Genomic DNA, 1,149,141 nt, shown 5'->3' with positions numbered 1-1,149,141 from the left:
TGGAGAAGAACTGGTTTGAGTTCAGCACCTGAGGACCCTAAGTATGAGCTGCTCAATCACATTAGGATTTTGAAGACTCCCTTATGGGAAGCCTACAAATAGTTCAGAAAGGAGCCCTGTAGGAAGTCATCACCTGCCCAAAAGCCAAATTCTCCCAGGTGATGCATTACTCCACAATTTCACCTAATGGGACTCTCAGGAGCTTCTCTGGGGGTGATGTGGCAAGACAGCACCAGACAGTCTTTCTCCTACACTGCCTCAGCAGTTTTGGGGAGCCACTCTGTTCCTGGGTTTGTTAAGTGTGTGCTCACACTCTTGGGGGGCTGGTGTGAACTGCATTGCCTGCACTGCTACATCCAGGTTAAGATGAATAAATACAGGTTTATTCTCCCATGGCCACTGACCTTTTTCATGGGCAGTGGTTTTAAAGAATGCAGGTAATGTAGAATCTATTCTGCTACTGAGTTATTTCATTGAACTTCACTATTAAAGAAATGCAATACTCCATGAGCATTTCTCACTTCAAGACTTAGGTATGATCTACCCCAAAACAGTGGGCAGATAGGGAAATATCACAGAGATTGGGGAAATATCACAGAGAATGGGGAAATATCACAGAGAATGGGGATTTTTGGTTTGTTTTAGAGGAGAAAAAACCAGAAATAGAATCTATAACACCATGTTTGTAAGCCTTACAGCTTAAAAAAAAAAATAAAGTTAAGCACACACATTTTTAATGCTAACTATTAGGGCAAGAAAAATAATTGCAGCAGTGGTACCCAAACTTCTACAAATTACATGTGACCGGTTTTCTTCTTGCTCAGAATGCTGAAACGCAGCAGGACAACGGCAGGAAAGAAAGGCAGGCACACATGTGCTGCCTTCTAGAAAAGTGTTCCCAGGGAAATCCGCAGAGTTAGAGATGCTTGCAAAGTCCGAGTTCAGAATAAAGTAGGAAGACTGTGCTCATCAGAACAACAATTTGTATTCGTGCAAATCATAAGCCGGGGGTGAGGTGGGGCGAAGATAAATAGGTTAATCTGTTGTAAACTGATTTTGACCCTGAAGGTGATCACAGGTACGCAGCATTACTGCACTTTAAACTGTTTTATGCAAAGCTTAAAAAAGACCCAGCAACAAGCAAAGCTTTTTTTGTGTTTGCTAAACAAAGCATGAAAGAATAGTGACAAAAGTAGGAGGAGCCGAGTTTGTCCGGACAAAGCCGGGAGGAGGAGCCCTGATGCAATGGAAATGCAGTTCAGTGGTCCTGGATTGATATGCTCATCCTTTAAACCCCCAGGGCTGGGAGATCACAGGGCCTGAAAGTCCATCAAAGAGCACTTCTCTGCATTGATCCAGGCTGGGGCGGAAGGCTGCTGGGGGTCTGCTCTTCTCTAGAAGACTGCCTCCGAAGATAATCAGCTTTTCTCCTTGGAAATTGGGGGATCCCAAACGTCAGTAAAGTGTTATTTCAAGTAAAACATCAGTCTAAACCTGTGGAGGCCTGAACATGTGTGTGCCACTTTTGTAGTGTTGCGCTGCTGTGTTGGTTTTGTTTTGTTTTGTTTTTAAGAGGAAAATAAATAAATAAACAAAACCCCGAATGTGTAACATCACTTGAGGGAAAATATTTTACCTTGAAAGCATAATCTTAATGCCTGGGCTGTTCTTTCCAACTTATCAACAGCAGAATCTCCTGTGGAGGTCTTTAAAGCAGCCTCACAATTTTTCCCTGAGCTCCCTCTCACTGCTCTGCTTTGTTAAATCACAGGTACAACATCCATGTTTTAAAGGGCTGAACATGCATAAAGCAGGAGTGGGAGGGAGATCAGGCAATCCAGCACTCTCTGATGTAACCAGAGCCTGATTAATCAGCCATTGGTTTGACACTGGGAACTGTTAGGATATTTCATTTATTAAAGGGGAGGTGTTAATACAAGCTTTTCCATCCCAGCACCTGATAAAATTTAGGAATATTTCAATACCATTAAACAGCTGCATTTGAGTAACATAAATCAGTTGGCTGAACAGACCTCAGTGCCCTGGAGATCCTGGTAATTACAAAATCTATGATATCCTGGTGCTTGAAACTATTTCAGGTGACCACAACCATTGCAGAGAAATGTGATGAGAATTCCCTTGGAGCACTGTCTGTGAGTAGAACAGAGAGGAGGAAGGGCAGCAACTCAGTTGCACACAAATGGTCCATTTCAGCATTTTTGGGATGAGAAAGGCTGGCAAAGGATGTGATGTCTTCCAAAACACTTGGCTCTGGTGTAGGGATGGTGTCACTGGGATTAGCAGGCCATCAATCTCAGGGCTTTGGCAATCAGGCACACACAAAGTACTTGTTATAAATGAAAATTTGTCCAGCCAAATTAATATGAAAAAAAAAAATAGAATATTTATTTTGCAATCAAATTCTATCTAGCCAGCCACAAGGAAAGGACAGGGCCGAGCCCGGGGTCGGCCCTGGGTGTGCAACAAGGAGTCAGCCTCAGCAGAGGTTTTCCTCTGTGCCCACACACCTCCATCCTGGCACAAGCGGTTTTTATAGGGAAAATTCTGCTTGTTTCAACCAAATTCTGTGTGAGCTAACAAATCCCTGCTATGCTAGAGTTCTAAAAAATTAATAGTACAGATCAGAGTAATCTCTTGCCCTCAAAACACAGTTGACCATTTCCCTTTCATTTAACTCCTCTCCTTCCCTACAAAAAATTACATTTCTGAGAATTAGCAGAATTTCTGTTATGTACACACAGCCTAGCTCTTAAGTGCTTTTTAAGAATATTATTTGTTGAAGATTTTCTTCTCCTGCACAGGTAGAGAGTAGATTAGGCAACAGTATTAATTATCTTTACGACTTTGATATTGACAGAAAATTTACAGATCTAATCATTGTGTATAGAGTAGAAAATAGCTTCTGCCTCAAGAGACTGGCAGTCCATCCTTTCTTTTGCAGAGGGAATTTTAAAAGTAGAATTTTGCCATACAAATTATACTGATTTTCATGGTGAGGACACCATCACTGAGCAGTGGCAAACTACACTGGAAAATTTTTTTTTTAAATATATATTCTTTTTGTGGTGTAAACATATCCAAGCAGAAGATCATGCTCTACATGACAATTTTATGGAAAAGGCTCCTGCTCATCAGCCTGCCCCCGAGCATCTCTGCAACACCATCTGCCAAAGGTCACCACCCCTCAGCCCCAGCAGCACCACTCGCACGTTTGCCTCCCAAGATGCTCCAGCCAGAACAAACCAGGTTCCCTGGAAGGGATTAAACACTTGGTTAACCTGAAGCTAAGCTGGGGGTGCTCCTGTGAACAGCTCTGCTGGTGAAGCAGGGCAGTGGTGATCTCTGCAAAGTTATAAAAGCCTGGGAGCACCTCTGACTGGGGACACTGAACCCTAAGGAAAGCTGGAGAGATGTGGGTGGGTTTCCCTAAAACACAGACACCTGCAGAGCCAGGTGAGGCTGTGGGGAAGCCAAGGCAGGGAAACATCAGTGATTTCCCTCTGGAACAGTTTTCTTCTGGCAATTTTGGAGCCATAGGTGCAGGACAGGTGAGCACCGAGATGGTTCTGCAGCCCCTGTGGGGAGGGCATTGCATACCCAAGGACAATGACAATAGCAGAGCTTGGGACAAGCTGAGCTTGCAGGGGGTGAGAAAAGGCAGGGGGTCAGCTGCTTACAGGGGAGGGTGTGGAAAAGGCTCTGATGAAAGTGGTTAAAGAAGGCAAAGCTGAGACAAGATTTTTGACTTCCCAACAGCCAGTGCAGAAAATTAAAGCAAGGTGTGTTACAGGGTGAAAGCAGGAACAGAAACTGCTCTCCAAGGGCTTGAAACAGAAAGAAATGCTGAAGAAACTGCAAAAAAGCCAATGACTACTCTGAAGGACTTGCAGTGTCCAAGGCAGTGATCTCAGTCTGGCAGAGAGCTCGGTGTGAATTAATGTGCTCATAGGCAGAAGTGCTTACAGGTGTCAGGAGGCAGCAATAAACACGGAGATATTCCATAGTCCTGCACAGAAAGAAACTTCCTCGATGGGACAGCCCAAATCAAGGCACAGGAAAGATGGTTCCAACTAAAACAGCTGCCTGAGCTTTTCCTGGGCAGCTATCACCAGCAGATTTATTTGGAGCAGCAGCATGGCAGGCAGCACACTGCTCTCCTTTTGTTTAGCACTGGAGTTGGGATTCCTGCAGGAATTCCCCCTCTTGTCTAAGGCTGCAAAGGAAACCTGCCTCTTCTGTAATCATAAAAAAAGCCCTCAGCAGAGGCCATCCCTCCCAGGAGTGTATGTGGCTCATTACACCTTTGCACTGTTTACAGAACACAACCAGGGCTTGTTTGTGTTTAGCTCTTCAGACAAGCAATCCTCTCCAAGTCTGGCAGCAACGCTCTGAAAAGAGAGAGGAGCCACATCTGGGAGGTTTGCAGCAATTTTCCAATTTTCTGACTCACTGTGGCAGTAAGTGGGGGCTCTGAGACTCCACGGAGGGCAGGAGCTCAGCACTTCTCAAAGCAGGCTTGGCAGGCTCAGGCTGCCACAAAAACCTGGCTGCACTGAGCTCTCCATCAGGCTGCTGCCATCCTGCCCCACATTTTCTGCGAGGGAGCAATTCCCAGCTGTGGGCAACACAAAGATACCAAGAATACCCAGTAGCTACAGGGAAGGAAAAAATGAAGGGGTTTGTCCATTTAAATGCAAGTAAAAGTGAAAGCACCACGTATTATTCCAAAGAAAAACTGTATTTTAGGCAGCCAAATCAAAGCTGCCGAGGCCACAACAGAATAGAAACGGGTGCACTGCTGAACTTTTATTACTTCAAATGACATGACAGGGTTTAGTTATAGCCAAGGACAGGCCCAAACTTTGGAAGTTTAACCTCTGGCTGAGCTCGCAGCCAGCATCCCCTCTCCTCTGCACCACTTTGGATATTCATGAAGCCTGCGGTGTGAAGTACTTTTCATTTTTGCCATGCTTGGTAAATTAGCCAGCAGGCAGGGAGCAGACAATAATAGCAGATTCCTCTTCGATTGCTGGGTTTGATTTGCTGCATCTCTCAGTGTTTTGATCATTTGCACTGGAGATAAGTCGCACACAATTTGGGGGCTGGCAAAGTGGGATTTAATAAGTCTCCTGTAAAACACAGCGTGTATGCAAACAGCCCAGAGGATTAGACCCCGCTTGCTTAGTTTAGAACTTGGTGCAGCCAACCTGAATAATCAAATGGAGGAACAAAAGTTGTGAATCCCCTCAATGCTCTGCTTCATTAGGATCTCCTTACAAAAAAAGAAAATGGGGCTCATCTGATCAGCCAGATTTTATGGCATCTGATTAGACCACCATTTTCTCAGCAGGTCCCCTTTCTTTAAACTGTTGACTATGGATGGCCTGCTGAATAGGATGAACTTTGGACCGCTAAATTGCAGCATTATGGTTATTTAGTGTAATTTATGAAAAAGAGAGAAGTCATGATCACCTACTTCATATTGCTAATGATATCTCCATTTATCGGAACAGCTATGAGTTTGGATCATCATTTTTGCCTCACAGTCACAGAACACTGGCCAATTAGATAAAAAAAATTGCAAATGTGGGCTGTATGAATACTAAATTAAGATTTAATAATCCTTACATAGTCATTTATTACTGTTGACTCTTTGCTGCTTTGCATTAAGTTCCACATAATCTCAGTGGGTTTGCTTCAAAGTTTCCTATTCATTCCATATTTCTTATTTGCATCTTACAGTGGGTAATCTAAGAAGAAAAATAAAGGGGGAAAAAAAATCTGAACTTGATTTTTCTCCTCTGCAATGTTTCATCTAAACAGCAATTAAACCCGTAACAAATTACAAAGATGCTGTGAGAATTAAATGACAGTGATTTTGGTGTGAAAGTGCCCTTACCCTGGATGAAAAGAGATTTCCAATTAGAGAAATTATCATTTTGTCTTTCTTTCCCCCCAACAAACAAGACAGCCAAACACTTTCCTTAGAGGCAAATTTCTAAATTGCTGATTATTACAGGTAATGATCTATTCACTGTGTCATCTTCCCAGACTTCCTTAGGAGCTGGAGTTATGCAAGGTAACAATGAGCCATCAGAGAAGGGAGGAACAGAGGGAGGAACATCACCCACCGGTGATGCTGCTGGGCAGAAGCCAATTCTCAGGCTTCAGACACAAGGACTGACTGTCTGTGCTGCCTCACATCCACACCAACCCCTGGATGATCTCCTCACCTGCAGCCCACTCGCAGATAATGATGGATTTCCAGCTGAGAACTCTGTCCTGCTGGCTGAGCCCTGCCCTGCTGCTGCCAGCGGGAGGTTGTGTGGTCACTTCCAGCAGCCCCATGGCTCAGGTGGGCACAAGCCCTGCAGACACCCAGCCCTCAGCCCAGCCAGGTGGTTCAGGTGGGCACAAGCCCTGCAGACACCCAGCCCTCAGCCCAGCCAGCTCCTTAGACAGCAAGAATTTTGGGCAGGCCAAGCTCAGGCAGGCTGCACACCCCCCTGGGCAGAGCAGAGGGGTGGCAGCTCACAGCAGAGCATCTGTGAGATCATCCCAGCTCAGCCTGGAACAGCTCTGCCCAGAGCCCAGCTCCCAGCCCAGCCTCAGGAAACACTTTTCTCTGACACTGCTCAATAAATGGGAAGGTTGTTCTGGAAGGCCTAGGAGCTACATGCACAATAATTATTCCAGCACCACTTCTGGGCTGACAGTGCAAACACTTCTGGTTTGAGTCCACTTAGGAACTGCGAATCCACTCATGCAGTTCTTCAAAAATAAAGATTTTTCAGCTTTAACCTGCATGGCTGGGGTGGTGCCTGCTCTGCAGAATTTTCAGCTGTCCCAGTTCAGATTCAGCATCCTCCACCAAGTGAAGTTTTTACATGGGTGCTCCCCAAGAGCCAGCAGGAGCTCTTTGCTCTCTAGAATACTTTATTAGCATGCCGACCATTTCTGCAAGAGACTAGTGGGATATTCCTGTGGGAAAGAGTTCACACTTGCTGTCACTTGAAATCACTGTAGACCAATAAATGCTTTAAATTTCTGGATTTTGATTATTAGAATCAAACTGTAGCAAATATTGGAAAAGATGAAGAGAAAAGGCAGCATCAAGTGAGGCAATGTCTCTCTACCCTACCCCACAACACAACCCCTCAGAGATGATTTATGGCAGTGAACCAAGACCTCGAATATCAGAGAATCTCTGCTTATTTCCTATCCACAACTGCAACTTCTCAGCCATCCAAGGAAAGCTCACTGCAGCTTTACTTCCAGGAAAAAAAACTCCTCTTAGATTTGTTACACTTTGGCTCCATGAAGCCACTAGTTGTTAACCAACTGTAAAATTATCAGCACAGCTCCAGCTACACAAAATAGTCTTGGGTTTAGTACCCAAGAGAGGCTTGAACTCATCCTCCTCCTTCCAGCAGGTAAATAGACAGAAATCAGGGACAGCTCTTGGGCAAGGTGAGCAGGCAGCACCCAGACCTTCACATCTTCTGCACATGGCAGGAAGCAGGGCTCTGAAAAACTCTCCCTGCCCCCTGACTTCCCATTATTTGTGTGTTGTTGTTAAACATCAGCATTGCCCTGGGTACAGCATAGAGAAAATGAGGAGAAAGATTTATAGAAGCCTTCTGTTGAACCTTCTCTTGAGGTTAGTGGAATAAACCTTCCCTGTCTTTAATTACCTGCTTGTGCTGCACTGTTGGAGCCCACATCAAGCCCCTCCAAGGAATCTCTGCACAGGCAGGATGGTGCTGGTGGTACAGCACAGCACAGATCTGAGGCTGAGAAGCAAGGTTTGGGCTGGTTCATTCCCTGGGTGTGCTGGTTTTGGTTGGGGTATTAGTTTTCCTCACAGCAGCTGGGTTTGGTTCTGTGCTGGAAACAGGGCTGATACCCCAGGGATGTCTGAGTTATCCCTGAGCAGGGACTGCACACAGCCAGGGCCTGTCCTGCTCCTCACCCTCACCAGGGAGGAGCTGGGGGGACACAGCCAGGACAGCTGATCCCAGCTGACCCCAGGGGCACCCCACACCTTGTGGCATCACCCTCAGCACACACAGCTGGGGGAGAAGGAGGAAGGGGCGACATCCTGAGTTTGTCCTCCCAGGTCACTGGTACAGAGATGGAGCCCTGCCTCCCTGGAACTCCTGCCTGCCAAGGGAGGCAGTGCATCAATTCCCTGTTTAGCTTTGCTTGCATACACGACTAGTTATTATTTAGTTATTATTTGCTTTAGGTTAGTCTTTATCTCAAGCCCTGAGTTTTTTCACCTTCACTCTTCCAATCCTCTCCCCATCCCACCAGGGGACAGAGACTGACCAGTGGGGCTGAGTGACCAGCTGGGGTTAAACCACACCAGCAGGGCTGGCTTTTCCAGGAGCCAGTAAAATAAGAGTGTGATTGTTCCTGAGTGACTTCTGCTGCTGGAGGAGTCCCAACAAGCAAACAAAAATAAGCAGCACTTTTGGGCAGCTCTCACCTCCACACACACAGAATTTCCCACAGAACACAGAAAGAGGAGTCCAAGTACTTTGAGGTGATCCTTGCTCCTGAAATAAATTTAGAGAATATCATTTTTATGGTGTTGGTAAATACGTGATTGTCTTTTAAAAAGCAGCTTTTCAAAAATGGTTCAGATACATTTTAGCGAGATTTCTTTTTGCCCCTGTGGAAAAATGCAATGTGTGTTCTAACAATTATTACACCTTTATTCTGTGCATCAACTCTGTTTCTAAATGTCTGAACTGACAGCATGTCTGGTCACATGAGTCCAGTTGACAAATTTGGCTAACGGTAACGCTTTAGGACAAAATTATGAAAAAAATGACAAATTAGCAATGGCACCTAATCAATAAATGACACAATATGGAATCCATGAAGCTGATAATGCAACCTCACAATTCTCTCATTTCATAAAAGAAACGACCAGAGCTAAACATGTACTGGATGATGTCTCATTTCCAGTTAGATTTCCCCCAACCAATAATAAATTTATCTGTAATTATGTAGATTATAGTCCCAAAATGATCAACAACACACACATTTCAGAACCTGGCTGCTTTTAACCCTGAAGCAGCCATGAATAAGTGGTTTCCTCAGTGCTGTTGCCTTGAGACACCCTTTGTCACAATACAGTGTGCTTCAGAAGAAGTTCCCAGCTGGAATAGCACCACTACACTGAGTAAAAACCAGGAAACAGAGCAACAAATCAGTTTGCCTTTGCTAGAGGAATTCATCACTTCCCCACTTCATCTAGAAAAATACAACCACAGCACTGTCGCTCTTGGAAGAACTCTCAAAATATTTCAAGATTTAACTATTTTCCAGATAAATATTCTGTCATTGCAATCGTTATTTTACTTTAGCATGGCACAGTAATACTGTAGGGTCTGAAATTTACATTTATTCTTACAAGTAGCCTTGTTGACTTATCTAACTTTTGCAGGCTGGCATTTCCCATGATGTGGTTTTGCACCAAAAAAAAAAAACCAATTCCTCAAAAAATCCCAAAGAAAATCTGTTTTGTGCTTTTGAAATTATCACAGAGCAAGCTGAGTTCATCAAAGCAGAGAAATTGCATTCAGACATCCCTTTTCTGCTATTTTCTGGTAATTCAGAGCAAATCTAGATACAAGGAGCTCAAATCACACACTGAAGGAAAGGTGCTCTGTCCATTTTCTTATCTGGAGAGGTGCTGAACCAGCTCCAGCAGGGTGGCAGCAACTGGAGAGCTCCAAAATAAACTCCTTAAATAGTTTTAAAAAGCAGATTGCAAAAATCAAGCAGCCCAGTGGCAATGCCCAGCACAGCAGGCCAGAGGCACAGATAAAGCAGATTTTAAAGGTGCAAAGGCCAGGCTGGACTGGGCTCTCAGACTCCTGGTGTGGTGGAGGGATGGATTTATTGTCTCTTCCAACCCAACCATTCTCTGACTCCCTGAGAATGGAGCTAAGAGCTCCTGTACCTCACACCTTTCATTCTTTCCAAGAAATATGGGGATTTGTCTCTGATTTGTCCCCTCCCAGGCTGTTCTCCTCCTTTGGAGAGTGCAGCCATCACCCCCAGTCTTTGGAAGAAGAAACCAGGAGCAAAGTTTTCAGCTCTCACAGCAATTCAGAGCTGCCCGTGACCGTATTTTCTTGTGGGAATCAGCCCAACCTTTTGCATGGAAGTTCACCCAGATGAATGAAAAACTGTGACAAAAGCAGATTCCTATATTGCCAACAAACATCAGGGCTGGCTTTGGTGAAGAATTTAAAACTTCTCTGTTCTTAATACAGCAGCAATGAATACAAGTCTAATTTTCCAAGTATTTAAAGGGGGAGAAGAAGCCTTATATTTGAGGAAAATAGTATATTTTATTGTGGGAAAAAGACCTGGCAAAATAAAAAAATAGAATTTATTTCTTCAAAAGCTCTTTAAACCCTGGGAGGCCTTGAAAATTGAACGGTCTGCTAAAAACTACTTTTTTAATATCGTGAAAAAGTAAAAAAAAATTATGTTAACTCACATAGCCAAGATAGACCTGTTTGTAGCAAGGTCTACAAACCTTTAAAACCTATGCTTAACCCCAATAGCAAAACTCTGTATGCATATTCCTGTCTTTACTGTACTCATCCCAAAGCAACAGAAAAAAGCAGAGAAAATAAAGAGGTGAATGAAAAATACTCTGCTGGTCTGGAAAAACTGGCCAACACAGACATTGATATATTATTATTTAAATCCCTTTTTTCTCTTACATATGCCCCTGAAGCAGAGTATCACAAATTCCCCTGCCACGCCTACAGACAGCATTTCACTGCTTTAAATCTCCTCTACACCTTGGAAACACTTTACGCCACATTCCTTGCTCACAACCACTCTGCTCTTGCCCTGGCAACTTGGAGGAGTTAATCCAGCTGAAAAAAAAATTATTCTGGAAGAAAAATCATAGTCAGCCGCATCAGATTCTTAATCCAGGCAACAAAAAGTGCTTCAGCCCGGGTCCACAACAGAAGGCAGCACCTCTGGCTGCAGATGTAGCAGGACACTGTACCCCAAGGTCTCTGGGCACTGCCATGGCATGAGCATTAAGCCTATAAAATAGCATATATAATTAAGAAAATGCCAGCCAAGCACTTGGCAGGAAGATCTCATTCCTTCATGCTTGGGCTCACACTGCCCAACATGTGCAATGATCTCCAAGTTTAGTAGCTGTCCTGTGTTTTGGGTCAATTTACACACATCTCTGCACAGGACCTAAAAAAAAAAAAAAAAATCATCAAACTTCTTTCAAGTTACTACCACCTGAAAGAAAAAAAAAAAAAAAAAAAAAATTAAGTCTGTTGCAAAAATGCCAATTCAGTATGTGCCAATCTAAATGCAAAGATCTTTGTAAAAACTGAGCCTAAAGTCACCATGAGAATTGAGGTGCTACAAATACCTCAGTGCTAAATACTCTGCAGAATATTTCAGTTTTGTCCATATGCTCTTCTTCCAATAATGCAAATTGTTACTCTCCAAACAGTTACGTGTTTGTGTATGACTGGGGGAACGCAGATTTTACATGTGATCCCAGATCCTTTGGAAATGGAAATTCTCAAAGCAGTTCTTTTCCCAGCCTCTGGAGCAGGCATCTCCAGCCCAGCATCCAGAACAATGGGAGGTGCGAACATGCCCTAATCTGTATTCATTGCAGTGAAACGTGTCTCTATCACCTCCCGTCGCCTTAATGAAGGGTTAATTTAACCATCTAATTGGGAGCGAACGGTGCTGGTGATATGAAGTGTTCTGACTGGAAGTCAGCCTGCGCAGAGGCAAAATAACTGCTAAAAGTGATGGGCTGAGTCCTCACCTCCTGATGGTGCTCAGTGATTTAGAGCTCTGCTAAAATAAGGTCACCTACACCCTGTTTTCCACCCATAAATACTTCGCCAGTATTGTCACAGAACTCCAAAGATAAGAAATTACGGCAAAAAATGGGGGAGCGTGGGGAGGGAAGCCAAATGTTATTTGAATCAGATACAACTGATCCTCTAGAAATGGATTAAAGTGTTTTTGAGAAGACCTAAACATACTGCGGGTATCAGGCAGGGCAACCACACTGATCAAAAAGTTGACCACATATTTTAACAGGTTCAAATTTTCAGTTGATCTTTAAAAAGCTCTTTTCTCGCCTTTAGTATCATTTGCACACACTAATTCTTTGCTCACCTGTCTAGTGCCACGCTGCAATCCAAGTTACAGCCTTTGCTCCTAGACAGCCCCATCATCCTTTTCCACATCACTTTTAGAAATTTTGCTTCTTATAATTTTTTACTGTTTGTCTTACAGCTTGACCAGTTTTGTCAGCCGCATAATTTTTGAGAGGTTCGGTCCTGTTTTTCTCGTGCCTGTGAGAAATTTCATTTTTAAAGTGTGGCACAGCAGGAGGCATCTCTATGTTGAGACAATGTCCCTACTCCAAGGAAAGGAGCAGCACTTGGCAAAAGTCTGAGCTGCCATGAGATGCATTTCAGGGCAAAAATAACCCCGATCAGCACTACGAGAACCCTCAGCATCTCTTTTTTTTCTGTATACCCAGTCATACGTTTATTCATCCCGGGCAGAGGGTGAATATGACTTTTTTTTCCCCTCTTTCCCAGAGGGAAAGTTGTTGGAGGGTTGCCTGGCTGCTTCTCAGCGGGGCGGATGAAAGCGCGCAGCCCGAGCTCCACCCGGGGTGGAAGGAGCGCAGGAATGCAGCCGCGCCGGGATGGCTGCAGCTCCTTCAGGGCGACTTCACAGCTCGGGGAGCCAGCACCCCCCGCTGCCGATGGCCCCGATAGCATCGATGCCAAGCTGCCGAGATGGCTTTAGGGCTCGCTGATGGGTTTGTCACACCTGGAGCTCCCGGGTTTGACACCTCGCCCGGGCTGCTGCTGTGGCACAGCGCCCAGGCGGGTCTGCCTCTGCCCCCTGGGCTTGGCTCCCGCTGGCATTGCTCAATCAGGGGGGCTCCTAAATGTGCAATTCATATGGAATCATTTTCAAAACCGGAGTTTCCCCTGCCACTTCCAGAAATTAATTATTCCGCTTGCTAATTAGTAGCCCCTGGGACTCTCCAGTGCGACCCTCGGGGGTCTTAAACCCTGGATCTCGTGGAGAGAGATCCTCTTCAGAGAGGCAGTTCGTTTGGTAACTCCAACTTTAAAGAATTTAGATTTTAAATTAAAATATAAAGGTAAACAAGAATTTTAATTTCTAGTTGAAGGAACTAGGAGATTTGGGCCGGAGGAGCTTCTGGAAATTCCCGAGGGCACTGAGGAGCAGCAGGGCCGGTGCCTTGTCCCCTTGTCCCCCACCGTGTCACCGGGGCAGCCCCGGGGCAGGCAGAGCAGAGGATTTTTCGGGCTGCCGTGCCGGTGATGGCCGTGCAGGAAGGTGCTAAAATCTCACCCTGATATTTATGCACAAGTGCAAATGAGGCTTAGTCACGATGCGGAGCTGAATGTGCCCGCGGGAGGGATGTGGGGCACGGATGTGGGGCAGGATGCGGGTGAATGGGCCCGGGGCTCGCTGCCGGGTATTCCAGGAGGGATTCAGCGGGATCCACGGCTGCAGGGCAGCGCTCCATCGTCCCACAGCCCCGCGCCCTGCCCGGGCTGCCGGAGGGAAAAGGGCCCATGGAAGTTGCCAGAAAAGCTCCTGGCTGGGGTACCCATTTCCCACCCAGAGCCCCCGAGGTGCCCCGAGGTGCTCCACTGACAAGGGGACAAGGCACCGGCCCTGCTGCTCCTCAGTGCCCTCGGGAATTTCCAGAAGTTCCTTGGGCTCCTCCGGCCCAAATCTCCTAGTTCCTTTTAGTGGAAATTTAAATTCCTATTTAAATTTTTATTTTAATTTAAAAATCTAAATTCCTTAAAGTTGGAGTTACCGAATGAACTGCCTCCCTGAAAAGCACTCCACGAGATCTAGGGTTTACGAGCACAAAGGTTGTGTCCCGTGGCACTCAAGATGACAATTTTGTGTTCTTGTGGCTTTGCAACAAGGAGGAATTAAATCAGATCTTCACCCAACTTTTTTTTTTTTTTTTGCAGCAGCAGCAGCAGCTCCCGGGCAGAGGGGCAGGAAAGCAGCCCGTTCCTCGTGTGGCCAAGGAGGGGCTCCCAAAGCACTCGTGCCCCCAAAAGAGCCGAGTGAGCCGCCAGTGAGGGTCATGAGCTGGGTCTATTGCTTGGCATCACAAAGAATCAGCAGTATTTATACTGTAATTGCAATTATTCCTCTCCTAAACTGTCACGACGTTATTAAAAGGTCTAAATCATCATTAAATCTAACACATCATTAAATCTAAACATCCATAAAATAAAATCAAAAACATCATTAAAAGATTTAAATTTCACTTCCTGCAGGAATGTCATTGTATAGAGGACGTGAAAATGGGGGAAAAATACAAACCAAACTTTAACGATTTTTTGAAGCCGAGCAGGGTTAATTTATTGTACAACATCATAAACAATTCTGCTCCAGTTCAGCCTTGTGGTTCAAGGTAAAGATTTTTTTTAAGATGAACTTTTAAATTACATAAATCAGCCATCAGCCCTGGGGTACCTCAAAAAAAAAAAAAAAAAAACAACCCCAAAACAAAAGTTTGTAGAAAGAGAAAGCAATTTAATTACTATCTTCTTTGGGGGGGTGATGGGGGTAAACAAAACCATCCCAAAAAGATAGTCTGTCACAGAATATGAATAAAATGAAATTTATCAGAAGTTGTTCAGTGAAGTCCTAAGCTAAGTCACCTCCTGTGCATTAAGCCACCCTCTCTGCGCAGTCGGGCTCCGAATTTCTGTCTGCAGCTCTGTAATTCTATGCAGAATCACCCATTTCTAATCACCGGGGATCTCGGCTCGTTGCCCAGGTATGCAGCAGGACCGCAATGACCCTGGGCACCCGGGGGGACGGGGATGGTGGCTGGGCTGGCCGAACTTTGGGGTCATTCCCGGGACTTTGGGGTCATTCCCGGCTGGAATGCGAGTGGGCAAGCAGAGCCTGTTAAGATCTGAATGCAGATGCAGGATGCCACCCCCTGCCCTGCCACTGCTGGGGCATCCCCGAGCTCCGAGGGTGATCATCGATCATCGCAGCCTTGTGCCTTGGCTGGGAGTTGCCATTTTACCTCAAAAATGCAGAAAATTCACCCAAGGGGGTGAAATCCAGCGAGCCCATGAGCTCTGTTCTGAGCCTGCCTCATACTGCAGCTGAGCTTTCCTATGCCATGGACCGGGTGGGTCCAGGATCCAGATCCACCCAGGATGTCCAGAGCTATTACAGGCTTGAGAAAATGTTTGAAAAGAAAAAAAAAAAACAAACAAACAAACAAACAAACAAAACTGTGGTCTCAATTTTCTCAAACAAAAAAAAAGCAAAGCTCTTTCTTGCCACTCTTCATTCCCCTACCACGTATCCCTCATTGCTCACCGGGACACTGGCAAGGCTTCTTTATCTAAATAACTGCCAAAAACTCTTTTTACCCCTTTCAAATATCAGTCAACAACTGGTATAGCATGAGTTTTACTGCTCCGGGAAAAAATAAAAAAAAATCTGTTTAAGAGAAAAAACCCTCACTGAAACAAGATATTTTTATTCAATTAATTTTTTTTAATAACAGCATATTTTAAGGCACTCTTTCCCACTTCTTTCCTGAAACAACCTGCAGTAATTCTCAGATGGAAGAGGTGCTTTTGGTGACTTTGCAGAGTTATCCCGGGTGACACTGCAGCTCTAATCCTGCCGCATCGGCGGCCCTTGGAAGTGAAACCTACAGTAAATTTTGATTTCAGCCACACCTTTGTAGAACTAGTTTTTCCATGCCAAAATATATAACAAGAGATCAAAATCTTCACCATTAGTGCCAGAAGCAACAAGTGATAACCTCTGGGTAGGCTCCCCGTGTGACCCAGGTAAAGCTGTCACAGTAAACATCACCCGTGTGAAAATACCGCGTTTGTGTGCCACCACGCGGGCTTAGCACCAATCTAAACAACGCAAAAACTCCATTCCCCACCAATGCCTATCGGTGTAGCAGCTGACCTTCCCCTGGCAACCTTTCCCAGGCAAATCCCCCGTCCAAAGCAGCTCGGGACGAGAGGATGGAGAGATAAGCACCGAGCCCGCATTCCTCCCACGCCCACAGCTCCCAGGCAGAGGGCGGATGAAGGGAGGCAGCCGGAGGGATGCTCAAAGCGCCCAGCACTGCTGCTAACTCCTTCAATCCGTTTCCGAGAAGTGCCGGAGTTCTTCAGGATGGAGGCTGAGGAGGTGCTTGGCTGTTTGTCTCTCTGGGCTCCGCCTGCTCCTGATGGCCCATCTAGGAACCGGCTTGCAGAATTATCTGATTGCCTCCAAAGCAGGCACCGAGAACGAATCCAGCGCCCCGTGCTCACAAAGGCCCAGCTCGCTACATTTTACTGTCATTTTTGCACACTCTCAGCTTCAGCAGCGATGCCAACAAGCAGGCAGCCATCAATATGATATTTTATCTCGCTGTATATGCAAGGAAAATGGGTTTGGAACTGTGAGCTGTTCACTCAGAGTGCACAACAGAAAGGCACAGAATTTAACCAGGAGGGTTTTGGTAGGATGCTGTAGGGAAGGGTCACAGAATGAAAAGGCTGAATAAATCCCATGGCCAATTACATGGTCACTGAATCATGAAAAGGCCAGGCTCCTGGAATTTTGCAGCTGCTAGTAAATTCAACGGATGCATCAAACTAGCAGCAAACTCAGCTACAAACTACCCCACCACAGAATTGATTTGAAACAAAATTAACTTAAAGCAAACCCCTATAATTCAGAAATTTTTGAGGGAACACTGATAAACTTTAATTCCCATTATCTTTCCTTGTCTTCAGTATGCTTTACTACAAAACACATAGCCTTTTCTGTTTGATGAAAATTATGAAAAACTTTGTAGGGGTTTTATTTTTAGTGAAATTAAGCCAAATATCTAGGTGTAGTTATTTACTGGGGGCAGGAAAAGTATCTTTAAATTAAGTTTGACTCTCCTTGGATAAGCTGTGCCAGCCTGCACTGCGAAAAATGAAAAACAATGAAAAATGAAAACCAAAACATGACTGTTTAGTGTCCCTCTGCCAGAGTGACAAAGCCATATGAAGCAGGAGGATTGCCGGCCCTCGAGCAGAAGTAGCCCAGAGTATGTGAAAGCATGATTTCTTTAAGCCAGGATGCAGTGACTGAGGAGCTGGCATGGAAACTCTTCCCTTCCTAAGGCCAGGAACCCTTAGCAGAGGTGTAAGGGGAAAATTGGGAGGAATTCCCTCCAGGGCTGCTGGAGCTCCACCATCAGCATAAGGAAATGCTGCAGACAGGGCCCATTTGGAAAATTCCATTCCAAACTGTGGGCAGAGCATCAGTGTGAGGTGAGGGATCACCCCTGGCTCGGCCCCTGCCTCACTGGGGGCCCCTGGACCTTTTTCTTTATGTAACTGAGTTGCACTGATTCCTTTGCAAAGTGTTTTGAGATCTCACAGGGAAAAAAAAAAAACAAAAAAACAAAAAAACAAAGTTGAGAACCATCATCAAACTACAAGTTCTCTCCTAGTATAGCACTTCCAAGACATTGAGGAACACACCAGATCAGGGATGTTTCAGTCAGAGAAAATAAATTCTTTTACAAATGAACATGAAGGACAGCCAGGAAACACTGATCTCCCCTTCTTCCAACACAAGATTCTCCTCTAGAGCTCCCAGATGTTTTATCCAGCCCTGCTTAAACATCTGAAAACTCCTGGAGAGAACATTGCACATCTGCCTTTTATTTTATTGGCATTAAATCCTCCCAGTTTGCCTGGTTGTGTCACAGGCCACCACCCAGCAGAATGAGCTTTTCTTTCTGCTTCTTTCAGGTATTATTCAGACTTCTGACTCCCTTCAGTGGTCATCCCACAGTCCTTCATATACCCACCTCTTTATATGTTTCTTGAGAATGTCTTTTAGACATCTTAAGTGATTTTTTGAACTGAGTCTCAGTTTTCTCCACCTGCTCTCTGTGGGTGACAAGCTGGTCCAGACACACGTGGGGAAACTGCATCAACATCCTGCTCACCTTCCCTTTCCCTGATTAATTTTCCTTCACTAAAAAGCACAGACCCATCCTGTACATCTGCACAGTGCCTCTGCCACAGCCAGGACATTTGAGAGAGTCTTTAAGAGTAAATGCCAAGTGGCTGATGGATTGTTAAATCTGCCATCTTCTCTACCTGACAGCAAGGACAGGAACCCACAGGTCCCAGTGATCCCAGATGTGCATAGGCATTTCTACATGGTCTAAATTTTCATGATAAAAACAATTTTCTTGCCTGCTGGCTCTAAAGTTGTTGGAATCTGAGCTATTGATGATTCTGAGATTGTAGAAAGTCTCTGTCTGTCAGCCCCACTGCCAAAGCAGAAGCCATAATTGGTCTGTGCTGGTTTCCAGGTTGTTTATTCTGTTTATCTCTCACATGTTCTGCTGCCCTGCCCAGCTCTGTCCTGCAGGGCAGCGTGTGGGGCTCTGCCCTCAGTGGGATGTGACAAACATTAAATACCAGAAACTCCCTGGGCTGGATTTACAAGAACGTGCCAATATCTGTCACCTACGTTGGACAGTGTGTCCCCAGCCTGAACCAACAGAAAAATGCCAGCACCACAGTGAGACATGGAGGGCATGAAGAAGGAGAAAAAGGACAAGGCACACCCAATTTCCTCCAGCTTGTCCTCTTTGAACCCCTAATCTAGAATCCTAAAATTTTACTTTTGCACCCGTGCCACGCTTAATTATTACTAATATCAAACACTCAGAGCTTGTAATTGATCCTGTAAGATTGAAAACTCTTTTCCATGGCCAGAGATCACAGCCAGTGTCTCTGGGGGCTCTGTCCAGGGGGTTCCTGAGCCCTGCCAGGGTCCCAGACCTGCCAGGGCAGCCAGAGGGAAGCTCTGGATTCCCACATAAAGTGGCTTCAGCTATTCTGCAATACTCAGTCACCAGCATCCTCAGCACCAGGGAGTTTTCTCTTTTTTCTCTTTCCCTCTCAGCTCAGGAGCCTCTCAGTGTTGAGCGTGCTTAAGGCCACTGAAACAGAAATGCTGTCAAACATTTAACAGCTGCTCCTACCCACAAATATCCAGCCTGGAGATGACTTCACTGGGCCCAGGGAAGGAGAATTTGCTCCTTGACAGGTGTCTCAGGTGAAAATGTTGCTATTTTAGGATTAGTCAAATTTTACCTGAAAGCTATTACTAAATTCCCTCTTCAGACTCAGTTTAACAGTGAATATGAACAATGCTATTAAATACTGAGGCCATGGCAGCACCATCTGTGGGATAACATGCAGACCGGATGGTATGCTATTTTTTTTCCTCTATTACTTGATCCAACAATTATTAAACTAGTTTTTATACCCTAAATTCAGGAAAAGTTATTGCAGGGATACAAGGGAATGTAGGAGGAATTCATTGACTGCACCTTGGATACAATCCTGGTAAACACCTGGATATTTTTAAATACTTCTGTACTTTAAGGTCAAAGGGAACCATTATGATCCTTTACCCTAAACTGAGACACAGCCAAGATTATTAAATTTTACCCAGCAGTTCCTGGAGAGGAGAGAATTATTCTCTCCTCCTGCATAAGTGAACTCTGCCGAGCCCAACAGCTTTGTTATTCAGACTCCAAGGCAAGCAGCACCTACCACAATTTGAGTGATGAGATAAATAATAATGCAGCCAACCAGAATGGGAGACAAACTAGAAAAATCCTCATCGAAATTCAGCAGATCTGGGCTAGCTCCCTCTCAAAGCTCCCCCATCCATCCTCCCCTTCACACAGAGATTTTAGGGACAAATGCCAGTAGATCTCTATTGTTCCTGCTCATTCATTAGCTACAACTCCTTTTTCTGGTGCGCTCACACTCCAAGGTAAGGATAAGATTCTGGCTACATTGTGCATTTTGAAAAAGTAACAATGAGACACAGAAAATGTTGGTTATTTTAAATACAAAATAACATTGCATTGTTTCCTTCACAGTTTTAAGGAATCCTCAGAAGTGAAACATACATGTTTCAAGGTGATAAACTCCTTTGCTTTGGACTTTCTCCTTCCATCTCCATTAGCTGCATCATTCCCCTTTTTTTACATCTTGCCCCTTTCACTAAACAGAATCAGAAAAACCTCTCTTGGTGTTTTTTGTCACCATGCCGTTTTCTACACCTGTAATTCCCATGCCTGCAGCTAGCCCAGATTTGTGATTGAACCATAAAAGGCTGATTTTAAGCTGCTGCCCTGTCTCTAGTGCCCCTTTGCACGTGCAGCAGTGCAGCTCATGAGCTGCCTTCAAAGGGGAGCAGAGGGTCTCGGTTTGGCTGGAACAATGCATTTCACAGAGCCCCAGCTTGCACTAACCTCCCATGCTGGGCGTTGCTATTTGCTTTCCCACACTTCCCTTTGGGCTGCTCCAGCCTTTGGAGCTGGAATTAGGGCAGCCACAAACTGTGGTTAAACCTGCTTGGATAAATGAATGTGATCATCCAAATCACACCTAAAACTTCCGAAGCTGAGGGAAACCAGTCCTGTTCCCCTGGAAAGCTCCCAGCCTAAAGCACATCAAAATTTAAAGTGCTCAAGGGTTATGTTTATAACAAATTTTGGGATGCAGTTCATTGAAGCCACCTTCCCCCCCATTTACAAGTGGGGTTTTTCTCATTGAGTGGGCAAGGTAAACCCAAATCCTCTTCCTCACACCTGAGCTGCTCAGGCCTCTGCTTAGAACCTTGACTTTTTTACCTTCCTGACAATAAAGGTCTGTTCTGCTTGCTTTTTTTCCTCCCCAGTCCCTCTGTGGACAAGCCAGCCCTAAAACCTATGGCTGACTGAGGTTCTTATTAGAGCAATTCAGGGAATTCTCCCATGGGTTGACAAGCTCAGGCATCACATTTTGGAAACCCACCAAGTAGGAGACCCCGTGGCTGCTTCCATCCATATTCAGCCACTTCCTTGTCACTAATCAAACAGAGAATTTGGTGCTGGAATCACACAGCATTTTAGTTAATTTGTGTTTATTTCAACATCACACTGTCCTTCCTCTGCTCCCACCCTGATGCAGAACCTCTGGCTTCACTGAACAATGTGTGCTATTGTGAATGCAGGTGAACCCAATGGGAAGAAATTACAATGTTTGACTCAATTCAGAAGGCTGAATTATTTCTTTATTATAACTATGCTGAAATACATCAATATACTATATAAAAGGGGGATACTAAAACTGCATACTACTTTGACTCTAACTCAACTCGTGCCCCTCTCTGAGAGCCCAGTCCCAAGTGGGTTGGATTGGATTGGATTGGATTGGATTGGGTTGGATTGACCATCAGGCTCAAACAATCCTCACCAGAATCCAACCAAGCAACACCCCGGGTAAACAATTCTCCAAACACATTCCACATGGGAAAAACAAGGAGCAGAAATAGAAATTGTTTTCTCTTTCATTTCTCTCTGTGCACCTCTATGAAAATCCTGAGAGGGAGAGAAATGTGCTTGCCACTGTGTGTCTGTAAATGGATACAGACAAAAGCACATTTGCTACACATCTGCTTGCTTTGCACTGAAGATGAAGCAGATCAAGCACCAAAAGTCTGCCAGTGCCTTTGTAACCTCACTGCTGCAGAGTATTTCTCCTTGTTCCTCCTTCCTTTCCTTGCAGTCCTACCTGAGCAAGGCACAGCACCCAACTCTGGCAATACCCTCATACCTTGTCAGCAACAACAAAATTCTGGTGTGAAGCTGTGAGAAACTCTAATTTGAAGCTCTAATAGAACATCTAATAGAAGCTAGAGATAAGTAGTTCTGCTTGGAAAGAAGGGGTGAGGAGAAATGACCTTTCTTGAGGTGGTGTATCAAAACATACCCTGGGCTCTTTCTCCAGGCTGGCATTCTGACAGTCCAGTGAAAATGATTTCACCCAAAAAAAAAAAAAAAAAAAAAAAGGTAGGACTGACTGGTTGGAACTCCCCTGGGTGTGGAGGCTGTGCTCACAGGCAGTTTCTGAGCCTTGGCAGGATGGAGGAGGGAGGTGCAGCCAAGCAGAACCCGAGCCCAGGCACAGGACTGCAAAACCTCATCAAATACTTGTTCAGTTCAGTTTAGGCTGGCCTAAATTCTAGTTCTGTCTTGAATAATTGAAAAGGAAACGATGGTGGGAAAAGCTTCATGTAACAGGAAGTCCAAAGGATGTGCCAGATTTTGGCAGCTCCATGCTTCTCTGTGCAGCTCACAAGCCTGGTCCTGTCATTAACTGGCCTGTCAGTCACTGAGAACAAAATAACTCCAGGGCACAGATGGACAGCCCTGTGCTAGAGGCCAAAACAGTCCTGTTTCCTACTGCAGAACCTTCAATGATCTGCCTCCAGAACTTCCAAAGATATTGCCAATGCCACCGCAGTTGAAACTTTCCAATGATATTTTTGTTTTACTGCTGTCTAAACAACAACAAGGAAAAAAAAAAAAACAAAAAAAAAAACAAAAAAACCAAAAGATTCCTCCTATTTGTCTGTAACAAATAATCCAAAGTTATTCACCCCTGCTTACACAAGACTTTCAAACCAAAGCATTTGTTCTTGGCTAGAATTTATACAAGTAAATTCTGAAATCTTGAGAGAAGACCAGAAGAGTTATTGCAGAAGGAAACAAAGTACTTTCAAGGAGTTGATCTCTTTACTTTGGTATAGTTTTAAAAAAGTTTATTATAATATTCCATTCTCTGCACAAAATCATCCAAGGCAGGAAAACTTCAGTAGTTCTTAGGACAGAGAACACAGGCAGAGCTAATCCTTCCTGCAGCCACTCACAGAGCCCTGCTGAATGCCTGGAAAACTGCACAGAATTACCTTGGTTCAAATGTTTGCCAGTCTGTATATTCAGCTCCTTTACTTCCTTTAACTTTAGGGCCATGACACTTAATTCAGTTACTATCCCAGCTCTGGTATGCTCATAAAAAATTCACACCTGTTTCACAAATGTTCACCTGTTTAACAGACTCAGGCTTAAAGGAAAGGAAGTTTTTTGCTTAATTATGAAAGTATAACTTGCTTTTTTTAAAGGAATTCCTACTATGACATTTGCTGTTTACGGGCTGTAAAAGCAAAACTGCCCAGTGAATCAAAAGGGACAAAAAAGGGAGGGGGAGGGAAAAATAAAGAGAGAGAAAAGAATTACTTGGATTAAAATATCTTTCCTTAACCTTGTGGAAGAGAAGCTTCTCTGACTTGGCAGCACAGTACAATGAAAATGAAATCAATGCCAAGTGTCTTATCCTGAACTCTGAATGGGCAAAGTTCCCATTGACTTTCAAGATTTCTCCCCTGTAAATGGCATTTGGGAGCATTACCTGCACCTAGGGCACGTCCAGCACTATGTTCTGTCTCTCCCCTTTGTGTCTCTCCCCTTTGAGTGGATGTATAGAATTTTTGAAATCAGCACAGCAAGCTGTGAATGATGCATGAAATGAATAAGCTGAGTCTTGTACAAAGGGGAAATCCTGAAGGCTTGGTGCAATCACTGCTCTACTATTTCCTATGGCCTGCATAGAAAAGATGCATAATATTCTCCACAGAGACAAAGGGAAAAGCTCACCGAGGCCAGAATCTCAATCAGAAGCCACAGAAGAGATAAATGACAGCAGCTCACAAGTTTTGAACGTTGCTTAATTTCCCTCTTCTTGCTAAGCTGCTCCCCACGGGTGCCTGGCTCTCAGCCCTGGGTGCACGTGGAAAATACACACGGGCATGGGGCTCTGAGCCCCCCTCGCTCTGCATTTCTTTGGAGCCAGCCCAGTTTATGCAGGAGTTTGTGTTTCACACCTCACCCCATCAGCCAGGGGAGTTTGCACCAATCCCCCAGCATGGGATGGCCAAAGCATGGAAAAAGGTGCAGATTTTTCCACAAGATCAACGGGATGTGTTGAAACCCCACAACTTCTTCCTCATGTGGACTTGAATTGGAGGCTTCACTGGTATCAGCACAAATATTTTCAAACCAGGCCAAACCACGCTCAGATTGATTGGTCTTAATTTGATGTATTCCTGAATAAATAGAAATATATTTTAGTTGAACTTAGCAACAGCAATAAAGATGAGCATCCTGAGCACAACACTGTGGTACATTTTTTTTTCATCATGGAGAAGGTATGAATACATCTTTTTGTGGATGTTCTGTGACCTCTCCCAATTCTCTTGCTCTCTCTCATGTTTGCTCACATGCTTTGCAATCTCTCCTGCTGCACTAAGGAAGTTGAGATATTTTAGAAACTGGAAAACTGAGGTTTAATACAGATACTGAGCTTCTGAGGATGCCTTTGGAAGAAGAAAATCTAAAATCCTGTCTGCCTGACTTGCAACACAAAGAAGTTGGCTGTGAATGGTATTCGCAGCAAAGAATAATTAATTCCTCATCCTGAGGACATTCTGTTGGGAAAAAGTCACTGTTGCATTGATTGCTGCATCCAGTGGCATCAATTAAAAGTTGTCATAGGGAAGTATGCGGAAAACTAATTTGGAAATCTGCATTAACCACTAAATTATCTCATGCAAACTTCTGCAATGATGGCTATCCACACCTTCCTTGAGAAATATTAAAGGAATGGATTAAAATTTTCTCTCTTTGTTATTTCAGAGTTTTGTCAGAATTTAGTGATGGAATTTACCATAGAAATAATCTGAATCTGCAACATGTGAATAAACTGGATATGACTACAGGAAATCTGGGATCAAGTCTGTGGTAGTGGTAAAGAAACCATTTGGAGCTTCTTACTTTTGCAGGCACTGAGAACAGCAGCAACATTCCAGTCCTGAACATCACCCAGCTTCAGGTTTCAGGTGTACTCATTCCTGAGAAATCATCCTTTCCCTTAGCACTGCACTGGAGGATAGTTACACAAGTTCCTATCTTCCTAATAATGCTCCTGAGAAGTATCTTTTTAGTCCCTTGTTTGATATGGGGCAACTAAAAAGATAATTTATGAATGTTTTCACAAAGTGTCTATGCTAATGGTTTTTCTGAATTTAGTCTTCATCTCTTCTTGTAGCAAAGAAACAGCAGAAATACAAAAACATGCAGTTTAATATGTATTCTTAAAATATTATTAAAATACTCACCATAAGTTTCCTCTGCTAGTTATTATATTTTACTCACTGTTTCAAAAATTTAACTTTTAACTATATTAACTTACCAACTTTTTTGCAATAAATTACCTCTGAAGTTCTTTGGCATAGGAAGGAACCATGAAAATGTAACCCAATGCATGGGATTTTGACAAACCAACAGCACCAAGTGTTATCTTCCCCTCAAAAACAGGTTAAAACAAAAGCCTAAATATTGCCATTGCACTTTAATGCCAGCATTAACCTCTCCAGAGCCAGTGCTCTATCATTCTAAAGGGTGCACTTGCATTTATGCTGGATGTTGTAGAATAAGGCTGGAGTTGTATTAGGTGGGCAACAACCCAGCGCTTCCTAGTTTGGAACTTTACCTGTGAATGGTAATGGCTCCACTCTGAGCTCTCCCACACCAGCAGGGGAAGGAGATCCTGCCTGGGCAGTGCTAAAAAGGCATTTAGATTTAATGCCTGCATGCATGCAGGAGGGATGTCAAGGGCCAGATACCCTGCAAAGGTAAAAATGGAGCTCAGCACAAGTAAAACAAACCTTCATCAGGTCTAAAGAGAACATATATCTGTATTTGTTCAGGAGGAAAATCTCCTGGGCCCAAGAAAAGGCTGTTAACTGCTCTTTGGGGGAAAAAAAGTTGCCTTTTAGGCAATGTCTCCTTCCATGCTGTTAGCTCTGTAATTAAAAACACTCCCGTTGAGGGAAGAAGAGGCTGTATCTCTGTTTGTACCTAATGTACAAGGCTGGGCTCCAAGGGCCTGTCCAGTCCAGTGTGTGCAGTTTTCAGAACCCTTCCCACAGCTCTGAACACAGCTTATGAACTTTGGGATAAAGTTTACCCCAGGAAGCTGAGAACTGCATTGGGAATTTTACCCGGACATCTCAAAACCAGTATATCAGGAAAAGCAGCCCTAAGCCAAACCACTGATAGGACCTTCCAGAGAGAGCAAGGCACAGACATTTATAGAGACATTTCTCTGTGACCCCTCAGGAACTCGCTCACAGACCCTCCTTGGGCCCTGACTTAGGCCAAACAAGAATAACTTGTGCTTAAAAATACTACAAACTCTGAAAAAGGTGTTTCTCCTCTTTCATGGCAGAGAATCCACTTCCACAAAACCAGAGGTAAAGAACAAATATTTATAATGATGCAGCTGCAGTTTGAAGACACCAAGTACAATTCCAGTGCTGGCAGCTGCTCACCTGCTCAGGAGCCCTGGCTTTTGTCAGACCTGCACCTGCAAACCTGCCTGGGAAGGTGGAGGGAGAATTGTTTCAGAAAATGGGAATTTCACTCTTCCTTACTGAGAGCTGTCCTGGTACTGCCGGTTCTGGAGAGCACAGGGCAACAGTTTGAGATGAAATCGGTCCTGCTGCTACCCTGTACTCTGCTAATTCCACAGATGCTACCACCTTCCCTCAGACCTCCAGGTTATTTATGGATCTGCTTCTCCTCAAGGTACCAGCTAAGTCATGGTACCAGCTACTCTACTCTCCTGCTCCTACCTGTGGGACAGCAGCACAAACAGGCAGAAGAAGCAGCGCCACGGCTTCGCCAGATTTCACCAGAAATCTCATGGATGAATTAAGCCGCGGGTAGGAAACACGGGGGCTCTCATTAGAGGGGATCCCCGGCCGTGCCGGGGGCGGCGTGCGGGGCCGGGGCTGGCCCGCTGCGGGACCGCGCCGGGAGCCGCCAGCCAGCGGGACTCTCGGGGAGGTTTGCAGAGCATCCTCACCCCGTGGAGAGCCCGAGGAAAGCCCTGCCCGGTCCTGCTTCCCGGCGGAGAAGGCAGGAGCCTTCAGGGACGCCCTCGCTGCCGGGGCATCCCCGCTGCGGGCCCGGGGGGAAGCGGCGGGGAAGGAGCGCGGATGCGGCCGCCCCGCGCAGCCAAGGGGCACCGGCTGTGCCCGAAGCCGCCGTCGGAACGGGGTGGCAGGGCAGGCCCCCGAACCCAAACCCAAACCCCAGCAGCGCCCTGGCGTCCCCTCTGCTCCTGTGCCTGCGGGAGCAGGCCGGCGGCGAAGCTCGAAGCGGGGATGCGCTGCGGAGCGGCCGGCTCGGAGCTGCCCAGGAGCGGGGACACACGCGGGGACCGGCCGGAACAGGGCTCGGGGCGGGGGAGAAGCGATGCTCAGCTCCGCTGGCCGCCCCGGGGGCTGTTCCGCAGCGCAGCACGAGTAACGCACATCCCTAAAAATAAAAAACACTAAAAAAAAAAAAAAAAAAAATCAAACGGGCTGGGAAAGGAAGGAAAAGTCGTCCAGACTCCAAGCACTCGTCAAACATACTTTAAATTATTTATTTCCTCTGGGGACTCCCGTAACCATTCATTTTTAATGGTGTCTAATTAAGAGTTCCCCAACGGGTTTTGCTTTTGTAAATATTTTAGATGACTTGGCGTATCTAGGCAAATCCTCCGGATTTAAAAAAAAAAAAAGGGAAATGCACAACAAGGCGAGGCGGAGCCGTAATCCCTTCGCTCCCGTCGGCCGAGACAACGCAGCCGGGCGGGGAGGCAACAAGTGGCCGCGGCTCGCAGAGCGGCAGCGCCGGCCCGGCTCCCGCTTCACTTGAAAAGAAAACCAAATCCAAGGAGCGCATTCTCCCTCGCCCGCCCCCCAAAACACAGCCCGGCTCGGCAGGCCGAGGAACGCAGCCGGAGAGCGGCGGCAGCTCCCGGAGCGGGCGGCGGGGCCGCGATGCTGCGGGAGCCCCGCGATGGGCCCGGCCCCGCTCCGCGCTCCCGCGGGGGATCCGCACAAACCGCCCGGACACCGCCGACGTGCCTGATAGAAAATTTATTGATCTCTCTTCGTTCGGAAGAAGGAAGCAAACGAGGACTAGGAACAGGGAAGAAGTATTTCGGTAACTTTTTTTTTTTTTTGGAAGGAATCCGGTAACAAAACTAAAACGTTGTTGTTTTTTTTTATCCGATATGTCAAAACATGGTTCACAGTAAAATTCACAAACCCATTTACATAAGTTTACAGCTTAAGAAAAACCAAGACATACAACTTACTATAAATAAAAGAAACGCGTTTGCGACCCGCACAGCTCTGCTCTCTCCCACCTCCCCCTTTTCAAGGACTAAAACCTCAAAATTAAAAAAGTCGTGGAAGCTACAGATTGCTGATAGAAACCAAGCGAGGGTCGGTAACAAAACACTTAATAAACCACAGCGATTATGTGAACAACCGAGTTTAAAAACAAAAGCCCGCGGTTTTTGTTTATGTCATTGCAACGCTAGAAATCAAACTGGAAGATGCAAGATTTTTAAAAAAAAACTTTCAAGCGAATAAAACAATACCCAACCTAGCCGAAACCAGGAAAGGAGTTGCCGTGGTTTGAAAACTTCACAGCGGCTTCTAGGAGGCAGGAGTTGTGCTCTATTAAAATAACAACTTGCTCAAATATTATTTCTTGTACAAAAAAAAAAAAAAAAAAAAAAAAAAAGTACACAACTAACGGATTTCCTTTTTAAAATTTCTCCAGAGTTAGTATTAAGTCTGCTAAGCCGAGCAACACTGCCGTACGTCCCGGTGTAGTCTAGAGCGGTGGTGGGTTAGGGATTAAGCCGGGGAGCCGTCCGGAGCAGCCAAGTTTATATGTGAGTTAGTGGTACGGTACCATTGACGGCAGTCCCGGCACTCTGGTAGTGCTGGTGCACGCTGTGTAACCTGCTGCCCTGCAGGGCGGAAGGGTCTGTGGCATCCCCGCCGGGGGGCAGGTACATGCTGATCATATCCCGCAGGTCTCCCAGGCAGGCCCTCTGCGAGTGGGAAGTGATGGCCGGAGGCGGCGAGCTGGGCTCGGATTTCACCACGGAGCCCATGGAGCCCAGGCTCATGGCCGTGGAGGGCTGCTGGCCGTAGGCGGCGGGGGACATGCTGTAGGTGGAGGCGGCGTTCATGTAGGTCTGGGCCGTGGACATCATGGGGCTGTACTGCAGGCCCGGCATGTCGTAGCGGTGCATCTGCTGCAGCTGCGGGCTGTTCATGCCCGGGTGCTGGCTGTAGCCCAGCTGCTCTTGCATCAGCGAGTAAGCCCCGTTGGTCCAGCCGTTCATGTGGGCATAAGTGTCAATCCTCTGCCCCACCCCGACGGGGCTGCTCACCGCGTTGCCCCCCCCCGGAGCCAGCAGGTTACCGGGCAGCGAGTATTTGTCCTTCTTCAGCAAGGTCTTGGTCTTCCTCCGGGGCCGGTATTTGTAATCCGGATACTCCTTCATGTGCACGGCCCGCAGCCGCTTGGCCTCGTCGATGAAGGGCCGCTTCTCGGCGTCGCTCAGCAGCTTCCAGTCGGCGCCGAGGCGCTTGCTGATCTCCGAGTTGTGCATTTTGGGGTTCTCCTGGGCCATCTTCCGCCGCTGCCCGCGCGACCACACCATGAAGGCGTTCATGGGGCGCTTCACCCGGTCCTGGTCCGAGCCCGCTCCCGCTCCGTTGCCGGCCCCGCCGCCTCCGCCGCCTTTGCCGGCGCTCCCCGGAGCGGAGTTGCCCCCGGTGCTGCCCGGCGTGGGCTGCGGCGCCTTGATCTCCGTCTCCAGCATGCTGTACATGGCCGGGGCCGGTAAAAGGTGCGCCAGGGCGGCGGGCAGGCGGGCACCGAGCGAGGAGAGGAAGTTCAAAAAACAGAAAAAAAACCAAACAAACAAACAAAAAAGAAAGAAACAAAAAAAACCTGCCTGGGCGGCTGCCACGAGAGAAAGAGGAAGTTTGGGTGCCGGGCAGAAGCGCCGCTCCCCGAGGTGCCGGCGGTGGCGGAGCCGCTGCTGTGCGGAGCGCTCCCGCGGGCGGCAGCGGCGATGCGCGCTCGGATCGCGGGGGTCCGTGATTGACGGGCTATAAATGAGGGGGCGGCGGCCAATCAGCGAGCGGTTCCCGGCAGCCCCGGGCCGGGGTCTGCCCGGCCGGGGGGCGGGCGGAGGGACCCGGGCCCGGGGATGCCGCGGCCGCGGCTGCCGGGCCCCTCCCGCCCCGGCCCTGCACCTGCCCCGGGGCAGAGCGGCTCCAGCAGCCGCGGCACGGACGGGGGAAGGAGCGGCTCCCGGGAAGGAGCGGCCCCCGGGGAAAGGAGCGGCCCGGGGGTGCCCTCGGGGCCGCGGGGAGGAGGAGCGGGGCGGAGCGCAGCGCTGCGAGCGGGAGCTGCGCGGTTGCCGGGCACAAAGAGGTTTGGGGCTCCCGGGCTGATGCACAGACCCGGGCCAAGCTCGGAGAGACTGCCCGGAGACCGAGGGAGCCCGCACTGCACGGACGCACCCCCGGAGCGGATAAAGGGGCGGGGGAGGGATGGACGGGCTAAACTCTCCCACTCCTCAGCTGTGGCCTGGGGGAGAATCTACACTGCCGTGCCAGGATCGGGCACGGCTGTCGCTGGGAGAGGGGCTGCCCCGCGGGGCCGGCATGGGTGGCTACTGACCGGGCGCTCCCGGCCGTCCCCACCCACACCCACCCCGCTGCCACTTGAGCTTTTCCACTCGGCTGCCCCAAAACGGGAGGGAGGGGTGGGGTAGAGGGGACGGCGCTTGCGAATCCCCCGAGTTTCATGGCAACAGAAAGTTCTCTCCGTGTGAAAGAAAACTTTGGCGGCGGATAAGCGAGTGGAGCGGCGCCCACTGGAGCTGTCAATCAGCGGCTTCCCTGTCCGTCCCTCCCCTCCCCTTACCCCTCCTTCCCTTCCTTCGCCAGAGGCACGGACACCGCACCTGCACGGACGGGGCAGGCGGGCTGGGCTGCCCCATCCCTGCTCTTCCTCATCCCCCTGCGGCCCCGCTCCAGCTGCGCCTGGAGAAGCCGGGCGGCTCTGCGGGCCGGGGAGCGCTGGGGCAGGAGAGGCGAAGCGAGCCGCAGGCTGCTCGGGGAAAGCCTCGCTGCCGGAGGATGCGGGCAGCATCGCCGCTGTAGCTATGAGCAAACTGCCCCAGGGGCGTGTGGGCCGCCGGGGAGGGTCGGGGGCCCTGAGGTGCGGACGGGTCTGAGCCTCCCGTCCCGTCCTGGGCGGCCCGGCGAGGAGCGATGCTGCCGCCGCAGCTCCCGGCTTGGCGGGCACCGGGGTCACCCCAAAGACAAGACCGCGAGTGTGAGGACGGTAATCGGCACGGGGAGGAGGAAACCTCCGGGGCAGGGCGGGGATGAGGAGCTCCCGGCCCTGCTGCAGCCCGCACGGGAGCGGACGGGCGCTGCGGGGACTGGAAACAGCGCGGTGGCGTGGAGGGGGTGCAGTGAGCCGATCTGAACACTGCTGGGATTTAGCACTCGAACGTTTCGCTCGTTTTGTACGGATTTCTTTTTTTTGACAAAATGATCTATTGAACAACGTCGAAGGGGAAATAAATCCCGCTCGCGACCGGCTATGGGGTAGTCAGCACTTTGGTTTTTGCTTGGTTTGCTGCTGGTGTATTGAGCAAAGTCAAAATTTGGCAGCCCGAGGGGACAGGGTGACAGCGGGAGGCGGGAGTGGTTCGCTTGTACTTTTGTAATATTTTGGGAAAGCTTCAGACAGTCGTAATTAACTTCTAACCCTCAATATATTTTTGGCCCCTCCAGTCGAGGTTTAAGACCTGCCAGACTGGCAGGAAGTCGGACTGGTATGTCCGACAGTACTTTGATATTTCTTTAGATGAGCGTTTGTTGGAGGGACTGGACACGCTGGCATGCAACGAAAAATTAGGCTGAATAGAGAATCAGAGGACGTGCTGAAATCCCCCTGAATAGTATTTCCGTCAATGTTTGAATAAATATTACAACGTTAAGTTTCGGACTCTTACTTGTCTTTCAATTCGACTATGAACTGCTTGAGTATCAAATTAGAGGGTTTTTTTCCTCTAAAAGCCAAGCTCTTAAGCACGCTTAAGGTCCATATTATTTCTAACCAAGACAACATTTCTCTTGAACGCTAATCTTTTAAAAGAACTGAATACAAATGTAAGTACAGACTCATGGATTTCCAGACTTCACAGTTCCCTGTAATGCTCCCGCCGCTCTTGGCTTCCCACGCCGCACATGTTGTTCGGAAAACTCCCAAATCCGGCTGATTGCTATTTCCAGAAGAGGTGAGCAGGACCCTGTGCTCCAATCCCTCCGCCCGGCCGGGGTTTCGGCAGCGGAGCGCGGAGCCGCCTTCCCTCCCTCGGGGCTGTCCCGGGACCGCTCGCAGGTGGCCACCAGCAGCCCTTCCCCTGGCCACCCCGCACCTGCGGTCGGCTGTCGCTCTGTCCCTCCTTGTCCCTGCCCTGAAAACGCCGGGGAGGCGGCGTGCGGAGCAGGAGAACGAGGCGAGCCGGCTGGAGCAGCTGCCGCTCCCCAAAGTTACCTGCAGCGCGCTTTGAGACCCCAGTCCACCCCCTCGGCAGCAAATCCGAGCCTCCGCCTCGCCCGGGAACGGGGACGGAGCCTGCGGAGCTGCCGGGAAGGGGCCGAGGGCAGGAGGGACCCAGCCCGGCACAACAAACCTGATGCCTGGAGCCATTTTCTTAAATTCACTCCGAGGGAAGCCCCGTGTGTCTGGTGGGGGTCGGAGAACACTTGAGGTCGTGTAAATACAGTTGTCAAAGGCTGAGGAGCCTTTTATTATTGTTATTTATTTATTTGGGTGACAAAGGAGCGTGAGGCGAGATAAGGAGTTTACAGCACGACCCAACTTGAACGCGAGAGAGACGCGGCGCTTGAAAAGGGCCATTTAAAAGAGTCTGGCTGGAGTTTCTGAGAGATCCACGCTTAATAAGAAAGAACCATTAATATATGTTAATTGCGGCTCCAGAAGAGCTCGGGGGAATCTTGGAACTGCGTCAGGGAGGATCGCTGGCTTTTCAAGAATATACGAACCCGGCCACGTCTAATCCCGTTATTAAAACGTCCCCATGGTCACCAGCCTAATTTCCGACCAAGATCCACGAGGGTTCGTTCTCGAAATTTGCCCAGACAAGGGAGCTGGGCGCCTCTTTCGTTTGAACCCTGCTGACCCTCGCCAGGCTGATCCTCCGAAAACGCCCAGCCTTTTAGCGATGCTTAAGATAAAACTTCACGTGATCCCCGTTTCAGGGTAGCATTCACGTCCTCCCGCAGAAGTTTTCAGCGTGGTGATGTGGCTGCTAAATGGGCCATTTAAGGCTGATTCTACAGCTAAAGGTCGTTAGGAGATTCTTATTTTGTTTTATTCTCCATTTAATTGTCACGCCAAAAGGCAGCTCGAGATTGCTGCTGCCTCTCTCGCCGCGGGGCTGACAGGGCTGGAGCGACCTCCCAGCCTGGCCAGGGGGACAACAAAATCATTAGTTCCGACAAACGAACTCCAACTCCTCGCCGTGGCTGCCCCAGCGCCTCGCCGCGTGGAGATCGCAGCTGCACACAGCCCCCAGCTGTCCCTGCTGCTCGCCGATCCGGGGAAGCAAGGGTTACTTCTGATGACATCATTAAAAATCGCAACATTTAGGAACAAAAAATCTGAAGTGCGTGGGTAAACCCGGCCAGCGTCGTTTGGTCTTAGCTCGATCCCTTTGAACTGAGCCTCCCAGCGCGTTCAGGAGGCAGCGGTGAATGTTTTTTTGGGTTTTTTGTTGTTGTTGTTTTTTTTTTTTTAATCACTTCCCTCCCCCGCCCCCCCCAGCTGAACTTTTATTTGGCTTCTGACAACAATAGAGGGCTGCAAACAGACCTCTCGGAGCGCCCTCTGAATAGACCCTTTTCGAGTCCGGATTGTTTCCACCGCCACAAAAAAACAACCAGTAGCTCCCGTTTTTTAATTGGGCTGTTCCTGGCCCTGGCTCATTCAGGTGTTCGCGAGGAATTTGTTTATTAGCCTTTGACAAACAGCCCTTCCTGGCAATCGCCTCCCGGAGCTGTGTTCAGCGGGAGGGGAGGGATGCGGAGGGGGCAGTTTGCTAATAAGGACTCTCTCCATCCCCGAGTTACCAATTAACAGAGTTGTAGAGGGGACCACCAGCACAGGATAACTCGCCAGGGCTCGCTGCGGAGCCCCGAGGAAACCACAGATTTAGCTCATGTGTTTTCACGCAAAACCACCGAGGGAAAAACCAGCCCGAGAATAGATGCTAAAGAGACCACCCCCGCTGCCCAACGCCTGGCAGAAATCTCATTCCCGGTGGATGAGGGGAACAGGCACTTTCTGCAACTTCCCCTCGCTGTTACAGCAATGAGCCAGCCCCAGCAGGGCTCGCCCGGGGCGCTGCTGCGGCCCCCATCCCTCACAAGCCGGGGGGATGTGGCGCTTGGGGACACGGCTCGCTGATGGGCTGGCAGTGCCAGCTTTACCCGCTGATCTCCAGAAGGATTCTCCAACAGGAACGATCCCATCGTTCTCAATCGTTCCCACCCCTCAGCTCCGTTTGCGGCCCCCGGGCAGGGCAAGGGCAGCCCCGGTGCGGGTGGCCCTGGAGACAGCGGGGACACGGAGCGGGCGAGCCCGGGCCGGGGGCTCCGGGGACAGCCGCCCCTTCCCCCGGGCCGCTCCCCCAGGGGCAGGGACAGGGAATTCCCGGCTGGGAATCCCCCCCATCCCCGGTACTTGTTGTGGGGCTTTAGCGGAGACACAAAAAAAACCAAAAAACCCAAACCAACAAAGCAAACAAACCCCACAAACTCAAATAATCTCTGTTTTTCCCCGTTTAAAACTTCGCGATTCTTTCCTCCGGCGTTTTCCGGACAGATGCAATAACCACCTTATTTACTGGTAATCATGGCCGTGCTCCTTTTTAGCGGCTGGATTAGAAATCGGACATTAATTGTAAAACTCTAACTTGCTAATTAGCTGCAAATAAACTATTCATTAGTGGCAAATTAAAATCAAAACACACCTTATTCCTACACTCTGACACGCAGTTTTGAAGGCACATATTGTTTCAAACTACAGCCTGTATCACTGGCACAGCAAATTGAGATCCTGAAAGGTTTCTCTCCAGGATATATAATTAAAATATATTCTACTTTAATTGACATTATAGAGGACACAAATGAGATTTTCCTTTTAGAAAGAAATAGCAGTTTCTAAATAAAGCTTTGCAGGCTGCAGAATGGAGGTTTCAAGCGAATGAATAGTCATTACTACCTTTTCAATGATGTGGGCCTTTTGATCAGAAAAGAAATTAGCTCTAAAGGACAGACAATAGGAAGCCTGCCCTGCAATAGGAAGAAAATTAGATGGCTAAGGCTCTTAACAACACCTATTTCTATAAACCATGGAGCTTCTTGCTTTTCAATTACAGCTGTTCATTTCAAATAAGGAAAGTGGAAAAACACAGAGGGGAATATAAACTCTGTTGCACAAAAAAAGGAGCCCAAGACAAGGCAGGCAGGCAGCTTTCCCATTTTCCTTTTGTTTTTATTATAATCAGTTAACTAATATTACATATTTTATAATACTCAGACAGCCCAGGATAGCATTCTCCAGGTCAATCAGGATGGATTATATTCAGTAAAGGAACTGGTGTAACATGAGAAACTTCTTGTTAGGTAGCTGGATGTTTCCACTGCACATCAAATAATTACATTTTGCACGTGCATTTCATACTTGTGTGCATTCTGCAGAGAAAACAAAACAGGGCTGAAGAACCTGAGGAAAATGAAGAGTGAATAACACTCTGCTGTCTTTTGATTGTAGTCAAAAACTAACCCTAGTTGTTCTGAACTAAATTGAGTTTTTTCATTACACTCGGGACCGAGAGATTACTTCAGGCATGTTCTCCCCACATGACTTTCAACCCATTATTATTTTAGAAATAATACTTATACTCTCAAAGTATAAAATTAATTTGCTGCATAATAGCTTCTAACTATGAGCTGTTTCAAGTTATTTAGTTTGAAATTTATTTTTGAACATTATTCTCCTGCACATAAAAATAATACAAGTCTTCTTGTGAATCTGAGATGCAATCATAGAAATAGTTCTTTCTTCCTCTACCATTTCTCTCTAGCCACACTTGTATGATTGGGTGCAACAAGTAAATTATAATTTGCTATTGTCCAATCAATATGTTGTAATTGAAATAACCTTTCAGTAATGATTTAAACATTATAACCACAAAGCTTTATTGTAAACAAGTTCTGTTCTCGTGTTAACTCAGCTGGACTACAGACATTTCTTTAAAAAACCCCCATAAAATCACAAAGATTACACACACATTGTTTTTCATCCTTCCTGTTAATCTATTTCTGACTTTCATACTTTCTCATTTCCCTCTCCCCACTCCTCTGTCTTTTTTTTTTTCTTTCTGTCTCCTTCCCTGCTGTATAATTGGTTTAGAAATCAGGTTAGATATTTAATTCAAAGAGTTGATCAAATAAATATGAATTGGTTTTGCTCTGATAAGGTGTCTTTAAATTCTTTTCATCTCCGAAAAAGTGAGTGTTCAAGAAAAATTCTTTTTCCCTGTCAAAGAACCTAAATCATATTTGTCTTCCACCTAGAAGTGATTTTAATATGAAATACAAACGACAGCTTTCTATTTGGTGTCTGCATCTCCCTTCACTCCTGCCTGGCCCTGAGACAGAGAATAAAAGAAATAGTTTAATCTGGTAAAGAATGATCTCCTAACTCCCAGAGTGGAGTCACTCATGGCAGTATTTGAAGTAATCTCCCTGCTTGAGAACAGTTAGAAAATTATGAATAATGCAAACTTCTGCCTCCGTTTTTACTGGAACAAACTTTTTTTTTTTTTTTTAAGTATCTTAATTACAACGTTATTTGATTTGAAATTATTTCGTCTCAGTAAAGTCACCCGAACTAACCAGTGGGAAAAACTTCCCTCCATGCAAATGAGGGCTCAAGTGTCGTTGAGGCTGCGATTTACAATACAAAACCCACATAAAGATCTGCATCCCTGGGGAGATTAAGAACTTGGGAAAACCCAGTCCTGCTGCTCCAGCTCTCAGTCCTGATCGTGTCTCCAGCCCCTGGAAACGAGCTGAGGGTAAGAGGCTGACTGCAGGAGAACAGAATCTAACCTGAGCTCGCATCCGAATCTGCACGTTTCACCTGAAATCCTTCCAGCTACCACAGCCACGAGATCCTCGAGCAGAGAAAAACAGAGAAACAGGGCACCTAAAGAGCTGTGCAGAGCAGAGAAAAACAGAGAAACAGGGCACCTAAAGAGCTGTGCAGAGCAGAGAAAAACAGAGAAACAGGGCACCTAAAGAGCTGTGCAGAGCAGAGAAAAACAGATAAATAGGGAACCTAAAGAGCTTTGCAAAGCAGAGAAAAACAGATAAATAGGGAACCTAAAGAGCTGTGCAGAGCAGAGAAAAACAGAGAAACAGGGCACCTAAAGAGCTGTGCAGAGCAGAGGAAAACAGAGAAACAGGGCACCTAAAGATCTTTGCAGAGCAGAGAAAAACAGATAAATAGGGAACCTAAAGAGCTTTGCAAAGCAGAGTGGGCAGTTTGTGAGCAGGGCTGTGCTGGAGGGGTCGGACCTGTTTAATCTACACGATGCCAGCACATCTCACCCTTAGCAGGGACAGGACTCAACTCCTTGGCCACTCATCAGAGAACTCCACTAGCCCTGAAAATCCTTCCTGCTCTTTTTTTCCCCCCTAACACACTGATAAATGAGGGTGATACGTGCTCCCCAGCCTTCTGTAAAGCAAATATATACATCAATGCATACAATAGATATGAAATAGCGATAGATATCTATAACAGATATAAAATAACTGACATGGAACTCACAGAAGAAACAGTTATTATACCACACAGGCTGTTTCCGTGGGACAAACCCATTTCTGACCTCAACATGGTCACAAATAGCTGCACCATTTAAATTGATATTCATCACTCATCCTTTATCTCTGTAATAGCTCAAATCAATTACCTGATTTTCAAGGTATCCCAAGAACTACCCAAGAACTATTCCAGTTCCTGTCTTGCAGTGGTGCAGCTCTTGTCTCTGTAGACAATTCCTCTCCTAGTAGGACAAGTGCAGCAGGCACTTGCAGGGGAAGAACTTATGCAATGATACCTAAATTAAGGACTTGTCAAATAGGTATTTCCAGGCCATTTTTGAAATTAGAAGTATCAATTGCACAAAGGGCATCTAGAGGGACACAGTGGATCTTGCTGCTGGTGTAAAGCTGTCAAAAAGGATTTTTTTGACCAGTCCACATCCTCTGTGCCACTGTGTCCTTTCTTGCTACCTGAAAAATCCTGTTAGGAAGTGAGGAAGGGAATGCAGGAGGACCAACAGGGGGAAAAAGCTTCAAAAGGAACCATTTAGTGATGGCCTGGGGAAGCCAGGAAAGGGACACCCCACAGTTTATGGTTTATTTCCCTTTTCCTGTTTTCTGTTGCCTCTGTCCTGGCTCACCCCATTCCCGCTTTTACAAAACTGCCCACCAATAACAAGTTCAGTTTCTTTTTTAAAAGAACTCCACAACCCCCTGGAAAATGGTGTAATTTCACAATACTCTCATAATCCACTTTGATTTAACTTGATTTGAAGACCTCACAAACAAGGTATGTCTAAACTATGTCCAGTGAAGTGCTGGGATTAGCTTGCAGAAATATACTGTACAGAGCTTGTTTCATCCATAGATTGATTTGGACTGTGGCTGTAAAACCATTGCAGGTTGTTAAGAAAATAGGTGGTATTTATAATTTTGTAATTTTAATCTGTGCAAATGCAGATATTTCTGTATTTGCTTTCCAATTTCTATACACAAAGTCCATAAAAACCCAAGCCTGCTCTATTTGCACACCAATGGCTCCCAGGAAAGCAGATGGAAAATTAGAGGGAGGCACTTGTGCCTTCCTTTTGCATGAAAAAACAAACTCTCCTAATCAACAGTATTGCTACTTCTCATTTCAGGTCGAGTCAAGCTCAACTGCACAAAAAATTGCAGCAAACCCACACAAAGCACTGCAACATTCATAGACAGTCTTTAAATAAAAAGGAGGACCTTGTTCTTCTGTTCTCCAGATTCCACTAAAAAATGAACCACAAATTCCACTTGATGCTTTTATGGCCCTTCCTATCACAATATTTGAATATATTGCAATAAATGCAGTTTTTATGAACACAGTTCCATGTGAGGGAAGGAAGCCCTGGGTCTATTTACAGAGGTTCAGAAAATGGGCAAAATAGTAATGTGGGAGAAGTCTCTGAAGTAAATAGGAGATATAAAATAAATGGGAAATAAGTAGGAGATCTGCTCTCTTGGACTAAATCAGATTAGCAGGGGGCTTGAACCATCTTGTATTTCTGTAATGCATCCTGCCTGTAAATATCACAAGCTGGAAAGTACTCAGAATCAACATGGACCAAGAGGGAACAGTCAGAGCTACATTTTGTAACTCCCTGGGAACACTCCAAACCAAACACCAGGACAAAAGAATGCAGAAAGGAGAACTGTTAGCAATCCCAGCTAAAGCTCCACTTCCTTGTAACTTGGTTCAGGAATATGTGAAGGATGTGGTTTGAATGAGCTGGGGACCAACTGCAGTGACATGGGAAATACCCTACTGCAGTATTTTTAGCAGGAAAATTAAAAAAGAACTTCCTAAAGAGAGTTTAAAAATACAAAGCACAAGGAATTAGTCTGAAAAAAAACCCCCAAATTATTTATTTCAAGCTCATGCAAGACACTTAAGAGAGATGCAGACAGCTAGGATGTCTCCCAAAAAAGAAAGCCTACACCTTGGTGTGCCAGCAAAAATGGGAATAATCATCTCATGTCCCGCTGTCCTTAGGGAATGTGCCACAGCTCCTGCAGAAATAAACGGGATAATTCCCTACCCCAGGAGAGGGCACCCTGTGCCTCCTGCAGGTGCTTCTCAGTGCTGCCACAGTGCCAGGGAAAACTCTGTTACTCTTTACTCCAAACTAACCCCGAGCCATAGAACACATTTAAATTTACAGTGTTATTATTCCTTTAATTACAAGTGCCTGAGGAAATGAGAGCAGCAGAGAAAAGTTGCCTGTGCTGCTGTATGAAAATACTTCCAACACTGATCATTTTCCATTGATAGCTTTACACCAGGGCTGGAGATTAACCAAGATTTGAGCTTGAACCAGCTGCACATTTGTAAGGTTTGCAGAGCTGCACACTTCCAGGTTAAAGGGGGGTGTGAGACCGGCTGTGCTGACACAGGATTGAGATTTATGCTGTTATATTTTACTTAAAACCTTTGCTGGAAGATGAAGAGCAAAGAGAGTTCCACTGTTTGCTGATAACTTTCTGCTCAAGAAAGGACAGAGGATGTGGACTGGTCAAAAAAATCCTTTTTTCTCCAGGTTTTTGGGGCTGATCACAGATGGTTACAAAAGAAAATTGCCAGTTTGTTAAGTGCTGCTGCCTTATGTACACTGAGCTGGAAATCCTTGGTTCTCTGTACTCGTTTGTGCATCATTAACTCTTTAATAAGTTGCAATTATGACATAGTGAGTGTGAACTGAGTGTTCTAAGAGAAATGTGTGTAGTGCTCCTGCACACAAAGAGCCCTCCGGGTTAAATTGCCAGGAAAGTGTGGATGAACAGGTCTCCTTTCTGCTCATGCCATTGCACTCGAGATGAAAAGAGAGGATTTTTTGATTTCAAATAATTGCTAATCAGATCTTTCTCCTTGTTCCTGCGTTCATATTGCACATAGTAAAAGAGCAACTTTTCCACATTCAGATTTCAATCAGAAAAACTGTTTTTACAATTTAAAGGAGCATTTGAATTTTCCTTGTCATTTATCAGCTTCTGGACTTGCTACTACTACTAATTTCATGCATTTTGCTTTGGGCTAATTAAACAGCCAGCAACATTTTTACAAACTTGAAGAAATATCTGTTTTGTTGCCTTATTGCCTCGAGCAGAGCCAAAATCATTATAATAATCACACACTTCCCATTTTTGTCAGTCACGTGTTTGCAAAATGAGAGGGATTTTTAAATTACGTTTTTTACTTCTGATGCTCATGGCATCAGGCAGATCATGCATGTTTGCTCAGTAAGAACCACCACAATTACACCCCAGATACCTGCAGGTAACATAATATCTCAAGGATGATGATAAATACTTCTAACACGTTGAACAAACATAGGCTCTGATTACACTGGCTCTTAGAGGGATCAATACTGTTTAGCTTTTCATGCTATGCTCCCCAAATTCTGGTGTTTTACAGATTGATATAAATGTTGCAGATAGGACAAATACATGTGTGTACACACACATAGTGGCAGACACAATCACTGAGCAATTTAAAGCATGAACAACATGAAAGTGAAAAAATCTCCTTGTTTTGTTTTTGTGGTCATTGTGTGAGACTGAATCTGTATTTCCACTTAAATACCAGTGGAGTTGCAGGCAGGAATTAGATATAAAAGAGCCCAACTTGTTCTATTTATTCAGCAGCAAGGTAGCATCACACAATTATGAGTCTTTGCCAGAAATTTGTTCTGCACACAAGGTGGCTTATGAAGGCTCATTTCTGAAGTTTGAGGTGTAGGAGCAGGACATATGTGAGAAGACTCTGTTTTGAATTAATCCCCGCTGTCTTCCCACTTTAATAGTAGCTAATGACAACATGATTGAATTATAGATAATAAAGCATAGAGAATCCACAATCAATAACTATTGATGCAAATTTTACAATGTTCTTATACCATTGACTTTGATTATTGTTGATCATTGATGGACCTGCATCATGCTAAAATACATCCTACTGCTTTTTCTTTGGTGTTTTTTTGGGAAACAGATAAGCAGTCCTTTTAGTCCATCTTTAGAAAATGGGTAGAAAAATGATAATAAAACTCACTGAGGTAACATTGCTGGGATGATTTTACAAGTGGCTTCAAGTGACTGATTCAAACTAGTTAAATTCACGGATGTTTCCACCTGCATATTCCCTGTGAGGAATAGGAGTCCAAAACATGAAAATTAAAATAATTAATAAATAGAGGTTGTGCATGACATATTTTTATTTGTTTGGTGCGAATTCTGTGTCACAGGAGTGTGCCTAGGGATGTTACTAATGGTGATGTGCTTCTTTCTAGAAACCCAGGTAAAAACAGGGATGGCTGAACAAGAACAGAACGATACAGAATGAGGTAAAACCATTTTAGCAAAAATACCAGGGTGATTTTAAGCGTGACTTTTCAGTCTTCAGGACATGCAATAGAATTTATAATCTGCATCAGAAGCTGTATGTGCATATGGGCCCTGAGCAGGTGCGAATGGCCACCAGGACAGCTCCAATTTGCATGTGAGGCAGTGGCAAACACGAATTTACCTTCCTGCATATTCATTAGGTGGCCAGGGCAGGTTTAAGGTCTGAGCACCAGAACTGCAAGGTCCAGCTGTGAGCGCCTGAAGCAATCTGAAATTCGGAGCTGGGTGTAAACACAACTGTCACCAGGCTGCCAAAATGCAAACTGGGTTTTTTCATATTGAAGTCGAGCTACAGCTCCGTGACAGCTTCCAGACTATTGAGGAACAAACAGGGGTGATATACATCTGCAAAGTTTGATATCAAACTCCACACTCATTCTGCCAGGTGAAGGATTTAATCTTGCTTCTTGAACAAATTATCTCTTCTTGTTCGCATGATTCCCAAATGGAAAATATTCTGGTTTAGGCACTTGCCATGCAGTCAAAATCCATTGCATCAGAATAATTTTGTTGTCTTCTAGTTTTGTAGGAAAACATGATTAGAACAGAAGCTTCTTGATAAAAAAAAGATTTTAGAGCAATAATTGATATCAAGTAGCAAACAATCACTAACCTGGAATCTGGCAATGCTTGTGTGTGCTCTGTAGTTAAAACTAATAAACTATAAAACTATAAACTAATAAATTAAAACTATATACAAGTGAAGTTAAAATGCCAGAAGTGTTTCAGGGGAATTTGACATGCAGCTTGCAGGAACTCAAGGCAATGTGGGGAGGTGGGAAGCTCAGGATATTTTATTGTAGCAGCCAACTGAGCTCAGGATGGGTGGGATTATACACACTCAGTTCTGAAAAAGAGAATAAATTGCCATTTGAATTCTTACTGCTTTTCAGCTGCTTACTGCTTTCTAATTGATTTCACCCTTGAACTCAACATCTTTTTTACATTTTGTGGTTTTCAGCTAATCCAGCTCAGGGTCCTGCTCTGCTCTTCTGAGACTTAAATTTTACCAAGTACCTCAATGCCAGTTATGTTTTTATTGTAGGTGTCATATTACCAGTAGCTTGATAAGCAGTCATCCTTATTTTTATGATTTTTTATAATTTAGAGGCTTCCTCTTGTCTCTACTCACACTGTCTGCAGTATATTCCTATTGCTCTGTCACATGTGCATTTAACCTTCCTGGCTTTACAGCATCTGTTTTCTTAAAAATATTTACAGATTTTTATTTCTGGTAATAGGACACCAAGTGGCAGATAAAGAGTATTCTGATCTGAGTGTAAATCCAATGCCACAAGTGGGATTGATGCTGAGTTCACCTACAGTCATCTCTGAAATCCAACCAGAAACTGGAATCTCTCTTCTCTTTAAATTGGATCCTGATTTTCACTAAGAATATTTATAAAAACTGTAGGATTTAAGTCAGGAATTTTTAGATAGGAGTTAGAATCAACAGCAAATTTTCAAGCAGGATTTTTCAGACTTATTACTTAAGGAAATCTAACCCAGGCAATGCAGGTGTGTGAGCTCTTCCCCAGATTTACCCTGCAGAGACAGAGAGAGCTCTCCAGACAGACTCAAGCTCTGGTAATATAAATACAAGATGTGTCACTGAAGGATCAGACCTTTAGATCTGTTATTATGAGTTGATAAAAAAAAATTGCCTTTAAGGAAAAAGAAACATCCTCAATCATCCTTTCTACACCAAGCTGCAAACAATAAAATTTGATTAGAAAAGGAAAGTTGTACTTTGTTTTCCTCAGCTGCTCTTTTAAAGACAGTTCACTCCCTAAAGTCACTGTTATCTATATCAAAAGAGTAACTAAATTGTAGGTGTTTCTTTATTCCACCATAAATTGACATGTTCTAACAAGACAGTCTGTTTGCTTTTATTGTTCAAAAGCCCCTAAGTCTTTACTGTCTGCTTCTCCACTTGTCTTAAATGTTTGATTAAGCACTGTGAGAATTGTCAGTATTGATAAACTTCTTTCCAGTACATTAAGCACTCTAATCCTTTACATTCCTACTCTATCTCTATTGCCAAATCACTTAGCATTTGATTTTAGGCCAATATTTGCATTAGAAATAGCCTATAAATAAAAATTACTGTAAGAACAGGAAAAACTGTTTTTCTGCATCTGAAGATTTCTGACAGAAACAGTCTGTGAAAGGCTCTGCTTGTTCCTCTGTAATCACAGCAACTAAAGAGCTGTCTAGTGAGCTAATTAAAAGGGTAATTAAGCTCAGCACTTTTTTCCCAGTTTTCTAAAAATCTTAATTTTGAGGAGTGACAATGCTATTTATCTTTCCTTCAGGAGCCTGAATGAAGCAGGAGAGTTTTGATGTCCATGCTGTATTTCAGATTAAACTGCTGTTTACTGGGATAATTCCATATTAGTGCTGTTCATAACTCAGGATGAACTCTGCCAATTTTTGGCACTGCTAGGGTCAGCATTTTGGGTTTATTTTTTATTGCATTCTTTTCTCCATACCACTCCAAGACTGAAATTCCTGTGTCAAATACAGAACGTGTCCAAATCTATTTCTCAGCGCCTAAGATTTCAGATTTAGAATGCAATATTGTATAATTTGGTTATTTTTACTTTATCTTGGCTTTCTCTCTATGAATTTCACTCAGGTGAGCTCTGGATATAGAAAGGGTAGTCCAGGGCAGCAGGGACATGCTGGAAATGATGTACATCCCTATCAAAATCACACAAACATTACCCTGGCAGAAAACTTTAATATCCCCTTTTCCATATTTTGTGAAAGGAAAACTGTAAACTCAGATAATTTGGATGCCAGAATTATTTGGTATTTCAACACTAACACCAATCTGTTAGAAAATATGTTGCCAGGAGCCTAGGGGATACAGAGCTCTGCTATTTCCAGATGAAACCCAGCGTGACCCACACTTGTTCTTACCAAAATCTGGCCAAGTTGAGTGCAGTATTTGGGTATTTCCCTCTTTAAAAGATGATTTGGGCATGCCACATACAGCACAGAGCAAATATCAATGATAAAAGTGCATTTCCCAGGTCCTAACCCTGTGATCTCGACACAGACTTTGTTTCAAGGCACAGCAATAAGTATTTTGTCTGAGTAAAGGCAAGGAGGATCAGGCTCCACAGTGCAATTTCATATGAAAATGAAGTGGATGAGATACTGCTACCAGGCTCATTTGAAATAAAATAGGAGGGCTGCCTTTTTGTCTGTGCTGCTAATAAGAAAAATATGCTAGAATAGAAGGTAATTGTAATGAGGTATGTCCCCATTTTTCTCAATTTTGTCCAGTTTTCTTTGATATTATTATGGATGTCATATATAAATGGTATTCCTTCAGGGTGGATTCATTAATTTTGGAGATGTACATTCTTCTAGTACATATATAAGAATTGACCATTTATACACAGGGGAGGAGAAAGGGTAGAAGATCCACAGGAAACAGGGTGTAGCAGAGAGCACTGTGTCTGCAGCTTTCTTCATAAATAATATGAATCACACAGAATTGCCAGACATTATTTTAATAGCTCGACCCTTATGCTGTTATGGTAATTACTGAGAGAGTTTGAAGCCCTTCCACCAGGGAAATTTTGCATCAAAATAGTACATTTTTCTAATGAGCTTCAACTGTTATTCAAAATTCTTTATCAGCACTTCTGGTATTAATAGTTGTACTGCTTCTTTCTCCTTCTGGACAACCATAAACAGAGCTTTAAAAAGGCAACAGAAAACATGCAGGACATCTAAAATTGATGCAACTCCTGTTGGTTTCAGTGACTTCCCCTGAATGAATTCCTGGCTAATCTCTTCTAGATGTGGGAGAGAACAACTTGGATGAGAGGCTCCTGCATAGGCAGGGATGTACATGGACACTTCAATCCACTTAAACCTAAAGTTCTCCTGCTGGCTTAGGGAACCAGGTAAGTTTGGATACGTGCAGAGTTTCTCAGTCCAGCCTTTCTCTCCCTGTGGAAATCTGCCCAGGGAGAATCTGTGGGATCATCCTTTTTGTCTCTGATTTCTGCCCAGCATCAGGTCAGAGAGGCAGCAGGAGGGTTTTGGTGTCCGTGCTGTATTTCAGATTAAACTGCTGTTTAATGCACCCTGTGCCTGAGCACTGACCCCTGCCAGGGAATCATGGACAGATCTTTGGCACTGCTGATTCATAAAGCCACTGGGAATTTTCTGGTTCAGAGTGAGGCACTGAGCAACAGGTTTCCAGTATTATTTTGACCTTCTTATCTCCTGTCACAGGGCTGAAGGAGCAGAAACAGTGACTGCTGCCTCTGGTGTTGCTCCATCAGCACAGAGCTCACCCTCACTGCCACAGGCTGAGCTCATTGAGACTCTTTTTCATCCATTAGTAACTCACTGCAGTGCATCCCATTCATCCCAACACAAAACCTCAGTGCTGTGAGTCAGGGGGGTGATGCCTCAGGTTTTAGCTCTTATGCTTTTCACATTCTGTGCTGCTTTAGCGTGCACTTCTGGGATTCATATTATGGGATGGTGAGCTCTCTGCACAGAGCAGGGAGACAAAACAATTCCTGCTCCAGCTGGGCACCAAGGACAAATGATCCAAATCTCAGCCCAGGAGCACAAACACCGTGGGCTGGAGAGAGAAAAACAAGATGGGACTGCCTGGGCTGGAGCTGGAATGGGACAATGAACTCCAAGGTGCCAATGGAGCAGAACTGATCCCAGGGAGAGCCCCGGGAGCGCTCGTGCATTTTGGGACCATTTTGGTTCATCTTGGGTGCAGCCCTGGCTGGGCTCTGGTGCTGCCCAAGGTGGATCCATGGAGGAGATCCTTTTAATAAATCCCTGCTTTATTCTTTAGCTCTGTCCACCTTCTGTTCTGGGTCAGCCTTCTCAAGGCATCAGAGGGACAGGATCTGGCTCTGCAGAGCTGAACACAAAGAATTGCAAGGTCTGTTTGCAGAGCAGGTGAGCTACAAGCAAGGGGCTCTCTGTGGGCTGACTGGAGGTGCAGATTTTCCAGGAGACAAGAAGGCATTGCCTACTTGGATTGATATTGCAGCTTAATGCTCTCTTGCTGCCCTTCTAGACAAGCCCCAGATAATTGTTTATATTAAAAAAGCTGTTATTTCTTTAGCAGGAATCTCCTCTCTCTCTATATTTAGAGAGAGATTAAAGGGAAACCCTCAAAATCTGCTCATCAGATGTAAACAAACCCACTAAGGTTATTAGACCCAAGAAAATAATGATACAAGAGTTTTCCAAGCACGATAACATCACTCTTTGTATCACACTAAATTAATAACATCTCTCAAGCACCTGCCTAAACCAGAAGTCTTTCCAAGAGACTAAGCACAACCACTCTCATTAAATCAGCATTCAGGGAGCTAACTAGCAGATGCTGCTGACATGAACCCAAATGTAATCTCTTTAACCTTGTCCTGTGGGGAGCAGACAAGTCATGACCGAGTAATTCCAACTAAATTAGATTTTACGTGAAAGTGTATAATCTAAATTAAATTTGATTAAAATGATTCACTGATTTGTGTTTGCTTTTAAAGGTCCTAATGTAGCCAAGGTGACCAGTTTTCAGTAATCTGTGTAATCAGATTAATCTGTTTTTACATGGTTGGATCAAGATTCTTTTATCCCATAGATTTTTCTATATTAATCATATTGCTTGAATATCCATGGATAGATTAGGTGTTTTCCATTCAGAGGCTCGCCATAATTCAATTTTCACCCTGTTAATGAAATCTAACTGTGGTGACTATAAAGATGTGTGATGTAAAATATCTCAGACTACCTGCAAGGAGACAATGATCAGGCCACTGAACCCAAATGTAAAATGTGAAACAATCCTGTCCCCTGCATTTCCTTCAGGGCAGCCTTTGCTCAGCCCAGACTCAGAACTAGGACTGGAATTGTGCAGCTGCCTGTTTGTGCAGTGATAAATTTCCTGGGCTTAACCCCTTCACATCCTCTTCCCCTACTGGGAATTGGTGCAAGTGGGATGAATCTTGGGCACTGCCTTAATTACATCTTGAAATCTTAATTGAATACCCCTGGTGATGATGAGTGGCTGCATTCTCAACACTAATCACAGTCTGCAATCAGCAAACAACATAGAGCTACTAATTAAGACTTATTAAGTTAAAATGACAATTTTATCCAATATATGAAGTCAGGGGTTGCTGTGTGCTGGATGTGGTTGATTTAATGGCAAAAAAATTGCCATTTCTTTAATGGCAAAAGAAAGAAGATTTGGGCTCCAGGCAAGGATTTCTGTCATTTTTTGTAAGATGGTGGTGTCACTTTTTCACATACAGTTTCTCTGTTTCTTTCTGACATCTGATGGGAGTTATTTGGTTTGGATTTTTTTTATTTCCTCTTTTAGGCAGCATGTATTTCACAGTGTGACAGGCCTGCTGGAAATCCACAGTTCTGCAGAGAAGAGGATTTAGGGGAGAAGGTTGCAGGTAATCTCTGGAGCTTTAACAGATCTGAAGCAGTGCCTGGTTCTGTCAGCAGGACAAGGCTCAGGGTTACAGGAGGAAAGGAAGGTGCATTGCTGGTGGTGTCACCCAGGTGATTGTGCTGCAAATCCTCTGGTTAAATTTTGGGTTACACATGGGAAAAAACTGCCAACTGCTTGATGTACTATGGCAGAATTTTAGAATAAATCAAAGGGATGAGGTTTACCTGGCTCTTTGTTGCTTTGGGCTGCTCTTCTCTCACCCTTAATTACCACAACTTCAGCTCCTTGCTTGTGTTTCCTTATCACATCAACAAATCCTCTGCAGATCAGCCCGTTCCCTAAGCCTGTTCCTGCCTGTGGAACAAAACCCTTCAGCTCTTGTTTAATTTTAGCTGTAGGAATATCTTCAGAGGCCTACATAGGATTCTTCAGAGGCTTAAATTCCATGAGCTTCTGTTCCTTTCTGAAGGGGAGCAGAGGAAACTTCCTTCATCCTCAAAGACTGTGCCTGAAATCTCCTCTGGAGTGTTCAGCAGTTTGTTTAATATGTTCTTCCTCATGACAATATCTCTGGTGTTAGAACCCTTATGAAGAGAATAAAAGCATGAGGAGTGAGCTGCTCCCTTCTCCTCATTCTCCACTGGGAGCAAAGCAAAGATATTCCACCTCAGCATCTGCACAGGTTCTGAGCCAAGAGTCAGCTTTGTCCTGCTCCTTCTTATTGAGTGGGAGAACAGAAAACAACAGAAATTGTTTCCCTGTTCTAGAGGATCACTCCTCAATTTCTTCTTTATTAAAATAACAAAAAGTGCACCGTGCTTCACTTCTACTTTTCAAGCTTTGTGTTGTCTTTCCAAACACAAATTTACCCCACTGAATGGAACTTAAACAGGAGTGAAGGCACTGGAGCAGTTCTGTTGAAGGTGAGATAGAAAAGCTCTTGGTGAGTGAGGAAACAAGATCAGCTGAGTGCTGCTCCAAGGAAGGCTGTAAAATCCCTTCAATCACTCCCTTTCTCTACATTTTGCCTATGACAAATGCTCCTTCACTGGATCTTGATAACTGCCCCAGAAAAGAGTGAAGAAGAGAGAACCTGTAGCTCCTGAAAACAAGTATAGGCCAACCTAATAATCTCACTTATGTTCATTCATATTTAAACTGCAGTTTCATGTTTGGAAAGTTTGTGACCAGAAAAGTGAAGTGCTTTGCAAGATTGTCTTAAATTAAAAAAAAAATTACCAGTCATTGTTGCTGTAAAGAATAGCTCCTTATTTTTCATATCTTAAAGATTGAACCCTTCACAATGATTAATAAAGTCTGGTTGTTATCTACTTTTGTCATAAAAAATGATACACAAAAGAAACAGTCTGAAAAAACACAAAGGTAAAGAGCCAGCATGAACATTTGTACCGACACTGCTAATTAAAAGACTTAACTTATTAGTCTTTAAGTAGCAAAAAAAGAGAGAAACAAACAAGTGTAATTTGGCAGATTAATTTTATGTTCTGTTCTATTTAATCAAACTATACCTATAGTGAAAATGACAAATCTGAGTTGTCAGACTACGGATGATAAGAAAGATAAAGGTCATATATTTTAATGTCATAGAAGGTCTTATTAAAGGAACCCTAATTACATTAGGTGTCCATGAAACATTAATTAAATACTGTCTGAAATAATTGGGTCCAAGTTACTGATGATTTAATTAAACTCAGTTTTTTATTTTATAAGAAAACTACAGGTCCAGTATCAGTCTGTTGGCAGGGTAATTGATAATGTGTCAGAAGAGCAAAACAGTAACCTTGACCAGCTGCATGGGAAGGACATTTTGGGGAGCAGGACACCTGGGCAGGAGCACAAGGGCTGTGCTTGGGGTGTCCCAGGGCGTGAAAATCTAGAAAGAGAAAGGTCTGGGCTCACATCTTCAACTTGACCTCAGGCCAAGGCTTGGTCAAGCCCTTTGCCTTACCAAGCAGCTGGACTTCTCCAGCACAAGGCAGATGCACACCCAAAATTCTGGATTTATATTGTCCACCACACACCCCCACAAAGTTCCAAACCCTTCTTCTCTTCCTCTTTACAAAGGGACAGTGATGGAGTAAAAATTCCTCTGCATGCAGGAGGCTGAGCCAGCTCCGTGGTTATGGATGGATAAAGACAGTGGGACTGGAGCTGTGCTGGCAAAGTGCTGCCCTGATCTTTCAGGATGAGGGAAATATTGCAGGAGTGAAGCATCATCCCCTGCTGGAAACTGTCACAGAATATATGTGAAATTATCCAGGGGAAAAAAAAAAAAAAAGAGAGAGAGAATTGGAAAGGTGAGAAATATGCATTTGTATGTGGAGTGAGGCAATGAAGGAATTTTGAGGGGCAAAGAGCATTTTCCTCCCTATTCCAGGAGAGGGAATGCTGGTCATTGAAACAAAATGTAAAATGTGAAACAATGCTATCCCCAAAGTTTCATTTGTGGCACTCCAGGGATGGACTCTGTGAGTGGGTTCTGACACCCCACCTCCACTGGCAAGATTTAAATCTTCCTCTTCTCCCAGGCTGCCAGGCTGATCTCAGACTAACAAACCTCACACTTCCAGCTCTTGTAAAATGAAAAGGAGCATCTTTATTCCATCATAATGATGAGTCCTGCCTGACGCCTGTGAGGGATAACTCTGCAGAGCAATGCTATTGAAATGCAAAATATTGACCTGAGAGCTGTAAAAACCTGAGGCAGCCTGGTGGCTGCGATGAGAGCCAGCCTGCCCTGAGATCAGCACCACCAATGTCACACAGGCAGCCCCACACCATCCCTGCCACACATGGACCTTTCCTAACAAGGAAAAAGATCCAGGACATCCTCTGGACACCCAGCACTGCTCACACAGAGGGTTCTGCGTGAAGAGAACAGCAGAATCGATTTGCAATTAAAACCTCTGTGCCTCCTAAACATCCATTTCCACAGAGAGCCTTCTGGTTTTGAAATGGAATTAACTTGTTGCTATACAACCAAAAAGTTTTAAAATTAAAAAAACAGACTAGAAACTTGCCACAGTTTGTATTGTACAGAGTAAAGCAGATTCCACAAAGGAACACCTATTTTATCCTCTTGATAAAGCTCTATGAGTTCAGGAATCCACTGATATAAAAAGATCACTGAGCAGCCTAGTATTTCACTATGGCAAAGTAATAAATTCTTAAAACCAGAGAAGTTCATCACAATTATCATTGGCAGGATGTTCTGGGGTTTAAAACCAGAGCTGTCACTATGACACTTAACAAATACCTGTATTTCACAAGGGATATGTGAACAATTCCAAAGGGCTAAGGAAATGTTCAAGTATTGACTCAGTACCTGGTAAAATCTCTTAATTAGATCCAGAAAGATGATTTTGCAATAAATGTAACAATTGGCTGATGAGTTGGGCACTGCTGGGGACATGGGATGTGTTCTATTTGGGTATGTAAAATATCCCAGCTGCACTGGGCACAAATATTCAAATATAAAACACAAAGTACCTCTTTGCTTGCTGCTGCTTCCCCATCTTCCTCCAGAGGTTCATCAAACTTTTCTCTCAGGGTTTTCCAGATGTGAATCTCCTCTCATTAAAGATGAGGACTGAAATAGAAAGTGATTTTAAAGAGTAATGGAATTTTGTTTGTTTTTAAAGAAAGCTTTCTTTGACTAATTCAAAAGACAAAACCAAATAAAGTTTTGTTCTTTTTCTCTGCAGCCTCTGCATGACATCAGTTCCTAATTTATGACATAAAATAGTCCTACATTTTACCCTGCCTGAATCCTTGTGCCATCTGTGTAGTGCTGCCTACACAAAAACGCTTAACTCCTTCAGGCAAAAATAAAATTTTATTATTAAATTTGTCACCAAATCCCCTTACTTTATCTGTAATCAGTGTAACAACAGCATGAATTAACATGTGTACAATGTTTCAAAACTAGTAAAACTATAAATGCATGAGGCATCAATGAGCAATTAAGCAAGAAAACCTTTATTATTTGTGTGCTGTCCCCAAATAATCTGTTGCCACTGTTTATGGCAGAGTACCTGTATAAGAATGGCATTTTTTAACCTGAAGTTTGAATTTCCACTGAAACAAATTGCCTTTTAAGCTGTTTGTGATGCACTTTTCAAAAGACAGAAACCTTCCATGCATTTGACAAGGATATAATGGAGTAAATATTGCTAAATAAGGAAGGATTTATACATCTGCTGCTGCTTATTTTGGTGAGGCACACAAACACAGAGTGCAAGGTACTGGAGGGCGATTGTGTGCCTGCAGACAGGACACAGACAAAGCAGAGCCAGCCCTGAAAGGAGTCGGGGCTCTGGCACAAAGGGACCAGCAGATGAATTAATGGGAAACTGATAACAGGGTGTCAAACAGGACCCTGCTCAATATCTACAAATTCCACCCAGCAGGGATCTCCCCAGCCCAGCTTTAGGTGCTTTGGGAGGTAACTCCAGCCCTGCTGCAGCAACAGCCCCTGCAGGGGGATATTCCAGATATTCTCCAATTCAGGAGCATCAGTTTGTTCATGACCCGTCAGAGTCAGAACTGGTGGAGCCCTTACTGATATTTTTTGCCTTTGGGAATTTGTCTTTTCCTTTTCTTTAGTGCAAAACCCGAAAAGATCTAAGTAAATACTATTAAATATGATATGTGGTGAAGACATTAATTAATTTTTTATATACAAGAGGATGAGCTGGATGCTGCTCTTCTAACCTGAGCAAAACACAAACTGCAAAGGAAATTCTGCTTCATTTATTTAACAAGATCAAGTCCTGTACAGCAGGATCCCTTTATGTCACTGTAGCAATCAAATAATTTAGAAAAACAACCCCAGAAATGAATTCCTTCCAAAGTGACATTAACTTTCAGCAAAAGAGGTGGAGAAGGAAAGGAAAATAGCTGCTTGTGTTTTACCTGTTTGGCCACCTGTTAACTGAAATGAATGAATAAACTGAGCACTGCTAGGGAATCCTTGGATTTCCTAAAGAGTGTCCAGAAAATCAGCTCCCATTCAGAGACACATCGGTGACTGATTTTTATAAGTTAAATTACAATTATATTCTATGCAAAATAAAAATATAACAGACTGTGAAGGCTAAGAACCAGTTTAAAAAGTAAAAAAATTTAAGCAGTGTTAGTACCCCAAATTCTAGACAGAACAAGCTTGAACATTGACAATAACATTAGCAAAACCTGTTTACAAAACTGATAAGCTGTGCACACGTTTGCAACATTTCCCCCCCATAAGATATATCTAAATATTGCCTTCAGACTTTAACAGCAGTGCAGATCAAGTACAAATTCCTTTGAGTGAGAAAAGGGGTTCTGCTAGAGATGTGCCACAGCACACAGCTCCCCACAAAATCACCCAAAACAACGTGGCAGAAGCAGATCTACAATTAACAAACCAAATTTGACAAGGCAGTTGCTGGATCTGGACTTATTTTTACGCTACAAGCACTTACCTGATGTCTTGTGCAACGTGTTATAAAGATATTTCCTAAAAGATTTTGGCAAATGAATTATGTAGCTGAAATGTAATAACGAAGGTAGAAATTTGTCCTGTTATCAGTCACACACATTCAAGCAGAAAGGCAGTGCAGCACAGTAGATAGAACTATAAGCTCTGGGATCTTCTCATTCAACCAAGATTGCTTCATACAAAAGTTGACAATACACTAGTGAAAGCCATTGTTGATATTCAACATTTTTTAAATAGCTGAACAGAATAGACAATAAGGCATGAAGGAAAACTTGGATAGGAGGCTGGCCTGGAGTCGGGGTTCAGAAAGGGAAAAAAAAGCATTAAAAATGGACAATAAATATGTGATTCTCATTTTTTGCCCTGAATGCATCAATTAACTGATCTTTACTGTGCTGAAATTCTGCTGGTTTTAAAGTGAGAATAAAATATAAACCATTTTTTTTTAATTTCATCTGTATAAGTCTAGGTGCAGTTGGAAACACTGGCAATGAGACAGACAAATGTTTTTGTGGCTCACATACCAACTAATGTAAATTAAGGACTTTGCAAAATCACTAAAAGATCCTCCCATGAGTTGTTAGACCCACCTGCCCAGGCTGAGGAGATCACACATTTCAGTCCTTCTATCAGAAAAAGAATTCCTGTGACATACTTTTTTAAACTGTGAAAAATCCACTATTTATAGTTCCTGTTATTGTGCCTGAACTCCTAATTTCCTCAATAAAAAGATATCAGATCATTTTATCCAGTCTTTGAAGGAGTTCATAACATTTCAGAGATCTTGCACATGGCAGATAATGGCATATTTTAACAACTGCTTGTATTTGCTTTGTTTAGCCTAACATTTTAGTGCCAAGAGAGGAAAATTCCACCTTGTCCAACTCTGAAAAATTGCATCAGCAAAAACATATGTTATTTTTTCTACTGGCACACCTGAAATGCCTTGTGTAGACCACAGTAAAACCAGCAAAGATGACTTTAAACAATTTTATTTCTTGACAATTTAGATATGACAGCAAAGATTTCTGCTTTACCCTTACTCAGAACTGTGCTATTTCTCCAGCTCTGCCTTGGTGTGCTGCTTCACCCATACAGCATAAATTCAGTATTGCTCTCTCCAATTTTTAAATTTTTAATTTCTTTTACAAGAGAACATGTTATTTCAAGCTACTCCAAGCAGTTTATGATGAATGTTGGTAGAGTAATTTAACATGGGAGGATTTTTGTTTGTTTGTAAACCCTCTTGATCACCCACTAATTGTGCTCCTGAGTTCAGGACATGGAATGTAACTGCATTTCATAGTGCATTTTCCCCTCTTATTTTCAGTCCTATTAGGTATGTGACTCAAATTTAGACATCACCTACATTTTTTAGCCTTCCTTGAAGAAAGGACATTGCTTGGTTTGTATGCTCTGTGTGCTGCTCTCCCAGTGATTATCTGGAAGTCCAGGTGTGTCCAAAACTTGGCATCAAGGTCACTCATTTTTGTCAAAACCAGATTTGCCACTGATGTGATGAATGCAAGAATTGATCAGCAGATGACTCTAAGCAGAGTGTCAGGGAAGGGGTTCTGAGCAGGGAAGGGTGGTCTTGATTACATCCTCCTAAAAGGCTGTTACCTGAGTCCCCCTAAAAAATATTTCCCCTAAAGGCAAGGACTGAAACCAGCTGAGCATCCTTTGTACTGCTGCAAAGCACAGTGGCTGCAACCATTTCCATTTCCACTTCCATTTCCATTTCCATTTCCATTTCCACTTCCATTTCCACTTCCATTTCCACTTCCATTTCCATTTCCATTTCCACTTCCACTTCCATTTCCATTTCCATTTCCATTTCCATTTCCATTTCCATTTCCACTTCCATTTCCACTTCCATTTCCATTTCCATTTCCATTTCCATTTCCATTTCCATTTCCACTTCCATTTCCATTTCCATTTCCATTTCCACTTCCACTTCCACTTCCATTTCCATTTCCATTTCCATTTCCATTTCCATTTCCACTTCCACTTCCATTTCCACTTCCACTTCCACTTCCATTTCCACTTCTTCAATTTCAATTTCCACTTCCACTTCCACTTCCACTTCCACTTCCACTTCCACTTCCACTTCCACTTCCACTTCCACTTCCACTTCTTTCATTTCCATTTCCATTTCCATTTCCATTTCCATTTCCATTTCCATTTCCATTTCCATTTCCATTTCCATTTCCATGTTCAGAGGCCCCTCTAGGTCAATCCCAGGAGCCATTGCCCATTTTAGTTGTATTTGCCAATCCTGACTTTAGCTAGGAGTCACCCTCGGGCAGCAGAGTGCAAATTGAACTGGAGCCACTTTGGTCAGAGTCCATTACAGGCATCACCACAACCCAAATTTTCTCTGACTTTGGGAACAGAAGCTGTGAGCAGAAGTGGTCAAATCACCCAAGCCAGGAGAGCTGGAGGGAAAACCCCTGGTCCTTCCATCCCTGCAGCTGCAAGTGTCTCACAGCAGCTCATCCATGACCTTGGATGCTGGAATTTACACAGAACTGGTAGAGTTGCACTCATATTTGTAAAGCTGACTCTTGCCAGAGTCAAACCCTGCCAATTGTCCAGCCCATTGTGAAATACATTTTCCAAGCTAAAGAGAAGCAGATTTCATGCCTCCATTGATATCAGGAAGAAATCAAGCAAGCACAGAGCATTTTGCTTTGAAGAGGCCTTCGAGTCTAACTGACACGACCTCCAGCTCTTTCATTGCAATTATTTGCATTGATTTCCAATCAATTCATTGATGTTGGTGAACATTTTCACGTGCCAGAGGATTGGGGGTAAACTAGCTAGGGACATGGCATCTATATTGAGCCCTTTTCTCTTGCTCCTATGACATTACAAAACAACTTTCCACAAGAAATCTAGACATCAAATATCAGTGTAATTTGCAATACCTTTTTATGTCTTTCTTCCTTCTTGACTTAGATGGAATCATTTTCACTATGATTTGCAATCTAAACAATTACATAAACTTCTGGGTTTCATCAGGGCAGGAAATCTCCTAAATAGCTGTGCAAGATTTTTTATGCAGCAGTGGAAAAATCTGGTTCTAAATGTATTATTGACTGTACTCCAAAGCTATGTGAGAAGAAATCAGAATGTGAACCTGAGCTCTTTTTACATGTTATCCAAAGCTATGAGTCACAGAGCACCTCAGCTTTCAAACAGGCAGAAAATTTAAATAAGGAGAGGATTCCACCACTGGTTTTCTGGGTCAGGTTCCTCCTGTGTTATTACACAGATGCTATAGACACACCGTCTGATTAAAATTTGCCTCTTCTTAAAAGGATGAGAAATTTTGTTCTCAAGCCCCCAGTGTTTCACCCAGTGGAATTCTAAAATTATCAGTAATAATTCTGTAAATTATGTCTACAAGAAAATTGCAGTTCTGCCCCTCTGAAGGAGAGGATTATTTTACCACACAGCTCAGTGTTCATCTCTGAAAATCACTTATTAGGCTGCCCTTGGCAAATTAACAAACTGCAGTTGTCAGGACCATCATAAAGTTGTATGCAACATCAATTTAACGATAACATTACACTGGTTTTCTCTCCAGCCTTGCATGGAGCCTGTGAATTTGTGGGAAAGAGATATTCAATACCAATGTATCCCTGAACAATGCAGCAAATGACAGATCTGTGTTCTGAGGACATAACATACACCTTGTCCACATTTCACTTGGGTCCTTTCAAACAGCTGCCAATCCTGCTTCCAGATAAGTACAGAACATTACATGTATTCAGAAACTGTTTAAATTATTTTAAAGTTTTAGGTTACTACTTTAATTGCAAAGTCTGAATTTTCCTCTCTGCCTAAAGCCACGATATGAATTCTCCTCTCATTGTTGTAATGTTCTGTGATATAAGCCTGCTATAATTTAGCACTCAACTGCACTGAATCCCATTATGAAGTCTCATCTTATATCACAGAGAGTATATCTGAGTATAAAACATAAAATGCTTAGCTTGGAAGGATAGGGAGCTTGTCATCTCTTTAATTTGATCACTAAAGTGGAATTTTGGATTAAAAAAGAAGTTGGACTATAATGGCAAGATAATGCTAGATATCCAGATTTTTAGAATGACTGACACGCTGTGCATTGCAGAGATAGAGATATGTGTGACCTTCACAGAAGTTAATTAAAATATGGAGAAAAAAAAATTCAAACTGCTTTTTTTTTTTCCCCTAGGAAGTGTGTATTTCAAATGTCCCTGGCCCTAAGCAATATATGGGGTAGTCCAGCCTGTCTTCTATTTGCCATACAAGGTCCCCTTGAATAACTTCCTTCTAGAGATTGTCACAGGGAGAGTGCCTCTGCCACTGATATTTACATGCTTAACAGAAATCCTCTTTTGCTGGCCCACATTTGACATTTAGGTTTTGAACATTCACTCTGTTCTCAAGAAATCCTGGAACATTTGTGTTGACCTTGCAATAGAATCATAGATATGTTTAGGTTGGAAAAGACCTTTAAGATAATTGAGTCTAATTGTTGTAGCTATCTAATGATTTCTTTCCTTAGTATAATTATCTTAAATTTGCAGTAATAAGGATATTGCAGTGATAAGTATACAGACTTTCTGATTTACTGAGTTCTTTTACAGCAGTAAGAAAAAAGTGTAGTTTGTAGTTAGAAATAATGTAACACAAATAAAAAAAAATTATTTGCTTGATGAAATATCAGTCTGAAAATTCAATGAGTGTCTTCAAGTAATATTTGAGCAACAGTCATGAAGAAGCTTAATAAATCAATGTTTGCTTACAGTGGCTTTTCAAATTTGAAGCAAATTAAGTTTTGTACTTTCACTGCTCACTGACTGCTCAACAGCTGCAATAAGTCACTTGAAAATGCCCAGACCTCAGTGATACAAGGACTGCTGAGACCTGAACAGGGAAATAATGTTCTGTGTTCCACAAAGAGTGTCCAGGGCTGCCCCAGATTTGCATTCTGGGTTGGGGTGGAACAAACCTCAATTTTTTTTCCTCCATCCCCCAATCCCAGAGCTGTGAATCCATGGCAAAAGCTCTTACCTATGGTATAGAAGATCTAATCCAAGCCTTTGGTTTCCTACTCTGAGAACACCTTTTTTGCCATCAGGACCAAGCAGTTTAAGCGATGGAATGCTGTTCCATTTCTTATTGGAGCAGTTCTAGGTTGCAAATTAATTCCATATTGTTTCCACAGGAACCAAAACCCACCTAGGTCTGCTACAGCTCAAGAGAATGATCCAAGCATGGCACGAGGCCATGGAGCATTTTGTACTCTCCCAAATCTCATCCTCAGCTGGGCTCTTTCCACACTTTTCATCCACAGCTATCTAATTTATGTGGATTATAAAAGTTTCCCACCCTCAGCAGGGCTGGATAAAGGAAATTTATGGCACAACCAGCACCAGCTTCGTGGTCAGGTTGTGATGGTCCAGGTGGTGGAAGGGCAGTGCTACAAGAGGGTCAGGTTGTAAATGAAAATAATCCAACAGTCTGGTGCTCATGGAAAGTCACCTTAAACCTGAGAAGCCTTTCCCCTGAAAGTCTTTCCAAGGTGCTCTGATCATGTCAAAAAGTTTTCATGTCAGTGAACTGACATTTTCTGACAAAAAACCCCTTTGTCTAAACAACCCTTGATAGCACTGATGGTAAATATGGGGCTGAAATAAAAGATTTGCCGCTGCTGGAAATAATATTTATAAAAATGGTTGCAACCACACATTTCCACTGAGGAAAGGAAAAAGTGCTAACAATGAGTGGCTAAATACTTGCTGCTCACATAAAGACACTTTTTTTTTTCCTAGCATAAGACATGGAGGTGGGCTTGGGGGAAAAGATGCAATAAACAGTGGAGTCCTTTTTTTTTACAATAAATTTTCATAAAAATATCTACAAAAAGGCCAAGTTAGCAGTGTTGGATATTACAATGTATTTGATTAATTTTTTTCTTTTTTAATATAAAATTGTCAGATAATCTTGTCCTGTAAAAATACTACATTTTAAAATTCACCGTGGAGCTGTCAGGCTCCCACAGCCTCTTAGAGCTGGAGCTGGTACTGAGCTTGTGCTCCTTGTCAAAATTTAATGAGACGACCAGTTCTAAAATAATTGAATTTTCATATCAGAGCGAACCAGGATTACTCAGACAATAAAAATGCTGAGTCCTGTACTGTTACTGGCAAATACCTTTTGCTTTGCTCATGGAATCAGTATGTAAATGTTCAGGGTTTGTATTTAAGGCATCTTATGCATTTAGAGTTGTACTACTGGCAATAATTTCAAATGGTGCTGTTGATAAGTAGCTGGGATTTTTTTTTTTTTTAATAATGTTCAAACTGTAATTTGTTTGGTGAATCGGGATAAGCATTTGGTTTATATTTTATATAAATGTTAATGCACTTGCAGTTTAATTATATTTCTTAACTTTCAGCATTTCAAAAGTAGAATTTGAAGGCCACTCCATCAGATTGTCTTGCTTCCGTGGAATACTTATGGGTACAGTCCCACTGACTTTTGGCTTCAAAAAGTGGAACTGTCCCCAAAGTTAATGCCAGCTCCAGAGGGCGAACAAGTGTGCTGAGGCATGAAGAGAAGGACAATGCTGGATGTATTCCTCAGCTTGCAGGTTGAAAAGTCAGAGACAAAAGGTCCCCATCAGAAGTACAAAAGGAATAAAAACCAAAGCAAAACCAGAACCCCACCCCTGACTGGGTTTATTTACATAAATGCTCCAAGGAACACTAAACAGCAATTCAGGGGTTGGTGCTGCAGCTCATGGAAATAAATAAAGGCGTTCTCAAGAAATTATTACATTACCAACACCTTTATTTCCTTTTCTTGTTTTCTAGAGATTATTATGAGGTCTAAAACTGCAGAAAAAAGGATTTCTTAATTTTTTCAGCTGCCCAAATGTCTGGGACTGGCTTGGCATCGGAATTTTTCTTGACTGTGTGAAGCTGCATTGAGTTTCCAACACGTGGCAAGAACATCTTTGACTATAATTCACAGGGAAGGAGAGTTCCTAAACAACTCCCAGCACACAAAAGGCCTTTAATCCATTTTTTCATTATGCTTTTCCTAGCCCATCTTCCCCCAAAACACCCCAACAGTCTCAGCATTAACACTTAAGGCAGAATTAATTAGCCACATATAATTTTGTTTCCTTGCCCAGCTCACCGAATTTAACAGATATTCATGTGTAGCTGCTTCAGACATGCTACAGAAAATCCAGAGAAGAGAGGGGAATTTGAAAAATACATTTCTGACCCTAAAAAGAGTCTGTGAGACAAACTCCAAACACTGACAGCAGATGAACTGAAAAAGTCTCTGCTGTGGCTGCTTTTTGTCCTGCACCCTTTGGGAAGGCAGGGAGGAGCCTGCGCTGCTCCATGGGAGATGTAGTTTAACCCTGAACACTGAATTTAAAAAAGGACAAAATGCAGGAAAGAGGCAATCTGCAAAGAAATTAATGCAGCTCCTGTGTGTTGTCGGAACTCAGAATGTCCCTCAGACATTTTTGGAGGTTCCAGGCCCTGGTCAGAAGCATTTGAGACCCTGGCAGGCAGCTGGAAACAGCTGTGATTTTGGGTTTGAACCATGGAATGATTTACCAATCTTGAAGGGAGAACAAGAAGTCACAAAAGTTTAGATATTAGAGTAGAAATAGCCACAAAGTAAAGGGAAGAATTTTTTAGTGCTGTACAGGGGGGTTTTAACATCTGTACAGGGGGGGTTTTGGTTTTGTACAGGGGGGTTTTGGTTTTGTACATGGGGTTCAGAAGTTTTAAAATGGAGGGATTTGGGCCTGTCCTCCCTCTTTCTCCTTCCTCACCTCCATGTTCCTGGTGATGTTGGCACTCACAGATTGGTTTAGAGTAGAAAAGCACCATTTAATATAGGTAATAGGCATTGGGAAAAACTGTAACCATGTCACACGTAATGTACCATATAAAAGATAGAAAATCCCCATTTAATATAGGTAATAGGCATTGGTAAAAACTGTAACCATGTAACACGTAATGTACCATATAAAAGATAGAAAAGCACCATTTAATATAGGTAATAGGCATTGGGAAAAACTGTAACCATGTAACACGTAATGTCCCATATAAAAGACAGCAGCAGCCCTGGCGGGGAGAGAAGAAGCCGTCGGGGTCAGAGAGGATGTCAGGGTGTGTGTGTGCCTCTGCCTGAGCTGTGAGCAAACCACAGCAGCCCCAGGAGAAAATCTTTTAGATAACCTGCAATAAACTGCCTTGAGACCGAACAACAGAAACTGCTGAGCCTTTCTTTGGAAGCTCGGGTTGGAGGAGAGACTTTTCCACCACATGGAGCCACCCCCAACCCGAGCTTCCAAAGAAAGGAACCAGGGTGGTCTTTGGCATGTGTCACCTTGGCTGATGGTAGTGCTGTGGTGGAGATCTTGTAAGACATGTAGGGCCAAGTGAACATCTGGATTTGTTGCCTGTTATTACAGCAGTATTGCTTGTGAAAGTTATTATTCATAAAGGCATTAAATGGAATTGGGTGGCCAAGTGTATTTGTTTTTCCAGTCTGCAGTCTTAACCACCTCATAGTTACCTAATTGATATTTCTAATTTTTTCCTGCATATGAAGATAATCTGAAAAAAAATGTAATCTCTCTCAGATTAGGCTTCTTTACATCTAAAGGTGAGGTCAATTAATATGGATATTGTCCCATGTTACTACAAAATAAGCAGTCATAAAATCACAGAATCACAGAATATTTAGGCTTGGAAAGGACCTAGAAGTCAACCTGGGCAAATTCAGACTGTCTCTGTCTTTTCTCATTGGCTTCACAATGTCATTTTCTCAGACTTTAAATTCAGGGTTGTTTCTGATATCATGGCACGTGAGTTCCCATATCCCATTGATCCTTAAGACAGAATATCTTATTTACCAGGAATTATATCCACTTTTTTTCACTCTGTTGCTCCTGAAAGCTTTCCTACTCAAGTATGACTTTAACAATACCTCTCATATTCCTCTCCCTCAATTATGAACAGATTTTACATGCTGAAAATTGCTGCTGGCAGGAGCTGTGTATCAGCAATTAGGTGTCACCTCTGTGCCCTGCAAAATGCTCTTAAAGAAAGCAACACTGAGCAGTGGACAACTGCATCAGGTGACTCAAGAAATCAGCAGCCTATTATTTCCTAAAATCAACTGAAAGATGTTAGTTGTAAGAGACAAATAAGAACTAAAATCCTGTGACACTTTCATAAATCCTGCAAAATAGAGAAATATTGCACAGTGAAATCAAATTTTGACTATCAAAACATGATTTTCTGCCCAATAATCACTTGCAAGAAAGTAAAATTGAAATACAGGTACAAGACTGAAACTTTTCATGCAGACACAAAACAGAATAACTTGGAAAGGCCTCAGAGTGAACAACTGAAAACTGCAGGTTCCAGAGCAAGAAGTATTTCCCATTTTAGCTAAAGGATATTGCCTTGTGTCAGAAACAGTTTGTTTCTCATTTTTTTTGGATGGCCCTTTCCCAAATTTCCAGCAGGAAAAGCTACAGCAATAATGATGTTTCTGCAACTGACTTGTTGGGAGGATTTTTTTTGCCTTTTTTTTTCTTTCTTTTTTATTTGTTTGTTGGGAAGGGTTGTTGCTGTTATTGGGGTTTTTTTGAGTTTTTGTTTGTTTTTTTTGGGTTTTGGGGATTTTTTGAGATGAGCAATGGAATTTAAAGACAAGTTGATTTTGTGTTAAAACCCTAAGTGGAAGCAGCCAGCTGGTTTCAGTGGCTCAGCTGCTCTTCTGGCTGTCCTGGACCTTGCCAGCACTGCAGCAGAGCCAGTTCTGAGTTAACATTTATTGCAATTGCACAGGATGAGTCACTTCTGCAAAAATACTGAGTTCTATTCATGTACAAGAAAGCATTTAGTGCACTGGCTTTTCAAAGCTTGCCTAAATTGTGATGCAGCAGTTGAGAAAAAGCAGGTAAAGTTCACTAATCTCATTAAAGTTTTAAATTCTCTGCAGGTGAAGACTTTTCAGCCTGAACCTGAAACTCAGCATTGCTGCTGTTAGGAATGGTGCATCCCTACACCTTCCCCTCCTTTTGCATTTACACTGGAGCAACTTCTCCTCAGGCCAGCTGTGTACTGAAACATCATTTGTGGTGACCTCCTGAAGGGTTTGGTGTCAGAATGTTAATTTGTATGTAATCAGCCCCAAAATGCATTTTCTCCCACCACTGTAAAAAAGGTAAAAGAGTCACTAATGTGGTCCTTTAGCCCAAACAGACTTTAATAATTCTGTATCTGAGATCAACTTTATTATTATTATTATTATTATTATTATTATTATTATTGTTATTGTTGTTGTTGTTGTTGTTGTTGTTGTTGTTGTTGTTGTTGTTGTTGCTATTATTATTGATATTATTCTTCCTGTTATAATTGCTGTTATTATTATTATTATTCTACAATAATTACATAGGGGGAATAAAAAGTGATGGCAATCTGTCAGGCACATTTAACCTCCTTGGTGTCCCATGGTTCTCAGCACTCTGAGGGCTCAAGGAAAGGCCTTCCCTGACTTCCTGACAAGTGGATGAGTGATTATCCCCCTGGTTAATGGGCAAAGATAGAGCAAAGTCCTCCATACGGGCAGAATATTCATGAGGGGGCTGCACCAGCAGAGATAAGGATGGGAGATGCCACAAGCAATGACTTATGAGAACACCAGGGAAGAAACATTCACACTGGGGGACACTGAGGCAGCCTTGGGGGTTCTGGGTGAGGCTGGCAGCAGGACAGACCCACGGGTGGCATTTGGGGGTTCTGGGTGAGGCTGGCAGCAGGACAGACCCACGGGTGGCATTTGGGACAGGCACAGAGCCCAGGGCTGGGCTTTACCAGCGAGGGCACCACGTTCTTCTGGTGGAAGGTGGCCCTGCCCACCAGGCAGGGACTGGGGGATCTTTAAGGTCCCCTCCAACCCAAACCATTCCATGATCCCGTGACAATTTCAGCTGCCATCTGTCAGGCTGGGATTTACCCCCAGCCCCAAATGTGTGCAAGCAAGGCAAAGCTCAGGCACCTGTGGAGGTCCAAGTGTGCTGCAGTGGCTTTCCTTGGGAGAAGAATTGTCCCCACACCTGAAGGGCTGCCCTTTATCAGACAATCACAGACTCTTTAGGTCAAGGTTTTCAAGAGAGGAATGCCATTACTCTCATTTTTCATCCTATTTCTACATTTTTTTTCCCAAATGAGATGGAAACACTGACATTTGTAAGTATTGCCACATCAATAATCTGAAAAATACAAAATTTGCAAGTCGAATGTTCTGATGATTTGGAGATGTGCTATTTAATTTTTTTCTTGTTGGCATTTCTCAATATTTAAAAAAAAATTACTTCCTAAGGAGAAGTAAGTTATTGTAGAAAGAAAAAGTCATATTGATAACTGTGAAATTTCTTGACTAAATCCATATGTTTGAGGCACTCTGATTTTACAAATTGATGTCTTCTTTGGAAGACACTTTGGAAAATAAACTTATGATCATGGTTCTTATAAAGCAGCTCTTCTGACCACACAGAACAAGACTCCAGGCCACTAAACTTTTCAAAAAAGTAGTGAATTATGGTGATGGGAGATGTGATATTCCATGTCATGGTTAATGGCTCCTCCATTCTCTGCTGTGGTTCCTTCCATTCAAAGTCCTCTTGAATGGCAATATTACGCACTGAAATAACTTGTGTAATGTGGTCAGCTCAGCCAGGACCAGCCATGATCCACATTGCTTTGACAAAAATCTCACTTCCTTGACACTGCTTTTAACTGAAAAATGAGTTTCTTATTACACAGACTTCTGTTGGTTAAAAAACCCAAAAAAAACCAAAAAACAAACTTTTTTTTCAATGATAGATTTTTTCTTTCATTAAAAAAAAAATATTTACCATAAACCCTTCCCAACAAATAGATATATCTGAGGGGGCAAAAACCCAAACCCACCAAACACTGACCTCCCACTTTCCTTTCTAATCCTCTTCCACTAAAATAAAGCACCAAACCTGAATGCTTTTCTCCCAGCCTGGAAAATACCAAAGCTGAGAGGGTTTCATCCTAACATGAAACTAAATCTGAACTGACTGACCTGCAGTTCTGCTGAACTCCTACCAGCCTTCATCAAAACAACTTCAGTCATCACCAAACCTGAAAGGATTTGTGTTCAAGCAGGGACAAATTGATGGAAATTCATGAGGTAACTCACATGGGCAGGCAAAGAAACAGATTCTCACAGTGCCAGGCTGAAACCCAGATTAAAAAAATTGTGTGGTCACTGAATTGGAAGGTTTTTGTGTTTTTCTCCAAGAGGAAAATGCCTGCCTGGTGTAGAGGCAGCAGGAAGGGGTGGCTCCACCTGCACACCTCCTGTGCTCTGCTCTGCTGGCACTGCCACCAAAAGCAGGACAAAAATCAGGACAAAAGCCTTGCCCAACCCATTTCTGTGCATCCTACAGACCCACTGGAGGAGTAATGGTTGGGATGCACACACAGGTGGGTCGTGGGAGAGGCTGGAAGATTTCTCCGGTGCCAAAGACCACCCTGTGTCGGGGGTGGCTCCATGTGGTGGAAAAGTCTCTCCTCCAACCCGAGCTTCCAAAGAAAGGCTCAGCAGTCTCTGTTGTTTGGTCTCAAGGCAGTTTATTGCAAGTTATCTAAAAGATTTTCTCCTGGGGCTGCTGTGGTTTGCTCAGAGCTCAGGCAGAGGCACACACACACCCTGACATCCTCTCTGACCCCGACTGCTTCTTCTCTCCCTGCCAGGGCTGCTGCTGTCTTTTATATGGTACATTACGTGTTACATGGTTACAGTTTTTCCCAATGCCTATTACCTATATTAAATGGTGATTTTCTATCTTTTATATGGTACATTATGTGTTTCATGGTTACAGTTTTTCCCAATGCCTATTACCTATATTAAATGGGGATTTTCTATCTTTTATATGGTACATTACGTGTTACATTTTTACAGTTTTTCCCAGTGCCTATTACCTATATTAAATGGTGATTTTCTACTCTAAACCAATCTGGGAGTGCCAACATCACCAAGAACATGGAGGTAAGGAAGGAGAAAGAGGGAGAACAGGACCAGCCTACATTCCTCTATCTTAAAACCTCTGACCCCCATGTACAAAACAGAAACCCTCCTGTACAGGACTCAAAAATTCTTTCCTTTACTGTGTAACTACTTCTACTCTAATATCTAAAATTTTGTGACTTCTTGTTCTTCCTGCAAAGTTGGTAAATCATTCCATGGCTCAAATCCAAAATCACAGCTGTTTCCAGCTGCCTGCCAGGGTCTCAAATGCTTCTGACCTGGACACGGAACCTCCAAAAATGTTTGAGGGACATTTTGAGTTCTGACACTCAGGGTGCCAAGTCCTGAGCACTGGAGGGCTGGGCTGAATGTGGACACTCTGTGACAGCATTTCCAGCATTTCAGCCCCACAGCTCAGGTGAGGCTGAGGGCTGTGCACATCTACCTGCAGCTACAAACAATATTTAACCTTTCTTTACACACAGCAAATATATTATATTCTTTTTCTTTTTTTTTCCCTCTATCAATAGAAACAAAATTTTTGTTATTTCTTTAAAAAAAGTACTAGATTTGAAAACTATTTCTGCAGAAATCCTTTATCTGCCTCCCTTCAGAAGTGCAGCAAATCCTAATATGATTTATCGAAAGTCCTTGCTTCCAAAAGGCATTGTGGCCACTGAAATAATGAACTACTTGAAAGTCACATTTAATTTACTTCCAAAGAAACAAGCTAGCATTGCTCAAGGTTGCTGGGGAAACAGGAAAGCTGCTTTAGATCAGTTTGCAGCAGAGAAGACTTGCTGATATTTTGCAATTTGTACATGTTCGCCATAACTTTAACAATCTCTTATTTTTAGAAACCCATTTCTGATTTCGTGCTAAATATTCGTCTTCATTCCCACAGCATGGCCTTTGGCCTTGTTTTCAGTTGTGGATTCAGATTCATAAATCTGACTTTAAAATAAACTGCTTTATCACAGCTGTGTGCATGTTTCTTCTTTGGAGCCCCATTTATCAAAGAATGCATCCAATTTCAGCCCAAGAGAAGGCCACAGTAGGCAGAAAAATCTCATTTCTTGGGAATCTACAGTACCAACCTTGTTTGCAATTGCAGGTGATCAGACCCTTCCCAAAATCTTTTATTGTCTGGCCTTAGACTTTCCTGCTTTAAAGAAACGTTCTAATAATTCCCAGAGTTATAAAATTCAGTTAGTGCATTCACTTAGTTCTCTGCCATAAAGAAAAAGAAAATCCCATTTGAAAGCCACATGAACAAGTCGAGTTCTGCTAATCCTTCTCCTGGAGACAAAGCAGGAGCAGCAGCTTCCAGCAGCTGCAGTGCACAGATGTGATTTAACAGGTACATATCCAATTTTATCCCAATTTACTCCAAGTTGCAGTGCTGGAATGAATGGACCAAGAGAGAAATGGGGAAGCCTGGCCTTGGCAGTGAGGGAAGATAAAACAGGCTGGCATTGCTCCTCTCACAATATCCAGTTTCACCCAAGAGATCAAGTTCCTAAAATCATGTCACATGACTTTCATGTGTAGGGATAAAAGAATTATCTGTGCATCGCTGTTTAATTACGACATCATTTCTCTTTCAGAGTCCCAGGATTACAGCAAGCACAAATTAAGTGCAAAATTAACAAAGTAAAATATTAACCAAAATGGAATTGTTGGCATTGAGTTCAGATTGCTCTCGTTCTCACAGAAGCACAATTTAGAAAATAGCCTAAAACAAGAGCTCCAGAATATCTCTGGTGCAGTTGTACCTCATGGCTTGGTTTTTTACAGATCCTTAGGCAGTGGGGGATGTATTTGGAAATACCTACCAGGAAACCCCCAGTTTTTCTACCAACACATTTCAGCCCTGATCTTGGACATAACATTTCAGCTCGACACACTTCACAGGGTTTCATTCACTAATTTTCCCCCATACATCTCATCAAAGTGCTTTTATTTTTTTTTTCTTCCTTTTTCTTTGCCTAATTACATATTTTGAGACTTTTGGTGGCATTTCACCAAGCACTCAGTGAATTTTGCTCTGGTTTAAAATCACTGTATTCTTTAAGGTACCAGACTGACGTTTTTGACTAAACACTACAATTTTTATTATATATAAATATATATAAATAATTTTTTAAAATTGTATAAAAATATTAAAATTTTTTTTATTAAAATTTATATTTTATTATATATAAATTACATTATAATATAATATAATATAATATAATATAATATAATATAATATAATATAATATAATATAATATAATATAATATAATATAATATAATATAATATATTAATTTTCATTATATGTGTATTATATAATGTTCTGTCATAAATATCACCCCAGTACCTTAAAAATACGGTGATTTTTAACCAGAGAAAAATTATATATCTATAATAATTTTATTTATATACTTTTTAATTATTTTTAATTTTTTTTTTTTTTTTAAATCATGTTGCTTTTACCCAGTAGCAGGAACTGAAGAAAGAAGAAAGCAGAGGGATGCCAGAGGTAACTGGAAGTAAGAGTGGAGGTTTGGACCAGGTCAGCTTTGAACGGACAATGAAGAACAGAAAAGAGTTGTGGGAGGAAAAGTCTCTGAGAAACTGAAGATGAGGTAAGAAAGGCTCGTTGAATAGAGGCTTTTTGCTTTTGCAGCAAAAAAAGCAACTCATTTTTTGCATTACCCTTTTTAATAAGGCTTTAAGTTGTTATTCAGAGTGGGCACTACCTCACACATCAGATAAAATCACAATCAATATAAAAGAAAGCCCGGCTTCCCCAGGCTGTGCCCGGGGGCTGTGGGCAGGAAAAGCGCTCCTGCCCCGGCCGTGCGAGCCCGCCCTGCCTGGGGACTGCTGGGGCGGCTGGGGCCGCTCCGGGCCCCTGCCCATCCCTCCCCTTGGAATTGCCGGGATGGAGGATTGCGGGAGTCCAGAGCATCCCTCTGGGACCCGGGGACCCCGGCAGGGGTCAGGAACCCCCTGGACAGAGCCCCCAGAGACACTGGCTGTGATCTCTGTCCATGGAAAAGAGTTTTCAATCTTACAGGATCAATTACAAGCTCTGAGTGTTTGATATAAGGAATAATTAAGTGTGGCACGGGTGCAAAAGTAAAATTTGAGGATTCTAGATGAGGGGTCCAAAGGGCACAAGATGGAGGAAATTGGGTGTGCCTTGTCCTTTTTCTCCTTCTTCATGCCCTCCATGTTTCACTGTGGTGTTGGCATTTTTCTGTTGGTTCAGGCTGGGGACACACTGTCCAACGTAGGTGACAGATATTGGCACGTTCTTGTAAATCCAGCCCAGGGAGTTTCTGGTATTTAATGTTTGTCACATCCCACTGAGGGCAGAGCCCCACACGCTGCCCTGCAGGACAGAGCTGGGCAGGGCAGCAGAACATGGTAGAGATAAACAGAATAAACAACCTGGAAACCAGCACAGATCAATTATGGCTTCTGCTTTGGCAGCGGGGCTGACAGAAGAGACTTTCTACTCAGGATCATTTAAATATCACAGATTCTGACAGGATAACAGAGCCACAAAAACAATAAGGCAGGAGTGGGGACCTGGGAGGGACGGTGAACGGGTCAGTGCTGCACCATCTGATAATACTTTTTATATTCCGAAGAGTTTTCACCTAAAACTTTCCCAGCTGGGAATGTCCTTTCCAGATTTTCATCTACAGGAAGAGACATAGAACAGAGAGAGATCTAGGAAGAAGAAGAAAAATGGAGATGCAAAGTGATGTTTTAGAACAAAAAACAAACAAACAAACAAAGACAAAACAAAAACAAAAGGGGGGAAATAAAAAGGAAGTTAATAAAAGAGAAAAAGATCAGGAGCTAGTTAAGTCCAATCAGTCCCCAGGTTGACTCACTGAGGATCAGTGCTGCCGTACTTAGGTTTACAATACACTAAAATCACTGTATTTTATATTGATTGTGATTTTATCTGATGTGTGAGGTAGTGCCCACTCTGAACAACAACTTAAAGTCTTATTAAAAAGGGTAATGCAAAAAATGAGTTGCTTTTTTGGCCACAAAAGGAAGCAGTTCCACCAAGAAAAGTACTGCCCTGTAATCTTTAGAGATCATTCATCAACTATCTGTATGTTAACCTTGTTTTCTTGAGGGAAAAACCTCTCACAGCTGCATTGCTCAGAAAGCACCACCTGATAATACTTTTTATATTCTGAATAATTTTCACCTAAAATTTTCCAAGCTGGGAATGTCCTTTCCAGATTTTCATTTACAGGAAGAGACATAGAACAGAGAGAGCTCTAGGAAGGAGAATTAAAATGGAGATGAAAAAGGATGGTTTAGGACCAAAAAAAATCAAAGTAAACACATTAGCACAAACATTACCTGCTGGAATAAATACAGGTATTTACAACAGCATTAAGAGACTCTATTAAGAGAGTTCTGAGAAATCTAAGTTTTATACCAGGAAAACTCCACTTATCTACTGTTAAAACAAATTTGTGGAGTGCAGACTCCTTCGTGCTTGTAGCCTTAAGAATTATACAACTTGAATAATGACACTCAGAACAGGGCAAAAATGGGTAATTACTATCTCCATATTGTGTTATTGTACAAATTAGTATATCCTGCGTCTCTTTGGAAGGAAAATGAGGCATATGTTTTTGTGCTGTGTTGTAGACCCAGCAGACAATAAACTGATCCCTCATGAGAACACAGCAATGCCAAGTGTTGCCTTGTGTCAACAGGAAAAAAAAAAGAAAGAAAAAAGGAAGAAGAAAGAAGAAGGAAAAGAACAAAATGACCGGGGAAAGCATGAAATTCAATGGAGAAAGTGATTTAATTGTACGGAAAAGAAAAAATGTTAATATGAGGGAAAAAAGCTCTTCTGTGAAATTGAGGGTGTATAACAGATAACAGATTTAAAGAAAAAAGAAAAAGCCATAAATTCTACTTGGTAATGTCAATTTAATTGAAAATGCTGCTAAATCTCCCTGTATTACATTAGTGTGCACGTTAAGATTGGTGTGTCCATAAAGGCACTCCAAGAGGAGCACACAATGCCATGCTAATAGGGTTAGGTGCTCAGAATATAAGGTAACACAAGTGCCATTTGATGCAAGAGTTGCTAGGGAAGGCTATTTCTTTTTTTCCCCCTGCCTGTTAATGAAGTGAATTTAGTGCTTTTGAAAGGTGCCAGATTGACAATGGCAGGACTGGAGCTCCCCATGGAGGGGCAGGCAGAGCCCGGGCGGAGCTGCCCCAGCCTTGACCCGCGGGGCTCACCGGGGCTGCCCCGCTGCCCTCCCCGCTGATGAACTTTGCTAATTAGGGCCCATCGGCTGCGGGTTTGCGCCCGGACACCTGGCCACGAGCAACCGGACCGGCTTTTCTAGCCAGTTAAATCAGAGCAAAATGTTCTATATACATGTACATGTACATATACGTATACACATACACATACACATACATAATGTATCTATAGCAATATTTAATATATAAATCAATTATACATATACATATACATATACATATACACATACATATACATATACACATACACATACACATACACATACACATACACATACACATACACATACACATACATATACATAATGTATCTATAGCAATATTTAATATATAAATCAATTATACATATACATATACATACACATACACATACACATATACATATACATATACATATACATATACATATACATATACATATACACATACACATACACATATACACATAGACATAGACACATAGACATAGACACATATACATATACATAATGTATCTATAGAAATATTTAATATATATACCCATTTTACATATACATATACACATACACATACACATACACATACACATACATAATGTATCTATAGCAATATTTAATAAATAGACCAATTTAACATATACATATACATCTACATATACATACACATATATATGTACATATACATATACACACACACATACACATACACATACACATACACATATATATACACATAATGTATCTGTAGCAATATTTAATACATATACCAATTTTATAATTTTATTTTTTTTAATTTTTTTAAAAATTCTTTGTATTATGGTGCTTCTACCCAGTAGGATGAACTGAAGAGAGAAGGAAGCAGAGGGATGCTGAGGGAGGGGATTTTCCAGAGCTGCTGACCCAGGGTGGTGGCAATAGGGACAGGAAAGGCAGCTCAAGGATTGCACTGGGTCTCACCCAAATTTGTTTTTAAGGGAGTAAATGGGAAAAATTATTTTTAAAAAATATGGTGTCCATCCAGCTGCCTTGGTGAGTCCTTTTCCAGAACTCTCCTTCTTGACTTCTGCTGTTGAAAGGGGAATTCTTTCATGGCTGTTGTTTCGTTTGAAGAGGACATGGAAGGCTCAGGGCAGAAGCAGAGGAAGGCAATAACTATTCCAGCAAAGCAGCTGCTGCTGCCTGAGCTGCTATAAACCTGGAGGAGGAGAGAGCTGGCACTGCCCTCTGCCATGAAGAAAGGGTATCCTGACATTTGAGCAGTGGGAAGGGGCTGCTGCTGAATAAAACGTTCCAAAGGACCAAAGCTGACTTCTCCTTCTTTTATGGGTTGTTTGAGGGCAGAGCTTACAGCACTGGTTTTGCCAGAACCACTCACAGCCCCTAAGTTTTTGGATGATTGGATGCACAAAGTGACATGTCAGATAATTTCTTTTAATTGTGGCTTTGATGCAACTTCTATTCCCTGGTGATGATAACCATTATCAGTCTAGAAGCAAAACCTCCCTGAAACCCTGAGCCTTTTGTAAATCCTTGCCTTTACTTGATTTAGCAGAAGCAAGTCAAATAAAAATCCCCCTTTAAATAGGTGAAGAGCTGAGCTGATGAATCTACACTGACTAATATAGCACAGTTCACTTTGAAATAAAAGATTCTTTAAATGTGTATGTTTTGGGTTGGGTTTTTTTTATCAGAAAGGACTGACTCCAAAGGGCTGACTCCAAGCCTTTATTCTTTTTCACCTCTGTAAAGGTGCAATAGAGATACAGAAGCTCAGTGTTCTTGACATCAGCAAACAGGCTGAAAAAACATTATCAGGAGAGAGCCAATCTCCTGTAGCAGCTGAATAGTACTAGCCCTGGTGATAAAGGTTTGGGTGAATGATGAAATGAAAAATGTGTCTATAGCTGCTTGCAGCAAAACCTGCATTTCTGGAGCACTTTTGCCCCCTGTCTTGAGTGTTCTATTGAAGGAATAGTGGGTGCTTTGTGTCACGTTGTGGCTGAATGGAGCAGTCTACTTAGCATGAACTTTTGGATGGCCCTACCTTCTGAAATGGTGTGCAGAGGTTTCATGGATTATGCATTAGTCCCATTTAACTTTCCACTTGAAGATAACATGGGCAGCAGCAGGTCTAATAAAGACTGAGCAGAGAGAGGCAAGCCAGCACCAAAACCCTGAAATTTCTGCTCACAGAAATAATTTCAAGTGTCCCCTGCATTAAAGGGCCTCACCTAAGTGTGATATATGGCATCACATCTGATGGGGCAGGTGTCTGGTGATATTTCTTCAATTTTTCTCACCCTGATTTGACAACTGGGAAATCTCCTCTTGGTTACTCCCCAGTGTTTTAAATCTGCAACAACTCCTGTACCTAAACATTTCCCTTCAAATAGTGAAAATCCTGCACTAGGTTCACTCGCTCTCTTAGCTGATGTTTCAAAAGATGGGTGTGAGTTAAGAATCCCTTTAAAACTGACAGCCACATAAAAATTGTTTTAAAATATGCCCAGCCTCCCCCAAGAAGTATTAACTCTTGTTTCCCTTCAGTCTTTTACATTAAAGTCATGCTGGGGCATCATTCCAGGTTTTTGTTTATTTTCACTGAGCAAATCTTAAAGTATTTTAATTTTAAAAAACCCTGCAAAAACAAACAAACAAAAAGACCCCAAACCAAAGAAAAAAAAAATCCCAACAAATGGTGGGACAGAAAGCCAAGAAAACATCAGTATTTTCCAGAATGTAAAACTCAGGATTTGAATACTGAAATAAAATATTCATCTTTCCATTGCACAAAACTCATCCTAGGAATCATCTCATGGCATTTCCCCCCTGATAATGCCCTGGGCATTATATGGACGTTCCTGGATCAGGGGTTAAATTTTAGAATAAACTGACACAGAATTTTTAGGATGGTGCTGGAAAATAATGAAGTGTTCATCAGAGTAAATGATCTTCCAACACAGAGCTGAGTAGCCTGGTGACAATTAAGAGCCATAGTGAAAATTAAGAGAGGCATTAAAGGATACCAGTCCTATGAACACTGACATGGATTTTCTGCTGTCAGCTGACAAAAACAAAGTAATTAATTGTTATAGTAAATAAGGTTATGAAGACACGCACACACAGATCCTGGAATGAAAAAGCAACACATGCAGGATAAGTTCTCTCTTTAAAGAGTCATTCTCAATGCTAAAGATGATTTGATGAGGACAAAAGGAATAGCACAGATGAATCAAGGTCAGAAAGGTGAGTAAAAATAAGACAGTTATTATGTCTTTTCTGAAAGCAGAAGCAGATTAGAAAATAGGTCAGGGAGTGCAAGGAAAATGTTATTTGTATTCTGTCAATTTGCAAAGGACATGCATAACTGAATACTGTGAATTTGTAGTCTTATTCTAGTCCTGGGGAGTGATGTATTCCATACTATTTCTTTTTATTACTAGTACTACATTACATTTTAAAAAGATTTTCCTGCCAAAATCAAAATCCTCCGGTGATGAATGCTGCACAGCCAAGCAGTAGGAGAAAGTTCCTCTTGTGAAGACTGTGGGACACAAACAAAAAGGAGCACTGGCAGGAGGAGGGAATATGGTTTGTGGCAAAGCAGGAAATAAAGCTTTTCTCCATTTCCCAAAGCAGTGCCATACCCAGGAAAGACACAGGCACTTAACAGAGCTGCTAAATATTGCTCCTCTGATGTGTCAGAATGGTTGTCTCATAACAGACATTTCTTTAGCTGTTTGGAAATTGGTAATTCATTATTGTATCTACTTCCTGCTGCTTGGGTTTAGCCTGCATTCCTCAATAAATAAATCTAAAGTGCACTGAGGGAGCTGTTTAGCCTAGAAAAGAGAAGATTGAGGCAGGATCCCATTAATACACGTAAATATCTCCAAGGAGTGTCAGGGGATGGTGCCAGACTCTTTTCAGTGGTGCCCAGCAACAGAATGAGGTGTAAGGTTATAAATAAAACACAAGAAGTTGCACCTCAGCACGGGGATGGGGGATGAGCTTCTCTCCATGGAGGGTGGCAGAGCACTGGAACAGCTGCCCAGGGAGTCGTGGCATCTCTGGATTCATCCAAATCCCACCTGGATGTGGCCCTGTGTCACGGGGGTCAGGCTGGACCATCTGCAGAGGTCCCTTCCAGCCCCAGCTGTTCTGGGATTCTGGCTGCCTGGGGAGGTGGAGAGGGCCAGGGAAAAGCACTCAGGTCACTCCCTGCTCCCAAAACTCAGACAGGCCTCCCAACAGTGGCAGAATTCTCAGATGTTCCACCTGTTCAGACTTTCATTGAGGAGTACAACCGATGTTCATGCCTTGTGCAGGGTGACCTAGAACAGACATTAGACAGAGCTAAAGAATAAAGCAGGGATTTATTCAAAGCATCTCCTCAATAAATCCACCTTGGGCAGCACCAGAGCCCAGCCAGGGCTGCACCCAAATAAACCAAAATGGTCCCAAATGCACGAGTGCTCCCGGGGGCTCTCCCTGGGATCAGTTCTGCTCCATTGGCACCTTGGAGTTCATTGTCCCATTCCAGCTCCAGCCCAGGCAGTCCCATCCTGCTTGTTTTTCTCTCTCCAGCCCACGGTGTTTGTGCTCCTGGGCTGAGATTTGGATCATTTGTCCTTGGTGCCCAGCTGGAGCAGGAATTGTTTTGTCTCCCTGCTCTGTGAAGAGAGCTCACCATCCCATAATATGAAGCTCAGAAGTGCACACTAAATCAGCACAGAATGTGAAAAAATATAAAAGCTGAAACCCAAGGCATCAATGTAAAAAGCTCACACCTTCTTCCTCTCCAAGAGCCCAGCCATCATTTCTATCTCCCACCATCACTCCCACCTTTTACAGACATCCAGGATTTCCCACCTTTCACACTGGTAATGTCAGCAGGACTTTGTTCCAATAATTATTGCAACCTGTGCACAGAAACAGCTGATTTACAGCTCATAAAGAAGCCTTAAATACAAGTGTCCATTTAATCCAGGAGGAGGTGGCTGGGGAGAATCAGCTGCAGTTTCCAATATTCTTCCATACTGATGTGGAGGGCTGGGTAAATCCTAAAATCACTGCTGCCCTTCCACACTGTGCATTGAGGGAGGAGCTCCCAGAGCACTGCTGGCTCTGCTCTACTTCTGGAAACATTTATGCAGAAAAAGGATGGACAGACAAACCCAAAACCTGCTGTTAACAAGTGGGTGCTGTAGCAAAGCTCTCAAAATTGTACCCATAAATATATTTTTAGTGCAAAAACACCTCTTATATAAAAAGGCTTGATTAAAAAAAAAAACAAAACCTGCTAATTTTAATTGTTTTAAATGACACCCCCCCCCCCAAGATATTTTTCTTAAAATGAAGTAACATATTTTAGGTAAACATGTAAAAAAAAAAAGAAAAATGTGTTTCAAGTAATTTTTTCTCAAGAAATACTCATAGTAAATACATTTTAACCTGCTTTGAATATCTATGCATTGGTTTTAGAAAGCAGAGCATTTCCACAGAGAGACATTATCATGACCTGATTTTGAAAACAATGCGAGGTTGCCTCAAGATTGTATTTTTCTTCAATTATATCAAGAAAAAGAAAATTATATCAGGAAAAGATAAATGCAACTAATTTTTTACATTCATACAAAAATGCACTAAAAGCCATTGGAATTGCGTTGTTTTGCTTTCAAAGACATTTAAAATTAGTTTTGCTTTTGAGAGCTTATTGCCTTTCCCACAGACTTCCTCCAAATTCCTGCAGCATGTTCGGGAAATGCTCCCTAGAATGCAGATTTCCTGGTGGATGTGTGGATTATTCTTCCTTAATCTCAAGTATCAATGACTGGAATCTTATCCTAAATAAGGAGCTGACATGTGTAACTAATTTTCAAAAGAACTTTCTTTAAGCTTATTACCAAAGCAACTGCTTTCATTCTTAGGATTTGGGCAATATAAATAAAGGTAATTCCTTTATCACCCTGCATAAAATCCTTTATTATGCTGTGTACTAGCCAAAAAAATAGTAAATTCTGATATATTCACAAAAATTAATTAAAAAAAATTGATCACATAAGTGATAAATATATTTATCACTTTATTTCCAGTCAGTATTTATTGAGGAATAATGCAGAAAAGGTTTCCAGTGTGTTGCATTTGCCATTAGAACATATTCAAATGAACTGTTTCTATTCTCAAAATATTCAGCCACTGTCTAAGATGCAATAAAATATTAACATAGTTAAAAACTAAAATTCTTTTGGCTGTGTAGATTTTGTGTGTTTTAATTTTTATTGCTATCTTTGGCTTCTAACATCTTCATGTGAACTTTCAAAGGAGAAAACCAAGGCAGAAGGGAACAAATCAAGATTGGAACAGAACAAGAGCAGGAGCACAGTGTTTAGAATTTAATGAGCCCAGTTATTAAAAGCTTCTGATCATACATCAATGATTTGTTCCATGGGAAATATAGTTCTCAGGATAATTTTTAACAACATAATTTATAATACTTCACATCATTTTGAAATTCATTTTTCTCCCCTCAATACCTGTTAGTGTTTAAAAAGAAATAAAGGAGGATTTTATTGAGCTGAGTCACGACAATGACACTTGAGGAACTTTAAGGTGGCTTTCTCTGCCCTGGTTCGCCCATAAATGCTGCAGAGAAATGGAAATAGGAAGTCCTCTAAAATACAAACTGTTCCAGTAGAGTGAAGTTATTAAAATTGTAGATACAGCCCCCAGTTAAGCTGCTCCACAGTATCAGGATCTGTATTCAGCAGCTACAGAGGGACTGCATAATTTTTTTTGGAGGCAAAGACATTCCTGGGTGGAAATGAGTGCAGGAAAATTCTCTGCTATTAATTTTTTTACTATTCCTTCATTGGTATAAAATGGGTGGAATTTTGTACAAACATTCTTCATTTGGTTTATCCTTTCAGCCACCTGGCAGTAGTTCTGGCTGCTTCTGGAAGGAGCTAAGGTGAGGCCTGAGCATTACACAACAGTTTAGGAAAAAAGGAGATAATTTACCTTCTACTCTTCCTGCAACAGTTTAATTAGAGTTGTGCACGATATCAGGTCAAAATATGAAAATATTCACAGTGAGTTGAGCTTCTGGAATCTTAATTAATCAAGTACATTGTTTATGAAAGTTCTGTAAATGTTTCTTGCAAGGAGAGCCAGTGAAATTCTCACTGCCATTTAGAAGGTTTTCGAGGTAATTTAACTTTTGGTTCACAGGAAGAAGCAGCTGGAAGCTCTGGATGTAGGAACGCACATGACCAGACAAAACCCGAGGGTTTATCCACTGCTCTCACTCAAGGCTGAGGGATGTGAGACAGGCATTGACCTGGAAACCCTCAGCGGTCAGGGAGCTCAGGACACTGAATTACTGAGAAAGGGTAAAATTCACTGGGAGTGGTAAAATTCAAGAGATTCACTGGGCAAGCGGCTGAGCAGTGAGAAACAGGACCTTCAGCAGTATTATTGCCGACTGTTTCCCCAACCTAAATATATTTATGCAAACATGCTCAAGGCTGAAGCCTCTCTTTTGTTGCTGGGCCACAGATCAGCCCGCTCCTGATTTAAAATGCATGGCTAAGTTTAAAACTTTAGTAAGGGCCAATCTCTGAATAATCCTTTAAGGATTATTGTAATTAAGGGACTAATCCTTAGATGCTTCTTAATTTGTGTCCGTTTTAAAATGGAGTGCCACTTCTTTCATCACAAAAGAGAGAAGAAGAGGTGAAACTCACGGAGGTTTAAACATGAACAGCCTTTCCTGCCACCTCCTGCAGCTGAGCCGCACAAACAGGTAGAATATGTAAAAGCAGGTCATTCAAACCAAACCGAGCACAGAACCCCACCCCACCCCACAAAAAAAAAAAAAAAAAAAAAAAAAAAAAAAAAAAAAGCACAGCCGAAAAGCAGGAGAAGTTTTAAACCTGGAGATGGGTTGATGGTGAGAAATATTCTGTGTGCAGATAAGGCAAATACAGTTTAAGGACAGACATTTCAACTTGTGAACTGCTCTGTGCACGAACCCTCAAAGGCTTGTTTGCATCAACCCTTCCCTCCGGCGTTTTTAAATTTTTTTTTCCTTATCAGGATCGGGAGGAAAGCGCTAGAGACGGTGTTTCAGGCTCAAATGTTCATCATTTCTTATCTATATTACAGTCTTAGAAGTTGTGAGTTCTACAACATTCTACTAACAAGCTACAAAATGGCTAACTATCTTTCTCTACAAAGTCTTTTAAGGCTAAATTGTCCAATTAAGAAATGATATCTAAATTGTTTTTACTTTTAACCTAGTAACTAATCACCCAAATTCCTCAATACAGATTTTTCTGTCCAGTTACACAAAACCACCCAAACCATGAAGAAGGTGAAGAAAAAGGACCAGCCACCATCCTAAAACCTCCATCTTGCCTGATATATATTACTATATTCTAAATCCTCAAACTCTAAGTTTTCCACCATGTGATATTACACATTTATATTCAAACTACACATCTGTAATCCTAGTTCTGTCTTTCAATTTTGGAAGTCTTCTCCATGGCCTCAGGTCAAATGCAGTGTTCTCTTGTGGGTCTGTGCCTTTCAGCATAGAAAGTTTAAAATTCTCAGCATCCAGGGTTCCAACACTCCCCTTCCCCCCAGCAGAAGCCTCTTTGAAGAATACATCAGTGACAGCAGTTTTTCTAATCACCCCAGCATTTATATCTATTGTTTATCATTGAAAGAGTGAATTGGGCAACCTAAGCTTGAAAATTTAGCAGAGAGGAGGATGTTAAAGTAATTCAATTCTTGATGCACATGAGGGAAGCTTCATGGTCTAATCTGAGGAATGTTGAGGCTGAAGACAATCAGCAAAAGGAAGCCATGGGATGGCACTGCTGGGTAAAAGCCCTGCCAGCAGGGCACTGCTGTTCCTGGGGATCAGCTGCCATCGCTGAAAGGTGCTCCTGGTCTCTGCTTGCAGCAATCCTCTGCTCAGCAGTGAAAAAAAGGAGGCAGGAACACCTAACAGTGCTACAAGGCTTGGAAACAGCCTCTCTTCCCAGTTCCAGTCTAGATCTGGAAGACACTGACCTGGATGCCTCTGTTCCTGTAGCTGTAAAATGAGGATGTTTATAAATATTTACAAAGGAAAAAAAAATAAAAATGTCTTAGGGATTTTTGTTATGAGCAGAAAGAGGGTGAGAAACAAGCAGTTGATGCATCTCATGGTGTGCTACCTTTGTGTGGATGTGCAGCACTGGGAGCTGTGTGAGCTGGAACAGGGGTCTCATTAGGAGACATGGGAAAAGGCTCACTCTTGTTTATACCCCTTGGAAATAGCATAGCTTATTTTTATTTCTCCCTGAAACATGTAAGTATTACAAAGATTCCATGCTGGAATTTTGGCACCTGCAGGGGCAGGTGTTCAACATTCTACAGGTGCCATAAGGATGATTGCTCCATGATACACATTTATCTTTAATATAGTTTACAGAGTTGGGAGTTTTATTGTTGTTGTTGTTATTTTTGGTGGGGTTTTTTCCCCTTTTCTCTGTGACAAATTACATTGTGCTTTATGGAAATGTAACATTTTGTATGAATGGCTGGCAGCAGCCATGTTGCATAGCAATGAGCAAGACAAAGTAGTTCCACTCTTATTTGCAACTGGCTCAGACCTTTCCATTAGCAAATTAAAATCTGTTCAAATTTATTTACTAATATATTAGGAGAAGCTTCATGCTAACCCCTGTTGACCTGTATTGTATAGCAAACAACTGTAGCAGTGAAAATAATTAATAGAATGTATTGCACCTCCTGCTTGTTTCTCCATCACAGCCCAGGGTCAGCTGCAGAGTGGGTTTTCCATCTGCATTTTGTTACAAGGCCACATTTACTTAAAAATTATCAATTATATTCTGAAATTACTTCCTTTAATCGAACTCTCTCTATTCAAGGCATCCCCTGTTTTTAAAGCTTCTGAAAGCATGTACATGAAAATGTTCTCCTTTTCAAAACTTAAGGGGAACGTGCTGAATTACCTGTGGATGCAAAAGGAGCAAATATGCAACAACAATTCCTTGTTACATCAGTTATTCATTATCATTATTATATCATACTTCTGTCATTCAGGTGGAAAGTATTGCAAGACATTTTTTTTAATTTTGTATTTGCTATTATAATGTTTCCCAGAGAAGCTGTGGCTGCCCCATCCCTGGAATTGTCCAAGGCTGGGTTGGATGGAGCTTGGAGCCACCTGAGATAGTGAAGGTGGAACTGGATGAGCTTTCATGTCCTTTCCCAAACCATTGGGGTGTTACCCTCATTCAGCTTTTTCACCCTGGAGAAGAGCTGATTCTGAGGTCTTCATCTGATTGATAAAGGATAAAGTGATTATGAGACACAGAAGGATAAAAAAGGGGAGTGTGAGTAAAAAATGCAGTTTCCAGCTGCACAGACTGAGGTTTAGGTGCTAGTAAATGCTGGGGATGTGTAAATGCTTCCTTTCTATCACCACAAACAGCTACAATACAAGATGTCAGAGGGTCATCAGCTGCTAAGTCTTTGCCCTACAACACATATTCAAGATTTAAGAAGGAAGTCAATGTGCCACTTTAACATCTCAGTGAAATATATTTTTTATTGTCTATAGATATAGAAATAAATGTACAATTAATGGCCATGGTGACAAATTTCACACAGTGAATTTTGGCCTATTTTTTTATTATATGAACAAAACCACTCATGATCTCTGGAAAACATACAATTTTAGGTAATTTACTTAGTTTTTGATAACTTCCTTTCTGTATAAAGGCAAACATTAATGAATGCTAGATCATCACCCTTCAAATGTCTTTAGAAAAAGAGATTGTTAACCATCTTAAAATTATTTCTGTAAACAATAGAAGATCTTCTCTAAAATAAGTAGAAAATCTAGTCTGATTAGGTGTTTTTATTCTAATGTATTTAATATATAGAAAGAAGGGGTATTAGCCATTACAGGTCGCTGTTGACCTCTTGTGGTCCCATTCTGTGGTTACAGGAGAACTCTAAGGCCAGCCAGGAGTTGGACATCGATGCTCCTTGTGGGTCCCTTCCAACTCAGGATAGTCTATAATTCTGTAGTTCTCTGATAGCCAGGAGATCCCTGGAATTCTCCCCTAAACCTTAAAAAGAACAAACCCAATATTATAGCTGCAGCATAAGAGTGGCGTATAAATCAAATTATTATTTAGAACAGCTTCTTTCCTGTGGAGGGGCCTAAATGCTGATTTAGCAATTATTAATTATCAATTCATTTATAAATTTATCAATTCTTAACAATTGTGTTTAAATTCATTCAATACTAAATAAAAAAAGGTCTCTCACTGCCAGCAGCCAGCTGTTTCTTTCCCAAAATGGAAAAGAACAAAAACTATTAAAAAAAAATTGAAAAGGATACAATACAACACGATGTTCTTCTTCTCTATTAAGTATTCAGCTAACTAAGGAGTAACAATTAGCAGCAGGAGAAAAGGCAATCAGTGATGTGCTGGGTAATTACTGTGGCCCAGGTCTCATCTGGAGAGCAGGGAGCCCAACAAGGATTGGTGCACTGCTTCCAGAAATCTGACTGGAGTTCTGCTGGGTCAACTTCACCCCAGCAGCCAGGCAAACACAGACAATCCATTATTTACTTATCACTGGTATTAATATGTGTTTGAATGTGTTCATCTCTTGGAACAAAGCTTGTGAGGGTCAGTGCTTTGTTTTGGAAAGGAATGAGGAGAGGAGGAAGATGAAAAATAAAAGAATGAAGATACAGATTACTTTCAGCACTGATAAATCAGAATTTAGGCCATTCCACAGGAAAGAAGTTGTTCTGAACAATTGCTCCCTCTGGAAGCTCTACAAGTTCTTAAGTTTCTGTGTTAGTGAAAGATTATCTGATAAAAATTCAATCTCTATATTCAAGTGAAAAAAATTGTTCAGAAACTCACCCTGGCATATTGCCTCACAAAGAAAACCAAACCCAGATATGCTAATAAACATCTGAAAGAAAGCAGCACAGTTCTCATTGTTACTAAGAAAAATAAACAGAGCAGAAGCCCCCTCCATCTCAGTAAAAGCAATTGGAATATTAGTGAGAAAGCAAAATTCTATTGAGCTACACATATTTGTGAAGAAGATTTAAACTTGCACTTTTATGCTAAGCATGAACAAGGAAAACTGTAGGTGATCCCATGGGGTTTTTCCTCCCTGCAATTTCATGTTCCTGCTACCTATAAAGATGTAGCAATCCAACATATATGAAAACATAGGTGTTCCTCTAAAAGCAAAGGAATATTCACTTCAATTGTGAAAATAAGAAATTAAAAATGAATAGATGCTGTTGTGTCTGATATCCCTGTTTTATCTTCTGGCATGTGTCACATTTCCTTTGGTCCACCAGAATTTCAGCAGCCACACAGCACCGGGTTCAACCAGCTGTGCCCTCTCTGCCACTCCAGGCTGCAGAGCAGCCCCCAGCCGGTTTTCCCTGGCAGGGAGGGTCAATGGGCAAACAGGAACCCTCTCCTTAGGAAATGAACATAACCCTAACCCGACTCCAGAAAATCGAGCTGTGCTAATTCACAGAAATGCCACGAGGTGGCAAGTTAGGATTGTGTTAAGCCCTTTTACTCTCACAACCAACGGCAGCGAGGGAAAAACTCAAACTGCAATCACTGGGATGGGAAAGGTGAGTTCATAAGAAGCATTTATGCCTTCTAAAGTTCATATCAAAACCAAAAAGAGTTTTGAGTAATAACTATCATTTTGGAATTATTGTCTTTCTGTCTTTAAACTCAGCAGGATCCTCTCACACACTTCTCCATGGAAAGGGTTGTCAAGCCCTGGAACAGGCTTCCAGGAAGGTGGTGAAGTCTCCATCCCTGGAAGTGTTCAAAAACCGTGTGGATCTGGCAGCTGAGGACATGGTTCAGTGGTGAGCATGGTGACAGTGCTGATGGTTGGTGATCCCAGAGGTCTTTTCCAACCTTAATGATTCTGTAATTCTGTTTTCCTCGGTAGCTTCTGTTTTGTTTTAAATAATAGCAAAAAATAAAGAACCTCATATCACAATTTTTAAATATGTAATTTATATATATATATATATATATATATATATATATATATATATATATATATATATATATATATATATATATATATATATGTGGGAATCCAGGGCTTCCCTGTGGCTGCCCTGGCAGGTCTGGGACCCTGGCAGGGGTCAGGAACCCCCTGGACAGAGCCCCCAGAGACACTGGCTGTGATCTCTGTCCATGGAAAAGAGTTTTCAATCTTAAAGGATGGATTACAAGCTCTCAGTGTTTGATATAAGTAATAATTAAGTGTGGCACGGGTACAAAAGTAAAATTTTAGGATTCTAGATGAGGGGTTCAAAGGGGACAAGATGGAGGAAATTGGGTGTGCCTTGTCCTTTTTCTCCTTCTTCATGCCCTCCATGTTTCACTGTGGTGTTGGCATTTTTCTGTTGCTTCAGGCTGGGGACACTCTGTCCAACGTAGGTGACAGATATTGGCACGTTCTTGTAAATGCAGCCCAGGGAGTTTCTGGTATTGAATGTTTGTAACATCCCACTGAGGGCAGAGCCCCACACGCTGCCCTGCAGGACAGAGCTGGGCAGGGCAGCAGAACATGTGAGAGATAAACAGAATAAACAACCTGGAAACCAGCACAGACCAATTATGGCTTCTGCTTTGGCAGCGGGGCTGACAGACAGAGACTTTCTACAATCTCAGAATCATTAATACCACAGATTCTGACATATATATGACCATTCACTGTCAGTGCAATGGACCCAAAACTACATGATTGAAATTCAAGTAAATGTTTTTTTTTCTTGGTGACCAGGCCAGGGTAGCTGTGGGAATACGTGCCAGGAAATGTTCAGTATCAGCATGCACATATTTGTACCTGAGGGTATGGAGGATGCCCACCCTACACCACAATTGCTCAAGTGCCAGAAATCCAAACTTTCACAGTGCTCTGCATTTTGCACACAATGTTTGTGCCTTTAATTGATGAAGGGAAGCACAGGAGCACTCCCAGCTCCTCAGTGGGAGCAGGACTGCTCCTCAGTGCTACTCCACCACCAGCAGCCCGTGATTTATTGTTAAATGTGAATACATTCCTTAACAGCATGGTTAATGGAATTAACAGATAATGGTCACTTGGAAATTGTCTTCTTGAAAAAATGGAAGAGAACAAAACTGCTCTTCCAAGCTCTATTCCCTTTGTCCTGCCATGAAGATTCCTCTTCTGGTATTTTTCCTGTTTTCCAGTCAAGTGATGCTCTGAAGCCCCTGGTGCAGGTGAGCTTTGGGCGCGAGGAGTGACCCATGTCTCCTCCCCATCCCAGTCTCCCCCCATCCCAGTCTCCCCCCATCCCAGTGTTCCAGTCTCATCCAATTCCTAGTCTCCGCCCAGTCCCAATCTCCGCCCAGTCCCAATCTCCCCCATTTCCAGTCTTCTCTCATTCCCAGTCTCTCCCCAGTCCCAGTCTCCCCCAATGCCAGTATCCTCCTTATCACAGTCTTTCTCCATTCCCAATTTCCCCCCATTCCCAGTTTCTCTGTTACCAGTTTATCCCTGTTCCCAGTACCCACTCAATCCGTCTCCCCATTTCCAGATTCTCCCCATTCCCAGTATTCCCCCATTCCCAGTTTCCCATTCCCAGTTTTTTTCCCCATTCCCAGTTCCCTTTCCCATTCCCCCACTCCCATTCCCAGTTCCCATTCCCAGTCCCCATTCCCATTTCCATTCCCATTTCCATTCCCAGTTCCCCCATTCCCAGTTCCCCCATTCCCAGTTCTCCCATTCCCATTCCCAGTTTCCATTCCCAGTTTCCCATTCCCAGTTTGTTTCCCCATTCCCAGTCCCCATTCCCAGTTCCCCATTCCCCATTTCCATTCCCAGTCCCCATTCCCAGTTCCCCCATTACCAGTTCCCCCATTCCCAGTTCTCCCATTCCCATTCCCAGTTTCCCATTCCCAGTTTGTTTCCCCATTCCCAGGTCCCATTCCCAGGTCCCATTCCCAGTTCCCCCATTCCCATTCCCAGTCCCCATTCCCATTCCCAGTTCCCATTCCTATTCCCATTCCTAGTTCCCATTCCCATTCCCATTCCCATTTCCCATTCCCGTTCCCCACTCCCATTCCCATTCCCATTCCCATTCCCATTCCCATTCCCATTCCCATTCCCATCCCCATTCCCATTCCCAGTTCCCATTCCCAGTTCCCCCATTCCCATTCCCAGTTCCCATTCCCAGTTCCCCCATTCCCATTCCCATTCCCATCCCCATTCCCCATTCCCATTCCCATCTCCATTCCCCATTCCCATTCCCATTCCCATTCCCCATTCCCATTCCCCATTCCCATTCCCATTCCCATTCCCAGTTCCCATTCCCAGTTCCCCCATTCCCATTCCCATTCCCATTCCCGGGCTCTCCCCGCCTCAGTCCCGGCCGGCAGCGCCCCCTGGCGGCCGGCGGCTCACAGCCCCGCCCAGCCCCGCCCCCTCAGCCCCGCCGCCGTCGCCGATTGGCGGGAGCGGCCGCGGCCGCGCCTCCCGGGTCACTGAGGGGCGGGCGGGGCCGCGCCAAGGCGGCGGCCGGGCGGAGCACCGGGACCGGGGCCGGGGGTCCCGCGCACCTCGGCCTCTCCTGCTCAGCCCTGGGGGAGGCGGGCAGCTCCGGCATCCTGCCCCTCACCGGGATGCAGCTGCGCGACAGCGCGGCAGCAGGTGAGGGGCTCGGGCGGTGTCGGGGCCCGGGCGGTGTCGGGGCCCGGGCGGTGTCGGGGCCCGGGCGGTGTCGGGGCCCGGGCGGTGTCGGGCCCGGGCGGTGTCGGGGCCCGGGCGGTGTCGGGGCCCGGGCGGTGTCGGGGCCCGGGCGGTGTCGGGGCCCGGGCGGTGTCGGGGCCGTGCGGGGCGGACGGGCCCGGGCGGGGCGGTGCTGCAGGGCAGCGGGGCAGGGCAGCTCGGGCCCCGCGCCGTCCGGGCACAGCCTTGGGGCTCTCCCTGCCGGCAGCGGCTCCGCAGCCGTCGGGCTCCCTTCTCCGAGTGCAGGGATGGGCACGGGCGCTGTGCCCGGAGCGGTGTGCGGCTGAGGGAGCTCCTGAGCCGGGAATCAGAGCTGAGGTCGGGCTGGGCCGGCAGGGTGTGCGGTCCCTTGCGGTGAAGCGGTCCCGGGAGGATGAGAGGGATGTGTGGTGGTGAGATTAACTTTGGACAGCTGCACAAGCAGGGTAAAGAAAAGCCACCCCATACAGATGTTAGCGTTCAGGAACACACATAATCACGGGGTTTGATTATATGCAGGTGCTTTTATTGAGAGCTCTGGGAATCAGGGGTACAGACCCAAATCTGACTCCGACATGGCTTTCAGGCTGAACGTATTTTATATTCTATCGTTATATAACTTACATATTAATTATTAAACTTATATTGTTCTATTGTATACATTGACCTTATTCAAACATGAGTTTCTCCTGATCTTTCTTAGGCCCCTGACCACAGTTTCTCATGATTATTTTTACAATTAAACAGTAATTGTATTTAATTACTAAAGAATCATCACATCTAACATTTATATCATTTATCATATGTTATCTACACAAGTGCAGTTCTAGCAAGGTACAAGGCCTTCATGTACCTAGGGTATTTATTTTTTTCTCAGGGTCTACTAAGCTTAATTTTTCTTTGAACCCTAAATCCCCATGATTTTAAAACCCTTTTACTATCACAGATCACTCTGCTAGTGGGAAAGCCCAAATGAGCAAATTTCTTTATAATATGCACAGAAAGAACTCTTCACATAACACCAAATAAAATTCTGGAAAAAGGAATCGTTCCTGAATGCTAGTTATTTAAGTGACTTTTTCTTTTTCCAAATATATTTCCCAACAGATGGATGCTTGTGGAGAAGGGAAACTGCTAGGGATGAGAAGATCACTGTTGAAGCAGGGCACACTGCAAACGTGACGTGCTTTTTCATGCTTGAAGCTGGATAAATCTCCCTGCCTCAGCAGGTGGAAAGTGAAACCCAGGCCTGGAGCAATTCTGGTGGTTTCTGTGGTTATCCCCAGGCAGTGCTCTCCACTCCTCAGAAACTCACAGCACTTCTGGGCTTTGCTCTCTTGGTTTTGGTGATCTCAGTACCATGTTTTATGCTGAAGTGTAAAAGAGCCCTGGAGCAGCTCAGAATCCTGCTCCACGTTCATTGCTGGCATTTCTTGTCTGGACAGTTTGGTTTTACTTGATGCCTTGTGCTCAGATGCCATTCCTTACTCCTGCTCTTGCTGAGGACACTCAGTGGGTTTGGGGTGGGCCCTGCTTGGAGCAGAGAAGGATGGGATTGCAAGGAGCTTCCTTCCAAACTGGGAAAACACAAGGACCCTGATGAGACAGGCACTGAGACTGTGCCCAGTGCCTGGCAGTCTGCCTTTGTCACAGCTCCAGGGGCACAGTCTGCTCCTGCAGCCCCTCCTTCTCTGCCTGTCTCCTGCTCCTGGGATCTGTATTTTCTGAAAATAAATAGAATTTCACCCTTCAAAAGTTTGCTTCAAAGTGACAGAGGAAAAGCGTAATAAAAATTGCCAAGATCACATTTTCTTTGCCTCCTAAAATAATACGACAGATCCAGTATCTGCATTATTAACTATGAGTGTGAGCTTGTTTTCTTTTTAGGGGCTTTCTAATTTACCTGGGGTCTTTTTCTTGTGCTGTACAAGCACATGGCAGCAGCTCTCTGGGACCAGTAGTTATTTATTATCTTGGCTAAAGATGCCCTCTCACTGCAGAAACAGCTGTGTGACTGCTTCTCTCTTGGCAAACATTGTATTCTGACAAAAGCCTCAGTGTTTTGCAGAAAAATCCCTTTGCAAAGGACATTTATTGTTCTGGTTTGAAGGAGCAATCCTCAGGCTGAGCAGAGACAAGCAAGATTTCTCCAACAACTCCACTGTCCTCACCTGCCATTGGCAGTCCAAGATAAGGCTGCAAAATGTCACTAAAATCTTCCAGGAACTGATTTAGCAGAAATAATTTTTTAAGAGCAGATTTTGATGGAGATGGCATTTCATGCAGATCACTTTGGTTTGTAGGTAAGAGCTAGTGGAACAGAGCGTGTGATTTCTTAGTATTAGAAAAAAACCTCAAAAATAGCATGTTTGGCAAAAGTGACAAATTAGCTGCAATAACTGAAGTATCAAAGACAGTTACTGATGGGATAATTTGGGTTATTTAAGTCTGTTCTGGGAAAATGAGGATTAGGAAGAGGCATAATTAAAATATGCAAAGCCGAAGGGGAATAGAGAATAGATATTAAGTCACTTTAAACTAGTAATTCATGAGGGGGTGGAAGGGAGAGAAATGGATGAAATGATGCTCTGAAAGGGCCCTGATATTCCATTGTTGCAGAGAGAAAAGCTATTCAGAGCCTGAGTACCTCTTCTGTGCACACAGAAATTGGAGAGGAGAAGGATTGAAGGGAGCTGATCCTGCAGGGTTCCCTCACACCTACAGGAATATGTTTTTGTAGGGACATCAGGAGTCTTCCAAGCTCTGTTTTCTGTACACTGACAGCAGAGCTCCAGGAGCTCAACCAGGAGAGTCCTTAGCACGTCAGTGTAGGACTGTGAGAATGCTGAAAATGAATTCCAGCAGGGTGGGGTTTACCCTCTAATCAGACAGCAGAGACCATTTCAGCAAGGTGTTTTTGTTCCTCAGCCTCATAAGTCCAGTGCAAAGCTCCTGAAGGCACTGTTTTGTCTACCAACAGAAAGGAGTTTTGTAATGGAACCACCAGGGAAACGAGTTTAGCCTTAAATCCTTACTCCCTGGAAGTTCAGTGTTGATTTCCAGGCGAGTTCCACGCAGAAATAGGAGCTTTGCATCAGGAAGAAGGCTGACATCTCACTGCCTTGAAGGGATGTCAGGCTCCAGAAGGAGCAAAAGCTGCTCGGGAGGCACCCGGAGCCATTCCAGAGAGTGTGACCCTACAGCGCTGCCACTGTGATGTCAGGGGCCCGCTGGGGTGTCACTGAAACGTTGGCAAGTCCCCGCAGCACCAACAGGACACTGCCACTCCTGCAATCCAGAGCTCCTGAATCCTCCTGCTGGCATTCCAGCAACATCTTCTCCTCCAGGAGCTCTCCGTGAGCTGCCTGCAAGCCAGCCAGGGTTTTATCTGGCTTTTGGGCTATGCTGCTCTGCAAGTTCTAACACAGATCTGCAGAAATGATCCGGCAAATCACTGCCACAGCGTGTGATTTTCTGTCTACCACATCTGCAATCTATTTTTATCCAGAAAAACCCTGGCTGGTGATAGCTCATCTGAGGAGTAAGTAGTGCTTTTCCCAAGGTGCAGCATATCTGGCTTTGGGATCACTGTGTTCTTTCTGCTCTTCCTTAGGAAATGAGCTGATTTTGGAACAGAAATGCCAGTGGGATGCCATTGGTTTGGTAGACCTCCTGTCAACAGCTTCTGCTAAAAGGCGTGTCTCAATGGGGACAGCATTTGGAATGTGGGGAGCCCTGTGGGGGTTCCATTCCCTATGCTCAACAGTCTGGAGAGTCTGTAATTCCCTCACCTTGCTGCTTCAGCCAATTTCCAAAATGCAGACTGGAAGAGCTTGTCAGAAGTGCTTCTAAAAATGGTGCAATTATCTTCAGAACTGAGGGAAAACATCTTTTTTTCCCCATAATTGGGGGATTTGACTAACAACCTGTTCTAAAATAGAGATGACCTTCATGAGGAAATGTAACTTCCCAACAGTGTGTGTTCCTGAACCCAGGAGCTGTTCCTGTGCAGTGTCAGAAGAGAATTCTCACTGCTAAGGGGATTTTGGGAAAGCTTTTCTAGGGAAGCACTTTCAGCAAGCTAAAAAGAACCAACATAGGCAATTTAATAATAGGAAAAACAAAAAAGGAAAACTTTAGCTCTTGGGCAGAGCAGAATCATTGACTATTAATGAGCAATTTACATTTTCCTGACTGAGTTTCTATTTATTTACTGGTGAAACAGCACAAAAATTAGAAAAATATAGAAAAGAAATTCTGGTATTTTGTCCTGTTCTGTTGCTCACTGTGGAAAAGAGCTGTTGCTCCTAGAGGGATGTTATGAAATAAAAATGCTCTCTTATTTGGGCTGACTTATTCCATGGGGGATGCCCTACAAGGGACAGTTTTCTAACAGCATCTGGTTCATCTTCTCTTGCCCACTGCAGATCTCATCACCCAATTATCCAGAGGCAGATACAAAGCAGTCCATCCTTTGGTGAGTGGGAAAGGAACCTTTGACATTCCTAGAGTTTAAGAACTGTGGAGCAAGCTGTCAGTGAGCTTTGCCTGCTCCAACAGTGTGTCAGCCTGAAAAAGTGTCCATGTCTGGTTTTGCAGCAGCAGCAGTGGGATCCCTCGCTGTTTCCTCCATGTCTGTTCAAAGTTTTTAAACAGATTAAAGTTGCAGGGAGAAGATTGTGGTTTTAGCCATGGTGGAATATCTAAATCACAGCAATTTTCAATACTGTATAATTGCCTCATTTTAATTTAATTTTAACAACTTAGAATTCCCTTTCTATCAAGTTTAATGCTTTATCTTTAGTACAGGTAGATATACAGCTGAGCATAAATAAGGTTAAAATTGATAATGTGACTCACTGGAGTAATTGAAAGAAAGTTTTAAATAACAATCCACACATTAATGTTGAGTTGCAATAATAATCCTGGAGAGAGGCATGACATCCACATTAATATTGGCCAAATTTATTAGGGTTAATATTAAACATTTTAAATAGAGCACCAGTGAGATGTGAAGTGTAAAATGATGCCTTTGATTTGCTTCAGTTCTCTAAGTGGTCTTTGTGACAGCTTCAAAGCAGTTGGGAAACAGCAAATTTGGGGCAATGATATAATGCTCTGCCCCTGCAGAGCAGCAGCTGGGGCTGTTTCAGCCCCCCATAATTTACAGATATTTAAATTGTGACACGTGCAAGAGAGAACTGAGGCTCTAGTGCATGTCTAGATCAGTTTCTGATGTCAAAGCAGCAGAAAGTTGTGCGTAACTATCAAACCTCCCAAGTGGCAGAAGGGAGATTCTCACTCCTGTTACTGACTGTCCCCAGGCCAGAACACTGCCACCAGGACCTCGACCTCTTTCCCTTCCTGCACAAGAGGATACTGAGAGGGAGAGGGAATTTGCAGCTGTTGCCTCAGCAGAAGCAGTAAGTGCCAGCTTTGGTTACCATTGGTGCAATTTGTAGTTTCCGGTCAGACAGCAGCTGCCATTCACAGCTGGAGGTGCTGAGGGCCGGAGTCCTGCCATGACATTGTGCTTCACCCCAGCCACTGGCACCTGGAAAATTGGTTTTGAACTTCCCTTTTAGACATCAGTTTCTCTTGCAGGATACAGGAGAAATTGTCTCCTGGATGTACCTGCCCCTCTGCACAGATTATTTGAGAAAATCCATGAAAATTGAACATGAAACTGGCCGTGAACTTGTTTTGTTTTCGTTCATTCAGTTTGTGATGTGGACAGCAAAAAACAGATTAAGTGCACTGGATGTGGCTGACAGGCATCTTCCTGAGGGTTTGCATTTGGAATATGAGCTCAGGAGGTCCCTGCAAGCTCCCTTCCTGACATTAATTTCTCATCACAGATCCACACGAGCTCTCTGCTGGGAGCTGAAGATGCGGATGATGAGACGTTTCTCATGTCTGACACCCTCAGCAGTAGCGCGGGCGCTCTGGACAAACCCAGGGTCTGGCTGCAGAAGAAATGCCAGCTGACAGCAGAACTGCTGCAGCAGCTGAGTATGTGTGCTGTGCCTCGAGTCTGGTGTGTGTGTCCCCACTTCAGCTGCACCAAAGGGACAGGGGAAGCAGGAATTCTCTCTGGCCATTCCTGAGGGCAGCTCAGACTGGGTTCAGTTTCTCTGCGCTTCCATCTGCGCTGAAGGCAAAAGCAGGGATGGTTTCTTATTCAGCAGAAAGTGCTTGGACCTAGTGAATGAACTTCTGAACTCCTGAGTGCTGATGGCCAAATCAAGCAGGATATTTGGGCTCCTAAATTCTCTTTAGTCCCCTGACAAGTCATTGGAGGAAAAGCACTTCATAGCAATTAGATTGATAACAAGTAGTGTGGTCCTTCAAATGGCACAGGCAAGGTTATCATCAGAATTTAGCCTGGTAACGTTTGATGAAGGTCCTGGATCCTAAAGCCCCATCATTATTGATTACTACATGAGATGCTGTTCTTTAAAATCATAAAGACTGTCTTTTGGCAAACTGCTGAAAGTTGGGAAGCTCCTCTCCTCTCCTGGAAACACTTTGCACCATTTCTTAAAAATTAATCCCAGAGCCCAAAGTGTATTTAATCTTCAGAAATATTAAACCTTTTGTTGACTCACACAAAGGGTTTACTCCCAGGAAAATAAAGGCCATATTGTTTTAGCTCTCCTAAATGTTTGTAGAAAACAAATTCTTGCTTTAGTACCTGGTCTTTCCTGATTTCTGTCTTCTGTGGATATTTCTCCTGGTGCTTTGTTTCCTGTCAAGTAACTCTTCAAAGCACTGCAGAAAATCAGGCGAATCTGCGCTTTAGCGCTACCTCTGTTGTTGTTGTTGCCCACAGAGGGCTCACAGCCAGACAGTGGGGCTGCATTTTTAATCTGCTGGAGGGTGGTGTCTGTTTGAAGTGAGCATCCTACATTTCATTTCTTTCAGGGGGCATTGTGAATGAGGGGGACCCTAAGACCAAATACACTGAATTTGTTCACATTGGCCAAGGGTAAGTCCAGTTCAGTTACTCCTACAAAGCCACGGGTTGGGCGTTTTGCTGCTGTAATAGCAAATGTGAATCCAGGCAAGCTCCAAACATGATGTGGGTTTAGATCTTCCCATCTCAGTACAGGTCAGAATTAATAATTTTGGTCAAAAGGTGTTGTCAAAGAAAACTCAATACTGGCAGTGTCTTGCCTGCAGCATGAATTGGGACCTGAAAAATCTCCCATCCCTCAAACCTTTTTCCCTAAAAGAGCACCTTACCACCCCACTGTCAGATAAAATTTCTTAATAACATTTATTTCAAATATTTTAGTTAAAAAATATTTGGTAATCCAGAATACAACCATGTAGTTTAACAATTGAAACCAGAGGTGAAATAATAAACTCTCACACTGTCATAGGAAATCCCACCCTGTGTAGTCTTGCAGCACACATTCCCTGGGAAAAAAATACACAGACACAAAAAGAAGGAAAAAACCCAACATAACAAGGCAAAATGGAAAAAAAAATAAATTAAATATTTCTCAGTTTTTATAGGCACACTCTCCCCTGCTCTCAGGTTTTGAAGCTCTGTGCTCTAGCTCTTTTTCTTCAGTTTTCTTCTCTGTTTTCCCTTGGACACCTTGCATGACAGAGGGCTGCTGTGCTGCTGTCTGAAGAACAGGTGAACCAAGGGCTTTTAAAACACTTCATGCAGCAGAGATCTCCAGTATGCCCTGGTTTTCACTCCCAGCACCTAACCTGCTTCTCCTTTTTCCACTGCTCTTTCATTTCCAGGGGTTTCGGGACTGTTTACAAAGCCATCAACCCAGCTACAGGAGATGTGGTGAGTGCCAACACCCCCAGCTCTTCAGGGCTTTCCCATTTTTGTGCAGCTCTTCAGGGCTTTCCCCTCTGCTGTGAGCTCTGCTGGAGCTTTGGCCAGTAGAGCTTTCCTGGGCAGGCTGTTCCTCAAGCACAGAGCAGTGGCAGCCTGCAAAACACATTTTGGACAGACTTTGTTCTTACTCAGCTCCAGAAGGAATGCAAGAGGGACAGTGGTATCTTTCAGAGAAGGACATAATTAAGGCTTAAAGTACCAGAAAATGGGTTATATCTTTAGAAACCCAGAAAATGATTGCAAATCTGAACTGTGGAGTTCAGATTGCTCATGGAGTAGCAAAATTGAAGTTCAAGATGTCAGAAACGTTGTGGGATTGTAATTTTTTTGTGTGTGTATAAGTGCTATGATGTTTTAGGCTGGGATTTTGTCCATCATGTATGAACATGCTTTTTTTTGCAACCAGGACCAGCAGCAGTTGCTGAAATAGTGGCCAAACTCCATAGAAATGCTGAAGGATTCACAGCTGCTTTGATATATTTTCACAATCACAAAATCTGTGTGAATAATAACAGAGGTGATAAACTGAGGCCATCAGGGAAGAATGTGGGTGCAGAGTGTAGTCAGAGATTTGTGGGTGATAGTTTAGGGAAATTTTTGCAGAGTTTAGAAGGCAAAATTTCTCTGGCAAGTGTCATGTAAGTGGCAACAAAGCAAGTGGAGAAATCAGCTGTTGTCCTGTCACTTCTTGAGCCCTGGTGTCTGATCACAAGGTTTCAGGGCAGGTGGCACAGTCCAGCCCCAGCATTCCAAAAACTCTCTCTCCATGGCCATTGTGCTCTCCTGCAGCAGAACTGCTGGAGCCCAGTGGTCTCCAATTTCATTTCAGGTGGCCCTAAAGAAGATGCCTCTCCGCAAACGGAGCAGAAAGGAACTCGTTGTCAACGAGATTCAGGTCATGAAGGAAAACAGACATCCCAATATTGTCAATTACATAGACAGGTGAGTGGTTCTGGTGTTAGCATGGGAATGTTAACAGCAAGATAAAGGTTAAATAACCCCTTTGGGCACTGGCAGAACTGGAGCTCTTTCTTAATTCTCTATTCATCTCCAGTGGATGGCAGGAGATGGCCTTGGGTCTCCATTAATCTTTTCTGGTGTATGTTGTTGGAAACCTCTTTTCAAAAACCTGGATGTGCCACATCTTGCTAAAAAAACAGCCTGTCAGTTCATTACCTCTGTGTTGTTTTGGGGATTTGGTTTTTTCAGGTTGATCCTATTTTCTATGCCTTAACAATAAGTGCTGATAAACCATCATAGAAATTATCTCCCTTGGGCTGTTCCCACCATTTTCCATTGCTGTTGAAGCCAGGAAGACTAAATTCTTATTTGCATAACCACATAATTTGCCAGATTTTACATAGTTTTTCCTGTTTCTGACTGTACTTTGTTCATGTTTTCTAAATGGTTGGCCAACGTCTGTCCTCAGTGGTGCAGAGCCTCCTCCCATGGGTAACTTGGGAGTTGTGTTGCCTTGTTCCTGGAATGAATGGTGGAACTGATAAATTAAGATAATGACTCAGCTGATGGCAAGTGTCCTGGTTCCAGATTGATCTCTGCTGTTACTAAACTGCATTATTCTTGTTTGCCATCTAAGGCATCTCCTTTTTCATGGATTTCATGCCTTTCTCATTTAGACTGCGCAGGTTCCAAATACTCTGTAGCCTACAAGGAATGTCTCTCCATTTCATTCTGCCTCCATTTAAAAGTGACCTGGAAACAAAACTCCTGTGCAATCTTTTCCACAAGGTCATTTAGCTGTGCACATTCACCTCCATGCCTTTTTTTCTTCTCTCAGCTACCTTGTGAATGAAGACCTGTGGCTTGTGATGGAATATGTGGATGGAGGCACTTTAACCAGCGTTCTTGTCCAAGTCTTTATGGAGGAAAGAATGATAGCTGCTATCAGCAGGGAGGTGAGGGACCCTGCTTGTCCTTCCAATGCCTTGGACAGGGTGGGACAGGAGTGACTTTGTGTTAAGAGCTTTGCTTCAGTGCTGCTGTGATGAAATGTAAAATAAAGAAGTGTCTTGGTTTGAAAAGGCAGGTGTCTAATAAGGAAGGCAGGAGCTTCTCTTGAAATGGAAAATGTAAACCCCTTCTCTCTGAATTATTATAACTTTGAATTAAGAGGCTCTCAGGTAAAGATATGCGTATAGGAATAAGTTCTTTGCAAGAAAAATTAAAAATATGAATGCAATAGTACACTGCCAACAGAACCACAGGCAGTGGAGGACAGGCAAAGTCTTGGAAAAGATGGGGTCACTCACAAAGATGCATTCTGTAAGAAATGGACTTAAGGAAACCCCAAAAAGCCGTGCCACAAAATCACAAAGTGTACCTAGATCCACACCTCTATTCTCTATGGCTCTTCTCCCTTAACAGAATTCCCTTTTGTCAGAAGATTTGGCTAGGAAAAAATTCCATTTTTGTGAGGTGTTGTGAACTGTTTTTACTACTTGTAATAACCATCCTGGGTCTGAGTATTCTTGTAATGCAATGCCATGCAGCAGAGAACAGGTCCACTTTATAGCTTTGCCCTCAATATTTGTTACTCATTGTTTTATCATCTAAATATACATTTGCAAGATGTATGTCAACCTAAGACAAAATGCATCTAAGTGAGCCTTCTACCAATACAACTGCATTTCTTATATTCTGTTATACACTTTTGTCATAGTCTCTTTTTAAATTTATTTAACATTCTAAACTTTGCCTCATTAAACTGGAGCATGTCTGCACTGCATTCTTGGCCTGTAAAAGCAAACATGCTCGTGGCAGAATTTTAAACTAACAGCAGATTAAAACAGAGCCTCATTTCTCACAGTCCTCAGCTTAAAAGGAGAGCACTGCATCCCAAATGGTGTTTGCTTCTGAAAAATTACTAATGTGCTACTCCCAACTCTGCTGTTGAGGCCAACATAAAACCTCTGTCATGCCGTCTCCCACACAAAAGTAATCTACTTCATAAAGGAGGGAGAGATATTTTCCTTTTTGACAAACCCTCCTTTTTCACCTGGATGGAGAGAGCAGAACCACTGCAGCCATTCTGGCTGGGTTAGGAATGGACAGTCTATGTCAACAATTGGTGTTTCACCTAGAAATTAAATCTTTTAGGGCCATTTCCTTTTCTTGAGTGATGAAATGAGGTTAATTAACTTCTACCCTCATGGGTTTTGTCTCAGTGCCTCAAAGCCCTGGATTTCCTTCATTCAAAGAATGTGATCCATAGAGATGTCAAAAGTGACAATATTCTTCTTGGGATGGATGGATCTGTGAAACTGAGTAGGTATTCTTGGTCAGGCACAGCATCCCTGTGTTCTCAGACGTAGAGTGGAGAATTCTTGTGCTTGGTTTCATGGTTCAAGCTGGTTTTGACAGTATTTTTGCTTTCCTCCTCAGCTGATTTTGGCCTGTGTGCTCAGCTGACCCCGGAGCGGAGCACACGGTGCACAGTGCTTGGCACTCCTTACTGGGTAGCACCAGAAATCCTGAAAAGAAAGGAATATAACACCCAAGTGGACATCTGGGCCCTTGGGATCGTGGCCATTGAAATGCTGGAGGGGGAGCCTCCGTACTTTAAAGAAAGCCCTGTCCAGGTAAGGTGCAAGCACTGTCATTTTCCACTGTCTTGCCAGTCAGTGCCATGTTTTGTCTCCCATGAACCAAAATCCCACTCAAATCAGCCTGAAATACTTCTACCAAGGCCCACTTCTAGAAATGTCCCTGCAGAACATCTCATCAGAGGAGAAGTGACCTGTGCCAGTGCAAAAATGTGCCTTTTTGGCCTTCAGCATTGCTTGAGTTCCTCCTGCTGTGCTTGATGTCTCCCTGAGTTGGAGCTGGGAATGACAGCAGCAAGTTTCTTCAACTGGGAAATTATTATGAAAAGCATTACAAGTGTATCTGCAGGCCCAGAAGTCTTTTCAAATTCTGACCAGTGCCTTTCAGGGAGGGTCACTGGTTCTAGTGATGCCATAATTATGTATTACCCCAAAAATTTCTAAAAGTATGTTTTAGCAAAGCTACTTGTAGTAAACATATTTTGAAGTTTTCAGTTTTAGATCCTAATTCTTTAAAATTAAATGATGAGTTCTCATACCAAACGACAAAGGAATAGTGGAGGAACGTGTATGAGGATAACATCTCATGACTATTAGCTGAAACCAGGTTAAATGCTGCACAGTTAGTTCTTGAGGAAAACAAAATTTCTGGAGATTTCAGTCTTCCACTGTTTTTGGAAAAGCTCAGTAACTTTTCTTGGAATACCACTTTTGGATTGGTTTTGCCTTTTATAAGGCAGCAAACACAGATTAAGAGAGTTATTTCCAGATCCCGAAATACTCTGAGTTGGGAGGGATCACCAAGTCCAGCTCCTGAGTGAATGGCCCATCTGGGGATGGATGTTACCAGAGCCATGCTCTGACCAGCTGAGCTACACTCAGGGTCATTATCATCACTGCTCTGGAGTGACACTTCCCTGCTTCCTTACCCTCAAATGCTGAGAAGCCCTTGTGCTGCTATTGGACACGATATGAGTATACAGAAGTTTGGTAAGTTCAAAAGGGAAAAAGCCAATTTTATTTCTGACTTCACAATATATAGGATTCCAAAAGTGACAGTGGATTGGAGGACTGCTAATTCTCCAACCCCACTGGTCAAACCATCAATTCTCTCCTCCCACAAAGAAGAATGTAAAACAAAGCGTGAGAACTCCAGTAAAATTATGTAACCATCAGAAGGCATAGAAAACTTTCAAAAGAACTATAAAAGAAAACACTTTTTAAAATCAGGGCAACACCCCTGAGCCCCTTGAGAAGCGCCAGGAGCTCTCAGAAAGCCAGGAGGGGCTGCGGTGGAGCTGTCACCCCAGGGATGGTCAGTGGCTGTCCCTCTGTCCCCAGGCTCAGCGCCTGATCGCCCGGAACAGGTACCCCCCGCTGAAGATGCCCAGCAAGATGTCAGTTCTGTTCCACGCCTTCCTGCACTCCTGCCTGGACACCGACCCCAGCACGCGCTGGACAGCCAGGGAGCTGCTGCAGGTAAAGGCCCAGCGGAGCAGGGGACTCCCCTCACCAGCTGCCCTCCTCTCCTGTACATCCACACTCTGCGTGCTTTGCAAAGTAGAATCATAGAAGAATTTGGCTTGGAAGGGACCTTTGAAGTCCAGCTGGTCCAACCTCCCTGCCATGAGTGGGGACACTGGGGGCATCTTCCACTTGATCAGGTTGCACGGAGCTCTGTCTGACCTGACTTTGGATGTTTTCAGGGATGGGGCATCCAACACTCCTCTGGGCAACCTGTGCCAGTGTTTCACCACCCCTAGCATAAACAATTTCTTCCTTAGGCCTGAATCTCTCCTGTTTTCATTTAAAACCATTATCCTTTGTCCCTTTACAACAGGCCCTACTAAAAATGGTTCCCCCTGAAGTTTGAAAGGCTGCAGTAAGGTCTCCCTGGGGCCTTATCTTCTCCAGGCTGAACTATCCCAGTTGTCTTGGCCTTTCCTCAGAGGAAAGGTGTTTCATCTACCCTCTGACCATGTCTGTGCTGTATTTTGGGAGTGCATTCAGTTTTAGCTGGTGGCAAGAGAGCTGCAGTAGAATGGTGCCAGGTACAGAGGCCCAAAATGGTGTTGGTGGAAAAGGAACCCAGTCCCAGCCCAGCAGTGTGGGAGATTTGGTTGTTCTTGTCTTGGTGCTGAAAACCTGCACCTCAGTGTTCTTCAGAACAGCACAGGCCTAAATCCTAATGGGACCAACATTTCTTGGAGGTGCTGGAGTTCCCTGTGGAACAGCTTGCCCTCATCTTTTCTGACAACTAAAGCAGCCCCTACCTTTAGAAAAAAGGAACCTAAGTGAGTCCTTTGAGTTTCCTGAAATGAAAAAAGTCCCGAGGCAGCAAGTGGCATTCCCAGAGTGCTGGCAGGGCCAAAATCCCAGCAAGCTGAAGACACCTTGATAAATTGATTAATGGGATTACTGGGCCATGTTTGCCTCTGACAGCAAGGTCCTGAATATTAAGATTGAGATGGAGATGGTCCCCTCAGTCCTATTTATGTGTATTTCTGGTAAACAGAGGAATCATGCTTCCTCTTGTGATAAACTGGGTTTGGAAAGTAACAGTTCCTTTCTTTTTTTTCCCTTTGGGCAGCACCCATTTTTACGAACAGCCGTGAGTCTCTCTGTCCTGCCTGACATGATCTGTATCGCCAGGAAAATCTGTCAGGCCATGGAAGCACTTCATGCCAGCAGTGCCAGCCTAGAGGAAAGGAAGGAATAAAATTTTCACTCCTGTGGGAGATTTGCTCCCTTCTCACCCAACGGTTACATTCACTTCTGAATTATTGGTTACTTCTTAAACATGGAAAGTCACAATTATGGGAGTTTTGGTATGGTTTGGAAATGGGGAAGGGTCTCCTTCATTCATCAGCTCCAGACCACGCTGCCTCTGGAATGCCCATGGGCTGGGCTTTGCCCACTTGTGGACTTCTGGTTGAGGAAATAAGTGCAATTGCATTTCCAGACAAAAACAGGTGAAGAATGGGGCAGCCAAAGCATCCTGTTGGATACACACAGTCAGCTGGGACTGTGGAGTGTTTGGAGAATTCCCTGTCCTCCCTCCACCTGGCAGAACATGTGGACACAAAAAAATATATAACATATAGAGATTACAGAGAAAGATATGTATATAACATAGACAGCTAAATGGGGGGTGTGCAAATGTACATAGAGACATAATATACTGGATAGTTACTATATGTATAAATATTTATAGAATATATTATTATAGTACTATATATATAAAGTTTTTATATAATTATATGTATAGATAGTGTGTTACAGAGCTGTGGAAATACATTTATCTTGTACCTTATATTATCCCCTATTCACACCCCCCCAGTAATTCTCCTGCATTGTAGCTCCTTATAGATATAAAATGCATATATTATTATATTATATTATTATATTATATTATATTAATTATATTATGTTATGTTATGTTATGTTATATTATGTTATGTTATATTATATTATGTTATATTACGTTACGTTACGTTAATTATCTCCTTATATATATAAAATGCATATATAAAATATAGCTGTATACATTTTATTTATCTGTAAATATTTTATATTTTATAAAAATATATCATTCTCCTTATATATATAAAATATATCTGTATACACATATACATACATATACATGGGGTGTGTGTGTATCCACATTGTGCATATATATCTATATATATATATATATATATAGATATAGATATAGATATAGATATATATGTAATATTTTTATGTACACTCCGAGGCGCTCCTGTAGCTGTTCCAGAGCGCACAGAAGCGGTACCAGCCGCAGAGGACACGGCGTGCTCCTCTCTCTATAGATAAAAGGCCGCTGTCACCGGCCGTGCCCCGGCCGCGCTCACCCCTGTGCGGCCGGGCACCGACCGCCCTCTCGCGGCCGCCGCCGGCGCAGAAAGCGCTAAAATCGCGTTTTTTGGTAAAATTTTATTTAGCTCACTTCGTATTGAAAAGTTACAAAAAGTTGCAATGAAACATTTTACACCCGTTTCCACCTGTTTTCGTTTTTGAGGCGGCTCGAGTGTGTACATAAATGCAGCCCTTCTCCCCTCGCAAAAAACCAAAAAAACCCAAGATGTTTTCCCACATGTCGATATTGTTAAAAAATTAACAAATTTAACTACCAATGTTAGGAGCAGGCAGCAGCACAAGCCCCTGGCAGCCTGCCCTTGCCTGGCTTCACCTGGGAAGGCAGAAGCATCTGTAAGCCAGCAGAGCCAGCTGTGTGCCCAGGCTGGATCAGCTCCTCCTGATGGGAAAACAAAACAGTTCCCCAAAATAATCAATGCAGAGGTCCAGGCATCCTGCTGAGCCTCCCAGCACTGCCAGTCCCTCAGGGCAGCACTGGCCAGCAGTGCCTGTCCCCATGCCGTGGGGGCAAACTGAGGGGATTGTCTGGAGCTGGCACAATGCTCAAGACTTAAAAGTCACACATCTGTGCTCCCCACCCCACTGACTTCCCACTTTTCCAGGCTGTACTTGCCCAAGAACTGCTGGTCACACTCCCTGTGTCCCACTGATGCTGGGGACAACCCAATACAGAAGCTGAAACAGGGTGGTGGTGCTGGGACTGGGGGCCAGGGCTGTGTGGCTGCAGGGAAAGAGCCAAGGGACGCCCCTCCAGCTTGGGGCTGAGGTGGCTTTGTGCCCTCAGGAGATTCCTCAACCAAATCGTGAGGCAGGGAGGCACAACCCTCTGATGCCATCTCGGTGTGGATCTTTTTTCAGGCTAAACACTGACCCTTGGCCAAGCCAAGCCCTGGGAATGGCCCCCATCCCACGGGAAAACTGCGGGAAGCAGCTCCCACAACCTGGAGCAGAGTGTGAGGAAAAGCAAAGCAATCAGCTCTTGGTGCAGGACTAGGGCAGCCCTGACATCTGCAGTTCCCCTCGTCCCAGCTCTGGTCTGCATGAGACTATGCTTTTAAAAGGAGAAATCTCAGTTTACAAACATTTGTGAGAGTAAGCAGCTCTGAAGCCATGAGTTTACAGAGAATGTCATTTGCCTGTGGGGCTTGTAGTTCACACCTCTGACAAGATCTCTGCTGTGCCAGAGGTCTGAGCCCAAACTGTCTGAAAGAGCTGGATTTAAGTCCTCGGTATGTGCAAGCTGATGGCACTGCAGCATCATTCACAGCCCCACAGAACAACTCTGGAATGTCAGAGAAAGCATTTTCCTACCACAGCAATGATCCTTTCGGAGCCCTGAGGAGACTTCAAAACCTTCTGGGAAAACATTAGCTCTGTCAAGGGCCATTTAATAAATCGCAGAAATGGCATAGCGTGGCTGAAGTGGCTATGAGGCACATAGAATCCAAATTTTCTGGCAGTAAAAAAAAAGCAGTACAGTCCTTCAGCTTCACTTTCCCACCCAGAATCTGCAGCTGTGTAAAATCCATTTCCAAGTGTCTGGCACAGAGCCCTGTGCACTGCCAGGGTCACTGCCCAGCGTGCCCACCCCAGAGAGCTGCTGAGGGAACCCTGCTGAGGCTGCAGGGGAAGGGAAGAGCTGGCACTAGACCCCTGCTGTGAGGGAAATGTGAAAGAACCCATCCTCCGTGCTACTCAAGTGAAACTCCATCAAACATCAGCCGTGCCAGCAATAAATGACAGCAAAATTTTGAGAGCGAGACCTGACAACTGCCAGGGAACAGCGCCCTGGTTTTACAAACCCACCCTTCTCATCAGCTCATTTTCTCCTCCTTCAGGCTGGTGCTACATCTACCAAAACAAGAGGGCCGTTATCCCATTTTTAGCATTATGTGGCTTAAACAAAGCAAGGAGGTTTCCATTACTGAATCTGTGCTCTGAGCAAAGCCACAGCTGAACTGTGATTCAGCTTGGACAGAGATACCAAACTGAGAGTCACCAGCTCGAGGTGGAGAAGAGAACAATCAGAAGGTCAATCTAAGAGCCTTTGGGTGGACAAAGCTCTTATTTGCTGTGGTGTTCAAACAGGCACTGCAAGATTTGCCCCTCTAATGTGGTCCTGGCGAGACTGGTCTTAAGGCCACGAGCTATGACTGAGCTCCTCGAGTAGTGACATTTTCACCAAGGAACAGAAACACCTAATCTGTAGTGAAATTCATCAAGAAATTTATATCCTTCTATGGGAAGGATATGGAAAAAAAAATCCCCACGAATCCCCTTTGTATTTGCCAGTCCCCAAGCTGCTGGTGGGTGCTCGATGGAGCTGCAGCCATTCCTGCCTGCATCCTCAACGATGCTGCTGGGAAGACGCTCCCATCCTCACGAACTTACCTTCCATCATTCCATTTCTCCATGAGCCGGATCACGAGCATAGATATGTATAAATGCGCATTTCCCCCTCTCCCAGCGCCTCTCCGCCCATTACCAGCGCTAACGCGGAGAGTCGGAGGGCTTTCCCCCCCTTTAAAGCGATTATGCGATGATGCCGAGAGGCGGCAGCTCCGTCTGCCTCTGCGGGGCCGCGGCGCTCAGAGCTCGGCGAGGTCATCGCTGCACAGCACCGTGACGCTGATGTGCCCCGGCACCTCGGCGGCCGCCCCGCCGGGCCTGCCCCGCAGCCGCAGCCGCCGCTGCTGCCGGGGCTGCCCGGGCCGCGCTGCCAGCACCGCCTGCCCCAGCAGCCGGTCGCGCAGGAGGCTGCTGCTCCACACCTGCCGGAGGGAGGACACGAGGGTGCTGTCACGCTCCGCCGGCAAGGGGCATCCCCGATAACCCCTTGGAAAAGCAGCGAGGAGGGGGTGTACGCCTAAATTTAGCTAATTGTCTAGAGAGCATGAGGGAGACTCTGGATTTGCATGCTCATTTACATAGACTATGCAAATAAGAAAGAAATGCAGCTTTTCGCTTTCTAGGTCATAGCCTGCCTAGAAGAGGAATAAAAATGACCTTTTTTAGCTCATCAGCAGCAAAACCTACCTACAGTAGCCTGTCTGCTGTTCTTCCTGCCTGTGCCCACCTCTGCACCTCCTCAGTGCTAGAGTTTTAGAGCCTGGCCCACAGACTAGACTGATCATCATCTCAATGCCAAATTCTATTTCTCCAGCTACTGCTGAGGTAAACAGTGCGGTCTAGTTCCCACAGGACTAAAATTCAGGCTAGAAAACTTCTTAGTAACAGCCTGAGCTTTGGTTTTGTTTCAAACGCTGACTCTGGACAACACTTGGCTTTTCTTTGTCTCTGCTTCATCAGGTACCACATGGGGCAAAAGGAATTCTGTAAATTCCATCAAAGCCTTGGAATGAAACATTCCTTGGAATGAAATATGCCTTGTGATCCCAGAGTGCCATCAGCTGGTGTTTGTGGAGGAGAAGCAGCAGCAGAGCTGCAGGCAGAGCCCAGTAAGGGGAGCAGAGGTTCTCCCTCTTCTCTCCTGGATATCAGGCACACAAAGGAACAGCTGGCCCAGCGAAGGCCAGGGCTGCTGCTGTGCTGCCCTCCCTGCCCCGAGCAGCTGCCCTGTGCCTGTCTCACCTGGATGGTGACAGGACTGTCGATGTCCTTCCTGTAGAAGATCACCTGGGTGTTGAAGACGGGGCTGGTGGTGTTGTGCTGCACCGGGGAGCGCCAGCTTTGCTTCTCACACTTGATGAGCACGTAGGGATCTGCTCCTGGAACACAATCAGCAGCACAGCTCTGGGCACACAGAATGGCAGCTGAGCTACCCAGAAACCCAACAGAGACAACCCCCTCCTGTGCCTGGCAGCGCCACAGGACAGGGCACCAGGGCACTCACAGCCACTGCTCCTGTCCAGGTGCAAACACAGAACCATGGAGTGGTTTGGGTTGGCAGGGACCTTAAAGCCCATCCCATCCCACGCCCTGCCATGGCAGGGACACCTCCCACTGTCCCAGGCTGCTCCAGCCCCAGTGTCCAGCCTGGCCTTGGGCACTGCCAGGGATCCAGGGACAGCCACAGCTGCTCTGGGCACCTGTGCCAGGGCTTGCCCACCCTCACAGGCAACAATTTTTCCCTAATATTCAATCTAACCCTCACATGTGACCCCCTGCAATTGTTCAACATTCTAGAAATGCTTTGTTTTTACACTGAGCATTTTTATTTCTTATTAAGGTTGATATTCTCTTTCCTTTACAATAAGGAGCAAGAACCATTTTGGAAACACCAAAAACATTCAAAGAGAATGGGTCATTCAATTTTCTAATTAACTTTTAATTATACAAAGGCAATACCATGTTTTGTATTTCAAAACAACTCTGCCCATTTTTGTTGTTAATGACAGAATACCTTTTTTTTCCACACCTTGCTACTTCTTAGATACAGATTTTAAATAAACCCAGGGTATCTGTAAGTCAGGCTCCTGAGAGTTTCTAACACACTTTTTTCACCATCTACTTGAAAATACCACCACAGCCATAAGGCAGCACAATTTTAGGCAACTTTATCTTTTTAACAAACCATACCCAGATTATTTTCCTCAAACACATCACTCGTTTACAAGATCAGGTACAACACCTCACATGGGCAAACTACACAACAGCTGCATCCAAGGCAGACACAGATTTTGACATGTGTGGCTCTGTGGTTACACCTGGCCAGAGCTGTTTCCCTGACAACGCCTCACACTTCCATGGCAGTAGCAGGATATTGGCTTTTCTGCTGGGCAACTGCCTTCCATGTCACTGAACTGTGAATTCAGCTCTGGGGCAGGGGGTGGCACCAGGCTGTGCCACCAGGGCTGGAAAAGCTGCCCTCTTTGCAAAGCAACTTGGATCTGGATCAAATGGGGTCTTGCCCATCATCCCAATGGTGTTAACAACTTTGTGGGAGGTCAAACAGCAGAGCAACACCCCATCATTAACAGTAATTAAGAGATAAAGAGCATAAGGAGGGCTGGGAAAAGGGCACAGAGCTGAAGAGGTGACAGGCACATCTGCTGGATGGATGAGGGAGCAGTTAATGAGAGGACTGGCTAAGTGAAGGGAAAAGGAAAGAAAATATTTGAAGGAAACATTCAAATTCTCAGCAAGACCTCACTGAGGGAGGTAGAAGGGGGACACAAAATGTTCCTGTACTCATGATGCTCCAAAATGTTCTGACCCCATGATGGCAGTGCTGGATGGGTCAGTTGTTTTAGGAAAACTGGCTCCAATTCCACAACAAAAGCAAGCAGTGGGAGACCACACTGGGGATCAGATGCTCTCAGCTATGGATGGCCCAGTTCTGTGCCTGGTTTATTTACAGGACAAATTAAAAACACTGAGGTCTGCTAGAGCGGAAAAGCAATGTCCTGGTATTGGCCATGGGCTGGGAATGAAACTGCAGCTCTGGCAGGGGAAGGAGGGCTGGGTTCAGCTCTGGGGCACACAGACAGCTCCAGCTCTGCCCTGAACCCATAACAGCTCTCTGCCCTCAGTCCTGGCCGTGCTGTGCTTTGGGAAGTTGTACAAAAGAACAGTGCAAAGGAAAAAGCTGGAATCTGTAAAAGCCAGAAACACCTGAACAGTAATGGCATTTCTAAGGCTTAAAGAAATCTGTTCTCAGTAGTCTAAGGCTTAATTTTTGGGTTTTTGAGAACTGCTCCAAGGATCTATCACCCACATCCTGCAGCACTGCACCAAAGCAAAAGGCTTTCTGGAAAACTTTCCTGAGGGAATTTTGCCAGCTGCATTCCCACTCCTCTCTACTGCTCTTCCCAGAAGCTGGAGAGCTCTGACAGCCTCAGCCACTGGAAAAGGGCATGGCACAATCAGCAGGCACCATGCTGAGACACAAGCACTGCCCTGGCAACCACAGCAGCTTGCTTTGCCTCTTGCAGGTGAATCTCTGCTTCTCCTTCCTTCTGCTTTCTCAGGCTGCTCCCAAGGCAGCTTCCACTAAAGATTCTCTGCTTCCAGGGCCATCACACACCACAGATCTCAACACTCACTTGATATTCTAAGTGGTGAAAAACAATTCAGTGTGCAAATCCAACATGGAACATCAGCAGGAAGACTTAAAGGTGCAAAAGGTGATTTGTTCTCTAAGAGAAACTTGGGGAAAAGGCCTGACAGACAGTAGTGAGAGCCATTTTTAAAACAGGCTTGGGAATGGGTGACAGAAAATCCTCTAGCACAAACAGTTCCTTCATCATCCTGCAGGCCACTGTGCCTGTCTCACAGACAGCTGGATCCACTTCAGAGCATGCTGACTTGGAGAGAGGCACTTCCACAAGGAGCATCCAGGAGAGTCTGGGCCATTGCATTCATCCACTACTCCTAACAACAACAAACCAGCCATTATTTTGTCCAGACAGAGCAATGGATCAAAGACAGCACCAAGGAGGAGCTTTCCAATAAACATTTAAAATAAAAATTAAACACATTTCCTCTGGCCACAAACAGGGCTCTGATAATAACCAGCATTGAGCTGTGAAAAATGAAGACTATGAGAGAGCAGGAGTAGAAAATGAAAAAGCAAATGACAACTGGTCAGATTTCCTAATTAGCTCAACATCAGAAGCTCTAAAGCCATTTTGGTTTCCTTCAGGACACATCCTCTGACAGACACAGTCATGTACAAAGCATTTAACCCCTGTTCTACTTTACCCAGATGAAAATGATTGTTTGAAAACCATGAAGTCCTCCCTGAAGTGCTCTAATAGGTAAATGTAACACACCACATGAGTCTGTGCCATTCAGCTGCCTCCTGGATATTTTCCATTTAGAAAATACACAACCCTGACAGAAGACCCTTACTAATCTCCACAATTAGCTCCTCAGGAGGGTCTGGCTACTCTTGCCCATAACTTGCTGTTGTGCATTCCCATATTCATCTGATCTCTCCACTAAAGCAGGTTTTACAGCAAGATGGAAAAACAAATCCCATAAATCCTCTGTTTGGATAATTTCTGATTGCTTACATATCAACCCAAATCATCTTTAGAGGACTGAAAAGCCAATTCTACTCCTCCAGACTCTCTTTCCACTTACCTCCTGATCTGTCTTGTTTCTGCAAACCCTCTGCAGAGTGGACTTTGATTTGGGTGACTCTGCGTGGGTAGCCACAAAGGAGACTCCAACATGTCATTTTAGGCCTATCTGCTTTCAGCTCCCTGAAAAATCATGGAAAAAGCAACCTAAGCAAAGAATGTCAAGCAAATAATCAATGGTTGTGGAAATCTGGCATTTTTAGAACATGAGATTTGTAGTTTTTCCCTCATCTGCAGTGTTTGAATTCTGTGGTGCAGAAATGACAGATGTAAGAGATAAAAATAGAGCAAAGAAAAGTAAAACAAAATTGTGATATCTTTCGTGTGGAAGCAAAAGTGGTGAAAAAAAAACCAATTTTAAATAGTGGAAAATACTGTCAAAGCAAGAAATAAATGCAGTGGGCCTGATTCATGAAGCACTGGTTCTACTCTTGCAGCAACCACTGCTTTCAGAGGAGGTGGTCACAGAAACAAGTCCCAGCTGTAGCCACAAGCACCAGTGCTCAGTGTCCTGACCCACAACTGGGGGCCACTACAAGAACTGAACTAAAAAAGCCAAAAGTCTCAAAGTGAATCATCCAAGATGTCCCTGACTAAACATTTCCTGACCATGCACAAACCTGGAGATTCTCAGAGGTGCTCCTGATGTCTCCAGGGCCCAGTTCTGGAGCCACATGAGCCAGTGAGTTGGAGAACAACCCTGCAACCCCTTCCACAGAGCTGCAGCCTGTGGGCTAAGGAGGATCTCCTGCAGCTGTGAGTGGAACTCACCTGAGTTTTGAGGGCACATCTGTGTAGAGCCTGAGGATGAATTTTGTGGGGACACCTGGGATGAAGGTGGTTGGGACGAGGACGTAGCGGCCTTGCTGGAGGCTCCTCCTCAGGAACACGCTGCGTGTGTTGGAGTAGGGGGACGTGGCCACTCTCTCCTGCACCGTGAGCTTGTGCAGCCTGTACCTTCTGTTGTCCTCCACCTGCAGCAGGAGAGGGGTTAGTGCCAGCAGGGACAACAGGGCAAACGGGCAGGGCTCTCCCTGAGCTCCACACAGCTTTTCACACAATGTGCAAGAAAGGCAAATCATTTGGCAAGTGTTTTCTTGTCTGCTTAAGCTGTGGCAGGTAGAAGTTTGGGGCTGGAAAAGACAGGAACCCACTGAAAGAGATGATGTGATGCTACTGCAGAGCTTGGAACACTTCCAGAGATGGACACACACCTCAAGGACTGCACCTGTCCAGACAAGGCTGAGATCCTGTGGGAGAGGTTTTACAGCAAAAACTTCTGTGAGCCAGAGAGAAGTTTGATAAGAGGATCCATGTTTACCCCTGAAAGAATTTCCTACCAAGATTGTTGACACAGAAACCAAGAAAGAAAGAAGAGAAACCTGCAACTGCCTATTCCAATAAACATTTTGTTTGTCTCTCGTGAACAATGAGTAAAGTGTAAACTGATGAGATTTGTAAGAATGTATAAAAAGCATCCATGCTATCATAAAAACAGTTTGAAGCCTTCTGAAAATGCAATGTGTTGCTTTGTATTGTGACATCTCAACTATGACAAGATCCCTCTGCCTCTCTTCTCTAGCCTTTCACAGCAGGCTCCCAATCCAGATGCACACAGCTGGATTTTCCTTGCCCTTCCTGAATACAAAAACCACAGAATAACCATGCATGTTTTGTTCTAAGCCCTGAAGTTGTGCTTAACTCTTCAACATCCTCTCCAGGGCACTGGCATTGCCAGAGCACAGTTTAAATCTGAATCTTTCTCTCAAGCAGCTCCTGGGGCAAAGGCAGCCCTTCATTCTTTCCTGGCAGCTCTCTTCCCAAGGCCTTCAGTCATGCTAATGAGCCTGGTGTGTTAGAATATATCTAAAATAGAAAAATTATTGATCAGAAATAAAAATAGAGCACTGAAGCTTTTCACTGAAGGTGTGATTTTCTTTTTCAAGCCTTTCCAAATGCATGAACAAGGGAAATTATTCTGCTTTCTGCAACAACAGTTTTCAATATATGTGGTTAACAGGTGATTGGCAAATCAGTAGGTGTGATGCAGATGTCAGCAGATCTAACCAACTGTGAAAAATTGACTTGTTATTTTAGAGTAGGACCATAGATTTCATGTAGTCCCAGGAGGTGCAGCAACAGATGACAGAATTACCCCAGTCCTCAGTGAAAGAGCAGAAAAATTGCTGTTTCTTTGCTTCCCTCCTCCTCTGAGTTTGAGTGTTTTCATTTGACTCAATTTGCCTTGAGAGTGCAATTGAATTACCTTTTGGGATCCCTGTCGTTCCTTTTCCCATATATTTATTTCCTGCTCACCAGTCCAGCTTTTGACAACACTATTTTTCTAAGTGGCAACAGGAAAACTGCAGACTTTTCAACCTAATTCTCCTGATTGTATTTGCTGGTGAAATGGAGGCAGAAGAAAGACAAAAAACCCTCCAATTTAAGTATTAATATAATTTTTCCTTTCTCTAGAAGTTTGGGGATAGGAAAAACACTTAAAATTATTTTGCAAGGGGCAGAAATTATTTATCTCAAATAAATTAAATGTATTCAAACAGAGTTTGAGCTGAACTAAATTTAGTTGAGTTCCCAGTTTGAGTGCAGTGTCCACACAAAGTCTGAGCACAGTGCCAGACCCCAGGATAATCCTGGTATATTATCTGAAAGATCCAGTTTCCAGAGTAAGTGCCCAGAGCCCACAGGCAGTAAGAGAAATCTATGCCTGAATTTGCACGTGATGGGAGAGAGAAGGGCAGGAAGGTGGGAAAGGGAGTAGGAATGGATGAGCAGATAAAAAGATTATCTAGATTTATCTATCTAGAGACAAATCTCTATCTGGTGAAGATCTCACTGTCAGGGTGAAGCAGGACTGAGCAAACTGAACAGCCTTGCACCAGGAGCACAGCTGGCTGCCTACCTTGAGGATTTCAAAGCCAATTGTGATGTTGTCTCCTTTCCCTTCCTTCTTGTACCTGCGGCGATCCTCCTGCTGCAATGACACCAACACTTTGTCCTGGGCCTTCTTAACATCAAAGAGGTACTGGGAGGAGAGAGGGGAGAGAAGAGCTGTTGGAATTACCTCAGGAGGCTGAGGGTAAAGCCATCACCAAAGAAATATGTTGGTTTAGGTTGGAAATGGGGGTGTGTGTTCTATTCCCACCTGTCAGATCTGGGGCAGCTCTCTGCTGTTCTTTGGGCAGTTTTCTTTATCTCTCCCACAGCCAATCCTCCCTCCAGGAGATCTCTGCTGTTCATGGGCCATTAATTATTAATTATTTCCTGTTCATGGCCAGTGAGTGTCCCTGCATGGCTGAGAAAATTCCATCATCCCATGGAGAGATGCTCTGCCCAGGGGAGGAGCCGAGCATTCCTACCTGGATACAATCTGAGTTTTGGAACACCACAAGCAGCCTTATCCACTGAATTCCCAAAGGACAAGATCTCCATAACCACCACTGGAGCTCCAGAGGAAAGCTCCCCCCTTGTGCAGATCCTGCTCCAGCAGAAGCACAGCTGGCACTGCAGGAGGGCTGAGCCCCCCTGGGATGGGGCTGAGCCACCTCCCTGACCCACAGGGGACAGGGCTGCTCTGACTCTGGCAGTGTTTGGTGGTTTTGTATTATTGCATTTTTATTTTTATTTTTCCTAATAATGAACTGTTATTCCTGCTCCCATATCTTTGCCTGAGAGCCTCTTAATTTCAAAATTATAATAACTCGAAGGAGGGGCTTTACATTTTCCATTTCAGGGGAGGCTCCTGCCCTCCTTAGCAGACACCTGTCTGTTCAAACCAAGACATATGTGCATACGAAGGAGGAAAATGGGAATACATTTGAGGGAGGAAGGAGAGTTCTCCATGGAACAGATTTTCCCAGCAATTCACAGCTGGAAAATGAATGTTAATCAAAGGGATCTTACAATCAAAAGTATCAGATAAACAAAAGGAATTGATGAAAATGGCAATCTTAGTGACAGGACATAAGGAATGACCTTCAGGTGAAGCAAGGTAGGTTTAGACTGGATGTTAGGAAATATTCTCCCTTTTGAGGGCGGGCAGGCCCTGGCACAGGTACCCAGAGCTGCTGTGGCTGCCCCTGGAGCCCTGGCAGTGCCCAAGGCCAGGTTGGACAGGGCTGGGAGCACCTGGAACAGTGGGAGGTGTCCCTGCCATGGCATGGCATGGCATGGCATGGCATGGCATGGCATGGCATGGGCTTTAAGGTCCCTGCCAACCCAAACCATTCCATGACTCTCTGAGTCTATGAACTCACATAAAAGACAGCCTGGGACAAAGCTACAAAATAACTGGAATCAGCAGGAGGACACCTCACTTGAAAGCAAAAGGCAAAAGATTAAGTTTTATTTAGCTATAAATCAGGAATGAGATTAAAAAAAACAAACCAACAGACTCCACATGGGGTCTTAGATAATTTTTTATTCTCCTTTTAACTAAACAGTGCCTGTAATTTTCAAACATCTTTATACAGGGCCTGCAAATGAAGGAAACTTTGAAATCTTATTTAAAAGGCACTTTGTTTTGCATCTACAGTTCCTATTTCATGAGAGAATGCCAGGAATACTAATTTTGTACTTCTCAGTTTTCCCGAATACCCAGTAAAAACAGCTGAGAAAGACTCCTGCACCTCTAACATACAAATATTTTAGCCAAACTGTTTACAGTAAACTTGAGTCAACTTGGGTTTAAGACAAATCAAAGGAATTTATCTCAAGTTTAAGCAGCAGTTCCCATCTTACTAAATCCAACTTGAACAGTTACATCACTAAAAATCACTACCAGACCAGTTCAGAAGTATGAACAAAGGAAGGTCAGATGGGTGTTTCTTTATATGACAAGGAATTTAATTAATTTGTTCACTATTAGAGAGTCCTTTAAATTTTTCATTGTGCATGCAGAGGGCAAACCTGAGTTGTCAGGACCAGAGGAGGGAAGAGAACACTATTTACCCCAAGTTTGGACAGATGCTGTACTCCCCCATCCTCAAAGACATTTAAATGTGAAGAAGATAAATAGAAACATAAACCTGCAGCAGTGCACAGCTGGGCACCACGTGCACCACATGGTCTGATCTAAGCAGAAATTCCCTGGCAGCATGGAGAAGAATATCATTGGCTCAATTCCCTCATCCCTTTTCCTTCAACTGCTGCTAAAAAACAAATTATTGAGCTTTGCTCTGAGGTGGATATTGAGATTGCCTTGGCTACAGAACCATCCACATCCCTCTGCCTTGGAGCTCTGCTGAGCAAGGCCCCATCCCAAGCTCTGATTTGTGTTTTATATCACCTACTGCAGCAGAGAAAGCACAGGGCTCTGGGAGAGTCCCAGGGGTTGTAAGGGAACCTAAAAAGTGAGATATAAAGATGTAGCAACACCCAGTCAGGCACATTTTAATTCCTGCCCCTGTTGAACCATACACAGGTCACCCCCTCAGGCAGCCCAGGGTGCTCCAGGGCCATGGAGGGGTGGAAGGGAACAAGGGGAACAGGAAAGTTCTCCTGGGCTGGTGACAGCTCTGCAGTGGGACCTGCTTCTGATGACATTTGGGCTCTCCCAATGGGCAATGATCTAGGAGTCAGCAGGTGACTGTAGAATACACAAATACTTAGCTGAAACTGCCTTATCAAAGGAGCTGGAAGTGTCACAATCCCTCTCTGCACAGATAAACCTCACAGGAGGCCTCAGTGCCAGGAGAACAGAAAGATTATCTATAGATTATGGTGGGGTGTGCCACAGTAACCTGTAACAGCCCTAAAATAACACAATTGTGTTCCAGCACTGCTGCTAGGAGCCTTTTAATCAACTGGCCCTGAGATAACACTGGAATACAGAGGCCTTCCACTGCATCAGGCATTGCACTCAGCTGGAACCTGTGCATTTTGTTCTCTGTGACAGCTAAACACTTACAAATGAGAGCAGACAAGCTCTGGGAACACAGCCAGAATCTCACAGGGCAATACCTGAATTACATCACCCCCTGGAAATGAGGCACTGCCAGAAGGCAGAGCAGCGAAGAACTGCAGGATGAGCTGGGAATCCGGGATCTGATGTGAGCAGCAGAGGCTGCACTGCCCCAGTGCTCCACCCTGCTCTGCAAACAGGCTGCAGGCAGAAACCTCCCTTGCAAGTGCAGAGAAGCAGATCCAAAAATATCCTTAATTAATCTGGACAGAAATATCATTTTTCAGAGTAGGAACTCACAGAGTAAGTGCCCAGAGCCCACAGGCAGTAACAGAAGTCTCTGTCTGATTTTGCATGTGCTGGGAGAGAGAAGGGCAGGAAGGTGGGAAAGGGAGTAGGAATGGATGAAGAGATAAACTGAATAGCTTGAAATGACTAGGTAGGATGGGACAAGGGAAATTCTGTAATGCTGATGAGAGGGTGAGCTTGGGAAAGAGATCAAGTACTTCCAGAATCTTACATTAATGCCAAGGGATACTAACTTAATACAGTGGATCAAATCCCCAAGTTGTTTAAGGGGGTTAAGTGAGTTTTGTATTTAGAAAATCAGACTTGCTGCCTTTCTATGACTGGGAAAATGAAAGAAGTCCAGGCAGGATGTCAGTAATTCTGTTGTGTGTGTGAATCACCAGCCCCAAGCAAGATCAGTCCTAAATAAATATCCATGCCCTTTTGAGAAATTGCACCAAAATCATGAAACATGCAGTACACAGCACACTCCCAGGGCAATGAGATTTTTGCCTAGTAGAAACTGCCGACTCCTAAACAGGGTGGGTATTTCAGGAGCCCCAGCTAAAGTGGGTACACTTCCATACCTCCCAAAACTTCCCACCTGGGGGTTCTGCAGTGTCCTGGCTTGTATAGTCTTAAGTGAGAACTGGGTGTAGGATTTCATTGTGATGCAGATGGAAATAGAAAAAGGGGTGGATAATGTCCTGGCTTGTAAGATCAGCATGTATTCTATTGCCATCTGTTGGAGGTTGGGCAGTTTTCTTATCTCTCCCAAGAACAATGTCTCCCTCTGGGGAGATATCTTCTGTTAATGGGCTATTGAATGTCTCACTGCATGACTGGTAAAGTTCCATCATCCCACGGTGAGATGCTTCACCCACAGGGAGGAGCCAAGCAGCCCTACCTGCATAAAATCAGCATTTTTTGGGACACCAGGGCAGTCCCTTTGCTGGATCCCCAGAGGGAGACCAGGCCCATCTACTCCATCACCAGACCTTCAGAGAAAACTCCACCCTTCTCCAGATCCCCACTCCAGCAGCATTTCATCTGCCCCTCCATGAGGAGCAGCCACCATTGAACTGGACTATTACCAGCACCCTGACTCCACAGGGTGTCAGGTTTCTGACTCTATCACTAGTTTTGTTTGTACTAATTACATTTAGTATTATTATTATTTTAATTTAGTTTTTCTCCTAGTAAAGAACTGTTATTCCCATTCTCATATCTTTGCCTGAGAGCCTTTTTTAAAATTGTGGTAATTCGTAGGGAGGGGTTTTACCTTTTCCATTTCACAGGAGGCTCTTGCCTTCCTTGACAGACTCCTGTCTTTTCAAACCAAGACATGCAGGAAGGTCTCTGTTCTCAAATACTCACAAAACACGGGTTCCCACCTGGGGGTTCTGCAGGAAGGTCTCTCTGTTATCAAAGCAGCCCCCAGATCGGTTCAGCAGGGGTTCTGGATGCTTTGCCCAAGCCCCATACATCATTTCCTTCTCCCAGGTCTTGTGGAGGCTGAAGCAGGAGGTGTTCACAGTCCTGCAGATGTCCACATCTGTGAAATTCTTACACCAGTCCTCAAATGTCATCCTGCTCCACAGAACATCAGGGAAATAATGGTTTGTTTAAAAATAAACAGTGATATTCACACAAAGAGCCAAAACAAAACCCAAAATATTGCAGTAATTTGAAGAGGAAGCGTTGCTCAGCTGTCCAGGGGACAAACTGATTCACTGGAGAGCTTTCCATGTGGAAGTACTTGTGAGGCCACAGTCACAGAGTTTTAGAGCTTAATTCAGAGCAGCATCACTCAGTGTGTTTGGTCAGATCAGGATCTGTCCTGTCGCATCTCCTAAGCTTAAAGGACTGCTTGAAGCTCCCAGGCTGGATTTGGTAACACATTTTACAAAGGCCAAGGAGATCACCTGCAATTAAAGCAGGATCCACTGCTCATTATTACAGCCCTTATTGTCACATCTGTCCCTGAGCACCACTCAAAGCTCTGCACTCTGGACAGAGCTTTTATTTAAACCCATCTCACCAGTGCCTGCTAAAGGAATGGGCTGGACTGCAGAGCAACAGAAAAACAGCCTGGCTCTTTGAATTACCACCATGGCCTGGCTTATTCATGGCCCAGAGCCAAACCCTGCAGCTGCCAGTCCTGGCAAAGCCAACAGAATTATTTTCACACTGAACCCTGCCAGCTCACTTGATGCAATATTGATCATCTCCTGAAGGACCTGCTGGGCTAAGGATCTAAGCTTTAAGCAAGGTCAAAATTAACAGAGCTCTAGACATTGTATAGAGAATGAATACTTCTCATTCCCATGCTGGAAAACACCAACAAATATCAAAATTCACTAGATGCAATTCTGTTTTTAGATGCCTCAGCCATGGCTGACCTACAGACAGGGACAGTATTCAGTAAACAGGGTGTGAAATGCACATGGGACTTCCCCAGACATTTTTACCCATTTCAAAATTTAACTGGTCTAACTGGTCTAATTGGGCACTGTGTCATGTAAACCAGCATGTGCTCTCCTGATTTCTGAGATATGATCCTAAATATAAACAATAGATTCTGAGAGCTACTAATTTTGTTCTACTAGTTTTAAATCCACTTTTATTATTCTTCCCTGTCATCCTTTGGGAGTTTGTAGGAAAGAGACCTTGGGATAATTTTATCCATCTGGTTTTGAAGCTGTTAAATGGCAGATTAATGACAATTACTCCGTGTAGCCATTGTCTCCAAATCCTTCACATCCCTCCCACTCACCAGAACTCTCCATCGTTCTCAACAGTGAGCCCCAAATTCTTGCGCTCAGAATCGCTGACTTTCTTCCATTCTTCAGAACTAGAAGGAGATAATTTAAAAAAAAGAGGAAAAAATCAAGACAATAAAGGTGATTAATAACTTAAAAACTCTCACTGGAAAAAAAAAATGGAAGTAAAAATATCTCCTGGTCCATGGTTTTAAAAAGAATATTAGAGTACTGAAAGAGCAGATGATACTGATGAAAGTGTGAGGCTTTCAGGAGGAGTTTTAAAACATAAATTGATTTGAAAGCTACTAAAAAAGAAAGATTAATAGGAAATAGGCTCAGCTAGAGCAGAACTTTATTGATTTCCTTTGTCACACCCTCCATTAGGACTCTTAAACACTTAAACAGCTGGTTTCCAAGGTCACAGGAGATTGACTCCATTCCCAAAAGGCCCCTCAAATGAAACCTGCTTTTCCTCCTCGGGAGATTATTGAAAGCTTCACTTAGACCAGAGTATTCTCTTTGTCTTTTAATCACCTTAATAAAACAGCCCTGAGGTCTGAGATTTCCCTGGGGGGCCTTTGAGAAGAAGCTGCTGGAGCCTGAGCACGGTGTCCAGTTTGCAGGGGAATCTTGCAGTGCCCAGAGCCTTCAGGCACACAGCCCCTGCTGCTGCAGGGCAGCACAGACCCCAGATTCCAGCAGCCTCCTGCTGAAACCCAAACAGCCCCTGCTCCTGCTGGGTCACACCAGACAAACACAGCCACAGCTGCCCCTCCAAAAGCACCTGGAGGCTAAAGCTGAAGGTGGCTGGAAGGAGGGAAGGGAGGCTGCTCACACTAACAGATATTTTCTTAACCTTTTTGGAAATTGTCAATTTGATTCTGCTAGACCAAAAGCCATGGGCCGCTGTCAGAGTCCTCAGTGCTGGCATCAGTGGCAGCTGTGCCAGGCCCAGGCTACTGGAGAACCCCAAGGGCTTCAGTGGAACAAGACACAGCAGCTCTTTTGTGCATTCTCTGCATCTCACCCAGACCAATCTCTGAAAGTAGTAGATGTTTGCTAGCTAAAGCATGGATTATAAGAAATTAATATGCTGACAATAAGGACACTGCATTGCTAAATACTAAATGCTAGCTGGTGAGCCCAGTGCTGAGCTGTCACATATTTTTCATGTATAAATCACCCATGATGGGAGACATCCCTCCAGCAATAATTTCTCTTACTGAGGAGGTACCTGCTAAGCCCATGGCCCAGAACAAAATTCATTAGAAAATTAATTAGAAAGAAATCACAAATATGGCACTTTTAAAGCATTTTTCACCAGTCACTTAAATTATCTACAAGACTTTTACTATACCCAGTGTTATGGACAGGCTTACAAAGAAAACTTTAATAAAAAAGGAGGATAGTTGATTAAAAACAAGTAAACCTGTTTATTACAAACTGAACAACTGGAAGTAAAAGCCTCTGTCTAGTCTGGAGACTGTTTCAACAACTTAGTAATTGTAACCTAGGTGTGGCAAGCACATTTCTCTCCCTCTCAGGATTTTTCATAGAGGTGCACAAAGAGAAATGAAAGAGAAAACAATTTCTATTTCTGCTCCTTGTTTTTCCCATGTGGAATGTGTTTGGAGAATTGTTTACCTGGAGTGATGGCTTGATTGAATTCTGGTGAGGATTGTTTGAGCCTGATGGCCAACCCAACCCACCTGGGGCTGGGATCTCAGAGAGGGTCACGAGTTGTGGGAGAGGCAGAGAAAGTAGTATGCAGTTTTAGTATCCTCCTTTTATATAGTATATTGATGTATTTTAGCATAGTTATAATAAAGAAATAATTCAGCCTTCTGAATTGAGTCAGACATTGTCATTTCTTCCCATTGGGTTCGCTTGCATTTACAATAACCTAGTAACACCAGCAGCTGGAAATGACAGAAGAGAAACTGAGTCACAGACACAGTGGTGAAGCTGGGAACGAGCCTCATGCTCTTGACTCATGAGCTATTTCTCTTCCCATGTTCCAGTGGGCCAGAAGAATCATGTAAACAATAAATAAGGTCCAGGGAGCCATAGACTCTTCCAGGACATGCTCATTTTCTCAGAGAAAAATGGGCAGATGTGGGAATCCAGAGCTTCCCTCTGGCTGCCCTGGGACCCTGGCAGGGCTCAGGAAGCCCCCTGGACAGAGCCCCCAGAGACACTGGCTGTGATCTCTGGCCATGGAAAAGAGTTTTCACTCTTACAGGATCAATTACAAGCTCTGAGTGTTTGATATCAGTAATAATTAAGTGTGGCACATGTGCAAAAGTAAAATTTTAGGATTCTAGATAAGGGGTCCAAAGGGCACAAGATGGAGGAAATTGGGTGTGCCTTGTCCTTTTTCTCCTTCTTCATGCCCTCCATGTCTCACTGTGGTGTTGGCATTTTTCTGTTGGTTCAGGCTGGGGACACACTGTCCAACGTAGGTGACAGATATTGGCACGTTATTGTAAATCCAGCCCAGGGAGTTTCTGGTATTTAATGTTTGTCACATCCCACTGAGGGCAGAGCCCCACACGCTGCCCTGCAGGACAGAGCTGGGCAGGGCAGCAGAACATGTGAGAGATAAACAGAATAAACAACCTGGAAACCAGCACAGACCAATTATGGCTTCTGCTTTGGCAGGGGGGCTGACAGACAGAGACTTTCTACAATCTCAGAATCATCAATACCTCAGATTCTGACAGGCAGAGATGCACAGAGGTCCAGCCATCTCTGAGTATGCGTGTGTACCACCAGTGTTTACCCAGGAATTGCAGTCCCCAGCACAGCTTCACCCTTTGACACTGGCTTTGCAGCTCTTACCTGTCACTCCAAGCACCGTGCCATTCTTTTTTGCCCCAGGGGTTCCTCAGCCTGATCATGAAGAGCTTTTCTGCCTTGAAGGAGAACAGGAGGCTCTCCCCGAGGCGCAGCTTCCTGATGGCAGTCACGGAGTAGGCATGGCCCACGATCAGCCCCATCCCTGTCTCTGCTTCGCTGGGCTGGCCAGGGGACTCCTGGGCACGGAGAATGACAATTACACAAAAAGAACTTGTCACTGTTGAGGTAGGATGGGAATGGGAAGATTGACTCAGAAGGCTGTGAGAGTAAAACTCCGATTTATTCAAATTCAATTCCATTGGTCCTGAAGTGAAAACAAGCCACACCACTGGTGCACAGTGCATTACGCACAGTGGTAGAACTTAACTATAAACAATGTGAACAACAAGAGAGATAAAGAATTCTTTACATTCTTTTCCAACTCTTTCCCAGGCTTCTGCCTGGATAGAAACTCTCAGTTTCTCTCTTTGGCTGAATCTGAGACCCACAAGAACTCACGTCTCTGAGGAGCCTGACAGCTCCACGTGCAAGAAAAATCTGTTTTTTGTTCTCTTCCTGAGTGATTTTACTATGCATAATAAGAACAGCACTGGCAATCAGAACTAGGGGCTCACCAGTGTGGTGTTGGCAGTGCCAGACAATTCCAGTGCCAGACAATCCCAGAACACAGGGGAACTCTGCCTGCTGCAGCCAGTCTGTCTCCTCCTGGCCTCAGAGGTAGAGACAGGGCTGATGGAAAATCAGCCCTTCCAAAATCTTGGCATCTCTACCAAATGGCTCTTCTGGACACTGATGGCTGTGCCCAGACTGGTGTCCTCACCTGGGCACTTGTGAATTTAGCTGCTGATCCAATGGTTGTTCTTGTGTTAGAATAAATATGATACCCAGGAAGAACTGCTGGCAGTGAGTAAAAATGAGAGAGCACAGGCACAAGTAAAAAAACTTCCAAGCCATTTGTGTCCTGTACCTCACTCACTCCTGTCAGGGCTCTCTTACATGGCAAAAGGAAGGTCTGCAGGGTGCTTTAGGAATTGGGTTTGCTTATCATAAATTCCACATAAGAGTTCCAGTTTCAGCAGTGATCATGGTGTCCCTAAACTGTCCCTAAACTGTCCCTAAATTGTCCTGTTTGACCTAGGCCTGATCAGATGCTGATCTAAGAATACAGAAAAGTAGTCAAGCTCTGAAAAAGAACAATATTTAATTTAATGCACCCAAATCCTGATCTAAACCCAGAAAAGCAGCACCATACAAAATTGTTGGAGTTGTTTTGATGGTCCTGGATCCAGATTCTTCACACCTTCCCTCAATCCAGCCAAGCCACCCTTGAGTCTCTCTCACCTATCACCCACAGGGCCTGGAAACACATTCCCTTGGACATCAAGGAAGGAAGATTTGACTCAGTGCAGATCCTTGTGTGTAACCTTGTAATTACCTAATTAATGCTCAATCAAGCCTTGGCTGTGGTGGAGAGAGCAAGAGGTATGGCCTCTTGGTGTTACTAATGCAAATATTTAAATATAAATATATTTTAATCATTACATTAATATATTAGTACTAATATAGTAATACTTAAATAAAATATTTTCCACAGGTATGAAATGTACATAGTATTTCCTCAGATATTTTTACCCATTTCAAAATTTAACTGGTATAAACAGACAAGGTCCTTTTCCTAAGGCAAATGTTGCACTGATATAACAGTGCTCAGTCCCCAAAGGTAGGAAATCACATTTAAAAAAAAAAAAAAAAAGATGGGGGGAAGGAGAAATTCCTATCAAATTGGAACTGACAGATGGGCTGGCAACTGTGAGTGTCACCAAGCCCTCTGTGCCTCTCGCTGACAACAGCTCCCAGAGCCTCAGCCGGGTGTTCCCCAGCCTGGCTGACATCCCCCGTGTAACACTCTCCCTGCATTTTCACAGCTAAAAGCAAACAAGGAGTCCCTGACAGCACGGCAGTCTGTAACTTCTCCTGCTGCCTTTATCACCCCCCAGGCTCTGCTCACTGCTGGCCTTTCCCACCTCATTCTGAAGATATTTATTTCTTTATTCAAATGAGCTATTGAAGCATCTCCTGTCAGTTCAGATTTCCAAATGGTGATGCTCAGGGCCATTCTGTAATCCAAGGCAAGTGATGACATGTTTGTAAGGCAGCAATGAAGCCACTTGGGTATTAAATATTCTACACCTGTGTGTGTGTATTACATCAAAAAGTGACAAATGAAGGCAAACTTAGGAACAGCCTCTCTGTAATGTTTAGAAGCATTTGTGTTTAATTTGGAAGGCAGAAACGTAATGCCAGGAATCAGTGAAAGCTTTACAACTTCCTAATGATTTGCTTTTTAAAATACAGTTCCCTGTACGGAGTCAATCACCTCACCAAAATCTTGTTTAGAAACAGAACTGCTCTAGCATTTGGGAAAAACTTATCATTCTGGAAACAATGTCTGCAGTACCAATTCACACCAGGCAGTCACTCTGCCAGCCTGCTCTGAGCAAATCAGATGGAATTCTTGCAAATAAAAATTCAGGCCTTATGAAAAAAGGGTAAAAGAAAACCCAAAGACCTTGAAGCTTTTGTTTCTGAGCTGTTTCCTGATGTTGCTGGAAGGGACAGTCCCTGTTGTATCTCAGGTTAAAGTTTGTGTCCCAGAAGGTACCAGGTGATCCTCTTGGGTGCCAGGCTCTGGTAACATTCTCAGGAACCTCCAAAACCAGCTGATTTTCTGCTGCTCTTTACAATTCCACAACTCTCTTCATACTCACAAGATTTATGAATGAATCCTCTTCATTCACAAATAAGGAAATTAAAGCAAAATGTTTAAGTGATTTAACTAAGATCAGCCTTAGCTAAGGCCTTAAACTGAAGCAGGGGCATGGGAGGAAGATGCTGAAGTGCATTTAAATGCCAACCCTGCAGCTCCTAGAAAATGATCCCTTTTCTGTGGGCTGCTGGATTAATGGTTTGCAATAAGTGATTTTAAAAATAATTTAAAAGTGATTTCTTAGGAAATATTCAGGCACCACTGCAGTTTGTTAGCAGTTTTTTAGCCCTTCAGGTGAGGATTTCAGCAGCATCCAGCCAGGGCCTGACACTGCAGACCTACACAGAGGGGATTTCAGTCCAGCTGTCAGTGTTTCCTCCTGTGGCCAGGGGCAGGGCCAGAGGTGCTTTGTGAAGCACAAAGCATCCTTTGGGAGCTGTTACCCATCCACCCTCTAGCACGGGACTGAGAGGGGTAAATCTTCCTCAGAAACCATCCCCTCTCTACTGACTAAGGGAACTTCAGGGCCATGGCCTCCTAATGTGGGCACCGAGGTACCTGAGCCTCACCTCAGCCAGCACAGGCAAGTTCTGCAGGTTAATTCCAGTGGGGAGATTATTCAGTGTATTCAATATCAAACAGTATTACCTGAATAACCAGGTGAGCTCAGCCTTGCAGCTCAGCTCCACTGCTACCCTGGCTGCACTGGCACAACCAAAGTCAAGAAGTCTCAGCAGCTCTGTGCCAGAACTGTTTTCTCTGAAGAGATTTCTCTGAGAAATAAAGCAGTTGAATGCTGCTATCCGCTCAGTAAATTAGGGTGGATTTACCTCAGGTCAATTCACAACTGTGACCATTCAGAAAAAAAAGAATTTCAGACACACAGTGAAGTGGCAGCACAAGCAGTTGTGATTGTATTTAGTGGCTTCTGGAGCTGGGAGCACTTGCTAGATTTCCCCATAGAAAGCTTTTCCAAACATGCAAAGGAAGGACATACTCAATATCCTAATAATGGTATTTCTTCCAGAATATTTTCATTGAAATAAATGCTTAAAATCCAGCTCTCTGTACTCACCGAAATGGAGCAGCTGATGAACCCTCCTCTTTTATGCACTTTCATCAAGTCTTCAAACAGCTTCATCTGCTCAGAAATAACCTCACCATATTTGCCCTCTTCCAAATTAATGGATTCTGCCACTGCTCCAGTGAAATCCACCAGGGCTTCTGCAGCACAGCCTCCATCCAGGGCTTGGTAGGATCCAGCCAGCCTGGGGGCAACACAGAACATTCCCAGTTTACAGGGGCCTGGAACAAGTGCTCTAATTTGGCTTGAGTGTAGGGAACATGTTTGTGTCTCACTAAGGACAAAACAGAAGAGAACAAAAAAGCCTGAGCAGACTGCAGACAAATCTTCCCTGGTTTCTAGGAACCTTAAGGATTTGGGCTGCTGGAGTAGACTGCATTGCACTCCTTTATGATTTACATCCTTAACAGAGATTAAAGGAGTTCTCAGTCTTTTAAGTTCTCTACCAGCAGCAAAACTAAAACCTATGGAAAGTCTGAGAGAATTGAAAGACAAAACAGACAAAGGGACAACACTGAGGACTCATGAACCAGCTCATACTTAGCATAAGCTTTCTCCAGCAAAGCACTCCAGAATTCATTCCTCACGTTGGAATGGCAGTAGATGAGCTCCCCATTCTCTGTTGGCAGCAGATCATCCACCACCACCTCTGTCCACTCTCCAAAGCGCCAGAAACGGAAACGGAAAATCCCAGCGTATTTCCTTGGGTTTTTGGGGTCCCATTCCTGCTCCTTACAGTCTGGAATCACCTGAGAAACCATGGAAGAGAAGTTCAGCACTGTGCTGAGGTTTATTCCCAGGGCAGAATTCACTGCTGAATTCACCGTGCACGGCTGAGGTTTATTCTGAGTTTATGCCCTGGAACATGTTAAAGAGAGGGAAGATTTGGATCTACAAAAATTCACCCCTTGTTAGTCCTAGGGAGAAAAACAGCCAAGTTTAGCCTGGTTTATTAGCTTCACTTCCTGCACCACACACCCCCATCACCCACCTGCTGCCAGAGGCTTTTCCTCAAAGCCAGGCAGGAGCACGCAGCCACAAACCAGCAGTTCCCCAGCTTGCCCTGGTGGAAGTCGTGGGAGCTCATTCCATCCACAAGTAGGTGGGGGTCTTCACAGAGGTCCTGGCAAAGCAAACCAGAGATTGCTGGAGATTGCTGCATTCCACTCCCAAACTGATCACAGCATCCTTCCAGTCAAGAAGAGCAGCAGGAATTGATGCTGCTGACACCTGAGCTCTGAGCTTCTCCTTGTCAAGCCTCTAAAGGGGGGGATGCTGCCTTAAGATTTTAGCCTTTATATTCTTCAAATCCTGTGCTGCAATAGTGCATAACTCTACACTTCATATAAAGTGTTAACTACTGTCTTCCCACTTTGGTGAGACAAAACAATTCCTCTGGGCCTGGAACCCAAGGACACCGTAACGGCCTCAGACCCCAAAAAGTATCAACAAAAGTAAATTGGGGGGGAAGAAAACTGAGGCAATGTGACTTCATTACCTGAAGCTGTAAATGGAGAATGAACCTCTGTTGTGCAAGTAGACAAACTTATATCTGCCAAAAAAACTCCTGCTCATTGTGCACCTTGAGTGTGGCCTCTGCCAGGCTCCTGCACTGCCCAAGGTGAATCTGTTAAAGGCCTTTAATAAATACTCACTTTATGACTTTAACTTTGTCCAGCCTCTGTTCTAGGTAGCCATTCTAGGCATCATCTTCACTGCCACTCCCTTGGCTGACACTCTGAAACCCCCCTTCACCAACAGCTGGGTCACTGCAGGGACCCCAACCCCTCAGCACCACAGCAGGAAGAGAACAGCTCTTTGTGAAGCACACCTTTTATTCTCTGGGTCTCATAACTCTCATGGCTCTGGCTCCTGTTAGAATTATTTGTCCCTCCTTTCCTGGCTCCAGCTCTCTCCACATGCAGATTCCCACCAGAGCATGGCTGGATCTTCCTGGGATGTCTCCCTGCTCTTCCCTGGATTTCCCCTGGCACTGGAGGGAGAACCTCTCTGTTTTGGACCATGGGAAAGCCACAGGGGTGCACTTTGCAGCAGTGATGTGTTTGTCCCTACAAAAGTCCTTGGCAGAGGTGTCCTGCTGAATGGAGAGGGAACCTCCCACCAACACTTCAGCAAAAAGGAATGGGACCATCCCTAACTGCAGGGCTCAACCCAGTGACTGCTCCTGACACTCTCCTGCCAGTCACTGCTCTTCCTGGCTGGCTGAGAAGATGGCAGAGCAGGCAGTGGCAGGAAATTCTGCTTTTTCAAAGTTTAATAACGCTAAATTTCAACACTGTGGAAATGATCCTATATCCAAACATTAGAAATGCAGAATAAATAACTTAATCTCATCTCAAAATGGCAGGAGACCCCAGATTTCCTGCAGTCAGTCCTGTCTGCCATCAGCAGCAGTGGAAGGAGCTGTGCTCCTTACCTCTGGATTCTCTCTGCCTTTTGGTAATTAAAGATGATGATCCCAAAATAGCAGGACTGCAACCCAAACGTGGCTACAGACCACAGGCTGTGACTCTGACAAATCAGTGCCAGATGAACTCCAGAGAAAAGAACCACCTCAGTGCTCAGCTGATGGTTTTAAAACCTGGGCTGGTTTAGCCAATGGCACCTGAAATCAGCTCACAGCGTGGAATTCACAGAGCTGCAGCCGTTCTCCTTAAGGAAATTATACTTTTGGCATGGGACTTTTCTCATTCAATAACAACTGACATTTTCAATGCCTTTTGGAAAACAAGCAACTGATCATTGCATGACACTGCTCTCCTGTCAGGAATTCTCATGTGTCTGCACTTAGAGAAAATTCAAAGCATATTAAGAGACCTTAACAAAAATCTGAGTAAGAGAATGGTGCCTCTGAGGAAAACTGAGCATGTACAAGATGCTCATCAGTATCATTCAGCCTCCCTGGAAGCTCTGCCATGGAATGGCAGCAGCACCTCCAGGCTGGCACTTCAGAGGTGTAAATCCACCCAGCTGCAGGGGTGAACATCAGTTGGCCACTTGGCTTTCGTGGTGGTAGCACACATCCCACATCCACGTGGGCTAGATTCAGTTTTATATCTCATTTCCTGGCATCTCTGGCATTAATAATTTCTAGTTTGTTTTTCCTTTCAAAATGTTATTTTGTTAGAATAATAAATGAGGATAAATGGAGCCATTGGGGTTAAAACTGTCCAAACTTTTCTGTCGCTAGTGGAAGCCAAAACTTTAATTAGTTTTAGAAAGAAATCAAGCACTGCTGTGTATTACAAAGATCTTATTTGGTTTGTTTTGATAAAAATAACCACATTAAGCTGCCATTTTTTAAATTGAAGTATGTCTTGCATCTCACAAAGTCCTCAGAGGAAAAACAGAGCAGCATGTGCCAACTGCCAAAAGTTATGGATGAGATCAGCTTTTGCTGGGTGCTGGGGTCCAAAGCAAACATGGAACAGCAGAGCTCAGAAGCATCACCTCCCTGCCTCCACCAGAGCCACCAAATTCTCCATGATCCTTCTCATTAAACCACCTAAGAGCTCCAGAGTTCAGGGCTAAAGAACAATGTAAGAAAGTGTCAGTAATTCTGTTTCTTTTGTCATTAATTCTCTTGTCATCGTAACAGCTTCTATGGTGACCGTCACTGTGGCAAGCACATTTCTCTCCCTCTCAAGATTCTTCATAGAGGTGCACAGAGAGAAATGAAAGAGAAAACAATTTCTATTTCTGCTCCTTGTTCTTCCTATGTGGAATGTGTTTGGAGAATTGTTTACCTGGGGTGATGGCTTGATTGAATTCTGGTGAGGATTGTTTGAGCCTGGTGGCCAATCCAATCCAATCCAATCCAATCCAATCCAATCCAATCCAATCCAATCCAACCCACCTGGGGCTGGGCTCTCAGAGAGGGTCACAAGTTGTGTGAGAGTCAGAGAAAGTAGTATGTAGTTTTAGTATCCTGCTTTTACATAGTATATTAATGTATTTGAGTATAGTTATAATAAAGAAATAATTCAGACTTCTGAATTGAGTCAGACATTGTCATTTCTTCCCATTGGGTTTGCCTGCATTTACAATATGTCACTGTGTGGCTCAGATGAGACACAATAACACTGAGGCACAGTGCCTAGAGCTCAGTTCAACTCTTTGCTTTGCGATTTTCACCACTTATGCTATATAGTAAATTATTAGGAATACTTTTATCTATCTAAGCCACAATTCCCCCAACACAGGTTAGAAATGTGCTATTTCAGTATATTATTCTGCAGTCCTTGTGAGGATCTTTAAGTGTTTTTGGTTGCCCCAAGCATGTAAAAAATAGAAATTAAAAAGAATATATATATATATATATACATATAAATATATATATAATTAAGAAAATGTATTTTTCTATAATGCTGCCAGCAGTTAAGATATATAATGTTCCCAATTTAGGATAGTTGGGGACCAAGCCAGTTACTATCAGAGGAATTAAAAGGAGGAGACACTGACATGAGATGTGCTACAGGCACTCCAGTCCCTTCTCTCTCTTGCTGCCTAAGCACCAAGCACTGGGGCTGTGAGTTCCACCAGAACCTCCTCCTTTGCAAACACAATGGTTTAACCCAAATCCTTTTTCTCAGGATCATATTGCATAAGATGTGCTGTGAAGGAGAGAAATATCTTCCCATTTCCAAGGAAACTTTTAAAGGCAGGTACAGGATCCTACTACACATCACTAGTGCCTGACAGCCACCCTGTTTCTGATGCCCCACCACAATAAATGCAGTTGTTGCAGTATTTGTGCCTGCAGGGAGCATCCCAAATGCAGAGCTCTCCCAGTTCTCCCTCTCACATGCACACAATGAAATAATAAACAGCATCTGCAGAGCTCTAATTGGGCTGGGCACAGCCTGGAGGTGAGGGTGGAGGTTTCAGGGCCTCATGGTTCTGCTGAAAGCCCTGGTGCCCTCTTTGTCCTGCCAGGCTTTCATTTGCATGCCAGAAGTCTGGCTGTGTCACCTCCCATCCTTGCTGTGCAGGCTTGAAATATCTGACATTCAGACACTGAATAAAGTGGTTCACAAACCCCTTTTTTCCTGATTTTAAGTGGTCCCTTTATTTGTAACAGAGCAACCTGGTCAACTGGCTTGCAATCCCATCTCAGTCTGGATCCTACAGAATTCCCATACGTGCCTTCCCAGCCCCTGATCCAATCAGCAATGAAAATTCTGATGGGGAAGATTCCTGTAGGACTCCAGGAACACAGCTTGAGACTGCTCCCAGTAATTTATTTCACCAGCTATGCATCCCCACGACAGAAGATTTGCTAAATAGTGTGAACCATGGGAGACAACAGACACAGACACCTATTTCACTGGAGCCATGAAATGGTTTGTGTGTTGTTCTGCCACAATTCCCTAAAATTAAAAAAAAAAAAATTAAAAAGAAAAGATGGGGTTTTTTTTGAGACAAGATGCACCACTGAAAGTACATCAGGTAACTGTGCACTGATACAAGCATTGACTCTTGGAGTAATTTAGCTAAAGGAGAAAACTTCCCTTAGCTCTGAACAGGCATTTCCTGGTGTGAGTATTACCAATATTCGTGAACCAGAAATTATGCAGTATTGGTTGTAAATAGGGAGAAAGACATTCAGAGGGTTAATTAATTAGCTGTGTGTCTTCACAGGCATTAGCTGAAGCTGCAGTGTAAAAAACATTAACTGTAAAACATTAAAAGGGATCTCAGGTGTCCAAGAAAAGGGAAAGATGATTTTTTTTTTTTTAACAGATTAGAGTCTGTCAACTGTCTCAGAGAAAAACAGAGATGCAGTCAAGGGAAGAAGAAAGAAGAGCAATAGTTGTTTGCAACTAAGATTTTCAAAGGTTTCTGTAGCATTTGGAGCTTACTTTCTCCAGCACCCTTTAGAGAACCCAGCCCTAGCATGACAAATACTCCACCTTTGCTTGCACACGAGACCTACAGAGGCAGGCACTACCAGCCTGATCTACTTAGGCCCTTAAATTCTTTAAAGCAGGTTGATTCACCATTCCCTTAAATTCTTTAAAGCAGGTTGATTTCTGTCAGGGCTCAGAATTGTTTCCATTTTCTTCCCTTCTCCCACCCTCACATCATCCTGTAGAGGCAGTGTAGGGAAGCAGGGGGAAAGGCAATTCTTTCTGAGCACGGATGGAAAAATTCAGCTTTGGCTGCAGCTGACACAGAACCAACCTCATCCAAAGGAAGGCAGCAAAGACAGCACCCTGTGGTCGTGGAGCTGAAGAGGTAAATGGGGTTATCCATCCTATAATAAACCCCAGCTGTGCTGGCATGGCCACAGAAGCCCTCCCCAGAGCAGGATGTGTGCGAAGGCATTTGCAGTTAGCCCCAAGAAGCAAAAGGACCAAGGCCAACTGCACTGGATACTCCAGTGCATGCAAAAGACTTTTACAACCTTGTTGTGGCTGAAAAAAATCTGCCTGTGGAGGGAAAAAAAGAGAAGTGACCCCACAGGGGGCAGTTCTCAGAGAAATCTCCATCAAAAAAACCCAGGGTTGGATGTGACCTGACTGAAACAGCCCTTGCTGAGATCAGGAGGGGACTTTTGGCAGTGCTGTTACACCCTGCAAACCCACAAAAAGGCAGGTTTAGCTCCAGCTTTCTGTCTGTACACCCTGAGCTCAGGATGTGCAAGTCCTCTGAAAACTCTGTGCCCAGCATCCAGCAGCATCAGCTCCTGAAAGTGAAATAATGCTCAGTGCTGCCTCAAGAGAAACTGAGCAGCACAGGAGCAAGGGGAAGGGCATGCCAGAGCTCCAGCCCAGTGTAAAAGAAAACTCAGCTCTTTGGGATTGAGAAATGCTTCTTCTCCCTCCTCCCTCTCTGCTAAATCCTGTTACAAAACCAAATGCATCACAGACATTTTTATAGTGTTTTTTCCTTTTTCAGCTTGGGGCTAGCGGTGACTAATATTAAGCCCATGCCTATGGGACACGTGTGTTTGGGGAAGATCTGAATCAATGTTTTGGAAGAAAAAGCCCAAAAAATTGGAATTGGGTGTCGTGGTGTGTCTCTTGGCTGTCTGTGGGTTTCCCCTGACCCCTGGAGCAGTGCAGCTGCTCTCTCCAGAATGCTGACAGGGCTGGGCAGGGCTCAGTGATGGGCCAGGGCTGACCTCTTCCTGAACCTCCTAACAAAGGGTTTGCTGAAGCTCTGCCAGTCCTCTGCCCCTGCGGCCCAGAAATCAGCCCAGGCTGCAATGAAAGATTTGCTGCTCTCCCAGGACCCTCAGAAAGGACAAACCACCTCAGATCACCTCTTGCTGCACCGTCTGAGTTTGTGATGCTACAGAACTGCAGCACGTCCATAACACCTCTAGAGAAAAGCTGTCTTGTTTGAGAAGAGCACTTTGTTTCTCACTGAATTTACCAGAACACAGCTTTGGCTCCTGCCTTCTTCCCCTATTCCCTTCTCTGAACTTGGTACCACAATCTGTATGACTTTTCCTCAGCAATCAGAGATGCCATTCGTAGGACAGGATTCACCTCAGGCAACATCAAATTCCCTCAGCCAGATGTCCAAACTCCCCTGGAAGCAGAGCTCAGGTCCTTTCAAAGGGCAGTGCACAGACATTACCCTGCCCCTGCCATGGTGCTGTGACACTGGAGAGAGCCCTGTGTCTCTACTGATCATATAAACCAATACTTCAGAGCAATTCCAACCCCTATGAAACTTGATTTTTCAGCTATTCCAAAGCTACAGCAACTGTGACATAACATGGGGAAAAAAACATTAATCAAAGTCCCAATTTAATTAGTTAAAAATGTATATGTTTAAACTTCCTGGGAAAAAGTGATAGTTTTCCATCCTAAAGGGACCATTTTGGGTTCACTAATCTGAAGTTTTCTTGCAAAATGCTTTTACAAGGATTTACTGTTGTTTTTAGGTGGTAATGCTCCATGAAAAACAGAGTAGATGTAGTAGCAGCATTTGAAAGAAAATCTGAATGTAGCCATGCACCAAAGCAGGGGAAATGTTTTTGCATTAAATGCAATAAAAGACGATGGCCAGGGGCAAAGCCAGTTCTTAGAGCAACTCCCTGGCACAATTTCCAGAAACACCCTAACGTGGCTGAGCTCAGACTCATGTAAGGCCACTCATCAGACTCAAAGGCCACCCACTGTTCAGCTCCAGCTTTTTGTTGCTTCCTCAAAACATGTTTGTCTATCAAATTCTTGGACAAGTTTCCTCAGATGGGGAATAAAAACAATAAGAAAAGGAGGTTGGAACAAGTCACACACATTTTTTCACAGCACTGACATATTCAGCACTGGACCAATGTGGAATAAACTATTCCAGGTCAGTATTCCTGACTGTCCAGCTCTGGCTGGGGAGGAAAATATTTGTTTGCCTGATAATGAGCATCATTTTGGCTCAGGGGCTGTGATCTTGTCCAGTCTGACCTTCTGCTGTGTCTCAGGGGGCTGGTAACTGATGCAGATGGAATTCTCCATCACTGCCTTTTCTGAGGAAGGGAATTTGCTGTTTACAAAAGAGTATCAGGCAGATTTCAGCAAAGTCACATTTATTTTTTTTTATTTTGTTGAGTATTTTGTGGCAAAACTAAAGTCAAGTCATCTAAATATTATCTGGAGAGACAATTCAGATTAATCTGGGAGATTATTTGTTTTTCCTGCAAGGAGATATTTCTCCCTTGCCCAGCGACAGTGCATAGACTACAAAGATTAAAAAGCATAAGTCTAAACACCACCTTAAAGAGCATAAACCTCTTTAGCAACAAATTCCTCCTTTCCACATGCCTTTTTCAGCAGGGTTTGCTTTCAGCCTAGATTCCACTATCTACCAGTCATGGCATTTATCTCAGACACTTTCTTAAGGATAAAAATCCTTTATCCTCTTCTCCCAGCCTCCTCATCTTATTCAGATTGTACCTTGAGCTGTTCTCCCAATTATTTGCTTCAAGCAAAAATATGCCTGGGATAACAGCTCAAGGCATATCCAGTGACACCTTGCACAGAAACCTTTGGAATTGTGATCCACCCCACACCATTCTGGACTAGAAGCTCGCTTCATAACGTAAAAAGAGGAACTGTAAAACAATATAAAGCCCTGAGCATAAGACACAAGCTTCTTAGACTATGAGCTGTATAAAATTTTGGATTTTGAATGAGTTTTTAATATAAATTTAGTTCTAGCCAGCACAACACAACATTGCTGAGCCTATGAAGGTCAGAGTCTATGGAGGGGCTCTGTCCCAGCATGACACATATCAGACTTTAAATTCCAGTCTGGACATCCTTTTTGGCAAAGATCAGCCTTAGAACATATAAGCCAGAGTATTTTTCTTTTAGGAAGATTGAGAATTCTAATTCTAAGCTATAAAAATATTGCCTCAAAAGTGACACAGTAGCATTGATTTTACTCCTGAATGCTGAAAGCACTTTTATGACTCAGCCAAATCAGTGTGTCATAGAATCATAAATTCAAGTAACTACCAGGAAGGCTTTTATTTGCACATCTTGAAAACAAACAGCAGCTTCTATCTCTAGAACAACTTTTTAAACTTTGTCTTGGAAAGATTTTCATTTAGCAATAAAGTTATCAGCATGTGAGATAAGTTTATTCAGTTTTGAGTGATGACACTGAAAAACCCACATCAGTGACTTCCAAAGAAAGATTAAGCAAAATCACAGTTGCTGTATCTGCCAGGCAGTCAAGCCCATGCTTTTCCCTCTATGTAGATGATTTTGTCTTGCACAGATGGCTATTAGAGTACTAAAATGAATAAAATATGTTTGGATAACATGCTGTTATACAAAGTGATCTTGAGGATTTCTTCTTTCCAACCTCAAGAGAATTTCCAGGATAAACCAGTCTGAATGTGCTTTAATGTTTTTATAAACTCTGCATACCACTTTGGATATTATTGTGCAACTTAAATGCCCAAACCATTGAAAAGCCAGAGGAACCCGGATGCTTTAATCACTTAAGGACTTGTGAAAATGTGGAGCTCTAGCACTGTTTGAATAGTCAGTAAGTTTCTTAGCACCATTAATGAGAATTAATTTTGGATTCTCTTCTGCTTCAACACAAAACAAAGAGTAGAGCAGATTCAGTCAAACAGATGCATGGACAAGAGCCTTTGGCTGGCTGGGAGGACTCAGCCTCTCAGGGTGTAGTCGGAATATTCACTTGGCCATGATTCCATGATTTTATCCCAGTTGAAGCACAGTGAGTTTCATCTTTGTGATTAAATTGTTCAGACCTTTTAGAGACTTCTTGCTTGCAAAGACAGAGTAGTAAACTTTTTTCCTTATTTATATCAAGCTGTTTCTTTCCATAGCTCTTTTACTGCTTGAGCTAATTTTTGATTTTCCAATGTGATATAAATACACTGAGTTGAATTCACCACTTAATTTCAGACAATTTTCTCTGCTAAACACTAACACCAGTGCCATCACTGAGAAATTACCCTCCTGATTTACCAGCCTAGAAATCTTTGGAATCCCAATAATCTCCCTCCTATCTTTTGCAATGACTACTGGCAGCCATAGGAATATTCACAGTGCCCAACCTCACAGCACTTCCCAGAGAACACAAGGTGTTTGGTTTGGAATTCTGGATTTAAAACCACATTCTGGGTAAAACTAAAGGAATCCAGACCTCCAGTTCCTGTTGTGTTCAAAGCACCACAAAATTTCCTCTAAAGATGAAGATTCTCTCCGCATATCTAGGAATTGCTGTGAGAACTTCATCATCCTTATTTAATCAGGGACTAAGAGAAAAGTGAAGTCAGTGAAAAACCTGGGGAAACATTTCTTAACTCTCAAAAGGCAGGAGAAGGGCCTGTTTCTAATAATGTTGAGGTTTGTCAGTGTTGCTTTTCTCTTGTCTTACAACATAAGTATTTACAGCTCAGCCATTATGTTCATTGGGGGTGACGTTGGTTTTTAATTTTTTGCACATTTTGGAATATCTGCACAAGCAGCTTAACCTGGCATCCCTGTGTCTTCCAAGCACACCCTCCCCCTCAGGGAATGCAGTTTTCACTCCACCCAAATGCAGAGCTGCAGGGCAGATTCTCAGCTGTAAATCATCACCACTTCAGCTATGGTGATGGCTGATAGTGATCGCATGTCCCCTCAATCCACCTCTGTCCACAGACAGCTACAGCTTTGGTTTGGTTCATGTGACATTGATCATTTTACGGAAATAAATGTGCTCGTTAAGACTAGGAAGGAGAAATGCCATGGTTGGATTACATCTGAAATATTTGGATTAAATTGGAGTTATTCCACTTACAGTGCAGACACCAGCTCTTTGACCAGTTAGATCATGTGCCCAAGTGTGAAAAGCAGCTTTTAGGCAACTGTCACTTGTGAGGAGTTTTATTGGTGAAGAGCAGAGTCAGGGAGTGAGGGAGGAGGGAGGTGCTGCAGTCACATTTCCATTTCGGGAGGAAAATCAGATGTCCAAGGCTTAAATGCCCTTATCTGAAGGGAGGAGGAAACAGATAGCAGTGGTCATGCACAGCAAATGCAGCTCTGCACAAAAATGGATTATCTATAGGGTTATCCTACTGACCCAGGGAGAGAAAATTCCTGGTTTTTTGTCTTTTATCAGTCCCACAAGTGCTTCCTTAAAACTCTTGTGGTAAACCTGTAGCAGCAATAAAATTCCAAATGTGCACACCAAAGCTCAGGCCATAGGTGGATCACTGCTAAATGAGATTTAATTTTTCACTCACCATCACAGGACTGAAGATTTAGTATGGTCTTAGGCAAAAAAAACAATCTATTTTGCTAATTATTCACTGTACCAGACTAGAAAGTGCTGTTCCCAGACAAAAATCAGAGCTCAGTGTGCTTTATACAGCACAAACACTCTTTATTAAGCAGACCTTGGGGAGCCACTTGTCCACCTCCCAAGCTCAGGAAGGGTCACCTGGAGCAGGAGTGCCCAGATGGCTCCTGGACAGCTCCAGACTCAGATTCCATTTCCTGATGCACACCAGGAGCTCAAGGTGGCCCCTGCCACCTCCAACACAGGCCAAAGTTCAGTGTAATAACTGAATAATTGTAAGATAATTGTAAGACAGCACCTGCTCTTAACAACAAGTGTATTTTTCCCGAGGAACAACATTTTATTTCCTGAAAGCTGGGAAGAAATGCAAATTCAAAATGGTTTAGCCTTTGTGATTAAGTTAGAAACATTGCCACATACAGGCAACAAAGCAGTTCTAAAAGGTTCTTTCAGCTGTGAAGGATTTTTTGAAGCTTTTTTTTAGCCCAGAAAACATACATATTTATTTAATCTTTAAATAGAATTAATCTTGAAGGAAACATACATTTGGTTCACAGGAACACAGCATGAAATTCAAACAAATTACTCTGCAAATCAGAGGCAGAATGGCTTACTAAACCTCAAATTCCAGCTCATCCCAAATACCCTTTTAAATATGGAAATAATATGACAAAAACATGAAGCTTGTCACACAGAAAGCATTTTTTGGATGTGGATGCTTTCCACTCTTACTGAAGAGTGTTGACAGAACAATACCTCAATTTCCTTTGCAACTGGCATGTTTGGGCTGTAATTTTCGCTTCAGAGAAGTCAGACATTTAATTCTTTTCGAAAACTAAATCAATGAACTAACAATTACTGTAAGAAGACTTATGCTAGCAGGGGATAAGATCCTCAGGCTTTTTGTTTTACAGTCTCAAAATTAATTTTACCATGTCATTCTTACCATCACCACATTGCCTCAGGACAAACAGCAACTGCTTGAGAAACCAATTTTCATCTAATGACAACTGAACCAACTAAATAAAACCTGACATTTTAAAGAAACATTCAGAGCCTTGGAGTTGTACTGTTTGTTCTCTAGAAATGACATTGAGGTCGTTTAATATTTTTTTTCTGCAGAGGAAATAACCACAACAACATAAGAAAGCCTTCATCCAATCTGAGGGAGGGAAATACAAACTGGAAAAAGTGCCAAGAGAGAAGATAACAGAAAACTGGCATCTGGAGAGCTGTCTGCTTGGCAAGCATGCATGTCATTTACAAATGTTTGCCTTTAATTATAGTCCTGGAAGACTTGGGTGAATAATACCACTGAGCAAGCTGCCACTTTCCAAACGTTGCCACTTCATCCTATGGAAATAAAGGGTGGCCACTGTGGGGTTTTTGCTTCCAGCAATAAAGGGCACAACTAAAACCAAAGAATTTTCTGATGTGACATCAGGAGTGGGATTGAGCCATCAAATTGATGTCATATGGGGTCCACTCAGTCACCAGGCTGCACTGGAGAGGTCAGACCTGGAGGTTTTATGGTGCCTTGCTCATCTCTTCTTCTGGGCAAGCCCCATCTTAGCAAGATTTTCCAGGCAAAATAAAAAGAAAATTATGGATTTCATAGAATAAGGGTGAGCAACAGCTCGATTCTGGGAACATTTCGGCAATTCCAAGAAGAAACATGTCACAACTTCCCCAGCTGAAAACATTAAGGACAAAATATTATGGGAGGAATGTTTTATCCAGGCAGAAACCAAGATGGAAACATGCCAAACAATGTTTTCATGATGCCTCCCATACTCAGCCTGCTGGGGGACAGACAAGGTGACAAACAGAACACAGTGAGGTTCCCAAAACTCTGAAAGTAGCCAGGGACCAAAAACCCTGATATTAATGTTGAGGGATACCAGCAGAAATCACTGGTGAGACTAAAAGTGAATTAAACTATGTTTATAAGTTTCTATTGTTTAGAAAAGGACACTTTCTTAAAATAACATCCCCAAGAGAAAAAAATAGTATCTGTTTCAGTCTCAATAGATCTTCTTAAATTAAACATTCATCTCAAAAAAAGTGAGGCTCCCTCCCTGGAGCACTGTGGGCACCCATATTTTCATTTTACAAATTAACACACAAGATCTCTTCAGGGTGAAGCACACTCTGCCAGAGCTGGGCATCACCAGCCTGCTGCAGAAAGCTGTTCCTAGAACAGTGTGGAATTTTATCCTGTTCCTGGTGGACCTTCACAGACACAGGAATGGAATTTTATCAGGTTCTGAGGGTTTCTGGTCTAGAGCCACAGCACACTGCACTGGATGTGGCCTGCAGAGCCTGGCCTGGGGAAATGGGACCTGGACAAGGCTCACACGGCCCCCGAGGGTGGAATCCCAGCCCCTGCCAGCAATAACTGCTGGGAGGGACTCAGGGAATGAAGAGATCCCTCCCTGTTTGTTTGGCTGTGTGAGAGGAGTCCTGGGGGCAGCACACACTGCTCTGCTCCACTTTCTGCCTCCAGGAACCAACAGCTGGGAAAGAAAGTGCTTAACAACACATACAACACATCTGCAACAACCCTTTGTGTCTGGTGACTGATCAGCCCAGTCGCTTCTCCTTGGACCCATCCTCTTTCCCATCACTACCCTTAGTACAAAAAAAAAAAAAAAAAAAAAAAAAAAAAAAAAATTGTATAAAGCTACCACCATTCAAGCTCTCCAGCACAGATTGTGGCTCTGCCTGCCTTCCAAATGCCTCATATTTGCACTGGGGTGGCAAAGCAAGTCCAAAGCACTGCTTCACCCTTCAGCATCATGCTTGCCAAGCCCCTGCCCCATTCACGTGCACACACCCATGTGCACATACCCATAATAAACACTGCCCTGCCTGCCTGCTCTGGGTTCATGCCCTCACAGCCCACCATCCAGGCTTTACTTTCATGTTAGAAATTGGGTTGGTCTTGTCACAGACAGAAATGCTGTTGCAAATGAATCAAGATTTCACCTTGCTAGGGGGTTACTATGTGAAATGGATAATTGCTTGTGAAGTTTATACTGTTAAATTTAAAATTCTCTTTAGCAAAATGCAATCCAATATTAAATATTTGCTGTTCACAGGATTTTCTCAGAGTCCAATGCCCATCAGATTTCCAGAGACAAGCCTGTTAATTATTAATTTGAGGCTTTGGTTACAAAGGTTACTTTAGAATAATAATAGGCCAAACCTGCAGACAAAGTCAACACACATTTTTCAGTTTGCCTGGTGATAGCAGAACACCTGCAGAAGCTGAGGCAGGGCTTGCAGCAGAGATGTCAGAGCCACTGACAAAGGACCAGGGTCACGTTGAACATGAATTTGCACAGTGGCCACAGTGTGGGCATTTCAACCCTCCCATCCCCTTTTCCTGGGGCCAGCATAATATTTCCTCAACTGACTATTAAGTATTTTTATTATATTCAACAAGGTATATTTTGTGGCAGCTCTTCTGCTGTGGCAATAAAAGCCCTTCCCTTTGCACTACAGGTCAGCTCCAGAAAAGATTAGCTAATAAATTAATAAATAATAATATCAGCCTGGAACACAGGAGACTCCTTTGGCTGCTCTCAGATTTTGTGAGTTGTCAAGGACATTTTACATGCCGGATGTAACAAAAATCCTCCTGTTTGGTTCTTCCTTTTCCATTCAGCTGTGAAAAAAAAAATCCCAGATGAACCTCCCAGTTGTGAAACACACAAACACACTCCCAAAAAAAAATCCACCTTTGCTAGTTCTCATCCAAGAAAGGGCAGTGGACTGTAGGAAAGAGCTGCTTGGAGCTCCCTACCTTCACCTGTCAGGGTGCTAGTAGGTGCCACATTTCCTCTTCAGAACATGTTCAGTGAAAAAAAATGAAAAAACCCAACATCAAAACCCTAGGAGAAAACAATAATGGAAGAAGGGAAAAAACAAAACAAAGCCCACGATGTTTTCAGTGAATTGTTTGGCTGGACACTCTCAGAACATGCTGTTCTAAGTACCTTAAAAGACCAACACAGGAAAGCCCTTCAGGGCTAAAAAATGTTTCCTTGCCTCCAAATAAAAAAAAAAAAAAAAAAAAAAAATCCAATAAATACTTCAGCTTTATCAGCACATTTGGGGAAAAGTTACAACATTTAAATTAAAACCAAAAAGTATTTTAACCCAGTATTTCCCCCCCACAAAAAAAGCCACTATATTTCTCCCTTCCATTTTAACAAAGTGTGTGCTCCTCAGAAAGATCAATTACTTGGAACGTCTGAGACTGTTCTTACCTTCAAAATGATTACAGGATTGTATTAGGGTAGCACAAATAATCACAATGTTATTCTGTCATGATATGCTCTATGAAAACTTCCATTCTTGGTTGGCAAAATGAGAATTCCAGTTCCAAGGGATTCCAGTTACCTTTTTGATCTCTGTAGATCAGTGCATTCTGTATGTATTTGAGTTATTAGAACTTGTATTTAAATTACATTTTGATTTCAACATTCCCTCCAAAATCCTGGCTGCTAAATGCTATAGAAAGTTTTGAATTTCAGTGAATTCCCATGTATCTTAAGCACCAAATCACAATTTGGTGAAATCACTCCCTGGCAAAACCAGGTGAGTTTTCCTCTTGAAAATTATTTTATATTTCCAGCTGCTGGTGAAAATTATCCAAACCAACTGGTTTCACCAAATAAAACAAGAAAGCAGATTCTGAACCCAGCTGATCCAGAACTGCAGCCATACAGGAAGGGTAAGGCTTGTTTTGAGCTGGATTTGAAAGAGCTTGTCCTCCACTTTTGGACACCTCCTCTTAGGAACCCAATTCCCTGGGATCTTAGTAAACCCTGCATTTCCAGTCTGTGGATCACCAGGATGCAAGAACATCAATAGCTGCACAGAAGATCACTCACTCCACCAAATCCAGCCTCATTAAACAAATAAAGCTCCCGAGGCAGATTTTCAGTCGCTCCAACAAAACCCCAATGTTCAGAAGCCAAGTGCCAGCACTAATTTTACCCCTAAAGAAACCCAGAGCACGATGAAGCCCTGCCCACCCCGGCATCTCAGAGGGGTGGCAGCCCATCATTCTACCCCCAACACGCACCCACCACCCCTCCCCTTCCCTCCCAGCTCAAAATGAATTCTTAACAACGTGAAGACAATTCGACTTAATTGCAACTGCATCATCTCCTGCAGGATCCCGCTGCCAATCCTGTTTGAATGCGCAGTTGCCAGGGCAACGGGTGAGAAGAGGATGCTTTTGTGCTGCCACTTGCATCCTCGGGAGCCGTGCCAACCTCGGAGCTGCCCAGCTGGGATGGGGTCACCGCCTTCCTCGCCAGCCCTGGGCACGCAGCTCCTCCCGCTCTGCACATTGCCACCTGCGCCACAGGGACAGATGGCTGCAGCTCAGCCCACAGCTCCGAGCACCCAGGCTGCTGGGACAGCTCCCCTCAAACGTGCAGCACTGCCAGACTCGGGCTGCAGGAGCTTTGGGTGACACGGTTTGTCCTTAATGAGGAAAGAAAAGATACTTCACCAGCATTTAGGCATTATTTTCTTCTGGTGGTTTCCCATCTGCTTGTTGTTGACCCCTCACCCACCCCCTCTACACTAACAGAAGACTGCACCATGTCTGGAGGACTACACGGTCCCTGCCTCCACAATTTTAACCTAAAAACTATGATTAATGTGTACAGAAACCTCCCCCTCAATCTGTGATTATCTTCCAGGGCAGACTGCTTCCCAAGGCTTAGCTCCTAATAGCTTTCCTATTTCTTTAAGATGAAGGGTTTAAACTCAGGTCAGAGCCTACTTTGCCTATGACCTTTTATACCACTTTTGAGTCTGCAAGGCTTAAGCCCTTCTATAAAAATTAAGGTGCACTGCAATCATTCTCTTTATATACACTCACATGCAGTTAACTAAGAAATATCTGACTTTAAACTTTTCCATAGATAATGAGCTGTAGCTGAAGATCACAAGCTAAATCTGCTTTTAATTACAAGGAAAACTATTTGCTACAGTGGCAAACAGAGTGTTTAGTTGTTAGTGCACTCACAACTAATTACAGCACACAAGGTGCCTGTTGAAATGACCACCAGTGTCATCTAGAAAGTCCTAAAATCCTCCAGTAGCCCTGTACAGCTGCACTCAAGGAGTGAATGTCTGAAGGTCACCCAGTGAAGAATGCTGGACTGTCTGTGAAGGACAACATCCACGGTGTTGAGATCCAGATTGTGACAGACACATAAGGAAAAGAAGCCAGTTCAGGATTGATTTAATCTTTGTGCAAAGCTGAGTCTTTCACAGCCCTTTTCTGCTACAAACAGGTCCCAGAGAAGCCTAGCAAACAAGCAAACCACAAGACACTGGCTCACACAGCCTCCAACCCAAAACCACCTTTGTGTCCCCAGCTGTGCCTGAGGCACATGACAGGATCTGTGAGCTCCCTCAAAGCTCAGCACCTTTTGAAACACATTTCCTCACCTCCCAGATGCCACATGTGCCATTATTTCCAGTGCAAACATGAATGTCAGCACACAGAGCTCTGCAACATGTTTACCTACACTTGAATAAGAGTCAATAACCACCAACAGCAGAGAAAAGCAGACAATTCTGAGATAGGCAGGGAAACAGAAGCCTAAACTTCAGCTGTTTCAGTACATGTAGGCTTTGCAGAATAAGTAATTTCTTCAGGAAAATAATAATTATATCATGCAAATCTTTAGGGGTGAGGAGGAAGGGTGGGGAGGGACCCCTATTCTAATTAAGCAAGATGATTACTGTTGCTCCATATTTTTAAGTGGGAAAAAAAGGGGGCTGAAGGAATTAAAAAGGCACATTCAGATGTGAAAAAGTGATCATTTAACCACGAGCCACACTCCAGTAGGGTGTTGGGGCATGGAGAGGGGATCTGGCAGACCAGGTAAGTGTCACTGCTCACGGGGGCTGTTACAAGCCCATCACTTTGTCACACAGAAGGCAGCAGTGCAGCTGCTCTGAGAGGAGTGCACATCACTGCCATGCCAGCTGATGGCATTCCCCTTTAATATCCACTCTCCAGCTCTGGATTCCCCCCAGGCCCCATCCTGGCAGATGTCCCAGGGTATGATGAGCTGTCACTCCACTCCATGCCCTGAAACTGCTCTTGCAGTGGACATGGAACTGCTCAAAGCCTGAGGCAGTGCCAGGACACCTCCCTCTCCTGCAGGCACCATGGGTTCCACAGAGTGCCAAATGTAAGCAGATGTCTCTGGTCTTCTTCAAGCTGGAAAACAGGGTCAGACTGCAGTGACACAGCTACAGAGGAGACAGAGGAATGAAATGATGAGGAGCATTACATCTGAGGGACATTTAACCCAGGCCTGCTCACACCTGACAGCCAAATCTTGCATGATCCCCATTCCATGAAATTTATGACAACTGGGTTACTGTTGAATATTCTGGAGGACGCTGAGACCACAAATCCTGTCACTGTGGAATAAAGAACATTAATGTAAAATCTGTAAAGTTCACCCAGACTAAGTGCCCACACAGGGATTTGCCCCAAGTTTCCTCTGCCTTCCAAATGAGAGCAAAATCTTAAACAGGTAACAAGGTAGGGGACGGTTCAGGGTTTAAGTCAGCACTTGTAAATATAAAGATGTTTCAGCTCCTGAGACAAGGGATACTTTTCCACCAGTTAGAAACAAACAAAAGCTGGTGCTGCCTCCTGTAAACATGTGAAGGTGCAGAATTCTCTGGGACCAGAGAATAAAGGATGGATAAATCACAAACCTGCTCATCTTACACACCCCAATTTGGGAATTGAGGAGACACTTGTTCCATCTATTCTTATCACTGTATCATTCCAGAACATAGTACTGCCTTATCTCCTGGACTTTTATCTTGCATGGTGATAACCACCCCTGAAAAGGTTGGAAAACTGGTGAGAAGAGTGGAGAATGGGGCCCATGGCATGCAGTGTTTCCAGGAAAAAGGGCACTGGGCTGTGCAGATACAACTCTCCACCTTCAGCTAGGCATCTGACCTTTGGAGTTAATGGGAATTAAATAAACAGAGCAGTGTCCCTCTGTGGGCTGGACACAGGAGGGGTTTCTAGGGAAGCAGATCAGCAGCCCTGTCTCATGGTGTCTTTCTGTGCTGTTTGCCTGGACACAGACCAGCTCTGTCTTCCCAGAACATCAGGGTGCAATCACATCCCTCTCATAAAGAGAAGATGCAGATGAAAGCAGAATCAGGGCTTAAAAAACACGGGGTCAAGCGGGGAAACCAGGAAAGCACATGATAAGAGTCTCATTCTGTAGGATCAGACTATTTTCCTTTGTGAATAACTAAAGAACACAGTTTATCTCTGAAGCAAGCTTACCCACTCTTTCCTCACATGCCTGCCTGCCCTGCTTGGGAGATCACTGCTGTTTGTTTAACACTGACAAAGATGTCCTTGAGATTCCATCCTTTCTGCGGGGTCAGTGAAAAAGTTCACACAAACCCGAGGTTTAGTGAAAAATAAGACAAAGCATCCATTCAGCAGTGACAGGAATTCCTGGGTATTTTCAGCCCATGCTGAGCAGGACCACCACACAGAGGCAGTGTTAACTTGACAGGTGGCCAAGGACATCCCCTCTTGGCAGGACACAGCTGCCCCCAGCCCCACTTCAGCCTGGCACAGGGGGAAAACTCCAGGGAAATCACAGAAAAGGGCAAGATAATGCTAATATCAGTGAGCAAAAAGAATGCCCACTAACCAGAGGGAATGTTTCTTACTCTTTTTCCAGCAAACCAGCAGGTTTTCCCCACAGAGAATCTTCCCAGGAGGCTTCCTGCATGAACTGAAGGACTCTGGAAGATGCTGCACCTTCAAAATGGTCATGCTCAGCTCAGTTGTTATTTCCCAGGTTTATCTCAGAGGAACTGTTGTATTAGCAGAGCCCAGTGTTCTGAAACACCAGCAAAGGATTCACATACTGGGAGAGGTTTAGATTAGATATAAGGAGGAATTTCTTTACCAAAATGGTTGTCAAGCACTAGAACTGACGGCAGTTGGAAGTGGTTTTTAGAGACCTGGTGCTAAGGACATAGCTTAGAAATGGAGTCAGTAGTGTCAGGGTAAGTGTTGGATTCAATGATCTTAGAAATCTTTTGCAACCTAGAAGATTCCATGGTTCTGTGGTTTTGGCATCAACACCAGAATTCACAGAGGCCAGGGACTGGTGGGATATGGTTCAACACCTCAGGAGTGTCAGGTCAATCTGTGCGTGGTTTTATGATAAATGATAATAAAATTTATGTAAACAGAACATCAATTAATATGTGAGGTTTCCTACATTAATGTCATGTTTAATGGGTAATAACTGAATGCAAAGCTAATCACTGACCTACAATTAGACTTCAAACCACTGACCACCACCTTGAACAAACTCATATCCACAAGAATGGCCCAAAATGGCATCCTTGGCTAGAGTTTAGCTCTTGCTTCACCTCTTTTATGAAGAACAAACACTCTTCCTGACCTCACTGAGAATAGTTGCATAGTATTTCCTCTTCTAGGAGGGGATGAAAGACTTCAATAAACGGAAGAGTGTTCAGAAATAAAAATAAACCCATAGACTTTGGAATGTCTTGTTGTTCTTTCCCAAATTTATTCTCCCCATTCTTCAGTCTCATGTCTTACTTGGAAAAATGAAATGAGAAGCAGGAAAGCAACCCTTGGACTGCTTACTAAAATTCCAGTAGAGAAGCTACTGTGAGGAATGAGCACCACCAGGAAAGAAGAAGAGAAGCAGCCTCAGGCCATCCTGGCAAAGAGAGTCCAGCCTTGGTCAGCCTCGTCTGTTGTCCCCTGTCACAGGACAGCACCAGCTGCACATGAAGGATATCACATAGGCATTGTGTTTTCTAAGGAAACACACCCAAGTCCGTGCTTCCAGAAGGTTAATTCTAATCCCTAAAGTGGACATAGGTGAACTAAAGGAGTGATTCATCATGCTTAAGGGCAAAAATACTGCGTGCATCTGGCTGGAGGCTTCCACTGTCCTCTCCATTACACTTGTCACTGTAAGACAACAGATGACACTGATGGAAAGCCGGACTGGGAATGGGTTTGTGTTCTTCTGAATTGTTTGCTTATGGCTGTGATCTGATTTAAAAATACATGTGAAGCATAAAACCTCAGAGCAAACCAACTAACAGGCCCCGAATATAGATGGTATTAATGATTTGAAATGCCTACTACATTAGTTACAATTCAAAGCAAATGACATATTTGTCTTCCTGTTAAGATGCCAGTAAAAGTGGCAAATAGACACAAGCATTCTTGGTTGCTTAGAGATAATAGCTGATCATTTGGCACAGAAAATCACTGGTGGGTAATTAAGGTTTTACACAAGTCAGAGACAAAATCCATTGTGAATTCAGCATAGCCATGCAGAGACCAGAGCTGGAATCAACCAATAAAGGAAAACTCTCCACTCTCTCTGGGTAGAACTTGCTGCTAAGCCTTGACCAGAAAGAGCTGAGTGCAAGGGTGGCAATTCACAAGAGAACACAGCTTTGCTCAGACACCTCTTGGTGAAGTGTCTGTGCTGGAGGAGACAGCAGGAGTGAAAACAGATCCATCCATTACCTTTGGCCGCTTCCATTCCACTTTCCCTTTTGCTGCTGAGTCGTAGTAAAGGGATTCATCCGAGGCTGGGAACTCGGGATCCTCAAAGAGCCGGCCCTGCTGGAGGCACTGCCCCTTCAGCTCGTGGTACCTCTGATCTCTGAAGAGCTGCACTGATGGAGACATCTTCCTGTCTACATAAGATCAATATTGGACAAACCATGAAGGCTCTTGAAAGTCCATAGCTGATATCATTCCCTGGTCTTTAACAAGAGAGCATGTAACTTGTTCTAAATGAGGTCACTGATTTATTTAAAATTAAACAAAAAAACTAGAGATTATAAATCAGATTATGTTAAAGACTAGGAACGTATAAGCCTGAGACGATCTTATAGATAAGGATCATACTTTTGTTTGAACTGAAGACTTACCAGGAAAGAGCCCAGGCCAGGCAGAAACCAAACATTTTGCTTTATCTAATTGATTGGAAAGGTAGCAGAGTGAGGCTTGGCTCTCAGTCTGCACCATGTGAGAAGGGCTGGGCTGTTTTTGTCCTACATTCTTCTTTTGGCCACTAAAGCTCAAATTATCTACTCCAAATCTTATGCCTAAAAAAAACAAAACCAGATTTCCACATTTCTCCATCTTAATTTAAGTGACAATACTTCAGCTTGTACTATTGTCTTTGAACTTTATGTTACATTTCAGGGAACTGTATTCCCAGAATGAGAAAATATTTGCAAATAACTCATGAGGACTAAAAGTATTTTTAAAAAGCACAACAATGGCAAAAAAACCAAACAATGTGTTCTCAGACCTTAATTCCCAGAATTCTGACTATCAAACTTGGCAGGTTTATGGTTACACCCACAGAGCTCAAATAAATTGCTTTAAAACATTTTACAAATGAGAAATCAATTATAGAAATCACTCAGGGTGATTTGAAATTTGGAGGACATGAGGGATGCTACCTCTACTTCTAGAGAAGGAGTGGTGAGAGCATCTGAACTTACCCAGTTTGGAAAGGTCCTGTGTATCAGTTCCTTTTCCCTCTGGACACAGGTTGGAATTAGAGATGTATCTCCCCTTCCTCGCCTACAGCAATAAAGACAAATGCAGGTTAATTAACCAACATCCTGCTCTGGAGCATGGCACCACATGGTCCTGGCAGCCACTGGCTGTGTCCAGCTGCAGAGAGCTCAGCTGGTGCTCCTTGGGCACCTGCAGCACAAATTGGATGAGATTCCACAAATCTGCAGGAAACCAAACCAAGCTTTTGCAGGTGTGCAAATGAGCACAGCAAGAGAAATACAGAAGAGTAAGGAGGAACACTTGGAAATGTCAAATTTATCGTGGTCTTTGTTCTTGTGAGTGAAAGGTGTTTGTGAAGTGTCCAAGGCCAGGATGGATGGAGCTTGGAGTAACCTGGGATAGTGGAAGGTGTCCCTGCCCATGGCAGGGGGTGGGACTGCATGGGCTTTAAATCCCTCCCCACCAAAGCCATTTTGGGATTCTTTTACTTTCTGGTTACTTATCTTCCTCAAAAGAAAAAAAAAAAAAAGTCTCAAGGTCTCTCACTTGCCAGGTGGCCTCCCAAGACAGGGCAAATAGATTTGCTCCCCCCAGAAACCAGTTGTTCAAATGTTGAACAACTTCTCAATTTTACAGAGGTACCTCAGGGACCACAACAAAATAATCTGACTAATTTTGGGTGGGATAAAGATTATTTCATGATAACTGGCATTCTTAATCATAAAATCCCCCATGAGCTATCTAACATTCTAAACCAAGTCTATTTGTTTTAAAAATAGCCCCTGGGTGATGAGGTTTCTGTCATTGCCTGATTCATTGAGACAGGTCTTTCATGACCTCATTCCCCTGCCCTTTCTCCCCACCTATCTACCAGACAGGAACGTGAGTCCTTCCAGGATTAACACTCCATTCCACAACAGCCTGGAATGTTCTTTGGCAATGCACAGAAGGTGGTGATGAAGCACTGCCTGCCTCACCCTGGGCTGCACAGGCAGTGCACAACAAGGGAAACACCAACAAGGAGGGGGCCTCTCCTGCCAGTCTCTTATCCTGCCCCTCTCCAGACTCCCTGTGACATCTGCAGTGTGTTTTAGGGGCTCAGGCTCCCAGGGCTGCTTCACCCCACCCAGGAGGCACTGAACTGAAGTCCCACCACCACCTGGAGAACCAGGAAGAACTCACTTTCACAGGAACCCAAAGCTGCCCATTTTAAACTCAATAAAATATCTCTTTCTCGTTGGAAAGCCCTCCATCAAGAATGTCAGTGCAGTTTCTATACAACAGGTTGAGTGCTGAGGATGGAGGAGCAGAGCTGAGCCCACCTCTCCTGGAGTGTTCACCTACGAGGACATGGCCTGAGGCAGACCTGGCTCCCATTCCAAGGTTTATTTTTGAAGCAGCTCCCAGTTTTTGACCCTCAGTTGATGACTGAAGCTCCCAAACTAAGAAGCACACTCCTTCCTCCCTCCTCCAGCTGAGGCACATGGCAGCAGAGCATCCCCTGCTCCACACCCACAGCTTTACCCTGGCCCAGCTGGCACTCCAACCTGGCAGTGCTGAGGAAACACTGCAGGGCTTGGCAGCTGCTCTGCCAGGGCTCCCTGCTCTGCCATGTGATACAGAATCAGCTGTGCACAGTGGACTAAGAAATACAGTCCTAAAAATACTGCACCCCAGATCAGAGACACTCTTGTTCTGCAGGGAGAAGGGACCACTCCCAGGGAGGGACAGAGGAGAAAAGAAGGGGGTAAAAATGCTGAAGAGCTCTACAGGTCACCCAATCCCCCGTGGTGTCAGCAGAAGTACAGAAGGTCTCATGTCACTGAGCTTTTGGCCTCTCAGCTTTTTTCTCTGGCCCCTCTGTTTTTCGAGAGTTTCCCATTCTGATTAGAAAAAGGGTTTCAGCAGAAGAGTGAAGTGGAGCTGGTGCAGAATCCCCTCTTCAGCCTAACCACAGAACAATCTCAGTTTTACTTACAGTTTATTCTCAGAGATGATTCCTCTGCCAGAGCCAGCCAGAGCACAGCTAAATCACATTCAGCACTGGGCAAATAGCAGCTCCTGGCCTTAGGAGCAGCCATAAATTAAAGGGACATTCACTTGAAATCCAGGTATTCACCAGAGCATTAAGGTAAGCTTTGAGTGCTAAACTACCCAACAGTGTCTCTTTACACTCACAGTTCCTTGTCTTAACCTTCCTCTCCCCCAGCTGCTACACAAGAGATCCACAACAAACAGCACTGACTGTCCAGACAGGCGTGCGAGGGATAACTACAGCCTCCTTATCCTTGAATTCATGCAATAAATACACAAACCTGAACAGAATTCACCTGCTCTCATCCCAGTTTTGGTACTCTTTGTGACCAAGTGACATGCAGGGTAAAAGCTCAGGCAGAGCAGTTATTGCAGCTGCTAAGCCCAGCCATCCCTCCCACTCCCACCCCAGCCCGAGGGGTGCAGGGACAGCAGGGCTGGGTTTTTCCTAACCAAACCCAGCACTTCCAGCCCCAGAGGCCAAGCAGCTGCAGAGGGGCCTCGGTGCCAGATGAAACTCCTCTGCAAGGAGGAGGCTTGATGTGTTCTAACACATAAATTCTATCACACACCCTACTTTACTGTTCCAGCTGTAGGACTCCAAAGAATTTCCATGCACAGCACCAGGACTAAAAGGGCAAAGTGCATTTCCAGGCAGGATTTAAGGCCACAGCTGGACACAATTTTGAAAATGAAACTGCTTCTTCCAGAAGTGAAACCTGAGTTCAGGCCCACATTCCTGCTGGTTCAGGAGCCCTTGTCTGGGAAGGCCATGGAGGGATGGCAGAAATGATGCACACAGCATATTCCATGCTCTGGGGTACCCTCCCAGGCTGAGGGAGCTGGGGTGCCTCAGCCTGCAGAAGAGAAGGTTCCAGGGAAACCTTAGAGCAGCCTTTCAGTTCCTAAAGGGATTTTATACAAAAGAGGGAGAGCAACTTTGTACATGGGCAGACAGTGATAGGACAAGGGGAAGTTGTTTTAAATTGAAAAAGGGGAGGTTTAGATTAGGATACCAGGAAGAAATTCTTTCCTGAGAACTGGCACAGGTTGCCCAGAGAAGCTGTGGACTCCCTACCCCAGGAAGTTTTCAAGGCCAGGTTGGATTGGACTTTGAGCAGCCTGGAAGAATTCTCTGCCCAGGGTGGTGGAATGAGATGAGCTTTCCAACCCAAACCATTCTGTTATTGTATGAACCCAGTTTGAAGATTATTGTCCATTTGCAGGTACCAAGTTGTCACCTTAGCAGCAGTAACAGCCACACCTGGTTCTCAGGTTTCTCTTTTGTACCTGCAGTTGTGTGCCTGTCTTAACAGCACACAAAAACCTCCCAGCTCCAAACTCTGCTCCTTGAACACTGACTCCTCACCAGACCTCAAAGCCACTGTTTGGACTATGAGAGCAAAACAGGGACTCAAGTATTTCACTGTTTGCAAACAGAGTCTTGTATTTTTCCAAACATCTCTGTCTCCACAATTTGTTTCAGAACAATCAAACCAATGAATGTCTCCAAAACAGGAGCCCTGCAGCCAAAAGCTTTAAATTACTCTGAACTGGTTTTCTGTAAAACTAATTAAAGGAACTTCCAGATCTCCAGCTGGAAAAGGTTATTGCTCTTTCTTGCTGTGCAAAGTGATCACAGGTCCTTACAACATAATGACTTTGCAAATCTGTATTAAGTGCAGGGGAACTTAAAGCAGTTGAAAATCTTCCACTTCATAAACACTCTGGTTTCATGATCTTGGCTGTTCCACTGCTACTGCTGCAGTAGAAGCATCTCTTCTGGAGAAATTTACTCATTCCAATTCTTTAAACAGCTCAAGACATTAACTGAGAGGCTTTATGCTAGACTGGATCTCCTCTCTTCCTCTGCATAAGCCAATAAAAATGTAAAACGTCAGTGTTAAATCCATGCTGTGTGGAGGTGCAATTGCATTAGTAAGAATCTGATAAATTTTGATCAAATTTGCTGCACGGGATAATTTAATAGCATGCTGTCCAGTATTAATGCCTGTGCTCCAGGGTTCTCAGTAGTTTTGGATGGCAGTGCTCTTCCTGACTGGGTGAAGCACTAAGTTATTGTGTGCTCTGGGGATGCCATGAGTGTGCAGCATTAGCCCTTCTTTCATCCAGTATTTGGATTTTCCAACAAAATAAGGTTAATTTGATTATTTTATGGCCTCTATATAATAAAAAAAACCTCAGGACTTTTACAGGCATATAAGGGTCACTCTGTTAGCTCAGCTGAAGAATAACCTACAGGAAGGTGACACAAACATTTGCCTTCTTGCAGAAACAGGACCATGCCAACCTTGTTATACTGTGCAGTTTTGCACTTCAAATCAAGAAAGGAAACCACATATTTTCATCTGGGAGTATCTGCCCATATCCTATCACTTCTGGGCAGGAATGTGGGGGAGACTAACTGGACATCAGGAGCCCACAAGCTGTTTTCTTTCAAAGACAGCATCACGGCCTGACAGAATCAACAGACTATAAACCAAAGGGGTTTTTTCCATAAAATTAATTACAACACTTGTACTGCAACAGCACCGTGCTTAACCAGGTTTTTCTTTCAGGTCTCACTGGGATAGGAGAGGCTCTGTGGTACTCCAACTGAGAGTCAGAATTCAAATTGCACTGCAGAGAGTGGGTGCTGGGTCAGGACCAAGCCTGAGATTTCCTCAGCCCAGGAGTGGAGCAGGAGCTCTGCCAAGAACCTGTCGCTGATTTTCACAGCTTGTTCTCTCTCCATCTCTCTATCTCACCAGTTCCTGGTGAGATAAAGTGCAAACTCATTCTGACCCTTCAGGATGGGAGTACAGAAGCAAACAGCTGCTGAGAAAAGCTGCCCTTGCAGGTGACTGCCCAAGGGGGAACAGCTGCATCTGGCATAAGCAGAAACACCCCAGATTTGTAGGGCTGGCTGAGAGTCAGAGTTGTGTGGGATCTTTTCAGCTTGAGAACTGAGTGAAATCAATACACACCTGTGTTTGTTCAGCAGTACGATGCTGATTTCATGGTCAAAACCACTCAAAGTCCTGGCAGAACACACTCAGAGAGGATGAACTCTGGCTGGACTCCCTCTCTCCCCTCCTTGCCTTTCCCATGGGAGTTTATCCCCAGTGGCTGCCCGTGAAATACTTTTAACTGTTCTCTCTCTCCCCTCAGGCAAGGGCAAAGTTTTAAAAAGCAATGGCATTAGCAGCAGGCAGATTTTTGCCTCCACCTGATTTCCAGGTGAAACCTTCAACAAAATCCTGAAGTTCTTTAAGATCATTGCAAACAGAAACAAAACCCTTGGCTCCTTTCAGGATTTTCCAAAGTGCACGGGTGTCCTCATGTTTCAAGAAACCTTGTCCTTCAGTGGCTTCCAGTATAGCCTCAAAATCAGACACATTTTCAGTTAACATCACAGAGGTTAACATTAAACCAGTCAAATGATCTATAAAAAGCTCTGAAGAAATGCAAACAGCATTGTCATTTAATTCATTCAATCCAAGGCTTTGTGCTGAAACCACAGGAAACAGCTTTCTTCAGAATTCCAGTACCTCTCCATGCTGCCTTTTCATAAAAGTTAGTTTAAATAAAAGGATTGCAAATTAATCAGTAACTCCTTATCAGGTCACTCCATTATTTTATATATCCACTTATCAATTATTTGAGATACAAAAATCTCTCCTGCACAAGAACAATGAAATAAAGTTTTAAAAAACAAACAAACAAACAAAAAAACCCAAAAAACAAAACTTGAATTTCACAGGGAAAGAATCCATGGTGAGAACTGACAATATTTTGGAAGATCAGAGACAGGATGGCAAATGGAATTATATGAGCAGAGATGAAATCACACTTTCTCAGTCTGGCCCCTTTCTTTAGAATAACTGTAAAGGATGCCTGTAGAGAGAAGAGTGGTTATCTGAGAAGAAAGGAGAGCACCCAAGCTTTGGTAATAAATCCTGCAATAAAGTTTGGCTCAGGGTTAGCACAGAGCTATGACTTTCTGAAAGAACTATATATTAAACAATTTAAGTAATCCAAAACATTTTCTCATTTGGCTCATTAGGGTTCACAGAGTTTTCATTCCTGGTGCCAGAGGTGTTAATCAGTGAACATTAGTCAGCACTCACCTGGCTGGGGTCAGACGCTGCCGGGGCACATCGAACTCCAGCGTGGCTCCTGCAAACACTGATCCCTCGGCTTCTCAACGTGCAGCTCTCCGGGCTGCACCACGATCACATCTCCAGGGGTGTGTTGGGATAACTCTTCCAGGGATGTCCCAGGACACCAGGGACTCCGAGCTGACCAAAAGTGCACAGCCTCGTGTGCTCCTGACTCACAGAGCATCAGCTGCGGCTGTGCTGGAGCTGTGAATGAACTCTTGAAGGAGGAGATAAGGTCAGGCTGTTTGGCAAGAGTTGCAGAGTTTATTTGGGATTTTTTCTTTTTTTTTTTTTTAAGGATTAATGTGCACCATTAAAAAAAAAAAAACCAAACTTACATTCCTTATTAGGCTGCACAGCATTCATCCTTTTCTCCCTGTCCTAGTAAAGAAATTGGTATCACTTTATGGGGGTAACAAAGTTTAGAAACGAGAAAATAATACATTTCTCTGTGCTGTAGCAAAATAAAAAGTAGGATACAAATTCTCAACAAGACGTGGTTTTGGAAAAACAAGATCTTCTCCATACTTTGCTCAGCTTCAATTTCCTTTTGGGTAAATCCTAAACATCTGGGTTAATTTGACTTAATTTTTTTTTTTTTTCCGATTTGAGGACAATAACACCTTTATTTCCATTATGTGGGTTTTATTTGTATTTTAGTAAAAGCAGTCCCATTTTTGAACAAGTGCCACTTCAAAATGCATTACAAAATTTCATCTGTACTATAGCTTTATATATTCTCCCCAGTTTTCTTCCTCCATTTAATCCTCATTTTAGCATAACTGGTCTAAGTTTACAAATAGGTTCATTCCTTCTCCTCAACATTATTACTCATAAGTCTCCTAGAGGAGATTGGATCTCAGGGGGTGAGTTACATCCACAAAATACTCTGAAGATGAATAAAAAATATCACAAATTTCTGTACTGCAAGGTTCACTGCAGGACTATTTCCTCTTTTACCCCAATTCCTTTTGAATGCATGCTGAAATTTGGACTGAAAGTCCCTGGAAGCTGCCACTACAGTTTTACTATTTCATGAGTTAAAAAGCCTTACATACTAAAGCCATGTGTTTCCAATTCCTGATTGAGTAAGTAGCCCAGAGTTTAAATCAAAATAAAAAGCTGATGGTTGTATATTACACACACAATATGATTCATCTGCACAGCTGAGGGAAAAATATGAAAACTCCCACAAGAGCACAACAGAATTCCACTCTGTGAGCTGATAATAATATTCACAGCTTATAAGATGTGTTCTCACAGTAGCTGTCTTTGCTTTGATCTGCTGCAGAACAAAACCATGAGAACTTTTTGATGTGAGTGGTGTAATCCAAGAACTGGATGGGATTTGTCTGGGCTGAGGAGGAGCTCTTGCTGGAAATCTCATCAGAAACAGAAATTCCTTTGGACAGACAGCAAGATGAGCTACATAGATGACAAGTAATGGAAAAAAAAACCAACCTGGAAAAGAGGTTTCACTTACTGTGAACCATTTAACCTTACAACATTGTACCTGAAATCCTTGAATGAGCCCTGCAGCCTTTAGTTTCCTTGGTGGATGTGTCCCCTCCTCTGGATGAACTGGCTTCCATTAATGACTGTGCTGCATCTCCTGGTGTCCTGAATTTCCTCACTGCTCTCCTGCAGAGCCTGCAGGCACCCCCTGAGGTGCTCCACTACACTTTTCTTGCTCCAGCCCTGCTGCTTTCCAAAGCTGACTCCTCCTGCATCCTGCAGCAAACCAGAGCCCAGAGCCAGCCTGTTGTGTAGAGACACCACAGCACAAGGAACCACCAGAACTTGCTCTTTCACAAGATCTTCTATACCCCACATCTGTATGTTCAGCACCTTGGGCTCAGAGCCCATCATATCTTCAGAAATTCCTGCCCATCACCTTGCACACACACTCCACTGCCAGGTTCTTGGGTCCCACCAGAGATATGTTCATGGGGCAATTTATTAATACACCATGAGATGGTTTCCAGCAGAGATTCAACTTAAATCCTACATGTTTATTCTACTCTTTCTAATTTAAGCAGTTTGAACAAAGAAGAGCCCAAGAAATCTGAAAACTAAGCAAGATTCACTGAAAATTTTCAGAGTTGTGTACCCAGTTGGGCCTGATTTTGCTCAACAACACCATTTTGGACCTGGATCACTCATCCTTCACATTGTGGAATTTTGATATCAGGTTCCTTCCTACTTTCTCCCAAAGCATAAATGACAAGAGGGGTTGGATTAAGGGTCAGTCCCAGACTGATGTTTTGCTAGCACTGAACCTTCTGCACAGCACTGAGTTAAAGGAAGACAATCCCTAAAACAGAAGGCACAGAAGGGGCTGTGCTTTGCCCTGTCTACAGTTGTCACAGAAGCTGAAGTGTACAGAGCAGGTTTTATCCCCCAACTACCTTAACCACAATCAGAAGAAAAATTTCTAAAAAGACAAGACAGGATTAGAAGTGGGCATTTGGAGTTATTTTTCAGGCAGGCTGGTCACGGGGGGAAGGAGGAGCAGGGGAACAGCCCTGCGAGGGAAGGGCGCCAGGATTTATTTCCCTGCAGGACACAAATTAAATCCAGCCTGGTTCCCTCCTGCGAGTCCGGGGACGGGGGGACGGGCCCGGCGGCCGCGCGGTGGCGGCATCGCCCAGGGATGGGAGAGTGGGAAAGGCAGGGGAGAGCTGGGAAAGGCAAGGGATGGGAGAGTGGGAAGGGCAAGGGATGGGAGAGTGGGAAGGGCAAGGGAGAGCTGGGAAAGGCAAGGGAGAGTGGGAAAGGTAGGGGAGAGGTGGGAAAGGCAAGGGATGGGAGAGTGGGAAAGGCAATGAATGTATGTGAAAGACAAAGATGGGTGGGAAAGGCAAGGAATGGGTGGGAAAGGCAAGGAAGAGGTGGGAAAGGCAAGAGATGGGTGGGGAAGGCAAGGGATAGGTGGGGAAGGCAAGAGATGGGTGGGAAAGGCAAGGGTGGGATAGAAAAAATAAGGCAAGGCAAGGGAGTGGTAGGCAAGGCAAGCCTAGGGAAGGGTTAAAAAGGCAAGGGAAGGGAGGAGTAGCTAAGGTATGCTAGCTCCCTTGCCTAGCCCTGCATATTCCTCCCTTGCTTTGAGTTCCCTTCCCTTCCCTCCCCTCCCCTCCCCTCCCCTTGTCTTGCCTCCCCTCGTCTTGCCTTGCCTGCTGCTCCCTTGCCTTCCCTGCCCCTCTTGCCTTTCTTTGTCAAGTCCTGCCTTGTCTTGCCCTTCCCTTGCCTTTTCTAGTCCTTCATTGCCTTGCCTTGCCACCCCTCCCTGTTCTGCCCACATTGCCTGGCCCTCCCGTGCCCTGTGGCCAGTGGGAGCTCCCCGAGGGGCCCTGGGGCTCGGGCAGGGTCTCTGGGGTTCCTGGGGCAGGGAAGGGGTGGTGAGGAGTGGCTGGAGTCCCTGCGGTGCCGGGATAGCAACTGTAGGGCTGCGATAGGAATGGAGCTGAGATCCCTGTAGGGCTGGAACGGCGAATGGCTGAACTGGAGCAAAACTGTGAGGCTGAGGTTGGAATGTGCATCCTGGAGCTGGAGATGAAACCTCAGAGAGCTGCAACCCGAAAGATCCTGACGTGAGAACCAGGAGCAGTTTCACCTGGTGGCAGGGGAAGTGGAGATGTGGAGCTGGAGCTGAAACGGCAGAACTGGCAGTGAAATAAAGCTTGTGGGGCTGGAGCTGAAATCCCTGTTGGGATGGCAGAGCCACTGTTGGGATGTGATAGTGGCATTTGGGATGGAGTAGGTGCTGTCAGGATGGGATAGGGACTATCAGGATGGGATTGGGACTGTTGGGATGCAATAGGGCCTGTTGGTATGCGATAGGGACTATTGGGGATGGGATAAGGACTATCAGGATGCCATGGGGACCGTTGGGATGGGATAAGGACTATCGGGATGCTGTGGGAACTGTTGGTATGCAATGGGGACTGTTGGGCTGTGATGGATGTGTCAGGATGCGATGGGGATTATCAGGATGTGATGGTGACTATCGGGATGCCATGGGGACTATTGGGATGCCATGGAGACTGTTGGGATATGATTTGGACTGTTGGGATGCCATGGGGACTGTCAGGCTGTGATGGATGTGTCAGGATGTGATGGGGACTGTTGGGATGGGATGGATGTGTCAGGCTGTGATTGGGACTGTCGGGACACCATGGGGACTGTCGGGATGTGATGGGGACTGTCGGAATGCCAATGGGACTGTCAGTTCGCCATGGGGACTGTCGGGATGTGATGGGGACTGTCAGTTCGCCATGGGGACTCCAAGTCCCTGCAGTCCCAGCCGCCCTTTCACGCGGCCCGGTCCCGCCAGGCTCTGCCCGCGCAGTCCGGCCCGGCCCCTCAGGCGGCTGTCCTGAGGCGCAATCTACACGGCCGCGCTTCGCGACCCGGCGGAGCCGCGGCCCGGTACCGCAGCCCCCGCAGGTGCTGCTGGGGCCGGGAAGTCCCGGTCGGGCCGGGAGCGGGGCCGGGAAGGGCCGGCGGGGCCGTGCGGTCCCGGTCGGGCCGGGAGCGGGGCCGGGAAGGGCCGGCGGGGCCGTGCGGTCCCGGTCGGGCCGGGAGCGGGGCCGGGCACAGCGTGGAGCGGGCGGGAGCGGCGGGAGCGGGCCCTGAGGGCACTGCGGGACCGCGGGGCGGGCTGCGATTGGCTGGGCGGGCCGGGCGGGGCTATAAATGGCGTGCGCGGGCAGCGTGGGCGGCAGTCTGTGCGGAGCTGCGATCGCTGAGGTGGCTGGCCCCTCACCTCTCTGTGGGCCGGGGACAGCCGGGACCCGACCCGGCTCTCTCGAACAGCCGGCGTCCCACGGTGCTGTCGATGCTCGGCCCGACCCCCTCAGTGCCCGCCGTGCCCCGTGCGGGTCGGACAGCGGCGCCGCTGGAGGCTGGTGCGGAGCTGTGGGGACAAAGCCGTCCCCGAGTGAGGAGTGGGCAGAATTCGGCCCCGTGGAGCTTGAAGTAATATAAAAAATATAGGCAATAGAGTTGGTTTATTCCATTGTTATGTTGCTCTTATGTTCCACTAATGTTTTGCGTTAGAGTTTTTTATTCTTTTACTAGACAAGTAGTGTTTATTAAAGGAAGGTTGTAGGATTGGGGCCGCTAGAACATAAAGCCCTGGGACTGGAGGCAGACCCAAACCCACGTGGAGCTGACATAAATCCCACAGGGAAGGGGATGGAGCTGCAGGAACTGCCCAGGGGCTTCCAGCCCAGCCAGGGGGATTCTCTGAGGGGTTCCTGGGGCTCAGAACCAGCCCAAGGGCACGTTTTGGGATGGGGAACCCGGGGCTCAGTGCCTGTTCTTGCCCCTATTGCTGGCTGGGGTGGGATTGTGGAAAGGTGTGTGTTAGGGGTCAGGTCTCAGCAGCAGCACTCATTTGGGATGGTGTGACAGCTCCTGGAGATACTGAAGTGATGATGGCAGTGGCTGATTTGTGTCCTTGTCAACAGTCCTGAGCTTCAGTGAGAACAAGGAGCAGCCTTTAGCTGGAGGCACAGGGAAGCTGAGGAGCTGGAGATGAGGCAGCACAGCTGGCAAGACATAAACATGGTATGGCTGGGGTTGAAACTCCTGTGGGACAAGGACAGGGTAGGGACTGAAGGGTTGGAGACAAAATGAAGATCCTGCTGACAACCTGGAGCAGCTTCACCTGTTGGCAGCAGGGAGATGGAGAGCTGGAGTGGAAACGGAGCTGGCAGTGAAATAAAGCCTGTGGAACTGGAGCTGAAATAACTGTGGGTTTGGGGTGGGAGAGCAGCTGTAGTGGTGGGGCTGGGCTGGAGCTATAGCAAAGATCCTGCTGTGAGAACCTGGAGCAGCTTCTCCTGATGGCAGTGGGAAGAAGTGGAACGAGCTGAATGGGCAGAGCTGGCAGTGACATAGAGCTTGGACTGGCATGGGGACTAAAGGAGCTGAAATCACCATTTCTTCCCTGCTTCTCTGGCAGCGAGGGCCCTGTGCAGTGGAGCAGGATGGGTGTTTTTGGGGCACACAGGACACATCCCCTGCTGCCATTTGTCATCTGTATGGGCGGGCATCAATCCAGCTGAAAAACACACATGAAAACTCCCTGAGGGGCTCACAGAGACAGGAGTTCCCTTCTCTTTGAATTGCCATTTGTATTCCGAGTGTTGTGTAAACATTAAATATTTAAAACATTGCCTGTAGCACTCTTGTTTCTCAGTGGAATTTGGATAAAGCCATTCCTGTCTCAGGGTCATGAGAAATGTGCTCAGGCTTAGTGTGTTCCCCTTCTCCATCAGAGATTCCAAGGCCTCCAGGAGCCCTGCTCCTCTCCCACAGCCTGAAATCAGAGCCGTGTTTAAAGCTGGCAGGAGTTGGATGGGTTTGGCTCACATTTGCCCTGTCCTTCCTGCTCTGTGGGATGCTGCTGCTGCTGCATAGTGCAAACTTCCCCCAGCATAGGAGCAGCTCTGCACTCACAGACAGAACCCACTGCACGAAGCTTTAGGGTTTTTTTGCAGTGCCCAGGCCATGCTCACTGCAGTTCACATCTGTTTTGGGGCTTAGAATGTTTCACTTTGGGCACTTGATCATGTAATGCCATTTTTTTATTTAGCAAAGGTTTGTCTTCTTGCAGTCTCCGATGCCAGCTCTGCTCTCACAGTGCTGGTGATTTCTTGCACTGGTAACTCTTAGCAGGTGTTGTAGTTTCCCAGGTGAACCTCTTCACATGGAGTCTGAAGGTGATTATCCCCATCCTTCTGGTACCTGGAGACCAAAGAAATTCTAAGCTCACTTTGGCACCTGCTGTATTTTTAGTGTGGTCCCAGGTGATTCCCCAGGTGACACAGAAACCTGTGGCCACATCTAGAGCTGAAAGTCTCCATGAGTTGTAGGCTTCTGCTCTAAATATTCTTTTCCTAGTTCTGGCGCCTGGCATTTAGAGTCACAGCCGATCTACTTTTCTGGCCAGAAAAGCAGAATATGGTGAGTCATTTAAAGATTTAAGGATATTAAGGGCAGGCTTGGTTTTATGTACTAAATCTGTGTCAAGGGGACAGAAAGGTGTTTTTTACTTTCTGTTTTAATGGGGTAAGCCTTGTGGGGAGGCTGCATTGGCCTGTGTGCCTGGAGCCTGTTCCAGGGTACTTTGTCACGAGACACAGGAATAAGGGAATTGTCCTTTGAGAGGAGAGCACGGGAGGACACGTCTGCCCTTGTCCCCAAGTTCTCCAGCACGTAACTGCATTACTCCCCCTCGTGCCCCCTCCCCACCCAAAGTGTGACCTATTTATTTGCAGAGCTACAAAAGTTTGGCCTCATCTCCCCGCACTTGGCTCCTGCTCCTGCTGCGTGTGCACAAGCAGTGCATGGGTGGGCGACCTCATTTGAGAACTGATTTCATTATAGATCAACTCTGTTCCTCCCCTCATGGATCTCATAGTTATCTTCCTCCCTGATGAGGAATTCTTAATTAAAGCATGGACAATTTGTGACAGAATGGCATTTTCCAAAGATTTTCTTTCCTGCTTGCACAAATGTGTCACTCTCCAGAGGCCAGGCTAGTCATGTGTTAATTTAAAATGAAGGTTTTATTGCTCCACCTTGCTCTAGGTGCTGCTCACCTTTCTAGGCAGCACTGGAAAAAACACCATTTACAGATTGATGACAGATTTGGCTGCAGGTTATTCCAGCCAGGCTTCTGTCGTGTGCTAATTCAACCTTATGTTGGTATTGGTGCCTTATTTTTCAGCAAAACTGAAGCCATGTCAGAGTGGCATCTTTGTCCCCCTGCTGTCCCCAAGAAGAGTAATTGAGTTCTCCTGTCCCACCAACCCTGGAGGCTGGAGCAGACCCCAGTGGCTCTGGAAGATCTTTCTGCTTCCACTGGTGTTCTCTTCCGTGGGCTGTGGCACTCACAGGGACCCTGCCCTGTCCCCAAAGACAGCAAGGCCACATCAGAGGGTGAGGGAGCTGTGCTGCCTCCAGGGCCCCAGCAGTGTCACACGGGGGGATGATCTCAGGTGGCCTGGTTTAACCCCAACCCCAACCCCACACAGCCACTGGCTCACTGCCTTCCCAGGGCAAGGGAGAGGAAGGGTGACAGTGAGAGAACTCGTGGGTTGAGATAAAGACAGTTCAATGCATCAGAAAGGAAGAAACTAATCATCATTGTGATAATAAAAGAGAATTACAATGTCCAAAGCAAGGGATGCACAATGCAGTTGTCCAGCCCATGGATGGCTTTCCCTCAGTTTATTTGATAAGCATGACTCCAGATGGTCTGGAATATCCTTGGGTCAGCTGGGGTCAGCTGTCCTGACTGTGACCCCTCCCAGCTCCTTGTGCCCCAAATTTCCTCACTGGCAGGGCATGAGAAGCTGAGAAGTCTGAGCACAGACCCTGCTTAGCCATGACTGAAAACAAGTGTGTTATCAACATCATCCTCACACTACTCCAAATACAACACCTGGAGTTGGTGCTACTGGGAAGAAAATTAACTGTCTCCCAGCCAAAACCAGGCCAGGGAATTCTTAGTCATGTCTCTTATGTTCAGAATATATGAATATTAAAAGCTTATGAATAAGCTTTTAAAGATGCAGGTCAGCCTGACGAGGCTGACAAAGCACTGATACAATTAAAGCAGTGCCTCTGGGCTGTTCATCCCACTCGGGTTTTCACAGCTCCCTGGGGAATCTCCCCATGGTTATGGTCACTCCCATCCTTTGGGACACCTCTTCTTTAGAATGTGGACCAGCATTGCGTGGTGCGTTGTCTGGAGCAGAGCACAGAGCCAGCCTGGGGTGACAACCTGAAAAAAGCTTTTAAAATCACAAGATTTGATGGCAGATGGTGAAAGGGAGCAGCAGAGAGCAGGGTCAAACTCCAGATTTGATACCCCAGGCTCAAGAAGCCCAAAATCTGAACACAGATGCTGAGCGTAATTTCCAGGGGTCTAAAATCCTCCTGTGTTGTCTTCACAAACCAGGAAAAGCAGAAGACAGCAGCCAAGGGGTTTTGCACCAGGCCAGAAGTTACTTCAGTCTAAGCAACTGATAGCACACAGGGCTAGCATACTTGGACTGAGACTTTTCAGGGAAACACTTCTGCTGATGAGATGTACCAACATATTCCAGGATCCCTGAAGTGAATTTCTGTCTAGGTCCAGGCTGATGCAGCAGAAAGGCCAAGCTGTGGAAGCTGAATTTTACTCTCACTGACACAACAGTAAATCTGGAGTGATTCCATATGTGCCAGAGGAATTCCTGCTAAGACAGCAGCATCATTTCCAATGGTTTGCAGTGCTGCCTGGCGGTGCCACACTACCAGCATTTAGATTTCCTTTTAACTCTCTCTGGAGTCCCTGGAATAGCTGCGATAGATGCACACAGCAGCTTTTAAATCTGCCATTTTCGGAACATTTTGCATGGGCAGGAGCACTTCCTCCAGGATTTTATTGTCCTGATCCAACACACAGCCCCTGGAAAAGACACCAGGGCTTTGTTGCTGCTCCTCAAGTGCACAGGGACACAAGCAGAGAGTTTTCTAAAGCACTCATTCTGCTTTTCTGATAACATTTCCTTCAGTTTCAGCCCATAAAGGCTGCCCTGAATGTGGTTTTCTCCTGGTTTCATGATGGGAACTGCATTTTTTCCATGTGGCCTTTCCCTGCAAACAGAACTGCACTGTTTGTTCTGCTCTGGCCTGTCCAGGCACAAGTGGGTGCCAGCACTTTGCCAAGAGGGGCGATGGGTTGGTAGCCTAAGCTTTATTGTCATTTCTCAGAGCTCACAGGGAAGAAAGATTTTGTCCTCACTGTGGTTCTGACCGAGATGCTGGGAAAGGAAAACTTGGAGTTTTTTCAGGCCTGTGTGGGAAGGCAGGACAAATATAGTGCAGCTCTCAATCTCACCAAACTTCCCCAAATTCATGTGGGACTGCACAGGCTTTGCCCAGGCTCTGGATGCCAGGGCAGAGTTCAGATGGGGGCGACATTTGCTGCTCTGAATCCACAGTGCTCACACTGGGAAAGAGCTGCCCTGATTTTCCCCTTTTCTCCCAGAGTGGGACCCACAAGGAGCTCATTCCTTTAGGCAAAAGGATCCTGCACAGGTTGGGCTGTTTCAGTCAGGCAGATTTGTATCTTAATTAATTCAGGGGCATCAGATTCCCTCCCCAGCCTATTTCTTTCTTTTTTTTTTTTCTGCATTTATACAAGTGAGGCAGATTTGGGAAAGCTGAGGTATCAAAATGCACGACTCTTCTATAATTCACAAGTCAAAGTCAACACACACTCGACAAATAAAAGCCTCAGAAAGGTTTTTATCGGCCTAAATATTGAAACCAAATTTTATTTTTTGAAAATGACATTACACACATCTTGCAAATGTACATTTAGATGAGAAAACAATGAGTAACAAATATTGAGAGCAAAGCTATAAAGTGGACAGGTTCTCTGCTGCATGGCATTGCATTACAAGAATACTCAGACCCGGGATGGTTATTACAAGTAGTAAAAACAGTTCACAACACCTCACAAAAATGGAATTTTTTCCTAGTCAAATCTTCTGACAAAAGGAAATTCTGTTAAGGGAGAAGAGCCATAGGGAATAGAGGTGTGGATCTAGGTACACTTTGTGATTTTGTGGCACGGCTTTTTGGGGTTTCTTTAAGTCCATTTCTTACAAAATGCGTCTTTGTGAGTGACCCCATCTTTTCCAAGACTTTGCCCATTTTCTGTCCTCCACTGCCAACAGAACCACAGCTAATAAACAAGAAGCCCCTTCTACTCAACTCAGAGCCTGGGAGCGTGGAGAAGGAGTTGTCTACAGACCCCCCAACAACATAATTCCCATCTCCCATCCCCACCCCCTCACTGTGTATCCAGGAAAATCAAAAGTGTGTGCAAACTCTGCAAATCAGGGGTCGTGGGATGAGTCCCGGGGACAGCTCCACCACCACCAGGAGTGGAGGCCACGGCCGACGCCGCTCGTGCCTCTTGCCTCAGCTGCAGTGGCCCAGCAGCTCCTCACCCTCCACCAGAGCCAAACTTCCAAGGGCTGGCCTCGCTCCCCAGCTCGAGCAGAGGCACTGGGGACTGATCTCCACCTGCTGTGTCCTGCAAGCTGGATCTGATCAACGTGCCAAGGCAAGGCACTGCGAGAAATACGTTCCCCGAGAGAACCTGTTGAGAACTGCTTTTCAAACCTGGTCATTTATCATTTTATTTATGCCCAAATTTGTACTTTACAACCACGAGAGAGAGAGAGAGAGAGAGAGAGAGAGAGACAAAGAGTAAGAGAGAGGGAGAGAGAGAGAGAGTCTTTCCAGGAGGAAAGGAAGAGCTAATTAAGAAAAGAGAGGAACAGGACCATGCATTTACTCTCAAGAGCTTGTTCACGAGCAAGCCAACGTTTCTAACACTACAACCACTCATCTACATCTGTTTGCTAAGTAACTGAGTTCTACCTACAACTAGAGAGCAGAAGGGGTCTTTTTATTTTCTTCCCCTTCCCTTTAAAACGTCAATAAAAATGTTTTCTGTACAAGTTGAATGGCACAAAAGGTGGTTAAAATGCTAAATAACTCACCACAAATGGAGAATGCAAAATTAGTTCAAAACATGCATGGACTGTGTACAGGTAAGCAAGGAATCATTGGCATAAAGCTGCAATATATTACAAGATGATACAGTTGAGATCTTTTGGAATAACCTCTGCTTGTTCTGTCCCTTTGAAGAGACCTTCACATAAAAATTCAGCATAAGGGGAATTCAAGGTATGTATCCAAGCAGAAAGTTAACTATGGGCAACGTTATTTGTCTGAAGAGAAAAGCATTTCCCCTCCCCTTCTACACACTTCCCCAAGGTACAAAAGTCAACGTGATCAGCATTGCTGCAGGCTTGCCAAAAAGAAAAGTTAGACAGGTCTGGGGTAGGAGAACAAAAGCACTATTTAAATTAATAGCTCTTTGTACAATGTCATTAATTAAATACCTTACTCTTTAAACAAAAACATCCTGAAGTTTACCAATCCCACCAAAATAACCACAGACCCCTTCCCACCCCTGTGTTCTCCAAGGTTATGTACACAGAGTTTAAAGTATACCAGCTAAACTTTAAACCCAGCTGCCCCTCCAACCCCACCCTCTGAACGACAAGAGAAAATACAAAAATCGTGGCCTCTCAGTTCTGTTATATTATATTGCAGCTTTGTCATTAATGAGGAAATCATAGCAACTCAATGAATGACCTAAGACAGGGATCCACCATCAGGTTCCAGCTCAGCTGCACCTCTCCCTCCTCAGCACTGCTGGGTGCTGCCTCTGCAGCTCTGGGTCCTGAGCAGAGGCAGCTCCTGCTCTCCAGAGCAGTGTCAGGAGCTCAGGCTGAGCCATGGCAGCTCTCACCTCACCTTGGGACAGGATTTGTAACTGAGAAAGCAGACAAAGGCTAGTGACAGCAAGGCCAGCAGGCTGATCCTCCTCTCCTGTGCTTCCAGACTAGATAATGTCACAAAATCTAGAGAATTATGGAGGGGAATGTGTCATTTCAGAGAACAGAAGAGATTGGGCTAGACAGGTTTCCTCTTTCCAAAAGACCCTGGGTGTCTTCTAATTGTTAATCACAGCTGTTCTTGGACTGCCACGGTGCTAAAGCTGCTTGGATCACCCATCATTTAAATAAGAAGCAAACTAACAACAATTTCACATGTCAGAATTCAGCATGTAATTATAACTCACAGGCTTCCTTGTTCTTACATTCAATACTCCTGCTTCACCATATCTAAAAACACCAATTAGCAGTGCAATTAATTCCCTACACGTTCTTCTTTTTAGGCAGATGCATCATTAGCCATCACACTAAATCTGGAAAAAGCTCCTCTGTCTTAAAGAGAAGGAAAGAAAGGGGAAAAAACTGTGTATTCTGCAACCCCCCTGTCACTGTATAGTCAGCATGAGAAGGAAACAGAATATCATAGGATTTCACCTGCCACCTGCTAAGGAAAGTGAATTACAAGTTTATCCATACATGCTCTGCAGTGGTTGGAAGCAGATAAAAGCAGCCATGCTGTAATTAAAAAAAAAAAAAAAAAAAAAAAAAAAAGACAAAATACTCCCCCAGCATAAACCCCAAAACCCAAACAACAAAAATAACCCCCACAAAATGTTTCTCAGGGATTCTCTGAAAGTAATTTGTTAAGAACTGGGCCTGGACCCAAGGTTGGGATTCATTTGGTCCCTTAGTGCCCTTACAGGTATTTCCCAAGTCTGGCCCTGTGCATGGAGTCCCAGAACTCAGGGATTCAGACAGGGTTTGGTTGTGGCTCTCCCTGACCAGGTGCCACCACTGTGTTCCATCCCAACTGCACGTGCCAGGTGAGTCCCTGTGTTCTGCAACAACCCCCTGTGCAAATCTGACTCCAATTTAGCTCCATTTCCTACACATAACTCTTGAAAAGAGAGATGGAAGAACCAGCTTGGATAAAATTCAAAAGCAGCCTTGAGTTTAGATGAGTCACCTAAAATGAACCAGACCTTCCTTTTTTTTTCCGAGACATTTGGCAGTGCTTTTCTCTAAAAACCAAGCCAACCATAAATCTCTATTCTGCTTGGTACTAGCTGGGACTAGAGTAGAAAAATACTGATAGAAATAGAAATGCTACTTCTAGTTCCATAAACCTGCTGGGCTCAGGGCATGTCTATTGGCAGATTGAGTGAGAGTGAAATAAAGTTAACACTTTTTAGAAGCAAAAAATATGGAGGAGGCCCTGATTTGCTGAAGTTCCTTGTTTAATTTTCAATTCTGAAACTTATAAGGTATTTCAGCAAACTATTTCAGCTTTATCAGTAACTATAATTAAACTATACAAAACATCTCCCATCTATAACTTGCTATTTGAGGTCCACACAAGATCACTTTGTAACTGGGGTTAGTGAGGTTTTCTCTGCAAAGGCTGCAGTTGTCATCCAGGAAACTGAATCTGCACTCAAATAATCAGTCACACAAGAATTATCAACAGTAATCAATCTTTGAAATAGGACACCAACCTTGGACCAAATAGATTCATAAATTAATTACAGAGGAGCTTCTGCCTGGTTAAAGCAGCAGAAAATTAGGTATATTGGGTTCCATTTGCATTATACTGAGTGTCTGAGAATTTATGGAAATAAAGGGATGCAATCTTTATGCAACAACAAAAAATAATCTGAGACTGTACAGCAAAAAAAGTGTTTGGACAAATCAGTTATTTAGTGGTTTAGGATTAAATCCACAAACACTATAACCCAACTGAATTTAGGAAAAAGAACTCATGAGAAAACCAGGGCTAAACACAGGTGCCCTTGTTCAGTCCCACTGAGCTCTCACACAGGGGCTGGGCATTTCCTGGGCAAGATCAGCATCACCTCTGTGCCCCCACAGCAAACTCAGGAAGCCTCGAGGAGTTTCTCCTGCCTTTTCACCCTGGTTGCCACTTTCCCAGTTTGCTGAGCCCTGTGGGAGGGGGTGGGAAGTTCTGAGGTGCCCTCATTTTTCCCTTACACTCCCCAGAGTGCCAGCTCTGTCCTGCCCAGGCCCAGCTGTGCTGATCAGCTATTTCTGATCTGACACCGGGGAGTGTAAATAAACCCAACCCACAGCTTGGTGCTGTCCTCCAGCACAGGGCTGGATCTGCCTTCTCCCTCTGAGGGATGGCACATGCTGGCAGGAGAGGTAAACAGCAGCAGGGAAGGAGCTTCACACCAAGTTCTCCTGCCTGCAGCCAGGTTTGGCCTTATTTCTGCCAGGGGGAGAGGGACAGACACTGCTGTGGACAGACACCACCCCTGGCCTGGGTACCTGCAGGGACATGACTCTAACACACAGCCAGGAGCTGCTGCTGCTCTTCTGGCCAAACCAAGCCACAGAGCCTCAGTGAGCCCCAGCCTGCTCCTTTTTTTGTCCCCAGAATGTCTTGGCTTTTGTCTTTCATTATTCCCACACATCAGTGGCACTGGCATGTCCAGTGTTGTGCATCATGCTCTCCCTGCCACTGGATTTTCTCTGAAGCTCCAGCTCATGACTCAGTATCTACCTCCTAACAAACATCCCCCACCATTCCTCTAAGGAACAGGCTCTTCCCTTCATTCCCTGTGTTTTCCATCATGGCATCTTTCCCTGATGATGCTTTCTCTTTTTCAGCTGACAGATTAATTACTGCCAAGAGTTGTTAATTCCCTTTGGGCATCCTCCTTTTTCTTCAGTTTGAATGACAAACTGTCACACCTAGGGAACCTCCAAACTGGTTCCAGAGTCCTGAGTTCAGGGAGATAAATGGCAAGAGTCACAAGAGGTGAGTTCAGGTGCACTAATCAAGGACACTGCTCTCTCCCAAGTAGACATCTGGCCACAAACACTTTCTAAACAAGAAGGTTTTCAACACCTGGCCCACTGTTTTCTTGGTAGTAAGCCACTGAAATAATTAGATTTACTCACAGTTTGTAAACACAAGGCCCATATTTTGATTACTAGCCCCTGATATGTGCACGTACATTTAATTAAAAAAAAGGGGCAGTGAGGCCTGTATTCAAGAAGGAGAGAAATGGGCTGCTGGATGAGGGTATCTCCTTCCTCCCAGGGATGTTGCTGGTTTCCCCATGGTGCTGGTTTTGATGGGGAGCTAAAAATGAGGTGTCTGTCTTTCCCCATGACTGAAATATTGAAGCATTTTTACAGCAGAGTTTTGAGAGAGCCAGAGTTCTGTGAGAGACTTGCCACTTTCCTTCTGTAACGTGTTCAGAGTAGCTGAGCAATGAACACATTTTAAAATCAAGCTCTTTGTATCTGCTTATCTCAAAGCACCCTACAGGTGGAGGGAAGTATTGGGACCAGCCCTCTGTGTACCATGGCACGAGGAGAAGTGATCTGTCCAGAGCTATGCCACACCCCAACACCTCTGAAACCCCAATGGCTCCAAAATCCCACTGCTGAATCCAGTAGGTTTGATTCCCATGTGCTCAGAAGCTCATCTGTTGGCCAAAAAGAGGTGTTGGTGTATTTAACCTTCTCTAAGCAGTGTCCCGAGGGATGGACAGTGGTCTGTGACCCCAAAACTCCACATTTTCCTCTGCAGCTGTAGTACTTACACCAGACCCTGCAGCTGGGATCCTGTCAGAGCAGCTGTGCAATGGCATTACTGGAAAAAGCCTTTCCACCCACCTACTTAAAAACCCTGAAAATCTCCCCTCTCTGTGTTAAAACGTGGGTTTGTCAGCTTGGCCTCAGACCTCCAGTCATCACTGACTAGAGCTGTTCCAGAGGTAACAAAACAAAGCAAAGAGGGGTCTACACATTGCTGCTCCCACCTTTCACTGCAGGCACCAGGAGAAACCAGCTCTCGAGCCAGGAGCAGAGGAGGAGGATGAAGGAATCTGAACAGCACAATCAACAACCACTGCAGCAGAACCCAGCCCTGTTCACCCCACAGTGAGGAGCAGCTGTGAGACACAAGACTCAGCTTTAACATTTCCTGAGATATTGTGGAGAGGCTCAGATTCGTGCAGATGGGACAGAGGCATCAGCCAGAAGAATTCTGTGGTTCTGGAGACAACAATTTTCAGGAGATGGGCTAAATACCTTGAGAATTGAAGTGTGCCCTGTCTCCTTTGGTCAAGGCCATGGAACCTTAGGCCTTGCTGGGCACATGCAGTCCTGCTTCTGAAGCCCAAGGGATGTTAGAAGGCACTTACAGTCTTGACCTTCCTGCTCTCATCACACCAAGGTGGGGTTCAGCTGGATCCCTTCCAGATGTCTTGCGTACAGCACTCCTCCTGACTCTTTAGATACACAGAAAAAAGATCCTCCTCTCATGCCATCCATTTGCTTCTACAAAGAACCTCACCAGTACCAAACACTGTCCCAGCCTGCTTCCATCAGCAACCAGAAAATTGACCTGAAGCCTGAGTCACCACATGGGAAAAGAATGTTCCATCATGGTCGTGATCAGCACCTGGCATGTGGCAAACACACCTCTACAGAGCTTTTCTCTGGTTATGGATTGTCTTAGCTTGAGGAGACACTTTCTAGACTAATTTTATATCTACTTTACTTGGCTATTTTTTATCCCTTTCTCTAAGAATGATTCTGCCTCTACTACAATGGAAGAGAACTCTTGTTTGCTTTGCATGGCTGTGGGGCACCACGGAGGTCAGCGACAAAATCACTCCGGTGCACCCAGCACACTGGGGAAGGCTCAGGCTGCAAAATCCACGCTGGGCCCCTGCAGAGAAGATGTCACTTCCAGGGATGGCTGTCCCTGGAGCAGTGTCTGGGTAGGGATTCAGCCTGGAATCCCAGAGCACTCCCACAGGGTGTGCTGGGAAGCAGCAGGAAGAGCAGCACTGACCCCAAAGGCATTAAAAAGCAAAGACAAGGCATCCTAGAAAATGTCATCCATCTGGGTAAGGAGAAACTAACACTTTAATGCCCTTGGAAATGCCTGGGTGTAACACTGCTTTGCTGTTGGCCACAATTTTTGGTTCTACCTTTTTTCCCCTTCAGAAGTACTGAACAAGCAAATGAGAGAGAAATAGCAGCTCGACCAAGTGTGTCGGTTCTTTGTATGCCTACATGGGTGTTAGCTGAGGATGGGATGTGGAAGTTGTTTTCTAAGCAGGATTCTTCTACTGACTATGGAAATAACACAATTAGGGTTTCTAGCTCCTGAGAAGACAATAAATAATGTGCAGATATTGGAAACACAGACAGTGGTAGGGAAAAGCTGCTTCCAACTCCCACCACAAAGCACAATCCCATTATCAAACTCCTTCCAAATCACTTCAAGATATTTAGCGGGTGGAACAGAACTAGCTCCAAATCATATACCAGATGAGGCTTTAAACCAGAAACTTCAGGATTATAAATGCTTTACATGTGATAAAAATCCCAAGGCTGAAGGTTTTGCTGCATTGCTCTCATCTACAGTCAAGACCATCACCTGAGTGTAAAAATTCTAAACTTTTCTCTCTGTACTGTTCCTTCCTAAGGACTATGACAGGGATCTTACTATGCAAATTTGCTAAATTATTTGGAATAAAGACAGATTTCAAAGAAACTAAGCCCTGCTACTTTAAGAGTTTCTCCAGTTTGTTTTTAAATACTGTATTGTTTTAAAACAATGTAGTCTCGGTGATTCAATTAGTCTCTGAAAGCACTAAAGGCAGCCTCATGAGGCAAATTAGACAGAGTTTTTATAGCAGAATTAATATGGCAAATCCTCATATCATGTAGAGCTTTATGTGCTTGTAAATGTAAAAAAAAAATTTATGAAAGGTGAACTCTGGAGGATATAGTGGAATTACTATCATCTGCTCCAGGATCTCACAGGGTCTGGAATTGCTATAGTAAATTGAAGTAATAACTAATTCACGGCAGTTCAGGAAAGCCTTCTGACCAAACCCAAGCTTAATCTCGTGAAAAGTCAACAGGAGTAAAGCACGTGCTAAAATTTAAGCTTTTAAGTTATTTCCTGAATCAGGGCTGTCCTTCTGTTTAAGTAACAAAGCTCTGATGCCTGTGCACTGTTTCTCTTTGTATTCAAATGTAGATAAGGGATCCTACAAAGCCAAAGATAACTAGTTTTGAATGTATGTAACATTCCACATGCATTTCTGTACAAGAATTCATGCAATATTGGCATTAATACAGACTTCACTCTATGCTATAGCTGAAATGCTCACTGACTTCTACTGCCCAGGCATTTCTACCTAGAAAATTGCTTCTTAAAACTTGGGATTCTGACCTCATACCCTGTTTTCTTTGTGGCTTCTGCTGGTTTGAATGGCTATTTTTCCCACTGAACAATTAACTTTAATTCTTTTAGGCCTTTTCAAGGTCCCCCTAATTCCCTGAAGGAATTGTTGGGCTCAGCCCCACCACAGGATGATCCTCTTGCAAACAAAGCTGCATTCCCAAGGGAGAGCTGGCAGGAGGAGGTTTGAGATGTGCCACCAGGTGCAGCTCAGGAGGAAGAGTTCAGTGATTCCTCAGTGATGCTTCCCCAGGAAAAGCATCTCCAAATAACCAAACATCCAAACAAAGGATCATTCCTCCCTCGGGATCCTGCTTTCTCTTACACAAACTGCACTCACAGACACGGGCTGAGAGCATCTCCCAGATTCCTCTCCTCCCACCAGCAGCTCCAGCAGCTCAGGCTGCAGAGAGCAGCCAGGATTTGGGTTTCCTGGTGGATCTGTGGCGAGTGTCCTGCACTGAGCAGCACGAGAACCTGGGTGGGACTGCGTGGCTGGTCTCCTGTTCATCTGAGGAAAGGTGGCAGGACAGGCTCACCCTGACTGTGACAGGAATGGCCTCTGTCACTGTGTGACAGCAGTTCCGTCCATGGCTATTGCTCAGGGTCCCTGGAGGGGCAGAGACTCAGGGAGGGACTCTGAGATTTCCACCAGCAGAACAGAGAGGGTAAAAGCATGTCAAGTTATCTGTCTCACTACAGCTTTCCCTAAGACAAAAGCTCTGATGAATAATATTGTTATTAGCATAACCAAGGCCTTTGATATCCTTATGCTTAAAAAAGGATTTTCCTCATGACCAGTGTCTACAGTAGCACTCACAGGATTAAACAGCCAAAAAATTAGCACCCATAACCAAATCTGCACCCAGAATATTTCAGCACCTTCTGTTAGAGGATCTGAAAGCACTTGACAAATGTTTACCAACATTTGGCCTCACAACCCCCAGTGAGGTAGAACAGAGCTGTCCCTGCAGGGACAGACAGACAGATTGAGGCACAGGGTTACTCAGAGACCTGCTCCCATTCAGACACGAAATTCAGCAATGCCAAGGGCTTAGAGGTGTGCTGACTGCTGCACCCAACTTTGTCCACAGCACCATCCTTCCCCTCACAAACCCTCAACGAGCCCTTTGCCTGTGAACTAACCCCAGGATTCTATTTACAGTATTTAAAAATGACCATTTAGCAGTTGTGCAGTCAGAGAGTTATTCAATCAAATGAAGCTATCCGTGAGAACAAATGGTTCCTTGTGCAAAACTCTGGGTGTAAATGATCATGCACTAAGACTACTGGGTGCAAATCTGGTGCATGATAACTCTGACCCCTTGACAATTCCCAATCCTGGCCTCTCTCTGATAAATCTCTTTTAAAAAGTTGCATTATAAGTATCATCACATGAGCCTCGAAAGATGCAGCCTGCACAGATTGTTTCATCCCAGCAATGCAAGCAAACAAAATGTGGAGTGGCTTTGGGAACAACCCAGCATTCATGGAGCATCAAACATCACAAGGATAAAATCCATCCTAATCACAAGGGGTTGCAAGGCAACAGGGAGTAGGTGTCTATGTTGGGAAAAGGAAGAAAAAAAGCAAATAGAGCAACAAAGAAAGACTTGATTGCACAGATTTCATTTAGGTAAAGTTCTGCAAGAATCAGTTTCATCAAAGCTTATTCCATGAGGGAGGGAGGCAATGGCAGCTGGCCTAGGACGAAGCTTTGGCGCGGTAAAAACCACCAGCCCTGCGTGAGGAGATGAACTTTGCATTCTTGAGGAGGCATTACTGATTAATAAAAGCAAAAGCTTTCTCTAAATACAGCGAGTTTGTTTTTCTCAGATAGAAGAGTTTCTTAAAATACAGGTTTTTAGAACACCACAAAACTTCATTTGTTATATAAGTAGAGAATCTGGCCATAGTTAGGAATACTGAAGTGTAAAAAAACCAAATACGTAGTCTTAAACATTACAAAAACTATCAAAACATTCAATATTTTGAATTGACCATTTTTCCCCCCCACATGTGTCTGTTTTGGCAGTGATGACAAGATTTCTAAACTGAGTTGCTGTTATTGTTCTGCAGTTGTGGTTGGTTTTTTTTGTACTTTTTTTTTTTCTGAACGTGTTTTTTAAACAAAAGAAAATTACCAGCTTTTATAAAAAAGAAGGAGCTTGAATCCTTACTCCCAAAACACAGATACAAGGTTTTCCTTTATAAAAAGTGTATTGATTTTTTTTGCTATAAAAAGTGACCTATAGGGTGTCAAACCTGAAAACAAATTCTCACAGTGTTTTCAGTGTTGGCTGTTCACAAGGCATTACTGTTACAAACAGAGATAGAGAGATACCATAGGGGAGGTATAAATATTTGTTACCAGCTAGCAGCATGGCATGTGGAAGGTGTTCTACTCCAGATAACTCAGCTGATTTATGGTTTTTTTTTTGCTTAATTATTAAAAAAAAACAAACCCAAACAATATTTGAATAATTTGAATAATTGTACTAACCTTACTTAGCATCTGACACAATCATTCCTAATCTCATCCAAGTATCTGCTGGGATATTAAATATCAAACTAGAAATTCCCTTCCTGCCTTCCACAATAAAATTCTTTAGATTGCAGGTGCCAAAACTGGGGCTGTGAATGAGGAGCAGGTGAGCTGGCAGAGGCTGGCAGTTTGCCCAGGTGGAGAACATCATCTGCCCTGCTCCAGCTTGCAAACTGCTCAGCAAGGGGTTCACTTGCACACCTCCAGGGGAACTACTTTACTAACACCAGGAAAACCACATGGTTGCAGCAGCAGAAGAACAATAGAAGAAAATGGGAAATGCACAGAGTCGTTGGCACATCGGCCCCAAACTTCTCACAATGCCCATTTTGCACCCCTGTGACTTAGAAGAATGGTATCCCTCTATCTCTATAGACTGACAGGTGTTGGTTTGTGGCACAGAGAGGAGAAATCACAGAACAAAAATGACATTTAACCGTGTGTCCTTTGACTTGAAAGCACCAGTCAGCAATCTGCATGTTGTGGCAGAGGAGCTTTGCTGTATCCCAAACGCAGGGTGGACATCCCGCTCTACATGGAGTCTCCCAGGGAGTCCGAGTCATCCAAAGACAGAGGCAGGTACAAGTCCTGTAGGGAGAAAGGAGAAAATGTGAACCCTCACCATCAGCTCCCACCCTTGGCCACGCAAAGGGAAGCAGCCGAGTGGCTCTGGGCAGCCCAGAGGCTAAAATTCACATTGCAGAGGGTGGGATGTGCTGGTGGCTGGGCTAGGCTCACCAGATCCAGGGAGTTCCAGGTTGAAATCAAGGCAGGCTCCTTGCCCAGAGGAGCAAGAGCATCTCTGTTCCTGCTGACTGTTCAGGGATAAGTTTCAGAAGTGTTTTTTGATTGTTTTGGATCAATGTGTCTGTGGCAAGCACATTTCTCTCCCTCTCAGAATTCTTCATAGAGGTGCACAGAGAGAAATGAAAGAGAAAACAATTTCTATTTCTGATCCTTGTTTTTCCTGTGTGGAATGTGTTTGGAGAATTGTTTACCTGGGCTGATGGCTTGGTTGGATTCTGGTGAGGATTGTTTGAGCCTGATGGCCAATCCAATCCAATCCAATCCAATCCAATCCAATCCAATCCAATCCAATCCAATCCAATCCAATCCAACCCAACCCAACCCAATCCAATCCAATCCAATCCAATCCAATCCAATCCAATCCAATCCAATCCAATCCAATCCAATCCAATCCAACCCAACCCAACCCAATCCAATCCAATCCAATCCAATCCAACCCACTGGGGGCCGGGCTCTCAGAGAGGGTCACGAGTTGTGTGAGAGTCAGAGAAAGCAGTATGTAGTTTGAGTATCCTCCTTTTATATAGCATATTGATTTATTTTAGCATAGTTATAATAAAGAAATAATTCAGCCTTCTGAATTGAGTCAGACATCCTCATTTCTTCCCATTGCGTTCACCTACATTTACAATAAGTGTCCATTCCAGCAAGTGCATCTCTGTTCCTGCTGACTGTTCAGGGATAAGTTTCAGAAGTGTTTTTTGATTGTTTTGGATCAATGTGTCCATTCCAGCAAAAAGCATCTCTGTTCCTGCTGACTGTTCAGGGATAATTTTATTGTTCTGGATCAATCTGGCCATTCCAGCACGTGCATGAAAGAGCAGCACTGTGCCTTAAACACATCTCTTTAAACCTGAGTCCAAAATAAAGAGTCTTACCTTGGTTTGTCAGCTGCCCTCAGGACAAATATCCAGGAAAATCACATGTTCCATGGTGTATTCTTTATTTTAAGTAACTTCTAATCAGTTGGAAAGGTTAAGAAAATAATCCCAAGTTTATAATTTGTATCAAATGCTTAATGTGAAGCTTTTCTAATGTCCCTTTCTGGGCTAACCATTTTATTTCACTTGTTTAAAGTCCAGTGTGGGACAAGGTGCAGGAACCAGCTCAAGAGCTAAAGCTCTCCTGGGACCTTTTTGAACTCTGACCCACACACAGGTAATAACTGTGAGCAAAATTAAGAAAAACCCAAATATTCAGGAAGGAAATTCACAGAAATCTTGATATAAGAAGTGGTAAAATAGGATTTTGTGGTGAACTCAACCTAAGCATTTATCACTTGAGCTTTAAGGGGAGAAAAGAAAAGCGATTTCATCATGAGCAGGAAACTGGTACTGGGAGAAAAGAGAATGATGCATGAATATTCTGGTAACCTAAAATGCTGCATTTGTGTTTGCTGATTGGCTTAATTTAGTGGAGAAAATCATAGCTGGGCTGGCTTTGCCCTCAGGAATCACCATCTATTACAAATGGTCTCAGGGCTGCACTGGAAAGGTGATGAATCAGCCAGCTGCAAACATACATAAAACATTAAAAAGGTGATTTTACTTCTCTTGACCGAGAAACAAATCCTCCCCTCAAAGTTCTCAGTGAGGTGGAAAGTTTAGAAAATATTTTGTGTCCCTGATGCTGAAGCAAAGGATGCAGTTTGCAGCATCACTTCTGCTCAACTGATGAACTGAGACCATGGGCCAGATTCTGTCCTCAATTATAAATTAATAATAAACCTGGACACATTGTGTTAAATTTGGTGTGCTTTCTTAAACTTAGACTGAGCAGTTGAAAACAGAGTGAGGTCCCAAGGAAAACAGTTTTCATTTGGATTCAGCGATGCCTTTGTTAAACAGAATTAGTTCAACTCCTGCAACGTGGCCCACAGTGGGTTCTACATTGACTGAAAAACCACCAGAATTTTTAAATTACTCTTCAAAAACTTGGAGTCAATGCTTTCAAAGTCAGGCTGAGAGGTACATTCTGTTTACTAAGGAGAAACCCCCCGACTTCCTCTCATACCTACATTTGTGTCCAAGCTCCAGTTCCCCTATCAAGTGAAAACTGTTGGAAGCAGCATTGTGGCTATCCCAGAAATGGAAATGGAAGTCAGAACTCAGCACAGAGTGGCCCTGAATAACAGGAACTGAAAAAGCTGTGACAGCTGCTGTACCTTTTAAATAAATCAATACATGAATTATCCATGAGCCAGCACAGGTTTCCTGATCTCTGCCAGGATGCTGTGCTACCTGTTGGCCTGTTCCACAACACAATTACCACACCAGCTGCAAGAATCACCTGCTTCCTGTAAAACAGAGCAAGGCCTTAAATAATTCAAGAAATTAAATTCTTCAGGAGCATCATTAAAGTGATGTCTCAGAGCTGCAGTAACATTTGTGTTGCTTCTAGTCTTTGATGGGCCTGATTTGGCAAGACTGGAGGCTTTTCAGGCCAGGAGAGTTGACATGAAACCACATCCATCAATGATTTTTTTCAAACAGTGATACAAGCTCATGGGTAAGTTGTCTCCTGTGATCCCTTTGTATGTCTCCAGCACACACTAACAACTCCAGGTGAGGAGTCAGGCCAGTGCTTCACTCACCACCTTGCCCAAAAGGACAACTTTTATAGGTAAAGGGCCAAAATCCCCTGTTTGAATGTTGGAACTCAAAATGTCCCTCAGACATTTTTGGAGGTTCCGGGCCCCAGTCAGAAGCATTTGAGACCCTGGCAGGCAGCTGGAAACAGCTGTGATTTTGGGTTTGAGCCATGGAATGATTTACCAACCTTGCAGGAAGAACAAGAAGTCACAAAAGTTTAGATATTAGAGTAGAAGTAGTCACAAAGTAGAGGGAAGAATTTTTGAGTGCTGTACAGGGGAGTTTTGGTTTTGTACATGGGGGTCAGAGGTTTTAAGATGGAGGGATCTGGGCCTGCCCTGTCCTCCCTCTTCCTTCTTCCTTCCCTCCATGTTCTTGGTGATGTTGGCACTCCCAGATTGGTTTAGAGCAGAAAATCCCCATTTAATATTGGTAATAGGTATTGGGGGAAAACTGTAACCATGTAACACGTAATGTACCATATAAAAGATAGAAAATCACCATTTAATATGGGTAATAGGCATTGGGAAAAACTGTACCCATGTAACACATAATGTACCATATAAAAGACAGCAGCAGCCCTGGGTGGGAGAGAAGAAGCAGTCGGGGTCAGAGAGGATGTCAGGGTGTGTGTGTGCCTCTGCCTGAGCTGTGAGCAAACCACAGCAGCCCCAGGAGAAAATCTTTTAGATAACTTGCAATAAACTGCCTTGAGACTGAACAACAGAGACTGCTGAGCCTTTCTTTGGAAGCTCGGGTTGGAGGAGAGACTTTTCCAGCACACAGAGCCACCCTGACCCAGGGTGAGCTCCGGCATTTGAACATCAGGAGTTGTTGTTACTCTGCCAGAGGATATGGCCATGACTTCAGTGTCACGCAGACCTGAGGGGCTGGGGCAGAAGGAGCTGTAGTAAGGTATAAGAAGGAGCTGTAGTAAGGTATAAGAAACGTAATACCTTGTGCTTCCGGAGGCTCCCGGGGCTGGTGGGCGTGGAGATCGGGGACTGCTTGGATTTGGGAGTGGACAGCTGGCTGCTGGAGGTCCCGTTGGCTGGCAGAAAACAAGATACAAGCTGCAAATCAGGCAAGCAACGGGAAGATTTTTCTCCTTTGAGGAGATGGAAGGTCTCCAAACATTTAACACCATGGTTTATTCATATTAGGCAGGAGGAAATAAAACAAGTGAACAGCATAGCTATAAACATAAGGATTTCAGCTGCTCAGGGTGGCTGCAAAATACAGTGAGATACAAAACAAATTCAGGGAGCAATATTTCACACAACAAATATTCACCAAGTCGATCCAAGGCATATATCACCAGACAAACAGAAAGACAATTTCTGTGTTCTTAAACTGTTTAGGGGCATGACTGGAAACCAGAGGCTGAAGATATCCTGAATCCTACCCAAGCAATGTCAGATGTCGATTATACACATTAAAAATTAGACAAACAGCATCCTGGAATGCCCTGGCTGTAGTTTGCTGTGGGTGGGATTAAGTGACCAAAGAGCCTTATGGAATTGTGGTTTCAACTGTAACAGCTGAATCTACAAATCAGTAACTTAGAATTCATCAAGTACTTGAGTGTCTGGAGGAGACTGAAGAAGTGTATAAAGTATCATAAAGTTTGAATGCTGTATTTGTAAGAGTAAAACCAGCACAGCTCTTGCTTTAATGCCTGAGAAAGCCTCACTCCTCTTCTCTGTTGCCTCCTTGTGAGGAGCAGGGGCAGCTCAGGTTTGCAGCAAAGGCAGAGGTCAAACAGGAGTGAACAGAAACGTGCTCAAAGCCCCGGGACAAAGCTGCCAGCACCTTGAGGCAACAAATTCATGGTGATGTGGCTCCTCTGCCTTCACATCCATCATTTCCATGCACTAACCCCTCTGTTGGAAGAGGAGGTCATTCATCACACACAGCTTTTCTCCTATTACAAATGCACCTAACTGAGGAAATGGTTCTTTTTTAAAGGTGGTAAAAATAATGATTTATAGATAATTGGGGAACAGAGTGACACTTCAGCTCCCTATCTCATTCAATCCATTCTTTATTGATAGCGGGGGAAAACTTGCTCTGGAAAGGCAGGAGCTGTTTCCTGCTGGCCCCTGCACTGGGCTGTGCCAATCTACAAAATGAGCTGCCTTCCACGCTGGTGGGAAAAAAAGGAGGATTCTCTAACTATATGCCAAATAATGAAGGCAATTCAGTAAAAAATAACTTGGATCTCTTTTATGTTTTATTTCACTGAGTGATTTCGTGTTTCCTATTAAAGAAAATGTGGGGAACAAGAGGACTGATAGAATCTCCATTAGCCAGAATCCATTTCCAATTTCTAAAATTACTCTTTATTTACCTCTAGTTGTCACCGATCTTTCCTAAGCTGAAGAATGCCCCCTAACAACTCTGCAAGAATCCCCAATTTCCTTTCCACAAACAAGAGTGGAACAACAGCAGAGGCAGTGTGCAGCAAAATGGATGCAATTGCTGCAGGGCAGAACAGAAATTCCCTAATACAATGAGAGTTTTAAGTGCTACAGCAGGCGTGTAAATATTTTATGAGCATCAACAGAAAAACAGATGTGACATCCACATCAGAAATGGAACGAGATGGATGGATATCATTACAAATACAGCAGAATTTTGCAGCAGGAGCAACAATGAAGAAGCCCAGTTTAATTTTCTCTGCCTGCTAATGAAGAATAGTGTTAATAAGCAAACTTGCCTGCATTTCCTTTGAACTGAAATGCAAGAAAATAACAGGAGGCAAAGAGCATGTCCCAGGTGGTGCGTAACACTGCTGCTCCACTAAAATCTGCTGATGATTTAGGGTAGCTCAGGATCTCACCTACACTCAGCTGTTTGGAACTGTTCTTTAGAACCAGGTTTCATTTTGATTCTTTGGGGTTTTTTCCACCATTTTAGTCTTTGTGCATTATGGCTTATTCATGGCATTGTATTTGTTTTGCAACATCAATTTACCTTAAAGTGCATATATCATATCCTTTAATTGCAGGAGCAGTGCACCTTTTTCCACAGGATCCTCACCTCCCCCTGTGCAGTTTGTACTCAGGAGAGAAATCAGGCTTGTCCAGCACAGGAGAGGGAGCATGGAGAATATTCCTGTCATGTTTGAGAGGAGAGATCCAGGTAAACTGAATTCTCTCTCTGCTTCCTTCACAGATATTTCAGAATCACAGAACGGTTTGGGTTGGAAGGGATTTAAAGCTCATCCCATCCCACCTCTGCCATGGCAGGGACACCTTCCACCATCCCAGGCTGCTCCAAGCTCTGTCCACCCTGTCCTTGGACACTTCCAGGGATCCAGGGGCAGCCACAGCTTCTCTGGCATCCTGTGCCACAGCAAAGAATTTCTTGTTAATATCTAAACCTGCCCTCCTTTAGCTTAAATCCATTCTCCCTTTGTCCTATCACTCTATGCCCTTGTCAAAAGTCCCTCTTCAGCCTTTTTTGAGATGCTTTTTAGGCATGTTTCTCACATGGAGCTGTTCCCTGAGTGTTGCTTAGGTCTGCTGGGATGGCCTGGGCTCTGGATCCAAATTCCCAGTGGTGATAAGCACCAAGACCTGCAAATGAGGTTAGTGAGATCCATCTTCTGAACTCACATTGCTGTCCACAAACAGAAATGGAAAAAGCAGGGTCCAAGGCTCACAGTGAGTGCTTAAAATGTGTGGAGATATCTATTTTTACTGATTTGTTAAATAAGGTTAATAACCTGTGCTTGATTGGGGTTCCCAGGATTCTGCAAATGAGATCCCAGTCTGAGGAGCCTGTACACCACAAGAGTGAGAGGAAGGAACATGAAATACAGGGTTTGAAGTGCCCCCAAGAAAATAAAGAAAGGGAACAAGCAGAACAAGGACAGCAGGAAGCAAATGTAGGAACAGCAGCATGTTCAGAGAGCATGAGCCATCCTGCCCTTCAGGACAGAAAAATAAACCCTCAGGAATGGAAGAACTCAGACTGCACAGACATCCTTTGCTCAGGCACCTCCAAACTTCCAGGCACTCAGCTCTGCAGTGCTGGCACCCTTTTCCCCGTGTTTGGTGAGGAGATCTCTCCTGGGTGTGCCCTGTGGGCTGGAAGTGAGCAGGACAAGCAGGGGACAAACAGGGGACAAGCTGCTCTGTCCCATGTGGCTTTGAGAAAGCTGACCTGGAACAGAGGCTGGACAGAGCTAAAGAATAAAGCAGGGATTTATTAAAAGGTTCTCCTCCATGGATCCACCTTGGGCAGCACCAGAGCCCAGCCAGGGCTGCACCCAAATGACCCAAAATGGTCCCAAAATGCACGAGCGCTCCCGGGGCTCTCCCTGGGATCAGTTCTGCTCCATTGGCACTTGGAGTTCATTGTCCCATTCCAGCTCCAGCCCAGGCAGCCCCACCCTGCTTGTTTTTCTCTCTCCAGCCCACGCTGTTTGTGCTCCTGGGCTGAGATTTGGATCATTTGTCCTTGGTGCCCAGCTGGAGCAGGAATTGTTTTGTGTCCCTGCTCTGTGCAGAGAGCTCAGCATCCCATAATATGAAGCCCAGACCCACACACTAAAGCAGCACAGAATCTGAAAAATATAAAAGCCAAAACCTGAGACATCGTGGCACTCCCTGGACATCTGCTGCCTTTGGACACACTCATCCATAATGACCCCTGGGAGCAGCCCTGCAGCCAGGACAGACAGACACTCTGGGTCTGTTTGCTAATTGTGCTGCCTGCTGAATGTGCTTTTGTCCCTCTGTCCATTAGTGGACTAAGACATTAAGGTCCTGCAGCAGCCTCAGAGCCCTGCTCGTATTTTCCCCAAGTCAAATCAAGGCAAAGACATTTTCAGATTTCAGTTCAGCTACCTGTGATTATTATGTTTTAACAATCATAAGCTCTCCCATCACAGCACATGTTTTTATACAACTGAACCCTTGTTGGGCATGTCAGTTAATGTAAGATAAATTCAAGTTTTTATAACAAAGAAAGAATGGCAAATGACATCATTATTTTCTCTCCTGTATTTCTCCCCTGAGATTTAGCTCTGGCTTTTGCTTAGCCTGACTCCTTGTTGGAGCAGTCTGTTAAAGAAATTCTGCCAAACTTCATGCTGACCCTAGTCCATTTAAATCTCATGGATCAGAGCAGAAGCACAGAGGCTTCTCCCCTTATGCCCAGCTTTCCTCTGCCATGTTAGGAGAAGGAATTGGCTGGTGCCCTGCAGGTGTGGTTTAGTATGGATTTCACTGCTCTGAGCTGTGTCTTTTGGCAAAGCTGACTCCCCAGGAAGAAAAAATGAGGTTAGAAATACATAGAAGCTTTGTAACTCCAATTTTGCCAGAAATCCACTGGCATTGCTTAGGAAGTACCAATACGGGTTAGGTGCCAGTGAGGGAAGGGAGGAAGGATTTCCCTTGGGAATACAAGGATTGGGGTGAGCTTCCATTTCCTTAGAGCAAGGAGCCACTTCTTTGTTCTGCATTAATTAATTTAATTTTCATTCATTCATTTAAACAACTGCATGGTAAGAGAAAAGCACCGTGCCAAGAAAACAATGTTTAAATTGCTTCTGTGGAGGGTTCAGATTCCTCTCACACAAAGATTTCCCTCCAAACCTGCACAGGCATCAGTGACCACAGATGTCACAATGGCCTTGGAGCCCTTGGTGGGAAAAAAGGGATACAGAAACCTACACAGAAAAGAACTGGAAAGAACAGAAACAACACAAAACCAAAGAAACACCCGTGAGTTTACACATGACAACCACAGCAGAGTGAAAGACAACAAAGACAAAAGGTACAAATGGGTAAGAGAGCAAACACACAGCAGAAATATTATATATATTTGAAGTAAAACTGCTTTTAAATAGTTTCACGCATTAAATGGGTGAGATTCTGGGGAGAAAAAAATAGGTCAGATCATCTTTTATTAATCAGACTTCATTCAGTTTTCTTTGCTTTTTGAATGTGATAGCTCCAAATCTCATCTAAATGTAAATATTGATTCTTAAAAGATGTGTAAATCCACTTAATTTATTACCAATTCAATACAAGAATACAAAATGGTATTTTTTTCTCTCTGTCCTGAGAGAACAAGAGTCTTCTACTAAAAGAGCTCAGTCTTTTTTATTCTCATTAAGCAGGACAAGGGGCACTTTTTCCTTTATTGAAATTACAGGAAAGCACGAAAGACTCTTGTCTGGACTGATTAAAGAAACCTGATTTGCTCTTCATTATTGACTTTAACTCCAGGAACTGGTTATTGTTCAGCCTTTGTGGTTGTTTTAATCTCCCCCTGAAAAGCTCTGCTAAGTGTGTTCATTAAAGTTCATCAGATGAGTCACCATCCTGGGCCTGGAGTCGCTCAGTCAGTTAAAATCAGGCACACAATAATTGCCATTTCATATTAAACTCTATGCTCATGCAGTAAACTCTAATTCTGGTGGGAATCAGCACCTGATGCTTGTGGAGAAAGTTTAAAGCTGCTCATGCATGAGCTGACTCCCCCATCACTGAGTGTTACTTTGGGGTTTTTGTAAATCAACATCACGTTTCCCATCGTGCCTTCAGTGTGCCCACACAGCTTCAGCAGGCATTTGGGGTTGTGAAAGTGGTTAAACTCAGGCAAGCCTGACTTTGAGAGTAGCCAACAATGGAATCTTGAAGAAAAACTTTATGAATCCACTTAGAGATAAATATTTTTTAAAAAAAATACAGAGTCTTGGCATTTGCCAACCAATCTCACACTATCTTTTTAGGTAGCTGAAGAACACTCACAGAACTTAAACAAATAAACTGCTTTCTGGGGGAAATCCTTCTGACTACTGCCAAGAGAATTTTCTGTCTAAGAATCCCATTTCTACTGACGGTCAGCTGTTGTGTGATGCTGCCATGCAATATGCAGCATGTTAGCATGATGGTGAAAAGGAATTTCTGTTTTCTGTCACCTGTGTGGATGCTGTGGGACACCTGAACTCAAGCTGTGAAGCTCTCCTGGAATTGTGACATGTTTAATGATGATTTGGCCATTTTATTGAGAGACCATGTCTGGTTCTTTTTTGGAACGGAACAGGCAGGCAGGTGAGAGATCAGTCATAACCCCAGAAACTCCCCATGACTCTAAGAACTATCAGTTACCAGAATTACTGCAATAGGCAGCCCAGCCTTGGCCTGGCAGCCCTGCAGCTCTCCACGTGTGCTGCCAACCCAGGTGCTACTGAAGGAGGAGGGAGGCATTTCAAACAGTGCAAGCTGCTGCAGCAAATTAAGATTCCCATTTTCCCTCTCTTCCATTACTGAATGAGTGTCTCAGTGTCACATCAATAAACCCATCAGCAGTTCTGCAATTGCAAGGTCACTGGTCTCCTTTAAGTAATGATTGCGAGGAGCCACTCCTGACCTGTGCAATAATCACTATTTGTTTGCACAGGAGGCTACCCTAAATTTCTATCTGCAGGGATCATCTGGGAGCACTGTGGGCCTTGATTTCCTGCCTGGGGAATAGAAACTTCTTTTAAAATAGTTTTGAGGAAGGAGTCTGTGTGACTGTGGCTGGAACAACCTCAAGCTACAACCGCATTTCACCAACCAGGAGATTCCTTCCCAATCTTCATTTAGCACCCCTGTAGTTTCTGGTTTCCAAAAGACACCCGAGTTTCCTTTGCAAACAGAGAGAGTTTGTGCCTTTCCAGTGGCACAAACTGGAACAGTGAAAGCCCAGTGGAAGCCAGACACAAGAAGAATCACTCACCATCTTGGTGGTTACCTGAATCGGCCGGGGACTTGCTGCGGCGCATGGGCGCGGGGCTCTTGGCCGAGCTCTTCTGAGGGGTGGGGGAGGATTTGCTGCCCGTGGCACCTGCTGGGCTCCCCTTCATCACCCGGCACTCTGGGGAAACACAGACCCACCTGGTTATGGCCCTGCTGCTCCCTGCTGTGAAACAGCCACGGCAGCTCAGTGCCTGGTCCCCAGAGAGATGCAGGAAACACCGAGGGCAAGGGAAAAGCTGATACCATCCCTTGTTCTCCAGGGCTGAAAGGAGACTCTTCAAGGGCAGGGCAAAGAGAACAGCTCTGTCACCCTGATTCTTAAGATTTTCTAAAGCCTTCTGAGTTCACATTCTGTTAGAAAACCTTCCCACACAATTTCTATAAACAACATATTGTTTTGCATTTCTTCATGGGGGTGGAGAAACTTGATGTACTGGTGGTTTGTCCAATGTCTTTGGAGAGGTGGCCCATTCACTCTCCAATCCATTGTCACCTTTGGAAAAGTTGGGGTCAGAGAATAAACCTTCTTCTTTACCTTGCAAATAGCAGTGGCTCACGTTGTGCTTCCACGTGTCCTGTAGTGACACAGCTCTGCTCCTCTAGAGGAGGTGCTGAGACTCTGTGAGTGTCAGGCTGGCTCCTACCTGTGTCCTACCTAACATTTTCTGCCCTTCCCCTTCCCTGGGCTCTCATGAGCAAAATGAAAACGTGCTCTGACTAAGGGAACACTCGGGCCAAGAAAATCCAGTTAATTTGCTGTCACCCTTCCATGAAGACCCAGTACCAGGAATGGTGAGTGCCCTTTCTGCAGGTGCAGAAAGCCAGCAAACAGCTTATGGTGTGCTGTAAATAAAGTCTCCAAGTGGCAGATGGGGCAGCTGCCCCAGGAGGCTTTCACCCAGCTGGAACCAGCCTCTCCTGCCCTCAACAAGCTGCAACTTTTCAGATGCACAAAGCAAAGGAGACAAAATGGTTTTACAAAGCACATCCTCTGTCCTGGCCACTCGACCCTTTCAGCAAGGTTTGTATAAACAAGCCCAGCAGATTTATGTACTGGAAGATGTGAACAGATGAGGACCCCTGTTGTGCTTTCCTAAAAAATAAATAGGCCAGGAAGAGTGGAAAATGTAAACATGATCTACAGAGTCCTGCAGAGGGGAAGTGAAATGCTAACAAACCTCCACGTGTCCAGGATTTCAGGCATGCCTGATCTTCAGAACCAGGCTTTATTTACATTGAGAGCTAACAGAAAAGGAACTTTCCACCCCTCAAGTTATTAACTTAACCCAGTTAAAAAGAAGGCAATAAAAAAGGGATTTCCTTTTTGTCAAATGTTAGCTGGTTCCACCTCATCTTCTCCAACAGCTTGTCTTCACCAAGATGTGAAAAATGTGTCTTTTTACAGATGTGAATTACATGTTCCACAGGCAGGCAGTTTTTTATGGAAAGTTCAGCTCAGCCCCACATGCTCCACACTGGGGACCCCCTGGAATGGAGCCCCCAAAAGAATTAAGGCAGCACAGAGCAGATAAATAATTGGTCAACCAAAAGCAAACTGTCTGACCTAAATGTATGTGTTATTTAATTATATATCAGTGTATCTACGAAAATGTAATTGCCTTAAATTTTCCCCCAGGCTTTCCTCATTCTCAGCCAGCCAAGGCTCCACCTCTGCTCCTTCCGGATGGTTTGAGAAAGAGTTTTGCTGTTGGGCCATGCAGCAAAAGAATGTCAGGAGAGGAGGCCTTGTGCTCCAGGGATGCTGCATGGCAAGAATTAAACCTACAGTCAGCTTATTTTCTCTCCTGCTAAATTAATTTTGGAAATTGTAAATCAGAGGTAGAAAAAGTTGTGGGGTTTTGTCCTTCAAAAATACTTGAATTCTCACAGATAATGTCACAGAAAGGCTTGTAGAGGTCCAGCCCCAATATAGCCCCATTTTTTTATACATGAAGAGCAGTTCTGATCTTGTGGGGGGACTCAAAGGGTGTCAGGCAGCTGTGTTTAGTCACCTGAATTACTTACCAAAAAAACCCCAAAATTGAAAAGTAAAAATACTTCATATTAGGTCTTTGCAAGAGCTTCCAAATTTATGTTCTTCCCAAGGGAGTAATTCCTTGGAAGGAAACCTGGCTTTTTATTTTCCAGCACAGAAAGGCTGACTGAGGAATTCCTCCAGCTCAGCCCTTGGCAAGTGTCAGCACACCAGAGGCAATCCCTGAGCTTTTGCAGGAGGTGGAAACCTGGCTGTGCTGAGGTTGGTGTGAAAAGGCCTCTAAAATGTCACCAAAATGTGACATTTCCATCATGCTGAAACCAGTGGGTACAAAAGGGACAGAGCAATGTCATCTGGAAGGTGCTCAGCAGCAGAATTAGAGGGTGGAAGCTGTGGTGGGCAGCCAGGAGGAAAAAGATGACATAATCCTCTCTTGTGCTGTTTCTCTTTTTGTTTCCTGACGTCCTGCCAGAGTGAACATAATAACCAGCAATCCTGGTGTGTGTCATCCAAACAGGCAAGAGGAATTTGCCCATGACAGAGGAGATTTTATTAAGTGACACTCATCTGCAAAACCTCAGGATTTACAGCTCTCCTGGCAGCATCTGCCTGGGAACGAGGAAGGGTGGTGGGTGTGCAGGGGGAAGCCTGCTGAGGCTCCCTGAGAGCTGCCAGGCTCCCCTAAACACCTCTGGAGCAGCTCACTGCCTTCCCAGCAGCAACTCGGCTGCTTCCTGCCAGAGAAAGCCAAGCTGCAGAAGTGAGCAGTGCCCACAAGAGCTGGGTTTTCCATCCAGTTGTTCTGCCAGGACTGCATCCAAGCTGTTTTCCAGCCTGGAGCTCCCTGTGGAGCTGACTCAAGTGCTGAGTGGTGAAAAACAACGTGAAGCTCAGCTTACAGATCACTTCCCCAGCCTGACACAGGCTTAATTCTCTGCCTGCAAAGTCTCAGCTGAACCTTGGAAACTTCCTTTGAGTTATCCCAAGACCATCAAATGGGTTCATCTGGAGTACACAGGTCAGAAGGACCAGCACTAAAATAAAATCAGGCTTGCAAAGGAGTAATAAAAAACTCCGTGTTTGGAGATTAGAGGCTGCTTGGCTTCCTGGCATCCAGCAAAAATCCTCTTTGGTCCTCAAACCTGAGCCAGTTTGCAGCACACAGGACAGGATGGGCCTTGTCTTCCTTACACAGCACACCTAGAGCTTTGGGAAGTGTGCCTAGATGGTTGGAGACCACATTTTTTTAGTTTAAATGGTTAAAATGACATCAATTTCCTCTTGCTGCACTCACTGGCACCTGCAGACAGGTGGATACAGTTGCCAGGTGGGGTGGGTGGTAAGTCCTACAAGCAAGCCCTGTATATTCTGTAAAATCAAAGATTTCATGGCGTAATTGATCACAGAGACTCACATTATTACAGACTTCTGCTGGCAATGGTGACAAGGAAAAATAACAGTGCTGTCCCAGTCATGCCCCCAAAAAGGGAATTATTGCTCTGCTTTTTGAATCAGCTGAAGTAAGCAGTGGAAATGTGATCTTTTTTTTCAACTTGTTGCTTGCTTCCATTTTTAATATGCATGTGTCTACATAAGGATGATTAGTTCTCAAGAAAAATGCATCTATCTGAATGTGATTGGAGAAAATTGAAAGTATAAACACTCCCAGATTTTGCACTAAATGTCAAAATGCTGCAGGAATTAATTTATTCTGAATATACCTCAGTCAGTAGTTGCCCGATTATAGTACTGCTGACTGGATAAGTATCCCAAAAGGACGTAAAATTCCATGTAGTGGGTCTTAAAAGCCAGAAGAGAAGCATGCAGCATGGTGATCAGATAGGAAATGGGGATGCAATGCAGCAAGAGCGCAGTGTGAGTTTGATGTTACCGCTCTCATCCAGGGAAAAGTCGTCCTGTGCGTAGCGGAACTTTTCTGGGCCACAGGCGATGAACACATCGTCATCCCCGAAGAAATCGTGCAGACAGGTCACCTGCAGAGAGAGCAGAGGTGTTCATGGCAGGGTCAACTGAGGGGCTCAGCTTTGCTGAAGCAGAAAGGGGCTCTGCCTCCCTGCCTCCCCCAGCCCAAGTGAACGTGCTCCTGCTTCCCCTAGGGCTGCTGCTCATCACACACTCCCCGGAGTCATTAAAAAAAAAAAACAAAAAAAAACCAAAAAACAGAGATCAAAACCCCAAACAAATCACTTGCAAGTTCTTGGAGGTTTGGCATTTCCCACCCAGCTGACAGGATATATCAGTCACCCGAAGGAATGGCACAGACACATCTAAAATAAGAGCAGAGGTGACCCCGTGCCACGCTGGCAGTGGCACCACTGCCTGTGCTAGGGGATGCCTTGGTACCCACAGAGCCTAAAACATCAAAGAATCACTGGGTATGAGCACAGATGTAGAGCTGTGACTCCTAAGCAATCCTGATGACAAATTTTAAAGGCAAAATGTTTATCTGTGCTATTGGGACAGACCCAAAGCCCAACAGGACAACATTCTCACCCCGGCACCATTTAAATCCAGATTTACTGCAAGTGTTGTGCCAGCCTCTGCCTCACTGAGTGCCTTGCTCCCCATTTTTGCCATCCTCAACAGGAGGAAGTTTTACCTTGCAGCACCTGGAGCTCCAAACTCTGCCTTTCATTGCAGCATCAAACAGAAACAAAGCACGAGATGTGGGAGCCCCTGATCCACAGATTTAATCAGAGAACTTGTACTTGGGAGTTTGGAAATGTGAAAATGCTTTCAGGTTGCTGAGAGAAAAATTTAAAATCCCGTCAGGCTGGGAGCTCCTCCCCATATCCAGCTGGCAGAGATCTGCAGATGATGGACTTGCTTTAACAGTTCCTGACAATATCCTGATATCCTGATATCTCAGGTATATCCTGAACAAATATTGTGTCAGGAGCAGCAAAAACGTTAATCTGCAATCACCCCAGCGTGGAACAGCTCCAGCAGAGCCAGCCTGGGGCACCCAGCAGAGCCCAGGGTGGCTTCCTAAAGCTCCCCTTTCCCAGAAACCATCCCAAGCAGCACAGGGTGTTTGGGAGGGAGGCTGAGAGCTGCTGCTGCTGACCAGGGTTTTCCCCTGCCTGGGCACTGGGAGGGACTGGGGAGAGCCCTGGAGAGAACCATGGGCAGCTCGCTGCAGGCAGAGCTGAACTTCAGCATCTACAGATCTCTTGGAGCTGGACTGTGAAAAGTTAATTTCAAGCTCTAATAAATCAACTCTAAAGAAGGCTTTTGGCTATCTTAATAATGCTCAGTATTTCACACTGGTTAGTATAATGTATAATTAAAGCACTGCCCGTGAGTGCCAGCACTGGTTACAATGCCAAACCTTAGTGAAAAGCCTGGTTTTCACATTGCCATCACTTTCAAAATGGAGCAGGCTGAAATCTGCTGTGGCTTTGATGATCAGAGTTAGAATTTTCTCTGCTAACTCCAGTGAATTCCTATTTCTGTTTGTCTAAAATTAGATTGAAAATAGCTAACTTCATCTATAGAGAATTCTCCCAAAGAAAAGATGACATTTCAAACCAGCACTTGGTATTACAGCCCTCCCCCTGAGGATGTGTGGCACTGGTTCATTTGCAAATAATTGGGTTTGGCTCAGCACACGAGTTCCCATCTGAATGCTAAGTACTACACTTGTGCCACTGAAAAGACCCGTGGGTTGCTCTGCTCCACTGTGCAGTTAAATTTGTGATCTAAACTTGGCTCAAAAGGCTTCAAAAATTTCCCAACCTTTTGCATGAAATCAGAAAGAACCCACAGATGCTTTTTGTCTGCTTTTGTTGTTTTCAGATCAGAAGTCCAAGTGTGGATTTTGTGCTCGACTGCCCACAACCACCCCAAGCAAAAAGAAAGTCCAGGCAATCAAGAAAATCTCCAGATCCAAGGGTCCAAATGCCATGGAGAAGTCCCAGCGTGTCCAAGGAACCTGAGTGCATTTCAGAGATCCTTGCAATTCACTTTTCTGCACTGCTGTCCCTCCAGAGAGCAGTCATTATGTGTATTTTATGAACAGCTGGCTGAGCACTGGAGGCGGACAGAGAATTCCATAATTTACTTGCTGAGCTCCAAATATTCAGAAAACAATCACTTCTGTCTTTGCCTTATTTGTTCCTTTTTGGTTTCCTGTTGTAACTTCTACTACTAAGAGCTCACCACAACACAGTAGAAAGGACAACCAAAACCCAACCCCACTCTCCTTAAACAGTACAAAACATTGCAAAATTCAGGAAATAACTGGGCTCCTGCACTGTGGGGCCTCTAGCTCTTTAGCTTATGTTCACCACGTGTGTGGTATTTTCTATTTACCTTTTGTTTATTCAACCCCAGCCCTCGATCACTGCTCTGAGTCCCTGAACATGTCCCAGATGGGTTCCTGCCCACAGGATGTCACTGGAGTAAACTTCCTTTGGGAAAAAAAGTGACTTCTCTGCTGGATGTGAGAGCACCAGAGCCAGCTTGTCTGAGGGGTGCATGGAAAGAAGAATCCCACCAGGATAAATCCCTGGATTTGCTCATCCCTGAAGGACATGAAGCTGGGGCCATGCTGGGATAACTGGTTTGAGAGCCCATTAACCAGTGTGGAATGTTTAAAGGTTGTTCTTGACAGGCAAGGCCAAACCTCTACCTGCAGCAATGCTGTAAAGACTTTTAGTGACTCCCAAATAACATTATTGGACTTCTCTCCATTCCTCAGATGTCTTTTTTCTGATGTTTTCTCCATATAAATAAATAAATAAATAAATAAATAAATGTAGTAGGAGTCTCCCCTCAAGCAGTGTGGACTTTTTGAAACAATATTTTCTGCTTTTGCTTACTCTATCACTCTAATTATATCCAATAATTCCCCTGGAAAACCATGAAAAAAACCCAAAAAACCAAACAAACCCTGAAAGAAGGATCATAGCAACAAAAAATTTACCCCAGACAATAACCTGAAAATATTTTTTTTAAATGCTCTGTTTTGCTTTAAGTTATAAATTTATTAAAGCACAAGACAAAACCCAATAGCAGCCAGATAGTGCAAGGAGCAATGCTGCCACTTGAAAATGGTGATTTTGTTGGTGGCTGTTGTCATGCACCCTCAGCAATGACACCAGGAACCAGCAAAACAGGAAGAATTTGTCTTTCTGCTGTTTTCAGTCCACGAGCATTTTTCATCTATAACAAAATTTAAACTATGTTTATAGCTACAGTAGACAAGATAAATAGCATTGATTTCCAAGCATGCCTTTGTTTAAGGGAGGATAATATTGAATTTGAAATTCAGGATTGAAAGGACAATATTGACTTGGGAAAGGATCATACTGCGTGAATGTTTACTCTCCAATTCCTGTAGCTTAAGCAATTCCAAGGAAGGAAATCATATCTTCACACCCCAGTCGATGAGGCACAAATTTATTTCTTACAAAGTCATTATTTCTGATAGATCTGATGGTAGCATTTTTCTTTGAGCCAAAGTCTGACCTTTAAAAGCCCTTATAATATATATTGTGGAAGAAATAGAAGGTTGTAGAGATTAGTTTGAAATTCCTTAGGTTTTGTTTGTTAAATTAAATCCCTCTCTGCTTATATGAGAAGAAGCTTCCCTGAGAGGACAGCCTGGCTGGGATTGCTGCAGTGACACTCCATCCGTGGCTGCTGCAGCAATTTTAATTGCAGAGAGGAAAAACTGCAGCCTTGTGAGAGCTGCTGAGCCCCTGCCTCATTTTAATACAGCACGTGTAGAACTAAGCATTTTTCAGGATTTTGACAGAATGGAGCTGGCCTCACACACATCCCTGGATGTGAGCTCCCAGTTTGCTGAAATGCTGTGCTGGCACAGGCAGAAATTCTGAGTTCCCCTGGAAAAGCAGCAGTAAAACCACAGGACCTGCAGTGGCACTGCCTGTTCCCAGCCTCCTCCAGGAGGCAGCAGCACTACTTAGACATGGTAATTTATTAATAAATAAAGCAATTAAAAAGAATTAGAAATAAAAAGTTTGCAGACCTCAGCCTTAGCCTGAATCACCCAGCAGTGCAGGGCCTGGGGTGCTTTGAAGGGTTGGGATTTTCCAGCTCCTTTTGCCCCTCTCAGCCCCTGGCTGTCCCTCACAGGGACGGACACTGTCCCTCACTGTCCCTCTGTCACTGCAGGACAAACGTGGGCACAGCAGTGACAGAGGGTGAACTGAACTGCCCTTTCACCCTTCAGAGAAGTGTCCTTTTCAGTCAGAAAATGTTCTTATTTTCAGCTCTCTCCCCTCAGTCACAACGATTTTGTAAACCATTCTCTCTGCAATCTCCCATTTAGGAATTTAGGCAGCAGAACAGTGATAAGCACATAAGTAGCTTCAAAGTGCCTAAGTTTCTCCACTTGCTTTCTATAAATCAGCACAGTTCTTCAGCTTGTAGGCTTCCAGAGGTCAGAAGAGGGGGGAAACTGTCTGCAGAAAAATGCAAAAAAGGGCCAGAAAGACCACAGAACACAACTGCATGCCATACACACGTACAGCCTGTAAGAGCAGAGCTGAATTAAGACTCACTCTTCTTTTCTAGGCTGCTTTGATAAGTGCTGTAAAATTGAACATGTCCAATCATCAGAAAAATAAAATTCATGTGCTTTAGATGCCTGCTCCTATCCTTTCCCTCTCAACACTAAACTGAGCAAGTCAGACCAGCAGCCAGACAGGCAGCAAGAGTTAACTGAGCTGAAAATGTCACTAAAACCTCTTTAAACTCTGTTTTAACTCACAGCAGCAAGCTCAGGGGTTATTTACACCCCATCAGCTGTACTCCAGGTCAGGTTGGCAGTGGCCTGTTTGTTCCAGGTCTGAGGAACCAAAGTCCTAAACCACAAAGAAAATTGTGCTTTATGATGTGTCACTGGGGTGTCTGCACTCAGCAAAGCCCAGCACAGAAACCAAACTCAGATTGACCCACAGAAGGATTCAGAAGGGGTATGGGAATTGATGATCATGGGCAGTAAGCCCTTCACCACACACCCACAAAGAAAAATATTTCAGAAGACTGAAGGGTTAAGGCAATGCAATGGAAAATAAAGATGTTGGTATTGGAATGCACAGCACTTAATACATTTTTCTTTTTAACAGTCTGAGGACTGCAAGCCCAAAGCAGACACTGAATTGATTTACATTTTATTAGATTCTGGTTTCCTGCATTTAAAAATAAGAGATGTTTGGATTCAATTATTTCTTTAAAGTATGCACACACCCACTCAATAGATTCCACATTTGCATTCACAGAAAGAGAATTACGTATCCTCTTTCCTGAAAAAAATACTGCTTAAAATTGATAGGCAATAAGAAGAGGAGCAGGAAAACCACAAATATGAACATTCCAAAGTGGACTCGGAGCACTCCTGCATGCCCAGCCCGTGCCACACAAATATTTTACTTTGGGGAGCCCTTTTCTGAGCTGCCCAGCAGTGAGGGAAGGGGCTCTGTCACCTGTCCTTCCATCTCTGCCCCCTGGGCCACCAAATGTCCTCGTGGAGACCTGGCCAGACCGTGGCCACGCTGTCCCTCTCCTGTGGAGCACCATGAGGGGCAGGAAAAGTCACCTCGGCCATCTGGGTTTCTCTGTGACCTCTCAATAGAAACACAGAGATTTTTCCATTCCTTCATGCATTATTCAGAGATCTCAATTTGTTCTTGAGTTCACAGAGACCATTCAGCCCCTACCTACACAGCTTGATTGAAACAATCAAACTCCACTCTCCTGTAGAGGCTTTTTCCTTCCTTTCTCACCTACAAAAGAGAAAGTTCTGGGCCACTCAAGATGATCAAATGTTTTCTTTGATGTCAGAAAGAATCTCTACACCTTTTTGTTGCTGAAAAATGCAGATCCTCTTAATGAGGCTGCATAACTCCAGCAGGTTGATCATGAGTGCTTACACCCACTTTGTGAGGCAGCTGAACCAGAGCAGGGGCACCAGCTCCTGACCAATGTGCATTATTTCTAGGATAAGCATTTGTGATGTTTATTTAAGTGGAATAAGAAATATTCATGCATGTATGTCCACAGCAGCTTGTAAGACTTCATGCATGAAGAAATGCAGCTCTCAAGGGGCTGCAGCACACAGTGCCTGTTTATTTAAGTACTGGAAATGGGTAAGTTTGAAACAGAATGGAACAAAAAGCAGGAGGGAGGGAGGTCAATAGCCAAGCTACCCAGTAGGAATGTTAAAGCTGAATTTTAATATCTCTGATGAATTAGTGGTGCTTCCAAACTGTGTGAAATCAAATTAGCCTCTGGGAGAAAGGTTAGTTTGTTATCCCCATTCCCTATACATATGGAGGAGATTGTGAAACAGATATTCAGGCTGTTGATTCTTTTTAAGCAGAAGAAAGACTTGCTCTTGCATTCATGAGGGTATTATGCCGAGGATAAACGTGCTGTGAAGTTTGGGGGAACAAAGAGCACAGCCATGCAAAGCAATATACAAAACATTACCATTTCTCCATTGGAAAACCATAAAATAAGGGATTCTGGGTGACAGATTGACTTTGAAAGGAGAGATTGCCAGCACAAATAGCCCCAGAACAGGTAGCACATAGGAATTCAGAAAACTGCATCCTAATCAGCATCCCCACATCCCTCTGGAGACGAAGCTGCAGTTTTGGATGACAGAAGAGCAGCAGAGACTTTGGAAGTAGCACAAGTACATGGCCAAGGTCAAACAAGATTAATAGAAATGGGAGTGTTGGAAGTAAGGACACAGGGAGCCAGTAAAGGTGAGGCTGGAATATCCATTAGTGGGATTTCCAACTCCAAAAATCCCTAAAATCTACAGCTATTGCTGATCCTGTTGTGCAGTTTCACAGAAGGGAAAGGCTTTGGGTCTCGAATGAGGCACTGACAGTGATGAGGAGATCTTGGGAAATAGATCCTCACCTGCTTGCAGCACAAACCCAACCTCCGTGCCAGGATGGAGTGGTTTGGATAAAACTGATGCATCCCTGCATTTCCATCTCCAGGAGTGAACCCACTGTCTTTCAGCCCACCCTTTCTTCCAGCTGCTGCCCATGGGAGGACAGGGCAGCATCCCAGCACCAATCAAGGTCTGGGGAAATGGAAATTACACAAAATAGCTGAATTTGTTCCTATATCCTCTGTGATGTGGTGTAAAGAGACACGACAGAAAATTCTGTCTTCAGTAGCCGCCCAGAGTGACAAAGAAAATGGCATTGACTACGATTTCATTTCCCTGGAACACGTGGATGTTTTTTACTCACTGAGGCAGCCTCTCTGAGAAATGGGGTTATGTGAGGTTGTCCCACGTCCTGCTGGCATCAGTAACTCCCTTCCAAACAGATGCTGGGGAGAAATGGAGTCAGACTTGCTGTTTTGATCAGGGCATCAGGAGAGTTCGGGGACATTTCAGTTCAAGTCAGGCTCCAGCACTCCTCTGGAGGAGCAAATTCTGCACTGGCTGTGTCTCTCCTGGCCCAGCAGCACACTGACACGCTTCCTAAGGGACACCCTCGTCCTCCCTGGCACTTGTATGGACAGAATATGTTGGTTAGGATTGAGGAAGTCACAAAAGCCCCACAAATCTCACTCTAAAAGACACTGCAGCCTGGCCTCGTTTGGCCTGCATCACCTTCTTTTCAAGAGTGGCAATAAAAAATAAAAAACCAAACAAAACTAAACAAACAAAAACCAAACAAGCAAAAAAAAAAAACCACAACAAAACACAGTAAATCAAGAAAGCAACAGGATAAATGCTTTCCCTCCATCTTATTTGGCACTTGTAGTAGAGAGAATATGTTGGTTAGGATTTAGTAAGTCAGAAAAGCCCCACAAATCTCACTCTAAAAGACACAGCAGCCTGGCCTCATTTGGCCTGCATCACCTTTTCAGGAGTGGCAATAAAAAAAATTTAAAAAAAACCACCACCAACAACAACAAAAAAAACCAAACCAAAAAAACAAACAAACAAAAAAAAAACCCCAAAAAACCCAAACCAACCAAACAAACAAAAAACCCACAGTAAATCAAGACAGCAACAGGATAAATGCTTTCCTTCCATCTTATTTGGCACTTTGGCAAATGTTTTTGGACTCCCCTGTGCCCTGCTGGGTTTCCCAGCCCAGGGCAGACACAGGTACAGGGTGTGTGCCCCAATCCTTTGTGGGCACAGGTACAGGGCTTGTCCCTCTGTTTTGTACATCTCTAAAATCCTGCACACGTCCCCATCGAGGGACATGATAAGGAGTTGATATTTTTACTTGCTGCTATCAACCTTCATGGAAAAAAGACAGCAGTGTGAAGTATTCAACCTCCAAGTAGCTTTTCCTTACACATCTCCAAACCTGGTGAGGGACAGATGTCACATCCTCCAGCAGTATAAATTCATTTACAGCCTATGGATCCAAGTCAGCCAAATTCTTGAATTACATTGGAAGATGCAACTGGTCTGTGTCTAATTAACACTGGTTTTCATTTCATCTCACTCAAAGCATCAGTGCTGCTGCTCGATTCCTTAAATATTCTGTAAAGGCTCCTAGAGGCATTTTGACTCGTTAAATTTCAATGTTTGCCAGGATCTTTATCACACTGTAATTCTGGAGATTAATGGGAATTAAAAATGGCAGCCTTTAAAAATTAAATTGTAAGAGATGCTACATGAAATCTAAAGGAAAGTAACAATTGTTATCAAGCTGTTCTTCCAGGGAGCTAAATTTTCTTCCTTAATTATAATTCTGAACCTGTTCTTTGTGTTTTGGGAGATATCCTGAATTTACAGTGAGTGCATGTCCCCTCCCTATCAGAAGAGTTTTGTTTTCACCCTAATTTCTGTTAATCTTTGAATAAAGCTATTATTTTTTTTTTCTAATTAACAGTTCTTTTCAACTCAGCTGACAGCAAACAAAGTAGTTGAAAAATGCAGCTTTATGTCCTGAACTAAACCATATTAGGGTAGAAATTAACAGTGGGAGGCAGGCTGGGAGATAAAAATACTTTGTATAGCACATGTTGAGAGGCTGCTGAAATGGATGTCCCAAAGCCTTTCACATGAAAATACCTATTTTTGCCTTTTTTTGCAAAGAATTTCATCCCTTCCACGTCTGCAGAACCAGTGACAGGTTCTAGCTCAGTGTGCAGCAACGTTAATGGAATAATTGATGCAGGAATAGTGAAATAGATGATGTGTAAAATGGCAGGCTGCATAATTGTCTGGAGCGAGTTCAAGTATTTCTGCAGTGAAAAATTGTCCTGTTTTACACTCCCATCACGTCTCCTCGCTGCTGCGTGGCAAGCAAATTTCATTTGGAGATGATCCCAAGATGCAGTTGATTTACTGGCGGGATTCCAGGAGGCAGGAGGTTAAAACCTCCCTACCCCAACTAAACAGCACCTGGGAGAGGCATTACAGGGCTCACACTGGTCTGGGGAGCAGCACTCAAATTACAGCTCGGTCATAAACACAGAGCACATCAGGCTGGATCTGTGCCACTGAGCAGTGGCAGCAGAGCACCTGATTAGAGAAACAAAAATACAGCTTTGTAATATTTGACCTTTCTTTTTGCAATATAAAATATTATGTGATGGAAGAAGGAGGAATAGAAAGAACACGAGTTTCTTAAATTATGATGCAATTAATTTCTGCTCCTGTGAAACATGCAAGAATCATTACATTTGCATGGCATTTCTCATCAAATCAGTTGTAGACTACTGAAGCAATTAGAAACTAATTGCTGTGATATTCCCTCAAGAGATATAGGATGGAAACAGGAGGTGGCAAGAGACTTACAAGCAGAAGTGGATCTGTTTCTTTGCCAATCTCTAGGAAACAGCACATTCCAGCTCTGGAATGGTGCAGAGGTGGCTGCAGGGCTCCCAGATCAGCCTGCTGCAGATGGCTGCACTCACTGACATTCCCTCTGTGCACTCTCTGGGATAATTGGGTGTTGCTTTGCTTGTTTGAACCACAGGAAGGATGCATCAGGATTTTTAACTCCTCTGCCCGCTGCTGCATGAATTCATCAGCTCTTCACCCATCCTTCACTCTGCAGCTCTTCCCAGCCCTCACCCCAGAGACTGAGTGTCATTGCCAGGATGAAAGGATCCCTTCTGCTGGTGTGCAGGACGCCAGCCTGGCACCTGCCATGCAGTGCCACAGGAACGGGCTGAGCTGGTCATCCCCAGCACTCTGGTGTGAGGCAGGAATGAACACAGGGAGCACCTCACAGTGGTCTTCACCTTTCCACGGGTGAGATATTTTAGCTTCTTTCCTCCCCTGTCAGAACTCAAAATGTCCCTCAGACATTTTTGGATGTTCCAGGCCCTGGTCAGAAGCATTTGAGACCCTGGCAGGCAGCTGGAAACAGCTGTGATTTTGGGTTTGAGCCATGGAATGATTTACCAACCTTGCAGGAAGAACAAGAAGTCACAGAAGTTTAGCTATTACAGTAGAATTACTCAAAAGTAGAGGGAAGAATTTTTTAGTATTGTACAGGGGGGTTTTGGCACCTGTACAGGGGGGTTTTTACTTTGTACATGGGGGTCAGAGGTTTTAAGATGGAGGAATGTAGGCCGGTCCCGTTCCTCCTCTTCCTTCTTCCTTACCTCCATGCTCTTGGTGTTGTTGGCACTCCCAGATTGGTTTAGAGTAGAAAAGCACCATTTAATATTGGCAATAGGCATTGGGGAAAAACTGTAACCATGTAACACGTAATGTACCATATAAAAGATAGAAAAGCACCATTTAATATAGGTAATAGGCATTGGGGAAAACTGTAACCATGTAACACGTAATGTACCATATAAAAGATAGAAAATCCCCATTTAATATAGGTAATAGGCATTGGGAAAACTGTAACCATGTCACACGTAATGTGCCATATAAAAGACAGCAGCAGCCCTGGGCGGGGAGAGAAGAAGCAGTCGGGGTCAGAGAGGATGTCAGGGTGTGTGTGTGCCTCTGCCTGAGCTGTGAGCAAACCACAGCAGCCCCAGAAGAAAATCTTTTAGATAACTTGCAATAAACTGCCTTGAGACCCAACAACAGAGACTGCTGAGCCTTTCTTTGGAAGCTCGGGTTGGAGGAGAGACTTTTCCACCACAGGGAACCCCTGCACCAGGCCAGGGTTCCGACACTCCCCTGACCCTTCCTGCTGATCCTCACCCCTGTACAAAAGAGTTTCTTGTTCCTTGGCAGGTTTTGAGCCAGCTTCTGATCCCAGTTATGTGCCCACCAGCCCTGGGTCAAAGCATTCTGAGTCCTCTTTGTGACTGTGATCAGTAACTCTGCAACTACAGTTAAACAAAAGGATGTTAAATAACCCTTTGTTAGGTTCAGCAAAGCTGACACATTAAAAATACCCATTAAAAGTGCAGGTGTTTTGTTTGGTTGCCTTGTCATTGTGGGGGTTTGTTTGTTTGTTTGTTTGTTTGCTTGTTTGTTTGTTTCAGGGTTTAATTTTGTTGTGGATGCCAAGAAAGAAAAAAGGTTTTCTGTCTGCTCACGTTGTGAATGCTGCTCATACATCAACAGATATGTAGATATTGCATAGGGACTGAGGATGCAGGCATGAACAAGAATGACAATAGAAGGGCCAAAGCCACACTGACACAGGAGCCCCTTGGTGCAAATCCCCGGGAGAATTCCACGGAGCATCACTCGGGCTTTACTCCCTGATTAGACTGACAGCACTGCTGAAACTTTGTATTTTTAGTTTTTCCCCCTCAAATGTTTCACGGCCTCCCTTTGCTGCCTTCCCCTTTCATCTCAGAGCCAGATCATTTCTGACAGGTAATCCAGCAGCATCAGCCTCTCCCTCCCCTCAGTGCTGTGCTTTCACTTTGCTCCAGCACTCCTAAACATCCAGCACAGACAGCCAGGGCTGAGCTTTTTTCAGAAACACTGAGTGTCTGCAATTCCAGTTGGGCTCAAGAACTGCAGAAAAAAAACAGCATTTCTGAGGCTTGGGATAGCAGGGATATGTGCAGAGAGGTAATTGTAACAAAACCAGTGTTTGGCTTCCCTTGGTGTCTCTGAAGAAATCTTGTTCAGAGTATACATTTCCACCTGGAATATGGTGCTGGAGTTCACTAAAATGTCACTGTGCTAAAACAACTTTCTCTTATTTCCCCCTGTGTGCCCAAGCAGTGAAACATCTGTAACCAAATAAGGCAACACACGAGCATCCTTATAAAAGAATTAGGGACTCATGTCCTGACAATTAACATGCTGGTGCAGTCAATTCCTGGAACATCAACTCAGCCATGGTGCTTGCACACTACAGCAGCTTAACAAGCATTTTGCTTTTGCTGCCTTGAACTCAAGCATGCTGGAGTAATTTTAAAAACCTGACACTCTTCTCCCTTTGTAGTCCAGGCTAAATATTTTGTTTCTTTCCCCAAGAGAATACATAATCTACACTATTGTCTTGTTTTAGTTCCAAGGCAGTCTTTTTAGACAAAAGAAAAATACTGGCTGCCTAGAAAATCAGCCTTAGATAATGAATGGTACATTTTCTTTGCAGCTCCTTTTCACTTCTTTGTAACAGCAAGGCAAGTATTAAATTCACTTATCCAGCTGACTTATATTTCAGTTTTTACTGAGAACTCTGCTGTCCCTTTCCTCTGGTTATCTGATCTGGTCCTGTAGATGCACCCATTGTCCCTGGGTGTGCTTGATTAAGTCACAGTTTTATGCAGCAGGGCTCTGACCATGTGTGCAAACCAAACTCTCCTGGTTACTCAGTGAGATGCTGTTTTGCAGCCAGATCTCCTTCACTGGGAGCAAACCCAGACCATAGAAATAAATATACATTTATGTAAGGCCCATCAGGTGGTCACAGAACTAAACATTACACCACAATAACGTACTGACTCAAAACAAAAGAGTGCTATTCTGGCCACTGCATGTAAGATTTAGGCCAGTGAGTGGCAGAGAAAGTTCCCAGTCTTTTCCAGAACAGATTGTTTTCTTCTCTTCAGAATGCAAATGGAAATCTGGGAAGTCTTATCTTATGACCTGAGCCTTTGCCTTTGTAATGCCATTTAAAGAGCCCATTTAATCCCATTTCAACTCACATATATTGAATTAGAAATAAAGTCTCACTTTTGTAAGCTCTGCCACTGTGCTACAGTCATCCACTCCAATTCTGCATTAAAGGATATCTCTGAAGAGCCCTGGGGTGCTTTTATTCCATCCTTTGCAGCTCCCCTAATGCTGATGAGGGGTGTCCCAGAATTTGGGGGAAATTTGGGCTTACCCTGGTGAGCAACACACCCAGAGAACAACTCCGAGCCCTTGTCATGAGATGAAGGCTTGAGAGTTGCTCCTGGAGCTGTGTGTGGGGCAGAGCTGGAACAAGGTGAATCAGGTACTTTGAAACAAATAATGGGGTACAAACAGCAGCTGTGTCCCATCTGGTGGTGCCTTGGGTACACGTGAGAAATAGTGCCATTCAATGTAAAATTTCCTCCTACTAGATTGAATTTTGAATGTGCCGATGAGAACTGGGTTTTGGTTTGGTTTGTTTTGTTTTTTTTTATCAGCTTGTAGCATCACAGAAACACACAAGAAGAGGGATCCCATTTGAATTGTGCATATATTCATCATGCTGTAATTTCCCACTCGTGGCTACAGCCCCTAATGAGATGATGCTGCTCTCTTGTTTGTGCACACAGCCCAGCCTGCAGTTTGGGGGTTAATGAATGATGGCAAGTGAAAGCATGAAAATAAAATTAGCAATGCCCAGAGCAACCCACTTTATCAAACTCCCCAGTTTATAGGATTAGCAGTGGATTCTGTGCAAATCTCTGCTATGGGTATTACGGGCAATGTTTATGCCAATTAGCAGTAACAGTGCAGATTATTTGGGAAGAGCATTGACAGGAGTTAAAAACTCCCTCTACTTTCTAACTATGTTGTTGGGACCTTCATTTCAAGCATTCATCTCCACTTACAAGATTATTTTTACTCATCTCCCATGTGCTATTTGATTTCTTACACGTATCCACAGCATTGTTTCCCAAGGCAGTGAAGAAGGCTGGATTGTTCCTTTCCTGAGATAAATCTTGCACTCTTTCTCTCACGTTTTTGGGTTCAGGTCAGGCTGCCCTCAGCAGAGCCCCACGCGTGTTTTGTTCTGCACTGCTCTGCAGCAGATGTGATTCTGACCACACAGACCCCACTGGGGAAATTCTCTGCTGAATTCCAGAGGGATCAGACCCAAATCCCCATGGCAATCAAGGACCTGAGGGAAAGAATTCCAGAAATGGGTTGGTAGGTGCCACTTGAGCAGCAGCAGAGCTCAGCCTGTCTCCAGCAGAGGAACACTGCTGATGGAACACAGCTCCTAAAGCCTGCAGCATGTCCTGTGGGCATCAGGACAGAAAATCCACCTACAGATTTCATTGATAATCAGATTAGAAAAGGAAAACTTCATGGAAAGTGGACTTTTCCCATATACTACAAGTCATGGACAAGCCTGAAGCTGGTGCCATTCAAGATAAAACATCCCTTGGAAAGCCAAGTTTTTTTGGGGAGGACCATTTGTTCTGCTTCTCTACAACCAAGTTTTAATAAATTAATGAACTTCCAAGACAGCATCCTCTCATCTCTGCACAGTGGATTATTTGGAGCCCCGGGGGATGTGTGAGCTGGTCCCACTCTGAAAGGACAAAGATGCTGAGTTTGGTCTAATTCCACACACACACACATGCCACACATACACTAATGGGTTTTTGCTCTAAAACAGTTGATAATCTCCCAGCCAGTTTATCCTGAAGAAAAGCTGGTTAATAGAACTAGATATTTACAACTGTGACAATTACATTGAAGCAATTTGTGTGTGAACATAATTATGTTTCTAATGAAGATTAACTTAAATTAAATGCTTTTAATTACAATTTGCAGTGCCTTTGGCTATTGTGCAGACCATATTCTGACACTCATGCCTCACCAGACATGAGATTTATACTTTGCTGTGCCAAAGCTGACCATGATTATTGGCTGGATATCTGATGTCAGGTGCTGCTGACATTGCAAAAGGGCTCAGTGCTGGAAACCACGGTGTGGAAGGATCAGAGATTGAACCTTTCAAGAGCTGTTTGCTCAAACTCCTCTGATATCACCCTGTCTGCCCTTGTGATTGCAATTCTTCTACCTGTCTGCTCCAGCTTTCTCCAGAAGGAGAGGGAATGTTGCTTTTCATTTCAGTAGGAGCATGTGGAAGCCTCCGTATCTGTATAATTTGCTGGAGTCCCTTCTTCTTGACAACTATGGGAGCTCAGCTTATATATTAGAGCCAAATTTGAAAAAATTAATTCCAAAGTGTCCTTAGAGGCAGCATCTTCATTAGTCAGAAAATCTTGGCATGTAAACTCCACCTACCAGCATTCAAAAGGAATGAGTGATCAAAGCCAGATTACAGATTCATTAGTGATTAATCTGTTCAGGAAAACCTTCCCTGGTGCTTTGCAGGAATATGATAGGAATATGATTAATAGTAATAGTTACAATAGGATCCTGGCCAAACCCATAAACAGCTACTAAGAAACATAACCACAGGAGCCTTGGAGTTTCCTTCCTGAAGAGATCTTGTTTGGTGGAGACGTACTCAGAGCTCTGTGTCCTTCCACTGTGACTGGACACCTTTACAAACCTTCACATCCCTGGGAAGAGTTGGTAATAAGAGACCCCAGTTGTGTTTCACTGCCAGAATTGCAGTGCCTTGCCTCTGTTGTGCCCTGTCCAACTCTCATGTCTTCAGGAAAATTGAAGATGACATAAGGCAGGGCAGAACTTAGCCCAGGGCTTCTCCTCTTGGGGTTTGCCTCATTCTTTCTCTCCATGTGTTGGAATGGGGATGAGTTACAGAAAATATTTAATCTGTCCCTTCTCTCTGTAAAGATTCTCACAAAACAACTCTCACTGTGGGCACACGTGGCACCTCACCTCCAGCACAGCACATTGCCCTTGCCCAGGGGGCTGTGACAGCCCTCCTTGAGAAGGGGAAACCAGGAGGTGCTAAATTCCCCTTTAAAGCACAGTCCCAGCATAGAGAAAGAGCGTTTTGTGCAGTAAGAAACATCAAAAAATCTCCAGCAAATGTTACAGCCTGCCTGACTTGCCTCACAGAAAAGAATCACAGAATGGTTTATGTTGGGAGAGAGCCTTAAGCTCATTGAGTCCAGCCACTAACCCAGCACTGCCAAGGCCACCACTCAGCTGAGAATAATGCTCATCCCACTTAGTGTTCATTCCGATACATATTTCATCATGTTGATGCATATTTTATTGTACTTTTTGTACCAATTCCTCCAGCATTTTGCTTTTGCAATGGTGCCTAATAACCCATGATTGCACGGAGCCCTGTGTGTTTGTGGCTGCTGTGATTCCCTCCTGTCCTGAGGAGGGAATGATCTTTCCAGGCTCCTGTTTTCCCTGTGTATTGCTTCCAGTTTAGTTCTCCCTCCCTGGGGTTCTCAGCCCATATTTTATAAGAATAATCCCATTCCGAGCTCCACTCGGGCCATTCCTGCAAACTTTCACCATCCACCTTTTTAGATGCAGCATCCATGGCCACTCTACCCACATAAACAAAAACAACTTGGAACTTTTACTTTCACCCACAATCACCCTAATTGGACTAAGTTTTATTCATAGAAACACAAATTATTATTTGGTAAAATACTAAGAATAATGCATATTTGCACAAAAGATAAGCCAATGCTCACCATGTTTTTAATTTTTATCTGAGCTGAGATTTCTGAGTTCAGAGTCAGGCTTGTGGATGGCCAGTGCAGTGCACTACACTCTGCAAGATCAGGCAATGGAAACCATGAACATTTGTGCAGTACATTATTTCCAACAGGTTATTTCACCCACCAAAGGAGTCCCCAGCCTTTAAGAGCTCAGCAAGAAGGATTAGAGCAGTCTGATGATTCAGTTCACTCCACAGCCCAAGCCAACCCTATAAAGAGCCACCTGAAAATGCATAAAAGATCATATCTGCAGAGCTGAACATGTGTGCTCATGTTTATATATTTTATGTATATTTATATCCTTACGTGCAAGTACACAAAGATGATTTCACATCTTGAAAGAACACACAATATAATATTTTACAGAATCCCAGAGGAAATGAGGACATGGTTTCACCATCAGATCCTCAGGGACAAAATGTCAAAGCAGCTATTGAAGGTCCTACATCAAATTAGTTCCTATAAAGAAATAGATTCCTATCTACAGAAATCACCAGTGGCTTTAATGACCCATGTTAGAACTTGGAGCATACGAATAAAGCTCCATGAATGTATCAAAATAATTTAAATCAGTACACTTGCAGAGTGATGTCTTTTTAATCATATGCCATATGTGTTTTTGCACTCAAATTTAACACATGAATCTTTAGGCCATTTCCCTAAGAGAAATCGAATAAACAAATTTCATATGTATTTATTTCTAGCAGTACAAAATACATCCCCTTCCCAACACACATCAGGGAAGATTTACAGAAACTAATTAAAAAAACATACACGTACCCATGCATATATGTGTGTATATATATAGATATATATAGATAGATGGAAAATTTGTAATATAGATTAAAAAATATATAACTATATATAAAATAATAAAATTATTTTTAGAATTATAATTATTTCATTTTTATAATTATAATTATTGTTATAAAGTTATTTAAATTATTTTACCAATTAATTATTAAATCAATTTAATTATTTAATTTATTATTATTGTTTGTATATTATAAAATATAGAAAAATTATATATACAAATATATATATTTGTATATTTATTTATATTTAAATATAAATAAATATTTATTTATTTATATTTAAATATAAATAACTAAAATTTACCATCTTTGTGGACCCCCATCAATGCCCAGAGAAACACAAGAGTGAGGAGCACCACTGATATTTTTTCACTGTGTCTCAGGCCACTGGGAAGGCAGTGTCCAAGTGTGAGGACCTTCAAGGTAAGGTTACCCCTGAGGTATTGGATTTTGGGTTTGGAAGCCCTCAGAGCACCCACTTTGCTGGTGCCACAGCACTCAAGGTAAGAAAAGCCCTCTCAAGAACTCACCTCCCAAACTATCTGCAGTTTTGAAAATCCAAGTCATTGCCCTGATTTTGTAACAGAGCAGCAGGAAAACAAAAAGAGAAAGGAAAAGGTGTTTTAGCAGATGAGAGCCTTGGTGGTTTTCCCCTCTTTTGACGTTCTGTGGGCAGGGAGCAGAGGGCAGAGCCAGGCTGGCAGGTTCCAGGGCTGGGTTAGCACAGTGGGACGCAGCTCCCAGAACAGATGGGCACAGAGCCCCTGGCACAGGATCTCAGTGACACAAATCCTGCTCCCTGCAACAACCAGCATCCCTTCCACAGCTGCAGCCACAATCCTGCCTGGGCAGGCTTCACAGTTTGCTCTTTGGCCAGTAAAGCACAGGCACTAAACTGGCTGAATTGAGCTAAATTCAGTCATTCTCCTCACTCCCTGAAGGTGACATCACCCAGCCTGTTGCCACCATCCCCCATCCACACAGCCCTAAGGGGTGCTGCCACAAACCAAGCCCCAGAGATGTGTCCTGGCAATGCAAAGAGCTCCACCAGTGCCACCCCTGCAGGTGACAGGCAGTCCCTCAGGTGGCCCTTGCTAGATGTTTACCCAAGTTTTGAAAAATCCCCCACCCAAAGCTTTCAGGGTGGTTTATCCCAGTCCATTGTACCTCTCCACTGTGCCTGCAGGTGCGTGGCAGGGGATGTGGTACACCCACTCAATGTTTTTCTGTGCAGGGGGCAGGGGGGCAGGATTGCTGTGGTGGAGGGCAGGATTCCTTTCCTGCACCTGGAATCAGGAGGGCCAAGACATTCCCTGTGCATCCAGGTGCTCCAGGAACAGGTAAAGCCATTTATCTAACCAGCAAATCAGCTTGAAAAGCATCTTCTACTAAACAGCAAGCTTCAGTGTTTGCAAAGGATGCTGGAAAAGCACTGCTGACTCTGTTTGAGCTAATTCCCTTCTCCTGCTCTTTCAAATCATTCCCTATGGCAGATTAATGATAAAGAGGTTCTTCCACCAGCCACACATGGGGCAAGTAATGTTCCCAAGATTCAGGTCACCAGCCTGTTTGGTGCCCTCTCATTTCATCCTGTACTCTCCATGCACACCTCCCCCACAAGGAATTCTTTGCTCATTTTAGAGCTGTGAAAAAAATCAAGTTATTTCAGCTGCTCACACCTACAGGCCCCATTTCCACCTGGAGGTCCTCCAGGGATAAGTGGAGATTAATTGTGCTCTCCCAAAGTCCTTACTTTGATAAATGGAATTTGCCTACGTGCTTTGTCCAGGAAGAGCAATTTGGAGCAGGTATGGAGTGCACACAGTGCAGCAATTCTGCACAATGCAGTTGGGAGCCTGGTTAATTGACAAGGAAAAATAGAAATAAACCTTCCAAGGACTGTAGGGAGCCAGGCTACCTTAGTGGGGGAAGGGGGGAGGTGTGGAAAGGATCACTGAGCTGGGCAGGAGAGGAAGGAAATGCTGAAACCTCTCCACTCTGGTACCTGCTGGGTGACCCGGACCAGCCAAGAGGGCCGAGGGTGTAAAATAAAAAGAGATCAGTGAGGGAAGGGGTCTTGGCTGCTTTTAGGACCAGTGTGACATCTCCTACCCACAAAATGAGATGTAACACACCTGAGCTGCACTGTCCTTCCTGAGGACACAGCATCACCTCCCACATCCAACACCAAGTCTCTTTATTCTCCTGATGTACTTGATTTCCCTGGATTTTGGTCTGACTCACCGTTGAATAATTTAATCAAGCATGAGGTGCCTGGGGTATTCTTATGCTTGACTGACTGCTTGTTTTGGAAGGTGCTCTTTTCCCCCCAAATTAAAAGGTGTGCTCAGCCAAAGTAATCCTGTTTTGCTGAGGCATAAATCCATTTTCTGGAAGTTACCAAAGTTAACACAGCTTTTGAGGGCTGGAGAACTTAAAGAGTGTCCTATATTGAACTGAATCACATGTACTTCTCCATTTCATCACTATTCCCTGAACTTCCCACTCTGAATTCCTGCAGGAGAAAGTGCCTCTCCCTATCACTGTCCTTACACTAAAATTTTTAATCTTTCATGCCGCCTGCTGGGACCGTCTGAAAACAGGAACCCAGAATAACCACAGTAATCACAACAATTCTAAACTTTGAACTTAAATTCAGCCATTTGGCACCTGTGATTGCTGAATTTGAGCCCACTTTGACACCACCCTTATTTTGATGTAGATTTGCCACAACGTTTCTTTTGCCATGTGCCACTTCAATTACAAATACTCTGTCTCCACACTGCTGCCTTCCAGATGCACTGAACTTGCCTCCTGCAGACTACAAGAAAATGACTTGGCTCCCTTTCCACTGCTTTCTTTTTATTCTGTTACATCAGGCAAGTAAACAAGACTAGTTCGCACTAACTTAGTACATCATTTAAAATTTCCTGCACTATTTTTTTTTTCTTCTGAAGAGATACCAAAAAACCACAAAGTATCCAAGCCCCATTGGTAACCTGTATACTAAAATAACCATATTCTTTCTTATTCTAGGGAGAAAGAGAAGAATAGAAAGCAAGAGGAATTATTGACATCTTCCCAGGAGGTAAATGTTTATTCTTGCTTATAATTGAATTTTATTACTGGTGTTCAAGGGCCAAATCCTGTTTGAGCTTAATTTTCAGTCCACTTATTTTATGAAAATGCTGGAATAAAATGGAGAAGAATCTGGTCAAATTCACTATAGTAGGTTAAAAAGGCACTGGATACTTGCCTTCTACGTTTTTTTTGTTGTTGTTGTTGTTGTTGTTGATGTTTTTTGTTTTCTTTGGGGTTTTTTTGGGGGGGGTTGTTTGTTTGTTTGTTTGTTGGTTTGGGGGGTTTTTTTTTGTTTGTTTGTTGTTGTTGTTGTTGTTGTTGTTTTTCTTTTTTTTGTGACTTCCAAGATCTGGTCTCTTGGTGGTAATTCATTCAGTGACATCTCTCAGAGCAGCACTGATCCTCTGACAGAGATGCCAAGCAAATGGCTCTGCTCACTGTCCTTATCCCCAGTGACAAACCCCTGACAGAACAGAGCTCACCTTTACCCAAGGCCCTTCAGACTTGAGATCTGCTCCAGCAAGCAAATGTAGGTGACCTATTTGATAAGGCTGAAATAATCATCAGACTGGATACCTCTTATAATGAAGGAAATGAACTTTGGGACCTCATGATGCCCCTCCTGAGCTCCACAAGAAGATGAATGTTTCCAGCCATGCTGGATTCAGAGCACCCGAGCATTCGGCCTTCTACAACAATTTCATTTCTTTTTGCAAGAAGGAGGCAGCACATCCCAGGGGCACCCTTCCATTCACCTGTGCAGACATATGTTTTAATCCTCTGCCCATTGGGGTGTGCAGCAATGTCTCTTTCCTCACGTGCCTGCCTCCACGGCCGCTGCTGCCCTGCCAGCCAAGCGCACGGGTGGGAATGCTGCAGCCCCTTCCCTTGACCCAGCTGAAGCAGGGCTGTCTCCACAGCAAGGCACAGCATCCCTGGATTCGCTCCACTTCTGATCTGCTCTGCCTTTGGGGACCTCACGCCACCAGAGCTCTCCTCAGACCCCACCGCCAGCAGCCCCAGGCTTTGTTCCATTTACACCAACATAAAGTGAGAGCAGACTGCAAAGGAAGGCAGAAAATCAGGGGCTCTGTGGCCAGCTGGGCAATAAACAAGCACCTGCACTAACAGGATTAAACTCCTGCTAGATTACCAGTGTGTCAGGTTTCCAAACAATCAGACTGGGGCCGTGCCCTCAATTTGCAGCGCTTGACGCTACAGGTGGCAGCTCTGGGGCAGGCACACCGAGCCCATTGGTACACACATTATATTTGGAAGTTCACTATAATGCCCTCCTCCTCTCCACTCAGACACTTTCCTATTTTCCTTTCAGCACATTAAGTGGTTCCCTACCTCAGTGCCTCTGTCCGGGTTCATCTCCCTGTCACTTGCTGCCACACCAACTCGTGCCTGCTAATGGCCCCTGCACACTGGAGAAGCCAAGGGCAAGCTGGAGCAGATGTCTGCTCAGTGAGTAAAAGAAAAATCTGAGATTTACCTCCATAGAAGTGGAGGAAACCTGGAACTGGGAGATGGTTTTGTGTTCTGCAAGTAAACAGACAAGTGGTTGGATTAATGAAGTCCAGTTCTGCTTACAGATTGTCAGATGAGACCTGAACCACTGCTCCAGTCTGCCTGTTCTGTACATCCCTGTAAATTAATGAGCCAGAGCAGCAGCTCAGAAGGTGCTGTCTTACCCTCCAGTGATGCAGCAGAGGGAAAGGGGCCACATCCTGCAGCTTGGGTGGCTGACAGTCCAGCTCTGACCATGCCAGTGACATGAATAGAATGAAAACAAGGTAATTAGGGGAGCACCTCTGGGGAAAATATCCCTTCTGAGGCAGGCAGGAGAAGTTATTTCTTGGAGCTCTCTCCTGTGCAATGCAGCTCCTCTGCCACAGCCTGAGCAGCTCAGCTTTTCCACGGGCTGAGGCAATTCCTCAGACAAAGGATGTGAGGTTACATCCCTGCTGCTGGGGAGATGTGTGAGCCCAGCTGCTCCGAGATGCTCAGCCCCACTGCTCACCTCCCCTCTGCTGAGAGAACTCTGCTACAAGGATGCAGAAGTTACCCTGAGCTGCTCGCATTGCATAAATTAGGAGAGACTTTTTTTCTCTGCACATTTTGTTTTTCCTCTGCAGCCATGAAGAGGACAAACGCTGAACCTCCTGCCTGGAGCTGCCTCAGATGCTGGCAGGGAGAAAACAGTAAAGGTCGTTTTGTCTGGTGCCTAAGTGGATAAAATGGCAGATTTGCCCTAGGAGAAAACCGGGTAATTTCTGAGACTGGCAGAACAATGCTCCTGCTAAGAGTATCATGCTCAAACTCCTCTGTACACCCTTTCCAAATGCATTTTTAAGTTGTTAGCACTTAAACAAGGGACAGAAGTAACACTGCGAGGAAGGACAAGGGAAAGCAATATGAACTACATTACTTCGGTTTTAAAAGCAGCTTCAGGAACAGATTATCAGCCAGTGTAAGTCAATAAATCTGCACAGTTTTTAATAGAGTGGACCAGGCTTATGTGAGTTCTTCCTCTGCAAATAGCACCTCAGACCTTCCATTTACAGCGGCTCAAATTCATGCTTTGGGGATATTCCATTGTCAAGAAGGATCTATTTTTCTAACAGTTCTCTTGCAAATACATCCCCAAATGTGACAGCCAGACAACTCCCATACCAGCCCTGCTAATGGATTTCTGCAAAGTCTAGACCTGCATGCACTGTGCTTTGGGAATATGTTTGTTTTGAGTGCTACCAGAAATAGTATCTCCACCACTGTGCCATCAATTACATGGGTGCTACCCACAGGTAATTCTTCCACAGCTCTCCACTGAGTGTTCAGCATCTTGCTCCCAGCCAGAAGGAAGAAAAGGGTGGAAGCCTCCAGTGTCATGCCAAGTTATTACAAATACACTGTGGCACAGGGCATGCTCCCAGGCTGGGGCCAAGGTCCCCATCTGCAGAGTGTCACAGAGCTTCATCTCTCCCTAAGCTTGGATATTGTCCCTCTTACAGGAATTATTTAAAATCTGAAATAACACTGAGGCAGCTCCAGCTATGTCCATTCCTGTATTCAACAAGATGCACTGTTTTTATGGGAGAACAAGCAGAAAGTGCTGAAACAGCACTGGGCAACACAGAACAGGCTCTGCTTAGGCACCTTTAGTCCAAGAAAATGCTGATGCAGGGCATCAAGACCAAAAAATATCAGAATTGCTTTAGTCAGACTGAAAAAATGACATGCAATTATCAAAACCATTAGAAAAGGCTGCATTTGCAGGGGACCCACCCAGAGATTACTGCCACAGCTGCCTCTGCCATTCTCAGGGGTTCCTTAAAACCACAAACTGAGCCCAGCCAGGGCAGAGATATATGCAGGAGGGGACAGACCTGCACACAGCTCACTAACTCCATGCTAGACACGAGTAAAACAATACAAAATAAAAGTAGCTCTTGGGGATGCTGTGACCTTTGTCACTGATGGGTTTATTCCCAATGACAGAAGCATTTAAATGACTGGGTAATGGTTTCCCCTCCAAAATTGCATTTCTTGCTACATCAGACATTGCTGATTCCTAAATTATAGTTTGTCTTTAAGTAGGTTTTTCCAGTCATTGTTCCACAGGAGCTGACTGGGACAGTGATATCATTCCTAAGGAGAAGCCACAAACTTTAAGTGAGCTACAGTCAAATCCAATTAAAAACAACACAAGCATTTAGAGTTTCTAAAGAACAAAACTTTCTACAGCCAGCTGGCCTGGGGGGGGGCAGGAAAAAAACATAAAATCAAGGCTTATGTTGTGTAGCAGCAGATTTGAGTCAGTGTGGTGGCATTTTAGATGCAAATGCTGCAAGGGGAGAATGGACTCTGCTGAGAATGGGGATGAAGGGGGGGCTGTTGAAGAGCCTCATTTGTGCACTGGTGAAAAGCAAGTCCAGAGTGCAGCATGGAGTAACAATGGGGCAGACAAAGAGCAGCCCAGAGGAGCTGGAGCCACAACAAGGGAGCAGGCAGAGAGTAACAAGCTTCTGCAGTGAGGAATGAAGTAAAACAAAAGGCTGGTCTGGAAAAGCTTTGGCAGTGCAAAAAACAGGACAGATTTACACAGGTTTCTTCCAAACCTGCTAACCTGCTGCTTGTACCATGCTGTGATCCCAGGTGAGACCCACCCTGCTCAGGGTGTGAGGAGGCACAGCAAGCAGCATGGGGGAGGGATGCTCCACAGCAGCACATCCAGGTGCTTAGCTGGCACCCAAAATTATCTCCACAACCAGGGGCACAAGAGAGACAAACGTGGCCCCTGTGAGGCGGAGGAAACTCTGTGTGAGAGGGGAAACCAGAGCATCCTTATTGTCAGAGGCGACAATTCAGGAGAAGTGCTGGTTTTCCCCTTGTCGTGGAAGGCACTGGACCATCAGACTGAGGTCATGGCCTGTGGAAGTGTTCTGTAGACTTCAGTGAGCTTTGGACAAGGCTCTGCAGCTGGGCAAGAAATAAATCTCCATGCCTGAGAGATTCATGCACATCTATATAGAGAAAGATGAGTGCAAGGCACTGCCCAGTCCCCGCCATGTGCTGTGCTCAGCCTTTTTAGTGTGACCTTCTTCGAGGTCACATAATAATGTCAATTCCAGGTTAATTCAGAATGACACCACCTGCACTGAGGGACACTTCCTCCAACCTGAGCAGTGGCAGCCCAGCACTGGGGGAGCTGCAGGGCAGAACTCAGGAGGGGATCCTGTTCCTCCCACTCCTGCAGACCCTACTGTGCTGCCCAGAGAGCAGTTCCAGCTAAAGCAAAGAGTCAGCCAGGGGCAAAATGAAGGACTTGGAAGGTTAATGGTCTCATTTGGTGTGGCAAATCCTCTGAAATCCACTGACAATTTAGGAACATAATCCCCTCTCTTTTATTAGTGACATGCTTCAGTCTTCCCTACAAATGGCAGACTAGACTTCACAAACTTATACCCAGTGATTTCCCTCAAAAAGGGTGGACTCCTCAAACTGCCTGGCAGGAATGTCTTTGCCCCTGAACACAGTAGGGATTAAGGTGTGAAATTCCTATTAGGGCGGGGGGATTAGGCTGTTGCATTTACATAAGGATTTGACACAGAGGATCAGTTCCTGCTGGCTGATGCACAGCCTCTGTCAGGGGCTAAGAGCTGACGTCTCAGCAGACAGGGAAGCTCCTCCTTCACAAATGTACTTATATCTTTCTGCATGATGCAGCCTGGACAGGCCAATTCCTTCCTGATCCCTTCAGTGATCGCTGTAAACCCCAAAGCACGAGCTAGAGGATTGCCCTGATTATTGTCTCCATACATCCAAAAGTAATCGGTGAGGAAAACTGCTGGATTTAGAATGAGCAAAATCCATGCAAATACCACGCATGCAAAAAGTATCTGGGAAGCACCAGCTCAGGGATGAAAACTGTGCCGTAAGTGCCTGTATTAGAGTGACAAAATGTTTTCAGATCAAGAAAGAGATTATGGCTTAAGTATGTGTTTTTTAAGAAAGAAATTCCACGGCAGCTGCTGTTTCTTCACTGAAATGGTTCGTGTAATAATGCCCTGTGTAGGCATGTGGGCATAAATAAAAGGTCCAAAGCCCCCAGGTGTCCACTACAACACCTGCTATGACAGCTCATGAGTGTGAGGCACTAAAATTCAGAGTCCTCACTCCTACAATCAGATCAGATCACACAAATATAACCCTTTCCTTCAGCAGCTCTGCATGCTACGTTTAGCACCGAGTTAAGCAGGTATGTTTCCACTTCAGTTCATGTTCCTCAATCTTTCTTGACTTTCGCCCTGGGAGCAGAGCTGCCCAAACTCTCAAAAGGTAATTTTACTTCTTGGTACCTCAGGGCTTTTGATCTGGGAGGAAAATGCCAGAAACCAACCACACTTCCTGGTCTGGAGTTTAGCAGCAGACCCTTGGTGCATTCATACATCCGTTTATCCATGTTAGTGTGCATTTCATCAGTGAACTGCAAACATTTAGGGTTTATTTGTTACCACCTAGCACCTTGCATAAATAAAGCCATTAACACCTGACTAGAATCAACATATTATTCATTGTTTTACCATTCACAAAATCTGAGGATCAGTGTGGTGCAGCATTTCTGAGAGAGAGAGGGCATGATTTATGTTTGGAATGAGATTTGAGCTACTCCAGTCTGGGCCTCAGATTTGGGTCTTGTGAGGCCTTCCAGCCTCTGACACAGAAATTAAGAGTTTGTGGCGCAGTTAGAAATTGTATTAAGGTGTGATGGGGAGCACTGGGCTGTCTGGGTGTGAAGTAGCACAGGTTTATAGTGTGAGGTTTAGGCCACCTTAAGACAAAGATAAACAATGTTAGCTGCCAATGAGAGTGCCTTTGTAAACTGTAAACTATATAGAGGTGTATAAAAACTGTCATATTCTCTGGAATAAAGGGAGAACGTTGCATTAATCATATTGCTTGGATGTGAGTTCTGTCCTGTCCAGCTTTCCCGTTTTATGAGGTCCCTGGCTCTGGCAATGTCCTTTTTTGAGGCAGAGGAGGAGCCATTCATAGCTATTTCACAGATATGACCTGCACAGCGCAGGATTATTACAAAGAATGAACAGGCAGGCAGTCACACACTGGATTAAGGAACAATGATTCATAAATCCAAATCCCTGTCTCACATGTTGCTTTTATATAGAACCTGTAAAAGCCTGCTTGAACCAGCAGTGGAAATCACAGCTTTTCATTCCTGCATTTCTGAAATAACAAGCCACTTCTAGCACACGCTGTCACCTCCCTGACTCGGGAAGAAAAAGGTGCATGCTAAAGAAGCCATAAATAGTATCTGCTGGTGCTCCCTTTTCTATTATGTCGACTTTGATTCAGGTCCTCGCAATTACTGGGAACAAGAGGAAGATAAATAAAATTCTCCCAGCTGCTTGCGGCGGACAGCCGCGGCCTCCCAGCTGAGAGCTCTTTGTGCTGCTGAGAGCGTCACCAAGCAACCAGCCCTCGCAGCTGCCAGGCTGCAGAGAAGGGAAAGCATGACTTATGGAAAGGAGACACACGTGAAGGCTGCCACTGAATCAATCTCAGCTTTGTCTCCTGCCCAAATATGGCACCAAAGATCGCCCTCGGTGGATCCCACCCGCTGAGGGGGCAGAACCCGGATGCTTACTTTGTTTTAGAAGCCAGACCCTTGAAGAATTAAGACCAGGTATTCTGTAAGCTGTGCAATGAAAAAGAAGGGGGGTTCAGTCTGCTGTGATGCTGTTGAGACTTCTCTCCATCAGTCTTAGCTGGTGGTCCAAAAAGCAGCAGAAGGTGGCCCACTACGCAGCTGCCAGAATGACTGCATTGTCCCAGCTGTAAGTCATACCCACGTGTAAGTTAAGTGGAGGTGAAAAAAGATTGTGTGCTAATTGGAACAATATGGCAAGGAAAGCAAAGCAAACGGGCAAATCCCCATGCACGCAGGCAGGGAGTGAATAAAATGGGAGGAGGGGAAAAGGAGAGATTAATGACCATTCAAAGTGTGCTCTGCTCGTTCCTGGTTGTACAGCACTGTTCAGAGAGGGGCAATAGACATTCTTCCTGCAGAATTTAGGCAGGGCAGAGAAACCCTGGCTGGCACCTTCCCTGAGCCACAGCATTCCCCAGCTCTCAGCAGTCTGACAAATGAGTCCTGTTTCACCTAAAGGCAGCTAAGACAGGGACGCGTGAAAACTCTTCCAACCCGGACATTAAAGACAAATTGACAAACTCATTTCAGCTCCCCGTGAGTTTAAATGTCATAGCAGACCAGTCTGAAAACAGCAAATTAATTGCCTTGCTCGTGGTCACACAGTGCATTTGGATCCACGCCAGGAGCCCCAGAGCCACTCCTGAATACCTGCAGCACACTGCCACTCATCTGTGACATCAGATATTTCCTGGGGCAATTACCTTCTTCTGCTTTTGAGAGAAAGAAGGTCTTTGTGAGCTATGCTGGGAAGAAAAAAAAAGAAGAAAACAAGTTGGTTTTCACTCATTATGAGATCTGTAAAACAGTGCTCAGTGTACTTTTGGCCCAACTTTATTTTTCCTTGTCTGCTGTCCATTTTACACTACACTGAACACATGCAACTGGGAAACAACCCAAACCACGAATGTCAGGATCAGACAGCATTTTCTCCAGCATCTCCTTTTGGAAGAAAGGGCCTTCTGGAGAAACAGTGTAAAAGGGAGCACTTGTGCACTGTTGGCACTAAATTGCTACCTGCTGCCAAGATCAGTGCAAAAACTTTAGGAAGAACCTCATGATATGGGTGAAAATTCAAGGAAAAGCAGACATTTCAAGAGCTGTTCTCCATTTTAAAACTGCAAGGTATGCCAAGACTGTAAAGACTGTTGCTCTACAGTGCTAAAAATAACATTTGCCAACAACTCTATCGAGTGTCTTTTACAAAATTCAGCCTTATGGCTTTCATTTTGATTGTGAAATGAGCACATCGTTTTGCAAACCTCTGTGGCTGGGGTTGTCTAAAATGAAGGAAATCCCCAATACCATTTATTCTCAAAATATTAAAATTCAGTAGAAGCAAAAAAAGATGCTTTAAATTTCAGCTGGTATTAAGAGATGCAAGTTCTTGTTTCTAATCCATTATGAAGGGCTTTCAAGTAGGCAAGAATAACCTTCTTAGATCCTAATGTTGGCTACCTAACTTGCTCTTTCATACACTTCATTTACATGTAATCCTGCAGCCTGCCAGCAGTTGATAAGGTTCCTGATATCTGCACATTTGAGAGAGAGAAGTTTAGTTCATGATGGGCTAAAGCTGAGCTCCATGGTGGAAGGCTGCTCAGGTTTAGGGTTTCACACAGATTTTTTTGCTCACCTGCAAATGGTTCTCAGCATTTCTCCCCAAGTAATTTATCTGCCAAGTTTAAAATTCTTGACCAAGTTGAAATGGCTGCAATGGATTTTTGCTTTTTTCCATTACTTAAATATTTTTTGTGTTCCTGTTAACACTGGGTGGTGGGGAGGAAAGTGAGAGGTGTATTTTTCTCTCCACTCCATTTATGCTATCTCATAGTTAAAAGGAGAGCAAAAGTTACAGAAGAGAAGCTACAAATGCTGAGTTAGTGGCTCTACAGCACATCTGACTGAAGGATGGACAGGTCCATATCTATCAAGACCAAGACATTTACAAACACCGAATTTTATGTCCCTCATGTAAAGAGCAGAGTCATTCTATGCAGTTTTGACAAATTCATTTCAAAGGTTCCACCAGAGAATCATAGAACAGTTTGTGTTGGAGGGGGCCTTTGAAGGGAATCTCATCCAAGCCCTCTGCAATGAGCAGGGACACCTCCCACTGTCCCAGGCTGCTCCCAGCCCTGTCCAAACTGGCTTTGGGCACTTCCAGGGATCCAGCCACAGCTGCTCTGGGCATCCTGTGTCAGGGCCTGCCCACCCTCATTGTAAAAAACTCCTTCATTTCATCTAATCTAAATCTACCCTCTTTTAGTTTAAACCCATTACACCTTGCCCCAGGCTAAGAATGTGCCCCCATCTTTATTAAAAGACCCTTTTATTTACAGAAAGGCTGCACCATGCCATGCCATGCAGGGGGATAAGATGTGTCACCTGGCTGTAGAAATTCAGGATATTCTCTATCTGCAGAGCTACAGCTGGAGCTTCTCTCAATATCTTTGCATAACTGATCTCCTTGTCTCCCAAAAGAAGGGACCCTGGCCAGGTCACCTCCACAGCCCAGCCACAGCCAAACTCCCAGGTTCAGAGGCACAAAACTACAGCAAGGCTGGGCAGCAGGGGCTGATCCAGCGCTCAGCCCTCCAGAGAAAACAGGCTCTGAGCATCTGTAATCCCCTTGGTGTCTCACCATGTGGGAGTCCAGAGCTTCCCTCTGGCTGCCCTGGCAGGTCTGGGACCCTGGCAGGGGTCAGGAACCCCCCTGGACAGAGCCCCCAGAGACACTGGCTGTGATCTCTGTCCATGGAAAAGAGTTTTCAATCTTACAGGATCAATTACAAGCTCTGAGTGTTTGATATCAGTAATAATTAAGTGTGGCATGGGTGCAAAAGTAAAATTTTAGGATTCTAGATTAGGGGTCCAAAGGGGACAAGATGGAGGAAATTGGGTGTGCCTTGTCCTTTTTCTCCTTCTTCATGCCCTCCATGTCTCACTGTGGTGTTGGCATTTTTCTGTTGCTTCAGGCTGGGGACACACTGTCCAACGTAGGTGACAGATATTGGCACATTATTGTAAATGCAGCCCAGGGAGTTTCTGGTATTTAATGTTTGTCACATCCCACTGAGGGCAGAGCCCCACACGCTGCCCTGCAGGACAGAGCTGGGCAGGGCAGCAGAACATGTGAGAGATAAACAGAATAAACAACCTGGAAACCAGCACAGACCAATTCTGGCTTCTGCTTTGGCAGCGGGGCTGACAGACAGAGACTTTCTACAATCTCAGAATCATCAATAGCTCAGATTCCAACATCACCAAAGCCCCAGCTCCAAAGCACTGCATGAACACGAGTTCCCAAACACCTGCAGGAGCCAGCCCAGCCCTCCTGGGTGCTTCAGAAGGTGGGAGCACAGCACAGCCACTGGAGCAGCTCTTTATTTCCTTCCACACTCTGAGACACATCTGAGAATGTGGAGAGGTGGAATGGAAAGATAAATGGAATACAGCAATATTTTAAGAAGCTGCTCCTTTCTGCATCAATTTTGAATGGATACCATATGCTTTAGCATGCTGCTTTGATTCTCTGCTGAGATATTATTTACTAGCCTGGCCCAGCAAGTCAATCCTCTCTCCAGAATAGTTATTTTTAGTTTAAAAAGACAAATATAAGAGTAATTTCTACCAGCACTGCTTTCAACTTATGATCATCCATTACACTGCCTGTTTATCTCAATCTCCCAAATTCTTTATTACAACAGTCCTTTCATCATCTTCACCAAGAGCTTCCACCTCCAGATCACTCAAGAAGATAGTAAACACCACTTGTTTACTGATTTATTTATTTTTTTTTTTACTCTGATAAGAAGTTATTTCCACCCTGGTTTAATCTTCTAAACCTGTTTCAAATCTGTGATAAAATTTTCCTTCTTGTCACTACCTCAGGATCCTTCACAGGTTCCTGAAGGAGTCTTCCCTTCCTCATGAATTTTGAAGCCCAAATGTTTATTGGCTCTCCCCCACCCGTGGTTTTATTATTTTATACTAATAAAACATCAAGGTGAAAGGGGTTTTTGCATGTTGTAGCACCTTTTTTCCCAGTTTTGTCTTTCACTTGATTTATCTAGCACAGAAGCTGAGTTTCCTGGTGTATTTTCACTGTATTTTCACACAGAGGAGAGCAAGTACCATTAGTCCCACTCTGCTCCTCTTCCTGCATTATTCTGGGCATGAGGGAGTGAGGAAGGGCACAAGAGATGATGCCCAGAGTGCAGGGGCACAGCAATAACTTGAGGAAAAGCTTCTTTCACAGAAGACTGCACACACCAGGAGATGTTTGCCTAAACCCATTTCTGTTCCCTGCTCAGAGAACCTGAATAAAGACAGAAAAAACAACAACCTGCAGCCATGAATTGTTCTGCCGGGGGGGCTTGGACTGCTCTGCCATGGCCAGGAACTGCTGCCCACAGCCAGGGATTGATGCCCATGGAGAGGAATTGATGCCCACAGACAGGAATTGATGCCCATAGACAGAGATGGATGCCCACAGGCAGGGACTGATGCCCACAGCCAGGTATTGATGCCCACAGACAGGAATGGATGCCCACAGACAGGAATTGATGCCCACAGCCAGGTATTGATGCCCACAGCCAGGAACTGATGCCCACAGCCAGGTATTGATGCCCACAGGCAGGAACTGATGCCCACAGACAGGAATTGATGCCCATAGACAGAGATGGATGCCCACAGACAGGAATTGATGCCCACAGCCAGGTATTGATGCCCACAGGCAGGAACTGATGCCCACAGCCCAGAACTGATGCCCACAGCCAGGGATGGATGCCCACAGGCAGGGATGGATGCCCACAGACAGGAATGGATGCCCACAGACAGGAACAGAAAGGGACTGATGCCAACAGACAGAAACTGATGCCCACAGCCAGGTGTTGATGCCCACAGCCAGGAACTGATGCCCACAGGCAGGAACTGATGCCCACAGGCAGGGATTGATCTCCACAGACAGGAACTGATGCCCACAGCCCAGAACTTATGCCCACAGGACTGAGCTGTGGGTCCTGCAGCCGCAGGGGATGCAGCAGCAGATCAGCAGCGTGGGGCAGATGGCAAGGGCAGGGCAGGCAGGGCAGGGCAGGGCAGGGAGGGCAGGCAGGGCAGGGCAGGGCAGGCAGGGCAGGGCAGGGCAGGGAGGGCAGGCAGGGCAGGGCAGGGCAGGGAGGGCAGGCAGGGCAGGGCAGGGCAGGGCAGGGCAGGGCAGGCAGGGCAGGCAGGGCAGGGCAGGGCAGGGAGGGCAGGGCAGGGAGGGCAGGGAGGGCAGGGCAGGGCAGGGCAGGGCAGGGAGGGCAGGCAGGGCAGGCAGGGCAGGGCAGGGCAGGGAGGGCAGGGCAGGGCAGGGCAGGCAGGGCAGGGCAGGGCAGGCAGGGCAGGGCAGGGCAGGGCAGGCAGGGCAGGGCAGGGCAGGCAGGGCAGGGCAGGCAGGGGGGAAGCAGCCCCAGCCCTGCTCTCCCCGCTGCCCCCAGGCTCAGGGGCTGCACAGTGGTTCCTGTGGAGCCCATCAAAGCTCCTCGGGCTCATTGTCCTGCAGATAACAGAGCTCAGGCCAGCCAGGACTGGCAGGACTGACCTCTCATGCCAGTTCTGACGGAGCAAAATCCCCTGGAAAATCCCTGCTAATGAATGGGGCATATTATCTCATCTTCCTCATGCTGGGTTTTTGTTCTTAAGTAAATCCCCCATTTGAGGGGGGAAAAAGAAAAATGAAACAGTAAAAGGCAGGATAGACCTTACACCCACTCCAGCTGAAAAATCCTACTTCTGAGGTATTTTTCAAGATTAAAAAACACAAAATCGCCATGGGCTAATACACGTTAATTTCCTATTTATTTTAAATTACATGGATAATTTAGAAACTGTTAATAACACTGAGATTTACATTTATGTCAAAGAATCATGTAAAAATAAACAAACATTTTCAAAGTGCAGTTAAAGACTGCACTTTGTTTTTGATTTTTTTGGGTTAGAGAACAAAAACAATAACATGGCTTGAGGATATCAGAGCACAATAGTCCCTGGGATTCTTTAACTATAGCAAGAGTTAAGATTGCTTAGACAGCAAATTGGGCTGCAGAGCTGTGTTGTACAACACTTAGTGAAATTTATTTATACAGATAAAAATGTGTTTACTCACACACACAGTGCTTGCAGCTAACCAGGGAACTAGAACTGGGTTTAATAGTGTAAATTATTATTATATATCCACTGTATAACATCCAGCAAGGCCTGGCTGCACATTCACAGGGGGCAGGGTGTGCCTGTGGCTTGGAGCAGTGAATGCTCTGGTTATTAGCCCTGCTTATTCCTCCCTATTCAGCCTGAGCAAATCTCCAGGAGCAGGCCTGCAGTTCCGGCTCTATTTTAATCGATTTGCTGCAGCCTGAGGAGCACTGGGACAGCCCTCAGCTCTCCCAGCTCCTCTCTGCACCTCCCCACATGTGCACGTCTACCTTAGCCAGCTCGGAAAAGCTCCAAAAAAAGAGCTCCAAAAAGAGATTCCATCCAACTTTTTTTTTTTTCTCCTCAACTCCTTTAGACACACTGTTATGACACATTTCTGCGTGTCTTTTGTCACTTCTGGCAGAGCTGAGGGTGGATGGAGGCTGCATCCTCTGCCAGGCTATCACTCCTTCCCTTTCTGACCCATAAAAACACCTTTGTGAGCACTGGTATCATGGTCAAAAGACCACATGGGTGAGGGGGTTTTGACAGCCTCTCACACTCACAGGGCCCTTTGCAGCACACATTAACTTCCTTCATATTCAAGCTCCATCAAGATACAGGTACTAGACACAAAAGTGAATAATCACTGTTTCCGCCCATGCACAGTGTCAGAGGCAGGAAAGAAGGAAATGCTGTTGTGCTCTACCACAGCATTTCTCCCAGCCTCTGTTACCTGGTTGTTTGCCTTTATTCACACCTAGAGCAGGTTTTTCCTGGAGAAAAGTGTGGACTGTGCCATAACTTGCCTGCCACGGAGTGAAACCAGCTTTTTGGTTGGAGGCCAGTAAGAATTGGTCTTTGGTTGAAGGCCAAAGGGAAGGGAAAAGAAGAAGTGGCTTCAGGTAGCCAAGAAAAAGAGGTGAACTTGCAACAAGATGTGGAAGCACCAGGACATCCCCAAGGTGTGTCCCCCTGAGGGAATTCAGGGGTGTTTGCTCAATCTTTGAGCTACTGCAGGTAAGGGGAGGTGAGCAAAAGTCATGTGTGATGTCACTCACAGCCTAACACTCAGGACCCTGACACACCAGAATAAGCAAAGTATTTCACCATTACACACAGGGAAATTCACATATTTGATTATTCCAGGTGATCAAAATAAGACATTTACAAGAATCCACACCCTTGCTCAGGATATTTTAAGTGTAGCCTTCTCCCTCTCAGAAAAGGAGGGACTCATTCATATTGGTAAGATTGCTGCTGAAGCATCAAAAAGGAACCAGAAATTTAAGTTTGACATAATGACACAAAGTCACAATGGAAAAAGCAACAAGGCTTTCTTGGCCTGTCCACAGATCCAGCTATTCAGCTGTATTTCCCTTGCTCATTTTCAGCCCATTTATTCCAAGATAGACCCTCTGGCACTACAGTGAATAATCCTCTTCTCTCTTGGGATTCAGAGTGAAAAGGGAACATGTTGCTCTGTATGACAGAGAGAACTGCTAAAATAAAGATGCCACTGAGGATCGAATTTTTAGCATACGTCTCTTTTGGGGTGTGAATAGCACCAGGATGCAGTACCAGGGGCCATGTACTGCCAGGTCACCAGGTCAGCTCTGACTACATCTTTCAATAATTTTGACAGCCTGCCATCTGTGGCACAAGGAGCAGGTGTTCATGTGGAGTGTGGTCAGTGCATGGCTCTAAAATCAACCATTTCCAGCAAACAGCAACTCTGGAGCCTGCCTCTGGACTGGGAGCCTCACTGCCTTGAGAGAAAAAACAAATTTACCAGAGATTTTTACCCCAGCCAGGATCTGCAATGTGCCAGTGAGTACACAAAGCCCTGTGCATGGCAGGCAGGAGGATGGCACCTCCTCCAGAACCTGAGAGTGAGGCAAAGCAATGGCAAAACATCCAGCAAAGTCTGCAAGATGATGTTGTTCTCCACTGTCTCTCCTTGCTCTACACACAGAATTCTAGAATGGTTTGGGTTGAAAGGGACCTTAAAGCTCATTTAGTGCCACCTGAACATTGTGAGGGATGGAGAAGCCACAGCTTCTCTGGGCAACCTGTGCCCAGGGCCTCACCACCCTCACAGGGAAGAACTATTTGTTCCCAATATCTAATTTAAATTTGCCCTGTGACAAAAAATCCATTTTCCCATGTTTCCATCACTACCTGTCCTGCAGAGTGGTTGGACACCACACCAGTGGTAACCAGGTCAGTACAATGCTCCCAAGAGAACAGGTCTGGGGTGTTCAGTGAATGAACAGGTCTGATTGAGAGCTGAGCTGCTGAGATCAGCCTGTGCCTGCTTAAAGAAGCACAGGAATTGGGATTCAGAGTGCTCCAGACAGGCCCCTCTTCACCCAGATGCTCTGGCCCACAGACCCAGAGGAAACAGAAATTAATAAGCATAAGGTTTCTAAATAACATCTTAGAAAGTCTTCTGAATATTTTATCCTAAGCACTTAGATACACACTCATGGAAGCTGTGCTTATTCATTCTAGTGAGTGCTAAAATCCTTGTGGGATACCTGTGGACTAATTGGTTCTGTCTGTGTTAGTGTCTAGTCACTGCATGAATCAGGCAGTGCTGAGCCTGCAGCTCAGAGCCCCCTGAGGAGGAGGACGAGGCTGTGCTGTCTGGCTCTGTGAGTGACTGGGTTCAGGAGTTCTCCAGCCCATACATTATTCCTAATCCCCCTGGCATGACACACGGCTGCTGCGGAGCAGTGATCTCACTCACGCAAGCACCCTGAGCCAGAGCATCTGCAGCAGCCCTGGGGAGGAGCCGGGCTGGGATTAATTAATCCTGAGAGATGTGAGCAGGGATCCTGCCTGCTCAGCTCCTCTGCCCAGCCAGAGCCATCCCCTGCTGTCAAAATGGGAGATTCACACGAGGCCTGGCAAATCTCAGGAGGAGCTGCGAGAGGAACGGGCCGAGGAACAGATGCAAAGCAGATCTGGGATTGTTGTTCCAGCTTTGTGCAGCAGGGAGGGAAGGTGGGGCTGCCCTTGGCACTGGCTGCTGCAGGAGCTTTAGCAGAAGGTGGGATACAGCACACACTGCACCCTCTCCTGCTCTGCCCTCCGATTTCCTCCTCCAGCTGTACACCAGTGCATGGAACTGCATCTTCTGGGGTCACTCCAGTGCAGTGCTCCAGCATCCTCAAGGGCAGCCAAAACTTAGAAGGAGGAGTTGTTCTGACATCCTTCTCCTCAACGTGTTCGATAACACAAAGCAATTTGCTCCCTGTGTAACCCTGAACCTGGTGCCTCAGGGTGTGAGTTAACTCCTGCCATGGCTCTGGGGGAATAGGCTCCCTGTGATCTCCCAGCAGGGCAGGGTACAGTCACACAGGTGTCACCTCCCTCCTGAGCACCAATTACAGATTGCAGCTGTTGGAGGCCTTTTTCTATTTCAGTACAAACCTTGTTCCATGTCTCGTTGATACAATTTCATTAACACAATCAATAGATCGCCATTATCCTGGAAGAATTTGGTTCAACTGCTGTTATCAACACTTGAGTGATTCATTTTTTACTACTTTTTTTTCAAAATATCAGCTTAAAATCAGTGCAGCAACTCCAAAGTTTGGTTTCCCCAGTGCAACTTGTAGGGATGCCTTAGTATGTAGGAGATGCAGTATTTAGAAAACCCTTTATCAACTAATTTACTGACTTTGATTACGAAGTCCCAACCTTAAACTTGCTGTAAGCTTTGTCATCTGCTTCTGTCTCTGTGGCTGCTGCCCTTCCTCAGTGGAGGAAATCTAAAATGAAATGGCAACTTCTTGCCTGGCCAGGAGAGGTGGGCTGGCATCACTTTGCAAACACAGAATGAACTCCCCTCATCACCTGCCACTTGATATCCTTATCAAAGCTCAGACTGCTAGAGGAGACCCTTTTAATAAGACTGGAAATTCTATTGGGAGTGCAGTCACAAGTGCCCTGACATATGGAAATGGATGTAATTTCATCTGACGAGACAGCTAACACTCAGATGGAGCAGCAGCACTGGGTCTGGGCAAGGGAACAGCCAATGAGCAGAGCGTGGGTGACTTCTCCCCAAGTTTGAAGATTTCAAAGGCCAGAGGAGATCACTGCATGTTATCATGGCTAAAACCACAATCTGTTCTCTGCCTGTGGACCAGAATATCTCTGTTTATGTGCAGCTGGCATACAAGCTCTCCTTGCTCTGAACAGCACCTATTCTGCTTATTTTTTGGTGATGATAATTGTTGGGTCACACAGTGGGGTGTTCAGTTAATGAAGGCATGGCAATAAAACAGCTGGAGAAAAAGAAAAAATTCTACACCACAAAAGAGTATCTTAATGCTAAAGTACAACTGGACATGCCTGATGAGTTTCAGAGTATCACCAAACTCAGACAATGACCGAAAAAAAAAAGGGATTATTTGTCACTGCATCTCTTCAGGCACTTGACTGAACAACTCATAGACCTTGGAATAAAATACAGGGCAGGAAAAGAGAAGTTCAGGGTGCACAAAAGACATCAGCTTGCACAGGTCACTGGGAAGCAGGAAGGAATGCAGGCAGAGCTCACCTGCAAAGCAGGCAGCCCCCTCTGCCCCAGAGAACACCAACCCATCGTGCCCCACGATGAGGAAGGAGCTCAGGCAGGAGCAGAACAGGGAATCTACACAACCTTTGCAAAGTCTAGCTCAGCCTACTGCATTCAAACTATCCCAGTGCCACTCCATCCACGCTCTCCAATTCTGCTCTCTAATTTGGTCTGTTAACGACGCGAGGCAGGAGCTGTCATCGTGTGTCTGAAGTGGCCAGTGCTCCCAGGAACCCAGACTTATTTGGGACATTGGGTGGAGCTAAGAGTTTAAAAAAGGAGGAAGAATCGACCAAAATAACTGTTTTCCAGCATGATCCACAGGCCTGACCAAATTAAACCCTGAATGTGTGTATTTTAATTGTCTGCATTGCACATCTCAACACTACAGCAGTTGTAGTCACGGAACCAAGGACTGAATTTGGCCCATTATAGCATCTGTTAAATGCATGGAATTCTTTGACCCACACCATTTCCTGGACAGCCATGGAAGTTCCAAAGTTAAATCTCTGTTGTGATCCCCTGTCATGACTCATTTTTGGTCAAGTATTTGTAAAACCTTTTGAGCTCAGGGATGTGCATCAAGAGGTACTGCTTTGCTCCAGGGAGGAAAGGAGCTTGACTACTGACATTAGAAATATATTCAAGTTAAATAAACTACTTAAACACAAGATGCTAATTTAGCAGCTTCAAGGGCCATATTTCTCCAGCCAACCCAAGACATAAAAAGACACAATTTCATTAAAATAACCTAACCCCATGTTGTTTCAAGTGCTCCATTTATTCATACACAGCCCACCAGCTCTCAATTAGCTGCTTTCACACTCCAACTGCAGCAGGTCTGCAGTGCACAGAAATGTAATTATTCACACACCACCCTGTCACTGCCACCACTGTCTGTACTTCTAAAGCATCTTGATTACTGCACTGATGAGCACGATGGAAATGCCTATAAATAAAATAATCATCTCCCCTCATTAAGTTCCAGCTCGTGGACTGAGGAAGGATGATTTCCCTTTGTATGTTCCTTTTGTAAATTTTATCATTTCACAACAGAGGGAGCAGCGTGCCTCTGATGGCACTCAAAGAGACAGACTGTCAAGATTCTTGTCAGTATTTCAGCTTTGAGCAGCTTGCATTTTTGCATGAATATTTCCTCCTGAAAATAAAGCGCTGTTTGTCAGAACCACGCATGCAGTAATCTCTTTCTAATGTCAGCATCAGACATGCAAAACCCCCTAATGTCATGTCAGGAGGTCAGATTTTATGGAGCACTATGTCATGGAAACCCTAAGAGCCAGCATAAGCTTCTAGCTCTGACTTCCACACTAAGAAAACACATCTATAATAAAGAACAAGCATTGAAGGAAACCATCCACTAAAAACAAAGCCTTGGTGAACCAGGTTTGCTCCTCAGGAAGCTTCAGTAGCAATTGGTGCTGCAAACAAACATCAAACATCCCATCAAATATCCCATTATTACCAAATCACAGTCTCACTGCTTTCAGTATGCACACAGTGAAACTCCCTGTGGCACCTCCAACATGCAATCAAATATCTCATTTCATAAAATGGTGAATTATAAAGTCAGAGAAACAAGTTAAGTGTTGTATCAGGGCTGATCCTGGCTTGCTCTCCAGCCAGAGGTGGAAGGGAATCACCACTTGCTGCTGTAAACAGCTAAAAGGGGGAGAAGTGAACATTCTGATGGAAGCTCCTGGAGCATCCCTATTTCTGCACCATCCAAAGCAACATCTCACCCCCAAGCTGCCAGCAGCTCTCGAAGAACTGAGGCCACTCACAGGGGCAGACTAAGATCCTCCTTCCCAGCTGGGAGAACAGCAGGACCCTGTGCCAGCATGAGCAGGGAGCTGCTCTCAGGCCAGATTCAGCTATGGAACCCTCTGCAAAGCTGCTGGCACCCAAAGGGCACGGTCCTGTGCCCAGATGTGATCACTCAGGGAGCACAGGTCATTTGAGAATCTCCTTCCTCTTTCCCTGGTCTCTCCCAAGGTTTCCAGTGCATCTCTCCTGGTATCACTGCTCATTTCCAGCAGGTTACTGTGCCTATGGACACAGCCACCCTCTCATGTTCAAACTGTGCATCTGAGGAAGCAAAAATGCTGTGTTGAGACAGGTGGAAAGGAAAACTTTGGCAGACAGATGGGATTTTTTGTGTATCTGAAGCTGGAACCAGACAGTAGCTAATGTGCAGGACACAGGATGGGACAAAGCAAGAATCAGAGCATAGTTTGGGTGGGAAGGGACCTTACAGATCACTTAGTTCCAGCCCCTTGCCATGGGCAGGGACACCAGACTATCAGATCAGAGTGACATGCTGCTGTCAGCTCCCAGGCACTACACTACACTCCTGGATTGCACATGACATTGTAGGAACCTGTATTTGGGATGAACATTTTTATTTGTAAAATCTGTATTTCCTTGGACAGAGCCAGTCCTTGAATCATTTTCTCCAGGGTCAGGACAGAGTTAATTTAATGCAAAACCATCAATCCCTAGACTAGCCAGCACCCAAACCCACACAGGAGGTGTGCTGCCTGACTCCAGAATCTAGAGCAGGAAAAGGAGTGACAAAAATAAGATCATTCCTCAATTACAATAAACAAAATGTTAAATCAAGCTCAAATTGCCCTTGAAGAATCTAGCTGTTCCCAGCTCTAAAAATGATCCCCCACATTCCTTTAAGGCTTTTCATAGATACAGCAATATGAAATGGCTCGTTGCTGTGTAGCTGCTAACAAGAGACAGATGTTTCCCTCAGTTCCAGCAACATGTAGACATGAAGCACATTTTGATGACCTGCTAAATATTTCTGACTCTTTCTGCACGTTACCATTACATTTAGCCAAGGAAATGCTCCACAGTTCCACACTTTCCCTGCTCACTCTGGAGCTGCATAGAAGAGCTGCTTGGATCAATCACTTTATCTTAGCAAGCCTTCACCAGAGAGCAAGGAAAGTCAAGCAACATGTTTTCACTGAGTGGAGCCAAAGCTGGAGAGTTCTTCCAGCGAGCCCAGAGCCAGATCAGCTGGTGGCCAGGAGCCCAAGTCCCCCTGTTATTTCTTCACCTAGCCCAGAAGACACGCACCGCACGCCGGCGTGCAGGGCGAGCATCTGTTCCACCCAGACCCACGGCTACATTCTTCACTTGGTATTAATATCAGGGAAAATTTAGTAACCTAACCACTGGCATGAGAAGCCATACTTCTAAGGGAACAGATGGCAGCAATCATCTCAGCTTAATTTTAGGCTTCAAGAATTGCTCTGAGTCAGCAAAAGCCGCATGACAAGAGGAAGAAAAAGACACAACATCTGTAAAACCTCCTACCTGCTTCCCATCCAAGGTGTACAGCTTTTTGACCACTCCTGTCTCCAGTTTGATGGCTTCAGTGATGTCAGTGAGGACCTGCTCGAAGGAGTGGGCAGTCTTCTTGTTGAGGAGCACGCGCACGGCCTTGCGGGGCTTGACCCCGCTGCGGATGATGGTCACCAGCTTGGGGCGCACGAAATCCTTGTTCTCCTTGGCCTGGGCACTGTTGCTGCTGGCCAGGGACTGAGGTGCTTTCTGGTTGGCAGAGGTCTTCACGTTGACAGACCAGTTGGGGTTGACGTTCTTGGTGTATTCCACCTTCTTGAAGAAGTTGTCGGACGAGCAGACGTAACTCTCCCCTTGAGGAAGAAAGGAGATTCTGTAGTAAGCACCAGCTCTGTGCTCTTCCCCCACAAATCGTGCAAACCACTGATAATTGTTTCCATTAGCACTCCCACGACAGCTTGTTCTTAAAACATTCTGCCTTGTTTTCATGTTATATTTATGGTTATTTTAAATATTGCTGGTATTCCACAAAGTAAGCGAGTCAGCCAGCAGCAAATACAATCACATGAACCAGGGGTTGAGAGAGGTTGAGGTATAAAGGTATCTAGGTACTTGAAGATGCAGCTAAGCTTTCCAAAACCTTCAGAACACCAAATTCATTTGACCACCTCGATTATTTTATAAATTTGCCAGTTTTGCCTTTATCTTTACAGACCTAGGTACTACTTCAGTGTGTCATTCCCTGCTGAGAGCACATCAGCATTCATCCACAAAGTGCCTTCTGCATCATGCCTGAAAAATAAGCAAAATCTTGTCCTGAACAGTCTCCACTAAAAGTAGCCTAGATAAATCTAGCAGGCATAACAAATATGCACGGTTGGAGCATCAGTGTTTTATTAGGGAGCAGACCTAGTGGCAGCTGAGATTAAACACTGCACCAAATACCACTCCTTGATTTACACGGCTGATACCAACCAAAAATACTTTAAATCCAAATTTAGACATGGCAGAGAAGAGTTACGGGGACTTTTTAGTAATTCCCAAAAAGCCCTTCCCTATCCCACCCAAAATTAGTTTTAGGCTTTGTCTGTAATTTACAGGATCCTATTTATCCAAGGTTTTAAAAGCACCTTAAAGGATTTGTAGGAGCTTCTTTTTGGCCTGCAAATCTGATGGATGCTGGGAGAGTTATTACTAGAATGAGACTGTAAACCAGTATCCCTAAGGGAATGTAGCTGTCTGGTCTGAAATGACTCAGGCTGCACTGAAAAAAAGTCACTCACTGCTGGAGGAAGAAGCTTTCGTCTCGCCATGAGATAAAATTTTAATAGGAACTGAAGGCATGACCTGTAGGATTTTAGTCTCTTCTGGTGGTTTCTTTGTCTGGTCTTACAGAATTAAGTTTTTCATGTACTACAATACATTTGAAAGCAAAATACAGATTTAACTATTTTGAAAGACAAATTTAAAAAAAAAATAAATTCCTTCTTTACAAAAAACAGATTGGCTGCACTTCCTTGTCTGTCCCTGACTGCAAACTCCAAGGCTCAGACATCTTTGAAAAGCCTATCCCACAGCCAAGTCTGGCTTCCCACCCAGGGATCTCTAGGACAGGATTTGACATCCAGTTGGCAAAATATGGATTTCCAAACACCTCACTGTTTTTTCCCCACTGGTGGCAGTGATTTTCACATGGTCCAGGCAGGTAACGTGCCCAGGATAAAATTCATACTAAAACTCCTTCTGCTGACTAAACTGCACTTCTGATGGAGGCACCAGAACCCATGGTGAGACCACAACAGACGCACAACAAACAGATTTTAACAGGCTTATAAGAGTACTCTGTGTATTTCTGTCCCTATTACTGACCAGGGTGTGATGTCACAAGCAGCCATAGAAAAGATGTAGGATCCTTACTTATTTTAACCCCACCTCTGTACCCATGATTTTTTGCCATGAGGTTGCCACCATGATGCCCACTTGTGGTGTTTACATCACCAACTGCAGCTCTTCTCCCATCAGTTGTATAAAAATGACCAAAATCCTTGATCAGCAGGAAGCAGATATTCTGTTTCCCCTGCTAAAGATGGAATACAAAAAAGGAAGAGAGAAGAGAGGTTTGTGATGAACACTCAGTTGGACATTTTGACAACTGGTGTATCCCAGACTAACGATAATCCCACCAGCAGGTTCTGTTAGCCTGAACAAACAGTAAAAATCTCTATTTGCTGACAGCAACATCCCTCAATAAACCAACCATGCAGCCCTGCCCATAGCTGGAGCTCCTTAATCCCCAACATTTTGTGAATCTGACTCAATAGAAACTCAAATACACCCCCTAGAGTACCACACGTTATACCAAATTCCCTCTGGGGATATCTTTTTCCAGGAGCTTTGAATACTTCAAATCTTTCTGATTAATAAGTGATAAGTTGTGGTTTATTTATCTGCTCCAGCCAAGTAACACCTGGTGCAGATGGGCCCAGGCTTCTCTCCAGTTTCGTGACTGAGAGAAGGGCAGCAAGGAGTCTGGAATGCCCCCAGGAATTAACCATCCTAAGAAGCTGAGCCCTCCCCAGCCATAATCCCTGGGCAGCAGAGCCCTCCTAAGTGTGCTCAGCAGAACTGTGCATTATCCTCTGAGAAAAGGGATTTCTCTGTTTAAACGCAGCACTAAGAATAAGTGATTTGAATGCTGCTGTCACCCCAGCTTCCCTGTGCCAGCTCCTGACCTCACATCCACCTCTGCTTCCCCACCTAAAACAGAAATAAACTATCAGCCACTGAAGTGTGGCAAGGCTTGACTTTCATCTGCATTCGACCTTCATGTGTATTATTTCCACAGTGAAAGCAAGTACACATTTGCACTGTGTTCTGTAGACACCTGAGGTGCTGGAGCATATTTTCTATTAAAAAGTTGCATATTTTAGAGTAAGCTGAAGAGATTCTTGATCTGTGTGGTACAGTACCATTACTCTTGGTTCCAGCTGTGTCCTTTTGAACTCCTCACTGCACACCACAGCTGTTTGTGTATTTACACCACTGTACACCAAAGGCAACAGTGGCATGAAGGCAGAACCAGAACCCTTGTAGAGTTTGCTCCACAGATGGGATCTTAGGCAGTTGTGCCGATCCTCTCAAGCTGTGCTCACACTCACAAGTGGAAAATGGAATCTGCCCTTTCTCCCTTTGTCTCATTTAACCCAGACCCCAGCAAATAAAATCCATACTGTACTCGATTCTAAAACTGGAGAGGAATCTCCTTGGAGAGACACTCCAGAACAGCAGCTCAGGGCAGCAGCTCTTCTCAGCATCATTCCTGCAGTCACAGCAGCACAGCTCCAGGGAAGAGGAGCTTTTCTTTCCTTCCTTCCTGACCTAAGGATGTGACCTGAAGCTTTAACTTCATTTAAAAACCACTTCAACTAATGTCTTCCTTAACTCAGTTTATGACCCTCAAATAGCAGCAAAATCATCATTCAAGTTCCTCAGTGAGGCACATGCACTTGCCAGCCAGGAACATACTTTCCACAGTGTATTACACTTCCCACAGTGGAGTTTTACCCAAACCTTACCATGGTGGTAGGAGGATTGAGCAAGCATGGGCTGAAGACCTGTGAACTTTGCAGCTTTTAACTGCACAAAGTGGCCAGGAGATGATAAAGAGGAGAAATCTTATGGGGAATAGAGCTGCCATGGAGAGAGGAGTGGATTCTCTGTGGGTTTCTGTGCCACATCTGCCTGTGCTAAGCCTATAATGAGAAGTCAAGGTGCACAACTGTGCCAGCCACAGAAATGTGACTGACAGGCACAGTGTGATAGCAGAAGATGTGCTCAGCATAACAGAAGGAATGGGAAGAGGATGTGAGATCTTGTCATGAGCAAAAGGAACGACTCCAAGAAGAACATTGCTCCCCAGCCCTAAGCACAAAAATCTGTGCGCAAATATTTTCAGGAGCACATGTCTCAAGCCAGCAAGCAGCTGTGCACACGTGCAGAAACCCCACTGCAAACCATGAGAAGGTACAATGGACAGCCACATCATCAATTCAAACAAACCCCAAAAAGGGAGGCCCAAAGAGAAACCCTCCTGCACTGGGGCTGGGGAGCATCATCCTGACAAAACCCCTGTGGTGCCAAGGACAGTGTTGGTTTAGTGCAGGCCAGCTGAGAGCACAATGCCCTTTTTACCCTGCAGAGCCAGAGCCCACAGGGGGGGAGCGTTGTCACCATGCCAGGCTGCTCCAGACGTGTCACAATTCCTATCGTGCCACCAAACCAGCCCAAGGCATTTCCTCACTGCTCCTGCCTGCCCTCAGCAATGGCTGGGCTGACTGCAGACCCCAGACCTGCTGGCATGACCATCATATTTGCCATTTGTATCACACAGAATTACCCCAGCTTCAAGTGAATTACACATCCATCCCAGTGTTACCGATTTGATGGAAGCACAAGGAGATTATTCAGCTCCTAAAGAAGGGATGATCTCAGCAAAGATAAGGTTTGCCTTGGAGAAGGTTCCTTAGAAAAACCTAAGCTCCAGATGACTGCTAATCCTCCAACCCTCTTACAGCAGCTCCCTGTGACAATACCAAAAATTACAGGCTGTGCTTTCAGGAAAAGTTATCCTTCTTCAGCATGCACCATCAACTTTCCAAGGATAATGAACTGCGGGCAGAAGTCTTTTGAGAAAAATCAGGAAAGCTGGATTGAGGCCATTTTGAATGTCTAAGTGTTAACAGTTATTCCAGGAACAGTCTCTGTGGGCAGAAGTCAATTATTTTGGCTGTTGCCTCTGCAGTTACAAAGTTGAGAATGAGCTACTGTGCCCAGCTTTTGTGTTTAGTGGAATTTACCAGGGCTGCAGCAGGAATTAAGTGGACTTAACACCTTGCAGAGCTCATTCCATATGGTGTTAGAGCAGGGCATGAGATTCAAATGCTTGAACTTGCTGCTGCTTCATGAGTTAAAAAGACCTGCTCCAGTTAAAAAAACTTGCCCCAGCATGGCAAAAGGAACCCTGGAAGAGCTCCCTTCCCTTGGCTCCTCCATGAACAGAAGCACCTCTTGTTCTGCTGAAGAATGCCTGATGAGAAATCACCTTCAATGATGCCCATAAAGAATTTTGGACCACACCAGTGCTAGCATGACAGCCAGGATGAGCAAGCAAATAAAACAGAGCCCCATGGGCAAATTTTGTTATGTAGGATGTAATTAGCTGAGCAATCACGGCAACAGAAAACAATTCCACAGGTTACCAAGGTTTCAGTATGGACCTACAGGAACTTCACTTTTCCAGGCAAACTGGAACACACACACTGGGTGGAGATCCCAGGATGTTTCCTATAAACCCCTCAGCCCCAGCACACACCAGACTCTGCACAGTTCCAGGGTGGAGCCCCTCCTATGATTACTCTAAATACTCCTGGACAAGATTTTGGAAAATATTCCCAAGGGCATGACAGGAAACAAAAAGCTTGGAATCGTTTTGTGGAATATCTCACACAGCCCAAGAACATTTTCAATGAAACCACACCAAGCAAAACAAATTCTACTCAGCTTTTCTTGAGTTTGATTTGAAACAAGGGCAAATTTCAAACAAGCAGCCCAGGACAAGGCATAAAATCCACCTTTGGATGTGCCTTGCCTTCACTCCCAGGTTGTGCCTCACTCTCCATGTCTTTATGTCAAGAAGCTGAATATGGGAAAGTAGCAAAACTGTGGAGAGAGCTAAAAAAACCCCTTTTGTCCCACAGAGAACAAATGGGGACTGGAACAAGTGGCCAAGAGCAGCATTTCTTAAGCCATCTTTTCTGCTGAAGTCAATGCACAACATCAGCTTCCACCTCTACCCAGTCCTCCATTCAAGGACAAAAAATAATCAGAGCTGAGGTGGGACAACTCGTCACATGAAGTCGACGAGAAGAGGCTCAAAACTAACCAAGGACCAAACCACACATCCAGAATTAAATTTTAGCTGAAATTTGGATGCAATGTGAGCTGCTCTACCACCATCATGAGAAAGGCTGGAAAGGATGGCACATGATTATTTTAGCATCTTTCATATGCAAGTTTTATCACAGCACAAGGCACAGAATTATCAGTTACAAGTGACTCACCAGTAAATGCAGCTACATAAATCAACTCCCCAAAGCCCTGATCACTGGAACCAATTCTGTGTGAAGGGGAATAAAGCCCACCTGGTGTTCCTTTCCAAAAGATTCATCTGCCATGATGAAGAGCAGCACCCTGGGCAACATCCACTCCTGACCCAGCCAAGGCAGTGGAACACAAGTGGAAGGATGAGCTGGAGCAGGATGCTGCCCTGCACTTAACCAGCACAGAGGTTAAGGAGGAATGCAGTCCTCTGCAACATCAGCAGGTGCATTATTTATTTATATTAAAGCTAATGACTATTATATTATTATTAATAATATTATTTATTTATATTAAAGCTGAATGCTGAAAAGAGGAAGTCAGGATTGAGACAATGACTACAGTGATGGAAGGTGGCTGCTAGGACTGAAAAGGGGAAGAAAAAATTATCAGATGGGTGGATTTTGTGAGAAGGTCACTGGGAGAATGAGACAGCTCCCTGGAAAAGAATGGGAAAAGCAACCTGTGAGCAGTGAGGGAGAACTCAGCTGGCAGCAAAAGGCACCTTATGACAGAGCTCTGGGGGCTTCCAAAATGTGAGATGTTAGGGGGCAGTACAGGAAAGGACCAAGAGGCTCAGCCCAACAGATGGAAGGAATGTGGAAAAAAGAGCATGAAAAACTTCACTTGTTCTCATTATGGGAGCAACCTTGAGTGCCAGGGAAGAACTCTGGGTCTGGAGAACAAAAGATTCCAGGCCCCACTTAATTAGCAGCACACCATGTGGTTTTTGTTCACCTGAAATGTCTGTCTCTAGGATATTGGTGCTGTGCAATATCATTCTCTATCCTCCAGAACTACACTCAGGCTACACTATGTAAGTACATTTTTCAATCAGAAGTAATCAAGCACTTAGAATGTGAAATATTGTCAGTAATTCACAAGTTTTTGCCATCAAACCACTGAGAAGGGGCTCTTTGATGACTTTTCCTAGATTCTACTTGTTTATTGAAATTGCAACGATAAAATAGTCCCATTATAGCAACAAGAACTGCTTTGGTTACCCACAGTCTCCAAGCAGAAAGCAGATTTATAAGAGACATGCCCTGGTTGTGTGTGCCACAGCAGAATTACTCCCAAATTCTGGGTTTCATGCAGGTACCTGTTTGCACCTGTGCAAACACCCAAGCTAAGGGCAGAGTTCACCACAAGGGCTGGTTATAACCACGGTGCTGTAAATTGCTTTTCTACAACAGAAGCGTAGGTCACCCCTAGAAATATGGGATCAATCGCAGACCTACCCTGGCATGGTCAAAAACTGGATTCCTTTGTCTTCACTCTCCTCAGGTATTATTTTCCTAGCTGATGCTCTACTGAGGACACAGCCACACAGACAATCCCATTCTGGTTTTAGTGTCTCTTCAGTGTTGTTTCCAGATGCCATTTTGTCAGAACAAAGCCAGAACCCAAATGCCAGAATCTCCTGTCTGTACCTTAACCAGCAAAATGTATTTTCATGAACTAGGTACCTCCTTACCTGCAGTAAAACCCATTTAAAGCAGGCGTAACAACTAATGCTTTCTTAACTTCACTGACCAGAAGCAGGAAGAGTCTAACAGGAGAAAGAGTGTAAAAAGGGAATAATGATCTCCCACCTGATCATTTTCTCCTGGAGTTATTTCTGAAGATTTGCTTAAAAACCTAGGACAAGCAGGACTGAGAGCTGCCATTAGAGATAAGGCTGTGGCCATATTAAGAGACCAGAATGAAACATGGCAGAATCTCTAAAATTAAGGGAGGCCACACCTCCATTCGACAGCTGAAATTGGGCTGAGAATAACTCTACCAGGAAGAATCACAGCTCTGAATGGCAGCAGATTCTTCCCAGGAAAACTCCTCTATGGAAAACAAGATTTATTCCACGTCCTTGTCCCCTTAAAGTATTTTGAGGAGATGAGTATCCTGCCTGACAGAGAAGGAATTCTAGGGAGAGCTGCTTTAGTCAAGGTCACACAATGACTCTCAGCCGAGGCTGCCCCTGCAGTTCGTGCCTCACGTACTCACACCCATTGTCTTCCACCAAAGGCAAAAGCCTCGTGGATTTTTGGTAGTCACCAAACTGGACTGGCCAGGACGTCTGCTTGGAGAAAAACACCAAGGAAAAGGGAAGAGCACCCCCCCCTCCTGCAACAGGACATTCCAGGTCGGAACAAAGAATGAATTGCTGGGGGAAGAGAAAAGCAGCGTGGCTGTGGGTGCTCTTTTTGCACCGCACTCCGGCTCTGCTGCCTCGGGCAAGGAGGCAGGACTGGCCATGGCAGCAACTCCATCCCGGGGCTGTGCTGGCACTGCCGGCAAAGGCAGCGAGCAGGGGCAGCGCCCCGGGCTCGGGCACGGCTGGCAGCGGAGCTCCCCGGGAGCAAACCTTCCCGCAGGGCATCCCTTCCCAGCAGCAGCAGGGATGTTTGGCTCGTCCCTCACCCCGCAGTGACACGGAGGGGCGCAGCCACACCCCCTGGGGACACGGGGACACGCTGCACCCCCAGACCCCGGAGCCCCCGAGGCGCTGCTGTCCCCCAGCCCTTCGTGAGCAGCGCAGGAGCTGCCCGTGCCCGCTCTGCGACACCCCCAGACCCCGTACAGCCAGCCCAGCACACCGCCACACCTCCTGAGCACCAGCCCCAGCGCGCAGAAACCCCGCAGCTCTCTGTCATCAACCCTCCTCACCCCACCCTCCACACCGACGCACGCATAAACCCCAAATTTCACCGAGTGCAACCTGTCCAAAACGCCCTTCTCTATTCACACGCCTTGCGCATTAAATCCCGTCTCTAATCAGGCTGTGTGAATTCCCAACGCATCCCTGCACACGCTCCCCAAACGGAGACCCCCCAGCACCCCACCCTCCATCGCACCCCAGCACCCTTCTCCGCACCCCTAGGTGCCCGCCCGGCCCTGACCACACCCCTCTGCACACACATGGCGTGCACCGTACCCCAAAATTCACACCCAGAGCGCACACACGCTTCCCACGCCCGCCACACACTCGCTACACGGGTGCCTCAAGCCCTGCTCCCGTCCCATTCATCCCCACCCACCGCGCTGGGAAACCCGGCCGGGCTCAACCCGGCCCGGACAGCCGGGGGACACCCTGACGCACGGCCAGGGCCGGGAGCGGACACACGGACACGGCTGGGAGCGGACACACGGACACGGCCACGAGCTGGACACACGGACACGGCCGGGAGTGGACACACGGACACGGCCGGGAGCTGGACACAGAAACGCAGCTGGACACACGGACACAGCCAGGAGCGGACACAGGGACACAGCCGGACAGATGGACACAGCCAGGAGCGGACACAGCCAGGAGCGGACACAGCCGGACAGACGGACACAGCCGGACAGACGGACACAGCCGGGAGCGGACACAGGGACACAGCCGGACAGACGGACACAGCCGGACAGACGGACACAGCCGGGAGCGGACACACGGACACAGCCGGACAGACGGACACAGCCAGGAGCGGACACAGGGACACAGCCGGACAGACGGACACAGCCGGACAGACGGACACAGCCAGGAGCGGACACAGCCGGACAGACGGACACAGCCGGGAGCGGACACAGCCGGGAGCGGACACAGCCGGACAGACGGACACAGCCGGACAGACGGACACAGCCAGGAGCGGACAAAGCCGGACAGACGGACACAGCCGGACACACGGACACAGCCAGGAGCGGACACAGGGACACAGCCGGACAGACGGACACAGCCAGGAGCGGACACACAGACACAGCCGGACACACGGACACAGCCGGACACACGGACACAGCCAGGAGCGGACACAGGGACACAGCCGGACAGACGGACACAGCCAGGAGCGGACACAGCCGGACACACGGACACAGCCAGGAGCGGACACAGCCAGGAGCGGACACAGCCAGGAGCGGACACACCCGGACAGACGGACACAGCCGGGAGCGGACACAGCCCTCCGGCCCCACGCCCGCACCGCGCGGGGACCCGGCGGGCGCGGCAGCCGCCCCGCCACCCTCCCGGCGGGGCACAGCGGGGCTCGGCACCCCCAGAGCCGGGGCAAGGGGACCCTGGGGGCACCGAGCGGTGCAGCCCCCTCCTGCCCATCCCTCTCCTCACCTTCCTCCAGCTCGTCCATGCTGCCGATCTTCCGCGAGCCGTCGATGGTGTAAATGTAGCGCACTCCCTGAGGCAGGTTAATGTTGTCGGACAGGGACCGGGTCAGGTCCGCCAGGAGGGCGTCAAAACTTCGGAAGCGGTCGGAGGACACGGCGTATACAATCCCCTTGAAGTAGCGGTCCCCGTTGCGATAGAAACGAACCTTCTTGGCTTTCTTCTCGTTGCTCAGCGCCTGTAAGGTCCGGGTTCTGTAGAAGCTACAGTGAGCGCTGTGAGTGGGGCTGGGCAAGCCGTTCATCCGTGTGCCTCGCATGTTTCTGGACGCCTTGTCTCTTTCGTCAAAGTGTCCAAAATCAAGTTCCATAGTTTGGTGAACCCTAAAGATCTGAAGCTGGGCAGGAAGGAGATGGGGAGAGAAGGGGGGCAAAGGGATGGGTTAGAGCCCAGCAGAGCCACAATCCGGAGAGCAGAACGACGCTAAGGCTGTGTCTGGAGCAGGACGGATGCATTTGGGAAGCGCCCCCTCCCCTGACCCAGATTTGTATCGATTCTGGGGACCGAGAGTAGGAGGGGTCCTCGCATTTTGAAAGGGATCCAACTACTGGGGGCAGGGAACACGTTTCTAGAGAGCTGCCTGCTCCTGCACCTGGGAGTTTTCAAAGTGCAGCAAATTGGGACTTGGGGCCAAAGGCATGCATGGCAATCACAACTCAGCCCCCAAAAAACCTCATCCAAACACCAGTTGGCAATGAATTAAACCTCTGAGCCCTATGAGGTTTCCTTTGGCAACAGAAAACAAGGAGATCCCAGTAAGTCAGCCCTTCAATCTGTCGAATCACGGAAGGACCCAGAGCATCTGAATGTTTAACATTAGAATAAACTGGCATTTATGAAAGAATGGTCACAGGGGAATAAGCAGTTTCTTTGTGACAGCCTGTTCAATAAGGGTTAGCAATGAGATCCAGCCCACCCTTCCCCCTATCCGCAGCCCCCTCCTAGCCCATCAATCAATTCCCAGGACCAGCCTACATCTCTAAGAAGAAATGACTGCAAAGAAAAATCTGTCATTGAAACGCAGCTTCGGTAAGCTCTTTTCAGCCCGAGCCTCCTCTGAATTGCATTTTTGCTCCCGTTTAATGAGGAGGAGAAAATAAAGGGGCTATTTCCACCCCCCGCTTCCAGCCCTAAGTGATTTAATAGCTGGAAGTGCCCGTGCCCCAGGGACACGCCGCCCCTGCTCCTCACCTTTCATTGTTCTGAGCGCGGGGGCTTCCAGCACAGAAAAGCCGAGGCTGGAGCTGACACCCAGCGAGCAGGAATTTTGCACTGTCTCTAGTTTATGCTCGAGAACAACCTTTCCCCTGCACCAAACCCCAACACAAAAGGAGAAGGAACCCCCCCAACTCTGCAGTCGAGACCCTTCCACTCCCCCGGCTCCACCAGGCACATGCACCTCATGTATGTGGTTCTCATGTTAGCACAGGGCTGAAAGGGGATTTACAGCACTTGGCAGCCAGGTATAAATCCAGGAAAAGCTGTTGCTATCGCATCCCCGCCCTTTACACTCGGCAGAATGAAGCTCCTTCCCTGTATTTTACAATGTCAGCGTGACCCATGCAAGAAAAAATCATTGTCCCCAGGCTGCAGCGAGGCAGATGACAATGCAGGCATTCCACACAGAAACCCCAAGTTGGGAACGTTCCCCCCACGATGCCAGCTGGGGTAGATTCAGTCTGGTGTCATGCACTGAACAATGAAACATCCAAGCAACTTCGGGAATGAATCAGAGGATGCAGGGGTTTTGATTTTAAAATGAACTGCAGATGCTGTAAGGCACCAAGAAAAGATTCCTCCTGTTACTTTTCTGCATGCAAGTCATTCAGGAAAGCTCTACTCACCGGTTTTCAGCGTGCAGGGTGGAGATGCTCAGAGAAAGAAAACCAGGCTCACTCTGCCTTTGTTGTCTGAGCTCCAAGCAAGAAATTCCTGCCAGGGTGGATGAGACGCCTCCTAGGTCCTAGTGCCTTGTTCCATCCCTTCACGGTAACTTTGCCTCAGTGATTTTCACTCTCACCATCAGCTGCCTGCTCACAGGCTGTGTTTGAGGGGGAAACAGGGGGCTGATTCCAGCTCTGGATATGTCAACAAATCAGTAAACAAAAGGTTAGAGGGGCAGGTTTGGGGGTGGTGTTTGGAAGGATGCAAATTTTCCCTTGAATCCAGTTGTACCAAGAAATCGTCTGATCCAAATGAAAAATACAGAATTAGGAAAAAAACACTGGATAATTGCCCCAATTCTACAGGGGGGTCGCAGTCACAATCCCACAGTGTGGCACAGAGCTGGCACAAGACTCCTGGGTATTAGGAAGGCAACTGAAAAAATCTCTGACCAGTGGAACTGGGCACAGTCCTGCTCCTGTGCTGGTTTTACACAGCATCTGTGGTTTACACTGGCAAGCAGAAAGGGAGAATTCACTTGGTGGTTCTGCATGAGGTGCCCCTGAATATTTTTTCTCTGTTAACATTGGACACAAGCCAAAGCCAGAGCGCTGAATCCCAGTTCATTCAAATCCCCAGGGGCTTTGGGATGGAGTCATCCAGCACAAGCCAAACCCTGCAGATCCAGCATTGCTCATATCCCACAGTAAGAGGAGTTTATCTTCTGATTCCATTACAGGAGGAGCCAGCTGTTAAAAAATTGTACTGAGCTCTTTCACTTTGACAGCAAAATCTTTCACCTGCTTTCTGGGTGGAGATTTCTATGCTGCAGCACCACTAACCCTGCTCCTAACCCCACTGATACTGGCCTCATCTTTACGTTAGAAAATAATGGGATTTGGAAATGGGAGAGTTTTCCCATCTGTAGAAGGAAATCTTTCCTAACAACACTGCGTCTGTTTCGAGTGAAAACATCAGATGTTGTCATTTTGGCACATCACAGCAGTATCACATTTAAACAGAAGGAGTTAGTATTTATTCCAGCTTTGTCTGCCCTGTGCATGATAGTCCAGGCAACACTGACACAAACCCACTGAGAGTTGGTCTCTGATTGCCAGCAACTTTCACACATGACATTTGTAAAAAGTTTCTTATTCCCTGAAACTAGCTTTTTATTCAAAGGCTCCCACGCATCCTCTGCTGGAGCTTTTGGCTGCTCCCTTGTGTGCGTGGTCAGATCACTGCAGAGGAGACAGAGCTGCTCTCCCCCCTCAGGAATTAGCCCTGGAGAGGAAGAACAGGGTCTGTCCTCTCCAGGGTATCTTTCAGTGGGTCTCTGGATGCAGTTGCAAGGGGTTATGTGGGACTTCAAACCTTGTCCTTCCCATTTGGTCCTATATTCTTAATTAGATAATTCCTGGCTGTTCATCACTAGGAGCTTAATCTGTCCAGAATTAACAATTCTTTCCTTTAACACAACACTTCTGTAAATATAAATCTGCCAGTGCTTTAAAATTTTGCCAAAAATATAAATCATTCAGCATGTGCCAAGTACAGCAGCAGCAAGAATAGAGAAAAGGAGAGTCTTCATTCAGCCTTCAGTGGCACAAGAGCTTTGACAGAGAAGAGGAAATTTTTGGGATGATGGCTCAGGATCCAGGTACTACACCAATGTAACCAGGCAGGATGATGTAGACACAGGTAGAATTGTACCACAATGTGTCAGTCTCCCAAATTTGACTTGTATGGGAAGTTTTGAGGACAACAAAGGGTGTCAAGCATCATTAACACATGGCTCTTCTTTCTGCATCCCAGCCCAGAGCTGCTGTGAGAGGAGCGTGTCTGTGTCTGCTCAGGACAGGGACAGGAGCTTTCTGAAGCACAGGCACTTCCTTTGCAAGGCACTTTAACAGAATTACTCCAACAAGAGAACTGGAATTTGTCCCTGGCTGAAGGATAAGGTTTCTACAGCAAATCATGGTAAGGTTCCTCTTGGGTGAAACCTTGAGTTCCTCCCAAACCATGCCCAAAACACCTCCAGTGTGTCCTCCTTTAATCCTCCACAAGATCAGGAGGATCTCACAAGCCAGAGCACCACCAGAGGTGAAGAGCCCTGGAGCCAGACTGATTTCAAATGTCCTCAGTGAAATCACACCATATTTGCTTCTCTCCAAGTGAGAACAGAATCACCTCAGACCACAGACATCAGCACAGAAATAAGCAGCACCTCCTTGAGGAAAGCAAGGGTCTGCTCCTGACTTCAGTTCTTCCTCAGAGCTTCTTCCTTGGCCTTAAGCAGTTAATGCCAGTCAAAACATATTTATATCAGAAGAGACTCACCCTCTGAGACATCATAGTCTAAACAATTTTAGGCAGTGTGAGGGATTGAGAATTGGTAAGGAAATTCCACTTCCCATCAATAATTTCATCTGGCTGCAAAGGAAAGATAAATTTAGCTCTTCAGATTAAATTATCTACTTTAAATCAGGTGAATCATCTTTCCTCCAGGAAGGTAATATTTAGACTTTTTCCTGTGTAAATAAATCCGTATAAATACATGTTTGTTGACATTGCTGAGCAACTGTGACACTTTGGAAAGGGACAGACTGCAGGTGACAGGGGTTGTGTGAATGCTGTGTGCTAATTTCTTCACATACACCTAGAAAATCCAGTTCCTAGCATCACTAGGAGCTGCAGTCTCAGATACTCTATGTCAGTGCCCTGTTGCTTTGCTATGCAACTTCCTGACTTCTGTAAAAATTGCCTCTGATAGCACAGCACATTTTCTGAAGAAGATAAAAGTTGGGGTGATAAGCAGCCAAGGTCTGGCTGTACCACAGGATCACAGAAAAATCAAGGGATCACTGGGTTAGAAGGAAGCCTTGGATCAACATCTCCAAGTCAGTCTATTTAGAAGCACGTGTTTAGTTACATTTCTTACTTTAACCTCTGTGGTTCTGGACAATTTGGAAATTGTCATCCCTGACCACTGCTGTCAGAGCTCTGCTCAATGTAACTTAAACACCAAAACTCTCTGAAACCACAAGTTGTTATTGCAGGGGTCTGACAAGTGTGTCAAGGCACTCACAGCTGAAATCCCATCAAGTCAATGGCTCAGTCTTGACCCTATAGAGCAACATCCTTTAAATCTGAACCTTCAAAAGAGTGAGAGTTCATCAAAGAGTTACCCTACATCAGGCTATGGAGCTAAGTTCCTCCTACAGAATACTACGAGCTAATAAGCAATGGGGACTTGGCAGACTTTCACCACATAACATTTGTCTCCTTTGGAGATTTATTTTTATAGGGACCACACACATCTGAAAGTCTTTTAAATACCAAAGCTGGAGAGCCAAAGTCAGCCCAGCCACTGGGGAGAGAAGGGTGGAGGGTCACCTGCAGAGCAGTTCCCCCTCTGCAAGCCCAGGAAACATCTGCAGGGGCTGCTCAGACCTTGAGGCTGAAGGACTGAGCACCACTGGAACCTCCAGGGAGGAGCAGGGAAAGAATTTTCAGTGTGAGGAAGGAGGAGAAGGGTGGAAGAAGCTGCTGAGCTCTGAGGCCACCTCAGTGTGGGACTGCTCAGGAGTGGCCACAGCAGCAGTGTCCCCCGGGTGGGACCTGCCACTGCTCCACACCCCACAGGCTGTGCTGAGCCAGGGCATGGCAGCCCCACAGCGTGGCAGATGCCCTCAGCCTCAGCAGGTGACTTTAGCTTTGGGTATTTCTGAAATCTGGGAGCCAGGGGCCTTTGCATCCTCTGAGGGACCATCAGGAAGCAGGCTGAAAGGGAAAAGGCCATTTTCTGTGCTGAGTATCTGGCAACTCTGCAGCTCAATGAACTCAAGACATTCCAAACACATCCAGATACAGCAAAGCATTAAACCCCACAAAAGTCATCCAAGAGAAAAATACCTTCAGCACTAGATCTCTTCTGGCTCAATCCCCTCCCTTCTACAACAAGCCACCACAATTAATAAATCTTTCCCAGCTGAAAATAAATTCCCTGACAGCAGGAAGTGAAGCACCCCACCCCAGCACACCCCCTGTGTATTTTGAATGAACTCTGCCAGAGCTAGCAAGTTCCACAATCCAGCTTCTCAGTGGCAACGTTTTGCCTTAAAATCAAAGTGCAAATCTTGCAGAAATCCATGGCTATGCCTGTACCCAGGAGTGTGCAGAACCCCTCTGAGCTTGTCAGTACATTAGTGCTGACCAAATTACGTATTATGCATGGTCTGTGAGCCCCAGCCAAGGTCATGACAAATGGATCAGCAAAACATCCAAAAAACATCCAAATTCTCCTTTTTCCAAGGTGGTCCAAGGGCTGCATCATAGTAGTTAGGAGACTTGTGACCAAGAATTTAATAATTTCTTGATAATTTCATTTTATAGAGTAATTGTAACTGAACACCTGATTGCCAGCCTCTCTCAAAATGTCTGCTGAGTGTAAAACTGGCTTGAAGGACTTTCCTGATGGAATTCTAAGTGATAGAAAGGAAAATCCCATCAAAGCCATCACAGAGGATCATGTCACATTCAAGCTGGAAGTGCAAGATGTTTCCTCTCAAACACAGATCCTTTCTGTCACTCTGCAGGCAGTGACAGTGAAGTCAGGTGACACTGGGGAAGCATTTGTAAAAGATACCTGAACAGCTCATCTTAAAAGCACAACGACAGACCATTTCAGAAACTGTTTTCCATGAGACTTCCACTCAGTGCACTCGGTAAATGTCATCCCAGACCAAGCCCAGCAGGGGCTGCAGGATTAGCTGTATTAATGTCCTAGGAGTAGGGTAGCAGAGTAGGAATGAAGAGGTAGGAGAGCAGGTAAAGAAAGCTTTTGTGCCTGTTTTACTCTTTCCAGAAGATTATTCCAATCTGTTTTATCCTAAAAATACAAACAGCACTAATGAATGGTGATTTTTTTTTTCACGGCAGCAAATATTCCCCAGCTATTTTGCTATTGTTCCTCGGGCATACATATCATGTACCTACAATAAACCATTGATAATCGGTGCTTTGCATCTGTACTGGCATTTAGAGGTAGATACAGCAATGAGAAAACTCATTTAGCTACATCAAAAGAAAAGCTTATCTGCCCGAAGTCTCATGCAAATTGGGAGCACACTGAAAGACCATTGTTTAAACATCAATGAACTGGGGTCTCCTGTCTGCAGAGCTGCTGTCCCTCACTCCAGAGAGACACGGAATCTCAGTCTGACAGGATGGAGGAACAATTAAACACGGCAGGTACAAGGTCAGCATCTTCAGCTCCCGTTCCCCAGCAAGGAGAGCCAGCTCTGCAAACTCTGCCTCAAACTGAACCAATTCTGGTTTTCTCCTCCCGTAATTCCTGGGTCTGGCACACAGCAAACAGCAACACCCTGTTATTTACAGCCCAGGAAGGAAGCAGGTTCTAAACACAGCCTGACATGCAAAGCCCTGAGCCAAACAGCTCCTGAGGCACCCAGGGGTTTCTAAAACACCTCCTGAAGACCTGCACAGGTGGATCCCTGGGTGGTTTTAATCTTTAAAGCAAAGGTTATGTTATGGAAACATTGTGGGATGCTTTGGCTTCTAAAAAGCTTCAAGTACTGAAACTCTGAGCTGAACTTCTGCAGCTCTTCCCCTGCTCCCTGCACACACCCCAGAGCTGTGCTGAGATGGCTGCAGGCTGAAGTTCTTCCTGTCTACAGTGAGGCCATCAAGAGATGAGCACTGAGCATCATTAATGTCCCTGGACAGATCACTGGAGAGAAGCATCATCCAGCAGGGAGACAATGACTTTGGCACTCACCTTTTTAGGAAAAGAAGTAGTACTCTTTTACCTTGTGAACTTCTGCAGCTTGCTGGAAAAGTCCTTTTTAACATTGCAGGGGAGTAGGAGATGATTGTAGGAGCTACTGGACAAAAAGCCAACACCAGAAACTCCACAGAGATGGTTCAGGTTGTTTTATCTTCAGGTTAGGCAGGTTCTGTTCATTGGGAAACCCTGCCAGAGGGGCACACACTACTCACAGATTATTTGATCGAATTCCCAGCCTGGTAAGCTTTGTGAACCACAGAATAACTGAACAGGGGAATGAGAACCATATCAGAACATCAGGATTGGTATCCCAAAGTTTGGATGAAGAGCCAGGTCAAGAAGAAACTCCTGCTCTTGTCTGGAGGTGCTGTCAAGCACATTTCTGATTCCACGAGCTCTCCTAAGGTCACCCAACATCAGCTATGTAAATATTCACATTGACCAAGGGCAGAGCTGCTCAGACACCAAAAAAAAAAAAGAAAAAAGAAGGTTTCCAGTTAAAATCCATTCTGAACAGTTATCAGGCACCACAGAGGTGGAGCCAAAGAGCAGCTACCTGCAAGGAATCACAAGGAAATATGGAAATGTGGCCCCAAACTCCAGGGAAACAAGCCCTAGAACCGCTGACTCTGCAGTGTGTAAATTCACTCAGTGTGAGTTTGAGCACTGTCTCTACAGGGGATGCATGGGGCAAGAGGCTCAAGCCAGAAAATCAACTGATGAAATTCTGTGGCAGTGAAAAAAAAAAAAAATATGAAGATGAGTTTCAATCCTGGCTAGCTGCCAGAATATTGTATCAGCAGCAGCCTGACTTTACCCATGGGCTGTAACCACAGTCTTCTCTCTCATTAGGGCAGCCAAACTGCAAGGCCAAGGCTCTCCTGCAGCAGCTGGCCTCAGTTCCCAGTGCTGTGTGTACATTAAATCCCAGCAGAATGTGCCCATCCCACCTTTGTACCGTGGAATAATGGTGTATTATTATATAATTGCTACAGCCACTACTTTTGCCCAGCTCCTGCTTTGCTCTGACCTCCAGAGGAAGGCAGCTGAGCTGACTGCAGCCCCAGTGCAGAAACAGTGAGCCACAAACACTGACTGCCCATTGTTTTGTTCTTTGTATCCATGAAGTGCTCTGCTGCTCTGAGCCCAAGTTTTATTCTGTTTCCAATTAGAAACCCAAACTGCCTGTTGGATTAGGTGACTTCCACTCTCTAGGCAACCCAACAAATATTTTCCATTTGGTCCTTACGTTTCTGAGCCCTGAAAGCACAGGGAGCACCCTGCCCAGAGAGCCCAAACCCAGCTCAGCTGCAGGCCTGTGGGAACCCAGGGCATCCCTCTGGCTGCCCTGGGACCCTGGCAGGGGTCAGGAACCCCCTGGACAGAGCCCCCAGAGACACTGGCTGTGATCTCTGTCCATGGAAAAGAGTTTTCAATCTTACAGCTCTGAGTGTTTGATATAAGTCATAATTAAGTGTGGCATGGGTGCAAAAGTAAAATTTTAGGATTCTAGATGAGGGGCCCAAAGGGGACAAGATGGAGGAAATTGGGTGTGCCTTGTCCTTTTTCTCCTTCTTCATGCCCTCCGTGTTTCACTGTGGTGTTGGCATTTTTCTGTTGGTTCAGGCTGGGGACACACTGTCCAACGTAGGTGACAGATATTGGCACGTTCTTGTAAATGCAGCCCAGGGAGTTTCTGGTATTTAATGTTTGTCACATCCCACTGAGGGCAGAGCCCCACACGCTGCCCTGCAGGACAGAGCTGGGCAGGGCAGCAGAACATGTGAGAGATAAACAGAATAAACAACCTGGAAACCAGCACAGACCAATTCTGGCTTCTGCTTTGGCAGCGGGGCTGACAGACAGAGACATTCTACAATCTCAGAATCATCAATAGCTCAGATTCTGACACAGGCCCACCCAGCAAGAACAGCCCTGGCCATGAGTGGTCCCACTGTGCTCACCTTGCAGCCTCAGCTCTCCTGAGCAGCCCAAATCTCCAGCCTGTGGGCTCAGGCTGTGGCCAGAACCCTGGCAGAGAGCTGTGAAAGGCAGGGCTTGGCTCATTTTTAGTCTCCAGCAGAGATGCTTTCATTTTCTTCCTTATAGCACTTTTCCCTCACTTCACTGTGGGACAGGACACCATTCCTCCTCCATTCCAGGCCTCCTTCCTTGCCTCTTTCACGGAGAGAAGACCTGCAGGGAGGTCTGGTTGTGCTCCCTGCAGTGCTAATTATTATCTTTTAATAATGATTAATCAAATAATTATATATGGTAATCATAATTACCTAATCACATCACACACCCCAGCTAAGGAGAACACCTGGGTGTTTGAGCCTCTAGCCAAGCGCTCACAGCAGAGACACTTTGTGGAGCTCCCCAAAAACCTCATTTCAATGAGCCTTTACCCATCCCGCTCACAGCCAGTGACACTGGCACCGCTGTGTCCCTGTGAGGACGGGCAGGGATGTGCGTGTGGCACCGGCACGGCGAGCTCAGTGCCCGGGCTTGGACCCCGCGGGGACAGCGGTGCTACCCTGGGTGACAGCAGTGCCACCCTGGGGGACAGCGGTGCCACCCTGGGAGACAGCAGTGCCACCCTGGGGGACAGCAGTGCCACCCTGCAGGGACAGCAGTGCCACCCTGGGAGACAGCGGTGCCACCCTGGGGTGACAGCAGTGCCACCCTGCAGGGACAGCGGTGCCACCCTGGGGGACAGCGAGCGGCGCACAGGGACACCAGCCCGGCTCGGGCTGCCACTGCTGCTGCTCCCCCAGCGTCGGGAGCAAGGAGAGAAGCTGTGCCCAGGAAGAAGGGAGGGGTAGGGGGAAGGTGTTTCGTTATTTGCTTTTATTTCTCTCTGCCCTGCTCTGATTTATTACTATTATTATTATTATTATTATTATTATTATTATTATTATTATTATTATTATTATTATTGCTGTTGTTGATGTTGTTGTTGTTGTTTTATATTATTATATTAATATAAAATGACATAACATAACATAACATAACATAACATAACATAACATAACATAAATATAACATAACATAACATAACATAACATAACATAAATATAACATAACATAACATAATATAACATAACATAATATAATATAATTTAATATAACATAATATAAATATAACATAACATAATATAATACGATATGATATAAAATAATAGCAATTATTAATATAAAACGAATATAAAATTAATATAAAATATAAAATTGACTAATATAAAATAAGTCAATATAAATGTGATATTATATAATAATATAATATCATATAATATCATCATATCACATCATATATAATATAATATCAGTATTAATAATGTATTATATATTATTAATAATATTAATTATTATATTATATATAATGAATCATAATAATGAATAGTGATTACTAATAATAAATGATAAGAAATAATAATCAATTTCCCCAAGACCAATCTGTTTTGCCCATGACAGTAATTTGCTGAGCGATCTCCCTGGCCTTATCTCCAGCCACGAGCCTTTCATCACATCTTTCTCCCCCTGTTCAGCTCTCTGAAATAATTCTGAATGGTTACCGAGGCCTGGACTGCCTGACAGGATCAGAAGCAGAACAGCCCTTCCTTAGGCTATCCCAGTTTAGAATCTGAGCTATTTCAGGGGAAAAACACCTCCCTAGATGGAGTTTTAGCTTAGTCAATATTGCATTGATATTTCAATTGATATATTGCAATTGATATTCAAGTGCTCTAATGCACTTTATGGGGTCAGACCAAGCGAGCCGTTGGATCAGAGGAGTTCGGGAGGTTTCAGCGATTGTCCCGCTCTGTCCGTGTCCCCTCTGCACTGAGGTGCGGTGCCAGCAGATGGCAATGCAAGGAGGGTTTGCGGTGCCAGCAGATGGAAATCCAAGGAGAAAATCCAAGGAGAAAATCCAAGGAAGGTTTGCAGTGCCAGCAGATGGAAATCCAAGGAGAAAATCCAAGGAGGGCTTGCAGTGCCAGCAGATGGAAATCCAAGGAGAAAATCTAAGGAGGGTTTGCGGTGCCAGCAGCTGCTACAGCCACAGGCTGGCACAGCCCCGGGTCCAGCTGCCCTCCCTGCCCCAGTGGGGCCAGTTCTGTGCTGCTGGGAATTCCAGACTTTCTCTGCTGACAGGCACTGACGCCCAAGAGAACACTGCATCGACCTGAGGCTCTGGAGAAGCTTCCAGAATGGAATGACAGAACTGGGATTGTGGGTGTGGAGTTTGGATAGAAGTGTGTGACATCACAGGTGAAAATTTAAAGTTTAAGATTTTAGAATACAGTAAAATATATAAAGAATGATGGAGGGTTTTTTTGGGCAGAGGCTGGCCCTTCTTCTTCACCTTCTTCTCCATGGGTTTGGGTGGTTTTGTGTAATTGGATGAAAAAGTCTGCACTGCGGGCACAGATGGATGGTTATTGGGTTAAAAGTAAAAATAATTCAGATGTCATTTCTTAATTGGACACTTTATCCCTAAAAGCCCTTGTAGAGAGAGACAGGGCTCCATTTTCAGTTTGTTAGAGTGAAGTGCTGCAGAGCTCAGGGTTTGTGAGACTGTGACAGAGATAAGAACTAATAAACATCTAAATCCAAACAAGAAATGATATCTCACACTGGGCTTTTAATCCTGGCCCTGGCAGAAAAGAAGCAAGGACTCCACAGTATGCTACTGCAGCCAGACCTCTGAAGGAGCTCAGAGGCTGAAGAGAACACCTGGGTGTTTTAGACTGGCCAGCCACGCTGCAGCAGAGACACCTTCCTGGTACTCCCCAAAATACCCATCTCAACAATGGGTGTTTAACTCCTTCCATGGAATTCTCACCCATTTCAATAGCTTTTAACTCATCCCATGGAACTCTTGCTGACCTCCCAGTGCTAGCACATGGAAGTTCACCCCACTGCCATGTGCTCACTGATCACTGGGATTCAGCAGTTTGTTCTAGTTTAGGGCAAATTTGGGGAAAACCCTCTGGAAGGAGCCCCCAGAAAACAAACCCCCATGGCCCCTCCCCACCCACCTGGTTCGGGAAAAAATTTTCTCTGAGAGACGTGGAAAAGAACCTGTTTATTTAACAAACAAAGCACTCCCCAGCACCAAAGAAAATAACAACACCAGATGACAACAAAACTCTTTCACCACTCTGAAGAGATGAACAAATCCAGAAAGTCTCTCCTGGGGGTGGTCACTGGGGATTGCTCTGGGCACTGGGGATGGCTGCTGCAGATCACAGAGCGCAGGCCCTGGATGTTCCTCGGTGTTTCCAGGTCCCACTCCAGAAAAGGGTGGATGGTATTCAGGAAAAGGAAAGGAAAGCAAACAGTCCAGGGAAAGAATTGGACTGTTTAGCTAAACTAACTAGGAAGCAAAGGCCAGCACTGGCCTCTTCTGACAGCAGACCATGGGGGGAGGTGAACAGGCTGATAACAAGACAAAAACCTTCACTTTCAGAGTCAGTTCTGAAAGCACAGAACAGAATATCAAACATAACCAGAACACACGATTGGGGATACAAACACCATAACATCACCCCATGGCACAGTGCCAGTGTCCCTCTCCACCCCCAGCCCTGCAGGCTGGGTGCAGGTGGCTTCCTTTGGGCCGTGCTGTCCAAAGCACAGCGCTGAACTCACACACTGGCATTGCAGGCACCATAAATCCATCTGCACTCAGCCCATCTTCCACATCCCCATGCCCAGCAACTCATTTCAGCCAGCTCTGGAAGAGCTCCTACTTTATGCAGTGAATTACTGTTCACATTTCCCTCTTCCTCCAACAGCTTCTGATTAGGGTTTAGATGCAGAAACATTTCCAGTAGTGCTTTCAGCTGATTCTCCTGGACTCTCAGAGGCTGTCAGGGAGCAGGTCTGATGGTCCCTGCAGATTTGCTGTGCTGCCTGTTTTGAAGATGCAATTCTCACCCACAGCCACAGGACCAGGGTGCCCAGGGACACAGGAACACCCAGGGGCTGAAACTAGAGCAGGAATTCAGACAAGCCACAGCCCACATGCTTTTCCCTCATGTTTCTGTCAGTGGCTCAGCTCTGTGCTGAGAAAGAGCCCACCTGGAGGTGCCTGTCTGGTGACTGTGTCATGAGAGAGATCTGCTCAGATGAGAGTCCAGACTGTTCTTAAACATGTGCTTCTGCATCTACCAAGTGGAGAATTTAGACATGAAATGGGGAAGGCTGCTCAGGCTTTCCAGCACTTGAACAAACTCCAAACCCAGGCATATCTTCACCAACGTGAGTTTTCTTGAGAAGAGACAAACTATTGACTATCCCTCCACAGGGCAAAGGAACTGCTGTGACAAACATGTCTAGAAGGACTTGTAGTGACCACTTGGAGTCATTAAAGGGGATAGGAGTGATCTGTCTGGTGAGGGAGGAGATTACAGCAACATCCAGCTAATTAATAGACAGGAGGTCCCATCCACTGAACTACTGATTGAGCTGATGCTTTTAATTAGACTCTGAGTTGCTGTGCTGCAGGGATGCTTTCCAACCCCTCACCCAGGACAGAGATTAGCAGTAGTTTTATGCTAATTTATGTTGGCTGAAAAGCTGGTGATTTTAGGAGACATTTAGATTTCAGGGAGGAACTACTTATTAATATTCATATCAGCTCCTATAAATACATTTCTAATCCACTGCAGGATTTAGAAGGCTGTGGATGGCAGCTGTGTCACTGCACACATTGGGTTTGTTGCAGAGCAGGGGTCGTGTTGGGTCAGAGGGTGTTGGAGCAGAGCTGTGACAGGGTGGGCACAGCTCACAGCTGTGGGATGTGGTAGGTGGCATTTCTGTGTTTCTGCCACAGTGACAGGAGCTGGAAAAATCCCAGGATGAGCACACAAAATCTCTTGGGCTTTTCCTAATTCTGACTTCTCAAAACTAACTTCAAGTTACAGAGGAGGTAAAGCTCAGCTTTATCTTATGATTCTTCAGGGGCTCTCTGAGCCCCTCCTTTGCATAATAATTGTTCTCTGTCTTGCATTTCCCAAACATCTTCATGCATCCCTTTGCCCCAAAGGAATGGAGAGCTCAAACCCAAATTATACTTGCTAATATGAAGCAGTCACTCATCACACTTTCAACCTGGCTACTCCCAACCTGAACTCCTCTGTCACGTTTAGCCACAGGCCAGCTGGATGTGGGCATCCCAGAAAGTGGCACCATTTTCTAGGCTCTGCACACACATGCCCATGCACTGACCTTTCCACATGCCTCCATTTACTTTCCCATCAATAAGAACTGGTTCCAGTGCTGCAGCATATATCACAGTCAAGAGAGCCACAATACACAGAAGGCTGCGAGCATCCACCCTTCTTTGTTCTTCAGCCCAACCTTTTATACCCTCATGTGTGGCAAGCACATTTCTCTCCCTCTCAGGATTTTTCATAGAGGTGCACAGAGAGAAATCAAAGAGAAAACAATTTCTATTTCTGCTCCTTGTTTTTCCTATGTGGAATGTATTTGGAGAATTGTTTACCTGGGGTGATGGCTTGGTTGGATTCTGGTGAGGATTGTTTGAGCCTGGTGGCCAATCCAATCCAATCCAATCCAATCCAACCCAATCCAATCCAATCCAATCCAATCCAATCCAATCCAATCCAATCCAATCCAATCCAATCCAATCCAATCCAATCCAATCCAACCCAACCCAATCCAACCCAACCCAACCCAACCCAACCCAACCCAATCCAATCCAATCCAATCCAATCCAATCCAATCCACTCCAATCCAACCCACCTGGGGCTGGGCTCTCCAAGAGGGTCACGAGTTGTGGGAGAGTTAGAGAAAGTAGTGTGTAGTTTTAGTATCCTCCTTTTATATAGTATATTGATATATTTTAGCATAATTATAATAAAGAAATAATTCATCCTTCTGAATTGAGTCAGACATTGTCATTTCTTCCCTTTGGGTTCGCCTGCATTTGCAATACTCCTGTTCATGCACTGCCCTGTGTGCCCCTGCTCCCTTTGGGGGTTGCTCAGTGCCCCTGGGCACTCCGTGGCTCAGTGCTGTCAGTGCTGCTCCCCTGCTTTTCACAGCTGGAGCCACGGGGCTGAGGCTGGGCCACAGCCCCATCCCAGTGCCCACAAACTCTGTGCCTACATTCCAGGATAACTTTTTGCTGTGGCCAGCCCATACTTGTTTCAGCCACAGCAAGAGATAACTATTCATTGGTTTGGCTGCCCTACTGCAGAATCTCTGGTGCTGTGAGGTCTCCAGAGGGTACAATGGGACCCATAAGCAAAATCACAACATACAAGACCTAAAGCCCTAAATCCACATTTCTAGAGCACCGAAACAAAGAACACAACGTGAGTGGAGCAATTCCATTCCAAAAAAAGCACCAGAAAGCTGCTCAAAAGCTGGGAGAAGCTGCATCACACCAGCTGGCAAAAGAGCTTTTGGTTCCTTTATGTTTGCCACACCAACTGGAAAAAATCCACAAACCATGGGATGGATAAAACCAAGAATAACCAGCCCCAAAGTGACAGTCATCACCAGAAGAGCAGCTGCAAGAAGGAGAGGTGCTTCTACACCTCTGTTAGCAGCAGCCTGCTCCATGCCTCAGCCAGAGAAGACTCCAATGATGCTAAACAAAGAGGTCTTCAGCAGTGGTGAACACATCCTTCAGGAGGGAAGCAGGCAGCGCCTCCTCCTCCTCCTGTAGCCATTCCCTGACGTGAGCAGTGTTGGATTTGTGTCTGGGATAAGGAGCTGGTCGCCTGAGCCCCTGGCAGGAGCAGCAAGTGGCAGCCATCTGGAGTGTGAGGTGGCCCCGTGCCAGCATCGCTGGGGTGCCCGCGAGGCTCGGAGCAGGGTGGCACAGCCTGGAGAGAAGGGAGAGCAAGGGAAGGAGCAAACTGAGGGGGAGCTGCTCTTAAAAAGCCTGGAATTGATGTCTTGCTAAAAGCAAGCACAGTTGGAAGCTGTAGGAAATATTTTCAGTCTGTTTGCTTGCATGAAGACAGGGAAAGGAGAGTTAACCTGAGAGCAACATTGCGGGGGGAAATAAGAGACACAGTCATTCAGGGATGTTCTTAACCTCACTGCACTGAGTCAGGAAATCCCTCAGCAATGAAAATAGCAGATGTGAGCACCAAAATGACAGCAGGGACATCACAACACACTGTTCTCTGCCATGCTTGCAGAAACAAAGATTGTCTCACTTGCTAAGGGAGTTCTGTAGAACTGCCTGGCATCTTTGGCACAAGTCATCACACAGATTTCCCTTGCCTTATTCTGATACTACAGCACAAAAAGCACTCAAGTGAAACCAGGCCTTTTTTACAGTCCAAAGCACATTTTTCCTTTTCGGGTAAAAAATCCAGTACAATGGTGGTATTCAGTTAAAGGTTGGACTGGATGAATATGAAGGTCTTGTCCAACTTCAGTGATGCTTAAACAAAGGCCAGATCTGGCCATTCAGAGTACTTTAAATCAAAGAGATGATTTCCTTGTTCTTTTCCTAGTGTTTGCTGATACTGGTAGGGTGTGGTAGAGAAATTGTAACACTTAAAAAGTATGTAAGCTTTGTAGTACTCTGCTGTACAATGTGTTTATTCCTCTCTTCAGTCATTACAGGCTCCTAAAGTCTAAGGCCTTTGTGTTTCAGTAGGTTACAGGCAAAATCTGCATAGAGAAGCTGGGAAAGCTGGGTTTGCCTTCTCTTGGTGTGAGGATATCAGTCAGCCTGTGGTACTCTCTGTAGGATGAACTCCTGTTTTTATAACTCTCCTCTTCAGAAGTCAAGGCTTGCAATGGATGCTTCCCCCATTTCTCCTTCCTGACTCCCTCAGGCTCCCTAAAGAAAATTGTTCCAGTGTGAAGCCACACGTGAGGGTCATGCCTGCAGAGAGAGATGATGCTGCAGTGCTGTGCTGCTGAGCTGGGGGCCCTTGCCCTGGAAGCACGGGACAACAAAGCCTTCCCTGTAAATGATAGGCAAGCTGGAGTTTTAGGTTAAACACAGCAAAGAGATCTGCCTTTCCTCCCAAATTAAAATGTGATCGTTTGGGCTGATGCTAGGGGGAAATGTATCACCAGATGATTAGGAGGCCAGCAGCTAACACTGATTTAGCCAGCCACGAGCTAGAAGCTGGATCAGATCAGGGTTCATCTGGTTTTGTTGGTCAGGGGCAAAGCATGACAGCTGCTTCTGAAGCTGCTGTAAAGTCTGAGCAGTGAGGCTGGGACAGCAGCTCATCCTTGGGCTGTTTGTCAGCCCCAGGTGGGTGCTGGCTGCCCATGCTGTCAGGTTCTGGCAGTGCTGATGCTGCAGCAGGACCCTTTTATGGCACCTACAGCTTTTGGGGTGTTGATTTTCAGTTGCCCCTTTCTTCTGGAGTCCCCATGAACCTGCACTGTGAGCTACAAGCAGTTCCTATCCCAGCCCATTCCCTGCTTGGCTCCTGCTCTCCACTCCTCTCTCGCTGCCATCCTCAGCCACTTCTGCCATGACTTGCATCTCCTGGGTTTTAACTGGCTGGCCATTACCTATCAAACATATTAATTACAGAGAGGATTGCTTTTATCTCTGCAGTCCCAGAGAGGTTTGGGGATTCGTGGTTGGAGAACACAGTTTGATACCACGTGCCCTGGGGGAAGGGTGTAGAGCCAAAGACCATTACACCCCCCTGATTTCTGATGGATTTCTGACACCCATCCCTGGACAGCAACAACAGAAAGCATATCCATGGGGTTTGATTCAAGTGGAACCCTCCCTGCAGGTGCTGCATCCCTCTGGAGCAGTTGGACTGGGATGAAAAGGGAAAAAAGTGTCTGCTGGCTCTTCCAGAGCTGCTCTTCCAGCTACCTGGGAGAAGGCTGTGCTCTCCAGGCCAAATCTGGCTGCTGCTCTTCTTCAAAAAGGTATTTGTCAAAAAGTCTGTGCTCTCCAGGCCAAACCTGGCTGCTGCTCTTCTTCAAAAAGGTATTTGTCAAAAAGTCTGGGCTCTCCAGGCCAAACCTGGATGCTGTTCTTCTTCTCCAAATAAGGATTTATAAAAACTTCATTCAGTTCTTAGAAACACACACTAAAGAAAAGGAAGCATAGCTGAGTGATGGGAGAAAATGAGTAAGAAATCAGAAATTAATCTCTCCCTCTCCTTTACATCGGGGTCTCCAGGACCTCTCCTGCGAAAAGCACCTTTTTGGTTTCCCTGTGCTGGGAAGAAAGCCATGCTTTGCTGGTATCAGCCATCTAATTAGGAAAGGGATTGTGTGAGTGAGCAGGTAGCTCAGGAGCAGATCTTTTGTGAGCAGAGCTAATTTTGTTTGTGCAAAGAGAAATGTAGAGCTTAAGCTGAATTATCAAAGGAATTATACCAACAGATCATTTTCCTTCACAGTGATTTAATTATCAAAGATTTTGCAAGTGAAGGGAGGGGGACCCAGATGAGGGACAGAGCATTTCCTGAGGGAAATGTCAGCTTGGCAGCTGCATCCCTCACCTGGCTACGTCAGGCCAAGGTTATCAAGGGAAGGTGACATGGTGCAATCATTTGTGATGGAATTCTTCTGTACATCTGCTCTCCCTTCAGCTGTAGCTCTGTGGCAAGCACATTTCTCTTCCTCTCAGGATTTTTCATAGAGGTGCACAGAGAGAAATGAAAGAGAAAACAATTTCTATTTCTGCTCCTTGTTTTTCCCATGTGGAATGTGTTTGGAGAATTGTTTACCTGGGGTGATGGCTTGGTTGGATTCCGGTGAGGATTGTTTGAGCCTGATGGCCAATCCAATCCAACCCGATCCAATCCAACCCAATCCAATCCAATCCAATCCAATCCAATCCAATCCAATCCAATCCAATCCAATCCCATCCAGTCCAACCCACCGGGGGCTGGGCTCTCAGAGAGGGTCACGAGTTGTGTGAGAGTCAGAGAAAGTATTATGTAGTTTTAGTATCCTCCTTTTATATAGTATATTGATGTATTTTAGCATAGTTATAATAAAGAAATAATTCAGCCTTCTGAATTGAGTCAGACATCCTCATTTCATCCCATTGGGTTCACCTGCATTTACAATATAGCTCTTTCCAGCAGACAAGCATTTTCCCTGTGCAAGGACCCCACTCTCTTTCTCAGATGAATTGTCCCAAGCACCTCAGACACTTCAACATCTCCTGTCAGGCTCATAAACCAAATCTTACCTCAGCTGGTAATGAACCTGATGTGCTGTGACAGCCACAAGCAGGGCAACAAAGAGAATCCTCACATGTCAGCAGATCTGAGCAAGACCTCAATCTCCCACCACCAGAAAGAACAGGATGTGTCTCTGAAAGTGACAGTCATGATTTCCTCACACAGGAACGTGTGAATGCAGAGACTGACGTGCCAGTTCTATTAACACAGTATTCCTTTGAAAATACTTATTCATTTGTGGACCTTGTCTTGGATTCCTTTGAAAATACTCTTTTGTGGACCTTGTCTTACCATCAGGTCTGATACTGTGCTTTCCTGGGACAAAGAGCAGGAAAGAATTCCAGATTGTCTTATTTTCTTCTAAAAAGTATTTTCCTGCCTACAGGAAATATTTGATGGGAGAAGGCAGCTTCTATACCACAGGTTATGCACGGCAAAGTGTCTGTGTATTTTACACAGCATGAAGGTACCTTGTGGAATTATAGGCACTGAAAATTAAATATCTCAAAATGTGAAAGGGCAAGAGGCATTTTATGAGTAGAAAAAGTAGTGGTACAAATCTTCTTCTTGAAAGGACATCAGCTGGTTCAGTAAGATTCAGAGATTTAAATTCCCTTCAGAGGACTTATATTTAAATCAGCAGAGTTGATTACACTGCAGGGTGTTGTAAAGTTCTTCAGTGACTGGACTTTACTGATCCCCAGTGGAATTTAAGCTACAGTTATCTGTATGATTAATTCAACTGTTTGCATTAAACCAGGCAGGCCACTCCTGCAGTCTGGTGGGGTCCACACATGGAAATTTCTACAGAAATTTCTGCAGAAATCTCATAGCTGCTGGTCTTGAGTCTGCTCCAAGCGATTTCCTCATTCTGAAGCAGTGGCCCTCAGAGATCTATTCTCTTACATTCTGATCCCATTTTAATGCATATATTTATTCCCAGGATAATCTTTGCAGGACTGGCCTCTGCTGAGAGCAGAACATCACGCACGCAGTTCAGCACATCATTCCTGCACTTGCTACTCTTTTTCTTCATTATTTTGAGCCTGTCATCAGAAGCAGAGCTGAAGCAGGAAGAAATGTTGATAATAAATTGTATGCAAAAGCAGATAATGTGCCTTGTCCTCCCTGTGGCACAGGACTACAATCCTTGGGAATGGGAACAGGGATTTTGCTGGCATTAGTGGGTAAGACAGAAAGCGCCTCTCCCTTCCAGAAGTGGAGAAGAGTATTTGAAAGCTTTACAGAGAACTGAGTAGACACTGACACAAGCCTCACATTCCCCAGAGCCATTGCCAGAGAAGGGTAGAATGCCTTTACAATTCCAGAGGCAGCCAGTGTGGAGAGCTGACCTGGGATGTTGAAATGTCCCTTAGCCTGGGCACATGGAGCTGCTGGTTAAACACCAGAGGGACAAAAGCCCATCTCCAGCAGTAGCCTGGCAGCCACATCCTGTCCCTTTCCAGGGTCCTGCCTGCAGCCAGGGACACCTCAGCTGGCCCCTGCTGCCCAGCAGGGAGCACAAAAGCCCCTCTCTCCTCCCCAGAGCATCCCAAATCCAGCACACATGTGGCAGAATGGCCAGAGGCTGGAGCTGATACCCAGGCACTGGACAAGATTTAGAAGTTTAGGAGTTTTCTGGGGCTTTAGAAGCTCCAGTCTAAACTCCAGTCTCACTGCAGCAAGTCAATCTGGAGCAGGGGAGTTGCTGCAAAGTCAATCTGGAGCATGGATAAAACCTGCTCCAGTGAGAACTCACTGGGGTGTGGAGCAAGGCAGAGTAAAAGGACCAAGTGGCCCTGCAGAGCCATGTGGTGAATCTTTCTGGGTAGAGACCTTTGTCCAAATTGAAAACATGTCTTCATCTGTGAAAAGTGAGGCAATAAAGCAACATTTGTTGTTAATAGGCTAAAAATAAAAAGAGAGATCAGTCTTCTGTTCAAAAGGAAGGGTTGTTCAATAAGCTTTTTGTCCAGTGTTTTCACAGAAAAGTTTCTTCCCAGACTGCTTGATGCTGGGGACAGAAGGTAAATGTATTTTGTGGCATGTAGGCGAGAAGGGGGACCAAAACTGGCTATTAAAAACCAGGCACATCACTTAAGCAGAATCACACATGGATGTTTATTCTTTTCTTCACCAAAAATGAACAATAATTAAGTGGAACTGGACAGTGAGATTGTTCTGCTACTGACCCAGAAAGAACTTGTGACTGCTATTAGACAAACAAAGGCATCAAAAGGAAACATCCCCCCATTTATATTTAGCAGAAATTTATAGGAATTACTGCCACAGCTCAGACTGAGGGGCTGTCTGGGCTGACATCCTGTCTCCACTCTCACGTGAAAACAGCACAAGTTAAAAATTGTTGTATAAAGATGCCCCATGTGAAACAAAAAGGGAACTGTGCAGTTGTCATTCACATCTTCATCCTGCCTGCTCTGCTCTTCAGCACTCCCCAAGCACCAGCTGTGTGCAAGAGGTTTCACAGCAACTTCTGTGAGCCAGAGAGAAATTTGAAAAGAGGATCCATGTTTACCCCTGAAAGACTTTCCTACCAAGGTTGTTGGCATAGAATTCAAGAAAGAAAGAAATAAGAGCAACCTGCAACTGCCTATTCCAAATAAGCACTTTGTTTGTCTCTTCTAACCAATATGTAAACTTATGAGTTTTGTAAGAATGTATAAAAAGCATGCATGCTATAATAAAGCAGGTTTTGAAGCCTTCTGAAAATGGAGTGATGCTTTGTATTGTGACCATTTCAAGTACAACACAACTGGGCTCCCCATGAATCAGAAAGGATTTCAGGATTGGTTTATGTGATTTAACTCTCTGCTCCTTGCCTCAGTGCAGCAGAATAAAGTGGAATAATATTGCACAGGGCAACACACGGGCTCTGTGTCAGCAGTGGCAGACACTGAGGTACAAATGCATTGGGGTGGAAGCCAGAGCAGTGCTTAGGGAGCCCTGGCAAGAGAGGGATCCCTGCTGTTCAGAAGGGATTATAGAGAAACACCTGAATGGCTTTTGTATCACTTGCAAGATTATTTTTATTATTTTTTTTAAGCTTAAACTACGATAACCCTTTCAGTACAACTGGCAGCAGCTGAGGATTCCTGTGCTGTGCTTTCCTGTACAGAACAGATGCATCCAAACAGAGGATTTTCTCAGAAATGCAGTGGAAATGGGTGGTAGAGCAGAGATGGCAGTGTTTGCATCTATCACTGTTTTTCACTCATCTTCTGTGAAGATTTCAAGCATGTTTCCTCCAGACAGGTTTAGAAAGAGTTCATCCAGTCCTGCATAGAAATGCTGATATCTGAAATGTTAAAGTGTGTGGGTGGGCACAGCTCTCTCAGCTGCATATTCTGTAAATGAGGACTGAAAAAAGAGACTTTCTTCCCTGAGACTGGAATTAAAACAAACAAACCAAGGAAACAAAAATTGGTGTAATGGGGTCATCACAAAATTATTTTCCTTTCAGTATAAACGGTCATGATTATTATTTAATGATGGCAATTGAAGAACTGGTCCCCCCTCAGTATAGGCAGAAGCCCATCTGTTAACTGTGAATCATGCAAATAATGTGGCATCAGAGGCTTCAGAGAAGGGTTTAACTGTTTTGCAGCTCCCATTCCCCATGCTCTTCCCACCCTGCACTCAGCTTCATGGCCTGGCTGGGAGGATTTGGTCACAATCCAGGAATCATCTGTTCATATTTTAAAGATTTGCCTCGTGGGTCCCTTGGCAGAAGTGAGTTGGTCAATACCTGAGTCTGTGAGCACTGGGCTCAGCCCAAAATGCCATCCTGCTCAACAGGGAGCTCCAGCTTAGGCATGGCTCTGCTCAGGAATTCCTGATCAACCCTGTGCTCACAAGTACTGCCTGGCAAGCTCAGGGGGTGCCTTTGTTTTAACATGTGTGACCTTATCTGAGACCTTCCTGACACCTCCTGTGCTGTGAAAAGCACCTTCCAGGGAATCCTACCTGAGCATTAACCCTCCAGGCTGTTCCTGCAGGCAGAAACTGGGGAGGAGCCCACAGGGCTCCAAGGGCTCCCAGCACAGCTCTGGGTGGGCTGGGAGGGACTCTGTGGTGACAAAGGTGTCCAATGCCTCAGGAGTCACCATGGGCTGATGTCGGAACTCAAAATGTCCCTCAGACATTATTGGAGGTTCTGGGTCCAGGTCAGAAGCATTTGAGACCCTGGCAGGCAGCTGGAAACAGCTGTGATTTTGGGTTTGAGCCATGGAATGAGTTACCAACCTTGCAGGAAGAACATGAAGTCACAAAAGTTTAGATATTAGAGTAGAAGTAGTGAAAAAGTAGAGGGAAGAATTTTTGAGTGCTGTACAGGGGGTTTTGGTTTTGTACATGGGGGTCAGAGGTTTTAAGATGATCTGGGCCTGCCCTGTCCTCCCTCTTTCTGCTTCCTCACCTCCATGTTCTTGGTGATGTTGGCACTCACAGATTGGTTTAGAGTAGAAAAGCACCATTTAATATAGGTAATAGGCACTGGGGAAAAACTGTAAGCATGTAACACGTAATGTACCATATAAAAGATAGAAAATCCCCATTTAATATAGGTAATAGGCATTGGGAAAAACTGTAAACATGTAACATGTAATATACCATATAAAAGATAGAAAATCCCCATTTAATATAGGTAATAGGCATTGGGGAAAACTGTAACCATGTAACACGTAATGTACCATATAAAAGACAGCAGCAGCCCTGGGTGGGGAGAGAAGAAGCCGTCGGGGTCAGAGAGGATGTCAGGGTGTGTGTGTGCCTCTGCCTGAGCTGTGAGCAAACCACAGCAGCCCCAGGAGAAAATATTTTAGATAACTTGCAATAAACTGCCTTGAGACCAAACAACAGAGACTGCTGAGCCTTTCTTTGGAAGCTCGGGTTGGAGGAGAGACTTTTCCAGCAAACAGAGCCACCCTGACCCAGGGTGGGCTCTGGCAGACTGACACCCAGGGAAATGCTGTCCTCAGGCAGAGCATGGAGCTGGCAGGGGGAACTGAGCTGGGAATACAAAATACATTTCCAGGCTCCATCCAGAATGTCAGAGGAAAGCAGATAGCACAAAACCTGCAGATTTCACACACTTACACACCTCAGGTGTTGGTTTGATGCTGAGGCCCATGCCAAGTGTCCCCTGGGGCACCAGCCCTGCCATTAAGATGGGAAGGAGAAAATTCCACGAGTGACTCAAGAAATGCTGCACTGTCCTCATGGATGATTTGTCCATCATGCAGGGACACAACCTCATCTGCTGGAGGCTTTCCTGTGGCCACAGCCAGACCCAGGTGTTGTGTTTGCTGTGCAGCCTTGGTGAGCTCTGGGACACGCTGGGCTGGGAGGGTGAGAAACGAGAGCCCATTCTCAGGGACTGGAGCACCATGGCTCACTGCTGTACCTTAGCAACTGGCCAGCCAAAACCAAAGTTTCAGCACATCTCAAAGTTTCTCCAGACCTGCCTGAAGCTCCTGGGTCTAGAATTTGTGCTGAACTCCCTTAAAAATAGGCACAGCTGCAAGTACCCTACTTCAGGAGAAATAATAATATTCCAGACTATGGGCTGGAGAACACATGATCTGTTTATTTTTCAGTAAATTTTTGCTAAGGCCCACATGATTCATGTGGGATCTTGATGGAAGGTGGCTGACATGAACTTGTGGTTTGGATCCTGGTGGAATCTGCTTCCAAATGCCCCCTGCTTCAAAGGTTTCTCACTGGACCCTGCTCACTGCCAGCTGGCCCTGCTGGCCCTCCTGGCTTATCTCGAGCACTGCCAGTCCCTTCTGCAGGTGGTGCTAATGCCATTTTGGGGACATGCTGTGCCTTCCCCACAAGCTCACTCACAAAAATGAAGCTCAGGGCTGTCCCAGACAGAATTCTGTGCAGAACAATGTAGCCCTTTACTGACAACTGTAAATCACATTAGAAATGTTCCTAAAAATTAGCAGCAACATGAGACAACACTGAATTTCTTCAGTCATCTGTGGGAGACTAAGTTTCTATAAATAAACTGAAGCATTGCCATGATGAAGTTCCAAACAAAGCCAAATTGTCAAAACAGCCCCAGAGCCTTTCAAAGCAACAAAACTCTTTCAGCCCAGACTCATGAGCATTTTCAGATGGGGTGTGCTAGAGAAAAGGAGATTGTGTGGGAATGCACAGAGGGAAAGACGCCGGATGCTGCTGGAGCAGGGGACACATGACCACTGCATTTGCGTAGCACGTGGTGGGGAGGGACCAATAATTTTTCCTTTTTCATGAAAAAGAAATGAGACAGAGAGAAGTCAGAGCATTTGGTTGGGGCCTAAGCAAGGAACCAGCCTGAGGCAACTCTTTGCTTCCAAGGTTGCCACCCCTTGCACTGTGGGGTTTCTCCCTCAAAGCTGGTGGCAGCTGGATCCATTTCACATGAACCTGAATATTTATCACATTTTAAATTCCATCCATTAGAGACCCCTGACTCAAAGTCTACCAAAACATGTCTTTTTACATGTTCTACAAGCCTGTTTGTGGTACAGATCAAAACATATTAGAACAAAAACGTATTTACAACAGATCTCAGTCTGCCAAGACAAACAGCTACCCCTTGCTTCAGAATCTCTCCATTCACTGCAGCTGCACTGCAAGGAAATTTTCAAGACCCAAATTATGCATTTGCTATGTTCAGAGGATTCATGAGTTAGGGTAACACAAGAATCCCTATAGGAACACACAGACTATACTCACTAACAATCATGCAGAGATCTTGTTTGCTTCTTAAATCCAAATTTCACTCTAAGACTAGTGGGGATCAGCATGAGAAAGATGTGTAAAGTGACTTGATTAAAAGCTTCAGACACTGGCCAAATAATGCAAAGGAAAGAGTCTAACAAGCTCCCTGGGTTTTTGCCCCCAAATTCTCAAAGTCTTTTTAAAAATATACATTCACTGGGATCATATCTCTGTGCATCTCCAAGGGAATTTGTACACTTTTACTTTATGTAACACAAATTTGTCAATGATTGTCCCAAAAATTTACATTCTTCTCAACAATTTGGGAATTCAGCAATCATTCAGTCAAGTATTCATCAGCCTGGTATAAATGGTGGCAGTATTTAAAATTCATCTGTCATTATCATGCCCTGCTACAAAGCAAACAAGAAATACAAGTGCAACCACCCAGCAAGCAGCAGCTTGGTCCTACAAAAGGGAGAGATAATTTACTGCAAAATCAACAAAGGGGGAAAAAAGCTGAGCAGAGAATCTGGATGGCATGGACAGGGAGAGAGCCTTTCATTTCAGCACTGCTCGTTAGCATTGTATAGCAAGCAAGGATGCAATGTTTCAACATATCTGTCTCTTCTGGGTCTCATAAATTCAACCAGCAACATAATTCCTGCTTAAACAGAGCTCTCACTTGTTTTTTCTTAAATACAAGGGTGTGTACCAAGGGTTTGGAGGTGCTGTCAGGTGGTTTGTTGGTAAAGCAGCAATTGCAGCAATTCCAGGGGGGAAATACACGATCTTCCTTCTGCTTTATCACTGTACTTTCATTCCTATGTGCCTAGCAGGGGATGGTGGCATAGACTGCAATATTTGGGACAGCATTTGATATTGCAACAAAAAAAATACTAACTAAAATCAGCAGTCAAAGCTGCCTTTTATGTCTTAGTTTACAGAGTTCATCCCTGCACAGAAGCATGGAGGAACTGGGGTTTCTTTTAAGGGACTATGCTTTATTTATCTAAAGAGTGCTGCATTGTAATAATACACTGTGCTTGTGAGCTCCAGAGACTGAGGAGCCTTTAGAGAGATGGATTTATAATGCATCCCAGGAGGATGAAAGAGCTGTGCAGCTCTGGCTTTCATTACCCTTTGGCCCCTCTGCTCAGGCTGTGGCCATGGGGAACCAGAGATAGAAAGCTATTCTAGGAGACAGTTTGGAGATTAAATGTCTCTATTTCATCACACAGAAAACTGCAGAGAGAGAGAATTAACAAGTTTTTCCCAAACCCCTGTGTGGGACCTACTTTTCAGAGGGGAAGCTTGTTTCCAGTGCCCCAAACAGAGGCCATGAACGACAATCTGGGAACTTCCACAAGCCCAGAGGTCAGAGTGGGGCTGTGGATGAGGTTCACCCCTCGGAGGTGCCTCCAGCCCTTGCTGGGGCACAGGGACACAGGCACACTAAACACAGCTGCACACAGCTGCCCAAGCTCAGTGCTCAGAGCTGCAAGGTGCATCTCGTGTGCTGCTCAGCTCCTCTGCTGCTGACACCTTGGGGACAGCTGCAGCACATCCCAGACTGGCATCTGGCACAAACAGGCCCACTCTGTCAGCCTGGGAGGGTGCAGAAATGCAGGTCAAGAGGTCTGGCAGTCAGAGGGATCCACATGCTTTGGGTTCTCACCCAGCCCTGGCTCCTTCTGCCTCATTTCCCTGGCATCTCATCTGTAAATTTGTGCTACACACATTCGTAAATCGTCAAAAATCATTCTTCCCTACAACACTGCCGAGCTGGGGTTATGCTTATTCTTGCCGTTTCAAGCTACTCAAGGGAGGCAGGACTTGTAAACTCAACACAGCTCTTCCCAAACCACCAACCAGCGGGCACAGGGACAAAAAGGCACCAAAAACTCCACAGCCAAAGGGCAGTGAATGCCTGGGGACTGTCCTGAGGGCTGGAAGGTGACACGTGTCCGTGCTCCAGACAGGATCCCAGCTAGGAGCCTTCACAAAAAAAAAAAAAAAACAAAAAAAAAAAAACACCTTGCATCCCCCAGAAAATGAGAGGAAGTGCTAAGCTGCCCTCCAGGGGGATGTCTCTGCTCAACCAGCAAGCACGAAAGAGTTAAGGCGAGCCTCGCACAAACTTTGCAGCGAGCTGAGCTCAGAGCGTCCCTCCCTTCGCTCGGAGCCGGAGCTCGGCTCGTCCCTCCCGGAGCTGCCGAGGGAGGGAAGCGGGGAGGGAAGCGGGGAGGGAGGGATCTGCCTCCTCCATCCCACAGGGCTGCTCAGCCAGGGAAGCTCCTCGCCCCTTCCCTGCCGCCTGCAGGGAGCCAGCGGTGCCCTGGTGGCATCCCGGGCAAAGCCATCCCTGCCCGCCGCGGAGCTCGGCAGCAGAGCAGGAGAAGCGCACTTGCTGGAAGGACTGTCCTGACTCCAGCAGATCTTTCTGCACGATCCCACCGCAGGGAGATGTTCCCAGGGGCATCACCAAGCTCGTGGTCTGAAGCAGAGACTCTGGGGTCTCGTCCCAGCGCTGCTGCCTGCTCTGAAAGGTAACTCTGCTTTATTCTCTTCTCTCCCGGCGCACTCTCACACGTGTTCAGCGTGAGAACAAAATCGCTTCTCTGCCACTAAAAGAGGAGATGCACCCTCCTGCCTCTCTTCTCCCCCCCAGACCCTCCCTGGATCTGAGGGAGACAATGCAAGCCATGGATGGAATTGATAGCTTTGATGTTGTCTTTGCGTTTCTTCAGTGCTGACATTTTTCTGTAAAGGTGACCTGGACAGAACACACCCGGTGCTGTGTGTCCAAACCCAAACCATCCTGTACTTGCCAGCCAGTTGGGTGCACTTGTAGAAGCTCCACAAGTAATTGTTCTATTTTGTCCCGCTTACCTGTTTGTGAGAGCCAGAGTGGGAGGAGAAGCCAGGGGGAACTCAGGAAAGTTCCTGCACTTCCAGAGATGCTGTGCTGGCAAGTGGTGCTCACACTGAGCACGGGAGTAGAAGCAAGCAGGTGGGCAAGGCAAAAATATTTACTGCAGCTGCAGGATCAGTTTGTGCTGCCTGTGTGCACTGTTTGAGGAAAATCTTTCTTTCTGCTCCCCTGTGACCTCCAAACGTGCAGAGTAGAGCAATGCAGGCTTCATGGACACTGCCCAGACTGGAGCTCCCCACACCCTGATAGCTGCAGTGGGAGGCTGCTAATGTCAGTGCCCATGAAGTTTTAGCTGATGAATTTCCTGGCTCAGCGACACACTCTGGGGAAAAACCCTTCTCCTGTTATATATGAAGGCTTCTATTTTCATTGCAGATTTTTATTAAATGAAATGTGTTAGGTTTGGGTTTGGGTTTTTTTTAATCCCTGTTTTAAAAAAGCCACAAACTGATAAAAAAATCCCCAAGCGTCTGCTTGGCATCAGTCTGCACCCACTGAGCACCAGTGATCAACCAGAATTGGAGCATTGTTCAGCCAGAGAATGACTAAATCTTGGAAACTGAGATCACAGGGAATGCTCCTGTGTCCATGAATTGGCTCCTCATGGTAGCCAGTGAGGTTCTGCCTCCTCTAACCTGAGTCATGCACAGTTATAGTCTGACCTGCTCTACACACGAAATTGTTGTCTACCACTTATTTTCACATCATGTTGGTCTCTACAGTCATTCAGCTTCTCTTCCTTACAGGGAAGTGTACAAAATCTAAATCTACTGGTATGCAAAGATATGTGCTCAATGGGATAATTGGTAGACTGAAAAGCAAAAAATCTTTGGGGTTGCCTGGAGCTATTGAATTATTTCTGGCTCATTTCTGGAGAAGATGCAGCTAATGTTGCAGCTTTCAATAGTCTGAATAGTTGATTGCTCCTGACAAATCTACAGTTGAGCCTAAAAAAACCCAAACAGTGCCAGCTCCCCATTGCTAATACTTCTTACTATTAATCTGATCCTTTTATCAATAAATACCCAGCTGAGCTTTTTCAGCATCTTGGTTTGTAGTTAATTATTGAACTTCAGACTAATGTCCTTAGCATTCTGCAGTCTAATTTTATGAAGGATATAAAGCCATTAGGCTCTCTGCTCGTTAAGGAGAGAAACCAGCTCTGGCTTTTTCTCTCAGTAACAGAGCAGATGGGGTGGCAAAGACATTGCTCTGTACTTTAACTCACACAAGTGTCAGATTCCAGTCTGTTTGCACTTCATTATCAGCAGAGAAATCACATTGTAAGAACAGAATTTAATACAATTACCTTCACACCCTCTATTTCCCACCTGCTCTGCAACATGAGAATATTTTTCACGGGGGAAGAATTTCCATTTATAGATTCCAAGTGTGAAAATCGCGGTTATTGCCCTGTAATTGAGAGCAAAAGAGCCTGGCTGCCCTGCCCATACCTCTGCATCAGCACCAAACCCTCTGCCAGAGTAAATGGCTCCAGAGGGGTTGGTCAGCCTCTGGAAAAACACGGAGCTTGCCCACAGCCTCCCTCACACTGCACAGCTCAGAGTCCCCTGCCCACACAGCAGAAGTGAAATCCCCAGGTCATTTCTGCCATCAGCAATTTGGGCCAGTTTATCACTGAGCAGGATCTGGTCCAGTATTCCCTGAACTGGATAGCTGCTATCTCAAATGCTTTGGTACTGAAGAAGGAGCTGGGAAGCAAAGTGTATCCAAGCCCTCATGCCCCTTCTCTAAAAATTCAGCAAATCAGGTGTTTCCTCATCCCATGAGCCAAAGCAGGTCTTGCTTGTAGTGAAAGTCTGAGTCCCTTGGAAGTCAAAATGTTCTGCAGCAATATGTTATTTGGTAAACTGTCACATGTCAGAGCTCTTATATCATATTGACTCAATGTTTCATTTATTCTGATTATTTTGTATTATATTATCATATATATTATCATATATATTAGCATATATATTAGCATAGTATATTACTATCTTAATTATCTTAATATTACTCTATCTTGTGTAGGTCTATAGGCAGTGGACATTATAAATTATTGACTCAGTTTGTTTGGGGCTTTCATTTTTGTTTCAGCTAAAACCAAAGTTTTGGTCTTATCAGAGCAGAACATTATGTTTTTGAATGTAAAATTTACAGTGAAATTCCAGAATTTTCATTTCTATTTCCAGCTGGAAGAACTGAAACTGCAAAAATGTTAAGATTCCCCAATTTTTAGTAAGTTCTGTTGCCAGGAGGTGAGGGAAGTGTCACATCCTGCAGCAGAGTTGCTCCAGGGGGACAGGTAGGGCTCTGGACAGCTGCCAGGTGCATCCAGCCTCAGAAAATGAGGGTGCTGATATGCAATAAGTGAGACACATGGTGAAAAACAATGACTGGATTCACATCTCCCCTTCCTCTCTGACATCTGATTCCACAGCTTGTAGGGCCTTCTTGTACCCTTAAGTAATGTGTTACCAGAGAGGACATCAACAATTAGATTTGCTCAGTGTTCTCTAAAATTAAATACTCAGTGCTTCTCCTCATCTTAAGGTGTCTCACAGGAGCATGACTGGGGTTTTCTTATCTATCTGCTCTAAAGATACCACATGCAGGCTAGGATATTTTGGTACCTGGTGTCATTTCTCTCTCTCACACTTTTTTCCCTTTAGAAAGCTGACTTTTTGACCATTCCTAACGAGAAACTCGAAACTCCATACTCCTTAAGCTCTGAATTAGAAGAGATCCCCCAGACGTTTGGCACGGCAGAAAACAACCTTCCCCAGCTCACCCAAGGATAAACCACCTGCTGTGGGAGAGAGAAGCTGGCAGGAAGCTGATTGCTCAGTCAGTCTGGGAAAACAACACTTGCAAAGACCAAAGCTGTGCAAACCTTCACAGCTCAGCTTGAGAGAAGGACCAAAGCTTTTCACCATCCAAAGGAGGTGACCTACCAAAAGGGAGCCCAAAGTATTTTTAGGATGAAATAAAAGCCAGAAGGAAGTGTAAAGCACAAGTGTGATGCTCGTTGTCATTATGACAGCAACGTGCAAAATGGTCTGTGCAGGCCTGTCCCTCACAGTTTGCTCAGTTGTGTGAGCAGCAGCCTCGACACCGAGGGGATGGAGCTTCTCTTGCAGAAACCATCATGCCATCTGTGCTAAGTTTCCTCTCCTGACCTCCTTTCTGAGTCTGGTGAGGAGAGACAGGAGATCTGAAGGTACGCACGGAAAATGGACCAAAGCTGACAGAGAGCAATGACTGAGATTTATTTCAAGTTCCGCGGAAACCTGACCGGCCGTGTCCACCTCCCGACCCTGGCTACTGAAGTAGACACAACAGCAGACAAATATTCCGGCCTCTACGTCTATGTGGGGTTGTTCCTAACCCTCCTGGCTCTCCTGCTGATCCTGCTGTTCTCCATGCTCCTGCGCCTGAAGCACGTTGTGTCCCCCATCACCTCCCCAGAGAGCACTGAGAACGTGCAGCAGTTCACCGACGTGGAGATGCACAGCAGGATCCCCACCACGTAAGGAGCCCACAGCAACGAGGGCTCCGTGCTTGGGAAAGGTGTTTTGCTCAGCAAAGGTGGTGGAAAGAAGCTCTGGCTGCCTGTTGAGCCCCACGACTTCTTGCAGGAGCCTCAGCAGCATCTGGAGAATGTCTCTGGCTGCTGGCACCATGGGCAGCATGTGTGCAGCAGCCTCCAGAAAATCGACATCACAGAAACCTGCTGCTGTCAGGGAAGGCTCACACCCCTCTAAAAACCTTGAAGAAAATGGGAAAAGTCACATTCATGACAGCCAAAAACCCAGAGAAACATAGCAGAATGTGTCCTGGAGCCTATGTTTGCTGAACTCTCTCTCTGAATCAACAAAGTTTAAGTGGTGTAAGTGGGAAGAGCCCACGGGACACACAGAGAAATTGTTGGTGGCTTGAAAATTCTCAGGCATTTATCCCATTCAAGAAGGAAAATTGTTTTCTTTCACTTGAATGGCAATTAAACAATGGAGTTTCACAAATATAGAAATGTTGGAACCATGTCTTTCTGACATTAGAACCCATTTAGTGAATAGTTGCACACCAGATATCAAAAAGAGACAGAATTTTAAAGAGGAAAGAGAATAAACCCAAAATTTAAGCAAGGTTTAAAATAAAAAGAAGCAGCAGGAAATGAGATTAAAAAACTTATAAGACACTCTACCTCTTCCTTTGTCCTCTTTTATATTAACTGAGCTGCATACAAACATTTTATGCTCCATGCTTTTAGGCTCCCCATTATCACGCAGTAATTAAAATGCAGTGTAAGTTTTGGGAGCCCAATTGACATTGCTCTCCTAACAGACTCATAATAACATGTTCTCTCATGTCCATACTGGGTTTTCTTCCTCAAAAGACAGATGAGGTCTTCCAAAGTTTTTTCATTTGTTTTCCAGGCCTGGCACTGCAACAAGGAATAGTGGGAACAGCTTTGGACACAGACTAACAGGGAACATGCAGATGGAAAATAAACTCACTGAGCACTGAAAGATATGATTGGATTCAAATATCCTGATGGAATCTCATGGGGGAAAAGAAATGTTTATTTGAATTTATGGAACAACAATTTGACCCAGTCCTATGAGTGACATACAGAGATAGTCTTTGCTTCTGTGGATGGAAAAGATGGAACCAAATATGGCAAAGCACTCCTGGGAGAGCCACTGCCTCTCACAGGAAAACCTTCAGTGAATTGTTTCAGCCACATCTCTAAAGGGCAGGTATTTTACACAGCTTATCCACTTTACTACAGTCTAACTCCAGTTCAGCAATAAAATCCCCTGGATGTTTTCCACATGTACATACACTCTTATTTGCCAATTCTCCCCTCTCCAAGGGCTTGGAAAGTGTAAAGTCCTCACACAAACTCAGTGCAAAATTAGAGAAGACACTGTCACGTGGACCTGTGATAGTAGCACAAAATTTTTCTTCAGTTGCTCTTTGTACAACAGGTTTTTTGCTTACCTTTGGGTGAGCTGTTTGGACTGGAACTACCTGGGCTTTTACAGATGGTTGGCAGGGGGGAAGCAGAATGACCAGTAACATCCCCACTGGATACACTGGATCCAAGGGCAGGACTAGTGCTACTTCTCACTGATGAGTACAAGACCTTTGTAATGTTGCTTCCTTATAATTCCTTTTGAATTAGTCCTTGAATAATTCCTTTTTACTTCATTAACCCCTATGAATCCCAGAATGGTTTGGGTTAGAAAGAACCTTAAAGATCACTTTGTTCCACCCCCTGCCATGGGCAGGGACACCTTCCACTATCCCAAGTTGCTCCAAGCCCCTGTCCCACTGGCTTGGGACAGTGAACCAGAACAGTGATTGTGTGAGGGAATACTGCAAAAAATTCACTCTCAGCAGTGTCTCTCCATGCCATGTTTGGCTGTGTTTCCCTGAAAAAATGGCAGGATGCAGGATGTCCTCTATGGGGACAACACCAGGCAGGATGGTGGCTTCACACCGTGTCTGAAGATTGGCTCCTCGACTCTCAGTACTGCACAACAGCCAAAATGTTGTGTGATGATCAAGATATTAATCCAGCTAAGACAGATGGCTACTGAGTTAGTCAATGACATTTAAAATAAACAAAAATCTATGCTGCTCAAATTGGTTTGTTATGTGTCATTCATTGAGCCATCATGAGGCAGCCTCGCCCGGGCTCAGCATCTGACTTACCCTGGAAAACTCCTCCATTCAAATGCTACCACTTACCTAGACCTGTTCTAACTTACAAAATCAGCAACTAAACCATACTAGCTTCCCAGCACAACTATCTGCAGAAAAGCCTTGTATCCAAGAGTCTGCAGGACAGACTCAGCTTTTATTGACATCAAATATCAGACCTACTGATGGAAAATGACAGTATCAAATTGTGAGTGCTCTGATCTCAGCCAAAATAGACCCTGAGGTACAGGTCAGGATTGAGCTTCTTTCCATCACACTAAGGAATGTTCATTCACAAGAGTCTCACAACACTTTAAAACTTATTCAGTAACCATCCTTTAAATAAATGAGTAATCTCTTTATATATCAGATGGTATCTTTGGGCAGACTGGGTATTTTTATAGAGTACTCTTATGGAAGGCTGCCCTATCTTCTCACAGGAAAATGACAAGTTTTCCTTTCCAAAGCTTCATTTCACATAAAGTCTCTGTCCCACTTGACACATCTACAGTGGCACTCAGGGTGCCTCATTTGTCTGTAAAATGCCAGTATATTTTAAAACCTTTCTCACTGAGAAATAGAAGAATGCCTTTCCCCTCTTCTCATTATCATTTGCAGTGTCCCAGACCTGAGGGATGTATCTGGGAAAGGAGATTGTTGGGATGTGTTGGCCTGTGTTGGGTGAGTGGCCTCTAGTGGAGTCTGGCATTCTTTGGCTTTAAGAAGTAGTTATTGGACTTTTGCACAGTTTTGCTGCATCTTGGAGCCATCCCCTTCCTCTCCTGCAGGCTGTTCCCTTCCCACTTGTCCATGTGCAATAGAAAATGGTTTTTTTACAAAAATAAAGAGGCACAGTGCTACCAATGGGGAGTCACTGACTGCTCTGTACATTCCCATCTGTGGATCTGAAGGACCAGCTCACAAAAAGGCTCAGGTGGTGCCACTATTCCAAACCAGCTGCTGGCCACAGGGAGTGTCTGAGCAAGAAAACCCTCTACCAGTCTGTGTGAGTATTACTTGAACCAGCACAGTTTGCCCCCATCCTTACTCCCATCAGACACTGGAAATAAATTGAGTATTGAGTAAATTCCTCGCCTCCTCCATGCCCTGCCTGCGGGGGTAGACAGCCACCTGTTGTTGTGAAGGAGCAGAAAACACCCCCGAGCATCACCACTCCCCAATCTCCCAGGGTTCTTAGTCTGGGAGTTCTCAGAGTATGGTGTGACTCCCCAAACCATCCAGGATTAATCCTTGGGTCATCTCACCCACGTGGTTTCCATCCACAAACATGAATTTGCCATATTAACAGACTCTTAAGTATCAAGCAGAAAGGGTGGATATGTAGAATATCCCCGTGTCAGAATAAACATAAATATTTTCATATCCTCTCTGTGCTGCAGAGAAAAACTTGATTTTGCAAACAACATAACTCAGCAGAGGACCAGCCCTCATCCTCAATCCTTCCCAAAGGACCTTTTTGGATTTTACTTGAAAAATAAATTTAAAAATGTTAAAAACCCCAAAAATTAGGCGAAATGACCCATCGATTTAACTGACAGCATTAATGGAAACTTAGATATATCACCTATCCTCACTAGGAATTGATGTATCCTTACATACCCTTCCTTGAAGTCACTCATGAGGCAACTGCTGAGGAGGGAAGTGCAGACAGCCAGCTCCAGCTTTAGGGCAGGCTGGAGAGCAGGACACATGCAGACAGCTCCCTGTGCTAATGCCACAAGTCTCCTGCTTTGCCATGGGTTAGGCAGCAAGTGAGAAGAAACCGTGGAATTGCTGCACTTTTTTTCCAAAGAAGATGCATCTACGTTGAGCATTGAGTCTACGCTTCAGCTTAATTCTGGTATGGAAAGAAAGTTTGTTCACAGTCTATTCATGTGCCCTGCAAAAAATTGGCAGTGACATTCGTGACTAAATATTCAGATGCAGATATATATGGAAAGGGGAAATCCCAAACAGTATTTTGTTGGTACATAAGCTGCAGACTTAAATGTTGACATTTTGGTAGAAAAATAAAGCTGGAGATGGTGAAGTCAGCCGGAGCTTTGCAGTGGGTTCAAAAACATCTACACAGAATGTTAAGGAAAAAAGATAAATACTTGTGGATTGGGGAAGGTATTTTCAGTTATGGCTCCTGACACAGATTTCACATTTGTTCACAAAAAGGAACTGCATGTTATGCATTCCATCTTAAAAAACCTTACCCCATAAAGCCCTCTCAGATCTTCACCTTCCTCAGGCTTTTCCAGAAGGTTGTGAAGTTCCAGCAAGGGTAAGAGCAGTCTTCAATTCCTAGTGTTCATTCTGGGGGCACAGATATCAAAATAAAGCCTAAAAACCCCACAATGATAATTTGGTTTCTTGTACACTTGCTCTCCAGAATGTGATATATGAACATTTCCTCCTCAATCCTTCAATTATCAAGAACAGTTGAAGTATCATCTAAGATGACTGATGTTAAGAGTGAAAAAATAAACTGGGCTTGAATTTTGATGGGTTGGATTTTTCAAAGGTACTTAGAATTTCTTCAGCTGAAGGCAAAAACAATTTGGCCAGCTGTAGTCAAAGCTAAGTTGTGAAAGCAGATCTGCTGCAAGAGGGAAAGGTCTGTGCAATTCATATGTAATTAATAAATAACCCACTCCCTTACTCCCACCTGCATTTCGTGGCTATGTAAACTTGTCAAATAAATGATGAATAATTCAAAATACCTTCTCCTCCCTCCCTTCTCCTCTAGATTTATTAACCCATTTTCAAAGTATAATTTGATCAAGCTAATAGCCACAGACTTCCTAATCTGACTCTCTCTGCATTAATTCTCTCTGCATGGCCATAGTCCTACTCCCACAGTACCATCTAATAAAAATCAATTACGAGACAACAAAAGGCACCTGAAAACCAAATGAGAGCTCAGCAACATTCTTTGGTGCTTGAAATCTGTTCTTCTCTGCAAGCACAAAATTTATCTTATTTAAGCTGAGCTGTTGTCCTGAAGCCAGTTCCTCTTCAAGTCCTCAAACACTTAGCTACTGGATGAAGTTTACTTATGTAGTTTTATTAAAAACAAAACCAAACAAACAAAAAATTCAAAAAACCCCAGAAGAGACCCAAAGCACATCCTTCCAAGAATACTGAAGGATCAAGTAGGACCTGCCTGGGATATTTCTGTGTGCCCCACATGTGTGAGCATACAACAGGCAGAGAAGCTCTTCCTGGCAATGCAGGGGAGATTTGGAAGCAAACTGGCCCTGGGCTGCCCTTTGAACTGTGTGGGCAAGCAAGTGCTGCACTGGGAAACTCAAAACTCTACAGGACAGCACAGAGCCAGGAGCTGGATTTGAGTGTACCACAGGCTTTGGCATCCTCCAGCTCCCCATTCTTCTTCCCATGCCAGAATTCTGTCTTTGGCCCACAGCTCACAAGTGAGTGTTTCCAGTTTATTCCTTATGCCTTAGCCATCCTAATTCAAACTAATTCATGCTCACAGCAGTGGACATGTTGCTCCATAATCTTTAGGTGACAAGGACCTGCCCAAGTTTGTGTTGGCAGGATCAGCACATAATGCCCCAGGAAGCTCAAATCTGGGCTGGGGTGAGGTTTCTGCAGTGGATTCAGTGGCAAATCTTACAGCCTGTCACTGCAGAATCAAACTGATGTGGGTTTGCTGTTGTTCACAAATTTTTCATGCTTTCACACCCTGGGAAAGCTCCCAACAGCCCTTTCAGCACTGACTCTGTCAGGATGGGAACACCACACCAGTTTGCACTTCATGTTGGCACCTAGAGGGGAAGAAATGTGACTTCTTCTTCTTGCTTGTGTCCAACAAAACAGACAAAAGCGGGAAGCACCCTGAATGCACCTGGTTTGGGCTAATGCTGGGCTGAATTCCCAAGCTGTTTATTGTTTCAGAGCGTGACCAACACTGAAGGGATGGGTAACAGATAACCACAGCATAGCAGTATTCTCCACATGCACTTCTGCAAGCTTCTCAGGAAGAAAGAAACCCCCGGGATCAGAGTGCTGAGGTTGCTTTTCCTTTGTTTGACTTTGGCTGGTAACTATCCATCAATTTACTGTAGATACATCATTGTTCTGCTGACCTGCTTCCCTCCACTCACACTTCTCAAATGAATAATAATTTGCTGCAAAGCAATTTGGAAAATAAATGCTGACAGAGTAAGTGTATACTTAGCCTAGGTGAGACTGTTCTATTTCTACTTTTTAAATGAATTTTCCTGGCTTTGAATTCTTACAACATCCCCAAAAGAAAACTGCTTTTGTGGAAATTCAGTGCCTTCAAGACCCATGCTGGGCAACAGCAATTGCAAAGAGATTAGGAATAGTTCATCACACTTTGAGGTAGTAGGATGTCTTGAAGGCCTTTCTCTAGAAAGCTGTTTTCCATAGCCATGAGCAAGGCCAAACATAAAGATTGTAGCCAACACCTTTGCATTTGGTGTCATTTCTGCCACTTAAAAGCTCAGGTAAGCTTTCCATCTTATGAATACTGATTGGTTCAGCATTGTTGCCTCATTTTTTTTTTTTTTTTAATCCTCCTGAAGAAACTTGAGAACACAAGAATTATTCACACCTCAAGAGCAGGGGTCAGAGCAAGATACTTACCATGAAAACTTTAGGTCAGAATGTTCAGTTTATGCAGGCACACAAGTACCCATGACACAGAGAATATTAATATTAATCCATGTAAGAGGTGTGCAAGGCCAAGGAAGGTCTGTTGTGGGTGGATGTGTGACTGTAGCTTTCTCCTATTGTTTTACTCATGATCCAGCTGAATCCAAACGCAACTGCCACACAGTAAATCACAGGCACAAATCACAGCAGAGTGCCAGCGATGTTCATAGAAAGTAAAAATATGTGCTAGGATTCATCAGACAAAAAGACCAGTCATTTCTCACTTTAGAGCAATGTGACCTCCCTCTCAGCAGGCAGCAGATGCCAAGAAACCAGAAACAGCCAAACCAAATGCAGGAGTCCAAGCTGCAGTGCCAGCCGAGGACTTGGGAATGCAGACAGACCATGAGTCTGCTTTTTCTAGCTGTGCCCTGCTTTGAAAATCTTTTTGGACAAGTAGCCCCTTCCACTGAGGTCAGGTTCAGCAGATGCTGCTTGCTGTGCCCAGTTTGCCCCTGTGTAATTCCATGAGCTGCTCTTTCCATTAACCTTGGCACATCACTGTGACAACCACTCACAGAAGAGCACAGGAAACTGAGAGCAAGGAATTATCTACATAAAAATCTTTGAATGTAATTTAAAGGTAAAACAAGGAGAAAAAAACAGCTCTCCCTGGACTGCTCCTACATGGTTTGAGTTCAGTGTTACTGAAGCAGGAAGATCTGAGAGTTGCAAGGTTTTGTCTTTCTGGGTGTATAAATTCTCTCAATGGTTTCCTTGAAGGAAAGACAAACATGACAAACATCCCTACAGCCAGGAAGCCATGAGAGCTGTTGTCACTCCCTCATGTGATTAGATCCAGCTGTACCAGGTTTTCACTTCCCAAGGTATCATCTCTCAGCAATAATCATCATTTGGTTTAGGGCTTTTTTTAGCAGACCAGTCTGTAAATAAATGCAGTCTTGCTCTGGGGAAGGCTGTTTATTCTTTCTTGTAAATGAGTCAGTGAAGTATGAACATATATTGCATTCTACTGAAGGAAAATAAGAGTTTGGATTCAATTTTATCAGACAGCTGGGGAAGGCAATTTCAATATTAAACATTGCCTCTTTATTTAATATTGCTGGTTCTAAACTCATAAGAGAACATCAGGGAAAATAAAATATGTGTGTGTAGAGTTTTCATCCCCAAGTAACCACAGCCTAATCCTTGTCACTTCCATCCTCTGTTGTGCCAAAGAAGCTTTGCAGCTCTTCTCTCTCTGACTCTTTTGTCACTCAGCAGTTTTTTGAACAACCCTCAGCAGAGTTTGCAGCTTAGTGAACCACCTCAGATCTGCAGAAATCCAATCAAATAAATGCTGGGACTTAGGCTGAAGGATAGGGGTGCGAGTGAGGAAATGAGAGTTTTTTCCCTTCTTGTCCACAGGCAAACCATTAACATGCCTGGTGACAGAACCACTTATCTCATTGTCTCAGAATTTCTTACTGGTGTAGAACATGTTTTCAGCCATTTTCTTCCCAAATTACTCTAATCCAGCAATACTCCTTGATTGTAGGTCAATAAATCCATCAGCAATAAATTGACAGTAACATTTCATAGATCAGTAATTTTTAGTACAAGCCTAGATAAAGTATGAAAGAAGTTTATACAAACCATTACACATTCCTTCTTTGTCTCCAGGCCAGCTCTTCCTGGTTTTCTGGGTGGTTTTTTTGTTTTGTTTCTTTTTTTTTTTTTCTTGTGGCTGGCACAGGCTCTCTTTATCTATTGCAAAATTCATTATAATTGGAGTTCTTTATGACTTTTAGCATTTCTAGGAGGAATTAGTTCCTTACAGAAGAAGAGTTTATCCATTGTGGGATTCATACCATAATTAGACAAAATGATAGGCTAAGTCCCAGTGGAAAAAATGTACTGTAATTGGTGTTCATTTTTGTTACATAAACCCATGGAGATCATGCTGGTTCCTCCTCCTGCAGCCACTTCTGAAGCACAGAGCTCAATTTAAAACTGATGTATCATTATTATCTAGAACCCACAAATATCTTCAAGACTTTCATCTGAGTCTGACATGAACCTTCTTCCTCTGAGCAAAATAAAACTTAAAATCAGTTTAAGGCATCTGCAGTTCCTAATCTCAGAAGCCACAGATTACAACCAGCCTTGCTTTGCCTCGTGTTTGTTGAGGCATCCATGAAGTCAGAACACAAACACCCGGCATGGCACAAATGAGATTTGTTTGTCAAAGTAAGGCACACAGAAGAATTTCTTCCAGCCTGTACAGCACCTGGGACAAGAAAATAGCTGATGACAATCAGAGAACTAAGGTACCAACCCCCAAGAACAGATCTCACTGAGTGCAAACAAGATGCAGCCAGATTTTGTGGAAGATAAAGAAAAATATTTAAATGTGTTTATTGCATCTAACAAACTCTTATTGAGGATAGCTGTTATTAAGAATTAACCAAATATTTGTAAGTTGGTTTTAGGTGAAAAATACCAGTCTCACAGATTTTTGGTATTACCTTGCTGATTTCAGGAAATACAGGATGTTCACAATTAACCAAGTCACATCAACCCCAAATGTGTTTTTACAGAGGAACAAACCGTGCTCTGTGTACATGTAACTCCTCCAGCTAATTAGCACCTTGGGGTAGGCTGTTCATAAACAGAAAACAGTAAGGGACAATATCCCTGGTACTATATCCCAGCAGTACCTTGTGTAATACCAGTCTCAGAATCAATGAAGATTTTACCTGAATCCTCACCAAGTCACTGCCTCAGAAAATAAAAAATAAAATTCCAGGTTCAGAGAAACCAAAGGGAATGATTTTGCCTATGATGACAGAAATCTAAGGCCCTGGAGAGACATGGGACACTCCTTCAGAAGACATTTCCTTTTGATCTTAGGGATGAATCATTTATTTAATATCAAGCTCATTACCTTTGGAAAAATTAATTTATTTTACTAGTTGTTCCACAAGTGTCAACATGTAAGTGTGGGGTGCTGCCAGGCAATTCTATCCCCTTGTTCAGGGACAGAAAAGGAACATCATTTACTTCATGGCAAAGGCATTGGGTCAAGTTCAGCACTGTCTGACAGCAACTTGATGCTGTTCTACACAACAGTGGCCCAGCAGCCTGCAGGGGTCCAATTTCTGATGGGCAGCTGCCCATACCCACACTGAAACCTCAGAGCCATTTCCAAGAGGATTAAACATGGACCGTGCTGCGAAGGGTGAAGAATTGTTCAGCTTTAATAGTTCCACCCTCCAAGCCAGGTATATAAGCTGACCTGTCTGTACATCTGCCATGCTTCTCCCCACTTTTGAACAGATTTAGGGCTTCAGTCTACCCTCAGCCATCAGCCCATTCAGTGATACACTTACAAATCAAATAAAACAAAACCAAGGCCCTTCTTTTGGACAGATTTAACCATGAATCACCATTTTAAGATGGCACAGGAAACCTTGGTACACAAAGCCCCATTTAATGGACACAAACATTCAGCAGCTGAACAGCTCTTGCTTTCAGCAGGGAAAAGGAAAAGGAAAAGGAAAAGGAAAAGGAAAAGGAAAAGGAAAAGGAAAAGGAAAAGGAAAAGGAAAAGGAAAAGGAAAAGGAAAAGGAAAAGGAAAAGGAAAAGGAAAAGGAAAAGGAAAAGGAAAAGGAAAAAGGAAAAAGGAAAAAGAGGATAACTGCATGGAAGTACAGGCCATGCATAAGTGTGCTCAAGGGTGGAGCAAACAGAACTAATTTGGGTTCAGAAGTTTTCACTAGAGGCAAGATAATGAAAAATATTCTTGTTTTGACATTAGTGCATGCAGTAATAATGGCTCTCCCAAATGTAACATTGAGCTCTGATTTTTATCTAAGCCAGTTCAGTCATACCTGGAATGAATCTTTTTATTGGAATGGGTCCAATATTTCCCAGTGAGTTGTAGAATGATGATTTATTTTAAACAGCTTAATGTTATCCTGGAATTATGACACAAGAAATCCTGAATGAAGATTCTCCAATATATGTTGATACCTAAATAAGAGGATTTATTTGTAAAGTACACATGCACACACACTCAAAACAGTTTTCCAGGTGTAAATATTACTTTAGTTCTCTCTTACGTGTCTCTCTGCATATATCCTTAGAACATTAAAAATTAAAAGCCACAATTTTTCATCTTTGTGAAATTCACTGCATACCATTAAACTCCTGGTTTGCCTTTGCATAAAACATTTCTAGCATTTCTGGTGATAAAAAGAATGCCATAAACAGGAAATGCATGCAAAGATGTTTCTGGTATTGATTCTTCTCAGTATATGCTGTATATCAGGCACACAAAAAAACTGGTGGCCCAGAGCTGTTAAAGAATCTCCAAATTGACCTCAGTGGTTTTGCTGAGTATCTTGTGGCTGCTGTGATCCTTAATGTCTAATGGAAACTAGACTGCTTGTAAATAATAACCTATCATCTTGTTAGCACAAACAAACAGCAGAGAGAAATTAATAGTGTCTGTCACTGGTTTTAGCACCCCTACTGCTGTTGCAAAGCAGCAGGGGATGATGCAGAGGGCACAGATCCTCTGAACAGGACTGGCTGCAAACAGGCACCTTCAGTCCATGAAACATCACTGGATTTGCAGACCTTGAGCAGATCTGTGTTGGCTGTGGCTGTTGGTCAGCTGGGAAGTGAACCTCAAATGCTTCCACTGTTTCTCTTTGGTTCTGAGAGGCAGCTTGGCACTTAAAAACAGGCTTTGCAAATGGGAAGATACTAATGAAGTGCAGGAAAGATGGAGCAAAATGGAGCCTGCAGGCTGGGTGCCCTCACTGCAGCGAAGGCAGGCAGCCCTCTCCTGGTGTAAACACCACTACTCACAGCCCTTTGCTTTTCTGGCAGAATTAGAGCAGCTTCTTATTAATTGTAGGGCATTTTCAGCAAATCTACATATTTCCAAAATCCATTTACTTCATCAATGGACTGACTTAGGAGTCCCTGGATACTTCTGGAGAACAATTCAAACTGTCTACATAAATTGCTGCTGTCTCAAGCCAGCTTCTGGAGAACAGCAGGCAAATGGACAGAAGTGAAATTTAGTCTGAGTTCACACTAGGTTCACTTCCTTACCTGTTTTTATGCTGCATGGCAAACAGAGATATTTGTATGTACTTGCATAATTTGGACTGTCTGGGAAAAGGAATTCGGCTCACTTGGAGTTCCTTCCTAAACATCTAAAACCATTGGTTTACTTGAGCATAATATTCTAATTTCCTTTAAAAATGCACATCAAAAAGAATAATTGAAACATAAATTCCATCTCAGTGCTTGTAAAAATGCATGCAAGGCACCTCAGGATTTGATTATATTTGCACCAGCACAAGCTGCCCTCAGAGAACAAAGCTCAATTGATTTCAGGGAATCTGATTTGCCTGGATGAAAATGAATGTTTAATAGATTTGGTTGTCAGAGGGATTATGCAGGAATACGAAGCGGCAGGGTGTTCACACAGTGGGCTGCTGTGGAGGTGTGTGCTGGTGGCCAGAGCAGGCAGGAATGGTGGTGAGCATTTTCCACACACAGCAAGCAGCAGGATCCCAGGGGAGCTGAGGGGACCAGTTGCCAGGAGACATCACAACACTGAGTGCTCCTTGCAACAGACCTCAGACTCCCTCCTACCTCTGCACACCAGCCTGGTTTGCCACCGCTCTTCAAATTATTTTCTTTCATCTCCCAATAACCCAAACACTACTGAAAACTGCCAGCTTTGAGAAATGTTATTTATTTGATATGAAGCCCTTTTGGTTCTTTAAGGTGAGCATTTCGTTTATGACAGAAAACTAGCAGAGGCCTCGAGCATCAGGAAGGATCCAGCTCCAGGGCTGGTACAAATCAGCCGAGCCACAGTCCCTGTAACAAGGATTGAAACTCAACATGTGCTGTGTCCCAGTGTAGAGATGCCCTCCTGCTCCATGGGAAAGCAAAGGCCAGCAGTGCTTTACTTTCAAAAACGAGTAAACACCCAGATTCCTGAAGCTCAGGTCTCCATCAATCATTACATTGTTTAAATACGAAGCAGAACAGGAGTCACAAACAGATACATAGTTATAGATCTCTAACAAATATTGTTTGTGTCTTCAAGGCCTTAAGAGTCACTGAGTGGTTTTCTGTCTCTTCTTCAAAAACATAAGGCCTTAAAAACTATGATTCCCTAATTCCAGAACCTTGTGGGCTTCAAGGTATACCACAAAATGTGGCAAAATTCAGAAAAAATCCATGAGAGTTGGCAGATGGTGGACGTTCATTCCAGCTAAGCCACAGCCTCCTCTTCCATTCCACATGTGAGACATTTAGTCAGAAGAGTTCCTCCATGTGTGTCTGTGTGTCTGTCTGGTGTCTGTCAGGTGTCTGTCTTCTGCCAGTCAGCCCCAAGGAGGAGGTGATCCAACACCTCCCTGTCTCCAGCCAGCCTGAGCCTTTGTGTCAATCCATCTGCTAAATAACAAGCCCACAAAGACACAATTCAAAGGATGTAGAAATATTATTAAATATTTCAAATAGACATTTGCCTGACAAATGCTACTCTGTTATTTTCCCAGGCCAAGCATCTCTGAATCACAGTAATATGAAGGAATTATCCCCCAAAAGATCCTCCATCTGATTTTCAAAGCTCCCTACAGTAACAAAAATATCATCCCTCAAAGATACTACATCTCAATGAGAGAGGAAAAGGAATAAAATATTTTTTCAGTTCAGATTTATATAAGGCAAATTGGAAAGAGGAGTAAGACTACCTTTACTCTTTTTGCACATTTATAAACATATTTAAAGTACTGAAATATAACATAAATTCAGTGTGGAGAAGTCTAATTGCTCTCCTGTGCTTCATGTCATCCACTGCAGCATTATATCACAAGCCATATGGAGAATCAATCTGTCTACAAAATACAAGGGAAAGGAAAGTCAATAACTAGCCAGTCATTGGCTTTTTTTTTCCTTCAAAGAAAATCAAAGTTTGTAGATTCATACAGGTTTCCTGCCTTCCTGATGGTGTATATTTCTTAATGGTTCATTATTTGATACACTGTGACCCATGCATTTCAAGGATCATCAGAGTTTTATCTCCACAGTTGTGGGTCAGCCTTTAGACTTCAAGGGCAAACTAAAGGCAAGATGTAGCTTTCAGAAACAAAGATGTGAGCTGACTAGTTTATTTTCATTCACTTTCTTACCCCTGAATAATATAATTATAGCGCTTTCTGGGCAAATTGTGGCAAGCTGAAGTGAATACAAAGCGACAGTGCTCAAAACTGAGACATCCAGAAACATTTCAAATACCAGCTAAGGAGAAGAGGGGAGGGATATGTCATTCCTCTCTCAACAAAAAAACAGCTTGCACTCACAACATCTTCACTTTCTTGCCCAGTTGTTGTCACAGGAAGAAAATATCAGAATATAAATTAAGCCCTATATAGCACAGATGGGAGCAAGCTCTGAGGAGAACCTATTTTTCATTTCAGCCCTGTCCTAGCCGCTCCCTGGGGTCCAGGACCACATTATGTCAGCTTGAGCTCCTGTTTCTGGACTGTCCCTGAAAATATCACACACATACACATTGCAGAGAGACAACTGGCACTGCAAAGAGAGAATGCCCAGCCCAAGCAGGGCTAGGCTCATACAAGGTTTGCCCCAAAAGCTACAGGCACTCAGCTGCCCGAGCCACGTAAGCCTGCAGCTTATGACAACAAAAGGGTGAATGGAGGTGCAATCCCCCAGTGTTTAAAACAGACTAAATCCAATGTACCATAGCTCTGCCACCTCTCTTGTGCTGGTAGTGCTGCTTTGCAGCACAGTGAGCTGATCTAACTGCAAACAAGTCACTGTCAGGTCAGTTCTGTGACCACTGTGTGGTTTATCTATAGGAACACAGGGCAGAGGCAGCAATGAAACAAGGCACAGCACCAAGCCTGGATTACATGACCTCTATCTGCCTTAAAACTGCACAGGATCAGCTCTAAGTACCTAATTTTTAGACTGATCTGTAGTTCTCACAGACCACAGCATAAGCACTCATGGGCAAAATTCTACTTATGCCCTACACAACTTCTAATTAAAACAGCAGGTACAAATTACCATGAAATTGAATCCCTTAATGGATGGCTTTCCCTTTTCTCTTCCATTTAAAATCACCCTAACAAGCCTGATTCAATGTGAAAGTGGAATGTATCCTCCAGTGAAAACTCCAACACAAATTTAAGTCACTGCAATTTTACATGTGAATATTTTTTTCTTCTAGCCCCTATACAGCATGAAGCTGCAAGTGCTAGCTGCAGAGGACCCTGACTTTCAGTGACACACACAAAAAAAAACCCAACCAGAACCTCTAACATCTAATTATCCTGTCCTTTACCAGATGCTGAACCTCATCTCCAACACCTGAAAAATTTAGCATTTTCCTTTTCATCCCAAATCTACCTTCTTGTCCAACAGCTGTCAGGGCCCTGACTGCACTAATAGGTCCTAATTGCCCTGACCAGTTCTCAGCTGGGGCTTCCAGTCACACTTAGACAGGGGACTCTATTTAACCTTGCAGTTTAAATAGAACCATAGAATGGCTTAGGTTTGCAAGGACCTTAAAGTTCACCCAGTTTTAACTCTCTGCCATGGGCAGGGACACCTTCCACTATCCCAGGCTGCTCCAAATCCCATCCATCCTGGCCTTGGATGCTTCCAGGGATCCAGGGACAGCCACAGCCTCTCTGGGCACCCTATGCCAGGGCCTGCCCACCCTCAGAGGGAAGAATTCATTCTCAATATCCAGTCTAAATCTGCCCTTTTTCAGTTTAAAGCCATTCCCCTTTGTCCTGTCACTCCAGGGCCTTGTTCAAGGTCCAGCTCTCTCTTGGAGCCCCTTTAAGCACTGGAAGGGATTCCAAGGACTCCCTGGAGCCTTCTCTTCTCCAGGCTGAACACACTGAGCTCTCCCAGCCTGTCTGCCCAGGAGAGGTGTTCCAGCCCCTGAGCCTCTTTGTGGCCCTCCTCTGAACCTACCTAACCATGTCCTTCTCATGCTGGGGTGACAGAGGTGACTTGTGGGTGTCTCTGCTGCTAATTCTCTTCCTGAACTGCTGCTTGGGTTTCTTGGGCTGACATCGTGTCCATGTCTTTGCTGGATGGTCACTGGAGCTGTTACTGCCCTGTCAGTGAGGTCTTTACCTGGCTTGTGTTGTGGCCACCCTCAGCTCCCACGTTCCTTTTCCTGAGGGACAACAGCAAGAGCTGGATGAGCCTGGGCAGAGCCACTATGTCACTGTGCATTCAGGACACCAATATTGTTTTGTTCCACTGCATTTTTCCATCAGACAGTGTCTGCTGTCAGCACTACTTGCTTTAATAAAAAAATAAATACATTTCAGCGTGGCTCATTATGCTAAATGAAAACAACAGGGGGCTAATTACGAACAAGGCATTAACATGGCAATCAGAGGTTTCCTCAAGAAAGCTGCATCCTTCTTCGAACACCCTGTATACACAACTGTGTATACAGTTGTGACCTCATCTGTTGAATTTAATTCAGGGAATAAACAGATTTAGCTGTCTAATTTTGGTTTATCTTTGTAGCAAATTATGCAATGTGTTACATTTACTATTAAGAAACAAAACTGCCACCTCGGTTTGTGCAACTGTTCAGGGGTGACTCTTACTCTTCAGTGAACACATTTAACAAATGTAATATTCATAAGTGTGTTAACACATTTAATATTCATAATTTTGGACTAGAGGTTGAAGTGTTATTCCATCAGTAAGTGTTGTGGGAGGCTTGGGCCAGCATCATTCTGTGGGCCTGCTCTGGCAGTTCTGAACACACCCAGACAGGCTGTCCATGAGTTATGTCGGTCCCCAGTGCTGAAATAACACATGGACACCAAAACTTTCCAAATCCCTTTTCCAATTTTATTTTTTACCTCTTCTTGAAAATCTAAAAACCTGAAACAGCCTCTAAACGCTGCCGGACAGTGGGCTCCGGGTTAGAGCGGCCACCATCGCTGCTGGTGTGGCACCGTGTGGGAAGATCACACAGCGCAGAGACACCAGCCTCCCGAAACGGGCGGGGAAAACACGCGAAGAGAAGTCATGGAATGGGAAATGGAATGGGAAATGGAATGGACACGGAGGGACAGGGTGGGCCAGGGAGGGCCGGGCCCGTGAGGGCAGGGGGCGTTCCCGCCCGCCCCGTCCCTCCCCTCAGCCCGGCCGCCATTTCGGGAGCTGTGCGCGGGCGCGCGGCGCCCCCTGGCGGCCCCGGCCCGGCCCGGCCCGGCCCGGCCCGGCCGCCATGAAGTCCGTGTTCGTCACCGTGGGCACCACCAGCTTCGAGGAGCTGATCGCCACCGCCCGCTCCCCGCCCGCGCTGCAGGTCAGCCGGCCGAGACACCGACACCGACACCGGCCCCGGGCTGGGCCGGGCCTGCCCTCCGGGGCTGGCGCCTGCGCGCCACGAGCTGCCCGCCCTGCCTGCCGCGGCCGGCCCGGGTGCCTGAGGGGCCCGGAGTGGTTCGGGGTACCCGGGGGACGATTGTGGAGTGTTGGTGGAGGAAGGGGAAGGACGGGGACGGGCCAGCGGCAGCCGGGCCGGGGTAGTCGGGAGCTGGGTACACCCCTCACACACCCTCTCTATGCCCGCCTCCTCCCCTTCCTCCACCTCCGTCATCCCCTCAGTCATCCCCCTCTTCCCCATCTCCCCATCATCCCACCGCCGTTGTCCCCGCGCTATCCGCTCCGTTCTCCCGCAGGCGCTGCAGAGCCGCGGGTACCAGAAGCTGGTGCTGCAGGTGGGCCGGGGCTCGCTGCCGCAGCCCAGCCGCAGCTCGGCCCTGGCCGTGGAAGCGTTCCGCTTCAAGGACTCGCTGGATGAGGACCTGCGGAGCGCAGACCTGGTTATCAGCCACGCAGGTACAGCCCGGCTGCTTCCTGGGGCTGCGGGACGGTGGGCATGAAGTCTGTCCGGCCCAAGGGTGGGCTGCTTGGGAGTGCTGAGCTCCGCAGCTAGAGCTGGGCTGTTGGAGAATTTTAACAGCAAGTAGGGGGGTATTTCGCCTCTCACCCTGTTTCAGCAGCAAGTAAGGGGGTATTTCACCTCTCACCATGTTTTAACAGCAAGTAAGGGGGTATTTCATCTCTCACCCTGTTTTAACAGCAAGTGGGGGGGGGGTATTTCATCTCTCAACCTGTTTCAGCAGCAAGTAGGGGGGTATTTCACCTCTCATCATGTTTTCTGTTTCTCTCGTAGGTGCTGGTAGCTGCCTGGAGACTCTAGAGAAAGGAAAGCCACTAATAGTAGTAATAAATGACAAGCTGATGGACAACCATCAGCTTGAGCTGGCCAAACAGCTGCACAGAGATGGCTATGTCCTGTACTGTGACTGCAGGTACGGAGCTGCTGCAGCTGTTCCCACTGGGCAAGAACATTCAGTCCTCGTGACTGCAAAACTGAGAATGTAACAAGGAAGTGTACATCCTTCTCTGTAATCTCCATCTGGATATTAGATTTTGCAGAGTGAATAGACTAACACTAGGTAGTAATTAACCACACTTAGCAAGCCTTTTGACCATGAACTCTTCTAATTATTTTTTTTTCCATTTGAGGTAACATGAGGTAGATTAAAAAAAGAAAAACACTTGGATTCAGGGGATAAATAGATCAGATAGTATCTGGTTAGAAATTTTAAGTACCCTTATTTTTCAAGTACTTATTCAGGCTGCCCTTTTAACGAAACTTTCTGGATCCACCATACCCTCTGACAAGGGAGTTTCACAGATCTATTGCCTGTCACTTCAGGAGAAAAACCCAAACCAACCAACCAAAAAACACACCAAAAAAACCCCACCCCACAAAGAAACAACACATAAAAAAATCCACCATCACCAAAATCCCTAGCTCCTCTTTTTAGACTTCATCCTGACTCCTGTTGGGTTTATTTCTTCTCCTGGTTTTGACTGTGTCTTACTGTTTTCTCTTTGCTTGTGGTTGACTCCAGTCTAAAAATAAAAGATGACTTTTAAAATGAAGGCAGAAAAAACGTAACTCCCATAACTTAGTCTTGTTCCTTTGCCTGCAAGCGGAGTTTTGTATGTTTCAGAAGAGCTTTCTGAACAGACCAGGCCTGGCATTCATTGAAATTGAGCACGTTTCTTAAACTCATTATCTTGGTGCTCCTGTCAGCTTTGGGATTTTTATTTCTTTGTGTTGGGCAGTGCCAAGCATTTGAGCCTTATTTGCAGTCTGATAATAGCAAGTAACAGATTGATGTAGCTGTTCTTTCTGGCTCTGTGATCAGGGCAGAACTCTGCCATGTGTTCAGATAAGATGGATTTCCTCCTGTGGTTTATGGAGCAGAGCCTCAGATCTTGTACAGTCGCCCAGCATTGCAACCACAGAAGATTAAAACATTTAAAAGTTGAGTTTGTCTCTGAAAACTGATGGAAGTGTGTTTTCAGCAATGCTCCCTATGAGCCAGTCCTGCCTGAGGCCTGCTGCCCTGTGCATTCTCTTCCTTTCCATACATACCCTTATTTAATATTTCCATGCTAAAGAATTCCATATGGATACATAGAAAGAAAACTGTATTAAATAATTTCCTATGGGATAGCTCTTTCTTCTTTAATTTTTGCTTTTGGTCTGTTTTTACAGCACTCTTGTGGAGACGCTGGAGTCGATGGACTTGTCAGCTTTGAAACCTTTTCCTCCTGGACAGCCAGAAAAGTTTGCTTCATTTTTGGATAAAGTTTTGGGGTTACAATAAACAGAGTGGAGAAATAAAAAAGTTGGAATAAAATGTCTCATCTCCTACACTTAAGATCTGGCAACTGGGCCAAACACACAAAGAAAATATCATTTACTATTAACTGATACTAAGTGGCTTCCAATTTAGTGCCCAACTCATTCAGTTTTATGCACAAGAGTACAATGTCAATAAGGAGGGAATATGAGCTGTGTAGTTGCGTAGACAGACATATTTATATCATAAAAGCTGCACTGGGATGGTAATTCCAGTGATGAGGACAAGCTAAACTACTTCTTTACAGGCATGGCAAATGCATTGTGGTCTCTTGACCTTTTTTGCCAAGTACAGGTAGAAATAAATTGTCTTTGTTGATGTTCCTGTGATGTTCTGCAGATGCCTTCAGCTCTTGTTTCATGTGTTTACAGAAGCACTGAAAAGAGGGCTAAAACGTGAGAGACTTAGGCCTCAAAAGGGAAAAAGGCATGTGGTGAATCTGGGTGAAAAAAGTCACAAGCTGCAAACATGCTGCCAAACTGCTGCCCTTTGGGTGATTTACCACAAAGTACAACATAGGACAGGGATGGCAGTACAATCCTTTGTTTGCATGGTGTTACCCCGTTATAACCCATCAGTCTGGACTTCTGCACAGCCAGTGTTTCCTACTTAGGTTATATGTAAGGAAGAAATCCTCCCCTGTTTAAGTGGTGACGCCCTGGCACAGGTTCCCAGAGAAGCTGTGGCTGCCCCTGGATCCCTGGGAGTGTCCGAGGCCAGGCTGGCTGGGGCTTGGAGCAGCCTGGGATAGCAGAAGCTGTCCCTGCCCATGGCAGGGGGGTTGAAACGGGATGACCTTTAGGGTCCCTGCAAACCCAAGCCATTCTGGGATTCTTTGATGCTGATCAGAGCTTCCCATTTAGAGTATCAAATTTGACAATTATGTGTTACATCAATTTCTTCATGTAAATATTTTGAAAATCAAAGCGGTCTTAAACTTTAAAATGTTCATGCATATTCTTAGGCTTCTAATGCTCTCAAACTTTAGAACTGCATAACTGGTGCTAATTGCCCTTCCTACAGGACACTGTTCGGTTGAGGGGGAGGAGTTGTGTTGCTTTTGTTTAAAACGAGAAAATTAAACTCCTGAATTGGCCCATCTAAGTACAATTTTCATTAGGAAGTTAAATGTACATAGAAGCTTCAAATCAAGCACAAAAGGGCTACAGGTGGAATGAATCAGGTCGCACAGTTGTGCAAGGCTCAATTTCACCAATCCCCCAGAGTTTGCCCCAAATATTTGATTAGGAGCAAGTAAGACTTTTCCCTCCCTTCATGATTTCTATGGAGTTATTTCAAACCCACTGCTAGCAACTCGCCTCCAGCCCGGAGCGCAGGGGGAATTCTGGATAACCCCTGCGCGGATGTCCGCGAGCGATGAAGCTGAAGGGGCGAGCTTAGCCAAGGCAGGTGCAGGAGGAGCCGCCGCCCGCGGCTCGGGATGCGCACGCCCGCCTGGCGCCGGGCACCCCAAAAACCGGCCTGGAAGAAGCTCGAGTGGCCGCGGCGGGATGCGAGGGGCCGGGCCGGCTCGGGCCGGGCCGGGCCGGGCCGGGCGCTCTCGCAGGTGGGCGCGCTGCCTCATTAGCGGCGCCTCATTAGCGGCGGCCGCGCGCCCGGAGCCTCGCGCCTTGCCCGCGTCTCCGCGCTCGCCTCAGCCGCCCCGGCCGGGAAGATGCACAAAGGCTCCAAGAAGTACTTCGGGCAGAAGTCCTTCAGCGAGGTGGCCATGGACGAGTACCTGGGCAGCCTGGGGCTGTACCGCAAGATGACGGCCAAGGACGCCTCCTGCCTCTTCCGAGCCGTGTCGGAGCAGGTGCGCAGCCGGCCGGGCCGGGGGCAGCCGGCGGCCTCAGGCCCGGGGCGGGCCGGGGGCTCCTGGAGACCCGCCCGGGTGCCCAGAGCGAGGTGGGGATGGGTGGGAATGGCTGTGGGGATGTCTATGGGGATGTGTGGAAATGCCTGTGGGGATGGGTGCGACCGGCTCCGGGCGCTTGGGCTCCCCTCAGCTCCAGGTGTCCTCAGGTGCCCCGGCTCTGCGCTGCCTCCTCTTGTGGCGGCGTTAGTCCGGAGAACTCGTGCCTAACGCGAAATCTAAGATAAACTCTTGACGTTTTCTCCCCTATTACCGTTATTTTTCCAGCTGTTCACATCTCAAATTCATCACGCAGAAGTTAGGAAAGCTTGCGTCTCGTTTATGAGGCAGCACCAATCGAGGTTTGAATCCGTAAGTGCTGGGTGTTCCGTGTAAAACCCCACCAACGTGTGGTTGGGAAATGCTGTGGGAGGGGGTCGCTGGTTTAGCACGGACAGCACGATGGTTTGTCGTGTTTGAAAGACAGGAGCAATGACGGGCTGACTGCTTCCTTATGTTGAGTTGCAGTTGCCTCAGTTTTATTTGACTTCGGTTCTGAAGTTCCTGAAAAGAAGTTACTAAAACCTCAGTAGTGAGTGTAGTGAGTTATTTGTGTAGTATATTCTCTGTGGAGTCACCATTGCAGAATTTAGTAGGTGGGAAATGTGTAGATTTTTGGAGCAATAAATCAATATCAAAAGATGCTGGGAAATGCTGGAATAATTACATAAAGTCACTGAGCTTTGAGGTGTGGTTTTTGGTTGTTTTTGTCTGTGGCAGTTAGAGTGTATGCAGTGTGGGTTCGTAGGGTAGTGATGTGTTTTGGGGTTTTTCTTTGTCTTCCCAGTAATCACATTAAAGTGCTTCATCTAATCAAGGAGGAACTTGAATGTTACTTACACTTATATCCTTAATATTTTTTAGGATCTCTGGGTATTCTCATTTGGATACCTCAGATCATTCTTATGTTCTACATGCTTTTCCCCCTCCAAATCAACAGCTGCTAGCTGTTAAGTAGTGTTTAGGTTTAATTTTAACTTTGCTTTCTAACTGCCTAAGTCTTTATATCTGTTTTCTTCTTTCTTTTGTTAAAAGTATGTGGAAGGCTCGTTTGAGAAATATCTAGAACGACTTGGAGATCCAAAGGTAAGCCTGATCTAAGACTTATTAAGAGATTTAAATTTGAAGAGACTAGAACAGGAAGGTGTTTAGGTAGTTATTTAAAAGGTAATTATTTGAGCTTGTGGAGTTTTTTTTTTTAGATAGACCCAAATCATGGGAAAGCAATTGCATAAGTAATACTAAGGGTTGTACTGATAAATGTGAACAAACTGTACATATATAAACAATACCAGGTTTAGTAGGGAATTTGTATGGGTTCAAAGGAGCAGTCTCTGCAGGCTGGACAGTAAAAGCGTATTCATAACTGTAGTTATTTAAGAAGGAAAAAAGCAAAATACATTGAGTGTACCTTAAATGTCTGTCAGGCTTTACAATCCCCCGCTTCTACTTTACTGGTCAAATTTCTATTTCTTTAGTCTTTAACCAGTAACCTTGGTGAATGCAGCCGTTTCTGAAACAAATATGGGTTTAAAAAAATGTATCTGAAGTGATGTGTTGGAGCAACTCTGGCAGCAATTCAGTCTTACTAATTTTGGTGGTTGTGGCCACCCCATGTAGCAGACTCCTTTTGCCTCGCTCTCCCCCAAATCCTTGCATCTCAGCTTTCAGTGCATTATTGCTTTAACAAAGTGATGGTTTTGAACAGGTATTTTAATGGTACAGAATTTTAACACAACAGAAATGTAGCATATGGTTGTTGCTGTTTAGATGCTTCTGCTATCTCACATAATCTCATAATATTGCGTAGGAAAGTGCTGGCCAGCTGGAAATAAGTGCTTTATCAATGATGTACAAGTAAGTATCTCTTTCTTAAGGTTTGCTTCGTTTTACACTTGGTGTGGGGATTCTGGCCCGAGAACTTTCTGTGTGTTTGCCACTGAGAGGTAAAGTGTGAAACGGGATGAGAAATGCTTCCCTAAAACCTTTCTTAACTGATGTGTAAATGGTGCCATCACAGACCCTGTTCTAATGGGGATTAAGGGCAGGGTCATTTTCCAGAGATGCTTATTTGTTATTTTTTTTACTAAACTTGAATGTCAAGTGTTTGCTTCAAGAGTCTGAAGACTGGAGAATGGGGGAAAACAAGGAGCTGTGTGTAGTGGAAACACTGTGTGGTAGTTACAAGCATGACTAAAACTCATGTAGGTGTTCTTGAAAGCTCCAGGAGTGAGAAGTACCTGCCCTACCTCGTGTGTAAACACTGCTGTTTATTTCAGAGGTAACACAGAACTGTGCAGGTGCTGCTGTCTTGCTGAATTAAGCTAATTAAATGTTGCCACCTGTAAAAAGCAGTCTGGCTCTCTAGTGGTAGGAAATGAAGCCTCCTTTTGCAGGCTCGCTCTGTCCCAGTACTAAAGGATCACCTGAACTTTTTCAGGAATTACTAGCTCCCTGCACTGAGGTTCTAGTCCATTTGCAGGATGCCTAAATCACTTGGACTGAATAGTCTCAGTGTCTGAGAACCCTTCTGTAAGTATAAGTACTTGACTTAATCTGTGAGTTAACATCATGGTCACAGATAATTTTTGTTTTCCCCTCAAGATAGGTTTGCTCATTTGGCTATTGCTTGATGGTAGCATTCATTTATTGGGGAGATTAATGCTTGATTTTTCTGTAAACCAACAGCTCTAAGCTGCTCCCTGTAAATTTCTTCACAACGTGGTTCTAGTGAAAGTGTTCTCTTGCAAGTCTTGTTTTCCCTCTGCTTACCTAGGCGAGACTTCATTGTGTACCGGTACCCCGGGAAGCCACCCACACGTGCTACAGACAATGGCTTTGAAGACAAGGTTAGTCGAAGTGAGGGCAATTTCCTTCTGTTCCCCTGCCAGTCTGTTTCCTTACTTTTCCTGAAGCTGGATGTGTTGTGCAATTTTTTACCTGAAAAGGGGAAGTTAATGGGAAGAGATGACTGTAACAAGGCTGGTTTTTGTGACCTACAAACTGGTCTCAGTTCAAAATGGGAGTTACTGGAACAGCTTAGCTACATCAGAACTACTGCTGGGGGCAAAAGGAAGGAGCATAAAGGACAAATACTGTGTATTAACTTGCATCTGACCTCTCTGGTGCTTTCTGGAGCTGTGTAGATGTGGGTGCACAATTATGTGGCTGCTTCAGGCATGATGCTGGTGAAGCTGCTGTGGTGTGGATTTCAGTGTGGGCAGTTAGATTTGCCAGTCTGCTCTGAACCCATGCTGCTGCAGCTGTTACTGATCTGTTGATGAGCATTGCTGTCTTCATTACATCTGCTTCTTTCTTCATCTACACTGTTTCCTGTGTAGCCTAATTTAATTCCAAAATTAGCTGAGTTTAAAAATCAAACAGCGTGGTCTAAATGCTCAAGGCTTTCCCACCAGAACTCTCATTAAGTGTTGGCAGCTGTCTGGCATTACACTGTGAGTTTGGGCAGCAGTTCCTTCTGGTGTTGCTCCTCCTCACCACAAGAGGAGAGCTTGTGTTGGCAGAATCCACAGAGCACCCAGAATTAAGAATCCTGGCATCTGGGCTCCTTCTGGGAGCTGGTTTTTTGGGAAGCATTGTTGCTGACAGCTGCTTCAACACTTCTGCCCGTTGTAGTTGGCTGTGGTTGTATTCCCAGAAGTTTGGTGGCATGTATTTACATGATATGTCAATGCATGTGTTGCAGAAAGCATCTCTTCTGCTTCTTAAAAGCAAGGTTTTAAGGGCTAGAGAAGTAAATGCTCTTCTAGTCTTGCAGGCAAAGAAGGATGAAATGTGCCTTTGACACTGGGGATAGTGTGTCTCGGGGTGCTGCATTCAATGGGTCACATTTATTTTGCCTTCTGAGTAAATGGTGGTCTTGGAAACAAACTCTTTATTTCATGTTCAATGCAGCAGGATGTACAGATGGTTTTTTTCTTTGTATGATATAAAGTTACTTAGAGACTTTACCTAAATTTCAGTTTTGAGCTGATGCTACAGCTTTTTCATGTTTATCTTGAGACTATTTACTGTTTTCTTGGTGAATTGATGTCAAGCATAGAATGAAAGGATATCAGAATTTACTGACTTCATCATAATTGATGGGATTACATCATTCCAGCCTTAAAACTTTTTTTTTTTTAATTTCCCCAGATTTTACTGTGTTGTTCCGGTAACGGCCATTATGACTCTGTGTATACAAAACAATTTCAGGAAAATGCTGCCATTTGCCAGGGTAAACTTGAAATAATTTTTCTGTGGAAAAGAATTGTATGTTTTCATGTTTAGAGGCAGGGTTTGTTTCATTTTTCAGGGGTGGGGAGAAGAGAGATGGAAGCTCACTTCTGGCATATTTTTATGCATAGACTCATTTTTTAACCTGTTAAGTGGGTTTTGGTCCAATTTACTTCTAGAGGTCCCTTATTCCCAACTGAGTTACTTTATGATCCTGTCCTTAACTGCATTTGATGTTACTACTGCCTTGTAACAATAGATAATATCTGAAGATTTGCTTGCCTTGAAAACTGCAGTTCTTACAGATCTCATATTACTGAGCTTTGTGTTGGTTTGTTCAGCTGTATTATATGAGATCCTCTACAAAGATGTGTTTGGCATGGATGAGGAAGAATTAAGGTCTGCAGTTGAGGTGTTTCGAAGTGGATCCAAGAAGAACAGAAATAGTGCTCCTGTAGGAAGCGAGGATGCAAACTTTGGTTGTCTCCATGAAAAAGTGCCCAGAAATCCATCAGAAAAGAGGTAGTATGCTGGGCAGGGGATCTGGTAAGAGGGAAGCAAAAAAAAAAAAAAACCTTGCAGAGGACAACTTTTCCAAGTTTCTATGAATTTTTATGTAATGTTAACTATTATTTTCCTGTTATGACAAGCACAAAGCTCAAGTGTATCGTTGAAGAGCGTGCTTTCCTTGGAGCTGGGAAGTGCCACATAATAGACTGTCCTCTGCTGCAGGCTGTGTTATAGTTGTGTGTTACCCTGTAAAATGACACCTTATTTGTAAGTAAAGTTGCTCCTTATTTATTAGAGCTTTCTTACTATTCTTTTAATGAGGGACTTGAGAGCTGCCTATGAATGCTTGCAGACAGCATTGGTTTGATGGTACCTGGCACAGAGTGTCTTTTTGTCCTTGACAGTGCAAGAATTTAGTCAGTGAGATCACCTGCATCCTTTCCTAATGCAAGCAGTAGCCCTCATTAGGGATGGGTATTGGAACAAGCAAAGGTCAAGTTCTTAAAGCTTGGAAAAGGCTGGTCCTGCACTGCATTGCACCTTGCTGGTGTTTATGGCAAAATGTGCCACTTGATGGCACCATGGTGCTTTTACAGGTTGTCTGAAAGTTGGTGATATTAATCCTGGCTAGAGATTGTGTGTTGTAGCTTTTGTAATTTTATTTTCAATTTTTTAGACTGGGCGACTGGGAAGGCAACGATACTGACAATCCACAGGAAACCAAGTTCAAACAAGGCATTGAAGAGCAAAAGGTTTGGCAGTTCAGGGAAAGTTTCTTATGGTTTGCTTTTGGGGGTTTTTTTCTGTTGTATGATGTAACCCTTGTTAGGGCTAAATCCTCTTTACCACTTTCTAAAAATGTATTTTTGGTTAGTGTGGGTGGCTTATTTCTTCTACCTGTCTTTTGGTTCTGCCCTTGAGTTTCTCTTAAGCTGGAAATGGCTCTTTTACTTTCTGAAATTCTCTAGTCCTTCTCTAGCTGATTTTTATTTCCCCCGAAAGATAGAGCTTAGCAGATGTTTCCCAATTTGTTTTTTTTTCCAGAATGTGGCTTAAATTAGTTCTCTTTTGTCTTGACCATAGTATAAATTGCTTCAGAGTACTTCTAGAAACTGTGCAGAGTTTTCAGATACGATAACTGAAATTTTTACTTAGTTTTGAAGCTGTGGTATCATTGGTCTGGTTGGCTTCCTTTGATTCATTTTGAGTACAGAGCAATGCCAAGTGTTGCTCTTGAGCCTGTTCTGCTTTCCAGAGTCTATCTGCTTAGCACCTGAGTGCCTGGATCTGTTTTCATACTCTTGAGTTTCAGTGTTTAGGGAAATATAGTGGAAGTGAAAATTTTGGAAAATAGCATCTGTGCTTTTTTAAATGGTGCACAGATGCTGGCAGAATAGAGACTGTGCTGAACAAGTTAAATGTGCTTGTTAATGCTCCATTCCCATTTTGTTTTTAGCCTCCAGAAAATCCTCCAAAGATGCCTGTTCCTTATAAAGTGCTAAAGGCACTGGACTCTACCATCTATCGAAATGTGGAGTTTGATGTTTGGCTGGACAGTAGAAAAGGTATCTTTTGGAAAGGGAAAAGCCAAAAAACTCTTCCTGTAGTATGGTTATCATTAAATTTATGAATCTTGAGTCCTGTCAACTGTTTCTTCACAGCTGCAATGTGAAGGACCCAGGTGAACCCAGCAAATAACTGTAGGTAGAATATGTTCTTGGTTTCCTGTCTGGCTTCAAAGTACAAAATACCCAGCTTCTGATACTCTATAATGGTACAAGGTTGCTAAAAATCTGATCTCTGCAACTCATTGACTATACGCAGGAAATAGGAGGATTCAAAGCAGAGCACAGAACTCTGTTGCCATTCTGTTGTATTGGAAAGCATTCAAATGTGAGTTTTTTGTTGCAGCATGTGTGCAAAGACTTCTTTTTAGAGCACGATTTTGGCCTCAGGATTGTATAAAAATGAAGTTCTCAAATTTAGCATTTGAGATCTGTCAGATGAGTTTTTCTCCTGCCTCCCAGCCCTCCTGGGCTTGAACATTCTGCAGGAATTTCATGGTTCTCATGGCTTGGGAAAGGTTGGCTGCTTTTTGGCATTCACTGCAGCTGATCTGTAAAGCAAGAATTTACCAAGAAAGATAAGTTTTTAAGTGATACTTGATGTCTGACCCAAAGTGCTTTGCATGCTGAAGAACTCCAGCATTTCACCACGGCATAATCAGTAATGAGGATCATTAAAATTCTTGGAACAGAGTGTGGTAACCAATTATCTGTGTAGAATACTGACGTGCAGAGAAGCCAGGCAAGGAACAGACGTAAAAAAAGCTGAAATCTAACAGCAAGAATACTTTAGGCAATGTTAGCTTTTCCTGGATGACATTTCATGTTTGCCAAGTGCCATTGGGACTCTGGTAAGATAAGAGATGTCCAACATTCTTAATTTTAGGGTTTGTATTAGATGCAGGATTAGCTCTGGGCCATCACAGAAGCTGCAGTGTTGTAGCAGTTGTGCTTGCTGCATTATCTGGCTGTTGCTGGTCTCATGTGACTTAGCCTGGTTATGGTCTGTTGTAAGAGCACCTTGAATTACTCCACTGCTACTATGGGGAGTATTCAGGTATGCACAGGATGTATTTAACTCAATTGGCCTATAAATTGTAGTTGGCTGCTATCATGAAGTACTTGCAGGATATGTGAAGAAAGAACAGGAGCTGAAAGGCTTTTTTCCCCCCTGTTTATTCATTTATTCATTTCTTTTTAGAGCTTCAAAAAACTGACTACATGGTGTTTGCTGGGAGACAGTACTATTTAGGAGATAAGTGTCAGGTTAGTACTCAAAGGAGACTCAGTCACGATAAACTGTTAAAACTACTTTAAATGGACTCTGATAAACAATGAAGTTATTTGACTTCATAGTATTTTTCTAAGGCTTTTCTCATTCTCTTCCCTGTAGATGTTCTTTTAAATGTAATTTCTTTCTGAAATCTACCTTTAAACTTGGTAGTCTGACAGAAGAGCAGTTTTGGGGATTCCATGTAAGCCAGTCATCCACATTCCCTGACTGTGGAAGTTCCAGGCAGAGCTCAAAATGCACAGGGGGTGCTTTTGTTGTAGTTGTCTTTGGATTTTTCACTTGTGCTAAGTAACAATTCTGGATAGTCTTATCTTTCTCAACGGTGAAGTAGCAAAATATTTTTATAAAATGAAAAGGGAGGAGCTAAAAATGGAGGAGTAGAATAATCTGGACAGGCGATGCTGAAAGTAAGATAAATTTTCTTTGTAGTGATGGTGTATCTTTTTTTATCAATCTTGAGGGTAGTGCTATTGATTCTCTCAGTGACTTGTTTTTCACTGAGCAGAGCTTTCCTTTTCCTACTTTATCTTCTGTTCTCCTCAAGTTCTTAAGCAGCAGTCTTCCTTGGCTCTTATCTGCTGGGCACAGGGGACAAAAATAAGTTAGGGAGCTGGTATCTTGCCTCTCAGTTGCACACAAGACTGATTTTATTTCTTCTTATCCTTTCTGAAGTTAGTACAGCGCTCTTTATTTTGGTTGCCGTTTTGAAGAAGTATTTGAGACTCCTGGGCAGGCTCAGTAACACAGGACTGGCTGGGAGCAGCCTTTGCTATTAGTGGTTTGTAGACAATATTCTGATGCAGTTGAAGTTTTTTCAGAGCTTCCCTTGTTCTCTCTCCAGGTGCGTCTGGAATCAGGAGAGAAGTATTACAATGCTCACATCCAGGAAGTTGGACAGGATAGCAACACATTGACTGTATTTGTTGAGGAGCTGGCAGAAAAGTAAGCAGTCTGGTGGTGACTTCATGTTTAAACTCTTTCTGGTTGAGGGTTTTAGTTTTATTCTTGGATTTCTAATGACCAAAATCGTTGTTGTAATGCTTTCTGTGAAATCTTGCTGCTCTTCCTTCACTGGAATATAAAAGTGATCTTTAGAGTTTGGGCTTAATTCACAGAGAGCAAATTGCCTTCTGCTGTTGGGTTTCTCTGGAGTTTTTGTGTTGTACCCAAGCAACAAAATAATTGGCACTTCTGGTAAATCTAATCCCTTTCTCCCCCTTGCTGTTCAATCATTCCTCCTCCTCCAAATCTGGGATTGACAACATCCTGCAAAAATTCAGTGTTGTCCCCTGCTTTTAGATGTAGTTCTGGAGGCACACAAATACAGGCAGGGGAGAGAGACTTGACCTGCAAAGTAAATAGTATTTAAACTAAAGCCTAGCTTGTATTTTCTTATTAAACAAGTAGCAGTTATGTGTGCTTGGTGCCAGAGAAACAGATTTTTTTATTTTCACAAGCTATTTCCTACGTCTTGGTGTTGCTTCAGCTTATGTTGTTGTGCAGAGTGTATCCCTGGGGCACTGCTAACATGAGTGTCCTTCCTGCAGGCACACAGTTCCTTTGGCAAACTTAAAGCCAGTGTCGCAAGTGGCTCCTGTCCTTGCTTGGAGTATGGCTCACAACAGAAGAGGAGGAGCTTATCAGAAATTAACAGGTGGACACTTCTCAGGAATAGGTTTGTACAAGGCTTCCAGAAGCTTTTCTTCCCTGGGGAAGTAGGGGAGTTGCTCACGAGAGTTGTAACTGTAGCAGGTTTTGGATATTGGAATGGACTCAATTCACCCTGTGATGTAAAACTTGGTCACTGCAGGGGTTTGATGGAAAGCTATCTTCCAGGCAGGGATGAATTTGACTTTGAAAGAGAGCAAATCTATTGAATTACAGAGGAATTTTGGTATTGCTCAAAATTGCTGGGAACAGCTTTACCACTTGAGAACCATCTAAAAGACATGTCAGTGAACCAGAGAGCTTGTCTGACCTGGCATTAGCAGAGATGCATGGATGGACCAGACACTCGCTTAAATGTGTGTTCAGTTTAATTTAGAGGAGTTGTGAGGGCTTTTGCTATTGTGAATAAATGCATAGAGAGGTTTTAACACTGAATGCTGGTTGGATCAGCTGAAGCTGGGAAGGTACGCCCTATGTCAGATGCTTGTATCACGTAGAATTCCTACTTGATTCTTTTAAAGAAGGGTCTGTACTTTCCATATTTACAATGCACTTTTTCTGAATAGGCCACTGGCTTTCTTCTCTGTGGGCTTGGATATTAGTTATTCTCTTTATCATTTGAGACCATAGCTCAGGTTTAAGGTGTAAATCTCTTTTCTGTCCTCAATGGAAACTGCAGAAATGGATATAAAAACACGGAAGAGGATGCTCAAGAAAGTCCGTGGGAAGGAAGTGTTCATGGCTGTGACTTACAGCAGGGGACAGCCGGTGCTGCCACCCCGGCTGCAGCATGGTGCTCCCTCGGGGCGCTTCCCTCCCATCCACTGCTCCCAGGGAGGGGCAGGCATGGCACCCTACAAACCCTACCACCAGCAGAACCCTCCCAGGCAGCACCGGGACTCCGGGATGCCGAGGTAGGAAGCTTTGAAAACCTGAGCTGACCACTTGTTTCCTGTAAACATTTGCTGTAGACTGGTTAGGAGAGAGTTTCACCTCTTAGGCAAAACTACAGCTGAGAGGCCCTTCTGGTAGTTGCACTTTCCCCCCTTTAAACTCAGGGGATCTGCCTGATTTATAGAGAGGCAAAACATGCTTGTCCCTCAGATAGCATTCTACCCCAGCCCAGGGAAGAGAGGCTGTCAGAGTTACCACAACTTGACCTGGTGAGTGACAGCAAACCTTTTCCACCAAAAATTGCTCCAGCAGGCACTGGGTGGTAGGATGCTGGGCATGACTTGCCTGTTTGCAGCAGAGTGTGAAAGAGCACGTTTCTTGGTGGCTCTGCAGAAAGAACCGAGTTAAAACTGAGCAGCAGTGCAGGTGGTGGTGGTGCTCACCTCCTCTTTGCTCACCTCCTCCCTTGCTCCCCAGCTCGTACAGCCGCAGCCGCCGCCCGCTGCCCTGTGTGAACAAGGAGTGCCAGTACGGCTTCGTGGCAGGGGCTGCAGAGGAGCCCCAGGGCCCAGAAGAAACTGTAACCCTCTGTGAAATTGAAGCAGATGACACTGCTTTTCCTGCTCTGCCTGTGAGTTATGAACCAAGGGTAAGCTGAAGCCTCTCAGAGAGAGAGGAAGAGGGGGAAACTAAATGCACAGTGATTCTTAACCAAAAGAACCTGCTGTATGTTTAGGTATTCTTGGAGTAAGGTTTAGCAGTGAATGCATTTTTGACAAAGGAACACTGAAATTTGTCCAGTTCCTGTAAAACCTGCTGGAAGCCTCAGTTTTCCTAGATATTCCCTTCTTTGTATCCTCAGTAGCAACACTTGTTTTCTTTTAAGCATATTTTCATAAACATAATCATGTTTCTCCTTTCTATTGCAGTTTGAAAACAAAAGTTTTTTCCTCCTGTGCTCTGTCTGCCTAGCTCTAAATATTGGGGGGAAAAAGCTTTTCACTTGTTTGCCACGCTATAATTTATCATTTAGGTAGCAAGATTCAGAAACTGGATAGTGATAGCCTGGGTTTGTTTTTTTTTTTTTTTTTTTCCTATGAATTTGTAGTTGTGATGTTTTGGATTAACGTGTTCTTGACACAGTTTGTTCTGCTACAGAAACAGGAAAAAATTGCAAACCTAGACTTAAAGCAGTCTTTTTGTAGAGTTGTAAAGTGGCAAAGTGTATTCCTAAACTTAAAAATGCCTTTTTTTTTTTTTTTTATCTGTAGTCTAAACCTAGTCCAAAGCTGAGAGTGATAAAAAAAATCAATTTATACACAGGTATCTGAACAGGAAAACAGATTAAACAAACCCCAAAAGCAACCAGGTATATTTGAATTTTTTGCTGTGCTGAAGCAGTGAACTGAACTATTGTTAGACTCATATTTAAATGAGGGAGCAAGAATATGCTTAGGGCTGTTTCAGCACCAGTTGTTTTTTCTTTGCTCTGATGTACTAGATCTTTGCTCTGATTTTTCCTCCAAGAATGCCAAGGATTAAGGACACGTTATCCTGCAATTTCTTTTTTCCAACATGAAATCAATACAGCTCGGTGGCTTTTTCTCCCCCTTTGCTAGACTTGCCTGTAGCTCCTAATGAATAGGTTTTCATGTTCATTCAGTGACTTTGTTATTGTCAATGCCAAAGCTTTTTCTCTGTCTCTTCCTTGTTTAGTAAAGGAATGTGACATTTCCTGGGGAAAGATGCATCTCACAGAGGACTCTGCCATGCTGCTAGAGGCCTGGTGGGAGAATCTTCTGACTTACCACCTCTGCTTCAACCTTGGAAATCTTTCAAGCTTCTCTGAGCACTTTATCGATCTCATGGTCACCATTGTCTTCTGAGGAGAGTTTTTGAGTGTCACCTTAGCCATCACAAGAGTGAATCAACTTTTTACTTGAGCATCTCAATCCTATATTCCTCCTTCAGAGAACTAATCTTTTAAATTGGGGTGCAGCCAAAGATTGTTTTCAGTGCAGCAGCAAAGGGCATGTAAAAAACTGAAGGAGTGCTGTGGGCAACCTGGGGGTATGCTGCTCTCTGAAACAGCCAGGGCTGCATGTGTGGGTCAGCCTAATGCAGACACTGCTGTCTGTGCCAGCAGTGTTGTCTGGTTCCACTGGTTGTGACTGAAGATGATCTTTCTCCATGAGTGATCAGTGTTTGGATGAACTGATCTGCTGCTGGTGTGGGGGGAATGCTCTAGAATGAGCATTGATGCATGCTGGGGGTAGCAGCCTTGTTGGGATCTGCTCCCTCCTTTGCAGCTTTGACGGAGCTTGGGATTAAAGCTGGCTGAGTTCTGGGAGGGAGCAGCTTGACTGTGTGACATAGGACAGTGGTGAAGCATCTGAATTGCCTTAAGTGTGCAAGGCAGAACAGCAGGAAAAGGAAGGGAATGTTTGTTGCATTGGAATGGGCACACATGATGCTTCTAGTAAGCTTTGGTTGCAGCAAGCTGGGTCTGCCAGCCTGTTTCTGTGTTTCTGTCTCTAGAGTGTAGAAAGATTTTAAATTAGTTTTAAATGTCTGTCTCTGACTTTGCTTTTCAGAGCAACCATAGCCCTGCTCCCATTGTCCATGGTCCAGGAGCATTTTGGGTAGCAAGAAGTCCAAACCCTGTTCCATCTAACAAGCAGACCCTGAGTGCCGAAGAGGAAGAAGCAAGTGAAAATGGTGAGTTCCTAAAGGATTAATAGGCAAAAAAAAATGTTTAAGAGATTGTCAATGTGCTTTTCATTGTCAAAAGTAGGTTCCTTAGATGTCCTAAAAACCACAAAGTGAGATAATACTGAAAGCAGGTCATTAATGGATGCACTGAAATGTAATTGAAGTAACTCCAGCTTTAAGCTTTTTTGCCTTCCCCTTTTTTTTCCCCCTGAATCAAAACTTCTGTTCTCTTTCCCTTTTAGGGAAATTTCATGAGGAATATATTTATGTGCCTTCAGGTAGGTAAAAGTTTAAGTCTTTACTGATACAATATTTGGTGAATGTAATACACTCAATTATGAGCTTTTTGTTTCTGAAGGATTAGATTTAATGCAGCTCTTTTCAATTAATTTTGCCTATTCCTCCAGATCCCAGCTGTGAAACTGCAACAGTGTTTAGTTCAGCAGAACCTACAGCAAACTTGGTAAGTTTTACTCACAGACTGTTCAGATTTGAGATCTTTGAGGTGTGTGGCATTCATGGAAACTGTCCTTAGGTGCATGGTTGGCTAGAGACTTAATAAAAGAAATGAAATCAGCATTGCTTTATATATTCAGTATCCTTTTCCTGCCTGAATGGTGAGGTTTTAATCTGAGTCTGCAAGTACAGTCTGAATTGTGCTGGATACATTAATGAGTTTCCACCTTTCCCTCTGCAAAGGGAGTGTGTGTATTTGAGTGCTGTTCACTTTTCCTTCTCTGCTTCAGACAACACTTGCTTTTATAAGGCCACTCTTCAGGTTATATTCCAGTTAATCTTAGCCCTCCTTGTTGGGACTGGAGAGATCTCATCTGTGGTAGAACTTAGATTGGAATTTTTATTTTTTTGAATTTGAAACTAAATACTTAGTCACCTGCTGCTCCACAGTGGGTGTGAAAGCAATCCCGAGCATGCCACAATAAAACTGTGTTTAATTGAGCTACTGCTACTGGGTGTGCAGTAAATAAATTGAAAAATAAAAATAGGGGCATGGTGTATATGCCTTGTGGCTTTTTTGCCACTGAAATGGACCATGCTTTGCTTTGGAATCCCTTCAGGAGGAAGGGCCAGTCCCGGTGTCACATCAAGATGAAGTGACTTCCTACAGCTATCCCCAGAAGGTAGTGTCTGGTACTCTGAACTGTATCTCACGTTTCATTGTGGTGGCCCTGTAGAGAGATAACCACTCTGACAGTTTCTGGGGACCCCTCACAGCCTCTGGCAGCAGAGAATGCAATTCCCTGCAAATACAAGCAAAACAGAAGATGCCTTGCAGGTGTCTGCAACTCTAAACTGGAATTTTCAAGCCAATTTTTAGAGTTTGGATAGTTAGTGCCTTTACAGCTAGGATTTACAAGATGGATTTGTGTGAAGTGAGAATTTTTGAAGTATGTGGTATTTTTCATAGTCTTTGTCAAAGCCAATTGCAGAGGCAGACTCTTGACTCTCTTCCAGGTGTTGGTGAACTCTGCAACAGTTTCCACCTCCACAGATGTTTACACTGCTCCAGCTACAGGTCTCTCTTCAAATTCTGCTGCCTCCACTCCAGCCAGTGTCATAACAGCGCCTCCCCCACAAACAGCAGTGCAGCCTGTCATAGTATCTCCCTTTTCTGTGGGGAGGCCAGGTAGAGTGCACAGACTGCAGCTGTGGACTTGGGTTTCCAAGTTTGCAGTTACATTTTCCCCTCCCTTTCTCTCCCTCATCCAAAACAAGTGTTTATAGGCTTTTAAAAAAACTGTCACTTGCTTTGGTTTAAAGTTACATAGTTGTAACTTGGCTGCTGGCTTCTTGTTTTGAAGGGGCTGTTGCCCCTGAATTTTTGTGGGAATTGGAGGTCTCTGCTTCGGGCTCCCCCCTTGCCACCTTTAACTATTAATGCCAAGTGTTTGCTAGAAAATTCTTTTCAGAAGACAGAACTTGAGTGTGGCTCCCTTCACCTCCCCTTTCCTATAGCTAATTTTCCTCTTGACTTGAGGAAAAGCCTCTAGAACACTATCACTTCCAGGAAAGTCACTGGCTGGGGTGTTCCAGTTTATTTTTGTGACCCTTGGTTTCCTCTGTAAGGAGATCGGATCTGTGGGCAGTTACAGGGTGCACTCTCCACCTTAGATGCTCTACCCGCTTTGCTCTTGGAAAATGGCAGTTAGGAAAAAATCTGTTTTCCTTCTTGCAAAGAGCATTTCTCTTGTCTTCTATAACTTTTTATTTAGCATCTAAAAAATCTCCACCTTCCATTCTGCTCAGTTTTGTCTCACTTTTATCTTTTTTTTTCTGCTCTGCATGAGAGTTTAGTCAGCACGGTTCTCAAAGCTGTCTGCTCACTGGTGCCAACCTGCTGCTGTGTTAGAGCTGTGGGCCACCTAAAAGGATAATTAACAGTTGAATGCCCAGAATACTTTTGTCCTGATGTGTTTCAAATCTTCCCTTGTTTTTGTGGGCTTACTGTCACACTTTTGAGAACTTTAACTTATTAATCTGATCCCTTTTGTTTTCTTACATAACTGTCCTAGAAGTCTGGCCTGCCTTTTAATATGAAGAAGTTATTGAAAAATACTTTTTTTCCCTTTAACTGGGATATACTGCTTGCAGATAAAAGTGCAGTTAAGGCTTGAGAGATTGAAACCTTCCCATCTAGTTTTAAAATTTCTTCTGTACTAGTGATTTCTTCTTTCAAAGTGACTGCTGGATAGAATTTTGTTAGAGCCTTAATAATGCCTTATTAATACCTTACACATTTGATGTACCATGGCAAAGTTGACTTTTTGGGTGACAATTGTTTCCTTTCAATTGTAGCAGTTTCTTCAGTGCCATTCCCAATCTATCCAGCTCCTCTTCCCCCTGTGAGTGAGGTGGGAGAAGCCAGTGCTGTTCTTCCAGCTTACTCTTGTGATCCCAGCGGCAGTGATTTACCTCGAGGTAATGATTGTGTTTTGTATTTTTACTCCTGCTGCTCTCCAGCACACTTCTGACTTGTGCTCTCCTTGGGAGCTTAACAGAGCACCAAGTGAGAATACACAGTGAAAAGTAATGGCTCTCTGCCACTTGCAGGGAATGAGAAATAATATTATAGATACTTATGCTAAAACATTTTCATTCCCAGCTTTGAACAGAAATTTTGTGTCTGACTCAAATATACGATTATTGCAGCTCTAGACAGGACCTTAAATAAATGAAAGCCTAGGGAGAGGGTGCTTGGCCTGTATCATGCTTGTGTGTGGCAGAGTAATCACTTTTCTGATAACTGATTAAAATAAGAGTTGTGTATTTATAAGTTATGCTGTTGCACAGTTCACTGGTATATTTTGGTAGTTTTCCTTTATGGTTCCAAGCTGTAATTATGTGGTATTGCAAACCAGGGCTGAAGTGTAGGGTCAGCTTGTTCCTTGGTGTGTAGCTTTGTCACACACTGCCATCAGCTGGGACAGTGTCCAAGGTCCACATTGAGCAGTGAGTGCACAGACCAGGCCTGCTGCTTTCACACTGCTGTGCTCTGCAGTTACTCTGCTGGCTCACCTGGTCCCTCAAATCCAAGATTTGTTAATCTTGGCTGTTCTGGTTCCCTTCCCTGCTGTAGTGCATCACTGATCCCATGCACAGAGTTGCTGCTTTCCAGCTTTAGTTGAATACCCTTAACTGTGGCTTTCCCCACTTGGAAGAATGGACTGTGAAGTGTGCTGACAAGAATCTGGAGTAGATGTGGATTAATAACCTCTCCAGACCTTGCCTTGAGCTCTACAGCTGAGTCAATCCACATCAAATTGGTCCTGTCCTTCTTGGCACAGGCTGTAGGAATTTTAAAGGCTGCCAGTTAACAATAGTGCATGTAGCATTTATGTTACACTGCTGGAGTATAATCTATATGGCCTTTAAATTAAGAAAACCAGCAGGTTTGGAATTTGGCAGGGTGAAGAATGTGGGTGTGCTTGATCTGGAGTTCTGTGTGCTTTGCTAAAGACAGTAGATGGGGAGCAGAACTTGTCAGCAGACTGAAGTCCTGGACCTGGGAGGAAATCCAGCTGTGGGCTCTAGCATTACTTGTATCTACGTTTATTCCAGTTTTCATAGCATCTTGTATCTTGTTTTAATGGCATTTAGGACTTGTTAAGTGTATTTATTAAGCTCAGGTGTCCTGCCCTTGCCTGATGCCTTGTATTTGAAGGAGCTGTTGATAAAAGCCTGATTGAAATTGCTGTGTTCCAGAAAGACCGTGTTGAGCACTGGCCAGAGCTTCCCAACAGCACAGTAAAAACTCTACCACAAGATGAGATTTTTACCAGGCACCAATGTGGTCTTTATATTTTCAGATCAGAATGAATAACTTTTTTTGGCTTAGCTGTTGCTTTATAAGCAACAAGTTTTATTGAAGATGGACTTGATTTCCTAACATCTAAAAGAGCACTCTAAACAAAAACTGGTCTCCTACTGTACTGGCTTCTTTTCCATCGTTCCACAGGTGTCAGTGTTTCCAGTGTTGGTTTGTTGCTTCAGTTCTTTGTACTGTTCCTGCTGCTATGGAAGCAGCTGTTTCATTCAGCTCTTATGCTTGCTTTGCATAGATTTGCATAAACAATTGAAGAACAAAATTGGGTTTTTAAAAAGACACCCAACCTTTTCCAGATGTAGATTGAATTTCAGCTAGTCACTAAAAAGTTTGTACTTGAGTAAGCCTTTGAGTTATTTTTACTTTCACTGACTGTGGTCAGTGTTACAGCCAGACCACCAATACTCCCAGAACTAAGTAAGGATGGATCTGTGTGCATTTCCTAAAACAGCTGCATAGATTGTTGCCCTGGTAGATGGGCTGAGCAGTAAAAGAATTGAGAATTGGCAGCAGTGACAGAGGAATAAATCCATGTGCATTTTAAAATTGGTGTGGTTTGCTGATGCTTTTGACTTCCTGCAGCAAAATGCAACACAAAAGTGCCACAGAGGGCAGGGCTGGGGAAGTGTGGGAGATGGGTGGGCAGGGAAGCACTCTGGAGCCTGGTCTAGGGCAGGGTGGGTGCTTGTGAAGATGGAACACGGTAGCTCTGCAGGTGTTACTGAGTTGAATCCCTAGACAATTCCTTTTGAGTTGTCTCCCTGCTTTCCCTTGGCTTTAGTACAGCTGGGAGCTCAAAGTTTGTGCTGTGGAATAGGTCACTTGCTCTTCCTTCAAAGCAAATCTGTATTGAAATCTAAGAAATCAGCTTTTCTCATGCTCAGTTCCAGAACTGCATCATGGGATTAAACACCGTCTTTTTTTTTTTTTCCCCCGCCCCCCTTTGAGTGGTTCATCTTTAAAGGTTTAAAGCTGTTTCACAGCTTTTGGCCAGTTGGAAATGTGTTTCTGAGTTCAAAACCCTGTTGCTTTTGGAGAGAGGTTTCAAAGTCCCTTCACACACCTGGGACTGTTTCTCAGCATATCACTTATTTGGCTGGGGACAAATCATTCAGTACAGGGAAGACAGATGTAAAAGACTCCACAAGAAAGCAGGGAACTGAGTACCCTTGTGATATAGGAATATATTCCTTATTCCTGACTCCACTGAGCTTAATATAACAGCTTGGGGACCCAAAAATGTGGTGAGAAGCTCTGTGTTAAGTCCTAGCTGCTTAGATATTTTTTTTTATCATTTTGTAAAAAAACTGAGTTATCACTTGAGTAATCGGATGAATAAACCAAAATTAAAGCTAAGGTAGTAATTTAATTAAATAATTCATTGGCCAGATGAATGCTCTGCCATTGCACAAACATCTAACTGGATTTAATTTAAAAGATAAAAGTAGTTTAACAACTATTTATATTCAAGATACATTCTTTACCCTTGAAATTTTAAAGACAAGGTAGTGCTGAAATACTGTTATTCATTAAGTAAGAATAACTTCAAATAAAATATTCTTAATGTAAGTTGCTTTTTCTTCTTGGTGTTTATTCCTCTGCTCTTTAATGTCCTATCCTTTAATTTCAGATACAAAGGTCTTGCGGTATTATTTTAATATGGGATTGCAAGTAAGTGCTTTTAAAATGAGTATAGTAAATTGCCTGTAAAAACTGCTGGTTTTCCTGACAAATGTACTGATGTATTCAAGCCTTTCAAGTGTCCTAAGTGTGTATTCTGTGTACTGGACTATTAATATGGATAGAGTTTCTTGGTGGAGAATAAAGTCTAGCTCAGGAAGTGAAGATCTACCTCAAAATGTGAAGTACACCATATTAAATGTTTTACTGTGGGTTGTAGTGGTGGTATTTTAGTTTTACTTTCAGGTTTCTTTGGTTTGGGGGGTTTTTTCTTTGTATTTTGATGGTGGATAAATATCCTTTCCATGAAGATAAGAACTTGAGCCATTCTTAAGAGAATTTGTGTACTTGGGTAAGACATCAAAGACCACTTAGAGATGTTTGGATGGAGTCTCCTAGGACTTGTGCAGCTGAGCTCAGACTGCTTAGTACCATTTCTCTGTGTTCTGGAAATCTGCTCTGCTGAAGCATTCTCTGTAGCAGTTAAGTACAGTGTCAGTGCTGCTGCTCAGGGAGGTAGAAAGAGCAATGTGAGCTGCTTCAACTGAAGAAATGGGGAAAATCTCTGAGTATGACAAAGATAAGTCGGAATCTTCTTTCTTTGTAAAGACTTTGACACAACAGCAGTGTGGCTGCTGCTGCAGATATCTTTCCTTGTAGGCTGTGTTGGTTTGATGGGTTTTTTTGTTTGCTTTTAATGTCTTAAAGGGCTAGAGAGGAAAAAAAATTCACTTTTTCCTAACTTTAGATCTGAAGGTAGCAGTGGTTTGGAGGAGGGCTGGAGAGGGTGTGGCTGTGACCATGTTTTTCCTTTCCTGCAAGTATTGCCATCAGAGCTGCTGGCCTTCCATGATGTACGTGCAGCCAGTGCTGCCTCCATCTCCAGTGGAAGTTTACCCAGCATATGCTGAGCCAGCTCCTGTCCTGGATCAGTCAGTGCCTCAGCTCTTCCCTGATGCTGGGCAAGCTGAGGTCCACCAGGTTCCCTTGGAGGCATCAGCGAATGGTTTGTATTTGAGCAATGCTGTGCTCGTGCTCACGAAAGCATGCATCAAAAGGCCATCAGTGTGGCTGAAGTGTGAATGTGCTTTTTGTTCTGTTTTTTTTAAGGTAACTTCCAAAACACAGAGCCTCCACCCCTGTCCTATGGGCCGGTGTATTACCCAGTGGTGTCAGACCCCTTCAGCCAGCAGCCTCTGCCTGGCTTTGACTCTGTGGTTCCTGCCTACCGCTACATTGGGACCTGGCATCCAGTAAATCCTCCCCATGGAAACTCCCCACCTGTGGCTAAGGCTGGGAGCTCAGGAGCACCGCCCCAGGTGGGCTACATAGCCTCCCCTAACCCTGCACCTCCTGATGCACCTCAGGGAATGTAAATCTGGGAGCTGGAGGCTCCTTCTTGGCTTCTCATTTCTTGTTTGCCAGCTCTTGTTAGTACTGTTCTGTGTTATCCTCTCTCGGAGAGTTGAGTCAGTTGCTCAAACTGTTCAAATTTCATGTTTCTCTTTAGGTTTATGCTACTGATAGATGACAAGATGTTGCTTTAGTTGATTAGGAAAGCATAGGAGAGAAGTACTGTAGTGCAGGGAGCAGCTTGGATGTGAGTAGAGGAAGTTTGTGAAAAAGCATGCTGTGACTAAAGGCACGTTGTGTATCTCTGGGGGCTTGCACTGAACACTTAAACACCTGGTTCTTGCTGAAGCACTGAACCACTGCCATCACAACTCAGGTAAACACTGGGCACAGGGTCATTAGAGGGGGATAATGTTTAAAATAAGTTGAGTTTCTCAGATTTTGCAAAACGAAGCTGCTTTGCCTCTAGTGGTCACATATTTGTAATAGTTGTATTTCTTCTGTCTGACTTTATGGTGTGTAAGTTTCATGGCTGTGGAAAGTGTAAGAATAATGTTTTGATCTGTTGTATATTGTATATTTGTATGATTTGTCTTGTGAAAGCTGTTGCACATATGGTGGTGGCTGTGGTGGTAAAGTTGCACTGACAACACAAAATAAAAGCATTGAACACCTGAAAATGAGTGGTCATTAATCACTGGCAGGTACTGTTCCTGACAAGTAGCTGTCCCACAGTCTGGACTGAAGAAGTGCACTTGTGTGGGACAAGGCTGTTCTAGCCTGTGAGAAAGCAGCAAAAGCTGTTTTTGAAAAGCTGCATGGAAATGGAAGCAGAATAATTCCTGGTAACTGCATCTTTTCCTCTTTAAACTCAGGCACAACATGCTTTGCCCTCAAATAGCATTCTGCACAATTTAAATCAACTCTATTGGCCCATTTTACTGTTTGGTGATTTTTTAATAAATATTTTTCCTTTCTCTATAACTAGGTGGTGGTGAAAAGGGGATTAAGTGCAGAACTGGGAGAGGGAAAAATTGTATTTCCTTTGGTATCCCTGTTTAATAACCCTGGAATCAAAACCATAGTAGGAAAAAGTGACTTTTTATATTTTTGTCTTAAATTCATGCAGCACTTGTTGGAGTTGATAATGGAGCTCTGTAGGGGGAGGGCTGCAAGCTCAGATTTTAGTTTGCCTACTGCAATTTCTAATTGCTGTACATTTAATTTGGCAATTTAATAATGGCTTTTCAAGATGGAGCAGCCAGGTAAAAAGTCAAAAGTGAGATGAAAATGACCCCTGAATAGCTAATTTGACTTTTGAGGTGCTGTGCTGTTTTTAAAACAAACAAAACATTTACACAAAATTGTTTATGAAATAATGGGTGGCCTTTGCGTTTCTGCCTCTGGAGGAGCACTTGACTTGCATGGATGTTTTTTAGAGAAAATACCATGAGGTTTTTTTTTTTTTCTTTTTCTCTGAAATAACATTCACTAGCCTAACCTCTTAAAGGAACTAGTAAAGCCTGTGATTTATTTTAAGGAATTTAAAGTGGCACTTACCTAAGTAGAGTCTCCATGCTGGAGTCATGGAGTGGGTTTCAATCTATCATATCCCAAGCAGTTTCTGTCAAGCTCTGAAGGGAAGAATATCTTCCCCTTCCAGGCTTTAGCTGTGAATTCTGCCTCCTTTCTTCCTCCCTCACTGAGACAGCCTTGCTGTTTTCTACACTCACAATTATCACAGCACAGTGGTGGTGCTTTGTCTTCTGGCATTAGTCTGTCCCTGGAAGCCAACTTTTTTTTTTTTTTATTCTCCACTTGGCAAAGCTGATAATTCTGCCAGAATTCTCCTGGCTTTTTTGGTTTTGCTTACCCATCTAGGACCTGGATTATTCAGCATTAGCCATGGCTATTTTGGCCTTACTGGCCATTTTGATATACATGAAAATTACTTTAATTGATATAATAACAGGTCATATGTGGCCAGTTAACTTATTTATGGATTTGATATACAGAGGTACCTCTGTGTCTTGTTTTATGTATTTTTTCCAGGGCTTCAAAATCAGCTTTTTGAACTAGCAAGCAGGGGCTGTGGGGAGCAGGTAGCAGTGTGTCCTGGCACTGATAAATGCTGTCCATGGATAGGAAATGCTACCTCTTTATTAACAGCAAAAGAGCTCAGAATGGCACAGAAATTTAAGTGATTGCTGGAGTCTTTAATTTCATTTCTGTTTCCCAGAATTGTGTTGCAGTGCAACAGCTCTGCAGCACTTTTCTGAAACAGCTGCCAAAAAAGCCACAGCTCTGCCTGAAGCCCAGCTGACCTGCTTTGTGCCTCAGCCCTTTCCTCAGCTGGGCTTTGCCAGCTCTGCCTGCAGCATCCCTGGGCTAACAGCATCCCTGGCTTGGGGGCTAATCGGGATCATTCACATCAAAATTGCACCGAGGGCTGGGGCTTGGTTTGAGAGGTTTAGGATTTTCTTGTTGGGGGTTTATGCATGTTCCAGGATGTGGGCTCGGGGTCTTTCCTTTTGTGAGTAACCCACTGTCAGTCTGGAGCTTTTCCAGGCCTCTTTGGCACATGCTTTATTGTGATTATTTTAGCTTGATGATTGCTGTTACAGTTTGGTACCAGACCAATGCTCTGGGTTTTTTATGCCCAGCAGAATTGCTGTGAATGGGGATATTGGGATATAGTTTGAAGCCATAACCATATTTTATCTTTAGTTAGAAGAATGAAAAAATCAATGAGTATCGATTTCTATCTGAAATTATTTTTTTCTGCAGATCAATGTTTTTAAATTTTTTGATTTTTATCGGACTTCTTGAATCACGTTGCCCAACAGTCAATTTTTAAAGAGAAGATCTGATCCTGGAACGTAGGGTTTTTTTTGTTGTTTATTTTTTTGTGGATGCCTTTTCAGCCTTGAAAAGGGAGACCAGAAGAGTCCAGCCAAATTGTCACTAGTCATGCTTGCTCCTTTCCTTCACTGTTTTTATAGATGAAAGGCAGAGGCTCAAATTAAGTTAACACCTGAAGGCTGTGCAGGCTCCGTGCACTGGCAGCACCATGGAGTGCTGTGAGCCCCAGAGCTGAGGCTCTCCCTCCTGCCAGAGCACAGAAAGCTGTGCCAGGGGAGGCCCAGGCTCCACTCCAGGGAGAATTCCTCGTGGAACAGTTTCATTGTGGAACGTTGGAAGGGGCTGCCCAGGGAGGTGTAGAGTCCCCATCCCTGGAGGTGTCCAGGGAACACCTGGGTGAGGCACTCGGTGCTCTGGGCTGGGTGACAAAGTGGGGATCACTCAGTCTTGGAGATCTTCTGCACCCTGAACAGTTCTGAGATTGGTCTGACCCTGCAGGATGGACAAAGCAGCGACCAGCCCTGCCTTTGGTGCTTTGGGTGGGTCAGTGTTTGTGTGTGAAGGGCTGCCCACAGGAGCAGGCTCCAGCTCTGTGTGCTGCCAGGCTCCAGAGTGGCTCTGTTAGCTCAGCACCCCTCGCTGCCCCGTCCCACGCTGGTGTTTGCAGAGCTGTCACCTGTGTCACCCCAGGGCAGCACCAGTCCTGCTCTGCCAGCCACTGCATCTCTCTGATGGCACTGCCCAATCCCCTGAGATTGAAGAAATGATCAATACTGCACAGAGAGCCCGTGCTGGTCCTGCCTCCAGCACCACTGGGCTGTCCCCTGCTAAGGCTCCTGTTTTCCCCTTGCTCACATAACCAAACCAGTTCCTCCAGAGAGTTTGTTTTTTCCAGCCTAGTTGTTGCTGTTTTTTTATTTCGCTCTTAGGTTCCATTTCTCTTGGTCTTGGCAGTGCTGCTGGGATACCTTTTCTTTTATAAAATAACACCATCAAAAGGCTGCATTATATATGGAAGATACTCAAAATAAAAATCCAGACCCAGAATTCCGAATAACTTCTTTTTTCATAAGGGAGGAAGATAAAACCATTGAACCAGGACTGTATAGCTTTGAAATAAGATCAGAAATTAAATTTTGCAGGGCAGGCCTGTATATAGAAGTTCCTAGTCACTGCTGCTTACCAGATTTCACAGTCAGCTGGGCTGCAGCACATAGGAAACAGCTCAGGCTCAGAGCACGTTCCAGGCACTGACTGCAGCCCAGTCCTCCCTCCAGTGGGGTGATCTTCCACCCCCAGGACAGGTGCCTGAGCCCTGACAGGGTGTTCTTCTCTCTTGGGCTCTGTTTATGGCAATACTTTTATTGCAGATGATAAATCTTGCCTTCCCTGGAGCAGCTGAGCATTTTGCCACAAGCTTTGGGTGCTTGTGACCCAAGGTAAGGGTCAGTCTGTGCTCACAGCTGTGATGAGGGCTTAATTTTGCTGGGTTAGGGAAAATTGGCTTTTAAGAGAAAGTGGAATATCCCCTAATGATAAAGTTCATGGACCATCCAACTCCCTCCATCCTTTCCTTTCTGTATTTTTTTGTATTCCCTACCTCCCTGTTTTCATTTTCCAATCAATTGCAGACATGTAGTTTCTAACTCTGTTTAAACCAGTACTTTTTTAATATGTCATAGTTGAAACCAAAAGATGTTTATTTTGATGCTTGTAGTGATTATGTGAATGTGTGATTTGTGTAACTTTTCAGGAAGTGCAAGTAAGAGGATTGTACTGAGTCACTCCCTGGCTTTGTAGGGACAAGGAGGGGGTGGAAATCCCAGCCAGGTGAAGTTCAGTCCCTGTTTCTGGAATAAGGACCACAACTGGAGATTCACAGTGCCTTAACTTGCAACTTTTGGCTTTCTGATGTGCATATCCAACTGCAAAAACTCCTTCTCTATTAAAAAAAAAACAAAAAAAAAGTGTAGCCTTTTGGTTTTATGTGACTATTTAAATTTCTGTGACTGTGGATCCCTGTGGCCCTGGATTTTGTACATCTTTTGCCATGGTCAGTGTAAATTTGTGTGTCCACATTGCCTCCCTTGTGCAGGAACCTTCTGCATTCCAAGGGGAGGGATATTGCTGTGCTTTAACTGTGGAAACTCTTGTTTTACTGGAAGCTTGACCAAAAGCCTCTGGTCAGAGATGGAAACCTTCTGAAATCTGTCTCCAGGACTTTAATGAGATTTGCTGGAGGACAGCTCTCCATAAGCAAATTATGTTGATACAGTTATAAATTGTTGCTTAATGACTCCCTTACACTATTAGCTATATTGCTAATTCTGTGGCCACTGCAGTTGTGCTGGTGGAGAATATCTTTGGGGAGTAAATTAAAATGAAATTACACTTACTTAGGCTTTTCTGTGAAGGATTAATTGTATTCATGTGGTGAATTTTATTTACCAACACTTCTAGTGGGTTGCTATTTTCTGTTGTAGCCAAGATATAATGAATATTTTGGGGTTGTTTTGTTGTTTGGTTTTGTGTTTTTTTTTTTTCCCAGCCAGGTGTTCAGCTCTTGCTCAAATTTGGGTGGCCAGCTTCACTGGAAGTAAGCAGAAATCTGAGGTGTCTTTTTTTTATTGAAACACCAAGAAAGTCTCCCTAGAATCAGAGCCCTTAAGTGCTCCTCTGACAACTGACAGCCCTTGAGAAGTCTGTGCTGAACTTGTTTTTTAAAAAACTCTAAAATGTCAGATCTGTTGCTGTTCATAAATGTTTATTATCAATAGGCAGCTGGAAATGTTACATCTGAAAAGGTAGAAACACCTTGATTTTTCAATAGGCTTACATTTTTGGGAAAAAAATTAAATGCTTTTTATTTGTTTTTTTTTTTTCAGTTTACAGTTAAGCTAAAAATACACATAAAATAAATAATTTTATTTGTTATGTACATTGTTTCATTTTGTACAGGTTATACGAGGGTCTGACATGGAGTTGCACTACGGGTGGAAGAGATGCAAGTAGAAAAGTACATAAAACTAAGCATCTGTTTTTGCTTTTTGCTCTTGCCCTTTTCTCCAGGGGTGGCTATTACCACTCAACTGGCAGATTCTGAGGTCCCCATTCTGTCTTTGCATACACAAAATTCTTGCAACATGTAAAAGCTTTTTTGCCTGGAAAAGGCCTTTGAGTTTTTGAGAAAAACTAAAATAAAGAAGAAGGGGGTGGGAGGACGGAAAAAAGCCTCACTTTTTTTTTTTTTTTTTTTAATTCCATGAAAACAAATGGCATTTTAAAATATGCTTGGGTGTGAAGGCTGTTTCTGTGGTTGCTTTTTTTATTAATGAAGATTTAATTTGACAATAAAACTTGATTGCTAAAAAAACTTCAGAGTCAGCCCAGGTCTCCAGGGCTCCCATATAGAAAATAGAATACTCAAGCATCTGCTACTGTCTTTTGCTTCTCAAAATCCTTAGCCCTGTAGGTCCCAGACCTGCCTTATAAACACCTTCAGTAATTTTTAAATAACTGTACAATAGCCAGAAAAATAGCTAAGACCCAAAAGTGCCCCCTTGCTGAAAAACAACTATTTATAGTCAAAAGGCCTCTCGCTCTGTTGGCTAAAGGTATCACAGTGTTCTGTCAGCTCCTGCACGGGGCACTCTGAGCCCTGGGCACAGCATCCCTGCTGCCTCAGGGGCTGCTGCTGATGTGGGAATGCTTCCAATGGGATGGGAAAAGAGAAAAAATCCCCCAAAATGGGCCGTGCTGAGCAGGGATGGGGCCAGGCTGCGCTGGTGTCCCTCGTGGGTGGTTTTGGTGGAGAAGGAGCTGTCAGGAGACCCCCTTGGCAGAGGGTTGGATTGGATCTCCAGGGGTCTGTTCCAACCCAAAGCACGATTGTGTATGGAAGGAACTAGATCTAAAATTGTGGGTGGTTTGAGCTCTGTTCTGTTCTGCTTGGGGGTTTCATTTTGCTTTGCACACCTTAAATAAAAACCAACAAAACAGAGCAGGTCAAAGTGTTTCCCTGAAGCACAAAATGCTATCAAAGGTTTGGAAGATGAGGATCAAACACTTTTGCTTTTTAAGTGTACTTCTTTAGATAAAACATGTTTTCTTTTTAGAACAATGGTTCTTGGTCATGAATTGCCAAGAGCAGTTGTTGGTCTGGGTGGAGGCAGTTACATGAATATTATAGAAATTACTCTTTTGTAAAAAGGGCCTGAAATGGAGGAAGAAGTCTGAAAATGAAATGTAATCAAATTATATATGTTTAGGAAATAAGCTGATTCTCTATCTCCTCCAAAAAATCCAGTGAGGAAGTGACTTTATAGCTGTTCACATCACACATTCACTGAAAACTGCAGATTCTGTTGGGGGACAGTTTATTTTAGATGCTTCTCCACCACAGTTGCACTGATCCCAATTAATTTCCCATGACATGGATTTGGGTGCCTGGTGCTCCCAGCACCCTGGGAAGGTGTGAGCAGCCCTGGCCCCTCTCCCAGCTGGGGCTGGAGGTGCTCTGGTGGTCCCTGCAGTGCACCCCCTCAAAAACACCCCCAGGAGCTCTCAGCTAAAGCACAGCTCTCACTGACTCGAGGCAGCCCTGGTGCCTGGGGTGGGTTTGATATTTTTTTTGCAGTTCTGTGTGTGGAACTGCAGCAGAGGTGGGAGGGGGTCCTGATCCTTTGGGAATCCTCGGAGGCTGCACAGAGCTTTCTCTGGCTGTGGGACAGGGCTGGGCACTGCAGGAGGAGCTGCCTGGTTAAAGGAGAGCCCAGCCAGGAATTCAACCACCACTGAACCTCCTCCTGGTTCACTGAAATACGCTTTTCTTTGGGATTTTGGTCCTTTGGAAAGGAAAGCAGCAACCCAAAGTGAAGCTGGGAAGGGAAGTGTGACAATATTAAATACATCATGGCGTGAGAGCAGTGAGTGGTGTTTTGCAGCTGCTAGAAACCCCAGAGGTGATTTAGATCCTTGCTCACACTGCTAACTGTCCAGATATCCCTGCCAACAACGTCCAGGTCCCCAGAGCAGGGACCTGCACGTGCTCCTGTCCTGGCAGGGAGCTCAGAGTGCCCTTGCCCTGCCAGTCCCCTCTTAGAGCTCCTCTTGCTCAGAGTGTACACTAAAGAAAACAGATTGTACAGGGAAATCTGGGCGAGGAGCCCCTCCCAGGGATGCAGGGAACAGTGTCCAGCTGTCCAGGCTCCTCCAGCAGCCACAGTGTTGGCCACTCTGGTGCCCGGGTGGGTGTCCAGAGCTGCTGTCCCCTCTCCTGGGGCAGAACAGCAGCAGGGCCACCCTGCTCCAGTCACAGCCTCCCTCTGTCCTCCTGTGACAGCCAGGTGAGCTCTCCCTGCCAGTGATGGGGTGAAAAGTCATTATCACAGAGGTGCTGATGTGAAATTTTCCTGTAGCCCTACCCCGGGTGTGCAGCAGTGCTGAGATGCCTGTGGAGCCCCTCCGTGCTTAGAATCCTGTTGTACCAACCAATTTTAACCTCTTTCAAAGGTAAGGGTTTATATTCATACATTAATATATTTATTTAAATACTCTTAATATTTACAGTGACTGTTTCTGCTAAAAATCATGTTACATGGGCTGTGGGGAAAGGGGTGGAACACAAATACAAGAAGGTGACATTTCGGGTGAGGCATAAATCACAAAAGCAAAGGTGTCAGAATTTAGGCTTCCAGGGTATGCTGCTCCTGCTCTCTGTCTACTGCAGAAGTCCCCTAAATTCCCTTCATGGGGAAACCATGCGAGTTTCCTACATGGAAAATTATCATAACAGACATAACAGTTAAATCCTAACCTGAATTAGTTGTAAGAAAATAAAAGTACATCCTACTGCTACCAATATTAACTACGTACTGTATATAGCGCCTTTAAATTGGAAAGTGCTTATAAATAATGAACTAACCCCCCCTGCGAGGTAGGTAAGTATTATTATCCCTATTTTACAGATGGGGAAACTGAGGCATTCGAGAGGCTGAGTGACTTGCCCAAGGTCACGGGGGAGGCAGAGGCAGAGCAGGGAGTGGAGCTGAGCTCCCTCCTGGCTCTGAACCTGCCCGTGCTTCCTCTGAGGGGACACAGCTACAAACACGGGGGTATTTACATATTTACCAGCAAGTGAGCCATGTACAAATGCAGTTATCTAAATAACCTGCACAGATAATTCAGTTAATTTCTTGTTTCTGAAGCAATTTAGGTAATCCCTGACCTGAGTACAAACACCTCCCAGCTCTATTAAATTCTTAACCCTGGGTGTCGTTTGTTAACTTTTTACTTGGTGATGATGCCCCATCCCTGGAAGTGTCCAGGGACAGGGCTTGGAGCAAGATGGCCTAGTGGAAGGTGTCCCTGCCCATGGCAGGGGGGGCTGGAACAAGAACTTTAAGGTCCCTTCCAACCCAAACCATTCCATAATTCCTGACCATTTGCAGGTGTGCTGCTTTAAAAAGCCAGGTGAAAACGACACTGGGATGGGAGCCAAGAAAAAATGCAACTTCAAGAGCAAGAAATCTAAGGAAGGAAAAATGGTTGAAAAATGTGTTATTCCTAACTCCAAACTCCTTGCATATATACAAGGATCCTTCTTGAAGCCCACAGAATACAGGCCAGGTGTGACCCAGCTGAGCCAAGGAAAAGTTTAACTCCTCACAGGGGAAAGCCAAGGTTTCCATCAGCTCCTACCCTGGCCCTTGCAGAGACAGCACAGGGGTCATTCACCATTTTCTCTGAAGGAAAGAAGAACTTTCACTAAAACACACTTTCATTTTTGAGCAATTGAAAGCAGAAAAATATTGGTGCATTCAGAAATATTGTGCTGCAAGTGAATTAAGCAAAACCTGGGTTGGTTTTTTTTATCAAATGTATTTTTCGGAAGGTACTTCAATTTTGCTCCCCTGAAGCTCCTATTTTAGCATCATAATAACTCACCAGCTGCTCCAAAGTCTATTGCTATCAACAGGGATGCATAGATGCAATCAAAGAGAATTTTGCCTTTTGGGGGGGACCAATTTGAGTTTTTCAAACTCCTGGACACGTGTATTAATCACAGCCAAATCAAATATTTGTGTTGAATTCCAGAGTCAGCTCAGACTCACAGCTGGGAGCAAGGAAGGATCTGTCATGAAACAAAGCCCAGGGGAGCCCCAGCCACATGAGCATCTCCCCTTCAGCCCAGCTCTGGGGGCTTGCAGATCTCTTGTCCACTGCCATGTGGCAGCTCCCAGCCCTGCCCTTTCGGGACCAGCAGGGGAACGTGACTCACACAGTCTGCAGGGGAGGGATTTTTGCATTTTTGGGGGCAGCACTGCTGAGTTAATTCCGTCTCTTTGTGCTGTTTGTACCTGGTAATGCATTCGAGTGACACCATGTGAGCGTCACCAGCGGCTGTGTGCTTGTTCTCACTGAACACTTCAAAGCCTTTCTGCTGTCCAAGGATATAAACCCAGTTTCTGGCCCAATTTCAAGCCCAGTTGATGTAATCTGCATAACTGTACTTGAATTGGTTTCATTCTTCCTCCTTGCCCAGGAAATGCCACAAAGATTCGCGGGCCCCACGTCAAGCAGAGTTCACAGACTGCGGTGTGGGCCAGGTGAGGCATCAAAGGGCTCGAATTCACCCCCCTGCAGCAGCTCCTGTTAATGTTTATCTTTGCACAAATGTGCTCAGTGTGGTTTCTTGACCTGGGGGGCTTTTATTGTGAGCCTTGCCTTGATGGGTTCTGCCTGTGGCTCTCCCCTGTTGATGGATTTGCTCCTCCAGCCAGGGGAGCCTGATTTCCTCAAGGAATGATCAACAAGCTGCTCCCCCCTCGGGCTTTGCAAGTCTCCTTGTGTACCACCAATGTCAGTTTGCTCAGCCTTCCATGAGGGAAGAGGAAATGCAGTTTTCAAAGACAACTCTAACCCTGCAATTAGTGTGAAAGCCCAAAATCTGTTGATACAAAAATGCCTTTCACTCTGCCTTAACAAACACATCCAGACACTTAAATATTTGGGGTTTTACACTGCCTGCTGATAACAAGACTGCTGTCATTATAAGCAAGGAATACAGAAATGGCTTGGAGTCTGCTCCTTGCTGCTGATTCATCTCAACACCAGGGCTGCCCTGGAGCCTCAGAGGTCTGCCCTGAGCACCCCCATGGGTTCAGGGTGTTGCACCCCAGCTCTGCCCCAGCAGCTGCTGCAGCACTCGCATTTCTCTCTGTGCTCCATTTGCTGGGTGAAGCTGCACAAGTGCCCAAAGGAAAAGCCCCACAAGGGGAGTTTTCCCTCACAAGAGGAGGTTTCAAACTTGGGCAGAGTATCCAGCTGCAGGTGTTCCTGCATCTCCCACCCCTCTGACCCTCCGTGCTGCCAGCAGAGCCGCTCGTGCCCCTCGCTGCTGGAGCCTGACCCGCTCCAGTGGCTGGTGTAGATTCTCCAGCATTCTGATTCTCAATTCACAACCCAGTTCCCAGGTGAGGTGACTGCTGGCTGCCACCCTGGGGAAATGTGGAGCTCCAAACCCTGCTGGGAGCAGAGCCCTGCAGGAGGGCAGGAATGAGGGCAGGAACGAAGCCATTGCCGAGCTCCTGGGCAGGACCTGCTCCTCCAAGGAACAGCTCTGAGGTGGTGCTGAGTGCCCATCATCTGTGTTTCTGAGCAACACTGCAGAAGAAAGTTCAAGTATCCCATTGTTAAAAAATTAAAATAAAACCCCCTAAAAATCCCTGTTAAGAATTCAACCTCCTTGCCCTTGACGGGGCTTTCTCCCCACTCTGCTGCTCCTTGGGACAGCAGCAGTGCTAAGCCCTCTCCAGACACTCCCACAGCTGGGCAAATAAAAGATAATAAAAAATATCACCTCCTGCCACACTCCTTTTTGTTGCACCTCAGAGAAGGACCTGCAGAGCTGTTCCACTTCTGCTCTTGCTCAGGCTGCTTTTCAGACCTGCAGCTCAGGGGCCCAGGGAAGATGCCCTCCCTCAGGAGATGGATTTCCCCCTGACACCCATCAGAGAGGCAGCAAAAAGTGAATGCAACACTGGAAGTAAAATTAGGAATTGCAAAAGAAGGGCTGGGTTTTGGTTCAGCCTATTAGAAACTACTCTGAGGTTTGTATTTCAAGCAGCCAGGCTTGTTTTGGGTTGTTTTCTTTTCAGTTCATCTACACAGGAGTTTGGAGGCAAGGCCAGGTGCAGGCTCCCACTGTCAGCCTAATTGGAAGGTCCTTCTGCTCCCCAAAAGGGAAATTAGGTAAATAAGAAAATATGTTAGCAACAAAAACATGTTCCAGGTGGTTGATCAAAGGGGTCTCATATTCAGAAATAATTTACAATATTAATATAGTGGCCTGAAAAAAACAAGCACAACCAAAAGAATCAGAAGTCATATTGCTTAAAGTAAAGAAAAAGCCCCCCAGTTATAGGTCAAAACCACTTTGAAAAATACTTTCAGTGTGATTCTCAGCCTCCTGCTGAAGAGCTGTTTGTGTTGATGAGAAACACTGAGGATGCAGAGCCAGTGGTGTTGGACAGCAGCACTGAAACCCAGCTGGGGTGGGATGATGATAGCAGCACTGGAGAAATCCTTTCCTCAGCCACCTGCATGCCTGAAGTCTGTGGGGTTTGGAGACTAAGACTGCATCCAAGGGGATTCCTGTGGTTTATGGCAACCTTATAAATGGTGAAACCATTGGTTTAGTATTAGTGAGTGTAAAAAACGTAAACTTAAAAAGGTGCAGATGGCTATAAAATAGGCTATAACATAATTAGGTTTACACTTTCTTTTTTCACCTGTGACAGAAAGGAAACAGTGATGCTGAACCAGATGAGAGCAAACAATTACCAATACTTGGCTGAGTTTTCCAGTGAGAGTCAAGAGAGCTTTGCTCAGAGCCGAGTGGTAACATGATCCTCCTGCCCGTCTTTCCACTGGTTTATAAACAAGTCACAGGCCTCTCCCCATGAATCAAACACATCCTCTGACGAGTCTATAAGTTTGGAGTTAGAGGAACAAATACTGGAAGCACAGTGAAGGGAACTGGTGCAAACCACAGGGCACTCCTTGCTCTGTCCTGTAAGTCTCGTGTTCCCACTGTAGGCCACCTCATTGAGGTTAATTTCACTTTTGGAACAATTCTCTTCTCTCTCTCTGTCCATGGGAGAATATTTAATGTCTTTCCACATGTAGTGGGGCTGAATGATGCCGTCTGAAATGGTGTACATGGGCTCTGAGCTGGGCTCGGGGACGTGGCCGTTCATCTTGGAGAAGAGCAGGCCCAGCCTCTTGAAGGATTCCTTCTTGGAGCTGGAGAGTCTCTGCACTCTGTTCCCGTTTCGCACAAAGGAGCGCTTGCTGATCCCGTTGCTTTTTGGCTTCTCCTCCACCATGTTCATCCCAGACATGGTTTTAATCAGAGCAGACACGTTGAAGTCCTTTTTCTTGTTGGCTACATTGAAAGACACGCTCTTGGCTCTGGGCTTTTCTCCAGCACCATCCTCATTTGTTTCCTCCTTTTGGGACACCTCTGTGCTGCTGGTAGAGTAACTTCTCCTCTGGGGCTTCCTGTTGCCTAAGAGGTCAAGAACTTCATAGCGAAAACTCGAGATGTCCTGTTTTAATTCCTGGGGCAAGGAGAGACAGGAGTTACTCCCAGCAGCCTCATCTGACATGAAGGAATGACCACATTCCCTCGGGAGAGCTCAGTTGTGCCAGTGGCTGGTACCAAATCACACAAGAACATCACATTCCTGTCCAGTGTCACACAAAAATGTGGTGGTAGTGCTGAGAATTGGGGACAAGGCTTTTGTCTCCAAAGGATGGGGACTGGTCCTGTTGATCAGCCCCCTCTGCCCACCCCCTGCAAACCCCAAAAAGTCAGATAAAAGAGTTACAGAAGAGGGAATACTGCTGAAATATGGCAGGAATCCTGTCTAGCTGATAGGCCCAACATAACACTTGTGGGTGAGTGTTCTTAGGATCCATCAACCCTAACCCATTCTTTGGCTCTGTCTGCATTAAGATTGGGAATGTGATGTTGTCTCAAATCACATATTTCATTCTTACTTTCCCAATGCTTTTGTCTGCATAGCACATTGTATATTAAAATATGGGAAGTGGTCATACAGGAAGACACCCAATAATAACTGACTCTGCCCACAAAACCCCACAGGCCCATCAGATATATGCCCAGCTCCAGTCACAATCCTATTTCCACACATCACAAATCACCTTAACAAGTTAGTGCAAGCTCTGCAAGTGGCTGTTTGAAATAATAAAACAAATTATTATTGAGGAATAATAAATTACCTTGAAATTTTCTTCAGTTAAACCTTCGTTGGTTTTGGAAGTTCTTATCATTGCAGCAACGTATCTTTTCACAAGATTTCTTATCACTTCCTGGAATAGGAAACAATCCAAGTGAATCAATTGCTAACTCAGCCCAAACTCTGTTCTTGCTGCGTTTCCCTGAGGTTTTGCCAACAGCAGCTGTCCTGACTCTGCTGGCTACAAACCAGTCACCACTAGAAACAAAATGCTTCCCTTTAAGCAGAGCAAACCTTGGGAAGGGGTGATACAGCTTCCATCTTATGGATGCTCAGTTTTTAACTAAAGGCAAAGCAGTTGTTTTGTACTGGGGTTTGTAGATGTGCAAGTCATGGAGAAAAAAAATTCTTGGAGTGTTCTCTCCAAGCAGCTCTTAGATGTGCTCTTTAATCTCAACTGCTGAAAGGTTTTACAATTACCAATCTCATATGCACACAGTGAACATCATGATGGGCTAAATTTGGCATTTGAAGGTGGTTTATCAGGTATTTGAAGCCAAGGAGGCCATGTTAGCAATAAATAATGTGAAGAACAGCCAGGACCCCATGGGTCAATGGACATTCACCTCAAACCACATCTGCAGCTGCCCGAGTGTTCCCTAAGGGCAGAAACCCCTCTAAGGACAGCTGCACCATCTGTGGGCAGCACTGGAAGGCCCAAATCACACTTTCAGACTTCTCCAGGGAGTCTCACTCCTCTGTGTCACCTGTCTGCTACACTCCCTGTTTTTGGTTGGATGAGCTCCATTTTGCTCTGCTCGTGTCCCTCCTGATGGCTTCACGGAAACAAACTGGTGCTTTGACTTTGCACATTTATCTGTGCCAGCCAAACACAGCCAGGCTGTTTGTGCCTGTTGTGTGCAGGGAAGAGGCTACTCTAAACCTGCCCTGCATCTCCCCCACTTCACAAACAAGACTGAGCAACACCAAACTGAGGATGGTGTCTGCAGCGAGGCTTTGCTGGGAGGTTTTTGAGAGATCCCAATGTCGCAGCCGTAAGCTGTGCTGTGAAGTCAGAAAGCACCATATGGCACTTGTCAAAGGTGACTAATTATGTTAACCACCAACTTCTGATAAAAGTGCCCTTCAGCAAGCAGGAGATGTCTTAAGTAAGACAAATTACTAATGGCTTTTGGCAGTGGAGCCTAACGTATCACCTAACATTTTGGAGAATTTTTTTCCTTCCAGCATGCCACTGAATTCAAGGGCTGAAGATGGTGTTTTTAATGAAGTTTCACCCTTTTGTAGGTTGAGTTTAATGAGTACTTGATCACAGGCAAGCTGAGAATAAACAAACCAGCAAGATTCAATAAAGGAATCATTCCTCCTTCCTGAGCTGTCCCAAACAAAAGAATGTACCCAACCATAGTCTGAGTCAGGGGTGCTTTACAAAATAGAACAAGAGAGGAACAATTCAGGAGTTTAAAAATGCTGCAGAAATAGTTTTAATCAGAATGTCCTGACAGTCTGATGGCAATGGGGGTGTGGCCTTGACTTCAGCAGCCACACTGATACTTGAAAGTTTTCTACTATTCCAGAGGGGTTGAAAGGCAAGGACAGATTTACTGACCATCCACCTCCAACGAGGAAATGCTTTAATCCATGATAAGCTAAATCCTCTTAGAGGACCTACATTTATCAAAATATATTCTGGAAGCAAGCAAGGATTGAAGTATTGGAAAATGAGGAGGAGAAAGAAAGAACAAACTTTACGTGCCCAAAAGTTTACCTGGTAATGTTGATTCTGAATCAGGTTGTCAGCGTGACGTTCCTGGGGAAAGAAAGGCACAGGGGTGTCACCAGTTTGGTCCTGTCTTTAGAGCTCCCATTGGCTCTGAGCAAGTGGTTCAGGTTTAGCTGGGGGTGTGTGTTCAATTCCCATCTGTCAGAGCTGGGGCAGCTCCTGCTGTTCTTTTTGGCAGTTTTCTTTATCTCTCCCACAGCCAATCCTCCCTCCAGGAGATCTCTGCTGTTCATGGGCCATTAATTATTAATTATCTCCTGTCCATGGCCACTGAGTGTCCCTGCATGGCTGAGAAATTCCATCATCCATGGGGAGCTGCTCTGCCCAGGGGAGGAGCCAAACATTCCTACCTGGATCCAACCTGACCTGGGAACAGCACAGCAGCCTTTGCCCCCTGCATTCCCAGAGGAGCAGCTTTCTTCCCTCTGCATTCCCAGGGGAGCAGCTTCCTTCCCTCTGCATTCCCAGGGGAGCAGCTTTCTTCCCCACTGCATTTCCAGGGGAGCAGCTTCCTTCCCCCTGCATTCCCAGAGGAGCAGCTTTCTTTCCCCTGCATTCCCAGAGGAGCAGCTTTCTCCCCACTGCATTCCCAGAGGAGCCCAGGCCCATCTCCCCCAGCCCTGGAGCTCCAGAGGAAAACTCCCCCCTTGTGCAGGATCCTGCTCCAGCAGAAGCACAGCTGGCACTGCAGGAGGGCTGAGCCACCCTGGGATGGGGCTGAGCCACCTCCCTGACACACAGGGGGACAGGGCTGCTCTGACTCTGGCAGTGGTTTTTGTTTGTTTGTTTGTACTATTGCATTTGTATTTTTAATTTTCCTAGTAAAGAACTGTTATTCCTACTCCCATATCTTTGCCTGAGAGCTTCTTAGTTTCAAAATCATAATAATTTGGAGGGAGGGGATTTACATTTTTTATTGCAGGGGAGGCTCCTGCCTTCCTTAGCAGATACCTGTCTTTCCAAACCTAGACAGCAAGTTATGATCCCGACCCTCTGCTGATCTCTCACGACCCTGAATAGCCCCAACACCCTCCAGAAACCAAGCACAAACCCGTGAGCTCCTTACTGTGAATGTTTTGAGGTTTTCGTGCCTCTTCTGTTCACTGTCAGAGTCATCTCCTGGGCACAGCTGGTTGTGGATCCACTTGCAAAGGTACCAGACCGACTTGGGACTGGGGACAATGTTAAAAGGAGGGGGCAGAGTGGCGCCTTCGTCGAAGTAACTCATCCAGAGCTTCGTCCGCGCAAACTTCCACTCGATGTCCGCGTGGTCCTGTGAGAGAAGGGCAGAGACCATCAGCAGCTGCAGGCAGGGGTTCCTGCAGCCAGGCTGAGGAGGGGAGGTGTGAGGGATTTCTCCAGCTGCAGGCAGAGCAGTGTCTCGGTGGGAGCTCAAAATGTCCCTCAGACATTTTTGGAGGTTCCGGGCCCTGGTCAGAAGCATTTGAGACCCTGGAAGGCAGCTGGAAACAGCTGTGATTTGGGGTTTGAGCCATGGAATGATTTACCAACCTTGCAGGAAGAACATGAAGTCACAAAAGTTTAGATATTATAGTAGAAGTAGTCACAAAGTAGAGGGAAGAATTTTTGAGTGCTGTACAGGGGGGTTTCTGTTTTGTACATGGGGGTCAGAAGTTTTAAGATGGAGGGATTTGGGCCTGCCCTGTCCTCCCTCTTTCTCCTTCCTTCCCTCCATGTTCTTGGTGATGTTGGCACTCCCAGATTGGTTTAGAGCAGAAAAGCACCATTTAATATAGGTAATAGGCATTGGGAAAAACTGTAACCATGTAACACGTAATGTCCCATATAACAGACAGCAGCAGCCCTGGGCGGGGAGAGAAGAAGCAGTTGGGGTCAGAGAGGATGTCAGGGTGTGTGTGTGCCTCTGCCTGAGCTGTGAGCAAACCACAGCAGCCCCAGGAGAAAATCTTTTAGATAACTTGCAATAAACTGCCTTGAGACCAACAACAGAGACTGCTGAGCCTTTCTTTGGAAGCTTGGGCTGGAAGAGAGACTTTTCCAGCACATGGAGCCACACCTGACCCAGGGTGGTCTTCGACCTGTCTCTCTTTACATCTCCCTCCCTGGGGGTGGGCGTAAAAAAATGGGTGTGAAATGTAACTGGAGTGAAAAACTGCCAACCACTGAGAAAGAAGAGGGGAGCAATACCCAGCAAGGAGAATTCCGTGTGCTAGAGGCCAGCTGAGTCCTTAAGAGCTTATGCTTATTAGTTCACCAATGCAAGAAGCAAGAAAACACATTTCCTATTTTGCTCTTTGCTAGCACTTTTATTATCACAAACCACTGTTCCTCATGTCTGAATCCAATGAATTCTCATATTCTTCCCTGGGAAAAAGGTCTTCCATAGTGGTTTTTGATTCGTTTTTTATAGCCTCCATTAATTCTGCTCTTATAAGGAAATGACACATTTTATGTGTGCTGTATTTTACATCTTGCCTCTGCATTATCCTTACAGAAGCCAGAGACATTTTACTCTGAGGCTGCTGGTTTTTTTGCATTTATATTATCACCATGATGGCTTGCTGGTCCCTAGTGTTTTTCATCCCAACAAAGTGGAGGTGGGAAGTTAACACCATCATTTTACAGTGGCACAGATAAGACACAGGGTCCATACAGTCCCCAGGAAAGGAATGCTGAGTTATGGAAAAGACTGACCTTACAGACTTCATAACACCTGAAGGGCCTGGGGAGCAAAATTTAATCAATTTTTAATAATGGTGGAGCCAACCCAGTAACACACTACATATTCCCTCCAAGAGCAGGGCAGAGGCCAGAGATGCTGCAGAGACCCAAAACAGATCTCGTGCTGCTTTCTGCTAGTTTTAAAGTTGAAAAAAATGCCACTGTTTTGTACGTTCTGCAGAAATTCTGGCATTAGGCAGAAGGGGAGGGGAAATAATTTGTGCTGAACACAGCTGACAGCAGTAGGCTGAGCTGGAATGGTGTAGCTGGGTATTGTTACCACTGCAGAGCAGTGCTAGGCTGACACTTGTGACATTTCAGCCGCTCAGCATTTGCAGGGACAGTGTCTGACACGAGATTAAACCAAAGCCACGGTGATTCAGGCTAAGAACAGCACAAGGTGGGAGAAAAGGACAATGCAGGACTTTAATTTTCTGAGGAGATTTTGGTGAGGCTGGAACAAGCAGCTTATTGAGCGAGGGGTGCTGGGCTGCAGCTCTGGCAGGCAGCATTGAAGTGTAGGACAGGGAGTTTAATAAAATATTGCTGAACGTCATGCCCAAAAAATTACTACGCTGGCTCTCTGGCCATGCTCCAGTGCCCTGACACGGGTAAAATGTGCTCACATTTTGACAGTGAGGTGCAGCTGAAGTCCATTTTGGTAATGTATTCGAATTATGTGCAGCCCTGGATTTAGAATGACTGTCTCAGTGGCCCAGGAGCACATTAATCTCTGCAGATGGTCTGAACCTGCCCAGAACATCATTGTCCCCTGCCAGTTTAACACAGGGGCTCTTTGCAAGCCATAGGGAAGATCAGAGGTGCAGCCTGTCATGCCCCTCTTTCCTCAAGCACCATCACACCCCATGAACAGGTGAACTGCAGCATTGCTGTGAAGTATCACAGGTTGATGCTGCTGGAAATGAAATCCTGGGTAGTAAAAAAAAGCAGTTCGAATAACTGCCACCATTAAAAAAAAAAAAAAGAAAAATAAAAAGGGAAAAAAAAAAAAAAAAAAAACAAACTCCTGCTCATTTTTGGTTCATTTGTCTCTGCCTGCCAGCCCACAGGACAACTCCTGTGTGTCAGCTGCTCTCAGCTCCAGGCAGAGCTGCCTCAGCCCCTTGCAGAAGCAGGGCTGGCTGCTCCCTGCCCTGAAAGCTCCCTCATGCCCATCTTTCCACCTGAGCCTCTCCAGGTCTGAGCAGCTTGAGCTGAAACAGAGGAAGGATGGGCACTGCGGGCCAGGTGAGCCCAGAGGGACCAGGGAGGGGGAGAGAAGGGACCTGAGCTGCACTTCCTGTGCTTCACTTGGATACAGAACCATTTATCATGGACAAGCCCTCAAAGATCATCACCTCCAACCATTCCCCAAGGCTACCACTAACCCCTGGCCCCCAGTGCCACATCCACACACCTTTTAAATCCCTCCAGGGATGGAGACTGCACCACTGCCCTGGGTAGCCTGTGCCAGTGCTGGACAATTCTTTGGGAAAAGGAATTTTTCCTGATATCCAAGCTAAACTTCCCCTGCTCCTCACCAGGAAAAGCCCAGTGGCAGCTGCACATTGCTGCTCTGAGCATCTACAGCATTTTGTAGGGGAAGAGCTGCACGAGCCCAGGGTGGAGTTACACAGCCCTGCTGGGCTTGAGCAGCAGCTACAAACCTGGCAGCACTGCCTGGGAGCTCCGGGCAAGGCAGGGACCACAGGACAGTGCAAAGACTTATTTTGGATAGAGAGGAATCTTTTAAGTTCTCTGTCAACACAGGAGTAGGTGTGAATGTGCTGCCTTCCACCCCAGCACATTCTGTGATATTCTGTGATTATTCTGTGATATTCTGTGATATTCTGTGATTATTCTGTGATATTCTGTGATAAATCCACCCCTCCCCTCCACAAAAGCCCACCAAGGGCCCAGTGTCAGTGTGGGATCAGGAGTTGGCAGCAGTTTCCTTCAGCACATCATGAAAGGGCCAGTCCTGGGCAGATGCAATTTGGCAGTGGATGTTGGATGCTGGATGCTGTTTGAAGAGGAAGGTAAGGCACATCTCTGCCTTGGGGATTGCAAATTTGTTTCTGGGAAAGGAAGGAAAAGCCTTAAAAAGCTTTTCTGCACAAAGCAGAGGGGTTTTTTAACTTTTTGTTCTTTCATTTTTAAAATAGCTGGATGGGACACTTCATCCCTGGAAGTGTCCCAGGCCAGCCTGGGCAGGGCTTGGAGCAGCCTGGTCTCGTGGAAGGTGACCCTGCCCATGGCTGAGGGCTGGAAAAGGTGATCTCAACCCAAGCCATTCTGGATTCTGTGACTCCACGGGTTTTCCCCGGGCTGAGAGCTGGGAATCTTAGCAAGGCTTTTCCCTTAGGAAGTTTTGAGGCTGGTCTGAACAAATCCCTGCTGGTCTGAGTGTGTCTGTGGGTGAGGCTGGGGGGTGCTGGCTTCACCCCACCTGTATTTCTTCTTGTGCTGTGTCAGTCAACAAGTGCACTGTAACCTCTCTGAAAAGACAGACCAGACCCTCTGTACAAAGCTCCAAGTGTCTTCTCTCCCCTTCTCTGTTCTGCTGCTGCAAATTCCCCAGAGTTTGCAAACGCAGCCTGTCTCAATTATTCACCTTGATGTTTTGTGAACCTGAGCAAATCGGATGAGAGCTCCTGGCAGCAGTTTTGTGTTGGAAATATACAGCAAAGAGACACTTCAATTTTACTGACAATGTCTTTGTGTGCCAGGAAAACCACCATTTTCTTGGTTAGAGCTCTCCTTAGTGCTGTAAGCAATAAAATCCTCACACAAAGCTACAGCTCCCCAAACTCTCCTCCCTGTGCTGAGCACCAAAAAGCCATTTCAGTATCTGTTGTGCACTCAGTTCAAAGCTGGAGCACCTGGGACTTACAGCCAGGACCTCAGTCCTTGCACTGGCTGGGAATGTGACCCCGCCAGGTGTGCTCCAGGTTTGGGGTGTTTCCCCAGTGACTGCTGGCCCCTGGGCAAGAGACACATTTTTGGGAGCTGCCTGAGCCTGAGAGTGAGTACAGCATCCTCCCAGACCTGTGCTGTCTCATGCAGAGTTCTTAGATGACAACTCTCTGGTAACATTTATAATAAGCTAAAACCCCACATTCACTTGCTTTGCCAGCGTGACCTTGTTGCTTTAGGAATTTTAATCTAAGTTGGGATTTCACTGTCCTCCCTTTGAGAGCGTCTGTCTCTCTCGCCCTTGTTCTTGTCACCGTTTCCTTTCAAGCACTGCTCAGCGTTTCAGCTATCAAACACTCCACACTTAAGAGGGCCGAGCCCTCAAACTCAAAGAATACATGAACTCAAAGAAACCAGCACTCGGCTCTGCTGTGAGGAAAAAAAGCCTGTCTCACTTCCTATCACAATGTGAATGTGTCATCCTGGCCACATAATCCTCTTGCAAATCTCTGCCATTTGAAGTGAGAATTAATCTCCCACAAAGATTTCCCTGTGGGATGGCTGAAGCCATTTCACTGTAGCAGCTGCAAATATTTTCTAATTCAGTCAAAGTGATGTATTCACAGATGTGCCAGATTTTAAACGATTACCTGCTACACTAATTATCCAAGGTAATTCAGACATTAATCTCCATCCTTATCTCTGTGTAGAAAGTGTGTTGTTTACAGATTCTGAGATGTTTTCTATAAAGATTTCCATCACCCTCTCCTTGTTGGGCCATTCAGGGTGGATCATACTTGGCCAATGACAGCAGTGAGTCCTGACCCAGGCAGCTCAGCCCCAGCTGTCTGGGAAGATGCTGGCAGCTTTCTGCACCAGGTGGGTACCTCTGCCACAGCCTCCAGCTTCCTCAACCTCTCCATGAGTTATTCCAGCTGCCTCGTGCCTGGGAAGCTGGTGCAGGGAATTTCTCTTAGCACACAGGAGCTGAAGCACTTTCCATGGAAAGCCTGTGGTAAATCAAAGCACAGGACTTCCACCTTCTGGCTCTTAAGTTCTCAACATCCCTGGAAGCCCTGGGATAGCCCAGAGTTTTGGTTGGCTCAGGGCAGAGATGGATTCTGGCCATCCTGTGGATTTTGCAGGTGCCCCTGCACTCTGAGGTTTACTCTGGATCAGGCTGGTGCAGAGCTGTGGTTCAAACCCTCAGCTCCCAGAGGCAGGGTTAGAAATTAGGATAAATTCCTTTATTGTAAGGGTGGTGAGCCCTGACACAGGATGCCCAGAGCAGCTGTGGCTGCCCCTGGATCCCTGGCAGTGCCCAAGGCCAGGCTGGACAGGGCTGGGAGCAGCCTGGCACAGTGGGAGGTGTCATTGCCATGGCAGGGGGTAGAATAAGATGATCTTTAAGGTCTCTTCAAAGCCAAATCATTCCATGATTCTATGAAATCTAATGCTAGGGGGATGGGGATGCTCAGCAGCCAGGCATGCTGAGATCCTCAAATTTTTCCACTGTCAAACAACCCCAGGATGATCAGTTGCTCCAGCTCCTCTGTGCCACGCAGAGGTGCCCAAGGGCTCCTGCTCCTTCCTCTGGGAGTGCCTGGGATGCAAATCCTCCCCACACCCACCTGGAAGGAACAACCTATCAAGATCTCCAGCATCACCCTGGCTGGCACGAAAAGGGCTGCGTGTGCCTTTCCTGTGTTTTATTACACAACAGGCAGCAGGCTAAGCTGGGAATCAGGCTGCTGCCTGTCAGATGCAGATATAGATGGCTCTGACAATGCCCTGGGGACCAGGCTGGCTGGCTGGGGCTGAGTGCCTCTGAAGGAGGGATGGGGAGCTTTCTAGTTGTGCCAAGAGTGCTGGCAGGAGCTGGAGTGATTTCTGCAGCAGGAGCAGCTCTCTGCTGCTGCCCCACCCCAGGAAGAGCCACCAGCAGCCCCACAGGATGAGGATGTGCACTGCACTTCCCAAACTGTACTTTGCTCTAGGAAGGAAGGAGGAGATGGAACATTTACCTTGCAGGCTACTGAGCAAGGGAGGCTGGTTGCCCGAGAGGCACAGGAACTTCAAAGGTGCCTTTTTTGCTGTGTAATTAGCAGTGCTGCAAAGCCTAAGAGAAGTCATTAGACTCTATTCAATATATTTCTCTCTCCACGTGCCTCTTCATTGCTCTGTGCTAAACCCAGAGCAGGAAACTGCACAGAAAATATATCAGGGCTGGCTTTCAAGCAGGCTAGCATAAGAAAGATGCCCTTGTGTGTCCTGACCAGAAAGCACTGCAGAAAGAGGGTCAGGAGAAATGTAATCTTTACAGATCTCCACACAGGCAATTCTTGTGCTGTTTCAAAGCTGTTAATTTTGTAATACGTGTCAGGCAAACTGGAAATAAAATCAGCAGAGCTCGGGGGTGACAAGCTCAGAGAAGCAAGCAGCAAAATTCCAAGCAGGCTATTTGACGTAAATGGTGCTTAACATTTTTCAAAAGAAAGGATGTCCTAGAAAGAAAAAGCCTGTGAGAAAATCAGGAAGCTACAAAGTCAATTAATGCATAGGTAATTCAGCTGCAGCTGGCAACAAATGACTTTGCTTTGAAAGCTGGGGATGACATACTGAGGGGTAAGAACTTAATAGGATCAATCTCAAACATAATACAAGAAAAATTACTGAAGGAGGACAATCTAGCATTAGGAAAAGCAATTAGAACAGGTAGGGGATGAGACAGCCAGAGAAGAGATGAACGTACTGAGGAGCAGCAGCTGCAGTGGCTCTGAGGAGGAGCTGTGGCAGTGCCCTGGGACAGGCAGCCCTTGGCAGAGGAAAATCAGGGAGAACACACCTGGAGCACCCCCTGCAGCAGCAGGCAGGGCAGGCAGGTGCAAAGGGAGAGCAGCTCCCCAGGATGCAGCCCCAAGGGGGACACAGGGGGATTCTGGCTCCAGCACAGAAAAGGAGCATAGGCAGGTGGTCAGGGAATGCTCATGAATAAATACCAGCACTGGGAAACAAGGAAAGTGAATTCTTGGACCAGGATGCAGGTAACTGACTTCAGGCAAGAGCTACCCTTGTCTCTCAGCAAGGCTCTCAGGTGAGGAAAGCAAACAGAGCACAAGGGAGAAAAAAACTCAAATCCAAAGTTTTATATAGCAGATAAGCCATCATTGGGACTGTGAGCCTTAATGATGGCAAAGCCCGTGAAAGAACACACTGTAATGGAGGAAGTTAGGAAAAATTTCCTTAATTTTGCAGTGTCCAAGGCTCTCCACTTGGGAATGGCCAGTGCAATGTCAACAAGACACAGCACAGGACCCGCATTTTGTTATAAGTTGGATAAAGGACTCCATCTTTGGAGCACAGCCAAAGAGGCTCAGGAATTATGGAAATTGGGTTGGTTGCAGTGGAAAAGAAAGCCACAAATGGCTTCTGAACACGCCAGGTTGGGCAGAGAGCAGGGACATTCCCTCCTGGGTGACAGCCCAGCAGACCTGTCACAGGAGCTGTGGCACTGGCCATCCCTGCCCAGAACCTTGGCTGCTCCTCCCAGCCCCAGGGAATCAGTTTGTTTGTACTTGCAAAATGCATGCTTTAGCATCTCTGCTATTTATAACTTCCATGTGCACAAGATATTCATAATTAAAATTTTTATTATGGCTTGCAATGCGATGCATTCCACAATGTATTTAGGTTATATATACATATATAGATATATATCAAATACTTTTCATCTCCCAGCAGCATCTTGGATGGAAGCAATGATAGCTAATGAGAAGGCCAGGGAATATTATATTGGAGAAAACACAGAGAACTGGGGATTGTGCTGGTTTTATTGCAGTTAAATTATGGGAACTGGCACCTTTTTGTTTCTGCAGTCATATTCCAGTTAAGTTCAGTTTTTATTTTAATAGTCAAATAAATTGGAGCAGTGGGAAGGTCATGGAGAGAAACAGCTCTCTGAAAGCCTCAGCAGGAAGCTATCACCAAGGCTTTGTTCTTCCTGCCATCCATGCTCTCTCCTCCATCACTGCTGATAAGAGCCTCTTTTCATGCTGAAGGTCAGAGAGATAAGGGGCATCTATGCTGGTAATGTTAACTACCTACAGCCAGGTCAAAACCAAGTAACTCTCACACATCCTGGAGAACTGGAGGGCTGAGCAGGTATGGATAACCCAAAGCGTTTGAGTGCTGATGACTCTGTTAGTGCTGAGGCAAAAAATAAACAAACTTAGCCTCATTTTTACTTGCCCTATTTCCAGAATATTGTTTGATTTTTTTTCTGCATAGCCAGTCAGGCTGGGATCTTCAAAGGTCCCTTCCAACCTAAGCCATTCCAAGAGTCCAAAAAGTTCTCATTGCTAAAGGAATCACATCTGTATTACACTTGGAGATACTGCTGGGCTCAAGAAAGCACCCGTTCCTCTCTGAGCAACCATTCCCAAAGCTTAGGCATCAAACTCAGCTCTCTCTTCTGGCCTTAGGGTGCTCAGTCTGTCAGTCCAGGCCACCTACTGCAGGTGGATGGAGCCCTTGCACTCTCTGCTGGACACAGGCAGGATGATTCTCCGGCACAAACTCGCCCTGGGAGGAAGGAGCACTGCAGAATTCACCCCTTCACACTCCCTGTGCAAAGCACTTGGTCTGACCTTGCCTTCCCCAGCTGAGCTGCTGCAGGTGCACTTCAAAGGGGAAGGACCAAGCACGGGCAGAGCCCAAAGCCAGGCTGTGAGTCACGGTGTCCTGCGAGGACTGGAGCAGAACACCCTGAAACTGGGCTGGAACAGCCTGCGGGGCTTGCAGAGGCTTCTGGAGGTGCCAGGCTTCACCTCCCCAAATCTCAGAATTCCCCTGTCTCCAGAACCAAAGGCAAGGCTGCTGCTCCTCGTGTCCCACTCCCTGCTCCCTTGAGAACACGACTCTGTGCAAGCATTCAGGCACCAAATGCTTCAGTGCTCTGCTCTTTTATGACTGCCCATAAACTGCCTTTCCTCAGCAGAGGAGTGGGGCTGGATTTTGTGTTTTACTGAGTCTGTAAAGGTCACAGCAGCAGAGGGAGCAGCAGGTGCCCAGCACCTCTGGAAGGCAGCCTGCTTGCACAGCCACTTAAATGCAGAGCCTGAGCTTAGCTGCCAAAAATTGAGTAATTGCTCAAAAATTAAAAAATCCTATGTCCTCACCATTTAATACATCCTTGAGCCGAAGGGAAGGGACAGATTATAAATGTATGAGATTGCTCAAGCCTGTAAGTGAACCTTGAGCTGTGCAGATAGCACTGACTTGGGAGAGCTCTGTTTTCTCCCCGCAAAAAGCAGGGGTTGTGGCTGAGTGGCTACAGGGAACAGGACCAGCAAACAGAAACAGGTTATTAATCATACCCCCACTTAATTAGGAGTGGTTGTGGCCATCCTCTTTCACCCATAAGATCAGCATCAATTTATTTGCAAGATTGCAGCGTGTTGCAAAAGGAAATCTGTGAAGCACTGGCATCTAAAATGTCATATTTCAGAGAATTCTTAGTAATATAGCTGTTTCCATTGTTCACTACCAGGGGAAAGCTCTTCCCAGATAAATCCCTTTTAGTATTTCACTGCTTTTTCCTCAGTAATATTCTTCCTTTATCTTTCACTTTTCCTCTTTTCTCCTGCCTTTCTAACAAGAGTCCCCACGATGCAGAAGCACAAGATAATGCTAATTGAGCTTGTCAGGCCTAAATAAAAGATGGGATAATGCAGGGGCTGCAACCTATGTGGTTCCATCTGGTACTTCAACTTCTATCATGTAGCAAGAGCAAACCTGGCTGTGCTGCTCACACGAAATGGGCAGAGAGTTATTGACCTGTCAGGCAGGGCACTGGGGTGTTAACCACACCAAAAAAACCCAAAACGAGCCCAGCCCTGAAAAATCCAAAAATAAACAACACCAAACTCCCTGGAATATTTTAAATCAGCCAGGGCTCATCTACAGATTACAAACTCTTCTTTTTTTTTTTTTTTACTTAAGTGTAACTTTTCTGCCCTGACTAAGCCCCAAAATGGTTTGACCATGGTGGTTCCCAGGGACACACAAACTCCTGTGGTTTCAAAGATTAAAAGCAACAGAGAGGCTGAAACTCCTGATTCTGCTGCCAGTACTCACAGGAGAGGCAGGACTGGATCCTAGGATGGAGAATGAGCTTTGTCTGCTCTAAGCACAGAAGATGCAGCATGTGAAGCTGGAGCACATCGAGTGCCTCTATTCAGAGGCTCTGCAAACACCAGATGAATATTAACAATGTGATTCAAGTCCATGGGTTACATGTAATTAGGCCAAAGCCAGCAAAAAGACAAACAGTTCTACACCTTCAAATGAATCCTTTAGCTTGCTAACAAAAAGCAATTAAGCTGCCTGCCAGTCTGGAGCGAGACTCCAGGGCTGATTTCACACACAGGCTGGATGGGAGCATCCCAACACACCACTGCTGCAGATTTCTCTTCATTTCCCAATAAAAATCTGCTGGGAGTGCCCCCACTCACAAGGTCCAGAGAGAGCACTCAGCCTTGGGAATCAATCCCACCACTCCAGAGGTGGGCTACAGCTCCTCAGGGGGAACAGGGACTGGGGGTCCAGCATTTCTTCACATGGATTGCACTCCATGGGAAATGGAACAGAAATCATGGACCTTAAAGCTCCTTCTATTCCAACCTTCTGCCACAGGGACACTTTCCACTCTCCCAGAGTGCTCTGAACCCCATCCAACCTGGCCTGGGACACTGCCAGGGATCCAGGGGCAGCCACAGGGAAGGATTCCTTCCTTATGTCTGATCTAAATCCACCCTCCTTCAGCTCAAGGCCATTCCCCCTTGTCCTGTCTGCCTGTCCAAGTGTCACTGAAGGCAGTGACTAAGTGCAGGAGAATTTCCCATTTCAATTCATTATCGCTAATCCACAGCGCAGTAATTGAGATCTGGGTAATTACAGTTGTGCTGTAGAATAAAGCAAAGGTGTGAGTGCATCACCTGCCCCTCAAACACAGCTACTGCATGTGGCAGTGAGCAGCAGATGTGTGTGGTGGTCAGCAGGAGGCTCTGAGGGCCACAAAACTGAGGGCCAAAGAGGGGTATTTCACTCAGCAAACCAAGGAAGAGCCATTTCATCCTCTTTCCAGAACCTCCTTGTTTCTCTGCACCATAAAAAGCGGCAAGAAATATTGATCCCAGCTTGTACTGGCAACAGAACAAGAGCATAATTTCATTTCCTGCTGTATTACAGAGTTTAAAACCGACTGCTTAATTTCTAAGAAAGTCAAATTAATGGTACTGAAATGGGCCTGGTGAGATGAACATTTCCTGATGCTTTAAAAGAGCTTAGTTCTGAGCCCAGATTTAGAAGCCACCATTACCTCTATAGGGGAACACCCACCACCCCAAAATCTGCCAAATGCAGGGACTGGGCAGCTGTTGTATTTCAAACTAACTTTATTGATTCATAAAATTCCTCCTTAGCAAAACCACCAGGTTATAACTGTGCAGGTCATCAAGCAGAGGAACATTTTCTGACACTGCTAAGGGTCACAAATCACAGTGGGGAAGAGAATTTCTGCTGGTCTTGTGAATTAAACTGGGTAGCAATTACTGCCATGGGGCTGAGGGAGTTCAGCTGGTGCAGAAAAGTGGGGGAATCCATGTGCTTTGCAGGTAAAGAAAAGTTTGAAACTGCCACCTGGGGGAAATCCAAAGTTATCTTGAAAACAATGTAATAGGGGGCTGAAAACCCCTTATGTTTCTCTGTGCCTTAATTTTTAAGCTCTCTAGCCTCCAAAAACTGAGAAAATTCCATATCTAATATCCCTATACTTATAGTCGAAGTTTTACTTATTTTTTAGCTGCACATGCCATTTCTGTTTAGTGTACAGGTTTTGCTTTCCTATGCAAAATATTTATTTTCTTCATTCTTATCCTTAACTACTCATGTTAATACACTCCATTTAATTTCATCATATAAAACTGCACCCGAGGTTGGTGCCCGATGCCCTAATTCCTGCAACCCAAACACTGGCAACAAAGTTCCACTACACTACTCTGACAGACACACTTAAAACTTTTTTTGTTATATTTTAAAGACTGCAGCCTTTTGCAGGAACAGCTGTCTGAGATGAGCTAGCTCGAAATAACAGACATAGCAACCAACAGGGGGGTACAAAATACAATATACACAACGATTTTGTAACTTTTATACTCGCTGCTGAAGTCATTACTGCAACATCACAGGTGGACTCTGCATTACACACCCCAGGCTGCAACACCTTCACTCATGGGAGTTAGAGGGAATTTTTCTCAGGCTCACTTTGCTGTAAGTAATCCCTGAGGTATTAAGCATCTTTGTACTTTTATCCTAGAACATCTGAGAGCTGTGAGGACTCAGATCTCTCTTTAATGTGCCGGTGGGTGCGGAGCTGCTGTGCACCATTTATCACCCTACCTCACCTGCAGCTCTGCCCACCAGCTCACAGCCCGTGCTTTCCATCCTGCACACCCCTGGCTGCTGTTCTTCCACTGCTATTGCTCCTGCTGCTGCACAGGCAGAGCTCTTGCTGCAGCTCCAGTGAGTAATTCTTGCCTGACTCCCCAGAATATCCTGGGTGTGGCCACAAGGAACAGGCTTTCAGAAAATACACATTAATTCTCTGCAACCTGTACCTGCACCCTAGGGCACCCCCAGGGCCAAAATGCACCTGCACCCTCAGGAACGCCAACTATCCCACTTATTTTGGAAAAATTAGCATCTGGCAGGAGGATTGTGTGACTTGATGAGAAACAGCCCATCACACAAAGTGTCCTCATCACCCACTCCGTTACTTTCTGCCACTTACAAATGATGCAGCCACCTGGCTACTCTCACATCATTCCCTTGTCCTTCCCCGTGTGATTATGACAAATTCCTCTTCCCATCCCCTGGGTATTTCTGTCATGTCTGGAAGGTATTCAAGGAGCTGGCAATGCATAACATGCCACTGCATCCTGTGCTGCTTGTATAAAACATTCTGATCTTCCCATATTGAAACAGCACCGAAAGGTATGGAAATTTGGGAGATTGCATTTGGATTTTGTTTGCTTTCTTGGTGAAAGATGGTGTCTGCCATAACCAAGCTATGGTTTGGCAAAGGAGAAAAATGGGCTGTCTGAAGATAATCGATATTGAAACTGCTTCAGGGCACTCTTGGAAATGTGTATTTATTGAAGTCTGAAACAGCTGAGGGACAAACAACAAAATTATGGCACAAAAGTTCTTCCTTCTCTGAGTCAAGAAGCACTTGAAGCAGAGGTTTTACTCTTTGCTTGCCTTGCTCTGCCTTCCACAGACACCAGTGCTTTCATGCTGTGTGCCTGCAGTGACTGATTAAGCACCAAGCCCTAATCCCCAGACTGGGGAGACAAAATGAAGAGCCAAGGAGGAGCAGCCCAGATTCTCCTTTCTCAAACCTCACAGCAGAAACTCATGTGTGAGTACAGGAGAAAAGCTGACCTGAAGAACAACTGCTACAAATGCATTAAGGGTATTTGTCCCTGCAGGAGAGGAGCAGAGAATGCCTGTTTGCATTGCAGCAATTCCTGGGGCTCATTAACAAACAGGATTAATGAAGATGTCCTCAGCACTCTACTGCAGGGGAGTCAGCAGGCAGAGATGCACTCTCATCTCATCCCCCACATGTGTTTTATTGCTCTGCAGTGATGCTTGTGGCACAGGATTTCCTCCTGATGCAGAAGAAGACCTCTACCCCACCCCAAGGACTACTGTCCCCTCCTTTTCCCTTGGAATGCTGTCATTCCATGTGTATCCAATGTAATATATATACCAGGAGGAAGAAATGCCCAGTCTAGCACCCAGCCTGCTGTGATTCAGCAGGAGGTGAACCTGATTACAGCAGGTTAATTAATGCCCCACATTTGTAAAGCTCAGCATTTATTAATGATTTCTTTTCTTCGGGGGAGAGATGAATTGATGTTTGGCCTGAGAAGACACATGGAGGAAATTTGTCCCAGAGAGAAAGCATGCAGAAATGCAGCTTGCAGAGCCAAGCTGCATGCGCTGCACGGCAGAGAGGGGAAGTGCCTGCCCCTTGCCTTCCCAGGAAATGTCACTGCTCTGGGTATGGACTGCAGCCAGACACTTCGAGTGACAACAAAGTCTCCTGTAGCATTTCCAGTGTCATCTTCCCAAGCTGCTTGCTGAACTCCGTGCTGTGCCTCAGTTATCTGGAGAGTTCATCCTCCAGCCCCAGCTCTGCCAAGGACAGAGCTTCTGATGGGGCCAGGCCCCGCTGCCAGCTGCTCCAGACACAAAACCATGAACACAACAGCCCTCTCTGGACCCTTCTCTTCAGTTAATTGTTATGATGGGTCCCTCTAATTCATGTGGGATTGTGTGTAATGTGTCACTGCATCGCTGGAATTATTCAGGGAAAGAATGATGAGTGGTTTGTGGCCCAGTGAATAGCAAATGCTGCTATTCTTGTGCAGTCTTAGGCTTGGGCTTTGTCTTAGTGACAAGCCTGTTCGATGACAATAAAGGAAAGGGAATTGGAAAAAATGGCCAAGGAGAGAATCTTTGTTTTCTGTCCCTCACTGCAGTCTCCCTGGAATGTGAGGAGTAGCAGGGAACAAAGAGAAAGCACTTGAAGCATTGAAACAGACTGATAAATGCCTTTGTGATAAACTGCTTTTCTGCTCATCTGGAAGGTCAGTGGTCCAGTTTTTCTCATACTTTTTACCATGATAAAAATCAGATGTCCAAAAGAATCAGCAAATTGAGGGGTCTGTGCTCAGTTTGACCAAGTGAATTTAGGAGCCACTTGAATCAGCAGATAATCAACAACAATTGTGGAACCTGTTCAGGAAAAACAACTCAATATTCCTCTCTGCGCTTTAGCCAGGAAAGGAGCTCACCCACACATTTCCCCAGAGACTTGTCCAGGAATTTGGAAATGGAAATACTAGGAGAACTGCTTCTGGTTCTGTTTTTGCTCTGGTTTATCTTCTAGTATAAAACAAGAGTCACCCAAAGCAGAGGAGGAAGCATCTACTCTAGCTGTACCGAGTGACCACCCAGGGACACAAACAGCTCCCCCCACTCCTGTTTTGTTCCCAGATGATGCAGCAGCTCATCACCTCACTGTCTCCAAACCTCTCATGTTAGTGGTCAGAATGGAGAGTAAGTGCCCACTGGTTTATCTGAAGTCCTGTGCACACAAGATTTTGCTTCCTTCCATACTGTTCCTGACCTAAAGAGCCTTAACATGCAGAGCCACGCTGCTTTTGCTTTCAGTCTGTTGACAAATTTAATCATCAAGGTACAGATTGGCTTTTGGGTACACAGAATGAGATTACAGTGGAGAAAACAGTTTTGAACATTCAAATGAAAGTTCAGTTTGATAAGGGCTCTACGGCCCTGAGCTGCCTCAGCTCAGATCCATCCTGCACTGGGATTACTCAGGAATCTCAGATGGTTATACAGCCAGGAGACTCTGGTATTACAGATGGACATGATCTAATTTCAAGTGGGAAGACTGTGGAAAAAGAAATTGCAGGACTGGGCTCCTGACACACACAGTTTCACATGGGGAAACAGAAATAGGATAAAAAACTCTACCACAACACTCACCCCTCAAGTTATAACCAAACATCAGGAAGCAGTGGGAAGGTTTCCCTTTATACACCCAAAGTGGTCAGCAAGGTTACTCCACGAGAGGAGACAGGGGCAGATCACAGCCCATGAGCCTTTTGCAGCCAGGAAGCTTTACAAACAGAGCAAAACCTCCTCCACAGCCACGATTCAGGCTGGTGAGCACAAATCCCAACTACCTGCAGGCAGAAACTGGGGGCAGCAGTCTCAGCATCCCAGAAGGGAGCCACCGCTGCAAGTCGGACAGATGAGGCACACGGGGAGAAACAGCAGCAGAAGGAGAAGGGGTAACTCACAGCAATGAGCTGGTAGGAGTTGTTCATCATGGCTATGAGCATGTTCAGCAGCACGACCAGGGAGATGACGTTGTAGGTCCCAAACATCGTGGCCCCAACAAATTCCGTGAACTCGTGTCTGGCTTTCACGTTGGTGACGTAGAGATTCAGCAGCCCAAACACAGACCAGAAGAGTGACTGGAGGGTCTCGAAAAGTCTGCAAAGAAAGACAGACTTTTAGCTGGCTACCTGATGTTGGGGGGTGGAAAATGATCTTCAGGGAACACACAGATATTGGGAGACATCACAGAGCAGCCACTCAGCACAGCCTTTTATGCTTCCCTGAGGACAGCCACAGTGACCCACCACCCAATGCATGTGAGAGGTGTCCCATAACAGCATTTGCTGTCTGTCCAAGAGCCCAGTCCACATCCTTGTGAGATGCAGTGAGCACAACTTCCCCAAGGAACCCAAGCCTCCCTTTCCCACTCTGCACACTTGCAAAGAACAGCCACAATATATTCCATTTAATTAAAATTGCCATGCTGCGATGCTGCTGCTATCTATAAACTCTCCTGTTTAATCAGTGCCTGCATCATTAACATGTCTGCAGGATAAATGCTCAGGGAACCCATCCCCAAGTACAGCGTGACTGCAGCAGTTAGCAGTGCACAACAACAAGGCACCACAAGGTGGGAGATAGCAGAAATCGCAGCACTTGCACCTTCTGCTCTGATTTGCAGTGCTCTGCTTGGAATACACCTGCCCAAAACACTTCTCTGTTTGCAATGCACCTGCCTAAAATGCTGCTCTTTTTGGAATACACCTGCTCAAAAACACTGCTCTGTTTGCAGTGCACCTGCCCAAAAACACTGCTGTGTTTGAGGTGCACCTGCCCAAAAACACTGTTCTGTTTGCAATGCACCTGCCTAAAATGCTGCTCTTTTTGGAATACACCTGCTCAAAAACACTGCTCTGTTTGCAGTGCACCTGCCCAAAAACACTGCTGTGTTTGAGGTGCACCTGCCCAAAAACACTGTTCTGTTTGCAATGCACCTGCCTAAAATGCTGCTGTGTTTGCAATGCACCTGCCAAAAAAAACACTGCTGTGTTTGCAATGCACCTGCCCAAAAAAAACCTGCTGTGTTTGCACTGCACCTGCCCAAACACACTGCTCTGTTTGCAATGCACCTGCCCAGAAACACTGCTGTGTTTGGAATACACCTGCCTAAAATGCTGCTGTGTTTGCAATGCACCTGCCCCAAAACATTGCTCTGCTTGCAGTGCATATGCCAAAAAAACACTGCTGTGTTTGGAATACACCTGCCCAAAAACCCTGCTGTGTTTGAGGTGCACCTGCCTAAAATGCTGGTGGCTCTGAGTGGTTGGAGCAGCAGCTCCCACCCACCACGGGCAGAGTCCCTGGCAAACCCTGCAACCACTGCTCAGTAATGACTCAGATGAAAAAGAGTCATCACTTTAATTCAGCTCAAGAGTTTCTCTTCTTTTGAAGGCTTCCTTCCACAGATGAACCAGACCTGACCCCCCTGAGCTGATGAGATCATCCCAGGTTTCTCTCTGCTTCAGCCACAGACGAGTGACCTTTCACAGCCACGTCAGACGCGTAATCAGCAATCTAAATAATTGCTCTATTTGGGAATCTTTGTTTTAGCTTTCCAAAATACTGCATTTATATCATCCAAAAATGACATTTATATGCCTGTTTAAGAGTTTCCATTTTGGCCTGAGGTCAGCAGATGTTTTCAAATGCGACTACTAGACAAATCAATATGAATAATTCAGATGCTTTACTTGACACACCAGGAATCTGTTCTCCCATCTTCTCCAGGCATTTGTTCACATGTATCTCCATGCCTTATATGAGGATTTAGTTTATATTTTGTGGATGTAGCTTATGTTTTTCACTAGACAAAATCATAAAGATGCTTTAAAGCAGAAAACCTTTCTCCCAAGAAAGCTCAAGTTGGTTGCTAGGCTTATTAAATAACCGAGGTATTAACCAAAGAATGCCAAGCATTTCTTTACTAGAAGTGGTGGAGTGCTAGCTGTCTTTTAAAATATTTATCATACTTTTACTATTACAGTAGAAATACTACTTGGGCTGTAGGTACAAGAGAGACAGAAGTTCTAATCATTGAACTGAAATCCGTTCTAAAAGTGATCAGTGCATTGTTCTGGATACACAATATTACCCAGGTGTGTAACCTGGGCCCAGACTAAAGCAAACATTCACATGTGGGCATGTAGTGCCCTTGACAAAGCCACCAAGTGGTTCCTGCAGCTCTGCAGAGCAGTGAGGCTCAGGGGCTGTGTCCTCAGTGTTTGACAGGACAGGTCACAGCCTCTTTTCACAGTCCATGTTTCAGCGGAGGCTCACACTGCTTTGGAGCAGCAGCTATAAAAAATAGAGTTTTGGAAATTGTTATTGAGAGACTCTCATGTCCTGCTGAGTGTATTTGGAATCCAAATCAAACAGAAGAATTCTTAAAGCTCCACCCTCTCCCTGGTGGCTTAGACAGAGCCAAGTGCCCCTTCTGCCACAGGAACCTGTGTCCAGGCGAATGGCAGCGTGACCCTCCAGAGAGAAGGTCACAGCAGGCAGGGAGATGTGACTTCCTCCACCCCTACCTCCTCTTCCTCACTCTCCTCTCCCTCCTTCAGTTGCCAGCATCACAGCTATAAACACAATTTCCAATCATCTGCCTAAGCAGCAGGCACTCTGCTTTCTGAGGGATGGCAAGGCCGAAGCAGAAAACCTTAAATTATTCATTACTTCCCCTCATTGCTGTCACAAAGGAATATTACTTCTCCATGATCTGTGTGTGCAATGCAGAAAATTTCCTCGCCAAGAAAATGCTAAACCCACCCTTTGAGGGTAATAGGAAATAATGTGCTAGTAAATAGGTGTCACACTTGACATAAGCTGCAGACACACATGGGGCATCCTCTTTGCTCTCCTTGCAGAAAGAGAGCTCATTGTGTGAGCCCAGGAATGCTGTGGGAACCAAAGTGCACTGGTTCAAAGCTTTGCAGGTGTATTCCTTCATGAGGAATGAGCCATGAGCAAAATCAGGGTCCCCAGCTCTGGCTGGACTGGCTCCAGCCTCCTTCGCTTCCCCCCAATCCAATATTTGGATCTGCAGCTGCTCCTTCCCAGCCACTGCCCCTTGCTGTGCATCTGCTCCCCAGCCAAATGTCAGCTTGTGCTGGGGGTGTTAATAAAGACCATTTAAACTTTTAAGAACATGTTAAATAAATTTCTTAACCGAGCCTTCAACAAAAAGTACCTGCAGAGTGTTCCGTCCCCTGCCAGGAGACCTCACTCCTAATGGATCCCCTCCCACTGTGATTTTGTTTTACACAAACCTCTGCCACAAAGGCTGAGCCCCCTCAATTTCCTTTCTGTGCTACATTCCCTTGGCAGGGGGTTTAAATGAATGTTAGGGTGGCAGAAATTGTGGTTTGTATTTAAACTGATCTACACACTTTCTGCTAAGTGCTTCTTGTATAATTTTTTGCTCCCATGACATTACACCTTCTTACAGGCTTCAGGATGGTTGGTTTCTTGCTTGCTTTGTTTTTTGGGTTTTTTTTCCTGCTGGCCCAATGTTCTTTTTCTTCAGTCAAATCCTGCTATTGCTTCTCCACTTACCTGACACAACAAAATCTGCAAAAAGAACCAGTGTGCAGTGGTGGCAGGCCCAAACCAGAATGCAAAACTGAACACATCTGTTCACCACAGCTCCAGAGAAAGGCAGGGTTTGGAACTGGATTTTGTAGGCTTGATCCTTCCTGAGGTAGAATTTACCCCATAACACACTTGCCAAACTTTCCTCCCTCTGGCTGCTGCATCAATATGGACACAGTTCAGGGAATAAATTTGTTATTTAATTCCTTTGCCAGGGCAGCACGACACATTTCTGGGGCATGTGAGGCAACTGAAACAGAAAAAAGTCTGAAATCTTTAATTCTGTTTCTCATTAGCACAGTGCAGGTCCATTCACTTCCCTTAGACAGAGAGGGGTTTCATGAGAAGATGATTCCAGCCTGTGGTGTTCCTGCTCTGCAGTGGGAAATGGCACATGTCAACATGTCCGGCCCACCAGGTCATGCTGCTCTTGAAGGATGTGCTCTATCCCATGAAAATTCCATATTTCTTTTAGGAGAGAGCCCACAGGACAACGCTGGAACCTCTACTCTCCCAACCAAGTCATGTGGCCTCAGCCATCATCTGTTTTTGATAACAGTGCAAATAGATCCCAAATCCTTTCTTAACCCCAAACCTTCAGCTGACAGAGGGAGGAGAATTATTGGGCATCATGACAAGTTTTATTTAATTTAGCATAAAGTGGTGGACAACAGTTTTGTTTTGCTTGTTTGCAGGGCGTGGGCCTTTTTCTAGACCGTGCTTTATTTATTTCTCCTGCCATTGTGAGTTAAGTACTGTGCAAGCAGCAAGAACAATCGGGTGGGGGCTGATTATTATAATTATTTCTACTATTAGTAATTAAAACAAATACATCAGCAAGACAATTCATGTCATTTTTCAGCATGTGCTCTCCCTTTCAGCTCTGCCAGCTGTCCTCACAGCAATTTCCATGCCAGCATCTCAGTAAAGTACCAGCACTCCCAGCAAAAAAAAGGTTCTGCTGGGATTTTAGTCTGCAAGGAAAGCAGAGAAGCCTGCAACATCATATATCCACAAAAATGGTCTAGGTGAGATTGTTGTTGTTGCTGTGCCACATTATTTATTAATCTCTGTTTTTAACAAGTTTATCCCTTATTTTCTTCATTCTATTAAAGTTCCCCTCCTTTCTTCACTAATTAGGCAAAACAATTCCTGTGGCAAAAGGACACTTCCTTTCTCAAATCTACTGAAATTGTGCATAGTCATAATAAGATTTAAGTTGCAGGATCATGTAGAGAAACTCCTTGGTCCAGAACTAAAAGGTCTCCCAGACCTGAGTCTTTGCGACAGCAGAGCTCAGCACAATGTCTGCCCCACTTAACTCCCACCTTTCCTGCAGAGCCAACCACCTCACCTGGTACTTGCAAATGAATAAATAAATAAAGGCTCTGTCAGTGCAGTGACAGGCAGCAGCAAAGGCAGGGGGGACAGGGGACAGGGGAAGCAGCCTCAGAAGCAGAAAGGAGAGGATGTCTTACGTGGAGAAGGCATTGTTCTGTTTCTCACATCGGATCCCCTTGCAGTTGTTGGGTTCCTCCGAGGCACTGGTCTCATAATAAAAATAAAGCTGGTTCAGTCCATTGGCAAAAGCCAGAAGCACCAGGCAGTAGATAAAAAGGAATTTGAGGATGTCTAGCAGCATGCGTCCCAGAGAAATCTGCAGGGGTCCCAGGTGTGAGTTGGCTGTAAACAGGGAGATGAGCCGCAGGGAACTCAGGATGTTGGATATTGCAAAGAGAGCTTCTGCAATCAGGGTCGGGTGCCACATCTCCCACTCCTCCCTCGGGCGGGAGCCGTTGTACTGCGGGAAGGAAGGAAGGAAGAACAAGGCTGTAAAACGAGTGGTGTTGGGATGACTCGGAGATAACTGCACAAGTCACACCCACTGACCCAACCCTGCACAGGTAAATCCTACCCAGGTGCTGTGGCACTAAAAGGGCTTGTAACCCCTTACACATCAGCTGCTGTCAGACTCACAGCTGGGATCCAGGACAGGAGCTGACTGGATTGGGGCAGAGATGAAGGTTTAATGACACTTTTTTTCTGCCTGCTACATTATGAGTCCCTGATGGTGAGAGATGTGGGACCGGGTTTTCTTTAGAGGTTTTGGGTATGTTGGCTGTTCTTAGCCTAAACTGGAAAATTAGGATTTTTAAAAATTGGTTTTACTTCTGAGTTCACAGTCTGTGAGTTCCTTATGTCCGTGGGTTCATACACCTCCTGCTCTTTCAACATTTAAAGGGGTTCAGATTTTAGCAGGTTCCAGATGTAAACTTCCAATTACTTTTGTTCTTCTTCCTTCTAAATATGACTGCTCATTATAAACTCTGCACATTCCAGGAACAAGGGGAGGGAGGGAGAAGGAAGGGAAGAAGAAAAGCAGTGAACTATTGGATGCTTTCCTTCCCATGTAATCTCAAAACAAGAGCCGGCAGCCCAGAACCAAAAGGCTTTTTTCGTATTAATTTTCTTATTAGTTAATTTGTCATGGCAATTTTAGGAGAGTTGCTAAAGCAGAGGTCTTAATTACAGCTGAAACACTGGGTACAGTTGAGTGCATCAATTACAACATTAACTGGGTTTGTAATGCAGCTGTAAAAGCAGAAGCATTTTCGGAGCAAAGTGTGGCCAGATGCGAGCAGGTAGCATAAAAGAGCTGGTTCTGTAAAATGTAACTGCTCTGCTTCTGTGAAATGCAAAATATAACTGCTCTGGCTTAACGACCCTGGCACGGAGAATGGAGTCAAAGACATTTAACATCAAGGAATAATTGTCCTTTTAACATTTGTCTCTGCTCATTTAGCATGCATAAAAAGGTAGAACTGCGCTCAGAATAACACAGCTAAAACAATAACCAGCGTGTTTAGGGCTCCTAAAATAATTCTGGTACCTTTGAAAAGGAAATGGTACCAATATCACATTGACAGACAAGATTGCAGAGACTTTCTATTTAAATCTGAAGGTCCAATACACAAGCTCCCAATTTTTTCAAGGGCTCAGCAAAAAGCAGGTTGATATTTCAAACCATCCCTCTGTATGAAGGAGATGAGACATGATACAGAGGCATTTCAGCATGACCTCGGATTGCTTCTGACATTTCCAAACTGTTCTTTATTACATGAACATCACGGCCTGAGCCTGTTAACTTGATTTGAAGATGGGTCTTAAAAAGCCTACAAACAGGCAGAGAGGTGAACTTTTTGTGGATATCCAGCAATGGAGGTGGGTGAGTGGGATTGGGAAGCCTGGACAGCAGATTTGCACAGTTATTCCCAATTCTATTCTGCAGGCTGGCTGGACACAGCAGCCCAGGGCTCTCTGCTAAAGTTTAGCAGAGATTGCACATAAAGGTATGGGGAAAATACCTTTTTTAAAGGTATTAATATTTTTAAAGGTATTTAATATTTTTAAAATACTGCTTTAAAAAGAGGTGTGGGACACTCTTCTGTGTCTCCCACCTCTTTTTGAAGCAATATTTAGGTCATTAAGGTCATATTTAGGTCCTTTATGAACTGATGGTATCTCCTTGCTTGGCAAATAGAATCTTCAGAGCAGCCTGGCATCACAGGTAATAGAAAACAGCAGATTTCAGAGTTATCTAATGAAGCTGCTGATCTGGGAAGGCTGGAGTTGTTTGTTTTGGGGTCTGTTCAAAAGATGAAACACAGCAGAGATGTACACAGAATAGTACAAATAAATTACACCATGCTGTCACATTTACCCTTCCTCATTACATGATAATTCAATGCAGCAAATGAAAACTGATTAAGAAAGTATTTCTACCCTATAATTAGCCTGAAGATTCCATTGGTATCAGACAATATTAGAGCCAGGTCTTGGAACCAGTCAAATCAAGGAAAAAAAAAAACTGTCTTCACGTAAAAACAAGGATGAAAACATTTAGTGTCAGTATGCAATTTATTTTTTCTGATATTTGGCAGAAAGTTAAATGTCCATGTAATCCTTTGAAGTTCTAAGAAGTGTTAGAATATGGTATATTGGCATATATCCCAGCCTCTTGCAGCTCAGGGCTGTTCTATAAATACCAAATCATGTTGCAAAATGTTTTGAAGCCATTATCAACACTAGAAACCCTCACGCTGCGGAGCACACTGCAACCCCTGGGCAACACAGGGCAGAGGCAGCCTCAGTGACCACGTCTTTCAGAAGATTTTCTGCACCTCTCAGAATTGCCTGACACTGGTCCTCATCAGGAGCTGGGCTGAGCTGGGCCAGGTTTAGCCCCAGAGGGTTTGATCTGGGCTCAAACACATTTATTCCTGCCAGCCCTCCTTGGTGTGCTGGCCCATGGGGTTTTGTGGCTGACCTGCACGTTTCTGTGGCTCTTACAGGGAACATAAACAGAGCTGCACCTCTTCTGCACCTGTGCTTTGGCTGTGAGTTTAAATCCCAGTGTTTGACTGCACAAACCCAAGGACGCACAGCTCCACAGTAACTTGTGTGAGGAAGAACCAGATTGGTAACATTTTAAGTTTTGTCCGTGTATTTTACCATTTCCAGCTTTTTTTTTTTTTTTTTTTTTTTTTTATTGCTTGTGGTTTAAAGACCAACCTTTCAAGTCTGTAATTTCCTCCCTGGTTCTGAATGTTGGGAGAATAAAAGACATAATCTGTTCCTGCTTTGATGCTGTTACAGAGCTGCCTCTTCAGGGAGCAGCAACCAGCTTAAAAGCTTTTTCCCTTTGAAAATCTGACTCACCACGACTGCAGCCTTCAGGATTTAACAAAGGCCCCATAGCAGGGCTGTTTGCATTTTGGAGTCAATGGCTTGGTGCAGTTTTCTCCTCTCTCCCCCTCTGCCTGCTGGGCAGGACTAAACAAGGTTGCTCTGGGGAAGTGCTTGTCCTGGTTTTTGGGAGCTGGGCTGCCAGAAGTGGAACCTTGGAAGAGCAGGCGTGGCCAGGGAGCAGATCCCAGTCACTTGATTTACACCTGAGTAATTTCACTGACTGCAGTGAAGCTGCTGCTGATTCATACCAAGGGAAGAAGTAGGCCAAGCACGAAGCTCCAGCTGAAGCCAAAGAGAGCTGTTGCATAAGGAATTTTACTTTTGTGTCTTGTCTTTGAAAAAGGGAGACAGAAGGAAAGTGCTTCGGGCCATCCCCTGACTTCAAACCCTGTGCATATGCTAATTTGGAGCATCAGAAGTTTATAAATGTGGAAGGTGCTTTTGAGGATGAGCTCTGTTGTGGGCTCTCACCACAAATGGAACATGACAGGGAAGAACCTACAGGGTGTTAAAGCCCCAGCTTGTTGCTTTGTCATTTCCCTGCCCAGAGGTTACATAGTACAAAGTCAATTGACCCCTTTATATCAGATTATCAGAGAGAAGCCTCCTAATAACAGTCTTGCTCTTCTCAGTAGACCTGTCACAAACTTTTGATTACTAACCTTCAGATCTGTAGGGTTACACATTATAAAGCTTGGCTCTAGAAGTTTTCAGGTAACCCTGTTCTTGCTTTCCCTTTACCATTTTATTTAAAAGCTGTTTTCACTATGCATTGTTGAAGGAGGTCCAGTGCCAGCACAGAAAAAAAAAGTGCTTTGGCAACTGAGTAGCTACAAAAGGCACAGAAAGTGGAGAAATTTCTCCCCAGCGCCCAATCTATTTCACTTTTAATCAAAGAGTCAGAATGAGCAGGCAGTTCATTCTCCAAACAAAACAGCTTTCCAGGTGAATTTCCAAAACTGGACTGCTTGAAAAGCTGCTATTTTCTCTGCTTTGTGATTTTGATTTGAACAGTTTGTACCCTGTGTACTACAGCTCCCACCAGCACATTACAAATTCCCCCTCCCAAGTTACCGTACCTTGACATAGGCAACAATTTTAAGGGAGATGGTTGCAAGATAGAGGGAGTTCATTGCAAAATCCATCAGATTCCACCAGTCATGTACGTACTCATTGAATCCACCATCCCACATTTCCTTGATTTCTCCCCAGATGAAACCTGTAGAAAGAAAGGGAGTTCATTGCCATGACAAGGCATTATTTGCCATTAAAACCCTGTGTATATACCTATGATGTAATACCAGACAATTTGAAATTAACAGCTTGGAAAGAACGCCTCATCCCTCCTGCCTTCTACAAAGTACAATGCTGCTGATTATGAGACATTTTACAAGTCTGTGGGGAATGCAGTCTGGAGAGAGCTGAAAAAGACCTTGGTTTCCTACCCAGGGCTCCAGATATGCACATGAGGAGACTGCCTGAAACACATGTTATTTATAACCAGGACGAGTGAATTGGCTCAGCTGAAATTTGTTCTACGTGAATAAACTCTTCAAGCAGCTGTATTTGGTATAGTTTCTAATAGATTGTCTGCTCTCACAGACACTCTGAGCAATTCATTGCTCTGTTGGACAGCACTGATTTTCCCTGACTTTCTCCAGCAGCACCAGAACCAGCTTCTGCATGCCAGCACAGCTCCTCCCTAACCTGGAAATATCACCCCAAAGAAGGAAGAAGCAGATCCATCCTCTGCTCAGCCACTCTATTGATGCCTCTTGCTGTAGAAAAAGCCCACAGGGATTATTTGTGAGGAAAGGTAAGACTCAGCAGGAGCCAGGGCACTGCAGCCTGGCAGTGACTCACCTCATGTCAGATATGGCTCTGGGGTTTGTGAGCTGTTTGTTCCCAAGGATACGGCCAGAGCCCGTCATGTCAACCCTGAAATGCCTTCTGGTGATTTTTGGCACTTGCTAATGCTCACTATACCTCCTTGCAGCTGAAAGGGTGAAGGGCAGCTTCTGAAATTCATCACCAGACTGCGAAACCCGCCTGACACAGTTCTGATTATAAGTAACTTCTGTGTCCTTTCTTGTAGAACTGTTTAAGTATTTCTGAAAGCCTAAGTCCCATCAAAAAACAAATGGCAGCCCCTTCGTGCCCTGAATGCTTCTGAAACATGTCTTTAGAGCCCCAGGTATTTTGAATTACCCACTTGACATTAACTTTGAATGAAAACCAGAAATGTGTGAAGAGGAAACAAAACAAAACAAAGTTCACCTCCAGGTGCATTACCAATATAATTACCCAAACTGCTGCCCCTGCCTAACCACAGGATATTGTGACAGGATATTGAGTTCCTTTGTTTCAGATAAATGGAGATATTGTATGACTGTTTATTAAATAGAGAAATTAGAACAGTTTCACCAGATTAAAGGTTATTACTTACAAAATATTTTCCACTATAGAAGGAGAGAGAGCACAAACACAGTGACAGTGGTCACTGATGTGCTGCTTGCAACTCAACTTTAAGCCATTCAATCTGAAGAGCAGCAAAGTTGCAATGAACTGCTGCACGCCCCCAAATATCAATCTGAGCTGCTCAGCTGCCAGCCAGCAGGTCAATGGCCACACAAGCAAAATGTCAGGGCCAGCCAGGTAATCCTATTACAGCTGCCTCCACGTCTTTGCATGCATGCAAATCCATAAAATAAAATAAATCAATGGAGAGGAGCCTGTTGAAGAACTCATACACTGTATTTATAGTGAGTTATCGTTGCTGGTTACTATAGCTACAGCAATGCTGTGTGTGCCTGCTCTCTCTCCTTCTATAATGGAAAATATTTTGTAAGTAATAACCTTTAATCTGGTGAAACTGTTCTAATTTCTCTATTTAATAAACAGTCATACAATATCTCCATTTATCTGAAACAAAGGAACTCAAGAACAGACAGCTGTAAGAAAGGTTTTTTGATAGGATTGTGCTTTTGCAAGGTTTTTTTAAATGGATTATCCTTCTTTCATCTGCAAATCAATTTTACTGAAATGCTACCATTTCCCTCAATTTTAACCATGAATTTAAAGATAAAGTGAAGATATGACCTAAGCTCAGAAAAGACATTTAACCCCCTGAGCTTACTCTGAAGTTTCTACCAACACCTGCATTTCAGTCCATAAATCAGCTTCATCAGATAATGAAGCTAGTGGTGGAGCTGTGCAAGGAGCACAGTGCCCCAGGTCACCATTCAAAGTGATTTGTGAACATGTTTGCAGCTCTTACTTTCCTTCCCCATTTTCCATCAGCAGTTTTGGGCTTGGCACAGGAGCAGCTGGGTTTGTTCAGTACAGAGCCAGCCTGACCACAGAAACATGGAGCAGTGTCCTGGAGTCACCAGGAGCCAGCAGCTGTGGGAAAGCAGGAGAGCCAGAAAGGTGTGGGAAAGCAGGAGAAAGGTGTGGAAACCACTGCCCATGAGCAAAATGCCTGGTGACATTCCCAGCTCCCAGGGGTGCCACATGCTGGTGGCACAGCAAGGGACATGGGAGCTGAACCAGAGGAGGGATCAGGATCCTGATGGAGCTCACAGGTTTCCTCTGCTGCTGTGCTGGAGCTCACTTTGGAAGGGTAAATAGTTCTCCCTCATCAAAAACACACCCAGCTGGCTTCTCTGTTCTTCTCCCACCTCATCCCATCACACTGCCTCACCTGAACACCCCTCAGCACACAGACACCTCCTCCTCTGCCCAGCTCTGCCCAAGCCACACTGGAATAATGGCCTCACATGTAACTTCCAGACAATCAACACTCCTGCTGCTGATACCAGAGCACTTGATGCTGATGTGGTTGGCGATTATCAGCAGAGAGTGAGGCTTAGCTTCCCACTCCTGCATTCCCGCAGCTGAGCTGGGAGGGATAAACCAGGCTGGTCCTTGTGCTGCCTCCAGGAGCAGGTCAGGGAGCAGGGAGAGCAGAGCCGGGCTCTGGGCACTGCCATTCCCTGTGGGCACGGCCAGTCCCTGTGGGCACTGCGTGTCCCTGTGGGCACTGCCATTCCCTGTGGGCACTGCCATTCCTGTGGGAACTTCCATCCCCTGTGGGCACTGCCATTCCTGTGGGAACTGCCATTCCCTGTGGGCACTGCATGTCCCTGTGGGCACTGCCATTCCCTGTGGGCACTGCCTGTCCCTGTGGGCACTGTGTGACCCTGTGGGCATTGTGTGTCCCTGTGGGCACTGCCATTCCCTGTGGGCACTGCCTGTCCCTGTGGGCACTGCGTGTCCCTGTGGGCACTGCCATTCCCTGTGGGCACTGCGTGTCCCTGTGGGCACTGTGTGACCCTGTGGGCACTGCATGTCCCTGTGAGTGCTGCCATTCCCTGTGGGCACTGCCATTCCCTGTGGGCATTGTGTGACCCTGTGGGCACTGCCTGTCCCTGTGGGCACTGTGTGTCCCTGTGGGCACTGTGTGTCCTTGTGGGCACTGCCATTCCCTGTGGGCACTGTGTGTCCCTGTGGGCACTGCCATTCCCTGTGGGCACTGTGTGTCCCTGTGGGCACTGCATGTCCCTGTGGGCACTGCCATTCCCTGTGGGCGCTGTGTGACCCTGTGGGCACTGCGTATCCCTGTGGGCACTGCCATTCCCTGTGGGCACTGTGTGTCCCTGTGGGCACTGCATGTCCCTGTAGGCACTGCCATTCCCTGTGGGCACTGTGTGACCCTGTGTGCACTGCCTGTCCCTGTGGGTACTGCCATTCCCTGTGGGCACTGCCAGTCCCTGTGGGCACTCCCTGTCCCTGTGGGCACTGCCATTCCCTGTGGGCACTGCCATTCCTGTGGGAACTTCCATCCCCTGTGGGCACTGCCATTCCTGTGGGAACTGCCATTCCCTGTGGGCACTGCATGTCCCTGTGGGCACTGCCTGTCCCTGTGGGCACTGTGTGACCCTGTGGGCATTGTGTGTCCCTGTGGGCACTGCCATTCCCTGTGGGCACTGCCTGTCCCTGTGGGCACTGCGTGTCCCTGTGGGCACTGCCATTCCCTGTGGGCACTGCCTGTCCCTGTGGGCACTGCATGTCCCTGTGGGCACTGCCTGTCCCTGTGGGCACTGTGTGACCCTGTGGGCATTGTGTGTCCCTGTGGGCACTGACATTCCCTGTGGGCACTGCCTGTCCCTGTGGGCACTGCGTGTCCCTGTGGGCACTGCCATTCCCTGTGGGCACTGCGTGTCCCTGTGGGCGCTGTGTGACCCTGTGGGCACTGCATGTCCCTGTGGGCGCTGCCATTCCCTGTGGGCACTGCCATTCCCTGTGGGCATTGTGTGACCCTGTGGGCACTGCCTGTCCCTGTGGGCACTGTGTGTCCCTGTGGGCATTGTGTGTCCTTGTGGGCACTGCCATTCCCTGTGGGCACTGTGTGTCCCTGTGGGCACTGCCATTCCCTGTGGGCACTGCCATTCCCTGTGGACACTGTGTGTCCCTGTGGGCACTGCCAGTCCCTGTGGGCACTGTGTGTCCCTGTGGGCACTGCGTGTCCCTGTGGGCACTGCCATTCCCTGTGGGCACTGCATGTCCCTGTGGGCACTGTGTGTCCCTGTGGGTGCTGCCATTCCCTGTGGGCACTGTGTGTCCCTGTGGGCACTGCATGTCCCTGTGGGCACTGCCATTCCCTGTGGGCACTGTGTGACCCTGTGTGCACTGCCTGTCCCTGTGGGTACTGCCATTCCCTGTGGGCACTGCATGTCCCTGTGGGCACTGCCAGTCCCTGTGGGCACTCCCTGTTCCTGTGGGCGCTGTGTGACCCTGTGGGCACTGCGTATCCCTGTGGGCACTGCTATTCCCTGTGGGCACTGCCAGTCCCTGTGGGCACTCCCTGTCCCTGTGGGCACTGTGTGTCCCTGTGGGCACTGCATGTCCCTGTGCCAGGCACAGGACAGAGCCAGCAGCAGCAGGGACTCTGTGACCCAGGAGCTCATTCCCGTGGGGAGGCAGGAGGAGCCGCGTGTGCCCTCGGGTCACTCCAAAGGCCCAGGAGGTTGGAGCAGCCCCGGCCGCCGCAGCTGCAGCAGGAGCCCGGCCGCCCTGGGCAGCTCCTGAGCTGGCTGCCAGAGCCGCCACGGGCTGGGCCAGGGATGGGCCCCACACGGTTCCATGGGCGCGAGTCAGGCCCTGCAGCTCAGCGGTCCTGGCTGGGGATTTGTGGGTGTACCCAGAACCCAGGGCGGGACTGGGTGTGGGATTTGTGGGATGTACCTAGAACCCAGGGCAGGATGGAGTGTGGGATTTGTGGGATGTACCCAGAACCCAGGGCAGGACTGGGTGTGGGATTTGTGGGATGTACCTAGAACCCAGGGCAGGATGGAGTGTGGGATTTGTGGGATGTACCCAGAACCCAGGGCGGGACTGGGTGTGGGATTTGTGGGATGTACCCAGAACCCAGGGCAGGATCAGGTGTGGGATTTACAGGATCAGGTGTGGGATGTACCCAGAACCCAGGGTGAGGGATTTACAGGATCAGGTGTGGGATGTACCCAGAACCCAGGGTGAGGGATTTACAGGATCAGGTGTGGGATTTACCCAGAACCCAGGGCAGGATCATCCACTCCACGATGGTGGGAGGTGGCCCCTGCATGTGGAGGTCGGTCCTGACGATGTGCTGCGATGCCAGCAGGAGCATGAACAGGAAGGTCAGGTAGGAGCCAGTGTGGCAGATAAACTTGATAAATGGCTTTTTAATGAACAGTCCCAGCCTGCTCTTGGGTGCAATCAGGTACGCCACGGATAGCACGGGGAACAGCAGTCCAATGGTGACACAGGTCAGGAGTTTCACTGCCCAGTGTTTCCTCCTCCATCCTGGAAAGCCGTCGTACCAAAGCGTTGCTAGTAGCTGCTGGCAGTTCGGCTGAGCAACAAACTGGGGAGAAAAAAACAAAGAAAAATTATTAAATTATTACTGACTGGTACTCCACGTGCACTCCCCCTCACTTATGTGCTAGAGCCCACGCAGACCCTCAGATTACTTTGGGGGCCAGCCATGGGATGGAAAAGTATATTTTAGAGATAAAAGGAAAAAAGGAGGGAAGTTTCACTCTTTCTATGTAGGATTTAAGATTCCTTCTCTTGGGAGAAATTTTGTTCTACTTGCAGCATCCTTCTGCAGATCAGCCACTCACCACACACACAGCCTTGTGCAAAAGCAACACCACGAGAATTACTACAAGCTGTTTCTCTCCCCATGTGTTGGAGCACATTCCTTTTCAGAATGTTTCAGGTTTAGACCACCCCAAACAAGTCACTGTCAGCATCTTAAAGAAGTGACTAAAGGATGTGGCAGGAGGGAAAAGGTGCAAAGCTCTGAGAGTGTGTGTGAGAGGGAGAACGTCTCCCAGGGTGTGTGGAGTGCTGCAATGTGTGTGTGTGGGCTGGGCTGGCATGAGACAGCCAACAGCAGCGTGAGGTGTGGCCAGGTGACATCTGGTGGGAAGCAGGACTGCACATTTGGAACCCTGCCTGGCTGTTCAGCAAGAGAGCAGCTGTAAAATGCAAGGGATTAAGCAGAGGCCAAAAGGAATCTAAGTGACATTTGACAGTTCACTTTCACTCTTTAAAAAACAGCATTGTGATGGTGATTTAGTGCATCTCACCCACACCGCACCACACATGCTCAGGGTGCAGCTCCTTCAGGCTGCTCTCATCCCAAACAACCTTTGGGATTTCAAGCCAAGCCATATTTCTGTTCAGTGCTAGAAGACTTCATGTTCCTGATTCTCCCTGGACAGCCCCATGGTTTTCAAGGCTTTCCAGACCCAGAACTAACCAGAGATGTCTGCAAGACCAAGACAACTCTGTTTTTCTTCAAAAATCTTTAGCCAACACCCAAATCTTTTAAATACACCTCAAAAACTGCCCAGTATTGGGAGGGCTTCTAAGCACAGTTCTCAGAGTGCTCTAAACAAGCAGAGCACTGTCATTGCCATGTTAAAAATGACTAAACCAAGGTCAAACAAAAGGACAAATTAGTTGCTTGTTCTGACAAAGTAATTCACTTCTGTAAGTATTTTTAGATTTTGGTAATATATTTTATGTGTCTTAACAGGCTGTTTACATCAGAATCAGACCATTTTTGGACTTGTAGTTCAAATCTATGGAATGAACCAAACTAGCACTGAAAATAAGATCTCCAAGGGAACTATCTGGCATTTATGAAGCTGGATTTTGATGTGCTATTACAACAATAAGCTTCTGATGACTTCTGCATTGGCACATAACTGAAGACACTCTGCTCCAGAGGGCTTGGGAAAATAATATCAGCAGAGTGTGTGATTTGGAATCAACCAGCACATGCAGCAGCTGAAAATGGGCCATAGCTCATGGGGTGATGGTCTCCAGAAAAAGCTAAGACGTGTTGCTTGTAGTGATGAGAAAATATTATTGTAAAATTCCATATATGGGGAGAATGATCATGAAGTCACAGAATCCCAGAATGATTTGGGTTGGGAGGAACCTTAAAGTTCATCTTATTTCCACCCCCTGCCATGGGCAGGGACACCTTCCACTATCTCAGATTGCTCCAAGCCCCATCCAGCCTGGCCTTGGACACTTCTAGGGATCCAGGGGCAGCCACAGCCTCTCTGGGCAGGTAAGAGAAACAATTCCACAGCAACTGGAAAACCGCCAGGCAGCGACTGGTGTTTGGCTGTGTTTTAACTCTGATTTCAGAAAGGTCAGCGCTTTGTGTTTAAAAACACAAAGAAAGTTACACTGCTCTGTTTTCTCAAGATCCCGCTCAGGAGCTGTTACTGGATCTGTTCTGCAGTGACTCACAGGGCAGGAGATGCTGCAGCTTCTCTGAGATGAGGCACAACTTCTTCTATTTTTTTAATTTCTTTTTGAGGGAGAAAATGTTATAAACACATTTTCTCTTTATCACATATGATAGAAGGCTCTGAGGGGAGAATAAAACTGTTTTTCCCTTGAGTCAAAGTCAAAGTCATTTGAGAAATCAAATGACTGTATGTTCCTCTGGTTGCTGTGCAACTTGCAAGCATCTTAAAAGTGCCTCTTCTCTGCCTAATAGCTCATTTCTAAAATCTGCTTTCTCAGTTGTATCTGATGTTAGTTCTTCAAATGGAGACAAATTCACACATCATGAAAGAGCAGCTTTAAAGAGCAGATTGGCAAAAGGGAATGGAAATGGAAAAAGCCATTAAATTTTCCAATCAAGCTGGTCCCAACCTCAATGAAAATTGCCCAAGGAAAATTTAAGCACACCACACAAAGAGACTCCCTAATGTCATAAACCATCAAATGCTGTGTTTATTAAAGGTAAGGCCAAGCACTTACCAAAACTGACTTTTACTAACTTGTATTAGTCCAACTTATTAATCACAGATTTAAAATCACTAAGCACTAATGCTTTATCTCCAGTAGTGCAGTTGGCTGAAAAGCAAAATTTCCAGTGCACAGAAACATTGGAATTCTGAATTATAATGAAGAAGCAAATCAAGCCACTGGTGTGCTGCCTCAAGAATTTATTGGTTTTGGTGAGTTTGCTTCTAGATGCTGTTAACTAAACTAAACCCCCAAATTAATTGACCAGACTAAACCACTGGATGTTCAACTTATAAAGATTGTCTAGGAGTCATAGTGCTAGATCAATGCACACAAAATACAAAAATATATTCTTTCAGGTGTGAAGTACCCTGAAACTCTGATAATATTGTGGAACTTTTGTAATCCTCCATAATTTCAAAATTCTCCATAAAATTACGGAAATTTCTACTTTGCAAATAGCAGAGCAGAGAACTGGAAAAGCAACTTCAGCACTACTTTTACCAAGGCTTTTCCTGAGTGAAAGGTAATTTTCCACATAAGTAACCCCAAATGTGTTTTTTCACATTTTTGCAAAGCCTTTCATGTGCCACAGCCTGAAATAGTGCCTGTGTATATCACAGCCTTTTATCATTTCACATGAATGTACTGTGTGTGACAGGATTTGGCATCAGTTAAAGTTTCTGCACAACAAAAAGCAGGAAAAAAACCTGCATTTTGTCCCAGTTTTGTGGATGGGTCAGAGTCACAGGCAGATGCACTGCACCAGAAGCTCTGCTAAGAGAATATATGACTATGAAACACTATTTCTCCAACACCTGACAAGCATTTTATCCAAGGACTGCTGCATTACAGGAGCCTCCAGTCTCTACCACAAACAGCAGCACAAGACATCACCTCGAGAGGATGGAGAATGTTCTGACAGCTGCAACAGTGAAAAGAAATATCACCAAGAGGTGGCATTTATGCTCAGTTCAGTGCATGCAGGAAGTGAACCTCTGATGCTGTGTAGGGTTTGGTGGGATAGAGTTAACTTCCCTCACAGCAGCTGGGTTTGGTTCTGTGCTGGAAACAGGGCTGATACCCCAGGGATGTCTGAGTTATCCCTGAGCAGGGACTGCACACAGCCAGGGCCTGTCCTGCTCCTCACCCTCACCAGGGAGGAGCTGGGGGGACACAGGCAGGACAGCTGATCCCAGCTGACCCCAGGGGCACCCCACACCTTGTGGCATCACCCTCGGCACACACAGCTGGGGAGAAGGAGGAAGGGGGGTAGTTTGTCTCCCCAAGTCACTCCTGAGCTCCTGCCTGCCCATGGACACGGTGAATGAATTCCTGGCTGTGCTTTGCCTGCACACTTGGCTTCTGCTGCACCTGTTTCAAGCTGTCTTTATCTCAGCCCACGGCTTTTCTCACTTCTCTCTTCCAGTTCTCTCCCTCATCCCACCGGCAGGAGTGGGCGCGTGGCTCCTGGGGCTGAGCTGCTGCCTGGGGTTAAACCACCACAGAGGCACCAAAGCAAAGGCTGTGGTTGTACAAAACCCTGTCCAGGGCGGTCCCCACCTGCAGATGCATTTCTGGAGGAGCCAATCCCAAAAACAATCTCCTTGTCCATTACCTGTTGAGCAGAACCTGTCCCTAGGTGAGTATAGAGATCACAGGGAGATAAAATGCAACTCAGAGTCCCTCCTTGTGAGCACAACACCCCTGAGATACTGTGAACAAGGTGCTCAGTCTCCTGGCTTTTGAAAATGGGGATAAATATCTTTTCCTTTCCAAGAAATGAGATCAGCAACTCCAGTCTTAGTTGGGAAGCACTCTAGAGATTACTTCAGTACAAAGTCTTTTATATTCTCTTCTTCTTCTCTCAGCCTTGCCAGGGTCTTTGTGTAACATTTGGCTTGCAGGTGGATTGTGCTATTAGAGAATTTCATTTTCAATGTTCATCACGCTCATTGCCACCTAATCCTATACCAAGGGGGATATTTTTAAAGGGAAAAAGAGCAACTGCTGGATGGAGTGTCTTTTCCTTAATAACTAATCTTTACTGATATTTTAAGTCACCTAAATTCCACTTCTCGGGAATTAAATGTTTTCTGCATGCTGTCAAACACAGAAATTATGTTCCACCCCCCTCCCCTCATCTATGGGGAAATCCCTGATCTCTCGCAGTCATAAGTAATTTAGGATCAGACACAGATGGGTTGAGATGTGAATGCCTCAGGGAGCAACTGAAATAGCTCCCTGATAGACATCACAGGGGCTGAGCACAGCATCCCTCTGCCTTTATTCTGATTATCATGACTGCTGCCAACAGCCTCTTGTTTGGAGTTTGCTGGAGTTCTCGTCTGTGCTCTTGCTGCGGATGGCGAGGGCGAATCCTCTTCATAGATGAATAACCACTAATTTGGAACTGCAGAGCTCTGTCTTAATAAGCAGGAGTGAGTTCTTCTATCAGCCAGCTCCAGCAGCTCCCACAGAGGTCACCAGTGAGAGCCAAACACGGCATGGGAGCCATGAAATGACCTTTGGCTCCTGCCTGACACTCCTTTCAAAGGTCGGGTCTCACCAACATCACTGTAGCCCAGAGCATCTCAAACCTGCAAGGCTGCTGGGTAGTACTGCATGGCACTGCCCTCCACAATTAAAGCTATTTAACCTTTGGAAAGGCAGATTTTCTCAGAAACAGAGCTAGATTTTGCAGCTTGTGTGAAGTGTCTGATGCAGCTGCATATCTTAGAGAGGTCTGTGAAGAATGCAGATTCCCTGTGAATCCCTGTCTCCCATGAAAGGGAGAAATGCCATTGCTGTTCTCCTCTCAAGCAGCACCACACATTTCCAGGGCCACACCAACCCCTCTGCCTCCATTTTTACCAAGAACAAGATCTTCTGAGGAAGAATGGAAATGTGGTGGTTGCAGCAGGCCAATTGCTCTTCAGGGAAATTCCAGTGGGCAATAGCCAAAGAGCCTCATTTCTAAATTAGCCCAAGACAGGAGAGAGAAACTCTGTGTGGCCTAATTTGATGCCTGCAGCAGAGAGCCAGTGAGCCTTGTGAGACCACATATTCCAGAGAAGAAATGCCAGCCTCCTCAAGTTTGCAGTGTTGCAAACAGTGAGATGAATAAGAAAACCCTCTTTTGTAGCACATTTCTTTTTAAAGTTCAACCTTGCTAATGACTGCAAAGTTATTTACATTCTGCTGCCGAAGTGTGAGCTGCAGAGGGTAAACACCTAATGGCTGTTCATCCTGTTAATTAAGTACTTTCTGCAAGAGGAAAAAAAAAAAAAAAAGGAGAAATGAGACAAAGCAGTTGGAGTGGGGGCTGTGTAATGTGGGGGAAAGGGACTACACAACTCAGCATTCCTCATCAGACACTTCCAAGACATAAGAGTTTTTTTGCAGGATGAATATCCTATCAAAACCACAGCTGTGAGTAGCAGCAGTGAAGCACTGATGAAAATCCAAATGGCAACATTCCTGCCATTGAGGAGATCACACAGCTGAGCTGGACCAGCCCTTCAAGGAAACCAAGTGCTACCCAAACTGCTCAAACCCTCAGCTGGGGAATAAAACAAACTCCAGATCCTCCACAGATGAACATATGGCCTCAAATTAGACAGGAATTTAGTTTAATCTGTTCTTAAAATATTTTAAATTATGATGACACATGAATCTCAACTAAAGGTCTCCTATCCATAATAGATCTCTCTGCTGGTAGCAGACATGAACTCAGCTTAAGTGATAGCAATTGGAAATTCAGCAGTGAGGTGAATGCTGACAAAAGGAAAGAGTGAATAACCTCTAAAATCCTGCCACTGTTCCATCAAAATTCATGGCTTTAACACCTTCAAGTTGGATTGGCTTCAATATTTAAATTAAAAGGTCCCACACATCCTAGGACAATGACAGATGCTTGCAAATCCTAGATACCAACCCATGGAAGAAGCAATTGTAAAGTCTTTAAGCTTGAAATTAAATCCATCTCTACCCCAAGTGCTTAAATATGTGTTTAGCTGTAGGTTTGTATTTATGGCCTGTGTCAGCAGGATTTAGGTGCATTAAGTTCTGCTCTGAAGCAAGGCAAGGGGCAGAGAACGCCAGCAGAACAGGCTCCTCTGGGCCAGACCTGAGCAAGAGCCCAGCAGAAGCACAATTTTCAGCATTTACTCAAGTCTACAGTTGATAAATAAATTCCTGAGGGATGGATCCCAGCAAAGATCCCAGGATACAGTTCTCTTACAGAGATGCAGGATGTCTGGGCTGGGTTTCCACAGGCAGAGTGCTGAAGTGCTGAATGGGAGCAATACAGCCCACAGGGAGTTAATTCCCAACACATACCTGCACCCAAGAGCTGAACAGGGGATATCAGACACAGAAGCACGGGAGAAAGACTAAAAACTGTTTAGACACAAATCTATCAGCATTTCCTGAGTGCTCTTTCAGGCAGCACTTCAGGAGTTACAGATTTTGGCAGTGAATACTGGGAGCTCTCAGGGGCTATAGCAGAAGTGGGGAACGTATTGACTTTTAAGTAAAAGGCTGGGCTCATTCTCTCTAGTGAATTACTAACATTTACATTAAATAAGTGATAAGTAAAGCAAACATGAAAATTTTAAAAGTCATTTAGGAGTAGTTTTAAATACATACCTACTTTACCCGATTAGTGTTAATAAAAAGTCCGAAAGTTAGTTTTTCTTTGCTTCCTTTCTGACCTGAGACACATTTACACTGAAACTGTGTAATTTTGGATTCCTTTTCCTTTCTGCCTTACCTCCTCCTGAATGAGTAAATTTATTCCAATATCCACAAAAGAGCAGACTAGCACACTACAAACATTTCTCACCTCCTTGGGAACCCCCAAAGGCTACCCCTGCTCCTGGGTTGTATCACCCTGGCAGAATAAACTCTTTGCTGAGGGAAGTTTGCTCAGCCAGCTGGGTTTTGAAGAGAATAAGAACAAAAACTGCAGTCAGAGCTTTTAAATGTCAGTGTGCATAAGAGCTCAGTTTGGGGGGTGCCATGACAAACCCATGTATTCATCTCACTTCTCCTGGAGCCACCTGTGAGGTGGTGACTGTTCTCAGTCACCTCATTGAGGTGGTGATGGACCTGACTTACATATGAGGTGAGAGGAATGTGCAAATGTCAGTTCTTTTCTGAAAGGAGCTTCATAACTCGCTTCTCTAAGCCACAGGAATGAAGTTCAAATTCCCAGAAATCAGGTAAATAACAACGATCACTTCTAAATCCAAATGAGAGAATCCATGCCCACAGTTTTCCTCCAGAGTTTATTACTTCAGAGTGTCATTCAAAGTATGAAATAACATGATTTACTCTTCTCCACTGATATAAAGCTGATTCTAAATACACTTCAGCCCTTCAGTTGTGGGCATGCTGAACACTTGGCTGTTACAACACACAGGACAAGTGTTACATCACTTGTCCTCTCCAGTTCCTGTTGTCTATAGAAAGCCCATCAATCATGTCCTGTACTTTGGCTTTGGCTTCCCAAGCCTCTTCTCTGGCTGGCAAGAAGACTGATGGGAAACATGAAGTTTAGGGAACTGTCAAACTCACTAAATCACTCTTGAACGCTGTTAAAACCGTGGTGACCTCTTTAACTTTCAGCATATTTCCCATCTTTGTCCAGGAGATCATTAAGTAAGAGGCACAAGACACCAAAAATTACTTAAAGAATGATCCTGGCATTTTCTGCCCACTACACATCACCACAATGCAATCCAAGTCCTTGTCCTTGACCTACATACCAGTCTTAGGGTGCTTTTTCAAATTGGTGCATGACAAGATTAGTCAGAGATGATTTTGCTGTCAAAAGACAGCGTTCTGCAGTTCTGTTCCGTGACAGCTGCAGTATGTGGCTAACCTTCATCAAGCGAGAACATTTCGGCGTTACGTGAACGATGTACCAAATAATGCTGCTCCCTCAAATAAACATTCCAGTCCACTGTGTCAAACCACTGAACCATCAGCCCTCTGAATATTATTTCTTCTTCCAAGTTTGGAGAGGAGTTAAGATTTAAGTGCCACTTGTCCTAATTTTTGTAACACGATGATGCAGCTGTACAGGTTAGATTTCTGTGACAACTTCCCAAACCAAACAAAGAGATCTGGCAACTGCACAAGCCTGTAGAGGAGGGGCTCTGAGTCATGCACCACCAGTGATCAGCAGGGATGGCTCTTTTAAGGGTGAAAATATAGACAAATCTCCCCACCTGCCACCCCAAATTCTGTCTCTGAGGCTGTCAATAACAGCTCAGTTAGTGCCACGCTCACAGAAGATTTTCCAAGGTGGTCAAGTGCTGCTGGGATGGAGTTTGAGAGAAAAGAGCTTCATTTAGCACAGGCCACTGCTCATACACCAGATGGGAAACTGCTGCAGACTACAATGAACAAATGAAAGGATGGCTGTTGGAAAAGGAAAGGTCACATTTGGACACTCAGTGCTTTTGAAATGCCTAAACTTACGTTCATCAGGCTTGTGGCACAGGACAGACCACGCCATCCTCCCCATGGAACACACTAAGAAATATGAGTGTTCCAGATCACTGGAAACCAAGAAAAGCTTCCACACGGAGCAGCTCTGCTTCCCTCACCTAGTCCCTAATAAAGATATTTTCACAACCTGATTTCCTTCTAGAAATCTGGAAGTAAAAGCCTCTTTATTACTGTGCAGGCTCAAGCAAGACTTTTCATTGTGCCTTTAAAGAGCACAGTACAAATATTCAGCCCTCAATCATTATTCCTCCAGGCAGTATGGCAAGAAAACAGACAAACCCACAGGAGAATAACTGAGCCTTGCCTGAAAGCAAAGAAAGATCTGTGGCCATCCATCAAGATACCTGAATGGCTTTCAAATCGGGTAAACAAGGTGCAGGCGAGGAGCTTTGATTTTCACACACCTCGCACTTCATTCTTCATGCATCTCTGATATTTTTATAAGCTCTTTTTATACACTAAGTGAAGTGCCCTCAGAAATTTCCCAGGTTTATGCATGCTCCCTGGAGAGGGATGCTGTGCTTCTGACTGCAGCCACACAGTTGACAAGAGTCAAGACACAGCGGAAAAATATGCGGCATGGCAGGAATGATTATTCATTCACTTCAGAACTGCATCTCAGGAGGCACTTGTCTATGTAAATGTCCTGGGAAAAAAAAAAATTAAAAAGGACTGAAGCTGTTGAAGCTTCATCCTGGAGAGAAAAACGGCAAAGAGCACTGTTTTTAAATTAGACAAGCAAACAGTTCTGCTTCTGTCCTTTCCTGCCATTGATTAGAGCAGAGTGAGGAACAGATATGGAGGTTAAGGGTTTTTGAGAAGGAATTTCTCTGTGCTCTCCTTTGATCTAATTCTATGGAAGTGCTAAGAGTCATAGATAAAATAATGGGTTTTTTCTGAGTGCCTTGCATTGTGTAGACTTCTTAGAGACACATAAACTAAACCTGCCCAGCAATTTGCCAGCACCAGAAAAACACATTAAAACCCCCACTACTGTGATGTTTCACTTCGTTTTGGAGATGGGAATGACCTGTGATGGAGAGCAGGAAAGCAGGAATAAGCTGAATGTGTATTGCTGTTCTTGTGGCTCAGCAGAATGTTAAATATGAGCAGAAATCTGCCCTTTTAGACCTGACTCCCTGCTACACTATGGATGTTTTACATTATTGGCAAAGGAAAAAAAATTAAAGGACATCAAAATTTTCTTTGCGTGCTGCCTCTGCTCTGATTTCCTAAACCAGCCACATACCCTGAATACACAATTGTGCTTTACAAGACTGGCAAGATCCTAAGAGATGACTTTTCCCTATCTTTTCTTAGAAATGCAAACAAATTAACAAATGCAGAGCTAATTTGGTGCCAGGAGAGCACAGTGAAGACTGATCCTCAACAGCTGAGCTGTGCCTTTTCCTATTAGGCCCTCAGTACCCTTTCTCCTTCCAAAATTAGTCAAGAATAAAAGAACTAGAAAAGGAATAATATGAAGACAAATGCCACATGCCACAGAGTGTCTGTGAAAAGCCTGCTGGTCTCTTAGTCCTTAATTACTGTGATCCTTGGAAAATTTTTTCTTTAATAGTGGACTGAGAGAACTGATATATTCGTGCTGGGTCTAACTCATCATGTTCCACAGTGTTTTGTGCTGTCCTCATTTTTTTCCTCAGATTTTGTGACTGCCATGAAAACAGATATCACAATTATTAAGTCCTTCCCATCTCCTAGAGAAATTATCACAGTAAGTTGAAACAGAGTGCACAACCATTCTACACATGAGAAGGGAGAAGGAGCTTGAGAACATTGCACAGCATGTTTTTACCATTTACTGCCATAAAATACACTACAAAGCTGCCTTAGGGCACATTTTAATCTTTCCTATGTAATTGATTTTTTTTTTTTCCTCCTTCTGTGTAAACAGTAATTTACCTTCTAGGATTTACGGCTTATTAAAAACAACCAGGAAAAAACAACCAGGAAAAGTAACAAATTTATTCTCCATTGTTTTGGCTCTCCTCCAGAGAAGAACAGTATTCTTCCTCATGAGCAACACATTTCTCAGTTTATATTATACAATATTTTGCACCTGTCATGTTTGGGAGTAATCAAAACTTGTACCTTCCAAGGTACAACAAAACATAATGGGAGATTTTTCTAGCCTTTGTAAGACAAACCCCATGATCTCTTCACCCTTCTCCCCTTGACAACTTCTCTGAGAAGAATCTTGAAGTTGACCTTATCTGCCTGATTAAGCTGAAATGGAACCATTTCATATTTTGGGGAGCAATTTTCAGGTTCATTTCAAAAAAAGCTGAAAAAGAAAAAAGCTGCAGAAAATTTGTCTGGAATCAATATAAAATTACACATTCTTTGTGCTGAATATAAAGAACTAAAAATTGCAGTAACAATTGACACCCCAGAAAATACCCAAAGTTGGATTCTTCTCTTAGGCTACCAGAGATTTGACTTTTATCTTTGTCAATGTTAACGTGTAAAAACCTTCTCCATCCAATCCAATCCAATCCCATTTAATGTTAAGACATAAAAAGCTTCAGCAGAACATGATGATCTACTTTTAAAAGTCTGCTGTTTTTCTCTGCAGAACCGTCTTTCATGAAAACCAAACTTGCTTCTATTTTCCATCCTGTCCCCACAAAAATCCTCTCAGTCTGATACTCTTCAGTCAGGATTAAAAAACACTTCTCAGTGTCTCCCTGGCAAAGGTTCCTACTCATCTTATCAGAGGCTGCCAAGGATGTTTGTATCTTGCTTGATGTTTTGTCCTGTGCTAATTACCACGATACGATGGCCTAATTATTATGGTAAGAAAACCCCAGCCACCCTGCAGGATGCTTCAGGGTTTTGTGAATAACCAGGTGGGATGGTAGGGTTCAGCAGCTGCTTTCGCAACCTCATTCATTCTGCCCCTGCCCACCAGTATTCCACCTGAAAACAGCACTGACTTTAGCTGGCAACACAGAGCATATTTGCTATCATTTTTAGGCTGGAACTGTCATCAGTATGTCACAAAACATGGAATTTGTCCATATGCTTGGAATTCAGTCAAATACGCCTTAAAAAAAAAAAAAAAAAAAGATAAAAACTGTCAAGAAAGCAGGCAGTGATTAAAAAATTTAAATTAAAAAAAGCTTCAGGACTGTTCAGCACCACATTTCAAACACAGTGAGCTGCTTCAGACTTGCAGCTTCTGAACACAAGATAAGAGCAGGCACATATTTACACCTGGATGGCACCAGTGACACAGTGGGACCAGCAGTGCTGGGGTGACCTGGAGCTTGTGGCTGCAGAGCCTGGGCCAGCCAGGCCAGTGGAAAACCAGAAGTAGAACCCTGCTCTTCCTTAGATTCAATGAACATTGACCTAATTACCTGGGCTGCCCTTCTCTAGAGTAACTCTTCACTGCTTGTCCATGTCCCTAGAGCACTTGTGGTGTTACCCAACCCCGTCACAGAGCAAAAAACAACCTGACACGACACCAGTGAGCTGACATTGCCCTAGAGCAACCCAGTAAGAGCAGGGAGTTGCCAAGTCCTGGATCTGGGAAGTTTGAGGCTTTGGCTCCAGCATATTGCATCGAGGGGCTGGCACTGGGGGGCACAACATGCATGGAAATCTGCATTTTTCATCTCTTGGCTGTTTGCACCTCGGATGACACGTGCAGCCCTTCAGGGAGGTGAAAGGGATCACATCAAGCTGGGTCAGTGCTGGATGTGGGAAAGACAGTGAAAAGAGGAATGTGGCAGGATCTTCTGCCACTCAGGTCACTCTCCAGACACAGAAGAATGTAATGCACATTGAAATTCAGTTCCTCAACCAAGCAACTAAATTCCTCCTTCAGATAACCTGGAACATCGCTGACCAACAGTAATATATCACCTCCTAAATTCTGTCTGGATTTGGAAAGAGAAAGAAAGTCCAGAGCCAACTAATGAAACTGCTGTCAGCATTCTCCTGGGGTTTGTGGCCTTTATTGAATCAACTGGTAAATGTGTGGATTTGCAGGGTGTGTGAAAAGCTCTGTGCCCTTTGGCGGAAGTATGGCTTCCCTCTCTGGAACTTTGGGCAGGAGTTTGAATTTCTGGGAATTGCTTCTCAGTTCCTAAAACAGAGATGGGTCAAGGACTGAGGATCAAGAGGTGCCATAGGTGCAAATAAATAGTTGCACCACATAAGTGTTTTTGCAAGATGGATGGTAACTTGGATACCTGGGATTCTGGGAGTGCTACCAGCCTCTCCTGCTCTCTTTAGCTGCTGTCACATCTCTGGCCTTTTTGAGTTAGTGCTGAGTGGGCACTTGGAAGTGCTTGGTGGCTGTAGGAAATGAATTGTCTGCTGCATCATTTCCTGCACTCCATGAGGGAGCCAGTCTTCAGGAGCCAGGCAACCCCTTCCAGCTTTGGCTTCATATACAAAAGCAGCCACTGCTTTCAGAGCGAGCAGATCTGGACGTGTGTGAAAGATGCTCTGTGCAGGGGCATAATTAGGTGGGATTTAAGTAGCTTTGAGACAGAAATTATTGGTGCTGTAGAAGACACAGCCCACTGCAGCAAGACTCGGTCCTGTTGCCCTCAGTGCTCAGAGTCATGCTGTCACCAAGGTGCCCTGAGCCTCTGGTTTGTGACTAATCCCTGTGCACATCAAATCCCACCTGAGAGCCAGCACTGAACAAACCCACAGCAACTCAAGAAATTAATTACTTTACCCAATACCTTCACATTTAGGTGACTCTTACCTCTTTCTGGTGATACTTTATTGCTACCTTTAGCTTTGCCAAATCGTGACATTTCTGGGGATCCAGCTCTTCGCTCTGATCATCCCTATGATTGAGAATGATCTCCAGCTCCCGGGAACTCCGTGCTTGATCCAAAAGGTCCTTAGCAAAACGCTTGCACTGCTGGGAAAGCTCCTCATACTCAGCCTTGAACTCATTTTCCACCTTGCTCAGCTCCTTCAGCTCCCAGCCCAGGCGGAAGGCGGTCAGGATGGGATCCTCGCTCGATAAGGCAATCAACGAAGGGCTGGCTAAGGCTTTGTAGATGTTCAGCCTCGACCTGGAATGCCTCAGGCTGTCCACCTCGGAGCTGGAGACACATTCCACACAGTTGCACCTGATCTGGTGTGGGCGTGGGATCGTCACCCGTCTTTGGACAAGCAGTTTGATGATCTCGTAGTTGTTGGTGTGAGCCGCCAGCATGATGGGGGTGATATCCGGAGTGAACTCTGAAAACTGGGTGTCCATCATCAGCGTTGGAACCTGCATGGAGGGATAAACCACAAGGGGAAAAAGTCACATCTCACGTGGAGCAGCAGAATTTAGAAGTCCCTCATTCATACTTTTGGAGTATTCATTCATACTCCACAAAACCCATAATAAAACAGGTTTTGTGACAACCTCTGTGCTTTAAATGCTGTTGTAGGCAGCCTTATCCACACACTGCTATTCTGGCAAAACCATTTCCCCCCCAGATCCTGCAAATCTGCCTCCTGACCACTCCTTCCCAGTCTGGTGTAAAAGTCAGTCCTATCCCCATGCAAATGTGTGAATTTGGTCTGAAATGGGTATTGGCTCATACATCAAATGGAAAAAAAAAATGAGGGGGGAAAAGAGAAGAAAAAAGGTAATTACACAAAAAGAAAGAAAAGTCTAGAAAAGAATGAACACTGAATAGATTTCCATAACTACCACTATTTGCACTATATATCTGCATCAGCAGACAAAGAACCTGCTCGTAGCAGGTCCTGCAAACACCAAACCCTGATCCGCAGTTGGGCAAAACTCTTCTTCACTTTTGCCTACTGTTTTTATTTCAAAATATTTTTTAGTGTAAGGATACATTACATAACAGCCCACAGAACGACATGTAGGGTTTTTTTTTTTAACAGATTTGAAAAAAATTAAATGTAAAATTAATGATCCATAGTCCACTACAAATAAGCCACTCCAGGGTGTGCATTATCCAGCTACTGCTGCACTTCTCAGAAGATAAGCTTAATGCACACCCTGTTGTGTCTTATTACTGTATGCAGAGTGTAAAATTATATGGGAATGCTGTTCCATCCAAGCACCCAGTGTGTTTCTATTTGCAGGCAGGCAGCTCTCTTTGTTGTGTTAATCACTACCCAACACTCTGTTCTCCCCGTGCCCACCACTCCTGCCCTGGCACATCCTGCTGCTCCAGGGGACACGGCTGGGTTGGGGGAACAGTCAAATATCAGAGATGTCTTGGAGGAACTGATGCCAAAGAGTCCTAATGGCAACTACCAAAGAGTCCTCAGCCTGCCTGAATCCAAGAGCAAAGCAGTGATGGAGGAGCGTGAGGTAAGAAATCCCTCTGTAGGATGCACCTAAGGCTGGTGATGAGACCTTCAGCCTCGAAATCTCAGTTTCCTGGGAGTTAAGAGCCTGTAGAGCACTAAAGAGCCAAAGCTGATCAATAAATCCTTACATGTAACAGCGTGACAGGGACTGTTCCCAACACACAGAGCTCCCAAAGGTGCTCACCACACTGAGGTGCAGGCTCACTCACAGGAGCAGGGCTCACTGGGTGGCTGCAGGCATTCTGGGGAACAAATCTGCTCCCCTGGACATGGCACATGAGGAGTTAAATCCCTGGCAACCTGCAGACACACAGGTGTGGAGGCTTTGCTAAGCAGGCTGGTCCCCAGGGGCAGGAGGGAGAGAAAACAGTCCTGAGGATTTGCTGTGGGTCATGGAGGGCTTGGTGTCTCTTAGCAAGGTTGGATAAATGTATTTTAAGATATCCAGTAACAAATGGCTGAAAGCAGCTCTCTGTGTAAGGTCTTGCACTCTCTTCCTTTCCCTTTGCTTAGCTCGTTTAGGTAGTTTCTTAAATGTCAAGAGAAAGATGTGGGGTTTTCTTTTTTTCTCTTTCTTAGAAGCTTTTTTTTTTTAATACCTGATGCTTGACTATAACTGCATTTATATTTCTTCCTGCCCTTTTTCAATCAGTGACTGGCTGCTGTATTCAGAGCCTGTGCCTCAAAGGAAGAACACTCTTCCTCTCTATCACTTCTATTACTGTCAAGTTAAATCTTGTTTTTCTATATAGAAATTATAGTACCCAGGGCTGCGAAAAGGATTTTCAGCTTGACACAGATGAGGAATTCATGTTGCTCGGAATATGAAATGGGCACTCGAGGAGTGATGTTACAGGTGGGGACAGTGCTAATCCTGTCTGCTCCAGAGGCTTTCTAAATATGGATCTGGGGCACTCAGAGTGGCTTTTCCAAGGTTTGGGGTGGAATTAAGTGATCTCTCATCCCTCATTCTGCCTCGGATCACAAGCCCTCACCCCCAAACCAGAGCCCTGCCTCGTGAGGACTGGAGCAGCAGCAGGGAAGGTGTGTTCTCCTGGGCAGCTCACAGTACTTTTAATTAAGGGATAAAGAGGGAAATGGTGGTGCAGGGACACAGAGGCTCCTGAGGAGCAGATCAGTGCAAGGCCTGCAGTCACAGGAGCTGGAGTTATTTCTGAGCAGCAAAGTAAACCAGCACAATACAGAACAGGGACAGTTGGACCAGGGCTGCTGCAGCCTCTTTTCTGTGTCTTCCTGACCCAAAGGTCATGCATTGGCCCAAAATTGTCTGTCTTGTGATAAATATTTTTGTTGTCTTCTCACACAGTGTTTTTTGATAACCTCCATCATAAACTATCCATTTTAAAGCTGTGGCTATGCAAAGCCTTTGCTAAAGGGCTGTGTTCTGTCACTGGAGGGGCAGCAGGGATTACAACACTGATGTTCCTCCTGTGACGCTCTGCCCAGTTGAGTTCATGTTTAGATCAGCTTCTCCTGTGTCTTGGGTTAACCTGCAGTGATGGAAGCAGAAGAGGAATAATTTATTCCACCCCAAGGGCTCTGCTGAGCTCTTCCAGGGTTACTTTCATTAAATGACCTGAAAACCAAAATTCTTTTCCATCTTTTCCATTAACCTCATCACCTGACACCAGCTGCTAACCCGAGTGCTTCAGAACCTTAATGCCACCACCTGCACAGGAGCAAACGCCTTGTCTGCATTTCATCTTGGCTCTTTTCATTTGGGAAATTAATGCTACTGTTAACAACAAGTGACTGAATGCTTGTTATCATCTGCCTAGATTTAATCCTCATAAGGTGGCCTGCTTACCCCTGTACCACTGCTGCTCTGAAAGATGCTGCAGCAAGTGAAAAATCCCCTTTATTTGAAAAGGAGGGTGAAGAAACAAGCTTAATTCATTAAAGGAGAAGGATTAGCTCACATAAAAGCGCTGTTCAGTACAGCTAAGCTCTCCTCTGAATGGAAAAGTAAGTTTTCCAGCAAAATAGTGCACTGCTGGAAAGGAGCTCTGGATAGAAAGAGAGCAGGAATCTCTGCTGTTAGTCAGGAGTATAGTGTAAGAGGAATTAAACTACAGAAGAGAAAAAAAGAAAGAAGCTGGCACTGAAGATCTGGTGGCCTTGTTGTAGGTCTTCTAGGAGTTTTACTTTGAATTTAATCTAGTTTGTTATCTGTCCCTGGAGCAGCTCCTCTGGTTTAGAGTTGTATAAAAGCTCAAGTGCTCCAAGACTGCTCAGCAATGGGAACCACACTGCAATAAATGGGAAAACTAAGGAGATGCAGCTCAAAAACATTCTCCTCAGCCAAACTAACAGACAAATGGAAATGTACCTTTTGCCTTTTATGGATAATAATATTTTGTCTGTAAATAACTCAAAGTGCTTTTACCTGTAACATTTGGAATTACCCTGTTTTCAAGACATCTGCACTTCATAAAGTATCACCTCCCCTGGATCAGTGCAATAAATTGTAAATACAACTATGATAAACTGTAAATATATTAATCTGCATTATTTTCAGCTTGTGTAACTTTTTGACTCGGCTGTGTTTTATAGAAGATTTTCTGATTGCCAACACAAACTTGTGCAAGCCCCACTGGAAAGCTACAAATACAATACAGCTTTCTTGTAAGCTCCCTTTAGGCACTGGAAACAACCTTATGTGGGACCTGGGAAGGTGGCACATGGCTGTAGAAATTTCAGCATTTATTTTAGGTGATACAGTGGCATGGGCTTCACTAACTCAGCATCTTAACCAGAGATGCCTTTAGAGATGTTGTCTAGTATCAGAGTGATGCCAGCATTTGCATTAATAGAGAATTTGTAGTTTTTTCTCTCAAGAGCAATTCATTGACTGAAATGATGTAATTTGGTTAATGAAATATAATGAAAAACACAAAGTGCTACCTAAAAAAGTAATGTCGTTTAAGAGCTTTTGTACTGGTTATTCACAATCTTTGTAACTTTGGCACACGACACACATTGTTGTAGATTTACTTCTGGGCAAACTCTGCTGTTATTGAAGTGTTCCACTGGTTCCAATACAGATGTCCCAGAATATCCAGCTGAAGAAAAGGCTCTTCCTGGTCTAAAATCTCCTCAGTGACTTACAAATGTGCCTGTAAAGCCAAATACAATCTCTGCTCCTCACACTGACACTGCAAAACAGTGAAAATTGGTACCTTTTAGTGCCTTGTAGCAAGTCAAATGCTGATACAAGGTTGCCAGATGGTGTACATGAACACTAAAATAGGTATATTTGAATTTAAAAAAGCAAGCTATAGAATCACAGAACTTCTAATAATTGTTAATTAATGTAATGCATGAAAGAATGTGAAAATGTAGATCTGTGATATCTGTACAACCAAATATCCTTCTCTACAACCAGTAAACAGAAGTAAAATACAGATAGATCCACTCTAGATTCTTCCAGTTTTAATTTGGCTTCTTACCCATGTGTTTAAAAATGGAGGTAGGCCCAAGGGATTAGTTCTCAGAGCTGAACTGAAACCTAGTGCACTTGACAGTGGCAGAACTGCATCAGAGCTTGTGTTCAGCCATGTGTGTAGGAAATGCAGCACAGCCAGGAAGATTGTCAAAAGATGTCACCATTTGTGGCTGATGCTACATAATAACTTCTGCTGGGGATTTAAAAAAAAAAAAAAGAGAGAGACTGGGAGAGGAACAAATACGCATTTTAATGGCCTGTGGCAAGTTCCTGCAGCCAGAGCCCTCTGTGTGTGTCTGTGTGTGTGTCTCTGTGTGTGTCTCTGTGTGTGTGTCTCTGTGTCTGTATGTGTGTCTGTGTCTCTGTGTCTCTCTGTGTCTGTGCGTGTCTCTGTGTCTGTGTGTGTGTCTCTGTGTGTGTCTGCATGCGTGTGTCTGTGTGTGTGTGTCTCTGTGTCTCTGTGTGTGTCTGTGTGTGTCTGTCTCTCTGTGTGTGTGTCTCTGTCTGTGTGTATGTCTCTGTGAGTGTGTGTGTCTCTGTCTCTCTGTGTGTCTGTGTGTGTGTGTCTGTCTGTGTGTGTGTGTCTGTCTCTCTGTGTGTGTCTCTGTGTGTCTCTGTGTTTCTCTGTGTGTGCGTCTCTGTCTCTGTGTGTGTGTGTCTGTGTCTCTGTGTCTCTCTGTGTGTCTCTGTGTGTGTGTCTCTGTGTTTGTGTGTGTGTCTCTGTGTCTCTCTGTGTGTCTCTGTGTGTCTCTGTGTTTGTGTGTGTCTCTGTCTCTGTGTGTGTGTCTCTGTGTTTGTGTGTGTGTCTCTGTGTCTCTCTGTGTGTCTCTGTGTGTGTGTCTCTGTGTTTGTGTGTGTCTCTGTGTGTGTGTCTCTGTCTCTGTGTGTGTGTCTCTGTGTCTCTCTGTGTGTCTCTGTGTGTGTTTCTCTGTGTGTGTGTCTCTGTCTCTGTGTGTCTGTCTCTGTCTCTGTGTGTGTGTCTCTGTGTTTGTGTGTGTGTCTCTGTGTGTGTGTCTCTGTGTTTGTGTGTGTGTCTCTGTGTCTGTGTGTCTCTGTGTGTGTGTCTCTGTGTGTGTGTCTCTGTGTTTGTGTGTGTGTCTCTGTGTGTGTCTCTGTGTTTGTGTGTGTGTCTCTGTGTCTCTGTGTCTCTGTGTGTCTGTGTGTGTGTATCTCTGTCTCTGTGTGTGTGTGTGTCTCTGTGTTTGTGTGTGTGTCTCTGTCTCTGTGTGTGTGTCTCTGTGTTTGTGTGTGTGTCTCTGTTTGTGTGTGTGTCTCTGTGTGTGTGTCTCTGTGTTTGTGTGTGTGTCTCTGTGTCTCTCTCCCGAGCCCTCTCCCCTCCCTGCGCGTGCAGGAGATGAGATGAGGCCATTGCTGATGGAAGGAAGGAGGAGTGCAGTCACTGTGGCTGACTGCCAGTCACAGAGGGATGCTGACAGGACTTACTTGGAGTTGGAACCTCTTGTGCTGAGCTGGGGTGCAGCCTGAGCTCACCCTGCCCCGAATTCCCGTGCCTCGGTGCCCTCCAGAGCCGCTGGCTCCAGCAGGGAGAAGGGCTGGGAGTGCCTGCCCTGCTCAGAGGGTGCTGTGCCCCCAGAGCTGCAGCCCCTCCTGGCCACGGCTTCTCCTCTGAGTAGCAATATTGTACAAGCCTGTTGTAGTCCTCACTGCTCACATACTGTGTGATGTTTTCTCCAGGGAACCATCATACACCTGCACAGTCCGGGGCCCAGTGCGTGGGGACACTTCTGCAGGCAGAACAAACGTGGCACAAGAGTTCAGCACTGTCACAAACCCAGACAATTTAAATGAAGCTGCTGAAGTGGCTCAAGTGACATGGGGACCTGACTCACAGCATGTTATGCAGTATTCTGGATCTTCCCAAAATGCAGAGATTCCCTGGCCGCTTCCTGAAGCTTTTTCCTGAGTCTGTGACACCAACACAGGTGTAAATCCAGAATTACTGACATGGGAGTGAACTGAATGATCTCCTCAAGACTGGACAGGCAGACAAGTTGGCATAATCTTGATGGTTGGGGTTTTTTCCCCACATTTGGAAACACAAAATGCTGTTTGTTTCAGCTTTTTTCACCCTTCTTCATTACCATTTTAAGAGTTACTCTGTGATAGGAGCAGCTGTTCTGAGTAAAAGTTATTAGGGTTTATTCTTTATTTTTAATGCTGTTTTTAAGCTTTGAAACTAAGATTGCTTAACCCAGTCCTATAAATCTCTTAACTACTCTAAGGACCTTGGAATGCTGCTGCATCTGAGATATTTTTTAATTTTACAATAAGCTTTCCACTGACACCAAACACAACTGAAACAAAGACAGCCCATGGTTATCTGGAAATTTGCAGGCTCTGTCTTCAAGGCAATCTTTATTTTATTATGGTTACTATTTTTCTAGTATTTTTCAGGCTTTATTCTGGGAGGGAGAGCTGTCCAGCTTTTTGATTAATTTTTCTTGGTCTCTGTATTTTCTATTCTTAGTGGTAACAAGGACAAGATGTGCTAATATAGGTTAATAATCATGCTATCTACAGCCTTTTATATCATCTTTGTACATAAAACATCCCTTCTTCCTGTAATTTATCACCTTGTGTGGATGAGAGATGTTTCATTAAGTTTAAGTGAGGTAAGATGTTGCTGACAGGGCTTGAAGAGAGAGAACTTTCTCCTTAGGTTGCGTTCATATTCAATCACATTCCTTTAGGAAAAAATTAAATCAGATTGGATCATGAGACAGTGTCAGGGAGAGGAGTGAGCACCAGCCCAGCACTGCCTAATGGTGCACAAAACCCACCCTGATGCTCATAGACCAGGAGGTTCTTTATTCCCCATTTTGACTACTAAGCTGTGCTTTTGGTGATGCCTCAAGTTTTAGCTTTTATGTTTTTCAGATTCTGTGCTGCTTTAGTGTGTAGTTCTGAGCTTCAGAAGTGTTGGTGAGCTCTCTTCACAGAGCAGGGAGACAAAACAATTCCTGCTCCAGCTGGGACCGAGGACAAATGATCCAAATCTCATCCCAGGAGCACAAACACCGTGGGCTGGAGAGAGAAAAACAAGCAGGATGGGACTGATGGGCTGAAGCTGGAATGGGACAATGAACTCCAAGGTGCCAATGGAGCAGAACTGATCAAAGTGAGAGCCCCCATGAGCGGTCGGGGATTTTGGGACCATTTTGGTTCATCTTGGGTGCAGCCCTGGCTGGGCTCTTGTGCTGCCCAAGGTGGATCCATGGAAGCCTTCTAATAAATCCCTGCTTTATTCTTTAGCTCTGTCTTGTCTGTGCTCTAGGTCAGCCTGCACAAGGCATCATTGGCACTGTTGTTTTACCAACCAAGAAGATGCTGTGGCTTTTGAAAAGACCCCAGAGTTTGCAACAGCAAAGAAATGACAACCTAGACAGGTGGCAGGGGCTTGCACGAGAAAAAATAATCTCTGTGGTTGTGATCTTTCTTTATTCCCACTCAGGCAGTGACTTCCTCTGATATTGCCAGTGCTAGGAAGTGGAAAGCCTCTAGGTAATGCTGTGCCCCTGATGCTGCAGAGCCTGGCACTGCTTCATCACCCCCTGCCTGAGGAGCACTTAGAGCACACCAGCCCTCTCTCACTGCCATGAACTAAGCACCGACGATGCTCATGGCCCTGAGCCTCTCAGCAGTTTTCCAGCATCCTCCCAAGGCAATGACAGAGCAAAGACCTTGGATCACAGTGTTCTCTCACTGCAGCAATTCAGAGACAAGAAATATTGCTCCCACTCAATGCCTCTTTGATATTCCACCAGCACTGCCACCAAAGTGCTGCCCCAACAGGCTGTATTTTGCCATGGGATAGCAAAATACTGCTCATACAGGGATAAACAAGCCATAAATGTGACTTTGCCAGCCAAGCACAGCTCTATTCAACAGCCAGGTAAGGCTGAGGGACTCCTGCTAAGCTGCCCTGCAGTTCTTCACAGATTTTTATAGATCCCAGAGCTTTGTTTTGCAGGAGCCTGTAATTTGTTACATTCACTTTTACCACTGAGAGAAGCTCCCCTTGGAAAAATTGTGTTAAAACTATTGCACTGGGATGAGTCTCCCACAAATCTGTATCAGGGAATCTAAACAGCCACGTCCAACTTCTGGGTTTGGGGTTTCAGACAGACCAGAGGCAAAGAGGTGTTGGGTGGTGTCAGGGGATGCTGTAATGGGGGCTTAGGAGCAAAGAGAGGTGCCTACAGTAGGCCCAGCCATGGATGCTGGGTAGATAATACAGTTTTTTGAAACTAAGCTCCTTAATCATCAGATCTACAGAGAGCCCAGAAGTTCACTTGTGTAGCAGCACAAAGAGGATTTTTTTTTTCCCTATAATAATTCATCCACCCAGCTGAATCCTGAGAAGCTATCACAGCTGACTGAAAATTCACTGTACAGTGTTCCCAGAGCAGGCAAGTGCTAAGAACACTCCTGCAGGTCAGTAAAGACAATTCTCTGGGAAGCATCTTGGATAATTCCTGACTTCTCACCTGTCTATATGATCAATTACAAGCATGGCACGTTTGTGCATGCTGTGATGCAGCTCTTGGCTTGTCCCCCAGCAGCATCCTGGGAAATAATAACAGACTTTATGTCAACCCAGGAGAATGAGGCAGTGCCTTATTGCCACTGTCAGAAGTCTGGTATCTGTCACTGCCTTCATCTTGATGCTACTTACTGAGTCCAGGAGACATTTCACCCTGTTCTTCTTCACCTAGATTTAAGATTATCTAGGGACAGAGGCAATGAGGAGGGAGGAAAAAATTTCACAATTAAATGTAATCATTAGCTGAAGTGATCTTTGATTTCTCTGTTGTTTAGTTTAATTAGATGGAATTCATTTTGAAGGCAGCCACCAGTGTCAAAGGCATGTTAACTATAACTGTGAATTATTACTGCATCAATAAAAATAATGAAAAGCTTGGGTGCTAATGGAGCCATTAGGCTTTGAAGCTGCTTCTCTGTTTTCAGATATGATCCTTCTTCCTTATTGTTCCTTTCAAATATTCCCACACTGAGAACTTGTGGCTGTATTTTTCTTAACTGGTTCTATTCTTCAGAACCTCTTGCTCAGGAATGTTTCTAACAGGTTCTGCCTTTCCTTTTCACTTTGGACCCCTCCTGTTAACGTGGAAATGACTGGTTTGAGTCACACCCATCAGCCTGTTCCCCTCTGTGTTCCAGTGCTCCACAGCCACCGTTCAGAACTGCCACAGAATTCCTTGATACAGATGCCTCCTCCTAAGCCTCTCCTCTTTCCAATTGCCTGCATAATCTAGATTTTATATTGTGAGATTTTTGAGAACTGAACTATTTCTTTTGACTACCCAGTGGTAGCACAGGGCTGGCCATGAGCTTGTACAAGCAAGTCTAAAATCAAGGGCTGTCAGTGGCAAGGGCTAAACTCCACACTGGTTTCTGCACACAGGACAAAAACCCTGTGTGAGTAGGGAAATTAGGCTGAATCACATTGTCTCAAGGAAGTTACTAGATTTGGGCAAGAATAAAATGGTTTAATGCAACGTTTATTTTCGGTTTCACAAAAAGCTGTCTACGCTGCTCATCTGGGGGATGTGAGCAAAGATTAAGGTGGATTTTCACTCATCAGCTCGCTTAAAAGAGGATTTTTGAAGTCAAATTTTAGGTTCAGTACCACTATCCAGTGCAGCAATCTTCCACCAATCTGATGATTAGCAACTAAGACTGAAAACTTGCCTTTTATTCTCTATAGTTTCCTCTTCACAACCATACTCTTCCAGAGACTGCACCTCTAAACTCCTTTTGGAATACACATGGATCACATTGATTGAGGAAGCCTTTGGACCATCAGAACAAACTGAATCGCAGCCATAAACCCTAAGATCCTTTTTTCTTTTTATTCTCATTATTGAGGAATTGCATTCGTAGCCCCATCTGTGAACCAGCTTAATTTGGAGCCATCTGCCACGAGAGCAAATTGCTAAGTTTGCCAGATACCAGAGAGATGCTGGTACCCTCCTTATGTAAACAGCTGATGTCAGCTCCGATTGTTGTGAAGAAAACAGCCACTGTGGAGGTGCTCAGGGACGTGGAGTAATTCAGATGACTGATTACAGCCCCTTAAAGAAGGAAGGAGGGCTCAGCAGGCAGCACAGACCGTGTCTGGTGAGAGAGGCAGGCGAGAGCTGAGAGCTTCAGGGGGCTGCTGCCACCGCGCCACGCAACTCAACCAGCAGCTGGAAAAAATGGGCCCCCGAACACCTCATCTGGAAAATTTGTACTGATTCCAACAGGTTTCCAAGTGTCAAGAAATACAGCTATTACTGGTAAATTGAGGGTGAATAAAATAAGGGGGGAAATGGGAGTTTTCAGACATGAATTTCCTGCTGTTTGCTGGTGAAGGTTAGGTGCAGCCTCCAGCTTGGCTGAAAACATAACCCACTGTACTGATGTTTGTATAGTAAAAAAACACATCTGAGAGCACTTTTAGGGAAGAAAAAACAGCAAAACTCAAAAATATCAAACAGGTTGAGATACACAAGATTTTACAGGGAAGGAGAATTCATTCAACAGGCTTCATATATACGTTCCCTTGCTCGTACAGTAGTTCTGAATTAAGGAAAAAAAAAAAAATTAAAATTCCCTGTTAATTTCAACCCCATAGGATGCCAGCCAGATCTCTGTTTTTGCTGTGTGCCTTGTCTTGCCATTGCATTTACTGTACCTGTCCCACGCACAGACAACTTCGCATTTTAACATGTCTGCCCCCAAAGATAAAAGCCTGGCCCAAAGTTGATACTTCATCTGCAGGTGCTAATTTTTGCTATTTCAAACCTATCCCTACTCTTTCTGTTGGTTATTCAGTGGTTTGTTGTCTTATTTAAATAACATGACATCACTCAGGATGGATTGCCATGCCAAGTACACCTATATTCCTCCTCTGCCACTATGCAGTACCACATCAGCCTCTGCACTGCCCAGAAAATCAAACAATAACTATCACAGCACCAGATCAGGCTCACTTTTATTTCCTGGAAAATGTTTGTTTGTTCACTACAATCCTCTGCAGGAAAAGCACACCCTCCAGGTTCCAGGAACATTCGTTTGTTTTGTTGTTCCTCTTAATATTCATGAACAGGTTGCTTGATTTCCAAATGCCTGCCATAAGTTTGGAAAAAAAACAAGCTATGGTATGGTTTAAGTGACCAGCTGTGTGACTGGTCAAAGAGAGCTGTGGTTTATAAAAAGCTTTGAGGAGTAACTGGAGTAAATTATGCAACCCTTGGAAATGACAAGTTAACCTGCAAAAATCACAAAATTAGGAAAGATCTTTGGTTACTGAAGAGGAGGATGGGTTGTTCAAGCCTGGGTTTTGCTCTCTGCTGGAAGTGAAGCACATCAGAACATCTCTATGCTCTTTCCATGGTTGCACCATGATGACTTTCTCACTGACCCCAAAATCTCCCACAGCCAACCACATCTTTCAAAACAGCTGTAAGTTCATTAGCATTGTCCTGCCTGTAACTGGTGAAACCTCCTCCCCAGCTCCACCAGCAGACTCACAGCTCAGTACCCAAAACCACGGCTCTAAGTTCACAGAATTCACAGAGTCACTGGGTTGGAAGAGACCTCCAAGATCATGGATTCCAACCCAGCCCCAGCACCTCAACTCAACCCTTGCACCCAGTGCCACATCCAGGCTTTGTTAAACACACCCAGGGATGGGGACTGCACCACCTACCTGGGCAGCCATTCCAGAATTTTATCACTCTTTCTGTGAAAAACTTTTTCCTTATATCCAACCTGTATTTCCCTTGGTGCAGCTTCACACTGTGTGCTCTGGTTCTGTCAGTGCTGCCTTGAGGAACAGCCCAACCCCAGCTGGCCACAGCCACCTTTCAGGAGCTGTACAGTGACAAGGTCACCCCTAATCTCCTTTTCTCCAGGCTGAGCACCCCCAGCTCCCTCAGTGCTTCCTCACAGGGTTTGTGTTCCCAGCCCCTCTCCAGCCTCGTTGCCCTCTCTGGATGAGCTCAAGTGTCTCAAAGTCCTTCCCAAACTGCAATGCCAGAGCTGGGCACAGCACTCGAGGTGTGCCCTCACCAGTGCCAAGTACAGGGGGACAATGACCTCCCTGCTCCTGCTGGCCACACCACTCCTTGTTGTCTGGACTGGGCAGCACGGATTTGAGGAGAAATGCTAAGATCTTAAAATAGCCCGCAAAACTCGCTTGGAGATGAACCTAAAAAGAAACACATCTACTCGAGCACATCACTGCTAATCTCTGCTGTGCTCTGCAGCATCCTCTGGAGCGAGGTGGCTCTCCAGGTCCCCATGTAAACAGAACAATTTGCTCCTGCGCCGAGCCCCGGCTGCAGCACGGGTTGTTATAGTTACTGGCTGTGACTTACCCCTGCCATTGTCACAGCATTCGCAGTAAATGGCGCTTAAACAGCAGTCTAGCAAAGGTTTGCAGAATAATGACTCATAAAAATTCACTTAATAACAGGATCTGAGCCTCTGCGCTGCCCAACCCTTCATCCATTCCCCCCCGGCCCTTCATCATCAACGAGACCCTGATTCTCCTACATCAGGAGCACAGCAAAGGTCACTACGTGTGTTTGACAGGTTTTTAACTTCTGCTCCCTGAAAAGGTCATCGTCCGGGTGGAAGAGCAGAGCTCTTTCCCTCGGGCAGCTCTCAGAGCCGGGTCTGGAGCTCTCTTCTTGGAGACTCTGTGCTGCTGAGTGAACCTGCCTGTGCAGGGCCAGCCTGCGAGAGGCCACGGCTTTCTACCTTGTTTTGGGTCTCTTCTCCTAACCACATCCAGCCACTGCAACTCCACAAGAGGCTGGAACAAGGCAGCTGTAAGGGCTGCTGTCAGGATTGTGGCACGGTGATAAGGCTGAAGATACACACCCATGAAATGGATTATGCTGAATGATGCTGCTCAGCTGCTTTTGAGATGCAGAGACAACAATTAACCGGGCTGACGTGAGCAGACGCAAATAGGAACAGCTCTTCATGCCCAGCAGCCAGAGACACCAGGCTCAGAGAGAGAGGCAAATAACAGCAGGAAAAAGGAACCAACAGGTTCTCCCCGAGCCCAGGTTCAGGTGAATGAACATTCAACACTGAGCAATCAGAGGATGCTGCTCCTGCACCTCTGCCCGGAGCGCAGCAGAGACAGCCAGTCCCTGACAGCAAACAGGCTGCCACACACGAGACAAGCTGTCCCCACACACTTCATTAATAGATTATACAAAACCTAATATGTAAGGTTTAAACCAAAGAATATATAAACCTAAGAAGAGCAGTGATGCCATCTTACAAATTTCACAGTCAGACAGAAACCAGAATGAGGTGCGATTTTTTTTGTTACTACTGGACCAAAAACGCAGCGTTTCTACATGTTTTAGAACATCTAAGTAGCTGATGAGGACAAAGCTGTGCTAATCTGCTTTATCAGGTGCTTTTTGTGAAAGCAATTAGGTGTGGGGCTCCCAAAGGACCTTCTGAGAAAGGGTCCAGCAAGGACAATTAATGAATGTATATTGATACTGCTGTGGACTGAGCATCAGGAGCTCGTGTTCAGAGACCCCTCCTGTAACAGCTTTGTGATTTGACAAAATAGCCAACTTTGGCCCAACTTGTCCTATCCCTGCACATGAAATAAATGTTCCTCACCATCACTGCATGAGCAGTCAGTGAAAGAGCTGAAAGGGAAGTCCAGTCCTGCAGCCCCCTACCAGCAAACACTTCTGCAGGCTCCAGAAGAACCCGAACCCCAGGCAGGGAAGTTAATCCGAGTCTGTTCACAAAATCTTGCACCAAGCCAGTGCTAGTTTAAAATACACTGAGGAAATCTGCTCTTGCAACAAACCTTGTAAATAAAGCTGAAACTGGCACTGCATCTTTTCTCCCCCACACATGCTCTCCTCCAAGTTGTAAACCCTTCAGCAGATACAATTCTAGCTACAGAAGGAGAGCTGGCACAGAGATAACAAAAAATGGAACAGGCCTACTATGAAATGGATCATTGAACTGGAGAACTGGAGCTGAATTTCAACTGTAATGTATCAACCTCATTTCACGGACCTCTGTCTCTGTCCGGCTAAGCCAGCAGGGCTGGGGATTTGAGTGGACACAAGTTTTGCTATTCAAGGGATGTTACAGAAATCCACATGAATCCCATCACTTGCATTCCATGACATTTCAGGAGAAACTTGTCATTAGCCTGCTATAATCAGTGGCAGTTCCTCATGCTGCTGAAAAAAACTTTTCAGTTCTGCTTTCTGTCCTGATGAGGGGCAGGATGCTCAAATTTCTAGAAGACCAAGGAAAAAAGGCTCATTCTTAAGAGATGGTCTGTATTTTGCTATTTAGATTTTATCAGACTAAAACTCAGCAGTAACAGTTAAATTTTTAGGTCGGATAGAGGAGTTTCATTATCTCTCTAGTTTTTAAACATATATTAGAATCACATTGCTACAAGTATGCACAATGCTGCCATTTCTAAATAATAAGCTGAGCACTCTTGAATTCTGTCAGGGTTGATCCTGATTGTTTGGTTTGGCTACATAAAATCACTATTGAAAAACTATGTGCTAAGGGGCCTATGCATTGAAAACATTTTCTTCCATGATTGACTGGTATTAATCTTTCACACGCAGAGGGATGAGTTCCTTTCAAAAGGAGGCTTGATATATAAGGATTATCCAAGTTTTGGATGTTCCTTGCTAAGCAGTGAATACACAAAAATTATCAGTGGTCAGCAATGTACATAAATTATTCTATTTTTCTATTATTGGCAGTAGTGCTTACCAATGAAAAGAAAAAAAAAACAGTTGGTGACAATAGATGGCACTTGAAGTGACAGGATTCAGACTTGGTTTTTCCACAAGATCCTTACATAACTCAGGGATGGCTTTGCAGCTAAGGATCCTTCCTACAAGTCACTGCTGTAAGTTATGTCCTGCCTCAGCATTTCTGCCCTGGAGCTCTCTGGAGAGGGAGACCAAGATGATCTGTCTGCACTACAGCAAAGGACTGAACCCCAGCAGACTGTTTGCTTGCTTGCAGTTGTAAATAAGCTCGTGTGTTTTCAGGGTTTACTTATGAAAAGCAATTCCACTTAATATCAGCACAACAGCATGGCAATAGTTCATATTTACAGATTGTAATATAATTTCAGAGAGACACAAATTTCTTTAGAAAGTGCTCATCTGTAAATCAACCTATAAATCAGTGTGTCCACAAACACTGTGGGGCTGGAAAGAACACTGAGTGAAAGAGAAAAAACTGAGTGTTTAAGTCAGGCAGAACATGTTTGCTCAGGCTGGTGAATTCCCAGGACTGCCCAGGTCTGCTCTGGCCATTTAAAGCCACGCACCAACATCAAGGACTTGGAGCAGCAGCACTTTCCTAAGGCAGGATAACAGCTCAAAACTGAAGGGGAACACTTAACCAACCTGTTTTTCACCACTGGGCTTCCTGTAATTGAGCAGCAGCTCCACAGCTCCCACCACCTCCTTCCGTATGGCGTAGAGCAGAGCATCCCCCACGTAGACGCTGTGGCTCAGCAGCAGCTCCATGATCTCCAGGTTCTCATTCTCTATGGCTATGAGGAGGGCACTGCGACCCAGAGGATCCATGCAGTTAATGTTGATGTTGTAGTAGATCTCTGCCTCCTGCAAGGCATGTTTCACGCTGGCATAGTCCCCCTTCTCCACAGCACTGAGGTAGGCTTTCTCTTCCGACGAGAGCTCTGCCTCCGCTCGCACGATCTGGAGTGGGATCCGGTCTCGGTACGGGGAGAAGTTGACCTTTTTGTAGTATAGCTGGGCCATGGTTCATAGTGACCAGGCAACCTGTGAGGGAGGAGAACCACGCATCAGTGACAGCACAGCCCCACAGGGGACAAACTTCCAAAGGGCCATAATGGGAAAAGCTCCCCGTCCCTTTTTAAGATGTTGTATTCTTAACACCCCCTGAGCAACACCACCTTAAAGGGCTACCTGAAAGCATAAAGGTGGCACCACCACTCACGATGACAGAAACTCAGTTGTTTAAACACTGCCACTGGCATTGATGTCTTTTTTTCTGGTCAGAAGCACGATCTTGATGTTTGTGGGTAATTATCACATGCAAATAGGTGGATTTCTCATCTTTGCTTTATTTCCCACTCAAAGTTCCTTTTATTCCATCCTTTTCCACTGCTAAGCCAGATCCTCAGCATCTCTGAACTGTCAGTGATGAACTGCTGATTTACACCCTCCTCTTTACAGTAATAGATTCATTTTGAACATTTTTGCTGTTGCTTCTCTGCTTCCGTCTCTTAAAACAGTCTTTTATTCTTCCTTAGTATTTACTCTTTGACTAGGTCACAGTTTTATTTTTAAAGCTCGCATGTTTTTAAACATTTTTTCTCACTCTTCTCATTTATAAATAGGACCTAAAGACAGGCTGATGTAGAAAGCTCCCACCCTTGCTCTCTAAAAGCAACGATGTTGTTTTGTGGTCTAGGAAAACAAGAAGTAAAACCTGCCTTGGAAAAAGTGCAGCAAATGGAATGAATTGAGGTTCCTTCCCATGCCTCAAAGATCCCAGCTGGTGACTGGAGTCACAGGAAACACAGGCTGGGTATTCACAGGTAAGGGAAAAAGGAAGCAGGCTTCTCTACCCGTGCTTGGCTCTGACGAACGACACCAGGCCAGCACCAGGGCCACCAGCAGCTATAACTAATTGGGTGACTTATTCCATCTCCTTGGCCAAAGCTCAACAGCTTCCTGCAAAAATTTAGCTGGAGTTTTGGTCCACTGTTGTTGGAAACTGAGGTATTGATGATTCTGAGATTGTAGAAAATCTCTGTCTTTCAGCCCCCCTGCCAAAGCAGAAGCCATCATTGGTCTGTGCTGTTTCCAGGTTGTTTATTCTGTTTATCTCTAACATGTTCTGCTGCCCTGCCCAGCTCTGTCCTGCAGGGCAGCGTGTGGGGCTCTGCCCTCAGTGGGATGTTACAAACATTAAATACCAGAAACTCCCTGGGCTGGATTTACAATAACGTGCCAATATCTGTCACCTACGTTGGACAGTGTGTCCCCAGCCTGAACCAACAGAAAAATGCCAACAGCACAGTGAGACATGGAGGGCATGAAGAAGGAGAAAAAGGACAAGGCACACCCAATTTCCTCCATCTTGTGCCCTTTGAACCCCTAATCTAGAATCCTAAAATTTTACTTTTGCACCCGTGCCACACTGAATTATTACACTCAGAGCTGGTAATTGATCCTGTAAGATTGAAAACTCTTTTCCATGGCCAGAGATCACAGACAGTGTCTCTGGGGGCTCTGTCCAGGGGGGTTCCTGAGCCCTGCCAGGGTCCCAGACCTGCCAGGGCAGCCAGAGGGATGCCCTGGATTCCCACATGTCGTAGTACCCTGTGTGGGGGAGAAGGAGGTGCTGATAAAAGGTGATGAGGAGGAGGCTGTGGTGGCCGCAGAGCCCGGCTGCATTTCTGCCTCTCCAGAGTGGGTGGATCTGAGCTCCAGCCCAGCTGACACTGCAGAACAGTGGGTGGCTGCAGCAGACAGCAAAGCTGCATCTGAGAACTTCCTGAGGAGCCAGGGATCTGTACCAGCCACTTTGGCACCTCAGGGAATGTGCTCACTCAAGATCCCGCTCTCCTCCAAGTGCCAGAGAAGTTTGTGTTTGTTACACACCCAGAGATGCTGGCACAGTGCTCACATGTGTCTCTCTGCACAGGCAGAACCACAGAATCCATTGGTTCAACCTCAAGACACAAACACAAAGGCACTGGAGGCAAAAGGACCCATAAACTGAATAGAAACCATCAATATATTTGCTGATTTTCTATAGGAACATTATTCCACTAAAACTTTTAGAACTAAGGAAGAATCTCAGTGACTCAGAAGCTTCAAGTTTCAATAAACTGCATGTAGAACCGACTAGTCTGATTTTGAAAAGCAGCAAGGATCACAGGTCATTTTCAAATTTTGTTTTTGAAAACATTATTCCTCTGGGACCCAGCTAATTCCCACTGAAACACTGACAGGAGACAGAAGGATGCAGCACAGGTCTGGTAATAACTAAGGACCAAAGAGATCTTTGGGAAGGTAAGGAGAAACCCAAACGGGAAGGGAAATGTCCTTGTGTGACAGTCTGGCTGATGGGAGCAGGGAACACCAACCAGTGGGACTGGTGCCAGAGGACAATAGTCACCATGTAAAGGTCTCCTGGGGGAATCTGTTGGCTCCAAAAAACATGAGGGATTCTGGCAACAAGTGCAGCTGCTAAAGTGGAATTGGATATTTTTCACTGCTCTTTAGTTTAATTGGACGTTTTGTAGATGGTGAGTAACATTTGCAATGAGTTATAACAAATGTCACCTTATGAAACATCATTGCCAGCATTGGATCCCTTCCCTTCCCAACAGTTTTGTAGGAAGAAAAGAAAGCTTCAAGTATCTTAACTCCTCAGTGAGATCTCATCTCCCAGTAGAACCCCAGTCCAAAGAAAGCTCATAATGTTAATACCTCAAGCATATAGGAAGCTGCAATAAAATCAAACAGGAAAGACTCACAAAATTAATGATCTTCCTGAATTCCTCTCATGCCAACACCTGCACAGCCTGACAAACACATTCTGCTGACTGGGTTTGGAAATAACAGCAGGCAGGATTAAGAGAAAATAATAAAAATGAGTGCCTGGAGTTCATGGAACACTTCAGCAAAACTTTTATCTGCTGAGCTGCCCCTCAGCCAGAGATCCAGCACAATTTACAGACCCAATGTCTTTGTCAATCAAAATTATTTAACAAAATTATTAACAAACCTGTGGGTGGAATGAATGAGCACAAGGTGCCTGCTCTAGTTGTCACCTCTCAGCACCACCAGGCTCCCAGGGGTGCATCTCCTGGTGAAGCAGACAGTTCTGGTATGCCCTACACACCTGTGTCCCAGACTGGTCCTGTCTCCTGCTTAACAGTCCAAAATTACAAAAAACATTGATGCAATCCAGGTAGGAGAAGGGGAAGGCAATGCACAGGTGCTGCCTAGAGAGAAGCAGCAGTGACATTCCTGAAAGGTAGCAAAAACAGAAACACAGTCACACTAAAATTTTGGAATCGGTGCAGAGAGCCTGAAAACATGTATTTTCCATATGAATTCTCTTCCCAGAGAGGCATTTTCTGCTACTTGGGTTACTATTTGGGGCAAGGAAAATTCTTCCAGCCTATGCTTGACTGCAGATGCCTCAGACAATATGCAGGGACTGGCTAATGCAGTGGGGATACCTGCACCACAAACAGGTGGAGAGAAATAGGAGAACCATAACGAGAGAAATACAACAAACTACTCAAGATACAGGCAGGAGGACTTAACATTCAGTTTGGACTCTATCACCTCTCTCCAGCAGAGATGCCCTTCTCCCTGAATTATTAGTCCAAATCTCCAAGCCTTTTCAGCCTGGCACAAGAAATCAGAGTTTTAGCCCCTGAAAAGCAGCCATGCCTGGCAGGAACAGCTGACCTGCTTTGGGAAAGGAAAGTTTCTGGCCTTTTGCCACTAAAAATTCCCTGAGTTGTCACTACAAAAAGTTTTTAGGGTCTGTTAGGAGTGGAGCCATCCCTCAGTTCCCACTTTATACACACTCCCACACAGTCTCAGGGGAGTCCGAGCGACCTGGATGAAATGGGATGAGTAGAACTGAAGGGGAGGCAGCCAGAGCCAGTTTACAGCCATGCATCACTAAGTCCATTATAAAACAGGGCCTTCCTGAATTTCACTTGCTTTGATCATCATGATGAAGCTGATTCAGAGGTGGAAAAGCACCATTGCTCCTGATGGCTGAGCTCCCTCTGTAACAGAGGCAACAGAGACTCGGGGGTATTGAATTTAGCTGCCAGCTGATGTGAGCATCTGAGAGCCTGAGGAACTGATCCAACACAGACCCTGGACACGAGACCAACAGCAAAGAGTTGCCTTTCCCACTGCTGGGACTCCGTGCCACACCTGAGAGCAGCCAGCAGAGCCCCCCACCTGGCTGCTCAGAGCTGGGCGTTCCTCACACCAACACAACTCCGTGTGTGCCTTGAAATGCCACTGCACCTCCTCTCTCAGACCTGAGAAGGGTTTATGTGCTGCAAAAGCCACCTGCATCTTCCAGTTGTGAAAAATGCATATTTTATGATTGGCTTTTTGCAAATGTTACAGTGAATATTATATGTGTAATGTTTGAAAATTATGCTGTATTAATTCTCTTACGTATTGTGTTAAGTGTAGTTTTAGGCTACAACATAATGTTAAAATAGAGACTATGTATGTGGGGGAAGTTTTTTGTTTTTAGGAATGAGCTACTCGCTTTGAGGAACACCTAAATCTTCCAAAGGAGAGGAATTTGTGGCTTCTTATCAGAAGAAGCTAATTTCTTCAGGCCTTGCTCAGGCTCAAAGACGCCAGGAGATTAAAGGAAACAGTTGACATACAACAGAGTTTCTTGTTTAGAATAGAATTATGCATAACCATGAAGGATGTATGAATATGCAACAAGTGTATTGGTTTAAGGGTGATTCCTTTGTTCACAAGTCATGCTTTTTGTGATTTAGTGTCCGAGAGCATCCAGACTTCCGTAATTCTTTACTTTTTATTGTCTTGTAATTGTCCTAACTCTAAACTTTATTACTCTAATTGTATGATTATTTTTATAACCATTTTATTATTATTAAACTTTTAAAATTTTAAAGACCAAGTGATTGGCGTTTTTCACACAGTGGTATCAGTCCCATCAAAGACCTGATCCCTTGCAATACATCTTGCTTCACTGCTTCCCCCCATCCTTCTTGCCAAGGCTGTTTTCTTCTTTTTAGTGTTTCAGGGAGAGCATTTTCCTCATTTTGCAATTCTAATCTGGACTCCAGGTCTGGAAATCACGGCCCATAACTGCGAAAATGGCCTGACTTTCATCGTGCTCACACACTGCTGCTCAGTACTATTGATCTTTTTAAAAAAGGTTATAAACCTGAGCTATGAAATAGTCCAGAAGGGCCACTTAGGTAAATAATATTACATGTAGTTAATGGACCAATTTAATTTGTGATTGGATCCTTCTTTTAAGTGCTCTAGATCTTATTTACTAACAATGCCTGGCTGAGCACAGTATGAGGAAATAAAACTGACTTTGTAACGTTCTGCAATTCCCTTCCTTCTGCAAAGATACCCCCTTGTTCCAGAAAATTGCTTTTTCCATGGAGTTCAGTGGGAACCAGATTACAACCTTAAGTCTCACTGCCTCACATGATGTCTCTCACCACCAGAAGCAGAAATTTTTCCCAATGCCTTTAAATGCAAAAAGAGCCATGACTGAATAAATTAATGACCTCAGACGTGTTTTAAAGTTATAAAATTGCAGTGACCTTCTGGTTCTATGGCTGTGTAAATTCCTTTTAGCTAAAGCCCCATGATCTCTGAAAGTTTATATCCAGCTCATAAGTTATATAAAATATATCACTTACTGGAGTGAGTGCTGTCCAAAACTTGCAGGGCCACAGTACAACACAAAAATGAGAAAGCGACAGCTAATAAAATGGGGGATGAGTAATCCACTTTCACTGCCCAACATGAGAGAAAGGAAGAGCACTAACAGCACATGTGATAAAAATGCAAGGCTGCAGAGGTCTGTGATTCACAGTGGAGCTGTGTCCTTAAAAGACACAGAGAAAAATTCCAATGAAGTGTTTCCCACTCACCACTCCAGGCCTAGTTAAGAACACGTCAGTTCCCTGGGGTACAGCACAGACCCTCCTAACCCAGAAGTGTTCATAAAGAAAGACAACCTCAAACTTCAGATTACAAAGTTTACAGACGCCAGAAGAAAATTCTTTGCCAGTAATGCAAAATGTCACAAATTGACTCAAGTCCCAAGTGTAAATCTTAACTTCCTGGGGAGGGTGACAATTATCAAATATATATAAGTTTGATTTGGAAAGGACAGCTCTTTGGTAGAAGTCTCTTCCGCTGCATAATCAATTTATGAGTCATGAGCTACCACATATGGGCATATATATACGTGTTTTTATATGTGTGTACATGCTATATATATATGTGTGTGTGTGTGTATATGTAACGTAAGGTCCTTGCTGGAAGCTTCAGCTGTGTCCACTTGCAAAAGCACTGAGCATTCACCTGCCTCGTTCTGTTCAAAGACGAGCAAGAAGCTCCCTTTGCAGTGGGATGTTCTCCTTTACATCTCCTGTGCCAGGCAGAGCGTAATTCATGGATGGAAAATTTGGGCTGCAGACAGCCAGGCCTGACCACGAGTCTCAAATGCTTAGGGCTCCCTCAAGCCTTCTGCATGGCCAGGGAGAGGTTCTGTGGCCCACAGGAGTTTCACAGGCATTGATGGGGTATTAACGATGCTAAAATTTGAGCTGAGCTCCTCAGCCACGCTGGGCTGGGAACGGGGAGAGCAGCCCTGCAATAAAAACCAGATGCAAACCAGATTTCCCTGCAGCACAGCCAGAAGAGTTATCCCTGCACCTGGGAGAAGGAAGCAGAGGTGCAGGAGCTGCAAAGCAAGACACAACTTTGGGAAAGATGACAGAAAATGCCTCTGATGTAGAGCCAAGTGCAAAGCTCCTCTTTGGGATACAGCAGGAAGGGGAAGTACTGACCCACCCACGGAATATTTCAGTATTACCTCAACAGTAATGAGTCTGGGCTACTAAAATTATTAGAATTACTTCCTAGTGATGGCATGGATGCAGAACTTGCTTTTAGCTACTATTATAATAAAGCATTTACAGTCTGCAATTCTCCCACTTCTTTCCACACAGCCATCACGCAGGTGGTAATAAATAAAAATGCACCATTGTGAGAAGATTAAAAAAAATAAGCCCTGGAATATATTCATAGTACATATCTTTACAAATGCAGGCAGAACAGAAAGCTCATTTTGTCTGTCTGACGTCACTGCCCTGTCCCCTACTTGTTTGAGATGGGCTATGTATTCATTTTCCACAAAAAAGAGATGTCAACTGAACTGAGAAATACTGTCAAGCACGCTGCCCTGTTGTCTTATCTGCTAATGCAGCACTAATGTAGCATGGCATCATTATCATCTCCAGGCTCGGTGTCCACTGCTTCTGTGCCTGCCGCAGCTATTGAACAAGAGATCTGCTTTGGTTTTTTGCTTGTTCCCACTCTGGCTCATCACTTCTGCAATCAGCAGGATAATCTGGGAGCATCGTGTCGGGGAGAGCAGTGAGGACTCAGACCTCAGAGGCAAATTCGTGTGCTCAATTCTCAAATGAATGTTTCCCCAGTTGCCAAAAAAGGGCTTTTTTAGACAATACTATGTTCACCCGCAGCACCTTTTGGATATGAAAAAGTGCAAAACACGTGAATTCTCTTTCCCAAGTTAAATTCTAAACCATGGTAAATAGGGAAGGATTAAAAGCCAAATTCATTGCATCTGTAGAACACTGGGGACAGGAATATAAGGAATCTGTGCCCCATGGAGAGCAAGCACACCACTTTCACAGCTGTCTGAACAAATGGGGCCAAACAGAGAGCACTGGGTGGGCAAGGAGCTCACTCTGCTCCCATGAGAGTGCTGGTGCCTGGCAGCCACTGTGTGCCTGCACTCTGTGGGAAGGGAACAAATTTCCAGACATTTCCCGGTTCTAAAATCTTCACGGGAGAAAATAAGATTTTTTTTTTTTTTAGGGGCTTCCAGACAGATGAAAAAAAAATCTGAAAAATCCAAATATCTGAAGTAGTTAGAGCAGGTGACTGATTTAAATAGAGCACAGCTTGGTGTGGGGAGATTCCATCTCTTTCAGCAGCTGCAGACAATGCAGATCATTATCCCCTTTCCATGCAGTTTCCTCACCACGGGGGATCCTGCCCAGTTCAGGCACACCTCACCACCAAATCCCACATCTGAGCCACCCAGATGGTTGCAGAGCTGAGAGAGAGAAACATTTCCAGGAGCAAAAGGTCTCTCTGAATGGATTTTGAAGGATGGAGACTGAACATTACGACTGCAGGGCAGCCACAGTTTGTCTCAGTCATGGTTTTGCACAAGTCAGCCCTGGTCATCACATCCTTCACAGTCCCTGGACAAAACAACTGCCTTGGATTTATGGGGTGGTGGAAATGCCATCCAGAAAAGAGAAATCTTCATAGAAAGCAAGTGTGAGCAGGCTCCTCCTGACAGTGACAATAACCAGGATAGTCTGCAGATAAAATAAAGAAGCAAAGCCAAATCCTAGTTCATTAAGATAGCTCAGGAAAGAGCCTAAAACTGCAGACTGGACAGTCTTTTTGAAAGGCTGCAGGCAGTAAAAACATATTCATTTTAAGTGGAAAAATGTTGTTCTCAACAGTACTAAGCAGGCAAATCCAAAAGGCACCAAAAATGCTGCACAGGCATCAAGCAGCTTGGGAGAGGAGTAACACTGTTATACTGCTCCTAAGTGAAGGAATGCACAGAATCAGGATTTTGCTTCCATTAATGCCCTAAAAGGTTCCTAAACAACAACTGCAGTATAAAACTTGCTTATTCAACCTCCAGATCATTCCAATAAAGCCAGAGATTTGGGTCAGAGATTTGTAGGAATAACCACATTATTATTTATTAAAGATTATTCCTTAATCTTTGCCATACTTACATTGTGCCCTTTGGCTACCAACAATAATAACACTCTGATCTTCTGAGCCACAGGCCTAAAAGTCCTTTTTAAAGGACAGACAGTATTCATCCTCATGTTGTATGGGCTGGAAATCTGCAGCAGAACAGAAGTTATTTGTTTCATCCTTGTGACAGCAAGTAGTAACTGGGCAGGATACCCCATAAATACACACACATATATTCCACACTTAACAGGTGTAGCAGTACTTTGGTGCCTGTTGAGACAAGCCCAGTGCCAGAGCGATCTGGAGTGCAGCAAGGGATGGAAGTGATGATAACAACTAGAAATGTCCCATATTACCAGGGAAAAACCTTATTTTAAATACCCACAGGGCTACTCTGCCACACATTGAAAAATCTGCAGAACAGTATCTTGGAAATCAGTTCTTGGTCTTCCTAAGGGGAACTTCTCACATGGGCATAGGATGGTTTTTCCCCCCCAAGGCCTTGTCTGCAGTACACCTTAATGTCACTGCTTTTTTATTTTCATACTTTCCTTCATCAGGATATTTTTCTAAAATATTCTCCCATTTTCTTCTGGATTTAATTTCACAGTTTGCTGCCCTGTTCAGTTGATTCAAGCCACCTCAGCTTTCAAGAGACATCTGAGGTAAGGCTCCTCAGTTTCTTTTCAGAAGAATTTTATTTTATATGCTCAGAAGAATTTTATTTTATATGCTCTGGGGTTCAGGCTCAGCTACAGTATAACTGCAGGGGGTTCATGTTTAAATTGAGATGCATTTCTTTGGCTGCAGGAGTGGGCCTAGGCAAAGGAAATGCACAAATCCATAAATAAAGCTTGGCACGATTTCCCTGCTCTACTTAATGCCGACATTTACAAGCTCTGTTTTCCCAAACCCCTCGCTTCCAAATTCCTGCACCTGCTAATTTGTTAATTCTGTTTTCACTGAGTTTAGACTTATGTATTCTTAATTATGCTAATGAAGAATAAACTGCTTAAAATATTAACGTTTTGCAAACCTTAAAAAGAAAACAGTTAACAAATACCTTGCCCCTGGGGTCTGTCTTAACTGTTGGATTCACAGACCAGTCCAAGGCATTCATTTTTCTCTCGAGGAGATGTCCTGTCCTCCCTTTCTCCTTTCTCCTCCCTCCCAGGTCCCTTCTGACGCAGCCTCGCTTTCTCCTTTTCAGTCTGACCTCTGCTGGGAGGGAGAGCTCGCAGTTAAATGAAAATCACCCCAAGGTGGCCATTACCTCAAATGCCTCCACCAGTTTTCTTTTTCTCTCTTGGTGTTGATCTGTCCCCTGCGAGGCTCTGCGAAGGCTCCTTGCCCTGCTCCCTTCCAGCCATCCTCACAGCCTGGGCATCCCTGGGGTGCCCCAGAGCTCTGTGCCCTGCTCCCTCTGTGCTCCCTCTGTGTTCCCTCTGTGTTCCCTCTGTGCTCCCTCTGTGCTCCCTCTGTGTTCCCTCTGTGCTCCCTCTGTGTTCCCTCTGTGTTCCCTCTGTGCTCCCTCTGCCAGGCAGGAGTTACAGTTCTGGCAGAGGAACGAGCAGGACACAAGGTGAGCTCCCTGCAAGGCAGGAGCTGAGCTCTGCTCCTCATGTGGCAGACAATTCCCTTTTTCTGACCCAGAGATGGGGCAACTGAGCAACTGAGAGGAGTTTTAAAAACTTTTATTCTATTTTCAGTCTCATCTGAAGGGTGAGACAATACAGATGCTATAATTCACACCATCACAATCAGAAGTTACTATTTCCTAATTACAATACACTATAAGTGTTTCTTGGCCTATCAGCTTTTGCCACACCACCCTGTAAATGCCTTAAAGACAATCATCTAAAATTATTCCTCATGGGTCCTAATACAATATATCTTTCATAGTTCTATTTCTCTCCCAACAATGTCTGTCCTAGTCCACGGCATTTCAAAGTCAGCATTTCTCATCCTCAAGTTTGCATACAGATGCACACTGTGTGGGCCTTCTGTCAGGCACTGAGAACTCTCCACAGATCCATTCCCCACATTCATGCTCCCACAATTCCACCAAATTGTCCTTTGCTCTCCCTGAACATTACTTTGCACACCTGCTTTATCCTTTCCTGGCTTCTACCTAAGCCAAAGGTCAGATCATGGCAGCCACGCACCAAAATTGTGATTTACTGCACATAAAAGGGCTGGTGAGCACTGAACCTGCAAGGAGGAAAGCTGACTAATTGCTTCATTTCCCCTAACAAGGACTGCCTGCAGAACGTCCCTGGCTGCCTGAGGTTTCTTCCTATCTGTGCACTCCTGATAAAAGCTGTGCTTTTTATGCTGCCAGTCTTTCCTGAACGTCTGCGTGGAGCTGCTAACTCGCAGCTTACACCGTGTAGGATATCGTTCTCACCATCTCCCTGACAAGGCAGCATTGTTTCTTACAGGACAGATGGCTCACAAGATACTGATCTCTGCCAAGGGAGCAGCACTGCACTGTCTGCAAAGTGCCTCTGAAGTGACTCTGAAAGCAACTGCTTTGGCATGAAGAGTGAGGATAAACCACACCAAGGAGCAGCATCACTCCCAGCAGAGTATCAAGGAGCTGCTCACCCCAGGAGAGCCTTCCCCAGGGTTGTGTGCTCCCCTAGCTGCTCACAGACTGCACCACTAGTCTAGATTACAGTGATCATGCCATGCTTGTCACTTCCCTGGGAGTCTAGCCACACTTGCTGGGGTTTATTTTCAGCCCTCAGCCTTGGGAGTTCAATAATTATATGAGAATGTGTTCTTCTGGGAAAAGGGAAAAAAAAAAAAAGTTTCTAGCCTCTGGGGTGTGAAGTAAAGAGTGTGAGTCACAGAGTGAACTTCATTGATGCAGAAACCAGACAGAAAGTGTCCCAAATTCTCTGGGTTTAAAAATCTCCTAACTTTAAGCCAAAGTTTGCAGATTTGAGATGCGGGACAGAGAGGAGAAATGGGCCTTGGAGCCCGTGGACTTGGCAGAACAAGAATCACAGAAACAGAGAGTCATAGAACATCTTGAGCTGGAAGGGACCCACAAGGATCAACCAGCCCAACTCCTTGCCCTGCACAAACACCCCAAAAATCCCACCCTGTGCATCCCTGAGAGCACTGTCCAAACACTCCTTGAGCTCTGTCAGGCTTGGGGCCGTGACCATTTCCTGGGAGCTGCATTTGGGGATGCCAGATCTTCTCTGCAGGCTGCTGCACCTCCTCTCAAGTCCCTTCCTGGCTGGAAAAAGCCCCATGATGATCCTTGCAGCAGGGGATGTGCCTGTGCTCTGCCCGGTAGCAGGTCAGGGTGACTGGCACTGTGTGCCCTGGCTCAAGCCCACACACCTCAGGGATTGCCTGCTCTGCTATTTATAAAGCTGGGAGGGTGTTATCACTCAGCCTGCACAGTGCAGAAGCATCACTGGTGTTCTCCGTGGAGGCAGTTTTGTAATTCCATTAAATCATTCCAGATAGAGATTATCCACCTTGTTCACATGGGGGGACAGAGGATCCCTTTGACTCAATCCAATACAGCAGCCACCAATTTAACAGCACTTTTGGCAGAGGAGAAATGCATTTCTGTACAGGCACGGCCTATTGAAGCTTCTCTGCTGCAAGACACCTCTGTTGCTGCCACACTGAGCTTAAAATCAGCTGTAAAATATGCTGCACACTAGAGAACTTTATTTAAGCACATTCATAAGCGTGGCTACAGACAGAAATGCAAACAGAGTGGATATCACCAGACAGGCACTATTTTCAAAGGGCCCTCCTCCTGCAAATCCCTGCCAATGACACATCTGGTTAGGGAGCCCTGACAAATGGGAAGCACCATCACCCCCATTTTCTAAGGAAAGCAGAGCAAGAGACACTTCCAACTTTTGAGAGAATATCCAGGGCAGGAAAGAACCTCATTGCACTCCACAGCTTAACCACTGACTGACAGTGCAAGACTGCAGTGCAGAGTGAGACCTCCCTGCTGATGTTTTCCCTCAAACAAGGCACTGGAGCAGCAGATGTGCAAAGATGATGCACTGCTGGTCTCTTCTGATGAGCACTGCTCTTTCAAATCCTCATTTTCTTTTGGTTTCCTCTTGCTTCTTCATCTGAAATCTTCCATCATCTATGGCTCTGAAGGGTCTGAAAATTCAGGGATATCTGATGTTTAGAGAGCTACAGGAGATAGCAGACAGCCTGGAAAGGAACAAAGGGTTTGAACAGTCCCATCTATCTCTGTGAGGGGTTTAATCCTGGAGCATGACAACTGCTGGTGACAACTCCAATCCTTATACAGCAGAGGAGATGAAAGTTACCAGTTTGCATTACTTTCCTTTTTAGCATCCTTATTATCCTTTTAACTTCCATGTTTGGGTGGTGTCTGAAGACACCCCACCTATTTGGCCCTACCTAAATGGAGCTACATAAATAAAACTTGTGCAAGAAGTGAGCTGTGATTAAGGTGTTCACTGAAACACAGGCAACAGGCAGAGAATTTAAGGAACTATGCAAAGTGCTGGAGGGACCACTGCAGATGTCAGGCATCACTCAGACATGGTTTCACCTGGCGTGTGTTACTTTTCCAGCTTTTGCTTGCTCAGGCTGACCCCCCTGCTGGACTCTGAACCACCTCCTGCTGTGACCACAGTGTTCAGAACGTAATCCTCCCTTCCCAGGGCTGTTTCCAGAGCTGTTTCCAGCTCTCAGCACAGGCTGGGGCCAGAAGTGTCAGGCTGAGATCCCCCTGCACAGCCACCTGAGCCTTTCTGCACTCCTCCATAGCTCCCACAGGGCCGGGGAAATCAGCCAGAACCACATCAGCCCAGCTGCCCACAGATCATCAGGTCCATGGCAAAACAAGCAGAATTAATGTGCAGGAGATGAGATTAGTGCCCAGCTCTGCCCTGACTTTGGTTTCTCACACCAGTGATGGGAAGAGCCTGGTGTTCCACCAGAACAGGGTCTGTTAGGAAGCACACCCCACCACATGTGGCAAAATAATCTGTGGGTGGCATCCCTGAGGTGCCTGAGAGCTTCTCTGGGGTTGAAAAGTAATCAGGACTCTCAGTGGGACTCTCAGCAGCAGCTTTTGATCCATCCCACAGTCCCATCCCAGTGACTGGAGATTGTTCCACTGCCTTTCTGGGCAAGCAGCTTTTCTCACCTGCACTTCTGCTTGCTCCTCTCATCTGGTTTCAGGGTGTGAGGCACCACTGGTGCCTGCAAGCAAGCACAACCTGCTCCTGGTTGCTGTGACAGGAACCTGTTCTGTTCCTAGAATTCTTTTTTTTTTTTTTTTTTGCTTCTTCCTATTTTCAAGAAATTTCACTGCACAGCTCTCCTCTTCAATATCAGCACTCTTCTTTCCAGATATAGAAAAGCAGATAAAGTGTCTGATTAAAAAACAGATACAAAGGGCTAAACCCAGCTTGTATAACAAGCAACTGGCAGTGATAATGAATGAAGAGCTGGGGATTTTTTCCCTTACTATTTCAATGGACATTGGCATAATGAGCATGTACAGCTCCATAATTTCAAGCTCTACGGTTAGTTTTACACATTTCCTTGTTCATGTAATTAGCTGTTAGCATTCTTGAACATTGTCCATTAAATTTCATTACCCACAATCTAGTTTTCATAGAACAGCAAAAATTACTACAGAAATAATATCCATGGAAGGCATGTTACATGCATCATCAAAAGGGAAGAGTGGGACTTTCCTAAATTCTGAGCTGTTCCTAGACAGACTGTATGATTGAAATAAATACTGAGTCTGATGTTGCTTCTGTCACAAATCTAAAATTAATTCTTTGACTCTTTTGGATTACCCTGCATCCCTGCTAGCTTAATTACATACAGGACTTAATTTGGATTCACCAAAAGTATTCAGGTTCACAATTTCCTCGAAACCTAATTTTTCAGGTTTCTTTCTGTAACTGTACTATAGGAATGGGTTTGTATTTAGTAGCTAGTTACCTCCATATGCATGGAAAAAAACAAACCAAAACTATTTTCTTCCTCTGATGAACTAAGGCCGAATTCTTCTCAATGCACTGAGGTTATATTCCCTGGATCCTGCATTTTGAAGTGCCATGAGGGATCTGGTTTTTGCTTAGTGCTGCAGTACTTGCAGCCTGTCTGATTTTCCTCAGCTTCTTCAGCCTGTTTCTCTGAGATTTCCCTGCTCATTTATTACCTTTGCCAGCTCAGCTCTCCAGTGGAAAGCCAGATTCAGCACCAACTTTCCTGTCCTCTCCAGCACTCTGAGGAGCCCTTGCACTGTTTTCTTAGCTGGATCTTGCTGCCAGTGGTGACCTCTTTTCAATTCTGTCTTAAATGCTTTAGGCCAAATTTTCTATTTCCATTCTTTGCCTACCTTTGGCCCAGGTCTGACTCCTTCCTCCCCATCTTAGGCTGAAAGATTTAGCTGGGGGTGTGAATTCTATTTCCATCTGTCAGAGCTGGGGCAGCTCTCTGCTGTTCTTTGGGCAGTTTTCTTTATCTCTCCCACAACCCATCCTCCCTCCAGGAGATCTCTCCTGTTCATGGGACATAAATTATTAATTATCTCCTGTTCATGGCCAGTGAGTGTCCCTGCATGGCTGAGAAAATTCCATCATCCATGGGGAGCTGCTCTGCCCAGGGGAGGAGCCAAACATTCCTACCTGGATCCAATCTGACCTGGGAACAGCACAGCAGCCTTTGCCCCCTGCATTCCCAGAGGAGCAGCTTTATCCCCACTGCATTCCCAGAGGAGCAGCTTTCTTCCCCCTGCATTCCCAGAGGAGCAGCTTCCTTCCCCCTGCATTCCCAGAGGAGCAGCTTTATCCCCACTGCATTCCCAGAGGAGCAGCTTCCTTCCCCCTGCATTCCCAGAGGAGCCCAGGCCCATCTCCCCCAGCCCTGGAGCTCCAGAGGAAAACTCCCCCCTTGTGCAGGATCCTGCTCCAGCAGAAGCACAGCTGGCACTGCAGGAGGGCTGAGCCCCCCTGGGATGGGGCTGTGTCACCTCCCTGACACACAGGGGACAGGGCTGCTCTGACTCTGGCAGGGGGTTTTGTTTGTTTGTTTGTATTATTGCATTTATATTCTTAATTTTCCTAGTAAAGAACTGTTATTCCTGCTCCCATATCTTTGCCTGAGAGCCCCTTAATTTCAAAATTATAATAATTTGGAGGGAGGGGATTTACATTTTCCATTTCAGAGGAGGCTCCTGCCTTCCTTGGCAGAACCTGTCTTTTCAAACTGAGACACTGCCAGAACTGCAGCTCAGGTCCACCTTTGCTGATTTCTGATCAAAACACAGAGGAGTGGATTTTACCAGCTGCAAGCACCTCTGGGGAGCACAAGCACTGCTCTCCTGGGCAGCCCCTGCAGCCAAGCCCTGCAGAACAGAGGCAAACAGCCACGTTCTCCAGCTTTCACCCAGGCAAGCATGGAAAACTACAGACACCAGCCATGCCCTGATTTTAGGTAGTGCTAAGTCAGCTGCTCACCCATTTGGCTCCATCTATGTGAGCACAAGTATTTTCTTTCTCCCCACAGTGAGCCAGGGATGCTGCTGCCACTGCTCATCCCACAGATCCCAGGGCAAGGAACTCATCTTTTGTCAGCAAGGGGGGGTGCTCCAGCTGGACAGAGAACTGGTGCAGCTCTTAAATGTCTCTGCTCAATCCTGGTGCACTGAGGAATTTCTCCTAGAAGAAAAACTCAGAGTCTCCTGCAGTTAACTCTTCCCATGTCAACTGAGTATGCATCCCCTCTGTGCTGGAATCCTGAGGATTTCAGACTTTCTGTGCTGACAGACACTGACCCCCAAGAGAGCATTGCATTGACCTGAGGCCATGGGGAAGCTTCCAAAATGGAATTACAGAACTGGGATTATGGGTGTGGAGTTTGAATAGAAGTGTGTGACATCACAGGGTGGAAAACTTAAGAGTTTAAGGGCTTAGGATATAATAATATATATAAAGCAAGATGGAGGTTTTAGGGCAGTGGCTGGTCCTTCTTCTCCATGGGTTTGGGTGGTTTTGTGTAATTGGATAAAAAAGTCCACATTGCAGGCCGTGGGTGGTTGGTTATTGGGTTAAAAGTAAAAATAATTTAGATGTCATTTCTTAATTGGATACTTTATCCCTAAAAGGCCTTGGAGAGAGAGAGAGAGACAGGGCTCCATTTTTAGTTTGTTAAGAGTAAAGTGCTGCAGAGCTCAGGGTTTGTGAGACTATGACAGAGATAAGAACTAATAAACATCTGAGTCCCAACAAGAAATGCCATCTAGCACATTTAATCCCGACCTTGGCAAAAAAGAAGCAAAGGTTCCACACACCTATGGACTAATCCAAGCATTCTGTGTTCGTTAGTAAACTGTTACTTGAATGGACAAATTTGCTTTTTTGCCCTGGATTTCCATGATGAAGAGAAGGAGGACCAGAAGCCATATGGACTCTACCCACATGATCATGGTGACTACAGCTCTTCTCTCTGTCCTGCTTTTGCTCCAAGCTTTACCTTAAAATAATTAAAGGTGCTGCTTGCTGCTGACCCGACTGACCCTGGCAGCTGCTGTGCATCCCACCCCGCACCAGTTACTGCTGTATTTGCCCCCAGTCCCACCTGTCTCCTGCCCTCCCCCTCCTGCCATGATGGGAGGATGGCACCTCAGTCCTTGTCCCACCCCCAGGGCCTTGAGGCTCCAAGAGCCATTTATTCACAGTGTGCAATTTGGAGGGACTCCAAGTTGCAGATGCTTCTCTACTTCAAGTCTTTATTTTTCCTCCTGGTACTCTCAATTTTATTTCATTCCTGAGGTGTCTCAGAGCAGTGCACCCTCACTCAGTCATGGATGATTTATTTTCCTTAGTAAAATCAAAATATTTTGCTAAGGGTATATTCTGTGCCTCAAAACTGGTTTTGGTCAGATTTTTTTTTTTTATATGAGGCTTATTAGCCAGTTTCCCTTTATTTGTACTTTGAGTTTTCTGTGGTGCTTTTAATGACAGCAGCACTTAAACTCATCCTGAATGCGCTGGGTCAGGTGAAGCAAACAGTGTCCCACTTGTAAGTGAGAGGCTCTCTGAAGCCAAAAAACCTGCTCAGCAAATCATCCTCCAGTCCCAAACCCTGCTGACTTAGCCAAGAAACCATGGATCACCTTCCAGGGGAGCTCCAGGAGAGAGGGGTCTGGGTGAAAGATGCTGGACTCCTCCAAGAATTTCCTGTATTTCAGGAGAGTTCCTGAGACCCCTTGCAAACCCTCAGCAGGATAGTCCAGGATGTCACACTGTGACTGACAACAAATGTCACTTGGCTGACATTTCAGGTGGGAGAAAAAAATCAAAGGCTACCCGTGTGTTTCCCAGATTTCTTTCTGGACTTCAACTTTCTACAGAAGAAAAGGAAGGGCAGCGACAGCTCCGGGGATGCTGCACTTGTGCCAAAGATCCCACAGACTGCTCTGCTCACAAACACACCCAGCACGGCCACATAATGCCACAAGAGTGAGGGGAAACTGCCACAAAGTGTTCAGCATAACTCAAGAATGTCCTCCTTAAAGCCTGGAAAAGGTGACATGTTGGAATCTGTGGTATTGATGATTCCGAGATTGTAGAAAGTCTCTGTCTGTCAGCCCCGCTGCCAAAGCAGAGCCATAATTGGTCTGTGCTGGTTTCCAGGTTGTTTATTCTGTTTATCTCTACCATGTTCTGCTGCCCTGCCCAGCTCTGTCCTGCAGGGCAGCGTGTGGGGCTCTGCCCTCAGTGGGATGTGACAAACATTAAATACCAGAAACTCCCTGGGCTGCATTTACAAGAACGTGCCAATATCTGTCACCTACGTTGGACAGTGTGTCCCCAGCCTGAACCAACAGAAAAATGCCAACACCACAGTGAAACATGGAGGGCATGAAGAAGGAGAAAAAGGACAAGGCACACCCAATTTCCTCCATCTTGTCCCCTTTGGACCCCTCATCTAGAATCCTAAAATTTTACTTTTGCACCTGTGCCACACAATTATTGCTTATATCAAACACTGAGAGCTTGTAATCCATCCTTTAAGATTGAAAACTCTTTTCCATGGACAGAGATCACAGCCAGTGTCTCTGGGGGCTCTGTCCAGGGGGGTTCCTGACCCCTGCCAGGGTCCCAGACCTGCCAGGGCAGCCAGAGGGAAGCTCTGGATTCCCACAGTGCCACGACTAAAACAGACACACACCCCACCCCTCCCTGGGGGAAAACCCCAGTTGTCCACCCTGGTTTGTGCAGTGCTAGCACGGAGCCACGCAGCTCCCAGATCTGTCCTGGCTGGTTCAGAGCAGCAGTGACAGCTCTGTTGCAGTGCAGCAGCAGGTTTGCACTCGCAGATGCTGAGAAATGCAAACTCAAGGTGACTCCACTTCATGGATTGCATTAGCATCAGCTGCAAACCCTCAGGGCACGCGGCACAGCCTGAGCAGCAACATCAGCAGCTGCAGCCCTGCAAGCACCAAACCACAGGGAAATGCTCCCTGCTCACACCTGGAATGCAGGACAACATCTCAGGGAGTGTTTGCAGCCTGCTGGGCTCAGGGCAGAGGCACTGAACACACCGAAGGTAGGAGGGGTGAATATTGCCTGGTACAGGCACCTCCTACATGACATTATTACTTTCCATTAAACTGAACAAAAATACCCAGGTTCTGGAAACACTGTCTCATTGTAACACCTGCATGATTGGATGAATAAATCTGTTTTAATTAACTGCCTATTTTATAGTAGGCTGTAACAAAATATTGTGAGAAAGTGAGAGGCTGATAGTTGGCTCTGAGCTTTCAAATAACCCTCTCCTAATTAAATCTGTATATATTTATGTGTCATTTTGGAGCACAAAAGCACTTAGACCTATCCGTTCGCTTAACTTCCTTTCCTGTTTTCTTTTCTAGTGTTAGGTATTAATTTACAATGCTCTTCCTTCACTTTTCTTCAGCCAGAACAGAGCCAAATTGTTTCAAATGCATTTTGTGCACTCTGAATTTCACTCTGCTTATGCAGATCCACTTGTCTTGCACACTCCAGTGACATAACTCCTAATTGCACAGCTAAAACTGAAAAGAGAAGTCACTATCCTGGACTCCTTCCTGCTTCTTTTGCACTTGTGATGCCATTGACTAGATTCTCCAAACTAAAACTCTTCTCCAGCTCAGCAGGGAAGGTGTTGCAAAGCTTTGGGAGCACATCAAAGCATCTCTGTGCACTGCTGCCCATTTCATGTCCCACCAACGTGGTCTGTCACATGCTGCCACTGAACTTCTTCACTTCTCAGCCCCAAAGCCTGCTAAGCTTTGAGTTAAGTCTATTGTCACTCTCACTTTTGAGCTCTATCTGCCTTCCTCAGCACCCAAAAAAATAGGAAAGAGAACAATGAGGAGTATGTCTCTATCCATGCATCAGCAGTGCTGTGCTGGGCTTGGGTGTGTGCTGCCTTAGGAGAAGTTTAGAACCCAGTGAAGCACAAATATGGACCAAAAAAGGATCATCTCCAGGTGATTCTGTGCAGAAAACAGAGTGTTGGGTAGCAGGAAACATTGAGGGGGCTCTGCAAAGACTGTTTTGACATTTCCCTGGAGGGTGAAGATGCTCAGGTCGTGGAACATTCCTGGGCTGTAACAAACACAAACAGGATTCACTCTTGCCACAGTCACACACTGCTGGGTTTTAATATTTCCTTTGAACTAAAGCTGTGCTTTTCTACCCCATAAGGCCTCCTCAGCTGCCCAGACTGGAAAGGAGCTGTCAGCAGTGCTACATCCTGGCTGGTCAGTGGCAGCAGATGACTGGGCTTCCACCAGGAACAGCCCATCACCTTGCAGCATCCATCAGTTCTCAGGGATTCAAGCACATCAGCAGTCATGCTCCAAACATCTAAAAAAACTGAGCTGCTCCTACTAAAAATCCTGGTATTCAAACACCCCTTGTGTCTCCAGCATCTCCACTGCACTGGGGAGATCCATGTGGGATAGGAAAATCCTGCAGGCTGAGGAGGCTCTTTCAAGAATTCATTTTTCAGGTGCAGAACATTCTCTTTAGCAGCAGCTCTTGATAATGATAATTGATCCACATGGATTAAACAAGAGTGTTGGATGAAAAACATTAGATTGGTCCTCTGGTTCCAAACCAAGACAAAAAAAGAATTTAAATGAGGCACGAGCAGCTCTACTTATGTGTTGGTTAATTTGGAAACAAACCAACAGACACACAGTACTTTTGAGCAGCATCAGTTACCACGATACTTATAAATTATCTTCCCTATAAAAGACTTCACTTCCACTGAAGAACTGCCCATACTCTTCACTTTTCCTATCTGAAGTCTCAATTCTTTATGACTTGATTCCCCATTTAGTACTCACGAAGGCAGATTCTGTGCACTGAGATTATAAAAGATGAATAAAATGGGACTCCATCCATCACAAAATCCACCCAGCAGGATGGTGCCCCTCATGTATCCACATTTTTAGTAGCACACTGTTCGTTTGCTTCTGAGCTAATCAGCTGAACTCGGTGACAGCTTTGTATGGCACAGCCTCAAGGAAGGAAGAAACCTGGCTTGGACTTCTCAATCTTGCTGCTGTGTTTCTCTTTCCTTGCCTGTAAAATGGGTGGGAATGCTGCTAATCTATCCTAACTCCACGCTAACAGGCTCAATCCATAAATCCGATTTAAGCCGCAATATGGGCACAGTAATAATGCCATTAACATACTTCAGAATTTCCGGAGGTGAACAAGAACTGAAAGCCTAATTTGATTTCTTTTTTTCAACTCTTCATTCTCTTCACAATGCTTCAATATTTAAGCACAGGAACATGCTCTGGACCAGGACTCAGTGCTGTGGATGCTCTCTCTGCATGCCCCAGCTGTTCCCATTCAAGCCTGGTGATCCCTTGGAAAGGGAGGAAAACCCACCCTTAATGTGGGTAACAGCTCTCACCTTGCCAGTGTGACCAGAGGGCATTTGAAAAGGCTCTCAGGCTCAAGCATCAGTGACTGGATCAAACAGAACCACATCCTGTGGCTGCCCAAAATCTCCTACAGGCATCATGGAAAATTAGAGACTATGAGCTGGCAAAAGCATGTTTGGCCAAACATCCAGGAACACCAGAGCCATTTGTAGAACCTGGATCAGGGATTGAAATGGCCATTAGCAAGCAAAAAAAACCCAGTGTAACTGTTGTTGCTGTGAATAACCTGACAGCAGAGACTTGACAGGTGTTTGTGGTTATATCCTGGTTTAAATGTTGGAACAATCAGGCACAGCATCCTCTCACAGCCTCAGTGCTCCAAGTTTGGCAGTTAAAGCACTTCAGCCAAGCAGAATAACCAGATTGAAGGACTCTGAGAGGGGCTCTGCAGTAGGACTGTAGGAATCATTCCTCTGTGACTCTCAGCAGCTCCTCAATTCCCTTCACCTCAGTCTGTCACAGCACAAAACATCACATGGCTTTTAGCCCCATCTGTAACTCCGTGCTTCTAGAGGGCTGAGCCTGAGCTCCTGCCCAAACTTCTGGGCTGAGTCAGCCCCCATTCTGGGAGGGACAGAAGGATGCTTCTGAAGAGGTCCCTGGCACAAGTCAGATGTCCCTGCTGAATGTTCCTTCCCCTCTGGTCACTGAGGGGAAGCTCTGTATGCAGAAGCAGCAAAAAACAGATGCTCTGATGCTAAAAAAGCAAACTGACAGAACAGTCCTGAACTGGCCTGCCCTGCACAGGTCAGTGACACAGGAGAGCAAGCCTTGTTTCATTGGTTTTTGCAGGAGAGAAAGATTAATCCCAAAATGTACCGGAAGGCCATGGCAACAACATCACCCTTTCATTACACTCCAAATGCTTCACCCTGAATTTTGGTGCTATCACATAGCATGCCCTAAGAAATAATGAAAATAAATCTTTAGAGGACAGTGAGAACATCTGAAATAAAACATTGCTCTTCATGCCCAGATCTAAATCTTGCTAAAGTCAGTGGAAATTCTGCCATTTCTCACTGTTGCTCCTGTGCTCACCGAAGGGTCCTTCAGTTTTCACCAACAATTCAACCCATAGCCAGCCCCAGGACTGGTGAGAGAGAAGAGTTCCCTTCAGCCTGGCAAGAACTGGAAATTCTGAGAATTTAACTCAGTCTTGGACTGGAAATGTCCCCGAGCAGGGACCAGGCAGAGCTAATAACTCTGACAAATCTGATCTTTACTCCCTAGAGAAAGACCAGTGTTGGTGGCCTGAATCCCAGCCTTTCCTTGTCTTTCCCCAGCTCTCTGCTGAGAGATTTAACTACCAGGCTCTTGGATTCTCTAGATGCTCCTCTTTGCATAAATAATTTAAAACTTTGAGAGCTTGCTGACTGTTATGTTTAAAGACTGGAGTGGCATACCAGCAATCTGTATGATTTTTGTAGGACGAAACCACTTATTTTAAAGTTTTGCTCCATTCACGAGTACATTCAAATCTTTGTCAAAATCAGAGGACAACCCAGAAAGATCTGCTCATCTGTGTGCTTCCTGACCCTCTCCAAAGGTGCATGACCAGTGCAGATGGCCATAGATGTCCAGATACAATCTCCAGATTTTTGACTGGAGATTGTCCAGAAACCCTTGTATGTAAAACACTTCTAAAATATTGGAACCCAGGCCTGGTTCAGGGGCTCCATGTGGTGGAAAAGTCTCTCCTCCAGCCCGAGCTTCCAAAGAAAGGCTCAGCAGTCTCTGTTGTTGGGTCTCAAGGCAGTTTATTGCAAGTTATCTAAAAGATTTTCTCCTGGGGCTGCTGTGGTTTGCTCACAGCTCAGGCAGAGGCACACACACACCCTGACATCCTCTCTGACCCCGACTGCTTCTTCTCTCCCACCCAGGGCTGCTCCTCTCTTTTATATGGTACATTACATGTTACATGGTTACAGTTTTTCCCAATGCCTATTACCTATATTAAATAGTGCTTTTCTATCTTTTATATGGTACATTACGTGTTACATGTTCACAGTTTTTCCCAATGCCTATTACCTATATTGAATGGTGCTTTTCTGCTCTAAACCAATCTGTGAGTGCCAACATCACCAAGAACATGGAGGTAAGGAAGAAGAAAGAGGAAGGACAGGGCAGGCCCAGACCCCTCCATCTTAAAACTTCTGACCCCCATGTACAAAACAGAAACCCCCTGTACAATACTAAAAAATTCTTCCCTCTACTTTGTGACTACTTCTACTATAATATTTAAACTTTTGTGACTTCTTGCTCTTCCTGCAAGGTTGGTAACTCATTCCATGGCTCAAACCCAAAATCACAGCTGTTTCCAGCTGCCTGCCAGGGTCTCAAATGCTTCTGACCAGGGCCTGGAACCTCCAAAAATGTCTGAGGGACATTTTGAGTTCCAACACTAAAACACCTCTTTCCTTTCATCCACTGCAGCATCCTGTATTTCTTTTCAGCCAAGCCACTCTTCATCCTATCTTTTCCCAAACTATTTCAGTCAGCCAGGGGTTCATGTGGCTCCTGTGGACAGCAATGGGTTTATTTTTGGGAGGGGTGCCTACCCTTCCCAATTCCATTTTGTGCCAGAGCTGAAGTGATGGCTCGTTGACTGCTGATATTCATACTCCTGTCTTTGACAGGCAGGGCTCCCACTCACCAGCTGCTCAGCCTGTTTGATTAGGTTACAGACAGGGTGCAGGCAAAGCTGCAGGAGATAATGTGGAAGCGGAGCTGCTCCGGCCGTGCGCAGGCGCGGCTCCGCGGGACCACAACAAACCTCTCCCAGCTCCCAGGGTGATCCCAGCACTGAGCTCCTGGGCACCCTGTGGCTGGGGAAGAACTCAGGAGAGCTGGGAAGATACCACTCCAAAGCTGGCATCAGCTCAAGATCCACAGAAAGCCACAGACAAACGTCAGAACATTTGCCCTAGCACCGCAGAAACACAGAGCTCCAGGCTCAAACAAAGATGCACTCTTTAAGGCAGAAGTTTAAAACCTTGTTTAGACCTTAAATCTGAGAAGCCTGGAGCCCTTTTCCCTGCTACAGAGCATTTCCCTGCCCTGATCTGGGTTCAGCTTGTGCCCCTTAAGTCCGTGGCGCAGAGGAGGGACTCGGGGTCTGTCTGGACCGGGACGTGGCACCTCTCTCCTCCTGTGCATCCACGGGGGACCAGGCAGCACCTCAGAGCAGCTGCTGCCCCTGCCGAGGAAGCAGGAGGCTGCTGGAGCACAGGGCTCTGTCTGGGCAGCCCTGGTCCCTTCAGCAATCCCTGGGGAGCCACTGGGCCCAGTCAGCTCCAGAATGGCCCTCATGGACTCTCCCAAGAGGAAATTTCATGTTTTCATGCTGAAGAAAATGAGATATTGCAGGAGAAACAAACTTTTAAGATTCTTCAGAGGTTCAGTCTGCTCTTCCCCGATGAGGATCCCCTGATGGTATTACACAGGACAGAAAGATCTGGGAAAAGGCTTTTCACTATAGCTCCTGCGGGGACTTGGCATCTTTTTGTTCAAACATTCTCTGTGCTCTCCTGCCCTCTTCCATAGATCACATCTTACTTCCCTTGTCCACATAACCTCTTCTTTTCAGTTAGAAAATCCCTCTCTTGCAGCAGATGCTGCTCTTTGAATCAGCCTTCCTCAGGGACCCCCCTCAGCTCCCTGTCCATTCACTCACTGACCACATCCCTGCCTCCAACTCGACCTCACAGGAGAAGTGGGTGACAAGGCCCTGCCATCCTAGCAATCCTTATTCCTCTTGTTCCTATTATGAACAATTTTAGGGAGTGAGGACTATTTTATAAACCTGGAGGTCTTTCCACTTGGAAACTTTCAAATACCCCTATACACATAATACAGAGATTTCCATTAACTGCAGCTCCAGGCTAAGTAAGAGATCAGCACCTCCATTTCGTAATGCAGCACAAACCAGAATGAACAGGACACAAAGAGCGAATGAGAAAGAGGAATTATTTCATCTTCTTGTCCCAGCCAGAGCCCTGAGCCCCAAATGGCTTCATCCTCTCACTGCTTTTGTCAGTAAGGCTTCAGACAATGAAATTCTTGCAGCTTCCTATGTTAATCCATTAATACCTGTGAGAGCATGCTGAAATCTCTATGCTGGTTATAATTCTGGAGCCAAAATAACCAATAAACACTATTCCATAGGCTCTATCCTTCCTCTCTATTTTACTGAGCAGAAAGTGAGCTGCTGTTTTAGCAAGCTGTGCATGTCAGAGCTGGGAGAACACAGGAATGGATTAAATCCATGCTCCTTCTATCCCAGGATGCCATCTCAGGTGATGGGCAGCAGTCTGGGTGCCCTTCTGAGCTGCCCCAACATCCCCTGGAAATTCCAGGGAGCCAGATGTCACACCCAGACCTTCTTCCTTCCTGTCCTCTCTCTGTGCATTGTGAACTTGCCTCATGTTTTTCAACCTGCTTATGCTTTTGCCCTCCACAGTATCCTGTGGTAATGAGCATCACAATTTAATTAGCAGACATGATAGGGAACCCATCTGACTCTATTCAGGTGCTTAAGCCAGTCTTTCCCAAAGAGTGAATCAGATTGCTCTCTAAGGATGAAAAAAGGGATGCAGGACACGTGAGAGGGGCCAGGAAATTGCTTCAGTTCTCACTGGAACATGTTCACTGCACGTGAAGAGGGAGAGAGAGGGAGAGGAGGGAGAAGGGAATAAGGACAAAGCAGCTTCCTGGCTTGACTCCAGAGACTGAGCTGAGAATAAATAATAATACGTGTCTAAGGAGCTAACAGAAACACCCATCATTCCCATCAGCAGAAACCATCCTGCTGCCCAGGTCAAGACTCTTATCATGGCCACTGTGACCAACACCATATAAAATCTGATGTGCCCTAAAGAAAATCAAAAACGGAGAAAATGAGGACCCAAGTCTACCTGCTACTCATAGGCAGAGAGAAATACTCCTTGTCTGTCCAGTTCCTCCCCTTGGCAGGCATCACCTCACAGAAAACACTGCAAGGATGCCATACCTCCAGCCACACTGCACCTGGGGACTACTCACTGCTTCCCAAGGAAACAAATCTCAGGAAGAACACAACTTTTATGCTGAAGGACTCCACACAACAACACAGCAGCCTCTTTGCCATGATGATAAAAGCAGCCAGAACACGAGGCAGGTTATCCAGCAGGGAGGCAGAGCTGCAGGGAACTGATCCTTATGCAGCAGCAGGAGGGGACCAGCCCCAGCTCTCCTCATTTCAACTCTGGATGCCAGCACATCTCTTGCTTCCCCAAGAGGGAATTTAACCTAACTTACCCTGAAAACACACTGAAGCGGAATCGCTCAGAGAGCTGAGAAGAACAACAACCCTGGCCCAGCTTTGCACCACTGCAGCTCCCTCACACAGGGACAGCTCCATCCTCCCTTGAGTCCTAACTGCACTGGGCCAGGCCATCCAAGAGGAGCTGGCTGGCAAGATGCTCTGTTGCAGTGATTTGTACTTACTGGCCATCTCCCTTGGCAGGAAAATCAACAGAGAGCTGCCTTTGCCTTGCTCTGATTTAGTGCTTGTCTAGCTAAGAAACCCACAGTTGTTTAAAAGCCACTGACCTGCTCCGGTACTTCTTAATCTCAACCACACACTGGGTCTGGACCCTTCTGCAGTTATTCATACCAATTCCACATTGCTCGCCAGGATTTCCTGTTCAGAAACTTTTAGGAATCATTTGCTAGCTTGTGCTATTTTTTTCCCCCCAAACTGGACATTGTAGAGATGAACATCCACCCCTGGCAGCACCCTGTCTCTCTGGGACAGGCAGCACACCAGGGTCCCAGCTCTCACCCTCTGAAAAGTGCCAAATGCAGGTGCTGGGATGAACCTGCCCACCTTTGTTCCAGGCTGTCAGCCCAAGCAGCTGCAGAACTCTGCTCTGTGCAAAACCTGCATTTAGGCGCTCGCTCCACACAGGTGCCTCTCAATCCCAGAGATAAAACACCGTGGCAACTCCAGACCCCAGTTTTTTTGATGGCTGCACCCTGTGCTGAACTCGGTGATCCTTGCTAAACATGACTTCATGAATGTCTCATCCTGCAGGTTGGCTTTTTTCTTCTCTTCTCATGCCTTCCTTTCTCTGTCTCTAGCCAGAAATGATTTACATGTTTGTTTACTCTGAGCTACATTCATCTGAGTCATTCAGCAACCCTCTACCCACAATCATATTACAGCAAATTTGGAACTGGAGTCTCAGGGAGTGAATATTATGCTGTTGTCAAAATGAGAGTGGGGGGCCATATTCTGCCACTGGGTTTCAGGAAAAACTGACTTTTGCAAACATGTCAAAATCCAACAGCCTCACAATCCCCTGTGTTCTGCATTTCTTCTTAAAGAAGGAGAAAATCCAGGCAAATTAATTACTCTATATTTACACCAGTTACAGTGTAACAATTAGTAGGATTTGGCTCATTTTGTACAAATTATACTACTGTGCTTGTAGGAATAATCTATTCTGTTTCAAACTAATTTTAGCCACCCTTGACTGCTCTTCCATCTGTTGTAGAAAAAAAAAATATTTGCACATAGCTATTGTGAATTTTCTTCTCCAAGGTATGTTTTCAAGAACTACATCTCTCAAAAAACAACGTAATCATATTCTTAGCAAGACTCATAGCTCAGCTGACAGTACCTTGTCTATTAAATCCACAACATGAAAAGACCTCAGAATTGACATTCTAAGGATTTTTTAAGGTTGCCTGAAATAAATCTTTGCAGAAAGGAAGCTGATCAAAGAATTTTGAGCTTTGCATTACCTTTAATGCAATCCTAGAAGCTATTCAGAGATTCTACCAAAGCAGAAAGGGGTTATGAAAAGTAACAACACCTCTTTAAAAAACATATTACAAAATCAATGAGATTTCCATAAACTACAGAGAAAGCGATGCACATTAAAACAGAAATCATTCTCTCAGAAGCCCAGTAATAAAAATAAGGAATTCTATTAATGTTCTATGCACTTGCAAGATATATTAAGACTGATCAGAGGTTAGTCTCAAGCTCAAGTCCTTTTCCATCTAGTTTCTCTTCACCGCTTTACAAGAAAAAAAAAAAACAACTAAACCAAAAACCAGCACCTCGACCTTTTTCTTTACTTTTAATTCCAGAAGTGTACTCTGTAGCAGCATCTGAGGTGTAGTTCTTGCCTAGGAAGTCTTGCACCTAGCTGACAGTGTATTGATCCCTGCTGTACCGGAGAATAGAAGTGCAGCCAGATGGAACAGCAAAGCCCCACCACAGAGAGCAGTGGGCTCACAGCGGGCCAGGGGTGCTGTGGTCCAGGGGAGCACCTTCATGTCCTCATCCACTGAAGGGTCTGGGGCTGAAGCATTCCTTCAGCTGATAATTACTGCCAAGCTGCATGCAGGAAAACTGGGAGCTAACACTCACGGCCGGAACAAAGAGTGGCACATCTGATAGCACCTAAATGGGGGGTGCTTTTCTGCCTTTTCTCGAGAAACAACACTAGATTTCTTTAGGAGGGAGTATTAGTCAAAATGCCGGTTCCTTTAGTCTGCCTTAGAGCTCCCTGAACAGGCATTTGGCTACAAGTTCCAACAAACTGCCTGAAGATACCGTTTTAACTTCTGAAAAGCATTTTTAAAGCAGCAATACAGTAATTTGCATTTACACAGTACCTGCCTGGCTGAAAAGTGTTCTCAAGGGCTTCTGAGCAGCTTCACGGAGCCCTGGGAAGCAGTGACACACGACATCATTAAGGAGAAGGCAATCAGCACCGACGAAGCCCGAGAGCCTTGCCCAGGATCAGGCAGGATGTCCTCAGAACAGAAAAACCCCGCTCAGCTCTCCCGTGGGGACAGGCACACACACTGAGGCACCCTGACCACAAAGACAATGCTCTTCCCAAAAATCCTTTCTCCCAGCTTTGATCCCGGTGGGTCCCTTCATACTCGGGAGATTCTGTGCTCCTTGATCACCTCTTGCCTTCTGCACAGGGCACTGCATTACATAAGCTCGTTTGCACAGATGCACCGGGCACAAAACTTAGGGTTTATATCTGACCGGCAGAAGGACCAAATATTTTTTACAACACAGTGGAAAAGTTGAGAAGAAGTGATCAAACAGACTGGGAATTCAAAGTGATGCTGCTCGAGAACGCAAGACTTGGTAGGTGACTGTTCAACCATGTTACCTTAGAGCACGGAGAATTTAATGGGAGACTCGCACATTACCATATTCATAACCATGACTAACAAATCTGTTGTCAATGCCACCAAAAATATCACACAAGCAGAATGTTTTTATACCAAAGAGACCACTGAAGTCACGGCTCCATAGTAAACAAATGAACTTATGAAGAGTCTTGAAAATCAGCTCTTTTTTCTCTTTTTTTTTTTTTTTTCCCTGCAGAATTTGATATACTATGAACTGCGAGATGCCTGGTAGTTCAAAGAAGGGTCGACAAAAAAAGCATTTTTCTTCTGCCAGCGTCACAGCAGAGAACACCTCTCCGGTATCACTGCCACCTTTCCCATGCTGAGGGCACCCAGATGACTCCCAGCCAGGTCAAGGGCTGCCCGAAGGAACAACTTAAACCGGCATTTAACCCGCTCTGCGAGGATGCAGGTGGTCGGTGCGTGCTGTTATTTAGGGCAAGGGCAGACAAAACCCAGCACCGTCCTTCGGGATGCGAGTCCCGGTGCTGCCGGCAACTCCCGTGGGGGAGCGCGGCCACGCATCCCGTTCAGTCCCGCATCCCCGCCGGCTCCGCATCCCTCCCAGTCCCGCATCCCTCCCGGCCGGCCCCGCATCCCCTCCGGTCCCGCATCCCCTCCGGTCCCGCATCCCTCCCGGTTCCGCATCCCGCCCGGCCCCGCCGCCGGCAACTTCAGCGGGAGCAGCGCTCCACGCCGGGGCAGGCGGGTGCCGGTGGCTCCGGGGGATGCGGGCTCGCAGCGGCCCCGACCACCCGCGCCCGGCACTCGAGGGCTCGGGGCTCCGAGTCCCGAGAGTGACCGCGGAGCTCCGGCGCCGCCCCGTCGCCGCTCACCTCCGCGCCGCTCCGTCAGGCGGTACCCGCCGGGGTGCCCGCGGGCCCGGGGCTCATCCGCGCTCCGCCGGGCGCCCCCATGCCGCCCGCCGCTGCCCGGCCGGTCCCTACGCCGCCGCCCGCGGCCCCGCGGCTCCGCGCCGCCGGCGGGCAGGGCAGGGCGGCCGCCGCATCGCGCTCCGCGCCCCGGGGGCGGGCAGGGCTGCGAGCCGCCTCCCCGAAATCCCCGCCGGGAGCTGCCCCGCCGCTCCGCCCGTCCCTCGGCGGCTGCGGGCCCCGGGCGAGCCGAGCGGAGCCGAGCCGAGCGCCCGGCACACGCCGCGCCCCCCGCGCCCGCTCCCGGGCACACGCCCCGCACACGCACACAGCGACACACAGCCCGCACGGACACACCCGCACACAGATACACCCCGCACACACACACACAGCCCGCACACAGCGACACACAGCCCGCTCGGACACACCCGCACACAGATACACCCCGCGCACACACACACAGCCCGCACACAGCGACACACAGCCCTCTCGGACACACCCGCACACAGATACACCCCGCACACAGATACACCCCGCACACAGCGACACACAGCCCGCATGGACACACCCGCACACAGATACACCCCGCACACACACACACACAGCCCGCACACAGCGACACACAGCCCGCACATCAACACACCCCGCACACAGATACACCCCGCGCACACACACACAGCCCACACGGACACACCTGCACACACACACAGCCCGCACTCACACACCCCACACTCACACACAGCCCACACAAAGATACACCCCGCACACACACACACACCCCGCACACACACACCCCACCCACACACACCCCGCACACACACACACACCCCACACACACACACCCCGCACACACACACACACACCCCACACACACACACCCCGCACACACACACCCCACACACACACACACAGCCCACACGGACACACCCCGCATGGACACAGCCCGCACACCAACACACCCCGCACACAGATACACCCTGCACACCAACACACGGTCCGCACACAGCAACACACAGCCCGCACGCACACACAGCCTGCACACCAACACACCCTGCACACACACACACCCCACACACACCCCGCATACGACACACACCCCACACACAGATACACACCTCACACACACCCTGCACAGACACACACAGCCCGCACACAGACACACCCTGCACATACACACCCCACACACCGACACACACCCTGCACAGACACACACCCTGACACAGGCCCACACTACACACACCCCAAAACACCCCACACACATACAACCCCCAATACACAGCCCACTCAAACACAGGCCCAGCCCCACCTCACTAATTCAGCCACATCCCTCCTGTATTCACACCCTCACAGGGGTACAGCCGCCCCTCACACACACACACACAGACCCTCATTCAACACACACCTTCACACCCCCACCCACACTCTTTGGGCTGGGAATGGGTGAATTCTCGCCCCAGGATGTGGTGCAGGGCCGTGGCTTGGGTTCAGTGTGAGGATGGTGATGCTCACACCCCAGTGTCATGGCTGTGGCCGAGCAGGGCTCACCCAAGCCAAGGCTGTGCAGTGGGCAGGAGCACAGGGAGCCAGGACAGCCAGCCTGAACTGGCCAAGGGGATACCACAGTGTCCTGCCCAGTACAGGACCTGGGGGACTGGCCAGGGTCACTGATGACTGCTGGGGAACAGGCTGCACATCGTCAGCAAGTGGTCCATGTCTGCACTGTGCGTGCATCACTTGCCCTTCTTAGAGCTTATTCCTGTCTCTCTTTTGTCACCTCCCTTTTCACTACAGTTGGATGATGATGATGATAGTATTTTATTTCACTTATTAAGCTGTTTTTATTTCAACCCACAGGTTTTGCCTTCTTTCCAATCTTCCACCCCATCCCATTTGTGGAGTGTGTACAAGTGAATGGTCGGCATTGTACTTGGTTGTTGGCTGGGCTTAAACCCCAACACCCACACACCCACACCCACCCACATCCACCCACCCACTCATGGTTCCCTCACACCCCTCGGAGCCCCCACCAGCCTGGTCCTGTCACAGGGAGGTTGAAGCATGAGTGTCCCAGAGCCACCGGTACTTCCCAGCAGAGCACTGGGTGACACCTTGTCCAGGGACCAGCTCTCAGCTGAGCTCTGCAGCCACCTCAGGGCTCTGAGCCCACATCTCCTCATTTCCCAGCCACTTTGTTGTCTCATGGATGTCAAAGTCTGTCAGGCTCCTGACCAAGGCTCCTAACTCCTTTAAAGCCAGACTGAATCCAGTGAATTCCAGCTTTCACCTTTTCCCTGGCCATGATAGCTTGCAATGAACTGAGAAAGGAACTTTTCCTGCTTCTCTTTCCCACTGACCCCACTGGTTCACTTCTCCCCTTTCTGCACCCACAGCTGAATGCAGGACGTTCCTTAGACCAGGAGAGAGGAACTGACCTCTGGAAGGAATTAGCCAGGAGAGAGATCCCACTGATCCTGCCTCTGCTGTCCCACTGTGACATTCCCACAGCCACATCCATATGGGCAGGACCACACCCACGTGGCAGCTCCATCCTCTGTGCCTCTGTCATGGGCATTAAATTAAATGCTCTGTCACAGCATTACATTCTTTGTCCTCTGTAAGCACCACAGCTGTTACAATGAGCCTTTCTTGCACTTCATGCTCCCAAGTCTTGATGCTCAAGAAGAGCCTGTCATTGACCTTATAAACACATCAAACCCATGCTCTGCCCTTTCAATGGTCAAAATCATTGCCAAACTCCCCTAAATTTTGCTGTGATGTTGTTAAAAGATGAGTAATACATGCTCACACTCTGAATTTGCTGTACCTCACTCATGCTTCTCTTGAGGAAAGAGTTTACTTGCTACAGGCTGTGCACAGGAACCACTTTGTGTGGGACAGAGATGCAGCCACCTATGAGTAGAAATGCAACCACAGCTTTAATGGGGCACAAAAACGTGACACAGACAAGGCCAGGCTTCATGGCTCAAAGTTCCAGAGCCCACCAGCAGCCCTGTGAGAGAGACACCACCTAAATCTGTCACAGCACTGGGACAAACTCTTCTTCCCCTGCAAACAGCACTGGAGTCCACTCAATATTTTATGGTGCAAATGTTGAGCTTCCTTCCCTGTCCTCTGAGGTTCTGAGCAGCGCTGAGTAAATAATTCACAGCAAATCATTTATTCAAAACTCCTGCCTGTGTTTTGTGTCAGTCCAAGAACACAAAATTATCTTCTCCCTGTTCAGGCTCAGCCAAGCTGTGTTTTAGGGTTTGGGGCACAGGAGGGGCTGCTGCAGGGGTTGCACTGCGCTGTCCCTGCGTGGACGTGCTGAGTGGGTGCAGTTGGCTTTGTAAATGACATCCATTTGTCCCTGTTCCAGTGGGATGAGCTGAATTTACTGCCAGGGAACAGCCTTGAGCCCAAGGAGAGGGTCCATTTAGCAGCCAAGATAAGGTTCAGATCACAGACAGAAAACCATTCTAGTGAGTGAGACGCTCCATTTTCAAAGGCTATATATGTCTATCCGATTTGGGAATTCATTCCTCTGGAGCCACCTGAGCTCTATTAACCATCAAGGACCAGGTTTCCTTGTACACCAAGCTGTGGCATTGCCTGGTGGCACTGGTGTCAATCAGAATCAGGCCCAGTGAGGCACTGACAACCCATTTTGTGTCACAAAAGCCATCTGGTGCCAGTTATCTCAAGGACAGTAACAAGTAAAATGGACACAATTATTTATTTCCCATTTCTTTACCAGAAAGTGGACAGTTGCTGAGCCCTAAAAATGGAAAGGGAAGCAGTCAGCTATCCTCAGAAATAAAGCCTCTGGAAAAATGTCTTTTATCTTGCTGAAATAAAATGTGTTTTCCTTCATTGTGCAGAAAGGCAGATTTTGCATATTTTAATTAGATCAGTTGAAAACTTAGGAAAAAGAGAATAAAGAGAACCTGCTTTGCTGTCAAGCTCCTTAGTGAAGAAAAGTTCTGAAAGTTCAGGAACTTGGAGAGAACTTTAAATCTCCATGGCTAAAAATAATCCATCCCTTAAGAAAACACCATAGATTTTTTTTTTTTCCTTTTCCTTTTTTTTTTTTTTTTAATCATCGCTGTCTTAGATGACTTCGGGTCATCTGAACATGGAAATTAAAGTAGGAAACTGGAAATCTTTTTCTTCTCAACTTTTGTGTTCTTTTCAGAACCTTTTTGCTGCTAACTGGGCGGAGGGTAATCCCTGCAGGGCTGCCATTCCACTTGGATTTGCAAGAAGTGGTGCAGCTTGATGAAACAGAGCTTGACAAGATGTTTGGAGCTACAGCCAGTGGTGCAGACATGAGCAGGAGATTTCTACACCTCCTCTTCAGTGGTTTTAATTTTTCTCTGGAATTATTAGCATTGTTTTAGATTCTGTCTTTGTTTGCTCTGCTGAACACACACTGAGCAAAGACCCCGGGCTCTGCTGGTGGCAGGAGGGACAGCTTGGCCCATGACAGTGGCACAGCCTCGCTCACGTCAGGGGAAGATCAGGCTCCAGGACTTACACCTGCTGCTCCCACTGAACTGAACAGAAAAAGTAGTTTAATTCCTCTTGTGACAATGTTCTTTCCATCCTGCAATGCATCACAGATTCATGGAATCAGCAAGGTTGGAGAAGATCTCCTAAGATCACCAAGTCCAGCCATTTAACCAGAGAGTATTTTTATCAGACCAAAAGAGTTTAATTCCTATCTTCCCACAATTCACGTCTAATTTTAGCCTTTAGGACAAATCCCTTTGAAGTGTTGCCTTTATGCTCTCCTGCCCTGGATATGTGTCTTCAAACCTGGCCTTTTCCTTAGTGTGCAAATATTAATTATTTTTAAAAGAGAATTTTTGGTATTAGAAATAAATTCTTTAACTGTGAGGCACTGGCAGAGGTTTCTCAGAGAAGCTGTGGCTGTCCCTGGATCCCTGGAAGTGTCCAACACCAGCTTGGAGCAGCCTGGGACATTGGGAAGTGTCCCTGCCATGGCAGGGGTGGAACTGCATGAGCTTTAAGGTCTCTTCCAACCCAAACCATTCCATGATTCTGTGATTCTATCTATAATTACTCTGGAACTGGGCATGGTTACTTTGTATTAAGTGACTGGAACTATTTTACATTCCCTCGCTGCCTCATATTATTTTTGCTATGTTTAGTCCTTGGTTCACAGACTTCCTTCCCCAGAAACTCCAAGCCACCCTGGACTTCAAGAAAAACACTGAAATCTCCAGACAGAAGTGGAAATGTAGTGGCGAAGTCATTGCTTTCACTCTGTGCCAGCTGGGCAAAAGTAAATGCTGCCAAAGCACATCTGAGAGGGCAACAAGAAGGGTTTGCTCTCAGCTGTGCCTGCAGAGTGTTTGATTTCCCCAGCATCACATTCCCCATCCACAGCCCCAGGGTGAACCAGGGGAGACACCTGGGGAGGGCAGGAGTGGGGATTTGGGGTGCAAACTGCTTGAAATGCCAAGAAGGAAGGGAATCCCTTCTGTGCTGGGTGGTCTGTGCCCAGTGCTTTAGAAATAGAGGGGTCACTGCAAAAACCAGCTGGCTTCAGATGCTCAGCACTGTCAAAGCAAAGGTATTTTTGAAGGGGATCTGCTATGGGGGACGGCTGCCAGGTGGTGTGCAGTGTAGAGTTCAGCCAGAACTCCCAGACAGGATCTGAAAATGCTGTGGAACCACATAGCTCTACACTGTGCCTGTCCCAATATAATTTTTTTAAATTTTTTTTTTTTGTGTGCTGCAAATAAATGCTGCCTACATTCATCTGTATTCAATTAGGATTTGCATATTGGGGACATCAAATCCCGTGCCCTATCCTTCTCAGGGCTCTGTTCTGGCTGAGCTAGAGAAAAAAAAGGGAGAAAACCACATTGTGGATGCAAGGGGAATAAACATCCTGAAGAAAATCTTCCAATCTCTGCTGGCAATCAGCTTCTGTGCCAGAGCAGAAGGGATTAGATCCCTCAGAGAAAGATAAACTTCTTCTATCTGACTTGGTGGAGAAAACTCTCACTTTACAGATAAATCTCCCTGTGTGCCATCCTCAGGGCTGTTTATCCTCCATGCATCTCCCAGGCTAATTACAGGCTGGGGCTTCCTTTGTGTGAAGTGTCCTGCAGTTTTCAGCATTGTGCTCTTGGGATTTATGTGCCACAAAAATCAGGGACTCAGGAGAAGTCTGCAAATGCAAATATGCAATAAATGCCTCATGAGTGTCCATCCTTCTTTCTCTGACTCTGTTTCACCTCCCCAAACTGAATCATTCCCCATCTTTTCTCTCTCCCCCTCAGCAAGGACATCTATTTTAATTCAGGATTTTTCTTTTTATCTCTTCAACCCTCAAGTCTCTCATGCTGAAGCAGCATTGTGGTCATCCAGGTCCCACCAGTAAGCCTGGTGTGCCCCTGCAGTTCTCACTACAGCCAAACTCTGATATAATTTATGCACTGAACCTAGGCAAAATATTGATTTTAGTGGTGTTTCTCATGATTTACATTTGTGTAACAAAATTGTTTCTGCTACAAATATCCATTTTCTCTCCAATTTAATGGAAAGATGATTCTGGGAATAATTCTGCTCGGCTTTTAAAATTGGCTGCACTGGGGACTGAGTTTACCAAGTTAAAATCTCATGACCTTGCATAGTCCAGACTACAAATTATTCTTTGGGAACAGGAACCTCTTCCTTTCCTGTGGCAAACTTTTCCAAAAGGAGTCCATTCAGTCATGTTGTCACACCTTACACAGTTATTAATGAGCTCAGGGATGGAGGCACAGTAGAGGAGTAATACACTAATGATCTTCCATTGATTTAATTACAAACCTGCAGGTGTCATGGGATTTTAAATTGCATTTCAGGACAAAAAGAACTATTTTTGTAAGGAATCAGCATTTATCTGCAATTTCAAACCATGGTATCCAAACAGGCCCTTTAGTAGGAGCCTTTAAAGAAATTTCCTTTGCTTGTGCAAAGCCTCTAATACTTTGCTCTTAGTATTTTTACCCATTATATTTTACTGCCTTCTTTCCTTTTTATGACCCCATTTTTATTTACAGTACAGCCCTTAATTTAGTAGTGCTGACACAGTTACATTTGCAGCAATAGCTTAATTACCATATATTCATGAATAGGGTGGTTAGGGATAGTAGCTACAAAAGATGACAGATTCATTTGCATTATTATCATTAGCATGCTGCACAAACGAGTTTATGTTTGGGAAGGAACTGTTTAATGGGGCTATATTGGTTCCATAAGAACCTAAGTCTGGAGGAGAAGAGTGAGCTGCCACTAGCACCACACTGGCCTGGAACCTCTGCAAACTGCATTGTGATCATGCTGACAGATGGTACCCAGTGCCATTTTCCTACTCAGCAGAAAATGGAAAAATATAATAAAGACACGACAGAGATTAGAGTCTTTATCAATGAGACTTGAAATCTAGTGCACCATATGCTTGGTAAAAAAAGAAACATTCATCTGAAAAAATTAAAGCAGAGCATGGGCTGAATTTATCTGTTACTCTTTGTAGACTCCGTAGTTAGGTTTTAATTCCTGATTTTAAACATAAGTGTAACTGCAGTGAGTGATAACGTGGTGCTCCAACATGTTCCTTGCTCTCTAGTAGCAAGTCCTTCCCTCACTGCTCTCAAAATGAGATTGTCTCTGTGCTGAGGTGGTTTTCTCAGCAGGAAATGGGCTGCTGCTCCCACACTGTTGGAATCTGAGGTATTGATGATCCCAAGATTGCAAAAAGTCTCTGTCAGCCCCGCTGCCAAAGCAGAAGCCATAATTGGTCTGTGCTGGTTTCCAGGTTGTTTATTCTGTTTATCTCTCACATGTTCTGCTGCCCTGCCCAGCTCTGTCCTGCAGGGCAGCGTGTGGGGCTCTGCCCTCAGTGGGATGTGACAAACATTAAATACCAGAAACTCCCTGGGCTGCATTTACAATAACGTGCCAATACCTGTCACCTACGTTGGACAGAGTGTCCCCAGCCTGAACCAACAGAAAAATGCCAACACCACAGTGAAACATGGAGGGCATGAAGAAGGAGAAAAAGGACAAGGCACACCCAATTTCCTCCATCTTGTCCCCTTTGGACCCCTCATCTAGAATCCTAAAATTTTACTTTTGCACCCATGCCACACTTAATTATGACTTATATCAAACACTCAGAGCTTGTAATTGATCCTGTGAGATTGAAAACTCTTTTGCATGTCCAGAGATCACAGACAGTGTCTCTGGGGGCTCTGTCCAGGGGGTTCCTGACCCCTGCCAGGGTCCCAGGGCAGCCAGAGGGAAGCTCTGGATTCTCACACCACACCTGCTCCCCACCCCATTTGTTGGTGGCAGATCTGAGCCAGTGCCCGGGGCAGAGGGATCTCAGCCAGCAGAGCCTTACCCTTCCTTTGGCAAAGGCCAAGAGAGGCCTCCTCACACATCCACAGCCAAGGCTGCTGTTTCTGCCAGGATTATTGTGGCTGCTCTTTACTGGGTGTTCCTTAGTGGCAACAGATGCTGAATGCTTGAAATGTGGGCTCACAAACTCTGTTGATAAATATATCCCTTTAGGGATGCAGGGATGGCCATCATTCCTGGTCAAATGCCAAAGGCCAGTTCAGGTGTAGGGGAAATTCTGGACCACCTCTGACTGCATGTGATCCATCCCTGGGCACACATTCCCTGCACAAAGACAGGGTTGCAGAGGTTGAGTCACTGGGATACTCAGGTGAGTACAGGAAATATTGAATACAGGATACTCAGGTGAGTGCCTGGTGCTTGGCACAGGAAAAGTCCCACTGGAGTTGCTGCACTTGCTGAAAATCAGGTGTTTAGTGAAGTGCAAACCCTAATCTGGAGAAGGAATCAGGTCTGAGGGAGCGGAGAAGCCAAAATGCTGCTCTGGGTGTCCCTTGAGGATGTGAACTCTGCTTATGCCATGAGATAAAAGTGGCTGGGAAGGCTAATGACACAGACAGGAATGATGACTCTGCTCCCACTGGGGCAAGGGGAGATTTCCCAGCCTTAGTGATGAATTTGCAATACACAAAACTGGTGATTTGGAAATGTAACCATTTTCCCCCTCTTAGCCCTACTTGTTACATAGGTGTTCTCTAGGGTAGACACTTGTCTGAACAGCAGCTTCTTTCAACCACACTCACCTGAGAGAACAGGAATTTGTTTGGAACAGGTAGAGAGGACATTCAGACCATTTTCAGTCTTCTGACACTCCAGAATAAGACAAGAGAAGAGATGTGTTCATTTTTCTTATTCATCCAGATGAGATTCCTGAAACAGAAGGGCCATAAAACCCAAAAATTTTACCTGGCGGAGCCCTAGGAAAGCTTCATCACAACAGTGAATATAAAGACAGCAGGAAGAGCTGCTGCACAGCACAGCTTGTGTGGAAAACTGGTATGGGGAAGGATTTTTTGGTTAAAACCTGAGCTCATCTCTGTTAAGGACAACTGAGGTGCTGGGTCTGTGCCTTTCCAAAGATCACTCATAAGTCACCACTCAAGAGGGGCACCTCCAAGGCCCAGGGCTTGTGGTCAAACCCTGCTCACACCTGGTTTCCACAGCATCATGCTCAGGATATCAGTGCCTTATCTACATCAGGGGTCTTACAAGTTTAACCCAAATTCCCTTGTTCTTTTTTGCTCCTGAATCAGAACTTAGAGACCCTAAACCCCATAATTTCTTGCTGGTTTGGGTCCATATTTGATGGAGATCAACCTGGTTCAGGGGCTCCGTGTGGTGGAAAAGTCTCTCCTCCAACCCGAGCTTCCAAAGAAAGGCTCAGCAGTCTCTGTTGTTTGGTCTCAAGGCAGTTTATTGCAGGTTATCTAAAAGATTTTCTCCTGGGGCTGCTGTGGTTTGCTCACAGCTCAGGCAGAGGCACACACACACCCTGACATCCTCTCTGACCCCGACTGCTTCTTCTCCCCCCGCCAGGGCTGCTGCTGTCTGTTATATGGGACATTACGTGTTACATGGTTACAGTTTTCCCCCAATGCCTATTGCCTATATTAAATGGTGCTTTTCTATCTTTTATATGGTACATTACGTGTGACATGGTTACAGTTTTTCCCAATGCCTATTACCTATATTAAATGGGGATTTTCTATCTTTTATATGGTACATTACATGTTACATGGTTACAGTTTTTCCCAGTGCCTATTACCTATATTAAATGGTGCTTTTCTACTCTAAACCAATCTGTGAGTGCCAACATCACCAAGAACATGGAGGTAAGGAAGGAGAAAGAGGGAGGACAGGGCAGGCCCAAATCCCAAATCCATCTTAAAACCTCTGACCCCCATGTACAAAACCAAAACCCCCCTGTACAGGTGTTAAAACTAAAAAATTCTTCCCTCTACTTTGTAACTACTTCTACTCTAATATCTAAACTTTTGTGACTTCTTGTTCTTCCTGCAAGGTTGGTAATTCATTCCATGGTTCAAATCCAAAATCACAGCTGTTTCCAGCTGCCTGCCAGGGTCTCAAATGCTTCTGACCAGGGCCTGGAACCTCCAAAAACGTCTGAGGGACATTTTGAGTTCTGACACATATTGGTTATGTGCAGCACAAGTGCTAGAGGCTGTGGATAAACCTTCCCTCAGAAGTTGGCAATGTCTGTGCTGGATCGTGCCGGAGGTCACTCTAGCAGCCAGGAGAGGCTGCAGAGGGGGCAAGCAGACAGCAACACTTTCCTAGGAAATGTTCCCAGACCCTCACCTGCAGCCCTGGCACTTCCCAGCCAGAGATTCCATCCTGGTATTTGAGATCCCTCAGTGATGTTTTCTTCTGTAATTTTCCCCTCCTTATTTTTGAGCTTCGTAATATTCTAGCACCCACAGCATCCTGTGTCAAGAAGTTCCAATAGTAATTCACATATTCTCTTAAAAACTCTTTTTTAAACTGATTTTCTGCTTGTTGTCTTCCATTCCTGGAGTTTTGATTGACTCTCCACAGGCAATCCCATGACTCTGGATGTTCCTGGCTTTAGGATGTGTCAGCAGGATTTGCTTGTCAGGGTTGCAGAAGAGTTCCATTGGAATAACGCTTGGTCTCTGTGTTCCCAAGCAGCAAAAACCCACTACATTACTCAGCAGTATATTCATGCTATAAATACACTTTTTTTTTTTTTTTTTGCATTAATTCATCCTTATTTACCACAGCAGATAACAGAACTCTGGGCTCAGATCCACACAGCAATAAAAAACGACAGAAATTTCTCCCAGATTATAAAGATTTGTCATGTTGTCACTACGTTTATTTTCTCCATCTATTTCTCTCCTTTCTGTGCATTGCTTTATGCTCTGCAGGGCCCTCAGGGGAGGCAAAGAGCGTATTGTTTTGAAAAATATAAGGGTTTTTTGATTAAAGGATACAAAATTAATTTGCTTCACAGAGCCTGGAAGCATATTATTTGACAACTGTACTTCACTGAACAAACACAGCACACATGGCCAAATTCATCATGTTGATCACCAGACCTTGGCCATTTGTTCTCCAGACTGGGGTGTCTCTTTTGCAATTAGAGAATGTGAGTTTGGTAAAACACATGGAAGCAGGGGTTGTTTTGTTCACTAGCTTGCACAAGGTTGGAGGAATGATGTGGCTTCAGCTCCCACTTGTCATAGGTGAGATGGAGACAACTCAAAGCAACACATTCCATTTCCAGGAGGCTCCAAACTGGTTTCTTTATACATTCTTACACAACTCATCAGTTTACACTTTATTCACTGGTCACAAAAGACAAAATGCTTATTGGAATAGGCAGTTGGAGGTTTCTCTTATTTGTCCCTCTGAATTATCATCTTCACAGCATGTTCTTTGAGGGTCCATGCTTCAATCTACCTAGTGACTAGTGTCACCCACCCATCCTACTTCAGCTGTAGAACCACCCATCCTGTTCCTTCCTATATACTCCAGATAAGAGCACAATGAGCACAAAAACCCTCGAGGGCCATTCTCTGTCAGAACACACATGTCCCTTCTGAGCCAGGCCACCTTCCAGTAATCAGATCTTTAACCCATATTTCTTTATTGGTGTCTATGTCAATGACCTTGGTAGAAAATTCTTTCAGGGGTAAATATGTTTCCTCTTATCAAACTTCTCTCTGGCTCACAGAAGTCAGTGTGAAGCATCTTCCACACCCACTGAACTGGGAGGAGCGTTGGAGCACAGCACTGACCACACTGGGGACACTGGACTCCACAAAGACCAGTGCTGGAGACTGAACCATCCTCACTGGTAACCCCAAATTAGGTTCATTAGCAGGGTTTAATTAAGGGCTGGGTCCTAGCTAACCAGCAGAGCTAGAAGGGTCAGAGTGGTTCTCTCTGCAGGGTGGACTTTTCCCATGTAAAGGATTGGGGATTGAGCTCAGAGTCACACCTGAATGAACAGCAGGCACCATCACTGCCCTCATGCTGGTGCCAGGCACTGCACTCTCAGTTTATTTTGGATATGTGATGCTCTCAAAACAGAGCACAGCCAGTCCTTGCACAGACATCATTTCCAACTGGGAAACAAAGCTGAAGATAATTTGCTCTTTTTGGGTATTTATCCACCAGAAAACGAGGGAGGGGAGTCTGTGTGGCTGCCCTGCCTGGGAAGGCACATCTGCACTGTGCTGTCCCTGTGGATGCAGCTCCACTGGGACATCCCCTTGATGCACAGTCGTCACATTGCCTGCTAAGCCTCTGTTTTGCTTTGTGTTTTTGAGTGCAAGAAGGAACAGCCCAAAATTACTCACACAGGCAGAAATGTCACTATGGAAACAAGGAGACAGTTTAGCCTAGTTTGGCCAGCATTGACAGAGCTGCTCTAATAACCCAGAAGATGGTGAGACCCTGGCTGTCTGCAGAGAGCTCCTGAAGAGCACAAATCCTTAAATCTTCTAAAATGTCTCTACATTGGGCCTCACAGACATTACCAACTCTTTCCTCTTCTCACAGTGCCTTCTCCATATCTAAAGGACTTTGGGAGTGCACAGATGGGATGGGATCTGGGCAAACCTTGTGAAGGCACACTCTTTTCCCATCCCAGCCTTTCCACTGGATCAGACGTGTCTCTCCATCAGTGTGTGTTTATAAATCACATGTTTACACACACCGAGCAGTTCAGGTCTGTTTTCTGCAGCCCCAGCCTGGGCTCAGGATGGAGAGTGTCCCATGGCACCTCTGAGCACAAAACACATTCTGGTGGAGCACCAGCAGTGACTCCTGCCACAGCAAACACATCTCGTGTGTACAGCACAACCAGTTCTGTCAACCCAAGTGAAAATAATGTTATAAAAACAAGTTGGATGAAATTCTGCTGCTTGTGGGTGAGCCCTGGAGAGAGTGCATGTCACCATCTCCCTTCTCCCCATGATTTATTTGTGTCCATTTGCCTCCATTCTCCCTGTGATTTTATTTGCCTCTCTCTCCATGCAGAGAGCTTTCAGGAAGCTGCTGCTGTAACCATTTTTCTCTGTAGATGTGTTCTCTGTGGGGGTCTTACCCCATAGCCACTAGTCTGAAAGATGAACATGAGGAATACACGGAGATGAGATCCTTCCTGCAGATCAGCACCAGCTCTCCCTGCCAGCACAGACTCTCACACCTCCTGTGGTATGAAACTAATTTAAGTTGAAAATACAATTAGAAGCAGTAATTCTTTAGAATGCCAATGTTTTAAATACCTTCCAGACAGCTCTGTACCCAGAGAGAAACTCAATGTAGCATCCAAGTGGATGGTCCCCAAAAAAGGCTGAGTGAGGCTCCTAAGGACCCCCTCAGGGATATTTGGGATCTTTATTCCTGCCGAAGGTGGGGAACATGCTCGGGGCTCCCACCAATCCCAGAGACCCTCAGCCTGAGACACTTCCCTGTGGCAAACAAAGTAATGAGTCTGACTGGGATGATTTTGCTGGTTTTATTGGGTTTGGGGGTAAATTATTGGTGAAGAAGGAAAAGAGAAGGAAAACGCAGCTTTTAACCATTGTGGGCACATCCAACCTTCTCTGTCCTAGAACACCAGAAGTGCTTGGTGGCCCCAGAGCTCCTGCAGGGAACCAGGACCAGACCTGCTGCCTGGGAAGTGCTTCCAACCATGCTGGGAGCTGCATGGGAGAGCTTCAGGGGAGCTGCTCTCCCCTTAATCCACGAGCCACACTCAGCTGTAGCTCAGCCTTTGAACACAGAACTTGCTCCACTGCTGTCACCATCCACCCCTGGAACAACAAGAGAAAGAAAAACCCTTCTGTCTTTTCGAGCCTTCCCCCAGCTCAGGTCAAAGGTAACCTGCAGGGATGATTTTTGTCACCCTCTCCATGGAAGCAGCTAAGCCAGTGCAGGGGGTGGAGCTGAATTTGGGGAGAGGAGTAAGAGACACAGACACATTCCCACCTGAATTTCCTTAGCATGCATCAGAGGATGCTTTCAGTACAGCCAGGGAGCTGTGATCAAAGGTTGGCACCATTTCAGAAAGACACTGCTTCCTCCAAAAAAAGATACCGTTTTTAAAGATAATTAAATTGACCCATTTCAGCTTTTGATTTCATTCTTTTTTCTTTTATCTGTTATTTCCTCAGCCCATCACTCCTAATCTGTAACTGTGTCATCTTTTACACAATCACATTTCTTACAATAGGCATCTTAAAAGAAAATTAATCCTAAAGAGTCAAATCCTTCCTGGTCCTTTCTGTGCTCTTGTTTCTGATCTGATGCATTTTTTCCATGTTGCTCAAAAGCAGTGGAAACAAATCTTCCTGCAAATCACTACCTCCTTCAGCCTGTGAGTCCTCTTATATGATTAATTTAGTTCAGTATAGGAAATAAAATGAGGCGAGATGATAATTTTTTTCCCACTGAGGCAAGTTTATATTGGGACTTCCTGGAGTCCAGCACTTCTTACTCTCCTTACTCTCAATGTGATACTACCAAAAACACACAGGAAAGTGAGCTGGTGAAGAAGAGCTGTGAAAACTGCGAGGGATCTGCCAGGTTTCTCCATGTTAGGAAACACAAGGGTTTTGTCTCAGGCTGCTCTAGTAAACAGAATGTGAAAATGCAGAGTGAGAGATAGAATAATCTCCCATACACAATATAATTTCTGTGGGAGGGAGACGTCTGCACTGTTATATTGAAGATGTTCTGCTTTGCCTGCATTGTGCTTTCGAGTCTTGAGTCTCAGAAAGATTCCCCTTGGAGAACATTGAAATGAAAGACTGAGTCAAGAATGAATTAATTGTGCTCAGTAATTGTAATTCTCACATTGCCTGGTCCTTCAGAGCAGTGGGAAGAGCAGCTGCTGCTCTGCCCTGGCAGGTTCTGCTCCCTGCAGCCAGGAAAGAGCTGAATGTTGGATTTTAATGCTTATTCCAGTCCCAGCACCTCTGATGCCAAAGAGGTCCCTGCCCTGGGATGAGCCTGGGCAAAATGCAAGGTTCTGCTGAGCTCTGCCAAGCTTCTCTACTGCAGAGGCACTTCACATTGAGCCAGGAAGGCTCTGGTGAAGGAGCATCACATACAAAATGGTATTTCAGCATGTCAGCTTTCAGCTCTTTCGCCTTTTCAGCTCTCCAAGTCCCTTTGCAGACTGGAGGTCACCCTCGCAGGTTGACCAGAGCTGCCACCTGATCCACCTTCCCTCTGGTGACCCCTCCCAGGCCAGCCTACCATGGCAATGAAAGTTGGTGGCTTTAATTTAAGGCCCAAATAGTGCTATGACAGCTTCACTCTCCCACTATCATCCTTCCCAAGCCCAAGTCACTTGCCACCAACCGGGGAAATGATTCACCTTTGGTGTGACACTTTGGTGTGACGCTTTGGTGTGACACTTTGATGTGAGGCAGGCAGCCTCTCCTCTTGGAGCACCCTTTGGCTTCACACACAGCATTCTCTGGGCCTGGTTTGTGGCCAAGAAACCAGTGAGAATGTCTTGGGTGCATGGTGAGTCCTCAGTGTGCCTCGTCCTGGGGAGAGACTGCAGCATCCGTGTCATCAGATGTGGCAGGGAGCACTCTGTAGAGCTGGATGTGAAAATAAGAATAGTCCCAAAAGGCATGTGTCAGTGTGACTGCCCACAGAACCTGCCTATTTTTAATTTTGGAATTGTTCCTGCTGTGCTGCTCTGAGCTTATCAGATCTTTCATTCAGCTGTCTTTGACTAGTCCAGAGGTTACTGAGCACTCAGGATGTGCAGTGGGGGAGAAGGAGAGAGACAAGTTCTGGAACTTGAATGTTCCCTGCCAAGAGGTGCTGTTTCTCACCCACAAACCAAGGGCTCTTTGGATTTCCAAGGTTCACCTCCTCTTCCAAAGTGGCACAGAAAAGTCCTCAACCTCTCAGAAGAGCCTTGTGCCCCTTGACTTTACAGTACATTGGAGAACAATCCATAATGAATCCATAATGAAAAGTCACAGAGGTCAGCCTGAGTGAACATTTTGGCTCTGGATGCAACAGTGCCAAGCCAGAAGACAAGCAGACACACACAACTTAACTTTTTTCATAAGAGAGCACTTTAAATGGATGTCATCCCTATATATTTTTAGCTTTTAATGTGAAATTTCACTACTTTAAAATTAACTTCACTTCTGACATATAATGATGTGATTGTTCATCACATCTTTGATTCTGCATTAGCTGTTGGAATTCAAGAGTCTTTTTACCACTTTTTTGAGTGTGTCTGAATAACAAAGTTCAGTTAAAAGAAAAAAAAAAAAGAAGGTTGTCGTCATATGCATTTCCCATGCGTGTGTAAAACTCACAGGCAGCTCCAGAGCTGCCTCCTGATCTGAAAGCCCTCCATGAGCTTTTATAAACCCTACACTCTCTCGCTGTCATTTCGTATCGAGCAGCAGGTGCTATTAAAGGACATAAAACATGTCAACGTAACCCTGGAGGAAACGGGAGAGGAGCGTGGTGCTTGCAGAGCTTTGTGTGCAGCAGGAGAGTGACAAGTGGTGGGTGTTTGGCTCTGGCACGTTCTCCTGGCAGGCTCCTTGCCTTGAGGGGTGCAGAGTTACAGCACCACTCATGTGGCACCAGCTCTTCACGTAGGAATTGCAAATTTAGATCCTCCCTCTTTTTGGGGGAGAGTTCTGACGGAGGAAAAAGGCAGGGCACTACTTCTTGTTTAGCAAACAGATCTCCTGATGTTCCCAAAGGGGGAGGGAAAGGAAATCCCTAATGATGCAGGAGTCATTGTCACAGGGCACCAGCTGGGCTGTAAAGGCATCATTATCATATCAGTGTCACCCCTGGGCTCCTGGGAGGGTGGGGACAGCCACTGGGACAAAGTCAGAGAATCCCAGCATGGTTTGGTTTGGAAGGGACCTTAAATTTCACCTCATTCCAACCCCCCTGCCATGGGCAGGCTCCCCTTCCACTAGACCAGGTGGAACGTCTTGGAAGTCACACCGATGAGTTTTACTGCAAGCTGGAAAACTTCTTCCCAAGTAGTAAACTTGGAACAGATAGAAGCAGGAAAGATTCTGAATTTAGATCCCATCTCTGAATTTCACTGAAGCTGATATATCCCTGAGGCTCTGGGCTTGGCAGAGCAGAGGGTGCTGATATTTCCTGCATTTCCTAAGTGCAGGATCTCTCCTCTGCAGCTGCATTTCAGAGAGTCGGCGAGAAATAAAAATTCTCAGTGCTTCTCTACACGTGTATGTGTGTTTATACAAATATGTATATATTAAAATATATACTCATATGTGTATATAGATTGCTAGAATGAATCTAGAGCACAATGTCCCTCTAGAACAAATTTAGATAGAGAACAAAAACCTGGTTTGCATAGAATGATTTGGGTTGGAAGAGACCTGAAAGATCTACTTCCAAACCCCCTGCCTTCCACTAGACCAGGCTGCTCAGAACTCCATCCAACCTGGCCTTGAATGCTTCCAAGGATGGGGAAGTGTTCAAGTGCTCATTTCATCCTGGCAGCATCCAACAACGGAGGCTCTGTGCCTTTAGGAATTTTCTGCTACAGCTGGGCTCTTTGCTTGTAGAGCACATGGAATGCAAGCTACAACCTAAAATACTCTGAGGAATTAAAAGCACAAAGGCTGTGGAGTTGTAAAGTGAAAGAAGGAAAACATTGGTTCACTGGTAAAAAGAAGGATTTATTTCCTATTTCATTCTTATTGTATTGTGGATGGTGTCAGTGAAGGCAAAATGCAAATAGCACCAGGGACAACAGGAACTTCCCCTAAATCAGGGATTGCTCTTTAAGGTGAGAGCAGGTCCCTACATGAAACCTGTCGTGATTTTGGAGTAAGGACAAGGAAGTGCAAAGGATGGCAAGGGGTGTGAGTGTGAGTGAGGCGTGGGGTGCAGAGAGGCTCGGGAGAGGAGGTGTGTGCTCTCGAGGCTGCCAGGAGACAGGGGTGGGAGAGGGGCTGCAAACTGCCCAGCACTGGCAGGAGAACACTTGCAGCCTGCAGGACAGCTCCTTCCTGCCTGCTGTGCATCCTGCCTCCTGTGCTCAGCTTGGAGTAATAGAGAGTAGGCTCTGGGGGAGATAAATTCCATGGTTAGCTGTTTCTCATTCACTACCTCGCTCTGCCAGGAGATTGCTCTCTCCCAAGGACAGGGATTGGGAAGTGTGGGAATCCAGGGCTTCCCTCTGGCTGCCCTGGCAGGTCTGGGACCCTGGCAGGGGTCAGGAACCCCCCTGGACAGAGCCCCCAGAGACACTGGCTGTGATCTCTGGCCATAGAAAAGAGTTTTCAATCTTACAGGATCAATTACAAGCTCTGAGTGTTTGATATAAGTCATAATTAAGTGTGGCACGGGTGCAAAAGTAAAATTTTAGGATTCTAGATAAGACATCCAAAGGGGACAAGGTGGAGGAAATTGGGTGTGCCTTGTCCTTTTTCTCCTTCTTCATGCCCTCCATGTCTCACTGTGGTGTTGGCATTTTTCTGTTGGTTCAGGCTGGGGACACACTGTCCAACGTAGGTGACAGATATTGGCACGTTATTGTAAATCCAGCCCAGGGAGTTTCTGGTATTTAATGTTTGTCACATCCCACTGAGGGCAGAGCCCCACACGCTGCCCTGCAGGACAGAGCTGGGCAGGGCAGCAGAACATGTTAGAGATAAACAGAATAAACAACCTGGAAACCAGCACAGACCAATTATGGCTTCTGCTTTGGCAGCGGGGCAGAAAGACAGAGACTTTCTACAATCTCAGAATCATCAATACCTCAGATTCCAACAGGTAAGCTTCACCCTAAAGGTGTTGGGACCACAGAGGGTGTGTGGGGTGTGGGTGGCAAAACCCAGCCAACCTCAGTGGTACAACAGTATAAATGTATGCACATACACAGAGGTGTATATGTACACTTGGGGCTGTTGAAATGCTAACATTAAATGTTGTTACAGAGTCATGTTTTTGTGGTGTCTTATGTTCTCAGTATTATACAGAGGACAACAACAAAAACAGGGAAGGAAGCAGTGATTTTTGCTCCAAGCAAAATAACTGCAGCTTTTGACATGCATTTAGCTGGGAAAAGGCAGAATTATATTTTAAAAAGTAATAAGAACAGAAAAGCAAAAGCCAATTTTTCAAGTTAATTAAACAACTATAGCAGCCCAACTTCTGATGGACTCCTTTGAAGAGTTATCACTCTTGCTTTAGAGCTGACTGTAAAGCACATCCTTTATCTTGGCTCTCCCAGCCACCTGCTCTCTGTAGATGACTCCAGCTGCAGTCCAAGGAATTGCAATAAAACACTGCAAGTGGAGCAAGGCAGAGGAAAGAGGATGACTCCATGTCACATGTCCAGGAATTTCCTGGCACAATATAAGGAGTCAGTCCCGGGGTACCCTGGGTGCAGCTGAAAGCCCCAAATATCCCCAGTGAATATGGCCCTCAAATAAAAGTTGCCCACTGTGCTGGGATGGCTTCAGAGCCTGCTGGGGTGTTCGCAAGCGGGAAAAAAATTGCATTTTCACTGTCATTTACCAAAGAGATCCATTTCTGCAGCCTCCTTCATCTGAGGCTTTCCAGATGCTCCTGCTGTGCATTAATCACTGCCAGAAAGCCTGAGGATGGCTGGAGGAGCCGTGTGCTGCTGAGGCAGGCAAAGAGGGAGAGCTGCTGCACACAACTGGAAGGGTTTTGCAGCAGGGCTTGACTGCAGCCGTGCTGCAATTTTTAATGTGCCTGTGACTTAAGGGGCAAGGAATTACAGAATGGTTTGGGTTGGAAGGGACCTTCAAGATCATTTTGTTTAACCCCATGGTAGGGAGACCTTCCACTACCCCAGGGTGCTCCAACCCTGTCCAGCCTGGCCTTGGGCACTGCCAGGGATCCAGGGGCAGCCACAGCTGCTCTGGGCACCTGTGCCAGGGCCTGCCCACCCTGACAGGGGAGAATCTCTTCCTAAAATATCCAATCTAACCCTGCTGCATGCTTGGTTTGCAGCAGAGAGCAGTGGGTGGCACTGAGATGGGGGTGTTGGGGGGTGCCCAGCATGTCTGGGTGCTGCAGAGCAGCGTTTGGGGCAGCAGAATTTGGGGAGCACAGCAGTTCCTTCCTCCTCACTGGAACACCAAGAGATCTTTGTTGGAATCTGAGGTATTGATGATCCCAAAATTGCAAAAAGTCTCTGTCTGTCAGCCCCGCTGCCAAAGCAGAAGCCATAATTGGTCTGTGCTGGTTTCCAGGTTGTTTATTCTGTTGATCTCTCACATGTTCTGCTGCCCTGCCCAGCTCTGTCCTGCAGGGCAGCGTGTGGGGCTCTGCCCTCAGTGGGATGTGACAAACATTAAATACCAGAAACTCCCTGGGCTGGATTTACAAGAACGTGCCAATATCTGTCACCTACGTTGGACAGTGTGTCCCCAGCCTGAACCAACAGAAAAATGCCAACACCACAGTGAGACATGGAGGGCATGAAGAAGGAGAAAAAGGACAAGGCACACCCAATTTCCTCCAGCTTGTCCCCTTCGGATGTCTTATCTAGAATCCTAAAATTTTACTTTTGCACCTGTGCCACACTTAATTATGACTTATATCAAACATTCAGAGCTTGTAATTGATCCTGTGAGATTGAAAACTCTTTTCCATGGCCAGAGATCACAGCCAGTGTCTCTGGGGGCTCTGTCCAGGGGGGTTCCTGACCCCTGCCAGGGTCCCAGACCTGCCAGGACAGCCACAGGGAAGCTCTAGATTCTCACAATCTTCATAAAGACAGAGATTTCTTTCTTTTACTCACAACTTGCAACAGCACTGGCAGCCAGGGCAGGGGGCTGGAAACAGGGAAATCATTTGGGAGCTGGAGGAGGCCCAGGGAGAACCTGGCAAGGTTGGGGTGGATGCTCTGGCAGGGTTCGGGGCACCCCTGCAAACCCTGCCCTTTGTCCAGGTGGCTGAAACTGCATCTTGGCAAGGCAAAATCTGCATTTACCCAACCCCACCGAGTTCCATGCACGGAGGCCAGAGGCTTTCTGGCTGAGTGGATGCACATTCCTGGCCCACAAAATGTTTTGGGGGAATATGGACTTTGAAAGTGGTTTTTATGCATGCTGGCAACAGGTTTTTTAATAGGGTCACTACCCAGAATGGCTGTGATGGTCTTTATATTGTAATGTATATTCTGAAGTTATAATTTGCTGGAATTGTAACATTTATGAGAAAATCAATATCATTTTGAAAATTCTTTAATGTTTTATGTCACATGTGCTGCTTAAGTAAAATAATGGGCTTCATTCTCATTTACCAAGAATGATACCTTCATATTGAAAACTAATGTTTTAAAAAATTCATTTCCACATCAGATTTGAAGCTGGATATTTAATATATAGATATTAGGGCTTTTGATTAATATCTGAGTTCCCCTGTTCACAGAACAGTGTTATTAATAACGACAAGCAAAATGGAGGCATTTTTCATGCAGGTTTTTAATGGAAAATTTTATTTGAAAGTTTATCTTGGAACAACAGGCATTTCATACAATCAAAAAAGATTGGTTAGTTTGCAGCCAGTTATCCTACCAAAAACCTCTTGCTCAGAAAGGTTTTGCTGAGCTAAGGGTTATTTCCTCCATCATTTCTCCAAGGAGGCAAGGGCATCTCAGCAAATTCTGCTGAATAGAGCATTGACAAGAGATGCAGATTGACATTGCAGCCCAGAAAACGTCTACAAGCAGCTGTCACAGCATGTCCTTATTATCAAATCTCACATTTTATTGTCACCAAAACCGAGATGAAATCTTTATGGCCCTCCCTGACAACATTTCTGTATCAAGTGGGAGGTTCCTATTCCCAGACCTAATGAGCCCTGAAACCTGCCAATGGCCCCAGGCAGAACATGGCCCAAGCTGGATTTCAACAACACAGAATTTTGATAGAAATTTTGCTTTTTTAGATGGGAAGAAGTGCACGTTTCTGTGAAAAGTGTCTTTGCAAAGCTGGGGAGGGAGCTGGCAGTGCTGGGCTACGTGCTGCTCTGGTGGCCAGAGGTGCATCAGGCACACAGCTGAGCACATGGCTCTTTAATTGACTGCATAAATAACAATATAGAGGATCTGAGAATGCAAACAGCCCAGCTGTGGTTTGTGTCTCCCACAGAGCCCATCCCCACCAACCCACCTCTCCCCAGACGCCTCTTTCAAAGGTGGCAGAGTCCAAAACCCTCACTTGCCAAAAAAGTTTGAAACTGGCAGGAGCCTCTCCCAAATCCCTTCTCCACAGCTGAATTCCCAGATCCTCCCGGCAAGTGCCTCATGTGCTGTGAACGTTTTATTGGCTCATTCCCTGGAGCAACCCACACACAGCTCCTGCCCATCCCTGCTGGCTCCTGCCCTGGGGAAATGAGCCTGGAAACTCAGGAAAAGCCTCACAAGCTCTGTCCAGCCACAACAGCAGTGTCCTGTCCACTTAAGCAGAGGAAGGTGAACTTCCATGTGAGCAGAATGGGAAAATAAGAGAAAATTGCAATGAGATCTTTTTTTTTTTCCTATTTTTTTTTTTTCTTAAAATACATTTCCAGGTGATACTGGTTTCTGAAAATGTTTTTATCTCAGATTTTCTCTTGCTGGACTATCCTGGCTTGCTGGACATGCTGCCTGAGCAGCTTCTTCACAGGGCTGATGCAAGCCCAAATCCCCCAGCCCATTTTTTCCCTCCCTGGGGAGGGAAGCAGGCTCGCCAGCAGAATTCAGAAAAATGAGAATTTTCAGCCACACCGAGGTGATTGCAGCCAGAAGGACCAGAGCAGAAATTTAATCAGGGCAATGTGCTTTTAATTTGGTTTTTTTTCCCCTCTTTGTAACAGGCCCACTGAACAGCTTGGGAAGAGGAATAATTAATACATGAGGCCTGAGAGCAGCCTGGGTAGCAACTGCAGAAGTTTCATGGAAAGCCAGGTTTAATTGTGCCTGCCAGCTCCCTCCCAGCAAAGTGCTGCCACACCAAGTACTCTGCAGGAAAAACGGGACCATTTGCTGGGCAGCTTTGATGTTCTGGGCTTGCTCAGGCTGCCCTGGAGGGCATTTCAGAGAATCACAGGAGGGTTTGGGTTGGAAGGAACCTTGAGGATCATCTCATCCCACCCCTGCCATGGCAGGGACACCTTCCCCTATCCCAGGCTGCTCCCAACCCTGTCCAGCCTGGCCTTGGGCACTGCCAGGGATCCAGGGGCAGCCCCAGCTGCTCTGGGCACCTGTGCCAGGGCCTCACACCCTCCCAGGGAGGAATTTCTTGCTGATATCTGATCTAATTGATAGATTTTTCTCTGCTAGGGAGCCACAGAGAACTCCAGCTTCTCTGCCTTGGTGTCTGAGACAAAACCTCTCTGGGGAAGCATCCATGTGGCCTGAACCCAGAGCAGCACAGAGCTTTAAAGAAAATCATGACCCAAGGTCTTGCCACAGGCTTAGGCGACAAAGCTGATGCTGATCTCTTCAAACTTTTTGAAAACTAAACTTTTTTTTTTTCTGTAGAGCAATAGGGTTTTGGGTTTTGTTTGTTTGGTTATTGTTGTTGTTGTTGATGATGATGATGATGATGAAAATCTAGGAAGTTCCAACCTCCTTAAAAAAAATTGCAAAATTTCCCTTCTCCTTTTTTCCAAGCCAAAATTACTGGATGCACTAAAATGAGATTCACCAACATCAGTCTTCTAATCTGTATTTTATGAAGCATAAACTGACCTTCAAAATTCTCCTGGCCCTAGGCAAACCTGTAGGAAGCAAACAAGGGAGAAATTTTTCCCTTTTGATGATTAAGCCATCACTGACATGGTATTTTATTAAAATTATGAACTGTCATAACTACAGATTGCCCTCCACCTGCCCTTTCCAGTCTGTGTTGTCAGAGCCCTTAGGAAGGGATCTCCCATTGCCCTGCCCACTCTGCATTTGCCCTGCAAATTCTGTAAGTCACTGGAGCATTTAAACCATGAAAGAGAGAAGGAGGCCAGGAGCTTGTTGTGTGCACAGAGAATATTGTTTTTCTTTGCACCATTTTCTTCAGATGCCAGGGAAGGCAGTTTTGCTCCCCCTTCAATCCTTGTGTTTCATAAAATCTCTGCAGCTCTGCTGGAACAGAAATCAGCTCCCAGAAGACATTTGAAGAGTAAATGGTCCCAAATTTGCTGGCAGGAGCCTGTCAGCAGTAGCAGAGCAGCTTTTAAGGCCACAGAGCAGGGTGGCAGCTTTAGCTGAGGGAGGAGCAGTGGCTGTGTGTGAGCAGCAGCTCCAGGGCTGTGGGAGCTCTGGCAGGAGCCACTGCAGGAGCTGCACCTCCCTCTGATCCCAGAGGAGGAGCAGAAGCTCCCCCCAGGTCTTGGAGTGACACCTGCATAATGAGAAACCTCAGTGTGGAAACATTCCACAGCACAGGGCAGAGCTGACACTCATCTCCCAGTGCTGGGTCCTGCCAGTGATTTGTTAAAAAAAATATGGATATTGATCTAGTACCGATATCCAACTGTGATGGACAAAAACTCTCTAACAGTTTAAAGTTAGAAAGTGTGTGTTTATTGTGTGTGGGATCGCTCCCAAATCCACACTGCAGCTTCCAGGTGATTGCAGAGCCCTTTTATCCATACAGGTATTGAATACCCAAAATACAAATACATATTCATCATTTTGGTACATCCCATTTCCCGCTTGGTATGCAAATCACTCCCAAAGCCATTCAGCATGCGTGCTTTGTCCCTTGAAATGGGTCGGTGTCCCTTTCATGGGGAGGGGTCCCAAAATGAGGAAGTCAATGAAGTCTTCCTTGTTCTGACCTTTCTGCCTTTTCAATGCCAATCTGACAAATGAACTCTTGGTAGAACTCCCATTCTTTGTTTTCAATTGGTTTCAGAACAGAGGAGCCCCACAATTGTCTTATGTTCCTAAAAGCTATTTGTCAGTTTGTGTATTCTTCATTATAAACCCAGCTAACTAAACATTGTGCTGACAAGCAGTCAATTATTAGTTAACTACTAACTCTTAACTTCATCAAGGCCTACTCATTTATTTTAATTAACTCTAGTAAGGTTTATCTCTAACTAAAATCTTAGCTTCTCTAAAATCTCTAAATTCCTTAAAATTTATGTTTCACCAGCTGCAGCAGCCCAGCACTGCCTGCTCCTCAGACATCCCAGGAATTGGCAGGTTGGAATTCCCACTCAAGGCATCCCCAGGACTCTGCTGGTGCTTGGCTCAGGCTCCAAAACTCAGACTGGGAGGGGAAGACCAGGACAGAGAGCACCAACTGTGCTGGCAACCTGGAGGCAGATGCATCATCCAGGGAGGAAACAACATTCAGTGGTTAGTCTGGGACACGGCTCCAAATTCCTCTGCTCTGTCTGAGCTCAGTAACTGACTGTGGCAGATGTTCCTGTGTGGAATCAGCTCTTCCCAACTTTGTGAAGCATGCCCTGCTTCAGGTGGACATCAAAACCCAGAGCAAGGCTGGCTATTTGAGGATTGTTGTCTGGAGAACTGGGAAATTACAACAGCAAAGGAAATTACAGCAGAGCCAAAGAAAAGCAATTTTTTGAGCAAGACATTGTTACCTGCAAAATCCAGGTGGGCCCTTCCCTCCCCACCTCTCCCACTGCAGTGTGAGTGTAGCAGTGATATGATTGTGTGTTCAAACAGACCTTTTGAAAGGAGGAAATAATTACTTTCCACCTTCAGGAGAAAATGGAGCTCGGTTGTGCAGGGTGAGGCTTGGCAGGGACGTGGGCTGCCAGGCCCCCAGCCAGACTCTGGTCTCTCCCAGCCAAGTTGCTGGTGACTCAGTCATTTTTTTTTCCATTTCCTTCTGAATCTCCAGCAGTTGTGAGCTGTGGGGCTAAGGGCAGTGTGATCCCCAGACCCAGAGTCCAAGCAGGTTTCTCAGTTCCTAAATTCTTGGGTAGATTAGAAAGTCATTTTTGTTGTCATATTTAGGTTCATTAGTAGCCTGTCAGACAAATTATCTCTGATCTTGCTGATGACACTTGGTTGGGCTCCAGCTCCAAGCAAACCACAGCACTGCTGGTGGCTGACTGTGTTATTCCCAGCCAGTTGTCAGCAGGAGAAGAAAAATCATTACAAATTTTGTCACTTCCATTTGGTCTGGATTGGATAGACTATGATGGAAACTTTAATGTCTCAGGGAAACAGAGCCATTGGCTGTAAGTGGCATTTGCTGGCTTTTCCTCTCTGTGCTCTTTAAAGCCACCTCTGAGGTGTTTCTGAGCAGCAAGGGTTGGAGTTGGAAGGGCTGTCTGCTGGAACCATGATCACCCTTCACCTGGCTGTGGGGGTTCCTATGACAGACTGCATTTGAACTAAAAGAAAAGAGATTTAGATGGGGAAGGAATTGTTCCCTGTGAGGGTGGGGAGGCCCTGGGACAGCTGTGGCTGCCCCTGGATCCCTGGGAGTGTCCCAGGCCAGGCTGGATGGGGCTTGGAGCACCTGGGACAGTGGAAGTTGTCCCTGCCCATGGCAAGGGGTGGAACAAGATGAACTTTAGAGCCCCTGCCAACCCAAACCATTCCAGGATTCTATGATTTAACCATCAATGTGTGGTGGCAGGGCGACAAAATGAGAGTCAGAAATGATCAGCCCAAAGTCTTCTGCCTTTTAATTTATTTGTGACCAATGAGTGACTCTTCGTTATAACCCACTCCCATTTTAAAGAGCATTTGGCAGGTTTCCACCCCCTAATACCATATAGATAATTCTCTCACAATGTACCATAGATAATGCAATTAGCCTAGAGTTTCCACAGACATGTTTTATATTATCTACTTAAAATAATCCTGTTTCCTTGCTGTAATCTAATCTAGCTGTGACTTGGTGTGCCTTAAACAAGATATATGGTTGAAGACAAGATAGAAATAATAAACAAGGGCAGGACAGGTGCTGTACCCTTGCTTTCAATTGAGACACTATGGCTTCAGAGTAGACTCAATGCTACATCTGCCATGGGTGGTACATTTGTGTGACAGTGAATATTTTAAAAGCATTGCTGATCACAGAACCATAGAAATATTAAGGTTGGAAAAGCCCTCTGTGGTCATCAAGTCCCATCTCTGCCAGCCCAGCACTGAGCCATGTTCCTGAGCACCACATCCACATGTTGCTTGAACACTTCCAGGGACAGTGACTCAACCACCTCCTTGGGCATCCTGTTCCAATGCTTGACCAACCCTCTCAGGTGAAGAAATTTTTCTTCTCCAAACTCAGAAAGATCAAAGCACGCTGCTGGAAGAGTGTGACTGAACCCTTTAGCCAGCAGCTCCTGGCTTTGGGAAGAGGGCAGTGGAATCTGTGCATCTTGTGAGAAACGCTACTCACTTCCAAAAAATTTAAAAGTTTTATTAAAACCTTATCAAAAATACAGCAGAAGAATTAATAGAGAAAATATGACTGTGCTCACCCATGTGCTCACCCACACAATTGAGGTTTTGCCTTTTAACCCTTTAGCCCCTCCCAAAGTTCTGCCCATCGATTCCTCCTTCGCTGTCCAGGGCTGGAGATCACTTCTGACACCTTGGCTGGGGTCAGGTGCTGCCATGGTAAGAAGTTGATCTTCCCAAATGTCCCAAACCCAGGCCACCCCATAATAACAATGCTAAGAGGGTAAAACATAACTATAAATCTGTAAAACTTCTCTTAATGTATATCCATTATATTTGCCTTTTAGATGTGAGAGTCAAACATCACTGTACTCATCCATCACATCCTGAAGGGTTGTTCCTGCTTCAGAGGACCTGCCCAAACCTGTGAGAACAGGTGGGGAACCAATGTTTGTTGGAATCTGAGGTATTGATGATTCCAAAATTGCAAAAAGTCTCTGTCTGTCAGCCCCACTGCCAAAGCAGAAGCCAGAATTGGTCTGTGCTGGTTTCCAGGTTGTTTATTCTGTTTATCTCTCACATGTTCTGCTGCCCTGCCCAGCTCTGTCCTGCAGGGCAGCGTGTGGGGCTCTGCCCTCAGTGGGATGTGACAAACATTAAATACCAGAAACTCCCTGGGCTGCATTTACAAGAACGTGCCAATATCTGTCACCTACGTTGGACAGTGTGTCCCCAGCCTGAACCAACAGAAAAATGCCAACACCACAGTGAGACATGGAGGGCATGAAGAAGGAGAAAAAGGACAAGGCACACCCAATTTCCTCCATCTTGTGCCCTTTGGACCCCTCATCTAGAATCCTAAAATTTTACTTTTGCACCCATACCACACTTAATTATGACTTATATCAAACACTCAGAGCTTGCAATTGATCCTGTAAGACTGAAAACTCTTTTCCATGGACAGAGATCACAGCCAGTGTCTCTGGGGGCTCTGTCCAGGGGGTTCCTGACCCCCTGCCAGGGTTCCAGACCTGCCAGGGCAGCCAGAGGGAAGCCCTGGACTCACACAAATGTTCATGCCTCAGCCATCACTTCTGCCTTCCCCTGGCATCCAGCTGATGCTGCTGGTGTCCTGCAGGGAGTGCAGAGGGGTGAGCACTCCGAGGAGCATCCTTCAGCAGCTCCTTGGCACTGCCAGAACACAGCTTTCCCTTCAGCTCAGCTGGCAACACAATAAACACAGCTCCACCACTCCCAGAGCAAAGGAAGGGCCCAATGCAAAGCAAAACTTTAACAGTTATTAGTATTGGAATAAGATTTGAGGTAGGGTTAGCAGGTTAAATGAGGATGATGCGGGTTAGCTGCCAGGCTGAATGTGTTTGCTGTGGGAAACACACATTTTCCACATTTCATGTGCTGGAAATATGAATGATCGTGTGAAATGTCCTGTACCATACCCAGGAGTTGCCAAAAATGTGAAAAATTCCCCCATCTGCACCACAAAATAGAAAAAGAAAGAAAGAAAGAAAGAAAGAAAGAAAGAAAGAAAGAAAGAAAGAAAGAAAGAAAGAAAGAAAGAAAGAAAGAAAGAAAGAAAGAAAGAAAGAAAGAAAGAAAGAAAGAAAGAAAGAAAGAAAGAAAGAAAGAAAGAAAGAAAGAAAGAAAGAAGGAAGGAAGGAAGGAAGGAAGGAAGGAAGGAAGGAAGGAAGGAAGGAAGGAAGGAAGGAAGGAAGGAAGAAAGAAAGAAAGAAAGAAAGAAAGAAAGAAAGAAAGAAAGAAAGAAAGAAAGAAAGAAAGAAAGAAAGAAAGAAAGAAAGAAAGAAAGAAAGAAAGAAAGAAAGAAAGAAAGAAAGAAAGAAAGAAAGAAAGAAAGAAAGAAAGAAAGAAAACACCTTGTTTACATGTCAGACCAGATTCTGCCCCACATTTTCATGTCCCCTGTGTAGGGGTCAGTGCCACAACTCCTGTCCCCACGGCAGGGACTCCTTTTTGTGCCCGGGGCACTCAGCTCTGTCAGTGAAAATCCTGGGAATGGGCACTCATTCCTCCTGCCCTGAGCCACACAACCTACAAATGAGCTTTGCTTGTAGACATGTATATTTTATAGGCAAACATTCAGCCTGCACAATCCAAGCACCCTTTAGAGCTGTTGTTACAGCTGAAAAATCTGATGGATGTAGGAGGGCTCGCAGGTATGATACAAGAAGTGGTTTTGCCACAGTTTAAAGTCAGATTAGTCAATATAAATGGAGGGCCTGGCTGTGCTTGCAGCATCAGAGATGCATCATCTGTTCAAGCTTCTGAGGGCCTGTCAGCAAGGCACTGGAGCATGTGCTCAGCTGCAGGAACATGAATCCCATCCCTGCACCCTGTGGGATTCCTGGCTGTGCTTAGAGATAAAAACACCTCCAAGGTGGCCTAAATACGCCATGAGCAGAGGTGGACTGGCTCTTTAAAGAGGTTTAAGTTTCAAGATGTTCAAGTTTGTGTAGGGGAGGCTGAGCACCCAACCCTGTGGTCCCCAAAAGCCAAATTTATCCCCATCTGCCTGAGGAGGCTGACACCTGCCTTGGACTGTGATTGATTTCCACTTGAGTCCATTCCCTGCTTTGGCTTCCCTGGGCTCCAGTGTCCCAGTCCAAGTGCACAATTCCATCAACTCCCCTCGATTAGAAAGCTGGTTTTCCCTGTTTATTGAGCTCATGGAGATAAAAGAATACCATAAAACATAATTCCAGATTTAAACTCCTGCATTGATTTCCCATCTCCTTCTTTTTCTTTTCTTTTCTTTTCTTTTATTTTCTTTTCTTTTCTTTTCTTTTCTTTTCTTTTCTTTTCTTTTCTTTTCTTTTCTTTTCTTTTCTTTTCTTTTCTTTTCTTTTCTTTTCTTTTCTTTTCTTTTCTTTTCTTTTCTTTTTTTAAATTATTCCACCACCACTGAACTGCAATGTCTCTAATCCATGTGTGGACGAGGATGCAGGAAATCCAAAGCACCTTATCGATATACAGTAATTTCCAAAGCAGTAAAAGCAGACACATATTGTGGCAGATGCTGTAAAGCAGCAGGAAAATCTGATAACACGTAAAGGAAGAGAAAGCCGTACTCTGGAAAGCTTTTTCCGAGCTGAAGAAGGATGATGTGAAATCCAGTGGGCAGCAGCAGCATCTGGAGATGAAGTGAATGGGCATGAAGTGGGAATGGGATGAAGTGGAGATGCTGCAGAGAAATGCTGAGCGCATCCCTCGGCTCAGTCACCGCTTCACTGCTGGGGAAGGGTCGCTTTGTTCTGCGGCTGGGAGAGGGTCCCAGCCCTTCTCCGGGTCCCAGCAGCAGCGGTGTCCCCAAGGCAGGCGCTAATGGCAGCATTTATCACTGCCACCACACTTCATTACGCGGTTTAGTGTTTAATGGAGCGAGCAGAGGCTCCGCGCTGCCTCGGCCCCCGGCTGCCGCTGCTGAGCGCTGGGATGGGCGTTTAAGGGTTAATTTAATGAGCCTGGCAGTGTGACAGCGTCGGGAAATCAGAGCTGGGGCAGCCCCGGGTGGGATGTGCAGAGCCCCCGAGTGGTGACAGAACCTCAGGTGAGATGTGCAGAACCTCAGGTGAGATGTGCAGAACCCAGGTGGGATGTGCAGAAACTCAGATGGGATGTGCAGAAACACAGGTGAGATGTGCAGAACCCAGGTGAGATGTGCAGAACCTCAGGTGAGATGTGCAGAACCCAGGTGAGATGTGCAGAACCTCAGGTGGGATGTGCAGAATCTCAGGTGGGATGTGCAGAACCCAGGTGAGATGTGCAGAAACTCAGGTGGGATGTGCAGAAACTCAGGTGAGATGTGTAGAACCCAGGTGAGATGTGCAGAACCCAGGTGAGATGTGAAGAACCCAGGTGAGATGTGCAGAAACACAGGTGGGATGTGCAGAACCTCAGATGGGACATGCAGAAACTCAGGTGGGATGTGCAGAAACTCAAGTGAGATGTGCAGAACCTCAGGTGAGATGTGCAGAGCCCAGGTGAGATGTGCAGAACCCAAGTGAGATGTGCAGAATCTCAGGTGGGACGTGCAGAACCCAGGTGAGATGTGCAGAAACTCAGGTGAGATGTGCAGAACCCAGGTGAGATGTGCAGAACCCTGGTGGGATGTGCAGAACCTCAGGTGAGATGTGCAGAACCTCAGGTGGGATGTGCAGAACCCAGGTGAGATGTGCAGAACCTCAGATGGGACATGCAGAATCTTAGGTGGGGTGTGCAGAACCTTAGGTGGGATGTGCAGAACCCCAGTGAGATGTGCAGAACCCAGGTGGGACATGCAGAGCCCCACTGGGATGTCTCATGCTACAAAGGAGGCAAAATCTGGCCCAAAAAAAAAAAGGGAGCAGGAGCCAGACACGGCACCCACAGCCCCCAGGGACCAGCAGTGAGCTCATCCTGCAGGTCTCTCCCTGCCCCAGCACGAGGGATTGGAGGATTTATGGCTTCTGCAAGTTCTCCCTGATCAGGGCAGGTTTACAAGAGTGTGTATAAACATGAACACTCTGTGATGAGCAAATAATGAAAGTATCTCTGTGAAAAAGGAGAAGAATGTACAAATGGTTGAGCAAGCAATGAGCAGTTTGAAAATTAGAGTCAGCAGCCAAAAATCCTGCTGCATGATGGTGTTTCAGATGCTGGTTGTCACACACAGCAGCCCAGCCAGGTAATTTGCTGCCTTTAGAACTGATACAACTTCATTTTTCTTGCTTGAAATGTTATCTTGGTGCCAGCTGCTCTTGTACTGCCTCTGTTGTGCCTCCCATCAGCCACACTGCTCTGCTGTGGGGCAATGTCAGTTTGAGAGATCCCACAATCTAGTACTGCCCCAATTCATCCAAATTCTTCCATCTACTTCAGTTAAAGGATCAAAAAGGGCATAGAGAACCTCAAATTAATATCCAAGTCACATAACACATGTTAAAGAGCTTGGAGAGTTAAGCCAGCTTCAGCTACTCTGCTTTAATTTTTTAAATGCCAAAGCTCCCCAGAAAGCATCTTTCAGAGGAGGATACCTACTAAACACTCTGATAAAAATGTTATTTTAAACACTGGGATATGTGGAAAAGAGGCACTTGAAAGTGAATAAAACATTCAGCAAAGTAATTGTGCACACACATAAAACACTCACCCCCTGCACACTCTGCTGGTTTTGCATTCTAAGCTTCAAACGATGGCCCATGAATTAATGCTGAATATAATGTGAAGGTTATGGAATGAAACAAAGCACTGTAGCAAAAAAAAAAAAAAATCCCCAAAAATAAGCCCTGCCTGTCCTGAGCTGTCCCCCCCAAACACCCATTCTTGTTCAGCCCATGAATTGTAGTGCCTGTATATTGTCCATCAGGGATTTCATTTCATTATTTCATCAAGGGAAGATCATAAAACTTGATTTTACAGCTACTGTAGAGAGGCTGAAAAGTGCCCAGAGAGGAGATGGAGCACACTGTTGTTCCTGATTGACTCGAGCCAGTTAGATTGATTTCATCATGAGGGGAATAGTTATTAATGCCTCCTCAGCCACTAAATAACCAGAATGATTTAGAGGCTGTGCCTGTGATACAGGAAGTCACCCCCACCCTCAGCAGCATCCCCTGGACAGGTTTGGTGAGCCCGGGGAGTTCAAATCCCCCTGCAAGGGGGAGGTTTTCACCTGTAGCACATTTAACATAAAATGTCGCAGAATTTCCTGCCCCATCTTTCCACTCAGCCTCTTGTAGAGGCCACCTTGTGTGCAAAATTAACTTCTATTGATGCCTCAGGTTTTGGCTTTTATATTTTTTAGATTCTGAGCTGCTTTAGTGTGTGGATCTGAGCTTCATATTATGGGAAGGTGAGCTCTCTGCACAGAGCAGGGAGACAATTCCTGCTCCAGCTGGACACCAAGGACAAATGATCCAAATCTCAGCCCAGGAGCACAAACACCGTGGGCTGGAGAGAGAAAAACAAGCAGGATGGGACTGATGGGCTGGAGCTGGAATGGGACAATGAACTCCAAGGTGCCAATGGAGCAGAACTGATCCCAGGGAGAGCCCCGGGAGCGCTCGTGCATTTTGGGACCATTTTGGGTCATTTGGGTGCAGCCCTGGCTGGGCTCTGGTGCTGCCCAAGGTGGATCCACTGAGGAGATCCTTTAATAAATTCCTACTTTATTCTTTAACTCTGCCCAGCCTCTGCTCCAGCTCAGCCTGCACAAGGCATCAGTTTCTGGTGACCACTGTCACACTATGACACAAAATAAGTCACACACTCACTCAAGATGCAAAAGAAGGAAAAGAGGAAATTTTATTTCTGACCTTGCAATACATAGAATTCCAAAAGTGACAGTGGATTGGAGGATGAAACAGCCACCTCTCCAATCCACTGGTCAAACCAACAGTCCATCAATTCTCTCCTCCCACAAAGAAGAATGCAAAACAATCATTATTTACATGAATAGTGTGTGAGATCTCCAGTAGAAATATGTAAACATCAGAAGGCATAGAAAACTTTTGAAAGAACTTTAAAACTTTTAAAATTACAGAGGAGCAGACCACGAAGGGACAGAAGGCATCTGGGAAACCTCTGGAGCAGAGCCTGAGGAATGTCCCACCTGCACCTTCAAACTCAGTGGAAAAGGCTGGGTGAATCACCCGCGTGGCCCCAGGTCTCATTTCAAAGGCATCTTCATAGATGGCATCTTCAAAGATACTGAAATAAATGACCAAGAAAGGCCAGCCCAAACCTGCTCTAAATCCAGCTGCTGTCCAATTGCTTGGGAAATGTAACTGAGGAACCTTTATTTGAAAATAAAATCAGACATCTGATTTTTCTCTTCTGAATTCAAACCTCATGGCCATCCCTTTTGCCTTCCTGCAGGTGCCCAGCTCAGATCCCAGAGGTGATGGATTGTCTGTCCCTGCTGTGAAGGGCAGCTCTGCTGCTCTCAACTATGACTGTCCAAAAGGTTTAATCTGAAACTTTTTCCTTTCACCTTTCAAGATATTAAATCTAATATTAATACAAAATCTGGTTTTTAGGCTTCCTGTTCCCCTCTCACCAGGTGCAAACTGGGCTGGACCACAGCAGAGGTCAGAGGGGCACAGCTCATCTTTCTCTCTTCTCTCAGTCTCTGTAAACTCTCCATCTTTCCAGTCTGGATTTTGTTCCATGCCACTTGGCACACGACAGCCTGGCTCCTGCAGGGAGCAGTGAGGGAACACCTTCCTCAGGCCCACAGGGGATTTGGGGATTTTGCCCTGCCCAGACTCTGTCAGTGCTCAGCTTTGTCCTCTGCTGTGGCAACTCAAAATGTCCCTCAGACATTTTTGGAGGTCCCAGGCCCTGGTCAGAAGCATTTGAGATCCTGGCAGGCAGCTGGAAACAGCTGGGATTTTGGGTTTGAGCCATGGAATGATTTACCAACCTTGCAGGAAGGACAAGAAGTCACAAAAGTGCAGGAAGGACAAGAAGTCACAAAAGTTTAGATATTAGAGTAGAAATAGTCACAAAGTAAAGGGAAGAATTTTTGAGTCCTGTACAGGAGGGTTTCTGTTTTGTACATGGGGGTCAGAGGTTTTAAGATGGAGGGATTTGGGCCTGCCCTGTCCTCCCTCTTTCTCCTTCCTTCCCTCCATGTTCTTGGTGATGTTGGCACTCCCAGATTGGTTTAGAGCAGAAAATCCCCATTTAATATAGGTAATAGGCATTGGGGAAAACTGTAACCATGTAACACGTAATGTCCCATATAAAAGCAGCAGCAGCCCTGGGCGGGGAGAGAAGAAGCAGTCGGGGTCAGAGAGGATGTCAGGGTGTGTGTGTGCCTCTGCCTGAGCTGTGAGCAAACCACAGCAGCCCCAGAAGAAAATCTTTTAGATAACTTGCAATAAACTGCCCTGAGACCCAACAACAGAGACTGCTGAGCCTTTCTTTGGAAGCTCGGGTTGGAGGAGAGATTTTTCCACCACACAAAGCCACCCCCAACCCAGGATGGTCTTTGGCACTCTGCTCCATGGGAAGGGCAGGTTCACCTGTTGCTCCTGTTCCTCAACTGAAGGATGAGTTTCTCTGCTGGAATGGCAGGAGAGGGTTACAAAGACCACTGGCTGGTTTGATTTTCATAAGGACCTCTTTAGGGTGACACTGAGAAGGCAGCAGGGCCACCCCAAGTCCTTTGGCTCCAAGCCAAGCACTGGCACTGCCAGTCCCAGGGACTTCTGTGATGGTTTGCTTGAGTCACAGACAGAAACTCTGCCCAGAAATCCTCTCAAAAAACCCTACTTTTGTGTTGAGAAGTGGTGGCTCAGGGCAGTGTTACCAACCCAGTTTTAATTTAGAACCTCCTGATAAGCTGGTGCCACTTGAGTGACTGGGTTGGACCTGTGCTCCAACGAGGTTCCATTGCTGTCTGCCCCTGCAGTTAATGTTTGCAAATATTTCCATATTCCCATCAATCACTGCAAGACTTCTTGTTTCTCTTAGCTTGCCATGTGCTGGAAGCATCCCCTCAAAGGGCTGCCAGGGCAAATTCAGAACCTAATCTTGTAATGAGAAAGCTTCAAAAAGGCCTCAGGTTTGAATACATTAAAAATGAAGATAAAATTCCCCTTGAACGTGCTAAGTTGATCCCTGAGCCACACTGTGCCCACAGTTTGTCCTGGAACTTCTCCTTTACTTATAGAATCATGGAATGGTTTGGGTTGGAATGGACATTCAAGATCATCCCATTTTATCCCCCCTGCCATGGGCATGGACACCTTCCACTGTCCCACATTGCTCCAACCCTGTTCAACCTGGCCCTAGGAACTTCCAGGGATCCAGAGGCAGCCACAGCTGCTCTGGGCACCTGTGCCAGGGCCTGCCCACCCTCCCAGGGAAGGATTTTTTCTTAAAATCTATTCTAAATCTGCCCTTTTTCATTCCCCCTTCTCCTGTCCCTCCCTCCCCTGTCCCCAGCCCCTCTCCAGCTCTCCTGGAGCCCCTCAGGCCCTGGCAGGGCTCTGAGCTCTCCCTGGAGCTCCAAATCTCCAGGTGAGCACCCCCAGCCCTCCCAGCCCAGCTCCAGCCCTGGAGCAGCTCTGTGGAGGTGCAGATTATGGGATGTAACACTCAAATGAGCCCTGAGCTCTAAACATGGATCAGGACCCCCAGAGCAAAGTTTCTTACCTGGCTTTGGTGATTGCCAGCCCAAGCTGCCTCTGCTCTGAAGAGACCAGAGCTGAAATTAAGATGTCAAATCATTGAACCAGCTCAGGCTTTGGTTCAGGTTTCCAGCCCATCCAGCCTTGGGCATCCCAGCCCTGCTGTGGATTCACTCTCCTGGTGGAGGAGATTGATTTTTTTCAGGAATTAACAGTACTTTGATACTAATACCTGGCCCAGCCCTTCCCTTAGCAGCAGCACTATACAAAGAAGAGGGATCTGAGGAGAGCTATCAAAACCAGGAGGTCAGAAGGGAAGCAGAAGAGCTCAGGTACCCAGGGCATGGCATTGTGTGACAGCTGGTAAAATTAAACTGTTCACAGAAGAACAGCAAAAGCTCTTCTTGCCTTTTTGCTGTTTCCCCCCAGTACTACTTTAATCAGTTTAGCAGGAGAAATGTCTGCAAGGCATCTCTCACCAGTTTATTTCTTTTACTGGTAAATATGTATGAAATGACAGATTTTCCTGTGGAAACTTGAATCCTGTGGCCAGGATTGACAAGTTGTAGGAAATGAGGCCAGGGGTTTGTAAGAGGTGATATGCTCATTGCCTTACCCATGCTGAGACAGCAGGAAATACCCACCTGGCTTTGTGAGAGAATTTCTGAGGACAGATGTGTTGGTGGCTGCAAAGCCCTTGGAGATCCAGCAGCAGTGCCTGGGTGTTGTTTGGAGCTGGGCCCTGTTGCCCATGAGGACAGCAGCAAAGCTGGGGCCCAAAGGTGCTTTTTTAAGATTTCCAAGCTCCTGACCTTCCTATTTCAGCAGTATTTAACATTGCACTCACATGTATAAGATTTAATCATTTTTTTCTGGTACTCATGCAGCTGCACTATTCTGGGAATCATTTTATTGCAGCATTCAGGGGCAAATTATTCTTGCCAATAATTGCTGTGTTGTGTTTTCTCCTGCTGGATGTTTCCATCTCTCCCTCCCCTGCATTTAAGCACAGAGCAGCACTTCTCACTTGCTGTTCCTCTGCACTGAGGAGCAGAGCTGTGACTCTTGTCTGGCACTGTCAAGGGAGATGGACACCCGGGCTCTCTTCCCAAACAGGTTTCTGCCAGATCAAAAGATCCCATGACTTGGGATTTGGTTGCTCTGAGAAGAACCTAGTGCCACCCTGCCAGCCCTGTGGAGGGTTAGCCCAGAAATGGGATGTTCATGTCATCAGACTGGGCCCCCCAGTCCTCAGAGTTCAGCCAGCCACTTCTCCCTGTGTGAATTCCGAGGCACCCGTCCATCCCAGGAGCTGCTGCCCTCGTCCCTGGCCACTCCACCCCTCCCACAGCCCATGGAAGCCAGCACTGCCCTGGGGCTTTGCACCCCCTGTGCCACGCTCAGGGTGCTGGGCTGCCTCAGGGTTGGGTGTCTGGCCATGCCTGGGGTGGGGGATGCACAAAGTTCCACCAAGTTCACAGCATCACACAATGCCCTGGGCTGGAGGGATCCACAAGGATCATCAAAGTACACAACTCCTAAGTTCAGTGCTTCTTCCAAAGTCTGAGCTGTGAAAATTGGGTGGTAAGGGGAAACGCCTTTGGCCTGTAAGCAGGAGTGTGTTTGATACCTGTGAGATGAACAAAATTATGTTTTTCTGCTCCTGAAGATGGGCCCCCAGTGCCTGCACCCACTGCCCTGCCTGGGGCAGCTGGGCCAGGGTGCTGAGCCTCTCTCTCCTCTTTTTATTCCCTCCCTAATGAAGTCAGAGCAAGCTTTTCCCTTCATTCCCCCTCTCTTCCCCACCAGGCAGGGCTGCAGAGATTCAGGATTTATTTCTAGGCATGGGCAAGTGGTTTATACCAGAAAGCTCAATATTCCTTGGAGCCTCATCCCTCCAAATCAAATTTTGCTTCTCACCAAGGTCTCACCACCCTCCCTGTGTGCTGTCCTGCCTTGCAGGCAGTCCCATCAATGCTCTTACTCAGACCTGCAGCTGAAATAAAATCCTTCTTTGGACAGAAAACGCTTTTCCCAGAGCTGGCCATGGCACCACGACAGAAGCAGAGGATGTGGATGCTCTCCTGCTGGACCATGGCCATTCTCCCTCAGCCTTCAGCCCTCACTGGGGCTGGGCAGTGCTGCACGGGGACCAACCCCTCTGCTAGAGCTGCTGGAAAATGCCTTTTTCAACGTCAGGGCCCAGTCTGTTGGGGAGAAAAACTCTTTGCTCCATTTTCCTGGCATTTGCAACAGAAATGCAGCACAAACCTATTCCTGTGGGAATTTCCTACTGGAGATACCAGACTGTCTAGGATGAGCTGGAGATCAGCACGACAGAGGCAGCTCAGCTTTTCTTTGGGTCATAAAAATATTGTCAGGCAGGATTTGTGCCAGGAAAAGGTGTGGTGGAGCAGGCAAGAGCCTGCAGCCTCTCTGTCCTGCCTGGAGGGGCCACGGGGTGCCCTGTGCTGGGGGTATTACAAACCACCCCAAAAAAACCCTATTGCAGCCCACAATATTTTGGCTGCATCTCTCACAGGAGTGGCTGGCTCACCTCACCCCTCATCCATCCCTTCCAGCAGCCCTGCCTGCCTTCAGAACCAATTTGATCCCATTGCTCTTCAGTCTCTTGACCAACATGATTCCCCAATTACAGCCCTGGAACAGATTTTGACATCCTCAGCAGGAGTGGGGGAGTGAGGATTGTGAGCCCAGCCCCACAGTCTGTAAGCAGCTAATGAGGAAACTGCTAAGGATGAGGTTAAACCTGGGTGAGTTACTCTGAGCCCTGAATTCTGGGGTCTGGGAAAGCTCATTTTTGAGCTTCAGGGACTGTTTTCTCTGCAAACAAGACTTATAGTGTCTAAAAGCCTAAGTATTATCAGCAGATGTATGAAAATACCATGTCTGCTTATCAAACACTGGAAACTGTGATCCTTTAGGAGAAACCCACCCTCCCCAGTGCCACTCATTGCCACACCAGTGTGTCCAGGGCCCCGTGGGTTTATTGAGGTGAAAGGCTGTGTGAGCCACCTCCAAAACCAGCCAGTGTCACCTCTGAGTCCCCAGCAGGGACAGCCAGGTAAGGAGTTGTGTGGGGTGTCCCCCAAGGGATGCAACCTACAGGGAAGGTGACCCCGTGGAGGGAGCAGTGATGGATGTTGTGGGAATCCAGAGCTTCCCTCTGGCTGCCCTGGGACCCTGGCAGGGGTCAGGAACCCCCTGGACAGAGCCCCCAGAGACACTGGCTGTGATCTCTGGCCATAGAAAAGAGTTTTCAATCTTACAGGATCAATTACAAGCTCTGAGTGTTTGATATAAGTCATAATTAAGTGTGGCACGGGTGCAAAAGTAAAATTTTAGGATTCTAGATGAGGGGTCCAAAGGGGACAAGATGGAGGAAATTGGGTGTGCCTTGTCCTTTTTCTCCTTCTTCATGCCCTCCATGTTTCACTGTGGTGTTGGCATTTTTCTGTTGGTTCAGGCTGGGGACACACTGTCCAACGTAGGTGACAGATATTGGCACGTTATTGTAAATGCAGCCCAGGGAGTTTCTGGTATTTAATGTTTGTCACATCCCACTGAGGGCAGAGCCCCACACGCTGCCCTGCAGGACAGAGCTGGGCAGGGCAGCAGAACATGTGAGAGATAAACAGAATAAACAACCTGGAAACCAGCACAGACCAATTATGGCTCTGCTTTGGCAGCAGGGCCAAAAGACAGAGACTTTCTACAATCTGGGGATCATCAATACCTCAGATTCCAACACCTGTGGCAAAACAAAAGCCATCCTCACGATATATGGTAAAGATGTGTTCATCTCCCCCCCGAGGTGGGAGTGCCCCTGGCTGCTCTCAGTGTCCCTCTGCCCTGGGGGACACAGCCAGGGGACCCCAGGGTGACGCAGCTCCTTCCCCCTTCCTCTCACGCCTGAAATCCTTCCTCTTGCCCAACCAGGTTAACATTCCCAGCTTCTATCTCCATTCCTGAATAATTAACACAGCTGGAAAATACACGTTGTAGGTGTTTGATTTCCTTCCTGTGGGAATGTTTTTCTGTGCCATGGCTTTTCCCCCATGCTCTTTGTAAGTGCCCCCTTGCACATCCCTGTGGGACTGCTCAGGTGCTCAGGTGCTTCATTAGGGGCTTAATTATTTGGAATTAAAATCTGGCCTCCTTGTCTTTTTTTAACAGTAGCCCAAAATTAAGGCATGACTTAAAAAAATAAAATAAAATAAAATAAAATAAAATAAAATAAAATAAAATAAAATAAAATAAAATAAAATAAAATAAAATAAAATAAAATTTCCTGCTTGAAATTGGAGGGGTTGACTGAAACAAGCTGCTGAAGTGGGCTCAAAATTGGGGATAACTCACCTGAATGTCACCTCCTGACACGTGGAGCGCAGCACACACCCATCAGCCAGCGTGGGCATCCAGCAGTGAGGCAGGTCTGAGCATCACTGCTCCACAGCGAGTGGAACCCCCCCCCAGTCACTCCTAAAGGCCAAATAACTTCTAAAAAGACTTTAGTGCTTCCTGGAGCAGAGCTGGAGCTGTATTTCTGTGTCATCTTCTCTGGTAATTGTCACTTGTTTGGGCCTGTGGCGGCTTGGCAGCGAGGATGGGTAGGCAATAATGTAGCAGGTTATTAATTATGCTGCTTTATAAACTCTCCATCTTATCTACAAGCAGATCTCTACTCCGACAAGCAGCCTGTGCACCAGGCACAGCCAGCTACAAGGTGTTATTAATTGTAGCACATGGCTGTTTACAGAGACACAGCCCCCCTTCCACCTCCAAAGGGATCCAACGAGCCCCGGCCCAGGAACGGGGCTGAAAAATGGACCTAAAATGAAATTCTTCACCACGATGCTATTTTTAAGCCAGAATTGCATTTTCACTCTACAGGCACATCAGCCCCGCAGCAGGGGCGTTAGATTAAACTGCAAAATTTAAATAAATGACACTTTAAAAATGCCCTGGAGCCAGGCAGCTCCCGGAGATGAGATGTCTGCAGGGAGAGAGCAGCAGCATCTCTGCTGCCCGGGGAAGCTGCTCCTGCCCTGCCTGGCCCAGCCCCGCTCCCAGAGCCAGGGCAGAGCCCTGAGCACTGCTCAGCTCATCCCTGCACAGCCCAGAGCAGCTGGGGGGGCTGGAAACTCACTTGGAATGTGCCCATGGCTCAGGTGCCCCTGGTCAGAAGTGACCCTGGAAATGGAAATTTGGGAATGGAACACTGGGAATGGGGATGGGAATGAGGATGGGAAACTGGGAATGGGAATTGGGAATGGAAATCTGGGAATGGGGATGGGAATGAGGATGGGAACTGGGAATGAGAATGGGAACTGGGAAACTGGGAATGGAAAACTGGGAATGGGGATGGGAATGCAGATGTCAACTGGGAATGGCAGCTGGGAATGGGAATTGGGTATGGAAAACTGGGAGTGGAAAACTGGGAATGGGGATGGGAATGCAGATGGGAACTGGGAATTAGAATGGGAATGGGAAACTGGGAATGGAAAACTGGGAATGGGGATGGGAATGCAGAGGGGAACTGGGAATGAGAATGGGAATGGGAAACTGGGAATGGAAAACTGGGAATGGGGATGGGAATGCAGATGTCAACTGGGAATGGCAGCTGGGAATGGGAATTGGGTATGGAAAACTGGGAGTGGAAAACTGGGAATGGGGATGGGAATGCAGAGGGGAACTGGGAATGGCAGCTGGGAATGGGAATTGGGTATGGAAAACTGGGAGTGGAAAACTGGGAATGGGGATGGGAATGCAGATGGCAACTGGGAATGAGAATGGGAATGGGAAACTGGGGATGGAAAACTGGGAATGGGGATGGGAATGCAGATGGGAACTGGGAATGAGAATGGGAATGGGAAACTGGGAATGGAAAACTGGGAATGGGGATGGGAATGCAGATGTCAACTGGGAATGGCAGCTGGGAATGGGAATTGGGTATGGAAAACTGGGAGTGGAAAACTGGGAATGGGGATGGGAATGCAGATGGGAACTGGGAATGGCAGCTGGGAATGGGAGTTGGGTATGGAAAACTGGGAGTGGAAAACTGGGAATGGGGATGGGAATGCAGATGGGAACTGGGAATGAGAATGGGAATGGGAAACTGGGAATGGAAAACTGGGAATGGGGATGGGAATGCAGATGGGAACTGGGAATGAGAATGGGAATGGGAAACTGGGAATGGAAAACTGGGAATGGGGATGGGAATGCAGATGTCAACTGGGAATGGCAGCTGGGAATGGGAATTGGGTATGGAAAACTGGGAGTGGAAAACTGGGAATGGGGATGGGAATGCAGAGGGGAACTGGGAATGGCAGCTGGGAATGGGAATTGGGTATGGAAAACTGGGAGTGGAAAACTGGGAATGGGGATGGGAATGCAGATGGCAACTGGGAATTAGAATGGGAATGGGAAACTGGGAATGGAAAACTGGGAATGGGGATGGGAATGCAGATGTCAACTGGGAATGGCAGCTGGGAATGGGAATTGGGTATGGAAAACTGGGAGTGGAAAACTGGGAATGGGGATGGGAATGCAGAGGGGAACTGGGAATTAGAATGGGAATGGGAAACTGGGGATGGAAAACTGGGAATGGGGATGGGAATGCAGATGGGAACTGGGAATGAGAATGGGAATGGGAAACTGGGAATGGAAAACTGGGAATGGGGATGGGAATGCAGATGTCAACTGGGAATGGCAGCTGGGAATGGGAATTGGGTATGGAAAACTGGGAGTGGAAAACTGGGAATGGGGATGGGAATGCAGATGAGAACTGGGAATGGGAAACTGGGAATGGAAAACAGAGCAGGAGCTGGCACAGCTCCCTCTGACCCATTCCCAACCCACTGCCATCAGGTGCCCAGCATAAATCCACAGGGGTTTTATTTCTCCTCTCTTCCACCAGCTGGGTTTGGCACAGGCTCAGAAATTTGGCTGAAATGCGGGAAAGTCCTCAAGACTCAGAGAGTATAACTTTGACAAACTTCTTTGTTCTTATTAGCATTTTCCCAAGAAATGTTTTGTCCTGTCTGGTAGGAAAAGTGTCCCTATTTCCCCAAAATAACCAGGCTGCCCTCAGCCCCATCCTCCCCTCCTCGAGCTGTTGTGACAACACAGACACCCATTTTTACAGAACAGCTCACCCTTACTGATGTCAAATGTTGTTAAAATAATCTTCTTAGAAAGCTGCTTGATTTATGGTTACTTTTTACTGCTGGGCTTTTTTTTTTTTTAAGGAAAATCAATCCTTTATGTGTTTTCCCCTTTGAAAAATTCCTCCAGTAAATTTCCTCCTCTGAACTGCTCTGACAGAAATCACTTTCCTGCCCTTTCTGCTTTTCAAGAAATGGGAAAATCAGAGGCAATAGATGACAAACCTCTGAGCCTCATTGACAGATATGGGATGGTTTCGAAAAACAAATATTATTTATAGTTATCACTATTTTCCTAGTTTGTTCCCAGTTTTCAGCCGTGTCTCCTGAGCTGTGCTACATCTCTGGGATGGCATTTTTGCCCTTTTTTCTCTTGTTATTGGCAGCGACGCCAGATGACATCCCACGTCCTTGTGATGGTGTGGCAGCTCAAAAAAAAAAAAATCTGTTTTTAGTGGAGTGCACCAGGGGCTGCTCAGGATCAGGCAAGTGGTTAAGTGGGATGCCCAGCTGCTCCAGAGCTGCAGGATGACTCGGGGCTTGCCCTGGGCTGTGGGAGCTCCATTGCTCCTGTCCTTGCAGGGAGCCGTGCCATCAGCCCGGCTGCTGCCCGTGACCAGCAGCTCCTCAATCACTGCATGCAAAAGTTCACAGTAGGACAGTTTTATTTTTGGGTATGGCACTGAGTGAAAGTTTGGCAGAAGGAGGCAGGATTTGGATGGAGGAAATCAGACAGGGCTCCACCCCACGTCTCTCCAGCTTGGGGGATTTTGGGTTTGAGCACTGACGCCTGTTTCCTTTGCTCACAGCAGAGCTTTGGGACTGAAGCCCCAAAGGAGACACTTAGGAGGCTTTTGGGAGAGCCATATTTTTTCCAAATCCCCCTCTAACACATCACTGGGAAGGGACACCAAGTGACCCCACCTGGAGGGACACCAAGAACCCCACCCTGCCCCTCCCAGCTCACACCAAGTGTGAGGTCACCCCAAATCCCACCAACAAAACGCCCCTGCAGAAAATAATTGCAAAACCTCAATCCAGCCAGTAGCTCTGCTGTCATCCCTACATCCATCAGATGCACCTTGTAGGAGGGGAGAAGGCCTGAGATTAGATTGCACTGCAATCTTCAAGAAAAACTGCTTTTTGATGACAAAAGTGATGAATTGCTGTCTGTTCTGGGAAGATCATATCTGTGTGTGGCAGTCGGAGCCATTCGGTGCTCTGAGGCTGAGGGTGATGAATCAGTAGAGTGGAACTCATCCAAGGGAGGAAAAAAATCTCTATTTTATATATATATATATATATACATACCTCCACACATGGGTATCTTGAGCCTGAGACCCATTTTCTGCTGCCCAAAGAGCAGCTGTTTTCCATTAAACAACCCAACTCTGCCCACGCCTTTGTTTGCACCCAGGACAGGATGTTATGAGGATGGAGGGAAGTTAATGATGCCCCCTATAATGAGGTTTCATTAATAAACTCTTTATCTCAGTGACACATTTCCCCAGACTGTGGCTGGTCTAGGCTGGACAGGGCTTGGGGCAACCTGGTCTGGTGGAATGTGCCCGTGGCAGGGGCTTGGAACAACACAGCCTTTAAGGCTTCCTACAATGCTGTGCTTCTATCATTCTGTAATTGTAGGATTTCACAAAAGCAGGTATAAAACACACAACCCCTTCCCCAGGCAGCTCTGTGGTTGAGACATTAATGGAGAAGAAATTGCCAATCTATTAAAAGACATCTGCTTTTAAAGATAAACCTGGCTCACTTTGCTATTTCCAAGGTGACTTTTTTATTCCCAAGCCACCAGCTGAAAACTGCTTGGAGGGAGGCTGTGGGGGAAGCAGGAGAGATCATTCCTCCTCTGCCCCTGCCCTGTGGAGCTGCTCTCCTGGCCTGGGAGGAAAAGCTGCTGCTCTGGCATCTGCTAAAGCCTGGACAGGTTGTAGTGCTGCTCCTCATTTATGGCCCAAGTCCAGGAGTGGCTCTGGCCACGTTGTCTGCCACGTGGGAAGGGGTCAGGGTATGCAAAATCTCCTCCAGCATTGATGCAACAGGTTGTAAAACACTGACAGTACCTGCAAGCCTGGGATCTGACAGGACACCAGCTTTTCTCTTCCCCAAACAGAGGAAAAAAACAGCATTTAAAACATTCAGAGCCTAAGATCTTCTGTCAGGGCCAAATGTCAGGTTTCCAAACATCTTTACAATGGCCTTAAGTGTTGCCTGGAGGTTTTTTGGTTTTTTTAAGCTTGTCTTTGATCCCTTGGACAGAAGTGATCAGGAGCATCTCCTGGGGGCACACTGCAGCCCCACTCTGGAGGAACCTCCTTCTCTGAATAGCATCCTACCATGGTTTGTGCTTGGAGGGACCTTAAAGCTCATCCTGTTCCACCCCCTGCCACAGGCAGGGACACCTTCCACTGTCCCAGGGTGCTCCAAGCCGTGCCCAGCCTGGCCTTGGACACTTCAGGGGTCCAGGGGCAACCATTCCCTTCAGTACACCAGGAAATTCAGTCTTTGGAATGCAGTAAATCTGGGTACAGGCTGTCTTCATAAGACAGAGGTTTGGGTGGATAATTTATAAAGGACATAATAAAACAGACTGTGCAGTTTAGATCTTAATAAAACTGTGATGCCTTTTGTCTGATTTTATGGACAAATTTTATTAACTTAGTAGCTTTGTATCAGAGAGGTCTGACAGATTTCTTATGGCTGAGAGCTCTCCTGAGCAGCAGAAGAAGATCAGAAATACTTAGTGCCTGACAGCAGGAGATCACAAACCCACCCTGCTTGCAAATCCATCCTCCTCAGGTGGGTCAGGGCTGGGATGGAGCTGCAGGAGAGGGGGAGTCACAGAATTAGGGAATGGGTTGGGTTGGGATGGAGCTGCAGGAGAGGGGGAGTCACAGAATTAGGGAATGGGTTGGGAGGCACTTTCAAGACCATCCAGTTCCACCCCCTGCCATGGCAGGGACACCTCCCACTGTCCCAGGTTGCTCCAAACCCCATCCAGCCTGGCCTTGGGCACTGCCAGGAGTGGGGCAGCCACAGCTCCTCTGGCCTGGAGCCACCCCGGCTGGCAGCCAGGGCTGGCAGCACTCAGGGACAGCTGGTGCCTGGGAGCACCAGGAATTAGGAAGGGTTTGCTAACAAATCTCATTCCAAGCCATAATCAGCAGTGCTCAAGCACCCATCCACAGCCTCCCTGTGTCCCACCCCCACACCTCCCATCGGAGAGTGTCTCCCAAAAATGTGGGGATGAGTCCTGGCTGTGTGGTTGTGACAGAGGGATATCCCTGCTGGAGGATTCGTGGGGATGGGTGTGGGATGAGACCATGGCAGCCACGGCTGGGAGGCCCTGGGGACACCCCAAAACCAGCTCTGCTTGCCCTGCCCGTCCCAGCTCCTCCCTCCAAGGAACAAAATCCAGGCGAGAGCAATAGGTCCCAGTGCACTGCCCTTCCTCATCCCAGCTGGTTCATGGATTGTTTATCTGCTGCTAATTATACAAATGATTTGCATCTTCTCTAGAGCTAGGCCCAGCTGCCTTTTGTGAGTGATCCACCACCCCTTTGTTCTGCCTCGTTAAGTTAATTTAGGGGAATTTCTGAGGTGATGATTCTGACACTTGTGTGCAAGACTTTGCACCCTCCACCATGGCCGTGGGATGGGGGAAATGGCCTTGGGGAGCTTCCCCACCAGGAGCAGCCGTGGGATTTATGGTGTTTTCCTTGGAGGGTTCATCCCCACACATGACACAGCCCTTACAGAGGTCACCTGTGTGTTTTTTCTCTGCTCTTTCCTGCAGGCAGGACAATGCCAGCAGACATGGGAGGGTGGTGGGGTTTGATTGGGACCCACACCCCATCCCAAGGCATCCACACTGCTGAAGGACACAGACAACGTCCTCCTCCCTTGTACTCCAGGGTTAAAAAAAGGTGGGGGGAGAAAAAGGGAAGAGAGAGCAGCAGCATTCTCATTTTGTTGCCATAGCAGCCTTCTGGATTATTTGGACTGATAGCATTTGTAAAAATTCAACAAAGGGTAAAGGATCACTTGGAAATGGGAGCAGATGTAGCAGCGCGTGCCATATGCCACCGGGAAAAAAATCCATTGGCAAAGGCAACATCATCAGAAGGAAAGCCTAACCCATATTGTGCCACGGAAAATGTCACTTTCTCTAGATTACGGGGTAGAGCTATGAAGCAGAGAAAATTCTGTTCACATCTATAATTGCTGAAAGCCGTCCCCGGCGCCGAGCCGCGGGGAGCAGGGCTCGCCTCCCCTGCAGGCCCCGATGAACCAGCATGTGACACAAAGGAAAGGTTGTTAACATGAAAAATTAATTAACCCTCGCACGCAGCTTAATGGAGCTGGCTCCTGAGCAGCCCTGCCCGCACGTGGGGAGTGACGGGGGCTCTGTGAGCAGCAGAGCCCCTGGAAAGGCGCTGCCTTTACGCCCTGAGCTCTGCGGCAGCAGCCCCGCAATGCTGAGGGAGCCTCGCGGAGCTCCAGAGCAAACCCAGGACAGCTGATGGTGCTCAGTTCCCCCGAGCAGGGGGCAGGGCAAAAGCCCCCAGCTCCAGGAGGGAGGGGGCTGGAGGAGAGGCTGGTGAGGTGTGGTGGTGCTGGTGGGTGAGGGGGAGCTGCTCCCAGCGTCAGCCCCGTCCCACTGCTCCTGGAAAGCTCAGCCAGTGCTCCTCAGGAATCCAGCTAACACCAGAGTCCTGCCAGAAAGGCACCGAGGGATGAACAGAGGCCAGCACATCCCATATGGATGAGGTTGGACACGGCAACCTGGGGTAGTGGAATGTGTCCTACAGAGGGGTGGAATGAGATGAGTTTCAAGGTTCTTTCCAGCCCAAGCTACTCTGTGATTCTCTAACACTTGGGACAATGAATCCTGGCAGGGGAAAGCTCTGTCTCACCCCCAGAACCTTGTCTGAAGCTCCCTGTAATGGGAGGCAGATAAGCAAGAGCTCCCATTGCCACTCACCTGTGACTGCATGGGGTTTAAAAGGCTCTTATTTATCAGATCCTCATTATGAAAGGGGCTATTTAATGCCCAGGCCTTCCTACAGCAGCCTGGGCATCAGTCCTGGCCATGTCCCCTTGCTTGCTTCTGCTGCTGCAATTTTAAAATAAATAAATAAATCAGAATGGCCACATAATTATAGGAAATGGAGACACACATTAGGCTGGAGCAGCAGGCAATAATTATTTGCTGTCCTGCAGCACCCCAAAGCAGACAGGAGTGGAGGGGAGGCTTGCTGAGAGTCGGAGCTTCGTGTTGCCCATCCTGGCACTGGCACAGGACCAAGCCCTGGCAGCCAGGAACGGGAAGCAGACACCAGGGATGGTGTTTGGCACAACCACGAGAGCCAAAACCACGTGCAGAAGGGAGGGAAGGACATGGCCAGAGGCACAGCAGGGGTGGAGAAGATGGGGAATGGAGCAGAAATATTCCAAAGCAGAGCACACAGAGCCCCTGAGTCACCCCTGATGAGCAGGGAGCTCTCAGCCCAAGGGCAGGGGGACACAAGGGCCGACCCCCAGTGCTCCTCGGGTGTCCATGGGGGTGGGACATCACCAAAGCCAGCCTCGAGGGCAGCCAAAATCACCTCATCTGCAATATCCAAGGAAAAAAGTTGCTTTATTAAATTACCAGCCTGTGGCAAATGTATATCCTGTTCCTCTCGAGAGAAGAGAGACACATAAAATTTGGGCTCGTTTTGACAAGATACCTTCAGTGAGTGTAAATCACTCATGGGTTGATTAACTCCTCTTCTTAGGCAATTCTGCAAGTTAAATGACAAAGCTTCCTCTCCTCCCGAAGGCTTTTACTGAACTTGTAATGAATCCAGGTATACTAATGTCTTTCTTTTTTATTATTATTATTATTACAGAGCCAAGGCGGCACGGCAGCGTTCCTGCCTGGGAGCTGTTTGTCATTGCACAGGACACCACTTGCTGTTTACCTTGTTTTCTCCTCAAATACTAGCAAATTAAAAAAAAAAAAAAAAAAGGAAAGAGAATTTTGTCAACCATGACAAATGATGCCATTTTTTTGATGCATATGCAAAACAGCAAATTAGGCATTTGCTGATGCTCTTCCATTTACGACACAAAAGGGTTGGGATGCTGGATATGGCCTCTGGGAGCAGCACAGGAGGGAGGGCTGGATGGGTTTGCCAGAACCAAAATATGATAAAAATATTGTAAATCTCCAGAAAACTCAGCAATTCTCCATTCTGGCCACAGACAGTTCATCTCTGTGATAGCAGTGGCAGAACAATCCCTCAGGGCTGGGAGCCTGGCAGCCCCTGCCCATGGGATATTCATCTCCTGGCCCTGCCTTGGCTCCAGCCTTCACGGCTTCTCCCTGCTGAGATGCTGAACCACTGAAGGTGAAGGTTTCAGGCTGCTCAGGAACTATTTTAATTCAAGGCATAATTAATGATTTGAAAGAACAATTATGTGCTTGGTGGAGCTCAGGCAGCGGCACCGCCCAGGTCGTGTCTGGAGGGAGGACTGAGCACCCGGGGTGGCATTTGTGACCACCCTGGTGGCTGGGGGAGTTTTGTTCCCCTCGTGACTGAAGGAGGAGGATGAACATCCCCGTTCCTGGCTCTGCACACCTTCATCCCAATTGCTAATCCACTGTTCTCCCCAGGGAAGCTGCCTCCAGAGGGGAGGAACTCATTTCATCTCCTCTGCTTCACCTGCAGCATTTTGCCTGTGAAAACACCGCGGCACAACAAAAAAACATCTTTGTGTGTGTGGTCTGCTCACGTCTCAAAGTCTGCAATGTAAAATACAATCACTTTTAAGCCCACTTGCAGCAATGTTTCTCTCATGCAGGGCAAAGAGCTGGGGATGGGGCTGCACCCCTGTTCCTCCTCCCCACAGAAATTCAGATGAAAGAGGAAAAAAATCCTGCAGCTTCCCACAACAGGCTCAGGCAAAGCAGGGATGTGCTGTTAACACAGAGGAGTGATCCTGTGAGCTGGTGGAATGTTTTCCTGGATTGACAAATAATTTCTCTGAGCTCTAATAAGAGCAGGGACTGCGGTGAGGAGGGATGGACGAGCACCCACCCTGCCAAGGACAGTTCCTCAGCGAGGCTGGCAAACCACACCTCATACAGAAAGTCCAAGTATCTCTGTGATAACTTTGATAAATGATGGAATACATCCTCAAAAATAAACTCTGTCAAGGAAAGCTGATAGCAATAAAGGAGTTATGAGAGGAGAGGAAATTTGCCATTCAGAGAGAGATAACCTTGCAAATACTCTGTATTCCTGCCGCAGAAAGAACAGAACCGACACGCTCCCTGCTCTCCCGCCTATTCCGAAGAAGCTGAGCTTTTCCACAAGCTGTGAAAAGGATCGTGCTTTATCTGCTCCTTCCCAGGTTCAGCTGAGGTTTCAGCAGGAGCTTGCTGAACCATCAGTGCCTGCAATTAACACTTGCAACTATTTTTACAGCGGGATCTGGGCCGGGTGTTGGAGAGCCCCCGGAGAGAGGCTCAGGCGTGCGCCGCTTCGCGAGGAGCATCACCCCGACCCTGCAGGCTGCTCCACCCTTCCATCCCACCATGCTCGTGGGACCCGGGGGGAGCTCTGGAAACCTCAAATCTCAGCCTGACCCTTCGGGGGACCCTGCTGGAGACCCCAGCCCCAGGGCTTTGTGTGGCCCCCACTCCCTGCTGAGAGCACGGCTGCCGGAGCTCCAGGCCGGGGGTGGCTCCGTGCAGTAGAAAAGTTTCTCCTCCAACCCGAGCTTCCAAAGAAAGGCTCAGCAGTCTCTGTTGTTTGGTGTCAAGGCAGTTTATTGCAAGTTATCTAAAAGACTTTCTTCTGGGGCTGCTGTGGTTTGCTCACAGCTCAGGCAGAGGCACACACACACCCTGATATCCTCTCTGACCCCGACTGCTTCTTCTCTCCCGCCCAGGGCTGCTGCTGTCTTTTATATGGTACATTACGTGTGACATGGTTACAGTTTTTCCCAATGCCTATTACCTATATTAAATGGGGATTTTCTATCTTTTATATGGCACATTACGTGATACATGTTTACAGTTTTTCCCAATGCCTATTGCCTATATTAAATGGTGCTTTTCTACTCTAAACCAATCTGTGAGTGCCAACACCACCAAGAACATGGAGGGAAGGAAGAAGAAAGAGGGAGGACAGGGCAGGCCCAAATCCCTCCATCTTAAAACCTCTGACCCCCATGTACAAAGTAAAAACCCCCCTGTACAGCACTCAAAAATTCTTCCCTCTACTTTGTGACTACTTCTACTATAATATCTAAACTTTTATGACTTTGTGTTCTTCCTGCAAGGTTGGTAACTCATTCCATGGTTCAAACCCAAAATCACAGCTGTTTCCAGCTGCCTGCCAGGGTCTCAAATGCTTCTGACTGGGGCCCAGAACCTCCAAAAATGTCTGAGGGACATTTTGAGTTCCGACACACGGCCAAGCACTGCTGCCCCTGAGCGTCATCACCAAACAGAGCTTGGGACATCCAGAGGTTGGAAAACTGCCCAAAAAAAGCTTCCAGGAGTTATTTGGACTGCGAGGCAGACAGCCTAGAAGGAAGGGGCTGGATCCTGAGGGCTCTGCTGCGAGGGAAGGCTTTGGGCTGTGCAGAGCTGAGCTCTCCTAGCAGGGAGTTTGGGAGAGGAAGAGATTGTGTGCAGGATCCCTGGGGGTGGTGAGGAGTAGCTCTCCTAAGGATGAGATGCTGGCTTGTTTTGTAGCAGAGTAAACACAATGTGGCTTCATGGAGATCTCCAGGTTTACCCCAGGTCCCTCAGCCAGGACATGCTGCCTGCTGCAGGTACAAATGTGTCCTTTCATGATGTGGCAGATCCTTTCCCTAAGCAGAGACAACGGTGTGGACCTGGAAGCTGTGGATTGCTAAGTCTGGAATTGAGTGCACAACCCGAGGCCATCCCTGGGGTACCCCAAGTCTTTGGTGCCATGGGGCTGATGGTGATCTCAAAACCAGAGGTGATGTCCAGTGCTGCCACCCAGGCTGAAGGATGCAAAGAACATTTTATTATTCAGTTCCTGGAGTGACCCAAGTATCGATGGCAGGTCATGCTGGGGATCACTCACAGACACAACAGTGACATTTTTTGCCCCTTTCTTTTTTGCAGGCTCTGCAGAGCCAGTGACCACTCACCCTGCCCCAAAGGGCACTTGCTGGAATGCAAGCAGGAATAAGTAAAAAAGCTTTCAGCACAGTTTTCTTTTTGGTATAAACCCAAGAGAAGCTCCACTGTGAGTGGAAGGAGGCAGGATGGAAGGCATGGAATGGGAGGAAGGTCTCAGAGCTGCCATGGGCATCACTGTCCCACAGGAAAGCTGCAGGCACCACCTCCAACTAATTTAATCTGGGGAGAGAAGGGGCTATATTTGTATTTGTGGCAGTATTTCACACCCCTTTGGTGGCAAGAAGGGGCTCCCTCTCCTCCCTCAGCAGCCTCATTCCCTGGCAGCCACAATCCAATGATTCTGCTTTTTAATCTGCCTGGGAAAAGGGGGATAATTAGTAACGAAGCACACGTGCTAAGAACATGCAATTATAACTATTGGGTTATAATTTATGTCTTATCCTTCTGTGCAAAGTAATTAATATAGTAAAAGATTATTTATACCTAAGTGAGTAGATGGCAAAGTTAGCTCTGCTCAGCAATGGACCCAGCAGAACAACTGTGCCCAAAAGTGGCTGGAGGCTGGAAAACCAGGGAGAGGCATGGAAGTTCCTGAAGGAACAGGAGCTGGTGTGTGGGAAAGCCTCCTCCTTTGGGTGCCTTAAAGTGGAGTAGAAGAGAGACCTGGCTCTGCCTTTCCTCTGCTCCCACTGCTGCTCCTCTGTGGGGCTGCCCTGTGGGGTTGGTCTGACCCTGCTGAGGTTTTGGGCTTCATTTTGGGTTTGAGATTCACTGAAGAGTAGTTTAGAGTCTTTGTTCCCCATCCATCAGCCAGTTTTCCTTGTTTTCTGGCCAGGAGCCTGGAGGGCTGGCCCATCCCTGGGCTGCCACCAGCAGGGAGGGGTAGGGCAGAGAGGGGCAGCAGGGACAGGGGATCCCAGCCCCCCACCAGTGCCACTGGGAGAGGAAACTGGGACCAGGAACCAGCTCTAAATACAGTCATGCCCATGCAACAGTCTGAGCCAATTAGCAGGGACTAATTTCTTTCTCTGACAATGCACAAGCAGTCAGGACCTCGCAGTTTAATGAGTTTTCCCCCTCAGCTCTGGCCTGCAGCTGGTCCTCAGCAGCATCAGTTCAACATGTACGTTTTTATTAAAAATCACTGCAAACTCCTGCCAGGTCACAGAAATAGAGAACCACTGATCCTCAGTGTCCCAGGGAAAGCTGGATCATGCCCAAGGAGCCCTGGGATGAGGTTTCCTTGCCCTGTCCCTGCTGTTTCTGGAGCTCTAAGCCCCAGGGGTAGAGGATGAAGGCAGCAGGGATGAACAAAGCCCTTCCCCTGGCAGGACCCCCTCGTTCCAGGCTCAGAGGCAGATTTTGTGTGCCTGGGCTTTGTTTCCATGGCAATTTGCTCGGGAGCACCACTGCAGAGGGAACATCCCCAGGGGATGGACCTGGGAGCAGAATGGGCTGCAGGACTGGCCAGGGCAAGGGTGGTGCTGCTGGGGGACTCGGGCATGGAAAATGTGGGGAAGGAGCAGGCACTTGGGCTTCCACTTCAATTTTTTACTTCAATTCAACTTCCAAACTGCTGCTTTCCCCTGTGTTGGTGGGATTTACAGCCCTGTGTCCACCCCAGCTCCCACCCAGCTGCTCTCTCCTCTGTGTCCCTCCTGGCCATGGAGGAGCTGTTTTAGCCAGGAAGTCCCAAAGTAAAGGACCAAACACTGCTGACAGCCCATGACAGGGAAAAATCAGCCAGGCAGGGGCATTAAGACATTGGCTTGGCCATCAAAACACCTGAGGAGGTTCACCACTGTCATATCTATGCAAAGCAAAACCTGGATGCAAAATAAAGGTGTGTCAGGAAACAAACCTCAGCAGCAGAATCCACATTCTAGAGCCAGCAGAGCACCCAGCAGTGATGCAGCTGTGAGGAGAGAGCTTCCACCTGAACTGCACTCAGGTAAACTCCCTCAGTCCAAGGGCTGCTGGGGTTTAGCCCAGTTTGGGAAGGGCTGGAGGTTTGGGAGTGGCTCAGGTGCTCCTGTGCCTACCCTCCAGCAGCTCCAGCTGCTTTCTGACCCACTCAAACCCCTCTGGGGTTCTGCCAGCCCCAGGGGGGATCCTGCAGGGATAAAAGAGAACAGAGGGACAAAAGGCCATTTGCTGTGTGACCAGGGGAGGTGATGGTCCATGCAGGAACAGGTTCCTCGTGGTCTGGCTGTGCAGGAGCCTCTCCAGCCATGGGATGCTGCTGCTGGAGGCACCCCGGGGCAGGGATCACAGTCAGAGCCTGAGCCCTGGCTTCTGCTGCTGGACCAGGGCTCAGCATTTCACCCCTGGAGCAAAATCAGATATGAGTAAGCAAAAAATAACTTGGGGCAGGTGGCTGAGGAACAGATAGGCTTTGCTTTCTTTTTTTCTGGCCCAGCCTGCTTCCAGGGCAATTTGCAAGAACCCATTGACAGTCATTCTCCCTGCAAGAAAAAAATGGCTTTTTTACAGGTTATTAAAGGATTATTGCTCTTTGGCACTGCTGTAGACACACAGGTGTTGTGATAAATACTTGTGTCCATCTGGCTGTGGCTCTGCCTTGGCTTGACCAGCCCTGGGGTGTGACATTGGACTGATGATGATGAGTGTGAGCATCACCACCTCCTGGAACAGCACTTGCCCCTCAGCTTTGTCCCTTGTGGCTCTGCAGCTCATCAGCACCATGGTGGCACTCAGTTTGTGCCTTTGGCACCAAGTCCTCACACACACATCTCACCTGGGACACGTGCTTCTCCTGAAGGTCACTGCCATGAGTCAGGGTGATTTCTTCTCCCTCCGGGCCTCCTGAAATCCATAAAACTCATTCAGCAGGGAGCAATGAGCATTAGGGATTGCAAAAGGATGTGCCAAACACTAGCAGAGAGGTGTATATTTTGAATTCTTTCCAGCTGTAGGGATGGGGGATTCAGCAGCAGGCTCTCTGGCTGGTGGTGGGCTTTGCTGCCCTGGGATTTGCAGAGACACAGCCACTCCCTTCTCCCCGTTCAGCAAAGAAGGATGAAGCTCTGAAAGCCACCAGCCCTGTGCAGGGCCTGTGCTCAGCTGCTGCCCTGGGCTCCAGTGCTTCTCGACAGTTCTGGTGGCCATGGGAGGTTCTTGTCAGCAGATGTTCCTCACTGCTGCTTCCAGAAATGGTGCTATAAAGCACTGCAATGAAAAATGGATAGAGAGAGGCCTCCAAACACTGCTCTGCCAGCAAACACCTGCTCTGGGTTTCCTTCCTTCAGCCTCTTTTCAGAGGAGGCATGAGAGGCAGTGGTGATGCTGCAGAGCATCAGCCCCTTGGAGGACCCTCCAATGCCCCAGGAGCAGACCTGGGCTGGGTTCTGCTGCTTTACAGCTGAGCTCAGCACAGGGCAAGGTGCAACCTGTGGTGTGAAACCCCATTTTCATTCATAGCCCTGCCAGGAAGCTTATTCATCTGCTTTGCCCTGGAAGAGCCCCGTGGTGCAGCCTGTGGGCTCCCGAGTGAGTGGGGAGCAAATGCCTCAGTGGTGCTCCTGCTGAGCAGCATCTTCCTGTCCTTCATCCCCAGCTGGGCTTTTCCCATGTGGAAACTGGAGCACAGCAATCAGCAAGCCTGGGATGAAGGGAGGGGAAGCAGAAACAGCTGGTGTGCCCAGGACAGCCTGTCCCTCCTGATGATCAACACCATTGAGAAGCACTCAGTGCATTGACCCCGAGGAAGAGCAAACCCCCTTGGGTCTGTGGTTGAATGGCCCTGTTTTCACAGCTATGCTGAGACTGTGCTGACCCCAGTGGAGCTGCTCTCCTCACTGCCAGAACCCCCTGCAGGACCCACTCCTCACCCCGTGCAGAATCCAGAGCCAGGCTGGGCAGGGCAGCCCATCTCAGATGGGGTTTGGTTCCCAGCCACAGCCTCTGCTCCTGCATCCTCTGCTCTGACCAGCACATCCCTGCACCCAGACATCCAGAAAAGAGCAGGAAAGGAAAGGTTTTGGACCACAGCCCCAGCTGGGAGCGCTGGTGGCACGGTGCCCTTGCAGCACTGCTGTTTGTCCTCCTGCCAGCAGCAGCGAGAGCCTCCAAGAGGATTCTCCAAGGCCTGCAGATGTGAGGGCAAAAGCCAAGCAGCACTCGGAGCTGACAGCTCTGCATCTGGCTTCTGCTCTGAAGGAAGTAATGAACAGGAATAATCACCCAGGAGCAGCAGCAGCCTGGGAGGGGAGCAGGGTGGATGCTGGATAGGAGGATGGTACCACCTTCTCCAGGGGCAGCAACAGCAAAAGGCAGATTAATGCAAAAAAACCTGGAAAATGAGAGAAAAGGAGGTTCCAGGCAGAGCCTGGGGAGTTTCCCTCCACACCAGGCACCAGGCAGATTTTTCAGAAGAGATTAAATAATTCAGTGGTGCCCTGGCAGGGAAGCAGCTCCATCATGTTCTAAATCTTTTGTCTTGCAGAGCAGGGATCAACTGCCCCAGCTCCTGATGAGTGAGATAAGGGAGAGGAAAAGTTCCCCTGCGGGATTTTTGGCTGTCCCCATCACTGGGACCCCTGAGAGAGAGCAAGGCCAGAGCTGGCACTCGTTACCTCCTGTGCCATTGGCTCTGCAGCACGGTGGCATCTCCCACTGCACCAGCCTCGCTGTGTGGTCACACAACTCCCCCACACCTGGCTGACACCTGCAACACCCACTAGGGAGCAGAAAAATCCTAATAAAATTCAGTGAAAGCACTTAAAGCATTCCTGGGAGCATGCAGGCACCCCTCTTCCTTGCTGCCAGCCACACTGGTGGTAGGATTGCTCCCCAAATGCCACCCCATGGGGGGACAACATCAGGTGCCAGCAGCAGGATCCAGGAGCGTTTCGAGGCCCAGTGGGGAGTGGCAGCCACTCTGCCTCCTCAGCCTTGCCAGAAGTCTTTGCAGATGGACGTTAAAGGCATTTAAGTTTTAATTTTTTATGGTGTCTGACAGTTTATTTTTTAATTAAAGCTGTGCCTGTGTGGGAATAGCTGGAGCTGTTGCTCTGTGGCTGCGCTGCCCTGGCAGATGCTCGTTTGTGTTTCACCCACAGGTTTGGGAGAAGGAGCAGCATGGCCTCTGGGGGCACAGCCCTTGCCCAGATATTTCAATAAAAATGCTCAGAATGGCATCTGTGCCGAGTCAACTTCCTAAGAAAGAAGAACTGAAGAAACTCCTCCAGCTCCATCACCTCCAAGATACCAGACACAAGTCATTAAAACCCATCCTTTGCACTTACAAATGACATTACACACAGTGCAGTCCTGGAATGGCCTTTCTAGTGCTTCTGGTGGGAGGAAGGATGAAAAATCAGCCCAGGAGCTGCTGCCCCATTTCTGGGAAAGCAGAACTGGAAAGCTCCTGGTTTGGGTGCCCCAGCTCGGGGCAGTGGGCACTGCTGGAGCCCCTTGCTTTGCCTTTCACACCAGCCCTGCTCTCAGACAGTTGCTAAAACCAGGCATGAAACAGACTTAATTACGTTAGCAAATGGCTCCCAGGAAATAATTAACTCTTTTATGGAAGTGACCTCATTAGGCACCATTAAATCGGGCAGAAAGGAGCCATCTGGTGCCTCTGACATCAGCGCTCCAGCCAGGGCTGGGATGCAGCCACGTCCGCCCGCCCTTCCCGGGGGTCACTCCAGGGATATTTTCCTGTCCCTACAGCCTGATCCCAGCACGTGTCCACATCTGGGCTGAAGGACACCCAGGTGACCAGCACAGGCACAGGCCAGCCCAGCCAGGGGAGCTCAGGAGCAGTTCTGGTCCAGGAGATGCGAGTCCAGCACAGCGGCTCTGCCAGAGGGGAGGTGGAAGAACAACGATGAAATCCTGAAGGAGTCAGGGCTGCCTAGGCTGGGAACGCATCTAGATCAATAACCAGGCAGCCCGGCAGATAATTAATTACCTCTTACTACATTATTTATTATTGCAGGGATTTATCATTTTCTATAATGATTCATTGTTTTCCGCTTGCTCCCTTCTGCAGCTCCTAATCCCTGATGCTGAGTCAACTCCAGCCCTGGGCAAATGTCTCAGCAGGGAAAAGCAGCCCTGCAGAGCTGCTGGGAGAGCTGCTGGTGTCCAGCATGCTGCAGGTCATGCTGCTCCTGAGCTCCTTTCCTTGGAGGGATGCTCAGGGCTGGATGTGCTGCACCCTCAGTGCCCATGGCTCTCCTGGGGGCGGGAGGAGAGGCTGCACCTGGGGGCACAAAGAGCCCGGGCACCTTCCTCACCAAATCCGAACCTGTATTTGTGGAAAAGTTGTTGAAACTGAAGGAGGATGGTGTGTGTTGGTTTTCTTAACTTTTACAGAGACAGGCAACTGAGAGACATTTTAAAAGATTTTATTTTAATTCTCAAAACCTAACAAAAAAGGTTACACAATCTTATACACCTATATACAAACACTAAATCAAAATATACTAACTTTAAAAAACCCATAAAATAAAAATAACATTTTTTTAAATTAAAATAAAAACAAATTTCAACAAATTTCAAAACACAACCTTGCAAAAAACATAAATCTTTTTTAAAATTAAAGTTATACAAATACATTATGACAAATGTAACAACTCCCCCAGCAGCCCAGGAACCTGCAGATGGAAATAAGGGAGCAGCAGTGCCTAAGTGTGAGCATGAAGACACGCAGCCAGAAAGTGACTCTTGTTTTTCCCCACCTCCCATCACTGAGGCTGAAGTCAGCTGTGATTACGTTTTACCAGAGAAAGATGCAATATTTGCCCCATTACCTGCCTGGAAGCTGCAGTGAGCAGCCCCGGGGGCTGGGAGCTCTCCTTTGAACACAACAAATGCCAACCAACAAATAATTCCCTGCACCCATCGCCGGGGACAGCCAGGGACAGAGGAGATTTGCAGTCTCCTGGCTTGAAGCTGCTCCAGTCTCAGCTGCCACAGCAGGACCCTGCTGGCACTTGTCCCCCACGGCCCCACAGGAGACTGGGGTTGCCCAAATCCGGGGTGCCCTGGGCTCAGCCCGCTTTGGCACCCAGGGCAGCAAGAGAGCCTGCAAAGTCTTCCTTGCCTGGCCAGTCACTCTGCACTTTAAAATACACTTTAAAGTTTGGGTATAATGAGAAAATATTTTTATAGCCAGCTGGGAATAAACGGTATGAGTTGATTATTTTCCTCCAGGTGTGTTGGTCCCCTGTGAGGCACAGTGTTGGAATCTGAGGTATTGATGATTCTGAGATTGTAGAAAGTCTCTGTCTGTCAGCCCCGCTGCCAAAGCAGAAGCCATAATTAGTCTGTGCTGGTTTCCAGGTTGTTTATTCTGTTTATCTCTAACATGTTCTGCTGCCCTGCCCAGCTCTGTCCTGCAGGGCAGCGTGTGGGGCTCTGCCCTCAGTGGGATGTGACAAACATTAAATACCAGAAACTCCCTGGGCTGGATTTACAAGAACGTGCCAATATCTGTCACCTACGTTGGACAGTGTGTCCCCAGCCTGAACCAACAGAAAAATGCCAACACCACAGTGAAACATGGAGGGCATGAAGAAGGAGAAAAAGGACAAGGCACACCCAATTTCCTCCATCTTCTCCCCTTTGGACCCCGTATCTAGAATCCTAAAATTTTACTTTTGCACCCGTGCCACACTTAATTATGACTTGTATCAAACACTCAGAGCTTGTAATTGATCCTGTAAGATTGAAAACCCTTTTCTATGGACAGAGATCACAGCCAGTGTCTCTGGGGGCTCTGTCCAGGGGGTTCCTGACCCCTGCCAGGGTCCCAGACCTGCCAGGGCAGCCAGAGGGAAGCCCTGGATTCCCACAGCACAGGAGCTGATGTCAGGGCTGGTGGCTCGTCCTGCTTGTCGCTCCCGTGTCGGAGCAGGGATAGAGCATGGGGGAAGCAGCAGGGAGCAGGACGTGAGGGATGCACAAATGGCACCGGCAGAGCATCACTTCTCCGGGCTGGCTCCGCGGCTTCGGCGGCGAGCCCCGGGAGCGGGCTCGGCAGCGCTGCCAGCGATTGCCATCTAGAGGTTTTTGGGAAAGCGCTGCCCGCGACCCTGCCAGCACAGCCCAGGGGACACCAGCGGCTCCTCCGGGGCTGGAGGTGGCCCTGATGGCCCAGGACCTGCAGGGTGGCGCTGGGACGGCTGTGTCCGCCCAGACCACGAAAGAAAGTGGCTGGGTTTGGCAGAATCATGGAATGTTAAAGGTTGGAAGGGGAACTTAAAGATCATGTACTCCCCTCTGCCCTGGGCTGGGACACCTTCCACTGTCCCAGGGCACTCCAAGCCCTGTTCACCCTGGGCTTAGGATCCAGGGGCAGCCAGGTTCTCTGGACACCCTGTGCCAGGGCCTCACCACCACCACGGGATGATTTTCTTCCTAATATCTAACCTAAATTTCTCCTCTTTTAATTTTTACCCATTCCTCCTTGTCCTGTCACTAGAGGACGGTGGGCCCAAGAGGCTGTGAGGAGAAAGGAGCAGTGGCATGTGGGCACAGCCTGGGGCACCCGCAGGGATGTTCTGTGCCTGTTCTGTGCCATGGGCACCCAATTCTGCCCAGGGATGGGTGTGGGCTCTGCTTCGTGAGACAGCGAAGTGCAAAGCTCCTCCAGAAGGGATTCACTCACAAAGATGCTGCCCCCTGACCCACACCATTTCAGTACTGCACTGCTTGTAAAGGGTTTTTTGTGGCACCGTGGCAAAACTCTGTCCTCTCACAGCGTGTGCAGCCTCCGTCCTCAGGTTTTGATGCGCTCAGCAAGAGACGGGTGCTGGGTGGGTTTGAGATGGTATTTTTTTCTTAAATTACATTTGAAGCTTCCCTGCTCTCCAGGGCAGCGCTGCCTTTCCTGCCCCCTTCAGAGCAGCTTTCTCAGCTGTGACCAGCGAGGCACCGACTGCTTTCAGAAGCACTGATGAATTTAATAATCGCTGCCTTGTGGCACCTGCAGCCGGGGGGCTCGGTCCCTTATCTCTCCTTATCGATCCTTATCGCTCCTTATCGATCCTTATCGCTCTGTCTCTCTGCGGGGCTGGCAGCGCTGCCCATCCCCGACGGGCACGGACAGGGCTGCTCGGCTGAGAAATGGGACAATGCCTCTCGTTCAGCTGCTCTGTGAAGCACGAAATGCTCATTTTTTAAAAGCACGGGTGTCTGAGAGAGTCAGCAGTCAGTTGCTTTATGTTCCATGCTGTGCTGAGCTGCAGGTGGAAATGTTCCCAAAAGCCCAAATCCTGCTGTTAAGCTTCTGTATTTTGGTTGAACCTCTCGAGGAAAAATGCTGCTTTCCAAAATCCCGTTCTTCCCTTCCTTCATGTTAAAAAAAAGAGGTGAGAAAGGTGCATTTGGCACATGCCCCTGGCACAGCAGCCACTGCACCGTGGCTGGGGGGTCTCAGGGTGACCTGTCCTGGCTCAGTGGGGTCTCCCTGAAGGGCTGGACTCTGGAAAATGTGCTTTTCTTGCCGATTTTTCAGCCTGAGGGCTGGGTGGTGCCCATTGACACACCTGCCCTGCCGAGGAGGGCCACGAGCAGCATTTTGTGTGGCTGCAATGAGGGGTACAGGGAGCATCGCTGTGTTGGTGCTGCCTCATGGCCCCAGCACCCCAAGCCCCTGGTTTATAATTATACCAAATAAATACATGTGTTAGCATCAAAGCCCTTTCCTACACATGTGGTGCATGGTGGATTCAAGCCTGGTTTGCTCAGCCACTCCATAAAGAGCTTTGCTTTCCCATCCAGCCATGGGGTATCTTTTTTTTGAAGACTCAGCAGCAGCATTTGAGGGTTAAACCACCACCTGTGAGTGGAGCTGGCACTTATCCTCACTCCTCCTGGTGCTTGAAATGAAACAGAAATCTAGGTTTCATTACACAGCAGGCTGTGGGAAGGGTTAAAATTGGATTTGTGTGAAGTGGGGTGTCACTCAGCAGCTTTGGTTTGGCTGTGAGAGGGGGAGAGCAGACCCTGCCCACCGTGTCTGTACAGGCAAAGCCATTTCACCGTGCAGGTCAAACCCAGTTTGATTTGCAGCACATGGCTGTGCCAGCTGGGCACCTCCAACTCCTGTCGTTTATTTACTCAGCTTTAACCTCCATTGTCTCCTCACAAGTTGTTCACAGTCACCACTAATGCAATTGCTTTAATTTAAATTGATATTAGGAAGAAATTCTTCCTTGTGAGGGCGGGCAGGCCCTGGCACAGGGTGCCCAGAGCAGCTGTGGCTGCCCCTGGATCCCTGAAGTGTCCAAGGCTGGGTTGGACAGGGCTTGGAGCAGCCTGGACAGTGGGAGGTGTCCCTGCTCATGTCAGGGGAGCTTGGAACAAGGTTCCTTCTAACCCAAACCATTCTGTGATTTCATGATTTGGGGACCAGTGGAAGTGTCTGTTTCTCCTTCCAAGGACTTCATCGGCAGCGAAAGATTTCCCATTGGAAATTGTTTAGGGAGTGCAGGATTATGGTTTGTCCAGACTTTGGGGTTTTAAGCGCTGAAGAGTTCCAGGAGTGTCACCTCTTCACAGCAGGGACAGCAACTTCTGCCCCACTACACATCCCATCTCTGAGCCAGGCAAGCCCCACACCAGGATGGCTGAGAGGGCACCAGAGGCTTAGAAAAAAGGAAAAACAGAAGGATTGGGAATTGCTTCATTAGAAACAGTTTTCTCCTTTAATGTTCTGCAATTACTTTGAGGTCAGGAGAATTATTAGTAATATTAATGGCTGTATTTCCAGAGAACTAAAGTTAAGAGCACCCTAATTGGGTTGTACCGTCCAGCACTAATTGCTGAGTGCCAGCAGGCAGCTCATTAAGTCTTCCAGCCCTTCTCCCGTGGCAAATCTCATTTCTCCCAAGTCCACATCCTGGTGATGTGGCTGCAGAGGGTTCAGTGTTGGGATAAGCACACCAGACCAATGAGGCTGAGGCTCTCAAGGACTCTGTCTCTGCTTTCAACCTTCCTGCCATGCCAGTGACATCTGGGGCCTCCTGCCTTTGGCTTGTGTCCCCAGGTGGGCAAGGAGAGGTGGAGGTGGGCCCAAGTGCAGATGTTTTCCCTCTGAACAGGCTGGGATTTCATCCCAACCCCTGCTATGGGCAGGGTCACCTTCCACCATGCCAGGCTGCTCCAAGCCCCATCCAGCCTGGCCTTGGGTGCACTGCCAGGGATCCAGGGGCAGCCACAGCTTCTCTGGTGCCAGGGCCTGCCCACCCTCCCAGGGGAGAATTTCTTCCCAAAATCCCCTCTAAACCTACCCTCAGTCACTTTGAAGCCATTTCCCCTTGTTCTATCACCACACTCCCATTGTCCAAAGTCCCTCTCCAGCTCTTTTGATCTTTTTTAGGTGCTGGAGGCCTGGATGCTCCAGCAGGGAAATGCTGGTGGCTCCCACAGGAGGACAGGACAGGGATTTTCCTCCTGCCAAAGGGGATGGATGTGCAGACAGGGATATTGTGGATGTGAATGAACATGAGCCAGGCATCATCCTACCCGAGCCATGGTGCTCTGGGGTGACAAGCAAAGAAAAAGCAACCAAAATATACACAAAATACTGAAATAAAGAACTGAAAAGCTGCAGACAGGAGAGGTTCTTTCTTATTTTTGAGTTCTGAAATGCAGCAACAGGAAACAGAAGGGTAGGGACACAATGAAGCTCCAAACCTGCCCATTTATGTTTGAAAAAAAATTACTAGGGAGGAAAAGAAAATTTTATCAGGTACAATTAGGTTCTAAAAATTACCAGTTTTTATAAATTGTATGTATTTATGTGTGTGTGTGTGTGTGTGTGTGTGTGTGTATGTATTTTTAAAGCCTTACATTTAAAAGATTAGTGCTCCTTCTGGCAAGGCATCAATGAAAATTTTCCTCTCCTGTTTACCTCCACAATACAAAGTGAAGATTATCTCATTCCAACGTCACTATATATAAATAGCACTGTAAAAGCACCTTTAGAGGGCCTGCATTTTGCTGCCATTTTATATTATTCTTCCTTACAGAATTCAGATAAATGCTCCAAATACATAAAATGCTCCAATTTTGCCTTGGGGAGCCGGAAGGGGAGGCACAGAGTTGTTGCTGGGAAAGGTCCTGTGGCATTATGGAATTTTGCTTTTCTCTGGAAGTGTTTAAGAGCAATAACAGGCAAGACTTTACAATAAATAGAATAATGCAGCCCTTGGGAGTGTGCTGTACTCACTGTGCACTGTTTTAGCTTCTAACTCCTTCCTCCCACCCATGGGGCTGGCGTGGAATCAACCACTACCTCTGTTGCACTTACAGAGGATTTGGAGCAAAGGAGCTTTTTCATCTAAAGGCTGGAGCCAACTGAGAGGGGGGGAAAAACCCCAACCAACCAAACCTAAACCACCAGCCTTTTTATTTTTATTCCCCTTTAAGCCCAAGCTCTTGGCAGGCCGAGTGGCAGATAATGGGATTGAAGGAGGTGCCTTTCCCATGCAGGTGTTCAGCAGATGCAGCAGCAGAACAGGGATGGCCTCTGGGAGATGTTTAAATCCAAGTGGGCTGGTCAGCAGGAAAGGTGAGGGCATGTGGAATCCCAATGAAATCCCAAATCATGAAATCCCAAATCCCTGCGTGGCTCCTGGCTGCTCCCCACAGAGCAAGGGTTGGATCTTTGCTGCCCAGGTGGGCTTGTGAAATGCTCAACTACTCCTCTCACACCCCCATGCAGACGGACCACACTTGTGGCCCCACTGGAGCTGTGGGCTTTTGTCTGGCCAGGTTGGTTTGCTGGTTTTGTTGTTGTTGTTGTTGGGTGGTTTTGGGATGGTTTTGTTTGTTTGTTTGTTTTGTTTGGGTTTTGTTTTTTTTTTTTTGTCTTCTTGTTTCTGCTCTGGCACGCGAGAGAGATTTATAGAAACAACATCAAAAGGCCTGAGAGTGGAGGGGATGGATGTGCTGAGCTGACCACTGGCCCCCGGATTTGTCAGGCTGGTATTTATTACAGCAGGGGAGGCGACAGCTATGTTAAGATCAAACTCAAATGTCAACAGTGAAATTGCATCAAGGCTGACCACTTTCAAGCAGCTTCCCAGTAATCCCTGCTCCTTCCCTCCGACAGCACCATGAGAGGGGAGAGATAAATTAGGAGGCAGCAAAATGCACCAAGAATACAGGAACAAAAAGCACATGGGTGTAGTGAAGGCTGTGATGTGGAAAATACTCACAGGGCTGAAGGCTGCTCGTGTGCTGATGCCCTCAGATGTCTGGAAAAGGGAGCAGGCATCAAAGGAGAGCTGGCTGTCACCGCAGCTCAAAGTGCTGCTAATCTGGCTGTTAAAAGGTGTGAGCTGTGGGCAGCTGCAGGGCCAGCCAGAGGGAAAAATAATTCGGGATGCTTAAGGGAAGAGACTGGAATGACAATTACATTATCCTGTAAAATCTCCGATTAGGAGCTGAAAACCCAAAGAGAGAGGCCAAGCAGGAGTGAGGACTAAAGAAGGTGAAGATTGTTTTTGTTCTGTATTCCATATGCTTCTCATAGCAAACAAATTTACCGAAAAACAAGCAAGTCAGTGGAAAAAAGCTGAAAACATAGGATCCATTCTTTAAAAGTACATGGATACACAACATTTACAAGACTTCTTAGTGTATATTTACACTGACAATTTTGTTTTCTTTCTAGAATTAAAGCTGCCATAAATCTTCAAAGACTTAAGGGCTGTTTCAACAGCTGAATTACAAAACAGCTTAGTCACAAATTAAAAAATAAAGTTGGACGGTTTAAATAAAGGGGAAAAAAATAAACCATGTGATTCACTTCAATATAGATTTATATAGGAAAGATCATTCTCTTGAATGAACCACTGTCTGTGGTTGTGAAATGGTAAACTTTAGTATTTTAATTCATGCTTTGATATTTTGGGTCCTAAAGAGAAGCAGCTGACTGGGCCCCTGTTAGACCACAACCCTGCTGGGAGGGAAACTGCTCAAAGCCATTGGCCCCCAAAAGCTCTGTGAGTTGATGGTGGTGGAAATCAAATTCTAAAACCAACTTAGAAGAAGATCTTTTTGAAAAGAAATGTATTTTCTTCATAAATACAGTACAATTACATTTTACAATGTCTTTTTACTTCCTAGACATAAAAACACTAACTTTTACAAAAGAGTTCCTATACAAATACATGAGAAGAGACCCTCCCCCCCTTCCACAGCCCCCTGGCACGGAGCAAAGCAGGGGGAATGCCCGGGAATGCTGTGCCAGCCCCGGGGAGAGGATGCTCAGCTACCCCGGGCTGCTCCTGCCCTGAGCACTCCGGGTTTGGGTTTGTCTGGGTCTGGCCAGAGCCACCACGGTGTCACACGTCCCAGGCGCTGCCAGGAGCAGGAGGTGTCCTTGGAAATGGGCCTGGCCTAAACCTCTGCGAGTCCCCCCAACTCAGAGAGCCCCAAAAACCACAGCAGAGGCCATGCTCAGCTGTCAGCACAGACCACACGGGCAGAACTTCAGCTCCAGCAATGTGGTGAGCTCAGTGTCCCTCTGCAGACTGCTGAGGAACATTTCACACATCCCTTGAGTGCTCAGACACTAAATCACTGCTCTAACCCCCCAGGAGCTGCCAGGTAGGAGCTGTTTAATTTAATAATGATGTTGGGCCAGGTGGAACAAAAGTCTCTGGATGTCAGGCAGTTCCCCGAGCAGTGAAACCACAAAGGAACTGCCCAAGGGAAGGACTTGGGAGTTTGGCCTTTCTGTAAGCAGAGAAAGGAAAGAGGAAAAATAACTAAACTTCATTTTCTTGTTTTGCTCTACAAAGAATATGTGGCTTTCTTTATAAAAGCTACAATTCTGCTTCTAATACCCGAGTTCAAGAAAAACTCTTAGTCTAAAATTTTGGTTTGCAAAGGTTGTTGCAATCATTGTTAAAACCACTTTCTACTAGAAATAAGCTCTACAGAAGGCAAAGGAACTAGGTGTGCAGTTTGTCTCCTTAAAGCAGTTTCTGTTTTAAAAACAAAATAAAAATCTGTACAGAGACCAAAGACTATAATACACATCTTCCTCAAAGCAAGCAGCTCGTTTACATTCACATCAGGATGGCTCTGAGGAAGCTCCAGGGGAAGAATACATTTCTGATGGCTCTCAGTTTGTCAGCACAGGAAAATGACCTCCAACTTCCACAGCAAAGTTTTGGATTTTTGCTTTTTCGGAAGAAATTGGAATTACAAAATAAGGCAGAGAGCCCCACCTAAGCAGTGTGAAACTGCACCATCTTCCAAAATTACTTCAAATGTATAAGGAACTGCCAAGGCTCCTACAATCCTGATGGTTAAGGCTGTCAAAGACAGCCTGGCTTCCATTTCTGAAGGAGACAGTTGCTGTATTTTATTCACAAAAAGATATTATGTCCTTTTTGATTTGTAAAAATAAAATGCAGTGGGGCCCTCCACTTGAAAACAGTGGGCTGCAGGGAGGATAAACCAATTATTTTCACCTGAACAGCCAATACTGAGCGAGGAAAATCAGTTTTCAGGAAGAGGGTTTATCTGTAAAAGATCCAGATTTTCCCAGACATTTTAGAATTTATGTGAACCAAGTGAGTTGTAATTGTTTATTTAGAGCCCTACAGTCATAAAACTTCTTTCCAGATGCTGAGAAGTATTTGTAAAGATGGAATATAACTTTTCCTGATTCTAAAGGAAGAGGAAAGCATTCAAACAGTTATCTCCTCCCTCACACCACCACTCAATGGCATTTGATTTCCCTTGGTAATTTTAAGTCAAACCCACAAAATATAATATTTTCATGCTGAAATGGCACAAAGGTGGACACCTTGAGCTAATGAGAAAAGCTGCCTTCTCAACAACTGTGGAGGAGGAAGAGAAATCCAATCATCCAGGGTGGGCATTACTTCATAAAGTGGGATGGAATTAAGCCAAGAGAAATAAACGCAAGACATCCTCAGGGATGAGAATGAATTGGTGGTGGACAGAGTGCCTAGAAAAGAGTGGGGAATGGTTCAGAGGGAAGGGAACTGTCTGGAAAGACACTGTCCTACAGGACAGGCAAGGCCTGGCAGTGCAGCTCTGCAGTGCCTGCAGCTGGCTGATGGAAGGGCTTTGTGCCAGGCCAGTGCATCTCCCAGCCCACCCCTGGCCCCTCTGCCTTCTGCAGGACTGGGAACGTGGCCTGAAGATCCCTAACTGGCAGCAAAGCTCCTAGAAACAGTGGGAAGTGTTCTCCTTGGATTTTAAGTGATTATTAACAGAAGGAAAGCTCAGGGCTGACCTTTAGGCACCTCCTCTCCCCTCCCACTGTGGAACTCCTGTGATCCCTGGTGGTCTGGTAAGGCCATTTCATTTGAACACCACAGCAGTAGTGTCAAACAGGAATGAAAGACATTCACTAACTCTGTGATAATTATTTGCTGGATCTCCTCATTTCTGGGGTGAAATGATCTGAAATGAAAATTTTGCTACTCTAACGCTGCACTGAAAGCTGAAATTAGCCATGTTCCCAGTGTGTGACCACTGCCTAATGAAATATTTTAATTTTCAAGTACAAAAAAAGAGTAGGTTTTAACAGAAATTAATATTGAACTGTTTTAATAAAATGCAAAGACAGTAACAAAAAAAAAAAATACTCATGTACTTCTATTGGTCTTAATATCGCATACTTTCTGTAACCAAAGCACTGCTGCATCTGTGCTAGTTCCCAAAAATCTGGAAGTGAACCTCATGACTTAAATATGTAACTTTCTTCTGTAATGCCTCTGGGACTTTCTTTAAGCTGCTCTCTCCACTCAGATGAATTAAAGAAGTATTTTGAAAGGAGAGAATCTGCCATCTGAACCTTAGCATGGAGCTTCTCTTTAAAGCTCTACCTCTGAGGCTTTGCTATGTGAAAAAGAATCCAGTCTCTCCAGAAAGGAGGGATATACAAAGTTGAAGGGCATTTGAAATATAGAAAAGTCTGCTACAGAGAAAGATCTCCACAGATGCAGTAGGTTAAGTTGTTACATCTACAGCAGGGCTTCCCACTTGAGCTATGGTAAATTTGAAGTAGTTTCACTAAAGCCAATGGAATTACGATGTCAGAAATCTGATCTAACAGATCAGGGCTGGCCCTGTAAATTCTCCTTATTAATTTATGTGAAACATGAATGCAATATATTATTTACTATCCACTGTAAAAATTATTGAAAAAGTACTTAAGTATAAAAGTGTGGCAAATCTTGCAAAAGGAACTACAAATATGAAATGCGACATTAATCACCGGAGTCATTTGTTTTAAAAATGAAATAATTTAAAAAGAAATTTGGAAAGTAAAAAAAAAAATTACTACACTGAAGATGGAAATATTTTCAGCCTGTGAACATGAAACACTTATTTTGAGTTCTTACACTGAGAGGAAAGAGGAAATAAAAGGGAAATCTCCCTTGATCACAGCTCAGATTTATCAAAGCTTCCCTGAACACCTGTATTCTAACACCACTAAGTGATGCTCACAACGATGTCCCTGGTTCTAATCACTTTAAGGCCATTAAATTCACCTTACTACATTCAAGCTTGACATGTAACCAGCACCTGTGAGAGCAGGCACTTCTGCTTAAGAGACTTTAAAAACACTGAAATGAAATATTAGATGTAGTGCACCTAAGGGCTAGTTTTTTTTCTCCAGATGTTACCAGATCCAGTATTTAAAAAATAAAGGGGGAAACTATCAAAGAACAAGTGTTATGGGTTTTTTATAATTTAGAACAAATTATAAATTAACCTGTCCAAACTTCTGAGACATAATATACAAGAGCAAACAACTGAGTGTTCTTTTATTACTCAGGTACTAGATTTTTTTTTTTCCCAATAAAAATGTCTTTTAAAATTTTCTTGCTAATGTTATCGCAGCTCAGATCCTGGTACAGCCTTTCAGATGAGGTATTCTACCATCTCTCCATCTGGGAGGTCCTGCCCCACAGTCTGAACAGGGGCTTTTCTTTCAAGAGTGCTGGAGTGGAAGAGTGGCCCATCTATGTGATGAGGAAAAACAAGAGACAATTAAAGGTGTCACTTCAATGAGCTTAGAAATACGACATTGATATTTTAAGTCATCCTGTATCATTGGCCAAAGACAGCTAATAACTTACTTAGTTTTAAAAAATTCAATCCCCATGTATGCAGACAGACAAATAAAGCAATTTTATCAAATTCCCTTTGGGTGCCTCCCACTGATACACAAAATCCACACAAAACTGGAGTGACTGCATATAAACCAATGCAGTCAGGGTAGATTTTCACCACCAGACCTGTTCTCCCTTGATACCCATTAAACAGCACAGCAGGGCCAGGAGGCAGAGCCCAGCCAAACACTCTGCCATGAAGAACAACAGCATTGTAATGTGTCTGTAAGGAGAAGAGGCAAGGTTGTGTAATCTGCATTGATTTGGCAGAGTGGGCTGGAAAATGAGCAGTTCTTGCCAGCTGGGAGCTCTGTGGGAAGAAAATTCTGCTCCTGGGACAGTCACTGTCAACTGGATCTCCAAGGCTGAAGTTGCTCCTGTGACTGGGATGGTACCAAGCAGCTTTATTGTGATAGTTCCCTCTCCTCCTTCTCCCTCCCCCTCTCTGAGTCCACCTGGCTTTGGATGCCCACTCAATGCAATAGCCAGTTTGAACAGCCCATTTTCATGTGTTTAAACCCCACATCCTACTCACAACTTACTTCAGAGCAGACACTGACTCAGAGACTGCCCAGGGATTTGCATGTCCCTGTTCTCAATTCTCAAATCTTGCTGCCCAGTGTGCCCACGCTTATGCTGCCAGTCTTCAGGCTTTTCTTTTATTCCTTCTGTGTGTTTGAGACTACTCAATCACACTTGTCCCTGAAATCAACTTGTCCTCACAAAAACTAACCCAAATTTGCCTGGAGGTAGAAAGGGACATGAGGGCTGCCCCACAGATGGTGAGTGGGTGGCAGGGTCCCCCCTGGCACTGGGGCTGAGCTCTGTTACCTGTTTTCTCTGCACTGTAGGTCAGGTTGGTGCTGGGGAGTCGTGCTGGGGTGGGAGCTGCAGGGGAAGGAGCAGCCTTGCCCTGCTCACTGCCCCTGTCTGTCTGGGTGCTGCAGTCTCTGCTGCCTGTCTTGGAGTGGGCTGACAGCAGCGGCGTGGAGGGAAGGACAGGAGAGGGGGTGGAGGGGATGGATTCAGAGCGATACTCTGTTCCCAGCAGAACACCTGTGTGGGAAAAGGGAAGGAAATGTCACAGTCACAGAAAACTAACTGGTATCAGCTCTGCACCACTCTGCACTGACTGCTCCAGGACCTGGAAAGTGCTCCCCCCCATCTCAGGAGGCACTACGGGTTTTCCTGTGCACAGCACCTTCCTCCCCTGGGTGCTGAAGTACCCGATGAATAGCAGTGTCCCCATCTTCTGCTTGCAGGTGGACACTAATCTCCACACTTTGAAATCACCTGCAACAGGTCCTCATTTACATTGCAGGGGTTTTTACTCTCAGTTTTGGGCCAAACTTCTTTCAGGAAAAAAAAAACACCTGGGATTTGCTTTGTTACAACTCAAAATAATGCTGTTGAGCCACTCAGGAGTCACATTAGTGCAGGCACAACACTGCAGGATCAAAATCCTGATTAAAATCTCTGCTCCAATTCAAGGAGACTTTACACCATCATCCAGCTGTAACACCCAGCTGAAAGCAAGTGCTTGGGAGCTCTGAAAACTGTATCCCAGACATCCCTAAAGTCAGGTGGCAAATTGGGAATAAAGGTTTACATATTTAATGGCAGAGCCTGAGTATCAGAAGTCACTATTTCCCAGAAGTGATTAAAATAAGCAGCTATTTCAAATGTGTCCCATCTTGCAGCCAGCTTTACTGCAGGCCAGGCCAGCTGCTCTATCTGTCCAACACATCCTCTTCTGCTGCTCCTGCCTCCCCTCCAAGCACTGACTCTGAACCAGAATTGGGAATTACCCAGGCTGCCCTTCCAGCTCTTGTCCTCCCTCTTCTCCTCCAGGATGGGAGTGCTGCTCAGGGTTGAAGAGTGGGACAGCAAGCCTGAGCCAGCGTTGGAGATGGACATGAGGGACTTGGCAGGTCTCATGGAGGAGAGCTGCTCTGTCTTGCCAGGCTCCTTGCGGGAGCGCTGCTGCAGCACTTTGATCATGGCATCCTTCTCGATGATCTGAGCGTGCAGGGTCTTAATCCTTTGGGGAAAAAACAAGGACAGTTTAAGTGTCTTCCATCTCCCTGGACTGAGGCCTCAGTGTCCCCATGGCTGTGACTAGGGCTCCCTTAGGCACTTGGAGAAGTGGAGGGAAGATGCCAGGAAGATGCCCACAGAGCAGATCATGTGAGAGAGTGTGGTACACCACCCACCTGTGGCTGCTGGAAACTGCTCTAAACAGCCATGGAAAGAGTTCTGAGACAAACCTGAGAGTAATGGGCAACGAAACCAACAGAAAGAATTAACACACTTTGGCGAGTCTGCACTCAGGGCCTAACCCCAGGGAAAACAGCTCTGTGAGCCTGTTAAAGGGTGGCTGGAGCCTGGGGTCTGATGAACATGCCCTGAAGAGAGAAGAGGAGCAAGCTAGATGCAAAAAATCTAAGACAAGACTTTTTTGCATTAGCCCTCAGTATCAAGACAGGTTTTGGATTGCTATGTTTATACTTCCTTGGCCAAATGAGTGTCTGACATTTGACATCACTGCTGCTGGTGAAGACACAAGAATTTCTGGTTCTGAGGCATCTACCCAGGCAGTTCATTTCAAATCCCTGTCCAAAGAAGCCAGACAGGACTAAAGTGTGCTTTACCTTCCCTCCATGTCAAGACATCTCCTGTTGGCCAGCAGGATCTCCTCCTCCTCCTTCTGGATGCGAGCTTCCAGTGAGGTGTCGTAGCTGGGGTTGGGTGAGTGGCTGATCACCGTGGTGTCCCTGGAACAAGCAGGACAGCACATGAAGGACTTGCTAAGTTTGCTGCTTTCCCCCCAGCAGCACAAAAGTACTGCTCAAATGGAACAAACATGGAATCCACTTTTTTTTTTTAGTTTAAGCTGGCTCGGTGTCTTCCAAAAATCCAACTCCTAACTTAATTTGCATCATAGTGAGGAAGGATTAAAAAACATGCAGATCATTGTAACCACCTCCTGTCCATTATGGGCCAGTGCCTCGCCTAAACTGAGTCACTGCACTGCTCTAAAATACTCAAGGAGGCAAATTCAAGGACATAAGGAGGGGAAAAGAACACCAGTCACTTTTCTTCAACTTCAGATAAAAAAATTTTTCCCTTCCCCTTCCAGCAGCATCATACAGGGGATGTGAATTTCCAAGGGAACAAGGCACAGAAGTTTCTGAAGCAATCCTAAGCATCTTGGCCCAAAAAATCTGGAATAAGGTGAAAAGAGTTTCAGACTGATTCCACATAAGGCCTAATGTTAACACTGTGATGGCTGGTCAGCCCAACTAGGCAAATAATGAGTATTTCATTCTACTTGTGAATGTAGAAGGGCATGAGAAAATCATTCAACCAAAGAAACCCAACCTGACCCAGTTCCTGCCTGGGCCCTAAAGCATCCTTCCTGCAGCCTCAGCTTCCCAAGGGATGCCAGTTTCCACTGTTAAAGAGAAGGGAAAGAAATCTGGACAGTGTAGATGAGGTTGCCACTGGAATTAGTGGAATCTAGATGGAAATGGAAAAACAGAGGCTCTTTCCTGACTGGACAACATTCTTGTTCATTTAGTGAAACCTGAGCAGGCCTAACACATCCCCTCCCACTCCATGATAAACAATAGACCAGGCCCCAACTTATCAGCCCACACTGAAAATATAACATGGCCTCTAAGCACAAGCAGCAGCTGGAGCCTTCAGGGAATCTCTGGGGAGGTGGAAAACAGTGCACAACAAGTATCAATACCCTAAAATAACAGCTTCCTTCTGGAGCAAGATAAGTCTTCAAACGCTAACACAGCAGATCTGCAGCTTCACCCGTGTAATTCCAGTGTGATCTTACAAGCTGGGAAGCCAGTTGTGATAACATCTCCATCTGGATTTGGCTCATGAAACAATCTACAATAAAATCTGCTGTCCAGAACCATAAACTAGTGAGCAATGAAATTACATGCAACCAAGGCCTAATGCTAAGGAGCTGCACTCCAGTAAAAGCTCTTGTTTACCAACCAACTGAGGCACTTGGGCCTATTCACTGCCATAATAAGTGTTTCTGTACAGTTGTCTTGGAATGGGAGCATGTTACCAAATTTCAGACACCCTCCCCACCCCCACAAGCAGTGCTTTCCATACACAGCAGAATGTTTTGAGCAGAATTTCCTAGTAGATGCTTCTGGTTAGTAACCAGACAAGACCACAAAGTAATTTGCAAAAACATTCTGGAGAACAAGGAAGCCATTCAGGGTGAATAATGTGAATCACCAAGCACACCCCATCTCACATGACTTCAGCAAGGACTGATTCCTGTTTTAAAAATAAAAAAAACCCCAAGCCTCTTCTCTTTTGAATCAACAGCTTCTAGGAATGGCTCAGAACAATTCTAGTCTGGAAAATGGATCCTGCATGTGGAGGAATCTTCCCCTGGAAAAGCATTTCTAATTGCTGGCAATTGCACAGCTCCCAGGAAGAGTGGCCAAGCTCTACTTCCTTGCAGAATTCTGAGGAGCTGTTCAGACCACAGGATGAGCAATCACAGGAGGATGGCATGACAACATTCCTGGGTGGGAAATAAGACATTGAACTGGAAAAAGAAAATAATCCCTGTCCTGTGAAAAGTCCCATTTACCTCTGAGCAGCCACGGTCGCAGCTGCATCCAAAGCAAACTGTCTCATCACACTTTCCTCCAGGTATTTCTGTTCCCACTTGGTCATGTCAGCTTCCAGAGCAAGGATCCTCTCTTCCTTCTCACGCAGGAGCTCCATCAGCGCCGTGGCGTTGTACTCGGAGACATTGGCAGCCTGAGATGTGCCCTGACGCTGATTCCCAGGAGGAAAAAAACAAACCAAACAAAAATACAAGTCTCAGGATGCAGCTGGAAGGCTCAAGGTTGGCTGCTTTGCTTTTTGTCACTGGTTTGACAGAAGAAACCCCCAGAGGAAAATGCAGTGGCTTTATGCTGTGTTGGGCAGGCTAACAAGAAAATATTTGAAATGCAAAATACTCCTCCCAAGGCCTTTTTTTCTCTAAAGTATATGGAAAGTATCTTTTTTTCCAAAGATGTATATTTGGGCCTTTCCAAAGTCCCAAATATACATCCCAGAGCTGGACTGTGCTATACAGGTGTGATGTGCACAGCCTGATATAACAGACACTGACTCCCAAGTGTTCAGCAAGGCACTGACTAGTATCATCCCATCCAAAAAACACATCCAAAATATTTTTTAAACATTTGATTGCTAAATTAATTTGATCAGTGTAGAGTTGGGGACTGAAATAATTCAGTTCTAAAGCAAGATTTGGAAGACAGGCAGTGTTCCCTTTCAAAGTAAGGAAACATGGAGATTTGCTCAGATAATAGTTCAATTAATAAAAACTGCAGTTTTATATGGAAGTCTCATGTGGGATTAGCAAGACATTTGACTTAAAAAATAAAATAAATTGTTTAAATTAATATAAATAGGGTTGACTAACTACTTTATGCTGAGGTCAGAATTTCAACCACTACAGGAAAACAATTTTTTGTGTTGACTCAGGCTCAATATAAAAAGTTGTGGGGTTTAGAGTACCTGATCTTCCAAAAGTGTAACAGAAAAGTTTATCAAATTACTTTAACTCCTACTAAAACTAATGCAAAACCCCAATATTTAAATATCTATTCCTATGCAGAAATGAAAGTTAAGGGATAAAAGTAAGCTGAAACTAAATGTGATTTAAACACAGGTCTGTATCCTTTTCCAGTAAAATTCCGACACGTGACAGTTCATCTGTATTTAGCATAGGCTGAAGTTAATGCAATTCTTAACACACCTCCACAATCTAGTTCTCATTCATTCTTTTCACTGAAAAAAGACTCATAATAATATTGCAATACAGTCCTTGTGAAACTCCCATCTATTTCCATCACCTGCATTTATAGAATTGGCTTTGCTAGCTTAGACTTGTGTGCTTTTTTAAAATTCAAAAGGTTTTTGAAAGGCCTCTTTCCAGGCCAGTTGTTAATGAATTTTATGTAAAATCACAAACTGTGAACAAGAATTTTAAAATCATTTCAACTAACATAACCATGGTATTTAAAGGTAAATCAGCATGTAGTCAGGAGGCTGTTTCTACATCTTGTCACAGGATGGACCCCTTATTGATCCTTACCTAAATTCTCTGCCTGAAACAGAATTAAATCAGGTAAAGGCAATACAATGGCCAGGAAACCCATGAATCTAACTAGTGAAGAAGAAGGTATTTAACAACACAAGATGAAAAATGCACTGTCTTTCTCCTGTGTGTGGGACAGGGTGCAATCCCCAGCAGCCCAACAGGGCCAGGGGGTACCTGCTGCATGCGGAGAGATTCCAGCTCCCTCTCCAGCCGGGTGCGCAGCCGGTGCTCCAGCTGCTCCCTCTTCTCACACGCTGCCTGCAGCTGAACCAAGGCCTGCTGCATCTTCTCCACCTTCTCAACATAGACCTGCTTCTTCTTCAGCTGAAACAAAGCAAGAAAAGGCAACATAAACAATGGGAACGAGCGAGTGAACTTCGGGCTTTGCCACCAGCCGGGAAGATGATGCCAAGTGACTTCCAGCACCAGAAGGAAGACCACAGGAAAGATGGAGAGAGACAGGACAAGGAGGGATGGCTTCCCACTGCCTCAGGGCAGGCTTAGAAGTGATACTAGGAGGAATTCTCCCCTGTAAGCATGGGGAGGCCCTGGCACAGGGTGCCCAGAGAAGCTGTGGCTGCACCTGGATCCCTGGAGTGTCCCAGGGTAGGTAGGACAAGGCTTGGAGAGCCCGGTGACAGTGGAAGGTGTCCCTATGGCAGAGAGTTGGAATTGGATGATCTTTAAGGTCCCTTCCAGCCCAAACCATACCATGATTCATGACAGATACCATGCTGTCAGTGAGCCCTGGCCTCCTGCTCTGGCCTGGCCACTCAGGATGTTACAGCTCTCTCCCAGCTCTGCTTTCCTGATTGTGTATTTGTCCTTTTTGTCCTCAGTGACCCCATGGTAATGATGGGGAAACAGAGGAAATTATCTTTGTCAAACGTCTGAGAGCAGCAATGGACGAGAAAGGGCACCAGGGACTGAAACAGCCTTTGAATTACTTGATGCAGGCTTCCAAGGTAACTACAGCAGTGTTTACAGCTGATCCCCAAGTTGGGAACACTCTCAGTGCAATATTGAAAATTGCTGGCAGCATTTTTACAAGATTAAGCAGAAACTGAATCAAAATTTGTAGCATCCTGTTGCAGTCCAATCACAAAAAATAATAGGATCAAAGCACACACCAGCCATGGCCCAGGCTCTCCCCATGCCAGGTTTATCCAGCTTTATTCCAGTAGTCTGGCTATTCTTCTTGGCCTGAGAGGTCCTGCTCTGTTCCTGCCACTGCCCTTCCATCCTCCTCCACTGTTCATCCTGCAAACCAAGCTGCCACTCTGCCTCACAAAAAGCAAGAAAAAGTACCACACTGAGCCCCCCAGTAACTGTCTTAGCAAGGTTAATCCACAGTTCAAGTAGAATAAAAAGGAACTAAAATATGTCTTTAAAAAATAAAACAAAACATATTCAGGGCCTGGTTCTATTCAAATATAGGGAATACTGCACACCTGTGGGCATTATTTTCTGTTCAGGAAAAGATTAACAACTGCAATTAGCTGGCCCTGTGCAGCAAATCTGGGGCACTGCTTTTGTAGCTCTGATTGTCATAAACCCTGAAATACAAAAATAGCAGGAAGAAGGCAACTTTTCCCAACAGTCAGAGCCAAAGTTCTGGACAAGCACCACAATGCGAAACACAGACTCCCTTATGTGAGTTCAAAGAGCTGCTCTACAGCTTGATGGAAGAAAAGTCCACTGAGGGATATTAAAGACAAAAGACACCACTTTTGGCTCAGGAAGTCCTTCTTGGAAGCAGAAAGTATTCTGGGAAAGTATCAGAGCTCGTTGGCCCCATGCTGACAGGGCTCCCTAGGAATCTGCTCTCAGTTTCAGCAGACACAGGATACTTTGATCTGAACAACAGGAGCTGTTCTTGCATCACACCTTTGCTCCAAAAAGGTCTTATCATGTGTTTCTTTAAAAATTTTCCCTTTTCTCACTCCTGTTCCTTCAGGCAATGCAAAGAGCAGAGACAGAAAAATCAATATTAATCCCAGACATAGTATCCTTTTCTTCTCTGCATAAAGTCAGCAAGCATCTAATCTCACAGCATGAATGTTACTGCCTTAGAGGATTTTCCCCAAACAAGAATTTTATAATAAAAGTTACAACAAATAGTGAGCAATCCAGCCAAAGGACTTCTCACTGTACAGTGCATGTACAGTAGAAAGGTATTTTTATTCTTTAATTGCGCAAGATTTCAAGCTTGTTTGGAATGGGAGGGATGAGAACATTTTAATGTAACTTAATAGTACACTGCTGCTCTGCAGAAAAATCAATAAATGTGTTATACTTAATAAATCTTTTTGTTCCAGATCATAGTTCTTGGTAACACCAATTTAAGGTTTGTCAGATTCCAGTAAAGTGTGGATTAATGCACCAGTTTTAAACTTAGATTAACAGCAGCTCAAAGTAGCCAAAAGTGATAAATATAGGGTCAGCAGCAGAACCCAGAAATGGAGAGCACTCAGTATCTTGGGTTTTGACCTGAACAAGAGTTGAGGAATAACTTGATAAACTCACTGGCAGTGAAATACTATACATCGAGCTGAAAAATAATCTCTTCAAAACCAGCTCTCCTCCCTCTCTCTTCTTTATAAAGGAAGTTAAGGATGAGGTGATGGACATTTGATCTCATTACCTACTACAAAGCATTTCAATTTTTGAGCAGTTTTTTAACACACAGGCAAAATCCTGCAAAAGCAGCCACCAACAACATTTTACAGTTTAACAAACCTGAGTATGCATATGTGTGGATTAATGTTCTGGCCTGCATTCAAAGAATACCAAGAGCCCAGCCAAAAAGCAGAATTAGGACACAGAAATTCCACTGAAACATCCACTTTGAACATTCTCCCATCAGCCAAACCTGCAGGTGAAGAGTTGCAACACAAGCTGTTGCCCAAGTTCCCAGCATTGCCTGCACATGCCTGACTTGGGCACCAGACCCAACGTACAGGCACAGCTTGTTCAGTGGCTTTGCAGAAAGACAACATTTTTTTTCTCCCTTCACAAGATGCACTTCATCTTCCAGCATCAGGAAGAATTAGGAATGTTGGAAGATTTAAGGCTGGTGTGCGTATTCTTTTCAACAGCTTAAAACTGGAATTAATTCACAAATTCTTCAAACAATTTTCAGGTTTTTGGAACTCAGGCATTCAGTAAGCTTTAAAGGCATGGGATGTGCTCCAGACAAATCAACTTTCCAAATGTCTTTTGTCAGAATTATCCTTTCTCTATAAGATAATCTCATTTCATGTACTTGCTGCCCTCAAGTTAAGTCAGTGCATTCTGGCACTCTCACGCATTTCCAGCTGTGCCACTCTGCTATTGCAAGTATTTCTGAGAAAAAAATTACTTTTCTGTGAACCAGGATTCTCCAGAAGTGGTAGAAGGGAAATCTAAATGTATACATTTTTGATTTTCACCTCTCTGACGGCATCTAAGTCTCACAGTAAAGAGGATCAGGAATGATTTTTCCAAGCACAGAGGGATTTCATTACCAGAAATCAAGAGTATGATCTTGTTTCCTAAGACAGGAATTGGAAACAATTTCCTGAGTATTGCCAGGGTGCTGAAGACATAACTAAGATGGGAAGAAGGAAAAAAGGCAGCGAGCTGAGGCTTGTTCTTGGTCATTTGCCATGGATTCCTCACCCTCTCTCCCAGCATAGAACCAAAACTGGCTGCTCAGTGCCAAGGGCCACAGCAACATCTACCAGGGCAGGGATGGCATCAAAGGACACAGGAATTTTCTCCTCTGCATCAGGCCTTGCAGAGAACACGTGCTCTAGATAAGAGTTCATTCCTGAAGCTTTACAAGGATGCAGTCACGCCCTTTGGGATGTAATTTTAAATAAATTTGACAAGATAGTAATTTTCCTTTTGATGGTACAGCATTTAACTAAGAAGCAAGCTCATGTTCACTTAATGTATCATAACTGCTTTGCCTCCAAGGGTGCTTTGAAAACACAGAGCCATTTTGCTAATGAGAATATCTTTATTTTAACACCTATTTATGATGTAAGATCTCAAATAACCTCAGTGCACGTCTGGAAGCACAGCAGGATGACTGTATGCATTCCCAGCATTTCCTACAGCACAATTTTAATAATGTCCTTATCATCTCCAGGTCAATCCCTGACTGCTTTGGAAAATGTCCTAACCAAGCACCAGAGGTCAGGCTATAATTCTGACTAAACCAATGGAAACAGGAGCAGCCACTCTCCAGCTGCCAAAGTTTACATAAATTCTGCAACAGGACTCAGGACAAGAAAAATAAAGACGACCATGACTGGCCTGGGCTCTGCAGAAATCCAGGGCACAAAGAGCAAAGCAATGCAGGGAATATCCCTGAAAGATTCCCTGGCTGCCTCATCAAGTATTTCCAGCTTCATTTAACTTCCCCTCTCCCTTGGCATGTACGTGCATGGTCTAAAATCAATGGCCAAAGACAAGTTTTCCTCTCAGAAACAGGGGATATTTGATTATTACTACAACTGCCCAGGAGAAGGGGAGTTAACAACATTCCAAAAGCCAAACAAATCCTGTTCCTCATTTATTTAGGCTTCTACAAACCATGCAATGCCTTTCAGGGATCCCAGGTCCTTGCAGAAGGAGAGCTCTGAGGAGGGCACAGAGGTGTCATGGAAAGGGAGCAGGGGCACACAGGAATGAGGAATTTTCAATCAAGGCACGAGGCACAAAGGAGGATGTAACATCCTCCAACCAGAGCTGCCTGTGCAGGACAAACACAGCCCTGGACACAGCAGGTGAAGGGGGAAGGATCTTCTTTTTGGAAAGAGATTCATTGCTTCCAGATGCGTTACTCAGCAAAGATTTTTTTTCTTTCTGGGGAAGAAGAGAAGACTTCCTGCACTGATTCAGAACTCTCCCAGGCATTTTGTCAAACCCAGCCATTACCCTCTTCATCTTGGACAGCTCCTATTTCAGCAAATTGGTAACACTCATCAGCATCTGCTTGTCTCCCACTCACTATTTCTGATGTCTTCAAAGTCCTTTGTTTAATATATTCAGGGTGTTTTCATAACATACTGGGTTTATCCTAAAGCTGAATCCATTCAGATGCAGCTGAAAATGTGTTTCCCCACAAGAATTTGCCTGCTATGGCAGAAATGTAGTTAAAAAAAAAAAAAAAAAAAGCCAGTAAGCACGTTTAAATCACCTCACCCTCTTGCAGTTGGAATATATTCCTCTAGGATGCCTTTGAACCCTCAGTTTGTTTGAATTCAGGCCCAACAAGGCGCCAGTGGCCTCAGCAAGAATTCCTGCTGAAACAATTTGGTAACACTATCCCCATGCTAGGGAACAGTGCTTGTGGCATGGGAATGTCACAATGTCGTCGCCCCGTTTGTTTGTGTTAAAATAAAGTTCTAACTCTCAAAGCCACCACTGGAAAATCACTCACAGGCAGAATATGGGAGACAGTGACATGGCAATAAAAAGGCAGTTCTGTCACAAGAATGCAGCTCATTAGAGGGAACCAGTTTCAGAGGAAACAGGGAGGTTTCTCTCCTCTGCACCCAATCCATCCAGCAGTGACAAGCCATCCAGAAAGTGTCCCTTTTAGAAGCAAAGAGTATTAGGTAACTCTCATTGTCTATGTGAAACAAAGCTGTGGAGACCAGGAATATCTTTTTATAGACCCAGGGAAGTGACTGGAAAAAACTAGAGCAGGCATCAAGCAGACAGCTCTTCTTTGGGTCTCCTCCTGACAAGCCAGAGCTCTGTTCTGAAAGTATCTCAGGCACAGCATAGAAAGTACAATAGATGTCATTGGGAAATGTATTTTTGCATTTCCTACCAGACAGAACCCTCAGGGTTATCGGAAATAAAGCATTTTTTTCTCTCCACAACAGCACAGTGAGAAATGAACACAGTATCTTAGCTGGTATCTGCTTCATGTGCAATTCTGATGGCTGAAGGATCTTAGAAATTCTAAACACAAGCTATTTTAGAAAAGATATTTCATTCAAACTTGTCCCCTGCCTTATCCCCCAGCTCCTACTCAACAGAGAGACCATCTCTCTTCCCACTGCAAGGTGTGTATGTGAAGATGCAAAGAGCAGATACTTTTATTTTCCTGGTGGTTGTCACTATTCTTCAAAGCTGTCTCATTGAGGGACTCAGTAAAAAAAGTGATTTGTAAAGCAGTGGAGCAAAGGAGTACAAGTTACACTACTGTAAAAAAAACACGACAAACTTTTCTTAAGTTGAAGTGTGGTCTTCCATGGTATAAATTAAATAGGGTAAGCAGAAATGACCAAGTTTGAGGGGAAAAAAAAAAAGTAAAACAAGCAGCACTTGTAGCCTCTGCACTCAGCAGTTGTGGTTAGATAAAGTATTTGGCACCAAACTCCCTCCTGCAACATTCCAAGTCTGGTAAGGACTGGCAGCAAGTCAGCATTTACTCAGTGTCAGGTGGGTCAGGATGGTCCTTCCTGCAAAGCCAGCAGTTCTGGCCCTGGCCCAAAGCAAAGCCCAGCTTAACTGCTCCATCTGCCCCAGGCTGTCAAGGTGTATGTGAGCAGACGGGGTTAAAATCCTGTGTGACCAGCCACAACCCTGCTGCCATCCCACTTGAGAACCTCACAGCAATCCACGCTCCAAAATGAGAACTGCTCATTGCTTTAGCTCCAAATATTATCACTGTTTCTGACTGTGATATAAATTTTAAGCCAACATACCTCAAATATGTCCAATTTATGACAAATGTATTACATGTAATGAAAATAATCTGAAGTTTTGACTTTAGAAACCACAGACCAATACTTCACTAGAAACAATTATAGTAATCTGATGATTTATGCAAAACTGTGGAACATTATTAAAGGGAAGAACAAAAATAGAGAAGTGAAAATAGGGGTTAATAACTGTGTATCTTTATGAAGAGCAGAGAAGTAGTAAAGTTTAAATATTATATATAAAACATATACATACTTAGCAATTCTGTTCATAGACACATTTAAGTTTGCTTAAGATATGTATGATCACTCACCCTATTTTACACTTTGCAGAAATAAACCCCACACTATCAAAAACTTTAATGGCAGCTTGTTCTAAATTTGAAGAGCCATTTCACCCTGCTAACAGGAAAAGCATTCTGTGAATGTCTACTTTTGCACCCAACTGCTTCACACTGTACTTCAGTATCTCCAAGATCACTCCTTTCTCCATCATATTTAACATTCCATTATCTTTTACTCTAATTTGGATGCTAAAATCCAGTATGTATAAAAACCCTCAAAGCTTCACAGGTATAGACAAGTGTCTAGATTTACAGATTTTGTCCAGACTAGCAATTCAAGCCAAGGGTTTTGAAAATAATCTAAAGCTCCAATTCCAATGCAACATTTAAATTCAGTAACAGTCATATATGGCTTATAGCTCTCCCTAGAGTGGAAATACTCTTTTTATAAAGGATCTGGTGCACACAAGGCAAGGTTACTCTGCATAATAGGAAGTCAAAATGGAAAGGGTGAAAAGAAAAGCTGAAAACTTACATTACAGGAGGCAGTAACTTAAATATGCATCCCTCCCCCAGGCCCTGAGCCAGAGTAGCTGCCAAACCTGAGCTTAAGAAACTCCACCCTCTGCTGCAGGACCAGTTTGGAAATTCCTGACACTTACAGGGACTAGTCACTCAGATTAACCTGGACAGAATAAAGAAATAATCCACTAATTCTTCATCTCTCTTGGTCATTGAATGCCACTAACTCAGAATGGTGTTCCCAGCCCCTTCTAAAGGTGCCCTGAGCTCTGAGCAGCTCCTTGGCTGCCTTTCAGAGTAACCAAACAGCCTGGGGATTGGAGAACTTTCCACAGTACAACACTAATGAGGCAACAAATGTGTTATAATCCTAAGTATTTAATTAAAAAGTGATTTGGGAAACCTGCAAAAATGACTCTTTACCATTGGTTTCCCCTTGTTCCTTCTCACCTCTAGGAAAAAGCAGAGTTAATTCCTGCTCCCTCACTGAGACACTTCCATATTTATCTACAGCAGGAAGGGTGGCACTTCCTGCACGCCCAGGGATTCGAGCAAAGGTTGGATGCATGTGACCACAAGTCCTCATGCAGATCATTTCACTCTGGATCAGCCTATGTGTGCTTTTTAAACTATCATGCAATTTAGCCCAGAGTGACTTACCTATTTCACTATTCTACCTAGGCAGAAATACTTTGCCACAGCACTGAACCCAATTTTTCTAGTGAAACAAGAGCAGTCTTTTGAAAATAAAACATACAATTATTATTACCTCTCAAGGCTTCAATTTTACTGTGAGGGAGCCAAAATTAGTGCCTGTACAGAGGTTCAACCCAGCCAAGTGCTGTGTGTGCTGGCCCAGCTGATCAGAGCACCCCATCCACACTGACTCCAAGCATTTTCCAAGGAAACCACAAGGATGTCCCATGTACTTGGAGTTACTGACCCATCAGACTTTTAAATAAGGTGCTGAAATTTGAATGAAAGCCAAAGAGCTCCAATACATTGCAGAATCAATGAGAATAGTTTGAGAGCTAAAGAGAGCCATGTCAGATGTAAATTACCATATAACCTAATGCTCCCTCTCCCCTGAGTGAGTGCAAGTCAGCCGTGCCAGGCAAAAGGAGGTTATGGCAGCAGGTAAACCCACAAGAACATCTTGAATGAGCAGAGCAGGTCCAGGGGAGATCCACAGGGACTGAGGGAAGGCTTCCATGAAGAGATAAAAGGAAGGGCAAAAATTAAGGACACCAGGGAGAGACACAGGAAGGTTCAGGGCAGGGCTATTGAGGCAAATCCAGAGCTTAGAGAACAGCAGGTTAAAACTCAGAAATAAGCTACACCTGTACCTGGGAGAGGAGGATATTCACTTAGTATTTGTCATTCCTCCTCTGTTGGCACAATGGGATCCTGAAGGGAGAGAGAACTAAAAGCAGACAAGGGGAGGGTTTGAGAAATGTCTCTGAAAGCAGCAAAATTCAGGTGGACAAATGCACAGTGCCCAGTTGGGCATGATGCTGCATACTGATACCAGGGAGATGGCAGGGTTGGAGAACAAATCTGCAATGAGGAAGTGTGCTTGGTTAGGAGATTTCCTCCTGAGACTCTCCATGGAGGAAGAGTAGGAGTAAAGGAAGCAGAGGCTGGAATGGGAAATGGGGCCTTTGAGAGGAGAGCAGAAAGCGGGGGGAAAGGACGGACACCGTGACGCAGAAGGGCACAAAGGTGAGAGCCATGAGTGGCAGGGACAAGGCTGCAAAAGAAACTGCTGTGAAAGCTGCCCAGCTAAGCAGCTCAAATGCATTATCCTCTCTTGGGAGGAAAGGCAGAGAAAACAACTAAGGTCATGCCCAGCTTATTACAAATGCTGGGCACACACGGTGATCTGCACTGTCCCCACACCTGGCAAAGGGACAAGCCACATTCATCTGATATTACTTGAAAGTCCATCCAGATCTGAATTTCTGCCAAGTTCAGCAGGTTTCCAGGGCTGAGATTCCATTTCCAGCCCACTTTTACAAGTTGAAACAAAATGAAAACAAAATATGGCTACTTAGACAAAAGCATTTCCAAGGAAATAGAGATTTGTGGCTTATGTGTTTAGCTAGTCAACACAAAGCTAAGCCGATAGAAACAGCTTTGAAGAAAGCAGATTTCCTTATAACTTCCACAAGACAAACTCATTCCCACAGCCACTTTTGTTGGAACACAAGCTACCCTGACTCCTCTCCCTCAGCATTCTTACCTCCTCCTCCAGTTTCACCACCTTGGCCTGAGCGTTGTTCAAGGCCTGGTCTCGGATCTCGATGTGTCTCCGCTGGTCCTCGTTGGTGGAACGGGCAGCAGCCAGCTCTATTTCCAGTTTCTCTTTTTCCCGCTGTGTTTCCTTGTCTATGGATAAAGAAGTGATAGTTATCAATGCACAGCACTTGTGTCTGCCCAGTTTTCACTCCAGAGGTGAAGGGAAGATTGCACTGGAACTTCTCACAAGAAAGAGAATGCAAATCTAGTTCTAAGAGGGAAAAGAAAAGGACATGGCTTTCAAGGAAGAGAAGGACCTGTCATCTTGAAAAACAAGTATGGTACCTTCAAGCAACAATGTACCACAAAGATAGTGAGAAGGAATAGAAGGTGCATCACTCAGTACAGTTACTCAGGTAATTTGCTGTGATTATGCAGATGGTTAGTGAAACTTGGCACCTCTTCACTTCTGAGGTTTCAGCAGTGGAAAACAAACTGAATAATTTTAATATCTCAGGCTGGGGAGAGAGATAGCAGACTGGTGTTCCTGAAAAACTTGTGTTCATTTTTCCACCCTGGCCCCCAAACTAGAAGGGGGTTCTGTCCTTTCCTTATTGAGGAACCACCAGCAAGATCTTCAGAGGAGTCAGAAAACTAATCAGCAGTAAGAACTCCTCAGTCTTTCTCTACTGCCTGTAAAAATGACCCCCTGGGCCAGAAGTGAGGCACATACATCTGTTCTGTCCCTTCCCAGAGCAGACCTGCCACCCCAAACACAGCAGCTCATCATTTTCTGCTGCTCTCCAGGAAGACCTGGATGCTGATGGAGCAGCAATGCTGAGTGTTGCAGGAACAGGACACTGCCTTAATAAAAAAATAGATAGGATAAAAATAAATGGAGACAGGAGAAATTATCACAAAGGGTGTAAGGCAAAGCCACAACACAGAGCTGATGTCCTCTGTGTATGTTACCATTCCCAGCTCAAGCCAACCAGCTCCAGAGATAACATTAACCCACTTGCTGCATACACAACCACAGAATACTCCCTGGAGTGATCTACACCCAGCACTGATGACACCAGAGAAACTGCATTCCAGAAACCAATATCCCACGACAAAGGAATGAGGACAAGGAGTGGAAGGCTTGAAAAACAGGAACGAGGTGCTGGGTGTTAGGACAGACTGTATATGGAGTACACAGGCCCATTTGTGCAAGCATGTGCATAACTATATTTACAGGACCACAATTATTCCCTTTCTTCTGCCAGCAAAGAGCCAGGAGCAAAGCTTTAGCAACACAGAGTAGCTGAAGATTCCCTTCTGCCAGGGAATCAACACAGCCCACACACAGGTTGCAAAACAAACCTGTCCACCAACAGCACCCTGCAGAGCAAACCCTGAGTCAGAGCCAGCCCAGGACAGAAGGACAAATGTCATCACACGCTTTTTTTTTTTGCCCATCTTTTCCCAGCATTTCTCCTCCACCCAGGAATGAGCTGCTGCCAGTGTGAGCACATTACTCTGTACTGCAGACACTGAGCTGCATTGAGACAGGGTGGCATTATGCCAGCAGGTATCAGTCAGTGCTACCAGGCTGTTTGTTAACCTGGAAATGTTTGCAGAGACACTTTTGGAGGTTTTGTTGCACACTTCTCTCCAAATGAGAACTGCTTCACTTGACAAGTGCCTGCAGCACCCCTAGAAATGCTGGGAATGGTGAAATGCAGGACTGTGGCTTTCATGTTCACCCAAAAGGAGAGGTCCCACAGCTTTGACCTCCCCACCTTTCTGGGTGCACCTATGAACCTCAGTGTCCACCCAGCAGAAGGAGAGACTAAACTCCCAGATTTCCCAATACCACCCAGAGTTTGGAATTCACTCTCTGACAGCCATTTGCTTGCAAGGCAAACCTCAAGGAATAAGCTAAAGATGATACAAGAGAGGGACACCAGAATCTGTCAGGGTAGCTGCAGTGTTTGTTACACCACAGAATAATCTGTTTTGCAATTTTATTGCACTACCTTTTTATATAACAACTGGAGAAAAGTGAGCATTGTCAGAAGGGTGGAGCACACTGTGGGATGAGAGAAAAGTTGGCCCGACGCCGTCGGCCTCAAGACATTTCAGAACAAAGGAAAAGCAGCATTTCACAGCCATTTTTGTTTGCCTTGTGATAAATCCACTGCTGTGGACAGAATTCCTGACCCTCACCCAGCCCAGCAGACTGCAGGAGTGCTCATCCCCTTTATTTTTGCTGAACAGGATAGGGCAGCAGCAAATTAAAGAGGAAGGAGATAGGAGACCTAGCAGGCTCCTCTCCTACTGGTCTTAACTCATGCTATGACTCCTATGGGCCTGGGGAAGGTTTGATTTCAAAGCTTTCAAGGAATAAGAGATGGATAAAATATCTAAATTATGGGGTAAACACTAATTTTATGGTTTAACTAAAAATTGCTATTAGCTGAAAATAACCTATGCTCCAATACCTCTAATAAATCCCATCAGATGGACTTTACATACTGACAGAAAAGGAATTCTTGAATCTCTCCTCCTTCCTCCACTGCCAGCTTTGGCTGCCACTGCCCTGGTTTCTGTGCTGATCATTAATCTGCTGCTCTGTCCTCCCTCCCAGGTGACTGGGGCTTTCCACTGACCCACGATGGCTGTGTAACTCACTTTGTGCAAAGAGCTGGGAGATGGTTTTCCGATTGTCTTCAGACCCCTCAAACTCCTTCTCTGCCAGCTGCTTGTTGGCTGTCTCCATGCGTTCTGCAAAAAAAAAAAAAAAAAAATCAATAAAAACAAATGAAATAATTAAAAAATTTCAAGTATTAAGTTACATCTGCTCAAGGCGCTCCTGATGCTGGGAAAATGGATCTGCTAATTCTACAGCCTATCAAAAGCTGGCACTCACTTTTGAAATGTTTTAAATTATGTCCTTAAGGAAATAAATTCAATGAGACAAAACAGGCTAAATTTCCAAAGAAATTATTTTAAACATTTATAACATAGAGGTTTATTTTATTTTTTTCAATTTATACTTTTATTTTTTCCACACAAATAAATCCCACCATGCAATTAAAAGAAGTCCTATAATTCTCCACTAAATCTTAACAGTAGATTAAATCACTGTTGTCCAATTACCTGACTTGAGGGAATAGTGTAAAACCCTAAAAACAGCTTAACAGCTCTGCTGCTCCAAGCTGCTAGAAATTTGTATCAGTCTGTGAAAATTAGAATGAAATGTTTATGCTGTGTTTTATTATGAATAAGATTATTTAATGCAGGCTTTTGTGTAGAGTACAGGGAAATGTATAGCTTTACTCCCTGGATGCAAAACAATTTCTGGGAGACTTAATAGAAGACATGAGGCAGTGACAGCATGCAGGACAATCAGAAGCCTTTCTTAAAAAAATTAAACTTACAGTTTAAACAACTGTTCGTGCACTTTCAAAAATCTCAAATTGCAGATGATTTCCACCTTCCAAACTAATGCTTGAACTTTTACCCCCAGTAAGGTCAAATACCACTCAACACCACTCTGCTGCCAGCCATGGGCCTGCCTCAGCCTCTTAGCAAGAACCAGACACCAATAACGTCTCACTCTGGAAAAGGAAGGGAGATCCAAAAAACCAGATGCCTACACTGATAAGGAATGACAAGACCTTCAGGAAGAACAGACACTCTGCAGTTTGTATGTCAGTGCAGAAAGGGTCACTGGACAGGAAATAAAGTGAACGTGCCTGGTGTGGGATTAGGCAGTCAGCAAAACCTCTTTCCATTTGTATAAACTGAACAAATTGTACAAATTGTCTCGAGGATATAAGACATGAGAGAATTCCAGGCTTGCATCTGGTTTATGGTATTTGGCTTATCACATGTTTCTTGTCAATGAGAAACAGGCTGGAAATGAAAGACTACAGCTCTCTCCTAAACCTGTCTTTTCCATTCCCCCAGCAAGTGCTTAAAATCTCTGACTACTGAATACACCTAAATATCCTGTCATATTCCAGTTGTGTCAGACACTGAATTCTGCAGCAAAACTCTGTCCTGCCAAGTAAACATAACAATAAAAACTCCCAGCATTGAAGAACAGAAATTTTACTTCATTTACCTCTTAGATCCCTGTTGAAATCATGCAGCCTACGAATTTCTCCTTCCAGTTTGTTTCTCATGGCTTTTTCCAGGGCATCCCGCTTAGAGGATGATTTCTCCAGGTTTTTGTATGCTTCTGAAACTTGCTGAATTTCTGTTTCCAGCTGTAGTGGAAGTGAAAACAAGCACTTACTATTTTTCACTAACAAATTTCATTGTCTCAAGTGTTCTTTATTAAGAGAAACCTACACTTACACACTAAGTAAATGAAAGCCTCAGGTCCATGATGAATCCCTCTATAGACTGGTGAATAATTTTGCAATAAAATATGCTTTATCCTTCCTTTCAGGATATGCTTTATCCTTCAGTGTAAAGCTTCTCTGATCATCCAGAGCATCCTCGCTGGGCATGATTTGCTATGGAAGTGTGGATCCACACCATAGCAAATCCCATCAGCACTGTCTACAGCAAGTAATCAACAGGGAGGTGGAGAGTGCATTTGTATCCTTTTGTCATTATCAGGAAGCTGTCAAATAATTCTCTCAAGTATTTTCTGGCAAGAAACCTTCCAAAAAAACACAACCAAATGAACATATGTCCCTGGTAAGAGGTAACATGGGGAATAATGAGTGTGGAAAGCCACACTGATACACTGATCACCTGAACTCAAAGACAAGCAGCCACTCAATTTTCAGGCCCCAAACACTGCTCAGTGCAAAGAGCACAGCAAGGCCCACAAAGTCCTAAATTGCTAAGTAGCATCAAGATTGCCACAGCTGCAAGGCAAAAGCAAAGCTGACCTACTGCCCAGCTTTAAACCACTGGTCATCAATAAGTTATTTCTGTGAGACAGCATGAAAATACCTCCACATATGCATGTTAATGATGGGTCTCACTGGGGTATTTCCTTTTAAATAAATGTCTTAGCATCATTTATTCTGCTTGTTCCATAAAGCCAAAGGTGGCAAACAGCTGGGTCCAAATCAAGACATTAAGTTTTCATGGAAATTGTGTGGTGTTGAGTGAGGGACAAAAGGAGTGTTAGTCCCAGTCCTGCACTCCAAATGTCTTTAGTGTAGCCATAGCAGCACTACTTGCCCTGCACAATGTGGTGCCAACCAGTTTTGTAGCGACGTCCCCTGTGCATCCTTGAGTGGCTGTGGTCTCGTGCCACCCAAAGCAGGCCCTTCCTGCAGCCCCGAAGTCTTTTTGGGAAAATGAAATCTGCTGCTATCCTGGACAAGCCTTAACTTAGCCAAGCAGCCTCTTCAGCAGCTGAGGAGGATGTGCTTTTGAGCCTGGTCAATGAACTGTTAGCAGAAAACTAAAGGCTTTGATTCTATCTTCCACCAAAGTTAAGCTGATGCCCAAAGGCACAAGACACAGACTAATCAATCTGCATACGAAAGACTCTAAAGTACCTAATCAATCCCTTCAGCAAAGGAGTCCAACAGTTGCAGGTTAAATGATTAAATTAGGGACTAGACCAGAGACAGGAGAATGCCTGAACTCCACAACCACCCACCTTCTGCAGCCTGGCCACTTTCTCATAGCACCCATCCAGCTCCTGCCGTAGGGACCGGTTCTCCTCCGACAGGATCTCCACCATTTGCTGGGCCCTGGACACGATGGCAAAAGGATCTACTTGCATCTGCTGGTAGGGGGAAGGGATCTGCTGGGCCCGGGGCATCATGGAGTAGGAGTCGCCTTGCTGCTGCTGCGGGCCCAGGAAGGGCTGGCATAGTCGGTACAGATCTCCCTGATGGACTGGGTTGGACAAGAAAGGCTGCTGGGTCCGTGGCAGAATGCCAGGATCTGCCTGGCTGGGAGTCAGAGGTTGCTGGTGCTGGGAAGGGGACAGCCTGGAGGGCGGCGGAGACTGGAGCAAAGTCAAAGATCCCAGGGATGTCAAGGAAGAAGTTGGGCTGTGGTGGTGAGGTGGTCTCTGTTGTAACTGCAGCTGCACATCTGGGTTCTGCCTGGAAAACAGAGAGCACAGGCTCCATCACAGTCATGCAGAGGAAGGGGCACAAACACAGTGACAAGGTGTGTAGCTCCTGTGCACAGGTCTTCCCATACAAAAGGCTCAAGTGAGGCTTTCTTCCATTTTAGAAGTCTGTTTTTAAAAAGCATTACAAAATCAAATCTTTAGCAGAAAATTTCTTCTAAGGGCACGAGGATGTTTCTTCTGAAGATTATTTTTTACAGAAGTACTAAGAGAAAGTGCATCAACAACTACTGGCCAAAATTATTTTCATAACTTTTCTCCATACTTTGTGGATAAAACTGCTCAACTAAGGACTGCTAGGAACAGGCTCTTTTGTTCTAGCCTTAAATGTGCCATCTGTCATCGAGAAAACAATTAATTTTCTTCTGCAAGCCAGGAGAGAGAGCTGAAAGTATTAACTAAGCTTGATGCTAGTATTCCAGCATCACTGATCTGAGCTTTCTGAAATATCAATCAATAAACTGCAGCCTGGTTAAATGAGACAAATAAAGGATCTGAAAACCAACCTAAGAATCAGAAGCAGCTTTTTCATTCCAATCTGTCCTGTCCTATGTGTGTTACTGCTCCTAACAATAACCTCCGCAGGCTATCAGAGACACATCTAATAATCTATAACATGCCTGAGTCCACCACAGAACTAAATTCAAGCTACACCCTCTCATATTTCCCAGGCTCTGGAGATCCCCAGCTCAACTCCTGCTGCATTAGCCAAGTAAGAAATCTCCCTGAGAAGACTGTGGATTTATCATGCTTGGATGACCTCAGGAGGCAGGATTTGCTTTCTCCTCCAAAAACATCCAACCTTTAACTTCTCTGGATGTTCTTTATTCCAACAGTTGAAGTCCCTCCCTCTCCATGCTGCAGCCAGTCTCTTCTTGAGCATGGAGCTCAGGCCAGAGCAGACCCATCCTGGCAGCTCAGCGTTATCCTGAAACATTCCTGCTGCCCTGACAAAATTTCCCACCCTTTGGGATGCACTTCAGTCCTGCAGTTGGAAAAGCACACACTGTTGTTCCACCTTGAGCTGTTACAGAATACCCCCCCTGGCTGCCTGTGCTCCCAGGAGGGACTCCTGCCCTGCAGAGGACGGACAAGGCAGCTCACAGCATTCCCACAGCACCAGGAGCCTTGGAGGACGAGGAGCCTGACAAGAGTGAGCACAAAACTGAGCTGGGAGCTCAAGGGTTACACAAAACACTTCTGAGCCCAAGTACAAACACTCAGCACCATCCTTCCTGCTCTCCCAGAAAAAGAGAATCACTCCTCACTCCTCGTACCCACCACTCACATCTGGGCGTTACTCACATCTGGCAGCAGCGCAGGGGAGTTCAGCAGCTCTCAGCCCAGCACAGGGTTCACTATTTCAGCATCATGCCCTTCATGTCTCATTGCCCTGCTTCCCAGCAGAGAAACCTCCAAGCTCCCGCTCAAATTCCTCATTGGGGAAACAAATCTAGCCTTTGTTAACTAAGAAAAAACAAAGAATCACTGCTCGAGCTACTGTTTCTTTCCTCACATTCGGGTGACTGTGGTCCCTGACAGCAGCATCATTTCAGGAGCTGGATTTCTCCAGAAATGATCACTTGCAGAATGAAGATTTCAGGGGTCATGCAGAAGAGTGATGTGCAATTAATTTCCTAAGGAATGTTCAGTTTAGTAGCAGCAATTTGGTTCTTCTCCTCCCAGGGGAGCAGCTCTACTTATTGTTGCACTGATTTCATTAACTGCATTTGCCAGTTCTCATAAGGAAGAATGAGGCAAAACCATCACAGGCCATGCTCAGTCACCTGGTTTGTCTGAGGTTGTTTCCAGCTGCTTTCTTAGCTCACCCAGTTGTGTGCAGAGTTAAAACTCTGCATCCTCACAAACCACTAATCTCCTTGAGTTTATTCTTTACCTATCACCAGAGCTCTGATTTAATGTTGTAATCAATTAGGGAATAACCTTGCTGTGACATTTCATCTGTGATGACCTACAGTTAGATCAAAAAGAAATGCATTGCCAGTCTGCCTCATGGGTGCAAAAAACCAGTTGTCAACCTACAAAACACTCTTTTCCAATGTGAAAACAACCTGGAGTAGTTACTCAGGTAGACTGGTGTCAGTGAGTTAATCTTATAACCCTCATGAGGATGATTTAGATGTCAATGTTAACAATTTGAGCTATTTGACTAAAAACATTTTGTTATTCTGTCAACAGAGACCCAGTGGCAGAACCTTGCCATCCTAAGCACCAATGAAATGAACAAAATAATGGTCAAACGAACACAACAGCAGCACTTTAATTCTGAAGGGCCAGTGGAACTGACATGCCTTGCAATGATCCTTTCTTTTTTTAAACCTATTGTAAAGAACAACTCTAGGAAATCATGGCTGAGTATTTCTAAACAGGATACATTTCCAAGAATTCCAACATCTTGGCACTCACATCCAAAGCCTCTCATAATCTGACATTATACCAATCTTGTCGGCTCAAACTATAATGTGAGAGCTTGGAGCCTCTAGCTCTGTGGCATTATCAAAAGCATTAGGGCTTCCAAAATGTCAGAAATGCATTTATATTCCCAGCAGAATGAGACACCACAGCTGGGTTAATATATCCTACCTTTCAAAGAACAATATTTAAAAATCCTAGTAACCTCACAGTGACACCAGCCTTTTTAACATCTTGCATGCAAAATTTTACATACACATTCAAATAACTTTTCGGCATTCCCACTATTTACAATTTTGTCTTATAAAATACTTACATACATTTTGTGGGTAAAAAATACCTGGCTCTGTGATTTCTTTGTATTAACAAGAGAAATGAAGAATTTATTTCTCTGGTAAAGTAATTTTGGGCTGAGAGAGTCAGAAAGGTAAACAAACACAATTTGGATTTTTCAAGATTTTTATGCTACACTGCAAAATGTAAAGGTAAAAATGACTATTGGTGTCACTTAACAGTATTGCTGATAAAATGGTAGCAGCAAATTCCCTCCATGAGAGAATGAGTCCTCAGGTAACCCCGCAATAGCAATCACAATTTTATCTGAACCATCACTTCAGAAAAAATGTAGACTCTCAAAACACATATACAACAAAATTACACAATCTCCTTCCATTTGCCTCAGTGTCACAGAGACCTGAATAATCCAAATGCAAGGGGAAAACAAAACTCAGAGCAATTATCTCCACAAGTGTTTGGGTTTGAAAGCATAACTTTAAGGGCCACTTCTCTGTGCACCACGCAGGAATTTCTGCTCTCTGGCATGGACCAGAGGAACTGCACACAGGCCAAGTCCAAACCTGGATTTATGGCTCTGCAGCCACAAGGGTCACCTCAGCTGCTCGGGCAGGAAGGCAGAGACAGGGAGTGAGGGCAGCTCTGCAGCCATGGGGTGCTCAGGCTGCCAGGACAGAGGGTCACATACACGGTCCGTGGGCAGAACAGCACAGTGGGGAAGGCAGAAGAATGAAGGGACCAGGAAAGGTCCCTGGCTCGTTAAGGTTTTTTTCTAATGCCTTCCCAGCTTCTCCTGCCTGTTTCGTGTTCAAGAAGCTCCAGTTCCCCTCCTGCACAAATGAGGAAATGCTGACTGCGGGAGGGAGCAGGCTCCACTCCATTACACAGCCGAAATCAAACCCAGGAATTTTTGTTCTGCTGCCCAGTCACACCTGATTAGCCCCCACTTTGATGCTGCTCAGGGGAATGCAGTGATTTACTAATTATGGGACAAATTCTGCAGACCTTGCTCTCAAAAACTTTCTGTGAAGTCAATGGGACTAATCACCACAGCAGGAGCTCAGTCACTTGGGCTCCAGACAGAGGATGGCGCTTGAATCAGAGACAAGGAGCTTCCTCTGCCCCAAACCTGCATCAGACAGGAGCTTCCTCTGTACCCAAAAATCCATCAGACAGGAGCTTCCTCTGCTCCCAAACCTGCATCAGACAGGGCTTCCTCTGCCCCAAACCTGCATCAGACAGGAGCTTCCTCTGTACCCAAAAATCCATCACACAGGGCTTCCTCTGCTCCCAAACCTGCATCAGACAGGAGCTTCCTCTGCTCCCAAACCTGCATCAGACAGGGCTTCCTCTGCCCCAAACCTGCTCCAGCCCTCGCTGTGCTGCCACAGGAGCCCTTGCAGCCCCCAGGACACGGAGCCCAAGGCACTTGTGCTCTGCTCTTAGACTGGAGAGTTGTTTTCATGACTAATGCTGAAGTGCAGTTGAAGTATTAGGGAGAGAACTCGATTCTGGAGCTTCACACGCGGCCAGCCCTCTTCTAAACTTTCTTTAAAATTTCCAAATAACAGCAGAGATGCCTCCGGCATGCCCGGTATTTACATTAAACCAGCACCATTACCAACATACACTGTTCCCAAACTTACACCGCCCAGGAGCAGGTGAGGCAAAATGTTTGCAGACTGGTTTAAACTTACCACACAGCCCATTCCTTTCCCAGACTGGGGAGGGTGAAGCATGAGAATGCTGTGAATTCCCCAATGTTTATCTTGCTCAACGAGTTTTATTTAACCGCATCATTAGGTCACCCTCAAATTCCCCCGAACAATGAGGGGAAAAACCCGCAGAAAAGGGTGTGGCTTCGGGAGCAGAGAGAAGGGGCTTTGTTTCCTTGACGCACAATTCAAAAAATGCACACATTTACCAATCCAAATGAATCCCGATTAAATGCCGAGCCACGGTGCAGGAACACTGGAGACTGCAAGGACGCTCCTGGTGCGAGGCAAAAGCTCTCCCCGGAGCTGTTTGCCTTTAAAATCCCCACACCATCACCCAGCTGCACCTTTAGCAACACAGAAGGTTTCTTGTCTAAATGACAGTTTCTCTTACAGCATGTGGGAGAGGGAGGGGAATAGAAGACTCGTTCCCTTCCTTTGCTACACTGCTCTGTAATTTATGGATTAGTCTTGCAATTGTTCTACTGCTCCAGCATTTGCCTGCAAAGGAAACTTCTCCTCTGTGCAGCTATTTAGGTTAAAAAGTAACCTCATTAGATTCCTAGTGCTTTGAAGACAAATTTCAGTTGCTTCCCCTACTGGAAACCTTGCCAGCTGAACCTTTCTCCTCCCCCTCCTTCCCCCCACCATGTTCTTTCAAAGCAGCCAGGATCCATCCAATACAGACAAAAATCACCCTGTCTAGAGGAGCTGACTGTTGGCGTGTTTTCAAATACCTCTCCCTTGAACAGCAAGCAGGCTACATCTCACTGCATATAATATAAGGAGTATTTCTGATGCAGCAGAACCACCAAGGAGCTGTTTGCCTGTCCCGTGTGCACAGAGGTTTGAGGCCTTTGAATCTGCAAAAACATTTGCAACGAGATTCTACAATCATTACCCCCGCCCCAAACCCTTTACTTCCCCTTTTCCTGGCCTCTTTATTATTTATTTAGTCAGATCAAAGGGCCTTTTCATCAGGCTTGTATGCTGCTGAAGTCATTTCAGATCACAAACAATGGTGGACAAACTCTGAAAATAGCTCCTCATAAGGCTCAGAAGGTTCTGAGTGGATTCAAACTCCCTAAAGCTCAGATTCTGCTCCCAAAGAGTGACTGGTTTCTTCATGCTCCCTCCACAAATTCACAGAGACCTCTCAATTTACATCCTCCCATTGCTCCTCTGAACTACCCTTTTAGCTTCAAAATGAGGCCAAAATCATTACACCAGATACCACCTGGTATCAAGCAGAGATGAGATGGTATGGGAACAGGTAAAGTAAAGCCGGGGTTTAGCCCATCTTAATAAAATTTTATCTTCCCACATGGACATCAGTGTTTGGCTCAAGCCAAATCCAGCTCCTTATTTAGAGGGAACCAGACCAGGGTGAGATTTGAAATGATGCAAGAAAAATGAGCAAAAGCTGAACAAGTAAGCCTGGGATGAGGCACAAAGCATATTCCATTTTCCTCTCCTACACTTCAGTCCACTGAAAATAAAATTTTAAAAGCTCTACAGGAAGCTCAGAGGTGATTTTTGCTACCTGCACCATTATTGCTTTCACTCACTTTCTCCCTTCCTATGTGATGCAGTTTTAAGAAAAATATTTTGTCTGGCGGATGTAATTAAAGAACAACTTAAGTCTTGCAATAAGTAACTGCAAGTTACTACAATGAATCACACCATAACTTTGGCTTTTGTAGCAAAGCTTTTGTGAGGCTCTGGAGCCTCAGCATTGAACTTCCCCATACCATAAATTCAAGTTGTCTTGTTTTGGATTTTTTTTTTTTCTTTTGGTAAAAAAGCAACAGGCCTCTCTAGTCAACTACTGAAGCAGGTAACAGTGCTTCCAGACAGTCTGCAGCTGAACACAACACGTCACCTCGCATAATGAAGATGGGGTCTTTGCTGAAGGAAAACCTGCCTCAGGAGCGAAGGAGATGGACTGAGTTCTATATTGTCATTCCCTACGTGGCTGTCACGGGGCTTGTTTTAAGGTCTCGCTTACCTGACAGAGCCATACTCAGGGGGATGCTGATACCTCATCATAGGCCCGTCAGACCTTCCCTGCTGGCTCATGCGATGGTCACTATAGAAATGCCCCGAGTCCTGAGGTTTGCAGTTCATAGACGGGGTGGACACGTTTTTGTAAGGGTACTCTGGGGGAGGCCCCCGCTGCTCCATTCCTTTCATACTGGGCTGGGAAGGGGGCTGCACCGAGTTCTTGTAGAACTCATTGGAGCTGGAATTTTTGTAAGGGTCGCTGGACTGCTGGGGAGAGAGCGGGGACAGCGGGGAGAGCGGCGCGCTCGTGACGGGCGCGTGGGCCTTGACGCCGCTGGTGGCCAGGGACAGCTGCATCAGCCTCTCGCTCAGGGAGCGCACGTGGCCTTGCTTGAGGTCCTTCAGTCCTTCGTCCTGGTGCACCTTCCCCGGGCTCACCCGCTGCACCGTGGGCCGCCCTTCAGTCCTCATCTTCTGGTTGGTGACGCCCGTGACGTAGAAGGCGGCCCCGACGCTGGCGTGCGGCTGGCCCCGGAAATACTGCGACTGCACCTTGGCCTCCTCGTAGGTCGGGAGGTCCTCGCTGTTCTGCAGCCGCGGCGAGAGCTGCTTCTCCATGATGCTGTTGTCCACCTGTATCTCCTGGCCCTGGGGCTCCTGGCGGGCAGCATGAGTCACGAGCTGGTGGTCCTGGGAGCTCAGCCCTTCGTTCTGAGAGGCCGGGCTGCCGGTGCTGCTGAAAGGGGGGGCATTCCCTGTGGCTTGCTGGTGTAAGGCGAGAAGGTTGCGGTTGTCATTTGGGTTCCCGTATCGGAGCTGCTCCTGCAGCAGGCGCTGTAAAACTGTCGTAGCTGCTTGCTCTTCTGAATTCCTCATCTCAAACTGTGGTGCCTTTTGGGTGGAATGTAAAAGCTGCCCTTGACCTAAGGAAAGGAGACACGGTTATTAGCGCCTGAGTGGATTGCGGGAGAGATATTCAGGAGCGAGGGCTTGAAATACAGAAAAAAAAGCAGGTTAGATTACCAAAGGTTCCCATAACAATGAGGGTCATCAAGGCCCATGGAGACCTAAGAAGGACGTGCATGCCCGGGGGGCACAGCCTCGGAAAGGTGATGAAAGGTGACTTGAAAGTTTATAGGCAAATCAATCCACTGCAAGCTGTAGGGATGCGTGCCAAATACCTCAGACAGCATCTCGGGCAAAAAGGAGATGTGGAATTCACAGGATGATGGTAAAAATGCCTGAAAACTGTTTGCTTTATACTTGGAGTTACCAACAGTGAAATACACTTCCCATATTTGTAGGCAGACAAGGATTGAAGTGTGAAATCAGCAATTTGTCAGTTTAAGGGAAAGAAAAAAAAAAAGGCCCATTGAAATAGCATATGGTTCAAAAGAAGTAAAGAAATCTCTCAGCTTGGATAAAGCAATTCATGAATACCTAGTTAGCCAGCAGGTTTTCAGAGTTATGAAATGCCCACAGTGAGATCAGCACCCCTTCTCCCTGCTGCAGAAAACCCCAGGCACGGTGCAAGTGAGGACTCAGGAACTTCCTGCTGTACAAAGGCAACCAAATCCTCACACATCTAAATACCCTCAGCGGAATGCATGCAAATGCAAGGGCAGGAAAAAGAGTTGTCTGATCTAAGGAACAGAAAAAGACCTCTGAGTGGCAGGAAAAAACACTGCCTCCCAATGAGAGAAACACAAAGAGCTAATGTCAGGCACATCCTAAGTACAGATTAAGCCAGTGACCAACAGCAATTACATTTTGCTCAGTCTCCCAGTGGAGTCAGGAGTGTGTCATGGAAACTAAGGCCCATTGGCCTTGCCTGAGTTGAAATATCAAAAATTAATGACACCTTTGAGACATGTAACTGAAAGCAGAGCTGCTTTTGAGCTAGAACAGAATAGAGAGTAAGCCTCATTGGCTGGCCAAACTGTGGCTCTGCCCTGACAGCAGAACACATGTTGGTGGTGTTCTAGCATTTTCTTTTGTCACTTTTTTTTCTGTATTACATTATCCCTTAGCAGAAGGTAACTTGTTCCCAACAGCTTGTTTTGTGGCAGAACCAGGGAGCCTGAAGGGTCTGCTTGGTGCTGCATCTCCACAATCTCCCCGTTTGCTCCCTCGGATCAGCCAACCCCTGCAACAAAAGGACTCCCACTGGGCACACAAAAGCCTTCTGCAAATCTTAATGAAGAGAAAGTTAAAATCTACCTCATTCCAGGCTGCCCACCACAGCAGGAATTCAGGCCCTGTTAGCTGACCTGGAATGTGACTCCTTTGAAATCCTGTTTGAAGTGGCACATACCTTTGTCCTTCACTTGGAGTTCCCTGGTAAGGAGGAGCAGTTCTGCCACATGGGGGGACAAACTCAGCCTTCCTCCTGCAAACCCAAGATCTCCACTCAGAGATGGCTTCAGGCTCCTCTTCAGCAGGCCAGATCACTTGATACTCTCCTCGCTCCCAAAATAATTCTGAGGAAATAATTGAAAACAAAATTTTAATCAGTAGATGAGACCCTAGAAATAATAAACCTTGGCCCATATTTTAGATTTTCCTTTTGTAGCTTCTTGTTTTCTCCCAGAGCCCAACAATTTTGATCCCTTTAGGATGAATGAACCCCCATGTCCCCAGCAATCTACTCCAGCTGGTGCTTTAATCATGACCATTTCTGCTCCAAGATTAAATGTTGCTAAGTAATGCTTTGTCCCATCTGTGTTTCCAAGTGAAACAGTGATTAAACCCTGCTAATTCTTTAACTCCATTGTTTTATTTTTTGCTCAGAATGAAAGCTGCAGCACAGATGAGGATGCCCTGTGCTTATGGCTCCTTTGCCAGTGGTGCTGAGTATTTCAAACTGTGTCAGCAGAAATCCTCTCCTGGATGGTGACACTGTGAAATGCCTGATAAACTTCAACACACTGTGCCTCAGAAATGACTGTGAGAATGATCAATCTGTGAATATGAGCTTTATTTTACAGACTGGGAAAGTCAGGGGAAGAAAAGGACACTGGCAAGAGTTTATGCCAGAAATACATTGCAGAGCACAGCTCTAATTCCCAAAACACTCTTTAATTATGTTACTTTCCTCCTTCAAAATATAAAGCAGTAAAGAAACTTTAACTATTGAGAGGAGAAGCAGGAGAATACAGAACAAAGTGTATTTAGGCATGTTACAAGAAGCAGTTACTGAAGGTGTCCTAAAGAAAAAAGGAAGCAATGCAAAAGATGTGGAACATATTTGTGCACTCAGTGTGTTCATACTTTAAGGAAAGGCAATGAAAACAGAACTAGCAAAACTAAAAATATTCATTGATACTTATAATTTAACTTAATTTCCTGGAATGTTGCAAGAAATAAAGTGAACAGATGTAGTGAAAGAATGCAGACATGGATACTTCTGTCTCTGACTTATTACGGCACAAATCCACACCCAACAAAAACTATCTCAGATCTGCAAGTTAAATACTTGAGGTGTCAACAGCAATTTCAAGGCACATGAACAATATCTAAGGAGAGAACAAGGCAGTGTTGTGTGGTGTGGTACTTCAAGATGGTGGTTGAAAAAAGCAGCTAATGTCAAATTCTTAACTGGTGACTTAGCTCAAGAGGCATATATTGAAAACAGCTGCCAGCAAATATGCAGTAAAGAACCTTTAAACCAGGCATTAAAGATAGCAGATAACTAGAGCAATTTCTAGCCTCGTTTCCCAGTGTTGCACAACAGAAGTTAAGGATTCCTCATCCCCCTCACACCAGAATCATCACTGAGTCTTCTTTTTATAATTTTTTTTTAAACCAAGCTGCCCTGAGCAACCCTTTTTATTAGAGCATAAAAAGGCTTTTATTATGCAATATGATGCTGCCTTTCCACCCAAAGATTTCTTTTGTCTCAACTGGAAAAATCTAAGGAGGTGGGGGGGATTGTTTATTTTTTTAATACAAAGATACAATCCAGCTTGAGATTCTGCCTCTGCCTTAAAGATTTTTTTCAACAGACAAATCCAATCTGTGCATGTTTAACTCCTTCAAATGCTCCAGGAACCATTTCACACAAAGAGCTTCACTCCTCAGCACTACCAGCTCATTCTGCTGAGCTGATGGAGGGAAGGTACAGTTCACTCTGAAAACATTTGTTGGAACTGAATATTACTAATTTTATTGTGGGTGTAAACTAGAAATCAAACTGGAAATCCAAAGCAAAAGGTGGGCTGAGATACAATATGAAGCTATTCTGGACAACAAATCCGCTTTCTTTAAATACCTACTGGTAGCTTATTTTTTCCAGTTTTATCCCATTATTTTTAATTAACAAAGAAAATCTTGTGCAACTAACTTGGGTGGCAGCATTCCTGGAATCTGCTTTCTGAGCAGGCTGGAAAGTCCTGGCAGAACCAGCGAGTTAACTTTTCTATTAACGAAACACAAAAATGAACAGTACAATCGGTGCTGAAAGCCATGTGTTATTTATTTGGACACCAAACTCTATTTTTTGTCAGGCTCTTCCAGCAATTTCGGTTTTCACTGTGCCAAAGATGGAAATTAGTGAGATGCATTGGAAAAGTTGTTATGATAGAGCTGGAAGGAAACTGGGAAGGTTCTGTAGATACTTTGAACACAAATATTTGAGGATTTAGCCTACATATGATTGATAGGGCTGAAATCAGACTGCCAACAACTCTGCCAAACTATGGATTGGAGGGCGAACTCTCCATAGCCACAAAGCCTAGAAACACCTTTTACAGTGGTAAATTCATGTTTAGAACAAATCTCATCCAAGCAACCACGGTGAGATTTCCCAGGCTGAATCAATTTTGCAATTTGCTCCCAAGCATTGCAGCTCTATCATCTCACACCTCATTCTAAACTCTAGTCCTGGTAATTTGAGGGAAAAGCTCTTGAGGAGACATCAGAACCTAGAACTGGTAAAACAAACACAAGAATTGCAAATAATGCTTCACCATGCTGAAATCAAGCATGGGCACAAAATAGGGGTAGTGTAGGTACTATTTAAGGAAGAAAAGCCTCGTGTTTGCAGGGCATTGTGTAAAAACCTGGTAGCTGAGGCTTCTGACTTAAACATCATGTAATTATGCACAGGAACCTTGCCAGTCCCTCGTGAGGAAGGAAGATTAATGAAGAATTTAAAATGATAATACCACCAGGCTGTAGGGAACCAAAGCAGCGCATTTCTGTACAGCATGCAAATATTTTCCAGCATTATAAAAATAAACAAGCTTAGACAAGTGAGTGACTCACAACTGTTTGATGAGTGGCTCTAATGCTATAGCTCAATTAACCTGCATGGAGCAATAATAACCTTACAAGCAAGGAGAAGCATCTTTCTTTAGCTTGTGAAACCAAGAGGAATGCAAGAGTCCCTGTGAGGACAGCCTGTGCATACTTGCCCAGAATTACTGCTTAGCCAAGGAGCTAATTAGCTTACACATCAGGTGGGATGGGAACAGGTTCACCACCTCGTCAGGTCTGCAGTACAGTTAAGCACTTTCAGTTTTACTCCTAAGTTTTGTGTCACTCACACCTGAAACAATCCAGTGACACACTTCAAACTCCAGCAGCAAATTCTGTAAAGCAATTCTGTGGTTTCTTAAAGGATGTGCTCGTGATACTGCCCATCCTGGCTGGCAGCAGGGGATGGAATGCTACCAGGTAGACAAAGTTTTTAGCTGGTTTTTAGGTGCAGGGTTTTCTTCAGATAGACCTGCACTCTAAAATAGAGGAGGGGACAGGAAACACTGTGGAAAGGACCAGCTGTGAGGTCCCTGGGCAATACTCCCATGCTGAGTCACCCCTGGGTAATGGAAACACCGCTGCTCCATGGCCCACGCAAACCCCAGCAGGCTGATCCCTGATCCTGCAGAATTGACCCAGCCTGTGTTGTTGGAACCGTGGCTGTTCTGCACAAGGGCTCACTTTGGAGTGGCTGGAAGCATCAGGGACTCAGAGGCAAGGAGGTCCCAGATTACTTAATGAATAGTGGAGGTTATCACTGAATGCTCTTTGCATCCTTTCAGTCCTACCCAAGGAGGAGGAGAGGAGGAAAGGAGAGAATTCACACCAGGCTAGTCCTGAAGAATAAAGGTTCCCAACCTCTGGCACCAACACCCAGCTCTGCAAGGCAGCACTCAACAAGTCCCAGCGTTGTGAGAGCGCTTCAGCACCTGCTCCTAAGCAGGAGGAGGTTCCAGACTCCAACCATAAACACCTCCCCAGCTCCCATTCAACCCTCCCGGCCCTGCCTGCCTCCATCTGCTGCCCGGGGCTCAGGTGATCCCGAGGGTGGCACCCAGCAGGTGCATGGAGTGCTGCCAGCATTACTCATCTTCATTCCAGAAGGGCAGAGTCACCGGGCAAACAAGAAAAACTTCCTTCTTTTAACGAAAAACAAGAACAATGTCACCCGGAGGGGGGCAAATAAGATGCATACCCATTGTATTAGATCATCGTGCTACAGCAAGGAAAGGCCAGGAGAACAACCAAAGACTGGTCCTGGTTTTAACAACTCTCCCAGCCAAACTGAGTCCACCTGAGCAGGGATTAGACTCTCCCTAATCCTGCCCCTCACACACTTGTGCCACTGGGACCAGGCACAGGGAAGCCTGGCAGGCTGAAGAAAAAGCAGCAAGTTGCTTGGCCTGGCTGGAGATAAATAAAGTCAAGACACCAACATGGGAAGATCCCCTCTAAATTACATCTCAAAGGAAAAAACTGACAAGACCTTACTTGACCTTTGAATTACTGCTGCCCTCACTAAAACGTATCAATTTCTTCACAGAGAAGTTCCTATAATCTTCACTAACATAATTTAGGCTTTATATTACAAAGGAAAAAAAAAAAAAAAGAATAAACACTTACAAAGCCCAGTATAAATAGGAATGTGTAGCAGCTTTTAAGCATTTTGAAAAGAATGCTTTGGGATTTCAAGTTCCTCCCTAAAATTTTAAAAGTGACAGGAGCAGGACAATTTATTCTGAACATACCAGTCTAATAGAAAAACCATCTGGTTTTATTGAGAATACTTCTACATGAAGACATCACACCACTCAATTACTTAAACTGTTATGCAGCACTACCTAACACTGCTCACACATCTGCAGAGTCACAACCCTTTAGGGGCAGGTACTGCCATTTCTGCGTAATTAATGAAAAACAAATTCCAGCACAGGCAATGGAAGCTCTGCTACCAATCCCAGAAAGGCCAAGATCTCACCTTTTAGACGTTTTCTTGCTAAAACCAGCTCAAGCTCATGCAGCTTTAGCCACACCAGGTCTCATTTCAGAGGGCTGCCTCCCAGCACGGAGCGAGCAAGATTCATCTGCCTCAATCTTCAGCGATTCCCAGTCATTACCCTTGCAGAACTGGGAAATTGCTGCAAGGCCAAGCTGCAGTTTTAATTCAACATCAAGCTTTGTTTTGTGTTTTGAGAATGCTCCACTTCTCGCTGCTGCTGGCACTCAGGCAGCGCCCTGCTTCTGTCGTCAGCAGCCCCTGTCCCACAACTATCCCAGCTATGCCTCAGCACCAGTTTCATTGCATTGTGTGGTTTCTCCATTCCTTCCCTGATTTAGTCCAGGCCTCTCCTCAGGGCTCTCAGATAATGAAAACCATGTGAGAGTAAAATGTAATCTTCAAACACGCAAACCAGTTTCATGTGCATTATCAGAAGGGAGCAAAATGTTGACAGTGCATCATTTGTCCCTACAGATAGGATCAGACTCTTTTAATTGCTGCTGAGATTAAAAAAAAAAAAAAAAGACTGGAATTACCATCTACATTAAAAATAAAGTCAAAATTCAAAGTTAAAAGCTTAAGCAGTCCTGAAAACAATGGAAATATGATCCTCAAAGAGATGTATCCATTTTGTGCCAGCTTAAGGTAGTTTTTTCCTCATATGTCAGTTGTGACATCCTGAAAATTTATATCATAAGTTGACACAAATAAAAAAACGTAGGTGGAGCAGGATGCAGAGAAGAAAACCACTATGGTCTAACTTTAGCATGGAATTTTCTGGCTTTTTCTAGCAATACCACAATTTAAACTATTTTAAGCCCCCATATGGAGGAGCTCTTCTTATTTCAGAATGCTGTTTCACAGAATTTAAAGGGACTAACCACAGAATCCAGAAAACAGGCAGGAATAGCCCCTCCTTTGGTCTCAGGTCTGCTTTTTGTTTCCTTTAGAAAAAGAAACAGCTAAAATACAGATAAATTGCCAGTTATCAGCCAGAAATGCTGTGGCCCAAGGGAGGGCACAAACCCAGTGCAGTCCTGAGATAGCCCAACATCACCAAGAGATCTCAGTGGGTACTATGGGTTAAAAACATGAATTTAAACTAAAACCCTACAGAAGATCCAGCCCACTGCATTTTTAGACACCGAGGATGTTATAAAAGTGGTTTTGGTGTTGTTCTTTTATCATAACCACCTGGGCTTTCCATGTGCACCTTGTAAAAAACCTTTAATTATACCTATAAGATGATTAATTGAGCCTCACCACCACACTGGGAGGAAGATATTACTCCATTCATTTTAGCACAGTGGTGACTGGCTAAGTCCTGGCCCACACTGATGTTTTTTGTTGCCACAACTATGTCACTCAGGGAATTGATTTCTTTCAATGTGAATAGTCCAGCAACCACTCTAAAACAGATGCAGTTACAGTGGGAAATAATTTGTTTTAGGTGTATTGCTTAGGAAACCTTGTGTAAGCCACACCAGCACAACGACTTCTGCCTTGCTAATAGAAACTTCATCACTGCTACGAAGATTTTCTGTAGTAACAGGAGCAGCAAGCACAGATCCAGCCTAAATGGATCAGGGATGTTGGCACCCTAGGACTTGTGCAAGCAGAGGGCAGAAGAACCCTCTGAGTGTTTTCTACAGCTGGAGAAGATACTCCTGCAAAGGATCCTCAGCAGCTGCAGAAAAATAGTTAAAGATTCAGAGGTCTAATGAACAAAATTAATTTCACTGAGTGCACAGAAACCAGAGTAACATACAGCTCCTTGAGCACAATTCCAAGGTGATTAACGTTCCCTGCTCCCCCTCGGAGCTCAGTCAATGCCAGCAGGGCTTGTGCAGGAAATGCACTCAGCTGTCCCCTGCCTGAGGAATGCAGTGCCTCTCCAGGCAGGAAAAGCTGCTGTCCTGGGTCTCCCAAGGGAGCACATCCTGCAGTTTGCCTGCCCCAGCACCTCCTGGGTCCTGACCTCCATCCCAGCCTTTTGAGACTGCTCCATGGAAGCTTCCTTCAAACCCCCTGAGCAGCAGGGGATGGGCAGCAGTGTCCCACGCACAGTTTCTGTTGCCATCCCTGCTCCCCCAAATCAGAAATCCACTGGGCTTTCAACACATGCTAAATCCACTCTTCTCCCCAGCGGTGCTAAGCTTTTTTCATAAGTTCTTCTTTTCTAAAGAAGATCTAAGTGCTCCACACCCAATCCCAACTGGACAAGAGCAAAAGCTGCTCTTTCTCATGTAACTTTGGAGTGCTCTTTTCTGCCTGCTCTCCACAGATCCCCGATCTTACCCAAAGGAAGGGTGGAACAGGCTACGTAATGGCTCTTGGTCTCTTCAACCTTCATAATTTACAGTAAAAAGTGTTCCAATTTTCTTTTTACCCAACACAAATATCAGCACTCAGCTGTGATGACTCCAGAAAAATCCAGATTACCACCTCCTTGTGCACCTCCACAGGTTATCCCAGGATCCCAGACTGATTTGGCTTGGAAGGAACATTAAAACCCATCTCGTTCCAACCCCCCAGCACAGGCAGGGATGCCATCTCACACTGGTTTTAAGTTCTGGGTCTCCAAAAATACAAAGGAGGTTTCAGCTTTGTTTCTTTTCAGAAAGACAATGGGAAAACAAGGAAGATATATTTTCCCAAGCCCCAGAACAAGACAGGCTAGCCCCAGTATGAAGCAATCAAATTTGTTTCAGCTGAACACAGAACCACCCAAATTAGAACAGCAGGAAAAGTCCACCAAACCCTGATGGGAACAAAGTCACTGAAATATGGAATTACTTTCCTTGAGGGTTACAGTAAATAATCCTAATATATTAAGTAATTCTTTCAAAACACAAGTTGTGTAGAGACACAAAACATTTTAAAGAAAATACTACCGTGACACAACTCTCAGACAAGGTCTTAAAAATGCTAATTAATTCATTAAACAAAATCCTAAACTGGCTTAATTCATAAACATTCATATGAGAAGTGTTCAACAACATCTTGGTCTATAATTGGACATTGTAAGTGCTTTGCTAATACAAATAAGCCTTTAAAAACCAATTTTATTGGATCAGCAAACTTTTTTGTCATTTACACAAAGTCTGGTTTTATACTGTGACCAATACTGATGATGAGCCTTAGCCCAAGGAAAATGAGCAAAGACCTCTCCAAACTCCCAAGGAATTTCAAATATTTAGTATTAAAAAAAAAAAAAAAAGTTATTTTAAGCTGAGCCACAACCAAACTAGACAAGAGTCATTCTCAGAGAGGACGAGAAAGTGAAAAAGCAGCAAGTCTGAATGGCAGCATTTATCTCTGAAGCCCTTCTGCAGAACCAAGAATGCAGAGTGCCTGCCAGGAGCAGAGGAGACACTCAGCTATGGGGAACAGGAGGGAGCCCTCACTTCTCCAGGGCCAGCCAAGCCCTGTGGGAGCTGCCCAGGACAAGGGATGACACATCCAACAGCCACCACGAGGGACGGCCACAGCTCCATCCCAGGGGAGCCTCCAACACACGTTCTTCCTGCACCTAAGCTGAGCACCTCACACAAACCTCTCCACTCTACTAAGACAGGATTTTAAAGCTTTGAGGAGTTTGTTTCCACAGGCCTTTGAATTCTGTTCTCAGGGTTTTTTTTTTAATTCATATTTCATTCCCTATTCCTATTCATTCCTCATGCACCGAGCTCCTGCTGACATCAAATGTCTGGTTTGCCCTGAATGGCCATTTATACACAGGTATGTTTTAAATCTATTCTTACTTTAAAAATTACATCCAAGTGTCCATGTAAACACAAATTCCATCAACCACAAAGAACTCCTTCCACTTACAGGCATAGTAGGCAAGTAAGAAAAGATTATATTGCGTATTTCAAAATTCATTGCTCCTAGGAGGAACTTCACACGATTTTTCCCCAAAGTTGTTGGATCTTTTTCCTGTCCTGAAGACAACATCTCAAGGCTACTCTGGAGAGCCAGGTAATATGTAAGATTTGGATATCTGCTGACTTTAGAGTTCTCCACACAGCCCATTACTCTCACATGGACACAGTTCCAGTATCAGATCTGTCCAAAGCATGGGCCAAATGCTTTTGGAATGGCTGAAGGTATGGCCATGGAGGCTGCATGCAGCATGAAGTTCTTCCTGTGGCTAGCACTGCATTCCAGAGCTGCTTGGGAATACACTCTCTCCTGTATAAAAGGGTTTAACAACTCCTCCAGCCAAACTGGACTCACAGGGCAGGTAGGTGCCTGCACTTTCATAAAAGACCAAAGACCTCTCCAAAATTATTTAAGTCTACAACATGATGCTGCTGCCACATATGGGGCACGTGCAGAGAGAAGATCAGGCACCAGGGTATGTAGAAGCCTAACCTAGAAAGTACCTACTCATCAGAAAGTAAGAAAAGCAGAGAATTCCTAAAAGGAAAGAGCTTAGAGAAATAGGTTGTGGCCCAGATTCAACACAATGGACTAAATCACTTTGACAAATCCTCTAGTGCTTCCTGCAAGTGTATAACCCCAGCAACAGGCAGTTTGGAACACTTCTATGAGGAACCAAGTCCTCTCTTGTATTTCAGTGGACAGAAGAGGAGAAAGAGAGCCTGGACCTTATTGCCAATCCCCAAGAATGGCTGTTCCCACACTTTTATAAACACTTGGTCTCCATGGAAGGGGGATACCTAGCAGCAAACATTGGCAACCAAGGACATTCCACTCCCCCTATATTGTCCACAACAGCAAGAAGGGAAAAGAATCCATAAGGCTGCTTTGATTAGGAACCCTTTGAGAGGACTTCTTCAAAAGTGAGTGTCTGAAAATACCCTGAAATGTGGGAATGTGCAACAACAGCCAGATAGGGGAAACAGGCATCTTACTTTATTCTGAAAGTATTTACACTTCAGTCTAAAGTGGGAACATCCATTAATCCAAGAACCTTTTGCCAAGAACAAGGTCATCATTTTTTTTTTTTAATTCACAACAGAACCCAGCACACATCATATTCTGCACCAAACAGAGAATCTCATCATTTGCAGGTGTTTGGAGCCAGGTTTTAGTTTAATGCATACTCTGAACTTGTAAGAACTTTATTATACTGGGTTTTGGCTTCCCTGCAGGTCAGAGCTCTGCAGCTCTTTAAAAGCCACTAGTAAGAATGAAACAAAAAGTGCACAAGGAGTTCTTCCCCACAAGGGGTATAAACAGACAAATTCTTTCACTGCCAGAAGTATTCATACATTAACATAATCTTGGACTGTTGAGAATTCTAAAATTGAAGACCTGTTCCTGTGTATACATTAATACAACAATCTAAACCAAACTCATATTTTACTTCACATTAAGAAAATGAAGCTTTAACGAGCTCAAATTTTCCTTGAGCAGTTTGCTCATTGCAGTGACAGTGTGCCCCAGCCATGGAGCAACGTATCATTGTGCTAAGCCCTAGGAAGAATTAAATGGTGCAAGTTGTTCTATCAAAATAACCACAAAAAAATATAAATCACATTACACTCCAGTGGAAACAAAAGGAAGGGCTAGAAGTGGGAGAAGCATTTATGCTCTGAGAACTCAGGGGTTGCAAATTCTCAATTTCACTGTCATGGTTAGGAAAATGTAGCAGCAAAGCAATGCAACCTTATTTCTAAATAAACAAAAAGATTGGTCAGTCTGCTGATGCAAGACAGACTACAGAGAACAAGAGAACTATTAAATTATCTCCACTTCTGGGATTCTGGCTATTCTTTTGCAAAGTGAATGGCTTATGCTAATCAGGATGCATCTGAAATGCATCATTCAAGCCTTCTTGTGCAAATACAGTTCTTATTTATCCCAAAAGATCCCCACCAGCTGGCAATGTTTGCATACAATGTTAAACCCAACCTCAAGAGCCCATGCATTATGAGTCATTTTACACTTAAAAACATTAGTTCCCTTCAGAGTTCTCCAAGACGGTGTATCCCTCGAGAAGAATTTTAGTGGAATTCAGCAATAATACACTATGTTACCATCCAACTTCCTCTAGTACAAAGAAGTTACAAGTTTTCTATTGTTCAGTGGGTTTGGTTTTCTTCCCTAACAGTGCTTTTCCTCCAGAATATCTTCGGGGAAGGAACAAAAGGATTTGCACCAATCCCTTCTACATGAATCAAATATTTATGCTATACCCTCTCGAAGCACTTTCATCTAGTAACCTATGGAATGTGATCTCCTGACCTCAACACTCAGGCACGTCTAAATCAGCTGCCCTTTGAGCTGTATTAGAGGCCGCAGAGAATTTTTATACATTTGTATCACAGGCATATGAAAACCTTGTGGCCCAGCTGTGCCATTCTCTGCTACACAGCATTAGTCCAAAGTGTGCTTCGGGAAAGGGGAATGTTTTATTGTCCCATGTTCATGGCACAGTCTGATGCTGCGTGCCACCAGGAGCAGGCAGGATGATGAACCAGGCTATCAGCACATTAACCAGCCAGCACAATTGAAATTCAAGTGTCATGGCAAACTCCAAGACCATGTCACACGGCCCACTCTGCCCAGTTCCCTTCTGCCTCCAGCCCCCTCCCCAGGGCAGCCAGCACTGCCTGCAAAACACCTCCAGAATCCAAAGGCAAGGTGCTTGTGGGATGAGCAGGCACCCCATTCCCTCCATCTGGAAATCCCAGTCTTTCCTCAAGAATAATAAATCATTCTACATTGTCTTTGTGGCTCCCAGGAATCTTTGAAGGATGGGGTTATGTTGCAAATAAGTGTCCTGAAAGTAAAAGAGAGGAAGACCAGGTGTCCCAGATGAACCTGCATCTTCAACTATGGCACAAATTTTTCCAGGGTCAGCTCATGACCCTGCTCCCTCGAGGAGCAGTCACTGAGGTAACCCTGGTGAAAGTCTGACCCAGAGATTTAACAGGGTCATGGGCCTGATGGTAGGGTTCATGTTTTCACAGCAGCCCTGAAAAACTGATGTGATGCTGCTGCCCATTGCTCACATGGGAGCAGCATGAGGGCATAGGGAAAGCTCGAGAACACTGTTCTTGTGGTCCCACCCTGACGTGGTAGAAAAGGTTCAGTGCTTTGAAACAGTCAAGCAGAAAAATGTTAGACAGCAGCCCAAACCAAGACCCTGTCCTCTGCCCCAGGATGGATCCTGGTCAGTCACTTGCCCCAGTCCCCTCACGAGGTGCCCCACTGGCTGCTGCACCTCAGCAGAGACTGAGGCACCCCCAGGTCTCCGAGGGTCCAGCAGCTCACAGCACGCTGACTTGCTGCCCCACCTATTCCACTTTCTTTTCCCACAGAAATCCCTCCAGGGAAGAGGAAGGGGGAAAAAAAAAAACTTAAAAAAGAAAGAGGAACAGGGAGCAGGACAGACCAATATACAGCATTTCCTGTACCATCCACAGGAAAAACCCACACAGTGGGGAAGAGCTCAATGTCAAGGCTGGTTTCACCACATGAACAGGCAGTTCCTCCTGCTGGGGGATGCTGTGTGATTCCACAGGGAACAATACAATCTTCCCTGACACAAGGAGTCCCACTAGGAGCCACACAAAATTCCACAGGTCCTTCCCTTGCAGAAATGCCTGGTATCAAACAAGGAGGAATGTAGGTACAGAGCTGGGGGAGAAGGAAAATGAGACATTCACTGTGGTATTATCACTTGTAAACCAGGACACACTCAGCACTTGGCCCCTACAGAAAGGAGTATTCTGAAAAATATGTTTCCCTGCACAGGGACTGGGCCTCAATCCAGTTATTATGTGCACATGTCCCTGCCGCGTTTTCAGTCTTACTTCGGAAAAAAGAAATCTCAAAACAAAGAAAACATCCCTTCATATTCACTCTGCACAGTGCCAAGCATGCTCCTGACCACGTTCAATAATTTGTTAAGGCTGCTAATTATGGGTGCAACACTTCTACACCTTGTGACACTGCAGTAAAGCACTTAATGTAAAACAAATTCCAGTGTGAAACAAGAAATCAGCCGATCGTGGCAGCCCTGTTTGCACGTGTGATACATAAATGCACATAGATGCTCCTCTGTGCAGCACGACCAGCAAAGACAATCTCAACACGTGGATTACAAGCACAATGACTGCAATTATTTTCTCAAAAGAAAAGAACACCACAAGAAACGGCTGCTTTCAAACACAGTCTGACACAAACCCACTTCAGCGACTTCCATAAGTTTTACTAAATCCAGTTACACACAAGCACATCACTATTCATTTTGGCAATTTACTAGCATTGGTGAAATAGCTGGATGAGCATATTTTGGTTTTCGGTTTGTTGGGTTTTTTTGTTTGATTGGTTGGTTGGTTTTTTTTGCAAGAATTTCGCAAGATGAAAAGCAAACTTTACAGAAAACAGAAGTGATGGACAAAAGCTGACAGAGAAGAGAGCCAGTCTAACTCCCAGGTAAAGGCTGGAGAAAGAATGCAGAGTCCCTTGCAGCATGAGCACATCTCTTACCTACTGATCTGGTGAAGACAAAAGGGTTTTCTTCTTTTCAGAAACTGGACACTTGTAGCTCGTTGGGTCAGTCACACAAAGCTTCCCTGCTGCCAAAGGTATTCTTTTTCCCCTCGGGTTTTTGTAGTTGTTGTTTGGTTTTTTACCCCAAAGAGTAAAGGGCAGAACAGTGGATTCAGCAGGGGCAAAGGGTGGAATTCGAGATTTAATGGGCTGGAGAACCGCAGAGCTCTCTCCAAAAGATGCTGTATTTCAAGGCGCTTTCATTTGCAAATCCTTCTTCATCCCCAGTGTCAATAAAACTGGAGGAGGGGGGAGTAAACTTTTTTTAACCGCAGAAATAAACCGGACTCCACAGAACGGGGAATGTGATACGAACTGGATTTGTGGCTCGACCTTTTCTTTTATTAAAAATAAATATACTTTCAGAACAGCCAATCGAGCTGGAAGGGGGGTTAAAAAAAAAAAAATCCCAGAGTCAGCCAGGACCTGCCCGCGGTCGCCGGGAGGAGGATAGCGGTACCTCGAGAGCGGCAGAATAAACACAAAGAGGGAAAAGTCCGCGTCCCGGCGGTGGCAGCTCGGCTGTCAGTGGCAGCGCCGCCCGGGGCAGTCGCAGCGCCCGCGGCCCCGGCAGCGAAGGGCGGCCCGCGGCATCGCGCCCGGGCGGGCTCGGCTGCGCTCGCTGCTTCTCCTGTTACCTGTGCGCGGCGGCGGAGCGGAGCGGGCGGGCGGCGCGGAGCGCGGCGGAGCGGGCGGCACGGGCTCGGCTCCCTCCTCCGCCTCCTTCCGCTGCTGTGGGCGCGGGCGGCCCGCGGGACGCGCCGGGCCGGGGCGGGCAGGAAGCGCCGCCGCCCCCGGGCCCGCCCCGCCCGCGGCGCCGCCCCCGCCCCGCTCCGCCCGCCCGCCCGCCGCCGCTATTGTGCGCGGACACACGGACACACGGACACACGGACCGGCCGCGGGTCCCGGCCCCGCACACGCGCCCCAGTAACCCCACCCTGTGCCGGGAGCGCTGTGCGAACGCTCTCGGAGCTCTGGCAGCCTCGGGGCTGTGCCCATTCTCTGGGGAGCCTGGGCAGTGCCCCAGCACCCACCGGGGCAAGATCCTTTGCCAAATACCCAATCTGAACCTCTCCTGACACAGCTCCAGCCGTTCCCTTGGCTCCCATCCCTGCTCACAGAGAGAGATCGGAGCTGCCCCTCCACTGCCCCTGGGAGGATGTTGAAGACCACAGTGAGGTCTCCTTCAGGCTGAACACACACACACCAAGTGACCTCAGCCACTCCTCCTAAGAGTTTGCATCTAGACCCTTCCCCATCGTCATGGCCTCCTTTGTACACTCTTCTAAAAGTTTACTATCTTTTTTATATTGTAGTACCCAAAACGGCTCAAACATTCGAGGCGAGAACACCCCAGTGCAGAGCACAGCACAGCAGGGCAATTCCCTCCCTGGCCTGGCTGGTGATGCTGTGCCCGGTGCCCCCAGGACAGCCCTGGTCCCTCTGCAGGAGGAGCCACCTGGGCAGCTGTGGAAGCACCTACAGGAGTCAGCCCCACCAAAACCAACCTGCAAGCCACTGGACTTAAATGGGTTTACAGCAATGTACACCAGCCCAGGACTCACCCCCCTTTTTGCCAGCTAAATGCTGAAAATAAATTGAAGCAAGGCAAGAACTGATCATGACTAACTGCATATGGGCAGGGTATTAAAGAAGATCCCTGTATATAATGTTCTACTTAAAACCAAAATGTACATCACATGATCTTCCAAAGCTTAGGCTATCCTCATAGGAAACCTTCACAGACCTCTACTACTCTGCCACAGCTGGAAACAATGGTCAGTGTGGAAAGATGAAACTGAAGACACTTCAGTTCTCCCCAAATACTACTCTGATTTTGCTGTGCTTCAGCATTTTATCACACGATCAAAGATGGTGGCCACATGCAGAGGTGGCTTTTGCTGAAGGCTTTAGTGCCTGGAATCACAGTATGGAATTTCAACTCCTAAAACAGTTTATCTTTAAACATTCCACAACCTTTACAGCAAAGCATGGACACATCACCTTTGTGCATGTGACCCCATTCAAAAGCCTGTAAAAGGATCCTAAAATGCTGCTAGAAAGAAAGGCTTAAGGCAGTCTTGTTTTGGAAGATCTAATGGAGGATTAGTAATGGCAGTAACACAGTCAGTTCTGTAGTGGAACCAGTCTTAGCATCAAAGAGGCAAAGCTCTTGTTCTGAAATGGGCTAAGCAACACCAACTTCTCCTCACCCTGTCCTGTAATCAGGGCAAATCCCCAGCCTAAACAAGGCCGAGAGATAACAAACTGGTCCTTCAGTAGGGACTTATTTGTGTACAAACAACCTACCCTGCCTTTCTCACAATCCACCTCCTCCTCCAGCTTTTGCATAGGGAGCACTGGAATCCTCCCCCAGTGAGGCCATTCCTGTCCTGAACTCCTGAGGACAATCTCCCAGTGACAGCTTTCACTTGGCTCCTGGTCATTACCTTGTAATTTCAAAAAAAAGAGCGAACAAAAAACTGAATGCAGCTGTCACGGTGTGTCCACAGCTGATTTAATACATAAAGGCCTGATCATGCAAATATGAAGCCCACTAAGCAGTGCCAATTTGGTAAGGTTTGAGGCTAAGATGCCACCAGTTTCCAAAAGAAAACCTGAAAGTGTAAAAACTGGCCACATGTCAAATCCTTGCACTGTGAAATTTGGCCTTCATGTGAGGAGAGATGGCATGATTCAGCCATTTACCTTTTAATCACGCTGAGGAAATAAATCCTTTCTGACATTCCCAAATGTTAACGCTGAAAAGAAAGACTTGCACAAAAATTCAGGAAGTCAACTTACAGAAATCCCAAATGCAGCATCTATAAATATCTATTTCCCCCCCACCTCATAACCAACATTCATTCACTGGAATGTTTTAATGGAAGAAATGCAGAAACACATGTAAACAGCTCATTAACATCCCATAACCTTACAATTTGAAACGTCAAAGGAAAAAAAAACAGGCAGTGGAGAAGCAGCTACTGAAGGCAACATTTGCTGGATGCTGTGGGGCAGCGTTGTAAGGGAAATAAGCACAGCTAGAGCGAGGGAAAGAGTTATAAACTGTGCTTCAGTCACACATCCTGTCTCCCTCCCACATGCTCAAAGAAAAAATGGGAGTAAAGAGAGAGGAGGCAGAGTCATCAGGAAAGCACAACCATTGCTTCATGCAGGCACTGGGGAGCAGCGAGCCTTGCCCGAGGCGTGTTAACCTCGCTCCTCTGCTGCCTATTCCAGGAGCACTGCTCGTGTTCAACCCACACAACTGGAGATACCAGCCTTATCGGGACTGCAAAAGAACAAAGCTGCATGAAATGCAAACTCTCTTCCTTAAACCACTCTCCCCCTGTATCCTCCCTTCACCCAGCTCCCCGGCCAGCCCGGTGCTCAGGAGCTCCAGCACACATCTGAACGGCTGCCAGCGGAGGAAGCGAGCAGTTTCCATACACACATCACGCCACAATGTGGGAATTCAGGAAACAACACAAGAAAGGGGTTCCTAATAACTGTTCCAGCGTGCTCGGGCCAATTCATGCAATCACACAAAGGTCACGGTGGTTGTGCTAAAAAGCACAAAAGATAAGCGCTACAACGGCAACTAATTCAAAGTAGTAGAATAAATCTCAGGCTCAGGAAAACCTAGAGTTGCTCCACCTACAATTTTTTGAGGTTGTCCTTCACATTCTTTAAAATTCCTCCATCTTAAAGTTCCTCCCTCCAGGAATGGCTGTAACTCTGGCGCCCTTTGTCCGCAGCAGCTGGAGCTCAGGAAGTTGCTGATATTATCCCTCCTGTACAGACACACCACAGCTCTACTCAGCATCCACTCAGCACACTGCACAGGGCCCTGAATTAATTTCCGTGCATCTCTGATCTCGGGCCAGTTTAACAGAGCTTTTCTTCTTGCACATAAAAATAAAGTGTTAGCAGGACTCAGAAGTGGCATTTAGCTCTTGGGGCCAGACAGAACGTCCCCACCAAAGTGAGGGGTTCTTTGTCTATAAAATACATTATTGGGCAAAATAATGGCCCTACAGTAAACAGACAGTAATACAAAGAAACAGTAAAAAAACCTAAGAAGAGGAGCTGAGGATGTTTGCCAGGAATGTGAGCAGGAGAAAGGAACAGGAATTTCTGAAAAGAGAGAGTGTATTTCTTGTCATAGAAGCCAAAATCAGGATCTCAGAATGGTTTGGGTTGGAAGGGACCTTAAAGCTCACCTCATTCCACCCCCTGCCTTGGGCAGAGACACCTTCCACCATCCCAGGTTGCTCCAAGCTCCATCCAACCTGGCCTTGGAAACTTCCAGGTGAGTTTGACAGATACTCATTGAATAAAAGGAAGTAAGCAAACCAACACCACATGTTTGGGAGTACAGATCAAAACAAGACCAAAAGATTTCAAAGCTTTGTCAAAATCACAAGAAATGTGTGGAAAAAGCACCAAGGTACCAGAAGGTTGAGTGGTTGTTCCAAAGCCAGGCTGGGAGCTCAGTCTGCACTTGCAGAGGCCCTGTCTTGCTGCCCACATGTACAGTGAGCTCGGACATGCAGTCCTGCAGCTTTGGCTGCTGTTTCACCACCTGGTTTTAGCACCCAGCACCTTCAGGGTGGCCATGGCCATCTTTAAGTCATATGCAGAGGATTTGGTGTTGCTGCTACATCCAGCCCTGAGCTGTAACAAGGCCTGGAAGGCGCCCTTGGGTCCTGTGTTGGCTACAGCTGGAAAGCAACTACAATTTCTGAAGGGAAACAGAATCAGACAGATGAGAGATTGAGGCATGAACTACTATTATTCACCAAGATGGCAAGAACAGCTATTCACAGATTGAGAACACCAGAATTACCACCATCAAACTTAACATGCGTGGAATTACTAGAAAAATTCTATTCTCAAAACACACAGGAACAGTTACACACTCCTTATTCCTCTGGCCTTCACTAAGTAACTGCTGTGTCTTTCCACACAAGCGTATTATTTTACCAATTCTACACAATAAAACTTTGATGACCACATAACTTCTGGGAGGGAAGTAATTGATATAGAAACCTCTGCAAAGCCAACTTCATGTCCTGTCTCTACTGTGATTTACACTGTAACACAGCCCCAGCTCATCTAAGATTTTTCATGCTGCTGTGTGTGAAAAGTTTTTAAAGTTTGTTAGTCTGGGATGCGCCTCTAATGGATTGTAACTCAAGTGCAGCGTGGTTCCTGGGGTGAAGAAAAGGCCTGCAAGGAAGGGGGAGAAAAGGAACAGCTTACCACAGTGAAATGTAATATAGAGGTCAGCAGTGACATGTCACCCGTGATGTGATTGATCAGGTACCACCTGTAAGGAGAATTATTCTAACTGCTGAACCTTGGCCCCTGTCTGTGCAGAACTGCAGAAGAGAGCTGTGTATCCAGGAGAGTGGTAAACAACTGCCAACTATGGAAAAACAAATGTTTCAGCTTTGCCCTAAACACATTCACACCTCAGTGCCCTACAGTTAAATGCAGTGTGGGCAAAATAAGGTTAGTCTGGACGAAGTAATTTCCTTACAAAACACTGTTCTTCTGTAAACCTTTAACTGATGTCTATTATATGTTAACAACCTTGATGTAGGAAAGTTGACCACTCCCTTGCTTCTCTGCACTCTTACCTCTCAAGTCTCCTTAAAAAGAGATGTGTCTTTAAAATCTGCTGGAATTAATTGAAAGATTCCCTCAGCTTCCAGTGGATTTGGACCAGAGTGAACTGTAAGAGTAGGGTATGGAAGCACTGAACTTCAGCACAGTATTTGTTTGCTCTCAAGGACTAAAGATTGTGTGAAATTACAAGTGAACAAGATGTACAGCAGGTTCTGCAGCAAATACCAGACTTGCTAATCCTGATATTTCAATGACCATAAAGCCTAAGAGGGGACAACCATGGCTGATTTGATACCAAAAAGCCCAACTTCTTCAAAGCTTCTAGGCCTTAAAATGGTGCAGCTGTATTGATAAATACCACAGGGATGGGAGACAGGGTGTGCTCTTTGATTTAAAGCTCTTGCAACTCATTTTTAATGCTGATGTCAGAAGCAGATTCCAAAGTGAGACATGAAAGAGGCCAAACCAACAGCAATCTCTGGCTGGGAGCAACCTTGCACTGCCTGGGAAGGATAAAGGCATGGTCTCAGTGAAACACTGAATGCCATGTGCATACAAGAGTTCTGCTAATTGCAGCAGCAGAACCATCTTCCCCTGCTACAGAGAAGCTGTATTGTAACCAGCTTGTTCTGAACATGAAATTAAAGAAGAGAAATGAAAGGAGAAAAAATGTTAGCTACAAAAAACGTATTGAAACAAAATAGATTCATTTCTTGTAAATAACAGCTTCAAAAAGTGTCAATTAGAATTTTTATGAATATATAGATATGCTCCTAAAAGCAGTCTTTCCCCTGCTATAAAAAGATTGATAATTAGAGAGAGCAAGATATCAAGTTACAGGTAATTGATTAACATTTCATTTTCATGTAAATGAAAAACTAAAAATAGAATTATGGAAAAAAGTCTGATTAGATTTTACAATTTTCAAAAGCTGCTGCCACATTCTGGAAGAGCACCAGCACTCTCTGCTGGTGATCTTTGTTTAACAGTTATCAAGAGAAAAATTAGGGATGAAAGTGCATTATGTTCTTGATATGAAATGCTGCTTTTGTTATAAATTGATGATTAATTAAGTCCCTAATAATTTAGCAAACAGCAACTCTAGGAGCTAGCTGTACTTTTGGAAACAATGCAGTCATTACTAAGAACTGCATTTACTCTGGGCAATCATCACCCACTGGAATAAATTTCACTGTCTCAAATAAACATCTGATGTAAATGCTTCCCTCAGCAGAAAGCACCTCTGTGGTGCTGCCACACAAAGACAGGCTGGTGTGAGAAATTCCCATGATGCCAAATCCCTTGGCTCCACCCTGGCTTTCCATCAATTTTTGGGCTATGCCAAGAAAAACAGCTCTCTTTTAAAAAGTCCTAGCCCAGCTCCAACACCTTTCCTGACGGGAGCCACACTGGGAACGCTGCTGTGTTTTCATCAAAGCAAACCTGCTCCCAGCCCTGTCTCTGTTCCACCCTTTGCCAGGAAGCTGGAAAAGCTTTGATTCCTTCTCCCCAGGATGCACCCAAGCCGTGTCTCCTGGGCTGCCTTACACACCTGAGCCAGAGCTTGCACAGGGACAAAGAGGCAGCAAAAATAAATCCCAAGCCAAGCACCTCAGTGCCAGCTGCCCCAGCTCCCAAATTGTGCTCAGATCAGGTACCAGGAAGAAGGGATAAAAACTGGCAAATGGAATCCATGTGCAGCTCATGAAAGTGTGGGAAACAAAAGAGACAATGTTAAGGACAGAGTATTCATTAGCAAAGGGCTCAAGTTTCTTGGCTTCTGCCATCTGCTTCCCAAAGGCCATTTTTCAAGGTAGCTTTTTGTTCTTCAGCTTTGAATGTAGCTGTGGAAAGACATCCTACTCCTTCTTAGCTAACGAACTAAAGCTCAGTGCACGTTCAATGGCTTAAAATATTTTGTCTTTTTCATTCCCTGGGGACAAGAAGGGAATGCAATGTCAGAGGTGGGGTTTTTCTCCTGGGATTTGGATCAAATTTTACCTGACACAGCTGACCCAAAAAACTCAGATATCTCCATAAATATTCGTTTACACTATGGTATTAAATACATGAAGAAATCCTGTGTTCACAAAAAAAAAAAATACATAAGACTTCATAATGCTGTATATATCTGTATATTATGTGTAGTGAGACACACAGCCCTTTTGACTCTTTTCCTTTATGAAGTAAAAATTGGGAATAACAGCTCCTGAATTAGAGAAACAGCTCAGAGCCTTAAAAAGAACACACTCTGTGGTAAAAATAAGTGAGATTTAACATAGTCGTAAGTCAAAGTCAGGAATAATTGTTCTAATGCATTCTGCTCCTGACAGATCTCAAATTTAGAAGAGCTTCACATCTGCTGAGAGTCCCAAGGAACTTTTTAAGCATTCAGGGATCACTGACACTTGGCAGAGTGGGACAGAGTGACAGCCAAATGCCAAGCACAGCTCTGAAACACTGCATGAGGAACAGACATTCCTGCCTAAGGGGGCAGAGCAAGTTTCCCACTGCAGAGGAAAAAGAGTTTTCAAACCTGAAGTTTTCTGCTCTTCAAGGGATTTAATATTGTGGACATGACAGGATCCAGCCAGAGACCAGTGATCTACATGGGATGAGAAGATGCTCAAAGCCTTGAGAACCTGAGCACCTACAGGACATTAACATGATTATTTTTTTAATATTATTAACTATACATGCCAGTCTGCTCTTAAATATTTCCTTCCCACATTCCAACCCACACCTTTACCTTTGTGCCATAGGAATTCCATATTCAGCTCTGCCCCTTGATCATTAATGCAGACTCCTGAGCTTCAGACTTCAAAGCAAGGCAGGATTAAGAGTCACAGGCTCAGGACTGGGACAGCATCAAACCCTCCCTGTGCAGGAACCTCCACCTTGTGTTCGACTCCACAAACACCTCCTGGGTGTCAGGACTGGGAAATTCAGGGATTTACGTGGAGCTTCCCACAAGTTAAGTCAATAAGGGAGCCCAACAGTGCCTCATCTCCTTATTTCATGGTAAATGAAAGGAAACAAGAATGTCTTGCAGGGTTAGAGAAAGATGTGAGTGCTCCACAAATGGGCAAGGGAAGAAACCAAAAGCTTGTGTGGAAATGCACTTCTCCAGGGAAGCTCTTCTCTCTCTCCTAAGCAGCACACAAGAATGTTCTTAGGGAACCCATCATTACCTACAACCCTGGTGATGGTTTAGTTTTTATTACTGACTTCTCTATTTCTCCCCCTCACCCTCCCTCAAAATTCTGCTGCTCAAAATGTCTGCACTCACAGCTTCCTCATTTCTGCAGGTCCTCCCCTGCCATGTGCAGCACATCCCAGTACCACCAGCATTACTGGGAGCTCCAGCCATGCCTCACTACTCCGAGCTTCCAGCAATGAGACTGACCTACAGTCAACATGATACAAATGAAGGTATTACAGCACATATATATCAATATATAGGTCTGTCCAAGACCCTAAGGAACTTTGGGACTCATTTCAATCAGCATGCCTTTGAGTTACATTTGAAAATTACACCAACATTGCCAAGATTAAGTCTTAGAGAAAAAGGCAGTCTGGGCTTTTTCAGCTTTATTTGTAATTGCTCTTACATTACCAACTTACCAGGAAATTGCACAACACCACACCAACACAGGTGCAAGTCCTTTAGTGGTAAGAAAGCTGCTGGAGATCACCAGACTCAGGAATTTTCATTGACTACGTGGTGTACACCTGCTCTGAGTTAGACATTGCAATGCTACAGTGGCAGAAGCTGTTGCAGAGACACACACTGCCCTCATCAGCCTCATGATCCCTCATGAACGCTGGGCTCAAGTGCTGGCAGATGGTGTTACAGAACAGAGATTTTACTTGCTTGAGAAGGTGAACTGCAAAGCCAAACTCAGAAATTTCTCTGCCTAACGAGGAGGTTGCAATTAGGTCATTGCTGAGCGCTGGGTAACCACAGATCAGAACAAAAACATTCCCACAGAATAACTCAGATGTGACAGCAGGTACTTGGAATGAGAACAAGGACTTCATCCACGTAGTCCTGCTGCTGAATTATGTGGATAAACAGTGATCCTGATGTAGCCAGCCCTCAGCAGCACACGCAGGTGTCGGGACACACAGACCCAGCTTAGCACAAGCAAACAAAATTCCCAAACAGGAAAGCCCATGTCCAACTTTGATGAAACTTGACAAAGAGCTCAGAGCAAGTTTCAGGTCAGAATTCTATTTAGGATGTAGATAAACTGGATCCAGGCCATAACCTTTTTCTATATCTTCTAGACTCCAGTTTGAGCAATGCTCTTATTTCTGAACCCTATTTCTACTAAAATACTCCATCAGTTCTATGCCCAACCCTGCTCAGCTCAGGCTGGATATTTTGGTGAACACAAGACCTTTGCTTGAACACCAGGGAGCTTCAATAGAACACTCTCCAGGCTGCTTTTGGTCACTGAGACTCCCTCCCTTGGATCCTGCACATGGAATTACCTGTCCTTGGGGCAGACAGGTCAGGAGAGGGGAGATTTGTGGGTTAATGGGATACTGTTCTGATCAGGGAGATTAGGTTACAAGGCCATGCCTTGTAACACACTGCCTTCTTCAGTGTGGCACTTCAGTTTACAACTGGGGATTTCTCCTTTCTTAGACTGAACTTTTAATTATTTATGGGCCTATATTATATGCAGAAGCTGCCCAAAACCTAAGCCTTAATAAGGATAATCAGAATAATCATATTTTTCCCTCTTTTGTAAAGCACCTTGAGCCTTGCTGATGAGAAATGCTAGGATGTGATTAGATGCTTAATGAAAAATTATCATTAGAAAGTGGAATAAAACCGAAAAATTAACTAAAATGGAATTTTCTATTTTATACTGCATTGGGGCTGAGAAAATCATTTATCAGAGGCAATGCTGAAAATTTTAACTTGAAAACTGAGTGGAGATCTTCTTTATGCATGCTATGATGGGAGAGGGCAGGTGAGGATGCCAGAGTCGGGGCCTGGGTGTTGTGAGAAGTCTGAACAGTCCCCAGGAGCCTGAAATTTGGGAGTGCTGGGCTGTGCCACCATGTGCAGCCAGCCCTTGGCTGGTGCCAGCACCGAGACCAGCAGCTGGTGTTCAGCATCACCCCAACTCCTGTGTCCACCACAGCTCCTCCACAGTGACCATTTGGCTTCCCAGCCCTCACCCTGCCCAAAAAGTATCCGGGAACGGAGACGATGGGGTTTGAGCTGCTCAGACCATGCGGTGGAAGTCACGGTGAATATTTATGGCCCTGCCTCACTCTGTGAATGAAATGCACAATAACCGCAGCAGCGGAACGGCCGAACCAAGGCACGCATGCAAGCTTTTAACCCTTTGGGGATTATCACCCTCCAAATTCTCTCTCTCGAAGATCAAAGCGGGAGGATTTGGAGACGCTTCTGTTAAATTCGGAGCCGGGGCAGGTGCGGGCGAGCTCCTGCAGGTGGCTGGGGCCGGCGGGAGGAGAAGGCAGAGCAGGGACCATCCCTGGCGGCTGGGGCAGAGCCTGCGGCCAAAGAACACCCCGGCAGCACCTGGAGCTGACAAAGGAGCCGGGCAGGGGAGCAGGGCCGGCTCCCACCCACACAGCCCCGGCAGCCCCCGAGCCGCCCCACGCCCAGCCCTCCCCGCAGCCACCAACAGCGCCGGGGAAGGAGGAGATGCCCGTGAGGGAACACCCGGCAGCCCTGCCCCGCCTCGGGGGCCCGTTCGGGCGGTGCCCGAGGGGACAGCGCCGGCCTTTCCCGCGCCCTCACCGCGCCTCGCCCTTACCCCGCGGGCGCCGGGCCCCGCGGCCGCCCGCACATCCATGGCGGCCGCGCCACGCCGGGCAGCTCCGGCCAGGGCCCCGCCGGTGCCGCGGGCAACTTTCAGCAGGCGGCTGCAACTACGGCGCCCGGCATCCCCCGGCGGGCCGGCGAGCGGTGCCGGCCGGGAGCTGTAGTTCCGCACGGGCGGGGGAGCCGGGCAGCCGCCTCGGCCCGGGGGAATCGCGGCTCCAGCGGGGCTGGGAAAGACCCTGAGAGCAGCGAGCCCAGCCTGTGAGAGCCCCACCTGGTCAGAGCGCTGGGTGCCACGTCCGGCCGTCCCCTGGAGAGCGCCAGGGATGGGGAGCTCGCCTCCCTGAGCAGCGCTTTCCAATGTTTAACGACCTTTTCCGTGACGAAATTCTTCCCGATATCCAACCTGAACCTCCCATGCTCTATCACTGCTTGCTTGGGAGCAGAGGACGACACACACCCTCCTGTCAGGAGCTGTTCAGAGCCACAAGGTCCCCCCTGAGCCTCCTTTTCTCCAGGCTGAGCCCCTTCCCAGCTCCCTCAGCCTCTGCTGGTGCTCCAGCCCCTTCCCAGCTCCATTCCCTTCCCTGGACATGCTCCAGCCCCTCCAGGTCCTTTCTTAAGTGAAAGGCCCAGACTGCCCCCAGCACTGGAGTGGCCTCACCAGTGCCCAGCCAGGGGACAGTCACTGTCCTGGTCCTGCTGGCCACACCATGGCTGGGACGGGCCAGGTGCCATTGACCTCTTGCCCACCTGGCACGCCTGGCTCCTGTTGAGCTGATGATGGCCAGCACCCCCAGGGCCTTTCCCACCAGGCAATTTCCACTTCCCAGTCTGCAGTGTTCCATGGGGTTGGTGTGTCCAAAGGATTTAAGTTCTTTACTTTTAATTTCACCTGGCTCTTAGTATCAGCCCCTTAAACCTGCTGTATGTATTAACTTCATTACATCATGGGCTTTCTGCAACAGCTTTGCTTCTAATCTTTCTTCCACAATGTTTCCGACAGGGATGATTTCTTGCCCCAGAAACTCTCAATAAAAGCAAGAAAAATGTAAAAGCTGACCTATCAAAGAAGTATTAGCAGGCAAAACTTAAAAGAAAGGCCCTGGAAAATCTGTCACTGAAATACTCAGCTGCTGGCCATCAAGTGTTCAGCTCATATGGTCTCATGTTTATGTGTTTCATCCATTTTTATTTACAATTTATTTTTATTTAAAGCTGAGTATCTCTCTGGCCCTACCGTGCCATGGTTCCTGTGTTGAACACAACAGTGCACAGAACAAGCCGTGTGGAAACAAAAGGATATTTTAGAGATGTAAGCAGGGAACATCCAAAGTCAGGTGGAAAAATGGTTTTAAGCAGAGACATCTGTGTGTACAGAGCATCATTACTGCTTGCTGTATTTAACTACAGATAGCTTTGTTTTGTTGCTTTTGATGGAGAGAGAAAAAAGCCAGCAGAAGTAGTGGCCACACACCAATCTTCCACAGTAAACACCCAGAAAGGAGGGCTGGGGGGAAAGTCTGTTATTGCTCCATGGGAGTCTAGCAGCACAGGGGCACAAGAGTGACACAAAAATGGGCTGTGCTGTCACGAGGTCTTGTTTTCCAGAGCCAGACAACGAGGATCTGTTACAAGACATGGTGGAATGTTTGTTTTTGTAGTACTGGATTTCCAAAATCCATGGTCTTTTTGTGGCTGACAAGCCCCCTCCTTTCTTTGCCACGTTCCTGCAGCTGTCGGAGGTCTGCACCCCTGCCTGGAAAACATGAGCACAGCACAGCAAAAATGTGCATCATTCATGTGCCATCAGACAATGCTTGGGAGAGTTACAAAGGAGGGGAGGAAGAGGAGAAGGAGACCACAGTGCTGCAGTAATTTGCATTGTTTCTACTTTGTTTGCAACAGTCACTTTTAGCTTTAAACTCTAATAGCTATAGATTTCATAGCAGCTTTACCACACTTCAGCATTATTGGATTTTAATTCACACCCCCCACCATGACCAGGTAAAATTTGGCAGCATATCTGGTCTAACACATACATGTTTGGGTAATATTTCATATATAGAAATTAACTGAAAAGTAGAATCTGTGTTGTGACCTGCTGCGTACCTCATGGACTCCCTCTGTGGTTCATCCTTAATACTTTGTGCTGTGCAGAACCTCCTGGGAGCACCACTGCTGGGATTTCACTGGGAATCAGACCAGGCCATGGCTGCCCCACACCACTCACTTTTCCTGGACCCACCAGCAGTTCAGCTGGAGCAGTGCCTCTCCTCAGAGCAGAGCTGTGACTGCTGCCATAAGCCAAAGCCAAGGCCAGGCTGAGGCTGGAGAAGTCCCAGGTTTGGTTCTGTGCTCACATTTGGGCCCTGCAGCCAGCACAGGGCAGCCTACAGCTCCAGGCACTGGAACAACCTTGCTGGGCCTTCACTGACAGCATCTGCAATTCTGCCACGTGCTGAAGGCACACACAAACCTCAAGTGTTTGTGCAGATTTACCATTCTACTTTCAGTGCTTTTAGGACCACAAACTGGAACAAAGGCACAATGCAATTGTCAGGGACTTCATTTTTACCTGTCTCAGTCTTCAAAATTCCCCCTGTATTGACATGAAATATAGTAGTTGCCCACTATGAAGCAAGTTCTCCAGATGATAAGCAGTTCAACTTGCATTTTTGTTACTTTACTTGCACATTCAAAATTTCATCTTACTTTATTATGAGGGGCATTGAAGTTTTAACACCCAGCACATCTGTGGCAATTTACTTCCTTACCAATGAAGTTCACTTTGATGATGACTTGGTGCTTATAATGACCACTGGACAACCACAAAATGAGATTTAGAAATACTATAATTAGAGCAAATAGGAAAAATAGCTCAGATTCCAGATGCTAGAAGATATTTTAATGAAGTCCATTCTAAAAATCTGAAATAAGGACAACATACAAACTGGGAGCACTTGAAATATGTTTATTCAGCAGCTATTACAACCAACCTCCAAAAAACTGGAGTCCCCTCTGGTTTTTGAACCGTGTCAAGTGATGAAAATGCCTCTAGGATGGAAGCTGGACAGTGCACTCCTTTCTGAGATATACATCTAACAGGGATTAAACTCTTTGAAAAGGCAAAATATAAATATATACACTCTAAATTCACAACAACAGCTTGAACTCACTACGTTAATTCAAGTGGGGTAACAGTGGACAAACCCACATCATGTAAACTGCAGTCAGGAAAATCTCTGCTCTCTCTGCTCCAAGGTCCCGTTCCGGTTTACATTCTGGGATCTGCCTCTGGCAGAGCTGGAATACGGAAGCGCTGAAGTGCTGGATCTCAGGGGCTGTGCACGGGACCGGGCGTGGGGCTCTGCTCTCTACACATTGCTCAAGGCATCCACACCAGGGAGAACCTTACCTGGGGGCAGATAAAACACAGCAGCAGGGTTAAGGATCTCTGCTCAAACAACTTTACATTTAAAGAGATATAATTTTAAAAAGTGAATCAGGAATTACAGGTTGAAAATGGAAGAGTTTGGCTTCACATTGACCATGGAGGTTCCATGGACCAGCTCCACACAATAAATCCATCTGGAGCACAGCTGCACTCAGATGTCAGCAGAGAGATTCCTAACACAGCCCAGCCATCAACTTCATTTAACAATAATGGCACATTTCTGTGCAAGTCTCTGCTAGGGCCAGATCCAAACACCAAACATTCTTTTCCATTAAGTTTGATGGCAAACAGATTTTTGATTTGATTTAGCCAGTTGCTGCATACTTTCTTAAGTCCCTAGTGGCATGTAAATAGAATTCTAGGGAGTGTGGTAGAAATTTTAAGAATTAATTAAGAGAAAAAGTCTCCTAAGAGTCCCAGGTCTTTAAACAACTAAAACACTCAGGTTGAGACATTTACATGTCTCTTTCCAACTGATGGAATCAAAGAATAGTCTCATCTTTGAGTACAAGAGCCTAGATTAATACAGTGCAACATTTTCTAAAGCATTTTCAGTGTTTTGTCCTACTTTAATAATGAACAGACACCACTCTGGTTTTGCCTTTCCTCAGAAAAACAACCTTCTAATGCTCAAGCTGTGCAGCAGGACTGAATTTTAACACTGTTCACAACTCACTAGTTTGCTGAGTTTTCAGGGATTTTCCCCCCTTTCTTCATCTTCAGAAGCTTTTCTAATTAGCCAGACTTCCGCTACATTTAAAAGATCACACACACAAACCCATATTTTGGGCCAAAACTTAGACAAGTTTGTGCTTTTGAATACACAGCGTTTCCTTCGAGCCATCTGCATTCTTTCCCTTCCCCATCACTCCCTAGGCAACAGAAACAAAAGCTCTGTCTCCCATCTTACTCCTGCAAACAGCAGCTGCAAGGCAGTTTATTGAAGTTCCTCCTCTCCAGAGGAGTTGACAGCGTTGGATAATTTACACACACTGGGAAACGGCAAATTACCAGAGGAAATGAAAAGTCGTTTAGAGAACAATGGAACTCGTTACAAGAATCCCTTCAATCCTCACCATTTTGAATTCCAAGTACCCTCGTGCAGGCTTGTCGGTGAGCACTAGAGGGCTCCCCAAAACCAAGGGAATTGCAAACGGGAAGAAGAGACTTCTGGCAAGAATTCCAGACTGTTCTGATGAGGCTTCCCCAACAGGAACCGGGCATTTTCAACAGGCTAATTGCCATGTCCTGAGGGATCAGTGACAAAATCCAGCCCACTCTTGTTTTCTGTCCCAGTATTTTTGCTTTCTGGGAGAAGCATACTGTGCTGTTTGCAGGAATATTCCATTTTCCTTCCTCTCTTCCTCTGTGAGGACTACAGAACAGAAGAGGAGCTTGTAGCTCCAAAGCTCCACATGGTGGGACTAACTCAAAAACTAACTCCACATGGTGGGACAGAAAAGACATTCCTCTGTTGTGCCTTCTTGACTACCAACACATGGTAGAGCACACAGAGCTCCACATTTACTCAAACAAATAAAGATAAAAGAGGATTTACCCTCTAGCAGCTCCAGGCTGGCACCACCTCCTGTGCTGACATGGCTGACTTTATCCTCAGTGTTCCACTTAGCACAGCAAGTAGCTGTATCTCCACCACCTGTAGCACAAGCAGAATCCATGAGACACACACGAAATTCACATTTTGTCCAACTGAATGCCCAAGCTGCAGGAGGACTTGAGGAAAATATTTTTATCACAGTGCTGGCCATCACAAGCTTCCTCCATGCATTTAGAAACAGAAGAACACAACTACTTACCAATAATGGTGATGCAGCCTTTTCCAGTTACTTCTACCACTTTGTCCATCAGGGCTTTGGTTCCTTTGGAAAACTTGTCCCACTCAAAAACCCCAACTGGACCGTTCCACACAATTTGCTTGGCCCTTCCCACAACTTCAACAAACTTCTTCACGCTCTCAGGGCCGCAGTCCAGGCCCTAGGGGAAGTGAGAGAAGTCACTCACTGCTGACCCCCAGATCAAAATCACCCAAGCCCAGCCAGAAGCTTGGCCCTCACCCCAGACATGAAACAAGAATTTCTCTGTATTCACAGACAGATTTGCCAGCAGCTGCTGCAGGAGGGTGGAGTCTGGCAAGGGGGTATTTATCTTCCTAACACCAGTAAGTCAGTTTTAAATTAAGGTCAAATTTTCAAAGCCTTAGCTAGAAAACTTTGCCAACGCTACTTAAATTCTAGTCAAAAAGAAGGGATTTCTACTGCATTCAGATCTGCATGCTGGGAGGGAAGTTTTGCTGGTTTAATCCAAATCTCACAGAAGATACTTTAGACTTAAAAATTCAGAACAAACAACAGGGCTTCAATTTCATTAAACTAACAAACTCTACACAGCTTGGCAGCCCCCAGAAACATTTGCCAAAGCTCACAATTACTCTTTCTACTCCTTTAGAAGGTGTCCTACCCACCCGATTCCTTACTGCTCCTCCCTTTCCCATTCAAACCTACCATCCAGCCAGCAGGAATGCCTGAAGCTACTGTGGCCTCCCCAGTCTGTGCATTCTCATCAAATTTGTCAGCAGTGACGAAGTCAACAGGCAGAGTGATCTTCACACCATTCTTCTCTGCCTTGGCCATCAGGTCCTTGACAATCTTTGATCCCTCTTCATCAAACAGAGAGTTGCCAATCTAAAGGAAACATTTGGGAAAAATAAGGGAGGTGTTTGTTTAGCTCTTGGACATGACAGAAGAGAATGTCAGCACCCAAACTGCTCAGGCAGCAATTCCTGAAAGATTGTTTTCTTAAAGCACATGGAGAGATATAGCAGCAATCTGAGTTTTGCAAGGGACTGTCAAGTAATTTCTCAGTGCTCCCTACTCTTGCAGAGAACCAATGCTCAATCCCAGAACATGGAAGGGGCATTCAGACCACATTCTTCAATAGGAGCAGACATAGAATTGTTCTCTTCATTACCTCCATATTGTTGAGCACTTTGAGGAAGGTGAATGCCATCCCACCACCAATGATCATCTCATTGACCTTATCCAGCATGTTATTGATAAGCTGGATCTTATCCTGAACTTTGGCTCTGGTAAGAGAGAAAAGGAAAAACAGTGAATAATGAATATTGTGACTATGGTATGTCAAGGCTGTTCTAGAGAATGATCCAACAAAAGAATTGTTGGGAATGGGCAAAAAGAGAATTCTACAAGTTAGCAGGTCAGCATTAAAATTCAACTTACTAGAGCATTATTCAGCCTTTCATTTCTTCTTTTCTATATAAATATAAACCTCATTTGGCCCTTTAGAGCCTGATTTTCCCTGACTGTCCAGCCAAGTTACTTGACCTGATGAAATGCACCTCGCAGAGCTGCAGTGCTGCACTGGGCACACACGTGATGAAAACTGGCTGCAATTAAGTATTTCTGCACAGGAAGAGTCACTTGGTTGTGCACCTTCCAGCCCCTCTGCATACAAGGTGCTGGGGCAGGGCAGAGCCCAGGCAGCCCCAGCAGGGCTCATTGCATAATTAGAGGTTGTGTCAATTTGCAAAGTGCTGAGCCTGAGCACTCCTGTACCCTGAACTGGGGGGAAAGGTCACTGACAATGTCTGGGACATCAACTGCTCTCCTGGCTCATCTGGGCAAAAAACTGCTGGGGACTGTCTCAATTTGAGGAACATCAGAGGTCAGGAGAGACAATGAACAGCCAGACTGCATCACCACAGGAGCAGATGTATCAGTTAGCTCCTCTCTAATCCACATCTCACATCTCAGGAGTCAGCTACAAATCTGAACTGCAGGTACACTTGAAAGGAGTTCACTTGCTTAAACAACATGTCATTTGTTAGGGCAGTTAGACGAATACAGTCACAAAGTTCTTGAGTCTTACCCTCCAAGAATTGCCAAGAAGGGTCTCTCTGGACTCTCTAGGGCCTTGGCAAAATAATCCAGTTCTTTCTTCATCAAGAAGCCAGCAGCCTTCTGAGGCAGATTGACACCTACCATGGAGCTGCAGAAGTAAAAAGTGAGGAAAGGAAAAATTTAATTTTCCCATAAGACATGGGGATGTACAAATACCCCCGTGTCTCACAGCATTACAAAGCCAACCCTTCAGTCAGCTGCAGCAATGAGAACAGCTACCACCTGCATGAGAACACACACAGGGGCTTTGTTTTCCTGGATAAGACAGCTGTACATGCTTCATTTCTGACACTGGCTTGCATAGAAATATTGATTTGCAAGACATTTATCATCTCAACTAGTGAACCAAGACACTGGAGAACAAATAAGAATAGCCAAGAGCAGGGATTTCTTCTTCCAAGAGGACCACTGCAGTCTGCAAGTACACATATCCAAATACACTCCATGAAAATAATCACTCTGAAGCAATTAATATTTTGGAAAAGTGGGCTGTTGTAGTTGCAGGACAATTTACAAGCCCTAAGCAAGTTACATCTTCAAAGTCTAAAAAAAGTCAATGCAAGTCTTAAGATCTTGTTTCAGCTTTCTCCTGTACCCAGAGACAAACCTGAAAGAGCACACACTGATGACAACCACCTCCAGTAAATCCACTACTGAGGAACAAACACAGCACAGTGATAGTGGGATAGTCCCAGAAGAAAACTGAAACTCATTGGGGGCAGTATTTGATGTGTTTCCACAGCAGATACTGTTGTGAGTTCTGCCTGTGGAGGGGAAACACATACCCACCTGTGAGCTCGGTGCGCAGTGCCAAAAGCATCATTGATATAGACATCTCCCAGTTTGGAAAGAGAGGCCCTGAAAGCCTCCACCTTTGCAGGCTCAGCCTTGATCTAAAACGAGAAAGAAGGACAAGTTTATACCCTGAGACTTTGACTCTGAATCTAAGCTCAAAGTCAGCTATTTGACCCAAACACAAAGCAAAGGTTAGTTTGAGGAACTCATCAGTTCATCTGGTGAATCACTGTCTTCATTTGCTTTTTCCCAGTCCAGTAGAAGCAACAAAAAAGTTTAAATGGTTTAAATTCCACTTTAAACTCAGACTGCTGTTGCTGAAGACTGTTCCCACTTCTGAACTGCAACACTATGAACATTTCAGTCTCTCTCCAACAGATTTCCAGTGTTGTGTGGTGAACACAGGTAGCACAGGAAGGGCAAGGAAGAGACAAGGCAATGCTGAAATCAAGCTAAACAAATTCATGCTCACTCACTCATCAACACAAGCATGATCTCCAAGAGACACCAATAAAAAGCTCCTGAAGGACTGATTTAGCAACTGCATTGAGGATTAACCAATGAACAGTCTGATAAAAGGCTTGCACACTACAACAGGCCATAGTGAAGGCAGCCAGCACTGGAAATGCAGAGGTAAGTGTAATATGTAGTGGGTAAGAACATGTGTATTTCTGTTAAAAGACATCCTACTAAATCCTCACGGGATGCCTTATGCAGTTCTTCCCAGCATGAAGAGACAGCAGAGCTCACTAGGGCAGCAGGTGACTGCTCAGAGTAGCTGGCAGCCACTTGCTGTAGAGAACAGCCCAGACTGGAGTCAGGCCACCCCTCTCCAAGGGCTCTCCTGCTCATCACCCCACAGGAGGCCTCTGCCAGCACCCAGATGTGGCACCACAGGGACAATGGCAGGAAGGCAGTCCAAGAGTTGGCAGAAGGGTTCAGCACAGCTTTGGGGGCCTTTATCAGCAGAGCCTGAGCAGGAGACAAGTCCAAGGGACCACACAGATTCCAGAACAATGCTGCCAACTGCTCCTTCACTCAGCAAACTGCCTGGCTGTACAGACACTAAGTGCTCCAGTTAGAACCAGGGTCATCCATGAGCAGAACACAAGAGGCTCTGACAGAAGAAACCACTACTTTAGAAAAGCACAGTTTAAGCACCACTCAGGAACCTGCAACCCTGTCTTGCATCACTGTTTCTAGAGCACTGGCTTTCACCTCTGCTAGGAGAGGGAGCTCTGTCACTGGCACCTGCCCTGTTGCGCTCAGTGCAGTGTGCTTCCATATGCACACACTCAGCTAAATCACCTGAAAATTACAGAAACACACAAAACCAAGGGGTTGTCTCCTACAGAAAAATTAAATTCTTGCCTCACTCTTCTCCCTGCCACTATACTTGCAGTGGCACACAGTTCTAGCAGTGAATAATTCCAGATTTGCTCAATTTCCCCCTGCCATCTGCACAGGCTCACCAACTCTCTGCTGTGTTCTTATGCTGCAGGAGTCCTGTGTCAGCCCATAAAGGGCAGCACTCCATGTCAGCATTCCCTCCAAGCACTGGATCTGAACAGAGCCAAGGCCTCTGTAAGCCAGCGGGGTCACCATCGCTAAGAAAAGCAGCTGTCTGGAGCAAGCACTCTGCTGACCTTCAACAAAATGTCAGAGGTGCAAGGGGGCCTGGTTCTAGAGAACTACTCTGAAGAGCAGACAGGCTTAGAGGAGGGTTTGAGAATTCTTGTGCTGCAGAAATATTAGCCATATAAACCAAAAAAGAAGCATCATTCTTATGGGCCTGGCGGCAACAAACTGTCTCCAAATTGGTTTTCATTTTAGACATCCAATACTGAAGCCTAACAAGCAGCAGTTTTTGCACAGCTCTATTTTGTTTCTTTCTCCTTTTTTTGACAGTCATCTATAGCCTTACACTTGAGTTGTTTCACCTTGGAAATTCACTGTATTCCATTCAAAGCTTTTGCACAACACTGGGACACACTGAACTAAAGATCTCTGACATCCTGTTAAGAGCAGGTTCACAATCAGTGCTTTAGAGAGGCTGTTGGCTCCTTGTCAATCTGCAGTAAAGAGCAGGTAAGACCAAAGCAGGCACACATGAAAGCCAGACTTGAAGTTTTACCTTGTTCCCTGAAGCATCTTTGCCTTTTCCTTCCTCTTCAACATGGAATCGGAGGTTCTCCAGCAGGATGACAGAGCCAGCAGCAGGATTGGCACAGGCATTCTCCACCTCAGCACCAACACAATCCTTCAGGAACAAGACCTCCCTGCAAACACAAGACACGCACTGTAACCTCACCAGTGGCTTCTTGGTGGAAAGAAAAGCATCCAGGTCCCCTGGCAGGGAGGCCTGATGCATACCAGGCTGCTTTTCCACTTTACCTGCCCAGGAGTGCCTTCAGCTCCACAGCTACTGGGGCCAAGGAGAACTTGTCAGGCATGGGGACACCATCCGGGCGGCCCAGGTGACTCATGAGAACCACAGACTTGGCCCCATGGTCCAAGCAGTGCTTGATGGTAGGAACAGCTGCCTTGATTCTGTAACAGCATAGAAGAACCAATTAATAAGGACTCAATTAGAGTTTACCAGGCAAACACATTAGTACTACTTATACATGAACCCTGGGAGCTGTCCCTTAAAAGTAACAAAAGAAACAGCACAAGAGCTGGACAGAACAATTCCTTAAGAAAGCATCAACAAAATTCTCCATCCCAGCCTGTTTTTATACACTGTTATCTGCTAAGCAATGTAGCAGATAACAGTGAAATTAAAATGCATTTTGTAATCTAAGTTTTGCTGACTGCTGAGCTAAGAAATGCCAGGACACACCTGAACACTTCCAGGCTCCCTGGGTTACTCTGGGATCCTGTGCCAATAGAGAAATGATGAGCAGTGAGAACATTGTGGTGAACAAAGCTGACACCTGCCTGAAAGTGGCAGACCAGCAGGGCAAGACATCTGGCATGCCTGTTTCTAAAGTCCAGGGTTTTGTGTGCTGCACTGCAACAATTATTCTAACAAAGACAAGTTACTACAGCCCCAGGGTAAGCAGGAGGCACAGAGACTTGCAGATAGTAAGAGACAACTTTCACACACAGCCTAAGGGATGTGGCTGTGAAATGGTCATGGCCAACTTAGGAAGTTTAGGATCTTGAAAATAACAGTTTTTTTCCTATATGCTTTCCACAGCCACAATGAGTATCAGTCTTGTATTTAACTGTAGGTTGCCAAGAACTGCAGGGGGTTTAATTAGAAATGGTTGGACTTTCTCTGACACCTTTAATAGTCTGGTACGAGCAATGACAGTTTAATCATGGTAATGTTCCAGGTACTGGGATGAAGTTAGACACAGCAGACTTCAAGAACTCAATTTGGGATGGAAATTACCGCTCACCTCTGATTATTGGTTATTTTGTGATCCTTCATTGGAACATTGAAGTCAACCCTAAAAAAATCAGAAGCAAAATTAAATATTCAACAAATTTATTTTATTACTTATTTACTTTTAAATATTAAAAAATGAGCAAGAGAACCTGCCATTAAAGGTACTGGCTAGAAAAGCAGTGTTACAATTAGAGTTAGATGTTTACCTCTGCCCTGTCAACAAGCTCCGCTCTAAAATCAATGTGTTATCAGCCATTTCTGCTTGTGATAACACCACAAATGGAGAACAAGCACTGCTAGAATAACTCAGGAAAGCTGGGCCACCGACACATCCTAATGCTCAGGACCAGAGCAGCAGTAATGCTGAGCAGGAAATAAACCCAGACAGAACTTTCCATTTTTAAACAATATGATTTCAGATCCCCAACAAGGAACATCCAAATGAAAGGGAATGAACGACTAGTGACCTTGTGCTCTCTAATGAGGTTTCAGAAAACACATAACCTGGCTGGACTCCTGTGGCCAGCAGGCAGTTCAAGGAAGCTTTGATTTCTGTCCTCTGCAGCTCTAATCTCACTTCCGTGGCTTATCACATTCTCCCTGGAAGACCTGACTTGGATCTTGAGGTAACTTCCTGACTCGTGCCAGCTGAAGGGCTGGCAGGGAGGAGTTTCACCAGCCCGCTGCCCTGGCATCCCTTGTGCCCATGTGCAGGAAGCTGCGTTGTATAACCGCGGAGGCAGAAATTGCTCGGAGCTACGGGAGGGAACACCCACGGAAGGAACAGCGAGTGGCAGAGAGCAGAGTGTGCATCGTTCTATACATTAAAAACATCCGAGTTCAGCAAGCTGCGTGAATTAATCCCCCTGCCGCCCACTCAGCACGTGAAACAAATGGGAAGAAAGACAAAAGCAAAACAGGAGTAGCTGAGCAGAAGGAAATTCAACTGGCAGCCCCACAGCACAGTGGTCGAGTTCTAGAAGGGGCAAAGAAAAGCATCACTATCGGGCCATTATCCTAAAAGGAGAGAATAAAAGGACAGTTTGCTTTACAGAGCCATCAAAACTACAAAAGAAAGGTCCAGCTCAGCCTTCTTCCCCCCATGCAGACCATTGAAATCTGAGCTCCCCTGAGCCCCCTCTCCTCCCCATTCTCAACTTTTCCTTTTTCGGCTCTAGGACCCGAAGCTAAGCAGGATGCGAGTACGCCAAAACTACATGGACATGAGGAGAAAATGAAGTATCGATTTTAGTTACTACTGAGAGCACGAGGTGACTCGTTTCAGAGGGGTGAGATTCAGGAACGGAGCCTGGCAGTTCACCTGCTGTGTTCGGCTAGCCCTCACGGAACGGTATAATTAATTAATTAGCATTAATTAACAGAGATTTTGAGCGGGCAAACCCAGCCCATCGCCTGCCAATGCACGGCTGCTCTCTGTAACATGACTCAGAAATGGAAAAAAGTCAGATGACCAAAAAAATAATTAGGTACAGACTCCTACAGAGATGGATCTTTGTTGTACCAGACTTAGAAAGTGCACGGAAATCTGAGCAAGCTTCTTCAGTACTTGCTACATCGGCTGCTTTCTGCTAATCAAATTAGCGAACTGGTTCAAAACAAGGTTGAAGAGAAAACGGGTAAAAAGAGCAAGTTGTCTATCAGACTGCGAATAAGAGGAGCTAGACTTTTGCTATCCCTGCCTACTCACAGGGCAGGTAACACGCACACAGTAGCCACGTTATAGTGACCTTGAACAAACTACCCCATAATAAAAGTATTTCGAGCAGGACATATCACGATGTACTTCGTGCCCTTATCTCCCGGGATTTGGCAAGAATTTTAACATTAGGTTTTCAGGCACTGATGCTTTATAAATAAGCAATGAATGCCTATTTTAGGGTTTCAGACCAGGATGTGCTGAAAACCTGCGGTGACGCCCCACCCCTGGAAGTGTCCAAGGCCAGGCAAGAAGAGGTTTGGACCAACCTGGTCTAGAAAAAGGTGTTCGTGCCCTTGGCATGGGGATGGAAAGAGATGGGCTTTAGGGTCCCTCCCAACCCAGGCCATTCTGTGAGTCTATGATTCGATTCCTGCTAAGAAATTAATTACTATTGGTATTCGGATAGCTAGGCAGATCCCCATCTTCAGTTTTTTACTGGAATGATTTCTGAATTTGCATTAAGGATAAAAAAAAAACAACCGGGAAATAAGCATTTTGGGTGCAGTTCTCTGGAATAAGAGCGCGGCAGGCTGGCCGGATTTCTCCTCAAGCCTCCTGCGGCCGACCCACGTGCGAGCGGGGTGATCCAGGGCGGCGGAGCCGGGCCGGGATTTACACCCGGCCCGGCCGCCACGTCCCCGCAGGGACCCGGGCCGGCTCCATCGTGATGCAGGAGCCCCTCCAACACCCAGCCAGCGAAAAAAGATAAAACTAAAACCGCACAAATCGACACGTGCCAGACTCGGGCAAGGGGCTACTACCAGGGGGCACCGGCTAGGCCCCAGCGTGGAGCAAGGAGCAGGGCGGCCCTCAGGGAATGCACATTCCCCCCGCAATGCCTCACCTCATGACGACGCGCTTGCCCTTCACATCCACCTTGTCCAGGGTGAGTTTGTTGGAGAGAGACATGTTTGCTGCTAGCCGCAATCACTCCAGTCCAGCTCAACCCGCTCCGCTTCGCTGCCTGCGCGTTCTGCCGCAGCGCCGCCCGCGCCGCCACCACCCCGCGCGCCTGGCCCCGCCCCTCCCGTCAGCGATTGGTCCGTGCCGTCGCGTCTGTATTTCTATTGGTCAATACTCCTGTCCGTCAGCGGACATCCCGCCTCTCGGGGGCGGGGCTGCGGCGCCGGCCCCGGTCACGTCCCACACGCAGCCGCCGCTCCCTGAGGGCGCTGGGAGAGCGCGGGGTCCTGTCCCTGAGCAGGAAATTAACGGTTCTGCACCTTGTCTGAGGGGAAAATCACCCATAAATGGTGTCTAAACGTGTGTCGGCCGGTGGGAATCCTTCAGATGAAGGGCAGGCTACGCATCGACTGTAAAGGACGAGACAAAACCCGGGATATTTTTAAGTGACCTACATAAATACTTCTTAAGACAAGTGGGGACAAAAAAAATGTTTGAAGGGATACACCTTGAAGCAGCATGGTTTAATAGAGCCTCACCACCCTCACAGGGAAGACTTCCTAATACCTAATCTGTTCCTCCTTGTCCTGTCACTCCAGGCCATTGTTAATAGTTTTTCTCCCTCTTTCCAGTAGGTTTCCTTCAGGTCCTGGAAGGCCACAAAGCTTCTTCTTTCCACAAAAATCGACACATGCCAGGCTCAGGCAAGGGTCGAGAACAATCCCAGTTCTCTCAACCTTTCCTCGCAGGAGCAGCATGCCATCCCTCTGATCATCTTGGTGCCTCCTCTGCTCTTGCTCCGTGTCCTTTCTGTGCAGGGGACCCCAGAGCTGGAGGCAATCCTACCCCTGTCCTCTGTCAGGTCAAAGCCATTCCCTGTTGTCTTGTCACCCCATCCTTCATGGCAGGCTGCCGGGTGCACTCAAAAATCCCCTGCCCAGCACACATGCAGCCTCCAACGCAGTGCAGCGGGCTGTGCGTTGGGCAGCAATAGCACAGTGCAATGCACTGTACAGGGTGAAAAAGGAGCTCGTGCTCTTTTGTCTTTGGCCCATAGGATAGGCCTTTCTGTTGCTGACAGGGTTATTTTTTGCCACACTCATAAAAGTGTACAGACAGCACTGAGAAAGTGGTGGTGCCAAAGTCTGTTCTCTGCTGACAGAATGGGGCTGGAGAGCATCAAGAGAAGGGCAGCAGAGCTGGGGAAGGGTCTGGAGAGTCAATCCAATGAGGAGCAGCTGAGGGAGCTGGAAAGGGGCTCAGCCTGGAGCAAAGGAGGCTCAGGTGGGACCTTCTGGCTCTGCACAGCTCCTGACAGGAGGGGACAGCCGGGCCAGGGTCAGGCTCTGCTCCCAGGGAACAGGACCAGAGGAAAGGGCCTCCAGTTGTGTCATGGGAAGGTCAGGATGAGCATCAGGAAGAATTTCTCATGGAAAACATTGCAATGGGCTGCCCAGGGAAGTGTAGAGTCACCATCCCTGGAGGTGTTCAAGGAAGGACTGGATGTGGCACTCAGTGCTCTGGTTTCATTGATAAGGTGGTGATCGGTCAAAGATCAGATCTGGTGGTGTCAGAGGTCTTTTCCAATCTAAATGATTCTCTGATTCAAATGAGCATGCACTGACAAGAAATGAAACACAAAGGTACCTAGAGAGCCAGACTAATGCACTGCTCATACACGGGTGAAAACATCCAGCCTGAGGCAGAAGGGTGGGAGTCTCTGGCTGCAAGTCTTGTCAGAAAGTTCAGGAAAGCCTGGATGAGCCTCCAAGACATGTTAAAGGTGTTGGTCCCAACAGCAATAAACCCTGAAATACACAACTGGGAACAAACTGATGGGTGACATGAAATGTCCTGTGAGGTGGTCACCAGTTAGGATGAGACCAGGAAACATCCCTTTAGTTTGTCAGTGTGTGCCTCTGTAGTTTATCGCATATTGCTGTAAATCTACAATCAAGGTTCAAATTAAATTGAATGTAATGGTCTCAATGTTGACTGCAGAGTAAACCCAGGGGGTACCCGGGGTCCCTCCTGTGATGTAGCAAATCAGACCCAACCTTGCAGTCGCCAGGTGGGCTCTTGTAACCCAGAGCCCCTGGACAGTGCCCACAGTGTCCCCTGTGGGCAGGGACACCTGGAAGTGTCAGTGTGAATCCAGCCTTCACCAAGGCCTGAGACTCAAATCCTAAAGTGCTCCTGAATCCAGCCTCCCCTGGGATTGCCTGCTTGAAGCACAGCTAGCCAGAGCCACTCCTAAGCCAAGCCAGGAGCACAGGTGAGAGCAGGTGAACAAACCTTAGAGCAATACTGGTGAGGAGCTAAGGAAGGGCTTCTCTGGATCCACAGGAGCTGTAACTATTTAACTGTTCTGAAATTAATCCCTTTCCTTTTTCCTGTACTGCTTCATGCTGTGCTGCTTTCTCCAAAGGCAAAGGTTAAATTCCTCGATGCTGACTCAGAAAGGAAAGCTCTTCCCAGCTGCAGCCCACAACCCAGCCCTTGCAGCACCTCCTGCTTTCCCTGGGAAATGGATTCGTTCATTAAGACAAGGCTTTAATTTCAAAAGCTCGCCTGTCACCTCCTAGGGGTAAAAAAGTGTAAAGCAGGAATGTCACAGTGTGCGGTGGCACAAACCACAGTATTTAGGACAGCTGTGTGCAACAGCTGAGGGAAAAGGGACAGCAGGACACTGGTGAATCCCCAGGTAGACAGGACATTCAGCAAGAAAAGACCAAGCAAGCCATAAATAAAAATGACCAAGAGTACTCTACTGAATAGGACCAATTCCACTATATTCCATAGGTTAGGAGAGTATTGGATAAGAGGCCTGGAGTAATCTTGGTGCACTTACAAAGATCATTGTGCTGGCAGAAGTGAAACTCACTCCGTGTTGTTTGGTTTTATCCTTGTTTGCTTTTTCCCAGTTTTTTTTTGTGTGAAGAACATGAGATAGAGGAATAGGGAGGATGTCACGAGAACTTGAGGTGGCAGAACACAATTACAGATGGGAAATGTCCCAGAAGTGAGAATTTGTTTTTTTATAAAAGGAGTAACAAAGAACGGGGAAGAAATAGAGACACACATTCAAAGCCCACTTCCATGCTTGAGTCACCTCTCTGTCCTTCCCTCCTGTTGTGAAATACTTAGAATATACTGCAAATATTTAAAGGAAAAAAGCCCATGCAAACAGTTGAACCCCTGCACTTTTAAATTAACCAGTGTAGCAAAGCCAGGAGGGCAAAGGGCTGGTAATGACAAACCCAAGGAGCTGGGGTTCGACCTGTGACCATCCTAGGAAGTCATTTCTAGGAATATGAAGCAGCAGCTGTACTTTAGACTTGCACATCCCTCTCCTGCGTGATCCTGCTTCATTTATCCCACAGGACTGTGCAAGTTTAGGCAGAGCAAAGGCTTTGGTGCACTGGGGTGTGTTTGTGAGACCAATAATCTGCATCTCCATCTGAGTCCCGTGACCCAGGCTGCAGAAACTTCCTGCTTTTAGAACCATCTGCTGCAGTTCAAACCTCCCTTAAAAACGGGCTGCAGCACAAGGTCTGAGTGCTCTGCTCTCCTTGCAGTGGGAGATGGTCAATATTCGAGTACAGGGATCACACAGGAAAGATACACAGCACCCAGTCTGGAAGTGTGGGAAAACCTGCCTGAAAAACAGGCACAGCACTCAGAGAATAAAGGCAAACATCTGGCTGCTCCCTCACCTGGCCAATGCCTGCAAATATCATTCCCAACACCTGCAGGGACAAAGGGCTTCAGACTGTCCATGCATTAAATTGAATGAGGGGTTAGTTAAAAAATGCTGAAGAATCCTCTGCGTCTCTTTTTCCTGCACCTGAGTTTGTGTGTGTGTATAGCTCTCCAACTCTCCTTAAATAAATTATTTTAGAGATGTGTTTAATGGGAATCAGACAATCCAGTTTTACATGGTCAGCAGATTTCCTTCATGACCAAGCAGCCATGGCACAGATTCACAGCTACTACTTCATTGTCCAATCAACTGGAAAGGAAAAAAACCCTCACATTGCCTAGCACAGCTCTGCTATCAAGGCAGATACTGAATTTGGAATCAGAGTCTGACCTTAAGGGCTTGTCGTACTGCTCTGCAGAGATGTGGTCTAAAAATGTTATTTAAAACGGGAAAAAAAAAAAAAAAAGAGTATCTTAAAAGATGATTTAGCCACCCTGAACTGAAAGCATCTAGGGAGTAGTTCAAAAATCCATGCAGGAACTGCACGCTGGTAAAATGGAAAATGGATTCCACCAAGCTTGAAAAGGTGATGTTTGAGGCAGCAGCTGCAGAGACTCCAATGTTAACTCTGGCTGTGGCAGGCTGCAGGAACACTGCTCTGTCTCTCTAGTGCCAAAGATAGTCTGTTTAAATTAACATGAATCCTACCACTATCTACAGTATCATCTTCTATCAGAGCCCTTAAAAGTTGCATTTGTTCCACCAATTTTACAATGTAGAATGAACCTCAATTTGATGACATAATTTAGTTTTTCCCTAACAAAACAGTGTTATGGAATATGAGAACTCTGCTCACCCCTCATATGTGCTCTCTGCCACCAAAGGAGGTGAGACTGCTCTACTAAGCTGAGCTCAAGAAAAACTGAAATCAAGGGCTTGTAACAGAATTTACTCTGGGACAGCTCATGGTTTCACTTAAGAAACATCATTGACTTGTCAGGTTTCAGGAAAGACATTTTAAATCAGGAGTCTTAACGATTTTTAGTTCTATATTAAAGTTTGTGTTTCTTGAGTCATAATGAAGGGTACTGGCCAGACAAATGCAGAGATTTTTATATCACAGCTTAGTCCATAGGATTTGGGGCCTCCTGACCACTTAATAAGGTTTTTTATTTATATTTGTTTATTTTTAGTTCAGTCAGAGCTAAAACAAAACAGTTCCATTTGAAACAAGGTTCACACACTGCCTTAACCCAAAATAACTCAAGGCCTAAATTAAACAGTTCCAAATATTTTGGTTACTGTTTTTATGCAACAAACCTGCATTTTCCAAACCACAAGTGCTAAAACTGTGGGTTTCCACACCTGATGGGGCATACTAGACCTGAGACAGTCTAAGAGGGTGAAATTACAGGGCCGTATCTTAAGGAAAAACAAAATTCTTTATCTTAGAAATATTTGGATACAACTTGAACCTGACTTGCTAAGTAAAACCAGTGACAGAATAAAGGTTAATTGGCACAAACCAAAACAGGAGAAATTTAATCCTAACACAAGAAAACCCCATTTTTACTGTAAGGGTGAGTGACCCCTGGAAACACCTGCCCAAAGGATGTGGAGATGTTACAAACCTCAGTCAGTCCTGGGCTCTGCTGGGACAGGTTTTGACTGTGTGAGCTCCAGCAGCCTCCACTCCTTCCCCATTTGCTAACACAGGAATGCTCCTAGACAAGATTATTCCACAATTTCCCAAATTCCACCAGCCCCACTTGCCCCCTGCTCTACAGGCTCAGTGTTTGCTCAAGGGTGTGTTTAAGCAAAGCTGGAACTACACCTAAACCCCAATGCTTGGCCTTTTGCTGAGACAGCTACACGTATTTAAAGGAGATGAAAGAACATGCTTTAAAACAGCCTTTGGATGCTACATCTTTATTACAGAGCTTATAACTCCCATTAGAATGATGGAGGCACAGTCTTAAAAGAATAGGAAACATGAGACAACATGTTCTGAGATGCAAAGAACTCTAACAGCCCTACATTAACATTCCAACCAGAATTCACTTCTCCATTCCAACCAGAATTCACTTCTCCATTCTTCATCCCTAAAACTGAATAACAAAAGTTCTCCAGTTTAATTTTGTTGGAAGTTCTACACGCAAAAAAATAAGCACGGGTTTTAATAAATAAAAGTGTTTTCTTGCTTCCATTGTGTTCCAGCAACTTCACATTATTTTCTTTTTTTTTTTTTTTGTATAAAATTTCAAGTGTTTTAAACTTTTAAAAGTAAGTTTGGTAAGATTCAAAGAGTAACTTTTAAAGCCTGGAGCAGATGTATTTTTTTATTAAATAGAGCACAGGTTTATAAATAGCTAGACAGAGAAAACAATAAAATAGACAAAGGAGTAATATACTATTGTTTGTAACTGAGTGTTTCCAAGTGATAGTTTAAATTTCTGAATCCAAACTGTCTTCAACAAAAGCAACCTATTTACATATTAAAACATTTACATTTGGGAAAACATTGAGCTCCCACACATGATTCCACTAGTACTGTACATTCAAACAGGGATTTTGGTTCTTCAACGTAAAGCACCTTTTGTAATATTTTAATCACAAGATAAACAGAAGTCATTACCTCACCCTTGGGGAGTGCTGGACAGAGAACCTGCTTTCAAAAAATCTGAGTTTATCACAACCACCTTGTCCCCACCCTGCCTTGGGCTCAGTTATTTACTCTCCCCAGAGCCTGATCCTCTGACTATCCCTACAAGCTGCTCTCACATCCCTCCCAGCCAGCAGCTGCTGTTCCTCATTCTGTGATAATCATCCTGCACCTCTTTAAGTGTTCTGCTTTGGAAAAAGAGCCTTATTTTTCTGTACCTGGAAACACTGAGTTTCACAGAAAACAATAAAGCCTAGGAAAAACACCTGTGTTGGGAAAAAGTTGGAGGTAAATCCATAAACATTCAACCTACACAGCATTTGGACAACGAAAGGTTGAAGACAAAGTGCTCTAAAAATATATTTGGAAATTGTTTAACAAGCTGTTTATACTGCTTTATTTACTAACCAGGAATTCAACCCTGAATTACCTCCCCATTTCCTGCAGTAGGAGGGTGATGTGGCATTTCCAAGCCATCCACTCCCCAGCCAGCACTGAAACTCCCATCTGAAGGAGTGGCTGAGACCACCCACAGCACAGACAGAAATATGTAAATATCTCCCTTGCACCTGCACAACCGTGCCAGGAACACAGAGAAGGAGGGTGGGTAAACAAGACAACTGAAATCTTTGCATGATTGTGAGGCACTAAAACCCATCCTAACATGATCAAACAGCTTTGGGTAACGATCTGCTTTGTAAGAACAGCTCTGCTGCTGCAAAATGAGAACAAAACCTCATGGAATGGCTGTGCAGTGATATATCTCAGCATGTAACTACACCACATATTACATACAGGTGTCATCTAATTTATAAAAATATTCTATATTCATGTAGAGATATTATAGAAATATTTTGTTTCCTTGAACCAGCAGCACGTGATACTGCTCTCCTCACTGCAATACAGGTACTCTGCTTTCCTAACAACACATCCCCCAGCACAGCTCTTCTGCTCTCACACAAAGGGATTTTTCTGGTGGCTCTCAGATCAAATGCAAGAGCTGTTTACTCAGGACTTTTTACATACACAATCTATGCCCTGACATCAGGCTTTGAGTTAAAAAGCAGAACATTAAAGAGAATCTCTTTGTCTTCACCAAACTGAGAATTTCTCCTCTACAAGCACACAGATACACGTTTACATCATGGACTGCAGTTCACAATGAAATTCAACATTATTGAACCCAGCAATTGCTTCCAACAACTGCCTCAGCAGGGGATAGGGAGAGCAAGGTTCAGTGAGTAACAAAGAGGTAACCAGCTACTGCTGATGAGCATCTCTCTCACTGAGGATATTTTTGATATTGATGATTTCATGATCAAGAGCTGCATTTTGATACTGCAGTTCAGCAACAAATGACAACTAGCGTAATTCAATGATGCCTGAATCTGCACACACCAGGCAGAGGGGGTTTGGATCAACCAATGCTGGGCCATTCTTAGAATACAGATGCTTTACAAGCAAAGCCTGAACTGTAAAGTTTTTAAAGGCAGTCTGTGACAAACACCTCTGGTTCATTGAAGGAGTGCCAGAGATCCTGATGGTGAGCACTGCTCCTTCCTAAAGCTGAACACTTTGGCTAAAACCAACTCATACTGATATTGCATTCAGGTGTTGCAGGAGTTTTTGGCTTAGGAGAGGTTGGGAATGAGCAAACCTCCCAACCCAACCTTCAAGCAGACAGTCTCAGGGCAGGAGAGTCCTGGGTTAGGATGTGCAGAGCTCAGCTTGGGTATGGCCCCAAACCTCCCCGTTTTCTGCCACGCCGGAATCTGGATCCCATGGAGGTGATTTGAAGCCTGGAGTGTAAAAAGCTGGAACCTGATGCTGACAACAAGAAAAGGCATTTGAGAGGACCCATTTCTGGCAGAAGGCAGGCTATGGGAGCAAGAGGGCTCTGAAGTAAGGCACATCTCTCTGCAAACAGAACCTTCAGGATTTTGCAGACGCAAATTCACAATTTTTTAACACAGTACTGAACTCCGCTATACGCAAAATAGCTTGGTATAAGGCTGGGAAATCAGTTTCTGCTTCTTTAGTTTCCTTAATTGTATTTTGACAATTTGCCAAAATAAATGCTATACTGCAAGCTCCATGGAATGGGAACAAACCCTGTTTGTGAGCATCAAGAGCCCTGCACCAGATATTTTTGGTAAGTCTAGATTAAAAACCACAAAAGACCCTGGAAAGTCACTGCAAAAACTACCTTACACTGAAGAAGAAATGCATCCAGAAGACCTCCAACAAGGATCAGGACATGCACAGACCTCACAAGAGCTGTTTTGGTTGTGTTTTTTGCTTCAGGGTTTTTTTGTTTTGCCTTCGTGGGGTGGGAGGAGCGAGTCTTTCATAAGGTTGTGTCATCATCTCCCCCAAAGTCCCCCACGAGCAGTGAATGCTTGTCTGGCTCAGTGAGGACGATGCTGTTGACGGAGCGCTTGTCTGAGAACAGGGAGTTGATGGAGGCTCGGCTGTAGGTGATGATTCGATCCATCAGGCTCAGCTTGGGGGAGCCAGCCCCGCTCTCATCGATCCCCACGTGGACACTGATCTCTGACGGGCTCCTGTGCCTCAGCTGGCCACGGGCACGGAACTCCAGCTTCTCAGAACTTGGTTTCTGGTACCTAAGGAAGGGAAAACCAAAATATGTCACTACCTCTGAAGCTGAAGTACACTGAAATATGGATAGAAATTGATTATGCACAAGTCAGAGGCATTTATAATTTGACCAACAAGATTTCTCACAAACTCACAAAGGCCATTAAGGAATTTCCCATTCTGAGCACTTCTGATTTGTACATCTCTTCCCATTAGAAATTACATTTCTAAACACTACTGTCTCCTTAACACAGATCTGTGAACTCTTCTTCAAAAGCCTTCAAAATCTCTCACAGTGCCACACTTATTTTCTGTGACTCCAAATGAAAGACCTGAGCTTCAAATCCAAATTACAAACCACAACACTATTCCTACTCACATCTTCAAGAGCAAAGAAGAAAGCACAACAGAGACTGAGGAGGCAGCCATGGCTGCAGATCCCATCCAGGGCTGTAGAACCAAACCAATGGGCAGGAAGACACCTAGAAAATGACACCAGCAGCAAGTTCAGAGCAGAAACACTGCATTATTCATATATTAATAGATACAACTTCACACGGACTGTCCAGTTATAGTTGTTTTTTAATTTGTTAGTAAGTGGGATTTTAAATTTAAATGACCAATATTTAACACATAAGGATTTGTGGTTTATCTCAACTAGAACCTCAACCTGAAACTCAGAGGTGGTATGTCCTGCCCACCATGCAAAAAAACCTGCTTGTTCACAGGATCAGGCTCTTTCAATAAAACTTTTATCTTGAAGCTATTTTGATGTGCTGAGCACATCCATAGTGGCCATAGCATGGGAGGAGGACAGCTCACTGATGCCTTGAGAAGGCTGACCTAGAGCAGAGGCTGGACAGACCTAAAGAATAAAGCAGGGATTAAAAGAATCTCCTCAATGTATCCTCTTTGGGCAGCACCAGAGCCCAGCCAGGGCTACACCCAAGATGAACCAAAATGGTCCCAAAATCCCCGACTGCTCACGGGGGCTCTCAGTTTTATAAGTTCTGCTCCATTTACATATTGGAGTTAATTGTGCAATTCCAGCTTTAGCCCATGCAGTCCCATGCTTCTTGGTTTTCTCCCTTCAATTCACTATTCTTAATGCTTTTTGGGCCTGAAATTTATATCAGTTGTCCTCGGTCCCCAGCTAGAGAAGGAATTGTTTTGTCTGGCCACTCTGTGAAGAGAGCTCACCAACACTTAACATGAAGCTCAGAACTCCATACTGAAACAGTACAGAATATGAAAAATATAAAAGCTAATACTTAAGGCATCATCACGGCTACTCCACTACAACGTCCCCAGGCAGAGAACTCTGCCCTTACTGACAGCCAGAAAGACAATGGAAACTCTCCCAAACAACAGTAAATCACTGCAATCTTCTACTCACTGAGCCCAATCCAATTAGTGCAGGCAGCACTCACACACCTGCAGCTATGGGAACTCCAATGAGATTGTAAATTAGAGCAAAGACAAAGTTGATCCGGATCCTCTTCACAGTTTTCCTGGACAAATCTATGCTTGCTACCACATCCATCAGGTCATCCTGCAAGTTAAAATGTTCATTGGAGCACTCAGAAAGCACAAACGTGGTGTCTTCACAGTCCTGTTACAGCTCACTACAGTGCACTGGATGAAACAGGCTAATCACAGTGAGCCCTCTGGAGGCTGCTCTGCTCAGTGCCAATCCATCATAACCCAAGGAATGTCCACAGCACCTCCCAGGACAGCTCCAAACACTGCCCACAGTCTGCCAGGGAGTTGCTGATGTGTAGGAAGAAGTGCCTGTAACCCTGGAGGTACCATGGTGAGTTACCCAAATGCAATTTATGTTTGCCAAAGGATGGGGCACTTTGTCTTCCTTTGCCACTCTCAAACTTTAATTATCCCAAATGTGCAGTACCCAGAAAATGTGGAAGTTTCCTTCATGGGATAATCACTGCACTAAACACAGTGAAGAATCTCTGCTCCAGTTCTCCAGCTGATGGAGACTGTGCACCCCTGCATCACCCAAAACATCCTGGAATTTCTGATCCTTCCTACCAGCTCCCCTTAATTCTGATGTCTTACCCTGATAAGAACCACATCAGCTGCCTCGATGGCCACATCCGTGCCCGTGCCAATGGCAATTCCCACATTGGCCATGGCCAGGGCAGGGGAATCATTGATCCCATCTCCAACCATGGCCACCCGCTTCCCTTCGTCCTGGAGCTGCTTCACTTTGGCCACTTTGTGCGAGGGGAGAACCTCTGCAAACACTTTGGTGATGCCAACCTGAACAGAGAGAGAGAGAGGACACAGCTTTTCCAGCAGCTGTCAAAGCTCCTGCCTGGAATGATGTGGCCAGGAAGAATGAAACCCATTTTATCACTCATGAGCTAAAGAGCAAACTCAGCTGATGATATGAAAACAGCTCTGAATTTACAGCTGACATTACTTCCATTCAAAAATTTCTTGCGATCTTGATTCCAAATTTTTTAGAATGACCATCTTTCACAGCAGAGCAGCTACCAGCAGTATGAACATGCCACACCACCATTCCTGCTGAAACCAGCTCCAGCCCCAGGCACAGGACACCAGCCCACCTGGGAGGCGATGGACCGGGCTGTTTTGCTGTTGTCACCAGTCATGAGGACAACTTCTAGCCCCATGCTCTTCAAAGTGTACACTGCCAGCTCAGCCTCTGGCTTCACAGTATCTGCAATAGCTATCAAGGCACAGAGCACTCCTGAAAACAGAAAGAAAGTGTTGGTAATAAAGATTTCCAGAACCAGTCCATACTGACAGAAAAAAGTGGGATGATAAGAGGTATCATGACACCAAGACTTAAAGCAATATAGAACATGGACTGTCCAACCACAATAAAAAAATTTTTTTCTCTCCTTTCCCCCTTTTGCTTTCTTTGCATTGTATTATTATGCCCAACTGTCCTGTCAGCTAAGAAATGCAGGAAGAGCCTTTCCCATAAGAAAGTGCTGTAAACTGATTAATTATCTCTTTTCATCCCATTACCCTGCTTCAGGTGTAGCTGCTATGACATCACTACTTATTAATCTCTATTTATGTGATGTTTCATGTGATATTTAGTGGCAATCCAACTGAATACAGCAGCAGCTCTTAACTCACCATCCACAGCTGCCAGGACAGCCGTGCGGCCTCTCCGCTCATGCTCCATCATGGCTTTGTCCACCTCATTCCTCACCATGAGGCCATTCCTGGTCATCCACTCCCTGTTCCCGATGAGAACTGAGTATTTCTGAGAGGTCACAGTAGCTGAAGAAGAAAACACAATGCTACCATCATGTGGATAACCAGGGAGCTCCCCTGCAGCTCATCCCAGCCAGGATCTCCCAACAGCACTTACAAGGAATCCAAACAGAAATACAGAATTCCTCAATACTTTCTGCCCTACCATCTCTTCATGTGACCTTTGCAAGAGAGACACCAACATTCCTTCAGTCCTTGGGAGTCACCCCCTGTCAGAGGGCCAAAGGGCAGTAAAGGACCAAGTCACCTTCCCAGTGCTTCTGATTTCTATGAACAGCCCAATGGGTTGAAAGACCTAACAGTGAGCTATTCTTGAGTGAAAACTAACCAGTTATGCAAATACACATAATTTTGGCTAGCAAATGGTAACTTGGGATGAAGCAAAGTAAAGTCATAGAGAGCTGACAGACAGCTCCTGTCTGATTTTCCAGTCCCATATTCAACATGCTACTTGAAATTGCATTTATCTTAAATGTTCTGAGTGATGTGTGAGCACAAAATAAACTAATGAGCAACTATTTAATGTATGCCTTGATGTCAGCCCAGTTCTCCAAGGTGGAAATAAATGACCTCATTCATAAGGATCCTAAAGACACAGAAGCAAAATTGTCCATTTTATTCTCTAACCCAGAATTAACTTACTTGGTAGTTCAGTGTCAATGATCAAAGCAGGCTGCACTGATTCATCTGTATTCTCCTCAATTTTCACAAGTGTCACATTTTTAACATTGTTTTCTTCAACCATGCTGTTTTTCCTGTAGAGTAATGCTTCAATATTGGTGACTTTGCAACTAATGCCACAGCCTGGAACTACCTGAAAATCTGTACATGTACCAAGGGTTTCCGAGTTCAGCTCCTAGAAAAAGAGGATGGAAACTGATGAAGTTTTTAAATACATAAAAGCACAATGCAATTACAAAGCCCACAAAATAAAGTGCAGTTAAACAAAGAGGAGGAGGGAAATAATCATCAAAATCTAGGTCTGAGTGGTGCCTCTAATATGGTATGATTCATGTGGCTCCACAATTTTCAGCTTTTCCAATCAAACACAGCAACTGCTTAATCTGCATAAACAGTCTTGTGGTATTGAGGAATTCCTGCCAGAGAGGTTCTTGCACAGGGGGGAGCAGGCTGTGTGTGGGAGCCCCTCACCTTTTTGCAGTACTTTGTGATTGCTGCTCCCAGGGGGTGCTCGCTGCTGCTCTCCGCTGTCCCAACAATTGCCAGCATTTTGTGACGAGGGAGGAGGTTCCCCTCCACCAGGAACTTCACCTGCATCACCTCTGGAGTGCCGTGGGTGATGGTCCCTGTTTTGTCAAACACAACCACCTTCACCTGCAGGAAAGCAGGAATATTTCAGTCAATGAACTGAGCATGGAGGTGCAGATTCCTTGGAAAAGCACGCACTCGAACGAAACTCCCAAACATGACTGATGACCTAACACAGAATAACCTGAGCTGGACAGGCCCCACCAGGACATTCCATCAGCTTCTCCCAACAGCTGGCAAAACCCCCAGGCTGGGTGTCGAAGACCACCCTAGGGTTGTGGGGTGGCTCCGTGTGGTGAAAAAACTTCTCCTCCAACCCGAGCTTCCAAAGAAAGGCTCAGCAGTCTCTGTTGTTTGGTCTCAAGGCAGTTTATTGCAAGTTATCTAAAAGATTTTCTCCTGGGGCTGCTGTGGTTTGCTCACAGCTCAGGCAGAGGCACACACACACCCTGACATCCTCTCTGACTCCAACTGCTTCTTCTCTCCCACCCAGGGCTGCTGCTCTCTTTTATATGGTACATTACGTGTTACATGGTTACAGTTTTTCCCAATGCCTATTACCTATATTAAATGGTGCTTTTCTATCTTTTATATGGTACATTACGTGTTACATGGTTACAGTTTTTCCCAGTGCCTATTGCCTATATTAAATGGTGATTTTCTACTCTAAATCAACCTGTGAGTGCCAACATCACCAAGAACATGGAGGTAAGGAAGAAAGAAGAAAGAGCAAGGACAGGACCGGCCAAAATCCCTCCACCTTAAAACCTCTGACACCCATGTACAAAACTAAAACCCCCACTGTACAAGCATTAAAACTCCCCTGTACAATACAAAAAAATTCTGCCGTCTACTTGGTGACTACTTCTCCTATAATATCTAAACTTTTGTGACTTTTGTTCTTCCTACAAGGTTGGTAAATCATTCCATGGCTCAAACCCAAAATCACAGCTGTTTCCAGCTGCCTGCCAGGGTCCCAAATGCTTCTGACCTGGAACCTCCAAAAACGTCTGAGGGACATGTTGAGTTCCAAGAGCTGGCAGCCCCTGGGGCACCCGCAGCGCTCACCTTGTGTGCCATCTCCAGGGGCTCCCCGCCCTTGATGAGGATGCCGTTCTGGGCCCCCACGCCGGTGCCCACCATGACGGCGGTGGGGGTGGCCAGGCCCAGGGAGCAGGGACAGGCGATGCACAGCACGGTGATGGAGGCCTGGAAGGCGAAGCGCACGATCACCTCTGCTGCTGAAATGCTCTTGTTGTAGCCCTGGGCACGGAGGGGAGTCGGTCAGGGAAGAAATCAAACAACAGGAGCAACACATTTGGCTACGCATTGTCTTGGAGGTTGGAAACATCCGCTAACCTGTCTGCTGGGTATTAATACTGAAGTAAAGCACAAGCAAAGTAGGCAAAACCTAAGATGAATCATTAAATTAATGATTAATTAGCCTAATTGTGCTCTATACTGTACTGATAGCTGCATCTACCCACTGGCGCTGGGGGTGTTAATCCTGGAGAAAAGGAGACTCGGGGGTGACCTCATCACTCTACAGCTCCTGAAAGGTGGCTGTGGCCAGGTGGGGTTGGGCTCTTTCTCCAGGCAGCACTGACAGAACCAGAGGACACAGTCTCAAGAGAAATACAGGTTGGATATTAGGAAAAGTTTTTCCCAGAAATAGTGACAAAGTTCTGGAATGTCCTGCCCGGTGAGGTTGTAGGAGTCACCATCCCTGGATGTTTTTAAAAACAGATTTCATGTGGCACTGGATGCCAGGTTTTAGTTGAGGTGTTGGAGCTGGGGTGAATTCCCCTCAACTGTTTATTTATAGGACATTTTCCTAACAAGACACTGTCTGATACAACTCTTTAATTATATACTGTAATAAAATATGCTAGATCAAAGATAGATACAGTTAACAGGAAAAAAAAAAAGGCATATATGAAAATGGCTTTCCTGGAAACTCAGAAATTCTAATCAGAAATAGTTTTGAAACAAGAAACCCTGTGATCTAAGCAATGCTTAAGTCCAAGCTCGGATCCTGACCCTCCTCTGGAATTTGTAACAAAGACAAATTCCACTGATTGCCAAGATGAATTTACACAGAGCTACATACATAATTCGAGACTTCTTTTTCCCTGGAGGAGGGATGGATGGTAGGAAACTGATGTTTAATATTTCTTTTAATTAACGTTTTTTTTAAATCCTAACTTACAAGACTTGATTAATTACTGTGGATTCTTTTCAAGTATAAATGCAGAATGATACAATATAAAAAATACATAATATAAAAAAATGTAGTAACAAGTGCAATAATTGCCTACAAGGGTAAAACAGAAAGGGAACAACTGCAGTCTAATAGAATTGTAAGGCTGTTTATTAAATATTTCAAAAGGTGTTAAGGAGATTTACTTACCAGAAAGTATTTTTCCACTATTTCAAAATCCACAAACCCAATTATAATCCAGGCAAAAAGGGTAACCACAGAGACAGCCACAATAAAAGGAACAAAGTAGCCACTAAGTTTGTCTGCAAATTGCTGGATGGGAGCCTGGGAAGGAGAAACATCACTTAGCACCATCATGTTTGTGTCTGAAGGCACAGAAGAGAAGAATCACAGCTGCTTGCAGCACACTTGGCTTGCTACACTTCATAATTACAGATTTACTTAATAAGAGATGAGACTTGGCTCAGTAGACAGGATCAGAGTCCTTATTCAGCAAGATCCTTCATTATGCAGTTGCAATTCAAATGCAAGCAGTCTCAGCCAGCCCTGCAGTGATTTGGTGTGCTGGTGCCTGCATGAGACAGCAAACCTCAAGTGTTGAAGTGGATGATACTCTACCTTGGAGGTCTGGGCCTCCTCCACGAGTTTAACAATCTGGGACAGAGTGGTGTCAGCTCCCACGTGGGTGGCCGAGATGAGCAGGGACCCGTTCTGATTGATGGAGCCTGCAATAACTGTATTGCCAGGCTTTTTGGTCACAGGCATGGCCTCCCCTGAGAAAAGGGCAGCAAGAGACACAACACTGCTGAAAAAGGCACCTTTGGGACAGCTGCCAGCTCCTGACAAGGGGGGAGGACAACAGCCTCGACTTCCCCTCTGGAGATTTGCTTAAAGAAAAAGATTTCTACACTTGGAAAAAGCAAATGCTGACCTGTGATGAGAGACTCGTCCACCATGGAGTGTCCTTCAATGACACGGCCATCCACTGGGAATTTGCCTCCTGGGACCACTCTGACAATGTCCCCTCGCTGAACCAGCTCCACATCCACTTGCTCCTCACTGCAACGGTGCAAAGGTTTTACAAGAGACTAGAACTGGAGGGACCCAAGCTAAGGAGCTGGCACTACACACAAAGCACAACCCCACTGGATGGCATTAGTGCATACAAAAATGATCACAAGGAAATCATAGTGCTCTTTGAAATGGCCAATTTTATCATAATTTTATTTACTTTCCAGTTCAGAAAATCCACTAATTGTCTTATCACAGGAGAAAAAAAAAATCACCAATAAACCAAAGCAGAGTGTTAATTCTGCATTTTTTTATTTTTATCTGCCAGTAAATCTGAAGTTATTTGCTTCATAGTTCTATAGAATGGTAAAATTTGTCTGTGAACTAAGCATATTAACAACAAAAAAGGAACAATAGAAAAAGCAAATGATAAAGCAAGATACCTTAAAAGAACGTTATCAGGGCCCAAGGTAACAATAGTAGCTTCAGTAGCTTGTAATGAAATTAGTCTTGCCAGTGCTTCTGAGGTTTTACCCTAGAATAATAATTTTCATATTTTTCTGACTATACCATTTAAAAATGGTTCAGTTATTAAAGATGATTTTACAAGACAGAAGGTTAAAAGAACCCAGCAAAGCTTTTGCATGAGATGCTTTGGCAAGGTTCTGGAGCGCTCCTCAGTGCCCTGGTCTCTGCTTTCCTCACCTTTGCCACGTGCTCCAGCCAGCGGCCCAGCGAGATGAACACGAACAGCATCGGGGGCGTGTCGAAGAAGGTGACAGGGTTCACTCTGGCCCTCTCAGCCATTGCCACCAGGAGGATGATGAAGGAGTAGAGGAAGGCAATGGATGTTGCCAGCACCACGAGCACGTCCATGTTGGCCGTGTTGTGCCTCAGTGCTCGGGAGGCCTGGATGTAGAAGTGCCACCCCCCAAACACCTGCAATGGCATTTCACACAATGTCTCTAACACACAGCAGCAGCTCTTCCAGCTTATTTGTGGCGTTTGCCCCTTTCCCTGAACAAAATCCCAGCTCTAGCCAGGGCTGTGGTCTTCCTACAGCACTCTCAGCTATTCCCAGTGCCCTCCCAGTGGGATTCAGGAGCTGCCTCAGGTGTACAGCTGTTGGAGCTCTGGACGCTGAGAATTTTAAACTTTCTATGCTGAAGGGTACAGACCCACAAAAACATTTTATATTTGACCTGAGGCCTTAGAGAAGGCTCCCAAAATTGACTGATAGCACTGAGATTATGGATGCGTAGTTTGATTAGAAGTGTGCAATATCACAAGGTAGAAAACTTAGAGTTTAAGGTTTTAGAATATAGCAATATATATGGGCAAGATGGAGGTTTTATAGCAGTGGCTGGTCCTTTTTCTTCACCACCTTCTTCCTTCTTCTTAATAGGTTTGGGAAGCATTTTGTAATTAGACAGGAAAGTCTACATTGCAGACTTCAGGTGATTAGTTATTGGGTTAACAGTGAAAATAACTTAGGTGTCATTTCTTAAATGGATAGTTTAGCCTTAAATGACCTTGTAACAAATGATTGTTAGCCATTTTTGTGCCTTGTTAGTGAAGAACTGCAGAACACACGCTGTGAGACTGTAACATAGATAAGAAATAATCAACACCTGAGTCTGAATGCAAAACACCATCTCAAGTGCCTTCAATCCCAACCCTGACAGAGGCAGAAAAAAGAAGCCTGGCCTGCCCCTGGGAGTCCCCAGCACCCATTATTTTGGTAATAGCAGAAGCATATAAGATCCTCAAAAGCATTTTGCAGCAGCACAATTGCATTCATACTTTTCAAATTTAATTTCTTCATCATCTTCCAATCTGAGCACTTAAGCCCAGTTGGCATAACCCCACTCACCTGTACAGGGACACAGAGCAAAAATGACAGGAAATTCATGACTGACAATCCTGGTAGGAGCTGGTATTCCAGGACCATGGAGGAGTGGAGGGCCTCCATCTCCTCACTGCTCATGTTGTGATGTGCGTGAGCCTGCGAGAGCTGGCTGTCCATCACCATCATGTAAATCATCAGCCCCATCACAGGGATACAGAAAACCAGGCTCACCACAAAAGACCTTTTCCACCTCAGATTAAAAAAAAAAAAAAAAAAAAGGAAAAAAAACACTTGTATTGCAGTCAAGTGCTAAGTGCTGGAGAAGATTTTAAGTAGTAAGTCTGCAGTTACAGAAAAAAAATAATAAACTGATGGTTGAGTAACAAAGAAAAATCAAAGATGTTTATGGAATCTTAGTATGTTCAGGAATACTTACTGCCTGATCTCCTGTTTGTGATCCAGATGACTGGCAGATCTATCCTTTTTGACTAAGGAAGTAGTAAAACCTAAGTCCTAAGGGGAAAAAAGCACAATAATAAAAAAGGGAACAGTCAGTTCTCAAAAGCACTTTGTGCTCAATTAATGCCCAACTACTGATGGTGCCAGTTTAACCTTTGATTAACTTTATTAACATTTCTGATATAAAACATTACTATTCAGTTACTGTTGTCTGTTACTACTATTTAGTTACTTTTCAAGAAGAGGAAGGCAATCTGATGTAGAAATTAACCTTTCTGGAACAAAAGAGTATTCTAAAATGTGGCTTTCCAAAATGGTTGTTCCTAAAGCACAGAAACTGAGAAACTGAAGGAGAAGGCTGAGAAACTTATTTCACCTCTCACCTGCAATCATACTTTATTTTTAAATAAACATTCTTGATTTTTCTACAACCCTATGCCTAGTATCTGCAAGTCTACCATGGCCTTGCTTTCCCAGTATTTATTTATAAAAACTTAGGCAAACTTGTGACAGAGCATTTTTAAATACACAAATTAGCTGCTGAAACCTGCACTAAGATGAAAGAAGATGGAAGATACCTATTTGTTTTTTGCTTAAACAGCCTTTCCTTCTATTTCTGGGGTGTGTAACTCTTGCAAGAACACGGATATTTTAGGAGACTTGGTGCCTACATGAAACTCACCTTTATCACTTGTATGACATCTCGAGGACCAATGGCTTCAGGGTCATATTTGATGTGGGCTTTGTTGGTTGCAAGAGCTACAGAGCAGTACAAGACACCACTGGTCTTCATGAGGGTGGATTCTATCTTGTGCACACAGGAGGCACAGGTCATCCCCCTCACCTGGAAAATAAAAGTTCCTTCTTGTTGGCAAAGCACATGTTACCTGGCAAATGCACCTTAGCAAGTAGGAAAAGCCACTGGGACTATGCTGCATTATTTATTGCTTTGATCTGGGGTGTGAGCACTGCAGAATCAAAAAATAATTTGGGCTGGAAGGGACCTTAAAGACCATACAGTTACAACCTCTGCCATGGCCAGGGATGCTTCCCACAAAATCACGTTGCTCAGAGCCCCCTCCAACCCTTCTAGAGGAAGCAGAGCACAGGGACAAGGTAATTAAGCCCTGATAAAGCTCTGTTGGATGTTCAGTCTCAGAGCTGGGGGACATTGCACTACACTCAGCTTCAAAAAGTAAAGAAAAAAAAAAAAAGAGTAAATTCTAGCAACAGGAAGAGCAAACAAAAATACAGGAATATTTCTCTGCATTTTCAGTGTAGTAGTAGTAAGCCAGCACAGTTTGCAGGACATGATAAAATCAGTGATACATACCTGATGTATCCTTACACTACATTTTTTATAAATTAACCTCTACTACACTATTAAACTATAGGAACTGGACACTAACACAGGCACATCCAACAGATAAAAGCAATAAAAGCTGAAGGTGGCTGGGTTTAGTGGGCAGCTTACTACAAGTTCCAGAATGCCATCTCCTTCCCCACAGTTTTCCATCACGGTGGCTCCGAAGCCCAGCTCCCGAATGAGCTCTGCAATAGCTGCAGGGTGAATGACAGCAGGGTTGTACCTCACTTCTGCCTTCCCTGCCATGAGGGCAACGAGGATCGAGTGGATTCCTAGGAAACAAAATGTGTGAGTGGCAGATCAGGCTTAGGAAACATCCTGCATTTATTGTAACATGAGGGCACAACACAATTTATTGAAATTGGGAAAGCTTCCTTGTTGTATATAAAGAGATATAGCCTCATGTTTGGAAGGTATACCAGCACCCCAGTGCAGGTGTGACAGATGAAAGCATCACCTCACATAAGCAGCATGCCTTTAACAGTCTAATTACAAACATTTTATCCATACTATATGAAAAAAAAATCTATTTTTCCTTAAAAGAAATTATTCTAAGCTACAGGGCTGCCTATTTCTCTGATCTGCATTTACCATTTCTGGAAGTTTTTTTTCAGGAGAACCTGTATGAGAAAGGGCAGATCTAATAGTGCAATCCTACTGGGCACTGAGAGGATTTAGATTCATCCATTTTCTAGGATGAAGAAAATTAAAATCCAGACTGACTGAAAACCATCCATCTTCATTACAATAATTAAACACAGTCTGCATTAATGACTCTGTTACATCACAGTCATGCAGCCGTTTGTTCCTGCAAATATAATCACAGACACCAGTGCCCTGACTCGCAGAGCTAAAATTAACCTGTGTCCCTTTAATCCCCTCACACTGTCCCTTCTCTCAGCTCCCTAAAGCACACATCTGCTTCTGCCTTTCAGCTGCACACCTGGGAACCTCCCTCCAGAAGGAAAGGACTGTTTTACCTTCCAAAGGATCCCCTCTTTGGTCCCAATATTCTCTGGAGCACTCAGCTGCTGCCTTTGCAGCACAGCCATAAAGCAGCAAGGATGTCCCTGCTCCCATCCTATGGGCCAGAGGGGAGGAGGAACACCTGTCCTGACAACCCACCCCTTAAAAACACTGCAAAAGCCAGAAGGATTCTCCAAACAAGTGCTTGGAAATGTAACAGACCCCACTGACACCCATCTCACCATCCTCCCTTCTCAGGTTCCTCTCGATGTTGGCCACACACGAGGCACACGTCATTCCTGTGACCTGCACGTAGCACTTGGAGATGGTCTTGCTCTCCTGCCTGCCAAGGTGGGCTGGTGGCACTTTGGAGGGTTGTTCAGGCTTGTGAGAATCTAGCTGTACTTCAGGGCAGGGCTGAGCTTTGGCCACAGGGAGCTCTGCCTTCGCTGCAAAGGAGAAGGCAGATTGTGACAGTGTGAGCAGCCAGCGCAGGGAGGGATGAGCTGCTGTGACACACTGCTGTTCACTGGGATTGAAAATGGAAACTGTGGTTGCACACACCTTGTCAGTCTGACCCACCCACCCCTCTGTGGATCAGCGTCAGCAAAAGAAAACAAGACAAAGGTGGGCCACTGAATAACTTACTGGTTTGCTACTATTTTTCCTTTTGCCTTTCCTCATTGTCTTTGTTCTGTTGCACATCCTTTGTCTTCTCCTGTAGCTGGAAGCAAAACCTCTGTGTTGCAACCTTAGTTTTACACACAGTTTTATTGACTTTACCTGGAGCACAAAGCTAAACTTGCAAGCAAGTGCATGTTCCATAAGCTAAACCAATGTTTTTAACCTTAGAGAGGGACTCTGGAACTACAGGCTCCTTACAGCAATTCAGGGGATGCTGTGTTTTCGCAGGAACAGGGTGAAAAGGATTAAATGTGAGCACCCAACCACTTCTGCAGCTATTGGCATAAAGTAGCATTTATCTGACATATTTATATTGCCAGACACCTCAATCATTTGAATCAATCTGATGTATTAAAGGATGTGCACATTATATTTAATGATCTCATCTGCAGTGAAGAGATAAAGCTTCTCTTGGCAAGCACAAAGTGTATGTCAGCTGTAAAATTTCATCTTGAGGGGTACCAAATCCTGAACAAAACTGCACAATCCTTGTAAATTTAAAAGTTTCACATGTCATTACCTGGAAAAGATGCATCAAATCCCATATCCTCTATTGAGGACCTCAGGTCTTCTGGGCTTGTTTGCAGTGGGTCATATTCTATAGTTCCAGTTCCATTTGGGAGAGAGACATGAACAGATTTCACACCTGCCTTCTGGGACAGCACCCCCTCGATGGACTGCACACAGGAGCTGCAAGTCATACCCTCAATATTGATCACAACAACTTGAGTGAGGGGCTGGCTGGGATCCTTGGAAGGAGGGTGAGATTTCAGTGGAGATGCCAGCATGGGGAAAAGTGCCAGGCTCTCAGGCTCCTCAGGAAGGCTGACTCTGAACCTCTCTGGAGACACATTTTCCACAGCTTTCCTCAGCTTCTCTAGGCTAATTAAGCTTGGGTTGTAGTTTATAGCAGCAGATTTGTTCTCTAAAGAAACCACGACACTCGCCACTGCCGGCAGCGCCGACACGGTGCTCTGGATGTTGAGGACACAGGAATTGCAGTGCATCCCCTCAACTCTGAACACAACTGTCTTTGTGCCAGTCCCACTGGAGTTTTCCCTCTGTGATGCCTCAGAGATTCTGGGCTGAGCATTCCTCAGCCTCTCCAGGTCAATGCCACTGAGCTTCAGGGGTCTAGGCTGCTTTTTGAAGGCTGCTGTGAAACCTGCAGCTTCAATTTGCTGTTTTATTTCTTCTGCTGTGATTAGAGGAGGCTGGTAGACAACAACAGCTTCCTTATTGTCCAGGGACACTGGAAATTAATCAATAAAATAAATGTGTATCACTGCCCTAAGCATAACAACCACATCACAGGATCTTGTCAAAGCTTTCCAGCAACACTTTAAAGGGTCAGAAATGTAACTGCAACAGAAAGGAGATTTCATTGGTTTGGTAAAGATCAAGCAACTTAGTTCTTCAACCAGTTTTTGTCTGATACTACAACAATTTTCAACTCCTCCTCAAATTTTTGCTCTTTCCCCAGGATTTTCACAAATGGCATCACTACTTCTTACTGAATTTATCCTTGTTTTGGGGTCTACAGCAATACATTTATCCAAAAGCTAACTATATCAGTAAGCTGCTCTTGCCTTTTAGATTTTTAATTGGACAGAAAATATGAACTATTATTAATTACAATTTTAGAAAGGTATCTGTTATTTGGGATTTCTATAACTGGTAATAAATTTATGGAACACAACTACTCCAGGCTGCCTACCAAATACAAAACAAGCACTGAACACCATCACCCATGTAACAGCCACATTCTTCCCACAATGTGGGCTCCTTTCTTCATTTCTAGTCCACATTAAAACCATAATAAAATACCCAGTCCCACAAAGAGTCACTGTCACACTCAGCTATCTCATCTAAAACCTGCAACTCCATCAGAGGACAAACAGCATGGCCAACTTCAATTTACATAAGAACTCACTAAGGTTGTACCTCTCATCTGTTGAATTCGTGGCGATTTGCCAGCCTCAATTTCCATAAAAGCACACTAAGGTTTTACCTCTAATCCTCTGAACTCCCTGCAGTTTGCCAAGCTTCCCCTCGATGGTGCTGGTGCAGGAGTGACAGGTCATCCCATCGACTTTCAGGCGCAGCACAGCGCTGCTCGCCTGGGACCAGCTGGAATCCTCCCACGTTCCAGGTGTTACCTCTGGCACAGAGATGCTCAAATCTGCTCCTGGGACCATCTGGGTAATGTGCCTGCCATTGGTGATGGAAGGGATGAAAGTCACCACTGCAGTTCTTTGATCAGAGGACACTTTCACATCCAGGATCCCTTTGTTGCTCAGCAGCGTGGCACAGATCTGCTTGGGCGTTAGGGCTGACTGGGCAGGGAGGGTGAGGAAAACTGTGTCGGGTAGAACAGGTTGTGGGTTTGAATCAGCCAGGGTAGCATCAAATCCCATGTCACAGATGGCTTCCTGCAGAGTCACTGGGGTTTGCAGCTTGGAGTCGTAGATGACGAGGGCGTTCTTGTCCTCCAGAGAGACCTCGAGGGGACAAACAAAGCAATTGAGCAAACTGCAACACAGAGCTGGAAGCTGACACTGCACCAGACTAGAGACTGCTCTGACTTGCAGAGATTAGCAATACTTGTCCAGTACAACTTTCACTGCTCACCTCAAAGAGCAAAGGCACAGTGAGTAACTCCTGCTCTCCTGTGCAACAACAGGGCTGGAGAGAACAGGTCCCAGCCCCACCATCCTTTACCAGTCTGTCTGGCCACTTCCACTTGCAACACCCAGACAGCACCAAGGCACCTAATGAAACTTCCAGAGCCAAATTCACCTCAATGAGGATGACTAACCCAATTCAACCCCTGGAGCAAAACAGCCCACAGAAGAAATTTGAATCAGTTAGCAGTAATTCTAATGCAGTTCAGAGTAACTGCCCCCTGGCTACAAGGATGGAAGAAAACACTCTCTGAAAAAAGCCACAGCTTTAAGCAGCAGTGAAAGGAGGCCAGCATTTCCAGGCAATGGAGGCACAGGCTGGTAACTTGCTGTGAGCAAAAACCTGCATCAGACTTCACCAAAACTCACTTTAGACACTTGATGCGTGACAAACATTCAAGAAGCTGTTTTTCCTCTCTGTACATTTTGGTAATCCAGAGACATCCTCATTTGGTAATAACCTTTCCCATCTGATGGTACACATAGCCTCAATTTAATTTGCTCCCAACAGATGATACATCAAACACAATAACTGCAGTTTCCAAAAGGAAAAAGCAATGCCTGCCAGAGGCCCAATACATTATCAATTCAATTCTGTCTTTCCTCTGGGCAAAGGTACAACCTAAAGACCACAGCCATGATTAAATTATATCAGTTAAATCGTTTTAAGAACCACCTTTCCTCATTTCTGTCCCAATTATGGGCCTTAGCAGAATTAGCAACATAGACATTTATGGGTTTCATTGCAGAATAACCTAAAAGCAGCTGTTTGTCTGTATTAGTCATCTAACATTCATGCCCCTTGCTGACCTAATTCATAATCACTGCACAAAACCCTGTTTTATTATTCCCAGAGAATTTTCTGAATCAACTGATCTGCCTAGATTGAAGGTCTGATGCTGCAAAAAAAGATAATTACTGAATATGACCTCTTAAAAGTTTCTTAAAGAGTCCTGCTCTACTCAGACTAAGGTTTTGCAATGTATCTTTTGAAATAGCATTCAGCTTTGGGATAAGATATTTACATAATAACCTAAATACAAAAGCCTTAATACTGTTCTTTTAAAAACCTACTTCATTCCTTATGTAAAGGACACTGGGCATGCATATACACTTCATACACTTTGTATAAATCTCCCTGTCCTATCCAAAGTCACCTGTGTATTCTCAGGAATCACAAGGCTGACAAAATGACATTTTTTGCTAGAAGAAGGAGAAAGAGAAGATTCTGAAATTGGATTGTTTGGGGGGATTATTTTACAGGCTGCTTTTAGCCTTTAGCTAGGTTCATGCTTGCAGATACCCAGTGATTTATCTGGCCATACACAGGGGGCAGTTCAGAGCTCCAGGGCTCTGCTGTCACAGCACAGACTCACATTAAAGCTCCTCTATGGCTGAAGGAAGATGAAAAATTATCTGTCTTGTAAATTTTGCTGCTTTTCACCAAATTTTTTGTACACAAACACCTATTCCAGGCCACAGGGAACTGCTCAGAGCTGTGCAGCACCTGAGCTGCAGGGGAAGTGCATGGCAGTGGGTCCTGCAAAACCAGCTCCAGACAATGATCACACACACCCCAAATGAAAATTGTGCCAAGTTCTGGGAAAGGAAGTGTTCTCCTAAGATTTCCCCATAAAACAGATGTTGACTGTTGATAAAACCAGGAAGATATTATTTTCTTTGGAGTAAAGTCAACAACTAGAGAATATAAGAGGATGGTTTAAGAACACAGATACTAAATAAATAAACTTCTCAATTTTCTGTGCTTAGAACAGTTCTTTTTACCACAGGCTGGGTTACAAAATCCATAGGAATCTACCAGCTTTTAAATTACTTCCATTATTAAAACTTTGTAAAATTATGAATTCTGCAAGGATGATCATCCGTCTACAGTCCAACATTTTGCCCATGACAGAAGAAAGACTAACAATGTTGCTCTCTCCTCTGAGCTAAGAAAAAAGTTAAAACTAAGTCAGGCAAAGAAAGCCTGAATTAGGACAAACCCAGTTCTTGCCTCTTTTTCCCCCATTACTTCACAATACTGAGTTAATTGTAAAGCAGAAAATCAATTAAGAGCAACAGTGACTTAACTCCCTCTGCAGTGAAGCCAGCACCTGCTTTTCTCTTATTTACCAGAAATACACCAATGCACCTCCAACATCAGCCTGCCAAGAAACATTCAGAATAAATGTTATTTTCCTCTCTCAGAGCCCAATTTTTCATGGTTTCCCACCCAAACCTTTGTTAGAAGCAGTGCTACAGTCTCTTACTTTAATGTTGTGGATGCCATTCATCTTCCCAAGGTGCTGCTCAATGCTCTGGACACAGGAGCTGCAGGTCATCCCCTCCACGACGATGGCCACAGATTTTGCTTCCATGGTGAATTTCTACTCAAGTCTGCTCATTGCTGGTGGCTAAAACCAATCAGGACATCAGTTCCTACAGAATTTCACAGAGATTGAAATAAAACAGATGCAGTGGAAGGAGTCCCCGTGGCAGGGCTTGGAGTGAGAGGAGCTTCCAGGTCCCCCCCAGTCCAAACCATTCTGGAATTCCAGGGTTTAACAGAGGACCTCCTTCAACTCTGGTAGATGTCAAAACCTGAGCACACACCAACAGAATGGAAACTCCACGTATTTATTCCCATGAATTCTCAAAACAGGAAAGTGTTCAGACTTCTATTGCTCAATCTGGGATACACTGGAGATCATTTAATTACATCCAGCAAGCTGTGGTTCATTGGTGTGAGATATTAAATTATAGGGGGAAGCAGGAGAGAGGGACAGCAGTTCTTGGAACGCTGAAACAAGAGGATGGCACATCAGCTGGTAACTCTGCTTTTCCACATCTCTCTCTCTCTGTTTGCAAAAACAAGTGATACTGAACTTAGCCCAGGAAGCAAATTAAGCTTTCATTCAGAAGGGTCTCATTTCTACTCCTCTGAAGAGTTTAATTACTGTTTTTGCTCATAAAAACAAGCCCAGGAAAAAAAGATTTACTGAACCTAAGTGAAATTTGTAGAATAACAGCTAATGGAAAGGACTCTTTTGCCCAATGCATAAACTGTTAAATGACTGAGGGGGAAAGAGGGGACAAGAAGAAAATCTCCAGATCTTCTGTTAATATGTTGAAAAAAGTAATGCAAGGTTTTACTGACAGAGAGGTCAGTGACCAGTTAATGTTTGGCAGCAATGGAAGCAGCAGTAAAATCTGATGAGTAACTGAGGAGCTGAAGTGAAGCACAAGCTTAACTTGTTTTCTTACCCTGAGGACTTATCTTGGAAAACTCAATTACATTGATGTTTAGTAAAATAAATTTTTCCTGCTCCATGGTGACATTTCCAGACTGTTCCCTGTTACAGAAGGCCTGAAGGGCTCTGCTTTCACTTTGAGACGTGCCACAAACCATGTAACAATACAAGAAAGTTTCACCATTGAAACAGGTTTACCTCCCTGATGCACAAAATTAAATGTTGAACTTAATTAACAAGCAGTGAAAGAAGTATAAAACTGGGAATACTGACTTTTCCAATAGATTAAATACATCTCATCCCTGCTAAGAACAGAAATAAGACAACTCTTCCTGAGGAGTTACTACAGATCTCACTTCTTCCCTGCTCTTACAAGAGCTGAGTTATTGGAAACACTCAGTATTTGTGTGTGAATACCCACACATTACAGAAATGCAGAACTATCACAAGAATTATCAACCAACAAGAAAGTATTTCACACAGCAGCTCCTTTCTCAGGCTGATCTGCACACTCAGAGGAATAAAATACTTTAAAAACCACTGAGTTACCCAAGAAAACACTTGCAGTGCTGTCATCCTATTGACATGTGATCCTCTGTGCCCCCAGCTCGTCCCCAAGGAATGCCCAGTCCACACCCAGACAAGGACAGCACTGTAACCCCAGTCAGGGACACACCAATATCCCAGAGCCTGAAATGCAAATCAAGTTGCAAAAAGCACTCGACTTGCAGAGAACTTGTGAACACAAGGGACTAAAGCCAGACATCCCAGACAGAACCAATCTGCCCTCCAGTAAGGTTTGGACACGTGCATTTAGAAACATTTCAGGTACATGACCAACTTGAACTGCCCTGTTACTGTACTCTGAAAACAAAAGTAAAGTAAAAGCACACTTTGGCTGTGAGCTGATGTCTAAAATAATCAAAGGTTGGCAAGATGCTGCTTTGGAGGAGAGCTGGGGTACAGGGAAAACCTGCTGAGCTCCTGCCTGCCTTCCTGAGCTTTGGTTTAAGAGACTCGAGCTGCAAGTACAATAACATCCATTTTTACAAAACCAGGATACAATGTTGAAGGTTGTCTGTCAAACAATTAGCAGTGATTACAGTAACCAGCAGCACTGCTACAAAATGCCCAATGCATTCAAAACCCAACTGTTTAAATATGTAAAAATAACATTAAACTTCTTTTCACATCTATTATTATTACAGTTTGTATGGACAAAGTGTTTCCTCCATTTTCTCAGACTGTTTTCTTGCCCTCTGTAGCTCATTCATAAACACAGCAGAGAAAACCCTTTCCTGGAAGAAGCCGAAATTGAAACAAAAACTATAAAGGTGTAAGAAAAAAAAAATTAAATTTATTCTTCCTTTTTTACCCTTCAAGACCCTGAGGTACTAGGACTGAAACCAGAACTTCCATCACTACAATTTATCTGTTGGACCAAACTGGCTCTTTGTTTTGCTCTCTGGCCTTCCATTAAGAATGACCCAGATCTCTTTGACATGAGCATCACTCACAGCTCCCTGCTGGTGGGCAAGACAAACAATGTGGATTTTTATTTGCTTTGTTACAGGTTGCTAACAGCTTCTATACTAATTTAGAAAAAAAAAAACCCAGGTTGTTCTCTAAAAGGTGAGACATGTTGAAATCTAATGAGCAGAACTGGTCTCGTCAATCAGTCACATATTATTAACACTGAACTGTTAATGAGCTGTTTCTTAATCACTGTTTTCTGCACAACCGTGCTGAAATTTTCAAAAGCCAAACTGTCTGGATTTCCTGTGCTCCTGAAGCTTCAAAGAGATCTTGTTCTCAGAATGACACACAGGGTTGTACACAATGACTCTGAAATAGATAAATCCTTTTTTCCTCCTCTTGCAAAATTCCCAGGACAACCAGTTAAATTTAAATGTAATCTCAGGTTGTATTCTACCTTGTCATATTCATTTCATTTCTGATGCTCTACCTCCCTTACAAGTGGTTCAAGGTACAAAGAATTTGGCTGGAACTTGAATTAAATATTTGTCATATTTCCTTCTGAAGTCCATAACTAAGCAGACTGAAAATACCTGTTGCACCAATGAATTAGGATTAGATGCACACAAAAGGTAGAAAAATACTAACAATGTAATCCTAATTCTCCTCGCTTGGGTTAACATTTTCCCAACAAAACAGACTTAGAAGTCAAAATATCTGCAGCAATCCACATATTCCACATCAATGGTTTGTGCAAGTTAGCACGGACACATCCTTTTAATTACAATACATTTTCTTATAGAGAAAAGACTTGCAGCTGAGGTCCTGAAAAGACCTGAGATGCTAAATTAAGGATTACACAGGTTTTAGAGAAAAAAATAATACTTTTACTCTTAGCCAGTACATTGCTCCATCTATAAAACACCTTCACCATCAATTATGAAAGAATTTCAGGATTTGACAACATAAAGAAATGGCAGTTCCCTTTAGGAGTTACCAGCTCTGTATTTAGTTCCATTTTCTTGAAGAAAGTCAGTTAGTGCTTCTAGGAAGTAAATGAAGCAATAGAAAGAGATGATTTCTAGTTCCATCAGATATTTCTCCCTATGGAAAGGAAAATTCAATAGTGATCAAGCACAAGGTGACTAAGACACTCATTCATCTCTCTAAATAGTTTTTTGATATGCTAACACCAGTCACTGTAAGTAAAATATCTGAAGAAATAAGGCTCAATGAAGTGAAAGTTAAGTAATTCATTGAGTCCACACTATCAAAAAAAATTATAAAATGAGCAATGCAAAGAGGAAGTTACAACTCAAGAATCCCATTTAACCCTAAAAAGGCAATTTGGTGCTTCTACCATCTGAGCACACCCAGGCATCACAGGGCAGCAAAGCTCTGTACCCCACACACCACTTTGTGCCAGTTTTAGGATCAGTAGGGCTACAACTAGGGAAGACAGATGTTCCTGGTTACCTGTACAGCTCCAGTTTTCACCAGTTTATAATTACCTTGAATTTATAGCTGCTGAAGTTAAAAGAGGTCACAGCTTGACAAATACCACACAAATGCCAGCAAAAGAATCTTGCAGGTTTAATTACAGCCTCTGGATTTTATTAAATCTCTAAATGGCCAAGTGTTGCTTAGTTTCTTTATTTAAGGCAGAAGAAAGCTGAATTACTTTTTACATTAAATGGAAAAAAGGTGCCTGTACCTCAGTGTCTGCAAGGACCTATGAAAAAGAGCAAAGGGCAGGAAAGGGAAAAAGCTGCATCATCTCACCCTTGGGCTTGAAAAGCACTACAGGAGATGAGTCCAACAGGGAAGCAGGAGGTTTTATAGGGTTCATGGGCAAACAGAGCCACTGGAAAGTGTGACGAGGTAGGAGATATGTATGATAGGCCCATGGGGAGATGAGGCTTAATCATTGAGAGAGAAACTGTACATCTGCAATAAATGTCCCAGCTACGTGACACTTCAAATAGGTTGTAATTCATGTTGCTCAAGACTTTAACAAGCCTTGCTTGGTCAGCGGAGCATGGAAATTGCTCTCAAGGAATTTATTTCTGTATCAACTGCATAGGGAAGAAAAAAGCACACACTGCAAGCACTCTGCTTCACTTCTAATCAGTTTTACAGTACTTGAGACAAATACTTAGTAAATCCTTTAACTCGTTCTTGGCCTTCCACAACTGCCTGAAGTCAGATTTTTGGAGAACACAAATGTTTCCTTGGAAGAATCATAGGAAATATTTTGAGTGGAATATAATTTATAACGCCTTGTTATGCAAACCTACCAAGGTCAATGGGAGCTCCTCAATCTTAAGTTTAGTCTCAAAGTACTCAGCAACAAGATGGAATGCATCATATAGTAAAAATAAGAAGAGTAAGACAGCAAATTACATTTAATGTCAGCTTTTGCTTCCCTGCTTTGCCAGCTGGGAAGGAAAAAAGCTCCAGGTCTTTTCTCTACTAAGAAAATACATTATAATTATTAATTTCTAATCAAACTGGATTTGTGCTCACACAGGGCATTATCATGCACATAAAGTCCCACACTACCAAATCTTTGCCTATTTATATCCACACAATACAACAAGCATTTAAGTACAGAAACTCGACCTTTGATGGCTGCACGAAGGATTTTAAGATTTTAATTTTACACTACTTACATACAATTTCCAGAACATGGACAGAGGGAGGAAACTGTTGTGTTGTTCTTGCCCATTTTTGAGAGAATTCACTCCAAAGCCTCATCAACAACTACTTACCCTTTTCTAGAATACCCACACTAAACTTTTAATTAGAAAAAGGTGTTTGTGCACAGAGTGCTGACATCATAAGGTGGCATAAGGTGACATAAGAATAAACACTAAGTAAGGAGTTTCAGAGGGACAAGCCGAGCAGCTCAGAATTGGAACAGCAGGTCAGTGACTCATGAGCTCCGAGACTTTCTCTGGTCACTGATGGCAGCACAAGAGGGACTTTTCCAAGCGAGTGCCAAGACCCGAAACGTGGATGCCCCGGCAGCGGAGCCGGGCTCCGGGCCCCGCCAAAGCCCCGGGAATTGCCGTGCCGGCTCCGGGGCTGCTCCGGGACACGGAGATGCCGCCGAGGCGCTTTGGGGGTGCCCCGGGGCTTCACCCCCCGGGTTGCGGGCACCCTCACGCACCGGACTCTCCGAGGGGCCGGACAGAGCCCGGTTTGGGGGCCCCGAGCCTCCCCTCCCGTCTGGGGCAGCCCGGCACCGCCGCCCGCGCACCCCCTCCCCGCCGGGACACGGCGGCAGCGGCCCGGGGGCAGTCCCGGAGCACGGAAGAAAGCGGGAGCGCCAAGGCGGGTCCGCACCCACGGAGGGAAGCGGGAACCCCACGAGGGTCCGCCCCGCAGACCGGGGGAGCGGCAGTGCCGGGGCGGTCGGCGCAGGCGGGGGGAAGGAGCCCCGAGCGGGGCCCGCACTCACCGAGACCGCGGGACCGAGCGCCGCTCCCGGCCCGCCACCGCCGCGCGCGTCCCTGCCGGCCACGTGACCGCCCGCCACGTGACGCGCGCGGACACGTGACGGCGCGGGAGAGGGCGGGGCCGCTCGCGACTATCGCGACAGAGCCCGCCCGCCGCGGCCGCAGCTCGGGGCGCTTCAGGGCCCTTCCCAAGGCAAACAGCCTGGGATCCTCTGATCGTCAAATGACCCGGCAGCTGTTCTTTTCCCACCTCACTTCTCGGGTTAAACTCAGAGACAGGGTCGGAGCCACCCCAAATCATTCTGGGATTCCCTAAGAATTCATCAGGAAAGTCCCGTTGATCCTGGGATGCTGCCTGCTCCTGTGGAGCCTCTCCAGCTCAAAACCGAATTTAATTTCTTCACAACTCTTGGGTCATGGGAGAAGCAGCCTACTGGCAGGATTCAAGCCATAAAAATCCTTTTGTGGAAAAAAATATAGGATCTCGACTTTGTCATTAAAAGTCAGGTGTAAAGGGATGTGCACTCTGCAGTGGGAATGCAGTGAGGTTGATTCACATGCACCCATCTGGCTAAACGAAAACCCAACGAAGTCCCGGACTTGTCCTTCATCCACCATTGATCTTTACAGCAACAACAGGGACTGTGTAAAATTACTTGGGAGTTTTTACACTGTTTCTTATACTTTAGCAGAAGCTGAGCACAGAGGAAACCTGGAAGAGCCAGACAAGTTTCTAGGTATGTTTATTAGACCAGGAATGCCACTGTCCAAGTGGTAATCAGGGAATAAATGCCATTACATGACCATTTTCTCAGTGAAAGTTTAGACCAGTTCATTAGAAGCAGAGGCTGTTACTCCCTCCATTCACTTGGAGTAATTCTGCCAACAGGTGAAAAGCCCCACTCAATTTTAAGCTGTGTGAACACCTGTGAAGGGACAAAACCCAAGATTATTAACTCTGAAATCAAAGAAACCTTTGAACATAGGGTTATTTTTATTGTTTTCAGTTCAGAATTATTGTTATTAGAACACAACATCTCATTAATTTTCTAATTTAAGAAGTGGAATATATTTATACTGAATAGAATTTAAATGTTTCAGTTTTCTGTTTCAAAATATCCAACTATGTAAGAAAGAATCTGGAATGTAAAACCCCACCACCATATTGGAATATTCATCTAGAAGTTCTGCTGCTGAAGCTGTACCTGCAGAGGTTTGAAATCCCAAGTAAAATAGAGAACACTTGTGTTTCTGATACATTTTCAAATCAAGTAATAGACTGATGCAGAAATTTGAGTAATAACTCAAAATCAAGCTGGCAATTAAAAGAACTTCCACCTCTATCACATCACTATCTACTTACGTAAGAAGCTCCTAAATTCTGACCACAGAATTTATTTCAAACAGGCAAAATTGACATTTTTAAAGTCTTCAGCTCAAGTCACAGGAGAGTGGTGACAAAACCAACTTACATAGCCCCAGACAGCAGTGAACATGGTGGCTCCACCAAGGAGGACCATGGCTCCGTATTTGTCGTGGAAGGTTGGCTGGTGCTTGCGATGAGCGTGTCTGACTGCAGTGTGCTGGATGCCGCGAGCTGAGGAGCGTCAACAAGTACAGAAATCAACTCAAATACATGCTCAAACCATTCCCAAGCCTCATCTCCCACCAACAGAGAGGCAAGCATTAGTGTTAAAAGACTAAAAATGCTGGAAAAGGATTAATCTGGATTTAGAATTCTGGAATTACTCCAAAATATGGGATATAAACAAATACTTTAATTTTTTTCAGCTCTCTCAATTTTTCCCTAGAAAGTTATTCCTTAAGTCTAATTCCAGTAAAAAAAAAATCCCCTAAGTTAACATTTTCATTAATATCTTTCCTTTAGTATTTTTCTAATGAAATATTTTGTTTAGTGCTTAGCATTTTTAGATTTCTATATGTAAGTATCTATCCTGGCAGTACATGTACTCAAGCAATGTCAGGATGAAGCTCACCATCAAATTATGGGGCTGCAGATAGCAGATGTGGGTAATACCTGCCTCATTCCCTCAGGATTTTGAAGGGAGAGGAGGAAGGAAAGTGAAGCAACCCATGGGCATGAGACAAATAATGGAGAAAAAAAAATACGGAGTGATATCTTCAGATGATGTACATTTTAATTGTACACTATAAAATGTACACTTATTAAAGAGAAGGCAACAGTGAAAAATCAAAGCAACAGCTACAAAAGACAGATTTCCCGTTAGTTGTGTACAAAGCATTTGATGAGAGGGTGATGCGTGCATAAAGATGTTACAAAATAAAACCTTTCAGACTCAGGTCAATGGTTTGCATTTTTACCCAGCCGTGATTAGAGAAGACGATGGTGATACCAATGGTACTACATTCCTCGCATGCTCTGCAAGGCTGCACAAGGCGGATTTTTAAAAACAAAAGAGCAGTATCTAGGGAGATAGGTTTTGTGGGTCTGCACCACTGCAGGGGCAACTCTAACCTTGACTTAGGGGCTGGGGACTGACCGCAGGCCAGAATGTGCCTTGACGTACGAAGCAAAGAAAGCACCAAGGAAAGGAGTCCTATGCCAAAAAGCAGCTAGGCGATACAAAAAGGCTGAAAGGAATAAAAAAAGCGGGAGGCGAAGGACGCCAGAGGTGCCCTCACGACCGTCCCCGGGCGCACAGCGAGTCGGGGCTGAGGGACAGTCCACACAGGGGAAGGCACCAACCGGGCAAGACGCCCTCAGGAACCCCCCACACGCCGAGAGCCGCCCCGGTGCTTACCGGCGAGACTCTGCGCGGCCCTGGCCACCGGGAACATGATGAGAGCCGAGCGCGTACCCTTGACGCCGCTGAAGAACAAAATGGTCGCGGCGGAAGTGGCGGCGGGGCAGGGGCCTGTGGGTAATGCCGGGCTCCTCCTCGCTGCGGCGGAGCTCCGCGGCCGGGCCGGGACAAGCCAGCCGGTCCCTGGCTGCTCTCCGGCACCTCCCGGGCACAGACGGGCTCGCCGTGGTGGGCCAGGGGCACAGAGAAGCGGGCTCAGCAGTGGCGACAGCGCTAACTCTGTCCCGAACGCAGCAGCAGTCGCAGTGTCAGGATGGCCGAGTGGTCTAAGGCGCCAGACTCAAGGCGTTCCGCGCTTTCCCGCAGCGGGGTTGGGTGTTCTGGTCTCCGTATGGAGGCGTGGGTTCGAATCCCACTTCTGACACCACTTTTTGTTTTCTCCCTGTCTCGGTTAATTTAAATAGGCGAACGCGCCGAGTTGAAACAAATCTGGGATTTCAGTGCAAATAGAAATAATTTTAAAATAAAACCTCAAGTGTGCGTAAATCCTCATCCTCCCTGGAGATTCTGTATCAGAGCCTTAGCCCACTACACACCTGCTGAGGCGTTCTCCTGTGCATTTGGATTTTAACATTTTTTGTAACACATTGCCCAGCAATTTTTAACGTGCGTGTATAACATGAAGCATGTATCTGAGGCAAGAGGACCTGAGGGTGGCAGAGCACTGGAACCGCTGCCTAGGCAAGGTGTGGAATCCCCCTCCTTGGAGACACTCAAAACCCATCTGCAAGCATTTGTGCTGTTTCAAAATGTGGATTACATAAAATTTTCTTAAGAAAGGATGTTCTTTGATGTTTAATCTTTGTGTACTTTCTAGCCTAATCAACAAGGAAGGAGATTTTAATCTATGAAACAGCAGGTATCAAGCTCTAAGTGATGTCCAGATGTTGGAAAAAAATTTACTTTTTGGTAGCACTACCTTGTTAAGGTTCAGGCCTTGTCATGTTTCAATTATCTCAGGCTTAGAGGGAGGTTAATTAAGCTTGGGAAGGAGGATGTGCCACTGATCTTGGACACAAAGAATGCAGAATTTATAGCCCACATGGGTGTTTTGCAGAACTCCCACGATAAGACACTAACAAAGCCAACTCAGCTGAAATTAGCTCCAACTGGTGAAAGGAATTCCAGCAGGGGCAGATCACAACCACCAACCCACCGACCAAAAAGAAGAGAAAGTCACAACCTGTGCACTAATTAGTGTGGCAAACAAAGACAAGCGTTGACCAATAGAAAATAGAATACTAATTAATAAGAGAACAACATTACTTGTACCTAGTGAATACAAATTCTTTTGCTTGTTAAAACCTATAAACAGTAAAATGTTTTGAGAGTTGGCATGCTTGATTGTGGAACACCACTGAGCACTCAAGGCTAGTACAACAATGATATAAATTAATCTTTCTCTGAGTGTATAATTATTGCCTTGTTGCACATCGGGTCGTGAATTCGGGTTCTTAGCAGGCAACACTGTGTCACCTGCCTCGGGTGATCTGCAGAGATGCCTTTGTAATATATGATTTAGAATAAATTCGTGCTCAGGACTAAAAAATACAGTATCTTTTTAAATAGAACCAAGTGATGGGAAAGAGCAATATACACGGATTAATTCCTATTTTGAAAGATGGTTATTCTGAAGGATTATTCTGTCTAGAAGATATGCATTGAACGATAAAATGAATATTTGTCACCAGAACAAGATATCCGAGGGGATTACTGTTAAAAAAGGATTTCAGCAGAGTATTCCAGGAAAACCTCTGCTTAGAAGCACCACAAGAAAAGAACATGCACTCATATGTGAAAAAGAACAAAAGGAAACAGGAGGACCCCGCCAAGTCTGGAAACAGTATAAAAACCCCTGTGAAATCAGTACCCTGTGAACTGCCAGGGGTACGGAGCTGCCTAGTCCGGACCCAGTTCACCCAGCACCGATCGCCTGGCTCGGCGCTGATCAGCTTGTGGCTTTTCCAATTTCACTTTGATTTGCTTTAATAAATTCCTTTAACTACTAAATGGACTGGTTCATTTATAACCCCTTCGAGCCGTACAGGGTCCGTGATGCGGCTGAGAGACACGGGAGCTGCCATCACCTCCCGGGCTCCCGCCACTCTTTCCTCCCTCAGGGCCCGCTCGGCCCCCGCCTCGGGGCTCGCCCCGCCCTCCCCTCGGGGCTCCACCAATGGCGCGGCTCCAGCTCGCCGCGCTCCCGCACGTTCGTCCAATCGAAGGCCGGCAGGGACCCTCGAGCCGGCGCCTCCGCCAATCAGCGTCTCGTGGGCGGGGCCTCACGCCGGCGGGGCGGGGCGGGCGGAGCGGGGCGGCCATGGCGGCGCTGCCGGTGCCGCTGCTGGCGCTGCTGCTGCTGCTGCTGGCGGGATGTGGCGGGCCCGGCGCCGCGGGGCAGAGGCGCAAGGAGGTGAGGCTCGCCCGGAGCCCCCGCACCGCGCCGGGGCGGGTTCTCCCTCAGCGGGATGAGGGCAGCACCGGCCAGGGCCCGGCGGGGTGGCCTGGCCTCACCCCGAGTCCCCGCCCTGAGGTTCGGCCGGTTCTGAGGGGAGCCCCCAGGGAGGAAAGGTCCTCGTTTTCAGGTTCCTTAGTTCTTGTTAGGAGCACTGGAAGAGTGTTGTCTTCTTAGTGTATGGCATTTGCGGGCGGGAGGATGAGTGGTCTTTGGTTGTAGTCACTAAGGTGCAACTTACTTCCACGCACTAGACCTGCAGGGTTTAGAAAAATCGTTCTGTATAAGTGTGTATACTTGAGTGAGTTGCGAGTCAGAGAATAATAATTATTATTATTGTCATGGCAAGATTCTTGGGGCTGCCCTGTGCACGTTCATGAGTTGGACTTTGATGCTCCTACTGGCTCCCTTCCAATTCACGATATATTATAGTGATTTTCTCTAACATATTTATCTGAAGAAAGGTGTTAATGAGTAGAGAGGTGCTTTATGATAAATGTAACATTTGAGAGTTTGTTTTAGAATTGATTATCTCCTTTTAAAGGAATATTTTAGTGTTAAGCACCCCTGAGTTTTTCAAATACATTCTGAATTATGGTTCTTTTTATCCACTAGTGCTGAAAATGAAATTTTAAGTTTGGTTCCATCTCTGATGTTGATTCCACTGCCACAATTTTTGAAAGCTGAAACAGTTTAATGCTTAGTATAGAAAAAAGGCAGTGGAGGGGATGGAGGTGGTTGGTACAGCAGAAAGAAATCCTGCAACTACTGTGGGGAGGGGCTGCTGAGCTGAGGGTCGACACCAGCCTGATCACGCTGAGTGCTTAAAGCTCTGTGTGTTACTGGGTGCTTGAAGCTAATGAATTATGTTAATGTGACTGTCAAAAGCTTCTGTGAATGCCTTGCAGAATCTTACTGAAGTATCACATCACCTGGGTGGTGTTATGACAAGCAGTGTACACGTTTGTTGCATCAAATCTAAAAACTTCTAAGACTGTACTGTGAGACAAAAAAAAAAAACAAAAACAAACCCCAAAAATGTTGCTCTGACCTGATTTTCAGATGGTGTTATCAGAAAAAGTGAACCAGCTAATGGAGTGGGCCAGTAAGAGATCTGTGATCCGAATGAATGGAGACAAATTCCGGCGCCTCGTGAAGGCACCTCCCAGGAACTACTCAGTGATTGTGATGTTCACTGCTCTTCAGCCTCACAGACAGTGTGTTGTGTGCAAGTATGAGCTCCTTTAGTCCTAAATTAGAACTTGAAAGTCATCTGATGCTTTGTAGGACACTAAGTTTAAGAACAGGGCTGCACTTTGACACAGGTGGGGGGAATATATGTGGGCAAGTTACAGTAGGATTGTCTTTGCAATTTAATGTGTGGGAGTATGTGTGTAATGTGTTTGTGAGGAAACGTAATCCTCAGTTTTATTTCCCTCCTAAAATAATCCCTGCTTTGCAGAAACAGTGTTTACTCTGGAGAAAGACAAAGTGAATACTCAACTTTCCTGTTGTAAGCTGCTGGAGAAATGTTTGTAGAACTATTGCTGGCCACGGAGCTTAAATGTTGTTCTTAGTCAATATTGCTTGGCAGTTATTTACAATTCCATATCCTGGATCCTTACCATATTATAACTTTCCTGTATTAATCTGGAGGTGGCAGAGGTCTGTAAGGGTGATTTTTGTACCTAGTCCATTGAAATTACTAGTTTCCCACCCTCTGACCTGGAAGAAAGGGCACACCTGGGCACATTTCTGTGGGCTGGCAAATCATGAGCAGCTGAGTTCCAGTTCACCTTTATTAAGAAATTACCTCAGCTTGTATTTATGGACTCAGCAAATCTTACCCTTCCACTTAAAAAAGCAGGTGCCAAATACTTCCCCTGATGGTAGATGAGTGTCTGTGCCTAAATGATTTCATTAACACTTAAACTTTCTTTTCACCCTAGAAAGTTAAGGGGGTGGGTGGGCACAGCTGGTTTGGACAAACCCATGATACAGCATCTCACTTGGTGTGTTTTCCAGGCAAGCTGATGAGGAATACCAGATTCTGGCAAACTCCTGGAGGTATTCCAGTGCATTTACCAACAAGATTTTTTTTGCTATGATAGATTTTGATGAAGGCTCAGATGTGTTTCAGATGGTAACGTCTTTTTCTCTTCTAACGTTGTTTTTAGTTTGGGTTTTGGGAAAGAGGGTAAAGATGTTAAATAATTTAGTGTAACAGTGAACAAAGGAATGAAAAGTTAAAAGCTGTCACTCTTGAAAGAAAAATGGCCTGAGCATGTTGGTAAGAATATTAACAGAGCTGACAGATGTGGAATAGGTTCAAGGAGTGAATTGGTTTCTTTGACTTTTTTCCCTGAGTTTGTCTTCTGTAATTACTTATGGTGTAATTCTTGATGGAATTCTTCTGTGGTATGTGAAGAGGCAAGATAGAAAGCACTGATGTCATTAGGAGCAGCTATTACAATTTTTAGATTACTAGAGAATGATAAATTAGTCTTTTGGTATTTCTTTTCAAGTACCCAGCCATTTTTCTCTTCTATTAACATTGTGTGACCACCTTTTTTTTTATCCAGCTGTGAGAACATTCCATGTACACTTGGAATTGTAGGTCACATTAATAGTTCATTACAGTCTTGCAGACGTTAACTTTTCTTTAAAAGGTACTAATCTCTGTTTAACAGCTATACCATTTAGGCAGTGATACTTTATTAAATGGAAGCTTTTGAACTGGAAAGTTGAAGAGAGATGTCTTTTTATTACTCTTGTTAATTTTTTCCTTAGTGCTGCATTAAAAATGTATTCATCAAGCTATGGCCTTCCTAGAAGGCCATATTTTAGAATAATATATTGTTATTTTGCAGATTTCTTTATCAAAAGTAGTATTTGGAGAAGAAACAGATTAAAAAAAAATGTGCATGAGATACAGAAATGCAAGCTCTGCTGCCTGTTTTTTTTATAAGTCACGGCCATTAAATCAAAGAGCTAACTTTTCTGATTTAGTAACAATATTGCAAGCCAGAAATGGCATAGAATTGTGTCACTCAGTAGTCCTTTCATAGGCTATATCCTCTGTGAACTCTCTCCCTGCAGCTGAACATGAATTCTGCCCCCACTTTCATTAACTTCCCTGCCAAGGGGAAGCCCAAGCGGGGGGACACCTACGAGCTGCAGGTGCGCGGCTTTGCAGCAGAGCAGCTGGCACGCTGGGTGGCTGACAGGACAGACGTCCACGTGAGTCCAGACCCCTTCCCTCAGCACCCCCGTGCAGGGCCAGCACCCCTTCCCTCAGCACCCCAATACAGGCCAGCACCCCTTCCCTCAGCACCTCAATACAGGCCAGCACCCCTTCTCTCAACACCTCAATACAGGCCAGCACCCCTTCCCTCAGCACCCCCGTGCAGGGCCAGCACCCCTTCCCTCAGCACCCCAATACAGGGCCAGCACCCCTTCCCTCAGCACCCCAATACAGGGCCAGCACCCCTTCCCTCAACACCCCAATACAGGCCAGCACCCCTTCCCTCAGCACCCCAATACAGGCCAGCACCCCTTCCCTCAGCACCCCTTCCCTCAGCACCCCAATACAGGCCAGCACCCCTTCCCTCAGCACCCCCGTGCAGGGCCAGCACCCCTTCCCTCAGCACCCCAATACAGGCCAGCACCCCTTCCCTCAGCACCCCCGTGCAGGGCCAGCACCCCTTCCCTCAACACCCCAATACAGGCCAGCACCCCTTCCCTCAGCACCCCCGTGCAGGGCCAGCACCCCTTCCCTCAACACCTCAATACAGGGCCAGCACCCCTTCCCTCAACACCTCAATACAGGGCCAGCACCCCTTCCCTCAGCACCCCAATACAGGCCAGCACCCCTTCCCTCAGCACCCCAATACAGGGCCAGCACCCCTTCCCTCAGCACCCCTGTGCAGGGCCAGCTGGGAAATGTCACTTGTGTTCTGTGCCTCCTGAGCTGCTCTAAAGAGCTCATCTACAAAATCTAGTTCAGACTCACTCCTTACAGTCTCTATGCTGGTATTCTGTGTAATGCTGTATTTGAGAAGATGGTAAAACTCATGTCCTTCCTTTTCACTCTCTGTTCCTGTGGAAGAATCTCTAAATTATTGAACAGGGTAAAATTGTGTAAAACTGAAGTTACAGTTTTGGTGGAAGAAGCATTGCTTACTTCCCGAGTCAGATTTTTTACCTAGAAAATGTGTGTGCCATAGTTTTTCCACTCAATGTGTTGTGGGATTTTTCAGCAGGAGTGCAGGTGTGATGTCTGATCCTACTGAGAGAAAATAATTCCCTTGTCCTCTGTTCAGATCCGTGTGATAAGGCCACCAAACTATGCTGGACCCTTGATGCTGGGGTTGCTGCTGGCTGTCATTGGAGGCCTTGTGTATTTGCGGGGCAGCAATCTGGATTTTCTCTATAACAAAACTGGCTGGGCCTTTGCTGCTCTGGTGAGTAATCATGACTTTTGTTTCCATATAACATTGAGTTTTGTAGCAGTTCAAGTTTTCAAAAGCTTTTGTATTTCAAAATTCTTAAAACTGATAGAGGAAGAGGAAAATGAGGTACAGTTAGCTTTGCTTTTTCATAGATTGATAACATTATATGATCTTAGTCCCTTCAGCTCACTGATTAGATGCCTTTTGCATAAAGATAAAGTGCATAAAGTAAATTCTTAGCCTGTGTTCCAAACCAGTACATTTTGGTATGAAGTGAAAAGATATCAGGGTAAATTAAAAATATAAGAAAATCCTTATTAAATAGCATTTCTTCTTTCCTTTTCAGTGTTTTGTGTTAGCAATGACATCAGGCCAGATGTGGAACCACATCAGAGGCCCCCCCTATGCTCATAAGAATCCCCATACAGGACAAGTGGTGGGTGTTGCCTTCACTTTCTTTTCTGCATTTCTGTTGTATTTCTGCAGAATAAGAGACAAACCAGAGTGCAAATTCTGCTTTTGGCTTCTCTCTTTGTGAGACCAGCCTCTCCTGCAGTGAGCAAGGCAAATCAACATGTCTTGCACATGTGTTTTATCTCCAATGGTGAAGGGATGTGATAGTTGTAAATTGCTTACAGCACAATAAAGGTATTTATAGGTTAAGTCTTAGATGCTAAAATTCCTATTGCTGAGCCTGGGAATTATGTTTTAACCTGGTCTTGTTAACTTACACACTCATCTAATGACTTCCATGTAAAACCATCTTTCCTCAAGATTCTTGAGGTAAATTAAGATCTAGTGACCTCAGATTTATAAAATCTCTTTCTTGGGAAAAACTTCTTCAACATTATTTGAAATAGACTGCTCTGTTCATAATATAGAATGAGATGCACTGTGAAATTAGTCACAGTGTTCTGAGAGCATTGCATCTGCTCAGGTGCTTGCACATCACATAGTGGTTTTTTTCATGTTTTTACTCAGGGAATTAATTTGGTGAAATGTTCTTTTGTGTCTGGTTAGATGGGTCAGGCCCTCTGTATTCTGTAGAAAGTGGATAAAACTTTTCTTTCCTACTTGGACACAACATCATTGCCATAATAGGGTGTTTCATATGGATTAAAAACTGGTGTTTTTTCCACAAATTTCAATTTTTCTGTTAACCCAGAAGTGAAAAATATTTCAAATGCTTGGTTCTGGAGCCAAGTGAGTCAGGTTCACACACAGATGGAAGGGATTGCCCCTAAACTCCTAAACTAAGCAGCAGTGTACTCAACCTAAGGATCTCAGTCAGGGTATGGATCAGATTTGGATCACATTAGGATGCAGGAGGGCCTAATCTTGTGGTATTTGCTCAGCTGGACTGAGAATCTGGACCACAAAGGTTGTAGTCCACTAAGTGCAAGTAATTTACTGTAATCTGAATGAGGCTGATTGTGCATGGTAAAAGAAGAAAGATCTTTGGTTCTGTTGCAGCTCCTCCAAAAATCAGTGATCAACAGCTGAAAGTATTTGTGCTCTAACTTCTGCTCTCTTCTGAAAAAAACAGTGCAAACCCCAGTTCCAGACTCTGTAGCTGTTGTTAATCATATCAAAGTTGTCCCCAGTCTTTTCTAAATTTTATTACTCTTTGTCTCTTACAGAATTATATCCATGGAAGCAGCCAAGCCCAGTTTGTGGCAGAAACACATATAGTTCTGCTGTTCAGTATCCTTCCTGGGAGAGGCATGTGGTTTGTGACAGATTTTTGGTCAGCAAATGCTGCTGCCTTTTCTGTGGTGCTTTGTCATGGCTTTAATTGCCACCTAACACTGAGGCAGAAGCCTGTAAAACCTTTCTGCACTGACAACTGTGCTTTTCCTGTGCCTCTGATCTTTAACTGCAATAGAAAAATATTTACTGCTTTCTCACCTTCTTGTGTAAGTACCAAGCAGAATACATCACTAAAGTTGTGGATCTCTTTGGAATCAGAAGATACTTCAGGATACTCCCTGTTCCTCTGTGCATGTCTCTTTTCAATGTCACTAATTTCTTGCTTTGTTATTGAATTCCTTCCTCTATTGTTGATCTTTTATTTTTTTGCTTACCTTCTTATAATCTTACCATTTGTTCATACTAATGATGCAGGATTTTGCCATGCTGTCAAGAAAGGCAAGTGGAACTTTCAGATTGAGAGCTTTTATTTTTCTCATTTGTACAAAAAATTGCTTCTTTGGGGTTATAAGAATGCATTAAAATTTAATGTTCTGGTTTTGTATTCCCACGTGTATGTATTGATCCACCATTTGTAGTTTTAGTAATTTCTGGATGGAGCTTCTGTCTTGTCACCTGTGTCAGCATTCCTTTGTAACCCACCCATTGCTGGAGACATTTCAAATTATTAAATTTGGTGAGGTCCCTGTGGGTTCAAGTCACTTTCCTCCTGTGCTGGAGGTTGGCTGTGTCTGAAATGGAAAGATTCCTGATGGTCCTGATGCAGTCAATGATAAGTATTTTTCCTTTCAGGAGGAGACTTGGGACTGGACATTAGTAGTGAAATGGAATGAAATCTCTGGGAATTCTGTCTTTCATTCCACCGGATTCACTATTTTGCTTTGCAATGATTCATTCTTGGCAAATGTCAGGCCTTTTGTGTTGTCTGTGCTTCTTTAATTTTATGATCTTTATTTTTTTTTTTTAATTTGAAGAATTAGGAAAGAAATATTGCCACTTGAAAGACAGCCTGTTGGATTAAATACTGCATGTGTTTTATTTGCTCTGTTGGCTGAGTGAATGCAGAAGCTGAATTATTTTGGGGATTTTCCAGTGGAGAACAGCAGTAGGAGTGGACCAAGCTCTCTGGGAAGGAATGCTGCTACATGACAAGCTGAGATAATAAATGCATGGTTTTAATTTTGCCTGAAGAATTTCCAGTTTGTATTTTAAGCTTAGCATTTCTTTTCTTTTAAAAGCTGACAATAGACATGTCTTCCAGTTGTTCTTTTCCCCCCATAGTTGCTTTGGCTGGGAAGTGTTTGATTTTCCAGTGAGTTTTAATGCCCCAGGTATGGTGTGGGAGCTGAATTTAGGGGACTAAGAGTATTGTTTTGAGTCTATTGTACTTTGTTGGTTAGCCTTAAACAGCTTTGTAGATGGTGGAGTTACTTTAGGAATGGTCCTTCTCCATGAAGCTGCTACTTCTGACATGGATGTGGGGAAAAGAAAAAGTAAGTACTGATGGCTTGCTCTCTGAGCAAAGGCACATTCAGTGAGGGTGTTTGATACACCATTTAACAGAAATGCTTTTGCACTGGGGGGTTTTGTTCACTCCCCAGCTCTAAGCTGAGAGAATTATTTGGATTTTTGACAGTTTTTGGAGTTGCTTAGCAAACTGCAAGATAAATGCTTTTGGCAGATGGAGAGAGATAAAGATGCTTTGCAGTGTTTTGCTAGTACAGAAGAAGGGACTTTTCTCAAAGCATTTATCTAAAATTGATGTAAAATTGGTGTTAATTTGTATTTCTCAATGACACGAGTAGAGCCCTCGTCTGACCAAATCTGTAAACATTGCAGAAGGCTTTGAAAACCTGAGTCCCAGAGATGTTTGCAGGGGCAGCTGTCCCATCACAGCCTCTCCCTGTGCATCTCTTGCAGTTATGTGCATTGCTGGCATTGGCTTGGTGGTGCTGTTCTTCAGCTGGCTGCTGTCTGTCTTCAGATCCAAATACCACGGCTACCCCTACAGGTATGTCAGGCTGGGGCCCTGCAGCCCCTGCTCTCCTGGCCTTTGGGGCACAGCTACACTGCTGCAGCTCTGCTGGCTCATTTGGCAGGAAATACTCCTCTAGAAATGCTCCATTCGTTTATCAGAGTAGCAAAATTGGTTGATAAAGTCAGCAGAAATAAGAGTGTTTCATGGATATTGTGATTTTTCAATGTAGGTAAAGCAAAGATTGTGGAACTCTGCTTTTCATGCCATTGCATGTTATAAAATACTTCTATTTTCAGAATGATATCTCAGCTAGTTTATACTGCCAACAAATGTATTTTCCCCCTATTTTTCCCTTTTCCATATTCATCTTCATTATTAGTCCTTTTTGTGAGAACAGGGAGGATACCTGATGCTTTAAAGCTGCCCACATTTGGGGGATTGTTTGTGTAAGGAGTCTTACACTGTTAGTTGACCACTTCTGTATATGCCTGACTGATACAGATACCTTAGGTGTGTTTTATGCATTTTATACCTTAGCTTTTATATGTTCTAAAGCAGTAAGTACGTGTTAAAGGACCAGTTTCTAATGATTTCACCATCTGCAATGGGCTGAATTTGTCTTTGAAGCTAAACCCACAGACAGATATTATGCCTTCTCTATAAGAAATCTGTTCTCATTTAAAAATATCTAAATAAAAAAACGTGTTATTTTATGAATACTTCTCAAGAGCAAAATACAGATGAAATTATTTGCTTTTTGATAACTGGTCAGCTTTTATTCTGGTTTCTGCAATGATATTAGGTACTCCTGCTGACTTTATTGAAGAGAAGATATGGTTGTCTTTGGTTTTGAGTTATTAGAAATTCATTTTTAAATAAGTTTTTTTTTACAACTTTTGTTGTAGCAGAATCAGGCCCAGTTTCTCACTCTGATTTTCTCGGCATTCATAAAAGCTAAGTGGAATGTTGCACACCTTTGTTTCTTATTAAATTAATAAGAATGCTTGTTATTTTGCTCTTTGCAGTTTCCTAATGAGTTAAAGGATCCCAGAGTCTGTAACAACAGGAAGGTGGTGGCTCTGAACTTGGATGTGGTGGAATGAGGAGCTCAACGTGTGTGGTTTGTGCTACCTCTGCTTACCCTGAGACAGTTAAACACTGAACCAAAGACAATGTGGTGCCTTAAATACAGCAAGCAATTTGCTCTGAAGGACACAGAGTGTTAAGATGCAATCTCTTTCATAAGCTTTACATCTTCTTAAACAGCTCTACTTCTAGCAAAATTCAGAACATAATGCTTAAAACTACATTTCCATGGACTAACTAGAAATGGTACTTTCAATCACTTGGATAATGTGTTTACCATGGGTTTTTTTCCCCTTGAATTATCACCTTATTTCCTGTTTGTGCATAGCAGGTGACAGCAGCTTCTCTGTTGTTCCTTTTCATGGTTGAGGAAACAGCTTCATGTACCTGGAAATCTTTTTCTTCAGCCTGTGTGCAGCCCATGGAGCATGCTCAGGTTTCAGTGAGGAATATGTGTATCCTAGAGCTGTGTCTCATTTTTGAGAAGAGTTCTCAACTATTGTATGATGCAAGAGGTTGTTTCACAGATGAAGGGGGAGTTTTCAACTCGTAGAACTGAGTTACTAATTAGTTAAATCTTTCTTTGCCAAATGCTGAAACTGCAATGTTTAAGTTGTAAACTTTGACTCAAAGCTGGAAAAAAATTCTTAGACTGGCCAACACTCACTCTTAAAAAACAAACCAAAAGTACAAATGTAACTATCTATGTGCTGCATGAATTCAGAGCTGTTAATTGGCTTTCAAGTTACTTTCTAGAGCCCTGGCAAACCAACAGATGCCAGATTTGTGGTCACTATATAAGTTCTTGCATTCTCCACTTGTTTTCTCCGTATCTTTATTCTTTGGGCAGAGATGTCTGCTCCTGGGATAAATGTTGTTACCCCAGAACACATTTGATAGCCTTACAGTTGAATGCATGTGCTGCTTGCTTTTCCCTTTTGTTCTCTCGCCTCACAAAGCTACTTTGCCTTAAGAATTCTTGAGTGGAAAACGTGCCTCAGCAAAAACTGTTGTGCAATTCAGCAGTTGTACTGCAGGAAATCCTTGCAGCCTGATTCAGTAACACTTCCTTCTGTAGGCTCTGGTGGCCTTAGAGGTTCATAGTCAGAGAGACTTTTGTCTCCTTCTGGCTCTCCTCTCTCAAGAGGTTACAGAATCTGAATGTTTGAAATTGAATCTCAGAAGGGATTATATCACTCCCAAGCAGAATGTTATGCAGTTTTGCTGAATTAATACACATCTCAAGTGCCTTAATGTTGCTAATTTCGTTGTTTGATGTTTCAACTCATTGAGATTCATTTTTCTATGCCATACAGAACTATAAGCCTTAGTGGAATGCATAAATTTTGTGCCTGACTGGATTTTGGACAAGTTTCAATAAAAATTTTTAGTCTAATCCATGCTCCTGTATCTTTTGAACTTTGACATAAAACAAGCCAACCTCTTTTTCCACTGTTGTTTCAACATGTTAATTACAGCCTGTCTCTATAGAGTAAGTAACCTGAGTATGGGTGAGTAGACTGGATTAGTAGCCTGTGTTTATGTGGAGAGTTACAGCCCAGAATGCCAGCACTAGAGAGCTGCTCATGCAGCCAACTGATAGTATAAAGATTACATGATTTTGGCTTGTCTTTGACAGCTGTCATGCAGTAAAAATCTTGGATTCCTGAAGTTCTAGACAGATCAACTCCCAGTATTTCTGGAGGTGGAATCTTGTTAGCATTGTAGATTTGCCTGGAACAATTCAGCAATGCTGTACTTGTGGCTTGTTTTCCTGCCCAGCTGGTAAAATGCTTCCCATAAACTTTTTCAGTTGTAATTTATTCTGTCCTTTTAAAACCATCCAGTTCCATATTGACAGGTTCAAACAGTGACACCTCATGCAGGTGAATGCTGGAGTCATATTTGCCTTGCACCTGAGGTGGCCACGATGTTGAGAATTTGGGATTTTCCTCTTTTTTATTCCATACTGAGATGAAAATAATGAAATCTTAGTTTGTATTCCCCCCCCCCCTTTTCCCTATCAGGGAAACGGGGTGGGGGCAATAATACAAACTAACAATGGAGTGTTGAGGGCAACAAGACAGACACAGAACTCTTCTTGAGAGAGGGGTAGGGATAGGGAAGATTGACAACTTGGAAGGGAGGAGGTTAGGGAAGGGCTTGGGGAAATTGGCAGCTGGGAAAGGGAGGGGATTAGGCAGGAGAAGGGGACAAATGTGGCTTCAAAGCAAAATGCACCACAACAACTGAGAGAACACTTGGGATAAAGGGAGCAAATGGTGTACTCTGCAGGTGAAAATGGACTCTGGTTTTGGTGGTATGGCTGGCCACAGTGAATGCTGGTTTTTTCTGCTTTTGGAAAGGAGCTGTGGTGTATTGAGAAGATGCTTTGGAATAATAGCTAGAAATAATTTAGAGAGCTCTCTGCACTAAGTGCAAGGCAAGATAGTAAATTTAAACGGGTTAATCTGTGTAATGGTGTGCATTATGTACAATTTACTGGATGTTCCTGCCTTCAAACCATTCTAGTGTTCAGCACAGAATGTGAATTTCCTGGGGCCCTGGCACAGGGTGCCCAGAGCAGCTGTGGCTGCCCCTGGATCCCTGGAAGTGTCCCAGGCCAGGTTGGACAGGGCTTGAAGAAGCCTGGAACAGTGGGAGGTGTCCCTGCTCATGGCAGGGATGAGCTTTAATATTCCTTCCAACCCAAACCATTGTGGGATTCTGTGATAGTGCTGCCTGGTGGTCATTCCTGCAGCTAAGCCTTCTACAGCTGCTCCATGAGCCCCTGTTCTTCAGGGCCAGAACTGCCCAGTCCTCCAGCAAGGTTGAAGATGTGCCCAGCTCTGCATCTGCTGTGTTGGTGCTCATGCAAACAACCTTAATTAATGCCCTGCTGGTGATGGCCATGAGGTTAAGATTCAGCCATGAGGGTAAGAACAAGTTCAGCCTCTTGTCAGGCAGGGGGGTGCCCATCCATGTTTGAGGAATATGAGATGATGGCTGGCTAGGGATTTCAGGAGGAAAATGTGGGTGTTTTTCATGGGCACAACCACTGGAAGTGTAAGTCAATGTACAGCCAGGTTTGTTCTGAGCCCTGCTCAAAATGTGTGAAAGCATAGCAGGGATTTTTTGATTCCTAGCAAATTGAAGTTGAAGTTTTAGAAGTACTGAAGAAACTTAACCTTCAAAACATTTGGAACATCCTAAGAAAATCAGATGTGTGCACGGCTTCTGCTTGTTTGAATATGCTGCCCATAGCATCAGATGATGCCAAATCGTGACATGTTGTAGCCAAACTTGACTGGGAGAGAACAGTCTGTAGTGTTCCTCCAGGGGCTGTTGGCTGTTTGTGGTAGTTTCTTTTAAAAAATACCCATTCTATAATAGAAAAATGTTTAAACTGAGATTATTTAAGAAGTTAAAATTTCCAAGTGCTTTCATCTGCTGTGAGAAATAATTCTCACAAAGGATTTGAGAAAGTACTGGCACTTGGTTTCTGTTTTAGACCTTGGTGTTTGCTATTTTCTCATGCTGAAAAAGTTTAATTCTCAACTACTAACCACTGCTCTAGTGTCTCCACACCATTTATTTGGTCTTTCCTAAGAACAGAGCAAAAGCAACACAATGAACAACTCCAGGCCCTCGAGTGAGCATCATCTGTTTTCAGTTTTATCATGCTTTTTGTCTGAGAAATAGAGAGTTTTGTTGCACATAACCTGTTCCAATTAACAGCTCAGATCTTGATCATTCCTACAAAATTAATTTAAGCACAGCCTTTTATTGGTCTGGATTAATTGTGCTACTTTTATCACCGATAATAATATGAAAGAGATGTATGTGTAGTTTGTATTTCTAGGTCAGGAGCACATCAAGTTATTAAAATATCCTCTTGTCAGTTGATAGCTATACATGTCTTTCAGCCATGTTCCTTAAAAGTAGGGTAATATGTACTTAGGAGAACTAATTGCTATCATTATGAAGAGAAACAATGGGTGTGGTGAGACTCAGCAGTGGGCTGTGCTGTGAGCTGAACTCTGAACCTGGCTCTGCCAAGGCTGTTGGGGCAGGGGAAGGCTCCTGTGTGCTGGGGGAACGTGACTGGGTGCAGGTCTGCTGGATGTGAACTGTTCCCCTGCAGATGCACCCAGTATCTCCCTGTCCACAGATTTCAGTGTACAGAAAGATTCTGCGCTTCTCCAATCTGTTTTTTGGCAACTTCATGATTTCAGGTTGTGTCTTCTGGAGTACTTGCTGGGAGATGGAAGCATTTCCATTTTTATTTTATCTCGACCTTTTCTCACAGTAGGATTCCTTTTACATCTGTGACTTCAGATAGAAGTTATGAACTGGAGACAATTAAATTTGGGTTTTTAAACTCTTTCAAATACCTTCCCCAAGGAAACAGTGAAAGAATAAAATATTACAGAGCAATAGTAATAAATCTATGTTATTCTAAATCAGTGGGATATCAGTTGGTAATGCTGACTAAATCCCTTGAGGAGGAAAATGAATGTTTTGTATTCTTATTTTAATTGCACAGCTGGGATCCTATTGCAGAGCTATGACTGGGTAATACTTCCTGTTTGCTTCATCTCACTGGTGGCAGAACACCTAGAATGGCTTTTTTCAAATTTTCATGGAATTTGTGGCAGTCAGTTAATATGGATTTTTTTTCTCCTAAAATTGGGTGAGAAGGCAGGTGATGCTTTGGTCTTCTCCAACATGAGATGGAGTTTGGTAACAAAGCTGCTGCTAAATCTGCTCTCTGCTATTACTGAATTCAGCAGATACAGGGTGCAGCTCTTGGTAAAATGTTACATTCTAAAGCAAATTATATGTAGACCTGTTTGGAAAATTCCCTGGGAGGTGTGTAAGCTTGGGTGTGCTGAAGTGTGAAAGTGCTGTTGATTCTATTATCACTGAATGAAATGGGTGTTAGGGGTTATTTGCTTGGGTACTCTCTCACGTTTCATACGTTGCTTTATGAAACCAGGTGAGTATGTACAATCTTTTTCCTTTAGTTTCTTTAGTTTTTTTCTTTAGTTTCAGGAAAAGATACTAATTTTCAAAACTGTTTTTCTTTACAATAAGTGGCTAATGCTTGTCACCTGTTTCAGATTCTGTGTGGTACTGGGCTTGGCTTTAATGAACCTGGTGAAGGCTGCTGAGTTCAGTCATCTCACAAAAGCCTGCAAAAACTTTCCCTTGAAGAGGGCTGCATTCCAATCCTCCTCCTTTCACAACGCGCTAACATCTGACAGGAGTGTAGAAGCTGCTAGTACCAGCAGGCAAAATTCTCTTGGCATACTTAGGTGTAGCTGCCAATGATGCATTTCTTTATCTACAGGGTTTTCTGATCAAAAAGGAAAAGTTGTAGCCAAGGTGGGCTGAGGCTGCCCTGGGCAGGGTTGCTTGGGGCTGCTCATGTTCAGCCTGTGTGGGGTTTATGTTATCCCTGTCCTGCTGTCTTTGTGCTTGGGAAACTCTGCTCCCAAGTTTGCTTGTGGGCTTGGAGTTCCAAGGCTGGTTCCTGCAGAGGATGAGGGTCCTGCTGGTGATCCCCGTGGAGGAGGAGGGTCAGGATGGTGATTCCTCTGAGGGTCATTCTGGTGATTCCCATGGAGGAGGAGGGTCAGGATGGTGCTCCCTGGAGAGGCTGAGAGTCCTGCTGGTGATGCCCATAAGTCAGGAGGATCACTCTGGTGATCATGTTGAAGGAGAGGGTGGTTGTGGTGATCCTTGCAGAGTAGGAGGGTTGTTCCGGGGATCCTCATGGAGCAGGAGAGTTGTTCTTGGAGATCCCTGCAGAGGAGGAGAATTGTTCTGGAGATCCTCATGGAGCAGGAGAGTTGTTCTTGGAGATCCCTGCAGAGGAGGAGAATTGTTCTGGAGATCCTCATGGAGCAGGAGGGTGGTTGTGGTGCTGTTACTGGGGGTTTGGGCAGCGGCTCCGTGTTGCTCTCCGTGCGGGTGATGTGTCGAACGCCGTGGTTCAGCCGCCGTGGCTGGTGGCAGCTGCAGGGTCACCCAAGGCTCTCCTGCGGTGAGGGGTGCCTGTCCTGCCATCCATCCCCGGCTCCCGTCCCGGTGTGTCCTGGTGTGTCCCAGCTCCCATCTCTGCTGTCCATCCCTGGGTCCTGTCCCAGTGTGTCCCGGTGTGTCCCAGTTCCCGTCTCCGCCGTCCATCCCCGGCTCCTGTCCTGGTGTGTCCCGGCTCCTGTCCCTGCTGTCCATCCCCGGCTCCCGTCTCGGTGTGTCCTGGCTCCCGTCCCGGTGTGTCCCGGTGTGTCCCAGCTCCTGTCTCTGCTGTCCATCCCCGGTTCCTGTCCCGGTGTGTCCGGCTCCCGTCCCCGCTGTCCATCCCCGGCTCCTGTCCCGGTGTGTCCCGGTGTGTCCGGCTCCCGTCCCCGCCGTCCATCCCCGGGTCCTGTCCCGGTGTGTCCCGGTGTGTCCCAGTTCCCGTCTCCGCCGTCCATCCCCGGCTCCTGTCCTGGTGTGTCTCGGCTCCTGTCCCTGCTGTCCATCCCCGGCTCCCGTCCCGGTGTGTCCCGGTGTGTCCCAGCTCCTGTCCCCGCTGTCCATCCCTGGCTCCCGTCCCGGTGTGTCCGGCTCCCGTCCCCGCCGTCCATCCCCGGCCGTGCCAGCGCTTGGCTCCCGCCGCCATGGCCGCAGCCGCGCGCCGGGGCCCCCTGCTGGGCACAGGTGTCAGTGCACTTTGTTACCAAATGATGTCACGGGCCTTGGCCCCTGACGCCAGCGTGACGTCAGCCCCGCCCCAGCCAATCAGCGCGGGGAAGGTTGGGATGGTGACGTAAACTGCCCTAGCAACAGTCGTCGCGGCGCCGACCAATCAGAAAATAGCTGTGGGCGGCCGTGAGCCAATGGGAGGCGGCGGAGGAGGACGGCGGCAGGAGGCAGGTCCCCTCGCGCTCCCTCCGATAAGATGGCGGCGGCACTAGCGATGGCGGCGGCCGCGGCTTTGTCTGCGCCCAGCGCCTGAGCGCGGCGCCGGCCCGGACGGCCGCTCCGCTCCGAGCAGCGGCGGCGGAGTCATGACCGCAGAGCCCGTGAGGTACGGCCGGGCCGCGCCCGGCGGCGGCCGCGCGGGGCGGGGCGGGGCCGGGCGCGGCGCGGGCCTGGCGGGACGGGCGGGCAGCGCCGCGCTCGGCCCGGGCGGCGGGGCCGGGCCCGGCGCGGAGGGCGGGCGGGGCGGCGGCAGGGCCCGGGGGCGGCGCCGCCCCACGCGCGAGCGCGGCGGGCGCTCCCCGGGCCCGCGCGGCCGCCGGCGCCGAGCGGAGCGGCGGCAACCGCCGGGCGGCCGGGGAGCGGCGCGGAGGGAGGCGCCATGTCAGGCCGCGAATAGAGTCGCCTTTGTGTGCTTTCGGTTCTGTCCGAATCCCCGGGGCGCCGGGCCCCGCGGCCCGGCACCCGCAGGCAGCCGCGGGCCCGGGGCGCCGCGCTCGCCGCGAGCGGCTGTCGCCTGAGCCGCACGGAGCTTCCAGCCCTGCTGCAGAGGCATCGCCGCGCCTTCCGCGCTCGCCACTCTGCCTTTGCTGCCCAGCCTTGCGGAAAGTTTGTTCCGAGGTCATTTATGTGTATCTTCAGCTCCCGCCTTATTTTGACTAGTTCATAACTACTGTGTCGTTTTAGGTAAAAGTTGAAGGGATAGCGGTTTTTCTGTTCTTTTGTATTGTTTGTTTTTGAAGCCTTAACATTTCCAATTAGGAATCTAGAAAAAAGAGGTTTTGATGATTATCAACACTGTTGACGTTAATCACATGCTGATGTAGGTCATGAGCGTTGCAAACGCACATTATTTGGTGCATGACTTCCCAGCAGTTAGCAGTTTTTTCTGCATGTATTTTTTTCCTTATTTTGTAAGATACAGATTGATAGATTGTCCATCTCTCATCCTTTCTGCTTCTCACTCCCATTTTCTCCCCTCTGTGTTCTTAAAGTGCTTTGACAGTTTAAACAACTTACTTTGTTGGAGGAGTGTTTATTTTGTTGTGTAGACTGAAGTGCTAATTAAGGAGTTTTCTCCTTTTTCTTCTCCAGCCCTTGAAATCAAGCGTAGAATTTTATTTTTATAGAACAAAAAGATCTTGAGTTACTAATATTTATGGTCTGGTTTGCAGTCACCATTAGGATTTTATATTCTGAAAAATTCTTTTCTGTTTGGACTGCTTTGTTTTTTTTTTAATTGTGATTGTCATATTTTGTTCCCTGTTGTCCATAGTCTGGTTTCTTCTGAACCTCTTGTTCTTGGTCTGTAATATGCAGGATTTGTACTTAACCTTTTCCATATTCTTATGTTGTTATTAGTGCCACTATTAGTGTTACTAGCAAGGGGCTGCTTTGAAGGAAGAGGATGCAGAAGCTCATAGATTTTCCATGTAATTCTTAGATTGCCTGCAGAGAGGATGGGATTATTTCAGATTATTTGTCCTTTTGCAGATCAAAAAGCATGGACAAACTAGATCTGAGATTGTGTGCAGTCTTTGGGTGGGATCTGCCTACAGAGTTAGCAGCCCTGTGACAAACTGCTTTTAAATAGATGGGCATAACAATTTTTTGATGCTCCAAGCTTTCCTTGTGTTCATGAACTCCATTCTCAGTCAGTTTAAATGTTTGTTACAATTCCCATTTCGTGTAGAGCTCATCTGGAGCAGTTTGTAACTCACAAGGTCTGTGCCAGGAGCTGGACATGGCACTGGACGTTGCATGGGCTTTGCCTTGTTGTCCAGTTCTTAAAACTGGAGGTGGAGAGAAGGAAATGAAGAAGAAAAACAGCCCCTGTCTTCCTCTTTTGTTCCCATTTCCCACAAGTGCTGTTGGCTGTCAGCTGCCTGAGTTTGTGTCACTTCATCTTCTGCTCTCTGCAGTTTGTCCACGTCAGAGGCGTGCAGAAATAAAGGACTGGGGGATTGCTGTTGGAATTCTTGGGAAGATGTGCAAAAAACTGAATTTGGATGGAAAATCTATTCCCAGCACTTGTGGAAGATTGATTTACAGTGTTTCAGAGGAAAATCATCAATCCATAGTAGTCTGCTCCCCCAGAAGTTTTAAACTTTTGTTACAAGAATACTTTTATTTAATATTAAGATCTTAGGAATCTGCCATATCCTGAATGGGAAATCTAGAATTAAATTTAGAAAACTGGAGTAACCTGAGCAACTTTTAAAAAGTGTTGCCTCCGTAAATGTTTATAAAGATGCCTCAATAACTTCTGCCGCAAAAACTTATTTTGGTTTTGGGTTTTTTTTTTTCCCCTTGTCCTTTCAATTTTGAGGGGAGGAATCTGTCATAGTGACCTAACCTGTTCCTACCAGTTCATACATTGTACAACATAAGCACAGCAATAGGAAACGAAAGTAAGCTTTGAATTTTCCTCACTTGAACTGTTTGGTAGTCAATAAATGTAGAGTTTAAAAAAAAATTGGCAAAATAGGCTTCATTCTTGGGTTTTTTTAATCCAGATTCTTTGCCTCACATTGTGGTATTGGTCACTTGGTTTTCAAGTTCTTATCAAATTGTTTACGTTTTTTGAATCAGTTGAATGTCTTTGTTCTGAGTGATACTGCAGGGCTGTTTGAGTTGTGTTACTTGATGCCACAATGATATAATTGGAAGTAAGTCAACACCAATATTCTGTATTCCCTAAAGGGACTGTGAAAGTTCTCTGTTTTCTACACTGTTCTGGAATGGACATAGGCAGATTCTTCAGCTCTTCCAGAAGAAGAGCAAAACTATGTCATCTTCAGTGCCAGCTGTGCCCCAGAATGAGTATCTGCAGCACTCTAAATGAAATTGTCTGAGAGAGGAACTTACTGCAGAGACTTTGTTAGTTCTGGTTTTGTTCAATACTCCCTGTTAGAGCTTTGCAAACTTTCTATCCAGGGTCTTTATAGGGCTTAACTGAAGGTATCTTAATTTTCTAGGAAATTATTTGGTGTGTCAGAGGGGTTTGTAATACAGATTCTGCAACAGGGTGACCTTAACATTGTGGGGATTTGAAATTCTTAATTTTCTGTTACAGACCAGGTCCTTGTACTCTCTGTTTGAAGGGTCAAAAAGAGACTGCTTTTTATGTGCCTATACCTCACCAAAAGAAAATATCAAAGTAATGCTAAAATGTGTTGTGTTAATCATAAAAACAAATGTCTTCAGCCTGTGATCAAGAACATTTTAAACTGGATTACCAGAAGTGTCTTTATTTATAAAGGGGAAAGCCTAAGGATAGTGCTGAACCTCATGAAATCACATTTTGTATTGCTGGAGCTCAGCTTGTGCCTGCAGGTGATTTGGAAACATGAATGAGTTCATGGATGGGTCAGTGGCACGTTGTTCCCTTGGTGTGGCAGCAGGAGAAAGCAGAAATTGTAGAAATTCAGTGGTAAATGTAATGGAGGGTTTTATGTTGACTTGAAAAGAGGTGAAGTGTCCTGATTTATTTACTAAAGGAGAAGCATGAAGCTTTCATAGTCTGTGATGAAATGTAGTTGCCACTCAGGGTGGGTGATGGATTGATTTGTGTTGGGGGTTTTTTGTTTTTGTTAGAGAAGGAGTGAAACCTTGAAAAAATCAAGAACTTGGTAACACAGGTTGCTGACCAATGTCAGCTGTAGTGCCATTGAAGCAGTTCATTTGCAAGTCCAAAAACTGCATAATTGTAGAAATTTTTATCTGAGTGGGTCCAGCTGTAGGTTTTAATAGGTTCAGCCTAGAAGATTTGTTGGGCAAATGCATCTGTCATATAAAACAAGACTAAAAAATTGGCAATAAATTTGAGACTGAGGTGGCTTTTGTCTTGTAAAATTAAAACCTGTGCTTTGGAGTTATATGTGCTATACTGAGCTTCCTTTCCTGAATCAACAGAGTAAGGTGTGCTCTTCACATGATTTTTGTCTCATAAGGGTGAAAATGTTGTGTTTATATTTTCAAGTGGTGGCTTCAGTGTTTTTCAGCTTGCAGGGGTGTTTCACCATTGAAGTTACACTTCAGTGTGGCATTGAAACCAACCTAATGATGAGGTTGTTTGTCTTACTTTTGCCTTGTGGATTTGTTGTAATGTTGCTTGTTTGGGTTTTTTTAAGATCTAATTAAAGAAACAGGTTAAAAACAAAGTTGTTTTTTCTTCACTTCTTAGTGAATGAAGTGTGATAACTCATACCATGTGAACAGAAAGAAATTATGTAAGCTTCCTTGAACAGAATAAAGAGTCTCTTAGTGACTTTGAACTGTTGCTTTCTCATTCCCCTTGTGTGTCTGGAGGAAGATAATTCTGTTTACTTATCTGAACCTGTTATGCTGTATTTAAGCTCCAAAATTACTTCATCCACATCATTGAGTGTCTTCAACTGCACCAGGTATCACTTGATTAAGCCCCCATGGATTCAAAGTCAGTTCTAAACAAAGTTAAAAAGTGAGTGTGTGTTAACAAAGTGTTAGATGCAGAATCTCTGGTGAAGTGCTGGATGCCTCCATCTCTTTTCAGTCAGAGCTTTAGTGTTCAGGTATTTTCTGATGTATCTGATCTAGCCATTTCAGTGTGGTACAATTCCTCCTAAGCACAAGAGAAGTGCTTTGCTGTGATAATGGTCAAACACGGGCAGCTCACCCAGAAAGATGGGCCTCCATCTGTGGAGTCACTTGGAACCTGCTGGACGTTGTCCTGGGTGGCCTCCTGGACCTGTCCCTGCTGAGGGCTGGACATGGGGATCTCCAGAGCTCCCTGCTGTGGGGTGGAGGAGGACTGAGTGTGGATGGCATCAGGTGTGTGCAGGGCCTGAGCCTTTGTGTCCTTGGGCAGCAGAGCTGCTTCGTGCCAACACAAACACATTGGGTGACTCCTGAGTGTAAAACCTCACTTGGTTTGGCAGAATTGGTGTCTCAGTGTAAGTAAGGTCTAAAATGTGAATCTGATCTAGGACTTAGTGTCATCTTGCTTTTGCCTGCAGAAAACCATCATTGAGTTCAAAAACAAACACTGGGATGAAGTGCTCTGTTTTCCCACCATTATAAAACCATATTTTACTTGTTCAAGTAATATAATGGTAGGCTGATTTTACTTTCTGGTTTTATATTTTTTTCTGACAGAAGTAGGTTTCTTAGGACATGGCAGGTGTGGTGTGTTCACTCCATTTTTTAAATCGGGATAAGAAAATAAAACAACTCTACTGGACACTTTCCTCTTTTGCCCTTTCCCACAGCTTTAAGTTATTTCATTTGTGTTCAGCCACAATATTGAGATATTTTATGTGAAACAACAATGTAGGCTGTACCCTTGTAACTGAACTATTTGAATTGGGCTAATTCTAACCCTTCTTCTCATCAGGTAAAACTTTCATGAAGATTAGCAGGTGACAGAATATTGGCCAGGTTATATCAAGGCTTAGGAGTAGTCTTTTCCCACCATCCTAAATAAAATACTGTGAGTTTTGCTGTGGGTTGTTGGATTTCTGCTGTTCACACAGGGATACAGTTTGAAGCAGAGCATGGCTAGCAGTTTAAAAGTACATCTGGTTTTATTTTTCTTTAATTATTTTTCCTAAGGATTGTTTAATTTTGTCTGCTTAATAGTTGTTCTGCAGTGTTTCGATTTCAAAAGCGAAAAATGACTGAGACTTAATTTGAAGCAACTGTAAACATGAATTGAAAAAACTTGTGCCCTGAACTATTTGAAAAGTTTAAACAGAAAAATCTTAGACAAGTGTTGAATTTAAGGAAGACATGTGGTTAAGAAAAGCGTCTTTGTCAACATTGGGATAGATAAAAGCTGGAAAGGACTCCTGTATCACTTTCAGGAGCCACTGAAATGCACGTGAGGGACACTTGTTTAGAGTTATAGTTGGTAGGTGTTTGTTTAAAGAAAATGCAGCAGATTATTGTTCCCGATGTTGACAATAACTGAGACATTCCCCACTTCCACTTTGAAAGTGTCTTTAGAAAGCAAATAGAAACTGAATGCAATAACAGGTTTTCAGTGCAGTTTCAGAGGATAGTCCAGAGTGTCCTGGGTTTGCTGCTGAAGTGGTCAGTGCTGCTCGTTCCACTGCCCTGGTTATGAATTTTCACCTTGCCTGCCTTCAGAAGAAATACCATTATGTGAATGTATGGCAAGCCAAATGAAAACAGTTTGTTAAAATTTTATTTTCCCAAGGTGATGTGATTTGCTTTGGGGAAGGACACTCATCAGCTGGGATGGGGGGTGAACTCATGGTGGGTGCCCACTGTGTCACTGCCCCTCCTCAGCTGGGCAGGGGAGGGACAGGACAGTGAAAAGTTCAGGTTGAGATAAGGACAGGGACATCACCCAGCAAGTGCCAGCACGGGCAAAACAGACTCTGCCTGGGGAAATCAGCTTAATTTAATGCCAGTCAAATCAGAGTACGGTAATGAGAAATAAATCCCCAATGTTCAGATACCTTCTGCCCAGCCCTTCCTTTCCCCCAGGTTCAGCTTTACTTCATTCTCTGCCTCCTCCTGGTGAGCAGTGCAGGGAGTGGGGTCCCTCCCATGGGAGATGGTTTTCCAAGGACTTTTCCCATGTGCCTCCTTCCCATGGGCTGCAGCTCTTCTGGGACTGCTCCAGCAGAGAGTTCCTGTGGGCTCACAGCCTCCTTTGGGCACCACCCTGAGCAGGTGTGGGGTTCTCCTGATGCCTTGAGAGGCTCCTGGAACAGAGGCTGGACAGGGTTAAAGGAATAAAGCAGGGATTTATTAAAAGGCCTTCACAGGATTCACCTTGGGCAGTGCAAGAGCCCGGCTGAGGCTCCACCCAAGATGGACCCAAGTCAGGAGTTTTCACACTTTTATAAGTTTTGGTCCATTTCCATTTTGGGGTTAACTGTCCAATTAGAGCTCCAGGTGATGCAGTCCCATCCTCCCAGATTGCTCTCCTCCATTCCCTGTTGTTTACACTTTTGGGCCTGAAGCTGCAGCAGTGTCCTTGGTTTTGGGGCTGGAAAAGGATTGTTCTGTGTGACTGAACTGTGAGGAGAACTAAAGTGCTAACACTTTACATGAAGTTTGGAGTTATATCCTAATGCAGTACAGAATCTGCAAAATAGGAAAGCTAAAACTTCAGGCATCACTCCATGGGCTGCAGGTGGGTCTCTGCTCTCCTGTGGACCCCCATGGGCTGCAGGTGGGTCTCTGCTCTCCTGTGGACCCCCATGGGCTGCAGGTGGGTCTCTCCTCTGACCCTGATGTGCTTTCTCCCCTGGCCTCGGTGTCTGCAGGGTTGTTGCTGTCACATACTTGCTCCTCTCTCCCAGCTGCTGTTTTGCAGCAGGTTTTTTCCCTTCCCAAATACACAATCCCAGAGGCACTGTGGGCACTGCTGATGGGCTCAGCCTTCACCAGCAGCGTGTCCCTCTTGGAGCAGGCTGGTGTTGGCTCAGCTGGACATGGGGAAAGCTTTTGGCATCTCTGCACAGAAATTTGTAACCCCTGTAGCCCCCTACTACCAAAGCCTGGCCACACAAACCTGGTACAGGTATGAACACCCAGGGACCAGCACTCAACAGCCTGTTGGAGTGAAGCGTGTTATGTCTAGATTATGACACAACCTGTCTGGCTCTTTATTTATTCTAATTATTAGTGGACTTATTTATAGGTAATTTGCCTACTCTGGGTGTTTTGTTACCCTGTAAGGGCCAGGCATTTATTGGTTGCTTTAACAGCCCTTGCTCTGAATGTAGGTAAGGAATGGTACATTCCAAGGTAGCTCCCAAGGTCACAAATCAGGTTCATGGCCAAACCAATAATAGCAGGGCACCTTCCCTTTCTGTCCTGTTTTAATTAGGCTGAACAGTGTTGAAATAGCTCTCCAGTGGTGGGGAAGCCATTTGCTTAGAAAACTCAAGTGTGAAAACACTAATGGTGGGGACTGTCAGTGTAGAGGAGCCTGCTTGCTAGGCTCTAGTGTTTCAGAGATGGTTCTACAGTTTTAGGCTCTGATATTTATTGAAAACCACACCTTTATAGGCTGTGATCAATTTAATAGTGACTGGGTCTGTACTGCAAAGAATAAGCGTTTTCCAGTAGCAACTTTAAACAATACTAATAGATTATTATTTCGCAAGTAGAAATTAATGGTATAAAATTACTTTTGTACAAAACCAGATGAAGTGCTGCCCTAAATTAATATTTCGTTAAGTGTAGCACCTTTACTTAGATTTGACCTGGTATTCCTAAACAAAGGCTTATGGTACAAAATGATGAATAATCAAGAGAAAAAGCAAGTCGAGAAGACGTTTTAGTTTTAGTTTGTATATAATTTTTTTTGATTGGTTGCCAGCAAGAACACCTTGCTCTGAAAATGGTAATTTTATGTTAGTTAGGGTAAGAGTTGATGAATAGTAGTAGATAATGTTCCAAGTATTAGTCACAAAGACACATGCATACTATTCTGAATTCCTTCTGTATTGACAGTAGTAATACTGAACTCATCTGTAGCTCCTATTTTCTTTAAAATGCTGTTACCAAAACAAGTTATTTATAAACTAAATTAATAGAATTCCACATGTGTGGCTTTTTTTGTTTTTGTTGTTTTTACTACCAAAAATGTACTTTTGTGTGGCCTTTCTAAATATGCTTTATTTCTTCAGACCATCTGGAATGGATATAAAATCTTTTATACTTTTACTATCAAATAATTCTGAACAACTCTATTTTTTTTTTCACTTAATGCAAGTAAATTATCATTATATCTCCTTTCTAAAGGAGACCATGCAAGCTGTTAAGACAGCAGTGTACCATTATCATCTTCTGTAATGTTTTCCAAGTATGCCTTCCATCCATGAGAAAAAGGGAAGCCCAAGATTAGGGAACTGGCAGTTGCGTAGCAGCATGAGTCCAGTAATTAGAGGGAAAGACTTTTGGACAGATTGAGAGAAAAATTTTAAGGTACTCTTGAGAGTTAAAGAGCTTTGTTCTGCTCTTTAAGACTTGCTCCAGTGATTGATGGTACATACGTAGTCTCAAAAGAAAAGTGCCCTTCACTCACGCAGAAAATCTTTTCATTGCAAAGAGCTATTTTGTCTTATTTTGAGTACTTCAGGTGATTTAAAGAAAGAGCAGATTATTTTTTTTAAACGGATGGTTTATGCTGTTTTATGTGGTTATTTTCACTGGTTGGAATAGTCACTGGGACTGATGTGAGGATGTTCACTCATGGCTCAAGAGAGCACTCAGCTGCACATCCTTCTGATAAAATGAAATTTTTATTTTGCAATAACAAATTGAAAGTCAGAAGTTAATAAATTGATGTGTTCAGAGAAATGGTAGGGATGGTAAAGGTGACTGCTCAGGTTGAGTACTCAGAAGTTCTTAGGACCAATAAAACAGGCTCGGAAAATGTAATTTCTTCTTGCTATTAGAAGGCTATTTTGAAATTAATGGGGAAACAAGCAGTGGGAAGGGTGGAAAGCCTTTATCCTTCATCTGGGCTCACTTCTGCTGGGGCTAGGGTAGGTCAGGAGTGGAAAAAGGTCTGGAGCAGCAGATAAGGGGTGATGAGTCAGGAGAGATCAGCTGCAGATTCCAGAGGGCTGATAAGGAAGGGAGGGAGCAAACAGCTCCCTGGCACTGTCTGAACAGGGGCTGAGCACCCTTGGCCACGGTCAGGGCAGCTGGAAACCCCTTGTCCTGGGAAATTGTAGGAGTTTTGGGAGAAATAAACCGTGTGAAATGCCAGGGGTAACATGGAGGTTATGAAATGGAACAACTTTTTAATGCAAGCCTGCCATCGAGATGTTGCTTTTTACTGTAGTCAGTAATGTACTCAAAGCTGTTCCTGGGGTCTAAAAGTGTCTAGTGAAAGTTGCCAGGGGATTATTTTTTATGAATTAATCATCAGCACTTTAACAAACAGATCAAGGAATGATCTGGTCCTGCATGGTTGTTTCTTGACAAAATGAACACCACGCAACATGTATGGAGGTGGTAGATTTAATAAAAGTTTTGCATCAGAGAACTTTCATATTCAGTGGACCTGTCATATTCACTGAACTATTCACTGTCATATTCAGTGGACCTGGTTTTTTCTAAGTTTGCAGGTGGAACTCTTATGTTAGTTCTAGTGGTTTATATCCCAAAGGTGACATTTTTGGTAATGAAATAGAGATTTTATTATTCTTACCTGTCTGGACTCTGACAAGTAGAATATTAATTTTTTGCTGCCTTCATGTCAATAGCAGCATTACCACTCAGACTTTCTTGAATTTTGTCAATAATTGTATTGAATATAATTGTATATAAACAGTGAAAATTACTTAAAATAGACTTTTTATACTTTTTTGTCAATAGGGCTGCACCTACTGTTTCACTTAGTATTTAGAAAAATTATATGTTTTTTATTTGCTCTGATATACTCATGCAGAAGCAAATGTTTACATCTCTTGTGGATGTGTATTAATTGAAAAAAAACATAAGCTTTCAAGCTTGATAAATTGAAGTGAGATGTGTAGGTAACTGTGAGTATTACTTGTATTTTAACAGTGAAAGCAAGTTGAATACATTGGTACAGAAACTCCATGACTTCTTGGCTCACTCATCAGAAGAATCTGAGGACACAAACTCTCCTCCAGCATTATCTAAAAACAAAAGTATAGGTAAAAAGACATTTTATATTAATTTTAAATGTATATGTGATTCTAAAGTAAAATAATTTGATGTTGTTATTTCACTATATCACACTTTACTGGGGTAATTATACCAAGTCGTAATGTGATTTAAGTGATGATAGCTTGATGAATACACAATAGGCCTTTGATAAAATATTTATTTCAATTCTGAATCTTCCTAAAGGTGAAAAAACCCTGATCTTCTGGTAATTTCTCTTCTCTGAAACATGAGCTATCAGACACACAGGTATTTGCTGTGCTAGGAGTTCCTTTTTCAGTTTTCCTGAATTTATAAATGCAGTGTCTTGGTTTTTCTGCTGTAGTAATACTTTTGCAGTCCTTGTAGGTGTGGCAGAAGTTCTGGAGATCATGCTTTCATAGTAATTTGAAAAAGATTTCTACATATAATCTGGAAACATTTGAAAAGAAAATAATACTTTTAAAAAAACTTGAATCCTGCACTAGGTCAAAATTGATAATAGGCATTTCTACTTCTAAGTCAGAAATAGGTAACAAAGCTTAAACACTTTGATGACAGTGATTAAAAGTGAAGTTATTTCATATCAGTACAGAATAAAATCTGTTTCTAAATTTAACTGGTTAAATTTGTTTCTTAGTTTAACCTGGACTGAATTCAGATGCAAAACCTTTCAATCTCTACTGCTTAGTGCGCTAAAAGTTGTGTTGATATAGAAAGAGTGTGCTGGCTGTATTAGAGTTTATTTTCAAACTCCTCTTGTCTTAAGTAATATCTTCCATGGGCTTTCTGATGTGTAGGTTTTATCTTTTAATGCTTTGTTTAGAGAGTCTGCTGCCTGTGGCACTCACCTCTTCATGTCAGCATCAAACTGAACTGTTGGCACAGGAAAAAGAAACTACTCATGTGGTGCTTCAGCAGAACAGTAAAATAAACTGTGATGAAGATGCATCTCAAAGTGAAGTTTTTCTGAGGAGCACACTAGGGGAAAGAAATCTTCTCTCTTTATCCTCTGTAGTTAAAAATTAGCATTTGGTTCCTTGCTGTAAAACACAGATTGTCTTTGAAATGGATACACTTGCAAATTCATAGCAGACATATTTTAGTGTTGGTTTTGAGATCTAAAAGAACATATTAAAGTTGAAGAGTCAGGATTAAACATATAAATATTAGGAAATGCCAGAATTTACTGTGCAAATTTCCTTCCCTTCCTAATGTTCTGTGCATAACAAAAATGTCTTTAGCAAGTGTGCTTGCTTTTTTTTTTTTTTTTTTTTTTAATCTAGTGTGCTTGTTACAAGCAGAAGTTATGGATGTGACTGGGGCCAAATCAAATTTATGTAGTAATGGATCTTGTTTTGTTCCAGCATTTGGAGGATATGTGAACTATTGGGTAGAGTGTTGTGGGGAGGGAGATGATGATGAACTTGGTTAAGTGTGGCCCAGGAAGGCTGGATGTTAGAAATCAGTTGGGTGTTAGCTGCTACTACTTCATACCCTAAACTTTTGTCCCTGCCACACACAGAGGTCAGAGGCTGCCAGCATGCAGAGCTCAGGAGAGCCAGCCTGCCTGCTCTTGTTCCAGGAGTGGGGCAGCAGTCCCAGGGGAAGCTCTGCTCCCTCACAGCCCTGGAGTGGCTGGACAGGACCAGCCAGGTCAGCAGTGAGCTGGGAGGGGATGGCTGCAGCACACGGGGCCCTTCGGTGGGCACACGGAGAAACTGGCACTGCAGCACGTTCAGCTGCTTTTGGAATTGCACATGTGCATCAGGCTGCCAGCCTGAGTGCAGTCTGCACTCACTGGGGCTGCCAGAGCAGGGAAAGCTCTGCCAAGATCTCCAAGCTGCTATTTTCCATGGGTTTATCACTTGGGCAGACTTGGTCAAGAGTAGAAGGTAGGCAGCATCCAAGCTCCAGCAGAAATGTCACCCTCCTTCCACATCTCAGGTTCCTCCCTCACACCGGGGAATGCCTGTAATATTTTAGACAAGAAGTTTCAGGTACTTATAAAGGCCAGAAACATTGTCTGCTTTCATTTTGTATTTCTTCCTTCACATTTGGAAATGGCTGGATGATTTTCCCTGCAATTTACTCAGTTCTGCAGAGGTCAAATATCCAGCATTGAATTCTCTAAGTGATTCAGATTTTTCCAAGTATAGAAGTAAATAGCTTGGTTTTCCCCAAAACTGAAGTTTAAGGATAAAAAGGTTGCAGTGGTAGTAGTCTTCTGTTAAAAATCACAAATAATCCTGAAAAGTATCCTGTAATTATACTTCCTACTCAGCAGCATCTTATAAAAACCTGCTGTTCCTAAATTTTTGAAGCAACTTCATACAAGAATCATTCAATCATGAACTGCAAACTTTCCCTTCCATTTCTAAGACTGGTGGATTGGAGCAGGTGCCAATAGGTTGTAGGTCTTTAGGCTTTATATTCCACAGTTCTCAAGCTTGAGAAACAGGAATTTTCATCAGAACTTGGATCAAATGGGTTTTTTGTCTGTGCTTCCATGATGACAGATTTAATACTTTGTTTCTTATGTCAAATGTGTGAGAGAAAATACTTGTTGGAAATTCTTAGAGATCAGCAAAAATGCACTAATGATATTATTTCTGCATGCAGTTGCACTTGCAGTGCTTCAGTATTATCTTCACCAACAGCAAGGCTCCCAGGGACTGAACTGAAAGGGATTTCTGAATTATTTCTGTAAAATGTATGCCACACAATGGAATGTCTTTTCTGTTATGCAGCAATTTGTCTCTGGAAGTCACAGTTCTCTATGTCCAGGCTGGTGAAACGTAAACAATGCTGTGATGTGCAATATGAAGAACTTCTGATGTTCCTTGCATTTCAGTGGACTCCTTTAATTTCTCTCCATAGGTAAAAGCAGAGAACCTAAAGGAAGTCCAGCTTCAATGGAGAACAACAGGGATGAGGTAGGAATAAAAATGCTTTTGAATTTTACTTGCATGTCAAGTGCACAGTGCCTGAGTTTACTCTGTTGCTTTTGCAATAAATACTTCAATAATACTGTCAGAAGCACCCATTAATGTCATTCCCCTTCACCCTATTGCTCAGATAACAGTAGGTACTTAGTTGTTCTTTATATGCTTTTTTTTTTTGGGAAAAAAAAAGAACACACTGGATCTATGTTAAATTGAGCAGAAGTTTTTTACGTGGTGTTACTTCTCCCTGTTCTCCTATTGGAAACACTCTGGTGGACAAGATCTTAACATTGTAGAGAAAACACAAGTGCCAGGCCTTAGTTTGCCTTTACTGCTGTAAATTCAGGTATTTTCAACTGCCCAGACCTAGCTGTGATTTGAGTGCAAAAACAATTGAAAAAATCAGTTTTGCTCTGAAGACAGCTGGTGCTTTCTGGCCCATGCACCACTTCCCAAGAGTCTGTTCTGCTGGCTCTTTGTGGGTGCAGGCTGCTGCTACTCCTGAGTGCCAGGGCCCTCTGCAAGGCTGTGTTGGACAAGGGGATGGTTTCTTCATGTAGCAAGAAGAGCATTCCCAAACCTGTGTGAGCTGCTGACTTCTGACCAGAAACTCCAGAGATTCCGTTGAACTGAACTGGCATGACTGTTGAAATTGTCACTTGTATTTACTGTTTTTCCTGCAGCTCTTTCAAAATTATTTTTTTATAAGGATGCTGGTGATTTCTGAGTTGTTTCTAGTTAATGCAAGAAACTGGTTTTTGACAGTTCCCTTGGATATAAATGTGTTGACTTGTACATTTTTTTCTTGTTTCTAGGGGAGTAGCTCTTCGGAAAGAACCAAATCCTTAGGATCATCCCGTTCCAAAAGGTTGGTTTGGAAAATAAAAACAAATAAAACCAAATAAATTCAGTTTTGGGTGTGGAAAGCTATAGAAAAGTGGATGCACTGTGTCAAATATTTTTGGTCCACACTAGTATAAATTCATGAAGTTATAGAGTGTTGGTAAAACAAATGCCTCATCATACACTTAAAATTCAAACCATTCAAACCATTTCCCAGGATGAAAGGTTAAGATGCTAAAGTTTGATTCTCATTTACAAAGACAAGATTATCCCAAATCTTCGGGACAAAGGAGTTTTTACAAGTGCTATTTGTACATGTAGGATTCTTCCAAAAATGTTAATTTGGGTCATACAGAAAAAGAGGTTTTATGTGCTTCACTAGTGGATGAGTGCAACATCAGACTGTGCTGTTGAGTTGTCCTGTGCAGCAACTGCCATTTGCTGTATCCCTGCTTTTTCTTTTTCCTTCTTTGATATAAAAAGTATGGAGTGAATTGTATACCAACTGCTTGAACCTGCAGGAAACAAATTATTTATGTCCCAAGTAAGAGCAGACTTGGTCCAGTCAAACTTCTCATCATCTGCTCTCTGCTAGTGGTCACTCAAATTCTGTCCTCTGTGATTTTTATTAAATCCCAGTGAACAGTGCAGGGAGTTGAGCTTTCAGCAACTGCCTTAGTACTGCTCTTTAGAAGTTTGTATCTCTTTTCTCCCTCCTTTTTATCCAAGTTGCTTTATTTTATCATGTCTGCTGGAATTAATATTCTTCAGTCTCCTTTTTATGTTTGTCTTGATGCCATATTTGCAAGTGTGATTTTATATTTGGCTTTATTTGGCTTTAGTTTCTCCCTCATCTTTTGAATCCAGTGTCCTGCTGAATTCTTTCCATCTATATATTATTTTAAGTCCTGTTTTTTGCTTCTGGTCTTATCACTAAAGGGATTTTCACTCACGCATTTATCATACTGTACCTTATATTGACAAAACCAGTATCCTGCAGTATTCAGTATCCAATTCATGCATTGCCTTCAGACTACTAAAAAATTTGCTCCATATTTTGTATTATTTTCTCCCCATCCTGACCTAGTAAGTTCATTCATTTTCATGGATTCAGTTTTAAATTGTTTGTGTGGAGTTCTATCAGCTGATCCTTTAGTTCAGTAGTCAGCTTTTTAATTTTTTTCTGCATTTCCTTCATTTTCTTGAAAGCATCTCTTCTGCCAAGATGCTTTTTGTAATTTGCTAATATCTTTGTGTTCTCTTTGTGCTGCCTCTTAAACATGGAATGATTGCTAAAATTAATTCATATGTGTTTCATTTAGACTTCTTTCCTGGTATTGTAACTTCCTTAAAAATATATCACACCTTGATTTTACAACAAAAAGATTTTATTAATATATACTTCTATTCCACGTGGGAGGGGAGAAATCCTATTCCAAACCAGAAAATTATCCTACAATTGTATAATAATAACTTGGAGCATCCCAGCTCATAATGTCTTTAATTAGTTTAAAAATAATTCCGGTTTTCACAGTTCATATGGTGTTTTGCTTGCAAAGCTTACCTGAGTTGCAGTTTGTACTGTTTGTCAGAGCATGGGGTTTTTTTTCTGTCTATGCAGGAAACCTACAGTTGTAACAAAATATGTTGGGTCAGATGATGAACAAATCGTAGATGAAACTGTAAATGAAGATATTTCAAATGAGAACTCAGAGAATGATGTAGATATGCAAAGCTTGCCTAAAGGTAGGTCATGTTTTTTGGGGTTTTTTCTTCTTTTTTTGCTTCTGAAGTCAGCAAATTAGCCAAGATTATAATGCAGCATAAATAATTCACTAGAATGCACATATTTCAGTAAAATGCCTCTTGAAGGTCCTGTTGATTTTCTGCCTACAAAAATGAGGGACCTGAGCACTTTCAATTTGGAACCCAGAATATTTTAATCTCAGGGTGCACAAGGATGTGCTGGTGGCTTAATTTCAAATGCCTGCTGACATCTGTATAAAACCATCACAAAACCAAGGAAATTATTTATTCTGTTGTTTTGCAGGAGTCTCAACCTCTGTCACTTGGAGGTCTTATTTTACTGTTCTGTCTTTGGGGTTATTAGCAATTAGATCAACAAAAGCAAAACTAACTCTGGGGGAAAATGCCATTATTTGATCTATTTTTAAGCACCTTTTAGAAACAGTTAATACTGCAGACCTGCATCCCTCTGCTCTTAGCTGCAGTGTGAGTTGGATTAATCTCCTCCATTTCTTGCCTATGAAAGTTATAGGGAAAATTGCTGCTGTTCAATGTATGAGTAGCAGTATTGAGAGCAGTCACTCTAAAATGATATTTTTTTAAAGAATATTAGATTATTTTTAGTGTCCTCACAACAAAACTGGGCCCTTAAATAGTAAAGATTTGGTTTTTCCTTCATGTAATTTTGATTAGTGCTTTATTTAAATGAACATGTCAGATTTTGAGTCTTGTTAAAGACAAAGCAGGTTTTTATTGTACTGCTTTTTTGTGTATTTCAAACTGAAATAAATTAAGATGAGGGAAACTGAATAGAAGGGGCAAAGAGAGCAGAACATAGGGTTTTGAGGGGTTTAAGTGATGTCCTTTATTGGTAATAAGTTCCTGTCCTGCACCCCCCAGCAGTGTGACAGCCTGTCCTGCACATGCCACAGAAGAGCAGAAAGAGCAGAATTTGCTCCTCAGCCCATTCAGTCCTTGGCTTCTGTCCTACAGCTGCAACACAGATGTAGTTTGAAATGTGTGCTGTTGGTTTTGGGTTTTTGTTTTTGTTTTTTTTTTTTTTCTGTGAACATCTGTGCATTCAAAACTTCCTTGCGTTTTAGTCAACAGATTACAATTTTTTTTTTGTTGGCTTTATTAATCAGAAATTTTGCACTTCACTTGGATGTGTAATGGTTTCCAATTTCTAAATAAAATTATTCTAGGTACAGTGGTTGTACAGCCTGAGCCAGTGCTGAATGAAGACAGAGATGATTTTAAAGGGCCTGAATTTAGAAGCAGAAATACCGTTAAAATGAAACCTGAAGCTCCCAAAAAGCGTGGAGGTAAATACAATTTAAAACATCTGTTGAAACGGGTTTAAATTGTTGCTTATGACCACATTTGGTACATCTAAAAATTGTCCATATTTCTGATAAATTATCCTAAAAATACCTCCACTCTTCTGGCTTTTTGTTCATTAAGGATTTTGGCTGATAGAAATTAGCCTCCATTGCTGCCCCTGCAATGCAGCAGTGAAAGCTAAGATTAGTTCCTATGAAACTCCTTATTTTCAATAGGTATAGGATGCTTCATTAGGTGCAGTTGCTTGGTTGCAATCAAGTGTTACAGGTATTCCTTTTTTAAAGGAATTGGAACACCATTAATGCAGGAATGTTCACTGACTGACCAGGAGAGGAACCATGTTTGAGCAGGGACATTATGGGCAGATTATCCATCAGTAGGCTAAGAAAAGTCCTAAGCCCTCAAATAATACAAAGACTTCTTTATTTTGCTTTGAAATTGTGGGAAATTCCCTACCAGTGGGCCCTTCTGGGGATTACCTTTGAAAAGCTACTGTGTCAGCTGGTTTTCCATAGCTGCTGCTAAAACTGAGAAGTTAGGTAGATTATAATACTAATAGAAATTAATTTCTCTCTTTCTCTCTCCAAAAGCAAAGGAGAGGAGGGAGGATTATGTATGATGTAGCCAATGAGAAGGTAGATATTTTAGTTAACCCTGCTGCAATATCTTAGCTTACATACCTCCAGCAGTAGCCAGGGTATTCATACAAACAGTTCTTGCACACACTCTTCATCTTTCTCATTGTATCAATTTGAGATCCTTACTCTTCTTTAAAGTAATTTATGGAGTGCTGTTTCTGTGGGTGAAGGGCAGTGAAACGTGACTGTGTGGAAATGTGCTTGTGCATACACCTGGGCTCATGTGGTGTCAGTGCCATTTGGAGCGTTGATGTTTTCTCTAAATTACGAAAAAAAAGTCGGCTCTGTTTTATTCATGCAAGATGTCCTGTTCATATAAGAATGCTTTTTCCATTTGTGCTTATAACAATTTTACATATGGTCCAGCAGAACTCTTCAGGGGTATAGTGTTAAAAAGATAAGACACTTGTGCTTGAGCTTTGTGGCCTTTGTGTGTATCCCCAGGACAGTTTGTATCACCTGCCCTTCCAGCTTTTTTAATCTCTATCCCTAGGGAATTTGCAGGCCTTCCTTTGTGTATCTGGGCTGGTTACTCATATATATTTAAAATATTTGCATTTCTAGTAGGAATTATATGTCCTGTGTATTAGAAACAGAGGTAGAAGCAGAACTCTTGCCTTTCTAGCATGAAAATGCTCTTACGTAAGACTGTAAGAGGCATTGTGTCATTATTTTCAAGGTTTGTGTCTGCAGTGTGGTTGTGGTTGTATTTTTGCTAATAAATTCAGTTAGGAATGTTTTTACCCAAGTAGTCTCTTAGTACTAATGAGTTAGTGGTAGTTTAATTTCTTGGGCTCATCACGATTTCTAGTAGTAACATGGTTTACAAAGGTTTGCCTCATCAATTCTCTCTTTCTTGGTGCCCAGTTGCAGGTTTGAGGAAGGAGGCCATAGTGTTTCCCCTTGGTTGTAGAAAGAGGAAGTGGTTCAGGGCTTGGCACAGAATATCATGTTCTCCCTGGGTTGGCTGGCCCCATCAGTGATTCCTGCAGCAGTTTAGGGACTGTGGTGTGTGTCAGGCTGCACAATGGGGGATTCTTTCCCAAGGAGTGTGATGGGATGGGTGTGTTCACTCACGGTCACAGCAGCTTTGAAAGTGGTGTTTGAGCTGGTTTGGAGCTGCTGAGAGGGGCTTGCAGGTCCACAGGGTCTTCAGGACGTGCAGTCAGGAACGGCTGGAGGGTGCAAAGGCATCCTGTATCCAGAATTCCACTGAATTAGGAGCGTGGATCAGATGTTTCACTTCCCCCTGAGCCATGTGAGGTTGTGCTTCAGCAGCAGATTGCTGGGAGCTTGTACTGTGTCTTGAGAATGTTCATTCAGTTCCTTAACATGCTGGTGTTGGAGCTTGGTTTTGATTCTGGGGTAGTGATTATTTAATTAAAAAACCAAAAATACACAGTCTCTACTCAGATCATAACCATTAAATTCAGCTGTTTGAGTTAATTTCCTTATTGACTTAATCACTGAGCATGACAGCAAAGGACAGGTCATGGTTCAGTGATCTCTTATCAAACTTGTATCTGCCTGATGCCAAACTGGCCTTTTGGAAGTGCAGAAATTTCACCAATGATTTTCCTTTTTCTGCTTTGAAAACAAAAAGGTTTCCGAGTATTAATTAAGATCCTAGCATGGGGTGAGCCTGCCAGGCCCAAGTTCACTCCTTCTGAAGTGAAGTGGGGCATTGGCAGTAAAAAAAAGCTTTTATGACGGAATGTTGATGCAGCAGCAAAGTGGTGCTCACACAGTGGGAGCAGTCAGCAACATGGGGAGAACATGTAGATTACAGCAAGTGTAGTTTCAGAAAAATCCAAAACCCACTGTCAAGAAGGGAACAAAATGTGAGAAAAGGTTTTTCAGTTACTATTACAAGGATTACTTGCATTTTCTGTTAATTTTTTATGTTTTTCTTTGAGAAACTAAAACTGTTTGTGAAAGAACTGCCATAATACAAACACAAATTGCAGCGATATTTGTTGAACAAAGATCAAATGGGGAACGTTGTCCAGAATATCAGAGCTGCTATGAAAGAGTTTTAGTGATTACTCTAATTTAGGTGTGGTTTCATGAGGTGATCAGTTAACCCACCTTAAACCTCTCCAAGGGAAGGAATTGTATCTTAAGTCCAAGTGCAGCATAGAAATCAGGGGAAAATTCAGCCTTAAAATGGCAAATGGTTACAGAAAGATTTCTCTGGTGCTGGGTGGTGCAGAAACAAAGGCCTATGAAAAACCTGTCAGGCCAGAAGATTGCAAGAAAATGTAATAGGTATATACAGATTTCTTAAATAAGAATGAAAACAATTAATGTGTTGTTTGTAATCCTCTCCATAGAAGAAGGACTCCATGGAATTGTGAGCTGTACAGCCTGTGGGCAGCAGGTGAACCATTTTCAAAAGGATTCAATCTATAGACACCCTACACTGAAAGTGCTTATTTGTAAGGTATGTGGTAAGCAGTTCTGTTTGTTTTTGTTTCAGAATGTCATATTAATTGTTTTGGGTGGGATTTTTGTAGGATTAATTGTCGTTCATTAATTAACAAAGTTTTCAGTCATTAGCTGTTACAATTAAGGAAACTAAAAGGAGGGGGAAAAAAAAGGCAAATATAGTTATGAATTTATATTCCTTTTTTCTTATATCCCAGTAGTTTCTTTGTTATTTACTTCTACAGCTTTAAGGATATAATCTTAGTGAATTTTTAATGTAAAACGATCTGTCTGAAATTTCTGCCTACTCATAATGTATTTTAAGAACAGATTTAAGTTTGCATCTCCTGGTAAAGCATTCCATGCGAAACAGCAGTGAAATAAGGAGCAGAAAAGCAGCTTCAAAGCCATCTCTGTTTCTGCCAGCTTCTGGACCATTTTAAGTTATGGCAGCTTTGCAATGCTGGTCTAGTCCATAATCTGAATCCTCATCTGTGTGGCTTCCTGGTGGCTCCATACAGGCCCTGAGGGAAGAGTTGGGACAGGGCAGGAAGGAAATGTCCCTGCCTCCTGCTGTGGAGACCTCTGTTAACTTCCAAAGAGCTGCAGAGATCTCTCTTGCATATTTCTATAGTGGTGGAGATTTTGTAATTCTAAGATACTGCTAAAGATAGAGATGCAGTTCTGTGTTATAACGTACATGGCACATTTCCCTGCTCTTTCTCCTCCTCCTCCACCTCCCCAGTTCGTCAGTATTGTTACAGATTCATGCCATGCCTATCTTCTCTTCATTCGGGCTTGTTTCTTTTACTAAATATGCTTTACAAAAGTCAGCTCACAAGGTGACCTTTTCCCATCTCCATTAGAGTCCCAGCTCGTGTTCTTGGCCTTGCACACCCATGTTCCTGCAGTGTGACCAGTGACCTGGGTCATTTTTGTAACCTGGTCAGGCTGTTGGGCTCAACAGCAGCTCTTGATTGGGAGCTCTGCTACATGAATTATGTCAAGAGTTATTCCCCTTGATTTTCTCTGGTTTTACTTCCTTGAACGTGGCCTTATGTGAATGTGAGAGGGAGGAATGCAAGCCCCTCATCTCCTTCCACTATTTCTGTGCCTAGTTCTACCCTTTTTTTTCTCCTGCTTAGGTAAAAGTCCCAGACCTGACAAGCTGTTTTCCTTTGACTGAATATTCCATCAAGTGTCTAAGCATCAGATTTTACTGGGGTTTTATGTTGATTTTGATTGTTTGGATGGTTTAGTTGAACAGATGTGCAAGTCTATTCCAGATAATGGGGCATCATCATTGTCACTTCAGGTGATGGAGCCACTTCTGCATTCTGAATTGTATTAATACCTGTTTAGAGCTACAAGTCTGGGAGAACATTCTTCAGTAACAGCTGGGAAAAAAATAACACCAAACCTTCAAAATTTGGTGTCAACAATTCAGCAACTGGAGCCATCAGTACTCCTAGCCGAGTCATTTGTATTTTTTTATTACCGTCACCAAATTTTCATGCTTTGTTTGCATCCAGAAATGGAATTCTTGGATGTTAATATTGTGATAAACACTGAACACTTTTTAATCCGAAGCCTTATTAGGCTTTAGATCTTATTAGGCTTTTAATCTAAAGCCTTATTATGGCATCACATGGTAACATAAGGAGCATCCAGCTGAAAATTGTAATTTGTGTGGGATTAATTGTGTCAGGGAGGATGTGGTGTTGATTTACTTAGGAAATAGATGGAAGAAACATTCAGACTGAAGAGAAGTATTCAGCTGATGTTCTAAAATACACAAATATGCAGTCATCAAACAAAAGCCTATTTAATTTTCAAACAAACCTTGAGCCATGTAAATAAGTCATGTTTTGGGACTATGGAAGATGTTTCTTAGATTTAAACAAATGTAAAAGGTTTAAAATGCTGAAGACCTTACAGCTGCTGCTTTTGCTGGCTTGCTTCTAATGCATACTGAAATCTAATGAATTGCTGAAGCCCAGTTGAGATTTAATAAAGAATTCTTTGTCCTCTTTCTTTACAGACTTGCTACAAATATTACATGAGTGATGACATCAGTCGTGATTCAGATGGGATGGATGAACAGTGTAGGTAAGTGTGCAAAAACTGCAGTGTGTGCAAAATGGGAGAGTGTGCAAAAACTGCATTGTGTGCAAAATGGGAAAGTGTACAAAAACTGCAGTGTGTGCAAAATGGAAAGTGTGCAAAAGCTGAAGTAACACCCATGGCTCTGCTGGTTTGGGGATCTTTTTTCTTGCAATTGTGACATTATTGACAAATAAAGACAAGTATATAAAAGCTGAATCAACAATTATTTGTCAACAAGAAATACTGAACCTCAGGATATTTTTAACTGTTCGACTGTTTTAGTAATGAACAGGAAAACATTTTTAAAGAAATGTAGTAACAAACACCTGTGAGATATCACATTTCTAGTTAAATAACATGCCACCTTCCTAATACCCTAAGATGGGGATAGAATCTGACATTCTAAACTTTATGAGCCAGAGAAACTCAGTTCTCCTGATTCATCTGCTTTTGAAATACCGAGGAGCTTCTCTGTCCTTATGTCAAATATCTAAATGTGTAATTCAGTAAAGGTTGTGCAGTCTGTGGTTTCTAGGAGCTTATTGTCCACCACTTTTCAGTACTGCAGTAGTAATATATTAGTTAAGGCTAGAAAGACAGAAGCTTATTAATTTTTCTGTAAAATAAATCACAGATTTTCAGAAGGAGCAGGAAAAATAACTTTTAATTTTTTTCTCTTCTTTAAAGAAATCAGTGCTGAAATTCTGTTTAAAAATTACTGACCATTTCAGCTTTATGAGCTGTTAATACAAAACTTGAATATTCTGACTGCAGTTCTCCATTGAGCTTTTCAGACATGCTCTCAGCAACGGTTTCAAGTAATGGATATCTGTTCATCACCTGAATTTTTAGATTTGTGAACTTAATAATGTATCATCTTGTTGGCGTGGAGACAGAACTCTTACCTTTCTCAATCTCATTGCAGGTGGTGTGCTGAAGGTGGAAATTTGATTTGCTGTGACTTTTGCCATAATGCCTTCTGTAAAAAATGCATTTTGCGCAACCTGGGCCGAAAGGAGCTCTCAACTATCCTGGATGAAAATAACCAGTGGCACTGCTATATTTGCCACCCAGAGCCTTTGTTGGACTTGGTCACTGCGTGTGACAGTGTCTTTGAAAATTTAGAACAGTTACTTCAACAAAACAAAAAAAAGATGAGAGTTGAAAATGAAAAAAGTAAAATATATGACCACACAGTAAAGTTTTCTCCAAAGAGAAATAATGCAAATTGTAATGGGGAAGAAAAAAAATTAGATAATTCATATTCAGGTTCACTAACATATTCTTATAAGGCACTAATGGTGCCAAAAGACTTGCTTAAGAAAACAAAAAAACTGATTGAAACTACAACAAATCTGAATTCTAGCTTTGTAAGCTTTCTGAAAAATGCTGCAGAAAATGTAGAAATAAGCCCAGCTGTGCAACTGTGCCAGCTGAAAGCTTTTAAATCTGTGCTGAGTGACATGAAAAAAGCTCATCTGTCACTAGAAGAAGGCCTAAACCTGGAGATTCAAGCATTGAATGTTAAAATCAAAGATAAAAATACCAAAGAGAAAAAAACCGAGGTTCGGTCAGAAAAAAATGAGGTGAAAAAAGATGAAGGAAAGGAACATGCGGCATTACAAGAGGATGACGCCACACAGACACAGGAAAAGGTTGTGTTGGAGCAGCCTGACAATGAGCCCATGGATCAAAGCGTTCCCTCAGCGGAACAGACAGATAACAAGGCAGCTCCTGGGGAAGAGAAAAAGGCTGGCAGAAATGAAGAACCCCAGTATGAGCCCAACAGTACGGAGGCTTTAGACATGGATATTGTGTCCATCCCCTCATCTGTACCTGAAGATATTTTTGAGACTCTGGAATCTGCTATGGAGATTCAGATGCCGCCAGATGAGCAGGACAGTGGAAACACAGCAGCAGATCATGAGGCTCCAAATTCAAATACAAAAGTGAACGCTCCTGTGAAAGATACCAAAGGTGGTACCAAGTTAAAATCATCGGCTAAAGGAACAAAAGAACTGATTGTAAAATTGACTCCAGTTTCTCTTACAGAATCCATGGTTAAAGGTGAAGATCAAGACAACAGCCTAGAAAAGGAGAGTAAAGACATTGATGCCTCTAAAGACGTTGATGCATGTAAAGATGCTGATCCATCTCAACCTAGGGCAGCAGATTCTGATTCTGGAAAACAAAACGACAATGTTGGTAGCGAGCCCTCAATGGAGGACGACACTGTGCCCGTGGAGGACCCGGATCTCCGGAGGTCGCCGCGTGTCAAGACCACCCCGCTGAGGCGTCCTACGGACATCAGCCCCCTGACATCCAACTCAGAAGAGGACAGCAATGACACGAGCAATGAAAAACAGAGGAGAAAACCATCCAAGCAACCGAGGAGGAAAAACGATAAAAGAAATACTTCTGACAGTGCTGCTGATGGGGCCAGTCCTAACAAACTGTCCAAATCCAAAAAGCCATATGACTTAGGTCACAGCTCAGACTCTGATGAGGTGCCAGCTGTCCTTAAAGAAGCAGGGATGATGAGTCGCAGCTCCTCAGACAGTGAGAGCAACAGTGAAGCACCAGCAAAGAATCAGAAGACTTCAGATTCTCAAAAGAGTCAACCAGTAAAGGATGAAAATGGGAAACGAAAAAGGAAGAGTTCCAGTTCCGGTTCAGATTTAGATGCTAAAAGAGGCAAATCACCTAAAAATGCTGCTGCTGCTAAAAAGAAACGACAAAACTACTCTGATTCTTCAAACTATGATTCTGAGTTGGAAAAAGAGATACAAATGTTGAGTAAAATTGATGCTGCAAAGAAATCAAAGAAAAAATTCTCAAGAAAAGATGATAGTTATGATTCCTCTGAAGAAGAGCAGAAGAAAAAAGTAAGCAGTAAGAGAAAGGTAAATCTGAAGAATAAGAGAGCTAAATCTTCTGAAGATGATGATGCTGAGAAGTCTTCTCCAGAGAAGGAAATTAATCACTCTTCTAAAGATAAAAAAATGGGTAAGAGGTCAGCTGCTAAGGACAAGATAAGCAGAGACTCAAAAGAAAAATCTGCAAAGGGAAAACGTGATGAGTCATCTGATGCTGAGAAGTCTTCACTGGAAAAAGAGGAGAGTCCTGAAGTTAAGAAGAAGAAGGATTTGAAAAAGAAAAAAGCACAGGATGATTCTTCTTCTGAGAGTACTGAGAAATCAGCAAAGAAAGAGCACAAGTTGGAGTCTTTAAAAGACAGACTCAAGAACAAAAAAGGATCAGAAAGCAAAGCAAAGAAATCTGAAAAATTGAAAAAGAAAGGTTTCAAGAAAGAACAAGATGATTCCTCTTCTGATCTTGATAAGTCATCTCCGGAAAAAGGAAGTAGCAATTCTTCTGAAAATGACAAAATTAAAAAGGAGCCTGTGTTTACAGAAAAGAGAAAATTGAGAGAGAGAGTAGCTACAAGAGTACACATTGATTTATCCTCTGATACTGAGAAATCTCCTCAAAAAGAGGAGAGTTCTGATGATGATGCCATGCGGCATAAAAAACGCACTGAAACAAAAGAAAAGAAGAAAATAAGCCACAAAAAGAAGATTTCCAAGAAAGAACAGAATGACTCATCCTCTTCTGATGAGGAGTCTTATGAAGACACTAAGAAAAAAGTTAAAAGAGGATCAGTAAAAGAAAGTAAAAAGAGCAACTTAAAGAAAGTGGCAAAAAAGAAGGTGGTTGTCACTTCCTCTTCCCCATCTGATAAGGAAGAAAATGATGATCAGAATTCCACAGGCGATGGAAGCAGCGACGAGCAGAAGATCAGGCCCGTGACCGAAAGCTTGATGCTGTCTGCTGATACAGGATTTTGTCAGTCATCAGGTGTGCAAAAGTTGTTCATTTTGGGTGACAGTCAATAATCTAGAAGCAAAAAACACTCATCAGTTGGTAATGATACATTTAAACGTTTGCAGCCTGGCAGGTTTTCTGATGTGGATTTGGAAGAAAATGTTGTAAAGTTCCCTTTCAGCCAAAGTGTCCTGTGGCTGTGAGATTCCACAATTTCAGTTTGTGCAGCTTGTGCCTTGAGGAAAAAAATGATGTCACTGTAAATGGAGGTTCTTTGGAAACTCCAGGCAGTATTTACAGCAGGTACTGCCTTGCAGTCCAGCTTTCCAAAGCCTGGCCCTTGCCTCACCTGCCCTGGGACTATGTAGCAGAAGCTGGTTGGGAGGAGTAGATAATGTGAACTCAAATTTATCACCTCCTGTCTGTGCATTGGAGGTGGTGCTGGAGACCTGTGGCATTGTAATACACATTTAAAAATCAAGTAGATGATTTTTATGCCTCACAAAAGCCATGTAGACTTAGAACAGCTACTTAGAAATCTGCCAAGGTTTTCATATGTTGTGTCTCTGTGCAGATAATACTGAAACTTGTAGGGCTTTCCAGTAAGTGCTGCATTATAAATGTTTTCCCTAGTGATCACTGCTGGGGGAGATTGAAGATAATTCATGGTTTGCATAGTAATAAATTAGTTTATTTTTTCATGTGGTCACTGCCACAGCCATTAAAACTTTCCTATGGACAGATAATTGATGGCACTCAGTGACCGTTTTCAGCACCACTGGGCCATCAGTGAAAAATGCCTTAAAAATTGCTCATGTACAGTTCATGGACTTGGCACTGAAATGGCCCAAGAGGAAAAAGGTGGTTTTAATGTATCAGAAGGGTGTCCGAGGCATTGGGAGCTTTTTCATTTGCAGGTCACAATGGAAAGATGGAGTCAGTATTGGAGAGATGGATAGCAGGGTACAAACTGAACAGGATTGTGGTGTGGCATGATTGACAGGAGAGTTAGACTGAGACGGGTGTCTTGGTTTAGACAGAATGCTAAAAATGGGGTATCTGAATTTCTGTCTGCAAATCGCCTCCCAGGCAGTTTTAGGTGGGGGGCTGAGCTGGACATGTGCCCAAAGGATGAGGGGCAGTGGATACAACATTTATCAGGAAAAACTGATACAGATACTGGAAGCATTCTTACACTGAGCAGGGTCAAAGCTTGGAACTGGTTGCCCTCTTGAACTTCAGAATCATTTTCCTTGGAAATGCTCAAAAGTTGACTGGCCAAGACCCTGAGGTAACTGACCTGACTTTGGAGTTAGCTTTGCTTTGAGGATGGAGTTGGAGTAGAACATGTCCAGATGTGTCTTTCAGCTTTAGTTACCATTTCATTCTATGAAATTCTGCCTATGTTAGTGTATTTTCAGAGGAGAAGAATGTGGCCTTTGTCTGCAGTTTGCTTTTGGTTTAATAGGTGAATTAATAAAATAGTCTATTCTGTGTCGGAATAAGCTGTGTATTGTAGATTGATCATTGAATGAGACTTAGGATCTGATTTAACCTACAGGATACTTTTATTTATCTACATGAGGTACTTCCAGTGATCATCTTGGAGTGTGCCCCTTGCAGCCTAGTTGTAGTCCAGTGCTCCAGTCCCCACAGATAGAAAATAAACAGAATTTATCAGTGAGGGGATCTCAGCTCATTAGGGTTGCAAGGTTTCTTTCCCTTAATTTCACTACCTAGCAGATTTGTCTGACTTGCATGCAAGATGAAAAAAAGAGAGAAGGAAGGAGAGAGGCCTGGGAATGTGGTAGAAACAATCCAAATTGCTCAGTCCAGCCAGGAGAGTGCAGAGGAGCTCCAGGGCAGGATTCCCACTGTGCTGTTGTTTGTCTGTCACATCTTCCACACTGCTGGTCTTGATGTCCTTTGTACATGAGACAGTGCCATGTAGTGCAGCTGAGTTTGGATATTTGCAGTAAGGATAGCACATGGAAATCTCAAAATACAACTCTTTATACACACTCACAGTGTCAAAGCAAAAATAGGAAGGGTTGATGTTCTCCAGTACTTCCCTCCTGGCAGCAGGGCAACCCACGGGCTTGGGAAGCAGTTCTGTCTTGTATTTGTGCCTTCTTTTCTGTTTGCACAAACTCACTCGTGGAGATTCTGACAGAGCAAATAACTTATTTGGAAACTATTTCTGATTCCTGAATAGAGTATTTAGTCTCTTTTGTTTTGGTGTAAAATCCCAGATTTTACACCAAAAATTAAGAACAAGTTGCAAGTTGTGTGTAGTAGCGAGCAAAACTGAAGAAACTAGATTTATTTTTATTTGTCAAGACAGGTAACTGGTAGAAAAGTGGTATCACCAAGCTGTTTTTAAATGGGGATTGTTGATGAAGTTCGTGTGTTGTTTAGTGTTGTTTATTGTGCTGTCATGTATAGTTTGTTGATGTATTTACACGTATTAAGTGTTTTCTGTTGGGCTTTTTTTTTCAGGAGATGAGGGAGATGCTCTATCAAGGACTATCCCAATGGAGGAGGAGGAAGATGATGATGATGACGACCCTGAGAATAGGTATGATACCCTCCGTAAGGACTTAAAAACACGTAGAACACAGCCTAGGTGTGGGTACAAGCCGGCGCAACGGAGGAGCAAGCAGGTGGTAAAAAGCACGGCTGCCTGCCCGGTAAAGACTCGCTCACAGGCCTCCTGCAAGTCTGAACACGGGGCCAGCAAACAGAGGCCCAGAGCCAGGAATGCAAAGCAAATGTTTAGAAGTGGTAGCTGACACACCTGGCTAGGGGGAGTTCCAAAAGCACTGCAGCTCTGTCCCACGGGGGTTCCGGGTGCACGTGGGAGGTTGGTGACACGCATCTCGCAGGCAGGGCAGAAGCTGCTGTGCTAAATGTGAATTTCAGCTAGTTGTCGGGAGTAGAAGGGGACAGTTTGCATCTGTGCAGTATGCAGTGCTGCAATATTTTCAGAATTAATTTGGTTATTACTGTTGCTTAATATGCTTTTTTAATTGAAATGCCTTTTCTCAATAAAGAGAAAGCACAAATGTGGGGAAAACCATATTAGGTATTTTCAGCTGTTAACTCAACTGAGTTTTAATCCACTAAAAAGTACCTGAAGTGACTAATGTGAGTTAAGGCCATGATTCTACAAGCACTGTGCATAGGCTCAATTAGTATCAGAGACTAATTATATATTTTAAGTCTTTGCCTAGATATTTTCAGAATTGTGGCTTATATGTGTTGCTTCAGTTTGGAATTCAATAAAAAAGAGTCACTGTAAGATACAGTTAGCTAAGATGTGTCATATTTTACCAGTACCATTGTAGCTATCAAAATCAGCCTGGCTAGAAATGTAAAAGTTTTGTTTCCTAAATGCACAACATGAAGTGTCACTCAACTCTGAGCTACAGGTTCTTTTTGGGAGTTACTGTAGTTAGACTGAAGAGCTGCTCAACAAATTTTCATACAGTGTTTCAGAAACTGATTTTTTTTGTTGTTGTTTTGGCCATATAGCATGTGTGAGACCAGTTGCTGGTGGAGTCTTTTTCTGCTTCTGAGCCTTACTAGTTTAGAATATGGAATCCTTGTTTCACAGAGTTGTATGTTTTGATATGTGGCTGAAGTAAACTTCAAAAACACTGTCTTATATCCTTTATAGACCTCAGTTTGGCATCAAAATGTTGCTGCTGAATTAGTTCTTGTGTGTTTTCAGTCATCAAATTTAACCCAGTAATTCAGCTCTTTTAAGAAAGATGCTTTTTAGGGACTTGACAGCACAGGGTCATAAGCAGAACATGTAAACTTTGATATAACAAGATTTTTCTAAATCATGCTTGAATTTCAGTCCTGTTTTAATTTTTTTTTTTTTTTTTTGTTGTTGTGAATTTCTGGTTGATAACTAAATCAATACACTTTGGTTAGGAGTTCAGTATTTACTGCACAAATGTTTCTGACAGAACTCAGTCATGATCTAGTTTAAGAATATTGGGAAAATAATGAACCTAAATTGATAGCCAACAGTAATATAAATTTGGGCTTTAAAAATCAGTTTCTGTACTTTGTTTTGAAGCTGCCTCTTTGTTAAGTTTTTATTTAGGGGATCTTTTGAACATCTATTTATGAGATGGGGAGGTATTTTGTCAATAAAAAGTGTTGTCAACCTTCAGACATGTTAACTGGTAATGCAGTCTGACTTTACCTTCATCATGTGTTGTACTTGGCACCAAAATCAGAGCTAAAAATTGTAAAAAAATGGAACAAATTTCGAGAAATTAAAAAATTGTTTTTCTGTTTACTCAACACAAAGTGTTTAAATAATTTACCTACTGATTCAGAGAAGTTGCCTATTTTCTTCTGGGCCAAAGAGGGTACCTGGTACCTGCTGGGTGTTTGTAGTGTGGGAACTCTCCTGTTTGCAAGTCTCTAGTTTAGATGTTCTGTTATTTGCATACCTTGGGATGTGCATGACATGAATTTTAATAGCCTTGAAATCATCTTTTTGCCAAAATGCAATATCCAAGTGGGTCATACTATGCTATACAGTGCTGTATGCTTTCATCTTCTGTTGTGTAACTATTATTGGTCCTTCTGATCTTTCAAATGGTACTGTTTGATATGTTTGCAGTAGTTCTGTTTATTAAGAAGTTAATAGTGTATTAAATGCAGAATGCCTTTAAGTATTTGATGGTTACAATAAATTTTTGTAAAACGTTTTTCTTGTCCAAGCATTTAATTTAATCCAACTCTGACAGCTTGAAAATCAGCCTCTTCCAACAAATACAGCACAGTATTTAGAACAAGGTGTTTGGCAGTTTTCACTCATTTTTTTAGACATGTGTGACATTTCATCCAAATATTAATGTCTTAAAATATATTTTAAAGGGTTCTGAATTTTCTCATAGTATCCTGAAGGCCCATTTAAGCCAGTAGTGCTCTAGCTGGAATTCTGGTGGCTTTTATTAGCCACATCCCACCATCCTCCCCCACTCAAGGGCTTGTTTTGGGCAACCTTATTTCTACATATAATTAGTAGGTATTTATGAACACTTGAGTGTGAGTTGATGTAATCTAATTGGTAATAAAACATCACAATTGGGAACTAAAATTTAAAATCATGGCTTTTTATGAAAAAAGATTTTTACAGTGGTAGCATTGTCTCACCAAAATTTTGAACAATCTCATTGTATTGGCACTGTAAAATTCTTGAACAAGAATGGTGCAAATTGCCATGGGGGCTTAACTCCACATTATGAGAGGCTGCACCTGCTGTTCCAGTTCTGCTGCAAAGTCTGAAGGAGCTTTTAAAGCAGTCCTGCAGTGTAACCAAGCAACCCCTGGGTAATTTCCAGTCTGTCTCTTGTGAAAACTCTTTCCTTTTAGCACGTCTTAAAAGTCCATAGTAATCAATTCATTGTTTAGAAATGTATTCTGCTGGGGTTGTTCTTAAAAAGGGGAAATACCTTTAAATCCCAGTTGATACAAAATTGTGCATAGGTGCTATTATTTTATTCTAGAGTTGGTTTTGTGTGTCCTGGTTGGTGTTGCAGCCCCATTCTGTGAGGCATTGGATAAAAGTGTGCTGGGAGAGTGCCCTTCATACAAATGTCACCATAAGTTTAGATAAAATGGAGTGAGGCAACATGACATGCTCAAGGTCACAGCAGATCAGTGCAGGAATGAGTAAAATGCAGGGATTTTTAAAATATTATTTTATTTTTTTACTTTATTTTTTTACTGCCTGAAACCCTGTGCTGGAGGTCATTTGGCTCTCTGTGCCTCTTAATTAAATCCATTGCTGATGCTCAACTGTTACATCTGAATGGCCAAGAATCTTTTATGTCATTGACCTGAGTAAATATTACAGTCCCTTTTGATTTCTGTGGTTTTCTCTGGAAGGATATGAGGGAGGGAATTTTCACACTACCATAGCTTGTTTTTCTCGCTGCTATTAATACAAATACTAAAATGTTAAAGCTACCATGTGAAGTTTCTTAGCTGAGAGACCTGGTGATTTTAAGTGGGTTTTATCATAAAATAGAAATCTGATGTGTAATCCTGGTCAACATCTATTGTGGTTTAATTTAAACCCAGCTTCCAGAGTCCTGTTCTCAATTTATAATAATTCATGTAAACCATTTGTTACACGGTCGTTTGTCAACATGCATTTACAAGGCCTAATCTCTTTGGGTCTAATGTTGCTTACACTTAATCATTCCTATCAGATATGTAGTTAATTAAAAATGGGCATATTTTAAATCCTGAACATCTTAAAGTCTCACTTTTTTGGCCTAAATACATACCAGTAAATGCAGCTTTTCTCATTAACAAACAGTCCCATCTCACTTTGGTTGCAAGTGGTTAAGTCTTTATTCTAAACAAAAAACCAGGACTTATTTTCTATCATAACAATAACTTCTTAATATTATTATAAATAATTAGAAACTAATCAGTTTGCCCAGTCTGGTTGTTGGTTATGCTGGTGATTAACAGGAAAATTGCAGCATCTTCTCTTGATGGATGATAGATTTTGTGCATGGTCTTTCTAGGTGTTACATTTGCTGTTTCCTATACCTCTTAAAAAATAGATACTTCATTAAAGAACAAATTAAAATGAAGGTCTTGTTTTGCTAAGAACCAAAGTCAGCCTTTTAAAGGTGACTTGTATAGAGGTAAGTATTGCCATCCACAAGCTGTGTTAACTTTGCTCATGCACTTGCCGAAATAAATCAAAGGCAAGACTTTCAGGATTCAATTTCAATTTTTTTTTTCAGTTCTTTTAGTTTTTTCTTGTCCAAAACTCTGGGTTTTTATTAAACAAGAAGAGTAGCCAGACCACTGCTCTCTGCATTTTTGGAGTAGGAGTCAAAGTTAATAATTTATGTTAAAAGCTGTTAAAGGGAAGCTAACCTGTGACATTTCAAGCAGTTTCATTTTGTAGAAAAAATTCTGACCATTAAGAGATGGATGAAATACAGTCTGAGTTTCTTATATGAGGAGCTGTTTATTTCTGTTGCTGTTACACATGGTGTGCTGGGTTGTTAAAAAAATCAACCAAACCCTAAATCCCTTTTCCAAATATCCTCTGGGAAGACCTAATGCAAAAAGCAATTGGAAGAGGATGTTACTAAAGTCCACTTATCTGTGGACTTTAGTAAGTTTTCTTTGGGTTCACACTGCGATTTCTTGATAGACGTGGAATTAAAGTTCTCCAAGGGGTACTGCTTGGTAAAATTTTAATCAGCTTTTTCTTCTCAGGAGAAAGGGGGAGGGTATGTTTTGGATGCTGATGGATGGTCTGACTTGCTGAACAATCTGAAATGTTTATTAAACTATTTTGTTTCCATATTTTAATAATAACTGAATATAAATTAGTGTGAGAGTGTTTTTAGAAGCTACACTATTGCTCAAAAATTAGAAAATACTGTGTGGAGTGTCAGGAAAGATAGCTTGGGAAGAGTCCCTTTGAAAAATAATTATGTCTTAGGGACACATTGCAGGCTGGAAAATGAAATACTGATTGTTAAAAGCCTATTTTATAGTGCTCCATGGAAGCAAAATTCAGTTTTCTGTTGTATAGGAAGTTTTGTTTGAGAGATCCCTGTTCTTTTGCCATTCCCAAGTGGAGGCTGGAGTGTGGCTCAGGTCCATGGCTTTTGAGCTGTTGTTTTGACTGGTGTGAGAGCTTTCCCATGCTGACCTTTATACACACAGCATGCATTAATTCTCCCAAAATGCAAGACAGATGAGGTTTCACCTAGAAAATATATATTTCATTTAAAATGGGTGAATGAAAACTGTAGTATTCCTGATATTTATATTAGGAAAACCTGGGTTATTTTCTTCCCCTGGAAGTATAAGTACTCAAAGTCCACTATTTTCTTGTGCTTTTTACATATCTGCCTTGGATAGAATCAGAAGACTTTTATGTTACAAGTGCATGTAAAGAAATAATTTTTCATAGTCTTGTACATTAGCTGGAACCTTGTTCTGCAGTGAAACCATGGGAAGCTGAGTAGACAGATTTTGTGGAGCAGGAAATAAGATGATGATTTTTATCTGAAATTCTGGTCCTGTAGAGTTTTTGGATATAAACACAGAAGGGTTTTTGCAAGAGTTGCTGTAAGGGAAGTGCTTGTGGTTAGTTATCCAGATAGAGATTTTATTTTTTCATGTTCTAAGTCTGTACATTTTATAACAATTTCAAGTCTGCTGTAAAGCAGGAAACTTCTTTTTAAGAAGCTTTATACAAACCTGCTTTCTAAAAGCAAGTCAACACATTGCATTTAATACGAGATTTTTGCTGATAGATCCTGTCTTGCCACAATGACTTTTCATCATGTGTCTTTTTTTTTTTTGTTCAGCTTTCAGCCCTTTTTTTGAAGTTCTGAATGGTGTAGGATTACACTTGTCGTTCATAGATTTACTTGAACAATGGAATAAATAGTGTTTTCTGTTTTACTTCAAAGAATTGCCAAGAAAATGCTTTTAGAAGAAATCAAAGCCAATCTTTCCTCTGATGAGGATACGTCTTCAGATGAGCAGCCCGAGGAAGAAAAAAAGAAACCTGCAAAGCAAACTGAAAACACAGGAGCTGATGGTAAGCACCAAAAAGCACCTGGGAAAAAGTGGTGCTGTGTCACCTGTCACGATTTCAAGGGTCACTTGGGAAAATTGATTGTTAAAGTTTTCAGCAAAAAATATTACTGATTTTGATATGTAGTTGCCACATAGAGACCAATGTATGTGGTCATGAGGATTATAATCTCTTTTAGTCTTCTTTATGTTTATTTTTTTTGTATAGTCTGGGTTTTGTAAGCAATTAAGAAGTGCTAGGGGTTTCTGAGGGGTTATTACATATACAGACCAGTAAGTTCTGCAAGTGCATAGGAGAGATTTGGTTAACAGCCATTGGAACAGGCATTCCAAGCATTCAGGCAGTGGGAAATACTAAACGTTGGAAGAAACTGGTATGTTGTTGCTTGTAATTCCCTGGAAAAGCACAGGATTTAGCCTAAATTGATTCAGATTTTAATTCTTGTAAGCTAAGAAAGTGACTGGTATGCATGTGGTACTGACTCTTCTGTGTGACAGGAGAGAAGGAAAAGGAAGACAAGAAGTCTGAAAAGGAAGAAGCTAATTCTGAGTCTGATTCAGAGGAGGAAGAAACATCCAAGAAGCCCAGATACAGACACAGACTGCTGAGGCAGAAGCTCACCGTGAGTGATGGGGAGTCTGGAGAAGAAAAGAAGGTGGTGAAACCAAAAGACAAAAAAGAAGGGGGGAAGCGCAGAAATAGAAGGAAAGGTACATAATCCACATCCTTTTTTTGGTCATAAAAAGTACTTCTGTAAAAGAAATCCAGAGCCTGTCAGAATGGATATCTCAACCTTTGTGATTTTAAAATCCCTGTATAAACTTCCTTGTGTATGAAATCTAGCATTCCCTTATCTTTGTTTGATAAATAGTTTTATTTGAAATGTCAAATATGAATGCAGCTCTCTCCACCTGCTTGTATCCTCTGAGTTGGATTGATCCTGTGGAATCTTAGAATATCCATCTGAGACAAGGCCAGGATGTCTGAATTTGGGAAAATCAGTCTTGTCCTTTATGTAATTTTTCCCTTGGAGTGGCAGTAGTGCCTGAGGAATGTGTCCATGCTGGAATTGCAGTGGAGCAGGCTGGAGCTGAGCACCAGATGGCACTGTGAAATGAGCCTGGGCTGGGCCTTCATTGTTCAGGCAGGAACAAAGAACCTGTGGGTGTTTTCTGGCCAGGAAAGGTGCTCTGGGCTTCCCTGATCTGTGTTGCACTAATGCCAGCCAGCTGTTATGGTCTTCCACAGGATAAAAGATGCAACATGGTTTGTTTAGCATTTTCCTCTGTGAAAACTCTCATTTTTATCTGTTTGCATGTTCATGTTTTTCCTCCCTTATAGGATTAAAACTCTACCTACAGCATTTCATGCAGGAGGAATAACTGTAAATTACCTATAAATTAATGTGCAAGTGAGAGGCAGCTTAGGGGTCTTCAGTGCAAGCCTTTGAAGTTGACTGCCCTCAACCAGAACAATAGATTTGATTTCAATTTGTCCTTTTTAGCCCTATGTTATTAATGTTACCATTTCCCATGTATGTGGAACAACTCATGTTTTAAGCCTTGCCATTCATAAAACAATTAAACTTTCCACTGTGTTCAAGGTCAGGCTGAAATTAAAGGTATTAAATACCACGCTGGTGTCTTCATTACCTAAAAATGCCAGTGCTAGCTCCTCCAAGTGGTTAGGAGAGTCTTGATAATGCTGCTCTTTTAGGTGTATTTCTAATTGCTTTTTGAGCTTGCATTACTTGAAGAAATGCCAAGCCATAAATGTAATGATGCAGTTTTATATTTTGTGTGTAAATAAGGGTCCTTTTCTCGAAGTATGGTTATAAAATGATATGTGAAGCATTTGAAACAAAAGCTTCTGTTTAACTAACAATCACCTTTTGTTTTCTGAAGCTCTGTACTGTTTCCCACACTTCTGTGTCATTTAATGCTCTCTTCCATTTGCTCCTGAAGTAAATATAGATGTTCATGCATCAGGACCTCAAGGCTTGTGGCACAATAAGCCACCCACCAGGACTCAGCTAGTGCTTAAATTTTAACCTTTTCTTCTCTGTGCCCTTTTTATCCCTCTTGCTTCTTATAAATGTGGGTCCCATATTGTGTGAAATGAACCCTGGCAGTGCTTGTTGCTCTGAAGCGGTTTGTTGTGCAGTGAGGAGCTGCTGGCTGTGCAGTGATACCATGAAATAAATGCTGATTTTTTTTCCAAGTGAGCAGTGATGACTCCAATGACTCTGAGTTCCACGAGTCTGCAGTGAGTGAGGAGGTCAGTGAGTCTGAGGATGACCAGCGGCCAAGGACCAGGTATGAACAAAACTGAACTGTGCTCACCCTGCATTTATTTTGGGTTTTAATAGTGCAGTTTATGCAGGGAGATGGTAAAAGCTAAAAGACTTTGGAGCAGTTCTTAAAACCCTTGATGATATTTGTCTGTAGGAATTCTAGAACATTCATTTATTTTGCAACAAATGTGGGAATTTTGAATTTGTACCACAGTAGGGGATACACAACAATTTGATGAGCCTATACAAAAAAAAAAAAAACAAACCAGCAAACCAAAAAAAACCACAAAAAACCCCAACATTTTAATGCCAAGTACATCACTGTCAACTGGTGGATTGCGGTATAACAGTAATGCTTTATAGTTCTGAGATTCTGTAGGGTTTTCTCATTGCTCTGTGTATCCAGTAGGCTGAGCAGGAAGGAATTTAGAAGTCAGCCCTAACTGCACAAAAGGAGTGCATATCTTATTAATTTATGATGTAGTACTCCTTTACCATTATTTTTCAGTGAGGCAGAGGATTACTATGGTTAATCAGTAATACTGCCTTTTTGCTTTTTTAATAGATCTGCCAAAAAAGCTGAGGCAGAGGAAAACCAGCGCAGCTACAAACAGAAAAAGAAACGAAGGAGGATAAAGGTTCAAGAGGATTCATCGAGTGAAAATGAGAATAAGGTGCTGTATCATGTTTTGAAGTAATAAATAGGGAGTTCCTGTCTGTTCTGCCAGCTGCTCAGAGTATCTCAAACACCTCTGCACAAAGTACAGTGAAAAGTTAAAACTTTTTTCAATGTCAATTCAGGCTAAAATTTGTAAAATGTCACCATTGTGGAGATAAAACATTATGTTTGAACTAAAACTTTTCCTGTCTAGATCTTGATAAAAATGCATGATATTGAAGTAAATGGAATTTTTCATCTAAATGCAGATGAGACAAGTTGTAAATTAAGGCTTTAGTAATGTTGGGATTTCTTTTCCTGTGTGGTGTAAGTAGGGGCTGATCTGATTTAGCACCAGTATAACAGGAAAAAAAGTGCTTTATTAATAATCATTAGGTACTATCAAATGATAACAGTGCCTTCAGCACTGCCTTTGCACAGCTGGGCTTATCTTTGATATCTCAGAATACTTTACAGTTAAGGTGGCACTTTTTTTTCAGACTTCTAAAAAAGGCATTTTTTCCTTATTAGCTGAACTTCACCTGTGTGTGTAAGAATTCCTGGGAGCTTGCCTAAGAAAGAAGGATTTGATGGTCTCTGCCATAATTTTCTTGCTAATGTGTATTTCACTTAATTTCTAATAGAGTAATTCTGAGAATGAGGATAATGATGACTCAAAATCTCCTGGAAAAGGCAGAAAGAAGATCAGGAAAATTATTAAGGATGATAAGCTTAGAACAGAAACACAAAATGCACTTAAAGAAGAAGAAGAAAGAAGAAAACGTATAGCAGAGAGAGAACGAGAGAGAGAGAAATTGAGAGAGGTATGGTGTGTTTTTTTTTTAAATTCTGTGAACTTCAATTCCTGATGATGTTTCTTTTCAACCTCAATGTAATTTGATGAGTAAATTTTGAAAATCACTTACATGCAGCCTTATAAACCACACATTTTGTCTGCAGTTTCCTGCAGGTTGACCTTGGTAAGTTTTATTTGTGTGCTGTGACCTTAGACAGTTGTTTCAGTTCCCTGCTGCTTTACTTCAGTGCCAGAGTAAGTTGTGATGCAGTAAAGAATTGAAGATTTCTCTTTAGTAAATAAATTATGACTTCCAGTTCTGGTAAATCTGAAGTGTCTCAAATGCTGGGTGTTACTCATGTGAGAATATTGCTCTGGTGCCCTGTTTCTGTTTGCAGGTGATAGAGATTGAAGATGCCTCACCTCTGAAATGTCCCATCACAACCAAGCTGGTTTTAGATGAAGATGAAGAAACCAAAGAACCATTAGTGCAGGTTCACAGGAGTATAGTGACCAGACTGAAACCACACCAAGTAGATGGTAAGGAAAGAGTTTAAAGGAAAAAAAGAATTTGTTTTTTCTCCTGGGGCACAGCACCTTATGCAGACTGAATTAGCAAAATAGAAAATAGAAAAAAACTCCATGACTGGCAAAACCAGAATGTGTCTTCTCTTCTCCCTGTCCCCAAGGTCAGGCAATCTGCATCCTCACAGGAACATTTTCCAACCCAGTTGCCACATCTTCAATGAAGCTGTGAATAATCAAAGTTAAGACAGAGATCATCCCACATGCAACCCACTGGACAGAAATGAATCAATAATTATCCTGACAGCTGCTTTCCTAAGATTTATCATGATCTCAGGGATCACAGCTGTCTCTTATTGGGTGAACTTTAATAAAATGAATGTTTAATCAGAAAACTTTCAATACTTTTCTTCAGGTGTTCAGTTCATGTGGGATTGCTGTTGTGAATCTGTAAAAAAAACCAAGACATCTCCTGGCTCTGGCTGCATTCTTGCTCACTGTATGGGCCTGGGGAAAACATTACAGGTAAGAAACAAAATTCATTTCCGAGTGCTGTGTAGTTCTCTTGCAACTCAGAACAAGAAAATAAATACAGTTGGCAGGAGAGGGGCTCCAGGAACCTGTTTCTAAGACTGTGGAATAATCTTAAGCAGATTGTGTTTTTTCTGTCCTCCTAATTAATTTTTTTTCCCTTAAATGATTTATTTGCTTGACTGTTTTAAAATTAATTTGCTGTTGCTGAAGTACAAGTTTATCAGATTTGGTTTGTTTTTATTTTTAATGCCAGACCTTGTGTGTAGAGTCAGGTGCTGGTGGGTTTGTGGGGATTTTTTGAGTGGCACAGAGCTGAGGATGATCAGAGAACTGAGGTCACTCACAGTATGACCAGTCCAGGCAAACCCAGGCTGCAGCTGTGGTTGGGGCTGGTGCACAGCAGGATTTTATCTCCAGCTCCAGCATATCTAAAAATGTGCTTTGTTTAGGGAAATTGGGGTGACAGACACAGTATTTTGACAGTCTGCAATTCTTCAGAACATTTCAAAAATCACCTTTGTAAGGTGTGATTTTACAGACTTGGTCTAGCTTAGCTGGTGTGGTTCTTGAGGAGTTAATCACACCTTTTAGTGGAGGTGTGCAATGCTTTGCAGAACTGTTGTGTAGAGGACTTTTTCCACCTACACTTTACACACCATGTAGTCTGATGAAATACTTACAGCAGAAGCTATTTTTATGATCCAGATGTGTTAATGACAGTAATTTTGGCTGTAACTTCTTGATAATCAAAGAAAGCCATAGTTAGAAACATATATCAATATAAGTGATTTTGAAGGCAGGTTTATGAAGCTGAGGTGGTTGTTTTTTCCATATGTGTCCATTTGCCAGTCACTGCTGTGCTCTGTGATTGTTGTTTAGCTCTTAAAGGAGCTGAACCAGCCATGAGTTCTAGCAGATTTTGCCAACTGCAGTAGAGATCAGGGAAATCAGGGAACTGGGGACTTGCTGGCCAGGACAGAGGACTGTGGTCATGAGACTTGCTGGGTAGTTTTGTCTTACACAGAAGCACCAGTAAATCCTTTTGTTTTAAAAGCACTTTGCTGCCCAGTGTTCCAAGCACAGTCATGGAATTTAAAATCCCTCTATTAAATCAGAATTGCCAGATGCCAAGATTTGATGCAGAAAGCTGTTGGACATCCAAAGTCCAGTGGGAGGGCTAGAGCTGCCATGGGATCACTGACTCTCCTCCAGTCCTTTTGCTGCTGCTCAAAACAGGCAGCCCAGCAGAGGCACTGAGTGACACCACAAGGTTTTGGGTTTTTCCCAGCCTCAAGGAGGTGTTGTCATCCTCAGCATGCAGCCAGGCTGCAGAGCTCTGCTGAGAGAATTTCCCTTGAGATGCCTTGAAAAAAGTGTGAGAAACTGCTTTAAGACTGAAGTTCACTTTTAAGAAACTTGACTGTAAATTTATTTTATGTTTGGGATGAATGTTGAGAGAAAACTTAAAAACTACCTGATGGAAGTGTATAATTTATGAAATAGATTGGTGAAATGTAAAGGCAGAATTCTCTATGAATTCATTCAGCAATTCAAAAGTATCTCAGTATGTGAAGGATGTGTGCAGCCATGGAACACAAAGTAAAGAGTGCATGAACTCCAAATACACCTGTATGAAAATTTAACAAAAAATTCTATTTGTTTAACCAAAAATACATTTAAACAAGACTGTTGTTGGTAATTTAATTATATAATTGAATGGATAACATTTATCTTTTGTTTCCTGGTGCTTATTTGGTGTTCTGCTTGTTTTTTCTCTTGCAGGTAGTAAGTTTTCTCCACACAGTCTTGCTGTGTGACAAGCTGGATTTTCGGACAGGTCTGGTCGTGTGTCCACTCAACACTGCCTTGAACTGGCTGAATGAGTTTGAAAAATGGCAAGAAGGTTTAGAAGATGAGGAGAAACTAGAGGTAAGAGGCTTAAAAAGAGTTCTTCATTAAATAACTGGATGATTTCCAAAATCGGGAAGCACCAGCACTTAAAATAAAGGCTAAGAAATGTGTTTTAACTGTGTGAAAAATTTACTTGCATTAATACATCAGAAGTATTAAAAATTAGACCACTATTGAATATTTTAAGAGGAATTAAAGGGTTTTTTTCCCCTTTGGCAGGTCTATGAGCTGGCAACTGTGAAAAGGCCTCAGGAGAGGAGCTACATGCTGCAGCACTGGCAGGATGAGGGAGGTGTGATGATCATTGGCTACGAGATGTATAGAAACCTGGCACAAGGCAGGAATGTGAAGAGTAGAAAACTTAAAGAAATATTTAATAAAGCTTTAGTTGACCCAGGTAAGTGAAAATGTATATAGCTTGTATAGTTCGGACTTCCAGGTTTATGTATATGAGCAAAGAAAATAAATAGTGTTGATAAGATTAATCAGATCTTCTTTGTGGGCTTTTGCTGAGTTACAGAAATTTGTTCAGAATCTCCCCCATCTGCTTTTTAAAATAGGTTTCTGTATCAGTCCTTTCTATAAAATCAAATACAAGAAATATATTCTAGAAACTTTTCCTATTAAGTATTTTTATTTGCTGCCTTTGCTTCCTTTAGAAAGTAATTTGAGGTTTTTGTTGGGGACCCAAGGCTGTTTAAATCTGTCAATCTGTTACAACCACAAGCTGTTTTGTCCTTGATGGAAATCTACCACTAAGGGGGCAACTACACATGAAAATAGTAGACAATGTACCTCACAAAAAAAAAGTGTTAATGAAGTGCTAATTAAGGGAATGCAGATAAAGAAGTTAATTATTTTTTCAGCCTTGAGAAACAGATGTCTGGTTTGAGCTGAGCTGGGCTTAGCAAACTTATGTCAACATGTATGGAAGCACTTGAAAATATTCCAAGTTGATTTAACTGATTTCTCAGGTGGTCCCCAAAGGACTAAAAATTTTAGCATTAGGAAGGTTCACCAAAACAGCAAAATTTCCTTAGAAATTCTGAATTGGCATCTGATACCTAAAAATAATATAGGGCTATACAGAATGTCTTAAAAACTGGTTTTAAGAGTTTTTACAACTTTGCTGTACTGTTGGTATTTCTCCTTGAGAATGCAAGTATGGAAGGCAGAATAAGTGGAGCTGGGATTTCTTGGATTTTAATTATCTGACTAGACTTCACATTGACAGTGTGTAAATTATTTTCTTTTTTGTTTCCTTTTTCTGATTGGTAATTGTACTTGTTGAGCTTGATTTTGTGAAGTTTCCTACTAAAGTAGGGCTGTGAATTCTGTTCTAACAGACAAAAGAGTTTATTCTAAGGGGGGAAATAACTTAATGATTTTTGGCATTGGCCAAGTGGAATTGGCATCTCCAGCTCTGCAGAAATGCTGTTGGAGCAGCTAAAACATTAATTAATTTTCTGCCAGCTTGACTAAGTCATACAATAGCTGTGGAGTCAGGGAAGCTCCAGTACAGCAGCTTTTGAACTATTTTAACTATTTTTGTTGATGTATAATGTGTTGATTCCACACACATCATTTAAGCAGTGAACGAAATGCACTTCTTGCCAATGGGTTTTTTGACTCGTTCTACCTATGCTGTAGTTAGTAAGAACAAAAAAACCACAAAAAAACCAATAGCAAACCAAAAAAGAGGGAGAACCCTATTCTGTCAGTGCTATTCTGTATCTGATTTTCTCAGGATATTGCATTTATTGGGATATTGTCAAGGAAGTGAAAGCTAAAGGGAGGAAATGTGTGAATTGCTGTCTCAAAGTAGTGGTGACAGGACAGTAATTCTGTGTTTAGTGGATCTTGTTCTGGTACTGGTGATGAAGTAAAATGTTATACAATAATTATTTTTGGGGGGTATTTTCCTGGTGCAAAATGTAAGGGAGGACAAACATAAGGGTTGTTACCATGTGTCTTTACAGCAACATTGTCCCTTCATGGATTTGTGTTTGTGTAACCTGTCTTATAACCTAGGACAAACCCCAAAACTACTGGAGACTGGGATGTTAGGAGGAGACAATGACTGGTGTAACATTCCCTGTCCCATCCCATGGTTTTACATCTTGCTGTGTTCCTGTTCTCCTTCCAGAGCTCTTCAGACACTGGGCAGAGCAGTGTTTGGGCTTAGGTCATGGCTTTGTGTAGTTTTAATTGAGTGTGGAAGCTGCAGCACATTGACCCTCACAGATTTTGAAAATTCCATGTGGGCATGGAGTCTCCTGTTCTGTTCCCTTCTAGGACTGGTTGATAGAGTGCAGTCAGGCTGCTGGGAAAGTCAACCTTGAAATAACTCCTTAATTATTTTTGTAGAATCATGGAAACTTTAAGGTTGGAAAAGACCTCCAAGGTGGAGCGCAGACTCACCATGCCCACTAAACTGTGCCATGATCTTCCATGTCTACTCATTTTTTGAACACTTCATGGGTGATGACTCCACCACCTTCCTGGGCAGTTCCTTCTATGCTTAACTACTCTTTCAGTGAAGAAATTCTTCCTAATATCCAGCCTGAACCTCTCCTGGTACAACATGAGGGCATTTCATGTTGCCTCATCCCTTTCTCTATTTTAACTAATTGCAGAAAGACAGAAGTGTTTGTGTCTTTTTGCCCATTAATTTTTGGAGCCATTTGGATTGGCACATGAGCACTACACGATTCTCATTTGTTTCTTGCTCTCTTGGTGGGTCAGCATGGACAGTTGCAGATTCCAGTGCAAGAGAAAACCACATGCTGGCTTCTGCTGGGACTGGAAATAGGGAAACCTTGGCCTCTGGGAGCACTTCCCATTCAAAAAGCTGCAGATTTGGGATTTGAGTGCTAATTTAATGAGATGTGTCTGGTGAATACTGCTGGGGTGAGATACCACATAGGAGAAGCTTGTGTTGCACTGTGAGGGGGAGCAGAGGGGGAAAGTTTAGCCAAAGTTTATGGGTGGAGGAGTGATTTCATTAATTAACCAGCTCAGCTATGTGGAAGAATGGCAGGATTTTATACACATGCAGGGTTTCCAGGCTGCCTTGTGCCACTGCTGAAGGGCTGTTGGTTTTTGATCACTACTGTGCTCTGCTTGAAGAACTTCAATCACTTTTTTTTTTTTAACTTGTTGCTACCAACAAAAATTCTGGTGCTGTTTAACTTGGAGACTACTCTTTAATTGGCAGTTGTATGAAGTTCTTGTAGACTTCAGAGGAACAGAACTGTGTGTATATATCTGTATCTATCTATCTTTTATGTATTTCAATATATTAACATGTGCAAGTACAGTAAGAAGGATGAGAAGATGAAGACTTAGAGGAAAGATTGCATGAGTAGGACTTTTTATCCTAGAAAAAAGACAAACTGGCAAATTTTCCACCGTTTAAGAGCTGGTTAATGAAAGGAATGTTGTCAGTTGGTTTTGACGTGATTAGGAGAAAGGAAAGGGCAGAATTTATTCAGATTTGTAGCAAATTGCACAGTGTTTTAGCAAGAGAGGCTGTGGAGTGTCCCACTTCTGTCAGGTCTGTCCCTTTCTCATAACCCTAATCTAAGATGGAGAAGATGATCTAAATCATCCCCTGAGGTCCCTTTCAGCTTTACATTCCTTTATCATATTTTGAGGAATGTTCTGTCCATAATGATTTGCATTTGTGTTTTGAAAGAACAAGGGAAAAACCCCACAAATGGATGAAAATCCCTGCTGCTGAACTGTAGCCAAGATGTTAGTTCAAGATATCAGTGCTGCATTTCTGCCAAACAAACCATGAATAATTGTACTGAGATAAGGTTTTTTTCTTATTTTTAGTGTCATTCACTTACTCTAAACAGCAGGTTTTGAGGTGGTTTTTTAACTTAATTTCTTTAACTTCATGTGAATGAATCACAGTAGTTAATGAAATGAAGACTAGAGAAAGGATCTGTCACTGCTAGACATAGTTACTTAAAATTAAAAGAAGGCTTTGTGTGTAGCCACTCAGTGGTTTTCATTCTGTCAAAACTGGGAAGGTACAAAAGTCATGAAATAATATGGGGAAATGTTTCTGTGGCAGGTGGGAAATTCAGTACTACATTGGCTTGGACAAGCCTAAGTGCATTTGGAATTCATGTGTGGATTTTCAGAATTGTCTTCCAGACTTGTTTTAAAAGTTTGGGGTTTGTTTTGTTTGGGTTTTTTGCTTGGAAAGAAATATCTTCTTGATTCCTTTCTCTTCACATGTAAGATTCAAAACACTTTAAAATCACCTTAAAATGGCATGATTAATGTGACTGGCACTGGTGTGTGTGTGTAGTCAGAGGTGTAATCAATTCTCTGCTGTTGATCACTGCCCTAGAATTAATTTTATTCTTTAGAAGGCAGTTTGAATTTAGCTTAGACAAAATATTCTTAGTAAATTATAAAAGATTAAACTGTCCTCGCTGACAAATTTTCCTTTGCTCCTCAAATATTGGCCCTTTTAGTGCTGAATTGCTGAACCCAACTGGTGGCTTTTATCCAAGGTGCAGCAAATTGTCATGAGTTGCTTTCAGTGTTGAGAGTGCTGGAACTGAGGTCGGGTTTAGAGCTGGTAAAACATTTATTCTGAGTTACTTCTTGGATCCTAGAATATCTTTTACTTAATTTTCAAGGAAAGAAATTCCAGAAATTGTGCTAAGTCTGAAAACAATTAAGAGTAAGTCTGTTCTGCCAAGTTGGGTATTATTTATCTTATTATTAGAGTTGCTTTGCATACTGTGAGAATGTGGTGTGCTTTTGACATTCCTTGTGCAGCTCACTTAAACCAGACTGATACTTTATCTCCTGGAAGAAAGCTGAGGACATTCCTGAGGTGACTTTCAGCTGCAAGGTGGCAATTCACTTGTCTGTAATTGAGATCAAATCTGGTTGTGTTTTATATTATCTAAGACTTCTGATTGCACTCTGTCCCCCTAGTGTTATTCTTGCCTTAATAAAAAATTTCAGGTTACCTGGTTTTTAGGTGTTTTGGGACTGCCCAAGTGTCAGTAGATGGCAGCCTAAAGCCAGAGAAGGAAGTTTTACTGAGTTTTGACAGGATGGATGGAGGTGCAGCCATGCACAACCAGCAGCAGGAATAGACCATTTTAACAGGAATATGCTGCAAAACGGAGTTTAATCCTTGCCATGAAGACTTTAGAAGCAGCAGCTTTGATTTTACCAGAGTGGCTTGTGCAAAGGCTGAGTGAGAACCCAACCAGTGCTAAAAAATCTCACCTAAAACACACAAAAAAAATTTTTAAAAACCCAAATTACAGTGGTAGAACAAATTTTGGATACTTTAGGCTGTCAGGTTCTTTGTGGCAATGAAAGATTGTGGAGAGATTTAATATTGTTTCTTTCCAGGTCCTGACTTTGTGGTGTGTGATGAAGGACACATATTGAAAAATGAAGCATCTGCTGTCTCCAAGGCAATGAATTCTATTAAATCTAGGAGAAGAATAATTCTGACAGGAACACCACTGCAGAATAATCTTATAGAATGTGAGTAGTTGTCTTTTATTTCCTTCAGTACACTTTTGCCTGTCAGCCATAGAAGATATATTTAGTTTGATTGGAAGAAAAGGACTTGAACAGTACAACTTCATGCTAAATTTCTCTGTATTTAGATGTGGCACATTTATTTTCTGTTTGCATTAATCCCAGTACTGTGCTTTCTACTTGGAACCACTCAAGTGTGATCTGTTTCTCCTAGATCACTGCATGGTTAACTTCATTAAGGAGAATTTGCTTGGCTCAATTAAGGAGTTCCGGAACCGATTCATCAATCCCATCCAGAACGGGCAGTGTGCAGACTCCACTCCTGTGGATGTCAGAGTGATGAAGAAACGTGCTCACATCCTCTATGAGATGTTGGCTGGCTGTGTTCAGGTGAGAACAGTTTGTCCCTAACTCATCACTTCAATTCACTGCAGGGAAGGAGAGGAATTCTTTTGTCTCACTCTGATGAAATCACCCAAAGGCTGGTAAACTTATGATTCAAGAGCTCCATAAACCTTTTAACTTAAATATTTTCACTGATTGTTAGAACCCTGCATTATTTGTGACTAGAATAACTTCATAGTTTTTCTCCAAATGTCAGTATATTCTAAAATACAAGTATTTGAGGTGAGGATACAGCTACGTCTTGCTGGGAGACAAGAACATTTTTTGGTAGAGTAGGACATTAGTTGTTCTGAAATACTCCATTTTAATTCCATATGCACATTTAAGAACTGCCTTAAAGTCTGCACAGAAAGTTGCTGGTCCATAGTTACATAGACTGTAACAAAAATACATAGAATATGTATTTTTTTCTCATCTGCAAGAATCAGAACAATGGAAAACAAGAGAGAACAAAAATTATTCAGGTTAAAAAGGGTGAAGAACTTATTACTTTATAGACCTTAGATAAAACAGGCTTTGGATTTTCTCCCAGCCCTGTGCAGAACAGATCCTGTCCACAGAGAGCAGCTCTCTCTTGTGGTCATTGGGTGAGTGTGGAGACAGAGTAGTGTCAGAGCCAAAAACGCCCAAAACAGAAGTAAAATCTGCTTTTAGTATTCTTAAAAAAAAAACCAAAAAGTAATTCCCAGAGCAGCTCCTGGAGTTGCAGTGAACTTTGCAAGGACTTGGAACTGGGCATGGGCTTAGCAGGGCATAGATTTTGGCCTAAGAAGCACCTGAGTGGGCCAGGTGGTTCCTGCTGCAGGGCCTGGAGGAAATTGTATTTCCTGGGCTGAAGCTCTCAGGACTTGCCATGTTTCTGTGACTGAAGCAGTGTTTGTAAAATTGCAGAGGAAGGATTACACAGCATTAACCAAGTTCCTGCCCCCCAAATACGAGTACGTGCTCGAGGTGAGGATGACCCCAATCCAGTGCAAGCTGTACCAGTATTACCTGGATCATTTGACAGGTATGTGCTTGCAGCTCTGAGGACATTTAATAAGGGGCATTTTGCCACAGTTGCTAGGTAAAAATTAAATTTATGAGCATTATCCTATGCACTAAAGTGCTTGGACAACAAAAAAATAGGCTGGGGTTTTTTGATGTTTTTTGTAGTAGAATACTGCAGTGTTACAGGTCATTAAAGGTAGCTTAGATTAGTTAGATTGAGACTTAAATGCAGATGTTATTTTGTGTTTTCCACATTGGGCTGCTTTTACAAGATCTAAATAGACAAGTCTGTCTTTTTAAGAGGATTGGTGTGCATTCCTGTACTGGGGAGCAATATGCTTTTATGTAAAAAATATAATCATGTTTCTCATTATCAAGAAAAAGGAGAAAATCTAATTTTGACAGCTTTAACTAGGAGAAAAAATGGCTGTGAGTGAGTAATTTGATGCCTTTTACAAGAGATGTTGCAGTATGATGTGCAGCTGGAAAGATCACTCAGATGTGCACTCTTGAAAGGGGAGCAGAGTGTGGCAAACTTCACTCTAAAACCTGAACTTTATTGTCAGGTGTAGGTGGTGGCAATGAAGGTGGAAGAGGCAAAGCTGGAGCTAAACTATTCCAGGATTTCCAGATGTTGAGCAGAATCTGGACTCACCCTTGGTGTTTGCAGCTGGACTATATTAGCAAAGAAAATAAGGTAAATTAGATATATCAAAATACTCTCACTTGAGAACTTTCCAAATAAGCTCTGCCAAACTCTAGGTAAAGTTTCGTCAAATTAATGGAAATCTTTGTTGCTGTCATTTTGGGGTCATTTTGCTGCTGCTGGTTTTGCCATATTTTTCTTGCTGGGTATGTTGTCATTGTTAAAACATTCTGCAAGGCCAGGCCTTTGTAGAGGTTACCATTGTTTAAACGAAGAGTAAGCAGATGGCTAAAGGTTTAATAAAAGCTTCTAGGTGAACATAGTTAATAATTTCTGGTTTTTTCTCTTTTGAGGGCTATTTTGATGAAGACAGCATGGATGACTTCATAGCTTCAGATTCCGATGAAACTTCCATGAGCTTAAGTTCTGATGATTATGCAAAGTAATTGACCTTTTCTTTAGTTTGTTGGTGTTGTTTCCCTTATAGAACTGAAGTGATTTCTATAAAGTGAATGTTTATTTTGTAATTTATGTGTCTGTTAGAATATGTTTTCTTTCAGTGGAATTTAAAAAAAATAATGGGGTGTATGATGTTGCTTTTTAGGAAAAAAAAATCCAAGGGAAAGAAGGTGACAAAAGAGTGTAGCTCGAGTGGAAGTGGCAGTGATAATGATGTTGAAGTCATTAAAGTGTGGAATTCAAGATCACGTGGAGGTGGGGAAGGAAATGTAGAAGATCTTACAAACAACCCAGCATCAACAAAGTCAGAGGAAGGTGAGGATAAAACAGAGTGATGAAAATATGAGGCAGCTTCATTTTGCAAAAGGCAATTTGAGAGGGCTGTCAGGAATTCTGCTGTGTGGAGGAATGGCAAATTCCTTAATTCACAGTTACAGCTCCTGCTACTTCTAATTATGTATTTATCCTGAAAAAACAAGGGGCATCAGCTTAGAACTCAGGGGTTTTGAGGCAGGGAAGCTGCACAGTGAATTTTTTTAAATTCAGAAGTACAAAATTATATAACCTGGAAGATTAATGGAAATATTAGGAAATATATCTGTCATAAGATGTTGTATCTGGAATTTGAATTGGATGCTGAACAAGCAGATCCAGCGCAGCAGGAACACAAGAACTCTTTAAAGTTGTTATTCAAACTTCTTACAGCTGCACGCTTAATTTTTGGGTTTTTTTTCCTGTAATAATCTAACTTTTGTCTTGTATCTGGTATCACAGAGATGATTTTCTGATTCTGTTATTTCATGTGTGTCTAATCTCTTTCCCTAAGTAATTTAAAATTTTTGGGAGAGTTCAGGTGAGAAATCTTTTTTTTGCCCCCATCCCAATGGCATCATCTTGTAAATGTGTAGAGGGTGGAGGGTGTTGTATGTAAAACATTTACACACAGAGATTAAATGTGTTAAAGGAATTACATTATAGGCAGGCTGAGTTTCTGTCTCTGCATCCCTTAAATGTTTAACTCTTGTAATTGCTGATAGTGCAAAGGCTGTTTTTTCTTTGCCTCTTTAACTCTTTTCATACCAGTTAAATATGATAATGAGGGAACAATTCTGTAGTTCAGACATTCAGAGCATTTAAATGAAGACTGTGTTCTCGTGTTTGATTTTTATTTCTTTTTCTTTCTTTTTTTTTTTTAATAGGCAAAGCTACATCCTCTTCCAATCCTGGTAGCCCAGCTCCAGACTGGTACAAAGATTTTGTCACTGATGCAGATGCTGAGGTGTTGGAACATTCTGGGAAAATGGTGCTGCTCTTTGAAATTCTTCGAATGGCAGAGGAGCTGGGAGACAAAGTGTAAGTTCTGGACATGTCATTAAAGCCTTCAGGAATATATTATATTATAGTCATATCTATATAAAATAAATTAGTCTGACAGTGCTCCCTATCCATCCACTCTTCATTCTGCTGTTTTCTGAAGCAGGCAAGCATGGTACACTCATTTTTGTCAGGGATCTTACCACACCTGCATGTGCTCCACTGAAGTCTTGCTCTGTTTGTTGTATCAGAGGGAGGAGGGAACAAAAATGAAGTGGTTCAATAATTGAAACAACTCCAAAGATTAATTCTGTGTTTCCCTGTTTCTTTTTTCAGTCTAGTGTTCAGCCAGTCCCTAATATCTCTGGATTTGATAGAAGATTTCCTGGAGCTGGCTAACAGGGAGAAATCTGAGAGAGATCAGCCTTCTATCTACAAAGGTGAGTGTCTCCTTCAACAACTGCAGTGCTCAGAACTCTTTCACAAGTCTCTATTCAGTACCCCTGGGGTGGTTTGAAACCAGTGTTTCCATTAGGATATTGCATGCTCTGGACTGCCCCTGAGGCTGGCAGGGTTGTTGGGCTCCCCTGCAGGAGGACTCTGCTGTCCCATTATGGACTTTCTGTTTCATTCTGTATCATCCAAGCTTCTTGTAGCCTAAGCAGATTAAATGTTCACTTCTGAGAGAAGGAGTTTTGTTAAATTCTGCACAAAAATGATGTTAAATTCTGGTGTGTGGCAAATCCTGATCCTTACTTCTGGGAGAGAGAGAGTGAAGGGCAATGAGGCTGCTTTAAACCAGCATGTAAAACATGGAAAATGTGAATTTGGGCTTTATATGCACAGCAGCAGATTGGCTTATGGATTTCATAGGGAGCAAGTATTGAATTAATTATTATCCTAGTGATGCTTAAATGGCATGGAATGCCTCATTAAGATGTTCCCAGAGCTCCTGAAGGTGCTGTTCCTCCTTACCCAGAGTTTAATTCCCAGGACATGTGGATTGAAGAACTCCTTCAAGTCTGCCTTTCCTTCCCAATCTGTCGCCAACTGTTCCTTGTGTTTGTATTTTAGAGATAAGGGAAAAGTGGCTCAGTGATGATGACTGGAGAGCTCCAGTATTGTCTCTCACAGATTTATTGTGCCTGCCTGTTGCTTCCTATTCTGAATTTTGTCATCTCAGACATTACAGGGTGTCTTTTTCAGGATTTGTGCCTTTATTCGGAGATTTTAAAGAGGTTGGGGTTTTTCATGTGTGGTAGTTCTGGCCAGCAAAATTAGATCATAGCAAGGTTCACGTTTGCTGAGAGAACTCACAATGGATTGAGTTGAGCAGTGCTGCTCCCAAAACCATTGCTTTCTTTATGATTGATGGCTCAGGGATATTAATTTTGTGTACAAATACCTTGATGGCCAGAGAAAATGGAAGATTACTGAGAAAAGAAAATCCTCCATCAGCTGTAGTTATTTCCCCCCCCCCCCCCATCTCACAAGAAGTTGCTGTAACTCACAGGGTCATTAAACCCAAAGATTTTGCTGGATCTCAGTTCCAAAATGAGTTAGACCTTTGGAATCTCCTTTGCAGCATTGACTTTCAGTGCTGGTTGTGTGGGAGATTGGCTGACATTGGTGCTGTAATGTGAACCTACCTGGATCCATTGGGAAAGTGCAATTAGTGCTACAGCACCTAAAGCTGAGATGCAACAACATCTTTGGGACTTCTGAAATTAACTTTGGCTCCAAGTTAAGGCATAGCTCTGCAAATTTATAAGTGCACCTAAAAAGTGTGAAAAAGAAGAGGACTTCACTCCACAAAAAAAAAACCTCGGGCATTTGCAAATAATTAAATTTAAATTTAACCTCAGAACTATTTTTTTTATTATAAATTTATGTCTTTAGGTTCCAATTCGTTACCAGTCTTGATTATTTACACCATCAGCATTTTCATAACTTGGCTGTTGCATTTACAGGTGAAGGAAAATGGTTCAGAAATATTGACTATTATCGTTTGGATGGCTCAACCACAGCTCAATCCAGAAAGAAATGGGCTGAGGAGTTTAATGATGAAACTAATGTGAGGTGAGATCTCTCCTGAGATATATATGCTTTATTTTCTCCTTTTTCTTTCTTTTGTTCCCTAATTATTATTACTTTCATTAGCTTAATGACCTCAGGACCAGGCAGATGATGATCAGAACTCACACAGACCTGCAGGAATGTGTTCCTGACTTCAGATGAATTCCCATTGTACTCAGCAGTGTTCCCTTGCTATTTTCATTGTCCTTTAGACTGTAACCAATTTAAATCAGAGACAGTGTTTTAATTGCAATTACTTAATGGACACAAGGACCCAGAAGGGGGTGGCCAGGAGGCTGCAGTCCCTGGGCCACTCAGGAGCAAATTAATTATTTTAGCTGCCTCCAGAACTGGCTCCCAGCCCTCCACTGCTCCTCCAAAATGGGACTTTCAAGTCTGATTTAGATAGAGAAGTACAAACTGAATAAAGTTAAGGAGCTTCACCTTCCTAGATTTGTTTAAAAAATAAAAGTATGTAATCATGGTGTAGTCATATATAATGTGCAGGGGGAAAAAAAGTTAAATTAAGAAGTGAACTAATCCAGTGTTAATACTTTCAAGTAGTTTATTCTGTCAGGTCTCTGTCAAGAACTGGTTCCAATGTGAACCTGAATGAGATTTTTCTGAATCTTAAAAAACCTGAAAGTTTGCAGGCCAAGAAAGAGTTTCAATGGCATGGAATCTGCCTGTTTAAAATTATGTTTTAATGTCATATGACTAATTTCATTAGAGCTTGAAAATGCAAACCCCAAAGCTTTTTCTTCCCCTCCAGTTTTTGTTAACAGCTAATTTGCAAATGGCCTTGATGTGTATTTCTGGGAGTGTATGTTTTGTTAAAAGTGTTTGTCTTATAAAATCTGCATCTGTTTTATGCTTAATACATTATTTTAATGACGTTTTAGAGTTATTTCAGTGTATGAACAACAGTTATTTTCCAAAATACTCAAATTTTGCAACTCCTCTCTGTTCCAGAGGCCGCTTGTTTATCATATCCACTAAAGCAGGTTCCCTGGGAATAAACCTGGTGGCTGCTAACAGAGTCATCATCTTTGATGCCTCCTGGAACCCCTCCTATGACATCCAGAGCATCTTCAGGGTTTATCGCTTTGGGCAGAACAAGCCTGTGTTTGTCTACAGGTTTTTGGCTCAGGTATGTTTCTGGCTGCAGTTTCTGTGCTGTTTCATCCTGCAGTCAAATTTGGCAGCTGGGACTCTGGGGGCTGTGCCTGTTTGGGCTGCTGTTGGGGTCTCTAGTGACCCAAGTTGATCCTGTCATATTCCAGCTCTGATCTGGAGCAGCTCATGAAGGAAAGAGTGGTAAAATAAATGACACATTATTTTCTGTAAAGTTCCCCTTTCCCCTTGTCTGACACTTTGTGTGACCCAAATTCTGGAATTCCAGCAGATCCAGACCCAGACTCAGAACAGGAGCCTTTTTAATTTGCACACCACTAAAAACTCTGAATGGAGCAGTCCCAGCAGAGGATGGTGCTGGTGTTGTGAGGGACTAGCCCTGCTCAGGGCAGCTCCTTCTGCACACCCTGATGGTCCAACTGCAATGAAACCACATGGATACAAGTGAATTTTTATAAAAAGGCATCTAGTCCTGGCTTGAAAACTCAGATGTTTAAGATGGATAATAACTCATGTGGACACTGATCTGTGCTTTATGTGAAGCCGTTGTTTCTGTTAGGAAGTGCCTCTTTCAGCCTCTGGTTCCTCAGGTGTGACAGAGGAGCCTGGAGCCTTTTCCCAGGAGCACTTAACCCTCGATCCAGTCACTCTCTCCATCCCAACTGAAGCAGATCCTTGTCTGGGACAAGTTACTGTCACAAATGGGGTTTTTCTTCAGGCTTCAGTTTATTTTTGCAGTTTTCTCTGTGCACTTTTGAACTGTTGATACCCTTTTTAAATTATGCTGTTCAGAACAGGCTGTGCTGTTCTCATCCTTCTCAGGCATCTTTTTTTTTCAAAAAATAAGTAATTTTCCTTTTTTTCATCAAAGATCTAATTTTTTTATACACAGCTGTGGTGAATTAGGTTTGACTGCCTCCCTTCCCCTCTTCCCTCCACCACAGTGATATGGTATCTGTTTTCCTTTTCACAGGCTGCTCAAAGCAGCAAAATAAGGTACATGCTGTGAAAATTGCCATTTTTTTGTCAAAATCCTACTTTGGGGAATTAAAGCAAAACCGGATCTCTTAAAAATACCACTAAAAGACCAGTTTTCTTCCTCTAGTCAACAGCTGGATGACATCTGCCCCATGCACAGTTCTTGCTGTGCTGCTTCCATCAGGCTTTTCCTTTTATTGCTCAGCCAACAAACGGCTTGAAATCGATAGAAACACGGTGACAGCAACAAGGCAGAGAGAACTGCTGGGTGGTGATTTTGGCTTTTTTACACCTGTGGGTGATGATTTTGCTGAGCAGTGGCTGTGTGTGTGTTCAGGGAACCATGGAGGACAAGATCTACGACCGGCAGGTGACGAAGCAGTCGCTGTCCTTCAGGGTGGTGGACCAGCAGCAGGTGGAGCGGCACTTCACCATGAACGAGCTCACCGAGCTCTACACCTTCGAGCCAGACCTGCTGGACGACCCCAACTCCGAGAAGAAGAAGAAGAGGGACACCCCCATGCTGCCAAAAGTGAGTGGTGGCCATCAGCAGGAATTCTGTGCTGGAAAAATGACCTGTGTCTGTTTAAATGTGTTACAGGTTTTTAGCGTAGAGCAGTGCTGGCCGCTTGGAGTGGAGGTGAAGAGCAGGAAACACAATAAAATCCATAATTAATACAACAAACTGTAATGAGCTGGGTGAGGAGTTCCCCCTCAGTGTCATTAACACAATGAGAGAAAGATACTCATTAAAAAACCCAACTTTTAACTGAGAACAAAGACACTATTTGCACATTTTGAATGAATAGAAATTTTACTGCATGAAACTGTGAAAAGTTCAAACTAGCATCTGAGTGGGTGTTGGTGAGACCCAGCACAACCTCAGTTTGTGAGAACACATCTGTGAGGTGGCACTGGAGGTAAGAGTCATCTTAATCCATGTTTTCCTTTGCCAGGACTTTTTGAGTTTCAGTTCCCAGTTTAACTTCCTTAGTAGAGATAAGAGTTGCACTTAGGTAACAATAAACTTCAGGGGAAAGAATAACTGGTTCCATTATTTTATTCTTTTTCTCCAAGTCAGTTTATATTTAAGATTAGGCTGTGGGTTTATGTTTTATTTATAATTTTTGTGTTTGTGGACTGCTAAAGATTAATTCATCCTTTAGTTGCTGTGGAATTCTCTGCATCTTGCCATTTGGAACACATCAGGGAGTGGCCAGTAGTTCATGAACTGGTTAAATTTATGTGGTTTGCTCATTCTGCAGTGTCTGGGCATTATATTATATAATTAATAGAATTTTATCTTTTTTTATATTCTTAGTTATTTCATGCTTTGTGCATTTGTGCCTCCAGAAACAGAGTCAATGTATCACCATTTGCTGATGCTGCTTCTTATTTTAAAAAATGTAAAAATAACTCAAGAACTTGTGAAGCAATTGAATCTGTTTACTTGAAACATTGATCAATCCAATGCAATAATTATATTTTGAAGGTTTCTGGTTTTCTATTAGAAGATAAATCAGTAATGAATGTATTTATAAACTCAAAACTTGTTCCATCACTCAGTTTTATGTATTAAGTTCCATATTAATACCATCATCAGTGTAAGGTTTGTGCAAGTCAAGTGGAATATGAGCTTTTAACCATTTCCTGCCTGTAAATAGAGCAAATCTGGGGACTGGAATTATTTTTGTGTTGTCTCATGGTTTCAGCAGATGGTATTTTGTCCTTTTGAAGATGTGCATCTCAGTACATGCTGTGTGCAAATATTTAATTCCTTTTTGTTGGATGGCTGAAAAGGCTGTAAATAATCAAGTAAATTCATCTGTGCAAGGTCCCTCAGCCATGAACTCAGTTAACTCTTCCTTATTTCAGTGTGATTTTAGCAAAGCTGCATGATTCAGCTTGGTTATTAATCTCCTTAGCAATTAATTTAACAACACACAGCAATTTTTAGGTTGATTAAAAAATGTATTGATAGGAGCACATTTTATTGTAACATCAAGTAATTACACAGCATTTAGAGATAAGAATTCTCTTTAAGATCCTGTAACATGAGAGCAGGGTAAAAATACCACTTTCTGTGCTTTTAAGAGTGCAAGGGGAGAGCAGAGTCCTCAGAACATGGGGACATGGAGGTTTGAAAATTCACCTTTTAGAGCTGCCCCTTTCTGGAGGGAAATGTGATCAGGAATTAGGGGAAATGTGTTCCGTCTTTTTCATCTGAGCATGAATGTGGAAAAACCTGAGGGGATAATTGATTTTCTTCTCAGAAACCTGCCTGGCTCCAGTGGCATCCCATTGGAGTGGGAAGGGTCTTCAGGAATCCTTGAGCCAGGATTTGTGTGGGTTGAGGAAGAATAATTCAGAGCTGAGTGCTGGGGTTCTTCTGACTCCTTCTTAACTTCCTGGATGAAAGAAAAAAAACAAATATTTAATTCTTGTGTTTTAAATGGGATGGGAGAATTCATTCTGTATTGTTTTAAAAGTCAGCAAGTGAAGAAACCAAACCTGCTTGGTTTTAAACTAGATCCTTGAGAATTTTGGCTTTACAACATACAGCTTTGAGTCCAAGAGCAGTTTTTTTGAAAAATGCTGTTAAGAGGGGAGAAGGTATTGAATGCTTTTATTTTCTACAAAATGACTATGTGCAGTCTGTTGTTTTCCTGGAAGATTATTCAAGTTTCATGTCCAGTTTTAATTGGAGCAGTAATTTTCTGCCCTCTGTGGTCTAACAAGACCTCAGGGCATGGAGATTCTCAGGGAAGAAGTGTCTGTGGTGCTACAGCCCCAACTCCAGAGCTCCAGGGCTCTGCCCTCACTCCTCAAACAGCTTCTGGTCTTCAGCTCTGCAAATACTTGGGGTTAACAGAATATTTGTAATCCCAATGTGGTTCACATGAATTATTTACTCTTAGCTTCCATTGTTTGATTTCATTCATCCCCCATCCCTGCCCAGCTGGAAAGTTCTGCTTTGGAATTTCAGTCCAAGAGAGGTGTCTTAAGGCTGAATGATCACTTGGTCACCTTTGCTGTATTTAAGCATAGAAATAAGGACATTACAATTTACAGAATAGTTCAGTACAGTCCATGAGCTGGACAAAGGCAGGGTTGGGGCACTGGGTGTCCCTTAGAACTGGCCCTGCTCTTGCAGCCCTGCCCTGGGCTCATTCCCCATTCCTCATGTAGGGAATTAGACTTGAAGTCACTTGTTTATTGGTGTGAAATGAAAACTTGGCTCAGTTGAGGTCATGTAATGCAGATTGGAAAAGCAGATTAAAATCACACTGATACGGATATCAGTATTTTATACTACCTCAGGACAAAGACATGTGGTTTACTGTGGTTCCATACTCAGGGACAACTTCGTGAATTTTGATCTCAGGCTTAGAAGAATTGGCTTTTTATTTATTTTTTTATTTTTTTATTTTTAGCTTCAGTATTAAATCTTCAGCTGATGGAGAAAAACCTGTGAATTACAACATAACTTGCATTCCTTCATGGAAGATTTCCTTTCTAATACACTGATCTCTCAGTAGCATTCAATTTCCATCAGGATTTTAAAAAGACAAATGTCTTTTTTAAAATTCAAACCTCTTTTTCAGTCTTTCTTCATATTTTCATTCATCACCAGGATTTCATCCTAAAGCTTACAAACCAGGGGATAATCATTAATCAACATGCTAAACAGACATAAGGAAATAATTATTCTGATGTTTTTTTATGTGTAAGGTGGATTTTTTTGTTGTTGTTGTTGTAAGATTGAACTAAATGCATCCCTGTTTTCAAGCTCCCATCGTTAAAGTCAACACAAAATAAAATTTAGGCAAAGAAAAGCAAAGCCCCCTTGGATGTCATGTAAGGCACGTTTGGAGGACTGTGCAGGCTGAGGTAGGCTGGGTTATATTCCATATTGTTTGCAGCCCTGCTGCTCCCAGGGCAGTTCCTGCCCCTCCAGGAGTCTCCTCTGGGCTTTGTGTTACCTCCATCCCTGGGGTGTCCCTGCTTCCCTCCCAGACCCCAAACCCCCCTGCTCTGGTCCCTGTGCCCAGCAGTGATGGTGCAGAGCCCACCCGGGATATTCTGGGAGGAGCTGGTGGTGAGGACAGTTCACACCAAACAGGAGAAGGGTGGGACAAGCAAGCTCATTGATAATTGGTTAATGTAATTAATGTAATTAACTTCCCAAGCACACAGAAACAAACAGCTTTGTGGAGCTGCTGTGACAGAACCCCTGGTCAGGACTTCCACACTCAGTTCCCAGAGTGGCTGCAAAAATCTGTTTTTTTTGTGGGTACTTTTTTCAGTCATGGTTCAGCTGAGATTATAAAATGCCAGGGTGGGACGGGCTGGATTCCTGCTTGTGCAAGCCCTGGCACAGTGAGGGCAGGACCTGGAGGGGCTGGAGGGACTCAGGTAGCTGATGGACTGTAGTTCCTCTCAGGAGTGGTTCAGTGATGTTTTCATAGTAGGAATTTTAGCCTGAATGCTGAGGTGTGTTGGAGCTTCCTTAATTCACGAAGCTCATCAGCCACACAAGTCATGTAAAAAACCCTGTTCAATAATGACCTTAGAAAAGGAGCTCCTGAGGTGCAGCAGGAGCAGTTTTTCATAGTCCTGTAGATCTTTCTCTTCGTCTTCTGCAGCATCACCTTGCCCATCAGACAGAAAGGTTTGACTTTAAAAAAATGGGAGATCTGGACCCAAAGTACTGCTCAGTGTTTGAAAGGTGTAGAGATGCTGTTTCTGTATAATAAATGCAATGTATTGATGGGTCCTGTCCGTTGTCCAGCCTAAGCAAAGGAAAAGCCACTGAGAATATTCCATTCTTTTTAGGTGCATTTATTGTTGTGGAATCTGAGTGCATTCCTGTGGTTTATTAAGTGACTGGACTGTCATCTCTGCAACAGATTGTTAATCCATTGCTCTCCCTCTGAGGACAATTGTACTTTTAAATGATTTTCAAGTGTTGTTGTGCTGTGGATTGCTGATAGCTGCTGTGTGTGCAATGGGGAGGGGGAGCACAGGGCAGAGCTGGTGAGTGACTCCTCCATCTCCTCCTCTGAGCAGGACACAATCCTGGCAGAGCTGCTCCAGATCAACAAGGAGTACATAGTTGGGTACCACGAACATGATTCACTCCTGGACCATAAGGAGGAAGAGGAACTCACTGAAGAAGAGAGGAAGGCAGCCTGGGCAGAATATGAAGCAGAAAAGAAGGTAAACCTGTTTAATCTGGTTTATGTCTATGAAAATAACCTTTCCAGGTTTAGAGTTCTAATTATCTTTTCAGTTTGTCTTTGGATAATTAAATTTTGTTATAGACCAAGAAATAAATATGTAAAGCAAATCTTGACATAGGAAAAATAGAGTTACTGTGTCTTTTTGTTCCTTCAGTGCTGGTTCTCTCTGTGTGTTTGCTTTGCTGCTTTAATTACAAGTTACTTTTACACCTGCATTTTTCTTCTAATTTATGATAAAACTCAGCTGATGTTCTTTGTAATTCCTCTTCTCCCATTTGAGGGTGTCCCTGTCAGGGGCTCTGTGTGACAGTGTTGCCTTCCTTAGCCAGTACACACAGTAACATATAAACCAATACTTGACAATACAACAGAAATCAGTGAAATTACTGTAAGGTGGAACCCTGTTCCTATTTTATTGCCCTGTGCCCTGTATTGTATCAGATACAGTTGATGGTGATTTATCCTCACTAATTGGGTGTGTGGGGTGCACCAAAGCTCTTTGTGTTGCTAAAACAAAAGCTGTGGCTTTACCCTTGGCAGGGTCATAAGGGAAGTTAATGAGATGCCACCAAAGTTGAAATTCTCAGTCAGATTTTTTGGTTACCCCAGATTACCTTCTGAATTTCAGTGGGCCAGGCACTCTCAAAAGCCTTCCACTGAAAGTACAAAAAGTGGGTGTATAAATTGCCACTGACCACCTTGAGTGAGCTGATGAAAAGGTTGGGGAGAGAAAAGAAATAGGGAGATAAAAAGAAAAATCTGAAGTTGCCCTGTGAGAAATCCAAATGGGCAATGAGCTTTACATTCCTGCTAATAATTTATATATTTTACTTTTTCAGAATTTCATTACAGGCTGGTCAAACTCAACATTAAGTAGTGGGTTTTCAATATAAAAAATTTACCTTAACCAACTTAAGCTGTACTAATAAGTCATGGTCATTTATATATCAAATATTGACAAGCTAAACTCAGAGATGATTCAAGACTGGAGCTTGGGTTCCTCTGTGACTGAAATGGGGTTCTGAGCTGAGGGTTGGAAACCTCCATGGTCAGTGGGCAGGGCCTGGGGCTGTCTCCAGGGGCTGCTTTGGCTGTGTGGTTGTTGCAGAATTATCAGAGTTAGTGACCAGTCACTTTGTGCTTTTCAGGGCCTGACCATGCGTTTCAACATGCCCACAGGGACCAACACAATGCCCACAAATTTCAACTCTCAGACATATATTCCTTACAATTTGGGTGCTCTGTCAGCAATGAGTAACCAACAGCTGGAGGTAAGGAGGACAAAATGTCTGTGTTGCTGCAGGGGTTTTCTCTCACAAATTGTGGATAATGTCAGTCTGAAACACCTTTGTATTTTTAATAGTTTGGAGGTTTGGGTTTGTTTATTTTTTACATGTAGCTGTACTGAAGTTTAACTTGCATGTATATAAATCTATACCTGGGCAGATTGGTGATTGGAGCATCACCTGCATTCTTTGTGGAATTTAATTTCCACTTTTGAAACTGTAACATCTTTAAATCTGTATGGTAGAAAATTTACCTGAGTTTTTACCATTCTCATGCTGGTCTGAAAACCTGTGGTATAAAAATAGGTTTTTACAAGTGCTGTCTACACATTGCCAGGTTTATACACGTTGTTCAACTGCTCTGTGCTGAAATTCAGATGGATGGCAGCTTAGACTCATTGACTTGTGCAAATTGAGAGCAGAAAGGTAATTGGAGTCTAGGTGTGTACAAGAGAAAGATCAGGAAAGTTGGGGAAGAAATGTGTTTGTTGTTTCTGTGCTTTATAACTGATGGTCTGGTGTTTTCTCAGGACCTCATTAATCAAGGAAGAGAGAAGGTAGTGGAAGCAACCAACAGTGTGGCAGCAGCAAGAATCCAGCCTCTTGAAGACATCATTTCAGCCATAGTGAGTGCAGTGGATAACCCTGGGCTTAGGTTGGGAGTGGAAAACATTAAACATTATGAAACAAAGATACTCCTACTGCAAATGGTCATCCAGCTAATGAATTGCATTATTAATGAGCATAATTTCCAGTTGGGAGTGACCTTTACCCCTGCAGTAACCCTTGGTGGTGTGTAGGTGGCACAGAGCCTTACAGGAGTGGCAGTTTTGATCCATAGGTATTTGCTGTGCTCTGAAAATGCTGTTTTTTCTAGAAATCAGAACAGCAACTACAGGCAAGTAGTTGTTTGTATTTTGTGGACTGCTAATTGCCAGTTAGAAGAACTAATAACTCCTGGTTCTGGTGAAGCAGTTTTGCACTGACTGGAACTTGGGCTGGTTTAACTCTTGGTGCAGCTGCGAACACAGCCTCAGTTACTGTCAGGCTTTTGTTCAAACGACCAATGTTTTGGGTTTTTTGCTTTCCAGTGGAAAGAAAACTTAACCCTGACGGAGAGCCAGGTGCAGGCCCTGGCCCTGAACAGACAGGCGAGCCAGGAGCTGGATGTGAAGCGCCGAGAAGCCATTTACAACGACGTCCTTGGGAAACAGCAGATGGTAAAATATCGTGCATTTATTTATCTACTGTCAACGTTTGAATGAGGATCTTGGGGGTGTGCATTCCTGAGCTACAAGTGTATGTTTAGGAACATAAATATCCCTTACAGAATGGTCAGTGGTGTGCTGGAGTTCATTATTGGCCTCAGTGAGGGAGACATGGAAGAAGTTCATGAAAAAGCCACTCACCAGGTTTTGGAGCTGAAGGGCTTTGCTGCAAGGTCATGAGGCGTAAAGAGAAATCTGATTCCCAGAGGTCAGCCAGCCACTTAGGAAACACATCTTAGAAAGCGTTGGTAATGTTGTTTTAGCTTAGAATTACTTTGCAGAATCTGAAAGATGCCCAGATGATGTCAGAGGGAAGAGTTTTTTCTCTCAGGCAAACAAAACACTGACAGTCCACAAGTGGGACTTTCAAAGGGAAGATGAATGGTACCTGACAAATGATGATGTAACTTATACCTGGGAATAATTTCACACTAGAGTACGTGCTGCCATGGCAACTCACCTAAATGCTGCCTGCAACACAATAGCCAAGTCTTTGGGAGAACTGAGCCCTAAATGCTGTTACTAAATGGTTTCTCCAGTAATGGCCTGCTGAATGCCATCACATTAGGGATGGTGATAACAATGGGGCTTTTTCCCCCAGCCATGGTGTCCCTAAGAAATTGATTTCAGCTCTGAACCTGAAGCTGGGAGCAGGGGGATGGGTTGTGCACTCAGCCAGCTCTGCTTTCCCTCCACAGTTAATCGGTTGTGTCCAGAGGATCCTGATGAACAGGCGGCTCCAGCACCAGTACAACCAGCAGCAGCAGCAGCAGATGTCCTACCAGCAAGCAGCCATGGGCCACCTCATGATGCCAAAGCCTCCAAATTTAATTATGAATCCTTCCAGCTACCCAGCCATAGATGTGAGAGGAATGTATCAGTCAGTGTCTGGTGGGATGCAGCCACCACCCCTACAACGAGCACCACCCCCAATGAGAGGCAAAAATGCAGGGCCTTCCCAAGGGAAATCAATGTGATTTTGCACTAAAAGCCTAAAGGATTGTTAAAATCAGAGAAAGAACTTTTATTTTTTTAGGAATCAATGGCCTAACAGAACTCAACTGTAAAAAAAAAAAAAAAGAATTAATAGTTTGGTTGCTCCCCTTAAATACCATGTTCCATATTAGTGTTTCAGCTTTGTTTAAATAGGTCACAATGTTTTCCCTGTTGTCAGTGATGTTGCCTAGAATCTTCTTACATATGTTGAGTACAGGAGATAACAAGTTGTTTTCAGTGAAAACAAGTCCTCCCGTTACAGTAGCATCTCCACAGGTTTCCTGTCTAAACTCCTACGCTTGCTTTTTGTGGCTGCAAAGCTTTGGGAAGCTTAGGAAGGACTGCAGGTCTGTAAGTTCAGTCTGACATATGTGAATTGAAAACAGCTGAGTTCTTGATTAGAGTTGATTCCTCAAATTATGGAATACTTTTCTGCTTACCCAATTCTTTCTATTAGTGGGAACGTTGTAACAGAAATAGTCTAGTTTCCTTCATGGGTCATCTGTGCTGAATGGAAGAGGAGCTGAAAATGCTCTCTGAAACAGAACTGAGTGCAATATTTGTAACTACTACTGCTCTGAACCTTCTGAGACACAGGGAACTGTGCATCCAGCCTTAAACATGACTGGGCTTTCCCCAGTCTGCTGCCATTTCTTATTTTCAGTTCCATGTGATGGAATAACAGCTGATGGTGTGGGAGCGGGAGATGCTGATCCCTCGCTCTGGAGTCCAGCACGAAGCACATTTCTGGTAACTCCTTCACGCTGGTGCTACTGTCTCCTCCCATTGCCGGCAATGGGGACGGGCCAACACAATTCAATTCCTGTCTTTTGGGGTAAAATGGTGATGGTGGCCAGGGTCAGGTGGCCTGTCAGAGAACCCCCTTTAACGTGGCACAACCGCTGTCCGTTGAAAATCCATACAGAGTGCTGTAGCAACTTCTGGAGCTGTCAGAAGCGTGAAGCGACTTTATTGATAGAGATGTGGTTATGCACGCCTCCCCATCCCTTCAGTTGTGTGAAAACATGGGTTAGGACACAAAGAGCTTGATTTTGGTTTTGTTTCTGTTCTGGTTTGGGTTTTTTTTTAATGTAGGCCAGAGATAAATGTCAGGTTTATTCTATACCATTATCACTCTTCTTGCCCACGCTTGTTGTGCTTGTCAGGTTTTATTAAATACAGATAAATAGGGCTTTACTTTGCATAGAGTTTGGTTGAATCTAACCCCCAAAAAAACCCCTGTTGATCGTCTGGGGGCGCGAGGAAGTGGCAGGAACATGGAGGTGGTTGTGTGTGGACAACACAGGGCTCTGGAGACAGATGGAGGTGGTGGCTCCTGATTGTGCTGGACTCTTCTGATGCTGGCGTGAACTAAAATCATTTTGGTTTCTGGGAAGTTTCTTGCAAGAGTTTGAGTTCTTGCCCTGAATGGCCAAGTTTTGCATCTAAACATGCAGATGTTCCACGATGTTTCAGTGTGTGACTCACACTTGGTTTGTGACGTGGACAGAGGTTGGTTGGCTGCTGGAAGCCCAGCTGACAAGTTTCTGTCTTGGACTCTTTGATGACAAGATACCACAAAAGACCCTCATTGTGCTCTAGTGCTCTGCCAGCTCTGCAATTAACTCTGATCTGGGGGAGGGAGCAAAGAGAGACGTGTTGGCACTAGAAGAGACAAAAATGAGATGTTGAGACAAACATTTGAAGGCAAATGTACTGTGGGTAATTGTCACCGATATTCCTACGTGTTGTGAATAAGAGAAGTACTTTCTACCAAACCTGGGAATGTTAAGTGGAGTTTTACAGTAACTCAAAGACTTAAATATGGAAGTTTTAGGCAACATTGAAAGGCACATTTTATTTCGTCCTGGACAAACCTATGAATAACAGAAGACTAATGCACAAGAAGGAATACAAGATAAGCGTTGAAGTAAAACCTGGACCACTTTGCTTACGTTTCTCACTCGACATTTTAGCTGCATAACAATGTGCTTTGAGTATAACATCAGGCTTTAACCAGTACTTAAAAGACAGAACATACATCAGTAAGATAATAAAAGGCTCATTTTTATATTTGTTTTAGATGTTTTAACTAGATAAAAATGGCTTAAGATGACAAATAAAAATGTTGCTTGTAATACAGTTTTGCCTGCTAAATTATCCACATTTTGTAACCTGTTTATTCCTTTGGATGTAAAGCGTTTTTGCTTAGTATCGTGATATTGTATATGTTTTGTCCCAGTTGTATAGTAATGTTTCAGTCCATCAACCAGCTTTGGCTGCTGAAATCATACAGCTGTGAAGACTTGCCTTTGTTTCTATTAGATGGCTTTTCAGTTCTGTATTAAATATCTTAAGTACTATAGAAAAGGTGTCCCCTCTTCCTATAAGGCTGTTTTATAATATATATAAGGACTGGAAATGTGTTTTTAAAAAAGAAGAAGCATTCAAGTATGATGATATACTATGTGTTTTCACCATTCAAAGTGCTGTTTTAGTAGTTGAAACTTAAACTATTTAATATCTCATTTAATAAAGTGACCAAAATATATCAACGTGCCTTGTGCTACATTCACAGTCCAGTGTTAACTCCACAGGGATTCAGCCTGGGAATGTGTCTTTGGAGAACTGTGCTGTGAGTTGAAGCTCTTTCTGTTTACTACAATGACTTTAGTGGATATAGATGTTGATTTCATTAGGGAAAATAGCTGTGGTCCATATTTTCAAATTACTTCATTAATAGCAGTTTCTGCCAGTTTGTCTGTTAAAAATTAAATGAGTTGTCCAGCAGTGAGATGGTTAAAAGTGAGGTGAAGTTTTGCTTAGTCAAGTCAGAATAAGGTGCTGCTGTACTTTAACCTCATAGTTGTACTTCTTCCTTCCTTGGTTATGAAATCCCACCTGTTGGGCTGAACACCCCCTTTCCCATGCAAAGGAAAGTGTCATCATTGTGTTTAAAGGTGCCCTCTGCTCATTCCCTGCCAGTGCTGGGGCTAAGGGGCACAGCCAGTCTTGGTACAGCTGAGGGAGGTGCAAAAGCTGTCTGAGGTGAAAATATTGGAGTTGTGCTCCAAGGGCCCTGTGGGCAGCATGTTTTTAAATATCCCTGTGACTTTTAACTTGGCTGAACACTGATGGAAGGCAGTGGGCAGCTCAGGCTGGATGTGGCTGTCTGTGTTGGTCTGGGAAGTGTCCTGGGACGAGTCCCATGTCCGGAATGTTGTGCTGAGGTGTCCCAACACTGACCAGCCCCATTGCTGTGTCAGCTGTGCCCAGCCTGAGCAGCTTTTGCCTTTATCTTAAAAGCAGAACCACTCTGCACACAGTAAATAAAACTAAATTCATCAGTTCAAGCAAAAAGTAGTTTTGAAGTTGGATAGATTTTCAATGTTTATGGAAAGCCAAATGTCCTAAATGTTCCCAGCTGCAGGAGCCTGGAAAAATGCTGGTGTTGCAGCACCAGCACCAGTAATCACATGGTGTCTGTACTTCCCAGACCTGCTCAGGTGTCAGATAACCCCCTGTGCACCTCTGTGCTGTGGAACCCACCTTGGGGATGTGGCCGGGGACAGGGCACCAGCAGAATGACAAATGTGGCTCTGGGAAAGCTGTGCTGCTGTGAAGGGTCTGGAGAAGCTCTGCCCTGCCGTGTGGCTGGGATGAGTAGGATGAGTTCATCCTGTGTGTGACCCTTTCATCCAGCCACAGCTCCTGTTCCTGCTTCCCCCAGAGGAGCTGGCTCAGGGGTCACTGGAGGAGTGTTGGGAAGGGGCTTGGCCCGAGTGGGGACACTGCCCTGGAGAAGGGCAGGAGCGCAGGGGGAGATGGGGTCACCCCTCGGGTGTGTGCTCAGCCACCCCCAAGGTCTTATCTCAAACACCACCCTGGCCTTGTGTGCACAAAACCTGTTTGAGAATGAGTGAGTTGGAACTGGTACCTGAGGTACTCCTCAAAGCCCATCCAGCCACACCAGCTGCTTTGGGAATGCAGCGTTGCTCACTTCCCTGGATTCTCGCCATGCCCACGAGCAGCAGCGGCAGAGGACGCGTGCCCTGGCCGTGTCTGGTGTGGTGACCTGCCCTGCTCGGTGGCATCTCGGTGCCAGATACCTCCTGGCACAGCGAGGGAGGAGCCTGAGAATCCCTGGCATTTGCTGGTCTCCTGCCCCAGCGCAGGTGGGAGGTGACAGCCTTGGTGTTCTCCATGATGAGAATTCAGCAGCTCTGGGGCAGTTTTGGAAAAAGCAATAACCAGTGCTGTCCCAAGGGGTGCAGATGTCTTTGTCTCCACATCAACACAGGAACTTCAGCCCTTCTCCTTCAGGAATGCTCCATCCCTGGGTGCCCTTCCAGGAACGTCTCAGCCACAGTCTGGCAGCAGCAGCAGCACATCTCTCTGGATGTCCAGCCAGATGGGACAACACCAGGACATCTTCATTGCCTTCCAGCAGTTTCTAGATTTTCTGGAGTTCTTCGGAGTTTCTGGAATCCCTCTGCAGTTTTGGGCTCTCCATCACTGTCTCCACATGAGGTGAGTCTTTGAGGCCTCCTCTCCTTTTCCCCCTTGGAGAAAGGAGCCCCAGGCTGTGCATTCCACCCAGAAGAGCTTCCCACAGGCAGCAGGGTCTCCATGGGGATGTCCCTCAGGGCACATGGATATTGCCACTTGTATGTCAGTCTCCAGACAATCCATCCCTGTGGCCTGGATCATGAGCCAAAGCCAGGGAGAAAGGCACTGCCGTGCTGGGCTCCACGTTGGCCTCTCCCAGGCAGCTCCCCTCTGTTCCTGCACCCTCCATAGTGAGACTCCAGCACTTTCCCACCTCTTTGCTGGAGCCTCCTCCCTCCTGCTCTGCACAGCTGTCCCAGGATAATGTTTCCCCCGGAGCAGGCCCACCCCTCTCGGGTGGAAGGAGGAGGGTTGAAGAGATGCCTTTGTCCCTTTTGCTATGGTGTTTCCAGACCCACAGCCTTGTGTGTAGAACAGCTCTGGGGTCAGGGGCACAGTGGGGTTTCTGGGGATCACAGCCATCCCCTGCACCAGCCTTTGCCTCCCCTTTGAGAGAAGTTTCCAGCTGGCTGTTGTGACTTTGAATCCCATGGAATCTACATGAGCTGAGACCCCAGACAAACACTTTCCTTTTGCTGACTTGGGAGATTCTGTTAGCTTGAAGCAACCCAAACATGTTTTCCTCTCAAACTTTCCTAGCAAGGTCCATCTGCCAGCCCTGTAACCCGTCCAGGTTGAAGGAGCAGTTGGCATCTTCAGCTGGGGTAAGAGCTGGGCCAGAGGGGATGGGATGGGGTGGAGAGATGAGTGTGTCCACACAAACCCGCTGTGCATCACAGCCCCCTCCTGTGCCACTCAAAATGCACCCCATGTCTCTGGTGGTTCCCTCTGCTCCTGTTCAGCTCCCAGGTCACTCAGGTCACTCACATCTTCAGTTGCTTTGCTGAACCAGAATCAAACAATGTAGATTCCTGTGAAAGAACAATTTGGGTGGGATTTAGCAGTGCTGAATTCCCCATTTAATGAATGCACTGCACAGGACAGGACACCAGCCTTTACCAAGGGCTTTCCAGTACATTCTTTGTGGATTTTGCTTTTTTGCAAGTATGAGTTTTTTGAACACAGATCCTGAAAAGGTGTTTTACAGCATCCCTGGTACCTGCGTGTCCCTTTGTGGCAGGAGGCTCTGCTGGAGCATCTCTTTGAGTTGGGTATCAGAAGAACACATCCAGTGTTGCCCCCATGGGCAAAATCATCTCTCTTTGGAGTTGGTAAAAAATGTACTTGGCATTGCTGAGATCAGGTTTTGACCTCCATTTAGAAAAGGAGCACAATCTTAACCACCAGATTTATCTTCAAGCACAACGGAAAGCCTTGGCTGGAGGGAGCAGGATCATCCCAGGGGGCAGAGCAAGGCTCCAGGGCTGAGGGATTTCCCTTCATGCAGGGGAAGGTCAAAAGTGCACCTGAGGACATGTCTCGTGATTGAGCCCCCAACACAGCAGCCAGGACGAGATGTTTCAGCAGTGACTCAGAGGAAGAAGCTAAATAAACTCTTTTTATTTCAAACACAGGATTAAATTCCTTCATGTCTGGATCATTGAAGGTAAAGCTCCTGTAATCTCCTCATTGCCAAACCCAGCCTGTTGTCTGGTGGCTGCTGGACCTGCTGGGACAGTGAAGGGACATGGCAGGGACATGGGAGGTGGCAGAGAAGGCGAGAGACAGTCGGGAGCAGAGCTGGCCTCTAGGGCTGCTGCTCCATTAGTGATGTAGCTCATGAAGAAGCTGGTGTGGATCATCTCCAGGTCACGGAAAATGTCCTGGGAATTCACAGGCTGAAGATGAAGGAGCTGAAGGTGTTGCCATGACTGTTTTGCAAGAAGGAGGAGGTTAAGAAACAGCACTGGACAAAGCAGTTGTGGTAAGGAAAAGCCAGAGGCACCACAGCTGTAGTTGTTCAGGTTTTTGCACACCCCAGAGAACCCTTTTTACTGTCAGCCTCTCCTCGTGCTGCAAAGTTCCTGTGCCTCTGCAACCACACCTGGTCCCACCGTGTGCTGAAATCCCTCTCTGCTGATCACAGGGGACAAAACATGAGCTGGCATCATTGCTGGAAGCTTTCCCTGCAGGTCTGTGACATCCCAAGCAGGCAGCAAAGGGCAGGCGTGGCACAAGTGTCACTTGAGGGCCTGTGCTGGCTCAGCCAAGCCTCCCCCATGAGTGTCCCTGGCCTGGCCTGGCTGGAGGAGGGCTGTGCTCCCTGGCACTGTTGGGCACCAACTGGGAATACGGGACTCGTTCAGGGATGCCACATGTCATCAGGTTTGCTGAGCCCAGGTGGAAGCAGAGGAAAGGCAACAGGACTGTGGGACCAGGCAGCTTCTGCAGAGGAAAATGCCACACAGCCATGAACATCCAAGCACTGCCTGCAGCAGGGGATGACCCTCATGCACGGTAATTGCCTAAAAGTTGAGGGGGTTTTAGAATTGCTGCTGTTGCTTTCTATTTCTCCATGGATTTTTCATGGTGCTGCAGGTAAACCTCATGCAAGATGTGCTGGTTTTATTGCAGGACTGATGGGTCCACCCAAAACACAGCAGATGCTCCAAATGTTTGTCCTCTTGGTTTTGAGCAGGATGGTAAATCCACGAGGGTGCCTCATGCCCCAAGGAGACCGAGCCGGTGCTTCCCAGACCTGTGATTTGATGTCATCTTCCTGCAGGAGTTTGGGGCTTAGGTAATTGATCTTTACTGCACAAAGCCCTTTCAGAGGTGGATTTATTGTTCATGTTGCTGGGGAAATACCGGGTTAGTTGTTGAAGAGGGCCAAAAAAAAAGGGCTAGCAAGAAATCTATAATATAAAGACAATTTTATTGCCGATAAGCTCTTAAAACGCATTTTTTTTTTCCTGTTTCAGTAGGACCTTATTCTTCCTGATGAAAATCCGGTCATAGCATCTCTCATTAAAAATAAAATTATTTTGAAATAAATAAATATATAAAATAAATATCATATACATTTTATAAATAGTTTTGTCCTTATGCACAGTATCCATGCTTACATCTGAATTATGTTCCTTGCCCCATTCCCACCCCAACAGCAGGAAGAACCCCACAAATCAGGACCAGTCCATGGAGCATCATCCATGTAGCAAACTCCCAGGCTGCTTAAGCAGGGCACCACTCAAAGGCTTTTCCTTAGCAGGGAACTATCCCAGCTCAGCAGCAGCATCTGCAGCAGTTCTGTGGTCTTTGTTTTCTTCTCTTCATTTTTAGTTTGTTTTGGGGCCTTCTTTTCCCCAGTGATCATTTGCTTACCTGCTCGTTCTTTTAAGCAACCGTAACATTGAATATTCAGCCTCTCTTGTAGCAACCGGGTAACAAAAGTGAACAAAAATGGAAGATTAAATGTAGGGTTCCCTCCCTTCCCCTAGCCCCACCCCATAAATAACCCAGGTTCGATATACACTGGAAACAAGGAGGAACAGCAGTGTCTGAATTCAATGTAAGTGCTTCCCTAGGTCATCTACTCTTACAGGAATGATGGAATGACTATTAATAGAGTGCTCTGGGAAAAAGCTTGGGAGCCCAAGTATGTACACTGACACCGCAGGAACCATCACCTGTAGTGGAAGAGGTCTCTGTACATGGCAGGGATTTTGGCAGGGTCCACAGGCCGGGGTAAGAAGTGGGTGAATTTCTGGTGTCTCTTAGTCCTGTACCCCTCGCGGGGGGAGCCGTCCTTGTTGAGGGCCACGTAGTACTGGCGCTCCGAGTCGGGGTGCTTGTACAGCGTCGAGGCGTACGTGTTGTACCAGTTCTCCTCAAACTGCTCGCGGAAAACGCACTCCCGGGTGAGCTTCTTCTGCCGTGGGCAGCGCAGCAGGGCAGCAAGGAGACACAAAGAGACATGTCAAAAAGGTAAAAGAGAAAGCATTGTCACCATTCCTTACTTTGTTTTTCTAGCATTTTCCCAGCTGCCTTCTCCTGGCTCCCCTGAGGATGAAGACTGTGCTGCTGGGGATGCTCCCCCTGTATGAAAACTAGAAATGGGCATAATCCAAGACCCAAGGACCTCTGGAGCTGGAGGAGGAAGGGGACAAAAGCAGGAGAAGGTGGGTGTGGATTTTGCAAAGATGCTCCATGAATACATGAGACAGGTACACAACAAAGCTGCAAACCTGTCCAGGTGTGGGGTGGTCATGCCACCAGGCAGGGACACGCCCCTCATAGCAGCCCCCTCCAAGGTACCACACACCCCAAATCCCCTCTTTTGGGTGAGAGAAGCAGCAGGCAGCACATCTGAAGGGTCTAAATAGGAAAACAGGAGCAAGCACTGCTTTGGAAGTTCAGGGCACAGAGTTGGATGCACTGAGATGGGAATGAAAGCATGGCTCAGGATTTTACCTCCTGGAGTGGCAGTGACCTGTGATGGGAGGCTGTAACAAGACCCAGAGGGATGTGGGATGTCAGACCCCAGGGAAGATTTAGGGTGGTGATAGGTGATGTGATGAGGGTGTGCAGCTGGTGCACCCCATGCTGGCGTGGGGACACAGATGGCACTGGTGTCACCACAGACAGAGCCAGCCTTCCCATCCAGCCCTTACAGCTGGGGGCTCTTGGCAGTGGCTGTTTGATGATGGACTTTTCATTCATGTCGTGTTCCTTCCGTCTCCCTACCATCTCCATGTGTCAGCTACAGGGATGTGCCTGGCTGCAGTGGGAGCAAGGCTGTCCCTCTGCCCCACAAGGACAAAGGTAGCTTTGCCAGCTCTGCTGTGCTGTCACAGAGGGTCCAGCCCCCCCGTCCCATCCCACAAGGGTACTGCCAGGGTGACTGGAAGCCCTTTCAGCTGAAGGGCAGCCTGCAAATGTAGAGTGCTCTAATATTACAGCCACTGTCCCTCCGCTGTAAACTATCTGGGCAGGGAATGTGTCCCCTCCACGGCACACTGAGTGCTCAGTAAATGTTACTGCCTGCAGTAAATGTGTTTTGTAACACAATCTAGGAGCTCACCTGTGCTCAGAACCTGTTTTCAATGTTCTGCTGCTAATTAAATAAAGCCTGAGGTGAGTTGTGAGCCCTCCAAAAGTCCTAGGCCACAGCCTTGGCCATCTGAGACCCACAGAACTGCAGGCTTCTCTTCCCAGCTCTGTCAATAAATACAGGCTGGGTTTTTTCCCTCCTCTCAGATGCCATCTACTTGGAATATGTTGGAACCTGATGACTGGCTGAACTCTGGCTGTTGCTTTGTCCCCATTCCCCCGAGCTGCATTGGGCAGTTTGGAGTACAGTGCTTGTGGAAAATGTTTGGCGAGTCTGGGGTGATTCTGCAAGGTGTGATTTATTCCTTTCCAAGCCCTGGGATGTCCCCACTGAACCTGACACCACACAGGCAGCACAAGGTGCTGCCCACAACTTTTGCTGCCCTAAGTATTAGTGGCATTTCTGAAATCCTTGGGGAGCTTTGCAGAAATGCTGGCACGAGGTCAACAGGGACAGGCGGAAAAGCTCTGTGTCCTGAGGGGACTCCACGTGTCGCTGTGGGGATGGTTGGCCCTGGCTGCATCAACACAGGCATCAAGCAAAATTGGCACAGAGGGAAATAATAAACTTGCTGAAAATTTAAAAATACTGCTGTACTGTGATCTCCCAAAATACCATTGTAATGCTAATGCTGTTGTCAGGCGCTGTTTTATGGACCTTTAATTAAGAATACTGTAGTGGCTTTTGAGTTCCAAAAGCCATCATTGTACAACCCACGTGTCCCAGATTTTAAAACTCCGAGGTTATTTGGGGACCTGGCTCGTGACACTGGAAGTTTGGATGAGCCTTTTGAGTGTGTGTCCCTGCAGTGTCCTGCCTGGTGCATAAGATCCCAGAATGGTTTGGGTTGGAAAAAACCTTAAAGCTCACCTCATTACAGACCCCTGCCATGGGCAGGGACAGCTCCCACAACTGTCTTCAGGTCAATTCTGTTTCCAGATTCAGTGCTGTAAAATGTTACCCTATTTTTGTTTCTGTGTTGTAACATGAACATGGGATCTAGAATTTAATTAACCCATCATGAAACTCAATTCACAATCAGAGCTGCAGGGTTTGAATTCAAAGAGGGGGGGATACAAGGGCTCATGTTCTCCAGCAGTCATGAGTGAAAGCTGAAACTCCAGGAGCTGCTGAGCAGCCTTAGAATTTGACAGGAGAGGTGCTGCTCCAGCTCTGCTTTGTGACGTGTTCTTCAGGAGATTTTGTGTTTTGTGTAATCCTGGTGATTTTTTTTTTTTCTGTTTTGCACATTTTTAATTTAACCACTGTTTTGCATTTAACTGCTGTGCAGGGCAGAAGCTGTTACAGAAATGAGATGGGAGAAGAACAGTTATTGGTGCATGCAGTGTTTGATGATCAGAGAATCACAGAGTGGTTTGGGTTGGAAGGGACATAAAGCTCATCCCTGCCCTGGGCAGAGACACCTTCCACTGTCCCACATTGCTCCAAGCCCCATCCAGCCTGGCCTTGGACACTTGCTGGGATGGGGCAGTCACAGCTTCTGTGGACAACTATCTCATATAAACATCAGCAGATGTGTCTTAAATGATGGAAGGGTCTGTGGTAGTCTCAGGTGGAAATGTGACAGGGAAAAATGAGCTGAACTCATGATTTACTGTTTGCCAAACAAAGGTTTTCTTACAGCTTCTGGGTATGCAGAGTACATGAGTTTTAACTTGTACAATGAGGCTTATCTGATGGTGAGAGGAAGTGCTGCCTTTTGCTTTGGTTTAAAACTGGTTTATTTAGTTTTATTTTTACAGTGATCCACCCTTAATTGAGCTAAATAATTACGAATTGAGCTAAATTAACCTGTAGGAAGCACCTCTGCCCAGCTGTTAAGATCTGACATTTTGACTGTAAGTCATAACAATTAATGAGTTTACACATTTGGTTTTTAGTCAAAACATGGAAAATTTTAGCCTGAAAAGGGGACTTCTAGGAAATCATGAACAGCAGCCCTAAACTTCAGATTCTGTTGGTTAAAGAGCTGTAATACAAAGATAAGACCTGCAGATAGGTGCAGACCTGACCACAAGGAGAATGCAACTGATGTGTTACTCAGGCTGTATAAACACATAAACAGTTCGTAGCTTTATGCTTAATGTCCCCCTGCCTTTACCTGGCCATTGTCACATCATTTGTGAAAGGCAAAACCTCAGTGTGATGTCTGGGGGCTGGGCACCACTGTGGGTTCCTACAGCAGGAGTGAATCCTCCCTCAAACCTGATTTCCTATATATCATTTATGTTAAAACAGCAGTGGCATCAAGGGTAGGATGGAAATCACGGGCACCACAAGGACGTGGAGGGCCTGTGACAGAGCATTTGTGACACAGCTGAGGCCACAGGCTGCAGTCAGCCCAGCCTGAACTTACCGACCCATAGAGCTCGCCTCTCTCATTCATGCCGAGGTAGAGTCCGGAGTCCACCCCACGGATGCTCACCAGCCCCACTGCCAGGCTAATAAACTCCAAAATCCCTAAAAAAGAAAAAAACCTGCAAATCATACAGAGGGAAAAAAACAACACCCAGCATCAGCAACAAAAACAAACCAGCCATTCCCAGCAACAATACAGTTCTTAACTCTGTACTCCCATCTGTGCGCAATCTTCTGATTTCCAGTCTGGGCTTCTCCCCAGCATTGTGAATTTGAGTTGCCCAAGAGGGATTGTCTTTGCTAATGAGAAAAGCTTTGCAAGGTTTTGTTGGTTTGAGTTTGGATTTTTTTCATAATTATCACCAAGAAGACAGATGTAGAAACTTGGGCCTGGCCACTAGCAATGTCAGAAGGCTGTTACCATGCTACATTTTATTCTTCAACAAAATGAGTGCCGTTTTGTCTTCTAGAATAAGATGATAGTCCTACAGGTTTTAAAGTCATGGGTACAGTAAAAAGAAGTGAAAAGCACTAGAAGAGATGTCTGTGAGGACTATCTTCATCCTGGCACTCCAGTGGCATACTTGCCAACCCAAATGTATATACAAGCCATAGGGATAAAATCCAGCTTCAAAGCACGCAGGTAAAAATGCATCTTCCTCTGCAGCCATCGGAGCCATGACACTGCCAGTCCTTTCTCTGTCACCCCCTGCCACTGTTACTGCCAGAACCCCTTCCTGCCCACTATGTCCTGCTGCCTGACCCAGCCTCCTGCCAGCCTCTTCCCAGTCCAGCAGCATCTGTCCCAGCCATCCCTAGACCTGCAACAGCAACTGTTTTACCCACGGGCTGCAGCCTGCTATGATGGTGGCAGCCTCATTTCCTCTGGAAGGAAGCAGCAGGGTCTGGCTACTGCACCCCCACAGCTGCAGCTGTTTCAATGGGGAAAGACTTGTAACAGGAGAACCTTTGGTGAAGCACTTAAAAACAAACGGCCCCGTCCCAACACCACAAGTGGTGGGGACCTTCAATCTTCCCAGGAAGACTGCCTGAAGGCAGTGGTGGGACTGTGTTATTATGGATTTCACACACTACCTATGTAGAGGTCACAGGCAGTTGTGCCAGTGTCCAGTGCAGCATTAATTATCTGGGAGGCAGGAAGGAAGAGGGTTTTCCTCATCTCATTTGATGACTGTATGTCCCCATTGACTGGAGGGGAAAGCTGCTCTAACCTTTAGCGTGGCTCCAGCTCTCCTAATATAGCTCCCAAAACATCTAGCCCTGGGTAATTGATGCTCTGATCAGGTAACCTCCGAGAGCTCTTCTTAAAAGTATTGCCTTGGTTTTAAGTATTGCCTCGTCACCGCGTGACAAGCGGCCACCTGAGCCAGCTGACTTCAGTGGCAGCCACAGCTCTGGGTCACCCCACAGCCTGGGGCATGGATGTGACAACTCTCAGATGACACTGCATCACTGCCTAAATACAGGACAGCCCAGACGGCGATGGATACCCCTGACCCACTTTGTGCAGTGCAGACTCATCGTCAGGTGCTGGCAGCTACGATGGCTGCAGAAATTCCTGCCTACCCTCAGACCTTCTGTCCTCCTTTTCCCCTGTGCATCTAATCCAGCCCTCCCTGAAACCAGTGGGTGCTAGAGGACATGAAATATGGACTTGGGAGCAGCAAGGCTTGGAGACAAACAGAGAAGCAAACACCACAAAACACTCTTTATGGACTGGAGCAGACATTTTACAGGCTGAAATATACTCAGCTACACATCCTGGCCTGGGGACACATCCTGCCTGCAGAAACATCAGGAACAGGCAGCCTAGGTAAGGAAGGCAGCCTTTCCAAGCCAGACAGGCACAGACCCTGGCTCTGTTCTTCTCAGTAGCTCTTGTGGTTTCTTAGCTGAAAAGAATCCCAAACAGGGAGGAGAGAGGTGCAGGATGAGAGGTGGTTTCCTCCCTTAACTGTCCACCAGTTCTGACATGAGGAAGTTACTGAACTGCTGAGTGCTTTTTCCCATCTGCAGACAAGAAATTAGCACAGTCACTCTTTGAAAAGAAGGGAGTGAGGAAAGATGGACAACTACAGGGAGCATAAAAAGTAAAGTAGGAATACAGAGATACACCCAGGCATGGGGGAGTCTTTCCTAGGCTGGAGACCAAGGAATATTCAAGTGAAACATATCAAGTAACTGGAGAATGGTAGATGGACCTTCCTGTAGATATAGACACAGTCCTCAGCATCAGTACTTTGTCTCCTGTCACTTCTGAGAAGCAGGAAAATGTTGTTGGTTCCACTGAGGAATGTCTAAAGCGGGGGAACTCAGATCTTGAGTATGCCCACACACGTGCTGTATGAGGCATATCAATCCAGATCTCCAAAGACCTGGGAAGGACCAAGCCAGGAGCAACATCAGCATCTTCCTTCTCTGAGCAACGAGGCATCCCTCAGCTGGTGCAAGTTGGATAGATATGGGTTTTGCAAATGGAATTTCTTCCAAGATGTGCCCATGACAATCTCTTCTGACAACATCCCTTGTAGTATTCCTCTTTTCTGATCTCTGAGTGGCATTTGGAGACATGCATGGAAGATAACTATGTTGAAAGAGCATTAAGAACGTAACTTGAGCCCACAAAAGTCAGGAGACAGAGTGAAGGCTGAAAATATGTGGGCGGATATCCATCCTGTCCTTAACTCACTCCAATTCTAGACAAAATTGCAGCTTCGTACATCTGATCTCCAGCAGCACAGGGAGTGGCCACTGGGGCCAGCTCAAGAATCTGCTTTCCAATTGTAGCGGTGTGTTTTTGTGGTAGACCATGCTTTTGTTTTTTTCTTTTGCTTTTTTTTTTCCTTCCCCCAGGACTTTCCTCTTTTTTTTCCCCCACTTTATTCATTCTCTTTGTTCCTTGAGTCTTTCCAGATAAGACTTGGAGAGATTTGATTAAGACTCTGACTGGATTCATTTACCACTAAAGCACTGAATAATCTCCTGAGCTTTGCCATAGCCAGACCCACACACTCTCGCCTTACTCTAAACCACCCCTCAAAGAAAAATTCAGCTCCCTGCACCTGTCTCTTCTTACATGACTGTATTCAGGAGCTGGGGTACAGAAACATCAGATGTTGTATTAATGGCTACAAACTTAAAGCTTCGGCTAAAAACCTCAACAACTGTTCAGCAACAGGTGCACTATGGTCTGAATGTCAAAATTACAGCCAAACTTTCTCTGGAGGTCTCAGCAGCTTCTCTAGGAGTCTGTGTAACATATCCATGAGCAGGTTTGTACCCCTGAAGAGCTTTGTTTTCTGCTTTTATTCATCTGCAGTGCAACCTCAAGGCCTCTTTCCTCCACTGCATGAATAGCACCGTTGGGTTCACTTCTTTAATGCTGCTGTAAAAGAGGCAGAAAAGGAGCAGTTCTTCCTGGCAGGGATTTTCCTGGCAAATTTCTCTCAGTTTCATTCTGGGAAGGATTGTCCTTGGGGTGTTAATGTCAGTCCAGACACCCTCCAGATTTTGATTGTCCTTTATTTCTTTGTTTGAGCAGATGCAGTGAGAGAGATACATTCTGGAAAACACTTTATTTTTTGGGGGGTGAACTTGCCAGAGCTGCCAGTTCAGAGACTGAATTTGGGCACTTCTGTAGTGCAAGAATGAGCTTTCTTCCAAGAAACCTAGAGGGCTTTTCCACATTTTGCATTAAAGCTCCTCTAGGAAAAATAAGTTGCACTCCATTGTTCTTGCAAGAATCTGTGGTTTTAGAAGTATAAAATATCACATTCCAGAAGACAGGTGTGATTTAGGAAAGCTCCAGTCCTTGACAGATAAGAGGCAGTAGTTCCTGTGATTGCTCAGCCAGTGTGGGTGGATGATGCCAGTACCTCCCATGTCCTACAGTCACACCCCCAAATGCTGTGGTACAAAAGAATCTCTTCTTTTAACCCTCACTGTTGGGACCTTGGGACTCCGTTCTGCATCAGCAGGTCTTTGGGTATTTTCCTCTCTGGAAGATGTGGATGTCTTGCACATCTGGTAGCTTTTGGGATAGCTGCTCATGGGAGGGTGCAGATACCCTCATGGAAGGGTGCAGATTCAGGGATTCTATCCCTGAATCCCTTCCAGATTAAGAGACAGGGATGCCAAGTCCTGTTCTACCCTACATCACACCTGCAGCTGGACACGTTCCTGGGCTGTGGCATCACAGCCATCCATGGAGCACCTTAATTATCTGCTCATTGTACCAGCGAGAACATTCCAGCCACGTGGGCTTGATCCTGGATTTCTAAGTATTTCTCCAGGTGCTTCAAGATTTAAGGCAGCTTTAAAGTGCTTCCCTGAACCCCTCATCTACCTCTGCATCCCTCACCATAGCTTTGGAGTCCCCAGAATCACTCAGGCTGCCTATTCCCATTATAAGTTACTTCTTTCTGACTGTTGCATGCAAAATTTAGGAATGCATCGATACATGACATCCTAATATGAACCATACCAGTAACATTGGAATTTAAATATTCATGGCTACTGAACACAGATGGTGAATACTTTGTGCCAATACATTATTGCTTTGAGTCTCTGCTGAAGCAAGGCTTAGTCCAACTTGATCTGAACGCAAGGATTCCAGTCTAATCCTTTGGGGCTTTGTCTTGCAATTACAACAAATAACTATTTATTTTACACCACCTCTGGGAAAACCCTGAAGCAGAAAACTATAATATCTGAAGTCTGGTCTAGTTTACAGAGCTGGATGCGGACTGCTAAAACACTTAGGGAATGCCAATGTTTCAATTTATTGAAATCACTGTGTGACTTAAACTTCAGTGTGCAAAATCCATGGAAAGTTTTAGCATGTCTAACATGTTTTTCCAAGTTGAAAAATATACTTGTTTTACTCAATCTTTATAAAAAAATGGACCTGAAATAAATGCTGCCATTTGAAACTGGCTGTTTAGTTCTACGAAGGTAGAGAAAAAGAACTGATAGACAGAAACACTACGTGGCAGCTTGAACTAAAACCAACCAGATGCAATGGGTTTGCTTTCAACTCTTTGAATGTGGAAACCCATTGCATATTACAGCACAAAAGGTTAAAAGATGGGTGTTTTCAGGAGGTAATTAAAGAGCACTCGCCCCACGAACATATTAGTGCCTGACTCTGACCCGCGGGTTATGACTTTCTTGTTGATTTAGGCAGGGACATGCCATGCACACACCTGGTGTTTATGGAAAGATAAGCTTCCCCAATTGTTCCAAAAACCTGCCTTACACCTCCAACAATAGCAGTGGCAGCACTTCTCGGAGTATCAGAACTGACTGGTTGCAAACAAGTAAAGGCAAAAAAATAATTCCTTTCACTGAGGAATTAAATCACTTGAAAACTGTAAAAAGTCTTGCAAGCACGTCTTGCAACCTGTTGACAACATAGCTGAGATCACTGGCATGGGACTTGTTGATAGCTTATACAGACACCTGCACTAGATGCTGGAGTAGCGGGAATTTCTCTTTACTGTGCTCAAACTGACTGTACTCTTTTGCCTGTGGCTTGGGATGCATTTTTTGAAGATTACATATAGTCTCATTAGAGGTCACTGCTCGTGTATGCCACTGATACAGGCACCGCAGTCTTCTAGCTTGGTCAGCAAGGTAAATCCATGGTACTCTGCCTATTGTTCCATCTTCTTTCTTCCGAGGTTCCCTAAGTGTTTTTCCCTCTTCAGCTTCCCCCTTTCCTTTCCAACAACCTTCCCAAACTTAGCTCCTGACACCCCTCCAGCCAACAGATCCCTGCCCGGGAGAAGCTCTTCTAATCAAAGTCATGCATATAAAAGAAAGCAGCTCACAAGTATCTACAGATGCCAGAAAGGAGGAGTTAAAAAAAAAAAAAAAAAAAAAAAAAAAGCCCGAAACAACTAAAAAAAGCAAGGAATTTCTTTTTCCAACCTAGGAATTTCCAAGAAATTCCAACGAGGAACGTCTCTGTTTTGCCTCCCTCCTCACCACTAACTTCAGAGGCAGAGCTAAAACTGGTCATCGTTCTCTTTTTTTAATTAATTTTTTTTTTAACTTTTTCTCTTTTTCCCCCTTGCAAAGGCATGTTTTAGTGCACCTGCAGAAAGGCTGAGCGCCGGGAGAGTAGGAAATTGGAAATAAAAACTCCCGCATTGCTGGGGAGTGAGCGCATTTGTTTAGGAGGCCAATTATATCCATCCCGGGATGATTTATATTAGCGGGGTAATTAGTTGTGCGCGCGGGGCACCTGCTCGGGCACCCCCCCGGCCCCTTACCGAAGCGGCTGTGGTCCTGCCGGGTGCCCTGCACCGTGCCGTTGGGGAAGATCTCCAGGTGGAAGCCGGTGCGGCAGTAGAGCTGCCGCCGCCGCAGGATGCCCTTGAGGTGAGCGAAGTCGGTGGGGGAGCCCCGCTGCAGCCGCCCCTCGATCTGCCCCAGGCGCTCGTTGAGGAAGCCGGGGGAGTCGGCGAGGGGCAGCCCGGCGCCCAGCGCGGGGGGAAAGCCGTGCAGGTCGGGGTCCAGCGCGCCCAGGAAGCCACCCACCTCGGCCATGGGCGCGGAGCGGAGCGGCCCCGGGGGCGCGGGCAGAGCGGCCGCTCAGAGCGCGGGCTGCGGCCGCCCGGCCCCGCGCTGCCGGCCCCGGCCCGGCCCCGCGCCGCCCGCGCCTCCCATCGCTGGATCCAGTGTCCCGCCGTCGGATGCGAACTGCACTTTATATACGTACACACTCCCCTTACATTGACATATTGGATATTTAAATGCAAGCCACACCTCACTGGCATCCCCTTTGGCTATTGCTTCCCTCCCCCCCCCCCCCCCCCTCATTCTCTGATGCATTTGGCTCTTTTTTTTCCCTTTAAAAAAAAAAGGGCCCGCTTCACTCCCTCTTTTATTATGAAAAAAATGGCAGGAAAAAGCTACACATCGCAGTGAGGCGTAACAGCTCTTGGCAGGTCCCCGCCAGCCGACGATGAAATCATGGAGCCCCCGCACGCACCCGCTCCCGCACCGCCGGCAGCCGGGGCCCCGCTCCCGGCCCTGCCCGGCCCCGCAGCCGCGGCCCCAGACCCCGCACGGGCCCGCTGGGTCGGACCCCAGCCGGGTCACCGGCCCCGGGGCCGTCGGCAGCCCCGGGGCTGTCGGTGCCGCCACCGCCGCAGCCCCGAGCGTGCCCCCCACCCACCGCCCCCCGGAACGGACACGGTGGAAAAAAGCAACACGTGAGGAGAGGGTCGAGTCGCGTTTTTCAGCCGAATGTGTAAAAACGGAATGTGATCTTTCTGAAAGGCGATCCCGCGGGCTGTACGGCCGGGTTACAGCCACCGAGAGGGGAGGGAGCCCGCGGCGGGGCCGGGCAGTGCCGCTCGCTGTCCCTCCCCACCTTCCCCATGTTGGAAACAGGTGTTTCCGCGCTCTCCCGGCCCGCCGACGCCGTATCCGCGGCGGCAGCTGCGGCCGCGCTGCAGACAGACGGAGCCGGCGGAGCGGCGGGCAGCGGGCACGGACGGGCCGGCAGGGCCCCAGGGCGGGGAGCGCCCCCGCCCTGCCCGGCAGGCGGCGCTGCTGCTCGCGCCGCGCCGCCCCGGGGCGCCGGGCCCATGGCGGTGCTGAGGGGGGCGGGCGGGCCCGGACCGGGCTGTCGTGTCCCGGGAGCGGGGTACCGCCCGCGCCCTCTGCCGTGCCCCGCCAGGGGACACAGGCTCCACAAACAACCAGAAGCACCCAAAACTGCTCCCAAGCCACCGGTCCGCTCTGCTGCAGCGGCTCCCCCGGGTGGCATCAGCGTGCAGAGCTGAGGCATCGGTGATGTCCTCCTCAGCGGGTCTCCCACACGGGGTAGCCCCACCGTGGGGTCTCCTCCCAGGCGGGTATCCTCTCAGAAGGTCTCTCCCCTCAGTGGGTCCCCCCGTAGTGGGTATTCCCTCAGCAGGTTTGTCCCCTTATCTGGTCTCTTACTTCAGCAGATCTCTCTGCAGCGTTTCTCTCACAGTGAGTCTCTTCCTCCAGCAAGTCTTCTCTCAGAAGTTGTCTCAGTAGGTCTCTCCTCAGCAAGCCTACCACATGGCGGAAGAGGACTCAGCATGTCTGTCACTTGAGAAACTCTCACCCTTCCAGTAGAATTTCCTTCAGGGGGTTCCCACTAAAGTGGGTCTATCCCCTCATCAGGTCTCTTCCCTCAGAAAGTCTATCCCATAGGAGATCTAAGCCCTCAGCAGGTCTTTCCCCTGGGAGAGTACGTGCCCTACTGTGGATATGCTCTCGGTGAGTTCCCACCATAGTGGGTCTCTCCCCTCACGGAGTATCTTCCCTGCTGTGGATTCTCCCTCAGAGGGTCCCCACCATGGTGGGTCTTCCCTCAGCGGGTCTCTCCCCTCAGAAATGGTCTCCACTGCAGTGTGGCCCCCCATTTTGAGTCTTTCCTCAGCAAGTCTATCCCATAGTGGGTCTCCCCTCAATGGGTGTCTCCCTCACAATGGATTCCTCAGGGGCTTCCTGCCACAGCAAGTCTCTCCCCTCAGGGAGTGTCTCCCACACCGTGGTTGTGCTCTCAGCAGGTTCAGACTCACCATGGGATAGACAATGTCACCATCGTGAGTCTCCCCTTAGAGTGTCTCTTCCTCAGCAGGTCTATCCCACGGTGACTCTCCCCGCAATGTGTCTCTCCCCTCAGACTGTGTCTCCCCCACAGCAGATTCCCCCCTCAGAGTGTTCCTGCCATGGCGTGTCTCCCCTCAGTGTATCTCTCCCATCAGAAAGTCTCTCCCCATCAGGAAGTTCCTGCCATGGTGGGTCTCCCCTCAGCAGGTCTCTCAATTTGGAGAGGGTCTCTCTCACAGTGGATTCCTCCTAAGTGGATTCCTGCCATGTGGAGAAAATCTCTCCCCCTCAGAAGGGTTCCTGCCATGGTGGGTCTTTCCCCCTCAGCTGGGTTCCCACCATGGTGGGTCTCCCCTCAGCATGTCTCTTCCCCTCAGTAAGGTGCTGCTCCCCACATCACCCTAGAGGGAGGGTTAAAATGGTCCCTGCTTGCAGGTCCTTTCCCCCATACCCAGGCAGTGCTCTCCTGTGAAGACCTGAAGGAATTTGTGATACAGTGATATGAAACCGTGAAACGCCCATGTGTCTGCAGTAGGTGAAGAGTCTGGTTTGTAAATGGGGTTGGGGTGGTTTTCCTGTCAGAGCTGTGGCTATTAATGGGGTGTTGATGCAGAATTTTACACATGAAGCCTAAACTTATGTTTTTTATAAAAATATAGGCTGTTTCAGAGGTAGTAAAATCTACTGAAGTGCATTTGTTGACTATTTGTTTATCATGTTTGGTTACATGGAGATATCACCGTCTGAGGAGTTCAAGCATCCCACTGCAAAAATTATGGTTTTATTGCTGTAGTAGCTATATAAAAACTCAGGTGTGATGACATAACTGAAGGAAATAAATCGTGCTTTGGTGAAAATGACAGAGGTCCAAGATGAGGAGGTGCCAGACACTGCTGATGGGACACTCCAAACCTGGAATTACTGTTAAGGATGTAATCCTGTAAAGGCTATGAATTTAAAGCATAAGATTAATGTAAAGTGAACGATCCTGCTACAATCAAAGACACTCTTCTGTGAAACCTGGATTTGCTGATATGTGTGAGGTTTGCTTGTGGATCCATAGCAAATTCATGGTTTTGAATCCTTATTTCTGCACGTCTGAAGGCTGATCCCAGGGGGATTAAGAAGTGAGGAAGACCTAGTTTCCACAGAGGAGGACTAGCCAAACTCTGCAGAGGCCTCTGCCACAGACTTCAATCTCCTCTGGATCTGTCTATAATATCCTTAAACCCAAATCCACACAAGCACTTAGTGGAACACTTAGGAAACTGAAAAAAGGTAACAGAGTTCAATTATAGTACAGTAAAATCCAAGATAAAGTAAAAACCCACAAACCTTCGTGCTTAACTAATGTATAACAAAAGCAGCACAATCCCCCATCCAAGCTGACATTCCTCACTTAACTCTCCTGATTATGGTCAGCTTTTGAAGTGTCCGCAATACATTTTATTGAGAAATTGTACATGCTGGTACAACATGTTCTATTTAGGCACAACAGGATGTGGAAAAGGTAGCTTTCTCATCTTTTTTCTTTTTTTCTTTTTTTTGTCTTTAATTTCCTGGTTTATTTATGCTTTTACTAAGCTGAGGAAAAAAGCAGATTTGTGCCCTGTGTTTTTGAAAAGAAAGAGGGATATATTTTAAGTACTGAAAAAGCTAGAATGATTCCTCCAAAAGCAGAAAATATCTTAGCGATTGTTTTATGCATGACAAAGAACACAGTTCTGCACTCAGTAATTTCTTAAAGGAGGACTAAAACTTACTTACAGTTTGTGTCACAGAACACAGTGTTACAAAATTAACTTTCTGCTCTGCTTTGTTTTGGTTGATTTTCAGTTCCGCCACGTTTATTCTTTGATTACAGTTTGTATTGCCTACCTTGGGAACTAAAATGGCTACTGCCAAACTGCTCAGTCTTTCAGTTTTCAGAGGAATTAACTATGATTTTTATACCCAGTTTGCTAAAACAGACCTTGCAGACTCCTTCCACACGCTGTAGAAGTGTATTTAGTGAGGTAGTAAAAATATCAATGGCACTTACTCTCAGAGTAATTTCTATCCATGGAGTGTAGCCACATTTGGTATCTGGCTATAAAATCAAAGGAAGAGCAGGACTGGGATCCGAACAGTAAATAGATTAGAAAAGAATAAGATAAATAACTGCAATGAGCCAGCCCAGTATCTGAGCTACTAGATACTGCATATCCTCTGCCTGGGGCTATTCCATTTGGTAAAGAAAAGATCAAGACAGCTGAAATAATTTGAAGTAACAATGGCCATGAATGCAAAAACAGACGTGAAGAATATCTGAGGATAAAGAAACAACAGAGCCCTGAGCTTTAATAAATAATACTTCTGATTCCTTGGCACTTCCCACCTTGAGATCTTACAACAATCTTTGTAAACTAGTTAATTAAGAATCACAAGGTCATTGTGCAGCACCTTTTCCCTGGACAGTCTCCTTTTCCGCTAAGAGATGTTGTCAAAAGGATATTGATGGCTTTCTGTATTTGTTTGGGATTTTGGATGCATAGCAGCCCTGCTGGAGCAGAAGCTCTGACCAGGTTTCTGTATATCCAGAAACCAGACATGTCCACTGTGAGCCTTTCTGCCTTTTGTGGTGTGGTGACCATCTGTGCTGCACATGCAAGGAATGTCTGAGCTCTCAGGGCAGATAAATACGGCAATCTCCTTTGTCAGGGGGTGAATAAATAAATTTTCTTAAGGGGAACAGAGGATGGCTTATTGTTTTTTATCTTTGATTGGTTTTACTTAAGCTACTATTATTATTATTATTATTATCATCTTTTGCAGTACCACTTCCAGGCCGTAGACCCTATTTGTGCTGGATACTTCGTTAACAAGTGTGTAACAAACCTGAGTGCTTGACCTGAGGAATCTCACTGTTCTGCCTTGTGGAAGGATTCCTACTGGAAGGCAACAGAATCTCCATCAAGGTATAGAACCAGGTGTAAAAGTATGGAGTTTTGACACACTTAAATTGGTGGCAGAATGAAGGTAAGAGTCTAAAGGATAAAGCTCTGAACTTGCCTACCTGGGTCTTGGAATCAAATGCCTAAATAAATGATGTGACTTTCAAAAGAGGAAGTACCCAGCTCTTCCAGTTATTGATAGTTTGGTGTCAAACACGAACCTGCTGGTTTTAATTATCCCAGTATGGATTAACAGTAAAAAGCAGAACTGTTCTGGCTCAACTCTGACTTATGAAAACTCACACTTGGAGATGATTGTTGTAACTGAGGTCTGCAGTCTTTAGGGGAACAAATCAGGGACAAATATGTGCAAATGAGCATCATGTGCAAATGAACATGGGAGCTTTGCTGACCCTCAGGTAGGTTGTTTTGCCATGGTTCTGTCCCATTTGAAAATTACAGGTTCCCTGGCATGGCTAAAGACAGGTTTGAATCCTGACTCAAATGATTCATGTTAATACATGTCCAAGTGCTGTATGCTGACTGAAGAATGGGGAAGGCTCCTTTCTTGGAGTAAAGTGGTGCATAATACTGTTGCCTCCATTTGTAACTTTTTTTCCCCTGGGGATTTGGGCTAGAATTACAGGACCACTGAGTCATTAAGCCTAACAGCCAACTTTTGTAGCTGGTTCTCAATTGAAGCTTGCCCCTTTTGCTGTAATTACAGAATAAAAAGGAGGTTGACACTGCAACTCCTCTCTGGAAAATACAGAACGCATCAAATTAAATACAAGAACTGGTTCTGGTCTTCCTCAAATAAAAAATGCTGTCCTTTATAATGTTACTCTTCTAAGTGTGCACCTTTTAACTGTAGCAGCTTCTTATGGTGGGGTGTGTGTTTATATTTGCATCAGTGAGTATTAGTCAAATACAAAAAAGAGTCACAGCAAAGTTCTGTCTAGCCCCATATCCTGCCTCTTGATAATGGCTAATAACTTGTATATAGAAAACAGGACGAGTATAGAATGACACTTCCTTTGGTAAACCCTCCCAGCTTCCAGTGGTTTCTGGTTTAGAGACCTTCCTGAGCTGGAGACTGCAGCTGTATCATTGTTTTTGATATTCCTTGATGGACCTTTTTCCATAAAATTGTCTAATCTTTTTTTTTTAACCACTTGTATTTTTGGCTGCCATAACATCCCGTGGCAATGAGTTCCACAACATCATTAGGCATTGTGTGAAAATGAACTTCCTTTTGTTTGCTTTTCAACCCGCTTGCTGCCTGCCAGTTTGAGTTGGTGCCCTATTATTTCTGTTAAGAATACTTTAAAATAATCATTTCTGTTTACCTTTTCTGTGCTGTAACAACTTGTCTAGAACTTAATTGTTATTATCCTTGTTTTCCAGGTTGAAAGGCTCTGGCTTGCTTAAGTTTCCCTTGTGCTAAGGCTTTCTAACACCTTGCACGCAGCTTTGGTACATTATGCTTCTTGCCCTTTCTGTGGCTCTCTATTTCCACAGTTACTAGAACTGCACTCAGTACTGAAGAGATGGGCATACTGTGGGTTTATTCAGAGGAATAATACAATTTTCTACTTTGTTCCCATTCTTCTAAAAATTGTTAACAGGATAGTTTTCCCCAAATGCTGACAGCTGACACTGTGCTGGTCTTTTTGCAGAATGATCCACTTCTCCAATATTTCTTTCATTACTGGTAATAGAGGATTTAAAGTATGGCAAGAATGGCATTTTCCTCATCCAGTATTTTTTATCCATGCACTTAGAGTTAAATTTACTATTTTAACACCCACTGGCCTTGTATCATTAGCCACATACCCACAGCATTTCCAGATCATTTATGGATTATGAAGCAGCAGGAGACACATCACAGACCCTATTTGGAGTCTATAGGGAGCTCCAACATTCCTGACATCAAACATTTATTTTTCTTGGTTATAATCACCAGTTATGTCACTTATTCTCTCATCCTTGCAGTGAGGCTTGTTCACGACCTGGATTTCATACCAAAGTTAATGGCCTGGCAATTTCCCATGGGATACCTGCAGGGATCATCAGTTAATCTTCATATCATTGTGTTATTTTCATCTGTGATGCTGCCTTAAATTCATTCTCCTTGCAAAATAGCCGTAGGTGTCTGTATTGAACATCAGCACAAAGATTCATTGAGTTTTCTTGCTATCATCTTTTCACCTGGGACTATCTTTTCAATGCCTTAGGCAACTCTTGGTGCTGTGACTGTCCAGATTGAGGCACAGATTTACACAGTGGAACAGGGTCTGTAGTGTTCTGTGGTCAAGTTGCTTTGGAAGTTTTGGCCCAGTATCTCTATATGTGTCTTTAGGGATGACACTTGTTCTCTCACTGGAGACTAGAACTGAAATATATTGGTGTGTGAGGTGGAGTTAGGAATCTGAACTCAGGGTTATTCTAGAAATGAATGATTAGATGGGACATCCTAAAATAAAAAATAAAGGGACAAAAAAGGGAAAAATAAAGTAAAATTAAAAAAAAGATGTCTCCTACTTATGCTGAAAAGCTCCAGTTTGTGCATTTTTGGTGACTGAATCTTTTCAGCTTTACTGCTGTTCATGTGAATAACATGACTCAAGTTCCTTTGTACAATACTGGGTTAATGTGTATAGCATGCTTATAAAAAGATGCATAAAAACTTGAGAACATAAATAACCTGATTTGATAATTATTCTGTAATTATTATTTTCTGTATATTAATTCAGTATACCTTACAAAGTTTGTTCTTTTCTCTAATGAATCAGGTAATTAAAATGCAGCATTAAAAAAGCATCTAGGTACTTTGCAAACTTGGTTAGAGAAATGGTAGTTCCACAATCAAGCAACCAACTGCCCCACAAATCATGATGCTTCATCACTAGATCTCTGTGGAGAGAGGAATTAATGGGCTGAGAAAAACACAGTGAAGGTGTACTTGTGATGAGTTCTGCAAATACCCAAAGGATAGGGAGGGCACAGATCTGCTTGCATCCCAAGACACCCACAGAGATGTTTGTTTTCAGGAGAGCCACTTGAGTTTCATAACATGAGTTTCCTTAAAATCTGCCTTATAAATCAGGAGTTAAAGAACCCAGTTTCTATAGTCTTAACCTTTCATAAATGCAGTATTTAGTAATCACAGTTCTGGTAGATTGAGTTTCATGTGAGATCTCAAAATGTTTGTTTTACAGCATCCTTTGCTGTGTTTGTGCTGCGTTTCTGTTGCCTTTCTCCAGATGGGAACATGCAGGAATGCAGGAACCAGGTGGATTGCTCAAGGACATGAGGATGTATCTTGAGTGCAGTTAACTGGTGCCTTACTGGCACTCTTGTTAGTTCTGCTTTGGTCTGAGCAGTCACCTGGGTTGTGTTTACTTCCCTTAGCATTCCTCAACTCCACGTCCTGCAAGGAAGTTACCCTGAGGATGTGTAGGGTCCTGAGCAACAAGCAGAACTCTGGATTCTCAAACTTCTGCTTTAATAGTATGGGTTATTTATGGCCTTATAAAATTTGGGAAAAAAGATGAGAGGCATCTTCTCATGCAGTAGTGTTGGGAAATCCTGTTGCTGAAGTTTTCTAAAAGATTAGAAATTTCTCAGATATCTCACTCAGCATTAAACTAGTCAAAAGATGAAAATTCAAGTATCCTTCTCAAAAACTTGTGAGCTTCAGTGTGGCAATAACTTTGAAGATCATGCTGGGGCTCCAGTTTAGTGTAGTTGGAGTCTGGTTCTGTCATTAGAAAAATTAGAATCAAATGAAAAAATTAAAATAACACTTCTGCAGCTTCCTTTGTAAACAAATCTGAAACCTTAAGGCCAGGAGAAGAGTACTGTGGCTACCAACTGGTATAACTCAGTTTGGGCTTCATAGAAGGAAATGATAGATCTCAGATATACCTCACAGGAATATTGTAATGAAATCCAGACAGCTTCAAGGGAAAAACAAAACTTATTGATTTTATTCCAAGGGAAGGAAGAGAAAAAGAACAGATGTGTGGAGTCTTCTGTCCACTCACTGCAATCTGTAGTGCCGACTTAAGCCATTGTTTCTTCTTGTGCCTACTTCTCTAGAAATGCCTGGGTTTAGGCACTAAATGATTCAATTTGGGATAGTAGAGAGGAAGGGGAACAAGGACCTCACGCAAGAACTGACCTAAACTCTGAGGAGGTTTGTATAATCTAATTTGCAATAAAATGGTATTTACAATGTTATCAGACAAAGCTTAGCAGTGTTAAGTTAAACAGCATATAATGTGATTAGTGGGGGAGTCATGCCCATGATGTCATACACATTCTCTGAGCTCTTGGAATGGGCAGATAATGTCTCAGGCATTTATTCTCTTGTGACACACACCAAAAACTCCGTAAAGCTTTGGGGGATGGGAAGGAAATGTGCACATGCTCTCGGCACCGCGCGTGGAGCTCGCAGCACCACAGACGGCTTCTCCCTTTGGCGCAGAGCTCGACCTGTGGTTGCACCCTGCCAGCACAGTGCTGTGTAGTGGTTAAAACAGGCCTTTGGGAATAGTTTAGAAGCTTGAAATTCTATTCTTGACTCTGCCGCAGACTTGGGTTTTGACCGCTAAATCTTCTTTGCCTCTGGTAACTCCATTTTTAACTAGCAAAGGTAGTCAGCCGTGTCTGTGGAGTGCCCGGAGTGAGGAGCTGTATGGAGATGGAAACCACTGGCATTCTGTTCATTATGCAGAACAAATACAGCTAGACCACAAAGAGCTTTGCTGTAGATAACGGCGAGCAATTTCACAGCTAGTAATGGCCCATTCAGAGAAAATTAAATCTTTATCTTTCTGTCTCTCCAAGGCATGCAAAATGGTATTTAAAATTTTGTCTAGTCTAATTCATACGGATAAGCAATATAAATCTCACCTATAGGTTCACATAAAATGTAATCTAGACTGCATTTATTTTATTGTTTTGCTTTAAAAAACTCTTGCTAAAAGCTGCTGAACCAGGCAGAGCTCCTTTTAAACTTTCAGGTTATTTTAGTGGTTGTGAAAGGACAGATTCTGGAACATTAAGAGTATTTTGCTCCTCAAGTCCACCAGGGACAATAAGCCCATATCACTTCATGCATGTTAATGTTTAAAAAAAACCACAAAGATTGCATAAACATTTTTTCTGCCATGGGGTGAAGGCTGCATAAACTGTTTAACTCTGCTGCAGAGATTGACTAGGTATTATTCCTGTTTTCAGTGATGTAAGGAATTAATATGGACTAGACATGAGGTGAAATGGGAGTTGCAGATGTGCAGAATGAGATGGGGGCTGCAGAGCTGAAAGAAATTTAAAGGAAGGAGGTGGACAGGAGGGAGTAAGGGAGCTTGGAAACTATGGCTCATGCAATGTCAACTCTATTATATGTTAAAATCAACTGCAGCATTTGCATGATCCCCATCTTTTATCAGAACAAGTAGTCATTGTCTTGTCTTGTAACATTCATGTCAGTTTATGGCATTGGTGTGGATTTGTTGAGAAATGCATACAAGGATTTTATTTGACTGCAGAGGGATGCCATCAAGAATAAATCTTTGTTGTTCAGAAAGGGGAAGCCAAGCTTTTGTCTCTATGGCTGATAAATGAGGAACAGGGGCCAAGTGTAATATGAACAGAGCATTGGCCAGTCTGGTCAGACATGTGGGATGTACTAACAACAACAGGGAATGAAAGCAAAGCCTGCAGGTAGACACCTTTTAAATAATCAAGGCTGACAGTTTTACTACAGTAGCACTGTTTAACACTTTGTAGGTATGTGCTGCATCCCAGATGCTGCTTATATTAAATAGTCTGCAAGTATTACACAGCTTATTTAAAGGATACCTTTTATTTCAGGCATTTTAACGTTTGTTAATGTAATTACAAGTGAAATATCCCATTGTTGCAGATGCTATTCCCGGTGGATGACTCTGAATGATGTACCAGAAAGACATTTTAGATTACTTAGACTAAACTCACAGAGGACTGGGCATCCCAGTTATTTCTCAAACACGGAACACTTCCAGGAACGGGCATTTCTGACACTCCTTACTGAAGCCATGTACAAATAGTTACTAGATACTTGAGTAATCAGAGAAGCTGTGTTGAGGCAGATTGCACACAGTGCCTTAAATCTTGAGGGCTGGATTATGGACATGCTGGACTACCATGGTGAGATGTGCTGGCCCGTGCCTCAGTTTACCTACCTGTAAAAAGTGGGTGTGATGCTATGTATAGAAACTGGCCTAGGAAAAGTATTTTGAATTGCTAGTGACAAACACCAATTAGGGATATACACAGTCCTTAAGGCAAAAGACTTCACAAACTGTAGAGCCTGAAATCTCAGTAAGCAAAATGCCTTCCTCCCAGCTCTCACAGGAAGCAAGTTAATTGGGAGGCCAATAACTATAATGAGGCAGAACCTGGGGTTTTGCATGTGTATAGCAAAATCCTCCCCTTGGGGCCAGATTCCTGTTCCATATTATGAAAGCAGTAAAAGGTCCCCTCAGCAGGTGCTGTGTAAAGGCATTTCAGCTTTGCCTTTGCAGTGCTGGAATTGCCAAGCTATTGCTTCCCTGAGTCTCCAAATGAATTCCCCAAGTCAATGCGGAACAGCTGTGTGAGAGATACAGCCTTGAGAAAAGGGGTGGCAAAGGAACACAACAAATGGGGATTTAATCAAATAGCACATGGCTGTGAAACAGCATCAGTGTCTTTCAGCTCAGCTTTCCTCTGGGTAAGGGAGAAACTCTCTGTATCAAAGCTCAGAGAAGAGAGGCAAGGTGTGATCACTGTGTGCTATCGAGGGTCTTTTGTGTGGTGAGAGTGAGCCAGTGGCACCGGCTGTATTCATTCCTGCAGTGAGAGACAGCAGCACTTACCTGCAAGGATGCCTAAGAACTGGAGAAAGAGCTTTCTTTTTTCCTCCTACCTGAGTGTGGCTGCTGCCTCTGCAGAGGTTTCCCAGAGCACCCAGGCTTGAGCTACTGGAGCCAGGAAGTGAAGTGGGGCAAGTCTGGGCAGGTGGAATCAATTCTTGTGCCCTGTTAGGGTATGGAAGCTTTTCCTCCATATATGATTGTGGAAGTAGTTGTTTTCTCCCTTATTGAAGCCTTCTGAAATATGGTTTGCACATAAAAAAAAAAAAAAAAAAAAAAAAAAAAAAAAAAGAGTCCTCTCAACTGAAAAAAATATTTTTCTAAGGCCACAAATGGTGAGAGTTACTGTTTTTCACTTGAAATTATTTTATTTAATAACTTTTGAAAGGAAAGTTTGTTGTGTGTCAAGTCTACCTACCTGAATTTCCAGAGTGCTTCATAAGAGCTTTTTAGAAATCCATCTACTCTGTCAAATACTGACTGTGCCTGTTGGAGTGATTGCTTAGTTATAAGTGTTATGTCTGAAATATAAAGCAGACAGGGGATAAAGGAAAATGAAGGAGAGTTTGTAACAAGCAAAATATAGCTGGCTAATTACTGTGGCAGGATAATGTCTTAGAAAAAAACCACCATTATGAAACTCATTTTTTTTCTTGTTTCCATGACATAGAATTTCCTTGAAATCTTTTGCTTTTGAGTGTGTGTGCACTTTCCAAAGTGATCAGAGCTAAATGGCAGCATCTGTCAGAGAAGATAAATGACCTACCAGCAAATCCTCTCAGTTAAAAGGAAGACAAAAATCTATGGAGTAGGGGAATGAGTTTTAAATTAGCCATTTCACTTAACTTTGCCCTAATGAAGGACTAATCTTTGGACCCCTGCAAAACAAATGAGAGCATCTCTTAGATCCAACGGAAACTGGTCATTGAAAAGGCTTTTGCCTTATGAACCTAATTGGAAGCAAAGTAATTCCTTTGATAGCTGTCTTCATTGAACAGTATCTTTCCCTTTTCCTGATTTATATACAGTAAATGAAGGACTCTGTTAATTACAAGCACATTTGCCTGTTTGCAGATTGACAACTAAATATGCTTGGGTGAAGCTTGGTAGGCACAAAGGTCTGCAGTGCCAGTTCTTCAGGGGTTGTCTGAGCAGAGTCTCCTGCAGAAGAAAGAAAGGGAGCTGCTCTTAAAAATGCTTTCCTGGATATTGAGGTGACCACGTGCTCAGGTTTAAGCAGACTGAGGGCCACTGTGGAAATTAGCTAAATTTACACAAGCTAAAACCTGATCTGGGATTTCAAAAATATTTATTTATTAAATTAGCTTGCTCTTCTATTTCTGTATGTAATGGTAAAATAAGGATTCCCCCCCCCCCCCGCCAAAATCCAATGAATGATAGAAAAAACACTGGACACTTGCTGTAGAAGCAGGATTGTGCCTTTAAGGCAGATGGAAGGAATGTGTCAGTCATGGCCCCTCTAAAACTGGGACTTATCTTGATTACAGTGTTAGCTTGGCAGTAGAATATGATCTCATCACTGTGAAAGATTACATGAAGTATCAACTTGGCTGCCCTTGAACCAGCTCTATTCTCAGTTACATTTTCGATTGCTGCAGCTGACATGGGGTTTTGTAAATTGAAGAGATGGCCATAAAGATGGTTTGCAGGATTTGGCCCTGCAAACCATTGGCTGCTTCATATGTTTTCCCTTTGACTGTATATATTTTATCAGTTTTGTTTTTGAGAATGACAAGACTAAGCAAGACTTGGATACTCTTAATTTTACAGTACTTAGAACTGATATAAAACCTAGGAAGATAGATACCTGTCTGGTAGAAAGTCACTGAGGTCCATCTAGGCTAAAATGAAAATTATTTTCTACCTTCAAGGATTTATACTCTTGAGAAGATTAAGTGTGTAAGACAGTAATGAGCAGTTGGTGTTCTGGGTGCTCTAACTAGAGGCTAATTCAGAAGGTATATTAATTTGCTTTCTGTGTATATGCAGTGTATCTCCTTTAGGTATTGATCATTATACCTTATGCCCAAATTCAGATATAAACACTACTTTTTAAAAAATACTGTTCTCAGTGTGACTTCTCCAGGGGTTTAGTAGATGCCATGCACTAAATGAAATAAATGTCAAATGATGGAAGCCATTTGGGCATGGTGTGAACCCTGGATCTGTGCAAATTAAACATCAGTAGACCTGCCAAGCCTAAGAAAATCTGTTGTATTTCTGGGGATGTATCCCAGAGATAGTGATGAAACAAGGTAGCTCTTAGTCCTGTTTCTCTGTAATAATCCTGGAAAAGAGTGCAAACCATGAAGAAAGTCATTGCAGAGCTTTCCACTAGAGTGCAATAGGTGTTGGCTCAGAACCACAATTCCTTTAACTTGTCCTTCAATGTTCAAAAATTTCCTTCTTTGTCATGGTGCTCAAAAATCCTGGGAGTCTAACCTGAAGCTCAGAGGTGTTTTCTCTGCAACAAACCTGCAGTGGCTCTCAGGAGGTGCAGAGAGAGGTGTGAGGTTGTGGTGAAACACTCCCCTGCAACTCTGCAGGGTCTGACAGATTTTTTGAGATGAAAGGGAATTGTGCATTGAGTATCTTAAATTCTTTCCAAAGAATCTCATAGATAATTGGGAGTGAAGACAATGAGGAATTTCTTGGGAGAGGATTTTGGTTTTATATCCTCAATACAACATGTTGCAATAATAATAATAATAATAATAATAATAATAATAATAATAATAATAATAATAATAACAGATAGAAACAAATCCATTCAGGCTGGAGTTTTGACCCAGTCTGTTTCTGCTGCTACTTTGCATTGATATTTGCTGGTGTGAATTGTATGGTTTTGATTTTTCTCTCAGCAACAGTATTTCTTATTATGCCAAGTGGGACCAGCAAGAAATAGAACAACACAAGTTTATGCTTTAAGCCTTTATGCTTATTTCACATGAGCCAGGCCTATGCTGTAGTTCTCTGTTTCTTTGAGGAGGTTTAAAATTTGTCTAAATAAACCCTGAAGCATCTAGTTTTTCATTCATAAGTTAGAAATGTGCAGCATGTGTTACACTGGCTTAAGGGAATTTGCTTTTCTTGAGCTACTGAGATAGTGTACATTTTTCATTAGATTTTTTTTTTCTTTTTCCCTCCATAGTTTTCCTGTTCTTGGTCTCTGCTAATCAAATCTGAACTTAATGCTTGAATCAAATTCTAAACTCAGATCTTCAAAGTAGATTTGTGACTAGGCTGAAATAATTCATTCTGGCTATGCTGAACCCACCTAATCTACTTGCAGGTTGTATTCTTGCCCTGTGTAGTGCAACATTTATGTCACCCAAGAAAGAATAATAGATCTTTACATGCTTGGCTGATTCTTGTAAGCCACTGTTCAGTGAATAGCCCCTTTGGTGTGTCTTTTTTTTTTTTTTTTTTTTTTTTTTTCCCTGCTTGTTTGATAAACTTGAGACATAGTTACTTTGAAGACTGGGCATTATCTACCTGCTCTGGGAACAGTTCCATGAAAACTGAGATTGGATCTCTGGGCTGCTGACAAGCTAATTCTGGACATTATTGGGAGCCTCAAGGTCAGTGTGCTTTCAACAGCAGAATAGAATTTCTGGTGCATTCATCTCTCATTTTAAATAGGTCTCCCTAAACCTCAGCTATGCTTTCCTAGTGCTGTGAGAATTCAGGCTTACATACATTGTAGAGAATTTTAAAGATACTGAGATAGGAAAAGAAGACAGCCTTCAGACCCTCGGGAGGTTATTAAGTAACAGTGTGAGTTTTCACCCTAATGAACCTCCATTCAGCATCTTGGCTGAACAAAACCACGTTACTGTGTTACAGTAACTGATGTGAAAAGAGCTGCTGAACACATACATGTTTTCTGGGAGACAAATGCAAGGGGCTTCTGGAGTGATTGTTATTATTTATAGGCAGAACTGCAATAAGCCAATTTATTGGCAGTTTCAGTGAGGAGGTGAAAGAGATGAAAGACAGAGATGCTGAACTTGATTTTTCCAGAGCAAAAAGAAGGTGTTGATATGAGGCCATAGGGACCTTTGTGATTTGTAGGTGCCACTCTTCTCTGACTATCTGCGAGAGCATTTGCCCCTAAAATTCACTCCTGGCAGTTGTGTGCAGTTAGGGGACTATACTGCTGTCAGAAAGGATTATTGGGTGACTTCTGCTGTGCTGTCAAAGCCTGCTTAGCTTTTCTATTGTTGCCAATTAGTCTGGATCAAGTATTTAGGCAGAGTAGAACTCTAGTGTGTGTTGATAGTGTATAGAAATCTGGCAAAGAGGATACCTTGCAACAAATAGCAAGTGATAATTCAATCAAGTTAATGCTGTTACCTGCAGACTGACAGGATTTTTTTTTGCCAATAGAATAGTTTAGATTGGGAAGGACTTTTAATTGCCATCTGATCCAACCCCCTTGCAATGAGCAAGGGCATCTTCAACTAGATCAGGTTGCTCAGAGCCCCATCCAACCTAACTTGAATATTCCTGACTTGAATATCCAGCACCTCTCTGGGCAACCTGTGCCAGTGTTTCACTGTCTTTGTAATTAAAAATGTCTTCCTTATTTCTAGTTGAGATTCATCCTTTTTGAGTTTAAAACAATTGCACCTTGTCCTATTGCACAGGCCCTCTTAGAAGGTCTGTCCCCATCTTTCTTGTAGGCCATCTTTAGGTACTGAAAGGTCTCCTGGGAATTTTCTCCAGGCTGAACATCCCCAGCTCTCCCACCTATCTCCATGGCAGAGGGGCTCCAGCCCTCAGAGCATCTTTGTGACTTCCTCTGGACTTGCTCCAACAGGTCCACGTCCTTCCTGTGCTGGGGACCCCAGAGCTGGACACAGCTCTGCAAGTGGGGTCTGACCAGAGCAGGGCAGAGGGGCACAATCCCCCCTCACCTGCTGCCCACGCTGTCTGTGGTGCAGACCAGGACACAGTTGGCTCTCTGGGCTGCCAGTGCAAATGGCCAGGGAATGTCCAGCTTTTCATCCATGAGCACCCCCAGAGTCTTTCTCAGCAGGGCTTCTCCCAGTCTCTGCACACCCCAGCCTGTGCTGATAGCAGGGGTTGCCTTGATCCAGGTGCAGGGTTTTGCACTCTTCAGGATTGAGTTTCTGCAAAGAACCTGGAGTAGACGTTGGATTTGCCAGCCCTTACAAATCTGTAATGAAGCCACCTCCTTATGGAGCGTCAGGAGAAGCTGGGCCAGCACCCCCTACCCTATGAGATCAGTGTCCCTCAACAGGTGTTGGGTGTGCCAGAACAGAGGATCCACCTCTTCCTTGGGAAGTCAGCCAGGAGGCCTTGTTGCTTCACACTGCAGTCTCCTGTGTATCTCTGACCAACAAATCAGCTCTGGGGTGTAGATAGTTCCCAGCTAGATGGAACCAAACAGCTTCATGACGAAAAAGATCAGCAGTCAGAAACACTTCAGTTTTCAGGCAATGGGGTAACAAACATAAACACAGTAACTCATAAAGAGATTTAGGAGTACAGAATCTCTAGTCATTCCTTTCCAGGCTGTGGAGAAACAGAGAGGATGTGTCCTGCAAGAGATGTGTGCTCTGATACACTCACTGTGCATGAATGTGTGCAAATTGTTATCTTTGTGCTTTGATTTGTCCAGGAAATAGGGGAAAATTGCAGTCAGATGAAATATACCATGTCAATTATTTTTCTTTCTTATGAAAGATCCTTCCTCTTTATCCACACCCTGCAATGTGTGCCATGTTTTGCATGCTCTCTCCGAACACTCTGACTTGCTGACCTTCTTTGGGCAAATGAAGGTCTGATGTAACTTCCCATGAGTCCCATCTGATACAACTTCCTTTTGAACCCATCACAGCTGGTTTATGATGACTGGAGAGAATGCTGCAGAGCTCCCAAAGTTCAGGTTCTTGTCTGACCACTGTAGACCCCGACTGTCTGGAAAATCAGAACTGCCTCTGGAGAGAGTCCCTCAGCTTGCTGGAAAGTAGCAGAGAATGGCAGCTAAATTTAAACTTTAATAAAGGTTTTCTGAGCAGGATTAGGTGTTTATGGAATGTCTGCACTAGTGCATAATATGAAAGAATATCTTAACATTATTGCAATTGCATTTGAGCAGGGGAGAAGACACTGTAATTTTTAATGAAGTGCTTATGGCTTTGTTGATTGCAGACGTGTCCAGTTCCCAGTGCTGTGCAATTGCAGAGGTCCTGAAGAGGTGGTTTAGCTTGGGTCTGCATGTTCAGACTGATGTGGCTGAGTCTGGACTACTGACTGCTGAAATCCCATCTTTGACCTTGCATGATTTAAGTAGAAGTTGGCAGAAATCTTGCAGGAGTAACTTTCTACCTCATAGAGGACCCTATCACCATGGGATGAGATTTGCTAAGGCAGGACTCTGGTTTGGTCATGCTGGAATCAGCTCTGTGTTTCTTCTGAATCAAAATCTGCATAAATTAAAACCAAAGCATGGTACTTCATTCAGAGACTTTAAATCCAGCCTGTTCGTACTCTATTTTCAAGAGGTTCACAACTGAGTGTTGGATTTCAGGAAACTTTGATTGAGGGAGTGACTCTTTAAAGAGTTGCAAGAGCCCTAGAAACCAGAGTTCTTTATTCACAAGCCATGCACAGCACAGACAGCAGCAATTGCAGCAATCCTTTTCCCCAGGAATTGCAAACAAGCTTAACCCTGAGCTGGAAAGCCCATGCTCTGGAGAGGTGAAAGGAAATTCAATATCTGAGCTGAATGTGTTCTGACTTCCTTGGAAGACAGAGTGCCAACTGTACAAAGAGATGATGATGATGATGATGATGATGATGATGATGATGATTGATGATGATGATGTGGTGAGGACCCAAGGTTCACTGAGGCCTCCATCAGCTAGGGACATGCATGGAGGACTCCAAGATCAGCAGTCCCATGGGGTGGGGGACATGGGGTCGACAGTAGGCCTGTGTTATTCTTATCCCTACTGCACTTGGATGCCTTGGACAGCTTCAAGGTAAACCTTTTGATGACTTTTTTACAATGACCTGTTTCTCCACATATTTTGAAATGTCTGGTTCCAATGGTACTAAAAATTTGCTGTGACTGAGAACTTTTCCAGTGCAAAGTACTTGTTAAAATACAACACAAGTCCAGAGTAGTCTTGAATAAAGATTGTACTATTCTTCAAATTATATTAGAACTTTGGCAATTTTCTTGTACTTACAATATAACTTTCCATTGAAGTCTAATTATAGACTTAAAATTAAAAAGTCTTCCCTGTTTTATAAAGCATAATAGTGACATTCTATTAATTCAATCTCTATTGGACTTGGTAAATGTCACTATTTTTGAAGTGACATTTTGGAAAATCTCTATTTTTAAAGTCAGATATTCAGAGATGTTACTATTTGTGCTTTTTTTCTTCTACTTAAAACAGTGTCATTTTTCCCAGTCTGTTTTCTGAGCAATGCCATTTCTGTTTGCAGCCCTCTTTGTCATAGGTAAATGTTCCTGCTGGACTATTTGTGTCACCTTTCCATGTGCTGCTTCTGTCCCTGTTGGTGTGGGTCTTGTTTCTTTATCCTTACAGCTGTTATTTGGCCCTGGTCTGTGTTTGTTCCCCAGCTGGAGGTGGGTGTTGCATGATACTGCTCCTTTTGGATCTTTCTCTTCTCTTAAAGAGAATTTTCCTAGCATAGCAAGCAGGTGACATTTTCTAATAAAAGGAATGTCCTCTCTTTTCCTGAAACCAATATTGTCTTCTCAGTCCAATGCTTGGATTTTAAGAGTTAAAATACTGCTTTTATTTGCATATTTCTCATCGTTTTAATGCATCTGCCTGTTCTGTCAATCTCTTTAATTCAGTGAAAGCTCTGGGGTAAAGAGATACTGTGGAAAAACAGCTATTTTTGATTCTGTGTCCCTTCACAAACTTCTTTCTGTTCAAGTTTAGTTGATTATTTTATGATTTTCCACTAGTGAGATTTATACTGTGCAATTTTATCCAACCAGCACAAGAGCTCAAAGCCTTTAGTACAAAATATTTTGATTGAGAGCTTAATAGAGATAATCAGAAGCATCTATTTAAATATTTCTGTAGAAAATATCAGCCAGATTTTTGAATGAAGACTTGTGTATATGTTTTATTTTTATAAATTTATTCATATTTTCTTTGCCTGTCTTTCTCTACCTTAAATATGACAGGCCAGAAATTGTATTTTTGTGGATGGCACGGACTTTTCTTTTTGGGTATATGATTCCTTATGGCTCTTGCAAAATTATTCAGAAGTAAAATCCTTAATTATAATTATAGGAACTAGATAATTAAGGGCTTGTACTTTCTGACATAATATGGCTAGACAGGTAGGTACTTTTCATTTGGTACCCTTGGATTCAGATCTTGAGTCCATTATTCTGCTTAATAAAATATTTCCTTGCAATGGCATAAGGTTTTGCCATTACTGAAAGGAGAGAAAAAAATAGATGGAAAAAAGCAGGTGAGAAAGATACAAAAGGAAGGCTGTGGTATTTTCTTTTCAAAGAACTTGTAAACATAGATGTGAGGCTTCTCCAGCATGAGATATGTAAAATATTAGACATGTTCCTTCTCTATCAAAGTTCATTTTTTGTTCTCATAAACAGTCTGTATTAGATTTTGAAATCTAACCTGAAGGTTGCTAAGATTGGAACAACTCAGTCTCAGGACCCTCTGTACAGGTCACTTCCACAAAGAAACACCCAGTCCTATTTTCAAAACAAAGGGTGTCAGATCAATAATAAAACCATGGGACCATCTGAGGTTTAGTCATCACCTTTATTTTCTCACATATGCATATGTTACACATGTGCTATGTAAAAATTAGAGGTTTTTGCTCCCCATTAGAGATTTGTGCTCCCCTTTAGAGATTTGTGTTCCCCCTGGTTACAGCTGTTTTTTATGATTTATTACATTGTGGCAACACCGAGGGGCTGGGATTCCCATGTGTTGAGTGCTGGGCAGGCAGTGGGGGAAGCTCCTTCAGGAACCTCCTTGTTTTTGCTTCAGCCCTCCCTGGGGAGGAGGTGGCCTTGCTGCTGGAGTCCCCTGAAGGGGGGCAGGTTTGTGTTGTCACTGCTCTCAAGCATGATCTTCACTTGGCACAAACCCAGGAGTCAGCCCAGGTGGGTTAGACCAGACACACACTGGGAGTGACTGGCAGGGACATGGGGATGAGCATGGGGGGTGTTTGTATGCATTAATCCTAAAATCATGCTGAGAGAAACCGTGCTCTGGGGTGTATTCTCCTGTGTCCTCCCAGTGTTGTACTCTCATGTCTGATTTTGATTTGAGCAGGTGAATGACTTGAGAGCCCATTAGTGAGCATTTGACCTGCTGTGTTCCCCATTTCCCTTCCCACTCTGACACTCCCTGTAATTTATGTAGCGATTACACTTCAGCTGTAACTCAATTCCCGGATTTGTTCCTTTTCCAGAAATTAGTACTGAAAGGCATAGCAGTGATGGAGGGCTTGGAATAACCACCAAGTTATTTGTCTATTTAATACACATTTTTTTTAAAAAAATAGAATTTTAATGTTTGAGAGAGCACAAGGAAGTTGACTGTACTTCAGAAGTTCGGGACAGGTTTTCAGACTCTTCAAATTTGAAGCTGCACCATCAACACTGAGTGATATCACTAAAGAAATGTGAAATGCAGAGCTACCCTCTCCCCCCTTCCTATTCCCCTTGCAGAATAAAAAGCAGGGCAGAAAAACAATGCTATTCTGACTTATTTATCTTTATCCAGTTCCTCTGTCAGTAAGGGGATGAAGCGAAAAATTCAGAACAAAGTAACTTAAAAAAATCAAAGGATTAAAGCCCCATGTATGTGATCCTGATGAATTGGATGATTCAGAAGATGTTAACCAGAGCAGCAGCTGTAATGGAAGGAGAGTCTGTAGCAAACAGGTTTTCTGATTTATCGGGGTAATCAAGCATAGAAGTGGGCAGGCACTGGGTGGTACAGAATACCAACATTTTTTTTGTGCTGCCTGGGAGATATATTTGAACCTCTAGGGAAGAATTGCCCTCTCCCCCTTAATTCCCCTGAAGATTTTTTTTCCTTTTTTTTCCTGAAAACGAAAGCAGGGAGCAAGCATTTCCCTGAATCCCATTTTGAATCTTTCTAAGTTTGAAATGGTTATTGCTTGTTTATTATTTTTGGCAATGTAATGACCCTCACAGGAGAGACTAATCCTGCGTGGTGAGGACTCCATTCCTTAACATAAGGGAGATAATGAGGGTGGGGAACCTGGCAAATACAAATCTAGAGATGCTGCTCTGCTTAGAAAACAATTGCCCTGTGCTGTTTTCAGGGTGGTTTATTCTGATAGCAGCTACTGGTCCTTGGGTTGAAGACTTCTAAGAACCCACCTCCAAATTTCTCTTAAGCCCATCTCTAATGTTTTTTTCCTTGCTTGCTAAGGCAATATCCCAACCTCTCTTTCATGTGTAAAAACAACAGGAACATGATGCAGACAAAGTTTAACATGACCTGACCATGTTCAGGTTCTTAGAGATAATAACCTACATCCAGTGTAGTGGGACTGAGGCTTTCATCCAGTTTTGTCCCCTCTAATACCCATCACAGAACGGGCTGTGCAGGTTTGCACTCAGGGAGCACATCCCAGGCTCTCTAAGGCTACTCCCTGAAATCCCTTGAGTGATATATTTGCTGAAAAATGACAAGTCTTGGAATTCTCAGCCTGGAAGTTTTCTTCTGCACAGCCATTTTCTTCTTTGGATCCCATGCCCAAAGAGAATCCCTATCTAACCTTGACTGGGCATTTTGAGCTTATACATGTCTGGTTGCATCATCAGTTTCTTTGGTTTTATTACTTATGGGTATTTTCCATGGTGTGCCCAGCAGCATGATGGGCTCATCTCAGTCCCATCCACAGCACGTTGCAAAGCTGCCTCTATGCAACACCAGCCATAAGTAATCCATGTGTGTCAATTCCAGCCACTCTTGACTGGAAGAAGGAAAGATTTTCTTTTCATCAATATCACAGGTTTTTTTCTTACTCTTAAGATCTTTCTCAGTAGTGCTTTTGTCTGTTGAATGTTTATTAAGAAAATAATTTTTGTTTGCTTGTTACAAGAAGAAAGAAGTTCTCTGCACACATGGGATAATATTTGTTTGATTTCCTGATGTGGTTCCTGAAGCCAGAGAGTGAAAATGTTGATATTGCCTCTTGAGATTAATATCACAGGAAAGTAGTCTTTTCCATTGTGTGTGCACAATTACCCGGATTTACTTACTTTTTTAAAATTATCACTATTATTCTTGTACTATAGACCCCTCAGAATAGGCTATTAGTGGTTGTTACTGTTGGTTTTAACATGATACATGATTTCGTGGTCAATAATTTCTCTGAAAGACTTTCAGCAAAGCCTTTACCAGGTTGTAAGTTTGCTGAGAGAGTTGAACTTTCTTTCTCTTCCCCAGCTGGATGCAAGTTCAAAACCATTGCCTACTCTTAGCTTTGGCCATTTGCTCTTTCTACTGCTGGATCTGCTGCATTTGCTGCTTTGAGATTAATTTTTCTGTGAGGGAAGAACACTCAGAGACTGGGAAGCTATTCTATTAGGCTGAATCCAGTGTCTCCTTAAATGAGAAATCACCTAAAAATAATATTGGAATAATATCACAGAGCATCCAAACAAGCAAAAGAAATAAAAAAATAAATGAAAAAAACAGACTGCCTTCTGTGCCTTCAGGTGGAGCAAATCTGGCCTTCAGTAAATATTTTCCCTGGGTTTGTGATTTCATAGCTGAGCGACTCCCAACAGAGCCACCTGTTTGCCAGCTTTCTACCAGCCCCAAGCTACTCCTTTCTCCCCCAAGCCTTCCAGAAATGTTCCTGCTTTGAGCACCCCTAAAACAAAGCCCCTGAAACTGCTGTGGTTGCCTGCCTGGCTGTCACATCCCCTCTTCCCTCCCACGCTGGTCTTTGCCTCTCCTTGGCCATTCTGGTCCACTGAGTCCACCCATTGATTCACCTTTCACCACAGAAAGCAGTTCCCCATCTTCTGGGGCATTGCTCTGGTAGCAATTTAGCAATTAGCTCTGGTAGCAATTTAAGAAAACCTGGACGCCAGCTGGGACTTCCAAGGAAGAAAAATAAGATGTGTCTGAGAGAAAACAGGTGCACCACAACTCTGGGTTTGGTGAGCTCTAACAATACATCTGATGAAGCAGCGAAAATATTTTGGGTAACCTTAAGAAAAGCTGTCTTCTGCACTACATTATCATTAATAATGGCACATTCTTGGTTTCAGTAAGTATATCCAGGATGTTTATTTTAAGGAGAAAGGGCACAGTTTATTTTGCACAGAACCTGCTTGGGAATGTTTGTCATGATGTGTCAATGACAATCCCAAAGACCTGGTGCTGCCCTCTTTGCCTATCACTGCCTCCCTTAGCTCCCATCAGTTTGCTTACTTGGTATTGAATGTATCTCCCCCAGTGAAATGTAGGTAGTATTTTTGACAAAAAGAGCCTTTGTATAATTGATATCTGCAAGAAACTGAGCTCCAAAAGCATGTTTTAACCTGTGTATTTTGTAAACACAACATGAAAAATTCACAGAGAATTTCTGTTACATCCTGAGGCAACTGTGAGTCTTTTCCAAAGTAAAGGCTATGGAGCTCTATGGTGTATAAGGAAGAGAAAGTGAACAAAGAGATGCCAGATGCGAGTCTACAGGTAGAGCTTGCAATTAGTATGTCTTGTGCATCCAGCAAAAGCTCTTCATTGTGCTGTGGCTGCAGGACAGACAACCTCGTGGAGGCACAGCATATTCTGCCAGCAGGTTTTTTGGTGGCTTAGGGACTTCACCTTCCTGAACAGCAGAAGGTGCACTCACCTGGATTTTGCTGCAAGCACAGATAATATCAAGTCCCCAGAGTCCCACCATTGTAACAGTGTCAGCTATAGGATGTGTATTTTCCATGCCCTGAGCTGACCTTGGGAGTGCAAAACTTTGGTGAAGCCTTGCTGCGTAGACATGGCCTAAGGCAGGTAGGATTTGCCAAACGTGGTGTTTAATGAGACAGCCAAGTGTGTGTAGCACACAGCAAGTTCAGTAAAGCCCCTGAGGGCTGGGGTCCGAGGAATGTGCTGTGATGGAGCAAAAGAAGCCAATGATCCTTTTCATCCACCTCCCTGGTTAGGCTGAGCCTGGCTCCTCAGGGATGCAGCAGGGCAGAGCTCAGAGCAGAGGGATACCAGCAGAGCTGCCTCTCTCCTGCAGTGTTTATTGGTGCCTCTCTGCACTCCCTGGGCTCTGTCCTCCTGTCTGGGTGCTCAGAGCACAGCCGTGTCCTCAGGACACTTCCACAGGCAACAGGAGAAGGGCCCAGAGGTGCTGTACCTGCCTGGTGCAGAGCCAGGCAAAAGCCATGTGGTGTCATGGAAGCACTGCCCAGGCAAGGGGAGGGTGAGCCCAGAGGGAGGATATCAGGCAACGACTAGAGATGCTTCAGCTGTGAGTTTACTCCCTTATTATCAGCTCCTGGTATAGGAGATTTTATGTGGGATCCCCAAATTTAGACGCTGTAATTTGGTGCCACTACAGAACAATCAAGTATGTAATTTTTTTGGTTAGAAACATAGTTATTCTGAAATGCATGTTTCCTGGTTTGAATAGTTTTTATCTCAAGGATTTAAGGTACAGCAGTTGCACGTTACTGTATTCCCCTAAAATGTTTTGACACTACCATTGCAAATTCTGTATCTCTTTTGTAAGTAAACCTGCACCTCTGCACAAATGACTGTATCACATCACAGACACACAGATCAAACCTGTCTACTGCCCTGTCATTGTCAACATTTCTACAGTTGGATACACGAAGAAAAGATTAAAAAGTGGATTTCTAAAGAGTCCAAAAGACAAGTGAGGTTTTTCTGGGATGGTCTATTTTGTCTTTTATATATATATATATATATATATATATATATATATATATATATATTTTTTTTTTTTTTTTTTTTTTTTTTTTTTTTTTTAAGGCAAATTCTTCCATGTCTTCTGCTACAAGAGCTGCTCACTGATCTTGGGGTTTGTGTGGATGAGGAGCAGAACCCATTGCTCTGTACACAGGAGAGAAGGCAGTGATCACTGACTGAGGCTTTCCTGTCTTTAGCACCTGCTGGGAGATGTAACACCTTTTGAATCTCAGAAAATGACACTTGATTGAATTTTCTTTCATTTCTGGATAAAGTTCTTTTCTCCTTTCCCACAGCTCTTGTTCTTTTAGATTGATTTAATCACAGATTAGATCCATTAGAAACATATGGGTTTGAGAGACCTCCTGGACAGGCATCAGACCACACCCAACAGATTTGTCTGTATTTTGCTGGCAAAAGTTTAAACTGCAAGGAGAACCTAATGGGAATGTTAGGAGTTGCAGTTCTAAAAACGGAGCTCTCTCTGAACACAATCTCTTTGAATGTGAGAGAAATTAGTTCTGTTTCATCAAGGAGATAAAAAAATAAACATGATCATTCCTTGGCTCTGAAATGCTTTTTATTCAACAAAGTAATCTGTGTTTGGAAAGACATTTAGAGCTTGCCTGCTTGACAGTAGCTTGTTCTCTGACACTCTTCTGTAGATTTTAAGAAAAAATTGAATAATGCTGCTTATTTGTAGAATTTGGAAATCTTTTGAGAAGACTCTGTGAAGCAAACAGAAGTTTAAGCCAGAAGGAAGGCCTGGAGGGTGGGAGCATAGCCCTGGAAGGGTAGGGCATAGCACAGAGGGGGAGGAGAGAGATTGAAGTGCTGCCTGCTTGGCTCCCTCTTCTCCCATTTCTGCTCTGTGAGCACAACCTGAAGCACACTCCCTGCTGATGTGGAGGTCACACGGTTTATTTCTGTCACACTCACGTGGCCTTGCCAATACTGCGGGAACATGAATCAGAAGCTTATTTTAAAACCAAAAATATATGGTGTCACTTTGTATTCTGATAGCATCCAAGGACCAGTTAGGATCAGGGCTTTGTCTGTTACATGCTGAATCTATTACAAGGTGAACACGTGTGGTATTTGATCCTCTGAGAAATTTCAACCCAAGATGCAACCAGCTGTAGGAGGAGAAGGGAGGGCAAAGGAGCCGAGTGTTGGGTGGTCTGCATAATGCTGGAAAGGAGGCAGAGAGCTGTATGTAAAAAACTGTCACTTAGAACTATTTAGGCAAGTAACTGAAAGACTTGGAACAGAGGAAAAGACCTTCTTTGTTTAACTAAACATTAAAGACATCTGAAAGATCTGGGGTTGATGTGGGGCTGGGGTGGGAGGAGGCAGGACAGGCAGGTGAGCAGATTAATGGCATTGTTGCAGCTTGCCCATATGGTGTTTGGGCTCTATTTCCTCAGCTATGTTTGTCTGCTGGGATATTCTTAATACAAGCTTGATCTGGAAAAGTAAAATCAATGTATTTGAAAAGTTCAGCTTCATGAGAATTGTCTGATTGAGCACCTACTGTTTTTCAGAGCTTGTAATCTGTGTGTGCAGGTGACTGACAGCCATGACTGCCAAACAAATTGGAGAAGAGATGAAGACATGACTTGTGCTGAGGATGTAAAATGGTGAGGAGAGAGAATGAAACCAGTTTGTTGCATGTTGCGAAAGTGTCTCTTTCTGTCACATATTCCACTTCTTAATTATTCTCTTCAGGCACTCAAATGAAAAGGCAATTAAGTGATTTGTGCATAGATGCTACTGCCATCTCCAGAAGGAAAAAAAAATAATGCTTGATCAGAATAAGAAATTCAATAAACTCTGGCTACTGATACTCTCCTTCAACCTAAACAGCACTCCTGGAGTAGGATATTCAAAATCTTCCTGTCTCCTGGAAAGTCCATGGAGTTGGAGGCAGTATGATGGGAACCTCAGCTGGGTATGTAGCATTCAGCAGCTTCACAGATGAGCTTCCAGGAAATCTTTACAGCTTTTGTAATAAAAATAGCATTCATATATGACTTTGTTTATGGTGAGGCCCCAGGGTGAATTGTTTGGGCTTTGTCTGTAAAATTTCTTGCCAGTTGGTCTTGCAGAGAACAAGTGTAAATTGGAGCCTCGTGGAGTTTAAACTCAGTGAGAAGGAAATAATATTTGAAGAGAAATAATATTTTGGACCCAGCAAGTTTGACACTGGCTAATGCTGCCAGAGTTTGAATATTATTGAATTCGACAATCTTTTCCATCAAATTCCAGAATCATCTGGAACATTCCCTCTTACGTGAAATAAATGCTTGCAAACTGCCAGGTGATTAACTCTGTTAACTGAGATGTGAGGGTGTCTCAGGAGACTCTGCTTTGTTTTGCTACTGTAATTTCCAGTAAAGATTTGGTCAATTCTTGAAACTGTCTCAAATGATGTATTTTGCAGCTTTAAGTTAAATTCAGACCTGCCAAAAGGTTCTTGATTGTTAGTTTTTCTGGCTGAAACCTGCTGATTTTTCCACTGTGCTTTGTCCATGGAATTATGGATCACTGTTTTATCTCTCTGGCTTCAGAAAAGACAAACACTGTATCATCTTCTAAGTGTGAGGGCAAAAAAACCTACTAAAATATTAGTAAGAATTTTCAAAGGGTTGCAAAATAATCAGATATTGTACAAATAAACACTGAGAGTGTAGGCCTAGTGAAAAGATTTAAAGCCTGAAAGAGGCAAGCCATTGGTTGCATTTAAAGGAAAGTGTAGAAGTGGAGAAACTGGATTTGAGGAGGAATCTAAATTGAGAGATCATTTGGCAGATAAAATGAAAGAATAATCAAGCATAAAGAACAGCAAAAAATCAGTTACAAAATAAAGCAAGGAAGAAGTATAATCAGTTACATAATTTAGTAATTTTTGCCTTTTCACAGTTGAAATACAGTTAAACAGATCTAAACATTATTTATAGGAAAGAAATGCATTTGGAATGAAAAACCATCAGAAGCATGTGAACATTGCTGCTTTGTAAGCCATAAAATTGTTATTTATAAAGAAATGGTGGCTGGGACTAAAGATTTCAAGAAGCATTCCATCTGTGTATTATCCTTCAGCTGTATCCTACATCAAATGAGTGACAGGTCTTGCTCTTCCCACACTGGTTAGAGTTTGAAGAGTCCCCAAAGTAAGCAGATCCCAACTTTCTGAGAGGAAAGGCCCAGGATTGGATCTTTCTGTATTAGACTTCAGTATTCAAGAGATGAGTTACTATGAGGAGACCTTAAGAAAGTGACGTTGAAAAGACAACTCAATTTGCTTGAAAAATATAATGACAACATGCAATAGGAAAGCAAAATCCTGAAGTTTTGCTGCCATGTAAGTGCTGCAATGTCAGATAACCTCCAGCACGGGGCGTGGATGGCAGACGAGGTAACGTGGAAGTCAGATAAACGGAGGCAGGATCTCAAATAGATCCTTCAGGGAAGAGCCAGTTGAGGTTTCCAGGTCAGCACATGAAGCTCTCAGCATCCTTCATTACATAACCTGGGCAGGAGATCCTGCAGCCTCTTGGGCGTGAGCCAGGGTGGAGAGCTGCAGTGTAGGAACCTTCTCTGGCAGGAGCAGGAGGAGATGCAGGACTGACCTAGGAGGTATTTCCCTACTCATCAAAAAGGAACAGGAATAGAGAAGCCATGGAGAGCACAGATTGCCTTCTGTACAGCTCGAGTGTCTCACCTTCTATTTTTAACTGTCTTGTGGAAGCATTTAGGAAAAGCAATATAAAAGAGAAAGAATGTAAATATTATGGTTTCAAGGATATCAGCCCCAGTCCAAGTGCAAAAATCTGCCTTTCAGTGAAAGCTTTGAGGGGCTTCTAGTTCAAAGGATTCCAGAGCTATGGAGAGGCAGCTATGCACATTACTTTCTTCTCTATCAATTAGTCCTTATTGATGGCAGCCAAGTTAAAATAAGGAAGAGTATCTCTCTTAAACAGTTCTGAGAGGATAGAAAAACTGCCATGGGAAAGAGCAGCTACAAGGTGGTAAATACTTTTTCAAATGACAGAATAATTTTTCTGCTGAGGTTGGAAATGTCAGTGTTGAACTTTTGCTTGTGCCTCAGACCTCCTCAAGCAATTGGCTATTTTATTGTGTGGCAAAATAATCAGGGAAACTCCCCACAGTTACAAGGCTTTGTTTTAGGAGGGCTTTTTGTCCTGCATAAATGTAATGATCTTATTCTGGTTTATCTTTCAGGATTAAAGGACTACTGGCAGATATTTTAGGATTAAAATATGGGTTAGACTTGGCTTTCTGTTTTGTTTTTTACAGAGTCTGATATGAGTGGGAATATCTGTGAGATGGAAAATACATCCACAATACCCTGGAAACTGCATGTTTTTATTTAAACAGTCCTGCTGTGTTTAGTGTTAGGGCTAAAAAGGGAACCTGGTATGAACAGAAAATGAAGCAGAAAACTACAGTTTGGCTTTCCCAAATCAGTGAATGGCAAAATCAAGAGACTGTAAAAAGTGGATGCTTAAAATGTTTTGGATTTAATCATGCTTTTTGTTAAGACTCATTTTTAAAAAGACACTGTTTGCTAAAATAGCATCTTACATGTTCACAGACTGCAGAGCAGCCTGCAAAATTCTGTCCAATTAATTACTTGGTACATTAGCATAAGCATACTTTCAAAGATTTTGATAGTTTTTGTTTTATTTCTCATATCTGTATTCACATAAGGTCTCTGTGTTGACAACATGAAAATGCTTTCTAATTTGTGATTAATGCAGAGCAGCAAGAGGAAGAGTTGGCAGGAATAGCTCTCAACAAGTAAGGTATGTGATTCTTTTTTATCTCTCAGCCAGGGCTTTGTCAGAGCAGAGGAGCTGAGACTGGTTAATACTCAGACAGCCTGCTGAAGTTCCAGTCTGGTTTTCTAATTTAGAAGTGCTACTGGATGACATAAATGGTAGGAATAATTGTGAATTCTATGTGAAAAAATCAAATGGGAGTCATGGAGACTGTAGGAATAGGTCTAAAGTAGCCCTTTGAAAGTTAGAAACAGCTTCAAAAATTATTATACTCTCAGTGTGGTTGTTTTGCTTATATTTCAAGTGAATATTTTTCTCACTATGCATTGTTTAAGCTCACATTATGTTTATTTGCAATCTAGTTCAAATCAAGAAAACTAAAAACACTGAATGTTAATCAGTGAGCTATCCTTGAAAAAATACAGGACTGAGAGACTGGACAAAGCCAGCAAGAAAAAGGGTGTTTAGTCTTTTCAGAGCCCTTCTCATCTCTGGGAAGGCTGCAAGAGAAAAAGGTTGAGGGCAGATAATGGTAATACAGGTTTGGGGAAAATATTGGTCTTATTGTGTTTCTTTTCTTTTTTCTTGTCTTGCCTTTTTTGGTCTGCTTTTATTTTCCCTAATTTTTTTCCCCACTGTTTGAAGAGAGAAGAACATAGAAAACCCAACAGGTCATCTGTAGCCAGAGTGTTCTGCAGCTTCAGCACAGACTCTTAAGAGATGCTTCCCTTCCATCATCCCTAAAAGCAAAGGTAATCTTAGTTTATCATGCCTCTCAACTAACCTGTCACAGAAGGCAATATTTCAAGAGTACCAAGTTTGTTTGAAAACCATGAAGTCTTGCAATGGATTACTTGGGCAGAGGGGATAACTGGGCTGGAGATGGTGGGGGACTGAGCAGTCTCACCTGGTGAAAGGAAAAGATTGGTGGGGAAGGAAAAGCCTCCTGTGCCTGCTTAAAATGCCATGTACCTAGGACTGGTCCTGTGTAAACTGTCAGAGCTCCCGAGTCCTGGCTTTTTGTACTGTACTTGAAGTGAGACCAAAGGATGGAAAACTGGTTGTCTGAGCTATATTGAGGTTTTTATTATGTTCAGGGATTAATTTGGATAACAACAATGGTGTTTTCAGTGCAGCAAGTAGAATTAAATAAGCAGGCTGGCAGAAGATCTGAGAAGCAGATGGTGAAAATAAATAAAATGGAGCAGTGAAGAATGCAGAAAGAAACAGAAAGTGTTCAAAGGCATGTAAATGCCATGAAGGCTGAAGCCAAATCCATATGCAAATACCTAAGGTACAAATCCTCTTCCCTCCTTTTCTCCTTGCCCTGACCAGGTGCCTATGCAGCCCCTTGCCCCCTCTTGTGTTTACTCTCATGGCAGAATTTAAGCAATGGAACAGAGGAAAAAGGAGGCAGATGTGACTATGTGGGAAGTTGCTTTGCCACTCAGATGTGTATGGGAACCACATCTTTTTCTGTAGTTTGTGGAAGAGGGATTTATTCTTTCAGCATTTTGAGAAAGACTTATGATTCCACCTGGATTTATGCACAATAGCTTTTCTGTCTGTACTTTTTATCTTTCCTTGAGAGCTTTCTGACTAAGTTATTTTCCTCCTGGGATGTATAAAGTATACTCTCACCTACAGTGGGATAAAAGACTCTTGAACACAAAGGCCTCTGCTGAAGGCCTTTTGCAAGTATTGTCCGTTCCCATCTAATTTCACCTGGAGCTCATCTGTAGGGCCTTGCTTAGGTTGGGCCATATGGTAAGGCTTTACAAACTCAAAATGGTGTAGCTGTGTGCTGTGATACTCACTCTAGGAAGTTCACACCAAAGCTCTAAATTAGCCATTTAGGCTTTCTAATTGTAATGGTTTTTAAGTCATCTCACTCCAGGCAGTGGTACAGTGAAAGCTGAAATCATGCTGGAGTGCTTTGCTGGCTCACAGCCCAAGCTGGCTCTCAGTGTGTTATAGGCAGCCTTTCCTGGGATGGTGGTGAATTAGAATTGTGGTAAAGTAGTTCTAGCAAGATGACAAATCACCTTGCATCTAAAGGTTTTATTGCTTTTTCCGCTGTCTATGAACTCAAAAACGAGGCCATTTCTATGAAAAATGGCACTTGAGAATATGAAATTTCCAGAAGAATTCGGGATCTCTTTTCTAACAGAAGCTGAATGCATGGTGAACAATCCCTTTTGTTACCTCAGGAAATAGTTGTCACACGACTGTGTAAAGCTTTGGGCCTGCAAAATTAACCAAATTCTGGGATATACATCTGGTTCTAAATTAAATTTACCTTAGTGTCCAATCCTGCACTGAGTTCTGCCCAGAGCTGGTGTGAGAGGGCTTCAGAGAAGCCTGTGAACCTGCACGACTGTGTCCGGTTCCTGCTAATGCTTCTGTTCTCAATTTCTCAGTACAGAGCTGCTTAGCGAGTCCACCCAACATGCTGCTCCTGAAGAAGAGACTGCTGTTTGTGAAACAGAAAGAAAGTAATGGCCAAGAGTTACACAGTATTGAGAGTTTCTGCTCTTCTTTGTGTGTTTCTCCACACACTTTTGTTGTGCTCTAGCAGGTACTCCAAAGAGCCAGACTCTTCTGTAGTCTGTAGTTGCAGAGTGAGTAATCTGAAACCATGTAATTTATTTAACGCCACTTCACTACTTAGCTTGCAGAATCTCTGTGAGAAATATTCCAGGTGCCTTGACCTTATTTTTTTTAGATTTGTTTTGAACAGCATGTCTGGAACATGTGTTTCATGTGTTATATTTCCTCTGTGGATTCATCTTTGACATTCAATGTGTGAACTTTTCTTATAATTAGTTCTGATCAGTAGAGCTAGTTCAAGTACCACTGCAGATAGTTTAACTCGGATTTCTTGTTGGCAGTCACAAAACTCTCACAGGATGCAGTGCTGTAGCTGGGCAGGAGCGGATTCCTGCTCCTAACTCGCGTTGTACTCAAGTCAGAGGGTATCAGGCATACTTTGGATGCCCACAACAGGTTTGCAAAACCAGTGGTTAAGAATCTAGTAAATGTATTCAACACACAAATTTACTCAAATCCCTCAGTTTTTTTAGTTAGATAAATCTGTCTCTCAGATGGATGAGGTTTTATTCCATGATTTCATAAGTACTTGCTTTACAAACATCTGTAAATTTAAAGCAGATTTACTTTCAATACCTTTACCAGTTGGGTTTTATTGCTTCAAGTGCCACCTGAGGAGAAAAACAAAAGGAGCATTTCAGTACTTAGAGCAGACTCTTTGAATATACTGAAATATTCTTTTTTTGCCTTTGCTTGCTTGGGTTTTTGAGTAGATTTAAGGAAGAGATGTGTTAATTAGTCATGGGAAAAAAATCCAAAGTAGCAAGAGCCTAAAACCCAGACTGCTCCGGAAACGGTGTGAGATTTTTTCTTTACCTTTGATTGTATATCTTGCCTGCACTATTTTTGCCAACAATTGCAGAAGTCTTGCCTTTCAGGAAGGAGATGAGGCCACTGGAGAAATGTTGACTGTTTTATTCATGATTATCTTAGTATCATTAAATAGTTCACTGTGCTGTCCCCGCTTGTATTACGTGATGACTTTTGTGTCTCTGAGTGAGAGGACAGAGAGAGCCGCTAGAGCAGAGAACACGAGCTGCGTTTTGGGCACGCTTTTTGCCAGGGAACCTGTTGCCCATGGGCTGGGAGGCTGTTCCCTGGCCCCAGCTGCCGGCCTGCCCGGCACACCCTCTGTGTACATTCTGCACATTCCAGCCGGGAATTTGCTTACATAACCCCGGCTGCCCTGCCTTCCTCTCCCCGCACAGGTGAAGTGCCGGCTGCCCTGGCTCCGGCTCCCCGCCCTGACCCACGGCCGCGCTGCGCTGCGGGTTGGGCGCTCTGCTTTCTACGGCCAAGCAGAGTGCCAGGCTCGGGGCATTGCTTTCAGGACAGAGTTAAGGCAGTTGTGTGGCAGCTGCAGGAGCCCCAGTGGCTTTGTGTGTTACTGTACATTCCTGAACTGAACTCCTCAAAGCTGCCCACCCAGGAGGCTGGAGCAGTGTGGGTGCTGGAAGGCTGAGCCCAGCACACGAGGCTGCCGCTGTTTGCATTGAAATGCCTCATGCTGAGCAAACCTGGGCACCTCTTCCCTTCCCACAGAGAAGGGAATGCTAACTCAGCTTGTTAAAAAAAAAAACAACCCAACCAAAAAGAACCCCCCAGACAAACAGTCCCCCCAAACCTGTGAGATCCTTGCATGCAGATTTGCTTTAGGTACCAAGAATACCTACATACATCTAAAATATTTATGCAGGACATGAGTTCAGGTATCAGCTTTTCTTGCCAGGTATTGGTGATTCCACAGAAGTGAGCATTTTCCTGCTTGGATTGCTCTACCTATGTTGTCAATATTCTCTTGGGAATAATTGGTAACAAATAATTCTAATGATAGTGATGTCAACGGCAGTACCCTTAATAAATAAAGAAGTTCCTGCTCAGTGGCAGGTTGCACATGCAAAGGGAGTAATAGTCTCAGAAATCTCTGTTCTATAAACAAGCTTATTGTGTTCTACTGGTTTAGGATTTCTAGTTTTAAAATTTGGTTTCCTAAAATTTTAAGTGTTCCCTTTTAACAATCATTGGATTCATCTGTGAAAATTTCTGCTGGAAAGAACAGAGGACAGTTTTCATTTCCAGAGCTGCAGAGCATTTCTGGCTTTCACTGCAATTGTGGGCATACAGGAACTTTAGGAATGAATTGTTAGTTGTTGTTATTAATTTATTTGGGAAACACAAACACTGTGACTCATTAACTCATGTCTTGAAAAATGCTGTACTCTTTCTTCACAATCATCAAACTGCTAGAAAGCTCTCCCTTCTGACAGTGACATGAAGTAGGATCTGAGCAACAGAATTATGAATGTAGACTTACTTCAGTAACCTAAAAAGCCCGGGAAAACTGGTGGTGATACAGACAAACACAGACAAAAAACCCAGGAGTTCAAAATTATGTGCCTTATATCATTAATGAAACCACCAGAAAATGTCTGAATGACACAGGACATATATAAATATGATGTCACCAGCTTGAGAGCATGTCTTCCTGAGGTCGGCGCATTGGTTCCTGATCTGGGATTTTAATTTGATGTCATCTATTTGATCATTATATCCTGTTTCTTTTTAAATTATTGGCTAATTTACTTTCTTTTGCTGTAATTTCCATTTCCAAATTCTCTGATAAGTGTCAGCCAGTGCCATTTCAGACATTTCCTCTGTATACAACCCAGAGAGCTGCTTAATCATAAGTCATATGTGCAGCAATATGGTTTTATTATTATTCATGTCTTTCTAAAAGCTGAAGCCAGATCTTAATTTGAGAGCAGAATAGCTGAGGCTTTGAAAAAAAGGTAAAGAATAGGAAGGCAGTCACTGTGCACCCAAAAATTTCCTTAGCAGCCTTTCATAATACAGACCTCTGTAAGGCACTTTTCACTCGTAGATTCTGTCACCCGTGTGTCTCTGCATCTGCCCCTTTGCTCTTGTGCCAGTCCTTGCTCAGGCAGGTTCTGGACCAGAACTGAAGGGATGTGTTTCTGAAAGCTGGACTTCAGAAGGAATCACCTTTCTGACTCTTCTTTGCTCTGCTCCTTTTTGGTAAGGTCAGAATCCCTCTGGGAGGGACCTCTGTGTCACTGAGGGCCAGTTCATGGTGTCATCTTTGAGAGTGGCGGTAGTCCCAGGACCTCTCAGTGCTGTAAGTAACAAATTTCACATCTATGTTCTTAGTGAGAAATACAAATAGAAATCAAAACCAGTTGGGCAAATGTGTTCTGTAAATAAGCTGCAAAAAAAAGCCTCCTGCCTGCACTGAAACTCTGTCTGTACTTCCATCGATACATTCTGTTTGCTGGCTGTAAATCAAAATCACTGTGGCTGAAGATACTTGCAAACAGATCATCTGGTGGAGAACTATTAAGAGAGAGAGATCATCTAGCACAGGAAATATTTTATTGGCATGAAGAAAAAAATTGATAAATTGACTAAAAATGCACTATGTTTTGCATGTTTAACGCTCTAAAAATAAACTGGGAAATTCTTTGCTTTTGTTCTTCTCCTTACCAGACATGTGTACTCATAATATTTAATGGAGTGGAATTGCCTGAAAGAACTGGACCATTAATACACCTTTCTGTGGCTCCTTGGTACATATGTGAACAATTTGAACAAAAAAATGTTGATTTGTAGCGATTCTTAGACATCTTGTGGTAGATCATCTGTACTGGACAGATGGATTTGGTCACTGTAAGCCAAATAAATAAATTAGCGCTATCTTTGAAATGTATAGCCACAACTGGCATCTCTTGTTACTGTACTCCCCTCCCTTAGCTCAGATGCCTTCCCCTGCACTGCTGAACTGGCCTAACTTTATATTCTGCTTGGCCTTGAGTCAGAACAGAGGACCACCTGCAGGAGAGAGATGTGAAATGTTATGCGTGCCTTTGCAATGGGATAAAGCACCAGAGTACCAAGTCTGCAAATATTTTACTGAGCAGGTCATGTATTAAGTAAAGCAATGAAAGGTAAAATGATAAATGATGAGGTCATCGTTTTAAAAGTGGTGTCCAGGTGGTGGAAAGCCAAAGGGCTGAGATGTAGAAAAAAGGGACTTCCTTTCAACTTGCCTGACTTAGTGTGTTGCCTTCATTGCATGGGATGAAGTCGAACTGTCTTGGGGAGAGTTTTGGCTTGTTTGTGTAGAGATCTGCCTATAAAGCAGACTCCTTCTAAAGGAAGGATATAAATCTGCCTTTAACTGTCTTGATTAATCTGTTCAAGTGCCTCACAGTCTGCAAAAATGTATTCTGTATAATGCTAGATTTTTACCTAGTTTAATGTAACTATTTGTGAAATGCTTTAATTAACTCTTCCTGACAGGGCCAGTCATAAAGGCTGAATTTGACATTTTTCCTCTCCTCCTTTGCCCCATTTTTAACCCAAAGCTGTGTATCAGCTGGTACCTGCAATCTCTAAACCAACCAACTTTCCAACCCATTGTAAAAAACTTCAGGAGAAAACTTTCTGTCCTGTCCTGTGTTTTGGAGTTAGTTTTCTGCCAAATTACTAGGTTGCAGCAGAATCTAATAACTGCAGGAAATGGGGTAAAAGGTGTTGGATTGAAGCAGGGCATTTCATGCAACTTCTCTGTCACTTCTGCTATGAAGTGGTGTTAGTGTATCCCAAAGGGAGATGCTGTTTGATTTGGACCTGCCTCTCTCAGCTGAGTAGGTTCCTTTCCTTCAGTGTGTGATCTGGGGGCCTGGGTGTGAAAATACACATGTAGACTGATGTGGGTAGCACAAAGGTATGGGGTGGAGGGCCCATCAGTCATTTTTCAAAGCACTCATGCTTTGTCAACTATGCAGCAAGCTGCTTTATTCTCCTCCTTCTGCCTGGGGCAGTAGAGCATCAGTCAAGTATTTTCAGAGTGAAAGTCAGTTGTTTTCTGGTGGTCTGGAGAGCTTAGTGTGCTTCCTAAGGGCCAGTTCAAGCCAGGACTGAGGAGAAGGGAGAAGGGAGAGAATGTGGGCAGGGGAAGGGCAGGTAGAGGGACAAAGCTTATCTGTGGCAGCAAGCTGGGAGCAGGTAGAAAAGGTGGTCCTGTAAACTGGCACGATTAAAAGAGAGTTTCAAGAAAAGAATTCAGGATTGAATTATATGCATATGTAATTTTTGCCTTTAGGCTCCCTCCTTAAAAAGTTAAATGCACTGATGTTCAAGGACTGTAGTTTCCTTATTTCTCAGGGACTTTATTTCTGAGGGACAGAATTCATCTCCTCCTTACCTGTTACTGCCCTAAGGCATTTCCCTGACAGTAATGTCATTGCCTCCTTTCCTGAGTGGAAAGCTCATCACAGATTCAGAGGTGGGGTGGTGGCCCATTGCCATCATCCTGGCAGTCTGTACTATCTGGAAGGTGCTACCTTGTTGCATAAAAGGTTTTCTGGTGGAAATATATCCTGGGGTGCCCGTGGCCAGGGCACAGCAGTGGTGAAGAGACAAGAGAGTTGTGTCCAGCCTGGCTGTGCACTTGCTCAGTGCCAAGTTCTGAACTCTGTCTTGAACCTTCTTTCTGTTTGGAGAGAGGAGATAGCAAGAAAATGCACACCTTGCCTAAATGTAGTGGAGAATTTGTCCTCAGGCAGGAGAATCACACAGTTACCCCATGAGAATTTATTTCTCTTTCTGTGTTTATTTGAATGTAATAACACTTGGAAAGCGTACAAACACTCACAGCTCAGCTCTGAGAGAGGCAGTGCTGAAGCACAAAGTAGGCAAATTTGAAATTGTTTGGAGACTTTTCAGAGCTTTTCATTATCTCATTTGTGCATTTAATGATTCTTGTGGGTGCAGTTTTTGAGGTTTGGATGCCACTGGCAGCCTGTTGGAGAGAAGAGTCCTACCTGCAGCAGGGCACAGCAACAGCATTGATAGCCTGGGTCATTCTGTGTGGCCAGAACAGGCAGTCCTGTGTGGGATGGGTGATCTGCTTTTTTATCTTGGGGAGGCAGGAATTTGGGAAGAGTTCCAGTACATTAAGAGTGGAATCATCCCTGAAAAACAGGAGTTTTACGATTTTAAGTCATCTGTGAGCTTTTGAAAATGATGTTGTCTCTGAAGTCCTCAGCAGAAGCTCTCAGCTAATAAAGGCGTTCAAAGCAGAAAATACTCCTCACACAGCAGGGGTGGAGCCCAGGTGGGTGTGCAGCCAGGGAGGTTTTGCTCAAACAGGATGAGGTGGTGCTCAGAACAGGCTGAGAAGCTGACAGGCTTAGCTCTGTTGTAGTGATTTGTCTGAAAGGCCATGAAATCAGTACAGGATTCTCATGCATGTGTCATAAACCCAGTCCTAGCTGAAAAGAGAGAGAGGCTAAACAATGAGGTTTAGAGGTTTTTACCTGTAATTGCTCTTATAACAATAAAATATGAAAGCATGAAACTAAGGGCTGCCTATAACTCCTGTCCAAGGCACTGCTTACTTATGATTGAAGCAACAGGATGCAGTAAGGTGAAGAAATTAAACCACAATAATTGAGTGAAATTTCTGATGAATTAAAAAATTAAATTAAAACCTTATGTAAAAATTCTACAGATAAATCAATTCATTTTCCCCCTGTCTTTCTTTTTCTCTCTTTCTGTCTTTCTTGGAATCCACCCTGAACCAGATGTTGGGAGTCTGTAGTTTAGTGTTTTTGGATCCGTGCCCAGACTTTTACCTATCTTTTCAGCTATTTACATGGGTTTTATTTCTCCAGCTGTGCTTTCACTGATACTGTACAGTCACAGACTTTCTCAGTCACTAATGGAGGCAGTTACTGGATTCTCATTGAGATGAACAGTGATACCAAACATCAAGTGGAAATAATTTTGTCTTTACTCAAATAGTAAGGGAATCAGGACTAATGAAGGGTGTGAAGAAATCTGCTGTGGACAATGATAACACAGGAGGAGGGAAGGGAGTGGTACAGGAATTTTCTTTCCAATGCCATCACAGAGAAGGAGGAGACAGCTGCTGCTGCTGTGTATGGGAAAAGGTGCAGGGAAATGTCTTTTGTTTAAAGCAGACACAGCTTCCATTGTGTCATTTGGCTTTAAGTGATTTTTTAAAGTTTTGATGGTCCCTAAGATTTAATTTCCATTAAAGTGATTTTCTCCTTTTTATACTTAGCCATTATTAAGGATTTTTAGTTGGATTATTGATCCATAAATATTAATAATGGAGGGAATTAAAGATTATTGACATAACTGCTCTGGACATAGAGAACTGTTGCCATTTGTCTCTTTTGTTGTAGTGGGACTATTTTTGAACAGAAAATCATGACCCTACACATCCCTCCTCTGAAAGACCACTAAATCTAGCTCATGGCATTGCACAAAAACTTTTATTTTGTGTTGGCATAACATTTTGCACATTTCTGAATTAAAGCTTTCCAACTTGTCTCAGCTGTGAGGTTCAGACTGGAAAGAGGAGAAAGTTTCTCAGCAGAGGGCTGGTGAAGGCTCTCCCGAGTGAGGCTCTATGATTTTTAAAGGTGTTGTGTGGCAGCCTGCCTAAGAGACTGATGCTTCTCATTTGGTCCTGACTCTGGATTGGAGCCAGTGCCCTAGAGATTAAATATTCCACAGCCTGTTAACAATCCCCTGAGCAATCTCCTGTCTCCAGGTGCTGGTCTTTTACACAGACTTCTCAAAAGCAATTTCATTGGCAGGAAGAATCAGCTAGTTCAGTTCAACTGGAATGTTTTAATGAAGTCTCTCATACCAGTCAGGCTGAGGATCATCTAATGGAAGGAAAGGCAAGGGAAAATGGGGATATTCTGGAAGGCTGTTTTGCAGTGCTGTGTCTAGGAAGAGATGTCAAAAGTGTATGACTGATGCCTTTTGGTGCTATCTATAAACAGAGGCCAGACAAAATGAGAGAATAAAAAGCAGTTCTATTTATTGAAGGGCCTTCAGGTACATTCGGGACAGACAAACCCCTCAGAGAGGCTACACCCAAAATGGACCATGGGTCATGGGTTTTTCACACTTTTATAAGTTTGATCCATTTGCATATAGGGGGTTAATTTTCCTATTACACCTTCAGGTAATGAAGTAATTTACCCCCAGTTTGCTCCTCCCCAACTCACTTTTGTTTACATCTCTTGGGGCCTGAGGCAGTGGGGAGTCCTTGATTCCCAGGACTGGAGAGGAATTAGTGTGCCTGACCCAAAAGTGAAGAGAGTAGCTAGCACTGTGTATGGAGTACAGAGTTATACACAAAAGAATTATAGGATTACAAATATATGAAAAAGATAAAAGCTAAAATCCTGAGGTCTCATAAGGATGGCTGTAATGAGCCTGGATGTCTCAGCTAGCTCAGGACAGCCACACTGTGCTGAGTTTGCTGTGGGAAATGCAGAACTTATTTCCCAAACAGCTTTAGCAGTAACTATTTGAAAGAAACCCCCCTAAAACATAGCTTGTCAGGATGGTCATAAAATGGAGGCCTGAAATATTGTGACCCTGCACAGGTGACAGTGGTGGCCCTATTCTTTAAGGGGATTATATCCCACAATCACTTTGCTTGTCCCCTGCTGGTGGCTACTCTACAAATATCCAAAGTTTATACAAATCTGGGTACTTACGAATGTTAATGTTGTATTAGTAGCTTCCTTTAGGACAGTATTTCTGAAGGCAAGTTAAAATGAGACAGATTTAAAGTTACTAACTTTAGTGCCCAGAGTCAGACAGAGGTGATCAATGGATCAAGATTGTATTTTGTAACCCAGACTCTCTCCTTGGTGCTCCTAATTCAGTTACATGTTTTATATTTACAGCGACATTTTGGCCCTACAGTTCCTTTTCTTCCACACTATTTTCTACCAAAGACAAAGTCTACTACCTGAAAATGGCCATTTAGATTAGTATTTTTTTATCATGTGGATTTTGATCCCTTTGATTCCTAAATAGTTTATTGGGAATTTTAAAGTTTTGCTAAAAAATTGAAAAAGTGCACAGTTGATGTGTAAGAGGTATGAGGGGGATCACTTTGTGTAAAAGTGTATGGCCACATGAACCAAAAGAGACTGAAAGAGAACTCTTTATTTTTTTAATTTATACAATTTGTTAATGCTGTGTTCCATTTTAAGGACATCTTGAGGCTGCCCAGTTTGTGCCTTGCAGAGATGCTTCGTTGCAAACATGGCTCCTGTTAAAACCCGAGGCTCTGGTTCTCTACTTACATGGTGATTGTGATTTGATCCTTATTTCTACAACTCACATTTCACCATTTTCTTCCCTTCAATTTTTTTCCCATCCCAGCAGCCATATGGTACTTTCTTCTGTCAGCCAAGTTTCTGTTCTTTACCTGGAGCCTTTCAAACAGCCACTCTTGAAGAGAGTGGATTAACAGTTGTCACTGGAAAATGAGTTTACTTCCAGCTGGAAAAGCTGTGAAATATAACTATTCATTCATTGATATGTTATGCACTTCTGCTTGGACACTCTTAATTCTATTTGAAGGCAATTACCTGGGAACAGTTTTCCTTAAAAATCTGTGAGAAGACTGTTAGTACCTTTAAAGTGAGTTGGCTGATTTGACTTGCTCCTATTATGCATAGGGTCTCAACATAACAAATATGTTCTTTGGCAGGCAGGTATTTGGGATTAGCCAGAGATGATTTTTGAAACTTTAATCTGTGTCAGATTTAGTCCAAATGGAAGAGATTTGCGAGCATTCTGCTATGCTTATTTTTTCTTTTTCCTTCCTTTTCTTTAGCAAAATATGAAGTTTGTATTTGTCCTGCATCATCTTTGTTCCTTTTAAAATAAAAGTAGAAGTGCATGGGTCACTTGAGAAGCAACTTATTCTCTTTTCTCTCGTTTATTTTCAGCATCCAAAGAATAAAATTTTCTCATGTACTATTAATTATCTCAAGAAAAAAATATCTAGGCTAGTAGTAAAAGTGTCATGAAATTACCGTGAGGTTGCTTGAGTTTTGGCTGTAAATCTTATTCACCTTGACTAGATCTCATACTTTAATTCACTAGGGTATAAAATACCATTTACATTAGTTCTTAGTTCACTTAATCATAATTAAATTACTTCAGAGGCCAATAATTCTTAGAGACTCTTTCTTTGATGTGACACAAATAACAAACTGTGTTTGTAATGTGAAGGTGTTCTACTTCACTTTTACATTTGTCCCAGCCTTATCCAGCATATAATGTTCTCTTTAGGTGCAGACATATGCTCTTGTTACATGCACCATATGGGTCACAGATGTGGCTGACATGGCTACATGACATCTTTTTTAATTTCATTGCACTATACCAAGGCTGTGCACAGACCTTTTCATGATGGTTTGAAGGGATTTCTGCTCAAGATTTTAATTTTTTTTTCACCAGAATGTTGAGTTGGGGGAGGGAGCCCACCTTTTCTGCTATCAGGTTATATTGTGGTAATAAAAACCATCAGGAAGGTAATATTTTGTGGCTGCTGAATTCATTGTCACCTTAAACATGGCTTCTCTGCAAAGTACTTGTAGTTCCTTTTTCTAATACTTAAACTTTGCCTTGGTTAAGAGGAAAACACTTCTGATCACAAAGGATGATTTTTGGAAGAAGAAGTGCATGGTTTCACCCTAAACATAAAAAGTTTGAAACCCAGATTTCAGTTTTTCAACTGAATTTTGATTTAAATGCTACTTAAGAAATAGTTTTATGGTAAGGAGCATATTTGGAAGCAGGGTTTTGCTGCAGTGAATGGAACATTTGGATGTTACCTTAGTCAGAATCTGTCTAACTAACTAATTAATTAACTAACTAATTAATTAACTAACTAACTAACTAATTACAGGCTTAGTGAACTCTCAGTTTGGTTATAAGAGATTGAGGAACAGAAGTTATCTGAAAAACAGTGCTGGTTAGGAAGTGAGCTAATAAAATTCCAGAGCAATACTTGTTAAAGGCTCTCATCATTTATAAATATTTTTTTTATTGTTGCCTCCAGAGGAAGCTGGGTTAGTTCTGAGAGGAAACATATAATTTATTCTATCAAATTTGAACAGGAGATTATTTGTGTTCTCCCAACAGCAGCAAACACAGCCATGGAGGAAGAGTGCCCATGTTAGGTTAGAGGTGAAGATCGGTCATGACTTGGATTGGCTGCCAATGAACCATGGACAGGCAATGAGCACAAAAAGGGATATTTGGATTAGGCAATTGATCCAACACTATCCTTGTTCATCCAGTGAAACCCATTCTTGGCCAGACTGAAAACTGTCTGTTTCATCCACCTAAACTCTTTTTTGTCAGTATATCATGTAGCCTAATGTGAAGATGAGAGGACTGAAGGGCACAAAGCCCTAAAGGACAGGACTGGAGCACTCCTGGGTGGGGGAGAACCTGTCACACTTAGCAACATTCTTTGCTGCAATTTGAGGTTCTGATGAGTGGCTGACAGCTTGCAACTTGGTACTTCTTAGGATAGAAAAAATTATAATTAAGCCAGAAGTGGTTTCATTAAAACATTTTATACATGTAAAAATTTTTTTCTTCTTTTCCAATGCATGAAAAAATCCATGAGTTGTGTAAGTATGGCATTTGTTTTTAACAAAGTGACCACACATAAAACCAGACACTGAAGGACAGGGAGTGACGTGGAGCTGCTTCAAGTGCTCTGACAACCCAAAGAGCAAATTTGGTGTGAGTGTGGTGGAGCTCAGGAGATCTCAGGAGATCTCTGCTGTCTCGGTACACAGCGAGTTCCAGGGCATGTGGTGGCTTCCTGTCATTAATGCTATCTAGGAGATCAGGGCAATTCTTTTTATGACATTTGGAAAGTTCTCATCTCAACTTTGACCTTTTATTTGAATGTATGTTCATTTCAAATTGAAAAGCAGAACTAGATTGCAATTCAAAGGAACTAATTTGTTCAAAATATTTTGGAAAGGACATTGGGACATTTTCAAAAGGTTTTGGCTTTGTTTTGATGGGAAATTTGCCCAAATTAATTTGCTTCCACAGTTTCTGTTTTGCTGAAACAGCAGACAGTCTTCATGTACCTCCCCACCCATATACTCTCTTCTTAATAAACCTTCTGAATCTTACTGATATTGCCAGAAATTAGATATAAATTATATTCATGTGAAAAAAGTAAATTCAGAAATGGGTTTGAATTGACATTCATCACTGTTGGCAAAGATAATTGGACTAATTATACCAAATTTGCCTCTTTATTTTGCAATCCAGAGGCTGGGTACTGCAAGTGGAACCATCTCTGGCCTGGATCTCTTGATCATAGTTTTTCCATCAATATATTCAATATATTCAAGGTTCTCCTTGATTCTTTACAGCTCTTATGGGATCATTTCAGCTTACAGCATCTTTTCCCAAGGTTATCTTGTAAAACATTATGCAAAGGGAAGTAGTCCTGTTTCTGCAGAATAATTGTTGAAGGTCACAGCCTTTTTCCTCCTTCTGAAACTTTAGGAGAACTTTAGGTTTCGTATCCCCTACAAGTATTAAGAATTCCATTTCAAAGCAGTGAATGTGAGAGATGTACACATGAATCTTTCTAACAAATAACTGGATTTTTTTTTTTTTTTACTTGATCCTTTTAAGCACAACATTGAAAACTTACCCAACAGCATCCATCTGAAAAGTCTTCAGTCATTCTCTAGGATAGAGAATTTATGGGCAAACAAGGTTTGAGCTTTGATTAATTTGATCTGTGTTACTGTAAGCAAAAGATAATTAATTGTCTTCTGGCCATTTAGATTCCATGGGGCAACTGCTGCCAAAGTTGACCATGGCAAGGTCCAGTTGTACTGTAGCCTACTGATATAGGTAGGGGAAGGTGTGCCCATAACCCTGCTGCTGGACAAGGAACTTATTTCCCAGCTCTGTTGCTGGCCCATAACATCCTGACACCCCATGCTGGTAAACTGGCACTTCATCCTGTCAGCTGCTTCCACATCAGCTTTTCACAGCAATCTGGAATGCACTTTTTTGAGAGATTGCTTCTCTATGTCTTGTTAAGGTTCAGACAACTGAAATTCAGCTTCAAACCATGGGTATCCTGTGAGGAGGAGTTCCCATCACAAAGAAAGGTCAGCTGAGAAGAGAAACTGAGAGGTAAGGGAGGGCAGGGACTGTGAGAGATGGACAGGCAGGCTGGGATAGTGGTGGCTGGGAGCTGAGATTGTAGAACAGCCATTAAAAAGCTGAGCATTGAAAGGGGAGACTGAAAAAATGAACCCAAGGTCCATTCCCAGTTTTTCATGTCACAGGAGTCCTTGATGAGAACAACCTGAATTCACCTGGCACATTTACCTGCTAGACTTGCCTAAACTCAAATGGGCTGATCCTCTTTTCCTCTGCAGAGACCATGAAGTCCATGGTAGGTTTCTTGTTGCTTTGTGACATTGTCACTCAAACCCAAATATTTGGCAAGTCCTGTAGAGAGGGACTTTCTGAGCTTGGCTTCAGCCAAGGCAAAGATCAAGCTTGTACTGAAGGTGTTTCATGGATTCAGGACAGGAGCTGCACAAAGGCAGCTGAGACCTAATGGGACCATTTCCTGAGGTGCTTTCAAACTATCTGTGTCCTGAGAGGTTCTGAAAGAGGAGCTGGCTTTGAGCCAGAAGCAGTCTAAGGGGAAAAAAAAAGCAACTGGATGAATTAGATGGAATAAGTAATATAATTATATAACTGGATACAGTCAGAGGTAATTCTAGCAAGTCAGTTTTTGACTCTGCTCCCAGACATTAAATCTCCAATACCACAGCATAATTCTGTAGTCTAAATACCAGTATGAACCCTGAATAAATCAATGGAAAAAACCTTTCTATTACCTCTTAAAGAATGAGGGCTGGGGGTTGTCATTTTTATACAGTGAAAACCAATTGCACTTACCCTTGGATATATCTGTGGATGAGGTATTTCTTTAATAGTGTGTGGCTACTGATCTATGGCCTCAGAAGGTATCCTCCATCTGGATGATTCATTCAGCTGGATTACTTATCCAATCCTGGGATCTCTAGTAGAAAAGCAAGCAATTAACCTTTCCTAATAAGAGCCAGAAGTAGGCCTTAAGGAAGTTAAAATGAAGAAGGAAGCTGGTGTTTAGTTTCCAGAGCAAGTTTTAACACCAGCAGATGGTGCTAAAATGTCCATTAAAAGGGGAAACAACCCCAACAACCCAAACATCTCAAATTTCCTTAAAATCATAAACTGTCAGGGAAAGATAAATTGAGATACTTTAGCTAATTGCTGTGGAAAGTTGAATCTAGGGTGATGTTAGTCATCTTTTTACTTAGACTAGCTTAACACACATGAAGATGTGTGTAGCCCTTATTTTCTAGTTTGCTTTCAAGATGGATCAGTTTTCCTCGAGTCAGGTCTTTATCTTGAATAAGGCAACTCAAGTATTTCAGGAATTTTCATTCATATTCAAAGAAGGGATTAAAAGCTTTGTTGTATAATTTTGCTGATGAATTATAGGAATGATTTATGATTTTTAGACTCATTTTCACTCTGAACAACTACTTGAAGCAACTGGCAGTTGTTTTTCAAAGGATATTGCTGTATAATTTTGTTAGTCACTAAAGAAAAGCTATGCGGTTTTTTATATACAGAAACCCCTAAAATCACAAAAAGAATAATCTTAAAAATACATTGTAAAGGAGTTGTGTGGTTAAATTAAGGAAATTGGCATAAGAATTAAGAAATATTCTGTTCTAATTCAACATTGGTCCAAAGCTGGTAACTTCTGAAGGCTGCTGGCCACTAAGAAGTGTGTTAGGAGAGTTTAGTGAGGCAGCCTGCAGGCACCCTGGGCAGTCTGCAACCAGAACAAGAAATTAAAACCGTCTTGATGGCCTCTGCAAATGGGGAACACCGTGAAAATGGCTCTTTTCCTCTTAGATCTAAATGTAATATGGATTTGCACACGTGGTAGCAAAGAGAAAAATGGGGGTTGAGGGGGTAGTTTGTGGAGAGAAGGTGATCTCAGAACTCCCCAGCTGTTTAGGGAATATCCACTTTTCCTGGGTTCACTGCTTGGATCTCAGCCCCTCAGGTATGGGATGTGTGGAAAAATGGAAATGCAGGGATTTATAATGGGGGCATTTAGGGTCAGTGTCGGGCACATTTCTTTAGGCAGTGTAAAGAAACTATGCTGGAATTTCTGAGCACTAATGCTGCAGTAGAGGCCCAAAGCAACTGACAGGCATTCCAAATGCCATATTCAAGTTTAAAATGTACTGCCCTGGGAGATTTGGGAGTTAAGGACTCTGCAACAAACTTGGTTTATATTTAAAAGTCCTTGGCTTCATAACCAGTGACTGTCCTATGTCTCATCAGAGGATGAAGAAACATGTAAGTACTGCAAGTCTAGAAAACCTGCAAAGCCAATCCTACAGAATGACACCATCCCTTCTAAGGATCTAAAAGTTATTCCTAACAAGATAAGTAATACAAAATTATTTCTAGCAGAATAATTTTGCCAAATGTATCCATGAGTGGTGAGCTACATCCTGGTGTCTCTTACATGCTTACATTACTTGTGACAGCTGTGCCTGAATAAGGGCTGAGAAATAGCTTCTAAATGTTCATTAATTGTGTGGCCACTTGGGACTGCACATCTGCACCTCCCTGCTGCTTCCTTCATGAAAACTTCTCTGCAAGAATCATCCAGGTGACCGAGTGATGCAAGGTGTAGGTGTACACAGTGATGCATTATAATATCCTATTTAATTATTTTTTGGCAGGGATGGTGTATAATTATTTACTGACCTGTGGAATTGGTCACTCAATGACTGTGAAATTCAGATTCTAAGCAGCACTGTCATTTTGGTAATTAGAGACTCTGCCTTACGAGAATGTGTGCTCATTAAGTTGTAATTTGCTTAAAAAAATAAATTAAAGACAGAGGTTATTTAGGAAGGAAGGCTTAAGACCAAGATTATATTCAAAGGAAATTAAAGACAGGAAGCCCCAGGGTATTCCAGCCCTGCCATGCAGCTCCTATTAACAAAAATGAAGTCTTACAAGCAGTACAAATCGTGGTGTCTGCCATAAGGCTGCCCAGCACTTTCTGTTATAAGGTCTTGTTTTCTATTGCTTATGGCTTTGCAAAACTTAAAATTTTGGCCAGAATGTTTTCCATGCTGTCTATCTTGGGCAAATATTTTTGAAAGTTTGTACTCAAAGTCCTCTTCCATTTCTCCAACTGGAATTAGGGAAAAAAAAAGACAGATATTATTTGCCCATGTTTACAGGGCTGTGTGAAGGTAATTATGGCCATGTGTAAGAAACCCAAGAAATTTTGAGAAATATTAGTGCCTACATGGTCTGCAGTGGGGCGATGAGGACTTTGATGTTGAATCTGAAAACGGACAATTTTAACATGCTCAGCTGAGAGTAATTTGAATTTTTCAACTATATTTTTGGGAGGTGCTACCAGAATGCTCTGATATGGAATCAGCTCACATGCAGCCCCTTCGGCAGACAAACTGAGCATGGGCTGGAGAGGCCTTAGCAATCATTTGCATCTCCTGGTTGCACTGTAGCTGTAGTAAGTGTGGTCAGAACAGAGAAAAATAGGAATGGCTGGTGTTCCTAAACTCCCAGTGCTCCTCCTGGCTTGTGCTAAGGCACTGGAGAAGAGGAGGAGTCTGCTTTGCTGAGGTACAAAAGTTGGAGAGCAGTGGATGAGGGGAAGAATGGCAGGGCAAGAGCCGAGTAGTAAAGGAAACAAAAGGAATTTAAGAAGGCAAGGGTACAAAAACCCTGAAAAAATAGTAGTGAAAAATTGGAAAACATGCTCTGGAAGCAGAGAAACATCCCAGAGAAACAGGGACAGAAGTGCTTTATAATCATTACACCTCTGCACTTGAAACACAGAGAGGAGGTTTGTTTCTCCATCTCTTTCTAGTGGCAAATGAGGCAGAGTGGGTTGTGTATCCTGGGCAGGCTGACCACCTGGAGGAGTGGAATTCTGCCTTGTGACTTTTGATTTGCAGTGTAAGCTTTTCAAAGGATCCATAAATAACCCCTTCTCTCTACAAACTATTAAAATAATCCCTACAATGTGAAGTCAAAGGTCTTATGATGGTTAATTAAGAACTTAAACATTATTTTAATATCTTGGGGTGTGTTGTTCATTTATGTCCATTTGCCATTGATCTACAGCTTTCACCCTGTGCCTCCCACACCATGTTCCCATTTCCCATCTCATCGCTGCCCTCTTCAGTGAACTCCTTTACTATTCTCCTTCCTTCATACCCTTTTTTCCATTACAGTTTTGCTCCCTTTGTTAGACCATTTCCCTCAAATCCTAGTCGCTACATTTACACTTTTTGTTGCATTCCCCTTTCCTTTCACTCTCATGAGCAGACAGAACATTCTCCCATTGCTGAAGGCAGGATCTTGGTTTCTTTTTCATCTCTTCTCTAGCCTGGCACAGGCTGGCTCTGGGAAAATCCTTCTATCTCTTCAGCAGGGCATGCAGAGCCCCTGCCCTGTCCATCAGTAGGTGCCCTAATTTGCACAGATGTTTCTGGGCTCCTCTTGGCTCAGGTTTTACCAAGGCGGAGCCCTCCCCTCTGCCCTTGCTCTCGGCAGCCTCACCCTTACACAGTCCCTTTGATGCCTTGAGGATGACCTAGAACAGAGGCTGGACAGAGTTAAAGAATAAAGCAGAGATTTATTCAAAGGATCTACTCCATAGATCCACCTTGGGCAGCACAAGAGCCCAGCCAGGGCTGCACCCAAGATGAACCAAAATGGTCCCAAAATGCACAAGCGCTCCCAGGGGCTCTCACTTTGATCAGTTCTGCTCCATTTCCAGATTGGAGTTCATTTTCCAATTCCAGCTCCAGCCCATGAAGTCCCATCCTGCTTGTTTTTCTCTCTCCAGCCCACGTTGTGCTCTTGGGCCTGAGATTTGGATCATTTGTCCTTGGTCCCCAGCTAGAGAAGGAATTGTTTTGTCTCCCTACTCTGTGAAGAGAGCTCACCATCCCACAATATGAAGCTCGGATTAAAGCAGTACAGAATCTGAAAAATATAAAAGCTAAAACCTGAAGCATCACCTTCAAACTCTGCTCCTTAGATCATTTTCCTGGCTCTTCATCCTATTTCACACGTTCTGCTGTCTTGCTCTTCTCTCTTCCACTTGTTCTGTGTCTCAGCTGCTGCTACATCATTTACAGCTGTCTTCACTTCCCAGCAGTGCGAGCTTTTGCCATGTGGGAATTCTGCTCCTGCAATCATTTCCATGCTTTTTCTTGTGATCTGAGGTGTCTAAGAAAGCCTACAAAGCTAACAATTTATTATTTAAAACTTCTAAAACTGCCTTCTATCAAAATGCTTGCTGAACAATGCTGGCATGCCAAGCTACATGAGCATCTCTACTGATTTCTGCTGCCTTGTCTTTCCATTCATATTGGTCAGCCTTTTTCCCCATTCAATCCTCTGTTTCTTGAAATTAACTCTGAGTATAAGGTATGACCTGCGTTTTTTTTACAGATTACAGTAAGTCTTTTTTCCAACCCTTGACAAGCCTCAGGCCATTATGATATATGTAATTTTAGAAGTAATTTATACCATTTTGAAAGAACCCAAATAATTTAGAGATTTGCCTTTTGAAAAATGGGGCCAGTATCACAGCGGTAGCAAAGTCTCATTTTATGTAATTAGGACAGAGTATCTTACATTGTTGTTGAGCATTTTGAGTATTTATGGAGGTTTTTTCCTTTCATCTTATGTTGGTGTGTGTTGTCTTTGCAACAATACTTTTCGCTATGGTAACAACTCTTTTATTGGAATCCAGAGCATGAACATGTAATGCTGCATCGACCCTTTTACTCTTGAGACAAATTAACTTCAGGAAGATTTGTTTTGGCCAAACTTTCAAGGAGGAAACAAAGTGTAAAAATGTGCATTAATTGAAAAAAGGCTTGCTTTTAAACAATATTTCCTATTATTATTGCCATTATTGTCCTTTCATTAGAGCCGTAGGTTTGAGGTCATTAGTAATTTTTCTGTAAATCACAGGGTGGGGAATATTATTTTGCTCCCATTATTTTATCCTCATTTTGCACATCAGAAAGCAAATGATTTCTTAAGTCAAATGCACAACAGCTGGATGTTCCTGTACCCCCTCCCATTCTTACACTTGGGAATCCACATCAGCTGTGGCTTTGTGCAGAGGCACAGAGTAGGATCAAGGCTGATTTAGCATCCCATTCAGCTGATATGAATATGTAATTATACTTAGGAGCTCCAGGGTCCATCAGCACATGCACAAGCCTGGAATTTAGTTTGTGTTTTGATGTATTATACCTCTCAACTCCCTGGTGGGTAATAGATATGCAAGCCAAGAAAAGCCAGAGGTGAGAACTTTGTCTGGAGGTACTGCAGGGCTTCCCTGGAGGTCCTTCAAACAGTGAATCATCAATGTTGAAGTGCTTGCAGCTGAATTCCCAGCTCAGGCTCAGCTACAGAAAGAAGAAAATTGAAGGCAAATTGGGCAATTGAATTGTCCACTCAGGATGCCTGGTGCTTGACAGACCTCTAAAATTAGGACAACACAAAATACTGAGGGCACAGAGCTTGACTAGCCCTAACTCTGCTGTATGCCAAGGACCTTTTAAGATCTTCCAAGTATCATCTTTTCTGTCCAAAGTCAATGGGAGCACTGCCTAGTGATCAAGGAAGGACAAGAGAGTCCAGGGCTGTTCACCTGGCACTGGGCTTCCAGACTGTTCCTTCCTGAGGCAGAATCTTGCATTTCGTGAGGGGGCTCAGCTCTCATTTGGAACAGAAACTGTTGTGCCCCATAATACAGGTAAGGATTTGATGGTTTTTTAAACACCAAAAGAATACTCAGTGTATTCTTTACCCTTATCTGTGAACTAGTAGTTATTAGACCATTTTGTCCCTGAGCCACCTTTCGAATATCTCTTGGTTTTGCTACATTTTAATATAAATAATGCAGAAAGAGGCTAAAACTGCTGGGTTTCACTCAGATAAAACTCCATGTATGTCAGTGGGTTCAGATCTAATTTGCAAAAGTCCTCCCCCTTCTCAATGAGGTTTGCACAGGTTTGAAATTAGTCCCTTGATGGGATATCCATTCTCGCAGAAATTAGGGACTAGAACTTCCTCTCTCCTATAGGCCCTGCTTTGGTTTCCACAACTCCTGCAACTCAGCCTTTACAGGAAGGATCTGCCTTCAGCTCATTGTCAGCACTTGGTCCCCAGAGTAACCAGGAATCAGTTCTGTTTTGAGATGTGCCAGTGGCCCCAGAGCAAACTTAGGGTGAACGTGCAGTTAATCATCTCACCCTACCTGTGGGCACTAGCCAAGGTTTTCTGTTTGTTTTAGTGCCCAGGAGAAGGAGGTTACACTGATCAAATAAATTTTGCACTAATTTATGAAGTGAATGATTAGAATGTAAGCTGACCTGAGGTAGCATTCCTGGCAATCCCATTTTTCCAGCCACAGTGTCAGAATGGTTGGGATGGACCTGGACAATCATTTGATGTGAACATCAGCCAGAGCTTAGGGGACAAGTGATCCTCACAGATTCAGAGACTTTCTGCTGCAGCCCCTTTGATCTTGTGGCGATGCTGAGCGACAGCTTCCTTGAATGAGACTTATCTACCTGTGGGAAAAGGACTATTAAAGCAATAACCTTTCATATCCACTTGAAGAAAGGAATTTCAAAAATGCCAAAAAAAAAAAAAAAAGTATAAATGAATCTGTGCTAATGGGAACTGTCAGCAGGGGAATCTTGTGCAAGCAGTTCCCAAACGGATGCAAGATATTGTAGATAACCAAGACTGTTCCACTCTGGAAATAAAATAAAGCACCGAGAATGGAAAATGTATATTTAACACATTTGCAAGAAAAATCTTCAACTTCATATAAGGTAGAATGAATATTCTTCTTTCTTTTGAAATTCTTGGATAGTCTGTAGAAAACTTTGTAACTTTGGAATGCTGTCCAGGGGCTGTGTTAATATCTGTCAAAGCATGTAGTGCAACAACTCTAGGTAAATTCCAAATTATAGGAATCCCACTTATTTCATAGTTATATAAAAAAAAAGACAGAATTTTGATGTTCCTTTTAGATTTATACCAGTCCGTCCACTCTGGTATAAGTGGAATTATTGATTTCCTTCCGCCTGGATATTTAGGTACAAAGCCACATCAGATGCTTGTGTGAGCACTTCAGAACCCTGCCTGAGGTACCTAAAATGCACCAAAGCAGCATGAAACAGAGGCCAGTTAATATCCAGTGAAGAGGTCGGGTGGGACAGGGATTTTTGGAAAGGTACTGAAGGATGTGAGTTCTGTAGTTTCATTCTTCTGGACGTAGGAATTGAGAAAATTGTGTTGGTTTAAGTTGGAGGTCTGGGTGAAAATGTCTCTAATATGAAAATGATTTTGTTAAGGACTCTGCAAAAAGGAATTTTGATGTTAGGCTCCTAGACTTCACAGTTCTGACTATTTATGCCATTAACCAAGCAGAGATACCTTATAAATTTGAAAGAATCTTACATAAGAGTGTAAATTGCTGAATTTTATAGCTTTGATGTTTACATATTTCAGTTACTAAAGAAAATGGGGCCAATAATCCATATTTGGCAGCCCCAATACAAAAGTTTCCTTATTTCTCTATTTTTTCTATTCTAATTTTATTTAATTAGGAGAGTTTTAAAAATTGTGCTGTAATTACCTGTTTCTAGGCATTATGTAGAAGGATGTTGAGAGACATGTGATTATAAAATCCAGACTGCTGTGTGCTGACATTTATGGCTTTCTCTCTCAGCACTAGCATAAATAGATGCTAAATTTTTTCAAGGTAAAATGTAGCTGGAAGGTTTCTGGTAAAAAGCAATTTGCATTTTTGGACAACAAACAGAAAAAAGGGCAGATACAATTTTCCAACACCTGCTCTGGTTTTTAACTTCTTCCATTGAGTCTCTGTATTGTTCAGAAATGATTGTCTGCCTTTCCCTGGAATGCCTAAAACTGGCCTCTGACAGAAATAAAATATTAGAATAATTGGATTCTGTCCTTTTTCATTATATCATTCTTTGTTTCTGTCAACATGAAATCCATTGAAGAGATATTTCTAACATTTCCTGAAAAATGTCTTTCAGCATAAGCTTTTTCCATCTGCTTTTGGAAAATCAGAATATTTTATAACTTTACAGTCATCTTGCTAGAGTTACTTGTTTTCTATTAAAACATTTTGTACTGTATGAGGTGTCATCTAAGAAAGATTTAGGAAAAGTGAGAACTAAAATTCACCTTTCTGTCTAAAATTTGCTCATAGAGAAAGATAACTGGACAGGCTTGCATTTTTGAGAATGATGTCAGAATTTCTCTCTAGATATCAATTATCTATTAGCTTATGATGCAATTACATCATTCATCTTAAACATTGGGTAATGAAGCTTTTGCTAACTGTTCCCTAACTGTGGTTTAATGGATGAAGCCCTCACTAGTTTCTTAAAACTGTTATTCCAGCTTGGAACTGATATGCTTGAGATAAATTTGGACTATTAAGTGAGAGTTTCATAGAATCATAGGTTTGGGTTGGAGGCACCTCAAAGCTCATCCAGTGCCATCCCTGCCATGGCAGGGACACCTCCCACTGTCCCAGGCTGCTCCAAGCCCCATCCAGCCTGGCCTTGGGCACTGCCAGGGATCCAGGGGCAGCCACAGCAGCTCTGGGCACCTGTGCCAGGGCCTGCCCACCCTCACAGGGAACAATTCCTTCCTAACCTAAAGCCTGCTGTGAGTAAGGGTCCAGTTAAAATAGAAGAGTCAACCAGTATGGTAATTGGAACCTGTTAAGATGTTTGAGATTGAGATAAATTGAGTGTGGGGGATTGACTCAATCTAATGTACTTTTAAATTTTTTAACTTCTAGATAGTTGGAAATCAGGAAGGAATGAAGAAACCTATAGCGATAAAATACATTAAAAATTACATAATCTGAGTAAAAGAAAAAAAATGTAGCTCATTTGAGACTTGTCAGGATAATCCTCATCCTGCTGGGCTCTGCTTGCTATTCTTGCTCGGCTTCTTGATGAACACCCTGAAAGGATGAGCACAGAGAGGAGCTCTGCCCCTCGCTGGGCTGTGCTGGGCACGCTGTGGGGCCCCGCAGGGAGCGCAGCGCCGGCAGCGCCCCGATCCCCGCGGCCGCGCCCCGGGCTCGGCTCGGAGCGCGCCTGCTCCCTGGCCCGCTCACCGCAGGGCACGGGCGGGTTAAAAACGGTTCGAGGGTCAGCTCCTACCAAGACGTGAAAAACCAGCTCTGGAGAAGTGGCTGCAGGAAAGTCCTGCAGCGCCATGCCAGGAGTTCTGTGAATTATTAGGTTTGCAGTACGTAAATAATGTGCTTTAACTCAGTTTGTGTGTACGGCTCGCTGCTGGACGAAGCCGTGGCTCCCACTGGCTTCGGTGACCGCTGTAAGTGCACAGTCTGATGTGTGATATGGTTCCTAAATGCTGCGTTCAAAAGAGATAGAAGCCCTGAATTAACCCTTTCAAACCAATAATTCCTGCAAAAACACTCCTGCTTTCTTGTCTCAGGTTTGTATATCCAGGCATTTACCAGGTGTCATCATGCTCTGATCACCCCAGAGCAGTTTTCATGTGCTCAGAAGCCTCACTCATCTATGATACACACATGTGCAGGGTTCAGTCAATTTAATTGCATTTAATTGTGTATAAATATGCAAATCATGTGCTTGTCCAAGAAGCTGAGCAAATTCTTCTATTACAGCCACGTTGTGTAATGGAAGCAAAAACCTGCCTATTTGTTAATTACAATGGATTAGACCCTGAGTGCTGGTGGATGGTTCCCATGAATAAAAAAGGGAGAGTAAAAGGAAAGGCGTTTGAAAGTTTTGCTAGACCATAGTCTTGGATATAGAAAATATAGGAAGGCAAATAGCAATGACAGAATGTCCATGTCCTTGTTGTTTAGAGTGGAATGACCAGGAGAAAGAGTAGAAAACATATGTATAAATGGTCCAGTGGGAATTCAGACACATGGACTGAAGAATTTCTCTTATGGAAAAAAAAAAGGGCAATGTTGGTTTATATCTGAAAGGTGATTACAAAACCAGGGATGTTGATGGGACCTTCACTGTAGGTGTACTGTGGCCACATTTCCTGGAACAGGGAGGAACATGAATAATTAGGTTTAACAGCAATTAGGTTCAATATGCTGGATTATCTGAATATTTTTAGAACCAGAATTGGATGTAAGATAATAAAGATGTTCTTTTGTGGAAGTGATTAACAGACTGTGTTTATGGGGGTGAAAAAAATAAATAAAAGCAGTAGACATGGTAACATTTCCTAATGCTCTTTCACCTCATCTGAATCCATACTTGTCAGGGAAGGTAAGGCTTAAAAAGGAAACCCTCTGGAAAAGCCTGGGAGCTGCTACTTTAATCTTCATCTTCTGAGAAGTTTCAAATATCAAGAGCAGAGAGAGAGGCTGAGTCTCTAATTAGTGAGTGAGGCAGGTAGGACATTAATTGATTTGCTATGCTACTTCTTTGACCTGAGCTGTTTTTGAGAACAATAGAGGAGCTGTAATGTTCTCCACAACAGAGCAGAGCTTTAATGTGATAGCAACTTAAAAGCCTTTAATCACAAACGGGGGCTGTAAATATGTAATTTTATAATAGTAATTTTTTAGTAATTTTTGCTACATGTATTTTATTTTTAGGGGTTTTTTTGTTTTGGTTTGGTTTGGTTTTTTTTTTTTTTTTTTTTTTGCTTGGGAACCAGTTTCTCTGACTTTGGGCTACTTTCTCATTTTACACAGGGTTTGGAAATCCTGAAATCAATGAATCAATGTCACTTTTCTAGTAATGGCATAGTACAAATCTAGCAATGTTCGTGAGGAAGTGGGATAGTCTGGATTTATGTATGATCAGGTCATTATAAATGTAAAAAAAAAAAAAGAAAATATGAGAAAGAAGGTGCAGAAAGACAGAGGAAGGATTACTTTTTACCTGTCCTGGATTTTCATCTAGGGTCTAACCTACTGTGTAACTGTGTCTGTCATGGCTCCAGAGTCCCAGATTTCACAGTGAAACTTGATCCTTTTCAATCCTGTCACTGCACAGTCCTTTGAAAATGGTTTTGGTAAAGGTGCTTATTACTGCAAAGATTTTCATTAATGTTTTAAAAAGAAAGAGGTGTACCTATTGGGACAATTTGGTATCAAAACTGTTGGTTTACAAAAATGTGTGGGCTTAGGCCTAATTTAATCAGTTTGTTGGGAAGGAGAACAAATAACAAAAAGGATGTCCCAACTCCTATATAGTCCCAGAGCAAAATAATTAACTAAGAATTCAGTGAAAATGTGCAACACAAACACACAAGCATCAGAGGTCTCTAAAAAGAAACTTATTTACAAATTATTTATTTGAAAACATTTATTTGCAAATAAAAGGTCCTTAACACTGAAGATAACTCCTGGTGATGGGTTTTAACCTTTTTTTTGGGGGGAAAGATGGCTTTCCCTGATGTCAGCAGCCAGTTTAAAAGAGATCAGGCAATCAGCCAGAGTTCCAGATAAAAAATTTAGGTTTCTGTTTGTCAGGGTTCCCTGTGTAGCAAAAAGAAAAGACAGGGGTAATCCATCACACTACAGAGAGATGGCTCAGGTATTCAAGATATTGTGCCCTGGTGGGATAAATTGTCCTTTGCAAGTGCTGGTCCAAAATCACAATCCAATGGCAACAGAATGATCTTGAATCTTGTATCTCAGCTAGACTGTGGATGGAAAACAACATAATTGCATGGTAAAATAATTTAAGTAAACACTCTTATCTGGGCAAGTCACTTCGGAGAGGATTTCACCTGAAACAAAGCAAACCATTTTTTATTTGGTAGAAGAATGCCCAGATAGGGAAATGGGCTTGTTTATTTGTAGTGGTTTAACTCAACATCTGTGTAATGAATAACATTTTAGATGTGGGACAAGTCCATATATCAAAGCAAAGTGTTGCCTTTCCTGAAAGGAGCATTTCTTGGCTGTGGCCAGATGGCTCCCTGTGCTTAAGAGCCTCAAGACCAATTGTTTTGTATGGGGTGATGGGTTTGAACATAACATTTCTTGTTTATCCCTCTTTACCTTGAACCATGCTTGTGCTTGTCATTCTACAAGATTATGTCAATTGCAGTTCAGTGTATTATGTACAAAATTAGGAAATTCTTTACTTGGTTTTGGTACATGAAGGTCCAAGTGAAAGAATGAACTTTACGTTTTCAGGAGAACACAACTGTCTATTTGTTTATAAAGTGGCATTCTCTTTCATGGCCCTCTGGATAGTAGAATATAAAATAATACTTGTGGGTGGGAAGAATATCCAGTCCTGCTCTGGAAAAAAACCCTTCAGCCAAAATAAGTATTTGACTGTTTTGTAAGATAATGTCCAGCATGATGTAATACCAGGCACCTGGTGCAGACTCATCGCCATTGGTTTCAGCTTTTCATCATGACTAACAAAAATTAGGCAACATATTCCAAAACCAAAACAAAACAGAAAAACAACCAAAAAAGAAAAAAACTCTAGGCCAGATGGTTTTTGAGAGCTGACTAAAGTGGGAGGTGAAGTAAGCACTTGACAGGAATGCATGGGGAAACGATTAATCATCACTTCATGTTCTGTGTCCAAAACAATAGTGTCTTTGTTATCTGTGATGCCTGATTTTGAGTAAGACAACAGGCATTCCTTTTCTGGGACACTCAACTGTCCCTCTGAATGAAAAATGGGATTGGGCAGATGCAAAGAGCCTGCATTAGTCAGATATCCACAACACAAAATTAATTAGAGTTATTTATACAACTTCATCACAAACTACAACCATGGTATGCCAAAGTCAACAGATGAGCTGTCTGAAGCACAGAATAATGCATATTTAAATAGATAAAAATATTTTCATCTCAAATTAAAGGCCACCCTGGCTATTTGTGTTTGTTTATTTGCAATAGGATTCATGGAACATCCTGGGAACATGCAAGAGATGTGTAAATTGTGTCAAGTTGAGCTGCAGGGGTAGCAGGTAGCACCTTCAGGCAGCACCTGCTTGTTCTGAACTTTTTATCTGTGTGCATGCCATGACCTGGGAGTGATGTGAGTGTCTGAAACCATCCCTGGGTGTGTTGCCACATCCCCAGAGCTAAACACGGCAGAAAGTTGGATGCAAGTGGTTTACAAATTGAACATTGCACTTGTCAGAACACTCATGTTCCTTGAAGAACATTTGTTTTGTAGATCAGAGAGCAAACACTGGATAGAAGAACAAACAAGGGACAGAGGACAGGAAATCATAACTATACTCCCATTAGCCTTTTCATTCATATAAACATATGTAGAGTATGTTGAATTTTGTATTTTAATGACAATGCTAAGTGTGGTCTGCCAAACTTTTCCAGCATTTTTAAATTTTATAATCAAATTCCAAAAGCATTGATCAAAGTTCTACTACAAAGCTAATAACTATTTGCAAATAACCTGATACAGGCCATAGGTTTCTATGATAAGAATAATTTTGTTAAATAATGTTCTTTTGGGACAGTTTCCTCTAAGGACCTGGCAGCTGGTTATTTTGTGCACAAAGTGAATACTTAACTCATTTCTATGCAGGTAGCTAGCAGTGGTCCTAATACACACACAAACACACTCTATTTGTCTATGTATATACATATGTATTATATATAAGTACAACATTTGACACAAATATAAATTTTTGAATTTTTATGTTCCTGATTAATATTATCTTGTAGTATTCTGTGACTATTTGATCTATTAAAGCCTGTAATATTTAGAGTGTTAACACTATTACAAAAGCAAAGTTCTTTTTTTTTTTTTTTTCATTACTCTCAGGGCTATCAGCCTTCATTTCACATCCTGTTTTGTGAAAAGAGAGGCCAGTTTCAACAGGTTTGGATTTCACTTTTGGGAAAGAGAAGAATTAGGAGTTCAGAAACGGCTCAGATAAGCCTGACCTTAACTGACACAGTGTATGGTTAGTTTGTGCTCAGTCAAGGAGAAAAAGGGAGAAGCAACATTGCCAAAAACTTAAAAATCAGGAAGATTTCAATTTAGATTTTCTACAGATGACTAAAAAGACATAGAAACTTTTATAGTTAAACATATTTTATCTCAGTGACCTCACATTAGGATATCCTGGGCAATCCCTTTTTGCCATGAGCACAGTCCCTGCTGCAGGGGACACTTCATGTGTGGGTTTTGATTCTGACCTTTCCAGCTTCTCTCATTTTCATGGCACTCACATTGTTACTCTGGATGGCTCAGCCTTGGCTTAAAACCAGCTTGGGTTTCCCTGTTCTATCTTTCTGGATTAAATGGTGTTTGCGATTGCTAAGCATTTTTTTTTTTTCTGCTAAATTTCTTTTCTGCTGCTCGTATAGCTTTGACAGTAAGAAACTTCCAAATGATCTCTAGGTATAAGCTGCTTACAGGTGAGTTTTGCAGGGGCATATGTTGCCTTTATTCATCCAGGCTGATGCTGTGCCTCCAAAACTGGGATAAAGGCACAATGAACATGACAGCTGCTAGTTTCAGAAAAACTCCCCTAAAGAAAACATTCTTTCCTGATATCTGGTAATTAAAAATTCACATCTTAGGGTTTATTTCCATTCTAATTCTCTCCCGAGGTTCAAAAATATTTTATTTCTTAGTAATGTAGTTATTGATGTTGTTGTCATTGATGAAATATTTGGTTCTTTGGTATGTAGCTTTACTCTTGGTCTTAATTATGTCATGGAGCATTAGGTGCTCATGGAAGGAACAGATAAACACTGCAGGCAGCAGCAGCAGCACATGCTCCAGTGCTATCCAGCCAACATTCCTCAACTCTGACCCGAGGACCACCTCTGGAGATAAGAGTCCCTTCTTATCAGTGAGTCCTCGCTTGCTCTGCCAAGACTGTCAGCAAAAAAAGGACAGTCAGAGCCAGCTGTGCAGTTGTACAGCAGGGGCTTGTTCACCAAAAACTGCTCTGTGATCACTAAAGGGATTTCACATCCACCACCACAAGATTTATATTGTAACATATTCACATTCCCATTTCACCCAGAGCTTGAACCCTGGAGATCTGGCGCAGGGCCAGGGCTGTAACTCATTTGTTTCCTCCAGACCTGGCACTTATGTAAGTGTTTCTCTCTGAAGTGAATCAGGAGTCGCACGCACGCTGGCTGCGCTCTGCAAACCAGGAGGTGTTGTTACCTCTTTAAAGGTGAAACCTTAGAACTGTTGAATATTCTCGAAAAATCAAACATTTTAATCACTATCTCTACTCTTATCTACTCTTGATGTAAGCTGTCATGTTATGGAATTTAAATATTCATCCTGTGACTATTTGCCTAAATAAAAAATTTTAGTTTTCCTTCACACATAGCTGATATGGCAATTGCTGATTTTCAATTCTCCAAAGCCATTGCCTTATAATCAGAGGGGTGGCTGACAGACCAGTTATCTTAAAAGTTTTGGTTCTGCAGACTTGGCTGTCTGTTGTTCAGTAGCAACATAGAATAGCAACACAAAAGAGCAACATGGATTTCTCAGAGTGCCAAGCCATCTTGAATAACTCTGCATTCAGTTTTCCAAAATATGCATGAAAAGATTAGAAATTAGCTAATAATTTCTCAGTCATGACCTTCCAGTCATATAATTTTCCTAGGATGACCTTAAAACAGTTAATAATTTTGTTTCGTGTATCTGTCTGAGTATAAAACTGTGCTCATGCATCATTTCACACTGCTCAGCTGGGGAGGGTCCTTGTTTTGGCAGAGCTGGGTGCTGACGTCTTTATGGATGGAAAATTTTGGTTTTATATTATATCAGTAACTCTAGAAAATGTGATACTGGGATTTAGGGATCTCATCTCCTGGAAAATGATGGGTGAGGCCCAGCTCTATTATTGCTAAGCTTTGAGAGACAGGCTGACACCAGGTGCATCTGCAAGAGCTGTTTAGTTGTTTGCTTGAAACTGGAAGTCTGAAGAACATTTGTAGCCTGGCTCCAGCATATGTATTTATAGAATACCCAGATTCTCTTTATATTTTATTTTTAAAGTAAAGCTTTAAAAAGCCTGAAACTTGAAATGTCATTCTCTTGGAATAGGACATTATGGAATATTTATTCTTCCTCTTGTCCAATATTTATTGTCTTACAGCCTGCAACTACTGTCTCACAGCACAGAGAAAAGAAATCCTGATTAAATCTGACAATTTCACCTTTGCAATGTGAACAGCATGGGCTATTTTCTGTTTCTACAGAAGCTTGTTGGAATCTACCATGGAAGTTTTGTGAGTGCTTCAGGTTTGTTCTTCTCTATACATGACCTGTCTGTATATTGCAGAAAATGTTCATCCTCATTTCCTTGGCAATGATCTTTGCCTTTCTTGTATTTAGCATGAATTAAAGTACAATAACTGAAGATTAGAGTATCAAAAGAGCAGCCACTTTCCACCCTCTGTGGACCCAAATCATGTGGGATCCATTTTCAGGATACTACTACAAGACAGAGCAGGTCTGTAGCCTCACTGTGCTGTGGAGCAGAGAATTCCACAAAGCTTGAGGTCAGGCAGCTTTGCAGGATTCTTCTTAATGCTCCATGACACTTTGTATCCAAAAGCAGTAAATCCCAAGTTTCCCCCTCCTGGGTATTACAAATGATGTCTTAATTTACCAGCACTAAGAAAATTCATTTTTATATCTTTGTTTATAACACATTTTAAAATTTCTAACAGAAAAATACAAAAGCAAGTCCCACAAGCTTTCAATTTAATTTTTTAAACTAAATTAGCTGTCCTGAGTCTGTCTACAGCAGGCACTGTCAAGACAATTCCATCTTGAATACTTTCTGTTTTAAAAATATTCTGCTCAGAATATATGTTTTAAAATTTTGATTAGTCTTTTTTAAGTGATAGGCATCTGTTGTTGAATATATTGAGATGAACAGAGAAAGTTTTTCCTACTAATTATTACAGTGTTAACGCTTATGTCACATTCCAAATTTATTCCCAAATTTGGGAGGTAGGTAAATAAAGATAGAGATTCTCCTTCTGCAGAAGGAAGGGCAAAGGTGGAATAACAAGGTAGAGCCAGGTTCTGGAGCCAGCAGTTTACAGTTTCAAGTTCTGTGCTCAGATCACTCCACACCATTATAGTGACTGTCACTGGTTCATTCAGGGCCTCCAGAAATCTAATAATTTTCAACTTTCCAGTGTTCAAGTTCACAGTAACATTTATTACAACGCAGAAGTCTGGTTTTTTCAAGACAATTAAGAGATATGAAGAGAATTGGTGGAAAAGTGAATCAGGGGTCATAGTGTAGTTCAGTATACAGCCAAGCAGTGCTCAATCTGACAAATGAAAATAAAATACAAAGCTTGAGAGGAGCCAAACAAGATGTTAATAGATAATTAGAGTTTCTGTGTTTCAGGGAGCTGGGTTTTCTTGGCGACAGTGAGCAGCAGTGGTTTCTGAACAAACAAGATTGAGTTTGTGTCTTGTGGAGCAGTGCTGGGAGCCTGTTTGTCGTGCTGCGCCGCGGCCGTTTCCGACTCTCCGTGCCAGCTGAACTTCCTCCAGCTACTGGAGGTGGACAGGAATGTGGTGCACTCACAGGATGTGCCTCAGCTGAGATCGTCCTGTTCTCCGAAGGCATCTCAGGCAGGGATGAGTGTGTGGGACAGTGCTGGGGACATCTGCTTTGAGTGAATGAGGAGCTGACGAGTTGTACCTGTGCTTTGGAGCCCAGGGGTGCTGAGCTCCTGCACCCAGCCATGGCCAGGGGGGTGCTATGAGTTCAGCAGCTAAGAACAAACAAACCAACAAAACCCCAAGGCCTGCAGGTGAGATTTATAGGTGCCTGCAGTGCAAGCACAGCAGTTCATTCCTGTCCTGAGTGTGATATGGGGAATAAATGCATTTCTACAAGAGGCCAGCCCTGGGAAACACCTCCATAATCAGCTGCCAGTCATGCTTACAGAAGGGCTTTGCCACAACAAGGTATTAACTGGTGGCAAGAGCAAAATGGAAACCTGAGGAGTAGGAAGCAGCCAGGGTTGCCTCTCTCCTCATTATGTGTGGTGGTGGGGAGCCCAGACTCTGGATTATTGTCCTTTCCCATTCCCTGTGGGATCTTCCTTCCAGCCCACTGCAGCACAGGCAGGGCTGGGGGTGAGCAGCCAGAGGGGCTCTGGAGCAATGGGCCACGAGGGGAGCAGGATTCACCCTTCTCTGCATTTGCTGCCTCTGCCAGAGGCTCCTCTCATTCCCCCAGTGGCCTTAAAATAAAGCACCCCCCTCCTTCTGCACCTCTCCCCTCTGTGCAGCTCCTCCTGTCCCTCAGCTTCTAGGGGAAGGAAAAAACAGGTACAAAATTAACACTTCTTCCCTTTTCTACAGCTCTCTTGCACCATCCTTTTCTCCCCTTTGGCCTTAAGGGGACTGTTCCAGCCTTGACTGCCATCACCCCTTTAACTCCTGGCACCTGGTGCCCTGCTCACATTTAAAGGTTTGCAGCTTTAAGAGAGTGTTTGCTATAATTAGGAGGGAATGTAAAAAACCTGTTGCCAATGATTGGTGCCAAAGCCTGATTGGTTGTGAGGAGAGGTATGGATGTTGTTTCCTGCTCTTCACCTCTGCTGGAGGGTAGCTTGGCTTTGCTGAGGAGAGGTGGTGGAGGTCACATAAGGTGTGTGAGTACAACCCCACTGAGGGCTGGAGGGAAAAGGGGAGTTAGAGGAGGGTCTCAAACTGCTGCTGACTTCAGTTGGGTCTGATACACTGGATAGAGTTAATGCTGAAAGGTTTGGAGTTATGGAGCAGAGCTGGTGCTTCTGTGAGGAGAACCTTAATTTGCGAAAGAGAGAAGACTCTCTGGATCTGGGATAATTTGGGATTTCTATGGAGGAGCTTGCCAGCTGAGCTAGGGAGTCTTGGTTCCTGCTGGTATGGCTCAGCCTTCCTAAGAAGACACTTCAATGTGTGTTTAATTAAGAAGAAAATGGGCAGAACAAGTGGAAAATAACAGTATATCTCAAATAAAATTCCAGTGGGCAAGAGCTGTTAGTTGGCTTCAGATAGAAAGGCTGGGCTGTTCTAAGTGATCAGCTTTTTGGAGGTGAGGGAGAGGGGTACAAGTGCATGCTCCAGGGTGTGAGGAATTAAAGGGCAGCACAGCTGCTAAAAAATTGGAGCTGATGTATTTGCCTCTCTAAATGCAGCATGTTTGCCAGAACTCTGCAGTTGGATTAAACTCAAAGCATATGTTCTCTGACTTCAGAATTATCCCACACTGGGATGTATCCATCACTCCTGCTCTCTCCTCAGCAGAACAGCTGAAGTTCTGGAAATGAGCAGAGTTGCCCATCTGAAGTCCAGCAATCCTTGCACTTCCAGTTCATGCCTTAAACTTCCTTTTCTCCCTTGTCCACTTCTTTCTCCATATAGCTGCTTGCCCTTTTTTTTTTTTTTTCCCTCTTCTCTTTCTTTTTCTTTTTAGTGTCTTGATTTCTAATGTCCCTTCCTTAGTTTTTTTAGAGCTTTGGCTCTGCTATTTGTTCAGTGACATTCTAGGTAAAGTAAGTTTATGTTCTTGCTTTTACTTCCTTCACGTTTTGGAGAGGCTCCTTAGAATCACCTCAAAATAAACCAAACTTTCTGTTTTCACATGAACAAAAATCAACTGCAATAGGCTTCTGGTTTCCTGAGATTACTCCTGTTTATTGTCAGCAATGCTTCTTTGGTGTTTCCTTGCTATTTTCAGTCTTGTTTTGATTGTATAAAAATTGGATCAGGGTCTTGTCTTTCTATTACAATATTGAAAACTAGGATGATTAAATTTGTCTTGTTCTTAAGACTCACAGTGAATCCTAAGCTGCTGATACCAAAATAATTCAGCAAAGTGAAATCCACCTTTCTGTGAAAGGTATTTTCTACAGTCATTGAGAATCCATAAAAAAGATGAATATTTTCCAGTGGAACATGAAACATATTGATGACCTCAAGTTGTCTACTTATCTTTGTAACTGGCATGAAATCCAGTATGGCTGGGAGTCCAAATCCTGTCATTTTGGCTTTGCGTGGTCATCCTGCAACATCTGTTCATGAAACCTCTCTCTGGGAAAGTGGGTTGGAAACATTTAGGTGAAGATTTTTATTTTAGTATAGATTTGCTGTTTTGTAAAAGCATAAGAATGTTAATGATAGAATAAAAGACTCTGAACTTTCCTGTTGCAAGCCATGATAGTTATACTAACTCAAAAAGAATAAGCTCTTTACATTGCAGTGGTTTTGCCATTTTTGTCTTATTCAGTTTTGAAATATTAAAATTGAGACTGATTAAAAAAAAAAAAACAACAAGAATTTAATTCTGCTACTTAGTGGTACTGTAGCTTATGAATTCTACTGGACAGAGCTGTAAAAACTACATTTGCTGCAATTACAGAAATATACTGATGTCAATACAGAGCTTATTGTGCCAAAGGCAAACTGCAAGGAACATTGATTTTTCTTCTCTGTTCTTGCCTTGACTTAATTTTCTCAGACCATTTTGCCTCATCTGCACCTCTTTTCCAAACCTGCTGTACCCAAGCTGTCTCTTGTGCCTGGCAGACCTCTTTGTCCTTCTGGTTTGGGGTGAGGCCCCACTCAGAGGGTCTTGACTTCCAGAGTTGCCATTGTTTTAGTTGACAGCTTCAACTGAGGAGATGAATTCTTTCTGTAGCCATCCTACAGGGATGGAAGGATGTTACAGCATAACTGGGAGCTATTTCCATGTTCTGGCCATGAGATAGTGGCTGCTAGGATTGGTCATGTGTGGCTCCAGTTGTATGTGAAAATTGATATTTGTGACCTTCCTTTTCAATGTATTCAGCACTTCTGATCCAGGGGAGGTTTCAGATCCAAGGGAGGAAGGAGATGCATAATTAAGAATAACTTGATACTTAATCTAGATTGATGGGGGGGAATAATAATTAAAACTGCTATTAAAGGTTTAAGCAAGTCCAACCATGTAGGATGCTGAGTTCCCTGTGGACTGATTGCCAGGTACAGAGTGTGAGCCCTGGGATCTGCCCACAGGAGGAGCAGAGGAACCAGAGGACAGCAAAAAACTGGGAGAAACCATCATGAGCATGGCCCAGAAGGATAATGGCAGTAGGACTCCACAAATTGCAGAAAAGAAAGCAAACTGGAAATTGTGCATGATGAATCTACTCACTGTTTTCTCATTGTGTTGTGGAGACTTGATTTTATAATCTGAATTGTGCCAAAGAAATATCTGGTTTGTATTATCAATCTTGTCTCTGTATGGAAACAAGTCAGATCAAATATCAAGATTTCTTATTCTTTTAAGTGTGATTGTGTTTTACTGCATCTTTTGATATCGCTCATAACGTTTTCCTTTTTATTTATCCTAAATGATTAATTCACTAGGCAGCCAACCTCCCTTGAGTGCTGCACGGCTCTAAATTGCTTATTTTGCCAGAAAATATTTGTTACTGGATCAGAAAAGCTTGACTGACTACTAAGGAGGGAATTCTTCCATGTAAATGTTTCTTCTGGGTGAGTATGACTCTACATTGGAAAAAAGAGAATATTTCTGAGAAGTGTTCAGAGTTGTTTTACTTACTGTACAAATTGGAGTTGTAAGAGGCACTTTGCCATTCCTGCCTTGTGAAGATGTTCTGACAGACAGAATAAATTTTTAATCTCAAAAATTATTTTTGACTGGGAGGGAGATTTTATAATGTGCAATATTACAAAAAAAACCCCTCAGATCTATTATTCACACCTTAATGCAGATATAATATTAATGTTAGACTGATGTAGTGGTGCATTTTTCTGGACTCTAATTTCTGAAACTGCTTGCAGAGAGGGACAGGCTTTCTGATTTTTGTCAACATAATTATACAGCTCTCAAAGGATTTGCTCCTATTTTCACCAGTCAGGAGAGCAGTAGTAGACTTGTAATATGCAACTAATAAATTCCACTTCCTGCCTTCAGATCGCTTGGTCAGAGAGATGAAGGAAGATAAAGGAAAAAAAAGCACACAAACAAAGGGGTGAAAGTCATATTTGGTCTTTTTGGAGAAAATGAGAGTGGAGTTGCTCTGGCTGGACTGTAATAAGAGTTGCTTCAAAGAGGAGGGGGTGGCAGGAGGTGGGTCATTCCCTCTGCCAGATTTTGATTTAAACCTGAACACAATGCTCAGGCACCTGTTGAGAGCTGAAAGCTTTTCTGGAGATCGTGGTGCTAATTGTCCCTCAAAGCTGGGGGATTATGTGTAACCCGAGCAGCCAGCCCTGCACTTCTCAGGGCAGCCCTGACAAGCACTGAAGGGGAAAGTTCCTCTGTTTTCTGCTCTTAATTCCACAAATGGGGAGTTGTAAAGTTTATCTTTAATCTCATTTTGCAGTGATGCCCTCTGCAGAAAGAGAACTACAATCTGCAAGTAAAGCCACTGTAAATAAAAGTATTTTAACTTCACAAGAATATTATATTACATACATGGCTGAATCAAATCTCTCGTTCTCTGTGCAGTAGGACAGTGTGTTGGGGGTATTTTGCCTCCCTTTCTGCATTTTAAAAATACCTTTCATTGTATAAACACACTTAATCTAAATGGATCTTTTGATGCCTGGAATTGCTGAGTTAATAGAGCAACAAGAGTTTATTTTATTACTGCTTAAGTCTCCATTCACTTCATAGAGCCATACTGAGATCAGTGTATTTGAATATGAGGAGAATTCATGCAGTTTTTTCATGTCCCAAGGAAGCAGAATGACTTGGGTGCTATCAGCCTTTCCTCAGTCACCTGAGGCCAGGCAGTAGAAAGCATCCCTAGAGGAATTGTAACTGGGTGCCATGCAGAAGGAAAAGCAGCAAGTCAGGAAATTAGGTTTAAAACCTTTTTCTTCTTCACTTATAATCCAAAATAGCTCTGGAAGCTTCTTAAGGTTTACATTAAAATGTGGTTATGGATGACAGTTCAGCACAAATTTGGGGTTCTTAATTTACTATGGCCTAGACTCTAACAAAAAATAATTAAGAAGCAATTTAATTTAATGTTTCTTACATAAGCACTGCAACCCACTTTTGGAGAACATTAGCTATAAGTTACTTTTCAGCAAATCAAACCAGCTGCATTTGTTGTCTGCCCTATTTTTTTCTAAAGTTATCAATCTATAGTTAAAAAATCATTGTGGAAGCATTAAGAAAAAGAACCAAAGAATAGTGTTTCCTCCACAGGTGCCTTTAGAAGATACTGTGTACCTATTGAGCGTATAAATGTTTATGTGAAGTCTGACAATTTTGGTGACAAAATTTTGAAGACGTTCTAGCGCAGGATTATTTCATTAGAAAATGGTGTTGTATTCTCTTCCCCCTTGATAACACTGGATTCTCATCTGAAAGCTGCTTTTTTTTCCCTGTACCAGACAAAATGCTTCATATTTAGGACTAGCTGAGCTTCTGTCAAAAAAAGGCATCTGAATTTCAGTAGCATTTCTAGTCTTTTGTTTAATAACAAGGGCTACAAAAGAATACAGAACATTCCTTTGCCCCAAAGGAATGCCTTTGGATTGCTTAGACAGCTTTCAATTTACCCACCTACCTTGACCATGCTGCAGTTTATCCCCACATTTCAGAAGGGAAATGATCCCAATGTTTACAGCACAAGCTGTAATGGAATTATTTTATTTAGGTTCAAGCCTGGCAATGAAGATGCAATTTCTGCAGTGGGGAGCTGGGTGTGGACTTGATAACACTGACAGAGGAAGTAGTAACACCTGAGACTGATGAGCACTGGATGAAAGCTCCTGTGTAGTTCAGCTGAGGCTTCCAACAAGGTAAAATGCAAAACTTTCATCAGAACTGCTAAAAGGAGGAGGTTATCTTGAATATTGCAGTGACAGAACTGTAATTTCTGCAACTGAGTGATTTTTGTTGTTTATTTACACTGTTTGGAAGAGTGGAATGCAGTACTGGCACTTGTCACCTTTAAAAGCTTTCTTGAAAATGAAAAAATATTCTGGTTTGCCTGGTTTATCTTATTATTCATGTTCAGTATTTCCAGTGGGTTATCTACAGCTCACTAAGCAGGCAGACATAATTTCATAAATGTTATTCAGTGCAACAGGGATAAATCTAAAACAAAAAATGTCATTTCAGTATGGTAAGTGCAGCAACTTGTATTGTTTTAGTTTAGCATAGTTGCAAATATAAATCTCCTAAAAAGAACCAGGAGAAAAGGTACACTTACACACATTTTTAAAAGACATGGTCACTTGCTTGTGTTAAAAGCTGCTCATCTATAGGAAATACTTGGAACATTCAGGTTTTTGAACGATTGACTAATTTTTAAAAAATTAAGATGCATGGTGAAAGGAAATTTTCTTGTTGAAGAAACGTGAAAGTAACATTTTTGGCAGGCTACTTTGGGTGATGTCACTCTCCCAAATGTGCCAAAGTCTGGTATTTTGCAGCAAGAACTGATTTCTCAAGGCAGGCAGAATCCATGGGCACTTGGTGCTGCTCTCAGCTTCAGCCAGCCAAGATTTGTGTGTTTTTACACCCTGTTTGATGTAATAAACCATGCACACTTCTAAACATGGCACTCAGAGGCTTCACTTTAATGTGCAAACACACTCACATGGAGCTTTACATGCCTGAAATGCTTTGCACACTTTTCATTGTGTGGGTTTGTCTCTTGGCTGAGGATCTGCTCAATGCTAGTGTTGGGTATTCATTGCCTTCTGTGTTAATTGTTAAACTGATTGGAATCTGTGTAAGTTATCGAAGAGGGAGCACAAATCCAATCATCTTTGGAGGCCTTAAAGGATTGTCCCACTAAGGGCCAATAAATGTAGATCACTTGTGTGAAAATGCAGCCAATATTTGGATTTCTAGCATTTTATATTATTTTATTCCATCAATTTGAACAACTTGGCCCGATAGTGTGGAATAGGTACTTTAAAATAAAAATCGTAAAGAATACAGATGGTAGCAAGGAATACCCAAGGCCTGATTCTGGAGAAATTTTGTGGACTGCTAATGGAATGAGGTGTTTCTTGTCCCATGGTAGACTGCCCTTGTGATTATTGCATCTGAAAGAAAACTGCTGCATACTTTTCCCTGTTTTACTTCTAGTGACAAATACCATGGCAACAGTCTGAGTAAAATTTTTGTTACTAGGTGTATATTGAAATAATGTTATATCAATCAAGATATCAGTGGCTTATGAGCAGGTTTATTCCTTATGATATTAGGAATATAATCAATATTAGAAATCAATATGATTTATGTCACAAAGTACCAAATCAATATTTTCATGCTAGCAAACCAAATAAAGGAATAATGATACTGCTTTATTCAATTTGCTAGCATGAAAATACTGATTTGGTACTTTGTGATTCAAGGACTTTCTACATCTATTGAGGAAAATCTGTTTGGTAAAGGTCTGGAAAGAAAATCCATCAAGTCCTCTCAAGTTTTATCAAGTCTTATTAACATTAAAAAAACGTATGTATTTGATCCAAGTTTGGTGGGCACCCTTTATTATAAGACTCATTTTATAATGTTGAGTATTCAAAACCAGCATTTTGGAAGATTTCTGCCTGTAGATAGATTATAGTAACTCTTTGGCTGTGGGATCCCAAAAGAGTAGCACCCCTTACAGGCACACCTGCATTAATGGTGGAAAGTGCATCAGGACCTCAGTCTTTGTCCCAAATAAAGATTTCAGGTAGGTTGCAGCAGAGGAAGGGTGTGGCAGCAGTGGAAGAATGGAGGTAAGACAAAAATTTGAACAGTTGTTCTTCTCATTCCCCAAATGAGCCCTGAATGAAGAATGTTTAAAGCTGTCTGAGAACCAAAGTTTAAAAATGTCTATCCATATAAAAATTACTTGGCAGTAGTGAAAGCTTCATAGTTCATTAAATGCAGTGCAAAATTGTATCTGTTTCTGTTTCAAAGTAGTTATCAGTGCTCTTCACTGGTACCATGAACTATTTAATATTCAATATACTTGCCAGGTGCTGAAGGTCTAATTTCATTTTTAAAAAGTCACTGCCAGCCAGGCTTAGAATCCACTGTCACTGTAGGACTCCTTGGCTGTCATAACCAAAGCTGAAACTGGAGCTTTGTGCCTGGTGTTGACCAAATAATTTCACTTAAAAATAGGTAATTTTAGCAAGTCTTCATTAACAAAATGCAAAAGCATTTTTGTTATGACTACTAGACCTTCCTAATAAAAAGAAATAATCAATGAATATCTGGACTATAGTAGGCTTAGCATCTAATTGCAAAATGTAAATAACTATAATGGATATTTCTGTAACTATTCAATATTTTTATTATGTTTGTGGTCTTGGACATGTCCGGCTGTGTTTGAGTGTTTAAATGTGTCACTGAAACCTGCTGTGCCTCTGCAAAAACTCTTGGGAGCAGCTGCTGCCTGGGCTGGGCTTGCTGGGGTACAGGAGGATTCTCCCCCCTCTTCCTGAGCCAAGATTTTATTTGGCTGGCTTGTAAATCAGAGGGATAGATGTCTGCTGAGTTGGGATTTTTGGTTATTGCTGCTCTGAACCAGGACTTTGGTGTTTTAAACATTCAGCAGCTTGACTGTATTGAGTTATTTGGGAGTGAGCAGCAGCTGGGGGAGATTCAGCACCATTTGCTGGCAGTACCTGTGCGCTGACAAATCCAACAGGCAGATCTACACTCAGGAGTGTCCTACAACAACCTCGTGGACTTCTGGGTTGCACTAAAAATGGGGAGGAGAGGCACCTTCATCTAGGGCAAAACTGCTTTATCATGTTGTATAACCCATGTCCTCCCTTTCCATTGTAGGACTTAATTCCTCAGGATTTGGACTTTCTGGAAGTCTTGTTTTAATTTTACAACATAAAGAATTACAGGGGCAGAGACCGTGTCTTATTTATTGCTTTTATGAGTCATTTAGTTCATTTTTGGATGCTTGACAGATAATAATGTGTTTGATTGCATCATGTGGTACACCAGGTCTGGAGGAAAACAGACTTTCAACTCTGTAATGAAGTCTTAAGTCTGATTTACTGTTTACTCATTCAACAGCAGATGCAGGCCAGAATTCAGCTCATTTAAATTCTATGGACTGGCTCAGCCAAAGGCAATATAAAATCAGGTGTCATCAGTGTACATCTAATAGTTCATACTGTGTAACAATGTCTAGATTTTCATCATTAATATTCCTGGACTAAACATGGAGCATTGGATAGCAGAAAACTTGGATGAATTTCAGCTGGAAAATATTTCCAGTATCTAAGAGTTCTATAGAATAACATGTTAATGGTTGTCACTTTGCACTAGTCCTTATGCACTCCATATTTCCCAATTGTTGAACCCTACTCTAAACTCATTAAAACAAAAACCTTTCCCCCTTTTTGATCCCACCCCACTTGTGTGGTCTTAGGAAAGCCAGAGTTGTAGAAACACCAACAAATTAATTCTTAACAGAACAATTGAGCTGACAGCTAAAGAAAAGCTCACTTTCTCAAACACTTAAAAAAAGAATACTTTTGTTAGAATTTTGTTCTCCATTATTGATTTTTTCCTTTGAGTGAAGCTGAGTCTGGTGCAGAGGGTTAAGGAGGCCTGGGGAAGTGGTGTTCAGCCTGAGCAGCCCAGGGAGGAGCTCTGGATTCCTTTTCCTCCTGAGGGACATGGCAGTGGTCAGTAGTTGAGGACAGACCTCATTCTGGGGCATGTGCTCAGCCAAGGAAACTTGATCAAGCTGCGTTATGTGAGCAAAAATCCCAACCTGACATGAATGGGGAGTGTCAGAAAGGCAGGGCAGCTCTGGCTGTGGTGAAACTCTTGTGACAGAGGGGTGAATTAACACTTACTGCAATGGGGCTGCCTTGGGGTCTGAGCTTCCAGTCTCCCTGAGGTTTCTCAGTGAGCTCAGCCATGGCAAAGGGCTGAGAAAGAAAAAGGACTTAAATGTGATGGAACATTAATTGAGCCTTCTTGGTAATGGAGGGATTTCCAAAGCGGGGGAGGCCAAAGTGGTCAAGTCCAAATAATGCAAAACTGACTTGATATATTTGATTCAGATTTATAACATCTCAGTTGAATGGCTGGACAGAATCATGCAAGTTAATTTGGACTTCCAGAGCAAGATCAGGAAAGGGAAACCAAGGATGCCCTCAGGAGACCATTGAGTCCATCAGTGAATCCTAATAACTTACTGGAGAAGTTAAAAGAAATTGTCTTTAATGAGGAGAATGGAAGTTGGAAACTATTTTTGTTCAATTTTGTCTTTTAACACTTGATCCTAACCCAGCTTATGACACATGAGAAGATAAATTCCAGATGAGTTCTCAAATTAGCATTAGATATAGGCACTAACTGGAGACTTATGCCCATCCAAAACCTGAACCGGTTTTAAAAAATGGACTTCTGGAATTTAAAAAAAAATCTTTGTAGCTATGAAAATGAGTGAATGGACTGGTATTTTATTATGACTAATACCTTTATTGAAATGTCAGACGAATTCAGGCATTAAAAGCTTTAATAATGTGACTCAGATCAAGAGATGATTTGGTTTTTGGGTTGCATATTTTGTTGATAAATTACTGTGTTTTGAAGGACAGAAGGCCTAATGTCACCATAACCTACTTCTGAGAAGGTAAAGGGAATATCTGACACTTATTTTGAAATCTGAAATCACACCTGTGGAAGTTCAAATATTTTCCATTCAAACTGCAATATCTCAAATCTCCAAATTTCAGCTCAGTTCTTGGATCAGTAGTAGGTGATATTCTGGTAGAGTTATCAGTTGGTTTGTTCCAGAGCCTTTGTGTTTGTATTTATTAGACACAATACCATTCTTACAGAAAGAATTCTCCATTCTTTTAAGTGCTACTGCCATTATCCAAAATGTTACATATATGAGGAAAACCACTTTATTGGGAAATCTAGGAAGATTCAGATAATTCTCTTGCTCATTATAGTTCTTTATATTGTATGTCAGAATTCCCTAGAGACTCTTGGAAACTATGTATGCCTCTACATACACACAAGCTGCTCTTGACTTTGCCTTTTCTATATATTCGTTGATCTATATATGTTAAAAGAACAAATCCTATGGACCAGAGGTCCTCATGAGCTGCCAGATTATGCTCCCACATGTAAAGATTTTTGTAAAGGAATAATGTGAGTTGAAGCATTGTCAGACCAGAGCTTTTTAAAATGTCTGTTGTAACTGCTAAATTGTTGACTCAAGGGCCAGGTTGTTTCGCTAAGCATTTTGAACAGGTAGTTTCTAAGAAACAAACCCAGAAAGAGGAGGCAAAATTGTGTTTTCACTGAAGCCTGTGATAGCTTTACAATGTTTTATGCAGGGCTGGTGTTTGCTTCTTGCTTATTGGTGTATCTTAATTTGTAGTTCTTGCCAGGGCTTGGTCTCATGCACTCTGACCACATCTGCTCAAACATGCTGGCAAAGGAGCAGGAATTCTTTCAACAGTCCTTTGAGTAAGGATCAGCTACTTTTAATTTACCATGAGATGAAAACATTTACATGATGTTCCCACAGCACAGGTAATGCACCCTAAAGGTTCATAATGCAGTTTACCCTGTACTGATTTGCTCCTCTATCTCTGTTTTAGTCTTCTGGTAGCTGCTTTATTGTGTGAATCAGCTGTAACTACCATGAACAACATGTTTATGTCATGTAAAGGAGACAAAACCTTTTTAAAAGACACTTTTAAATTTCATTAGATTCAATATCATATGGTGAAACACACCGTTTAGTAACTTCCTCTGAATGCTTAGCAAACAGCATTTCTAATTAGACACGTTGTGCTTGCCCTTATATTCCTTTTGTATTACACAAATGGTTGGAGCAGAAAATGGTCACGAAAGCCAGGAGTGCCTAATAACTGGTGTGATAGAAAAGCAAATTGGTAGCTCAGTACCTTTTAAAACAGCTGTAAAGTTTTTACTTGGTAGCAGAAGTCAATTGATTTTTTCCTTTCTTCCTTACTTTGCTTTTTGGGCTGTAGTCTGACGATATATTTTTTTTCCTGCCACAGCTGCCTGCAAAAGCGCCAGGTTTGGCAGCTCCCACCTGTGTAAGCACTTGAGGTAGAGTGGTGTGAATTAGCCAAAAACTGCTCAGCTCAAACTGTTGTGCTCAGAGGAGGCTGAGGAGGGAGCTGCTACCAGGAAGGGTTTCCTGCCTTCTAAACTAAAATAATTTTTGTAAATGTGGGTCTCTGGTTTTTGGCTTTGGCTGTGTTGCATATATTCAGGGCTCTTTATGTGAGATTTTTGTTTCCTTGTCCAGTTAGGAAATCAACTGGACTCTCTAGCCTCTGCCCTTGGAGACTTTATTGTTTTTACATATTTGTATATTGCATCAGTAGTAATTGGGAACATGAAATAAAAACTGAACTTTCAAGAAGGGGATTGACTATTTTTATCATTGTAAGCTTTATTTAAAAAAAAAAAATCTCTTGACTTTTGCCTTGTAAACATTTGAGAACCCAAGTGCTCCCATGCCCACTTAGATTGGGCCACTGAAATCACCTTCCACTGCCCAACCTGCTCAATCCACAGAGAGCATACCTTGATTTCCATGTTTCCTGTGAGCAATGGAAACAGTGATCCTGTTGTAAAAGCACAGCTTAAGCATCTTGATTCTGTGGCTGGTTTCAGGTTGTATTTAATGTTTATTCCTTGGGGTTTGTTGCTGCAGAAATAGAACTGCTCTCTCTGCTCTGCAGTCCTGGGTATCCACCTTGGGCTTTCTCCTTTCCGAGGAGGGTGTTTTTAGAGGCATTGAGCCTACAAGATATCAAAACCAGTCAAGTCCACCCCATTAGCAAGGACTACTCAGTCTATTCACACAACAAAGGGAGGGAAATTTCAGGTTCCTTATTGTGTTTGAAGCCAACTCTGGTGATGGATGTACTGTCCAAAACCAGGTGAGTGAAGACTCAGTTGGAGTGGTTGCCATGTTTATCCAGAAGCTGACAAATCTTAAAAAGAAGTTATTCTCAAAGTACAGCTGAAACAAAGAATGTGGGGTGTGTTTAGGAATCGTGCTCTCTGGGTGAGTGGGTAATCTGTGTGCATTTTCACATTTGTAGCTGTGTGGATGAGCTCCTTTGTACCAAGTCCTCCTCTGGAAAGGAAGAGGAGGTTTTCTTGGTTCTTGCCCCTCTGGAGGACATGGGGAGGGGTGGAGTTGAAGCAGGTGGTCGCTACCAGAGGTTGTTACTATATTTGAGCACCACCTTGGCTTCGGAGTGAGAATTGCTCCCATGGAGAAGGGCTTCTCTGGCAAAAGGGGAAAAGTGTTTCCTGGGATTAACAGCAATTCCTGCTGTTACTGTTATCTGGTGTTTGTGTTTTTGCTGGCAAGTGATGGTCCTGCTTTGGTTAATTACAGTCAGTCCTATTTAATGCTGTGATGTGGTGAATGGCCCACAATTGTCAAACAAAACAATTCATTAGGCTCCTAAATCTGTTGAGTCCTCCTTATTCCCTTTTAATTCAGTCTAGTGTGTTCCCTTATTGCTATCTTAAAGATATCATAGCTGCCCAAAGCTGTTCATATTTCTGTAACCCCTCTGTGTTACTGAAGACTGAGTTTTTCACTACCAGCTTTGACTGGGAGTTTTGTGATTCCACTAAGAAATTTTACCTACAAAAACCTGTCTCAGCAATAAAAGGTTTTAGAAGGATAGGGCATAACTCAGGAGTCCTTCCTTTGGAGTCTAACTCATGAATCTGGGATCCAGTGTGAATACATGATGTTATCTTGGACCTAGAAGTTGGCTGTGTTTTTTCCTTATTGACCTGTGGCTGATTATCCTTGGTTTATGTGGCTGGAGTTTGTACAGTGACCTGTCATGGGTAACTATGAATATTTTGTGTTAATAAACTGAAGTGTGTTTCCAGCTTGGCTTGTTAGTCAGTTGAGCTGGGATAGCCACTTGAGGGGGAACATCTTCTGTCTTTACAGTGGTTAGACTTAGTTGAGTTCAAAAGTTACAAACCCAGCCTAGCAGTCTGCACCATTATTATGGGACAAAAAGAAGGTATTTACTATGCTAAAGAAAAAGAATCCAAAATAACCAAACCACTTCTACTTATTATAAACAAACTGTGCAAATTTCTATCCTATGCAGTATCACTGCCTTTACCACAGATGAACAGTGTGAATCAGTGACTGCAGTGATTCATCCTGCAGTTTTTTTTCTTTCCTTGCTTTACTTTTTTAGCATAAATGTGACACTTGCAGAAATCAAGGAGAAAAAAACATTTCACTTTGGCAAGCATAGTGTGGGTAGAGAGTATAAAATTGCAAACACAGCTGTGCCAATGTGCTTCAGTCCTAACTTAAAACATTTCCTGCTCTTCCAGAGCTGGGGCTGTCTCAGGGATTGCCAGTCATGGCACTTTTTATGGTGGTTTTGTGCTGTGCACCAATGGGGACCAGAATGAAAGCAGCAGACTAATTTTAGTTCATGATCTGAGGCTTTGAGTCCAGGTCTGCAGAAGTGAAAGATTAGTGTGTATTAGCTCACTGAAAATTTGAGCCCATTCTCCAGCTGGACTGCCTTGACACCTGCTAACTTGTTGATAAGGTGAGAGATTGGGCACTTTGGGTCCAATTCTGACCTCATGTGCCCTGGTGTAACTTACGTGGGTTTGAAAAATCAGTTTCAATTGTTTGATTTAAACTTTAGCTAGCCTAGATCTCTCTGCTCTTTATTATTTTAAATAAAACCATAGCACATTTGTTTTTTGCTTGTATAACCTTTTTTTCTTTCCAATTTCTCAGTTTCCTGAGCCATCAATTTTTCTGCTGGTCTTGCTTTTCATAATACCACCATAAAATAGCTTTGTGTTTGTCTTCTGTGATCCTTTCTTCTTCCAGTGTATGTACCTAAATGTGTTAGAATGTACCTAAAATGTGTTTGCTGTCTTGGTATTGCCTTTTCTCCACCTTTGTAAAGTTTCATGGCAATAATTCAGAGACTACATAGAGCACCCTGCTTTGTCATTGCTTCAGAACACAAGAATATTGGTTGTATGGGATGGTCTGCAGGTGGGTCATGGCATCCTGTTCAGAACTAGCTACTGCATTTCAAATCCTTGGATGCTCTGTATGAGGAGTCCTGAAGGGAATTTGCCTATTCCCCGTTGGATGTGAGAAATTTTGAGCAAGTTCTTACCTCCTGGGTAAGTCACTGACCTCGAATGGCTTCATTACCTGGCTCTGACACAGGTTTCCTTTGTGGCTTTGACCATAAAATTTAATTCCTTGAAGGCTGGCTTTCCTTATCAGTGTGCTGTCCAGAGATAATAGAGCCCCCTTGCATCCCAACAGCTCTGGAAATAATTGCATGCCAATTTGGTTGGCAGAACACACCAAGACCTTGCTGTTTCAGGGCAGCTGCATCTTTGCATGCCATCAACTCTGACTTGTCCAGTGTTTACAGAGGCAATCAGATTTTCAGAAATTAATCACAACTTTTTCTTGACTGCTTAGTGGCACCAAGTAAGGCAACATGTCAGTGTGGTATTTTCCCTGAAATTTAAAGATTGTTCTAAAGTTGCTTGCAGTGAATGAAACTGCTTGTTCATTTCTAATTAAAAAAAAAAAAAAATTAGAATAACTAATGTTTACCCATGTAAAACAGAAGAATGCTCTAATTTTTTATTTATAATGAGGCACTGCTATATTAGATGGCATTTTCTAGGACACATTCCCACGTAAAGAATTAAAAACCCACGTTCTTGACCCGACTAAAATCCAGGTGCCTGTGTTTGGAAAAGAGGGTGAGCAGAGGGCTCTGCAAGCCCTGAAGAGCTGAATGCTCGGGTGCCACCTAGTGCTGCAGGGCCCGGGGATGGCTGCAGCCTCCGCGGCTCCTGTCCCCTCTGCTCGGGAGATGAATGAGCTGACTGGAAATGCACCATCAGCCCATGTCCCCCTGAACTTTACATTTGAATGAATTGCTGAGAAACTCTGGGTTGGAGTTGCAAGAGGAACATGTGTATATATATATATATATATATATATATATATATATATATATATATATATATATATATATATGCACATTTATATACACACACACAACATAACAGGCTAAACTTAAAGGAGCTGATTCTTTTCCTCATAACGTTGTTTGAAAATGAAGAGATTAAGATACATTTACTGATGAGAAAGCAGTGTGAGAAAAAAAGAATAAAATCATCATGCTTCAATTAAAATAAGCATCTAGGAGTTTGGGAGCTAATCCAAATGTAGAGGAATCTCTTGAGGCATCAGTGTAATCTGGATTTCCAAGTTTTGCAACTTCTTTCACTTTTTGGTTCTTTCATTCATGAGCTCCATGCAAGAACCCTACTGAACTGAGAAAATAAGAAAAGGAGCGGATTTAGTCTATTTCTTTTAAACTGCACACTGCAGGTTGGTGGGAGTTTAGCAGCTCTTTAAATTTGTTCTTACTCTTACTGGGTTGGTTTTTTTGTTTGTTTGTTTTGGATTTTTGGTTGTTTTTTTTTTTAAGGGGGCGAGAATGGCTAAATGTGATTTAAGGGTACAATATAAGAACTGAATCATCACAGGTGTCAGTTTTGATCTGCATCAGAATGTGGTATCACCATGATAATGATTTCAATGAACATAGAACTTCTTAAAACATACTTGACTATAGGTACTGTTGAAATGGGGGCAAATGTGCATTTAAAGAAGAATCTTGTAAACAACTTTACAAATATGGGCACAGCCTTTCTTTCTGTACAATCAAGGTAACTGCATTGGTTTTGAAAGGAAATTAAAATGGAAGAAATATATGTAATACCCATGACAGCTCTCTTTTTTAACAGAGCATTTTAAAATAGTAAAAAATCCATAGCTGCTTTCCCCACAGCTGTTTAATAAGTAGTCTCTGAAAGCTGGATGGAAAACTCCCCTCTGATCTGCTACTGCATTGCTGTGCATTTACTTTTTGACCAGGCTGCTCACATGATGAATTTTCTCCTTACCCTCAAGGAAGGAGAAGGAAGCAGTTTCAAATAACAACACAAAAGTCTTTCCTTAAGAAGAACTGGTCACCAGCCCAATTACAGCAGAGCCTCCCCTACCTCAGGCTGGTGAGCAGAATGTTTTTCTGGCATGGAAGTTTTCCAGCCATGTGAAATAACCATGAAGGGATTTCTAAGGCTCTAATGGCTTTTGAAAAAAACTGTACTATGTGAGCCCTTACAGCTCTGGCTCAGGAACTCTTTCCCAAGTAGAGCTATGTGGAAGTAAATGGCAACTGTTGCATTTTGACAGTCTTAAAGCTTTTGTGCTTTAATCTCTTGTCCTCCTTAGAAATTCCTTATTACAGTATCTTGCAAGCCCTGGTAAATTAAGCCATGTGCTTGGCTGAATCCCACTTTCTGTTGTTAACTTACTGAGTGATTACAAGTGAATCACTTCCCACAAATGCAAAATAGGAATTGGAGTACTTGGATGATAATTTCTTTGGCCCAAGTCTGTCTTTTGTTCCATTCTAGAAGAGTAGCACAGCAGGGGTGCAATTCTAGACTGGGTCCCAAAGTGCTACCACAGCCCAGCCACTGCTGCCTTTGAGTGCTGCTGAGGCATTCCTTCTTGGATATCATGATGGAGCATCATCAAAATTATTGGAACAGAATGAGATAATGCATATAAAATACTTTTGCTTCAAACTTCTTCTGTAGAAGAGCTTGCATTAATTGAAGGATGGTTGTGTTCCAAGGTGATGTCACATGCCAAGCTGGCCATTAAAATATGCTCAGTTTGTGAGTCTGGGCTTGGATTGTAACCAGTTGCCTTTGGTAGAGGAGGTGGAACACTGGGGTTTGGCCTGAGCTCCTCTGTAGATAATGAGGAGCATTTATAACCTTGCAGTTTTCATTCTAGGAAGGGGTTTTTAATTTTACCCAGAGAGGCTGTGGATTCCCCATCCCAGGAAGTGCCCAAGGCTAGGTTGGATGGGGGCCTGAGTAATGTAATCTGGAGAATGTCATCCCTGTCCATGGCAGGGGGTTGGAACTGGATGATCTTAGAAGTCCCTTCCAACCCAAACCATTGGGTGATTCTATAACAGAACATTCCACTTGATAGGGAATGGAAGTGCCACCTGGTTTTCTTGAAAGTTCATTCAGTGCATTCTGTCCTTCAAGGGAGACCCTACTTCTTATCATCTTTGTCCAAAACCAAGACTCTTGTTTGATTTTTTTTTTTTTTTTAATTTCATGATGAGAAATACTTGACCTCCTTTTTGTCTCTCTTAGCAAAGCAATTGAATTTAGAAAGATTTTCAAGGAAGATGTAGAAATTATGAATTCTGTATTCCACAACTTCTGTTGAAAGCTGCTCTAGATATTGAAACTTGCTCTTGGTTGTACATTGAGGGGTTTTTGGAAGAAAGCTTTTTTCCACTTCTAGAAGGCTGCATCCTATTAAAGGTTTTGTTCTTATCAGGGAATGCTTTTTACTTCACTCATGCAGGTGATGCATTATTACTCCTGGAGAGAATGGCAGTGTCCATGGATTTTACACAGAGGGCATCTAAGTGTGACTAATATCTTCTAGTGAAGGGTTTTGAGAGCAGCTAAACTTAGATTAGATACTGCACTGCTTCGTTTGGATGGATTAATAAAGACAAAAGGGGTAGAAAGAAATTGTATCTCACAGAGATTTAATGCTGAAAAATCCCACAGCACTTTGTCCAGCTGTTGAACACTCATTAAATCTATACAGTGATTAAGTATAAGAATCACAAATACTATTAGAGGTAAAATAGTTACCTAACTTGAAATGTTGTAAGGTTTAGCATTCATAGTCCTATTCAAAAAAAAAAAAAAAAAAAAGCAAAAACTTGGGGTTTTTGCTCAGTTTCTGCAAGTTGCCATTTGAGAGGATGCTGCTGCTTCCAGAGCCTTAATGGTGATTCTGGGGATGAAAAGATGGATGGAACAGGGAATGCCACTGGTTCATAAATAATTACCTGCAGATAGCTTGGGGGAGAATAATTTGAATGGTAATGTCTGTAACAGTGCAGCATTCTTAGAACCAAGCTCGGGCATTGGCTGGCACTGAGTTGGAGGAGAAACTGCAGGGCATTGTTTTGACAAAGAAGGGATGGGAACAAGGTGGGAGCTGCTTGGGGAAGGGATTGAAGCTCAAGTCAGTAGTTTAAAGCCAGTGCTAGATTAGGGCAAGTAGCACTGGTGTCAGAGGATGAAAGTCTGGGGGAGAGCCCACACTTCAAACTTTCTAACTCTGGAGAGTATTGCCAAAATGTGTGTCCTTGCAAGATCAACTAAAGCGAGGAAATCACCAGCAGTGAAGTGGTCCTGGGCTATACAAAAAGAATCATTAATGGCCTGTTTGACTTGTCCTGTCCTGAACTCTTTTGCAGGTTGGCAGGTTCTTCTCTCTGTGTCCTGCATAAACAATGTTCTTATTTTATTGAATTTAAAGTCATGAGTAGACAAGGAGATAGAGGTGCTGTCCTGAGACTATTCCCTAAATGCACTTGCCCTGCTGTCTCTGGGGCTGCAGCAGTTTCCGAGCTTGGTGTTGTCTAATTCCCCAGCACAGTGTTTTTTCACTGCTAGTGCAGTTTGCTTTGGCCTTCTGGTGAGAAGATATCCATGGAAAGCCACAGTGCCCAGCCAGACACCTATTTTTGTCCTGAATCAATAGAGCTCTGCAAGCACAGGTCCAGGATCAACAGAGATCCATGGAAACTCTTGCAGTGCTCCCAGCAGCGAGGGCTCTGTGCGCTCCAGAAATTGCTTTGTCCTTCTAATCTGTGTTCTGGGTAAAGCACAAACCAGTGCAGGGAGAAATGGGGGGAAATACTAAATCTGTGAGGTATTTCTGGAATAAATGAGATGTTCTGGCACCTACAGTAAGGATTCTTACTGAACTTTACCCCATTTCAGCTTGAGCACAGGTGTGCAGTCAAGGCACAGCTGCTACCACATGGCTTTGAGTTTTCAGAGTTGGGAAAGAAGAATCCAGAATAACACAGGGAGAAAATACATCCATTTCCTTTAATAGCTGCAGGAAACAGATTGTGTGTTATGATTGCAACTTTTATTTTAATGCATGGCTGCTTTAAATGTGGAAGCTTATCCCAGTGAGGAAAGTGAGGCATAAACAAATAACCTGACTGGTTCTGTAAGACACAGAGCTGTTGGGATAGGCTGGGAGGGCAACCTAGACATTCCAGGCCCTTTGTGTAATCAGCAGCAGATAACTGTGCAGCCTGAGAGGAGGCTGGTCCAACCAATCAGCTGCAGGACTTGAACCCCAAATATTCTTCCAGGCTGCATTGTCTGCTTGGGAATGGAAATGGCACAGAATTATTTATTTATATATATTATTTGTCTGCCTTGCTGCTGACACAGGAATTAATTACTCTAGATAAGGTGTGAGGCCTTACAGAATAGGACCTCATTTTACCTAGTAATAAGCCTAGGGCAAAATATTACAATATTATTTTAGGGATGTTTTTCTCCCAGGAATCCTGAATTCAAGAACTGCTGCAGACTGATTGTGCCTTAAACCCCTCTGAATGTCTTTCATTTTCTTGTTTGATCTTTCCATGAACACCTGTAAACTTTCAGCACAGACAAGTCTCTCTGAACCAAGTATTCCATGCTGTAAATTCTGTACTGTGAAACTGAGGAGCTGTGTAAAATTCAGATACATTCAAATATTTTCAACAGAAGCCTAAATTCCTTTTTTGCAACTTGAGAAGAAAAGTGGGGTGAGATTCTGGTTTTGACCTATAGATGTGCTGAGAGAACATTTAAGAATTAACCATGGATAACCTGCTTTGGTGACCCTGGTGTCTTCCTTGTGAGTAAACCAGGAAAAGCATCTGTTCTTCTCTCTTATACGTGGAACGTGGGAAAAGCAGGGGAGCAGTTCCTCACCTATTGAAGCTGTTCTGCTTTGCAGAAAAGCTGACAATTCCCTGTGTTGTGTAAAGGTGGAATGAGGGATGCTCTGGTTCTGTCTCTGAGCTCTTATGGGAGAGACATTCCAGCCCCACAGAGCAGCTCAGTTTGGGTTTAGTTACAAGGCTCATTTGTCTGTCTTAGGGAGTGTAGGCTAGAGGGACACAAAACTTTCTGCTTCAGTTTCCTGTACAATTGTTTAAACTGTTCTACAGAAAAAAGCCCTGTGTGCTCAGTGGGAAAGGGAGTTGCAGCAACTTGCTTTTGAAATACAGCAATGAACCTTGGAGAACTCTTGGAAATTTGTATTGTGATGTATTTTTCTAGTAGCGAGTGGTATTGAATAGCCTCCTGTAATGTATTCTCTCTCTGGAATAATTCATTATAATATCTTTCTAAAAATATACTCAATCACCCCAGCTGAACCCTGTCCTTAAAAGTTCAAGCCTGTATCACACTGTTTAGGATTGTGTGTTACTAGAGAAATGACATAGGTTAGGACAAATTTCAGAAAGACTTTGAGACTGACTTAGCAATGAAATGGCTGATGTAATTCAGCTTCTAAAAAATGTTGTTTTATGTGGGGAAATGACAATAGTGCTTTCACATATAAAATGTGAGGCAAGATCTTGGGGGTGATGACAACAGTTCCAAGGGAAGATCACCTTAGACCCTGGCAACAGCAGGAGGAAGAAAGGAAATTGCGTATTGGTAGTACTGGATTAGAAAATCTGACTTGCTTCTTGTGTGCTACCTGTATCTCTAAAAGGACATAAAAGTGAATTTGTAATGAGGAAGGACACAACAGGTGAAAAAAAAAAAATTATAGGTGGAGTCAATTCAGTATTAGAAATGAGTAAGGCCTTCAGTCAGGAAGGAAACAAATAAAATGGTGGATATTTGCACAGTCTCAATGGCACAGAGTGGGTCAGGTGTTTATTACTTCTCTTGATACAAGAACTAAAGGGCTATCTTGTGAAGCTGTTGGGGCTCACTCAAAATGGGAGCAAGGGAAGGTCTTCATGGGATGAGGAGCAGACCTGTAGAACCTGCTAAAGGACACTGTGGATGCTCCAAACTTGAGAGGCTTCAGAACAGACAGAGCAAGCTCATCAAGGAGAAGCCCCTTGAGGATTAGCAACTTGGAATGGAAAATATGTCGAGGCTGGAAAGGAAGTGTAGTATACATATTCCAATTAACAGAATTACTCGAGATAGGCTGGGTGGACCTTGGAGCTGTTCTGATGTGCAATCTGACATGTGTCCCTTCTCTGGACAGTGCCTGTACATTGTGTACAGCTGGGGAGAGTGGACAAAAAAGTTTCCTGCTCCATTGGAAGGATCAGAATTGTTCTGTCTGCACAGATGTTGAAAAAACGCCCACCTGGCTGCACCTCAGGCTGCCCTGGGCAGCCAAGAGAGCAGGAACACACCTGGAAGAGATGTGGCACCTACACCTGCAAAGGAGAGGTCTCCTCCTCACAGGTATCATTTCCAGGTGGCTTTTTCCCCCTCAGAGGAATTCTGAAGTGAAGATTTCAGCACAGACGCTGACTCTGCTGCTGCAGCAGATTCTGAAGCCTTACAATGGAGAGGAGACAATAGCATTTTCTTACCTCTGTTTGGCCTCCTTGCTCTGTACCATTAGAGAGTTCTCAGTAATTCTGTTAAACAACATTTCCATCAAAACTTATTCTTGGCATTTCCTGCAGATTTTGCCAGGACTGACTCAATATGGCTCGTGTTTCATGCAGTGGAACTTATGGCATGGTGGGTTTTTTCTTCTAGAGGATTTGAAATTAGTCAGGCAACAGAATATTTTAAAACTTTTTTTAATGATGAGACTTCTGATGTTTCTCAGTTGAATATTTTGCTAGGTTCTCTATTTGAAGTTGTTTGGCTTAAAAAGTCCAGGTTTGTCTCAATGAGATAATTTTGTCAGGAACTTAATATTCACTATTTGGGTGCTCAGTCTGGGCTTTAGTTTTTGAGTGTGATATCTGCTTTTGATATAAAAATGGAGTTTATAAACTCAAAGTTGCCATAGTGGAGGAAAAAAGGGAGAGACAAACACTGAGAAGCAGGGGCAAACCAACAGGTAAAGAATGGCCTGGAGCTGGGGCAGTGTTATCAGATAGCTTCATCCTTGGAGAGCAGAGGCAAATTTGAAATAGCTCAGATTCCCCATGACTGGTGAAGGTTGTCTGAGGACCAATATTGGAGATGCTTTTTCAGTAGAATTACATGCATTGGTTTAAAAAAAAAAAAAGAAAAAAATAGGATTTGCATCTCTTTCCAGTTCCCCAAAGTCAGAGGAGTTATTTGGGAATAGTTCCCCAGATGTTATATACTGGTGCTGCTGTTGTAAAATAAAGCATGAACACAAGGACTTAACCAGGGGACTATGAAACTTTAAGTTGTAAAATAAGATTTCAGATAAATTATATACCTGACATGGAGATACTCTAAACAACATAATATGTATTTCCAGAGCCCTTTACTTCACTGGCATATGGGGCTGGATCTGACTTCCTCATTGAAAATCCTCTAAACGTTTCATATTCTTTGTTAAGGCTGTCCTTATCAATATTATCTGTATTTATGTTAGAAATCATATGGGCTGGCAGTTTCTAAGGTTGATAATAAATGCAGATAGAACTAAAAAAACTGGTTGTCAGTTATGGCCCATTTTATTTTCACCATTGCTTGTTTTTGTTTCTGCAAGCCTTTGTGGGTTTGTTTAGTTGGGCTTTTTTAAATGGTTGTTGGCTGTTTGGTTTGCTTTGTTTAAATTTCAAATTGACTCAAAGTTTTTCTAGTATTTCTGGAAAATACTTGTGTGTTTTCTTGGGAAGAAAGATACAATTTCCACTAGCTCTGTTTGGTACTTTGACTAAAGGATTTGTGCAACTGCTTGCTCCTCTTCTTGCCCAAACTTTTTAACTTGGTCATCTTTATCAGCTTCCTATAGAGTAAGGGAAAACAATACTTAGTTTTAAAAAATAAATAAGCAAACATCTTATGCTTTATTTTTATTGTGGCTCTGACAGCTTTTCCAAATTCTCTGGGAGGGGAAAGCATCTTCTCCTTAGCTGGTCAATACAGGGGGAAAAGAATCTAGATTTTTGCATAATGCACATATCTTTGTAGGGAAGTTTTTACAGCATCAAGAGGGGTTGCCACTTTTTTGGGTTGTGTTGGGGTTTTTTGCTTTTTTCACATGGTGGAATGCATCAAATTACTTCTCATAACTCTGGAGTTATTATTCACCTCACTTCCTGGAGGTTGGTGGGAACATTGTTTCTTGGTGCCCAGCACTCTGGGTTTTCATGAAAAGAGGGCAAATGCTTTCATTTTTACCATTTCTAAAGTTTTTTTGGACATAGAAACTGGCAGAAATTGTCTTTTCATATGAGTATTTGATTTGGCATGGAATGCTCTGGCTGGAATTGTTTTGTATTAGAAGTATTCCTCCAAAGAGATATAAACATATGATTTATTAATCACTGCTATTTTATTTTAAGAGATAAATTCCTGCCTCCCTTTCTTGTTCAGCATGTGGACAAGGTTTACATATTGTCACTGTTAAAGCTGGAATCAACATGATTAAACATGGAATTAGCTCAGGCTTGGGTGGGTTCTGAAGCTGGGCTGATCCAGATGTTAGCAGTAACTGGTGTCTTAAAAGCTGCAAAAATTTGGAAGTCGATCCTGTTCTTATGTAGTCAGATTTTAACTAACTCCTGGAATCCTGTGATGCAGAACAGTGAGAACCAGGGAAAATTCAGTGCCTAATTCATCACAGCTTTTATCTGCTGCCTGGAATTACAGATCTGATCACTGTCACCCTGCTGGAGGGGAACTGCTGTCTGTGGCTTGATTTTTAAACATTTAGGTTTATTCTCTTTCCTGATTATTCCTGCTTAATATTCAATGCAAGGGAAAGAGATCCCTCTCTAAGATATGAAGGGTTTGGTTTTTTTAAAACTTTTCTTCTGGGTCAATCTGTAAAAATCCATTTTGTTTCTCCTATTCCATGATGTTCAAATACTGCTGTATCCAAATACCACATATCCAGCTTGTCTCAAAGTGTTTGGAAAGCGTTTTTCTAGGATGATTCACTGTGTGTAAAATGAAATATGTATATGGTGAAATTCTAGCCGTCCCTAGCTTTCTCCTAGAGTTACTGAATCCTGGCCCTGAGAGAAGCTTCTATAGACCTTGCATATCTTTGGAACAAGGTTTGGCTCTAGCTTAATAATGAAAGCTCTCATTTTATGTTCTTAAACCAGAAAATGTAGGCATTGGTTGTGTGTAGGCCTGGTACCTTAGTGATAGCAAATATTTGCTGCAAGCTCTACCTCATCCTCCTGTGGCGTGGACAGCCCTGGCTGAGTGCAGAGGAGCAGGAGCTCTGAGGTCAGATGTTGTTCTTCTCCCCATGTGGAGACTGACAGCTTGGAAAGCAGAAAGGGATTTCTTTGTGACTCTTCTTAGTTCATCTTCTTTAGGAAACTGAACTGGTGTTCCAAAGCCTCCTCACTGGTTTGGGAATCACGTGGGAAATCACCGGTTCTTCTGGAAACCAGAATTTTATTGGGTATTTCTCGGTGCATTTTACGTTAGTTGTTATATTTGCATTCTCTTGTACTAATAGAGTTTACTCCTTTTTAAAATATCTTTGCAATTTGTTAAACAGTTCCAAATGTGCAGTGTATGGGCAGATGCCTTTTAGTGTCTCTGCTTAGTGCCCAGCACTGGCACCAATCCTGTCCTGATTCACATTTTCCTGAAGCTCACAAAGGCAGCAGGGAAGAGGTGGAAGAAAAGAAAGATAATTACATTTACAGAAGTGATAGAAACACATAATCCTGATGGGAAGTTTTGGAAAAAAATTGTCTTTAGCTGGAATTTGGGGCCATGAATATAGCTTCACAGGCTTCCAGTTCTTTCTTACCATGCATTTCATCCAGCATTTTATGCTATTCTTTGGAGGAACAGTAATTAAGTAATACTTCATGAACTGACAGGTAAGATGCACCAAAACTCTTCTTGTTTTCTTTCCAGCATCACACTCTTGATGGCAGTTTTATGACAGTTTTCACTAGGCTGAGCTGTGAGTGACAGATCACTACCAGCACTGCACGGTGCATCAACACAAATTCAACAACAATTAACATATTTGTGTTTATAAAACTTCCATTTTATCCCTTCACTCTCTCCACCCTGTTCTGAGATAGGATCTTTTTATGGATAAGAAAATATAAGAATATAAGGGTATGGTTGTCCAGAATAGTGGATACAATCAAAAACTCAGGCTTTTGAGTTCCATCCTTGGGTCACTGCACTACACTTGGGTGTGCTTTGTTTTCTTGTGTTATTGAGGCAGCAACATGTGCTAGTTCTTAATTGATTTAATTCAGAAATCTTCTGTGGTGACATCCTTTTATGGCCTGAAAGTATTCCCCAACTTGGGATACACTGACTGTGGAAATAACACTTCCATAACATGTCTTATTATTATTATTCAAACCCAGTGATTTAAGATAATGGAAGTGCCTTGGATGTGTAATGTTTTTTCTTGCTGGCAGGGATGTGCTGCGGACTCAGGCCTAAGAAAACTGTTGACCTGGACATTCACTGACCAGCTTTCCTGAGGATTCTGTACAGGGTCTTTCATGACATTTTGGGTGTACCTCAAATTCTTGCCAAACCCTTTGGAACAGTTCAAAAGAGCTTTGATTGTGTGCAGTCCTCTGAAGTAGGAGGTGCCAAAAATATAAAGGTCTTTTTTAATATTTTCCACAATGTTGCAAAGCTATTAATGTAAATTACAAAAAGACTTTTTGATTACCAAGGCAAGCTACAAAAAGGGAAAATGTGGTGTAATCCATATAAATCATTTGACTAAACCATGCACAATAAATCCAGTGTTGGTGAAGCTGAGTTCCTCTATCTGGTACCACTGTTTGCTCTTCACAATCAACATTTACTTTCTTCATTTGGTGTTTGCCATGGACCCCCTTAACCTTTGTTCACATCCTTGTGATCTGTACTGTGCAGCATTCTGGCATCTTGTTGGCATCATTAAAAAAATAATTAAAACTTGAAAAGCAGTGGGTAAGTTGCCACAGAAACAGTTAAATATTTGACACTGTTTACTGCCAGCTTAGATAAAAATCAGATTTACTTCCTTGTGAAGAAAAATTCTTCAACCCATTTTATGTGCACTGACAGTGTTAGGTTTTTTGCAGCCCATTGGAATAAAGGATTTCACATGTGTTGCCGTGAGGGGAACATTTTAACCATTTGCTCCTGTTTGCCACCTGTTTCCTTCAACCACTCAGTGAATTTCACAGCTGCAAATGTTGCCTCAGGTTTTAGGTTTTCTATTTTTCAGATTCTGTGCTGCTTTAGTGTGTAGTTCTGAGCTTCATATTAAGGGATAGTAAGCTCTCTTCACAGAGTAGGGAGACAAAACAGTTCCTAGCTTGGGACCAAGGACAACCACCCAAACCTCAGGTCCAAGAGTACAAACAACATGGGCTGAAGAGAGAAAAATAAGGATGGGACTTCATAGCCTAAAGCTGTAACTGGACAATGAACTCCAATATGCAAATGGAGCAAAACTTATAAAAATGGGTGACCCTGTGACCGCTCATGCAATTTGGGACTGTTTTGGTTCATCTTGGGTGTAGCCCTGGCTGGGCTCTTGTGCTGCCCAAGGTGGATCCATTGAGATCCTTTGAATAAATCCCTGCTTGGTTCTTTAATTCCATCCAGCCTCTGTTCTAGGTCAGCCTTCTCAAGGCATCACTTCTGGCAACCCAGATGGGATAAGGTATCACAGGTGGCATTTCTTGGGCCACAAAGAACCCAGGCATCCCTGCCTCCTTCCATGTGTCCAGATTGGTCCCAGCAGGGGCTGCAAGGTGTTTGTCCCTGCCCCATGTCCCTAATGTCCCTGGTGGGCTCAGCCCCACATTCCCTCAGATGAGAGACTGGCTGGGCTGGGGTTGGGTCATTGCTGGCACCTGGGAGCCAGTGAAATGTCCACTCCTTGTGCAACTTAGAGAAAAACTGTTAGGTTTTCCTCTGTAAAAACCTGTTATTACAAATGCACACCTGCCTTTCACTGCCATCTAAGCACTTAATTTAGAATCTATCTAATCTATATATTAATTAACAACTAAGGGCTTTGTTGTGTGGGCTCTGTTATCTGGGAGTGAGGTCCCTTCCTGGTTTGTTTGGTCTGGAGCTGGTGAAGAGTTGGATATTTCTGCTTGGCTGTAGTATTCTGCTGGTTAGACTGTGCTTAGTTCTCTTCCCCATGCAGAACCTTCCAAAGGGGATGGCTGAGGGAAGAACACAGAGTTTATAGAAGTGATCATGCTCCTCTGTGTGCAGATGGAATTTTAAGAAATCTAGGGACTACTGAATGCTTGGGACCCAAGGAATTCAAAGTACTTGCCAGCTGGTAGCAGATTTATCTGGCTTAAAAAACCAGAACTGAAATGGGGACATATGGCTTGTAAATAATGGCCTATGCAATGTGCTCGTTTTCTTTTTGTTGTTCTATTATTCTTTTAATGATTGAGAGACTTGTATTCAAATAAAAGGCCTTATTTGGTTTATTCAATAGTTTTATTGAGGAATCCTACTATGAAATGTGATAAACTAGTACAGCTATTCTCCCTTGTCTTGGTGCATGCTTGGCTGTCTTGGGGTTCATTTGAGTTCTGGACTTTCTGGAAATACTCCTTGGAGCAGCAGGAGGAAAGAAGATCTCTCTGGAAAGGTCCCATCTTCAAGAGACTGTAAATGTGAGAGTGAAGAGAGGCAGTGATCTTGGGATAGCATCAGTGGCTCTGGCTATCTTGGCCTGCACCTGACTCTTCCCCTTTGCTGCTGATGTCCAGGATTCCCAGGGTGGTACTTAAAAACACAGACAGGGCTTAGGATTCATGTAGTCACATCTCAGCATGTTGTTGAGAGTCACTCTCTCTGTGTTGTACTGAGCTGTAACATCCTGAGGAAAGCCTGAAATAAATTAAGTCCTGGTATAAGATAAATGTTATCCTTTCTAGAGTTAGATATATTTCCCATCTGTTAGTGGTTCTCAAATCTTCCACCTCTATCCTGTGCCATTGGCTGAAGAGCAGAGTAAGTTGGCTGTTAAATCTGCCTCCTACAAAGTGCTGTGACATGACAAATGCCATCACCTTGTGACACCTGCTGCAGGATTTTGGTAGTGAATTGATGCAGTGAAACTGATTCTAGGTTTTTGTGCAAGAAATCAGGTGTATTAGATGTGATTGATTAATATTACAAATCATCAGTAGGAGACCCACAGAGGCTTTGGAGTTTTGTTTCAGAAAAGTGCTCACAAATCTGACAAAAGATGACAGTTCTAAGGCTCTCCAGGTTCTTGGATGCACAAAACTGGGTTATGAGAAAATTTTTTAATGAGATTTTGGGTTCAGATACTACGAGCCCTTGCCTGTAATCCCACAGACACTCAGCTAAGCAAACTCCAGCCTGCAGGTGATGGTCACCAGGAGCTGTGGATGCACTGCTGGTGGCTCAGTGGGCAAAGCCTCTGCCCTGCTGTGTGCAGGATGATAGCACCAACCTGATTAAAGCCGTGTGGTGCAGGGCAAGGGGCAGCCAGTGCTGTGTGTATGGCCTAAACCTTTATTTGACAAAGTAAGATTGCCCAAATCTTGTTGTGGAGCTGCTGTCACCTTTGCCATGGAAGCAACCTTTCTGTGAAGTTGAGCTTGTCATTCTAGCTGCACTACAGGTGAGTATTTGCAGTCAGGTGCTGCCAGGAGGTGAGTACACCATCCATTTCTGGCTTGGCTTGCTTATACTCCCTTTGCTTCCTGCAGTGTCAGTGAACTGCTAGCTGCAGGTGCAAGTTGGTGTTGAATTTTCCAATTAATTGTCTGGTTCCACAGCCACCTCTCCATCTGGCTCAGCAGGCAGTCCCTGTTCAACAGGGGCCCAGGGCACAAACCCTGGGCTTTGACAGGCCAGCAGTGAGATGTGTTGGCAGAGCTGTGCTGGGGGCTGGAGGGTGTTCATAGATCAAGGCTGAGTGGACTGACACCGCTGTGTCCAGGGAAAATTGCCCTTTCTCTCAGTGCTGGCATTGACTAGTCCATGATTTTTGTGTGCCAAAGCTGGTGAGGGCTGTGCACGTGGTGGTAGAAGAAGCAGGGCTGAGCCTGGCAGCCAGGAGTGCTAATGATTGTAATCCTGCTGCACTGACTCACTCGGCAACCTCAGGTTAATCGCTCGACCTTCCCTGGCTGCTCTGCTGCAGCTGTGAAAATGGGCAAAAGTGAAATTTCATCAGCCTCCAGATGCTGAATCGGAGCAGGGTTTGCTTGGGGAAGCAGCTCATACAGAATATTAATATCCATCATAAGTAAAAAATGGATGAAGGTGGTTGGTTAACTTGTAGTTTCTTAGGGAATTGTCTTCTCCTGAATGTGACGTTGGATTGCAACATACACTAAAAATGCATGTTAAACTTTTCATTTATTTTGTGAATTGTAATGTTTTGAAAAGCAAAGCATGAGGTCCTTTTCATTCAAACTTTGTCCAAAAGGGGAAGGATATAGAGCAAAAAACTATAAATCCTTTCCATTTGACGGCTCCATGTATGTCCCCTATTGTGGTGTTTGAGCTATAATAGATCCTTGTATGAAAGACTATATGTATTATTTATAGATATTTGAAATTAGTTATGGGGGAAAATGAATACCAAAAGCTCGAGGCCAATACAGGATTTTTCTGTAGTGTGAATGAAGGTTGCTTTGTTTTGGTCCCCAAGTATTTCTTGAATAATTGTGGTTTGGAAAACCATGTACATGTTGAGTCCATTGCTGTATTTCAGCTGTGGATTTGATTTTTCAGATGGGAGCATATAGACTGGCACAGGGACTTTGGCATTTAAATAGTCCCTCCAGAGAGCTGCAATGCAAGACTTGAATGCACGTCTAAAAGTTAAAAAATTGGGATGAAGACACACTGAAAAACTGGAGTTAAGGTGTAAAATAATCAGCATTCAAAATAAGCTGACCTTAAACCCTATTTGTTAATAAGCTTGGATCCAAATTCACCCTTAGCGAACATCCCACAAGTACAGAGTACAGTGAATTTTGGTTTTAGCTTGTTGCCATTTTGGTCTGGATGAGTTTGTTGCAGCCTGTGTTTGGGTCTGGAGTCATTTCCCTGCAGAAGGCATTGTCTGTGCAGTGGTGCAGAGCGTGGCACGGCGCTGTGGTTTCTTACGGGGAGATTTTTAACCTGGTACGTAATTCTTGTTAACGTTCACATGATATCCATCCCGTTGGTAAGAGTGCAAGTCAGGGCTATCCCCTCAGGCAGACTTCATTTAAACACTCTTCCTAGTGCCAAATTTCTAGGCATTTTTCTCTTCTAATGAATGCATGTGTTTTAGAGCAGAGACCTTTCCAGCCCTCTTCTCCCCTTCCCCCAGTCCTGCCCGTTTCAGTGCCGTGTATTGCACAGGGTCGTTACTCAAATGTTGCTCTGAAGAGTTTCAGAAAACCTGTCAAAATGATTAAGAGTCTGAAATTCTATATTACATTAATGTTTTTAAAACATCTTATTCAACAGACAATATAATATGAAATATAACAAAAAAAAATTCAAATACTGGCTCATACATAACACTTCTTGAGGGGCTGCTGTCACATTGTTGAAAGCAAATATTTTGAAAAGTGTGTCTAGTTCTGCAATGTGAGGAAAAAAATTGAAATAGTCTGTGCTGGTGTCAAATCATTTTTTAATAAACTTGAGAGCATTTATAGTTTTCAGTCTCCATTAGAAGATTTTCTTGGGCAGATTTGACTGTAAACTCACACAGTTTATTTTAAAAGGGCTTCAAGACCATCTGGGATTTTGAAGTTTGGGGTTTTAAAATATTCTGTTCCTTACTGCGATGAGCAAGAAACTTCTTTGGAAATACTTCATGTTGGCTAAGCTGGCAGGGCCATCCAGCCCTTAAAGGGAAACTGATTCATTTAATAATTTCACACAAATGGGGAGGAAAAAGCCTAGTACTGGTAAAGTAACAAAAGAAACTCCTGGTTAAATAGTCACTTGGAGTGAGGGAGGACAGTGATGAACAAAGTGGGCAGTTCTGAATAAAGACTGCCAGACATGAATCAAGTTGATTTTCACAAGCTAATTATAATGGATTATTTTCTTCCTCACAGATTTAGGAGCTTAAATTTTTAATTTGGTGTCAGAGCTCAGTCCCCATGTTTCTTGTAGACCACCTTTAAGTCCTGAAAGATCACAAGAAGTTGTCCCCAGACTGTTCAGGTTGAACAGCCCCAGGTGTTCACCCCCAGCCTGGCCCCAGAGCAGAGGGGCTCCAGCCCATGGGGCATCTCCGTGGGCTCCTCTGCACTGCCCCAAGAGATCCCTGTCTCTTTTGGTGCTGTGCCTGGTGCTGGTTTGTACCCTGCCTGTGTCTGTCCTGTTCTGCTCTGAGCTGAGGCCCAGCACATAAGGATGGGTGGCTTCTTACGGTGTTTTACCCACCAAGTGAGTACAACCAACCTACACCTGGTTTCCTTCCAGCACTTTCAACTCACCTGTTCTTGAAAGCCCCAGTGATGCCATTCCAACCTTCTATGGGCAATTTAGTTAATTAAGCTACAACTGCTGGGTAATTCCTTACATGCCTAAGATGAATGTTTTGTGATGAAATCCAGCCTTCTTTCTTCTCATTCTACTCATGGAACACTCATCCTTTTTGCAGGGATGTGTCTGAAGGCTGTTACCCATCTGCCTCCACCCCTGTCTCCAGACAGAATGATATCATGTATTCTTTTTCAGCTTGGCATCTCCAGGGAGTTACATTTCTGCAAGTTTTGTGGAAAAGAGGAGTTGAATAAAGGAAAGATGAGGAAACTGGTGCTTTTTTGAAGAGACGCATATATAGAGAAATCAAATGTTGCCCATTCTGAGGCATCATCCTGCCAATGAGCTGACTCCCAGTGGCTGCCTGTTCTGTGGACAAACAGAAAAGGGTTGGGAGATGGAAAGCCTGGGAGATGTGACTGGGGGAAGGAAGGCAAGGGGATGTTGAAAGGACTGTCTTGAAGAAAATAAGTGCTGAGATTGGAGTGAATAGGACTAAACACAGAAATTTTTCGTTTCAATGTTTGCTGAACTGTTGATGTTAAGACTTGTTTTGAGCAAGCGTGGGAGTCTGGTACACATCCTAGGACCCAAAATTCCTGAACTTTCCTTAAGGTCATTTTGTAGTCTGAGCCAGTCTAATTATTTTATAATGGGATGTAAATTATTTGGAAAACATATTGAACTGAGTGTTCAGACTCACAAATTTTGTTCCATGTTTTACTGTTGGAATGAGAAGAAAGATCTTTTTATCAGGATTTTCATTATTAAATTTTGGTGATAATTATCTGCATTTGAAATACATGAGTGAAGAACAGCACAGACATACTGAGTTATCAGTCTGTATCTTTTATCAGAGGAGGGAAGAATGTTGAATATCCTACAGAAGCATTATATAAAGAAAAAAACCTTGCAATTTGCCTAACAAAAAAAATACCACGTCTCTACAACTGAGATCTTGGTACCTTGCTCTTACATGAGATAACATGCCAATCTAAGCATTTCAGCAAGTATATGATTTATACTCGGGGATATTTGTGCTGGAAAAGTGTGGTGATCTGTAGAGGAAAAAATCAGACTTGTCATATGAACTCATTTCAGCACAAGAGTCAGTCAAGAGAAACATGAGAGAAGTGTGTGTGCGAAGGGGGGACTCACTGCCAGGATTTACTTGCAGTCATTTTGTTCGTCTGTGATTTCCATTGCAATTTCTGTTTTGAGAGAATTTCCTCCTAAATGGCTCTAACTCCAGTTTAGGTTTAGTGAGCATTATTTACTGTTCAGGTTCCCAGCATGTCAACAGCCATGGGCATTGTCATATTCCTACAATGTGGTTGCCTCTACCATCTTTTGATGGTCCGTTTCAAAGTTCCCATTTAATCCATTCCTTCACCTTTGTCCCACAGGATAAGAGAAGTTGAATTGCTGCACTAAATCCACATTAGAAAGCTCAATAACATATTATTCTTCTTTCTTCAGTAAGGATTTTATATTTTTTTTTTCACTATTTATTTCCTGATTTTACAGCTTCTGAAGAAGTTGTTTTGAAACACACAAGTACAGGTTAATATAATTGGAAACCTAGAATTTGCTTCAGATGCTTCTTGAGAATCTACATTTTTGGATTGACCAGAGATTTAATTGAAAGAATGTTCATGAGTTCTTAAAAGACAGGAGAAAAACAGTGACAGCTGAAAAAACCCCAAATGTGGCATTTGAGTTTTAGTTTTACATTGATTGTCTTCAAAGTGGTGTTTCAACAAAAACTTCTGGAAAAATTTTTTTCAATAAAACAGTCTACATGCCTCTGTGGAAATAATGACACAGAGGTTGGTGCTGGAGCAGATTGATAGTGGAAGGGTAGAAAAAGTGTAGGAAATTTTGTTCTTGTTAAATGGTAAATGAGATTTTGTGGCTGGCCTGTTAAAGAGCAGAGGTACCTGCTGGAAGCAGCTCCGTGAGGAGATCCACAGGCTGGAGCTCAGAGGGGTTCCCTGCAAGGTGACTTTTTTTCCTGAGTGGCTGTGTAAGAACCCCTGGCCCTGGGGGATTTTGTGTCACCAGAGGACACCCCTGTCCTGCTAGCACAGCCTTTCCCACTGGCCACTGAAGAGTTTATAAGAAACTTTAGACATTTTTCACAGGTAAGGAAAGAATGGACAAAATGTGTTGCTAAATTATTTTGGCAAACAATCCCAAGAAACCCAACCATGGCATGGCTGAGGTCAGGGACCAGGTTCCACTGGGCTGAGTTTTCTATTTAAACCACTAAACCACACTTTGAGGACAGCTTGCAAGTAATTGCTGTCAAAACTCTTTTTTTCCCTTTTGTCCATTCTCTGTCTATCCTTGTCAACCAATTTCATATGGTTGTTAAAAACTAATTAAATCTCATTAGCGTGTTTTGAATGTGAAGAGTATCTAAAGTGCTAGTAAATAATTCTCAGGGGATTTTAACTCTCAAGTAGTGCAATGTTCCCTTCACATACAGACATCATCCTCTCCACCTTAAATCCCCTCTGCAAATCCTATGGCTTCACTGAAATAAATAAGTTAAGTTTATAAATGAAACCCATGTGGTCTTCAACCTGCAAGCTCTGGGCATCAGGTATCCTTTGAACTTAAAATTTCATCAGTGTGTACTGCAGCATCTGCAGGAGGTGTGTGGAAGTAAATTTTGGTGAAAATAAGCTGTTCTTCGAATACAGAGTTGAAGTAGAAGAATATTTTTACATCATGATTCTGAAACTTACTGTTTTTTTCATGAAGTTGGTTACTAATATCAAAGTCTGAGGCCTTCAGTCTCATAAGAGCACTACTCCATAGGAACCACATTAAGGCATTTATGTAACTGGTAATGAAGAGAAGGGAATTGTGTAGTTTGAGTGTGGAGATTGAGGGAATGGACAAAACTAAATTCAGCTAAATTGTGACATTAAATGCCTCAGGAAATGCATCAGAGACTCAAAGTGATGTAAAACTCTGACTTCTGGAACTCTGCTAGACTTGAATTTCTTGCCCAGATATTTCTATATAGTAGATGCAGATTCCAGGATCTGATTATTGTGGTGGCTGAAGAAAAAAAAAGTTTGATTCTCACTTTGCAGTCATGTAGTCCCACTAACTTCACCACAACTTGCTACTGCTTAGCAGCTATTTCTGAGAGCAGTAACTTCCAGGTCTGAACTGGGAATGGTGGATTAGTGGAAGTTGGGACAAGGTGGTGAGTGTGATACGACCTCTCCTGTGGAATGGTCTCATTTACTGAGTCTCAAAAAAAGCCATCGTATTCTATCCCCATGAAATGATAAACTCAGTAATGTGACGCAAAGGTAGCGATTGTTCTTTGCTGTCCCACACTTTGGAGAACAAAAGGAAAGTCAAGCCCTTAAGTCTCAGGGTTAATCTGAACCAAAATAGAGGAAAAACAAAGCTGTGTCTTAAAGGTGATGCACCTTTCCTGCAGTTCCCATTTTTCTTTTATTTTCCATTAGTGAATGTCTGCTCCACTGTGAGGCTTTTCTCTGAACATTTGGAAATATTTTAATGCCCTTAAAACTACAGATTTCTCTTAACAGGCTGTGCTTTCCTCTTGCTTTGGTATCCTCACACCTGTTTTGCCTTTGGCACTAGGCAGTGCGTAATGAGGTTACCTAATGTGTTGACTGTTGGCTCCAAGCTCTTTAATAGTCCAGCAGGATGCCTTTCCTGAACTTGTTTGAGGTTTTTTTTGGTGGGCACAGGGGAGAAATGCTGTATAAGGAGTCTTTCCTTCTAGAGGCCTATGTTTGGTACTCTTTTCAGTTGAGTTTTTTGATGCATCATGAATTGAAGAGAGTGGTGTCTGCTTGCAGTAGGGAAAAGTGCTTGTCTTGGCTTTGGCATGGTGCAGGGTTTGTTGTGGGAGAGGAGGTGCTCCAGGTCTCATCCTTTCTCCTACCTTCTATAGAAGCCCATGACCTTAGAGACAGTGCTGATGGAAGCTGTCACAGCCCATTCTATGGCAGCTGATGAAGCTGCAAAATGAAGCGTGACCTTCTAGTAGGAAGGAAGAATGTGAACTCTGGCTCATTTCTTCCCAGATTTAATAAATAAGTTAATAACCATTTTTAAAAGCACTGTTTTACTGGGAGATCTCAACTTGAAGTTGTAGATGAATTTGTGTATTTTATTATGATTATAATCTTTTAACACTCACTACATTTATCGGAATAGAAGAATGGCTTGGGTTGGAAGGTACCTAAAAGCTCATCTTATTCTTCCTACCTTGGTACATCTTACACTAGCTCCAAGCCCCAGCCTGGCCTTGAACACTTTTGAAGTCCCACAGTGAGACTTTCTTAGGTGTTGCACCTGAAGAAGAGAAAGAAGCATAAGAAAAGGTCTGCAAACCACACATTGTTATTTTGAGGTTCCCCCTCTCTTCCCCAGATTTTCAACTATATTTTCATGATAATCAATTCTGACCCATATCAACATGTCATTTTGTATCTTCCATTCAAACTGCAAAGGGAGAACCTAATTTTGATCATCAAACCCACAAAGGGCAGGTAAGGATTGTGGTGGAAGGAATCAGAACAAATCATGGAAGCAGCATAGTTCTGTAAGTGCCAGCTACACTTGTGGCTCTACCAGATTGGTTTCCTCTGTCCTGGCATGGAACAGAGCTAGAAAAATCTAGAAAGTGGCCAATGATACTGAGAGGTGCAGAATGGAGCAGAACTGGAGCAGCCTCTGTCTGGATTGGGAAAGGTGTTTGGAGGGAGAGCAGGGAGGAGCCCCGGTGCATGGTTATTGTCTGGGGGGTTTTCACAGTACAGAAACTGGGTGATGTGCAAGAAAATTAAAAGGTGAGATGTTAAGACAAAAACAAGTGCTTTTTAAACAACTTGCTTGAAAACTTTAAAATGAGACAATGAAGATATTTTTTCAATAACATAAGTAAAATTAACGGAATAATGAGATCCCTGATTCTAAGTACCTCTGAAATATGTAGCAGAGCATGTGGATGTCCAGGTTGTCCTCACCAGATGCCAAATCAAGTGAAGATTTCCCTGCTTCTGAAGGTATGGACAGACAGCAGGTTCTCTTGGTAGTATGAAAGTATTTAGGAGAAAACAAGCAATAGAAGAGAGAAAACTATGTGTACAGAGAGATGAAAAGATCTTCAGGATGGAGAAGTTTTTCCCACTGAAGTCCAGAAAGCTGGTATTGAAGAATCAGGAAGGTTTTTAGCAAATTATATCAAAGGTCTCCTGAAGGATCAATTTTTTAGACTTATGGTCATAGCAGCTTAACTGAATTTCATTCCCCACTTAAAAGCATAACTGGAAGCAGAACCAGGCTTTTTTGTGTTTCATAATAGGGTCATACTCCTACTTTTCGAAGAAGGCAATTATTTTGTTTAAAGGTTCTGCAAGTTGCATGGAAAAAGCTTGAAAAGAAATCAAATCTATGTAAGGTTTAGCAATTGTTCAAATATTCCAAATTTCTCTTGCCCAGTGCAGCATTCAGACCCTGATTCTTCTGGGCAAGATTCAGAATTAGTTTTGTGGCACCCTATGGTAAAACATTACTGTAGTTCCTAGAATTTGGTGAAAAATGTAGGGAAAATGAAATCCATATGCTACCCTTTGAGGCAGACCTGTATCCCCCCTGTTACCCTTAAGCTCCTGAATTTCATAAAGCAGTTTTTTTCCTTGTTAAAATTAATACCAGATTTAAGTTAGATAAGGTCACATGTTATTTAGTCCCCAATGAGGATGTCAGAATAGAAATGATTTACACTGGAAATAGAATTGCTGCTTGTTATTGCAGAATGGTGAGAAGAGGTTGTTGATTGTATAGAGATATAATATGGTGAGATACATTTATATATTTTTGTGGAGAGATAACTCATTGATGCTGTTGGTGCTTTGCTCTGAATGGGCTCCCTCATTTTTGAGGCTTTGAATTTTTATAATACTTTTTAAAAGTATGCTGCTGAGAATTAGGTGTAACTTTCTAGAATGAATGAGTTTGATGCATTTCATATTTAGTAATAATCATAGATGACCCTGTTCTTTAGGGAGGAAAGTAGGATCATAGATTCCTGCTCCTTTTATTCAAATTAAGATAGACTGCTTTCTCAGATTATTATACCCTGGATATGGATACTTTGGGTAAAAGTGAACTTATAGGTTTGTTTTTGTTGTGTTGTTTTTTGGTTTTCTGGGGTTTTTTTGGGGGGGGGGTTTTGTTTGTTTGTTTTTGTTTTTGTTTTTTTGTTCTTAAGCCTTTGCTGAGGATTCCCAGGCACTCAGAGGGGTGGCTCAGACCATGTTGCTGGATGTCTGGGAATCTTGGATGTGTTTTTCACTGATCACCTCTGCAGCCTGTGTGTAGTCAGTGCAGCACTCCTGGGAGGTATCAGCCCTAATCCATATGGGATAAAAGAAAAATATATCCTTGTCTAGGAAGTTTGATGCATCCTGGAGCTGAGATCTTGCTACACATATGCATTTTTGCCTTCAGGGCAGGGTAGAGAAATTCTCCTGACACAAAAAGCAGAGTAAAAATGTCATCAGGTCTGAAGTCAGACTTGCTTTTATGTCTGACTCACTGAATTTTGACAACACATTTCAGTCTTCTGTGCTTTTTTCCCTTCATATCTGCAGTCTGTTTACACCGTGGGCTCTGCAGAGAAGGTCTGTTCCTCAGTTTAGACACAATCCCTAGAGCATGGAGGGAGGGGGGAGAGGCTTCAGCTCAGTTTGGCCCCCTGGGAAATTTTGTACTGTAAATAGAAGTAGTAAAATCTATCAGGTGATGACACTTTTTGGGCTGAGTTTTTTTGAACTGGAGACCTAAAGGTGAAATCATCTGTATCACATTACCCACCAGTCTGCTGTCCAGACACTCTTAACTTTCCATGCACTGACAGATTCCTACTGGAGTAGCACACTCAGTCTTGTGGAAAGATTGCTGCTGTGCCCACAAACCAAGCTGTGTGCTGCTTTGGAAAGCCACCTTGGGACACTCCTTCTGCAGCTGCCACCAACTCAGATGGTTTTCTTAGGTATTTATTGTATTCAGAAGGGAAAATTAATTCCTCAATTTCAATGTTATAGCTGTGTTTATTTCCTGAGAAACTGTCATGTGGAGTAGTGTTTTTCACAGATTCAATATTGAGAGCACAAAAAATTGACAGTTCCACATAGGTGGCAGCTGATCAGGGCCACCTTAATACATACCTAGGAGAATTATCTGGGCTGGTTTTTACTCTGGTTTTCGTGTGTTTTACCTTTTCTATTTTCTTACTGCATTTTCTCACATTTTCTTCATTCTCTCCATCATCCATTTTGTTTCTTGTTGTATTTTTGTCTTTGTTTGTTTTTTTTTTTGCAAAAAACCCCCGATGATTCTGCATTTCTACCACACCTGTATTGCCTTCAGTAAGTGTAAGAGTAAATCAGTAAGGCTCTTTGTATATGCACAGAGCCATAAAGGTTTGGGAGTGCAGGTTTGCTCATGGGTAGAACAGCCATGAGCTCTTCCATTCAGTTTATGAAACATTTTACTCATTATTCAGCTAAGAGCTGAAATTACATTTCCTGTGATTATTCTTGAGTGGTTTTATTCCACTGAAGAATATAACCAAATGAAAACTTAGAGTAATATTTTCAGGGTTTTTTACATGTATAGACTTAATATTTTATCATTACCTTTGAGATAATTATCCTCTAACATAAAGCTAGACTTGGCTTTTGGTGAGATGGAAAGATGGTTCACAGAAAGCATTCTGAAGGTGATCCCTCAGTTTGTCTCCCCAGACTGAGCCATCTTTTCACATGCACAGAGCCATTGCTTTTGCCCAAGTGGAATTTTGATTGGAAAAGCCTGACCCGCCAAGCACTCTGAGTTCACTACACCTGTGCAGGGGCACGAGCAGCCAAGTTCTCTTTCCCGTAATTTCTAAATAACTGCAAAACGCATAAATTCCTAGGGCTGACCTCTCAGTGCATTCCACACGGTTTTGGCACGGGAACAGAGCTGCCTCCAGCCCAGACGCGCGCTGCAGCGCGGCAGATCCCGGGCAGGAGAGCGCCGCTAACGTTCTGTGCACTTGCGCGTTTATATCCATTTCTTCAGGGCCCGTAAAGCAGGAGCTGCTGGGGTTTAATGCACAGCTCCACTTTTTCCCGTAAGCATTTCCAGGCCGTTGGTCTCAGCTGGTTATTGGTGTCTCTGGACACGGGGGGTTGGATTGCACCTTGTTAATGTTGGCCTCTCCTCCAGAGTCTGGGACTGCTGCAAGGCTGGAGAGGAGGCGGAGGATGCAGAGACATGGGGAACCTCATCCCTGCAGCAGTCTCTCAGCAATTAAGAACGATTTCTTAGTTCATAAAACCTGGAGATTAAGGTAGTGGAACCTGGACAGGAATTAAGTTCTTTCAGTGGAATGAAACTGTATCAGTTAAAAACAATTTTGGCAATATATGATTGTGATTGATCCAGTCTTAAAACAGCGACTCAAAATGTTTGGGTGGTGCTAATTCTTGAATTGCTGATGTTGAAGGAGCCAAAACCTTTGAAATTCAACTGTTGGAGAGTAGGTGGAGCAAGGTGTTTGGGATGTTTTCCTTTCCTTTGAAGGAAATTGCAAAGATATTTATGAAAATATGCTGCATCAGAGATTGGGATAAATTGTTAAATTTTCCCTTAGAGAATACAGCTTGAAATATTGGCCCTTTTGAAATATAATGGAGTGGTGAGGTGGATTTGCCATAATAATCCTCTTCCCAGTAGAGGAAGGGGAACTGGTTGTGAATTACAAAGTTGTTATCTGTATATCTGCCTCTGGGTTTCCTTCACTGCTTAACAAAACCAAATATTCCACTATAGCACTTGTACTCATGAGAAGAGTGGAGACTCTGGGATTCATTTGGGGAGTAATTTAGGATGAGAATCTGGAAATCCTGTATGGATATACCTTTATAAGCAATAGATCCACACAATAGATTCAAGAGGACTGGTGATTGAAGGCTCTGTGGGAGAGAAAAAGTATGATTTATTTACATGTTTTTAAAAATCTATTTTTAAAATGTTATTTATTAACCACTTATATTGTGGTTAATAATTGATACGCTTTTAACATCAACTGAACAGATGAACTTGTTAAGAAGAAAAGATAATTGTCTTTAATTTGTGCCCTGGGAATGAAGAGAAACTGTTGCTTTACACTGGTGGGTGCAGAGGGAAGTGAATATTTGTGTATGGTGATCAGGGTTTAACAATCTTAAAAGCTGATATGAACACAGATGTTCCTCCTTACAAAATCTTTGTAAGGAAAACCAAAAAGACTGTGCAGGTTAAAAGGAGACAGGGAAGGAGCTTTGAAGGTAAAAATATTCTATTTAATGTCCTGCCTGTCTATTTCTCTCCAGGGCATCACACCTACACAGTGCAGGTATGTAGGAAAGTTTGGCTTATCGTGCCATGCTCAATTACAAAAATCAATTAAGTCTGATGTAGCCTATTTGGACAATGCGTGCATACTGCAAATCATATCTTATATCTCTTGCAAGTTGATCAAGTTAGCATTTTGTTCTCAATTTCTTGTAAATATTTTTCTTTGGAATAGTTGGCACTCACTGCCATTGAATTATAAGCTTGGCTTTGTTGTCTTAGTTTTAGAGAAATATTTTTAAGGGCTTTTTTACTTGTATTTAAATGTCTTGGGTGCTTTGGTGCTTCTTTCTCCCTTTCTGCCTCATGTAGATATTTGCTTTGCATGAGCTTGCTTTGAATTTGACTTTTTTCCCTGTAGGTATTGCAAAAAGCATGATCTCAGTTCTTCTGGCTTGTTCTCTTAATAACATACCTGAATACTTGGCAAAACCCCATCATTTGATGATTGCTGAGCAGCTCCAAGTTTCTCTGGCTACCCAAAGGAAATATAAAATTAATTAGCAACATAATTTAGGTTTTTACCTGCCTTGTAAAAGTGCACAAATGTTTGCACTATTTAGAGGCTTCTGGCTGCAATCCTGTTCTCCTGTTTGAGGATATCAAATGCTGAAATTCAACTGAATTGCTGAAAAGTTGACAATTGGTATTGGAGATTCTCCTGCAGTCTTTTACTGTCCATGTATTCATTTGCATGTTAAATGGCTTTTGAGGTGAAGTAGATACTAAAAATAGGAGGCTTTTGCATTAATAACTGCTTTTTAAAACAGGGAGTGATGTTTTCCTAGCTGAGGACATTGGTCACCTTCAAGTTGCATCAGAGTTTTTACCATCAGCCCTAAACTGTTGTATGTAGTATGAAATGTCTGTCTCTTCTGGATGATGAAAAGCCTGATTTTCTCATCTTAGTGGGTTATAAAGCTGCATCAACACTTTTCATTTTATATCAGGTTCTGATTCTTGAATTTTGATGGAAATTTATCCCCTGGAGACACTGATGTGATAATCTAATTCTCTGATGGCCCTTTGTACTTACAGTTCATTTGTCTTTGTTATCTAAGTGTTACTTCTTGGGTTTCAGCTGATTTTTGTAGTGTAGCAAGATGATACAATCTTTCCTTTCTTCCAAGGTTCCTTAATCTGATTTTCAGGAAGAAGTAGTTCCGACTGCCTTTTATTTCCTTGGCAGGGGACCAGCTTTTAATGAGGACATGTGTCCAGACAGCAGCTGGTCCCTAAGATGCTGAGCAAGAGTTGACTCAAGCCCTTTGTTGGGGTGACACACGCTCTCCCAGCTCCCACTTTCCAAGGTTGCATGGTAACCAAAAGGTCAGCCTTATTCCCTCAGCAGTGGAAATCAAATGAAACTTCACAATCCTGAGCATTTTTCATTCATCAAATCCTTCAGGGCCCATTCAGTGCTGGTGTACGTGTCCGGGTGGATCTCTGCTTTTCCATGATCCCTCTGTGCAGCTGGGCAGATGTGCGGGCCAGATGAACACCCAAAGCTGTCCTGATGGCTCCACACACAACTGCAGCTTCCTTGTGAGGGAGTGGAGCCTTCCCATTTTTATTTTGGCTGTCATTGTTGAAACAGGATTATTAGATGTGCATGGAAATATGCAAAAAGCCTTTTAAAGGAAGGTAAAGCTGGTGGTGTCCTGTTCCTATAGCACTGCTGATGGGTAGGGTTTGATTACCTGGGTAAAATGGGAGAATCTGTTTCCTTTTCTGCCAAACTCTAGTAGGGCCAGCAAAAAGCCAGCTGGAACATTCTGAGTGCCACTGAGGGATTAGAGCACTTCTCCTGTGGGGAAAGGCTGTGAGAGCTGGGGGTGTTCAGCCTGGAGAAGAGGAGGCCCCAGGGGACTTCATGGCAGCCCCTGAAGGGGCTCCAAGAGAGCTGGGGAGCGACTTGGGACTCGGATTTGTAGTCATAGAACAAGGAGAAATGGTTTTAAACTGCCAGAGGGAAGGGTTAGATGGGATATTGAGTAGAAATCCTTCCCTGTGAGGGTGGGCAGGCCCTGGCACAGGGTGCCCTGAGAAGCTCTGGCTGCTCCTGGATCCCTGGAAGTGTCCAAGGCCAGGATGCTTGGAGCACCCTGGGGCAGTGGAAGGTCTTTTCCCACAGCAGGGAGAATGGAATGAGATGAGCCTAAATGTCCCTTCCAACCCAAACCATTCTGTGCTTCTATGATAATAAATAGCTCCTTTGCTCTGCTTTTACACCAGTGTTTTCATATTGACTCATGTCTCATACAATTGTGAAATGTTTGATAATGAGATCTAGTCCAGAGAGGCTTGGAGTTCTTTTTAGAACATGGTTACCTGAGAAGCTCATGGTCACTTTTCTGTGGCCCAGACTCAGTGGCTGATCCCTTTTTTCTTAAATGTGTGTTTAACATAACTTCATGTGGCCTTTTAAAAAGATCCGAGTCTGCCCATTCTAGGGAGTTCCAACTTAAAATAGACAGCTGGTTAGAAAAATGCATTACTTACAGGTTCCATGAAAAATTTTGAGTGTTTGCTTCTTCCATATATATGTATATGTGTGCGTATATATATGTGTATATGTATTTATATAAAGAGACAGAGATAGATAGAATAGATAGATCTCAGTTTGAATAGTTTATCTAGAATGCAAAAATGTGTCCATTCCATTAGATCAAATAATGTATGGTAATGTTGTTTTTAAATTTTTGGTTACCCACAGTGAGAAAAATGAAATTAGTGAAAGGGACAGTTTATAGTTATAGACATGGATTATGCAGTCATAAAAGTAAATAACTAACATTTGTTCACCATTGCAAATAATATCAATAAATGCAAATTGGTAATTTTTTTACCAAAAAGCTGTTAGATTGGCTCTGATGTTATCAGCCTGGAAAGTTATGCTGAAAATGCCTTTTTGCTGTCCAATTGCCTCAACACTCTGCTTGGCAAGCCTCTTCTGTTTTGTTCCTCACAGTAATATGGAGGTGAACTACATCTGAGTGTATTTTGTTTGGTTTTAAAGTTAGAAAAGCACTTATCCAGGTCTTGATGTAACTGTCTGTTGTTAATGGTAACCTCCAAATAAAAAAGATGGGAGATGAGTAGTGATCATCTGTTACTTCTGGCATTGCATGAGGAAGATTCAAACTTGAAAAAGTGGCTTCTCTTCCTTCTTTCTTGCCCTTTAAGTTTAAAAGTGCAATTTCATCAAGATAAACACTGCAAAGATTAACCAGATTTTCCTTGTGAATGAATGTGCCCTATATTTTGAAGCATTTGCTGGTTTGATTTTTCCTTGATTAATGTTGAAGTGAAAACCCAGTGTCCTGCCTTGCGTCTCATGCACATTGCCCTGGATCATGTAGCACAGGCAATATGGGAAGCACAAGGTCAATGCCAAACATCTGTTCTCTTACTCAAGCTAAAAGTGGGTGCTTTCAAGCACTGAAAAATCCCATATATCCCCAGAGGGCCATTGTAAAGGCAATTTCAAGGCTTTAGCAAAAGAAATAATAGGAAATATTTTCCAAAGGATTTGAAGTCACTGTACCTGGGTCTCTTGGCTGTCTTTGGGGCAGAGGTTGTTGCTTCAGCAGAAGGAAATTAATGATTGCACCTTGAATTTCTCCATTGCTTCAGTTCATTTTGTGCCTTTATGGAGATTCTTCCACTCTTGAGTGTTATCATAAAGGAGGAACTTGAAAATTGGAGTCAGGGCTGACACCCTTCCTTTTTAGCAGCAAAACGTGCAAACAATGCTGAATGTGTTCTGAGTGCATCATTCAGTGGTGACCTCCCTGATGGCACTGCCACATTCCCAGACACTCCTCCAGGCTTGTTCAGCTTCCAGCCCCATACGGAACTTCCCCAGGTGCCAGAGGAAACATCCCCACGTTTCCTGTCTTTGGAAACCCTCCATCCCTCAGGGAAAGCAGCAATATTCAGCCTCCCGTGACAAACTTTTTGCTGACACAAGACCATTTCTCCAGTGGCCTCTCATCTTCCTGCTCACTCAAGGCTGCTGTAGCTCTGTTCTGACATTTGTGGATGTGTAAGATTCTCCTGCCAGAAGTCTGTGTCCTCTGCACCGTGGTGTTCTCTCCTTGGTCTTGGGAGCAGAAAACAGGAGTAATATTTCTGCAGCGTGTCGGTCTCCTCCATGCCAAAGCAACAGTTGCCTGTGTTTATCTAAAGTTTATTTCACTGCCTTGTAAAATACTTGTTTTAAGCAGCAATGGGCTTTCAACACCACAGATCAGCTGAACTTTGCTGCAGATTCTGGTCAGAATTTGGCCTGCTCTGTGTTTTCTATTTGGTCTAAAGTACAAGAGATCAGACTTTCAGAGAAACGTTAAACTTGTGTGTATGTGCACATGTGTTTTCTTGCTAAAGTACTAATGATTAAAAAGAGCATTTCTGACAGCAGGAAAGTTTTGTGTTACAGGTTATTTTTGTGTAGCAGTCTCACTCCAACCTGAAGCACTGCAAGCACTGACAATCTTTGGAAACATTTCTGAGCACCTTATGCTCTGTTTTGCTGTAGGCTTCTAACTCGGGCTATTTTCTCGTGTCTTAATCATCTTTTGTTCCCTTAGGCCAGGAGCCGAGTCCAAACCTCAGCCTGAGCTCTTGGACAGGTGTTATGCTTGAGCTTCAGATGGCACAGGAGTGAAAAGCTATATGCTCTAAAAAGTGGCCATGGACTTAACACTGTGGTTTAGTCCCAAGCTGTATCAGATATTTCCACCTACTTTTCAGTTTCCCAAGATTCTAATGGGATTCTCATTTCTGTAGCAGCTCTAGGCATAGGTTTCTTTCCTCTTACAAAGTGCTTCAGCAAAATGCTTCCCCAGAAAAAGGAGCTGAGATCCCTGGAACAAACGTTTTGCAAGACTTTAATAATTTCATGAAAATACAGCTTTCCAGTGATGAGCTGAGACCTGATGGAAGACGTAAAAATAGAACAGTGTTTTTAGAAATAGTTCTACTGTCATCTAGGATTGAGACATTTTAATTTCATCAGTGTTTTCTTAGTGGTTGCCAGGCTCTGTGCATTCAGTGGTCTTGTCTTTTTAGGACAGGTCAGCACTTCAGTACAGCAAGATAAGTGATTGATCCACTGATTGTAGTTGGATATCAACTTCTTCCACAGTGCTCACAGATGTGGACATTGCCATGACACCACCCTGGTGTTTGGCTAAGCTTGAAGCAGGGATCCCACCAACAGAAGTGCCTCAAAATGCAATTCCTGGACTTAGTGGGAGGACAGACCCTGGGTCTCAAAGTTATCTTGTGTCCTGTCATCTACACTGCATTTGAAAAATCATACATAATTTTCTCTATTATTAAAATAAAAATCTGGAAGTGAGTGAATAATTATTTGTGAACCTAATAGATCTTGCTTTCTAGTGCTTTTAGTAGCAAAGGTCTTCTCTCAGTTGGCTTTGAAGAGCACTTATGCTCAACAGTGACTGAAAAATACACTTTCCAAAGCTTGGAAAGACTGTAAGCAGACAGGTTCATCCCACTTCTCTTGTGCTTTCCTATCCCTCTACACTTCTGCAACAATATATTGTGAGATCCCTTTTTACGTATCTTTTCCCTGTACAAAAAGCTTTTACTGTAAAAGAGGAGATTATGTTCTGGTAAATATACCTGCTACTTCCAAGTAACAAAGTCATTAAAAAGTCAATAGGCCTTTTATGTAACTCCAGTCTAATTTGCTTCTCCTGTTCACCCTGTCTTCTGTGCTGCTCTGTTCAAGCCAACACCCATATCCACTAAAGCAGGGTGTGCGTAGTAGCTCGGGGTCCCAGACACTGAGCTCCAGAATGTATTTTTCCAGCAGCTTTGGATTTGCCTGGCTGGCTTCTTAGCTGGCCTCAGCTCAGGCATTTTGGCTGGCTCCACTGCTGGCTGCTCTCTTAACTCCCAAAGGCTCTGATAATGGGGTCAACTCGCTCCTTGAGATACCATTTGCCTTTTTAACAGAGCTCAGATGGAAAAGAGTTTGCACTACTACACCAGTGAACTGTGGTTAGTACTGGGAATCACACAGGCGAGGAGGAGAGCAAAGAAAACATCTGAGTTCCTGAAGTTGGTGTGTGTTTGTCACCATTATTGGTGTCTTTCATTTCTAGACAATCCTTGCTCTGGTGGGAGCTCCTGATTTCCCCTGACAGGGCTGGCAGAGCACTGGGGCTAAATCCTGCCCTCAGCCTTCCTCTGGCTCCTGGGGAAAGAACAGCATCAGCAGGAAAAGCTTTTAAAAGGCTGATGGCAGCCTGTGGCTGTGCTGGGTTACTGCCACCACCACGGCATGGCAGAGACCAGGAACCAGTTCTGTGATGGGACTGAAAAATAAATCTTCACAAAATCTCCTCCCTTCAGAGGTGATTGTGCAGGTTGTGTCAGCTTTTCCTTCTGCGCAGGGTGCACTGTGTATATGATGTATGTAGCAATACTGCTTTGCAGTAGTTTTTATTTTAAAGAAAATTTCAGTTTCTAGAGCTGGACAGAAGGACTGAAGGATTAAATGACTGTTTCACGGTGCATCAAAACTGAGATTTCTCTTGGGGTTTGTGTTTGTGTGTTTTGCAGAATGACAAGTTGAAAGAACTTTGGTTGAGAGGAATCTAGATCTGAAAAAATAATGGGCTGGAATTGTAAGGAATTTCTGCTTCAAAATAGTATTGCTGCTATTTCTAAAGGTTCTGCTTTGAAATTTGCCTCATTCAGGTGTCATTCCATGTTTCTTTACAGTTGGCACTCCCCAGTCCAACTTCTAAAGGGGATTTTGTGAAAGTGTCTGAGACTTGCACAATCCCAGAGATATTTTACTTTCCAACATCAACTTTGAAAGCTAATTGTGGCATAAATAGATCTAATTGTTTGCTTAAGATGGATTACAGGTTATTGAAGGAGCTGGGAAAGAACCCAGAACTCTACATTTCTTCTGCACTCCTTGTTTGGGTCTCCATTATCAATACTGCTATGATTTAAATCTGGAGTTTCCCAACTCTTGGCCAAACTGAGCAGTGATGTAAGTGGATGAAATGAACTTGCATTGTTTGATGCACCCAGGGAGCTGATGGTTCAGTGGACAAACCCTGAGAAGTGAGAAGTCAATCCCAACTGTTGTTCTTTCCGGTACGGCGTAGGGTCGGAAAATCTGCAACCCTGTGAATGAAAGCCTGCACTGGCACCCTCCCCAGCTAGGGGTGGAGGTGGAACAAAAGGAAACTCCACATTTTATAGATTCAGAGAGCCACTACAAAGGCAGAAAAATATTTTGACTCTGACTAAGTAAGGTCTCGGCACGGCTCAAATGATCTCCCAGGAATTAGAAGCCATGCTGAGAAATCTGGGAACAACCCTGAGAAGGTCGTTGGTCCCTTTTCAGGCTAATAATTTCCAAACTATTGCATTAACCTTTTTACCTTTATCTAAAGGTCAGCAGAGGTAACATATTTGTGAAGATCTCCTATGAAAATACTTCTTTTTTCAATGGCTCATTTTCCCCTTCTTAGCACTGAATACTGGCTGGAAACATCAAGTCATATGTTGGATAAAACCCCACTTCATATTCTCAGCTCTCTGATCTTGCTCCTTTCAATTTTTAAAGCTATTCTGGATAAGGTTCTACACTGTATAAAATCATAACTCATTAAGATTAAAAAGAACAGGCTTCAAGCATACAGATTAATTTATTTTTAGTATTAAACTTACATCTAGCGAAGAACCACAACAGAATAGTCAGAGAGTGAAATTTGCCTGACCCTTTGGGACTCTTTTGAGCTACTAAGTTGTAAGAAATCTGCTACATATCTGCTTTGGAAACTTTTCTATGTGGTCCAGCTCTGGAAAAATGCTGTTGGTTCTGGATGGCTTTGCTTTTGCGTTTGTTTTTTTGGTTTTTTTTTTTAGTATGAGTGCTGTTGACTGGAGACTCATAAATGGAGACTTATCAGTTGCTTGTAATTTATAGCAGGTGAATGATTGCTCACTACAAGCATGTTTCAAAGAATAAACAAGAGCATGACTTAAATATCACTTATTCAAGATACCCTTTATTTGCTCAGCCAAGATCATATTTTCTTGCCTTGTTTTTCCATTTTTCTTTTTTTTCTTAACTATGGTGTTGTGCTGGGCAAGCGATAGTGGAGTTCCTGAGCATTACACCCTCTGCTGCCTTTCCCTGCCAAGGAACAGCCCCTCCCTACCCAGTGCTGCAGCAGCTTCATCCACCTAACACAGATGCAACATTGCCTGGTCCTTAAAACACTGATTCATGATTGATATTCTTTTCCTTATTAGTCTTTGATATTGTTTAACATCTGTATCACTTTTCTCATAAATATTTCCATCTTCTGTGGTGTTACAGAGTTTAAATAATTCACAGAATCCTGAGGAAAGAGATAAAGGCAAAATTTTTATAAAGGTAGAAGAACTTTTCATAATTTCTTTATGCATCCTGCTTCCTTTGGGAAGTGCTGCTCTATTCTTATTTACTGATGTCAATAACAGGAAAAGTTTCACTGATTCTTTGCCTAAACTGCACCATTGTGCTGTAGGAAGGGGCTATGGGGAAAATAAAGTGATCAGGTCCTGCAGGAGCTCCACCTCATGTGTGGGGGTTCTAAGAACAGGGTGGGATCCCTGAGACCAGAAATCTTGAACAAAGCCAAGTACCAGCCCCAGCAAGCACTCTTGTATATTGTGCTGTGCCATGACAATGCCTCTGTACATTGTGCTTTGCTGCCCTACAGCTCTGAGCACAGGTGCTGCTGAAGTTACTGCCCAGCACTAAGAATAACCCCTTAGAACATGAAACTCTTGGTTTTTCTGGTTTGTCAGAGCGTGCTGCTCAGCTCCCCTGGCTGTCGGGGTGTTTGCTGCACCTCTGTTCTCTAAATTTGTGGAGGAAAACATCCACCAAAATTATTCCCCAGCCAATGGAGCAGTGTGTGAACTAAACAAAGCCAACATTCAATTAAAGATAAGGACAAATACAAGATCTTTTCAAGGAGAAAAAAAAGAATCCCAACTGCCAAATGTCAACCTATGGATTCTTGTTTGACTGAAATCCATGCCACTGTTTTTTTGCTCAGCAAGGCTCAAAGGAGGAGACAAACTGAGGCAGTTCCTGGGGTCTGTCCCTGCCTGGCTGCCAGGGCAGGGAGCACTGGCAGCACCTGCCTGAGCATGGCAAGAGTCACCTCAGCACACAGCTGCCATCACTTGGACTTACCTACATGTAGGGAATGGATTCTTTTGTTCAGGCTGGGGATATTCTCTGCACATACCCTGACAGTAAAGGCATGATATTTGTTGTCCACTCTTAGTTATTATCTGGCAGCGTCAAGTGGAAAATACTGATAACATTAAAGCCTGCAAAATTACAATGTTTTAATAGGCCTTAACTTTGTCCTGCGTGACACCCTTTTAATGCTCTGATTTCTAACAGCCAAGGCAAATTTTCCCCCATTATGTTTTGTAAATTACTCCAGCTGTGGGGCATTATTTATTTATTTATTGCCCTCCATTGCTAACAGGTACTTAGACTATAAACCACTTTTAGATCCCAAAAACATCTGATTTAATTTGCCTTGTGGTCACCACAACAACTGTAATATTTGATATTAATAAGGTAAAGGAAAGAATTCCATTGCCTGAAGTGTTCATTCAAGAATTGGGAAAACCTTTCTAACAACAGAGATGTCTAATTGCCAACCAATAACTCATAAAACCAAAAAATAGACTTTGAGAGGAAAACTACAGGGAGAGTGGGATGGGAGAAGGGATTGAGACAAAACAACAGAAGTGTAGTGGAAGCTCTTGTGCTTAATCAAATGAGTTCTAATTAGTGCATTACTTCTATGATGATAGAGAAAGGATCACAACAGATGTTCCAGTAGGCCTTCCTCAAGAATTACAGAAAAATTAGGGGAGAAAAAGAGAGCAGAAATATCTGAGAAAAGTTTCTAAATATGCCATGGGCTTTTTTTCTTTCAGGATACATTTTACTAAGAAAGCCATTTCCTCTCCTCCCTTTTCTGTCTGCCTACCAGAACTGCAGGATATTCAGTTACCAATGGGAGAAGAAAAGATTGCAATACCTTTCATAAAATTTTATAGAATTGCAGTTTGGTGTTTTCTTCTAAGCTAATTCACAGTTCAGCAGTCTAGTCTGCCTTCAAATATTCTGTAGCTGATTTCCCATAAGGAAACCTGCAAATTGTATAACAGGGACTTGATTCCCAGAAATTAATATTATGATCTCTCATGCATAAACAGTTCTTAATATTGCACGTGTGGTTAAGTGGCCTCTTTTAGAAGGACCTTGGTCTAGACTGAAGAACCTTGTGTGACTGAGATCTTGACACATTCCTTGGTAACCTGTCTGTGAAAATTTTCCATCTCATTTCTAGTTTGAAGGTAGGGACTTGAGCTCTTGCTATACCTTTGCTAAGTTCAGGATTACTTACTCTTTCCTTATAAAGTAATTCTGAAAGACTGCACTTAAATTTTTTACTTTTTCTTAATTGACAAATTGAATAGATCAGGACCTTTCAGGTCCTTTAGTAGGTATATTTCCCTGAAGTTTTTCTCTTTGTTCAAACCTTTTAAGTATGGATGCACATTCTAACCCATGTTCTATAGCAGAATCAAATGTACTTCTCTTAAGAGCAGACGGCTTCCAGAGGCAAAGCAGCAATAAATAAGTTATGGTCATGAGTCTGGAGAAACTGAAATTTCCCCCTAACGTGAGGAATGTTTGAACCTGCTCGTGTGAGTGGCAGGGTTATGTTGATGGCTGAGTCCTCCCAGCAGCTGTTACCTGCTGAGGCCAGGCCCTGCTCTCAGCCCCAGGGAGATCATCAACCTTTGGAATCTCTGTGGAAAACTCAAGGGTCATGCTCAGTCTAGACCAAAAGAAAACTCTTAAGTGTCTGCAAACATATTTAAGGACTGTTAGGGAAAGGACAGGGACCAATTATTTTGATTGAGTTATAAGGCCAGAGAAGGCTTAGGAAAAACCAGGTGAGAAAGATCAGTGCAGTGAGGTTCCAGGGGAGGTGCCCAGCCCCAGCAGGTGAGGGATTGACACCACTTCTTGGGGGGAATTTAGGGCTGGTGAGCTCCTTCTGCTCTGAAGGAAGATGATGGACTGGGTTGACCCATCTGGGATTTCTTCTAAGCCTGATGATCCTGTAGGTCGCTGTCTGCCAGCACACCGCATCAGGAAACTTTCCAGAAATAAAAATCTATTCATAAAAAGTGTGTGTGTACATGTAAGTGTGAAATTCTAAGGGGTAGCAAGTTTGGGATCTCTTTGTACATCACAGACTGTGGTTGAAAGGCAGCTCCTCATCTGGCTTTGTGCTGCTTCTGACTGTGACACAGAACTAAACCCAAGTTAATTATCCAAGAATATCCTGTATTTTCTTGTAACTCTAAGCTTCTGTCTCTGTGCTCATGAATCTTTGACCCTCCTTTATTTAGCAGGTGTCACAGGGAGAAGTGTGAAATTTTTATTTTGCAGGTGTAGAAAGAGATATTTTGAGACATTCAGCTTGGCTTTTATTTTCTCAAACATCCCCAGTATTCTCCAGAACTGAAGTACAACCTTCATCTGAGGAGAACGTGCTTGGATCTGGCTTGGTCAGAAGGTGTCTGCTGCAGGCTTCAGGATATTTGAAATGAAAGCAGTGAAAGATCCTTCCCTCTCCTTAAGGACATCACTGCTGGGGAACTGGTTATAGACTATTGATCTAGGACTCCAGTCTGGGGATTTTGGCAGTTTACCAGTTTAGTAAAAGGAAGGAAAAAGAATCAATTTCAAGAGGAAAGGAAGGAAAAAGATATGTTAACTTTTTTGGAAGTAAAAGTCAGGTGCTGAAGTTTATTTTTTATCAGATTCAGTACATCTAGGAAAGTTTAAAGTTCTATTAATACTGAATTATTTATGTGGCTTCATTCAGCAGCATCATAAATTCCTGGATTTTGCACTTATAACAGTTTGTTTTTAATACATCCTTTGCAGGTCTGTCTTGGTGATATTCCACATGGCTGGGTGGAAGGTGGGGAAGAACCTTTCAGCATGACCATTCTTTGGCTGCACATTTTAACAGCCACCTTCTAACTGAACAGAAGTACAGAATGATTTTCAAGACTAGCACTGTAGTTATTGGAGAGATGTGCCCACACAGTGGCATTTACAAGCACAAGGCCTAGAGATGGTTGACTCCAATGAGGTCCAGCTTTTTAAAAAGCTGATGTAGCAGGGCTTTTTGTGCTGTTTCGTGCTGCTTGCTTCCTGTGTTATTGTGGTTAGATGCCTTCAAAACAAGCTGCTTACTAAATTTCATACTGTTCTTGTTACACTGAAACTGCAGATCTGTAGGTATCAAAAGTCTGAGCTTTGGTGGCTGAAATTCCGCTATAAAAGATCAGTAAAAATTGTTTAGAATCTTTTAGTCTTATATTCTGTCAAAGAGAGATTTAAATATATGTGACTTGGCATCTTTAATTCTGATTCCTCCAGACAATTATTAATTAAATCCCAGGTTCCTGGTAGAGTAGGAGAGTACAGATGTCAAACTGATGGTGTTGCAGAGCCCTTGAGTGGCTTATGGAAGGATCAGAATCTGGTTTGTGGCATTCTGTTTATGTTTCTATTGCTATTTAGGATTCACCTTAAAGACCTGTTCAACCCTGTGCTTACCAACCTTCATTCCTGGAATCCCCTTAGTTCAGCCTCTCTCTCTAACATGCAACTCATTCTGTGTATCTCTATAAGACATCTGCATGTCTGTAAATAACAGAAATGTTATTTATTTATGATATATTCTCTTATACTTTGACTTTTAAAGGTAATTTTCTTTCGAGACAGCTTGACCACTGTCTTTCCAAAAGCACCCATAATCACCTCCAGCTCCAACTCCTGCCCCTTAGAAGCTATTGTGTACAAATATTTAATGTCACGTCTCGCACTAGGCAGTGTTTCCTGGTATGCCTTGAGTAGCTATTAGGATTTAGTGCTCTTATGTGGGTACTGCAATTTCAGGCAGTGCCAGGAAAAAACTAATAACTAGACTTTAGCAGAGCTTAGGTTTTAAAAGTTAATGAGGGACACTTGAAAACTGGCAGCTTTTCAGTCTCAGAAGAAAGAATCAGACTAAGTATGATGTAATAAAAAAGGGAAAAATAGAAAGCTCTTCCTTTTTGTCCTGCTGTTTGTGAGTTTGGAGTTGAAGGTGTGATGCTACAGCAGCAGCAATGGAAGGTCACTAATGCTCCCAAGTGTGTTTTCCAGAGTCTGACAAGAAAAACAAGTTTCCAAATGGGTCTGCAATGTTAGGAGAGGCAATAAAGGACACAGAACATCTTCTTGTTTCTTATCATTTTTTCTTTTGGTCATTTCCTGGATTTATAGGAGTGAGCATTTATGTGTGTGGGTGTAACTTAAAATAAATTTTTTAAAAGTCCTCTAGTCTGGAAATGAAAACCAGCAGAATTAAATCATAAATATTGTTTAGTCACTGCTGGACTGCCTGAAAATCACAGAAGGATCATAAAGTCCAATGGGAAAGGATTAGGAATATTAGTGGGAGAATTTCTTTAGGCTATAGCAGTGTTATTGCAGAGTTTTTACCAGGGATTATGAGCATTAATCTGTGGTTACATCTGCAATTTACAGACCCCCTGGGACTTCTTTCAGAATGTGGCCATACATGGATAATAAATCTCAGCCATGGGATTATTAAGACTTGGACTTTGGCAGGATGAGGGAGCATTAGGAACCCCTTTCAGAGGTTAAGGACCTCATTTGCTTTTATCTCCATCATCTATCGCCTCTTATTTTGATACTCTGAGCAGATTTGTACCTTGTCTAATGCAACCAATACTACACAAGTGAGCAAGTGCAGGGAGTTTTTAATTATCATTCCCCATTCCATGAATATTTTGATTGAGCCCATGTTTAGTTCTACATAAGTGGCTTGGAAAATCTACAGGTATGACTTTATCCCAGTATATCCCAGGAAAAATTTAAACCCATGGTGATGGGTCATCCTGAACACTCAGGGTGTCTCTGGCTCCCACTGGGAGCTTTCCCAAGGAATGCTCACACAAGTTATATCACACTCTGAGCAAAAGGATTGCTGGAAGTGATGGAAGATTTCACTGCAATTATCAGAAAATGGCAGGAATTTAAAAATTTTATCAGAGTCCTGCAAAAAAATTCTGCAGCCTGGTTTTCCTTAGCTCCAGCTGTCAGCCAAAATAATTTGGCAGAGCTTTTTTTAACAGTAAAACCTTTCCAGAACTCAACACTTTGTTTGAAAATATGAATTTTTTTTTTTGCATTGGAAATTACATTGCTCTGTAAGAAATGGGGAGGAGAAAGTTAGATTACTGAGTGGAGAATAAGTGCTACATTTTGGTTTTGTTATTTTCAGGCAATAGGTTTGAGCCAGTGCTCCATCTGATTTCAGTGAATTACCTCTAGGAGCAGGATTAACCAAAATAAATTAGAAAGATGTGGATACAAAATGCAGCTGAAGTTGTTTCTCTTGAAGTTCGGATTTTAAATTCTGGTTTCAGAATCTTCCTAGGTCTGTGATGTACCTGAAAATGGGTGGGGAGTGTTAGAAAATGTGGTGGGCAAAAACTGATAATAATGAATTAATATTTCATATTTCTTTTTTTCAAACTCCATTACCAATCTTTATTTTCTTGCTCTGTGGTAAAGACTTTTTATTAAAATACTTTTTTGATTGCTATGGTAATAAAAATAAAGAGTAAAAAAATAATAATTAAAATGTGATTTGCTACCCTTAGAAAGTCATTATTGGGTAAGCTTGTGCAGAATCTAAAATTAGTAAAAAACCACTTAATCCATATCCTTGTCTCTAGAGAGAGAGTGAGAGACATTAACTTTCTTATCTGATTTTTTTAACTTTAACCACTTCTGGTTAGATCTGGCGCTTTTTAAAAATATATTTTGCCTTTTAACTGGTTAAGACAAATTCACTAACAACTTTTCTGTCAGAACCAGTGACTCCATGACAATGAAACACTTCCATAAAAGAGATGGCAATTTTTTGGAGAGCACCTCTACAGGTGGAAGAAAACAAATTCACTGTACACTTTTAATTCAGCAATTAGGAGTATCAGTAACATGTCAATGGCTGTGAAAAGGCCAGACCTGCCTGTGTTTGTTGCTGGAATTGTGCTGAGGAGGTCTGTGATGGAGTTAGGGTGTTATGGCTGCAGGACAAGTTGGGTTTGAGGGAGAAGGAGGACATGTGGCTCTTCAGACTACCCTGCTGCAGTCACAGTGCCCAACAGAACTTAATTTCTTCCACACTAAATAGGAAAAAGACTTCTGGATCTGAAGGCTAACTCTTAGAGGAAACCAGGAATGTTTTCCTTACAAAGTGGGCCCAGTGCTCAGCTGCAAAGAGTTACTGCCCTTGGCTCAGGGGAGCTGTGTCCTGAACAGCTGAGAATCTGTTACAACAAGAGAAAGGCTTAGGAATTGCCCCAGCCCTCTCATAAAGAAGCAATGAGGAACAGAGATTGAAATGGCTGAAGGGCTGGAAGTGGCTCTGAGTTTGCTCTGAAGTGCTCCCCCGTGCTGCTGGGCAGGCTGTGGTGTGAGATGGGCAGCTAGGATGGTGCTGGGGCTGTGCTGCTGTGAGGGACAGCTCCAGGGCAGCACGGAGGGGTGAAGGACACCTTGGCACTCCTGGCAGCTCCCTAAACTGCTCTGGGAGGCCCAGCCCTAGGGAGAAGGTGCTGCAGTTGTGACTGATTCCTGTCTGGAGTATTTTATGGAGGAAACTCTCTTATTGCCCAGAGAAGTTGTGAATTCCCCATCCCTAGAAATGTTCAAGGACAAATTCACCAGGGCTTGGAACAGCCTTGTCTGGTGGAAGGTGTCCCTGCCCATGGAAGGAATGAGATTACCTTTAAAGTCCATCCCAACCCAAACAATTCTGGGATTCTGTGCACCCGTCTGGGAGAAATGGGATGATAGAGCTGTGGCTGCAGGGTGAATTGTGTCAGGCATGAGACAGCTTGGGAGTCTCCAAAACTCTTCCCAAGCCAGCTGAAAATACTTGCACACATTTGTCCATGCTCTGTTCCTGCAGTGCATGAACAACATGCTATCTGCACATCTCGCCAGTGGAGCACTTTGGGGAACAAAAAGCATTGTTTTTGTGATATCCAGTACTAGGCTGCTTCCAGCTAGTCTGAGATTTTGTGTGACTTTCTCTCATTTTTTATTGATTGAAGCCAACTCTCCTATCCCAGTGATAGTTCCTGAGAACCCTTTCATCCCTTCATCCTTCCATCCTTCCTGGGGATGCTCCCCCCATAGGAAATTTTCAGTGCAGCACTTGAGAATCAATGGAAGGAGCCATGCAAGACAAGATATGTTGTATAAATAATCCATTTTCACTTTTATCTGCCTTTCTTGTCATTCACTTTCCTGCAGTCAGAGCAGCAGCACACCAGATTTCACCAGCAGTCCCTCAGCATGGCTGTGCTCTGATTGCTCAGCACAAGCTTTCTCATAGAACAGCTTTTAAGGTTTGATTACTTTTTTATTACCTTAAAGCCATTCCTCCCATGTAAATCACAGTAACACCCACCTGTGCATCTGCCACATGAACAAAGTTATTGGACAGAAAGCTGTTTTGCAAATTTTCATAGTTCCCAACTCTGTGCTTGGGGAATGTTGCTGTGGGAATTTTCATCTGATGAAAGGTCAGTTGGGAAATGTGAGGTCTGACATTTCTGTTTTGCACAGACAGCTATAATTATCATCATACTTTTTTGCTCCACACTTATTGAAAACAGATTTAAGGAAAGAAAAAAGAAAGCAAAACTTTAATTCAAAACTCACTAGAAGAAAATGCAGGCTATTTCCATGAGCTCCCCAGCCAGAGCTGAGCTTTATGTTATTCCTGCCTATAACCTACTTCTGTCCATTGCTGCCTGTAGAGATTCTGGGATATCTCTTTTATATGTCTGTATAACAAGAAAACAAGAGTGACTTCGCTACATCCAGGGCCTAAAATACAATGCCCAGGGAAGAAGTTGGAGTGGAATGATGCTTCATCTTACATTCTTCCCAGTTTTTTCATTAATAAGCTCTGGCTATAAAAAAAAAAAATCCTTTTGATTCAAAAAGGAAGGATAATTTTTCTCTCTTTCCCAATGTGCCATTGTTGAGATGGACAAACAACATACACACACACACACGTGTGCAGAGACAACAAGGGCTACTACTTCATTATTTATACCCTTAACAAAGCATGATTTTAAGTCATTAGTTACATCAAAACAGCATGTTCTATTAATTAGACAAAGCAATAGCTCATTATAGTAATAGCTATTATTAGTACAAAAGCAATTAACATCAATAATTAATTGGTAAGAGTTTACAACAAATTATTAAGGCACATATCCTCTAACTGCAAAGATCCCTTGTGTGTCTGTTTTATCAGTTTCCCTGCTAAGAGCCTTGCTTTCTTCCTTGCTCTGGATAAAGCCCTATTTTATCAGTTTCTTCTGCTAACTCAATTGTTTGGCCTGCAGAGCAGCTGCTAAGCCTGTCCACACCAAAGGATATCAGTAGCCTCAGTGTAAGAAGCTCCTGTTCCATTGCCAAGGAGTTTGTGAGTGAAATGTCCAGGGCAAGGGAGGGCAAACAGCTCCTGACCTGAGAGCAGCAGCCTGTCCTAGGTGGGACCTTTTAGCATCAGTTTTATTTGCCAACCAAACAATGTTGCTGCTAACACTTCTTTACTCAGACTAAACTGAATGCACTCAGCAGTGTGTAAAATAAACATAACTGGCCTCCTTCTATAGAGTGTAATTCCCTCTGGCTTCATAGATCATCTCTTTCCAGGAATCTTGTGGATGTGAGGAGCACTGCTTTGTGGTGGGAAGTTCTGCTTTATTACAGCTTTCTGCTCAGTGTTTTCTCTGCTGAGCTGCATTTCCAGCCCTGCTGTGGATTTGGTTTCCAGCTGGTGCCAAACACCAAAATAGATGTTTGTAGATGTTTATCAGGTTGGCCTTTCTGCTTTGCACTTGTGCCATAGCTTAGAAATATAATAAATCTGGCTTTCAGATTCCTGGTACCTGATAAGAATTCAGTATTCTCCTAGTTTAGATCACTGAGATGTGTTCAGAATATCAGAGGAGGTTAAAATCATGCTGATTGACTTTATTCTAGTTCAGGGCTTCTCTGTGGTACTGCTGTGCTTTTATGCTTGGTCTGCTGCTGGCAGGGAGCCATAGAAAACTGGCACAAGCTCCACTTTAGGGGTTCTGGCTAATTTTAGAAACATTTGATCCTGTGCCCACACCTGATCTGAATCAAACTGTGCCACGGGGTGATCTGGTGGTGCATGACCTGGTGTTGGTGCTGGTGTAAGTTTGAATAACCTGGAGATGAACCTGGTACATTCAGACTGATACTGGTTTCTCTCCTGAAAACAAGTCTACAAGCATTTACACGTGAAGGATCTTGCACAGGATGAAATAGCAGCACTGTTACATTTTCTGAGCTGAAAAATAGCATTATTTAAACAAAGTTCCTGTAGATAAGTCATACAGTCCTAGCAGTTATTCAGTGCTTTAACTTCTCACCAGTTTATCAGCCTTTGTCTCTGCAGAGTGTCATGTAGCCATCATTTTTTATTTTAAATGAAATTTTTATCCCTAAGTCAGTGTGAAACTCAGTTGTAGGCACCAGAAGAAAGCCAAGGTGGCAGGAGGGGGATCTCTGGCACAGTCAGTTGTTTTAGGCTAGAACCTTTGTGAGAAAGCACAAGCTGACTCCCTGCCAGCCCTTCCTTCTCTGCTCTGCTGCCCAGCTTCAGGTTTAAAGAATAAAGCCTAGGAAAATACATTGAAAGCTGACAAATGTCTATTCTTGCTGTGACAATCTCTTCACTCACTTGCTCCAGTTTGCCAAATGTCTGGTTGCTATTTTCATTTACATGGATGCTACTTCATGGCATTGCTGTGCCCACTCAAAGCATTCCCAAAACTCCTGTGGGAGTTCAGACAGCCTTAAGGAGTGTTTGAAGGTTAGAGAGCAGTGGTTGTTGGTTCATTTTTAAACTTTGTCTAACTCTGTAAGGAAGTGCATCTTACAAACTCTTTTTAGAGGATTTTAGACATATTTTTCTACTAAAAGTATTTTTGCATCTGTTCTTGCTTTTTCAAGTTGGTTCTGAATTTAATTCAAGCAGAATGTTTTCATGCTTTCATCTAAAAATAGTTTGCCTGCATTTTTTACCTATTAGTCCAAAAGAGGCTGTGGCTCTGTTCTCCCACCTCATCATCCTGTTCTTCCTCAGAGGGCAGCAGCAGTGCCAAGCAGTAAAGATCCCTTCCAGTGCTGGTGTCCAGCCTCTTCTAGCAGTGACACGGAGTTCTGCTGGCCCTGCAAAACCCAGCTGTGGGCCTGGCATGTGGCTGGACCTATTGAGGCATGGCTGAGGTGTCTCTGGTGGGTTCAGTTCCTCTGTCCTGCTCAGTCAAGGCATTACAAATGCTGCTGCTGCAGTGCAGGCTCCTGGAAAGGCTTGGTGATGTCCTGGAAAGGGAAACTGAAAAATGGGATTATTCAGACTGGGGGCACATGGCCCAAGGAAAGGGAGCCATCACTAGGAACCAAAATACTGATGTTTGCACCAAAGTGTGATTTCCCAGGAGTGTTGTGAGTAGCTGCACAGAGATTAGGAAACCAGGAAATCCCACCAGCAGAAACAACAGCCCATCGAGGGAAACCAGTGTAAGTTTGATTGGTCCCTTAGAGCAGGAGGCAGGTTTGGACAAACAGCCAAGGGACACCTGCGACGTTAATGTGGGGATGATAGTGAAGAACTGCTAGCTCTGATTTCTCAGGGACTGAGCAAGAAGCCCAGTCCTTGATCAGCCTGTAGCTCCTGCTCAGTCTGGCCTTGCTGCCCCAGGTTCTTGCTGCCTGGGAAGTTGGTAGCTGGCAGATTGTCCAGAGGCAGCCCCACAGCAGGGAACTTCCCCAGGGCACCCCTTGGCACAAACCCTGGCAGCCTGTGCTCAGTTAGGATCAAGGCTCCCAAATCCATCTGGGACCATTTCATGTCTATCCCAGATACTTACTGATGACAGTGTAGACAGAGCTGTGAAATGTCTGCCTTTCCCCAAAGCCATGCTGGGAGAAGTTATGCTTTTGGAGAACGTTCCCATTCCCTCACAGCTCAAGTTTGTTGTGGGCTTCAGTTTTGTGAGGGCTTCCTGTGGCTGTTGCATTTGGGAAGCTGGGTCTTTGGCTACTTGAGTGGGGGCGTGTCCCTGTTATTTTTTTAATCCAAGTTTTGAAATTATTCCGCAACTGCTGTTGCTATTGTCTTGAGACAATGCTCAATTCATTTGTTTTATTTCCATATATTCATCGACTCATTTCTGTGCTGCTCTACAGGGCCTGGCTGCCTGTGTTGTAACCCTTCTTAATTTCAGTTTATGTGACCTTTGAGCCACCTGTAAAAGGTATCATAACTTAATGATTTCAGAGCTTGAGCCATGAAAGCTGAGGTGGTTTGAAGGTTGATCACAGCACAGAAGTGACCAAACACCTCTTGGTTTGCCACACCGTTTGGAGTTTCATTGACTAAGAGGCAGCATCAAGGATGTTCACTGAATTTGAGTGTAAATTGGGATTTAAATGACTGGGGAGGCAGATGATGCCTTCAACAGAAGCAAAGGAATCTCGTGGATGGTGCTGGGATGGGGAGGAAAAGCCACTGCTGTGTGTGCTCCAGGAGTGCACTTCCCACGGCTCCGGTCTGCGGGATTCAGGAATCCTCACCGTGGTCTTGCTGAACATCTTCCTGCCCTTGCCTGGCCTTGTTGTGACTTTCCTCTCTTTTGTCACAGCCTTGCAAAGTGCCTCACCCTGATTTGAACCACATGCACTGGGATGGTGTCATGCTTGGAGAGGAACCAGGCACACAAGGCACGAGGGGTGGGCAGGCCTCACTTGTTTTAACAAAATTAAGGAAAACATTTTGGAGGGGACCTTTTAGAAAACCACGCTTCCTCCAGGGTCGTGGAACTGAGGGTTCAGCTCATGTCTCTCTCTGCTTCCCAGGTATCTCTGAGGGAAGACCAACTCAGATAAAATTTGGATTTACAGTGAGCTCCATTCTTTTGTCGCGTATCCCTGGTTTTAATTAAGGACATAGACAGGTGGAACCACGAGCACCAGTGTCTTCACACACCTTTTACAAATTATCTGTCCAGTGGAGACCTTGCTGTTAATTTTGCTGACACATCTGATTGTGTGCCACACCAGTTCTTAAAAATGCACACAAATCCTCAGTGTTGTTCTGCTTAGGTTACTAAAATAAAGAGCAGCGTGAAGGAGGAAACTGGTGGTGGAGGGTATCCGAGGACTGATAATCCTACCAGCTAAAGGGGTAGGCAGGGAAACAGTGGAATGTTTTAATTAACAGGTGTTAAATCATTATTTCTAGAGTGATGTCTAGCATAGATGTTTTTCTGAGGTCATACCATTATTCAAACTTTAACAGAGCTGTTTCACATTTTCTCAGCTTTTTGTCTGGATTTGTCCTCATATCAAATTCTTCCTTAGTAAGGAATAAAACAATTTTCAAGATACCATAAGTTTATTTCTGTAAGACACAGAAATTGGCTAGCATATTCATGTAAATATATATATTTATAGGGTATGTTACATCTGTTTGATTAGTCACAAACAATATTAAACTCCTGGAGGGACAGAGGAGAAATTCAGCAGGAGAAATAGATTCTACTATTTATAGAACTTTAACTTTTACATTTTTTATGAAGTCTGTCTAATTTAATAATAACCTTATATTAATCTAGTAAAATACAATGGATTGTTATCATGAATATGGTTATTTTTTTAACTAAGCTCCCATCATAGAACAAACCAGCAGGTAGATATTATATCATTAATAATATTATTGCCCATCCATATTACCAAATTTCAAATGCATTTTTACAGTTCTTTTACATCTAACACCAATATTAGCTCTTCATCATCTCTTTTTAACAATTCCATTTGCATCTCTCATTAAATGCTGCATGGTTTATGGTTACTTTTTCACTATTTTAACCCAAATCTGTGTTTCTGTAGATCCAAGATTTTATTGTGTCACCTTGCTATGTTCTAATTTGTACATCTTGCTTTATAGAAGTTATTTGCTATGGATAAGTAACTATATTTTGATTTATATTGAAAACTCCTTGATTTTAGCTACAGAAAGCACACATTTCAGCCAGCAGCATTTAATTCCTAGTCTGTAATGGTCTTGAACTAATTAGAAAAAGTATTGAGATAGAATTTCCTCTCATTTTTGATGACAAATTTCTGTTTATTCCATAAGTGCCACCTTCATTGCTGCTATGTGGGCTTGTGTTTAAATCCCTTCCCACAGCTCTGTTTTTGCAGAGGCTGCAGATGGATGAGAACAGGCTGCTTACAATGGTCAGGCCCCTAAAATCTGCTGAAACGTGCACAGGGGCCACCAAATTTTTTTAATATATTTGATTTTATGGTGAAAAAGACAAAAAGACTGGTGGTAGCACCCCGTTTTGCATTAAGGAATTGATTTTTCTGCTTCTAATATTACTTCAAAGTAATCAACAAAATTTCTAAGGGGTGATCCCACCATAGAAAGGGGGAAATTTGCTTTTGGTGTAAATTGAAGCCTGTTTTGACTCAGTGCAAGCGAGGAAGAATTTCCCTGCTGCCAGTGGATTTCTGTCATCACAAAGCAGGGCAGAGGAGCCCCAGGGCACTCTCCAAGAGCCATGAACACAAGACGTGGCACTATAGTGCTTCTTCACTGCCTCTGCCAAATTCTAATGGCATTTCTTGGCAACTTGGGGAAACTGGATAAGGCTGAAGTTGCAAGAGGCACATTGTAATGGCTGTAGATGTTGTTTATATTTGATATCTTCAGCAGATACCCCCCCAAAGAAACATTTTTGGCCATAGTTTTCTGTGCTGATCACCACGGAGCTGAGGGTGAGAAGTCTCAGCCCTCCTGCAAAGTGTTCCCAGCTGTGCAAAGCAGCAGCCCCAGTGCAATCCCAACACATCCAGCATATGGAAAAGGGGGATCTTGTTTCCTGCAGTCTGTTTGGTTTTTGGTTATGCTCTTTTATGACCAAGTAGAGATAGTAATTCAACATTACTTCTTCCAACAGAATGTGCACTAGGAAAGAGCTGGAGATTTTTACTCAATGATTATTAATTCCCCATTTCCATATTCTCCAAAAGTCTTTGTTAGCAGGTTTTTTCCTCACTAAAAAGAGAATTATTGGCTAATTATCACCCACAGATGTGATCCCTGATACCCAGATTTGATTCCACTGGGTACAGTGGGTGGGATGATCAAATAGAAGAATTGAGGAATTCTTGGGCATCTCAAGTTGTTTTCCAATAAACTCACAATAAATGTTTTATTCCTAAGTGACCTAATCCTCCTTTTGTCGAGCTCAAAGCAAAAGTATGACAATAAAAACTCACAACACTTTATTTTGTTATCCTGACACTCCCTTCTCTTTTCTTTTAAAGATGCATTTTTCAGCCAATTTGCTTTTTGTTCCTAAATCTCTCCACAGATCCAGCCTAAGCATAATTATATACTTAGATTAATTTTCAGATGGCAAAGTTATATTTTCATTTCTGTACACACCTGTGTGTGCAGTTCCTTACATCAGAGCTTTGTCCAAAATGGTGATTGCATACATCTGCTTGAGTGCTCCTGCCTATATATTCCCATCAGTGACCAAGAGATAATTTTGTTATTCCCACTCCGCTCTGGGATAAATCCTACCTGCAGTTAATCAAATATTTCAAAAATGCTATTAGTTCCTCCTCAGCTTGATGTACAGCTGGTCTCAACACTGAATTGGAGAAGATAAAGTATAAATTTAATATTACTCCTTTTATTCCAAGGAAAGAGTGGCTTATTAGATGAGAAGTGAAGAAGGAAATTTTAAACTTGAATCTTGAGGTCTTGTCTCTGCTTTATGTAGTTGAAACTACATAAATTGAAAATACTTGTGTGTGTTTTAAATGCACTTGAGAGTTCCCAGAGCAGTTTTCACAGGAAGGGAGTTTTGACAACATTATCTTTGCCAACGTTTGATTTCCCTCAGACGTTGTACGATGTGTTTTTAGTTGCCACTGTCTGCCACGAGCATGGTTCTGTTTCAGTGACACTGGAGTCATTTGTGAGTGTTGGAATGAAATGTTTGATGTAAAAACAAGGTTTGACACCCATCAAATTCATCACCCCTTGTTTGGAGTGTGATTATTGCTGCTCACTCAGGGCACAGGCAGACAATGCCTCTGTAGTGCCCAACACTTCACCAATGTGAAACAACCCCTGAGCTGGTCTTGACTGCAAGGAACTGGGAATTTCCTGGCTGTTTTTGCAAGGATAATCTGAGTTTTAGCAAAGCTATTCTCATGCCACCAGACCTACATAAAATGAGGACATTTTCTGTAAATATCCCATAGCAATTGTTCTGTTGTTCTCTAAGCAGTTCTAGTGAGGAAATGGTGTGGTTTAAGTATTTATATGAGTTGGGAGGGTGGGATATCTTGCCTAGCCCCCTTTATTTTGGCTGAATTGTCCTGTAAAACCCGTAGATGAAGGAAGAGTTTAATTTTCAAATTCCAGCTGTAGCTGGCAAGCCCAACAGCTGATACCTGTGTCTGGCTTGAAAGATGATTATCCGAGGCTTCAGAGAGCAGCTGGTTACCAGTGTGGTACCTGCTCTATAGACACAGGATTCACAGGAGGTGTTTGTGCCTCCAGAGATGTTTTTCAGTGCACTTTGCCTGGTGGTATTTATCACGTGAACATGAGCCAAAAGATTTTCCACAAAGGGGTTTTTGCAGTCAGAGCTTTCCCTGGGATCTCGTGTGTAGCAGGGAGCTTGGTGCCCCCCCTGCTCTCTTTGCTTATTACTGTGAATGAAGGAATGAGACCACACCAGCATTAGCATTGATTCTGAAGAATTGGTAATTACAGACAAAAAGCCTGAAGATGAAGTTCTGTGACTGTCAATATTTCACTGATAAATCTGCCAGAAAAACAGAGACCTCTTAAACCATTTTTAGTGGATGCCAACTAATTTAAGAGCCTGGTCCCATGCTGTGTGGGAGCCAGAAAATCTGGTAATCAGAGCAAGGACAGTCTCTGTCACTTCTGTTTCCCAGCTGCTCCTCTTGGGATGTAAATGGCAATACAGAATTTCCTTGCAAAAGCTGAAATCCAAATAATTATCTGGATTATTATATATCACAGTCTTTCAATGATTTCAAATCTCATCACGACTCAGGAATGAAAAGTGTTTGTTTCAGGCTATTTGTCCTCACCTCCTAAAAGAAAGCACCAAAATCATAAACAAATCACCTGCCTGTCACCAGAGGAGATCACCAAAACTTCTGAGAGGTGGCAAAAGCCACTTAACAGTTGGAAATAGCAATTGCTAGAAAAGATCTGACTTTGTATTTGAAAACAGTCCAAGCTCAGGCCAGTGCTCCAGCTCCCAGGCTGCCCATTGCAGCTGGGCCTGGTTGTTTTCACTGCAGAACAATGGAAATTAGAGGTAATGGAAACTCCCTGCACAACAGAACCATGCAGGGTTTAAGTGCACCTGCACTCTCCTTCTCTGTCTGTGGGTCTCTCTAGTAAAAGGTAACATGGAAATGTTATAGGAAAAGCAAGAAAAGACAAAGCTATAAAAAAGTTCCAACTGTCACAGCTCAGAGTGGGGTAGGGTTACTGTGCCAAGAAATGGAGCAGGGATTTTCAAGAGTTTGAATATTATATCATCCAAAGCAATGGTTAATCTGAGTGAAAAGCTGAAGGTTTTGGGTTTTTGTTTTTTTGTTTTTTTTTTTTTTTTGGCAGCTTGTTCCAAAAGCTAGAACTGAATATTGGGTCCTTTTAATCTCTGGAAAAGTTCCGCTCCAGACTATGCAGGCAGCTCTTCCTTCATTGCAGACTGAATTAAAGCTAAAACAAAGGTGTCCCATTTGAATCTGGACTCAAATTTGGTTTCTGGGGCACCTCTCTTTGTCAGTGTCCTTGTCAAAACCTCCTTTGCACTGTAAAATCTTACAAAGCCATTGTGTGTGTGAGCCTTCCCCTTGTGGATGGGCTGGAGAGCAGAAATGCTCACATGTGGCAGATTTATTGTTGACTGGTGCTGTGGACTTCCCTGGCTCACCTGGCAGCCCCTCCACCTCTAACTCTGGAGTCTTATTTTCACAGTGTATTTTGGATAAAGCAGAAAGAAGTGGAGGAATGTCTAGAGGGATGTTGAAGCTTTGTGTCATTTGCTGAGGTGCTTGTATGCCTGATTAATTATTGCTTAATTATAAACCCTCAGGGTCATAACTTTCACCAGTGAGAAGAAAATATCATGCAGACTGCCAAGAAGTATCAGATTTTCCATCCCAGCTGTTTTCTGATTAAATGGCTACACCATGAATTTAAGAGAGCTGTTCAGCTGCACTTGGGGATGGTTTGCCTTTTGTTTATCCCTCTAATGTCATCCCAAGCAGAACCCCCACTTTTCCTCTCTTCCAGCAGAGGATTTTTTGGTGTCTAGCAGCAGTGGATAGATGCAGCTGAAATGACATGCTTGGTTTTGCCTTTTTGCATCCCAGAATGTTGCTGTGCCCACTCCTGGGGAAAGGGGCAGAAACACAGTAATACTCACACTATGTACTGGGCAAAGGAACAGTGAAATTCTTTCTTTTTTCTTTTTCTATTTAAAGACAGAACAAAACTGTTCCGAAAACTTTGGAAAGTGTTTTGGAGATGGTGGTGCTCCTGTTCCTAATTTCCCCAATCTTTTCAAAAGCACAGAAACTTAGTCCTTGACATTGTGGTTCACAAACACCCTCAAGTTTCTTCCAATGCACTTGAGAGCATTTTGGAGCCATGAGTAGCAGAGTTATCATTGCCTGTGTGAAAAATAAACCCTGGGTTTGGTCCTGCTCTCTGCAGAGCTGCTCTGTGGGAGGTGTAAGGGGCAGTTTGGTCACAGGGCTCTTTTTGACACCATATTCCAGAGTCAAAGGAAAGATGCAGTTTGGAGACTTTCTGACCCCTGGGCTGCTGGGGTAGACAAGGACTTCCAACAAATTCAGGATAGTGAGTGATGGAGAACTTGCAGGTCCCTAACACTGATTTGTGCAAGTTAAATTATCTTTAGTTTATTGCAAGAAAGGAGCAGATTACACTGGGGATTTATCAACAGCGGAGCTATTTAATAGACATGCAGCAGGTTTACTGCTGTTTTGACATATGTCTCTGGCAAAGAATTGTCATAAGTATGAAAAATATTCATGACAAAAAGAAAAAAAATTAGGGACCAGCAAGTGACCTGAGAAGAGCACAGAAATCTGGTATGAGTGACCTCTGAGGAGCTGCTGAAGCCTGTGGGATGTGTGGGATGTGTGATGGCTGAGGGCAGGCAATGCTGGGCTGTTTGTAAGGGGAGGGCAGGGAACACTCTGCTCTAAGCAAAGAAACAGAATAAAAACCAGCAGGCAAGAGAATGCCGGAGTTAGACATTTTTGCAACTTGTTAAAATGCTGATAATTGCTCACTGGAAGACATTCTTTAAGGAGAGTCTCTATTGTTGTAGATTGCAAAATCCTATTGGGATAAACACCTGCTAAAATTGTGTAGGGCTGTTCTACCACCACATCTGGGGGCGAGCTCCATTTTCTGTGGACTATATAATGAGTCTGTGCAGAAATGAAACATCACATTTCCATTAAAAGGCAACATGCAGAAAGTTCTCCTTTTTGTCCAGCTGTGCTTTTCAGGAAACTTAATAGTCCAGAAGGATGTTCATTTTGTCTTAGGACAGGAAGCAAAGACTATTGTTAGAGCTGTGCTAGAGCCATTAGGAAGTCACTGCCCTGTAGAATTTAAACTGTGCAGTAGGAGTGGATATCTTAAAGGTATCAAAAACAGGAGGACACCTGAGTTAATAAGCAAAATACAATTGTTCCTAGCAAATGTCTCTCTACTTTGTCTACATCTAGAAAGGAATTTTGGCCTTTGCCCAGGGTGTGATACATACACGTGTGCCAAGGGGCATTTCAAGCCACTGCAATGTCTTGTTTAGAGGACTTATTGCAGAGCTCTGCTTGAGATTAGCTACTTCCACTGTCAAAGGATCATCATCAACCTGGGTCTCCTGGGAGAAAAACCAAAACATCCCATCAAACAGCTAGTCTGGTCCAAAACTTTTATTTACTTATTTATTTTTATTTTCCCTCTAATCTTTGAAATGTGCCTTGGACCAAAGTAAGTTATTTGGAGGTTTAGATCTAAAATTTTTGTTGGTATTCACTATATGCCAATTCCCAGTCTGTCCTATATGCTGCCATGTTTAATCATCTTGCCAAGCACCTTCTTTCTTCTATTCAAATCTGATAAGGCTTCTAGAAAAATCTTTTATCAGTATTTCAGAATGAGCTTTACTTATAGGTGTTTGCCTGGAAACTGTCAGCAGGAGAGTTGTGTTTACTGTGGGAGAAGATAAACCTTCTGCTACTCACTGCAAGACATTAAATTCTCCTGTTTCTGCCCTTTTAAATATCATTTTTTTCAGTGTTAGCACAAGTACTTGTCCTTAAGCACCTGTCCCTGCCCTGCAGCTCATTCTGAATTCAGCCACTCTGTCAGTACAGCACCAGCACTAATGGAACACACTTGGATTTGTCAGCACAGCGAGCTGTTCTTCCTGAGTGGGGAGCAAATATAGATAAATAAACTGCTTCATTTCAAAATTAATCCAAAGGAGAATGGATCCTTACAATGACTCCCCACTGACACAGGTGCTTGCTGTTCTTCTGTTTGACCAGTCTGTTCACCTCAGAGTGCTCCTAAAATGATTTTGTTATAACACCCTCTCTTTTTTTTTCTTTTTAAAATATTTACGCAACATTTTCTTCTTGAAAAACCCCACTATTTTTGTGTTAGAGGACTTGAATTTGACCTGTTCCCCAGATGTATGAGCAACAGGCTCGTGGTTTCTTCCCCAAGAACTTAATCCTGCAAGCACAGCTCACATGGAGCAAGCCCTTAGTCAGAGAGCAGTTTGTTTTGACAGTCCTAAATGATCCATACAAGTCACCCTTGCTGTACAAGAATTAAGTAATGTCTCCATGTCAACACGTTGTAGAGAGCATGCTGAAGTTAATTTGCACCCCAGGTCAGAGCCCAGATTCTTTCAAAAGAGTGACATTGAGCATGACTGGTTGGATTTCTGTAGCCCTTGGCAGCAGAGTTTGTGTGAGTGTCCCGCACAGGACCGGTGTGAAACCAGAGCAGAGAGCTGTTCACAGGCTTGGGCTTGACTTATGACTAGTCCCAGAAATTGTGCAAATTCATTTCACTGCTGTGCACATCAGCAAGTGGAGAGCTGTGAAATTACCAGTGGTAATTGCCATTGCTTTTTTGTGATACTTTGTGTTTAAAAGATAAATAAAAATCCTCCTGAACATCTTTGGTTTCAGTGTGCTGCCTATGACAAAGGAGCTCCACATCTCTTCCTGCACTTCCCTGCTTTTGCTGTCAAAGTATGAAGCCAGAAACTTCATGTAATCACAACTCTGTACAGAGAGTAAAAATCAATTACAAACATCAGTGTAACCTTAATTTTCCTGTCATTTACCCATTTAAAATGATGCTTAGAATTAGCATGCAATCAAGTATTATCTTCAAGAGAAAAAATAGTTGTGCAGAGTCAGAGCTTTCTTTTTTTATGTGATTCATCCTTAATTGCCTGCATTCAACAACGGACAATTCAGTTTGTATGGAAATGGAGGAGATTTCCAAGGGAGAATAGTGTTAGCTATAAACAGTTCCTTCTTGATGGAGCTGTAATGGACCAATATCAACAGAGCCAATCCCAGCTGCTGGTTATTTCAAATTTATCTAGCAAAGCAGAAAAGACCTGGAACGGGACCCATTAATACCCATATTGTTATACTTTGCATAGAATTTTTGATACAGAAAATAATTAATTGTAATTTTGATTTTGCTCAGCCATTGCTCCTCTGTTCCCAGTAAAACTGGCATTTTTTCCCCCTTCATTTTTTTATAGCAATATCCTGGTAATTATCTGAAGTCTTTGTAACTCAGCCCAGTGACTTAGATGGGAATCTGCTGGTGAGATTAACCCCAAATTTTTTCTTATTGCATTTTTATTAGTATTTTCCATGTGAAGAGTTTGATTCTGTAGGGATTGGTAACCCTATTCTGTAGGGATGGAGTCCAAACTCACAATTGGAGATGTCTTCTGTAGTATTTGCAGCCAGCTGCCAACTGCTGACACACAAAGTGGACTTCCAAGGCCATCTGGTTCATGACAGAGATGCTCATCAGGATCTTCATCCTTTCAGAATTTCTCTTTGGTGTTTTTCTCTGTATGTAAAAGTTGTCATGAGCATAAAATTATGCCACTGTCAGATGGGAGCAGATTAAAAAAAAAATACTGGAAACTATGCTTGAGAAAAGGGAGTAAGGAGCATCCCCTCTGCCATCTGTGAGCTGGGAGGGTTGACCCTAAACTCAGCAGTGCTAATGCTGCTGCTTGCTAGGACTGCAGGTGGGCTGTGCTGCTTTTCTTTTGTGGACATCCAAGAGCTGCAATTCCTTGGGGAAAGGGAGGCTTTGTTATGAGAAGCAATCCCAGGGACTCACTTTTTCCAAAAGGTGCCTTGTACTTGCTCTAAGATTGTTGCACTGTGTGGTGATGAATAACACTTGGAAGCAGATGTCAAAGGCATCAGTTCTCAGTGGAAATAGTACATTTTTTCCATTTTATGTCTAGTTTAGACTATATTAAGGAGGAGGGAAAAAATTTAAAAGCTGAAAACATGTTGAAACAAGTTACGGTTGTAAGAGAACTGACGACAGCCAGGAAATTCCAAATTCGGGTCCTCACTCCATCCTCTCTGGGCACTCAGAATATGAGTTCAAGGTCCAAGCCCTTGGGTTAGTGTTGGTCACAACAGCTTCAGCCTTGTTATTTGCTATTATGTGTGTGCCTGTTTGGTGCTGGCTGTTTTCCTCTTTTCTTTTGATCTTTCACAAAAATTTATAAAGTCCCTGTTCTGCACCATGTGCCTTCATACCAGCTCAAAGCTGTTAGGTAACTATGAACTTTATAAACACTGGTCTAAAATGCTCTGCATCTCAGAAAGGTCACAGAAGTTTTGTTCTAGAGACAAGAATGAACACAAATATGAACTTCTATCACTGTTTATTAAAGCATGTGATATTCACATAAACATTGCAATATTTTCTTCGCATGTGTTAGTAATAAAAACATTCCACATTACTAAAATATGAATATTTAAATAATGTTGTGTTGTTTTTTCTTGAAATATCAAATTTTGCTCAAATGTTGACAATAAAAACTGCTCTGAGTGGGTTTGCTTTGATGGCACAGAGCAGCTCCATGTAGACACAGGGAGGCACAGGCCAGGTTACACATTAATAGATGCAGTATAAGCATGCCAGTCTTGATGCCTCTGCTCTGTTTACCTTGCTCCTCTGATGTGGCTGGATTGTGCATTTCTGCCATTCGTTAGATTTGGGAAGGTGATAATATCTGGGGACTTAAGAGATCATAAAGGTTGTAGTCAGAAGTGAGCTCCTGTGGTCACATACAGCAGTTATGGATCACTAGGCTTAATCCCTGTTGAACAGGAAGAATCCTGATCTTACAGTTTCCACTGATTCATCACAGTCTGTCTTCACTTATTCCAATAGTTGGTAACCAGAGCGTCTAAATTTGCTCCTTAACTCCTACTCTGTGTTTGTGCCCGCTGGACTTAAAAACATTCTTTTCTCTAGACCGAAATGTTCTTCTTCTTGGAGTTCTTCAATTTTTTTAGGTACCTTAAAAGTTAGCACAGAATCCTCTCCTTAATAAGTTAAGCCAGTGTTGCTCCTAGACTTCTTTACCCAGAACAAATTTGGTTTTTAATCAAATCAAATTAAGATCAAGGCAGATTTTGTCGATACCAAATGTTGGGGTGGTACGTGCACCAGTAGCACACCCGGCGATGGTGTAACCACACTTCCCATATGGGATATCCCACCTTTGGGAGCGCTTGGTTGCCGGGTTATGCAGTGGGATCCCTGCAGAGGCTCTGCAGTGGCTGTGGAGCAGAGGGAATTGGCTGCAGCAGGGCTGAGGCTGTGTCTGACACGGGGTTTGGCTGCTCTGGGGCTGCTGCTCAGCTTCCCACGTGCTGCACATCACAGTGACAAAATCTCTTCCTGCTTTCCCCTCCCACAATGTTCTTTGCGCTCACCTTTGGTCAATGTTTATTGCTTGTTTCTTCCAGTTAACAACAGAATGTGTTCATGCATTCTCACAATTACTTTGGGATTCAGTAGGCAGGTACATTTCTGACTCCCCATTTAAATGCAGACAAATGCCATTTAACCAACTTTAAATCCTCTTAATATTGACCATTGTTGATTTTATCTTTCTCCCTTCTCAACAAACAGCTTTCGCTGACGTTCAGCCAAAAGAGTTTTCTGTAGACCTCTATTGATTTGGATTAATTACAAATCCTCTTTGAGCTGCATGGGTTGAAACGTGTGCTGTTTCTCCTATATTTTCTTGTCTGGGAAGCGAGGCTGACCAGGCTGTCTTTGCCAGACTGTCCAACCTACCCATTTTAGAAAACTGGCACACCACCAGCTTTCTTTTAGTCCTCTGGAAATTCCACCTCTTTCAAGAATTCCAAGTATTCCAAGACTTACGATGTCGTGCGATCTTGAATCCAAACTCCCCACCACATTTCCCTTCACAAAAATAACTATGAACTTTCTAAATTATATTTATTTCTTTAAAGCACTTCCAAAGGTATAATTTTTTGTAGAATGTCTTTTATTGCAAAACCTAAATTTGAAGCTGAAAAGCTAGTTGGCTTTATCTTTATAAACATGTTCTTTTAAAGATTCTCATTGTTCTACCCAAGCAATTCCAGTCTGTGGTATAAACAATTGTTTTAGTGTCTATTATGCTTAAGCACACTGTGTGAAGAAAGTGAAATTCCAGCCGGACATGTGTAGATAATTAATTTTGGGAGCAAGTTGTATCTCAAGTATATAGGGTTTGAATTTTCTGTTTGAAGTAAAATCATTATTCTATCTACAGACAAGGCTCTAATGTGTACTTGCTGAAGAAATATCATCCAAAACACACTTCAGAACAGGTGAATTTGAAGTAAACAGAGAAGCTGGACACCCATGAGATGTTAGGGCAGGGAAAGCTATAAATTATCAACACCAAAGTGCCTAAAGAGAAAGGAAGGCTTTAAAGGACAAGTGTCACAAGGGCTCTGGGATCACTTGGAGTTATTTGTTGGACTGAGAGCAAGGTTTTGAGATCTCAGGGTTCTGAGGAAGAGATCACAGCATGGAAAGAACAGGGTCAGCACTGAGGACATCCTGGTGGTCCCACTCATAGGAAGGGATGATCACAGCTCCTGTGGTTTTTTAAGGCATGCCCTAAAGTTCAAAAGCCTCTTGTCTGGAGCTGCTCCTCTTCTCTTGCCCTCCTGATGTGAGTGAGAAACCTTTTAGCCCTCGGGCAGGTCCTTCAAAGGTCTTTCAGGAGCACAAGCTGCAAACAGGACCTGGGCCATTGCTTGTCTGAGCAAGCTGAAGGATCCATGTGATTTTTAACCACACAACTGCATTCTCCTGTGCTTGATAAAACTATTTGTTCTCAGAAAACCCCTAACAATGGAGCAGAGGCCAGATGCTTATTCCTAATAGCACTGGTTTATGCTACAAGCTTTTAGTTATCCCTCAAGGCTTGATGCCTTCAGTGGTTTGGTTTCTCTAAAATGCCACTGGAAATTGTCACACATGAAATTAGTGTCAGTTATTGTCTATTTAAAACTGAAAGTGCCTCAGTGGTGTATGTATATGGCTTACAAGTTTAAAGCATTTTAAACCCTGTAACCTATTAAATACAGAACAGTTTTGTAGCATGAGAACCACTTTGTGTTTTACAGCTAAGGGAAACAGATGAATAAAAAACACCAGTGGCAGAGCTGGTGGGAAAACTCTCAAGTGTTGAACATCAGGGCACCTTCAAGGACCCTGATTTTTTAACCTCAGCTCATATGGCTTCTATTATTTTTTGCATTTCACTTTTTTATCAGTGGCTTTAATATTAAAAGATGTTATCCTTGGTGAACTTCTGTTCAGCAAATGTGCTTTCTGCCTTTAATCTGTTACATGCAATCCAGAGCTTCCAAGGTTACTGCCAAGTTATAAACCCCTGTGAAAATGGGCAAAACAACCAAAATGAGCCAAAAGGAGACCCAAGATCAGTTTCCCTCACCCCAGTTTTGTTGTCAGGGAGCATAAGGACTGATGTGAACTCAATGGCCTAAATGGAATATTTGGAAGTTCTGCCTTTTGGGAACACAGCTAATCTCCAGCATCCCTGCCAGCTAATGCTGCTGGCTACATGTGGCATTTGTGGGTGAGAATGAGTTTTTGGTGCTACTTTTTATTAAACTGGAAAAAAAAAGAGATCAGCTCCAGTCTAATGCAAGCTGCTTCCCATCCAAGTATCTGAGCAGGCAGAGCAATGGGATATTTGGGGTTGGGTGACAAGGGATATTGTTTTGTTTGTCCATCCAAACTCTGTGGCAGTGACCTGGCTGTGATATCTGCTCCTGATTGTGAATTCAGCCCTGATTCATTAGGCAGCCACAGGAGGCTGCAAAACATCCCTGGAAGTGCTCATGGTGCTTTTTCTTTTCCTTTTCTTTCCCACATCGTTTCAGACACATTTCTAAAACTTGATGAACTAAAAATAGTAATAACAACCCAGATGAAAGTTCATGATCTTAACTGAGATCTGGTTTAGGTTTTAGGCTTTGTTAAAAATCTGCAAATCAAAACCTGCATATTTGTGGGTTTGCAGTGACCTCACTGTGAAATCCTGGCTGCCAGGTCAGCACCCAGAGCCCTGTGACCCTCCTGCAGGGCCACTGCCACCCTTCCCCAGCCCTCCACACCCCACACCATTAAACCTCGGGAAAATTTGGTACTTACAGGTCTAGCACAGGAGTTGAGGATTTCAGTTATGCTTCTGTATGTTTGGGTCTTCAGTTTTGATTGGAATTCTTTATTCTGCCAATATGCTGCTCACACAGCGTGATACCAAGTGTTCTCACTTCTGAAAGTCTTTGTAGCTGGAGTATGAATTTATTGTCTCTGAAAACAGAGTTGATCTTAAATTAGGATGCTTTCAGCTTTGCCAACCTGAAGCTCATAAAGTAATTAATGCACTTATTTAGTGAGTCTTTGTTGTCATTATCTGTAGATGGGTCCCAAAATGACTTTACTCCCTACTAGAGCAATAAGTCTTCCCTTGTACTTCTGTGAACATCTGCAGTCCCACAGGAAAAGATTCTGCACAATTACAGCGATGCCTTTTTCCAGGAAATATCTGCAAATCGTGTCAGTCAATCAATAAACAAAACTCCCTCTTGTTTTTATCTTTGGTTCTTGTAAATGCTACGGTCAAAGCACTGCCTCTATTGGAAACTTCTTTTACAAGTGCTGTAAGAGTTTGGGAAATGTGTCAAACATCCCGAGCAGCTGCTGAGCAGAGCCCTGCGATCCCTGTGTGCTTTGGCACCGGGGGGATGCACAGGAGCAGCGAGTGAGTGGAGGAGCAGGGCTTTGAAGTCTGCCTGGTGATGTTATATTATTCTTGGCTCTCTGCACTCTGGAAAATCCACTGCAGCGAGTTCTCAGCGCTGCTGCAGCTCACGGCTTTTCTGGAGGCTGGGGAAGGGTGGTTTTAGCATTACACTCGCCTATGAAACACCTCGGTCGTTTTGCTGCTGAGATTATGTTATTTTATTCAATTCCCATTAGGTTTTTCCTTTTATGATTGGAGCAGTTTCCCAGTTTGTTTCTTGGGGTGTTTCGTGCTTTCACCACAATGCTGATGAGTCCCCTCCTGCATTTGCAGTAGGGTTTTGTAATGACTAAATCACAGCTGAATTTTCTGCTTTGTAATTGGATTCACCTACACCTCACACTTGAAAAATAGAATTACTTCACCTTCTATTGCATCTTCCACCTACAGCTGAAAAAGCTCTTTACAACCTGTAATGTACTCAAGCTCAAAAGACAAAACCGCAGTTCTGGGGCACTTAATAATTGGAATATGGGATGTTTTCATGGTTATGTGATTGGTGGTCTCTGAGGGATGGATGGGAGTCAGTGAACTCTGGGTAAGGAAAGTGCTGCGCTACAATAACTCTTTGTGAGACAACAGCCACCTGTGCTTGTGCACCAGGACTGTCTGGAAGGCACCACCACTCTCTGAGCGGCCAAGTGACAACAACTGGGCTAAGCTGTTATCTCAAACTCACCCCAGTGTTCTCCCTGAAGCCAAGAGAAAAACAACAGTAGGGAAGATTCAGGGAAGGGGCAGTGGCAGGAGAGAGGGACATGAGATGATTTAAGACACAGGAAAATGCTTTTCTCTCAAGGCAGACTTGAAAACCCATAGGGCTGTTCAGGAGAGTCTGAGTCTCCCTCCAGCTGCATCCCAAAGAGTCATCCCCCTCTGGTACAAATCGTGTAGTTTGCACTCTTAACTAGAAGAGCATGTTGAGTCCAAAGTGCCAAATTCTGCTTGCCAAATATTGCTACAGATCTAGAGGGTTTTTTTCTTCTTCTGTTTCAAAGTTTTGGGTTGCTACTTCACGGCTTGGTAATGTTTTCCTACATGCACACTGGCATTCCCATTTGTGTCCTTCTTCTTATTATTGTTTGTTATTATTAGTGTTCCTGTTGTTATTTCAGTGAATGCCTCACAGCTGCATTTTCCTAATCTTTAAATTGTAGCGCAACATTTTTGAACCCATTACCTTATCTCCCCTCATGGCTTGAATGAAGTATTTCCTTCAGAGCTTTCTTTATACCTCCATGTCTGAAAACACTCCCATGGCTCAAAGTCCAAACCAAGCTGTAGACAAACAGTTCATCTCAAACTGACCTTTGGTTGTACTTCAAGACAAGTAGAAACAATAAAGGACAAAGGAATTCTCATGGACTTTTAAATTATGGTGTGCCTTTGGTGTGGGCACAATGCATGGATTCATTCAAAATTTGTAGCAGAACCCAATTTTATTTTTATTTTGCAAAGATTCAAACTTTTTAAAGAGCTTCACAACCTTATCAAGTATTCTTGCAAATGAGTCTCATGTCATGTGAGCAAAGGGTGTTGAAGCAGGCTCTGAAATACTACTGATCCAAATTGATGCTCTTCTCTCTTAATTTGGATGTTTTTGTCTTGTTGTGCACATTAAAGGGATGTGAGGGTTTTTTCCTGGACTACTGTCAATTTAAAATTAATATTATTATTGATAATATGCACTAAGATTGGAAAAGAGCCCAGTTGTTCTCCGTGTGGGCATTAATCATAGTCAGAAGGGGTTCAGCACCTGCTGCTTTGACTTGTGATCTTCCAGTGGGAGCAGTTGCTGCATTTCTGCCTTTCTGCAGCTCAGGGAAGTTTGCTCAGAAGGGGTTAAAGAACTGGCACTGGCAGGATTACATGGAGCTCACAGGTGAGAAGAAAAGGAAGGAAAATAGGAGCAAGAGCAGGAATGGATATGCAGGAGGAGTTAAAAGCTTCTCCTTGAGTTTGTAAATAAAGTATTTCTGTAGTTCACCGAGGTCTAATTTATTATTTTCTTTTCCAGAAGCAGTAGGGGCAGAAGAGCACTGAAAAGCTGTTCCTAGGCCTTTAGGGAAAAGGGAATGTTTAAAAAAGCAATAGACTAATGCCAGGAAGGTGCCAATGCTTGCAATGGGTCTGAATATCCCAGAGCCCCCATGAGGGACAGTGGGGAGCTGCTGGGGCACTAATTTAATGTACTTGTGCACTGTCTCCAGTCACACGAGGCTGGATTTATTCCCTCTTTTTTTCAATCATCAGAGTTTTGGGGCCTCAAGTACTGAGATTTTAGAAAGAAAAAAGCTCCATACAGAGGCTCACAGAAAATAATTTATTGAAACACTCCTAAAATGGTTTTATCATCCTCTGGTTTACTACTTGAAAGACAAACGGGAGTTTAAATATAGGACAGATATAAATTCACGTAGCAGAAAAGTTGCTTCACCTTCTTCTACTGATTGATTTGAGAATTCTCTTCTGTCACTGCCTGTTTTCCTTCTTGACACAGAAGTCACCCTGTTGGCCTGCAGGAGATGCTGAGCCATGAGCAGAGGGCACATTTTACTGTCTGACAACAGAAAATCTATGAGGCAGCACTTGACTGAGGAAACAGGATTGTGAGCGTGTCACAAGCATTGACAGGACTGCTCTGGCTCTGCAGCATCTGCCCTGGTCTCCTTTGCTGGTTTCACAGCAAGAGGTGATGGCCAGGTGTCCCCAGGAGCTCCTGGTGCTTCACAGCACAGCCAGCTCACTTCCATGGCCTTGCTTGGTGTGTGTCAGACACGCTCGTTCCATCCTGCTCTCCCTGGCAGCGCCCCCAGCTCCTCTTGCACACCAGAGCATCATGCTCCTGGGAGATGCAGCATCTCCTCAGAGTCTGGGGCTGTTTCTGAAGGATCTTTGCAGCTGCTGAAGGCACCAGAGGTGCACAACAGGGTTTAATTGCCCGTGCAGCAGCACCTCTCCAAGCACGTGCTCCAGACAGCCAAAGCCCCAGAAATTTGATGCTCCATGTGAAGAACACAATGTTCACCTGGTGCTTGCTGCCAAGACTTGAAGGATGATTTTTAAGACCAGGGCAGCCTATAAACTCACACATTAGGCTGAGTCACTGTTCTGGCAGGATAGGTCTAATTTCTCTTTATATAAACTTATCTCCAAAGTACTTTATCATCCAGCAACTGCTCCAACACAACAGCCTCTGAATGGCTGAGCATTGCAGAAGCAATTATTTACATCAGGTGGGGGAAATAACTCTGTGGTAGGTCTTCCAAGGCAATGAAGCAAACCCAGATATTTTATTTTTGTGCTTTGTTTTAGTACTCAACTCCCCTTTGGATGATTCAGATCTCTCAGTTTTCCATGCCAATTTGTCTTATCCTTCCCAAGAGCATTGGGTCAGCTCATGCAGCTTTTCATAAAGGCCCCATCTCTTCCACAAACACACACGCACTGACACCACTCAGAAATGGCCCCTGGTAAACAAGAATGGTAATTGCTGGTAATTATAGGCTACGAGGAGGAGGGAGGCACTTAAAAGAAGCTGCAGACTTTGGAAGACAACAATTTGTAGCTGGATTAAGCTGGAATAAACCCAGGTCCCAGGAGTGAAAAGACAGCATTTCTAAGCCTAAAGCAACACTTGTCTGCCAGTTAGCTTGGAGTGTGCAGTGCCCAGTTGTAGTTCCAGGCTCTCTGGAAGCATTTAACAACCAAACATTAAGGGGACAGGAGCTTAACCCTTACATGCTGGAGGCCTGAGTTCTTTAGAATTTTCTACCTGAATGTATGAGTCTAGGAGGGTGTTTAATAGTTTTTTAACCTAAACATAATAAAAATTCTTTTTCTGTAGTATCTCATGAGCATCACTTGCTTAAAAAGCTACTTCAACAGTTAAAAGAATTAAGCTGAAATTCTTGGATTTCACTGGAAGGGCATCCTGTCCCTATCCATCAAGGTCTTGTTGCCAACAGTTTTGCCGGAGATTTTGTTCTGAAGAGTGATGGATGGGCAAATGTTTGTTAAAGTGTTTATTGGAGACTTTTCTAACTCCAAGAGCACATTGGCCACGATGCTTATCTTGACAGACATGGGAGAGTGGCCATGCAGGACAGGTATATTGTGATTTTGGGCTGTGAATGCTTTGCAGAACTTTTCTCTCCTGGGGTGTTGGTATTTCCAGACATGAGGGGATTGCCAGAGGTCAGAGTTTTGAAGAAATTAATCCCTGTTTTGGACTATCCCAGAGTCTTTATGTCAAACAGCACAGACAGTTTGCAGCACATGGTTTGTGCACTTGGGTAGTTTTTCCTATTCCCCCTTTTCTGGCTACGAATGCAAAGAGCAGATGCAGGTTTTACAGAAAAGTGCTCACAGGAAAAAAATTGTCCTCACAAGACCTGGGCAAACTTTAGAGGGGGCTGGAAAGTTATTGGCTTCATCAGCATAACTCAGGACTGTTAGGTAAATATACACAGCAGAAGCATACTTAAAAATTGTTTTTCTCTGCTGATCCCTGTGTAGAACTCCCTTGCAGGAGCTGATGCCATCAGGGATTGTGGAAGGAAAATACTCTGTTCAAGGCTGGGTTTTAGCAGAGCTTCAGGGAGCTTGGTGCTTCAAAGGTGAACTGCAGGACAAGGGTATGTAGGGTGTGAAGGGGAAGATGCTGGGGAGTCCATCAGGATCGTTTTTAGGTGCCTTTGATGCTACAGAAAATACTCATGGAACTGCATCCTCAGGTTCTAGTTGTACTCTCCCAGAGCATTCTTTAGGGCATGCAAACAGATTAAAGATTTGGCAGGGTCTTTCTATAATAATAATTTTTTCTATATGGAGTATTCAGTGTCTCTTTTTAAGTATTCACTTTCTAAGAAAACACATGCAGCAGAAAAAAAAATCATTTCAGGCTTAACATATTTTGGGTTGTTTTTCAGTTGTTGCAATTACATTTTCTGAAGTTTTCCTTTAAAAATGCCAAGCAGATTAGTCTAGCTAGCTGCTTTCCCAGCCTAGCAGCCTCTTGCAGGGTTAAAGTAAAAAAGCAACAATTGCTAGATCTTTTAATTTCTGGGCCTCACTGAACGTGCTGCCTGTTAACCCCTGAGGACTGCTGAAACATTTGTGCTCTGCAGGCCCGTGGCCAAGCTTAGCATGCCACAGATGAAGTAATGCCATACCTGTCCATCTGTTTGGCCTATTGCTTTACAATATTTGGAATAAAAATTAAATTTCATCTCATTTTCTCTGACATTGTTTAGAAATAGACTGTTCTGACGTGTCAGAATGAAATGCAAATCACCCCTTTAGCAAACCAAAGTGTGATTTCTGACTGATATTTTGCAAGCCCTGACTGTTATGATTGCTACCCAGTTGTATATCCTCCCCTTCCTCCAGCAGAAAATGTAATGGAAAACGTAACCCTGACAATTACATACAGATGGCACCATCCCATGATTTCAGCTCTGTGTGGTGGCTTAGATTTCTGTGCTACAACTGGTGCAAATTAAATTGTAGTCATCCCCTGCACATGGATTATATTGTATCTGCAGCAGCAGTGAGAGCTGCACATCTGCTGGGTGAGAGGCCGTGCTGGCAATATTCAATTTATTTGCTTGGGACACATTGCAAGTGCCAGTGAGGGCCCAGGGATGCAGCTGAATTTGCTGGAGACTGTATGAAATGTCTCGGATCACCCCAGCCAGGATTTATCATCTCTGTGTGCTGACAGAGCAGGCTGGGGTGTCATTTTTAATTCATCTTCTCCCATGCTGAGAACAGCAGCCTTTTCCAACTGGAGTTATGGGATCTGTTTGGGATCATTATAATTCAGGGGGGGAGAGGTTGGGTTTGTCAAAGCAGAGGAGGGCAAGGAAGGAAACAAAAGTCTGCACCCTGCCCACCTTTGAAAATCAGTTTTCTCTCCTTTTCTGTCTCTCAAATTCTTAATTTTCCTTTGAAAAAGCATCAGAATAAGGAAGGCTGTGGTGTCCCTGAGCCACACACGGGGTCCAGCTCAGCTCCAGTGGCAGCCACTATGGCCAACACTGCTGTCACTTGTCCTTCCCTACACCTGGCACGGTTCTGCAGCCTCAGGAGATTTGGTCTTCAGCTGAACTGGGTGAGAAGATCTTTGAGAGGCAAATTGAAATGATTTCAGGGCTTGTCAGAAGAGTCAAAACATCAGCAGTAGAGCTTTATCCACTGGTGTTCCCAGGGCTCTTGCTGGAGGGATTCAGCTAATTAAAATGACTTTTACCTACATTTTCCTTTACTGCTTCAGGTGGTTATAAGAACCTTCATTTAATGTCCCCAGCTATTCTAATGTGTAAACCAGATGCTCTGTTCCACTCTGAAGTGGCAGCATTTCAACAGTGGATCAAATGATCCTCCTGCATAAGATCTGTTACTGGCTTGTGCCTTCGAAGATTGTGGCAAGAATTTTAATGAAAAGTCTAAGAATAACATGAAATTTTTAGATTATAAGACTTTGTGCAGTATGAAGTGCTGTTTTTATTTGATTCTACCTTCTTTCCATTCCATGGGTACGTGTGTGTTTATGTGTGCATATATATCTCAATAAATTAAATTAGGAGCTCTTTCTAAAAAGACCTGGCTGTGTGATTCATGCAGGGGAAAAGGGACAATACCAAACATGTGAGTTGTTACTGTAAGATTATGAGCCCAGTCTTATTCCCAGGGAAATTGGTTTAAAGCAAGGCCTATATCCTTAATGTTTTCTACAGAAAAGCCTGAGACAGTAACCTTAGGAGAATGAAATGTGAAACCCCCGGGGCAATTTAAGTAGGGCCACAGTTGAAAAGCAGCAAGAACAGGTTCCCTTTGTACTTGTCTGAGCTGCACTTGGCATCCCTTGGGGCAAATTGGGAGAATTTCAGCCTTCAGTGTCTACACAATCCCTCATTTTTCAGGAGGGAGGCTGTTACAGAGGAATGCTCTCTGTTCTTGTGAGCCTGGAGTGGAAGGTGATCACTGATTAAAGCAGAAGCTTTTGATTAAATGATGAGGCTACTTTAGTGATTAAACACACACAAAAAAAGGGATTTTGGAGGGTGCTTTCTGCAGGAGCTTGGGTAGCAGCTGAAGTGGAAGGCTCAATGGTGGTTTTGGTGGTTGGGAAGGTGCAGGGCTTGGAAGGGGAAATTATAGTTTCAGGATTATGCCAGTATTCATATGTAAGTGGATCTCTGTTTATTTTTGTTTCCCGAATGCTGTCACAGGCATGTATTGTATTTACCTTTCTGACTGCAGACACACAACGCTGTGTCACTCATCACAGATAAAAGGCTTCAGTGTCCTCGGGTAATTACGGAAGTTTTATTAGCTATGATGAAACAATGATAAAAGGTATCAAGCCTTTGATTCCATCTTTTGGAAGGGAGCCTATTTTTTTTGTCCACATTTTCCTTTTATTGGAGCAATTTTTAAAGGACTGGTAATTTTTTAGGAGTCAAACTACCCATTTTCATGAAGCTTTTACCCACATTCTCAAGGCATTGACTTCTGTAATCACCATAATTAGCATTGCACACAGACCCACTGTTGCAGGATGATTCATTAGTGGGACAGCACTGAAATCTCCTACCCAATACTCTCAGTGCACAGAACCACAGAGGTTTTGTTCACCAGGACAGGAACTCTGGTTTATGTGTAACTCTGCTCTGGTTTGTGTGTGCAATCCCAGCTCTGTGGAACTCCTATAAAATCGTGGAAAAAGGCTGTTCTGCTAACATTTGTTTCCATGTATTTTGCTGAGTTGCTATGCTTGCATTTTTTAGTGTTTACATGCTGCAGGGATGTAAAAAGCATAATGTTATGGGGGAAAGGGCAGGGCTTGCTTCAAATTATCATTGAAAGGAAGAAAAAAATGCAGAGAAATGTCAGGAGATCTTGATGAACATGTTTCTGCGGGAACTGGAAAAAAGACCAAGCCACAAAATTGAGAACTAGATCCAGATTCCATATCCTTCAGCCTCACCCCTAAGGGGATGAGAAATTCAGAGCTGAAATACCACAAGTTTGGATGAAGTTTCTTGACTTCAACCCCTCTCTCCACAGCCTGGTTACACTGATAACCTCCTCAGAAATGTCAGTGGAGCAACACCTCTATCTGGTTGTTGTATCTGAGCACAACAAGAGGGTTTGCAATCAGATTAGGCATAAATGTGAGCTCTTCCTATTTTTTCCATTACGTGAATGCATTGTTTGAAACGAGCAGTTAGGCTAAAAATTACTGAGTTGCCTACAAAAACATTGTGAGATGTTTTCTGTTTTAAATTCAAACTAAAAAAATCATTGAACTTGTTTACACTCTGGCTCTTTAACCGATAAAACATAAATTAGTGGTTGTAAGAGATGGGCAAACATGTCAGCTTTTGGACTGAAAGTTAGAGGGTTTTTAAATCTGAAAAACAAATTCGATTCCAAGCCAAACCAGCCCACAAGCCAATTCCAGAAGCTGCATTTGACTAAATAACCCAGCCTTTTCTCCCAACTATTTAGATAAATGAATATTTATGTCAGAAATCTGTGATACTGATTTTTATTTCTAAATATCTCGATGACATTAAGTGAGAACTAGTTGTAACATGTCTTTGGGTACCACAGAATTTCCCCTTCCTGCATAACAACATTTCAGCTAAAGCAAAAAAAGGAAGTCTTCCTGTGAATTTTAAGATTCACATTAGTGTTGTTATAATAATTAAATGAAAGTGGGGTTTGGTGTCTTGGGTTGGCAAGAAGAGATCAGAGGATGTGCTGAAGCCAGAGGTGCTGGTTCATGACCCAGCTCCAGGCACCTGCTGGGATCCCCATAGTGTGATTAAAGCACAGAGATTGATGCCTTTTGTCCTTCAGTGTTGTACAGAAAATGGTCTGTCCCTGAGCCTTTGGTATTCTGCTGCTTATGCCAGCTGAGACTTGTAGGAGCTTCAGTCATTTAATTTATTATGTAAAACTCTGCTAATATCTTCACAGGCAGAATGTTCTCCTTCCTATTTTCTCTCTTCTGGCTGAATTCCTCTGATAAAATAGAAGTGCAACTGTACAATGATGGGAAGGAAGAACCACATTTCTTACTCAGGGTAGCCAAGACATAAAAGATGAGATAAAGAGACTGAGGAACAAGAATACATCACATCAGCCTGATCCTGGCTGTCTGCCTTGTGCCTTTTATCCTCTTTCACAATGGTACCTGCTTGTCTCTCTCTAAGTAACAAGTTTTATATCATTGATCTGCTGCCAGCTATGACAAAAGAGAGTTTACTTTCTGTAAAGAGAAAGTAACTGTTGAACAGGTAAAATGACATATTTTGGGGGGGAAATGATAGAATTATAGATATAGAAAAATGACAGAGTATTTTTATCATAATTATACACAGCACCAGTTCAGTTGGTTCAGCCATACCTGAGCAGTATAATTGGCTTTCAATAACAATCATGTGTTTACAGCTAATCCTAGTTCAATACCTTGACTTAGGTCAGTTAGTTTATTGATTAGGACTAGGAATATTACAACCTTTGAGTAGAAATCTCATTTATTGCACTGTTTTACTTGGTTCACATGTTGCAATTCATTTAAAAAGACATCTAGTAGATAAGGGTGATATTTAGGTAAATTTAATCTGAGTTCTGCAGAGCTACCTTATTAAATTCAAAAGCAGGAACCCAAAGCTGTCATTGCACCAGAACAGCAGCAGCAACCGAGCTGTGAAACGTGTGAGGATGATAATTGCCTTCAGCCCTCTCCGTACATTCAGTCTTTTGACAGGATTCCCACCAATGTTCTTCTAGTAATGTCCAAAACGTTGTCCTAGTAATGAAAACTACCTGGATTTGTAAGGGGCTTTTTGGTTTTCAGGGCTGCCTGTGCTGGGTTTGTGCTCTGCTGTGGGAAGGGGCTGTGGGACCCAGGGGCAGGAGGAGGCTGCAGGAGGAGGAAGGTGCTGGAGGAGGCCAGGAGGAGCCGGGGTTGTCCCTCCCAGCCCAGCCAAGAGCCAGGACCGGTTGGTGGGGCACAGGAAAGGACCCGGCTGAAGGTGTTTGGAGACTTAAATCATCACAGCTGCCTTTTTCCACCCGGTTTTGTTCTGCCTCCTCTGAATTCCGACACCTACACAGTGCTCTGTCTTTTCAAAACAATGTTGGAGTTCCTGACATTGAACTCTGCAAACAAGTGTGTTCTCAATTAAGGGAAGAACTTCTCCTGCCCCCCCTGCTCCATCCCAGCCCTGGCTCAGATGTGCCGGCCTCCAGAGGAATCACACCAGCACATTTTTCACAAGGTTTCCCCCTCCCAAAATCCCATTGAATGGCTGTTTCTTATAAACCAATGGAGATAATTTCATGGCTTTTCCCTTTCATGGCCACCCACCTCCTCTTCCCAGCTAGCTTTGATATAAAAAGACAAATCCTTTCCCATTCACATCAAAAGCAGGAGGGTCGCCCTGTGTCACCTACCCTGGGATTTTGACTCAAGCTTATGGAAAAAAATTAATGGAAAGAGCAACTTGGTTTTAACTCCACCACAGTGTGTGTCACCGAGAGTTTTCAGGGTCACTGACAGATCAGTTTCATAGACCAAACAGATAAATAGGCACAAGTTATTCTTTATTATTATTGTTCATAATTTGTTCATGCCATAAGTGTGCTGAGTGCACTGCAGGGATACCAGCCCTTCCTCAGGGATCACAGGGTCTAAGTTGGACATATGTTTTGTATATTTTCAGTGTGTATTCAGGCACCTCCAGCACTGGATAGGCACTTTTAAAAACAAATTTGAAGTAATAACAATAACATGGTGAGTGATAACAACAGGCATGAGGGTGAGAGGAGGACGAGGGTTACAAAAATAAAGATCATGTGAATTGTTTGCTTTATGTCACACATGAGGCTTGGGATCTCTCTGTTTTTCTTTTTCTTTGAATGCTTTTTTCATTCCTTTCTCTTTGGCAAGAAAAGCTGACAGACTTCAGAGGCAGAGGAATTGCTGCTGGAGTGAAGGAGCAGAGGCAAAGAGGCTGCTCCTGCTGATACCTGAGAAACCTCTGGCCTTGCTGCAGGCTGAGGACTGACTTAGAGAAGGGGAAAGAAAGTCTGAACACAATTTCTGCCATCTCTGTTGTTTGAGGCTGTCCCTAGTACAAGGCTTAACTCTAATTTTTTGAGGGTTAAAACTAGGAATACCTTTCTTCGTTCTTATTCCAACTGCCCTTAGCAATAGTGAAAGTTTGTGAATGCAAGAGAAAAACTGAGTGAAGTTCCCAGGACTCAGCACTGATAGTTCAGTGCTCATTCTCAGCACATTCACCTGGTTCTACACATACCTGGTGTCTTTCCCTGAATCTGCTCAGTGCTTGGAGCAACCCCTGCACATGGTGGATGTCTCTAATACACGTTTAGCCTCAGACAACTGCTGGACGCTCTACTCTTCTGAAAGGTTTCATCTTTCTCAGACCCATCCTTGAGCATCCTTCCTGGTGCATGGTACCAGGACCTCTGGGTAAACTCCTGTTTGTTGCTGTTTGCTCCTGTGGGGTCTCTGAAGAGGCTCTGAAGAGCTGTTTACACACTGGAGGATCTGCTAGGAGCACAGGCAAGTCCCAGCTCCACACCACCCTCCCTGCCCCGGCCAGAGGGGACAGCCCAGCACAGATCTGTGTTTATGTCTGCCCTGGCTGCTGGGCCAGCCCTTGGACAGAACCAGGAGTCACTTGGACTCGTGGTGGGAGTCACTGGCTCATACTTTGTCTCAAAAAGTGGGGTGTAAATTTATTACTTTCTTTGACAAGGTTGTCATTACACAAATGCCTTTTTGCCTGTGCCTTACATCCTGCAAAGCCCTTCTATTTCAGTATATTCCCACCACTGCATTCCCAGTGCCAAGATCTGTGCCTGCCAGGAGATGTGGGCTATTTGTGCTTTTGTTTCCAGTTAAGTCTATTTTTTTTCTTCATCAGCACTTGAGAAATGCTGTGGCCTGTAGAGATAGAACACATTTTTCATTTTCTCCATTGTGTGAATGAGTTAGCTGCTAATAAAGCCAATTCCTTTATCAGATGTTGTTTGCAAAAATATTTGTTACACATGCTGGAACTAATTTTTTTATCAGTTATTTGCTTCATGTGGGGATTACAATGGGCTGTGCTTCATCTGATAACTTTTGCAGCTTATTAGATGTGAATTTACTAGCTGTGAACAGTTGAATAATATAAAACTCACAGAAGAAACAAGCTGCACCATCACTAGTGTAACGATCTCTCTTAAATTAGCTCTGGCCGAAGTTCATATTTCACAATCCACTAAATAGCTTTCTTATGGATCATAAGATGAAGATACTCTGAGTGAGGCAACTGAGTTTGTAATAGCTTTGGTATAAGGTGAACACTTTCTAACAGATCATGACATTATCAAAGTGCTATTTGAAATTGGCTCCATATGTTGCAGCAATGCTGTGAGATTTCACCCAGAATTTCATTTTCAAATGTTTTCCATTCAAGTTCACTGAGGGTAAATTGGAAACACTTGGGTATATCCCACTTATGGACCTGTTAAGACCCATTTAATTTTAACATGTGGATGTGCAGAGAGAGAGGAAGGAGAGGGGAGAGCTCTAGGATGGGGTGAGCAGGAATGACTCTATCTACTGATGGCTTTGGAAAATCTGAACAGCGTGTGTTGGGTAGGGGTTGCACAAGCTGATTTAAACCCCCCTCACCAGGCATGGCTTGTGTCAAGGATGGGACTTTGCTGTGCAGGGGGTGAGAGAGAGTCACCTTTGGCTCTGCCTGCTGCAGTGGACAGCAGGCACCAAGGAAGAGCCAAGGTAGAGCTGCACTGGAGCTGTGCTGTGGCTGGCAGGCTCTGGGCTGGCTGCAAACCTGCCCTGCCAGAGCAGGATCTGCTCAGGATGCCCTGGGCTGGCTGCAAACCTGCCCTGCCAGAGCAGGATCTGCTCAGGATGCCCTGGGCTGGCTGCAAACCTGCCCTGCCAGAGCAGGATCTGCTCAGGATGCCCTGGGAGTGGGGCTGGGAGTTGCTCGTTTTGCTTTGTCAGGCTCTGCAAGACAAATGTGGTGATCTCAGTATAATTTTTTTTTTTTTTTGTGATGCATCATTGGGTTTAAATTATTTCTTTTCTTTAGAAGAAACTGTATGAGGGACTTTATGTTGCAAAAAAAAGATTCAAGTTTCTTATTTCATCAACGAGAGCAGTTGAGGAAGGGACCAAACTGCTTCAGTGGCCACTGGCTACAGAGATGAGGAATCCAAGAGCTTTGTTACACTTGTAGGCTAATGGCATTCCTTACATGGATATTCTGCATCTGCTCCTAGGAATGGGTATAAGAAATGGGATTTGGTAGCAGTGCTAAAGAGTCTTTTTAGCTATTTGTATAAGGTATTATAAAGTACTTTAATTTGGATCCCAGGGGCTGGACTCAATAATCCTTGTGGGTCCCTTCCAACTCAGGATTCTATGGATCATGATAATTAATTCAATTTAACATGTTATTTGGAATAATGCCTGAAGGGGAAAAGTGCAATTTTCTTACTGCTAGTTCAGTTCTGCATTTACATTTATCTGTGATATTTAATTATGGGCAGAAACACTGACTATTATTTGCATTAAGTATCTTGGTATCCGTCTGGTCCTATTACATATATTTGATTTTTCTGGTGCTGATAGTTGTTTTTGTAGGTTAACCACATTCTCTAAACGTGTGGGTTTTTATCACACTGTTTCTAGCAGGTTTTCAGTGCCAGACAGGACATCTTTTCCCTAAGGGGAAAATGCAGAAGAGAGCTAACTGGGAGATGAGATGCAACAGCTATCACAGCTCCACCACATCACCCAGCAGAAACCACGTCAGGGGAGGTGATTGTACAGCTTGTCCATGGCTGGAAGGGTATGGTTCTCATTTGGAAACTGCTATTCATCTAAAATCTCCAATTCTTCTGCCCTCAGCGTGAGTGTTTCTGAGTTTTGCATCAGAGCCTGGAGTGGAGCCGCACACGTGCGCACCTTTACATCTGGTGTTTTATGGATCGTTTGGAGGAGCTGTTACTAAGCAGCAGCTATATCAGGGCTCCATTTTATAAAGAGGAAGGGCTGTGTTACTCATTTTGTTTCCAAAAAATTCATTTGTTTTGCATTCCCAGAAGGTACTTTTATTCTCCCAGAAAGGTCAAGCAGAAACATTGATGTAAGTCCTGTTTATGGCAATTTTGTTAGATTTCCAGCAACTGCAATGGAACATATTTATAACAAGTGTGTTTCTCTCTAGGGTGATGCCATTAGTCAAAATATGCTTTCTCATATTTCCTCTACATAAACACAAATATGTTTTAAGATTCAAACTCACTGGTCTTGAGGATTCCCACAGCCACATCTCATTAGAGGTTCAGAAGGCTGCACTAGCCATGGTTTCAATTTGGGATGAAAAAGTTTTGTTAGGAGAAAGAACTTCAACCAAACTAGAAGGGTGAAAAACAGGATAATATTCCATGTGTGGGCTGTGGTCCTGAACAACACAGCAAGCCTGAGAAGTCCAGTGCTTTAAACATGCACAATGTGATTTGATGTGCTGGGGATCCAGGTCTGGGCTGGGATTTGTGCCATTTCTATAGCAGCCAGCATCTCACAAACTTCCACTTGGTGTGCTCAGGATCCAGCTGTCATCTGTGGTGCAGTGCAGCCACAGCCTCTGTTCTCTCCAGGTATCCCAAAATAAGTGGGGTCCTAGCAGAAAGTGTAAGGAAGCAAACTGTGCCCTGCTACAAATGTCAGGAACAGACTTGACAAGTAAAACTGATGGCTGGGAAGGAGATCAGGGGTTCAGAAGATCAGGAGTTTGGACTGATATAACCATGGGGATAAAATAAGTGTCATCCTGATTTTTTAATATTTTCTAAAGCCTTCTGACTTTACATTCTTGTAGCAAACTTTCTCACACACTTTCTGAAAATAACTTATTGTTTTTGCATTCCTCCATAGAGGCAGAGAAATTTGATGGACTAGTAGTTTGTCCAGTGTTGTTGGAGAGGTGGCACTTTCACCCTCCAATCCACTGTCACCTTTGGAAAACTATAAATGCTAGAGTCAGAAAATAAACTTCCCTTTCTTTACCTTTACAATAGCAGCAGCATGTGTCATGTTTTCTCATGTCCTGTAGTGACAAATAAGTTCTGTATCTCCACTTCCATCTCATTTCTTCACTCACAGGGCTTCTCTTTCAATAACCCTAGTGTTAATCTGGAAAGGGTCCAGACAGGTAAAAATCAGTCAAGCTGAAATGACATTTTGGATTTCAATGTAATAATGAACTGGCCACAAATTAATTATTGAAAGCAAACCTTCTGTGATGCCTTAGGAGGATGTGTCTGCAGTGTGTGTCAGCTACATTCTTCCATGTACATCTCAGTCTGAACAGAGCCTGGCACAGACACAAAAACTGGGTTTATGGGAATTTTAGAATTCTAGTACCTTGAACTCTACATTTAAATGCAAATCTCACTGATGTATGTGGAACAAAAGGGAATAAAACTGGAAAGTGCAAAACCTCTTTTTTTTCCTCTCCTCCTGCTCCAGTTGAAGAGCAGCTGTTTAAATGCAGAGGCCCCCCTTCCTGGGGTCTACCAGCACATGCATTAACTATTTTTTGGCAGCAATATCTCCAGCTGATCTCCATGTCCTAGGACCTCAGTGAGTTGAAACAGAATTTCAGGCTGAAGTTCCAAGGAACAGCATTAAGGGCGTTGTTATGTATTGCTATGTTAAAAACACTAACTACAATTCAGCAGGAAAAAAGCTGGCAAAACCCTGCCTCCTTTGCTCTGCCAATATTTATGAGCACTCTGGGGGCTCATCGGTGCTGAGAGGGAAGAGTGAAACGAGTGCTTAGATTATGTTCTGAATATTTGGGGCCAAAACTTGTTTTTTTCACACAGCATTTCTAGAAAATTATTTTGTTTTTCCCACAGATTAGAATGGACAATTGAAAATAAGCTGCATTTTTCTCAGGGTCATCAGCCGTCCTTCCCAACACCCATCACATCCCTTGCAGTCACAGTTTAGAGGAGATGGAGCTCGTGTAAGGCAAGAGAAAAGGGACGTGGGCTGTCAAAGGTGGGTTTGACCAGCAGTAGCCACTGCACTATTATTATATCTTTTTGTACATTGAAGGCTAAAAGTGACAATATGAAAGTGTCCTAGTTTTGTGTGAAATGGATTTACTGGAGATTCGTAACAATGAGAACAAAACATTCATCGCTGATGGACTCAGTTGTATCACAGTGAATAGAATTTGCTGAAGCTAAGACAGATCCCATGGTAGCTCAGAAGAGAAAAAATATGTCCTAGAACTAGAGAACAATTTAAATTACACAATACTCACCAAATCTTCTTTAGTATCTCATTAATAGAATAAGAACTGGGGAGAAAAAGTGATGAATAAACAGAGGTGAAGAATTAAATTAAAAACTTTCTGTGCAACTAATTTTCACCAACTTTCTTACAGCTAAAAATAAGTTTAGAAATAAAGCCATGTGGATAATGTGGTCTTTTCTTTTGATTACTTTGGAATCTTCTGATTTGCACCTCATCGATTGTGGATTTCTCTACACCTTATGTTTCTCTACCCCAAAGTCTCTATCAGACAATGAAAGCAAAGAAAATTTATTGGAACTGAAGATAAAATAATAATGAAGAAAATGGATGTTATCTCTAAAATGTAGTAAAAGAAACAATTCATCCATTGGAATACTATGGACAGAACAACAAAGTGTTTGCTAAGCACAGTTGAGAAACACATTCTGAGGTGATTCCCACTAGAAAATGTTTCCCTGTGTGCACCAAAATCATGCTGGGCTCTGACTCTCACTGCTGGGGTGGTTGAACATCATGCAAAGAAAAACAGGGCAAGATTGTCATGATTGACAAGAGATTAAAGGATTAAACAATACTGACTTGGCTAAATGACAACTAAGGATGAGAAAACTTTCTGAAAATGATTGAGGTTGAGCTCTGGAGAGAGAGTAGAACTGCTCAGGGTTTTTCATGGGGCTGCAGGTAGGAAACTGAGAGAAGGAACTTGGTAAAACTGAGAGTAAAACCCTGAACTTTGGTGCAGTTGTTCTGGTTAAGGTGCTACAAGCTCCATCACCAAGTCCTTTATATGTCAATGTTATAAATCTTCTTATGCTGATGTGTGACTTCAGATGTGCAAACTAAATCTAACATTGTTAATAGATATTGTCTTTTGTGTGTCCTTGCTGCTTAGATAGGGCAGAGAGGGAAAAGGTCATGGAATTAACAATTCATCAGCTATAATTTGTTTCTCTTTAGAAGTATATCTTACACATGTAGTAGTAGATTCTTGTGGGCTTTTCCATATGTTTTCTGAGTCAGGAGTGAATATATTATAAATGAAAGCAATAAAAAATTGTTCACAGGACCAGCTAAACTTTTGTGTATCTTGGATCCATAGCTTTAGACAGGCAAATATTTGAATAGATCTTTTTTCCAAAAAATCAACAATTCCAGTGTCCTAGCAACAGTTCCATAGTTGATTACAAATATCAGACTTCCCAGGGTATTGTGGAATTCATTCTAGCAATCCAATTTAATTAATTCTCTCTTCAAACTGATTACCAGAATGACACAGCTTCTAAAGCTTGGAAGAAACCTCAGATGTGAATGAGAGTGGAGCATCCTCCAGGAGATGGGCATGGATCTGTTAAAAAAGGAGTAAGAAAATCCATTGCCAGCAGTGATGGCACTGATTTTAAAAAGCTGCCTAAAGCCAAAGCTTTTTTCTGTTTCATGGTGATGGAGGAGTAGCAGAATGTTTGAGAGATTTCTGCAGCATTTATCATTGTACTAAAGGAATGGACACTGCTGCTCCAGGGGAGACTGTGTCTTGGGAAGTGCAAAACCTGAGAAATCAGCTCAGGAGGTTCAGTTTGTGTTTTACTTCCAGAGGCTGAAGAGCAATGAACTGCTGGAGTCACACCAGCTCTGTTCTGTGGGGCATGGAGGGCGTTATCAGTGTGAAACCCTTTAAAGAAAAAAAGAAAACTTCAGTAAGATAAGGAAAAATTACATAAAAAGGAAAAAACAGTTGCTTTTTCTGTATGAGTGGTTCTGTAGGCAAAAGAACTTGAGTCAAATGCTGAAAATACCTCCCTTGGTTCATTAAGGATGGCTCCTTGTTGCCCTAATTAGTCCAAATGAGGGAGTTCTGAGCCAGGGGCTCATCAGCAGGACCATGGGGTTGGATTTCTGGTGTCCTGATCCTGTGCTGGCTCTTCCTGAGGCTCTGCCAGGTCAGCCCAGTTCTGTGCTACGCTGCCTCGGGCCTGGGCTTTCAGTCACAGAGTGCAGGTTCTCCTCACTGAAATACATTCATGTTTCATTATTTTGCAAAGGACAGTCCTGCAAGGACCACGAGCACTGTTTTCAAGCCCATCCCTTGAGTAGAAACTCCAAGCCACGTTGTTCTCCCGATTTCCTTGAGATTTTTCCTCCTTCAGTGCCTGGGGGATAAAACCAGTAATTTGAAATTTGCATCCATATTATCTGCTGCCTTCCCCATCCATATGCAGCGTCTCCAAGAGCCCAGGGCAAAGATGCCATTATGCTCAGTCACTGCCCAGCCAGGTGCAGTCAGGAGATCTAACAATGTTAATAAAAGGGTTGATGAAGAACAAAAAATAAACAAACCTGCTATTGTGCCTGTAAGAATTGCTGCTACCAGGAAATTAAAAAATTACACGTGGCATATGCTGCCTGGCTGCACTCAGCACTGCTGTTCAACTCCGAAATCGTGGCCACCAGGTACAAAGAAAACCAAGATTTGCAAAGAAAATATCAATTTACAAAAAGTGGTGAGGTTACAAAAGTGTAGTTTTCTTTTCTGCATCTCTGAGGCTGCATATTTATTTTTATGGCTTAAAACTCAACTCTAAGAAATCACATTACTGTGTACATCTCATTCTTGAAAGATGGCCTACACTTAAATTAAAAAAAAAGTTTTTCTGAAGCTTCACCACACTCAGAGGACTACAAGCTCCACAGTGTGTTATTTTAAAAGATAAGGAAATAACAAATTGGCTGGGAGTGTGTTTATCTGCTTTCAAAAGTCTAATGTGAGGGAAAAAGGATATCAGAGAGTGTTTGAAAAATACACAGATTTAAAAAAACTAATTATAGAAGGCAGCTATTTCAGAAACCACACACTGGGTATCCTGCTGTAGTGCTCACAGATGTGGAAGATGGGATCCATGGAGGAACTGAGTCAAAAAGCCCAGATTTCTGTCATTCCACCAGACACTGCTTCCACTTCTGTGGGACCAAAGTCAGGGTTTGCAGCCCTGCAAGTGTTTTGCAGCCCTGGGCTGGTGGAGCCCTGGGACTTTGGAAATGCTCCTGTATTTTTTTTTTTTTGAGAGCTGCACTGATTGAAACCACTGAAAGCAGCATTTTCTCTTGTTTGTGTTCCCCTCGTGGGGTTTTCTGTGCACAGACATTTCAGGGACAGAGGGTGGTGTCGCCCCAGAGGAGTAGCAACCCACATTCACCTGGGACTGGTGGGACTCAACAACCTTAAAGGTCTTTTCCAACCTAAAATCTGTGATTCCAAGGCTTTTAACCACTGTAGCAACTCAAGGTTTTTCCCAGCATTCATCCCATCCGTTCCCTTGAGAGAGTCAAGTGGGACAAGGACACCTTTGGCTGAAAAGAGAGATTTAGGGCATCACAGAGGAACCTCCCTGCATGTAGTTTCTCTCCATATCTCTCCTTCTCTAAGGACACTGTGTGAGGAAGGCCTTTTTGCTTCACAGAGTGAAAGGAAAAAGACTTCTCTAACAGGTCAGTAGAGTCAGTCAGTGCCAAAACTGTGGTTAATCCAATGTCAAATAGCAAATGTCAGTGGGAAAAACTCAGGATTCACTTGGTCACCCCAGGAGAAGAGGAGGGATGATTAAGATAGGCTGGTTGTGGGTCTATAGAATATTTGTGTTAATGTTTTACCTTTAAAAGGCATGAAAAAATTATATCTGCTGTGTTATTAAAGGACGTTATGTAGGGTGCAAAAATTAAGAATTTAGAAGATAGGAAATGTCAGGTTTATGGTATTTCATGGCACTTTTTACCTAAATCTACTTTATAAGTGCATTTGATCAGACCTTTGATCTTTGTGGAGTCTGTGAAGACAATAGCTGTGGGGAAATATTTCAGTTGATATTTGGGCAAGGCTTATACATGTGACAAAACAAGATTATGGTTTTTCATCCCCAGATTTGTCTTTCTGAGACTCTGCTGTCCCTGAGGAGAACGAGCAGCTCTGGAGCTGGATGGAACTGGATGTGGATTGGGATTGTGTGGACTCCAGCACCCTCTAATGGTGCCAGCACTGGCTCCCTGTGCGTCCCTAAATCCTTACAAATCCTTTCAAACCGTGTAATAATGAGAACAATTCTCCTGCAAATGGCCAATTTTTCACTCGGTGGCAATTAACAGTTTTGTGCTATTTTAAACAGCTTTAATTGCAATCTGTGCTGCCAGACCCTGTTGCACACTCCATATATCCTGCCCATATTTCCACATTAAATTAGGATAAAATGTTCTAGTGGGGGATGGGACAAATGAGAAATCAGAGTGAGCAGATGCAGGTGATGACTAAGAGCAAACAACATCCCGTGTGCAGCTTGGCAGGGCTGGTAATTCTGGGTAAGAAAAAAAAAAAAGCTGAGAAATCTGAAGGGAAAAAGTCAATCCACTTTGGTTTAGTATTAATGGGAGGATAATTTTCTAAATCTAACTTTTGTCTGAGAGCTGAAGAGAAAACTGAATGTTCAAACAAAGCTCCACCTGCTTCATTAGAGCTCTGCTGATTTACATGAGTATGTTCATGTAGCAGTTTCCTAATTTACTTTCTCCACTGCAAGGTAGCATCCATGGGTTATGTAGATAAAGGAAAGGTAGGACCATTGTCTGCATGCACAAACTCCTGTGAAATGCAGGAGTCCCAGTACAGAGCTGCAAAATCCTGCTGAAATAACAAAAACGAGCTTTTCCTGGGGTTTCTGGGAAGGTGTTAATGTGTAAATGTGGTGGCTTATCCCACATAGTAGAGAGTTCTTAATGCTTCTAACAAAAATACAACTTGCTCGTAGGTCAGTGCCAATCCTCAGTGCATGATCCAGCAAAGCTTTGCCTGGCTCCTCTGCACGAGCTGGGGTGCAGCAATTCTGATAGAAAGCCCAAATCTGGTATGATAACGTTGAGCATTTTAGATTAGATTTATCTCCTTACCTACAAGTACAGTGTGTGAAAGGCCAAGATGGGATTGAGATAGGGAGGGTTGCTGTGTTTTCCTACAATAAAGGACAAAACGGGCCAGCCCGGGGGCTCACAAGCTTTTTCAGCTCAGCAGGAGCTCAGGAGCCAGCCAAGGTTGGGTTTAGTTCCCATTTTAGCTCATGGATTATCAATCTTCTTGGATCTCTGTCACTGATAAGCAAATCCACATGTAACCTACCCAGACATAAATTTGTCTGACAATTGGGTCACACCTTCATTTTACATGCCCTGGCTTCAGAGTCGTTTGAAAAGTTGGCTGTGCCCAAGATTTGGCTCCCTGCAGTTTGCAGGGCTTGTAGCTGACTTTCCCCACAACTCCAAGGCTCATGCGTTACCAGCTCAAGCAAGATTTGGAAATGAACAGCCGGGAAGTAACTTGTGCAATTTTGGTTTTTGAATCAGAATATAATTTTGAAATGCAGACAGTAACTGCACTGCAAAGACAAACTGCATTTGCCAGTTGTGGCTTTTTTACAGGACAAGACAATTGAGCATTTTCTACCATGAGTGATTTTTTTAAAGCATTTTCTCACAGGAAAGAGCATCTCATTGAAATTGGTACATGTGGGGTTTTATGCAATTGTTGTAAAAACTGGCATTTCTTTCCTGATTTCTACTATTTCCTGATTTATTTTAGCTGGTTTTGGACCAGTGCCAAAGCCATCTTAGCTGCTGTCAGCCTTGGTCTTCAGCTCTTGGGGATGAGTGTTCCCTGGTGCCCAGAGTGCCACTGGTGAGTCACCACCATCTTCCCTTCTTTAATCACCCAACAATAAGGCTCAGTGATGATGAGCCTTATTTAAATTACCCTAAAGCTGCTGGGATTTGGGTTTTTTTCTGCAGTCTGTGGCAGCAGTTTTGAACAGCAGAGTTACACCGTGGCTGCAATCACAGCTTGCTGAACTCTGCAGAAGTGTCCCTGTTGAAGGTTGTGGGAAATGTGTCTTAGCAGGAAACTGTTCATGGTCAGGGTTAAATTCAAAGATAGGGATGTTAGGATAATCCCACTGTTGTAGTTCCTGTGGAGCCCAATCAGGCTGCACACCCAGAGAGGTTTCTCTCTACCTTTACAATTGGCTGAGGGTCAATTTAGATTTAATATTTACTTTGAATAACACGTGCAGTGTTGATTTCTGGAAAGGGCACAAGGTGCCTTATCCCACTTATATCTCACTCCAGCTTTTTCAAATGGGGAGCTACCAGCAACACATCCTAAGAATCACAAGATTTAAGGTCACCTGATTGTTTTGTTTCAAAGAGCTGTATTTAGGAATCTTACCTCAGATGAGCTCATGTTTATATAACTAGTGTCCCCTGGAAGCCCAGGAAAAAAGAATGCTGAGGATGATCCATGTTGGCCTTAGAGCACCTAGAAAAACTGGCTGTTGAACAAAAAGAAAAGTCTTAACTTTATTTGCAGAGGCATTATCTGACACAGTCTGCTCACTTTCGTCTGTTCCCTTGCTGTGTGTTGGGAAGGTGCCTTCCTCATTCACAGGAACATCAGGAAAAACGTCCCATGGATGTGCTGTTCATCCCATCTGTCTCAGGAGAGGAGATTCTGTGAGTTGCTTCAGGGAGTGATCTAACAAGAGTGATTTTTTTAATCTTACTGATTATAAAATGTATTGCTGGCAAGAATACTCCTCCTCAGCACTTACACTGGGGGGAAGGAGGGAAAGCAAGGGGGCACTCACATCTTCTTCTCCTAAATCCTCAAAACTTGGAGTGCATGTGTTCTAAATCCCCTTCCTGAATCTCCTGGGAGGAGGTTTTTCATATGTGTGTAGATATATACACACACACACACACACACACACACACACACACACACACACACACATATATATATATATTTCTAGTTAAGGGTTGCATGCAGCTCAGGCCAATCTGTGTCAATCTGTCTGCAGGGCACTTTTGCTACAGCAGGGGCTGTCCAAAATCTTGGTTAAGTTCAACCACCCATAAAAAAATTAAAACAAGTACCAAAAAGTTCAGGTTTTATATTAAAGGAAGAATTTTGTAGCCTGGAGAAGAGGATAATACTGATTATAAAGCCTGAGCAGGGTAGAGAAGAGGTTAAGACAGCTGTCACCTCAGTAGTGAACAGATTTTTTGAAAAAAAACCAGAAGTTGTAGATCATATCCATCTTAAAATATTGAGAGAACTAAATATGGAATTACAGGTGTGGTCTGAGGATTTGTGGGTGATGTCTTAATTCATTGATCTGGGCAGGAGAAAGGCAAATGTGGTGCCTGTAGCCAAAAAGAGAAAAGGGATGGTAGAGGCAGCACAGTTCTGAGTGTGATCCCATTAAAGGAAGTTTTAGAACAAATTCTGAGGGGAAAAAAACCTTACGGAACAAAGCGGTGACCAGAAAGTGTCACAAATTACACCAGGGGTTTGTCAGAAGAACATTCTGTCAGATAAATTATTCTCTTGATGAGAAAACTAATTTCCTTAGCAGACGTGATAGAGAGGAGTTAATTACCCGGAGCTGCAGCTCAAATCACTGAGAGTGGGAATGAGGAGATTCCTACCAGAATTCAGAGAGGGTTGTGGAGCAGTATGGGGCGAGGGGGTTCTTTTTGTTCTCTTTTTTGTACATTAAATGCCACGTTGGAGAAGGCACTCCTTTTGTTCCACGAGTTGTCTGGAATCTGATCCTCCCATGGGCATTCCATAGTAATAAGGGAATATTACATATATCTTCACGTGTAGGTTTGTGTGTGTTTGTTTGTTTATTTATTTACGTACTCCTAGGTGTGTGCTGAGGGAATGGAAGGCAATGCCAAGCTCCTGTCTGTGCAGGGGACAGGACAGCGCTCCGGGATCCCGGGATGGGGCGGGATGGCGGCACCGCGGCCCCACAGCGGGTCCGCCCGGTGCCAGCTCCGTGCCCCGGCACAGGGACAGGGCACAGGGACAGGGCACAGGGACAGGGCACAGGGACAGGGCACAGGGCACAGGATGGTGCCAGACAGCTCCGGGGCATCCCCAGGAGGAGACCCCACAGCCTCTCTGCTCAGGCTGGGCGCTGCCCAGGGAAGCTCTTCCTCACGTCCAGCTGAAACTCCTGAGCATCAGCTTCTCTGGTGCCCCCGGAGCAGAGCCTGCTGCACGCTCTGACACCTTTTAGACATTTACGGATGAGCCGTCTCCTCCCGAGGCTGCTGAGCCCCAGCTCCCTCAGCCTTCCCCTCAGAGAGGCTCCAGCCCCGCCATCACCGCGGCAGCCCCGGGTGTGCCGAGTGCGGAGCCCGGAGCGGTGCACAGCGCCGCAGGTGTGCCGCACAGGGCTGAGCAGAGCGCCAGCAGCACGTCCCGCCGCCCCCAGCAGCTCGCAGGGCGGGCGGGCTGTGAGGGGACAGAGCGGCCGGAGCGCGGCTCCCCCAGCGCGGCTCCCTCAGCCCAGCCCGGCTCCCTCATCGCATTCCCCTCAGCGCGGCTCCCTCAGCCGGCCCGCCCGCCCCGCCAGGGGGCGCCGCCGCGCGCAGGCCGCGCAGCCGAGCGCCGAGCGCACCGAGCGCGCCGGCCGCGGGCCGGGCCGCGCAGCCGCGCGCAGTGCGCGGCGCTGAGGGCGGCGGGATGGCGCTGTGGCGGGGGCTGCGCTGCTGCCGCCGCGCCTTCGCCTGGCTGCCCGTGCTGCTCATCGCGCTGCTCCTGCTCTGGTCCTACTACGGATACGTCTGCGAGCTCTGCCTCGGTGAGCGCCCCCGCGGGGCCCGCCCGCCCCGGGCCGTGCCTCGGCGCCGCCGGGGCCCCCGCGGAGCTGCGGGCGGGGGGCGCGGCGGGCCGGGGGCTTCGGCCGTTCCCCTTCTCCTCTTCCTCCTCCTTCTCCTCTTCCTCCTTCTTCTCCTCTTCCTCCTCCTTCTCCTCTTCCCCTTCTTCTCCTCTCCCCCTCTTCCTTCTCTTCCTCGCCTTCTCCCCTTCCTCCTCGTGCTCCTCATCCTCTCCTCCCGGCCCCGCGGTGTCCGAGGCTCCGAGCCCGCCGCGGTCCGTGCGCAGGGACCGACGCCTCAGCCCGAGTCGTGCTGGGGTTACGGGGGTTCGGGGGTGCTGCCCTGTTCTCCGCAGGGTTCATGCCCGACCGGGCTGGGGGTGCTGCTGTTAGCCATGAGCCCGTGTTCTCTGCGTCCCTGGCAGCAGGGAGGTGGCGTTTGAGAGGGCTGGGAGGGTGATCCCACTCTGAAAGCCAGCGCTGTTGTCATTTGATAACGTCCAGATGTGATTTATGAGCTAAACAGTAACAAACGTCAGTCTGTGCCCTGCCTTACAATCGTTTTATGTTTATATTCTGAAAAGGAAAGAAATAGGTTGAATGGGATCGCACTCAGGTGTGGAGTTGTTACAGTAGCACGGAAAACACTGCGTTTTGGAAGAGGAAGTTTTATGCTGGCTAGTAATTGTATATTTAACCTAGCAGTTTAACTGTATAGTAAGTCGTAAACTTCCCTTTGTTTTTTATTTCTGGTTTAGTGTGCTACTAGAAAAAAGTGTTGCCCATTCTCGTGCAGAGAAGAGCTGGAAGCTTGGGTTTGTGAAATTGTGAGAAGGAAATGTGGCTCCTCAGGACAGAGTGAGGCAGATAAACGGAACCAGAGGTCCCAGAAAGGGTAGTCTGAGATGATCCTGGGGCCCGAGCTGCCTTCTGGTGCTGCACAGCAAGCATAAATCAGGTGTTTGTTAGGGTTGGCAGTGCAGTAAGATCTGCTGGTTTTTTCTCAACGGGAGCTAGAATGAAATGCAGTTTCTTTGGTCTGTTTTAATCAGCAGCTTGGCAAAGTCCCCAAACACTTCATCACATTTATCCCATCTCTGAGACTGTGGGCTGTTTCCTTCAAGAATTCACATAGGATGATATCTCTGAGGTGCATGTAACTGTCATTAGAACATGTGACAAAAAACGTGGAGCATTTTCCTGAAGCACTGTCAGTCTTTTGAAATGTGCTGTGCAAGTTCAGTCCTACTGAGCACGGGCTGATGCCAGCTCTCAGTGCAGCTGCTGGAGGAGGCTCAGGTGATCTGAGTAAGGTTTGGATTTGGGCCGTGCTGCTCTGCAAGTGCTGGTTCAGTTGGCAGGAGCTTAGCTTGCTGTGTGGAATCACAGCTTAAATTCATTCATTTGCCCACACCCACCTGTTTGGTTTTGTTTTTTTTTTTTGCCCCATTTCTCTCTCATCTCCTTTATTTGCCTGTGGAGGAGTTTATCCATGCAGAAGTTGAAATTACTGAATTATTTCAGGATTTGAGCATGAACTGTTGGCCTGTGCTGTTACTTGCCAAGCAGGATGTTGTCTCTCTCCACATTTCTATCACAGCAAGGCTTGCTGAGCTGGCTGCCTCTTCTCAGCTGCTGGGAGCCTGTAAATAGTGAGTGCTTTGTCTGTAACCTTGTTTGCATTTTCAGCTGTGCCGAGCACTGGGAGTGCTGTGGGGGTGATGTCTGGGAGGCATCTCCTGATGCTGGGTTTGAGCTCTCAGTGCTGGGGTGGCCAGTGAGTCACAGGAGGAGGCCTCAGTTCTTGTTTGGTTGGTGTTTGCTGCCAGGGTGACAACAATGATCCTGCCACAGGACCTTTTATATCATTGTGTTTGTGCTCTTGTCTCAGGTAAATCCTTAGCCAGGCCCTGCTGCAGGTGTGGTCAGGAGGGAGCCAGGCAGTGCTTGTGAAAAGCTCATCATAACTTGTTTGGCAGCAAAGCAAAGGAGAAACTAAAGTTTTCCTAACAATCTTGTTTACCTGAAATTGAGACACAGCAAAGATTCGGTTTCTTTTTACATTTACATTGCTGTGTGTCAGCAATGCTCTATCAAAATATCACAGAACTCCCTGTTTTCAGTTCAAAGAAACAGTCCTTGTCTCTTCTGTTAAACTTGGATGCTGGCTTTTAAACTAACAGATGGATTTTCAAATAGTCACTACAAGAAGGCATTGAACAATGCACCTTTTGCTGGTTGCTCAGAGGGCTTCTGTTAGTAGGGGCTTTTCTCTCATTATGGTGAAGTAAGAAGGGGTTGTAAAATTTCTGCTGGTAGGTAGTGTAAAAAAATTAAGTCATTGCAATTGCTGGCTTGGTCAAAGCTGAGAAATTTAGAACTTTTTAATCCTGCTGATGCAGAAATGCTTTGGGACAGTGCTTACAGTGGAGGGTCAAGACCACCTGGAGACCAGCAGAAAGCAGCTGCAAGTATGTGGTGAATGCAGAGAGATACAGCTTGGACAGTGCTAGAGGAGGCCTGGTGATCTTATCCCTGTCACTGGAGGATTGCTTTTATCATATTTCTAATGCAAAATATACAGAATATATTCTATAAGCATGGAAAACACAGCACAAGGAAGAGTGACTGAACATCTTGCTGTGGGTGTGTGCGTGAGTGAAGAAGACTTGTTATGGATGCTTTAGGTTTGATGCTGTACTGTGGGCTCTCTCTTTGCCTCTTGAATTTGAACATTTTTCCTAAAATGGCTGTATTTCACACAGAAATGTTAATTCTCACAAACTTCTCTGGGATTTATATTTCCTCTGTGGACACATGGTTTTTTTTCTTTTCCAGTGACTGTGAGCAACCCTGTGGAGAAAGGTATGTGTGATAATTTATTATTTGCCATTCAACCCTCGTGTAAAAGGACTCACAATTGTTCTGGCTGAGATATCAGAAATATTTGCTGTCATTTTTTTAAAGCTACATCCTCTTTCAGTGTTTCCTTCCTGTGACTGCACCCTCCTGAGGTACTGAGCATGCTGCACCTCCTGGGTGCACTGGGAAATGCTCTGTTTAGTCACAGTCTGGGCAGAACATGGAAAGGCTCTGATCCCTCTGACTCTTTCAGGAAAAGCTGTGTGTGTCTAAGCACACCCACACCCCTCTTCTCCCTTTCCCTTTCACATTTCCAGAGCTGTTTTTACAAGCCAAACAGAAAACACTGGTTCCCATCTGCAGCCCACCTGGCTTTTTTCGCTGTTCCATTTGATCTTTCAGTGAAAGCTATTTTGGATAAGCTTTCTCTCTCAGCTCTGGTGCCCACTGACAGATCCTGAGTCACAGCACAGTAGGATTGCTCAGTGACACTTCAGACCAGTGTGTTGGTGGAGGTAATGGCCATGTGCTAAGAATAAGGAGTCAGTGGCTGTTTTAATATTTTTCTCCTTTCCTGGAGGTGCTTTGGATGCTTTTGGCTAATCCAGGTGTTCTCTTGGTGACTTTCTTCTTTAGGGGTTATGAAGGACAGTAGGTGTAGTGTAAGCTGTTCCATGAAGAGCAGTGCCAGCTGACATTTCAAGATTATCCAGTAAATTCTCTTTCCCCTATAGAGCAGTTCTAATTTTTGAAATTGCTACAGAGAAGCTGCAGAAAGCAGGATGTTAATGACTACTTAGCAGAAGAAAGTTAATTGTTGCCTAATCTGTTAGTGCATCTCCAGGTTAGCTTCCTCTAATGTGCTGATAGATTTATCTCCTTCCATATTAATTAAAAATGGCTCAGCTCCACCTGTAGTGTGAGGATAACATCTCAAACCAGCTTGGAGCACAAGAATGACTTAGCTGTGATTCACAGCTCCTTCCCACAGTCCATCACATCCTTGTGAGATGTGTCCCATCATTTCCCATCTCATTAGAAAGTCTCACTGATGCATTTGACCTTTTTTACCAGTTTTCACACAGGAAAAGAAGTGTTTTGACATAGTTAAGAAGTGTTTGAATTTTAGATTTCTCTTTCCAACTAGTTCTTTTAATCTTGCTTTCTAGAATTTGAAGCTTAAATGAAATGGGGGAATGAGATTGTTATTGCAATGAAATGATGTGTTTAAATAAAACTAACATGTAACTTTGATAATGCCTTAATGAGTTGAGTTTTAAAGTAGTCTGGGCAGCTGAAGGACAGCTCCTTTGGCTCCCTGTCCATGGAATGCCTGCTAATGCCAAAGGCTCTGGAATCAGGTTTGCACGTTGAAGCAAGACTGTTCTGACACTGGCTTGTCTGCAATTTTTCCTCAGTAATTTGAAACCCTATTTTGCTCAAATTGAGGGAAATTTTCCTGATTTATTGTATCAACTGTGGCAAATGTAAAAGGTGTTTAATAAGAAATTTGGCTTTTTCTGGTGATGTAAAGGTTACATTATTTCCCTCAGTTCTTGCAAGAAGAATGTGGGGCAAGAGTGGGCAGTGCACACTCTGCTTCCCACTGCTTTTAGTAACAACTGAACCCCAATACTGGGAGGTCAGAATTCACCTTTACACTGCTCAGCAGCAGCCAGTTCTGCTGAGTTTGTGCCTGGGATATGGGGAAGAGACAGGAATCCTGTCATTCCCAGGGATACGGGGTTGTCACCTGCCCTGTGGGACAATTCTCTGTGCTGACCCTGAGCCATAAGGTTTAGCTGGACTGCAATAATGGGTGGCACTGGATGGACATCTGTTTTTTCCTTCTTCTTCTTTTTTTTTTTTTTTTATATTGTTGTGAAAATTTTTAATTATGCCCATCATGGATGAAACCTTTCCTTAATAAGTCATTACTCTGTTTCTGTTTTTTTCTTTTCTCGTTTTGTTTTTAGTGGCCTATCTTGTAGTATTCCATATTCTTTTTGTGCTCTTTGTGTGGACGTATTGGAAGTCTGTTTTCACTCTCCCAATACAACCAGGCAAAAAGGTAAGAGAGCCAACACCTTTCATTCCTTGCAAAACAAAAGAACAGATGTTAAAGAGAACTCAAAAATCCTTCAGTCTAGTTGATCTGAAGAGGAGAGTTAGAGGCAAATGTGTCTTAATTCTTTTCAACCCAATATTTACTTTGTCATGTTGCTTGGATTACTAGATTTACATTTTTTTTCATATTTGGTTTTACCTCTCTATGAAATACTAATGGAGCACTCAGATTGAGGCAACAAAATGAGGTCAGTATTTGTGTGGCACTCCAAATATACTCAGGCTTGCTCTGATCCTGATTACAAGAATGTAAATTTATAAATAACAAGTAATCCCAGTTTTAAACATTCGAAAATATAAGGGTTCTTGCTCACTAGAGAGATGCTGAATGTGTTATAAAGGAGAGTAATGGTATTCATTGAGGGCAGCAATAGGAGCAATTCTAGTAAGTCGTTTTATGAGCCTTAATTCCACTTTTTCATTTCTTATTGCTGGGTCTCTCAGTATTCTGCCTCTCCAGCACTCACTCCCTCCCTTTGTCTTCTTAACAACCACATTTTCCCACTGATTAGCCTCAGGAGCAGGAGGTAGAAACGTTTCCAAGCTGACCCGTGTTTGAGATGCTCTCTGCTGACGGCTGCTCTGGTGCCTCTGCTTGCAGTTCCACATGTCCTACGCTGACCAGGAGCGCTACGAGAACGAGGAGCGGCCCGAGGTGCAGCGGCAGATCCTCGCCGAGATCGCCAGGAAGCTGCCGGTGTACACCAGGACAGGGAGTGGAGGTCAGCTCAGCACGGAGCCCAGGCCCACCCACACACACCCCAGCAGCCAGGCTGGCACCCAGGGCATCCTGCTGACCAGCAGCATCCCAGGCACCCACTTACTGTAAATGCAGGCGAACCCAGTGGGAAGAAATGACAATGTCTGACTCAATTCAGAAGGCTGAATTATTTCCTTATTATAACTATGCTAAAATACATTAATATACTATGTAAAAGCAGGATACTAAAACTACATACTACTTTCTCTGACTCTAACACAACTCGTGACCCTCTCGCGCGAGTCCAGACACAGGTGGGTTGGATTGGATTGGATTGGATTGGATTGGATTGGATTGGATTGGATTGGATTGGATTGGATTGGCCATCAGGCTCAAACAATCCTCACCAGAATCCAATCAAGCACTCACTCCAGGTAAACAATTCTCCAAGCACCTTCCCCATAGGAAAAACAAGGAGCAGAAATAGAAATTGTTTTCTCTTTCATTTCTCTCTGTGCACCTCTATGAAAAATCCTGAGAGGGAGAGAAATGTGCTTGCCACACCCACTGACTCCTGCTCTTCCTTGCTCGAAGGGAAAACAAAAAAAGCCTTGAACTCTCTAATTCAGTGCAGTTCCAGGTGCTGCCTTTCAGAAGCAAGATGTTACCCTTTGGATTTACAGTCTGAAAGCCCACATGTGCTGTCTGTATTTAGAAATAGTAATAGAATAATCAAATCTGTCATCATTTTTACTTAAAATGAGTCTGGCTGAGAGATGCAGGACATACTTCTGTGACTAGTTTTCTGGACTGTGTTTAGTGATTAAATGCCTGCTGCACTCCTTTCGCAGCTTAAAGAGATCTGTGTTCATATTGGAGGCTCTGACCTGCTCATTTCTGTCAGGCAAGCCAAAGAATTTTGAAGCAGAGAACTGGATTAAAAAGGGAATTATCAAAATGAAGTGTAGGTAGTAAATGTGGATGCAAGCATACAGCTTTGGTTTGTCACTTTTGAGCTGGCTCTATGGGTTAGGGTATGTTTGGGATAGATGTTAGGAAGGAATTCCTTCCTGTGAGAGTAGTGAGGCCCTAGCACAGGTTCACAGAGGAGCTGTGGCTGACTCTGGATCCCTGGAAGTGTCCAAGGCCAGGCTGGACAGGGCTGGGAGCAACCTGGGATAGTGGGAAGTGTCCTTGCCCATGGCAGGGGGTGGAACAAGATGCACTTTAGAGTCCCTGACAACCCAAAGCATTCCATGAATGTATGATTTTATGCTTTCACTGATTGTTGCCCCATCTGCAAGTCTCTCCATCAGAACTATGAGTGTTGCTTAGCTGATTGTGACCTGCAGCAAACACCAGGTCACATGCTGAAGTGAGAGAGGAAAGAAAAAGAATAGTTAGGAAATGAGCACAGTCTCAACTAATGCATGAAAAGTAAAGCACTTTTCCATTGTCTTGTGTTAATTTGTCTCTGATTCCAGGGATTCGGTTCTGTGACAGATGCCAGCTGATCAAACCTGATCGTTGTCACCATTGCTCTGTTTGTGCCATGTAAGTCACAGGTTGTCCTTTACCCAGGTGCAGTCACCACAAGGTTTTGGGAGTGGGCTGCTCCTTCATCTTTTTACACAAAGGGGTTCCCCAGGGTCTGTTCCAGTTGCAGCTATTAATGCTCTAAGGCAGAAATCATTTTCATGTCTCTTTATCAACACAAGGTCCTTGAAGACATAGTTGGTCTTCAAACACTAAGAACTGTTCCATTTTAAAATTATATCTACCTTAAAAAACTTAAGAGACAGCATCATTTTGAGAATTTGTTGTGTAGAAACCTCACAAAAATCTTTTTTTGCTGTTGATCTGCAGCTGTTAATGAAGTACCAATTAAAATCTTACATATTTCTTTTTTGTCCTTTTGCAGGTGTGTGCTAAAAATGGATCATCACTGTCCATGGTATGTCCTAGATATTGGTTTGTGGTTTTCTGAAAAGAAGGGCTACTTAGATATATTTCTGTATGCCTCACATGTCTGTATGCCTCTCACATTTTAGGCCATCCATCTCTTTAGTTTGGGACACTTATAAAATAATTGCACTTTGAAATTGCCTGAAATTAAATTTTAACAAATCATTCACATTTGCTCCATAACCCTTGTGTAAAAATGCTATTATATTGACAAAATTTAAACCCCAACTTCTAATTCACTCATTAACTACTATTCAAATTTGAAAGGAGCTCTAGCTTAGCCTTTCCTTTGGGCTCTCAGTGTTTCAGCTGCACTTGGGGTGCTTCCAATAACAACACTTGCATGTGGATTGTTTCTGGACTGGTGCTGGTCAGAGACAGTCTGTGCAAAAAGCTGCATGGAATAAATGAGCTTTACACCTTTCAGAATTGCTGCCACTACATTTCTTAAATTCCTCTTTTTCTTTAAAGAAAAAAAGGAAGATTTAAGAATTCAGAAACGACACCAAACATTTCCCTACCTGAACCTTCCTGGTGATCAAAATTGTGGAGGATTTTCCAAATCTGAGTTCTGACACAAACACCCACTAGGGTTTTTTGTACATCCCCGTGTTCCTTTCTAGAGCTGTCCTGTGCAGGGAGAATTCTCACTAAGTGTGGGGTTAATTGGGCTGTATGTAAGCAAACAGGCAGGGGTGAGGTGGCTCCTGAGGTTTGCAAAGGAATAAAGCAGCACAGAACTCCCAGCTCTGATTTCCTCGGCAGACAAGAAGCAGACAGGAGGAACGAGCTGCTGCCTCTGGGACCCATTTACCTGTGGTACCAGCCTTAAAACAATTCCAAACCTCTGAGCTGTGCTTCTCCTCGGCCCCCGGGAAGGGTTGGAGTGGAAAGCAGAGGCACCAGCTCTGTTCCCTTTCGGCCACTGAGGGGAGCTGCTCATTGGCAAATTCGGTTGTGTGATCCAGGGCTTTCAACCCCCAGAACTGCTCGAGCTCTTTGTGTTACAACCACTGTGTGCTGCACCAATCCTGATTTCAACTTTGCTTTTGTCCTCCAGGGTGAATAACTGCATTGGATTTTCTAACTACAAATTCTTTCTACTGTTCTTAGCCTATTCTTTGTTGTATTGCTTGTATATTGCTGCAACAGTCTTCAAGTATTTCATTAAGTATTGGACAGTAAGTCATGAAATCCGGTTACTTTTCCATCTCCTGTCAATCTCGTGGGCTTTAGTGACTCGTGGTGCTTTGTTGCTCTCAGGCAGTGGAGGGGCTGCATTTTCCTGGGAGGTGTTTCCTGGGCCCTTTGGGAGTCCACTGCCTGTTAGATGTCCAAAATGAACAGAGCAAGAAGACAGTAGCCTTCAGGAATTTCAGACTGTAGATGATTTTCTGGCAGAGGAGTTCTATTCCTTCCGTTTCCTTGTGTTTGCCTGAGTGTCCCTTGGAAAGTTTGGCATTGATGTGTAAGATCCTGGCAATGATTTGTACATATTTACTAAATAGAAAAAAATGGGTCAAAACCCCTTGTTCATTTTCTAACTCCCATAGGCCTCCTTTCTCAATTTAAAAACAGTGACCCAAAGGAGGCCTTTATGCAGTTACTGCTGGTTGTTTCTATGCAAGCAAGAGCAGCTGACAGCTCCAGTAAGACACTGGTCTCTAGTTCTGTCCCCTCTGCTCAATAACTCTGTATGTTTGAGTTCAGGTACCTTTGCTGTGCACCAGTTGTTCCCCACGCTCAGCAAGGCACAGCCCTGAGCCCAGGAAGTCCCCAGAGCCTGCCTGTGTCACTGCTGGGCACTTCTGGCACCTGGCTCTTCTGCTGCAGAGGGAAAGAAGCCTTTCTTCTGCTTGGAACACCCCACTTTGCTTTTAAACTTTCCCCATCCATCTGTGCTCTAACACTCCCCAGTAGCTGCAGATGTGGAGAGCAGGTTTCTCTGAGCTTACCTTGAGCAAGGTGAAGAATTTTAATGTATGCACAGGAAACTCAGCAGAACTTAAAACAGGGCTTCAAGAGCCCCTGCCTGTTCATTTCCCACAGGCACAGGGTGCTCTTCATGCCCACCTGGACAGCTGTGATGGGCTGGCTCAGAGCCATACAAGGGTTAATAACACCCCACACTCTTTGTGCTGTGGTACAGGAGGGGAAATGAACCACATTCATTTCTTTGTCTCTTTTTCCTTTATATAGTAATGTCCACTTTTGTCTGTAGAAGTTTGAGAACTCCCAATAGGAGTTTTAGAATTATATTTCTAAGTACAAATAATTTCCATCTTTAATTTGTTCCTATTGCTTTCCTTTCCAGGGTGAGCTGACCAATGGACGTTCCAAATTTCACATCCTTTTCCTTCTCTTTGTGGCAATCATGTTCTTTGTAAGCCTCATGTTTCTGTTTGGCTACCACTGCTGGCTCGTCAGCAGGAACAGATCCACTCTAGGTAAGGCTCTTCTGTCTCTTCCTTCTAGTAAGACACACCAAAGGTGCTGTAAGAAGAAAAAAAGAGAAGAAAAAAGGCATTTGTTCTATTTCAGTACATTCCCGTTGGTTTATGAGGGGAGGAAGACTTAAGATGTTGGTACAAGCTGCAGAAAATTGTCACTGCAAATGAGCTGCATTTATTAGTTGGTGTGACAAAAGCTTTGTTAGGGAAACCAAAGCCTTAAAGTGTAGAAGTCCAATTATAAATGTGTTATGCATATGTAAAACTACATTTGCTGTGAAATGAGTACAGCTTTTGAGGAATAATGGTTTGTTACGCTCCTGTGCTGGAGTGCGCCCCTATCAGCTTGGTGAGCTTGGGAAACCCAGTGTCCATCTTTACTGATAAAGGCAAAAAAGTTGTGACTGTAAAATCAAAGAAGTTATCATCTAAAATTGTATAATTTTGCCAAAATTTCTTTGCCTTTCCTCAGATAAATGTTCAGCTTTCAAAGCTTTTGGGATAAAATTTTGTAACAAAACAGACACTATTGAGAGTGAGCAAATATTCTGATTTTATCAAGTTATTTACTTCAAAAGTCATTTCATGGGGCACTGAAGCTCATCTATCTCAAAACATCAGACCTGTGCAGCAGCTGAGAAGGGAGATCAAACTGTTCCTAAGGCACTCAAGGCTCTTCTCTCCTTTTCTTAATTTTATGCCCCACCAGAGCCCAGAGTTCATTTGCATTTGTTTGTCCCTTTTCATTATAACATTAACAAATGCGGTGACTTAAATCTGGAGTGCCACTTCTGGAATATGCACTGAACACCAACCTACTTCATTCTGCAGTTTTTTACTATAAACTTTTCCCCTCTGAATTTCATCAAGTCCCACAGGAATATATTTTAACTGCATTCTCTGGATGAATTGTGGGTTGGTGTGACTGTTCTCTAGCTTCAGTTGCACACCAAATTCCTGCCTTCAGTTGGAAAGTCTTTATAGGCTTTGCAAAATGGGGAGAATCATTATTTTGAAACTTTGTAGTGATAGGTCTTTATAATCTGATAAATCATGTTGTCTTTAGATGGTTACAAGATGCACAACCCTGTTTCACAGTGTTTGCTATTGATTTTCTTTTTTTTCCACTGAAATTGCCTCTGTTTGCAGAGGCTTTCTCAGCTCCAGTGTTTCAAAATGGCCCAGATAAAAATGGATTCAATCTTGGCTTTGTGAAGAATCTCCAGCAAGTGTTTGGGGAAGAAAAAAAGCTCTGGTTGCTGCCTATTGCCTCTAGGTAAGTAACCCTACTAAAAGCTAAAGTGCTGGAAGCTGATGGGATTACAGTTTTTCACATTTTGTGTCCAGGTTTAGGTCACAGGAAAGTGGGGGGATTTGTGTCTTTCAGTAAGAATGGGGCCATTTTCTAGCAAGTGTCAGTCATACAAAAGTGAGATTTCTGCCCTGAAGAATCTGTGGGAAAAATTGATAAAATTAATACCTATTAATTGCTTTGTTTTCCTAAATGTTTTTCCTAGTTCCTCTGTCACTTTTAACTGCCCACAAGTTAGTTTTTCCAGGGCTTTTTTTTCTGTATTCAAATTACTTGATCAAATTAGCACATTTACCTTCTGCTAAAAATTACTTGATTCCAGGCCACAAGTTTCAACTTTTGTACTCCAGACACCTTGAAAAAAATTGAGAACCAAAATGAAAGATAAACCTGGTACTTTTCAAGCTTAAAGATGATTTTAATTAAACATGGGAAATACTGGCAACAGAAAATTTTGCAGAAAAATCGTAGAGAAAATGTCATCTTTTAGAGTCACTTGCTGCTTTTGCAGTGTCCCTCTCTGCCTTTTTCCATGCAGCCAGGGGGATGGACATTTTTTCCCAATGAGAGCCTTGAGTGAAGCTCGGAACCCTCTCCTGACAAATGAGGAGCAGTGGGAAGAGGATGGGCTAGACGAAGAGCCTCAGGGTAAGGAATTAGTGAAATTACTTGTCCTGACCTACAGTGGCCAATATATTAACTATAAGAGCTAATCAAATAAAAAAACTGTGTTGGTTAAGTCCCTGGGCAGCTCAGACTTGATTAATGAGCCCAGACTAAAACTAAGCTCTGCTTTGGAAACAATTCTTCCTTTTTTTTTAGCAACTTTCTACTTGCAGGTGAATGAACTTAAAAGATCAAGGGTTAGAGAAACTGAAGCTGGCACAGACTGAGAATATTTACATGTAAATGTTGCTGCATGCAGCCCAGTTTTTTGGGATGTAAAGTGGTGCCCAGAAGAAGGAGAATACTTAGATTTTTTAAAATGTATTTATCCTCTGAGAGTGTGTGAAATCAGGCATGCAAACACCTGAGTGCAGGGATACATTTAGGAAGCTGCTTTATACTTTGTCCACCTTTATTTCCAGAGTAAATTTACCTCCTCTCCCTGGATGGTTCTATACATTATGGGACTTACACAAGGTAACACAAATGAGTTTTAAAACCAACAAAAATTGGCTTTAAAATAGCAAACTATGGCACTTCTGTGAATTTTTAATGATGCTTAAAATAACTCTAGGAATGAGTCAGAGCTTTTTCCAATTTTTACAAACTTTAAATTCTCTGAATAAATAATGAATTCTTCCACATGAAAACGGTGCCAGTGAGGTGATTTTTGGCTAGATCAGCCTCCAGATTATGGTCTGGATCTTATATGAAGTCTCCCAATTTATAATGCTTATAAAGTAACTGACATTTCCAGGCAGTTGAACTGGATGATCACTGTGGGTCCTTTCAACTGAAATATTCAGATTCTCTCTTACACAAGAGAGGTAAACCAGTAAAAACAGCTAACCAGAAAGATCTGAAATGTTCCATTAAAACTGCAAGACCTTTATTTGTCCTTGTGGCTTTAAAGCTTGTGACTTGGTTATGAAATAAATAAAGCCAGTAATAGAGTAATCTCAGTTAAAAACAGCTGTTCACTTCTCTCTGACAAGAGGTTGTCTTTTTTTTTTTTTTAATTATCCTTAAAAACACAATCCTATGCTTAGTGAAAAATGTGTTTTCAGTGGGAAAACCAGATTGATTTGCCTCTAACTGCTTTGGCTTTCACAGGTTCTGGTGAGGCCTCATCCCTTGCCATAGAAAGGGAGACATAGCAGTGTGAAAACACAGTGGTGTAAAGCTGGATCAGAAAGGTCAGTGTTTCTTTCTTTATTTCCCTCAAAACCACTGCTCTGCAGGGAGTGGGGAGGTGATGTTGAACAGGTTTGGGCTTTAGCAGAAAAACATTTCTCCAGCTTGCCCAGAAATGCCTTGTTCAAGGGCCTCTGAAAGGAAGCAGAGGCTTTCAGAGGCCCTGGGCTGCTGTGGCACAGGTGACAGCAGAGCCACCAGCACTCTGAAGGGGAGGACACCAACCCTGCAGCCCCTCTGGAAAGCATGACCTGGACAGGAGCGAGATGGAAATCCTGGGATCCCTGGGAGGTGTGGGAAGGTGCAGGTGAGGTGTTAAACTGAAGCTGAGCACAGCCAAGTTGCAGCTGGGGATACAACAAAGTGCCTTGTAATGTCACATTAGCTGTCACACTTTTTCTCCCCCTGGGAAAGGTGGGTCCCACCTTTCCAACTGGGGCAGGTGCTGCTTCCAGAACATTCCTGCTCTGCCTCCTGCTCTGACTTGGAGAACAGGAATAGTGCTGGCCCCACTCATCCTGCCCAGGAGCTGCAGGCAGTGAGGAGAGCACAGTCCTGTTGTCCCAGGGGAATGGAACTGATTCCAGCAGCATCCTCTGGCAGGAGGTGGAATTGCCAGGTGGAGTTTGCCCCTCTCAGCTCCAGGCAGTCAATGACTGGTGTGGCAGAGCCCTGCAATCCCTGCCTGGCTCCCCTGGCACACAGGGCCCCTCCACACTGCTAGCAGGGCTTCTGGCACGGTGTAGGAGTCTACCCTGTTCCACTAAGAAAAACCCCAGAGTGTTTTTCTGTCAGCAGTGAGGGCTGCATCCTGCCATCCCACCAGGACAGGCAAAATCAGCATGTTCCTGTTCTTCATGGCTTTAAAGTGACTCCCAAAGCCCAGATAAGCCTTCAATCCCTCATAACAGCAGTGCTATGGTTGCACATTTGCATTTCTTTAAATTTCAGCTTCCCTCTCAGGAGCCAACATCCCTTCTCTTGGCAAGGACTTCAGTTTTGAGGAGCAGAAAACAGGTGGATCTTCAAGATGAGAAAACATCCTGAAGTATTGTCTGATGGGAATCTACATTCCAGAGTGCTTCTCCAGGAATCCTGCTGTCCAGATGTCCCAAGGCTTTAAAAATTTCAGTTACAGAGTTAACAGAACAATTTTACAGAGTGATTCTGGCCAATCTTCTTTGGCCTGCTCTTTTTATTTTATAAATACTATATATTTTTTATTCAAAATAGGTAAAAATATTGATGCAAGTGCATTTCCAAAGGCCTTTTCATTTTGCAAACATCAGGGACTCGAGCTCTTGAAATTCTTCCAAGCCATAATATTCTTGGGGATTTATTTTGAGGCTGATTCTCCAACCTTCTCCGACAAGTGGCATTTTCTAATGTATTTAAATTCTGAGTCAGTTCAGCTCAATGCAAGACAGACCCCATTAAATCTGGCACTAAATTGGTAGCTGAATGTAAGAGTGTTGAAAGCAAAAGTGCTGAACATGCACATGTACATGTGCAGCTGTGAATGAAAATAAAATATTCACATTGGCAGTATCAAGATTCAAGAATATTGTGGCCACAGATTTTTTAAACATTTTTAGGGGGGTGTTATTTTCTTTGCATTTGGGTTATAGTGCTCTTGCATTCTACTTGCAGGCTCCTAAAATGCAAAAGGGAACTTCAGACAGTCCAGTTTGCATTAATTCCTAGGGCTAAAGTATTATCTCATTCCTGGATCAGTGTTTGATGGAGATTTGTGTGTTCATGGAGTCAGAAAGGAAGATGTGACTTTGAAACGTGCACTGAAAGTTTGGCTCCAGGAGTCATGCTTGGAGTTTACCCTCCACAGGGGTGGCTTGAACCCCAAAATGCTGAAGACACAATTGATACATTGAATTTTTTCAGACTTCTTCCCAGCTCAGTGCACTGACTGGCTTCAGGGGTTTCTGCACTAAGAGGTGATCTGATTTGTTTCTGCATTTTGCTGCATTTGCAGTCAAAGAGGTGTATCCCTGTTCTGGGGAATGGAACTGAGACTTGGATGGCTGATTATGGATATTCTTCTAGACCTGACCTTTTTTTTAAATCTGCATGATTCAGCCCAGTCCATCATTCTTGTTTGAATTAGGTGCATGCTAAAAGTATTTGTGTACTGCCTCTAAGATAATTTAGTACCATTTTCTATCCCATTTTTGTGTTTCTTTATCAGCCCACTGGTGTTGGCAGTGACTACAGGAGCAGCTGTGTGTGTCAGGAGAAAGGAGCTGATGAGTGAGTCTGGTGATGGAGGCTTTGCCTACAGACTAAACCCCTTTTTCCTCTGTTCCTCTGCTGCTGCTGCCACAGGGAATGTGTCTGTGAGCCTGGGGAGCTTTGCAGAGGTTCCTTCCTTAAAAGAAGGTGTTTCACTCCTGGCTGATCCGTGCCCTGGGGGCAGGATTTTGTCCCTCAGCCTGTGCAGTTTGTGTGAAGCAGGCAGTGCTGGCCTCCCTGGGATGTCCCACTGCCGAATTTGGAGGTGAAGGGCCAAGGTGGGCTGGCCCAGGCTCGTGTGGGTTTGTGTCTCTCCTCAGGCTGGCCCTGAACACTGAAAATGTTCCTGCTTCAGCCACCTGAGCCCCATCTGTTGAGTGGCTCTGTCACCAAATGGCTGCTGAGTGCTGGAAGGGTTTTCCTGTCAATCTAAAGCTGCATTTCGAATGTAAATCTGGTGTTGGACCTTGTGCTGTGTGTGATGTGAGGTGGCAGCTGAATTAATCCCCTCATTCCTGGAAAAATCTGCTCTGGAGGGGGAGCTTGAGAGGATGATGGCAGCTAAACACAGCCAGAATTTAGCACCTATGGAGGTGCTATTTGTGCCTTTAAAGACTTTCAATTCCTTGAATATAAAACCAGGAAGGTCATTTGGTGACTTTCTGTTTCATCCTGCCAGCTGAAGTGTATTTTTCCAGAGCTTGTGTGGATTTACAAAGTTTTCTGAGCAGGTTATTGTGCCCTTCCTGCATTTGGTTCTGGTTACAGCCCTGCCATTATTCGAGTTGTTTCTGTGCAGGGCAGCAGCAGCAGAACTGAGCAGGAGCTCCCCTGCCTGCTCCTGCTGCTGCACTGCTCACTGGGGAGTACAGAAAATCAGGTTTTGTCTTCTAATGCTAAGGCAGATACCTTTGAGATGGGACAGGTACCAAGCTCAGATTGAGAAAGGGTTTAAAATGTTTCCAAGTAACTTTTATTCAGTCCCTTTTCCTGTAATTAATTATGGTAATCTCTTCCCTTTCCTTCAAAGCAGCTCAGCCTTCCATAGTTATAACAAATTCTTGTCCGGGTAGAAACAATACAAAGTTTGTCACTTTGGAGGCACTTCTCAATATCCACACATCAGATGGTGGATGGCTTCATGAAATGTGAAAGAAATGCAAAAGTTGTGTTAAATGAGGCAGAACAAAATGGGGAAAACCCACATGTCTGAGTGAGCAGCTCCATTTTGTTCCCTTCTGCTCACTTAAGGTGATATCCTTATTTTACCCCTGGCCTTTGTCCTTTTTATGGTGAGTAAATGCACTGGAAAAAAAGAAGTTCCTCGGGCTGCTCTGGTCACTCTGCAGGTGGCAAAAGAGAGAATATTCAGCCCAGTGTGTGATAGTTTTTTTAACCTGCAAATGGTTCTTCAGGGATTTTCCATGCCCTGATCCTCATCAGTGTCTGTAAGGGCTGTATCATCAAACCTCCCCCCTACCTGCCCTGCCTCCATCCCAGCATTGCAGGAGTGGGATTCATCGTCCCAGGTCCCATCAGCACCAAGGACACTGCAGCTGTGGGAGCTGGCCGGTGACTCCAGCTCATCCTGGGTGTATCTCACGCTGCCTGTGCTGCTGGCCCAGCATTCCAGGCACACCCTGAGCCCCCCATGTGCCAGGAGCAGCTGAAGTGTCCCCAGTGGGACTGCCACCAGTGTTCACTGTCACTCTGGGTGTGTGCTGCAGGTGCAGCTCCATTCAGAGAACCTGGAGAATGGTTAAGGCTTGAGTCTCGGTGCTGGTGTCAGTTGTGTGGCTGTAGGGATTGCTGAAGGTGCTCCACTCCAGCCTGGAGCAGTGTGGGGGCAGCAAGGCAGCTGTCTCAACCCCCTCCAGGGGCTGTTGTCCCTGCTTAGCACTGATCTGCTCTACAGCCTTCTCAGCTATGAGCAGCTTTTCCAAGTGATGGCACCATGGGAAAGGAGGGAACTCTTTTGTTAGACTTTACTGTGATGCCTCCATTGTTATCCCTCTGCTCCTGGATTCATCCTCTAAAATAACTGACCACTAACAGCCACCTTTTCACCTCTTCCTCTTCTCTCCCATTTCCATTCAGGTACAAAAGCCCAGACAGCATCATATTGATGTTTCTCTGTGTGCAACTGTCCTAAGTCCAGGCCTGGGCCAGCGAGTCCTGCCCAAGGAACCAGGACTTGTGCAACCTCACTGCACTGCCAGGTTTCTCTTGCTGAGTTGGAAGTTTTTGGAGTAGGATAATCTTGTTTTCCTTCAAGCAGGGAGCACATCTGCATGTTTGAGGAGGCTGTACCCAGTGTGTGGGGGGTGCAGTCACTGGTGAGAATCAGGAAGCTTCCAAATCACACTATGCAATGAATGTTTGCTTCCTGGAACAAACAGGAATGGATTCAGCAAAATCCACACCAGCTGCAGCTCTGTAGTTCTAGATGCTGGTCTGGACTGAAAGCACAACTTGATTCATAAAGTCCATCATGTGATATGAATGTAAAATGTCAAGGGGAAAAAATTACTATTTTTCCCCTGGATTTAGCTATGAAGAATGATGTACTGAGCAGTTACTCTGTACAGAGTTACTCTGCTGAGCAGTTACTCTGTGAGAGCTGTTGGACTCATGGAAGGGTTTAATTAGCAGGGGGAGGAGCCACTGCTGACCTTGTTTATTAAGCCAGAACTAATTAACTCAAAGGGTCACGTTTTCATTTTGGTGACTCCTGTGGTACAGATTTCTGAAATAGATCCATAGTACTTGAAAATACCTCAATTTTATTGATATTTTTCCAGTTCTACCAGTTTCTGTTTTATTACAGAACACTTGCAAACCTAAACTCATTCTGAACTGATCAGATCATTCAGATCACTGAAGGTGTTTGCATGGTGGAGGGGCTCTGGTCTGGCAGACCCTGCCCAGGTTTTTCCTGCCTAGTGCTGCATTTCTGCCCTGGTCACAAACACTGAGCTCACACCCACTGCTGCAGGGTTTTAGTCTCTTGTCCTTTTTCCATCCCAGTTTGAGTCCTCCCTCTTCTTCCTGAACATACAGTTAAATGTTTTCAGCTTTGAGCTGCTTGTGCTGGTTTTTTGGATACTGTGAAGGTGAGTAGGTGTCATTTGATGCAGTTGTGCCACGTATTTTATTTGTAATTAATCTCTCTGTTTGTCAGGTATTGATTTGTGGTTCCCATCATCAGGCCCAGCTGGCTTTGCTTAGAGCAGGATCCCACTTCTTGCATTTTCTCTTTCCTAAAAGCCTCATTTCTTCATTGTCCAGCTTCCGTTTGGGATGTAAACCTTGTGAAATAAAATGTAAGTTTACATTTCAAATACAAGCCTGTAAGTTGCTCATGCCTGCATGCTCCTTAAAATACTATTTTTTTCTGTATGAGGTTTTAAGATTTACAGCAGCATTTGCAAAACTTTAGTGGGTAACAGCCATTGTTTTAAAGACAGAAATTGTGTTAAGGAGGGGGATAAAAAACACGATGACAAAAAATTCCAAAAAAAAGACAAAGGGATAATCTCTGCTTCTTGTTCCAGCTGTGCTTGAAAAGAAATGCCTGCTTGCATCCAGTGCTGGTGTCACACAGCCCTGGGAACACGCAGGTACCTCACCTGAGGGCTTCCCTGCCCTTTCAGTAATTCCTGAAGCACTTCCTTGAGTTAAACCTTGGACTAAATCCCACAGGAAGCCTGGAACCCAACAACCTCGGCCCCTCCCTCTCCTTTCTAACTTGTGGAAGCTGTGTGCACCCCCTTCCCAGCACCTCCCTCTGTAAGAGAAACAGGCCCAAAGTGAAAGCGTTGGTGTATTTCCCCCACACCTTTCTCTGGAGGATCCAGGAGCCTCCAGGTCGTGTCCCAGAACTCCCTCAGCACCTGGAGTGCTGTGATGTCATGAACTGCTGGGCTGGTGCAGGTGACCTTCCCTGGGAGGGACAAGGCTGTGACTGAGAGCTGGGGTGAGGAGGTGGAACTGTGGCTCCTCTGTTCTGATGTAAATCCAGTCTTCTTTGAAATTAACTGAACTATGGAATGGCTTCCTGCTGTACTCACAGAGCTACTCCAGAGTGATTCCAAATCCATTGCTGGAGTAGGGAGCTTTGGGTTAGGAACACGGGAAATAGGAAAGGTCTTGTTATTTTATGAATTTACAATCTGCCTGTTCAGATGGCTGCTCCTCATCTGCAAATGCTGTTTGTGGTGCAAATGGGCCCCTCAAGATAGAACTGAGCTAAATCTCAGGGTCAGAGAATAGCAGAGCCGTGGTGTTGTCAGTGTAGCAGGAGGTTTCACTCCCTCCCAGAAAAGCCAGGGGCCTTCACACACTGACAAATGGGGCTGGAGCAGAACCCCAGCTGCAGGGGCTGCTGTGGGTCAGGGGGAGTCCTCTGGGAGCTCCTCTGGGGCAGGATCAGCACTGTCATTCCCCATGGAGCTGACAGAATTGGGACACAGCAGCCCTGCCCTGGAGTGGTTTGCAACTGCACCCAGCTGCTTTTTAGGAACCCAGCATGGCCTGGAGCTGGCAGTTGTTCCAGTCAGAAGCGGTGGCCTAGTACACATCCCTCCCTGCTAATGCAATGGGAAGTAATTATTTTGCAAGGAGTGTCACACCAGATTGCTGCCCACCTTTGGGGTGTTGTGTTCAGGAGTTTTATGCTGCTGCTGCTGGCATTGAGACTTTTGATATCAAATGGGTTTTTACAAAAGCCTTGAATAATTTTTACTGTTGAACCAATGCTCTGACTATGCTGATGCTCTGTGGAGTTTCATTGGCATTTTCCAAGTGTTTGTACAGTTTCTACAGCTGAATATCCTGTATGTTCTGCTTTGTTGTTTTTTATTATGGTTTATACTTGCACTGCAGGCAAGGACTGCATTAAAACCATTTTTGGCTAATTCATTAGACTTGTGAATGGTTATTTCCTATGCTCGGGCTAAACATTCTCTCTCTGGAAGTGTTACATAATTTTAATTAACTGGAATTACTGCTTGGAACAGAAATGGTTCTTAATCTATGACAAAAAGATTCATTGGTGCGGGCAGCCCAACACCTCAGCACTCGACTCACCTGATGAGAGGTAAGGACAGTACCTTGAGACAACATTCCCTAATCCTGCAATTGTAGAATATGGAGATATTTTAAAATAATGGCATCTATTGTATTTATGGATCTCTCCAGAGTTACAGTAAGGGGAGGTACTGGCCAGCTGGGTATGGTGTACTTGATGCCCAGGGATTTAAAGAAAGAAGGGATTTGGCTGCAGATTGATGTTTAATGTGACCCCAAACAATGAGTGCCCTGAGACTTCGGAAAGGCTGCTGAGCTCCGAGGGCCACGTTTGTCTTCTGGCTCTGGTGCTCTGTGAGCAGGACTTGCAATCAAGTTCCAGCTTTTTGCTGCTGTGTTCTGTCATTTAAAGGGTTGGTGAGACTGATCCAGCCACAACTTTTGTCTTGTAGAACTCCCGAGTTCTGTATGTGTAGAATTTCCAGAGGCAATGCTGCTCCCACTCCCAGTTCCCAGTTTGCACCTGTGCTGCAACAGGAATCTTCTTCATTCAGGACCCTGGAGCAAGAGAACCAGGGGTGTTTCACTATTTGAGAATAATGTTTGCAGAGCAAAATTCCAAGAGTTGTACTTTTGGTTCTTGGCCACCAGCCGAAGACCAAAAATGCATGTGGCTGTTCAGGAGGACCTTGAGATCCAAGTGCACCCTGAGATGTGGAAGCACTGGGAGTGGCTGTGGCTGGAGTGATGCCAAGTGACCCTAGAAATGAAGGACACTCTCTTGGGGTTCAGTTGGGTTTATTTTGCTCTTGCAAGTGGCCACATACAGGCTAGAGAAGAATAAATAGGTTAAAAAGCAGAGTGTGGCAGTTATAGAACCCCAACATGGAGATGCTTGACCATGTAACCAGAGTGCTTTGTCACTGTACCTGATCCCTGTTCAGGCCAGCACTAACCTAAGTTAGTTGGCCAGAAAGGTTTTTAGACATGCCCTCGACCAACTCAATAGTAATAAAATGTAAAAAAAAACCTCTTGTAATGCCACAGAGTCATATCCAGTTGTTCCAAGACTGTCAGTCTGTCCCAAAATACTTCTGTCCAAAGTGCGTTGGTGCAACAGGATGCACTTCTGTAGTTAAAATGGTGATTTCTGGGAATTCCTGAATAATGGATTTGGCACCTTGGAAGAGACAGCAAAGGCATTAATGACTAGAGTGCTTCAGCCCACGTCAAACTGTGATCAGCAGCATTCCAAAAGTCAGTCAGGCTCTGTGCTTGTCTCCTCTTACTGTCCCTGCCTTAGCTAACTATCTATGAGGAAAACTGACTTTGGGGGATTGCATTTTTGGGGTTTTCTTCTTTCAAATTGCCTTTCCCACACACCCGTACTCCCAATTAAAGTGGTTACAAGCTGCTCTGCAGTTCAGTTGATTTTTCTGATAGTGATTTCTTTCACAGCCAATTTCTAATGCAACACACAAGATCCTCCCAGGGAAGCAAATGTTCCTCATTTAGATCCCCTTTTACCTTTAACCTGCAGCCAGGCCAGTTCTGTAGTTCCATTCAGCTCCCACTCCTGGTGTTGTTCTGGTGCTGGACCAACCCACACATTCCATAGTCTTGAACAGCAACTGGCCTGGCACTGCTCTGTGAGCCATGGACCTGGCAGTGCTGCAAACTCCTGCTTTTAGGAACACTCTCCATTTGCAGTTTTGCCATTCAGTCCCCTCCTCACTGCCCACACCAAACATGGCGCTGTTTGCTCAGTTTTACAATTCAGCCAAAAAAAAACCCCAAACCTACTCTGACAAAGTGATGCTGCCATGGCAGAGGCACAGCTCTGCCCTGCCTGTCCCCTGCGTGGCTGATGTCACTGTCCCCAGCTGACACGGCTGTGCTCACTCACCGTGAGGTGTGGAGAAGAGGCTGAGCAGGATGATGACGCTGGGCTGGACCCCGTGTTCCACGAGCACTTTGACAGCCTCGATGACCGTGTTCCCAGTACCTGAGAGGGCAAAGAGGGACAGAGGGTTTAGGGGTTTTGCCCTGGTTGATGAACTTGTCCTAAGCTGTCTGAGAATACCTGTGGTAGCTGGTGTGACTGAATGGTGACTCTCTCCTTTCCCACTGAAAAGGTATCACCTCTGCATGTACTCCTTGTTCTCCTAATGGCAGAACTCAGAGTGCACAAGTAACATCATCCCAACAAACTCCTTAAAACATTAATCTAGAAATGTCTCAGAATAGAATAAGAAAAATACTGAGTCTTTTCCCATGGCAAAATTCATATAATTAAATTTACATCAAATCTTAATCTCAGCCTTTCTCCCAAAAGCAGCTATGCCCAAACAATTTGCTGTGCATTTGGTGCAGCTGAGTAATGTGTGTCCTGGCACAGCCTGATCAATTCCCTCCTCTGTCACCTGTGTCCTGGCACAGCCTGATCAATTCCCTCTTCTGTCACCTGTGTCCTGGCACAACCTGATCTCTGTCCCCTAAACCAAGCCGAAAACCCAATCAGAGCCCCAGCACATGGCTGTTCTCAGTCCGTGCCAGCGCTCAGTGCCCAGAGGAGCTGCCTGGCCGTGCTGGGGCAGACACTCACTGAGGATTGGGTACATGAGCAGCACTTTCCTCCTGTAGATGTCTGGGGGGAACTTGGCGTAGTACACCTTGGCTCGCTGCGTCTCCTCGTCGCTCTGGATCAGGATTTTCCCGATGCGGATGGATCGGCAGCAGTCCCGCAGGCCCTGCTCCATCGCCTCCCCTGCACGGGGCAGCACAGACACAGTGGCAGATGTGACACTGGGGAAGGGCTCAGGGCAAGGGGCTGCAGGGAAAGGCACAGTCCCAAAGAGCCCCTGAAGGGACTGTCCCAAAGGAACAGTCCCAAAGGAACAGTCCCAAACAGCCCCTGAAGGGACAGTCCCAAAGGAACAGTCCCAAACAGCTCCCAAAGGAACAGTCCCAAAGGAACAGTCCCCAAAGGAACAGTCCCCAAAGGGACAGTCCCAGATGGACAGTCCCAAAGGAACAGTCCCAAACAGCCTCCAAAGGGACAGTCCCAAAGAGCCCCCAAAGGGACAGTCCCCAAAGGTACAGTTCCAAAGGAACAGTCCCAGATGGACAGTCCCCAAAGGGACAGTCCCCAGATGGAGATTCCCAAATGGGAATCTCATGTCCCCCCAAACTGTCCTCCCAAAGGGAGAGTCCCCAAACAGTCCTAAAGGAATAGTCCCAAACAGACAGCCCCAAATAGACAATCCCCAAATGGACAGTCCCACCCCTGTGCTGGTAGACGGTTCCAAGCATTAAAACACCTGAAGCTCTTTCCCTTTTCCCTCTGTTCACAGCAAACCGAGTCTCCTCGGTGTTGCTGAGCCTTGGGTTTGGTGCTCCCAGCGGTGCTGAGCTCTCACAGGACAGAGCTGGGAAGGTCAGAAGGGGCGGGTGGGGTTTGGGGACATCCTGGTGACAGAGGGTGGGGCAGAGCCTGGGGCTGCTGGGTTTGCCAGCACAGCTCCAAAGGTTTGCCCAGCACTGGGCACTGACAGGGACTCTGCCCCCGCAGAGCGTGGCTGGGGTGGGGCCCTGGCCCTGGGCACGAGTGGGAAACAGGGGAGGGCACTTGGCCCCTCACAGGGACCAGCTGCCAGGGAAGGGCCACAGGAGATCTGTTCCAGCCATTTGTCTCTTTAAAGGTTAATGGGAGATATTCCTGGATATTCTGTTATCAAGGACACCTAAGAAAGAATTTGGGTAAACCTGTTGTTGCACATCTTTGAAAGGAAGCTGCTTCCAGGTTTCCAAAGCATTTAATGTGTGTCCTTCAGCAGCGAGCACCACCTACCACTTCTCATGATGCTGACCCCGCAGTTTCCCTTTTCGAATCGAACTCCTTCATACTTGTGTCCTGTGAGGAAAGAAACCAGGGCTGAGTGGCAGTGGCTGCTCCCTTCTGCCCTCTCTGCACAGAGAGAAGCTGCTCCTGGATCTGTCACTGACTGAGGGGAACAGATGTGACACCAATGCTCAAGAGGTGAAGCGGCTGCTGTTTGACACAAAAAGGAACACAGCTAAGGGATGGTGCCTCCTGGGTGGGTGCCTGAACTCAGCCTGGTTCCACAGTTGAGGATTTGCAGTTCATCATTTCTCTAAGTGTTAAGTAAAGCCACACCAATGCTTTACTGCAGAGTGGGAGTGTCACCCTGCAGGAATGTTCTCAGGGGGAACAGGACTCAGCTGGTGCACATCTCACAGGTGTGCTCTGGGTCACACCATGGAGCTGAGCAGTTCCCCCAGTCTGCTGATGAACTCGGCAGCTGCCTCTGAGTACTGCACACCTGAGTATCTGTAGCCTTAGAGATCTTTACAGCTGACAGGAGGAACCACAACTCCTGCAATGGTTTTCTCTAGTGCCAACATAGCCACTTTGCATTTCCTGCTCATCCTCACGCCCAGCTGGCCCCAGTTGCAGGGCCAGATTTAGGCTGGCAAGGCAAAGCTGCTTGTGCCAAGTACTTTTTCCTTAATGGGCATGTGAAATGTCATCAGTTTTAGTTCAAGGTTGTGGTGTTGGCAGGTGAATTGATATTGCACATACACTGCTACATTTTCATCATGGTTTTGCAAGATCACTGTAATCTTTAGTGAAATGACAGTGTTGACTGTTTTGCTCAGTTGTGATGTTATGTGCCTTGTAGCTTGTTAAACAGGGACAGTCACTCTGCCCTGCTGAGCTCCCCAGGGAATGCTCGTGGCACCAAGTCTGTCAGAGTTCAAAGACCATCTGGATGTTGCAGGGTTCAGTTTTAGGCAGTTCTCTGAGGAGCAGGGAATTAGATTCAATGATCCTCTGAGTCCCTTCCAGAAGCTCAGGATACTCTGTAACTCTAATAATAATTGTAATAATTCTATGTATTTTGATATCAGTTCCACTTCCAGTCCTACCCAGGCCAGGGGTGATTTCCCACATACCTGTTGGAGTGGTCACAGTACATTCTGTGTAGGGCAGTTGATTCAGTCCCTCTTCAACCACGAGTCTGATCTGTGGAACCAAAGGGATGGATTAATAAAGGCATTATTATCTCTGGAGATAAGGCATTACATGGCAGTAGTAGTTATAAGGACTGGGTGAGCCCCAAGGGTCTAAAAGGGTCTCTTTAACAGCAGTTAGGGACTGAATTTAGAGACCTTTTTGGGGTGAGGCCTTTGTTTTGGCCACAAATCAAACAAAGGCATGGCAGATCAAAACTGGGAGAAGAGAGGGGTTCATAAGCAATCATAAAACATAAATCATATTTACATCTGGTAGGCAGAGGCTTCACAGACAAATTATTCTCAACAGATGTGTGAGGCACCAATGTAACTCCATCTGCTGTCAGGAAATTCTGGTGAGGGAAAGGTGAAGTTCCCCTTCAGCCAGGCTGTATTTTCCCATCCCTGTTTCAGGACTAACTGCAGCTGGGCTGCCAGAACAGCCCCAGAAGCTGCAGCAATGCGCACACACCACCAGTGCCCAAAGACAAGTCAGCAGGTCTAGGAATCTCTTTATCACCTTCATCTCCCAGCTACTGCAGCTCTGGTTTCCATGTGGTGCTCTGCCAATCCCTGCACTTTTGGATGGTCCAGGTAGAGGGGCAGCTCATGAGCCCCCCAGCCCTCCCCTGGTGCTGCCCTGTAAAGTACCAAACACATCACCTGCAGCCAGAATGCCTGTCCTGAAGGGTGCTCTGGGTATGAAAGATGTGAGAATTCTCTCTGTTTGTGAGCCAAAGATTCGCAGCCTAGAACTGCTCAAGGAAAGTGACTGCCAAGCAAGAGCTTTAACTAAAAAATCACTGATTACTCAAAATTCCCTGTGGGATGGAGAGTAAGGCAATGCTCCTGGGATGGAGCAGGTGTACTGCTCACCTCAGGCAGTTCTTATTCCAGAGGGCAGCCTGGAAGGTTTTCCTATCCCTTCTATTCTGCCCCACTTCCTGGCACACAAGCAGCCTCTGCTAGAAATGGCCCCTTACATTTATAATCTCTCTTTCTATATATTTTTAGTCATTTTAATACAACTTTTTTTTTTCCTAGAGTTGTGTTTATGGCAGCCATACTCAGAGGTTATGGTCAGTTTCTTGGACATTTGTACCCAAGTTTATGTTTTTGAATTTAATTCACCAGAAAAAAAAAAAAAAAAAAAAAAAAAAAAAAAAAAAGCCAACCTATTTGCCGGGTTTGGAAGAAAAGCCTTTTTAATCTTGCTGTAGTGCTGGCATTGTTCCATATAATCTGCCAAAAGTTTAGAGTAATCCAGTAAAGGTCTTATGGTCAAATAATCTCTGTGATCTCCCTACACTTATCAGTGTTTTACACAGAGGCTGGAAGGATTCTTTGTAAACTTGTCAGTGTTGATAAAACATTTCTTTTTGCACTGTGGTTCCTGCCACCTCCACACTCAGGGATTCATTTCCTCCTCTCTTCTCTCATGCCCCAAGAACCAGCTGCTCCTCTCCCAGAGAGGTGGCTGCCATTGCTTAGAAGATAAAACTGGTGTTATTACAGGAAGTAAAGCTTTGGTCCCAAGGTAGAAGAGTCTGACCAGAACATCCTCTAACCCATTATGTGTGGCTTCTCTTGGAAGCACAAGAGGAGGCAGAACATCCTCTGTATCTGTACAACTCTTTGCAGCTCAGCATTTCAAATCATTTTGAATGCTCACCCCCTGAAAGAGGCAGGAGGACAGAAAGGTGAAGTGACCTGTCAGTGTTACACAGGGAGCTGCTGGTAGGGCTGAGAAATGAATTCATGGCTCCACTTCAGGCCTCCAGTCACCCCCCAAAAACGTGCTTTGTGCTGCAAAGCACCAGCAGCTGTGACACCAGTTCAGTGCCTCCAGTGTGTGGGTGCTGGGATCAGGGGGAACCTCCTGCCCTGAGACGAGCTCTGTGCCCTTCCCACCACCTGCCCTGAGTTCCAGCTGTCCCCAGTTCCACCACCAGCACAAGGACTGATTGTCTCCCATGCCAGGGGCTGCTTCTCCTCCTTCACAAACACCACACAGATTTGTCTTGGTCCTTCCTCCTCATGACTTTAACCTGACTTCTTCCAGTTTCAGGATCACAGCCCTGGCAGTGGCTTTCAGACACCCCCTGCCAACCTCCACTGCCCATTAACTCCTTTTTCTCACAAGGAACTTCAAACACTTCTTTGGTGTCATTCCCTTATGTGTGAAACAAACTGCACCACCAGAAATCCATTACCTTGCCTTTAGAATCCCTCCTTAAGAGCTCTCCCTCTGGTGATCTCAGGAGACACTCTCCCTAACAGCTGCCAAGGTAGGAGCAAGTTTAACTTCATTCTCATTTCCTCACTGCAATAAGGTGTATTTTTATTTTCTTCCCCTATAATCCCACACTTTTCTTCATGCATTGCCTCTTGCCATTAAACTCTGTTTGCTCTCTGGGTGGAAAACATACCAAGTCAAAACTGTTTGCACCTTGCCAAGTTTAGTAGAGACCAAATCCTACATGAAATTATAACTGGTTTTTGTCACACCTAGGAAAAATATTCAGAAAATGAGAGTTCTACATATTCTTTTGTGCAAAATCCCTCCCACAAGATGGAAAACAGAGCAGGCTCTGTGGCAAAGAGCTGCAGGACCAACACCCAGAGGCTCTCTGGCTGTGCTGGCCAGCCCATAGAGGACACTGGTGCAAGGACCTGAACGCACTGCCTGGATCTGCAGTTACCAGCAATAAGAGGGGAAAAAAAAAAAAAATCTGTGTTTATCTCAGAATAGAGCAGGACACACAAGAAAGGTGAGAAGGTACATGGAAAAAGGTCCTTCACACTAATTACTGACAGTAAGGTACTGGAATGCAGGAAACATCGTCAAGAAGGGGAAAGTAGGGAGGAAAGTGGAAAGCCATGAAGATAAACAGCACTGCAGTCACAATCTTAGATTGTGGTCATAGCTAAACCTGAGCAAGCCTGGATTAAGACTGGGCTCATCACAGGGAAGCTGCCTGCTGTGACTCTAACTGTGAATGGCCTCTGGACTACGCTGGAAGGGGAAAAACACTTCCCTCTGTTAATGAGAGTGGATTTGCAAAAAGCAAACACCCTTGTGGACACAAGCAAGTGTGTGTGTGTAGTAGCAAGTGCTGGGGTTTTTTTTAAGCTTGTAAATTTAAATGAGATAAAGGCTACACTCCCAGCAGTCTTTGTTCTGACTTACCAAAACATGTGAAAACTTCAAACTGCTTTGTCCCTGCCAGTAACCACCATATGGCTAAAGACAAATTCTCCATGTGGATGCATCCAGAGCTAATAATCTAATACACAGCAAGCCAGGAGGCACTTCTTCATGCAAGCAACTGGTAACATCTAGGCTGTAAGAAATTGTGCTTTGTTCACAAGATCAAAAGTACTGCTTCCAACTAAAACTCAATTATCTGCAACCTCTGTGCATCTGTTTTTGAACAGAATTCTCTTATTACGACAGGTCTCTGTCCTCATATAGCTGTGTCTGGTAACACCATGGTTTCTGGAACCTGCTGAGATGAAACAGTGAACAGAAGTCTCTATACAGAAAGTTGCAGTCATACAGCAATTTCCTTTGGGTAGAAAAGTTGCTGTCACACTACCATTCTTCTGTTCTGAAAGACCCATTTTATGAAAGAGATGCAAAGTACAATACCAAGAAGAAGAAACTCTTCACCTACCAGACGATCAGCAGAAAATACGAAGTCTCCTCTACTGGATTTCCTGAAAAGGTAATAATTTACATTTTAAGTTGGGGAATAACTTTAAGAACATTGCTTAAATACTATATTAAATACTATATTCCAAGGCAGTTCAGAGAAAAGTCTCCTGTCATATACTAAATTTATCCCAGAGGTTCTGCATCATGGGTTTCCTGCTTGGTGGCAGAGATGCAGTGACCCAGCACTGGGGTTTGGCTCTTGCTGCTGGCAGTGCTGCTCTGCACCTGCAGCAATTAAACACAAGAGGATGATGTCCTGTAGCTTTCCCATGGTACTGCTGCTCCAGCTCAGTTCCAAAACACCTCCTGAGCTCAGATACTCCTGCACTCCCTGCAGCTCTGAGCAAGTGAGCTTTGCTTGCCTGTCCTCCAGTCAGACAGAACAGTGGGACAGTGATCATGCAGATCCTTAACCCAGGGCTGACAACACACCTGATAAGCAGGAGATACATCCTATCTTATCTGGAACTCACTGAGTGTGATTAGATCAGTGAATGTGAGGTTAAACTGAGGGATTAATGAAACACCTCTCTGCTTCTTATTAGTTTGGGTACAACCTTCTGCTCATGTGGCTTTGGGCCCCTTCAGAAGGCAAAATGAAAGGTTAAAAGCCTGCATTTTAAAAGCAGCATTAACTCTTTGCTTCCCATGCCAAGAGTAACTCTCACTACACCAGAAGAAGACACATTTTTGATCAAGGAGCCAACACTCACCAGACAGTAGCTCTGAAAACCCTCAGACACAGCACCAACATGGTAACAGGTACTTTTAAATGAAATGTTCTATTAATCCCTCTCATGTTTTCAAACGCTAATACTCTGCATGTATCCTTAAATACCATTTTGTATTTAATCCCCAAGATTCTGAGACACCTCATGCTTACATGAATGAAAGTCAAAAGGTTTGCCTGCTCATTGCCTAGGAACCAGTCACTTATTCCCCACTTTAAAAGAGAGGTTTTAAAAGAGCATTAACTTAATCTAGTTTCATTCCTTGCATTGTTAAAATACTGTTTGCCTTTTTCTTTTTTTTTCCCTCTTTCTGGTACTGACAGGTTATTCCTAACTTTGTTATTTTGATATTAACTAGACAGGCAATGCTCAAAAAGACCCTAAAACTTAAAAAAAAAAAAAAAATAAAAAAAAAAAATATATATATATAAACAACCCAACCCCAAATCTGTACAATTATATGACCTGATTTTATTAAGGTTTTTGGAATGTTTCATACTTCTGTGGTGTAGACAAGTATTTTTAAAAGAGAGAAGTGGCTAAGTGGCATATCTACGTTCTTCTGGACTAACATTTCAGAAAAATAAGCTGAATTTCACAAATAGGTGTAAGACATATCCAACAATGTCCAGACCACAGTTTTGAATGCAAAGTGACAATGTGTTCCAAGTGAATATTCCAAGTTATTAATGCAAATTATGAGGCTTTGAACCAACTCCTCTGTCCTTGCAGAGACACAGATGTTCCTCTGCACAGTTCACTGAACACCCTTCATTAGTCATACCTGGTTTTTGAGAAGGGGTGGGAAACAGAAAATGACAGTGCATACAAACAACAGCAATACAGAAAATGTCAGACCTCATGCACAGGGGCAGCTGGAAAGCTGAGACCACATCTCAAACATCCTGTCAGAACTGCCAGAGGGCAGGAAAAAAAACAGGGCTTATGTGACAACAGTAACTGTTCTTCCTAAATACCAGGTAGAAATACATAAAGCAACAACTCATGTCAGACTAGAAACTGTTTCAGCTGCTTCATCAAGTAACAAGACATCTAAAAATATAAGGCATTAAAACCTAACTTGTAGCAGGAACATTGTGTTACACAATATAAATGAGTTTCACTTTGTTTCTGAAGGCAGGGGAGTGTGGCTGATGTCACAGTGTCTGTCTTGAGAGTTGAGAAGAAATGGGGATTTTTTTGGACTGTATTGTAGTATAAAGTAGCTGCAGGGTTTCCTCCTGCTTTAGCACTTGGTACTAATGACAAACACTGTCAGGTCTGCAGGTATTGGGGCTTCAGTAATTCCTGTTTCTCTCATTACCTCACAGAACTTGTTGAGAGACACTCAAAAAGCCACTTCCCTACAGAGGATTTGTAAAACATTTTTATGAAAACTGAAGGCACTGGATGAGCTGTTGGCACTCAGGGAGATGATGTAGCTGGGAACAGGTCCACATTCTACCTGCAGCACTTTAGCACTCCATTGACTGCAGTCCTTAATTTTTTCCATGCTGGGGCTGGGATGCAGAGGGATCCACCCTCCCTGCCTTCAGCAGTTGTCCTTACCCAGCACAGGTGAGTTGCACACTCCTGAATCCCCCTGCTCTGTGCAGCAGCTAGGACTGCACATCCAACCACTGCCATGTGCATTTCCATATTATGACTCTGTTCCTTAGGGAATAAGAAGCTTTAGCAGAATATCACAGAATGATCTCAACCAACAGACACTTAAAGCACCTAGATTTAAATCATATCTCCTGTTAAATCATGAGTTAAAATACACTGCCAGCCTGAGCTAATGAATTTTCTCCTATATATACACATCACTGCACTATTCATTTCAGCTTCCAGATCCCTGGTTCACATCTGAGGCTAGAAATTACCTTGAGATCATTGCCTCCTTGTAAAGAGACTGTAACTGTTCTAGAATGTTCAGTACTTCAGTGCATCAGCTCACATCCCATTAGAGCACTTGATGTTCATATCCCACTCAGTATAAAAGGCACCTGCCTCCATTAAGCATTTGCTGAGCAGAAAAGTGACAAGCTTGAGGGAAAATGAGGAAACCCAGGCACAGTGAAGTGATCTATCTCCCCGACTCTGGCACACAGACCAAGTTCTTGTTAATTTTAAGGAAGCAAAAGTGCCATTTCAGTCTACCAGCAGGACATCCCTGACCCAGCCAGCCACCTCTGAATTGCACGAGACACCATGACCAGCCACATGAAGGTGGCTTTTTCTTACACTAACACCAATTGAAAAGGCCATGATTCCTTTTTCTGAATCCACTTAGGAACAAGGAAAGAACTTTACACTTCTCTGAGCAGCTCATGCTATGGACAAAATAGAGTCCTCAAGGTCTTCTGCACCTGGCCTGACCAGACCTTAGTTCCATCACAGCTCCCTGGGATTATCTATCTGAGTATTTACCCCTTGCTCACTTACACTAATAATCCCAAATGTACTCAGTTTGTTCCCTACCTTTGTTCCATTTCTCACTCCCCAGAAGCTTGCCTTTTAATGTCTGCCATTTTCAGGTATTGCTGTAGTTGGGACATCCATCCTCTGCAGTGTTAAGGAATCTAAATATTCTCCTTAAATTAAGGTGCTACCTGTTATTTTGAATCCAGAAAGTCCAAGTGACAGGGCTCTAATTGTCTGTACATGACAGCTTCTCCCTCTTCCTAAAGCACTATATGTCAACATACCTCTCTATCAACTTAAATCAGATTTTTTGACCAGTAGCTGCTCTGAGCCACATTGCTGCCAGTTCACAAAAACAGTTCTGAGGAGAAGGAGTTTCTTTTAGCACCTGGTTTAAATGCTACAATAGCTACAGAGTTGTCTTAGGGCAGATTGCAGCTGTCCAGGGTAAGGTTAATGAACAGTGCCTAAAAAATCCTCTTCTCCCTTCAGCATCTTTCTGAATGACAGGTATGAAAATAGGTCAGTCTGAGGTCTCTTAACAAGATGCAGCTGGATTCCTGGGACAGAACAAAAAAAAAAATATTTCCCTACTGTCCTTACCTACAAACCCAACCTTTCTGAGCAGGCTGCTATCTGATTTCCTCACTGGTTGGGAAGCGAGCTTGGAAGTGACAGTTCCATCCCCACTTACAGGGCAACATCACACTGAGAATAAAGTACAGCCTGTGATTGCTGCAGCTGCTCTGGTAATTCACTGTTTACAAGTCCTATTCTAGACTCCTTCTTAGCAAAATCTTTTGCAATAAAGCAGATGTCACTCTAAAACATGTCCTTCAAGTTAAAATCACAGCTGCTGCTTTCTGGATAAGCTCATTGTAATGAGAAATCTCTTAAATGTATTTTAAAAAGGTCAAAACCTGTGTAAAACATAATAATGATAAAACCACTGAGTAAAGTAATTGCATTGCTAGTATTTGTCTAGACATCAAAACTACATGGTTATCCCTAACCTCAAAACCTTTCACAGGCCATCACCAAGCCTAGTTTGGATCTCCTATCTGCTTAGCCCACTCCCAGCTTCCTTTTCTGCTCCACAGAGAAGCTGCCAGGTGGGTGTTCTCACCTGCAGAGATCTTCTGTGTGGTCTTGCCACAAGTGCCCTCCTTACATCAAGACTGCACTGCCTCCGGTGTTCCTGCTGCCAGGTTTCGTTTTTTCCACAATGCTTTGAAAATTAAGGAAAATCCTCCACAAGCTAGTCTAAGATATGGAGGCTCAGCTTAGTTAATAAAATTAATGGAAGTATTGTCTTTGAGAAACAGTGATCAGTTTTGCATTAAAAAATTACTAACTGTTAGCTACAAAGTTAAGCCTCGAGAGCCAGAAAATAGCAACACATGGACTATGCAGATGGGCAGATATGAAACATAGCAAGGAACATTGTCTCTGCAATGACTTACTGCAGATGTCAGAAAGCCACTGTCACAGGAAGAGAGGGTTTATATTCAGAACTGATTACTCTATTAATAGGCTTGATTTCACACCTCTTTGCTGGTGGTTCTTGCAAACCAGTAGCTTTTAATAAAGAGACGGATGCTACTGAAGTTTGTGTTATATGGTATGCTATATTTAGTACCTTCCCAGTGCTGAGCAAGCACAGCTAAAAACCTTATTAGTGGAAGGGACGTGTTCAACACCTGAGCTGCGCTGTGGAACATGGTGCTCACAGGTGTCTCGAGTTAGAGCCTGGGAACGGGTCCCCACCTCATCCTGCCTGCAGGATGCGATCTCCAGAGCGCGATAATGAGCCCCAGCTGCCGCCGGGCCCGCCCGCGGTACCCTAAGGTACAGCCTCCTTTCTCAAGGGCTTTACACACTATTGTACCGCACGCTCCCTGCGGTGATGATGTGGCACGCAAGCGCCAAGCCGCCCACAGGAGCGCCCGCACAAACCCCCATCGGGTCCCGTCCAGGTGTGAGAGGGGTTTAAAGACCCGCCGAGCCGCTCAGCCGCCGGCAGCCCCGCGCAGAGAAGCGACAAGCCCAAGGGAGCCCCGGCTCGCTGCCCTGCCCTGCCCCCGGGGCCGCGTCACCAGACATGGCCGCGCCGCCGGCACGGCGCTCGACCCCGGCGCACGCGGCACGGCCCGGCGGCAGCGCCGAGCCGGCACCAGGGCCCGGCCGACAGCGGCTCGGCGGGGCTGCGGCTCCCTGAAGAGAACGGAGGGAGGGAGTGAGCGACAAGCGACGATCCCGCTCCGTCTCCCCGGCCCGCCGCGGCTCCTCCCCAGCCCGCCCGGCGCGGCGCGCTCACTTGTCCCTGATGATGGTCTGCAGCTCCCGCAGCTGGTCGTTCATGGGCAGCAGCTTCAGCTGCGGCCCGATGGCCGGCGCGCCGCCCTCCCCCGCGGGGATCGGCCCCGCCGCCACCACCCCGTTGCTGCTGCTGCTGCTGCTGTCCGGGCTGGGGCAGCCGCTGTCCTCGCTGGGCTCGGCGAAGCGGATCAGCCGGGAGCCGCCGCTCGCCGTGGCCGTGGCGGCCGCCGGCGGCTCATCCTGCGGCCGCGGGCCCAGGCGCTGGTTCTGGCAGGGCATCGCCTCCATGCGCCGGGGCCGCGCCCCCGTGCGCGCCGCCGGGGCGGGGGAAGCGCGCCCGCCGCCCGCGCTCCATTGGCGGCCGCCGCCGCCGCTCAGGCCCGCGGCGGGAGCGCAGCGCGGGGGCGGGACCGCGCCGGGCGGGCACGGACTGCCCCGGCCCTGCCCGCACTGCCCGCACTGCCCGGCCCTGCCCGGCCCAGCCCCGGCCCTGCCCGGCCCTGCCCGCACTGCCCGGCTCTGCCCCGGCCCTGCCCCGGCCCTGCCCGGCTCTGCCCCGGCCCTGCCCGACCCTGCCCCGGCCCTGCCCCGGCCCTGCCCGACCCTGCCCGGCCCAGCCCCGGCCCTGCCCGGCCCTGCCCGCACTGCCCCGGCCCTGCCCGGCTCTGCCCCGGCCCTGCCCGGCCCTGCCCCGGCCCTGCCCCGGCCCTGCCCGGCTCTGCCCCGGCCCTGCCCGCACTGCCCGGCCCTGCCCCGGCCCTGCCCCGGCCCTGCCCCGGCCCAGCCCCGGCCCTGCCCCGGCCCTGCCCCGGCCCAGCCCCGGCCCTGCCCCGGCCCTGCCCCGGCCCAGCCCCGGCCCTGCCCCGGCCCAGCCCCGGCCCTGCCCGGCCCTGCCCGCACTGCGCGCTCCGGGACAGCCCCTGGGAACTGCATAAAGGCCTCCTTTGGGTCACTGTTTTTAAATTGAGAAAGGAGGCCTGTGGGGGTTAGAAAATGAACAAGGGGTTTTGACCCATTTTTTTCTATTCAGTAAATATGTACAAATCATTGCCAGGATCTTACACATCAATGCCAAACTTTCCAAGGGACACTCAGGCAAACACAAGGAAACGGAAGGAATAGAACTCCTCTGCCAGAAAATCATCTACAGTCTAAAATTCCTGAAGGCTACTGTCTTCTTGCTCTGTTCATTTTGGATATCTAACAGGCGGTGGACTCCCAAAGGGCCCAGGAAACACCTCCCAGGAAAATGCAGCCCCTCCACTGCCTGAGAGCAACAAAGCACCACGAGTCACTAAAGCCCACGAGACTGACAGGAGATGGAAAAGTAACCGGATTTCATGACTTACTGTCCAATACTTAATGAAATACTTGAAGACTGTTGCAGCAATATACAAGCAATACAACAAAGAATAGGCTAAGAACAGTAGAAAGAATTTGTAGTTAGAAAATCCAATGCAGTTATTCACCCTGGAGGACAAAAGCAAAGTTGAAATCAGGATTGGTGCAGCACACAGTGGTTGTAACACAAAGAGCTCGAGCAGTTCTGGGGGTTGAAAGCCCTGGATCACACAACCGAATTTGCCAATGAGCAGCTCCCCTCAGTGGCCGAAAGGGAACTGAGCTGGTGCCTCTGCTTTTCACTCCAACCCTTCCCGGGGGCCGAGGAGAAGCACAGCTCAGAGGTTTGGAATTGTTTTAAGGCTGGTACCACAGGTAAATGGGTCCCAGAGGCAGCAGCTCGTTCCTCCTGTCTGCTTCTTGTCTGCCGAGGAAATCAGAGCTGGGAGTTCTGTGCTACTTTATTCCTTTGCAAACCTCAGGAGCCACCTCACCCCTGCCTGTTTGCTTACATACAGCCCAATTAACCCCACACTTAGTGAGAATTCTCCCTGCACAGGACAGCTCTAGAAAGGAACACGGGGATGTACAAAAAACCCTAGTGGGTGTTTGTGTCAGAACTCAGGTTTGGAAAATCCTCCACAATTTGATCACCACGACGGTTCAGGTAGGAAATGTTTGGTGTCATTTCTAAATTTTTAAATCTTCCTTTTTTTTTTTTCTTAAAAAAAATGAGGAATTTAAGAAATGTAGTGGCAGCAATTCTGAAAGGTGTAAAGCTCAATTATTCTATGCAGCTTTCTGCACAGACTGTCTAAAATGAGAGAGACATATAGACATGTAGCAGTAATATATATATAAAAGGCTCTCTTTTCTGAAAAGTGCTTTTAAAAAAGAGAAACTGAATGAGAAAAGAAAGACAGGGCCTCACCCTCTCTCCTCCTCTTTCCTTCCCAGGTGTTGGTGTGTGATGTAAAAGCAGCAGTGGGCTGTGGGAAATAGCACTGAGCCAGCAAACAGTCAGTCCTTCTTACTGAATCCAGAGCCATTCCTGAAGAAGAAAGTTGGAATCATGAACTGCACACACTGAATTTCTCCTTTCCTCTCTGGCACACCTGTCAAGCCTTACAGCTTTGGCAGAAAACCATCCCAAAGCACCCAAACCAGCAGTGCAGGCTGAGCCCCCGGCTGCAGACACACTCCCCCTGCATTCCTGGCTGTTTCATGCCCCCTGAGCACTGTCTCAGAGCAGCTGCAGGAGCAGAGCTGATGTTCAGCCCACACCTTCTCTTTGCCCCCATGTTCCAGACTTACCCCATAGATGCTCAGGGCCGTCACTGACCATGTGGGAAGGACAAATTTCCAACATGCCTGACAGAGCTGCGGAAGGAGCGAAGGTGAGGAGGGTCCCAGAGGAGTTTCCAGGCTTCTCCTTTCCTTGACAGGCTCCAAAGACACCCAGCACTGCCTCGCAAGGCTAAAAACCTCCTTGTTCAAGTCAGGCAGTTCCAGCAGGGTCACAGCCTCTGAGGCTCCCCTGGCCCCACTAAACTGCACTACTAACGGGCTCTGAGCCCCCCAAATCTGTCCCTGTCCATTCCTTCCTTTCTTCCACCTTCCTCCCAACATCTCAACGTGACATTGTAAATTTTCCTTTAAATTGTGCATTTCTCTTACCGGTTTCCATGGCCAAACTCCTCCTTAGTGGTGCCTTCTGAACAGGAGGAAAGGAAAGCTCCCATTTGTGCCTGGGCCAAGGCGAGCGCTCTGTGGACAGAAGGCTTTGTGTGCCCTCGTTCCCTTGGCAGGAATAACAGCCTCGGCCACTTCAGGGGAGGTGACTGGATTAGCAGGGGAGAAAGGAAAAAACAGGGAAGAAGAAAAGCAACCAGTAAGAGCCAAAAAGTCTCAAGCATGGCCTGGTGTATTTGCAGTGAGCCAGAGCACAGGTTGGAACAAAACCTGGAGAAGGCACAGGGATCAGGACATCCCAGAGTCACAAACTGCTGTGGATTCACTGCAAGTTTGATCTTCTCACAGGCAGTAAATCCATAACCTGGGCAATGCTGGATACCTCTGTTTTGTGCTGGGCTGATGAAACAACATTCTGTTGTTTCTTGAGCACTTCAAGAAATGGTAACTCCACCACTGTCCTGGGAGATCCCTTCCAATGCCACATTTTCATTGAAAACAACTGGACATAGTATTTTTGTAACATAAACAAACACATTTTAAAACACAGCTCTTTTTTGCCACATATTTAATTGGCTGTGAGATATAATTCAGACTGCATTTCCAAAGTGTGTGCAGCTGCTCAGTTCTTAAATGCAGGGTCTAAGGATTAATAGTTCATATTTTTCTAGAAATATATGCAACAGTTGCTATCTCCAAAAGAGCACTGTGCCTTTCAGCATGCATTCTACTTGCCAAAATTATTTTATACCTCTGAAAAAGGGCTTCTATCTGCCCCCAGCCTTGTCCTGTTTCTCTATTTTTATTTTCTTTGCATTACCCTGTTCTCATTAATTTTCCCTCTTGGAAGCATTCCCCTCCTTGTGTTCATACCCTTCCTATACCATTGACTGGAAGGGACGTTTGAATATTGATGGTTTTCTTTTTCCTCTATCCTGACTCCTGAATTGATTTGGATTCCCAGAGCCATGGGGGACTTCCTTTTAGGCTGATGCCTGCCACAGCTGGAACCGTCAATGTTACCATACAGAGCAGAGGTTTCAGTCTCCCTTTGGCATATTGATTATCTGGAATTCAGTGTTGATTCTTTCCATTTTATAGGAATGTTATTAATTATAAATCTTACTTCTAGAAGATATAAATACTTATTGCTGGAAGTGAAGTTCATTACAGTGCTCGAATCATATTAAGCACCTTTAATGAGAAAGAAGCTAAGAACTTCAAGAAACTCTAAATGAAATGTTATTTCACATCCACAAGATGAGTGTTGTATTTGTGTTGCTGAGCTGCTTCTGTAAACTTTTCTAGCCAAAAAACAAACATGTTCTCATTCAGTACACTGACCTTGTTCTCAATCCCTGGTTTGTTGTCTACACAGCTCCTGGAAATAGGCCAGATTAGATATATTTTAGGATTATATTCACTAATCTCCTTTGTGGTGAGTTATTTCCATTACTGGAGCTTCTATTTCTTCGACTGAGTTGCTTCTGTCATTTTTCCAGAGCGCCAGCTCTGGAGCAGGCATTGATTTGTCTGTCTCCAAGGAGATCCTCTGCTTCCACAGCTAAATCTGCAGAGAAATAGATATTTATTTTGTGGTGAGCTACTTTAAACAGTGTAAGTTCATAAAACTCCTCTGTTGGCTTTCTGTGTCTCTATCATGAGCTCTGTTCTCCTGGTTCAGTCACTCTGGGATAGAGGGCTCTTTTCACCCTGGGTGTCTCTCAGGGTTTGAGCAGTGCCTTGTGCAGGTATCAGTAATCTGAGATCACATAAATAAAGTGGTATCAGAAGGAGAAAGAGAAGATCAGAACTGGAAACAAGACTGAAATATTAGCAGGAGGAAATAAAGCCAGTAGCGTGGGAGAGTTATTAAAGAAGGAAGAGCAGCTAAAGTAAAATTTACAGGGAGAATATTCATGTCAATATATTACAGGTGGAAAAACTAAAATGGTACATTATCCAACAATGACAAGGCTGAGATAATGCAGGGATTGTGTGGTTTGACAATAAAAGTTTGCTAAGGGATTTGTAAGTCTCTGTTAGAGGCATTGGAACTGTGAGATCCTGTGACAGCACAGCACAGGGTGTTGTTATCCCTGTGCAGGATGTTCCATGTAGCACGTGTCCAAAGAGCTTAACATGGTCAAAACACTGGACACATTTCACAGGGCTGAGAGCCTGTGCTGCATTTTGGATCAGCTCATAAAGCACCACATGTGCACACAGACACTGTGCATGAAACCATTGCAGCCGTGCATGTGGGAAAATTGCAGAAACATTTGAAATCACTCATAAGATGCTGCAATGTTGGCCAGCCTGTCTGTCCAGGCTATCCCAGACAGAGCTGTGATTATCCCATTTTGCCTGGTCAAACCTCCATGTAGAGCAGAGCATAGGGATGGAAGCAGATGTGTGGAAGCCAGAAGCCCAGAATCCCTGTTTATCCCTCTGAATGATGCCACGGGGCGGCACTGTTCAGACCCAGCTCTGCCAAATGCAATTATGATGAAGAATTAGATTAGCGCCAGAGAAATGTCGCCTCTGTCGTTTGAAGTGGATCCTGGTCAGGAGCAAAGTTGCGTATCAAAGTACAGACTAGAGAAATCCTGCCTCATTAAAAATCAACTTTAAGCCAATTGTCCTCTTCCTTTCTGTCTGTCTGTCTGTCTTTCTCCCCTGCAAATGAGCTTACAACTCTCCCTCAAGGCAAGAGCATCAGCAGTCAAGCTCTGGTAGCTTTGAAGAAATCTTTGTGCGATTAGAAATGCCACACAGAGTTACAGCCTTCTGACAGCTCTGCATGCCGATCACATGGGAGTATGTAGGCCATTGGAAATGTAATCCATGGCATAGCTCTATCTTCCTAAGTGGGTGTTTAATTAGGAACTGTACTATCGCTGCATTATTCTGGCTCAAAGGAACTACGGCTGAGCTGTGTGGGCTGGAGGAGGCCTCTGAGGTAGCTCAGAACTTAACCCTGGAAAGGTGTGGAATACAGGATTAGGTCTGCATGGAGATGTATCAGCTCACATGCCATCCAGAGTCTCTGCTTCCCCTCCAGTCTGTGCTTCCTCATGGTGCTGTGGGCCAGGGCTTTTCTGTGCCCCAGGCAAGGAAATTTCCTGGGCAGCTGCTCTGTGGGGGATCCAAAATCCAGAGAGACTGTGTGCCAGCTTGAGCACTTCTTTCTTTCTGCATCAATATCAGTGTCCAACTGCATCAGGACAAAGCATGGGAGTGCTACCAGCAGCTTAGAAGGAGCACCCTGTATGAAGTACTGACAGAGCTGCTGACCAGTATGAGCGATGCTTGCAGCTGTGCTGTTTGTCCTGAGGACACCCATATTCCAACAGTGCAGTGCCTCAAAGAGAAGGCTTTTATCTGTACAGCCAGAAGAGAAAGGCTTCTGAGCGGGGCATGGCTCAGAAGGGCCTGGTTCATTCCAGCTTAGAAGGGCCTAGTTAATTCCCAGCTCAGCAGGGGTGTGCTTGTTCCCCTCAGGGTGCCATTGCAAGATGAGAGCAGCCCCTTTCTGGATGCTGTTGTGGGACTGAGGGCAGCCCCTCTCACTGCAGGCTTTGGTAGGGCTGTGGGCTGCTCCTCTGGGAGTTGCCATGGTTGCACTCGGGACACTTGAGACAGCACAGCAGGGGCCGAGGGCTGCTCATCTCTGGGCTCCATGGTGGGGCAGAGGGCAGCCCCTCAGAGAGTGCAGTGGCAGTACTCAGGACTGCTCCTCTCTGAGTCCAGTGGTGAGGCTGAGGGCTGCCCCTCTCTGGGTGCCATGGTGGGACTGAGGGCTGCCCCTCTCACTGCAGGCTTTGGTAGGGCTGTGGGCTGCTCCTCTGGGAGTTGCCACGGTGGCACTCAGGACACTTGAGACAGCACAGCAGGGGCTGAGGGCTGCACCTCTCTGGGCACCATGGTGGGGCTGAGAGCTGCACCTCTCTGAGTGCCATGGTGGGGCTGAGGGCTGCACCTCTCTGGGTGCCATGGTGGGACTGAGGGCTGCACCTCTCTGGGTGCCATGGTGGGACTGAGGGCTGCACCTCTCTGAGTGCCATGGTGGGGCTGAGGGCTGTCCTGCTCTGGGCACCATGGTTCAGGACACGCACCATGGGGAATGAGGGCAGCCCCTCTCAGGGTGCCCTGGTAGGGCTGAGGGCTGCCCTTCCCAGGGTGCCATGCTGGATCTGAGGGCAGCCCCTGTCGGAGTGCTATGGGGGTGCTCAAACTGCCCATCTTGGGCCACTATAGGACAGCCCCTCTCACAGAATGCCAGAGGGAGGCCCAGGGCAGCCGCTCTCTCCCCGCCACGATGGGTCTGAGGGGGCCCCTCTCGCGGTCCCGCCAGGGCGGCTCCGAGGGCAGCCGAACCCACCACGGACCAGCCTCCCCTCAGGGCGGCCCGCCCCGCCCCGCCCCGCCCCGCCGCGGGGCCGCCGCCGTCCCACAATCCCCTGCGCGCCGGCCTCGCAAGATGGCGGTGCTGGGGGCACCGCGGGGCCTGGCGGCCGCAGCCTCCCGCAAGCGGCGGCTGCTGCTCGCCCTGGCCCTGCTGCGCCCGCCGCCCGCCGCCGCCCTCGCTTGCTTCTCCGGGGGGACTGTAGGGAGCGGACGGCGAGGCGTCCGAGCCGCCCCGGGGGGCGCACAGGTGCGTGGGGGCGCCGGGGCGGGCGGTGTGAGGCTGGGAGGGCGCCGGTGCCCGCGGCTCTGCGAGCGCCCCCGGTTCGGCCTTGCCTGCCGGTATGGGCGCCCGCTCGCCCCGGGGCCGCCGGCCCGGTGTCGGGGCGGCCGCGACCCGCGGGGACCGCGCGGAGGGGCCGGGCTGTCGTGGGGTCTCTCTGGGGACAGGCACCGAAAGGCTCCGTGTGTTGAAGCGGACGCTTTGGATGTGTGTGTAGGACTAATTTGTGCTGACAGCTAATTGTGGCGCTGTGTGCGGGAAGGCGGTTGGAGTTGGGATGCTGTCTGTCAGCTGGGGAGGGCTGTAATGTGTCCTAGTGAGTTATTTTTTATTGCAAGTAAAGTACTGATACTTTATCTCAAACTAAGTCCAGCTTTCAGTAATTCACGTGCATTTTTCACCAGCTTTCAGTAATTCACGTGCATTTTTCAAAGTGGCTTAAGGAAGCATATCCCAAAGACTGAGGGAATGAATGAACTTTCATAAACTCTCAGCTTGTAATTCTGTTTGATAATAAACTTTTTTATCCTCTCTTATTGCTGCTGTTTATAAATAACTTCTTTGTCACTCACCTTGATTAGTTTTCCCTGACAGGCAAAATTCTGTCAGAGACTACAGTCAACTTTATGTTACTAGATAAGATGAGCAGGACTGAAAGGGTAAATTCTGGAGGTTTTAATTTTGAAACTTGTGCGAGAGGCTGAGAGCTAAAGTTGATGCAGATCAAATATTTTACTCAGGTATTTGCATACATTAAAATACACCTGAATACTCAGTATTGTCTGGTGTTCCTGGAGATGTATTTCAGCTGTTAGGGAACAAACAGCAATGTTATCATGGTGATGAATAGAAGTATTAATTATATTCCTGGTTTCCTTTTGAATGACTTTATTTTCATCTGAGAAATGCCAGTCCCTGCTGATCAGTTTTAATTGCTATGTGTCACTAAATGTGGATTTGCATTAGATTTGCTGAACTAGAAAGCTAATATTACATCTGTGGGATATATGTATATATGTGTGTTCATCTCTTTGGCTTTTTAGTTTCTAGGCATTTTTTAATTAGAAAATGGTCAATTAATGCATTTTTTATGGTCTGGTAATAAATTTTCACTTTTTCACCAAGCTCTATTTGGCTGAAAATTAGATTTCATTAAATGCATGAGCATTTACTTTATTAACCAAAAACTCTTAACAGGAGGCTCAAACTTAAGTGTTCTGGACTTCTTGGTTATAATGTCGTTCAAATTTTTGAGACATGGTTTTTCAGACATTTAGATAAATTTGCTGACAGAGGAAGATGTGTTTTCCTGACAGTAAGAACTTTTCCTGGTGTGGCACAGTTACACCAGAGCTCCTCACTGCTGGGGTAAAACCCAGTGAACTCCACAGCTCTGCTTTAATTGATATAATTACACAAATAGGAGAAGTTTGTGGCACCAGAGCTGGGTCAGTCAAGAGTTGTGCCTGTTACAGCTCAAGCTGGTGAATAGTACAGCCATAGCTTAACTCCTGAAGAAGAATGGGATTAAAGGAATGAAGAACCTCTGGTAAAATGACCGTAAGAGCAAAGTTGCACCCATTCTTTTTGAAAAAGTTAATTTGCTTGGCTCTCATCCTGCTACTCTGCTTTGCATTCATGTGGTATTTGGTCTCCTGACTTCATAGTTTCGTGTCCATTGTAGATTTTTTTAAGCTTACAATTAATTGTAAACCTAATTGTATTGCAATACAATGTATGTATTTTCTATGATACTTAGTACCATGAGAGTCAAATACAGTAGAGTCGTTTGGGTGCTGTTGCATTACAGATTCAAATATTTTTTCCCCTCACATTTATATTTTTCAGTAGTTTTGATTAGAGGCTTGCTTTTCTGGATCCTAAGGCATGTAACACTTGTATCCTGGAGAGGAAAAAAGCTAAATTTATGGAGGGGAAAACCAGGTTTCAGGAACTGGGATCAGGCCTCATTTTTTTGATATTAAGATCAGCTTGTATTTCCATAACCACAGTTCCTTCAGCTCACCCTCCTGTGGCTGGAGCAGGCAGGGGTTCATCATGTCCAAACTTGTGTTTGGAATTTAGGATCTCTGCTGAGTAGAGAGCTGGAACACTGGCTTGATAAACTTTCATGAGTAACTGAACAATTGCTGTTGGTTTTTTCCTAGGAAACTTGTGGGGGGATTTTTTGTTGTTGTTTGGGTTTTTTTGTTTTTTTGTTTTTTTTGTAGAGGTTTGCTTATATTCAAAAGAAAAGCAATGGCAAATTCTGTTCAATGTTAATATGGAAATTAAATGAATCTAAAAATTAGTTAAATTAGCTAAATGGAAACAAAATAGCTTTTCACGGGAAGGGTTGAACAGCCCTCAACTTAGGATAATTATTTTTCTAGGAAGCTTTCTAAGCAAAGAAATACATGGAGAAGTTTTTTTGGGGAGAACTTTGGCAGTTGTAGAAAACAGGGCTGTGTAAATTTTTGTTACTGTAACAGTACAAAATAGAGGCTTTTCCCTTCCATTATCTTGCCTTTCCAGCTGCTAGTGATAAAGAGCTTGTTCTTCTGCATAACTAAATAATATCCCTTGCACTGGCAGGGGTTGCAAGAGAAGTTTCAGGTGTTTCTGTTACATTTATTTATATTTTACCTTAGTTTTTTATTTATTTATTTTCACCTGAAGCTAGCTCTGTTCTGTAAAATGGCACTGGTGTTTATTGTCCAGACATTTCATGTGTTTGTGTGCACTGCTAAATTCTCTTCTCTGGACTCTGAAGGTGCAGTTGGACAGTCCCTGGCAGTCAGCAATCCTCACTGCTAAGTACCTGCTTTGTAAGGGGCTGTTTGAAATTCCCTGAGTTTTAAAATCCCTTTAGAGAGGCGATGCTGCTGAGCAGAGCAGCAATCCCATACGTCTGCCTATAAAAATGGACATCTCAAACTGCTGTGAGGAAGGATGCTCCATCCCTTGGAGTGTTCAAGGCCAGGTTGGATGGGCTTGGAGCACCTGGTGTCTTGGAAGGTGTCCCTGCCCATGGCAGAGGGCGACACTGGATGAGCTTTAAGGTTCCTTCCTTTGCTCTGTACACATCCATCCAAGTGTCCTGAGCAATTGCACATTGGCCACTGGTAAATGTAGCTCCAGCTAAGTTTTTATTATTCATACTGGTGGCAGTTTAGCCTATCTTTTTACCAGAATATTTCTACCTTTTTCTCTCATTTTCCTCCTCTCTTTCCTAGCATTATTTCTTTTCTTGCTTTGTAAACTCAGCAGGATTAACTGTGGGACTTAAATGCTGCAGAAGAACTTGAATCCCACCTTAAGTTATCTTTTCTGTCACAGTTAGTTAAAAAAAAAAAATCCCCTGAGATGAGTGCAGCATGTCTGGAACACAAGGTATCATATTCCAGAGAGAAGCTTCTAAGTGTGGGTTTGACCTTGCACAAATGTGTTTAATCCGTGTTGTTTGTTTGCATTTGTAGTATTTAAACTACTACCCACAGTCATGACACTTTAACATTACTTTTATGTGCAATTGGTACTAGACATCTGTTTCATCCTTTGGAGTTTATAGAATCATATCCAAAAATACTTTAAAAGAACATAATGGTGCAGAGTCAGGCATTCAGGAGTTAGGAAATGCCAGAATTCAAGTTGCCTGCGTTATTTCTTTAATTCTGAAATAAGCAGGACTTGCTCCTGGTTCTTTAAAGCAATAACCTGTTTCTTTTATGTGTTGTGATTAGATTAAAGTGTGGCTTTTCTTTGTAGTCTTAAAGCTCTTGGGAGCCCTGGTGAGGGAAGGTGGAATCCTAAGTCTTGCTGCAGGATGTGTGGAGAGTGGCAAGGAGAGCTGCAGCCCCTCTCATTTGGGCAGTTTTGCTGTCTGTACTGTGATGGTCAGAGGAATTACCAGTGAAAGAAATTGTTCACCTTGTTTAACTCTTTGTTTCTTTGCTGAGATTTATTCTTAGCAGGAGCTTGAGAGAGGATTGAAACCTCCAGTGTTCCAGGCTCAAGACTGAAAATAAGTTTTTCTGTGTATCTTGTGCAAAACCTTTAATGTTTTTGCTGTCTTAACCCCATGACAGTTTGTAGCTTCAGTGAAGAAATTAGGCTATTTATCTAATGCAGTAGTTGAGACCAAATCTACTGGTGATTCAGTAGAAGTTTTTTCTGTGATGTTGTTTGCTTCATATTTCAGTCAGAAGTGAACTCTGAGAACTTTGAGGTCAAAAGAGATGGATTTTTAGTAAAACACTTTTATGATGTCCTGTGTATACACTCCAGAGAACAGTAATTAGCTGCTTTCCAATACATCATAATTTTTCCATTGTATTTTCTGTTTATGACACTCTCATCATTCCTGTGGAAAATGTCTTGCTTTAGATGGAATTCTCTGTGCTGACACAAAGCTGTTGAGTTAGAAGTGCATCTGCAAGGAAAGGCTTTAGAAATGCAAGTTCTTTGTTTAACCCAGGTCTTGGAAGTATCAGGATCGTTCACACAGGCCAGTTAGCTCTACTAAATGCAAAATGTATAATTACGATGTTCACCCTTTCTCTGTATATAATGTCATATAATAGAAATGTTTGGAATAAGCAGGTACATGTGATGACTTGTGGAGAAATGGTTTTAATTTTCTTTGAAATTACTCATTAAATTATTACTTGAGATACGTGTCTTAGGAAGAAAAGGATGTTTAAGGCAAGGTATAAAATATATGCTGGTTCTGCTGTTTGGCACGGTTAAAATTACCCTTTTTTATGCTCAAGTTCCCTTTTTTTTTTTTTTTTTTTCTCCTTTTCTTTTTTTACTGTTTGTCCTGGGTGGGTGAGCAGCTCTTTGGCTCTTTTGCTCTTGGTGTGATTGTTATATGGAGTGAGGGATATGGTTAATTCTGTCACAGAGCAGTGAAAAATGGGATACTGAGTATCAGAGCTGATGTGGCACCATCAGTGCTGACCAGGAGAGGTCCTGTGTTTTGCCATGGGGAAGCACTGCCAGCTTCCTGTTAAACTATTTTGGCCCTTTAAAACATAAAAAAATGGATTGCTTTGCAAGGTAACATGTATAGCGTGGTACAGTTGGTGGCAGCTCTGCATTACAGGTTGAGGTGCATTGAAGGATCTGTGAATATTGCATATTTTGTGTCCTGATAAGCTAGAACTTGTCAGCCCTGCTCCACTTTCTCATAGTCCCAGTGCTTCCCAGGCAAAAGCTGTAACTTGGATTTGCCTGCTGGAGACAAGCAAGGCATGAGCTGAGCTAAGAGGAATTGGGAATGGCAGACTCTATCAGCATAAAAATAACATTACTTAATGACAAACAGGACAAAAGACTATTTGAAAGAATTGAGAAGACAACCTGGGAGAAAATTAAAATGAGAGGAGAGGGAAAACTGGGCTTTTGTTGTACAGAAGAAACAAAGTCTGATGAGAGTGGGGATTCAGGGAAGGGAAATTGAGTTCATTGTCACTGAACATTTATGATGTGTGGATGTAATTTATTTTACAGCTGCTCCTCGCCAATTTTCTTTTTCTTTGGTCAGTTGTTAAAAAACAAAGCCATCTGCCTTCTTTTCATGTTATGCTTGTTTACATAAACTGGATGAATATTCTCTGAATGTGAAGTGCATGTTCTGCATGACTCTGCTTTCATTTCTCTTTTTTTTCTTTTTTCCTCCTGTTTTATTCTGCAGATTCCACCAATCTGCAGGCAAGGATCATGGCACAGTCTGGGAGGGAACTATTCAAGACCATTATTGGAGCATTCAGAGGTGGGTATAAACTGTTTTTCCAACTTGTAGGTCATGAGAAACTTAAGCCTTTGGAGCATCTTTCAGTTTAGACTGCTGTTACTTTTATTTTTTTAGTTTCACTATTTATAGTTCTGAAGTTAAATGGCAACTTATATTTCTGCCCCTAGAAATGTTTTTGAATCTTTGAAAACCAATGGTAACACAGTAACTTCAAAAAAGAGTTCTTAAAAGTGTGAGTTTTGCATGGTGATATTTAGATGGATTTATTAAATACTGTGAGTTTTCTTTCACTGTGTAGGGTTTTATTAGTTCAAAATTCTGCTTAAGTGTTGAATAAGCTAAGAATATTCTCATAACTGAGTGTCATAACTAAGTCAGGCTCTTATTCCTATCAGGTCTGCTTGCCTTAAAACCAGTGCAAACACAGGAAAGATGCAATTATTCCTGTTCATGGAAGAAATTACACATTTCTGAGTAACACACTTCTTTGAGGGAAACTGGGAAATGTATTTGTCTTGCTTTTCTTTTTTGTTTTTAATTATAAAATAATAACTACTCATAACTGACTTAAGTAGTTAAAATCTTGTGAGGGTCATTGTACCTTCAAAGCATGAAATCTACTTAGATTGGGGTTTTTGGATGCTTTTCTTTAAAATGTAAAAAGCGACATTTTGATTTGAGAAACCCTCGGGTCTGCTATCAACAAACATATATAAAATAAGATTGCTAATGAGCTTTTACATAACTTGAACCTGGAAATTGTCAACATGTAGCAAATCTTTTAATCAAAAAGCAGATTCTTTTTTGAAAAGTTTAACAGCTCCATTATTTGTGGCAGGCACTTTGAACTTGGAAAAATACATGGTGGTAGCGAGTTGTTATTTTTTAGTACATCTACATGCATAAATAAATTCAGAAATTTTCTCCAGGGAATCTTTGCTACATACTAAGAGAAGTGAGCATTTGTTTTTAACAAGCAGGTTCTTTTCCAAGCTGGCCCTGGAATGGATTGCAGCAGGGCCTCTGGAATTGGATAACATGTGCCCATTCCCATGCTGGTAGGAAAGACAAGTATGAAGCAGATTTATCTATTTTTTTTTCCCTCAAGTAAAGTTACTCTTACATACATGGAGAGAGTATTATTGCTTAAATGTGTTCCACTTTACATATTAATGTGCCCAAGTGTGGTTATCCTCCAAAACCTCAAGGTTTTTCTGTGTTCTTCAGCTCATTTTCAGTATTTAAGGATCTGTTATCTTTCCCTCCTGGCTGCTTGGAACACGGTCTTTGCTGCTAGGATTGTTATATCCCTTTTTTGTTACTGTTTTCTTAAGCAGGGCAAGGTTTTTAGAGGGAGGTGAGATCTTTTATTAAAACAAGTTTAAACTGTTTGATGATGAGAGAGATAAACCAAACCAGTAGTTTTTCTTTTTGCTGGCTTTTATGTGCCTGGTTCCTGAGGTTCTTGCAAATTGACTTTTCATTTTCACACAGATCCTGCCCAGGTGGCAACTGATGGAGAAGAGGATGTGTTGGCATGGCCATGCTGGTGGAGGGCTTCACACAGATCCAAAGGAAGGGGTAAAACTTGCTCAATTATTATTTCTTTTTAAATAAAAAAATGTTATCAGCTTCCCCAGAAAAACTAAACCTAAAAACTGAAGACCTCAAGCAACAATATGTCCAAAATTCTCTTGGTAGATATATAAATATTGTAATAGATACTGTTAAATTGTTAATGTAGACTTGCTGGCTCTTAAATCACCAAATGTTTGTGATAATAGTGTTGAAGGAGTTTATTTGTTTTATTAAAAATACCATTTTACTGTTACACACTCCCTTGAAATTGCCTTGGATTAGAGTCTTTTGATGGAAAATATGTTTTCTTGTCATGCATTAGTCTGTTGATCTTGTTTGTGACTGATATTTCCCTGTGACTTGGCAGACAGAATAGTAGAAATCAGCTTGTGGATTATTGCATCAGTTGGTAAAATTACACTTGAAATGGGAGGGGAGAGAAGCAATTAAACTGTGTGTATTTTTACTTGGAATTAATGGCAATACATCTGGTATATTTTGACTGTATTTCTATTCAGGAAGCACATTAAAGTAATGATGATGGTCTATGAGGAGAAGCAGGATCTTTTATTAGACCAAATGATTACAATCAGAAAATGAGGCAAACTTTTGGTTAAAACAGGACAGTATCAACTGTGTGATTAAAATTGCCAAATCAAAGTTCTTGAGTGTACAGAACTTCCATCTTCTCATTTCCTGGGCACACTTATTTCTGATGCTTTGTGTATTTGCAGAATCATTCTGTATGAATGTTTATAACTTGTTCAAACTTGGCTGGAATATTCCCTAAAATTAATGAAGGCTACATTGATGACAAACAATTTTCAGTTTCAGAATCCAGGTCTTTCAGGGCTGCTTTGCTGGTTAAACTATTCTGAGGATGCCTCTCCTACAGCCTCAGTTGCAAAGAAATTGAAGAGTTCAATTTAGGATTTTCTTTCAACTTTTCATCTGAGAGTTGTCCCTTCAGTGAATCCAGACCTGTTTGTGCTACAGGCAGAAGTCAGAAGAGGTGTATGTTTTCTAGTAAGAGGGAATTTCATAACTGAGGTGTAGCCAGCTTGTTTCAGTAAACACCTGTGATCTTTTCTGCATGGAGCACAGGGGGAAACAAAATAATTGGCCATCTCCAGTCAGTGATACCCATGGCTGTGCATGTAACATTAACTTCAAACTCATTTTAAGACCCTCCTGGCAACAGGTGTAAGTTCTTTTCAGAGATTTCCTGGGCAAAACAGATTTCAAACCTTCCTTCTCTGTTTCACATGTTTAAACTCCCAGGTTTTCTCTGATCAGAAAGGAAATTGAAGGTTCTTTTTACCACAGCACAAGTAACCTTAAGGGATGTTGGATGTTCTTTAACACTAAAACTCACTAGCAATATATTATCCAAAAATTTTGATGCCAGATGATATTTTTTTTAATTTGCTGTCAGTGTAAAATTCCATTGGCATTCTCCCTTCAGCCACTACTTGAAGCTATTCCTGTATAAATCAATCCCTTAACTTCTTTATTCCAATAAATGCAGCTGAAACATGGTTAATACAGGACATGGTCAGTTAAGGCTGTTGTCTGACTAAACAAATACCAGCTGTCCAGGAGAAAGCAGCAAGAACCAGCTGTGGAAGAGGTGAAATGTGTGGAGAGTGGAAAAAAAATAGGGTAAGGTTTGCCTGGAATTTCTCAGCAAAACTGAAGGGAAGGAAATACTCTGCTGCTCCAAGTGCAGTTCCTGTATCTCATGTATGCATGCACTTGTATTCAGTGTGTAAAAATACTGGCACCCTATTTACTACATTTTCCCCATAGGATTGTACTTCCAGGAGAACTACAGGTGAGGTACCTGTCAGCTCTAGTACACCTTTCCCTAGTCCATATTTTTCTGACAAACCAGGCTGTTTATTCTGACTTTGGGAGTGACATTTTAAATTGCCCCTTTTACAGCAGCTTCTGCAGGTACAGAACTGAACCCTAAGGATGAGCACAAAGTGAAGAGCACATTACCTTCATCTCACATATAACTACTAAAGAAACACTTTTTGAAATTCCAAACTAGCTTTTTACTTACAGCAGTGGCTGCTGTGCTGAGTACTGAGATCAGAACTGATCCTTACCAGCTTTGTGGGATATTTTGGTGCTGGTTGGAAGAATTGCCTCGTGCAGAGGGAGAAACTTGTGCTGGTACAATAAAAGGGATGATAGAGCTCCCTGAGGGAGCACATGGGGAGCCAGAATTGTGTCTTTCTCTCTTCATCAGCAGTGACAGCTTAAATTCATGTCAAATTACCACTTTCTTGTATCCCAGTTCTGACAGCTCATCATCCTGGCACAGGCTTTATCCACCAAGTGACAGGGTCAGCCCAGTGAATGCCTTGCAGTACTCAATAACCATGGAGATGGTGAAGAGGAATTATGGCTTTCTTTTTTTTCCCCTTCTTTAAGTACTTTAAAAGGTCCCAGAACCTGGATGGGATGGGTAGAAGGGAAAAGAAGTTGGTCAATGGTCATTCTTTTGCAGATAATCTTCAGTATTACATAGTGTTTTAAAACCATGCTGTATTCAAAAAGAGGAAAAGGCTTTCCTTCTTTGCTCCCTGCTGTATTAGTTTTATAATATTTTTCCTTCCATTCCTTGCATTTCTGTATAAATAGACCTGTAAAGAAAATGTAAAACATTACTACCATTTAAAAGGAAGTAAAATAAATTCATCTCTTAACCTTTTTATGTACCTCAGAGAATCAAAAAAGGGCCTGAGTCCATTGAACAGATTGCTCATTTTAATTCTTAATGTTGCTACTTGCATATTTAAACAAATTTTTAACTCATGTTTCTGTACAACAGTAACATTTATTTCATGGTAAACTTTGATGTAATATGTGTGCATTTTGCATCCTTTGATATTCCTTCTTGTTCCTTTGCAAGGCCTGTGGCAAGTGAGTGGCTGCCTCCTGACTTTTTTCTAAATGGATTTACTTCTGTCACCGTTCAGAGCCATGAAAAAAGGAAATAGATTCCTTGTTTGCAGCCAATATATTTTGTTCCTTTTAATAGATTTTCTGTGCAAAGTCTGCCTAGCCAATAGCAACATATAATTAGAACTGCTCTGATTGTACTTTTGTATCTTCTGTGTTAATGTGGTACCAATTTTTTTAACTTCCTTTTAACCTGTAAGTGGTGATCAAAGATATTTTCCACGTGTTTGAACCACATTTTATGCATATCCTTGGCTCAAATGGAAAGATTCATGTATATGCTGCAGCAGTTATCTCCATCTTTCAAGTGGGTAGGACACAACAGAAGCATTTTTGCATCCTCTCTCCACTGACAAATCTCCATATACCTGTTTTTTAAAAGTAGTTTGAAATGTGCTTATCCTGCGTAATGTTCCAATGGATTTGCAGTGACATTTGGTGACAAAATGCCTTGGTTTTGCTTGAAGCTGTGACTAGAAAAACTGAGATGAATTTCCTGGTGCTTTTAAAAGCTTACCTTTATAGGATTGGCTTCCCTGGTTGCCTCAGCAATTTTACCTTTTAACAGACCTCTCCTTTCTTGCTTATTCACCCCAGACCTTAACAGAGAATTTCTTTCCTAATTTGGTTTATCCTCAAACAGTAAGATTTATTATAACGCTCCCCCTTCCTACTGACTTCTGTCACAAGAGTCATCTTTGAAAGGTGTGCACTAACTTTTTGTTTCCCTCCCTCCTCCCCACTACAAAATATTGCCTGAAATGGGGAGATTAGCTGCCCTTGTTGCCCTCCTTTCTGTCTTAGCCCTCATTCTTTCAAGCTAACCCCAGTGTAGCCAACATAGAAGGAGTTGCTAATAGTTGTGCTCTGTGTTGCTGCACATCCTCTTGTCCTCAATTAGGAAATGTGGTTTAGGCTGCAGTTAATTCAGCTTGGGAATTCAGTGGGATTATCAAAAGTGTCAGTGGTAAACATCTGTCCATCTGGAAAATAGCCTCCCTTGCTGTAAAAAAATACAGCAACCACACCCAACAGTAGAAGAATAATCCCAAAACAAAACTTAAAATAAACCCAAATAGGAAAAGGAATGTTTTTCAAGCTGTCTTGTTAAATGGATCGTGCTCTTACTTAGAGCAAAATTTGAGATTTGGAGGAGAATCTATTTAAAGAATTCAGTTAAAATTGATAGCATCAGTTATCAATAAACATAGCCAGGACATGGCCATGTACATCTTCTGCTTTGTAAAGCCTGATTATCCAGTGTTAGGGAATGTTCTCCAAATGATGTTTATTGTGGACATTTCAGGCTTCCTTCTTGCCTTAGTTATTTTGTTAATGTGTTAAATTTTTTTGCATTTCTCTCCTGCTATCTTAAAACATCTTCCAAAAAAGAAGTAGCAAGCCCTTGAATTTTGTACAGCAATCTTGAGGAGATAAAAAAGAAGGGTCAGTTTGTTCTGTGAAGTATTTCAAGATGGGGAATTGTGGCTTTCTCTATGTTCCAGCTGCAGCCAGTCAGACTTGCACTCTGGAGAACATGGAACATTTTAATGGCATGTCATGGATATAAACTTCCACCTTGAAATGTTCACAGGCAGTCCTAGTCTCAGACATTGTCCAGTGTCTGTTTCCTATCAAATAAAACACAGAAGTGATCCAATTGTATAAAATTCATTCTTTTTTATAGTTCTTTTACTTCTCAAGTCTCTTTGTAAGGCGGTGCCTTTGTTTGTCCTGTCCCACAGCTGAAGGAGATCGATGCCAAGAAGATCATCAGGGCAATGCTGTCCTACGTGTGGCCCAAAGACAGGCCCGACCTGCAGGCCAGGGTCGCCATTTCCCTGGCCTTTCTGGCAAGTGCCAAGGTAAGAACAGACACTTGTTGTGCTCTCACAGTTGCTGTTCATCTGTATAAGGAATCGTTTTCTTTTCTAGTATTTATGGGCTTTTATGCTCTTAAGATGTCTGGGTTTTTCACAGGAGCATATACGAGAAATGATAGCTTGGATTTCGGAGCAGGGTATATCTGCAGGTAATGTTTAGGGAAGTGATGATGTGCATGTGGATGTTTAGGAAGGTGATGATAACTAGAATTTTTGTTTCCCTTGATCTCATTAGTTTAGCCCAGGATTTTCCATTGCTGGTTAATTATTTACCTCAGAAATTACAGAAAAAAGGAGTTAAAGGCTGTTCTTCTCTGCTTGTGTGGTGCTGTCAGACAAGCTTGCTTCAAGGCTCTCTGCCCATTCTCAGCCCTGAACTTGATCAATGTGGTGGTGCCTATTCACAGGTCTTGCTGTGCTGTGGAAGGAGGATTTGAGCTCCAGTCTGTTGATATTTCTCTGTGAGATAACAGAAGAATTAATTATTTTAGGGACTCCTTTGGTGTCCTAATATGAGAGAAGCTGTACAACCTTTTGTATTTAACAGCCCTGCTTTCATTCAAATGATTTTTCATGTAGTCTTTGATTATGAAATGGAAGATTGCTCTTACTTTTATTTCATTATGTGAAAGGATCTTCTATATTTTTACTTGCAACAGCATTAGTGTTTATTTGTTCTTTCAAAGAATTTGGCATGCAAAAGTGTTCTGCAGATTAAAAGGGGATATAATTCAAATTCTGTGCAAACCTTGTAGAAATAGTTCCTAAGAGCAAATGTTAGCTTCCTTTTGCTTTAAATAAAAAAAGTATTTGATTGCAAAATACTGGGAGGAAGTTTTGCGAATTCCATTGAGACATACAGCTCAGCTGGGTTGCTTATAAGTACAGCAATTTTAACCAAACATAAAGCTAATATTAGCACTAAGCACCATTGCCATGCTATGAAAAGAGAGAAGAGACAAATTTCAGCTCTGTAGGTGTTAAAAGGGGAGTGCTTGGGAGGAATTGCTGGTCTATAGTGCTTTCTCAAGAGGTTTTTATCTCTCAGGTACTCGTGGGTACTGTCTCCAGCAGATATTTGGGTTGTGCTGCAGTTTAGGATGTTGCTGATAATGCAAGTGATGACATGCAGAATATGGCTGGACTGTGCAAGTGAACTTTTCCCCTTTTTGTGTGCCTGGGCAAAACACGCAGCAATGCTTTCCACTGCATTTTAAAACTCTGGGGGAAACTCTTCTCAAAATGCAGATGCCTTCAGGTTTTGTGATGTGGATCTACCAGGTGGATATAAAAGTTAGTCTAACACACTTCCTTTCTCAAGACTCTTATTAGTAATGTTAATAGTAAACTGAAGGCAGTTTTTAAATGTTTGAAGTATTTTTTTCTCTTCTCCCCACTTGCCTATTCCCTAATTTGTAGTGTAATATGGATATGATGGAGAATGTGAATGAATCCAGCCTCTAATCCTGCATGTGGCAGCACTGTACCTTGCCTTTAAGAAGTCTTATTAATGTTTCAAGCAGCTTTCTGGGGTGTTAAGAAAACAAAATTGATGACCAGCATGCCTTGACTCTAGCAAATAGTATTTGGTGTAACAAAGAGCTATTCTATTTCTACTGAGAGAGAGAGAGAGACTTTCCCCCATCAGAATATCATTGAACTGCTGTTTTGGGAAATAATTGAGTGTTTGGACCTTTTAAGTATTCTCTTAAGTTTCCTACTTTATATTTGTACAAGGCAGCCTAGAAGCCCTGATGTCCAGAGCAGACTCTCAGAAGAAAAGCAGAAAATCTGTTGAGCTTTTCCCAGGTTTTAGGAGATGCTTGTTAAAGCAGAAGGGTTTTGTGAGAATGTTTGGGCAAACAAGGATTTCATTAGGAAAACACACAGCAAGCTCTCTATAGAAAGTAAATATCATAACTGGCAGGGGTGAAAAATTTTATAGACATCTTTTAGCTGTCCTTTGCTACTGTTCTTTGTTTTGTTCTGTTACTACAAAGCTGTGTTGGATAACTCCAAATTAAGGAGTTACCCCTCATCTTAGGAGCTGTGCTCACTCTTCCTTTGTGGGAAGAACTTTTCTTGAGTTGCTTCATACTTTACACATACTGTGTGTGTCAGTGTGACACAAGTGATGTGCAATAGTTTACTCCAGAGCTGTAGTGAGTCTGTCACATCTTTGGGCCCTGAACATCTGCTGCCCTTCCAGAGCACACAAAAGGTCACTTTGTCCTGGAGAAAATGCAGTACAAAGTAGTTTACCTGTATCTTTCCTGGACCATGTGTAATTGTGTGTGGTTTCGTCATTATCCCATTTGGGAGCCCTTTGTTCTGGTTGCTTGTGAGGTTAATTACAATGCACTCCAAAGACCACACAAGCTGTTTGTTAAAGTTTTTCTGCTATATAATTGTGTCAGCACAGGAACACCAGCATGTTTTTTTTCCTCCCTGCAGTCCTGGCCTGATTTCTTTGTTCACTATGGAACAAAGTGAATTCTGTGTCTGAAGGATTTACATCTTTATTGTGGATTTTGTCTAAAGGCCCCTCGTTCTGAGGGGGTTTGCATAGAGAACTGTATGGTCACGATGGCTGCTGCAAGTTACCTCCCCCCAAAAGAAACACTTCTATAAGCCTTTTGGCCAATTCCTTCTGAGTTTGACAAAAAATTTTTAGGTTTTATACCTCTGAATTTACAGCATTAGGTTTCAAGTTAAAATACAGCAGCTGTAATGTGGCTTTGGCTTTATTCTGTGAAAATTCCAAGGAATCACAGAGGACAGGTAGGTTATGAAATTCTCAGCTATGAGGGAAAGATGTAAGGAATGACACCCCCAGTTTAATTTGGTTACTTACCCACAAAACAGCTGGAGTTCACTTCTCCTTGTGCTGTTGCTTGAGAAATAATTTGTCTCTTTAAATCTTCCAGTTCAGTAAAATACACTTTCAAAACAAAAGTCAGTTTGTGTGCAGCTACTGAAGAGCCTGCAGTTACAATCTGTCTTGACTCCTTTTGTGGGGCCCAGTTGCCTGTCATTGAACAAATTATTGTGATTTTTGGTTCCTTTTTGTCTCCACATAACTGCCAGTGGTATTGTGAGCCTTCAAAGCGAGCTGTTAGTATGGCTTTTTATGACAGGATGGAGTCTGCTCTAGGGCTAGTGAGGTCTTTTCTTCCTTGCAAGACTTGTTGTATTATTATGACACACTTTAAATTTTTACCTTAAATATTTATAGCCTATCTAGATGTGTGTACATGATCTGAAGGATGCAAGAGGAAGGCAGGTGAGAGGAGTACACAGGGCATTATCTGTGTTTTCAGTCACATAGCTGAGCCTGCTCAGCTTCTGCATATCTGGATTTTCTTTCTCCATGTTCTCCCCCCTTTTTTGGCTTCTCTACTGGTGATTGTATAGCAAATGCTTCCTTACTTTTCTGATTTTTCCCTTTTTCTTCTGTGGCACAAGGAGAAAGTGCTGAGGCTTCTGAGGAGCTGGATTAAACACATGAATATGACAAAATCACTTGTCACCTCTGTCAGCCTGCAATGGGTTTTGGCCTCCTGGTCACAGACCAGGCATGTGTTATTCATGAGCTAAAGAATTCTTTCAGACTCTCTGCATTTCTACTGACTGCTAATTCCATCAGTTTCAGAACAGGAATGGTTGGCTAAGGAGGCAGGACACAAGGGTTGAATTGCAAATTCTGCCTGTACGCAAAGATAACGATATCCAGCTGATCAGTGAAGCATGTTCCTATGATCTTGGTGTTTGAGCTCTTTCTAAGGGCTCAGATGGAGTTAGATAATTGCAATAAACCTTTAGAAATTGTTCGCTTTTTGAGGAGTTTCAGGTGAAAAGTATTTAGATTGGTTTAGGTTTTTTCCCTACTGGAAAAAGATTAGTTCAGGTCATCATTAAATTTGAAGAAACCATGAAGCCAGGTGCTTTTTCCCTCATCTGGAGCACATTTTGGAGCTTCTTCAGCAGTCTTGCCTCAAGGGATGGCGATTTCTGTGTGTATCTCCACAAATGGAGCTGTTGGATGTATATGTTTGTATTGGTCCAGAGATAAATTCAGTCATCTTCATGCCAGCGTTTCTCACTGAATTATTGGCAAAGAACAGTTCACTGTGGACCAGTTTTATCTTGTTGGGGCTCAGCCTGTCATTAATTCATCATCTTTATTAAACAAAAAATGCTGGGAAGAGCAAAATGAAAGATAAGGCTGTTTGCCTTGAAAGTAGTGTAGTCCCATGGGGGAATAAAGATGATACTGCACTGTCAGCTTAAAACAGTGCAGTCATTAAAAAAATGTTTAAACTCATTTACTCATGATTCATTCTAGGGCAACCTGCTGTTAAATGTGGGCAATTGAGTTGGGATGATTTCATGGAATGCTGTACTTGCTTTCCAATAAATTCAAGCAAGGATAAGCTATTAATTCAAACCCAGAAATAGAAAATGTACAAATTCATATTGAAAGAGTCTTTTTAATGGGAATTGTTATCAAGCTTTCAGGCATTAGGCGGAGGAGGGAAGCCTGTACAGATATATTGTGTAAGACAATTGTTTTTCATGGTAGATTTTCATGGTCTACCAAGGTGTGCTTAAAGCTTTTTGTTCTGTGCCGGCAAATACAAAGAGAGAACTGTGAATTTATGCAGAAGGATGAAATTTTGTTTCCATTACTATGAACGTGATCTCATTGACTTAACAAATTGAGTAGGAAAGGCCTGTTTCTATTAATGGCCTCTCATCTCTTGCTATAAACTTTGTAAGATTAACTTTTTTCTTTTTAAATTATTGGAAACCAGACTGTCTTGATTGCTAATGAAATGCAATACTGTGCTGCCTTGTTCTTATTCAAGCTTTACCCTCCAGGAGTCAGAACAACTATAACCCAAGACCAGGCTTTAAATTTCATTTAAAACTCTATTGGGAAGAATTATATTGATGTAAAAGAAGACATTTCTGCAAAATTGTAGGCTGTTACCACTTAAATTAATTGTAAGTGGAAAAGAGCAGATTGAAGAATACATCTCTTTTCTTTAAATGGACTTTACATATATGTGTAGTTCTATTTCAAAACTACCTGTAGTGTAGCACAGTCTAGTGAGGAATAAAATCCCTGCAGAGAGATTTGTGAGAACCTGCAGCAAACGAAGACCATCTGCATTACAATATTCTTATTTTCTCCTGAGAGGTCTCTCCCAGGAAAACCTGCACTTTGTCATGTTGGTTGTCACTGGAACACACATGGCTGTAGATTCATCTTTATCAACAACAAAATGCCATCCCAAAATCGAGTTTCAGTATCTCTGAAGGCAAAGTGGAGTTGTTTGGTTATACTGGGGAAGGGAGAGGGATTTGGGATTTCCACAGTTCCCATCTGCTAGAAGGGGAGCTGTGGCTGAAGGACTCTCAGGCCGCACTGGACAAGTTCCAGAGGAATGTTGGAAGTAGATCCTGGTCTTTCAGCTGTTTTCTCTCTTCAGTCACTAACAAACCAGCACTAATCTCACCCAGGTGCCCTCATATCTCATGTGTCTCCTCTCAGGAGTTATCTAAATTATGCTGTGTTGAGAATTTTATGTGTTTTTTCTAATGTATTTCTTAGGGAATACATGGAGGAAGAGGAGAAAATGAATTCCTTCCTCATTTGCATTTAAATCTTTAGCCTAAAACACTGTCTAAAAAAACAGCACAGATTCAAAAAAATAATTTACATTTTTTTCTTTAAGTCCGTAGTTTACAAAAATATTTTCAAAACCCAATTACTCTGCTTGGTGAAGTTTGTACTTTCCACTATTTGCCATAACTTGTAAAACTGGGAATATTGGATCCTGGGACAGTTATTAGAGCTTCTGGAAGTCTGTCTTCCCCCTTGAATTTGGACTGAACTTAAGAATGACTTTATCATTCTTTTCTTTCAAAATCTAGTTTTATCCAGTTAATCTACAGTTTTTCCCCTGGGCTTTCAGCTCTGACAGATGTCCCTAAATACAATTGAGATCTAAGTGGGTATCCAAAACATTTGGTGGAGAGAGCTGAAATATCTGTATCAATCTGGTTTCTGTTTTTTGTTTCTTCTCATGTAAAACAATTTGTCATCTACTCACAAGTTTTTTTCCAAAATACTAAAAAAAAAAAATGCCCAACCTTAAGCAAAGTCAACTTGCTGTAAAGTATTTTAACATCTGCTGTGATTGTAAGACAGTAGTCATAACATGCTTGTTCAACTGCTAAAAATGTTATATCCTTATTTTCAAATCTCAACAGTTAGGAACAGTTTGAATTAAGAAATTCTATTAATTTTATGAAGTTTGTCTGTGAATTGCCTTTCTTGTTGGTATAAGTGAGCAATGTAACAATGGTGCATTAACAAGGAATTTTATGTTTTCTGTGAGATTTTCCATATTTTCTTGTGCTACAGTTGTGCAAATAAAAAACTGCTGAAGTCGGTATGTTTACATATCTGTTCGTTTGGGGTTTCACATCTAGAGGGGCCACCACTGTTGACACACTGAGTGATAGGTGGTGGATGTGACTTTTTTGCTTGAAAACTAATATTTGTACAGTAATTTGTAGTGTCTTAAAGACTGTACAGAAAATCTTTTGTGCTGCTGTGCCAAACCCCTGGGTTTATGCTGACACCATATTAATATTTGGAGAGATGTTGCAAATGGGATTATTTAAATTTTAGGGGCGTATTAACAGAGACAAAGGAGGAGTTGGTTTATTTTCTTTGACTTCCTTGGAGCTTTGGTTTAATCCATCCCAGTGACCCAGTGTTAGCAAAGTGCAGGTGAGTGGTTTCCTGTGGAGCAGAGCTTCTTCACACTGTCAGCACCACAAAGTGCAAACAGCTCCAAATGCTGACACAGTTTCATAGCACCGTGTGTGCCATGCAATGGCTGCTGCTTGATTAATTTCCTGGGCTTGCCATGCTGTCCTGAGAGCTCAGCCTCACTTCAAGGGCCTTTGCAGTGTAGTTTGTTGAGGATAGAAATCCATATTTAAAAGGAAACAGTAAGAGAGACAAAGTAACCCTGCAATCCCAGCAGCAGTGAAGAGCCAGCTCACCTGCACCAAGTGCTTAGAGACTAAATATAACAGTAGAGCAAATTCAGAAAAAAATAGTCGTGATCCATACATGTTTCAATGCAAAAAGTCTAATTGTTGTGCTCCTGCTTTCAGGCCATGAATATATTGGTTCCCTTCATGTTCAAATATGCAGTGGACAACCTCAACCAGGTGTCTGGGAACGTGCTCAACCTCGGCGATGCCCCAAGCTCTGTGGCCACCCTGGCAACTGCTGTCCTCGTGGGCTGTGAGTGCATTCCCAACTCATGGATGGGAGCTAAGGCTCTGCAGGGAGGGAGGGAGGGGCTCCTGCCCATTGCTGAGCATCACAGCTGGTTGTGAATCTCAGAATCACAGGGTGGTTTGGGCTGGAAGGCACCTTAAAGGTCATCTGTGGGCAGGAGCACTTCTCAATACCCCAGGCTGCTCCAAGCCCTGTCCAGCCTGGCCTTGGGCACTGCCAGGGATCCAGGGGCAGCCACAGCTGCTCTGGGCACCTGTGCCAGGGCCTGCCCACCCTCCCAGGGAGCAATTCCTGCCCAATATCCCACCTAACCCTGCCCTCTGGCTGTGGAAGCCATTCCCTGTGTCCTGTCCCTCCATGCCTTGTCCCAAGTTCCTCTCCAGCTCTCCTGGAGCTCCTTTAGGCCCTGAAAGGGGCTCTAAGGTCTCCCTGGAGCCTTCTCCTCTCCAGGTGAACGTCCTCAGCTCTGCCAGAGCCCCCAGAGCAGAGGGGCTCCAGCCCTAGGAGTGTTGTAATAATTTTGTAGTTACTCTGTGTTGATGTCTGTTCCCAATATTCTCTGACCTTGCTTCTGGAATTCCAATTAAAAAATGAAATAATGCTTATAGAAATTATTCTTGATTATAAATCCTGCCCTTTCTTATAACCAGCTATAAAAAGAAACTGATTTAAATGTGTGCACAATGGTTTATAAATGAAAAACTGCATAAAGCTTGGGCCAATTAAGTATAAATTACCTTTGAACTAAAATTGTTGAAAATTTATAAAGAATGAGTCTAGTGTAATTTCATGCATGAAGGGAAGTTGAAAATATAATTATTTTCATTTTGTAAACTTTTTCATCCCTTTTTAGATGGTATCTCAAGAGCTGGGGCAGCCTTATTTAATGAAGCGAGAAATGCAGTGTTTGGGAAAGTAGCTCAAAATTCAATCAGGAGGATTGCCAAGAATGTTTTCCTGCACCTTCACAACCTGGATCTGGCCTTCCATCTAAGCAGGCAAACAGGAGCTCTGTCAAAAACCATCGACAGAGGCACCAGGGGCATCAGCTTTGTTCTCAGTGCTTTAGTGTTTAACCTGGGACCCACAATGTTCGAAGTGGCTCTGGTCAGTGGAATTCTGGTAAGTGTGGTTTAGTCATTGTTGGAATTGTCTCATTCAGGAATGATGTTCTTACCAAAGTCTACTGAGTATTACTAATAATAATTGATTTTATAAGGTGAAAGCAACTACATGAAAAGAGAGGAACCCATAGTTTTCAAATATCTGTAGCTTTAAATAAGCTTATTTGAAATTATTTTCACATTTAAAGCCTCTCTTCAGCCAGTTGCATTTATGTGGACAGTTTGTAATGTTTTTCATCAGAATTGTTGGAAAAATGACATCAGAAAAGTAAACTGTGCCCACAAGTGTCAAATCTACCCAGGTGAATAATGGAGAAACAGAATGAAAATGTTGTGGTTCGGTGTATTCAGGATGGAGGAGGGGGTGATTATTGGTTCTTTCCTGAATACTGATTTGGATTTATCCAGAACTTAAAAGTGAAAATTAGCTTTTGACAACAGGCTTCTCCTGGCAGGTTTTAAGCTTAATGCCCTGAAATTTAAACTTCTACAAAATAAATCACACATTTTGTCTTCAAAGTCAAGATCTTTGAGTGTTATTTGGGTGCAAAAATCTAAATCTTGATTATGTATCTTGGTTTAAATTAAAAATAAGAGTCTTGTTCTGTATATTGGCCTTTTTAGAAGGACTTAATCAAGTTTGAATGGAACAGTGAAATGCCTGTTGGGTTACATTTTCTAACCAGTGGAAGTTGCAGACCAGGCTGGCTGTCAGCCAACCCTCCTTAGGGCTTTTCTCTCCTGATGTGCCCTGAAGTACAGAAAATGCTTCCTAAGTTGTTTTGCAAGGCTATTTATTTCTTCTTCTACAGTCCAGCTTTCTTTCAAAATCCACTGAAAAAGCATAGAAACAAATACTTATTTGTGAAAACAGCACAAGCATCAGCAGCATTTATGTTTTATAATGGGAAAAATAACTTTGCAGTATTATATATACTGGCTCTTGGTTATTGCCTCCAATCTTTTCATCTAAATCCTTCTTGCTGCTTTCCTTTGGAGTTTAAGCCTTTATTTAGCCTTAAGCTGTTCAGAGCAGGGATTGTGTTAGGAGGGACCATCATTTCTTGTCTTAAAATTAGAATAGCTTAGCTGGAGACAACAGTGAAGTTTTGAAAAAGATGATGATTCTTTTTTAATTTATTTATTTGATTTTAAATCTTCCAGTATTACAAATGCGGTGCTGAGTTTGCTTTGGTGACTCTGGGGACACTGGGAGCCTACGCAGCGTTCACGATAGGAGTCACACAGTGGAGGTAAGGCAGGCCCTGCCCTCAGTTCCTCAGGGTGCTCTGGTGCCTCAGCCTGAACTTGGGATGGTGCCTTGCAGTGCCTGCCTGGACCAGAGCCCAGACAAGATAAAGAGATTAAAGTGGGTATTCATTAAAGGCCTTCAATAGGTTCACCTTGGGCAGTGCAAAAGCCAAAGACACACCCAGGATGGACGATGGTCATGAGTTTTTCAGACAATTATAAGTTTAGTCCATTTACATATCAGGGGTTAATCCTCTAATTACAGCTTCAGGCAATGAAGTCATATTCCCCCTGTTTGCTCCCCCCCAATTCACTTTTGTTGACACTTTTCAGGGCCTGATGCAGTAGAGTATCCTTGAATCTCAGGCCTAGAGGGATTGTTTTGTCTGGCCAAAATGTGAATACAGTTAACTCACACTCTAGATAGAGTTTAGAGTTTTACACTAATGCAGTACAGGGTTGGAAGGATATGAAAGCTAAAATCCTCAGACATCAGTGATTGGATCAAACCTTTCTTTCCCAGGACAAAGTTTCGGATAGAAATGAACAAAGCTGACAATGATGCTGGCAATGCTGCCATTGACTCGCTCCTGAATTATGAGACTGTGAAGGTAAGGCCAGTCTACTACCAGGCTCTTTGTCTTGCTTCTGTCAGCCTTAGGGAAGTGAGTCATAAGATTCATCTTTAAAGGAATGCATATTTAGAGCAATAGCATATTTTTAAGCATTATTCATTTGAAGAGGAGTGCGTGGCATTGACAGAGTAGCAGGAAGGTTGTTAGCGTGGGCTGGAAAAAATCTCTTTCTTAATAAAGAGTAAGAAGTTTCTTTCATGGCTGAATCACCTTGACCATCAATTTCTGCAAAGAGTAAACTTAGTCTTGAAGAGGAGGCTTAGGTTATTGGGGAAAGGTTCTTCACCCAGAGGATGGTGGGGCACTGAACAGGCTCCCAGGGAATGGGCATGGCCCCGAGGCTGTCAGAGCTCCAGGAGTGTTTAGACAGCTCTGTCAGGCACAGGGTGGGATTGTTGTTGTGTCCTGGGCAGTAACTGGACTGCATGACCCTTGTGGGTTCTTTCCAAGTCAGGATATTCTGTGATTCTTTCCTTCAGTTGTGAGAACTTTGGAGAGGAGCTGTGTGTCAATGCACTCAGTCTGTTCATGATGGATTTTACAGCTACTTAAACAGTGCAACATGTTTGTCACTGTCATATTTACCATTTTTGTTTATATTGTAGTATTTCAATAACGAAAAATACGAAGCCCAACGGTATGATGAGTTCCTGAAGACTTATGAAAAAGCCTCCCTGAAGACTACCTCTACTTTAGCTCTCCTCAACTTTGGCCAGAGTGCTATATTTAGTGTTGGTTTAACAGCCATCATGGTGCTCGCCAGCCAGGGCATTATTGCAGGTAACTCACCTGTCTGTAAGCCTAAAATGAATCTCCTTTACCTCAGTTCATCCATAACAGAGGTGTTAGTCTTAATTAACTGAGGGTTGATGTGATAGTTCATTTTGAGAAGTTTTGGTTGAGAGTTTTTTGCTTAAATTTTGTCTATATGTTTCTGCTTCTTGGAGTATTATTAACTTTATTATATCTCTCTCTCAATGACTCTCTCAATCATACTATAATTTTATCAAACACATTATAAAGGTTTAGCAGTTAAAGAAAGCTCCCAAGAAAATGTCACTTCAGGAAGTATTTCTTGAAGGTTTTTGAAAGGCACTTCTATAGATAAAAATATTTCTGTGGACATTGTACAAAGATCCTTTCTTTTTGCCCTTCTCCCTTCCCATGTTGGCAAGACTCCATGTATATATACCCCTGTGCTTTGTGTCCAGTAGTTTTGTTACCAATAATTCACTCTCCTTCCATTAATAAGGGCACATTATTAAAAGAATTGCTTCCATCTGTTCTACACTTGTCTAATTTACTGCATAAAGTAAAGCCTGCTTGATTAGGAAGACACAGTACAAGCTTCAAATACAGAATTGGGATGAAGCTCTGCTAAAGCAAGGTAGTTTTAGAGTAAAAATAATGATGCTTTAAAGACTGTTAACATCCAGGAGTGTTTGAAGGGCAGACCTTTATACCATGTGCTCTTTCTTGCATCTGCTTTACCCTTTTTAAAGATGCCAGAGCAGGGAAGGGTTACACTGAACAGATCAGTCAGTAGGTGCAGTTTATAGCTGTTCTCAGGAAGATTTAGAATAGCTTGAAGCAGGATGGTAGACATATGGCTTTAAATCATCTTTCTGGGCCTGTTTCAGCTGAACTGACCTGCCACTTACCTTTAGCTGCTGTGACATCCTGAGTTTTCCCTTGATCAGCCTGTTTGATACTGAGCTGGCCAGAGGTTCTCAGTGTGTTTTAGCAGCTCTGTGGTACATACAGTATGAAAGCTCTCTCTTGATCATGACAAAATCTATCACTTAGATTTGTCTGTAATTGTACTTTAGATTGTCTTTCCTGATTTGTGCTTCCATATATTATTTCCTCCCCTTTTAACTTCCTTAGGCCTCTCTGTGGATTTTACAATCTGATGCTGTATGTGCTGCTTGCCTTATTTGCCAGTGCTATTACATCTTTTTTAAAGTGGAATCAACACAAACATTGCCATTCGTTTCAGGCACCCCTATATAAAATCTGGGAATGGATTCTGGGGTTTTGCTTGTTATTTAAACATCTGTGTTTAGAAATGGGATAAAAAAATTAGGTTTGATGGACTTGGTTCTTTCTTTTGGTGCATCCTAAAAGGAAAACCCTTCAAGTCTCACACCCTTTTTGTCTTAAGGCAGCCTTTCTGTTGGAGATCTGGTAATGGTGAATGGATTGTTGTTCCAACTTTCTCTGCCCCTGAACTTCCTGGGAACAGTGTACAGAGAGACAAGACAAGCACTGATAGATATGAATACCTTGTTTACACTTCTCAGTGTAGATACCAAAATTAAAGTAAGTAGTAGCTTATTTTCCTAAAGTATCTGGGCTTTTAACAGGGCTTTTAGTGGCAATGCTATAATTTCACCATGTTCTCATCTTCCAGGTTTAATTTCTATTCATAAAAGAGTTGTTGTGTGTGAGGTTGCTGTTCTGCCTCTTCTTTAAGTGCAGTTACTGCAATCAGTTGATTTTTTTTTCTTGCAGAGAAGCAAACATTGCTTCATAGAAGCTGTGTTTGTATTGAGATTTTTTTAATTTAAGTATTCATGCCTCATGCTTGAATTTTTATTGGTAATTAATGATGCAGAATATATTGCAAAAGAAGTTATGAAGCAGAGTGTTTACAGCAGGAATTTTTACCTCCTTTGGGGAAAAGGAGGAGCAAACCAATGTCACTTGTGCAGCAAATTATGATTATTTTCCACATATCTGAGCTGGAGTGTCTGTTTGCCTTTTTCTGAGGTGGGAAGGGGACTGTTGAGCTTGTTGAAGTGTTGGAGATAATATCTGGGCAGCAGATAAAGTGTAACTCTTCTTTTCATAGGACAAAGAGCTGGCTGCACCCCTGCAGATCACCCCCCAGACTGCTTCCATTGCCTTTGACAATGTGCATTTTCAATATCTGGAGGGGCAGAAAGTCCTTGCCGGAGTGTCCTTTGAAGTCCCTGCAGGAAAGAAAGTGGCCATTGTAGGAGGTAGTGGGTCAGGGTGGGTAAATGGACTAAATATGCCAATCAATGCAGAATTTAGTTTCTTAAATGTGGTGCTGCTTGTGTTTGCTTTTTATTTTGTATTATATTTATGTTTGTACATCATTCCTGATTGGAGATTGTAAATGGCAAAACAGAATGTAACATTAACTTCAGTTCTTTTCAATTCCAGGAAAAGCACCATTGTGAGGTTATTATTTCGTTTCTATGAACCTCAGAAAGGAAATATTTATGTTGCTGGACAGAACATTCAAGATGTCAGTTTGGAAAGTCTGAGAAGGGCAATAGGAGTTGTGCCTCAGGTATTCCATGTTTCCTACTCCCCATTGGAACAGTAGTTCTAGTCCATTGTACTAGTAATTCTCAATATCTAGCACTGTTCAGTGAAGGCCAGTCCTAATGTAGTGGTGTTGCATGGTGACTTTCAAAACAGCTAGACTTTTTTTCCCCAGGAAATATTATGGTTTTATATGCATCATCATATAGATCCAATTTTCTGAAATGTGTTTAAGCCTCCCCATGAGAAACTGCCTCCAGCTTTAAGTGATTTAGCCTTATAGTTGATTACGACCCGTAATGAGTTAGCAAAGTGGTGAAACTATGCATGACATACATATTTAGGACACAAAAATATATTAATCCCCTTTTTGGGTAAAGAAATGTCCCCAAACACTTTTACCTTCAGGCTGCGTAAAGAAAATACAAGCCATTCTGTATTGATTCTTTCACAGGCTGGGGACAGTTTTGAAGCTGATGTTCATAATTTCTTATTTAAAATGTGCTTCCCACAAATGCAGGATCCTGTTCTCTTCCATAACACCATCTACTACAACCTGCTCTATGGCAACACGGGGGCCACGGCAGAGGAGGTGTACGCGGTGGCCAAGCTGGCAGGGATCCACGATGCCATCCTGAGGATGCCCAAGGGCTACGACACCCAGGTCGGGGAGCGAGGACTCAAACTCTCAGGTTGGCTCCCAGCTTCTTTGTATCCCCTTTGCTGCCTCGAAGTTTCACGCAGAGTTTAATCCTCAGGTTTGCTTTTAGTTTATTTAGCTTATAACACAGAATCATTAAGGTGGGAGATCTCCAAGATCAAGTCCAACCTTTGAGTAAATCCCACCATGCCCACTAAGCCACAACACCAAGTGCCACATCCACTCCTTTTTGGAACACTTTCAGGGATGGTGACTCCACCAACTCCCTGGGCAGCCTGTTCCAATGCACGACCCTTCAGTGAAGAAATCTTTCCTATCATCCAACCTGAACCTCCCCTGGCCCAGCCTGAGGCTGTTCCCTCTCCCCTGTCCATGTTCCCTGGAGCAGAACCTGACCCTCCCAGCTGTCCCCTCCTGTCAGGAGTTGTGCAGAGCCACAAGGTCCCCCCTGAGCCTCCTTTTCTCCAGACTGAGCCCCTTCCCAGCTCCCTCAGCTGCTCCTCATTGGACTTATGTTCCAAACCCTTCCCCACATCCATTCCCTTCTCTGGACACTCTCCAGCCCCTTAATGTCCTTGCAGAGAAGAGCCCAAAATACCTACCTGCAAAGGCTAAATATTAATATGAAGGTCTGCAGTTTAAGGCAGATGTAGTCTGCAAGGTGTTCAAAGGAATGTATTTTCAGGGGATAGTGTTAAATGAGATTGTAAGTGAGGTTGGCAGTGTATCTAAGTAAAAATTATTTCTCTCATGATCCTTTTGGGTAGTGGACTAGAATTGGGAACTTCATTTGTGTTTTGGGCCCTGCTCGTGCTGAGGGATGCAGTGGGTGAAGAAGGAGGTGCTGCCTGTTACAGAGACAGTTCTGAGGGGCATTTCTTTCTCTGCAGCTGCTGCAGTTAGGAGTCCTGGTGCCTTTGAAAAAGAGGGTCAGAGGGTACAGCCAGTACCTAGAACATGAGTGCAGGAGAAAGTGTGCATGCTGCAGAAGGGGATTATGCAGACACCTAAAAGAGAAAAAAATATGTGAAGCACAGATCTGGGTGAGGGAATAGAAGGTGCTAAATAGGTACTGGCAGAACTGAAGAGAATCGTGCTAACAATGAAAGATTTGTCTTGTGCTGCCTGTCTCCCCACACTTATAATTGCTAGAAAGAGGATTTGACTGACAATAGGTTTGACGTGTCTTGCTGTTGATAGAATAGAATGGTTTCAATTGGAGGGAACCTTCTAAAAATCATCTAAACCAACGCTTCTGCTGCAAGCAGAGGCATCTGACTAGACCAGGTTGCTCCATGCCTTAACCTTATGTTGAGGTTTAGACTAGATTTTAGGAAAAATCTCTTCACCCTAAGGTTTGATCAGGCTTCTCAGGGTAGTGGTGGAGTCCTCATGCCTGGAGGGATTTAACAGCCATGGATGTGGCACTTGGGGACATGGGTCAGTGGTGGTGGCTGTGGTGGCTGGGGGAATGTTGGGCTCCATGGTCTTGTGGGGCTTTTCCTACCTGCATGATTCTGTGTCCCTGAGTCTGGAGCATTGTGTGTGGGTATGTTGGAGTTTCCTTCTGACCTCGTGACTCCTGTAACAGAGCCTTTCTGAAAACGGGTTCTGCCTTTCCTCCATGCTTCAGTTTGTGCTGCCACTGGGATGGTCATAAGCACCTTCCTGCCAGTGCTTCCACAAAGGTGGTGTTGAGAAAGGTAAGGGAATTGTGTTCTTTTACTGCTTTGTTTATATTTAAAGAAGAAAGAGTATGTAAAATACTCAGGAGAAAGACAATGGAATTATTTTGAGCTGTGAATGAGTATCTGCCGCTGAAAGAACAGCTTCAGTTTCTTATTTTCAACAATTAGGTAAGTATTGACAAATACCAGTGGTAAACAAGCTTCAGGAATGTGTGCAGCCAGGGTACAGGAGTCTCAGGCCAGTGCTCTCAGAACTGGTGTCATTGTTGAAAGGATTTGAGATATCAAATGGAAGACTCTGAGTTCCTTCCGTGGCTCTGTAAAAAGCTACTGCTAATTGGAATCTATAGTCCTCCCAATAGTAGATTGGCTTCCTAAATTCTTATAAAGATATGTATTGGATTCATTTCAGAATCAGTTTGTGAGGGTTTTTTTTTAAGTTGAGTGAGGCTTCTTTAAGTCTAAGGAGAACACAGAGTCCTGATTTGTTCCGTTATTTTGTGGCAGGAATAGGGGGAGTAAAAGCTGCGTGAATTGAAGTGATTCTCTTTAAAATCCAGGGGTTTATGTGCACAATGGAAAAACAATGCCACAATGACAGATTTGCCAATTTAAGTGGTGATGTAGCATTTCATGCAGTTCTTACTGTTCTCAAGGATTGATTCATCAAGAGTAAAGAGTGAAAAACAAGTTGTTTGGGTTGTTGCAATTAGAACCCACATCAGTGTTGTCTAATAGATGTGTAATAGGCAGAGCTGCAACTGCCCCAAATCCCTGACTCTGAATGGAACAGTTACTGTGCTGCTGCCCTCAGTGTGAATGAGGAACAACATGACACGAGTAGATCTGCTGCAAATATGAGGGATCTGGTTACTGAAATATGTCTTTTAAACATGGATATTGTCAAGCTGTGAGTTTTGAAGATGCTGTACAGGGGAGGGAGGGAGAGCACACTAAAACAGACTGAGTAAATCATGAAGTTCTAATTGCTCCTGAGTTCTGCCAAAGACAGTTTGAAATGTGAACTGCAGCATTACCACCAGCCTTTTAAATGGTTTATGAAAGCATGTTCTCTCCTGATAGGAATGGAACATTAACAAGAATATAATGGTATTAAATGGAATGTTTTGAAGTCTTGCATAAAACAAAGGAGGACAAGTGCACAAATGTGACGTGCTTGCGTCGCATACCAAATGTTTAGCAGATTTTAAGTTCTCAAATGCACCTGTTTTCCTGTCTGTAAAAGTTGCCCTGAGTTATTCTTGAGTAGATGTTGGCTGTAAGAATTGTTTAAGAAGGAAACTCATCTGAAACTGGGTTATGTCAGAAACCACCAGGCTATAGATTGCAGGCTGAAGGTGGTTTTCTGTACAATATTAACTGTTCTTGAGTGAAATTTGCCAGGATGGGGTGGGAAGTTGGATGAAAATCAAAGAGAGACTTGAAAGACACAATGTGTGAGCAGGATGCCTGAAATCCAATACAGCAGGTGTGGACAGAGCAGTGGTGAGAGAAAATTGGATTTGTATGTGTAGAGTTACTGGATGGAGCAGAGCTTAGGCCTGGTGAATGGGCTCCTACTCCCAGGTGTACAGAGTGGGTAACTGTACAGCATTGTTACTCACCTGTGTCAGACTCTTGCTTTGGAGTAGATACAAAATAGTTCTCTGTCCTTTTCCAAAAGGATGAGCAATCTTGAATCACTAAATTTATCAGGGAGCAGGAACTTGTGTGCTGTCTTATGTAACATGTCAGACATTTGTCAGCAGTGACTATGATGTCTATTAAAAAAGGAGGAAAAACCCAAGAACCAGCTCTCCAAAATCATGTCTGCTCTTGAATTTAGACTATCACAATTGTAACTTAATCTTTTTTCTTTTTTTTTCCTCTTTCCCCCTCATTCAGGAGGAGAAAAGCAAAGAGTTGCAATTGCTAGAGCAATGTTAAAGGAGCCACTTATTTTTCTCTATGATGAAGCCACATCATCTTTAGATTCAATTACAGAAGAGGTAAATTGGGATAAAAAAATCTAGAAATTAAGTGATACAATGATGTTTGATTCTGATGCTTTTCCTTGTTCTTTTCCTCTCAGAATTCTGTTCCTTTTCAAGTGTTTTCTCAGTATGATTAAGAGATGCTGTATCGAAGCAGTTCTCCTAAAGCATGGAGCAGAGATGCTCAGTCCATCTACCCTGGAGATAGTGAGGGATATCAGCTGTATCTGGGATATTTTGTTTCCACTCTGGGAGTCCCATTCACCTTGACACATTCATCCCTTGAAGCTGATGCAGGTGGCCATGAAAAAAGCCTTCTAAGTAGTTGAGACCTAATGAAGGACAAACCCCCCTGGTTTATTGTGCAGCAGATGCAGGTGATGTAGGTGTGACCTGCAGTGCTGGTGTTTGTTTGTGTTCATTCCACAGGAAGGGCTGTGACATGGATGTGGTGACCCTGTGACAGGACCTGCATCAGCCTTCATAACAACATCTTTGCTTAAGCACAAAACTCTCAGCACCAGCAGTAATTTCCCAAACTAATGTTGTCCAAAATGAGCTAAGCAACAGCTCTGTGCACTTATGCAGATTGAGTGAATTTATTGACCTGTAATCACTAAATTACTTTCATTCTCCAGATGCAAAGAATCCAGAGGATGAGCTGTACATCCATATAGCACAGCACTGAAATGTAGCACAGCTTCCTCGTGGGCCAGAAATGTCCACATCACACTGAGTTCTCAGATTTTTCCTCTCTTGTTTTGCTGTATCTGTGCAAGTCATAAGCAAAGCAGAAAGTTTCAGAGTAGAAATGCACTTGGAAGACAGCAAATGAAAATGAGGCTTTTCCACAAGAGTATGCCTGGGAATGGAAATGTTTTCTGACAAAAATTTTCAGTGAAATAAAGTGGACACTTCACGTATGGTAGTGAGGGCACAAATTCCCCATCACTGCTCCTTGCAGAGGGATGTGGTTTGGAAGGTGGCATAGAGATCACAAAGAAAACACTGAATAGATAGATAGATCGATCCATTATTCCCAGAATTGCTCTGCCTTTGTCCCACATTAGCATAATACTGAGAGGGATTTTTTTCTTTAACAATTGTGAGAAAGCATTTATATTACGACCACGAGGAGTTCTTATTTTCAGATGCTTTTACTGCTGTTTGCTGCTTGTGTAGCATGGCTCCGTGGGGAAGTTTTTCCTGAAATGAAGTGACACTTCCTTTGTCCCTGGGGATAGCTGTGTTTTTCTGTGAATACAAGTTTTTTTTTCAGTTTGAGCAAAACCACAGATATTTCATGTTTGGGACTCTTCTGTTTCTCCTGTACATACTCGTGGCTATTTGTTATTGGAAAGCTGTAGCAGTACCAGAGATGATTTTCAAAACTTATTTACAGTAATTTGCATATTTCCAGCAGCATTTTATTTCTCCTCATCTCACTCAGGAGTGTGTAAGAGTTTGTGTCTATTCCAATCTTGCAGAATATTCTCAAAGCCATGAGGGCCATGGTGAAGCACCGGACGTCGATTTTCATTGCCCACAGGTTGTCCACGGTGGTGGATGCAGATGAGATCATCGTGCTGGATCAGGTGAGGGCTCACCTGGTCCTGTGGGATTTTCACATCATGTCAGGGTTTGGTTTAGGGACAATGTGTGTCCAGTTTGAATTGTTACACTCCCACCAATCTGCTGAAAGATTTTTTCTTTGGAAATGAATCATGTTTAAAAATTCCAGCCCAAGCTTGGTATGTGTGACTGTCTTGTATGTTGTTATTTTTATGCCTTACTGTTGCATGTTTTTAATCTAATTTTTTGCATGCTTCCATCATCTGAAGTTTCCTAACGTGTTCCCCCAATTCATGCTTCACTCTCATTGCTCTCATTGCTGTTTTTCACATACATCCATTTTTTCCTCTCAGTGGAGAGGACAACATGTTCCGTTTCCATGCAGCTAGAACTATTGCAGGATTGTTCAACCTCATTATGTTAAAAATCTGAGCACCATTCTCTGTTGTACCTGTAGAAAAGTGTGATTGTTCCCTTTCTGTTGGTTTATTTTCTAAGAAAAAACCAACATGTTTCAACATTTGATTCCCTAATATCAGTGTTCAGCTGTTACCTCATACTCATCCAAAGTCCATTTTTTCTCTATTACCCGTATCTGGCAAGAGATTTAAAATAAACAAATGTCCTTATGATAACTTCATAGTTATTCTTTTAACTGATAATGCTGAAAGTACAGTGCTCTAATCTGCTGATAATAGATGTTAAATTTATCTCTGCATTCATTTTTATCAGTTGCTATTTATAAGCTTGTGCTCATAGGTGTCTTTAGTGACTTAAAATACACATCTAAAAGCAAATAAATTATTCCTACACTACATCCAATGATTTCATGGACAATTAGAACCATATCTTATGAAATAGTGACATTTGCTACACAACACTTAGCTTTATATGAATCTCAGGATGAAGTAGTGGAATAAATCACTTGCAGTGCTCCATGGAGTTTTTTGTTTTGATTTGCTTTGTTTTTTCAGCTTTTGCTGAAAAATCCTCTCCTAAGGTGTATCCTTCCTACAAGTGCACGTTAAAATATCTCACAAACAGTTTGTAACGTGTCACAAGGCAATTGGCAGATTTTTGTTTTCCATGCAATTTTTCACAGCTTCTTGAGAGCGTGTTTTGTGTTGTAGTGTAACTGTTAAATTAAAAATAAAAGCACAGCCTCGAACTGTGAAGGAGCCAGGGTGCTTCCTTTGCTGAGGGATGGAATTGTGGATGAGGGAGGCAGCACTGACGTGTGCCACTGCCATCCCAGCAGGATTGATGTGCTAGCAGCCAGATAAATAAGGCTCAGGAGCAAGGATGAGACAAGGTGATTGTCTGGTTTTGCTTAGCAATGCTAATCATGGAATCACAATTCCAGCATCTTTGCTGAGGTAAGATCAGAATCATTCCTGAGTAAAGGTTGGAGTAATGATACAAATCCTTATGCTATGGAGCTGAGCAGAGAAGTTCCATTTTTAGGATTGATCAAGACTTAATAAAAAGAAGCCATAATTCAAAACCTGGTCTCTACTCCAAATTAATCACTTAAAGAATTTAAGTAAATTCTGCAGTTCTGTTGATCAAGTGTACGTTTGTTCAGATTCCACTGCCACAACTACTAATAGAAGTGCCATGACCCAAATGCTTTTCCAGCTTGTCCATCAGCAGATGTCACAAGGAGATAGATTTAATTGTAGATCAGAATTTAGAACTGATATCAAATCTATGTGGTTGTCTGTATAATGAGAAGGAAAAGTAGCTGGAGAATGAATTAATGTATCAGTTTAATTTGAAGCCAGTGAATGTGTCTCTCAAAGTAGAAAATGAGTTTGGTTTTTGAAGTGCTGGTATTTCTCTGTAGGGTTGGAGATCTCATGGGATTCTCCTCTCCAACTCTTCCTTTTCATGCTGATAGTCAATAAATCATCTCTGCTCCTCATAACAGCCCAGAGAACTGAACTGCTCACACAATTTTCATGGTGGTGATTGCAGTGATACAAGCTACAGAGCACCTATAACAGCACAGTTTGCACTAATTGTTTTCAGGATTTCATCTTAGATGTGCTTTGCTTGTTTAATATAAACCCCTGTCTGTCTGCTCTTCTCTTTTAGCTTCTTCACCTGTGTTTGTTACTGAGCAAAGATAAATCTGCATTTATTTTGGTACACTCCTGACACCTTTGCAGGAGTAGTTGAGCACCTTGCTCCTCCTATTGAGATCCACATTTACTTTAGTAACTCCTGCAGTTTAGATAGGAAACTTTCCATGCTGGTGGGCTTCAGATTTTGTCCAGATGGACAAAAGGCACCTGCAGTTTGAGAAGAGCACAGCTCCTTGTTTCAGCTGGCAGTGCCCACACAAGGGAGTGCACTGTACAGTCAATCCTTCCTTGCTGTTTCAAGCTCTTCCTCATTAATAACTGCTCTAATCCATACTGTGAAAGTGTGGTCCAGAGGCTGGCCTATTGCTAAAGATCTGGGAATATGGATTCCTGACTTCCTGCCCTTGTTTTGCAGGGTAAAGTCGCAGAACGTGGCAGGCACGCAGAGCTCCTGGCAAATCCCAGCAATCTCTACTATGAGATGTGGCACACACAGAGCAGCAAAGTGCTTCACAGTCACAACCACCCAAACTGGGAGGAGAGAAGTAGCCACACATCCAAAGAGGAGGAAAGGAAGAAGCTAGAAGAAGAAATTATTAACAGTGTGAAAGGCTGTGGGAACTGTTCATGCTGAATAGGATCTGGATCTTGTATAGTAGGTTAAAAATGCACAAGAATACAGTGAAATACAGCTCTTGTTTTTAAGTCAGCATTCAAAAACTTCTGGGTTTTGCAGTTTTTGAATTTTACAGTTTCACAGAGGGACATAATTTCAACCAAAGGAGTTCTATTTTTGCATCTTTAGGAATCTCTAATATTCAGTGGCATCTGCAAGAGCTGAGTGTTTTCAGAAACTTTAAACTTTCCAACCAAGGGTGTAATTTATGGCAATTTTTAGACATTGATAAATTCTCCTGGTAGTCACCTGATGTGGATTATTAAATTGTAAACAGACTTGTCCTTGATTTACATTATTTCTCATCATTGATGGTTGATAAATGCGTCATGTTTTAATTGTAATTGGGCTAATTTGAACTCATTTGCTAGTTAGGAAGATGCCTTTTAAATTCTTCAGTGGTGTTCTGGTTTAAAATCTTCCTTGTAAAGAGTAAGAACAGCCTCAACAAAATATTAGACTTCTAGTAGCAAACTAAATATTGGAATAACCCCTCTCACCTTTCAGAAGTTCCTTTGATATTGCACTATCAGGAAATGGATTGATATTATTCTAAAGGAAAACTAGCAGCTTTTTTAAGTGAAAAATTAGCAAATCCGAGTTCAGGATTCTGTATCCTCAGCATCTGCTGTAGCAGTCAAAGCAGAATACAGTCGCCCTTTCTAATTCAGTCATGGTCTTAGGGAGCAATTAAGATTCAATAAAGACTTCCATAAATTTCTATTATCTCATTAATGTATGAGAAAATGACCTGGATAATGCTGAAAGCATTGCTATAATAATCTCCTAATTTCAACAGCCAAAACTTCTCCAGTGGGAGGAAACCTCAGCCTTTGGGATCTGCAGGACACTGTGGATGTGTCAGGTTTGGGTGGGGGCTGCAGGGGTCACATCTGGGAGAAGGTGCCAGAAGCTTCCCCCGTGTCCAGCAGAGCCAAGGCTGAGCTCATCTGCAACAGGGCAGTGCAGTGCTGGGATCATGGATTTGGGAAGGGAGGAAAAGCCTTGGAAGTGTAAGAGCTGCTGCAGCCAGAGTGGGAAATGGGAGAGGAGCAGCCCTGCAGACACAAGGGCAGGGAAGAAGGAGGGGCAGGAGGAGCTCCAGGCATTGGAGCTGAGATTCCCTGCAGCCCATGGGGGTCCACAATGGAGCAGGGATGCACCTGCAGCCCAGGAAGGAGCCCTGCATGGAGCAGGGATGCACCTGCAGCCCAGGAAGGAGCCCTGCATGGAGCAGGGATGTGCCTGCAGCCCGGGAAGGAGCCCTGCATGGAGCAGGGATGTGCCTGCAGCCCGGGAAGGAGCCCTGCATGGAGCAGGGATGTGCCTGCAGCCCAAGAAGGAGCCCTGCATGGAGCAGGGATGCACCTGCAGCCCGGGAAGGAGTCCACGATGGAGGCAGGGGGATGTTCCCAGAGGAAGCTCTGGCTCTGCAGGAAGCCCACACTGGATCAAGCTCCTGGCAGAACTCATGGAGAGAGGAGCCTGAGATGGAGCAGGCTTGCTGTGACCCCATGGGGGACCCAAGCTGGAGCAGCCTTTTCTTGAAGGGCTGCACCCTGTGGCAAGAGGACACATGGAAAAGAAACACTGGGGCAAGGGAAGAGAATGAAGAGGAAGGAGCAGCAGGAGCAATGTGATGAACTGATCACAGCCTCCATTCCCTGCCCCCTGCACTGCTTGGAAGGAATTCTGAAGTGAAGTTGACCCTGGGAAGAAGACAGGGATGGGAGGAAGGTGTTTTAAGATTTTGTTTCATTTTATCATTACTCAACTCACACTTCTAATTCATGGTAAATGAAGTTAATTTCCTCAAGTGGAGTCTGTTTTGCCCATGACAGTAATTGCTGAGTGGTGTCTCCCTGTCCCTGCCTTTCCCACGAGCATTTTGTTGTGTTCTCTCCCCTGCCCAGCTGGGTGGGCACCCAGCATCCAGCTAGGGTCATCCCACCACAATAGAATTGTATTTTTAGGCCTTGTCTCTCCAGGGAAGTTCACCATTTCTTTAGCACGAGCTATCCTGGTGTAATTCTTTATGTTGAATTTAAAAATTAAAAACTTTCTCTTGGATGCTGAAAAATAACTTTGTTATTTCTGAGGAATTACACCGGTATAATTACACTGATATAATTGCATTTGTAAATCAGATGGAAGATTTCTCTTGTGGGCACTAGGGAAGAGCCAAATTTGGTGCTTCTGGAAATTTAATTGCAAATGGTTTTTATTTTTTTGTTATACCTCTCCCCTATAACTAAAAATAGGAACATAACTTAAAAGGAGTGAAACCTTTTCTAGTTACTTACTTTCTCTCTCTTAAAATGATGGGTGAAAAACCAACCTGGTATCAGTTTCCAGTTACAAATTATTCTAAAAGCACTTTAATTTTCATCCTTGGAGTGCAGAAGTAAAGTGAAGTCCAGTTAATGTAGTGGCAGTGCAGAATTCCAGCTTACAACCTTCTCTTTATTTTCCCTAATTGTCTCCTGGTTGAGCTGCTGACAGCAGTGAAGGGACTGTAATGGTGCAGTTATCTCCCAGCTCCCAGAAATAGCAAAGGTTTGTTAAAAGCCTTATTTATGAGGAATCTCCCTTTCCTGCATCATGACAAACCCCAAACTATGGCTCTTCCCCTGCTCTGCAGGAGATGATTTTGGAATTAATCTGTTGGCTGTTCATGCACAGGGTAACAGGCAAAATCTGTAAGTAGTAATATTTCAATCTTAAGATTGTTTTCCTTTTGGCACAAAGATGAGGAATTACTCTGGTCTGAAATGTGGAGGGAAAGGGCTTTTCTCAGTGAAAAGTTTTCCATGTTCCATGGACATCCTAGAAGGCCCCGACAGGGTGCACAGAATCAGGAATTGTCTGTGAAATGTCTGGAATCAAAAACCACTTTAATGCCAAGTCTGATTGTGTTTGTGAGGGACAATTTCAGATGAAAGCTGATGGATTTATCACAGGGGATGGACTTTGCAAGGACTGAGAGTCTTGGGCATTACAGGTTTGGAATGAGGATGGTTTTCAGGTGGTAAATGCCAGGAATGATCAATAATTGTTTAAATCTGTAGGGTTTGCAGGTCTAAGGCCATTACCTGTCTGTGCCATCCTTTTGCTGCTAGTGGATGTGCTGCAGATCTGTCCCCCTTCAAATGGAATGGCAGGAGGGAACTCTGGACGAAGGCAGTTCCTAAAACAAGAGGCTGCTTATACAGTAGAATATCTGTTCTAAAGAAGTGCAGTGAGTTTCTGGAGATGACTGAAAACTTTCCCATGTCATGGAGTTGCTGGGTAAACTTTCCTGGCTTGGTGGTGGCTGTATTGGATTGAATTGCTATGGAGAAGCAGCAGGAATACTGGGTGAGTCTCCTGTCTGCTGCAGAGTCAAACTTGTGCTGGTTTTTTTTTTGTTTTTTTTTTGGTTTTTTTTTTGGGGGGGGGGACGTGGGGGGTTCATTTAAATGTTGAATTTTTATTCCTGTGCTGTAACTCCAAAGTGTCACCACTGAAGCAGATGCTTAAAGCACTGAATGGGAGAGTAGTGGTTTTGGAGAGACTTGCTGACCCTTGGGACAGTCTGCCTGGCACCTCTCAGAAAAGCCTTACAATTCTCACAGAAACAGATTGATCTGGGGGCTGTCTCCCAGCCTCAGTGGATCTTGGTAATTCTGCTCTGCTGCAAGCTGAAACATCCCTTTTCTAAACAGCAGCTTTTCATAGTCTGGACTCGTAGCTGGTTGTTGTTCAAAATGCAAGTTATCTACTCCCACTATAAAATCTTTGCCTGCAATTTTAGAGTAGAAAAAGACATTTATGTTTTTTTCTCTTCACTTTCTGTTTTTAGAGGAAATGTGTTTGTAGAATGTGGACTTTAAGAAGGGGCTGCTGCTTGCAGCGTGTAGTGTGATCTGTTAACTGTGAATTTAGAGAAATCAATCCTAATTTCCATGAAAAACTTTTTAGGCTCAGGATATCAAGTCACAGCACACAAAATCTGGGCTATTTTAACCTCCAAGTTAGGAAACTTAATGAGTTATTGGCAGGGAGGTTGTGCTTTTTCCAAGTGGATGTTGAAAGCTTACTCCTTGCAGATGATCCCTCAGGTTATCTCAGCTCTTCTGTTCCATGGAGGTATAGTTACCTACATCTCTCAACACTGAGCTTTTGTTCACGTTTCTTTTCAGAATGGAAATGTAAAACTTACATTGTACAGGAAGGGGATGTGTTCCAGAACAACACAGAAAGTTCGGCTGAGATGAGATTGTGTAACACTTCTGCTGGAAGACTTCTTACCCCACTCCTGTGCTTCATCTGTGTGTAGATAATTCTTACTAAATAAAGGATTTATCTTTGTGAATAGAAGTGGCTGTCCTGTCACAACGGCTCTTCCAGCTCTGCAGCAATTCCCAGAGGAAACAGTCACTGCTATGGAATGTGAGTCTTAATTCAGCAATTGTTGTGGTGCTTGGTGGTGCCAGTGGAGCACATAACCAATCCTGGGGTGTGGGTTGGCATAAGGTGAGAATTCCAGGTGATCCATCAGGAGCGAGTTCATGCATCACACCTGGATTCTGCCCCCACTCAGCTTTCACACCCCCTGCATTTGTGTGTGGAGCTGCAAAAGCAGGTGAAGAGCTTGTGTTGGCTGTATCCCCCTGATGGGAATGAACATGCTGGTGAGAAGCCTGACTGTTTCTTGCTTTAAAACGCTGTGTTTTTATAAATGTAAACTCTTCACCTGTGCTCAAAGTAGAGCAATTTTAAGAATCTGCTGGAACCCTTGACATGACAGTGTAATCACTGACTGGATTTCTAATTGCAGCTGTAGCTCATTATCAAAGCAGAATGCAGGAAACATTTTTATGTTGTTACTATTATTATTATTATTATTACTATTATTATTTACTGCACTGTATTAATCTGAGCCACGACAGCCACTGTCCTGCTGTCACTGAGCTCTGTGTGGTTGTGCATGGTGCAGGATGGATGGATGGGAGATCCTAGAGCAGCCTGGAGTGTTTCAGGTCTGACTGGATGAACTTTCTGCTGCTGTTTCTAAGTGTTCATTTGTTCTACCTTTAAATCCTGTAATGGTACAGTGCAGTGAATAATAGCAAATTGTAGATAGATATATAATAATGTATAGAACGGATAGAATTCATCTACTTCTTGACTTCAGTGGATAAACCTGATGTTTTATAAGAAAATCTTAAAATGTTTAGTTCTTGAAAACTATCTTAAATTCCTCTCAGGTAACTTTTGATCCTTTTACAGACGTTGGGGCTGAACTCAGGGAACTCAACCTGGAAAACCAGCAGAAACCTTGAGAGAGGACTTCTCTAGAGGCAGTTCTTCAGGCTGGGGTGTGGGATCTCCTTCAGATGAGAAATGTCAGTTGTACTAAATGGCACAGCGGATTTATTAGTTAAAAGAAAAAGAGCCAAAATGCTTTACTGGTGTCTTTGGGCAGAATTTAAAACAGCATCCCCAAAGCTGAAAGAGTCATGTAACAGCTCAGCTCCCCCACATTCATTCCCAGTTTCTAATGCCCTTTATAATATTGTCAAGTAAAACATTTTAAACACCAACATAAACTTGTAAAGCTCTCAGCCTTGTGCTGGAGAGGGAAAAGGAGACAAGTTCTTCCCCTCCATTATGGAATGGAATAAAGAGCCTGGAGCAGAATACATCAGGTGGTGGGGTGTCTTTGAGTGCCTTGTGCAGGGCTCTGCAAGTGTAGCTGAAGATTTTACTGGCCTTGTGCACACACCAACAAATATATAGAAAAGTGAGGTTGAACAGATGAAAGGTTTCCCTATTACACTTGTCAGAGAAAATGCAATGTGAAGGTCAGTCTGTAGTTGGGAGGGAACTATTCAAAAACAGCAATGGAGGAATTACGGAATGGGCCGTGAGCTTTTAAAACATGGAAATACATCTTCATGTGTTTCCTCACAGAGTTGTAAAAATCTTTATTTCTTCAGTGAATTCATAATCTTCCTGGCTTTTGAAGAACACAGATAAAAGATTCAGCTTATTTACAATTAAAACAAGGGAATGTTCTCTGGGGAAAACAGTGTTTGCAGAATCTGTAAAAGGTGATGAGTGCTATCGCGTGTCGATGCTGCTACTTGTGATTGCAGGAACGTAGGATACTTGGCAGGATACAAGGGAGGGGGAAGAGCACAAGGCACAAGTATTTTAGGCTGGAGTTGTTCCTTCTGCCTTGTGGAAATTGCTTCACTTCAAAGCCCACACAAGGACTATGCTGGTTACACATACACACAATATTTCTGAAGTCTACAGGGTAAAAATTAATGACCTGATGTTGTACAGTAGAGACTTTTTTTTTTTAAAAAAAACACTATTTTATTTTACAGTAGTTAACTGTCAGAGGAAGAGAAATGCAGAGTGGTAAGCATGGGTTAGTGGAGAAGGAAGATTTTCTCCATTCAATCCCTTCACTCCCACCAGTGAGCGCTGATTTGGGCCCTGCATGACAGCGGGCGTGTGCAGCGGCCCCTTGGGCTTTGTGTGTGAGCTGATCTCTCCTCCTTAGACATGACCTTACCATGTGCCTCATCTTCCTCCTTCTCCCCTTATTGGGGCTGTAATTCCTAAAAATTCAGTTCTCCCTAAAACATTTCCCGTCTATAAACTGGAGGAAGCATTAGCAGTCTTAGGGCTGGGCTTTACCCCATGTGTTCTGTGGAGAGGTGCTGCTTCCAAAGGTGACCTCAGTGGAATGGGAGACTGTGAAGGCTCCTGTGCTGCCTTTGCACATCTGTAGCTGCAGCCTTGCAGGGAGAGATTTGTTCAGTGAAATGCTGCTTGAGGAGCTGTGTCACAGCCTCTGCATTTCCCAGTTTGGGCTTCAGGTCACCTGAAACAGCAGCCTGCTCCAGGTGGTTCTTTTGTGCTGGGTTCAGGTGTCACTGGGGTTCTCCAGGTGTCTCATTTTCAGCAGCATGTCTGGGTGAGGTAGTTGTGCTTCCAGAATGCTCAGGGAGCTTTGCAGACAGCAGCCAGTGCACACAATTGCCACAGCATGGAAAGATCAATTTTAATGCCATGTCCACTAAAAATCAGTGTTTGCAAGAGCCCTGCTTATTGCTGCTGCAGAGAGCAAACCCAGCTGCTCAAGCTGTGTTTGGGTGCTGTGCTGCTGCAACATGTGGAGCAATTGCATTGTCTTCTGTTTTCTTACCAGGCCCTGGAATTTTTGATGTTAGGAATCTCCAGCTGACCACAGAAACCTTCTGTCACCAAATGTAGAACTCCATGGCTAAAATGTTACTCCTGAAGAGCATGATTTAGCCTGTTAGGTGGGGTTTTTAATAGTTGCTATGCTCCCAGCAAAACTGGTAGTTGGAATTTCGAGTAGTTAATGAATTCTCAAATCAAAATACATTGTACCAAAAAGTGGCTGAAAGTTGCTTAAATATTCCCAAGACTTTGTGCAACTCCTGTCCTAGGTTTGTACATGAATTACTTTAATTCTGCCAGATACAGCTGGATATTTCCATGATGAAATGGCATCAAAGCTGGGAAGAATTTATTGGCACAACTGTGTGTCCAGCATGTGCTGGTGTGAGGTGTTTCCAACACTTTGTATCTTCCCTCGGGAGGTGTCTCTGTGTAATTCCCAGGTGAATAATGCTCACAACTCCTTATTCATACAGGAAATGCCACACCATCGAGCCCTGGTAGTAATGTACTGAGTATGTCCAGTGAAAAGGGAACAATAGAGGCTGGGCTGCAGCACTGAAATTACCTGATGGAAATGGTCCAGGAATCAAAGACAGCAAGTCAAATGCAAACAACACTCATGAAAACAAAAGGGAGCCATAAAAAACTACATTTTAGTGGATGATCAGCTCTGTAAGCTGAAAAAAAAAAAGTGGGTTTTATTGATTATTTTGTGGGATTTGTTTAATTTAATTGAAGGCCCTAAAGTTTCTGTTATTTAGCCTGCTGGGAAGTAGTCAAGTTCCAGTAAATAAACACCCATGTGATTCCAGTAGGTATCTAGAAAAGCAAATCCTCCAAATGGCTGTTTTCAGACTTGATAGCAGAGTCCCTGTAGAAATTCCTTCAGTGGGATATAAGCTCGCATCTAATGGCAGTCTCTGATTTAGGCCAAATCTGCTTTACTGACACTTGAGCTGTCCTATGGAGATCCCAAAACCCCACAGACTTTCACAGCCCATAAATCCCACGGAATACATCTCTTAAGTACTTTACTCAAAGGAATGTTAAGCTCTTTTACTAAATCTGCAAATTACAGCTATTTGACAATTCTGAGTTTACAGTCTGACAGCTCACGTCATCAGTGGAGCAGGATGAGCGGAGTCAGAGGCGGCATCGCTTGCTGCTGACTTGCAGGGATCTGGTAATAACAATCCACTGGAAAATGTTGGAAAGCTGTGACAGCCTGGGAATGGTTTGTGACATCTTGTTAAACACACTTGTTTTTATTCCCGCTGACTGCAGCAAGATCCAGTGATATTTCATGGAAAAGGAATGCTTGTGTTCCAAAGCGGTTCCCCTGAGGACCCACGCCACCATCCAGGTGAATTTCTATACAAATGACCACGTCCCAATACTTGAGTCAGATTAAAAGGAAGTTTCTCAACAAACTGTTCCTCCCTGACTGCAGGAGGTAATGAAGTGAAAACAGTGGCCAACGAACTCTGCAGGAGCAGGAGATGGAGGAGGCTGGTGAAGCCCTGGCTGCCGAGTGCTCTGGGGTGCCCAGCACTGGCTGTGTGGGGAGGGAACACTCACTAATGACTTCATGGCTCAGAGCAACTCAGGCCTGACTTAAACTGAAGTGGGCAGTGGCAGGAGAGCTGCAAACTCACAGGTGCACCAGTGTCATCTGAGGAACACACACGAGGCATACGTGTGAGCAGCCAAGGAGAAGAGCTGTGTCTTTCCAAAGAAGACTCCCTGGATAGTCAGCTGTTCCCTGTGACTGAACACAGGGTTCCTTGTAGTGCAACCAAAATTTATTACATGTTTTGTAACCACCATCTACTTGTTTTAATACACACTTGGCCTGAAGTTCTTACTGAACCTGCTGTAAGACCTATGGGAGTGGTGGCACAGGGACTAAAGGAAATATTGGTTTAGCAGGTAATGGCAGCACAGCCAACTCAATTCGGCCAGTGCTGCTCTTTAAAATAGGTGCAGAAAAGAAAAAACTGTAGAAGAAACTATACTTGCTGTATAGTATAGCTGTAGAAAAAACTATATTTGCTGAATCACCCAGCTGTTGCCAACACAGTTTTTGAATCCCAGACCCAGTTTTTGCACTGCAGACTGTACAGCAAGGTGGGCAGTGGCTGTGAGTGTGGTAATGAGTATGAAGGGAAGCCCTTGGCACTGTCTGAGTGCTGAGTTGCTGTTCAGCCAGAGGTTATCTGGGCCAGTGAAAAGCTGGGATCAGCCTGGCTGAGGCTGATTGAAGTGTTTGGTCACCCACTGGCTAAATATCCATAAACAGAAGAAATTAAATAATTGTTATTTAAAAAACCCAAACTGACCTAGAGGATAAAATCTAACTTTTCAATTTTTTCCAAAGGCTTCTCCAGCAGTTTGTGATTCTTTCCAAGGACTCCATGCCTTCCCACCACTAGGGCTGACAAGGTATGAGAACAATATAATCTATAAATCCTCTAGCTTGAAGGTCTTCTCCCACCTAAACAATTCCAGGATTCCTTTCTTTTATAATCTATAAACTAGCTAGGATGAAGTAGAGACAAGTGTGATGCAAGCACCTAAACTCTGGTCTTTCAATCCACTGAAAACTGAGTGGTTTATGCATGGGAAGTGCAGAAATGCATCCTTTAAATGTGTGTGACCTTTTCTGTAAAAGTTGCCTCAAGTCCAAGGTGAACACCTGCAGCCAAGTCCCTTGGTCACCTTGACACCATCTTATTTCTGAGGAGCAGGACAAATGTAAGGAAATGCTCACACAACTGAGAACATCTCTTTGTCCTGGAAGGAAGATCTCTAAAAACATCCAGACTTCAGCTTAGATGAATGTCTGTGGATCTCAAAATCTTGGGCCTGCCATTACAAAGGGCTCTATAAAAAGGTTGGAAATGGAGAGGCTGCTGCAGGTCCCATGGATAATTGCCTGGCTCCGTGTGCTGTGTGCAGGAAGGTCACTTCACACAGGCAGTGCAATTACCTCCTGGACAAATGGAAAATGAAATTGCAACCTTGTGTGTGATTGCCAAGAAGACACCCAAAGTGCTGGCTATGAGCAGAACCTCTGCCCTCTGCGTGGCAGGAAAGCTGGCACTGTTCTCCCTGGAAACAATGGATTTGAAAACGTCCATCTTTTAAAATGTGCCCTTTCAAGGTGTCCAGTGAAAGATGATGAGCTGCTAAGTGTTTGCAGTGGTTTCTGCAGCTCTCATCACCTGAGACCTCCCAGGGTGCTAGTGGGAAGCTGAAATTCAGACTGAGTTGAAGCAGAGCCCAAGCTGACAGGGGATGTGATGCATTGGAGAGGGATTGAATGGTTCTGTTCTGTCAGTGATGGAGTAATCACTGAATAAGTGGGGTTTTTTCCTTTTAATTATTCAAATTAGGGGCAAGAAAAAAACAGTGTACCAGCACTATGCTGCCCAGAGTGTGTGGGTTTCAGAGGACACTGAGGTGGAAGTTCTGTTCTGTTGAAGGTGGAGGCAGATGATTGACAGGTCTGATAAGCAACAAAAGAAAATTCACTGAGAGATTATGAATTACAAATTTTTTTAAAAGCTTTGGTTGTAGTCACTCAGCATATTAAAAACTTCTTTAGTTTTGACTTTGCTCCTTATTTTGGGGAAGGTAATAAGGGATACAGGAAGCACCTTTAACTTTGTGTTGTTGAAAGCAAACATTTGGCTTAAGGAAGATTTGCACAGGTGTAAAGATTTCCTTGTATGAATATTTGAACAAATGGGGGTCTGTCACTGAACTGCAATTTAGTAATTTTTTTATCAGGCTTTGTTGGGTTGGAAAGCATTTCTTCTGTCAGGCTATAAAATAAAAGGATTTATCCTTAAAATAAATTAATCAAAAATCTCTTGTGAAAATGCTGAAGCTAAGTGGAAGGTTTCCAGAAAAATCGAGCATTATTATGATTTTTTAAAAAGTGTGTGTAAAATAATCCAGTCTTCCAAAAAGATGCTTGAAGTTGTTTGGATAGAGTTGGCATCTGCCAGAGTCGAGTCACACATAAGATAACATGATTGACCATTTTTGGCATGGGATGGGCTAAATTGGCTCATCTGTTGGCTGTCAGTCTCTTCTGAATTAGATCCAATGCTTTGTAGGCACGTTTCCATCTGGTTAAGTTTAGGACTCAAGCTGTTTATATATTAAAAAAAAGTATTTTGTACCAATAACAATTTCTAGAAAAAGGGTTTTGCTTATGTTTCATTTTGAAACTATTTGGTTTTTTTTCCTGGTTAAAATAACCTCCTGAAGAGTGAAAGATGATATGTCCATGTATTATGTTAAGACCCTTGAAACATGCAAATAAAATGGAAAGAAATTAAAAATTTTATATGTACATATTTAAATATATGTATATATGCATGCATATCATTCTGTAATATGTGACTCCTCTAAATTGGAAAACCAGATTTTAAGTCTGCTAATATTTTAACCATGTGCATTAGGAAAGGAGGATGAATACATGCTGTTACACTCACATTGAGTCTTTCTAAGATTGGCCTTGCATTATTTTTATTCTGAATATTTGCCATCTGGCACTGGGAGCTGCAGTATTTAGTGCCACAAATAATAATGAAAAATATGGTAATAGCTCGTGATACTTTAACATAAAAATATAAGACAGAGGGTATAAAGCTCTGGGCGTATGATCTTACAGCTGCCAAAGCATGTTGTTCCCTCTGCCCTTGTTTTCCATAAATGAGTCTTTGATTGGAGACAGCAGCAGTAATGGGAAAGTCATTGGTTAATGCACATTAATGAAACTGCGTTACTGGAGTTAATGAACTACAGTCCTGAAGAAAAATGAGCAGGAAAAACGCCAGGGTTTGTGCCATTGTGTTCAGGTAGCTGTGGCTGCACCCAAGACACACCAGGAAAATGCCTCTGACTCCAGATTCACCTGAGAGAGAGAGGTCTCTGCCTTTTTCACTTCGGAACAGCCCCATAGAAATGCCTGAGCTTTAAACGAAATTGCCTTTTCCTTTTCTCTCCCCACATCAAAACACAATGAGGAGACTGTTGCATATTCAGCAAAGCTGTTGTTCTTGCTGCAGTTAAATTGCATAATTAGATGGGGCTTAAGGAGAGCTGAACCTCTGTGATTGTGCAGGCTGAGGCAGAGGTGAGACCAGCTCCTGGAATTTACCCAGGTGAGTTGCAAACCGACTTAGGGAACTTACTGAGGTGCTGGTGATTCAGGAGAACAGTTCCAGGATGTTTGGGCTCAAAGGCAATGGGCATTTCCTGAACGTTCCTTTCAGAGAACAGAGGAATTTAGGATTTCTGTGAGAGGGATTTATTTTTGAACATTGGCCAAGCAGCTCTGGGAATGGTAAGAGCTCTGTGGCCACGTTTTGTGGCTGCTCTGTTGGCATTAAAATCAACCCCTTCCACCAGCTCTGCTCACCACTGCAGCCTCCTCTGCATTGAAACAAGAGAGAAAAGCACAAGGTGCCTCTGGGCACAAGGAGTTTCATGTTTCCTAAAGAAAGGAAATAATTTATAGTACATTCCAAGAAACAGCTCCATCCACAATAAACAGGGCTTGACTCTGCTGGTCTGTGCAGCTGCCCCGAAGAGCCACAGTGCAATGGGAAGGATGGAGTTGCAAAACAGAAATTGAGATTCCAGCTGATACCAAAGAGTCCTGACCAGCCCTCTGGGCTCTGCCATCTTCACCCAGCACTTCCAGGTGCCAGCCAGCTCGGCCAAAGCAGCAGCAGGCTTTGAACCCTGGCATACCAGAAACTGCCCTGCACCTCAGCAGTTCATCCTTGCCAGTCATGGATTTACTGCCTGTGAGAAGATCAAACTTGCAGTGAATCCACAGCAGTTTGTGACTCTGGGATGTCCTGATCCCTGTGCCTTCTCCAGGTTTTGTTCCAACCTGTGCTCTGGCTCACTGCAAATACACCAGGCCATGCTTGAGACTTTTTGGCTCTTACTGGTTGCTTTTCTTCTTCCCTGTTTTTTCCTTTCTCCCCTGCTAATCCAGTCACCTCCCCTGAAGTGGCCGAGGCTGTTACTCCTGCCAAGGGAACGAGGGCACACAAAGCCTTCTGTCCACAGAGCGCTCGCCTTGGCCCAGGCACAAATGGGAGCTTTCCTTTCCTCCTGTTCAGAAGGCACCACTAAGGAGGAGTTTGGCCATGGAAAGCGGTAAGAGAAATGCACAATTTAAAGGAAAATTTACAATGTCACATTGAGATGTTGGGAGGAAGGTGGAAGAAAGGAAGGAATGGACAGGGACAGATTTGGGGGTCTCAGGGCCCGTTAGTAGTGCAGTTTAGTGGGGCCAGGGGAGCCTCAGAGGCTGTGACCCTGCTGGAACTGCCTGACTTGAACAAGGAGGTTTTTAGCCTTGTGAGGCAGTGCTTGGTGTCTTTGGAGCCTGTCAAGGAAAGGAGAAGCCTGGAAACTCCTCTGGGACCCTCCTCACCTTCGCTCCTTCCGCAGCTCTGTCAGGCACGTTGGAAATTTGTCCTTCCCACATGGTCAGTGACGGCCCTGAGCATCTACGGGGTGAGTCTGGAACATGGGGGCAAAGAGAAGGTGTGGGCTGAACATCAGCTCTGCTCCTGCAGCTGCTCTGAGACAGCGCTCAGGGGGCATGAAACAGCCAGGAATGCAGGGGGAGTGTGTCTGCAGCCGGGGGCTCAGCCTGCACTGCTGGTTTGGGTGCTTTGGGATGGTTTTCTGCCAAAGCTGTAAGGCTTGACAGGTGTGCCAGAGAGGAAAGGAGAAATTCAGTGTGTGCAGTTCATGATTCCAACTTTCTTCTTCAGGAATGGCTCTGGATTCAGTAAGAAGGACTCACTGTTTGCTGTCTCAGTGCTATTTCCCACAGCCCACTGCTGCTTTTACATCACACACCAACACCTGGGAAGGAAAGGGGGGGGGGGGGAGTCCTTTACCCCCATGAGTCAAAACCCCATCCTGCCTCCTGGAGTGCTTCTCATTCTGCCAATGGTCTATGTTTGACTGTTCTTTTTCCAAAGCGTCCTGGAAGTCTGCGAGAGTGGGGAAGAAATCCTCTCCAGCTCGTTGTGTTGGAATGGGATGGGAGGGTGATGTCTCCTGCCACCCTGCTGCCTTTGCCCCTGAGTTTGTAAGATTCAGAACATCTGGCAGCTTTTTGCTTGAACCATGCTTTTCCAGGCTCACCCAAGAATGTAGGATTTGGGATCTGAAAATCCCATCTGTGCTCTACTTGTGCCTTGGGCAAACCAGAATCCCCTGGTGGACCTCTACCTCTGGTATGGTTTAGCAGAGGGGCTGTGTATGGCAGAAATTAGTTGGGCCACAGAAAATAAGGATTCGACCCATATTGGGTGTGCTGCAGTGAGACTCCTATGAATGTAGAAAAGAAGGAATCATGAAGAAAAGAAGGAATGATAGGAAATGGGCACTTGGAGACCTGGAAACCACCATGGCATTTTCCTCTTGTCATAACCCAGGTTCTTTTATCTTAGACTGACTCCTGCTTCCTAGAGAGACCAGCAGGCAGAGGATCCTGGCTTATATCCATGTCTGGGCACATGGATTCTGTGTGAAGACAGCTGGAAGGCTGGGACAGATGTAAATGTCTGATCTTCTCCGTGGTACAGGTTGCAGTGAATGATCACGGTGCTGGGTGCAGCAGGAGCTGCAGGGAGGGCAGGAGGACAGCAGGGCTGTGGGGCAGGGCTGGGCTGGCAGCACTGTCACCCCTGGCTCAGGGGCTGTCATCCCTTCCTGCCAAAAGGAGCTTTCTTAGCACCTTGTTCTCACACCTGCGAGCCTCTATTCGACAGCCTGGAAAATTAATACCCTGCCAAGGTGGAAAATGAATACCCTGCCAAGGGTGCCCTGTCATTGCCCCTTCCACATCTGTTTGTGGCAGTACATGGAAAGATCACAGTGCACAGACTGTTAATTTTTCAGATTGCCCGAGATGCTGTGCAGAACTTCATGCTGCCTGCCGATCACCATTGTGGTGGTTCTGTAACTGAAGGACCTTCAATGGGTGGTGTGGGTAAGTGGAACTAAAGGCATTATGTTGTTTCACAGCCCCAAGGATAATCTTTGAGCCTCATGTTTGTGTTCCCTCTAAAATACAGCACTTAAATAAAAACTTGGGTTGTCTTTCTAAATTGGATCCTGGTGCAAGGCTCGCTTAATTGAATGTGTCTTTTCATCTCCACCAAGGCCCTCCCCGAGTTTACATCTAATCTTATCTTGGTGATTATACTCAGGTGATTGCCATCACCTCCAGCACACAGCTCCAGTGTGGCACCTTCCCAAAGGCATTGGCAGCAGCTGGGTGGGTCTGCCAGGTGCTTCTGGCCATGTTATTCCTGCCCTGGGAGGTGCCTCAGCAGAAGAGCTGCCAAATTTGCTTGTGTGCCTTTGGTGGCACTTTTCAAGGGCACAGCCCCTATGTGAGGTTGCTGAGGGCAAAACCTGCCCCCAGCTCATTCTGAAAGCAGTTCATGACCACCATCCACCTGTGTGTTTATTTTAGTGAGCACTGCCAGGTGTGCTGTCACCATCTCACCTGACCCTGATTAATTACTTATTTATATTACTCGAATCTTTCTGCCAAGAAAATGACGGGGTAGTGAAACAAAATGCAGCATTACAAACATGGAAATGTACAGGGACTGAATGTGTAATTCCCACAGCAATGTGGTGAGGCTGGAGAGGAAAACCATCACTTGGGATAGGACTGGCAAGTGCTACTTCCCAGGAACTGACACCACCTCACTCTGTGGCCTTGGGCAAAGCATTTACTGCTGGTCTCAGTTTCTGGACCCCTTCAAGAGTGTGCCCTGACACAGTGGGAATGAATAATTTATTCACATGTGATGTATGGCATGTCCTGATCCTGGGTACTGCTGTCAATGAAGAAAAGATGAGATTAGTTCCTTATTTTGCAATGCTGAGGGTTCCTGTGTAAAGTGCTCTGAATTGAGAGAGCATTCCATATGTTGTCATATGTTCCTGTTTTATTACTGCATGGATGGGGGTGTCTGATGCTGTATGAACAAGGACTAAAGTACTTGATACTTTAATATTTTAGCCACAGAGTTAGCTAATCAATTTTTAGAGTGTATGTGTTAAGATGAAAAAGCAACTCAAGCGATAACGTAAGACTAGAAACCTCTTTTCAATATCACAGTGAACTTAAATAAACCTAAAGGCTAATAGGTGTGTCTGGTTTGCCTTCTATTTGCTAAACCATTCTGTTGACTCAGGAGATGAAACAACAGAAGTTTCCTCCGGTCCCCAGCGCAGAAACTGCGGCCACGGTGCCCGTGTGAGGGTGTCACAGAGCCACAGGGCTGGGGTCCTGCTTGGAGGGAGGATTTTATCGGCTCACGGGCTCGGGAGATGTTGGCTCCTGCCTTGGCTGTTTGTCGCCCTCCTGCTCGGCCGAGGGCAGCGTCTGGTGCGTCCCTGCCTTCCCTCGGCGAGTCCTCTGCCATCCTGAGATGAGGCAGCCTCCTCCCGGGAATGGGCATCTGAAGGTAAACCACGGTTTTAGACGCTGTTATTAATAACGTGATTATGAAAATAAATCAGAAAAGCCGCTGCAAGCCCTAAGGTGATGCCCATACGCACTGTGGAGAATGAAGCCGGATGGACCGCGCTGGGAGCGGGCTCCACTCGGGGCTCCGGCCGAGCCGTGCGCGGGGGTGACAGCGGCTCGGCCCCATTGTCCCCTCCCCGCCGGGCGGCCCCCGGCCCTCCCCGCGCCCGCGGAGCCGGTGCCGCCGCCCCGGCCGCGGTTCGGCACCTGCCCGGCCCGGCGGCCGCGCGCCCGTTATGGCCGGGCCGGGCGCGGTGCGCGCTCCCGCCGGGCCGGGCCGGGCCGGGCCGGGCCGGGCGTGCGGAGCGGGCAGCGGGCGGGCGCGGGTCCCGCTCCCGGCGAACAATGGCAGCGGCGGCGCTGCCCGGCACCTCCTGAATGGGCTCAGGCCTGGGGGGGCGGCGGCGAGGAGGAGGAGGAGGAGGAGGAGGAGGCAGCGGCGGCGGGGCGAGGCGGGAGCCGCCGCCCCCCATCGTCCCTCCCGCGCTCCGCCCGTCCCTGCGCAGGGAGCGCGGGGCCGGGGGGCCCGTCCGTGGGGCGGCGGCGGCGGGGGAAGGGGCGGGGGCGGGAGGCGGGGGCCGGGGGCCGGGGGCGGGCGCGTCCACCTGCGCGCGCCGGGCCCCGGGCGCATGGAGCAGCGCTGAGCCGCAGCACCGGCAGCGCCCGGCGGGCGGGGGACCCCCGCTCCATCGCGGGCCCCGCGCCGAGGTGAGTCCCGCCGCGGCGGAGCTCCGGCCGCGCGCGGCCCCCGCTCCCGCGCCGGCACACCGCGGGGGCGGCGGGGCGGAGGAGGCGGAGGAGGAGGGGATGCTGATGGCAGCGCCGGCCTGCGCGGAGGCCTGCGGGGAAGTTGCGGGGTGTGCGTGTGTGCGAGGGTGGTCTGAGGTGACGGGGGGGGGCGGCAACTTGGCGCCGTGTCCCCCCCCGGGCAGGTGCGGCGCGGGGCGGGGGCGCCGCCCCGCCGGGCCCCGGCGGCCGCGGGGGCCGCGCTCACTTCAGCCTCGGCCAGAACAAAAACATAATGAAGGAGGGGGGATGGGATTTTTATTTTTATTTAAGGGAAAAAAAAAAAAAAAGCCCCAGCCTTGGGAGTAGCTGTCACCGCGCGCGTTAAACTAGAGAACTGGCTAATCAAATAAAACTGGCTCATTGTCTGAAACTCTATCCCAGCGCAAAATGCGGCTGTGAATGTAATTAACCATCTGTCTGGCGGGCGGCGGAGCACCGGGTCCGTGCGGTCGGCAGCCGGGCGCTGCCATCCCCGAGCCCCGGGATGTGCCCGGTGTCTGTGTGCGAGGAGGATGCTGGAGCCAGGGGGGGGAATGAAATCCTTCCCCGGCCCCGAGGCGAGCGGCGATGCGCGGGGCGAGAGATGAAGCCGAGCAAGCCGTGAGGGGCCGCGGTGGGCGCCGAGGCGATCGGTTCGCTGCGGGCGATGCTCCGCCGCGTTCCGCCTCCCGCGCAGGATGGGTGCGTATCCGCGGGAGCCGCGGGTGGATGCTGAGGCCGGAGGGAGCGCTGCGCCTGTGCGAGCCGAGGCCTCGATGAGCCTCTTGCGGGAAAACAAGACGGCTCCGTGGTGCTGAAATCCTCCCGGAGGTTTTCCCCCCGTTTCCGCCCGGCGGTTTGCTCGTGCCCCTGCCCCGCGCCGGCAGCTCCGTGCAGCCATCGACATCCTGGTACTCGGCCGTGCCGCCGGAGGTACCTGCTGGCATCGCTGGAGCGGCGTGGTACTGCGGTAACACCGAGCCCGCGGCACACGCTGCTGCCGCCGGGGCTCGGTGTGCCTCTACACACGCTCCTGCCTCTTGCTTTGCTGTTTAATTTTTTTTGTGTGTGTGTGTGCGTGCGTGTGGTTTAGTGAAGGAATAATACAGAGGCTAAAAAAAATAGCGGCAGCGCTCAGGCAGGTAGGATGCAATTTAAAAGTCACTCCAGCTAATACCCCATGCAAGACTGCATTTGTTAAGGTATGTGAGCTGTGCAGAAGGCAGCAGTCTTTAGTGAATCACTTTTGAAAAACAAATACTTGACAAAAGAACCAGACCTGCTAAATGGATAACAATTATGTAAGCCTATAGTAGGTTTTGATGTATGTCAAGTCTGTTAAATAAATCAACCTGTTCAGTGAATAAATCTGCTCTGCACCAATGCTTTATTAATTTTTTTAAGGGGAATAAACCTGTGTATTTAAGACGTTTTTACTGATGTGAATCTCATGGCCAAGCCCCATAGCTGCCAGTGACACAAGACAAATCCGTGGGGAGGGTGGGGTGCAGGAGCGTGGGGAGGGATAAGGTGGATATTAAAAATACACAAAGATGTGCATAAGGATTCCTAGTGATAAAATTCTCACTGATCCATGTCTTGATGGAGTATTTGCTTTGCAGTGGCAATGGCCCATACAAAGCTACATTGATTTAGCTTGCTCTGTTCACGATGGCAGTTCTGGTGAATAATTATTTTCCCAAAAGCCCTAACCAAGGGAAGAAAGAGAGTCCCTGCTTGGCCTACACAGTAGTACAGTATCTTTGAAAGCGCGTATCCGGCTGCAAATAAAGAGAGCCAGTTCAAGTGTTACTACACTCAGCAGGAATAAAAGGGAGGCAGAGAAGGGGAGCACCCGGCCGCCTTCCCCGTGTGCCTCGTCCCCCTTTCCCTCTCTGCTCCTCGCCCTCTGCTCAGCTTTGGGGGCGGGGAGGGGGGATTTTTGAGCGTTTGTTTTTCCTTTTTTTTTTTGTGTTTGCTGTTGCCTTTTGGAGGCGAGGCTCTGGCAGCCCACTTAAACGTTGAGTTCTGAATGCTGAGGAGTCTCTTTCAGATTGAAAAAAAGAGAAGAGGTTGTGGCCAGTGGGTTTTAACTTCCCTAGCTGGGACAGGGAGTACGTCTGCGTGGGGCAGTGCCGTGGTGGTGTCCTTCTCTTTTGAGATGCTGAGGCCTCGTGGATGTTTTTGTGATGGGTCACGTGTGTATCTTTCTCCTGGCTCTGCAAAGGAATATATGAAAAGACTCAAATGTGCTTGCAGGACCAAGAAGGCCCCAGGCTCGGGCAGAAAGTGATCCCAGACAAAGGGGTCTGGCTCGGGTTGGACCCTGGGTGTGGAACCCAACCATCGAAGCGAGGTGCATTTTTTGGATATTAAGGCTTTTCCATTGTGGCAACAACCCAACCGTGCTGCTTCCCTCCAGCACAGCAGTGAACCATCCCCTTGAAGTTTATGCCCCATTGCAAACAAAAAGCAGCATTAGGAAATAATCTTTTCCTTGGGCAGAGTCCAGGGAGGAGAGCCATGGATGCTGCAGGCCTTGCCTGGTCCTTGTGTGGGGGTTCTTTGATGCTGCTGTTGCCGAGTTTGTGTTTGGCCCTGAGAGAGTTTGGATAGCCTGAGTGTTTACCAGAGTAAAATTGCTATTGCTTCTCAGTAATGACAGCTTTTGGTCTGTGAGGGTATTTAAAAATATATATTTTGAGAATTGGGAGCAAAATAATTGTTATGTAATCCACCTGTTACGTTCAAAGTCCTGTTTTCCACCTGGGAGAGGATTGCACTTTTTTATTTTTATGCTAGATCTTTGTGTACTTTTAGCCCCGCTTGAGTTGGCTTTATAATCATTACCTGTGTATACAGTCAGGTGCTTGACGAGCCTGATTTTGTGGATGCTGCCAGCAGTGAGTAAATGAGCCATGTGGCATAAAACTGAGCAAACCATGTTTTGTTGGTACCTTGCTCTTCCCTCTTTTCTCTGAGCTGGTCGTACACACCTGTAGTGTCACCAGTGCAGGGGTCTGAGCTGTTCTAGCACAAGGACCCACCTGATTTCTTACCTGTATGTGATGTGAGAGGCGTGATGGGATCTCAGCCTTTTGGTTTTTTTTGACTTTAGGACTCCTGGGTGCCGTTACAACCAAACATTAAAAAATTGCCTTGCGTTGTGTTGTGTAGAAAGCAGCAAAGTTACAGATGCTGAAGATGACGGACTGCCTTGAGCATCCAGGCGTGGGGGTTTGCCTGAAGGGTGCACAAATTGAGAATAAAACCTGTCCTGCTGCCCGTGCCAGAGGGTTGGCCTGCCTGTGGACACGAGGAGAAATGGGCAGTACATGGGAAAGCTGAGCCAGAGCGCAGCTTGCGGGAGGAGCCGTCAGTTCTGCAAATGAGTGTTGAACCCTTATCCTTAGCAAATTCTTCTTAGGAACAGCCAGGGGAAGTGGCTTTGGTGCCGTGGTGCTTTGGACTGTGGTGGTAGTGCTGGGTGGATTTTGTTTGCAGTTCAGGGGAGTAGCATGTAATCTGTGTAATGCTGCTTTTGTGTGCCTCTATTGCAAATTGATGTCTGGGGAATGACATGAAGCAAAGGCTCTAGACCAGCAGGTCTGTGATATTTTTGTAGCAATGTCTTTTTATTCAAAGCAGGTGTCATGGAGATCTTTCATCCCAGGATTTCTTTCATCCCTGGCGTTTGTTAGCTTGTGTTAAAACTTTAAATCTTGAGAATTTCTTCTGTACAGAAGGTGTTCCTCATGTTGCTCTGGCATGGGCTGAGCTATGATTATGCAGTCTCCAAAGAGTGACAGGGATGAGGTGGATCTGTGTCTGCATGGCTACGTCAGCCCTGTAAATAATCCAGGGACGTGGCCCAGTGCCCTCCAGTCACAGGCAGGGTCTGTGCCAGCTCAGCTGGAGGAACTGCACGGGGATCTGGGAGTGGGCAGCGCTGGGGGTGTTGTCCCTGGACAGAGTTTTCTTCTAACCCTTAAACATTCAGAAGGTGATTATGCCCAGCAGTCTGAGTTCCTATTTGTAGTCTTGTTTGCCTTTAAAAAAGCTTTTGACTATGAGATAACCGATTTGCTTAATTTATCCAAGCTCTTGTCTCGATGGTCTCCCATGATGGAAAATTCTGCTGGCTAATTGTTGCCTTTCACTGATCTTACACATCTTTGTTTTGTGCTGCATCTTCAGAATCTGGGTGGATGTGTCACTAGAAGTTTCTGATCAGTCTCCTTGTCTTGATTTACTGGTGTTGCTCCCCGCTGGGAAGGTGGAACCACAGTCTGCTGGCCCGACAGCGTTGCTTCTGCTCGGACCCCAGCTAATTAATTTACCCCATCAGTTTAACACCTGTCTGCATTGTCACTATCAGGACTGGGATCTCTGTCTCTGCTGTCGCTGTTGTTTTCCTTAGGCATCAGACCATGAATCTCTGTCTTAAGAGGGAGCTTGAGGTCTGGCTTGTGCTGTCCCCTGGCGTGGTGCTGCAGTGCCAGTCCTGCTGTGCCACTGGGGCTGGCAGGAGCAGCAGCACTTCCAGGCCTGGCTTTGGCACCAGTTTGGGTTTTTCTGCCAATTTATCAGCCTCGTCCTCTCCTTGCCTGTGGGGTTTCTGTTGTGCAGAAGAGGCTCCTCGTGGTGGGTTTGGTCTGAGGGTCCCTGCCTGCTCTGTGGTGTTCCCTGCTGGTGTCTGGGGCTGCTCCACTGAGGAGTGTCAGGATTTCTAAAATAACCCCAAACATCCGAGGTGTTTTCTGCCTCTCTTCTCCCGGGGTTAGGAGCTCCTCACATACTAAAACCCAACATTGTCACTGTCCTTTCCTGATGTGCTGAAACTGCTGAGAAGGTGGCTGGTGCAATGAGACTTGCATTTCTGAGGGTGTTTGGACACTCTGATGGAGGTTATCAGGAAAATGAGCTCTTGTGGATCTTGCAGGACTCTCAGGAGTGCCAGGACGTGGCTTGGGGTGCTCAGAGCACTCCTGAGAACTTCTTGGTTGTTTCATTCCCAGCACGAGACCTGGGTCTTGGGGAGGGCTTAGGCACAAATTCCCAGCTCTTTCCCAGTTCCATTCCAGGTGAGGTCTCTGCCATGCTCTGGAGCTGCTTTTGGAGCTGTGTCCTTATTAAAGAAAATCAGATTCCTTTCCTCGCACTTGGGAGGATTTTAATTGTGAGTTACAGCACAGGGGAACCAAATGTGGCAAAGAGAAGTTCTGTGGATGAATTTTGTTTCCTCTACAATGTCCCAGTGAATGAGATGAGTCTTTGATGGAGGAGAGAAGCTGAAGCCTTACGAAGGGCCTGTTTATTGGCATTAATTATTTTTTATTAGTTACAGCATCCGTAGTTCGTTGGCAGTATAAGAGCCCAAAGTAAGAATATTAATTCTTCAGAAGTTTTTCAAAGCTTGCATTTTTCATAAGAAGCTTGTGAAGCTTCAAATCTAAAGCTTCCAAAGCCTTTTTTTTTTTATTCTTCAGAAGTGCCACTGAAGCTCTTTTTTTTTTTTTTTTTTAATTTCTTGTATTTTAGCTGAAACTATGAGTTTTACACATGGAAAAAAAATAGTTCTTTCCTATCCACTGCATTGGCCTCAATTTTCAGGTGCCTGGCTGGGTCAGCTAAGCCCTCTGCAAGCATCAGCTGTGCTCTGGAGAGCAGGTGTGGACTCTTTACTCCTAATTTCCTGTCCTTTTCCCCCTCTGGTTGGGGTTTTACTTGGTGGCTGAAGCACAGATGGATATGAAAGGTGGGTTTGTTTGTGACTGGCCAGTCAGGACAATACTTGACCTTCACAGTTGTTGAATAACTTCACAGAAATACTTAACTGCTTCATGGGAGCGAGGAGGGTGGCTGGGAATTTAACCAGTACAGAGGGAATCTGCTCTCTGTCTGGCCAGCAAGCAGCATTTTTTTTTCCGGGTAGCCTTGCAAGGTCATGTTTAAATCCTCTGAACGTGAATTTAAGGGTCATGCTGGTATTTCAGTGGTAACACAGATGGATGCTGGGTCTTATTTCATATTGCTCCGGGGAATGGAGCAATTAGTAATCTTGGCTCTCTCTAAACCTTGAGGGGGAAAAATGAAAATTGCCTTTTTCAGGGTGGTCACTGTTCTCATTTGCATGAAAAGAACTGTTGGGGTGTGGGGTGATTTTAGCTACAAAAAGTTGGGATGTGGGTTTTTTTGTTTATGTTACTGCTAACATTACATGGACAGGTTAACCTCATTGACAAGGTGGGTAGAATTTTTGGGAAGACCAGAAGGGAAAGTGCTGCTGACCTAAATTTTCAGCTCGTGTTAAAGCAAACGAGCAAACCCCAATCTCCCTGACACCACTGGCTCTGTAGGGAGTAGCAGACAATAATTTCCCGTGGTTTGTTTATGCCTGCCTCTTACAAAATCTCCTATATCAAAATCACCTGTCCGTGCAGTGACGTGTGAGTGTGTGAGAGAGATTCATGCTGGAGTGCATGGGGCACTCCCTGGCAGCTCCTGCAGGAATTGAGCTGGCTGTGCCACCAGCAGCATGGCTCGTGGGTGCCAGTGGAGTTCAGGACCATTCCTGCCCATGGGTTGAGAGGAGCCCACATGGTGTTAGCCCAGCCAGGCATGGCAAACGCAGAGGAACCCCTCAGCCCAAACCTCCTGCAGAGCAAATAATTTGTCCTAACCCAGTAACCTTCACTTATTTAATTGTCTTATTTGTCTGGTTAGCTTATTGTTTGGTGGAGAGAGATTGTACTGCAGGAAGAGGAGTTTTGTGTATTGTGATTGTTTCTTTGGTTCATTTGTGCTCATTCCTTGCCTGCTTCTTGCTGGGTTTGAGCAGTGCCTCCTCAGCAGCCTTTTGGGAGGTGGATGGGAGGCTGGGCAGACCACTGTGTTTCCAAGGAGTTTCTGGTTTGAAAGAGAGAATTTTTGATTGGCTTGATTGCTTCAGCATCACAATTTATGGCTGTTTTAGGCAGCACAAAGTTGTGTTTCAGGATTTACATTTGGGTTATAGTTTATGTCCCTGCACAGTGTTGAGCCAAGAGCCACGTGTTCCTTACAGCTCTCTCTGCTTCTGCAAAAGGTGTTTGAACTGGTGCTTAATCATCAACAGGGTCTGGTGCTGATTTCACCCTTTGGAAGCATTGCTGGCTTTGCAGGAAGGATGGGCATTGGCTGTGCTGCAGAGCTGGGGCTCCTTAGTGACTGATGTGTTGGCCATTCTGTGGAATTACTGATTCTCATTGCTGGTGTGTGGAATTACTGGTGTGTGTTCCAGTTCACGTGTGAAGCAAACCCTGGTATCTCAGGTTCTCTCTGTTTTTTTCCCCTATAAATGACATCCTCCCTTCCTCGCTTGTTTGTGGTGTTCACTTGTCTGTGCACAACCTGTGTGCTGGATTCTTCCTCACCAGGATGGGTTCAAGCCTTCCTAAAGGTTACTTCAGGGGGAGCTTGAAAGCATTTTGGATTAACTTTTCACCCACTGCAGGTGGTCTGGAGGGGTTGTTGGGTAAAATGAGTGGCTTGAGAATAAAACCAAAACAGCCTCAATGCCAGCAAAGAGCCAATAGAAGGAATGGAGGAAGGGCTGGCTCCTAGGAAAGGATTGCTGGTGGGACATTTCAGTGTAAGTAGTGGGGAAATGAGGAAAATGCTGCTTAAATTGTGTTTTGAAGCTTTTTGTCCTGGGAAAGTCTTCATCTGCATTGTGGGCAGTGGGTTTGTGTGTGGTGGAGTCTACATATTGTATCAGAAATGCTAAACAACTGTCTTGTGCCTTAAACCTCACGTGAAAGCAGAAGGGTTATGGTCCCCATTGCAATGTGCAGTAAACCTAAAATATCTGAAATTTGCAGCTGACAATATAATTGATGAGTTCTCACCCTGCATTCCTGAGCTGATGTTAAAACAAAAGGCAGTTTAAAGGTATTAGAATATTTACATAATCTATATAAAATATATTGTATCTATATAATACAAAATTATATTTAAGGGTATTAACCTATATTATATTCTCTTATTCAGTTAGGCCTGGGCATTTGCTGAAGGGGCTGTGTTAAATCACTCCTATTTGCCAGGGTCAGGTTGAAAACTTGATGTGTAGCTCGGAGTTTAGTTGGTATTTTTGTTATTCTTTTAATACCTTCATCCCCCTCCCTGCATTTATGGGTACAGCCATACCCTGTGGTGGTGGCTGCTAAACTTGTTATCTGTGGCTCTTTGAATTATTTCTCTTTGGGGCAATATCAGGCTGCTTAAATATAAATGACAAGAGGGGAGCAGAGGGGTTGGAATGGGCATTTCCAGGTCTGGTGGGGGCTCTGCAGGGTCCTCCTCAGAGTCCCCAAATGCTTCACACTCTGCTCTGTCTGTCCTTGAACAACTTCTGTGCATTGCATGGTAAATGGAAGTCAGAATAGTTTGTTTGATGTTATTTATTCAAATCTGGAAAGGATGGTTGTGCAAAGACCAAAGAAAAATGGTTTTAGTCTGACAAATGCCAAGGGTTTTTGTTTTGTTTTTAAAGCCCAAACAAACCCTTTGGGATCCTTGGCTGGGTATATAATAGCATGAAATACACCATTCCTTTCATTCTGCTCCCTAAAAATCTAATTTTTTATGCATTTAAAGTGGGAGTTGAGGCAAAAACAGAGTTTAGCTCTGTTGACCTATATTTATGAAAAGAGAAGGCTTGCTAAGTGTTGCAAGAAAAGAATGTATAGTGCTGTTGGTATACTCTGACAAAATGTACACACATACTAAAACCACTTTTGGGATTCTTCATCTTCTTACTGAATGTTTAAGCCCTTTCCAGCCAGATTCAATCCACTTTTGCAGTTCATGGCATGTATATTCAAGCTGCCATTAATAGCCATGAGGCATCAGTGAAGAAGGGCAGCAAAAGAGGGAGTCTAGAGTAAGCAAGGGAGAGTGGTGGTGCTGAAACCCTCCCTGATCCCTGGGTTTAAACATGAACTTTTTTTCCCATTTCCTTTTGTGATGCTTTATTTTTTAATTCAGCCCACTCTCTATAAAGTGCAGTTTAATGGTTATCATGCTGCTTGTTGCATAACTGTGGCACAGATGTTATTTTTTTGTAATTTTGCCTGACATATTTAAAAGGGAAAGAGAGGAAGGGAATTTATACCCTTTGGAGATGAATATGTGGAGCCTATTAGTCTTAAAAAAAGTGTGAAGAGCTAGTTAGAGCTGGAGCTGGCACATCTCTGAAAGGCTGATCTGTGGAGTGGAGCTCTTTAGATAAAGAATGAATGTGTTTTATCTTCTGGAGTCTGTTGTGTGTGTTGCCAGACAGCCTAAAACCCAAACTTGGTGGGATACGTAATGTTTAGGCACATGGTTAAATATTTTATGGATCTGAGACCAAATCCAAATGCATATTTAATGAAATGCTCTCCAGAATTAAGTTTTACGGGATAATCACTGATGGTGCTCAGAGTTAAAGGATGTGAAGATGAAATACCTTGCTCAGCATGGGTAGTACTGAATGTTTAAGTGTTTATTTCACTGCAGCTGCAAACAACACCTTTAAAGTTGCTTTCTTATGAAGCTTTGACTGGGAAAATACAGTTAGGAGTACAGTTTTAGCAGAAGGAAAAAAATTGCATTCTAGGCCTACCATTTTGGGTGGAATGGGCATGAAAACATGAAATCATCTCCTTTTGGCATTTCTAACAACGTTAGAAATTTTAAAATAGAAGAAATGCAAATAAGTAGAGTGAAAATGGTAGATGCTGTATTTATGTTTATTTATGTATAATAACAGAATGCCTGGTGTTTCAGATCAGCAGAGTGTGCCTGGATTCTCAGAGTATTTGTTTTATGAACAGGGATGGAGCTGTACAACCCACCTCTCCCTGCTCTACAGAGGAGCAAACCAGCTCACAGGGAAATTAATAACCTGCTAGAAATGCAGTTGGGAAGTGAAGCCAAGAGTCTGGGCTTCCCAGCCCTTGTTTGAGCCTATGGGCTGGGCAGTGGGATAATTGGGATAAATTGATAAGGGGAAAAGAGGAGAGAAGAGGGAGATATGACTGTCATGGAGCATCTTTTTGAAGTTGTGGAATAAAGATAATTCAAATGATTCTTCTAAAAGAACTTGAAAAAAACAGAGGTGAGCAGTTATAAAAACAGAATGAAACCTGAGAGTGTTTTTGACTTGTTTCTGCCTGGGGCAAGACATTTCGGTTAGTTTTTATTTTGCTTTTGTTCTGCCCTTTGCCCCTCCCCTTGCTGGCTTACCTACTGCAGGAAATAACAAATCAGGCAAAAGAAATCCTAAATTTTGTTGTTACAGTTGGAGGAGGCAGGAGCAGCTGTGTGAGGGTGAAATTGCAAAGGCTCAGGTGTAAATTGGAGGGGAGTCCTTGTGCCTGGGATTTTGTTCCCCAAAGAAGGGTGGGCTGTGAGTTCATCCCTCAGCTCTGGGGGTCCTGGGTGGGAGAGGAGATGTCTCACCCTCCTCCCTTGCTCCACCAGAGGTGAGGTTTCCTCACCTGGCAGGTGGGCACAGCTCCAGGGCTGGGAATTTTCTCCCTTTCCAACCCAGTGGCACCCATGCTCCCAGCCCAGTTTGGTGTGTGGTGCTCTGAAAACATCCTGTTCTGGCTGAGCAAGGAAAGGATGGAAAATACAAGGCTAAAATAGAAGGTTGGTGCTGATGCAAGCTGTGTTTACTTTTGAAAATTCAGTTTATTAAACTCAAGGCTGCAGAACTCCAGGGATCAGTGATGCTGTCTGAACATCACCTTCTGCACCGCACAAGCAATTTTTCAAAATTACTTTTTTAATTAAAAGTTGTATCGGTTTAATGCGAGTTAAAGGAAAGTTCACAGGCTTAGCATCGTCTGAAACATGCTGCAGATTTGGGAAAGAGCCTTTCCCTGCCTTCCAAAAGTTTATCCAAAATAGTGAATATGCATGGCAAGAGAGGGAGATCTCCTCCTGGACTCAGCCTCTGAGGGATTGCAGGGTGGAGGCATTTATTGATTATCAGTCCAGCTCCACTTCCATTACCTTTGGAAGGAGCTGCAGAGCAGCAGAGTTGGAATATGAACATAAGGAAAACAAGGAGGACTCGAAGTACAGCAGAGGAAAGTCAATACAGAGCTTATTTAAATGTCAGCTGCCTGCAAGAGCTGTGCTCAAAAGCTGTGAGCAGAGATGAGGTCTGGGACACGGCTGGGAGGGAGGGAGGAGGTGGCTGAGCAAGGCTGGTGCTGTGGGCAATGCCTGCACGAGGAATATGTTAAGGAGGGAGAAGGAACTGCTGACTGGAAATTGCATCCGACAATTAGTTCTGAGCAGCTAATTGGAGAAGTTCCGTGCCTCTTGGACAGGGGAAGCCTGTGACTGTAGTTGGTGGGCGATCTGATCCATGTTAACAGTGTTATTCATCAGTGCTGCTGACAGGGATAAGTGACACCCTTTACAAATCTGTTTACTACCTCTAGATAATGTATTTAGTTTCTGAACGTATGTGCAGGGTAGGGAATCTCTGTGAGCACAGGTTTCCTGGAATTTTATAGAGCTGTGGAATATCCTGGGTTGGAAGGGACCCACAGGGATCATCGAGCCCAACTCTGAGCCCTTTGAATCATTTAAAATCACATTGACTTTATTTACCCAATAGGTCAGAGTTGTAATTCTGTGGCATTTGTCAATGTAAGGGGTTTTGTATTCGGGGAGAGCTTGGACAAAAAAATTACTGGTTTGTAGAAGGATATCCTGATTCTGAATTTCATGGCCATTTTTATTTTGGAAAGTTAGCCACTAATTATGTGTTGTAATAAGAAGTAGTTTTATTGCTGTTGTGCCTGAATTAAAATTACGTTGAGCACTTTGATGCAGAAAACATTATTGGAGTCAACCTCCAAAATGTTGCACTTGGGGATGTGACTTAGTGGTGGACTTGGCAGTGCTGGAGTAATGGTTGGATTGATGATCTGGGAGGTCTTCTCCAACCTAAATGATTCTACAAAGTCCTCAGCATTTTAGGCAGGACTGAGGTGAGAAAGATGGGGTCTTGTAGCTGTGCTGTAGCTCACTGCAACCCAGCCAAGTTGTCCTTTATTTTGTCAGCCTCCTGCTTCATTCTGAACGGAGTTTGGTGTTTTGTCTGCAGGGGGCTGAGTGGTTGTTCGTGTGCCAGAGGATGGGAAGGCTTTGACATCCAGCCCGTTCCTGGCTGTGCTGGTTCCTTGGCACGGCCAAACTTTGTCTTAACCTGATCAAAACCTGTGTGGTGAAACAGGTGCTTGCTGGGGCCAGTGGGGCCATGACCATGGGAGCACAGGACCAAACAAACTCTGCTTTGGATGTGTTTGTTTCCATCTGCATAAACACCCAGCAGCAAGCCCTTGTGTTCTTCCTGGCCATCCCTTACGGTCCCACGCTGCCTGCAAAGGTGCATTTACTGAAAAACGTCCAGCTCTGCACGGGATCCTCTCCTGCAGGGAGGATGGGAGAGCAAACACCGTGTGATGAGCTCTGTTTGCATTGTGTGATGCTCTTCTGAGCAGAAGGCCTGCCAGCAGAAGGCACTTTATTGTCCAGAAGGGCAGGTGACCACGCTGGGAAGGCAAGGATTTTACAAGTTGGTGGGATGTGAAGCAGTGGGCTAAAGTTGCTGTCCCCCTCTCTGGCATTGGCTTTTATTTCCCAAAAGGTGTGATGACAGCAGAACAGTGGACAGGGGAAGTAGGTTTGCATTTAAAATACACAGGAGGTACCACGGAGGCAGTGTTGACTTCTCTCCTGGCCCTGTAACAGTGCCATCACTCTTCTGTCCTGTTCACCCCACTTGTTTAATGGGATTATTAATATGGATGTGTTTGCTTCCCAGGAGTGTCCTGAAAATCAGTTAAAGTTGGAAAAGCATGTTGAAGAACTGCTTTAAAAATTTAGAAACCTTAAAAATTTAAATTTTACAATTAAAAAACTTCTTGATTTCTTTTAGTAAAAAGAAGTTCAGCTCCTCCCCTGCTGGAGTTTCCTCCTTGCATTTTTCCTGTTGCTTGTGTGTAGTATGCCATGGCTCTTCCAGTCTGCATGCTGCTTTATAAAATGCTGCATTTTATCCTGTATTGGAGAGTCAGATTTTCAGTATGTATCTTATTACACAGAATGGGGAACAGGAGGCAACCTTCAAAATTTGGGCTGTAAAACTTCTTCCCCTTTACATGACATAGAGGAGTTCTCATGCTTAATTGAAAGGTTCAGGATTCTATTTTCAAGACTTCTATTCTAGTGAAAGGTGGAGAGCTCTTTTTGCATATTACTTGCGGCCAGGACTGATTTCTTGTCCAAAAATTAAACTCCTTTAGCAGTTTTTTTTTCAAAAGGCAACTGAGGAGCCAGTGTCAAGAGGGGGTAGAGTTAAGAGGAACACTTTCTGTAGCATTTAAATGAGATCTGTCTTGGAGGGGATCTTTCCAAGGGGGGTTATCTGTAGGTGGTGTTAAAATCCTTGGATGTTACTGGAAGTTGGATTGAAGATGAAGGGAGGGAACAAGGACATGAATGCTGGGAGGAGTGAAGAGTTTGTTCTTGCAGGGCAAGGAAGCACAGCACCTTCTCCCTTACAATTCTCACCTGAAGGCCATGTTTCTTTCCCCTCATGGACTTCTTTGGTTCTCCTTTGGTTGTCTTTCCCTTCAGTATCAAAGCTGCATCCCCTGGAGGTTTTCTTGGCTTCTGGTACCCGAGTTCACACAGGGAATGAGATGAAACAAGGCAAACTTGGTTCTAATCGCTCTCGTCTAATTCTGCTGCATAATGGAGATGAGCAGTACTTACATAACAATATCCTGGGATGTTAATAGATTTAATAACCCAGAAAGGTGGGAAGAGGTTCTGAATTACCTGCAAAATGGCATCTAACTAATGAAGTTTACGGGAAGCTCATCTCTTTGAAGGAGGGTCAGATGGTAGGAGCAAGACTTCTGCATATGCTCAGAAGAGGAGACAAAATGAAGCTGCCTGTCCTAATCAGAATAAAACTCCCATTAAAAATAAGTTCTGAGGTGCTGTTGGATTATGCCAGTAATACAGGGCTTCTAATTCAAGTCTTGCAATAATGTAAACAACACAGATTCCTTTAGATTTCATCTTTTTTTTTCCAAGTGTTGATATGTTCCAATCTTGGGGATTAGAACTCTGTATGTGCCCAGCAAAAACAATTGGTTCATTAATGCTGTTTTGTTAGACCTTGCCCCCCTCTTGCCATGGTGATAAGGGACCTTAATTAGATCCCAGAACAAATGCTGGAGAGCTTGACAAAAAGGAGAAACATGGGGAGGGGGTGGAGAAATACTGAGATGTTGTTAGCAGATACATGCGGAGAGCTGTATCCTGCAGAGGGGAGACTGTGTTTTATGGAAAACACTGGTTTCCTTTCCCAGGAACACAGCCTGGGCTGGAAACATCCATGGACAGTGTGTAGGACTGGCACTGGCAGCTTCCTGCACATCAGATCCTGCCCCATGGGCCCGGGAGAGCGGACAAGGAACGCGCTGCTGCCGGAGCCGTGGATTTAAACTGTGCATTCCGAAATCTCTGCTGGATGCTGCTGCTGATGTTCCCCCATGGGAAGTGGCCAAATCATTGGGTTGATTCACATGTTCATTTGTGAACAAGAAAATGTCTGTGTGGGGAGGGCTGGAAAGGGAGAAGGAGGAGAATTCGGAGGATTTTTATGAATACCGTCGGCAGAGAGGGTGTAGGCAAAAGAGGGGGAATTGTGGTGCTGAACAATGGAAAGGAAGGTTGGCAAATAATGCTGGCTGGGAGAAGGAAGAGAGGTTTCTCTGTGAAGCAGATCTCCATGTGGTTTCAAAAAAGCAAGCATGCAGAAACACGGGCGTTAAAAATTAAGAAATGCGGGGTTATTCTGTTTGTTTTCTATTGCTGGGTGCTCAGGTTACACCTTCAAAACTTCCTGTGCCGTCGTTCAAGGTAGAACATTAACTTCAGGTTAAAATCCCAGCTTCTCATTAACTGCATTTCCAGGCTGAAATCTGGGGACTGTGGCTATCAGCTCTCATACCTTTGTCTCCAGTCTTAAATTACATGCTGCCTGATTAGCTGTACTTCATAATTATTCCTTACTTAAATTACCTTTCAATAAAATAAGACTATCTCTCAGAGTCTGTCATAGGAAGTGCTGTTTTTTTGGCCATAAGACAGTTGTTCTCTGAGCAACTAATTTATTAATTTATTTTTATTTTCATGTCAGGTTTTCTGTATCACAGTGACATGTCTTGGTACACAGGTGAAGATGTTTCAAGAGAAATTTATTGCATTACAAGATGATGCATAAAAGCCAACCCTGTTGTCAAGGTCTATCAAGCAGTTTAAAGCTTGGAATTGGATCTCTGTCTAGCCTAATATTTTAGAAACTTTTAAGTAAGAACAAGGTGTAATTCCTCTATTTTAAAAAATAGGCCTCTGCAAAGCATGCATCAAACCTGCCAGCATTTCAGTAAATATATCAAAAAGCAAATTCAGGTGCCTGTAGACCTACATCTCATTTAAGCACATTATACTAGGTGCTAAAGTAATCCTGTGAGAGGCAGGTGTTATCTCTGAGTAAACACAGAACTGTCCATCAGCCCTGCTGATGTGAGAGTGCCTCTGTGTGATCTCCCTGAGCTCCCTGTGCCTGGGGAAGCAACAGGAACGAGCTGTGTGGCACTGGAAGCTGCTGGGTTTGGTGGTTTGTGCCAGTTCCTCCCGAGCTGGTTGGGTTTGGACAGGGTTTGGTTCTCGGGAGTAAAAAAAGCTCCAGGTGTCGTGGTGTGCTGCCCTGCCCGGGCTGGCTGTGGCAAGTGTGGCAATAGGATCAGTTTAACAAAGGTAGCTTTGTTTTTCCTGAAATGTGTTCAGAAAAGAGAAAGTATTTGAAGATTGCTAAGTATGAGATGTCCTGCATTTTCTTACTCATCCACTATTTCTGTATGTTTCCAATACCCCTTTTAGGTTATTTATTCAAGGTTAACAGAACCTTCTTTACAGTTCTTGCTGTTCTTTAAAAACCCTTGAATTCATTACTTCTTAATTTATCTAGAGAGCACAGTGGCCTAAAACATCCAGGACTATGCAGTATTAGTTTCTGTTTTGCAAGAAGATTAAGAGGCTTCTCTTTGGGACTGGATGGGAACTGAGGTGGTTCAGTTTAAGTTTTCCAATTTTTCTTTGCAGACTGAGAGTGACTGTTTAAGCTTAAACAAGTTGTAAGTGTTACGAAGATTATTTCATGGACTCTCAATGGAGAAGAATTTCAGCTAAATACATACAAGATGACTGTAGTTTTAGTAACATTAATAAAATAAGAGATAAAGGTAAAGTAGGGGGAGGAGATTTGAATTTTCAGATGGCTCAGATGGAGAAGTGAGGTGGGTGAGCAGCAGTACCTCTGCCTGCCACTTAATTGGACCTCAGAATAAACTGCAGACCAGGTGTCCCTGCTCTGTAAACCTGTGGTCTGCAAAATTATTGTCAAATAAACATTACTGCAGGAAAGAAACCTGTAAGCTCAGGTTTTTATGGGTTATAACACTGTTAGTTGTAAATAACACCATTAAAATCCACCCTTTTCAGACAGAAGCTTCAGGAAAAGTGAGTGTGAACTCCTGCCTGTCTGTAGGAGTCTGATTGCTACAGAATTCAGGGAAGGTCTCAGTGGGCCTGGAGCTGCTCTGGAAGTGGCTGCTGGTGTGGTGTGAGCATGGTGAAACCAGAGCAGCAAGTTTGGAAATTGCCTAAATTTGTTTTTAAAGCTGCAGGGGTTGCTTCCATGGTTGAACATCTTGGAGTTCTGGGGGGAAAAAAGGCAAGCAGAGGATAAGCAAACTACATCACTTAATATTAAGCTGAACTTGCTTATGGGTTTTAGTTTGAAAGGAATAAAATGAGTATTTCCATCTTTATTGTTAGTCCCTCCCTTGGCAGACTCACTGTGTGTGCTGGTGATGGAACTGTCTGACTTGGGTTGGAGTTGCTCCTGTCAGAGCAGGAAATGCAAGGTACTAAATAATGTGATTAGATGGTCTAGAGGATTTAATCTTAAATCATGATTTATTTTTTAAGCTGTTGTTCCTACGGCTTGTACGTATTAACTGAGAAGGTCTGTTTGGATTTTCCTAAGTCAAACCATTGTAGGAGAGTTTTTAACGTCACCATTTAAAGCTCAGATTATGAGTTAAAACTCAGACCTTTGCTAATTCCCACCAGTGGCTGGCTGGTCTGCGTGCAGAGGAACACAGGGAACAAAGTGGAAGTGCCAAAATTCCAAATGCTCCCTGCTCCCAGGGCAGCAGCAGCACGGGGAAGATGTGTGACTTCAGGAAGACACCTCTGAGCTAAGCTGATAAAACCTCTCTTTAATCCTTACTCTGGTTTCCACCTACTTCAATTAATTACGGAGATGAGTTGTTAGTGGTGAGTTTTATGAAACCACGTGTAAACAGTGTGTATAATGAAAACAATAAAGACCTCATTTGTAGATCAGACATGAGGGAGATAGGATTATTTCCTGGCTCAAAGCAGGTGTCAGTTATGTGGATAGTTCCCTTTGTGTGCAAGTTTCATGGCAGGCAAGTGTTTTGCAGGGAATAGAGCACTTTGGAGAAGTGTCTGGATTTTATGGGCTGGGTTTGTACAAGTGCTGCTCCAGCTGGTGCATCCACATCCGTGCTGGAGCTGTGTAATAGTGCTGCAGCCACACCAGCAGAGAGAGATGTGTGTGGGAGAAGTCCTTGGTGGCCTGGCTTCTGCTTTTACAGTTTCTCCTGAGCTAATTGTTGAAGCCTTGCATTAAAAAATGAAACCTAATTAAGGATTATGTGAGTTGAACAGCGTATTTGCAATGAGTCTGTTGGAAGTCTTGATTCGACAGCTCAGTGTGTTCTCTTGAGAGAGTTTCATGATGTATCTGAAGCATGTCCAGGAGCAGGACTGTGAGAGAAGGAATCAAGGTCGTATGAAAATGATGCACAGCTTGTTTAACACCAGATCAGCAATCCCAGCCAGGGTCAGGAGTCACTTGCCAGATGTGTGTGCTTGACCTGGGGAGAGCCCAGCCCTGGGACTCCTTGGCTGCTGTCAGGTGGCAGCTGATGCTTGTCTTGGGGCAGGAGGAATTCCACTCATCTTCTGCAGCTGGGCTGCTCTTCCTGTCTTCTTTCCAGCCCTCCTGGGCAGAAAAGTAGTCCAGCAAAAAAATTTGGGATGATAGCTGTGCCTAAGGGAAAGCTGAAGCTGCAGGGAACATGGCACTGCTGTCTCCAAAAAACACAGCTCTGGTCTGGGACACGCTGTGGCCGTGGTGTCTCTGGGGTGCTGTCAGCAGTGCTGATGGGATGGTGTTGGATTATGCCCTTTTCTGACCCAGAGATGGGGTAACTGAGAGGCAACTAAAAAACTTTTATTCTATTTTCAGTCTCACATGAAGGGTAAAACAATACAGATGTTATAAATCATGCCATCACAATCAGAAGTTGCTATTTCCTAATTACAATACACTATAAGCGTTTCTTGGCCTATCAGCTTTTAGCACACCAAATTCCTTAAAATCAAAAATCTAAAATTAACCTTTGTGGGTCCTACTACAATGCATCTTTCATAGTTCTATTTCTCCAAAATGTAGTCTTATTTGTAGAGCCATCCTTTGAAACATGTTTCTAGTTCCATTTCTCTCTTGACAATGTCTGTCCTATTCTCATCTCAAGTTTGCATTCACACTATGAGAGCCTTCTTGTCAGGCTTTGAAAATTCCTAAAATCCATTTCCCAGGATGGCAGAGCTCAGGGAGCAGAAATGGTGATGATGGGATGGCGGAGCTCAGGGAGCAGCAGTGATGATGATGATGGTGATGGGATGGTGGAGCTCAGGGAACAGCAGTGGTGATGGTGATGGTGATGGGATGGCAGAGCTCAGGGAGCAGCAGTGATGATGGTGATGGGATGGTGGAGCTCAGGGAGCAGCAGTGATGATGGTGATGGTGATGCCAGAGCTCAGGGAGCAGCAGTGATGATGGTGATGGGATGGCAGAGCTCAGGGAGCAGCAGTGATGATGGTGATGGGATAATGGGATGGCAGAGCTCAGGGAGCAGCAGTGATGATGGTGATGGTGATGGGATGGCGGAGCTCAGGGAGCAGCAGTGATGATGGTGATGGTGATGGGATGGCAGAGCTCAGGGAGCAGCAGTGATGATGGTGATGGTGATGGCAGAGCTCAGGGAGCAGCAGTGATGATGGTGATGGTGATGGGATGGCAGAGCTCAGGGAGCAGCAGTGATGATGGTGATGGTGATGGGATGGCAGAGCTCAGGGAGCAGCAGTGATGATGGTGATGGTGATGGGATGGCAGAGCTCAGGGAGCAGCAGTGATGATGGTGATGGGATGGCAGAGCTCAGGGAGCAGCAGTGATGATGGTGATGGGATGGCAGAGCTCAGGGAGCAGCAGTGATGATGGTGATGGGATGGCAGAGCTCAGGGAGCAGCAGTGATGATGGTGATGGGATGGCAGAGCTCAGGGAGCAGCAGTGATGATGGTGATGGGATGGCAGAGCTCAGGGAGCAGCAGTGATGATGGTGATGGGATGGCAGAGCTCAGGGAGCAGTGCTCTGGCTCCAGCAGTGGTACTGGTACTTGGAGGAGCCTGGAGTCTGCACGGGGCTGGATGATCACACTGGCCTGAAATGGTGCTGGCAAGAAAGCTGGGGCCCTGCCTGGCTGTTTGATTTGTCTCCCTGGCTTCCCCTGCCTCGGCTCCTTTGTGTTCCTGGCAGGGAGGCTGCATCTCGAGCTGCAGATGGTCGCAGGGAGCAGGGAGGTGTGAGCTGGGCTGGAAGTGATCGGGTGCTGGCAGCCACCAGGCAGGAGGAGCCAAACAGCCTCTCACACAGAGCCCTTGCAGGACTGATTTACTGCCTGCAGGACCCTCCTACAGAATAAAGTGGCCTGTAATGTTGCATATATATTTAAAATACAAAATTCATTATGGTCCTTCATCTCACAACTACGTGGAGTTTGTCGTTGGTTTAACCGAGTGATGCAGTCAAACTCATAGGTGCAAAAATGTCTAATAAATTAAATTAGCCAGCCAAAAGTGATGGTGTGGAAGGGGGCAGGAGGTAATTAAAAGTTAAGGCTTTGTAACAATCTTGATTCAAAGATTTGTAAGCAGATGTTCACAGTGTAATTTTTTTCTTTGTGTTAACTGGGAAGTTTCTATTTTATTCCTGCTTCTCAGCTGATGACAGAATAACAATACAGCTCCCAAGTCTGTTGTACACAAACTTCTGTGAGCTTTTTTCCATAAAAATCCTTTTTGCAGTATGTGGAAGTTTACCACAGGCACATCATGGCTGTGTGATTGTGTACAAGTGCTAAACGCTCTTGGTATCCATCAAATTTAGTTCTGCTGCAAAAGCAATACTCTGGTCCTTTTGCTTGCTGGTGATGTTCATTAGCAAGTGTTTTTAACCCTTTTTTTTTCCACAGAACGTTAAACTGAGAGTAGGAAGTTATGGTCCAGTTGTGCTATACACTCCCAGTTCCCAAGGATGTCAGTGATGACAGTCAGGGCTGCAGAGCAAGAAAACTCCTGTTCTCTCATTGAATCATTCAGTGCAGGGTTCCTTGTACATAACAGGAGTTGCTGGATGTTTGTCCATGCATTGAGCTGAAGTAATTTTATTTATTGTACTTTCTATGTCCTAGGAGGACCTGAAGCAGTGGCAGCTACAAGAGCCACTGCAAGCTGGTCTGCCCCATCCCTGGAAGTGTCCAAGGCCAGGTCTGACAGAGCTCTGAGCTACCTGGGGTGTAGTGGAAGGTTTCCCTGCCTATTTATATGGAAAGAGATGAGCTTTAATGTCCCTTCCAGCCCAGGCCATTGTGATTTTCTGATTGTCTGATCCGTGTAAAATCCCATGTGTTCCTGAAAGTTCATATTTTCTGCAATTGCACACCAACTTCTGATCTCCAGTGGTGGGTGCAGGCAGCGATCACGGGGCTCTGCAGGAGTGTCTCAGAGTAAATGAGGTTGTTAATCAAGGCTGGGGCTTTCTCTACTTGCTGAAAGCTAATTAGGATTTGCCCAAAAATATGTGTTTTAAATAGCTTAATTGAACTACTCAACAGTTGAATTTAGCTGTGATGCAGGCTTCAAGTTTTGGTTGTTGTTGTCAGAGTAGGAGAAGACATTTATGATTTGTGGTGGTCAGTGTGCAACAGTGCAGTTACATTGCAGCTCCATCTTCCAGTGGAATAAAACCCATGTTCCAGTGGAATAAAAAAGAATCAGAGTCCCACTTTTACTGGCTTGGATGCAACAGAGAGCAACCTTATCCCCAAAATCACTGGCTAAATTTGACTAGAGCCTTTCCCTGCTTCCTAAACTCCCCATTATTGTTTTAAGTGCAGGCATTCAGTGTTCTTGATGCCTGTCCTAAAGCTGCATAGCATTTCTGTAAAACACAAAATACCTTGTGACACTTGCCATTTCTTACTACACGTATGACCTCTGGAATATCTCCAAAGCTCTGAGAAAGAATGAGATTTTCAGTAATGGCTACAGGCATTAAGGGCATAAATACTGTTGAGTATCAGTGGGATTTATGCTCCTAAGTTGCTGTAAATGCTTTTGAAAGTCACATCCAAAAATGCATCATTAAAAACAAGATATGCTGCTAGTGGTTTTTAAAGCAGATGTGTGATATAGATGAACAATAAAATGAAAGGTGCTTTATAATGTTATTCTTGTGGAAGAATTGTTAAATACATAATTATTACAAACAGCTGAATTTTGGAGAGCTTTCTTGTCAGAATTGCAGTTTGGCATGTTGAAATTCATCCAGCTCCAGAGAGAAACCAAGGGACTGAGATTTCAGGGCAAAACTCCTGTAATCTGTTGTTAATCAAGAAGAAATTTCTATATATTCCTACTGAGACAAGAAAATACCCCCAGTTCCCAAGAAATGTTCTAGTACACTGATTGTTAAATGTAAATGAGACCCTGTCATTAAAATCCATAGATTCACAGTGCTAAATGACAAATTGCAGTTACCACATCGCTTAATACACCATTCTTTTATTTTCATATCTTGCAGGTTTGTTACTGCTCAGCGGTGTCTGCGAGGTTTTCTGGGGTTTGGGCTGGTGGCTGTTGTGGCTGGGAGGTTCTCAGGGATGGTGACTGTTGTATCTCCAGTGGAACTTTGCTTTCCACTGACCCTTGAATTTCCTGAAGGCAGGAAATGTGCTGCTGCTCCACGAGCAGATTCCTCCCACTTTTCTTCTCACGAGTCCCAAGCTGTCTTTTTCCCCACGTGCTCTAAAGATGGACCATTTCCCCTCCTTCCTTCCTGATTTCAGCACTGTGTGTCATTATTTAGATTTGTAATTTCTGACTTTTCTTCCTGAAGAGGTGGCAATTCCTCTGGGAGCGTCTCCGGCGTCTTGCCTGTGCCCAGCTGCTCTCCCATCATATCACTGTGTATTTATGGGGCTGGGCACTCCTATTAGCAGTTGTAGTTACATATTTAAACATACTTCACATAACTAATTATGTTTCATGGCCTGTAGCCAAATTGACTAATTCTGCCTCCTTGAAGCTCCAGAAAAATACACATATTTAGAAGGTGGCTAAAACTTCCCTTTAGCGACTCAGTGACATCTCCTTGAGGTTGGGCTGTTTTAAGTGGGCAAATAAAGGTGTTTCAGTGTGAGAAAATTTTGAACCAATTTTCCCATCTGTCTTGTCTCCTTCTTTGTTTTTTTTGGGTTTTTTTGGAGCCTGTCTTGGTGGCAGCTGCCTCCTGTTCCAGCCGAGGGGGCTTGTTCTGTGTGGATGTGCTGCTCGGGCTCCTTCACATCATCAATGCAAAAGATTTGTCTTAAGTAAACTCCTGAGGTGTCTGCTTTTTAAAAAATCATCACACAGAGCAAGAGGCTGGGCCAGCTGCTTGCATTATTTTCCCAGAGAGGAAATACAGACCAACTGTGCTGGAAATGGAAGTGGTTGGACTTACATTTAGGATTGCTAGTTTTTATTTGTAGAGCTGATTACAGATTTGTATATGCAATTACCAAAATAAGGGAAGTCTTGGAATCTTTTTTTTCCTTGGTGTTGCTCTGCAGGTTGTGTGTTCCCTCTGAAATGCTCATTCCTGACTTGCTGCAGGCTGGGGCTGGGTATTTCTGCCTGGTGCCTGGCTGTAATTCCATTTTTTGGAGCCCCAGCATCCCACCTGACAGCTCTCACATCCTGCTGCCATCGTGCTAATTGCTTGGCATTCCCAGGATTTTAGTGCAAGGTGTTCATGTGCAGAGATCTCCCTCTCACAGGTGGAAGGGGGGTTTTTTTATTTATTTGGTTTTGCTAGCCTAACTTAGGTTTGGAATGGGAAGCCATTAAAGGATAAAAGCAACACACATGCCTGTAGAGGTCAATTTAACTGGTACAGCAGCACAAAAACACACAAAGGACCCATGTAACAAAACCTAATCGGCTTTAGCTTGAGGGTTACCAGAACCCACATCTTGGAGATTGCTGCTATCAGTTACATTTTTACAGTTCAGCACTATTTTTTATTGCAAGTGAAGCACAATATTTGTACCTATTAGCCTTTGAGTTTCCTTTTTAGCTCCCTCCCCATAAAGCGAGATGCAGCATTATTATTAAACTGTTCTCCGGGCTAAACACTGTGAATGTCATTCATGTCTGTGTTTATTAATAAAGCAGGAAGAGGGAGAAGCTTTAGCTTGTCTGGTTTGCTTGACTTGCATCAAGGATAACTTTGCAAGAGAGAGCGAGCTTTCAATAAGTATTCAAAATTGCATAATGAAAAGGTTCTGGAAATAATTATAAAAATCAGACTGAAATCACTTTGGAGAATTGTTGAGGGTTTTTTTTTTTTTTTCAGTGGTGATTTTTTTTTTTTTTTTTTTTTACATTCAAATTGGCAATGAAGTGTAATGAAGACAGTCAGAAATAACCCCTGCCGCCCACGCAGGGTATATATAGAGATTGTATTTACTCTGCTGTGCAAGCATCTACTGCAAGATGGCACATTAAAATGTGAACAAAACAGCACATCCCTGCTCCTGGCTGCCGCAGTGCTGCTGGGATCTGATAAACACTTGGAGTGCTGAGTGTGTGCAGCAGCTGTGCCACGGCCTCCTGCCATCCCCGGCCACCAGCTCTGCCCCTGCCAAACCTGGGCATCTCCTCCTCCTCCTCCTCCTCCTCCTCCTCCTCCTCCTCCTCTTCCCAGCGCAGTTTTCCAAACCTTATCCAAAACCTGGAGCGCTCAAACTTCCCAACTTTCTGCCGTTCTCGCTGCCAGGTGTGTGAGCACACCCAAGGAGTGGGGTGGTGATGATTTTTTGGTTGAGGTGGTGTCTGAAATCAACAGAGCTCTTCTTCGCTCTTCAGCACCACGATTTATTTTCTTTCAGGTGTAAGCTTTTTTTTTTTTTTTCCCCCCACCCAACACAAAATTGTTTCCAGTCCTTGTCGATGTGTGTGTGACCTTCAGTGGGTAATCTCTTAATTAATTTTTGTACTGAATATGTAGCATATTGAGATGTGAGCTTTAGGCACTCATCTCGGAGGCTGTGTTAATTCTAAAAATCAAATGCATCAAATTTGGCAAGAAAAGCCCAATTGCAAGTAACCAACCTCTTTCTGCTTCCCTCCTGCTCTTTCACCTCAAAAAATGTCATCTTGCCTATATTTGCATGTGATAATTTAGCATAAAAAGCATTTTGAGCACCCTGGAATGAACGTTTTGACATTCAACTGGATGTTTGCTTTTACATTTGCCATACTTGGGTGCACCTCTGTGAGAAATGCATTGCAGAATTTTTGTATCTGAGGTTATACAAATTGTTTTAAATGCTGGTAATTGATTCCCAGCTAATGCTTTCAGCATGGGTTGCTCAGGCTGAGAAGTGCAGGCAGAGGTTGAATTTGAAATTGGAGTTTATTGTGTGCCTGTCTTCCTTCCATTAAGTTCTGAATGCTGGGGGAGAGCTGGTGGAAGGATTTTTGGTTGGTTTGGGTTAGGTTTTGGGTCCTGTGGTGAGGTTGGTTTTTGGTTTTGTGGTAGGTGTTTTTTGTTTGTTTTTTTTCCTGTCACAATGATAAAATCAACTTTCTAGTCAGCAAAAATGGGCATGTGGCTTTTAGGCTGCAATCCTGTGGGCTCCCATTTCGTGCGTTCTCGCTCTAATTAAAAGGAGTGTTCCTTACAAGTGTAGGTATGGTAGAGGGGGAGAAAAAAAATGTGTGGCTAGTTGTTGGCAGCAGCTACTGTTTGCAAAGGGATGTCATCACCTTCAAAATTTGTTGTTTGTAAGAAGGCTTTTTTACCTCCCAGTGCTGCAAGTAGCATTTAAAATAAGCAATCCTGAGAAAAGATCATCAGAGTTCTTGTATTTTTCCCCAGCTATTTTCTTGAAGATACTGATACAAGTACATTCAAAGAGTCTTTCCATATTGTATATAGATTTTTAATGTAGCTGTAGAAGAGAACAAAGGTTCCATGCTGGAAAAAAATAGTGTTTGTAATTTTTTAGGGAGAAACTCTGACATCAAGATTTGAAATTAATTTCCAAGTTCTGTACATTTTTATGGGTTTAAAAATCTGATTGGCCTTTTATTTTATTATCTTGTCCAGATACTGTCATGTAGTATAAACAATAAAATTAAACCACTACATTCTTTATGTGTTTTTCATCAATAATTAAAATTAATTCTTGATGTGGAAATTCTTGAAGGGGTTAGTTTACCATAGCTTAGATATGCACTGTGGTGTCATGATGTGTTATTTACTGATTCTGGTTGGGGGGTTTTGTTCTTTTTTTGTTCTCTCTAGGGTATTTTTGTCTGCATTTATTTGTACAGTACTGAAATTAGTGCAGCAGCCAGCTTTCCTTGGCACAAAACCACTGTGGACAAAAAGGAAGGTCCACACACCTAGAAACTTCCTTTGTGGCTGTAAAATTAGTGACTTGATGGTGACAAAGATGTTGCTCAGAGAGGAGAGCTCTGTGCTGAGCAGAGGAAATCCAAGGCATGGCCCAGCGTTGCATCTGCACCGAGTGGAGATGTGCAACAACAGAATTCTGGATTTACACTGATTTATGAGTGTAATAAAAGTGCATCTGCCGTGACTCTTGGGGATGGTGCTGTGCAGGGCCAGGGCCTGGCATTGATCTTCATGGGTCTCATCCAGCTGGGAATATTGTGTGATCCTGTGGGTGCAGGGATCCTTTTGCTTCCAGTTCAGCACAGCCTGCTCTGGTTGTGCCTTCCTTGGTGTCTGGGTGCCCCTGGGGAGGGGAGCAGCCCTGAGCCAAGCACTGCTGGGTGTCCCAGCCCTGCATCCCCTGCGAGCTCTGCCGTGCTTGCCATGGACCAGCGGCCGTGCCTGGCCTTTTCCAGCCCTCCAAAGCCTTCCCAAACGGAGAAGCCACAAAAAAACTGAACCCAGGCAAACCTGAAGCTCACTTAGAGAACTGAAAATTGCCATGAGAAGTACCACCAGGTACGCCTGCCCGGGGAAGGGATGCTGAGGATGCTGCTGGGGAGGGTGGCATCAGCATCTCTTAACTCCTTCCTGCCTGCATTTCCATCCCCCAGCACCGCCTGCAAACATATGGTTCACCCCCACCCCGTGTTGTGCTTGGTTTCTTATGTTACAGCTTTTTTTTTATTTATTTTTTTTTCCCCTCTCTCCCGTTTTCTCTGCGTGGTTGGGTTTTTGTTTGGATTTTTTTTTGTCATCGTGGTTTGGGTTTTGTTGTTTGTTATGCTGTCTGTTGTTGTTTTGGTTTTCTGTTTTGTTTTGTTTCTTTCCCAGAAAAAGGCAGAGGCAAAATACTTGGTATCACCTGTAGGTATTGGATATGTGGCTTTTTGGAAATGTCATCAGTTTGTCTTTGCTAAGCTTTTAATTTGAAAGACAAACCTCTCAAATGATGAATTGCAAGGCACACTGACCCTTCTCCATCCATGTGAGGATTTTTTACCCCATTATTAGCACTACCTGTCTAGGCTTGAGCACTATTTTAATCACCTTTACATTCCCTGCAACTCACAGAGCTTAATTTTTTTTAATTCTCAAAGATACTTCACCAAGCATAAATATTTCATTCCATATTTGCATACCTTCCTTACCACTGGCCTGCTATATTTAATAAATGAAAAGACAGGAAAATAGCTGCTACAGTTGCTTGTTGCACAGAACTCAAATTTTAATGATTAATGTAAATACTTGGTCTTTTCAAGTTTAAGTCTGTTTTAAAAAAATCACCAAGACAGTGTTGTTTGCATGAAAATGGTAAAAGTAAATCCTGTTTGTATGAACATAAAGTGGCCTATAATCTCGCAACAAACAAGTTTTTTTTTTAACATAGTCAATAGGTATGTTTATGAACACTTTTTTTTCTTTTTAATAAGTCACTTCTTAGTGTCTCCCACCCTACAAAGATATCAGCAATCAACCTCACAGAATAATCTCGTTTTTGTTTTTATGTAAGCATTAAATCCTTCATGTTAACACTTGATTTGTTTTGAAAAGCAGATCCTAGAGTAGATCCAGGGCTTTGCTTTTTTAATGTTGAGTTTCAGGTTAGAACAGATCTTCAAAATAAGGATAAGCAAGTGGAAATACTGCATTGAGTGTCCATGAGTCTTGTTGATGTACAGCTATGACAGCAATTAAATGCCATGGTTTAATTTTATCTTTTGACCTCCCTGCCAAAATCATCCTTGTCTAATTTCAAATATCTGACAACTTCATGTCCCCTTTTCTCAGTTTTATTTCTGTAAACCTGTGTTGCTATTTGTGATCCCAGGATAAATGCTCAGATCCCAGAACTCTTGGAACCTGTGGGCTTTTCCCATCCCAACCTGGTCAGGTGCATCCTCCTGCTGCTCCTTCCCTTTCTCCTGGGGACAGGACAGGGTTGCCCTTTCCCAGGGGTGATTTTTCCTGGTGTTTTCCCAGCAGGAGCAGAGCAGCAGGGTGCTCTGGAGCTCCTCTTTCCCACATCTCTGGCTGGACAGGGCTTTTGGAAAATGCAGCCTGTGTAAAAATAGTTAATCATCCATCCTGTTAGTGGTGCTGGTCTGGTGGTTGTGGGATTTTTTTTGTTGGTTTTTTTTTTTTTGAACTGCTGAAGAAAAAGATAATGCTGCCAACTGGAGATGGGTGAGGTGGGTATTCAGTGTTTGTAATGTTCCCTTCCCTCCCCCGGCCTTCCTTTCAAAGGAGCTGGAGCATTGCTGGAGTCTGCAGCTCATTCTTAGGGATGCAGTTCCCCGTGAGGTGACTCAAAGTGGCTGTTCCAGCTCGGCTCCTGCAGTGGGAATCCCCAGCTGAGGTGATGGGGCCGTGTGGGATGGCAGCAGGGTGTGGGAGGGGTGGCTGCTTCCTTACCCTGCTTCAAAAACCCTTCCCTGGGCACTGCCACCTCTGCCCGGTTTGTGGCCCTGAGTTTTGTCAGGTGGGAAAAACTAAAGCTCACTTAGAGAACTAAAAATCGTTGTAAGAAGTAACACCAGCTGCTCTCTAATTGTTCACGTTTTTGTGTTGTTGGTGTGATCTTTGTTCGGTGGAGACCCTTCAGCCTCTGCCCCTCCTGTGGGTGATGCCAGGGCAGAGGAGCCGTGGTTTGGGCAGGTCCCACATGCCTGCCCTTCCTCCCTTCCCCTGCTCCCACTGTCAGCATTGTCAGTCAAGTGATAATCCTGCCTCATTTTCACTGACTAACAGTGGTGATTAACCTTTTCAATTTTGACGTTATAGATAATAAATCAAGTGTATTGGCATCACGTCTGCAGTGGTGCAAGTTTTTAAAGGATAACAAAACAGGAATCAGAGCACAGCACAGGCACTGCCTGCTGCCCATCGTGTGGAAGTGTTTAAGGTTGGAAAAAACCTCTCAGATCATCAGGTCCAGCTGTCAACCCAGCACCACCACCAGGTTCACCCCTAAACCATGTCCTAGTGCCACACCCACACGTTTTTCCAGCACTTCAGGGATAGTGACCCCTCCACTTCCCTGGACAGCCTGTTCCAATGCTTTGCAACCTTTTCTGGGAAAAATATGTTTCTAATACCCAGTCTAAACTTCTCCTGGTGCAAATTGCAGCTGTTCCCTCTCCTCCTGTCCCTGTTCCCTGGGAGTAGAGTCCCATCCCCCAGCTGTCCCCTCCTGTCAGGAGCTGTGCAGAGCCACAAGGTCCCTCCGAGCCTCCTTTTCTCCAGGCTCAGCCCCTTCCCAGCTCCCTCAGCCTCTCCTGGTGCTCCAGCCCCTTCCCTGGACATGCTCCAGCCCCTCCAGGTCCTTCTTGTCCTGAGGGGCCCAGAACTGCCCCCAGGACTGGAGGTGCCTCAGCAGTGCCCAGCACAGAGAAATAAATGATCACTTCCCAAATCTTGCTGGCCCCATCATCTCCTGTAAATCAGCACTAATTGCTGTGCAGCTTGGGGAATTTCAGACATGGGCATCCATGTGCTGCGTGTGAGCCTGGAGTCCGTGTGCAGGGACAGTGTGGTAATCTGTTTATAGCCTTGGATGTGGATATTTTCAGATCTTTCTCCCCCCTGCTTTCAGTCTGTGGAAGGAACAAATCCTGCAAGGATGAGAGCTCCTACGGGGAAAGGCAGCGAGGGCGGCAGTGGTGATGGAGGGAAGAGAAACTCAGTTTTGTTTTCTCCCCGGCGTGGCTGTGCCAGATGGGACACCCAGCCTGGCTCATGGTGCCTTTCTCTTGCTGGTGCCATTCAGGGGTGACAGTGCTGGGACACTCCATTCACAGGCTCTGTGAATCCAGGAGCTCTCCTGGCAGGTAGATCCAGGAGGATCCCCACGGTGTGTTGAACATTTTGTTTTGTGGCACTGCCAGCGGATCGGGGATAGAAACGTGTGACCCTGCGGAGTGGCAGCGAGGAGCACAGGCTGTCAGTGGCAGGTGGGTGCAGGCATCTCTCTGTCCCTTTGTGTCCCTCCTGCTTCCCAGCACATCCCTGCTGCTGCTGGGGATCCTGCCCAGCCCATCACGTGTGCCAGGTGTTGTTTGCTCAGGTTTAATTTGCCGTGGTGCATCGGAGCGCTGGCAGTCACATGATAGCTGGGGACCTCACCGTGCCTTCCTTCTTGGAGATATTGTTAATTAAATTTTTTATGAAGGAGCTGAGGCACACCAGCAGCGATCTCCTTTCAAGCAGAAATGTAGCAGGCAGTTCCCAAAGAGACCTCATCTGCTCTCTTCTCTATGAAAATCAATTAGTGTTATGAATGTGTGATAGCTTCTTAAAAATCTGTCGTGTTGGAGAAGTCTTTGCACCTCAGAAAGGCAAAGGGAAGGATGTGGCCTCTTGCTCCTCCTCCCTTCCCTGCTCCCTGCCCTGCTCTGGCTGCTGAGCATGGCTGTGGGCATCCACTTGAACTTTCTTTTTGTTCAGGTGCCTCAAGTTTTTCTGAATTCTCATTTAAGAAAAAAACAAGCGTAGAGTTGTTTGGCTTGATAAGAGTGATATGTAAATGAAGACATCCATACTTTGGTACCTCTTATTTCATCAGCATCCCCAGGCAGGGGTTTGCTGAGGTAAATTCTTGTTTGATGTTTTCTAAGAAGCACTTTTTATTTAGTGAGTGACCTATGGTACGAGCTGTAGATGTGGCATCACTGACTTTGTCATGTGGCAGCCATTTGTGCTCCTACTTAAATGCTGTTTTAATTCTCTCTCTGCAGTGTAAACACCATCTCCTTGTTGACTGTTGTGTTTGTTTCTTGAACTTCCTATCCGTACTTAATCACTGATTTTATTTTCCCCCACACCTATCCAAGCAGAGCTACACACTAAAGAAGAAAAATATCATACTTATATGCTAAAATGCTTAATAGCTATGTAGCAGTTATAGACAAAAGATCATTTTCTCAGCATGACAGTGTTACTGGAGTAAATGACTTCAACCTAATGAAAAAGGTGATGTTTGCAGTATATATTTTTGCCTAAGCCTTTATTTTCTGTTGTGGCTTATACAATATTTGACATCTAGAATATGCTTTCAGGAGATTTTTCTAAACAAATTGTGTAAGAAAAGAAAATGAGGGATTAATCTGTGAAAATATAAAAGTTGCTTTTGAAACCACCTTCCCAAAACCACTCAAATTGGAGAGTAGCAATTTGGCTTTTTACCTGGGATGCTGAAGTGTTGCCACTGCTGTTCCACCTTCCTGTCACTCCTTTGTTCCCTCTGTCACAGAAGTGACTTTCACCCATGCAAAATGTATGATTGCACAGGCTTTGACCTTTACAAACTGTGCTGTGGTTTCCTCCCCATCAGTCCTTAGAGAAATAGCACAGATTTCCCTGCTTTGCCTCTCCTGGTTCACATCTCAGAAACAATCCTAGGCCTGCACTTACGTTGGGGAGAGAGAGAGGAAGGAGGAAATCAGTTTTGAGTTCACTGATTGCAGGGTGAGCCCACCCCAGGCGTGGAAGACCTGGTGGGCTCTGGAGTGTCCTTGTCCCAGCTCTGAGGGAACTGCTGGGGAGATCAGGGATGTAGAAAGGGGAAAAGGAGCATCCCAAGATGCAGAGAAGTGGGTGTTGGGTTGTCCCCCCAGTGTGGGGAGGGAGAAGCTGTCATCCCTCTTGCTCTTCTTGTCCTCACTCCAGAGCTTTTTGTCTTTTCCTCTGCCTTGTCCCTCATTGTCATCATTTTTCCTGGTTATTTACCTTCCAGCTATGCCTGTCCATAAGATCCTAGGGGGAGATCTTGTTTCAGGCCTCACTGCAGGTGCTGTTCCTGTTTGCTAAACACCTTTTCCTCTCCTAATACATCACAGACTCCCAGCTACTCTGACAAGGACTTCAGACTCCTTTTTGCACATGCACACCTGTGAGGTCCTGCCTCTTTAGACATTGCCACAGATACGTGGTGACACTTAATCTATGTCAGATTATATTTTTTTCCTTCCCTCTCCTTAGAATTTTGGAGGTGTATGAACAGTCTCAACACCTTGCAGCAGATGACTGGGTTCCTAGAAAAGTATTCCTTAGCCTTTCCTTACAGATCCTCATCTGCAAAAAAGAGGTAAATAATTCAGGCATAAGTTAAAGGAATAGCATGAGGATAAATTGTTATTTGAGAACTAGTTTTGGAAGTGTTTTAGCTGCTTGGGATCTTTCTGTTCCCAGAGTTCCAGGAGAACCATTCTGGATGTATGTATTTTGTGATTTATTTAGCAGGCACTTCCAAGCATGTGCTGAGCTGCTGCAGTGAGCCAGAGCCTGAGGAGGCAAGCCTGGGATGACTGTTTTATCTCCAGGTGATGGACAAGATCTCTGCTTCCTTTGTGTTTTCTGTGCCTGGGAATGTGTCAGCTCCCAGTGTGAGCAGAGCCATCTCTGCTGCACCAGCCAGAAAAAGCCAACTATAAGCAGCTGAATTTCAAGGGTGGAAGGTAATTTCCAAAGGAAGTGTTTGTGGGAATGAAAATCTCCTGGTTTTTACAAACATACTTGTGCTCTTGATTGCATTCTGGAGCCCATCCCAGGCCTGGATCTTCTGGGTTCAGCCAAGGCTTTCTGCTCTTCCATTGCCTCAGCATCCCCCTTTGCAGTGCTGTTCTCCAGGTGGCCCTGCAGTGTGCTGGATGTACCTGCTGCTGGCAGTTTGGAGTTCTTCAGATGTGACTTTTCCCAGTGTACAAACCAAACTGGCAGAGACAGATCTCGTTTTCAACCCTTGCATAGTTTTTAAACATTTACATTGAAGTCGAGTATTAATGATCCAGTGGCTGTTCCACACCAGGGTATAAAGCATTTCAAAGTCCTGCAGGCTGCTGAATTTTGCATGGAGGCAGGTTGAGCAGATCTTTAATTGAGCTCCCAGGAAAATCAGGAGAGCGTGGTGTGGCTTTCAGAGTGGCTTTTCATTCTGAGCTTTGTGGCTGGGAAATGCAAACACGCTCAGCACCCTCATCTCCCTGGCATTGTAGTTACTACAGGACAGGACTTAATGAGTAGGCAAAGAAAGGTGTTTGCAAAGCCTGATGTGATATTTAGTTTTACCTTTTCCTGAGGTTTGCCTTTAACTGTGTTTATTTTTGTGAGGAGGAAATAGTCATGTCAAAATATGCAAGAGGTGTTGGTGTTCTGCAGGCTCCTGCCCCAGGGGTGGTGTGTCACTGTTCCTGTGATCAGCTGCCTGGATGATGATAAAACACACCCTTTTCCTCCTGCACAGGTGCAGCATTTGAGGTTTTTGGAGTTACCATGTGCCTGCAGGCTCTGAGGTGATCCTGGGGAGCAGAAGGCATGGGGTGTCTTGCAGTGTGCAGCCAGCAGCTCTGGGATTCATTTATCACCAGATTCATTTATCAGATCTGCTGCATTTACCTTGTTCAGGAGCTGCTGATGTGGGACCTCTGTTGTTCAGTCTGTTTTGTGTCTTGCTGATGCCGGACGTGTTTTGGTAATTGAGTGATGTAATGGTATTTCAATTTCTTTATCCCTCAAAACCAAACTAAAGCCTTCTTACCCAAAAAGCCCTTCAACACCTACATTAAACAAAGATGTTTTGCAAAGAGGATCTCTTGGAAATTCCTTGTTTCTACAGTTTAGAATGCAATGGTTTAAACAACTAAGTATGTCACAGAATCACAGAATATCCTGGGTTGGAAGGGATCCACCAGGATCATCCAGTCCAATCCTGGCCCTGCACAGACACCCCAAATCCCACCGTGGCATCCCTGGGAGTGGGGCCCAGACACTCCTGGAGCTCCTCAGGGCTCTGCCCATTCCCTGGGGAGCCTGGGCAGTGCCAGCACCCTCTGGGGGAAAAAAATCTGATATCCAACCTAAACTTGCCCTGACACAGCTCCAGCCTTTAATTTGAGGGCTGACATGGGTCACCAGAGAGAAGAGAGATTTTTGTTGACTCTGTGTGTCCCTTTTGTTTGGGTGGGTAGTGTCACACCCAGCTCACCAGGAATAATCCAGAGCATCCTCTGAAGGATGCAGATGCTCCTTGGGTCTGTCTCCTCCCTGCACACCAGCCATCTTGTTTACAGAGCTCAGGTATTTCAGTACCACGGGTGTAAATCCACATCTGCCCTGCCTACAGAACTTGTTCCTGGATCAGACAGAGATTGACAAGACTTTTCCCGTCTGTTCTGCATCACTTGCTGCTTCCCATCAAACCAGAGAGCTGAAGGAGGCAGAGGTCCTGCAGGAAAAGGAGTTTGTGATCTCTTAAAGAGTGAATAGCAGCGTGTGTACACAGGGGACAGCACTGCACTGCTCAAGTGGGCTCTGCTTAGATGCTGTCAGATCTGGAGTCTTTAAACTTGGACTTATTTTACATGGAATTCTTCAGGGTTTTAGAAGAGGGAAAAAAAACCCCAAACCTCCTCTCTTGTGGAACTCTGTGCTAGGCAGCCAAAAAGCTGCTGTGTTTTAATAAGAAGCTGATCCCTTTCTTCTTTGCCTCATAGAGTTTGCTCATCTCGTGTTGATTGAGCCATAACTCTCTTGGGCACCTTTGCAAATACAATTTGTGGGAATTATCCTGGGCTTCCCCCTGTCCCCAACCTCTCACCTTCCTCTGCACCTCGTGGGCACAGGGAGTCGTGCCTGGCCCACCAGGTGTCTGAGCCAGGTGCTCACCTTGCTCTGTCTCGCAGGGTCTGGAAGGTAAAACCTGCTGTTCATGCCATGGAAAACCCAAACTTCCCAGTGTAATTTGTGATTTCCAAGATGTAAATGTTCACGGGATAGCTGTCATTTAAAAATGAGCCTACATCAAAATTTCTGCCTAAGGAAACCTTTCCCTCCTGCTCTCCACCACAGGCTCAGGGATTTTTTAAGCCTTTGGAGGAGCTTGGCTGCTCTGGCCTCAACCCATCATGAGTTCAGGGCAGCTTAGGTGATGGGGGAGTGATGTGGTGAATACTGCACGTGTAAATCCTGTCACTAGTCCCTGCATGCATAGGAGGATGGATTAGGAAATGGAGCCCTGGTGAAAGTAGCTGTGGTGTGATGGAAGCTGCTCATTCTGCTGACATGCTGGATGCTTAAAAACAAAGGCTTGTCCCCCAAAGTTTCAAGTACTGCCATATAATCTTTTCCCCACTGAACTGAATTGTTCCTGTGGTCTCTAATGGGAGTTGTGTGGCTCACTCCCCTGCACTGGGCTTTGAGGAGCAAGCAGGGGTTAATATTAAAGCAGTGCCTGCTGCTTTAGAAATGGGGGAAAGTAGATGCAAATTACTGTGAATGCTAATTGTTTCTATTTGAAAATTCTTGTAGTGTTTTTCTGAAAACACTCCCATTAAGTAAGCATTAGGTGGATGGCTGAACTGCTTGCAGAAAATCTCCTCAGCCATGTGTGGAGGGGCACGGTTGCGTAAGAAGATGAAAAATGCATATGGAGCCTTCTGGTGTCTCATCTACCCTTCCTTGGGAGCTTGGAGCTGTGCCTGTCACACAGGGAGCAGCGTGGACTTGAGGGACCTGTGTAAAAAAAGGGGAGGGAACAGATTAATAAAAACGTGTGTATCTGAAATCCTGATGTGGGGAGAGAGCGTCTGGAGTAGAGCAGGGTCAGGGAAATAACTCCTTTTTACACCACACACAGGCAGGTATCTCTCTGAGCCTTCCCACTGGCTGTGCTGCCAGTTTTGTGGCCATCACTGTGGCTTTTTGTGCAACAAGGGCCTGATCCCATCCTATTAAAAAAATGAGGATCTCTTCATTGACCAGCAATGCAAGGGTGCAGTCCCAAGGAATGAGCACGGCTCTGCCAGCTCTGGGATCACTCATCCAGGTGGGAAGGTGGAAACAGCTCTGCCAGTCCCCTAGTGCTGGACTGTAATTGAATCAGGAGTTGGGTGCCATCAAATTAACTACGAGCTGCCACAGCCTCTTCCTGCTCCTGGGCCCCTCTCTTCCTTCCCTGCTCCGTGGGCTCAGGTGAATCCTGTAATTGGATTGCCAGGGAAGCAGGGTGGGTGCTCTGTGTCACGCTGCAACCCTTTCATCTGGATGCAGCCTTGGCAGCTGTGCTGAGCACAGCAAAGGTAAGAGGGCAGCTGGCAGGGTTTGCTGTGGAAGAGTGGGAAGGAGGAGAGCAGGGCTGGCTCCTTCCCCATGCTCGGACTCCTGCCAGGGTCTGTGTTGTTGATGTGTGTTCATGTTTTATGCCTGTGTTCACATTTCACACCTGTGTTCACGTTTCACACCTGTGTTCATGTTTCACACTCGTGTTCATGTGTGTGCACCTGTGTTCATGTTTTATGCCTGTGTTCATGTTTCACACCTGTGTTCATGTTTCACACTCGTGTTCATGTGTGTGCAACTGTGTTCATGTTTTATGCCTGTGTTCATGTTTCACACCTGTGTTCAAGTTTCACACCTGTGTTCATGTTTCACACTCGTGTTCAAGTTTCACACCCGTGTTCACGTTTCACACCTGTGTCCATGTTTTATACCTGTGTTCATGTGTGTGCACCTGTGTTCATGTTTTATACCTGTGTTCACGTTTCACACCTGTGTTCATGTGTGTGCACCTGTGTTCATGTTTTATGCCTGTGTTCATGTTTCACACTCGTGTTCATGTGTGTGCACCTGCCCCTGCTTGCCTGGCAGCACAAGCCAGGGGCACTTTTGCTGCCTGGCTCAGCTTCCAGCAGTTTCCATGTTTTAAGAGGCAGAGGCAGGCAAGGCTGTGATGTAAAATGCAGATGTGAGGAGGGCAGCAGGGACAGCTCAGGACTGGGCTCAGGGCTGAGCTGCTGCCCTGCCTGCTGCAGAGCTCTGCACAGGGTGTTGCAGCTCTGGCTGTGTTCACACCAGTGAAGCTGGCCAAGTGACAGGGGGGTTTGAGTGCCACGGTGTGTTTGCCTTCAGCTGTGTTGTGGTTTAGTGGTGAGTTGGGTTTTTCCCTGCTCCTTGAATGTGGTGAAGGGAGATGTAGTGGGTTCATCCACCAAAGCCTCTCTCTCACTCCCCTCTGCATGGGAGAGGAAATGTTATGAGTGGTTCATGAGCTGAGTTAAGGTCCAGGAGGGATCACTCACCAAATACCATCACAGGCGAAACAGGCTTGAATTAGAGATATTAATTGAATTTATTACTAACAAAGCCAAAGCAGGATGAAGGCAAGTGAAGTAAGACCTTCAAAACACCTGCCCCCACTTCTCCCTTTGTCCCAGCTCTACCTCCTCCCTTCGGTGGTGCAGGGAGACAGGGAATGGGGGTCTTGTTCCCACTCCCTACCCTGAGCAGGGACACTTTCACTATCCCTGCTTGCTCCAAGCCTCTCCTGGAAGAGGAAATTCCCTGACTTGTATCCCTTGGTTGCTGCTCCTTTGGGATGGTGCAGTTTTTGTCCTTAACCAGCTGGTGCCATACACATGATTATCCCAAACCACAAACTCCTACTTTATTTAAGGCAGGAATTTTACAATCTATAACTTTTTATTTGATCTTAGGGTTCTTTAATCTTCCTGCCATAGTCTCAGATTAACATGAGAATTAGGTGGCAGGGACTGATGGGTTTGCTTGTGTTTATCCTTTTGTTTGTGTTGACAGATAATCCCATTACTGCTCATCTTAGTAGTTTGATGGCTGTGATTGCTTCTATTACTGATGTCTGGCTTTAAACCTGTAAGCTTATCTGAGCACTTGATTATACCTTTGGCACTGAACACCTCTCCACCCTCCTGAGGAGTGGACAGGATGAGTATGAATATTCTTCACTTAAATACTTGTAAGAAAGAAAATGACAAAAAGAGAAGACAGAAGCAAAAGGCACGTAGAGTTCAGGGAAATACTTGCTTTGACTTCAGAGGGTTTCAGATCTGTTAAAACTGGATATGGAATGGCTGGAGCTCCTTGCATTGTGTCCTTTTAGTGAACTTTGCCTTGCTCTGGGTATCAAGAGGTGTAAACCATAACATAAAATGATGGGAAGGAGCCCAGGCCTGTTGGGTTCCTTCTCCCTCCAAGAAAAAATTCTCACCATGCCCCTCCCTGCCCTGTTTTGCCCTCCTTGGTACAAATGGTGTGTCACTCCCACTGAAGCTTTATTTTTGCTTTTGTGGCTTTAATTCTTGGTGTTGGAAATCTGCAACCCATGTATGACCAGCTGAAGTTTGTAATGATTCCTGCAAGGGGTCTGGTCATGAATAAACCAGTTACTGCAGCTCTGCTGAGCCCCAGCAGCCCACGGCCACCACCCTTGGGCACAAGTCTGCTCTGGGCACCTGGAACAGCTGGAATTACCCTGGGAAAGCCTTTGCCACTGGGAGCTGCCAGCTGGGCAAGGAGTGGCTGTGTATCCATCTGTCTATCCCTCCATGGATCCATCCCTCCATCTATGGATCCATCCATCCATCCATCATCCATCTATCCATCATCCATCCGTCCATCCATCATGGATCCATGGATCCATTCATCCATGGATCCATCCATCCATGGATTCATCCATGGATCCATCCATCCATGCATGGATCCATCCATTCATCCATGGATCCATCCCTTCATGGATCCATCCCTCCATGGATCCATCCATCCATCATCCATCTGTCTATCCATCCATGGATCCATGGATCCATCCATCCATGGATCCATCCATGGATCCATCCATCCATCATCCATCCATCATCCATCCATCCATCCATCCATCCATCATCCATCCATCCATCCATCCATCCATGCATGCTGAGCTGTGGCTCCTGGAGCAGGACATGCGGCTGCTCCTGTTTCTGGCTGCCTTGGGCAGAGCCGGTGGCTGTCCCTGCCGGGCTGGGCAGGGCAGGCCTGGCTGGTGCAGCAGGAGTGGCAGGGAACCTCAGCAGTGCCAGCAGCAGGATGTGAACGTGCCCTGCGGGACTGCAGCAGGCACCTGCTTCTCAATTAAATTACATTAAAATGAGGGAAAAGATGTTTTGCAAACACAGGTCAGTGGAAGGCGAGCTAGAGGCTTTGTGGTGAGGATTGAAAGGTGCTCCTGAGATGTTTCCCTCTTCCCCAGAAAAGCAAACTGGATGGAGCTTGCGTGGGGAAGGGCAGGTGGTGGAGCAGAGGCCACTTCTTACAAGCCTCATTGTGTGTGTGGCAGGAGAGATTTTGAGCTGTGACACAGTTATACTGAAAAAACCCAAAGCTTTAAGCAGTATAAAAATCCAGGATACTTCTTTCAAATGAGCTGTAAAGCTTCCTGAGCTGTAGAAACCAAAAAAGGGCATTTGTCTGCTGGTGGGTCCATCTAGCATGTGATGTTCCAGCTTAAATGCATCTCCTGTGGGAGGGGAGTGGGTCCTGGCCAGGCTTCCATGGAGCTCATCCTGATGGGGCTCTGCCTGGCAGCAAGCAGAGGTATTTCCCTGTATTTCTCTGGGTCTTTGTACTTCCTTGATGTTTTTCCACTGCTTGAAGCTGTAGAGACCCCTGGAAGGGTGGGCTGAGTGCATGAAGCCTTCAGAGGCTAAAAATCTGAATTTGGCTGCTGCAGCGCTTGTCCTCCAGCAGCCTTTTGTCTTCACATTTCATATTTAAATATTTTTATATTAATTTGTAGCCTTCATCACTTGAAAGCAGTGAATTTTCTTTCTTCTATCTGGATCTGATTGTTTGAAAAACATTAAGAAGAGAACTACAGTTTTGCCCTTATGTACCTGCTGTGGCTTCACCCAAAATTTAAGCTGTGATTTATAGAAATTAGCAAGTTTTATTAACTAGCCAAGGCTTCTGACAGCTCTTTTTTGTATAAAATTTTATTTTCCTGAATAGTCAGTAGGGTTGTTTTATTCCCTTCTAAACGGCTCTTATAAATATCAAAAGAGTCATAAAAACCCTTATAAATTTTTTTTTATTGATTCAGGAAAAATAAACCCAAGACTTTTACTTAAAGGGTAATATTACAAAATAGTTTTGGTTTGGCTGGTTTTTACAGGTTTATTCTTAAAGGAGCCAGGTTGAGGCACCCAAATCTTATTGAATGCTCGTTTTGTTTTACTAATCCAGCTGGAATTAGTCAAAAATCAGTGTCACCTGCACCCAAAATACACAAATGCATGCTGTAACCTGGAGCAGGCTTGGGATCTGAGATGTGGGATAAGGGAGGGGGAGAAAAGAAGGGAGTGGAGTTATTTAGATGGCTTTTGGATCACTTGTTTCTCAGATTACTTCATTTTATTCTTTAACATTATGATTTGGTTCACCCCTTTGGATAATTGGGTGTAAAGTTTCAGGGGACTGGGTTGTCAGGAGGGTTTGTAAGAAAGTGGTGGCTGTGGAAAGAGATGTGAGCAGAGGAAATAGAGCTGTCATTTCCCAGCAGAAAGTGAGCAGCATTTCCTCTTCTAGCTCTCAGCAGAACACTTCTTGTTCCATCACTGACACCATTCCCCAGTTCTTCCTCAGAAATCTTCTCCAGAGTGTGCCTGCACAGCTTTATTAAGTGTGGAGGAGATGGGGCTTTGGGAAAGCCTGTGAGTGGGCAGATGAAGATGGGATTTTGGGGATGGATGGGGTGTGACAGGAGGTGATCCTTCTCCCTCCTGAACAATCACATGTGCACGTGGTGGGATTGGGATTTTTGACAAGCAGAGGAACTTGTATTAATGGATTATCAATCTTGTCAAAAGGTGCCCTGTTAACCATTACAGTCTATTCATTTATCTGCCAGGGTCTTTATCTAGAGCTTACCAAACAAAAATGGGAAGTTTCAAACATGCTTTGGGGTGATTGTTTGAGCAGGGAAAAAAATTACATTCCAATGGTTTGGGTTGGAAGGAACTGTAAAGCCCATTTTGGTCCAACCCCCTGCCATGGGCTGGGACAATTTCCAGTGTGCCAGGCTGCTCCAAGCCCTGTCCAGCCTGGCCCTGGACACTCCCAGGGATCCCAAAGCACCACATTTTAGCACAGGTTTAGTTCTCCACTCCTGTGTGTGCCTTGTCCCCTTTGCCATCTTCCCTCATGTGTTTGCCCAGTGTCACATTTGTCATGGTGATGGGGGAGGGGCTGCTGAAATCATGCCCACGTCTGCTTGTTAGAATCTCTTTTTGGTTTTTTTCTCTTTTTAATGGACTAATGCAGCAGGAACATATTTCTGTCTATTTGCTCATGCTGCGTGCTGCTTTATGAAACGAGGCACACCGAGCACACCTATTTCTTTAAAACAGGGAGCAGCAACTAGTTTTGCATAATTTCTAAATCCTCTGGACATGAGTGACTTCAAAAGAAACCCACAACAAAACCACCCAAAACCCCACTATAAAAGTAAAAGGCAAATTGAGATACCAGACTACAAAAGTATTCTGAATAATTGGGGATTATCCTTTAATTTCATGAATTGAGGAAGAACTAAATCTTTTTCTTTTTGTGCAAATTCTGTATTTCACCGTGATGATGATTGCTGGTGCTGGGGATTAAATGCTGAGAATTTCTTTTAAAAACTCAGCTGTGGTACCTGTGGCCCTGAATGGAATCACAGAAACCAGGTGGGAGCTGCTTTTGGTGGTGGATGGGGAGTCGAGAGGAGGTTTGGGCTCCTTTGCCTGGGAGTTACCATAACCTGGGAAGTGCTGGGGAGAAGCTGATTCTTGGAAATGAGTTTGAATTTTTTTGTTTTGTTTTAATTTTTCCTGCTGCAGCCCTGTGTAGCCCAGATGTATTGTGCAGGTGCAGAGCAGCTCCAGGAAGCTGAGAATGGCATGTTCAGAGCCATTGATGAGAACTGAGGTTACTTTTAATGTCTTGTACCACAAGTATTTCGTGTATTTTTCATCCTTAATGGCATTCAGGCTTGTTATAGGAATTAAGCACTGTAAGTTAAAATAACAAATCTGCACTATGCTTTGCTGGGTTTTGAATCAAAATGGCATTCTTTTTTCATGAGCCCATAATCCTTTCTTTTATACAGTTTGATGCTAGCCAGCTCTTGCTTCCTGAGGCAGAACCATTAGATATCAAAAATATAATTGCTCTCTATATGAGTGCTCCTTTGTAGCCCAGCCCTTTCATGTTTTGAGGCTGCAGCACTTTTATTTCTTTAAAAATATTCTATTAAGTTCTTCTGAATTGTGAATCCCAGCCTCCACAGGTAAGGGGTGAGTGCCCTGTTGGGAATCAGCGGAGAAGTGGAGGTTCATGGTTAGGATTTGCTTTTTGGTGTGGGAGTTCAGCTGGAAATAGTGAAATCCAGAGACAGGAGACTGTAATTATCCCATCAGTGCCAGTTGGGAGTTAATTAATCTATAGTTCCCCACCTGGCATCCAAAGTGGAAACTGTTTTGGGTGAGGGAGAGAATAGTAATGGCTTATCTTGCACTTGCTTGAGTGTGAGAGGTTTGGAATACACAGATGCTGAAATATATACATTGCATTTATTAATGTGCTGCAGGAGCACTGCTTTGCCTCGTTCCACACAAAAAGACGTGGAGGTGTCTGATTTGTGTGGACAGGTGTTTTAAAACCCCAGGGGGTCTTTTTTGTTCCTTGCTTCTTTCCATTCTGTATCTGTAATTAAAAGCACTGCAGAGACCTGCAAAGCAAACCCCCCCCCGCCCATCCTTCTGTCCCTTGGGAATTTCAGATCCCTGGACGAGGAGAGGCTGTGGGAAGTTCAGCTGACCTGTGCTGGACACCAGCAATTGCTCCTCTCTTGCTGAAGGTTAGAATTATAAAAGCCCAGGAACACAGACATTTCCTTTAATAATACAAACCCGTTTTCTCTAGTCTGCCAGAATTGGGAGCGTCTGGTGGTTTCCATGGAGAAGGATATTTCTTACAAGGCCCAGCTATTTTTGCAGACTATTTTGTAATGTATTTGAACTTGCAGTCTTGTGCCATTTCTGTTCTCCAGCTCCACGAGCAGGACAGGGAAATACAGCCAAATTCCCATTAAGGAGCAGCCAAGGGCCTCTGTCCTGGCTGGTTTAGAGGGTCAAGGTGCTGTCCTTGTGCTGGCCCCTGGTTTTGCTGTGTTTTCAAGGAGAATCCCCATGCAGGTGTGAGAGGTGCAGCCTCTGCTGTGCACTAGCACAAAGATGCTGCTCAGACCCCAGGAAATGTTCCTTTGGGAGAGGTAATTTCTCTGCTGCCATTTCCTGTTCTGCATTTTACATGGTCTGAGTTTGTTTTCCAATTGACAGCTTGGCTTTCTCCAATTTTGTAATTATATATAAAGTTTTGTCTAACAAATGCCATCTCTTCTTCCTTGATTCCTCTAATTAGAAGATAAAGTGTGTTATTGGTCCTTCAGTGCTTTCTTCTCGTGGCTGCAAGAAGAGAAAGCTCAGAAAAACGTGCCTAGACAACATCCTGTCTTTGCAGCTCGTCCCCTATTGCTTCAGTGTTGTCCACTACAAGTTTAATTACTGTGTGAGAAATACTTTTCTCAAGTGGAGCCAAAATCTAGGATTTAAGCCAAAGTAAATTAACAGTTCTCAGAAAACCTGGAGTCCCAAAGCCAAGAATTTCAAGGCTTTTAGGCATCTCTCTGTTATTGGCAGGCGTCTCGTGATGTCATGTGGTAGAACAAATGGACACCCAAAAGCTGGAGTCAACGCTGTGCCAGTTTAGCACGAAAGATTAAAACCGATTTAATTTGGGGAGGCCAAACTGAAAATAATGATTATACACAGAAACGGTGGGGTTATTTCATAAGCCATATCTGTTCTTCTCTATTAGTGGCAAATTTCCAAGCTTCATTCTCAGTTCCTAAATTTGCACTCTAGTTTTTCTTTTTTATTTTGGGGGTAGAGGGGACTGCTTATTTGTGAAGTTGTGTTTGATTCATTGTATTTCCAAATGTGTTAAATGCAGTACCCTTTTTTTTTTTTTTCCTTCTTCCCCCTCCCCCCCACCCCCCGCAAATTGCCATACCACACAGACCAAACATTGAATTTGGTATAAAATAACTGGTGTTCAAGGACTTAGAAGGAAAAGAGCTATTGGCTGATGGAGTGAGGTTAACATAACAACGTTTGAGGAAAATTCCTGCTGCTTGATTTTACCTGGTGTGTGCAATCAGGAGGGCTCTGTGTGTGTGTGTGTGTGTTCAGCGCAGAGCTGATAATAAGAGTCCCTCTTTGTGTCTGGTTCTTGCAAACACAAAGCCCTGAGGAAGAAAGGGAGCTGTGGTGCTCTCAGGCTGTGCTGGTGGCTTTCTCTGGGGTGGTCAGACCGGGTGCTGCAGATCCAAACGTGTGGGACGTGCTGGGGACACACACAGGAGATCTGGGTTCTGCACATGGGAGAGCTCTTGGGAGCCCTGGGGGTCGTTGTGCTGGTAAATCTTTGTGGGATCCAGGCTGGTTGGGGTGGGAGGGGACTTTAAAGCACATCTCATGCCATCCCCTGCTATGGGACACCTTCCTCTGGACCAGGATGCTCCAAGCCCCACCCAGACTGGCTGGAGGGGCCAAAGGCAGCAGGGCTGGAATCTCCCCCCACCCCGCCTTGACCTGAGCCCCCTCCTCTTGGACCAGGGTCTCTCCTGCAGCACAGCCCTGAGGGGAGGGAGGTCTGGGGGCTTCTCTGGCATCCCTCCCTCCTCCCCAGCCTCTCCTGTGTCTGCTCAGCTCTCACCAGCCACGGCTTTGCTGTTTAACGCTTCCTTCTGCTCAGTGCCAAGGTTCAGAGGCTGGAAAGGCTTTGGGAGCTGAACAAATCCATCCTGCCTGGTGGGCACCAGCCGTGGCAGAGCCACCCAGGCTGCTCCAGGCACTTCCAGGGTGCCCATGCCCTGAGCAGCCACCTGGCCACGTGCCACCTGTGTCCCTGGGCCAGGTGTGCAGCCCTTGCATGTCTGGCAGTGCTCATCCTGTCCTTGCTCTGTGTGCTGATGTGTTTGTGGGGGTGTGTGTGCTCTTACAATCATAATAATTAAAAAAAAAAAATAGGGGAAATTCTCTCCCTGAATTTGTTTGTTGAGTTCTGTATCCTGTTGAAGTGCTCAAGGAAGGAAATGCAAAGCAAATCCTGATATATCAGCTTTGCCTCCTGGGTGCTGGGAGGGAGTCACCCAGTAGGAAGGTGGGATGGCAGCATCCTATACCAGCCCTACCTGGACTGGCAGATGTTCCTCATCTGGATATTGTCTTGTACCAGCCCTACCTGGACTGGCAGATGTTCCAGATCTGGGTATTGCTCTGGGCTGGCAGGTGCTCCAGGTCTGGGAATTGTCCTGTACCAGCCTGTCCTGGGCTGGCAGGTGCTCCAGGTCTGGGAATTGTCCTGTACCAGCCCTGCCTGGGCTGGCAGGTGCTCCAGGTCTGGGAATTGTCCTGTACCAGCCCTGCCTGGGCTGGCAGGTGCTCCAGGTCTGGGAATTGTCCTGTACCAGCCCTGCCTGGGCTGGCAGGTGCTCCAGGTCTGGGAATTGTCCTGTACCAGCCCTGCCTGGGCTGGCAGGTGCTCCAGGTCTCTCTGGGTGGGACAGGCTGTGGTGCTGTGTGATTCCTGCACCAGTGGCACCTGCTGCCATCCCTGGTGTGTCCCTGCACGTCAGAACCTCACCCTTTACTGCAGCTGGTGGGCAAATGGTGTAGTGTGAGAGTGAGGAGGGGAGCAGCACAGAGAGCAGGGTCAGAATATTTTACTGTTTATTTTGTACCAACCATTATTCAATAGGTGTATGTGTGCTGTCACAAAATGCCTTTGCTCGTGCAGGAAAGCAGGGTGGGCTGAGGACGAACCCCCCACAAAGTGGACATGTGTACCTGTGTGTAGCTACACCTGAAAACATAAAAGATGCTGCTGAAGGAGCTTGCTGGGTGTAGCTGTGACAGAATCCACGGAAAAAAGAAGAATCGTGTATTACAACCAATGTGACTGACTGAGTTCCTTGTTTTGATGTTTGCTGTGGGTGTCAAGGATGTATAAATGCAAACAGCACATTCATAAATTATTTTGCATTGCTGGTAGCTTTCTGAAGAAAATAATTTGTAATGAGCTTCATTTATGCACCAGAAATAAAGATGGGATTAGGCGAATATTGAACTGTAAATGCACTGGTGATTTTTGGCTTTTGTGAGTAGCTCAGAGAATCTCATCATCTATCTCTGCTCTGATCTTGAATATGCAGAGCTGGCTGTGCCTTTCATGCAGCAGCTATTTTAGTGTGCAGCAGTCTGGCCTTGAGTGTGTTTGGTGAGCTTGGCAGCAGCACCTGCCGTGGCTCGGGGGCTCTGCTGGGCTTTGAGAGCAGAGCCTGGCCCGCAGAGCCCCTGCTCACCTCTGCCAGGAGGGCTCAGCTCCCTGGGCTGGGCTCCTGTGGCACCTCCAGCTCCTCAGGTGGGGCTGGGCTGCAGAGGGGTGCCCACGTGAGGAGCTGGGCTTGGCAGGAATAGCAGATGTTACACCTGGAGGTTTTGCCTTCCAGGTGTCCTGCTGGGATCCGCGTGCTGTGAATTCCCAGGGCTACCTTTGAGCGGCTCACTTGAAGGATGTGGTTTTTGGCCAGGCTGAAAGGCTGGCGTGTGCTGAGCTGGAGTGCCATGGCCAGCCTTGCTGTATGTGAGGGGTGTCTCTGTCTGAGGGGATTTACTCTGTGCAGAAGCTGAGAATGTGCTTTAGCACCCCTGGAGCTGCAGGCACCCCCACACAGCCCTGTGGCCAGTGCTCACATGGGGCAGGGGCTCACTGACATCTCAGTTCAGGGGGCACACATATTGACAAGCCCTGGTTTTGCTGCAAAAGAAAGGTGCATCAGCTCATTTTTGGAGTCTTTTAGATGAGGAAATGTGCTCTTTGCTGATGCATTTTAACGAGGCTGCTGAACCCTTGGGTGATTAGTGTATTGGTGCCACAGCGTGCACGGTGCTGAGAGCACTTACAGCCCTGATCTCAATTTCACACAGGTGCAGACAGCAAATATTTTTTCTTAGCAATTTCAGGCTCACACACTTAGAACGAACTTAGATATCTCCTCCATTTGTCTCTTTATATCTGCTGTGCATAATGGTTTAGGAGGGGCTGGGGTTAGTCACAAGCCATGTGTTTTGGGCTGAATTGCTTGAACTGAGCCAAACCAGTTGTGTTCATGTAAATCAGGTTCACTGAGGAAGCAGCTTCTTAAACCCTGCCCATACCTCTGACCATTCAATGTGAGGGGCTCTGAGTAGGAAGGTTTGATGTTGGTGTAATTTTCCCAGTTCAGGTCCAGGGTTGTTCATCCTGGAGCAGAGAGGGCTCTGAGGAGAGCTCAGAGCCTCTTCCAGGGCCTGAGGAGGCTCCAGGAGAGCTGGAGAGGGACTTTGGCAAAGGGCATGGAGTGCCAAGGCAAGGGGGGATGGCTTCCCACTGCCAGGGGTCAGGGATGGGATGGGATTTTGGGAATTAGGAATCCTTGCTGGGAGGGTGGGCAGGCCCTGGCACAGGTGCCCAGAGCAGCTGTGGCTGGATCCCTGAAGTGCCCAAGGCCAGGTTGGACAAGGCTTGGAACAGCCTGGGACAGTGGGAGGTGTCCCTGCCCATGGCAGGAGGTTGAATGAGTCAGTTTTCAAGGTCCCTTCCATCCCAAATCATTGTGGGATTCCTAATTCCATGATGACCAATGACATTATCAGTGCCATTTTTTTTTTTTTAATGAGCTAATTCTTTAGCTTGAAGGTCTGCTTCATCTTACTTAGCTTTTTAGATCTTGCAAAACAGCCTTGCCCCTTGTTGGGCTGCCTGGAATTGTACTTCCACTTTAATTTAGTCACCTTGAAAGGGGACTGCCAAAAACAAAGGCAGGATTCAGTGATACGGATCAGCTTACACCAAATCAGCATTGTTGCCTGAGAATATCTCTTGCAGTGAGAGGAGCTTGAAACCTGCAGGGTGTCTTTTTATGAAAAAAGCAAAATATATACTTATTTGTATGCATAGACCACCTAGGGGAGTTTCTTTTGAATTTTGCAGTGTTTTAAACACTCATTGATGTGAGTGCTTATTGCAAAAGCAAGGACAAATAAGATGTACAGTAGCTAAAGGGCCATTTTTGCCTGGAGGTGCACAGGAGAGGAGTAAACAGGATTCATTAGAATCAGAGGAAGGGGGAACAGCTGTGGGGACATGTCCCCTGCCAGCACAGTGGCTCAGGACCTCGGTGGTGGGAGCAGTGTTGTCTTACACCTTTTAATAGATGCCAGATTAAAGTGTTGCCTTTACAGGCTGGAGGGTGGTGAGTGTGATTTGATTAATATGTCTGCATTTCTTTATTGGATGCTTAATACCTGATAGTTCTCTTCCCCTCACTGGTGTCCAGCTCTGGGATATTCCTCACTGATCCTTTCACAGACAGCTAAAGCCAGTTCCCTCTAGGCTTGCCAGCCTTCCTGAGGTGGGACAGGCAGGACAAGGCAGAGCTGCCCAGCCATGGTTGTCTCCTTGGGTTGGCTTTTGGGTTGACACGTGGAGCAGAGGAGTTGCTGTTTGTGACGTTCACAAGAAGCCATGAAATGTGATCAGAACCGAGGAAAATAATGAAATCTAGACTCTGATACATCTTATTGCATAGAAATGCATCCTTTATAGTTTTTGGGCAAAGTTTAATGTCTCAATTTGCACAGTGTAAGGGAATAATTGAATTAATGAAGTCTCAGAGACGGGAAATGGAAGTACAAGAATTTCTGAACACAAGGTGTTGGGTACAACTTATGGAAATAAGATGGGAGGTACCTGTGGGCTTTTTAGGGCCTATTGTGACCTATTCATTGTGAAATTCATTTTCTAGGTGCCAGTGCAGTAAAATTTAGGAAGAAGTTTTTATCATGAGGGCTCTCAGTGTTGCAGGTTTTCTGCCCAGCACACCGAATCAGAACCAGCTCTAGGGTGGGTTGTAAGAACCTTTTAAGACTTGAGTAGTAGCTCAGAAGTCATCTGATATATATTCAAAAGCAGCAAGATGAACTGTTAGTTCATCAGACTGTGGTGCTAATGTGGTGTGGGAAGGTCACTGTGCTGCCCACGCAGGTCTCACAGCACTGCTCAGCAGCTTGGCAGGGACTGCCGAGGTGGCCGAGAAATTTTGGTAAAATTTATGAATAGCCATTAAATAATTGGACATTAAAACCAATATCCTGCGAGCTGGGAGGCTGCTGTGTGCCCACCTGCCCTCCCTAACTGGGTGTTTGAACTTTGAATGTTGTCATCTTCCCGTGCAGGTTTCTGCTAATGAGTTCAAAAGCACCTGTGAGCCTTTCCTGCAGGTGGGAGCTTCCCTTCCCCTCCTCTCCGAGTCTGTCATTCAGCCTCACATTTGAAATCCTTGGATCCTTCCTGAAGCTGGTTGAGAGCAGTGCAGCCATGGTGTGGGATGGGTTTGCTTTAACGCTGAGGGGGAGGTTTGTGGGCTGGATATATCTTTATATCAGCTATCAGTCAGTGTTGGCATCCCTGGCATCCAGGCATTATTCCAGCCTTTTCTCCTCCAGCTCCCTGCCCTTTCCAAGGCTCTTAGGGGGATGATGGCCCTGCCCCATTCCCCCATGCCACTTAGCCAGAGCAAGCCCTGGGTCTGCATTCCTCACCCCAAGGTTATTTTGGAAAAACGTGCTCCCAGGAGTAGCCTGGAGCTTGTAGGAAGCAGCTGTGGATTTCCAGGATGTGCAGGCAGACAGGGATGGGGCAGGTGTGCTGCTGCAAGAACAATCTGCTCTTGTGGCTGTCAGGTGCTTTAGGGGTGGTTCTTTGAGTTGTTGTGAAAGATTTGATTTTTTTCTGTTGTTTTTTCTTAAGTGGCCTCAATCACCGTGGTTTATAGAATTGATTCCTCACGCCTTTTCCCGGAAGGTACCATCACACCTGAATAGACCTTTCAAATTCAGCTCCCTTGAAAATAATGGACTTAGGCTGCGGTGTTGTTCCTTTTTAGGAAATCAGTCTCTTTTTGAAAACCCTCGTGCTTTTAGGGAGAGCAGAACCTACCTGACAGAAGGATCTACCTTCCCTGGGCAGAATTCCCCTGGAGTCATCTGCTCGTGGTGGGCATCCCTTGGTGTTCGCGTCCCTGTTGGGGGGGGGATTTGCTGTGGTTTTGGAGCTGCCATTTCCTCCGGTAGTTCTGTGCTGTTGCCTCTGTTAGTATTTAATGCTGATCTCTTCCCACTCTCCCTTTATCTCTTATGACATTTATGTCAGGCCGTGGACAAATAGCGATGTGCTGGGGTTTTATTTTCGGCAGCGCTCTCCTGGCGCAGCACAACCACCAGACTGCATTTCACAACCATCCCCTCTGCCAGAACTGTGAAAACTGCTCCTCTCTTCATTCAGAAGAGCTCATTACTGCTGCTGGGTCCTCCGTGGCCTCTTTCCAGAGCTTCTTAGTCCTTTCAGAGCCAATTCTTTGCTTTCCCTGGTTGGACACCGAGTCGTGGGGGTGTCCTCGATGATTTGTTGATGAGAGGCTGTGGATCCGTGGAAAGCCACGGGTTTCTTCTTGACAGTCCTGAGTGGTGCAATATTGTGTTGGCTGCTCTGCTTTTATTTCCCCTCTTCGTTCTGCTGTATTTTTATATATATAAATTATACATATATAAAATAAACAAGGAAGTTTCTGTAGAAAATAAATCGTTGTTGAGAGAGGGCAAAATGACACTAAATTGGCAGCTTTACAGAAGGTATGATGCCTTTGATTGATTAGTTGTCAAAGAAATGTAATGTACTAAACATCATGAAGATTAAGGATGTGAAGATGGTTAAAATTCAAGTTGCATAAGTGTTTGGTGTTAGGTTTAGAGCCTCTTCCAGAATTTTAATTTTGAAAATGCAAAGTATTTGTTTTATGCTATTCCTTAGGAGCCCTCTAGATGTTTTGAAAATTTTGAGTTCTTCAAAAAACAACAACAAACAAAACACAATCTGAAAGTATTTATTATTCACAGTTCATGAATTAGATAGAGACACTTTTTTTTTTTTTTTGAGATTAATAATGAGTATCTGAGATGCATTAGACACCAGATAGAGAAACTGAGCACCAGAAATAATAGTAGCATTATCCTGAACCTCATAATTACTCTCAGGGTCTGATTTTATATTGTATCTACTGTTCGTGCAATAACAGCAGCATATTTTGGAAAGGGGCTTTTTACGATGACATCTAATGATAAAAGGGGAAGGGCAGGGTAGGGTAGATGGGATATTGGGAAGAAATCCTTCCCTGTGAGGGTGGGCAGGCCCTGGCACAGGTGCCCAGAGAAGCTGTGGCTGCCCCTGGATCCCTGGCAGTGCCCAGGGTTGGTTGGAGCTGGGAGCAGTGGGATGGTGAGTGGTGTCCCTCTGCCCAAGGAATCTTCAAGTCCCTTCCTACCCAAACTGTTCTGTTTCATTCTGACAAGAACCCTCCTCAAACCTGTGCTACCAGCTCCTGTTGCTCCCTTCCTAAAACAGCCCAGTAAGCATCTTGCTGTCCCTCCTGGGAGCTTTCTCTCCAGATCTGCACAGACACCACAGTGTTGTTCTCAATCATCTCTGCCGCCGTGATGCTGAGCAAGTGAAAAAAATGAAGTGCCCCAGACCTGACAACAGTTCAGCTGGTGACAAATGACTGTCACAGTGGCCAGTGTAGTCTGCTTGTTCCTATTCCCCTCTCCCTTCAGAGTGAGACCGAGTTGGACTGCGAGCTGAAATCATCTCTGTGTTCCGTGCTTGCACCACAGCTGGGACTCAGCGTTGCCATTGCCACGAGCTGCACTTCAGGAGAGACCAGGGAACACATTTTCAGACATGTTGGCAGGTGACAGGGACCTCCAGGCTGCTCTGACCACGGTAATTTGTCAAAAGCTGCACCATTTGCAGGGACTTGGCCTCTGAAAGCTGCCCTGGGTTAGTGAAGGTGAGGTGATGACAGCTCTGGTTTTCCTTGTGAAGACAAACTGAGAGGTTTTAGGCAGGAATTTTATTGTGAGGCCCTGCCAGTGCCAGCAGGGTTTTGGGTTGTCCACAGACACGTCTTGCTGTGAAAAGGCACTGGGTGAACTTTAAACTTGTGTTTGCTCTGGCTGTGTTTTGCTGCTCTGAGCTGTATTTTGCTCTTCTCTTCTGAGCGTGGTGGGATGAGGGTTTATCTGCAAACCTTCTGCAACCTTGCCCAGGTGTTTGATGTGCTGCAGACCTCTCACACAGGGACCTGGGTGTGGGAGGAGGAATCTGTCTGTGGATCCTGCTCCCAGCTGTGTCACAAATCCAGCTCAGTAAAGTTGGATGTTGATCATCTCTGCCGCTTGTGTGGTGGACCCACAGTGACACCAAACCCTTCCACGTCCCCCAGGAGTGTTTAACCCCTGCAGTCAGACACAGTGATGGCCTTTCACCATCCTGCATGAGCAGAACGAGCCAACTTCTGCCCCTGCTGCTGCCTCAGTGTGTGATTTGTAGGCAGCTCTTGCAGGAGCTCCTCGTGTGGTGTCTGGAATGAGTTTGTCAGAGCAGGCTTGAGATGAAAGTCACTAAGCTACAATAAATGGGGAGCTCCAAGGTATCGCTTTTAGAGCTTCATTTAAGAGTGTCAGCTCTTTAAACTGATTTCAGTAATGAATAATTAAAGCATAAGGTACAAGAAAAGTAAATATTTCATTGAAATGCTAAACTGTAAAACCTGTTGAAGACAAAAGAAGCTTTATTTTTTTTTCTTCTTTCCCCCAACTTCTTCTTGTCCTACACGGAGAGCCCTGGTCTGGACAGGAGGAAACAGGGGGATATGCAACCATCAAACCACTGCTGGAGATGAGAATTTCCTCCTTACTTTTTAAACATTTTCTTCTGAATTGTCCTTCCTTGGTTAACTTGTCGATATAACGATTCAGGTAATACCCCATTTATTCCTTTCCTGGCAATGTTTATGAACTTTGTAATCACAGAGGTTGGGAAGTTTCATAGCTGTTCTAGTGAGAAAAAACTGTGTCCAAGCTGGAGTCCTGAGGTGCTCAGCAGGAGTTAAATAGGGACTAAAGGAGATGAATATATGAACTTGTGTTGTGTGTTTGCTGTTAAAATTAATAAAACCTTCCTAGAAATGCCTGATTAAGAAATGTATGTCACTAGGTAGTAAATACAAAAACAAAGCTAGTCTTTTGAGTAATTTCTTCAGATTCACTCTTACCCCCTCCATGTTCTGGACTCAAAACATCAGCTTATTTAGGGTCTCTGTGGTTAGAAGTCAGGTTAGATATTGGTTGGGGCTGTGTTTATTAAGCAAGACTAGTGACTGGCAAGGGCTGTTCACTTCCAGGAGGTATTGAAGCAATCCTCACCAAAGCCCAGCAAGGATGGATAAATAATTTGTGTAACTGGTAGATCAAGAACAAGCAGTCAAGGTTGATGAAGACCTAATTTCCATTTAAAAACAAAACCAAACCTAATCTGAGGCATTAGAAATAATAAGAGTGATACATTAAGGGTGTTCATCTTTATTCTGCACTGAAGGCTCCTGGGCCCCAGGTGAGGGGAACCTACCTTGTACCTCAGGAAATGACAGCAAAAGCAGATCCAAAAACCCATGGACTCTCTGTCTGTGACAGTCACCTGTGAATGGCCTTCTCCAACCCTGTTTTTCCAGGATTTCTTGTATTTGAACAAAAATCCACGGAGTGATTACACAGCCATGACTCTGCCATCCCTCCCAGGGGCTGTGTGGGTGACGTGCACCAGGTTCCCGCAAGGCCCAAATCCCGAGATTGTTCCCAGCTTTTCCTCCTCATCATTGAGCTGATTGTGTAGCAGAGCTGTTCACTGATGGTTGGTGGATTAGTCACTGTGGCTCTGATGTCAGAGGTTGCTTGGGATTAAATTCAATAGAAGACTTGGCTTTTGCAGCATCTTGTTTTTAAGTGCTTGGATCCCTGAGTGGAGCCCTAAATTTGGGTTAAATACAGACCGCATAGAAGGGTTTGGCACTGGATAAGGTGATCTTTTAAAGCATGGAGGATCTGGAGCACTTTCCAGGAGGGACAGAGGGGACAGTTCTTGATATCCAGAGAGATGCTGGGCACAGAGCTGGAGGGATGTGAGGGGAAGTTTTGGACTCAGCACCTTGGGGAATGTGGCCATGAGCTCAGGTGCCTGCAGATTTAGGGGGCTGCCACACCTGGGGGTTCTTGGTGAGCCCAGTTCCTGCCCAAACCCTGTCCTAGGCACCCAGTCCTTCTCTCTGTTCAGCCTCTGAGTTGCTCCATCAGAGCAGCCACCAGGGAGTTCTGGATATTGGCTGGTGCTTGTCAAGCACTTGAAGATTAAATATACTGTGTTGTGAACAAGTTTTTGCTTTTCTTGTATTGAGCTGGGATACTGAGGTGATGAGCATGGTGTAAATATCTGGAGAGAGGAATGCTGAGCATAATAATTTGTATTGATCTCAAAAGCTAAAAGGCCTTTCTGCAACACTCTGCTTTCTTGGTATATATTATGGCCATGTAATAACAGAATTATTATTTCAGCAAAAGAATCAGGAGGAAGAGATTATTATTCTAATAAACCAAATTTGGAAAGAATAATTAATTTGGTTCAAGGTGAAAACTAGTGGCCTAACTTAGTGTGGGATTAGCATATTGTGTATGTTTGAACATTTCTTGGCTCTGCAAAAACAGTGGTTTACAGGATAATGTTTGTTTTATTTATAATGATCCTCTGCTTAGAAGATCTTTTAGAGTTTGTTTTTGGTTTTTTTTTCTCTTTTAAAAGGCTGACATTATTGAAAAAACAGTCTAAAAACAATGGTCCCTTATCCCTGAGATAAGCTTTTTATAAATGTGGCTTTTTTTTTCCTAAACAAACAAAGCCCCCTAATTATAAAGGATTGCAGCTCTCAGATAGCACTGGTATGATTTAATTTGCCAGTTGCTGTCATTATCTGAGTCATTCCCAGGGAAGAAAACACAGAGAGTACTCCTAGATGTGCTGCAGCAGGACTGATGCTGCTCCAGTGCACTGTGGTAGTGATTCTTTGATGAGTTTGTTCCTTATGGGTTCAGTACACATAATTCCTGAAGTGTTTAGAACATGTAAACCCTTTCAATCTAAGGTATGTGAACAATTCTACAGTTACTAGTCCTTTTGCTCTTTTTCAATTTTTATTTATTTTTTAAATCTGTTGCTATCTGAAGTGTGAAATGTTTTGAACTGGCCTAATTAAATGGTCACTGATGCCTTTTGATGAGCTGAAATACAATATTGCAAAGCTGTTCCCACTCTGCCCTGAGAAGTGGTCAGGACTGGATTTGCTGCAGACATTTGGCAATGGAATGGAGATTTTCAGCCCTGCCTGGGATGGAAATACTCACTTATTGAGGAGATCCTTATGAAATATCTTGATGAGTAGTTGGTGCTCCTCACGGAGACACTTTGTGGAGCGATGGCTGAGCAGCTGTGCTCGGACTCCTTTCAGCACAGTTGTGCCTCAGCTCTGCCAGAGGCAGCAGATGATGCTCCACAGCTTGACAAGGCCCTGGCCCAGAGGGATGGAGTAGGGTGAGTGAGCTGACAGAGGTTCTAGTTCACAAAATGGGCTGGAATTATTAATTCTGGTAGCGGGAGTGTGAAATACAGAATCCCTGTGTCTGTGGAGAAAAAAGGAGGGGCCACCACGTTAAACATCTACCAGTCCCTTCTGAGCTGGTTCCAGAAGGAACAGTGCATTTTCTTTATTTAATATTTTCTCTGATATGTGCTCAAATTATTTAAATGCTGCATGCGAGGCAAAAAAACCAACCCCACGAAGAAAACACAATTAAAACATTAATTATTAGTGCTGGGAGTATTTTGAGTCATTTTTGTATTCAATCGGCTGTAATTAAATACTCAGTGAACACAAAATTAGGTCATATATTATGTAAATAGGATGAGACATCCACTAGCTCCAGCAAGAAATGTGTTGGAGTCCTTCAGGGTACAATTCAGGAATGGCCTCTTGGAGCCTGGTGGGTTGTGTCTGACCCTGATCTCCTCCTGTGCCACACACCCAGCTGGGCAGGGAGCAGATCCCGTGGGATGGGATCCACGCCGGGCCACCTGCTGCCTCCTGAGCCTCATCTTCTCAGCCAGGTTGAGCTCTCCCAGGGGAGAGATTTCCTCCATGTCCCCAGTGCCTCTCTCTGCTGTGACCCAGCCACGTGCCTTGAGCTCATCCTTCAGACACAGAATGAATTTAGGTGTATTAAACAAAAATTAATAGATGCTTTGATGGTTTCGCTGAGCGATGCTGGGAGCGCTCGGCACTGCCCAGGATCAAGCCCTCTATTCTCTAACATGACACTTGACAACTCCTGCTTTAGCAGTCATAATTGCAAATGCCAAACCTGATTTTCCTCCCTTTGGGGATAGTGGAAGCAGTAACAGGTCCATTATTATTAATCAGAACATTTATGTAGCTCTTAAAGAAAGAAATAACAAATACAAAATCAAGCTGCTGGGTTCTGCTCTCTTCTGACAGGGGCTTGCTGGGGGAAGCAGCATCTCCTGTCAGTCTGAGCTGCTTCATCCTCATATCCTCCATTCATTGTGCTCCTTGTTCCCATCTCCAGAAGTGGCTCTCAGAGCCCTCCCTTCCTTCCCCAGTCCTTTTTTCCCCAACTCTCCAAGTTCTCACTTTTAAATCCAGACATGAACACCATTCCTAGTCCTCCACCCCTGTCTGTGTCCCATGGAACAGCTGCCCAGGGCAGTGGTGGAATCTCCATGTCTGGAAGGGTTCAAAAACCCTGTGGATGTGGCACTTGGGGACGTGGTTTGGTGGTGGCCTTGGCAGTGCTGGGGGAGTGGTTGGACTTGATAATCTTGAAGGGATTTTCCAACCTTGACGATGACACAATTCCATTTTGTTCCCTCATGGAAGAGGCTGCAATTCAGAGCTGAGGAAATGTTGTATATCAAATATTCTGTTGGGGTCCTTCAGGTAATAGTTTTCTACAGTGGGTGCAGTTTGGTGCTGTTTGTATTCTTCAGGTGATGGACGAATCAAATTGTGGTTGTTTATATTTTGATTTTTTAAGAGAGCTAATGTCTTTTCTATCCTCCCTCCTTCTTCTCTGGCTCCCCCTTCCCCACATCCCAAACAAAAAAATCTTTCTTTTATAGAATTTCTTTTCGTAGCCCACAACTGATTCTTCGTAGATCCCTGAAAAAAGCAGGGTGGGTTTAAATCAGGAAGAAGAGATCAGCCTTGGCACTGGGTAATCCATGGACAGGTGCAGTGGGAACTCTGCTGCTCCCAAACCCTGACATGGGGATCCCAGATAACCCACTGAAGGGAAATCAGTGAGGATATTTCTGTAAGGGAGGTGCCATGTGGTTTTTATACCCAGGTAGCTTTTTGTCCTAACTCTCCATGAGGTAAGAAAGAGCTCATCTGGTCTGTGCCTCTGGAATTGACATGTCTGGAATCCTCAGGAGAAGGAAGGATGGCGGTGTCTGGGCTCTGGGGAAGGGACCTGTGCCTGGGGCCCTTCTCCCACCTCTTGTGACTCTGAAAGCCAGGTTACACAGTCACCTCCCTTGTTTGCCATGCCATTTTTACCTCTGGAATTGGGGTATAATCCAATATTTAGGATGGAAAGCTTATTCCTCCGTCTAAGCTGCGATAAACCTACGTGGACCTTCAGGATGGATGGTTGGTGGATTGCAGATGTGGGCAGCTTGTTGGAGCTGGTGGTGTGACCCCAGGAAGGGGATGTCAGGCACTGTGTGCTTAGAGTAACTGTGGAGGAAAAACAAGGCAGAGTGGCCACTCTGAGGCCCTGATATTTCACTTTCAAACTTCCTTCTAGCTGGGAGGGTCAGGCTTGGCTGCTCTCAGCTCCGTACTGTCAGGAGGCATGGATTCGGCTTATCAAGCAGTGCTGGGCTTGCTAAGTGCTTGGCAGACATTATAGAAAAGCGAGATGCTATTCATGCTGCAGTGGATAAGGAGTTGGAAAGCTTTGGTTTGAGATTGCGAGAGGCTGAGAGGAAAATTGAAGTCATGGAGATAATGATCATTGGACCTAATGCTGCTCTTGCTGAGAATGCCAAAGGCCAGGTTGTAAGGCGTGCAGAAGTCCAGTTGATCATCTGGAAAATAAGTGCAGATTGAGTATTGTCATCTTGGTGGGAGAATCTTGTGAATATATTGATGGAGGAGCGCAGAAATTCGTGTGCTGGTTGCAGGGTGCTGGTTGAGTGGCAGAAATGTGAGGTGGAATTTTTCAAGTGCTTCAGTCGTGTTACTGAAATGTCAAGCTGCTAAGCACTGATTTCCCAGGACAATAAACCAGTGAATATTATTGCTAATATTATTATGACACAGTGGCTTGAAGCTGGTGCATATGATGCAACTCCAATAACAAAAAAAAAAAATCTGTGTTTTTTTTTGCTAACTGTTGGGGGATTGTTCAGTGTAAAATATCAGGGGGTAATTCTCATGCTCTGTGACTTCTGTGTGTCATTTGGATTTGGCTTTTTCTTGTATATCCTAAAAAATAGTTCAATTAGGTGACACTGAAAATCATCTGGAGTATTCTGCCTTCTTATTGCCAATAGGTTATAATTTAATAAAACACGTGATACATAAAAATCAGCAGAGAGACATCTGGACTGGAGTTGCTGCCATAGGCCTACAGCTTTTCTTTCCTTCTTTTTCTAAAGAGGAGAATGAGATTTTAGTTTAAACTGTTTTTACCCAGCACATTGTGTGCCAATAGGCAGTGAATAGATACCATCTCCTCAGATGTGCACACAATCAGATTTTATCCTCCAGCACTGGAGGTTCTGTGTGCAGCTGCTGACAGAAGATTTTATTTGCCTTACAGAGGTCCCTGTGGACAGAGAAATTGTTCCCCACTGACAAGAGTGGTCCTTCAGCATATTTTTGGATTGTCTTCCTTCAGAATTGTTCCTTCTTAAAGGTCGACTTATTTCCTCCAAACTATTAAACATCCTCTGTTAAGGAAAAATAAAATAGTTGTGCTATAAATAATATGAAAATTACCATTCTGACCTTTTTCTCTGCATTTCTTCTGTTTCCTTGACCTGCTTTCCTCCCCGTGGGACACCAGTGATGTGTCCCTCAGCCCGGGCTGGCAGCCTGCTGGGGGCACACAGGGTGGCTGTGCCTGCCTGGGGTTTTACACTTGCTTGGGAGGGGTGTAAAGAGGAATAGGTGGATCAATAATTCACTTTTGGTATCCTTGCTTATGTGGCAGATCCGTGGTGTGCCTGGTGCTGGGTGTTCCTTGCAGGAGTGCTGTGGTGCCATGGTGCATAGGGTTATTTTCCTTCACAAGAGAAGCAGGAATTTCTTCCCTTGGTTCTTTGGGAAAGCAGTTGTGCACAATAAAGGGATTTGTGATACTGGGTCCTACCTCCTCAGACTGCTGGGATTTCAAACTTTGTTTTCCTGTTCTGAAAATGGATGGATGCTGGGAGTTCTCCTGTGGCCTGGGGCTTTCTGTAGTAAAAGAGAAATTGGAAACCAAGGGTTATATTCTAGGCACAGGATAATTTAACATCATGCAAGGTCAATCTGAACATTTCTTGACCCCTGTTACTATGATGTACTTTTCCCTGAAATCCTCATGAAGTGGGTGGAGTTTTTTATTGCCTGTGAGGGTGTTGTTCTCTCTGACACAGCATGTACAATTTGGGATGGACTCTGTGAGATTGTGTTGGATTATTGCCTCCTGGGTTACTCCAGCATCACAAGTGGTCAGCAGTGCCCCTGTGGCATCTGTGTGGTGGTGTGCAGTGGGAGGACACATGGCCCAGCTCCTCTCCCAGCCAAGGAGATGCTTTGGGAGTGCCCATGGTGTTTCCATGACACCCTCACTGCTGTCTGTGGACATGTCTGGGACACGGGACAGCCTGGCCAAGCCACCAGGAGAAGGGAACAGGAGGAGGGGGAAGCAGGGCAATTAACTCACCTCTCAAAGGACAAAACTTTTGTGTGTTGTGCTAAAAGCACATGGCCACAGTGCTGATCCCACATCTCACAGCAGTGGCACAGGCACAGTGATCCCACATCTCACAGCAGTGGCACAGGCACAGTGCTGATCCCACATCTCACAGCAGTGGCACTGCCCCAGTGATCCCACATCTCACAGCAGTGGCACTGCCCCAGTGATCCCACATCTCACAGCAGTGGCACAGGCACAGTGCTGATCCCACATCTCACAGCAGTGGCACAGGCACAGTGATCCCACATCTCACAGCAGTGGCACTGCCCCAGTGATCCCACATCTCACAGCAGTGGCACTGCCCCAGTGATCCCACATCTCACAGCAGTGGCTCCTTCGAGATGCTGAACAGCAGCAGGGCAGTGGCTGCAGCTCTGCTGGGAGAACTGTGGTGGCCAGAAGTGTGCTGAGGAGAGCACACAGTGGCCAGGAACATCAGCAAAGTGGTCTCAAGCACAGGGACTGTCACCCCAGGGAAGGCTGTGGGGGTGACTTCAGTGTGGGAGTCACCCCGTTTTTGAGGGGCTGAGATGTTGTTTCACCAGGGAGATGTGAAGAGGGTTCAGGGACCCGTTGGTGTATGGGGGTGCCCATCACCCTGACCTCTGGATGGTGAATTTGACACGGGGGTGTGCAAGGGCTGCTCTTCAGTCTTGGAGCACTTTTTCTTTCCAAGCAGCTGCTTGTAGGACCCAAGGGGCTGTGGGGGAACAAAACACCCCCTTGCCCAGCACTTTCTCCCAAAACTGCACTCCCAGCAAAGTTTCCATTTCCCAATTCCTTATGACTTTTGGTTTAACTCCTGTGCTTTCCTGTGCCTTACCAAAAAGTGTGGGAATACGCTTCCATGTGCTGCTTGAAAATGTGATTTTTGATTATCTGGGAGCTTGCTTAGGAAATCTCTGGGCTTTGTTGCATTGCACATGCTCCGATCCCATTTACAAGCAAGCCACACACTGGGACAGAACTAGGTCACTGGAAGACTCCTTACTGGACACATGTTTAGTTTTCCTAATTCACCCCCTAGATTAAGCAACATAATTGGGATTTTAGAGGTAGCTGAGTCTTGCTGACCATAGCTAATTTTTATTGTGGGTCCATCAGAAGGTTGAATTTTGGAGGCACAAAATGAGAGGTTTTGGTACATGGGAGAAAGTGGGATATTTTGTCTTTGACTCGCAGTGGGAGGTCACAGCCTTTTGTGCTGGCAGCTCTGAAACCAGCACAAACTGGGGTGATTAGCTCCCTTTTCTAATGAGTACACAAAGCTGATTGTGAATGAGCCAGTGGGTTCATTGTGCACCCTTGGCCTGCGTTTAATCCTTTATGTGAGACCCCCTTTTACACAGGGACAGCAATTGGAATCCAATTTACACCAGCTCGGCATTAAATCTCCTTACTCCAGCGATGCTGGCTAATCAATGGAATTGAAATTCCGGTGCCATCAGGAGCCTCCTCCCTCCAGCTCTGCCACTCTTTCTGCTGTGTTTTTAGGAGAGATGAAGCCCTTTAAGTGGGAAACACTTTGTCTCCCTAATACAAGAATAAACAATGTCTCGCTTCTTGGCAAAACACATCGCAGCGCTGTGTAACAAGCAGCAGAGATCTTAAAAGTCCATCAAGAGATGTTATGGTAATTTCACAAGAACGACCACCTTGCTTTTAGTGAGAATTATCTAAATATGAAGATAAAAGGAAGAAGAAAGGGAGCTTGACGTGTAGAGAGACACATGAAAGGTTTCAGGAGAGGCTTTCGGTGCTGCACAGAAAGATTTTGCAGCTGAGTTTTCTGGCAAGCACCTGAATAGCAGGAAGAATTTCTGCCTGCCTGGTTTTCACTTTAACAAGCAGGACTTGTTAAATCAGTTTTAGGGGATATCAGAGATCAGTAAATTAAAAAGAGGAGACCTCAATCAGCCCCTCCCAACAACTTTCGGAATGGTGGTATTTCAGGTGAAGGAGCTTCCCCCTTGTTGCAGTTGAGTCAGGGGAAGAGAAACTAAATTTTTTAGGAGAGCCAGTGTTTGTGCACCCACCTGTGATGGAGAGGAGTGATTTCAGAAGTGCTGAATGCCTGGAAACAAAGCAGATGGAATATCTCACCTGAGTAGGGTATAAATGGGAATGCCATGAATTGTGGCTTGCTTCTGGAAATTTTGGCTGGTCATGGCTTTTGAAAGCCAGCTCACTTTGTGCCAGGGAACAGCTCAGCTCAGGAGTGCTCAGTTCTCATCCCCATCCATTACTTCTGGTGCTGCAGCCCCTTGAAATATTCATTCTGCCTTTTATTCCTCAGTGCTGTTTAATACCCCAGGCAGAACAGTGATCTGGAGGGTTTGTATTCAGTTACAGCCATTGTTGTGGGACAAGCTGGTACCTGGAAAGCTGACACTGGTCTGGAAATTAATGAGTATATATTCCCATTGCAATCTGTGTGCCAGGTGTATTTATTTAAAAAGTCATGAAGCAGCCTCCCCAAAATGAGAGGATATTTTTTACACAACTCTATGAATTTGCTCTTTGTTTCTCACCTTGTTTCTGAGCTGTTGGGATGCACATTGGTTGCTTTTGAGGTGCCCATGCTTGATAAATCCTGTGTTGGTTTGTTTATCTCCCTCCACTTTGGCTGTTTTGGTGCCCTTTTCTCTCTGCTGTCTGGTTGGAGCTGTTGTGTTGTTTTCTGAACAAGGCAGACTCAAAGGCCTTGAAAAGTACAAAATGCAACTGCCTGCCTGGTTTATGGCCATCAGGTTTGGTCCTGATCTTGGTACCCATCAGTGCTGATGGCTTGATCTGCAGTGGCTCACACTTATTTCCACACATAAATATAAAATAAATTTAAAACCACCCCAAACCAAGGAGCCCCCACAAATATTTTTTCAAGCTGCAGCTCCCATTCAGAGATGCCACTTATCCATCCATAAACCACTGAGGATTACCTGGAAGGATGATGAGGTAATCATTGCATAATAGCCCCAAGTTTTAAACCACTGGATTATTTTTCAGTGGTCAGGATCTTAATTTTGCCATTGATTCAGTTGTGGAAAGTCTGGTTGACATTTCAGTCAGAGCTGATTTGCCAGCCTTTAAGGTGAGGGTATTTTACGTTCTATTTTGTATAAACCCAGCAGTCTGAATTAAGGACAAATACCCTGAAGTGTGCAACTGAGCCTGTTTTAATAACTGAAATATTTGGGGCCATTTGATTTGGTGAGCTCTTTTTCTATAAAAAAAAAAACAAAACCAAAAACAAGGAGCGAACTGATCTCCAGCATTGTGCAGGGAACCTTATTTTGTGGAGAGAGAACACTGATCTTATTTTGCAGAAAATAAATGGATGTTTGTGTTATGACGCCTATTCAAGTACTTCCTTTTATGTATGTGCAGGATGCTCTGTCCTGAAATCAGATCTCGTCTGACTGATACATTTTAAGGAGAGTGATTCTGACTCTTTCACAACTTTCAAGTGTAAATGTGTTAATGTTTTACCCAGCACATTATTTCTAACAGGCTGAACTTTCATTGTGTTTTCGCAGTTTGGGTTTAGGTTTAACTCAAGCCTTTTCATAGCTATTTAATTCCTCATAATTTCTGACATTCTGGTAGCCTCACGGTTCCCTCAGGATTGCAGAGACAACCACAAACACCCAGCCTCCCTGGCTTTATTTTTTAAAAATCTTCCTTTCTCTCCCCAAGCTCCCAGCTCCCAAATGTGAGCCCCAGGGGGAAATCGGAAGTTCTTCCTCAGACCTGTCAACTCTTGTGCTTTCAGGGTGAGCCTAATGATGTTGAGCCCTATATGATTCTTTCACACTTGTCTACTTCAATCTCACCCTGCAAGACGAGCAGTGGCTGTGCAGAGGGAGGGGATGAAAGTCCTGCTACGGTGGAAATCTGCAAAACATACGTGCAGGCTGTGAAGGAAATTTGGGATCAAATGCAAATCCTGTGTGTAGCATTGCTGCTTGGGTTGTGGTTTTTTTCCTTTTTTTTTTTTTTTTTTTTTTTTTCCTGCATTTTAATATGATTTTTGTCTTGCTGCATAGGAAACCAGATCAGGTTTTGGAGGGACACGGGGAGGGATCAGAGTGAAGAATTATGCTGAGTGTCTCCCATCTGCCTGATGATATGTAGGTGGGAGTAAATAGCAGGATTTCACCGTGGAGAGAAGAGAAATAGTAGTGAAATTGAGTACAGAGGTAGCCACAAGCTTAATGTTTCAGAGATTGACCCTCCCTGCCTTTTTTAACAATTATGAGGCCACTTGTCCTCAGGACATTTTGTGCCTGGAGGCTCCATATAAAAGCCCTGGCGTGGCACTGGGAGACTCATACATGCCTCTGTAAGCAGTGCATGCAGCCCACCCTGTCCCCTGTGGTTTTCCTCACTGAGCATGGATAGGCAATGCCACCAGGGTGAATTTTTGGGAGCAGCTGGTGTGCAGCATCACCAGACTGCTCGGACCCCGGAGTGTGAAGTCATCCTTTTTTCTCTGTGTTTGCTTTTCAGCTTAATCTCTGAGCAGTTTCCTCCACTTCCATTTTTCTGGTGAGTCACAGAGGAGAGAAGAAACAGGCTAAACACAGATGGAAATGAAAAATCTGGATCCCAGAGCCTTCTGCCTCAGTTTCTCTCCAGAGTGCAGTCTTTACAGATAGCAATTGGAAAATGGTGTGTGGGTGCTATGAACACCCCCAAAATCATGCGGACACAGGGCTCGTTTCCCCCTTTGCTGTTAAATTGGTTTTATACACCATGTGAATCAGGTTTATGTTGTGTGTGAGCAGTGTGGCTGCCTCTTCTCTATTATCCAGTGGTTTTTCGCTCCTTGTGGGTATTTACCAGCTGGTTTTGTACAGCGCTCTGGTTTTGGTGTGTCAGAAAAATACCTGAAGCCATGTAGGCAAATGCTGAGCTTCTCCCCCTGACAAGACTCTGTAAGACACAGTGGAAATCCCTCCCTTGTGTGGGGCTGAGTGACAGTCCCTGAATGAAATAGGTGGAGAGGAATGGGGTGGAAGGAGAGAAAAAAAGAAGTGGGGAGCGGCAATCTTCCTAAATTTTTCCTGCTTTATCTATGCTTTCTCATTTCTAAATAGACCTGGGTCTTTTTTACTTACCACTCTTTGTAGAGGGCCCCCCCATCCAAACCCAGGCTCTGCTGAACTGCACCTTTCCACGTACACACACACAGCTGCAGCTCAACATTACTCGGGCTTGTTTTTGTTGTGTTTTTTGGAGACTGTTTTGCCAGCAAAGGCTGATGTCATATCTCTGGGTAGTTAAAAAGCAAATTCAGGCAGCCTGTGGTGGAGAACCTGTGGAAGTGGTGCTGCCAGCCAGGTTCTCAGGGAATGCTGGCCCTTGCCCAGCGGTCAGGCGGGTGATTTACTGAGTGCTTTTCCCATTGCTGTGCAGCAGCCAGAACGGCTTTGTGGAGTTACTAAATATTTTTTATTTCTTTAAAGACCTCCGTGGTTGGGTTTTTGAGTTTCTTCGAGGTTTGCCACTTTGGGCAGCGTTGAAAATGACAGCTTTTAGTTGTAGGCTTTAAGATTGTGGTAGCAAATTGGAATTCTGGTGTTGGAAATGGGGCTTTGCAAGAGGCAGATTTATAAATCAAGGGGGAGCTGAGGAAATGTGAGCTTTTGTGAGGCTCTGCCATGGGGCTCAGGGTGTTCAGCTTCTTGGCTGAAAGTTCCTGAGGGATCAGCAGTGAAGGAGGAAGGTGTGCTCCCAGACCAGTGTGGCTGTGTCCCCCTAGCTGAGGTGGCATTGGTCACCTCCAGCTGTGTTTCTGCCTCTTCCTTATGGGCTCTGCCTTCAGAGCTTCCTCCTGCAGCAAACAGTCAACTGCAACTGGGCTAAACACAAAATGTATGAGGATTTTCAAGTCTAAATGCATATTAACTGCTCTTTTTGTGTCTGCTCCCTCATTTCTTCTAGCAGCCACTCTTTGGGCATTGAAAGCTGCAAGTGTTCTCCATTCCAAACTGTTCTTCCCAGCTGGACAGTGAGAACCAAACCAATCACTGCTTCCTCTGGGAGCTGAGAGACCTCTGTAAGAGACACATCAGACTTGTACCTTGGAAAATAGGATAGAAGCAGCAGGTTTAGAAAAGTTTGCATTGATACTCTGTCCTGAAGACTTCCTGAAAGCTGTGCTGAGGGCAGATCTCCCTGTCCAGAGCTGTGTTGTTACCCTGGGATGTGGATGGGCACCCCAGAGGTGTTTGGAGCTGTCAGTCCCAGTCTGCCCATGTGTTAACCCAGTATTGTGTTACTACATACCTACACCAGTGACTGCATTTATTCAATATGCACTATGCTAAGCATGAAGTCCAGAGAAATCCCCCAGGGACATTTTCTGTTTTTGACTGCTCTGAAATCCCGTTCGAGCGCATTTGAGTTACTCATCCAACATCTGCTTGCTTTTCTTTCCTATCAGCTCTGATTCAGAGGTAAACTTTTAGGGTTAACCTTTGCCAGCTCTTCCCTGAATACTCAGTGATACACGGGGAGCACAGGAGCGTGCTCAGATGGTTTTAATCCACTCCAGTGATGGCAGGATGCAGCTGCCACCTGCAGACCGGCATTCACAGGGTGACCCTGACATTCGGGCTGTGCCTAAAAGCTTCTCTGTGAACCCTAAAAAATGGGTTCACTGAGTTTTTATTACTATGATTATTCTGATATTTTTTAATCCTTCGTGTGCAACAGCTTGATTTTGGGGTTGGTGGCACTGGAGGGAGGGAGAGTTGGTGAGAAAGGAGAGGATGTGGCTGGCGCGGGAGCTCTGGGCAGCCGTGGTGGAGCTGGGAATGGTGGGGGGCAGTGCCTGCTGCTGGCATCGCTCAGGAGCATTTTCCTGAGGTTCAGCACAGCAGCCATGAGGAAGAAGCTGACTGTCATTCTGATCATCATTAACTCAGCCTTCTACACCTTCACTCTTCTGGGTGTATTTGGAGAATTCCTCTGGCAGATGCCATTGCTTCATTAAACAATGAAAAGTTATGCCTGCTTGCCCTGGTTAGTCACTGCAAACCAGCTGCTGTGTTTGGGTCTAACCTGGTGCTAATCTGCTGCTCCTACTAACAATATTAGTCACAAAAAATAAATGTTCTGCTTGTCTAAATGGCCCTTCCATCCCGTGGTGCTCTCCTGAAGGTTGATTTGTAGCTGTTCATTTCCGTCCCAGCGCGGCTCTTCCCCAGGATTTGAAGGGACAAGTTGTTGTTGGCATAAATTTGGCAATTTTTAGTGTGAAGAACGAGGATATGGAGCCAGCTGGGAGGAAGGGAACACCTGGAATGTTGGTTTAGGTGGTCCATTGTTTCCAGCCAGTGTCCTTTGCTGCTCCAAGGCCCCTCCAGCCTGGCCTTGGACACTTGTAGGGATGGAACTTTTTTGGGCACCCTGTGCCAGGGCCTGACCACCCTCACAGGGAAGAACTTCATCCCAATGTCCCATCCATCCCTGCCCTCTGACAGTGGAAGCCATTCCCCCTTGTCCTGTCCCTCCATCCTTTGTCCCCAGTCCCTCTCCAGCTCTCCTGGAGCCCCTTTAGGCACTGGAAGGAGCTTTCAGTCTCTGGAACCTTCTTTTAGGGAAGGGTGCAATTTGCCCTTTGTTTCAGTGGCAGTTAATATTAAAATTAATTCTTATTTTGTGTCCTTTGTTCTTGATCCCCACTATGTGATTTTTTTTTTTTTCTTATTGCAAATTAAGCACGAGACGTTGTGGTGGGTTGCAGACTCAAGGGATTAATTCTGCAATTTCCAGCCCGACGTTCTTTTGTCCTGGAATGAAAATGGTCGTCTTAGGTAATGGCTATTTTTATACAGCCATTTGTTCACTGAGAACTGGGTTGAGACCTCCAGTAGTGTATCATTGACTGCTGAACAGCCATCGTGCAGTGCAAATCACTTCTGAGCTTGGCTACGCCCTCACCCGAGATGGAAAAGCTGGTTCCAAAAACCCCCTTGATGGTCTCACCCCACTCAAGGCTCCCCTTTCAATCTTGTCCCTTTTTCTTGGTGGGACTCAGGAAATCTTCATTGTAGGGGACAGGTAGAAATACCAATGTGCAAGTTTGTGCTTTTTTGTTGTGGAAAAAAAAAAGAAAAATGGGAAATGTTGCTGCAGTATCTTGTGGTTCACTGGAAGGACAGCAGTGCTTGGGGTGTCTGGGTTGTTGGAGTGATGACAGGAGCTGGGTGGTTTCTATCCTCCAGCAGCATATTTAGGCTGGGAAGGCACATCTTCAGGTGTTCTGCAGCTCTGGGAAGGGATTTTTGGATTGTTTGTGTGTAACATGTTTGGCCCGTGCCAGCAGCCGAGGTGATGTTTCCTGCGCTGCTTCTGGCTGTGGATGCTCCAGAGTCTCCCAAAGTCATCACTGTGCCCTAAATAAAACCCTTGAAGAGCTTAAAGATGCATCTTATTTTTTTTGAAGCCCATCTGCAGGTGGTTTTGGTGAAGACACTGTGGGAAGGTGCTGGAGAGAGTTTGTTGTGATATGCTGGTGGCATGTGGGCTCCTGGTCTTCTGGGTGAGGAGAAGATGCTCCTGTGCTTCCTGACAGAGATTTCATCTTTTTAAGCACGTTTGTGGTTAATTCCCAGCCCAGGGGTGTTGCCTTTACCTTAGAGAGAAGAGCAAACTGAGGCAGAGACTCACAGAGTGCCAGAGGCACATTTAGAACCATGATGGTCTTGCTGCAGATCAGCTTGGTTGGGCCAAACTTTTTCTAAATTACACTATTAAAAAGCTAATAGTGAAAATACTGGAGCAAGCCAAGCTCAACATGCAGAGTGGAAAGTAGAATACTGTAAGCAATGGGGTTTTAGTCCTCATGCAGTGGAGATGCAGGCAGTTATTTCTTAGGAATTATTTTATTTCGTTAACACCAAATAAATGCCATTGTTACTTTTTCAAAGCCTTTTTTTTTTTTCTTTTTTTCTTTTCATTAATAAGCCCAGCCAAACAGGCAGGACATTGCCCTGGTGCTGAATTGGCTCATGGATCACAGTGCTGGGAAGTTTGTATTAATCAGCACTCTGCAGTCAGTGTATTGTTGCTTCATTAACCTACTTGTTTTTAAGTATCTGTAAATCACAAAGAGGGGAAGTCCTGCTGCTTGCTGAGAAAGCAGCCCTGTTTGCAGCATCTCTCCTCTCTGAAGCACATTGCTGGTTTGCACTTAGGGTTTGGGGGCTTTTTTCCCCTGTTTTTCTCACCTGTGAAATTTGTGGTGTAGCTTAGAAGGACGTTTCAGATGTGTATATCCAAAATTGCAAGTGCTGTTGCTTTTAACATCCAAGCTCCCTGGGGATATTTGGTTCTGGAATACATCTATTCTCCAAGTGTTATTTCGCTGCTCACAATGTCACAGCTAAGGTCTTGTTGTTCAGTAGGTACATTTTATTTGTCAGGATGCTGTATCTTCCTAAAGAGGCAGGGAAGTGCAATAAAAAATGATTTATTTTCTTTTTTAAGTGAATCATTACAGGAGTTGTTAAAGGACTCTCATAAATGTTGTTACTGGAGAGCTGGTTCTAGGGTCTAGAGGAGGAGAAAAGGTTGGTGTCAGGTTGTACAATCTAACAGTGATTATGTGTTAATATTTCCCTGGCTAACAGAGATGCTCTTCAGTGTCCTCTGCTTCTGAGGAGGACTTTGAGGGGATGGGAAGAAATAAGGAAAGGTTGTTTGTGGTGCTGATACTGAGGTTTGTGCCCTGGTGAGTGTAAATCCTTGAAATCCTGTAGTGGTGGAATGGACCCGGAACTCATCACTGCTGTCTTGGCTTTTAATCAGAGAATCACAGAACGGGTTTGGGCTGGGAGGGACCTTAAAGATCATCCAGGCCAACCCCCTGCCATGGCAGGGACACCTCCCAGTGTCCCAGGCTGCTCCAGCCCCAGTGTCCAACCTGGCATTGGGCACTGCCAGGGATCCAGGGGCAGCCACAGCTGCTCTGGGCACCTGTGCCAGGGCCTGCCCACCCGCACAGGGAACAATTCCTAAATCCCAATGTCCCATCTAAATGGAAGCCATTCCCTGTGTCCTGTCCCTCCATCCCCTGTCCCCAGTCCCTCTCCAGCTCTCCTGGAGCCCTTCAGGCCCTGGAAGGGGCTCTGGGGTCTCTTCTCTCCACCTTTCCTTCAGGCTGAACCATCCTGACTCCCTCAGCTTTTCCTCACAGCAGAGAACCTCCATCTCTCCTCTGGTGCTGTCTGAGCAGCTCTTGGGACCATTTTTGGACAGGACAGGGGGTCTCAGAGGTGGCCCTTGCACCCACACACACTTTGGAGTGTGCAGCCAACAACGCAGGAGCTGCTTCTGCTTTCCCATTATTTCTTGGAACTGCAATGTCAAGATGTAACACGGAGGAGAGGATGTTCTCTGTCCTCTCTCAGGAGCTCTGTCGGTGTCTCTCTGCTGCTGTTGTCAGTGCCAGGGCTGTTGAAATCTCTATTGTTTAGCTCTGGAGCTCAGGGCACAGGGCTTCTCCTGCAGCCGAGCCCCAGCCGTGACTCATGGTGATAATTTGGAATTGCAGGCACTGAATGTGCAACTTGCTTTCCTTTGCCACAAGGCCTATTATGCAACAGGAACTGACAAGTACATTTTTGAACGTTTTCACTTACTCCACATAAGCATCGGTTCTGAAATTTGGAGAGCTTTCTAATTGAGTGATATTCTCTAGGAGAATCAAATGTATATTAACAAAATTTTTTTAAATGTAACAAGGAATAATTGAACTTCAATAGTATCTGATTACATTTGGTGTATTTCAAAAATCCGTTTTTTTTTCCTTACTGATTTCAATTGCATTTCTATATTTGTATTTTCCTGCCTTGTGGAAAGTACCACATGCAGTATTGGCACTGCAGTGCCTGACTTCTGGATGAAGGACTTAATCAAAGTAAATCTGGATGGTTTCTGTGAGGTGCCAGCCAAGGATAATCATCATTTTTGTTGCTGTTTACCAGCCTGTCCTACCTGTTGCGAAATGGAATATAATCTGTAAACACACCCTCTGGGTTTTAAAGTCTTCTTCCCCAAATTCCTAAAGCGTGTAACACTGCCTCTAGATTAATATTTAGACCAAATTTATTAACTGAGCGTGATTTTTCTTTTAAATTAATTTATCAGCCTCTTTCTTCATGCTGCTAAAAGAGACAAAAGCAAATCTGTCGCTGTTATTTAGATTTATTTCACAGACATATTTTCCCATTTGTGTGGATAAATGCTGGTCTGACTTCATCACCATTTTTAGATGTTCTGCAATGCCGAACACAAAATATGAGCTGTCCTTTTTAGAAATAGTCCTCAAAACACTCTGTACTCGTAACCCATTTGTACAGCTGGGCGAGCGGACGCGCCCAGAGCCTGCAGCTTGTCCTGGCTGGGCAGGAGCTGCTGAGCCCTGGCAGTGCCAACAGGTTTCATGGGCTCAGAGAGGAGCACAGACTCTGGAAGAGCTTCCAGGAGCTGGATCTGGCTCCCTGGAGGTGGATGCACAGCGTCAGTGTGGATTGGGCTGGAGCTCCCTCCCTGCCAGCGCTGCCTGGGGTGGGCACGGGGCTGGTGGCACCTGGCTGGACGTGGTGGGAAACCCAGCCCAGCCTCCTGGCCATCTCTGCTCAGCTGTCCTCCTTGCCCCGTTTTCCCAGGCTTTTACCTCCTCATCCCTCCTGGGAAAGCCTTGCCCGTGTGTCTTCCCCACCTGGGAGTTGCAGGGAGAAATCTGAAAACATGAATTGAGGCACTTTTTGAGTTTTCAGGTGTTTGTTTAGGTGAGATGGTGGGGAGCTTCAGCTGTGCTTTTTAAAGGGCAGGATGACCCCAGTGCCAAGTCTCTCAGGCTCAGTGGCCCCACTTTCCACATGCCCTGGGTCAAACCATGTGTTGCTGAGCCCTGGAGAAGTTTTAGGATGATTGATCCGTAAAACTTGTGGTTAATGCTGTAAATCTAAATAGATATAACAATGTTCATGCTGCCTTTTGTTGTCTCTACTTACAAATAAACAAGCAGCATCCCCTGCTCCCTAAACCCGGTGGAACTGAGGTCAAAATGCATTTGATGCTTGGGGATTGTCTGCTGGAGGTGCTGTGACCCCTGCCCAGCCCATGGTGGGGCTGAGCCCAAAAATCTCCGGGATGTGCAGAGAGCATGAGGCACGGAGCCGCCTTTGATAGAGCAGCTCTCAGGAGGCACAAACTTGTCCCCTGCGTTGTCAGGATGGGGACAGCTCATCATGAGGGGTTTGGTCACACTCGTTACGGGTGGTGAGGGGTGTTTGATCAAGTGGAGCCCAAGGTAAGGCGAAGTAAAGCGTTGTAAAGCGCTTTTTGTTAACGCCGCGCACCGAGGTGGCTCCCCGCAACCCAGTGCAAGCATCTCATGGCTCCTGGTTTATCCTCCTCTCCTGAAATGTGCTCGGCTTAAGTGGAAGCAGCTGCCTCCTGCACAGGGAAGAGGAGGCAGACCCTCCTCTCAGCCCCCCCAGCCCCTGCCTTCAATTAGCTGCTGGTTTGCCTGGAGTGCTGCAGTGTGACCACTCCTACTGTCAGAGGCAGGAGGGAAAATGCAGCACAGTAATGAATTTGTAACTAGAGAGTGGGGCTAACGAGTGTCCTCAGCACAGGAATGCAGTGGGGATATATTAAGCCAGGTGTATAGAGGAGGGAAAGAGGAAAAAAAAAAAAAAAACAGCATCTCCAGGCTGGATTTTATAATTAGGGCACATGGTGTAACTCTTTTGTTTTGCAGAAGCCAGCTTTATTAATTGGTGTAGAAGGTTGCTGTGTGCTATTCATTGTTTGATTAAAATGCCTGTATAAATAATTAGGCCTCTTCTGTTTGTTTTATTTTTGCACCCAATTTACATTTTCGTACGGAACAAAAAATGAATTAGCAAACGCGTTTATTCCCCAAATATTTCAACTCGTAGCTGCTCTCCCTCGGCCGCCCCCCACTGCAGTAATGACGTGACCTTTGTGCCACGCTGGCTCAGACCTCAGGAGCTCTGTTCTCTTTGGAGAAGCCGTGGTGGTCCTCCCTCCTTTGTGTGTGTGCTGCGGGGGCCGCGGGCTCGGAATCCCTCCGGAAAACACAAATAAACGCGGATATTCAGGCTCTGCTGGAAGCAGCAGGTCAGCGCTGTATCTGGTGGCATTTTGCTGAAGAAAGGAGGATTCAGGCAGGCTGGGTTTGTGCCTGTCTCCTTGCAGGGCTGTGGAACAGGGTGGAAATGCTGCTGTTTGTGCAGCAGCTGGAGAAGCTGCTGTACATCTGGAGCCAGGGCGAGGAAGGCCTTTTGAAACTGTTATTGTTATCAGGGACTGCCTTTCTGTGATAATACGTGAAAAATCTGCCTGCCTGCAGTACCTCTGAGCAGCCTGTACATAATCTTTATCCTGGGAAGAGTTTGCTGTGAGCTGCTGCTGTTAATGTCGATGCATCCTTTGACTTTTCCTTGAGAAGATTGTTCAGGAGCAATGCCAGATGTGGTCATCGTGGTTCCCTGATTTTTCCCTGGACTGTGGTGGTCTCTCCTTGCCCCTCTGAAGCCCAGCAAAGGCAAGGCTCAGATGAGGCACTTGCACAGATGTGAGGGTGTTCTCCACTCGGCAGCATTTGCAAAGTGCCCTGAGGAGGTCAGTGGACATGCCTATGGACTGGTGCACCTTAAAAATGTCCTTTGAAACCTAAGGTCTGAAAATCAGTGCCCTAAACCATGGTCTCTTATATTTGCCTGTTTGTAAAGGCAAAATCGAGCAGAAAATAGTAGTTCATGAACAATGCCAGGAGTGGTTGTGTGTGGCCAGGGCATCACACCCAAAATGATCCCTGCACAAACAGCAGTTATGGTAGAAAATGAGGAGAATTTGGGTTTTTTCACCTGTTTTTCCACCCTTCGAACTCTCTCTGGTGTGCAGGTTGCGTGGCCTGTCCCATGGGTGGGGAGAGGCTGTCAGAGGAGCTTTCTTCTGTCAGGATGTGGCTGGTCCTTCCCCTGGCAGGGCTTAGCCAGGAGCATGAGTTTCCTGAAGTTTTTTCAGGCATGGATCGATCGGTAAGAACAGTTTAACAGCAGCTGCAACAAAAACCAGAGAGAGAGAGAGAGAGCGAGCTCCATGCGGCTGATCCCTGGGGACAAGTGGAGAATTGTCACTGTAATAAGAGAGACTCAGGAGTGAGTCTCTCTCCCTGGGAAAGGAAGAGCAGGGACTGTCTGGCTGAGGCAGGGCTGGGAAGTGCTGCTCTTCATCCTGCAGCTCTGCAGCCAGCCCTTGGTGCATTCCCACTGTGACCTTCCCACGCTGCAGGGAGTGGTGGTGGCATCACTGCCACTGCCCCCTGGAAAGGCCACAGAGGGCTGGGGGCTCCTGCCTGGGGGTCAGCGATGCTGGTGACACTAATGTGACAATGAGGCACTTGGCAGTCACACACTGGGGCTCACCCCACCGCTCTGTGCCCCAGCTCTGAGGCAGGAGTGGTTTGATTTGGGGCTGGCTCCAGGAATGGGTTGGTTTTGGTCGCTGGCTCACTACAGCATGTCCTTTGCTGGTGGCTTTTTTCCAGCTCTCCTCATGCTCCTCGACAGACCCACCCTTCACAGATGGTTCAATGGTTTGGGTTGGGAGGGACCTCAAAGGTCACCCAGATCCACCCCCTGCCATGGGCAGGGATGCGTTCCACCATCCCAGGCTGCTCCAAGCTCCATCCAGCCTGGCCTTGGACACTTCAGGGATCCAGGGGCAGCCACAGCTCTGTGGACCTGTGCCAGGGCCTCACCACTCACACAGGGAACACTTTTTTCCCCCAATACTTAATGAAAACCCTCTCCCTTTGGGTTTAAAGCCATTCCCCCGTGTTCTCTCTCTCTGCCCTGCTTTGTTTTGTCCTCACTGTGGTGAGGCTGTGCCTGATCTGTGTGTGCCTGTGCCTGGCAGCTGTGCTGGGAGAGGTGAGAACTCCCTGCTGCTGCCAGCCAGCGTGGATTCCCACCCAAAACCACAGATTCTTGCCTTTAGTTGGGCTTTGCTACTACTGCTGGTTTGCCTGCCTGTGCTGTGGAGTGGCAGTGTGCACAAACCCCAGCAGACTTGGCTGAGCTCTCTGTGTCTTTCCCGTGCTCTAGGACAGAGTGCAGTATTTTTTCCTTCCCTGTTACTAAAAACTTGAGGGTTTTTTTGTCTGAATTTGCTCATTGCATATGAGAAGCCCTTGGAGGAGGCTGCTAGTGGGGTTTAGTGTTTGAGCTGTGCCTGGTGAGGCTCTGGGTTTGCTGCAGCTCCATCCTGCTGGGATTCAGGGTTAGGAGCTGGCTGAAGGTGCTGGGAAAGGCTGGCAAAGTTCAAACTCACAGAACTGCCATTTAATCTCGGGTGTTTTTAATTTGCAATGTTTTTCTAGTAACGTTATGCTTTGGAACAAAGATAGTATTTTTTCCCTTAACCTAAATGCTGCATCCTCTATTTATTCCTTTTCCCTTCCCTGCCAAGCACAGAGCAGTCAATGGGTGGAATTTTTTGCAAGAAATTCAGACTTTTCAATTTAAAAAAAAAGTTGAGAACATGCCATAATGCTATGCATGTGCCAGCGAGCAAGTTGTAATGCACACAGCCAAATCAAAATGATCCCACCCTCACTTTTTCCTATCATTTACAAAAACCAGCTGGAAGGACTCAGCCCAGCAGACTGTGTCTCTAGCAAAGGGGAGCAAAAATGTTTGGGTGGTGTGTATAATATCAGGTCCAGTGCCATCGTTTCAGGGCATGTGTGCTGGCTGGAAGGACTGGAAATTCGGATATCCGTGTCTAAATCCGGATTGGGCTTTCTGCACTGTTTGGTACATGACAGAATCCGTGCCCAGCCACAAAATGAAGCGAGTTGTGCTCATCTGATTTGGGGATTGAAGGTTTAAAGTAATGTGTAATGTGCTTTAACACAGAATCATGGAATCATTTAGATTGGAAAAGACCTTTGGGATCATCAAGTCCAACTGGTTCCACAGCACTGCCCTGGCCACCACTGACCGGTGTCCCCAAGTGCCACATCCACAGGTCTGTTAAATCCCTGCAGGGATGGGGATTCCTCCTCCTCCCTGGGCAGCTGTGCCAGGGCTGGACAGCCCTTTCAGTGAAAAATTTTATCTAATACCCAATCTAAACCTCCCCTGGCCCAGCCTGAGGCTGTTCCCTCTCCTCCTGTCCCTGTTCCCTGGGATAAGATCCCAAATCCCCCTGGCTGTCCCCTCCTGTCAGGAGCTGTGCAGAGCCACAAGGTCCCCCCTGAGCCTCCTTTTCTCCAGGCTGAGCCCCTTCCCCAGTTCCCTCAGCCCCTCTTGGTGCTCCAGCCCCTTCCCAGCTCCATTCCCTTCCCTGGACATGCTCCAGCCCCTCCAGGTCCTTCTCCAGAACTGCCCCAGGACCGGAGGTTGCTCAGCAGTGCCCAGTGCAGGACAGATATTCCTGCTCTAAAGTTTCTATAAATAGGGCCTGTGGTATGTACCAGGTCCAGGTTTGTTCTCCTAAATATGCATATTTTGCATAAAATTGCACATGAACAGTTTTTCTGTTTTCAAAAATTGCCCAAATGTATAACTTTGGTGACAAAAATCTTCTGGCTGAGAGGGAGTGGGAACCACGTGGAAAGTCTGAGTCAAATGCTGTTGCAGGTTGAATAGCACAGAAACGTATCTATTTGAAAGAAAAACTGTGTTTTTTCATAGGTTTTTTAAGAAGTCCAAAGGACAAAACATGATACTGTTAAAGTAGTTATTTTTACTTCATGCCTTTTAGTTTACTTTGGGCTGTACGTAGTGAACAATTTTTTGTAGCAGTGATATGGCTCTAGTTTTTCTGGCCATTGGAATACATGGGGTGTTCCCCTGTTTTTAGAGCAAATTACACTTTTCCTGCCTTTATGTATGAAAATATCATGATTTGCTGTTGCAGAAAATTAAGCTGCTTGAGCCTTGCTGTGTTGGAGATAGGGCAAGGCTAGTTTTAATCTCAGTGTAAGCACAAAGTAATTGTCTACAGTTTGGCTTTTCTTTTTAACAAATAACATCTTGGGTTTTTAAAGGAGATTTTAAATTACAAAGTGTGTCTGTCACTGTCCTCATGATGGTCTCTTTTCCCTGTGTTGTCCATGGAGGTGACCAGGGAGGATTTGGCTGGTGCTTAATGCTTCCCTGTCCTCGTGGTGTGCGTGGCTCCAGCCTGTGCTGCTGGGGTGGCTGCCCACAGATCTCCCCTGTGGGGTCCCAGGGTTATAGAGTTGAGGAATAAACCAGGGAACTGAATTTGTTTCACTCCTGTTCTTAGGTGGTTTTTAGGCCCTTTGGAGGCTGCCACCAGAAAGGACCTTTCCCCCCACTCTATTCTCCATTCACACTGGAGAGGGGAGATCCCAAAAGTTCCCCCCCAGAGCATCTCTGCAGATCCTGGAGCACAGGGAACGTGGCTGATGGATGGAAGAGCTCCGGGCTGGGCGGCTCAGTGGGAATCTAGGGGGGGAAGGAGCTGGAGATGGTTGGAAAGATGCTTGGTAATTTTATTCCTTGTCATTTCAGACACGGCTCTGTGACAGTCCTTATGATCTTTAGCCATGCATTAATCTCGCTGCTGCTGAGCTTCACACCACTGCTCTTCCACCATTATAGTGCAAGGTTTCTGTGCATTCCAATTGGAAATAAATTTCTTTATTACACATTCTTTGACCTTGGCATGTTTGTAACCCTGGTGATTGTTAGAGGGGTAAAAGGAGGACTTCTGGGATAATTGCCTTGTTTGTTCTTTAGCTCTGAAGCATTGATACCTGCAGTTCTGGGCTGAGATAATTAAATCTCAGAATCGCAACCACACCAAGAGAATCTTTCTGTTTCTGTGGGCAACGTTTTATTTTTTCTGTGGGTATAAAAGTGCAGTTTCCATTTACAAACCCTCCACAGTGACTTTTGGAAACAGGCCGTGCTGAATGTCCAGCTAGAACTGTTTTCCTTTGAGGTTGTAGTTCTGTGAAATAGATGACACCTTAAAAATAATCCCAGAAAAACACGTGCAGGAAGGGGAGTCAGGAATCAGGTGGTGCTTCTTGGTATCCATAGCAAAAACAATTTTAGAAACCACTCCTCTCATAAATACTGCATTTTTGGGATAGCTCTTCTTGTATTCTCTATTGCCAAGTGCACTGGCATGAAAGCAGCTTTCCTCAAAAATTAATCCACGCCTGCTGTCTTTTCCCGATGGGGTGACAAGCGCTGTTGTAAGCAGAGCTGTGAAGCTCCATGAAAAAATTTAGGGCATAAAATTTATTAAGGACTCGAAAAACAAAATGTTCAGGTATTTTGGAAAGAAAAAAAAAAATCCCCAAATCAAACAAAATGACCTTTTCCCATGGCAGCTTGAGTTGTGCTGGGTTTGAGCGGCTGCGCAGCTGCAGCCTGGAGCTTCCCATTCCTACTGCTGCATCCCGGATTCCTCCAGCTGCAGAGCATCCCAGCACAGCTCAGCTTCAGCTTGGGCCTGCTCTGCAGAGACAGGGAAGGAATTCTTCCCTTTGAGTAAGTGCAAAGTTGCCCAGAGCAGCTGTGGAAGTGTCCCAGGCCAGGTTGGATGGGGCTTGGAGCAATCTAGGACAGTGGGGGGTGTCCCTGCCATGGCAGAGGGGACAACAGGATGATCTTTAAGGTCCCTCCCATCCCAAACCACTCTGGGATTCTCTTTTGTGGCTTTGCTGGTGATCTGCTGAGTAGGAGAGTAGATCTGCTCACTGCACTCACCTTCCTCCTCCCTGAACTTACACAAAGATCTTTTGTTTCTTCTTTGTAAGCATTGCCCCAGTGTAAGAGTAGTTTTATACAGGAGCCAGTGAAGTTTGTTTTTTTTTTTTTTTAAATGTGTTTTCTCTGCTCTCTCTTTTCCCTAAGGACACAGTAGGATATTCTTCCAGTGTAATCGAAGTCATTTCAACACCTTGTTTTCTAGCACCTGCAATTTATACAAAGACAACTGGTTGTTCTGTGTAGAATATCCAGAAAAAAATAAAATAAAAGCAGAGAGAGTCTTGTTAGCAGCTGGGGCAGACTTGTTGTGCTTGTCAGGATGTCAGCTGTGTTCACATGGAGGCACGAGCCTGTCTTGGGTGAGAAGCAGCCTTGGGGAGACAAGGGCTTGCTGGTGGGGTGTGGGGTGTCACCCACTGCCTGGCTGGGAGAGCAGTGCCTCCCCCAGGGGCTCAGGGAGAGGAGCATCCCAGGGCTGCCTTCCTGCTCTGTGGGTACCCAGGAACCCCTTCCTCACACAGGTTTTGTAGGATCCTAAACCACACTGGAGTGAAGCACCTGTGTCACACGCAATGGAGCCTTTTCCAGCTCAGCCCTGCCTCAGTGTAACCTGTGTGGCAGCACATCCTCCTTGGAGGTGAAGCTGGAGGCAGGGGAGTGTCCAGAGAGGCCCTGGGACCTCCTGGGATACAGCTGGACATGGCTGTGGAAATCTTGTGGAGTATGGAGATGGCACCTGTGGAGCTGTGCTGAAGGATTCATGGGGGAATAGCCCCAGAGTGGAGGTCCAGTTTGGGAGCTGGACATTGGCAAGCAGAGGAATAACTCTGGGATCTCATCACCCTTGAGCTTCATTCTGGTGCAGCACAGGAGGAAATTAGAGCCTTTGTAGAGGGGCTGATTTGACATGCACATGGGAACAGAGAGTGTGGTGGGGCAGAATCTTTGCAGAAATGAGAGCAGGATGGATGTGTTCACTTTCCTGCTGAAATCCTGGTCTGGTGCAGACCCCTCTAGAGTTCTGAGGGTGTTGGCTGAAGTTTCTTCTGAATTAGCCAAGCTGAAAGAACCCTCTTGGACATCAGGGCTGGGGGAAGAGTCAGGGAATTGCTGTGCAAATGGCATCACTTACCTGTGCTGTGTGCAGGTTGATGCAGTTGAACCAGGCTCCTCTAACCCACAGAACCCCTGAGGATCAGCACAGTGGCCTCTTAAGTGTGCTCGTCTCACGTGGTGTTACCTCCCAAGCAAAGGTAACACAGATCTAATCACATCTCAGCATCAAATTCACATTAGCTGAAGAATTAGGGATTCAGGAATCTGCCCTCCAAAGGTTTTCCTGACAAACCTCAGCTCTTGGCTCTTGCTGGCCCTGTCTTTAGGTTGGGTGATGCTTTATTAGAATACCCATATTTTCATTTGCATATTAGCACACAGTATCATCATACAGCTGCCAAAATCCTCTTCTTTTTTAGGGCTTTCTTCCCACTTGTGCTGTTCCTTCTCCTGCGCATCCTGAATTTCCAGTGATATTCCTTGCAGGCTGGGCTGTGGGGCAGGGATGGTGCAGGAAGCAGCAGGGTGGGGTGCTCAGTTGGCCATTCTGCGTTGGGATCTCGATGCTTCCCTCTGGAAAGCTCTCCCATTCCTGGTGATTGACAGATCTGTGTCTGCATTATTGCAGCGTCTGGGACGCGCTTCCAGAGGAGAACACTGTTCCCCTGACATGGGGAGGTGTGAAACAAGCTGCTTGGCTCAGGCTGCTGTAAATCCTGCCTCAGCAAGCAACAAACATTGACATTTTCACACGGTAAAAGCCTGCCAACACTCCTTGTAGTGTTTTGGGGAGGGAAGAATTGATCAAGAAGTTTATTACTTTATTGGGAGCTACCACGGGGGCTGCAGACAGTGAGCACAGCACTGTGGCAGTGCTGTGAGACTGGGAAGGAATCCTATAGACACAGACAATTCATTAAGAACTGCAAAAAGCCCTAAAAAAAGGTATTTGCTGCTGTTCCTCTGCCTGAGTAAATAGGATATCAGGAGCTGGGGACGCTCGGTGCCAGGTTTTCAGTGGGAAGCTAGAAGGGAACCATCGAGTTTGCTGAAGGATGTTCAAACCTCCCTTTGTCATGGTAATGAGGCAGTGCCTGGGCATCACAGGCTGCCAACCTCTGCAGAGGTTCCTCTTGTTCTCCTTCAGAATGTTTGGAGAAAAAGAGAGACCCTGGGCACGGAGTGTGCAGCAGCCCAGGCTGAGGCACATCAATAACCCATAAACACAGCCCCGTGTGGGTGCCAGAGAGAGCCTCTACATGACCTGGCTGGCAGATTTTCTGTCTTTTACAGTTTAACCTCCTGTTATATTTCCAAAAGGAAAAAAAAAAAAAAAAAAAAAAAAAAAAAAAAAAAAAAAAAGAAAGAAAAAAAAAAAAAGGAATCCTGAAGCGTTCTATGGCTCTGTGTCTGTCTGCAGCTAGGCTCAACCCAGTGCTCTGGTTCTGGGGTTGGATGAGGAGCTGCTGTCTGCCTTCCCTTAGGAAAGGGAAATAAATCCCCTGTGCTCAGTGCTTTTGACTGCAGAAACACTGCCAAGGGCAGCCTGGCACCTGTGTGTGCCAGTGGAAAGGTATTGCCTGGATGAGACTTGCTGCTGGAGCAGAAAGGGGAGAACAACACCAGGTTTTTCTATCAAATTGCCTGGTTTGGTGTTGGTTTTTCCCTACTTGCTGCTCTGAAAGGCTCTTTTCAAAGAAAATTCCATGGTTTAGTTCTTCAGGTAACAACCTGCTGGATGGGGCACAGCTACCAAGTGTCACTCTGATGACAGGAGTCATTAAACGGTGCTGTGGGCTTGCATCTGGCTTAATGTAGTTTTTTAATCATCTCCTTTCAGTGGAAGGTTGATTTCAGTTAGTTGTTGGTACACTCGGAGGTGAGCAGAAGAGGAGGAATGTGTTGCTATTGAACATGTCCTCATACAAAAGCTTAATCTGACCTGGCAGGATCTCCTTGGGCAAAGTCTGATGGACTTGGAGACAGTGCTTGCTTGGGAAAGGTTTGTGGCCCTGGCAGGGAGGGTGTAAGAGCTGCCTGGGCTATTTAAAGCAGCTCTAGCAGGTTTCCCCCCCATTTTGTCTCTCTTTGTAGTTTTTGTTACTGTTAGAGACCTGCTGCAGTTTTGGGAGATCAAGGGATGATTGGATTGAGTCCTTCAGCTGGGATGTGCCTTGGGGGAGCCATGCATATCTGCTGCTACTTTGATTTATTGAATTGGTCCAGGTCTTTAGATAAAGTACCTATGTGAAAGTCCACAACTAGATCCCATCAGTATCTAAGATAAGAGGGGGAACAGATGTCAGAGATCACCATGGAAGTTCTAAACCTCTCCTGGCTGCTGGACATTTATTAAGGATTGGTCCAGTCTGGTTCCCTTGCAAACATGTACCACAATCCCTCGAGACAAGCTGTACATCCTAGTAGGGCAACAAGATTTTCATCTCAACTTTTCTTTTTTATGAATTTGATTCCATTTTTCCTGCTAAAAACCCTCCATGCTGGTTTTTCTGCTTGATGTTTACACCTTTAAGCACATACTGATACATATTTTGTCCAACTTAGCTGTGCTCTTGCTTTGAGCTGGACATATTCAAATCTTTTGATCTTCCCAGAGAAATTTTTCCCTTCAAACCCTTAAACATTTTTGTTGTTTTCTCTGTACTTGGTTCCATTTGTCAATGTCTTTTCTGGTAATGAGGTGTCCAGAAGTGAATACATTATTCCATTTATGGATTAATTACATCTGTGGAGAGAGGAGACTGGAACATCCTGCTATGTGAGACGTGTGTGTTCTGCCTCTGAAACCAAACTGTCCTTTTAGCTGCCACATCCTTCTGCAATTTCATCTCCAGCTGCTTGGCCTCTGCCTTTCCAGCTCCCTCTTTGGGTGGATGCATCCCCAACAGCTCCTTCTTGGAGTGTGGCTGTGGTTTGGTGATACCACCTCAGTTTCAATTCTGTTTTTTCCAAAAGGAAAAGTCTTTGTGTGATTTTGGCATCTCCTTTCAGATCTGGCAGTTTTGGGAGGGCCTCCTCAAGAAGACATGGAAATTTCTTGAGTGCTGTTCACCAGGTGGTCCTGAGTGAAGTGAGGCACTTTCCCAAATTTGTGATGTCCCAGGCAATCAAAGCAAGACTTCCTTTGTTTGTATTTATTTTTCCTGTCTAATCCTGTGATACATTTCACTACATAATAGGTGAAACTTAATAAACTCTGTTCTTTTCTCTTCCACATTGTTAACAAAGGTGTTAAAATTAAATCTAACACAGATCCATGTGATTCCTTGGCTGTTTTCTCTAACTGCTTTGTTTCCAGTTAGCCTTGCAGGTGCTAAATCCTAATCCCTTCTAAAGTTGAGAGAATTGAGGCTGCTCAGATTTTTGCTTTTAATTTTAGGATTGTCTCAGGAAAATGCTCCTGTAATCCACATGGCATTTCCATTCTTCTTTTCCTTAAATAAATAGTTTGTGCTAACTGACTGTGCCTGGCGAGGTGTTCTCTGTAAGACTCTGCTTGCAGCTTGCTGAGCTGCTCTCTGCAACAGATACTTCTTTGTTTTTTATGTTCTCCCTATTCTTTTCCTAGGAATAGAACTTAATTGCATCCATCCATTTAAGTAATTTCCAAAATTAGGTATTAGCCTTATGTTTTGAAGGAATTTGTTAGATTTCCCTTTTAAAAAATAATTCTTTACAAATAACAACACTTTATTTCCTTGGTTAATTGCACAGATTGAGTGATTTGGCACATGTCTGCATTTTCCAGATACTCCCTTTTTCCTTCCTTCAGTGGAAGCTATTTTTGTAAACTCACCCTCACTCTCATAGCACAGGCATCTTCCCTTAATTTACTTTTGAAGACAAATTTAATAAAGGAATTCCCCTTCTTAGCCATATTGGAATAATTCCTTTTTATATTTTATTAATTCCCCTACTTCTTCTTAACCAGATTTTCGTGTGGATTTTTATAAATAAGTCTTCCCTCATTCCTTTATCCTTTTGTCCAGTGTTAACTCAGACTGTATTTTATTGTTTCCATTTAATTGGCTCTGTAGGAATCAAATGTCCATGTGGTACTTGCTTGTTCTCATCCTTGTACAAAATAAGATTTTTCTTAGTTCTCAGCTCTTAGGAGAGCAGCGAATGCTTTAAATGCTGTGGGCTTGGGGAGGGTCTCTGCTTGCAGGGTTTTGTGTTTTTTTTGGTTTAGTGTTATTTAAATAATATTGTATTAATCATGATGTTCTTCTGAAGTTGCCAACTGGCCTCTTTTCAGCATGGGGGGAATTTATGGTCTCCCTTTGGTTGTCCTTCAGGATGCTGGTGGTGCCACATCTGGGAAATTCTTACAGAAATGGAGCTGGACTTTCCAGTGCACAGGAAGCAAACAGCCTGATTTACCTGAGCTGACACCATTTGTGGCTGCTGGTCCCAAATTTTAGTGAGCCTGTGATGAAAAGTTAAGATCCAATTGAACTCTCCAACAGCTGCAATGCAAAATTATATCCTGTATAAATTCAGCCTAACTTGGAAGTGCTCTCAAGTCACTTCAAATCCTCTGCAATGGGTTGGGCTGGGAATGTTTTTTCTTTTTTTTTTTCACTTCTCATTATTTTTCAGTCTACATTTGGATTTGCAGCCAAAGGCTACAGCCTCTTGCAGTTGATTTTTTCAGTGCTGATAACTCAACACAATAATTTAGTCAACCTGATCTTCCCTGTTGAATTTCAGCTTATTGGCATTATAATTAATTTTGACATGTAACACCACCCCTCCAACTTTCACTCCCAAATCTATTAATGCGTAATGATGAAAAGTATGTGCTGTGCATAATATTGTTTGGGAGTTATGGATCTTACATCCTTGTTGTCGGGGAGTAAAAGAGTATTAATGCATTAATTCCTGCTGGCTGCAGCTTGCTGATGACTGGAGATGTGCTAAAGTTTCTTACTTTGTGGTGACAACTTCTCTCAGTCTGAACCAGGAGGGTTAGAGGTGAATTTTATTAAAACTTCATACAATCCTAGAATGGTTTGAGTTGGGAGGGACCTTAAATCCCACGAGAGAATGAGGTGACCTTCCAGGGCACCTTCCACCATGCCAGGTTGCTCCAAGCCCCATCCAGCCTGGCCGTGGACACTTCCAGGGATCCAGGGGCAACCTCTGAGCCAAATTTGTCACTTCAGAGTCCTTCTGCTGCACTTCCCAATGTGCTGATCAATTATAAAACGCTGGACTTACTGCCATCACACCCAGCCTCGTGGTGTTTGTGGGGCTGCGGCATTTTCTGCTCAGTTTTCATCGATTTACAAAACCTGATGATGGCTGTTGGTCAGAAAAATCCCAAACCCTCCCAAAAATCCCCACCCGTGCTCTGTTCTTTCCGAAGGCCGCGAGTGATTGCATCACCAGCGTGTGGTTAGATCTCATTTTCCTGCTGCACTTGGAGAAACTCGGGAGCGAATGCCCAGGAGGAATTAAGCTATAAAGACACGGCGAAGGAAGTGCGTTAGAAGCAATTAGCAGAAATTTAACAAAGTAGATGAAAATCAAATCTCAGCGCGTGCCGAGCTCCCGACCCGGCGCTCCGCGTTTGCAGGAGGGGAAGATGTGGTGTGGCAGCTCACAGGGCTTTGTCCCCACTGCTGGGGGCTTGGGGTGGGCAGGGGGACATGGACAGGCACTGGGGACAAGGGATGGAGGCACAGGACACAGGGAATGGCTTCCCACTGCCAGAGGAATATTGGGTAGGAATAACGGGATATGGGGATATTGGGAAGGAATAATGGGATATTGGGAAGGAATTGTTCCCTGGGAGGTTCGACAAGCCCTGCACAGGGTGCCCAGAGAAGCTGTGGCTGCCCCTGGATCCCTGGAAGTGCCCAAGGATGGACAGGATTTGGAGCAGCCTGGAATAGTGGAAAGTCTTCCTGCCCATGGCAGGGGTGGATCAAGATGGTTTGTAAGGTCCTTCCCAGCCCAAACCTTTTTGTAATTTTATGAAGCCCTTCAGCCTTGGCACACAGTGAAAATTCTAGGAAATTCACATTTTCACGGCCAAGAGTCTTTCTATTTGCTTTATTTTTTATTTTTTTTATGTTACTGTCAGGCCAGTGTGTTTGATTGAGATGCCAATTCCTGACTGTTCTTGGGGGTTTTGGGGTTTTTTTTTTGCTTTCCCCTCTCCTTTATTAAAGGGAAATAGACTGATTGTGCTGCCTGGGGAGCAAACCCAAGCAGCTGGTTTGGTTTGAGATCAGGAGGGGAGGAAACAAGAGCACAGGAGTGCTTGGAGAGAAAGGGAGCAAACATTTGGGGGCAAACCAGTTTCACTTTATTCTGCAAACAAAATGGAAGCATTAGCAGAAGGGGCATGACTGATCTGCTGAGGGCTGGGGTGATGGTCTCAGTGCTTTTCACAATAACCATTCTGAGTGTGCCCTGTCCTTGGTGTGCACTGAAGAGCCACTCCAGCCCTGGCGGGCTCGGGAGATGCTGAGGTGCAGGAGATTCTCATTATTTCTTCTAACAGCAATATATTATAACCCCATTGTTATCAGCAGTGCTGCACTGGAACACTCGCTGAAAGGAAATCAAGATTGAAAAGGACCAAGATGAAGCAAAAATGCTTTGGCAGGGTTCAGTTTGGGGGGCCTGTGAGGAGGGTGGGGAGCTGCAGATGGGTGCTGTGCTCCCTCTGCAATCCTGGAGAAGCCTTGGGAAGGGATGGCTGAGAAGCAAAAGCTGCTCCTGGGCAGGGGCCAGCCTGGGTAGGTCCTGTCCCAGCCCTGCTGTGGTGGATGGAGGCTTGGGGATGCAGGAGACACAGATTTAGTGCAGATTTAGTGACCTAAATCCCATTTAGGTGGGGATGGGATGCAACTGAGATGGTGGGAGATGAGTGGGGCTCTCTGCTGGTGGGGTTGTTCCTGAGGTAGGATTGTATCCCCAGCCCAGTGGGTCCACCCAACGTGGGTGATGGGTTGAACCTTTCAGTCTGTGACAGTTCTCAAGGAGATTGAGACCCTGGGATGGCTGCAGAGCTCCTGCTTCCCAAATATCAGTGGGGATCTGGGCACCTGGACATGTGTAATGGCACCAAGGTCATTGTAAGAAACAACTGGGAGGAGGAGGAGGGAGCTGTGGAGGTGAGGAGATGTCTTTGCACAGCTTTGGAGCTTGGGCAGTTGCAGTTTTTGGTCATCCTCCTCCTTTGCTGTGCCCTGGGCTGGGCCCCTGTCTGGCTGCAGCATCCCTGGGAATGCCCAGAGCCCCATTCCCAGTCCCCCTGTGCTGCTGGGAGTGAAGAGGTGCAGAAATCAGGAGTGGGGGCTGGTCTGGGAAGAAGGAGGGCTGGGGGGAAGGTGCTTTCCAGATGTACTTCTTATTTCTGCTTCCATTGGTAATAAAAGAAATTTATTTCCCCATGTTTTGGCCATGACAGTAATTGCTGAGTGATCTCGTCCTGTCCTTACCCCGACCCACAAATCTTGTACTGTATTTTCTCTCCCAAAACCAGCTGGGGAGGCAGGGATGGAGTGGCTGAGTGCCCACCTGGGGTCCAGCTGAGGTCAACCCACCACAGTGTGCCAGTGCTCCTTCCTCTCCATATACACTTTGGAGAAATGAAAATTCCTTTTGGAAATGGTTTTCCAAACCTCCTGGCAGCCACCAGGGTTCTCAGCCTGGCTGGGAGCTGCTGCTGCTGAGCAGCCTTTCTCCAAAAACTCCCGAATTATGGGTATTGTGAGTTTAATGTAAAGGTGTCAGGTATCTCTGAAGAGAAATTAAGAGAACGTCAAAGGTAAAAACTAAACAAAAGGGCAGATACAAAAAGGCTGTAAATGAGGTGGAAATTGCAGGCAAATAGACAATAGAATAAAGTTTAAGTAGCAATTTGCACTCCGTTGCACAAGGAAATGCACTTCATTTTTAATAAAAAAAAAATCTTGGAGGATGCTGCACTTCTAAATACAGAGCTAAATATACCCTGGAAAAACCAAAACTGGTTTTTGTGCAGCCGCTCGGAATGCACACGCAGCAAAACAAAAGTGAGGAGTGATTGACAGAGTTAATCTGTCCTTAATAAATGTTTTATTTAAATATTCATTTTCCTCATTTGCATGAATTCCGTGCTGCAGGCCGGCTCTCGGTGCGGTACCTGTTCCTCATCGTGAGGAGCGGGCCAGCATCTCCTGCTGTCCTCCAGGACGGAGCCTTCCCATGGCAGGGAAGTTGGGAAAGATCATTTTCTCCTTGAAATAAGAGCTCTCCATTTGTCCTCGCATTTCATGTGAGATAAAAGCAACAAAAGGGACAAAAACCCTGCGAGGTGAGAGCTGCTGCTGTGCGCTGAAGACTCTTCATGATGGTGATGATGATGATGACAGAGTAGAGGAGGGATGGGTGCGTTTCCAAAATATTCTTCACAGTTTTTCAGAGGGAGGGAAAAAAAAAAAAAAGGCTTTTTCTGGCTGTACTGATGTGATCTCTCCCAGTTAGGGAGTTCTGGAGTTGGGCTGGAAGGCCTGGCTGGAGCTGGAGCAGTTCAGGTGTCCCCTGGGAATGTCTCGCTGTGCTCAAAGTGTTGGGAGTTAACTCAACACCCACAGCAATCCATGGAAATCCATAATCCTCCAAGTGGGGCTAAGGTGGTTGTTTTCCGTGCAAAGAATTGCTGGATTAGATGAAATGCCCATCAAACCTGCAGCTGCCAGGGATTTGGAGGGTGTTGCTAATTAAGGGATGTTTGTATTTGGTTCACATGTCAGCAGGGGGAGAAGGAACAATTCCTTCCTTCCTTTTCCACTTCCCTAATCCATATCTGAGGCACACCAGGACAGCTCCCGTGCTCCTGGGGATGGCTCTGGTGGCACGTGCTGGCCACAGGCAAAGTTGGCAAAGCTGCTGTGTTGGGATGCTGTGCCTGGAGCCAGCAGAGCTGCTGTGCTGCTGGGATGTGCTCCCCATCCCAGGGGAAGGGGGATTTTTCCAGGTGGTTTAGGAGGATGAAAACTCAGCAGTGCCTGGTGCCTGCTGTGGTGGGGGCTTGGAGTGACAGCAGAAGAAAAGGGGATGGGGGGAGGACTTCACCCACTTTGTCTCAAACATTCTCAGAGTTTGGGATCTGGGCTTGGCTGCTTTTGCAGCCCCAGGCAGGGCGTGGGTCTGATTCCTCCCCACCAACCCCAGGTGTGCCATTCTCTGTACAGATTTCTTTAATCTCACTCCTCTCAATGGGAAATTTGTGACTGCCTCCTCCTCATTGCTCCCAGCTCTGAAACATTCACTGGGATAATGTCTGTGACATGAGGGCTTCCTCCACACCTCCTGCTTCTCTGGCTCCAGATCTCCCTAAATGTGTCCCTGGGACAAACCCTTAGCTTTCCACAGGGATTTTGTAGAGTAGGTTTGTTAGAGCTGGAGAACTGAGGATCCTAACACAAAATATTTCTGTGTAGTAGCACAGAGATCTTGATTTAGGTGAGAAATCAGTAACATAAAGTAGGTTAAGTGTTGAATTGAAAAGAAAGCCAGGGAAAATGTCAATATCTTCTTGCTAAAAGAAAACAAAATTAAATGACCCCACCAAACTCCACCTTATCTATGTAAGTACTTGAGCTGGGATATCCACAATTCCTTCTGTGCCTGTGCAGAGTTCAGGTGCTCTTTAAAGTTCAGATTGCTTGTTTATATGTGAATTAGTGATAGGATTTCTGTACTGCCTTAAGAAATGAGGCAGAATTTGTTTCAAAGATCTAATGAGTGCTGGGCTGTCTGCAGCCAGCAGAACATCTCTGTCCTGCCTGGAATCAGGCTCTGTCAACTCTGGCTGTGCTTGCTTCAAGAGATGCCGTCACCATCAAAGACACTTACTATAAATGATTCTGAATGTGTGCATTTTTTGCTTTGCAGCTATTTCTGCATATCCAGGATATTAAAGGGAATGTGTTTTCCTTGAAGGAGGTAGTTTGTATGTTGGAGTTCTTAGAACATGTGCAGAGTGCATTTGTTTTATCTCAATTTATCTTATTTTGCCCATTTGTGTTTGTTTACGGGTTGGTTTTTTTTTTTTGTAAATCAGGTTTAATGCTGAAAGCCATTTATAGAACTGAATAATGCAAGGCTGACTCCTGAATGATGAGATAAATGCTTGGAGCAGGAAGGATCTCATGTTGGTTTAACCATGAGTACCCCACAATGACCAGGACAGCTGGATGATGCTACCTGAGAAGCTGTGGCTAACCAAGAGGCTGCCTGCCCTTCTTCTCCAGATGAAAATCATCTGGAGAAGATCTGGAAATGAACATGATGGTGATGATGATGATGATGATGATGATGATTTAGCATGGAACAAGCTGGTCTTGAGCAAGGTGTCCCTGCCCGTGGCAGGGGGGGTTGGAACTACATGATCTTTATGGTCCCTTCCAACCCAAGCCATTCTGGGGTTCTAAAATCCGTTCTCAGAGATGTGCAGAACAGATACACTCAATAAAAAGCAGCTTATTAAACTGTGGGTTTGTTTGGTTGATCACTTTTTGAGTGTGTTTGTGTCAACAGAGGCTCAGGGCTGCGACTGTCGTTTTCAGAATTCAGCGGGTTCCTTTCTGCTGCTGTGGAATGAGTCAGTACAGTTCCTGCTTTGATTTACAAAATTGGATTTGAATCTCTTTGAAACCATTATGCTAAATCAATTTTTAACATAGCAGAGCAAGGAGGTACAAAGCCTTCCTTGTTCTCCAGTTGTGAACTCTTTGGATGAGTGAGCACTGTATAAACAAGACTTAAACAGCATCAAGGGGGAAGGGCTTTGCCAGGGTAGAACCATGGAATGAATGGTTTGGGTCAGAGGGGACCTTCAAACTCATCCTATTCCACCCCTGTCATGGCAGGGACACCTTCCACTGTGCCAGGCTGCTCCAAGCCTTGTCCTTGAAAATTTTCAAAGATCCAGGGGCAGCCACAGCTTCCCTGGGCAGCCTGTGCCAGGGCCTCCCCACCCTCACAGGGAAGAGTTTCTATCTAATATTTAACCTAAATTTCCTCTCTTTGTTTGAACCCATTACTCTTTGTCCTGTCACTCCAGTTCCTGATGGAACTGGAATGGAATAGAGTTTTGCTCTGTTTGTGGCTCTGGCAGGATTTGAGATCTCTCCATCCTTTGGTATTTGGGTTTTTGGGTCTCCCCCCCTCCCCATCCCAGCCCAGCTCCAGAGCTGTCAAGGCATCAGATGAATCACCCCTGTGATGTTTTGGATTTCTGGCAACAGTAGTTTTGGGCAATCATCCAAATCTGGCAAGGCACTGATAGTAATGAATGGGAAGCTCACGTGGTTCCATATGGAAAGCAGGGCAGGAAAAGTTTTAAGATGACTCTGTGAGAAAACAGACAAGCCTCCATTTGCCCTTTATCCTCCTCTGCTTTTCCCAAATCCGTGCTATCCCACTGTCTGGCTTGCTGTAGGCTGGGGAAGGGTCAAACCCCTTACAAAATACTACATTGGAATTCCAGACAGTATTTCAGGCTGCTCAAATGCTCACAAAATTCCAGGTTTTTCAGACCCATCCTTCTTGCCTGGTGCCCATTTGGAGAGGCCAATTGCACGTCCTGTTTGTAATCCTCACCCAGGAGCTTCTGCCCCCAACTCTCCAGGGAAGAAAATCTAACAAAGAGCATTTATAAGCTTTATGACTTTAATTAAAACTTGGAGAATGAGACCTTCCAGAAAACTTCACTGGCACTTCTAAAGAGCCACATTGCTGAGCCCTGACCCCATTATTGTTTTTCCTCGGTTCTGGGAAGAAAGAAAAAAAATTTGATCTGTTTTACTCCTCAAGTAAAAAAAGGGCATGTGACATTTTACACTTGACCAAATTCTAGTTTGTAAAACCAAAAAAATAAGCACAAAAGTTGGCTGCAAAATAACTAGAGTTAGGGAGGAAGATGAAGAGCAGGGAAATTTCAATTTCCTCTAGGATTAAAAAAAAGTCTCATGCAAGATTTGGGAAATTTCCTACAGGATAGATCTCATTGCCTAAGAGCTGAGGATATTCCTGAAACAATAATCCAGAGCTGGGAAAGGGGCTCAGCCTGGAGAAAAGGAGGCTCGGGGGAGACCTTTGGGCTCTGCTCCCAGGGAACAGGGACAGGAGGAGAGGGAACAGCCTCAGGCTGGGCCAGGGGAGGTTTGTTGAATATCAGGGATAAATTCTTCATGGAAAGGTTTGTCCAGCCCTGGCACAGCTGCCTGGGGCAGAGGTGGAGTCCCCATCCCTGGAAGGATGTAAAAACCATGTGGATGTGGCACTTGGGGACATGGGTGAGTGGTGGCCTCGGCAGTGCTGGACTGGATAATTTCAGAGGGATTTTCTACCTAAATGATCCTGTGATTCCTTGATTTTAAGAGCCTGGGGTCAGAGCTGTGTTCATCCTGTCTGTGCTGTCACATGGTGTTGGGTATTTCTGGCTTTTTGTTTTGTTCCTGCCCCTGCAGACCCACTTTTTTTTGGAACAGCCCCATAACTGAGCTCCTGGGGCCTTTACTTTGTGGGGAAAACATGGTTCTGGTTTCCTTTTTGGCCAAAATGGCAACTTCTTTCTAATCCCCTTCTAATTTGAGAGGGAGCACCTGAATTTGCTGATAATCTGTGATTATTCCATGCTAATCTTGCCACTGTAGAGGATGTCTCTGCTTGACACTCAGCAGATGAGTTCATTATTTTCCTTTATATCATCTGCCCTCCAGGCCAGTCTTCCCAACAGCTTTTGATCCCTCTTCGTTTCCTTCAGTGTTCAACATGGATTAGTTCTCTGTGCTCTCCTTGTCTGGCGTAGGTCAGATTGCTCAGCATCTCCAAAAACTGTCATTTTGTGTTCTTTGGGTAGCAATTTTACCAGATAAATCACCACTGCCTGGTTGTTTTGCAGGCTGTGGGATGTGTGGTGCCCTTTGGAGTAGGCAGCCCAGGCTAAATCCCAGGATAAGGCTTGGCACAAAAGCTCAGGGTTGCAGGCAAACAGGAGAAAATCACTGGAACCTCACAGTGCTGCCAGTGCTGGAATATAAAAAAAAAATTCAAAATGCTGCACTGAACTACTTAGTTCTGAGCCAGGATCCCAAAATAACCACCTTTCAGTTGGTAAAATAAATTATCAAAGTCTTTCAGATCCAAATGTAATGCTTGGGCAAATTAATCCATTGTTGTATTGTTATAGTGTTCTAATCATATTTTTATATATCCCAGGAGCTGGAACTAAGAAGCATTTTGCTGTCAGTGCAAACACAATAATAAGAATAGTCTTAACAAAGTGACGTGCACTTAGCTGACTTTCTGAAATACATTTCAGCGGAAATTACAGATGTTTTTTTACTTTTCATTATCATTAAGGTCCAAATAACTTCCTTGTATTGAAACCCAGGTTTACTTTATCTGCTTTAATAATTATATTGAGGCTCATTATGGACACCTTGTTTGTAATTCTGGCTTTTCTTATTGAATTCTGAATGTGTTATTACAAAAGTATGTACTTTAACAGATGGAGTATATTATGGCAACGTTTAGTTCCAGTTGATCTTTTCTAAAGAGCATGCTGAGTGATCTCGGGCTAAATACAACCAAGACAGCATCTAGCTGGATTTTTTTTTTTTCTTCCCCTAATAGCATTTTCCAGGCTGCTTTGGGGAAAGCAAAAACCAAGAAATGCCACTGGATTGAGCAGGGCAGCTGGAAAGGGTGGGATGATGAAGATCTGGTGATGGGGAAGAGGTGTGGAAGCTGCATCAAAGGCAGGGGAGAGTTCTCCAAGAAAATATCATAGTTGATGTCAAGGTTGTCTCATTTGCCAGTGGGATATTGCTTTAATGGTGTTCTTTTTTCCTTTCCAGTTTACATAATGAGATCAAGCTAATTAAACCATGTCTAGCTCTGGGAAAAGATCAAAATGTGAGCTTTTTTTATTGCACTTTATTAAAACCTTCACCCTGTAATGGAAGATTATAGGAAGTACTTTGCTACCAGTGCATCTTGCTCATCCATGAAAAATGCAACTCCTCTTTTTTACCAATACTTCCTTGGTTTTAATTGTTTTTTCTCCAAGTTGATCATATTTTGGGAACTCTCAGAAGGTGCATACTAAAGGGGTTGGGTAGATTAGGTGAAAAGTAATAATAAGTAGATGCAGTGAGGTGTTTCATGCAAAAGCCAACAACAGTAAAACCTTCTGAAAAATGTCTTTTTCTGTAGAGTCGTGGAGGAATTGCTTAGCCCAGTTTATTCAACACAATCCTTGTCCCACACAGCTGACTGGGAGGACACTCAGGGCCTCCCTGGACTTAAGAATGGATTTCTTTACAGCCTCCTTACATTTGAATGTATTTTTTTCCCATTCAATTTTGTGTTCCTGAAAATAAAAAACAAAGGACTCGAAAACAAAACAAAAAGAAAAGCAGGGGAATGGAAAGATGGTAATTTCTGTTGAGGTTAAATGCACACAGGGACTCACTGCACTTGGGGATGGTGGTGACAGGGAGCCCACCCTGCTGGGACAGCAGCTCCAGGTGTGCTGCTGGATGACCACAGCGGTGGCTGATGTGTTGCCCTGTTCTTTTGAGAGTTTTAGAGTTCTAAAAGTTCATATGCCTTCTGAGGTTTACATATATCCACTGAGTTTTCTCACACACTGTTCATGTAAATAATGATTGTTTTGCATTCTTCTTTGTGGGTGGAGAGAATTGATGGACTCTTGGTTTGACCAGTGGATTGGAGAGGTGGCAGTTTCACCCTCCAATCCACTGTCCCTTTGGCTGTTGTATATATAGTGGAGTCAGAAAATAAAGTTTACTTTTTTGGGTTCTTTTTCTTTCCATTTACATCCAGCCTGCTTCTGTGAGTTATTTCGTGTCGCAGTGTGGCACTGATGTCCCACAGAGCTGGCTGTCCCCTCTCCAGGGTCACAGAGGAGTCCCCTGGTGTCAGTACCTGCCAGGGTGTGGTGGTGGCACTGCTGTCACCTCGCTGTCACCTTGCAGGACCAGGGCACCAGCAGGACCAGATTATGGGAGGCTTTCCGGGCTGGTATTAAGGCAAGGACTCTTGCCAACATTAATATATGACTGTATTAGATCATCATAATTATATTTCGAGCTGGAATGATTTCAGAGGCTCTCCCATGCCTTCTCCCCCTCGCAGAGGAGGCGAGGTTCAGGTGTTGCTCTCTCCTCCATAGGGGAGGCTGTGGTGGGGCTGGGAAGGAAGTTTCTCCTGAATTGCAGAGTGCCTTAGAGGTCCCACTCAAATCCCTGCAATTTCCCAATTTCTCCAAAGAGCTCCCCATTTTGAGCCTTGATGGTGACTTGGAGGGAAAGGAGGGGAAAAAGAAGGGAAACATTTGGAGTGTGTTGGGTTGTCCCCACCTGACAGGGTGGCAGTGTGGCTGTGCTCTGCCAGCTCTGTGCTCTTCCTCACCCTGCCAGAGCCCCACATCCCTGCACTGGGATGTGCAGGGGGACCAGGGCATGGGTCCTGTAGGATCTCCCTGCGTCGGTAGCTGCGCTGTCTCCCGATGAATTATTGATAAATAAAGTGTGGGAGCAGAGCTGGATCCACAGGGGTCAGCACGAGCCTCTCCCCACCTTGATGGGCTTTTAGATGAGGCCCTGCAGAATAACTGATGGTGGGCTGGGGTTTTTTTTTTTTTTTTTAATCTGTGCAAGATCTTAAAATATATTAGGGTTAATGAAATCAGTGCAATTGGGAAGCGCTGCCTGTGACGGACAGATGGCCAAAAGCACTTGGAAGCACAAGTGGGTTTGCACCAGAAGGAGGGAGCTGGGATCTGGCTGATGGATGCCACGTGCTGTGGGCATGGACTGGTGATGCAGGAGGAGGGAGCACCCTGAGCTCCCACCCTGCTGAGATGGTGCTGCTTTGCTCCACCTCAAGGTGCCAGTCCTGCTCTCCTCCCACTGGAATAAATTCCAGCCCATCCAGCATTTGAGCTTCCAAGTAAAATCTTTTCTTTTAAAGAAAGCATTCCTTGTCATAATTATAGATATGTGTGTGCTTTCTTTTCCTGTTCAACTCGAGCAGCCACTGAACACACTTAATAATGTTTTTTGCAGTATTTTGGTGATATGAATGTACATGGAAATTACAGCAAAGGCATCATTTTTTTAACAGCTGTGTTTAGTTGAATAACAGATTTAGAAAGTGCAGACTTTAATTAATCTGTGTTTTCTGCTGGGATTTCAGCACCATCTGATTTACTTTTCATGGCTGAAAAGTGTAATTGTAGTTTTTCCCTTTAGCTGCGAGTTTATCCTCCCAAGAAATCAATTTGGTTTTTCTTTTTCTTAAAGCAAACTCAATATCAAACTGATGGTACCTGAGATGCAATACAGGTAATGCCCTGGCTCGGGCTGCTGTGGAGGTGAGAACAAATATCTGTCAAATGCTTTGCCTGGAAATGCTGTTTTTCCTCTTCCCTGCCTTGCTGTATAACACAGCAAGCATCCAAATCCTGTCCTCTGGGGCTGGAGGGCAGATGGGTGACTGGAAGGTCAGGACTGGTGAGACTGGAGAAACCTCTGAGCACAAAGGATTTTTGTTATCTTTGGTACAGTTTTGTTAGTTGGAATTACGGTAGGGAGACTCTGTGTGTGCTTGCTCCTCCATTGTAAAGCATGTTTTTGTGAGACTTTTGCTGTAACTCTGCAGATGTTCCTCAAAAAATTCTCTCCTGGAGGTGCTGGGGGATGCCTGAGGATCACAAACAGTGGTGGAAGCAGAGTCAGGGGCTGGGGAGCTGTGATGTTAAATTGCATTTCTCATGCGCTGTTGATCACTCATTGCTCTGTCTCTGTCAGGATCAGTTGTGAGTTCTGTGAACATGCAGAGGTTCTGTGGCTCTGCTTTGGGGTTTTTCTTTAAAAATCAGCCTGTTGTAGAAATGTGTCTTTGCCCCACCTCTGCTTTTGCCCTGGGACAAAGTTCCCAAAGCTGAGATGGGAACTTGTGCCTGGGTGGTTGGAGTTGTTCTGTCAAGTTGCTCTGTTCAGTTCTGCTGGCTCTGGAGAATCCACGGGGGAATGAGTGTCCTTGTCATCCAAATCCTTGGGTGAACCAGCCTTTTCTTCCCTGGGAGGGTGGGCAGGCCCTGGCACAGGTGCCCAGAGCATCTGTGGCTGCCCCTGTATCCCTGGCAGTGCCCAAGGCCAGGCTGGACGGGGCTTGGAGCAGCCTGGGACAGTTGGAGGTGTCCCTGCCATGGCAGGGGTGGCACTGGATGATCTTCAAGGTCCATTCCCACACAAACCATTCCATGGTTCTGTGAGGAAGGAAATCTTCTTGGACCCTCTGTGAGTAGAGTTGTGCTGCCAACAGTGCTTGTCATGAGCTGGGCTGGTTGGAAGTTTTTTACAAAATAAGGGCATTACTTGCATTCCTGGAGAAGTCTGTATAATTTTAGTCACTGTTAGATGTGCTTTCCCCCCGTTTCTATTTTCTGGGCTTGGTGTGGGGTGTGATATCTTAAGGGCTTTGTGTGCAAAGCCCCCAATGGCAGAAGGGAAGCAGCACTTTTAGGTTCCAAGTGGAATCTTAGCATGGCTGCTAATCTGAATAAGATAAAAAAAAAATCTTGATGGGCTTTAAAACTTATTTTAATTAAGTTTTTTCCTTTCATCTCACCAAAGCCTTGAATTAGCTCCTTCATTCTCCCACAAATACACACAGTCCCTGCTGGTATAGGCACTCAGACACATGGAGAGCTTCAGCTGAAGGGTCAAATCCAGATTAGGAAACACCCTGTACCCAAAATGAATTAAAGCAGGGTTTGGGCAAAGTTAAAAAAGGCCAAACTACCCAGCTGGCTGCCTGATCTGGAGGGTGCTGAGATCCTCCAGCGGAGTCCTGTGCTTCCCAGCTTTATTGAAGAACATGGGACTGGAAGAGCTGCTTTTACCAGCCTGTGGAGGTGCAGATTTGACAGGCTGGATTTTTTTCTTTGTAGAGGCTTGTCCAGACACTTGTACCTTTTTGTGCTGCTCCACAACCTTGGATGGTTTTTGCTCCACAACCTTGGATGGTTGTTGCTCCACACCCTGGATTGTTTTGCTCCACAACCTTGGATGGTTTTTGCTCCACAACCTTGGATGGTTGTTGCTCCACACCCTTGGATGGTTTTTGCTCCACACCCTTGGATGTATTTTGCTCCACACCCTTGGATTTTGCTCCCTGGGCTTTGCCCCCGGAGCTTTGGGAGATGCTTGGTGACACAGCAGGGTCCTGAACCCAGGTCTCTCTGCCTCGGAGATGATGCTGTGATCTGCTCTGGATGTCTGGGGTTTCCAAGACATTCCTGGTGTGATTTCTGCTAAAACCAGCATGTTCTGACACAACACTGTCCTCGATGAATTGGTGGACAAATTCAACAGGGATTTTTCGAGCAGCTCCACTCTGGAGCTCTCCTGCCGTGCCAGCTTTTGGCTGGCGGCGTTGTTGGTGGAGGAGCCCTCCCTGGATGTGCCAGCACGCTGCTTCGTCCGGGGGAGAACCAGGGGGAGTGCTGAGAGCGACGGGGTTGGGCTGGAGCATCTCTGCGGGTGCTGATGCTGCAGCAGCCGAGCTGAGCGGCTCAGGGTGTGAAATTCCCACTGCTTCGGCTGTGTGAGCCCACAGGCTGCACCGCCAGCAAACAGCCTGGGAGGAAAACAAGGCCTTTTAAAGAGCATTTTCATCCTCTGCTGGTCGTAAGAATGGGTGGAGGGAGGCAGAGAGGTGGCATGGGGTGCAGATGCCACTGTCACTGTGCTGCTCCTGGTTGGCAGCAGCCCATTCCCACCTTGACAGAGAGGATTTGTTTTGGAGAGGGAGAGTGTGAGATGTGTGTGGCCACGTAAGGAAGGCACATGAAAATCGCCATCCCACTCCAGCCCCACATTGCCCCATGCCTGTCACCCACAGAAGGATCTAGCCCAATACATCAATGAATTTTTGGTCTCCTGTTAGGGTAGGCCTTGATAGGATGTCTTTTAAACAGCAAGGGAGATTCACTCCCACCATTTTTCAAGGGCTGCAGGAGTGGATTCAGTGCAGTCCCTGCCCTCTCCTTGCTGTGCTGACTGCAAGGCAAGGGGAAGCCGGTCTCCAAAGTGCTGCGAAAGGAAACTCACTCTTGCGAAGCTGGGCCAAAAATGAAGGGTTTTTATAGCATACAAATGTTACCTACAGCTATTTATACACCCTCCTCAAAGGCTATTTATACCCTTCCCTGCTTTTGTGCTTGCTGGCTGGAGAATATCCTTACATTCGATGTTTTCGGCAGCGTGGGATGTTCTTCAGCCGTCGCCCGACTGCAAGGCCCGTCTGTTTCCAGCATCATTCCTGGAAGAAGAGGAGGTTCATGGGCTGCAGCCACTGCCATGGCTCTGACAGCAGGGTTGGCATCCTGGGTGCCAGTCTGACGGAGGGGAGAAGCGGATGAAATGCTCACAGTGTTAATGAAAGCCATCGGTTCATTCAGAAGGGAGTGGCTCACTGTGCCGAGGGTCAGGAGTAAGTTTTGCCCCCCCTTTCCCACACTGAGGATCAGGAGTAAGTTGCCCCCCCTTCCCCACATCGTGCAGTCGATCAGGAGCAGTGTAAGGTTATTTTATTGTTTCCAGGAGCGCCGGACCCAGGCTCCCTGCGGGAGGTCGCATGCTTGGCTTGCTGCATCATTGATCCAGCCTGCCAGAGAAATTCTTTATTCCTCTTAAATGTGGACTTGCACTTAGAAAGCAAACAATCCTTTAACGTTTCTAAGGCTGAAGGCAGAAAAACGAGTGGCTTTTGTCATCAGGGATGCTGTCTTTTTTTGATCGCTCTGGGAATCTAAGGGAATGTGCTACCCAACAAAGCAATTTTGTTAAAAAAAAAAAAAGGGGGGGAAAGGGAAGGGATTTCAGCTTCCTGGATAATTGGGGCTGTCTTCTCTGCATCTACATGGCACTCTGGTGACTGGGTTTGGAAGTTGAATGGTTTTCAGGTTTCCCTGACTCACATCATGAAGTTTCCAGTTCAGTCTGTACCAGCCAGCACTGGTGTGCTGAGTTTGGCAGCCACCCCTTCTTTCAGTTGTGGATATTTGCTTATGACAGAAAAACAGAAATATCTTCATTATCTTTGGAAAAATGCTGTGTCCTGTTGAAAGATCATCGCTGTGTCCAAGATTGGTTTTGTTTTTAGAAATGCTGATGGAATGGCTTTTTGTGGGAAGCTTTTCCCAGAGGAGTCTCCAGGAGCAGAACTTGCTTTGCCTTGGTCTGCTGCATAATTAAAGCACTGTGCCTTGTGCCACGGAGCTGTGGTGCAGAGGGAGAGGTGCTCCTGAGCTTTTCCAGCACTGATGGGGCCAGGACAGCATTGGTGCCACTTCTCAAATAGCAGAAATTTGGGCAGTAATTCTCCCTTTCAGTTGTTGCTTGGTTTTTCTTATCCCAAGCCAAACTTCTCCCAGGTTGCCTGCAAGTTCTCTGTGCCTCTGGCTCTGGGTGCTGCTGATGGGGAGATGGGTGTGCAGTGTTTGTAAATCCTCCTCTCCTCCATTCCCCTCACTACTTCTGTTGTCCCTTTCTCCACGATGATGACAAAGAGACTTTCTGTCATTATTTTGTGCAGAAAGAACCTTCCAACTCCCTCTGAACCTGTGAATGGATTTCTCAACCTCCAGCTGTCCGAGGTGTAAATGAGATGGGAGTGGGGGCTTTGCACAAATCCCACCTTCTCGCCAGCAGCCTGCTCCCTGCCTGCTTCATCTGACATTTTTCTCCCCTAATAGGGATTATTTTTTCCAGAAATCCCTCCCAAATTTGTTAATTGTCAGCGCTGCCAAGCTGGCATTGGGAGGTGCTGGCGCTGTGCAGCACCAGGGGCAGGGACCCCCAAATCCTGAACAATTGTGCTGTACTGTGCAGCTTGGGCAAAGTGCATTTGTTGCCTTGGAAACAAATAGCAGCAGTGAACAACTCAATGAAATTTATGGAATCAACTTCAATAAATCTTGATGATAAACGTGCAAAAACATACCCAGTTTGATGAAGACCTCCAGTATGCAGATGTGAAGGGTGGTAGTAAGTTGTATAAGTGCTTTGGTGCTGATTTTGGGCTGCCACAGTCGTGTTCCTATAATACAGGCTTTTTTTGTTGTTTCTGAGGAAGCTGTCTTCTGCTTTTCATAGATATGCCATTTAATTTTAATTTCCAGGGTATCTTTTAGTTTAATTGGCATGCTGGATGATTACAGTGGGTTGTTTTGTCTTTTGCAAAGCCTGATTCATATCGAACCCGGGATAAAAATAAAATTGAGAGCGGTGGCAATCCAAGGGAGCACAGAGGGCCACGTCGCCCGCCTCCAAGAAGGGTGCAAAATTTCACAAATTAATTAAAGCAGTTATGTAGGACATCTCCCTAATTCCTTGTATCAGCCTGTGAGTGTTACAGATGGGGACAGGTCAGGGATTTTGTAGTTACAGCCAAGCTCTCTGGCAGATTTCGCTCTCACTTGGAAAGGTCTCTCTGTTTACCTGTGCATAGGGACAGGGTAGGTTTATTGTATCTCAGCCAGTGATATTTTCTGCAATTGATATTTTTCGTTCCTGGTTTGACCTGTGGATCGATGAGGGTTCAGGAATATCAGTGAGCTTGTCTGGAGATGATGCTGTAAACCTTTAACACAGCCCTTAATGCAATGAGATGTTTTCCCATTAGTTCCCTCGCCTCTTCTCCTTACAGAGCCTTATTTTCACGATTTTCTGCCAGGTCAGGAAGCACTGGGAATATTTATTTCTTCCTTTCATGGTGTGCTGGGCCCCAGTTTTGCCCTTCAGCAGCTGAAGGGGCTGCATGGGGCCACACTCTCCCTCTGTCCCCTCTGCTGCTGGCACCCAAACCCAAACCTGCCCCATGGACAGGGGTGCCAGAGAATCCCAGAATGGGGTGGCTGAAAGGGACCTTAAACCCCTCCTGTCCCACCCTGTCATGGGCAGGGACACTTTCCACCAGTCCCAGGCTGCTCCAGCCCCATCCAGCCTGGCCTTGGGCACTGCCAGGGATCCAGGGACAGCCACAGCTGCTCTGGGCACCTGTGCCAGGGCCTGCCCACCCTCACAGGGGACAATTCCCAATTCCCAAAATCCATCCCTGCCTCTGGCAGTGGGAGCCATTCCCTGTGTCCTGTTCCTCCATCCCCTGTCCCCAGCCCCTCTCCAGCTCTCCTGGAGCTCCTTTAGGCCCTGGAAGGTGTTATATAGTGACATTTTCACCTTTAAGAAATTGCCTCCCTGTATTTTAAGCCAGTTTCTCTTTTTCCCAGTAGGTGCTTTGGTTTTGATGGATTTTGGAGCTCTGTTGGGTGGACTGGTCTTCTCTTAACCTTGGCACTCCCTTTTTCTTCTCTTACACCATCTTCCCTTACTCTTGGAAATGAGATTGTTCCAGAAAGTAAGGACTTCATGTTAGTGCTGTCCTTGGACTATCAGTGAGTGAAAAAAAACCCACCCAGGATCCTGCTCCTGCCCTGGCACCCAAATTGCTGCTGTTATTTCAGAGGCACCACTTTAATTTGTTGCTTGGATCTGCCCAGATTCCCAGCCAAGCCCTCGTGCTGCTCAGTATCTTCCAGCCCACAAAGTCAGTGTTTCCCTATGTCAGCCCTTATATTTTGTATGGATTAGGAAAATCCCTATGGATGTTGAGGATCACACTTGTGAATCACCTCAGGTCTGGTACCAGAGCTTGGGATGTGGCTCTGCAGAACCTGGGGCTTGCCCAGAGCTCATGGCAATGGATTTTAATTTATTTAATGCTGGCTGTATTCCTTGCCTTGGCTGGGATCAAAATCTGAGTTTCCCTTAGATTTACTCAGGTATGGAGGGCTGGAAACCCAAAGGGCTTCTCCAGAAACCCCAGGCACATGGGATGGTTGCTGAGCTCTGCTCTGATGTTTACAGACCACCACAGCTCTTCCCATTAACATACAACTGTATAAGACAGCTTGAACTCCATTAGGAGCTAAATTTAGTGACTCACTAACTCCTCTTTGATATGTTTTTATAATTTCATTGTATTATGACACTTGGTTTTAAATTTGCATGAGTAAATGAGCCTCTTACTAAGTCAGGTAAAAAGATTTTTCACTTATCTACCATGAAATAAGATGTTAAAAAAATAGTGAGTGGAGAAAGCAACGTATCCTTGACATATTTAGTTTACATTTTTCCAACTGTGCTGACTGAACATTTCTAACCATTAATGATCCAATAAAGCTGTTTGTACCGCTTTAACAGGCTAAATAATTTCACATTAGGAATACATTTTGTAATTAATTTAGTATTTTGTGGGGGAACCCTATTTTTGGAAAATACAAATTTACATTTAATTGCACTAACAATCTGACTTGGAAGATGCTGCGAGTGAAAACTGGCCTTTTATAGTTCACCTCCAAACAGGAAAGTCCATGGAAGCAGTTAACAGTAGTGAATAACTTTAATTGGGATTTCCATGACTTGTTCAATGAATTCCTGCAGGGTTCCTTAAAAACACCCCCTGGGCAGGGAAGCTCCTGCAGCTGGTGAAAGATGAGACCACACACCTCCATCCCTGGGGTTCCACCAGCTTCTGATTCACTAACATGGATTTATGGGTTGGTTTTTCCAAGTATTTCTGAACTTTCATTCAGGATAACCTTGGCGAGACCTGAACAACTTTGGGATTTGCACTTCAAAAGTGTTTTCCCCCTCATTTCCTATTGGAGAAGAGACCACCCAAGGCCCTGCTGCCAGTGGGATCTGGGGGATGTGTTCGGGGAGCATCCCTTTGTTTTGTTCAGGTGATGAGCAGCAAGGAGATGGCACTGGTGATCTTTTGATCCTGACCTGGGCTCTGGTGATGATCTCATGGGGAGCTAAAGTTCCTCTGTTAATTATCCAGCTTTTTTACTCTCTCCATCTCTCTGGACACCACCAGCTTTAATTTTTTTGTGTTATGATATTTTTTTATTCTCTTTCCTCCCATTTCATTAACAGTGACAGATGCTTTTAATTAAAAAGAAACGACAAAACAAAATCCTGAGTAAAACAAAAAGAGAATATTCTAATTTGGCGTGACATTATGAGGCAGGATGGCTCCTGGCATCCAAGGTATGGAAAAGGTCATCTTCCACAGCTCCAGCCTTTTGCAACAGTGGAATTAAGTTCAAACTCAGGCTGGTTTTGAAGTCTTAAGTCTCTCCAGGGATTCCTTTCATAACATCTTCGAACTGGATAACACTACAGTAAATGAAATACACTGCACTGGATTAAAGGGTTATTTCCCCTGTGTATCGAGCTGACACAGAATCCCAACCCTCAGGTTGCCTCCAAGTTGTCTCTATCTGCTGATCCCCTCCCTGCTTTACATAACAGCTCTTGGAGTTTTTGCAGGGGAAGTTTTGCCATTATTTATTCAGCTTCAGCGCTCGCGGAACAATTTTATGCAGCCAGGAGCTGAAATAAAGCAACTAAATGGGAAGGAATTTAATGGGCATCAAAACGTGAGGGAAGCAATGCAGGGAAGAGCAGAGCTGCCTCTCCAGGTCTGTGGTGCTGCTCTGTAATTTGTACTGAAACACAAACTGTGGCTGTGCCTGCGCTGCCACTCACACGTTCAGCACAGAGCCCGCAGTAACAACAGGGCTGAGAGATGCTGCTGTGCTCTGAGCTGGCTGCTCCAGCAGCTGCAATTTGTTAGGGGTCGTTTGCAATGTGTTTTCTTGTAGAACAAATGTTCCTTTTGACTTTGAACTTGGTGCCTGGTGCAGCTCGTGCAGATTTTGTTGCGGGACGGGCGCCCAAACCGCTGCCATCGGCTGAGCTCCAGAGCACGGGGAAAACCAATGCCTTGGAACCTGGGATGGCTCCTCCAGTTCTGTTGTGCCATCCCATGGCCAGTGCCCCGTGCCATGCTGGCCCTCTGGATGCTGGGGAAGGTGGTGTCTCCAAGCTTGGCATGGCAAAGCACATGGAATCAGTTGAACCTGCTCTGGAACTGCACAAATGGTCGATTAAAGACCCGTCCAAAATCATGAGGAGCCTGTGAAACATGAAATCTCCAGGAACATTTTGACAAGGAAGAGGGAGAGAACTGTTTCTTCTCCATCGCTGGCTCCTCACATTTTATTTTATGCGAGGCTGGCTGGGTCAGATGGAAAACAGGAGTTGTGTTATGAAGTGTTTATTTAAGATAAAATGGATCCTCCATATGCTTGATCCATTTGGGCGTGGCAGGAACAGGGCACTGTGCTCTGTGTGTCCCCGTGTGCCTCTGGATCCTGCTCCCTGTTGAATCTCTTCTCCCACACCACGATTTTCTCTGGATGTGCTTATGGGTACCTCTGGAATAACCACAGCTCCTCTCAGCCCCAAACCCCTCTCCTAAGAGCTGGAGGATCGATGGGGCTGCTGCTCTTCACAAGGATGCTCCTCATAATTCTGACATGCTTTGTCTCCGTGAACTTTTGGGATGAGGCACCTGGGGCTCTGTGGAAGGTGCTCAGCAGGATTTGTTCCTGCTGAAGGGCTTCTGCTGGTGAGGAGGTGACCCCACAGGCATCAGGTTCCTCTGTTTCCAAGTGTTATTTGCATATAAACACCCACACGCATTAAAAACGTGGGAAACGATACTTTGGGGATTCTGCTGTCCACGAGTAATTAAAATCAATGATGTTTTTAGACTTCCCTCTTACTGAACAATCTGTGAGCAAAAGCAAGGGCAGGGAGTTGCATCTGCTGGGTGGCTGGAGGTACCCTCATGCTCCCAGAGCCTCTGTGATAATCACTGTCTTTCCAGGAGGTCTCAAATCTCCCTGGAAAAGCTGGGACATATTGAAAATACGCTCCGAGCTTTTAGCACTTCCTCCAGATTATTTCTTCAAGTATTTAAAAATATATTTTATAGCACTAAAATAAATGTTAATGAGTCTGCATGGCTTGGGGCTAACAATAGTATTTCTATTTCCATCCAGCAGCCTGGCAGGGCATTTGGCGATGGAAGAGCTGGATGTGGAGACCTGGCTGTTTCTTTCTCACTCGGTCCTTGATGTCTTGAACAGTTTTATTCTCTTGTGCTTTACTTTCCCTGTTTTGCTAAATAGCAATGAAAAAGCTTCTTTGCTTTGTTCAGGCACCTGGGATTTATCAAAGGCCTCTGGGCAAGTGTTAAATGCTGAGCTGGGTATAAAAAGCGTTATTTAGTGTTATGTTTATACCTCTTCAATGTTAGCATGTATTTTTATATACTCCTTGTGGTGACCTTTGTGTTTTTCCAACCAAGCAGACAAATCTCCTTGACTCGAGGGGTTGGTTTTTTCCACTGCCTGCCATGACATCTTCCAAGTGATTTTGTAAATATGCTTTTTTTGGGGTGTTTTCAGTGTTTGGGCTGGGACTCATGGTGCTGGAGGTGCCAGTTGCCTACAGAGGATGGGAGCGTTGCCATGAGGAAAATAATAGTATGGAAGTCCATTCCTCTCATTCCTCACCTTCCTTGTTTTTCTCAGCTACAGTCAAAGGATATTTTGAGGCTCCCAGGCTGCCATGTTGGATGGGCAGTGATCTGGGGGGTACCCCAAGCCTTAAGGAGGCTGCAGAGGAGCAGGGTGTGGGGAGAGGTGTGGGAGTAAATGGGATGGCAGGAATTCAACCCTGGCACCGTGTCAAAGGCAGCGAGCCCTGCTCAGAGCAGCTGCGTTCCCCGGGACTGCGGGAAGCCAAATGGTTTGTTTGTCTGTTTACATGGATATGTGGGGCTGTGTAGGGGAAAACCACTTAGCAGAAATTCTGCTATTAAAGCAGATGGTGGCAGATTAATCTGTTTTTTAGGGGGGTACTTGCTGCTACGATGACCACGTTATTAATTCCTTCCCGTGCTAGGAGTCCTTCCATCGTTGCAGGGGATGGGGGCATTGTGTTTCCTGAAGCTCTCTCTCAGCTCCTTCCTTGCTTCCTCACAAGCTGAGGTGGTATTTTGGGAAGCAGAGGAGCATTCTGTCAGGGTTGTTGTTGCAGTTTCTCTACCCCTGCTCCTTCCATGCTATCCTCTGCTCCAGCCCTTTCCACTGCTCCCAGCAGTTCCTCCTGGCCCTCCTGCAGACCAGCAGCAGCCCCTTTGCTGCTGCTCAAACGCTGGTTGTTAGCCTAGATTTCCTTTTTTCCCTTCCATTTTAGAAATTGCTCTTTTTTCCCCCCTGCCGTATCACTGACAACCACATTCTCCTTGACAGTTGTGATATTTGTATGTGTGCATAAAAACAGTAGGAAGCATTTATGTAGGTGTCACTAATTTAATTTAATATAATCTGATCTGTACGTATAGGGGAGGACTGCTCTGTGCTGAAAATGCTTCTCTTTATTTTACAGTCTCCATCGTCATCAAATACAACTCCTGTCATTCTCCTCTTCCATTCACCTACCCAAAGACCAAATCTGGAAATAGTAACCAAAAGAGAAGCCCACGTCACGCACAGAGCAGGGAAAGGTTGAAATAATTGAAGGGTAAGTGATTTTTTTTTTCACTCTTATTCTGTGTGTAAAGCTACAATAGGAAGTGCAAGACTGTGTAAAGAAGCTGTTAAGCACACACACAGCTGCTCCGTGTGCAAAGTGGAAAAAATGACTGAAATGCTGCTTTGCTGATCAAAGCAAGGTGAGAAAGTGCCCGGGAGGGGCAGTTTGGAGTGCTGGTGCTGGTTCTGCTCGCCCTGGATCCGTCTGCTCCTGCCTGGGGGAGGCAGAGGCTCTGCCCAGGTTGGCAGGGCTGTGGCTGGTCTGAAGGAGCTCTCCAGCTGGGAGGGAGCCGGGATCTCGGAGTCTCCCGCTGCTGAAGGGCTCTTGTGTCATTTCCTTCTCTCTTCCCCACTTCAAACCCCTCTCAGCTGGGGTGGTGAGCTGTGTGCGTGGGGCAGGATGTTTTGCCTTGCTCCTGCTCTCTGCAGTCCCTTGGCTCCGGGAGCTTTTCCTGGAGAGCGAGCTGTGCCGGGATTCTCCGAAGGGAAGCGTTGATGGGGGCTGGAGGAGGCACAGACTGACTGGCAGAGCCAGGAGGCCTCTCCCTGGAAATGTTTGCCTTCAGGCTTTCCTTTTGCTGCGAGGGTGGTGGATGAGATAGGAGGAGATAGAAAATCAGCTTCTGTGAAATCCAGAACCCTGGCTGAAGCATTAGTGAGCTCCAAACGGTGGGGAGCTCATTTTCCCACCCCATTCCCAGCTCTGTGCTTGCATATATTGTATTTCCACACATGTTCTCGTGTAGATGGACAGGATATGCCTTTGCTTGTATTTGAGAACTTCTCTTCAAACATCTGGGTTTTCTGGTTTATTGCTGTTGTGGGCTTGTTTTTTTGGGTTTTTTTTTACCCCTGCAATGTTTGTTCATGCAAAATTCATATCTGGGAAGGGCATCTTAAATCCCTGCTTCTGAGTCAAAAAGGGAAAGTATGGAAGTGAAAAGAGAGATTGTATCATTTAAGAAATATGATTCATGAATTAATCCTCGTCTGCTCCACCATCTGTGGCGTGTGTTTCAACACAGAAATCCTGGGTTATATCTCTTTAAAAAGCTTCCTTCTTGCTGATTGCCTGAGTTTGCTGCAGCTCTAATGGGGAATTTGCTTCTTTTTGGGGAGAGAGTGGTGGGATTTATTCACAGCCTGGGTGGGTGCCTCCACCTGTGTGCAAGCTTGGGTCAGCTGGACCTACCAGCTGAGGAGGCTGCAGAGCTCTTTGTTTTGGGGTGCCAGCTCTCTGTGAAGTGCCACGAGCCTGATGTGCAGGCAAAGCTCGTGCATGGCTGTTTTTGCTGTGGAATTGTGGCTGGATCTCTGGAGCAAGAGATGGGCAGTGATGGCAGGAGGTGCAGGAACCTGTCTGAAAAAGAAGTGACTCTGAAATGGATGGGAGCTCCAGAAAATAAAGCACTGAGGTAGTTCCCATCCTCTGTTTCTTGGTGATGTCTTTATAATTTCTTTGTAGATTAAGAGAGAGAGGAGGTTTCCCATCTTGGCTCCAAAAAGAAGCTGCCATGCTTTGTGCTTCCAGGAGAAACGGGGGAGTTTTGGGGTGACCTTTTTCTGGTTTGCTTCTTTGAATTGTTTCCCAGATTTTTGCAGGGAACAACTTTCCTTTTTAAACATATTGCTCAGGTTCCTTTTCCTAAAGCAGGTCAGACCCAGGACGGGTGAGCCCTTTTCATCCTTCCTGGACAGGATCCCTGAGCAGGAGAGTTTCAATCCTGCATCCACCATCAGGGCCTTTCCTGGGTTGCTCCTTTTCCTGGTTATGGGATTTGCCCTATCCCTTTTCTCTCGTGCCTCGTGTGAGATCCTGGTAAAAGCTGGAGTGTTTTCCCTGTTCTGGAGGGGGGTCTGAGTTGCTGGAGGTGGTGGATGTTGGGTGCCCTTGCCACAGCTCGTGGTGGCCCCAGCCCGTGGCTTGGTGATGCTCCCACGTGGCCACAGCCCCTGCTGTGCCAGTGCCACTGGTGTGAGCTCAGCCTGGCTGGCTCTGCTCGTGCTGATGGATGGAGGTGATGCAGAGCTGAGTCCCTCAGTGAGATACTGTGGGTTTATTGCCTTCCCATTCATCCTGTTTTCACGCCTCTCTGCCTCCCTGACTCACTGCCATCCAGCCTTGCCTTGCAGCTCCTGTTTGCTCTGGGAACACCCACTGGACAAGGCTGGAGCAAAGCTCTGATGCTTCCTATTACCTTGGGAGCTTCTTTTCTAATTAAGCATCTAAAGCTAGGACGGGAAAAGAAAATGCCTTTTTTTAGGAGCAATAAAGTGTTAAAAAGAAGGAGGATGTGGGGGATGCTCTGTTCTATGTCCATGTGCTGAGCCCATCGAGGCTCTTCCATGGTCCCTAAGAAATGTTTTCCCATTCCCTACATTATCACAAATGCCTTCCTGCCCACTCACCAGGGAACCCTTGGATGTGCAGGTGCTTCGTGACAAAAACACTCAACTCCACAAGCAGCCAGGATCCCAACACTGCCATAAATAGCTGTGTCTGAAGGGAAGAGTGTGTCAGCAGTGGTTCAGCAAATGTTCAACCCAAACTGGAATTTGGCTGAAATACATCCCTGTCGCAGGAACAGGACCCATGGAAGGGCTGGAGCTGGACCAGGGCAGGGTTAGGATGGATATAAGGAAAAGGTTCTTCCCCCAGAGGGTGCTGGCACTGCCCAGGCTCCCCAGGGAATGGTCCCAAGGCTGCCAGAGCTGCAGGAGGGTTGGGATACTGCTCCAAGGGACAAGATGGGATTGTACCCTCTTGGAGTTGGATTCAATGATCTTGGTAGTCCCTTCCAGCTCAGGATATTCCATGTTTCTGTGGCACACCCCTGCATGGCAGTGCTGGTGGGAGTAGAGGCCAGAGGGGTGCCTGGTTCTGTCCATCTCATCCACACAGACAAACCTGGACATTCACAGATTTTGACAGCAACTTGCTCATTCCCTGTGTGCCTTTACAATATTTCATCATTTTGTGCATTTCTTAATTGCCTCAATAATTTCTGTTCAGTGAGAGTTTCTAAGCTTGTTTGCCATCCTTTATCTGCCCCATGCTAGTCTGGGAATCACAGATGGTTTCCTGGGGGCTCTCCTGCAAACCTCCACCCCTGTCAGCTGTGTGCTGGTCCCCCCTGTGCCAGCTGATGCTGGTAACCACTTTTCCAAAGTCTCTATAAAACAAGGCTTATGGACTTTGTGCCTGGAGAATGTCCTGTGTTTACCTGCATGGCCAGTTTTGGCATTTTTTTAAATACTTTCAGCTCCCACAGAAGCATTGCTGCTAAAAAAACCCCACCAAACCAACAAGAGGTAAAACAATTTCTGTCAGAAATGGGAAACAGAAGCAGTCCAGGCAGATTCCATTAGCCACAGGTTTTACTTTCTGTTTTAAGCTTTGATTAAAATCAGCAGCTTTTATTTAAAGTTTTTTTAAAAAATATTTATGCTCACCTTTATTTCCACCACAGTGTGGGGTGGTACACGAGGGGTCTGGTGGATGCCCCCAGCTTCTCCTCCCTCTGCAGGGTCCCCTGGCAGGGTGACAATGCTGGTGGCACAGGACATGGGACTTTCCTCCAAGGTTTCTTGTGAACAAAGAAAGGAGAAGCACTGATTCCCCATCAATTCTTTAGGACCCCAGTGAAACAGCTGCTTGTTTCTCCTAAACAATTATGCCAAGACGGAAATTGGCTGGTGTCTGTACGGACTTTCTGGATGGGGAAAATTAAGCAGTAATAGCTGGAAAAATAATATGGGCTATGAGATAATAGATGCCTGAGGGATAAAATTAAGCAGTATTTTACAACGAAGGAAGAGGGTTTGGCAATAAATAGTTTGCCTTTGACTTCCTTTTGTTTGCCAGAGGACTGATGTTTGGAAGAGGTTGTCCTGGGCTGTATTTTCCAAGCAGATGTAGGAAAATAGTGAAGGTATGGAGGATTTTCAGTCCCTCCCAGAAGGCTGGTGCCAGGCTGGGGTGCAGCTCACCCTGCCAGCACTGCCTGCATGTTGGATGTGACAGGGATGTGGCACTGGAGCTGCTGTGGGAAATTCCACCCTTCCAGGGGGATGTTCAGAAGAGAATAGCAAAGTTTACCAAACAAAATGGGGACAGGATTGGGTTTAAATGCCATGGGGAGCCCAGAAAGCCCAGGAAGGGGCGGTGGCATGTTCAGCACCCCAGCAGGGTCCCAGTGGAGGTGATTCCCACTCTCCCTGGGTGCTGTGCTGTGCAGCAGCCCCTTCCCAATAATGTCACCACAGTCGGATTTGGTTTATTCTGCCATCTCTCCATAATGTGCTTTTCTGTAACAGCTCCATGAGCACCTGGGTGAGGAGGAAATGCTGCTTTCTCCATGTCAGGTGCCTCCTCAGGGTACCACCTGTGCACTTGTGCCAGGATGGGCTGGGAAACGCTGTGCTTGCCTCCTGGTGCCAGTGGGGACATCCTGGGGAGTGCAGGACTCTCTCTGCTCCATCGTGGGCAGGGCTTGTTCCTCTTCACTTTGCATGAAATAAAAGCACAGTTCAAACAGAGCTGCAGCCCCTAATCCCACCTTCCCAGTGATGGATTTGGGTGCAGCAGGTCGAGATAAAGGTCCTTAGCCCAGGCCAACTGCTGGGAGCTTTTCATTTCACAGATCTCAGGGAAAGCCTTCCCTGCCAGGTGGGAGATTTCCTCAGAGTGGAGGATCTCAGGGGAGTTTGGAGTCCTGGCTGTCCCCAGGAGCTGAGTGGGACTTGGGAATGCTCAGCACCTCTGCAAACGAGGCCAAACTGTCTCATGCATCCAGAATGGAATCATTAAGTTGCTGTGCATTGAGACTCTGTTTTTATTCATGGAGTGTAATGTGATTCATTTGCCCTTTTGCTCTCGTGTTGAGAAGGCCATCATCTCGTATGCATCGCTGGCTGCAGGCACAGCTCTGCTCAGTTATTATTTTTAGGGTTTTTGGCTGGCAGGGAACAGATATTTTCATCATGTGCAGAGTGGCTGCAGAGCTGAGTGGCCACAAATCTGGTGCTCTCCCAGCCCTGGTGGGGAGCATTTGGCTGAGCTCAGTTCTCCTTCTCCAAACCTGCCAGTGGGGATCCTTTCTCCTGCTCCAGCCCCTCATGGCAGGGCAGTGCTGGAGCCCCTGCACCTCATCCAGGGCAGAGCTGGAGGCAGGAGGGGCACGCTGAGGGAGCAGCATCCTGGGTGTCCCGGTGACACCCAGTCCCCACCAGCTCCTTGCAGAGGGGTTTAAGCTGTTCACGGGGGAACCCAAACCCCAGGTTATGGATGTGGCACAGGCTCCTGTGCTAGATGTGGGATGGGACCTTGCTCTGCCTGATGAACTGATGAAAAATGGGTGAAGGACACTGGGAATGCTCACTGCTGCAGGTGTCTTAGTGCAGCCAAGGAGGGAAATTATTCCTCCTTGGAGTTCAAAGAAGAAAGACACCAAGCAGGGCAAGAGCAAAGGATACAAAAGGATGGACAAAAGTATTTTTTTTTAATGTTAGCATGGGAAGCATCAATTAATCCACTAAATCCTAAAGAATATTAATGAGTGAAGCAGTTGGAGTCATTACCTCTCATAGTGGGACAGGCCCAGAGCATTTCAACTCCGCATGTTGGATCTCCACCTGCAAAACAAGTCAGGAATTCCCTCCCAGCCCTGACTGTGGTGGCCAGTCCTTTTTAATCACAAAGCCCTGAACTCTGTCCTGCTGGCAGATTCCAAGTGGTCGCCCTGCATGGCCCAGTGACCATCTCCAAGTCCTCAGTGACCCTGGGTTTCTGATGCTGCAGGGGGTCACAGCACATGTGAAACTCAGTGGGATTTTAGAAGCAAAGGGCAGGAGGAGGAGAGTTAACTCCATGTGTTTCTTTTCTTTCTTGCCTTGTCCTCTTCTTTGTTTTTTTATCTTCCCCTATACACTTCAGAGCCCAAATCCATGCTGGGAAGGACCCACAGAAAATTACATCTGAGGCACAGGCAAGGGGCAAGTCATGAGCACAGTGTTTAAATTGATGATTTTCTTACACTTTGTAGATGGGGGAGGCATAAAAGAGGGTCAGGTGTGGATATAGATGAGGGGATAGGGTTTTCAGAAGAGCTTGGAGCCAGTTTGGGAAGGGCAGGTTTTTAGCCTCCAACAGTTTGGGAAGACAAAAGAGGTGGAAGCAGGGAGGTAACAACGCCGACCTTCTCCGCTCTTTGTTTGCAAGAAATGCACAAAGCGCTGCTGATACTGCTGAGTGCTTTCCTGCTGCTTTGTGGCTTGATTTGGAGCTGCTGCCCTTCTGAGCCTGGTTCCTGACTTCCAAAAACATCCCCCCCAAAAACAGAAACCCAAACGAAACAACCAAACAGATCCCTGCCAATGGAATTGTAATCGTTCCCTCTGTGGTGTCCGCTGGGAGGATCGGGACACCAACGCCTTCACCTTGCACCAGCCTTAGATCCTGGGTGGATTTGGTACAGATTAATGCATCTTGGAGAGTTCTAGAAAGGTCAGAAACAGGGAAGAAGCTCTAATAGCAGTGTAGCAACCAGCTGGCTGCGTTGGGTTTCGTTTTAGTGCCATAATAACACCAGGAGCCTTGGTGTCAGTACTGTGCCCACTGAATGCCAGTGACCCCCTCTTTTTGTCAAGACACAAGCCCATAAGAAGGTCTTTTCTTCCTGAAGAATTTCTCTGAGGCAGTAATGGGCTTTTTGGAGGGTTTGGTACTCATACCCAGAGATGTAAGGTGGGTGATTTACAAGGCACTGTGCAAATGCCAAATTGTTAGGCAGAACTGCTGCTGATTTAGAAGGCAGTTAAAGCTCTGAATGTGCCAAGTGCCAGTAGAGTGTTTCTACAGATGGAATAACTGGAAATATTGGAGAGATTCCAAAGGTTTAATCAAATTCAACCAGGTTTTTTTCCCCTTTTTCTTTTTTTTTTTCTTTTTTTTTTTTTTTTTTTTTTAACTGCAGAATTCTCTGAGGAATGCGGGTTGAAATAGTAGATTATTCCACTGCCTTTAGTACCGTGGGGGAGATTTTTACAGATGAATATGAAACAAACACACCAGACTTTGAAGCAAACGCATAAGTGGGTCTGTAAATGAGTGCTGGAGCAGCAATGCCCTGAAATGCTGGACCAGAGTAGGGAACATCTCAGATTTCCTGGCAGGAGGCTCTTTGGAAGCAGAGTGATGGGTTTGCAGTCCCTCAGCACAAAGGGAAGTGGCAGCCACAGCGTTCCTGGTCCAGTTCTGCTGGACCCAGGCAGGTTTTGGTGGGATTCTGGGCATCCTCTCCGTGCTCGCAGTGCAGTGCTGGGACATGCATATGTTTCTGCACAGATGCCCACCTTCCTCTAGTCTTGTTGACAGCCTTTCCAAGGCTTCTTATTTAGCCAGACCATATGTGCTTGGGCATGGAGATAGTGGGATGTGGAAAGAGCAGCGCATTATCCTTGGGCTGCAAACACCATCAGGAGCAATTCCCAGCAAATTCCACCGGCGCAGAGCTCCAGAGCTGCTGGATCATCACTGGGCACACGGAGCCGTCGGGGGCAATTCCTCCCCTCATTTGTCAAAACCAGGCTCCAGAAAGCCATTTCCCTTTGTTCTATCCTCAAACCAGCTCTTGCCATCCACTCTTTGAATATTCATCCACAGTATGGATGGAGGCCAAGGGGGAGAGGGGAAATGGTGTCTCCAGGTAGAAGCTTTGCTGCTGAGGAACAAGCTGGGGAAGGGGTTGGAGATTTTTCCGTGCATTTTCCCTTGTTGATACAGAAAATGAAGATCCCATCTCCATTTCTGGCAGCAGGGTTTTGTCTGGGGTGAGGTGACAGGGCCAGGGTGTGGCCTGTCCCAGGAGCAATGCTGGGACAGCGCTGGAGCTTTTACCTTGCTGGGTGGGGGTTTTTTCAGCAGAAGTTTTGGGTTTTGCAGATGGCCTGATTTGATCCATTAATTGTCATTTATTTATTCTTGTAAGAGGAGAAGTTTCCTGCTTTTCCTGGAGTGTTTGGTATTGATCCTCCCTGGATTTGGGGACTGTCCCTCCGAGGCGCTGCCATGCTCCTGGCACAGACCCCGTGTGGCTCTGAGCTGTGTTTCTCATGGAATAAATGGCTCCAAAGCCATTAGCCTCAATGCCACAGTCTGCTGCTCCTGCTTTCCTGCCCCCACCTCCACCCTGCCATTGATCCAGCCTGCTCCCTGCTCGCTGCAGTCGGGGCTGCCTCTGCTGCTGCGCACAAATTGCCTTAAAATTGAATTGGTTAAAACCATTTCATAAACATTCCCTCCCCTTCCTGATCCTGGCCGCTGCGCCAGCCAGAGCTGGAGCTTTCATGTGATTTTATCTGGCCAAGGGGTGGGGCAAGATTCCCAATTTTATAGGTGTGTTTGTGTGGGGCTTTTTTTGTTGTTTTTAAGTCAGGGTAAAAATTAAAGCTGATGTTGTTATAGGAATCAGGTCCCTGAAGAAGCTGTTGTCTGTTTATGAATCTGTGTCCTCGGTGGTGTATCCTGCTCAAAGGATGTCCTGGTGTGCCTCAGCTCCTCTTGGCTTTGCAGGGATTGGCATTCTCTCTGTGCCATGTGCCACCAGCCCCTCTGAGATGAGAGCTCTGGCAGCTTCGAGGCTCCAGGATCATTGTTTTCCTGCTGATGAGGTTGTGTCTGAGCAGGGGCAGTTGGGAGATGTGGAGTTGTGGTATTTTGGAGGTGTTTAATTGGTATAACACCCCGGGGTACAGCAGGTCCACAGCAGGATGGTGCTGGTGCCTGGGATTTTGGAGCACAAAGCACCTGGGGACTGCAGGGAGGAGGTGAGTCCCTGCTCACCTCCCTGGAGCTGAGGAGATGTGCTCTCCTACAGAGGTGTAGATGCCTCTGCTGGGGCTGCAGGAGCACTCTGAGCCAGTGACACAGGAACTCTCTGCGTCAGGCACATCCAAATGCAGCTGTGCTGATGCCAAGAAGCTTTTGTAAGGACTGTGGAAAGAAGGCTTGGGAATAAGAAATGGTTTTGCAGGTAGTTTTGTGTCACTCTGAAAAAGGTGTGTTTGTACAAAAGGTGGCACAGTCTCCCAGCAGCTGGTGATGTTCCATTGTCCCTCGTTCACCATCCATCCCTCCAAACTCCTCTTCAGGCCTGATACTCTCACAAGAGCCCTTCTGCAGCAACGTTTATCTCAAGTGCTGCTATATCAGGATCCATTGATCTTGTCACAAGATCCTCTGCACCCAGTCAAAGCTGTGAGGGTGGAAAAGTGACACGAGCTCTCTGCTCCTCTGGGCCTGGTTTTTGGTGCTTCCAAGAGACTGGATCTGCTGGGACTTGCTTGGATCTTCCTTGCGGGGTGTGACCTGTCCCAGAGCATCCCCAGCGTGGAGGGCCCAGCCCTAGGTGATCATCTGTCTCCAGGAGGTGACAGGACCCAGCTGAGTCTCAGTCCTCTGGCACCCTCTTAGCAAGTTTGCAAGTCCTTGTGGGAATCTGCCTGAATTCAGCCTTCTCCCAAGATTCCTCCTTCCTGCCCTTGCCCAGGGGCTCTTGCTCCTCCAGTCTCTGGGGCATCCCTTGCATGTCCTGGAGAATATCCTGGCTGGGCCTTCCCAACACTTGGAAGTTTCCTGTTGTGTTACACTGGAAGCAGTGTGAAAAATCCTGCAGGATTATTTCCCGTGCCTACAGATCCTCCCTGAGCTCTCCTCTAGCATTGTCTGCAGGAGGTGATGGTGTGAAAGGACAGCAGACACGTCTGGCACCTTGTGCCCTCACCCTGTGACCTCTCTGCCTGCTGTGGCTCCTCCACCCTTGTCTCTTGATGGCAAACTCTTGTTGTTGAGGTTGTTACGACACAAAGTAGAGATAGCAAGTAGTCTTAGATGGCAGCTCTTTAATTGAAACTCTTTGTTATTTATTATTGAAGATGGCTGACTTTTTATACACTTTCTAATTGTTTGTACTTCTTTTACTTAACTATTAGCTACAATAAGTCAACATAACACCATTATGAAAAGTAACAGTGACTTCAGCAAACTTTTTAAAAATACTTTCTCTAACTGCAAAGTTCTTTCTTATCTTTCTTCAATTCTTCTCTTCTTTTAGTTTCTTTAATAACAACCTTAGAAAAAGCTCTTTATCAGCTTCTTACTTCTTAACTTCTTCTCACTCCTTTAGCTAACAGACTTGCTGTGGCCCCTTCCACAGCAAACATGGTGCTGCTGCATCCAGTACATTTTTCTGTGTCATGACATCTGTACAGGCTTCTTCTTTGGCTATTTCACATGCAGTAATGATTATAAGAAATCAGTGTGGTTAATGGTGGTGAGGCCCTGGCCCAGAGCAGCTGTGGCTGCCCCAGGATCTCTGGAAGTGTCCAAGGCCAGGCTGGACAGAGCTTGGAGCAGCCTGGGACAGTGGGAGGTGTTCCTGCCCATGGTGGGGGGTGGAATAAGATGTTCTTTAAGGTTCTTGCCAACCCAAGCAATTCTGTAAATCTTACTGACAGCCCTGAAGCTCACACAGAGAACCCAACACCAGCGGTGGAATTTTATTTGCACATTTTAGTTCAGACAGAGCCACCTTGAAATGCAGACAGCAATTTCAGTTTCTGTAGGTGTTGTCATTCCTGGTGTCCTGTCAGGCAGGAGGTGGTGGTGCTGCTGATGCCTGTGTCAGGCTCAAAGCAGGCTCAGCAATAAACCTTCTGTCAGGAAATCCTTGCTTTACTCCTGCTCTGGGGCCAGACTGGAGCTGGAGGTGAGGTGCTGCTGCCAACATGTTGTGGTCCCAGCCCTTCTTCTTATCCTCAAACTCTTCCTTTACATCTGTTTGGAAAATGTTATTACCCCTGGAGCCAGATTCCCTCTTTCCTCCCAAGAAAAAGAGAAGGAAAATACCTGGACAATGCTGTGTGTCCATGTTTTACAGCGCTGACCTCGTGTGCCACAGCCAGGTGCCAGCCCAGATCTGCTGGGGTTTGTTTGGCTGTGTCATGCTGCCCTTGCTGGAGAGGACAGGACAGGACAGGACAGAGAGTGACACGAGGTGTAGCCTGAAACCCCTCACCCAAGGGCACACTGAGTGCTCCCCATTGAGGTTTTCAAAGGAAGGAGATGGAATCCCACCCCAGAATGAGATTATAAACCAGAATCTCCTCTTCTGGGACAAGTGCCCCAAAGAACAATGTTTTGAGGCTCTCTCTCAGGTTTTCCTCTTTTTTATTCAGAGGGAACAGAACATTTCTTTCCAAGGAAATAGACTCTTCCACTCAGTAGTGATTTTTGGTCAGCTCCTGGTGGTTGTTCCCCTGCAGTGGAGCTGACAGGGAGGCACTGGGATGTCCCTGGAGCCATCACCCACCTGGGACCTGCTTCTGCTCTTCTCTCCTTCCCCTTCCCACACCACCCAGTGCTCATCCTGTGGCTCTTGGCCCTGCAAGGAATTTAGTATTCAGGAAGTTGGGAAGTTTGACTGTCCTTGGTCTAATTAGTTCCTTAAGCACAGGGGAGCTCAGATGGAGTTCAAATGGCTGTAATTTGAGTGAGCTTGAGACAATAGGAGAGGATTAAGTAGCAAAATTGTGTCTATTACTTTGGCCAAAAAAAAAGGAAAAAACTATTCAATTTGAGTATAATATATAATTTTCCAAGCATGAGGGTTAGGTATTAATGTGGGCTTGGCAGAGTGCATCATTTGTAAGACTACACTGAGAGTTCTTCATGTGCTGATCTGAGATCAAGGCTGGAAGTCAAGCACAACTTTCTGGAAATTTCCCTCTGAACAAATAAATTGGCCTCAACAAAGAGGTGACTGGGGAAGATTTAATTGCTTATTTCTGTAGGAGGTCCTCCTAAATGGTCTTCAGGTCTTTAACCCTGTGGACGTCTATAAAATTTTGGAGGTGGCTTTTCTCAGAGAGGGTCCCTGCAAGCGTCTGCCTCCCTTTTCCAGGCTAAGAACTTCCCTGAAGGGATCCATCTCCAGAGGTGTCTCCCCTCAAAAGAGCATGGTAGAAACACAAAAGCCCAAACACCCTGGGGATTCAAAATAATGCACCCTGGAGTGAAAGCCTGGCTTTTCCCCCTGTCTCTGTTGGCAGCAGATGTTGCAATCCAGGTGTTCTGCACGCAGAGGGCTGCAGCAGCCGCAGCCCCGCGCATGTGCTGCGTCCCTGGGAGTCCTAAGTGGTGTTTTCATGCTTTTAGTGGTATTGTGCAAGGCATGGCGGAGAGACAAAATCATTCTTTGTCCATCTAGAATGGGTAAATGGTGTATTTTATATATTTTTTTTTCTTTTTTAATACTGTGTGCCTGCATCTGTTCCGATACGGGAAAAACAATGCTAATTGGAACATTTGAAGGGGTTTGGAATGAATGAGAACAAACATTACCAGGCTGAGAAATTTAAAGGGAATTTAGTCAAAATATCTGAGTTAAGGATTTCCAGGAGTGGTTTTGGTTGGCTTGAACTTGAGCATGGTTAGAATAAAAGGCCTGTGATGGCTGATTTCTGCATTAGCTGAACTCGCAGGGCAGTGTGACAGCATAGCTTGGTTCATGGAATTATTTTGGTTGGAAAAGCCCTTTAAGATCTTTGAGTCCAGCCATTCCTTCAGCACTGCCAAGGCCACGTCTCACTCGTGTCCCCAGGTGCCACATCCATATGGCTTTAAATCCCTCCAGGGATGGGCACTCCACCACTGCCCTGGGCAGCTGTGCCAGGGCTGGGCAGCCTTTTGGGGGAAGAAGTTTTCCCTATTATCCAACCTAAACCTCCCCTGGCACACCTTGAGGGCAGGGATGTCCTTCTACTGCTTTTATTTTCCTGTAATAAATCAGGTTGGAACATTGCACACATAATGTGGGAAAACCACCCAGATTTGTCCTTCCTTGCTGTCCCATTGGTGTCTGTGACCTGTGAGGGGTTCAGAAGGTGTGGGATCAGCAGATCCCTGCTGGAACCAGGTCCTTCCCATGCCAGCCATGATTCCAGGGAGCATTAAATAGGTTTTTTTTTTTTCTGCTGTAGATACTCGTGCTGCACTGGGGAATGTTCTGAGGTACCAGGCAGCTGTGGTTGTATTTTCTGCATGGATAAAGAGGTTCCTACACAGGCACACTTAGCACTTACAAAGCTTTTGGCTGAGAATTTGCTGTGCAGGGCAGAGGGACACAGAGACACCCTAATGCTGCCTCCAGTCTCCTTTGAAGTATGGGCAGAGGTAATGTTTACTGGTGGTTTTTTAATTTTGGCCTATCTTTTCAGATCTGCCCTTTTTTTTTTTTTTCTCCTCTAACCTGAAGGTTTGTGCTTGCTTGGTTCTCCTGCCTGGCCACCTTTAAATCAACCAGGGAGCGATGCATTGGCTTCACCAGCATTTCATTTATTCCTCCTGTGTTGGTTTCTTTGCTTGAAGCCTCTCAGTAGGCAAGGGGTTAAACAGCATCCTTATGGTTCTTCCAGTTACCCCATCAGGACTGTTTAAAAATTAGCTTCTCCCCACTTACTGCACTATAATTAGGATCCAGGAGTTGTGGGGAATGATTTCACAAAGTGACTTGGTGTACTCGCCCGTGCACCCCAGGGAGCCAGGCAATTATGCATACATAATTCCACTCTTTGAATATTTTCTCTTTCTCTGCATAATTTCTCTCTATTCATCTTTCCAGTGTCCTTCTGAGATAAACTTAGAAGTCTCAGCTTTCAGAATTTAAAAAAAGCTCCTGTGCCTGCATGTGCACTATTTGCATTTGAGCCAGCAGCTGTTCTGGGGGCTGTGGTGGAGGGGAGAGGCCGGCCAGGAGGGCATGGAGCCGGGGAAGGAGGCAGAGAACCCCTCCACTGCTTCTGGGGAAGGATCAGTCAGAGGCTGGGAACCACGGAATAGAATCATAGAATAGTTCAGGGTGGAAAAGCCCTCTCAGATCGAGTCCAGCCACTCCCTCAGCACTGCCAGGGCCACCACTGACCTGTGTCCCCAAGTGCCACATCCACATTAAATCCCTCCAGGGATGGGGACTCCTCCACTGCCCTGGGCAGCCCTTTGGGTGAAGAAATTTCTCCTAAAATCCAATCTAAACCTCAACAAAAGGTTATGGCTTTGAGTAACCTGATCTAGTGAAAGATGCCCTGCTCACAGCTGGCACTTTGGTTGGGATGACTTTTAGGAAGTTCCCTCCAGGGATATTTTGGAGCTGCTCCTTCCAGGGGTGTGTTTTGGTTCTCATGCCCTGTGTGTGCTGTTCTCAGGGAATTCACTGCAGCCTGCCAGGGAAGCACAAGTGACTGCAGCATCTTCCCCCTGCTCCAGTCACTTTATCTCCATGAAGTTGCCGTTGACATGATGCAATTTCTCCTGGTTGCAGTGTAGCTGTGGAGCAGCAAAGTTGTGATAAAAGACAACTTGTTGAAGGGATTCTTTGTCATACTCACGATTCATCTACAATTCCTTCTTTTCCCTGGCCAGGAGTGTGGTGGTGCTTTGCAATTATCCCTGCATTTGATGCCTGTTCCTTCTTTCCCCCTCCAGCTCTCTTTCTTCCTGATTCAAGTTCCCCATTCATTCTGTCTTCTTTTTACCTTCTTCTCCCTTTTTTTTATTTTATCCACCACTTTCTCAAGGCACTGAAGCTGTAAGTGCTTCACTGTGATGTGAGGAAAAGCTACTGTTCTACTTCCCAAAGAAAGCTCATTGTGTAGTGCCCCGAAAAACGGTTTAAACAACACAAGGGAATAAAGGCACCACATTGCTCTGAAAGTTTTTCTTTTCTTTTCTTTTCCTTTTTTATTTTTTTTATTTTTTAAGGAATAATACATAAGCTGCTAGGAGAGGGCAGAAATGTCTCCTGCTTCTCTCTGGTCGTGCCTGTCAGGCTGTGAAATTCTAAGGAAACCTGTGTTTTTACATGGGAGCTTGAAAGCTGGACACTCCACCTCCAAACCTTTGCTGCTTTCAGCATTATCCTCATAAGCCAAACAAAAAAAAATCCTCAGATTGTTCCCAAACAGCAGAGAATCAAAGCTTACAAGGCAGTAGTGTAATTACTTGCTTTCTTTTTTGGTGCCAGTTTATTGCCATCTTATGTAAGACACTCCAGCACGTTCAAAGAGGCTTTTTAGCAGTGAGAGCTCAGTGATTCCACTCTCAGCAGAGTTACTGGGGGCTGCCAGCAGGACAGGGGTGGGTTTGGATCCTGGCTCCAGTTCTGCAAGCAGGCAGAGGCTCTGGATGTGCCAGAGCCATCCCTGCTGGACTCAGCCCTGCTGGATCCCTCTCAGCCCCTGGTACACAATGGACCCTCTGCAGCACCTCAGCCCTGGGCACTTCCATCCCTTCCTGGCCAAAAAGGCTTTCAGGCACCATTTCAAATTTATTTAGTCAGTTAGACAGGTATGTGCGTGGGGCTTTTAAAATAAAAATTATTTAAAACATTCTATTAGGCATATATTTATATATTTAGTATTTTATATATAGTACACACAATATATCTATTGCATATTTATTTATCTTAAGTATTGAGAAATCACATAAAAGTAATGACACCTTAAGGAAATTAATGGGATCATTATTATTATGACTGTTACTGTTGCCATTATCATCATCATCCCTATTCTTTTCCCTCCTCATTATTGTTATTATCACTTCCATTCCTGGTGTTTCCTTGTTGGCAGAACCTCACCCAGATGTGCTGCTGAGCCCTGGGGTGGTGAGGAGTGATCCCTGTCTGTCCCAGGGTCAGGGAGTGCAGGGCAGTGCTGCCTCCTGCTTTAACATCAGGATCTTTATCCACAGGGATTGCCCCCACGAGCCTTGTCCTTTGCCCAGCACATGGTGGAAAGAGGGAATTTTGGGGGGGAATTTTGTCAGCTCTTCCCATTTCTGCTCAGCATGGCCACTAAGGCATCACACTGTTTAAATAAAAGGGACTTTAATTCTCTTCTCTTTTCACCACTGATGGATGTGGACAATGAATATCCACCAGTCCCACTTCCACGTTTGGTTACTTTTCCAGTGATTTCCTCCCCACTCATAGAGCTGAGGGAGCTGGGAAGGGGCTGAGCCTGGAGAAAAGGAGGCTCAGGGGGGACCTTGTGGCTCTGCACAGCTCCTGACAGGAGGGGACAGCCAGGGGGATTTGGGATCTTATCCCAGGGAACAGGGGCAGGAGGAGAGGGAACAGCCCCAGGCTGGGCCAGGGGAGGTTGGGTTGGATATTCAGACAATTTTTTAATGGAAGGGGCTGCCCAGCCCTGGCATGAGCTGTCCAGGACAGTGGTGGAATGATTGTTCTTAAGGGATTTAAAAGCTGTGTAGATGTAGCACTTGGGGGACATGGGGTGATGTTGGGTTTGGCAGTGTTGTGGGAATGGTTGGACTCCAGGATCTTAGAGAGCTTTTCCTTCCTAAGCAATTCCATGATTCTCTGATTTTATGGCTTCAAACAATGATGCAAATTTGGTGCAGCTTAAACACAGAAGAAGGAAGTTCAAACAAAATAGCTCTTTAATTGAAGCTAATAAAGAGGAAATGTTTGTTTTGCTCATATCTGTGTTGTGCTTTTCTTAAGCCTTAAGCTGCACCTAAATCCACTTGTGTTTCCATGTGAACATTTATTCCTAGTTCTGTTTGTGCTCTGCTTCCCCAAAACACAGGCAGGGTGCAAGGGTAGGAATGTTCCTGCCTAGCAAAGCCACTTTTGTGGAGTGAAATGCAAATGTTGTTTTGTTTCCAGTAGTGCTGCAGCCAGTGGGGATTATTTTAGTAATAACACCCAGAAGGAAAGCCACCCTTGGTCCATACAGTGTGTAAGTGTCAGCTTTAAAGACAGCACCAGGAAATTGGGAAGTGATGGAGAGTTTGTGGCTTGATAGGGAAGAAATCCTAGGTGGATTTACTGCAGTCTCAGCCATCTCTGTCACCAGCCCATGCAACCAGGTGACACACACTACCCAGGAGCCACAGAGCTGTTGTTATGACCTAAACTGTGTAGAGATACCATGAGCTGAATTTCTGTGATTTCTCCTGCTTTTCACCACGGATTCTCCATCAGGACTCTGGGAATGCTCAACTTTGTGGAGTTGAGACAGGCTCTTCCTGGTGGAAAATCATTTCAGAAAAACAGGCCCATGTTGCAGCATTTCTGAGAGAGAGAGGGCATGATCTACGTTTGGAATGAGATTTGAACTACTCCAGTCCAGGCCTCAGATCTGGGCCTTGTGAGGCCTTCCAGCCTCTGACACAGAAATTCAGAGTTTGTGGTTAAGTTAGCACTGGGCTGTCTGGGTGTGAAGTAGCACAGGTTTATAGTGTGAGGTTTAGGCCACCTTAAGACAAAGACAAAAAATGTTGGCTTGCCAATGAGAGTGCCTTTGTAAACTGTAAACTATATAGAGGTGTATAAAAACTGCCACATTCTCTGGAATAAAGGGAGAACGTTGCATTGATCATTTTGGTTGGATGTGGGTCCTGTCCTGTCCAGCTTTGCTGTTTTGTGAGGTCCCTGGTCGTAGGCCCAAGCTGGGACTTGTGCTCCCAGCCACAGCATCCTTGGGCTCATCCCCTGAGGGCTTTGGACACCCGAGGGGAAGCTCCCCTTTGGCAGGGAGGTGCTGGGGACACGGGGCCGTGTCCAGGCTGGTGACACTCGTGTGGCTCACGGCGCCATGTGCTCCTCCGGCCAGGCTTGCCCAGAACTGCCAAGCTGGACTCCACAGAGTTCTTTGGAAGCTGCATCTTGGCAAGCAGGGGCTGCTGACAGATGCTCACTCTTTGTTTTTCCCGGGATAAATACGGTCAGGCTTTTGGAGGTTGTTATTATTAGCATCGGCGTTCCAGGCTTTTCAGGACAGAGTGCCTCTGCCACGCCTCCTCTCCTGGGACAAGAAGGACATGGAGGGGCTGGAGAGAAGGGAACAGGGCTGGGGAAGGGGCTGGAGCACCAGGAGAGGCTGAGGGAGCTGGGAAGGGGCTCAGCCTGGAGAAAAGGAGGCTCAGGGGGGACCTTGTGGCTCTGCACAGCTCCTGACAGGAGGGGACAGCCGGGGCTTGGGATCTTATCCCAGGGAACAGGGACAGGAGGAGAGGGAACAGCCTCAGGCTGGGCCAGGGCAGGCTCAGGTTGGATATTGGGAAAAATTTCTTCACTGGAAGAGTGGTTAATCACTGGAACAGGCTGCCCAGGGCAGTGGTGAAGCCCCCATCCCTGAAAATGTCCAAAAACCGAGTGTTTGTGGCACTTTGCGATATTCTTTATTTGTCATGGTGGTGTCCAGGCAAGGGCTGGATCATTGAGGTCATTTTCCAGCCTTGATCTGTGGTTCTCCTGGTTTCTCCACTGCTTCAACCCCAGATTCCAAACTGCCAGCACTTGGGCTGCCTTCAAAACCCTGTTCCTCCTGCTTTTTCCCAGTGGCACAGATTCCCAGGGGCTTGTAAGGTTTTTAAACATTTTCTGTGACAGCACTGTCACCCACGGGAGACACGGCATTCCAGCTCTTCCTCCACAGCCTACCTGGCAGAGGGAAAGCCTCTTCCCAGCACTCCTGCAGGCACAGCCTGCCTGCATGCAGCAGCTCCCCGGCCACGTGGGCTGTGTGTGGCAGGAGCTGTATTGCACTTTGTGCTTTCATTATCTGAACATTGACCCATTTCTGCATCTGGTGGTCCGTGGGAGGCAGGAGCACGAGGTTTGTTTCCTCACCTTGTTTGCTTCCCTTGGAACTCACACAGGATTTAAATGAAGTGTCTCCCCTGCCTATGCTGGCGTTTGTTCCCGCTGGTGTTACTCTCCTCCTCTTCCTCCTCCTCCTCCTCACGTTTCCCTGCCTGTGTTGTAGCACTTGTTGTGCTCTGCCACAAATGAGAGCGTGACATTTTCCCAGTAGGGGTGAAATGGTTTCTGTGGGGGTCTGGGCACTGCAGGGCTGGACCCTGCCCGGGCTACAAGGGGTGACAGCAGGGCAGGTGATGGCAGGGACTTGGCAAGCTGAGATGGTCACAGGTGGCTGCTCTTTTGGACCTGGATTAACAGCTGAGATTGAGTAGTTACCAGCATCATGAGGTACCATCAGCTGCATCAAAAGGTTGTTGCTTTGGTTCCTGAAGTGCTGTTTAAGTGGGGTGATCCCTGCTGGGATGCTCCTGCTGTGCTCCTGGTGGAGTTGCTGGTGCTTGGTGTAACCCAGCAGGGGAACCCCCCACGGTCAGCCAGCACCTGCCTGGGGAAAACACGAGGTCAGCAGGCCTTAATGGATATTTAATGGATTTCTCCTCTGCCCAGGGCAGCCCTTTCTCCCCACAGCAGTTCTGGGGCAGGCATGGCAGGAGGGGGAGGACGGGAGGCGGCGTTTCTCCCCTTGGATGCCTGCTGGCTTTGGGGCACAGAGGGATAGCCTGGAGCTGCGGGAACGCTGAGCCTGGTGCACACAGAGCCCGGGCTCTGGAGCTGGGCTGGGAGAGCTGGGGGTGCTCCCCTGGAGAGGAGGAGCTCCAGGGAGAGCTGGGGATGCTCACCTGGAGATTTGGAGCTCCAGGGAGAGCTGGGGATGCTCACCTGGAGATTTGGAGCTCCAGGGAGAGCTGGGGATGCTCACCTGGAGATTTGGAGCTCCAGGGAGAGCTGGGGGTGCTCACCTGGAGAGGAGAAGCTCCAGGGAGAGCTGGGGGTGCTCACCTGGAGAGGAGAAGCTCCAGGGAGAGCTCAGAGCCCTGCCAGGGCCTGAGGGGCTCCAGGAGAGCTGGAGAAGAGCCTGGGGTTTGCTCCTGCTGAGCCCCAGGGATCCGTGCTGGGGAAATGCCACGCCCACCCCAAAATGAGGAGGTTCGTTTGGAAGATTTAGACTCCTGGAAATTAGTGTGCAGCTCCAGATCACAGGATGGATGGGATCCTTCCCTGTGTGGGTGGTGAGGCCAGAGCAGCTGGGGCTGCCCCTGGATCCCTGAAGTGACCAAGGCCAGGTTGGACAGGGTTGGAGCAGCCTGGGACAGTGGAAGTTGTCCCTGCCCATGGTAGGGGATGGAACAAAAGGATCTTTAAGGTCCCTTCCAAACCATTGTGTGGTTCGCCATAGAGGGAATTTCTTTTTTCCAACTGCATCATGTGGAATGTGGACACTGATATTTAGGATATGCCAAAGGCAGGCAGACCAGAATCCCTTTTTTATCACAATACTCTTTGATTAAGATCATTACAGCAACTGGGAGCACACTGCTGGTACAAGTGAGTTGGTATTTCTGTCTCACAGGCTGCAGCTCAGTGTTCAAGCTGTCAGCCCAGATGCAATTTAAAAAAAAACAAAACCAACAAAAACAAACCAAAAAAAAACCAAACCAAAAAATAACAGAAAACTGAAAATTATTTTCATCTATTAAGCCATTTTAGAGCTGTGGTTTTAAAAGTAGATTCTAACTTGCTGGGGAATATTTTTATGGATATACATCTATATGTTGTAAGAATTCAAGAAAAATCTCTTGTACATATTTGGATTTCTTTACTTTGTTAAGTGAGAAGGGGCTCATGCCTGTTAAAGGCACCTTTCATGGGGAATTGGTACCAAACACAATTGCTCTTTGCATGCTATTTTAAGTCCAATTTAATTTGCCATGCAGAACTGGGTTTTTTGGTTTTTTTGAAGCTCTGTAAAAAGAGGGGAACAATGCAGTTCCAAGCAAATCAACACCATTTAATGCAATGGTGGCATCATGCAGGTAAATCAGAGCAGGAACTGTAACAACTGTGAATGTGTAAGGGAGGACTCAGGGGAAAATGTGGACAGACTAGATAAATGATAAAAGATAAGAAACATGGTGCATCCTTACATGCTCAGAAATTGTGAGACTGGCTTAAACCATGCCATTTAAAAAGTAAATCTTGATTTCTTTTATGTGTGTGCTGGGTTTTTGAGCTTCTAAGTCACACTTGTTTCATGTTTTCAAGCATTTCATTACAGTGTGGTGGGCCAGGCACAGGCTTTGGTTCAGGTGAGACTGTCAAGTCTCAACTCCAGGAGCTCAAGCATTGGGAAAGACACCAAACAGCCAGAGCTGATCACACAGGGCGAGCTGGAAGCACTAAATTTAGATCATTTAAAGTCTTTCCCCTCTGCAGTGCTGCTGGGTTGTTAACTCAGGTGGAAAAACCACAGAAGTGCTCTGAGTTCCAAACTGATCGCATCCTTTTCAATTCTGTGGCACTTCACCTCCCTCCCACAGCCAGGCCCAAAGAGTCAGAGGAGTGCTGTCATTTTCCTCCCCATGCATCCAAAGGACAGATACCAGGGATCTGCTAATGAAATATTGGCAGATCCACGCCAGGAGAAGCAACAGTAAGAGAAATCTGTGCTGGTAGACAGGGGAGTTGCAGCAGTGACCTGACACGACTGAGCCAATTCAACCCAGAGATCTGATTGCTATTGAGAGAAAATATTCCTGGCTCCAAGAAAGGAGGGCAAAAACCCTTTAGTGGGATGGAGTTGCACCATCTGTGACACCTGCATTCAGTGCTGGGCATGGGGGATAATGGGGAATGAGATTGTGCAGCAAAACATGCGTCATTTACCTCGCAATAAAGAGGTTTAATTTCTGAAAGGCTCTCAGCACATCTTGAAGTAAATGGGAGCCAAGGACGTTTGTCATCTGGCAGACTGAGGCACGGAACTGGACTGGATAAACCCTACAGGGCTTGCACATGGAAATTTCCTGCCTTTCCCTGGGCTGTCGGAGCGGGGAGGATCCCTGAGGCTGCTCCGGGAGCAGCAGTGTGGAGCTGAAAGGTGGGTGGGGGCCAGAGCCACCACTGGGAGATGTTCTTGCCCAGTTCCTCCTCATGTCTCAGGTTTTGGCTTTTATATTTTGCAGATTCTGAGCTGCTTTAGTGTGTGCTTCTGAGCTTCATATTATGGGATGGTGAACTCTCTTCACAGAGTATGGAGACAAAACAATTCCTTCTCTAGCTGGGGACCAAAGACAAATGATCCAAATCTCAGGCCCAAGAGCACAAACAACGTGGACTGAAGAGAGAAAAACAAGGATGGGAATTTATAACCTAAAGCTGTAATTGGACAATTAACCTCAATATGCAAATGGAGCAGAACTGATCACAGTGAGAGCCCCCGTGAGCAGTCGTGCATTTTGGGACCATTTTGATTCACCTTGGGTACAACCCTGGCTGGGCTCTGGTGCTGCCCAAGGTGGATCCATTGAGGAGATCCTTTTAATAAATCCCTGCCTTATTCTTTAGCTCTGTCCAGCCTCTGGTCTGAGTCAGCCTTCACAAGGCATCACTCCCTGCCCTGGCTGGTTGTTGTCCAGGGGTCTGAGTGGCAGCTCCCTGCTCAGGGATGTAGAGTGAGCCTGAGGGCTGGGGAGCATCCTGTGCACCCCCAGCCTGGCCCCTCTTCTCTGGGCCACATCAGGTACCAGAGCAGTTTGTGATGGGTTATGATACAGGCCTCTCTATTAAAGGAAAAAGGCCAGGAAATGTTTAATATTCTGAGATTTTAAAGATGTCTTCAGTTGATGTGAGACTAGGAAGTCTACACCTTGAGCTGTGCTTTTCAGTTGCTCCCTTCCTTCCTTGGATCTGGATTTTTTTTTCACAGAATCACAGAATCATTAAGGTTGGAAAGATCAGCAAGGAGGAGTGGGCCCTGGCTGGGGTTGGGTGCAGAATCAGAGCACTACAGGGTGCCTGGGTGTCTCATCCCAGGGGATTCCCATCTCTTTCAAAACCCATTACACATAAGTAGGGTCTGTCATTTCTAGCAGGTTATTCCCAGACAAATAGCAGTGAAAATGTTTTATGGACTGAATCACTGTGAGGGGTTTAATTGCTTCCTTTCTGCAGCACTTAATTCTTGCTGGGATAATTCACTCTTCTGGCAAGACCTTTGTGTTTTTCAGGTGAGGATGAACCCAAAGCAGAAGCCCTAAATCCATCCCATAAATTGTTTTAAACCAGGGGTGAGGCAGGCTGTAGCTCTAGGGTTGCTGCTTGCCACTGGAAGAGCTCTGGTTTTCCTACAGAGCCGTGGAATCAGAGGCTCATTCAGGCTGGAGAATCCCTCTGAGACTCTCAGGTCCAAGCACTGCCAGGGCCACCACTCACCCCTGTGCCCAGGCAGCAGATCCACCTGGCTTTTACATCCTTCCAGGAATGGGGGCTCCACCACTGGACAGCTTGTGCCAGGGCTGGACAGCCCATCCCAGGAAGGAATTTCCCCAAATATCCAACCTGAGCCTCTTCTGGAACAATCTGAGGCCGTTCCCTCTCCTCCTGTCCCTGTTCCCTGGGATATGATCCCAAATCCCCCCGGCTGTCCCCTCCTGCCAGGAGCTGTGCAGAGCCACAAGGTCCCCCCTGAGCCTCCTTTTCTCCAGGCTCAGCCCCTTCCCAGCTCCCTCAGCCTCTCCTGGTGCTCCAGCCCCTTCCCCAGCTCCATTCCCTTCCCTGGACATGCTCCAACCCCAGAATGTTTTTAAATACTGACAAACTTGCAAATGAGCCTTTGGGAGCAGAGCGCAGCGCCAGGGCCTGGCCGGGCTGACAGCTCCGTTCTCACTCAGGCAGTGACAGCTCCACCTCGCCGTGCCCAGGCTAAATTGGCTCTTTTTGAAACCACTCACATTTCTTGGGGTGCAGCGTGAGCTGTGCAGCCCTGAGCTCAGCACAGCCCATTTATCAGCTCCTGCTCCGAGGTTTTGAGCAGGGATATCATGTGGGTTTAGCAAACAGGCCGGGATTCACCATCCGGCACCTTCCCCATTAACCTCTCCAGCGTGGCGAGCCAAAAGCCATGGCTTTGGATTGCTGCAGGGCCTGTCCTGCTGGGAGAGCAGCCTGTCCCCTGTGCTTTAAATACACTTGGACATGCCAGTCCCCATTTTTAAGATCCAGGCTGGGAAAGCAGACTCTGCCTGCAGCATCATTAGTGGCGTCACCTCGCCAGGGTAATATCCAGGAATCCTCTAAGTGACTTTAAGACGCTGTGCTAATGCCTTTTCCATAAACAACAGCCATGGGCACAGCTAGAGGACTGCTTTAGGACTTAATTTATGCATTGCTCAGGAGTTTATTTGGTGGCTTGTTGCTTTCTTGCTAAGATAAAGGATGGATATTTCACAGTGGTGGCTTGTGTCAGACCCCCCCCCATCCGCAGAGCTGCTTCCAGCTCTGGAGTCCCCAGCACAGGAAGGCCATGGAGCTGCTGGAGCAAGTCCAGAGGAGGCCACAAAGGTGATGGAAGTGATGTAATTCTTATCATCTAACTCCTGTCCTGTGAGGAAGGGCTCAGGGAGACCTTAGAGCCCCTTCCAGTGCCTAATGGGGCTCTGGGAGAGCTGGAGAGGGAATTGGGACATGGACCTGCAGTGACAGGACACAGGGAGTGGCTTCCCACTGCCAGGGGGCAGGGGTATATGGGATATTGGGAAGGAATTCTTCCCTGGGAGGGTGGGCAGGCCTGGCACAGGTGCCCAGAGCAGCTGTGGCTGCTCCTGGATCCCTGGCAGTGCCCAAGGCCAGGCTGGATGGGACTGGAGCAGCCTGGGACAGTGGGAAGTGTCCCTGCCATGGCAGGGGGTGGAACTGGATGATCTTTAAGGTCCCTTCCAACCCAAACTGTTTTATTATTCTGTGAGTCTCTGTCAAGTGTCTCCAGACCACTTTCCCATTCTTTAGTCAGGAAAACTTCTCCATTGCATCAGCAGAAAGGCTGCAGTGACGGTGACTTCTCACACGTGACCACATCTCTGCCCACTGCCCACCACGCTTCATCCCACCATGGTCACTCTCCATGCTGGAGCTCACAGACTCCCATGTTCCAGCTGGGTTTTTTCAGCAAAAATGAGATTTGATCAATTCTGCTTTGGGATTTTGCAGGTAGAATTCACCTGAGGTCCAGGACCACGACAAAGATTTTGGTTCCTTCCTGTCCCTCCTAGCAAAGGCTCAGCCCCACTTTCCCTGCAGCCTCCATGCCCACCAGCTGCTGCTTCTGTCACTGCTCCCAGAGGCAGAATCCCTGATTTTCTGCAAATCAAATGCCTATGCATCATTTGCTTTAACCGAGATACCTTTGAAAGAGTTTCTACAGACTGAATTTGTAATGCACATTTGGGAAGGGCTTTTTCCCCACCATTATCAGCTCTAATGAAATCCCAGGTCAGTTTATGCAGCCTGTTATCTCTGTGATCTGGAGCTCCACACTAATTTCCAGGAGTCTAAATCTTCCAAACGAACCTCCTCGTTTTGGGGTGGGTGTGGCATCTCCCCAGCACGGATCCCTGGGGCTCAGGAGGAGCAAACCCCAGGCTCTTCTCCCTGGGCAGCACTTACCCCATGCACCTTTTACCCTGACTTTGATTTTAAAAGCCTCTTGTGTGGTTTGAATGTCTTCACTTTCAGCTCTGTTCCCACACTGGCTTTATGGTCAGAGGGATTTTCTTATTTCCTTCTTTATGTGCATTTGTCACTCTTGCAGGGGTACCAAATCTTTCCATCAGCAAATCAAGGAATCACAGAGTGGTTTGGGTTGGGAGGGACTGTAAAGCTTATCTGGTTCCAAGCTGCAGGATCATCTGGTTCAGGTTGGACATTAAGAAAATATTATTCACAGTCAGGGTGATTAGAAATTGGAAGGGGCTACCCAGGGAGGTGGTGGAGTCCCCATCCCTGGAGGTGTTTAAGGAAAGACTGGATGTGGCACTCAGTGATACATTTGGTTCATTTATTTACAGGATTCTGCTTTGTCCCTAGACACCATCCCTGTTGGTTAATTTGATTGAAATGAAGTTAAATAAAAACCTGCACAACGTGTTTTGCTGGACTTCCATCAAATTGCTCAACAATAGCACCACTTATGGTGTGTACAAATATGACTTTTCCACTCTCAGAGTGAAAGTAATTTATCAACAAGTGGTCCTTGTCCCTGTACTGTGGCAAGTCTTTGTGAAATCTACTTTTTAGAGCAGGCTGTGGTTTATGCAACGTGTATCTTCGTTACAAATACGCTGTATTTTTTAAATGTTAAGATGCACGAGAATGAAAAGCAAGCGTGCTTTTGGAATAATTTTTGAAGGGGAAAACTGTCCATTGTGCAGACACTCCTTGAAATGAATAGATCTGCATTAAATGTGTTCTTGAACTTGGTGATGGACTTTGATTCTATCCATTGTGGAGGATATTTCACCAGTGTAAGGGAAATGGTGGAAGGGGAGCTGGGTGATTTATCCTTCCATCTCCACTTTTCTGTTTGCCAGCCAGCAGAGAGGTCTTTATTGGTTTTTTGGGATAGCCTGTGGTGGGAACACCCTTCTGCACATGGGAGACTCGTTTTTCTGCTGGAAAGTTTTAACCCACATCTCCTGAAGAGCTGTTTCCCCCACACTTGCTGCTGTCTGTCCCACGTGGATGCAGCACAGCCCCTTCTCACAGGATCCTGCCCTCTGCACCACACACCGAACCCAAACAACCTCGGCTGACCCATGGCAGTGACCAGGACCAGCCTTGGGTGCGTGTCCCTGCTTGGAGTTTGGATGATGATTTTTGGTGTATCTGACTGAAACTTTTAATTTTATCTCATTAGAAATGTGAAATGATGAGCTGGAAAATAAGACAACACAGTGTCACAGTCTGATTGTGTCTCCGTGGTGGGAGATTCTTTGTCTTGGAGTGGGAGTTGATGTCCCGAGTTCTCCAGACCCTGATGGGAGGTGCTGGGATCTCACCTGTGGTGCAGAAGGGAGGGATCCATCCATGTTCATCTCAGAGGATGGAGGCACAGACTCTCCTGCAGGCTGTTAGGCCACAGAGGATGCTCCCTAAAGCTCTGCTGGGGGAAGGCAGAGCTGAGCAGGGCTTGAAGTCAGACGGTGGCACCCACGTGCTCAGGGCAGACCCTTTTGCCACTTGTCACAAAGCCCTGGCTCTCCCTGTTGCCACTAAAAGGATTTAGAGACAACTTGGTATAAGAAGAATTTTAAATCTTTTTTTGTGTCTGTCAATATTTCCTTGGAGAGATACTTTATTTTTCAGCTGGATGAATGGCCTTTCCCAGGCGTGGTTGACACTCAGCATGTCAGAGGTGCAGAGCTGCAGCGTGATCCGTGTGTGCCAACGTGGGTGGCACTGGGAAGGCACCTGCAGCCTGGGACAGGCCACGGCCACCACAGAACCACTTGGTTTTCTGAAAATACTGAAACCCTAAGTGGTTGTTATCATTGATTTGATGTGAGCAGCCATCTGGAATCTGGAATCACTGCGGAGCAGGGAAAAACTGGGGAGGCTGCAGCATTCCAGGCAGGCAAGATGATGGCTCCAGAGCGGGCAGCCTCAGCTCAGCATTCCCTGGCTGATCTCAGTTTTGTGTCTCAGCACTGATGTTATTTTAATACAGTTCTATGGCTGGAGTTGCTGTGATTAGCAGAGCAATTTGCAGCGCGTTCTTCAAAATTGCCAATCAATTTGAGCCCAAAATAGAAGGAAGCTGCTGCCCAAAAAAGCCCTGAATGGTTTTGTAAAGTCTGAGCAGGATTCGAGGTGCCTCTGTGACGTGCAGGATCCCCAGGCTCCTGCCTTGCGCCCCTGCTCATTGCAGAGTGGAGAACAAGACTGTTGAGGGTAAAAGGGAATGAGGTGTTGTAGGGATTTTGGTAAATCCCTTGGAGGTGGTTGTGTCTCCTTGTGGTGCCACAGAATGCCAAGGTCACACCCTTCCCACCTCCTTTTACCCAGCAGCAGGGCTGGATTTAGGAGGTTTAGAGATGAGTTTAGAAGAGAAGCGACTTTCTCCTCTTTCACATGGTAACTGTGCACCCTGGTCATCCACTAGCACTGACTTTGAGGGTGGAATTTGCTGGATTTTGGCCACCTCGGGCCAACAGCAGTGGCAGCAGCTGCTGGAGCAGCACAGGGTACAGATGGCAGCGTGCAGCCCGTCCATGGCACTCTTCCTCCCTGACGGTGTTTCTACTGCCAAGCCAGAGCTCGTGGGCTCCATTTTCCTTTGCATTCCCCCTCTCCTTGCTGTTCGCAGGGGTCTGGGAGGAAGATCAGCCAATGTTCTGTTCGGGGGATGGAGATTTTGGGTTGGGGAGCTCCAGGTGCCCAGCCATCACATCCATCTTTCCCTTGGAAACTGAGGCGTGCTGCCCGTTGGGCAAACTTGTAGCCAGGACCCGCTCAAAGGTGGTCACCCCTTAAATCTTGGCATGTGTTTGAGGGTCAGGGTGTCACAGGTGGGTGACAGAGGGGACATGAGCAAAGCCACCCAAGGGGGGATCCTCGAGGTGCATCCTGTCTGCTATCTGGTCTTGGTTTTCATGGGGAATTGGTACAAAACTATGAATTCATCCTTCAGCTGGAATTCATGAATCTGTTTTCAGTTGGGTTTTGACTTTGTTGAGATCTTACTCTTTACAGTGAGAGGCTGAGAAGTATAGCAAGAAATAAGATGGGATTTGAAGTGATTTTAAATGTTTTTTAGCTTTGCTGAAGAGAAGTTGGGTTTTTTGGTTTTACTTTTACTTAGTAGTTCCATCATTGCTCTCAATTTATCTGGGGAACTTTAGAACTGACAATGAAGTGTCCTTGAGAGGCTGGGAACACATTGCTGCTGACTCCTGAGAAAGTTTTTAAAAAGCCAGATTGTTTACTTTGAGGAAAAACGACAAAACCCTTATTTTGTGCAAAGCAAAGCCCTCAGCAGGGGTTGGCATGAGGAGGAGACAAGAGAGGCCTGGAGCCTCCAGCCAAGCTGAAGTTTCCCTCCCCTCACATTGTCCCTTGCCTTGCAAGCGCAGATTTGGATACGAGTTTTTTATTTTTACTGAAGAATTGATTTCATGGCTGCCCTGAGTGAGCAGAGCTGTGATGCATTAAGTGATGTCAGGCAGGGGATGTTTACCTATTTATCTTGGCTGCGGCAGCGCCTGTAGTATTTTCTTCCTCTGTTCTCCAAGACTCATTAAACGTTACAAACACCAGCGAAGTCCTAATGAAACAATTGCATCCTCATGGCTTGATATGCAAAGTAACTCCTCCAGCAAAGGCTGATAAATGCCTGTCTTTATGATTTTTTTCTTTCCACTACATTCATATGGAGGAGAAATGTAGGAAATGTATTGACTTTCTCTGCTCCGGAGCCAGCTTGGGAGAGCTGGGGGTGCTCCCCTGGAGAGGAGAAGCTCCAGGGAGAGCTCAGAGCCCTGCCAGGACCTGAGGGGCTCCAGGAGAGCTGGAGAGGGGCTGGGGACAGGGGATGGAGAGACAGGACACAGGGAATGGCTTCCACTGCCACAGGGCAGGGATGGATGGGACATTGGAAGGAATTGTTCCCTGGGAGCGTGGGCAGGCCCTGGCACAGGGTGCCCAGAGCAGCTGTGGCTGCCCCTGGATCCCTGGCAGTGCCCAAGGCCAGGCTGGACACTGGGGCTGGAGCAGCCTGGGACAGTGGGAGGTGTCCCTGCCATGGCAGGGGCTGGAGTGAGCTGATCTTTATGATCCTTTCCAACCCAAACCATGCCTCGATTTGTGCCTGATGCTGCAGGTGGGATGTTGGGGCAGATCCCTGGCAGCCCCAGGTTGTTCTGTGTCCTCTCCCAGCTCAGGGCTTCATCTCTCTTGGCTTGGGCAAGCGGCTGCTGCATGTGTGCCCCCCTGTGCCCTGCCAGGCCGTGCCAGGAGCCGTCGGATCGTGCGAGAGCCGCGGTGTTAGCGCCGGGGGAGTCCCGGCCTGGCTGATTGGTGTAGCAGGGTTTGAATTCTGCACTGAATATGACTAATAATCCATGACCTGGCTGTGATTATAGATGAAAGAAAGCTGATGAAGAGACCCTGCAGTGGCACAGAAAGGAATTAGCCATTGTCTAAAGCCGGGGCAGTACCGGAGCATTTGGATTTCACATCTGAGATTCACGGGTGAATAATTCAGCACTTGAAAAAATGCTTCAGCCTCAGTGTGACATCTCCACATCTTCTTTCAGTGATATCCAAGACTTTAACTAAACATTGCTTCCCAGGGAGCTGGGGCAGCTGTCCAGATACTTTTCCTCTTAAATATCAGCATTCCAGATTGTTACCTGGATACGGATGGAGATTTGGACTGATATCTTAGGAGATGCAATCTCTCTTAATGCAGGATTTTGCCTTCAGAAATCGCCTCCGACGCTCGGCGGAACCCAGAATCTTTCCAAGTAAAATGAAGAGAAGTGCCTTTAGATTTAATTGTTGTTTCCATCTAATTGTGTGATCTGCTAAGGCCTGTGGAGTGGGGATGGGGTTGTTTGGCGTGGGGAATTTTGAATAAATGAAACAGTTCTCAAAGGGAAAATGTTGGTGGATTTCTTACATGTGAATAGGAAAGTGGAGGAAAAGTAGGTTGTGTATGAAACAGCCTTGGAAAATGGCTTGGTATTTTCTACAGGGGCCCTGTAACCCTAAAACAAAATCCAGTGCTATTAAATCTCTGCATTTGAGTGGAAAGGAAGGACCAGCCAGGAGTGTAAGTGTTAAAGTGTTCCTACAACCTCAGCTCGCTTCCTCCAGCGTATACATTAGTATAAGTCTTTAAATAAATGATCACATATTATTCCTCAAATAATTAATCCATTTTCTGAATTATTAGCTAAAAATTGATGGTATCTTATAATTGTCATCAATTCCAACTCCTTATTGGGCCTAATAAGTTCTTTTCTCAGAGTGATAAGTGTTTTGATCATTTCCTTTTCCTACCTCCCTTGATTCCCTTTATAGCCAGAAGCATTCACTCCTTGGGATGCACATCACGGGATGAGACTGGGAAGCTGTTTTACCTGTAAAATCTGTGGTCCAGCTGTGTCAGCTGTAGGAAGCTACTCAGGAAAATAAACCCAAGTCAGTAGGTGCTGCATGTTTTCCCTAAGTGTAGCTCGCTTTTAGGCTCACCTTGCCAGGCAGAGCCACTGCACCGAGGTGGTCTCAGGGCAAAATGATGTATTTGAGAGTTGCTAGCTGCTTGTGTAGTTAAAAGTTTTAAAAGCAAAACCAAAGGAGCAGAAGTAACCGCAGCTTTGTGCTCCGGAGCTGAAAGCACAAGCATTCCTTTCCAAGCACAAGGAATATGCAGGAGTTGCATGAAGTTGGAAGTTTAAAAAGGAAATCGTATGGAAGGGCCCATCTGCTATCAGTGCAGTCATTTATATGTACATGGAAAGGAAAAATCCTTATGAAACTTGGGAGTTGTTCAGGAATATTCAAAGGATCTGGCTAGAAACTTGGCTATAATGTCTAAGGGGATTTTGTCTTCCACATCCCTGTGGAACATCACCCTTTTTTGGGGGGGATTTCTCACCGTTGCCTCTTTTCTGGCAATCTTTAGTTTCTTGAAGCTGATGGCCTGGGATTTAGCACGTGGCATGGCCCTGCTCATGGGAACAAGATGAGCTTTGAAGTCCCTTCCAACCCAAACAGTTCTGGGATTCTGGAATTCCGTGTCCTGTAATAAGGGAACAGCAGCTCCATGAACCAGTTCTTTGTGTAAAACATGGGAGGAATGAGCTCTTCCTCCCTTGCTCCATCTTAATTCCTTCCTGTGCCTAAGCCAAGCACTCGGTTCTTTGGTTTCCTATCTGTGCTTTTATGAAAATTATGTGTATTTTAGAAATTAACACTTTTTATCCGGAGTCCACTTTGGCTAATTGCTAATAAGAGACAAACGAGATTTGTTAAAATTTCTTTTTCTCCTATAAAATTTCTAATTTGAAGATATTAGAAAAGAGAAATGTTTACCCCACTAGGGTTACTGCAAATATCCTGATGAGCTTTCACATCCTCCTCCAGCACCAGCCTAATTACCCTCCTTAGTCCAAACTTTAACATATTACAAATTTGTACAGAAAAAAAAATTCTTCTTTTCCTCCTTCTTTTTTTAAACCTGGTGTTCTTTTTTTAACAGGGAAAATAAGAGAATATTTCTCATAGGGAAAGAGGCAATGGCAAAATTTAGGACTGAGACTTTTCTTTAGCATATCCCTGTGAAATCCAACTCTTTGTGCTGTTTTGGCTCTGCATTAATCCATATCTCTAAACAATATTTTACACGCCCTTCTTCAGCTGAGTTATTTCATATTACCCACAGTGTGAGGGACTCTGAAACATCTCCTTTCTTCATCAGCTTCTCTAATCTTAATGCACTTGACCTTGGCCTCTCCTATTTCCTGATGAGGTTCACAGGAAGAGTTTGTTAAGCTTTTCAAACACTGGTTTGTCAATGGATCCATAAATACAGCAGCAGAAAGAGAATCTGGGCAATAATTTCATTTAAATGAAGCAATTCTGCCCATCAAGAAATCTCCATCCCAAACTATTCTTTTACTGGGTTTTGTTATTTTAGAGCAGACTGATGTATAATTAGCTGTGGAGAGTCCTTGTGTTTTTGTGAGGTTAATACCCCATGAGCCTGCTGAATTTCCAACCTCTGCAGATTTATGAGAGTTGGAGTTTTCAATCATTCCACTCTAATTTTCTCAGAAATCCAGGCCCTTAACATTTCTGATTTTACTTAACTTCATTTCCAGAGATGAAGTGAAAATGACATGTTTGGAATACAGTCGCTTTTAAGGAGGAAAGGAAAAAACAACATAATGGGATATCTTTGGGCATCTTGCTACTTAAAGGGAGCTTTGAAAAAAGATGGAGGGAGGCAGACAGGACAGGGAGAGATTAAACTGCCAGAGGGGAGATCCAGATTAGGAATGCAGAGGAAATTCTTCCCTGGGAGGGTGGGCAGGCCTGGCACAGGTGCCCAGAGCAGCTGTGGCTGCCCCTGGATCCCTGGCAGTGCCCAAGGCCAGGCTGGACACTGGGGCTGGAGCAGCCTGGGACAGTGGGAGGTGTCCCTGCCATGGCAGGGGGTGGGATGGGCTTTGAGGTCATTTCCAATCCAACTCATTCTGTGATTCTATTAATTAGAAATGTTTTTACTCTTGGCCATCACAGCTAAACTAAAGTTTGTGTTCTTACTCATTTTCAGGAGATGAAAATCTCCCCCTCACTTGCCAGTGCTTTTCGAAACTATGCAGCTGCTGACACTAATTATTGCTTCATTTCCTTCCACTTCTATAAAATATGAGAAGATGACCCAAAAAAATCCCAGCGACTCTTCTTAATCATCCTCCCTTGCTCTTGGTAGGCAGGAATTCTCTTTATGCTTCTTGTCCTCAGAACAGGGTGCACTCTCTGAAACCCTCATGAGGTCCACCTGGGCTCCTGCTTTTCCTCACCCTCATTATTCCCAGTGGAATGTTTACCCAGCCCTACGTGCAAATTCATCCCACATTGGATAAGAAGGGATATTTAATTCTTCCTGCCTTGAATCATTAAGGTTTCCTCAGGTTCTTGATCTCTGTCTGTGGGGACATGGAGTGGAGCTGTGCTGATCTGAGGACACAACCTTTGTTTGTGGCCCTGGGCCAGCCTTTTCCCTTCCATTTCCTCAGTCTCTCTGTTCTTCATTTCCCCACGAGCTTCCCCTGCTCTGCTCTGATTCTTCCCTGACTCTTCCCTTTCCTGCTTTGCATTTTGGAGCTCTCCTCTCTGGGGTTTGGCAGCCCTGCCTTCCCTAACCCAGGACAGTATTATGCTGAAACCCTCCACATTTCAGACGTTCCCTCATGCGTTTCAGCTCCTCCAGGATTTTAATTGCCACCTTTTTCCCTTTGTGATACGCTGCTGCTCTTGATGTCTGAGAATACATTTACAGAGAAAGCTCCTTTGGTATTTAACGTGTGCTTTGTCAGGAAGGCTGTAATTTTGTTCACTTCCTTCCTTTTGCCTTTAAGTTGTTTGTGACAGGTCTTGAAACACTCACACCTTATGTCCTCCCAGAGCAAGGTCAGAAACTGTCATTTATTTGAGAGCTGGCTTTAAAATAGCCTGTTCTTAATATCATATCTGAGGGTCTGCTGGAGTTGGGGCTTGGGCTCTGCAGTAATTGTTGCATCTGCTTTCAGCTGAGGAAAAGTGGAGGCTTGCTATGAATATTAACAACTCATCCATCCTTTACACCTTCTGGGAACACACCAGTTCTGAAATTGTTTCCTCTTTTAATGGTTTTTGTGTTCTCCATTTTCTCTGCAACCTCCTTTTTCTTTCATCAACTTCATTCCCCCCCAGATTTATTCCTAATTGGAGGCTGTTATCTGTATTTATACCTGAACCTATTCTCAGCTAACGTTGGCTCTATCAGGCCTTACCTTCTTGTAGGGTTTTAAATGTCTCACAGCTGGGATTGACCCACAAAACCCTTCTTTGTTTCCTATTTCTCCTTCACTTGGGCTTTTCTCTGGTGTGCTCACCATCATTGATAGGAACAGCCCAGGGAACTGCTGGGAGATGCAATTTCCTTGTGAGATTTTGCTGGGAAAAGAGCTTTGAAACCAGAGCCCTCGAGTCCAACATCCCTTTGGTGGGCTGGAGCAGCACTTGGTGATGGGCAGAGTGGGAGGATGGGTCCACACTGTACCTTTCCTTAGAACTTCACCTTTCTGACCCTGTCTGATCTGGAAACCTCAGGCACTCTGCATTTTTTCCTTATTTCAGCAAAAATCAGACTCTTTGCCTAGGTAGAAATGAAATAGAGCTTTACTCAGAGAGGTGCTGTTAGTATTAAAATACTAACATTACTAATAAAATGTTAGTATTGAAATAAAATAAAACATTAATATTAAAACACTAGCATTACTAATGAAATGTTAATATTAAAAGATAATAAAACATTAATATTAAAATAATAACATTACTTATACCCTCATTTGCTGGCAAGTGAAAACTTTGAGCACTTCATGCCCCAGTTATGAAATTATAGTAAAAAAACAAGGATCAAGTGGCATCCCTGGAAAAAAAAAAGATCAGGGAATTTCAGAATCTGGTAGGAAAAGAGCATCCTTCAGGGCAGTGAACGACCAGCCTGGCATTGCTGTGGTTTCTGGTGCTGCCTCACCACAATTTCTCCATGGGAAGTTCTGTCCTGTGTCCTGCTGTGGGACTAAAGAGGAAAAAAAAAGGGGGAAAAGAACACAAGAAAAAACCAACCAAGCAGAAAACCACCTGGCTTTTATCCTCTGCAGAGCTCCAGCTGCCCGTGTCAGCACAGGAGGGGGTGTGTGATGTCCTTGTTGCTGAGAGGAGCTGGGTGCCAGGGATGGAGCCTGGAGGGGAGGCACAGGTGGCTCAGCATTTTGGGGGGAGCCTGGGTTCTCTTCCCAGCCAGTTCCTGGCCCTGAACTCTGCTCTGAGCTCTGCAGCAGTCACTGAGGTCCTGCTTGGGCAGGAGATGTGGTTAGGAGGAGCATGGAGCATCCCCCATCCACGGGGAGAGCTGAATCCTCTCCCACTATTACTCCACTGACTGTAAATATCTCGGAGACATTTACATGGTATTTCTTTTTAAGTATATAATGTTTTCATTCAAAAGTATCACAATTCTTAAAAGACCTGTCAGAGGCTCTGACATGTAATTAATTTCTCTAAAGCTCTTTTTTTGAAAGATACAACTGCATATATAGAACACCTGCACTTATTCACAATTCTGCAGGAAAAAAAAGGTAAAGCTTCTTCTTCACTTTCTTCTCCCACTTCTCCCTAAAAATATTCTCCTTCACTTTGGATACTCCCTCTCCATCTCCCCTCATGAGCTCCAGCACTCAGGTTGTGGAAGCTGTGTGTAAATAGGAGCTGGCATGTTGAGTTTTTTCTGGGTGTGTGACTTTTTGTTTATTCAGCTTGAAGGGGAAACACTCTTGAAACTTTAATTCCCGAGCAGCCACCACCAGCTCAGAACCTTTTCCACCTCACAGAATTCCCTCGTGTGCAGCTGGGCTTTCAGTCATGGGCTCATGGGCTGGTTCTTATTTTCACCTGGTAGATTTTTTTCCCTCCTCTGTCTGGGCAGAATATTGAGCTCCATGGTGTAATGGTGGTACCCAGAAAATATGAATGAGGTGATGTTCAACCAGCAGTGGATAAATATTTGTATTTATAGATTATATTGAGATATAGATACATAGATTTAAGTGGCCAAGCACTGGATTCTGTGGCAGTCATGACCACCTCATTTGTTTTATCCCCTCTAAGTGCATCCAGGGCATCACTGTGACCATCCCTGCTTCTGCTGGGAAATGCCAGGAGCCAGATCACTGCTGCTTCCCAAGGAAGAGTCTTCAGGGAGTCCTCAGAGGGGGAAACCTCTCCAACAGGTCCCTTGGCACAGTTCCTCCTTGGGTTGGCATCTGGGGATCTCTGGAGCAGGAGAGGCTGAAGGGGATGTCATCTCTCCATGGCACCTCTGGCAGAGTGAAGTGATGGACCTGTGCACTTTGTGAAAACCCATTCAGAAAAGCTGCAACAGAAAATGGGCATTTTCTGGCTGACAAAGAAGCAAAGCAACTTGTTGCTTTCTTTGTAGAGGGCAGCCATTAAGCAGATGCCTTTTTTTTTTTTTTTTGGTTGTTTAAAAAGATGGCATTTTCCCTTTTGTCTTTGTAAAATCAGTGTTAACAGGAACATCCTTAAATCCTAGAGTTTGGATGGGCTTAAGTGAGCAACAGATCCATCATTTATGTCACTGGAGGTGAGTGAGGGAACATGTCCAGGATTTTTAGATTTGCAATTTGGGTGTTTCCTTCTCTGTCCAAGGGTTCCTTCCAACCCTGATCCTTCTGAGATTCTCCGATTCTAGGAATTTCTAGAACAAGAAATAATCTGATTTTACTCCAAGGAACTGGTGCAGGGACATTCCACCAGGACCTTGCTCTGTGTTGGGAGCAGAGGGAGCTGGTGCAGCCTCAGCTGGGACATCATTTTCCAGCCACGTTTGCCTCCACTCCAGCAGCACCAACACTCATAAAACCTCTGGAGTGTCTCAGGAGGTTTTTTAATAGAGAATAAAAGTGTATTTCAGGTTTTTTGGCCCCCTGGGCTGAAGGACCTGCTTGAAGGCAGCAGGAGGTTTGTGGCAGAGGGTCCATTGTGGTGCTGTGTTTGTGTTCTCCCAGATGTGTGCATGTGGGCTGGCCACAGCATGTTTTGTATGGCCCTGTTAGCACTAGAAATAGGAAAATTGACAGGAATTGTGAGGAATGGGGAATTTCCTCAGCTGGGGGTTTTGGAGGCAGTTGCAGTCTTCCACCTGACCTGAGCCATAGGGCTGAAAGGGGTTTCTCCAGGTCAATGAGCCCTGTGTATTGCTGCCACAGCTCTGCATCCTGGCCTTCTGCCCATTAATTTGTCCATCTTGTGCTTAAAACTAGTTGGATTATTATTGAGCTCCACTGCTTGCTTCCTATTGCTTCCTCCCCTCCATCTCCTTGCTAGCCAGTGACTCTCTGTGGTGCCAGCTGTGATCTGAGCAGGCCGATGCCCTCAAGTCCATGGTGCAATCAGCAGAAATGCTTCTGAGTTCTTCCCAGTGATGAACGTGCTGTGCCTGTCCTTGAAGCACAGCCAGCCCAGCCCTGCTGTGCTCCTGTCCTCCTCCTCCAAAGGCTGCAGTTCATCTGACCCCACGTCTTTGCCCGTCGCCTTCCTCCCTCCATCCTCTTCCTCCATCCCCTCTGGCTCCAGTCAAGTTCATAAACTTGGAGCTGGTGCCTGACTTTCTTCCTGCCAGCTCTTCATAATATCGTGACCCCAGCAGTGCCTCTCTTCAGTGGCCTGACATCATCTGAAATCTATATTCTCTCCCTTTTATACCTCAGTCTGCAGATGACTCCTGTGTTCTGTGCTCTCCTGCTACCCCTGTATTCTCTGCACACTGCCCTCATCCCCTAGACCTCTCCTGCTTTCTTTTTCTTGCCTGGGACCCAGCTGTTCTTCTCCTCTTTGTTATCCCCAGCCTTCTGTTCCTTCTTGTTCTGCATCACATCCGGCCCCTTTGTCAGCTTTTCTTTCCCAGTTGCTGCTGTTTCTTCCCATCCCTTTTGGGGTCTCACCTTTCCTGGTCACACTGGTCCCAAAGGTCCCCTTCTTCAGCAGGTCTCAGCAGACTTGGGTTGTCTGTCCCACTTGTACTTCATCTCTGTCTGCCCCTTCTGGGCCCTTCTCAGTTCCCAGCTGGTTTCTGGAGCTCAGCTCTGCTCTCAGGTCACTGCAGTTGAGGAGAAGGCTTGTCCCCAGGCACATCCCCTTTGTTGTTGCATTTCATTGTCTTCTCCAGCCTTTGGATCTCATCCACAGGAACATCCCTGGTGTGCTTCCCTCCCTCTTGTGCACACACATCCCAAAAATCCCTAGTACTACGAGATTAAAGGTCTGTACACTCTCCCCTTGTGCCTGTTTGCTTGGCTGCCTGCGTGCTCATGGCTTGGCCCCCTGCCTGTTCCCCGCTCTCTCTCAAGGTTGGCCCTCAAGCTTCCATCAGAACCAAGGAAAGATGGACTCCTTCCTCATGGATGGGGCTTGGAGCAGCCTGGGACACTGAAAGGTGTCCCTGCCCATGGCAGGGGGGGCACTGGATGGGCTTTAATGTCCCTTCCCACCCAAACCATTCTGCTTGGGTGACACCTCAGCCCCCTCCCCAGCAGCCACACTGGCCCATGTGTGGAGCCAGTGGTGGTTCTCCCGAGGCTGAAAATATTTTATTAATATTTTCATTAATAGATATTCTAAAAACTTAATTTATTAATACTTCTGTTAATTAAGGCACATTTAACAGGCAGGAGATATTATCAAGGAGGCACGAAGCTGTAGCCTGTCAGTGGCAGATGCAGAGCACCTTCCACACTCAGACATTAATCTCCTTCATGGAAAAATAACTCTGATCTCTGCTCTGGCTTTTGGAATCTCTCCTGCTCCAGCATGTCAGCAATGAGGAAGGGCACAGAGGGAGCTGAGGCTGTGGGGAGGGTGCTGGCAGGAGAGGGGTCTTACCACAGCAAACAGGCTGGCTTGGAGAGCTTTGAGATGGGGATTTGCATCAAAGGAAAACTCTCGGGGTTAGTTAAATATTCCTCTAAATATGCAAAGGAATGGAGTTACTGATGCTTGTTATTCTTATCTTCCTCTCGGTGTCACAACATCTTTAAGTTGGGTGAAGGTTTCACTTACTAAGGCGGTTGTAAAGATTTCACGTTAATTAAGAGGACTCCACTGCAAATCTGAATATGAATGAAGTTTGGCTGCTGAACCCCAGGGCAATGAGTGCTGTGGGAACAGCAGACACTGACAAATGTTGATGTGAAAAGTAAAAAGCCAAACAAAAAAAAAAAACCAAACCCAGAAAAACACCTAAACCAATGCTGCAATCTAGTACCAGTTCTGTGAGAGAGAAAAAATTGAGTTTGAGTTGCCAGAAGGGTATAAAATAGATTTTGACTTGAATTTGCAGTTAAATTGCTCCTGATTGACAGAAAGTCTGTCAGTCAGAGCACTGATGAGGCTTCTCCAGTGCCACCCTTGCCCAGGTTTCAGCCACTTCACCCTGTTGTCCGCAGGCAGGTGGTGGCTTTGAAGGGTGGGGGGACCTCAGTGGAGGAATGAGAAGATCTGGGCTGGATCCTCATCTCAGGTCCTTTGCTCTGGAGAAGCCCCACCAATTCCAGTCATCCTGGACTCTTCATCACTCCCTGGGGCTGGAGCTTCACCCGTGGTGACAGTGGGGGCAGTTGTAGGGGTGTGGGGAATGAGGCTTCCACGGATGGAGCTCTCATGGTGAACAGTGAGACTGGAGATACTTTCCACAACAAACTGCTTTTTTTGGGGAAGTTTTTCGTACCTGCCAGTGCTTGGAAGGGCAGTGGCTGATAGCGAGGGTGAGCAGCTGTCACTACACATCTGTGGTTTTTTTCCAGCTCCATCGTAAAGTTGCTGGGATGAATCCTCTCCTTCATCTCTCCACTGATCCATCTGGAGATGGATGGGCTTTCCTGGCTGGACATGACTAGTGTGCCTTTGCACAGCAATTTTGGGTGATGTGGAGGGTCCTGCAGAAGTGCTGAGCACCTCTCCAGCTCCCAGAGCAGGATTTTGGGGAAGGAAATGCTGATACACAACATTTTCACCTTGTTGAAAATACATGGGACTTGGCTTTTGGAGTGGAAAAGTGACAAGCTGAGAGCCTAAATAAATTGGATTTGTCCTCTTAAGGAGGATGCAGGCAGCGTGTGAGGGTGTGTGGGGGTGTTTTATTGTTGTTATTTTTTATTCACGGTTCCTTGAGCTGATCCTGGGGATTGCACTGACTGTGGTTGTGTTTCTGGAAATGTGCAGGTTGGCCAGATGCAGTGGGGCATGGAGTGAACAGAAAGAGGTTAAATTGATGGATGACCAACAAGAGCAGGATTGTGCCTCAGAAGACCAAGAAACTATCCTGATTAATGGGGTGAGAGAAAATGGTAAGGAACTTAATTATGGTACATGAGGGAGCAGCGACAACTTGGATGCCAACTTATTTTCCTAATTCCTTTTATGCATTTAATATTAGCAGTTTATGAGGATCTGCAGTGTGGAGCAGGGGAGTAAATGGGTGTTTTCTGCACAGGAATCATTCCAGCCATAAATCTACACCTTTTTAGGCTTTAACAAGAACTGCTTTTACCTGTGCATGGGCATGGCTGGAAATGTTTTTGTGCACATGCAATTTGAATTAGAGATTTTAGTTTGGTTTCTTGGGGGAAAAAAGTCATCCAGGACTTTGTAGCCCCTCCATCTGTTGGGAATCTTTCCCTCTCTGAGCATTATGATCCCATGAGCCAATATAAGCAAAATTTGGCTGAAGGATACTTAGTGCCTACAAACTGGGGGGAAATTGGAGAAAGAAACCAGGATTAGTGAGAAAGGAAGGTTGGATTTGTGAGCTTGTTCTTGCCTGTGTCCCATCCCCCAGCACGTGGGATTCCCTATCCTGTAATCCCTTTTCTCCACAGATGGGTAGTGTTCCTGGGAGCCACCATGGGAAGGGAAGGATCAGCCCCTTGCAGCAGCCTCCCAGAATGCCCAACTTTGTATCTGTTCCATCGATTCTACATTTGCTTTCAGAATAACTAATTAGGAGTAACAGTACTCAGCTGTCTGAAACCCTGATTGAAATAAATAAGCCTCTGAGCATTTTCTGAGGCTGTTTGGACTGTAATCACTGGCCACTTAAAATGCAGAGGGGAGGCAGAGCATGATGCTTTCATTCTTCAATGTGTTTTATGCTTAATTTCATGGCTTTTTACATTTTGTATTGGCCCATAAATCTTGAGATAGATAGATAGATATAGATAGAGATATTTTATTTATATATAAATTTGATCCTGTTAGATGTCAAGGACTCGGTCCTCTGACATATGTTCAGATCTTTCTGTCAGCTCTAAACAAGGTGGTAGAGACAAATGTTCTTGTTCTTTGCCAAAACTTTGGAGCAGCTCCAGCCATGTGGGTACCCATGAGGACCCCACAGCTCGTGCTGGTGGCAGGTGAGGCACATGCTCACGCTTGTCCCTGGGATGTGATTTGGGAAGTGTCTGTCCCTGCCAGCCCATCTCCTTCCTGACTGCACAGGGTAAAGCTGCAGCTGCTGGAGCTGCAGAGGGATTTTATAGCCATGGTCCCTTTGTCTGATCCAGTGGACAACAAAGTCCGTGCTGCCCTGATCAGTAAGGAGGAGATTTTTAGAACCTCATACCACTTACATGGAATTCAATTAAACAGGGCTTAAAAAGTGCTTTAATTAGACATTACACTGTAGAGTGCTTTAGGTTAGAACAGACCTTGAAGCCCATCCAGTGCCACCCCTGCCACGGGCAGGGACACCTTGCACTATCCCAGGTTGTTCCAAGCTCCATCCAACCTTGGGCACTTCCAGAGATCCAGGAGCAGTCACAGCTTCTCTGGGCACCCTGTGCCAGGGCCTCCCCACCCTCTGAGCTAAGAATTCCTTCCCCAAATCCCATCCCAGCCTCCCCTGTCAGTTGAAACTTTCAGTTTGAACACTGCTGTGTGGGAGTTGCTGCTGAATCCAAGGCCAGGAGCCAGCACGAAGCTCTGGAGTTGCCACCTCCCCTTGCCCATGTGCTGAGGGAAACTGGGAAAAGTGGTTTTGTTTCTCCAGCATTTTCTGTGTGAACTGTATTCCCTTGGAACATCACTTGAACGCAGGCCTGATTTTAGGAGCCCCAGAACATCAGGTTTTGGCATCTGTATTTCACAAGAGTTAAGTTCACTCACACGAGTATAAACCTAAAGAAATGCCCAGAGACGGTTTAGTTTATATAATAGCAGCTTTGCCTATTGAATGCAGCTTTTGAGATTGAATTTCAGCTTTCTGCCTCCCCCTTCTTTGAGTCTTACAGCATTCACAGACATTCTTCTTTTATCCTCAAATTTTCCATGCTTCCTGTCAGCTCCAAGCTGATTTTTATTTTATTTTGCTTCTGAAGTGGAACTGCACTGGTTAATTTGTTTTGGTGCTTAAGGAAAAAGATACCACCTCTGCATTTCTGATCTGAAGACTGGTGGGAGGGACTCAAAAATCAGCTCTTTTATTTATTTCCTTTTTTTAACTGTTTTCAAGCAAGCCAGTCTGGCCTTTCCCAAGTTGTTCATGTTGAAGATGATGACAGGCTTTGCATTGCACTTCTGGTTAGAGTTAGGGAGTCTCTGGGAGAAGGTTTAAAGTCCTGGGAGCGCTGCAAGACTGCAGCTGCAGTTTGTGCTTTGTTCAGACTTTGCTGATGGCTCCTAAGGCCCCTGTAGCACAAAACTTATGGGAGTGAAATTAGGGGGTTTTGAGCTCCTGCTTGGCACAGGCAGGCACCCTGCTCCTTCCATGGCATCCTGTTCCTTTCCATCCTCCCCACCTGGGGGGTTTGCCACGGTGCTGGTGGTACCTGTGCCAGCACCAGCCTCCCCTCCCCAGGCTGCCAAGGATGCAGGAGATTCACTTTCCTCTCAGTTTGGAATAAGAGCACTTGTGTAGGGTCGCAGCAGCCAAATAAATCCCTTTGCATGCCCCATTTAATGCCACATCCTCATGTTCTAGTTGTGTTTTAAAGCACTTGTCCCTCCTTGGAAAGCTTTGGCTCTCACCCCTCTGCCTTCAGTGGAGCCACCAAAAAGGAAAGACCTGAGCCATGACAAAAGCACCAGGCTCCAAGTCGGCAGAGCTCTCTGGCTGGGATGAATGCACTCATTAGAATATATTTTTTTTTAGTACAGAGGTATCAGAGCGTGTTCATGGATGAAAAGACATAGTATTTAAATTTCAAGGGTCATACCGTCCGTTGAGCCAGGAGTCAGATAAAAGTACATTCATAACTTTATTCTGCCATAAAAGAGGTGCAACGAGGTAAAACTAAAAAAATCCGTAGGTTAAAAAATCCTTACATGACTAAAAAGACATTTTTAGCGATTAGGGAAGAATGGCAAACCCCACAATAATTCTAACAATAATTGCTTTAAATTCTGTGTTATCGTCTGCCTTCCCTTGGTGTGGACAGTGACAAAAAGACCACTGGGTTTTTAAAATCAGCCGTCACTCCCTGAGTCTGGAGCAGTAAAGCAGCTCAGGTGTGTGCAAGCCCAGACCCTGCCAGGGGGTGCTTTGTTTCTTTAAGAATCTCACTTTCCTGTTAATTTTTTCAATGTTAATGAGAACATTTTTATTAGGCTTGTTTTGTTTTTTTAATAACATTGTGAGGTTTGAGAGGCAGTTTCCAGGTAACCGTATGGATATGAGGAGGGAAGAGCGGATGCGTTGCGTGTTTTAAACGTACTCTTGTACCTCTTCCAGCTGGCTGCAGGGAGCGGCCTGTTTACCTCTGCTTTCCACGCACATCACCACATTAATGGATCCAGGAGGGAAGGGATGCTGGGAAGGGCTTCCCAAAGGAGCACTTGGGATAAGTCGCTGGGAGCAGGGAAAAGGGGTGGCGAGCCTGAGACCTACAAGGGCGGTAACCTTTGTAACCCTCTCTCTTTTTACACCTCCAAGGGTGGTAACCCCTCTCTCCTCTTCTCCCTTTCCTCCATCCCCGCAGAGTCGCACGCCCTGGACGGCGATGAGAGGCCGTGCAGCGCCGCCGAGGCAGCGGCGCCGTTCCCGGCGCTGAGCACGGCTCCCAAGGAGGGCCCCGCGTGCCACCGCGCCCCGACGGCCAAGAAGGCCTGCCTGCTGAGCCCGCCGTCGCCGCTGCGCCTCACCGATGTCCCCGAGCACGCCTCGGACGACTCCTCCGCCCACGCCATCTCCCTCACGTCCTGCGTGACCAAGGGCATGAGCTCCTGGTCGCTGCCGGGCGACTGCGAGAAGGCTCCTTTCACCATGATGGAGCCCGGGGGGATGTCGGCGCTGACGGGAGACTGCCTGATGCAGCCGAGCCGGACCTGTCTGGGCTGCTTTATTGAATCCAAGGACGGCATTGATGCGGAGCCGGGAATAAGCTTGAAAGTGGGGGATATAAATAGGGATTATGACACCTGTTCGGTCTCTGATATAGGGATTCACTGCATGAGCACAGGAGAAACCATGAGATATGGGGATCAACTGCTTTCAGACCAGCTTTTAAGCTTCCCTATGCATAAATCGAGGGCAGCGGACAAAAGAGATGCAGAGAAATCTGACAGTGATTCAGAGGACCCCACTCAGAAAAATTATTACGAGGGATTACTATTAGACAAATGCAATGGTGAGGAACCTTTACTAACAAATCCCAACCAGGAATGGGGCTATTTTGAATCTTTCATTAGTGAAAGTAAAATTGAGCTGCTTGACCTCTGCTCCAAAAATGAGCTTTCTGTAAATCTGTTTTCTGAGGAAGACGTGGACAATTACATGTTCGATGATGACGATTCCACCTTGGGAAGTGATGTCTGCTCCCTAAAGATTAGATACGAATCTTTCCAGGACAATGTGCGGGAGAAGACCACCACCCTACAAGAGGATGCCCAGTTCAACTTCTTCCCCAGCGTGTTCAGCAACTGCACCAAAAGGGACAGCAGGAGCACCCTGAAAAGGGGGCCCAGTGGTGCCACCGAATCTTCTCAATTCAAATCCGAGGAAGGCATCATCTGGGGGGAGGAGGAGGAGGACGGCGAGGAAGAGGACGGTGACGAGGAGGAGAAAGCTGCCTTAAATAAATCTTGCAACAGCACAGAGATGGTGCAGTACGTGGGCTCCAAGAGGAGCCACTTCTTGGACTCGGTGAATTCCACAGAGGACTCCGGGGAGTTCAGTGATGACAGCACTTGCACGGAGTCCTCCTATGATGTGCTGCGGGACATCAAGGACTGCAGCCGGTACCTGGCCCGGGACCACTCCGGCTCCTTCATCCAGCAGAACTACGGGTTGCGGGCCAAGAGGAAAGTGCGATACAGTGACGACTACCTGTACGATGTGGACTCCATCGAGAACGAGAAGATCCTGGACAAGAAGGAGTGGCTCCCGGATGGGCCCAAGGAGGAGGACGATGACGAGTGGTGCCCCAAGAAACGGCGAAAAGTCTCTCGCAAGGAGCCCCCCGTGATCATCAAGTACATCATCATTAACAGGTTTAAAGGGGAGAAGCATATGCTGGTGAAGCTCAGCAAAGTGGATGCCAACGAGACAACTGTTACTCTGAATGAGGAGCTGCTCAGCAAATACAAGAAGCTGGCCCCACTGAAGGGCTTCTGGCAAGAGAGGCAGCAGAGCCGGCTGGATTTGCTCAGATCGTCTCTCTACCACAAGCAGAATTTCTATCTTAACGGCTCAGATGCTTCGTTCCTCCCTCACCCACGGAAGCGAAAATGCAAGCTAGCAAACAGGCACCGGATTCAAAGAATTAAAGCCATCGAGCAATCAGTGAACAAGCTGGGCTCTTGCTCCTCTGATCACAAGCAGCCTTGCAGCAGTAAGGAGGACGTGGGCCTGAAAGGGCTGTCGGCATTAGCCATTGCCACCCCCGGCTGTGCCAACGGATTACACGTCCATGACATCGCGGGCATCGCCGTGAAATGCAAACCGCAGGAGCGGGAGCACAAGGGGACAGAGCGGAAAGTGCTCCGCAGAATCAAATTCAAAAGTGAAGCCAGGTTGAAGTGCAAGAAGATTAAAGCTGCCACCAGTACGGCAGAGGAGTCCCCAGCACTAGAAAACCAGGACTCCGCAGCGCGTCTGAAGGACGAAAACAGTCCCTGTGCTTCAGACAGCTCCCATCTCCCAGAGTGCCACGAGGATAAGGTTGCTAAAAATTCTCCTTTCCTACCATCCACCTCCTCTTCAGACAAGCCTCTGCCATCTGCTAATATCACCACCAATGTACCCCTGATCCCCGGAGGGTATCTGCAGACGTTGTTAGATGCTTCAGATCTGTCGAGCAACACCGCTATCCCGTATTTTGCCCAGCACGCCCCCGAGCAGCAGCAGCAGCACCCGCTCCCCAGCATCGTCCCGCCGGAAAAGCCCTTCCCGTCCCTGCAGCCGGCGCAGAGCTGCGTGCTCTCCCCGCCCTCCGAGTCGGAGCTGCAGCAGTCGCCCGGCCACTTGGAGATGGAGCAGGGCAGCTTCGGCAGCATGTGGCCGGCCAGCAAGGGCAGCGAGCGCCAGGACTTCCCCGGGGACATGCCGGAGGCGGCCGGAATGCCGAGCGAGTTTGCCCCGGGCGCGGACGGCCTCCCCGCCTCTGGATACACTCAAGTCAATCTGAATAGCGGCAAATTGCTATACCAAAAAAATTACATGCCGGATAGCCAACAAGTGCAGTCTGATGATTCTTATCAGTCATGTCATTTCAATAATGGAGAGGGGCGCTTTCATTTCCAACGAGGTACACTCAGTACGGATGATGGCAGGCTCATTAGTTTTGATTCAGTGGGTTCATTGTCAGTTAGTTCTAGCAATTACAGTTCTTTAAGTTTAAAATCTTGTGAAAAGGACGGCGAGGATGATATTAATGATGATTTCTTGGCCCATTGCAGTCCCAAGCTAGTGATCCAGCAGAGCATAGATGAAATCACCCCTTTAAAGGAGTCCACGGACCTTTTAGACATTTCCAACTTCACGCCTGATAGGTTCCGCCAGTCGTCGCTTTCGGAGATGTCCCCTCCAGACACTCCCAACCTGTCCCCACAGATAGCTGGCTCCGATGCCAAGCCTCTGGGCACCCTGAAGGGCTTTCAGGAGAGCCCCCAGGCCTCCCTCAACAGTTCTGAGAAGGTCAAGTGGAACTGTGGGGTCCTGCAGACCGAGGATCAGGCAGATAATGGATTTGCTTTAAATAATCACCAGTTCCAGTTCCATATGTTCAACGATGAAGATTCTGTCAGCCTTCTCGAAAAGAGTCCATGCTTGTCAACATTTAATGAGCCATCTGGTCAAATTAGCACCAATAGCAAAGTGTCAAAATCGAAGAGGAAAAGTTCATCCAGCAAGAATGTGGGTACAAACCAAAGCTCTTCCCAGAAAGCCACCCGGAAAAAATCACCCAAAGCCAACAAAGGAACCGATAAGCCGCAAGGGAAAAACTCCAGGCAGGCACCCAAATCCACCAGGAAAGGGAAAAATACAGCAGGAGTTAACGGCGAGAAGGCTCCAGCTGTTGGTGGCAGGGCAGTCACTCAGCTGGGCACTATGGCCACGGCCACCAAGGGTGTGGCCGAGGGCACTCAGCACTGTGGCCCAGCAGGGGTGAAGCTGGGCAAGCACAACGGGCTCTCTGGAGAGTGGGCACTGGGAAAAGAGGGGGGCACGGGCTGGTCGGAAGCCAGCCTGGGCAACGCCACCAGCCTCCTGGACGACGACCAGAGGGAGTTCGAGGAACCTTCCAACATCCTGTCCAACATTGCGTCGGGAATGGCCGATGTCCAGAGGTTTATGATGGCCTCCATTGAGCCCTTGTGGGGGCCCGTCAGCCACAACAGCGTTCCAGACATATTCCGGTCACCGGAGTCCAACAGCCTGAAACTGAAAACTCTTAAGATTTTGGCAGGGACATCCCAAGAGTCGAAGAAGAAGGCGAACGGTGGCTCGCCGGGGGCGGTGAAGAACCACAAGTCAAACAACAAGGGCTCAAGCAAAAACAGCAAAGCTGTGACCTGTGACCCCGGTCGCCCCAACTGCTCCACCGGGTTCACCACGGACATTCACGCTCCCTTTTTTGATAAAAACTATAGTAACCTGAGCACTTTAGGCAATAATGGACCTACCCATAAAAAACTCTACCGTCATAAATCCAGTTCGAAATCGCTGAGGGATGAGAACTGTAAAATCAAGCGGACGGACCGTGAACAGCCCCACAAGGACCCACCCATGACAGCTGCTTTTGAGAAACTGAGGTAATGCTGCACCAAACTGGCTGGAATGCCCCTAACCTCCCTCCCACCTGCTAGGCCTGCTGTTCCTCAGTTTTTTCCTTCCTGAAAGCAAAAGTTTGCATGAAAAAAAAAAAAAAAAAAAAGACATTCCCCTTTTACCGTTTTGGTTGATTTTGGTTTTGGGGTTGGTTTCTTTTTTTTGTTTGTTTGGTTTTTTTAATTATTATTTTTAAATGCATGAAAATACTTATGACTTGCAAGCTACCTAAAAGAATGACCAATTTTCTGGCTTGGCTGGGGTTAAAAAACTAACAAGGCTACTCTTTTCTGCTGTTTGGCTTCTTCAGTTTTTAATTACTTATTTATTGGGGGAAAAACAAAAACAAAAACTAAAAAAAAAAAAAGATTACATGCTCTTTTTAATGATTTTGACGAGGAAAGACTTTTTTTTTTTTTGGAACATTTTGTAAAAAATAAACCACAAAAAAAAAAAAAAAAGAGGTTCTGCATCCAAAAGCCAAGATCTCAAAGGCTCTTTACTTTGCAAATGAGAACTCGTTCCTAATTGAGCTTCACGTGGCAATTTTTGAGTGCTTTCTGGCCCCCTCTGCTGTTGTGTCTCCTAACCTGCATCATCTAAAGCTGCATCTTCTCTACCCGCCCGCCTGTAGCGCGTTCGCTCTGTCGTGGTGACTCCAGACGAGCTAACTTAGATGGCATCAAATGTTTGATTTTTTCCTGCAGGGAATCAGACTCCATTCTTCTTAAAGCAGAAACAGCATTTTTGGGTTTTCCTGTATTTGAAGAAGAGACTCCCTTTTCTAGAAAGACGGTTGATGTTTGGTTCTTTTCTTACCTTTTTTTTCCGGTTGTTTTTTCTTTTTTTCCCCCATCAGTTCCTTTTTGAAATCTGCCTTGTGGTCTGTTGAAATGTAAGTGCTGAAATGAAGAGTTTGAAATTGTGGGAATTTTATTATTTGAAAGCAAACCTAATCTGGTATTCTCTGTGAAAGACTGTTTTAAAAGTCATACTGTTGTACAGTAGTTTATGCACTATTACCCACAACAACAAAAAATTGTGCCAAACTATGAACAAGTGACTGTATTGTATATATTTTTACTTCTCTATCAACATTGGGTTGTGAGTGTTTTCTGCAGCTATGCCTTTTGGTTTTACTAGAAACATTCCAGTTGTTAAGTACTAACCACCCCCCTTCGAAAGCACCCGTAACTCACGATGAAATACTATATTGTTCACTGATACAACTTACCAAAAGTTTTATGGACATGACTAGAAGTGTGCCAAATTTACTTACCTCATTTCATGGATTCACCCTGTGGTTTAAAGCTCATAAAGGGAAGGAAAAAAAAAAAAAAAGGAAACAAAAAGGGGGGAAAAAGAAAGGAAAAAAAGGAACTTTGAAACCAATGCTGGGAAATGGTAATGTCCTCTCTTTGAAACCACGAACAGAAAAACTTAATGGTGAAATGTTGAGTTTCATTATAGGAGAGAGTTGCAATGGTGGAGGAGTTCAGAAAACCACTGACGGTAAGTTTGCCAGGAACTCAAGTGTCTGCATCTAGAGACTACAAAACAGCTGCTTTTCAAGTGTCTGTTTTCTTAAAGCAAAACCTGTAGCTGAAGATCATTTGAAATGCAAAGTTACATTGCTAATTCTTTGTATCTCAGTTTTATATATTTTATAAGAACCTGGGATAAATTCTGAAATAGGTATAAAAACAGAACTAATACATTTCATACATTGAGTGCTATTTACTTTTTCTTTGAATAGTTTCTTAAGCATTTTCGATGCAGAGCCTGTCAGAAGCGCTCTCCCATCATAGCTTTGGTGTTTCCTCCATGTCTAAACCTTGCGATGCCAATATAGTTTGAACTTTCATAAGCAGAGTCATAAATTTAAAATACAACTCTGAACTTTTTCTTTGATTCAGTTCATGCAACACATACAACCAATGGAGCTATTTGTGATCTCACCAATCAGGGCCAGACCATGACTGGACTTTATTAAGACAGCGTTAAGTATTGAACATTAAATGTATTCTCAAAAGGCCTTATTTGTAACCCTCCTCACCACACCCTCGCCCTCCATGAGAATAACGAGCCCAACAAAGATCTATTTTCCTTGTGCAACTGAGAACCTGTGCGTTTTGCTGCTGATTTCTCATGAAAAACCTTGATATGCAAGAGCCCTGGGAGCAGAGGGATGTGAGGCTTGGACACCTTGTGCAATAGCAGGCGGTGAGGAAGAGGAGCCTTTCTAGCAGTGGACAGATCACGTTGCTGATACAGCCACAGGTGTAGACGTGGTGTCACACAGAGGGCAGGACTGGGCTCAGGTTTCCTCCCAAGTCAGTTTTTTTCCACCCACACGCCAGGCAGAGCAGCAGAATTAAGTTAATTTAGTAGAAAAGCAGAGCGATCACTTAAAATCAAAATGGAGATGTAGAGTGTTAGTTTAGATTTGTGTTTTCAGCTCTTACAGATCTTAGGGTGCAGCTTAGCTCGGCTCTGCAGTCCCAGAGAGAACAGCTCAGTAGTTGCATTATGTTTTATTTAACAGATGAAAGGACAAACTCTGAAAAAAAAAATAGCGATTATAAAAAACATCATGTAAGTTCATTTCCTCATGGAATAAATGCTGGCGTTGCCTGGAGTGAGTTGCTCTGGATGAGAGTGGTCCCTGGTGCCCCATGGCATGCAGCATCCCACCCCTGCTCTGGCTCCAGGAGGGACATCCAGAAGATGCTCAGGATTTAGTCTGGAGGCAAGAGCTGTGGTAGGCCTCCATCCCTGGGCTCTGGGCTGGCCTGCAGCCACCACGCTCTCCCTGCTTCCCCAGCAGCTCTCTTTTCCATTCACAGGCTCATCAGGTACTACAAGCTCCAACCACTGCTGTGGTGTTGGCATATCCCAGTTTTTCAGCATTCTCCCCACGTGCTGCAGGAAGGTCTGGCAGCTCGCTTCTTTTGGATATTCTGGCTGCTGCTTTTACAGAGACAGGTCAGGCCCAGGGCTGGGATGTGGCACAGACCTTCTTTCTGACCCAGAATCATCAGCTGAAAGCACATTTCACCTGGCCTGCACTGTGCTCCTTACGCTTAATGTTATGAATATGGGACTCATAATAAAACCCCTTGTACCGGATGGGATAGCAATACTTACTGCATTTGAGGAATGTGCAATAGGGCATGAAGATCAGGCATGAAACATATTGACTGTTTTATCCATGAATACCCAGCTGGGTGTTTCAGAACGCTGTTAATCACAAATTCCAGCTGCCTTGTTGCTCTCTTTCAGTCCTTCTACCATTCCAGTTGTTGACAGCTTTGGTGGTCATCCCATGTCCTCCAAAAATCTCTGCTGGGGAGATGTTAAAGAGCCTGGGTCTCTCACAGTGTGGCACTGACCCTTGAGCCAACCATTTGCCCTCCTCCCGTTTGATCTTTATAGAGCCGTTGGGAGGGAAGGAACTTTTGAAGGCCATCTAGTCCAACTTCCCTGCAAGAAGTAGGGACATTTTCTAGTAGACCAGGTTGCTCAGAGCCCTGTCTGACGTGACCTTGAATGTTTCCAGGGAGGGGACAGCCACCACCTCTCTGGGCAACCTGAACCAGCATTTCACCACCCTCATAAAAAATTTCTTTCTCAAGGTGTTGTCGGCAGGACTGCTCTAAATCCCTTCATTCCCCAGCCTGTAGACCCCAGGGATTGCCCATCCCAGGTGCAGCACATCATATTTGGCCTTGTTGAACCTTATGAGGTTCCTCTGGGCCCACTTCTCAAGCTTGTCCCTGTCCCTGTGGATGTCACTGTCCCTGAGGCATGTTAACCTCACCACTCAGTTTGGTGTCATCTGCAAAGCTGCTGAGGGGATGTGATCCCAGTGTCTACAGTGTTGGTGAAGATACTCCACATTGCTGGTCCCAGTACAGACCCCTGAGGGACAGCACTCACCACTGATGTCCTCCTGGACAGTGAGCTGTTGACCACTGACCTCTGAATGTGACTGTCCAACCAATTCCTCATCTGCTGAATACTTCATCCTTCAAATCTGTTTTTCTTCAGTTTAGAAAGGTGTTGTGGGGGATTGTGTCAAAGGCTTTACAGAAGTCCAGACAAATGACACCTGGAGCCCTTCTCTCATCCATGCATGCAGTCACTCCAACCTAGAAGGCCACTGGGCTGGCCAGGCAGGGCTTGCCCTTGGTGAAGCTGGGCTGGCTGTCCTGAGTCACCCCCCTGTCCTCCATGAGCCCCAGCATAGTTTCTAGGAGGATCTAGCCCATTGGTGTTCCCAGGCACAGAGTGGAGGTGGTTCAATTGTTTAGTTTTCCCAGTCATCCAATGCTTCACCTGACTGCCAGGACTTTCAGATACGGTGGAGAGTGACTTGGCAGCTTCATCAGCCAGTTCCCTCTGGGCTCTGGGATGCATCTCATCAGGTTCCATAGTCTTAGGTATATTCAGGTTCCTCAGGTGGTCACAAATTTGATTTTCTCTTACTGTGTGAGGGACTTTGCTTCTCCAATCTCTGTCCTGTAGTTCCACCACTCATGGGAGATGTAAAGAGGGTTCCTCAACCTTCTCATCCATTGTTACCAGTCTGCCAATTGTGTTACACCTGCTTTGACCCTTCCTTTTCACGCTGACACACCTGTAGAGGCCCTTGTTATTCTCTGTGTCTCTTGCCACATTCAGCTCCATCTGCACCTTGCCTTCCTCTCCCTGTCCCTGAACAACCTGAGTGTCCCATTACCCTTCCCAGGATATCTGACCCTGCTCCTGCTGCCTGTGCATCTCCTCTTGCCCTTCAGCCTGACCAGCAGGTCCCGACTCAGCCAGGCCAATCTCTTGCCTTCCTTGCCTGATTTCTTACACCTGGGGATCGGAAGCTCTTGCTTTCTAGGAAAAGCATCCTGAAAGATCTGCCAGCTCTGTTGTACTCCCTCCTCCCTGAGAGCAGTTTCCCAGGGGATCCTACTGATTAACTCCTCGGAGACCTGGCACTTTACTTTCCTAGTATTCATCTCCACCTGCCTATCACTACCTCAAGGTTTTCACTTCCCCACCTTTGCCTCATCCCTCACCATACAAGCTCTTGTTCTCTAATTGCATTTTTGTCTTTCATGGCACTGCTCACAGCTGTGGGAGGACAGGGATGTGAGTCCCACCCATCCCTGCCTGCCACCCACACTCCCAGGGCTCCCTGCCCCTGCTTGTGCTGGCTCCCACCTCGGACCGTCCTCTTGCCCAGTCCTAGTGCAACTTCCATCCTCCTCTTGCATCTTCTCGTTGGGCTCTGGGAGATTGCTTGGCTTTTGGGAGCAATGAAGCCAAGCCTCACAAAAGATGTTTATTCTGCAGCATCCCTTAAAATGTCTTCTCTGGTTCATCTCTTTTCACTCCTATGCCAGTGCGGGATGGGAGGATGGTGCCAGCAGTGCTGCTGAGCCGTGGTGGCACCGCGGTCTGGGTGACTTCGAATTGGCACTGGCGATAGAAAGCAGGGATCAGCCACTTCCAAAGGCTGTAAAATCCATCTGAGAGGAGAATTCCACAGAACAAAGTGGTACTCACCACTCTGCCACAGGAGCACAGGTCTCCCATGGCACAGGAATAGCAGAGATGTCCTACTGAAAGGAATCCTGCAGCAGGAGCCAGCCCAGCCCACGGCCATCAATTGCATTTAGAGTTTCTGTAAATAAAAAAATATCAGTGATGGGGATCCAATAAAAACCTTTTGGGTTTTTATTACAAAATACATCTTACCAGGTTTACATCTTGCTTTTCTTTCTCTTTTTTTTTTTTTTTTTTTTTTTTTTTTTTTTTGAGCATAGGAGGATGGATGTTTTTAAAAAACATCTGGAGAATAATGACTTGTGAACCAGAAGTAGCCAGGCATTTTGAGAGGAGGAGTAGAGGAGTAGCAAGAGGAAGGCAGTAGCCACAGGACTGTTCTTGCCATGCTGTGCTGTCCTACTGAGGCTGGGTCGTCTCGGAGAAGAGAAGCCAAGGCTGGCTGGTGACTGCTTGGAGAAACCATTGCTGCACCATTTGCTCTTTTAAAAAATCAGGATTGCTATTAATTTTTTTGGCATTATGGGCCAAACAAGCCAGGAACCAAAATAAAAATGTTTTAAGCATTGTCATCCTTTAGCTGCTGGACCATGTTCTTTCTCTAAACTCCCGATCTAGCAAAGCACTTAGGTGGGAGCTCACTCCTGGGGGCTCCCATGTCCCCCCAAGTGCTTTCCCAGGCAGTGATGTCAAGTCCCAAGAGAAACTCCCTTGAAGTCAGTGTAAGTGGGAAGAGGATCAGGTGCGTGGACTTGGGTTGGTGCAGGATCAGGCCCTCAGTCTTTAATTTCTCAACTCAGTGTGTTGGACTTTGCCTGTGCAGCTCCCAGGGTATCCAGTGGAGGTTGCATGGTTCAAACTGCTGACATCTATTGGAGAATGTGCCTCTTTATCTCTTCAGCATGTGAAATAATGCAAAAAAAAAAAAAAAAAAAAGAAAAAAATATATAAAATAAACCAAGTACAATGTCTGTGGTAGAAGCAAGGCTTTTCAAATCTGTTTCTCAGGTAAACAAGTGACACTAATGACAGTGGAGTAACAGCCATCTAAGGGAATTGGGATCTGAAGCAGGAGGATTCCCTCCATCTCGCAGGACGCTTGGGTTGCCAGACACGTTTACTGAGCCTTTAAACACTTGGTGCAAAAGGAAACGAGAAATAAAATTGGTCTTTTCACTACCCTTCGCTAGCTAGACAGACAGACAGACAGACAAACGTCCATTTCTAAAGCACAAAGGGAAGACTTAAACTTAGACTAAACCACACACAACACAAAACCAAGGTACCAGTGAAACTCCTTTTGTCTCTTACTCCCGGTGGGAAGCAGGGTAGAAATCCAAGGAGCTGCTCTGTTCCGCTGCCCCGGTGCCGGCCGGGCGCTTCGACTGCTGCCTCCAGAGATGTGAATGTACTGCTCCTTGAGTTCCCTTCCATAGAACTAGAGGCACCTCGTTAGGAAGTTGCTCCTGTTTTATGGTGCTAAAGAAAACTTTTATTCCCCCCCTTGAGCATTTAAGAACTATTAAATGGCCCTTTTTATGAATGTAACATATCCATTTCTGTTCCACATTTTACACTGCAATTTTAACATGTTTGGAAATGATTTGCCTTTTTTCTTTTAGAATAAGCTTTATAAATATTCTGTAGAGTCAATTGAAGTATAATTCTTAAGGATCACTCTAAGACGCCTACAAAATCTTGTATATTTTTAAGTGTGCCAATTTGTAAAATATTTTGTAAGTGTATATTTTTCTTAGAAAAGTGCTGTGAAGTGTTTGTATGTGTGAGGTTTCCCTTTTTTTGCACCTTCGGGTGTTAATAAAAGGATGTATACTTAAGAGTTTCTGGTTTTAAAAACCAAAATACAAAGAAAAAAATTAAACTTTTGTTGGGAATTTTGTAATAAAAAGAAATGTTGTGAAAGAGTGTAGTGATATTGTGTAAAGGAAACTGGAAAATTTGTGAGCGCTTTGCTGTTTTATAGATCCTCTTGTAAATTATTCTTGTAATATTTTGGGTTTTGTTGTTCTTGTTGCAAAGGTTTTAAATATTTGTGACTGACTCTGTATGGTGAAAACGTCATATTGTTAACTTGCTGAGTTTTGTTATATTGTTTATGGAATAAATAAAAAAATTTAAAATCTCATTTTAAGATCATGTATGAAGAAGAAATTAAAACTGCCATTTATTGAATATTAGGAATCGTTTCTTTAACCAAAGCGCTGCAATAGATGAGGATCTGTCTGGCTGCCCCCTCCCAGGGCACTCCAGGCCCCGGCCTAGTTGGGCTGATGCTCGTTAGTGTGGAGCACATCAGGGAGGGAGGTGCGGCTGTGGGTGGGGAAAAGTGGGGAAAAAAGGCTTGGATCACTTCTGCTGCAAAGTGGGGCTGCTTTAACTGGGAAATTTAAACTTCAGCAAGTCGACAGAGAGTTGAGACTTTGCCTTCCGCGGGTGCAGAGGTGGGAGCTCCGACTCCGACGGGAGCGGAGCCTCTGCCCAGCCCCCTGTCCCCGGGCAGGGTCCCTGTCCTGGTGCTGTCCCAGCACACTCCCAGACTGGCCTTTCCCTGGGAAGGAGCCGGTGTCTGTGAAATGCCACTGTCTTCAATTTCTTGTGGAAAAGGAATAAAACTTAATTGTTTTAAAAACGGCAATTCCTTTTAGTAGCTCTTCATAGGCGTCATGAAGGAGCAGGGCATTAATTCAGGCTGGGTCATTCCCAGCCCTGCCAGCGGAAAGCAGGACATGAACACTCTGTTCTGCAACTGGATCCCTTGGCAGGGGGCTGGGAAATAATCCCAAAAGCAGAGCTGCTAGCTCTACAAGCTGCCTGTGTTCACAGAGGGGTTTCAGATGAGTAAAGTGGGGCACAGGAGGGGTTTCAGTGCTCCAGTGGCCGTGAGGATCCCAGTGCCAGGAGCTAGGGCAGGGCAGGGCTGGAGTGGGGCCATGGTCCAGGGAAGCCCATCAGCAGCTCAGCTTTGTGAAGGGCTGAGCTCCATCTGGCACTGGAAGCTTTACAGAGGGCTGGGCCAGGCCCACGGCCACCAAAAGCATCAGGTGTGTCCCATGTGGGATCAATCCTGTGACCCATGGGCTGAAAATAGTTCCAGCTCCTTAGTGCAAGTCTTGGGGAGAGACTTTTCAGCAGGTCCTGTTGCCACAGAGGTTGGGGAATGGTTTTAAATGAAAGAAGGTAGATTCAGGCTAAATGTAGGGAAAAAATTTTTTACACTGAGGGTGGCAAGGCCCTGGCACACATTTGCCCAGAGAAGCTGTGGATGCCCCATCCCTGGAAGTGTTCAAGGCCATGTTGGATGGAATTTGGAACAAATTGGAAGGCTGCTGTTTCTCTGAGCTATTATTGCATGTTTTCTCCATCATCAGGGTTATGTTGCTCAAAAATTCATTTTGGGGACTCTCGTACTTTCTCAAGTGCTGACACAACCCCCCCCGGCTGGTCCATGTTTGGCATGAGTAGTACCAAAACACATTTAATCAAACAAGCAGAGCCTTCATCCACCAGAGCAATGCTACAGAAAGGACCTGTTAAATGGGGTTGTGTTTATCTACTGTATTTATATTATATAAAAGCACATATAATTAAAACACTTGTAACTTCTAGATGAACCATCGTCCATGTCTGTGCGCAGCCCAGTGGCTTCTCCTTGTGGGTGACAGCAGAGTCAGATTTTAATTGGGATGTAATTTAATACCACCAGCTTCTCTGTCCTGCCAGTGGGATCTGCTGCCCCTGGGGAGAGTTTGGATGGGGACAAACCTGCCCTGGGTGACACCAGCCTTTCCTCAATGTCTCTGGGGTTGGTTAGTGGCCTTCACCATGTCTCAAAGTAGCAACAGAATTTTGCAGACAATTCCACAGGATAGTTTGGGACACCTGCAGCATTGGCAGCCTGGAGGCCTCTAGAAGGTGTCAGGTAATGACTTAAATTGACGATGAATTTGTGTCTCTTCATGCAAGGAAGTCAACAGGGGAACAAATAGGAATTTCTTTGTCTGGGGTATTCATAAGTGCTTCTCTTAAATATATTTCAAACTCAGAAATATATTTAACTTCCTCAAAGTCAACACAGAGCCTAATTCTGCCCAAAATCTCAGCCATGTAGACCCCAGCACAGTCCAGCTCCTGCACGGCTGATCCACTGGCAACATCCCATCCCAGAGGTTTCTTACACCTCCCAACATTCCAGGTGTGATCTGTCAGGACAGGTGCCATGTGGTTTATGTTGATAAATGCCCACAGGTTCCCCCATCCCCCATTTTTTATGGAATTACACCTATAGGAGTAGCTTTTGCTTGGCAAATATACTTTGTGTTCTGCAAAAGCACTGGTTCAATAAAGCACTTAAATATACACTTTATCTTGAGCATGTTGGAGATTATATCCCTCTTTAGCAAAGCATTTAAGTATGTGCTTAATTTAAGGATTTAATTAAGGATTTTAATTGTAGACTTCAGTATGTGCTTACCTGCTTGGCTGAATGTGGGTGAGATTACTACAAGCTGAAGATTTCGACATAAAGTCAGTGACTAATTCTGTCTGAATGAAGGTGTTACATTATTCTCACACAATGCTGTTAAAATATAAATAGGAAAAAGGCAAGAGGTAGTTAACTCGATTCTTTCAGCTGAAAGCAGCATCCACGACCAAATCTGAGTTGATGAAAATCTAATATTATTAGTTAGAATCTCTAAAGTGGCATTACAGATCAATAGAAAGGAGCACCTTAGAAATGAGTCTCCAGCTCATGAGCTTTAATTATGAGAAAGGAAGGATTCAGCCATCCTCTCCCTCTCCTCAGTGACAGCGACCTTGGAATGTAAGTGGCCACCAGCTAATGGGCTGTGGCATCATTTCTCCAGTCATTAGGGGATTTAAGTTGATTTGCTAAGAAAAGAGAGTTTCTGCAATTGCATCACCAGCCTGTCTTTTGGACCATTTCCATAACTTTTGAACTCTGTGACAAATTTCATCTAATTGAGGAAAAAAAAAAAAAAAAAAAAAAGGAAAAAAAAAAAGGATTCCAAAAATATCAAACTCTGACAAGTTGAATGCAAAACAAGTGTCTGGGTTTCCGTTTGTCCAGTAGGATTTGCTGTCACTGAAGAGCCTTCCCCATCCCAGGACTGGGACAGTGTGCTGGTTTTGGGTGGGATGAAGTTCATTTTCTTGACAGTGCTAAAATTGAATGGTTTTTATCTTCTTGTGTCATACCACAAGGTATCACAACTCCTAACTGGATTCTTCTACTAAAATTTATATATTGAGCCATCTTAAAATGCAGAAGGGGATGTGATTGCTATCCAGAGAGACCAGCTAGCTGACACTCCTACAGGGCACCCATCTGAGAGCAGTTCCTGCAGATGAGTCACCCAGGGAGATAACCCAGGCAGCCAAAATGACAGTGCAGGGGCCTACTGATCCCTTTAACAAACACAAGTGAGTTTCTGTGAAATTTTACATCTTGTATCTCTTTGTTTTCCATGAGAAGCACAAGAGACGTTTCTACTTCTTGCCTATACCTGCACCTCTTTTTTTTTTACCCTCAGATTTCATTTTGAGATCTCAGACTACATGATTATGCAGTATTAGGCTTCCAACCTTTTAATGGAAATAGCAGTAGGGGTGAGTGGCAATAAAGGCAGTTCCAGACAGCAAATCCACTCACTGAGAGGAAAGTACTTAAGGATCTCAGGAGCAAGAGGCATTTTACAGCTCAGGTGTGTGGCAGACATGCCTCAAGAAGGGTGGCTGGAAGCTGGGATGTGGATATCAAGGAAAACAGGGAACACAGAGCCATGCTGCCTGTTCAGCCTGGCAGTGACTGTTTGTGTGAGCTGAGTTTGCTTCTCAGTATCACCACTTCAGGGAGGTGCCAAGCATCAGGATTTATTTGTATGTCACACATCCTTGCTTCTTGGAGAGCAGGGGAAAGAGAAATCTATGGCATTTAAAGACTGGGAATGGGGAAAATGTCCTGAGCTGTAATCCCAAGGCTGTGGTGACCAGGATCCTTCGTGGCTTGCACTGGGAAGTGTGGTGTTAGCACAGACACCTCTGTGTGCAAGGAGGGCTGGGACTGACATCCTCCTGTCTCAGCACAGAGAGAAGCAAAGCTCTGCCAGTTCTGAGCTGTAGAAGGTATATGACCTGCAGATGAGTCAATCTAATTTTATCCTGTAGTGAGCACTGGCGCACCTGTATAATGAATAGCACATTATCACATCTTTGCTTGACTATCTCAATATAATATATTAATATAGTCTTCATAGCCTTCGGTTATCATGTTATTTAATCTTTAATCTAATGTATTTGGAGCAACTGGCTAGTGAGATGCAGCCCTCTTTATCCTTCTGAGGACAACAATAGCAGGAATAAATGTTAAACTAAAGGAAGGAATGAAGAAAAAAAATAGCAGCTCTATTTGTGCTACGTTGAGATGCACTTCTTGGCAGCCCCAGAGATTCAACAGTCTGGTATTTATCACGACAAAACGCAGAAATGTCTGATGATTACATGAAGGGAAATAAAGAGACTGAGCATAAACTGCAGTCTGAGAGATAAGGGCACATTTTTACAGCAGGCAGCTGCTAAAACAGGGCTATGTGGCACCAGCCCCTGCTGCAGCAGAGCAGGGGACACAGCCAGGGCAGGGACAGGGGCACAGCTGCAGCCAGGGATGAACAAGGCAGTTTAATACTGAGGGGGAGAATTAGCCAGCCTGCTTAATCACATTATGTACCACCAGGAGGATTATTTTTAAGGAGTGTATCCCTCCTTCATCTCCCATCGGATAGCACTGCAAAAGGCTAGAATTGGCTCACTGGCTGTGGAGATTATTTAGGATCTTTCTTGCTGAAATGACCCCCTGGTGTAGTGTTCAGTGAGGGAAGCCTGTCCAGCAGTGCCCAGAGGGATTTAGCATCATGCCAAGTCCCGTGAGGGCATGGTCTGGATCCGTGCTTGAGGTACTTGCTCTGCCCTGGCTCTGTTCCAAGGTGGGTGCCTGGCAGGACCCCTCTGAGATGCTTCCAGGCTCTGCTGGGGTTATGTCACCAAGATGATGGAAACCAAGAGCTGAAAAGTCACTCTTCTTACTGACTCCAAGAGCTCCAGGGAGCTCCTGGTGTGAGAAACACAGTCACTGCACAGCTCTGGCCAAGGTTGTTTGATGTTAGGGCTGGGATCTGAGAACAGAAGGGTACAGATCTCTCAATTATTGCCAAGTGTGTGAAGTCAACAATCCTACAGGGAACATGCTGAGGAGGAGACTTGTGTTGGTTAAGAAGAGCAGTGGTTGGGTGGTCAAGCTGGGAGCAATCACCAGTTTAATTTTAGGGCTACAGTTATGAATTAGGACACGATTCCAGCACAAAAAAGGAAATGTGGGAAATGTGCCATTGCCTGAACTCCCCAAGACATCACACAGGCCACATTCTTCATTGAAGGATGAAGGATGCTACTGAAATTCATTATTCTGTACACAGGGACAGAAGTTCCTGGGGTTTAGCAGTTGAATCCCAATGGTGGAAATCCTTAATTTCCCTGGCACGAGCACAGAGCAAAGTAACACATGATCCCTGTGGTCTGGCTTCATTTCATCCTTTTGCAGAATGACATATTTGATGCAGGACTTGAGGGAAAGATGAATTGCATTCTAAGAACAATTCAATGAAAACATATGGACATGCTGTATATGATACAGATCTTATGGTCTTTGTAGGGTTAGCATAGGGTTGTCCCGTGAATCTCTGAGTGGAAAACTCTTCTGATGGATACTTTACTCATCCTTTCTGCCCCAGATAAAACCATTTTTTTAGGATCCATTACCTCTTCTTGTGGAGATGAGGACATTGCTGAGTTCCCCAAGAAGCCTCTAAGGATGGAGAGCAGACCCTGTCACTCAACAGTGCCAAAGGCATCAGAAGCAATTAAAGAAAAATAAGAGTTGATTTGAAGAATGTAATGATCATTCATCTAGCTGCAGAAAAAAATAGGGTTTTATCACTGAAATATGAGAAAGACTAGCATTTATATTCTGATAAGTATGGCACTGCAAACTGTGAGGAATTGTGAAGGAATTTTGAATGAGTTAGAGATGGGACTTCTGAGTTTTTTTAGATAATGGGATTTATTTTTCTTATCTTCTACATAGGTAGGAAGGGTGAGGTCAGCTCACATTTTTACTGCATGGTTCAAAAGGTCACAAGACCTCTAATTACAAGACCTTTAAAGGATTTATTAACTAAATAAACATTGCTAGCAAGGATATTTATGTTTTTAACCTAATCCTTAAATATTTAGTCTTATGGACTCTTGCTACATTGTAAATTTTCTTAACCAATCATGTTGTAAGACACAAACCTACAGTACTGTACTCTAAAACTCTGAACTTTTTTTTACTTAGCTTAACATGTCTCTGCTTTAAACAATAAATCCACATTCTCACTTCTAGTACCTAAGTTTGGAAGCTTTTTCCAAGGTCTCAGATCAAATTGTATGTTTAATTCTAAGCTTTAGCATACAAGCCCAAAATTCTGAGAGTTCCCTACATCTCAGATTCTAACAGCAAATTATTTAATTTTAGATCAAGAAAACAATAATGTAGCAAATCAATGCAAGAGGCTAAGGCTGCTCCAAGTGGGCAGGGAGAGATCTTCTGACTCCAGTCTTGACCAAAGGAAGAAGCCAGGGATCTCCCTGGCCCCCATGCCTGCTTTTCCACAGCAATTTTGCCTCCCAGCGTATCATGCCCAGCTCCTTTTGTAACCATTCCTCCAGCTCCTGTTGCATGTTCACCCTTCATGGCTCTCATGTGTCCTGTCCTGTTGAAGCAGATGAGCTCATTGCAGGATAAGCTTAAATGAGGATGGTGACCTCCAGGTGCATGAGATAGAAAATCAAAGATGTGTAACAAAACAAGGTGTTTTTGAGGAAGAAGCTGAAAATTGCCAAGCCTGTAATTGTCTCTGCTTGTGCTTTGGCGGCTGCCCTTAGACAGGCAGTTTTGTCACTCTGCTCAGCTTCTCCTTGCTTTAACAAGGGACAAGGAACTCCACTGATCTTTGAAAAGCCTTCAGTAAGTGCCACGTTTTTCTTTCATGTTCTGGATGTCCCTGCTACAGCACACATACATCAAACCCTGTCCATAAAGGAGTAATTAATGGCACAGCTAAAGGGATGTCATAGGATGGGCCTGATTACAGCTCACCCAGAAATGTCTTCCCAAGTCCCAGGCTCTTTGACATTATTCTCCCCCCTTTATCTGGATTTCTTCCAGCATTAATTTCAGCCAGTCCTGGGATTATTTGAAAGAGGGCCTTGGGGGACTTGTTCAAAGGCACTGCCACCACAGACGACTTTGCTTTCTGAACTGAAGCATTTCACTCCTATCTGTCTGGACATATGAGCTGCTCAGCACTGCTTCATTAGGCAAGTTATTTTTAAATTCCCAGAAAGAGCAAAACATTGAGAGAGGAATTAGCATTTGCTGTTGAAACAGCTGCCAAACAGAAGAGGCAGAAGGCACTCCGGGTCCCGCCTGCTATCCCTGGGATTAACCAGGCACCAGTACCCAGTCACTGACACACTCTCAGACTGCACATGACACGTCAGAAATCATGGCCCAAGATAAGGATAGGTAAGTGACCATCAGAACTCTGTTCTGGATGTAAGTAAGAAAGTGACCATCAACACAAAACAAGAAAAAATCTTGGAAATCTCTCTTTTCCTCCAGCCCTGTTCTCTGTTTCCCCCTTTTTCTTACCTGAACTATTCAGTTAAAGGATTTTAACTCCATTCTGGTTTCTCCACACAAATGAATGAAGCAATAAAGCCTGTCCAGAGTCTTTGCTGCCCTTAAACAGCAAGACCCAGTGGGCACCCAGCACTTTCCAAATGCCACGGGACTGCAATAAAGCTGATGCTGCTTGATTGCATTCTCACTCTGTAATGGGTTTAAGTTTCCCAGTGGCTGATGGTGCTCTTTCAGGCCAGAGTTAAAGCAAAAGGCTTGGCAATGAATTGTCTGAGGCACGTTTTGGTCTCTGTTCACAAATGCTGATTGCCCCGTGGTTGGTGCTGCTGAGGGCAGCCAGGATTCCCACTGATAATGTTAATAATGCAAAAAAAAAGTGTTGAATATGGGAAGGCGGAATAGGTTAGGTAAAAATATCCTTTCCACCTCTCTGGGAGCACACAGGCAGCACCTGTGCTCCTGCCTGCAGCCACAGGGTTTCTGTATTTATCCAGAACAAATCTAGCAGGAGCTGTTCTCATAACCTGCTCCCAATTCCTGTCTAATGAAGGCTACTGGATTCCTCTGAATTAATGCTTGTTCAAACCAGAGTGTTTGCTTTGGAAAAAAAAAGATCTCATTAAGTATTTCCAGTGATTCTTCAGTGGCAGGCACTCTGCCACAGTCGGCAAACTGCCTGTGGATCTTCCAGTGGACACCTTTCCCCAGTCCTAAAAATGCACAGCAACCTGTATTGACATCCACCTACCAAACACCCCTCAGCCAGATAAATCATGGAATCACAGAATGGTTTGGGTTGGAGGGGACCTTAAAGACCATCCCATTCCACCTGCCAGGGCAGGAACACCTTCAACCATCCCAAGTTGCTTCAAGCCCCATCCAACCTGGCCCTGAACAATTCCAGTGATGGAGCAGCCACAGCCCTTCAGGCTGTGCCAGGACCTTACTATCTATAGGGTTAAATCTGTCATGTGCCTTCCCAGAGACTGCATTTAAAATGTCCCTTCACCTTTTATTTCTTAGTAAACTGTGTTCCTTGGGTGCTTTTTCACCAAAGTATGTTTTCCAGCTCTCTTCCTGGAGCACACACAGAGGTAATAAAACCTCTCGTGTCTTCCTTGGTACCTCGTTTTGTGATTCCTTGGAAGCATTAGCTCCTCTTGGCAGAGCATCTCATTAGGAGCTCTTCTTCAGCTGATTATTCCTCTTCTGAGTCACTGCTTTCCATGACTTTGTCACCCACCCCTTAGTCCAGCTGCTGCTCTATTCTTAGGCTAACGACTTAACATCTGGTGGCACGAAAAACATGTTGTTTATTTAAACTCATCTCATTAAGTGATCCAGATTAGGTTTGGTATTGGCGACCTGCCCCAACTTCTGTGCAGCTGCAGATCAACAGTAATTATTTGGCATTTTCTCACAGGTCAGTGATCACACGTTAAGTGTTGTGGGGTCAAGATCGGGCAGGAAGGGAGCTCTGCCGTGTTCAGTGCTCTGCTTACAATTACACTTGGAGACCTATCAGTTAGTTTTCAATCCAATTAATATTTGTCATATTGACACATTGTTCCTCTCAATCAAAGTACAGTGAAAGACAAGATCTGGTCTCTGGCTGAAGATTTCTTCTAACAGCTCTACTACTGTGAACTATGATATTAAAGAAAATATCTGATTAACGGGACAAAGCCTACTTTTCATAATGCTACAGGATCTCCTTGAAATGATTTATCAGCTTATTATCTGTTACCTTTTTTCTTAAGTATCTGTGACAACAGAATATCCAGGAATATCTCCCATTAACCTTTAAAGAGACAAATGGCTGGAACAGATCTCCTGTGGCCCCTTCCCTGGCAGCTGTTCCCTGTGAGGGGCCAAGTGCCCTCCCCTGTTTCCCACTCGTGCCCAGGGCCAGGGCCCCACCCCAGCCACGCTCTGCGGGGGCAGAGTCCCTGTCAGTGCCCAGTGCTGGGCAAACCTTTGGAGCTGTGCTGGCAAACCCAGCAGCCCCAGGCTCTGCCCCACCCTCTGTCACCAGGATGTCCCCAAACCCCACCCGCCCCTTCTGACCTTCCCAGCTCTGTCCTGTGAGAGCTCAGCACCGCTGGGAGCACCAAACCCAGAGCTCGGCAACACCGAGGAGACTCGGTTTGCTGTGAACAGAGGGAAAAGGGAAAGAGCTTCAGGTGTTTTAATGCTTGGAACCGTCTACCAGCACAGGGGTGGGACTGTCCATTTGGGGACTGTTCCTTTGGGACTGTCCATTTGGGGACTGTCCTTTTGGGGGCTGTCCATTTGGGTACTCTCCATTTGTGGGGACAGTTTGCAGGGACATAAGATTCCTATTTGGGAATCTCCATCTTGGGACTGTCCATTTGGGACTGTCCTTTTGGCACTGTCCAGTTGGGGACTGTTCACCTGGGATTGTCCCTTTGTGGACTGTTTAGGACTGTTCCTTTGGGACTGTCCATCTGGGATGGTTCCTTTGGGACTGTCCCTTTGGGACTGTCCCTTTGGGACTGTTCCTTTGGGACTGTCCCTTCGGGAGCTGTTTGGGACTGTCCCTTTCCCTGCAGCCCCTTTCCCTGAGCCCTTCCCCAGTGTCACATCTGCCACTGTGTCTGTGCTGCCCCGTGCAGGGGAGGCGATGGAGCAGGGCCTGTGGGACTGAAAACAGCTATGTTCTGGGGCTCTGATTGGGTTTTCGGCTTGGTTTAGGGGACAGAGATCAGGCTGTGCCAGGACACACATTACTCAGCTGCACCAGTGTGAATGCACAGCAAATTGTTTGGGCATGGCTGCTTTTGGGAGAAAGGCTGAGATTAAGACTTGATGTAAATTTAATTTTTTAAGTTTTGTCATGAGGAAAGACTCAAACAGTGTTTTTCTTGCGATTCTGAAAGATGTTTTTTGACCAACGTTATAATCCTAGAAGAAAGTTACTTTAAAATTAAATAAAGCGAATGCTAACCAAAATAAAGTTAATCCAGTAAGCATGGTAAGGAGTTCATCAAGATGGGGTAACTTTTCCAGTCTAGATTTTATTCTGTCCTACCTATGGAGCTTTTAATTTCCATTTGACTACTTTAGATGAGCTTTCTTGCCTCAGGGTTTTAATAAAATCAATGAACTTCTGTGCTTAAAACCTGGCAGAGATGGCTTTTTCAGAATAGAAATAAAGTTCCTTCATCAGGAGACAAGTTTTCTTGAATTAATACCTGCAAAGGTGAGTTTTCCAGAAAGGAAAAATAATAGTTTAATTGCACATGGATGTTCTTGGATGGCCTGGGGTAATTTTGTTAACCAGAAGGAAAAATAAAACCTCACTTTTTCCCACTTGACTTTGGTTATTTCTGGCCGGAACAGGGCTCAGGTGCAGTGATGAAGCACTTTGGTGACATGAGCAAGCACCTCTATGTTTGGGTTGTATAAATTGCCACACTCTGCTTTAACTACTTCATCTTCTGCAGCCTGAATTTTTTAGGTACAACTGGATTTATAGAATTTAACTAGGTGACAGTAAACAGCAGAGAAATCCTTTGGGATTAAGCAAATTCAGCAGAAGTTTCCACATCCTACATTTATCACAGACTTTGTATGTAACTTTCTGCCAGAATCTACAGAAAGACAAAGTCAATGTAAAAAGTAAACAGCAGCTCAGCTTTAAGCGCAGGTAGCTGGGAAAAATCAGAATTCCTGCATTTACACTCCCCAGCTGGCTTCATCTCCCCACTCAGTTCCTGGCTCTACCTCTACTTGGAGTATACAAAGATCTGAGTTTGGTGGGTCTGTTATTTTTAATTTTTTTGCTCAGGTTTAGAAGCTCCCAAGAGATTCAGATTTCCACACCTCACTGCATTTGGATTATTACTTAGCTATACTGAGAATGAGTTATTTTAATATATTTTTAGAAAAAAAAAAATAAGCCAACATTTTTTTCATCTATCACTGCATACCTAATAAGCAGTTTTTAAAACTCTAGGGAATTTAAAACAAATTTATTTACCCCCATTGAAGGAAACGACATTAAACTTACCATGGAAAAGTGTTGCAATTCTCTTTTGCTATACACACAGTAGCAAATTGAAAACACTTAAGTAGGAATTACACCATGCTTTTGCTGTAGATTTTGAATTTTTCCCTATACTGCAAATTTTTCTATGCAAATATATTTTCCCCTACAAGCTTTTTGAAATATGCTGCTACACTGCTCCTAATTTTGTCAAAGCTGTTTAGGAGATGTGTGTGCACAGGTCATTAATTATTATTAATGTCAAGTGGATACTGAAATCCATTAAGTGGTTTTGAAAAATCAGAGCTTATTCTGTACCTGATCAACTCTGTGAGGGCATTTGCAAATAAATCCACCAAATCGCACCCAGGGAGAGACTTTTCTTCAGCTGTGTGCCCTGGACCTCAGCTCCAAGTTTTTACTGCTAAGGAAGGTGTGAATCAGCAGGATCCAGCTGCTGTCTCTGCTCCTCACGGGTGTTCATCTCCCAGCAAACTACAAATGTCTGCCTCAAGAGTCGGAGCTCACCCACAGACGTGAAGAGGAATGTTTTATTGCTCTGTTGCTTTGCCATTTGATGATTTTCAAGACTTTCGGTAGGGTTAATCAAGTAAACCTATTCTGTTGAGGGGGAAAGATACAAACAAAATGATGTGTCAGATGTCAGGAGGCTGTTCCAAGAACATAAACCATCATCTTATCCCTCCATCCAAACAGAATATGCTCCACCTCCCATTTGCTCAATAATCCCTCATATTTTGCTGCTTAGGTTACTGGTGTCTAAACAAAGCCACTTTTATCCTGCTCTGACCTTGCCTTGTTTCCAGAAAAGGTGGGGGGAAAGGCAGGATTCACTTTCATGCATGACCAGCCTGTGGCAGTGCCCTCACCTCTGATTTCTTTTGAGGTGACACAGAAATGTCCTGCTGCTGTGCTAATTGCCAACACTCATACTCATGGCTGCCTTATCAATCCTGGGCACAAGGCTTCCCATGATAAGCTGGATCAATTGTGTGCCCATCACCTGCTCCCTGAATTATCCACGTTTGAAAAATGGAATGGGTTTTTTGCCAGCTTCAGTGGTGCCTGTCAAATATAAAGCAGTGTCCACACACTAAGCCACAGGGTCTCCATTTGGGGGATACAGTTTCTCTGGCCACTGGATTTTGTAGGGGTTGGACCACATAAAACATACGTTTGTCATGGGTCAGGAGCAAGACAACTTTTCCCAGTGGCAAATATTTTGGTGCATTAAATATTTGGTGCATTAAGTATTGTGATGCATTAAAACCACAAAATTGCTTTGTGACATTAAATTTACTCTTCTTTGGGGTTTTTTTTATAATATTACTCACATTTAACAGCCAAAGCAGAGCTGTTAGGTCACAGTTTGACCCAGCAGTACATTTAATTGTAACTTTAGCAACGATGCAAAAGACTGGTCTGATGTAAACTCACCCTCCCAACCCCAATTTACTTTTAAAATCATAAGAAGTGAACATTGTCCAAGCAAGTTTTATGCTGTGTTAAGTACTACCTCTCCATCACTCCAGGTATGTGGTGTATCAATACTCAATTGCTTCATGTACAGGTTATTTGAACAAAAACATAGTTGGGAACCTACACCTGCTCCAGATGAAAGTGGGACTCCTTCCTGCTCTCTGTTATTAAGGATTTTGGCATCTTCCTTTCCTGGTCACAGGCTGTGGCAAGTAAAACTGATGAGAAATATGCCCTGTACCTGTTCCTTCCCTCTTCTCTCGCCCGGACACTGTGGCTGCCTTTGAGTTCTCAAGTCTGCTGGAGGGAATTTAAAGTGTGAATTGTGAAAAACACCAATCACTTGTTTTTTGTTTTTTTTTTTTTAATCTTAAAAGTTAATAATAAAATAGTTATAAAAATAGTAATAAAATTAGAGTAGTAAAAATTTGGACACAGGATTAGGACACTACAAGACAATAAAAAGCAAAGAATTACAGACATCTGGATGTTTTGGGGCACTGAACTGCCAAAAACACGTCTTGGGAGCAAAGGAATAACCCTTAAAAGCAACAGCCAGTTGCATATTCATCTATCTCATACATGATGCATAAATTCTTTGCAAATTAAGAATGTTTCTGGTTTTTGTCAAATTCTTCCCCTTAATCCTGGTGGTTCCATAAAGATGGAGAGAAGGTGGAAGAATGTTTGTCTTTTCTGATAAGGAGGCTGTAATTCTTTAGATTTTCTGTTGCTGTTATCTCTATGCGAAGAGTTTCTTGATTATCATATCCCTTTTCTTGAGCTAGTAAAAAATATCCTACATTGCAGAGTTTCTATTTTAACATTATGTTGTAACCTAAAACTGTATTTAACACACTACTTAAAAAGGATTAATACAGTATTA

At 44.6% G+C, this 1,149,141-nt stretch overlaps 20 protein-coding genes, 4 long non-coding RNA genes and 1 other non-coding gene across 64 annotated transcripts; 12 read left to right on the top strand and 13 right to left on the bottom strand.

Moving 5' to 3' along the window:
• Window positions 1-27,999: 27,999 nt before the first annotated feature.
• LOC110467900 (transcription factor SOX-3) lies at window positions 28,000-30,483 on the bottom strand. The gene has a single exon (XM_021525311.4). The coding sequence runs from the start codon at window positions 29,772-29,774 to the stop codon at window positions 28,818-28,820; it is 957 nt and encodes a 318-aa protein (XP_021380986.1). The 5' UTR covers window positions 29,775-30,483; the 3' UTR covers window positions 28,000-28,817.
• Window positions 30,484-86,345: 55,862 nt separating this feature from the next.
• LOC146763304 (uncharacterized) lies at window positions 86,346-90,308 on the top strand. The gene is made up of 2 exons (XM_085570536.1): window positions 86,346-88,444; window positions 89,609-90,308. Exons 1-2 carry the CDS (start codon window positions 87,213-87,215, stop codon window positions 89,637-89,639), a joined length of 1,263 nt encoding a protein of 420 aa, XP_085426662.1. The 5' UTR covers window positions 86,346-87,212; the 3' UTR covers window positions 89,640-90,308.
• Window positions 90,309-90,455: 147 nt separating this feature from the next.
• On the top strand, window positions 90,456-103,558 carry LOC110467866 (serine/threonine-protein kinase PAK 3). Its single transcript, XM_031504821.3, has 12 exons — window positions 90,456-92,042; window positions 92,929-92,978; window positions 93,826-93,924; window positions 94,360-94,513; window positions 95,426-95,489; window positions 96,263-96,311; window positions 97,195-97,307; window positions 98,164-98,281; window positions 99,551-99,650; window positions 99,768-99,964; window positions 101,270-101,407; window positions 102,519-103,558. Exons 1-12 carry the CDS (start codon window positions 91,940-91,942, stop codon window positions 102,645-102,647), a joined length of 1,314 nt encoding a protein of 437 aa, XP_031360681.1. The 5' UTR covers window positions 90,456-91,939; the 3' UTR covers window positions 102,648-103,558.
• On the bottom strand, window positions 95,757-156,431 carry LOC110467895 (calpain-5). 3 transcript variants are annotated; one of them, XM_085570533.1, is made up of 14 exons: window positions 156,144-156,431; window positions 149,961-150,042; window positions 148,969-149,141; window positions 127,546-127,677; window positions 127,095-127,303; window positions 126,546-126,738; window positions 122,686-122,879; window positions 119,856-119,933; window positions 118,474-118,669; window positions 113,792-113,914; window positions 111,643-111,845; window positions 110,873-110,994; window positions 107,417-107,553; window positions 95,757-106,596 (listed from the first exon to the last, which is right to left on the bottom strand). In XM_085570533.1, exons 3-14 carry the CDS (start codon window positions 149,131-149,133, stop codon window positions 106,414-106,416), a joined length of 1,935 nt encoding a protein of 644 aa, XP_085426659.1. In that variant the 5' UTR covers window positions 149,134-149,141; window positions 149,961-150,042; window positions 156,144-156,431; the 3' UTR covers window positions 95,757-106,413. The 3 variants fall into 3 exon arrangements, with proteins under 3 accessions (XP_085426659.1, XP_085426661.1, XP_085426660.1); XM_085570535.1 differs by having other exon boundaries at window positions 95,757-96,458; XM_085570534.1 differs by lacking the exon at window positions 156,144-156,431 and adding an exon at window positions 151,958-156,137.
• Window positions 156,432-166,480: 10,049 nt separating this feature from the next.
• Window positions 166,481-246,850, bottom strand: DCX (doublecortin). 7 transcript variants are annotated; one of them, XM_085570538.1, is made up of 7 exons: window positions 246,143-246,850; window positions 244,898-245,288; window positions 234,655-234,995; window positions 192,541-192,643; window positions 188,634-188,771; window positions 181,847-181,944; window positions 166,481-178,083 (listed from the first exon to the last, which is right to left on the bottom strand). In XM_085570538.1, exons 2-7 carry the CDS (start codon window positions 245,259-245,261, stop codon window positions 178,027-178,029), a joined length of 1,101 nt encoding a protein of 366 aa, XP_085426664.1. In that variant the 5' UTR covers window positions 245,262-245,288; window positions 246,143-246,850; the 3' UTR covers window positions 166,481-178,026. The 7 variants fall into 7 exon arrangements, with proteins under 7 accessions (XP_085426664.1, XP_085426665.1, XP_085426666.1 ...); XM_085570539.1 differs by having other exon boundaries at window positions 181,850-181,944; XM_085570540.1 differs by having other exon boundaries at window positions 181,850-181,944; window positions 188,649-188,771.
• A 26,862-nt stretch (window positions 246,851-273,712) lies between these two features.
• SERTM2 (serine rich and transmembrane domain containing 2) lies at window positions 273,713-281,063 on the top strand. Its single transcript, XM_031504820.3, has 2 exons — window positions 273,713-274,104; window positions 277,163-281,063. The coding sequence occupies exon 2, from the start codon at window positions 277,748-277,750 to the stop codon at window positions 278,021-278,023; it is 276 nt and encodes a 91-aa protein (XP_031360680.1). The 5' UTR covers window positions 273,713-274,104; window positions 277,163-277,747; the 3' UTR covers window positions 278,024-281,063.
• Window positions 281,064-295,092: 14,029 nt separating this feature from the next.
• On the top strand, window positions 295,093-297,683 carry LOC116183114 (UDP-N-acetylglucosamine transferase subunit ALG13-like). Its single transcript, XM_021525312.4, has 4 exons — window positions 295,093-295,264; window positions 295,641-295,800; window positions 296,138-296,276; window positions 297,539-297,683. The coding sequence occupies exons 1-4, from the start codon at window positions 295,184-295,186 to the stop codon at window positions 297,648-297,650; spliced, it is 492 nt and encodes a 163-aa protein (XP_021380987.1). The 5' UTR covers window positions 295,093-295,183; the 3' UTR covers window positions 297,651-297,683.
• A 1,521-nt stretch (window positions 297,684-299,204) lies between these two features.
• LOC110467901 (ALG13 UDP-N-acetylglucosaminyltransferase subunit) lies at window positions 299,205-322,927 on the top strand. 6 transcript variants are annotated; one of them, XM_085570530.1, is made up of 24 exons: window positions 299,207-299,502; window positions 299,830-299,913; window positions 300,637-300,687; window positions 301,412-301,458; window positions 302,378-302,450; window positions 303,757-303,838; window positions 304,179-304,359; window positions 305,024-305,099; window positions 305,804-305,912; window positions 307,114-307,178; window positions 308,048-308,148; window positions 308,754-308,881; window positions 309,554-309,788; window positions 310,246-310,417; window positions 312,363-312,486; window positions 312,723-312,758; window positions 312,888-312,943; window positions 313,557-313,619; window positions 313,954-314,125; window positions 315,295-315,417; window positions 318,453-318,493; window positions 319,325-319,508; window positions 319,613-319,821; window positions 320,013-322,926. In XM_085570530.1, exons 1-24 carry the CDS (start codon window positions 299,362-299,364, stop codon window positions 320,031-320,033), a joined length of 2,574 nt encoding a protein of 857 aa, XP_085426656.1. In that variant the 5' UTR covers window positions 299,207-299,361; the 3' UTR covers window positions 320,034-322,926. The 6 variants fall into 6 exon arrangements, with proteins under 6 accessions (XP_085426658.1, XP_085426657.1, XP_077642714.1 ...); XM_085570531.1 differs by having other exon boundaries at window positions 299,206-299,502; window positions 313,954-314,014; window positions 319,613-322,926; XM_085570527.1 differs by having other exon boundaries at window positions 319,613-322,926.
• A 2,537-nt stretch (window positions 322,928-325,464) lies between these two features.
• On the bottom strand, window positions 325,465-430,281 carry TRPC5 (transient receptor potential cation channel subfamily C member 5). 2 transcript variants are annotated; one of them, XM_021525254.3, is made up of 11 exons: window positions 430,130-430,281; window positions 398,906-399,304; window positions 382,386-382,907; window positions 368,366-368,702; window positions 362,875-363,014; window positions 358,525-358,847; window positions 353,359-353,554; window positions 336,852-337,058; window positions 335,771-335,812; window positions 334,025-334,114; window positions 325,465-333,339 (listed from the first exon to the last, which is right to left on the bottom strand). In XM_021525254.3, the coding sequence occupies exons 2-11, from the start codon at window positions 399,281-399,283 to the stop codon at window positions 332,605-332,607; spliced, it is 2,970 nt and encodes a 989-aa protein (XP_021380929.1). In that variant the 5' UTR covers window positions 399,284-399,304; window positions 430,130-430,281; the 3' UTR covers window positions 325,465-332,604. The 2 variants fall into 2 exon arrangements, with proteins under 2 accessions (XP_021380929.1, XP_085426652.1); XM_085570526.1 differs by lacking the exon at window positions 430,130-430,281 and adding an exon at window positions 428,757-429,893.
• Window positions 358,843-366,178, top strand: LOC146763303 (uncharacterized). Its single transcript, XR_014952413.1, has 3 exons — window positions 358,843-360,268; window positions 361,399-361,526; window positions 363,118-366,178. It is a non-coding gene; the product is annotated as an uncharacterized LOC146763303 (long non-coding RNA).
• Window positions 430,282-497,549: 67,268 nt separating the features above from the next.
• AMOT (angiomotin) lies at window positions 497,550-557,731 on the bottom strand. Of its 5 annotated transcripts, none has more exons than XM_021525258.4 (13): window positions 557,634-557,731; window positions 532,435-532,600; window positions 530,125-531,043; window positions 523,192-523,645; window positions 521,686-521,830; window positions 520,248-520,340; window positions 517,576-517,721; window positions 507,995-508,144; window positions 506,294-506,484; window positions 504,312-504,434; window positions 503,469-503,701; window positions 502,492-502,716; window positions 497,550-501,510 (listed from the first exon to the last, which is right to left on the bottom strand). In XM_021525258.4, the coding sequence occupies exons 3-13, from the start codon at window positions 530,994-530,996 to the stop codon at window positions 501,410-501,412; spliced, it is 2,733 nt and encodes a 910-aa protein (XP_021380933.3). In that variant the 5' UTR covers window positions 530,997-531,043; window positions 532,435-532,600; window positions 557,634-557,731; the 3' UTR covers window positions 497,550-501,409. The 5 variants fall into 5 exon arrangements, with proteins under 5 accessions (XP_021380933.3, XP_021380932.3, XP_021380936.2 ...); XM_021525257.4 differs by lacking the exon at window positions 557,634-557,731 and adding an exon at window positions 557,352-557,490; XM_021525261.4 differs by lacking the exon at window positions 557,634-557,731 and adding an exon at window positions 545,848-546,646.
• A 2,582-nt stretch (window positions 557,732-560,313) lies between these two features.
• Window positions 560,314-571,641, bottom strand: PGK1 (phosphoglycerate kinase 1). The gene is made up of 11 exons (XM_021525262.3): window positions 571,511-571,641; window positions 568,957-569,007; window positions 567,944-568,099; window positions 567,684-567,828; window positions 565,544-565,647; window positions 564,723-564,842; window positions 563,805-563,919; window positions 563,339-563,518; window positions 562,634-562,811; window positions 562,375-562,473; window positions 560,314-560,777 (listed from the first exon to the last, which is right to left on the bottom strand). Exons 1-11 carry the CDS (start codon window positions 571,573-571,575, stop codon window positions 560,737-560,739), a joined length of 1,254 nt encoding a protein of 417 aa, XP_021380937.1. The 5' UTR covers window positions 571,576-571,641; the 3' UTR covers window positions 560,314-560,736.
• A 5,544-nt stretch (window positions 571,642-577,185) lies between these two features.
• Window positions 577,186-604,623, bottom strand: ATP7A (ATPase copper transporting alpha). 6 transcript variants are annotated; one of them, XR_014952533.1, is made up of 23 exons: window positions 604,505-604,623; window positions 598,585-598,753; window positions 595,642-596,131; window positions 594,151-594,882; window positions 593,189-593,395; window positions 592,089-592,252; window positions 591,297-591,458; window positions 590,592-590,668; window positions 590,180-590,405; window positions 589,012-589,245; window positions 588,750-588,841; window positions 588,227-588,354; window positions 587,914-588,068; window positions 587,485-587,619; window positions 586,143-586,337; window positions 584,958-585,140; window positions 584,448-584,661; window positions 583,665-583,811; window positions 583,124-583,266; window positions 582,609-582,812; window positions 581,929-582,084; window positions 580,912-581,014; window positions 577,186-580,558 (listed from the first exon to the last, which is right to left on the bottom strand). XR_014952533.1 is itself a non-coding variant. In XM_085571014.1 (23 exons), the coding sequence occupies exons 2-23, from the start codon at window positions 598,690-598,692 to the stop codon at window positions 580,282-580,284; spliced, it is 4,494 nt and encodes a 1,497-aa protein (XP_085427140.1). In that variant the 5' UTR covers window positions 598,693-598,753; window positions 604,505-604,623; the 3' UTR covers window positions 577,186-580,281. The 6 variants fall into 6 exon arrangements, 5 of the variants coding, with proteins under 5 accessions (XP_085427140.1, XP_085427143.1, XP_085427142.1 ...); XM_085571014.1 differs by having other exon boundaries at window positions 581,967-582,084; XM_085571017.1 differs by having other exon boundaries at window positions 581,967-582,084; window positions 586,143-586,283.
• Window positions 604,624-605,228: 605 nt separating this feature from the next.
• On the bottom strand, window positions 605,229-607,382 carry COX7B (cytochrome c oxidase subunit 7B). The gene is made up of 3 exons (XM_021525317.3): window positions 607,286-607,382; window positions 605,975-606,099; window positions 605,229-605,428 (listed from the first exon to the last, which is right to left on the bottom strand). The coding sequence occupies exons 1-3, from the start codon at window positions 607,320-607,322 to the stop codon at window positions 605,354-605,356; spliced, it is 237 nt and encodes a 78-aa protein (XP_021380992.1). The 5' UTR covers window positions 607,323-607,382; the 3' UTR covers window positions 605,229-605,353.
• A 213-nt stretch (window positions 607,383-607,595) lies between these two features.
• On the top strand, window positions 607,596-607,712 carry TRNAL-CAA (transfer RNA leucine (anticodon CAA)). The gene is made up of 2 exons: window positions 607,596-607,633; window positions 607,667-607,712. It is a non-coding gene; the product is annotated as a tRNA-Leu (tRNA).
• A 1,933-nt stretch (window positions 607,713-609,645) lies between these two features.
• Window positions 609,646-620,424, top strand: MAGT1 (magnesium transporter 1). Its single transcript, XM_021525267.3, has 10 exons — window positions 609,646-609,761; window positions 610,866-611,035; window positions 611,829-611,946; window positions 612,903-613,043; window positions 614,126-614,266; window positions 614,601-614,690; window positions 615,895-615,958; window positions 617,383-617,457; window positions 617,885-617,975; window positions 618,968-620,424. Exons 1-10 carry the CDS (start codon window positions 609,669-609,671, stop codon window positions 618,981-618,983), a joined length of 999 nt encoding a protein of 332 aa, XP_021380942.3. The 5' UTR covers window positions 609,646-609,668; the 3' UTR covers window positions 618,984-620,424.
• A 5,536-nt stretch (window positions 620,425-625,960) lies between these two features.
• Window positions 625,961-692,721, top strand: ATRX (ATRX chromatin remodeler). Of its 9 annotated transcripts, none has more exons than XM_021525268.4 (35): window positions 625,961-626,106; window positions 636,540-636,652; window positions 639,522-639,577; window positions 640,402-640,454; window positions 642,051-642,175; window positions 643,381-643,500; window positions 646,491-646,600; window positions 648,626-648,693; window positions 649,616-652,548; window positions 655,015-655,093; window positions 661,002-661,132; window positions 661,627-661,839; window positions 663,351-663,444; window positions 663,988-664,096; window positions 664,725-664,904; window positions 665,275-665,416; window positions 665,817-665,926; window positions 667,718-667,864; window positions 668,066-668,243; window positions 673,241-673,378; window positions 673,590-673,765; window positions 674,672-674,789; window positions 675,337-675,467; window positions 675,770-675,858; window positions 676,021-676,190; window positions 677,075-677,228; window positions 677,526-677,629; window positions 679,160-679,268; window positions 680,238-680,415; window positions 681,715-681,909; window positions 686,448-686,597; window positions 687,769-687,891; window positions 688,437-688,532; window positions 688,998-689,126; window positions 689,873-692,721. In XM_021525268.4, exons 1-35 carry the CDS (start codon window positions 626,087-626,089, stop codon window positions 690,149-690,151), a joined length of 7,320 nt encoding a protein of 2,439 aa, XP_021380943.2. In that variant the 5' UTR covers window positions 625,961-626,086; the 3' UTR covers window positions 690,152-692,721. The 9 variants fall into 9 exon arrangements, with proteins under 9 accessions (XP_021380943.2, XP_021380947.2, XP_021380944.2 ...); XM_021525271.4 differs by lacking the exon at window positions 625,961-626,106 and adding an exon at window positions 626,464-626,618; XM_021525270.4 differs by lacking the exon at window positions 625,961-626,106 and adding an exon at window positions 626,469-626,684.
• A 4,814-nt stretch (window positions 692,722-697,535) lies between these two features.
• On the bottom strand, window positions 697,536-708,733 carry FGF16 (fibroblast growth factor 16). Its single transcript, XM_021525318.2, has 3 exons — window positions 708,405-708,733; window positions 702,107-702,210; window positions 697,536-698,547 (listed from the first exon to the last, which is right to left on the bottom strand). Exons 1-3 carry the CDS (start codon window positions 708,679-708,681, stop codon window positions 698,302-698,304), a joined length of 627 nt encoding a protein of 208 aa, XP_021380993.1. The 5' UTR covers window positions 708,682-708,733; the 3' UTR covers window positions 697,536-698,301.
• On the top strand, window positions 708,356-897,555 carry ZDHHC15 (zDHHC palmitoyltransferase 15). Of its 6 annotated transcripts, XM_085571022.1 has the most exons (23): window positions 708,356-708,513; window positions 713,542-713,684; window positions 736,119-736,214; window positions 736,303-736,525; window positions 739,309-739,403; window positions 740,025-742,000; window positions 745,031-745,125; window positions 772,170-772,315; window positions 773,442-779,857; window positions 868,008-868,152; window positions 872,326-874,123; window positions 874,870-874,953; window positions 879,951-879,977; window positions 881,951-882,045; window positions 882,703-882,823; window positions 884,286-884,355; window positions 884,723-884,755; window positions 885,827-885,947; window positions 887,081-887,213; window positions 888,366-888,492; window positions 889,067-889,176; window positions 890,308-890,390; window positions 891,340-897,555. In XM_085571022.1, exons 12-22 carry the CDS (start codon window positions 874,914-874,916, stop codon window positions 890,349-890,351), a joined length of 921 nt encoding a protein of 306 aa, XP_085427148.1. In that variant the 5' UTR covers window positions 708,356-708,513; window positions 713,542-713,684; window positions 736,119-736,214; window positions 736,303-736,525; window positions 739,309-739,403; window positions 740,025-742,000; window positions 745,031-745,125; window positions 772,170-772,315; window positions 773,442-779,857; window positions 868,008-868,152; window positions 872,326-874,123; window positions 874,870-874,913; the 3' UTR covers window positions 890,352-890,390; window positions 891,340-897,555. The 6 variants fall into 6 exon arrangements, with proteins under 6 accessions (XP_085427148.1, XP_085427149.1, XP_085427150.1 ...); XM_085571023.1 differs by lacking the exons at window positions 708,356-708,513; window positions 713,542-713,684 and having other exon boundaries at window positions 734,719-736,214; XM_085571024.1 differs by lacking the exons at window positions 708,356-708,513; window positions 713,542-713,684; window positions 736,119-736,214; ... (1 more) ...; window positions 739,309-739,403; window positions 745,031-745,125 and having other exon boundaries at window positions 739,625-740,131.
• Window positions 812,939-853,766, bottom strand: LOC146763302 (uncharacterized). Its single transcript, XR_014952534.1, has 2 exons — window positions 851,360-853,766; window positions 812,939-835,789 (listed from the first exon to the last, which is right to left on the bottom strand). It is a non-coding gene; the product is annotated as an uncharacterized LOC146763302 (long non-coding RNA).
• UPRT (uracil phosphoribosyltransferase homolog) lies at window positions 877,441-912,201 on the bottom strand. Of its 3 annotated transcripts, none has more exons than XM_085571026.1 (8): window positions 911,894-912,201; window positions 906,378-906,420; window positions 902,641-902,710; window positions 901,514-901,576; window positions 900,269-900,430; window positions 899,570-899,668; window positions 898,694-898,843; window positions 877,441-887,259 (listed from the first exon to the last, which is right to left on the bottom strand). In XM_085571026.1, the coding sequence occupies exons 1-7, from the start codon at window positions 912,181-912,183 to the stop codon at window positions 898,737-898,739; spliced, it is 834 nt and encodes a 277-aa protein (XP_085427152.1). In that variant the 5' UTR covers window positions 912,184-912,201; the 3' UTR covers window positions 877,441-887,259; window positions 898,694-898,736. The 3 variants fall into 3 exon arrangements, with proteins under 3 accessions (XP_085427152.1, XP_077642712.1, XP_031360678.1); XM_077786586.2 differs by lacking the exon at window positions 877,441-887,259 and adding an exon at window positions 895,398-898,221; XM_031504818.3 differs by lacking the exon at window positions 877,441-887,259 and having other exon boundaries at window positions 898,445-898,843.
• A 1,009-nt stretch (window positions 912,202-913,210) lies between these two features.
• Window positions 913,211-915,045, bottom strand: LOC110467904 (uncharacterized). Of its 2 annotated transcripts, none has more exons than XR_004148300.3 (3): window positions 914,914-915,045; window positions 914,168-914,287; window positions 913,211-913,365 (listed from the first exon to the last, which is right to left on the bottom strand). It is a non-coding gene; the product is annotated as an uncharacterized LOC110467904 (long non-coding RNA). The 2 variants fall into 2 exon arrangements; XR_002464939.4 differs by lacking the exon at window positions 914,914-915,045 and adding an exon at window positions 914,551-914,683.
• A 4,358-nt stretch (window positions 915,046-919,403) lies between these two features.
• Window positions 919,404-954,401, top strand: ABCB7 (ATP binding cassette subfamily B member 7). The gene is made up of 16 exons (XM_077786585.2): window positions 919,404-919,585; window positions 925,317-925,394; window positions 926,871-926,957; window positions 931,673-931,792; window positions 939,008-939,140; window positions 939,991-940,259; window positions 941,426-941,514; window positions 942,036-942,123; window positions 942,753-942,927; window positions 944,312-944,469; window positions 945,002-945,165; window positions 945,340-945,469; window positions 945,965-946,136; window positions 949,699-949,802; window positions 951,275-951,382; window positions 953,862-954,401. Exons 1-16 carry the CDS (start codon window positions 919,412-919,414, stop codon window positions 954,078-954,080), a joined length of 2,268 nt encoding a protein of 755 aa, XP_077642711.1. The 5' UTR covers window positions 919,404-919,411; the 3' UTR covers window positions 954,081-954,401.
• A 15,991-nt stretch (window positions 954,402-970,392) lies between these two features.
• Window positions 970,393-971,137, bottom strand: LOC146763301 (uncharacterized). Its single transcript, XR_014952463.1, has 2 exons — window positions 970,959-971,137; window positions 970,393-970,858 (listed from the first exon to the last, which is right to left on the bottom strand). It is a non-coding gene; the product is annotated as an uncharacterized LOC146763301 (long non-coding RNA).
• Window positions 970,724-1,135,158, top strand: NEXMIF (neurite extension and migration factor). The gene is given in 6 exon segments (XM_021525276.4): window positions 970,724-970,864; window positions 1,078,970-1,079,104; window positions 1,119,363-1,119,487; window positions 1,123,115-1,127,387; window positions 1,128,111-1,128,213; window positions 1,128,215-1,135,158. Coding segments are annotated over 4 exon segments (4,533 nt in total). The 5' UTR covers window positions 970,724-970,864; window positions 1,078,970-1,079,104; window positions 1,119,363-1,119,411; the 3' UTR covers window positions 1,128,296-1,135,158.
• Window positions 1,135,159-1,149,141: the final 13,983 nt, after the last annotated feature.

Source organism: Lonchura striata, chromosome 4A (assembly GCF_050655825.1).
Source record: "Lonchura striata isolate lonStrDom1 chromosome 4A, ASM5065582v1, whole genome shotgun sequence".
NCBI lineage: Eukaryota > Metazoa > Chordata > Aves > Passeriformes > Estrildidae > Lonchura > Lonchura striata.
Note: the sequence above shows the minus strand (reverse complement) of the source record. Positions and strands in the feature narration are given on the sequence as shown.

Coding starts and splice junctions, on each gene's coding strand:
- LOC110467900 (XM_021525311.4), bottom strand. CDS start 29,774: ATGTACAGCATGCTGGAGACGGAGATCAAGGCGCCGCAGCCCACGCCG.
- ZDHHC15 (XM_021525273.4), top strand. CDS start 876,980: ATGGCGCTGTGGCGGGGGCTGCGCTGCTGCCGCCGCGCCTTCGCCTGG. Junction 884,356..884,722: donor CATTGCTCTGTTTGTGCCAT/GTAAGTCACAGG, acceptor GTCCTTTTGCAG/GTGTGTGCTAAAAATGGATC. Junction 888,493..889,066: donor TTGCTGCCTATTGCCTCTAG/GTAAGTAACCCT, acceptor TTTTCCATGCAG/CCAGGGGGATGGACATTTTT.
- LOC110467895 (XM_085570533.1), bottom strand. CDS start 149,133: ATGTCTCCATCAGTGCAGCTCTTCAGAGATCAGAGGTACCACGAGCTG. Junction 111,846..113,791: donor TTGGCTTTGAAATCCTCAAG/GTAGGCAGCCAG, acceptor CTCCTGCTGCAG/GTGGAGGACAACAGAAGGTA. Junction 107,554..110,872: donor GAAACAAGACAGATCAGGAG/GTAAGTGGAAAG, acceptor ATTGTGTTCCAG/GAGCAGATCCCTACGTGCTC.
- PGK1 (XM_021525262.3), bottom strand. CDS start 571,575: ATGTCTCTCTCCAACAAACTCACCCTGGACAAGGTGGATGTGAAGGGC. Junction 569,008..571,510: donor GGCAAGCGCGTCGTCATGAG/GTGAGGCATTGC, acceptor TGATTTTTTTAG/GGTTGACTTCAATGTTCCAA. Junction 562,474..562,633: donor AGGCTGCATCACCATTATTG/GTAAGTAGTTGT, acceptor CTTGTGCTACAG/GTGGTGGAGATACAGCTACT.
- TRPC5 (XM_021525254.3), bottom strand. CDS start 399,283: ATGGCCCAGCTATACTACAAAAAGGTCAACTTCTCCCCGTACCGAGAC. Junction 363,015..368,365: donor GATCCTGCCCTGGGTTCTGG/GTAAATCCCACA, acceptor TTCTTTCTACAG/GTTTCATCTGGGGAGAAATC. Junction 353,555..358,524: donor CAGAACAATGCCTTCTCCAC/GTAAGACATCCT, acceptor CTTTCTTTGCAG/ACTTTTCGAGACCCTCCAGT.
- LOC146763304 (XM_085570536.1), top strand. CDS start 87,213: ATGCCAGTATCCTCCTTATCACAGTCTTTCTCCATTCCCAATTTCCCC. Junction 88,445..89,608: donor GCGCGACAGCGCGGCAGCAG/GTGAGGGGCTCG, acceptor ATTTCCCAACAG/ATGGATGCTTGTGGAGAAGG.
- ABCB7 (XM_077786585.2), top strand. CDS start 919,412: ATGGCGGTGCTGGGGGCACCGCGGGGCCTGGCGGCCGCAGCCTCCCGC. Junction 919,586..925,316: donor CCGCCCCGGGGGGCGCACAG/GTGCGTGGGGGC, acceptor TTTATTCTGCAG/ATTCCACCAATCTGCAGGCA. Junction 940,260..941,425: donor CTCTGGTCAGTGGAATTCTG/GTAAGTGTGGTT, acceptor TAAATCTTCCAG/TATTACAAATGCGGTGCTGA.
- ATRX (XM_021525268.4), top strand. CDS start 626,087: ATGACCGCAGAGCCCGTGAG. Junction 643,501..646,490: donor AGCTCCCAAAAAGCGTGGAG/GTAAATACAATT, acceptor TCCTCTCCATAG/AAGAAGGACTCCATGGAATT. Junction 675,468..675,769: donor ATATTAGCAAAGAAAATAAG/GTAAATTAGATA, acceptor TTCTCTTTTGAG/GGCTATTTTGATGAAGACAG.
- SERTM2 (XM_031504820.3), top strand. CDS start 277,748: ATGACTGAGATTTATTTCAAGTTCCGCGGAAACCTGACCGGCCGTGTC.
- FGF16 (XM_021525318.2), bottom strand. CDS start 708,681: ATGGCCGAGGTGGGTGGCTTCCTGGGCGCGCTGGACCCCGACCTGCAC. Junction 702,211..708,404: donor GCAGGACCACAGCCGCTTCG/GTAAGGGGCCGG, acceptor TTTCTTTTTTAG/GGATTTTGGAGTTTATTAGC. Junction 698,548..702,106: donor GAGGCGAGCTCTATGGGTCG/GTAAGTTCAGGC, acceptor TGCCCACGGCAG/AAGAAGCTCACCCGGGAGTG.
- LOC110467901 (XM_085570527.1), top strand. CDS start 299,362: ATGCACAAAGGCTCCAAGAAGTACTTCGGGCAGAAGTCCTTCAGCGAG. Junction 303,839..304,178: donor AAATGCTGCCATTTGCCAGG/GTAAACTTGAAA, acceptor TGGTTTGTTCAG/CTGTATTATATGAGATCCTC. Junction 318,494..319,324: donor ATTTTAATATGGGATTGCAA/GTAAGTGCTTTT, acceptor CTTTCCTGCAAG/TATTGCCATCAGAGCTGCTG.
- LOC110467866 (XM_031504821.3), top strand. CDS start 91,940: ATGATCCGGCAAATCACTGCCACAGCGTGTGATTTTCTGTCTACCACA. Junction 94,514..95,425: donor AGAACTGCTGCAGCAGCTGA/GTATGTGTGCTG, acceptor CATTTCTTTCAG/GGGGCATTGTGAATGAGGGG. Junction 95,490..96,262: donor TTTGTTCACATTGGCCAAGG/GTAAGTCCAGTT, acceptor TTTCATTTCCAG/GGGTTTCGGGACTGTTTACA.
- DCX (XM_085570538.1), bottom strand. CDS start 245,261: ATGGAACTTGATTTTGGACACTTTGACGAAAGAGACAAGGCGTCCAGA. Junction 192,644..234,654: donor ACACCTTGGATGGGAAGCAG/GTAGGAGGTTTT, acceptor CTCTCTCTGCAG/GTGACCTGTCTGCACGATTT. Junction 188,772..192,540: donor CTTTTCCCTGGATGAGAGCG/GTAACATCAAAC, acceptor GTGTTTCCCCAG/AGTGCCGGGTGATGAAGGGG.
- UPRT (XM_085571026.1), bottom strand. CDS start 912,183: ATGGAGGCGATGCCCTGCCAGAACCAGCGCCTGGGCCCGCGGCCGCAG. Junction 906,421..911,893: donor CAGACCATCATCAGGGACAA/GTGAGCGCGCCG, acceptor TTACCTTTTCAG/GAAATCCAGTAGAGGAGACT. Junction 899,669..900,268: donor GCTCATGTACCCAATCCTCA/GTGAGTGTCTGC, acceptor TTGCCCTCTCAG/GTACTGGGAACACGGTCATC.
- LOC116183114 (XM_021525312.4), top strand. CDS start 295,184: ATGAAGTCCGTGTTCGTCACCGTGGGCACCACCAGCTTCGAGGAGCTG. Junction 295,265..295,640: donor GCTCCCCGCCCGCGCTGCAG/GTCAGCCGGCCG, acceptor GTTCTCCCGCAG/GCGCTGCAGAGCCGCGGGTA. Junction 295,801..296,137: donor CCTGGTTATCAGCCACGCAG/GTACAGCCCGGC, acceptor TTTCTCTCGTAG/GTGCTGGTAGCTGCCTGGAG.
- MAGT1 (XM_021525267.3), top strand. CDS start 609,669: ATGGCGGCGCTGCCGGTGCCGCTGCTGGCGCTGCTGCTGCTGCTGCTG. Junction 614,267..614,600: donor GCTGGGCCTTTGCTGCTCTG/GTGAGTAATCAT, acceptor TTTCCTTTTCAG/TGTTTTGTGTTAGCAATGAC. Junction 614,691..615,894: donor ATCCCCATACAGGACAAGTG/GTGGGTGTTGCC, acceptor TGTCTCTTACAG/AATTATATCCATGGAAGCAG.
- COX7B (XM_021525317.3), bottom strand. CDS start 607,322: ATGTTCCCGGTGGCCAGGGCCGCGCAGAGTCTCGCCG. Junction 606,100..607,285: donor GGCCGCGCAGAGTCTCGCCG/GTAAGCACCGGG, acceptor GACGCTCCTCAG/CTCGCGGCATCCAGCACACT. Junction 605,429..605,974: donor TCACTGCTGTCTGGGGCTAT/GTAAGTTGGTTT, acceptor GTCCCTTCACAG/GTGTTCACACAGCTTAAAAT.
- ATP7A (XM_085571014.1), bottom strand. CDS start 598,692: ATGGAAGCAAAATCTGTGGCCATCGTCGTGGAGGGGATGACCTGCAGC. Junction 593,396..594,150: donor ATTTGATGCATCTTTTCCAG/GTAATGACATGT, acceptor TCTCCTTTGCAG/CGAAGGCAGAGCTCCCTGTG. Junction 592,253..593,188: donor GAACCTGAGAAGGGAGGATG/GTGAGATGGGTG, acceptor TTTGTTTCCTAG/GAATCCACTCGATCCTCGTT.
- AMOT (XM_021525258.4), bottom strand. CDS start 530,996: ATGAGGAATTCAGAAGAGCAAGCAGCTACGACAGTTTTACAGCGCCTG. Junction 508,145..517,575: donor TGGTGAAACTGGAGGAGGAG/GTAAGAATGCTG, acceptor GCTTTGTTTCAG/CTGAAGAAGAAGCAGGTCTA. Junction 501,511..502,491: donor CTACAGTGCAGAGAAAACAG/GTAACAGAGCTC, acceptor CTCATCACATAG/ATGGGCCACTCTTCCACTCC.